This window comes from Oncorhynchus clarkii, chromosome 12 (genome assembly GCF_045791955.1).
Source record: "Oncorhynchus clarkii lewisi isolate Uvic-CL-2024 chromosome 12, UVic_Ocla_1.0, whole genome shotgun sequence".
NCBI classification, from domain to species: Eukaryota; Metazoa; Chordata; class Actinopteri; order Salmoniformes; family Salmonidae; genus Oncorhynchus; species Oncorhynchus clarkii.
The window spans coordinates 60,607,129-61,690,641 of record NC_092158.1 but is presented as its reverse complement, the minus strand read 5'-3'; the positions used below and the strand labels follow the sequence as shown (position 1 = coordinate 61,690,641).

Below are 1,083,513 nucleotides of genomic sequence, written 5' to 3'. Positions count from 1 at the left end.
TTGTTTGCAGATAGTGTTCATACCAGTCCAAGCTAACCAAACTAAAGGGGCAAATGCATCAGAGTTCGGAAAAACTGCCCACCCAGGCTGCCATTATTAACTAAATTGTCAGCCACTCCGGCCACCTGCAGTGGCTCCACTTTTGCAGCAGGGGCCTCATCCAAGCACAGGAAGCTATAATGAGCCCCTCACCAGAGCAGTATGCCCAGTTCTCCCCCTGGCCCCTGCGTCCAGCAACTTGGGGGAAGTCTAACATATACTCAGTCTGTTCTGCTCTCACCTGTTTGGCCAGGGACCTTGGCAAAGAGTCCGCAAATGTTGACCACAAACAGAGTACCAATAACTGCAGATAACCCTATGCCCGCCTTAATACAGACTAGCCCCTATGTTAATATAGCTGAAGGAGACACAAGAAAGCCTGATGGAACTCCTCAAAAACCCACCTAAACAAGCCTTAATCCTTGGGGAAATGCTCTGTGGAGCAATTAAACAAAATTAGATATCTTTGGCAATACAGATTAGTGCTGTGTTTACTGACAACCAAATTGAGCATTCAATGAAAATAACCAAAAAGCAACATACAAAAAAAGTTTAATGTGTTTGTACTTGGTCATGTCAAATTATATTATTTTACCTTTACAATGACTCTACATATTACATTAGGAACAGATTGTCCATTCTATAACCCACAGGAAAAATATTTATTGAACAAAGGAACAACAAAGTGTAACAATGGTGCACATACAAAATGGCAGCAGTTGAAATGATCAAAGTTTAAAAACGACATTGAAATGATTGATGAATGAGCATCGAGTCCGTCTTTGGCATTTCTTGACATTCTTTGACACTGAGTGACAGTGATTGTAGGCGTGTGTGCACCTGTGTCTAGATTACCCTATTCTCCATCAGACATGGGTCAGTTAGTTGGAGAAAGAGGGGTCAGATCTGAAAGAGAAAACGCAACGGAAACTGGAGTACATAAAACCAAGTAATAACATTTACTGGGATCAATAAAGTTAATTTGAAAATTGTTATATTAAAAGACTGGAAAGGTCTCTGATGTAGAAGGACCTTACATAGAAATAGAACATATAATTGAAGTCGGAAGTTTACATACACCTTAGCCAAATACATTTAAACTCAGTTTTTCCCCATTCCTGACATTTAATCCTAATAAAAATTCCCTGTCTTAGGTCAGTTAGGATCACCACTTTATTTTAAGAATGTGAAATGTCAGAATAATAGAGAGAATTATTTATTTCAGCTTTTATTTCTTTCATCACATTCCCAGTGGGTCCGAAGATTACATACGCTCAATTAGTATTTGGTAGCATTGCCTTTAAATTGTTTAACTTGAGTCTAAACATTTCGGTAGCATTCTACAAGCTTCCCACAATAAGTTGGGTGAATTTTGGCCCATTCCTCCTGACAGAGCTGATGTAACTGAGTCAGGTTTGTAGGCCTCCTTGCTCGCGCACACTTTTTTAGTTCTGCCCACAAATTGTCTATAGGATTGAGGTCAGGGCTTTGTGATGGCTACTCCAATACCTTGACTTTGTTGTCCTAAAGCAATTTTGCCACAACTTTGGAAGTATGCTTGGTGTCATTGTCCATTTGTAAGACCCATTTGCGACAAAGCTTTAACTTCCTGACTGATGTCTTGAGATGTTGCTTCAATATAGCCACATAATTTTCCTACCTCATGACGTCATCTATTTTGTGAAGTGCACCAGTCCCTCCTGCAGCAAAGCACTCCCACAACATGATGCTGCCACCCCCGTGCTTCACGGTTGGGATGGTGTTCTTTGGCTTGCAAGCCTCCCCCTTTTTCCTCCAAACACAACGATGGTCATTATGGCCAAACAGTTATATTTTTATTTCATCAGACCAGAGGACATTTCTCAAAAAATTACCATCTTTGTCCACATGTGCAGTTGCAAACCGTATTATGGCTTTTTTTTTATGGCGGTTTTGGAGCAGTGGCTTCTTTCTTGCTGAGCGGCCTTTCAGGTTATGTCGATATAGGACTCGTTTACTGTGGATATAGATACTTTTGTACCTGTTTCCTCCAGCATCTTCACAACTTCCTTTGCTGTTGTTCTGGGATTGATTTGCACTTCTCGCACCAAATTACGTTCATCTCTAGGAGACAGAACGCGTCTCCTTCCTGAGCTGACGGCTGCGTGGTCCCATGGTGTTTATACTTGCATACTATTGTTTGTACAGATGAATGTGGTACCTTCAGGCATTTGGAAATTGCTCCCAAGGATGAACCACACTTGCGGAGGTCTATAATTATTTTTCTGAGGTCTTGGCTGATTTCTTTAGATTTTCCCATGATGTCAAGCAAAGAGGCACTGAGTTTGAAGGTAGGCCTTGAAATACATCCACAGGTACACCTCCAATTCAAATGATGTCAATTAGCCTATCAGAAGCTTCTAAAGTCATGACATTTTTTGTATTATTTTTTACATTTAATTTTACCCCCTTTTTTCTCCCCAATTTCATGGTATCCAATTGTTAGTAGCTACTATCTTGTCTCATCGCTGCAACTCCCGTACGGGCTCGGGAGAGACGAAGGTTGAAAGTCATGCGTCCTCCGATACACAACCCAACCAAGCCGCACTGCTCCTTAACACAGCGCATCCAACCCGGAGCACCTGGCAACCTTGGTTAGAGCGCACTGCGCCCGGCCCGTCACAGGGGTCGCTGGTGCGCGATGAGACAAGGATATCCCTACCGGCCAATCCCTCCCTAACCCGGACGACGCTATGCCATTTGTGCGTCGCCCCTCAGACCTCCCGGTCGCGGCCGGTTACGACAGAGCCTGGGCGCGAACCCAGAGTCTCTGGTGGCACAGCCCTTAACCACTGCGCCACCCGGGAGGCTGTCATGACATCATTATCTGGAATTTCCCAAGCTGTTGAAAGGCACAGTCAACTTAGTGTATGTAAACTTATTCTTGTGATACACTGAATTATTAGTAAAATAATCTGTCTGTAAACAATTGTTGGAAAAATTACTTGTGTCATGCACAAAGTAGATGTCTTAACTGACTTGCCAAAACTATAGTTTGTTAACAAGAAATTTGTGAAGTGGTTGAAAAACGAGTTTTAATGACTCCAGCCTAAGTGTATGTAAACTTCTGACTTCAACTGCATGCAACAGTGCCTTCGGAAAGTATCACACCCCTTGAATTTTTTTACATTTGCCTATTATTCTTTTTGAAGTTCTTCAAGCTCTGTCAAATTGGTTGTTGATCATTGCTAGACAACCATTTTCAGGTATTGCCATACATTTTCTTGCAGTATTACTTTAGTGCCTTGTTGCAAACAGGAATATAATATTTTTTTATTTTTTTTAATTCTGTATACTGTAGGCTTCCTTCTTTTTACTCTGTCAATTAGGTTAGTTTTGTGGAGTAACTACAATGTTGTTGATCCATCCTCAGTTTTCTCCCATCACAGCCAGTCAACGTTGTAGCTGTTTTAAAGTCACCATTGGCCTCATGGTGAAATCCCTGAGCGGTTTCCTTCCTCTCTGGCAACTGAGTTAGGAGACGCCATCCAAATTGTAACTAATAACTTCACAATGCTCAAAGAGATATTCAATGTCTGCTTTTTTTACCCATCTACCAATAGGTGCTGTAACGTGTGCACTAATAAATTGGGACGCAAGTACAGGGAGTGAATTTAATTAATAAGCAAACATGGATCGAAATCAAGAAAAACGAGTAGCGTATAGACATAACACAGGAACATAATCAATAATGCCTGGGGAAAGAACTAAAGGGAGTGACATACTGTATATAGAGGAGGAAATCAGGAAGGTGATGGAGTCCAGGTGAGTCTCATGAAGCGCAGGTGCACGTAACGACGTGTCGGCTGAGGCATGGGATCCTGATAAGACAGCTACTTATTATTACATTTGCACTCCCTGTACTTGCTTCCTGACTCCCAGTGTACACGTTACAGAATAACGCCTCACCAAAGGGAAGCAACAGGAATTTTTTACTGACGACGTGGGGTCCAAGAGCAGCTCCCGAAGCAACCGGGATGCCTCACCTGGCTCGTCAGGCTTCCATGCCTCAGCTGGCTCGATAGGTTCACAAGCCTCGGTTGGCTCGTCGGGCTTCCATGCCTCGACTGGTTCCCGAGCCTCAGCTGGCTCGACTGGTTCCCGAGCCTCAGCTGGCTCGACTGGTTCCCGAGCCTCAGCTGGCTCGACTGGTTCCCGAGCCTCAGCTGGCTCGACTGGTTCCCGAGCCTCAGCTGGCTCGACTGGTTCCCGAGCCTCAGCTGGCTCGACTGGTTCCCGAGCCTCAGCTGGCTCGACAGGTTCCCGAGCCTCAGCTGGCTCGACAGGTTCCCGAGCCTCAGCTGGCTCGACAGGTTCCCGAGCCTCAGCTGGCTCGACAGGTTCCCGAGCCTCAGCTGGCTCGACAGGTTCCCGAGCCTCAGCTGGCTCGACAGGTTCCCGAGCCTCAGCTGGCTCGACAGGTTCCCGAGCCTCAGCTGGCTCTACAGGTTCCCGAGCCTCAGCTGGCTCTACAGGTTCCCGAGCCTCAGCTGGCTCTACAGGTTCCCGAGCCTCAGCTGGCTCTTACAGGTTCCCGAGCCTCAGCTGGCTCTTACAGGTTCCCGAGCCTCAGTTGGCTCTACAGGTTCCCGAGCCTCAGCTGGCTCTACAGGTTCCCGAGCCTCAGTTGGCTCGACAGGTTCCCGAGCCTCAGCTGGCTCGACAGGTTCCCGAGCCTCAGCTGGCTCGACAGGTTCCCGAGCCTCAGCTGGCTCGACAGGTTCCCGAGCCTCAGCTGGCTCTACAGGTTCCCGAGCCTCAGCTGGCTCTACAGGTTCCCGAGCCTCAGCTGGCTCTACAGGTTCCCGAGCCTCAGCTGGCTCTTACAGGTTCCCGAGCCTCAGCTGGCTCTTACAGGTTCCCGAGCCTCAGTTGGCTCTACAGGTTCCCGAGCCTCAGCTGGCTCTACAGGTTCCCGAGCCTCAGTTGGCTCTACAGGTTCCCGAGCCTCAGCTGGCTCTACAGGTTCCCGAGCCTCAGCTGGCTCTACAGGTTCCCGAGCCTCAGCTGGCTCTACAGGTTCCCGAGCCTCAGCTGGCTCTACAGGTTCCCGAGCCTCAGCAGAAGCGATTGGCCTACTCCTGGTCCCTCAGGACCATCCCTCTGGTCGGCGTCCTGCGGCTGGAGCCGCGCGTCAGGGATGGGGGTCCTCCACTCTGGCGCTATTGTTGCCAGTTTACTCATTATTACGCACACCTGTGCCTCATGAGACTTACCTGGACTCATCACCTTCCTGATTACCTCCCCTATATCTGTCACTCCCTTTGGTTCTTTCCTCAGGCGTTATTGACTCTGTTTTTGTTTCATGTCTGTGTGCTTTTCGTGTTTCTTGTTTTGTACTGTTCTATTTATTATTACATTTGCACTCCCTGTACTTGTTTCCCGACTCCCAGCGTACACGTTACTAGTGCCCTTCTTTGCAAGGAATTGGAAAACCTCCCTTGTCTTTGTGGTTGAATCTGTATTTGAAATTCACTGCTCGACTGAGGGACCTTACAGATGTGTGGGGTACAGAGATGAGGTCGTCATTCAAAAATCATGTTAAACACTATTATTGCAAAAAGAGTGAGTCTATGGAACTTATGTGATTTGTTATGCACATTTTTACTCCTGAACTTATTTAGACTTTGCCATAACAAAGGGGTTGAATTCTTATTTTTAATGAATTGGTAAAAATTTCTAAAAACACAATACCACTTTGACATTATGTGGTATTGTGTGTAGGCCAGTGTCCAAACATCTCAATTTAACCAGTTTCTTTCCCTGTTCTCTCTCTTCTAAACAAACCCTCAAATCAGTGAGCTAACTTGGAACAAATTAAATAGTGCAGTCAAATTTAACATGGTAAATTTATAAGCTCGAATAAGAATTATATAGGAAGGGCTATTTTTTGGTTTCAGTGTAGATGTATATTATAATATACAACATTTCCATATAAACAAATAGTTGTGTAAAAGTGTAACATAGAAACATAATTTTTGCCTTCTGGTATCCCAACAGCTGAAAGCTATGAGTATTTAGCTAATAACTTTGCCGGTGGTTTCTGAAGTGTTCCCACTGCCGTTTTGATTTTGTAATTGAAATAAATGTCATCCTCCTTCTTCCCTGGCTTTTTCTAAATAGGTGTATTTACATTGCTCAGTTGTGAGAATTGTTATATCGAGGTTGTTACATTCTAATCCCTGGGCTTTGGTATCAGGCTGTCATGTTCGCGCTAATGTGTCTCATTACTGAATGAATGACGTCAATGGATGAATGGCCGATAGATAGATAGCTAGATCACGTGACTTCAACATTTAATTTGAGTTAACTGAATGATGAGGAGAACGACTGGAAGAGGATAGAGGGTGATTGAATTCCTCTTTCCCGCACACACAGCTCATATTTTGGTCGGCTATTTGTTTGTCAACTTGTCTAAAATTAGAGACATGCAGCTACTCTTCTGTCCTTATGTGTTGCTTTAGAAGACCAAATAAACACTTGCTCAACAGAATGAATGCTTCAATCTAGTTGACATCAGTATAGTTTCTGAGTTTCATTTCTGCTTCTTTCACGTACAATCAGCTTTACAAATCAGCACCTTCACACTCGGTTGCTAACCACGCATTCACATTCTCTCAAGATGCTGAAAGAAATAAATAATTTCTCCACTCCTGTTCTCAGGTCAAATTGGTGTATAATTTCCCCCCAAAACATGGTTTTGGAACACTTAAAATGTAAAAACATGATTTTAGATGTTGTAAGAGTTTGTTTTACCAGTTGTCAGGATGTCACAATGGTCCCAGTTGTTCTTACACCATCCCACACCATTTTAAGTAAAGTAATGAAATGGTATGGTGGTTTTACAGTTAGTGGTACACTGTTCAGCTAAAGTATGACCCCACCTGGCATTTGAACACATAACCTTTGGATTTGAGATGCACTGATCTTTCTGCAGCGCCACAAAGTCTGTAACGCTCCTATACATATTCATGACTTATAATACATCTCTGCACTTAGCAAAATAGTTTCATCTGTGCTGCTGTTTTAGTTATCAGTTTATCTGACTATTCTCTCATCATTGATTTAATTGAATTATTTCAGTAATTTGAGGGTTTTCTGTGTAGTTGTCGAATGTTGGTGAGGCATATTATTCTGTTTTAATGTTACTCCTGAATAACTAGGATAAATATAATATGTTTTATTGTTTATTTTAAGAATAGGAATACAGGTGTAGGAATACAGGTGAATTCAGTTATTAAGACAGGTGTGGTGGCGTAGCAGAAAGATCAGAATGCTGTGAACCAAGAGTTTGAGTGTTCAAATCCCAGGTGAGGCCTAGTTCAATAATTACTGTATAAAAAAACATAGACAATGTAAGCACTAAAGTCACTGTGAGAATCATAACGACAAATTTTTGTTTTCACGTGAAATCTCACGTGATGAGTTCCAAAACCACGAAATCGTGCTTTTTCTGTGAGGGTGTACAGCAAGAAATGCTTAATTCTGCAGGAATTAATATTATATGTGGTGGATCGACTAACTTTTTCCCAAAAGCATTTGGTGATTGACATGTAGGCCTACTTGGAGGGCGGACAGTTAGGGCCTAAAGCTCAGGCTTATGCAGAAATGGCAGATACACATAATGAAAGAAAACCTCAGTGTAGCCTACAAGAATTGTACATTTATGGATTTCTTTATGCATCGTTTCCCTTTATTCAACCTGCCCGCAACCCACCCAAATTGCAAGTAGCCAAATGGGGGCGAGTTATGACAACTCAGCTCATCCACTCAGCCAGGCAAACACAAACAGTGTTACACGGAACCCAAACCAGCTGCGCGCGTGCACCATCGTGCATAAATGTGTTTTGTCCCCTCACACGAAACGAGATCACGACACGCAGGTTAAAATATCAAAACAAACTCTGAACGAATTATATTCATTTTGGGACACGTTGAAAAACATTAAACATTTATGGCAATTTAGGCTAGCTAATTTGTCCTTTTTAGCTAGCTTGCTGTTGCTAGCCAATTTGTCCTGGGATATAAACATTGAGTTGTTATTTTACCTGAAAGGTCCTCTACTCCGCCAATTAATCCACACATAAAAGGTCAACCGAATCGTTTCTAATCATCTCTCCTCCTTCCAGCCTTTTCTTCTCTTGACTTTATATTGCCATTGGCAACTTTCATAAATTAGGTGCATTACCACCACTGACTTTGTTCGTCTTTCAGTCACCAATGTGGGTATAACCAATGAGGAGAAGGCAAATGGGTACCTTCTTCTATAAACCAATGAGGAGAGGCAGGACTTGCAGCATGATCTGCATCAGAAATAGAACTGACTTCTATTTTAGCCCTTGGCAACGCAGATGCTCGTTGGCGCGCGAGTGCAATAATTGAATAACATAGATTTCTACATTTATTTTGCGACACGAGCGGTGTAGTTAGCCTGTTATTGTTTTTCACACTTTGTGACAAAGGATACATACAGGGCATTCGGAAAGTATTCAGACCCCTAGACTTTGTCCACGTTTTGTTACGTTACAGCCTCATTCTAAAATTGATTAAATAAAAACATTTTCCTCATCATTCTACACAAAATACCCCATAATGACAAAGCGAAAATTTGTGAATTTTCGAACATTTCTAACATAAAATAAAAATGATATCTCATATTGATAGAGTTCACTTAAGGACATTCAGAGATTGTCCCGAAGCCACCCCTGCGTTGTCTTGGCTGTGTACTTAGGGTCGTTGTCCTGTTGGAAGGTGAACCTTTGCCCCAGTCTGAGGTCCTGAGTTTTCATCAAGGATCTCTCTGTGCTTTGCTCCGTTCAGCTTTCCCTCGATCCTGACTAGACTCCCAGTCCCTGCCGCTGAAAAACATCCCCACAGCATGATGCTGCTGCCACCACCATGCTTCACCGTAGGGATGGTGTGAGATTTCCTCCAGATGTGACTTGGCAGATGTGGCTTGGCATTCAGGCCAAAGAGTTCAATCTTGGTTCATTTGACCAGACAATCTTGTATCATGGTCTGAGAGTCCTTTAGGTGCCTTGTGGCAAACTCCAAGCCGGCTGTCATGTGCCTTTTACTGAGGAGTGGTTTCCATCTGGCCACTTTACCATAAAGGCTTGATTGATGAAGTGCTGCAGAATCTTGGTGGTTCAAACTACCATTTAAGAATGAGGGAGGCCACGTGTTTTTGGGGACCTTCAATGCTGCAGACATTTTTTGGTAACCTTACCCAGATCTGTGCCGACGCAATCCTTCGACCTCATGGCTTGGTTTCTGCTCTGACATGCACGGTCAATTGTGGGACCTTATATAGACAGTTGTGTGCCTTTCAAAATCATTTCCAAACAATTGAATTTACCACAGGTGGACTCCAATCAAGTTGTAGAAACATCTCAAAGATGATCAATGGAAACAAGATGCACCTGACCTCAATTTTGAGTCTCATAGCAAAGGGTCTGAATACTTATGTAAATAAGGTATATGTTTGTCATATTTAATACATTTGCAAAAAAAAAAAAGGGGTTATTATGTGTAGACTTGATGAGGAAAAAAAATATTTAATCAATTTTAGAATAAGGCTGTAAAGTAACAATGTGGAAAAAGTCAAGGGGTCTGAATACTTTCCGAATGCGCTATATGCCTCATCACAAATCTCGGAGATCTATGGACAGTTCCTTGGACTTCATGGTATAGTTTCTGCTCTGACATGCACTGTCAACGATGGGACCTTATATACTGTAGAGGGGTAAGTTTCTTTATAAATCATGTCCAAACAATTGAATTGGCCTCAGATGGACTCCAATCAAGTTGTAGTGACATCTACAATCAATTTAATCAAGCTAATATTAGAAATAAATGGTAAATAATAAAGGCCAGTATAAACTTATTTTCATAAAGAAAAGGGAATACAGTGGGGCAAAAAAGTATTTAGTCAGCCACCAATTGTGCAAGTTCTCCCACTTAAAAAGATGAGAGAGGCCTGTAATTTTCATCATAGGTACACTTCAACTATGACAGACAAAATTAGGGGAAAAAAATCCAGAAAATCACGTTATAGGATTTTTAATGAATTTATTTGCAAATTATGGTGGAAAATAAGTATTTGGTCACCTACAAACAAGCAGGATTTCTGGCTCTCACAGACCTGTAACTTCTTCTTTAAGAGGCTCCTCTGTCTTCCACTCGTTACCTGTATTAATGGCACATGTTTTGAACTTGTTATCAGTATAAAAGACACCTGTCCACAACAACAGTCACACTCCAAACTCCACTATGGCCAAGACCAAAGAGCTGTCAAAGGACACCAGAAACAAAATTGTAGACCTGCACCAGGCTGGGAAGACTGAATCTGCAATAGGTAAGCAGCTTGGTTTGAATAAATCAACTGTGGGAGCAATTATTAGGAAATGGAAGACTTGTATGACCACTGATAATCTCCCTCGATCTGGGGCTCCACGCAAGATCTCACCCCGTGGGGTCAGAATGATTACAAGAACGGTGAGCAAAAATCCCAGAACCACACAGGGGGACCTAGTTAATGACCTGCAGAGAGCTGGGACCAAAGTAACAAAGCCTACCATCAGTAACACACTACGCCGCCAGGGACTCAAATCCTGCAGTGCCAGACGTGTCCCCCTGCTTAAGCCAGTACATATCCAGGCCCGTCTGAAGTTTGCTAGAGAGCATTTGGATGATCCAGAAGAAGATTGGGAGAATGTCATATGGTCAGATGAAACCAAAATAGAACTTTTTGGTAAAAACTCAACTCGTCGTGTTTGGAGGACAAAGAATGCTGAGTTGCATCCAAAGAACACCATACCTACTGTGAAGCATGGGGGTGGAAACATCATGCTTTGGGGCTGTTTTTCTGCAAAGGGACCAGGACGACTGATCCGTGTAAAGGAAAGAATGAATGGGACCATGTATCGTGAGATTTTGAGTGAAAATCTCCTTCCATCAGCAAGGGCATTGAAGATGAAACGTGGCTGGGTCTTTCAGCATGACAATGATCCCAAACACACCACCCGGGCAACGAAGGACTGGCTTCGTAAGAAGCATTTCAAGGTCCTGGAGTTGCCTAGCCAGTCTCCAGATCTCAACCCCATAGAAAATCTTTGGAGGGAGTTGAAAGTCCGTGTTGCCCAGCAACAGCCCCAAAACATCACTGCTCTAGAGGAGATCTGCATGGAGGAATGGGCCAAAATACCAGCAAGTGTGTGAAAACCTTGTGAAGACTTACAGAAAACGTTTGACCTCTGTTATATACCCTTTGTTGGCAATGACAAAGTATTGAGATAAGTATTTTGTCAATAACAAAAGTTTATTTTCCACCATAATTTGCAAATAAATTCATTAAAAATCCTACAATGTGATTTTTTTGATTTTTTTTCTCATTTTGTCTGTCATAGTTGAAGTGTACCTATGATGAAAATTACAAATTACAGGTCTCTCTCATCTTTTCAAGTGGGAGAACTTGCACAATTGGTGGCTGACTAAATACTTTTTTGCCCCACTGTACATCATCTCAAACTGCAGAAGTCAAATGATTTGTGCAGAGAAGCAAGCACCAACAAGCTGGAGAATGGAGTATATTTGATTGCATATTATTACAAACCTTGACATCAACAAAATCATAACATCTGGTCTGCATGTGACTGAACGAGTTACATTTGTACAGTAGGAAGTATGTTGCTTTTCTTTCCCGGGTATAGTCATTGTACTGTATGTAGCCTACTCCTGCCCAGTTCTTAATTCACAATTGGAAGATTCTAATATTTGATAGCCTAATAATAATAATAATAATATAAAATTAAAGTTAAATTATGAAGTGTATTCACAATTGCATGGCATGGTGACCTCTGCTCAGCTTCAAATGCCCCCATTAGTAATTAGAGTATATTTGCTCAAACATGCCCACTGGTGGTTTGGATAAGCATTAACGGCAAGCACTGTAAAGCACCATAACAAACAGTACCGTGAAGCAACTTTTGATTGAAGAACCACTGAGGGTACAAAACATTAGGAACATAGACTGAACAGGTGAAAGCTGACCAGGTTAATCCCTTATTGATGTCACCTACACTTCAGTCAGTGTAGACGAAGGGAAAGAGACAGGTTAAAGAAGGATTTTTAAGCCTTGAGAAAATTGAGACATATATTGTGTGTGTGTGCCATTCGGAAGAAAGACAAAATATGTAAGTGCCTTTGAACGGGGTATGGTAGTAGGTGCCAGTTGCACCGGTTTGAGTGTGTCAAGAACTGCAACGCTGCTGGGTTTTTCAAGCTCAATAGTTTCCAGTGCTTATCAAGAATGGCCCACCACCCAAAGGACATCCAGCCAAATTGACACAACTGTGGGAAGCATGAGTCAACATGGGCCAGCATGCCTGTGGTACTCTTTTGACACCTTGTAGAGACATGCCCTGACAAATTGAGGCTGTTCTGAGGGCAAAAGGGGGTGCAACTCAATATTAGGAATTTGTTCCTAATGTTTTGTATACTCAGTGTATGTCTGTATGCAACCTTACCTCTGAGAGCGGGCGGAGGACGTGTGGGTTTTATCCAGTTACTCTGAGAGAGAGCGTCCACCATCCAGGAGAGGGCACTAGAACAATACTCCAACTGGGAACAAGAGAGAGGGGATGGGGGCGAGAAGGAGAGAGAGGTTATTTTCCCTAACCCCTAAATCTAAAACTATACCTAACCCTAACCTTAATTCTAACCCTAAAACTTACCCCTAAGCCTAAAATAGTATTTCTCCTCGTGGGGACAGGCAAAATATCCACACTTGTCTGAATGTTCCTTGTTTTACTATCCTTGTGAGGACTTCTGGTACCCACAAGGAAAGTTAAACCAAAACGGATGGTGACCGGGGATTCGACTGAGGTGGCGGACCTAGAGGCACAGGCGTCATGGGGAAAGGACTCAATAGCTCCGCTCCTCCACACACACACACAAAGCCATCCCCCCCTTTAAGGACCACTGAAATGTGTTGCCACTGGGCATATAAGGCTGTGTGTGTGTGTGTGTATGCTGTGACCAGTGGCAGCGGCCCAGGCTGACACTGACCTCGGTCTCTAGCATTCTCAGCCTGCGGTTGTGGTCCTGGATCTTTACCATCTGCTTTAGGACACTGTCCACCCTTCAACATAGGACCACAAGACAGATTAGGGGTCAATTCAAGAATTGAACTGAAGTCCTATTCATGAAAAAATAACTGAATTGAACCAATCCCTAACACAGGAGTACCAATCTCTTTGGTGCAATTTTCAGAAGAATGTCATACACTTTCACAACACTTAGTACAAAACTCAAAACAGATCATCAAAAAGGCATTTGTTTCAAAACGAAGCACATTTTCAATTACTAAGTACACTCAAAATCAGTCACTTTTTCACCAAACTTAGTCAGTGTTTCATCTAAAAGTACACATTGCAATACAGTTCATATAAAGTAATTGCTGGCTTTCTAGGCAGAGTTGCAAAGAAAAAGCCATATCTCAGACTGGCCAATAAAAAGAAAAGATTAAGATGGGCAAAAGAACACAGACAGTGGACAGAGGAACTCTGCCTAGAAGGCCAGCATCCCGGAGTCGCCTCTTCACTGTTGACGTTGAGACTGGTGTTTTGCGGGTACTATTTAATGAAGCTGCCAGTTGAGGACTTGTGAGGCATCTGTTTCTCAAACTAAACACTCTAATGTGCTTGTCCTCTTGCTCAGTTGTGCACCGGGGCCTTCCACTACTCTTTCTATTGTGGTTAGAGACAGTTTGCACTGTTTTGTGAAGGGAGTAGTACACAGCGTTGTACGAGATCTTCAGTTTCTTGGCAACTTCTCGCATGGAATAGCCTTCATTTCTCAGAACAAGTATAGGCTGACAAGTTTCAGAAGAAAGTTCTTTGTTTCTGGCAATTTTGATCCTGTAATCGAACCCACAAATGCTGATGCTCCAGATACAAGGCCAGTTTTATTGCTTTTTTAATAAAAGACAACAGTTTTCAGCTGTGCTAATATAATTGCAAAAGGGTTTTCTAATTATCAATTAGTCTTTTAAAATGTTGAACTTGGATTAGCTAACACAACGTGCCATTGGAACACAGGAGGGATGGTTGCTGATAATGGGCCTCTGTATTCCTACATAGATATTCCATTAAAAAAATCTGCCACTTCCAGCTACAATAGTCATTTACAACATTAACAATGTCTACACTGTATTTCTGATCAATTTTATGTTATTTTAATGGACAAAAAATGTGCTTTTCTTTAAAAAACAAGGACATTTCTAAGTGACTCCAAACTTTGAAACTGTAGTGTATGTATGGAAATAAATTATTGATATATTATTAATTATTTGGCTGTATGGATTCATTTACTTTTTTGAAGGACTTTTTTTGTCAACAATGTGGCCTCATTAACCTGGGTACAGTGGCCAGGAAAAAAAACCTTCCTCCCCATTTCCTTTGCAACTTTGAAGCTTCCAGCAGCATTTTGCTGCTGCTGAACCAACCTGCTAAAGTAAGACAGAATGAGAGCGATGAGCTAAGCATCCCACGACAGCAGTTTGTTTTTCGGGGGGGGGGGGCCTCATGTGGAGCATGGGGGGGGGGCCTCAAGCGGATAAATTCTTATTTTTTAAAGATTACAGGGCCTCTTGATGATGTGAGGCTGAAAGTGACAACAGTTAAGTCCACACATGCTCTTACTGACCGAGTCATACAGGACCACTACATTACATAAGTATGACACAATATTGTAAATACAATACATGATTACAATACAGGTGGAGGAGGGTGTATGACTGCCATCCTCATGATGAAGCCATTGGATGAGGCATCCAATGACATCAATCCAGATCTATGTCAGGGTGCATGAACGACGAGGACAATAAGAACCTATGGCCACATGCTCATGCAAACTAGTGCCTGGTAAATGTTGTTTCTTTCATTCATTTAATATGATTAACGTACACCTATAGTGTAATTATATATGAACAATACATACATTTTTTTGTATCAATGATTGTGAAATATGTCTTCGATGATCACACCTTTGACCACACATAGGATAGAAATGATGGAAATTCAGTTTTGATGGGTAGTGCAAGTGTATTGTGTAATGTGAGAACAGTATAATATACTGTAATTTACAGTACTGAATCATACTACATTCAAAAGGCAATTTTGAAACATTGGATAAACTGGTTAGATTTCATTATGTTGTGTTTTGGTATTAAATCAATATTCTCATGGAATATCACAGTTAACGTATATTTTGGATCAATGGTTGTGTGGTGAAAGGTCTCTCCAAACAAAATTAATGCACAAATCAAGGTTTTAAATATAAGACTTGCTGCATTACAAGTGTTACCAGTTTGGAGAGTTGTACTAAGAGTTTTGAAAATTCACCACATACTTTTGAAAATAGCACCAAAGCAAAACAAACTAAAGCTGTTAAATGAATCTGGTATTCAGTATATGACATAAATAAGTGACTGAGGGGGAGAGATGTCTCACTTGACGGAGGTGCGTTTGAGTCTCTCCGAGTCGCTCTCTCTCTCTCGTTTGTTCTGGGCAGACAGTATATTCTCCTTCTGGATGGCCTCCCACATGTTTAGTTTACTGGCCTGCCTACCATGGATCTCCAGAACTGAAGGAGCGATAGAGGAGAGGAAAAGAGGGGGATTTGGAAGAAGATAAAAAAAAAAAAAAAAAAGTATATTCAGCTATAATCTTGGACGACAATGGGAGTGGACTTCTAAAATGCTAGTAATTTAGCAATATACAATATACAATATACAAAAATACTATGAGCATTTTAATTTCACAATTCATCACATCTCTAATGGCTCCCCTCCCTCCCTCCCCATCTCTTGTCACCAAAGTGTTTGATCTTGACGGAGGCGATCCTGCGGATGCGCCTCTTGATGAAGAGGTGGAGGTGGGAGATGATGATGAAGGGTGGCGCCAGGCAGGGTCTGGAATGGTACTCCAATATAAGCTTGTAGCGCTGAAACTTCCAGTAGGTGTCGCTGTTCTCCTGCACTTTTGAGAACGTATGACTGCAGTGACGAGAGAGAGCCAGCCACAGTGAAATGTTACCAGCCAGAATATCAGCGAATACATTGCATTCAGAAAGCATTCTGACCCCTTGACATTTTCCACATTTTGTTACATTACAGCTTTAATGCAAAATATATATTTTTTAAATGTCCTCAATCTACACACAATAACCCATAATGACAATGTAAAAACGGGTTTTTAGAAGAAGAACACACACAATTGGCCTAGCTTCGCGTACGGGTTAGGGAGGGTTTGGCCGGTAGGGATATCCTTGTCTCATCGCGCACCAGCGACTCCTGTGGCGGGCCGGGCGCAGTGCACGCCAACCAAGGTCGCCAGGTGCACTGTGTTTCCTCCGACACATTGGTGCGGCTGGCTTCCGGGTTGGATGCGCGCTGTGTTAAGAAGCAGTGCGGCTTGGTTGGGTTGTGTTTCGGAGGACCCATGACTTTCGACCTTCGTCTCTCCCGAGCCCGTACTGGAGTTGTAGCGATGAGACAAGATAGTAACTACTAACAATTGGATACCACGAAATTGGGGAGGAAAAAGGGGGGTAAAACTGAAATCTCACATTTACATAAGTATTCAGACCCTTTACTCAGTACTTTGTTGAAGCACATTGGTAGCGATTACAACCTTGAGTCTTCTTGCATATGACGCTACAAGCTTGGCAGACCTGTATTTGGGGAGTTTCTCCCACTTTTCTCTGCAGATCCTCTCAAGTTCTCTCAGGTTGGACGGGGAGCGTTACTGCACAACTATTTTCAGGTCTCTCCAGAAATGTTTGATCGGGTTCAAGTCCGGGCTCTGGCTGGGCCACTCAAGGACATTCAGAGAATTGTCCCGAAGCCACTCCTGCGTTGTCTTGGCTGTGTGCTTAGGGTCGTTGTCCTGTAGGAAGGTGAACCTTCACCCCAGTTTCAGGTCCTGTTCGCCTGGAGCAGGTTTTTATCAAGGATCTCTCTATTTTTCTGCGTTCATCTTTCCCGCGATCCTGACTAGTCTCCCAGTCCCTGCCGCTGAAAAACATCCCCAAAACATGATGCTGCCACCACCATGCTTCACCGTAGGGATGGTGGCAGGTATCCTCCAGATGTGACGCTTGGCATTCAGGCCAAAGAGTTCAATCTTGGTTTCATAAGACCAGAGAATATTGTTTCTCATGGTCTGAGAGTCTTTAGGTGCCTTTTGGCAAACTCCAAGCGGGCTGTCATGTGCCTTTTTTGGTTTCCGTCTGACCACTCTACCATAAAGGCCTGATTGGTGGAGTGCTGCAGAGATGGTTGTCCTTCTGGAAGGTTCTTCCATCTCCACAGAGGAACTCTAGAGCGCTGTCAGAGTGACCATCTGGTTCTTGGCCACCTCCCTGACCAAGGCCCTTCTCCCCTGATTGCTCAGTTTGGCCTGGCGGCCAGTTCTCTGAAGATTCTTGGTGGTTTCAAACTTCTTCCATTTAAGAATAAGGGAGGTCAATGTGTTCTTGGGGTACTTCAATGCTGTAGAACGTTTTTGGTAACCTTCCCTTGATCTGTGCCTCCACACAATCCTATCTTGGAGCTCTACAGACAATTCCTTCAAACTCATGGCCTGGTTTTTGGCATGCACTGTCCACTGTCAGACCTTATATAGACAGGTGTGTGACTTTCAAAATCATGTCCAATCAATTGCATTTACTACCGGTGGACTCCAATCAAGTTGTCGAAACATCTCAAGGATGATCAATGGAAACTGGATGCAGCTGAGTTCAATTTTGAGTCTAATAGCAAAGGGTCTGAATACTTATGTAAATAAGGTACGTGTTTTATTTTTTATACATTTGCAAACATTTCTAAAAACCTCTTTTCGCTTTGTCATTATGGGGTATTGTGTGTAGATTGCTGATTCATAAAAAAATATATTTAATCCATTTTAGAATAAGGCTGTAATGTAACAAAATGTTGAAAAAGTCAAAGGGTCTGAATACTTTCCAAAGGCACTGTATTGGTTTTATTATATTTTTTGGTTATTGACGTTTTGGGCACAAATAAAAGCAGAGTCAGAAAAACATTTGGCATTTTGATAACACGCAATGATCGTGTCAAATAAGACACTTAAAAATTCAATCAAGTTGATTGAATTAAAATAGATCGAATTAGCTATAATTTATCAAATCAGATCAGTGGTTCTGAGAGAATAAACAACACTAGCCAAGACACAGTGAGGAACTAGATAAGAGGAAATCAGCCCACGGATTGGAGGGGCCTATTGAATAAGTGATTATCTGTTGAGGGGAACACAAAGAGAGTGAAACAGGGATAAGGAGGGGGTGCTAGATGGGAAAGAGGGACAGAAAGTGAAACCGGGACAGAGAGCGAGTAAAAGAGAGACAGAGAGAAAAAGAAGAACAGAGAGGGTGAAAGAAGGACAGAGAGGGTGAAAGAAGGACAGAGCGAGAAGGTACCTGAACATGGCGATGAGCAGATTGACCAGGAGGATGTTGGTGACCAACAGGTAGATGACCAGAAGGATGACCACCAGCCAGTTGGCATAGGTACTCATGCAGGGCTCTGCCCCTGCCTCGATCAGGGTTGCGTTATTGGTGCACTGTAACCCCTCCTCTAGTTTATCAGCTAAGGACAGAGAGACAGTGAGGGTTTGAAATATACTGAACAAAAATATAAACGTAACATGCAACAATTTCAATTATTTTACTGAGTTACATATAAGGAAATCAGTCAATTGAAATGAATTCATTAGGCCCTAATCTATGGATTTCAGATGACTGGGCAGGGGCGCAGCCATGAGTGGGCCTCGGGGAGCATAGTCCCACCAATTTTGGAGACTGGCCCATCCACTAGGGAGCAAGGCCCAGCCAATCAGAATGATCCACAAAACGGCTTTATTACAGACAGAAATACCCCTCGGTTTCACCAGCTGTCTGGGTGGCTGATCTCAGACGATTCCGCAGGTGAAGAAGCCAGATGTGGAGGTCCTGGGGTGGTGTGGTTACATGTGGTCTACGGTTGTGAGGCCAGGCCGGTTGGATGTAATGCCAAATTCTCTAAAAAGGACGTTGGAGGCGGCTTATGGTAGACAAATTAACATTACATTCTCTGGCAGCTCTGGTAGACATTCCTACAGTCAGCATGCCAATTGCACACTCCCTCAAAACTTGAGACATCGTGGCATTGTGTTGTGACAAAACTGCACATTTTAGAGTGGCCTTTTATTGTCCCCATCACAAGGTGCACCTGTGTAATGATCATGCTGATTAATCATCTTCTTGATATGCCACACATGTTAGGTGGATGGATTATCTTGGCAAAGGAGAAATGCTCACTAACAGGCACGTAAACAAATTTGTGGAGAAAGAAATGTAACATTTTGGGGATCTTCTAATTCAGCTCAGGACTAATATTTTACATGTTGTGTTTATAGTTTTGTTCAGTACAGATGGGATAAACCAGAGGGAGGGATGTGAAGAGAAAAGTCAACACAGACACCTTCACATGAAAAAACACATTCGTACACAAACATTGACGCACCATCCATTTCGTGTATGGGGATCTGTCCAAATATGTGTAGGTATGGCCTGTAGAACACTCTGCGAAAGATCCAATTGGGACGGGGGTCATAGGAGTAGAGCAGCGCCTGATTGGCTACGCCGTAGGCCATGAGCCACACTGCCAGGAAGAAGAGGAAGAAGAAGATGTCCTTCATCTACCAATCAGGAACAGAGGATTAGGAAAAGTATTGATAACATTGAAATAACACTAAAGGACGTTTGCACAGACCTAAATGATGTCGACTCAGACTTTAATACAGACTCTCCTTTTAAAATACTTCAACAGGAGTAGATATCGTCAGTGGTTAGCTTACCTTACCACACCACATGAGTGTGTCTATACACACAGTGTACAAAACATTATGAACACCTGCTCTTTCCATGACATACACTGACCAGGTGAAAGCTATGATCCCTCATTGATGCCACCTGTTAAATCCACTTCAATCAGTGTAGATGAAGGGGAGGAGGCAGGTTAAAGAAGGATTTTTGAGCCTTGAGGGTGCAACTCGATATTAGGCAGGTATTCTTAATGTTTTGTACACTCATTATGGCCAGCATTTGAAATGTTTACACAGTCTTCATCACAAGATCATGTTTCAGTCGACAAAGACCATCATCGTCACAAATACTTAAAATAATCACTTACCATGTTGCCGACGATGATGATCTTGGGTCCCAGTTGTTTGTGGATGGCGAAGATGTGGATGAGACGAAGGGTAAACACCATGTAGTCCACAGCAAACACAGCACGGCCAAACTCATAGGACCACGGGAACATTCTAGAACACACAACAAACACCTGGTTATAGTCACAGGGTCACACACTCACGAAGATAGACACACACACACACACACTCATATACAGTCAGTGGCACGTTTATTAGGTACACAAAAATGTATCACTCCTACAGACAGCAAGTCACGTGGCCGTGGCTTACTATATAAAGCAGGCAGACAGGCATTGAGGCATTCAGTTACTGTTCGATTGAACATTAGAATGGGGAAAACGAGTGACCTAAGCGACTATGAGCTGGGCATGATTGCCGGTGCCAGGCGCGCATCATCCAGTATCTCAGAAACGGCCGGCCTCCAGGGCTTTTCACTGTTTACTGAGAATGGTGAGACAAACCCAAAAAATCCAGTCAGCGGCAGTCTTGTGGGTGACAACAGCTCATTGATGAGAGAGATCGAAGGAGAATCGTGCAAGCTAACAGGTAGGCCACAAACAGACAAATAACGGGGCAGAACAACAGTGTTTTGCAGAATGGCATCTCTAAATGCACAACTCGTCAATACTTGTCACAGAGGGACTATTGAAGCAGACGACCACACCGGGTTTCGCTCCTATCAGCTAAAAACAAGAAGAAACGGCTCTAGTGGGCACACAATCACCAACACTGAACAATTGAGGATTGGAAAAACATTGCCTGATCTGACAAATCCTGTTTCCTGTCGCGTCTTGCTGATGGCAGAGCCAGGATTTGGAGGATTTGGAGTAAGCAGCATTAGTTCATGGCCCCATCTTGCCTGGTGTCAACAGTACAGGCTGGTGACAGCGGTGTACAGGTGTGGCGAATGTTTTTCTGGCACACGTTACATCCCTTGATACCAACTGAGCAATGATTAAATGCCATGCCACGAATAATTCAGGCTGTCTGAGGCAAAAGGGGGTGCGACCCGATGCTAGATGGGTGTAACCTAATAAACTGGCCACATATACACATCTAAATATGAAATATACACACCTGCAGCACATGCCCAGGGCAAAGAGTGAGATGGCCAAGATGTCACACTTATTCCACATGTCCTGGATGTAGAGACTCATCCTCTGATATATGGTGTTGCTACCCACGAAGAACGTCTGCGAGAGAGGATGGTCATTAATATGAATTTATATGTTCTTACCTGTCAAGTGTGTGTGTGTGTGTGTGTGTGATGCGTCCTACCTGTCGAATCTCCTCACAGACCATGGTGAAGACCCAGAAGTATAGAACAAACTCTAAGGTGGACGGGCCGTGAGGCGGCGGAGGCTTGAAGTCCACCAAAAGGATGTAAGCAAACAGGGAAAGGAACAGGAAGTACATCAGCACGTTGCCCAGGAACGAGGTGACGGGCGCAAACCAGAACTCCCTCCAGCGCTGCAGTATGAAGGGCCTCTTGGGATTGGAGGCACCTTTCAGTTTGGCCCTTAAAGCAGCATATTCCTCAGCATCCTCTTCCCTGTGAGGAAAATAATGAGAATAATTATTGTGTGTGTGTGTGTGTGTGTGTGTGTGTGTGTGTGTGTGCTTACGTTTGCATGATGTCGGCGAGAGAAAACACGGTGGCATCTCCTCCATCCAGACTGTCTGTGTCCCGACCATGAGTCACCTCCTCCGACTTCCCCTCCTCCTCCTGTTCCCTGAAAGAGAGAGAGAGAGACCTGACTGACTGACAGACAGACAGACAGAGGCGCAGAGTGAGGAAACTTTCCTTCGTCACCATCTTCTCTGTATCCTTCAAATTTCTCTAACATTCCACATATTGAAAATTGGATTGATACAAGAGAAGATTGGCTGATAGTGAAAAAGGAGAAATTTGGAATGATACTATCAGAGAAGAAGAAAAGCGGCGCATCACGTATTGGACATTTTCCTGAATCAACTTTTTTCTCTTCAGCGCCGGTCAATCTTTTCCATATTATTCCAATTTCTATGTGCGCACTGCATGGGGAACATAAGGAAAGCTTAATGGATTGAAAACTGTCAGACAGACAGACAGACAGGTAGCCACTAACCTGAAAGTGATGAGGTTGGTGTAGATGAGGGGGGGTAAGAAGAAAGTGAGGACCAGTTTCCAGACTTTCGTGCTCCTCTCCATGTCTCCCCACCATATCTGAGACAGCAGAGACTGTCAGAGGAAGAGGTAGAAGCAGAGGTAAGGCTCTGCACACTAGGTTCAGTTTCCTCTTAGCAGAACTTGGCTAGGCGAAGTGAACGTCTGTGCTTCACATACTCCCTTAATAAAAGACATTCACTTGAAAAATGAGGGAAAAAATAGGCAATATTACTGTTTGTCCCTCTTGAGACGCCATAGCAACAGAATTGCCACTTCCTAAAATACACTTCCTCTCAGATAAATCAAGAAATCTGTCATTAAGAACCCGATAGTTACTCTGACAGAGCTCTAGAGTTCCTCTGTGGAGATGGGAGAACCTTCAAGAAGGGCAACTATCTCTGCAGCACTCCACCAATTAGGCCTTTATGGTAGAGTGGCCAGACGGAAACCACTCCTCAGTAAAAGGCACATGACAGCCCACTTGGAGTTTGCCAAAAGGCACCTAAAGGACTCTCAGACCATGAGAAACAAGATTCTCTTGCAAAGTGATGTAACATTTCTATTGAAATCCAGCCAATGTGGGGATAGCCAATATCTGGAATTGTTAATCCCCCGCAACCTGTATTCAGAATGACTGCAAAGGTAAGGAAGACTAAGCTATGAGACAGCCTAAAGCATCTAAATTGGAACAACCATTTCAGTAATGGGTGCAATAAGTCCAAGTAAGATATGGGATTAATTTAGAAAATGTTGTAATTTATATTTCAGTAGCATAAGATTAATTAATTACTCAATAAATCAATGTACAAGCACAAACATACACTACCATTCAAAAGTTTGGGGTCACTTAGAAATTTCCTTGAAGAGGCGACTCCAGGGTGCTGGCCTTCTAGGCAGAGTTCCTCTGTCCAGTGTCTAGGGTTCTTTTGCCCATCTTAAATCTTTTAGTTTTATTGGCCAGTCTGAGATATGGCTTTTTCTTTGCAACTCTGCCTTGAAGGCCAGCATCCCGGAGTCATCTCTTCACTGTTGACGTTGAGACTGGTGATTTGCGGGTACTATTTAATGAAGCTAAGGACTTGTGAAGCATTTATTTCTCAAACTAGACACTAATGTACTTGTCCTCTTGCTGAGTTGTGCACCGGGGCCTCCCACACCTCTTTCTAATCTGGTTAGAGCCTGTTTGCGCTGTTCTGTGAAGGGAGTAGTACACAGCCTTGTACCATATATTCAGTTTCTTGGCAATGTCTCGCATGGAATAGCCTTCATTTCTCAGAACAAGAATAGACTGACAAGTTTCAGAAGTTCTTTGTTTCGAGCCATTATGAGCCTGTAATCAAACCCACAAATGATGATGCTCCAAATACTCAACTAGTCTAAAGAAGGCTAGTTTTATTGCTTCTTTAATCAGCACAACAGTTTTCAGCTGTGCTAATATAATTGCAAAAGGGTTTTCTAATGATCAATTAGCCTTTTAAAATTATAAACTTGGATTAGCTAACACAACATGCCATTGGAACACAGGAGTGATGATTGCTGATAATGGGCCTCTGTACACCTATGTAGATATTTCATTAAAAAAATCTGCCGTTTCCAGCTACAATAGTCATTTACAACATTAACAATGTCGACACTGTATTTCTGATCAATTTGATGTTATTTTAATAGACCCAAAATTGTATTTTCTTTCAAAAACAAGGAAATGTCTAAGTGACCCCAAACTTTTGAGCGGTAGTTTACATATTGAAACAAACAATCCTAAAAAATCAACCTGCACAGAGGATGCTGGGAAATGTGATAATGATAGGTGTGGTTTTGGTTCAAAGTGTTGTGTATGAGTTTCAGGCCCCTATATTAGTGTAAAACTAGGCCCTCAAAATAAGGCCTACTTTATGATAACATATTCGAGTAGGATCTCACTTGGTGAAGTCCATAGAACTGAAAATGAATGAATGCAACAACCAAGCCATTTTTACTGGAGAATTTGCTGTATGCATATGGAGGAGACGTGTGTGAATGCGCAAATGGAAGACGGAGGGGCGAGGGGAAGGGGATTCAGCTACACACACACCTTGACCCCTGACCCCTGGGTTTAGTACGGACCTGCACGCCGTCATGGCTGAAGAAGAGGCGGGCGTCAGCTGCAGTGGCCATCTGCAGACAGGTGGCTCCGCCCCACACAGGAGACTTCCTTATAAGGAGGGTGAAGGAGCGTCTTTCACTGCTCTGGTAGCACTCACTGAACACGTCTAGAGAGATGATTAAAGGGTTAACACTCACTCATTGAAGACTTCTAGAGAGTGAGGAAATGGGTCACAGGTTGTCAAATTAAGTTTCCCATTAGAAGTCTGGATAGGTTTGCTTCAGTCCTCATCTTAAAGGTGTGAAAGTATTGCAAATGGTCTCAGACTGGGATGCCACCCAGCAGACTTTCAGAACCGGTGGTCCCTTGCGGTCTGATGCGGAACTGCTACAAAGCATTATGGGGTAACCTTCACTCAGAAAATACAAGCTGCTCACATGTATGCATAACAGAGTTGATAACCACTACAATGACATCCTCACAGTACAAACACACAGCCAGGATAAGGCTAACCCACCAAGGGCCAAGTTCTCAAACTTCTGGGCCAGCTCCTTCATAGAGAGCTTGGTCTCCGTCTCACTCTCCAGCTTAGACAGTTCCCTCAGAATCTTACAGCCTGCCAGAGCACTGAGGACAGACTCCCCTGCCTGGAGGGGAGTGGGGAAGAGAGAGAGAGAAAGAGAAGCATTGTACATTGGTAAATTAAAGATAGACTCAGCAAGATGATGCAGATGCACAAAATAAATAGCAGTAGTGGGTCAATTTCCACAAAAACTAAAAAGCGCGAGGCTAAACCACTCCACTGTTTGGGTCTGGTAGCTACCACGTTGTAGCAGCATGAAGCGAACCCCTGCACATGCACAGATACTCTGTGTGACTGTGTGAGAGGTTTTGCATCATGCTCATCAGAATATCTGCGGTGCTGCACATGGCAACGTTATTTCACTGATTCTACCTTTAATGAATGGCCTTTGGAGTCCATGTCATTTTCTACAGATTCGATTGTTGAGTGCGCACATTGTTTAACACTGTCATTACAGCTGCCTGGTCCCATATATTCTTAACTGACTCACCTGGTCAGACCACTCCAGAGTGGCCTAAGGCACTGCATCTCAGTGCTAGAGGCGTCACCACAGACCCTGGTTCGATTCCAGGCTGTATCACAACCGGCCGTGATTGTTAGTCCCATAGGGCGGTGCACAATTGGCCCAGCGTCGTCTGGGTTAGGGTTTGGCCGGAGTAGGCCATCATTGTAAATAAGAATTTGTTCTTAACGGAGGTTAAATTAAATTGTTATTTAATAAATTACCATCTCCCAGAAGTAGACGGCCATCTCGCTGCGGTTCTGCAGCACGGCCCAGATGAACAGAGAGGCCCAGGGAGAGAGACAGCGCTGCTCCTTGTATGTACACTCCTCCAGCAACAACTTTTTCATGTGCTGAGAGGGAGGATAGAGGGGGAAGAGGGATATAAAGAGGGGGACGGGGTGAAGGAGAGGGAGAGAGTGAAGTAGTCACAGTTACATTCTATGGCCAGTAATGCAGTGGTATCACCATAGTAGCATTGATTATTTTAACTATATTGGTGGAGTCTACACTATCACTGCATCACTGTACCGTATCATTGAGAACAAAGGCATTTGTAATTCATGTCTATGTAGAACAGTGGTGTGAGGGGACACTACTACAAACACTAGCTGCCTCCTAAATTACACCTATCCCCTATATAGTGCACTACTGGGCAGGTACCCTAGTAGTTAAGAGCGTTGGGCCAATAACCGAAAGGTTGCTGGTTCGAATCCCTGAGCCAGCAAAGTGGAAAAATCTGCTGATGAGCAAGGCAGTTAACCCCCAACAACAACTACAGCCCCACACAGCTCTCTGATTTAGAGGGGTTGGGTTAAATGCGCAAGACACATTTTAGTTGAATGCATTCAGTTGTGCAACTGACTAGGTATCCCCTTTCCCTTCTTCTGACCAGGGCCCTGGTCAAAAGTAGTGCACTACTTATATATAGGGGAGAAAGTGTCATTTGGAATGCAACCACTACCTTCAGTGCTCTCCTGGTGCTGGTGCTCTGGTCCAACTTCAGAGGGCTGTAGTAGAAGGGCTCACACACATCTCCCAGGATGTCCCATAGAAGCCTTGACATCTGAAGGGAGAGGCGAGAGTAAGTCACATAGAACTGAAATGACTACCCACATGAGAAAATACTATAGAATACTACAATACTTACTATAGAATGATGTAGTATACTGTAGTATACTATACTACACACGGTAGTAACCCTCGATCATGTGTAGTACACTGTAGAATACTGTAGAATATTTACAACAGTAATGTCTGCAAAATCCCTACAGTCTGTAAAAACACTACACTTTTCTAACTATAGTAAATATTACCGTATTTAATTAGCATATACCCTGCCTATTCCCCTCCACCATATCCCAATTTGTGCCAACCATAAGTGAGAAACCAAATGCCAAGTATAGACAATATATTGTGTTCCCTACAGGTTATAGAAAATAGCAGAAGCGCTGAACTATCTGTTCAGATTATGGAAAATGTGCTATTTTAGTATTTCTCCACTAGGTTTCCTCAAGGAGAAAGTCTCCACTTCTATGTCAAAGTTAATAAAACTAAAACACTACAGTATATACTACAATCAGCAAAAAACACTACATGAATTACTATAGTACAGTGCATTCGGAAACTATTCAGGTCCCTTCCCTTTTTCTACATTTTGTTACGTTACAGCCTTATTCTAAAATGTATTACATGTTTTTTTTCTCATCAATCTACAGTGCCTTGTGAAAGTATTCGGCCCCCTTGAACTTTGCGACCGTTTGCCACATTTCAGGCTTCAAACATAAAGATATAAAACTGTATTTTTTTGTGAAGAATCAACAACAAGTGGGACACAATCATGAAGTGGAACAACATTTATTGGATATTTAATTTTTTTTTAACAAATCAAAAACTGAAAAATTGGGCGTGCAAAATTATTCAGCCCCCTTAAGTTAATACTTTGTAGCGCCACCTTTTGCTGCGATTACAGCTGTAAGTCGCTTGGGGTATGTCTCTATCAGTTTTGCACATCGAGAGACTGACATTTTTTCACATTCCTCCTTGCAAAACAACTCGAGCTCAGTGGAGGTTGGATGGAGAGCATTTGTGAACAGCAGTTTTCAGTTCTTTCCACAGATTCTCGATTGGATTCAGGTCTGGACTTTGACTTGGCCATTCTAACACCTGGATATGTTTATTTTTGAACCATTCCATTGTAGATTTGGCTTTATGTTTTGGATCATTGTCTTGTTGGAAGACAAATCTCCGTCCCAGTCTCAGGTCTTTTGCAGACTGCATCAGGTTTTCTTCCAGAATGGTCCTGTATTTGGCTCCATCCATCTTCCCATCAATTTTAACCATCTTCCCTGTCCCTGCTGAAGAAAAGCAGGCCCAAACCATGATGCTGCCACCACCATGTTTGACAGTGGGGATGGTGTGTTCAGCTGTGTTGCTTTTACGCCAAACATAACGTTTTGCATTGTTGCCAAAAAATTCCATTTTGGTTTCATCTGACCAGAGCACCTTCTTCCACATGTTTGGTGTGTCTCCCAGGTGGCTTGTGGCAAACTTTAAACAACACTTTTTATGGATATCTTTAAGAAATGGCTTTCTTCTTGCCACTCTTCCATAAAGGCCAGATTTGTGCAATATACGACTGATTGTTGTCCTATGGACAGAGTCTCCCACCTCAGCTGTAGATCTCTGCAGTTCATCCAGAGTGATCATGGGCCTCTTGGCTGCATCTCTGATCAGTCTTCTCCTTGTATGAGCTGAAAGTTTAGAGGGACGGCCAGGTCTTGGTAGATTTGCAGTGGTCTGATACTCCTTCCATTTCAATATTATCGCTTGCACAGTGCTCCTTGGTATGTTTAAAGCTTGGGAAATCTTTTTGTATCCAAATCCGGCTTTAAACTTCTTCACAACAGTATCTCGGACCTGCCTGGTGTGTTCCTTGTTCTTCATGATGCTCTCTGCGCTTTTAACGGACCTCTGAGACTATCACAGTGCAGGTGCATTTATACGGAGACTTGATTACACACAGGTGGATTGTATTTATCATCATTAGTCATTTAGGTCAACATTGGATCATTCAGAGATCCTCACTGAACTTCTGGAGAGAGTTTGCTGCACTGAAAGTAAAGGGGCTGAATAATTTTGCACGCCCAATTTTTCAGTTTTTGATTTGTTAAAAAAGTTTGAAATATCCAATAAATGTCGTTACACTTCATGATTGTGTCCCACTTGTTGTTGATTCTTCACAAAAAAATACAGTTTTATATCTTTTTGTTTGAAGCCTGAAATGTGGCAAAAGGTCGCAAAGTTCAAAGGGGCCGAATACTTTCGCAAGGCACTGTACACACAATACCCCATAATGACAAAGCAAAACCAGACACTACAGTGAATACTATAGTATTTATACCATAGTTGTAACGGTCTTCTTCTTCCTCCTCTGAGGAGGAGTAGGAGAGATCGGACCAATGTGCAGCGGGGTAATTGTCCATTTTAGTTTATTAAACTGAACACTAAAGAATACAAAATAACAAAGTGAATGATACAAACGAAAACCGAAACAGTCCTGAAATGTGAAACAAACATTACAACAGGAAACAATCACCCACAACTCAAAAGTGAAACCAGGCTACCTAAATATGGTTCTCAATCAGGGACAATGATAAACAGCTGCCTCTGATTGAGAACCATACCAGGCCAAACACAGAAATCCCAAATTATAGAAAAAGGAACATAGACTGTCCACCCCAACTCACGCCCTGACCATACTAAAACAAAGACAAAACAAAGGAACTAAGGTCAGAACGTGACAATAGTATACTATAGTATTTTTTCATGTGTTGAAGCAGATTTTCAAAAAAAGAAAAACATTTGATCAAATGCTCCTCAACTCCACACAGTGAGTGACCCCATACATCCCCTTTCCCCCTCCCTATTTTATCAATTTACCATTGAATTTCTCCACAAATACCTAATCACATCAGTACTTCTTTTTCTCCCTACTAAAGATTAGGAAGTTTCTGTGCATGTGTGGATCACGTTCTGCACATGTGTTTCTTGACCTCTACTTTAACCACACATTTTGTGGTCTCCTTCCCTTCACATTTCTCACTGCCAATCATGAATGATAATTTTTCAAGTTTTAGGCGTCCCAATAATTTGATCTCAATCAGTTTCATGGGAATATGTACAGTAGCATCGCCTACCTGTGTACTTTGCCTAGTGGTGCACGCTGTTTAGTCTTGGCCACATGAGAGAAAATGCTGTGGTGTTTTTGTCTTACAGTAACGTAATACCATTGTATTCAGTTCTGTTGCGTAGAATACTATCATTATGGAATCTTTCAGACTTTAATTCAGCTATGATCTAACTTTATTAAACAAGCAGCATTTGCCAGAGTAGCCTGTTCTCTATGAGTAGAGCAGAGACTGTGCGTAAAGTAGAGAATAAACACTTTGCGCAGAACGTTATCGACACATGCGCAGAAGCTTCTTTAGTCTGGAGACGAAAAGGTAAAAGTCACACCTGCAGCCACTACGATAAAATAAAGAGCAACCACTCCTCACCTCATACAAGCTGAGCTCTTTGGCCGACGAGGGTTCTGATATGGGGCTCTTGAGGAGCGAGGCCCTGTCCAGAGAGCAGGGGACAGTGGGCAGAGACCCGGCCAAGCCCTGCCTCTCTGTGAGGCGGCGCTGGAGCAGCGCGTAGGCCAGAGAGCTGTCGGAAAGCGAGCGGTACAGGCCCTCCAGACGCCGGTATGTCAGGTAGTCCAGGATGTTGAGGCCATTCTCGGTGAAGAGACGCACGAACTGGGGCTTGTCGTTGATCAGCGCGTCCGTCATGGAATCCTCTAGGTCCTCGTACTGCGGGAGGATGTTTTTCAAAACATATCCATTTGTCGATCTATCTAAAAGAAAATTGTGTCTCTGTCTCTCTCTCTCTATCCGTCTGTCTGTCAAAATTAAAACAATACTATCGTACCGAGTGATAAAAATAAGAAACGCTCCACAAATTGAACATTTTCTAAATTGTTCTGATTTCCAACAAGCCTATCTTCTCTGTATTGTTCCTTATTTTCCTATTATCCGATACAGATATATTGAAAACATACAGTCTGATAAATGCCCTGTCAACTAAATAACATAACATTTTTTTTTAAATGCTGTTTAACAATGGTGATAGTGAGGAGCAGTTCACCTTCCATTGGATGCCTCCGTTGAAGAGTTCACTCTTAGCGATGTCCACCCTGTTCCAGGCTACTGCTAGCTTCAGCTCCTCTGTGTACTCACTGGCATCGCTGGACACACGTTTACTGGCTGACAGACAAATACATAGAATGAATGAGTAGTTTGACCAGGATCATGTTTAACATATCTGTCAACAGATAGCAAACGCACACACACACACACACCATACACACACGCGCACAGACACAAATAGACATGCAGACGGAAGAATGCATGCATGCACGCACGCGCATACACACACACACACACTTCTACCTCTGACGAGAGCCTTCAGTAGCACTGTGTCAAAATCATCAGAACTCTCCTGCTCCCCGTGGAACACTGTGATCAGATCTCTGTTCTGGTAGATACTCAGAGCCTGGTGAGAGAGAGGAGGGAGGTATAGAGAGAGAAGGGTAAAGAAGAAAGAAAAGGAGTAAGGTTATGTGCTCACTTACATAAACTTGCTTTCTCTCTCACAGACACACACACACGTAGCAGTACTTCCGTCCCTCTCCTTATCCAAACCAGGCTTGAACCCAGGACCCTCTGAACTCATCACCAATTGCCACCCAAGAAGCAACGTTACTTATCGCTCCACAAAAAGTCAACGGAAACAACTACTTCTATGCCTCAGAGCGGGTGACATCACCAATTGAACACTACTAGCGCATCGCTAACTAGCTGGCCATTTCACATTGGCCAGACACACACACAAACACACCCATCCACACACAAACAAGCTCTCACAGTCGCACTGCAGAATTAAACATTTATCCAAGTGTTTTTGACACCCTGGTTTGCTCCTACTGCTCTGTATCATTCCATTTCTCCAGAAGTAAAATTTCTAAGTTAATGGTTAAGTTTAGACACTCATTTCGAATGGAAATGGTAAGGGTTAAGGTTTGGGATTGGGTTGAAACAGAAACAGTGCCCACCACTGGGATCAAACACACAACCTTCTGATCCACAGTCATGGGAATATTTCCATCTACTATCCCAGGATTATGCACATCTGCTATCCCCGGCCACAATGCCCTAAAAAAAAACTCAAGACTACTTGATGGTAATAGTGCTCACTGTTGCCCCTACTGGCCGGTTTTGAAGGGATTTCCTGACGTCCTCAGTGCATAGCTATACCTCCAATTTCGAAGTCAATCTTGAAGGATCTCCCTGACACACACACACACCTCCCCCCACACACACCCGTCCACACACACACACACACACATCCCAGCCCACCCTGCCCCCACTCACCCTGTCCACCAGCTTCTCCAGGTCTGCCTCGGCAGTAAAGTGCCTCCGGACCCTCTCACGGGCCCTGTCACGCAGTTCCGCACTGGGGCTCTTGCTCCCCTCAGCCTCTGGCTGGGGAGAGGGGGGGCTCATGGGCACGGCTGACAGTGCATCTAGCAGCTCACAGATAAGGTCCGCCGCTGGACCAGAACCATTCAACACCAGCCAGGGAGTAGCCTTCTTCAGAGAGAGATCCACCCTCTGAGGGAGAGAGGGAGGGAGGGCAAAAAGCAGAAGAGAGTGAGAGAAAGTGAAAGAAGGAGAGATAAGAGGGAAAGGGAAATTCAAAACGGAAGGAGAGAGAGAAAGAGGGGTTAACGAGAATGTTCTGGTCATGCACAGTAATGTACTATAGGCCTAGTAATGTCATGAAAAGTAAAGCAAGTCATAGTGATGATAGTGATGTTGCCATAGCTTACCTCCAGCATGGCAGCGTCCCCTGAGATGAGCATACACAATACAGGGACATCTATACTGCCACTGCCTGGAAAACAACAGGTACAGGGAAAGGGTGTAGGACAAATGGGAGAAGTCCATAAAATCAAGTTTTTAAGTCATGAATCATTGATCAGATGTCATAGTCAATGTCCATCAATGTTTCATGATTTACTACTTATGAGAATATTTATAAGAATATGTATTTCCACAAGCATCATGGAAGACTGCGAATGTATCAAATTATTGTCAAGTCTTTTGCAATATTCAGTAAGGTTACATACACACAATAATATGATTATTGTTAATAGTCAGATTAATAATAGTTTGAGTTGACGTTTACGTTTACGTGCCTTGCAAGAAGAACGATTTCCCCTATAATCCTGTTTACTCGGACACATCTGAAATCAGGCAACCTGACGGGACTTTGAAAAAATGCAAAACATCTGCATTCAAAATAAATGTTCTACCACAGCAACCATGTTATTTTTGTGAAGCATATTTGATTCTGAGTTCGAACATATAAAGTTTGTATGTAAAAACTATTTCTAAGATGCATACTTTCAATATTTCCGAACTCCCTTCACTTGCGCAAAATAAATCAATTTGAGCTGCTCGTGGCTAGCATGCACAGATCAAATACACCGCTATGACTCTGAGTGAGGCGTTTCCATATCCCCAATAATTCTAAAGATTGCTCAGAGGACCAGACGAATCAGTTTACGCTTACTTTGATTATGACCGTGCGCGGAATTAGATGAGCAGAGTAAGGAGTTTACAGGACTAATGCCATACTCAGTTTAATATCTAATTATTAGTGTGCATGTAAACGTGATCAGATTGTGAATGTTATTGATCTCATTGTGAATGTCCATCATATGAATGTCAATGTGTGAATATTTCATGATTTACTACTCATAGAAGAATATATATATATATATTTTTAACCTTCATTTAACTAGGCAAGTCCGTTTAAGAACAAATTCTTATTTACAATGACGGCCTACCCCGGCCAAACCCGGACGACGCTGAGCCAATTGTGCACCGCGCTATGGGACTCCCAATCACGGCCGGATGTGATGCAGCCTGGATTCAAACCAATATAAGACTATGTATTTTTACAAGTTAGTTCCTTACAAAAAAATAAAAACACAATTGAACACGTCACGATAAGTCATCCTTGCGCCTTTTAGAGAGTAGGGAGACCATGCCAATCATCTGTGTCGATCTAATTTTAATATGTGTACCAACGGATCTCAATGACAAAATAAAAGAGAATATTGCCAAGTATTTATAGTGTTGAGGTCAACAACAAAAACTTCCATGGTTTGCTCACCAGATGAGTTCAACTTTGGATTAATTGTTATACATTGTTAATGTTAGTCTTTCTTACTGAAATATATAAATAACCCACCAAATATTAGCGATACAAAATAGTTACACAAGCGTCACTGAATTACATTAAACTAGTCGTATTAACCAAACGCTAGCAAAGCAGGGCTGGCGTTATGGGCGGGACTCCTTGCCCATCAAAATAAAATATTGATAGTTGAAGGTGATTATCACCTTGGTAATTGCCTCGAAACTGAACCTAAACTATACCGAAACTAATTTCACACTTTTAACAACAGATTAAATAAATGTAAAGCATGATGGGGAGAAAGGGAGAGAATGGGTGAGTTGCTGCCTGCCATAAAATGAGGGACAGTGTCTGACAGACCAATCAACCTGCACATGTCCTCTACTGTATGCTTATTGCTTTTGTTCAATGTATGGTTATTTTGACCATTGATTATTGTTGTTACTGATGTCCCGTCGACAACTTTGATTCTTATTATTTTCATATTGTAAGTATCCAAAGTAAGCTTTGGCAATATGTACATTGTTACGTAATGCCAATAAAGCAAATTGAATTGAATTGATGAGCGAGGGGAAACAAAAGACACATTATTATGTAGGGTAGGGCCATTCTATTGTATTGATTCATTCTATTATAATCTCAAAATGATATGTAGCCTACCCACTACATATCCACCGAATCCAAACAGTTTTATAGTCTCCTCTGGCCTACTTGGAGTACACAAGTGAGAACGTGCATAATTTGCAATGGTAAGAAGACCAAGATGAACGGATGCACATGCTGCGTTAGCGTTGCTACAAAATCTGAATGAAAATGACTCAAGATGGTGGGGAAGAAATGAATCATGATGACATCTCTGATGACTATTCTTCTGATTCTGAGCCTCAGCTTGAACCTACAGCTCCGAGGCCTAACCGCAAAATAATGACAGAATGGTGGGCACTGAGCAGGTGCTTGCACCACCACCAAATGAAAGGAAAACACTGTTTGGATAGAACAAGCTGGTGACAATGCTACAGACCGATTATCAGCACAAAATGTCACCAGTGAGAGAGCCGGCCCTACATCTCAAGTAAAAAAACAAATCAGCAACGCAATCACCAGCTTTCGTTGTTTATGTGACATGGGCTTGCTCCAACTGATAATTGATTATTTTTGACTGCTGTCAATTTGACATGTATATTCATTATAATGCCATTATTGCTTGTGTGCTGATTTCCCCTATTTATCAAGCATACTTGGCATACAGTATCTCATTTACATAAGTATTCACTCCCCTGAGTCAATGCTTTGTAGAAGCACCTTACAGCTGTGAGTAGCGATTACAGCTGTGATTCTTTCTGGGTAAGTCTCTAAGAGCTTTCCACACCAGGATTGTGCAACATTTGTCCATTATTCTTTTCAAAGTTCTTCAAGGTCTGTCAAATTGGTTGTTGATCATTGCTAGATCACCATTTTCAGGTAGATTTAAGTCAAAACTGTAAATCGGCCCCTCAGGAACATTCATTGTATTCTTGGTAAGCCTTGTCCTTGTGTTTTAGGTTATTGTCCTGCTGAAAGGTGAATTCATCTCCAAGTGTCTGGTAGAAAGACGACTGAGCCAGGTTGTCCACCATAATGTTGCCTGTAATTAGCTGTATTTCATAATGTTTTTATCCTGAAAAACTCCCCAGTCCTTAATGATTACAAGAATACCCATACCACTATGCTTGAACATGATGTGTTGTATTGGATTTGCCCCAAACAGCCACATTTTTTGCAGTATTACTTTGGTGCCCTGTTGCAAACAGAATAGGTGTTTAGGAACATTTGTATCTGTACAGGCTTCCTTTTCACTCTGTCAATTAGGTTAGTATTGTGGAGTAACTAGAATGTTGTTGATCTATCCTGTTTTCTCCTATCACAGTCATTAATAAACTCTGTAACTCTTTTAAAGTCACCATTGGCCTCATGGTGAAATCCCTGAGCGGTTTCCTTCCTCTCCAGCAATTTAAGTTAGGAAGGACACCTGTATCTAGTGACTGGATATTTAATGTCTGCTTTTTATTTTTTTTCCCCCATCTACCAATAGCACTTCTTTGTGAGGCATTCCAAACCTCCCTGGTCTATGTAGTTGAATCTGTGTTTGAAATCCACTGCTCGACAGGGACCTTACAGATAATTAATTGTATGTGTGGGGTACAGAGATGAGGTAGTCATTCAAAAATCAGGTTAAACAATATTATTGCACACAGAGTGATTTATTATTGTACACACAGTTATCACATTTGGTTCCTTGGAAGTTGTGGGAACGTATGTTTTTGGTTTCACATTGGTTGTGGGAACGAAGCCATAGGTATCTGACTGCCAAAACATTTTTTAAACATTCCGAGAACAGAAGTGACAATTTAGTCTGTTCTGTGAAAGTTTATTTTTAGGTTGTAGGGAGGTTCTGAGAACATTTTCTTGGGAGGTTTTATTAACGCTCTGAGAATGGAAATTCTAGGTTATATGTAGGTTTTTGAACAACTTCCTTAAAATTATGACTGAATGTTTCAATAAGACTGCTAGATTTTTTTGAACTCCAAGCACAGATAAGAAACATGGAAATTAATTTCCGTAGGTATTATCGTTCAAACACATTTTTTTTTTATTGTGATAGAGCATCAGTGAAATTCAAACCTGTGATATTTTGTTTTCTAGTCATGGAATTAGACCACTGCGGCACTAGGATGGAGCTAGCATGCTATGTTTTTGTACGCATACAAAGCTGGTCATTTTAGTCTGTTCAAACAGACCCCATTTTAAAGGAAACAAACACTCATTAAGATCAGGTGTTGCTAACAACACACCTGAACACATTTAACAAGATAGAGGATATAGAGAGTATTGTTGACGCTGAGAATAGAATGTATATGTTTTTAAATAACATTATTAGAACGTTCTCTGAAAGTTGCAAAAGTGTTGTGGTTTTTATGAAAAGTTTTCTTCATGTTCTGAGAACGGAATTTAGAGGTTATTGATGTTAATGTGTACAATAATAAAATATATACATTCCCAGAATATTGCCAACATTGCCAAGAACCTTACATTCTCTGAAAGTTCTGAAAACATTGTTTCAGTTACACAATTTTTTCAAACGTTCCCAGAATATAGTAAAAATATGACATTAAATCTAACCACATAGGAACTTGTGTGGAATGTTCTGTGGAAGTTCTGCAATTTCCACAGAAAACCTTTTTTCTTAACGTTATCGGGAACATGTCTTAATCCAAACCATGAGAAAACCTGTAGGAAACGTTATGCTGAAGTACTGACATTTCCACAGAAGAACATTGTTTCTTAACATTCTTTGAACTATTCGAGAACTTTCACAATGTCAAACCAGTTGGAGAACGTTCCTAGAATTTAAATTAAATGTAATCATGTTTGAGCTTTTAGAAGCAATGAAATATTTGAATGAAAATAAAGTTTTTTTGTCAAGTTCCTTAAATGTGCTGAGAATGTTCCAATGCCAAGCAACTATCCTGCATTATTCCCAGAAAGTTGTAGGAAGGTTGAATGCAAAATAACCATAGAACAACTACACTCTCACAAAGCTCTTAGAAACAGATGGTTCTCAGAACGTTATGTGCTAGCTGGGCTGTGTCTCACCCCAGATGCCTGTGCGTTGGTGGGAGATGTAGTCCTCCATCTTGGCCCTGAAGACCATCTCCCCTCCCCGCCGGCCTACACTCCCATCATCCACCAGCAGGAAGGCCTGGTAGTTATTATCCAGGCAGCACGAGTCACGGGATGTGTTCTGGACATAATATCGTGCTGGAAAACTACCCTGAGGAGGAGAGGCGTAGAGAAATAGAGATTGTGTGGGGGGAGGGTTAGAGAATGTGTGAGAGAGAGGGGGGTGGGCGAGAGAAATTATGGGTAGAGAATGGGATCAGAGGAGGAGAGAAGGGGTAAAGGAAGAGGGGAGAGAGATCAGGGTAGAGAAAGGAGGGTAGAGAGAGAGAGGGAGAGAAACAGGGAGAGAGACGTAGTAAGAGAGAGAGAGAAGAAGACATTGTGATTCCCATCCCATGTAATAAAAATACCTCGTTGTTATTAATTTGATTTCCTGTGGTTTTGGATTTCTCAACCTAAAAGGGCATCTTATTGAAAGAGAGAAAGAAATAGAGTGAAAGAGAGAAGGGATAAAAAGGAGAAGGAAGGGGATATAAATAAATTAGGAAAGTGAGTGAGAAGCAAAGAGGGGAGAGATGAAAGTGAACAAAATTCTATAATTGTATATAGTGCCAGTGTACAGTAAGTAGCGTGTTCCTATGCATTCCAGTGTGTGTGTGTTTCTATGTCTGTGTCACGTGCATGCTTAATACTGTATACATTGAACATTGTGTGTGTGTGTGTGTGTGTGCGCGTGTGCGTAAATGTACCTGTGCGTTGATGAGCTGCTGTCTGTTGTGCACCAACCCCCAGGGGGCCACGCCCACAGCGATGACTTTCTTCTGGGACAGGGAGGAGGCCGCCGCCGCATGATCCCTCACTGCTTCCCCAACACAATGACTCACCCCCTCCCTCAGCCCCCCCGTCACTATCCACGCCCCTGGGAGAGAGGGGGGAGGTAGAGGAGAAGGAAGAGAGGGAGTGAGTGAGTGAGAAAAATAAAAAAAGAGGGAGCGAGAGATATGGGAAGAAAGGGAAGTGAGGGCGTGAGACAGAGCATGAGAGAAATGTTTATGACACAATTATAATATGCCACTTAGCAGATGTCATTATTCAAAGCGACTTGTAGTACAGTGATTGCATAACTGTGACCCCTGCAGGAATTGAACCCCCACAACCTTGGAATAGCAAACACCACACTCTTACCGACTGAGCAACCAGGATGGGCAATGGACAATAGACAGATAAGGAACATAAGCTTGTTGGTTATGAGTCAAGGGCACCGTGAAAACATGTAATTTGCAGTGAAAGATGACATCAAATAAATTGTATTTTTGGGGAATGAGGCCCAGGAAGGATTTGTTTAAAATACTTCATTTGAAAGCTGAACTACATGCACTTATTTACACTTACTCAAAGTATATCCTGTTCTACTGGTTGGCCTCTTACCATTGCTGTGTCTGCTAATTGTATGCTCTATGGACAACCTGCTTATTGTCTTGCCTTGCTTTAATCAACAACTGTCTGGCCTAGATGGTCATGTGTGCTGTAAACTTTTAACCCATACAGCCAGAGGAGGAAGAGAATGAGAAGGAAGGAGGAGGAAGAGAAGGAGGGTAAATTACAACAGCAATGCAACTCTGTTTGGTAGAACGGACATACTTTTAATTCCACCTGATCCGCTCTGTCCCTATAATACGTTATGAAAGTAAATACCTCATGTATTGATGTCATAGAATCGTATATAGATATCTATAAAGCAACCATGCTGTTTGTCCTCAGTGAATCTTGGGGCTAGGTACAGTATTTCTGCCAGAAAATCATCAGTTCCGTGGTTCATCTTAATGGGATAACATATATGAATTCATGATATATTAAACAAATAGATTCAACGGAGTGGGCGTTATTCTCACCGGTGCCCTATTCCGAACTGATCAACCTCAAACCCAGGACACCTGGGTGTGTGTGTGTCAAATCAATCAGTTTATTTGTCATGTATACAAATTTGCAGATGTTATCGCAAGTGCAGCGAAATGCTTGTGTTTCAGTGCAGTAATACCTAGCAATACAAAACAATACACTCATAATCCAAATGGTAATACAGTATCAAAGCAAGCAATGTCAGAGTCCGGGAATATATGGGGCGGCAGGGTAGCCTAGTGGTTAGAGCGTTGGACTAGTAACCGGAAGGTTGCGAGTTCAAACCCCCGAGCTGGCAAGATCTGTCGTTCTGCCCCTGAACAGGCAGTTAACCCACTGTTCCCAGGCCGTCATTGAAAATAAGAATTTGTTCTTAACTGACTTGCCTGGTTAAATAAAGGTAAATAAATAAAATAAAAAAAAATATATATATATATATATAGAGGAGGAAGGGGAGGACCATCCTCTTCGGTTATTTTGTAATTTTTTATATACCGCACCAGTCAAAAGTGTGGACACACCTACTCATTCCAGGGTTTTTCTTATTTTTTACTATTATCTACCTTGTAGAATAATATTGAAGACATCAAAGCTATGAAATAACACATATGGAATCATGTAGTAACTAAAAAAGTATCAAGCAAATCAAAATATATTTTATATTTGAGATTCTTCAAATAGCCACCCTTTGCCTTGATGACAGCTTTGCACCCTCTTGGCATTCTCTCAACCAACTTAATGAGGTAATCCCCTGGTGTCACGCCCTGACCATAGTTTGCTTTGTATGTTTATATGTTTTGGTTGGTCAGGTGTTAGTCGTTGTCTCTGATTGGGAACCATATTTAGGTAGCCTGTTTTGTCATTGTGGGAGATTGTCTACGTGTAGTGTTTGTGTCAGCACATTTCGTATATAGCCTCACGGTCGTTGTTCATTTATTGTTATGTTCAGTTTACTTTGTGTTTTCATCATCCATTAAAATTATGCATTTACACCACGCTGCGCTTTGGTCCTGGAATGTATTTTAATTAACATGTGTGCCTTGTTAAAAGTTAATTTGTGGAATTTCTTTCCTTCTTAATGCATTTGAGCCAATCAGTTGTATTGTGACAAGGTAGGGTATACAGACAAGGTATACAGAAGATAGCTCTATTTGGTAAAAGACAAAGTCCATATTATGGCAAGAACAGCTCAAGTAAGCAAAGCATTATTACTTTAAGACAAAGGTCAGTCAAGAACTTTGAAAGTTTCTTCAAGTGCAGTTGCAAAAACCATCCAGCGCTATGATGAAACTAGCTCTCATGAGGACCGCCACAGGAAATTAAGACCCAGAGCTACCTCTGCTACAGAGGATAAGTGTGCTCTACACGGATGAATCCCAGGTTCAACTATACCGGCCAGATGGTGTCGTGTGGGCGAGCACTATGCAGATGTCAACGTTGTGAACAGCATGCCCCATGGTGGAGGTGGGGTTATGGTATGGGCAGGCATAAGCTACGGACAACTAATTAATTTGCATTTTATCCATGGCAATTTGAATGCACAGAGATACCGTGACGAGATCCCGAGGTCCATTATCGTGCCATTCATCCCCTGCCATCACCTCATGTTTCAGCATGATAATGCACATGCCCATGTCGCAAGAATCTGTACACAATTCCATGTCCCCCATTGAGCATGTTTGGGATGCTATGGATCAACGTGTGTTCCAGTTCCAGTTCCCGCCAATATCTAGCAACTTCACATATCCATTGAAGAGGAGTGAGACAACATTCCACAGGACACAATCAACAACAGCCTGATCAACTCTATGCGAAGGAGATGTGTCACGCTGCGTGAGAAAAATGGTGGTCACACCAGATACTGACAGTTTTATAAATCCACGCCCCTACCTTTCTTTTAAGGTATCTATGACCAACATTTGCATATCTGTATTCCCAGTCATGAGAAATCTGTAGATTAGGGCATAATTTATTTATTTCAATTGACTGATTTCCTTATATGAACTGTAACTCAGTAAAATCTTTGAAAATGTTGTATGTTGCATTTATATTTTTGTTCAGTGTATATACTGTATATAATGGTGTGTATAGACAGTATGGACAGTATTTCAATATAAAAAGTGTGTATAGCACTGGGTACTGTATATAGGATGAGTAATAACTAGAATACAGTATATACATAGAAAGTGGGTAAAACGATCTGTAAACATTAAAGTGACCGGTGTTCAATGACTATGTTCACAGGACTGCGGTCTCTAAGGTGCAGGGTACCGTGTCTATGCGTGTCTCACCTGTGCTCTGTGCTGCCCTGACCAGCCCCTGTCTCAGCACCTCCCTGACCCAGGTCTTGACTTTCTCGCACCCCTCACCCCCCACCACAGAAACCACCAGGTTGGGGGAGGGTACCCCCCAGTGGGCTGTCATCAGGGTGTATACCATCTGAGGGGTGGTGTCGCACGACAGGCGCAGGAACTGATCAATAGGAAGAGAGAAGAATGGAAGAGGTGGAGAAGGGGACAATGAGTATCGCAATAAAGGGATGATTATCAAGAAGCTGTGGTGAATTGGTGCGGCTACATAAAGTAATTGCTAATTGGTTATTCTGCCTATGGTGTAGTTCATCAGTGGCAAAGAGATGTCGGTACAGGTGAGAACATTCCATCTAACTGATGTGAGGGCTGGCAGCTCTGCTAGAACATGGACTCCTCTACCATTGTTCCATAGAATGCCAGACAGGCATTCTGCTGTGAAATGAATAAACACAACAGCCTCATACCTCACCTCTGCTATGTCAAAGCTCTCTCATTGTCGATATGAAAGACACTTCATGAGCAACTGACGGAGCAACAAGGCCCGACGTAAACGAGCAAGAGGTTGAAATGAAATACGTTCACATTGTTGTCATTTAGTGTCAATGAATGCTTGAGTGACATATTAGTTTCATAACGTATAGCATCTTATAACATCATGAAATTAGGTAAGTAAGTAAGCCTTGGACAATTATGCTTTGTCTGAGCCAGAATGACCCACAGGGCAAGAGCCTCCTGTTTCTTTAGCATGAGGCAGCTTGATGTACAAGTACACACCCTGATGCTATTCTGTCGCAGAGCCTTACCCCCAATCCATCTACTTAATGCTAAGTGCAGAGCAGGGGCATCAGGTCCCATTTATTAGAGTCTTTGGTATGATTTGACAAGGGATCGAACCCCCCAATCTTCCAATTTTAAGACTAACATTCTAACCACAATGCCACTAAAATGGTAAATCATGAGACTTCCATAAATTCAATCACTCAGTAGGGTTATATGGTAACATACACTATATATACAAAAGTATGTGGACACCCCTTCGAATTAGTGGATTGGGCTCTTTCAGCCACACCCGTTGCTGACAGGTGTACAGTCGTGGCCAATAGTTTTGAGAATGACACAAATATACATTTTCACAAAGTTTGCTGCCTCAGTTTGTATGATGTCAATTTGCAGCATATACTCCAGAATGTTATGAAGAGTGATCAGATGGATTGCAATTAATTGCAAAGTCCCTCTTCGCCATGCAAATGAACTGAATCTCCCAAAAACATTTCCACTGCATTTCAGCACTGCCACAATAGGACCAGCTGACATCATGTCAGTGATTATCTCGTTAACACAGGTGTGAGTGTTGACGAGGACAAGGCTGGAGATCACTCTGTCATGCTGATTGAGTTCGAATAACAGACTGGAAGCTTCAAAAGGAGGGTGGTGCTTGGAATCATTGTTCTTCCTCTGTCAATCATGGTTAACTGCAAGGAAACACGTGCCGTCATCATTGCTTTGCACAAAAAGGGCTTCACAGGCAAAGATATTGCTGCCAGTAAGATTGCACCTAAATCAACAGTTTATCAGATCATCAAGAACTTCAAGGAGAGCGGTTCAATTGTTGTGAAGAAGGCTTCAGGGTGCCCAAGAAAGTCCAGCAAGCGCCAGGACCGTCTCCTAAAGTTTATTTATCTGCGGGATCAGGGCACCACCAGTACAGAGCTTGCTCAGGAATGGCAGCAGGCAGGTGTGAGTACATCTGCACGCACAGTGAGGCGAAGACTTTTGGAGGATGGCCTGGTTTCAAGAAGGGCAGCAAAGAAGCAACTTCTCTCCAGGAAAAACATCAGGGACAGACTGATATTCTACAAGGTACAGGGATTGGACTGCTGAGGACTGGGGTAAAGTCATTTTCTCTGATGAATCCCCTTTCCGATTGTTTGGGGCATCCGGAAAAAAACGTTTCTGGAGAAGACAAGGTGAGCGCTACCATCAGTCCTGTGTCATGCCAACAGTAAAGCATCCTGAGACCATTCATGTATGGGGTTGCTTCTCAGCCAAGGGAGTGGGCTCACTCACAATTTTGCCGAAGAACACAGCCATGAATAAAGAATGGTATCAACACATCCTCCGAGAGCAACTTCTCCCAACCATCCAGGAACAGTTTGGTGACGAACAATGCCTTTTCCAACATGATGGAGCACCTTGCCATAAGGCAAAAGTGATAACTAAGTGGCTCGGGGAACAAAGCATTGATATTTTGGGTCCATGGCCAGGAAACTCCCCAGACCTTAACCCCATTGAGAACTTGTGGTCAATCCTCAAGAGGCGGGTGGACAAACAAAACCCCACAAATTCTGACAAACTCCAAGCATTGATTATGCGAGAATGGGCTGCCATCATTCAGGATGTGGCCCAGAAGTTAATTGATGCCAGGGCGAATTACAGAGGTCTTGAAAAAGAAGGGTCAACACTGCAAATATTGACTCTTTGCATCAACTTCATGTAATTGTCAATAAAAGTTGTTGACACATATGAAATGCTTGTAATTATGCTTCAGTATTCCATAGTAACATCTGACAAACTATCTAAAGACACTGAAGCAGCAGAGTTTGTGGAAATTAATATTTGTGTCATTCTCAAAACCTTTGGCCACGACTGTATAATAACGAGCACACAGCCATGCAATCTTCAAAAATTGGCAATAGAATGGCCTTACTGAAGAGCTCAGTTACTTTCAACGAGGGACCGTCATAGGATGCCACCTTTCCAACAAGTCAGTTTGTCAAATTTCTGCCCTGCAGGAGCTGCCCTAGTCAACTGTAAGCGCTGATATTGGGGGGTGGAAACGTCTAGGAGCAACAACGGCTCAGCCGTGAAGTGGTAGGTCACACAAGCTCACAGAACGGGACCACCGAGTGCTGAAGCACATACAAATAGTCTGTCCTCGGTTGCATCACTCACTACCGAGTTCCAAATTGCCTCTGGAAGGAACGTCAGCACAAGAACTGTTCGTTGGGAGCTTAATGAAATGGGTTTCCATGGCCGAGCAGCCGCAGACAAGCCTATGATCTCTATGCACAATGCCAAGTGTCGGCTGGAGTGGTGTAAAGCTCGCCGCCATTGGACTCTGGAGGGGTGGAAACGCGTTCTCTGGAGTGATGAATCACGCTTCAACATCTGGAAGTCTGACGGACGAATCTGGTTTTGGCGGATGCCAGGAGAACGCTACCTGCCCCAATGCATTATGCCAACTGTAAAGGTTGGGGGGGGGAATAATGGTCTGGGGATTTTTCGTGGTTCGGGCTAGGCCCCTTAGTTCCAGTGAAGGGACATTTTAACACAACATCATACAATAACATTCTAGACGATTCTGTGCTTCCAACTTTGTGGCAACAGTTTGGGGAACGTCCTTTCCTGTTTCAGCATGACAATGCACCCATGCACAAAGCGGGGTCCATGTAGAAATGGTTTGTCGAGATTGGTGTGGAAGAACTTGACTGGCCTTCATGGAGCTCTGACCTCAACCCCATCGAACACCTTTGGGATGAATTGGAAAGCCGACTGAGAGCCTGGCCTAATCGCCCAACATCAGTGCTCGACCTCACTAGGGCTCTTGTAGCTGAATAGAAGCAAGTCCCCGCACCAATGTTCCAACATCAATTGGAAAGCCTTTCCAGAAGAGTGGAGGCTGTTATAGCAACAAAGAGGGGACCAACTCCATGATATTGGAATTAGATGTTTGATGAGAATGTGTCCACATACTTTGGTCATATAGTATAGCTGAGTCACTTAATGGTTATGAGATGACGGGCAGTAAGCCAGCTATCTAATTCATTAATCACCCACCCTCCCGCAACTGACAGAGCAGTGTGTGTGTCCTAGTGTAATTTATACTTTAGTAATACCCTGGGCTGTTTGATTGAGCGCTGGACAAACTGAGCAAACATACACTGTCCTCTATCAGGACCTCAACAAGGGACAGAGACCAATCCCATGTACAGTACCAGTCAAACATTTGGACACACCTACTCATTCAAGTGTTTTCTTTATTTTGACTATTTTCTACATTGTATAATAATAGTGAAGAAATCAAAACTATGAAATAACACATATGGAATCATGTAGTAACCAAACAAGTGTTGAACAAATCTAAATAGATTTTAGATTCTTCAAAGTAGCCACCCTTTGCCTTTATGACAGCTTTGCACACTCTTGGCACTCTCTCAACCAGCTTCATGAGGAATGCTTTTCCTACAGTTTTGAAGGAGTTCCCACATATGCTGAGCACTTGTTGGCTGCTTTTCCTTCACTATGCAGTCAGACTCATCCCAAACCATCTCAATTGGGTTGAGGTTGGGTGATTATGGAGGCCAGGTCATCTGATGCAGCACTTCATCACTCTCCTTCTTGGACTGGAGGTGTGTTTTTGGGTCATGGTTCTATTAAAAAACAAATGATAGTCCCACTAAGCGCAAACCAGATAGGATGGCATATCGGTGCAGAATGCTGTGGTAGCCATGCTGGTTAAGTGTGCCTTAAATTCTAAATAAATCACTGACCGTGTCAGCAGCAAAGCACCCCCACACCACCACACCTCCTCCTCTATGCTTCACTGTGGGAACCACACATGCAGAGATCATCCGTTCACCTACTCTGCGTTTCACAAAGACATGGCGGTTGGAACCAAAAATCTTAAATTTGGACTCATCAGACCAAAGGACAGATTTCCACTGGTCTAATGTCCATTGCTCTTGTTTCTTGGCCCAAGTAAGTCACTTCTTATTATTGGTGTCCTTTAGAAGCGGTTTCCTTGCAGCAATTCGACCATGAAGGCGTGATTCACACTGTCTCCTCTGAACAGTTGCTGTTGAGATGTGTCTATTACTTAAACTCTGTGAGGTACAATCTGAGGTGTAGTTAATTGCCGATTTCTGAGTCTGGTAACTCTAATGAACTTATCCTCTGCAGCAGAGGTAACTCTGGGTCTTCCTTTCCTGTGGCGGTCCTCATGAGAGCCAGTTTCATCATAGCGCTTGATGGGTTTTATTTGAGCTGTTCTTGCCATAATATGGACTTGGCTCAAACGCAATAAGAAGGAAAGAAATTTCACAAATGAACTTTTAACAAGGCACACCTGTTAATTGAAATGCATTCCAGGTGACTACATCAAGAAGCTGGTTGAAAGAATGCCAAGAGTGTGCAAAGACGTCATCAAGGCAAAGGGTGGTTACTTTGAAGAATCTCAAATATAAAATATATTTTCATTTGTTGAACACTTTTTTGGTTACTACATGATTCCATTTGTGTTATTTCATAGTTTTGATGTCTTCACTATTATTCTACAATGTAGAAAATAGTAAAAATAAAGAAAAACTCTGGAATGAGTTGGTGTGTCCAAACTTTTGACTAGTACTGTATGTCTTAGCATGTGTATTTCTTAGCATGCCTGTGCATGAGTGTATGCACACAGTTGAGTGTGTGTTACCCACATGGCTGTGTCTCCTGCCAGCCTCTGCGAACTCCAACTCTCCGAAGGCGTCAGTGGGGTACTCTGAGGAGTGCTGAGAGCTATCCCACTGGCTGACGATGGCTGCACCGAAATAGTCTCTCGTAGCGATGGAGCCGTGCGTTTCACGCTCACCCCCGCACTGGCACATCGCCCCATTACTGACAGGGGCAGAGAGAGACAAAGACACACACATGAATACGCACACATATACACACACACATAGCCAGTCATTACAGTGAACAGACAATTCACAAAATCAAAAACACAGGCCACAGACACACGGCGACCCAGAGAGAGGCTGTACCTAAGGCAGTCCTCTATGAATGTGGTGCACACTCTCTTCTTGATGATCTTGGAGATCCAACTCTGTGAGGGAAAGACATTGGGTAACTGTTAGTCACTGTTACCTAACAAGCTACAGATGTTGAATTTTATGCTAAACTGGATGTACACTCTGTACATGAGCCATTTGATTAGCTGTTCAGGAGTCTTATGGCTTGGTTGTAGAAGCTGTTAAGAATAACCTAAAGTTGGCACTGATGTGAGCCATGACCAGCCTTTCAAAGCATTTCATGGCTACAGACGTGAGTGCTATGGGTCGGTAGTCATTTAGGCAGATTACCTTAGTGTTCTTGGCCACAGGGACTACGGTGGTCTGCTTGAAACATGTTGGTATTACAGACACAGACAGGGAGAGGTTGAAAATGTCAGTGAAGACACTTGCCAGTTGGTCAGTGCATGCTCGGAGTACATGTCCTGGTAATCCGTCTGGCCCTGCGGCCTTGTGACTGTTGACATGTTTAAAGGTCTTACTCACATCGGCTGCAGAGAGTGTGATCACACAGTCATCCGAAACAACTGATGCTCTCATGCATGTTTCAGTGTTACTTGCCTCGAAGCGAGTATAGAAGTTATTTAGCTCGTCTGGTAGGCTTGTGTCACTGGGCAGCTCTCGGCTCTGTTTCCCTTTGTTATATTTTTTTATCGCTTTGGTGCAATTTTCACAAGTAAATTTTCACAACTCTTAGAAAAAACTCAAGATATCATCAAAAATGTGTTTAAAAACTCTAAGCACATTAACACACAAAATCATACAGTCACTTTTGAACCCAATTTAAACAGTTTCATCTAGAAATACATGTTTCACATTGCAATAAATGTTCAAATAAAATAATGTCCTTTCACAATGCAATGCTCACATTACTTTTGATATGAGTCTTTTCTCTTACTTAATCCAATTGCTTTTAATTGATTATCACCTAAACCTTTTGTAAACCCTATTGATTTTACATGTAAACTAGTTTGCCTAATATTGATTTTGAGAACTTCATAATTAAAATCTGTCTGTAAAAAAAAAAAAATCATATACACTCAAATGTACTACTATGATGATTTTGTCCCCCAGGTGCATAAACAGTTATATTCCCTGCAATTTCAATGAGAATCTATGGCCAAATGCTTAGGACAGGCTTGATGCAAACTTGTGTCTGCTAAACATTATGTTTCTTAAATGTCTTTCATTTGATTACATGGTGAAATATTCCTTCAATGATCACACTTTTAATCACACATGGAAAGGAAATGATGGACATTTGATGTTTAGAAAATTTTTATGGTTGGTGTATTTATTGGATAATGTGAAAACAGTGTAAGGTTCTGTAATTTACAGTGCTGTAGACTACATTAAAAGGGCAATTTTTAAACATGTATTTAATATTTTTTGCTATTGGATGAACTGGTTGTTAAAATAACTAAATTGCGAAGATATCATTATGTTGTGTTTTGGCGATTAAACCAATGTAGTCATTATATTTCACAGTAAACATACAGTTGAAGTCGGAAGTTTACATGCACATAGGTTGGAGTCATTAAAACTTGTTTTTCAACCACTCCACAAATTTCTTTGTTAACAAACGATTGTTTTGGCAAGTTGGTTAGGACATCTACTTTGTGCATGACACAAGTCAATTTTCCAACAATTGTTTACAGACAAATTATTTCACTTATAATTCACTGTATCACAATTCCAGTGGGTCAGAAGTTTTCATAAGATACAGAGGTAGAAAGAGGAAGAAAGGGGGGAGAGATTTCAAAATATCAATTTTGGTCGAGTTGCGTTGTTTCCCCCATACAGCTGTGCAAGTCGAGTGTGTCCCTATAGTACAAGACACATCCTGCGCAGTACAGCTTGTAGAAAAAACGGCTCGCATAAAATGGAATATAACGTTGCAGATTAAGTTCAGAATGGCACAATTTATTGTGTACAACATCTAAAGACCTACATCACTATACTGAGACCAGGTCTGTTTCTAGAAGGACGTATTTGGGTGTTTTTGAAGCATGTATTTTGCGTGCCCTGATACAGCACAACGAGCAATGACAAAGTGAATTGCGGCTGCGGTAAGTTTCTCAAAAGTAAGTGTAGTGGGACATTTTTTGTGTCCTCTGTGTTTCTGCAAATGCGTGACGACATGTAGCGTGTTGTTTCCTGATTATTGTGTTAGGATGTTCTGTGACTGCTCTCAGGGAGAGGACTAATAGAAGAACAGAAAGAAGGGAAAATATTGTTACTTTGGCCCAACGCCTAGAAACTATGTGTGCAAGGTCATGATCAGCCTATTGCGCCCTGAGAGCAGAGACACCTAGTTTGGGCATGAGTATAAAGGCACCCCTTCAGAGGTTCTGACAGACTTGTACTTTGAGAATTAAGTTGGTTGTAACCTCTCCGGCCGTGATAATAAAGACATGCTAATTTAGCTTTGACTTGGAGTCCTTAGTAGTAACTTCCACGACATAAGCCAAATCACAAAAAAAAGTGTCTGGATCCTTCTATAACATGTAATTTACATAAAAACAAGAGATTTACTTCAGAAATAGGAAAATTCTCCTTTAACACCTGAGTCCTAAACTGCCCTCCCAGCACGAGGGAATAAAGATGCAAGGAATTTTCCAGGTTATTCCAAACAAGAGGGGGGAAGGGCAGTAAAACTAAAGGAGGATTTTACCAAAATTGGTCAAGACAAGAGGGACCTCCATTATTCTAATCTGAATAACTCGGACGAAACAAATTAAGAGAACATCTTGTTTATGACACAGCTAACACCAATGGCAAAATATCGCCCTGCTGCAATTCGTCAACTATTTATTCGAACAGGTTTGATTTGGCCGTCTTTTGGCATCCGAAAATAGGCTGTTGATCAATATAAATTGTTATTCGCGCATGGCCACTGACAGGTCTGTGGGTTCGTTGTGTCAATGAATGAATGCATTTTTCACTGCCAGTTTTTTACGTTTGAAATGCATCAGTGCAGCAATGTATCAACTTAGCCAATGTGATCACATCACACCAGAGCTACATGTTGCTCTCGCCATTCAAACTTCCCCGCTAGTTCATTACCACAGTTGTAGTCTATTTCATAGCCTTTCAGCAAGAAAGAGGACCGATTGATGCTTCTCTCCCTGAAAAGGCCTAGGCTTATTCTTTTTTTTTTATTGCTCAAAATAAGTTTAAACTACACTGAACAAAAATATAAAGACAACATGTAAAGTGTTTCATGAGCTGAAATAAATGATCCCAGACATTTTTCATATGCACAAAAAGCTTATTTCTCTCACATTTTGTTACTGAGCATTTCTCCTTCGCCAAGATCATCTATCCACCTGACAGGTGTGGCATATCAAGAAGCTGATTAAACAGTATGATCATTACACAGGTGCACATTGTGCTGGGGACAATAAAAGGCCACTCCAAAATGTGGAGTTTTGTCACTGTCACGCCCTGACCTTAGATATCTCTGTTTTCTATATATTTTGGTTAGGTCATGGAGTGACTAGGGTAGGTACTCTAGGGTTTTTTGTATGTCTAGGGTTTTCGTATGTCTAGGGGTTTTGTATGTCTATGTTGGCCTGATATGGTTGCCAATCAGAGACAGCCGTTTATCGTTGTCTCTGATTGGGGATCATATTTAGGCAGCCCTTTTTTCCACTTTCTGGTGTGGGATCTTGTCTACAGTTAGGTGCCTGTATGCACACTAGTAGCTTCACGGTTAGTTTGATTGTTTGTTGTTTTGTTGAGTTTCAGTTCATAAAAAATATGTGGAACTCTATTCACGCTGCGCCTTGGTCTCACTCATACGACGAGCGTGACAGAAGATCCCACCACAAATGGACCAAGCAGTGTGTACAGGAGGAGTGGACTTGGGAGGAGATCCTGAACACAGGCTGGGGAGTATCGCCGTCCGAGGGAGGAAATTGAGGCAGCGAAAGCGGAACGGCGACGTTCCGAGGAGTATTACCAACGAGGCAAGCACGAGAGCCCCAAAATATTTTTTTGGGGTGGGCACACGGGGAGATTGGCGGAGGTAGGGTTTAGACCTGAGCCAACTCCTCGTGCTCACCGTGGGGAGCTTGTGACTGGTCAGGCACCATGTTATGCAGTGATGCGCACGGTGTCTCCAGTGTGCATTCATAGCCAGGTGCGCTCTATTCCAGCACCCCGCATTTGCCGTGCTAGAGTGGGCATCCAGCCAGGACGGGTTGCGCCTGCTCAGCACTCCTGGTCTCCAGTACACCTCTTCGGACCAGGATATCCTGCGCCGGCTCTACGTACTGTATCGCCAGTACAACTTCACAGCCCAGCGCGTCCTGTGCCAGCGCCCCGCATGCATCGAGCTAAAGTGAGCATCCAGCTAGGACGCATTGTGCCAGCTCTACGCTCCAAGTCTCCAGTGCGCCTCCACAGTCCAGTACGTCCTGTGCCTCCTCTCTGCACTCACCCTGAGGTGCGTGTCATCAGCCCGGTGCCACCTGTACCGGTCCCACGCATCAGGTCTCCAGTGCGCATCCACAGTCCAGTACGTCCTGTGCCTCTTCCCAGCACTCGCCCTGAGATGCGTGTCATCAGCCCGTGCCACCTGTACCGGTCCCACGCATCAGACCTCCAGTGCGCCTCCACAGTCCAGAGCTTCCGGCGACAGTTCTCAGTCCAGAGCTTCCGGTGACAGTTCCCAGTCCAGAGCTTCCGGCGCAGTCACAGTCACACAACGCGACAGATTTCTGAAGTTTTGAGGGAGCGTGCAATTGGCATGCTGACTGCAGGAATAGCCACTGGAGCTGTTGAAATATAATTAAATGTTCATTTCGCTACCATAAGCCACCTCCAACGTTGTTTTAGAAAATTTGGCCAGTCCAGAACCTCCACAGCTGATGAAACTGGGTTTGCACAACCAAAGAATTTCTGCACAAACTGTGATAAACCATCTCAGGGAAGCTCATCTGTGTGCTAGTCGTCCTCACCAGGGTCTTAACCATATTGCAGTTCGGTGTCGCAACCAACTTCAGTGGGCAAATTCTCACCTTCGATGGCCACTGGCATGCTGGAGAAGTGAGCTCTTCGCGGATGAATCCCGGTTGCAACTGTAATGGCAGGCATAAACAGGCATAAACTACGGACCACGAACACAATTGCGTTTTATTGATGGCAATTTGAATGCACAGAGATACCGTGCCGAGATCCTGAGGCTCATTGCCGCGCCATTCACCCGCCGCCATAACCTCATCTAGGCTCCCGAGTGGCGCAGCAGTCTAAGGCACTGCATCTCAGTGCTAGAGGTGTCACTACATACCCTGGTTCGATTCCAGGCTGTATCACAACCGGCTGTGATTGTGAGTCCCATAGGGCGGTGCACAATTGGCCAAGCGTCGTCCGGGTTAGGGTTTGGCCAGGGTAGGCCGTCATTGTAAATAAGAATTTGTTCTTAACTGACTTGCCTAGTTAAATAAAGGTTAAATAAGAAGTTCCTGCATGATAATGCATGGCCCCATGTCGCAAGAATCTGTACACAAATCCTGGAAGCTAAAAATGTCACAGTTCCTCCATGGCCTGCATACTCACCAGACAAGGCACTACAGAGGGTAGTGTGTAGCGCCCAGTACATCACTGGAGCCAAGCTTCCTGCCATCCAGGACCTCTATACCGGGCGGTGTCAGAGGAAGGTCCTAAAAATTGTCAAAGACTTCAGCCACCGTAGTCATAGACTGTTCTCTCTGCTACTGCACGGCAAGCGGTACCGGAGCGCCAAGTCTAGGTCCAAGAGGCTTCTAATCAGCTTCTACCCCCAAGCCATAAGACTCCTGAAAATCTAATCAAATGGCCACCCAGACTATTTGCATTCAAAATGGCCACCTCCCCCCCTTTACGCTGCTGATACTCTCTGTTGTTATTATCTATGCATAGTCACTTTAATAACTCTACCTAAACTCAACAAAAAGAGAAACTTGATCTCACAGTCAACTGCGTTTATTTTCAGCAAACTTAACGTGTAAATATTTATATGAACATAAGATTCAACAACTGAGACATAAACTGAACAAGTTCCACAGACATGTGACTAACAGAAATGGAATAACGTGTCCCTGAACAAAAGGGGGGTCAAAATCAAAAGTAACAGTCAGTAACTCCAGAGTACTGGTCTCGGTGTAACGCTCATTCCTTCTATGATAAACGCGAATCTGACCATCACCCCTGGTGAGACAAAACCGCGAGTCATCAGTGAAGAGCACTTTTTTCCAGTCCTGTCTGGTCCAGCGACGGTGGGTTTGTGCCCATAGACAACGTTGTTGCCGGTGATTTCTGGTGAGGACCTGTCTTACAACAGACCTACAAGCCCTTAGTCCAGCCTCTCTCAGCCTATTGCAGACTGTCCGAGCACTGATGGAGAGATTGTGCGTTCCTGTTGTAAGCCGGGCAGTTGTTGTTGCCATCCTGTACCTGTCCTGCAGGTGTGATGTTCAGATGTACCAATCCTGTGCAGGTGTTGTTACACATGGTCTGCCACTGCGAGGATGATCAGCTGTCCGTCCTGTCTCACTGTAGCACTGTCTTAGGTGTCTCACAGTTCGGACATTGCAATTTATTGCCCTGGCCACATCTGCAGTCCTCATGCCTCCTTGCAGCATGCCTAAGGCACATTCATGCAGATGAGCAGGGACCCTGGGCATCTTTCTTTTGGTGTTTTTCAGAGTCAGTAGAAAGGTCTTTTTAGTGTCCTAAGATTTCATAACTGTGACCTTAAGCCAAATTTCTTCAGCCTCCTGAAGTTGAAGAGGCGCTGTTGCGCTGTCATTTAGTTCCGTTACCTTTGCCTTCTTGGGTACAGGAACAATGGTGGCCATCTTGAAGCATGTGGGGACAGCAGACTGGGATAGGGCGAGATTGAATATGTCCGTAAACACATCAGCCAGCTGGTCTGTGCATGCTTTGAGGATGCAGCTAGGGATGTCATCTGAGCCGGCAGCCTTGCGAGGGTTAACACATTTAAATGTCTTACACATGTTGGCCACGGAGAAGGAGAGCACACAGTCCTTGGTAGTGGGCCGCGTCGGTGTCACTGTATTATCCTCAAAGCGGGCAAAGAAGGTTAAGTTTGTCTGGAAGCAAGACGTCGGTGTCCGTGACGTGGCTGGTTTTCTTTTTGTAGTCTGTGATCGTCTGTAGACTCTGCCACATACGTCGAGTGTCTGAGCCGTTGAATTGCGACTCCACTTTGTCTCTACACTGACATTTCGATTGTTTGATTGCCTTGCGGAGGGAATAACTACACTGTTTGTATTCGGCCGTAATCTCAGTCACCTTTCCATGGTTAAATGCGGTGGTTCGCACTTTCAGTTTTGCGCGTATGCTGCCATCCATCCACGGTTTCTGGTTAGGGTAGGTTTTAATGGTCACAGTGGATACAACATCTCCTATGCACTTCCTTATAAACTCACTCACCAAATCAGCGTATACGTCGATATTATTCTTCGAGGTTACCCGGAACATGTAACAGTCCGCGTAATCAAATCTTGAAGGGTGGATTCAGATTGTTCAGACCAGCTTTGAACTCTGGAGCAGTGGAAACACGTTCTCTGGAGTGATAAATCACGCTTCACCATTTGGCAGTCCGACGGCACAAATCTGGATTTGGTGGATGCCAGGAGAAAGCTACCTGCCCCGATGCATAGCGCCAACTGTAAAGTTTGGTGGAGTAGAAATAATGGTCTGTGGCTGTTTTTCATGGTTCAGGCTAGGCCCCTTATTTCCACGAAGGGAACAAGAAAATGTTCATCCAGAAGCGGCGCTCCTTGTTGCCGGGGATTTTAATGCAGGCAAACTGAAATCAGTTTTACCAAATTTCTACCAGCATGTTATAAGAGCAACCAGAGGGAGAAAAAAACTCTAGACCACCTTTACTCCACACACAGAAAAGCATACAAAACTCTCCCTCACCCTCCATTTGGCTGACCATATCTCTATCCTCCTGATTCTTGCATATAAGCAAAAACTAAAGCAGGAAGTACCAGTGACGGAAGTGGTCAGACGACGCAGATGCTAAGCTACAGGACTGTTTTGCAAGCACAAACTGGAATATGTTCACGGGATTCTTCCGATGGCATTGAGGAGTACACCACATCAGTCACTGGCTTCATAAATAAGTACATTGATGCATCCCAACAGGGAACGTACGTGAAGTCTGAAGTTCAAATACACCTTAGCCAAATACATTTAAACTCAGTTTTTCACAATTCCTGACATTTAATCCTAGTAAAAATTCCCTGTCATAGGTCAGATAAGATCACCACTTTATTTTAAGAATGTGAAATGTCAGAATAATAGTAGAGAGAATGATTAATTTCTTTCATCACATTCCCAGTGGGTCAGACGTTTACATACACTCAATTAGTATTTGGTAGCATTGCTTTTAAATGGTTTAACTTGGGTCACTTTGGAAGTATGCTTGGGGTCATTGTCCATTTGGAAGACCCATTTGCGACCAAGCTTGAACTTCCTGACTGATGTCTTGAGATGTTGCTTCAACATATCCACATAATTTTCCTCCCTCATTATGCCATCTATTTTGTGAAGTGCACCAGTACCTCCTGCAGCAAAGCACCCCCACAACATAATGCTGCCACCCCCGTGCTTCACGGTTGGGATGGTGTTCTTTGGCTTGCAAGCCTCCCCCTTTTTCCTCCAAACATAACAATGGTCATTATGGCCAAACAGTTAAAACATTTTCATCAGACCAGAGGACATTTCTCCAAAAAGTACAATCTTTGTCCCGATTGTGCAGTTGCAAACCGTAGTCTGGCTTTTTTATGGTGGTTTTGGAGCAGTGGCCTCTCCTTGCTGAGCGGCCTTTCAGATTATGTCACTATAGGACTCGTTTTACTGTGGATATAGATACTTTTGTACCTGTTTCCTCCAGCATCTTCACAAGGTTCTTTGCTGTTGTTTTGGGATTGATTTGCACTTTTCGCACCAAAGTACGTTCATCTCAAGGAGACAGAACACGTCTCCTTCCTGAGCGGTATGATGGCTGCGTGGCCCCATGGTGTTAATACTTGCGTACTATTTTTTTGTAGAGATGAACGTGGTACCTTCAGGCGTTTGGAAATTGCTCCCAAGGATGAACCAGACTTGCGGAGGTCTACAATTATTTTTCTGAGGTCTTGGCTGATTTCTTTTGATTTTCCCATGATGTCAAGCAAAGAGGCACTGAGTTTGAAGGTAGGCCTTGAAATACATCCACAGGTACACCTAAAATTGACACAAATTATGTCAATTATCCTATCAGAAGCTTCTAAAGCCATGACATTTTCTGGAATTTTCCAAGCTGTTTAAAGGCACAGTAAACTTAGTGTATGTAAACCTCTGACCCACTGGAATTGTGATACAGTGAATAAGTGAAATAATCTGTCCGTAAACAATTGTTGGAAAAATGACTTGTGTCATGCACAAAATAGATGTCGTAACCAACTTGTCAAAACAATAGTTTGTTAACCAGAAATTTGTGGAGTGGTTGAAAAACAAGTTTTAATGACTCCAACCTATGTGCATGTAAACTTCCGACTTCAACTGTACATACTCCCACCAGAAGCCATGGATTACAGGCAACATCCTCACTGAGCTAAAGGGTAGAGCTGCCGCTTTCAAGGAGCGGGACACTCACCCAGACACTTATAAGAAATCCTGCAATGCCCTACAACAAACCATCAAAGAGGCAAAGGGTCAAGACAGGATTAAGATTTAATCATACCACACAGGCTCCGACACTCGTCGGATGTGGCAGGATTTGCAAACTATTATGGACTGCAAAGGGATCCACAGCCGCGAGCGAGCTGCCCAGTGACATGAACCTACCAGACGAGCTAAATTACTTTTATGCTCGCTTCAAGCAACACTGAAGCATCCATGAGAGCATCAGCTGTTCCGGATGACTGTGTGCTCACGCTCTCCTTAGCCGATGTGAGTAAGACCTTTAAATAGGGCAACATTCACAAGGCCACAGGGGCAGAGGGATTACCTGAACATGTACTCCGAGCATGCGCTGTCCAACTGGCAAGTGTCTTCACTGACATTTTCAACCTCTTCCTGACCGAGTCTGTAATACCAACCAGCAGACCACCATAGTCTCTGTGCCAAAAACTCCAAGGTAACCTGCCTAAATGACTAAATGTACCCATGAAATGCTTTGAAATGCTTGTCATGGCTCACATCAACACCATTATCCCACAAACCCTAGACCCACTCCAATTTGCATACCAGCCCAACAGATCCAAAGATGATGCAATCTCAATTGCACTCCACACTACCCTTTCCCAGCTGGACAAAAGAACACCTACGTGAGAATGGTATTCAATGACTACAGCTCAGCATTCAACACCATAGTGCCCTCAAAGCTCATCACTAAGCTAAAGACCCTGGAGGAACACCTACGTGAGAATGGTATTCAATGACTACAGCTCAGCATTCAACACCATAGCGCCCTCAAAGCTCATCACTAAGCTAAAGACCCTGGAACTAAACACCTCCCTCTGCAACTGGATTCTGGACTTCCTGACGGCCGCCCCCAGGTGGTGACGGTAGGTAACAACACACCTGCCACGCTGATCCTCAACACGGGGGCCACTCAGGGGTGCGTGCTCAGTCCCTTTCTGTACTCGCTGATCAATCAATCAATCAATCAAATGTATTTAATAAAGCCCTTCTTACATCAGATGATGTCACAAAGTTCTGTACAGAAACCCAGCCTAAAACCCCAAACAGCAAGCAATGCAGGTGTAGAAGCACAGTGGCTAGGAAAAACTCCCTAGAAAGGCCAGAACCTAGGAAGAAACCAAGAGAGGAACCAGGCTATGAGGGGTGGCCAGTCCTCTTCTGGCTGTGCCGGGTTATAACAGAACATGGCCAAGAGGTTCAAATGTTCATAGATGACTAGCAGGGTAAAATAATAGTAATCACAGTGGTTGTAGAGGGTGCAAAAGGTCAGCACCTCAGAAGTAAATGTCAGTTGGCTTTTCATAGCTGATCATTCAGAGTATCTCTACCGCTCCTGCTGTCTCCAGAGAATTGAAAACAGCAGGTTTGGGACAAGGTAGCACATCCGGTGAACAGGTCAGGGTTCCATGGCTGCAGGCAGAACAGTTGAAACTGGAGCAGCAGCACGACCACTTGGACTGGGGAGGGGACAGCAAGGAGTCATCAGGTCATCAGGTAGTCCTGAGGCATGGTCCTAGGGCTCAGGTCCTTCTCCGAGAGAGAGAGAGTTGTGCTTTCATGGCCAAGCACAACTCCAACACAATCATTAAGTTTGCCAACGACACAACAGTGGTAGGCCTGATCACCCGACAACGATGATACAGCCTATAAGGAGGTGGTCAGAGACCTGGCAGTGTGGTGCCAGGATAACAACCTCTCCCTCAACGTGATCAAGAAAAAGGAGATGATTGTGGACTACAGAAAAAGGAGGACCGAGCACACCCTTATTCTCATTGACGGGGCTGTAGTGGAGCAGGTTGAGAGCTTCAAGTTCCTTGGTGTCCACATCACCAAACAACTATCATGGTCCAAACTCCCCCTCAGGAGACTGAAGATATTTGTCATGGGTCCTCAGATCCTCAAAAAGTTCTACAGCTGCACCATCGAGAGCATCTTGACTTGTTGCATCACCGCCCGGAATGACAACTGCTCGGCCTCCAACCGCAAGGCACTACAGAGGGTAGTGCGTAAGACCCAGTACGTCAATGGGGCCAAGCTTCCTGCCATCCAGGATCTCTATACCAGGCGGTATCACATTGACAAAGACTCCAGCCACCCTAGTCATAGACTGTTCTCTCTGCTACCGTACGGCAAGCGGTACCGGAGCGCCAAGTCTAGGTCCAAAAGGCTTCTTAACAGCTTCTACCACCAAGCCATATGACTCCTGAACAGCTAATCAAATGGCTACCCAGACTATTTGCATTGTCCCCCCACCACCGCTGCTGCTATTCTCTGTTTATTATCTATGCATAGTCACTTTACATCTACCCCCTTGTAGATGTACCTCAATTAACTTGACTAACCTGTGCCCCCACACATTGACTCTGTACTGGTAGCCCATGTACATAGCCTCGCTACTGTTATTTTATTGTTGCTCTTTAAAAAAAAAAATTAAAAATCACTTCAGTTTATTTTAGTAAATACTTTAACACTTATTTTTCTTAAAACTGCATTGTTGGTTAAGGGCTTGTAAGTAAGTAATTCACTGTAAGGTGACCTGCTGTATTCTCCGCATGTGACAAATAAAATGTTATTTTGTTACCCTAACTAATGGAAAACTGGACACTCAAACATCAGGGGGACATTACAGGTAACATTACAAAAACATTCTCTTTCCCTAGAATTGTTAGCTGGGTAGTCTGGTTGGAAAGTTTCAAAGTGGGCACACTTTCCTATAGGATATCACTCTTCCAACTAGTCTGTTGTTTTTGACAATTGACGACCATCCACTTGCTGCGTAAACCCACTTGGGTCAAGCTGCCACAGTAGGGTACTGCAATTTTAACCCTAAATGTTTTTGTTTAATTTGTTTATTTTTATCAGGGAGTCATACTGGGACCAAGGTCTTTCACAAACAGCCCTGAATTACATGAATTACTGAAAATACACACATCAAAATATAAACACAAAATGCAAGCATAAAGAAAAACATGGTCATAAAACAAAGACATTTATCAGTAATAAGGTCCTCAATCAGCTTTCTATCAGTTGCCCAAGAGGCACCAGGTCATCAAATGTAAGAACATTTTGAAGATTGTTCCACAAATAAGGTGCAAGAAAACTAAAACCTTATTTACCTAACTCAGTAGAAACCAAAGGAATTTCCAGAGTTAGCCATCCCTAAGTGGTAACTCGTGTCTAAAGTTTGATGTTAGGTGCAGTGGGACTTTTTTTAATGCGACATCAAAGAGGGCGTTCATTAAGATGTTTAGGAAAGCCTTTGAAATCCTAGTTAGTGATCAACATTATCGAAAACCTTTGACAGGTCAATGACGAGGGCAGCACTATGTTGCCTTTTATCCATTCAGTGAACCACATCATTAATAACTAAAGGATGCAACAGAGATAGTGGCATGACCTGGTCTAAAACCAGACAGATGTACATGTATAATACATTTCAATGATAAGAAATGTAATATTTCGGGATAAACGTTTTTATTATATTATAGAAGTAACACTATACCGCTGCTTTCAGTTAAACATTTAACACGGAATCACTTGGTGAGTAGCCTACTATACCATTTACGCGCACGATTTTGGCATGCACTACCCAAAATGACACAGGCTTATAACATGTGGAATTGAGTGATAGTTGAGTAACTCACACGTGTTTATAATAGATGAGCCAAACCTGATCTTTCTCGGATTTTCTTGTTTCCCTTCTCCCTCTGCCTCCTTCATGCTCTTTATCCGTGTCGTTCATTACAAACTCTATCCCCTCTCTGCCCTTCTCCGGCAAGCGGCTAAAATAATTCTCGAATAGGTCCGACGTCAATATAGAAACAGCTAAAACCCCATTTTGAAGTTGAGGTTCACTGTTGGATGTGCACTGCAGACAGAGCGATGTAAAACTATTTGGAGTAGCTGCCTCCGGCTGCGCTGCGTTCTGCCCACAACCAGTCACAAGGATCTATCTCAAGAAGTGTACATAGCTCGCTGGTGCTGTGAATAGATATACCTATACCCGAGCCCATCTGCCAGGAAGATGTACAGTATGTTCGAGGCACGGTGTAGAAATGGTAGGGCCTATGGGAGGAGGCCAAAGGGTTAAGCTACTTGGGAAGGGAGGGCATGCAGGAAAGAATGTCCAGTGTCCGGGCTCCGGGGCGTTTTGAGTGCATTGCCTCGCTGATTCTGTTTTTCCTATCTTTGGAACAACAGTCATAAACAAATAAACCTTTGTTTAACATTGTTTGTGGTGTTCAATCATGGCGCAACAATTTTCTAGGGAAGTCCTGGGATATACCTCGGGACAGTATGTAACAGTGTGTCGCCAACGTCACCCAGCATAAAAGCAACAATTCATGTCATTTTGGGATGTTTGATTGCGTTTTCTCATAGGTCAACTGACAAACTAGGCTACCTAGTTTTGAATGACATTAGGCTACCCATCATGTCCAGAAAGCATCAATTGAATCCAGCATCATACATTAATAAATTATAAGGTGTGACTTATTTGGATGAATCCTTTAGACTGTTGCCATTTGAATTTGGCCAATGTATTAAACACATATTTAATTATAATTCGGTTTATAGGATATTTGAAAACTAATCTGCAAACTGTAGTGTTCTGTAGAGCTTAGACCGACATTGGAGGGAAGACAACTTTTTTCTCACACCAACACATCAATGTTAATTGATTTTAGAAGGGATTTGGCAAACTGGAATCATGAATCAGCATTGAAACTGCAGTAGGCCTCCAACTGGGCACAAGCTGGTTGAATCAACATTGTTTCAATGTAATTTGTCAACTTATTGTGACGTGGAATCTACTTGGAAATTAAACTGGATTTGAAAAAAGTAGTCAACCCTTTGGAATTACTTCGTTTTGAGGGTGGAATTTCAACCAAAAGATTATGCCGTTGTTGTAACCAGTGGCGACCCATCATTCTGGGCAGGTGGGGCTTTTGCCTGTTTTGTATGTTATTTTGGCATTAATACGTGTCACATATCAGTTTGCAAACAATGTAAAGAAATATATATAATTGAGTTATTAAAGCCGCATACAAACATGGTCTCTTTTTTTGCTTTCTTGAGTAAGGCAGCTCCAAAATGCAGGTGTTTCAGCCAAGCTCAGTGCTTTCTGTGGTGGTGGGGCAGCCAGCAGAAAATACGAAGCGTAAGGGTTGGTCATGTTCTCTAGTTGCGCCATGATTGGCTCAGTGTTCTGTCACTCATGGGGGACACTACGTCACTGCAAAATCTACTGGGAGAACTCGGAGATTCAAGCCCCTTGGGTGCTGCCATAGATTTACATTAGATGTGCCCATCCAAGAAGGCTCAAGGTCATTGGCCACAGATAAAATGGCAAATCACGTTATATCTACCGAAGCTTTGATGGGACTGATCATGTCAACATCATACCTTCAAAATATTAGCTAGCAAGCTAGACAAGTAGTCATCATCATGAATCAAGTCGACAATCTACTGGCAAATCTTTTTCAATGCAGTAGTTGTCATATGAAGATAAATTATAGATCAAACGTATCGGTTCTCACAGTCCATTGGACAAACATTACACAACAAGTTGGAAATCGCAAATTCAATAATGAGTGGGTTGGAAGGAATCAGTGTCTATCCCCTTCCTGCTATTCAGTGGAGTGGGTGTGTGGTCCAAGTCTGGGTTTAAGGTCTCTTTTCCAAGCTTAAAAGGATAAACATTCACATAAAAGGTTCCATACATTGGCCATGCAACATGACTTCTGCTGCTTTCAAAACAACTGGAAACTCGGGACTAGGACATCTCAGACTTCAGTGAGTTCAAGACAACTGGGAACTTGTGAAAAAAATGAGCTTTGACTGGGAAAATGTGTTCCAACTAGGAATTCCAAGTCCAGAATTCTGGTCTCTTCCTAGAGCTTCGACCAGAAGATCACTGACGTCATGATTTAACCTGGTTTTTGTCATCAAAGTCTGGCATTCTCTGGATTTATGGTGCTTTCAAGTTTGATGACAAAATCGGACCACAAGAAGAACCGCCGCACCACTTTCCTGTTCAAGTGAGCACAGAACAACAAGGTGAGTCCAAAAATGTCTTGTATGTTGCTGCATAATGATGTAATATGCCAGGGAGATATGTATACTGTAGCTAAGAAAGTAATACTAAGTGTGTGTTGTGTAGTAGCCCATGTGCCTCACCCTAATAATTTGGTCCCTTTCCCCTTCGTAACTTAGCCTACTGTTCTGACGTGGTGGTGCGCATGTAGCCTATAGCCTGTTTTAGAGAAATGTAATCATTGAATATTGTAAGAGCTTTCATTGCTTCAGTCTGGTTTTAGACCCCATCATAGCACTGAGACTGCACTTGTGAAAGAGGTAAATTACCTTTTAATGGCGTCAGACCGAGGCTCTGCATCTATCCCCGTGCTCCTAGACCTTAGTGCTGCTTTTGATACCATCGACCACCGCATACTTTTGGAGAGATTGGAAACCCAAAATTGGTCTACATGGACAAGTTCTGGCCTGGTTTAGATCGTATCTGTCGGAAAGATATCAGTTAGTCTCTGTGAATGATTTGTCCTCTGATGAATCAACAGTAAATTTCAGTGTTCCTCAAGGTTCCGTTTTAGGACCACTATTGTTTTCACTATATATTTGACCTCTTGGGGATGTCAATCGAAAACATAATGTTAACTTTCACTGCTATGCGGATGACACACAGCTGTACATTTCAATTAAACATGGTGAAGCCCCAAAATTGCCCTCGTTGGAAGCCTGTGTTTCAGACATACAGAAGTGGATGGCTGCAAATGTTCTACTTTTAAACTCGGACAAAACAGAGATGCTTGTTCTAGGTCCCAAGAAACAAAGAGATCTTCTGGTGAATCTGACAATTATTCTTAATGGTTGTACAGTCGTCTCAAATACAACTGTGAAGGACCTCGGCGTTACTCTGGACCCTGATCTCTCTTTTGACGAACATATCAAGACTGTTTAAAGGACAGCTTTTTCCCATTTACGTAACATTGCAAAAATCAGAAATGTTCTGTCCAAAAATGATGCAGAAAAATTAATCCATGCTTGTGTTACTTCTAGGTGAGACTACTGCAATGTTCTACTTTCTGGCTACCCGGATAAAGCACCAAATTAACTTCAGTTAGTGCTAAATACGGCCGCTAGAATCCTGACCAGAACTTTACATTTGATCATATTACTCTAGTGCTGGCCTCCCTAAACTGGCTTCCTGTTAAGGCAAGGGCTGATTTCAAGGTTTTACTGCTGACCTACAACGCACTACATGGGCTTGCTCCTACCTATCTTTCCGATTTTGTCCTGCCGTACATACAGTGGGGCAAAAAAGTATTTAGTCAGCCACCAATTGTGCAAGTTCTCCCACTTAAAAATATGAGAGAGGCCTGTACTTTTCATCATAGGTACAATTCAACAATGACAGACAAAATGAGAAAAAAAAATCCAGAAAATCACACTGTAGGATTTTTTATGAATTTATTAGCAAATTATGGTGGAAAATAAGTATTTGGTCACCTACAAACAAGCAAGATTTCTGGCTCTCACATACCTGTAACTTCTTCTTTAAGAGGCTCCTCTGTCCTCCACTCGTTATCTGTATTAATGGCACCTGTTTGAACTTGTTATCAGTATAAAAGACACCTGTCCACAACCTCAAACAGTCACACTCCAAACTCCACTAGGGCCAAAACCAAAGAGCTGCCAAAGGACACCAGAAACAAAATTGTAGACCTGCACCAGGCTGGGAAGACTGAATCTGCAATAGGTAAGCAGCTTGATTTGAAGAAATCAACTGTGGGAGCAATTATTAGGAAATGGAGAACATACAAGACCACTGATAATCTCCCTCGATCTGGGGCTCCACGCAAGATCTCACCCCGTGGGGTCAAAATGATCACAAGAACGGTGAGCAAAAATCCCAGAACCACACGGGGGGACCTAGTGAATGACCTGCAGAGAGCTGGGACCAAAGTAACAAAGCCTACCATCAGTAACACACTACGCCGCCAGGGACTCAAATCCTGCAGTGCCAGACGTGTCCCCCTGCTTAAGCCAGTACATGTCCAGGCCCGTCTGAAGTTTGCTAGAGAGCATTTGGATGATCCAGAAGAAGATTGGGAGAATGTCATATGGTCAGATGAAACCAAAATATAACTTTTTGGTAAAAACTCAACTCGTCGTGTTTGGAGGACAAAGAATGCTGAGTTGCATCCAAAGAACACCATACCTACTGTGAAGCATGGGGGTGGAAACATCATGCTTTTGGGGCTGTTTTTCTGCAAAGGGACCAGGAAGACTGATCCGTGTAAAGGAAAGAATGAATGGGGCCATGTATCGTGAGATTTTGAGTGAAAACCTCCTTCCATCAGCAAGGGCATTGAAGATGAAACGTGGCTGGGTCTTTCAGCATGACAATGATTCCAAACACACCTCCCGGGCAACAAAAGGAGTGGCTTCGTAAGAAACATTTCAAGGTCCTGGAGTGGCCTAGCCAGTCTCCAGATCTCAACCCCATAGAAAATCTTTGGAGGGAGTTGAAAGTCCGTGTTGCCCATCAACAGCCCCAAAACATCACTGCTCTAGAGGAGATCTGCATGGAGGAATGGGCCAAAATACCAGCAACAGTGTGTGAAAACCTTGTGAAGACTTACAGAAAACGTTTGACCTCTGTCATTGCCAACAAAGGGTATATAACAAAGTTTTGAGATAAACTTTTGTTATTTATACTTATTTTCCACCATAATTTGCAAATAAATAAGTGTACCTATGATGAACATTACAGGCCTCTCATCTTTTTAAGTGGGAGAACTTGCACAATTGGTGGCTGACTAAATACTTTTTTGCCCCACTGTATGTACGGCAGGACAAAATCGGAAAGATAGGTACCTACCTACACGTACGCTACGGTCACAAGATGCAGGCCTCCTAATTGCCCCTAGACTTTCTAAGCAAACAGCTGGAGGCAGGGCTTTCTCCTATAGAGCTCCATTTTTATGAAATGGTATGCCTACCCATGTTAGAGACGCAGACTCGGTCTCAACCTTTAAGTCTTTATTAGGTCCTATGATTGTGTGTAGTCTGGCCCAGGAGTGTGAAGGTGAACGAAAAGGCACTGGAGCAACAAACCGCCCTTGCTGTCTCTGCCTGGCCGGTTCCCCTCTCTCCACTGGGATTCTCTGCCTCTAACCCTATCACAGGGGCTGAGTCACTTGCTTACTGGTGCTCTTCCATGCCGTCCCTAGGAGGGGTGCGTCATTTGAGTTGCTTGAGTCACTGACGTGGTCTTCCTGTCTGGGTTGGCGCCCCCCCCTTGGGTTGTGCCGTGGCAGAGATCTTTGTGGGCTATACTCGGCCTTGTCTCAGGATGATAAGTTGGTGGTTGGAGATATCCCTCTAGTGGTGTGGGGGCTGTGCTTTGGCAAAGTGGGTGGGGTTATATCCGGCCTGTTTGGCCCTGCCCGGGGGTATCATCAGATGGGGCCACAGTGTCTCCTGACCCCTCCTGTCTCAGCCTCCAGTATTTATGCTGCAGTAGTTTGTGTCGGGGGGCTAGGGTCAGCCTGTTATATCTGGAGTATTTCTCCTGTCTTATCTGGTGTCCTGTGTGAATTTAAGTATGCTCTCTCTAATTCTCTTTTTCTATCTCTCTCTCGGAGGACCTGAGCCCTAGGACCATGCCTCAGGACTACATGGCATGATGACTCCTTGCTGTCCCCAGTCCACCTTGCTGCTACTCCAGTTTCAACTGTTCTGCCTGCGGCTATGGAACCCTGACCTGTTCACTGTGATTACTATTATTTGACCATACTGGTAATTTCTTAATATTTGAGCATCTTGGCCATGTTCTGTTATAATCTGCATCCAGCACAGCCAGAAGAGGACTGGCCACCCCTCATAGCCTGGTTCCTCTCTAGGTTTCTTCCTAGGTTTTGGCCTTTCTAGGGAGTTGTTCCTAGCCACTGTGCTTCTACACCTGCATTGCTTGCTGTTTGGGGTTTTTGGCAGGGTTTCTGTACAGCACTTTGATATATCAGCAGATGTAAGAAGGGCTATATAAATACATTTGATTTGTTAGAGGTCCTGGATGGCAGGAAACTTGGCCCCAGTGATGTACCCTCTGTAGTTCCTTGCAGTCGGAGGCCGAGCAGTTGCCATACCAGGCAGTGATGAAACCAGTCAGGCTCTCGATGGTGCAGCTGTAGAACTTTTTGAGGATCTGAGGACCCATGCCAAATCTTTTCAGTCTCCCGAGGGGGAATAGGCTTCGTCTTGCCCTCATCACGACTGTCTTGGTGTGTTTGGTACATGATAGTTTGTTGGTAATGTGGACACCAAGTAATTTGAAGCTCTCAACCTGCTTCACTACAGCCCTGTCAATGAGAATGGGGGCGGGCTTGGTCCTCCTTCTCATGTAGTCCACAATTATCTACTTTGTCTTGATCACGTTGAGGGTGAGGTTGTTATCCTGGCACCACACGGTCAGGTCTCTGACCTCTTCCCTATAGGCTGTCTCATCATTGTCGTGATCAGGCCTACCACTGTTGTGTCGTCGGTAAACTTAATGAGGGTGTTGGAGTCGTGCTTGGCCATGCAGTCATGGGCGAACATGGAGTACAGGAGGGGACTGAGCATGCACCCCGTGTTGAGGATCAGTGTGTGTTGTTACCTACCCTTAACACCTGGGAGCGGCCCATCAGGAAGTCCAGGATCCAGTTGCAGAGGGAGGTGTTTAGTCCCAGGGTCCTTAGCTTAGTGATGAGCTTTGAGGGCACTATGGTATTGAGCACTGAGCTGTAGTCAATGAATAGCATTTTCACGTAGGTGTTCCTTTTGTCCAGGTAGGAAAGTGCAGTGTGGAGTGCAATAGATTGCATCATCTGTTGATCTGTTGGGGCGGTATGCAAATTGGAGTGGGTTTAGAGTTTCTGGAATAATGGTGTTGATGTGAGTCATGACCAGCCTTTCAAAGCACTTCATGGCTACAGACGTGAGTGCCAAGGGTTGGTAGTCATTCAGGCAGGTTACCTTAGTGTTCTTGGGCACAGGGACTATGGTGATCTGCTTGAAACATGTTAGTATTAGACTCAGTCAGGGACAGGTTGAAAAAGTCAGTGAAGACACTTGCCAGTTGGTCAACGCATGCTCGGAGTACACGTCCTGGTAATCTGTCTGGCCATAGGGCCTTGTGAATGTTGACCTATTTAAAGGTCTTACTCACATCGGCTACGGAGAGCTTGATCACACAGTCGTCCTGAACAGCTGCTTCTCTCATGCATGCTTCAGTGTTGCTGGCCTCGAAGCGAGCATAGAAGTCATTTAGCTCATCTGTTAGGCTTGTGTCACTAGGCAGCTCGCGGCTGTACTTCCCTTTGTACAGTAGTCTGTAATAGTTTGCAAGCCCTGCCACATCCTACATGCGTTGGAGCCGGTATAGTATGATTCAATCTTAGTCCTTTATTGACGCTTTGCCAGTTTGATGGTTTGTCGGAGGGCATATCGGGATCCCTTATAAGCATCCGGGTTAGAATCCCACTCATTGAAGCGGCAGCTCTACCCTGTAATCTTTACCCTAATGTTGCCTGTAATCTATGGCTTTTGGTTGGGGCATATACGTACGATCACTATGCCAGTGACTGATGTGTAGTTCTCCTCAATACCATAGGAAGAATCCCGTAACATATTCCAGTCTGTGCTCGCAAAACAGTCCTGTAGCTTAACATCTGCGTCATCTGACCACTTCTTTTTTGGCCGAGTCACTGGTGCTTTCTGCTTTAGTTTTTGATTGTAAGCCGGAATCAGGAGGATAGAATTATGGTCATATTTGCCAAATGGAGGGCAAGGGAGAGCTTTGTTTGCGTCTCTGTGTGTGGAGTAAAGGTGGTCTAGAGTTTTTTCCCTCTGGTTGCAAATGACACAAAAAAAACTGTGATAAAACATTAAATTGTTGTATAAATACCAAATATCTGACATTGTATTCCCATTTTAACTTTGTTGTGCTTTTAAATGGTTGAAAGCACAGTGATAATACATTTAAATGACAAAGAAACCAACAATCAGACATTGCTTTTCCATTGGAATTTGGTTGTGCTTTTAGACGGTTGAAAGCACACAATTCAACAAACTTCTGGCTGTCATTTTTGAGTGGGTGAATAAAGGTTGTAATCTCATTGATCAAGGTCTCAACCAAATATTACCCACATTTCCACGTTGAAATGACGTGGGTGTGCTTAGTGGGCTAGGCCTATAGTTGTCAGGAAGTCTGTTGGCATAAAGGCAGGTCTCTATTTCAGTTAACACTTAATGTAGAAAGGTGTGATAGTGGACTGGAAGAGAAAGGGTGGGTCCGAGGGTGGAGGGGGAGCAGGCTGGGAGATAGAGAAGATTGTCCACCTGACTGAAACCAGTTGGGTATGGATGCACTTGTTTTCATGGGCTGGGTTCCTTCCATTCTTTATCAAACAGGGTCAACGTTGGGTGGGACCTCAGGCATCCTGCATTGTTAGTCGCTAACTCTGGACTGGTTCCTTTCCTTTGGCGCCAAGCTCTCTACCCTTTTCTGTGTTCACAGATCTGATAGGTAAAAGCAATGCAATTGGAACTCCACAGGCTTTTGAAAGACTAGTAGGGATCCTCTCCGTATATCTTAAATTGATCAAGTCCTCTAGCTCAGATCTGTGAACACTGTAGAGGGTTGGCACTAAGGGAAGGGGATAGGGACTGAAAGGGAACTGGGCCTTAGTCACGTCTTGGAGACCCATTTGGAGTCGTGTTATTTCCTGAACTCAAGGAAGTCACAGTACAATCTCCTGACGTTCTTCAATACACACATGTACACCGGACACACACACACCCTCTGTTTAGCACAACACACATCCCGTTGCATTGATGAATCACAGATGCAGTACATTACAATATATAATGGCTGATCTCCTGTGAATAACTACAGTCGAGAATGGTCTTGAAAAATAAAACGTAGATTTTCCTTGGAAATGATGCCCATACTTTCCAATGAACCCACCCCAATGTAAACCTCCTGTTACTTTTCCAGGGGAAAGGTTCATTTTCCATTCCATACACGACTGTAGTAGTTATTCACAGGAGAACAACCATCATGTATAGTAATGCAATGTGTGTTGTGTTGAATCAGAGGGAATGTGTGTGCCATTGCCAAGGAAATGTTTGGTCTTTTATCGGTTGCCATCTAGTCTCCCCTGACCCATAGCATAGCACACAAACATCCTGTCATTACAACTAGCATACACAACCGGTGTGTGTGTGTGTGTGTGATCTCTGCAGGCTCTGGGAGGAGGCAACATAAAGACACAGTACAGGAAACTGTAGCCCTGCATTCTGACAACTCAGGAAACCCACTTCCTGACAGTCATGACTAAGATGGGTGTAAAAATGAAACTGTCTTGATGACCTCTACTAAACACTATGTACTGATTCAGGGATGTGTGACGGACCCCAGGGATGCCAGGGTAAAGGGGTTTTATTGTCACTACACATCATCATTTTTGGTATTTTTACAACAGGGTATGTGCTTTATTATTTTACGCACACAGTGACACGGAAACAACTTATTTGTTGCTAGTTCTGTTCCCTTGTGTCCATCTCCCTCTTTTTCTAAACCGGGACGTTGTAAACAACAGCCAATTCCAGGACATAGACATGTCTTATATGACCAGAAAGCTTCAATTCTTGTTAATCTAAATGCAGTGTCAGATTTACAGTAGCTATTACAAAAAAACAATACCATGCTATTGTTTGAGAATAGTTCACAACAACAAAACACTTATCACGGAAACTGGTTTGATACATTCACCTCTAGGTAAATAATGTACTTACATTCAGTGATCTTGCTCTGATTTGTCATCCTGAGGGTCACAGAGAAAAAAATGTAGTGTAGTTTTCTTTGAAAAAAATCTATTTTTATATTCAAATGTAGGAACTGGGTTCTACAATTTGACCCCACTGCTGTCTCTGGCGCCACACCCACCCCCCGCCCGGCCATCTAGATGTGTGAAGGTTAGTGTCTTTTCTGTAGGGAAGCTAATGATCCATCATGTATGACATTCCTGGGAGTGTGTAAACTTTATTTTTGTATTACCATAGCATTTTTATATGTTCTCTATAGTTAAGTACTTGAAAATGTATAAATTGACCAATCCGACCCATTTGGGCAAACTCCTGGCAGACTTGATACAAAATGTTGTGTTGTGATGTAATTCTTCACTGGATCAGTCTGAAACTTTGCACAAACAATGTTTTCTTGCATTTCAAAGATGGAACATAAAATAGAAAACGCATGTTTTTTTGTTTGTATTATCTTTTACTAGATCTAATGTGTTAATTTCACATTTCACATTTGGGGCGGCAGGGTAGCCTAGTGGTTAGAGCGTTGGACAAGTAACCGGAAGGTTGCAAGTTCAAACCCCCGAGCTGACAAGGTACAAATCTGTCGTTCTGCCCCTGAACAGGCAGTTAACCCACTGTTCCTAGGCCGTCATTGAAAATAAGAATTTGTTCTTAACTGACTTGCCTAGTTAAATAAAGGTAAAATAAATAAAATTTCCACAAACATCAGTGTTTCCTTCAAATGGTATCAATAATATGCATATCCTTGCTTCCTGAGCTATAGGCAGTTAGATTTGAGTATGTCATTTTAGGCTAAATTGAAAAAAAGGGTCTGATCATTATTAATAGATTAGCCATGCCCAGTAGGTGGGTACCAGCCAGGTAATTAGAGGACACAAGGGAGCAGCGATTTGTTCGTTGGCAGGTCAATCATAGTCTTTAAAGGCCTTTTTAACAGCTGCCCAAAAATGTACACTATACATTTTAACATCTTGAAAAAGGTCATAAAACTAGGGACAGCTGACAAAAGCCTGTGTTGGACAGTCGAATCAAAGGCAATAAAAAGGTCTCTCAGTCTAGGACACCATGGAGGTGCCAGCTCAGCTGTGCCTACAGGGCTCGAGGGCCGCCCCGTGATGGAAGAACACGGAAGTCAAGGGCATTGTATTCGGTTACCCAGTAAGGAATGTACATAGTCAAAGGGCACAGCATTTAGCCGCCCCATGGAGGACCACGTGTGTGGTGAATGTCTCTGTGGCATGGCTGTAGGGTCGCTGGGGCCCACCAATGGGAGCTGAGTGAGGTGCAAGAAGCTGAAGGTGGTCTCCTGACCATAGCTGAAGGAGTGAAGGAGTGAGGCGTGCTGACCATGGCTGTTGGGTGGCTCTCCTACCACAACTGAAGGAGATTACACCTGTGCTGGTGGGAACCCCTGTGCTGGGTCAGACAGGGCTCCATAAACTGGGGGAGGCTTGGATCTTAAGGCATGACTTGCCTGGGCCCCAGAGACAAGTCAGGTGGTTCCCCAGGTGCGAGGGCCAAATGGTCTTCCAGCCCAGGAAGCGGGTAGACCCCCAGATCTGCAGACAGCAGGACTCTCAGGTCAGGGAATGGTGGGTCCCCAAGGTCAGGGAATGGTGGGTCCCCCAGGCCAGGGGCTGAGGGCCTAGCAGGGTATGAATCTCAGGGCCTGACAGGGGACTTAGAATTTACTACTAAGGCTTAGAACCAAGTATGGCAGGAGACTGTGAACTAAGCTGAGCAGGGAACTTGGCGCCTGGCGCTAGGACAGGAGACTGGGCTCTGGCTATGGCTTGGGGCTGCTAGAGGCATGGACTCAGAGCCTAGCAGCTAAACTTGCTAGAGGCATGGACTCGGAGCCTAGCAGAACAGGAGACACAGGGTGTAGAACCAGGGTAGGAGGTTTGGTGTGTAGCACTAAGGGAGCTGACTGTTTGCCGACTGAGGCTGGGGGCTGCGGACCAACTGAGAGCAGAGGCTGCGGACAACCCAAAGCCTGGTGGAAACTGAATCTGAACCTGAAACTGGCTCTGGACCTAACAGGGAAACTGGCTCTGGACCTGACAGGGAAACTGGCTCTGGACCTGACAGGGAAACTGGCTCTGGACCTGACAGGGAAACTGGCTTTGGACCTGACAAGGATACTGACTCTGAACCTGACAGGTAAACTGGCTCTGGACCTAACAGGGAAACTGGCTCTGGACCTAACAGGGAAACTGGCTCTGGACCTGACAGGGAAACTGGCTCTGGACCTGACAGGGAAACCGACTCTGGACCTGACAGGGAAACTGGCTCTGGACCTGACAGGGAAACTGGCTCTGGACCTGACAGGGAAACTGGCTCTGGACCTGACAAGGATACTGACACTGGAGCTGACAGGGAGAACGACTCTGAACCTGGCAGGGAAACTGATTCTGGACCTGACAAAGAAAACCACGGAGTGCTAGGAGAGCGTTAGAGCTCTGGGCCTACTCCAGGAACGGGTAACTCTGAGCCTAGCCGGGCAGCCACCTGATAACCCACCTGGGCTAGGAACTGAGGGCCGACTAGTGCTGGAGACAACATATCTAGTACAGCTGGACACTGAGGACCTAGTGCTAGGGACTGAAGGCCTAGGAGGGCTGAGGACTGAGAACCTAGCACCAGCTACTTGTGGCCTAGCAGGGCAGGAGGCTGAAAGTCTGGTGGGCTAGGGAGCTGCAGGCTGACTATGTTTAAAGACAGTGAGCCTAGTGCAGCGAACTCTGGGCTTAATAGGGCAGGAGCCTAAACCTGGTGGGCTAGGCAACTGGCTACCAACTAAGACAGAGGGCTGAGATCTGAGCAGGGCAGGAGACAGCAGACCTGAAAACAGGGCAGGTAAGCATGGCAGGGGGCTCTAAGCATGGCAGGGGGCTCTAAGCCTGGCAGGATAGGAAGCTGCATACCCAATAAGGTAGGAGACCCGATCCGTACAGGGCAGGAGACTGTAGACATGCTGATGGGGCAGCTAACTTAGGGCCTGGTAGTGTCAATTTCCCTCTCTTCATCAGATTAGCCACACCCACTAGGTAATTAGAGAACACAGGGTTTTATTTTTTATTTTTGAACCTTTATTTAACTAGGCAAGTCAGTTAAGAACTTAAGAACAAATTCTTATTTACAATGACGGTCTACCCCGGCCAAACCCGGACGACAGTGGGCCAATTGTGCGCCGCCCTATGGGACTCCCAATTACGGCCGGATGTGATACATCCTGGATCCGATACATCCTGGATCCGAACCAGAGACTGTAGTGACGCCTTGAGATGCAGTGCCTTAGACTGCTGGGCAGGTCAATCGTGGTCTGTAAGGGCGTTGTCTGGGACATATTTAATATTCATATGACTAAGGCTACATTACTTATTCGATTTAGATCCTATTGGAGTAAAGTGCCTCTTGTCCGCTTTAACCTGTTTTGAGTTCTGTTTCTTGATTTCGTTCCTGGTTGTTCATCTCAAATATTTCTCATATCGTATAAATTAGACATTTCTGAGACAAAGGTCTAGTTCTATTTAATTCAGTGCCTGATCAGCTGATCAGAGCTGCTGATTTTAAAATACATAGTTATTAGGGCTGTCAAACGATAACTAAATGTCATTTTTGTAACTTACAGGATTTTCTGTAATTTAAAGGACAACTCTGCCACTTTTCAACATTATATTATTTATCTCCAGCACCAAACCAGTATTTCGATTTGCAAAAACGACTCATGTCTAAGTTATGTCAAAAAAATATAACATTCAAAAGTTCTACCCGATGACATCATCAAAAGTTTTAATATTTTAAAAACATTGATTTTCAAACACTATTACATTTGCGGTGACGTGGGGAGAAAATACCGTCGCTCTGGCTAGAAACGCGATGCAGATTTTGAAAATCCGTTTTTTCTTACTTTACAGAGAAGCATTTTTTTAGGACCTCGTCTCGTCTTCGTCTTATCTTTTTAACCACAAATCATAGAAACGAATGGCGTCAGTTCAGCTAAACCTAGAGTATGGCAAAGTGAGGTCGTGTTGGGGTGGACGTTGAAGCTCATTTACTGCATTTCTACACAATTTAAAAACTCTAAAAATGGTATTTGGAGAACAGCAACAACAGTAAAATGACCCCAGCCATTAATTATCACTACAATATTAGGTTTAAAGATCTGTAGAACAGCATGTACAATGTCAACCACTACTCAACCTCTTCATAAATGTACTCATTTACTTGTGGAACAGCGCATACAGTGCAACATGAAATAGATGCATAATACACGCTATTAAGTCACAACAAGGTCAACTTCAAATGCTGACATCAATGTGAAAGTAACTAGTGTGTAAAACAGCTTTTTTAAATTTATATTCCTTATTTTAACAGGTAAGTTGACTGAGAACACATTCTCATTTACAGCAACGACCTGGGGAATAGTTACAGGGAGAGGAGGGGGATGAATGAGCCAATTGTAAGCTGGGGATGATTAGGTGGCCATGATGGTATGAGGGCCAGATTGGGAATTCAGCTAGGACACCAGGGATAACGCCCCTACACTTACGATTAGTGCCATGGGATCTTTAGTGATCACAGAGAGTCAGGACACCTGTTTAACTTCCCATCTGAAAGACGGCACCCTACACAGGGCAATGTCCCCAATCACTGCCCTGGGGGGAAAAGTTGCCTCCTACTGGCCATCCAACACCTGATATCCCATCCAGGGACTGACCAGGACCAACCCAGCTTAGCAGAGGCAAGCCAGCAGTGGGATGCAGGGTGGTATGCTACTGGCCACGAATGCTAACTTACTTAGGCCTACAATCGACAAAAACGCATGAAGAAAAACAAACTCAAACAAAGAATGACGAAAATCATGAAATACATAAGGAAAATCTACACATGCCTTTCTAAAGGGAGCTTTACATGTCACCTTGTCAAACCTATCCCACTGGGCACAGATGTTAATTCAATGTCTATTCCACATTGGTTCATGTAATTTCATTGAAATTACATTGAAACAACATTTATTCAACCAGTGTGGGTATGTATTTCGGTTAGTCAAATGTTCTCTGATTTGCGCTTCATTCAGAGATGTTCCTCCTAATGTGTGCACCAGACCCAGCACCAGGATAAAGTAACTAAAGTGGGAGTATCAGAACAACGGACAGTGCTCTTCACACTTATGCAAGGCCATTTAGGTAATGAATATAGGCTACAAAATAGATAGGGTAATTCACCTATGACAAACAGCCTATGTGAATGCAGCCGTACACACAGCAAAAATAACGCAAACGAAATGCTGTTAGTAGCAGCCTAGTTATTCATGCATGCAAACAAAAATACTGAATAGCAGGTTGGCTTAGAATAACGACACAACTGTGAATGCGAACAAATGAATAGGAACAGTACATTTAGGATAATTACATTAACAGTAAACAAAAAGGTGAATGGAGCTCCAAATAACCAAACCATAAACTACAGCCTACTACAGTGAGATGCAGCCATGCTCAGCTGTCTTGCCAAAAAATTAGGCCTATAGGATAGCTTCAAACATGGAAAATCATGCCGCTGATGAGTACAGCAACACGTTGTGATATGGCACAACACACTTCTCTGGATACAATTCTACCCGCATAATCAATTAAGCAATACCAGCCTGCCATAAACACGTTTCCAGTTCCATTTACAACCACAAAAACCAATAGGCTACCAAGAAAGAAATAGATACATTCTATTACGGTTAAGATAAAACATGTCCAGTGCTATTCAGAAAGTATTCATACCCCCTAACTTACTCCACATTTTATTGTGTTCTAGCCTGGATTCAAAATGTCTCAGCTTTTTACACACAATACATCATAAGGACAAAGTGAAAACATGTTTAGAAATGTTTGCAAATTTATTGAAAATTAAAAGCTGAAACATCTCATTTACATAAGTATTCACACCCATTTGCTATGACCCTCCAAATTGTACTCAGGTGCATCCAATTTCCTTTGATAATCCTTGAGATGTCACTACAAATTGATTGGAGTCCACCTGTTGCCAATTTAATTGTTTGGACATGATTTATAAAGAAACACCTGTCTATATACGGTCCTACAGTGGACAGTGCATGTCAGAGCACAAACTATACCATGAAGTCCAAGGAAATGTGGCAGATATCTGTGGAAGGGTATAAAACAATTTATTGAGTGTTGAAAGTGTCCAAGAGCACAGTGGTCTCCATCATTAGGAAATTGAAAAAAAATATGGAACTACCCGGACTCTACATAGAGCTGGCCATCTGACCAAACTGAACAACCGGGCAAGAAGGACCTTGGTCAGGGAAGTGACCAAAAATCCAATGGCCACTGACAGAACTACAGAGTTCCTTGGCTAAGGTGGGAGAACCTGCCAGAAGGAAAACAGTCTCTATAGCACTTCACCAAACTTGGCTTTATGCTAGAGTGGCCAAATGGAAGCCACTCCTCAGTAAAAGGCACATGACAGCCCGCTTGGAGTTTTCCAAAATGCACCTAAAGACTCTCAGACCATGAGAAACAAGATTCTCTGGTCTGATGAAACTAAGATTGAACTCTTGGGCCTGAATACCAAGCGTCACATCTGGAGGAAACCTGGCACCATCCCTACGATGAAGTAAGGGTGGCAACAGCATGCTGTGGGGATGTTTTTCAGCAGAAGGGACTGGGAGACTAGTCAGGATCAAGGGAAATATGAATGGAGCAAAATACAGACAGATCCTTGATGAAAACCTTTCTCCAAAGTGCTCAGGACCTCAGACTGGAGCGAAGGTTCACCTTCCAACAGGACAACAACCCTAAGCAGACAGCCAAGACAACGAAGGAGTGGTTTTGGGACATGTCTCTGAATGTCCTTGAGTGGCCCAGCCAGAGACCAGACTTGAACCCTATCGAACATCTCTGGAGAGACCTGAAAATAGCTGTGTAGCGACGTTCCCCATCCAACCTGACAGAGCTTGAGAGGATCTGCAGAGAAGAATGGGAGAAACTCCCGAAATCAAGTGTGCCAAGCTTGTAGCGTCATACCCAAGAAGACTCGAGGCTGTAATCGCTGCCAAAGGTGCTTCAACATAGTACTGAGTAAAGGGTCTGAACACTTATGTAAATAAAATCTGTTTTTTATTTTGAATACATTTTTATTCATTTTTTTTCCACAAAATGTAGAAAAACTCAAGAGGTCTGAATCGTTTCCGAATATTTGGGTTCTTGCATTGGAATTATATTGAATGGTGCTTATATCATGCTACACCATAAACACAACAGTTCAAATGACACCACCAATGAGTGCTTTTGATCAAGTGACAAGTGGGCGTGAAATCTCCACTGCGCTCTATTAACGCCATGGACAGCACCCTACACACTAAAGCAAAGCCGATGAAAACCTATGCTGGTGTCATGATGTGGCCCTTTCTGGGTGTAGATCGTGGCTTCCCCCTCTCTCACTCTCTCCTACACCCAGGTTCGGTTGTCTCAGGTCATAAATTCCTGGCGGAGAGTCTCTCCACCTGGTCATGCAGAGAGACAGACCACAGAGTGAACAAAGGATTTCATGTGGCCGAACTCCTAAATCCCCAAAATGGGAAAATGAAACTATATGTCCACTTGTGAGAATGTGGGAATGGTCCGTGGACACTTAAGGGACAGTTATGTTGAGTGTGTTTCATTTGGTGACCTCACGAAGGACAGGAAACACACAACTATATCTCTGAATGTGTACATTTCTCAATTATGGTGTTTGCATCTAATTCTTGTATAAAATGAATGAGTAAAGATTAAACTATTTGTGAAATTATGTAATGTGATGTTAACCTTTTTAATTTTGAGAGAATTGTATTCCCTGTAAAGTTTAACTAGTCAGCGGCCACGCCCCCTTGAGCACAGACATGATCTGGCGTCATGGAACCGCCTCTTCTACTGTTACGAATACAAGCCCCTCCTAAGAAAATCCACTCCAGACTAAGCAAACCCACAGCGTGAGCTGTGATTGCGAATAGTTAAGACCAAAAACCTCAGTGTAAGCTAAGGTTGCGATGGTTGTTGAATTCCTAACCATACCATGTGGAGCATTGGCTACATGGCTGGAAATGGTTCGACTTTGAGACTATCGATCCCTACAGAATACGAGCAAATCTTAGATACGAAGTACTAGTCTGCAGCTAGAAATTACATAAACCGAGGACGAGAATACAGACAACCGCTGAAACATCTATTTTATGAGAACATTTCTGAATGGTACTCTAACCACAAAATACTTTGATCTTCAAGAAAACAGAAAGAGAGAGAGACTCGGATGAACTCTCCAGCAGACGGACCAGATTCCAACAGAGAAGACAACAATGATATACACCGTAACTATGTACTTGCAATTATTCTCAAATGAGCGGATTAGCATTTCAATGTACAGTCGTGGACAAAAGTTTTGAGAATGACACAAATATTAATTTCCACAAAGTTTGCTGCTTCAGTGTCTAGATATTTTTGTCAGATGTTACTATGGAATACTGAAGTATAATTACAAGCATTTCATATGTGTCAAAGCTTTTATTGACAATTACATGAAGTTGATGCAAAGAGTCAATATTTGGAGTGTTGACCCTTCTTTTTCAAGACCTCTGCAATCTGCCCTGGCATGCTGTCAATTAACTTCTGGGCCACATCCTGACTAATGGCAGCCCATTCTTGCATAATCAATGCTTGGAGTTTGTCAGAATTTGTGGGGTTTTGTTTGTCTTGAGAATTGAGCACAAGTTCTCAATGGGATTAAGGTCTGGGGAGTTTCCTGGCCATGGACCCAAAATATTGGTTCAACAATTGCCGCTCTTCTTGAAGTTCTTGATGATCCAATAAATGGTTGATTTAGGTGCAATCTTACTGGCAGCAATATCCTTGCTGGTGAAGCCCTTTTTGTGCAAAACAATGATGACGGCACGTTTCCTTGCAGGTAACCATGATTGACAGAGGAAGAACAATGATTCCAAGCACTACCCTCCTTTTGAAGCTTCCAATCTGTTATTCGAACTCAATCAGCATGACGGAGTGATGTCCAGCCTTGTCCTCGTCAACACTCACACCTGTGTTAATGAGACATGATGTCAGCTGGTCCTTTTGTGGCAGGGCTGAAATGTACTGTAAATGTTTTTGGGGATTCAGTACATTTGCATGGCAAAGAGGGACTTTGCAATTAATTTAAATTAATCTGATCACTATTCATAACATTCTGGAGTATATGCAAATTGCCATCATACAAACTCAGGCAGCAGACTTTGTGAAAATTAATATTTGTGTCATTCTCAAAACTTTTGCCACGACTGTATATAATTATAGACTGTGTAATGAATCAATGTTGTCTTCCTCGCTCTCTCAGTCCACACACCCTTCCCTTTGTCCACCAAGCCATCATATCGGTTTAGCCCACTAGGGAATCTTCCCCATCTTTGTTAGTAACCAATATCTACTGTTTGTTTGTTAATGCATTTCTGTGATAATTTAGTTAGTTAGTAAATAAATGATTAAGCCAATTGGTGTATGGATGATTTATAGTAAAGGCTGGGTTCGTTCAGATAACCAACAATTTACGACGTTCAGATGAGACTGACGTGAGGTAAAGAATAATTCATTAATAGAAGACTAATTGATGAGATATTAACATTTCTGAAGAGTTAAATTATAACTTTGTAATCTAAAGATTTTCCGTGGTGCCCTGACTTCCTAGTTAATTAAATGTACATGATTAGTTTAATCACGTAATAATAATTACAGAGAATTTATTTGATAAAATAAGTTTTCACCTTAAATGATGCCAAAAACACGACACTGGCTAAGGATGCATTTTGCCATTCCATACCTTACATTTTTGCTGAAATGACACCACTGGATGTGCCACCAAGATTTTGATCAAAACCAACCAGCTAGATTGTTTCTTACTTTTTCAGAGGAGTTCCAGCCTCCTTGATGCTTTGTGGAACTTTCATTCCATTCTCCCCGAAATCTTCTTGTAAGATCTCCCTCAAATTCCAGTTGGATTTAGTTGAGCTTTCCTGGTGTAGCATGCTTCTTCTGTGCTGACTGAACAAGTTTGTAAAAGTGGAAAATGAGTTCTCGCATGTAGCTGAGGATGCCTCACTCCTTTCATTTTGAATATCGTGGGACGTGTGTGTGGCATTGTTGGGTATGGTGCTAAACACCTTGGCAAACTCCTTGTCGTTTCAGAGAGTATTTTTCATCATAGACAGAAAAAGTCCACTGCCCCCCTCCCCTCTTAACTCTCGTCCAATGTCCCCCTTGATGATTAACACAATCGCAGACAAATACATGTGATTTCTTGCCAGCTGCCCATCATTAACAAAAGTTGACAGCGATTGTCCCATAGCACTTCGAACTTGTTTTTCTTTCCACATTGCAGTGCATTTCAAGCAAAACAACAGCAGACTTAACAAAAACATGAACAACAACAGAGGTGGGCTCAAGGAAGGGAAAGAGTGTGATGTATCTGTGTTTGGGGAGGGTAGGGTTGGGGTTTGGATACAAACCTGATTTAAGGTAAGGGGTGGGTTAGGGGTAAGGATTCAAACCCAGTTTTGGGTAAGGTAACGGTTTGGGTGGTGATCAGTATGGTGCAGTTGGGTTGTGTCTTTATAGTGTATTGCTTTGCTTGTATGTATGTGTGTATGTGTGGGAGGGGGGCTTATGGGTTGGCCTTGTCAAAGAGGTGGGGCTTTAGGAGGAACTGAAAGATGGTGATGGAGTCAGTCATGGATGGCTGGACGAAGGGTGCTTGGACCTGGGGATGACATGGTGGCCTTCTGTGGTGGAATGGTGTGCTTGTGTGGGTTGGTAGGGGAGAATAAGGTCTGAGAGGTGAAGGGCTTAGTAGGTCAGAAGGAGGATCTTGCAATCAATATAGATATTGCAACATAGTAGCAAACAAGGGGGCAGCTTGTGCAAATGTTTCCCAGGCCAGCTTGCCCACCTCCAATGTTCCCGCTAAGCTGTGGGCATGTGAATCCAGGCAGTACTACAGTGCAGCCCCCCGGGACTGCTGTGCATAGCACAGAATAAATTTCAGCCAACAGAGAAAAGCACGAGATTGAACTTCACTGGAATATTCTCTGTTAGGTAACACTATCAACATTTCCCTTTACTGTGTCAATTGTGATAGAATCAAAGCAATATTAGCCACTTTCAATGCAACATACCGAAACAAAACTAAATGTGCAAGAGATTTTGTTGTAGGCAGAAGAGTAGGATTCTATTGTGCATGAATCAGCCCATACTCGACACAGACCTGTGCAGCATAACCAATCAGAGCTGCAGTAGGCCTATATGCAAATAGACCATTTCCACATATGGATCTGTGCCATTCACGTTGAACTGGACTGTGTTTACAGCTGTGGTCATGAGTAGATGTGCTTGTTTTGAGATCAAAGCAAGAGCTGCATGTAGCCGCATGTGCACATTTTGTTTGCTAGTCCTTTGCTAGTTTGAGTTATTAGACCAGTTATAGATCATTTGTAGTCAGCAATAGGGGAATGATTGCTTCCTACAAGAGCAGAAAATGTGTACATCTCTAGATATCTTTGAAAAGCCAGTAAAGAGGTTTTTTTTGTCTTAAAAGGGTCAGTGTTGTATTTTGAGACACGTGTAGCCAATAGGCAAAGGGTAGCATCATTTGTAATAATGGTATGGGAATAATAATGCATTCTATTTTGTAAAATGATTTCTTGCATCAAACAATACGACAACATTTTCAGTCACCTTGTCTGAAGAAGAAGTGGAAAACAGGTTAATGTCAAGCCCTGCGTGTTTTTTTCAAGTCTCATGGAATTTAGGCCTACATTGAGCACCACACATTGGATGCCAAAATATTTTGGGATGCATTTTCTCCATTGTTTTTGTGGTAGGCCACTGGTAGGCCTACATTACGATCAAATAGCCACAGCAGCCTACCTGGCCACTGTTAAAACTAACTTAAAGTGGGTACAGACTCAGTGTTCAAATTAAACGTGTGCTGGAAGTTTCACAGAATTTTTGCACTCAGCAGACCTGAAATTTTCTCAGTACCAAAAAGAGGGAACATTGCCCACCTCCCAATTCAATTAACCCTTGGCTATCAGATTACAATAAGGTTTACGAGTTCAAATGCAGACATCAAATGCGAAGCAATTTGCGCACTGCCTAAATGGCTGAAAGGCAAAACAAACTGGCAATGTCTCTAATTTCTAAAAGTGAGAAAAAAGGCTGCAGGCTGGCAGCTGCTCTCCGAGCGATCTTCTTATGGCTTGGGGGCAGTATTTCGACGTCTGGATGAGAAGCGTGCCCAAAGTAAACTGCCTGTTACTCAGGATATGCATATAATTGGTAGATTTGGATAGACAACACTCAAAAGTTTACAAACCTGTTAAAATAATGTCTGAGTATAACATAACTGATATGGCAGGTGAAAACCTCAGGAAAATCCATCCACGAAGTGGGATTTTTTTAAAGTGGGTATTTTCAATTGAATGCCTATAAAGTATCTAATGGGTTAGGACCCAGATTGCAGTTCCTATGGCTTCCACTAGATGTCAGGTCTTTAAACATTGTTTCAGGCTTGTTTTCTGAAAAATGAAGAAGATGAGACCTTTCTGTCAGTGGACTGTAGAATCATGCAGTGCTGGTTTGCGCGCATGACCGAGTGCGCGCCCTTCATTGTTTTTCCTTTCTATTGAATATGCTATTGTCAAGTTTAAATATGATCGATCATTTAGACAATTGACAACCTGAGGATTAATTATAAACATCGTTTGACATGTTGAGACGAACTTTACCAGTACTATTAGGATGTATTCGTCTGCATGTTTTGACCGCCTTTGAGCCAGTGAAATACTGATCAAAACACGCCAACATAACTGAGTTTTTGGGATAAAACGGGGGACTTTATCGAACAAAACAAACATTTATTGTGTAGCTGGGACTCTCGTGACTGTAACCATATGAAGATCTTCAAAGTTAAATTATTAATTTTATCGCTATTTTTGACTTTGACTGTAATTCCTTTACTTGGTTGTAAAATGTTTGTATGCTTTTGTAAGCGGGGCGCTGTCCTCAGATAATCGCATGGTATGCTTTTGCCGTAAAGCTTTTTTGAGATCTGACAAAGCGGCTGGATTAACAAGAAGTTCATCTTTAAGCCGATGTAAAACACTTGTATTTTTCATGAATGGTTATTATGACTATTTCTGTATTTTGATGTTGTTGAGGTGGGTCGCTAGCGGAACGCCTGCGCCAGAAAGGTTAACATGTGTAAATATTTGTATGAACATAACAAGATTCAACAACAGACAAACTGAACAAGTTCCACAGACATGTGACTAACAGAAATTGAATAATGTGTCCCTGAACAAAGGGGGGGTCAAAATCAAAAGTAAGTCAGTATCTGGTGTGGCCACCAGCTGCATTAAGTACTGCAGTGAATCTCCTCCTCATGGACTGCACCAGATTTGCCAGTTCTTGCTGTGAGATGTTACCCTACTCTTCCACCAAGGCACCTGCAAGTTCTGGGGGGAATGGCCCTAGCCCTCACCCTCCGATCCAACAGGTCCCAGATGTGCTCAATGGGATTGAGATCCGGGCTCTTCGCTGGCCATGGCAGAACACTGACATTCCTGTCTTGCAAGAAATCACACAGAAAGAGCAGTATGGCTGGTGGCATTGTCTTGCTGGAGGGTCATGTCAGGATGAGCCTGCAGGAAGGGTACCACATGAGGGAGGAGGATGTCTTCCCTGTAACGCACAGTGTTGAGATTACCTGCAATGACAACAAGGTCGGTCAGATGACGCTGTGACCGCCCCAGACCATGATTGACCCTCCACCTCCAAATCAATCCCGCTCCAGAGTACAGGCCTCGGTGTAGTGCTCATTCCTTCAACGATAAATGCGAATCCGACCATCACCCCTGGTGAGACAAAACCGCGACTCGTCAGTGAAGATCACTTTTTGCCGATCCTGTCTGGTCCAGCGACGGTGGGTTTGTGCCCATAGGCGACGTTGCTGCCGGTGATGTCTGGTGAGGACCTGCCTTACAACAGTCTTACAATCCCTCAGTCCAGCCTCTCTCAGCCTATTGCGGACAGTCTGAGCACTGATGGAGGGACTGTGCATTCCTGGTGTAATTTGGGCAGTTGTTGTTGCCGCCATCCTGTACCGGTCCCTCAGGTTTGATGTTCGGATGTACCGATCCTGTGCAGGTGTTGTTACACGTGGTCTGCCACTGCGAGGACGATCTGCTGTCTGTCTTGTCTCCCTGTAGTGCTGTCTTAGGCGTGTCATAGTACAGACATTGCAATTTATTGCCCTGGCCACATCTGCAGTCCTCATGCCTCCTTGCAGCATGCCTAAGGCACGTTCACGCAGATGAGCAGGGACCCTTTTTAGTGCCCTAAGTTTTCATAATTGTGCCCTTAATTGCCTATCGTCTGTAAGCTGTTAGTGTCTTAACGACCGTTCCACAGGTGCATGTTCAATTGTTTATGGTTCATTGAATAAGAATGGGAAACAGTGTTTAAACCGTTTACAATGAAGATCTGTGACGTTATTTGGATTTTTACAAATTATCTTTGAAAGACAGGGTCCTGAAAAAGGGATGTTTCTTTTTTTGCTGAGTTTATGTAGACACTGGTTTAGTGCTGGAGATTATAAATGAGGTTGAAAAGTGGCCGAGTCCATACAAAAGTGAGGTCTTGAGTTTGCCTAAAGTAATGGTTAGCAAATTAGGTAAATTGAGAAAGCTCACTTTATTTCAAATCAAATTTGATTGGTCACATACACATGGTTAGCAGATGTTAATGCGAGTGTAGCGAAATGCTTGTGCTTCTAGTTTCTGACAGTGCAGTAATATCTAACAAGTAATCTAACAATTCCCCAACAACTACCTAATACACACACATCTAAAGAGGTGAATGAGAATATGTCCATATAAGTATATGGATGAGCGATGGCTGAGCGGCATAGGCAAGGTGCAGTAGATGGTATAAAATACAGTATATACATGTGATATGAGTAATGTAAGATATGTAAACATTCAAGTGGCATCATTTAAAGTGGCATTGTTTAAAGTGACTAGTGATCCATTTATTAAAAAGTGTCCAGTGATTGGGTCTCAATGTAGGCAGCAGCCTCTCTGAGTTAGTGATTGCTGTTTAGCAGTCTGATGGCCTTGAGATAGAAGCTGTTTTTCAATCTTTTAGTCCAAGCTTTGATGCACCTGTACTGACCTCGCCTTCTGGATGATAGCGGTGTGAACAGGCAGTGGCTCAGGTGGTTGTTGTCCATGATGATCTTTTTGGCCTTCCTGTGACATCTGGTTCTGTAGGTGTCATGGAGGGCAGGTAGTTTGCCCCCGATGATGGGTTGTGCAGACCGCACCACCCTCTGGAGAGCCTTGCGGTTGAAGTCGGTGCATTTGCCGTACCAGGCTGTAATACAGCCCGACAGGATGCTCTCGATTGTGCATCTGGAAAAGTTTGTCAGGGTTTTGGATGACAAGCCAAGGAACTTAAAACTTTCCACCTTCTCCACTGCTGGCCATTCGATGTGGATTGGCGGGTGCTCCCTCTGCTGTTTCCTGAAGTCCAAGATCATCTCCTTTGTTTTGTTGACATTTAGTAAGAGGTTGTTTTACGGACACCACACTCTGAGTGCCCTCACCTCCTCCCTGTAGGCTGTCTCGTCGTTGTTGGTGATCAGGCCCACTACTGTTGTGTCGTCTGCAAACTTGATGATTGAGTTGGAGGCATGCATGGCCACGCAGTCGTGGGTGAACAAGGAGTACAGGAGAGGGTTGACCACACACCCTTGTGGGGCCCCAGTGTTGAGGGTCAGCAAAGTGGAGATGTTTCCTACCTTCACCACCTGGGGGCGGCCCAGGACCCAGTTGCACAGGGCAGGGTTGAGACCCAGGGCCACCAGCTTGATGATGAGCTTGGAGGGTACTATGGTGTTGAATGCTGTGCTGTAATAAATGAACAGCATTCTTACATAGGTATTATTTTTGTCCAGATGGGATAGGGCAGTGTGCAGGCGATTGCGTCATCTGTGGACCTGTTGGGGCGGTATGCAAACGGAAGTGGGTCTAGGGTGGCCGGTAAGGTGGCGGTGATGTGATCCTTGACTAGCCTCTCAAAGCACCTCATGAGGACAGAAGTAAATGCTTACAGGGCGGTAGTCATTTAGTTCAGTTATCTTTGCCTTCTTGGGTACAGGAACAATGGTAGCCATCTTGAAGCATGTGGGGACAACAGACTGAGATAGGGAGCGATTGAATATGTCCGTAAACACACCAGCCAGCTGGTCTGCACATGCTCTGATGACACGGCTAGGGATGCCGTCCAGGCCAGAAACCTTGCGAGGGTTAACAAGTTTAAATGCTTTACTCACATCAGCCATGGAGAAGGGGGGATGCAGTCTTTGTTAGCGAGCCGCAACAATAGCACTGTATTATCCTCAAAGCGGGCAAAGAATGTGTTTAGTTTGTCTGGAAGCGTGACGCCGGTGTCCATGACACATCTAGATTTCTGCTGTATAGATAATGTATTTTGGATGTTTTCAATGTATTTTCTACAATTTCAGAAAATATCATTAAAATCGTGATAAAAAGAAAGTGGTGCACTAAACATTACAAAAGATTTATAAAAACTGATCAACTCTGACAGCCCTAATAATTATATACTTACATAGTTCTGAGGTGCTCTTGATGTTGCTTGGAGTTAACTTGTTTGGGACTATTCCATTGGTTCCAATTCTGACTGCCTGACTTGTCAAACACTTGTAGAGATAAACTGACTGGCGTGTTCACCCACTAACAGAGATTACAGGAGACCTGACAATGAAAGGAACAAGCGCGTTGATACATGCAACACAGTTCACACATCCCAGGCACCCAACATGCATTGACTCACCGCATAGCTTCAACTTCCAATGTGTAAACACATCAAGTCACAGAAGACTTCATTTTCATGGTTGCTTTTAACGTGAGCTCTGATGTCACAAGTCATATGCTTTCAATGTTTCATTTGATGTCCATTTATTGACGGATAATGTACTAGAAAAATGACTCACTAACACTAATATAAACCAATGAAGGCTAACCACAGAGTAGTAGTGTCAAATTGCATCTCAAAACCAATCTAAGTTTTGCAGTTCCCTACTTTAATGGGTAGGGTAAGGATTGTGTGGCGGATAAAACTGATCCTAGATCTGCCTGTGTGTATGACAGAAAGGGATACACAGAGATACACGCAATTACTTTAAGCTTCAAAGTAGCTCTTTTAACTAACATTACCTACAGCATTTAAGCCCGTATAAAGAATCCATTACAAACAGTTCACTCAGTCAGTGACATGTCTGCTGCAAGCCTGTAAATCCATAGCTTGTAGGACAGTGACACCCTGCTTTCATTTATTTCTCTCTGCCTAAGCACTGATCAGAGTACACACACCTTCAGGTCAGGGTTGGTTTCCCGGGCACAGATTAAGCCTGGTCCCGGATTTAAAACGCGAACTCGATAGAGAATCTCCTCAGGAAACCACCCCTCGGAGTACAGACTTCAAATAAAAGACAGGGACAGAATATCAAGTGTCAAATCTCTATATTTAAACCATCCATCCATTCAACAGACCAACCACCTGACTATGACAGGTTTATACCACAGAGAGAGAAAGGAGAGAGTCAGTGTAGTGTACTTACAGTATATACAGTGTGTGTGTGCGCGCGCATGTGTAAGTGTGTATACATGTATTCTGCATCTCTCCCACAACATTGTACTTTTTTAAAAATTCATATACTGCGTGTGTATATTTCGCAGATATCTACTCAACATTTCTGTACAGCAAGACACACAGGAGATGGGGGGGGGGGTTTACGAGTTTACATGGGGACAGCAAATAGGGAGGGGAATAAAACAAAATGTCACTCTACGGCCTCATTGGGCCCAGTCACGTGCAAGGAGTGCGGGGCTGGTCCTTGGGTGGCAGGACCAATGGAAGGAGGGGGAGTGCGACCCCTGGTCCAATCAATAGGAGGAATCCATCTCTCTGTCCTCCCTCTCTTCCTCGTCCATCTTTCGACCGTGCTTCCTGAAGTACTTGTACCTCTGAACATAAAGCTTGACCAGGTTGCTCACCTTGACCGGGTTGATCTCTCCCGTTCGACTGTGGCAGATCTGAGAAGCAGACACAGGTCGGTATTAGTCATAAACACACTATATATCAAATGGCTGTTACAGCGTAATTACAACTTCCAATTGTAACTGCTGGAACATAGTAACATATTCTGCATTATAAACCGGTTAGTTTGCGTCCTGGATGCTGATTGGCTGAAACAGCATTTCAGCCGTGTGTATATTATACAATATACCAATGGTATAATGCAAAAATACTCCTTTTTATGTTGGAAATATGGCACCTCTGAGGTTTGTGGTATATGGCCAATATACAGCTCCGCGTTGTGCATAACAACAGCCCTTGGCCATGGTACACTGAACAAAAACATAAAACACAACATACAACCATTTCAAAGATTTTACTGAGTCACCGTCCATAAGGAAATCAATTAAATTAATAAATTATGCCCTAATCTATGGATTTCACATGACTGGGAATAGATATACGCATCTATGTGTCACAGATAGCTTCTTTTTTTTTTTTAAATGCACGTGGATCAGAAAACCCGTCAGTATTTGGTGTGACCACCATCTGCCTCATGCAGCGCCACACATCTCCTTTGCATAGGGTTGATCAGGCTGTTGATTGTGGCCTGTGGAATGTTGTCACACTCTTCAATGGCAGTGCGAAGTTGCTGGATATTGGCGGGAACCGGAACACGCTGTCGTAAACGTTCATCCAGAGCAACCCAAACATGCTCAATGGGTGACATGGATGTGCAGGCCATGGAAGAACTGGGACATTTTCAGCTTCCAGGAATTGTGTACAGATCCTTGCAACATGAGGCCGTGCGTTATAATGCTGAAACATGAGGTGATGGATGAATGGCACGACAATGAGCCTCAGGATCTCGTCACCGTATCTCTGTCCATTCAAATTGCCTTCGAGAAAATGCAATCGTGTTACTTATGCCTCCCCATATTATAACCCCATGGCCACCACGGGCACTCTGTTCACAACGTTGACATCAGCAAACAGCTCTCCCACACAACGCCGTCTGCCCAGTACAATTGAAATCGGTATTCATCCGTGAAGAGCACACTTCTCTAGTGTGCCAGTGGCCATCGAAGGAGAGTATTTGCCCACTGAAGTCAGTTACGACACCAAACTGCAGTCGGGTCAAGATCCCGGTGAGGACGGCGAGCACACAGACGAGCGTCCCTGAGACGGTTTCTGATAGTTAGTAAAGAAATTCTTCAGTTGTGCATACTCAGTTTCATCAGCTGTCCGGGTGGCTGGTCTCGGACGATCCCGCACATGAAGCCACCCGGGCTGGCGTGGTTACACATGGTCTACGGTTGTGAGGCCAGTTAGACATACTGCCAAATTCTCTAAAACGGCATTGGAGGTTGCTTATGAACATTACATTATCTGGAAAGAGCTCTGGTGGACATTCCTGCAGTCAGCATGCCAATTGCAAGCTCCATCAAAACTTGACATCTGTGGCATTGTGTGGTGTGACAAAACTGCACATTTTAGAGTGACCTTTTATTGTGTAATGATCCTGCTGTTGAATACGCTTCTTGATATGCCACACCTGTCAGGTGGATGGATTATCTTGGCAAAGGAGAAATGCTCACTAACAGGGATGTAAACAAATTTGTGCACAAAATTTGAGAGAAATAAGCTCTTTGTGCATATGTTATTTTTTTAAATCTTTTATTTCAGCTCATGAAACCAACACTTAACATGTTGTGTTTATATTTTTGTTCAGTGTATTGGCCAATATACCACACCGCCTCAGGCCTTATTGCTTAAATATACTACACTCCCTCTGGCCTTTATGAAGTCTACTTCCAACAACTGTTTGTGGAAATTCTTTAAACCTTCACAAACAAGTCAAAGTAATTGTATCGACACCACACCACTCAGTCTAGTAATAACGCCAATCTTTAAATTGTGTGAGCCAATATTTTAAAATGTGCAAGTCACAAACAGGTTGAACAGCAATTGTTATTCCTATGGAACAAAATGCACCTACACTCCGTTACTGAGAGACGCTACAGCCTAAATCCAAAAGCCTGACCATTGCAGAGCAGACGTTTTTGTTCCAGCCCAGCACTAACACACCTGATTCAACTGTTTATCAAGTCATAGAATAAGGTGTTTGACACCCTCGAATAACAACGTTAAGAACTCTGAACAAAGCGTTTGTAACAACGGCGCACTCAGCCGCGTGACAACGGCGCACCTAAACCATGTAATAACAATGTAATGCAGCTAAAGCAGGTTTATGGTTAGAGAGCTGGGTTACCTTGTGTACTGCCTTCCTCAGGATGTCCTTGTAGTCGTCCTTGTTAATGTCTTTACGCTGGTAGTACGGCTTAATGGCCAGCTTCACCTCCTCCACCGCACGCTCCTGAGTGTGGAGCTTCTTCAGGTACTGAGAGCGAGAGAGAGAGAAATAAAATAAGAGGTGCAGTACTAGGGTTGAAAGGTATACCGAAACATCACTACTTTTTAGATACCAGAACATGCAAAACTGTTTTGCAGCAGAATGTCACTTTCGGTACTTCTGTCAAATGTCCCTCACGGATCAAGCCATTCTTATCAGCGCAGCCGACCCCTTATTATAGCGCGCACAGTGCCTGCTCCACTTGCTTATTTCTAGCCTGCACTGGTAGTCTGGGCAACATCATGTTAGCTCCCCACTCATGCTGAACAGAAGTTAACAGACTTGAATAATGCGACAAGGCATGTAGATGTTGAAACTGTTAACTACTGTGAGCAAAACAATGTCGATACCCTTTACAATGGAAGAATATACCGAGTGTCCAAGCGTTGCAGGCTAACTTTCCTGGCTAGGTGACAGCTAAAGCTAACATCAATTCACTATCCGAGACTTACTTTGTGATATGCAAACTACAAAAGGCATATGTTCATTTCAAAGCTGATTATCAATAAAAACGTTATTATTGTTTTTTATTTATTAAACTAGGCAAATCAGTAAGGAACAAATTCTTATTTACAATGACGGCCTACCGAGGAACAGTGGGTTAACTGCCTTGTTCAGGGGCAGAACGACAGATATACCTTGTCAGCTTGGGGGTTCGGTGATTCGATCCTGCTCTAACCACAAGGCTACCCATTGACCCAAGTTCCTTGGTGTCCTGACTGCCTCATTATTAATGACATCGTTACTCGTTAGAGACAACGCACATTTTTATGAAAAAGCTACTTCTACGCAAATGTTGTTGAATACAATTTGTCATCTGTAGCCCCATGGAATCACCCAAGAACAAGCCCAATAACTCAATGCATGCACACACTCCTATTGAATATGCATTCACCTGTATTGTCCATGTGCTACAGATTTATTTACCCAACAGATTTTCCATTCAAATAAATTATTACCATTATGTAGTTAGATTGGTAAAAACAAAGTCAAACTGATTGCATGATTGTATAATTGATTCATTAATGCATACATGGCTGTCTCTGAAAAATTGTTAGTAAAAAAATGCAAATGTAATGATATTGAACTCAAAAGATGCCCAACGATTGAACAGAGCAGTAGCTGTGTATATCTGTCTGGATAAAGTGCCATTCGGTGACTTTGGCTAATATGCCTTTTTTTTGTGCCATGGAACCGTTTTGGTATTGAGCATCGTGATACTAAACCTGGTATCGTTAATGAAGTCAACATTCTGGTATCGTGACAACACTATGAGGTACTGTACTGACAGTCAGATGACCGTCCTTTCCACACACACACATCCGTAATTGGAAGATATGGGAGTGGTAGAAAGACATGGTTTTTAATGGTGCTACCTTGTCAGGGTCCTTGCTCTCGTTGTCCCAGCCTATGTCACTGGAGCCCCCGGACCCTCCCGAGAACCCAGAGGGCATGGGAGGGGGCGGGGTCTGGGCGCAGCCGCCACCCATAGACATGCCAGGGTGCAGGTGGCTGGGCGTGGTTTTGGTGCAGCCCACCATTGGGAGAGAGCTGTGCAGGATGAACTGGGCAGGGGTGGGGCCAGGGGGAGGAACCTGGGAGGAGGAAGAAGAGGAAGGGGCATGCTGCGATGAATGGTTCTGATTGGTTTGGGAGAGAATCTGCAAGAGAGAGAGAGACGGAAGGTATGATGAGAAATGGAAGTGCTTGGTCAGATATTGAACACCTTCAAAACAATCCAAGACAAATATGTAACACATACAGTTGAAGTCGGACATTTACATACACTTATGTTGGAGTCATTAAAACTTGTTTTTCAACCACTCCACACATTTCTTGTTAACAAACTATAGTTTTGGCAAGTCGGTTAGGACATCTACTTCGTGCATGACACAAGTAATTTTTCAAACAATTGTTTACAGACAGATTATTTCACTTATAATTCACTGTATCACAATTCCAGTGGGTCAGAGGTTTACATACACTAAATTGACCGCGCCTTTAAAACAGCTTGGAAAATACCAGAAAATGTCATGGCTTTAGAAGCTTCTGATAGGCTAATTGACATAATTTGAGTCAATTGGAGGTGTACCTGTGGATGTATTTCAAGGCCCAGCTTCAAACTCAGTGCCTCTTGCTTGACATCATGGGAAAATCAAAAGAAATCAGCCAAGACCTCAGAAAAATAATTGTAGACCTCCGCAAGTCTGGTTCATCCTTGGGAGCAATTTCCAAACGCCTGAAGGTACCATGTTCATCTGTACAAACAATAGTACGCAAGTATAAACACCATGGGACCACACAGCCGTCATACCGCTCAGGAAGGAGATGTGTTCTGTCTCCTAGGGATGAACGTACTTTGGTGCGAAAAGTGCAAATCAATCCCAGAACAGCAGCAAAAGACCTTGTGAAGATGCTGGAGGAAACGGGTACAAAATAATCTATATACACAGTAAAACGAGTCCTATATCAACATAACCTGAAAGGCCGCTCAGCAAGGAAGAAGCCACCACTCCAAAACCGCCATAAAAAAGCCAGACTACGGTTTGCAACTGCACATGGAGACAAAGTTTGTACTTTTTGGAGAAATGTCCTCTAGTCTGATGAAACAAAAATAGAGCGGGCCTAAGAACACCATCCCAAATGTGAAGCACATGGTGGCAGCATCATGCTGTGGGGGTGCTTTTCTGCAGTAGAGACTGGTGCACTTCACAAAATAGATGGCGTCATGAGGTAGGAAAATGATGTTGCTTCAATATATCCACATCTCAAGACATCAGTCAGGAAGTTAAAGCTTGGTCGCAAATGGGTCTTCCAAATGGACAATGACCCCAACAAAGTCAAGGTATTGGAGTAGCCATCACAAAGCCCTGACCTCAATCCTATAGAAAATGTGTGGGCAGAACTGAAAAAGCTTGTGCGAGCAAGGAGGCCTTACAAACCTGACTCAGTTACACCAGCTCTGTCAGGAGGAATGGGCCAAAATTCACCCAACTTATTGTGGGAAGCTTATGGAAGGCTACCCAAAACGTTCGACCAAAGTAAAAAAAATGTAAAGGCAACGCTGCCAAATACTAATTGAGTGTGTGTAAACTTCTGAATAAAAGCGGAAATAAATCACTCTACTATTATTCTGACATTTTACACTCTTAAAATAAAGTGGTGAGCCTAACTGACCTAAGACAGGGGAATTTACTAGAATTAAATGTCAGGAATTGTGAAAAACTGAATTTAAATGTATTTGGTTGAGGTGAATGTAAACTTCCAACTTCAACTGGAAACCGTGTCTTCAGAAAGTATTCACCTCCCTTGACTTTTTCCACATTTTGTTGCATTTGTAGAGCCTTAATGTAAAATGGATTCAATTTAGATTTTGTGTCACTGGCCTACACACACAATACCCCAATAATATCAAAGTGGAATTGTGTTTTTAGAAATTAAAGGCTGAAGTGTCTTTAGTCAATAAGTATTCAACCTCTTTGTTATGGTAAGCGTAAACAAGTTCAGGACAAACATTTTTCACAATCAGTTGCATGGACTCACTGTGTGCCATTTTTGAATGACTCATCTCTGTAACCCACACATACAGATAATTGTAAGGTCCCTCAGCCGAGCAGTGAATTTCAAACACAGCTTCAACCACAAATACCAGGAAGGTTTTCCAATGCCTCGCGAAGGACACGTAATTGGTAGGAAAAAAAGCAGACATTGAATATCCCTTTGAGCATGTTGAAGTTGTTAATTACACTTTGAACGGTGCATCAATACGCCCAATCACTACAAAGATACAGGAATCCTTCCTAACTCAGTTGCCGTAGAGGAAGAAGGCCAAAGGTGATTTTTTATTCAATTTTATTTTCCCCCCAGTCTGCAGGCACCCGGCCCGCCACAAGGAGTCGCTAGAGCGTGATGAGCCAAGTAAATCCCAATCATGGCCGGTTGTGATACAGCCCGGGATCGAACCTGAGTATGTAGTGACGCCTCAGACCGGTGCGCCACTTGGGTGGCCCAGCCAATGGTGACTTTAAAACAGTTACAGGCTGTGATAATCCATTCCTTACTTAGATGTACATGTATTTAGGGAATATGTTGTGAAAGTGTTAGATATTACTGCACTGTCGGAGCTAGAAGTAGAAGCATTTCGCTACACCCGCAATAACATCTGCTAAACACGTGTATGTGACCAATGAATTTGATTTGATTTAAAGTAAAACTGCAAACAATGTGGCAAAGAAATTTACTTTGTCCTGAATACAAAGATTTATGTTGGTGCAAACACCACATCACTGAGTACCACGCTTCATATTTTCAAGCATGGTGGTGGCTGCATCATGTTATGGGTATGCTGGTCATCGGCAAGGACCAGGGATTTTTCTAATATAAAATAAACTGTATAGAGCTAAGCACAGGCAAAATCCTAGAGGACAACCTGGTTCAGTCTGCATTCCAACAGACACTTGGAGACATTCACCTTTCAGCAGGACAATTATCTAAAACACCAGGCCAAATGTACCCTGGAATTGCTTACCAAGACAACATTGAATGTTCCCAAGTGGCCTAGTTACAGTTTTGACTTAAATCTGCTTGAAATTCAAATAAAATCTTAATTATCACATCCGCCGAATACAATGGTGTAGAACTTACAGCAAAATGCTTACTTACAAGCCCTTAACCAACAATGCCATTCAAGAAATAGAGTTGAGAAAATATTTACTAAATAAACAAAAGTGAAACATTTGAAAAAAGTAACACAAAGTAACAATAACAAGGCTATATACAAGGGGTACCAGTACCAAGGGATACAGGTTAGTAAAGGTAGTTTGCACATGTAGGTAGGGGTAAGGTGGCTATGCATAGATAATAAACAGCGAGTAGCAGTTGTGTAAAATCAAAGGGTCCGGGTGGCCATTTTATTAATTGTTCAGCAGTCTTATGGCTTGGGGGTAGAAGCTGTTAAGGAGCCTTTTGGACCTAGACTTGGCGCTCCGGTACCGCTTGCCGTGCGGTAGCAGAGAGAACAGTCTATGACTTGGGTGACTGGAGTCTGTCCATTTTTTGGGCCATCCTTGGACACAGCCTAGTATATAGGTCCTGGATGGCAGGAAGCTTGACTCCAGAGAAGTACTGGGCTGTATGCACTACCCTCTGTAGCACCTTACGGTCGGATGCCAAGCAGTTGATGCATCCAGTCAGGATGCTCTCGATGGTGCAGCTGTAGAACCTTGAGGATCTGGGGACCCATACCAAATATTTTCAGTCTCCTGAGGGGAAAAAGGTGTTGTCGTGCCCTCTTCACAACCCTCTTGGTGTGTTTGGACCATGATAGTTTGTTGGTGATGTAGACACCAAGGGACTTGAAGCTCTCGACCCGTTACACTACAGCCCCATCGATGTGAATGGGTGTGTTCGGCCTTCCTTTTCCTGTAGTACCCGATCAGCTCCTTTGTCTTGCTCACGTTGAGGGAGAGGTTGTTGTCCTGGTACCACACTTCCAGGTCTCCAACCTCCTCCCTATAGGCGGTCTTATAAGGCCTGCCACGTGTCATCAGAAAGCTTAATGAGGGTGTTGGAGTCATGCTTGGCCACACAGTCGTAGGTGAACAGGGAGTACAAAGAGGGGACTAAGCATACACCCGAGGTGCCCCCTGTTAAAGATCAGCGTGGCTGATGTGTTGTTGCCTAACCTTACCACCTGGGGGCGGCATGTTTAGGAAGTCCAAACAACACTTTCTTGGGCACAGGGACTATGGAGGTCTACTTGAAACACGAAGGTGTGAAATTACAGACTCGGTCAGGGAGAGGTTGAAATTGTCAGTGAAGACACTTGGTCCACGCATGCTCTGAGTACACGTCCTGGTAATTCGTCTGGCCCTGCGGCCTTGTGAATGTTGACCTGTTTAAAATGTCTTACTTGCATAGGCTATGGAGAGCTTGATCACACAGTCGTCCGGAACAGCTGGTGCTCTCATGCATGTGCAACAGTATAGCTTCCTTCCCTCTCCTCGCCCCTACCTGGGCGCGAACCAGGGAACCTCTGCACACATCGACAACAGCCACTCTCGAAGCATCGTTACCCATCGCGCCACAAAAGCCGCGGCTCTTGCAGAGCAAGGGGAACAACTACTTCAAGATCTCAGAGCGAGTGACGGTCACCGATTGAAACGCTATTAGCGCGCACCCCGATAACTAGCTAGCCATTTCACATAGGTTACACATGCTTCAGTGTTGCTTGCCTCGAAGCAAGTATAAAAAGGCATTTAGCCCGTCTGGTAGGCTCGTGTCACTGGGCAGCTCTCGGCTGAGTTTTCCTTACGAAACGTAATAGTTTGCAAGCAATGCCACATCCAACAAGCGTCAGAACCGGCGTAGTAGGATTCAATCCTAGTTCTTGTATTGATGCTTTGCCTGTTTAAATTATCAATCTGAAGGCATAGTGGTTCTTATACGCGTGTGGATTTGTGTCCCGCTCCTTGAAAGCGGCAGCTCTAGCCTTTAGCTCAGTGCGGATGTTGCCTGTAATCCATGGCTTCTGGTTGGGATATGTACAGTGCCTTGCAAAAGTATTCGGCCCCCTTGAACTTTGCGACCTTTTGCCACATTTCAGGCTTCAAACATAAAGATATAAAACTGTATTTTTTTGTGAAGAATCAACAACAAGTGGGACACAATCATGAAGTGGAACGACATTTATTGGATATTTCAAACTTTTTTAACAAATCAAAAACTGAAAAATTGGGTGTGCAAAATTATTCAGCCCCCTTAAGTTAATACTTTGTAGCGCCACCTTTTGCTCCGATTACAGCTGTAAGTCGCTTGGGGTATGTCTCTATCAGTTTTGCACATCGAGAGACTGAATTTTTTTCCCATTCCTCCTTGCAAAACAGCTCGAGCTCAGTGAGGTTGGATGGAGAGCATTTGTGAACAGCAGTTTTCAGTTCTTTCCACAGATTCTCGATTGGATTCAGGTCTGGACTTTGACTTGGCCATTCTAACACCTGGATATGTTTATTTTTGAACCATTCCATTGTAGATTTTGCTTTATGTTTTGGATCATTGTCTTGTTGGAAGACAAATCTCTGTCCCAGTCTCAGGTCTTTTGCAGACTCCATCAGGTTTTCTTCCAGAATGGTCCTGTATTTGGCTCCATCCATCTTCCCATAAATTTTAACCATCTTCCCTGTCCCTGCTGAAGAAAAGCAGGCCCAAACCATGATGCTGCCACCACCATGTTTGACAGTGGGGATGGTGTGTTCAGCTGTGTTGCTTTTACGCCAAACATAACGTTTTGCATTGTTGCCAAAAAGTTCAATTTTGGTTTCATCTGACCAGAGCACCTTCTTCCACATGTTTGGTGTGTCTCCCAGGTGGCTTGTGGCAAACTTTAAACAACACTTTTTATGGATATCTTTAAGAAATGGCTTTCTTCTTGCCACTCTTCTATAAAGGCCAGATTTGTGCAATATACGACTGATTGTTGTCCTATGGACAGAGTCTCCCACCTCAGCTGTAGATATCTGCAGTTCATCCAGAGTGATCATGGGCCTCTTGGCTGCATCTCTGATCAGTCTTCTCCTTGTATGAGCTGAAAGTTTAGAGGGATGGCCAGGTCTTGGTAGATTTGCAGTGGTCTGATACTCCTTCCATTTCAATATTATCGCTTGCACAGTGCTCCTTCGGATGTTTAAAGCTTGGGAAATCTTTTTGTATCCAAATGTGGCTTTAAACTTCTTCACAACAGTATCTCGGACCTGCCTGGTGTGTTCCTTGTTCTTCATGATGCTCTCTGCGCTTTTAACGGACCTCTGAGACTATCACAGTGCAGGTGCATTTATACGGAGACTTGATTACACACAGGTGGATTGTATTTATCATCATTAGTCATTTAGGTCAACATTGGATCATTCAGAGATCCTCACTGAACTTCTGGAGAGAGTTTGCTGCACTGAAAGTAAAGGGGCTGAATAATTTTGCACGCCCAATTTTTCAGTTTTTGATTTGTTAAGAGTTTGAAATATCCAATAAATGTCGTTCCACTTCATGATTGTGTCCCACTTGTTGATTCTTCACAAAAAAATACAGTTTTATATCTTTATGTTTGAAGCCTGAAATACTGGCAAAAGGTCGCAAAGTTCAAGGGGGCCGAATACTTTCGCAAGGCACTGTAAGTACGGTCACTGTGGGGATGACATCGTCAATGTACTTATTGATGAAGCCGGTAACTGATGTGATAAACTCCTCAATGCCATTGGATGAATCCTGGAACAGTCTGTAGCGTAGCATCCGCATCATTTGACCACTTCAGTATTGAGTCACATACCTCCTGCTTTAGTTTTTGCTTGTAAGCAGGAATCTGGAGGATATAATTATGGTCAGATTTGCAAAATAGAAGGCGAGGGAGAGCTTTGCATGCGTCTCTGTGTGTGGAGTAAAGGTGGTCTAGAGTTTTTTCCCCCCTTTGGTTGCACATATGTCATGCCTGTAGAAATAACGGAAAATGGATTTAAGTTTGCCTGCATTAAAGTTTCCGGCCACTAGGCGCGACACTTCTGGATGAGCATATTGTTCTTTGCTTATGGCCTTATACAGCTCATTGAGTGCGGTCATAGTGCTAGCATGGGTTTGTTGTGGTAAATAGACAGCTACGAAAAATATTGATGAAAACTTGGTAGATAGTGTGGTCTACAGCTTATCATGGGGTACTCTACCTCAGGCGAGCAATACCTCAAGACTTTAATATTAAACATCGCGCACCAACTGTTATTGACAAATATACACATACCACCACCCCTCGTCTTACCAGACATAGCTGTTCTGTCCTGCAGATGCCCGGAAAACCCAGCCAACTGTTTATTATCCGTGTCGTCCTTCAGCTATGACTCAGTGAAACATACGATATTACCGTTTTTAAATGTCCCGTTGGTAGGATAGTCTTGAACAGAACTCATCCAGTTTATTCTCCAGTGATGTCACGTTGGCCAATAGAACGGATGGTAGAGGCAGGTTACCAAATAGGGATATCTTCTGTATACAACCCCTACCTTGTCACAAGACAACTGATTGGCTCAAACGCATTAAGGAAAGAAATTCCACAAATTAACTTTTAACAAGGCACACATATTAATTGAAATGCATTCCAAGTGACAACCTCATGGAGCTGGTTGAGAGAATGCCAAGAGTATGCAAAGCTGTCATCAAGGCAAAGGGTGGCTACTTTGCAGAATCTCAAATATAAAATATATTTAGATTTGTTTCACACTTTTTTGGTTACTACATGATTCCATGTGTCATTTCATAGTTTTGATGTCTTCACTATTATTCTACAATGTAGAAAATAGTAAAAATATAGAAAAATCCTGGAATGAGTAGGTGTGTCCAAACTTTTGACTGGTACTGTGTACACGCACACACAGAGGAATATAATTACTCAAAGACACACACACACACCTGGCTTGTAGCATGAATGAACTCTTGGGCTTTGGCTCTACTTGCGATATTGGCCTCTTCCATCTTAAACAGCAGAGCTGTCACTGAAATACAGAGAGCAAGGGGTTAGTAAAACCTTATAGATATTATATACTTCATAGTAGCAACAGGAATACCCAAAAAAAGTAATGCCCCTCCACCAAAAATCTACTAGTTGACATTATTATAACGAATGCTCGTGACAGAGACTTACATGCTAAAACTCCTCCGGCTGTGCAGTCCACTCCTGTCTGCAGACTCCAGGGGAGGGTAGGGGCAGCAGGAGGGGGAGGAGGAGGCGGTGGCAGCTTGTTGGCTGATGATGAAGAAACAGAAGAAGAGGAAGAGGAGGAGGGGTCTGTGGAGGAAGGAGGAAGGGAGAGAGAGGCGAGGGCAGAGCCAGATGAGGAGGAGCAAGGGGGTGAGGCCAGGGATTTGGAGGCTTCTTCCAGAGGGAGGGGCTTTATGCTGGAGGGGCCGTATTGTGAGATGCCTCCCCCCTGGGAGGATGGTACAGACGTGGGACTGGAGGGGGGCAGGTTGGGGGTGCTCTGGGTCTGAGCGGGGCAGTCCTCGGATAGGAAGGAGGGCTCAGGGGTCTTACAGCTGCTGTCCACAGTCTGCGAGTCGGGAGACGACTCCCGAGCATCACGCGAGGTGGTGAAGGAGGGTGGAGGGGTGTGGGGGGGTGAGGAGGACGGGGGGAGGACACTGGTGGAAGAGGAGGATGATGAAGAAGAGGAAGAGGAAGGGGTTGGACCGGCTGGACCAGAGTGTGGACTGGATGGTTTAGTCCCGACTCCTGATTGGATGTCGGAGGACGGTCCACCCCAGCCGCCGCCCTCAGAGCTACAGTTGGCCATGGCGCCATCCACGTCCGTCAAACCAGCGGCTAAGCTTTTCTCTCCTCGCGTCTTCTTCGCCAGCCGCCGCCTACGCTTGGTTGCCAGGGACGATGAGGGCGAAGACGCCGAGGAGGAAGTGGAGGTGGTGGAGCTGGGCTTGGCCTTCTTGGACTTCAGTGTTGCCACCGTGGGATTGGCCAGCGAGGAGGAAGGGGGAGCGGCCAAGGAACTGCGTTTGCCCACCTTCCCCAGGTCCTTGTTGCGTCCACTCAGCAATAGAGGCTCAGAGCAGGGCTTGAGGAACGGAGACCTGCTCTCATTGTCCCTCCTAAAGACCACCGCAATGGAACCTCCCACCACCGGCATACCAGAGCCCCCTACTGACCCGCCTGCCCCGAGGAGCTCCATGCCCAGCTTCCCAGAGCCCACCGGGCCCCCCGTGGTGCTGCTCACGCCCTCACGCACAAGCACTGACACTTTGGATTGCAGCTTGGCTTTCCTCCCACCACCGCTTAATTTCTTGGACCTGCCAGACCGACCAGACTCTTTCTTTCCCCCTTTTTCCCCACGATCTTTCTCCTTCCCCATCTTCCGCCCTCGTTTGGCCGAGGGGAGGGTGGCTAGAGCGGCCTGGGTTGGGGAGAGTGAGGCAGTGGAGAGCCCCTTGCCTTTGGGTCGAACCGAGGAGGAAGAGGATGACTCGGACTGACCAGCTTTCTTGCCCGTTCGGGATTTCTTCTTGAAGTGGTGGCGTCCAGGTTTGGTGGCGGTCTTGGGTTTGGCGCTGGGGGCAGCGGGTTCCAGAAGCTGGGGAGGGGGTGGGGAGTCTTCTATAGAGGGGTAGTCTGAGTCCAGGGCCTCCCCGTCCAGAGAGTGCATGTTTATCTCCAGTTTGTCTGAAAAGTGGTCCGAGTCATAGCCATGGTAATGTGACGGCGGCGAGAGGGAGCGGCTCCCACGCCGGTCCATGCCTTCTTCTAACTCTTCGTCCGAGCGCCGACGCCTCTTCTTCTTCCTCTTGTGGGGCTTGTCCGAGCCCTGGGGGGGGCTGTGGGGGGAGGATGGAGCCAGCGGGGGGGAACCGGGGAGAGTGGTGGTGGTGGTCGTGGTGACCGTGATGGTGCGCTTGATGGCGAACAGGTCAGAGCCATTGAGATCCTGGATGGACGGTGGCACCACGGGACGACCGTCTCTACGTCTTTCCCTGTTCCCTTCTCTGACCCTGTCCCCTTCTCTGACCCTGTCCCTTTCTCTGTCCCTTTCGCCGTCTCTGTCCCTTTCTCTGTCTCTTTCTCTGTCCCTTTCTCTGTCCCTTTCTCTGTCCCTGTCCCTTTCTCTGTCCCTGTCCCGGATCCTGTCCCGGTGCCTGTCCCGGTGCCTTCGTTCTATGCTTCCTTTAGACCTCTTGGAGCTGCCTCTTTCTCGGCTGGTCGATTCGCGGATGCCGTCTCGCTCTCTTTCCCTCTTTATCCGGCTCGAGTCTCTATCCCTCTCCCTTCTCCGGGTGTCATCTTTCTTTCTGTCCTTGTCTCGATCTCCATCTTGTTCCACATCTCGGTCTCTGTACCGGTCTCTGTTATTATCTCTGTCTATGTCCCTATCTCTCTCTCTATGTTGGTCCTCTGAAGTGTTTGACCAGGAGCGACCCCCGCGTATTTGCCGCACTGAGGAGTTTTGTGAGCGGGGGCGTGCTGAAGATTCCGGGGTGCTCCATCGTCTCTTCTTCCTCTTTCTGCTATCGCTTCTGCTGCTCCTCCCTCTCTCCTCCACCTTTGTTTTCTTCTCTCTCTCACTCCGCCGCCCCCTCTCCCTTTCCCTGTGTCTTTCCTTCCTCTCACCACTCTTTTCTCCTCCGCAATCCTTCTCTTTCCTTTTCTTCCTCCTCCTCCTACTCTCCTCCTCCTCCCCTACCTTTCCCTCCTTCCGCTTGCGCCGCTCCCTCTCCTTGGAACTCTTGGAGGACTTGCGGCTCTTGTCCTTCTCGGCAGTGGAGGGAGGAGGGGGAGGCAGAAGGAGGGTGTGAGGAGACGATGGGAGGTGCTGAGGTGAGAGGGAAGAAGGGAAGGAGGAACGGTATCTCGCCTTACGCCGGCTGACCAGCTTCCTCCTAAGATCTCCCACCCCGACCACCACCTCTTCCTCTTCTTCTTCCTCCTCCTCCTCCTCCTCCTCCTCCATGGGCTCCCCATCCTCCCTGCCAGGCATCACCGGCCCCGCCCAGTCCCCATCAGCCCGCACAGACACAAAGCTATCCCCATCCAACACCCTCAGGATCCTCTCCGGCTTAGCTCCCCCGTGGAGGAAAGGACTGCCGGAGGAGATGGGGAGGACGAGAGGAACGATTCCTTCCCGGCCTCTCTCCTCCCTATTCCCTCCGTCCCTCTCGGTGGCCCCCACGATCTCACCCTCCTCAATTTCAGAGTGGTCCGAGTGGTCCGCCTTCTCTCTCCTGTCCCGTACTTTCACCCGGGGCTCTTTGGTTCGGTCCAGCCTCCTCCGGAGGGGTAGAGGAAGGGAGCGCGGGGAGAGCGGGGGAACAGAGAGAGTGTCCGTGGAGTCTGGAGGAGCATTGTCCTTCTCCTCTCCTCCTGTCCCCCCCGTCTCTGCCTTCCTTTTCTTCCCTCTGGCATCGCTCCCCTTGCTGCTCACGCTGTTCCCTCTCTCCCTCCCTCCCCCCATTGCTCGCTCCTCCTCCTCTCTCTCTGAGGGGGGAGAGCCGGTCGGATCAAAGGGATCGTACTTTTCCCCTTCTTCCTCCTCCTCGGCCGCTCCTCCCTCCCTCTCTCCTTCCGTGGGGTGAAAAGGGTCGTAGATCTCCGTCTCGTCCTCTTTTTGTCCGTCGGTGCCCACAGGGGGTGGGGAGAGACATAACAAGGGATCAGAGGAGGAGAAAGGGGGGTCAGCGAGAGAGGAGGGGGGAGCCAGGGAAGCGGAAGTGGAGGACACTACGTCACCCATCATCACGCTGTTGGCCCTTCCCTCTTGGATGTCGTTGTGGTAGCTGGTTGCCACAGCTCCAGGAGAGGAGGATGAAGAGGAAGGTGGGGAGGCAGGAGAGGAGGAAGGAGAGGAGGGAGATGTGGAGGAGGGCAGGGGGCTCTTGGCAGTCTCTGTGATCCCGTGAGGAGGAGGGACGGCAGGCACCCCTTTAAGGTCTGGGATTCGAGTTAAATCCATGGCCAGGATGGGAGCTGGGCTTGGGGCAAGCTGCAGTCCAGTCAGTACTCCCTGGAGCCTGGGGTTGTGGCTGGAGGAGGGATGCTGAGGGCCGGGGATAAAAGAGCAACCCTGAAAGATGAGACAAGAAATGTTAGGCATTAATCAACCACCTGGGGTCCACAATCTGTGAAGTGTGTGTGTGTTTGGGGGAAGTAGAGTATTGTTGGTGTGTATTTGAGTCGGTACCAATAATTTACCTGACTTCCTGTTGCCTATACCAGCGGTGACAGTGGACAAGATACTGAGCAGTGACGAGCCTTTCACTCTCACCTCAGCTGTCAACTCCACTTCAAGGTCAGAACTGGAATACAAATACATCACTCCTGAGACCACGCACAGTGGAACTGGCACATCTAAATTCCCTGTTATGTCATTTATTATATTGGGTGTCTCCCATTTACATTTCAGCTTACTTTTCACTCTGACATCCTCTCTTTAGCCGGGCATATGATTTTGGCCCCAATTTAGCTGTCCCTGACAAGTTTGAGATTGGAGACAAAATACACGTCGTTGCCTACTCCGGGCGCGTAGCTGTCACCGATGCTTGTTTAAATGTGAGCGGGTCAGAGAAGAAATCTGAGGCCTACCGATCCCGTCTTTGAGACATCCCGATATTTTCAAAAAAATCTACAATGCTCTTGTAGTGTGAGATGTTTAACGACAAGTTTTGAGAACGGTGATCAGCAATAGCCAAAGATATCCTACCAGTGATGATGTATCGCGTCTGCCAGAATGTGTACTCTTAAGAGCGATGACTAATACTTGCAATGCATTTGTACTTGCCTTTAACCAAAGCGTAAGATCATCACAGCTCTGAAGTTGACAAGCAATGTTATTCAATCCAAAAACGTATTGGCTTGATATTTCAACTTTGCATGGCATGCGTGAATGTCTGACTGAAAAAGTTTATGAGGCAGCTTTGACCCACAGCTCATTCTAGCTCATCTAATTACATAATTGTTTTTGTGAGACAGCGTGGTATTGCGAATCCTCACCACCAAGGGAAGAATTTTATAGCGTGTGACCCCGGTCTCTGCCACATCGTTTAGAGTGGCAACACTATGTTGGCAAAAAAAATTACAGGAAAGATTTTAAAAGTAATGTAGTGTACGCCGGCATTACCTATCAAGGAGATGCTGTGGAGAGCAGTGAAGATAGACCAGGCAGGGAAGCGTTTCGGGGGTTGCAGTAATGACAGCTCCCTATACGAAGGGGACAGACAGACAACACACACATTAATAGCTGCTACAGTCGGTGGAAGAGCTTTAAAAAACACACACACAATCACACTCACCAGCTCGCTAGGCTCGTCATCTGGGCTCTCCCTATCGCAATTGGTAACACCTCAACCTCGTCCTACTCCTTTCTTCATCCTTATCTGTATCCTCTTCGCTGGAGTCTTTCTCTGTCTGAAGCAACATAAGGCAAATCAAATTGTGTTTTGAAGAATCTTGTAGTGTAGTGCAGTGTGACCCTCCCTCTGTGCCACATCGCTTATCACTTCAGGTATATTAGAAAATGTAGACCGTGAATAAATGTAAGCATTCCTCAATTCAAATCAGTTGCAGCATAACCATAAACAAAATGATTGAACCAAAACCTTCAACTTCTACGGTACCCCCTCAATTAATTTGAGGAAGCACAGTTACAGCACAATCCTTTGTTTCTGGGATTCAGGCTGTCTCAGTTTCTTCCTCTATGGCCATCTATGTGAGAACAATAGTGAAATTGTAGTCTAGCTAGTCTCGACATCAAGCTATCATTACTGATCGGGGTTAGCCGTTTAGCTAATTTCACAGTTTCCTGCGAAAAAACACGAAATAATAGACGATAATGACATTCAGTAATTGGGTCGTAACTATGTAATGCTAGCTGGCTAATAAGACCACAGATCTATAATGAAAACTGCAGCCAGCGAACGAGAGCGCTAACTAATGCTAGCTAACTATCTAATTAGCCATTGCATTAGTTATAACTGGCAGTGGCTAGCTAACGTTAGATGTTGCAAAATACCTGGATCAGGCCGCACTATAGTGAGTTGACTAGGCTAACAAACTACATCAACTAACTTAACTAGCAAATACACTTGATCACTGAAAACTAGTTACAATCGTCACATGTTTTCAATTGAATAGATTCGTAGCTAGACAGCCAGACCTGCCAGAAATAGCAGTAACGTTACTAGCTGGCCAGGAATGCTAATGTTAGCTCACCTCCTAGCTACACCAGTCAAATACATGCGCTAAATTCCTTAGATCCAGTTATATGTTTTGTCCGTGTAAATCCACAATCTTCAACTACCCTTTATTTTCTAAAACATGCAATTTACGTTTAAAATACAGTATTAAAGGTTGAGATATTGTTATTTTAAAAGCACAATAAGAGGCCCATCCCATCCATCGCCGACATTTTACTTCCCTTCACTTGAAACCGGTCAACAAGGGCCGACGGGAAATTAAGTTTTTCGTTGATCGGGCTAATGTTGGGTACGACAACCTTCCAAATGCTATTTGAAAGATCCTGAACAAAATAAATAATTTCCCCGCCTATACATCTAGATGTGTATTTAATACTGAAGATTATATTTTTTCACGTTTCGATGACTGAATATCAAGCCTTTATTATAACAAATAATTGCAGCGGTCTTAGGCACTGCATTTCAGTGCTTGAGGTTGGTTCGAATCCAGGCTGCATCACAACCGGCCGTGATTGAGAGTCCCATAGGATGGCGCACAATAGGATGGCGCACAATAGGATGGCGCACAATAGGATGGCGCCCAGCGTCGTCAGTGTTTGTCCGGTGTAAGCTGTCATTGTAAATAAGAATTTGTACTTAACTGACTTGCCTCGTTAAATAAAATACACTATTTTATTGTTTACGTGTGAATTGTCTTTCAAACTTTTTATCCTCATATGTCGACCCATATCCTTTTAGTGTATATACTTCATAAAATGTGAAAACTTTCCACTGGTGTAAACCCATGCTAAATCTGTCTCAAAGTGTTGTAGTTTTGTGGTTCCCCAGATCTTTGCTTGTTGGCCAAGGAACAGCAACAGCTTTCCTAACTATTGCAGTAGTTTTCTAGGTCATAGTAGTTTCAGTAGCCCCTCTTTAACAGTCCATGGTCCTGATCTCTCTTCATTCTCCAGCATCACCCTGGTTTCCATTTGGAAATGGGCTATGTCCCTCATCATGATGCCAGTGGAGGCTGGTGGGAGGAGCTATAGTAGGATGGGCTCATTGTAATGTCTGTAATGGAATTAGTGGAACGGAGTCAAACATGCGATTTCTATATGTTTGATGTGTTTGATACTGTTCCATGAAGTTCATTCCAGCCATTACAATGACCCCATACTCCTATAGCTCCTCCCACCAGCCTCCACTGGATGATACCTGTTTGGGTTGAAAACAGGGTACCGTTACACAGAAACAGGCACCTATAGACACACACAAAAACATGCACAGGCCTATGTTCTCCTCTCTGACCCGTCTCTCTGACCCATTCTCTCCACAGACCAACAGCAGAGCTTCGACCAGCTGGATGCCACATGGACTGCGGATCTCAAACGCTCACACAGGGATGGCACAGGGAGAAGGGCCAGGACAGGGAGACCAAGAAGGTGCATCCTTCTGCTACAGAGGAGGAGTACAGAGTAGAGAGGAGCTACACGGTGGGGAGACAGTTTGTGAGAGAGAGAAAGAAAGAAAGAAAGACAAAGGACTAGCTAGATAGACGTAAGAACAAGAGAGGAAAAGATGGAGAGGAACAATTTGTTAGCAAGAAGTGACAGAAAAAAAGATTAAGCAAGAAAGAGTAGAAAAATAAGTAACCTGACACAGAAAGGCAGAGAGAGAGAAAAAGAGAGATGAGATTGAAGGTGAGTGACAAACGCTACGAAGAAAAAAGTTGATGTGAAGGCAAAGACGGAAAGGCAAGTAGAGCTTTAAGTAGTTTTAAAGTAGAGTTAACTTACCCTGTTGACTGGCTGTTAGGGCTTTTTATTTCGATATTCTCTCGCCCTCTCTCTCACACACACTAACACACAGACACACATTTCTATATATTTTTTTATAATTAACTCTGCATTGTCAGGAAATAACCAGAAAGTAAGTATTTCCCTGTTAGTCTACAGCTGATGTTTACAAAGCATGTTTTTTTATTTATTTTTATTTCACCTTTATTTAACCAGGTAGGCTAGTTGAGAACAAGTTCTCATTTGCAACTGCGACCTGGCCAAGATAAAGCATAGCAGTGTGAGCAGACAACACAAAGTTACACATGGAGTAAACAATTAACAAGTCAATAACACAGTAGAAAACAAAGGGGGAGTCTATATACAATGTGTGCAAAAGGCATGAGGAGGTAGGCGAATAATTACAATTTTGCAGATTAACACTGGAGTGATAAATGATCAGATGGTTATGTACAGGTAGAGATATTGGTGTGCAAAAGAGCAGAAAAGTAAATAAATGAAAACAGTATGGGGATGAGGTAGGTGAAAATGGGTGGGCTATTTACCAATAGACTATGTACAGCTGCAGCGATCGGTTAGCTGCTCAGATAGCTGATGTTTGAAGTTGGTGAGGGAGATAAAAGTCTCCAACTTCAGCGATTTTTGCAATTCGTCCAGTCACAGGCAGCAGAGTACTGGAACGAAAGGCGGCCAAATGAGGTGTTGGCTTTAGGGATGATCAGTGAGATACACCTGCTGGAGCGCGTGCTACGGATGGGTGTTGCCATCGTGACCAGTGAGCTGAGATAAGGCGGAGCTTTACCTAGCATGGACTTGTAGAGGACCTGGAGCCAGTGGGTCTGGCGACAAATATGTAGCGAGGGCCAGCCGACTAGAGCATACAAGTCGCAGTGGTGGGTGGTATAAGGTGCTTTAGTGACAAAACGGATGGCACTGTGATAGACTGCATCCAGTTTGCTGAGTAGAGTGTTGGAAGCCATTTTGTAGATGACATCGCCGAAGTCGAGGATCGGTAGGATAGTCAGTTTTACTAGGGTAAGCTTGGCGGCGTGAGTGAAGGAGGCTTTGTTGCGGAATAGAAAGCCGACTCTTGATTTGATTTTCGATTGGAGATGTTTGATATGAGTCTGGAAGGAGAGTTTGCAGTCTAGCCAGACACCTAGGTACTTATAGATGTCCACATATTCTAGGTCGGAACCATCCAGGGTGGTGATGCTAGTCGGGCATGCGACAATGCGACATGCGACAATGCGACATGTGACAAATACAGTTTGATTTGATTTGACAAACACACACACACACCCACACACTTCCTTTCTCTCCATCTACTGTACATTAACTAATGCATCATGTTGTCTGACCAATGTCCGGGTCCATCAGAGACCAAATACCAGAGGCCTACAATTAATCATCACTAAGAGCATTCATAATTACAAACAGTCCCTGAGCAACAATCATCAACATTTTAAAAGGTTTTAAAAACAATTATAATAAATGAAACAGTTGGACAATGGATGAAGATACTCCAAACAATTTTTTTTAAATGTTCCTCATTTCAAAGCATTGAAAATAATTGGAATTGAAATTTCAGTGTACTTCCTGAATTGACTGGAATTGAAAGGGAATAGACCCACACCCTGATTTGGGTTTTCAATTTATTGTAAGATTTCAACAACAAATTGTATAATTATAATAGAATTGTATATATGAGTGCATTCTATCAGTTATCTAAAAATATACACTTCCGTTCAAAAGTTTGGGTCACTTAGAAATGTCCTTGTTTTTGAAAGAAAAGCACATTTTTTTGTCCATTAAAATAACATCAGATTGATCAGAAATACAGTGTAGACATTGTTAATGTTGAAAATGACTATTGTAGCTGGAAACAGCTGATTTTTAATGGAATATCTACACAGGCGTACAGAGGCCCATTATCAGCAAGCATCCCTCCTGCGTTCCAATGGCACGTTGTGTTAGCTAATCCAAGTTTATCATTTTAAAAGGCTAATTGATCAGTAGAAAGCCCTTTTGCAATTATGTTTTCACAGCTAAAAACCATTGTGCTGATTAAAGAAGCTGGCCTTCTTCAGAATAGTTGAGAATCTGGAGCATCAACATTTGTGGGTTCGATTACAGGCTCAAAATGTCCAGAAACAAAGAACTTTCTTCTGAAACTCGTCAGTCAATTATTGTTCTGAGACATGAAGGCTATTCCATGCGAGAAATTGCCAAGAAACTGAAGATCTCGTACAACGCTGTGTACAACTCCCTTCACAAAACAGTGCAAACTGGCTCAAACCAGAATAGAAACAAGAGTGGGAGGCCCCAGTGCACAACTGAGCGAGAGTACAAGTACATTATAGTGTCTAGTTTTAGAAACAGACGCCTCACAGGTCCTCAACTGGAATCTTCATTAAATAGTACCCGCAAAACATCAGTCTCAACGTCAACAGTGAAGAGGCGACTCCGGGATGCTGGCCTTCTAGGCAGTGTTACTCTTGTCATTTGCCCATATTAATCTTTCTTTTTATTGGCCAGTCTGAAATATGGCTTTTTCTTTGCAACTCTACCAAGAAGGCCAGCATCCCGGAGTCGCCTCTTCACTGCTGATGTTGAGACGTTTGTTTTGCGGGTTCTATTTAATGATGCTGCCAGTTGAGGACTTGTGAGGTGTCTGTTTCTCAAACTAGACACTCTAATGTATTTGTACTCTTGCTCAGACCCCTAAAGAGTAAGAGGACAATGAGAAATGTAGGCTCTTTCAGTTATGAAATCAAATGTGCAACATAACACTAATGAGATTATTATTTCTTTTTTATTGAATTGAATTAATTTTGAGCAACAGACATATACAACAAAAAGTACAATGTGGACAGAGGATATCACATGAAAGTATTAATTAAAACGCTTATTCCAAAGTGGTTCTCGATGGTAAAAACAATAACACATAATGAATAAAAGACCAGACAAAATTACAAACAACCATAAATACATTCATTTATATTGACACCCTAAAAAGTGCCACTTTTCACTGCACTTCTCCCTAACCTTAAAACAATCTATTAATCGCACATCATACCGATCCTTCAAATAAATACACCTGACCAGCAGTAGGGGGCACAAGGGTCAGTAGAGTGGTTTCCCTTACTGAAACAACCTTGTCCAAATGAAAACCTTGGCCTGTTTTTTAAAGCTATTTTTACTTTTTATTTGCTTGATCTCCAAGGGAAGTCTATTCCATAGACAAATGCCTGTATGGAAAAACATGCTCCTCTCAGTACTGTTTCCTGTTGGGATTTTACAAGACATAACACTAGCTCTGGTATTGTGACTGTTGGTTATAGACCATATCAATGTTGGAAACTTAGGGAATAGTGGTTTAAGAGTAAGGTACTAGGTGAGAGTAGGAGGAAATGGTAGGGTGTAGGGAAATACTGATATGTCACCTTTCTGTCCAGGAACTTCATGTCCTCCTCCCACACCAGACGCCTCTTCTCAAACACTAGTTTATAATCCCTCAACTCTGACACACAACAAACATGTAAATAGGGGAACATTCCTAATAGTGTGTCTGTGTACCTGTGTGTACTTTTGACAGGAGCAGCAGGAGCCATATGTTGATGGGAGAGCCCACCTGCACTCAGGTGTCCAGGTGCCTAAGCAGGAACAGGATGTGACATTACACAGGGAGAAAGTGATGGCAGAAGCAGTGGTGCCCTGTATGTTCCGGGTTCCTCTGGTGAAGGCCGGGTTACTGTATAAGCACTTTGTGACAACTGCTGATGTAAAAAAAAATCATAAAAAATAGGCAATAAAGTACCAGTCAAAAGTTTGGATACACTTACTTTGGATACACCTACTTTTTCTTTATTTTTACTATTTTCTAAATTGTAGAATAATAGTGTAGACATCAAAACAATGAAATAACACATATGGAATCATGTAGTAACCAAAAAAGTGTTAACACCCAAATATTATATACATACAGTATATGAGATTCTTCAAAGTAGCCACTGTTTGCCTTGATAACAGCTTTGCACACTCTTGGCATTCTCTCAACCAGCTTCACCTGGAATGCTTTTCCAGCAGTCTTGAAGGAGTTCCCACATATGCTGAGCACTTATTGGCTGCTTTTCCTTCACTCTACGGTCCAACTCATCCCAAACCATATCATTTTGGTTGAGGTCGGGTGATTGTGGAGGCCAGGTCATTGTGGAGGCCAGGTCATTTGATGCAGCACTCCATCACTCTCCTTCATGGTCAAATATCCATTACACAGCCTGGAGTGCGTTGGGCCATTGTGCTGTTGAAAAACAAAAGATAACGCAAATCATATGGGATGGCGTAAACCATATGGGATGGCGTATCGCTGCAGAATGCAGTGGTAGCCATGCTGGTTAACTGTGCCTTCTAAATAAATCACAGACAGCGTCACCAGCAAAGCAAAGCACCCCCACAGCAAAGCACCGCCACACCATCACACTGTCACGACTTCCGCCGAAGTCGGTCCCTCTCCTTGTTCGGGCGGCGTTTGGCGGTCGACGTCACCGGTCTTCTAGCCATCACAGCTCCACCTTTTATTTTCAATTTGTTTTGTCTTGTTTTCCGGCACAGCTGGTTCACATTCCCTCATCAGACTAAATGTATATTACCCTCTGTTTCCCCCATGTCTGTGTGTGGAATTGTTCTTTGTGTAGGGTGTTATGCTACAGGCTGGCTTGCGCTAGGTTTGTTTCAAACCTAGGTTTGTTTGTTTTGTTTAATCCGGTTCATGTTACCATGGTTGTGCTTTGTGCTGCCTCTCCTGTGCCTTAGGGCCAGGGTGTATATTAAAGTTATCCTGTTATCACCCATCTCTGCTCTCCCGCGCCTGACTTCCCGGCAACCAGTCACTCATCCCGTTACAGAATTCCACACCTATCAATGGAGTCAGCAGGAGCGGGGGTAGAGGAGCACCTCCGGATGCTTCACCATCTCGGCGCTGTCATGGACTGCGTCGTCCAGACTATGGACAGCTGGGAGACACAGGGAGTCCCTCCAGTGCCCCCACCAGCACAACAGGGGTTTCCACTACTCGACTCCCCTGCTCTCGGTCCCAGTGGGATTCGTCTCGCCCTTCCCAACCCTAACCCTAACCCTAACCCTAACCCTAACCCTAACCCTAACCCTACCAGGGGTTCCTGCTGCAGCTGGACCTGTATCTGGGGACCGTCAACCCAGCTCCTTCGTGAGAGGGTGTCCGCCCTCGTCTCGTGCCTCTCGGGGAAGGCCCTGGAGTGGGCTAACGTCGTGTGGGAAGAAGGAGATGCGGAGCTGGACCACTTCGAGGAGTTCACCCACCACTTCCGGGCAGTCTTCGACAACCCGCCCGCAGGGTAGAGCGGCGGGTGAACGTCTCTTCCACCTGAGGCAGGGGACAAGGAGCAACCAGGAATTCGCGCTCTGGCGTCATCCCAGGTGAGTTGCACCATTCTCACACAGAGCCCTCTGTTGCCCACCTGTTTGCAAGCCAACTTTCCTGAGTTTTCCCCGCATTCCCAGCATAAGGCGCTCGTCGATTCAGGCGCGGCTAGGAATTTTATCGACAGAGCAGTTGCCCATAGTTTAAGGAACCCCATTGTTCCAGTGGTTAGGCCCTTTCCAGTTCACGCGTTGGACAGTCGACCATTAGGGTCCGGCTTTGACCAAAGGTCACTCCTTTGGTCATGGTGACGCAGGGGGTCACAGGGAGAGAATCAGTCTCTTCCTTATTGACTCTCCTGCGTTTTCCGTGGTGCTCGGCCTTCCCTGGTTAGCCTGTCATGACCCCACTGTTTCATGGCAACGGAGGGCTCTCACGGGGTGGTAGCGAGTGTGCTCGGGAGGTGTTTGGGGGTTTCCATTGGTGCTACTACGGTGGAAAGTCCAGACCAGGTCTCCACCGTGCGCATGGTCTTCAGCTTATCATGAGGTACCCCATACCGCAGCCGAGCAAAACCTTGAGACTTCTTTCATATTACATTTTGCGCACCAGTTCTTATTGACAAGTAGACACAGACCACCACCCCTCATCTTACCGGAGGTAGCTGTTCTGTCTTGCCAATGCACGGAAAACCCAGTCAACTGTATATTATCCATGTTGTTGTTCAGCCACGACTCGGTGAAACATAAGATATATATCTCCCGCCTGTCCAGTGCTGCCGGAGTCTCCCGCCTGTCCAGCGCTGCCAGAGCTTTCCTCCTCTCCAGCGCTGCCGGAGTCTCCAGTCTGCCCAGCGCCGCCTGAGCTACCCATCTGCCCAGCGCCATCAGTGCCGCCAGTCTGCAAGGAGCCGCCAGTCTGCAAGGAGCCGCCAGTGCCGCCAGTCTGCAAGGAGCTGCCAGTGCCGCCAGTCTGCAAGGAGCCGCCAGTGCCGCCAGTCTGCAAGGAGCTGCCAGTGCCGCCAGTCTGCCAGGAGCCGCCAGTGCCGCCAGTCTGCAAGGAGCCGCCAGTGCCGCCAGTCTGCAAGGAGCTGCCAGTGCCGCCAGTCTGCAAGGAGCCGCCAGTGCCGCCAGTCTGCAAGGAGCCGCCAGTGCCGCCAGTCTGCCAGGAGCCGCCAGTGCCGCCAGTCTGCAAGGAGCCGCCAGTGCCGCCAGTCTGCAAGGAGCCGCCAGCGCCGCCAGTCTGCCAGGATCCGCCAGTGCCGCCAGTCAGCCAGGATCCGCCAGTGCCGCCATTCAGCCAGGATCCGCCAGAGCCGCCATTCAGCCAGGATCCGCCAGAGCCGCCAGTCAGCCAGGATCTGCCAGAGTCGTCAGCCAGTACGGAGCTACCCCTCTGTCCGGAGCTACCCCTCTGTCCCGAGCTGCCCTCTGTCCCGAGCTGCCCCTCTGTCCCAAGCTGCCCCTCAGTCCAGTGGGTTCATTTAGAGGGGTCGTCGTGGTTAGGAGGCCACGGAAGCGGACAATGGGGCGGACTAAGACTATGCTGAAGTGGGGGCCACGTCCAGCACCAGAGCCGCCACCGCGGACAGATGCCCACCCAGACCCTCCCCAATAGGTTCAGGTTTTGCGGCCGGAGTCCGCACCTTGGGGGGGGGGTACTGTCACACCCTGACCAGAGTTTGCTTTGTATGTTCTATGTTTTGTTTGGTCAGGGTGTGATCTGAGTGGGCATTCTATGTTGGATGTCTTGTTTGTCTGTTTCTGTGTTTGGGCCTGATATGGTTCTCAATCAGAGGCAGGTGTTAGTCATTGTCTCTGATTGGGAACCATATTTAGGTAGCCTGTTTGGTGTTGGGTTTTTTAGGTGATTGTTCCTGTCTTTGTGTTTGTTGCACCAGATAGGGCTGTTTCGGTTTTCCACGTTTTCTTATTTTGTATTATACATTGTTCGGGTTTTCCACGTTTTCTTATTTTGTATTATACATTGTTCGAGTTATCATCTTTATTAAAGATGTTTATAAATAACCATGCTGCGTTTTGGTCCGCCTCTCCTTCCCAGGAAGAATCCCGTTACATGCTTATCCAATAGAAATGCACTAAATCACCATTTTGGCACATCTTTGATCACATTTTAGGCTACACATTATGAAATATATTGAGACAAATTAGAAACAGTAGCCTACAAGTAGCAACATAGAACTCAATTGATTGAACATGAAATATATTTCTACATGATTTAAATAGGCATGCATAGCCTACTGTTTATATGTTAATGCAGTCATCTCAGTTTTCATTTTAAGCATTTTATATACGTCCTTTGTTTGTATCAAATGCAAAGGAATTGGCAATTTTGTATTTGTGGTCAACTTTGTTCTGAAGTTATCATGGTCACAGAGAAATGGATAAACCATGTGATTCTATGTATAGCGGAGATCTTCTGGGAAAAAAAGTGATGAGGGGGGTCAAAAAGCATCTAACTACGTACTTAGCTGTTCTACGAGTGGTTGGACACGGAACCCAAACCGGCTGCGCGCATGCGCCATAGTGCATAAATGTATTTTGTCCCCCCACAACAAACGCGATCATAACACGCAGGTTAAAATATCAAAACAAACTCTGAACCAATTACATTACTTTGAGGACAGGTCGAAAAGCATTAACCATTTATGGCAATTTAGCTAGCTAGCTTGCACTTGCTAGCTAATTTGTCCTATTTAGCTAGCTTGCTGTTACTAGCTAATTTGTCCTGGGATATAAACATTGAGTTGTTATTTTACCTGAAATGCACAAAGTCCTCTACTCCGCCAATTAATCCACACATAAAACGGTCAACCGAATCGTTTCTAGTCATCTCTCCTCCTTCTAGGCTTCTTCTCTTGACTTTATATTGCGATTGGCAAGTTTCATAAATTAGGTGCATTACCGCCACTGACCTCGTTCATCTTTCAGTACCTGCTTCTATAAACCAATGAGGAGATGGGAGAGGCAGGACTTGCAGCATGATCTGCGTCACAAATAGAACTGACTTCTATTTTAGCCCTTGGCAACGCAGACGCTCGTTGGCGCGTGCGAGCAGTGTGGGTGCAATAATTGAATAATATAGATTTCTAAATTTATTTTGCAATGCTCACGCACGCAACGCGAGCGGTGTAGTCAGCATGTGAGGCAGACGTTAGATTACAAGTGTTTTCAAGTGCAACGTTAATAGCCTTCGCATATCTATTAGTGATCCAGACTGTTACAGAGTCTAGTTGATAGGTAATCGACTAGCCGAACTGTTCCCCGAACTCTGCTGTAGAGATTTTGTACAATGCTTGAACAAGGCTGTTGAACTTGACATTGGTGTCTGTCTTTATTCCTTTATCCAACATATCATACTGAAACACAGACCACTCGTAGAGCAGCCAAAGTGCATCGTTAGGCTTACTTTCTGCCTTACCTCACAATGATTCTAAAACAATTGATAAGTGTTTTGTGTGAATGTGTATGATCATACGATGATAAATGTTTCATTTGTGTAATGTATAGAATTGTATGTAATATTTGAAATATGTAGCCTTTGTAACATTTTGTCAAGATTCGTTTTGTCCCAAGCTGAATCTTATCCGGTAAAAAAAATTGGCAACTCCTGGAACAATATAAATACAAAGCCATTGTCAGCCGTCGGAAGTACAACAATAAAACAGCTGCTTATTCAGCATATTGTATCTCTCCAACATCACCCGGGCAGCATCCGCCGCGCAGACGGTTGCATATTCTATAATGCTGCATATTCACAACAACCTGAGCCCGTTGCAGACTCACAGTGATGGGACTATCCTTCTGAAATACAGGATCTCCGCGAGAGGAGATACTCAGACCGCTTGACCTTTTCTTCCTCAATCAGCCGGCCAACCCCTTGCAACTTTGCGCTGAGGTGCTGTTTCTTCCAGGTCCTTGGGGATGGACACGTATTCAGATGTATTTGTATTTTTTTAATGAAAAAACAAAATGTGTACAGTAGAGGGTTAGTTAGTGTATATATTTGTGACCTGAAAGGAAACTATCTGAGACAGATATTGATTTTATTTGTACGTTTATTTGGCAGGTACAATGCACAACAAAAATATAGACTAAGTCAAAGAGCACTAAGAAAGCATGTGTTGTACCACATTTAGCTGACAGCTAATTTCCATTTATAGTCCCTAAAACATATACATATGTGAACATCTAGACATGGAAACATTATATAAATAACAGAAAAACATATATACATTATACAGTAAAAAAATAAATATAGATCAGGGCAGGGTTTCCCAAAATCATCATAAGGCGTAGTTCAGCATTAGAACCTTCGTAGGAGCATCATTAAATCTCAGCTGTTTCTGAAAACCATCAGTATTATGAGCCACGTTACTAACGAAGACTGGGAAACACCTCGGCCTACTAAAGATCCATCGTAAGACCATTCTATCGATTATCTTAACACTACTAAGGCTCAGGAAAACAAAGCCTAGGGCCTGGTTTCCCAAAAGCATCTCAAGGCTAAGTTCATCTTAGAACCATAGGATGGGGAACCGTGCTCTGGTCTTTACGCACGGTTGCGCATCAGATAGTTTCAAATTAAATGTTGTGCGCTATAGGACTGTAAACAGAGCCTAGTTTCTATATCATATGTTATTATTTGATGTAGCATATAGGCTTATCACAAATGGCCAGATCCTGACATAGGAAAAATTTGAAACCGTTCTCCTTGGGTCATGACTCATGAATTTCACCGGACCGCGGCTGCCTGCCCATATGGTTGTTGTCTAATCGGCTACCTGCCCATGCTCTAAACTAGTAGGAACTGAAACTTGTGGTAATTGGTGGCAAGTTATTGAACCTATCCACAATTACGTAGGCTACAGTTTAGTGCTCTTGGTGGTAACAGTGGTGGAAGTGACTGTCTAACTGACCTAGGAGAATTTGAACTCAGGACATGACCCACTACAGTGAGTGTCCATCATCAAATCATTGGAATGAGAAACACAAAATATCAATAAATAATGTTTCTGTTTATTCGATTACATATGCATGAGAAACTAAACATTTATCATTGTATGTGTTGTCAGGATATTAATTTGCCAAAACGTAAGGTGCAAGGGTTGAACCAGAACCAATCATTAAAATCACAACATTTGAATAATCAAATCATTATTCCGTTTGCAATTATTTAATATTTCCTTCGGACAATAAAAACTCAAAACAGTTCAAATAAACAAGGAATGATATTTTACTCGTTTTTTATCTGGTTATGTAATAGGAAATAATAATTGACCTCCTACAACACACCGATGAGAAGAAAAAAGCCTGTCCCATGACTGTAAGTTTGCATATCTCGCTAACTCTGCTGTACCCTACTTTGCTGAGACAATCTGACACCAGAACAGTATTACACTATTTTTAAATTGAATGCTTAACAGTGATAATTGATCTCTCGCTCTCTCTCTCTCTCTCCTAGTTGATGGCACCTACAGGCCAGTTTGAAGGACAGCTGGACAGAACATACCATAATTCTTGGACCTCAGCTGAGCTCCTCCTCTCCTTTTCCTTCTTTCAAGGAAAGCCCCTTCTTTATGCTTCCTGATTGGCATGATGCTCTCAATGTGTGTCTCTTTCTCATGCTGTGTGGTATTACCTATAGATGACTCCTAGACACTTTCACATACACTACGTAATCAAAAGTACAGTTGAAGTCGGACGTTTACATACACCTTGGCCAAATACATTTAATCTCAGTTTTTCACAATTCCTGACATTTAATCCTAGTAAGAATTCCCTGTTTTAGGTCAGTTAGGATCACCACTTTATTTTAAGAATTTGAAATGTCAGAATAATAGTAGAGAGTGATTTATTTCAGATTATATTTCTTTCATCACATTCCCAGCGGGTCAGAAGTTTACATACACTCAATTAGTATTTGGTAGCATTGCCTTTAAATTGTTTCATTTGGGTCAAACATGTTGGGTAGTCTTCCACAAGCTTCCCACAATAAGTTGGGTGAATTTTGGCCCATTCCTCCTGACAGAGCTGGTGTAACTGAGTCAGGTTTGTAGGTCTCCTTGCTCGCACACTCTTTCAGTTCTGCCCACAAATTTTCTATAGGATTGAGGTCAGGGTTTTGTGATGGCCAATCCAATACCTTGACTTTGTTGTCCTTAAGCCAGTTTGCCTCAACTTTGGAAGTATTATTGTGGTCATTGTCCATTTGGAAGACCCATTTGCAACCAAGCTTGAACTTCCTGACTGATGTCTTGAGATGTTGCTTCAAGATCCACATCATTTTCTTTCCTAGTGTTGCATCAATTTTGTGAAGTGCACCAGTCCCTCCTGCAGCAAAGCACCCCCACAATATGATGCTGCCACCCCCGTGCTTCACGGTTAGGATGGTGTTATTCGGTAACAATGGTCATTATGGCCAAACAGTTCTATTTCTGTTTCATCAGACCCCGTGTGCAGTTGCAAATCGTAGTCTGGCTTTTTTATGGCTTCTTCCTTGGCGAGCGTCCTTTCAGGTTATGTCAATATAAGACTTGTTTTACTATGGATATAGATACTTTTGTACCTGTTTCTTCCAGCATCTTCACAAGGTCCTTTGCTGTTGTACTGGGATTGATTTGCACTTTTCGCACCAAAATACGTTCATCTCAAGGAGACAGAACATGTCTCCTCCCTGATCGGTATGACGGTGCGTGGTCCCATGGTGTTTATTGTCATGTTGTGTCTTGTCTCTGTCCTTTCCCTTCACCCTGTCTCCCTCTGCTGGTCGTTGTTAGGTTACCTTTTCTCCCCCGCTTTCTCCCAGCTGTTCCTTGTCTCCTCTAACTACCCATTCACCCCGTTTCCCACCTGTTCCCTTTTTCCCTCTGATTAGGTCCCTATATCTCTCTCTGTTTCTGTTCCTGTCCTTGTCGGATTCTTGTTTGTGTTTCATGCCTGAGCCAGACTATCGTCATGTTTGCTGTAACCTTGTCCTGTCCTGTCGGAATCTGCCGGTCTATCTGAGCCTACCTATGTTTGGTTATTAAAGAAGCTCTGTTTAAGTTAGTTCGCTTTTGGGTCCTCATTCACTCACCATAACAGAAGAATCCGACCAAGAATGGACCCAGCGACTTCGGATCCTCTCCACTCAGCCGTCGGGATCCAGGGAGCGATGCTAGGCAGACACGAGCAGGAAGTGTCTGCTGCTCGACATGCCGTTGAGACCCTGGCCACCCAAGTCTCCAACCTCACAGAACAGGTTCACCATCTCCGCCTCGATCCACCGGCCACTTCCAGGGCTTTCGAATCTCCGGAGCCCAGAATTAATAACCCGCCGTGTTACTCTGGGGAGCCCACTGAATGCCGCTCGTTCCTCACCCAGTGTGATATTGTGTTTTCTCTCCAGCCCAACACTTACTCCAGGAGCACTGCTCGTGTCGCCTACGTCATATCTCTCCTTATTGGACGGGCTCGTGAGTGGGGCACGGCAATCTGGGAGGCAAGGGCTGAGTGTACTAACCAGTATCAGGACTTTAAGGAGGAGATGATACGGGTTTTTGATCGATCTGTTTTTGGGGAGGAGGCTTCCAGGGCCCTGTCTTCCCTATGTCAAGGCAATCGATCCATAACAGACTACTCTATTGAGTTTCGCACTCTTGCTGTCTCCAGTGGCTGGAACGAGCCGGCCTTGCTCGCTCGTCTTCTGGAGGGTCTCCGCGCAGAGGTAAAGGATGAGATTCTCTCCCGGGAGGTTCCTTCCAGCGTGGATTCCTTGATTGAACTCGCTATTCGCATTGAGCGACGGGTTGATCTTCGTCACCGAGCTCGTGGAAAGGAGCTCGCGCTCTCCGTCGCCCCCCTCTCCGCATCACTACCATCTTCCTCTGCCGGCTCGGGTGCTGAGCCCATGCAGCTGGGAGGTATCCGCATCTCGACTAAGGAGAGGGAACGGAGAATCACCAACCGCCTCTGTCTCTATTGCGGTTCCGCTGGTCATTTTGTCACTTCATGTCCAGTAAAAGGCCAGAGCTCGTCAGTAAGCGGAGGGCTACTGGTGAGCGCTACTACTCCTGTCTCTCCTTCAAGATCCTGCACTACCTTGTCGGTCCATCTACGCTGGACCGGTTCGTCAGCTTCCTGCAGTGCCTTAATAGACTCTGGGGCGGAGGGCTGTTTTATGGACGAGACCTGGGCTCGGGAACATGACATTCCTCTCAGACAGTTAAAGGAGCCCACGGCCTTGTTCGCCCTGGATGGTAGTCCTCTCCCCAGGATTCAGCGTGAGACGCTACCTTTAACCCTCACTGTTTCTGGTAATCATAGTGAAACCATTTCTTTTTTAATTTTTCGTTCACCTTTTACACCTGTTGTTTTGGGCCATCCCTGGCTAGTTTGTCATAATCCTTCCATTAATTGGTCTAGTAATTCTATCCTCTCCTGGAACGTCTCTTGTCATGTGAAATGTTTAATGTCTGCTATCCCTCCTGTTTCCTCTGTCTCTTCTTCACAGGAGGAGCCTGGTGATTTGACAGGGGTGCCGGAGGAATATCACGATCTGCGCACGGTGTTCAGTCGGTCCAGGGCCACCTCTCTTCCTCCACACCGGTCGTATGATTGTAGTATTGATCTCCTTCCGGGAACCACCCCCCCCCGGGGTAGACTATACTCTCTGTCGGCTCCCGAACGTAAGGCTCTCGAAGATTATTTGTCTGTAGCTCTTGACGCCGGTACCATAGTCCCCTCCTCCTCTCCCGCCGGAGCGGGGTTTTTTTTTGTCAAGAAGAAGGACGGGTCTCTGCGCCCCTGCATAGATTATCGAGGGCTGAATGACATAACAGTGAAGAATCGTTATCCGCTTCCTCTTATGTCTTCAGCCTTCGAGATCCTGCAGGGAGCCAGGTTTTTCACTAAGTTGGACCTTCGTAACGCTTACCATCTCGTGCGCATCAGGGAGGGGGACGAGTGGAAGACGGCGTTTAACACTCCGTTAGGGCACTTTGAATACCGGGTTCTTCCTTTCGGCCTCGCTAACGCTCCAGCTGTCTTTCAGGCATTAGTCAATGATGTCCTGAGAGACATGCTGAACATCTTTGTTTTCGTTTACCTTGACGATATCCTGATTTTTTCACCGTCACTCCAGATTCATGTTCAGCACGTTCGACGTGTCCTCCAGCGCCTTTTAGAGAATTGTCTTTTTGTGAAGGCTGAGAAGTGCACTTTTCATGCCTCCTCCGTCACATTTCTCGGTTCTGTTATTTCCGCTGAAGGCATTAAGATGGATCCCGCTAAGGTCCAAGCTGTCATTGATTGGCCCGTCCCTAAGTCACGCGTCGAGCTGCAGCGCTTTCTCGGCTTCGCGAACTTCTATCGTCGTTTCATCCGTAATTTCGGTCAGGTGGCAGCTCCTCTCACAGCCCTTACTTCTGTCAAGACGTGCTTTAAGTGGTCCGTTTCCGCCCAGGGAGCTTTTGATCTCCTCAAGAATCGTTTTACATCCGCTCCTATCCTTGTTACACCTGACGTCTCTAGACAGTTCGTTGTCGAGGTTGACGCGTCAGAGGTGGGCGTGGGAGCCATTCTTTCTCAGCGCTCCCTCTCTGACGACAAGGTCCACCCATGCGCGTATTTTTCTCATCGCCTGTCGCCGTCGGAACGTAACTATGATGTGGGTAACCGCGAACTGCTCGCCATCCGGTTAGCCCTAGGCGAATGGCGACAGTGGTTGGAGGGGGCGACCGTTCCTTTTGTCGTTTGGACTGACCATAGGAACCTTGAGTACATCCGTTCTGCCAAACGACTTAATGCGCGTCAGGCGCGTTGGGCGCTGTTTTTCGCTCGTTTCGAGTTCGTGATTTCTTATCGTCCGGGCTCTAAGAACACCAAGCCTGATGCTTTGTCTCGTCTCTTCAGTTCTTCAGTAGCCTCCACTGACCCCGAGGGGATTCTCCCTGAGGGGCGTGTTGTCGGGTTGACTGTCTGGGGAATTGAGAGGCAGGTAAAACAAGCGCTCACTCACACTCCGTCGCCGCGCGCTTGTCCTAGGAACCTTCTTTTCGTTCCCGTTCCTACTCGTCTGGCCGTTCTTCAGTGGGCTCACTCTGCCAAGTTAGCCGGCCACCCTGGCGTTCGGGGTACGCTTGCTTCCATTCGCCAGCGTTTTTGGTGGCCCACCCGGGAGCATGACACGCGTCGTTTCGTGGCTGCTTGTTCGGTCTGCGCGCAGACTAAGTCCGGTAACTCTCCTCCTGCCGGCCGTCTCAGGCCGCTTCCTATTCCCTCTCGACCGTGGTCTCACATCGCCTTAGATTTTGTCACCGGACTGCCTTCGTCAGCGGGGAAGACTGTTATTCTTACGGTTGTCGATAGGTTCTCTAAGGCGGCTCATTTCATTCCCCTTGCTAAGCTTCCTTCTGCTAAAGAGACGGCACAAATCATCATCGAGAATGTTTTCAGAATTCATGGCCTTCCGTCAGACGTCGTTTCGGACAGAGGTCCGCAATTCACGTCTCAATTTTGGAGGGAGTTTTGCCGTTTGATTGGGGCTTCCGTCAGTCTCTCTTCCGGCTTTCACCCCCAGTCTAACGGTCAAGCAGAACGGGCCAATCAGACTATTGGTCGCATCTTACGCAGTCTTTCTTTTCGCAACCCTGCGTCTTGGTCAGAACAGCTCCCCTGGGCAGAATACGCCCACAACTCGCTTCCTTCGTCTGCGACCGGGCTATCTCCTTTTCAGAGTAGCCTCGGGTACCAGCCTCCGCTGTTCTCATCTCAGTTCGCCGAGTCCAGCGTCCCCTCCGCTCAGGCTTTTGTCCAACGTTGCGAGCGCACCTGGAAGAGGGTCAGGTCTGCACTTTGCCGTTATAGGGCGCAGACTGTGAGGGCTGCTAATAAGCGTAGAACTAAGAGTCCTAGATATTGTCGCGGTCAGAGAGTTTGGCTCTCCACTCAGAACCTTCCCCTTAAGACGGCTTCTCGCAAGTTGACCCCGCGGTTCATTGGTCCGTTCCGTATTTCTCGGGTCATTAATCCTGTCGCAGTTCGACTTCTTCTTCCGCGATACCTTCGTCGCATCCACCCGGTCTTCCATGTCTCCTGTATTAAGCCCGTTCTTCGCGCCCCCGCTCGTCTTGGCCCCCCCCCCCCCCCCCCATCCTTGTCGAGGGCGCACCCATCTACAGGGTCCGCAGGATTTTGGACATGCGTCCTCGGGGCCGTGGTCACCAGTACCTTGTCGATTGGGAGGGGTACGGTCCTGAGGAGAGGAGTTGGGTTCCCTCTCGGGACGTGCTGGACCGTGCGCTGATCGAGGATTTCCTCCGTTGCCGCCAGGTTTCCTCCTCGAGTGCGCCAGGAGGCGCTCGGTGAGTGGGGGGGTACTGTCATGTTGTGTCTTGTCTCTGTCCTTTCCCTTCACCCTGTCTCCCTCTGCTGGTCGTTGTTAGGTTACCTTTTCTCCCCCGCTTTCTCCCAGCTGTTCCTTGTCTCCTCTAACTACCCATTCACCCCGTTTCCCACCTGTTCCCTTTTTCCCTCTGATTAGGTCCCTATATCTCTCTCTGTTTCTGTTCCTGTCCTTGTCGGATTCTTGTTTGTGTTTCATGCCTGAGCCAGACTATCGTCATGTTTGCTGTAACCTTGTCCTGTCCTGTCGGAATCTGCCGGTCTATCTGAGCCTACCTATGTTTGGTTATTAAAGAAGCTCTGTTTAAGTTAGTTCGCTTTTGGGTCCTCATTCACTCACCATAACATTTATACATGCGTACTATTGTTTGTACAGATGAATGTGGTACCTTCAGGCATTTGGAAATTACTCCCAAGAATGAACCAGACTTGTGAAGGTCTACAATTATTTTTCTGAGGTATTGGCTGATTTCTTTTGATTTTCCCATGAAGTCAAGCAAAGAGGCACCGAGTTTGAAAGCCTTGATATACATCCACAGGTACACCTCCAATTGACTCAAATTATGTCAATTAGCCTATCAGAAGCTTCTAAAGCCATGACATCCTTTTCTGGAATTTTCCAAGCTGTTTAAAGGCAGTCAATTTAGTGTATGTAAACTTCTGACCCACTGGAATTGTGATAGTGAATTATAAGTGAAATAATCTGTCTGTAAACAATTGTTGAAAAAATGGACTTGTGTCATGCACAAAGTAGATGTCCTAACTGACTTGCCAAAACTATAGTTTGTTAACAAGAAATTTGTGGAGTGGTTGAAAAACGAGTTTTAATGACTCCAACCTAAGTGCATGTAAACTTCCGACTCCAACTGTATATGGAAACCTGCTCGTCGAACATCTCATTCCAAAATCATGGACATTAATATGGAGTTGGTCCCCTCTTTGCTCCTATAACAGCCTCCACTCTTCTGGGACGGCTTTCAACTAGATGTTGGAACATAACTGCGGGGACTTCCATTCAGCCACAAGAGCATTAGTGAGGTCGAGCACTGATGTTGGCCGATTAGGCCTGGCTTGCAGTCGGCGTTCCATGTGTCTTTTACTGAGGCCACCCTACCATAAAGGCCTGATTGGTGGAGTGCTGCAGAGATGGTTGTCCTTTTGGGAGGTTTTTCTATCTCCACAGAGGAACTCTGGAGCTTGGTCAGAGCCACCATCGGGTTCCTGGTCACCACCCTGACCAAGGCCCTTCTCCCCCGATTGCTCAGTTTGGCCAGGCAACCAGCTCTAGGAAGAGTCTTGGCGGTTCCAAACTTCTTCCATTTAAGAATGATGGAGACCACTGTGTTCTTGGGCACCTTCAACGATGCAGACATTTTTTGATACCCTTCCTCAGGTCTGTGCCTAGACATAATCCTGTCTCGGAGCTCTACAGACGTTTCCTTCAACCTCATGGCTTAGTTTTTGCTCTGACATACACTGTCAACTGTGGGACCTTATATAGACAGGTGTGTGCCTTTCCAAATTATGTCCAATCTATTGAATTTACCACAGGTATTATTTCAATGTTTTAAATTTGTAATACATTTGCAACATTTTCTAAAAACCTGTTTTTGCTTTGCTTTGTCTGTGTGTAGATTGATGAGGAAAAACATTTATTTCATCCATTTTAGAATAAAACAACATGTGGAAAAAGGGATAGGGGTCTGAATAGTTTTCGAATGCAATGTATAGTGTAGTTTGACTCTGATTTTGTTGTCCACATCAGGTTATTTACTTGTTACCTGTGTGTTAGAATGCTGTGTCCCTTTCACATAATTTGAATGATCCATTCACTGCCACGTTCTCTCTCTCTCTTTCTCTCCTGGATATACTAGGGGAAGTTACTTTGCTGTTGGCACCAATCCCAGGCTGTCAGACGACATCAACGACTTTATCCCCCTCATCCTAAACTTTACTGACTCTTGTTCAACTTTTCTTGAATTAAATCGGTTATATTGCGTGTTTACATTTGCTTCAAGTGGGCTTTTTTTTACTGAAGGTTGACAGATGACACTTTTATGGAGTATGACATTTGAAGCATAAAAGCCATTTTCCAGTTGGTTTTCTGTCCTAATTTCAACAGCGTGTACCAATGTGGTATATCTGTTTTTTTTTTTTGTAGTAAATCTCACTCATTTGTGCCCCTGGTCTGGAAACTCAGTTATATTTTAAGACCTATTTTCAACTTCAGTATCCAAATTCCTCTAGCTGCTCCCATAGGATATAGTAATTACAAAAGTGTACAACACAAAATTAGGGCTTAGTTACAAAAGCTCTCATATGGTGTTTTATCATTAGCATTTTAGTGGGCACTATGCTGGCCCAAACGTTCCATTGCCCCAATAAAGCTAAATTATGAATCAGAATGTCATGGGAATTTTCTACCACAAATAATTTGACCAGGATAACAGGGGACCGACTGCCTGATGCCTCTGGATCTGGAGATAGATACAGAGAAGATATTGGCTCAATACTCCCCTTCCAAGAAATGACATCCTTCAAGTACTGAGCAAATGTCAAAATTAATTAAATTCCCTTAATTTTAATTCCGAATGTTACTTTGATGGTTGTGATCAACAGTATGACCGTAGTAAGAGTGTTAATGAAATGAATTACAGCAGCAGTAATTTTATGATCCAGCAGGTGGCATAACTGAGCAGCCCAAATGAGTAGGGGCAGAGAGCAAGGTGCAGGAGATTAAGGCCATTCTACACATATCTTTGAGTGATATCAATGCTGTGACAATACATCTTGATATGGCCTATAGTGGTGACAGACTGTACTGTCAAACAAAGCTGAGAGAGAGTGAAAGACTACTGGAGATGTAGCTTCATCCAAGTCACTGTAGTTAGCCAGTAAATGTGTTAATTGTTGTTAACATTGTTAATATCACATGCACATGTAGTGAAATGTCTTCCTTGCAAACTCAAAACCTAACAATGCAATAATCAAAAACTATGTGTTACTAGAAAAAAATAGGGGGAAAAATAAATAAGCAATACACAATAAAGTAAGTATACTATATACAGGAAATATTTAAAAAGTAAGTTCCAATACTAACTGTAACTGTGCAGGGATAGGATACTGGAGTGACGGAGGTAGATCGGTATAATGGTAAGGTGACTAGGCAACAGAATATAATATAAAAAGACTAGCAGCAGCTTGCATGTGAGTGGGTGTGCGGGTGTGTAAAGTCAGTATAAATGTATGTGCATATTATGTGTGAGTGAGAACAATGAGTGTTTGTGTGTGTGTGTTGGTGTGACAGTGTGTAGGGCCCTGTGAGTGTGCATAGAGACAGTGCAAATAATGAAATAAAAGGCCAATAAAGATAAGGTAAACTCGGTCCATGTAGCTATTTTGTTAGCTATTTATCAGTCGTATTGCTTGGGGATAGAAGCTGTTCAAGAGCCTGTTGGTGTCAAACTTGATGCACCTATACCTCTTGCCATGCGGCAGCATAGACAGTCTATGGCTTGGCTGGTTGGGGTCTTTGACAATTATCCAGACCTTCTTTGCACACAGCCTGATATTGAGGTCCTGGATGGCAGGGAGCTCGGCCCTAGTAATGTACTGGACTGTCCGAGGAACTTGAAGTCATGCGTCCTCCAATACACAACCCAACCAAGCCGCACTGCTTCTTAACACAGCGCCATCCAACCCGGAAGCCAGCCACACCAATGTGTCGGAGGAAACACCGTGTACCTGGCAACCTTGGTTAACTTTAAGAAACATTAACAACGGAAAAAATGGTTTCTAAAAATGTCAAGGTAGGAGATCGTTCATCACCGCCAGGGCTTCCCCCAGAACCGACCACCCATTGGGTTAATGGTGGACCCTCTGCCCTACTCATTGCAGGGTTTTTTCTTTATTTTCACTATTTTCTACATTGCAGAATAATAGTGAAGACATAAAAACTATGAAATAACACATATGGAATCATGTAGTAACCAAAAAAGTGTTAAACAAATCAAAATATATTTTATATTTGATATTGTTCAATTAGCCACCCTTTGCCTTGATGACAGCTTTGCGCACTCTTGGCATCCAGAAAGTGCCTATGTGGTCCCAAGTCTAAGATTAAAGGTCTCTTTTCCTAGTTTAAAATGATACACATTGTCACGCTGGTATAAAGGATTCGGAGACAGGCGCAGGAATACACAATAGGGGTTTTTAATACACCCAAAATAAACACATATACAAAAACACTGGGCTGTACCCAAACAAAAGAACGAGGGTAAACCTTGTTGAATGACACGGGACGATACCCGTAATACACAATATATAAAGCACACAGCATAAGAGCTTCACCAATGCATAGGTACTCACACGACCAACAGACATGGGAACAATAACCGACAAAGACAGAGGGAACAGAGGGCACATATATAACATGCTAATCAGGGGAAATTTTTAGAGAAGACAGTCCGGGGTTGATGATATTGAATCCCGTTCAGTGAAGCCTAGAAAGCTGGTGACGTAGACCTCCTGAACTGGTGAACAGCATGAGCAGCAGCGCCGGGGGGATCCGTGACAAACATTGGCCATGCTGTCAATGAAGCATGATTTGTGCCGCACTCAAGACAACTGTTAACTCGGAACTGCAAAATCTGACTTTGGTGAGTTCAAAACAACTGGGAACTCTGTAAAAACGAGCTACGACTGGGAAAATACGTTTGTTGAACTTTCATCCAACTTGGAATTGTACATTTGGAACTCGGGCCTCTTTCTAGAACTATGACCTGAAGATCACTGACGTCATCACGATTCTACTTTTCCCCCCAGAGTTCCCAGTTGTCTTGAAAGCACCATCAATCCAGAGAATGCCAGACTTTGATGACAAAGTTGGATGACAAAATTTGTCCACGAAAGACCACCGCACCACTTTCCTGTTCAAGGTGAGTCCAAAAATGTCTTGTATGCTGCTGCATAAATGATAAAATATGCCAGGGAGATATGTATACTGTAGCTAAGCAAATAATACTAAGTGCATGTTGTGTAGTAAGCTGTTAATAGCCCTTGTGCCTCACCCTAATAATTTGGTCTATTTTCACCTCTTAATTTCGCCTACTGTTCTGACTTGGTGGTGCACATGTAGCCTTCCTGTTTTTGAGAAATGTAATCATTGAATATTGTAAGAGCTTTCATGGTCTGCTTATATGCCCCCTTTATTTATCCTACGAACGGTTCTGACTTGGTGTACAGGGAGAACACTGTAAGAATTCAGAGTTCTGAATTCTGTTGCTGTACATTTCAAAAGTGCTGAACAAATAGTTATATTGACAATGTTCATCCTAGCTCGCTCATTTATGCCTAATCGAAATTACGGATTGACTCATCCGCTCGTCGTCCCCTTATGCCATAATTTGTACATCTCAGCCATATCAGCTGTTTTTAAAAGGCAGTAAATGAGGCTGAATGAACTGTTTCACTGCCCGACAAGGCTCCGCTGATACCAAGGCGTAGTAGTGGTAAGGTGTTGGGACTTCTATTGTGACTCTGCTGTTGGGAAAGCTTTATTTAGGCCATAACAGTTTGTGGGCACCGTTTGTCACCGTTATAGTACAATTAATGTATTGTTTAGTGTTGTGTAGTGACTTTGCTGGCATATTTTTTTGCCCCACCAAGATTTACATGCTGAAATCAACACTGGAGCCATGCCTGTTAATGGTCCAATAACATACAAAAAATCATCCATCTACGTATCTGTTTGGACAATTTGCACATGTGGATCAAAATTATTGTAATTAATATCATCACCCCTTTTGAGTTTCTTTGCCCATGGGAGAAGTATATTTCACCTCACCAGTCCTTTTTCCACACAAGTTCTTCTAAAATTGTTGAACAAGACTTTCTCCATATCATTGATTTTCAGCCACTCTGAAAGGTGGTAGGTATACATTTCAGAAAAGTAGGCCAATTGTTGTAGCAATTCATGCAGTATCCTCCCCATTATGCCTTTTCCACATTTGCCTTTAATTAAGTAAGCAGGAAATGAGGTTTCAAATCAAAAGCAAAATCGACAATTATCGACAATTACCTCCTGAGACTAGAGTCCTTTTGGATACATTTCTTCAACACTGTCTCCAAGAGGTCTAAACAAGGCACTAGAAATAAAACCTTTCCATAAAATGTGTTCTGCTCATAGGGGGCTGCTGTTTTCCCATTTTCGTTATCATATCATATACAAAACGATTGATGCATTTGTCTAACCCATATTGTATTTATTGCACACCTCCAGTGCATTCGGAAACTATTTAGACCCCTTGACTTTTCCACATTTTGTTACACTACAGCCTTATTCCAAAATTGATTAAATAATTTTTTTCCCCTTATCAATCTACACACAATACCCCATAACGACAAAGCAAAAACTGCTTTTTATACATTTTTGCAAATGTATAAAAAAAATAAAATAACGGAAATATCACAATTGCATTAGTATTTACTCAGTAGTTTGTTGAAGCACCTTTGGCAGCGATTACAGCCTCGAGTCTTCTTGGGTTTTGCACAACAAGCTTAGCACAAGTGTATTTGGGGAGTTTCTCCCATTCTTCTCTGCAGATCCTCTCAAGTTCTGTAAGGTTGGATGGGGAGCGACACTGCACAGCTATTTGCAGGTGTTTCATTGGGTTCAAGTCTGGGCTCTGGCTGGGCCACTCAAGGACATTCAGAGACATGTCCCAAAGCCACTTTTGCGTTGTCTTGGCTGTGTGCTTAGGGTCGTTGTCCTGTTGGACGGTGAACCTTCGCCCCAGTCTGAGGTCCTGAGCGCTCTGGAGCAGGTTTTCATTAAGTATCTCTCTGTTCTTTGCTCCGTTCATCTTTCCCTCGATCCTGACTAGTCTCCCAGTCTTTGCCGCTGAACAACATCCCCACAGCATGATGCTGCAGCCACCATGCTTCACCTTAAGGATTGGTGCCTGGTTTCCTCCACACGTGACACTTGGCATTCAGGCCAAAGAGTTCAATCTTTGTTTCATCAGACCAGAGAATCTTGTTAATCATGAGAGTCCTTTAGGTGACTTTTGGCAAACTCCAAGCCGTCTGGCCAATCTACCATAACGGACCGATTGATGGACTGCTGCAGAGATGGTTGTCCTTCTCCCATCTCCACAGAGGAACCCATCGGGTTCTTGGTCACCTCCCTAACCAAGGCTCTTCTCTCCTGAATGCTCAGTTTGGCCAGGCGGCCAGCTCTAGGAAGAGTCTTGGTGGTTCCAAACTTTTTCATTTAAGAATGATCTTCTTGGGGACCTTCAATGCTGCAGAATGTTTTTGGTACCATTCCCCAGATTTGTGCCTCGACACAATCCTGTCTCGGAGCTACTGTCAGCTGTGGGACCTTATATAGACAGCTGTGTCCTTTCCAAATCATGTCCAATTAATTAAATGTACCACTTGTGGACTCCAATCAAGTTGTATAAACATCTCAAGGATGATCAATGGAAACAGGATGCACCTGAACTCAATTTTGAGTCTCATAGCAAAGGGTCTGAATACTTATGTAAATAAGGTACTTCACTTTGTTATTTTTAAAACATTTGCAAAAAATTCTAAAATAGGCATTTTAGCATCATAGATTTAGCCTGTGGTAACCAATCAGCATTCAGGATTAGAACCCCCCATTGTATAATTAAGCAATAAGGCAAGAGGGGTTGTGGTACATCGCCAATATCATTTTTTTGTTATTATGTATATTTTTTCTTCTCCCAAGTGTCGCAGCGGTCTAAGTCACAGCGGTCTAAGGCACTGCATCTCAGTGCAAGAGGAGTCACTGCAGTCCCTGGTTCGAATCCAGGCTGCATCACATTAGGCCGCGATTGGCCCAGGGTCGCCCGGGTTTGGCCGGGGTAGGCCGTCATTGTAAATAATAATTTGTTCTTAACTGACTTGTTTAGTTATATAAAGGTTAAATAAAAAATAAAATAATAATTAAATATACCACAGCTAAGGACTGTTCTTAGGCACAACGCAACGCGGAGTGCCTGGATACAGCCCCTAGCAGTGGCATATTGGCCATTTATCACAACCCCCCCAAGGTGCCTTATTGCTATTATAAACTGGTTACCAACGTAGAGCAGTACAAATAAATGTTTTGTCATACCCGTGGTATATAGTCTGATATACCACAGCTGTCAGCTTTCAGGGCTGGAACCACCCATTTATAATGCGGTTTTGATCCTCTTGAACAAGGCCAATATTTGCGAGCAATGCAGTGCTTTGCGCTCTACCATGAGAAAAATATTTATATTTGGGCAAACAGAGATGTGCAAGCAAGGAGAGGGAGACTTGGACAATAGCTTCCCAAAAAGTTTTACAAAGGGCAAAAAAGCTGGCTAACTAGCCATATAAGAAAGACATTTAAACTTACCGCCATGACAAGTAACAGCTGCACTTTGGTGGACATTGCGCAAGTGGTAACCTGGTAACACACGTCTCGATTGACAGGTGGTTGCGCCAGACCACACGCCCATGTGAGCTGTAACCAACCAGATTAGAGTAGCCAAACTGGTCTATTAAAACCTAATCTGATTGGTTAGAAGACACAGGTTCCACTTCCAAGAGCTCCTGCTCTCTCTCTCAATGAAATTAAATTAAATGCAAAGGGTTTTATTGGCATGGGAATCGTATTTTTACATTGCCCAAGCAAGTGAAATGGATAATAAACAAAATAATCAATAAAAAAATAAACATTACACTCAAAACGTTCCAAAAGAAAAGGGACATTTCTCTCTCTCTCTCTCTCTCTCTCTCTCCCTCCTTCCTTGCAAATCGCTGTTTGCACCTCTACACATATTTTTGTCATGGTAAAATGCACTTTACCTACATATGGTCTTCTCTTTCGTGTAATGTAAGTCTCAAGAAGATGTGTTAAATCCTCAATGAAGCATTAGCGTTCTTGGATGCAACGGAAAGATTTCCACGGTCGTATTAGTTAACAGAAAAAAACGACAGGCACATGCAAGAGTATCAGACTCACAGGACTAAAATGAAAGCAAGCAATCTATCAAGGTTTACGTGACAAGTGGATTTTGCGCCACTCAAACACAGGAAATAGATGGCTGAAAAGGACAGATCACTAAGATCTGTCCTTTTCACTAAGAGCATTTATATTTCCCCTCATCCCTCCCTGCACCTATCCATGCATTTTTTAATTACCCTTATTAGTAAATAGGCTCACAGGCTTTCATCTCTCCAACTCCCTCTTTCCACAACTCTCTTTTCATCTTCGCCATTCTTTAACAGGTATGACAAACATCAGTACCTTGTCAACATGCACTCCTTGTTTTTTTTATTGTCTTTTCTCTTTTTCTCTGTCTTCCCTCTATCTCTTTGATGGTGACCACTTACTCTCCCAAAAGTCTGCCTGCCTGTCTCTCATTGCATGTCTGTCTGTTTGTCTGTCTGCCTGTCTATGAGGAAGATAAAATATTCAAACATTCTCATTTGTAAAGCATCTCTTCATTTCCTCATGTTTTTGCTTTCCTTTCACTACCAGGCTATCTTCTCTGTATTGTTCCTATTTCTAATCTTTGAAACATTCCTTATTTTGCTGTCTATCTCTGTCCATTTACTAGTCACTGTTCACAATATAAGCCATGGCCTATTGCACTGTGAAAAGAGAGAGAGGGGGAGAGAGAGAGAAAGAGGTGAGGGAGATTAGATTAGATTACATACAGGGTTTAGGAGACAGAAACTGCACAGAGAAACACAGGGAGACAAAGAGACAAGACCAAGGTTGCTGTATCCTGCCATTGTAGGGACATCAGGTTTGTAGGGTGTAGATGTAGGTAGAATGTGTGCTGCTATTGCATGACTGAAGGTGTTATTATTGAATATTGTACGTTAGGATGAAAAGTAATGCTTGATCACTCTGCATTGTAATTGTGTGTGTGTGTGTGTGTGTGTGTGTGTGTGTGTGTGTGTGTGTGTGTGTGTGTGTGTGTGTGTGTGTGTGTGTGTGTGTGTGTGTGTGTGTGTGTGTGTGTGTGTGTGTGTGTGTGTGTGTGTGTGTGTGTGTGTGTGTGAAAGCATGGATATGGATATGGACTTGGAGAGGATCATTCAGTGCATCAAACAAGGAGACCAGGACAGTGTCCAGATACACCTGGACCACTACAACACTCAGGTACTACACTGCCTGTGTTACTATGACTACCACACTACTGTAAACAACTGTCTGTAACCATGACTACCACACCGTGTGGCTGTCTGTTTCCATGACTACAATTCTCCATGACTGCACCATGTATCCTTGACTGTTTTCTTATACCCTCTCCTTCTCTTTCTCTTTCCAATTCTCTTTCTCCCTCCCTCCCACATATCTTCTCCACAGTATGCTGAATGCTTCTTCTTCAATATTGAGGAGAGGGAAAGAAGAAAGGTGAGGATGAGGAAAAGACTTGAACTACTCTTTATTTCTGTCATTCCTTTGCATCTTTTCTCCATTGCCTCTCTAATTCATTCTTCCATCATCGCTTCATTTCTATTTCTTTCGCCCTCTGTCCTTTCCCATCTCTCTCTCTGTCTATTCCCCTGGCCTGTCCCTGCCCTCTCAGTGTCAGGCCACCAGAGGCTCAGATTAACCATGTAATTAGACAAAATCCTGCTCATCCCCCGCCACTCATCTTTATCTCTCTCTTTCGCTCATACTCCATCCCTGTCCTTCTCCTCCCCTCCCTGTCTCGCTGTCCTATCTATCTCATGTCCTCTTTTTTTCTTTCCTTCTTTCTTTCTCTCTCTTTCTCACTTCCAACTGGGCACAGATGTCATTTCAATTTCCAGTTTTGATTTACATTTGGTTGTGTTGTCAAATACCGTGAATTGAATGTGACATCAACAAAAAAGATCACCATGTCATTGAGTTGGGTAAAAGAAAACACAAAATTCTATGTTATGTTGATTATGTTTTATGTTGATGACTTCTTGAAAATCCAATCAGTTTTCCATGTTGATTCAACGTTATCACATTTACTATTTTTTTTTTATGAAGTAGAAACAATGTTGATTCAACCAGTTTTTGTCCAGTGGGATGGTTCTTTTCCACCTCCCTCCCCTACAGTAATCTTCTCCCTATCATCCCCTTCTTTCCCTCTCTTCTGTCATCCCCTTCAGCTCCTCTCTTCTCTCTCTGTCATATCTCTTCATAATGTTAATGATGTCATTATTCATCATTTCTATGTCTTCTTTCTTCCACCTATAATGGCTCTACTATAATGGCTGTGCAAATGACTGCAGCAAAAAGAGCTGGATGAGGTAAAAAAAGACAAACTCATTACACCATCAGAAAGAGAGAGGGATAGGAATACAGGGGGGAGAGAGAGACCGAGAGAAAAGAATAGAGAGAAAAGGGAAGAGAGAGGGAGGGGGAAGCTGAGCTGACAGGTCCTTACTCTACATTACACTAATCTCCATTCAGCGCAGTGTTTCATTAGTGGGTGTATGTGGGTGGGTGGGTGTGAGTGCGTGCGTGCGTGCCTGTGTGCCTGTGTGTGTGTGTGTGTGTGTGTGTGTGTGTGTGTGTGTGTGTGTGTGTGTGTGTGTGTGTGTGTGTGTGTGTGGCCTACGCAAGTGTGTATGTGTGTGTACTCCAAAGCTAATTGTGTGTAATGACTCAACCTACTCCCCCCATTAACCCTCACCAGTTCAGGAAGAACAAAATGAGGGACTTTGTTCCCGACTCTGACTCTGATTTCAACTCAGACTCAGATGACGCTGAGGACCAGGATCTCCTTCTCAGACGGGTGAGTCAGGGTGTGTGTGTGTGTGCATGGATTTCTCTATTTCTACCTGTTGCTCTTTTCAGTTAAACTGAATTCCCCTCTCCTCTCCCCAGAGGCTGGCTGCAGCCCTGGTGTGGTTTATCCGTACCCAGCTCCAGCCGGGGGTTCTGAGAGTGACCCTGCGTACGCTACGTATCCTGTCCCGCGACCGGCAGGCTCTGGCGCCCCTGGTGACCGACACCGCCCTCCTCACCCTAGCCCACCTGGGCGGCATAACCTCCCTGCCCATCCCCGAAGGCCAGGAGGAAGACGAGGAGGAAGGTCATGATGCCGAGAGAGAAGATTACGGCTATGTCCCCTGTGACGTCAGTTCGGATGCCTGTAAACAGAGCGACACAGAGGCCAGTGAGTGCAGTAGGGGCGCTAATGCTAATGCTATCTTGTTAGCAGTTAGCAATGTGGATGCTAACGTTGTCGGTGCTAGCCCGACCCAGCACTCCTTGGCCCAGGCTTCCACTCAGACCTGTCCAGCCCTGGATACGGCCAACAACAGCCAAGGTGGAGCAACGACATCGCCATCAGTGACCAGGGACCCCTGCTGCACCCTCAGTACAGAAACCTGCCATGACAACCTGCGCTCTGTCTCCACGGAAACCTGCACTGCCGAGCACCACTGCTCTCCGGGTCATGGAGCTCTGGTGCGCGGAAAGAAGGATGCCCGGGAAGAGATGGATGAAGAGGAGGACAAAGAAGATAAAGAGGAAGATGACCAGGTGGGGAGGAGGGAGGCCCTGAAAGCCCTTTGTAATATAATCTACAACAGTCAGAGGGCGCAAGAGAGGGTCAGCGCTCTGAGGTGAGGGAGAGCAACTGTTGGAGTACAGCAAAAACTATATCTAGTATGGCATCACTTCCCTCATCTCTCTCGCTCTCTCGCTCCCTCTCTCTCGCTCTCTCTCTCTCTCTCTCTCTCTCTCTCTCTCTCGCTCTCTCGCTCTCTCTCTCTCTCTCTCTCTCTCTCTCTCTCTCTCTCTCTCTCTCTCTCTCTCTCTCTCTCTCTCAGACTGCTCTCTGGTCTATCTGACAAGCTGAAGCAGGGGATCAGTACCAAAGCTCTTCCCAGTGGTCAGTTTTATGAACTACGGCTGCTCTTCCTGCTGACGGCTCTGAGACCAGAGCTCAGGGTGCAACTGCAGCAGGTAACAGCCTAGAGGAGGATGGAGTTGTGGTTTCCCTGCTAATGGTTAGGCGTATGATTTGGGATGGGTAGGTCTACTGTATGCCCCTCTCTCCTGCCATCTCTCCATCTCTCTTTCTTTTCTCTCTCTCTCTCCATATCCCCCTGTCTCTCTTTGTTAGGAGCGAGGGGTGTCCATGCTGACTGCAGCTCTGGAGCAGTGTCTGTCTGCGCGGTGGGGGGAAGAGTACGAGGTGCTGAGTGACCACAGTGCGCCCCCTGTCTCTAAGGAGGTGTCACAGCGAGCTGTGGAGATCCTCAAGACCCTGTTCAACATCACATACAGCTTCCACAGACAGGAGCCAGACGAGGTGGGTGGAGGAGAGTCCCATAGAATTAAAATGTGGCTTTGTCCCAAATAGCATGATCTATTCCAATATCTGTACCTTGTCCGTCTTCTATGGGGCATCCTTGGCTTTTAGTTTGTGAGTAGGTAAGAGTAGGTAGCTAGGAGCTATCTCAAAATACTAATCCAGTACTTTTTAAGCTAAGACTGGGGGTTAGTTTAAACTGATCCTAGATCTGTGTTCAAGAGGCCTTTTTAAAGCCCCCTTTTCTTTGTGTCCCTCTCAGGAGGATGCAGCTCTCTATCGCCGCCTGGCTGCAGTGCTACGTCACTGCCTGCTGCTGACCTGTGACGGAGAAGAACTCACTGAGGAGATACAGGGGTATTCTGCTGTCCCCTCTTCTCTTGTATATCCATGCATTTGTATTTGCATCTTTATTTTGAAAGTAATGGTGGCCATTCTAGGTGTTGTCAAAATGTTTACTTTTTCATGGCGAAGTAGAAAAGATATGTTCTGAATCATTTTGAAATGGGTGCCATTTCAGGTTTGCCCCATGTCTCCTTACCTCTGATCCCTGACCCTTAACCCTTGACGTTGAACCTATAACCCTCCATAGGCACACAGTGAATGTGCTCTCTGCCCTACCCCTACAATGTCTGGACGTGCTGCTGTCTGTGCGTCTGACGGAGGGTTCACAGGAGTGGGAAGGGGTCAACATGGACACTGTCCACACCCTACTCACCTTCATGGAGAGACGCCTGGACAGGGTGAGGCAGAGGAAGAGGGAGGAAGGGACTGAGAGAGAGAGGAAAGTGGGGAGGAAAGGAGGGAGGAAAGGAGGCACCTATCTCATATGAGGATGCTGTTTGCTTCCGCATGGTGTACAGTGGAGGGTTGCATCTCAATAGAGCATAGCTATGGAAGCATACCGGGTGTGTATAAAGGGTCATAAGCTGACAATATCACCTATGAATTTGTTATGAAGGGTCAGAAGTTGAAGGAGAAACTGACTCCAGTCCTGAATCTGTTGACTGAGAGCTGCCGCGCGCACCGCGAGACACGGCACTACCTCAGACAACAGGTACTGTTCTCAACTGTTGGGCTGAAACTCCAACGGATTATTGTGGCTTTAATACGGTATGATAATGTTAGTCTGATGTTCGGTTTACATTGTTGTGTTGGAGAAGCCTGCTTCGACTTGTGATATTGGGGCCTCTGTCTGTCCCCTCCCTACATGGGTTCTGGATAGCAACTAACTGGTTGAGCAGGTTTCTGCTCCCATCCAGCACTAACACCTGCCTCTGCCTGTCCACCGCTATAGATCCTCCCCCCTCTGAGGGACGTGGCCTTGAGGCCGGAGCAGGGGGCCACAGTGAGGGGACGTCTGGTGCGCCTGATGACCCACATGGACACGGACATCAAGCACTGTGCTGCCGAGCTCCTCTTTGTGCTCTGCAAAGAGAACGGTGCCCACATCATATCACACACCTGTCACACTTACTAGCTCCTCATTTCAAAGTAACTCTTGGTTAGAAGGACCCACTCGTATCACAGCATACTTACTAACCCCTCATAGCACATGTAGTAACTCATATAACCCCCCCCCCCCCCCCCCTCTCCCCTGCTTCATCTCCGTTTCAGTTAGTGACAATCCAAGTGTGTGAAATAGATGGATGTTGCCATCTTATGTTTCTCCCTCTCTGTCTGTCTCTCAGTGAGTCGTTTTGTGAAGTACACAGGCTACGGTAACGCAGCAGGTTTGCTGGCAGCGAGGGGCTTGCTGAGTGGAGGTCAGGTGACCCACGCCCAGTACTCTAGCGACTCAGACTCTGACACAGAGGAATACAGGTGTGTAAAACAACCATTGATAATGTCACAAACACAACACTTTGTAATACTGTACACAATGCATCTTTAGGCTTGTGCTACATTACTCTGACTGATAGATTGGACTTGGAACTATCAAAACGGCATAAATCGGAGCATGCAACAGAAGCAATTTTAGATTGTTAGGAGTGGACAGTATTTACAAGGGAGGTGTTTGTAACTGTGTTCCACAGGGAAGCTAAGAGGCGCATCAACCCAGTGACGGGGAGGGTGGAGGAGGAGCAGCCAGACCCCATGGAGGGAATGACGGAGCAGGAGAAAGAGCAGGAGGCACTAAGACTCATCAGCCTGTTCAACAGGCTCTCACGGTGTGTGTATTTGTGTGTGTGTGTGTGTGTGTGTGTGTGTGTGTCTGTGAGTACATATCTGTTTCAGCTAGTGACTATCCAAGTGTGTGAAATAGATGGATGTTTCCAATTTCTCTCTTTCTCCCACTGTCTCTCTCAGGGACAAGATCATCCAACCCGTGGGAGTGATGACAGGGGGGGGACTGGAGCCCCTGTGTGGTCAGATGAGGGGGAGCACTGTAGAAGAGGTGGAATCAGAGGGAGAGAGTGAGGAAGAGAGGGAAAAGTAAGGAGGTTAGAAAATAAAAATGAGAGATGGGAGGGTGATTACAAGAATTTACAGCATAGGATGGTGAAGAGACAGAAAGAGTAAGAGAGATAAGAGGTTGGTTTGTATTTATATAGCACAGTTGTGGAAAAAGTACCCAATTGTCATACTTGAGTAAAAGTGAAGATACCTTGAAAATGACTGAAGTGAAAGTCACCCAGTAAAAAGTATCTGGTTTATCAAGTATCCAAAGTAAAATACAATGCTAAAAATACACTTAAGTATCAAAATTAAAGGTAAATGTTATAAATCCTTTCAAATTCCTTATATTAAGCAAACTAGACTGAACAATTGATTTGTATTTATTTATGGATAGCCAGGGACACACTCCAACAATCAGACATAATTCACAAACGAAGCATTTGTGTTTAATGAGTCCACCAGATCAGAAGCTGTAGGGATGAGCACGTGTTTTCTTGATAAGTGTGTGAATTGAATTAGCATTCGAAATGTAACAAGTACTTTTGGGTGTCAGGGAAAATGTATGGGAGTCAAAAACTACATATTTTATTTAGGAATGTGGTGGAGTAAAAGTAAAAGTTGTATAAAATATAAAGAATAATGTACCGATACCCCCCCCCCCCCCCCCCAAAAAAAATACTTAAGTAGTACTTCAAAGTATTTTTTGCTTAGTTACTTTACACCACTGATATAGCACCTTTCCTCCATTTACCTGAAAGCACTTTACTTTGGAACGTGTGTCTGTACCCCACCTCATCTGTCACTGTGTAGCGCTAGTCTGAATATACTGTATGCGGTAGCATCACCCACCAAAACACCACTCTTAGAATCACTGTTTAGCCAGGTACATTCCCTGAGAAGAAAATGTCAATTAAAAAAACACTAGAAAAAGGACAAGAAGCAGAGAATAGAGTCCTCAGATTCCTTGGCAATCGTAGTGTTGTTTAGCTTCCATATCCTATATTTTCCCACTCTGGTTCCTCTCCTGGAGATACCCCCACTTATGTTCAAGGGTGCAATGCCATTTGCTTGTAACAGGGGATATATCTGGTTGAGTGTGTGGTATGTTTGTGTTCCTGTTCCTGTACCTGTACCTGTACCTGTACACTCCACCCAGCCAAGGAGCCAATCCACTCTGAGGACATTAATCCCAATGTGGAACAGATATCACAATTGGACTGAAGAGGGAATAACAGGTCCATGATGATTGTAATCAATTATGTGGGAGCAGTTATTGTGCAGGTGTCTGTCCCTGTCATGTGATGGTGAAAGGGTATCACTACTTTTGAGTAACATGCTTTTTCCTCGTCCAACATGTTGTCATTCATTCCTCTGCGTATAGACTTCCTTTCCCCTCCCACATTTGCTGTAGTGTAAAATGCATATGGTTTCTCATGTTGAAATATAAATAAACCATTCCTGCTGTACTGCACTGTCACCGTGTCTGCCTTGGATAGGAAAAATAATCAATAGGGTTAAAAATCCTCTGAAACTCTTCTGGGGCAGTCAGAGAGAATATGTTTTGTCAGCATTTTCACGCAGAATAAAATATTAACTTGATTGGATCAGAAACTTCACAGGCACAGACTTTTAACTGACGTAACCGGAAACATTGCCGGAACATTAGCTAAGATTCCCATTAAGTTCTAGTTAAGATTTGATCTAACATTAGGATGATAACATACCAAAAGCATTCAAATAATGTTTTTGATAGCAAATTATTTTTGTCTTCCTTTAAATGTTTTAAATTAAATATCCTTGGAATGTTCTCATTCACTAAAATGTTGTGCACAGCAATCTGTAATCACTACCACCAAACATTCCCATTAGGTTTCCAGTTCATGTCATAACACAATGTAGCAGTTATATCTTTAGAACATACTGCCGCAACTAAATGTGAAAGGGAACGTTCATGCGACATCAGGCGAATGTTTTAGACAAACATTGTATAATCATCCGCACAACTGGACAGTTTCTGATATGAGAACATTTGCCTCAACGTAACGAATGTTCTGGGAACTTTCAAATAACCAATTTTGGTTTGCTGGGGACTCACTCATACACAGCATCTCCTTTTACAGATTTATATTCCTTTCTCTTGGGTCAGTATGTACCTCTGAACTCCTACCCATTTTCTTATATCCCCTCCTGCCCAATCTGAGCTGTTTCATTCCTCTGTATTTTTTCAGACAATTTCAGGTCAACATACACTACATGACCAAAAGTATGTGGACACGTCAAACATCTCATGCCAAGATCATGGGCATTAATATAGAGTTGGTTCCCCCTTTACTGCTATAACAGCCTCCACTCTTCTGAGAAGGCTTTCCACTAGAGATGTTGGAACATTGCTGCGTGGACTTGCTTTAACTCAGCCACAAGAGCATTAGTGAGGTCGGGCACTGATGTTGGGCGATTAGGCCTGGCTCGCAGTCGGCGTTCCAGTTCATCTCAAAGGTGTTCGATGGGGTTGAGGTCAGGGCTCTGTGCAGGTCAGTCAAGTTCTTCCACACAGATCTCAACAAACCATTTCTGTATGGTTTGGAGCTCTGTAGTGAGTGTTGCAACCGAGGACAGACACTTTTTAACGAGCTTCAGCACTTGGCGGTCCTGTTCTGTGAGCTTACGTGACCTACCACTTTGTGGCTGAGACGTTGGTGTCCAAGACATTTCCGCTTCACGATAACACTACTTACAGTTAACTGTGGCACCTCTAGCAGGGCAGAAATTTGACAAACTGACTTGTTGGAAAGGTGGCATCCTATGATGGTGCCACGTTGAAAGTCACTGAGCTTTTTAGTAAGGCCATTCTACTGCCAATGTTTGTCTATGGAGATTGCTGTGTGCTTGATTTTATACACCTGTCAGCAACAGGTGTGGCTAAAATAGACGAAGCCACTAATTTGAAGGGGTGTCCACATACTTTTGTATATATAGTGTACTTAACAATAGTACATGTTGTCCAGGGTTGGGAAAATCCTATTTCCAGTCAAATCAAAAGGACACCAAATGTCCCTCATTGGAATTGCAATTTCAGTGTACAATTTTAATTGACTGGAATTGAAATGGATTTGGCCCCAACCCCGATATGTGGTCAACCACACCCTTACTATAATGCATTCTCTTATAAAGTTGTAGGAGGAAAAACAAACATTTTCACTGTCATTTTCACATTTTTATTTGCTTTTGTCAAATACAGGAATAGCATGTACAGAAGAGGAACTGGGCTTTAGAGACTCAAGTAACTGTACAATATTTACAGATAAGAGAGCTTGAACAAATAGGTAAACCTCCAAAATAATAATTATCATAAACAACAAACAGATCAAATAAAAACAGTCAACACAGATTTTATACGCTTTTTCACAGTTACACCTCCCTAAAACCACAGAGCTTTCTTTTAGAAAGCGAACAGATATTTATTTTAATTTATTAACTTCAGGTGTAAACTCTGCTCTCATTGTCTTTTGAAGAACAAACATAAAGAACACAGTTTGCTTAGGTTTTAAATACATTTTTCCCCCTCACAATTTATTTAGGCAGACAGAAAAAAGGGAACATCACACACTCCTCTAACCTCCCTCCCTCCCTCCCTCCCTTCACCTCAGTTTTTCTCCCCTCCACTCTTTTTTACCTTCAGCAGTAAAAGGGGGACTGAGCAAAGGATTTTGGGCAGGCCATTTCATGTATACCCTAACAAAACATTATTATTTAAAATAACAACAGCAAACAATCCCAGCTAGGGAGGGTCATTTCCTTGTATAAATAATACAAATCATAATTATTAATACATATACGTATATATATATATATAGTGTTTGTATGTTGGTGTGTGTGTGTGCCCGTGCATGTTTGGATGTAGATCGCAATCTTTTCTGTAGTGCTGACTGATTCACCGTGGTCCCCTGCTTTCCCTGTTCAGGTCAAGTGGCAGACGTCGTACCCTCACACATTCACTATTTTCAATCCGCCTCCTCCGCTCTCCTCCGTCCTTCTCTTTTCTTTAGTCAAGAGATACTTTGTGAGAGAAAAACTAAACAAAAGCGCTAAAAACAGTTCATTGTAGCATCCATTTTAAGTTAAAACTCAACCGTACTCACAGACTGAACATTGACTGTTCGGTCTTTCTCGCTGGGCAAGAACTAGAGTGGTAGGGTCTGAATCCCCCCCCTCTCCATCTTGGTACAGTCCAGTGTTCTCCACTCCAACTCTCTTGCTATGTCTCCCAAATACTGTATACCTCCTCCCTCCCCACCCCTCCCTTCTTCAACCCACATTCTGCTTTCCAAATGGCACCCTATTCTCCATATAGGCCTTATGGCTTAGGCCAATTGTAGTGCACTATTTCGGACTGTGCCCCCTCTTCCCTCATCAGGCTTTGGTGCTGAGGGTCAGCAGGTCGATGAAGGAGTTGAAGAGGGTCTCCAGCCAGCCCTGGTTGGCCATACACTGCTGCACCACCTCCTCCTGTCCAGGGTCCTCCGCTGCCTGCTCTATACTGTCCGTCTGGAGGGAATAGAGAAAGAGAACAGATTATTTTTCTATTGAAATTAATTTGCTTATTTACAGTATATATACAAAAGTATGTGGATCTTCAAATTCAAATTAGTGAATTTGGCTATTTCAGCCCCACCCGTTGCTGACAGGTGTATAAAATCGAGCACACAGGCAGGCAATCTCCATAGACAAACATTGGCAGTAGAATTGCCTTACTCAGGCAATGTGACTTTCAACGTGGCACCGTCATAGGATGCCACCTTTCCAACAAGTCAGTTTGTCAAATTTTTGCCCTGCTAGAGCTGCCCCGGTCAACTCTAAGTGCTGTTATTGTGAAGTGGAAACGTCTAGGACAACAACGGCTCAGCCGCGAAGTGGTAGGTCACACAAGCTCACAGAACGGGACCACCGAATGCTGAAGCGTGTAGTGCGTAAAAATCATCCGTCCTCGGTTCCAAACTGCCTCTGGAACCAACAATGCCAAGCGTCGGCTGGAGTGGTGTAAAGCTCGTCGCCTTTGTACTCCGGAGCAGTGGAAACACGTTCTCTGGAGTGATGAATCACGTTTCACCATTTGGCAGTCTGACTGACAAATCGGGGTTTGGCAGATGCCAACAGAACGCTACCTGCCCCAATGTATAGGGTCAACTGTAAAGTTTGGTTGAGGAGGAATAATGGTCTGGGGCTGTTTTTCATGGTTCGGGCTCGGCCCCTTAATTCCAGTGAAGGGAAATCTTAAGGCTACAGCACACAATGACATGCTAGACCACATATGTCAGAGTCAAGGCCCGCGGGCCACATCCGGCCCGCAAGAAGGTTTTTTACGGCCCCTGGGATGATCTTGATTTATTATTAGAACCGGCCCGCAGCAAGCCGGCAGCCCGCAGATCTTTTACACGCACCAATACTACATTTCCCACAATGCAAAGGTGACGCACCGAGCAGTAGGCTGCTTCATTTCAATATTTATTGGCACAGCAGTCGTCAGCATCACAGTAAAATTAACTTTCAGATACCCATCAAAAATGGCAAAACGGAAGGTGGATACTGAGAACCGGGGGTTTCAAACAAGGTGGGAGTCGGAGTATATGTTCACGAAGGTAGCTGGAAAACCTGTGTGTCTTCTGTGTGGAGAAAGTGTGGCGGTACTGAAAGAGTATAATCTGAGACGACATTATGAAACGAAACACGCGGACACACACGCGGACGCAACTGTCAAGGCCAGTTTTATTTTGGCAGAAGAGATCGCTAAATCAGCCCGGCCATTTACGGAGGGGGATTTCATCAAAAACTGCATGATTAAAGTTTGTGACGAAGTTTGCCCAGAAAAAAGGCAACTCTTTTTAAATGTGAGTCTGAGCAGAAACACCATTGCCGAGAGAGTAGACCAGTTGTCCATCAATCTAAAAGAGCAGCTTGTGAAAAAGGGAAAAGATTTTATTGCATATTCCTTGGCTGTGGATGAGAGCACCGACATTTCTGACATTGCCCAGTTGTCAATTTTCATCCGCGGAGTGGACTCCAACCTAAGCGTGACAGAGGAGTTTTTGGCTTTACGTCCTATGCATGGCACAACTACGGGGCATGATTTGTATGAAGAGGTGTCAAGATGTGTAAATGAGATGGAGCTGCCTTGGGAAAAACTCGTGGGTTTGACAACCGACGGAGCACCTGCGATGTGTGGACACAGGAGCGGACTGGTGGCGAAGATACGGGAAAAGATGCAAGAGGAAAACGCGACAGGTGAGCTGACAGCTTATCATTGTATCATACACCAGGAAGCGTTGTGCGGTAAAGCCTTGAAAATGGAGCATGTAATGAGCATCATCACGCGCACAGTTAACTTTATCAGAGCCAAAGGTTTGAATCACCGCCAGTTCAAGGCATTTCTGACGGAGTTAGAAACGGAGCATGGTGATTTGCCTTATCACACAGAGGTGCGATGGCTAAGCCAGGGAAAGGTGCTTCAAAGATGTTTCGAGCTTCGTGAGGAGATTTGTCTGTTCTTGGACAGCAAAGGGAAAGACACAACACAACTCCGAGACGAAATGTTTCTGTGTGAAATGGCTTTTCTGTGTGACATTACGAGTCATCTGAATGCAATAAACTTGCAGCTGCAGGGTCGGGATCGTGTCATCTCTGATATGTACAGTACAGTGAAGGCATTTAAAACCAAACTGACTCTGTGGGAGACGCAGATGCGGAAAGAAAATTTGAGCCACTTTCCCAGCTGCCAGACCATGAAAGAGAAGCTCTCTACCAGTGCGTTCCCGAGCACACAGTTGGCTGATAAAATAGGTATGCTTGCCGCTGACTTTCGACGCCGATTTGCTGACTTTGAAGCACAAAAAAGCAGGTTGGAACTGCTCGGTAACCCATTTGCTGTTGACGTGGAAAGCTCACCACCAAACCTCCAAATGGAGTTGATTGACCTCCAATGCAATGATGCACTGAGGGCAAAATATGCGGCAGTGGGTGCTGCGGAGTTCGCCCGTTTCCTCCCCGGCACAATGCCCCAGCTGCGCATCCAGGCTGCTCAAACGTTGTCTATGTTTGGCAGCACATACCTGTGTGAACAACTGTTTTCTTTGATGAACCTGAACAAAACATCACACAGAAGTCGACTTACTGCTGAACACCTCCACTCAATTCTGAGGATTTCTTCAGCTCAGAGCCTTACCCCGAACATTGATGAACTTGTGGAAAAGATGGGACACCACCAAGTATCACCCTCAACCTCAAACAAGTGAACATTACAGTGCAATCACATATTTAGAGTTTTTACTCAGTTCAAGTTTAAAAGTTAAAATTTAATATTTGTTTTCACTGCATGTTACTTCTCCTTAAACAAAGTGTTGTTTTTGATTAATAGATTTTTGCACTTTATTTTTTTGTATTTCAATCCAATTATATTTTAAAAATATTTCAGTTGAGTGGATGATAGAAAATTGCTATTATTGTTTTTTCTTTGAAGTAAATTTAGCCCACTTTTGCTAAAATAGAAAATATAGTCTACTGATGGTGCCTTGAATACCGGTTTCTTTCATTTAATGTTCATGTTATGGGGATATTTATATAAAGGAAATTTGTCTTTTGTGTCTGTTGAAAATTAAAGATTACTGACAGAGCCATAAGAAAATATTGCTTTATTTATCTGATCATATTGTAATATATTTGTTAGGTTTTCAGTAGGTTCAATTAGGTTCACTAGACTATATGCGTCATTTAAAAAATTTTCAATGAACATTCGAACAGTCCGGCCCTCGTCTTGTAGCTGATTTTTTTATTTGGCCCTCCGTCCATTTGACTTTGACACCCCTGTGCTAGACGATTCTGTGCTTCCAACTTTGTGGCAACAGTTTGGGGAAGGCCCTTTCCTGTTTCAGCATGACAATGCCACCATGCACAAAGCGAGGTCCATAGAGAAATGGTTTGTCAGGATGGGTGTGGAAGAACTTGACTGGCCTGCAGAGCCCTGACCTTAACCCCATCGAACACCTTTGGGATGAATTGGAACGCCGACTGCAAGCCAGGCCTAATCGCCCAACATCAGTGCCCAACCTCACTAATGCTCTTGAAAGGAAGCAAGTCCCCACAGTTATGTTCCAACATCTAGTGGAAAGCCTTCCCAGAAGAGTGGAGGCTGTTATAGCAGCACTCCATATTAATGCCCATGATTTTGGAATGAGATGTTAGACGAGCAAGTGTCCACATAATTTTGGTCATGTAGTGTATTTTACCATAGTACAAAACCTTTATTCTCAATTATATTTCTCTAAAGCTGTAAATAGATGTACTACGTCTTCAAGGCCAGAGTATAAACATGTTGCACATACATCTAACATGAATCAATGTTATGCAAGTCAAATATCCACTCTAGGATGGATAATAAAGTTATTATTTTTTATATAAGCACAACACAGCCACTCACAAATGACAGCCAACCTTCCACAACAAAAGGACTGAATACACAGTGCTCCATTTGAATTATTCTGACCACAATGGAAACAGAGAGAGGGGGGGGGGGAGAAAGAGAAACAGAAAGAAAGTAGAGAAGAACAACAATGCCGTAGAGGAAAGAGGGGTGTCGGAAGGTCAGTGTTGTGAAAAGCGATTGTGCTACTGAGTCTTACCTCCTTCTTGCAGTTCAGGAAGGTGTGATACTTGTAGTGATGGAGAGAATGATAAAGGCTATAGACACGACACGTCTCTGTGGACAGCTTGAGGTCCTGAGAGTCGAAGAGAGACGGGAAAAGGGGATGGTGGGAAAGGAGAGAGAGGAAATAATTTATTAGGGAATCTCGCCGGTTCTCTTTGGCTAAGGAGGAACAGGGAAAAGGCCCAGTCTACTATGTATTCACAACTTCACATACTTTCAGAGGACCACTAAAAATACAAATGCACTTGAACAACGCTAAAAGAAGAAACATAGCCTCGTCAAAAACCCGGTTTCCCTGATCGGGAAGCCTGGTGAAGTCTATGGCCGAAAGGGGCTAAATACGAGTGAAGACCCCGGTGTAAATCAGTGGCGCCTTGCAACACGTCAAACCGATCGAATGCATTGCTTGGGCGGGGCTTAACACACAGCACTCCTTCAACGGGCACGTGGGGGGGAGGGTTCTTGAAATGTAAAATCCCTAAAGATGTAGCCTCCGGAAGCCAATGGACCATTCAAACCGTTTCCAAAGGACGTGACAACAACGTTTTTTTTTGGGGCGGTGTGGCTACGCGAGACGAAACGAGACAACTCAAGAGTAAATAAGGACGGTGTCATGGTTTAGCTTTGTTTGTACACGGGGCAAACACCATCCGGGCCGAGTTAAACCCACCGAGATACACGTTTATGTACAAAGCAAAGTGACAAACAGTTTTTGTGAGACAGAATGGTCTCTTCTACTCGGCTTCTACAGCACCTAGACACAATTGTTCGAGGCCAGGGTTAGCCACGGTGCAGCGGATTGGAAACTAAAGTCAAGGAGTTTCATGACTGGGCGTGGTTCACTCACCTGCTGTTTGGGCGCGGTGCTCTTCTTGACGCGGTTGAGGGTTTTACGGTTGTAGCACTCGCCGCCGAGGTGCAATTTGACCGCTCCAGAGTCCAGGGGGTCCGCCGTCATTTTGGGGAACGTATGCAGAGTCTCCTAGAGAAGAAGCATGTAAAAGATGGAGGGAGCGAGAAGTAGTCCTTTCGACTGTTTTCACTTGTCAATATGATAGTGAGAAAGTTGGATGAAGATTGGAATTGTACCATATCTCCCCTTCCAAACACATCAGGTACTTTTCATAATCAGGTTTCAGCATTTTTACAACTAAACAGACAGACGTACCTGGTGTTGGCCACTCATGTTGACTCTCCTTAACAGTCTCCTCTTTTGTTCGTTGAGGAGGCTGTCAATCTTCCTCATGGGCGGGAGGTACAATTCGTCTGGGGGCCAGAGTGGGAGGGACATAGAGTCCGTATGACTCATCTCATGACATCGTTCTTCCTCAATCCTATTCTCAATCCTTTACTTTTGATCAATACTCTCTTTCTCTCACTCCCAGGGCTGGGGTCAATTCCCTCGGAATTCAGTCAATTCACAAAGTAAACTGAAATTCTAATTCCAAATTATCATAGAGAAGCATAGCGATTGATCGATTTTTTTTATTTTACTTCTTGAAATGACTGAATTGACCCCAAACCTGACCAAATCATCACCCACTCATTTGCTCACACCACGACCCCATCCCTCTCACCGTCTGTGTCCTCCAGGGCTTGAATCATGTCGGGGTCAAGTGCTGTACTGACCAGCATCTCTATGTAACTCCTGAACATCTCCCTCATGGCTCGACTGTTCATCCCCCCTCTCACCGGGGCTACAGGGGAGAGAAACAGAGAGAGAGAGAGAGAGAGAGAGAAAGGGAGAGAGACATAGAATATGTCACTGAGTGGGTTTGAAACTAGAACCAAGGCATTACATATAAATAAATATACAGTGGGGCAAAAAAGTATTTAGTCAGCCACCAATTGTGCAAGTTCTCCCACTTAAAAAGATGAGAGAGGCCTGTAATTTTCATCATAGGTACACTTCAACTATGACAGACAAAATTAGAAGAAAAAAATCCAGAAAATCACATTGTAGGATTTTTTATGAATTTATTTCCAAATTATGGTGGAAAATAAGTATTTGGTCACCTACAAACAAGAAAGATTTCTGGCTCTCACAGACCTGTAACTTCTTCTTTAAGAGGCTCCTCTGTCCTCCACTCGTTATCTGTATTAATGGCACCTGTTTGAACTTGTTATCAGTATAAAAGACACCTGTCAACCTCAAACAGTCACACTCCAAACTCCACTATGGCCAAGACCAAAGAGCTGTCAAAGGACACCAGAAACTAAATTGTAGACCTGCACCAGGCTGGGAAGACTGAGTCTGCAATAGGTAAGCAGCTTGGTTTGAAGAAATCAACTGTGGAGGCAATTATTAGGAAATGGAAGACTTACAAGACCACTGATAATCTCCCTCGATCTGGGGCTCCACGCAAGATCTCACCCCACGGGGTCAAAATGATCATAAGAACGGTGAGCAAAAAATCCCAGAACCACACGGGGGGACCTAGAGAATGACCTGCAGAGAGCTGGGACCAAAGTAACAAAGCCTACCATCAGTAACACACTACGCCGCCAGGGACTCAAATCCTGCAGTGCCAGACGTGTCCCCCTGCTTAAGCCAGTACATGTCCAGGCCCATCTGAAGTTTGCTAGAGAGCATTTGGATGATCCAGAAGAAGATTGGGAGAATGTCATATGGTCAGATGAAACATAAATATAACTTTTTGGTAAAAACTCAACTCGTCGTGTTTGGAGGACAAAGAATGCTGAGTTGCATCCAAAGAACACCATACCTCCTGTGAAGCATGGGGGTGGAAACATCATGCTTTGGGGCTGTTTTTCTAAAAAGGGCCCATGACGACTGATCCGTGTAAAGGAAAGAATGAATGGGGCCATGTATTGTGAGATTTTGAGTGAAAACCTCCTTCCATCAGCAAGGGCATTGAAGATGAAATGTGGCTGGGTCTTTCAGCATGACAATGATCCCAAACACAACGCCCGGGCAACGAAGGAGTGGCTTTGTGAGAAACATTTCAAGGTGCTGGAGTGGCCTAGCCAGTCTCCAGATCTCAACCCTATATAAAATCTTTGGAGGGAGTTGAAAGTCCGTGTTGCCCAGCAACAGCCCCAAAACATCACTGCTCTAGAGGAGATCTGCATGGAGGAATGGGCCAAAATACCAGCAACAGTGTGTGAAAACCTTGTGAAGACTTACAGAAAATGTTTGACCTCCTGTCATTGCCAACAAAGGGTATATAACAAAGTATTGAAACAAACTTTTGTTATTGACCAAATACTTATTTTCCACCATCATTTGCAAATAAATTCATTAAAAATCCTACAATGTGATTTTCTGGATTTTTTTCTCTCATTTTGTCTGTCATAGTTGAAGTGTACCTATGATGAAAACAGGCCTCTCTCATCTTTTTAAGTGGGAGAACTTGCACAATTGGTGGCTGACTAAATACTTTTTTGCCCCACTGTACATACCAAAATTGTATTAACACACAGTTTCACACACACACACAGTCCCTCACCTTGGTCCTCACTGGGCCCATCAGTGGAGGAGTCTGAGTCAGAGGGGACTTCCTTCTGCCACTTCTTCCTCTTCTTGGGTGGAGGCTCTGCCTTCACTGGCCTAGCCCTCGAAGGGCGCTCTGTCTTCTTCTTCTCTCCTCCTCCTCCTCTCTTCTCCTCCCTCAGTCTCTTTCGGTCCTCTTCACTGCTCCTTCTCTCCACCTTCTCCTGAGGTGGTGGATGCCTCTTCTCTTTTTCTTCTCTCTCCTTCTCCTCCTCTCTCTCCCTTTCTCGCTGTTTCTCTTTTTCCCTCTCCCTCTCTCGCTCCTTTTCTTTTTCCCTCCTCTCTCGCTCCTTCTGCTCCCTCTCCTTCTCTTTCTCCCTCTCTTTCTGCTCTCTCACTTTGTCCTTTTGCTCCCTCTCTTTCTCCTTCTCTTTGTCCTTTTGCTCTCTCGCTTTGTCCTTTTGCTCTCTCTCTTTCTGTTCTCTTGCTTTGTCCTTTTGCTCTCTCTCTTTCTGCTCTCTTGCTTTGTCCTTTTGTTCTCTCTCTTTCTGCTCTCTTGCTTTGTCCTTTTGCTCTCGTTCTTTCTGCTCTCTCGCTTTCTCCTTTTGCTCTCTCGCTTTCTCTTTTTGCTCCCTCACTTTTTCCTTTTGTTTCCTCTCTTTCTCCCCATCTTTCTCCTTTTGTTCCCTCTCTTTCTCTTTTTGCTCCTTTTCCTTTTGCTCTCTCTCTTTCTGCTCCTTCTCTTTTTCCTTTTGCTTCCTCTCTTTCTGCTCCTTCTCTTTTTCCTTTTGCTTCCTCTCTTTCTGCTCCTTCTCTTTTTCCTTTTGCAACTTCTCTTTCTGCTCCTTCTCTTTCTGCTCCTTCTCTTTCTCCTTCCGCTCCCTCTCATCTCGCTCCAATCGTGGTGGAGTTTGACTGATGGCAGGGGGAGGTGGCTTGGGGAGCGATGGGAGTGATTGACGCCTGTCAAGGTACAATTTTTGTTGTTGTAATTTTGCAGGTTATTGCTTACAGTTAATATTTTCAGATCTACACAAGTGCATGGGCTTCATCTCTACATTGGGTTGGGCACGTATGAATCAAGATCCAGAGGAGTACGGCAAACACGCAGGGACAAACCTACCTCAACATGAGTCCAGGTCTGTGCCAGGGTTTACGTGAGCACACACGGACATAATCCTTTTTATTGAAATTCTCCAGGAACTTGACATAGAGACGTTGGTACCGCATCTTGGCATCGCCAAAGTAGCCCAGGTACTGTGAGAGAGAGAAAGGGAGAGAAATATTTATAGAGACATAATAATTTGAGTCATTATAAACAAACAATGTGTAGCTTCAAAATGTGTACAACTATCATGACGATCTCATGCTGGATTGTAAAATCCTTGCATCCATTGCTGGATTGTACTTTGAGATGAAAAAGAAGGAGAGAGTCTCCTGTCTTAAAGGGGATGTGAGTAACTCACGTTGCTGGTGGCACAGAACTGCCTCTGTCCGTCTTTGATCTCGGGGCTGAACTTCTGCAGCAGGGCTTTCTGCACTCTCCAGATGGGTGGTGGCTCGCGGCCGGTCTGCAGGGCCATCTTGAGAGACAAAGAGAGTATGCACAGGGCCTTCAGAAAGTATTCATACCCCTTGATTTACTCCACATTTTGTTGTGTTACAGACTGAATATTCAGGATATTAACTTAATTTCTTCGCCACATTATTTGCAGTTTTACTTTCGTGCCTTACTGCAAACAGGATGCATGTTGTGAAATATTTGTATTCTGTACAGGCTTCCTTCTTTTCTTTTTGAGAAGACAAGACATACCACCTCCCACAGTAAATGCCAGAAGCCCTCACCTTGAGCGTGCCAATGTCCTCAGTCCGCACCACAAACTCATCTCTCTCCCGGAAGATGCCCTCGCCGCCACTCTCGCTGTCCTCCTCCTCACTCTCTCCAGCAATGGCCGCATTGTCCTGCTTTTTGGCCAGGTGCAGAGAGGTGATCTTGGGGGCTGGCGCATCCTCAGGGGTGGGGGGTGAGGGTGGGGAAGAGGAGGGTGAGGAGGAAGGCTGGGCCAACTCTGGAGCATCCGAAAGGGGAGGGGAGGAGGAGGGAGGGGGGGTAGTGGAGGGGGGCATTGCAGGGGAAGGGGAGGGTGGAGAGGGCAGGGCAGGGGGAGAGGAGCTGGGGGGAGGAGAGGCGGAGGGGTGGTGGGTTTGTTGGGGGGACGGCTCCTGCTGCTCCTCTTCATCATCCTCATGCTGGAAGGGCAGAGGGGAGGGTGGGGAGAGGGGTGGGGGAGATAGGGGGGAGGGGGAGGAAGAAGTGAGAGGGGACGGGGAGAGGGATGGGGGCGAGGGGGGTACGGGGGCGAGGGGAGGCCCGGATGGAGAATCTGTGGGGGGGGTTCAGAGTATATTACATCTTTGGAAATGAACAACTGTTTGTCAGACCATTTCAGAACATCTGGGATTGTAGGCTACTCACCTTCCACTTTTGGAGCATCCAGCATCTCAAACTCAGGCTCTCTCTCCTCCTCCTCTTCCCTCTCCTCTACCTCTTTCTCCACACCCCTGTACTCTACATTCAGGTCTTCCTTTACACTCTCTTCTTTCTCCATCTCCTCCTCTTTCTCCATCTCCTCTTGTCGTTCGTCCTCTCCGTCCATCCCTTTCAGTCCTTCCTGTTCTGGGGGCGGTGTATTTGGCTGTGCGTTGGCCTGTGTGTTGTGAAGTTGCATGTTTGTCTCTACGTCATCGTCCTGCTCCTCCAGATCGGCTATGTCCTCCTGCATTTGGGCCACGGGCGGCGGCGTTGGTGGCAGCGATGGGCTCTGGGGCGGAGATGGGCTGGGTGGGAGCGGGGCCACGGCTGCAGCCAGCGTATGGGGCGTGTCGTAAAGGGCAGATATGGCCGAGGAGATGCTCTTCTGCAGGTCCTGGTTCTTACTGACAGAGTCCTCCTCCTCGTCGGAGGAGAAGGACGGCAGCGTCTCCAGGTTCCTCTTCAGCTCGTCGTCCAGACGCTTACAGGGGCTCAGCCCGTCCTCGCCCTCGCTACTTTCCCCAAACGGAGGGGGTGGAGGAGGGGGCGGTGGAGGGGGAGGCGGGGACAGGATCCTACCCTTCAGGGAGGAAGAGTCTGTGGTTTCAGCTCCTTCCACTGGCCCTCCGAGGTCTTGGGGTCCACCAGGTCCAGATTCAGGCTGCTTCTTCCCCGTCTTGAGGAAGTCCAGGAAGGAGGCCATGAAATTAGACTTCAGCTCCGGGGGCTTGTCCTCCGTCTAAGAGGGAGGGGGGGGAAGAGGAGATAAGGAGAGGAGAAAAAAGAGGGGAGAGGAAAGGTGAGGTGCAGATAAGACCGGGGAGGAAAGAAATAAGAAAATTAATAGCAGGAGAAATGAGAAAAGGGTGTGAATGGGAAAAGTGAAAAAAAAAGGGTATATAGGAGGGTGATTTGTATATATTATAATAAAGCTTGGACAGAAACCAATGGTAAAATCTCCCTAAATGCTATATAACTGTATTTTTCCATGCTTCGTGTTGGGGTGTACCTTTAGAAACCTTTCTCTTCCTCTGAATAGAGGTAGTTCACCTTACCAACAGCAGGGGGGGTCTGAGGGTGGTAAGAAAATATAAGTGGGTAACCATGGCAACAGCTACCCTGGCAACAGCCTTCTCTCTCCTCTCTCCCTTTCTCTCTGTTTTATTGTCAGTCAGAGAGGCTGGCTGTCAATCACCTCAGACTCACGTCTCCGCTCCGCCCTCTATAGGCTGCCGATATGCGCACACACACACACAGCATTACACAGCCTCACAAACACAGCTCTATGTTGATACACACACACAGCCTCACATACACACAGCTCTAATGCATCTTCAAAGCAAAGCCAAATGGAGAGGTCATCTGTTTTGGCTGTCCTGACATCTTTGGGACCTTTTTCAGATGTAAGCGGTATCCCTCTGGGCACACTGCGTCATTTCAACGTGGATAATTGGCTAATATTTGGTTGAGACGTTGATCAATGACATTACAACCTCTATTCACCCACTCAAAAAAAGAAAAAAAAAGTTTGTTGAATTTCCAACGTGTTATCACCATGCTTTCAACCATCTAAAAGCACAACCAAATTCCAAAATAAAAAACTATGTCTGATTTTTGGTTTAGTCGTCACCCAAATACCTATCACCGCGCTTTCAACCATATAAACTGCACAGCAAAGTTCAAATGGGACTACAAAGTCAGATATTTTGTTTATTTATACAATTGTGATATCACTGTGCTTCCTCTAATAGCAGAACCAAATGACCTGGATTGCAGTTGAGATCACATTAAAAGTGCATGGTGCAAGTGCTCAATGCCGTTTGAGATTCTGCTGAGATTATTACAGCAATCTCCACGGACGTGCAATGACCTATGCATGCCATCTTAAACATGCACACTTTATATGACTACATAAGAAGAAATGTATAGTTAACCTCAAAGTTTGGCCATGGATGGAATGATAGCAACGGTGACTATTTAGTTTTTAAGCAGAGATCTCTCAACAATCACTCACAATAGCACATTGTTAATAGTCAGTGACAAATATAATAGCTGGGCTTTGTTAAAACTTTGGATGGGAGGGTAGCTGTAGCTAGAGCAATTCTCCAGTAGGAGGTGCTGCCCAGTCTATTGTTTTGTTTCTTCTGACAGTGGATATAACAGTGAAAATCTGACGTTGTTTTAAAGTTGCAAATTCAACATAAGGTTTGTCTATGTTGAAATGTGGTTACCATGATGACATAATCCGGTGGTTGATAACCTCAGAACAATAGTTGTGAACCTTTTTCATATCCAGTGTATTTTCCACATAGATTCCACGTCACAATACGTTGACAAATGACGCTGAAACAACGTTGACTCAACCAGCTTGCACCCAGTGGGATATTTTCAAAACTCTAAGTACAAAACTAAACTGATAACACTTGTATCTTATGTTCAGAACATTTGATTGTTCATTCATTGATGTCTCACAGTTTCATTAGTCTTACAGTCCCATTATCCTTACATAGTACATATGTATCGGCTCTGTACTCCAGCACTTTGGATTTGAAATGATACAACGACTACGAGGTTAAAGTGCAGACTGTCAGCTTTAACTTGAGGGTATTTGTTTCATTTCTATTTTGTGCCCAATAGAAAGAAATGGTAAAGAATGTATTCTGCCATTTTGGAGTCACTTTTATTGTAAATAAGAATATGTTTCTACACACTTCTACATTAATGTCGATGCTACCATGACTACGGATAGTCCTGAATGAATAATGATGAGTGAGAAAGTAAGACTCACAAATATCATTCCCCCCCCACCCCACACAAAAAAAATACTAACCTCCCTTGTTATTTTAATGGTGAGAGGTTAGCATGTCTTGGGGGTATAATATTTGTGCGTCTGTAACTTTCTCACTTATCATTACTCGCAATTCATTCAGCACTCTCCGTAATAATAGCAGCATCCATATTAACGTAGGATTGTTTCGAAACATATTATATTCTTACTTGTATTTACAATTAAAGTGACTGGAAAACGACACAGTGCATTATTTACCACTCATTTCTATTCGGCACAAAATAATCTGAAACAACAAAAAACAAACAGCAAATGCATCCGACAAGTTTCTAGAGTCCCAAGCGTGCTAGGACTATGGGACCAAATACTCATCTTTTGACTACTTTAACACACATAAGTGAATCTGTCCCAATATCTTTAGTCCCCTAAAGGGGGGACGATGTACAACAAGTGCTGTAAATTCTAAATGGTTCACCGGATATGGATGAATACCCTCAAATTAAAGCTGATTGTCTGCACTTCATAGTCTCATATTCATTGTATCATTTCAAATCCAAAGTACTGGAGTACAGAGTAAAAAAAAAAAAAATTACGTGTGTAACTGTCCAAATAGCTTTGGAGCTCACTGTATATTGTTATATACAACCCAGGTATTTCAGCAGTGCATTGTACACTACACTATAATTCCAAATGGTAGCACAGAGTGACTCTTTCTACTTTGTCCTATTGAAGCACACTGGCTGATGGAATATGATGATGTAGTATTTACAGCCACATCCATATATATGATTCGGTTTTACCTTCCAACATAAATTGATGTCAAATTTGATACATTTATGGAGGGGAAATATAGAAATGTAGTGCTCAGAAGTTATCAAACTATATACGTTACAGTAAGCAATCTTTTGGTTCAGTAGTTATGTTTGGAGCACTTCGATTAAGTGATAGTTGTATTGTTAAAAAATGACAAGAAAATCATTATCTAAAGGCAAGTGAACATTGCATTTTGAAAACCAGATACAGTGCCTTGCGAAAGTATTCGGCCCCCTTGAACTTTGCGACCTTTTGCCACATTTCAGGCTTCAAACATAAAGATATAAAACTGTATTTTTTTTGTGAAGAATCAACAACAAGTGGGACACAATCATGAAGTGGAACAACATTTATTGGATATTTCAAACTTTTTTAACAAATCAAAAACTGAAACATTGGGCGTGCAAAATTATTCAGCCCCTTTACTTTCAGTGCAGCAAACTCTCTCCAGAAGTTCAGTGAGGATCTCTGAATGATCCAATGTTGACCTAAATGACTAATGATGATAAATACAATCCACCTGTGTGTAATCAAGTCTCCTTATAAATGCACCTGCACTGTGATAGTCTCAGAGGTCCGTCAAAAGCGCAGAGAGCATCATGAAGAACAAGGAACACACCAGGCAGGTCCGAGATACTGTTGTGAAGAAGTTTAAAGCCGGATTTGGATACAAAAAGATTTCCCAAGCTTTAAACATCCCAAGGAGCACTGTGCAAGCGATAATATTGAAATGGAAGGAGTATCAGACCACTGCAAATCTACCAAGACCTGGCCGTCCCTCTAAACTTTCAGCTCATACAAGGAGAAGACTGATCAGAGATGCAGCCAAGAGGCCCATGATCACTCTGGATGAACTGCAGAGATCTACAGCTGAGGTGGGAGACTCTGTACATAGGACAACAATCAGTCGTATATTGCACAAATCTGGCCTTTATGGAAGAGTGGCAAGAAGAAAGCCATTTCTTAAAGATATCCATAAAAAGTGTAGTTTAAAGTTTGCCACAAGCCACCTGGGAGACACACCAAACATGTGGAAGAAGGTGCTCTGGTCAGATGAAACCAAAATTGAACTTTTTGGCAACAATGCAAAACGTTATGTTTGGCGTAAAAGCAACACAGCTGAACACACCATCCCCACTGTCAAACATGGTGGTGGCAGCATCATGGTTTGGGCCTGCTTTTCTTCAGCAGGGACAGGGAAGATGGTTAAAATGGATGGGAAGATGGATGGAGCCAAATACAGGACCATTCTGGAAGAAAACCTGATGGAGTCTGCAAAAGACCTGAGACTGGGATGGAGATTTGTCTTCCAACAAGACAATGATCCAAAACATAAAGCAAAATCTACAATGGAATGGTTCAAAAATAAACATATCCAGGTGTTAGAATGGCCAAGTCAAAGTCCAGACCTGAGTCCAATCGAGAATCTGTGGAAAGAACTGAAAACTGCTGTTCACAAATGCTCTCCATCCAACCTCACTGAGCTCGAGCTGTTTTGCAAGGAGGAATGGGAAAAAAATTCAGTCTCTCGATGTGCAAAACTGATAGAGACATACCCCAAGCGACTTACAGCTGTAATCGCAGCAAAAGGTGGCGCTACAAAGTATTAACTTAAGGGGGCTGAATACTTTTGCACGCCCAATTTTTCAGTTTTTGATTTGTTAAAAAAGTTTGAAATATCCAATAAATGTCGTTCCACTTCATGACTGTGTCCCACTTGTTGTCGATTCTTCACAAAAAAATACAGTTTTATATCTTTATGTTTGAAGCCTGAAATGTGGCAAAAGGTCGCAAAGTTCAAGGGGGCCGAATACTTTCGCAAGGCACTGTACTTAGATTGAATGTGTCCAAATTGAAAGACTGATTTGGTGCAGTGAACAAGTGACTTTGTGAAGGTCTGTGTTGGACTCAGTCAATCAAAAATGCCTAGAGTTGTGAAAATGCCCCACATACTTGTAGAAAATTGCACCAAAATGTTGAAAATAAAACTAACACACGCCAATGTGTTCTCTTTTGTCTTTCCCCGACTTGAAATATCACTTGTGGAGCCTTATGCCCCTCTATCTTATTCGCCCCACTAACCACAAACTCTAACTACACACACAAGCTCTCCTCTGGATGTTCGTGTTCCAGTCAACGTTAGCCTACCACTGTTGTGACTGAGGTAGATCCTACCCTGAAGCCTTCTTGCCTGACGAGTTACCCTGAAGCCTTCTTGCCTGACGAGTTACCCTGAAGGCCTTCTTGCCTGACGAGTTACCCTGAAGCCTTCTTGCCTGACGAGTTACCCTGAAGCCTTCTTGCCTGACGAGTTACCCTGAAGGCCTTCTTGCCTGACGAGTTACCCTGAAGGCCTTCTTGCCTGACGAGTTACCCTGAAGCCTTCTTGCCTGACGAGTTACCCTGAAGGCCTTCTTGCCTGACGAGTTACACTGAAGGCCTTCTTGCCTGACGAGTTACCATGAAGCCTTCTTGCCTGACGAGTTACCCTGAAGCCCTTCTTGCCTGACAAGTTACCCTGAAGCCTTCTTGCCTGACGAGTTACCCTGAAGGCCTTCTTGCCTGACGAGTTACCCTGAAGCCCTTCTTGCCTGACAAGTTACCCTGAAGCCTTCTTGCCTGACAAGTTACCCTGAAGCCTTCTTGCCTGACGAGTTACCCTGAAGCCTTCTTGCCTGACGAGTTACCCTGAAGCCTTCTTGCCTGACAAGTTATCCTGAAGCCTTCTTGCCTGATGAGTTACCCTGAAGGCCTTCTTGCCTGACGAGTTACCCTGAAGCCCTTCTTGCCTGACGAGTTACCCTGAAGCCCTTCTTGCCTGACGAGTTACCCTGAAGGCCTTCTTGCCTGACGAGTTACCCTGAAGCCCTTCTTGCCTGACGAGTTACCCTGAAGCCCTTCTTGCCTGACGAGTTACGAGTTACCCAGCGCTGAAGGGATCTCTGAGTTATATGACTTGTGAAATATGAGTAATGAATTATAGATGACACTGTGAGTTATTTCGGAGGCGTAGGTAGGAACGGATTGAGGTTTCTCACCGTGTTGGAGAGCTTCTGCATGGCAGCCCAGGCCTCTGGGGTCAGCTGCTCATCCATGTCCCTTTCCCACGTCATCTGTGGCGGCCACAAAGCAAAGATATTAATCACATGTTCAAAAAACGAAACCCCACATTCAATTAAAAGCAGTGTCCGGCCCGCTTGTTTCATGGGGTAACATTTACATTTCTGGCATATCGGCACTGCTGTGTGCTACAAGAGAGGTTTAACGAATGATTCAATTGATAACTGATGAATTGATTGATTGATTGACTTTGCATTGTTGTTTAGTTGAGGTTATATTCCCTGTTCTATAGAGTGATGTGAGGAAACCGGTCGCCACCTGTTCAACATCAATATGGACATCTGAACACACTTGAATAAGACAAAACAACAGTCTCTGTTGCACCCCTGTGAAAATGTTCTCTCTCGTCAATTAAACTTACTGCATTATGTTAAAAGGGCATTACAGTCAATTGATACCAGTATATATTTGTAATTACAACCGCTTTACAATGAGTAAAAGGCAAAGTGATGAGAGTTAGGGAGGGATTGAATTAGATGGGGGATTCCGCTCCTCACCCCTCTACCCCTGCAAATCGCACAGAAATCTACACTGTTCATTTCATTGGCCACTTTCCTGTGTCCACACTCTCCCTGTTGCTGAGGCAACAGCCGCCATTTTACTTTTACCATGACCAACCAGCAGACATCAACAGATGGAATCCAGAACATCAAACTCACACAAAAAGACTCCATCTTATCTATCTCTAGCCCAACATAAGAAATACATTCAAAAGCCCCCCCCCCCTCCCACCACAATACCATACATGGCTGGCAGCTGTTACACTTAACGCTCAGACTACAATCACATATTGATAGAGGATGAGGTGACTAAGTGCTTTGAGCACCTGGAAAAGGGCAGTGTACAATCTTAATGATTTCCTATGAGATTCCGACCATTATTATACAAAATAACGAATATAAATAAATATACAGTGCCTTCAGAAAGTATTCACACCCCTTGACATTTTGTTGTGTTACAGTATGAATTTAAAATTGATTCAATTGAGATGTTGTGTCACTGGCTTACCAACAATAACCCATAATGTCAAAGTGGAATTGTGTTTTTCCGAAGTGTTTACAAATTAATAGTCAATAAGTATTTAAACTCTTTGTTATGTCAAGCCTAAATACTGCAAGTTCAGGACTACAAATGTGCTCTAAAAGTCACATAAGAAGTTGCATGTACTCATTCTGTGAAATAATAGTGTTTAACATGATTTGGAATGATTACCTCATCTCTGTACCCCACACATACAATTCTCTGTAAGGTCCCTAAGTCGAGCAGTACATTTCAAACACAGATTCAACCACAAAGACCAGGGAGGTTTTCCAATACCTCGCAAAGGAGGGCACCTATTGGTAGATGGGTCAAAATAAAATAAAAAGAAAGCAGACATTGAATATCCCTTTGAGCATAGTGAGGTTATTAATTCCACTTTGGATGGTGTATCAATACACCCAGTCACTAAAAAGATACAGGCATCCTTCCTAACTCAGTTGCCAGAGAGGAAGGAAACCGCTCAGGGATTTTACCATGAGGCCAATGGTGACTTTAAAACAGTTACAGAGTTTAGTGGCTGTGATAGGAGAAAACTGAGGATGGATCAACAACATTGTAGTTACTCCACAATACTAACCTAAATGACAGAGTGAAAAACAGGAAGCATGTACATAATAAAAATATTCCAAAACATGCATCCTGTTTGCAATAAAAGTTAAAGTAAATTAAAGTAAAACTGCAAAAAATGTGGCAAAGAAATTAACTTTAAGTCCTGAATACAAAGCGTTATGTTTGGGGCAAATCCAACACATCACTGAGTACCACTCTTCATATTTTCAAGCATAGTGGTGGCTGCATTATGTTATGGGTATGCTTGTCATCGGCTAGAGATTTCTTGGGGATAAAAATAAATGGAATAGAGCTAAATACAGGCAAAATCCTAGAGGATAACATGGTTCAGTCTGCTTTCCAACAGACACTGGGAGACAAATTAACCTCTCAGCAGGAGAATAACCTAAAACACAAGGTCAAATCTACACTGGGGCTGCTTACCAAGAAGACACAATGTTCCTGAGTGGCCGAGTTACAGTTTCGACTTAAACGTCTTGAAAATATGGCAATTCTTGAAAATGGCTGTCTTTCCCAGAAAGACCCACAGCTGTAATCGTTGCCAAAGGTGATTCTAACTCAGGGGTATGAATACTTAATATAAATTAGATATTTCTGTATTTAATTTTCAATACATTTGCCAACATTTCTAAAAACATGTTTTCACTTTGTCATTATGGGATATTTTGTGTATATGTGTGAGATTTAAAAAATATATTTAATCCATTCTGAATTCAGGCTGTAACACAACAAAATGTGGAATAAGGGGCATTAATATTTTCTGAAGGCACTGTAAATATTGAATACTATATATGCTGAATTTAAAATATATAAAGTCAGATGCAGATTAAAAACACTCATTATCACATCTGGCAGATGTCCAAGTTATTTTTTGGGCCTAGTTGTTCAAAATCAAATCTAGAGTCGGCTTTCTATTCCGCAACAAAGCCTCCTTCACTCACGCCGCCAAACTTACCCTAGTAAAACTGACTATCCTACCGATCCTCGACTTCGGCGATGTCATCTACAAAATTGCTTCCAACACTCTACTCAGCAAACTGGATGCAGTTTATCACAGTGCCATCCGTTTTGTCACTAAAGCACCTTATAACACCCACCACTGCGACCTGTATGCTCTAGTCGGCTGGCCCTCGCTACATATTCGTCGCCAGACCCACTGGCTCCAAGTCATCTACAAGTCCATGCTAGGTAAAGCTCCGCCTTATCTCAGTTCACTGGTCACGATGGCAACACCCATCCGTAGCACGCGCTCCAGCAGGTGTATCTCACTGATCATCCCTAAAGCCAACACCTCATTTGGCCGCCTTTCGTTCCAGTTCTCTGCTGCCTGTGACTGGAACGAATTGCAAAAATCGCTGAAGTTGGAGACTTTTATCTCCCTCACCAACTTCAAACATCTGCTATCTGAGCAGCTAACCGATCGCTGCAGCTATACATAGTCTATCGGTAAATAGCCCACCCATTTTTACCTACCTCATCCCCATACTGTTTTTATTTATTTACTTTTCTGCTCTTTTGAGATATTGATCTCTACCTGTACATGACCATCTGATCATTTATCACTCCAGTGTTAATCTGCAAAATTGTAATTATTCGCCTACCTCCTCATGCCTTTTGCACACAATGTATATAGACCCCTTTTTTTTCTACTGTGTTATTGACTTGTTAATTGTTTACTCCATGTGTAACTTTGTGTTGTCTGTTCACACTGCTATGCTTTATCTTGGCCAGGTCGCAGTTGCAAATGAGAACTTGTTCTCAACTAGCCTACCTGGTTAAATAAAGGTGAAATAAAAAATAAAAATAAAAAAATATCAGAAATATTTCAGTTTTCTTTGCAAAATGTTTGTCAGTTTTAATTTCCCCTCTGAAAGAGAGACAAGTGATCCCTCCCTCCCAAGCTGGTGTGTATAATGTGACAGGAAAGAGAAGAAAACTCTCAGGTTTAGTCACACACCACAGAGCGTCAATCCCCCAAAACACACATCAAATACCTTTGTCATTCTCAGAGACAAATCCCAAATTCACCACTTTGAAGTGAGAAGCTCTGCCGAACATGAATAATTTAAAAAGATATCAGGTACACCCACTAATGAGAAGGAATCTCTTTCGAAACCTCAGATACTGTAGCTACAGTGCATAACAACAAATCAACAGTGAAGTACTGACCAGGGAGTTCAGTAGAAAAATAAACATCATTGCTGATGAAATATATTTAAAAAACATCTTTATTTTTTTTTAAATCAAAGTAATGCATCACTACTGATTCTCTGAAACTATCCCTTAGTGTCTTATAGAGAGAGGCCTACCTATCACCCTTGCCCAAGGATGTACATGTAGTGGTAAATACATGGGGGTTGGTTTATGACAGTCATAAATACCTCTTCCCCCCTTTTTCCTCTCTCTACCCTACTAAGGTTACATTTGCAAAACCCCTTGGTTAACATAGAGATTCTGGGAACATCAGAAGGTGGGGGGAAATGAACTATATTCTGGTAATCCGAACAATTGAACATATGCAGTGGTACTTAATGAATATGATGTCAGTTCGGTTGTCATCTGAGACATTCTCATCAATGATAAGATGACATAAGCTCTACAGTGGAAAGTCTATACATCAGAGTTATCAGAGTCACATGGAATTGTTGTTCAATTTAAATGTTTGAATATGAAATTATTTGTGATGGGATTAAATGTGATTTTAGCTTCTAAAATGTGAGATGTGGGTTTTCATTAAGTTAGGGCTGCTCACTCAGTGGCCCGCCCACGTGAAGAGACCGAGGTAATAAAACTTTTCAAACACACCCTCCTCTTCCTTCCTATATAAGCTCTTGACGACAACATAACTACCTGTTCCAATGAGGTAGGCTGATGATCCTATGTCAGAATGGTTCAGATAAAACTACAGAACGAAGCCAACATCAGCATGAGCTTTGGTTGCGAATGGTATGAACTTTGAACTCTTATTCACGACAGAAGTGATACCTCCTAGCCGTTGAGTTAGCGACCGCAGCTGCAAACGCAGGTTAGGAAGGAACAGACAGAGTATCCCATCTACCACACAATGACATTACTACAACTTATCCAAGTGACCACCAGAGACATTCTTCAAAGGACAGAGGACTCGGTTTGGCAACACTGTCTTCCATCTACCACCAACCTACTGAAGCGCAGCTCAGAGTAAATATTTATTGCATTTTCCTTTTCCAAATGGGAGGTAATTTAGAATGCATAAGATACTGTATTTACGATAGCACAGCTTCTTCCTTTGTTCCCCAGTCTCCCGCTCTTTCACTCAAACCCCGCCCCTTTTCCTTTGGGTAATAAGCTGTCATATCTGTTCCGCCCGCTAGGGACGTTTTCCTATGACGTAAAGAATTATCTAGGTATAATTCATTCTTTGTATATGTAATTCTGAGTGATTAGTTAGGTATTTAGTAAATAAATAATTAAACCCAATTTTGTATTGCTGATTCAAATTGTTAGCCAGGGTTCTTGAAGATAACCAAGAATTTACAACTTTCAGATTATGAGACTGAAGTAAGATGACGATTAATGTTGACTGCTATTGATGTAAAATATTACTAAATCTTTAAGAGTTTATTTGGAAGATAACAGCTCTATAAATATTATTTCATGGTGCCCGATTCTCTAGTTAATTACATTTACATGATTAGCTCAATCAGGTGATATTAATTATGGATAAATTATTTTATAGAATAGCATGTTATAGCAATTAATCCGGCATAGCCAAAGACACGACAGTACGATTTACCAAATAAAAAACAGCAGGTAGAACCCAAAAAAGACAAAGGCAGATGCACTCACCTCCTGGGCTTGAGCTTTCTGCTTCATCTTCTCCTGGCTCCTGGTGATGTTCATGTCCATCCCAGCAGTGGGTCCAGGACTCAGGCCCAGGGAGGGAGCCGAGCCCACCGACCCGTCAGAGAGAACCGGGTCGGTGCTGGACAGGGAGTCTGTCCTTAGCAAGGAGTCCGAGGGAGACATAGAGGGGATAGGCAGCTTGATCTGAGAGATGTAAAGAGGGGATGGAGGAGAGTGATGGGTGTAGGGAAAAGAGGAAAAGAGAGAAGGAGGAATGAGGGTATTAGGGGAATGGTGAGGGGGAAAAGAAAGGGATAGTTGAAGTGAGGGGTATAGGGATAGTAGAGGGGGGGTATAGAGTTAGTGGGGTAAGAGAGGAAATAACACAACTGATTACTTACAGTGCCTTCAGAAAGTATTCACACCCCTTGACCTTTTAAAATTATGTTGTGTTAAAGGCTGAACTTAAAATTGATTAAATTGAGGTATTGTGTCGCTGGCCTACAGACAATACCCCATAAAGTCCAAGTGGATTTGTGTTTTTAGACATATTTACATATTAAGAAAAAATGAAAAGATGAAATGTCTTGAGTCAATAAATATTCAACCCCTTTGTTAAGGCAAGCCTAAATTAGTTCAAGGGTAAAAATGTGCTTAACAAGTCACACAATAAGTTGCATGGACACAACACATCACTGAGTACCACTCTTCCTATTTTCAAGCATGGTGGTGGCTGCATCATGTTATGGGTATGTTTGTCATCGACAAGCACTTGGAGTTTTTTTAGGGTTAAAAATAAATGGAATAGTGCTAAGCACAGAGGAAAACCTGGTTTGGTCTGCTTTCCAACAAACATTGGGAGACAAATCCACCTTTCAGCAGGACAATAACCTAAAACACAAGGCCAAATATTTCCTGGAGTTACTTACCAAAAAGACATTGAATGTTCCTGAGTGGCCCAGTTACAGTTGACTTAAATCGACGTGGAAATCTATGGCAAGACTTGGAAATGGCTGTCTAGTAATTATAAACCAATTTGACAGAGCTTGAAGAATTACAAAAATAATAATGTGCAAATATTGTACAATCCAGATGTGCAAAGCTCTTAGAGATTCTCCCCAAAAGACTCAGATGTAAACCTTGCCAAATGTGGTTCTAACATGTATATTCTAAAAACATGTTTTCACTTTGTCATTATGGGGTATTGTGTGTATAATTCAGGCTGTAACACAAAATAAGGAATAAGTCAAGGGGTATGAATACTTACAGAGTCCATACAACTCGCTATCTAAACATGATATCACTCTGCTCATGTCTCCCTTACCTTGATAGGCTTGAAAGGTTTATGGTGCTGTGGATGCTGTTGATGAAGGTGTTGTAGGTGCTGCTGCTGTTGAGGTTGTATATTTTGCTGCTGTTGGAGGTGATGGTGTTGGTGCTGCTGTTGTTGAAAGTGCTGTTGTTGGTGGAACTGCTGCTGCTGCTGTTGTTGTTGTTGATATTGGAGGTCGGGTACTTTGTTCATTTCTCGGTGCATCTCTATCATCCCTTCCTCTTTCCTGCCACGCCCCCTACCCCGCCCTCGACCCCTGCGGGTCTCCCCGCCTACATTTCCCATCAGCCCCCTACAGTAGGGCGGCTCCGGGAGCGGGCGGATGCGAGGGCGCCCTCTGGGCCGAGGCGGCCCTTCACGTTTGGGTTTGGTCGGTTTCCTGCCCCTCTTCTTGGGCCCGTCGTGGGGTAGGAGCTGGGGAGGGGGGCCAAGGGAGGGGTAGCCGGACGGGTGGCAGAAGTCCAGGTCGCCCATCAGAGGGCTGAGGGAGCCCACCCCTGAGGCCCCTCCTCCTCCAGCCTTCCTGCAGCTGGACACCAGGTCGGGGAGGAGGTCAGGGAGCCGCCGGCTGTTCAGGCGGATGTCAGCGGGAACATCAGCCTTGTCCTCGTCATCCTCGAACTCATACTCCTGGGCGTAGTTCTTCTTGGCCTGCGGCTGCGGGTCGCGGCGCTGCTTCAGCAGGTGGAAGGAGCTGGTCTTCAGCAGCTTCTTGGGTCGGGAGGAGCAGAAGATGGGTGACGTCAGCCCGGCCAGACCAGAACCTCCACCCACGCCCGTACCCCCAATCATCTTGTTGGCGGAGCCGTCCCCAGGAACTCCCCCTGGAACCCCCAAGCCAAGGCCTGGGGTCTGGGACTGGATGAGGCCGAGCTGCTCTGTGTTCACAGTGGACGGGAGCTCATGGGTTTTCAGAGAGTCCAGGTCCAGATGCATGGTGCTGTTTTCTGTTTCCGTGAGGCTGTGGCAGTACCCATACCCCTGGTCGCCATGGTGACCCATCATGTCATAGCCACCTCCTCCATCACTGGTCTTGACGTCCACCATGCTGTCTGGTCCCTGTACACGTGCCTCAGACATACCTTCCTGCACCCCTTGGCCTGCCCCGGGAACCCCGGCGCAGCTCGACTTGGAGTAGTCGTCAGAGCAGAACATATCCTCCATGCCGGGGAAGAAGGAGCGATCCTCATCCTGTAAGAGGGAGTCTGGGAAACAGATGGAGGTCAGAGGCACAAACCTTTGCTGCTGGCCTTGGATCTGGCCCGCTTTCCCCACAGGGCTCACAGTGTCAAACTGGTGCTCTTTGAGCTGGTCCAACTGGGATTGACAGAGCTGGGGCTCCTGGTCCCTCTGATGGGGCGGAGGCTGCTGCTGCTGGGGCCCTGCGTTGGTTGTCAGGTGGTGGGAGTGGGGGTGGGCATGGGTGTGCGGGAGGGGGTGGTGCGGGTGGGTCTGCTGTTGGTGATGGACGTGGGGGTGGTGTGGGTTGAGGTGGTGCAGGTGGGAGGGCGTGGTTATTCCCAGGTCTGGCTCGGAGAGGAAGTCGTGAAGCTTGGAGGCAGTTTGTTGGGAGTGGTGATGAGACGGCAGCCTGTGCTGCTGCTGTTGTTGCCTGTGTCCGTCACCACTGCCCCCATCTCCTCCCCCCACCCCACTTCTCTCCACGGCCCCTCCACTGTCTCTGCTGTTGGCACGAGACAGGGTGCGCTCCAGCATGTCCAGCGGAGAAACCGAGTTCTGGCTGGCCTGGCCATAGTGGGCCTCCATAGCCTGGGACTGGAGTTGGAGCTGCAGCTGGGATTGAGACTGGGGCTGGGGATCCACCCCTGCTTGTCCCCCAGGCTCTGCCTCTCCACCTGCCCCCATCATGGCCTGCTGACTCATGGAGTGCTGCTGCTGCTGAGAAGCAGCTTGCTGGGTGTCCATCTTGTTGCGGGTAGTGTGGGACAGAACAGACTGGAGCATGTGGGCAGAGGGAGGCTGCTGGGGCTGGTTTGGAGGGGAGTCCATGAGGGAAAGGGAGGGCTGGGACTGTCGGGGCTGCTGCTGCAGTTCGGGTGTCTTCCGCAGGTATGGCAGCTCGGACGAGTCGGGAGGCTTTTTGAGCTCCATGTGAGGGTGGCCATGGGAGTGGGGGTGGGCGTGTCGGGAGTGGGTGTGTTGGGGGTGTGAGGGGGCCTGCGAGGGATGGTGGGGGTGCTGGGAGTGAGGGTGTTGGGAGTAAGGGTCACTCCTGCCGTAGTGCACCACTGAGCCGAGGGAGTCGTGTTGCTGCGGATAGGGAACGTGCGGGTTGGGGTGGGAGAGGGAGTCTGCCCCCCCCCTTCCTCCGCTGGCTCCTGCTCCAGACAGCCCACGTTCGTTCTTGGCCTGCTGCTGCTGTTTCTTCAGCGACATCTCCAACTGGCTCTCCAGGCCACCTCCGCTGACGTTACCTGCAGTACCGGGGACCGAGCTGTTGGTGGCGCTGTTGGTGCGGATGACACTCTGCAGGTGGTAGCGCTCCTCAGAGGCCTTACTCAGGTCGTAGGCCAGACCTTTGCCCCCATCCCTGGCCTGAGGGATGGACTGTGGCGGCTGCTGTTGGGTGTGGTGCTGGGACGGGTGAGGCGCAGGGCTCTGGGCATGCAGCAAGTGCTGGATCAGGAAGTCATCGTCATCCTCATCCTCCTCGTCTTGAGAGCGCTCCACTCCCAACATGTCGGTGTCTGGCTTGGGCTTGGGGGGCGTGGGGTGGTAAGACTGAGGCTGGGGGCCTCGGGTGTCGGGGTAGCCCTGCGGAGAGGACAGGAAGGCAGGGGAGAGGACGGAGGATAGGTATTTGTTCCCCCCGGCTCCCCCGGGGGACTGGGCAGGGCGGGCGGGAGCAGGAGAGTGCAGCCCAGGTCGAATGATGCCAGAGTTGCTGGAGGGAGAGGGGCTGGAGTCAGGGAGGTGGTATGAGCTGCCTCCTCCAGCTCCACTGCTACCACCTGATCCTGCACCCCCACCTCCTGAACCACCTCCACCAGCCCCGGGCCCTGCTCCGCTGACGGCTGACCCTCCACCCCCCCCAGACCCCAGGAGGGCAGGGGAGTGCCTTGGGCCACCGTACCCCAATGAGGGACTGCCTGCTCCCCCGAGGGAGGTAGGCAGCGAGCTGTATCCTGAGTCCGTCCCGTAGACCACCTCGGCAGAGAAGGAGCGGCCTCCTGGCCCCAGTCCTCCATACCCTTTCCCAGAACTCCCAGGGCCAGAGGTCAGGTCCTGGGCCTGGGGGGAGCTGAAGCCCCCATAGGGCTGGTGAGAGGGGAGGTGTGAGGGAGGGGGCTGGCTGGGGGAGTAGGACTGCTGCTGGGGAGGTGTCTGTCCAGGGAGGCCTGCGGTGGGCTTGGCGGGGGCCACAGGGGACCCGTATGCTGACAGGCAGGGTTTAGGAGGAGGCTGCTGGGCCGGGGCGGAGGAGACTGGAGGGGGAGGTGGGGGAGGGGGCGCAGACTGAATTGGGGGCTGCTGTCTGGATGGGGCTGACGAGGAGCTGGAGGAAGGGTTAGGGTTGGAGTTTGAGGAGGACGAGGAGGCTGAGGGCGGGGTGTGGGGGGTTCGGGAAGACGAGGAGCCCGAGGAGGAGTAGCCGCTACTGGAGCTGGAGTTCTTAGCCCCCTTCCCTAGACCTCCACCTGATCCTGACGAGGAGGCGGCTGAGGAGGTGTACGGGGTCTGGATGATGGGGCGGTACACTTGGTCTGACCGGGGGGAGGGTTTGGGGTCTGCTGAAGGGCTCTGCTCTCCCAGCGGACTGCAGGACACCCCTCCATGCCGGTGGTGGGAGATCTGCTGGTAACCCGATGCCCCACAGCTGAGGTAGTGCTGCAGGGGGTGGGGGGCTGAGGAGGAGAGCTGGGACTGAGCTGGAGAAGAGCGCTGGTAGTGCTTGATCACGCTGTCCTGCCGGGGGATGGCCCTTTCCTGGGGTGGCTGGGGCGGAGGGGGGGCGGGTGCCGATGAGAACACAGAGGCATTGTACAACTGGGAGGACTGGTCCTGGAGCTGGGAGGACAGCAGGTTAAACTGGGGAGGGGGTAAGTGGCGGCCTGAGGAGGAGGAGGAGGTTTGCGGCGGGCCTGTGGGGTCCTGCGACCCTCGGTAGGCGGCGCCCTGTGAGGAGAGTAAGCGGTCGAAGCCCAGGCTAGACTGCGAGGGCGTCTTGATGTGCAGCAGGGGGTCATGGGGGGACAGGAGGCCGTTGGACGTGGGGCTGAAGGTGGGGGAGTCCTGGAGGGAGAGCGAGGCGCCAGGGAAGGACCGCCCAGAGAAAGAGGCTGGGTGCTGGTAGGCCGAGAGGGAGGAGGAGGGGAAGGAGCCAGACCCGATGAAGAGCTCTGGCTGAGTGTGCATCGCTATGGGAAATGGAGATAGAGAGAAAGACAAGTAACAGATATTATTATAAATGTGCTGCTGTCCTTCATAACACTTAGAAAATGATGAACACGACTCAGTTGTACTTGAACATGACTCAAGACTGGCTCCTGCACTCACCAGTCTGCCAGGAGGGTGTTCGGAACTGGGAGAGGAGGGAGGAGGCTGAGGGGGGTGGCTGCCGACCCTGGGACTCCAGTGCTGAAATCAGGTTCATGACAGATGGGTCTGGACCAGAGGGACTGGCATGGTGTAGCCCAGTATCAAACAGCCCAGATAAGCCTAGAGGACATAGACACAAAAGCATTTACTCAACCACACACATTTTTCTGTTTATAGTGACTCATCTAAACAACAGTCTAGTCTAAACAAAAACACTTTGATAGAGATAAAAATGTACATGCTCCCTGACTAGAGGTCGACCGATTAATCGGAATGGCCGATTAATTAGGGCCGATTTCAAGTTTTCATAACAATCGGAAATTGTAATTTTTGGGTGCCGATTTGCCGATTTAAAAAAAAAATTGTATACCTTTATTTAACTAGGCAAGTCAGTTAAGAACACATTCTTATTTTCAATGACGGCCTAGGAACGGTGGGTTAACTGCCTTGTTCAGGGGCAGAACGACAGATTTTCACCTTGTCAGCTCAGGGGATCCAATCTTGCAACCTTACAGTTAACTAGTCCAATGCAATAACGACCTGCCTTTCTCTCGTTGCACTCCACAAGGAGACTTGCATGTTACGCGAATGCAGTAAGCCAAGGTAAGTTGCTAGCTAGCATTAAACTTATCTTATAAAAAACAATCAATCATAATCACTAGTTAACTACACATGGTTGATGATATTACTAGATATTATCTAGCGTGTCCTGCGTTGCATATAATCTGACTGAGCATAAAAGCATACAAGTATCTAAGTATCTGACTGAGCGGTGGTAGGCAGAAGCAGGCGCGTAAACATTCATTCAAACAGCACTTTCATGCGTTTTGCCAGCAGCTCTTCGTTGTGCGTCAAGCATTGCGCTGTTTATGACTTCAAGCCTATCAACTCCCGAGATGAGGCTGGTGTAACGAAGTGAAATGGCTAGCTAGTTAGCACGCGCTAATAGTGTTTCAAACGTCACTCCTTCTAGTAGTTGTTCCCCTTGCTCTGCATGGGTAACGCTGCTTTGATGATGGCTGTTTCGAGCCCAGGGAGGAGTGAGGAGAGGGACGGAAGCTATACTGTTACACTTGGCAATACTAAAGTGCCTATAAGAACATCCAATAGTCAAACGTTAATGAAATACAAATGGTATAGAGGGAAATAGTCCTATAATTCATGTAATAACTACAACCTAAAACTTCTTACCTGGGAATATTGAAGACCCATGTTAAAAGGAAGCACCAGCTTTCATATGTTCTCATGTTCTGAGCAAGGAACTGAAACATTAGCACATATTGCACTTTTACTTTCTTCTCCAACACTTTGTTTTTGCATTTAAAATAAGTATTCATTCAGTATTGTTGTAATTGTCATTATTACAAATAAATGTTTTATTTTTAATTTTTTCTCTTTTTTTTTTTTTTTTTAAATCGGCCGATTAATCTGTATCGGATTTTTTGGTCCTCCAATAATCGGTATCTGCGTTGAAACATCATAATCGGTCGACCTCTATCCCCGAGTGTGTGTATAGGTTAAGACAATATTGTACTGTAATAATAGGTATTCTAACATTCTATATGACAACCTTTTGGCATCATGCAGAGACCTCAATTTCACATTTGAATCAAGGTTCATATTAGCCCGGCCCCTTACCTAGACTCCGCCCAGCCCCCCATGCCCCGCCCTGTCCAGAGCTGCCAGGGTGGTGATTGGTTGCGTAGCCCTGCAGAGGGTGGGGGGTGCCATAAGCCTGGCGATGGAGCAGCTCTGAGTCCGGATGGGAGGACCTAGAACTCCCATACACCAGGCTGAGGAAAAAGGGAGGAAGGGGTGAGAAATCATTAATTAATGAAAAGTTGGATTATTCTTCTATATCAGGGATATCTAAATCGAGATCTGCAGTACAGCTGTTTTTCTTTTCTCTTTGGTAGATAATTGATTGATTAATGTAGCCTAATTGATTGGCCAGAGAGTCCACTCACTTAGGTCGGAATCAGTCTCTGATTATAGGGTGAATGTATGTCATTTTGTCTCAGGCAGCATTGACTTTATATTTATTTTCAATCGTCAAATAGTCATTCAATCAATCAATTATGAAAACCAGAAGTGCTGCAGACTTGATACATCCAAATTGGGATGCTCATGTTGTATACCAGGGGTATTCAAATCTTACTCTACGAAGTCAAGAGTACTGCTGGTTTTATTGTCTACCTGATTGCGCCGACCTGATGTCCCAGGTCTAAATCAGTCCCTGATTACTAGGAGAAGAACAACAAAAAAGCAGTAAAACTGACTGAGGTCAAGATTTGAATTTGCGGGTTGTATACGAATAGTGAGGCAAGAGAAGCATTGTGCATACAGGATATTACTGATAACCCATCATCGTCAATTAGGCCTAGATAAGGCTATTTTCTTGAAAGCCTACAGAATTTTACATAGCACATCCTGTTATCAAATAACAAAGAAATAGTTAATTTCCCAAAGAAAACAACTGTCAACATCCAACAAAATGGTAGTAGTGTGAGGGAATCAGCAAATGCAAGGCTTTCTGCATCGATAAAATCCTGTTCTAACCACAAAGCCTAAACAACAACAATGCATTCTAGTCCGGTTGACAGTGTCTCCCAGGCTTTGGTGATGGATTACCTTTCTAATCTACCTATACTCTCTTGTAGAGTTGTTTACTTAGGTATACTCCATACTGTATAAGGTCAAAATCGCCCTTTCCAGCCCACACCATAAAATATGAGCCAGTCTTGCACTTTACACAGGGCAACCTAACACTCAAAATAAGATATTGCTCATCAATATCAGCTGCTAAATAGAACTGGGAGCAACATTCACATGAAAGTCTGAATGAAAAGAAAGATTTTCAACAATCACTCCCACTTCTAATCACTTACTCGCACAGAGGGGAAAAACAACACCCAAACAGAGACCGTGTCCCAAATGGCCTGGTCAAAAGTAGGGCACTATGTAGGAATAGGGTGCCATTTGGGATGCAGTAGGGTACCTTTTAGGATGCAGTCAGTCTCGGAGAACAGAAAATCTCCATAGAGTCAAGAAATCAAAGGTTGGGCATTTTCATGAAGTCACCACACTACAGTGCAGTGTAGTCTCTACATTTAAATGATATTATTTCCTTCATTCATTCATGTGGAATACACTCAAAACTATTATGCATAAAGACAGTTATTATTAACTGTTTACTTATGAAGTCCTGTGATTCTATTGTTGAACTGCCCGATAACCATGGTCTTTTATCAATTAGATGTGCTCGCCTCCTGCGTCCTCTCTCCTCTGTCCTCTCTCGCCAAAGGTAATTGAGGAGAGGCGGCAAGGAGATGGAGAGTCGATGAAAATGGCTTGTAATGAAATGAGACTCTCCTTCTCCAATCGCACGTCATCAGGCAAATCAAGTTTACAGGTTGGAATCCGGAATCCCAAATCAAATGTATAAACTGACCAAAACGATTAAGCTAGTGCACAACCTTTTATCAATAAAAGGATAAGTATCATATTATTTTTAAATGTTTGCATGCTTTTTCTTAAAGGGGGTTTGGCAGATTTCAAAACATTTCCATGAAGGACTCAGGTAGGATACACTTGTGCTTCCTTGCCAAAAGGAGGACATCAAGGAGGGGAGGACTGTATTCTGTTTGCTTGCTAACAAATTTACACACTCTTCGACCACTCATCGGTTTCCGGGTCACGGAGGAGAGAGGACGGAGGAGAGAGGACAGTCTTTTTTGCTCCAACGAGAAAACCGGCATATCACCCTTTGGTTATCTTCAGTGTAATGTGATGTTGATTGGCCACCACTCTGTCACCATTCAACCAATCATGTGACTGTGACTAGCCACCTTAGCTGATTGGAATTGCTGTTCCCCAGTCATGCATAGAAAGCTAGCAGCAGAGGCGAGCGGTTATGACTGGACAACAAAGGCGAGATGAGGCGAGACCCATAGTGGTTTCATTGATAAAAGCGGGGTGACTGTCTGAGTGTATCGGTCGCTGACTCCTCCTCCTCCTCTGCAGCCGTGCTAAGTTTAGCCACGGCTCGGTTAGCATACGCCTCTATCTGACTCAGGAATCAGAGGTAATTTTCTCTGAATATGACGCGTCAGCGTGTTCAGCATTCTTGAGTTTGACACATCCATATATTCTACTGAAATCTTTATAATATGTTAACAATTGAAATATTTATGGCTAAGTGCTAAAATATCAAACTAAACCATAATCCCTAAATGTCGATTTCTATGTTTAAGAAATTGGTTCCATTGAAAAGAATGGTTCTGGAACTAGACACTATATTCTAGAACCAGACGCAGTCAGGTTCAGTACTTCCACTTTCCCAGAATATATGTACATTGAGAATTCAATGGGCTAAGCAAATGAGTCAATAGTATGTATTTAGTTGAGTGCTAATCTCTTGTACTGCTCAGATGCAATTTTCAAATGAGCGCACCACCTCTCCATCTCTTCCCATCCTGTTCTCTCTCCATCACCTCCTCTCCTCCTTCAACCTGTCATCTTCTCTCCTCTCCACATCTCCTCTCCTCCAAATTCAACCATTCCTTCCTCCTTTTCTTCTCTCCTCTACATCTCTTCTCCCACCCCCTCCCCTCCTCTCCAACTCTCTGTCGGGCCATATAACCATGATGGAGTGAGCTGCAGTCCTCAAGATTGTGAAAGAGGGGATGAATAAAGGAGGGGGAGCTATTAATCCTTCATTAAGTGCTTTCGCAATCAACCACTGTTCATTTCACCCTGCCTTTCCGTCCAGGCAGGTGTATGATGATAATAGGCTCAGTAGTTTAATACACTAGACATTTGTCTTCTACAGACATGCCTGGTACTAGTAAGAGCTGGTAAGAGCTTGGTATGGAGATTCTGAGCTAAACAAATGTATTCTACTGGTATTATTTCTATGGTTAGTTGAGTGCAGCTGAGGGCATTTTTTGGAACTCCGCTGTATTTACAATACAATATGATTCAGACTATAAATGGGCAAGACTATCAAAATGTGTCAAGGCTACCTGCAAGCATGTACAGGTATGATACCAAAATAGATGTAACCACTATACAGTCTCATATAATCATACAACTGATTAAATGACTCATACATATTGGAATATGTTCATTAATTGCACATTAAAATAAAAGGTTTCTATAAACGTATTCACTTCAATTAATATGGCTGAAGATAAAATATTTTGTAACTGTCATCCAATGTTGGTTTCGGTTCATTACCCTAGAACAGTAGTAGAACAGTAAAGTAGTAGTAGTTTCTGTTAATTTATCTTTTTCAATAAAGGCAGCCAGACAATCCCACATTAAGGAGCATGAGGTCATCATAAGAACACCAGGACTACATCAATCTGCCTGTGGGCTTGGAGATGCCCTTGACTCTGGGATTCAGCCATCAAAAAAAAAAAAAACTGCTGGCTAGGCTAGATCAGCTGACCCGCAAAAGAACATATGTGTGTGTGTGTGTGTGTGTGTGTGTGTGTGTATATATATATATATATATATATATATATATTATTTTGGGGCCTAAATACTCCTTGGTTTAAAGATAAAATACAGTAGTAGACTACATAAAACATTGTATGTATCTCAAAACTGTCAGTTACCAAGGTTACAGGTCTTGGTACAATAGTCTATTCTGCATAAGCAATTACTATAGCTTTGAAATAGTTTTTGCAGTGATTTGATCATTTGCATCTTTGTGGAACCAATGAGTATTCAGGCCCAAAATAGAAAATATGGTAACACTTTATAAGAACAATATAATAAGTGGCACTACCAGTGAATGACACTGTAATAGAGGGCACGGTTAGGGCTTTATGCAATTGCTCCATGTACAAGCTCAGTCAGAATGCAACATTTATTTGCCTGTGGGACTAATACTTGAGAGTTATGTCCCTTACAACCATTATGCAATGGTATTTTGCTCATATTAAATCTTATCGCCAATCGGGAATTTCACAGTATCTGCGTTTTAAAAACAAATTATCCAAATAAACTGGTGTTTACTGCGAGCTACACTGTTGATACATGTAAACGTACTCAGTAGCAAGATTGATTTGGTTGTCCCGGCGACGACTGGTAATGTGCGTAGCCTTTGAAATGTAAGTAGGCCCCAATTCATTAAAAACACAGGAGACGGGGCATTTTAAGACACACAATGTCAAACATGGTAACATTTCGTTACATTAATAACGTTCTTACATGATATATCATTCCCGTTTAAATTCATGCGTTAACGGAAATTAGAGATGATTTGAGATATTTTACCAGTAGCTAACGCGTTAATGTTAGCTGGCTAACGTTCGGTTAAGCAACTGTCTCTCAATACCGCATAACATGAGTTAGCTAGCTGGGTAGTGAGTTCTGGCAAACATCACACAAGCCATAATTTTAGCTAATGACATTCGTTGGTGTTTATGATCGATTCTTATACATTTTACTTTGTAGCCAAAGACCTGCAGCATTGAGTCAATGCAGAATAATTTAACTTGAACAGAACAACTAACGTTAGCTAGCAAGGACAACAGTTACCTGTAACCTTTAAGCTAGCTAACTTTACCCCAAAATGGCTATAGCTAGTAGAGGTTTTTCTCGCATGAATGAAAATGCAGTTGGTGCACACAAAAAAGTAATACACCTATCATTGCACCTGTTAATAATACGCCTATCACCTAAACTTGAGAGTGACGTTAGACAGTTACTGTATTACACACGGTGTACCGTTACCAATTTATTCAAGTTTCCATCAATACAATTTCTAGGCTTAAAGCTATCTTGGGAGTTATTACCCCTATATAGAAAAACATTTGCACTAACATCCATGCTGCAACTGCTGCTGCTTTAATAATTGGATTTAATGTACTCGTGCTTGCAGAGTGAGTTAATTAAAATACCTTACAATTCACTAGCTAGCTGTCACTAAATTGTCACTGTTATTAGCTTAAGTTATGAAAAGTGTTTACTCTTAATTGTTTGATGATAGCTGCATATCTTGATTTGATTTAGCCTACACTCATCCTACAGTGTATTTGCGAGAATGCGAGACGATGAAAAAGCAACCCTGCAGCACCACCATTTCTAGCATAAAGGCAATTTTATTTGTAGACAGTGTGCTAGCTACAGTAATCTGCCGACAGGAGCCTAGCTACAAACATTGCATTTTGCATCGTCAAATGCATTTGGTTTGTATAGCTAATTAGCACCAACCATTGCTTTGTAAACGTATTACGCAATTAATGCATTAGTAAAGACAACCCCGTATGCATTCATATAATTATGGAATATTGTGAAAAATGCAAAAGTTCTTTGCCAATATCATTACATGATTATTTTTCTTCATTTCTGATTATTCACTAGCCAGCTAAAGCTAGCTGTATCCTCCCAAGTACAACCCATCCCCCCTCTTTTCGCCCCTCTCCCCCCTCTTTTTTTCTGTCTCGGTCTACCTTCCGTATCGCGTATTAACTCTCAATCGCGTTCCTTGCATCCTCAAGACCCCCCCCCACCAATCTTGCTAATGACAATACTGATAGCCTTGCTATAGCCTATCTGGCGCTTGCAAACAATGTAATCTATATATATAATCGGAGCGATAGAGGGAGCACAGATTGCATTGCCTCTATCGGCATGGGCATTGTTACAGCAAGCTAAGCATATTTATGCATCCAATGTATGAGGGCGCACATGTACGGGTACAAATGCTTACCTTGCCTTGGCCGATCTCTCGTAACTCCATCCCGTACCAGCGCCCAAATCACCGAACCCTGTACCAGGATAATTTCTTTCCATTAAAGAAAAGACGAGAGATGAAGATGGAGAGATAGTGAGGGGGTAGGGGAGGGAGGAGATGTCTTAAATTCTCGCACGCTATCACTCCCTGTGTCCTTTTTTCCCCCTCTGCTCAGTGTCTGTTTATTTCTCCCGATTCACTAGCAAGTCCTCAAGACTGAGACCAGCACGGAGGGGGAGAGGAATGGAGGGGAGGAGAAGGAGGAGGGGGATATGGAGGATACAGAGGGAAGGAGGGGGTGGGTGGGGGGGTCACACCAACCACCACCACAAAAATCCGGTTTCTTCCTTCCCTCCCCTCTTCAACTCGCTATATATTTCAATGTCTATTGTCCTTCTCGGCACCACCAGCGATTCAACTGATGCTAGCGCGTAGCCTAAACTAGTCTGTGCAAAGCTAAATATTTGGTGCCCATGTTTCACTCTAGAATGATGTACGCTCTCTTACAATCCCCTGTCCCCTACGTTGTTGAAGTATTGTATTTCTAAATTTATTTGGAAATAATATATATATATATATATATATATATATATATATATATATATATATATATAAAATGTGGCGATTCTATTATAGCGACAGTGTCTATTGTTTATATTTTGGCATGCCAGTTCCCTCTCCAAAATACATTTACACACACCCCCTCCCTAATATTGGTAGCATAGGCAGCCGATAGTGGGCGCTAGATCTGCACTATTGTGTAGAATTTATGTTCCCAGACCGTAATGCACTCGTATACACCGTGCGTGCCTGACGAATCAAATGGAATTATTTGACTGGTCTCTGTTCGCAGCATACTTCAGTCGGAGACTGCCAGGCGTGATGGACAAAAAGTAATCAGCGATTGGATCATCTCTAACCGGCTCAGAAAGCCCGCCTACACGACCAATCAGATGAAGGAGGGTGATAACCAAATACACAACGTCACTCAAATGCATAACATTGAGAAAGGACAAAAGTTTTGGGCAAAAGGGTAAATTGGCTTTTCTTTTTTAGATAACTAGTAGCTAACTTTTATTACGCTCATGTAAAATGAGCTAGCTAGCAAGCATATGGAATTCCATTCCAAGCACATAGAAGTTATTCTATTTGATGGAGTAACATTGCTAGTTTCCCTACAAGCCTTTCATTCTAATATTCTTGAGCTTCAACAGATGCACAGCCTTTGGCAGGGGAAAAAAACTCAGTTGGGAGAGTAAAAGTCTCCCAACTTGAAGTTGTGAGCACAAAGACATATGAATGCCACCATGGAAAAGACAGTCAAACAAAAGCCAAATATAAATATGCTGCTGAAATGAACATGAAGGCAGTAAGTTCAAAGACCGATCACTGTCATTTATACCATACACTTTTACATTAATTTAATTTTAATAATGTTAAAGTACCAACCAACCAACAATGGAGTGTACCGCAATAAAATGTAAGATGGGGCTTTATGTAATGATGAGTACCATTTTATGTGTAATGTGTATATAAAACTGTATTCCTATCATGTTATACTGTGTATAAAATGACCATGTATATAAAGTTTATGAATAATGTACAGTATATGAAAGAATATCTGTACAATTAAAGTACAATTAAAAAGAAAAACAAGGTTACCTTTGTCATCCAAAGAGGGGAGTGGATGGGCCAATAAAATAAATACAAATAAAGAGTATGTACAGGGCCTTTAGACAATATTCACACCCCTTGACTTTTTCCACATTTTGTTGTGCTACAGACTGAATTTAAAATGGTTTAAATGTAGACTGTGTCACTGGCCTACACACAATACCTCATAATGTCAAAAGTGGAATTATCATATTTTTTTTTTTTTAACAATTTAATAAAAAATGAAAAGCTAAAATGTCGAGTCAATAAGTATACAACCCCTTGATTATGGCAAGCCTAAATAAGCTCAGTAGTAAAAATGTGCCTAACAAGTCACATAATAAGTTGCATGGAAACAACAACATTTATGTGAAACTGTGTACGTTTTCAAGGTGTGTCAATTTGTCTGTCTTTACATGCCATTTTAAAAACAATGCTGATATTGGAGTAAACCTATTTTGGGTTAAAACAAGTAACTGAGTAAGGGAAAACATAATGATAAGCTTTCATGCTGAGTTTGAAAAAGACATCCGATTACCACTTTACATTTAGAACGGTTGGTTTTATTATAGCTAATAAATAAAGAAATCATTGTGATAAAAATGGTGCCGCGTTCACTTACTAGTCGGAACTAGAATTTCCGACTTGATGATTCGTTGAACGCGGCACGTGCAGAACTACAACCATTTAGCAAGCCAGAAATGTCAGTATCCTAGATCCGACTACCATTTGAACGCAGCATAAATGCATGTCTCTCGTCTGCCCCTGCAAACTGGTCAGCATACGCGTGATCCACTGCCTCATCTAATTGGTCAAGTAGGCGGGCCTTCTGACTTTGGCAACGACTACAATATTCGTACCGCGCAACATATTGTTCCTCGCGTTCTTTTGTAAAAACCAATTATAAATAGACCTGAGAGAATTGAAGAGAGGTTTCGCGGCCATACTATAATCTTGATGTGAGGGTTACACGTCATTTTCTTCTTAAGACGCCATTTTTTTAGAGCGGCTGGTTGGATCGCATGTTAGCACACTCTCTCCCTCTCCCCACTTCCTCGCTTTCTCTCCCTCTCCAGTGCGCACACACACACATACGCAGTGTCTGCTAATCCAACTCTTTCTAAAAGCCAATTTATGTTTGATCCGAAATGTGGTCAGAGACTTCGTATGACGGGTGTGACGCAATTGCGGAGCCACCAGAGGAATGCAGAGGCCAAATCATGCGCTGTACCGCATCGCCGTGCGCCTCTCAAATTTTGTAACAAAGCGAAGGGCTCTGTATAGCTCCGCATTGACAAGATTGGCTGAGGGTAGGTGGGAGCGGGAAGTCCAGTATAAACACTAACTCACTTCCTTGACAAATTCCTTCACAATAGCTCGGCTCAGTTAAGCACAAGAAGTATGAAGGCCCTGATGTCTGCGGAGGCAGCATCGTAGTAAATGCTATACGGCCACCTCAGATGCAGACTGACCAGCCTTTAGTCATATACACAGAGAACATTCTCAGACAGAATACAGTGTAGCACAGGCCAAAAGGGTACATTTGGGAGCAATGCAAGATACATTTCGATTAAAGAGTGCAGATATATGCAGGGTTGGGCGGATTACTTGAAAAATGTAACCGTTACCGTTACTCAATGCTGCAAAAAATAAAGTAATCAGTACCGTAACATTTTGGATTACTCATTTCTGAATCGGGAGAAATAAACAGACCCTGAGCAGAGGGGTAAAAAAGAAACGTGCAACTCTATGGAATCTAGATGACTGTCTGATTGACCAGTGGGATAGGTGCAAAACGTTTTATTCAAATGTTTTGAATAAGAAATGTGTATAAATATAGACTTAATTTCAGAGCGGTCTGTCATGTACCAATACAGATAAAAACAACCGAGATAAAACAAACATTAGACAACATGTTGACCTAAATTCTATACCATCTGCTAGTTTATACATATTAAAGGAAATTCCATTAGCCCATTGTTGAAATAGTCCCAAAATGTTTTGCTTGTCATCAATCAAGTTGTCAAGATATGTAACTTTCAAAATAGAGGAATCATCCCCATATGATGCATTTTGCAATCAATGGATTGCTTCTCTTTCTCACAGGTAACCTCTTAACAAGTCTTCATCCCATTCCCTTAATTTCTCTATCTATAACATCCTTCAGCCTTGCCCCCCTATGAACTCCCCTCTTCCCCCGAATAAAAAAAAAAAGAAATGCTCTCCTATTATATGGACATTTCCCGTATCTATTTCAACAACTCACAGGAGTTGAAATGTTCACAGCTGTGCTCACTTATAACTGTCCAGAACTCCAATTGATGCTTGTAACACACACACACACACCCACTCTTCATGAATGGCCCTTTTTAAAATGTCCTTTCCTCCTTTTCACTCAGTGTCCACAGTATTTGCAGTAATCTCAGTATTGTCAGCTGGGTCAGGAGGTACTGATGGCACCCCCCTGTGGAAAAAAGAGATAGAGAAAAAAAACGAGAAATAGGTTGTGACATGAATGAAAGATGCAGACAGACCAGTGATCTAAAGTAACCCTTAATTCGTTTTTGGGAGGGTATCTGTACTTTACTATTAATATTTTTGGCAACTTTTACTTCACTACATTCCTAAAGAAAATAAATGTACTTTTTACTCCATACATTTTCCCTGACACCCAAAAGTACTTGTTACATTTTGATAGGAAAATCGTCTAATTCACACGAGTGAACAGCCCTGGTCATCCCTACTGCCTCTGACCTGGCAGACTCACTAAACACAACTGCTTTGTTTGTAAATTATGTCTGAGTGTTGTAGTTTCAACTGTTCTGCCTTATTATTATTCGACCATGCTGGTCATTTATGAACATTTGAACATCTTGGCCATGTTCTGTTATAATCTCCACCCGGCACAGCCAGAAGAGGACTGGCCACCCCACATAGCCTGGTTCCTCTCTAGGTTTCTTCCTAGGTTTTGGCCTTTCTAGGGAGTTTTTCCTAGCCACCGTGCTTCTACACCTGCATTGCTTGCTGTTTGGGGTTTTAGGCTGGGTTTCTGTACAGCACTTTGAGATATCAGCTGATGTACGAAGGGCTATATAAATCAATTTGATTTGATTTTGATTTGATAGTGTGCCCCTGGCTATACATCAATAAACATTTTTTAAATTGTGCAGTCAGTCAGTTTGCTTAATATAAGGAATTTGAAATTATTTTTACTTTTGATATTTAAGTAAATTTGAGCAATTCCATTTACTTTTGATACTTAAGTATATTTAAAACTAAATACTTTCAGACTCAATTAGTATTTTACTGGGTGACTTTTACTTGAGTCATTTTCTATTAAGGTATCTTTACTTTTACTCAAGTATGTCAATTGGATACTTTTTCCACCACTGAGACAGACACACAGTTGACAGACATGCATATTACACATAGTACACAAAGCTGGAATACATTCACGCACAGTACACATTCTTAAACTGTGGTGGCACATACAGTGGGGCAAAAAAGTATTTAGTCAGCCACCAATTGTGCAAGTTCTCCCACTTAAAAAGACGAGAGAGGCTTGTAATGTTCATCATAGGTACACTTCAACTATGACAGACAAAATTAGAAAAAAAATCCAGAAAATCACATTGTAGGATTTTTTATGAATTTATTTGCAAATTATGGTGGAAAATAAAAATTATGGTCAATAACAAAAGTTTATCTCAATACTTTGTTATATACCCTTTGTTGGCAATGACAGAGTTCAAACATTTTCTGTAAGTCTTCACAAGGTTTTAACACACTGTTGCTGGTATTTTGGCTCATTCCTCCATGCAGATCTCCTCTAGAGCAGTGATGTTTTTGGGGCTGTTGCTGGGCAACACGGACTTTCAACTCCCTTCAAAGATTTTCTATGGGGTTGAGATCTGGAGGCTGGCTAGGCCACTCCAGGACCTTGAAATGCGTCTTACGAAGCCACTCCTTCATTGCCCGGGCGGTGTGTTTGGGATCATTGTCATGCTGAAAGACCCAGCCACGTTTCATCTTCAATGCCCTTGCTGATGGAAGGAGGTTTTCACTAAAAATCTCACGATACATGGCCCCATTCATTCTTTCCTTTACACGGATCAGTCGTCCAGGTCCCTTTGCAGAAAAACAGCCCCAAAGCATGATGTTTCCACCCCCATGCTTCACAGTAGGTATGGTGATCTTTGGATGCAACTCAGCATTCTTTGTCCTCCAAACACAGCGAGTTGAGTTTTTACCAAAAAGTTATGTTTTGGTTTCATCTGACCATATGACATTCCCAATCTTCTTCTGGATCATCCAAATGCTCTCTACCAAACTTCAGACGGGCCTGGACATGTACTGGCTTAAGCAGGGGGACACGTCTGGCACTGCAGGATTTGAGTCCCTGGCGGCGTAGTGTGTTACTGATGGTAGGCTTTGTTACTTCGGTCCCAGCTCTCTGCAGGTCATTCACTAGGTCCCCCTGTGTTGTTCTGGGATTTTTGCTCACCGTTCTTGTGATCATTTTGACCCCACAGGGTGAGATCTTGCGTGGAGCCCTAGATTGAGGGAGATTATCAGTGGTTTTGTATGTCTTCCATTTCCTAATAATTGCTCCCACAGTTGATTTCTTCAAACCAAGCTGCTTACCTATTGCAGATTCAGTCTTCCCAGCCTGGTGCAGGTCTACAATTTAGTTTCTGGTGTCCTTTGACAGCTCTTTGGTCTTGGCCATAGTGGAGTTTGGAGTGTGACTGTTTGAGGTTGTGGACAGGTGTCTTTCATACTGATAACAAGTTCAAACAGGTGCCATTAATACAGGTAACGAGTGGAGGACAGAGGAGCCTCTTAAAGAAGAAGTTACAGGTCTGTGAGAGCCAGAAATCTTGCTTGTTTGTAGGTGACCAAATGCTTATTTTCCACCATAATTTACAAATAAATTCATAAAAAATCCTACAATGTGATTTTCTGGATTTTTTTTCTCATTTTGTCTGTCATAGTTGAAGTGTACCTAAGATTAAAATTTACAGGCCTCTCTCATCTTTTTAAGTGGGAGAACTTGCACAATTGGTGGCTGACCTGATACTTTTTTGCCCCACTGTACATACACACCAGTGGAGGCTGCTGAGGGGAGGATGGCTCAATAATAGCTGGAACGGAGTAAATGGAATGGCATCAAACACATAGAAACCATGTGTTTGATACCATTCAACTCATTCTGCTCCAGCCATTACCATGAGCCCGGCCTCCCTAATTATGGTGCCACCAACCTCCTGTGATACACACACACACAGACCTACCCAGAGTAAGGTGGCGGGGGCGCGTCATGCTGCCCACTGCGTGTCAGGGCTTCGCCGTAGGAGGGCAGTCCTGGAGCGATGATTCCTGCCAGAGGCACTGTCTCTTGGCCAGGCTGGCCATCCACAACTATCCTCACTGGAGCACTGAAACATTACAGAAAAGTCATACTAGGTTAGGCTACGCACAAGTAATTTTGCCCACACACACACCAAATAATGGGAAGACTCAGGGTCCATTGTTCATTTCTGAAATATTGTTTCTGCTATGTAGGGCTATCCAGGATTACATATGCCTATTTTATCATGTTATATTGGCTACTGTAATTAAAAAATAATAAAATACAATGTACTTTATCATATATGTTGCTACAATGTAGTGCTACCAGGGATTACATAGGCCTACTTTATCATATGAAATTTGCTGACAGGTAGGGCAACCAGGCAATAGATGCCTTAGGTTAGGTAGGCTATACTATACAGACTTACACTCTAAGATCGACACAATAACATACATAGACACAACACACACACTCAATCTTACCTGCCTGCTGTCCTACCAGCTTTGTTCTTGTAACAGTAGCAGCCCAGCACCGTGGCTATGACAGCAGACACTAGAACAGCCAAGATTCCTGCCACTAGACCAGACACATCCACTCTGGGAGCTGTATCTAAAGAACCAACACAATAAATACATTTGCAATGTACATTATATTAATATTATAGCCTGTGCGATGATAAATCATCAATGCTAGCATCATCCATAGAAAAACATCAGGACAGTAGTGAGAATGTAAATGTCAACATTGACTTCGTATAGGTTTATAAAGGATCCCCCCACAAAATATCTTACTGTGACTGCTGGAATATGTGCTCCAAAATACATTCTGGGGAAAATAGAAAATTCAATGAGTCAATTCATTGAACAAGCTTACAGTATTCTTAATGTGTGTAAATAAAACAATTTCCAACAGACTTTCATGAAAGGTACCAACACATTCACTGGCCCCTTCCCTCACCGTTTGGGGTGTGTCCTCAAACACCTCCCTGGCCTCCTCGTAGGTGCACACCTCCTCTATGCACTCCCTCTCAAGGCTGTCTGGCGTCACCAGCTCCAGGTCCCATTTGTTCCAGAGCAGCGAGCGAGACAGGTACGAGGACGCAGACTGTTGTCCCAGGAACACTGGACCCAGAAAGAGAGAGAAAAAGAGAGAGAGACATTGTGTGAGAGACAGAGAGGGAATAAGACAGACCGAGAGAGAGGATATTCATGAGAATGAGATTGAGGTTGATATAATCGCAATGGTGTCAGAGATAGAGACAGAGCCTCTTTCTCACACACACACTAGCAATCATTTATCACAAGTCTGACTTCGACAGACAAAAGAAAAGTCAGTATTGAATGGATAACCTCACAATCAGATGGAAATAGAAAGAGTGAAGCAAAATAACAATTGCCTAACACAGTGGTTCCCAAACTTTTTCACTCTTCTATCATTGGGGAACACCTCCTCCCCTACACTGTCCATGACACAAACTGGTCACACCCCTCTTGTTTGAGAGAATTTTGCACATTTCAAACTTATTTCCTGTAATTCTATACATTATTCCATGGGGTGGTGACTTTTTGGACATTTTAAAGCACATTCTTGCAATTCTACACATTTTGCCATGTGGTGGAGAAAACATTTATGAGTTTTAAAGCAAGTTTCCTGCAATTCTACACATTTTGCCATGTCTTGTATGTGTTCATGTGATAACTGAGTGACAAACATTATAACAAAATCAATGGGCAAAGAAACCCTGTTTCTGACAATTTATAAATAGCTTTCTAAAGGTTTGCATGACTGACATGACAATAGGAAAATTGCTGATTCACTATCCAATCACAAAATTGCACATTTTGCATTCTACCATGACAACTTTCAAGAGTAAGTTGAAAGCCCAACATAGTTCCTTAATGCCTCACAGCTTGGGAACCACTAGCCTAATATGACCCTACATGAAAATAAGGTGAAAGGGGGTAAACTTGCCTCCAAAATAGTTTGAACTGAATGCACATTTGGACAGACACATTCTCTCCCTCTCAGTGCTAGTGTGCACACTTGAGAGTGTTAAGGACAAACAGACTCAGTGGCATGTATTCATGGATGCCAAGGGAAACCAGGCAATCCCCCCCAAAAAATTGACAAAAAAATAAATAAACATTAAATAATTCACCTTTAGTCTCTCTGTGTTTCATAATTCTTTCAATTTTGCAAGAAGAGGCTGAATGTACATCATCGGAGAAAGCATCAGAAACAGTGCCCCTTTGTCTCTGTATGTGATGCCCATCTATTTGATGCTGTCTGGTCAAAAAGTGTATGACATTGTTGCCGCCCGTAGCATTGAACGCAAGGGAAGCCAGCAAACATTTGTCCTCCCTTGAAAAAAAATGATGTATAAAACAATAGCAAATCAGTGCTAAGCTAAACTGAGTGAGATCAATTGTGAATGGTCCTGGCACACAAAAAAAGTGTCAAGGGAAGCCAGTTTGGATTTGGCTTCACACCAATCACTGACAGAAAAATGTGAATTGTTGTCGTTGTCCTCCAGTGGCTAGCTAGCTAAAATTGGCCCTTTCCTAACTTACCTATTGATGGAGAAAGGGATTTGGACTTGTGGTTTTACTTCATTCTCCGTACTGGCCAATGATTATAACAGAGATTCTGATCCAACTATAAATTCATTCATTGTGCCCCTGGTCCGAGAGGATGAAAGTTTAATATGTAGCTAGATGTAGTAGGCTAATGTTAACTAGCTGGCTCATTGTTGCCCATGAAGTTAGCGAGCAAGCATTTTAGCCAGGTAGCCTAGAACAAAAACTAAAAATGTGTAGTGTATGACAAAGTCATAGACAATATCATCAACATCAAAGAGAGGAGGATGGCATTTTTCTACAAGTAGGGTGAGTCAACATGTTTTTTCTACTTACACCACACTCACACACACACACACACACACACACACACACACACACACACACAAATCAGAACCATGGACAGCCACATCATATTTAGCTTACGTTGATTGAACAAAGTTGTTTATTGTAAATTTTAGTTGTCACTGTATTAGACTAAGCATAGGTGATTTGATGATATTGAAGCTGAAATGGGCAGCTCCTGTTTCTTTGCAACTTGCGGTAACTGTTCGTGGTTCTAAATCAATAGTTGTTTAGTAGTCAGAAAATGTCGGAAACATTAACTTGCTTGACGATGCTGTAGGTCATGTAACTGTTTGTTACATGCAATATGCTTTGTGGACTTCATCAGACAGAGGTTACTCTCCGGGTTTGTGATGAAACAAAAGGTGTGGTCGAATTTATTCTGTCACTGTCTCCTTATTGTCTCAGCCCTAAGCCTATGTATCACGGTGGCAAGGCATATGAACTAACAGGTTATACAGCAAACAACACAATTATCACAACACATAGGTTGTAATATGGATTTTTTTTTTCTGGCTTGGCTTCCCCAGTGATTTTACCCACACACTTCTACTGAACAGATGTGTGTTTACCTTCATTGTGGCTGTAGACTACTCTGGCCCAAGCCAGGGGGAGCAGCGACAGCATGCCAATACATATCTCTGCCAAGCCTGGCATTTCTCAAGCAGGAGCGACAACTGAAACAAAACGTATTTATTAATTATTGCTCTAAATTAATATCCAATACTCAACACATTATTCAGTGATTTTTTTTATGTAAAAAGGGCGCACACACACACCAGAAAAAGGTGATACGGAAAATCAGCCATTTTGTTTGACTATGTCGCCCTCTAGAGGCGCAGTTTAAAACGAAACAAGAGCTACTTTTAGAACGTTTCTATGTAACAAAATGTAATCACATAGGAACAAAAACCTACACTGTAGCGTATCGTAGCCCTACTTATAGTAAGTAGGTAGGCCTACTTAATAATAAGAAATATAAAGAAATCACATTTTATTTTTCTATTTTAACAAAATATTTGTTCGGCTGCATTGGGAAAAGAGAAAGTACAATTACCAATAATTAACTAGCATAGCTGTAGTCATATCGATAATAAACAAATGGCCAGTGATGCCAGCCCAATAATTTTGGTCGAAAATAATTGATCGTTTAGCCTAATTCGTTAAAACAAGAAAATATTATCCTTACCTTGTGTCTTTGGTGTTTCCGCCTCGAAACTTGTGAAAAACTGAATATTTAATCCTCTATTTACAACTCGCTCACCCAGGCTTTCCTTGACTTAAACAATTACTATGAGCTATTATATGCTAATTAAATTGTTTATTATAAAGTTTTTTTTGTGCTAATTTACGACAGGTAAAACATCTACCCAAATGTACCTATCAGGCAAACACCCTGCCAAAACGTCACACGACATGACATACCTGTTTTACAACATGCCTTATGCTCATGGGGGTGTGAGGGCAGAAAGGGGGAGTTTCCTGAAATTGTGTGCGCGTCAGTGTGTGAAAGAGAGGAAGAGAGATCAACCAGGATCTTGGGTACACATATCCCACATGCAAACAGTTGCCATCATGTCACCTTAGCCTATGATAAAACTATAATTTTCTGTAAATTAAAACGTTACAGATTTGTTATGTTTACTATTGTAACGACATTCAATACTATGCTATAGCCACAGGCAGGGGGCTAAGGTGAGGAATGTATGACACCTGGGCCCTGTCATTGAAACAGGAGCCTTATCATCCATTCATGGGTATGATGGTAAAAGAGATAACCCTTGGGGCAGTGGACTTTGGTATTGTATACTTAATACTTAGATGTTGACTTATATAAATTACAAGCAATATACAGCATACATGGTTAATATTTGACATTTACCTCGGCTTGATTACATTTATCAATAAAAGCAGCCCCTAAATGGCATAAGCTGCTCATCAACAGTAATGTTGGGCCCGGCGTTATAAAACAGGGAAGGTGGTCAACCCCCTTGTCCCCCACTGACCTGATTGCAGCAAGCTTGTCTCTTTGCTGCAGAGCTGGTCTGGTGTCTCGATTATCAAAGCGGATGATCCTGGAAAGAATGGGGAAGTTTTCCAGAGACATTGTTGCACAGAAAAGTTCTCTGCCAGTTTCTGCATCCCACAGGGTTTCTGTGGATTCCCCACTGGATCTGAAAACACCAGCAAGGATAAGAACCCCAAAGTATGCATGTAAATGGTCCATATCCTTCCATCTCTCTCCAAAAACATGCCTTCCCTCCAAATTAGTGTAGTCCAGAATGATTTTCTGGATGGTGTCTGAGATGAACAGTTCAAAAGAATACTTTTTGTCCTGCACACGAGTAACCGCCATCCGCGTCGGCCCAGGTTGCATCCTTATCACATTGGCAGCCATGCGGGTGGGTCATTCCTTTGTGCAAGAAGACCATTCAATTTCACCATTTTTTGGCATCCATATTTCTCCCCCTGCAGGCTGCTGATGGGCTGGTCCTGGCTGCTGAAGGGCTGGTCCTGGGGCTGGCTGCTGAAGGGCTGGCTGCTGAAGGGCTGGTCCTGGCTTCTGAAGGGTTGGTCCTGGGGCTGGCTGCTGAAGGGCTGGTCCTGGGGCTGGCTGCTGAAGGGCTGGCTGCTGAAGGGCTGGCTGAGGGTCATTCTCATCCTCTCCTTCCAACTCACTGTCAGACTCCAAATTGACAGAGACAAGATCCTCAAATTTCTGAAAATTCTTCATCTTCAAGTAGAAGACGCTCTTTCCACACTAGCCTCTCTCTCTGCAAAAAATATTTCTAAGGCCCTCTGAACAGAGATGATTTTTGCCATGCTGATTGATTGTGGTAAGGAGCCACACATGCAAAGCTATTTATTTGTTGTGTCCCTCCCCTAATTTGCACCTGGCTGGGATGGAGTGTGGGAAAATACAGAATTTTTTTACAATGTATTGAAATAATGTAATATCGTTGTGTATTTTCACACAACAAAGGGTACAGAGTGCGAGAAAAGCGGGAGACAGACAGGTTCTTGGTGCTATGTTGAAACAGCAGGCCCAAGGAGGAGGAAGACAACCTTCTTGTTTAAGTATTACTTGTTTTCACCTACACACCTACACTTTTATTACCCTCGGGTCCAGTGGACCCCAACACCACATACAGTGCCTTGCGAAAGTATTCGGCCCCCTTGAACTTTGCGACCTTTTGCCACATTTCAGGCTTCAAACATAAAGATATAAAACTGTATTTTTTTGTGAAGAATCAACAACAAGTGGGACACAATCATGAAGTGGAACGACATTTATTGGATATTTCAAACTTTTTTAACAAATCAAAAACTGAAAAATTGGGCGTGCAAAATTATTCAGCCCCCTTAAGTTAATACTTTGTAGCGCCACCTTTTGCTGCGATTACAGCTGTAAGTCGCTTGGGGTATGTCTCTATCAGTTTTGCACATCGAGAGACTGAAATTTTTTCCCATTCCTTCTTGCAAAACAGCTCGAGCTCAGTGAGGTTGGATGGAGAGCATTTGTGAACAGCAGTTTTCAGTTCTTTCCACAGATTCTCGATTGGATTCAGGTCTGGACTTTGACTTGGCCATTCTAACACCTGGATATGTTTATTTTTGAACCATTCCATTGTAGATTTTGCTTTATGTTTTGGATCATTGTCTTGTTGGAAGACAAATCTCCGTCCCAGTCTCAGGTCTTTTGCAGACTCCATCAGGTTTTCTTCCAGAATGGTCCTGTATTTGGCTCCATCCATCTTCCCATCAATTTTAACCATCTTCCCTGTCCCTGCTGAAGAAAAGCAGGCCCAAACCATGATGCTGCCACCACCACCATGTTTGACAGTGGGGATGGTGTGTTCAACTGTGTTGCTTTTACGCCAAACATAACGTTTTGCATTGTTGCCAAAAAGTTCAATTTTGGTTTCATCTGACCAGAGCACCTTCTTCCACATGTTTGGTGTGTCTCCCATGTGGCTTGTGGCAAACTTTAAACGACACTTTTTATGGATATCTTTAAGAAATGGCTTTCTTCTTGCCACTCTTCCATAAAGGCCAGATTTGTGCAATATACGACTGACTGATTGTTGTCCTATGGACAGAGTCTCCCACCTCAGCTGTAGATCTCTGCAGTTCATCCAGAGTGATCATGGGCCTCTTGGCTGCATCTCTGATCAGTCTTCTCCTTGTATGAGCTGAAAGTTTAGAGGGATGGCCAGGTCTTGGTAGATTTGCAGTGGTCTGATACTCCTTCCATTTCAATATTATCGCTTGCACAGTGCTCCTTGGGATGTTTAAAGCTTGGGAAATATTTTTGTATCCAAATCCGGCTTTAAACTTCTTCACAACAGTATCTCGGACCTGCCTGGTGTGTTCCTTGTTCTTCATGATGCTCTCTGCGCTTTTGACGGACCTCTGAGACTATCACAGTGCAGGTGCATTTATACGGAGACTTGATTACACACAGGTGGATTGTATTTATCATCATTAGTCATTTAGGTCAACATTGGATCCTTCAGAGATCCTCACTGAACTTCTGGAGAGAGTTTGCTGCACTGAAAGTAAAGGGGCTGAATAATTTTGCACGCCCAATCTTTCAGTTTTTGATTTGTTAAAAAAGTTTGAAATATCCAATAAATGTCGTTCCACTTCATGATTGTGTCCCACTTGTTGTTGATTCTTCACAAAAAAATACAGTTTTATATCTTTATGTTTGAAGCCTGAAATGTGGCAAAAGGTCGCAAAGTTCAAGGGGGCCGAATACTTTCGCAAGGCACTGTATGTAATATAAATGTGCAGGGGGGTGCACTCAATGAAAATGTGTTATTTTGCATGTTCTTCATAGAAAATGAGCCAAGGTCAATGAGTCTCAGGTTGAAAAAATGAAAATGATACAATTAATTATTTTAGTAAACATTGAAAAATTCATCCCACAGACCCAAACACTACAAAAGGGTTAAAAGTTATTTTATTTGATATATTTGTTTAGCTTTTATTTAAGCATTGAACAATGTTGGAAAGACAGGGAAGATGGAGGGCGAATCAAAGGGCAGTGGGCTGGATTCAAACCCATGAACCCCACAGGCTAACATACATCATATTTTTGAGCATGAACATCCCAATTCAAACAGTCCTTTTTATTGATTTGTACATTTACATGCTCCTTTTTCTCATTGCTTTCCCCTCGCTACTTTCCTGTCACCAAGCGTTCACCAATACTGTTGATGAGAAATAGTAAAGTAGAAAAATAAGTTGTGTCCAGACTTGATTAGAGTAATAATGTTTTTTTAAATTGTGACGTGTACAAAAGGTATTTGGTTTATTTCAGTACAAAATACACATGGCAGATACTGATGGATTACAGGGTGCAAGTTTGATATAGTTTGAGATTCATTGGTATAAGAATACAAACGGCTTTCTGCTGTTAAAAATAACTACATAACAGATTTAAGTACAATACTTTTTTTGTGGTTTATTACACTGCATTAATAGCACTGAGTCAATGCATTATTTTATAATTAGGTAAAGAACAACGTGGGACAAATGTGGATCCAACATCAACACGGTTCTCGTTCACAAAGAAAATAAGATGGCCAGCTTTGAGAACCAATCATCAATAACTCTAATTATTAATCAAAACAGCTCAAATATTTTTAGGGTCAGAGTTGAGTCCGATTCAACTCACAAATTTGGAGCAGATTCAGAATATTTCAGAACGTTAGATGGCTATCCTGCTTTGTGTGAAATATCGCACAAGGGATATGTTAATTACATCTATATGAAGGTTTGCAAGACCAGTGCTACATATCCTCTCTAAACAAACAAGTTATTTCATGACAGACACATATAGTTTACAGAAGTTAAATCAGAAAGGCTGGTCTGACTGTTCGGGTAACTTCAAGTAAGCAAAACATAACTTAGCTTCCTATTATATGGGCATAGTGGGAATGAATACGAACGTATTATCATCAGCATAGCGTCATCTCTTTCCTATTAGCCACGTCCGGAATGTAATTCACCCATTTACCGTATAGCCTATCAGCACCGCAAAGTAATGCCCATTCCTCATGCTTGCTGTTCAGCCTATGGGCTCACTCTTGCAATTATCACCATCATCTCTCTCAACCAATGGGCGTAAATCTTGGGATGTATTTATATGTCAACTTACCCATGTTCTGTCACTTTCTGTTTTTCATCAACAGTTGTCGACAGTTGATGCCTTGTCTGAAGCTTTTCATTAGCTTTAACTCATTCATTTAATACCATTCAAAAACAAACTCATTGATGTACATGGTTGGTAGCGGTGTGACATTTAAACATTTGCAAAGAGCATAACAATAAAAATGACTTAAAAAGCAGGCCTACACCTGAATGCATAGACAAAAGTACCTGGACATGCCTAAACATCCACCCAGTCATTTTAAAATAAACAATAGCACTTTAGTGTCAAACTACTTTTGCCTACGTTGAAGTTGTGCAAAAAAATATGATATATTCTGTGGTCATGGATACCACACTGTGAAAAGTACCAGTCTTTCAAACACATCGTTTCACTCTCATTCTGCTTCAGCTCTCCCTCTTTTCCATGCAGTCTTTTAAAAATCTAATTTGTCGATTCAGTTTAACCAGGCTTCTTTAATTTTCTGTTGTAGGTATGAATGATAGCGCCCTCTAGTTCCTAAATTATCCATTCCTTCCAGCAATGTCAAATCAGTGACTTCCATCAGGTTGACCCAATGTAGGAAGCTACCCAAAACACAGTATCTGTGAGATCTCACTCTTTACCATCCCTACTCTTTCTTTCTTCAGTAGATTCATCTCTCGCTCTCTTCTCATCTAGCCCAAGGCCTCTCCCTTTACATCCTTGCACAATGAAATAATACCACAAATACAAAAAAAAGTATATAAAAAAAGTTTGAAGATGCTAATTTATAAGTGTGAATGAAAACAAATCACTCCACCACTTTGCCCACCATTGCCGTAAGCATCCCTGCCCAATTCCCCAAACCTCACCATACAGTTTTTGCATTTCCAAGTGTATATCTCTCCCCTCCCTTGCCAAATCCTCCCATTTCCCTCCAGGTAAGTCAGACAAGACTTGTATCAGTGGTGAGGTGAGGGGGTTTTGGTCTCTGTGACAACAGTGCTATGCCATGGGAGGGGGCAGTTAAAGGAGGGTGCAGGGGCAGCCACCGCTCTTCCGTTTTCCTGTGTGGTTTGCAGGTAGAGGGGGACTCTCAGTCTCCTGAAACTTTCTGTGTTTTTAAAAGAGAGAGAAAAAGAGAGAGAGAGAGCATTGGATACTTTGACTCAGGAGTAGGCTATAATGGACACTAAAATGTCTGTCCCTCAACTCTGCCTCTGGTCACCAACTCTTCTAATCATCTAGCTATAAACATGATGACCTATAATAAAGTAGCTTACAGCTTTCTAACGTTACCTTATAGCTCGCACCACCTCCAGGAAGGCTTCATCTACGTTGTAGCGGTTCTTAGCCGAGGCCTCCATGTAATGGATCCTGTTCTCTCTGGCAAAGCCCTGGGCCTCCTCTCTGGAGATCTACAGACAGTACATGCACTCAGGTTAAAAAGCACCTGCCAGGCCAGCAGCAGTTTCATTTCCTTATTCCGGTAAACTGAGTTAAGAGTAAGGTGGTGGTATTTGATCTAGCCAAAGAAACACTTGTAGCCACTCGCCACCTGTTGGGAACTCAAAGGTATTTGAGGCTGGAGAATTTGAACCAGTAGGATCTAAATTGGCATTATTATAGCTAGCAGAAGATCTCCTTTAACATGACTGAGAGTGAGAGTGAAAGCCAGTACCGCTCTCGACTGGTCCAGGTCAGCCTTGTTCCCCACCAGCACCATGGGGAAGTCATCCCGGTCCTTCACTCTCAGTATCTGGGTGTGGAACTTGTGGATCTCATTGTAACTGAAAAAAGGGAAGGAAAGTGGCCGAAACGAAACGAGAACACATTAGGAACTGATTGTAAGTGCTTTATGTCCTTAAAAAGGTACTATCCATTAGTTCAATTTACTGTTAAAAAAATAATAATAAAAAAGCAGCCTTGTGGAGGACTGTCAGGAGAGACTCTTTGCGAGTGTATATGCCCCTAAAAGCAAATGGGCATATTCATTGGCATAAATCCAACTACTGAGTTGTTTTATTGTATACTCTTATTTTAAATGTACAAAGACAACAGCACAGTTACAAACATTCATTCAAACATGAAAACAAACAATAGAAGTGAGAGGGGTAGACTGGGTCCTACCAGGACACCCATCGAGCCCTACCAAAGCAAGCCAGGCATCCTGTATAATCTGTCAGGAGTCAAGACTTGGGGGGCTACAGTTCATAAATATGGATAATTGTTAAATTAGGCTATGCTCTATGGTTTACATATGTTCTTAGAATGTGAATTCTGTTTAGGTGCAATTGCACCAATCCACCTTTCAACTCAATAAAGAACTACTACAGCAGCTCATTATGCTGTCTGTATTTGACACCGTGTCATGAATGCAACTCTTATGAGGTGAATGCCTATAACAAGTCTCACATCCCCTAGTTACTGTAGCATCACTCTGTGATTAGGGTTGCACACAGAAAGCACTAGTGTAATACTGACCATGGCTTGAACGCCTCGACACTTGAAGGAATGAATGATCATGAGTGTACCGCAAATAGGGACTTTAACGGTTAACCGTTATTTCGGTTAGCTGCCGAAAATTCATTTGACAAGGTCATGCTTATCAGGGATCACCAATTTCATCTTGAGTGGATGGTCGGGGGGACAGAACATAAAACATTTAAAAAGTTAGACTGCAAATTGATCACAAGAAGCCAAAACAGATATGTTTGACTAAAATAATCATTTCAAACCTTGATTACATTAGGGAACATTGCCCTGCGTAGGGTGCAGTCTTTTGGATGGGAAGTTAAACGCGTATCCTGACTCTGTGGTTATTCAAAATCCTTTGGCGTTTATTGTAAGAGTAGGGGTGTTCACCCTGGTGTCATGGCAAAATGTTCTACCTGGCAACACTCCATCATGGCCAACTAATCATCCCTTTCATTCCTAATTGGCATATATCACTCCTCACCTGATGTGTAGTGAGAGTTCTTGTACAAAAAATGGTCGCCTTGCATCACTGAGGTGGATGAGGCGAGTTTCCCCTACTATAAAAAGCACTTTGAGTACCTCAATTGGTAGAAAAGTGCTATATAAATCCAATCAATTATTAGTCATTATTATTATTTGAATACGATAACATATGTCTCTATAATGCAAGATAATAGATTTCCAAAATTAAAAATCACTTGGAGCTGATTTCCTGGTGTTTTTACAGTCATGTCCAACAAAGATTTTTTTTTTTTTAAATGTATTTTTTTCTCAGAAAACTTGGGGGTGGGCAAATAAAAACACCCACAGGCCAAATTCAGGCCGGCAGTTTGGGAACCCAGGTGTTTAGGTTACTTTGCGTCATTTTTCTACATTGAAATTGTGCATGTGTATTTTCATTAGTCTTCACGCATTCTATTTATTACAAGTGCACAGCAGAGAGCCTACTTTGAGGAGAGAAATAGCCTACCAGACAGCGCGAGTGTAACTCCTCAAAAAGCCTGTAGGCTACTGGAGTGAAACCTGCTTTTGTGAGCCCAGTCAATGCACAACAAATAACATTTCTAAATGCAACCGCGTGTTAAAAACTTGTGGCCATGATTAAAAAGGAGATATTCTTTATTTCTCAATCTCAACTTGTAAAGCCTCCCATTCGCCATGAGTTCTTAATGAAAAATGCCTGTGTATGGTATGCATGCATGGTATCAGAAGAGGCGAAGCGCCAAAATCTGTCCAAAATACTGTCCAATGCATTTCTATGGGCTTATTTTGGGCCTAAGTTTGTCGCCTGCCTTGCTGGCTTGGGACGACTCCCCTTGTTAAAACAGAAACATACGCATCGCGTCATTACATACATAGATACTGATAGTTTCTGTTGGTCACGTCATTTTACTGTTTGGAAAAAATGTAACCGTTCGTTGACCGGTTAATGAGGGTCAGTTAGTCGGCAGCTAAATTTACCAAAATGTGCATCCCTAATCACAAACAGTGACGTTGCCTTCCTGAAACCTTGATTACTGTAGCCCTGAAAAATGCTTTAGCTCTGAGGACTTCAGAGTATGTTGTGTAGTTGGGAACACTGGTTTGAATCTACAGTTTGCCTGTGACTTGAGATAAACTGTGTACATGCATCCACCCAAACAGACACACAAAATTCTTACCTGCCAGTGTCATTCAGAGCGAACACCAGCAAGAAGCCTTCCCCTGAACGCATGTACTGCTCCCGCATTGCCCCAAACTCCTCCTGACCTGCTGTGTCCAATACTGACAGACACACACACACACACACAAAGAGATTCAGATGTACATACACGGGGATGAATATGGATAGTGACAAAACAGTGCATTCGGAAAGTATTCAGACCGTTTCAACATTTTTGTGTTCCTCAATCTACACACAATACACCATAATGACAAAGCAAAAACAGGTTTTTTGTTGTCCTGTTGGATGGTGAACCTTTGCCCCATTCTGAGGTCCAAAGCAGGTTTTGATCTAGGATCTCAGTACTTTTCTCCATTCATCTTTCCCTTGATCCTGACTAGGTCTCCCAGTCCCTGCTGCTGAAAAACATCCCCACAGCATGATGCTGCCACCACCATGCTTCACCGTAGTGCCAGGTTTCCTCCAGATGTGACGCTTGGCATTCAGGCCAAGGAGTTCAATCTCGGTTTCATCAGACCAGAGTCCTTTAGGTGCCTTTTGGCAAACTTTTGGCAAACTCAAAAAAAGGCTGTCATGTGCCTTTAACTGAGGAGTGGCTTCCGCCTGGCCACTCTACCATAAAGACCTGATTGGTGGCATGCTGCATTGTTGTCCTTCTGGAAGGTTCTCCCATCTCCAGAGAGGTACTCTGGAAATCTGTCAGTGACCATTGGGTTCTTGGTCACCTCCCCGACCAAGGCCCTTCTCCCCGATTGCTCAGTTTGGCCGGATGGCCAGCTCTAGGGAGAGTTTTGGTGGTTCCAAACTTCTCCCATTTAAGAATGGAGGCCACTGTGTTCTTGGGGACATTCAAATGCTGCAGAGATTTTTTGGTACTCTTCCCCAGATATGTGCCTCGACACAAGCCTGTCGTCTCGGAGCTCTATGTACAATTCCTTCGACCTCATGGCTTAGTTTTTGCTCTGACATGCACTGTCAACTGTGGGACCTTATATAGACAGGTGTGCCTCTTACCAAATCATGTCAAATCAATTGAATTTACCACAGGTGGACTCCAATCAAGTTGAAGAAACATCTCAAGGATGATCAATGAAACAGGATGCACCGGAGCTCAATGTCGAGTCTAATAGCAAAGGGTTTGAATATTTAGAAGGTATTTCGGTTTTAATTTTTTTTTTAATACATTTGCATAAATGTCTAAAACCTGTTTTTGCTTTGTCATAATGGGGTATTGTGTGTAGATTGATGAGGAAACAAAATAATTTAATACATTTTAGAATAAGGCTGTAATATAACAAAATGTGGAAAAAGTCAGGGGGTTTGAATACTTTCCGAATGCACTGTAGATGTGACATATTTGTTCCAGTAGAAATTACACCGACTCAGATTTTCACTTTAAAATGTATGCCAAACAACAGCCATTGATTTCAAAGTTCAAACAATACAACTCTATGCACAATTTACACAGAACATTTCATAAAAACACATTCACTGAAAGAACTGTGCGGATGCAAAGTTTCTAAAACAATTATGGTAAATCTGTTTTATTATGCGAATACGTTTTCCAAAAACTGTTAAATATCTGCTTCCAATTAAGATTCAAAGATGTCGGCTGAAAGAGTAGGGTGTCAAGTTATGACATGACACCTTGAGTTTAAAATAAATAAATATTTAGGTTATTGAACTACAGTAGAATTGGATGTACATGTTTTAAAATGAACCTTTACTTAACTAGGCAAGTCAGTTAAGAACAAGTTCTTATTTACAATGACGGCCTACACCGGCCAAACTCGGATGACGATGGGCCAATTGTGCGCCGCCCTATAGGACTCCCAATCATGGCTGGTTGTGATACAGCCTGGAATCGAACCAGGGCGTCTGTAGTGACGACTTTAGCACTGAGATGCAGTGCTTTAGACCGCTGCACCACTTGGGAGCCCTGATCTGTACTATACAGAAATACATAATTATGGATATAAATATCATTCTCTTCATAATGATGTATCCTGAACCACTCAGAGGTGTGGGGAACAAATATAGAACAAAGTGAGGATAAAACAACAGAAGAGGACATAGAGCGACAAAAGAACAGATCAAAAGAGGAAGAGCTTGCATGCAGTGGTGGAAAAAATACCAAATTGACATACTTGAGTAAAAATAAAGATACCTTAATAGAAAATGCCTCAAGTAAAAGTGAGTCACCAAGTAAAATACTACTTGAGTAAAGTCTAAAGGTATTTGGGTTGTAAATATACTTAAGTATCAAAAGTAAATGTAATTGCAAGTATAAAAAGTAAAAAATCATTTAAAATTCCTTATATTAAGCAAACAGCACAATTTTCATGTAAAAAATAAATAAACGTATAGAGTGCCCCTGGCTCTCTCCAACACTGACATCATTTACAAACGAGGCATTCATGTTTATTGAATCCGCCAGATCAGAGGCAGTAGGGATGACCAGGGGTGTTCATGATAAGCGCATGAATTTGAACATTTTCCTGTCCTGCTAAGCATTTAAAATGTAACAAGTAATTTTGGGTGTCAGGAAAAACGTAGAGTAAAAGGTACATTATTTAAAAGTAGTCAAAAACATAAATAGTGAAGTATAGATACCACCAATAATTAAGTAGTACTTTCAAGTATTTTTACTTAATTACTTTACACTACTGCTTGCGTGAGTGATTCCTGTAGCTGCGAGCCAAACCTAATTTGGCGATTTTCAAAAGGATCTTTGGTTTGTAAGTGTAGTGCTCTGAACCAGGCTTGGATATTGTTTCCCCTTTCTTGAAGCGGCTGAGCGCCATTCGATGAACATTAAATATAATTTAGATTTTTCAACTTAAAAAGCCAACTCTTCCTCTGTTTACACCACCCCCCGCTGCCGCATACATCGGAACCCCACTGGACCGATCACAGTGGTGGAGAATGCGGGCGCCAGAAGTGGTGACAAATTGTTAAAATGGATGGCTATGTGCACCATTGCGCAAAAGGAAAGCACAGACATCGAGAATTTAAGTGGCCATGCTGGCTCAGGCAGGGAAGGAGAGTAAGCCCAGAGTGGGGACTCATATACCTAGGCTACAAGAATAGGATGATGACATTGAGGCCTATCTGCTTTCATTCAAGGAGGTCAGCAGTAAGAGGACTATGGGCCCCCGGAGCGGTGGGCAGGAATGCTGGCCACATTTCTGTCCGGGTGTGCGCAGGCTGCGTATTTCAACCTGGATCCTGCAGAAGCAGAGGACTAAGAAACTAAAAGCCAAAGTCTTATCCCGGGTACTTTCTGAATCCACAGGCCAAGCGTTTCTTATCTCGGGTACTGTCTGAATCCACAGGCCAAGCGTTTCTACGAGTGGACCTTCGATAGCAACGAATCAGCAATAGCCCAAACGTACAAACTAACACGGCTGACCAAGGGTTGGCGAGAGATGGTGTTTCCGGTGCTGGGAGCTTGGGCATACATCATGGCAGTGTCCATTTAATGACGAACCCATGCCCACCAAGCCTTACTCCGGATCAAGGGGCGCACATCCATGTAATCTATCCCCGCAGTGTTGGACCATAGAGGGAGCCCCGGCCATAAAAGTCCAAGGAGAGGATGCAGAAGCAATGCTCGACTCGGATAGTAAGATTACCCTAGTTCGGTCACAGGAGGGAGATGTGTCAGGAACAGATGTCAGTCTCCTGTATCCATGGGGACGCAGTGGAGCAGGTTAAGTTAGTTACGGCGAGGCAAGTAGACTATGAAGGTGTGGGTGGTGAATCACTTACTGGTATCGGTACTGCTATGGAGAGACAAATCTGTTTGAGAGTTCGTTGCGGATTAAACAGAACCGCCCCAAGCCCACACCGGCGAGCATAAGCAATGTGAAGCAGTCACTGGCACACTCATAGAAAACACATCCCCAAAAGGCGCACACCCGCCGTGCCTCACTGGCACTACTGGGAGAAGTCTCTTTCACCCAGATCGAGTGCAGGGGAGGAAGAAAAGGAAATTCCAAATCAGAGCTGCTGTTTCAAATCAGGGCAGCTGTTTAAAGAAAATACAGAGGATACATGCTCAGGTCTCTCAACAGAGAGCGGAGGAGAACAAGGTCCTGCACGGACCCTGGTAAGAATAGACAGACAATTCTTTCATTTACCTGATGAGTTGACAAGACAGTTTGGCACCGCACAGCTGCAGGACCCGGTCTCAGCACAGCGCAGAGTGAAGGTGACGGATGGGAAGCACATGGAGGACATCAATTCCCCTTATTACTAGAGGGCTTACTGTACTGGTGGTTAAGAGAAGGGGCGAAGTGCTAGAGCTAAGGTACTGTACCTGGCACATTCACGTGTTGAGAGGCCACTTGGCAGTAGACAAAACTAAAGAGCACATTATGAGTAGATTCTACTGGCCCTGCATTACAAGTGATGTAGAGAAATACTGCAAGTCATGTGACAAGTGCCAAAAGAATGCCCCCAAAGCCAATTACAGAAACACACTCATCCCACTCCCCATCATTGAAACGCCCTTTGAGCAGATAGCCATGGATCTGGTAGGTCCTATTTTGAAAATATCCTGGGGGCACAATTATATACTAGTTAGAGGTCGACCGATTAATCGGAAAGGCCGATTAATTAGGGCAGATTTCAAGTTTTAATATATATATCTTTTTTTAAATACACCTTTATTTAACTAGGCAAGTCAGTTAAGAACATATTCTTATTTTTAATGACAGCCTAGGAACGGTGGGTTAACTGCCCCGTTCAGGGCAGTTAAACGACAGATTTTCACCTTGTCAGCTCGGAGGATTCAATCTTGCAACCTTACCGTTAACTAGTCCAACGCTCTAACCACCTGCCTCTCATTGCACTCCACGAGGAGACTGCCTGTTACGCAAATGCAGTAGAAGCCCAGGTAAGTTGCTAGCTAGCATTAAACGTATCATAAAAAAACAATCAATCATAAATCACTAGTTAACTACACATGGTTGATGATATTACTAGTTTATCTAGCGTGTCCTGCATTGCATAGAATCGATGCGGTGTGTATCGTTGCTCCAATGTGTACCTAATCAGAAACATCAATGCCTTTCTTAAAATCAATACACAGAAGTATATATTTTTAAACCTACATATTAAACTAAAAGAAATTCAGGTTAGCAGGTAATATTAACCAGGTGAAATTGTGTCACTTCTCTTGCGTTCATTGCACACAGAGTCAGTGTGTATGCAACAGTTTGGGACGCCTCATTTTCCAAAATGTTACGTAATTATGACATAACATTGAAGATTGTGCAATGTAACAGCAATATTTAGACTAATGGATGCCACAGTTAGATAAAATACGGAACAGTTCCGTATTTCACTCAAAGAATAAACGTCTTGTTTTCGAGATGATAGTTTCCGGATTCGACCATATTAATGACCTAAAGCTCGTATTTCTGTGTGTTATTATTAGAGGTCGACCGATTAATCGGAATGGCCGATTAATTAGGGCTGATTTCAAGTTTTCATAACAATCGGAAATCTGTATTTTTGGGCGCCGATTTTTTTTATATACCTTTATTTAACTAGGCAAGTCAGTTAAGAACACATTCTTATTTTCAATGACGGCCTAGGAACAGGGGGTTAACTGCCTCGTTCAGGGGCAGAACAACAAATTTTCACCTTGTCAGCTCGGGGGTTCCAATCTTGCAACCTTACAGTTAACTAGTCCAACGCAATAACGACCTGCCTCTCTCTCTCTCTCCTTGCACTCCACAAGGAGACTGCCTGTAACGCGAATGCAGTAAGCCAAGGTAAGTTGCTAGCTAGCATTAAAAACGTATCTTATAAAAAAAAATCAATCATACTCACTAGTTAACTACACATGGTTGATGATATTACTTTATATTATCTAGCGTGTCCTGCGTTGCATATAATCTGACTGAGCATACAAGCATCTAAGTATCTGACTGAGCAGTGGTAGGCAGAAGCAGGCGCGTAAACATTCATTCAAACAGCACTTTCGTGCGTTTTGCCAGCAGCTCTTCGTTGTGCGTCAAGCATTGCGCTGTTTATGACTTCAAGCCTATCAACTCACCTGGTTGAGGCTGGTGTAACCGAAGTGAAATGGCTAGCTAGTTAGCGCACGCTAATAGTGTTTCAAACGTCACTCGCTCTGAGGCTTCAAGTAGTTATTCCCCTTGCTCTGCATGGGTAACGCTGCTTCGATGGTGGCTGTTGTCGTTGTGTTGCTGGTTCGAGCCCAGGGAGGAGCGAGGAGAGGGACGGAAGCTATACTGTTACACTGGCAATACTAAAGTGCCTATAAGAACATCCAATAGTCAAATGAATGGTTAATGAAATACAAATGGTATAGAGGGAAATAGTCCTATAATAACTACAACCTAAAACTTCTTACCTGGGAATATTGAAGACCCATGTTAAAAAAGGAACCACCAGCTTTCATATGTTCTCATTCTCTGAGCAAGGAACTGAAACGTTAGCTTTCTTACATGGCACATATTGCGCTTTTACTTTCCTCTCCAACACTTTGTTTTTGCATTATTTAAACAAAATTGAACATGTTTCATTATTTATTTGAGGCTAAATTGATGTAATTGATGTATTATATTAAATTAAAATAAGTGTTCATTCAGTAGTTGTAATTGTCATCATTACAAATAAAAACAATTCAAATGTAATCATCCGATTAATCGGAATCAGAATTTTTTGGTCCTCCAATAATCGGTATCGGCGTTGAAAAATCATAGTTGGTCGACTTCTAATACTAGTGGTAATTGATTTTGCCACATGCTACCCCAAAGCAATACCCCTGCATAATATGCTTTGCGTAACTTTGGGTCTGCAGGTCGTCTAGAGTTAGAGCGTTGGGCCAGTAACCGAAAGGTTGCTGGATCAAATCCACGAGCTGACAAGGTAAAAAAAAAAAGTTGTTCTGCCCCTGAACAAGGCAGTTAACCTGCTGTTCCCCGGTAGGCCGTCATTGTAATTAAGAATTTGTTCCTAACTGACTTGCCTAGTCAAATAAAAAGGTTATATTTTAACATTTAAAAAAATAAATAAAAATGAAATAATGTCTACTAAAAGGTATTGCTAAAGAGTTGTTTGATGTTTTCCCGAGTCGGCATACCCTCCTCTATTTTGACCGACCAGGGATTGTGTTTATGTTCCGCATAATGAAAGACTTTTGTGCCTTGTACCAGGTTAAACAGATATGCTTGTGTGTATCACATCCTCAGACAGATGGTTTATGCGATGTGATGGTTTATGCGAACGCTTGAATAAAACTGTAAAGTCGATAATAAAGAAGGTTGTGGAACGGGACGGGAGGAACTGGCACATATTACCTCACTTGTTTGCTCTTAGGGAGGTGCCCCAGTTGCCAACGCGCTTCTCCCTGTTTAAACTGTTATATGGGAAGCCGTGCCGAGGGATTCTGGACCTCGCCAAGGAGGCGTGGGATGCCCAGCCGTGTCCCCACAGAACTGATTGAGCATGTCATCCTAATACAAGAACGGGTGGCCGCGGTGTAGCCAATAGTGGAGGAACACATGGAGAGCGTGCAGCAAGTGCAACAAAGAGCCTGCAACAGGACTGCCCAGACCAAAAGTTTTAATGCAGGAGATAAGGTACTCCTTTTAATTCAGACAGCGGAACATCGGCTCTTAGCGCACTTGAGGGGTCCATACGAAGTAATGGCAAGAGTATGCCCTGTAAACTACAGTTAGGCAGCCAGGTAGGAGAAAACCTGAACAGCCATATCACATCAACCTAGAGTACCATGAGATAAGTTAAGATGTGATGTTCTGCTCCCTACCCGCAGCCCAACAAGATCAACCCCCGCTAGAGGTGCAGGTAGTGAAGTCGCTGACGCACCAGCAAGACCTATGGGCCCTTGTGGTCTGACACCGGGAAGTATTCTCTTCCCTCACAGGGAATACAAATCTCCTCCAGCATCATATATACACAGAGCCAGGCAAGAGTGAACTTAAGGCCTTACAGAATCCATGCTGCGGGACAAACAATAGTCAGAGGTGGTGAGAGAGATGCTGGGTTAGGGAGTTAGAGGCATCTCACAGCGCCTGGTAAAGTCTGTTAGTTCTCATTCTGAAGCCAGAAATTCTGTAATCTGTAACGACTTCTGAAGCCTGAACGACATCTCCAAATTCGAACACAGGGTAGATGAGCTGATAGAATGATTGGGAAAGGCGAGCTACACAACTATGCTAGATCTCACGAAAGGCTATTAGCAGGTGCCCCTGGCCACAGAAGACAGGGAGAAAAAGGCGCTCTACGCCAGACAGACTTTTCCATTACACTAAATTACTCGTTGGGTTTCATGGTGAGGCCGCCATGTCACAGAGGTTAATGGAACAGCTACTCAGACCCCACCAAGCCTACGTGGCCACTTACATCGACGACATGGTGATCCATAGTGAAGAAAGGGAGATGTACCTACAACAGGTACGGGCCGTGCTGGGGAGCCTAAGGAGAGCAGGCTTGACAGCTAACCCTAAGAAATGCAGGTTCGGGATAAGTGAGGAAGAATATCTTGGGTACACTATTGGGAGTGGTGTCATTCACCCCCAGACAAAGAAAGTGGCGGCTATCCGGAAGTGGTGAACGCCGGTGCGTAAAAAGTAGGTGCGCTCCTTCTTAGGGCTCACAAGTTACTATCGGCGCTTTATACCCAACTATGTCTTTATAGCCGCTCCATTGTCCAACCTGACCAAGAAAGACCTACCCGCACAGGTGAGATGGACTCAAGCAGCAGAGCTAGCTTTCCAAAAGCTAAAAGAAGCCCTGTTTGCAAAACAAGGACTAAGAGCACCAGACTTTGGACTTCATTGTCCAGACGGATGCCTATGATGTCGGCATCGGAGCGGTGCTCTCCCAGGGAGTGGGAAAGGTCAAACACCCAATAGACTACATCAGCTGTAAGCTCCCAGAGAGGGAAAATAAGTTGACCGAGAAGGGCTGGCTATAAAATGGGCACTCACCTACCTCAGATATTATCTGTTGGGAAGAATATTCACTCTCGTGACTGATCATGCGCACTCACCTGGATGGCAAGAGACACAAAGAGAATAACAGTAGGGTATCTAGATGGTTCTTGAGCTTGCAACCCCTCCATCATCCACAGATCCGGGGTCCATCACGGAAATGCATGCGCGCTATCCTGCCGCAACACAGTGGATTTTGAACCGGCCGAGTGCCATTCGGGGAACATTAAATATATAACTTCTATTTTTGCAACTTACAAAGCCAACTCTTTCTCCATTTACACCACCCCTCGCTACCGCATAGATCGGAACTCAACTGAACCAATCACAGTACACAAAAAGTAGAAATATTCAATATCCTTATTTTGCATTGTTGGGTATTATCCTACAAACTGGGTATTATTCTAATGAGCTCTACCCCCCAAACAAGACCAGATTTGGTTGGTCCGGACCAGACCAAATCTGAACCAATCATAGACGTCTATTTTTCTCAAGTTTGGACATTATGGTACAGCACAGTAGATATGTTCAGTACAGTATACAGTACTCTAGTGTGCTCTGCTGTACTAACTTTTCTATACTGTACTGTCAAAACTTGTGAAACATAGACGTCTATGATTCGTTCAGATTTGGTCTGGCCAGGGTGGACTGACCAAATTTCAATTACTTTTCAACATCCACAAAGGTCCGATATCAGTTGGTGTTCAGTGGTTGAGGATGCTTGTTACAGTATATGGAAAGAGGGTAGGTGGTTAGGTGTCAGTAACATGCTGACCAGACCGGACACATCGCGTGCGTGACCATTGCAAAATAAATATACACATACATGTTATTCAATCATTGCACCCACACTGCTCGCGGGTTTCAGAGAGCGGCTGGGTGGCCAGGCTCCAAAATAGAAATTGGTTCCATTTGTGACACTCCCATCTCCTCATTGGTTTTTAGAAGCATATACCCACGTGCCATCTTCTCATAGATTTTTAGGAGCATATACCCATGTGGGTGATTGAAAGATGAACTTAGGTCCATACTCCAGTAGGTTGTAGTAATGCTGTAAAGTTGGTTGCCAAACGCGATATTAAGTCCAAAATAAGAAGATGCCTGAGGAAGGAGGAGAGATGACGAGAAATGAATTTGGTTTACTGTTTTATCTGTGGACTAATTGTCGAAGTAGAGGACTTTGTGCATTTCAGGTAAAATAATAACCCAACCCAACCCAGGACAAATTAGCTAGCAACAGCAAGCTAGCTAGCTAAATTGCCATAAATGGTTAATGCTTTTCGACCTGTCCTCAAATTAATATAATTGGTTCAGTTTGTTTTGATATTTCAACCTGCATGTCCTGATCGCTTCTGGTGTGGGTGAACAAAATCAACATGCGTGCGATGGCGGACGTACACGCAAGCCCAGTTTGGTCAGCATGTAAGAGTTGTGAGAGGTGACATTAACTGTAGAGAGAAAGAAAAGAGAGTGTGGCAGAAAGATAGAGAGAGAGGGGTTGTCCAGACTGTTTACACAGTCTTGCTTTGACCACCAGACAACAGAAAGAGAAATAAAACAGTTGAGAAATAAAACATGAGCTGAAGATAACAGTATGCCAGTGGAAGGGAGGACAGTAGCAGGTGACCCAAATGTGGACCCAAATGTCCCGTGTGGCTCAGTTGGTAGAGCATGGTGCTTGCAACGCCAGGATTGTGGGTTTGATTCCCACGGGGGATCAGTATGGGAAAGGATAAAGAACGTCTGCTAAATGATTCAAATGTGAAAGGTTTGTGACTTCTATTACTTCCCATTTTAGCCAATTCAATCGCAGTAATTCCGTTACTGATTGTTCAGATTTGGAAACAGAATTACTAGTTTGAATCACTTAATAATTCATAAACAAACTTGATAGCAGTAAAACCCCTATAACTAATTATTAGGTCTACCTTTGCTTGTTACTTATGTGAACTTTCATTATCCTCCTTAGAAAATATCTTAAAGATATGTGGGTTTCTGGTAACGGAATTACAAGACAAGGCAAATAATTTATCGTGAACTAAATATAATTGTTGATATTAGTTAGCAGGGGTCTTTACTTCAACGTTATTGGGTTTTGATATATCAATAATACCTTAAAAAAAATCTGGTAGATGTTGTTTAAGACCCCTTTTCCATCTGTTCGACCAGAAATCAAAGCCTTCCTTATTTTTAGGATGGAAAATAGTTAAGTGTATATGTCTTCATTTAGAAAAAAAGATGTAAATGCCCAGGGTTAACTGACTCGACAGAGGCCATAGTACACTTACATATTGTTATATCCCTTGAATATGAACAAACACTTTTTCTATGGCATAGTGAAAAGACTACACCTTGGCTTAGAGCATCAACATCTGCCAACTGCAAGTTATAACAGAGCAGATGTGAGTGAATCGTACAGACAGATTTGGCCTTGCTCGCTCACTGGCTCAAGTAGTTTACGCTTTCCCTCTATTCTTGGAGCAAAGAACGTCAGTAAACCTACATACAGTATGACTTACTGTCTAATCGTGTCTCTTTCCCATCCACTGTGCATATTTTGGTGTAGGAGTCCTCGATGGTGGGGTCATAATCCGATACAAAGTATGACTGCGAAAGAGATAGGAGAGCATGGGTGAATAGCCTACACAGCCAGAATAGTTTACACTATTTGGCCTATATGGGTTAATATGCACATATTCAATTACCACTATAACATACTCGTCATGTCAGAAGATATGACAAATTCAAGACAAACAACACACAGTTGACAATGTCCAAACAGTTGGGGGATTCTCTCTCACCTGAATGAACTGTATGGTCAAGGCGCTTTTCCCCACACCGCCCCCGCCCACGACGACCAGTTTGAATCTCTCCTCCTCAGCAGACATGATTAGTTTCGTAAAATACTTTCAACGGTTGTCTATCTTTTGAAAAACGAAATGATAAAACTGAGTAGCTGATAGGATCTATTTATGACGTAAAATTTTGTAATGCACAGGGGGAAAAAAATGAAAGTCCACTTCAACGATTGAGCAAACTACTTTTATCAAAGTAGCTCAAAGAAAAGTCCGAGAAGGAAGCAGAGTTTGGTTTTACCTCGGTGTTACGCCAATATATTTAACTTGAATTACCTACGATAGGTTTACAATATCTCAAATGTAAAAATGTATAGTTAGTTTTCTGATACTATTTCATAACATTGAAAAGCTTACGGTTGTAGTCTGGCCCAGTGTTGTAAACTATCCTCAAAAGTAGTCTAACCCCAATAGAGTTTCGTACCACTGCTCCTAAAATGTATAGGTCGCTACATAACCCGGTAAAATAGAAATAAGTATTATTGTTAAAAAATCTAATGGTTTATGGGACTATCTCTCATAATTGTTGTCGGGTGAAAAGCCTTCCGCACCCGCCTCAAGTAAATTAGGCTATCGATGCCAACTTTGACTCCAGAAGAAGAAAAAAAATATGAGCTTGATTATCAACTACCCCGTCAAACTTTAACACGCGTGTCTAACTTTCATTATCTCTAGATTGATTAATCTACATATCTCTGCAGGAGCATTATATAACAGCTTTTGTGATATCTAAGTTACTGGGTTATTCTTGGCGACGTCTTCATTTTTTCCTCGTCTTCACTGACTTATTTTTTCATCGCTCCAAGGCAACTTTTTTTTCTCAACCAAGAAGGGTTTCTCGAAATCTCATGCGTATGTAAAACCAGGCGTGTCTTAACGACACAGTTTCCTCATTGTATACATTTTCACGCTTCTCCCTCTTTTCATTAATTAACAAAGGCTCTATTAGAATGAGATACATTCTAAAATGTGTCTTTAATCAACACTGCACGTTTATTCATTAAACTGAAACAATATGGTTTAACCAGATTTTAAATGAGTGAACCATAGTATTCACACATTGTGTACTACCTTATTTGGCCATTGAGCCCAGTTGTATGTAGGTCTAGTCGTCATTTGGTTAGTGGGGAATTTTACAGCAGGGTGGACATATAGCTAGCTAGAGCAGGGGAGTAGACCTATAAAGCTACTTTTGCAATGTATTGTGGGGTGTATTGATCCTTGGCACATGGAATGTTTTATAACCCCTTTATTTATTTATTTATTTTTCACGTTTAGTACTTTAGCTTATGCATTTGAGTGTATTGTATGATTACCCTCAAACGACTTTAGCCTACCTGTTGAGAATATGAGGAGATATTGGAGGGAAAACTCCTAGTGTACAGTATTTTATACTAATAGTTTATGACAGGTAAAGCATTCTTGTCTTCCTTTCTCTTCCTGATTTGCCCATCCCCTCAACCGGATGTGACTCATTTACATGGGCATGTTGCTCATTAATTACCACACCCACATTCACCCACAACCCCTCCTTATTAACCCAAACGATTTGTTGATGTTCAAGGGCAGACTGCATTCTTGTAATATTTTATAAAATAAGTGTATAACCATATCAGTCTGAATTGTGAATCAGATGTTTTCCTCATAGGCCTAAATTATTGTAAATGTCTGGTGAAATTCATCGGAGATTAGTCAGAATAGAAAAGCCAGGAGAGAACATGAGTAAAATATGTACTTTAATGAACACTATGATCCCATTACAAACAACAGTGCCAAAATACCATCCTCAAAATATTCATTTTATAAATAACAACAATAAACTGATCACTTTATTCACATCAATCAATAAATAAAAATCAACATAATCAAGCCTAAATCCATGAGCATTGTGTTGGATTCATAAACTGCTCCTATATGTAATATATATAGTGCTTTTGAAGGAAGTCAACAATAAATTGGTATTTATAGGACAAAGCATTCACTCAGAGCTCTGCGAACATGGTATGGGCAGACAAATATTTTACATGCAGTTATGTTCTTCAGTTCCTCACATGCATGCGCATGCGCACACACACACACACACACACACACACACACACATCAATCTCCTGGCATTTACCAGCCCTCTCTCTGTCCTCACCAGTGGTCTCTTACCGCATCAGCACCTATAGGGCAGAACAGCCTGTCCCACTTTGATCCGGGGGCCAAGCAGAACCCCCAACAGCATCTTCTCCCCCCAGCCCAGCAGCTTGTTGACAGTCAGGTTGAGAGGAGACAGGAGGCCCTGTTCAGCATCCACTCCTTCCTCAGCCTCCACTGCAGATGCAGACAGTTTAGCTGCTGGCGACACCTGCTGGTCAACTATGATACTGAGCTGATTCAAAACAGAACTGCTGCTCAGGCTCCCAGTTAGCGTCTCCCTCTCTGCTCTTCCCTTGCTGTGGTCCTTCCCTGTCTTTGGAGTTGAGTTAGGCCTCCCCTTCTCCACGCTCTGACAGCGGCTGGGCTCTCTTTTACCCTGGCCTCTTCCAGCTCTCTCTACTTTCACCTGGGTTCGGGACGAGCAGTGATTGGGCCGACCTGCTGCTTTGCCACAGGATGTGCTCCTCTCTCTCTGTTGTATGTCTGTCTGTGAGGAGGAAAGGGCCACCGCCGAAGGCTTTCTACCGTGCCTTTTTGAACCACTGGTGCCTTCTGACTCCCTCTTGTGGATGGTGTTGGAAGCGCTGGAGCGTGTTGGGTTGTGGCTAATGCTGTGCCTGTTGTTGCTTTGTGGCTCATTCTGGTGGGGGGTTGGGAGAATTGCACCAACGGGAGACAGGGAGAGGGTGAGGCTCTTGCGCTTCTCAGAGAGAGACGCAATGCCTGTTGGGATTTGTAGTGTGTTGGGCTTTGGTGTTGCTGTCGCTGGTTCGTTGGGGCTTGGAGTCATTGATCCACACGAGTTCTGGGCCTCCCTCTGGTTCTGGTTGTGGTTATGGTTCAGGTTAAGAGTGAGCGTTCTGAGTTTGCTGGAGAGAGACAGCGTCAGTTGTGAAGGCACACTCCTCTGGTCTTGCTGTGGCTTCTCTGATAGACTCTGAGTTTCACATGAATATGAGCACCTTTGCTCTATGTTCTCTGTGTTACAAGTGGAAATCTCATTGTAAATATTATGCACTTTAGCAACCCCTAAAAAGTCCTTAGCAACATAGCCATTGTCCTGAATATTCATGATCTGATTGGCTGACAGGGGGACAGAGGAACCGCAGCTAATGTTTTCATTGCTTGACTGCAGGCATGTGTCCAGTGATCTGATTGGCTGGATAGTGGGGTTGCCATTAGAGGCTTTCTGAGCAAGGGTTCCCTGGAAGTGTTGTAGCTGACCCAGAAAATTGAAGTTAGGGGAGATTGAAGGCCTGCGCTCTTTCACAAACCTGAAAGTGAGGAACAGACAAGATTAGATTTGGATGCTTTATATACGCATACACACACACAATCATTAAAATGCATGAATACATATAGCACAGACAAACACACCTGTAGGCATGGTCAAGGTCCATCCCCAGGTTGTACATAATGTAGGCCACAGCCAGGGCAGGGGAGCGAGAGATTCCTGCAGCACAATGAACTATCACAGATCCACCTGATGACATAGCCCCATCTGAGAGAGCGAGAAGAGATAGATAAGGCTTTTTTTGTTTTTGTTGAAATCATCCATACTGTATTGCATGACATCATTAAGCCAGACTGCAAACTGTGCAAAGGACACACAGCTTATATCAACTGTCATGAATGGGCTTCCTGCAACAGTAGGCTTGTATCAATTGTCCGTGATACTGAATGGGCTGTAACAGCATTCAATATTTCTGAAACCATAGGAGCATAACTGGCCTGCATGAAACCCTGATCAATAACTGCTCATCACTTGAACTGAGTCATCTGCGTTTCTTCCAGACAGACAGTCACCAGTGTGTAATGCATCCATGATGATGCAGACTGTGGCATAATGATGACATGCAGGAATGTCCTATCACCTAACCTGTAGGATTTGCCCTGGTAAAATCTCCAATGACGCCTATATGTTCCCCTTATAGTGCACTTTCCCCTTATAGTGCACTAGCTCTATAGTGCACTAGCTCTCTGTCTTGTCGAAAATAGTGCAGTTGTACTATATGGGGAATAGGTTGACATCCATTTGACACATAACTGACCCAATCTCATCACTATTCTCACCGATAAAACGCAGTGCCTCCGGGATATGGGGCAGCAGGTCATCTCGGAGAGAGTCGTCGATGGGGATGCGAAGGTACTGGGAACCGGGAAGGAAAGTAGGCTGCGGGCTGCAGCGGCTCACGCTTAGCACGTAGGAGATCCCGCGAGCGCCGAGGCAATCCTGCAGCCGAGCAGGGATAGCACGGGGAAAATACAGGCAATATTAATACATTCTAGTCTTCTGGAAGAGCTGCATTTTCGGTGCATTGTGAAAATACAACAATGACGAGAGCTAGGCTATCAATTATATAGACTGACCTACTGAATGAAAACAGTATTACCTGCGTGACGTCCGTCTCTGCACCTAGGTAAAGATGCGGTAGGATGAGAGACAGCGGTGGACGTTCGCGTGTCCCGTTCTCTCTCTCCCTGTAGAACACCATCTCTGTTCTTTGTGTCTGGAACCGAAACATGAGAGAAAACTTTGCTCATTTCAATATCAAGGGATTACAATTATGTATTATGGTACAATACATAGGAATCGAAAAAAGAATGCATGGAACTTTGAAAATCATTTTAACAGTTGCATGAAATATATTAGCATTATTATTGCCATTATTGTTAATTAAGAAAACATTACTTTGGTCAATTGCTGCTGCAGAATGATGTCTTTGCATTACGTCATGGATTTTGCAAGTTCACATACATTAGATGATCATAAGAGAATATAAAATCAGACATAAATGATGCAAGCAAAATGCAAAAAAATATTACATTGTACTTACAGTGACGATTTTCAATCCAAACGAAGATACTGGAAATATCGCACAAATCAACTTGCACACCAAATAATATAATCAAACGAATGGTCTCAAAGCAAATGGATGAAGAATCCAAAAGGATATGTTATGCTTAACTAATAATCAGTAGAGTACAGCTCTCTCTCTCTCGACTTCTAATCTCGTCCTCGTCCTGTCTGCGACTGTAACATTATTTGTTGTTGTATGTCTATACCTGCGCGAGGGGAAAAGGATGAGGTAATGCGTTTTCTACAAGCTAAGAATAGTACAATTGTATGTGATGTCATTTTCAACCAATCAGCGCCCATGCCGGACTCTGACGCGTGCGCGCGCACGCGCTCCATTTGTTCATCATCATCAATTCGCCTGAAGACCTTGGCTTTTTATTGTGATGAATCGTACCTTTTCTGACGCTATTGTTGCAGAGCCGTTTAAAAACAACACGCAGCTGCAATGTGTGTGCGAAAAGCATTTATTTGTCCAAAATCCTATAATCTCATCCAGTGGCGATTTTAGCATGTACATCTTGGTGTGGCAAAAAAAAAGTGGGATGCATGCCAGCAAAGCCACTACACAACACTAAACAATACATTAATTGCACCATTACGGTGACAAACGGTGCCCACAAACGGTTAGGTCCTACATAAAGCTGTCCCAACAGCAATCCCAACACATGTCCACTGCTACACCTGGCTATCAGCGGAGCCGTCCTTGTCTGGTAGCGAAACAGTTAATTCAGCCTTATTTACTGCCTTTAAAAAAAACAGCTGATATGGCTGACTTGCTTAAATAAATGCTGTTTCTAATGACAATTGAGATGTACAAACTATGGCATAAGGGCACGACAAGAAGATAAGAGGCAATCCGTAATTTCGATTAAGACCTTAATGAGCGAGCTAGGACGGACGCAGTCAATATAACTATTTGTTCAGCACTTCTAAATGTACAGCAACATAATTCAGAACATGGGCGATCTTACAATGTGCTCCCTGTATACCAAGTCAGAACCGTGGGATAAATAAAGGTGGCACATAAGCAGACAATGAAAGCTCTTACAATATTCAATGATTACATTTCTCAAAAACAGGTTATAGGCTACATGTGCACCACCAAGTCACAACAGTAGGCGAAATTAAGAGGTGAAAATATACCAAATTATTAGGGTGAGGCACATGAGCTAATAACAGCTTACGACACAACATACACTTAGTATTACTTTCTTTGTGGGCACCGTTTGTCACCGTTATAGTGCAATTGATGTATTGTTTAGTGTTGTGCTGTGTTGTGGCTTTGTTGGCATGCATCCCACTTTTTTTTGCCCCACCAAGACTTACATGCTAAAATTGCCACTGCTTTTAGAACTGCCCCAGTCAATTGTAAGTGCTGTTATTGGGAAATGGAAACGCCAAGGAGCAACAACGGCTCAGCCGCGAAGTGGTAGGCCACACAAGCTCAAGCTCACAGAACTGGCGGATGCCAGGACAATGCTACCTGCCCGAATGCATAGTGTCAACTGTAAAGCTAGTTTGAGGAAGAATAATGGTCTGGGCTGTTTTTCATGGCTCGGGCTAGGCCCCTTAGTTCCAGTGAAGGAAAATCTTAATGCTACGGCATGCAATGACATTAGACGATTCTCTGCTTCCAACTTTGTGGCAACAGTTTGGGGAAGGTACTTTCCTGTTTCAGCATGACAATGCCCCCAGTGCAAAAAGAAAAGTCCAAACAGAAATCATTTGTCGAGATCAGTGTGGAAGAACTTGACTGGCCTGCAGAGAGCCCTGACCTCAACCCCATCAAATCTTTGGGATGAATTGGAATGCCGACTGCGAGTCAGGCCTAATCGCCAAACATCAGTGCCGACCTCGCTAATGCTCTTATGGCTGAATAGAAGCAAGTCCCGCAGCAATGTTGCAATATCTAGTGCAGGGCTGCCCAACCCTCTTCCTGGAGATCTACTGTCCTGTAGGTTTACAGTCCAACCCTAATTTAACATATCTGATTCAGCTAGTTAAGGTCTTGTTGAGCAGATAATTAGTAGAATCAGGTGTGTTAAATTAGGGGGGGGGGGGGGGAGCAACCCCATATTAATGCCCATGATTTTGGAATGAGATGCTTGACGAGCAGGTGTCCACATACTTTTGGTCATGTAGTGTATGTGCGAAATGCATGATAATGTATGTGATATCAACAGAAAGGTATATTTTCTGGGCGACCTTAATATTGATTGGCTTCCATCAAGCTTCCCACTCTAGAAAAAGCTTCAAACTGTAACTAGTGCCTGTAATCTGGTTCAGGTTATCAGTCAACCTACCAGGGTATTTACAAACAGCACAGGAATTAAATAATCAACGTATTGATCATATATTTACTAATACTGCAGAAATCTGCTTTCAAGCTGTATCCATATCCATTGTATGTAGTGATCACAATATAGTAGCCATATGTTGGATAACCAAAGTTCCAAAGGCTGGGCCTAATATAGTTTATATGAGGTCCTACAATATGTTTTGTAGTGATTGCTATGTTGATGTAAAGAATATTTGATGGTCTGTGGTGTGTAATGAGGAGCAAGCAGACACTGCACTTGACACATACAGTGCATTTGGAAAGTATTCAGACCCTTTTACTTTTTCCACATTTTGTTAAGTTACAGCCTTATTCTAAAATGTATTCAATTGTTTTTTTCCCTCATCAATCTACACACAATACCCCACAAAGACAAAGAAAAAACAGGTTTTATACATTTTTGCTCATTTGTAAAAAAAAACAAAAAAAAAACAGAAATATCACATTTAGATAAGTTTCAGATGCTTTACCCAGTACTTTGTTGAAGCACCTTTTTCAGCGATTACAGCCTTGAGTCTTTTTGGGTATGACGATACAAGCTTGGCACAGCTGTATTTGGGGAGTTTCTCCCATTCTTCTCTGTAGATCCTCTCAAGCTCTGTCAGGTTGGATGTGGAGCGTTGCTGTACAGCTATTTTCAGGTCTCTCAGGAGATGTTTGATCGAGTTCAAATCCGGGCTCTAGCTGGACCACTCAAGGACATTCAGAGACCTGTCCTGAAGCCAGTCCTGCATTGTCTTGGCTGTGTGCCTTCGCCCCAGTCTGAGGTTCTGAGCACTCTGGAGCAGGTTTTCATCAAGGATTTCTCTATACTTTGAGAATCTTGTTTCTCATGGTCTGAGAGTCTTTAGGTGCCTTTTGGCAAACTCCAAGCGGGCTGTCATGTGCCTTATACTGAGGAGTGGATTCCGTCTGGACACTCTACCATAAAGACCTGATTGGTTGAGTGCTGCAGAGATGGCTGTCCTTCTGGAAGTTTCTCTCATCTCCACAGAGGAACTCTGGAGCTCGGTCAGAGTGACCATCCTTCCTGACCAAGGCCCTTCTCCCCCGATTGCTCAGTTTGGCCGGGCGACCAGCTCTAGGAAGAGTCTTGGTGGTTCCAAACTTCTTCCATTTAAGAATGATGGAGGCCAGTGTGTTCTTGGGGACCTTCAATGCTGCAGAAATGTTTTGGTACCCTTCCCCAGATCTTAGCTCTACTGAGAATTCCTTTGGCCTCATGGCCTGGTTTTTGCTCTGACATGCATTGTCAACTGTGGGACCTTATATAGACAGGTGTGTGTCATTCCAAATCATGTCCAATCAATTGAATTTACCCCAGGTGGACTCCAAACAAGTTGTAGGCACATCTCAAGGATGATCAATGGAAACAGGATACACCTGAGCTCCTTTTTGAGACTCATAGCAAAGGGTCTGAATACTTATGTAAATAAGGTATTTCTGAATTTTTTTTAATACATTTGCAAACATTTCTAAAAACCTGTTTTCGCTTTGTCATTATGGGGTATTGTGTGTATATTGCTGACGGTTTTTATTTATTTAATCCATTTTATAACAAGGCTATAACGTAACAACATGTCGAAAAAGTCAAGGGTTCTGAATATTTTCAGAAGGCACTGTATATGAAATTGCTTATTCCAGTTACTAATAAGCATGCACCCATTCAGAAAATGACAAATAACTGCTAAATCCCTGTGGATTAATGAGGAATTTAAAAATGATATGGTGGAGATGGATGAGGCAAAAGGGATGGAAAATAAGTCTGGCTGCTCGACTGTTTGGCAAATGTACTGCAAATTGAGAAATCATGTGACTAAACTGAATAAAAAGAACGTCACAAATGGAGGAAACCTGGCACCATCCATATGGTGAAGCATGGTGGTGGCAGCATCATACTGTGGGGATGTCTTTCAGCGGCAGGGACTGAGAGACTTGTCAGGTTCGAGGGAAAGATGAACAGAGTAAAGTACAGAGAGATCCTTGATGAAAATCGGATCCAGAGCGCCAACGACCTCAGACTGGGGCGAAGGTTCACCTTCCAACAGGACAACGACCCTAAGCACACAGCCAAGACAATGCAGGAGTGGCTTCGGAACAAGTCTCTGGATGTCCTTGAGTAGCCCAGCCAGAGTCCGAACTTGAACTTATTTCAGGTAAGTCAGTTGAGAACAAGTTCTCATTTACAACTGCGACCTGATAAGATAAAGCAACGCAGTGCGACACAAACACCACAAACAACAACAGAGTTGTTACACATGGAATGAACAAACATACAGTCAATAACACAATAGAAAAATCTACATGCAGCGTGTGCAAATTAAGTAAGATTAGGCAGGTAAGGCAATAAGTAGGCCATAGTGGCGAAATAATTACAATTTAGCAAATAAACACTGGAGTGATAGATGTGCAGAAGATGAATGTGCAAGTAGAGATACTGGGGTGCAGAGGAGAAAAAAAAAATATATATAAATAAAATCAATAACAATACGGGGATGAGGTAGTTGGATGGGCTATTTACAGACGGGCTATGTACAGGTGTAATGATCTGTAAACTGCTCTGATAGCTGATGCTTAAAGTTAGTGAGGGAGATATGAGTCTCCAGCTACAGTGATTTTTGTCATTCGCTCCAGTCATTGGCAGCAGAGAGCTGTAAGGAAAGGCGGCCAAAAGAGGAATTGGCTTTGGGGGTGAATAGTGAAATATACCTGCTGGAGCGAGGGCTATGGTGACCAGTGAGCTGAGATAAGGCGGGGCTTTACCTAGCAAAGACTTATAGATGACCTGGAGCCAGTGAGTTTGGCGACGACTATGAAGCGAGGGTCAGCCAGCATACAGGTCGCAGTGGTGGGCTGTAAATAGGGCTTTGGTGCCAAAATGGATTGCACTGTGATAGATTGCATCCAATTTTCCGAGTAGAGTGTTGGAGGCTATTTTGTAAATGACATCGCCGAAGTCAAGGATCGGTAGGATAGTCAGTTTTACGAGGGTATGTATAGCAGCATAAGTGAAGGATGCTTTGTTGCGAGATTTAATTTTGGATTGGAGATTACAAGCATTTCATAAGTGTCAAAGGCTATAATTGACAATTACATGAAGTTGATGCAAAGAGTCAATATTTGCAGTGTTGACTCTTCTTTTTCAAGACCTCTGCAATATGCCCTGGCATGCTGTCAATTAACTTCTGGGCCACATCCTGACTGATGGCAGCCCATTCTTGACAAACTCAATGGAATTTGTCAGAATTTGTGGGTTTTTGTTTGTCCACCCGCCTCTTGAGGATTGACCATAAATTCTCAATGGGATTAAGGTCTGGGGAATTTCCTGGGCGTGGACCCAAAATATCAATGTTTTGGTCCCCGAGCCACTTAGTTATTACTTTTGCCTTATGGCAAGGTGCTCCATCATGTTGGAAAAGGCATTGTTTGTCACCAAACTGTTCCTGGATGTTTGGGAGAAGTTGCTCTCGGAGGATGTGTTGATACCATTCTTTATTCAGGCAAAATTCTGAGTGAGCCCACTCCCTTGGCTGAGAAGCAACCCCACACATGAATGGTTTCGGGATGCTTTACTGTTGGCATGACATAGGACTGATAGTAGCGCTCACCTTGTCTTCTCCGGACAAGATTTTTTCCGGATGCCCCAAACAATCGGAACGGGGACTCATCAGAGAAAATGACTTTACCCCAGTCCAATCCCTGTATCTTTTGCAGAATATCAGCCTGTCCCTGATGTTTTTCCTGGAGAGAAGTTGGTTCTTTGCTGCCCTTCTTGACACCAGTCCATCCTCCAAAAGTCTTCACCTCACTGTGCGTGCAGATGCACTCACACCTGCCTGCTGCCATTCCTGAGCAAGCTCTGTACTGGTGGTGCCCTGATCCCGCAGCTGAAACAACTTTAGGAGACGGTCCTGGCGCTTGCTGGACTTTCTTGGGCGCCCTGAAGCTTTCTTCACAACAATTGAACCACTCTCCTTGAAGTTATTGATGATAAATGGATGATTTAGGTGCAATCTTACTGGCAGCAATATCCTTGCCTATGAAGCCCTTTTTGTGCAAAGCAATGATGACGGCACGGGTTTCCTTGCAGGTAACCATGGTTGACAGGGGAAGAACAATGATTCCAAGCACCACCCTCCTTTTGAAGCTTCCAGTCTGTTATTCGAACACAATCAGCATGACAGAGTGATCTCCAGCCTTGTCCTCGTCAACACGCACACCTGTGTTAACAAGAGAATCATTGACATGATGTCAGCTGGTACTTTTGTGGCAGGGCTGAAATGCAGTGGAATTTTTTTTTTTTTGGATTCAGTTCATTTGCATGGCAAAGAGGGACTTCATCTGATCACTCTTCATAACATTCTGAAGTATATGCAAATTGCCATCATACAAACTGAGGCAGCAGACTTTGTGAAAATAAATATTTGGTCATTCTCAAAACTTTTGACCACGACTGTACACACACATAGATTTTGTATTGTAGATATGTGGTAGAGTAGTTGCCTGAGGGTACACACTTAATGTATTGTGAAAAGTGTTATGAAATGTAATGTCATGTAATAATGTGTAGCTGCTAATAGGGATCATAATAAATACAATTACAAATAACGTAATCATTCAATCATAGCCTATATTTAGTGACCCACAGTTGCAAGAGGGGAGAAAACTCACATAATATTGCACAACTCAAGATAAATGGGTTAACATGGGAAGTACATGGACATTTTATATTTAGTTAATGTTTTATTTCTGCATCACGGCTGATCTTTGCTTTGCAATGTTCACTGTAGCCTAGGAGACGGCCTAGTTCGTTCCATTGGCGCAACGGATGAGTTACTCTTCTCCCTGAAGCCCTATATTCCCATTTGGGGCAAATTAAGAATAAGAAATAATTAATCTAATCTGATCTCAATCCAGTTCTGCATTAACCCTGTTAAAAGTTCAGGTTTATGACTGGGGGAAGATTTGCTGATCCTAAACCTGTGCTTGAAGGCCATTTTAACATGGTGTTGAATTAGGAAAATAGAAATATGACTCTAGAACTTGTCTGTTGTTGTTTTGATTATTGAGGGATAAAATGCCGCTTTCTTTGGCGGAAGCTCGTAATATCAAATCAAATCAATTTATAAAGCCCTTCTTACATCAGCTGATATTTCAAAGTGCTGTACAGAAACCCAGCCTAAAACCCCAAACAGCAAGCAATGCAGGTGTAGAAGCACAGTGGCTAGGAAAAACTCCCTAGAAAGGCCAGAACCTAGGAAGAAACCTAGAGAGGAACCAAGCTATGAGGGGTGGCCAGTCCTCTTCTGGCTGTGCCGGGTGGAGATTATAACAGAACATGGCCAAGATGTTCAAATGTTCATAGGTGACCAGCAGGGTCAAATAATAATAATCACAGTGGATGTCGAGGGTGCAACAGGTCAGCACGTCAGGAGTAAATGTCAGTTGGGTTTTCATAGCCGATTCAGAGTATCTCTACCGCTCCTGCTGTCTCTAGAGAGTTGAAAACAGCAGGTCTGGGACAAGTTCGGTGAACAGGTCAGGATTTCATAGCAGCAGGCAGAACAGTTGAAACTGGGGCAGCAGCACGGATTAATCAGACCAGGTAGTCCTGAGGCATGGTCCTAGGGCTCAGGTCCTCAGAGAGAGAGAAAGAAAGAAAGAGACAGAGAGAGCATACTTAAATTCACACAGGACACCGGATAAAACAGGAGAAATACTCCAGATATAACAGACTGGCTCCTATAGAGCTCCATTCCATAAAAATTGAGCTCTATAGGAGAAAGCCCTGCCTCCAGCTGTTTGCTTAGAAATTCTAGGGACAATTAGGAGGCCTGCGTCTTGTGACCGTAGAGTACGTGTAGGTATATACGGCAGGACCAGATCAGAGAGATAGATAGGAGCAAGCCCATGTAATGTTTTGTAGGTTAGCAGTAAAACCTTGAAATCAGCCCTTGCCTTGACAGGAAGCCACTGTAGGGAGGCTAGCACTGGAGTAATATAATAATTTTTGGGGGTTCTAGTCAGGATTCTAGCAGCCGTATTTAGCACTAACTGAAGTTTATTTAGTGCTTTCTCCGGGTAGCCGGAAAGTAGAGCATTGCAGTAGTCTAACCTAGAAGTAACAAAAGCATGGATTAATTTTTCTGCATAATTTTTGGACAGAACGTTTCTGATTTTTGCAATGTTACGTAGACGGAACCTTGAAACAGTCTTGATATGTTCGTCAAGAGAGAGATCAGGGTCCAGAGTAACGCTGAGGTCCTTCACAGTTTTATTTGAGACTGTACAACCATTAAGATTAATTGTCAGATTCAACAGAAGATCTCTTTGTTTCTTGGGACCTAGAACAAGCATCTCTGTTTTGTCCGAGTTTAAAAGTACAAAGTTTGCAGCCATCCACTTCCTTATGTCTGAAACACATGCTTCTAGCGAGGGCAATTTTGGGGCTTCACCATGCTTCATTGAAATGTACAGCTGTGTATCATCCGCATAGCAGTGAAAGTTAACATTATGTTTTCGATTGAAATCCCCAAGAGGTAAAATGTATAGTGAAAACAATAGTGGTCCTAAAACGAAACCTTGAGGAACACCGAAATTTACAGTTGATTTGTCAGAGGACAAACAATTCACAGAGACAAACTGATATCTTTCCGACAGATAAGATCTAAACCAGGCCAGAACTTGTCCGTGTAGACCAATTTGGGTTTCCAATCTCTCCAAAAGAATGTGGTGATCGATGGTATCAAAAGCAGGACTAAGGTCTAGGAGCACGAGGACAGATGCAGATCCTCAGTCTGATGCCATTAAAAGGTAATTTACCACCTTCACAAGTGCAGTCTCGGTGCTATGATGGGGTCTAAAACCAGACTGAAGCATTTCGTATACATTGTTTGTCTTCAGGAAGGCAGTGAGTTGCTGCGCAACAGCCTTTTCAATTTTTTTTGAGAGGAATGGAAGATTCGATATAGGCCGATAGTTTTTATATTTTCTGGGTCAAGGTTTGGCTTTTTATTTTTTGTGTGTGAATTTTACCCCTTTTTCTCCCCAATTTCGTGGTATCCAATTGTTTTAGCAGCTACTATCTTGTCTCATCGTTACAACTCCCGTACGGGCTCGGGAGAGATGAAGGTTGAAAGTCATGCGTCCTCCGCACCAATGTGTCGGAGGAAACACCGTGCACCTGGCAACCTTGGTTAGCGCGCACTGCGCCCGGCCCGCCACAGGAGCCGCTGGTGCGCGATGAGACAAGGATATCCCTACCGGCCAAGCCGGTAACATGCAGTGTTTGGGAAGCTACTCTGAAAATCTAGTTTACCAAGCTACCAATTACTTCACACTGGAAGTTAAGCTACACTAATGCTACCCTCAATAAAAATATAGTTTACTTGACTAAAGTTACTTTGAAGAAGTAGTACACTATATCCAAACTACATCATGAAAAAGCATCAAATGTAAATCCAATATGTCAAATTACAAATCGCAAGAACAGTTCACTTTGGGGTCATATGTTAACAATGTGTTATTTAGCCAATTAAACAAACAGTTTCAAGTGAGAGTTAGGCTAGTCTGATGCCGAAAAAGGAACTTATTGCCTACTTCACCCACATTTTATTTTTGCAAAATCAGAAGTGTCTAGTTCCAGTAGTTAACTTGTTTGCCATGCCGTGTAGCTAAAACACTACCTAGATTTGAATTTAGTTCAACTACCACCAAGCTACTGGAAAATATAATTAAAGTACTAGTTGAACTACAACAGGATCTTTATTTAATGTTCAATGTTTATGCAATTATTCACATTACATCTACTACTTAGTCAATGTGATGAGTTCTTATTGATAGGACTATGCGATACATCCAACTACGGTTCTGGAGAGCTGCTGTGTGTACAGGCTTTTGTTCAAGCCCAGCACTTACACATATCAGTTTCTTGTTGCGGACGTGGAACTGTGGTGAGCTTTGGAAAGAATTTCCTCTTGACGGACATCATAATCACCATCACACACAGACACACACTTTCCCATCAAGAAAAAGAGAGCCAGTGGTAGAGTATATGGCATAGTTTTACTTTCACATTATTCAGTACAGAGTAAATCTTAAATCTAACACAGGTATCTCACAGGTTTAACACCGATACACGGGGCTGCATTAGCTAGCGGATACTGCATAGACGTGCACACACACACACACACACAATGATTCTACAGTTTCCACTACAATGATCAGACTGTTCCACCAATGCTGCATGGGTTAGACGTATAAGTGACTCCTGCTGAAACTAATATGACCATGTCTCAAAGATAATTTAGGATATTTTTATCACGTGGTACACCGACACACTCAAACACACACACACGCGATGCCCACCCCTGATGACTCGATCCCGGTAGTTGTGATTGACAGTTGTTCTTTTGAGTTCTCTCCTCCTCCCTCTCATCTCTAAGAATGGACATGTGGGTGCGTGTGTCTGAAATGTGAGTTTACAGATAAGTGCTGTCTAGTGTCTTTGTTGTTGGTTGTGTTTTCAAAGATTAGAATCAATCTATCTGCAGATTGCAATCTTCTCCCAAGTAATACCACAAGGTAAGTATTTGTGATGTGTGTGTGTGCACAAGCCTGTGAGTGTTTAGAAATCAAGTTCTGAGGTACTCCTCTTTTTTCAGTCAATCCCAGTATCAAGCAGCACTACTCTCCAATCCCATCCCTCTTTTCAACACGGAAAATAAAAAAATAACGAATACCAGGCCTCTGCTCTGCCGCTTCACTCTTCATGTGAACACGGACTGGCCCACTGCCCTCTAACTCCTTCCAACTACCACCTGAACTCCCCATCAATGGGGCTTGCTCAATGCTTACTTATGCACGACATAAACATTTCATAAGCCATCGTAAAACACCCCATGTCAGCTCTCAACCAATGTTCCCTGCCTCAAGTGTCAAAAAACATTGCTAATCTGAAATAAACAGTTTTAACGACATCTTATAATTCCTTATCTGTTGTGGTAGGATTTATTTTAAGTAGGATTTATGACAGGTTTAAGTCAAGTATCAACCTCATCGCTGTCTGATTAACATTGTAAACAAGACCAGCTACCCTGCTACTCTCCTTCCATCTCGCTCTCCTTTTAGCTGACCCCTCTACCCTATTCTCGGGGTACACACTGCTGGCCCTACTTTCTCAGACTACCTTTCACATACATACACACACACACAAACAGAAGCAACACAACATTACACCATTAAAGAAACATACAAAAACTTCAATAACTCCACTACTAATAAAAGGAAAGATGTGACAATAAAAAAAAAGCTAAAAAGGGATATATATATATATATATTCCACAAACAGGTACAGAATCATTTGAGTTTATATATAAAGTATGGTTGCAAGCCAGAAAGATGGGGTAAGTGTGAGGGGGGTGGTGTGTTTATGTGTTTGAGGGGTATTGATGGACTGAGGTCTCTTGGAACCACCTAAAATGCACTGGCCATTTCCACTGGAATAAAGAGGGAACTGTAGACTTGGGAATGTGCCGGAATTATTTTATGGAATATTATATCTCAGGGATTATACTGAGAGGCCCTTGGGATGTATAACCGGTGGGGGTCTGGGACAGCAGAGGGTGGAGAAGAGATGGGGTTAAGGTGAAGGCGGGGGTTTAGAAGAGTCCCATTTCTTTAGTGATTTCGTTTTACCCCTCCCTCCCACTAAAGGAGGACCCTATTCAGATACTTTACACAGACACTTAAGCATGTACAAATATACGCATGTATGTGCCTACATGTGAGAGTATCTGGGTGTGTATTACACATGAATGCGTGTGTGTGTATGTAGAACTGGTCCTCCCATGCAACTCCTAGGAATAGTCTAAGGTTGAAATGTCACGGAATCAATGCACAGAATTTCCCACCCTTCCCCATGCATCACACACGCACGGACACACACCAGCTGTCATCACAAGTCCATGAGCAGTCAGGGCTTAAATAGACAGGACGGAGAAAAACAGGACACACACACCAGCACGATTCTGAAACACACACAGTCATACACTTACGTTCACAGGTAAACACAGAAGAAGAAAAAAATAATTGTAGCGCCGATGATAATAAACAGTAATAATAATAAGAATCAGAATTATAATCGTGACAATAATAATAAATGTCAATGATTGGGCAGTCGTGTAAGTGGCAACGACTGCTTCCCCCCCCTTATCTAGGTATTTTTCGTTCTCGTTGATTCTTTGTTCTTGGCAACCTCAGGATCGGGGAGTGGGGGGGTGAAGTGGGCGGGGGGAGTTGAAACGCTAGTCTCGGTGTGTTGGGTGTCTAGAGCGTGATGATGATGATGGCCTGGGTCGCGTTTTGTGGGTTCTAGACTCAGGGTTTTAGAACTGTTCTGCCAGGAGGTCACAGACACGCTGGGAGACAGTGTCCTTGCTGCTGCGCAGAGTCAGCCGGTACATCTGACAGAGAGAGCAGACACAGATTTAACATGGGTAAACGTAAACACACATACACCCTTAAATATGAATTAACATACAGGGGGGTCAGTAAAGTTCAAACCACATAATATATATATATATATACAGTGCCTTCAGAAAGCATTCATACCCCTTACTCCACATTTTGTTGTGTTACAGCCTGAATTCAAAATTGATTAAATATTGTTTTTTCAAACCTATCTACACACAATACCCCATAATTAATTTAAATATATATATATATATATAAAACATGTTTTAAATGTTTGCAAATTGATAGAAAATGAAAGCTCCCACTTATATAAGTATTCACACCCCTTTGCTAGGACACTCCAAATTGAGCTCAGGTGTATTAAATTTCCTTTGATTATCCTTGATGTCACTACAACTTGTTTGGATTCCACCTGTGGCCAACTCAGTTTGGACATGATTTAGAAAGAACCACTCTATACAAGGTCCCACAGTTGACAGCTCATGTCAGAGCAGAAACTATACCATGAAGTCCAAGGAACTGTCCGTAGATCTCCGAGACTGTGATGAGGTATATATCTGGGGAAGGGAATACAACTATTTCTAGGGTGTTGAAAGTTTGCAAGAGCAGTGGTCTCCAACATTGGGAAATGCAAAAAAAAAAAATTGAACTAGCCAGACTCTGCCTGAGCTGGCTGTCCGACCAAACTGAGCAACTGGGCAAGGGAGGTGACCAAGAACCCAATGACCAATCTGAAAGAACTACAGAGTTCCTTGGCTGAGATGGGAGAACCTGACAGAAGGACAACGGTCTCTACAGCACTACACCAATCTGGGCTTTATAGGAGTGGCCAGAAGGAAGCCATTCCTAAGAAAAAGGCACATGACAGCACACCTGCAGTCTGCCAAAGGGCACTTGAAATACTCAGAGCATGAGGCAAAAGATGATTCTGATGAGACAAAAATATATCTCTTTGGCCTGAATGGAAAGCGTTATGTCTGGAGAAAACCAGGCAGCATCATGCTATGCGAATGCATTTCAGCGGCATGGACTGGGAGACTGGTAAGGATAGATGGAACAATGAATGGCGCCAAATACAGGAAAATCTGATGAGAACCTGCTTCAAGAGTGCAAAATATTTTAGATCGGGGCGAAGATTTACCTTCCAACAGGACAATGACCCTAAGCATTCAGAGAAAGCAACACTGGAATGGCTTCAGAACAAGAATGTGAAAACCAAAGCCTAGACTTGAATCCCATTGAAAAGCTGTGGAAAGACTTGAAGATTGCTGTTCACCGCAGCTCCCATTTAATTTAAGAGCTTGCTGTTCACCGCAGCTCCCATTTAATTTAAGAGCTTGAGAAAATCTGCAAGGAAGAATGGGAGAAAATCCCCAAATACTGATGTGCAAAGCTGATGACATACCCAAGACGACTCAAAGCTGTAATCGCTGCTAAAAGTGCTACTATAAAAAGTATAGACTCAGGGGTGTGAATACTTATGTAAATTAGATATTTCTGTATAAAAAAAAAAAAATCACTTTATGATTTTATGGGGCATTGTGTGTGTATATGGGTAAAAAATATATATTTAATCCATTTTGAATTCAAGCTGTAACAATAACGTGTAGGATAAGTCAAGGGGTATGAATACTTTCTGAAGGCACTGTATATTTTGGATCATCTAAAAGTTTTACACGAGACGAGGGTAGAATGAGTTACACTGATGACACATTATAAACCTGGAGTCTAACACTGCGCAGAGAGAGAGAGAGAGAGAGAGAGAGAGAGAGAGAGAGAGAGAGAGAGAGAGAGAGAATGTGGAGATTCAAGTGTTCAATTTTGGGGTGTCAGTGAGAAAGTGCAGAAGAATCAATGTGGAGGGAAAAGTGAATGAGAAAGTGTAAAGGGTGTGAAAGAGAGAAGAGGGGAAAGAGGAGAAAGAAAGAGAGCGAAAAAGAACAGAGACAGTTGTGTGTTACCTGCTCGCCAGGCTTGATTTGCAGCAGCACACAGAAAGACACAGACAGCAGTGAGTGATGCAATGAGAGCAGCACAGAGAAGGACAGACGGACTCTGTGTGTGTATATGCATGTACATTTGTGTGTGTGTGTGTATGCATGTACATTTGTGTGTGTGTATTGTGTGTGCGCGCGTGCGTACCTGGGCCTGCGCATTGGGTTCCAGTCTCAGCAGGCAGCCGACCTGTTGGGCCTTGGTCTGGATGACTCCGGCACACACATAGTTCTCTGGGTTAGGATCCACATTCTCCAACAGGGCTGTCCCCAGGCCCAGCAACTAGAGACAAGAGAGGGGAGGGGGAATGGGAGGGAGTAGGATGTGGTAGACATTCAGCAAGAAAGGGAATTAAATGAATATGCCTCAAGTGTATGTGTCTACCTTGGCCTTGAGCACTTCTGTGTCCATGCCATGGCTGGCCTTGAAGATCTTTTGTGCTTCTTGCTGGGGCCTGACAAGAGAAGAAAAGTCAGAAACACACACACAGAACCCCCTTAAATGCTCGCACCCTACACACACAATCTCACTCACTGGCTGAGTTGTTTCCAGCGCTGGAAGAAGTCTGCGGCGGCCATCTCTGTGGGTTGGAAGAACTTGTTGATGGTGACAGGTAGCTTGAGAGAAATGTTCTGCAGGGCTCCCCCATACCTGAGTGGAACACACACACCTTTATAAACTGAAGACGACAAAACAAAATGTGTTTGTGTGTGTATGTTTGGGATACTACTGATCTTGAGTGCGTGATTGCGAGGTGTTTGTATTGTATGTCCTGTGTAATAATCTGGGTGCGTGCGCGCGTGTGTACCTGAACTTGATGTTGAGCAGCGGAGCATCAATAAAGTCAGTCAGACACTCGATGTTGATGACCTGCTGCACCTGTGCTCCTCCCTCCACTAGGGGTTCCACTGTTTTGGTCTGCACGTTGAGCTGTGGGAAAGCCAGTCAAGGAGAGGAACAGAGCCGGGACTAGAGACCACACAGGGGGGACTGCATATTGAATATAGCTATGCGTGTTAAATACATGCAAATGTAGCCTGCAACCCAAGGGACACACATAGTAGTGTTGCACAGTATACGGAAACTTTGATACTAGAACATGAAAAACGGTTCAGTACTAGAATATGTTACTTTACTGGTTAAAGAGACAGCTTATTTTATAAAAAGATGCGCTACTTCTATGCAAGTTTTGTTGATCAGTACAATAAGTCCCAAATGTAAGGAAAACAGATTGTTTATAATCTGTAGCCTCGTGAAATCAGCCAAAACAAACTCAACAACTCAACGCACGCACACACTCATTTTGAATACGCATTCCCCTGTATTGTGAATAGGCTACATCATGATTTACCCAGTTTATCAATCGAGATTTACCATTCAAATAAATGATTACCATTACGTCGATATGTAGTTAGATTGTTTTTACCAATGTCACATTCATGTATGATTGTGTAATTGATTCATTAAAGGGGAATGAAAACACTTAACACTAAACATCTGCATTTAACATGGAAACATCTCTACTGTTAGGATTTTGATCTTGAACAATGTTTATTAGAGGTATGGGTAGGCCTAGGGCTGTGGCAGTCATGAATTTTGTCAGACGGTGATTGTCAAGCAAAGAACTGCCGGTCTCATGGTAATTGACACCTTTAGCACCAAAAATCAATGGACACATTTCCACCGGTCTAATGTCCATTGCTCGTGTTTCTTGGCCCAAGCAAGTCTCTTCTTATTTTTTTGTGTCCTTTAGTAGTGGTTTCTTTGCAGCAATTCGACCATGAAGGCCTGATTCACGCAGTCTCCTCTGAACAGTTGATGTTGAGATGCGTCTGTTACTTGAACTCTGTGAAGCATTTATTTGGGCTGTAATTTCAGAGAGGCTGTTCATTCTAATTAACTTATCCCTCTACATTTTCCAGATTGACTGACCTTCATGTCTTAAAGTCATGATGGACTGTCATTTGTCTTTGCTTATTTGAGCTGTTCTTGCCATAATATGAACTTGGTATTTTACCAAATACTCTTCTGTATCCCACCCCTACCTTGTCACAACACAACTGATTGGCTCAAACGCATTAAGGAAAGAAATTCCTCAAATGAACTTTTTACAAGGCACACCTGTTAATTGAAATGCATTCCAGGTGACTACCTCGTAAAGCTGGCCAATAAATTCAGGAATTCCTGCCAGTGATGCAACAAAAATGCCAATATGGCGATTTACAGTTACAGTTAGCTGGTGTTCTAAAGCCTATTGTTTCCATTCCCCTTTAATGCATACATGTCTGTCTCTGAAAAATGTTAACATAAAAAAATACAAATGTAATGAAATTGATCTTAAAATGTGTCCTAGCACTAACTCTGCTACTGCTTTGTTCAATCTGTCTGGATCAAATGAAATTTTGTGACTTGAAATTTTGTGACTTTTTTTTTAGCTGTGGTATCATTTTGGTATCAAGTATTGTGATGGTATCGCGTATTGTGATAATAAACCTGGTATCAGTATCTAAGTCAAAATTCTGCTATCGTGACAACATTAACACATAGTGTGCAAGATATGTGTGTGTGTGTGTGTGTGTGTGTGTGTGTGCCAGTGTGTGTGTGAGAACAGTAAGTGAATGCATTGAAGGATATGAGACTGCAGCTCCCCTGGGCAGCTGACTGTGGTGCTAAAGCTGACAAACTGCACCGAGGTCTTATTGCCATAGAACAGATACATCCTCCCTAGAAAAAGCAAAACACACACGTTAGAAGATATTATGTCAAGTGGACACATTTAGGTGACATTTCCAAAATAACACATACATGTTAAAATGCATTATGTATTGTTATGTATACTCCCTCATTCAGGTTATAATGCAGCATTACACACCAACTCATTCCAGTTTATAATGCATTATAATTCATAATTCTTCACACCTACAGTACAACATGTATGGATACAGTCGGTAACTCACCCATCCCATCAGTAAAAGCACTGTACACACACAGTAGCCAAGTTATGCATTATGCTCACTCACCCAGCATTGAATGCATTATAGAAACTGAAGCGTACCTTACCACTGAATAAAACATTCTGTATACTAAAATGGACATGACAAAGCTAGGATGTGAACACAAATACTAAATGACGCCATCTATTACATTCTGTGCACGCTCAGACGTACTTACCAAAGCTATAGAATAGAACAGACATCAGTTCAATAAGGTTACAGCATTTAGGCTAACGTATTTCACATGGGACTGATCTGCATGAAAAGGGTTAATACTTCAAGGGAAGAATCCTAACTTGAAACCCACACATAATGCAATCTCCCAGAACTCACATCAATGTGACAAATGTGACTTAGGATTCAAGCATCTCCCCGCATTGTCTAGTAGCCCAAACTCACCCAGGTTCTGGCGGTACTCAGACTTGATGCCGATCTGAAGCAGCTGGTTCTCAAACAACACACCGTTGTTCTTACACACAAATCTGACAGGAGAGAGAGGGAAAAAGTGAGTGTGTGCGTGCGGGAGGGAGAATGAAAGTGTTAGGATTTATCATCATGTGTCATTAGTCGTTTATAAAATGTCAATCATGTGGTGGTACATACACTATGTATTAGTTACTGTAACTCTTCAGTCATGCCACGCTATCGCAATATCAATTCACTTTGCAGGCAAACATATACAGTTGAAGTCGGAAGTTTACATACACCTTTGCCAAATACATATAAACTGAGTTTTTCACAATTCCTGACATTTAATCCTAGTAAAAATTCCCTGTTGTAGGTCAGTTAGGATCACCGCTTTATTTTAAGAATGTGAAATGTCAGAATAATAGTGGAGAGAGTTATTTATTTCAGCTTTTATTTCTTTCATCACATTCCCAGTGGGTCAGAAGTTTACATACACTCAATTAGTATTTGGTAGCATTGCCTTTAAAATTGTTTAACTTGGGTCAAACGTTTCGGGTAGCCTTCCACAAGCTTCCCACAATAAGTTGGGTGAATTTTGGCCCATTCCTCCTGACAGAGCTGGTGTAACTGAGTCAGGTTTGTAGGCCTCCTTGCTCGCACACGCTTTTTCAGTTCTGCCCACAGATGCAGCCACCCCCTGCTTCACGGTTGGGATGGTGTTCTTCGGCTTGCAAGCCTCCCCCTTTTTCCTCCAAACACAACAATGGTCATTATAGCCAAACAGTTCTATTTTTGTTTCATCAGACCAGAGGACATTTCTCCAAAAAGTACAATCTTTGTCTCCATGTGCAGTTGCAATACTATAGATACTTTTGTACCCGTTTCCTCCAGCATCTTCACAAGGTCCTTTGCTGTTGTTCTGGGATTGATTTGCACTTTTCGCAACAAAGTACGTTCATCTCTAGGAGACAGAACGAGTCTCCTTCCTGAGCACTATTGTTTGTACAGATGAACGTGGTACCTTCAGGCATTTGGAAATTGCTCCCAAGGATGAACCAGACTTGTGGAGGTCTACAATTTTCTTTCTGAGGCCTTGGCTGATTTCTTTTGATTTTCCCATGATGTCAAGCAAAGAGGCACTGCTTATCAGAAGCTTCAAAAGCCATTACATAATTTTCTGGAATTTTCCAAGCTGTTTAAAGGCACAGTCAACTTAGTGTATGTAAACTTCTGACCCACTGGAAATGTGATACAGTGAATTTATAAGTTCAATAATCTGCCTGTAAACAATTTTTGGAAAAATGACTTGTGTAGATGTCAAAATGACTTGCACAAAGTAGATGTCCTAACCGACTTGCCAAAACTATAGTTTGTTAACAAGAAATTTGTGGAGTGGTTGAAAAACTAGTTTTAATTGACTCCAACCTAAGTGTATGTAAACTTCCGACTTCAACCGTAGATGTATCTTACCACACGTGAATGACTTAACATAACAAATGTAATTGACATCTACACAGTTTATGTTTTTGTCAATCCAGTAGGTTAGATACCTTTGCTCAAGAGTGATAGAACCAAAAACAAGGTAGCCCCGCCGGAAAGAGAGAGATAAGGAGAGAGGAGGAGCGAGTGAGCTAAAGCTCTTACTTGTTGAGAAGCTCGTCTGACTCGGGCAGAGGAGGGGCAGGATCCTCAGAGGCCGCAGAAGGGGGAGCAGAGCTGAGAGGAGGAAGGAGGGATGGAGAAAGGATGAATAAGGAAAGGTGGATGAGAGCACCAACAGAAAAGACAGTGTGATAGAATGTAAAATGTGTTTGAAGGGGACAAAATGAATTACAGATCGAAAAAGGAATAAAGAGAGAGGGTGGAAGAGAGAGACAGGGAGTGTGTCGAGGGAGACCCAAAGCAGTGAGGCATGACAAACAAAATGGAGGAAGAAGGAGAAGAGAAAAAGCAGAGGTGGGTTAGTATGAGCACTTAGATCCAATTCACCAAAACTGACAGCATTAACATAAACAATGAGAAGTATTTTGCTGGTAAAAAAAAGTGTGGTACATGTATGTTTGAATAAACACACAGCATAGGTAGGCTACAATAACATAATCCAACAACCCACATGCAATAGAGGGTGTGTGTGTCCATGTGACTAGTCTAAGGTTGAGATGCCCATGCAGCCTCCCTAAATAGCTTTAGTTTAGACAGTGTTCATGTGTGTTTGGGTGCAACATGACATTCAGCCATCTTATTACTGGCCCCTTACTCCGAGTCACCAGGACCCTCCACCAATGGGGAGTCAGAGGCCTCGGGAGCGTGAAGAGCGCTGCCAATGTCCAATCACAATCGTAGACAAGAGACACACAAGCACGCACATTGCCGGACCAAGCGCGCGCACACACACACGCACGCAAAAACACAGAGAGTGGGAAATAGAAAAAGGGAAGGAGAGAAAGTAAGAAAAGAGAAAGACAGTCACATACACAGCAAGATAAAAAGAGAACAGACAAGATTACACATATAAGACACAGAAGAAACAAGAAGAATGACTGATAGAAAGACCAAGACAGAGGACCCGCACATATCACAGACTGCAAGCACCACAAGAATAAAACAACGCTCATTTTCAAGAGCTAGCTTCATATTCTACCACAGTGCATCTGGATAACTAAGAAACATAACCACACCACAAACATCAAGTTGCCACTAATCCAAGGTCCGTTTTGAATTTCTCCCCCATGGAGGGGAGAATGGGAGTCTTCTAGTCACAGGGTGAACATTCACCTCAGGAAGCCGTCGTCGTTCACGCCGGCAGAGGCGGCAGCAGGCCCAGCCTCTGAAAACACATCAACCAATAGGCTGCCTGCACTGGGAGCGGTCCCACTAACGGGAGCGGCCGAACGAAGGCCAAGCAAATCCGCTGAAGGGGATGGGGTGGACTGGAAGACAAAGAGAAAGATGGAGAGCGAGAGAGAGAGAGGGCGAGAGAGAGCGAGAGAAACAACAATTGTATAATAGCAATGCTTTGAGAATATATTGCTCAATATTAAACTAAATCCATGACAGTGATTGTTTTTTCTAAAGCGATCACCATCTCTTTCAACTGCTGCCAGTTTTTTGAACGCAAGTGATTTATGTCATTGTGCTGCGTTTTGCAATTGCTACAAAACTAATTTTCCCTTCATAGAACAACAAAGACGACAAGGGCGAAGGGGTCTACTAAGCTATCTATTAAGATGGTCAAACCAAGGATCATTGACCTATTTGATTTTGAATTTTAGGACCCCTTTAGGTATAATTATTATTTAAAATTATTTTTATGAAACATTGAATTTGGCCGTACTGCTATTAGCCCATAGAAACACATTGAATAACAGATTAATGCATAGGGAAAAAAACTTAAAAATTGAAATTTGTTTAAAAGTGTCTGTCTTGTATCTGAGAGATAGGTGGACACCTGCTTGTAGAACATCTCATTCCAAAATCATGAGCATTAATATGGAGTTGGTCCCCCCTTTGCTACAGCCTCCAGTCTTCTGGGAAGGCTTTCCACAAGATGTTGGAATATTGCTGCGAGGACTTGCTTCCATTCAGTCACAAAAGCATTAGTGCGGTCGGGCACAGATGTTGGGCGATTCGGCCTGGCTCGCAGTTAGCATTCCAATTCATCCCAAAGGTGTTTGATGGGGTTGAGTTCAGGGCTCTCTGCAGGCTTGTCAAGTTCTTCCACACCAATCCCAACAAACCATTTCTGTATGGACCTTGCTTTGTGCACAGGGGTACTGTCATGCTGAAACGGGAAAGGGACTTGCCCAAACTGTTGCCACAAAGTTGGAAGCACAGAATCATCTAAAATGTTAATGTATGCTATCACATTAAGATTTCCCTTCATTGGAACTAAGGGGCCGAGCCTGAACCATGAAAAACATCCAAGACCATATTCCACCTCCAACAAACTTTACAATTGGCACTATACAGTCCGGCAGGTAGCATTCTACTGGCATCCGCCAAACCCAGATTAGTCCGTTGAACTGCCAGATGGTTCATTACTCCAGAGAATGTGTTTCCACCGCTCCAGAGTCCAATGGCGCAGATTTTTACACAACTCCAGCAGACGCTTGGCATTGCACATGATGATCTTAGGTTTATGTGCGGTTGCTCGGCAATGGAAACCCATTTCATGAAGCTCCCGACGAACAGTTATTGTGCTGACGTTGCTTCCAGAGGCAGTTTGGAATACGTAACTGAGTGTTGCAACCGAGGGCCGACGATTTGTTAGAATTTTTTGGGGACGAACTGACTTGGAAAGATGGCATCCTATGCCAGTGCCACATTGAAAGTCACTGAGCTCTTCAGTAAGGCCATTCTACTGCCAATGTGTGTCTTTGGCGATTGCATGGCGGTGTGCTGGATTTTATACACCTGTCAGCAATGGGTGTGACTGAAATAGCCAAATCCAATAATTTGAAGGGGTGTCCACATACCTTTGTATATATAGTGTATAAGAAAGATCAGGATTTAGTATTTATTTATTTTGACCCATATTTAAGTCTCATCTTTCCGTAGAGTGGTTCGGACTCTACAGACGTTTTCGGGGTGTCTCATGGTCTGACAAACACCGCTGTAGCTTGGCCACCTTCCACTGCAGAAGGTCTGCCATTGGCGGATGCGGTGGATTGAGACGCAGCCCATGCAAAAAACTTAGACGGATTTTGATGGGAGTTTAAAATAAAAAGCTAATTAGATTTCTCGAGGGTGCGTGGACATCAACTCTAGGGGGTTAATGCACTTTTTTTGTAGAGAATAGGAATTGGATGCTCACAGCGTTAGAGGCTGCGATGGCAGCGTCACCCCCCCTGTCCCCTCCACCGTTGAGCTCTCCTCTCTCCTTGCCGTCCTCCAGCTCTACCGACACGGCACCAGGACCCTTCTTCTTCTTCAGCTTGGCCAAGATGGATGACTCCCTCTCTGGGAAGGGAGGCATCTCCTCCAGCACAGTAGCCTAAAGAGGGGGAAGGAGGGAGAGGAAGAGGGGAAGGAGAGAGGGGGAAGGAGAGACAAGATTATTTGACCAGGCAAGTAAATAAACAAGGCTAATGGTAGCTGTTGTTATGTGGTTACAGTTACGACAATGTGACTAAACCAGTCACAGTTATGGTTTACATTTGGAACACAACCACAGCTGAACACTGCAAGGTTATATTGTTGCTGCTCTGTGGTCTGAAATGTATTCTATAGTGCCTTCAGAAATTATTCATAACCTTTGACTTTCTCCACATTTTGTTGTGTTACAGCAACATTCTTACAAAATTAATTAAAAGTGAAAAGCGGAAATAACTTGAGCCAATAAGTATTCATACCTTTTGTTATGGCAAGCCTAATTCAGTTCAGGAGTAAAAATGTGCTTAACAAGTCACATAATGAATTGCAAGGACTATACTCTGTGTGCAATAATTGTGTTTAACATGATTTTTTTGAATGACTACCTCATCTCTGTAACCCACTCATGCAATTATCTCCAAGGTCCCTCAGTCGAGCAGTGAATTTCAAACCCAGATTCAACCACAAAGACCAGGGAGGATTTCCAATACCTCGGACAGAATGGCACCTATTGGTAGATCTTTAAAATGCAGACATTAAATAAATGCATTCTGTTGGCAACAACGCACTAAAATAATACTGCAAAAAATGTGGCAAACCCATAAACTTTTTATACAGAACACAAAGTGTTTTTTTGGGGGGGCAAATCCAATACAACACATTACACAGTACCACTCTCCATATTTTCAGGGATAGTAGTGGCTGCATCATGTCATGGGTATGCTTGCAATCATTAAGAACTGCAGAGTTTTTCAGGATTAAAAAAGGAACGGAATGTAGCTAAGCACAGGCAAAATCCAAGAGGAAAAGCTGTTTAAGTCTGCTTCCCAGTTCCACCAGACAGGACAATAACCTAAAACACAAGGCCAAATCTACTCTAGAGTTGCTTACCAAGAAGACAGTGGCCGAGTTACAGTTTTGACTTAAATCTGCTTGAAAATCTATGACAAAACTTGAAAATGGCTGTCTAGCAATGATCAACAACCAATTTGACAGAGCTTGAAGAATTTTGAAAAGAATAAAGGGCAAATATTGTACAATCCAGGAGTGCAAATATCTTACAGACATACGCAGAAAGGCTCACAGCTGTAATCGCTGCCAAAGGTGATTCTAAAATGTATTGACCCAGGGGTGTGAATTTGCAAAGATATATAAAAACATGTCACATTGTCCTTATGGGGTATTGTGTGTAAATGGGTGAGAAAATCCATTTTGAATTCAGGCTGTAACAACAAAATGCGGAATAAGTGAAGGGATATGAATACCTTCCGAAGGCACAGTAAGTGCATTTTAAAATACCAACATAATTTGCAGTAAACAATAAAAAATTAAAGAGATCAGTAAAATAACAAAAACACATGCAGAGCTGTGGTAGCCTGACGCCTCACACTAAATTCTTCCTCTGCTCTGTTCGCTACAGAGAGTCTGAAACTGCTACTGTAGAAGTCGATTGTATGACTTTAAAATGAGGGCCGTTGTACAAAACTAATTCCTCAGCGATTGGATAGTGTAACAAATCAAACCAATCAGAGTATCTAAGTTGATAACAACATCTTGTAGACCGACTCTGACCCAACACATCAGTTTCTAGGACCAATCAGAACGGTAAGAACGTGTTCACATTCTAGAAATCATCGGGGAGAGTGGCAAATCCAGACTAATTTTGGAAAATAAACGTCAGTTGGTCAGAGCGATATGGAGGGGTAGCCAGGCAAGAGCTGTGTGTGCAGTGGTAACACTCCCTGGCACAGTCACATATACGTCTCTCCACTGGAGACCAGGGTTCAATCCCCGTGCCTACCCTTCAAAACTGTCTCAATAAACCTGTCTCAAAATCCCCAGTCCTCACCAGGACGTCGGTGCTGGCGATGGAGGAGAGCTTGAGGTACTCCACGGCCCTCTGCTGCAGCTCCACGTCAGAGTTCCTGATCTGGCTGTCGGAGCGAAGCACCTCCTGGATCGTGGCCTTGGTCTCGGGGAACAGGTTGATGAACTTGATGTAGGCGGAGAGCAGCAAGGCGCGCGTGGGCACCGAACACAGGTGGAACTTAGAGTGGAGCAGGTTGAACTGGACCAGAGGGCTGGGGAGAGAGGGATAAGACAGAGGGAGGAGAGAGGGATAAGACAGAAGGATAAGACAGAGGGAGGAGAGAGGGATAAGACAGAGGGAGGAGAGAGGGATAAGAGAGGGAGGAGAGAGGGATAAGAGAGGGAGGAGAGAGGGATAAGAAAGAGGGAGGAGAGAGGGATAAGAAAGAGGGAGGAGAGAGGGATAAGAAAGAGGGAGGAGAGAGGGAGGGAGGGAGGAGTGAGAGTGAGAGAGGTAGAGTGAAAGTGAGAGGAGTGTTAAAGAGTTAAAATGATAGTGGGAAGAGAGGATGAGAATGGAGAAGAGGAGGGAGAGGATGACAAAAAGGTAGAACCATAAAAAGAAAAGGGAAAAACCTAATTAATACATCAGAAAATAAGAGCAGCCGTATATTTGTGCTCGTCTCAGGTTGATGTCACTGGTGTGGGAGAGGTCACCACTCACCTGGAGCGGGGGTCCCCGGCAATGAGGTTTCCAAACTCTCCCAGGATGTACCCCCCCACCTTCACCATGTTCTCATGACAGGCTGGGGCCTGTAGAGCCTGGAGAGGGGGACAGTTAAAAACGTAAGTATATTGAACAGATTTTATGATAGCCAAATGCAATGGGTCTTCAGAGCCGTGTTCATTAAGCATCAAACAAAAACAAATTACTCAAACAGGGAGAACTTCACACACACACACACACACATACACATATACAATGCTCAAAAAATAAAGGGAACACTTAAACAACACAATGTAACTCCAAGTCAATCACACTTCTGTGAAATCAAACTGTCCACTTAGGAAGCAACACTGATTGACAATAAATTTCACATGCTGTTGTGCAAATGGAATAGACAACAGGTGGAAATTATAGGCAATTAGCAAGACACCCCCAATAAAGGAGTTCTGCAGGTGGTGACCACAGACCACTTCTCAGTTCCTATGCTTCCTGGCTGATGTTTTGGTCACTTTTGAATGCTGGCTGTGCTTTCACTCTAGTGGTAGCATGAGACGGAGTCTACAACCCACACAAGTGGCTCAGGTAGTGCAGCTCATCCAGGATGGAACATCAATGCGAGCTATGGCAAGAAGGTTTGCTGTGTCTGTCAGCGTAGTGTCCAGAGCATGGAGGCGCTACCAGGAGACAGGCCAGTACATCAGGAGACGTGGAGGAGGCCGTAGGAAGGCAACAACCCAGCAGCAGGACCGCTACCTTCGCCTTTGTGCAAGGAGGAGCAGGAGGAGCACTGCAAAATGACCTCCAGCAGGCCACAAATGTGCATGTGTCTGCTCAAACGGTCAGAAACAGACTCCATGAGGGTGGTATGAGGGCCCGACGTCTACAGGTGGGGGTTGTGCTTACAGCCCAACACCGTGCAGGACATTTGGCATTTGCCAGAGAACACCAAGATCTGCAAATTCGCCACTGGCGCCCTGTGCTCTTCACAGATGAAAGCAGGTTCACACTAAGCACGTGACAGACGTGACAGTCTGGAGACGCCGTGGAGAACATTCTGCTGCCTGCAACATCCTCCAGCATGACCGGTTTGGCAGTGGGTCAGTCATGGTGTGGGGTGGCATTTCTTTGGGGGGGCCGCACAGCCCTCCATGTGCTCGCCAGAGGTAGCCTGACTGCCATTAGGTACCGAGATGAGATCCTCAGACCCCTTCTGAGACCATATGCTGGTGCGGTTGGCCCTGGGTTCCTCCTAATGCAAGACAATGCTAGACCTCATGTGACTGGAGCGTGTCAGCAGTTTCTGAGGAAGGCATTGATGCTATGGACTGGCCCGCCCGTTCCCCAGACCTGAATCCAATTGAGCACATCTGGGACATCATGTCTCGCTCCATCCACCAACGCCACGTTGCACCACAGACTGTCCAGGAATTGGCGGATGCTTTAGTCCAGGTCTGAGAGGAGATCCCTCAGGAGACCATCCGCCACCTCATCAGGAGCATGCACAGGCATTGTAGGGAGGTCATACAGGCACGTGGAGGCCACACACACTACTGAGCCTCATTTTGACTTGTTTTAAGGACATTACATCAAAGTTGGATCAGCCTGTAGTGTGGTTTTCCACTTTCATTTTTTCAAATCCAGACCTCCATGGGTTGATAAATTTGATTTCCATTGATAATTGTTGTGTGATTTTGTTGTCAGCACATTCAACTATGTAAAGAAAAAAAAAAAAAGTACTTAATAAGAATATTTCATTCATTCAGATCTAGGATGTGTTATTTTAGTGTTCCCTTTATTTTTTTGAGCAGTGTATTTTAAAAAAGGTTTTGATTTCCTTTGCAATAGTTTTAAAAACGTTTTCACCCTAATGTACTCAACCAGGGAATATGATTGAGGAATTTCCAAGTTGAGACAAAAAGAGCACATTGGATCCAGACGTATCCGGCTTGGGCAGCCCCTACCTCGAAGACGGTCTTGGCGGCGTAGCCCTGCACATCGTCGCGGTTGATGACAATCTGGATGACGCGGTACCACACCTCCTCACTGACGTAGTCCCCAGCAATGCGGATGAGGTTAAGGATGGTGTCAACATACCATGAGTAGTCCACCGCATACTTCTCTGCCAGGATGGCCACCTTCAACACCTGGGAGAGAAGGGAGCAGAGAGGTTACACCAGGGATTCTCAAACTTTTTTGGCCCATGACCCCATATTGGTATCTGAAAATTCTCGCAGCCCCACCCATGTGATTTCTAAAATGTTTTATTAACAGCCAAGTTTACTTTTTATTTGGAGCTATGGCAGTCAAATGAAAAACATTCTAACAGTATTTGATGGTCTTCTCAACTCACCATCACATACTTTCAATGTAGAGCAGTCAATTACAAATTAGTCTGACAAAATGCATCTCGTATCACCACCACTAATGAGATGGGTGTGCTTGTTCGTACTTGTATTTATTATGGATCCCCATTAGCTGGCTTCCATTAAAGAACACCCTCTGTGTTGCATGTCGCGTCGGAACTTCTCAAAGTCAAGGGGCGTGGTTGACAGTACGCACCTCATCTCTGCTTTCACATCCAACCTGGATCCATATTTGGTTTTAATGCAGAAGTAGGAGAACTCAATCCAGCTTCACACAGATATGAGCTGGCGAAGGGTAGTCTACCATGAGTTTTATGGTGCTTTCAGGACAACTGGGAACTCGGATCATGACGTCAGTGATTTCTCTGATAGAGTTCAGAGTGTCAAATCGGAGGGCCTGTTGTCCGGGCCTCTGGCAGTCTCTATGGGGGTGCCACAGGGTTCAATTCTTGGACCGACTCTCTTCTCTGTATACATCAATGATGTCGCTCTTGCTGCTGGTGAGTCTCTGATCCACCTCTACACAGACGACACCATTCTGTATACTTCTGGCCCTTCTTTGGACTCTGTGTTTATAACCCTCCAGATGAGCTTCAATGCCATACAACTCTCCTTCAGTGGCCTCCAATTGCTCTTAAATACAAGTAAAACTAAATGCATGCTCTTCAACCGATCGCTGCCTGCAGCTGCCCGCCCGTCCAACAACTCAATAAATTGGATGCAGTCTATCACAGTGCCATCCGTTTTGTCACCAAAGCCCCATATACTACCCACCACTGTGACCTGAAAGCTCTCGTTGGCTGGCCCTCGCTTCATACTCGTCGCCAAACCCACTGGCTCCAGGTCATATACAAGACCCTGCTAGGTAAAGTCCCCCCTTATCTCACCTCGCTGGTCACCATAGCAGCACCCACCTGTAGCACGCGCTCCAGCAGGTATATCTCTCAAAACCAATTCTTACTTTGGCCTCCTCGCCTTCCAGTTCTCTGCTGCCAATGACTGGAACGATCTGCAAAAATCTCTGAAACTGGAAACACTTATCCCCCTCACTAGCTTTAAGCACCAGCTGTCAGAGCAGCTCACAGATTACTGCACCTGTACATAGCCCATCTATAATTTAGCCCATCTATAATTTAGCCCAAACAACTACCTCTCCCCCTACTGTATTTATTTATTTACTTTGCTCCGTTGCACCCCCATTATTTCTATCTCTACTTTGCACATTCTTCCACTGCAAATCTACCATTCCAGTGTATTTTTTTATTTTATTTTTTTACTTGCTATATTGTATTTACTTTGCCACCATAGCCTTTTTTTTGCCTTTACCTCCCTTTATCTCACCTCATTTGCTCACATTGTATATAGACTCATTTTTCTTCTATTATTGTATTCTATTATGTTTGTTTTACTCCATGTGTAACTCTGTGTTGTTGTTCGTGTCGAACTCCTTTGCTTTATCTTGGCCAGGTCGCAATTGTAAATGAGAACTCGTTCTCAACTTGCCTACCTGGTAAAAATAAAGGTGAAATAAAATATAAATAAATATCTCAGAGATCTGTGCTTAGCTCTTCTGCCGCCATTTGCGCTCAGTGTATCATACAATGTGTCCATAAGGCAGAGGGAGACACATTACTAACTAGAGTGCAGAGGCCTGCCCCCTGTTCCCTGATAGACGGAGCCCCATCTGTGCAAAAGCCCACCATTCGATCCCATAGGGAATCTGTTTTTGGTCAAAAAATAGCCACGCAGCACACTGAACATCCCCTATGCTGTTTCATGTTTGGGAATTGAGACAGAAAAATATGTCCTTGTGAATAGCATCCCACAACATGTACAGCGAACAAAAGTCAATGCATGGGCATCTCAGCCCTCACAGCTAAAGTCAATTTGTAAAACATAAGCTTGGGAGTTTGAGTCGTTCAGTCAGAGTTTCCTCTTGATTGCTAGCAATAGCATAAATTCTTAATTTAACAGTGTTATCTGACAAAGGACAATGACCCTAAGCATACCTCCAAAATGGCTTAAGGACAACAAAGACAAGGTATTGGAGTGGCCATCACAAAGCCCTGACCTCAATCCTATAGAAAATGTGTGAGCAGAACTGAAAAAGCATATGCGAGCAAGGAGGCCTACAAACCTGACTTATTGTGGAAGGTTATCCGAAACGTTTGACCCAAGTTAAACAATTTGAAGGCAATGCTACCAAATACTAATTGAGTGTATGTAAACTTCTGACCCACTGGGAATGTAATGAAAGAAATAAAAGCTGAAATAAATCATTCTCTCCACTACTATTCTGACATTTCACATTCTTAAAATAAAGTGGTGATCCTAACTGACCTAAGACAGGGAATTTTTACTAGGATTAAATGTCAGGAATTGTGAAAAACTGAGTTTCAATGTATTTGGCTAAGGTGTATGTAAACTTCCGACTTCAACTGTATCAGTCTCTGCAATAGTGTGTGGTTTCATAGCGTAGCGTGCGCAGCCATTAATGGTGGGAATGATTGAAGTGCAATGAGCAAGTGCGGCCTTTTCCCATGATCTAAGGGCGCTCTCTAGTTTAATTTTATCTTTTAGATTCTAATCATTTCTATTTAGATTAAGGTTAACCACATTATAATGATTTTGAGACATTGAATTTAGGATTTTAGAAATTCTCCCGACGACACCATTTTCACGTCAAGCGACCCACAGTTTTGGGACCGCTGGGTTACACACTAACACAGACACATAAGCGCAAAGACACACATGCAGGCATAAACCCAGAGGCACTCAGAGGGGGAAAACATACAATATACACACAAGCAGACACGTACCATCTCCTCTCTGATGGAGTAGTCGGCTGTCTCCAGGTAGCTGAGCATCTCGGCAACTATCTGCTTGGCGTTGCTACGGTCACACATGGCGTAGAGCAGGTCAGCAGCCCTCTGGCGAACACTCACATCCCTTTCAGTCTGGAGAGAAAAAGATAAGGTATAAAATGTGTTACAAACACCAGCAAAGTACTTAAAACAAAGTGTAAAATATATTTTTTTTAAAGCAGTGTCTCGTCTGAGTGTGCGTGTAACGTGTGCATGACAGAGACAGACCTTGAGTGCGTTGATGACGGTCTCGATGTGGGTCTTGACGGCCTCATGGGAGAACTCGGAGCTGGCCAGGGTACACATGCTCTCCAGAGCCAGGTAGCGCAGGTTGGTCTCTCTGTGCTGCAGGAACTGACCCAGCTGGTTACAGGCACGCACCAGCAGGTTGGGCTCACTGGAGAGGGGGAAGTTGAAGGAGGGAGAAATTAAGAGTAAGCCACACCATAATCAAATCAAACTTAATGTTCCACTTGCGCCGAATACAACAAGTGTAGACTTTACTTACTGTGAAATGCTTACTTATAAGCCCTTAACCAACAGTGCAGTTCAAGAAGAAGAAAATATTTACCAAGTAGGCTAAAATAAAAAGTAATAATAAAAAGTAACAGAATAAGAATAACAAGGCTATATACAGGGGGCACTGGTACTGAGTCAGGTTGCAGGGGTACAGGCTAGTTGAGGTACTCTGTACATGTAGGTGGGGTAGAAGTGACTATGCATAGGTAACAAACAAAAAGCAAGTAGCAGCAGTGTGCAAGAGGGGGGGGGGGGGGGTCAATGTAAATTGTAGAAGCTGTTGAGGAGCCTTTTGGTCCTAGACCTGGCGCTCCGGTACTGCTTGCCGTGCGGTAGCAGAGAAAACAGTCCAATTGCCACTCTTTAGGTTTAGGAAGAGAGAAACAGAGACCGAGACACACAGAGAGAGAGGGAGAGAGTAGAAAGATGAATATACTGTGTGTGTGTGTGTGTGTGTGTGTGTGTGTGTGTGTGTAAAAGTATTCCACATTATGTTGCGTTACAGGCTGAAAATGTATGATACATATATTTCTCTCTCACCCATCTACACACAATACCCCATGAAAAACACTATTCAATAAAATATTCAAAACATGTTAGAATCACCTTTGGCATTGATTGCATCTTAGTCTTTCTGGTTAAGTCTAAGAGCTTTGCACACCTGGATTGTACAATATTTACACATTCTTTTTACATTTCTTCAAGCTCTGTCAAATACCAAGTTGATCATTGCTAGACAGCCATTTTCAAGTCTTACCATACATTTTCATTCCTAATTAAGGCAAACCCGTAACTAGGCAACTCAGGAACATTCAATGTCGTCTTGGTAAGCAACTACAGTGTATATTTGGCCTTGTGTTTAGGTTATTATCCTGCTGAAAGGTGAATTTGTCTCTCAGCGTCTGTTGGAAAACTGAACCAGGTTTTCCTATAGGATTTTGCCTGTACTTAGCTCTATTCCATGTATTTTTATCCCCCAGAAAACTCCTTGCCAAAAGATAAGCACACCCATAACATGATGCAGTCACCACCATGATTGAAAATATGAATAACGGTACTCAGTAATGTTGGATATGCCCCAAACATAACGTTTTTGTATTCAAATCAAAATGTATTGGTCACATACATAGCAGATGTTATTGCGGGTGTAGCGAAATGCTTGCGCTGCTAGATCGGACAGTGAAGTAATATCTAACAAATTACACAACATATACCCAATACACACAAATCTACGTAGGAATTAATTAAGACGAAATACACATTGACGAGCGATGTCAGAGCGGAACGAAAAAGGATACAGTAGAATAGTATAGAATACAGTATATACAGTTGAAGTCGGAGGTTTGCATACACCTTAGTCCACATATGTCAGAGTCAAGGCCCGCGGGCCACATCCGGCCCGCAAGAAGGTTTTTTACGGCCCCTGGGATGATCTTGATTTATTATTAGAACCGGCCCGCAGCAAGCCGGCAGCCCGCAGATCTTTTACACGCACCAATACTACATTTCCCACAATGCAAAGGTGACGCACCGAGCAGTAGGCTGCTTCATTTCAATATTTATTGGCACAGCAGTCGTCAGCATCACAGTAAAATTAACTTTCAGATACCCATCAAAAATGGCAAAACGGAAGGTGGATACTGAGAACCGGGGGTTTCAAACAAGGTGGGAGTCGGAGTATATGTTCACGAAGGTAGCTGGAAAACCTGTGTGTCTTCTGTGTGGAGAAAGTGTGGCGGTACTGAAAGAGTATAATCTGAGACGACATTATGAAACGAAACACGCGGACACACACGCGGACGCAACTGTCAAGGCCAGTTTTATTTTGGCAGAAGAGATCGCTAAATCAGCCCGGCCATTTACGGAGGGGGATTTCATCAAAAACTGCATGATTAAAGTTTGTGACGAAGTTTGCCCAGAAAAAAGGCAACTCTTTTTAAATGTGAGTCTGAGCAGAAACACCATTGCCGAGAGAGTAGACCAGTTGTCCATCAATCTAAAAGAGCAGCTTGTGAAAAAGGGAAAAGATTTTATTGCATATTCCTTGGCTGTGGATGAGAGCACCGACATTTCTGACATTGCCCAGTTGTCAATTTTCATCCGCGGAGTGGACTCCAACCTAAGCGTGACAGAGGAGTTTTTGGCTTTACGTCCTATGCATGGCACAACTACGGGGCATGATTTGTATGAAGAGGTGTCAAGATGTGTAAATGAGATGGAGCTGCCTTGGGAAAAACTCGTGGGTTTGACAACCGACGGAGCACCTGCGATGTGTGGACACAGGAGCGGACTGGTGGCGAAGATACGGGAAAAGATGCAAGAGGAAAACGCGACAGGTGAGCTGACAGCTTATCATTGTATCATACACCAGGAAGCGTTGTGCGGTAAAGCCTTGAAAATGGAGCATGTAATGAGCATCATCACGCGCACAGTTAACTTTATCAGAGCCAAAGGTTTGAATCACCGCCAGTTCAAGGCATTTCTGACGGAGTTAGAAACGGAGCATGGTGATTTGCCTTATCACACAGAGGTGCGATGGCTAAGCCAGGGAAAGGTGCTTCAAAGATGTTTCGAGCTTCGTGAGGAGATTTGTCTATTCTTGGACAGCAAAGGGAAAGACACAACACAACTCCGAGACGAAATGTTTCTGTGTGAAATGGCTTTTCTGTGTGACATTACGAGTCATCTGAATGCAATAAACTTGCAGCTGCAGGGTCGGGATCGTGTCATCTCTGATATGTACAGTACAGTGAAGGCATTTAAAACCAAACTGACTCTGTGGGAGACGCAGATGCGGAAAGAAAATTTGAGCCACTTTCCCAGCTGCCAGACCATGAAAGAGAAGCTCTCTACCAGTGCGTTCCCGAGCACACAGTTGGCTGATAAAATAGGTATGCTTACCACTGACTTTCGACGCCGATTTGCTGACTTTGAAGCACAAAAAAGCAGGTTGGAACTGCTCGGTAACCCATTTGCTGTTGACGTGGAAAGCTCACCACCAAACCTCCAAATGGAGTTGATTGACCTCCAATGCAATGATGCACTGAGGGAAAAATATGCGGCAGTGGGTGCTGCGGAGTTTGCCCGTTTCCTCCCCGGCACAATGCCCCAGCTGCGCATCCAGGCTGCTCAAACGTTGTCTATGTTTGGCAGCACATACCTGTGTGAACAACTGTTTTCTTTGATGAACCTGAACAAAACATCACACAGAAGTCGACTTACTGCTGAACACCTCCACTCAATTCTGAGGATTTCTTCAGCTCAGAGCCTTACCCCGAACATTGATGAACTTGTGGAAAAGATGGGACACCACCAAGTATCACCCTCAACCTCAAACAAGTGAACATTACTGTGCAATCACATATTTAGAGTTTTTACTCAGTTCAAGTTTAAAAGTTAAAATTTAATATTTGTTTTCACTGCATGTTACTTCTCCTTAAACAAAGTGTTGTTTTTGATTAATAGATTTTTGCACTTTATTTTTTTGTATTTCAATCCAATTATATTTTAAAAATATTTCAGTTGAGTGGATGATAGAAAATTGCTATTATTGTTTTTTCTTTGAAGTAAATTTAGCCCACTTTTGCTAAAATAGAAAATATAGTCTACTGATGGTGCCTTGAATACCGGTTTCTTTCATTTAATGTTCATGTTATGGGGATATTTATATAAAGGAAATTTGTCTTTTGTGTCTGTTGAAAATTAAAGATTACTGACAGAGCCATAAGAAAATATTGCTTTATTTATCTGATCATATTGTAATATATTTGTTAGGTTTTCAGTAGGTTCAATTAGGTTCACTAGACTATATGCGTCATTTAAAAATTTTTCAATGAACATTCGAACAGTCCGGCCCTCGTCTTGTAGCTGATTTTTTTATTTGGCCCTCCGTCCATTTGACTTTGACACCCCTGCCTTAGTCAAACACATTTAAACTCAGTTTTTCACAATTCCTGACAATTCCACAATTCCTTTAATCCTAGTAAAAATTATCTGTCTTAGGTCAGTTAGGATCACCACTTCATTTTAAGAATGTGAAATGTCAGAATAATATCTGAGAGAATGATTTATTTCAGCTTTTATTTATTTCATCACATTCCCAGTGGGTCAGAATTTTACATACACTCAATTAGTATTTGGTATTGCCTTCAAATTGCTTAACTTGGGTCAACTGTTTCGGGTAGCCTTCCACAATAAGTTGGGTGAATTGTGGCCCATTCCTCCTAACAGAGCTGGTGTAACTGAGTCAGGTTTGTAGGCCTCCTTGCTCGCACACACTTTTTCAGTTCTGCCCACAAATCTTCTATAGGATTGAGGTCAGGGCTTTGTGATGGCCACTCCAATACCTTGAGTTTGTTGTCTTAAGCCATTTTGCCTCAACTTTGGAAGTATGCTTGGGGCCATTGTCCATTTGAACATGGTACCTTCAGGCGTTTGGAAATTGCTCCCAAGGATGAAGATTTGTGGAGGTCTACAATTTTCTTTCTGAAGTCTTGGCTGATTTCGTTTGATTTTCCCATGATGTCAAGCAAAGAGGCAGTGAGTTTGAAGGTAGGCCTTGAAATACATCCACAGGTACGTCTCCAATTGACTCAAATTATGTCAATTAGCCTATCAGAAGCTTCTAAAGCCATGACATCATTTTCTGGAATTTTCCAAACTGTTTAAAGGCACAGTCAACTTAGTGTATGTAAACGTCTGACCCACTGACCCACATAAAAAAAACTGAAACCATATCATGACCAATACTTGGCATCTATAAGGTCTTATTTATGCATACATGTAAGCAATGACATGAGAAATATATATAAGTGAAATAATCTGTATGTAAACAACTGTTGGAAAAATTACTTGTGTCATGCGCAAAGTAGATGTCCTAACTGACTTTCCAAAACTATAATTTGTTAACAAGAAATTGGTGGAGTGGTTGAATTTTTTTTACTAATGACTCCAACCTAAGTGTATGTAAACTTCCGACTTCAACGGTACATAAGACATAAGTAATGCCAGATATGTAAACGTTATGAAAGTGACTAGTGTTCCATTCTGAAAGTGATTTCTAGTCTATCCCTATAGGCAGCAGCCTCTAATGTGCTAGTGATGGTTGTTTAACAGTGATGGCCTTGCAATATAAGCTGTTTTTCAGTTTCTTGGTCCCGGCTTTGATGCACCTGTACTGACCTCGCCTTCTGGATGATAGTGGTGTGAACAGGCAGTGGCTCGGGTGGTTGATGTCCTTGATGATCGTTTTGGCATTCCTGTGACAGCGGGTGCTGTAGGTGTCCTGGAGGGTGGGTAGTTTGCCCCGGTAATGCGTTGGGCAGACCGCAACACCCTCTGGAGAGCCTTGCGGTTGTGGGCGGTGCAGTTGCTGTACCAGGCGGTGATACAGCCTGACAGGACGCTCTCAATTGTGCATCTGTAAAAGTTTGAGGGCTTTAGGAGACGAGCCAAATTTCTTCAGCCTCCTGAGGTTGAAGAGGCTTTGTTGTGCCTTCACCACACTGTCTGTGCGGGTGGTCCATTTCAGTTTGTCAGTGATGTGTACACCAAGGAACTTGAAGTTTTCCACCTTCTCCACTGCCATCCCATCGATGTAGATAGCAAACAGCCGAGGGTGCACCCCCCTACAAGTCCACAATCATCTCCTTTGTATCGTTGACGTTGAGTGAGAGGTTGTTTTCCAGGCACCACACTCCCAGAGCCCTCACCTCCTCCCTGTAGGCGGTCTCATCATCGTTGGTAATCAAGCCTACTACTGTTGTTGTCTGCAAACTTGTTGATTGAGTTGGAGGCGTGTTTGGCCACGCAGTCATGGGTGAACAAGTAGTACAGGAGGGGGCTGAGCACGCACCCTTGTGGGGCCCCTGTGTTGTGAGGATCAGCAAAGTGGAGTTGTTGTTTCCTACCTTCACCACCCGGGGGTGGCCAGTCAGGAAGTCCAGGAACCAGATGCACAGGGCGGGGTTCAGACCCAGGGCCTCAAGCTTAATGATGAGCTTGGAGGGTACTATTTTGTTGAATGCTGAGCTATACTCAATGAACAACATTCTTACATAAGTATTTCTCTTGTCCAGATGGGATAAGGCAGTGTACAGAGTGATGGCGATTGCATCGTCTCTGGATCTATTGGGGTGGTAAGCAAATTGAAGTGGGTCTAGGGTGGCAGAATGGTAGTTGATATGATCCTTGACTAATCTCAAAGCACTTTCATGATGACAGAGGTGAGTGCTATGAGGCAATAGTCATTAAGCTCAGGTACCTTTGCCTTCTTGGGTACAGGAACAATGGTGGCCATCTTGAAGCATGTGGGGACAGCAGACTGGGATAGGGAGAGATTGAATATGCCTGTAAACACACCAGCCAGCTGGTCTGCGCAAGCTCTGAGGACGCGGCGTGGGATGCCGTCTGGGCAGGCTTGCGAGGGTTAACACTTAAATGTTTTACTCATGTCGGCCACGGAGAAGGAGAGCCCACTGTACTTGGTAGTGGGCCGCGTCGGTGGCACAGTGTTATCCTCAAAGCATATGAAGAATGTGTTTAGCCTGTCCGGAAGCAAGATGTCGGTCTCGGTGACGTGGCTGGTTTTCCTTTTATAGTCCGTGATTGTCTGTAGACCCTGTCTGTAGCCCCTGCCACATAAGTCTCGTGTCTGAGCCGTTGAATTGCGACTCCACTTTGTCTCTATACTAACGTTTAGCTTGTTTGATTGCCTTGTGGAGTGAATAACTACAGTGGCAAGAAAAAGTATATGAACCCTTTGGAATTACTTGGATTTCTTCATAAATTGGTCATCAAATTTGATCTAATCTTCATCTAAGTTACAACAATAGACAAACATAGTGTGCTTAAACTAATAACATACAAATTATTGTATTTTGCTGGTCTACATTAAATACATAATTTAGCCGTACTCTTCTCCTACTCCTTCTCTTTTCCTCTGATAATGTAGAGGTTAACCAAGGCCCTGTTGCCCCCAGCACCACACCTATTCCCAAGGTGCCCTCATTTGTTGACTTCTGTAACTGTAAAAGCCTTGGTTTCATGCATGTTAACAGCAGAAGCCTCCTCCCTAAATTTGTTTAATTCACTGTTTAGCACACTCCGCCAACCCTGATGTCCTAGCCGTGTCTGAATCCTGGCTTAGAAAGGCCACCAAATATTCTGAAATTTCAATCCCCAACATTTTCCAAAAAGATAGATCTGCCAAAGGGGGCGGAGTTGCAATCTACTGCAGATATAGCCTGCAGAGTTCTGTCATACAATCCAGGCCGGTGCCCAAACAAGTTTAGCTTCTACTTTTAAAAATCCACCTTTCCAGAAATAAGTCTCTCACCGTTGCCGCTTGTTATAGACCCCCCTCAGCCCCCAGCTGTGCGCTGGACACCATATGTGAATTGATTGCCCACAATCTATCTTCAGAGTTTGTACTGTTAGGTGACCTAAACTGGGATACGCTTAACACCCCGGCCGTCCTACAAACTAAGCTTGATGCCCTCAATCTCACACAAATTATCAAGGAACCTACCAGGTACAACCCTAAATCCGTAACCATGGGCACCCTCATAGATATCATCCTGACCAACTTGTCCTCTAAATACACCTCTGCTGTCTTCAACCAGGATCTCAGCGATCAATGCATGCGTCCGCGGTCAAACAACCACCCCTCATCACTGTCAAACGCTCCCTAAAACACTTTCTAATCGACATGGCCCGGGTATCCTGGAAGCATATTGACCTCATCCCGTCAGTAGAGGATGCCTGGTGCTTTCCTCACCATCTTAAATAAGTATGCCCCATTCAAAAAATTTAGAACTAAGAACAGATAGAGCTTGGTTCACCCCAGACTTGACTGCCCTTGACCAACACAAAAACATCCTGTGGCGTACTGCATTAGCATCGAATAGCCACCGTGATATGCAACTTTTCAGTGAAGTCAGGAACCAATATACACAGTCAGTTAGGAAAGTAAATGCAAGCTTTTTCAAACAGAAATTTGCATCCTGTAGCTCTAATTCCAAAAAGTTTTGGGACACTGTAAAGTCCATGGAGAATAAGAGCACCTCCTCCCAGCTGCCCACTGTAAACACTTTCACCACCAATAAATCTACGATAATCGATCATTTCAATAAGCATTTTTCTACGGCTCATCTGCGTGCTGGTCGTCCTCCCCAGGGTCTTGACCTGACTGCAGTTTGGCGTCGTAACGGGCAGATGGAGGACAGCGTCTACAGCGTCGTGTGGGCGATATAAAGGTTGTGAACAGAGTGCCCCATGGTGGCGGTGGGGTTGTGGTATGGGCAGGCATAAGCTACGGACAACGAACACGATGGCATTTTATCGATGACAATTTGAATACACCGATATACCATGACAAGAACCTGAGGCCCATTGTTGTGCCATTCATCCGCTGCCATCACCTCATGTTTCAGCATGATAATGCACGTCCCCATGTCGCAAGGATCTATACACAATTCATGGAAGCTGAAAATATTCCAGTTCTTCCATGGCCTGCATACTCACCCATTGAGCATATTTGGGATGCTCTGGATAGTGTACAACAGCGTGTTCCAGTTCCTTCCAATATACAACAACTTCGCACAGTCATGGAAGAGGAGTGGGACAACATTCCACAGGCCACAATCAACAGCCTGATCAACTGTATGCGAAGGAGATGTGAGGCAAATGGTGGTCACACCAGATACGGACTGGTTTTCCGATCCACGCCCCTATCTTTTTTTTTTTAAGGTATCTGTGACCAACAGATGCATATCTGTATTCCCAGTCATGTGAAATCCATAGATTAGGGTCTAATGAATTTATTTCAATTTTCTGGTTTCCTTACATGAACTTTAAGTCGGTAAAATCTTTGGAATTGTTACATGTTGCGTTTATATTTTGGTTCAGTGTATATATGAGAAAGAGAGAAACACACACACACACACACACACACACACACACACACACACACACACACACACACAGCGAGAGAGAGAGCTACTGAAAGAGTGAGAGAAAAAGAGATACAGAAAAAGTGAGAAAATGACAGAGCGAGAAGATTAAGACAGACACCGAGAGTGACAGATATCCTCCTCACCTGTCGTAGTGGATGATGAGTGAGATGGCCTCGAACAGGATGGCGTTCTTGGCGTTGGAGTGCTGAACCTTTTTGGACTTGGGTGGTTCCTGGGCCTTGTTCAGGATGGTCTCCAGACACTCCACCAAGCGGCCCTTCACGGCGCCATCCTCTGGTGGGGGGTAGCACTGCAGCAGGCGCAGCAGTTTACAGGACAGCCACGGGGCCGGGACAAAGTAGTAGGTGTAGTCCTGCAGGTCAGTGGAGGCTGAAGACACAATCTGGAGAAGGAGAACGGGAGGAGGAGAAAGAGAGATGGGTTGAAATCCTGGAGATAGAGACAGTGAGGCAAAGGGAGAATGGATCGCTGGACTGACATGCATGATTTTATAGGTATACATTAACACGTGCGCACATACACACGCACACACACACCCTGCTCAGACGAGAAACAGCCAGGGACACACAGGTTTTGAACTCATCTGGGTTCTTCGAGCTGAGACAGGTGATGAGGGAGATGGCTGCCGTGACAACACCCTGCGAGAGAGAGAGAGAGAGAGAGAGAGAGAGAGAGAGAGAGACACGCTCATCATCAGAAACAACAGTAACACCTAAACGGCATAACCTTAGTCTCAATGAAGTCAGTAGTCAGGTTCCAACATACATACCAGCAACCGGATGCATACATTTTTAGGCGAAATGGAAGAGAGCATGTTGCGTTCAACATTAGCTTTTGGACATTAACAAGGCGACACTCTATCTTAACGCCTCCTCCACATTTACTGGACAGTGCAGAAGATAACCTCTCCTAACAATGTTTTTTTTTCTCGTCAAGACCAGTATCTGAGGCATCTATTTTCAGGCATTTTCTTTACGTTAGGTTACACTGGCTGCATTTAGACATGAAGCACAATTCTGCTTTTTTTCCCAGCAATTTGTCTTTTGGCCAATCAGATAACCTCTGAAAAAGTGGTATTCTAGACTAGTGTGGATATTGTAACAGAGCCAGCTAGCGCCACCTATTGGCCTGGAAGATAAATGCACTAGCATAACTGATAAATCAGGGGTGTATTCCTTAGTGTAACAAACTGCTTTGCAATGGAAAACGTATTGCGAAAGCAAAGGTTTTGCAACAAAAGCAAATGTTTCTAATTAGACAATTCAGTTTAGTCGCTCCCCGTTTTTACTGTTGGCTTTCTAGTGAATACACCACAGGTGTGCTAGTGTTGGGCTCGAGCAGAAATGTATGGCCTTTCTCTTACCATGTGCTGGTCGTTGAGGAGGTGCACCACTCGGGAGGTCCACTCCCCCATCAGAACCAGGTCTGGGGAGGCCTTGTACAGACGCAGAAGACACAGGGCAGCAGACTGCTTCACACTGTCCATGGTGTCCCTGGCAATCACATCACAAACACAATGCTCACTATAAAGGACTACCAGTCTGCAACAACTCTGGTCATGGAAAGATATTGTCTGTACCGCAGATTTAGTCTAATCATGCTGTTATAACATATTAATACAAAGAAAATCATGTCCTCAGTCCCTCTCCCCTTTCCTCCATTTCCCTCTCTGGTCTCCTCACCCTCCCTTCCCTTCATCCATCCTTCTCTTCCCAACCTCTCCCTTTGACAAATGTTGTTGTAAAAAGACCTACAAGAATACAATTTGACTGACTAATTGCGCTCTCCCTCTCCCTCATTACTCCTCCCTCTCCATCCCCTCCATTCTTACCCAGCCACCAGAATGCGTGGGATCTCTCCAGCAAAGGCTTCGGCCATCTCACGGCTGCCCACGTTGGCGATGCAGTGCAGGGCCAGGCACATGAAGGTGGGGTTGCGGCTAGACAGGTCGTTCTTGATGGCGTTGTTGATGAGGCGGATCAGCTCGCTGTTGCTGTTCACCAGCACCGAGATGAACAGGTAGCCCTGAGAGGGGAAAGAGAGGGAGGGAAGAGGGAGAGATCAGGCAATCATATTTTATTTGTATAGCCTTTATACAACAACATTTGACACAAAGTGGTTCATGGTAACCCGACAAGCAGCAGCACAGTGGCGAGGTAACGTGTTAATTCCTAAAAGGAAGTAGCCTTGAGAGGAACCAGACTCAAATGGGGGGAGGGAGGGAGGAGAGCTGGGGTGAGGCGATATTTTAGAGGGATGAAGTGTAGGGGACAGAGGATGCAGTATGGAGGTAAAAGAGGGAGTTGCGTCATCGGAAGAGAGGTGAATATGATGAAAAGCAGAGCAGGCGGGGAGTGAAAGAGGAAATGTGTGTAGGGAAGCAGACAGAAAGAAGGGAAGGAGGGGAAGGGCAGAGAAAAAATAAAAAAAATAATAGAAAGTGAGCTGTAGGGGGTGATGGCAGGATGCATTGTGGAGGGTTCATCCCTCCCTACAGTATTCGTCTGCGTCCCAAATGGCACCCTATGGGCCCTGGTCAAAGGTAGTACACTATATAGGGACGCAATTGAGACACTCTTTCATGTGGCTGAGACTCAGAGACGGACTGGGCCATCATTACGATGCAGTCACACGGCCTGAGCCTGAACCGTGGCTGCCTGCCACTACCTCTCACATCATATTCCTTCCCCTTTACTTTTTCCACACTTTGTTATGTTACAGCCTTATTCTAAAATGGATTTAAAAAATAAATCCTCAGCGAAATCCAAGCCATTAGGTCGAAGGAATTGTCCGTAGAGCTCCGAGACAGGATTGTGTCGAGGCACAGATCTGAGGAAGGGTACCAAAAAAAGTCTGCAGCATTGAAGGTCCCCAAAAACAGTGACTTCCATCATTCTTAAATAGATGAAGTTTGGATCCACCAAGACTCTTCCTAGAGCTGGCCCCCCAGCGAAACTGAGCAATTGGGGAGAAGGGCCTTGGTCAGGGAGGTGACCAAGAACGCAATGGTCACTGACAGATCTCCAGAGTTCCTCTGTGGAGATGGGAGAAAGGCACCTAAAGGACTCTCAGACCATGATAAACAAGATTCTCTGGCCTGATGAAACCAAGATTGAACTTGCGCTGCTGCGCCTTCTTCACCACGCTGTCTGTGTGGGTGGACCATTTCAGCTTGTCTGTGATGTGTACGCAGAGGAACTTAAAACTTTCCACCACTGTCCCGTCGATGTGAATAGGGGGCTGCTCCCTCTGCTGTTTCCTGAAGTCCACAATCATCTCCTTTGTTTTGTTGACATTGAGTGTGAGGTTATTTTCCTGACACCACACTCCGAGGGCCCTCACCTCCTTCCTGTAGGCCGCCTCGTCGTTGTTGGTAATCAAGCCTACCACTGTAGTGTAGTCTGCAAACTTGATTATTGAGTTAGAGGCGTGCATGGCCACGCAGTCATGGGTGAACAGGGAGTACAGGAGAGGGCTGAGAACGCACCCTTGTGGGGCGGATCGGTAGGGTGGAGATGTTCTTACCCCCGGGGGCGGCCCGTCAGGAAGTCCAGGACCCAGTTGCACAGGGCGGGGTCGAGACCCAGGGTCTCGAGCTTAATGACGAGTTTGGAGGGTACTATGTTGTTAAATGCCGAGCTGTAGTCGATGAACAGCATTCTTACATAGGTATTCCTCTTGTCCAGATGGGTTAGGGCAGCGTGCAGTGAATGGGAGAAACTCCCCAAATACAGTTGTGCCAAGCTTGTAGCGTTATACCCAAGATGACACGATGCTGTAATCGCTGCTTCACCAAAGTACTGAATACTTAAGTAAATGTGCTATTTACTTTTTAAAATTGTTTAGCAAAAATTTCCCAAAACCTGTCTTTTGCTTTCACATTATGGTGTATTGTGTGTAGATTGATGAGGGGGAAACATTTTTTAATCCATTTTAAATTCAGGCTGTAACATAAGAAAATGGGGGAAAAGCCAGTGGTCTGAATACATTCCGAAGGCACTGTATACAGCAGTTTTCAAAGGAAACAGCCTTAAACTTAAACTAACCAGTTATATAAAATAAAACTTGTTCCCAAATGTGTTACTTGATTGTAATAGAATTAAGTATTTCTATATATCTATTCCCTCATCTATCCATTCACCCATCCCTCCCTTAATTAGCCAGACACCCTCTCCTCAGACAGAAAACAATTACACAGCAGAATAAACTGCAGAGGAGAGGCATTTCATTTTGTCGAGCAGCAGCATAGAAAGACGTGACCCAGATGTTAGGAGTGTATTGTGACTGTAGGCTAATGTACTCTAATGCTAAATATGGTCCTGATTGAGTGAATTGCTATGCTGTTGGGGGCCTAATGCTCATCTCCTGTGTCACTATGGCTACGCCCCAATTCTCCACTCTTTTCCAGAAATGCGCACTTGCACACTCCCCGTCACTGATTTAAAAGCATGGAATTGGTGTACGCATTGGCTGGAGGGAGTTTCCACTATTGTCAAATCCATGTGAGAAACTGTGAAATTGCACACTTTGGGAGAAGGGTAGAGAATTGGGACGTGGCCACATTTTGTTTCTAATGCTGTCAAGCCATTTATTTAGAGAGTTAGAGAATTAGAATCCAAAATACTTGTCATGAATTGATCAATTTACTGTTCAATGGCGCAAACATGGCAGAACTCCCTACGGCTCTGTCGACTAGTGCCTCCCACTGGCTGCCACTTAATGTATGTTCTACATTGACGAGGGTGAGAAAGTTCAATAGCACTTCATTTGTAGTGATTGTTATCACAGGCTTACATAATAGTGTTAGGGGCCTACATATATCGTCACTGGATTGATATTGGCCCAACCTGATGCATCTGAAGGCCTTATTACAAGGCTTCATTATGCCTCATAAGATATGCTTTGTGAGTCTTTACATGCAACCACAAAATCATCATTATCAAGGTTATTCACTTAGATTATTGATCAACTTGAGTGATGCTTTGATACAGATTTGATCAAGTTGAGTACTGTGCACTAAGAAGATTCTGACTGACCTACTTGGATGCAAATTATTAGTCATATTTTCCCTAGGCTATATGATGACAGATATTTGCATAGCTTTATTAACAGGGATTCTGTTAATAAAGCTATATGATTCTCTGCCACTCTACTCTCTTCTCTCTCAAATTCTCCTCTCGTCCTCTTCCGAATAGAAAGTCTTCTCAAATGCTTTCACATGGAGGGCCATTCTAGTCCAAGAGGCTTGTGGTCCTTTAGAGTTGGGTACAGAAGAAAGAAGGAAACAGATACTGTAACAATGACCCTAGGAGAACGAGAGACTGGGAGGTAGCCTATACATGCCTCCACATCATGACAAAGTTGTGTTGTGTAGCCATTGTCCATGTCCCAAATGGCACCCTATTCCTTATACAGTACACTCCTCTTCACCAGGGCCTCATTTCCCAGAGCCTTTGTGACATTAAGATCATCGTTAGAACCTTCGTACGATGTAAATTTAGTATCGAAGGTGTTTCCCAGAGCCTTCGTTAGTAACTTTTCAGTAAAATTCCGGAAACTTTCCGGTAAATTTTCAAAAAATGTTCCATGGGAAGTGAAGCCTGGGAATTTTGCTTAAATTCTTCAAAAAGTTAGCTTATAACAGTGAACCTTTTTTGAGAGATACACAAGGCAATTCCAGGTCTTGTGGCATATTTTGGTTAAACTATGCCCAATTCAATAGAATTGCAACTAGAGGTCGACCAAAATAATTAGGGCCGATTTCAAGTTTTTATAACAATCGGAATTCAGAATTTTTGGACGCCGACTATGGCCGATTACATTGCATTCCACGAGGAAACTGCGTGGCAGGCTGACCACGCGAGTGCAGCAAGGAGCCAAGGTAAGTTGCTAGCTAGCATTAAACTTATCTTATAGAAAACAATCAATCTTCACATAATCACTAGTTAACCTAGTAATATCATCAACCATGTGTAGTTAACTAGCTTGTCCTGCGTTGCATATAATCAATGCGGTGCCTGTTAATTTATCATAGAATCATTGCCAAACGGGGGATGATTTAACAAAAGTGCATTCGTGAAAAAAGCATACCATACCTAACCATAAACATCAATGCCTTTCTTAAAATCAATAGACAGAAGTATTTATTTTTAAACTGCATATTTAGTTAAAATAAATTAATGTTAGCAGGCAATATTAACTAGGGAAATTGTGTCACTTCTCTTGCGTTCATTGCACACAGAGTCAGGGTATTTGCAACAGTTTGGGCCGCCTGGCTCGTTGTGAACTAATTTGCCAGATATTTACATAATTATGGCATAACATTCAAGGTTGTGCAATGTAACAGCAATATTTAGACTTAAGGTTGCCACCCGTTCGATAAAATACGGAACAAAAAAAAGAAATCAAATCAAATCAAATTTTATTTGTCACATACACATGGTTAGCAGATGTTAATGCGAGTTTAGCGAAATGCTTGTGCTTCTAGTTCCGACAATGCAGTAATAACCAACAAGTAATCTAACTAACAATTCCAAAACTACTGTCTTGTACAAAGTGTGAGGGGATAAAGAATATGTACATAAGGATATATGAATGAGTGATGGTACAGAGCAGCATAGGCAGATACAGTAGATGGTATCGAGTACAGTATATACATATGAGATGAGTATGTAAACAAAGTGGCATAGTTAAAGTGGCTAGTGATACATGTATTACATAAGGATACAGTCGATGATAGAGTACAGTATATACGTATGCATATGAGATGAATAATGTAGGGTAAGTAACATTATATAAGGTAGCATTGTTTAAAGTGGCTAGTGATATATTTACATCATTTCCCATCAATTCCCATTATTAAAGTGGCTGGAGTTGAGTCAGTGTCAGTGTGTTGGCAGCAGCCACTCAATGTTAGTGGTGGCTGTTTAACAGTCTGATAGCCTTGAGATAGAAGCTGTTTTTCAGTCTCTCGGTCCCAGCTTTGATGCACCTGTACTGACCTCGCCTTCTGGATGATAGCGGGGTGAACAGGCAGTGGCTCGGGTGGTTGATGTCCTTGATGATCTTTATGGCCTTCCTGTGACATCGGGTGGTGTAGGTGTCCTGGAGGGCAGGTAGTTTGCCCCCGGTGATGCGTTGTGCAGACCTCACTACCCTCTGGAGAGCCTTACGGTTGAGGGCGGAGCAGTTGCCGTACCAGGCGGTGATACAGCCCGCCAGGATGCTCTCGATTGTGCATCTGTAGAAGTTTGTGAGTGCTTTTGGTGACAAGCCGAATTTCTTCAGCCTCCTGAGGTTGAAGAGGCGCTGCTGCGCCTTCTTCACAATGCTGTCTGTGTGAGTGGACCAATTCAGTTTGTCTGTGATGTGTATGCCGAGGAACTTAAAACTTGCTACCCTCTCCACTACTGTTCCATCGATGTGGATAGGGGGGTGTTCCCTCTGCTGTTTCCTGAAGTCCACAATCATCTCCTTAGTTTTGTTGACGTTGAGTGTGAGGTTATTTTCCTGACACCACACTCCGAGGGCCCTCACCTCCTCCCTGTAGGCCGTCTCGTCGTTGTTGGTAATCAAGCCTACCACTGTTGTGTCGTCCGCAAACTTGATGATTGAGTTGGAGGCGTGCGTGGCCACGCAGTCGTGGGTGAACAGGGAGTACAGGAGAGGGCTCAGAACGCACCCTTGTGGGGCCCCAGTGTTGAGGATCAGCGGGGAGGAGATGTTGTTGCCTACCCTCACCACCTGGGGGCGGCCCGTCAGGAAGTCCAGTACCCAGTTGCACAGGGCGGGGTCGAGACCCAGGGTCTCGAGCTTGATGACGAGCTTGGAGGGTACTATGGTGTTGAATGCCGAGCTGTAGTCAATGAACAGCATTCTCACATAGGTATTCCTCGTCCAGATGGGTTAGGGCAGTGTGCAGTGTGGTTGAGATTGCATCGTCTGTGGACCTATTTGGGCGGTAAGCAAATTGGAGTGGGTCTAGGGTGTCAGGTAGGGTGGAGGTGATATGGTCCTTGACTAGTCTCTCAAAGCACTTCATGATGACGGAAGTGAGTGCTACGGGGCGGTAGTCGTTTAGCTCAGTTACCTTAGCTTTCTTGGGAACAGGAACAATGGTGGCCCTCTTGAAGCATGTGGGAACAGCAGACTGGTATAGGGATTGATTGAATATGTCCGTAAACACACCGGCCAGCTGGTCTGCGCATGCTCTGAGGGCGCGGCTGGGGATGCCGTCTGGGCCTGCAGCCTTGCGAGGGTTAACACGTTTAAATGTCTTACTCACCTCAGCTGCAGTGAAGGAGAGACCGCAAGTTTTCGTTGCAGGCCGTGTCAGTGGCACTGTATTGTCCTCAAAGCGGGCAAAAAAGTTATTTAGTCTGCCTGGGAGCAGGACATCCTGGTCCGTGACTGGGCTGGATTTCTTCCTGTAGTCCGTGATTGACTGTAGACCCTGCCACATGCCTCTTGTGTCTGAGCCGTTGAATTGAGACTCTACTTTGTCTCTGTACTGACGCTTAGCTTGTTTGATAGCCTTGCGGAGGGAATAGCTGCACTGTTTGTATTCGGTCATGTTACCAGACACCTTGCCCTGATTAAAAGCAGTGGTTCGCGCTTTCAGTTTCACACGAATGCTGCCATCAATCCACGGTTTCTGGTTAGGGAATGTTTTAATCGTTGCTATGGGAACGACATCTTCAACGCACGTTCTAATGAACTCGCACACCGAATCAGCGTATTCGTCAATGTTGTTGTCTGACGCAATACGAAACATGTCCCAGTCCACGTGATGGAAGCAGTCTTGGAGTGTGGAGTCAGCTTGGTCGGACCAGCGTTGGACAGACCTCAGCGTGGGAGCCTCTTGTTTTAGTTTCTGTCTGTAGGCAGGGATCAACAGAATGGAGTCGTGGTCAGCTTTTCCGAAAGGGGGGCGGGGCAGGGCCTTATATGCGTCGCGGAAGTTAGAGTAACAATGATCCAAGGTCTTTCCACCCCTGGTTGCGCAATCGATATGCTGATAAAATTTGGGGAGTCTTGTTTTCAGATTAGCCTTGTTAAAATCCCCAGCTACAATGAATGCAGCCTCCGGATAAATGGTTTCCAGTTTGCAAAGAGTCAAATAAAGTTCATTCAGAGCCAACGATGTGTCTGCTTGGGGGGGGATATATACGGCAGTGATTATAATCGAAGATAATTCTCTTGGTAGATAATGCGGTCTACATTTGATTGTGAGGAATTCTAAATCAGGTGAACAGAAGGATTTGAGTTTCTTTCATCACACCATGTCACGTTAGTCATAAGGCATACGCCCCCGCCCCTCTTTTTACCAGAAAGATGTTTTTTCCTGTCTGCGCGATGCGTGGAGAAACCTGTTGGCTGCACCGCTTCGGATAGAACAGTTCAGTATTTCACGGAAAGAATAAACATTTTTTTTCAAAATTATAGTTTCCGGATTTGACCATATCAATGGCCAATGGCTCGTATTTCTGTGTTTATTATGTTACAATTAAGTCTATGATTTGATAGAGCAGTCTGACTGAGCGGTGGTAGTCGGCAGCAGGATCGTAAGCATTCATTCAAACTTTACAGCGTTTGCCAGCACCTCTTAGCAATGCTTGCTTCACAGCGCTGTTTATGACTTCAAGCCTATCAACTGCTGAGATTAGGCTGGCAATACTAAAGCGCATATTAGAACTTCCAATAGTCAAAGGTATATGAAATACAAATGGTATAGACAGAAATAGTGGACGCGTCAACATTCCTATAATAACTACAACCTAAAATGTTGTAACTGGGAATATTGAAGATCTGGGAATATTGAACCACCAGCTTTCATATGTTCTCATGTTCTGAGCAAGGAACTTAAACGTTAGCTTTTTTACATGGTACATATTGCACTTTTACTTCCTTCTCTAACACTGTTTTTGCATTATTTAAACCAAATTGAGCATGTTTCATTATTTATTTGAGACTAAACAGATTTATTTTAACTTAATATAATACATAAATACAAAGTGTTCTTTGTTCATTCAGTATTCTTGTAATTGTCATAATTACAACAAACAAAAAAAATTATATATATATATATATATATATATATATATATATATATATATATATATATATATATATATATATATATATATACACACACACACACTGCTCAAAAAAATAAAGGGAACACTAAAATAACATCCTAGATCTGAGTGAATGAAATATTCTTATTAAATACTTTTTTCTTTACATAATTGAATGTGCTGACAACAAAAATCACAAAAATTATCAATGGAAATCAAATGTATCAACCCATGGAGGTCTGGATTTGGAGTCACACTCAAAATTAAAGTGGAAAACCATACTACAGGCTGATCCAACTTTGATGTAATGTCCTTAAAACTAGTCAAAATGAGGCTCAGTAGTGTGTGTGGCCTCCACGTGCCTGTATGACCTCCCTACAACGCCTGGGCATGCTCCTGATGAGGTGGGGGATGGTCTCCTGAGGGATCTCCTCCCAGACCTGGACAAAAGCATCCGCCAACTCCTGGACAGTCTGTGGTGCAACGTGGCATTGGTGGATGGAGCAAGACATGATGTCCCAGATGTGCTCAATTGGATTCAGGTCTGGGGAACGGGCGGGCCAGTCCATAGCATCAATGCCTTCCTCTTGCAGGAACAGTTGACACACTCCAGCCACATGAGGTCTAGCATTGTCTTGCATTAGGAGGAACCCAGGGCCAACCACACCAGCATATGGTCTCACAAGGGGTCTGAGGATCTCATCTCGGTACCTAATGGCAGTCAGGCTACCTCTGGCGAGCACATGGAGGGCTGTGCGGCCCCCCCAAAGAAATGCCACCCACACCACGACTGACCCACCGCCAAACCGGTCATGCTGGAGGATGTTGCAGGCAGCAGAACGTTCTCCACGGCGTCTCCAGACTGTCACGACTGTCACATGTGCTCAGTGTGAACCTACTTTCATGTGTGAAGAGCACAGGGCGCCAGTGGCGAATTTGCCAATCTTGGTGTTCTCTGGCAAATGCCAAACGTCCTGCACGGTGTTGGGCTGTAAGCACAACCCCCACCTGTAGACGTCGGGCCCTCATACCACCCTCATGGAGTCTGTTTCTGACCATTTGAGCAGACACATGAACATTTGTGGCCTGCTGGAGGTCATTTTGCTCTGGCTCTGGCAGTGCTCCTCCTGCTCCTCCTTGCACAAAGGAGGAGGTAGCGGTCCTGCTACTGGATTGTTGCTCTCCTACGGCCTCCTCCATGTCTCCTGATGTACAGGCCTGTCTCCTGGTAGCGCCTCCATGCTCTGGACACTACGCTGACAGACACAGCAAACATTCTTGCCACATCTCGCATTGATGTGCCATCCTGGATGAGCTGCACTACCTGAGCCACTTGTGTGGGTTGTAGACTCCGTCTCATGCTACCACTAGAGTGAAAGCACGGCCAGCATTCAAAAGTGACCAAATCATCAGCCAGGAAGCATAGGAACTGAGAAGTGGTCTGTGGTCACCACCTGCAGAACCACTCCTTTATTGGGGGTGTCTTGCTAATTGCCTATAATTTCCACCTGTTGTCTATTCCATTTGCACAACAGCATGTGAAATTTATTGTCAATCAGTATTGCTTCCTAAGTGGACAGTTTGATTTCACAGAAGTGTGATTGACTTGGAGTTACATTGTGTTGTTTAAGTGTTCCCTTTATTTTTTTGACCAGTGTAGTAAAAATAAAGAAAAACCCTGATCTGAAAAGGTGTGTCCATCTTTTGACTGGTACTGCATGTAATGGGGAATTGAATGGGGAATTGATAGACACTAAGGCAAACAATTCAAACAATGAAGTTATGAAACAATGAACGTGCAAAAATTCGCAGGAGAGAGCGCATTCTGGAGAGAGACGTGCATTGTGCATTTTAGCCACATTGACCTTCTTGGACTGTGCCATCCATGCAGCCTCTGCAATGGATTAGTTCACTGAGATGGGCGTGAATCAGACAGGTGTGCCATAAAAAAAAATACATATATATATATATATATTTGCTACTGCTCAACTAAAAACAAATCTCGATCTACTAACAGCCCATCAACCAAACAATTGACCAGTCGACTAGTTGGGGTCATCCCTAAAACGTTCTCAGCCGTAATTTGAGACGTAAACATTGTTTTGTCTTAAGGTGCATTGGAGAGTTCCTCCACCAAACACGAAAGAGGCATAATATAATCATTTAAATTATATCCCCCTGAACCTGGGTTGTGTTAGAGTGAACAGAGTTAAAGTGATCACCTTCTTGCACCTGCTGTGCCCTGGACACCATATGTGAATTGATCACCCCCCATCTATATTCAGAGCCCGTGCTGTTAGGATATTGACCTCATTGTGTCAGTAGAAGATGCCTGGTTATTCTTTAAAAGTGCTTTCCTCACCATCTTAAATAAGCATGCCTCATTCATTTTTTTTTAACCAGGAACAGATATAGCCCGTGGTTCACTCCAGACCTGACTGCCCTTGACCAGCATAAAAACATCCTGTGGTGTACGGCACTAGCATCAAATAGCCCCCGCGATATGCAACATTTCAGGGAAGTTAGGAACCAATATACACAAGCAATTAGGAAAGCAATGGCTAGCTTTTTCAAACATAAATGTAGATCCTGCAGCACAAACTCCGAAAAATTCTGGGACACTGTAAAGTCCATGGAGAATAAGAGCACCTCCTCCCAGCTGCCCACTGCACTGCGGCTGGTAAACACTGTCACCACCGATAAAGCCACCATAATTGATCATTTCAATAAGCATTTTTCTACGGCTGGCCATGCTTTCCACCTGGCCACCACTACCCTGGTCGACAGCCCTGCACCCCCCACAGCAACTTGTCCAAGCCTCCTCCATTTCTCCTTCACCAAAACCCAGATAGCTGATATTCTGAAAGAGCTGTACAATCTGGACCCCAACAAATCAGCTGAGCTAGACAATCTGGACCCTCTCTTTCTACAATTATCAGCCGAAATTGTCGCAACCCCTGTTCAACCTCGTTATCGCATCGTCTGAGATACCCAAAGATTGGAAAGCTGCCGCGGTCATCCCCCTCTTCCAAGGGGGAGACACTCTAGACCTTAACTGCTACAGACCTATATCTATTCTGCCCTGCCTTTCTAAAGTCTTCAAAAGCCAAGTTACCAAACAGATTACCGACCATTTCGAATCTCACCCTACCTTGTCCGCTATGCAATCTGGTTTCTGAGCTGGTCATGGGTGCACCTCAGCCACGCTCAAGGTCCTAAACGATATCATAACCGCCATCGATAAGAGACAATACTGTGCAGCTGTATTCATCGACCTGGACAAGGCTTTCGACTCTGTAAATCACCACATTCTTAACGGCAGACTCAATAGCCTTGGTTTCTCAAAGGACTGCCTTGCCTGGTTCACCACTACTTCTCAGTCAGAGTTCAGTGTGTCAAATCAGAGGGACGGTTGTCCGGACATCTGGCAGTCTCTATGGGGGTGCCACAGGGTTCATCAATGATACATCAATGATGTCGCTCTTGCTGCTGGTGATTCTCTGAACCACCTCTACGCAGACAACACCATTCTGTATACTTTTGGCTCTTCTTTGGACACTGTGTTAACAAACCTCCAGATGAGCTTCAATGCCATACAACTCTCCTTCCGTGGCCTCCACCTGCTCTTAAATGCTAGTAAAACTAAATGCATGCTCTTCAACCGCACCTGCCCGCCCGTCCAGCATCACTACTCTGGACGGTTCTGACTTAGACAAATACCTAGGTGTCTGGTTAGACTAAACTCTCCTTCCAGACTCACACTAATCTAAAATTAAATCTAGAATTGGCTTCCTATTTCACAACAAAGCATCCTTCACTCATGCTGCCAAACATACCCTAAAACTGACTATCCTGTCGATCCTAGACTTCAGCGATGTCATTTACAAAATAGCCTCCAACACTCTACTCAGCAAATTAGATGTAGTCTATCACAGTGCCATCCGTTTTGTCACCAAAGCCCCATATACTACCCACCACTGCGACCTGTATGCTCTCATTGGCTGACCCTCGCTTCATATTCGTCACCAAACCCACTGGCTCCAGGACATCTATAAGTCTTTGCTCGGTAAAGCCCCGGCTTTTCTCAGCTCACTGGTCACCATAGCAGCACCCACCCGTAGCACACGCTCCAGCAGGTATATTTCACTGGTCGCCCCCAAAGCCAACACCTACTTTGGCCGCCTTTCCTTCCAGTTCTCTGCTGCCAATGACCGGAATGAATTTCAAAAATCACTGAAGCTGGAGACCCATTATCACACTCACTACCTTTAAGCATTAGCTGTCAGAGCAGCTCACAGATCACTGCACCTGTACATAGCCCATCTGTAATTAGCCCATCCAACTACCTCATCCCCATACTGTTATTTATTTTTTTGCTCCTTTGCACCCCAGTATCTCTACTTGCACATTCATCGTCTGCACATCTATCACTCCAGTGTTTAATTGCTAAATTGTAATTATTTTTGCCACTATGGCCTATTTATTGCCTTACCTCCCTTATTAACTTATCTCATTTGCACACACTGTATATAGATTTTACTTCTCTATTTTGTTATTGTTGTTCGTTCATTCCATGTGTAACTCTGTTGTTGTTTGTGTCGCACTGCTTTGCTTTATCTTGGCCAGGTAGCAGTTGTAAATGAGAACGTGTTCTCAACTAGCCTACCTGGTTAAATAAAGGCAATTTTTTTTTAAATAGATTACATATTTCTTACTGTAAACAGAGGCAAGTCTCCACAGTATTTTTCTATGAGAATGTTCCACAATGTTGTACCCAACTGAATGTGCAATGTGGCATGTAAAAATGAAACCACTATTCTGACATGGCTAGAGTGAATGTGTGGTTTCCACAAGATTATCAAGGAAGGAAAGGTAGGAAGGAGGACGCATTTTCAAAGTACTCAAACCAGACCAAAGGCTACCATTGTGAAAAAGTTTGTACTGAAACACGCCCTGTCAGGTCAACCTTATACGATATGTATATAAAAATATTTAAGTCTAACACAATAGTCATACAGTCATACATACTGACATTTTTAAGACTACTTATAAGACTTTTAAAGTCTTTGATCTGGCAATTGAATGTTCAGGTCAGAATAGCTGAATACCAAAGCAGAGCTTGACATTCGAATGAATGACACTAAGTTCAATGATCTGTTGCACTGCAAATATAGACCCCAGAATGGGTTCAGTAAATGCACCAGTGTAGGTTTAGTATCAACATTGACAGTTTAAGAGAAAAAGAAATACAGTGGCAGGCAACCAGTACAACCAACTGACAAAACAGAGACTGGGATATCAAGATAGAGACAGACAGACAATGAGAAATGGAGTGCCACAAACTGAAAATATACAGACAACCCACACACAGACATAGCCACAAGGGCACAGCACACATACATTTTTCATTCATACAAGTTGGGTGCTCTCTCTCACACATGCACACTTCACTTACGATCTGTTTCTCTGTGTACTTGTTGGAGCTGAGCAGGTTGACAGCCTCCATGTGTCCAAAGTCGATGTCATGTCCCAGCAGGAAGATGAAGAGTAGCTTGCAGACATACTTCTTCTTACTATAGCCATCCAGTGCCTTGTCCCCCTTGAACTTGGAGCGGATGTTGGCCAGCTCCTTATTGATCCGCTTGATCTCCGCCTCCTTGCTCTTGCCTGGGGAGGAAGTAGGGTAGCAATTTAAGTTTGGATTCAAGTTAATACTTTATTGCCATACCAACCAAAGTCGTAAGGAATTAGATTTAATGCAACTCATTAAAAACAAGGACAAAAAAAAATACACATATACATACCAGGGATTGACATTCAGGTAAATTTGCCAGTGGCACACCACGAGAATGTGAATAACGCGAGTAATTTCAATAGCAGGTGATTTTAATCTTTAATTTCTGGGCTGATCAAGTAGTCTATAGAGTTCATACAGACATTGGCAAGTCAAATTGAAGGACTTTTTCAAGTGCTTCATTGTAATTTTCAAGGACCTAAATTATATATTTAATTGTTTTACTAGCCTATAGAACCCCCCCCCCTACATTCGTATGCATTACAACTAAAAACATTTATTAGGCCTTCCCAATGGCATTATGCATTGAAATCCACATTTTTTATATTCTAGAATGTCAGAACAATGTGGGCATAGCCTGGCTAAATAAACAGTAGGGCTGGCCCCATTTAGTCGACTGGTCGATTGTTTTGTGGATAGGCTGTGGGTCGAACAAGATTTCTTTAGTCGAGCGGGCCTAATTGATTATATTTCTTTAATGGTCAGAAAATACACCGGTATGATTTGCGCCTGTCTCAGTGGACTAATCCATTGCTGAGGCCACGAGGATGGCACAGTCACTCGAAGTCATGTGATACTGAAATTGTATTCGGTTATTATGTAAAAATAATGGTGCAACACTAATCAATCTAATATTATTGTATAACAAATGCGCTTTCTCCCGAGTTGGATACGGTCGCTGTTCGCGGTTCTGAAAGAATCTTCAGTGCACCGTAGAATTGCTGCCTTTCCCTATGTTGCTATTTGCATAATAGCAAAGTTAACAATCATATTGGAATTGAGGACAACGTGTCGGAGGCAGAAGCAGCAGAAACGAGGAAACAGCCCTTGCCTTAGCCTAATTGTCTAAGAAAGTTCAGGAGATAGGAAACCCCAATTGAATTAGGTCTATAAATCAATATCCTAACAATTAAATATGCCTGGCTTTATAAATCATCCATATACAGCATATTTGGAAAGTATTCAGACCACTTCCATTTAGCCACATTTTGTTACATGACAGCCTTATTCTAAAATGGATTAAATTAGACTTTTTGCCTCATTAATCTACACACAATACCCCATAATGAAAAAGAGAAAACAGATTTTTAGACTTTTTTAAAAAAGTACCTTTTTTTACATAAGTATTCAGACCCTTTGCTATGAGACTCAAATTGAGCTCAGGTGCATCCTGTTTCCATTGATCGTCCTAGAGATGTTTCCATTTCCACCTGTGGTAAATTCAAATGATTGGTCAGGGAGGTGACCAAGAACCCGATGGTCACTCTGACAGAGCTCCAGAGTTCCTCTGTGGAGATAGGAGAACCTTCCAGAAGGACAATCATCTCTGCAGCACTCCACCAATCAGGCCTTTTTGGTAGAGTGGCCAGACAGAAGCCACTCCTCAGTAAAAGGCACATGACAGCCCGCTTGGAGTTTGCCAAAAGGCACCTAAAGACTGAAACCAAGATTGAACTCTTTGGCCTGAATGCAAAGCGTCACGTCTGGAGCAAACCTGACACCATCACTACGGTGAAGAATGGTGGTGGCAGCATCATGCTGTGGGGATGTTTATCAGCAGCAGGAACTGGGAGACTAGTCAGGATCGAGGGATCCTTGATGAAAACCTGCTCCAGAGCGCTCAGGACCTCACACTGGGCATGCATGTCATTAATGTTAGCTCTCTGTGTGTACTTTTAAGGGCCAGCCATGCTGCCTTGTTCTGAGCCAACTGCAATTTTCCCAAGTTCCTCTTTGTGGCACCTGACCACACGACTGAACAGTAGTCCAGGTGTGACAAAACCAGAGCCTGTTGGACCTGCCTTGTTGATAGTGTTGTTAAGGCAGAGCAGTGCTTTATTATGGACAGACATTTTAGCTACTGTTGTGTCAATATGTTTTGACCATGACAGTTTACAATCCCGGGTTACTCCAAGCAGTTTAGACCCCTCAACTTACTCAATTTCAACATTAATCATTACGAGAGGTAGTTGAGGTTTAGGGTTCAGTGAATAATTTGTCCCAAATACAACACTTTTAGTTTTGGAAATATTTAGGACTAAGTTATTCCTTGCTACCCATTCCAAAACTAACTGCAGAACTTTAAGTGTTGCAGTCATTTCAGTTGCTGTAGAAGCTGACGTGTATAGTGTTGAGTCATCCGCATACATAGCAACACCGGCCTTACTCAAAGCCAGTGGCATGTCATTAGTACAGTAGCCTTGCATAACCACCAGCTGTAGGCCTAAGAGTGTGTCCTGTTTAGTATTAACACCAAAGCTTACTTAGGGATATATTTAAATATATAAACTACTGTATCAATGAATCATTCATTCATAGTCAGAACATTTTTTAATATTGTAAACTAACAGCAACTGTTTGGCACACACAATACTTGTAAACATTTCGACCTAATGATGAGGACGATCTTGCACTCAACACAGACACACTCTATTGAAGTCTGTCCATGTGGTGGCTAGTCAATCTCTCAATTTGAGATGCTGAAGAGTTATTGAGGGGTTATTGTATTATGTTTTTAAACGAGAAAGCAAACAAAAATCTGATTACCTTTGTAATGGAACGCTTTGTATGGAAAACCTAGTTGAAGCCAACAAATCAAAATCAAAATGTATTTTATTGGTCACATACACATATTTAGCATATGTTACTGTTGGTAAAGTGAAATGCTTGGGTTCCTAGCTCCAACAGTGCAGTAGTATCTAACAATTCACAACAGATACACAAATCTAAAAAAATAAATAATAATAATAATGAAGAAATATATAAATATTAGGACGAGCAATGTCGGAGTGGCATTGACCAAAATACAGTAGAATAAAGTATATACATATATGAAATTAGTAAAACAGTATGTAAACATTATTAAAGTGACTTGTGTTCATGAATTCCGATTGGTCCGACTAGCGTTGAATAGACATTAGCACGGGTACTATCTGTTTCAGTTTCTGTCTATAAGAAGCGATGAGCAGAATGGATTCCTGATCCGATTTTCTGAATGGAGGGCAGGGGAGTGCCTTGTAGCCATCTCGGAAGGAAGAGTAACAATGGTCCAGAGTTTTTGAACGGCGAGTACTACAGGAAATGCGTTGATAGAACTTCAGGTAGCCTTTTCCTCCAATTTGCTTTGTTTAAAAAACTTCTTATGGCTTAGATCCCACTAATGGGATCGATATGACAACAGCCAGTGAAAGTGCCGGGTGCCAAATTAAAAACAGAAATCTCAAAATTAAAATTCCTCAAACATACAAGTATTTTACATCATTTTAAAGATAAACTTGTTGTTAATCCCACCACAGTGTCAGATTTCAAAAAGGCTTTACGACGAAAGCACACCAAATGATTATGTTAGGTCTGCACCGGGTCACAGAAAAACCCAGCCATTTTTCCAGCCAAAGAGAGGAGTCACAAAAAGCAGAAATAGAGATAAAATTGATGACTAACATTTGATGATCTTCATCAGATGACACTCATAGGACTTCATGTTACACAATACATCTATGTTTTGTTCGATAAAGTTCATATTTATATCAAAAAAATCTGTTTACATTGGCGCGTTACATTCAGTAATGTTTTGCTTCCAAAACATCCGGTAATTTACAGAAATACTCATCATAAATGTTGATGAAAATAGAAGTGTTATGCATGGAACTTTAGATAAACTTCTCTTTAATGCAACCGATGTGTCAGATTTCAAAAAAGCTTTACCGAAAAAGCACTCCCAGTTCCATAATAAATGTTTGATTTGTTCGATAAAGTCCATCATTTATATCCAAATACCTCCTTTTTGTTTGCACGTTTAGTACACAATCCAAACTCAGGAGGCGCAGGCAAGTCCAGGCAAAAGTTCAGACGAAAAGTCGTATTACAGTTCGTAGAAACATGTTAAGAGAAGTATATAATCAATCTTTAGGATGTTATCATAAATCTTCAATGTTTCAACCGGAGAATTCCTTTGTCTGTAGAAATGTGATGGAACGCAGCTAACTCATGTGAGCCGCGTGATCAGCTCATGGCACTCTGCCAGACCCCTGACTCAATCAGCTCTCATTCCCCCCTCCTTCTCAGTTGAAGCGTCAAACAAGGTTCTAAAGACTGTTGACATCTAGTGGAAGCCGTATGAAGTGCAATATGACCCCATAGACACTGTATATTCGATAGGCAATGACTTGAAAAACTACAAACCTCAGATTTCCCACTTCCTGGTTGGATTTTTTTCTCAGGTTTTTGCCTGCCATATGAGTTCTGTTATACTCACAGACATCATTCAAACGGTTTTAGAAACTTCAGTGTTTTATAATATGCATACATTAGCAACTGGGCCTGAGTTGCAGGCAGTTTACTCTGGGCATCTTATTCATCCAAGCTATTCAATACTGCCCCCAGCCATAAGAAGTTAAAATCCCCAGCTACAATAAATGGGGCCTTAGGATGAGGTTTCCAATTCTTGCGATATGGTTATTGCACGTCAATATGGCAATTTCAAATCTGAATTTGATTAATCATGCAGCCCTATAATCTAAGGTTGTGTTGTGCCCATAAATGTACTAACATTTGAATAAAAATGTACATTTCAACTGGTACCACAAAGATGGTTGAGCACATAAGAGAATGTTGACATGAATGGGAATATGTCATTTTAAATTATACAGTCAAGCCTCCATAGGAATCCTATTGAAATCATAGAAATATAGATAATTGAATAGACATGACCATTAAGTTTACATTCGACGGTGGGTGGACCGGCAGTTTGTGGTTATAATAAGAAGTTAAAATGTCCGTTTATTTTAATGTCAATGGTGTACCAGCCGAATTCCAGTGGTCTGAAAGGATAGGTCCATTCTATGAATTACATTTCTATGACTGAAATGACACCCACCCTGTATTCGAGAGCATGTTGCGTCTCAACCGATGGCAGGCACAACACAAATACCTATGAGTTTATGCGTTTTTAGATAATTGTTGTTAAATCAATAATTGTTTATTTTAATGATATCAAACTCAAAAGTTTATATTTTCCAGGGATGGAATTCAGGTCCAAAAAGTCACTGACCACTTCTTCCACGGGCAAACATGTATGGAAAGTTGTGTTAAAATGATAAGGGGTGCTGTCAAAAAGTGATTGAATTCAATTGGATTCATGGTTTATTGGATTCATCTTAATATGCTCTTGAACTATGGCTAAATTTTGGCTAACATATCCAAGTCACAGAATCTGCATTTTATATAGTAGGCCTATATAATCCAAGGTTAATCTAAAGGTTTAGCCTACATTATTTGACTAAAACTGACTCACAAAATGTCTGGAAACAATAATAATATGCTGCATAGAACATGAGCAAGTGGACACAAATATGCAGGTCCCATGCATGACCAATAAGGTTATGAGGAAACCACACCGTTCATAATTTGAGACGTAAATTTAAGGAACGCTAATAACAAAAGAAAAGTTGTGTCAAGAGGCCACTGTTTTCAAGAGTGAGGGGGGGGGGGGGGTAAATGCTCTTGGAGCCTCTTCACACTTCCTACAATGTTCGTAAAAAATAACATTGGCTACACATATTACTCAAATGTAAACTTGCATACTTGCTAGTGTAAACATTGTTTCCTTGAGCCAACACTCCTACAGTCTAAATGGTAATAGCAGAACAATATTTTTGAAACGGTTGAAATGTGTAGGCATTATCCTAATATGAGACTTGTTTTATTGAGTTTTACCTGAAATTACAGTAACAGCCCATTAAATGTTTTAAATTGTCGCAGCAGCCACCAGCTGCACTGAGCCACATAAAACTATCAAAGCCCATCCCCACCACCAATGTATGTAGATCATACAAACAGGATATGTTTTTTCATTTGTAACATTGCGTGATGATTTCAGAGGTGGCACCATAGGTCCCAGGGTGGTTAGGGGGAAATTGTTTTCCTTGGGCCCAGTTTTTACTGATCTGGTCAATGAATGAAATGTTATTTTGTGTCAATTCGCCAATTGGCAACCCATCCCTTATGGGATTAATTGACACAAACAAACATTACAATAATTCACTGTGGTAATTCAGTGACAATTCTTCTTCTGGTGTTCTCTGCAGTGTGCATTGCATAAAGAGTGAAACAATTTAAGGTATAAATCAATACATTATAGTAAATAAGGCTATCCAAACAATAATTAAATCCCTAGAGCAGTAAAAGAATATACATATATAAATAAATACAGAAAAATTAAACAGAAGGCATTTGAACCCAGTAAGCTAGTAGGCTAAGATAACCAACTCTGGACAGTAGTTGTAGCATATGTCATAGTAATAAATCAGCTGTAAAAAGTGGTTTTATATGAGCTATGATGGGACCAGATTTTTTCTAATTATGTCATATGGTAAAACAAAAACATGGACAAACTCCTGGCCCTAGGGAGGATGAAAACATTAAAATCCTTTACATAGACAACAACTGCGATTGGACAATAAAACTATCATGGCTGAGCTAGCTTTATACAGGGTTGCATTGTGTAGGCTTTTGCATCTGTAATTAAAAAGATACTCATACACTATGTCATTACTATTGTGTTGAAGAGAGAAAAGCCATACTGTACAAATCAGGGGGACTGATGGGAAAAGGACAAGAGGTGGGACAGAGGAGGGACGGGGAGGGTGTGAATAAGGGTGAAAGTCAAGATATTAGTGTGTGACTGTGTCCATTTCAAATAGAGGCAGTCCTTGCCATTGCAGTTTAGACACTAGACTAAAGGTAAGGTGTGTGCTGTTTTGAGTTTTCCAACTTTTTGATCTAGACTACTATGTCATATTGTGATCTCAGACAGCAGTCTATTCCAAATTAATCTCATGTTAACCCCACAACAACACTAGCAGTCTTGCAACCTTTTCAGGTCCCGTTTTTGGTTTTCTGTTGTTTATCATGTTTGAAAGAAGGTACCTTAAATGCCCCCTTACGAAAAAAGATTGCAGTCAGAGCACAGTATAACTGCAGTATACCACATCCAAAATAAAAAATGTATTTACTGCAATAATTTTGATGTGTAACTGCAGTTAGACTGCAGTATAACTGCGTCCAAAATACCACAGTTGAATGCTGTCACTGCACTTTGTTTTGTAAGGGCCAGCTTTACATGAAACAGTTGGAGGCTGTAAGCAGACACTGTCTAGTATTCTAAACGCTTGCATTTTCCCTTACAAAAAAAGATTGCCGTTTTGAAACTGCAGTAAAAGTAAACTAACTGCAGTCGACTGTGGTATTTTTATTGCAGAATAACTGCAGTAAAAAAAGATATTGGACCCAGTATTTGCAGCATAATGCAGTTATACTGCACTCTTACAGTTATACTGCACTCTGACTGCAATCTTTTTTCATAAGGGTTAATGTGCACAAGGTATATCCCATGGATATATTGGTTTTTCTGTCCTCCTATTCTCTGTCCTCACAATTCATGTGTGCTGTTTGTGTGTGTATTTTGAGAGAGTGAGAAAGAGTCTTCTGCCCCGCCATGACAGTGGCTATGAAAAATGGCAGTGTCACGCACAATAAATGTATAATGTATGGATCATGTGTGTATGTGTGCGCTATGACAGACAATGCACTCAGCATAGGCCAGGCCTATAATTAGAAAAACTGGATTAGCAACATGTGTATATTATTCCAACTATTAACTATACATTAATGGAATTAAACTAGGTAGGCGCAAACACAAGATCGACTACTATGCTGCGAGTGGCGACCAATTCTAATCGACCCAGTCGTTCAACTGGCCGGTTTAGCTACTGTAACGTTATATCTGAACAGCGATACAATATAACTGTCCATCGAGTCCTACTTCATTTCGCCCTATGCGACTGCCTGATAAATGTATTATCATAAAAAAACAGAAAAAAATTGACCCAGGTGGCCCGTCGCGATATCAACAGTCAGCTACCCTGCTTCTGTTCTGGTGCAGGTGACGTGAACAGCAGTGGCAACATCTAATGAGTAGTGGCCTAGTAGTATGCTACGAGTCGGACACACAACACATCATCACGGTCGACCGTGTATCATCACAAGCACACTAGTAGGCAGCGCAAATTGAAAAGGGATATGAGGTGCAGCAGCAACTGTGACCGCGAATGACCTCTCCATAGCAATAACCCCCTCCTATCTCCTTACCATCTAGGTTAGCAAGATGTTTCACTTTACACCACTACATTTCAGGGCACACTTGCAAACAAATGTCTGTAGACCAAATGTCGTCCACCGTGCAAATGTTTATAATGACATGGCACGTTGAAAAGCTAATCAATGATGGGAAAAAATACACTTACAATTCCGTATGTCCGAAATGAACACCGCTAATCCGCGCATCCCATCTCCCTTCGACACAGCCGGCATTTTTACTCGTTTCTCTGTCCTCACTCCGGCCTTTCTCGTAGAAAATGAATTGTCGACGGTCAGCTATCAGTACAGTGTATGTTACCTTGTTTCCTAGCTAGTTAGCCAGCTAACCAACTCAACAGTTTCTTTCCTTGGCGTTTTACCAAAGACAGCACGTTTATAATAGCTTGCTATCACATTTGCTAGCTATGTAGATTAGCTAGTTTGGATGGCCGTGCGGTGGATCAACTCAGCAGGCTAGCAGTATTGGTTACTCCAAATGTATCCGTGTTAACTAGCCGACGTTTCCGCTGGCTAGCAAATTCATTCAAACCTTCCCTTCGTTCACGACCAAATGACCGTTAACGTACACTCAGATGTAACTAACTATATTTACCCGCTAAATGTATTAAAGTTATATATAAAAGGTATCAGAGTAAAAGCAGAATGCCAAAAAAATAGCGACTCGGTCTGATCTTTGACTGTCAGTGAGTCACGCACGGCAAGCTAGCTAAACAGCTAACGTTAGCTGGCTAGCTAGCTATATCAAATGTTGGAAAACATCACCAGTTGACGGTGATCAGTCAGCACACAATCGTATTTCCACTATGTATCTATTCCAATAATGACGTGTGTCTGATGGCTAAACGAAGAGAATTCGATGTCGTCAATAATTTATGTCAATTCGCTACTCGGTAGCCTTGGACAAGGCTCGTGACAGCACAAGCAGCGCGACCACTAGTGTTCGTTTTGCGCAGACTCTGGCGCTTCTTTTTTCTCTTGTCTCGTACTCACCAGTGTGTTGTGAACAACATTCGCGTGAGCAACAATAGTGGAATCAGCGGTTTGCTTTCAAAATAAAAGTCCCCCATTGAAACTGATGAAAACAGATACAAATTGTCAAATCATGCCTCAGTTATGGACTAGATAATGCTAAACAAGGTCGGAATGTTGTTATATAAATTCAACAAAAGACAATAATTAGTTAATTTGACCCCAAAAAGTTGACAAAAATATTAGCATCTTAGCTCTTATTGTGGGACTCTGAAACCACTGAAATGAGCAACATTAAGCTCACTAGTCAGCCTGTATAATGAAAATTCATATTGCACTGTGCAGCCTAACCTATGGATTGTACACCCATGAAATGGGGTATCACCATAGTGCCCTCTAAGCTCACCACAAAGCTCACAGCCCGGGACTGAACTCTTCCCAATGCAACTGGGTTCAGGGCTTCCTGGCGGGCCGTCCCCTGATTGTGGTCTTCAGAAGGAACCAGGCTGCTCCATCCTCATCAATGAAGCCACCTAGAGATGGTCAAAAATGTGAAGTTCCTTGACATACAAATCTCAGAGGAACTGAAACGGTCAAACCAGACGGACATCGTGGTTAAGAAGGCGCGACAGCGACACTTCAACGTCAGGAAGCTGAAGAAATTTGGCCTGTCCAGAGGGCCCTCACAATTTTCTACAGGATCTCCGCAAGGATGTACAGAGTGTGGTACGCTCAGCCAAATGCACCATTGGGTGCGCATTGCCTGAACCTCCAAAACCCCAAAACACCAGGTGTCGCAGGAAGGCAAAGAAGATCATCAAGGACCTTAAAATCCAAGCCACAGCCTGTTCCATTACTCAGATGTGGGCAGTATAGTAGCATCATGGCAAAAACTGTAAGACTGGCCAATAGCTTCTACCCCCAGACCACCAGGCTGCTGAATAGTCACCACTAGGCAGCTACATGCTCCCCCTGTCCCCCTCCTGCCCCCCAGACTTCCTGTGCATCTGACTAATAAACTAATGTAATCTAATCTATCAGCCTATTCAGTGACACTCACAGAACACAACTGGGTAGAGTTTACACAAATATTAGCGTCTTAGCTCTTATTGCAGGACTTTGAATGTGGGAAATCAACTTCCCAGTGTGTCTATTGTGTGTATTGGACATTCATATGCAATGTACAGCCGGAACCAGTGGTCATCAATTACCTTATCATTCTTCAAGGCATTCCTAGTCGATCATCAAACATTTCTGTAGAAAAGCCAATGATAAAGGCTTGCGCTCCTTCTTTTTCTTATTTGTGTTTCACTGTTGGCGTGCACTTGATTCAGAAGCCCTGGCACCGGGTAGGCAAAGTGTTCCCATTATTTAACCATTTCATTTGTCTGAAAAGACTAACTCTGCCTGCCTGGAGGACCGGGAGATCTGTCTGTGGGTAAATCGAGTGTGCCTACTGCGTTGGCCAATCGCATAGCTCAAATCACACTGCCTACAGCTTTTAAAACAATGACCAGAGGGAGACTGTCAAAGAATACAGCAAGAGCTGCTGTTTTTATGAGTGAGTTCATGTTTAAGTTTCTATTCAGCACTGTTTTTATTCAACACTATTACAAAACATATGTCCTTACTTCCACTTGCGTTGCAGCTGCATTGAATGAGTAGCCAAGTGTATCAATAGCCATGCATTTTTATTATTATTAGCAGCTTGTTGTGTCCATTTTAATACTGAAGAATATTACCATTCTTTGGTTGTAGGAACAACATGAATTTGTGCTTGAGGCAGATACAGAGCCAGAGCGACTCGAGTTTCGCCATCAGGTGAAAAACGGTGTTCCCTCTCTCTGTTCAGTCTCACCTGAGGAAAGGAAGGAGAGAGCAGGGACCATGTCTCTCTCCCTCCGCTGAGATGTATGGTTCAACTGGGAACACAGAAACAAACAAGGTCAAATCATGATGTCAGTGATCTTCAGGTCGGAAAGTCGGAGCTCTAGAAAAAGGCCAGAGTTCCCGACTTGGAATTCCGAGTTTGATGATGATCGGAGATAATTTTTTCCCGGGTTCCCCAGTTGTCTTGAACACTCGGAAGTCTGAGATTTCTTGAATGCGGCATAATGCTGGACATTTCCGACTTCCGAGTGATCAAGACAACTGGGGAACCCGGGAAAAAATTATCTCCGATCATCATCAAACTCGGAATTCCAAGTCGGGAACTCTGGCCTAGATCCAACTGGGAAAAATTGCTTTAAATGGTCATTTAAGACGCAAATATTTGTGTAAACTCTACATAGTTGTGTTCTGTTGCTGTCACCGAGTAGGCTCATGGTTGCACAATCTGTAGCTTAGGCTATACAGTCCAATATGAACGTTAAATAGGCACAATAGGCTGTATAGTGAGCTGATTTCCCACAATTAACATTCCCCAATGAGGTAAGACGCTAATATTTGTATAAACTCTACATAGTTGTGTTCTGTGGGTGTCACCGAGTAGGCTGATACCCCATTTCATGGGTGCATAATATAGGCTAATATGTACATTGCAATATGAATTTTCAATAGACATAGGTTGACTGGTGAGCTTAATGTTGCTCATTTTAGTGGTTTCAGAGTCCTGCAATAAGAGCTAAAACTCTGATATTTGTGTAGACTCTTAACAGTTGTGTTCTGTAAGTGTCATTGAGTTGGCTGATATCCCATTTAATGGGTACACAATCCATAGGTTGGGCTGTACAGTTCAATGTGAATGGCCAATACACACAATAGACAGACTGGAAAGGGGATTTCCCACAATCAAAATCCTGCAATAAGAGCTAAGATGCTAATATTTGTGTAAACTCTACATAGATGTGTTCTGTGAGTGTCACTGAGTAGGTTGATACACCATTTCATAGGTGCACAATCCATAGGTTAGGCTGAACAGTATATATAAGTATGCCCCCAATGCAATTCTGAATTGCAATTTTATATATATACATAAATATATATATATATATATATATATAACAGTGGCCTCCCAAGGGGCGCAGTGGCCTAAGGCACTAGCTGTTCCACTAGAGAACCTGGTTCGAGTCCAGGCTCTGTCACAGCTGGCTTTGACCGGGAGACCCATGGGGCGGCGCACAATTGGCCCAGCGTCGTCCGGGTTAGGGGAGGGTTTGGCCGGCATTGATGTTCCTGTCACATTGTGCACTAGCAACTCCTGTGACGGGTCGGGCGCAATGCACGCTGACACGGTCATCAGGTGTAAGATGTTTCCTCTGACACATTGGTGCTTCCGGGTTTTGCGGGCGTTGTGTCAAGAAGCAGTGCGACTTGGTTGGGTTGTGTTTCGGAGGACGCACGGCTCTCGACCTTTGCCTCTCCTGAGTCCGTACGGAAGTTGCAGCGTTGGGACAGGACTGTAACTACCAATTGGGAGAAAAAGGGGTAAAAAATAAATAAAATTATATATAGATATATATATATATACATAACATCATTCCAACCTTTTTTTGTTCAATTATCTAGTCCAATTGTGCCATGACTATACTATTTTTATCAGTTTGAATCAGTTTCAATGGGGGACTTTTATTTTGATGGAGAACCGCCGATTTCACTATTATTTCTCACACTAATGTTGTTCACGACAAACACAATACCTGATTGGTGGAATGTTGACGATTTGCTCATCTCAAAGTTGGACCCTTGGGTGGCACAAAATCTGCCATATGTAAATTAGTTTAAGTGCATTTTTTACATGGCATATTAATTTAATGACAAAGATTTGAGAGAAATAATACAATTGTTTTATAAATGTAGTCTGGCTTTTTAACTGAAGTAAGTTGGTTTCTTGCCCCCCCATATAAATGTGTCCATCCTTTGCCTTTCACCTTTTTTAAAATCTTATTTAAGTTTTATTTAACTAGGCAAACCACTTAAGAACAAATATTTACAATGACGGCCTAACTTTCCTCTAGTCATAGCAGTAAGCTCAATGTTACTAGCTAGTACTACTGCTAAGCCTCATCAATAATGTCTGCTCTGCACTTTCTGCAAATACTTAACAAATGAAGCACTTGACTAAAGCCTAATATTGAGAATACCAATGAAGCCCATTTTTTAAAACTTATATATTACCAATTGTAATGTGAAAGACATTGATTTGATGATGTGTCATGGTCAGGTTAATTATCTATTTTTGTGAGTGTTATCGTCCTCTGGGAAAGGTGGTGGTCAATATTTCCATCTTTCAGATGAAACCTCCAACTGAAGATCTGTTCTGACTCTTTTAGGGCCAGTTTTCCAGAGCATTGTTGGACTTAAAATCCCTTGACCCCCCTGATACCATATTTGCTTCAGTGTCCCTAGCCTGTTGGCTCCACTGCAACGCTTCCCTGTTCAAATAAAGCTGCATAAGAACATTTGCAATTGCAAGTGGGGCTCCGGAGTGGCGCAGCAGTCTAAGGTACTGCATCTTAGTGCTAGAGGCATCACTACAGACCCTGGTTCGATTCCAGGCTGTCTCAGTCAGTTAAGAACAAATTCTTATTTACAATGATGGCCTACCCCAGCCAAACCCTAAGCCGGATGACACTGAGCCAATTGTGCACCGCACTACAGGACTCCCAATCACGGTAGAGGCGTCACTACAGACCCTGGTTCGATTCCAGACAGCCTGGAATCGAACCAGGGTCTGTAGTGACGCCTCTAGCACTAAGATGCAGTACCTTAGACCGCTGCGCCGTGATTGGGAGTCCTGTAGTGCGGTGCACAATTGGCTCAGTGTCATCCGGCTTAGGGTTTGGCTGGGGTAGGCCATCATTGTAAATAAGAATTTGTTCTTAACTGACTTGCCAACAACTGAGACATATGTGACTAACAGAAATTGAATAATGTGTCCCTGAACAGAGTACAGGCCTCGGTGTAACGCTCATTCCTTAAACAATAAACATGAATCTGACCATCACCCCTAGTGAGACAGTGTTTGCCAGTCCTGTCTGGTCCAGCGATGGTGGGTTTGTGTCCATAGGCAACGTCGTTGCCGGTGATGTCTGGTGAGGACCTGCCTTACAACAGGCCTACAAGCCCTCAGTCCAGCCTCTCTCAGCCTGTGGCGGACAGTCTGAGCACTGATGGAGGGATTGTGCGTTCCTGGTGTAACTCTGGCAGTTGTTGCCATCCTTTACCTGTCCCGCAGGTGTGATGTTCGGATGTATCGATCCTGTGCAGGTGTTGTTACACGTGGTCTGCCACTGCGAGGACGTTCAGCTGTCCATCCTGTCTCCCTGTAGCGCTGTCTTAGGCGTCCCACAGTATGGACATTGCAATGTATTGCCCTGGCCACATCTGCAGTCCTCATGCCTCCTTGCAGCATGCCTAAGGCACGTTCACACGGATGAGCATTTCAGAGTCAGTAGAAAGGCCTTCATAACTGTAACCTTAATTGCCTAATGTGTGTAAGCTGTTAGTGTCTTAACAACCGTTCCACAGGTGCATGTTCATTAATTGTTTATGGTTCATTGAATAAGCATGAGAAACAGTGTTTAAACCCTTTACAATGAAGATCTGTGAAGTTATTTGGATTTTTACGAATTATCTTTGAAAGACAGACAGGGTCCTGAAAAAGGGACGTTTCTTTTTTCTGGGTTTATTTTGCACAATGGCACTGTCGGTGTGTTCGAAGCGTAAGACCGCTGCGCCACTCGGGAGCCCCTAGTGGTCATATACTTAGTTATTGACGAGCACTGCCTACATTTTGTTTGTTTGATCGATTAAGCAAAGATCTTAATCCAATAACCTTTCCTGAGACAGAATTGTAGCAGTTTTAGCCAACCACAATCATAGCTGAATTTGAGGTTAAAGTGTGAACCAATGAGACATATTTATGCGAAACTGGGGCTGTCGTTTGGGAGGTGCCTGCAACACGGATCCAATCAGGAACCGTATTTTGCGTCAAAGGGTGGGGGCTCAAAGGTGTGAGTTTTAATACCACTGTACATCTGCGTCCATGCCCACACGGAATTGAAATGGCGGAGACTACGGACAGAATGGAGGTAAGCGCAGTGGTGTGGTCGAGTAGCGGTGTAACACGTTTTAAACTACGTATAATTTGTTTCTGTAGCTTGAAATCTAAGTATTTTCACTAAGCTAAAGTAACTATATTTCTCATGTCACTGTAGGCCGCGGCGCCTGTTAGTTCAGAGAACACACGCACTTCACTATCAAAGCATCCATTTTAGCCAGGCACCCTACACAGCAAGGCTCATTCATTTGTAGTCACGTGTTTGCTAGCACAGCAAACTCTTACTGTCTATACGCGGTTGTCATATAATTCTAGTCACTGAATTATGAATTATTTTGGGAAATTGATTAGTAATGACAGAAGTATATGTTGTGTGAGCCATCGCTAGCTCGCCCTTCGGGGTTAGACCGCATGGGTGCTAGGTTAGCAATGCTAACTAGCGTTTCACAAAGCAAATCTGTCTCACTTTGCCGGCATTTTATTTATGTAGCCCAAGGTCCGTTTTAATCCATCAAATGCGTTTCGACAACTACATACATTAATAATTGTTAGTCATTGGTGTTAACTAGTTAGTTCTAATCTGTGCTTCTAACGTTACCTAGCCGGCAGCCCGGGAGGAGTTATTAACCACTACTTTAATTAGATTTAGCTAGTTTGTCCTGCCAATCCTTGAATAAAGCATAGCTCATTTAATTAGTAACGTAATGTTCAGTGCGCCCCATTCGATTACCTGTTTCTACCTTTTAAAGTTTTTGACTCAACGTTATATGTAGTAAGTGAAGGCCTAAATCACCATGTGCTTTCTCCCCCCCTTTGTGCTCGGAAAAAATAATACTTCATGCACTACACTGAACTTGGGCTTAGCTACAACTACGTGAATTTAACACCACACCCGTACTCGCAAATTAAACTAAATCGTTTGAAGTATTGTCCCATGAACATAAGTAATTTTTTTGAGCAACTTAAAGTCAAGACTAAACACCATCTATTCAATGGTCATTTTATATCGGCATGTTCTGCCTGGCTGTATTAACTGGTTCGGCTGGACAACCTTCATACATGTCAAATGGTCATTGCCAGTCTGGGGTTGGTTGTGACTGGTGTCTCTTTTGGTGAGATTTCTCAGGGGGAGAGCTCGGCCAAGCCTGCAGCAGAAGACATGACTTCTAAGGACTACTACTTTGACTCATATGCCCACTTCGGTATCCATGAGGTAGGTATTTTCAAAAAAAGAAGTAATTTAAATGTTTATTTGGTGAGGAAATTGGTACCACAACCAAGATGGTTGAAATGTAAAGACCCATGCCACACTGCTATAAACCGAATTGTGGTCAGCACATCTGAAAAATACAATGATGCAATTGAGATGGGTGGTACATTGTCAAATGTTCAAGCAGGTGTATTTATCCCAGTTGGAGTGACTCACTTCAGTAAGCGTTGCCTTAACTAATCTCATGTCCTGCTCTGTAGGAGATGCTGAAAGATGAGGTGCGTACCCTGACCTACAGGAACTCAATGTTCCACAACAAGCACCTGTTCAAGGACAAGGTGGTGTTGGACGTGGGCAGTGGGACTGGCATCCTTTGCATGTTTGCAGCCAAAGCCGGGGCTAAGAAAGTCATAGGTGTAAGTACCCCCACCTTGTTTGTGAACGGGGAGGAGACTCATACCTCATTTACTGCCATGCACTGTCAAGTCTGTAGTACTTTCAGAACTTGATGCAGCATCACCAGTCTGTGTGACATGTCCCCATTGTCATACCATGTAAGGCATACCTGTTTTTATCTCACAGATGTGAATGCTTTGCATCAGGACCTGTTTTATTTGCTTTATTATAACACCTAGAAAGCCCATGAATTCCCATTAGGCTTCAGTTGCTTTGATGGGTTCACAAAAGGACACCATGGTTCTGGTTAGTTGTCATTACTTGAGATACTCAAAGGCCTGCTCTCATCTCTGCTTTTGAATTTTCAGATTGAGTGCAGCAGTATTTCTGACTATGCTGTGAAGATCGTCAAAGCCAACAAAATGGACCACAGTAAGTCAATACTTCCCCCTGCCACTTCAGTTTTCAGTCACCCGTGTCCTTTACAATGGTTCAACCTGGCTTGAGGTAATGGTATGGCTATTTAGTTGTAACTCATCCCTATTTCTCCCCCCCCCCCCCCATTCAGTTGTGACCATCATCAAGGGGAAGGTAGAGGAGGTGGACCTCCCTGTAGAGGGAGTGGACATTATCATATCAGAGTGGATGGGCTACTGCCTCTTCTATGAGTCAATGCTCAACACTGTCATCTACGCCAGGGACAAGTGGCTGGTATGTTCCTGTCAGTATATTTAATTAGTACTTTTTGGAATAGACTTTTAATGCTTGTTTGAAAGGCTTAATTGTCGTCTTTCTCTATATTGAAATCTTCAGGAACAAGTGGCATGTGTTAAACTGTTTGGCCATATACCAAGGCTTTAGGAGATTAAGTTCCTTACTTGCTGTGGAATTGACCATAAAGTAATCCTCATTCCAGTGGGTCTCACCAAACACCATGCTGGGTTGACTTATTGGGAACATTTCAGATATAGCACTGGTGTGAACTCTAAAACTCAACTGTTTTCCTTACCATGGATAAATGCGTGTGCTGTAACAATATTCAGTCGGATCAAATTATGCAGTTTTGAAGTGTATTGGATTAGTTTCTTTCTGTCTGGAGTTGGCTTCCTCCTTTGGAGGCTCAACGCCCCACGCAGACTGACGTGCACATGCCGCAAGCAGTCATTGTGCCCTGATTCCACACAGCCACTAAATGTCAGGTCTTTGAATAGCTTGCTAATCTGTCATTCCTGAGTGTATTAACCTGCCATGCTCTTTTTCCCTCTCTCTTTCTGTCTCCCAGAAACCAGAGGGCCTGATTTTCCCCGACAGGGCTACCCTGTATGTCACAGCCATTGAGGACAGACAGTACAAGGACTATAAAATCCACTGTGAGAATTCCTCTAAATTTTGGGGTAATGTAGTTGGTGTGAATTGGCCAGCGTTGTACCCATGTTTTTGGTTCGAGCGGAGATAGTAAAGGGACTTTGTCATTGGTTTCTGTGGTGGAGTGTCGCGGCCCTTATCGAAGCAGATTCAGAACGCTCAGTTGAGTCAGTCAAAGGAGCCAAAAGCATATTTTCCAGCAAAAATTCTGGAATTAGCATTTACTTGTACTGTGCTTTTTTAAAGATAACTATATTGGTCAATTGCACAAGGTCCAACCCAAATTTCACTGTTGCTTTTATTCCAACTGCTCCAGAAGATGCGTTGGTTTTGGTGAGGTGCGGGGGGGTGCCACACGTGGTCTCTGGGGAGTTAAGTGCCTTGCGCAATGACATCTAGGATTTGATACCAGCAACCCTCCAGGAATCGAACTGTCAACCCTCCAGTTGCGGGTTTGCCTCTAATCGCTAGGCTACCCGCCACCCCTGTTATAGTTATCATGTCAGCTCTGCTCTAGCTAACAAGTCTGGACTTTGAAGTGTGCACTTCTAGACCTAGCAAAGCTAACCATGTTTTTTTGAAAGGAAAGACTAATGCCCAGACAATTTAATATCAAGTTCATTTTTAAACTTTCCATCTGCCCAGGTGCGGTGGTAACCCCATATCTTCTCTGTAACAGGGTGGGAGAATGTGTACGGTTTTGATATGTCCTGCATCAAGGAGGTGGCCATCAAGGAGCCCCTAGTGGATGTGGTGGATCCCAAACAGCTGGTCAGCAGCGCCTGCCTCATCAAGGTGAGTCAATCACACTCAGCAGCCTCCCCCAATACACACAGTTCTGTGACCCCACTTGGAATCTGATTACTTGACTGAACCTATTGTGACTTTTCGTGTCGGCTCCACTTAATCCCACCAGTTCAAACAGGATTTTGCCTTGTCATCTGAGTCTCATGTTGTCGCCTCCTCCCTCTACATTGTACCCAGGAGGTGGACATCTACACAGTGAAGATCGACGACCTGTCCTTCACCTCGCCCTTCTGCCTGCAAGTGAAGAGGAATGATTACATCCACGCTCTCGTCACCTACTTCAACATCGAGTTCACACGCTGTCACAAGAGGACAGGCTTCTCCACCAGTGAGTCTAGGCTCAACACCCCCCCCCCCCCCGTAAACTGTCTACATCACAGTAATAGATTTGTTCACTGAATCTTTATAAATGTCTATAGTAAATGACAGCGTAAGTCATCAATAAATGCATTTCTGATTTAAGGGATATTTTTTTGTTACCTGAAGTCATTAAACCTGTCCTGTTTCTCTTCCCCAGGTCCGGAGTCCCCCTATACCCACTGGAAACAGACTGTATTCTACCTGGACGACTATCTGACTGTGAAGACTGGAGAGGAGATTTTCGGCAACATCAACATGAAGCCCAATGTCAAAAACAACGTAAGAGGAAAAACCTCCCTGTCTAAGTTTGTTTACCGTCTGTTGGTTTGAGTGTCTTGTAAGTCTGTTTACCCTTCCCATTTTTCCTGGGTATATTTTTCCCAAACTAGAAATTATTCGTTTTCTCTGTTCTGTCTCATGGTGTTCCGTACTGTTCTTTGGTTTAAAGCTGGGTGTTTATCCAGTGTCCTCCTTTTAACCTGTTTCTGTATATCTTTTTCGTTTGCAGAGAGACCTGGACTTCACCGTTGATATAGACTTCAAAGGTCAGCTCTGTGAGGTGTCCAAGACCTCAGAGTACAGAATGCGTTAGGTGCCCTCTTCTCCCACACCCCATTGTGTGTTTGTGAACGGGGGAGTGCTGAAGGAAGATCAGGGGTCAGTGTGTGTCTGTATGATCACTTAATTCTCATCCTCTAGAACTTGACTAGTACTCCTAAGCAATGTTTGAAATATTCTGTCTTGCTTTCTTGCAATGTTTGATCAGATGTTCTGAGGTTTAAAATGACTAAAAGAACAGTGGAAAGACATGGCGACTCATTGTGCAATAGTCACTGAAATCATGTTTTTACATGTGCTTATGTCTAAGTTCAGCTCTTGATCTTAGCCTGTGCTTAAACTCAACGCACACACACTGACCCCCTCACCTGCCTGTACATAGTGTTATTGTTCAGTCACATTTGCCTCTGTTGTACAGTCACGGATCTTGTTGACATGGCAGACCCCCCCCCCCCCCTCCTCTGTTTTCATAAGAAGCGCCTCCTGTGACAGGTTTGTCCCCCCCCCCCCCCCCCCCGCCAGCCAATTAGACTGTATGTTGGGGGGGGGGTGCAAGTCAGCCATTGGTGTATTTTAAATTCCAAATGAGCATGATTAAAGGAAATCCTCTCCAGGCTGTAAAAAGCAGTTGTAGCTGTGATATGACTACCATTCAGCTCACCTTGAATCATGTCTGATTGGATAGCTCTGTGCTGATGACCTCCCCTTTCACGAGACTGACCGTAAGCAGTTTGTTCTCATACAGCAGGTGTGGGTGATGTAGTCTAACCATGGAGCAGTTATAATTTTCCCAATTCAGATCGGTCTTTGCTCAACCTGTTCCCTGTTCTAGCAATCAGAATTCATAAGAGCCCCCTACTAAGAAAAGCAAATTAGAGGGGAGTTAAGCCCAGTGTACCTTAGTGATAGACCTGGAGATGTATGTTTTATTGGGACCACAAAGCATCCACTCTTGCCAGTGCTGGACTAAACGAGATCCCTCTAACCTGTCTGGATTGTTGCATTTGTTTAGCCAATCCCAGGGGCCCTTTGCTGGATTATCTGCCTGGTTTGCCCTCTAGCGCAAAGTGCAGCACATCTGAAACAAGTGTATGGCCAGACCGCCAGCCAGAAGGAGCTGATGGCAACCTCTGAGATTGGTAATCTCCAGTGTGGGCCATGCAGGGTGGAGATGAGTTAGACCGGACTGTTTCATGTTATGTTTTTGTCCTTGCTGCTTTATGCGACTTGAGTGTGGACCATCACTTTTTTTTATTCATCTTTTTAAAAAAATAAAGTAAAACTGGAAAATATAATTTGTCTTGTCTATATTTTTGCACTTCTGTTCAGGTAAAATTGACAGTCTTTGTGGCAATTGGGATATAGTTGGCTCTGAAGAAACATTTTCATAAATAGTCTTTGCTTAAACCTTTCAAGCTTTGTAGAGTCACTGATTAAACTACTTGGCTTATCTGAGTCCATTTGTCATCGACACGGTGGTGATTTGTATGAGAATAATTTAGTTAATGACATGCAACGGAGTCTTTAAGCAGTGGATGTCTCAACCTGCTCTTCTAAGCAAATAAATGTGTTAACTTCAATGAACTAACTCAGTAAAATCTTTGAAGGAAATCAGCCAATTGAAATAACTGTATTAGGCCATAATCTATGGCTTTACATGGTTGGTCAGGGATTTGCCTGGGAGTGCATAGGCTGGATCTAATTCCCCCGTGGGTAGGTCTATCAGAATGCGTTCTCCCCCACAAGGGCTTTATTACAGACAAATATTCCTCAGCACCGATCCTGCAGGTGAAGAAGCTAGATGTGGAGGTCCTGGGTTGACTTACTGCCGAACTCTAAAATGTTGGTTTATGGTTGGGTAATGAACATTCAATTCTCTGGCAACAGCTCTGGACATTTCTGCAGGCAGCATGCAAATTGCACACTCCAACTTGATTTGTGACAACTGCACATTTTAGTGGCCTTTTATTGTCTACAGCGTAGGGTGCACAGGTGATTTTAGCATGTGAATCTGGGAGGGGGAAATTATTTTTAATGCATGCCTGCATAGCCACTAATACATGAATTGCACTGTGATAAACGGTACACACGTTAGGGCCTACATAAATCTGTCCCAAAGGCAGAGCTTTCTTCTCAGCACCATGGAGTGAATCCTTCCCACCCCTTCCTCTGGTTATTAGTGGAGCCTTGTCTGGCAGCAAAACAGTTCATTCAGCCTCATCTACTGCCTATACATTTTTTTTAAAGAAACATGGCTGACAAGTGTGGTTTCTTCTAACTCCTTGTGGATTTGTTTAAGTCGATAAGAACCGCATTCTCGTTCAATAAATGCCAAAATGAGTTTTGATCAATACACAAACATAATTACACTTATGTTCTGTAAATTCATGCTTATTCTTAATTAACTCAAAGTATAAGCACGAGGGGCCTCCCGGATGGCGCAGTGGTTCAGGGCGCTGTACTGCAGCGCCAGCTGTGCCATCAGAGTCCTGGGTTCGCGCCCAGGCTCTGTCGTAACCGGCCGCGACCGGGAGGTCCGTGGGGCGACGCACAATTGGCCTAGCGTCGCCCGGGTTAGGGAGGGCTTGGTCGGTAGGGTTGTCCTTGTCTCATCGCGCACCAGCGACTCCTGTGGCGGGCTGGGCGCAGTGTACGCTAGCCAAGGTGGCCAGATGCACGGTGTTTCCTCCGGCGCATTGGTGCGGCTGGCTTCCGGGTTGGATGTGCGCTGTGTTAAAGAAGCAGCGGCTTGGTTGGTTGTGTATCGGAGGACGCATGACTTTCAACCTTCGTCTCTCCCGAGCCCGTACGGGAGTTGTAGCAATGAGACAAGAACTACAACAATTGGATACTACGAAATTGGGGAGAAAAAGGGGTAAAATTCAAAAAAAAAGTATAAGCACGAGCTGCGACAAGGTAGAACTATTCATTCAGCACTTTCAAAATGGGGACTTGACAGATTCAGATGTTAGTTCAGATAAATTCAGCTTGAAGTTACCACAGAAAGACTCACTTAGCTTACCATTTGAAGTATTTTATTAGGCCTATGTGGTCTAAAAAGGACGGAAAATAGAAATGAGGATACACTTTTATATAAAATATACCAACCAACAGCGCATTGCGCAAACAAAACAAACCTTGCGATACAGTATTAATTAAGGGGGTATGAAAGCTTTTACAATATTCGATGATGACATTTCTCAGGCTCTGGGCTGTGACCAAATTATTAGGGTGAGAGACATGGGCTACTAACAGCTTACTACACAACGTACATTTAGTATTACTTTCTTAGCTACACTATACATATCTCCCTGGCATATTACATAATTTACTTATTCATCAAAGTCTGACATTCTCTGGATTTATGTTGCTTTCAAGACAACTGGGAACTCAGGAAAAAAATAAGATCGAATCATGATCAGTGATCTTCAGGTCAGAGCTCCCAACTTGTAATTCTGAGTTGGATGACCGTTCATAAACTATTTTCCTAGTCGGAGCTAATTTTTTCAGAGTTCCCAGTTGTCTGGAACTCACTGAAGTCTGAAATTTCCCAATTCTGAGTTTCCAATTGTTTTGAACGTGGCAAAAGTCATGCTGGATTGATAGCATGGCCAATGTGTTCAACATTTTCTGGCCCATGGTGTTGCGTGTGAATGTTTATTTTAAGCTTGGAAAAGAGACCCTTAAACCCAGACTTCGACCACACACCCTCTCCACTGAATAGCAGGCAGGGGAAGCAAAATAGTGATTGCTTTGCATCACTTGCAGTTAGCCACTGATTCCTTCCAAACCACTCATTGTTGAATTTGTGATTTCCAACTTGTGTGATGTTTAATGCAAGAGGACCGATAAGTTGTATCTATAATTTCTCTTCATATGACAAGGATTGAAAAGGATTTGCAGGTAGATTGTCGATGTGATTCATGATGATAACTGCTTGTCTGGCTTGCTAGCTAATGTTGACATGATCAGCCAAAGCCCGGACCTGAACCCGATCGAACATCTGAAAATAGCTGTGCAGTGACGCTCCCCATCAAACCTGACAGAGCTTGAGAGGATCTGCAGAGAAGAATGTGAGAGACTCCCCAAATACAGGTGTGCCAAGCTTGTAGCGTCATACCCAAGAAGACTCAAGACTGTAATCACTGCCAAAGGTGCTTCAACAAAGTACTGAGTAAAGGGTCTGAATATTTATGTAAATGTGATATTTCAGGAATTGTGTTTTTAAGAAATTTGCTAAAATTTCGAAAAACCTGTTTATGCTTTGTCATTATGGGCTATTGTGTGTAGATTTTGGCTCACGAGTGGCGCAGCAGTCTAAGCCACTGCATCTCAGTGCTAGAGCTGTCACTACAGACCCTGGTTCGATTCTAGGCTGTATCACAACCGGCTGTGATTGGGAGTCCCATAGGGCAGCGCATAATTGGCCCAGCGTCGTCAGGGTTAGGGTTTGGACGGGGTAGGCCGTCATTGTAAATAAGAATTTGTTCTAAACTGGCTTGCCTAGTTAAATAAAGGTTAAATAAATGTATTAAATAAAAGATTGATGAGGCAGAAAAAACTATTTAATCCATTTTAGAATAACGCTGTAACGTAACAAAATGTAGAATACTTTCTGAATGCAATGCATATATACAGAACCAGTCAAAAGTTTGGACACTGTGGTGGCTAATTTCTGTTTTATCAAATGAGGAGAGACAAACTTATCACACAAGTCAGTTATACTTAAACTGAATCTTTATTAGTGAGAGCTTTGCAATAGCGATGGCTGGTCGACGAATCACCCTCTCTGATGATTCGTTGAGAGCCCTGAGACAAAAGTACAAAGGTATTTTATAGCCAAGATATACCCCTTTCAATCTACATGACCGAACAACAGATATACAGTTGAAGTCGGAAGTTTACATACACTTAGGTTAGAGTCATTAATACTTATTTTTCAACCACTCCACAAATTTCTTGTTAGCAAACTATAGTTTTGGCAAGTCGGTTAGGACATCTACTTTGTGCATAACAAGTCATTTTTTCAACAATTGTTTACAGACAGATTATTTCACTTATAATTCACTATCACAATTCCAGTGGGTCAGAAGTTTATATAAACTAAGTTGACTGTGCCTTTAAACAGCTTGGAAAATTCCCAAAAATTATGTCATGGCTTTAGAAGCTTCTGATAGGCTAACTGACATAATTTGAGTCAATTGGAGATTTACCTATTGATGTATTTCAAGGCCTACCTTCAAACTCACTGCCTCTTTGCTTGACATCATGGGAAAATCAAAAGAAATCAGTCTGGTTCATTCTTGGGAGCAATTTCCAAACGCCTGAAGGTACCACATTCATCTGTACAAACAATAGTAAGCAATTATAAACACCATGGGACCACGCATCTGTCATACCGCTCAGGAAGGAGACGTGTTCTGTCTCCTAGAGATGAATGTACTTTGGTGCGAAAAGTGCAAATCAATCCCAGAACAACAGCAAAGGACCTTGTGAAGATGCTGGAGGAAACGGGTACAAAAGTATCTATATCCACAGTAAAACAAGTCCTATATCGACATAACCTGAAAGGCTGCTCAGCAAGCAAGAAGCCACTGCTCCAAAACCGCCATAAAAAAAGCCAGACATCGTTATGTTTGGAGGAAAAAGGGGGAGGCTAGCAAGCCGAAGAATACCATCCCAACCGTGAAGCACACCATCCCAACCGTGAGGGGGTGGTAGCATCATGTTGTGGGGATGCTTTGCTGCAGGAGGGACTGGTGCACTTCACAAAATAGATGGCATCATGAAGGAGGAAAATTATGTGGATATATTGAAGCAACATCTCAAGACATCAGTCAGGAAGTTAAAGCTTGGTCGCAAATGGGTCTTCCAAATGGAAAATGACCCCAAGCATACTTTCAAAGTTGTGGCAAAGTGGGCAGAACTGAAAAAGTGTGTGCGAGCAAGGAGGCCAACAAACCTGATTCAGTTACACCAGCTCTGTCAGGAGGAATGGGCCAAAATTGTGGAAAGCTTGTGGAAGGCTACCCGAAACGGTTGACCCAAGTTAAACAATTTGAAGGCACTGCTACTAAATACTAATTGAGTGTATGTAAACTTCTGACCCACTGGGAATGTGATGAAAGAAATAAAAGCTGAAATAAATCATTCTCTCTACTATTATTCTCAAAATAAAGTGGTGATCCTAACTGACCTAAGACAGGGAATTTTTACTAGGATTAAATGTCAGGAATTGTGTAAAACTGAGTTTCAATGTATTTTGCTAAGGTGTATGTAAACCTCCGACTTCAACTGTATATAGAATGAGTCACAAGGTTAAGATGTGTATGAAAGAGGCCTATAATACATAGCAGACAGTATCTGATGTGTCAACAGTTTTCATTGTATAGAGACCAGTGTCTGGCCCTCTGACTCCAAACTGGAACCATCTCTCCCTGGTACGGTATAGAACAGAAACATTAACTCATAATCTGGAATGCTTTTTACGTTTTATCACCCAAAATACATAGTAAATCTCCTCTCAGTGTTATCTCCCAGAAGCCCATCCTCAGTAGAACACACACACAAAAATGAAGAATACTCTATTCCATTGCATAACACTACCCTTTGATGCAATAAATGTATTATAACATAATCTTGCAATTTTTCCACCATATCACACATACTCATTTATGGGGTTTTCTTAATTTGTTTTACTATTTTCTACATTGTAGAATAATAGTGAAGACATCAAAACTATGAAATAACACTTATGGAATCATGTGGTAACCAAACAAGTGTTAAACAAATGTTAGATTCTTCAAAGTAGCTACCCTTTGCCATGGCAGCTTTGCACACTCTTGGCATTCTCGCAAACAGCTTCACCTGGAATGCTTTTCCAACAGTCTTGAAGGAGTTCTCACATATGCTGAGCACTTTTTTTTCACCCTGCAGTCCAACTCATCCCAAATCATCTCAATTGGTTTGAGGTCGGGTAATTGTGGAGGCCAGGTCATCTGATGCAGCACTCCATCACTCTCCTTCTTGGTCAAATAGCCCTTACACAGCCTGGAGGTGTGTTTTGGGTCATTGTCCTGCTGAAAAACAAATGATAGTCCCACTAAGCGCAAACCAGCTGGTTAAGTGTGCCTTGAATTCTAAATAAATCACTGACTGTGTCACGGTGGGAACCACACATGCAGAGATCATCCGTTCACCTCCTCTGCGTCTCACAAAGACACGGCGGTTGGAACCAAAAATCTCAAATTTGGACTCATCAAACCAAAGGAGAGATTTCCACCGGTCTAATGTCCATTGCTCGTGTGTCTTGGCCCAAGCAAGTCTCTTCTTATTTTTTTGTGTCCTTTAGTAGTGGTTTCTTTGCAGAAATTCGACCATGAAGGACTGATTCACACAGTCTCCTTTGAACAGTTCATGTTGAGATGTTTCTATTACTTGAACTCTGTAAAGCATTTATTTGGGCTGCAATTTCTGAGGCTGGTAACTCTACTGAACTTATCCTCTGCAGCAGAGGTAACTCTGGCTCTTCCTTTCTGATAAGGGAATTATATGCTTAAAACCTCTTGCAGTTCCATATTGCATATTCTTGGTACCATTTGATAAAACAATACATTTTGAAACAAATAACTATATACAAAATACCAAAATGGTATTCTAACACCCCCCCCCCCCCCCAAAAAAAAAATGGGGGAAAAAAAATAATGATTGATTAAAAAATATGAAACAAAATATATATATACATTTACAAAATAACATGGGTAACTATTTACACACTTTCAATATTTGGAAGACCCTCAGTCCTCTATCAAATCAAATCTATTTATATAGCCCCAGCCTAAAACCCCAAACAGCAAGCAATGCAGGTATAGAAGCACCATGGCTAGGAAAAACTCCCAAAAACCTAGGAAGAAATCTAGAGAGGAACCAGGCTATGAGGGGTGGCCAGTCCTCTTCTGGCTGTGCCGGGTGGAGATCACAGTGGTTGTAGAGGGTGCAACAGGACTGCACCTTAAGAGTAAAAATGAACAGTTTAGGGTTTCATAGCCGCAGGCAGAACAATTGAAACTGGAACAGCGGCAAGGCCAGGTGGACTGGGGACAGCAAGGAGTCATCATGCCAGGTAGTCCTGACACATGGTCCTAGGGCTCAGGTCATCTGAGAGAGAGAAAGAGAGAATTAGAGAGAGCAAACTTAAATTCACACAGGACACCGGATAAGACTCCCATTCAGTGTCACTGTGAAAGAAAATGTTCAGTTAGAATAGTTTCACATATGAGCCCTGTATCAACAGGTATAATAAACAGATATATATAGAGAGTTGAAGGTTGAATATATTATTATATTATTATTACCTTCTAGATCTACTGTCTCTCTTTACGCTGGAGCTTACTACATGGGTTGGTCTTGCAACACATAAACATGGCGTATTGCCGTTTAGCTCAGCTCATTGGCTATCTACCCAGATAGATTTCAAGACGATCAGTGGTCATTGGGTCAAATGCAGTTTTAAGAAAAACGAAGTGTTAAGTAAAAAAAAAAAAATGTAAGTAACAAATAATTAAAGAGCAGCGTTAAAATAACAATAGCGAGGCTATATACAGAGTCAATGTTTGGGTGCACCGGTTAGTCGAGGTAATTGAGGTAATATGTACATGTAGGTAGAGTTAAAGTGACTATGCATAGACTGCATTGAAATGCTTACTTAACCAACAATGCAGTTATAAAAAAGTGTTAAATAAAAGATAGATAAGTAAAAAAATAAAAAGAGTAGCAGTAAAATAACAGTTGTGAGGCTATATACAGGGGGTACCGGTACAGAGTCAATGTGCGGGGGCACAGGTTAGTCGAGGTAATTGAGGTAATATGTATAATATGTATTATTTAGGGCCTTCCTCTGACACCACCTGGTATCGAGGTCCTAGATGGCAGGAAGCTTGGCCCCAGTGATGTACTGGGCCGTACGCACAACCTTCTGTAGTGCCTTGCGGTCGGAGCCTGAGCAGTTGCCATACCAGGCAGTAAAGTACGACGGTGCAGCTGTAGAACCTTTTGAGGATCTGAGGACCCATGCCAAATATTTTCAGTCTTCTGAGGGGGAAAGGCTTTGTCATGCCCTCTTCACAACTGTCTTGGTGTGTTTGGACCATGACAGTTTGTTGGTGATGTGGACACCAAGGAACTTGAAGCTCTCAACCTGCTCCACTACAGCCCCGTCGATGAAAATGGGGGCGTGCTTGGTCCTCCTTTTCCTGTTGTCCACAATCATCTCCTTTGTCTTGATCACGTTGAGGGAGATGTTGTTATCCTGGCACCACACGGCCAGGTTTCTGACCTCCTCCCTATAGGCTGTCTCATCATTGTCGGTGATCAGGCCTACACTGTTGTGTCATCGGCAAACTTAATGATGGTGTTGTAGTCGTGCCTGGCCATGCAGTCGTGAATGAACAGGGAGTACAGTAGGAAACTGAGCAGACACCCCTGATGAGCCCCCATGTTGAGGATCAGTGTGGCGGATGTGTTGTTACCTACCCTTACCACCTGGGGGTGGCCCGTCAGGAAGTCCAGGATCCAGTTGCAGAGGGAGGTGTTTAGTCCCAGGGTCTTTAGCTTAGTGATGAGCTTTGAGGGCACTATGGTGTTGAACGCTGAGCTGTAGTCATTGAATAGCATGGTTCTCACATGCTTTTTTGTTGTCCAGGTGGGAAAGGGCAGTGTGGAATGCAATAGAGATTGCATCATCTGTGGATCTGTTGGGGCGATATGCAAATGATATCCAAATTGGAGTGGATCTAGGGTTTCTGGGATAATGGTGTTGATGTGAGCCATGACCAGCCTTTCAAAGCACTTCATGGCTACAGACGTGAGTGCTAAGGGTTGGTAGTCATTTAGGCAGGTTACCTATCATTGTAAATAAGAATTTGTTTTTAACTGACTTGCCTAGTTAAATAAAGGTTACATTTAAAATAATAATAATAAAAAAATCTTAGTGTTCTTGGGCACAGGGACTATGGTGGTCTGCTTGAAATATGTTGGTATTACAGATTCTGTCACGCCCTGGTCTTAGTATTTTGTGTTTTCTTTCTTTATTTGGTCAGGCCAGGGTGTGACATGGGTTTTTTATGTGGTGTGTTTTGTCTTGGGGTTTTTCGTGGGTATTGGGATTGTGGCTTAGTTGGGTTTTCTAGCATAGTCTATGGCTGTCTGGAGTGGTTCTCAATCAGAGGCAGGTGTTTATCGTTGTCTCTGATTGGGAACCATATTTAGGCAGCCATATTCTTTGAGTGTTTCGTGGGTGATTGTTCCTGTCTCTGTGTTTGGTTTGCACCAGTATAGGCTGTTAGGTTTTCGTGTTACGTTTCTTGTTTTTGTATTGTTCGTTTTTTCATCATTATTAAAGATTAATCTAAATTACCACGCTGCATTTTGGTACGCCTCTCCTTCACCGCAAGAAAACCGTAACAGAATCACCCACCACAACAGGACCAAGCGGCGTGGTGACAGGCAGCGACAACAGGAGCAACAAAGTTTGGATTATACGACTTGGGAGGAAATAGACAGGTGGGCGGTCGACCCAGGGAGAGTGCCGGAGCCCGCCTGGGATTCGAGCAGTGCGAAGAGGAGAATGGAGTTCGAGAGACAAGCACGGTGGCGCGGACGGAAGCCCGAGAGTCAGCCCCCAAAATATCTTGGTGGGGGGGGGGCTCAGGGAGAGTGTGGCAGAGTCAGGAGTCAGACCTGAGCCAACTCCCCCTGTTTATCGTGAGGAGCCAAGGAGGAGACCAGAACCAGAGCCGGTGTTGGAGGTGAGCGAAGCAGAGACTGTGAAGGAGTTAATGGGGAAATTGGAGGAGAGAGTTATGAGGGAGTTGCTGTGTTGGTGCTTTAGGCACGGAATTAGCCCGACGGAGCGTGTCGGGGATTTGATGGCACCTGGGTCAGCGCTCCATACTCGTCCTGAGGTGCGTGTTAGTCGGCTGGTGAAGATTGTGCCAGCCTCACGCACTAGGCCTCCTGTGCACCTCCCTAGCCTTGCACGTCCTGTGCCAGCCCTGCTCTCAAGTTCTCCAGTACGCCTTCACGGTCCGGTCCATCCTGTGCCACCTCCACACACCAGTCCTCCGGTGGCAGCTCCCCGCACCAGGCTTCCTGTGCGTGTTCTCGGCCCAGTACCACCAGTGCCAGCACCACGCACCAGGCCTTCAGTGCGCCTCGCCTCTCTAGCGCTGTCAGAGCCTTTCTCCTCTCCAGCGCTGCCAGAGTCTCCTGCCTGTTTAGCGCTGAAAGAGCCTTTCTCCTCTACAGCGCTACCGGAGTCTCCCGCCTGTTCAGCGCAGTCAGAGCCTTCCTCCTCTCCAGCGCTGCCGGAGTCTCCCGCCTGTTTAGTGCTGCCAGAGCCTTCCTCCTCTCCAGCGCTGCCGGAGTCTCCCGCCTGTTTAGCGCTGCCAGAGCCTTCCTCCTCTCCAGCGCTGCTGGAGTCTCCTGCCTGTTCAGCGCAGCCAGAGCTGCCAGTCTACATGAAGCAGCCAGAGCTGCCAGTCTGCATGAAGCAGCCAGAGCTGTCAGTCTGCATGGAGCAGCCAGAGCTGCCAGTCTGCATGGAGCAGCCAGAGCCGCCAGTCAGCATGGAGCAGCCAGAGCCGCCAGTCAGCATGGAGCAGCCAGAGCCGCCAGTCAGCATGGAGCAGCCAGTCAGCCAGGATCTTCCAGAGCCGCCAGTCAGCCAGGATCCGCCAGGGCCGACAGTCAGCCAGGATCCGCCAGTCAGCCAGACTCTTCCAGATCCGCCAGTCAGCCAGGATCTGCCAGAACCGCCAGCCAGCCAGCCAGGATCTGCCAGAGCCTGAGCTTCCTCTCAATGCTGAGCTTACTCTCAGTGCTGAGCTTCCTCTCAGTCCCGAGCTACCCCTCAGTCCCGAGCTACCCCTCAGTCCCGAGCTACCCCTCAGTCCCGAGCTACCCCTCAGTCCCGAGCTGCCCCTCAGTCCCGAGCTGCCCCTCAGTCCCGAGCTGCCCCTCAGTCCAGTGGGGCCCTTGGTGAGGGCTACTAGGCCAAGGTCGGCGGCGAAGGTCGCCTATCTAAGGACGCGAGGAAAATGGACTAAGACTTTGTTGGAGTGGGGTCCACGTCCCGCGCCAGAGCCGCCACCGTGGACAGACGCCCACCCGGACCCTCCCCTATGGGTTTAGGTGTGCGGCCGGGAGTCCGCACCTTGGGGGGGGGGGGGGGGTTCTGTCAAGCCCTGGTCTTAGTATTTTGTGTTTTCTTTCTTTATTTGGTCAGGCCAGGGTGTGACATGGGTTTTTTATGTGGTGTGTTTGTCTTGGGGTTTTTCGTAGGTATTGGGATTGTGGCTTAGTGGGGTTTTCTAGCATAGTCTATGGCTGTCTGGAGTGGTTCTCAATCAGAGGCAGGTGTTTATCGTTGTCTCTGATTGGGAACAATATTTAGGCAGCTATATTCTTTGAGTGTTTCGTGGGTGATTGTTCCTGTCTCTGTGTTTGTTTTGCACCAGTATCAGTCAGGGACAGGTTGAAAATGTCAGTGAAGACGCTTGCCAATTGGTATTTTGGTATTTTATTAGGATCCTCATTAGCTGTTGCAAAAGCAGCAGCTTCTCTTACTGGGGTCCACACAAAACATGAAAAATAATACAGAAATACATAATACAGAACATCAATAGACAAGAACAGCTCAAAGACAGAACTACATAAAAAATGCTAAAGGCACACGTAGTCTACATATCAATGCATACACACAAACTATCTATGTCAAATAGGGGAGAGGCGTTGTGCCGTGAGGTGTTGCTTTATCTGTTTTTTGAAACCAGGTTTGCTGTTTATTTGTGCAATATGAGATGGAAGGAGGTTCCATGCATTTAGGGCTCTTTACAATACTGTACACTTTCTTGAATTTGTTCTGGATTTGGGGACAATGAAAAGACCCCTGGTGGCATGTCTGGTGAGATAAGTGTGTGTGTCAGAGCTGTGTGTAAGTTGACTATGCAAACAATTTGATATTTTCAACACATTAATGTTTCTTATAAAAATAAGTGATGCAGTCTCTCCTCAACTCTTAGCCAAGAGAGACTGGCATGCATAGTATTTATATCAGCACTCTGATTACAATGAAGAGCAAAAAGTGTCACTCTGGGCCAGCTGCAGCTTAACTAGGTCTGTCCTTGCAGCACTGGACCACACGACTGTACAATAATCAAGATTAGACAAAACTAGAGCCTGTAGAACCTGCTTTTTGGAGTGTGGTGTCAAAAAAGCAGAGCATATCTTTATTATGGCTAGACCTCTCCCCATCTTTACAACCATTGAATCTATATGTTTTGACCATGACAGTTTACATTCTAAAGTAACGCCAAGTAATTGAGTCTCCTCAACTTGTTCAACAGCCACACCATTCATTGCCAGATTCAGCTGAGGTCTAGAACTTAAAGAATGATTTGTTCCAAATACAATGCTCTTAGTTTTAGAGATGTTCAGGACAGTTTATTACTGGCCACCCATTCCAAAACAGACTGCAAATCTTTGTTAAGGGTTTCAGTGAAGTCATTAGCTACGGTTGCTGATGCATAGATGGTTGAATCATAAATATACATGGACACACATGCTTTGTTTAATGCCAGTGGCAGGTCACCACACTTTAAATGTTTGACATTAGAGAAGCTTCCATTAAAGAAAACCATTTGAGTTATATTAGATAGATAGCTCTGAATCCACGTTTTTTTCAACAACAGGTTATGGGGTGGCAGGGTAGCCTAGTGGTTAGAGCATTGGACTAGTAACCGAAAGGTTGCAAGTTCAAATCCCCAAGCTGACAAGGTACAAGTCTGTCGTTCTGCCCCTGAACAAGGCAGTTAACCCACTGTTCCTAGGCTGTCATTGAAAATAAGAATTTGTTCTTAACTGACTTGCCTAGTTAAATAAAAAGGTCAATAATATCAAAGGCTTCACTGAAATCTAACAGTACAGCTTCCCCAATCTTCTTATTATCAATATCTTTCAACCAGACACAATCAGTCATTTGTGTCAGTGCAGTACATGTTGGGTGCCCTTCTCTATAAGCATGCTGAAAGTCTGTTGTTAAAACTTCTTACGACCGAAATCCCGTTAACGGGATTGATATGACAACAGCCAGTGAAAGTGCAGGGCGCCAAATTCAAAACAACAGAAATCTCATAATCATTAAAATTCCTCAAGCATACAAGTATTTCATTCACCATTTTAAAGAAGCTTGTGTCGTTAATCCAGCCACAGTGTCTGATTTCAAAAAGGCTTTACGGCGAAAGCACACCAAACGATTATGTTAGTCACAGAAAAACCCAGCCATTTTTCCAGCCAAAGAGAGGAGTCACAAAAAGCAGAAATAGAGATAAAATGAATCACTAACCTTTGATGATCTTTATCAGATTACACTCATAGGACTTCATGTTACACAATACATGTATGTTTTGTTCGATAAAGTTCATATTTATTTCCAAAAATCTCAGTTTACATTGGCGCGTTATGTTCAGTAATGTTTTGTTTCCAAAACATCCGGTAATTTTGCAGAGAGCCACATCAATTTACAGAAATACTCATAATAAACATTGATAAAAGATACAAGTGTTATGCATGGATTTATAGATAAACTTCTCCTTAATGCAACCGCTGTGTCAGATTTAAAAAAAGCTTTACGGTAAAAGCACACCATGCAATAATCTGAGTACAGCGCTCAGGCACCAAAACAAGCCATACAGATACCCAGAGCATGTTGTGGAGTCAACAAAAGTCAAAAATAGCATTATAAATATTCACTTACCTTTGATCTTCATCATAATGCACTCCCAGGAATCCCAGTTCCACAATAAATGTTTGTTTTGTTCGATAAAGTCCATCATTTATGTCCAAATACCTTATTTTTGTTTGCGCGTTTAGTTCACAAATCCAAATTCAAATTCAAATTCAAATGCAGGCACTTAGTCCAGACGAAAAGTCAAAAAAGTTATATTACAGTTCGTAGAAACATGTCAAATGATGTATAGAATCAATCTTTAGGATGTTTTTTTGTTGTTTTTTTACCCCTTTTTCTCCCTAATTTTGTGGTATCCCAATTGTTTAGTAGCTACTATCTTGTCTCATCGCTACAACTCCTGTACGGGCTTGGGGAGACGAAGGTTGAAAGTCATGCGTCCTCCGATACACAACCCAACCAAGCCGCACTGCTTCTTAACACAGCACGCATCCAACCCGGAAGCCAGTCACACCAATGTGTCGGAGGAAGCACCGTGCACCTGGCAACCTTGGTTAGCACGCACTGCGCCCGGCCCGCCACAGGAGTCGCTGGTGCGCGATGAGACAAGGATATCCCTACCGGCCAAACCCTCCCTAACCCGGACGACGCTAGGCCAATTGTGCGTCGCCCCACGGACCTCCCGGTCGCGGCCGGTTACGACAGAGCCTGGGCGCGAACCCAGAGTCTCTGGCTTTAGGATGTTTTTAACATAAATCTTCAATAATGTTTCAACCGGACAATTCCTTTGTCTTTAGAAATGAAAAGGAACGCAGCTAACTCTCACGGCCCCCAGCCATAAGAAGTTAATTTGTTTACAGAGAAATAGCACTGTATTTGGTCAAACACAATTTTTTCCAACAGTTTTGCTAAGAGCTGGCAGCAAGCTTATAGGTCTGCTGTTTGAACCAGTAAAGGCCACTTTACCACTCTTGGGTAGCGGAATTACTTTGGCTTCCCTCCAGGCCTGAGGACAGACTTTCCTCTAGGCTGAGATTAAAAATATGGCAGATAGGAGTGGCTATAGAGTCAGCTACCATCCTTAGTAGCTTTCCATCTAAGTTGTCAATGCCAGGAGGTTTGTCATTATGGATTGATAACAATAATTTTTCCACCTCTCACACACTAACTTTACAAAATTCAAACTTGTAATGCTTTTCTTTCATTATTTGTTTTTTTTATGCATGAATACAATTGCTCACTGTTTGTTGTTGGCATTTTCTGCCTAAGTTTGCCCACTTTGCCAATGAAATAATCATAAAAATAATTGACAACATCAAATGGTTTCGTGATGAATAAGCCATCTGATTCGATGAAAGATGGAGTTGAAGTTGTCTTTCTGCCCATAATTTAATTTAAGTACTTCAAAGTTTTTTTATTCTTTATATCATTGATCTTGGCTTCATAATACAGTTTCTTCTTCTTTTTGTTGAGTTTAGTCACATCATTTCTCAATTTGCAGTAAGTAAGCCAGCCAGATGTGCAGCCAGACTTATTAGCCACTTCTTTTGCCCCATCTCTTTCAACCATACAGTTTTTCAATTCCTCATCAATCCATGGAGCCTTAACAGTTCTAACAGTCAGTTTCTTAACAGGTGCATGTTTATCAATATTTGGAAGAAGCAATTTCATAAATTCATCAAGTGCAGCATCTGGATGCTCCTCATTAATCACATCAGACCAACAAATATTTTTAACATCATCCACATAAGTCACAGCAAAATCTTTTGTATGATCTCTTACACACTATTTTAGGCCCAGCTGTTGGAACTTTGGCTTTCCTGGATATAGCCACTATATTGTGGTCACTACATCCGATGGGTACGGATAAAGCTTTAGAACAAAGTTCTACAGTATTAGTAAAAATGTGATCGATACATGTGGATGATTTTGGTTATGTTGTCTTTGTAAACACCATGGTAGGTTGATTAATAACCTGGACCAGATTACAGGCAGTGGTTACAGTAAGGAGCTTCCTCTTGAGTGGACAGCCTGATGAAAACCAGTCAATATTCAGGTCCCCAAGAAAGTAGACTTCTCTGTTTACATCACATACACTATCAAGCATTTCGCACATATTATTTAGATACTGACTGTTAGCACTTGGTGGCCTATAGCAACACCCCAAAATATAAGGCTTTACATGTGCCAAGTGAACCTGCAACCACAACACTTCAATAACACTTGACATAAGATCTTCTCTAAGCATTACAGGGATATGGCTCTGAATATATACAGCACCACCTCCCCCACTAGCATTTCTGTCTCTTCTATAGATGTTATATCCTTGTATTGCTACTGCTGTAACATAAAATGAATTATCTAAGTGAGTCTCAGAAATGGCTAATATAGGAATGCTATCTGATGTTAGCAAGTTATTGATTTCATAAACCTATTTCTAAGGCTACATATATTAATATGGGCTACTTTCAGCCCTTTCCCGGGTAGCTTTTCATAGATAGACATAATACTGAAAATAGCAAACAAAGCAAGAGAAAAAAAATACTGTACATTCAGCAGTCCATTAATCAATTGGTGTGTGTGTGTGTGTGGGTTGAAGCTACGAACCCATAGGCTTGGCTCTCTCATCCCTTCCAGGCTTCTGGGAGGGAGGGTGGACAATGAGCCTATCATAGCAGATGTAAGCAATGTCCCCACACGCTCAGCAGCTTTCATGGCTGGGATCAGTTCTTTCCTCTTCAGGATAGTCCTCGTTGAGGAAGATATAAGTTCCTCTCAAGTTCTTGGCTCTTTCCAGAATGAAAAGAACCTCAGGAACTTGACCACTATTGGCCTGGGCCTATCACCTGGGCCGGTGCTGGGTTTTCCAGTCATGTGGGCATGCTCCACCTCAATCTTCCTGTGGTCCATCTTCTATTTCTCAGAGATAATTTCCCTCACTTTATCCTCAGACTCCGTCCAGGTCTCATGTGGAGATTCTGCAATTCTGCCAACAACCATGTTGTTCCGCCTTGATTGTCCCTCGAGATAGTCTGATTTATCTGTCATTGTTATAATGGATTCACACACAGAATTGATGTCCTCTCTCAATGATTTACAGATTGCTGTCATCTTGCCGTTCTACTGTTTTAACACATAGAGCGGACCCTGGGAGAACTGCAAACTCTTCTTCAGGTCCTGGACCTCTCTGGTCAGGTCCATTCTTTTATTAGTAGAATCCACAAGTATTTGGATAAAACACTTGAAGCTACTTTCTTGTTGTTGTAGCAACTGCTTGTAGGTCTCTTTTTGTTTGTTTAAAAGATCCTTCACGTGTGATGGAGAGACACCGCTGTCCTCAACGGTACTCCCGCCGGCTTTGGTCTTTGTCATGGTAGCTAGCAACGTAGGTTACGCGGTTACTCCTCGTAGTTCCAGACAGGGCAGGTCACAGGGAAGATTGAAAACAACAACCAGCAGGGATCTAGACAGCCACAAACTCAGAACAATCCACGGTCCCAGCTACAATGGCTAAGCTTGTCGTGGGCTGTGTTCAAGAAAACCCCGCTAGCTTGATATGCAGCTAGCTAGCAGCTAGGTTAGCTGCGACACCAAATAGTTCCTCAGACCCATCCTTGGTCGGCAGGATCACTGGAAAGAGACAAGCAGTCCCAGCAACTGATGCGTCTCGGGATCCAGTTGGTCAGCGCATGCACAGAGTACATGTCCTGGTAATCCATCTGGCCCTAAGGCCTTGTGAATGTTAACCTGTTTAAAGGTCTAACTCACATCGGCTACAGAGAACATGATCACACAGTCATCTGGAACAGCTAATGCTCTCAGGAATGCTTCAGTGTTGCTTGCCTTGAAGCGAGCATAGAAGTAATTTAGCTCATCTGGCAGGCTTGTGTCATTGGGCAGCTCGTGGCTGTGCTTCCCTTTGTAGTCTGTAATAGTTTGCAAGCCCTGCCACATCCGACGAGTGTCGGAGCCGGTGTAGTAAGAATTAATCTTAGTCCTGTATTGACGCTTTGCCAGTTTGATGGTTCGTCAGAGGGCATAGCGGGATTTCTCATAAGCTTCCGGGTTAGAGTCCTGCTCCTTGAAAGCGGCAGCTTTACCTTTTAGCTCAGTGCGGATGTTGCCTGTAATCCATAGCTTCTGGTTGGGGTATGTACGTACAGTCACTGTGGGGACGTGGTGTACTCCTCAATGCCATCGGAAGAATCCAGGAACATATTCCAGTCTGTGCTAGCAAAACAGTCCTGTAGCTTAGCATCTGCGTCATCTGACCACTTTTTATTGACCGATTTAAGTTTCCCTGCATTAAAGTCTCCGGCCACTGAGAGCACCGCCACTGGATGAGCGTTTTCCTGTTGCTTATGGCCACATACAGCTCATTGAGTGCGGTCTTAGTGCCATCATCGGTTTGTGGTGGTAAATAGATAGCTACGAAGAATTTAGATGAAAACTCTCTTGGTAATGTAGTCTACAGCTTATTATGAGATACTCTACCTCAGACGAGTAAAACCTATTCGATTTTGTGCACCAGCTGTTGTTTACAAATATACACAGACCGCCACTCCTTGTCTTACCGGAGGCGACTGTTCTTTCTTGCCGATGCAGCATAAAACCCACCAGCTGTATGTTATTCATGTTGTCGTTCAGCCACGACTCGTGAAACATAAGATATTAAATTTTTTAATGTCCCATTGTTAGGATATATGTGATCGTAGTTTGTCTATTTGTTATCCAATGATTGTACGTTGGCTAATAGGACTGATGGTAAAAGCAGATTACCCACTCGCCGTCGGATCCTTACAAGGCACCCCGAACTACGTCCCCAATATCTCAGTCTCTATCTCCTGCGAATGACGGGGATGAGGGCCTTGTTGGGTGTCTGAAATAAATTGTTTGCATCCGACTCGTTAAAGAAAAAATATTTTTCCACTACGGGGTGAGTAATTTCTGTCCTGATATCTAGAAGCTCTTTGGTCATAAACATTATGTTTCAGAAACATTATGTACAAAATAAGTTACAAATAACGCAAAAAAACACACACAATAGCACAATTGGTTAGGAGACTGTAAAACGTCAGCCATCTCCCCCAGTGTCATTGCATGAATATACTTGCACAGTACAGCTCGGGTTGGCATGACTGTGAAAGACCAATATGGGATTTATCATTTTAGGTAATTCAGAGTGTATGTCACTGTTACTCATAGAAGCTTTCACACAGGGCACATTTTCTTTGCCGGGAAGGCCGTTTGGAAAATGTTTGGCAAAATTACAGTATATTCACTTCTCCAGGCAACTCTACACCACAGCACATCAAGAGACTATGACGGATGGCTTCGCCATGTTCTCAGAATGCCCAAATATAGACTCATTATGGACTTATCTACCAATGTGGATGAAGTGGATTGAGTAATAGAATATTAGATATTTTTCGGCCTATGTGGACAACTCTGGCTAGAGGGTCTTGTATACTCTGATCTAGTATGCCATGAATCTTGGTCATATACAGTGCCTTGCGAAAGTATTCGGCCCCCTTGAACTTTGCGACCTTTTGCCACATTTCAGGCTTCAAACATAAAGATATAAAACTGAATTTTTTTGTGAACAATCAACAACAAGTGGGACACAATCATGAAGTGAAACGACATTTATTGGATATTTCAAACTTTTTTAACAAATCAAAAACTGAAAAATTTTGCGTGCAAAATTATTCAGCCCCTTTACTTTCAGTGCAGTAAACTCTCTCCAGAAGTTCAGTGAGGATCTCTGAATGATCCAATGTTGACCTAAATGACTAATGATGATAAATACAATCCACCTGTGTGTAATCAAGTCTCCGTATAAATGCACCTGCACTGTGATAGTCTCAGAGGTCCGTTAAAAGCGCAGAGAGCATCATGAAGAACAAGGAACACACCGAGATACTGTTGTGAAGAAGTTTAAAGCCGGATTTGGATACAAAAAGATTTCCCAGGCTTTAAACATCCCAAGGAGCACTGTGCAATCGATAATATTGAAATGGAAGGAGTATCAGACCACTGCAAATCTACCAAGACCTGGCCGTCCCTCTAAACTTTCAGCTCATACAAGGAGAAGACTGATCAGAGATGCAGCCAAGAGGCCCATGATCACTCTGGATGAACTGCAGAGATCTACAGCTGAGGTGGGAGACTCTGTCCATAGGACAACAATCAGTCGTATATTGCACAAATCTGGCCTTTATGGAAGAGTGGCAAGAAGAAAGCCATTTCTTAAAGATATCCATAAAAAGTGTAGTTTAAAGTTTGCCACAAGCCACCTGGGAGACACACCAAACATGTGGAAGAAGGTGCTCTGGTCAGATGAAACCAAAATTGAACTTTTTGGCAACAATGCAAAACGTTATGTTTGGCGTAAAAGCAACACAGCTCATCACCCTGAACACACCATCCCCACTGTCAAACATGGTGGTGGCAGCATCATGGTTTGGGCCTGCTTTTCTTCAGCAGGGACAGGGAAGATGGTTAAAATTGATGGGAAGATGGATGGAGCCAAATACAGGACCATTCTGGAAGAAAACCTGATGGAGTCTGCAAAAGACCTGAGACTGGGACGGAGATTTGTCTTCCAACAAGACAATGATCCAAAACATAAAGCAAAATCTACAATGGAATGGTTCAAAAATAAACATATCCAGGTGTTAGAATGGCCAAGTCAAAGTCCAGACCTGAATCCAATCGAGAATCGGTGGAAAGAACTGAAAACTGCTGTTCACAAATGCTCTCCATCCAACCTCACTGAGCTCGAGTTGTTTTGCAAGGAGGAATGGGAAAAAATTTCAGTCTCTCGATGTGCAAAACTGATAGAGACATACCCCAAGCGACTTACAGCTGTAATCGCAGCAAAAGGTGGCGCTACAAAGTATTAACTTAAGGGGGCTGAATAATTTTGCACGGCCAATTTTTCAGTGTTTGATTTGTTAAAAAAGTTTGAAATATCCAATAAATGTCGTTCCACTTCATGATTGTGTCCCACTTGTTGTTGATTCTTCACAAAAAAATACAGTTTTATATCTTTATGTTTGAAGCCTGAAATGTGGCAAAAGGTCGCAAAGTTCAAGGGGGCCGAATACTTTCGCAAGGCACTGTATACTCTACCATACTCTTTTGCCTGAATTGACAACTTGTCTGGCCTGGATGGTCATATCATCCAGGTAGGTTAGAGTGCATATGACCCAAAGGAGGCTGGTGGGAGGAGCTATATGAGGAAAAGCTCATTATAATGTCTGGAATGGAATGAATGGAACGTTATCAAACATAATGAAACCACATGTTTGACTCTGTTCCGTTTATCAATGAAATGTATTTATAAATCCACTTTTACATCAGCAGATGTCACAAAGTGCCATACAGAAACCCAGCCTAAAACCCCAAACAGCAAGCAATGCAGATGTACCTGTAGAAGCATTCCAGCTATTACAATGAGCCTGTCCTTTTATAGCTCCTCCCACCAACCTCCTCTGGGTCATTTGCACTCTTACCTTCTACTCGGTACAGATAAAGGGGGTTCCTTCCGTCTTCTCTTGATTTTTCCTTTGCTGCCGCTTGCTCTTTGGGAGACTAAGCCGGGTTGATGTAAAGCACTCGGACAATCGCTGTTGTCAAAAGGGCTATATAACTAATATCTGTTTTCATAAATTTTGATGTGTTGCACCAATGCATCATTTGTGGGAGGATTTGCTCTTTTTCTATTATTTTCACTATAAACATCTCAAAATTAGCTTTATTGTTATCTTGATTGTTATTGCAATCATAAAGGAGCATTGTGAATTGCTCTAAAATGGAAATGTTCTCTTCTGAATTATAATTTGAGGAGAGGTGAATGACATTTGTCGTGGAAATTTCCTGTATTATTAATCATGAGGGAGCAAACCACACACAAGTCAGAGTTATCATAAAGTCCATCTTTAATTATATGAGCTTCACCATAGCCCCGTGACTCTAAGATCAATTCAGTGTCTATAAATTAACTCTCTGGGAGTGCTTACAAAACAGTCCTTAGTATCATTTATAGCCAAGACACACCCATCAAAACTCACATGACAAATAACAGATCTTAGGAACATTATACAAATAACCTTTTACCAGAGAGAGGAGTATCCCATAATTTATAGCATTAGCATTAGCTATAAATTATCGTTCAGTTTGGTCTCCTAAACCAAAGCTCTTATCTCGTTCTTGGTAACACTTAGAACCAAAACATTACCTCATCCAATGGCATATATCAAATACACCCCCTCCTGGACAAGCTTACAGAGAGACGTGACTGGCACACAGACATTGTGGAGCCAACCTAACTGGTTCCCCATTAATCACACCATCCCTTCACATGGTTTAGGAATAGTTTACAGACACATTCACAGATAAGACTAACCCGACCTCTCCCCTCTCTGGGCCCAAGTAACTTTGCCCACATACGCATGCTTATGAAAATGAATAAAACATCTTATTTATAAATGTTACCTAAAGAATTCTGATTCTGCCACGACACATTTCAAATGTCTTCCTGTGTGCCATGAATTTACAGTGTCACACAGTATCCACATTCACATTACTGAGTACCACTCTCCATATTTTCAGTCATAGTGGTGGCTACATCATGTTATGGGTGTGCTTGTAATCATTAAGGAATGGGGAGTTTTTCAGGATAAACCTGATTCAGTCTGCTTACCACCAGACACTGGGAGATTAATTCACCTTGCAGCAGAACAATAACCTAAAACACAAGACCAAATCTACATTGGAGTTGTTTACCAAGAAGACAGTGAATGCTCCTAAATGGCAGAGTTACAGTTTTTACTTACATTTTCTTGGCAAGACCTGAAAATGGTTGATCATCAACCAATTTGACAGAGCTTGAATTTTGAAAAGAATAATGGGAAAATGTTGCACAATCCAGGTGTGGAAAGCTCTTAGAGACGTACCCAGAATGACTCAAAGCTGTAATCGCTGGTGAAGATGCTTCTACAAAATATTGACTCAGGGTGTGAATACTTATGTAAATGAGATATTTCTGTATTTTACTTTCAATACATTTTCTAAAGTTTCTAGCAAAAATTATTGCAGGAAATTAACAATAAACTGTCATTTTGATCTTACTGGGGTCAAGTGGTTAACTTAGGGACCCCAAAAGGCTAGGGGTGGCTCTGACTGCATATGTGGGTATGGATATGGGTATGCAGACCCGTGAGCCACTGTGGCCCTTCATGATGAGTTCAGATTTTTTATGGCCCCCATCTAAGTTGCCAATCTCTGACCGCTACATCAACTAAAACAAGGCAGCACTAAACATGTCGTCCCCCATGAATGATCCAGCGCCCCCCTTGGGGCAATCAATGTAATTTTGGAAATTATGGATCTCTATGGCAAGACGCATCATCCACCCAAGTTTCGTCAAAATCGGGCCAGTGGTGTCTGAGATATTGCATGTGACTAATTTATATACAGTTGATTACTATAGTACCCCCTTGGGCCAAGCAGTGTAATTTGGTAAATACCGAATCTCTATGGCAAGATTGAATTATTGATTTATTTTATTTAACCTTTATTTAATAAGGCAAGTCAGTTAAGAACAAATTCCTATTAACAATGATGGCCTACCAAAAGGCAAAAGGCATCCTGCTGGGACGGGGACTGGGATAAACAAAAGAAAAGTAGGACAAAACACACATCACGACAAGAGAGAGACCTAAGACAACAACACAGCATGGTAGCAACACAACATGGCAGCAGCACAACATGGTAGCAGCACAACATGGTACAAACATTATTGGGCACAGAACAAATGGCAAGAAGATGTATCATTCACCCAAGTTTCGTAAAAATCAGGCCAGTGGTGTCTGAGATATTGCGTGGGTTAGCTAGACTCCTATCCCTGAGCATCTGTGCCAAATTTCATCACTCTGAGTCAAACACATCAAGAGATATAAACATGTGCCTGTTATAGTGACACAGTGTGGTTTGCATGACTGTTTTTGCATATGTTGAGTCTTAATCTTGGTTGCCCAGAAGTAAAATTTCAGCAAATGTTTCTGGGGGGAATGACGTTAACAATTGTGATTTCCGTTGTGTGAAGAATGAAGCGAAATCTCCTCCATCCACAAAGGAAACTCAAATCAAATCAAATCAAATTTATTTATATAGCCCTTCGTACATCAGCTGATATCTCAAAGTGCTGTACAGAAACCCAGCCTAAAACCCCAAACAGCAAGCAATGCAGGTGTAGAAGCACGGTGGCTAGGAAAAACTCCCTAGAAAGGCCAAAACCTAGGAAGAAACCTAGAGAGGAACCAGGCTATGTGGGGTGGCCAGTCCTCTTCTGGCTGTGCCGGGTGGAGATTATAACAGAACATGGCCAAGATGTTCAAATGTTCATAAATGACCAGCATGGTCAAATAATAATAAGGCAGAACAGTTGAAACTGGAGCAGCAGCACGATCAGGTGGACTGGGGACAGCAATGAGTCATCATGTCAGGTAGTCCTGGGGCATGGTCCTAGGGCTCAGGTCAGTTGAAACTGGAGCAGCAGCACGGCCAGGTGGACTGGGGACAGCAAGGAGTCATCATGTCAGGTAGTCCTGGGGCATGGTCCTAGGGCTCAGGTCTTCCGAGAGAGAGAAAGAAAGAGAGAAGGAGAGAATTAGAGAACGCACACTTAGATTCACACAGGACACCGAATAGGACAGGAGAAGTACTCCAGATATAACAAACTGACCCTAGCCCCCCGACACATAAACTACTGCAGCATAAATACTGGAGGCTGAGACAGGAGGGGTCAGGAGACACTGTGGCCCCATCCGAGGACACCCCCGGACAGGGCCAAACAGGAAGGACTCTAGACCAAATCCCTACCTTCTGCTAATTTCACCCGTGTTTATGATCCGTGTGGATGCACAGATTTAGCATGCTTGCCACCTGGCTATGGCAAAAGTTTTATATATCAAGCGATGTATGGAGAAAAGTTATTCAAAAACTAACCGTGTTCAGCAAGCGGTTGATAGGACTGGCTGTGGATGAAGTCTAGATTTCAGACTAACTTCTGGTTAACCATTGGCATTGCCATTTCCACAGCAGCTAACTGTATCATTCATCCTACTTTAGGCAGCTTAAGATGTGAGGGAAACATACACTAAGTGTACAAAATATTAGGAACACCGGCTTTTTCCATGACAGACTGACCAGGTGAATTCAGATTAAAACTATGATCCCTTACTGATGTCACCTGTTTAATCCACTTCAGTCAGTGTAGATGAAGGGGAGGAGACAGGTTAAATAAGGATTTTTAAACCTTGAGATTAATAAAACATGGATTGTGTATGTGTGCCATTCAGAGGGTGAATGGGCAAGACAAAATATTTATGTGCCTTTGAACTGGGTAGGTGCCAGGCACACTGGTTTGAGTGTGTCAAGAACTGTAGCCATGAAGTGCTTTGAAAGGCTGGTCATGGCTCACATCAACACCATTATCCCAGAAACCCTAGACCCACTATAATTCGCATAACTCCCCAACAGATCCACAGATGACACAATCTCAATTGCACTCAACACTGCCCTTTCCCAACTGGACAAAAGGAACACCTATGTGAGAATGCTGTTCGTTGACTACAGCTCAGTGTTCAACAGCATAGTGCCCACAAAGCTCATCACTAAGCTAAGGACCTTGGGACTAAACACCTCCCTCTGCAACTGGATCCTGGACTTCCTGATGGGCCGCACCCAGGTGATAAGGGTAGGCAACAACACATCTGCAATGCTGATCCTCAACACGGGACCCCTCAGGGGTGTGTGCTTAGTCCCCTCCTGTACTCCCTGTTCACCCACGACTGTGTGGCCAAGCACTACTCCAAGACCATCATTAAGTTTATTTTCGACATGACAGTGGTTGGCCTGATCACCGACAACAATGAGACACCCTATAGGGAGGAGGTCAGAGACCTGGCATTGTGGTGCCAGGATAACAACCTCTCTCTCAACGTGATCAAGACAAAGGAGCTGATCGTGGACAACAGGAAAAGGAGGTCTGGACAGACCCCCATTCACATCGACGGGGCTGGTGTGGAGCGGGTTGAGAGCTTCAAGTTCCTTGGTGTTCACATCACCAACAAACTATCATGGTCCAAACACATCAAGACAGTCGTGAAGAGGGCACGACAATGCCTATTGCCCCTCAGGAGACTGAACAGATTTGGCATGGGTCCCCAGATCTAAAAAAAGTTATACAGCTGCACCACTGAGAGCATCCTTACCGGTTGCATCACCGCCTGGTATGACAACTGCTTGGCATCCGACCGTAAAAAAAGGTAGGCTGGAGCTAGTCTTTGACAATTTTTAATTCAATGAGGGTTGTTGACATCAGCCGCCTGTATTTAATGGAGAGATATGCTATGCTACTAGCCTTATACCACGAATATGCATATCCATCTCGAGACAACCCTGATATAAAGTGTTTTTTTCTCAAAGTTGTCAGGATGTTATGTATCCTACTTATATCAGTACACTCATAACAACTTAAGCATTACGAAACATCTATTAGATCAAATAAACCTCAGGTTGAAAATAAGCCATTATTTTTTAATTGTTTACCATATTCGACACTCTTTCATTGACCTCCATACAAAAACTCCTTGCTTGATGGGTGAAACAACGAAAAATGCCACCTGCTGGAGGGAGACATATTTTCCCCTGAGTTGGGCCTCTCTCTTCCCTTTTTTAAAATTGTATTTTTTTAAATGTCAGCAGATTAAAATAAATATTATTTTTTATTAACAGTAACATGCAAAACAAAAACATAACAGCCAGAGGGATTCCACAAAGAAATGAGAAAAAAAACAAAAAAAACAAATCCACATTATATCAATTCAAATAGACATAAAGCGAATACATTTTTAAAACATTTTGTTTTGTATACGTTTTAAAGACTCTAAATAGTTTTCCAAATCAGATTAAAAAAATAAGAAAAGGGGCTTTTTCTTCATAAATTCTGATTTGTGTATGAACATTTTTCCAAATAAAATAAAGAGATTTATGAAATCAGTGTAGTAAAATAATATGTCAAACTTAGACATTTCAATGGTTGTATGCAATTTGAGGCCAAGATATAGTTTTACATCAGTCCAGAACACTTCACTACAAAAACAATGACAGAATAAGTGTTCATTAGATTCAGTTTCTAGATCACAAAAACTGCATTCACTGGTAACATCTGGTATATATTTAGAAATCAAGCTATTACACGGATAGAATCTATGGATAATCTTAAAGGAGATCTCCTTTACTTTATTGGTCACCATAAATTTGTGTGGAGTAACAGTATAACTTTAGACCGTCCCCTCGCCCATACCCGGGCGCGAACCAGGGACCCTCTGCACACATCAACAACAGTCACCCACAAAGCATCGTTACCCATCGCTCCACAAAAGCCGCGGCCCTTGCAGAGCAAGGGAACCACTACTTCAAGGTCTCAGAGCAAGTGACGTCACCATTTGAAACGCTATTTAGCGCGCACCACCGCTAACTATTTCATATCCGTTACACTCACCCCCCTTTTGACCTCCTCCTTTTCCGAAGCAACCAGTGATCCGGGTCACGGCACCAATGTAACAGTATAACTTTAGACCGTCCCCTCGCCCATACCCGGGCGCGAACCAGGGACCCTCTGCACACATCAACAACAGTCACCCACGAAGCATCGTTACCCAACGCTCCACAAAAGCCGCGGCCCTTGCAGAGCAAGGGGAACCACTACTTCAAGGTCTGAGAGCAAGTGAGGTCACCGATTGAAACGCTATTTAGCGCGCACCACCGCTAACTAGCTAGCTATTTCACATCCGTTACATAAGCACGGCGCCAGTTTACATCAAACGATGAAGCACAACAAAATATCGCAGAGGGAATAGACTTCCTGTAGAAAACATCCCTTAATAAACGATTGTTGAATTTCGTATCTAGTAGACCAATGCCATTCACCTGGATATCGCTTACAATCAGAGATATTCCAAAATATGCATTATTCTGAAGTAAAGTTTTTACCCCACTAGGTATAGCTTTAATAACAGTGTCATATTCCTTGCTTGAAACCACAAAGTCCTATCTTTCCATAAATTCTCTCCGTGTAAATAGATTCCCACTAATATTAACTAATTGGCTGACAAGGACAATGTTTTTCGAGAACCATTTATGGTTAAATAACATCTTGTTTCTATGTAATATCGACCCATTGTTCCATATAAAACATTTATGAGGTGAAAAGTTGTGTTTATACAACAAAGCCCAGCACATTAAAGCCTGCTTGTGAAAAGCCGCCAGTTTCACAGGAAGTTTACCCACAATATATGGACATTGAAGAAAAAAATTAAGCCCTCTGAACTTCTGAAAAACAAAATGAGGTATAATATTCCAGAAACTATGAAGATTTTTATGTACCTTTTAATCCAGTTGACCTTTGATATCTGATTGAAGAGAGTGAAGTCGAAGACATTTAGACCGCCATCACAAACCCTGTTGGCGATAACATCTCTTTTTATCTTATGTGGCTTGCTTTTCCATATGAAGTTTTACAAAAGCCTATCTAAGGTACAGCAAGTAAATTTGGGAATGTCAATAGATGAAAAAAGATAGGATAGCCCCTCAGTTTTGGATAAAACCACTCTTCCTTGAAGATTTAAATCCCTCCCTAACCATGAGGATAATTTTTTTGTAGACAGATTCAGTTACAGGGTTCAAATTAAGATAATTCACAGCCTTAAGATTTTTGGTGATCTTTACACCGAGGTAGGTTACAGTATTTTTTTCAGAGATGTTACAATCTGCTGGATTGACAGCTCCGTTCAAAACAAACATCTCACATTTGGAAAGATTTCATGCCAAACCTGAGATTCTTCCCATTCCTCTCTGAGAAACCAGGTATCACGTAAGTTAGCCCGAAGTGTCGTGAAACATTAGAGGAACTGCTGCGATATTGTCGTCCCTTTACGGCGTACCGCCATTTTAAGTTGAGGACAGATCGTTTCCCTCCCCCTGGCAAGAAGCTAACCAAGCTGAATCCTCTGTATCTCTCGGTTGCTGAAGTATATTCATCTGTGGGAAAACATATTGCTTTGAACAAATAGAGCGCACGCTCTTATTCCACGTTGCCTGATTCGGGCTCTCGGAGTTTTAAAGGGATTGAATGAAGAGCTGAGGTGAGTAGGGAATAAATGTATAGTACCCCTGAGTGGCGGCACGAGGCCTATGCTATGGTGGACAGTCGTTAGGTAGACTGGAATATGTAACGTTAACTAAACTGGAATATGTAACGTTAACTAAAATATACATGTTAAAATGTGCCATATTTCGTTTTAGGTGTCTGGTCTTCCTGCAATTAACTAACTTAAATGCGTTGGTGGATTGGCTAGCTAACGTTATCCAGGGTGGTCCATTGTTTGACTGCGTTGTTAGCTAACGTTAGCCCAACACTGAGGTGTCTAGTTGGAATCCAGACAACTAGCTCTAAAGGCGTCCTCATCCGAAACTGTTTGGAACAGTTCGTGCGCATATTATGATTACATTTGGTGACGTTGTTCGTTTTAGTCTAGAGAAAGGTGCAATTGCGTCCCGAAATTCGGGGCGTTCCTGCATATGGGCATTCCTGCAACTGCAAGAACCCCTATCCACTTCACATTAACAGCACTTACAGTTGACCGGGACAGCTCTAGCAGGGCAGGAATTTGTCACACTGACTTGTTGGAAAGGTGGGCATCCTGTGATGGTGCCACGTTAAGTCACTGAATTCTTCAGTAAGGCCATTCTACGTCTATAGAGATTGCATGCATGGCTGTGTGCACTATTTATACACTTGCCTGCGGGGGGGGGGGGGGGGGGGGTGTGTAAGTGGTGTGTTTACGTTACGGGCAGGCATTCGCTACATACAACTAATAACATTTGTCTGTCACGAATGCATTTTATCGATGACAATTTTCATGCACAAATACCGTGAAGATCTTGAGGCCCGTTGTCGTGCCATTCATCCATCACCTCACGTTTCGTCATGATAATGCACGGCCCCATGACACAAGGATCTGTACACAATTCCTAGAAGCTGACAATGTCCCAGTTCTTCCATGGCCTGCAATCTCACCTGACATGTCACCCATTGAGCACGTGTGGGATGCTCTGGATTGACGTGTACCAGAAGGTATTCCATTTCCCGCCAATATCCAGCCACTTCGCACAGCCATTGAAGAGTGGGACAACATTCCACAGGCCTGATCAACTCACTGCAAATGTCACGCTGCATGAGGCAAATTGTGGCAACACCAGATACGGACTGGTTTTCTGATCCACGCCCTTACCCCCCAAGAAAGTATCTCTGACTAACGGCTACATCTGTGTTCCCAGTTGTGAAATCCATACATTATGGCCTAATGCATTTATTCCAATTGTTTGATTTTCCTTATGAACAAACTCGGTCAAATCTGACATTTTTGCTTTTTATAATTTTGTGTGTATATGAATAACCAGCAGTCAGCCTAAACCATTCACTATTCTAGCTAGCTATCCTTGTAAATGTGTTATTTTCCTTGAAGCTTCCAGATAAGGGAAGATTGAGCTTTGTTTGGTAACATTGATCAGTTCTCCTAGACACTAGCTTCGAAGCTAGTTCCACACATGAAAGTAAGATGTTGCCTTACCTTTGCAGAAGAAATTGAGCTGCCCATGGTTGTCACAATGGTCCTCCAAGCCTTTGTGGCTCTGTCCACACTGTTTAATGGCAACACTGATGCAACTCCGTCTGCATATTATTAGTAACTACGTAGTTTATGAACTAAACATCTCTTTTTCTCGCTGCAGGTGAAAGATGACCCAGTTTTTACCCCCCAATCTGCTGGCCCTATTTGCGCCCCGGGACCCCATACCATTTCTGACCCAGTTGGAGAAGCTTCCCCATGAAAAACACCACAACCAGCCATACTGTGGCATCGCTCCCTTCATCAGGCACTTTGAGGTAAGGCAAACCTATCTAGCTCTTGTGCAATTAAACTCTTTGTGAATGAGATGGATAGTTGGCTGTTTTGTATATTATTTGATTGAATGCCTTTGGCCCTCAACTTTTGGACTGTTTTGATAGGACCCCAGAGATGCCCCTCCCCCCACTAGGGCAGAAACTCGCGATGAGAGGTTGGAGAGGAAGGTGAGCATTGGTAGAGGGGTCGCTTCCCTTTGTGGCCATTTCTTTTGACTTTTTTAGTCAAACCTCAATGCGTATCTGAATAAGACTGGAAATCTTCCGTGGGGTGTACTAGTACATGGCTCTAATGTAGATATAAAGTAACAATTTGGGGTTTGAGTCTGAGGGGCCTAGCTAACCTGTTTCTGTTTTACAGAGGAGGGAGAAGATCGAGAGGAGGCAGACGGTTGTGGAGACAGAACTGAAGCTCTGTAAGTTGACATGGATGAGCTTTTGTGATCTTCATACAATTTACTGAAAGTTGATGGTCAGGTTATAATATTTTCTTCTGCCTTCTAGGGGATCCACACAATGACCCCAATGCTCAGGGGGATGCCTTCAAGACCCTGTTTGTGGCTCGTGTGGTAAGTGTGCATTATACAGGCTACCTTCCATGTTCCATGGCATCTTTACCTTCCATCCTGTCTTGGCCACTGATACAAAAGCCAGGTAGTGATTAATAACAAATTAAGCATACATTCTCCGCAATAAAATGAAAACCAGGCAGCCACTTCTTGAAGCATAACTTACATTTTTTATTGAATGGTATGAAGCCCAGAAGTGTGTTCTGAAGACAACTCTAAGACCAGGCTGTCAGTAAACTCTACACTGTTGTATTTGGCGCATGTGACAAGTAAAATTTGATTTGAAAAGGGGGTTTCCGCTAAGTTCTGATTGGATCGATGTTAACTGTGTTATCATTGCTGCAGAATTATGACACCACGGAATCCAAGCTTCGCCGTGAGTTTGAGGTCTACGGACCCATCAAACGGGTAAGTTTAGTCTTTGTCTCCTAAACCACCCTTTGGTTTTATAATACAATTTATGAGACATTTATTAGTGGCAATTGGTCCTCTGTGTGCTCTTCCAGATCTACATCGTCTACAACAAGAGGTCAGGGAAGCCCAGAGGCTACGCCTTCATAGAGTACGAGCACGAGAGAGACATGCACTGTGAGTACCACGAGAGACCAACCCCCTCATAACCCACCTAATCTCAAATGAGTCTGAATGCTGGGATGGTACGTGGGTGGGATAGTATTTTTTTGAAGGACTGAAAAGAAAGGTACCGAAAAAAAATTAGCTAGATCAATTTTACGGCCATACAAATGGTTAGAATTTCACTATAGCTTTACAAGTTGTACCAGTTGGGGTTAACTAAAAGTCAGTAACCCCATCAGCACCTTGTACTCTTGCCCAGTGCAGGAGGAACCCTCTTGACTGAATAGCACCTTTTATGGAGTAAACTGGCTAGGCTCTTTTTTTAAAATGTAGCTATTTTCTGTACAGCACAAGCAGCTTATGCTGTCCTTGGTGCGATTTCCCTTTGAAGGGCCAGGATCAGCGATGGTTTCACATTTATCCATAGTCCTAGGGCCACTCTTAATATCTGCCAAATGTATAAAAGAAAAAAAAATAAATAAATTGTGTTCACACTGCTGAGCCACACCGAGCTGTACTGCGCTGGCCTGATTATGCTGCGAGGACATGAATGGAAAGTATCCAAGCCAGCAGAGTATGTTTTGGATTGGCACAATGGTATGAAAAGGGTCAGAGAAGGAGAACTAGCTGGAAAGTAGGCTTGGGCGGTATCCAGATTGTCATACCCTCATACCGACCTTGTGTCATACTGGGATATTCGGTATTGCCGGTTAGAATGCTAACGACCGCATTGCTAACATTTTGTAACTCAAATGATAGTTTGCTGCAAGCACACAACCAATATTTGCCAGCGAGGCTCTTAATCCAGGAGGTTATTCTCTGCTTTTACCAAGTGAACACTTGATTTAGAAGAAGCTAACCACTTAGCTAGTTGGCTAACTAGCTACTCAATTAGTAAACCAAATGCAGAAGTTGGCACATTTTAGGCAGTTAACTTTTAGACTTCCCATAGTGTAATTAAGTCACCTGGCGCATGCTGCACAACAGTGAGTCACTCCCATGGCTCCGGTCTCTCTTGTAGTTGTGTGCCTGTGAACAAGCACCACATGACTGGGGACTACTGTAAGCTTCATAATAATGTGACAGGTGAAATGAAGAACTCTGTTCTTTGTCTCCTAACGTATTGCACAAGTTGATTGTGGGTGTTTACTTAAGTAGCTACAAATAAAATGTATTAATGAACCTCAAATAGTTTAAACGGTGTTGACGGTATGGGAAAAACCATCCCGTGTCTTTTTCCAAATACCCCGGTATACGGTATACTGCCCAAGCCTATTGGGAAGGGGGTTAAAAATATGGATCCACGGTCCATACGAGTTAAAGATTAAAACTCTGAACACAAGGGTCCCCAAAATCCATCCATCCTTTACATTTTTACAACTGAGTTTAGAATGGCGATATGTTATTAATTAGGGGAAACAAGGTGCTGAGTGAGTTTTGTGTGATGTCTGTCTTGTGTGGCGCATGATGACCTCTTGACTAACTCAAGTAAGGCTACGAACGGGTTTCTGTACTGCACTTGTCTGAGTGAGTGCAGTTAGTCCAGCCATGACACTTGTATGTGGCGGTGCCATTTGGTGGGAAGGTTTGGCCTATGTTTTGTATGTATAAACAACTTCTAAGCCTTGTTCTTCTGGTCACCTTGAATGTCTTTGCTTGCTGTAGGTTAGGCCTGTAATAGTTAGGAGTGTTAAGTCATCAGTGGAACAGGTAGGTTTCCTGGTTGGACAACCAACGGTAAGCTACAGGTCACCAACAGGGTAGTTCTTCCCCCTAACTTGTCTGGTTAACTTGGGTACCCTCATCTCTGTGCTTTTGTGACACTGGGCCATTTCTATCAGCTCATATCAGTGGTCCTCCACCCTGGTCCTGGCGAGCTACCATGCCAGCTGGTATTATTCTCATTGATCGAATTTAAACAAATTATCAGGCAGAAGGGTGTTCCAGGTGTAAATCAGTTGCTCTCTAAGATTGCTATTTACTGGCCACCTTCCAGGCCGACTACTTGCCAGATCTCACAACACCTGGGTAGGTGTTTTACATGTCAGCTAAAAATCATATAAAATAAGAATCTGACGCCTGACTGCTAGTTGGTGATGAGGCAAGTCTGCACAGCGCGACTGCAGTGTAGCTGGCCTGGAATGTGGCCGCTGATTCATTGCTGGAACACTTAGGGTCATGCACCCAGGGTGCAATGAACAGGCAGGGAATAGTGTTCCCCAGGACCAAGGTCGCCCACCCTTGGTATGATGTGACTCAGGTGAGGGTTGACTTGTGAGGGGATGTCAATGCTGGCGCTGCAGTGTATTAACTGTTTGTTGTTCTCATTGCCACTGCAGCCGCCTATCTGTGATGGCTATTGGCCAGAGCTGGCTTGCAGATGATGATGGTTATGATACATCTACACCCTACTACCACAGCTCAGTATATGGTTGGTATGATGGGTTTGTATGATGGGTAAGCTTTCTTTCCACCCTCCATCCTCCTATTTAGGGAAGAGGAGCTACGTTCAATGGGCAAAGCACATTTTTTTTGAAGCTGCTTAAATGTTGCTTGAACAATACTGACATTGATAAGACTGATCTTGTGCTTTGACCATTGAACGCACCCCCAGGCTATTAGTCAGTTAATGGGTGCCTTTTGAGTTTTCCTTTTGTGTTAAAGCCACCTCAGATGTATCCCTTTTAATTATTTTACATATAGGCCTAGGTGCTTTTACTATTTTAGTATTTGTTGTCTGAAACAGTATTTTCAGGTTCTCTTGCATAATCATTACGAAAATGATTTTTTTTTTTGCATAACATTGCATCAAAAAGACCACACGCCCAAAACGAAATCCCCTAGCATTGTAAGTTAAGGTCTTTTCTTGTGTGCGTCGAGCTGGCTTTAATAGAATAGGCTTACGAGGGGACTCAACACTTTTACAGGAAGGCACATACTTATGCACATATGTAGTTTTGTCTCTACTATATAACTAGGCAAGTCAGATGTCGACGAGCATAGCGATAGCTCATTCAGACATGGCTGTCATCTCACCCCCAGATCTCTTTACAACAGCTGATTGTAAGAATCCGGTGTATACAGCTAATAGAGCCAGTCAAGTGAGGAAACATGTCACCACTTGAACTTGCCTACATTTATTCTAGCCTACACCAAACACTTATCTAATTTTCTCTAGGTGCACACCTTTTGTTTCTTAATTATTATTATTTTTTGATATGCACCATATGTGTGCTTGTATAGTAAGAATGTATTAGGCCTTCTTTTTGGGGTTGAGTTAAGGCAACCCACCCCCTTTGAGTGAAGTCCTCTCTGATTGGTTGAGAAGGTTATGGTTTGTGGTAAGACAAACCCGGATTGATTAGTGAGGGGTTGTGGTAAGGCCCCCTGGTAGTATAAACCTGTGAGGTGTCATGAAAGTACAGTGATTTGCTATGATCTAGAGGGGGTTCTGGTAAGGCCCTCTGGCTATAAAAGCGAGTGGTTCTGGTAAGGCCCTCTAATTGGATATAAAGAGGAAAGAGTCCTCTGCCGTTTCCCATTGGATCGTCTACCACAGCAGACCAGTGTAGAGGCCAGGATGGGTCATCATGGATCCTGCCGAATTCTTCGGTCATAAGAGACTGATCCCAAGACTGTCTGGGCCAAGGGAGTATATATTTGTGTGTGTGTGTGTTCTGAGTTTGACTCGGAAGCTGCAGACTGTGGTGTTAAATCTGGCAGTGGCTGGAGCCTGCCAATTTGGCTTGCAACTGGAAGCCCTATGCTCCCGGAGGTTCTGAGTCCGACACTGCGCTCTTGTCCAGGTGGTGGTAAGATAGTTGGTCAAAACAAACACAGCAGCCCATAAAGCCTCCACTAAGGTATGTGTATATAACTTGACACATTTTCTCATATCGCGATGATTCCCTCCACTATATCTCCCCCTCCAGACAAGTATTACAAGCGCAGAGGTTGTATGTAAGGCAACCTAATTTACATTAGCCTCACTATAGTCTGAAGCACAACATGTATAGGGTAAGAATATATGTTTGTGTAATAAGCAGCATTGTCATACAAGGTTGTGTATTCTGGCAATTGGAGTAAATATTCAAACCAATGTCACTGGTATTTTATGTCTCACTGAACTGGGGGCTAAGAACACCAGAAGTGGTCGTGCCAGTGATGATGGCTATTGCAGGATGTGCCTAAGGTGTCAACATTTGCAGGGCAGTATCCACCTGGTTTGTCACTAACCACGTTTCCATCCAGTTTTTGAAAAGTCATACCGTATTAAAGCAAATCGCGACAGCTGTGATGGAAACATGAAGTTTCGGTACAATTTTATTAATGCGGAGTTTGACAAGGTGGGATCTTTCTGTAAAATTAATTGTGTGAAATCGCTGTGTTAGTGCTTTTAGGGGCAAATATTGATAGTAATTACTGTCTTATCGAAGTAATAACTTGGAGTCAAGCGACTCCAATTCTACGACTCTGGCAACCATGCAAAAATAGGCTACAGATAAAATATGAATGATGAACTTCACATGGTGATGAAAGTGCATGGCGATGAGCTTGATTCTCCTTTCCAATAAATGTTTATGTTCTTATGCTGGTGACATGATGCTTGACTGCTGTTTGACAAATATTCTCTCATCCATTATCTTGTGTAGACTAGCCTACCCTTACTGTATATGCGAGCTGTCGGCTAGAGCACACGCCAAGACCAGCGTAGGCACATTTACTATTAAACGCAACAGTTTGTGACAATTGGTTGTTAAATGTTTGTATAAAAAATAAATATACATGAACTTCGTCATCACGCACTGATTTTTATCTGCAACAATTCGGTTTGGTGGGAAAATTCACATTTTCTTTCATGCGGATTTAGGAATATTTGCATTAAAATCTGTCGCCAATTGGGTGGAAACCTGGCTACTGGTATAAAATCCCCAATTCCACCTATAAGAGGCTAGACTAAGTGGGTGGCTGTTTGATCCATGGAGGTGACTCATATTCGATGTTCCTTCTGGGTAAGAAGTTGTAGATGTGACAATTAGGTGAACATGCACAAATGCATTTCTCATCAATTTGTCAGGTTGGGTAATATAATAAATAGTATGTTGCTATATGAATTACTGTCTTATTTCAAGTGCACAAGCATTTTTCACTCCACATCAAAGTACTGTCAACTACTTGGACCACTCGTTTACATTTAATTCATTTAGCAGGCGCTCTTATCCAGAGTGACTTACAGGAGCAATTAGGGTTAAGTGCTTTGCTCAAGGGCACATTGACAGATTTTTCACCTAGTCTGCTCGGATTTGAACCAGCAAACTTTTGGTTACTGTCCCACCACTCTTAAACTCTAGGCTAACCACTAGGGACACGCAATATTCAGTAATAATGCATTATTGGTAATGGTCTCTAGCTGACACTGGTAGCTTTTAATGCATTTTTACACAGAATCCCATGAGATGAAATTTATAATTATGAAAGGCTGTGTATTTTCAAAATTACTATGGAGCAATTTAAATGCATAGTTGTAGGTAAAAATCTTAGCCAAAGCTACCTGAGCCTTTCATGCGGCACACTATAATTTAAGGGTATGCATATAATTGATATTGAGCATTTTTGCTTGCTTCCTTAGATGTATTAGCTTATAGTCGTGGGCAATGTCAAGACCGTTGATTGGTCTAATCTCCTCAAACTCAACTCTGGACCCCGAAGCCAGTTTCCCCATCCCCCAATTGTTCCCCTCTAATTAGGGACTAATTTAGACCTGGGAAACCAGGTTGGCAATTGAGGCAGAACAGAAAAGCAGCAGGCTCTGGGCCACGTAGGTTGAGTACCCCTGGTCTAAACTATGACCTTTAGCTTCAAGGTAAAAGGAGCCATGCAACAGTAAGAGGTTGACCCTCTAACAGTGTGGTCACTTGACCTAAGTAAGATTTAAATTATTTTAAGCGGCGTTTCACTTTTCGGTCTCTGGTGCTCCACGTGAAACAGTGCAATCATTATAGGCCAAACTTCAATGTTTTTAAAAAAATATATATTATATAACGCATATAATAAAATGGAATGTTTTGAGATTTGAATGATTTAATGCGTAGTTCACAAAAAAAAAACATTTCTATCTGCTATCACTTGTAATTTGCGGCTAGAATGCTTTTCTTTATCCCACTTTAATGTTTTCAAAATAAAGATTTACTGAAGTAAAGTGCTTGCACAACAAAATACTTACTGTGGTACATCTTCAAAAAAGATCGATGTGCAGGTAAATGCAGCATTTAGTGGTGGAAAAAGGTCTACCACTACATGGTCTGTCTGCCCAGAGAGCAGCTCCACACTACCTCACCTGCTCCTGGTCAGTATATTCATGCACTCTTTGTTAACCTTACCTTTGAAATCGCAGAGCTCCATCTTACCCCTCTACCTTTCTCTCATCACCCCCCCCCCCCTCCTCCCTTTCCTCCAGCTGCCTACAAGCATGCAGACGGGAAGAAGATCGATGGAAGGAGAGTGCTGGTGGATGTTGAGAGAGGCCGCACTGTGAAGGGATGGCATCCCCGCAGGCTAGGTGAGGAACTGCACATGATTTCTGTGACTGTATAATTAACAGATTCTCTTCGCACTGGCCATTTTATGAATCCCTTTAATGTTAGTCAGTTTTAAATACAAATCATAGACAAATTTAATGTATCCTCAACCAGGCGGTGGTCTTGGTGGGACAAGGAGAGGCGGGGCTGACGTCAACATCAAGCACTCTGGAAGAGACGACACCTCACGTTACGATGACCACCCCCCAATTGGAGGGTGAGTAACTACACTGGGCTCTTGGTGGTCCACTAAGAGAGGGTTATGTTACCCTATTCTAAATAGGCCCTATCCATTAGACCTGAAAGAAATGGATAGATGTAGCAATATAGAAAATGTATCTGAAGACAAAGGGGATTTATTACCATATTCCTTATTTACATCGATCCAATTATTTTAGATCTATGCAAGTCTAGAGGTCTAGAGATTGGACATTTTGGTGTGACTGACTTGAAGTTTTCTGTAGCGGTTTGTCAGTTGACTGTTATTTTTGCCCTTCTCTTCACCTCAGGGAACGAGAGCGCGAACGTGGACCTGAGCCCAGAGGGGAGCGCAGAGAGCGTAGCCGTGAGCGTGAACGTGGGGGGGAGAAAGAGCGCGGTGGCGAAAGACGGCGGTCCCGGTCCCGGGAAAGACGCAGGCGCAGCTCCCGCTCCAGGGAGAGGGGCGACAGGGGTCTGGGCCTGGCAGGGCCCGCAGAGGAGAGCGTAGGGGGTGGCAGGAGGAGAGATCGAGAGAGGGAGCGGGGGGGAGGAGGACCAGGGGGAGACAGTCATAGCAGGGAGAGGAGCAGAGACAAGGGTGAAAGGAAGAGGAGGAGCCGCAGCAGAGAGCGCAAGCGAGACCGGGAGAGGGGCAAGGGTGGCGAGGGGGATGAGGGCATGGGGCTTGGAGATGGTATGATGGGGGAGGGAGGAGAGAAGATGCCTGAAGAGCCTAGTGTGGGTGAGGAAGGGGGAGAGGTGGGAGAGGAGCGCGGCGGGAGGGAGCGGGACAGAGACAGGGAGCGGGACCGTGACCGGAGGCGCAGCCACAGGGACAAGGACCGGGAGAGGGACCGGGAGAGGCACAGGGGGGACAGGGAGAAGGACAGGGAGCATAAGAGAGACAGGGAGCGGGGTGGCGGGGAGCGCAGGGAAGACCGGCATGGCTCTCTCCTGCCCCCCTCGGCCGAGCAGGACGATGTAGGTAACGGGGAGGCGGGGGAAGCACCGCCCCAGCCAGAGGAGAACAGCCAGGATGGGTTGATGATGGACCAGGACTCGGTGCAGTCGGGGGAGGGCTACGTTTCCAATGAGAACGGCTACAAGGTGGAGACCCAGGCAGACGAGTACTAAGCGGGGCGTTGCCATTTTTAAGTTCCTGTTTTTTTTATTTGATATATACAACAAAGCCACATACCCCTTCCCTGTTTGTGTGAATGATACTGTAATGAGGTGCTGCCCTGTTAGAAGCCACAACGGAGCAGTGTAGGTATAACAAACTGTCTTTATGGGTTAAGTAGGGTTTTGTTTCTTCTGTATTTGAACCCCAACAAAAGGTCCACACCACAAAACAATTATTTCAAACCCGTCCCTCGGTTCCAAACTGAGAACTGTGCTCACTGTCCCTTGACATTCACGCTCTCCCCCAACTGGAACTTTAATCTGACATTCTGCTCTGTCAAGTACTTGTCTGATTACAATCCCTTTACGAGTGAGGCAGAGATTGCATAGTTATGTTCAAATATTTCTTTTTCTTAAATATCTATTGGTGTTAATTCAACCTGGGTTGTTTTTTTGGGGGGTTGTTTAATAGGGGCTAAGTTGTTTAGGTTTTGTAACATTCCCCCCCCTCCCCCCCAAGTGATTTGTATCAATCCATGATCCCACAAAAGCAGATGAGAAAATAAAAATATATATATTTGAGCCTTCATATGTTCCTTTTTCAAGTTAAAGTACAACCCTGAGAACATCTTACTCAACTGTCTGGACCCGTATGTCTATCTATTCTCAAGAAAATGTACACCAATAGCTAGGTTTCCATCCAATTGGCGACAGATTTTCATGCAAATATTCTTATGTGCATAAGGCATTATATGCATTTTCCCACCAAAGATGTTTCCATCCAATTGACTTGTTGCAAATAAAAGGCTGCGTGATCTAGTGAAAATAAAAATGCATTTTGCGGTTAAATTCCGATGTATCGAAACCCATTGAACTAGCTTTTCCTTATCGCATTTAACCCCACTGATTGTTACCAAAAAATGTGTTATATAGCGTGTGCCCCGTTTGTTATTGGCATATGTCCTCTAACCAACAGCACGAAGTTTGCTAGAGCACACATATAGCCTACATGAGATGTGGATAAGAGTGAGTTTTATTTTTCAAACAGCAGCCAAGCATTGACTATCATGTCACCAGAATAAGACCCTGGGTATTTATTGGAAAGTAACATCAAGCTAATTACCGTACACGTTCACCACCCTGCGAGTTATATTAATTGATTTATTCTGTAGTTTAATGAACCGCACGCTTTCCCGACTAGTCGTAGTGGGAGGACCACATGTCAACGCGTGACTCCCAAGTTTACGTAGATATGATGGTTATTGTATCAATATTTCCGCATAAGTGTTTCCACTGACATTTCTCGCATAATTAATTTTACCAACACATTCCACCTTGTCTAGTTGACATTTGTTTCCGTCAGGCCTGTCATTACTTTTTATCTGTCGTACTTTGCTTGCATAAGAAGGTTGGATGGAAACCTGGTTATTGAACAAGGTTGAAAATGGGGGGGGGGGGGGGGGAGTAAGGAAATGTGTTGCAAAGTGCATGTCTACGAGTTGGCCAATATTGCTCATTTTTATTCTGTAAAGCAAGATGGGGAACCCCCTGAATGGAATTGTTCTGATTCTTCTGAAATAAAGTTTTTTTTATTTTAAATATTGAACATTTAGTCGGTCATCCTTTTCAGTAATCTAAACTACCAGGTTTATCGTCGGTTGGCATCCGACATTATGGTGCATTGCTGCCACCTACTGTACTGGAGTGTGGGACAGTGACTGGGAGAAACTAAATCATACTTCATGGGGCAAATTTCACCCCATATGTATTGCATTTAGACAAAAATTAATTGTAAACACGATAAAAGTTTCTAATGTAAACGTATTTTCAAGGAAGAGTGAAATGTGTTAATCAAAAACTAAACAATTGAAAGCAAAATGTATTTAACATCAAGCAAAACCCCAAAACTTGCAAACACTATTTTAAAGTGAGAGCAAAACAGAAATTATTTAAAGGTTTTCAGTTAATCTTTCCCAACAACCAATCCTATTGAATCCATTTTGCCTACGCTCTTGCCTGTATTTTCTACCTTTTGGTTATGCTACTCACATCTTGGCTCTCGATTTCTTTGTTTTCACTGCCAGTTTGATTAAGTTTGGGCTTTTTCTGTGAAGGGTGGTATTTATGTGAAGGGTGGTATTTAGAGGGAGGTGTAGACAATGAGTCTCCATTGGTCCACTAGTTTGAGGGATGGTTCACCTTAACCCAATCAATTAACTTTCATATATTATTTTGGCTACTTAACCGGATGGTCTGATGTCACCACTGCAAATCTTTCTCACTGTGGCCACATGTTCTGAACATGGCAAACCAGTTGCTAACACCTGCGCTGAACTTTGGGCAACAGGTAATTCATATGTTTATCTAAATAGTTACATGGTTTGTCATTAAATGTGTTTGACACACTTCTAATATCTGTACATTATTGACCCGTGACTGACAATTGTGAAGTACGTTGGCTTGTCAGACTAGCCAAATGGATATGGAATGAATCGCAAGACTAATGTTCCAGCTAGCCACTGCCAGCCGTGGTGAAAGGTTTGCTCAGAGCGGGTGAGCGAGCTAGATTGAAATAAAACAGCGACAACCCTGAATAGCTATTCCCATAATACCTGAAGCCTAGACCCAATCTTGCCTGATACCATGAATTGTATAATGATATAATGATATGCTTATATACTAAACAAAAATATAAAACGCAACATGTAACAATTTAATTGATTTTACACAATGCCATACACGTGATCTGCGGTTGAGCTGCCGGTCAGACGTACTACCAAATGCCCTAAAACGATGGAGGCGGCTTATGGTAGAGAAATTAACATTAAATTCTCTGGCAACAGATCTGGTAGACATTCCTGCAGTCAGCATGCCAATTGCACGCTCCCTCAACTTGAGACATCTGTGGCATTGTTGCGACGAAACATCACATTTTAGTTGCCTTTTTTCCCCAGTACAAGGTGTATCTGTGTAAATACATTAACGGCAAAATAAATATATACATAGTCACATTCACTATTGACTTTAGGATATATGAACCCGTTTTCCAAAGACACTATTGTGTTATACAGTTTTAAACAGTTTTTTTATATACAGAGGAAGGAGACATTGAACCTGCTCTCAGAATATCTCTCAGACTGAGGAGCAGGCAGACAAACTTCCCAAATAGGGGAGAAGCACTCAAAACCGACTAGAAAATAATACAAAAATGGTAAGTCCAAAGACCTCTCGTATTGCCAACCTTACTACAATGGCAGCAAATATTCTTAGGAATTCAACAAAACATAATGAAAGGAAACTTTATATCACACCTTTTCCTGAAGTGAATGGTTTCACTCACTACTCTACCCGCGAACTGCTGCGTTCTTTGATATCTACATTGCACGTGAGGTTGATGGAAACTCTACATTTTCACTTTGTCACATATATATGAGCACATAATGTTCAAAAGTGGTATCAGACAACATTATTTGAGTGACAGAGTTTAACATAAGCTATTTTGAGAAGGCATTACTTACTATAGATTGTAGCCCATGTCGGCTGTCTACTTTACTAGGGGCCATCTCCACTCATAGATAGTGTCTTCAAAGTGAAACAACATAAAACAGAAACCTCTAGGTCTTTTAATGAGGTGTAACTGTTGTATCATTTCCCAATGCCAACAAATTATACTGATGGTAAAGGAGGTCTTCTTAGTGCCAGTGTAACAGTATAACTTTACATCCGTCCCCTCGCCCATAACCGGGCGCGAACCATGGACCCTCTGCACACAGACAACAGTCACCCACGAAGCATCATTACCCATGCTCCACAAAAGCTGTGGCCCTTGCAGAGCAAGGTCTCAGAGCAAGTGATGTCACCGATTGAAACGCTATTAGCGCGCACCACTGCTAACTAGCTAGCCATTTCGCATCGGTTAACCCAGCATGAGAGAGAAAGAGAGAGTCTCAAGACTATAGTCTGGTTTAGGAAGGGAATGTCTATGAATGGTTTATGGAAACAAGTTGTTCCTCAAGTACTGCAAGAAGTAGTGGCCGAGGTGGTTTAACTTAACATCAGAATCCCATGTAGGTGTCTTTGGCAATGCCTGCCCACTTATCCTTCAGCACATCATGCCACTGAGATTCAAGGTGTGCCACAAACACACTGGCTAGGCTACCTAGACTTTTAATTCCAAATTGACTGAAACTAACCTATCAACATAGTGATGACATATACTGTGTGAATAACTTTTTAACTACAGGTGCGTAATAAACGATGCACCCTGCATAAAACAAGCTCAGACCTATTTGTCCAATTACAGTTGTCTGTGTCTGTGTAAGGGACCCCCCATTTAGTCTCAAATTCATATGAACAAGTACAAGGTTGCTGCAGTTCGACAGGTCATTCGTCCTCCCTAGGGTCTTAAGTTGGAATAACTCCTAGCCCACTGAGTATTTTACAATGTTAATGGTTCCAATGTTATGGTTGTCCTATAGACATCTAAATGTCCTTTCACTATTTGCAGGAGTTCAGCAATCCAGAATCGGAACCGGGATCATGCTACTATGAGGCTGAACAAGAATTGTTCCACTGCACCAGGGTACAGAGAGGGATGAAAGATACCTTTACTCTACATCTTCACTGAGTCTCCACACCTTCACATTTCATCCTGTAAAATAAAGTACATTTTGTGCATGCTCTGTTTTCTTTATCTTTACATTTCTAAATGTTGCATTAGAATAGACATTTTAGGTTGACTTGATGAAAGATGATTCATATCTGTTTTGGTTTTGTTGGTCGTACTTGCTGTAGTCTGATCTTTTTGGGCCAGACTATGATCTATTAATGTTTAGGGTACATAATGTTCATGTATCAGCAAAATTAGGGGGCAGGAAGGAAACTTGCCAGAAGTGAACATGGATACTACAGTAGTAGCTAGCTAGCTAGAATGTCTAATATGTCACTTGTTTTTGGTGTAGAATGGTTGTTTTAACGTTTAGAAGGTGTGTGTGATGAGTTATACACCCTATCATGCATGATACGATGTCTGAACACCGAAGGTTTCTGCCCAGCTAGCTACTGTGTGTGTGTTTTTTTTTCTCACGGAAGGGGGGGGGGGGGTCGTCATTAGTTACCACAGCCACAAAGTCATAAACCCTGCCTATTTCTACAATTGCACGTCAATCGACTCCAGGGGGTTATAACGTGATTTTAAACCTAACCACACTGTTAACCTTATGCCTAACCCTAACCTTAAATGTACCCCTTTCCTGCAGTCAAATTACCTAGTGGCCTCATGGGTGGAATGTTATTAATATTTTTCATAATCTAATAATTAATCAAATTTTTTTTTACGTTGATAACCCTGTGTTTCTATGTCAAATTGTTTTATTATATTTCAGTATTCTGTGATGTATATAAAGTGTAATATTGGGATGAAAACTCAAAATTGAATACATTTCAACTCTATATCTGACATGGTACATTTCTTTTTTTAAAAGCCCATAACCATGTGTGAGGTGTTTACTTTTGTTTCAAAGTATATTTGTTTTTAGACAACCAAGAAATTACTGTGTGACGCTGATTTAGCCCACTGTAGTAAAAGGCAAGACCAAAAAGCTAATTTTCGTGTTGATACATTTTTACGCTATAGCCCATTTTTACTTTGTGGCTGTGGTAACTAGTGGTAACCACGGAAGGGCTGGCTGGAAACAGAAGGGCTGGGTCGGTTCTAACGTAAAACATCACGATCCGTTCAATTCAAAACCGGGATATCCAACTAGTGTAGCTGAAGTCTGAAGGCACAGCCCTTCATTATAGTTGGTTTGTGCCGACACATCAAAGCTGTTAGCTGTTCCAGACTCTTAAGCACATGGTTTCTAAACTCAGAGGCACAACACCACGATACTTCCGGGAACGCTTGAGAAACAGACCAAGCAGACCAGGGTTTGTTTGGGGTTTGAGAAGTGAAAAAATATTCCTTAGTGGTTCAATTCTAGAAATCTAAAGGCACAACCTAGATTCGAGCCAATGTTTTAAGTAGATGAACGTGTTATTACTACAACCTCGTGAAAGTGTCAAACTGAAACGTTTTCATTTTAGTCAAAATGTTAGTCACTAGGCTACCCTTGGGGCGGCAGGGTAGCCTAGTTAGAGCCTTGGACTAGTAACCGGAAGGTTGCAAGTTCAAATCCCCGAGCTGACAAGGTACACATCTGTCGTTCTGCACCTGAACAGGCAGCTAACCCACTGTTCCTAGGCCGTCATTGAAAATAAGAATTTGTTCTTAACTGACTTGCCTAGTTAAATAAAGGTAAAATAAAATAAAAACAACAACTTTATATTGAATGAGTGCCTTTGCTTTGACAGCCTGCACACCCGATGATGTTTTTCTGCATGAGCTTAGCCAGCGTCGCCATGACATCGCCTACAAGTGTAATCGGGATTTCTATTGGAGAAGCAGTTTCTGCCTATCTTCATACTTGTAATATTCATATGTGTAAACATACTGAATTGTAATTGAATTCATTTTACCGTCATATCATACTGCGCTATGATTGGTTAAGACCACATAAATGGTTAGGTCATGGGCAGTTTGAACATGCATGCAAATTTTTTTTTTAAAGATACGTGAACATGCCAGTTATAGCTAGCTAATAAAGAGCTACGTTAAGAGATATCCTGTAGTACTGCATTTCATTATTTTGTACAAAGTGTGCAAGACAATACTGTACTGTCTTTGTCTCAAATCAAGGATTTAGCAAGACTAGGCAAGACTGTATCCGTGTAGACTATCAATGTAAGTTTGCGAGATCAAGATGGTTCGTAAGAGCCTAGCGTTTACACAGGTAGCCCAATTTGATATTTTTGCCCAATTATTGCCATAAAATAACAATTAGTGGAATATCAGAATTGGGTTGCCTGTATAAAAGCAGCGACAGGTTTAGGTAAACATAAATCTCTAAAAATGAACATCAGTGATTATAAGCTCTTCTGTCTCTGACCATCACAATCTTAAAATTATGTTCTCTAACCTTACAAGTTGTTTAATAAATATGTTACCTAATCATTTTGTAGCCTTAAATTCAGTGAGTGGCTGGTTGACAAATGTAATTGAAATTCTACAATTGGTGATTAGAAAAAATCCAGCCTTTTAGCGATTGGATCATATGTGTGTGCGTGTGTCTGTATGTGAGATAGAGAATGTGAGAGAGAGTGTGTGTGTGTGTGTGAGTGAGTGTAGTGTACACGAGGGGGGATAAATACATAAATAACCCAATGAAGTGTGAACTTGTGAATGTTTTAATTCTATTTATGTCATAAATGTTTTACTTAAAAGTGTGACAAACGTGTGAAAGTGAGCACAAGTACGTGTGAATGTGTGCCTTTTTTATTCATAAAATATAAATACAAAATTGACCATTCAACAAAGTTTATTTTAAAACAATATGACGGCTGAATGTCTGATTAATTCAGATCCAAACAGTTGCGTTAATGAGATTCACTCCACATTATTAGAGCCCCTGCACTGTTTACCATCTGTCAAGGTGGGGGTGTTAAAGGACTGCATTTAAACACATTAACCACATAATATTGTTCATTGGGTCCACATTAATTAGGTTAAATGTAATAAAGTCATTGACCTGTCAATTCTTTCATGTTAGGCTATTACATAAGCTAGAAAGCGGGAATAGACTATTTATTTTCTTACATTTAGGTCAGTGTATTTGTCATTGTCCACAGCATATCATAGTCTATATGTCTTGCATTAAACATTTATAGAACATTTTATACTGCTTGGTAAGAAACCTGATCCCCATTTCTGTACACAGATCTCGGAATTGCACTGTAATGGCTTTACTTGTGTCTCCTTGTGCATTATTATTGAAATGTAAAAAGTGAATACCCTACTGTTCTGGACCCTGTAGTTGGGTTTGAGTTCCTTAAGGCTATCGTGGAATTCCATTGTTGACCACTTGGGGGCCACTGTCCTGTGTTGATGTGTGTTGTTCGTTTAATGTGCTCAATCCTGTAGAAAAATAATTGTTTACATTTCAAAATGGTGAAAGTCACTGTGGAACTGCAGATATTGTCAAACTCCATCATCCATCATGTGATAATTGAGCCAGTGGAGATGGCTGCCGTTTTACTGTCACATAACCAATTGTGCCCTGGTGTTTTTTTGCGTTATTTGTAACTTATTTTGTACTTAATGTTTCTGCCACCGTCTCTTATGACCGAAAAGAGCTTCTAAATACAAGGACAGCGATTAATCACCCCATACTGAAAGAAGGATTTCCTCCAGACACCCGACAAGGCCGTCATCCCCGTCATTCACAGGAGAAAGAGACAGAGATATTGGGGACGTAGATCTGGGTGCCTTTTAAGGATCCGAAGGCGAGTGGGTAATCTGCCTTTACCATCAATGTACAATATTTGAATAATAAAACAGACGAACTACGCGCACGTACATCCTACCAACGGGACATTAAAAACTGTAATATCTTATGTTTCACCGAGTTGTGGCTGAACAACAACATGAATAACATACAGCTGGCGGGTTTTTACACTTTTCGGCAGGATAGAAGAGCCGCCTCTGGTAAAACAAGAGGTGGAGGTCTATGTATATTTGTAAACAACAGCTGGTGCAAGAAATCTAAGGAAGTCTCAAGGTTTTGCTTGCCTGAGCTAGAGTATCTCATGATAAGCTGTAGACCACACTATATTCATCTATATTCTTCGTAGCTGTCTATTTACCACCACAAACCAATGCAGGAACTAAGACCGCACTCAATGAGCTGTATACGACCATAAACAAACAGGAAGACGCTCATCCAGAGGAGGCGCTCATAGTGGCCGGGGACTGCCTGTTACGTGAATGCATTAAGCCAAGGAAGTTGCTAGCTAGCATTAAACTTATCTTATAAAAAACAATCAATCAATCATAATCACTAGTTAACTACACATGGTTGATGATATTACTAGTTTATCTAGCGTGTCCTGCGTTGCATATAATCAATGCGTATTCGCGAAAAAGGACTGTCGTTGCTCCAATGTGTACCTAATCAGAAACATCAATGCCTTTCTTAAAATCAATACACAGAAGTATATATTTTTAAACCTGCATATTTAGTTAAAAGAAATCCAGGTTAGCAGGCAATATTAACCAGGTGAAATTGTGTCTCTTCTCTTGCGTTCAGAATTGCCAGAATTTTACGTAATTATGACATAACATTGAAGGTTGTGCAATGTAACAGGAATATTTAGATTTATGGATGCCAACCATTAGATAAAATACGGAACGGTTCCGTATTTCACTGAACGAATAAACGTCTTGTCTTTGAGATGATAGTTTCCGGATTCGACCATATTAATGACCTAAGGCTCGTATTTCTGTGTGTTATGTTATAATTAAGTCTAAGATTTGATTAGAGCAGTCTGTCGTGCGTTTTGCCAGCAGCTCTTCGTTGTGCATCAAGCATTGCGCTGTTTATGACTTCAAGCCTATCAACTCCCGAGATTAGGCTGGTATAACTGATGTGAAATGGCTAGCTAGTTAGCGGGGTGCGCGCTAATAGCGTTTCAAACGTCACTCGCTCTGAGACTTGGAGTGGTTGTTCCCCTTGCTCTGCATGGGTAACGCTGCTTCGAGGGTGGCTGTTGTCGTTGTGTTCCTGGTTCGAGCTCAGGTAGGGTATAGGAGAGGGACGGAAGCTATACTGTTACACTGGCAATACTAAACTGCCTATAAGAACATCCAATAGTCAAAGGTTAATGAAATACAAATGGTATAGAGAGAAATAGTCCTATAATTCCTATAATAACTACAACCTAAAACTTCTTACCTGGGAATATTGAAGACTTATGTTAAAAGGAACCACCAGCTTTCATTTGTTCTCATGTTCTGAGCAAGGAACTTAAACGTTAGCTTTCTTACATGGCACACATTGCACTTTTACTTTCTTCTCCAACACTTTGTTTTTGCATTATTTAAACCAAATTGAACATGTTTCACTATTTATTTGAGGCTAAATTGATTTTATGTATTATATTAAGTTAAAATTAGTGTTCATTCAGTATTGTTGTAATTGTCATTATTACAAATAAAATGTTAAAAAAATACAAATAAAAATTGGCCGATTAATCGGTATCGGCTTTTTTTTGGGTCCTCCAATAATCGGTATCGGCGTTGAAAAATCATAATCGGTCGACCTCTAGTCCAAACACACCAATACAGTCGTGAAGAGGGCACAACAAAGCCTATTCCCCCTCAGGAGATTGAAAAGATTTGGCACGGGTCCTCAGATCCTTAAAAAGTTCTACAGCTGTACCATCGAGAGCATCCTGACTAGTATGGCAACTGCTCGGCCTCCGACCATAAGGCACTACAGATGGTAGTGGGTATGGCCCAGTACATCACTGGGGCAAAGCATCCTGCCATCTAGGACCTCGTAACCAGGCGGTGTCGGTGGAAGGCCTTAAAAATGTTCAAAGACTCCAGCTACCCTAGTCATAGACTGTTCTCTCTGCTACCGCACGTGAAGCAATACCGGAGCGCCAAGTCTAGGTCCAAAATACTTAACAGCTTCTACCCCCAAGCCATAAGACTCCTGAACAGCTAATCAAATGGCTACCCAGACTATATGTATTGCCCCCTCACCCCTCTTTTCCACTGCTTCTACACTCTGTTAATTATCTATGCATAGTCACTTTAACTCTACCGACATGTACATATTACCCCCACATTGACTTTGTACCGGTACTCCCTGTTATTTTACTGCTGCGCTTTCATTATTTGTTACTATATTTTAGACTTATCTATTTCTTTTTTAAACTGCATTGTTGGTTAAGGGTTTGTAAGTAAGCATTTTACTGTAAGGTTGGATTGTATTCAGCTCATGTGAGAAAAACTTTTTGCTTGCTATCACTTTGTAGAAGCATTGTCTGTAAGTAAAATTAATCATAACATATTTAGCTTTCATTTCATTATATTATTTTGTACGGCTGATCGTTTTAATGAGATTCATTAATATTCTTCATAGCCACATGATGTCTGTTCACAGCATATGGTTGACAGGACCAGCTTCCTTGCTCAGGTCAGCAGAGCCAGAAACCTCTCCGATACCTTTCGACTTGGTTGACTCCGGATCTGATGTCGAGATCCGCCCTCAAGTTGCCTGCCACGCCACCAACGTCTACAGAAAGAAGTTTGACCCCAAACGCTTTGAGAGGTTCTCAAGCTGGTGAGCACTGACAGATGCAACAGCTTGGCTTGTGCACGTTGCTCACTCTTTTAAACAAAGCAGAATGCTGCAAAGGATGGCACATCTGTGACAAACCCTGCTCCATCGAAGACCTGGATCACACCAAGACAATCATAATACGCAGTCTGCAACACAGCACCTTTCACAAGAAAATGGAATGCATCAGAGAAGGTAAAGCCATTCCTAAGCAGAGCCCACTCTTTGGTCTGTGCCCCTACATGGATGATTCAGGCCTACTGAGGATTGGAGGATGCCTGTCCCAAAAAAACCTTGGTCAAGAGGAAATCAACCCTCTCATCCTCCCTGGAATGGGCCATGTGACTACTCTACTCATCCACCGCTGCCACCACCACGCGCAGGTCCACCATCAAGGGCGCCACTTCACTAAGGGTGCTTTGAGAGAAGCTGGTCTGTGGGTCAGTGCTGGGAAACGCTGCATTAGCAGCACACTCTACCAATGCGTCATTTGCCGAAGACTACGTGGGAAGATGGAATCTCAGAATGTTGGACCTGCCCGTGGAGAGAATGATCGGAGTCAAGAGGCACATCCTTGATTTCATGTTGCTGAAGGTGGGTCCATCCAAACTTACTCACAAAGTCTTGACCACATTTATGGCAGAAGTCTCAGCCATTGTGAATGCTTGTCCACTGGTTCCTGTGTCTACAGATCCAGACTCCCCCCTCATCTTGACACCAGCGACACTCCTCACCGAAAAGGTTGCTGAGGTTCCCCCACCACAAGGGGAGTTCAATGAGAAAGACCACTTCAGTCTTCAATGGAGGCAAGTACAGAGCCTTGCCGACACATTCTTTATTCCAACGGTGCCAGAAGATCTGCCTTCCCTGCAGAGTCGTCAGAAGTGGCAAAATGAGAAGCCCAACCTTCAGCCAGAAGACATTATGTTGCTGAAAGACAGACAAGCAAAAAGAAACGACAGACCTATCTATGGGCATCGTCAAAAAGACCTTTCCCGGGTGTAAGAAGGGGGGTGCGTTTAAGTGCTGATCTAGTATCAGTTCGGATCAGTCTGAAACACTTTATGAATATCGGCCCTGGCGACTCCTCATGATTTACAAGTGAAATTCTTAAAGAATAAATTACTATCTTCAATCAGTGTTTGACTTAGACTAAAATAGGTTCCGGTACTCATTTTGGGTGCCTGTACAGTTTATATTTAGGTGCAGGAACTCCACAATACTTTTGAACATATATTCTTTAAGAGGAACAAGGGCTCAAGCAGTAGAACATTTGAGGTGCCAGAACTCAGCTCCAGTGAGCTCCTGCCTAAGTCAAGCACTGTCTTTAATTACTATTACCATTGAACTGCAAGAAATAGAGTTGATTGTGGCGATAAGCACTCTGTGCAGACTGCAGTGTCAAAATCTGAAGCAAATCTGACTATGAAACATGATCAGCTAGCCCTTTCTGACATGAGTTCTGCCACCCCAAGAACTAATTTCTAATACAACTCCAATTTGTTTTCAAATCATATGGCTACACAAATATGATCACAAACAATGACTGTTCAAACCTTTACCGGCTTTATTTCATGAATAAATAAGTACATAAATAAACAAATAGTAAATATGAAAGCCTTGGAATGCTTACCCTACCTAAAGTGTACATACATACATACATACATACATACAGAATCATCTCACTATAGAGTAGAAAAGTAAATAGACCTATGCATTTAAACTACATCCACCATGCTTACTCTCCTCTGTTCTTACACTAAACACGTGGTTGCCATACGCTAGGATGCAGGTTTCACACGGGGAGAGAAAATCACAGAGGGTAAAGGATGACCTAGGGCTAGGCAGTCCCCTGCTAAGGGTTAGGCAGTGGAGGGGGATAATAGATGCACTTCACAAACATATATAAATAACAGATCTAAGCTGGCTACTTTGGTTACTTCCTTCTTCTCTATCATCTGACCTCCTATTGGAGCAGAACTAAGGTGGCGGGTCCAACAGGCTTGACTGAGGGTGGGAGTGGCTAGCCTCGGGACTCCAGAGACCTGTGTTAGGGAAAATTATAGAGAAAGAGAGGGAGAGAAGAAGAGAGCGAGAGAGACGGAGAAAAATAATTACATAAAAAACAGACTTGTGAGAGTGAGCGTGCTCACGTACTTGCTTGTTTGTGTGTCTGTGTGTTCCCTCACGAGTAGCTTGTGTGCTGCTGGCGTCTTCTGGCGCTCCTCATCTTCTCAAAGCGGGCCTCCATCTCCTCCAGCACCTTAGGCGTGTACCTGACCACTAGTTTCACGGAGCCCTGGGCAGCCTTCAGCAGCTCCACTGCCTTCTCGTGGTGCTCCCCCTCCACACTCTGCAATACACACACACAACCAAAAGTATATGGACACCTGCTCGTCAAGCATCTCATTCCAAAATCATTGGCATTAATATGGAGTTGGTCCCCCCTTTACTGCTAAAACAGCCTCCACTCTTCTGCAAAGGTTTTCCACTAGATATTGGAAAATTGCTGAGGGGACTTGCTTCCATTCAGCCACAAGAACATTAGTGAGGTCGGGCACTGATGTTGGGCGATTGGGCCTGGCTCTCAGTCGACATTCCTATTCATCCCAAAGGTGTTCGATGGGGTTGAAGTCAAGGCTTTGTGTAGGCCAGTCAAGTTCTTCCACAAAGATTTCGACAAACCATTTCTGTATGGACCTCACTTTGTGCACGGGGGCATTATCCTGCTGAAACAGGAAAGGGCTTTCCCCAAACTGTTGCCACAAATATAGAAGCACAGAATTGTCTAGAATGTCATTGTATGCTGTAGAGTTAAGATTTCCCTTCACTGGAATTAAGGGGCCTAGCCCAAACCATGAAAAACAGCCCCAGACCATTAATCCTCCTCCACCAGGGGCAGATAGCGTTCTCCTGGCATCCGCCAAACCCAGATTTGTCCGTCCGACTAGCAGATGGTGAAGCGTGATTCATCACTTCAGAGAACGCACTGCTCCAGAGTCTAATGGCGGCATGCTTTACACCCCTCCAGCCGATGCTTGGCATTGCACATGGTCATCTTAGGCTTGTGTGCGGCTGCTCGGCCATGGAAACCCATTTCATGAAGCTCCCGACAACAGTTCTTGTGCTGACATTGCTTCCAGGGGCAGTTTGGAACTCAGTAGTGAGTGTAGCAACCGAGGACAGACATTTATTTACGCACTACAGCACTCGGCGGTCCCGTACTGTGAGCTTGTGTAGGCCTATCACTTCGCGGCTGAGCCGTTGTTGCTCCTAGACATTTCCACTTCACAATAACAGCACTTACAGTGGACAGGGGGCAGCTCTACCAGAGCAGAAATTTGATGAACTGACTTGTTGGAAAGATGACATCTTATGACAGTGATATGTTGAAAGTCACTCAGCTCTTCAGTAATGCCATTCTACTGCCAATGTTTGTCTATGGAGATTGCATGGCGGTGTGCTTGATTTTATGCAACAGGTGTGGCTGAAATAGCTGAATCCACAAATTTAAAGGGGTATCCACATACTTTTGTATATATAGTGTATGTGAGTAAGCATAAACACACACACACCACACCCTCCTCCCAATCCCTCTTACCACTCCATTGACAGAGAGCAGTTGGTCGCCCCTCTTCAGCCCCCCCTGCCGGTCTGCCACCCCCCCGGGGATGACCCTGGAGATATAGATTGGGGAGTTCTGCTCCTTTCCCCCCATGATGTTGAATCCCAGGCCCTCCTCTGTCTTGGGCAGCTCCACCACCCGTGGGTGGGCATGTCCCTCGCTGGCTGCAAATGCAGCCACTGTGGCCTGGAGGAAAGGTTGAAAGTGAGATTGCACGAGAAGTTGGACGCCATTACACTAATATGACTGTTATGGGATTTGTGATGTTTATTCTTTCCCGGAGTGTACATTTTCTGTATGTGTGTTAAATGTTTGTTGTCATTACCTTGGCAGTTGCCTGGGCACGAACCTCAGGCCCTCCCACGATGTCAAGAGTGTCATAGAGCTGTTCATACACCTGTTGGAAAATGTAGAGAGAACATGAGGGGAAACCAAGAAACATCCAAATCATTGGAGACATTGGCACTTTAATGAGTTTCACCGGTTTATAAAACACAATATTATAAAATGTATAAATCACAGATGATAAAAAAGTAAATTCATAAACAAAATGAAACCGGACACAATGTATCAAGCTGGTGTGACCCACACAGAAGTGAGGTGGAGAGTGGACTAAGATATGTAGTGTCGAATAGTCTACTTGAAGTGACAGGTAGGAAACGTGGAGCGTTCCATATGTTGCGTAGAGCAGTCTACTTGATGTGACAGGTATGAAACGTGATACAATGTTTATAGATGTGGGTGTGGTTGGTATGACACACAATTGAGTGTAGTGAAGTGTATTGTAGTGTATGTAGTGAAGTGTACTGTAACAGCATACAAATAGACATACTACCTAGGTAGGAGATAGAAAGAGTATAACTTGTGTGATACACAGGATATGTCAATGTTGCTGTTGCAGTATTGAAAATAGGGTGTAGGGTTGGGGTTTTCGAATATAAACTTTGAATATGGACTTTAATTAAATAGGTAGTATGGTACCTAAGAATGATATTTTATGCATGTTGTAACTAGGACTGTGGGGTCATTACATTTTTCAGCCAGTTATTATCATGAAAAAGTCTGCTGGTCTCACTGTAATTGACCGTTAATTAACATAAAAACACTTAGCATCTCCAGGTCTCCATGCATAGCAAGTCGCTGATGCATGCCTCTACATTAAAAAAAGTCTAACAAATCAATTTAATAAACACCATCAGAGTAAATCCATTATTTACTTTAGTCAGGTCTAAAGAAACATTATGATATGAAGAAAATGTATTTCCGAAGAACAGAATATGATCTGGCCTACTGTATGTTATCTGGCTATGCTCCATGCCATAGGCTGTAGGCTTGTTTATTTAGCTGACAAAATATGCTTATAAGTTCTGTGCCATTATTTTATATGATATTATAGTAAGAATAATATAATTGAACTTAGCTGAACAAAATCATCAAGCTTCGATCATTTGAATCAGCTGTGTAGTTTTAGGGCCAAAACCAAGACGTGTACCCCTTGGGGTCCCAAGGACCGAGTTTGGGAAACGCTAGGTTAGAGGGACAATAGAGCCCTGAGTACCAGGCCATTAGGACCTAATGGTCATTAAAAAGTTAGGAACTACCAAAACATGTCCAAGGTGCATAAGAGGAGATTACTATGACTCAACGTTCACGTGTCATTTTTCTGCGGTCATGACTTATGTGCCAGTGTGGCGGTAATATGGTCACCACAACAACCCTAGTTGTAACCACTGTAAATATGAAACCTTTTATTTATTGTAAATACATATACTGTTACATAATATACATTTTTTTGTGACATCATGATAAACCTTGTCTGTTTGGAATTCAGTTCCAAAGAATACATGCTATATACACATCTATACAAACCAATCTAAAAACAATATAAACTATATTGCTAGATCAGACATTGTGGGTTTAGGTAGCCTATCCTACTTCTCTGATCGATATAGGCTACAGTATCTAGAACAGGCATTGTGGGTTTAGGTAGCCTATCCTACCTCTCTGATGGATAAAGCCTATAGTATCTAGATCAGACATGCTGGGTTTAGGTAGCCTGTCCTACCTCTGATGGATACAGGCTACAACTAGATCAGGCATAGTGGGTAAGTTATTATAATATCTACCTCCCTGATGGCAGCACAGAACTTGCTCTGCAGGACTCTCTGCAGGGCCTGGAGTTTGGGAGGAGGCAGCTCACCGCTTCTCTGCAGCCGGTCCAGCAGCTCTATCACCCTGCACACATCTAAAGAGGAGCGAGGAGAGGGTGAGTTGAAAAAGGGTAGAATACCCCTTCTCCTGGAGAGCTACTGGGTGTCCAGGCTTTTGCTTCAGAGGCTTTCGCTTCAGCCCTGCTCTGACACACCTGATCTGGCTAATCAAATACCTGATAAGCAACTGATCAGGGTTGGAGCAAAAGCCTGCATACCCCTACTTCCAATGATTTGTGCATGTACTGTATGAATGGCCACAAAGGAGAGGAATCTGCACACTGATATGCTCCTCAATATGTCTCATGACTAAATATTTTAACAATTAAACACAAGCGGGAATATATTACAGTGAGTGGGTCCCTCCATTTGAGGATCTGTAGAGCACTGGAATACATAGTGTAGCCCGTAAATGAACACTAACGTTACTCATAGTGTTACTGTAAAAATGTTGTTTCATTCCAACAGTGGTTATTAAACGGATTTATTAGCAACAGATCAGATGAACAATGTAATACTTTGTGGCACCCATTATTCAATCAAATATTTCAAACGGGAATCCCCCATGAATCGACCAAACAAGGGGGTTCTATGACAAAGCCTGCAGAGCTTTTCCACCCAATTTGTGCATAATAAAGTTGTGAAATAAAAATGCGCACTATTACGCATGACAACTCCAGGTGTCATCGGCGTGGATGTGATATGGCTATGCTATGCACCTACTATATACACTGATAACGCAAATAACAAAGTACATACGCCAAAGTTGTTAGGCTAAGCCTATATAAATACGTCAGTTAATAGCCTACGCTTCGACTGGTCGCTAATCCGCAATGTTCGTAATAGGACTCCATCTAAATAAACCCACAACAAATGTCATATAAAATACCAGTGTGTTTATCTCAAGACGCGTCTGATTGTGGTACGATGATACGCTCAGGTTGTGCTATTGACAAAAGCTCTTCTGTGTAGTTACCTCTTTCTAGACAGAGCGGCTCGGTCATCGTCGCCATGTCTGTTTCCTTTCCCGAATGATAATATGATGACATCATTGAGAGGCTCCTTGTCTGGCAATGCGGTGAAGTGGGTGGACGTTTCTCGTCGACTGGACGCGATTGGAGATGGTTGATTTACAGCGTTTTTTTTATTCGTTGCACTGGTGGAATAATATAATAGAGATAAGGCTGTCCAGTCTGACCCGCAGTAAAAACAGACGACGCAATGCAAGAAAAACACGTTTTAGGCTAGCCCACAAATGACCCAACCGCCTATGCCAAGTGTCGCCGGAGTGAATATTAGAGAAAAGACTGACATAATTACGCAACCCACTACGCAAGAACAAATCGTGTTTTGATTCGTCCGCAGTCCAGTCATTCACTGTCAAATCCTACAGTATGTTAGTGCTATAAAGGGTCATTGGGACGTCCAAACACCCTCCAAATTTGTTTTATTTCAACGGCATAGTGACGTCCCAAGGATTCCATATAGCATAACGTGTCTACATTTACAACGCCTTCCTTTGAACTGGTTTAGTCCCATGCTATGGAGGGTGATAAGTGACATAAAAGCCGAGGCAACAGTACCACCTGACCTGAAATGTATTTTACCTTTATTTAACCAGGTAGGCCAGTTGAGAACAAGTTCTCTTTTACAACTGCAGAGTTACACATGGATATAAACAAACGTAGTCAATAACACTATAGAAAAAAAATATATATACAGTGTGTGTAAATGTAGTAAGATTAGGGAGGTAAAAGGCAATAAATAGGCCATAGTGGAAAAATAATTACAATTTAGCAATTAAACACGGGAGTGATAGAAGTGCAGAAGATGAATGTGCAAGTAGACATGATACCAACGCCTTACTAATGTCTGCTTGACTCCTGCGTTGTCAGATTTTACATGACATGATACCAACGCCTTACATCTGCTTGACGCCTGCATCGCGTGTTAATGAAAATCAAAACGTGCATAGTTTATATTTATACTAATTAAATCTCAACCATAAATGTTAGAAATGTACAATTTTTCCCGTGGAAGCAAACATTCCAACGTAGCCACCTTGAACTATAGTGTAGCCTATGGCTTGTGTATTTCGCTAATGGCCTAGAAAAGATTATGCCTAATCTATAGATAATCTGTCTTTCCCTCAACATCTCATGGTATGTTATTTTATCAAATCAAATTGTATTGGTCGCACGCGTCGAATACAAACAGTGAAATGCTTACTTACGAGCCCCTAACCAACAATACAGTTGAAAAAAAATATGGATAAAAACAAGAGATAAAAGTAACAATTAATTAAAGAGCAGCAGTAAAATAACAAAAGCGAGACTATATACAGGGAGGTACTGATACAGAGTCAATGTGCGGGGGCACCGGTTAGTTGAGGTAGTATGTACATGTAGATAGTTATTAAAGTGACTATGCATAGATGACTATGTTGGTTATCCCGCTGTATACAGATCAAAATATTGTTAGCCAATCACAGACTGTGTTGTTACCTGTTCCACATCAGACAACCAATAAGAGTTGCTTCCACACTTTCATGAGTTCATAGGTACTATTCGGCCTCCTTGGGATGTCCCTTCAGTCGAATAGAGCAGTTCATAGACTTTCTCAGAGGGTCCGTGCTATTCGGGCTCCTTGGGATGTCCATACCACTATCAAGTATAAATGTAAATTGGTTAAGGACGTCCCAATGAATCTGGATTGCAGTGATCGTTCATAGAGTGAGAGACGGAATTTGAGAGCTCGGCGGCGACAGACATTCTTTTTTTTTTAAAGCGGCAGAAGCGATTATCGAGTGTCTGCCTGCCCCAGATATGTTTCATTAGAGACGATGAAAATAATTACCAAGATGTACTTGATCCAATTGAGGAGTATGTAGGCTATATTTAAATTGTGATATTTTAGGAAATATTTAGGTTAAGGCAAAAGTGGTCTATTTGAAAGTAAAATGTTTTGTTGATAACGTATTGTCGAAAGCACGTTGGCAATATTATTTACTGTGTTGATAGCAGGGTAGGCTAGTGTACAATACCGTAATTTGATGTGCTAGTATGCTTTTTTTAAATGGATTAATTCAATGAAATAACTACTTTTCACTGAAGGGAAACGAGTTACAACATGCAACTTTGATCAGAGACCTAAAATCATGCCTAACAATATCACAACGCTATCCTACTATAGTGTGGATACAGTAGTACAGTGTTGCCAACTCCTCAGTAAGGAAAGTACCTATTGGCTGTCCTAAAAGTTGCTAGAAGTCACTAAATGACATCATAGCATAATTGTCCATGTGCATGTAATTGTGATGGACGCTATAGGAGAGAGGAATAACGTCGTGGGACAGACAAAAAGTGAGTAAAAAACACCCTAAATATGTTTAAAACTACAAATTAACTTTCTTCTGTCGATTCTTGTTTTTTTTATGTCACAATTCCAACCCTCCTCCTTCATCCGGGCTTGGGACTGGCAAAAGTGACCCAAAAGAGACTCTGGCAGAGTTAATTTTTCTTAAATTGGTTTGTAACCTTATGGTCCACTTAGGAGCCTACAACAGGTCACAGTAAAACATGAACATTTTTAACCGTAATATATATATATTTTTTGTATTCAATCTACATTAACAATCTAAATGGACCAAAAAGAGACAATAGAAAAAACTATCAATGGCAATGTGAGAACATTATGGTAACTAGTCTGGACTAAAATGAGTAAAAAGCTGATGTGCCAAAAAGCTGCAAAACATTATCCAGCAGCTGGTGCTCATAGCAAGCCTCACCAGACAGCTTCAGTCCATATCGAATGTACAGGATGGCGTTAAGGGTCTGCAAGGACATACAATTTCTAAGTTTGCTTTTTACCACATTCATCTGGCTGAATACTCTCTCGACTTCAGCATTCGAGTGTGGCAAGGATAACACAGACACAGCAGCCATGGCAAGTTCTTGAAACGGGTTGATATCAGTTGCATCCCTGAACTTCCAAATCTCACTCCAGAAGCTCAGTGTGTTTTTTGTCTCATTCCATTTACTAAGATGGATGGCATGCCATTGCTGGACAATCTTGTCTATCTTTGCAGGGGAGTAGCCAAGGAGCTTGGCTATTTTTTCTATTTCTCCAGGGCTCTTATTGTGCCTGGCTCATTGCGAACTAATTTGACAGAATTTTACGTAATTACAGTGCCTTGCGAAAGTATTCGGCCCCCTTGAACTTTGCAACCTTTTGCCACATTTCAGGCTTCAAACATAAAGATATAAAACTGTATTTTTTTGTGAAGAATCAACAACAAGTGGGACACAATCATGAAGTGGAACAACATTTATTGGATATTTCTAACTTTTTTAACAAATCAAAAACTGAAAAATTGGGCGTGCAAAATTATTCAGCCCCTTTACTTTCAGTGCAGCAAACTCTCTCCAGAAGTTCAGTGAGGATCTCTGAATGATCCAATGTTGCCCTAAATGACTAATGATGATAAATACAATCCACCTGTTTGTAATCAAGTCTCCGTATAAATGCCCCTGCACTGTGATAGTCTCAGAGGTCCGTTAAAAGCGCAGAGAGCATCATGAAGAACAAGGAACACACCAGGCAGGTCCGAGATACTGTTGTGAAGAAGTTTAAAGCCGGATTTGGATACAAAAAGATTTCCCAAGCTTTAAACATCCCAAGGAGCACTGTGCAAGCGATAATATTGAAATAGAAGGAGTATCAGACCACTGCAAATCTACCCAGACCTGGCCGTCCCTCTAGACTTTCAGCTCATACAAGGAGAAGACTGATCAGAGATGCAGCCAAGAGGCCCATGATCACTCTGGATGAACTGCAGAGATCTACAGCTGAGGTGGGAGACTCTGTCCATAGAACAACAATCAGTCCTATATTGCACAAATCTGGCCTTTATGGAAGAGTGGCAAGAAGAAAGCTATTTCTTAAAGATATCCATAAAAAGTGTTGTTTAAAGTTTGCCACAAGCCACCTGGGAGACACACCAAACATGTGGAAGAAGGTGCTCTGGTCCGATGAAACCAAAATTTAACTTTTTGGCAACAATGCAAAACGTTATGTTTGGCGTAAAAGCAACACAGCTGAACACACCATCCCCACTGTCAAACATGGTGGTGGCAGCATCATGGTTTGGGCCTGCTTTTCGTCAGCAGGGACAGGGAAGATGGTTAAAATTGATGGGAAGATGGATGGAGCCAAATACAGGACCATTCTGGAAGAAAACCTGATGGAGTCTGCAAAAGACCTGAGACTGGGACGGAGATTTGTCTTCCAACAAGACAATGATCCAAAACATAAAGCAAAATCTACAATGGATTGGTTCAAAAATAAACATATCCAGGTGTTAGAATGGCCAAGTCAAAGTCCAGACCTGAATCCAATCGAGAATCTGTGGAAAGAACTGAAAACTGCTGTTCACAAATGCTCTCCATCCAACCTCACTGAGCTCGAGCTGTTTTGCAAGGAGGAATGGGAAAAAATGTCAGTCTCTCGATGTGCAAAACTGATAGAGACATACCCCAAGCGACTTACAGCTGTAATCGCAGCAAAAGGTGGCGCTACAAAGTATTAACTTAAGGGGGCTGAATAATTTTGCACGCCCAATTTTTCAGTTTTTGGTTTGTTAAAAAAGTTTTAAATATCCAATAAATGTCGTTCCACTTCATGATTGTGTCCCACTTGTTGTTGATTCTTCACAAAAAAATACAGTTTTATATCTTTATGTTTGAAGCCTGAAATGTGGCAAAAGGTCGCAAAGTTCAAGGGGGCCGAATACTTTCGCAAGGCACTGTATGACATAACATTAAAGGTTGTGCAATGTAACAGCAATATTTAGACTTAAGGATGCCATCCGTTAGATAAAATACGGAACGGTTCCATATTTCACTGAAAGAATAAACGTTTAAACTCATGTTAAAAGGAACCACCAGCTTTCATTTGTTCTCATGTTCTGAACAAGGAACTTAAACGTTAGCTTTCTTACATGGCACACATTGCACTTTTACTTTCTTCTCCAACACTTTGTTTTTGCATTATTTAAACCAAATTGAACATGTTTAATTATTTATTTGAGGCTAAATTGAATTGATGTATTATATTAAGTTAAAAGTGTTCATTCAGTATTGTTGTAATTGTCATTATTACAATTAAAATCGGCTATGAGGGGTGGCCAGTCCTCTTCTGGCTGTGCCGGGTGGAGATTATAATAGAACATGGCCAAGATGTTCAAATGTTCATAAATGACCAGCATGGTCAAATAATAATAATCACAGTAGTTGTCGAGGGTGCAGCAAGTCAGCACCTCAGGAGTAACTGTCAGTTGGCTTTTCATAGCCGATCATTCAGAGTTAGAGACAGCAGTTGCAGTAGAGAGAGAGAGAGTCGAAAACAGCAGGTCCGGGACAAGGTAGCACGTCCGGTGAACAGATCAGGGTTCCAGAACAGTTGAAACTGGAGCAGCAGCACGACCAGGTGGACTGTGGACAGCAAGGAGTCATCAGGCCAGGTAGTCCTGAGGCATGGTCCTAGGGCTCAGGACCTCAGAGAGAAGAGAGAAAGAGAGAGAGAATTAGAGGGAGCATACTTAAATTCACACAGGACACCGGATATCTGAAATACTCCAGATATAACAGACTGACCCTGACACAAACTGTTGCAGCATAAATACTGGAGGGTGAGACCGGAGGGGTCGGGAGACACTGTGGCCCTGTCCGACGATACCCTCGGACAGGGCCAACCAGGCACCCACTTTGCCAAAGCACATCCCCCACACCACTAAAGGGATTACTTCAACCACCAATTTACCATCCTGAGACAAGGCCGAGTATAGCCCATGAAGATCTCCTTCATGGCACAACCCAGACGAGGGTGCCAACCCGGACAGGAAGATCACGTCAGTGACTCAACCCACTCAAGTGACGCACCCCTCCTAGGGACGGCATGGAAGAGCACCAGTAAGCCAGTGACTCAGCCCCCGTAATAGGGTTAGAGGCAGAGAATCCCAGTGGAGAAGAGGGGAACCGGCCAGGCAGAGACAGCAAGGGCGGTTCGTCGCTCCAGTGTTTTTCCGTTCACCTTTACACCACTGGGCCAGACTACACTCAATCATAGGACCAACTGAAGAGATGAGATTTCAATTAAGACTTAAAGGTTGAGATCAAGTCTGCATCTCTCACATGGATAGGCAGACAATTCCATAAAAATTGCGCTCTATAGGAGAAAGCCCTGCCTCCAGTTGTTTGCTTAGAAATTCTAGGGACAATAAGGAGGCCTGAGTCTTGTGGTAGGTATGTACGGCAGGACCAAATCAGAAAAATAGGTAGGAGCAAGCCCATGTAATGCCTTGTAGGTTAGCAGTAAAACCTTTTAAATCAGTCCTAGCCTTAACAGGAAGCCAGTGTAGAGAGGCTAGCACTGTAGTAATATGATACATTTTATAGGTTCTAGTCAAGATTCTTTCAGCTGTGTTTTTCTCAAGTTTAGTGCTTTATCCGGGTAGCCGGAAAGTAGAGCATTGCAGTAGTCTAATCTAGAAGTGACAAAAACATGGATACATTTTTATGCATCATTTTTGGACAGAAAGTTTTTTATTTTGCAATGTTACGTAGATGGAAAAAAGCTGTCCTTGAAACAGTCTTGATATGTTTGTCAAAAGAGAGATCAGGGTCCAGAGAAACGCTGAGGTCCTTCACAGTTTTATTTGAGACGACTGTACAACCATCAAGATTAATTGTCAGATCCAACAGAAGATCTCTTTGTTTCTTGAGACCTAGAACTAGCATCTCTGTTTTGTCCGAGTTTAAATGTAAAACATGCCGCCATCCACTTCCTTATGTCTGAAACACAGGCTTCCAGGGAGGGCAATTTTGGGGCTTCACCATGTTTCATCAAATGTACAGCTGTGTATTGTCCGCATAGCAATGAAAGTTAACAGTATGTTTCCAAATTTCATCACCAAGAGGTAAAATATATAGTGAAAACAATAGTGGTCCTAAAACGGAACCTTGAGGAACACCGGAATTTGCAGTTGATTTGTCAGAGGACAAACCATCCACAGAGACAAACTGATATCTTTCTGACAGATCTAAACCAGGCCAGAACTTGTCCGTGTAGACCAATTTGGGTTTCCAATCTCTCCAAAAGAATGTGATGATCAATGGTATCAAAAGCAGCACTAAGGTCTAGGAGTACGAGAACAGATGCAGAGCCTTGGCAGACACCATTAAAAGGTAATTTACCACCTTCACGAGTGCAGTCTCAGTGCTATGATGGGGTCTAAAACCAGACTGAAGTGTTTCATATACGTTGTCTGTCTTCAGGAAGGCAGTGAGTTGCTGCACAACAGTTTTAAAAAAATTGATCGGAATGGGAGATTCGATATAGGCTGTTCGTTTTTTATAATTTCTGGGTCAAGGTTGGACTTTTTCAATAGCGGCTGACACTTTTTGTGAGTTTGGTACACATCCGGTGGATAGCGTGCCATTTATTATGTTCAACATAGCACAGGAAGCAGCTCTTTCAGTAGTTTAGTTGGAATAGGGTCCAGTATGCAGCTTGGAGGTTTAGAGGCCATGACTATTTTCATCAATGTGTCAAGAGATATAATATTTAAAAACTTGAGTGTCTCCCTTGATCCTAGGTCCTGGGAGTGTTGTGCAGACTCAGGACAACTGAGCTTTGGGGAAATACGCAGATTTAAAGAGGAGTCCGTAATTTGCTTTCTAATGATCATGATCTTTTCCTCAAAGAAGTTCATGAATTTATCGCTGCTGAAGTGAAAGCCATCCTCCCTTAGGGAATGCTGTAACGATGTGTGCTGACAGTCGGGAAGCAAGTTCAGGGAGTGAGTGATTTAATTAATAAACTAAACATAAAACAAAACAAACACGAACAACGCACAGACATGAAACAGAAACAATGACGCCTGGGGAAGGAACCAAAGGGAGTGACATATATAGGGCCTTCCTTCAGGGAAGTGATGGAATCCAGGTGAGTCTGAAGATGCGCAGGTGCACGTAACGATGGTGACATGTGTGCGCCATAACGAGCAGCCTGGTGACCAAGAGGCCGGAGAGGGAGCACACGTGACAGTACCCCCTTCAAATTCTGCAATGGCCAACGGCTACAAAAAACACAACGTTTTTTTTTTCAGGCGGCTTAAGTGGCTTTGGAAAGATGAGAATGGTGATATAGGACTATGCGCTTGTGTTATGCAGCTAAAGGAAGGAGAAAACGGGGATAGTAAGGTGGTGCGGCAAGAACTACGTACAGTGGTGGAATCTGTGCCGGACACTGGTGTTAATAAGGTGCTTCAATTAGAGTCACAGGAAGGAGTAGTAAAGCATGGACCTAATGCTATAGTAGGAGATGACTGTACTGATAGTGACACTGTTGTCTGGGGTGATAGAGTTAACTGTGGAGTTGACCGTACTGATAAAGGCATAGATCTTAATAATAAACAGATTATAAATGCTGTTGACCCATCAAATTTTACACATAAATTGTATGGGGGTGGTCATGATGTTGGGGAGCACCAGAAAGAAGCGCATAGTCCTATATCACCATTCTCATCAGGTGTGGGCATTTTCTCCTGGGATTCAGGAGAGAAAGCACACTTCCACGAACGATATATCATCGAAGAGATATGTGAAAAACACCTTGAGGATTGGTTCTAAACAACGTTTGCCATGTTTCAGTCGATATTATGGAGTTAATTTGGAAAAAAGTTGTTAAAACCTCTTGATTCTAGCCATCCCGAATCCGGGATCGTGAATACAGCCTCAAGCTCATTACCATAACGCAACGTTAACTATTCATGAAAATTGCAAATGAAATGAAATAAATATGCTAGCTCTCAAGCTTAGCCTTTTTGTTAACAACACTGTCATCTCAGATTTTCAAAATATGCTTCTCAACCATAGGAAAACAATCATTTGTGTAACAGTAGCTAGCTAGCGTAGCATTTAGCGTTAGCATTAGCGTTAGCATTCAGCAGGCAACATTTTCACAAAAACCAGAAAAGCATTCAAATAAAATCATTTACCTTTGAAGAACTTCAGATGTTTTCAATGAGGAGACTCTGTTAGATAGCAAATGTTCAGTTTTTCCTGAAAGATTATTTGTTTAGGAGAAATCGCTCCGTTTGGTGCGTCACGTTTGGCTACCAAAAATCAGATCACTGCACCTGTACTTGGGCTGTTTACAGATAGGCTATCTACCTACCTCATCCCCATACTGGTATTTATTTATTTATTTTGCTCCTTTGCACCCCAGTATCTCTACCTGCACATTAATCTTCTGCCGATCTACCATTCCAGTGTTTAATTGCTATATTGTAATTACTTCACCACCATGGCCTATTTATTTCCTTAACTTACCTCATTTGCACTCACTGTATATATACTTTTTTGTTTTCTTTTGTTCTACTGTATTATTGACTGTATGTTTTGTTTATTCCATGTGTAACTCTGTGTTGTTGTATGTGTCGAATTGCTATGCTTTATCTTGGCCAGGTCGCAGTTGGAAATGAGAACTTGTTCTCAACTAGCCTACCTGGTTAAATAAAGGTGAAATAAAATAAATAAATAAATACAGTATGAATACTTCTCCAATCACACAGTGGATAAAGTGCCACCCATTTGAATGTTTCTGAATACTACAGCAGCATTTTCTGAATGCCATAAAAGGACATATCACAGTTTGAAGCATTGAATTCAGGGACATTTTACAATCCATGGTTCAAGAACAAATTTATTACAGTTGTGTAGAGGACATAGTTTAATATTATGTTCAGGATGTTAAAAATGTCTTAGCAAATTATCTGCTATACATACATATTCTACTGTATGTTCAAGCGTTTCCAGTATAAAGTGTGATGCCCAGGCAGTGTAAGCTTGACTACAAAACAACTGATAGTAGAACTGGAGTAAATTTCTGCAGAAAGCACAGCGATTACTTTTTTGGTTTGAATCAACAGAGCAGAGCATGTGATACATCTAAAAATTCAAAGGGCTCTCAACATTCAAGCTTTTATGTAGCCCATTCCCAAAAGACTTTGCTTGTAAAAATGGACACGGATAGGATCAAATTACCTAAAAGCTTTACTCTACCTTGCAAATTTAGCAACCATACATATACTATTTCCAGTATAGTCACATTTTCAGACGAATACCCATTTGGGAAATTGTATACAAGTTATGAACAGCTTTGGCACAAACTGCACTGAGACATCAAAATTGTCAGTGGGCAAGAGTATAGAATTACTCAACAAATTACTGTACAAAGCCACATTTTATCTAGTTGCATATGACGGGATAAGTAGTTTAGAGGTTCTACACTTTTGTCTGAAAGATGTCATTCACTTATTTTCTGTCAAATGCAAGGAATGTGATTCCTCTCAACATAAACACATTTCTTAGCCAACTCAGAGGAAACTGTCTTCACTAACCGCTGTGGATGAGCAATGGAGATTGGTTCAGTGATAAGATAATTGATGTGTACCTTGATTTTGTCAAATCTAATTTGCAGAATAATTTCGTGTTGATGTTTCCCGCTTATTTTGTAAGCCAACAGTTACAGAATCTCTGTTCTGAGAGGTTAGATGTTCTGCCTAAGGTACCTAGAATAGCACGCAATTGATGGCATTTTGAGAATGTAATAACACTTGTGAATTTAAAAGCACATTGGATGGCCACAGCTATAAACATGAAAAGGAAAGTATATGCTCGCTTTAGTATAACTTTGAGTGTTAAAATAATGGACTCCTTAAAACCTCTTACTTCTACCCCCTCCTTTTTCGAACATTCTGTTAAAAATCGCGCAACTTTTCAGCGTCCTGCTACTCATGCCAGGAATATAGTATATGCATATGATTAGTATGTGTGGATAGAAAACACTCTGAAGTTTCTAAAACTGGTTAAATCACGGCTGTGACTATAACAGATCGTGTGTTTCATTGAAAAACGCAAGAAAAACTGCTCTCTGAAAGCTAAAAATAATTTCCATAAGTCACTTTCATGGGTTGTTAAAAGGGGACAAAATTTAATATCGACCTGCATACAATTCATACAAATTCCACACGATGTCGCCATTGTCGTCATTTTCAATGGAATTTTTTGTTGGAAAATCCAACTATCTGGATTCCGTTTCTTCCGGTCTCCACCAGGATCTTTTCAATGTGGACATTGGCAGCCATTGATTTGCAGACGAGGAGCTATTGAATATACATCGCCCTGTAATCATTTTGATAGATTATAAACGTTTACTAATACCTAAAGTTGGATTACAAAAGGATTTCGAAGTGTTTTGTGAAAGTTTATCGTCGACTTTTTTAATTTTAAAAAATGACGCAGCGTTTAAAAACAATGTTTTTTTCTGAATGACACAGCTTCCATAGAAAGCTATTTTGGGTATATATGGACCGATTTAAACGAAAAAAAGACCCAATAGTGATGTTTATGGGGCATATAGGAGTGCCAAGAAAGAAGCTCGTCAAAGGTAATGAATGTTTTATATTTTATTTCTGCGTTTTGTGTTGCGCCGGATAAGCAAAGTCTTTGTTTACGTCGCATTCAGGCATTTTGAGGTGTTGCATGCTATCAGATAATAGCTTCTCATGCTTTCGCCGAAAAGCATTTTAAAAATCTGACTTGTTGGCTAGGTTCACAACGAGTGTTGCTTTAATTCAATACCCTGCTTGTGAATTTTGATCAAGGTTTGAGTTTTAACGAGTACATTTAGCATTTAGCGTGGCGCATTTGCATTTCCAGGTGCCTAGTGGAGACATATGCGTCTCAAGTAGAATCAAGAAGTTTTTAAAGCAGTATGAGAAGGAACTGGAGGGTATTCTTCACTCACTACAGAAATATCTGGCACTACACTATTTGACTTTACATTGTGACGGCCCTGAATTTGTCTGAACCGTCTCAGAGCTTCTCCTTCCAATAGGGCGCTTCCCCTTTAATTCCCAATTAAATTGCCAGCATCAGCTGCTCAAAAGTGGGATTGTGATGGAGACATGAATGAGGATGTGTTCAACACTCAGTGCTGAAGCGGCTTTATTCCGTTTGTTTTGTTGTATTTTAAAGTTTGCCTTGTAGCCTAATGGCAAGTTTACCCAGGATCGGATCCACTCTTTGCGTCCGTTGGACTACACATCTCCGTTGTTCTTCGTGGCCTTTCTCCGCTGGAGATCTGTTGGCGGATTGGATTGTCTGACTGACCACAACCTTTTTGTATACGGTATTTTACGGTTTTGGTGCGATGTATACAGTGATGATTTATGTGATTTGATACGCTTTATGGTTGTGTGGTAAAGTAATTGTTATTTTGATTGTATAATTGATAGTGGGTTTACGCTACACTTGTATGAACGAACAAACATTGCGTGACTTAAGGCCACTTGAGTTCCCTGAACTCCTTTACCGGGCTGGACTCTTAGGCAGGACTTTTCTGGAGGAACCATAGGTCATTATTTGTTATTATGTGTGATCCGTTTATGTTTAATACAACCCACGCAAAAGACTAAGTTATTTCCAATGTTTTAAGGGTATGTCCATCCTGACTTTTACGAGTCCTTTTGACGGACCAGATGGGACTCATTCCCTCCCAAACCAAAAGGAGAAACCAATTTTCTCTGTTAGGCACAACCTACCTGGCACCCCTATACACAGTAACCTCTAGTCAAAACCGTTACAACATGGAAAGGTTGTGGACACTGTTTTGAAATGTGAATTTCCTCATCATTATGAGAATTTCAAAGCTCAGGTAGATAGATGGAAGTGGTTGTGGTCCCTATATGTGTTTGTTCACTAAAGCAGTACTATTTGGAGAACACGAATTAATGACATAAAATGTTGCATTTTGTATGAATTGAGAAATACGATTGCATTAACATTAAGTAAGAACATGTAGATCACATTCATTGAGTAATAGTGAACACCTTGAAATAATACTTCCACGTGCATTGTCAAAAGAACATCAATCTGAAGTGATGTGATTTAAGTGGTGCAACCTGCACATGTACTATGTTTCACAGATTGTTTGGTGTGTTTCATGAGCTGCTATCCTGAACCCTGACCTTAAATTGAATTTGGAACTTCTGTGTAACTAATGATCAATTTGATTAATTAACTTCATTGTGATATTTGTTATGAATAAAGTATTAATTTCTTGACAATTTTACTTGCATCTCTTGACTTTTTTACTTTGGATAAAGGTAGACTCTGAGCTAGAAAATGGTATCGTACACTGCAGTTGAAATTCATTCTGCTTTGAAAGTTGATACATTTGTAAACCCACTTTTTAGAAAATGGCCATTGAATGTGTTAGTACACATAATGGAGAGCTCTTTGTCTACACCCATTCAGAATTGTTCACACCCTCTTAAACCTTAGCCCCACCAATCTCTTTAAGGATTCACATGTGCTGCCATGTGCTAAACATAGTAAGCGTGTAGTAAACCAAACATTTCAAGACAAAGTGGTAGCAAAAATACACTATCTACTCCTTGGCCTTTATCCTAATCTGACTTTGGTGCAGGTCATGTGGTTCTTCACATTACCGTCTCTGATACACCTTTATTTGATAGTGTTTATTTGTCACATGCACAGGATACAGAAGGTGTAAACGGTGTGGTGAATTTGGTTACTTGCATAGTAATATCAAATTGAAAGTGTCCAGAAATATTGTATAATTAGATTACCCTAAATTGATGGGTTATGTGAAATGCTATAACCACCTCCCAGCCACATATAGCTAAGTGAAGGGGTCACTATTGTTGAGCTTCAATTGGTGGACCGAGCCTTACATTCTCTGGAAAAATGTATTGATTTAACTTGAATTAATTACTCCTTTGATTATAGCAAGCCATCCAGGCCATGATGCGCCCTCCACCATACTTTACAGTTGGGATGAGGTTTTGATGTGCCTTTTTTTTCTCCACACAGTGTTGTGTTCCTTCCAAACAACTGAACTTCAGTTTCATCTGTCTACAGAGTATTTTGCCAGTAGTACTGTGGAACATCCAGGTGCTCTTTTGCGAGCTTCAGACATGCAGCAATGGTTTTTTTGGACAGCAGTGGCTTCTCCTGTGGTGTCCTCCCATGAATAGCATTCTTGTTTAGTGTTTTAGGTATCAGACTCGTCAACAGAGATGTTAGCATGTTCCAAAAATGTCTTTAGCTGACAATCTAGGATTCTTCTTAACCTCATTGAGCATTCGGTACTGTTCTCTTGCAGTCACCTTTTGCTGGACGGCCACTTCTAGGGAGAGTAGCAACAGTTGAACTCCATTTATAGACAATTTGTCTTACTGTTGACTGAAACATCAAGGCTTTTGGAGATACTTTTGTAACCCTTTCCAGCTTTATGCAAGTCAACAATTCTTAATCTTAGGTCTTCTGAGATCTCTTTTGTTCGAGGAATGGTTCACATCAGGCAATGCTTCTTGTGAGTAGCTAACTCAGAGTTTTTTGTTTTTATAGGGCAAGGCAGCTCTAACCAACACCGCCAATCTCGTCTCATTGATTGGACTCCAGGTTAGCTGACTCCATTTAGCTTTTGGAGATGCCATTACCCTAGGTGGTCACATACTTTTTCCAACCTACACTGTGAATGTTTAAATTATGTATTCCCTATAAATGTCTCTCTTTGGTTCCTTTCCCAGGCGTTCTTGTTTTGGTTTCAATTTCATGTCTGTGTGCTGTTAGTGTTTCTTGTTTTGTATTATGTTCAGTTTATTGTATTACAACACTCACACTCTGAACTTGCTTCCCGACTCAGTGCACATTATTACACATATTCAGAAGATAGTGTTTGTTTACAATTTGGTTCTGGTGGGGTACAACAATTGGACTAAGCTCGTGAGGCATTTATGTAAGTTATATTCTTCAAGAATCAATGGGTGTGTGTAAATAATTGAAGTCAAACAATTGTAGCAATCACTGATTGATCCTTTAAATAATATAAATTATGTCTCAAGCATAGCGTACCTGTCTAACTCCATTGTTTATAACAGGAAAATAAACCATGTATGGCTTCAAAATATGTTCAAAAGCTGTCAACTACGCTACCTCGTCCATTTCCCATCTGAGTAGGCCTATGTATTAGGCTATTTTTATTTTTTTATTTCACCTTTATTTAACCAGGTAGGCAAGTTGAGAACAAGTTCTCATTTACAATTGCGACCTGGCCAAGATAAAGCAAAGCAGTTCGACACAACACAGAGTTACACATGGAGTAAAACAAACATACAGTCAATAACACAGTAGAAAAATAAGTCTATATACAATGTGAGCAAATGAGGTGAGATAAGGGAGGTAAAGGCAAAAAAAAGGCCATGGTGGTGAAGAAAATCCAATATAGCAAGGAGCAGTTTCACAGACAGACTAAACCTAGTTCTGGACTAGAAGGATTTTGGCTGGAGATTTTCCATTAACCTCACTTTATATTCCAGGACTAGGCTTAATCTGTTGCCGGGAAAACCTCCCGATAATGTTTAAATGGGAGGATGTATTACATGAATAAACTCATTTAAATGACAAAGTACATTAATGGGATAAACCTACTATAACATTATGTATTAGGTTGTTTGAGAGAAGGTTTGAATCCTAATCAATCCATCCTATGTGAGTGCATCTGTTGAAGTACAAAAGATCAATACATTTACAGTACTCTAGCAGGTGTCGACATGGGTAGGATGATGTCACCCAGTTTGTATATCACTCAACACCTGTCTGATGTTTTGCTTTTCCTACAGTGTGGACCACGTTAAAGGGGGTTGGTTGAAATCAGGGCTGAAAAAATGTGAGTACTGACTGAAATCCACCCCCACACACGCACATACTCTCTGTATTGATCACTAACAGTATATTGTGTCTTGGTCTCCCCCATCAGATGCCTGTGAAATCACACGACCCAAACACAGCATTCAAAAAACTCTGTCTGAGGAGAACAGAAAGGTGACATGGGAGAGAGAAGCAACCGTATCCTGATCACCCAGATAGATTTAATTACTGGGCACAGGTGCTGTGTAGAGAGGGTCTGTCTGGGCGCTGTTACTGGGAGGCAGAGTGGAGTGGTAGTGAGGCTGTTATAGGACTGACATATAGAGGAATCTGCAGGAGTGGCGAGATTACTGACTTTAGGTTTGGACGCAATGACAAGTCCTGGAGTCTGGAGTGCTCTAGTACCAGTTACTCTGCCAGACACAATAATGAGAGCACTACTGCCATATCTGTCCCCTTCTCCAGCACTCACAATGTAGGAGTGTATCTGGACTGGCTGACCAGCACTCTGGCCTTCTACAGTGTCTCTTCTGACGCACTGACCCACCTGCATACATTTCATGCCACTTTCACAGAGCGCCTCTCTCCAGGGTTTAAGCTTTGGGGTTCTGACTCCACAGTGTCCCTGTGCCAGATAAAATAGAATATCCGGAGTCTTCAGCGAAATCACACTCCTGCTCAAACACAGCTGGGTGACACACACACACACACACACACACACACCCTATGATTACGTAAATCGTTTTTTAGTTCATTAAGGTTCACAGATATTGTACCGGAGTAATTTTCTAAATAAAGTGAATCACAACACTAACACACTAACAGTTGGAAAGCAGATCTTGCTATTCTTTTTCATTGTTGTATTATATTCCTGAAAATTGATTTGTCAAATTGCTTTGACTGTTTCTGTAAAGGAATTGTTTTTGATGATTAAACAGTGATTTTATTGTAAACATGGCCTTTCCTTTAAACTGGTTTAACTGGTTTTATGATGTCAATGTAACTAGACTTTAACAAGATGTTATTGTATTCAAAGTTAACCAGTCACTAGAATGATACAGAGCCACTTACATTACATTACCATACTTACTTTGTTCTGGTAGTGAATTCAGGCTACAACATAAAGATCTCAGGGATTATTTCAAAGCGTGTACACAGAGTGAAAAATACACACAGAGGCACATTAACAAATTGGTGGATGTTTTTTTTACGTGAAAATGGTGGGCACTTCCTCAAAAAGGACCCTCAATACAAAGAGAAGACAGATGAAGGGGTCACTGGCTCTAGGGAACATTACATTGAGGTTAAAGTTGAGAGGTAATAATGATAAAAAATAATATTGACAATGATAATAAAAAACGTGTTTTATGTAATGCTTTTCAAGGAGGCTTTACAATAGAGAACAAAAAAACATATACAATAAAGTAATACAAATAAGGAAGAATATTAGAGAGACTGAAAGGTCTAGCTGTATCTGTTGTGTTGAAGCCCAATCCAGCAGGAGAGACAAGACCAACCTGTGCCCAGCAGTGTCCAGGAAGAGTGACCAGTCTATGAAACAGCCAATACATGTAAAAGACAAAAACATTTATACAGAACAAAGGTGATGATAATTATGTGAATGACAGTGTTTGTTTTTATTGGATGTACTCAGCTGTCTACTGCAGCCTATTGTACAGTAAATAGGTAGACCTGTGCAGAGCTGTAGTGATAACAACACCCTACGCAACTTTCCATTGGAGACCACGGTTCATTCCCTGCGTCCACCCTTCCCACTCTTTCTCACACCTTTTAAATGGTTAAATCTGTAGATGTGACTTTATCACCTGTATAGTATAAGTTCACGTGCACACTCTCTCTCCAGTCACTTAATCACTGTCTGTTCTACTTTTCTCTGCAGTGTGGAACATGGTGGAGAGTGCAGGTGCAAACAAGAGCTTAAAAAAAGTGGATGTTGACTGCTGTGAATTCTGTTATTAATGAGTCTTAATTCAAAGTCAAAAACCACGTCAAACATCTCATTCTACATAATTAGAAGTCAGGGGAATAGTGACTTACTTTTGTGTTTTTTATTTAACCTTTATTTAACTAGTCAAGTCGATTAAAAACAAATTCTTATTTACAATGACGGCCTACCAAGAGGCAAAAGGCCTCCTTTGGGGACGGGGGCTGTGAGGTACTCCCTTGGTGATATGCAGAGGCAGGTGCAGCAGATGTTTTGACTTTACACATTGCACTCTTTGAGGTAGTTAGCAAACCATGCCAAAGACCCTCAGAGACACCAATACTCCTTAGCCGACCTACAAGAATGGAATGGTCTACCATATCAAAAGCTTTAGCCAAGTCAATAAAAATAGCAACACAACATTGCTAAGAGTCAACGAAGGGCAGTGGTGACATCATTTAGGGTTGCAGTGACTCATCCACAACCTGAGCGGAAACCAGATTGCGTACCAGAGAGAATACAATAGACATCAAGAAAGCCCGTCAGTTGATTATTGACATGTTTTTCCAACACTTTTGATAAACAGGGCAAGATAGAAATTGGCCTATAACAGTTAGGATCAGCTTGATCTCCCTTTTAAATAAAGGATGCTCCGTGGCTGCCTTTCATGCACTGGGAACCTCCCCAGAGAAGTTTAAAAGGTGAGCAATGATAGGGGCTGCAACCTTAAAGGAGAAAGGATCTAAACCATCTGACCCAGATGTTTTTAGGGTCAAGTTTATGGAGTTCCTTTAGCACCTAAGACTCAGTGACCGCCTGCAGGGAGAAGCTGTGTAGCGGGGCAAGGGAAAAAGTGTGAGTAGCATCAGGGTTAGTCGCATTAGAAGTGCTGGGAGACGAAGAACTGTTGTATGTGTAAGGAGGCGTGGCTGAGTCAAATAGGAATAATGACTTAAGGAAGTGGTGATTAAAGAGCTCAGCCGTACGCTCCTTGTCAGTAACAACCACATCATCAACATTAAGGGACATGGGCAGCTGTGAGTAGGAGGGTTTATTCTCCAGGTCTTTTACTGTTTTCCAGAACTTCTTGGGGTTAGACGTACAGATAGAGAACTGCTCCTTAAAGTAACTAACTTTGGCCTTCTGAATAGCCTGAGTGCATTTGCCTGAACGACATACAGTCAGCCTGAGCATTTGTGTGCTGAGCCTATGGTGTCCTTGAGGTGGAGTAACTCTGAAAATTGTTCTGTATGTTTACAACATCCTAAAGCTTGATTCTGCACTTAGTTTGACCTGTTTAGTCGACATATAATATGTAATTTCGAAGTTTTGATGCGCAAATTTTCCGGACCAGAGGACATTTTGGGTGCATTTCAGCTGATATTGTTAGCAGTAGCTAATACAAAGACACAAGACTTGAAACCAAACAATGTTTTGGGTAAGTATGAACCCTTCCAGTACATTCTGAACGAAGACCATCAAAGGTAAGGGAATATTTATGCTGAAATCTGTGTTTCTGTTGACTCCAACATAGCGGAGAAATATAGCTTATATCTGAGCGCCGTCTCAGAATATTGAATAGTGAGCGATTTCTGTAACGTTAAAAAGAAATGTAACAAAGCGATTGCATTAAGAAGCAGTGTATCTTTCTAACTATATGTAGAACATGTATATTTAGTCAAAGTTTATGATGTCTATTTACGTTATCTTGCCGCGCTACCTATATTTTCTGCTGACATTTTTGAGTATTTTCTGAACATGAATTCAATGTAAATGGACATTTGGACGTTCCCCGAGGGGAACCCCTGGCGTCAACAAGTTTGAGCAGCCATTACGAATACAGACCATAAAACAGTGATCACTAAAATGATTACAGAAAACACCAGACTGGTACTGATTAGGATTATTTGTGAGGATAACATCAAAAAGAGTAACCCTTTATGGGTGTTTGGGGTCATACCTTGCGGGATTGGTCATGATCTTAGAGAGATTTAGGGAGTCCCATTGTTTTGAGACTTGGTCAGGTGGTTTAAGCATGTCCCAGTTTAGGTCACCTAGCAGAACAAATTCAGACTTAGTGTAAGGGGCCATGAGAGAGCTTAGCGCCGGTGCTGATGGTGGATGATACCACCAACAGTTAACAAAGAGCAATTTGAAAGCTTAATGCTTAAAAACATCCAATCAAATTGTTTGGTTACAGACTTGGTGGAGACAACCGAGTACCAAAGGTGTTCCTTGTTAAAGATTGCCACTCCACCACCTTTGGAAGATCTGTCATGCCATATGTCATCAGCTCTGTAGTGGGCTGCTTGATGAACCTCCTGTATCCAAAAAAGTGATATACTACTTTTATAAATTCAATAAATAAATAACCTTTTTAAAGGTGGAATAATGAGAAGTTAGTTAATGCTCTATTTGTGAATTTTGAAGATTTCCAATATTGTGTCTTGTTTCCCCCATCAGATGCCTGTTAGCTCACACTGGACCCAAACGCTGCCTCTCTATCCTTGGATCAGTGAGTGGTGACAGGTGGGTTTCCTCACCTGAATGACTATCCTGATCACCCAGAGAGATTAGAGCACTGGGCACAGGTTATGTGTAGAGAGGGTCTGTCTAGGCGCTGTTACTGGGAGGTAGAGTGGAATAGGAGAGAGGCTGAGCTAAGAGTGGAATATAAAGGAATCCGCAGGAGAGGAATGGAGGGTGACTCCCTGCTTGGGAGCAATTCTACTCTGAGCTGGAATTATAAATATGATAGTGTCACTGACTGCCAGGCACAATAAAAACAAAACAGAAATACCCGTTCCCTCCTCTGACTCCAGCAAAGGAGGCGTGTATCTGGACTGGCCGGCCGACACTCTATCCTTCTACAGCGTCACCTTTGACCCACCTGCACACATTCCAGACCAAATTCACTCAACCCCTCTATCCAGTATTTAAGCTTCTGAAGTTTGATTCCTGGGTGACACTGTGCTAGGTAAACTAACCTCCTGTGTCCTGGCGGAAGTCAGAATACAATTCAAACACAACTGTGTGACATTAGATATATTTCACTATAATAATCACCACCACCACAAACAGACTGAAGTCACAAGTAAACATTTTAATGTCAAATGAATACGTACAAATCCAAGAATGTATACCATTGATGTTCACAGCCGTTGTAAACAACCAATGTTGTTTTTGATCTCTTATATTGCTGTTTTAAGAATGTTAATTTAAATTGTTGACACAACACTCTGCTTCCTGCTACAAATTACATGATATAACAGATTTGCCATGTGAAGACCATTGTATGACAAACCTTAACATTCAATAAACATGTCAACATGAGCATATCTATTAGGTGTTCTGAAATGCCACAATATTAGGATACTTTGTTGTCAAGGCAAGTTTACAGGCACATTATTAAAATACACTACTTATACACATTACTTATTTACAATTATAGCTCATTCATCTTCATATAATGCAGTCGTCTTGGTTGGACGCAGTGGCGATTTTTGCATGTAAATCTTGGTGGGGCAAACTCCCCCCCAAAAATGTGGGATGCCATGCTAGCAAAGCCACTACACACCACAAAACACCAAACAATACATTAATTGCACAAAAACAGTGACAAACAGTGACCACAAACTGTTAGGGCCTACATAAAGCTGTCCCAACAGCAGAGTTCCAACAGCAGTCCCAACACCTTACCACTGCTATGCTTGGCTATCAGCAGAGCCTTGTCTGGCAGCGAAACAGTTAATTCAGCCTCATTTACTGCCTTTAAAAAAAGCATAGCTGATATGGCTGACTTACTTAAACAAATGTGGTTTCTACTGACAATTGAGACGTATAAACTATGGCATAAGGGGACGACGAGCGGATAAGAGGCAATCCGTAATTTTGATTAAGACAATGAGCGAGCTCGGACAGACGTAGTAAATATAACTATTTGTTCAGCACTTTTGAAATGTACAGTGACAGAATTCAGAACATGGGCTGTTCTTACAATATTCTCCCTGTACACCAAGTTAGAACCGTTGGATAAATAAAGGGGGCATAAAAGCAGACAATGAAAGCTCTTACCAAAATCAATGATTGCATTTCTCTAAAACAGGCTATAGGCTACATGTGCACCATCAAGTTAGAACAGTAGGATAAGTTATGAGAGAGGAACGGGACCAAAGTTTTAGGGTGAGGCACATGGGCTAACAGCTTACTACACAACATACACTTAGCATGACTTTCTTGGCTACAATATACATATCTCTCTGGCAAATTACGTAATTTATGCAGCAGCATTCAATACATTTTTGGACTCACTTTGTTGTGCTGTGCTCACTTGAAGGAAGGTGGTGTGACAGTCCTTCTTGTGGGCTCTAGAAAGAGGCCCAAAATCCGGACTTGGAATTCCGAGTTGGATGACAGTTCAAAATTATTATCTCTATTTCCCCAGACGGAGCTTGTTCCCAGTTGTCTTGAACTCACTGATGTCTGATATTTCCCATTTCCGAGTTTTCAGTTGTTTTGAATGCGGCAGAATGGATTGACAGCATGGCCAATGATTCAATTGATTCAAATGATTCAATTGTTTTTGCCCCGTGGCATTTCCCCCTTTTTTGTTATATCCAATTGGTAGTTACAATCTTTTCTCATCTCTGCAACTCCCCTATGAACTCGGCGAAGGTCGAGATCCAAACAGCATCGCTTCTTGACACACTGCTCTCTTAACCCGGAAGCCATCCGCACCAATCCGCACCAATGTCAGGTCAGGGAAACACTTGACCTGATGACCGAGGTCAGCTTGTAGGAGCCCGGCCCGCCTCAAGGAGTCGCTGGAGCACGATGAGACAAGGACTGACCAAACACTCCCCTAACATGAAGACACTGGGCCAATTGTGCGCCGCCTCGTGACACAGCCTGGTATCAAACCCAAGGCTGCAGTGGAGCCTTAGCACTCATTTTTGAATTGGCGATTTCAGGCTTGCTGTGTAATGTTTATGTCTAATGGCCAATGAGCACCGATACGTTTTATCTATAATTTATTTTCATATGACAAGGATTGAAAAGGATTTGCCAGTAGATTGTCAACTTTATTCATGATGATGACTGATAGCTTGTTAGCTAAGATTTTGAATGTATGATGTTGACAGTCCAATCAAAGCTACTGTAGATATAACGTGATTTGACATAATTTTATCTGTGGCAAATGACATTGAGCATTCTTGGATGGGCACTTCTAATGTAAGTCTATGGCAGAACCCAAGGGGCTTGAATTTGTAAGCATTTCACTGTGTATGTAAACTTCTGACCCACTGGGAATGTGATGAAAGAAATAAAAGCTGAAATAAATTATTTTCTCTACTACTATTCTAACATTTTACATTCTTAAAATAAAGCATTACCACAAAAATGGTGGATGCTTGTGGAACCGGAGAAGGTAAGGCACTTGTCTGTCGGCCCTACATTAAAGACCTAAATTGGTTAAAGAAAATTGTGATGAAAAGAAAAGTATACCAGTTTAATTTAAGGACCCAAAAATGGACAGCTGCGCCATAAGGTTGCAAAATGTATAGTTGGGAAAACATTTTCGATGTGCCGATTCCATGGCATGGTTTATGAACCCAAAACAGCGCCGGATTAAAAATGTTGAGTTTTTCAATTAAAATTACTATCCAAAATTCTTTCCGATCAATAGAATGTTATGTATATGGGGGATACATCCACCCCAGCTTGACAGATTTTGCTGTGAAGAGACAGAATCATAAGATAGACTTGTTTTGGTACTGCCTTGGTTGCAGGTTCAGGAATGGCTGAATAATTGCATTATTTTCCTGGAGCTAACTCTGCGAATAGCACTGCTAAAGCCATAGTCAATTGACAAATAATATAATAATACTCTCGGTAAAATTGTTTCATTTACAATCTGTAGAAATTTTCTGTAGGATTTTCTTCCTTCCCACCTTGTATCTTTAGTCAAAGTTCTAGGGCCACTTTTACATACCCAGCTGCAGACTGGCAAAGTTAAGGTCTTGTCTTCATCACCTTCGCCTTGTGTGGAGATTCAAACTTCTAATCATTTTCAGCCGTGTAGCCACAGCTCCACGTTTTCTGGTCTTAAGAGTTTCAACCACGCTTCACGTCTGCTGGTCTGTTATGTTCATTCTTAGCGAGTCCTTTTAAGCACTCTGGTCGAAAAGGGCGGTTCCATCACACTGACACGCTCTTCTGACCTCATTTGGGGCGTGGCTTAGTTAATGTGCAAAGGACATAAAAACTAGAATCTCGTTAGAAAATTAAAATCACATTCATGTCTTAACAAAAATTGTTTCATCATTATTCATATTGTATTAACATCATATTGGAGTGAAACTCAACAGCCGAAGGGTGTATTTGGTTCATACAGTATTTGGTTCATACAGTGTTTAATAACTTCACAAAATGAAAAGCAATATGACATCATTATTCTTTAGATCCCCACTGACCATTTGTAACATTCCTATCTTATAGGAAGTTCACTCTTTGTACATTATAGTTTTTGGGCAGCAAAATCTCTCTGTAAAAAAGACATTCCAATCTTGATACTAAAGAGCAAGAGAGGGTTCTCTGCTGCATAAGATTTATGATTGGCGTGAGGTGTCATAAACCGGCCCTGCCCCCCTCTCCTCTCCTCTCTTGTGGGAGAAAGGGGGGTCTGGCTATTTGTCAGCCATTTGCAAAGCTGATCTGAGGCCTTAGATCCTCTACCAGGAGAGTCATGACAGCAGTTTTGAGGTACTGTTCACCTGAGGTAGAATACCTCATGATAAGCTGTAGACCACACTATCTACCAAGAGAGTTTTCATCTTAATTATTCGTAGTCGTCTATTTACCACCACAAACCAATGCTGGCACAAAGACCGCACTCAACGAGCTGTGTAATGCCATAAGCAAACAAGAAAATGCTCATTCAGAAGCGACGCTCCTAGTGACAGGGGACTTTATTGCAGGCAAACTTAAACCTGTTTTAACTAATTTCTACCTGCATGTCACATGCAACCAGAGGGGGAAAAAAACTCTAGACCACCTTTACTCCACACACAGAGACGCAAACAAAGCTCTCCCTCGCCCTCCATTTGGCAAATGACCATAATTACATCCTCCTGATTCCTGCTGACCCTTGGTCACCGGCTTCAGCAATAAGTGCATTGACGACATCCTCCCCACAGTGACCGTAAGTACATTTCCCAACCAGAAGCCATGGATTACAGGCAACATCCGCACTGAGATAAAAGCTAGAGCTGGCAATTTCATAAAGGGGGACACTAATCCGGACGCTTATGGGAAATCCCACTATGCTTTCAGACGAACCATCAAACAGGAAAAGAGTTAATACAGGACAGCACCATTGAGAGCATCCTAACCGGTTGCATAACCGCCTGATATGGCAACTGCTCGACATCTGACCGTACGGTGCTACAGAGAGTAGTGTGTACAGCCCAGTGCATCACTGTGGCCAAGCTTCCTGACATCCAGGATCTATATACTAGGCGGTGTCAAAGGAAGGCCCAAAAAAAGAGTCGACTCCGGGATGCTGGCCTTCTAGGCGGAGTTCCTTTGTCTAGTGTCTGTGTTCTTTTTGCCATCTTAATCATTTGTTTTTATTGGCCAGTCTGACATATGGCTTTTTCTTTGCAACTCTGCCTAGAAGGCCAGCATCTCTATTAGACTATTCTTTAGTAAAGGTTGAATAGTCTATTGTTCAACATGGTTGTCCAGCAATGATCAACAACCAAATTCACAGAGATTGAAGAAATCTGGATAGAAAAATGGGCAAATGTTGCACAATCCAGGTATGGAAAGCTCTGAGAGACTCACAGCTGTAATCACTGACAAAGGTGCTTCTACAAAATATTGACTCAGGGGTGAAAAGTTATATAAATGAGAATTTGCTAAAATGCATAAAAGCATGTTTTCACTTTGTCATTATGGGGTATTGTGTGTAGTAAAAAAAAGTAATCCATAACACAACACAGTATGTGGAATAAGTCAAGGGGTATGAATACTTTCGGAAGGGACTGTAAGTGTTTGTTTCTTGGGCTTCAAGAATGTGACTGATCAAAGTGCCTCAGGCCTTGAAAAATAAATAATTGAACTGATTGAAAGTAAGGGGATATCAGTGAACAAATGCCGTGGTCACGGCTACGATGGTGCTAGTGCAATGAGGGCTCCCGAGTGGAGCAGCGGTCTAAAGCACTGCATCTCAGTGCAAGAGACGTCACTACAGACACCCGGGTTAGAATCCAGGCTGTATCACAACCGGCCGTGATTGTGAGTGCCATAGGGCGGCGCACAATTGGCCCAGCATCTTGCGGGTTTGGCCGGTGTAGGCCGTCAATGTAAATAAGAATTTGTTCTTACTGACTTGCCGCATTAAATAAAGATTTTAAACATTTTTTAAATAAAATAATTTGTGGATCTTACTCAGGTGTTCAAAAGCGCATATCAGACCGAGATGCTATGCTTCTTAGGTAGTTTTTATTAGTTTTGGTTTAGAAAACAAACTCTCTGCAGAAGGGACAGTTACAGGGAAGCTTAAACAGTTTGATTGCCATAGCAACATCAGGGGAATTGGGCAGAGGGGAGTGGTGCTTCAAATAAGCAGTTCTACAACATCTTTAATTGAGCTGCTCATTCTCCTTAATAGCCGGCCTCAACACGTTACGGAAAGAGATTAACTGTATAGGATGGTCTGGGGACAGGTCGTCTGGATACTGGACAGCCAGTAAATTGGCAGATGCAAACAGATTATCATCTTCAGCGGACAACAGTTCTTGAGATTTAAAACAAGTTGTGTGGTTGCAATATCAACAGTCCCTTGTCTCTGGTAGGCTATATCTTGGCATGTATCATTCAAGACTAAGTTTACATTGTGTGCAGTGCAATGGACATACACTACATGACCAAAATTATGTGGACACCTGCTTGTCGAACATCTCATTCCAAAATCATGGTCATTAATATGGAGCTGGTCCCCTCTTTGCTGCTATAACAGCCTCCACTCTTCTGGGAAGGCTTTCCACTAATGTTAGAACATTGCTGCGGAGACTTGCTTCCATTCAGCCACAAGAGCATTAGTGAGGTCGGGCACTGATGTTGGGTGATTAGGCCTGGCTCGCAGTCAGGCAGGTAGCGTCCTCCTGGCATCCACCAAACCCAGATTTATCTGTTGGATTGCCAGATGGTGAAGCGTGATTCATCACTCCAGAGAATGTGTTTCCATTGCTCCAGAGTCCAATGATGGTGAGCTTTACACCACTCTAGCCGATGCTTGGCATTGCGCATGGTGATCTTAGGCTTGTGTGAGGCTGCTCGGCTGCTCGACATTGAAACCCAATTCATGAAGCTCCCAACGAAGTTATTGTGCTGACATTGCTTGCAGAACCAGTTTGGAACTCGGTAATAGGTGTTGCAACCAAGGAAAGATAATTTTTACACACTACGTGCTTCAGCAATTGGAGTTCCTGTACTGTGAGCTTGTGTGGCCTATTGCTTCCCGCTGAGCTGTTATTGCTCCTAGTCGTTTCCACTTCCTAATAACAACACTTACAGTTGACCAGAGCAGCTCTAGCACAAACTGACTTGTTGGATAGGTGGTATCCTATGACGGAGCCATGTTGAAAGTCACTAAACTCTTAAGCACAGACACATAAAAGGTTTTTCTAAGAGAAAGAAAGAGAACAATAGACAGACAGAGAGATGCAGCGAGAAATACTTCAGGATAATTGTTAGGCTGTTTTATGTGTAATTTTTATAAAAAGTTTATAAATACCAGCTAAATACTGTACAGTGGTTCCTCCTTTAAAAGTTGTGTCATACTGCAGCACACCTTGCGTGCTGCCTCAGAATTCTGTGGCACATCATTTAATTCTCAGCCATTTTTTCTGTTATTTTTCTGTTACTGCAAGTTATTGCTAGTTTGACCACCAGAAACATCCTGGAATGAGTAGGTGTGTCCAAACTTTTGACTGGTACTTGCTTAATTAATTTGATTAATATTGTAATCAAACAGCAGGGAGCAGGTCTCGAACCCTCGGCTTTCTAGCCCGAGGTCCGGCGCGCTATCGACTATGCCGCAAAAGCATGCTCAAGCCGATATCCGCGTTTATAAACCTAGGGTGTTACACTACTCCCTCCTACGTCTTACAGAAACGAGCTCATAAGGAACCAGCAGAAAAGAAGCCCCGATAACAGAGTGCATGTATGTTATATACAGTACAGAAAGTAGGTTGAGTCTAGAAGTTCTGGTCTTCTGGTTGGTCCTGTTGGGCCGTCCGTCATCCCTCTGAGTCTTGTCGTGCCGTTCTTTGTCACACAATGTTCAGCTAAGAAGGAGATAATGTGTGTGTGCTTGTCTGCTCCTGTTTCTCAAGGTTGGGAGTGTACATGCAGCTGGTGTTTGTCATGAGATACTGTTATCAGTGCTCAGCAGTAAGCCAGCTCTGTTCCTTTGTATGTGCATAGTCTAAATGAAAATAGGTTGAGTTATATGTGTTATGGCAGCTACATTATATTAATAAGGTAATTACATTGCTAGGCATACTTTAAGCTAGAAATTCTTATAATTCTTACACTTGCCCTAGCAGAGCTGGTTAGGCCGTTTTCGTGTTAACCAGAGCGTTGGTGTCTGTAACGGTGCTGCGGGAAACAATTGAATTACGTTATTTTGCCGACGTTTACTGACACCGGCCATATTCAATGGGTGTTGAGCGCTCGTAAATTCATTATTCTGCGCTCTGGTTCACTCAGATGAGAGTGCGCTGAAATCGGAGTAGATAGCCAGAGCGAATTTGCGAAAGCACCCGCATGTCCATTGAGAACGCACTCGACTATACCATTCAGCCAAGCTAAGAATGACGGGAATAGTCAAGTCAATAAACGTTGGGTAGTTAGATAGCCTCTAGTTAATATACGGTCAAGTTTGATGTATAACTATTAACGTTAGGTAGATAGCATATCATTACAGCAGTATGTACTATGTGGTTCGTAATGACAGCGCAGCTAACAAATTGTCAGCCAACATAACGTGTAAGGTAATTTATTTGAAAAGCCATTACTTTATTACATTGAGTAGCAAGCTACCGCAAGGACGCGCTCTATCGACTGCGGCTTGAGCATGCTTTTGGTGCACTGTCGATAGCGCGCTGGACTTCGGGCAAGAAGATTGAGAGTTCGAAACCTGCTCCCTGCTTGTTTCATTTGAAGTCCTACACAATTATCAGTTTATTATTTGGTTTATATTGCCCATTCATTGTCAGTTAGAGACAGTAGTGCATTGGGACCCAAAAGCATAATCAGTGCTCTAACTCCCCCTTGGTCGTTAAGGCAAATCTGGTCTGTAATAGGACGTTTTTTTTCACAACTCGGATATTAGACTATACTTTAGTAAAGATTGAATAGTCTATTGTTCAGCTATTAGCCCCCCTCACCAACTTGCAACACATTTTTTTGTCGAGAGCAAAACTTTATTTTCAAGTCAATTTGTTTTTCTGAAAGCAACTTTTTTTAAATGTTCAATCCAAAATAATTGTTCTGAAAGCCAAAACGAGGCTTCAAAGTAAAAAAGATTTGCGATCAAATATTTAGTAATAGAGCACAAAACTTTATGCATTTTATTCCCCAAAAATATTTCGAGAACAAATAAAGGAATTTGACAACAAAACTCGCTAACAACCACCCTCCAATTTGGCCATTTTTTTGAGTATCAGTTTGGCTACAACCAATACTGTTCAGCCTTTCTTTCCGACACAAAGGAAGTCATAGCGGACACCTATGAAGAAGGACTGTGTCATGATGGCATCTCAGATAAGCACTGGGCATTCTTCCGTCCAACTTTTACATAGCTAGTAGTTAGCTCCTACGATTCAGTGTCGGTTCATAACATTACATTATATATTACATAGATACATACCGTAGAATGATAAATCATGCAATTATTATTCTCAAGCTAACCAAAAGCATTTAGCAACGAACGCCTGTTCTCGCCATTGTTCTCGCCATTTACAGTTGAATTAATCTAACTTTCTTTCATGTCAACTCATAAGCCATGTCGTATTTGTTTCATAGTCGATATATAATCATATTTCATGACAGTGTAACGGTTAGCTTTGTTTACAGAAGGATGAAAGAGCACAATATGTCTGTCAGGGAATGCTATTCTGATATGCCAGATGAAGAGTTAGACAAGAAAGTCAGCGCCATTAAGGCAAGGATGCCCCATGCGGGCTTTAGAATGGTCAAAGAAAGTCTCAGAGTAGACCATCGTGTACAATGGCGAAGAGTCTTTGCAGCGTGTAGATGATGGTGAAGGTATCATTGCCAGAATGATCCATCTGCGTTGCATTGCTCGGCAAAAATGCTCTGTTCCTCCATCCCTGTCTCTCGTCTACATTGATACAAACCATACATTGATAAGGTACTAAGATGTATAATGTCTCCATCAAATCTAAGAAGTTATTTCAACTTTTTTATTCTTACTTATTCCTAGACAAATGTTCAATGATGTATGAAATTGGAGTTGTTCTTCATCAACTGGTAATACATAAATAATGAAGCAGGTTAATATGTTAAACATTGCACTTTTAATTCCAATGCTTTTTTTTCAAGATACTAACCTGTTGTATATTATTTTGTATACATATTGCATATAGTATACATATTGCATATTTCCCAGCACCTAATGAACCACAATACCAGTCTGGTGTTAAGCTTTCTGTGCTGTATTGACATATCCTGTAAATGGCATCTGCTGCTTTCGATTGAACGGTCATTTCTCAGTTGTTATTTTCATATCTACAAAAAAAAACAAGCTATTTTCTTTACTTTCAGTGTGCGAGCTGATCAAGGGGTCGAAAATGTAAATTTTGCCAGATGTTCACTGTCTGAGGAACAGGCCGTGGAAGCTTAATTTCTGGCAAAAGTGTCCATAACCAGAGGTAATTAAACTGTTCTCTGTTCTCTTTCTCTCTTCCTCTCTTCCTGTCTTGTTGTGCATGGAACCTGTCTCACATGCACAGTTTGGAGGAAGAATGATACCTTGACTTGTCAAATTCTATCTACCTCTTCTGTGTGGGATATGTGTACCTGTCTTGTCTGCGGGCAGATCTGCAGCATTTCACAGAGAGTTGGTAATCACCTTTTACGTACACCTGACACCTCACCAACTGTGGCATATCGGAATGCTCCAAACTAGAGGTCGACCGAATATGATTTTTCAACGCCGATACCGATAATTGGAGGACCAAAAAAGCTGATGCCGATTAATCGGACGATTTTAATTTTTTAAATTTGTAATAATGACAATTACAACAATACTGATTTAACACTTATTTTAATTAACTTAATATAAAACATCAATAAAATCAATTTACCCTCAAATAAATAATGAAACATGTTCAATTTGGTTTAAATAATGCAAAAACAAAGTGTTTGGAGAAGAAAGTAATATGTGCCATGTAAAATATGTGCCATGTAAAAAAGCTAACGTTTAAGTTCCTTGCTCAGAACATGAGAACATATGAAAGTTGGTGGTTCCTTTTAACATGAGATTTCAATATCCCAAGGTAAGAGGTTTTAAGTTGTAGTTAATATAGTATTTATAGAACTATTTCTCTCTATACCATTTGTATTTCATATACAGTGCCTTGCGAAAGTATTCGGCCCCCTTGAACTTTGCGACCTTTTGCCACATTTGGTGGCTCTACAAAGTATTAACTTAAGGGGGCTGAATAATTTTGCACGCCCAATTTTTCAGTTTTTGATTTGTTAAAAAAGTTTGAAATATCCAATAAATGTCGTTCCACTTCATGATTGTGTCCCACTTGTTGTTGATTCTTCACAAAAAAATACAGTTTTATATCTTTATGTTTGAAGCCTGAAATGTGGCAAAAGGTCGCAAAGTTCAAGGGGGCCGAATACTTTCGCAAGGCACTGTATATATATATATATATATACTTGAACATTTTAATCAGCTGTGTAGTGCTAAGGCAAAAACAAAAATGTGCACAGGTGTTTGGAGTAGAGGTCGACCGATTAATCGGAATGGCCGATTAATTAGGGCCGATTTCAAGTTTTCATAACAATCTGAAATCGGTAGTTTTGGGCACTGATATATATATATTTATATATATATACTAAATCGGAAATCAGCGCCCAAAACTACCGATTTCAGATTGTTATGAAAACTTGAAATCGTCCCTAATTAATCGGCCATTCCGATTAATCGGTCAACCACTACTCCAAACACCTGTGCACATTTTTGTTTTTGCCTTAGCACTACACAGCTGATAAAATGTTCAAGTCATCATCAAGCTTCAAGTGGTATTTATGTCTAATAATGACATTATCTTCTATTGTTTGTCCTCATGTGTCTGTTTTTCAGCATAAAGTACTCTTTGGCCACTTAGTGTGGACACCAGGTGAGACCACACACCTACAGTCTCTCTCCTTCACGTCATCCCTTTCCCCCTTCTCTCTAAATCCTCTAGGTTATATCAGCTGTGTCAGTGAACCCCTCCCACCTTTGAACTGACTGACACAGAGGGCACAGCATGATCACAGGTGAGAGGTTGGGTCAACAGGAAGTATTGTTAAAGAGATGTTTTACATTGAAAAACAGATAGAGATGTAGTAGTCCCAGAGTTTATGACGCCTTGGATGTCATGGTGAGAGCAGAGCAGGGTGAAAAAACAACACAGACACAGTATTATGCCACAGATAACCTTATCTGTGTTGACACCAAGTAGGCAATCATTGGCTTAGAGGGAAATACACACACACACTGCTGATGGCTCCCTCTAGTGTAATAAGTCTTAAACTGCAGCTACCCAAATGAGCCTTTGAAACTGGCCAAGTATGGTAGCTTTTGGGGGAAAGATTTTTGATTTAGATCCTAATTGTAATGTTCCTCCTGTGCCTCTCACTCCTCATTTACAAAGTCAATATTATATATCCAATTTAGCAGACACTTTATTCCAAGCATTTTACATTAGTGCTTGTACATATCCACTATCCTGACTGCAGAGTTGCAAGCGCTATGCTCTACCAATTTTAGCCACATCAGTGAGTAAGCCTCTCTGACTTAGACTAGATACAGGTCTCCTCAGTTCAAGTTCAATGCTGATGGGCTTTCTGGATTATAGTGTTTAGCAAGGGTTAAAGCCTTTAACACAGATATTTAATGCAAATATAACCAACCCCCTCTTGTCTCCCTGTTCCTCTTACCCTTCCTCTCTCCCTCTTGTCTGTTCTTCCTGAGTCTCTCTCTCTATTTCTCGCTCCCCATCTCCTTCATCACTCTCTCACTGTCTCCCTGTTCCTCTCTCATCCTTGTTTCCTTGTACTTTAAGTGTCATTAGGCTGTAAATCTGAAGAAATCTATGCTTAATCCAGTAAGACTGTAATGTAGTGTGTCAACTCTGTCTGAACAGGATTAAAGTGGGGGTGTTAATGTGTTTGTGTGTGTATGTATGCGTGTGCACCAAGGTGTGTGTCTGTGTGCAGCATGATTGGTGTGTCTACTTGAGTACCTGACTTTGTGTGTGTGGCTCTGTATCCCAAACACTGACTGAATGGCATACTTGTGAATTCTTGTAATCTCAATTTGGATTTCTTTGTTCGACATTACTGATATTTAAGGATTGTTTGGTCTTGGTCATTCCTCATTTGAGATAGGGATCTATTGTGCCTGGTGTGGATTATTGTGGACATCTCTTCTGGAATAACCACTTTTCTGAGACCAGGCAATGTCCAGGAAACAGAAGTAAGAAATCTGAATATTTAGATGTAGACATGGGAATATTGTAGTGTTAGAAAATATAATTGGACTCTACTTGTGTAGATATGAGTTAAATTAGTTTGAAAGCTTTAGAGGTCTTGTCATGATAATAGTCCAGCATAATGCCTCTTATTTATGAATGTTAAATGTGCATGAGACACTTTGTAACTGTAGGAGCGATACTTTCTTATTGTGATCAGCAGGACAATCTGGATGTCATTGAAACTATGTCTATCTAAAGACTATTTGAAGACAGCTTATGAAAGTCTGTGACTCAAACCTTAAGGTTTGCTTGTCTGGAGTATGTCTGGCATATCACTCTAAGTAACTATAATCTATTTAGAAAACAAACACATAAAAGGAATTTACAGTAAACAAAATTCTCACAATAACTTCTACATGTGACTGAAAGTTGTTTGATGTGATGTGAACCTCTTTACCACTAATTAAATGTTCATTTAAAGCCTTAATCCTCTTTAGGGATAATTTAGTTCTATACGTAATTCTATTCCAGTCTGGATGGCAGCCATTTTTTAAGGACAGCAATGCCTTCTTGACCTCAGTGGTCTTTTAATTATTTTTCGTTAAGATGGAATCGATTTACATCAGAACTGGCTGTTGCTTAGGGGTTTGTTCCAAACCTGACCCGAACCATTGGAATAGTCCCAAAATTGCAAACTCCACCCATTCTGCACACGATAAAGCTTAATCTGAATCAAGTGCACCTCAAGTATACAATAATACATTTGAAAGCATTACACATAAAACAGTAATGTCTAACTGTTTCCTCTCCAGTCTACATCTGCATTTACACTGGCAGCCCAATTCTGATTGTTTTATTCACTCATTGTTTTTTTTACCATTCAGATCAGCTTTTATGCCAATAATTGTTTAAAAGATCAGAATTGTGCTGCCTGTGTAAACACAGTTTATGCGTTTATATCAGCAATCTAGATCTCAAGAGTTTAATCCAGGGTAGTCAACACTACTCTCCTGCTTCCTAATCTACTGGTTAGCTACTGAAGCTGACCTCTATAAACTTGACTACACATTGTTATACAATATATATAATTAACTGTTAGACTCTGAAAACGCACTAGCCTATACACAGGGACAAACAGTTGGAGATCAGCCATGCTCAACATTCTGGCTTGTTGTATGCAGCTGGTTGTGTGTGCTGTCTGTTGTGTGTTTTTTTGTGTGTATATATTTAAATTGATACCGTGTTGTTTGTGTGTGTGTGTTTATAACTATGTGTTTTTCTCAAGCAGGTGGCAGGAGGCCCTCGTTGTATACCCCAAGACCCACAAACTGACACAGAAGAAGAAGAGGAAAGTGGACACACCCACATCCCAGGTAGACCCGGTCTTCCGACTCATCATAACACAACCACAGATACTGTAAACCCGCCTTCTTTTCCTCATTGTTCTACCTCTATAGCTTTGTCAACAACATGGTGAGATGATGTCTAGTACAGTATGTCCAATGCTGGGATGAATTCTATATACACAATACAACTTGTGTATATAGCTGAAACTACACAACGGATGTTGTGGGATGCAGACTCATTTTGACAGACTACTTGAGGTCTGAAAAGGTTGGAAAAACATTTGGAGTGAACTAAAGAGTTTGTTTATGACTGCATCAGTAGCAGAGTCAGGACTTTCCTGGCAGCAGGCTGGAGCCAATTGATTTCACCCTGCTTTATAAATGGTGCAGCCACAGATAGATGGGCCCTACTGATTGATTATTGTGTGTGTGTGTGTATGTGTGTGTGTGTGTGTGTACTTGGTGAGGTTGCAGCTCTCAAGATTTGCACATCTCCCAATGGCATTCCGTCTTCCTAGAACGTCTGTCTGATGGCATCTTGTGCTCTAGTGTAATTAAGCATTAGTCAGACTTGTGTGTGTATACAGTATGTGATTTACACTTGCTCGTGTGTGTGTGTGTGTGTGTGTGTGTGTGTGGGGAGGGAGGGAGGGAGGGACTTTTAGCGTTGTTGGTCAGCCGGCTGTGTGATTAAAGGCCCAGTCAGATGGCCACATTAACAGAATTAGCTGCAACGATCTTATCAGGATTAAAGGACACTCCCCTCCCAGGCTGATGGGATTGAGAGGCGGAGGAGCAGCCGTGTCCCAAATGGCACCCCATTCCCTATATAGTGAAATAATTTTGACCTGGGTCCATACGTTACCATTTGGGACGCACGCAGGGGACGTGGTGCTGCTCCGTGGGACATTAAACTTGATGAGGGAGAGGAGCTAACTGGACTACATAGGGGATTCCTCGTCGAGTCAGATGGGAAACAGTTTACATTGGTCGTCCAGTGGTAGCAGTTGGAGTCTCCACAGATTTTATTGAAATGTACTTCTGCATCCTCATCATTCCTCGTCCCTTTCTCCCTCTCATTTGTCTGTTTCTGAGTGACTCACATTATCTCTCTCTCTCTCTCTGACTCGATCTCTGTCTGCCTTTCAATCTCTCTCTCCTTCTCTTACCTCTTTATTTCTTTCTCTCTCTCACTCTCCTTCCAGGAACCCGGGCCAGCTAGGGTGGCTGTGACCAGTGGAGTTGACCAGCTGGGCATCAGCAGGAAAAATACTGTTAGCATTAAAAGTAACAGCAGTGCTACTAGGGGCAGTGCTGGAAGTGCTAATGGTAGCTACAGCAGTTGCCCTAGCTGTAGCATCAGCAAAAGCGCTAGCAGCAAAAGTAGCGATAGTGTTAGCGGTAGCACTAGCCGACACGGCAGTGCTTGCAAAGCCATGGTGGAGAAGACTCCGACAGGTCGGTCCTGGCGTAGCCAGGAGGAACAACAGCAGAGGATAGGAGGTGGGAGAAGAACCCTCCCAAGCAGCCGCAGTTCTCCATCCATCAGCACCTCCTCTTCTCTCTGCTCTTTGTCTCCCTCCATGAGTGGCAGCGCTTCCCTCGACCAGCTCAGTCAAACCATCTCCAGAGACGGTAAGAGCAAACATATGGTCCATTGTTTGTTTTTATGTTTTTTGTGGCTTTAATGTGTGTTCATACTTGTTTTTCTATGCAATGGAGTGCTGTGAGTATTTTTGTTTGTGCATCTGTTTTATGTGAGAGAGTTGTGTGTGAGGTGATTTTTGTTACTTTATGGTATTGTGTTAACTTTATGTAAACTGTGCTATGCCACCTTTTTGTTAAGAGAGGATGTACTTGGGACATGTTATACACAGGTATGTCAAATAATTGACAGAGTTAACCAAAGTGGAAAGATTTATTACAGATAAAGAGGCAATACATACAATTCATGAGACAGGTCACCACAACTTGAACAGATTAACTGTCTGGAACTACAGCTTAGAGGGCACACACAATGAATTAGCAGCAGGGCAAGGAATAACACCAAGTTTCCAAGACTCAAGCCTTGCATGTACAGCTCTTCTAGGAGAACATTACAAGTGTGAATATACATCAAGTATTTCACACTTGTTGTAAGATGGCACACTGGAGATTAAACACTCTGAAAGATGATAACACACTTTGTGATAATTAGAATGCAAAAGCACACACGTGAATTCATAAGACTGCTACTCTATAACCAAAATAGCCCCTCCACAAGGCAGCCAGCCCTGAAGGTCTCTGGAGAAGGGGTGACAAAATAAGACAAACATATAAACACATAACAACGAAAAATGTAACTCGTCCGCCTGCCAAGGCAGCCCCAACTCTTTTGCCTCAATACCAGCTCATTCGCTTAGGCAAAGAAAAACTACATCTAACATATGTAAGGAACACGCCTTTATGCTGCCGACTCAAGAAAATGCTGCAAACTGGTTCAGGGTATCAGTCAACCTACCAGGGTAGCTACAAACAGCACAGGAATTAAATCATCAATCAGTATTGATCACATCTTTACTAATGCTGCAGAAATGAGCTTGAAGGCAGTATCCAGATCCATCGGATGTAGTGATCACAATATAGTAGCCATATCTAGGAAAACCAAAGGCTGGGCCTAATATAGTGTCATACAATACGTTTTGTAGTGATTCCTATGTTATTGATGTATAGACTTTCTGTTGGTCAGTGGTGTGTAATGAGGAGAAAACAGACACTGCACTTGACACATTTATGAAATTGCTCATTCCAGTTGCTAATAAGCATGCACTCATTAAGAAAATGACTGTAAGCTTTGGAACACCTTAAATGAAATTCTGGGAAAAAAGGCAAACTCATCTCCATCATTCATTGAATCAGATGGCTCATTAATCAGAAAACCAACTGAAATTGCCAACTACTTTAATGATTTTTTCAAATCGGCAAGATTAGCAAATTTAGGCATGACATGCCAGCAACAAATGCTGACATTACACACCCAAGTATATTTGACCAAATTATGAAAGACAAGCATTGTAATTTTAAATTCCATAAAGTTAGTGTGGAAGAGGTGAATTTTTTGTTGTTGTCTATCAACAATGACAAGCCACCGGGGTCTGACAACTTGGATGGAAAATAGCAGATGATATTGCCACTCCTATTTGTCATATTTTCAATTTAAGCCTCTAGAACGTGTGTGCCCCCTGGCTTGAAGGGAAGCAAAAGTCATTCCGCTACCTAAGAATAGTAATGCTCCCCTTACTGGTTCAAATAGCCAACCAATCAGCCTATTACTAACCCTTAGTAAACTTTTGGGAAAAATTGTGTTTGACCAGATACAATGCTATTTTACAGTAAACAAATTGACAAACTTTCAGCATGCTTATAGAGAAGGACATTCAAACTCAGCACTTACACAAATGATTGATGATTGGCTGAGAGAAATTGATGATAAAAAGATTGTGGGGGCTGTTTTGTTAGACTTTAGTGTGGCTTTTGTCATTATCGATCATAGTCTGCTGCTGGCAAAACTGATTTGTTATGGCTTTACACCCCCTGCTATATTGTGGATAAATAGTTACCTGTCTAGCAGAACACAGAGGGGGTTCTTAATGGAAGCCTCTCCAACATAATCCAGGTAGAATGAGGAATTCCAAAGCAGCTGTCTAGGCCCATAACTTTTTTTCAATCTTTACTAATGAATTTCCACTGGCTTTGAGGATAACCAGATTGTCTATGCATGTAACGGGATTCTTCTGTTGAAGGAGAGGCAGACCAAAACGCAGCGTGGTTATTGTGATACATCTTTAATAAAGATGAAAATAAAACAATATTCAAAAACATTTAAAAAAAAGTAGACTAACACCTACCTCTGATTGAGAACCATATCAGGCCAAACACAGAAACAGACAAACTAGACACACAACATAGAATGCCCACTCAGATCACACCCTGACCAAACAAAACATAGAAACATACAAAGCAAACTATGATCAGGGTGTGACAATGCAAGCAAATTTGGTGATACACAAAGCAACTCAAACAGTATTGAAATTGCATCAATGATGTCAATTTTTTGAATACATCTCCTGTCTGGCATGTCTCTTGTTATGCGGGTCAGAGCTACACTGACGAAAGTGTTGAGATGTTTTGAATGACCCTTCCTCCCTTTTTGTTCCATGTTGGCTGAAGACCTGAACACCAGACAAAGATGACAGGGGAGACATAAATATCTGTGCCATAGATGATAGTGTAAACTTTGAATTATATTTGCTGACACCCTACAATCAAATTTTGTCACGAGTAGAATAACTTTTGAGTTATATAAACCACATCCCTCTGCAAACAAGCCTTCTCTGATGTTGGTTACAAGAGGGTACTTTTTAAACTAGGTTACCGTATCCCCTTAATAATCCCATGTGGGAGGGGACTAATAACTAAATGATCAAACTTTATCCATGTATAAGCAAGTCATTTTTCATACTTTGGTCATCATACTTTGATCTGGTTTCATCCAAATATAATTTTTGATTTTGACTGTTCATGACCTATGTTAAAAATCTGCGTTGTGTTGGAATGGTGTGAGCGTGTACCAGTCATTCAAAATATTCATGCAAGTAGAATGCTGATTGGCCATCTCTTCCTCCTCTAGACCGCCAATTGGCTCATCCTCCTGAGGAGTATTACATCATACTCTATGAGGAAATATCAAGCATTTTTGAAACGGTCGGGTTTTTTGTGGTTTTTCTCTCTCCAATTTATGCTTTGGTCAAATAGAAGTATAGAACGAATCAACAACATCAATTGGGTATGAGTTAACAGAATATACATTTTTAAAAGTAAGATTTTCACTGGGCAGTTACAGTGCCTTCCATATTTTGTGTTGCATCCTTAATTCCAAATGGATTAAATCTATTTTTTTCTCACACAATATCCCATAATGATAAAGTGAAAACATGTTGTAAAAAATTCTAGCAATTTTGGAAAATGTGATACAGAAATCTTCACACAACTATTCACACAACTGAGTCATTACTTTGTAGACGCCCCTGTTACTTCGTAGTGACTGGGTCTATTGATACACCATCCAAAGTTTAATTCATATCTTCACCATGCTCAAAGTTATATTCAATGTCTGCTTTTTTTTCGTACACATCTACCAATAGTTGCCCTTCTTCACAAGGTATTGGAAAACCTCCCTGGTCTTTGCGGTTGAATCTGTGTTTGAAATTCACAGCACTGAGTGCTGAAGCGCGTAAAAATTGTCTGTCCTCTCCTGGTTGCAACACTCACTACCGAGTTCCAAACTGCCTCTGCAAGGAACATCAGCACAAGAACTGTTCGTCTGGAGCTTCATGAAATGTGTTTTCATGGCCTAGCAGACGCACACAAGCCTAAGATCACCATGCACAATGCCAATAGTCAGCTGGAGTGGTGTATTGCTTGCTACCATTAGACTCTGGGGCAGTGGAAACACGTTCTCTGGAGTGATGGATCACCCTTCACCATCTGGCAGTCCGACAGACGGATCTGGATTTGGCGGATGCCAGGAGAATGCTACCTGCCCGAATTCAGTGCCAACTGTAAAGTTTGGTGGAAGAATAATAATAGTCTGGGGCTGTTTTTCATGATACGGGCTAGGCCCTTTAATTCCAGTAAAGGGAAATCTTACATCATGCTGTGCTTCCAACTTTGTGGCAACAGTTTGGGGAAGGCCTTTTCCTGTTTCAGCATGACAATGCCCCCATGCACAAAGCGAGGTCCATACAGAAATGGTTTGTCTAGATCAGTGTGGAAGAACTTGACTGGCCTGCACAACCCCTGACCTCAACTCCATCGAACACCTTTAGGATGAATTGGAATGCCGACTGCGAGCCTAGCCTAATCGCCCAACATCACTGCCCGACCTCACTAATGCTCTTGTGGCTGAATGGAAGGAAGTCCCCGCAGCAATGTTCCAACATCTAGTGGAAATCCTTCCCAGAAGAGTGGAGGCTATTATAGCAGCAAAGGGGGGACCAACTCCATATTAACGCCCATGATATTGGAATGAGATGTTTGACGAGCAGGTATTTAATCTTGCCATAACAAAGGGATTGAATACCCTTTACACAAATTATTTCACACACAACAATGAACTGAGCCACTTCAAGAAATTCTCTGATGACTATAGTAAGCTGTGTCATGAGAGGAGACGATGCTCATCACAGGGATATAACAGAGTCCTTGGTGTGAGGCCAATTACTTGGACCTGAATCTACAGAAGACCAAGGAGCTAGTGGTAGATTTCTATTAATTGTGAAGAGATTGACACTGTTGTCTCTTATAATTACTTGGGTGTAATAGTGGACAACAAACTGAACTGGAAGGATCATTTTCACAGTATCTACAAAAAGCCCAATCCAGGCAGTAGATATTTTAATGTATGTGACAAAATGCTTTGTATGTTCTATAGCAGTGTCATGGCGAGTGTAGTGACCTATGCCATTGTGTGCTGGAAAGGGAATTTAGCTAAGGAAGACAATCAAGCTTGACAATATCATTAACAAAGCCAGTGCTACAATTGGTTGCAGCCTGGAATCAATGCAGGACATGTTCATAAAAAGGCTGCATGTAAAAACACACATGATCATGGACAATGACACACACCCTATCCACAGCACTCTAATGCAACACAGAAACAGCTTTCGTATCAGATTCATCCTGCCCAGATTTTCTAAAGAGAGTTTTAGATGGTCTTTTTTTACACACCCTGTTTTATGGGGTCTTTCTATTGGGAAATGTTGTTGCCTGTTTTCTAGGATAGAAAATCAGCACTTGAATCAGACTATTCTTATAGAGATACTACAGTTGGTGTATGTGCCTTTGTCTTAGTGTATTTCTTATTTTTATCATGTTGGTAATTGTTGCGTGTTCTGTCATTGTAAGTCATTGATGCATGCTGTGATAAAACAATTAAAAAAAAATAATAATAAAGTAATACTCTACGGTTGTGGCCAAAAGTTTTGAGAATGACACAAATATACATTTTCATAAAGTCTGCTTCCTCAGTTTGTATGATGGCAATTTGCATATACTCCAGAATGTTATGAAGAGTGATCAGATGAATTGCAATTAATTGCAAAGTCCCTCTTTGCCATGCAAATTAACTGAATCCCCAAAAACATTTCCACTGAATTTCAGCCCTGCCACAAAAGGTCAGTGATTCTCTCGTTAACACCGGTGGGAGTGTTGACGAGGACAAGGCTGGAGATCACTCTGTCATGCTGATTGAGTTCGAATAACAGACTGGAAGCTTCAAAAGGAGGGTGGTGCTTGGAATCATTGTTCTTCCTTTGTCGATCATGGTTACCTGCAAGGAATCACGTGCTGTCATCATTGCTTTGCACAAAAAGGGGTTCACAGACAAGGATATTGCTGCCAGTAAGATTGCACCTAAATCAACCATTTATCTGATCATCAAGAACTTCAAGGAGAGCGGTTCAATTGTTGTGAAGAAGGCTTCAGGGCGCCCAAGAAAGTCCAGCAAGCGCTAGGACCATCTCCTGAAGTTGATTCAGCTGCGGGATCGGGGCACCATCTGTACAGAGCTTGCTCAGGAATGGCAGCAGGCAGGTGTGAGTGCATCTGCACGCACAGTGAGGTGAAGACTTTTGGAGTATGGCCCAGTGTCAAGAAGGGCAGCAAAGAAGCCACTTCTCTCCAGGAGAAACATCAGGGACAGACTGATATTCTGCAAAAGGTACAGGGATTGGAATGCTGAGGACTGGGGTAAAGTCATTTTCTCTGATGAATCCCCTTTCCGATTGTTTGGGGCATCCGGAAAAAAGCTTGTCCTGGAGAAGACAAGGTGAGCGCTACTATCAGTCCTATGTCATGCCAACAGTAAAGCATCCTGAGACCATTCATGTGTGGGGTTGCTTCTCAGCCAAGGGAGTGGGCTCACTCACAATTTTGCCTGAGAACACAGCCATATGAGTAAAGAATGGTATCAACACATTCTCCGAGAGCAACTTCTCCCAACCATCCAGGAACAGTTTGGTGACAAACAATGCCTTTTCTAGCATGATGGAGCACCTTGCCATAAGGCAAAAGTGATAACTAAGTGGCTCGGGGAACAAAACATTGACATTTTGGGTCCATGGCTAGGAAACTCCCCAGACCTTAATCCCATTGAGAACGTGTGATCAATCCTCAGGTGGGTGGACAAACAATAACCCACAAATTCGGACAAACTCCAAGCATTGATTATGCAAGAATGGCCTGCCATCAGTCAGGATGTGGCCCAGAAGTTAATTGACAGCATGTCAGGGCGGATTGCAGAGGTGCCTATTATTCAAGGCAAAACTGCTCCAGCTCCTTCAAGTTGGTTCCGCCGATGTACAGCAATCTCTAAGTCATACCACAGATTCTCAATTGGATTGAGGTCTGGGCTTTGACTAGGCCATTCCAAGACATTTAAATGTTTCCCCTCAAACCACTCGAGTGTTGCTTTAGCAGTATGCTAGGGTCATTGTCCTGCTGGAAGGTGAACCTCCATCCCAGTCTCAAATCTCTGGAAAACTGAATCAGGTTTCCCTCAAGAATTTCCCTGTATTTAGCACCATCTATCCCTTCAGTTCGGGCCAGTTTCCCAGTCCCTGCCGATGAAAAACATCCCCACAGCATGATGCTGCCACAACCATGCTTCACTGTGGGAATGGTTTTCTCTGGGGGATGAGTACCTTCTTCCATATGTTTGGGGAGTCTCCCACATGCCTTTTGGCGAACGCTTAAAAATCATTACTTAAAAATCATACAATGTGATTTTCTGTATTTTTGTTTTAGATTCCGTCTCTCACAGTTTAAGTGTACCTATGATAACAATTACAGACCTCTACATGCTTTGTAAATAGGACAACCTGCAAAATCGGCAGTGTATCAAATACTTGTTCTCCCCACTGTATATTAGCAACTGAGACTGAGGAGTAGGCCGTTTACTTTTGGCAACTTATTCATCCAAGCTACTCAATACTGCCCCCCAGCCATAAGAAGTTAAGCAATGGCCACTCTTCTATAAAGCCCAGCTCTGTGGAGTGTATGGCTTAACTTCTTGGTGACAGGGGGGCAGTATTGAGTAGCTTGGATGAATAAGGTACCCAGAGTAAACTGCCTGCTACTCTGTCCCAGATGCTAATATATGCATATTATTAGTAGTATTGGATAGAAAACACTCTGAAGTGTCTAAAACTGTTTGAATTATGTCTGTGAGTATAACAGAACTCATATGGCATATTCCAACCAGGAAGTGGGAAATCTGAGGTTTGCAGTTTTTCAACTCTTTGCCATTCCAATATACAGTGTAAATGGGGTCATATTGCACTTCCTAAGATGTCAACAGTCTTTAGAACGTTGTTTCAGGCTTCTACTGTGAAGTGGGGGCGAATGAGAGCTGATTGAGCCAGGTGTCTGGCAGAGTGCCACAGGCTCGTGAGGAGCAGTCACGAGAGAGTTAGCTCTCGTTCCATTGTTTTTCTACAGACATAGGAATTCTCCGGGTGTAACATTATTGAACATTTATGATAAAAACATCCTAAAGATTGATTCTCTACCTAGTTTGACAAGTTTCTACGCGCTGTAATATAACTTTTTTAACTTTTCGTCTGACGTTCGGCTGGACTTGAATGCGCGTTTGGATTTTTTTACCAAACACGCTAACAAAATAAGCTATTTTGGCATAAATGATGCCAGTTTATCGTGGAACTGGCATTCCTTGGTGTGCATTCGGATGAAGATCATCAAAGGTAAGTGAAGATTTATAATGCTATTTCTGACTAATGTTGACTACACAATATGTCGGATATCTTTTGGCTGCTTTGTTGTCTGAACACTGTACTCAGATTATTGCATGGTTTGCTTTTTCCGTAAAGTTTTTTTGAAATCTGACACAGCGGTTGCATTAAGGAGAAGTATATCTCTAATTCCATGTATAACACTTCTATTTTCATCAACATTTATAATGACTCTGCACAATCACCACATGTGATGACTCTCTGCACAATCTCTGCACAATCACCGCATGTTTTAGAACTACTAAACATAACGCACCAATGTAAAATGAGATTTTTTTAATATAAATATGCACTTTATCGAACAAAACATACATGTATTGTGTAACATGAAGTCCTATGAGTGTCATCTGATGAAGATCTTCAAAGGTTAGTGATTAATTTATCTCTATTTGTGCTTTTTGTGCCTCCTCTCTTTGGCTGGAAAAATGGCTGTGTGTTTCTGTGAGTTGGTGGTGACCTAACATAATCGTTTGTGGTGCTTTCGCATTTTTGAAATCAGACACTGTGGCTGGGTTAACGAGAATTTTATCTTTAACATGGTGTAAAATACTTGTATGCTTGAGGAATTTTAATTATGACATTTTTGTTGTTTTGAATTTGGCACCCTGCACTTTCACAGGCTGTTGGCGAGGTGGCACGCTACCGTCCCACATATCCCAGAGAGGTTAAAGTGGTCCTATGGACAGATACTTCAATCTCTGCTGTGGAGCTTTGCAGCTCCTTCAGGGTTATCTTTGGTCTCTTTGTTGCCTCTCTGATTAATGCCCTCCTTGCCTGGTCCTTGAGTTTTGCTGGGCGGCCCTCTTTTGGCAGGTTTGTTGTGGTGCCGTATTCTTTCAATTTTTTTATAATAATGGATCTAACGATGGGATCCTTGGGATGTTAAAAGTTTCCGATATTTTTTATAACCCAACCCTGATCTGTACTTCTCCACAACTTTGTCCCTGACTAGTTTGGAGAGCTTCTTGGTATTCATGGTGCCGCTTGCTTAGTGGTGTTGCAGACTGGGACCTTTCAGAACAGGTGTATACTGAGATCATGTGACAGATCACTTAGATTGCACAGGTGGACTTTATCTAATTATGTGACTCTGAAGGTAATTGGTGGCACCAGATCTTATTTAGGGTTTTTTTATTTTTTCGAATTTTTTTAAATAAGTAATTATTTTCATTTCACTTCACCAATCTGGACTATTTTGTCTATGTCCATGACATGAAATCCAAATAAAAATCCATTTAAATTACAGGTTGTAATGCCACAAAATAGGAAAAACTCAAAAGGGGATGAATACTTTTGCAAGGTACTGTATGAGTTGTTAAAAGTTATTTTGTGGAATTTCTTTCCTTCTTAATGCGATTGAGCCAATAAGTTGTGTTGTGACAAGGTAGGGGTGGTATACAGAAGATAGCCCTATTTGGTAAAAGACCAAGTCCATATTATGGCAAGAACAGCTCAAATAAGCAAAGAGAAATGACAGTCTATCATTACTTTAAGACATGAAGGTCAGTCAATACAGAACATTTCAAGAATTTTGACAGTTTCTTCAAGTGCAGTCGCAAAAACCATCAAGGGCTATGAAGAAACTGGCTCTCATGAGGAAGGCCACAGGAAAGGAAGACCCAGAGTTACCTCTGCTGCAGAGGATAAGTTCATTAGAGTTAGCTGCACCTCTGATTGCAGCCCAAATAAATGCTTCACGGAGTTCAAGTAACAGACACATCTCAAACATGAACTGTTCAGAGAAGACTGCATGAATCACGCCTTCATGGTCAAATTGCTGCAAAGAAACCACTACTAAAGGACATCAATAAGAAGAAGAGACTAGCTTGGTTCAAGAAACATGAGCAATGGACAGTAGTCTTTTGGCCCGATGAGTCCAAATGTGAGATTTTAGGTTCCAACCGTTGTGTCTTTGTTTGAGACAGAGTAGGTGAACGGATGATCTCTGCATGTGTGGTTCCCACCATGAAGCATGGAGGATGAGATGTGATGGTGTTGGGGTTCTTTGTTGGTGACATTGTCTGTGATTTATTTAGAATTCAAGGCACACTAGCATGGCCACCACAGTATTCTTCAGCGATACGCCATCCCATCTGGTTTGTGCTTAGTGAGACTATCATTTGTTTTTCAGCAGTACAATGACCCAACACACTTCCAGGCTGTGTAAGGGCTATTTGACCAAGAAGGAGAGTGACGGAGTGCTGCATTTGATGACCTGGCCTACACAATCACCCGACCTCAACCCAATTGTGATTGTTTGGATATGAGTTGTACCGCAGAGTGAAGGAAAAGCAGCCAACAAGTGCTCAGCATACGTGGGAACTTCAAGATGGTTGGAAAAGCATTCCAAGTGAACCTGGTTGAGAGAATGCTGAGAGTGTGCAAAGCTGTCATCAAGGCAAAGGGTGGCTACTTTGAAGAATCTCAAATATAAAATATATTTTATAACACTTTTTTGGTTACTACATGATTCCATGTGTGTTAAATCATAGTTTAATGTCTTCTCTATTATTCTACAATGTAGAATTTTTTTTTTTAAATAAAGAAAAACCCATGTGTCCAAACTTTTGACTGGTACTGTGATTTTATTATTTTATATATTTAAAAAAATATTTTTACTTGCTTTTTCTCCCCAATTTCATGATATCAGATTGGTAATTACGATCTTGTCTCATCGCTGCAACTCCACAATGGTCTCGGGAGAGGCAAAGGTCAAGAGCCATGCATCCCCCGAAACATGACCCGCCAAGCCGCACTGCTTCTTGACACACTACTTGTTTAACCCGAAAGCACCGTCCAACTGACAACCGAAGTTAGCTTGCAGGCGCCCTGCCCGCCACAAGGAGCAATGACAAAAAATATGAATTTAATCTATTTAAGGCTGTAATACAACAAAATGTGGAAAAAGTCAAGGGATGTGAATACTTTCTGAAGGCACTGGAGTTACCACAAAGCCCCAGCTTGGGACAGATTATTCCGGACTGAGTGAAACCAGCGTTTATACACTCACACACACACACACACACACAGACACACCACACAGACACACATATACACACACACACACACATTCCTGTTGGTGGCCCACTTTATGCACAAATGTACCTACAATTTACTGGTTATTCCCATTGACTTATCTGTATTGCAGATTAACCCTTCCCTTCCTCTTCCCCCGTTCCCTCTCCTTGGAACTCCCTCCCCAGATGCCCAACAATTCCTTCTACATTCCGGACCCAAGTCTCGGGCAGAGAGTGGTTGCTCCTCCCTAGAGAAGAACATACCAGCTACAGACTCCTGGCAGCCATCTTTGTCTCTGTCCAGTGTTTCTCCCAGGGACCCCCTGAGGTTTGTCTTCCTCCCCATCAACGGTCCCTTGGCATCTCCCGTCTCTTCCTCCTCTTCTGGTTGCTCTTCCTCCTCCTCCCCTTGTCCTCAGGTCCTGATTGGCAGGTCCCCAATGGGCTCAAGATGCTCTGCCACCAGCACGTCCTTCGGCTGGCTACGGGGTGAGTCTACCAGGGGCATGGTGAAGGTGGACAAGGGCCGGGCTGAGGACCAGGGTGACGACCCCCGGGGTCCCAGTGTGGGGAGACCAAAGTATGTGTGGTTGGCTGATGTGCACAGGACCAGACGGCTGGATGACAGGGAGACGATGGGGGCCTTCGGGGCCCAGGCAGGGAGTCTGGTGCAGGGTAGAGCAGACAGCCCTGGCAGGGACCAGCTCAACAAGCTATTTGTCTTGGAACGCAGGTCAGACTTCTTAGTCACAGCGGTGTTTGAGAGCATAAATTCTTCTCAAGTCGCTGATCACCAACAGAGCAGACTGACTGAGCAGAATTGATGCTCTCATGTCTCTTTTTGCCACATGAGCCGTGGTGTTCACCATCTCAAAACTTGTATCTTCTGTTTTTATGTTCATACGTTCTAAACACAAATCATACTCCTTTGTTGTTTTCTCTGTCTTAGGTCTCTGGAGCCCCACCAACCATGTCACTCAGCCCTGCTGGGACTGCCCGTTCCTTTCCAAACCATTCGCCAACCACAACATGGGGCTCCAGCCATCCCCCCTACATTACCAAATCCATTGCTATCATCACAAGTTGTCTCTACCTATTATTTTGCCTCTGCATTCCTTATGATTACCATGCTGAAATTACATTACTAAACATGTAAACTGCACTTTTTTTAGTTATCTGTTTGTGTACTTTTGCGTTATGTAAGTCGTTTAAGTTCAGCATTGATATGTGTTGTTCTCTTTGTGTATTTTAAGGGAATGTGTTTGGGTACTTTTGCATTTTGTAAGTCAATTGAGTTAAGCATTGATATGTGTACTCTGTGTGTGTTTGTTTGTTTGTTTTGGGATCAGGAGGTCGCAGGTCATAGACCAGTTAGAGGTTGATCACGTTGACAACATGGACACCAGCTCTTCGTCTGAGCCGACCTCCTCTTCCTCATCATTCTCCAACACCACAAGCCAGACCCAACACAGTAGAATGCAGATAAGCAAAAAACAGGTACAATGACCATTTTTGGAAAACGGATTATAGCGCAATAAACTACCAGTATATTGATCACATTCATTTAGCTTTGGACTACCAAGTACCTGAATTGTGAGATATGTGGAGATAGAATCTGCTGTTGAAACTGAAGAGACATTAAGTAGTGTCCAATCAAACTGCATATTATGGCCAATGGGTAAAATAATGTTAATTGTGTAGATACTCCTCTAAGAAAACCAATGTTCCAAACCTCTTGTCTCTATCATAATCCGTTCAAAACGTATTTTACTTTTTACACTTGTAGGATGGTCAAAATTAGGGTGAATAAATCAATGGCCAGAAAAGGCCAGAAAAAAAAGTTTAAAAAAAATTGAAATTAGTTAAGCAGTATGTTCCACCCTCTCCACTGTGGTCCCGTCAATGGGGATAGGGGCATGCTACCTCTGCTTTTTCCTGAAGTCCACAATCAGCTCCTTCGTTTTGTTGACGTTGAGGGACAGGTTATTTTCCTGGCACCAATCCGCCAGGGCCCTCACCTCCTCCATGTAGGCTGTCTCGTCATTGTTGGTAATCAGGCCTACTATGGTTGTGTCGTCTGCAAACTTGATGATTGAGTTGGAGGCGTGTGTGGCCACGCAGTCATGGGTGAACAGGGAATACAAGAGGGGGCTGAGTACGCACCCTTGTGGGGCCTCTGTGTTGAGGATCAGTAAAGTGGAGGTGTTGTTTCCTACCTTCACCACATGGGGGCAGCCTGTCAGGAAGTCCAGGACCCAGTTGCACATAGCAGAGTTCAGATCAGGGCCGCGAGCTTGATGATCAACTTGGAGGGTACCATGGTGTTGAAGGCTGAGCTGTAGTCAGTGAACAGCATCCCTACATAGATATTCCTCTTGTCCAGGTGGGATAGGGCAGTGTACAGTGCAATGGGGATGGCATCGTCTGTGGATCTATTGGGGTGGTAAGAAAATTGAAGTGGGTCTAGGGTATCAGGTAAGGGAGAGGTGATATGGTCCTTAACTACCCTCTCAAAGCACTTCATGATGACAGAAGTGAGTGCTGCAAGCAATAGTCATTTAGTTCAGTTACCTTTGCTTTCTTGGGTACAGGAACAATGGTGGACACCTTGAAGCAATTGGAGACAGCAGATTGGGATAGGGAGAGATTGAATGTCCGTAAACACTCCATACAGCTGGTCTGCGCATGCTCGGAGGACACAGCTAGGGATGCTGTCTGGGCTAGCAGCCTTACGAGGTTTAACATGCTTAAATGTCTTACTCATGTCGGCCAGAGAAGGAGAGCCCATAGTCCTTGGGAGAGGGCCTCATCGATGGCACTGTGTTGTACTCAAAGCGGGTGAAGAAGGTGTTTAGCTTGTCTGGGAGAAAGACATTGGTCTCGGCGACGTGGCTGGTTTTCCCTTTGTAATCCTTGATTGTCTGTAGACCCTGCCACATACGTCTCGTGTCTGAGCCATTGAATTGCGAATACACTTTGTCTCTGTACTGACATATGCCTGTTTGATTGTCTTACGGAGGGAATAACTACACTGCTTGTGTTTGACCATATTCCCAGTCACCTTGCCATGGTTAAATGTGGTGGTTTGCGCTTTCAGTTTAGCGCGAATGCTGCCATCTATCCACAGTTTCTGGTTTGAGTAGGTTTTAACAGTCACAGTAGGAACAACGCCCCCTATACACTTCTTGATGAACTCATCAATGTTATTATCCGAGGCTACCCGAAACATATCTCAGTCCGCGTGATCAAAACAATCTTGAAGCATTGGTCAGACCAGCGTTGAATAGACCTTAGCACGGGTACTTCCTGTATAAGTTTCTGCCTATAGGAAGGGAGGAGCAAAATAAAGATCTGATTTGCCGAAGGGAGGGTGGGGTAGGGCCTTGTAGGCATCCTGGAAGAGAGACTTGCAGTGGTGGAGTGTTTTCCCAGCACGAGTACTGTAGTCAATGTGTTGGTAGAACTTCGGTAGCGTGTTGGTAGAACTTTGTTACCGTCAAAGTTGCTTAGGAGCTAGAAGCAGAGCTGCCTGTCGGCGCCATCTTACTAGACTACAGTGCCTTGCGAAAGTATTCGGCCCCCTGGAACTTTGCGACCTTTTGCCACATTTCAGGCTTCAAACATAAAGATATAAAACTGTATTTTTTTGTGAAGAATCAACAACAAGTGGGACACAATCATGAAGTGGAACGACATTTATTGGATATTTCAAACTTTTTTAACAAATCAAAAACTGAAAAATTGGGCTTGCAAAATTATTCAGCCCCCTTAAGTTAATACTTTGTAGCGCCACCTTTTGCTGCGATTAAAGCTGTAAGTCGCTTGGGGTATGTCTCTATCAGTTTTGCACATCGAGAGACTGAAATTTTTTCCCATTCCTCCTTGCAAAACAGCTCGAGCTCAGTGAGGTTGGATGGAGAGCATTTGTGAACAGCAGTTTTCAGTTCTTTCCACAGATTCTCGATTGGATTCAGGTCTGGACTTTGACTTGGCCATTCTAACACCTAGATATGTTTATTATTGAACCATTCCATTGTAGATTTTGCTTTATGTTTTGGATCATTGTCTTGTTGGAAGACAAATCTCCGTCCCAGTCTCAGGTCTTTTGCAGACTCCATCAGGTTTTCTTCCAGAATGGTCCTGTATTTGGCTCCATCCATCTTCCCATCAATTTTAACCATCTTCCCTGTCCCTGCTGAAGAAAAGCAGGCCCAAACCATGATGCTGCCACCACCATGTTTGACAGTGTGTTCAGGGTGATGAGCTGTGTTGCTTTTACGCCAAACATAACGTTTTGCATTGTTGCCAAAAAGTTCAATTTTGGTTTCATCTGACCTTCTTCCACATGTTTGGTGTGTCTCCCAGGTGGCTTGTGGCAAACTTTAAACAACACTTTTTATGGATATCTTTAAGAAATGGCTTTCTTCTTGCCACTCTTCCATAAAGGCCAGATTTGTGCAATATACGACTGATTGTTGTCCTATGGACAGAGTCTCCCACCTCAGCTGTAGATCTCTGCAGTTCATCCAGAGTGATCATGGGCCTCTTGGCTGCATCTCTGATCAGTCTTCTCCTTGTATGAGCTGAAAGTTTAGAGGGACGGCCAGGTCTTGGTAGATTTGCAGTGGTCTGATACTCCTTCCATTTCAATATTATCGCTTGCACAGTGCTCCTTGGGATGTTTAAAGCTTGGGAAATCTTTTTGTATCCAAATCCGGCTTTAAACTTCTTCACAACAGTATCTCGGACCTGCCTGGTGTGTTCCTTGTTCTTCATGATGCTCTCTGCGCTTTTAACGGACCTCTGAGACTATCACAGTGCAGGTGCATTTATACGGAGACTTGATTACACACAGGTGGATTGTATTTATCATCATTAGTCATTTAGGTCAACATTAGATCATTCAGAGATCCTCACTGAACTTCTGGAGAGAGTTTGCTGCACTGAAAGTAAAGGGGCTGAATAATTTTGCACCCCCAATTTTTCAGTTTTTGATTTGTTAAAAAGTTTGAAATATCCAATAAATGTCGTTCCACTTCATGATTGTGTCCCACTTGTTGTTGATTCTTCACAAACAAATATAGTTTTATATCTTTATGTTTGAAGCCTGAAATGTGGCAAAAGGTCGCAAAGTTCAAGGGGGCCGAATACTTTCGCAAGGCACTGTAAATGGCATCACCAAAGTGAGTTTTCACACACCCTACATTAAGCAACTCCTGATTACACAATGGAAGTTTGGTTGAAATTTTGTACTTTTTGGGGATAAAAGTAGACATGTGCTCAACTGTAGTTCTCTCCTCTCTGCCTGTGGTTGGAGGAGGCCCTGGAATCTGCTCTGAAGCGTTCTGCCCCGGATGTCTCCAGACCAACCATGCTCTGCTACCGCCGCTCCAAGTCCTTGGACCGGAGAGCAGCAGAAGCTACGGCCACCACAACAACAGTAAATCTGTCCAGATGGGACCTCTACATTCTTAAACTAGATCTGGGTGTGTTCAATACATAATGTGCCGGTTTCCCAGACAAAGAGATGATCAATTGAGCATGCCTTTTAGTCTAGGACTAAATTTAATCTGTGTCTGGGAAACTGGCCTAATATTACAAATATAGGGTAAGCTTCATTTAAGCTAAACTGATTTACATTATTATAAACATTTTTAAATAAAAATGATAAAGGTTTTCCCCTTCCCAGCCCGACCTCAACTTCAAAAAGGGCTGGATGACCAGACTGACTGACAAAGGGCAGGTTAGTGTTTATAAACTTTGTATCTGTATGTGTTTGTGCATGTGAATTGCAATTCCTTAATTGTTGATTCGTTATCTATCTTGCAGTGGAAGAAGCACTGGTTCGTCCTGACTGACCAAACCCTGAGGTTCTACAGAGATATTGTTGCTGAGGAGGTATGGATGGACAGTTATCTTCATTTTAATGGAGTGCCTACAGATATGACATTTTTGGGATCTTTAGTCCTCTGAATAAAAGATCTGGAGCTTCCTGAAGCTTCTGCCAGCACTTGTGTGGATCACTTTCTGCGCATAAGTATACGCGTAGAGAACAGGCTACTCAGGCAAAGTTAGATCAACGTTAGACAAAGCTGAATCAATGTCTGCAAGATCACATAATGATCACAGTATTCTACATAACAGAACCAAATATAATAGCATAGTATAACGTTACTGTAAGACAAAAACACCACCTCATATTTCGCTCATGTGGCCAAAATACAACAGAGCGCACCACTAGGCATAATGCACATGTAGGCTATGCTACAGTTTGTTAACAGCATCTGCTCAAACATTTGCTCACTGTACATCATTCAAAACAACACTGTGCGACAACACTGTATAACTCAATGTCTAAATGCATATTCCCATGAAACTGATTGAGATCAAATGGTTGGTTACTATGGGTAAGACTTGAAGAATTAGGGACTGTACGTTATTTATAATGAGGGATACCTGGAGAAAATCGGACCTCTGAAATTAAAATGGATAGCCCTCACTAACATTTTCATCTGGAAGAAAAGTGACCCTCCTCTATAAATAAATGACCCTCCACTATACACAAAATTATAATTAAAACAAAGTGGATAGCAGAGAGCATGCCTAAAACAGACCAGAGCCTCAGACCTGAGCCTTTACACCATGAGAAAACCAGACACGCGCGTACACCATCGTGCGTCAATTGATTTTGTCCCCTCACACCAAACGCGATCACCAACACGCAGGTTTAAATATATAAAAAAGCTGATCAAATTATATTAATTTGGGGACAGGTCAAAAAGCATTAAACATTTATGGCAATTTAGCTAGCTAGCTTGCAGTTGCTAGCTAATTTGTCCTATTTAGCTAGCTTGCTGTTGCTAGCTAATTTGTCCTGGGATTTAAATGTTGAGTTGTTATTTTACTTGAAATGCACAAGGTCCTCTATGCCGCCAATTAATCCACACATAAAACGGTTAACCAAACCATTTCCAGTCCTCTCTCCTCCTTCCAGGCTTTTTCTTCTTTGGACTTTATATGACGATTGGCATCAAAACTTTCCTAATAAGGTGTATTACCATGACCGACCAACCTTAGTTAATCTTTCAATCACCCACGCGGGTATAACCAATGAGGAGATGGCACCAGGGTATCTGCTTCTGTAAAGCAATGAGGAGATGGGAGAGGCAGGACTTACACCGCGTTCAGCGTCACAAATAGAACTGACTTATATTTTAACGCTTGGCAACGCAGACACTCGCTGTAGTGGAGCGAGTCGAGAATTTCGAGTTCCTTGGTGTCCACATCACCAACAAACTGTCATGGTCCAAACACACCAAGACAGTTGTGAAGAGGGCATGACAACACCTTTCCCCCCTCAGGAGACTGAAAATATTTGGCATGGGTCCCCAGATCCTCAGAAAGTTCTACAGCAGCACCATCGATTATAGCAGTAGCAAGCTAATAAAATGTAGCTCCGGTCCTCCTTCGCATCTTTGTGGTCTCCCTTTCAAACTGAACAGGAAATCAGTAGCCTGCATGTACAGATAGGCCTAATGAATTTTTGGGACAAATCAAAAATTATTTTTGGAAGAAGCCTTATACTCGCCTCCTGAAGTGCCCCCATTGTTTAGACAGCACACAAAGGTTTACATCTGCAAGAGCAGGGCAGGCCATGGCTCATGATTGGGATACAATTGAAGCTGTAGTGTAGCCTAGTTTTACACCATCCCACCAGCACAAATAAATTGTGAAGGAAGTATATTTTCTTAGACCTGTAACTACCCTGTGATCGCCAAGCTCATTAATAAGCTAAGGACCCTGGGTTTAAACACTTCCCTCTGCAACTGGATCCTAGACTTCCTGATGGGCCGCCCCCAGGTGGTGAGGGTAGGCAAAAACACATCCGCCACACTGACCTTCAACACGGGAGCCTCTCAGGGATGTGTGCTTAGTCCCCTCCTGTACTCCCTGTTCACCCATGACTGCGTGGCCACGCATAACTCCAACACCATCATTACGTTTGCCGACGACACAATGGTGGTTGTCCTGATTTTCCGACGACAATGAGACAGCCTACAGGGAGGAGGTCAGAGACCTGGCAGTGTGATGCCGGGACAACAACCTCTCCCTCAATGTCAGTAAGACAAAGGAGCTGAACATGGAGTACAGGAAACGGAGGACTGAGCACGCCCCCATTTGCATCCAAATTGCTGTAGTGGGCGAGTCAAGAGCTTCATGTTCCTCTGTGTCCACATCACTAAGGACCTATCATGGTCCAAACACACCAACACAGTCGTGAAGAGGGCATATCTCCCCCCAGGAAGCTGAGATTATTTGGCATTGGTCCACAGATCCTCAAAAAGGTCTACAGCTGCACCATTGAGAGCATCTTTACTTGCTGCATCACTGCTTGGTATGGCAGCTGCTTGGCATCCCACCGCAAGATCCTACAGAGGGCAATGCGTATGGCCCAGTACATCACTGGGGCTTAGCTCCCTGCCATCCAGGACCTCTATAGTAGGCGGTGTCAGAGGAAGGCCCCAACAATTGTCAGACTACAGCCACCCAAGTCATACTGTTCTCCCCGCTGCCGCATGCACGGCAAGCCTCGTTATTGTTATTTTATTGTTATTTGTTTATTTGTATTTTTTTGTATTCCTTTTTAACTCTGCATTGTTGGGAAAGGGCTCGTAAGTAAGCATTTCACAGTAAAGTTTACACCTGTTGTATTCAGAGCATGTGACAAATACCATTCTATTTCCTTTCTCAGAGCATTCACTTCGTATACAGTAGCCTTGGCCTATAGCCTACAGTATAGGCTATGGATCATTTGATTGAGATCAGCAGCAAAGAATCAGGGATGAGGGGCAGCATCGGGCACACATCAATAAGCAACTAATTCTTAAACACTAAGCAATATTGACATTTAATCTATTATAAAATACATGACCGTCCCCTGGTGTCACTATCGTTTAAAGATGGATTGGACCAAGGTGCAGAGTGGTAGGCGTACATTTTTTATTTAATTGAAATGACACCAAAAAAACAACAAAAAACAAAAACTAATGTAAAGCTACATGCAGTGCAGAAAGCAACTACACACAAACAAGATCCCACACTCTAAGGTGGGACAAAAGGCTGCCTAAGTATGATCCCCAATCAGAGACAATAATAAACAGCTGCCTCTGATTGGGAACCATCCTAGGCCAACAAAGAAATAGAAACATAGATTTGCCCCCCTAAGTCACACCCTGACCTAACCAAATAGAGAATAAACAAGGCTCTCTAAGGTCAGGGCGTGACACCTGGACAAGATTTAAAAATAATAATAATACTAAACCCTCCCACTGTCTGAAATTGAAAAAGCATGGCCCTTCCCCATTTTTCTCCGGGTCACAATTCCAGAATCTTCGGGAAGCTCCAGATCTTTTAGTCTGCGGTCTAACGATCCTGAAAACGTCAGATCCACTGCCACAGCCTTATTTTAAATGTTGTTTGAGAATACACTACACTTGTATTATTTTATGTGTGAGAGAGAAAGAGAGAATGAGCGAGAGAGAGTGTGTGTGTGTGTGTGTGTGTGTGTGTGTGTGTGTGTGTGTGTGTGGGCATCACAGCATCCTCTTAACTTCGACGGTCTTTCTCTATCATATTTCATTTCAGGCTGCTGATTTGGATGGCGAGATTAACCTTTCTACTTGTTATGACATCACAGACTACCCAGTTCAGAGGAACTACGGCTTCCAGATACACGTGAGTTGACATTTTTAACCGATCGCTTTGATTCAGTTTTATGTAGCAACATTTTTTTTTTTTTATACATTGGATAAAAGTAGAGACAGAGCTACAAAATGGTATATCCAGACCATTTTCCTTGTATGACTGGTAGAGGAAAGCCAGGCTTGTTCTACTGATGCTTAAAGATACATTCCAGACACAAATACTTTAGCACTATTATACAATAGTGCTATTATACAAACAGTAATCACTGTCAGACACACCTGGTTAACTTGATGGGTCACGTAATCATCTGGTGAAGTGGAGTCTTTTGTTTAGCTAGCTAGCTAAACAATGAGCCATAATCCCAATCCATAGAGTACTAGCAATACAAACTAATTGTCATAGCTAGCTAAAGTTAACCAAATAGGTTCAATGTTAGTTAGTTAGCTAGCTAACATTAGGCTATAACTAGCAATGCAAATGGATTGTTGAGATAATATTTTCTACACAGATCATACACGTAATGTTAGCTACCGAGCCAGTCATCTAACCTCAGCTAGAAAGCTAACAGTACTCTTTATCTTGGGGTCTTTTGTTTAGACATGTAGCTATTTTATTTTATTTTTTTATTTCACCTTTATTTAACCAGGTAGGCTAGTTGAGAACAAGTTCTCATTTGCAACTGCGACCTGGCCAAGATAAAGCATAGCAGTGTGAACAGACAACACAGAGTTACACATGGATTAAACAATTAACAAGTCAATAACACAGTAGAAAAAAAGAGAGTCTATATACATTGTGTGCAAAAGGCATGAGGAGGTAGGCGAATAATTACAATTTTGCAGATTAACACTGGAGTGATAAATGATCAGATGGTCATGTATTGGTGTGCAAAAGAGCAGAAAAGTAAATAAATATAAACAGTATGGGGATGAGGTAGGTAAAATTGGGTGGGCTATTTACCGATAGACTATGTACAGCTGCAGCGATCGGTTAGCTGCTCAGATAGCAGATATTTGAAATTGGTGAGGGAGACAAAAGTCTCCAACTTCAGCGATTTTTGCAATTCGTTCCAGTCACAGGCAGCAGAGAACTGGAACAAAAGGCGGCCAAATTAGGTGTTGGCTTTAGATGATCAGTGAGATACACCTGCTGGAGCGCGTGCCGTACGGGTGGGTGTTGCCATCGTGACCAGTGAACTGAGATAAGGCGGAGCTTTACCTAGCATGGACTTGTAGATGACCTGGAGCCAGTGGGTCTGGCGACGAATATGTAGCGAGGGCCAGCCGACTAGAGCATACAGGTCGCAGTGGTGGGTGGTATAAGGTGCTTTAGTAACAAAACGGATGGCACTGTGATAAACTGTATCCAGTTTGCCGAGTAGAGTATTGGAAGCTATTTTGTAGATGACATCGCCGAAGTCGAGGATCGGTAGGATAGTCAGTTTTACTAGGGTAAGTTTGGCGGCGTGAGTGAAGGAGGCTTTGTTGCGGAATAGAAAGCCGACTCTAGATTTGATTTTAGATTGGAGATGTTTGATATGAGTCTGGAAGGAGAGTTTACAGTCTAGCCAGACACCTAGGTACTTTTTAGATGTCCACATATTCTAGGTCGGAACCATCCAGGGTGGTGATGCTAGTCGGGCGTGCGGGTGCAGGCAGCGAACGGTTGAAAAGCATGCATTTGGTTTTACTAGCGTTTAAGAGCAGTTGGAGGCTTGGAGGTTAGATAGCACAGTGTCCAAGGACGGGCCGGAAGTATACAGAATGGTGTCGTCTGCGTAGAGGTGGATCAGGGAATTGCCCGCAGCAAGAGCAACATCATTGATATATACAGAGAAAAGAGTCGGCCCGAGAATTGAACCCTGTGGCACCCCCATAGAGACTGCCAGAGGACCGGACAGCATGCCCTCCGATTTGAAACACTGAACTCTGTCTGCAAAGTAATTGGTGAACCAGGCAAGGCAGTCATTAGAAAAACCGAGGCTACTGAGTCTGCCGATAAGAATATGGTGATTGACAGAGTCGAAAGCCTTGGCCAGGTCGATGAAGACGGCTGCACAGTACTGTCTTTTATCGATTGCGGTTATGATATCGTTTAGTACCTTGAGCGTGGTTGAGGTGCACCCGTGACCGGCTCGGAAACCAGATTGCACAGCGGAGAAGGTACGGTGGGATTCGAGATGGTCAGTGACCTGTTTGTTGACTTGGCTTTTGAAGACCTTAGATAGGCAGGTCAGGATGGATATAGGTCTGTAACAGTTTGGGTCCAGGGTGTCTCCCCTTTGAAGAGGGGGATGACTGCGGCAGCTTTCCAATCCTTGGGGATCTCAGACGATATGAAAGAGAGGTTGAACAGGCTGGTAATAGGGGTTGTGACAATGGCGGCAGATAGTTTTAGAAATAGAGGGTCCAGATTGTCAAGCCCAGCTGATTTGTATGGGTCCAGGTTTTGCAGCTCTTTCAGAACATCTGCTATCTGGATTTGGGTAAAGGAGAACCTGGAGAGGCTTGGGCAAGTAGCTGGAGTAGCCAGGAGGAAGGCATGGCCAGCCGTTAAATGCTTGTTGAAGTTTTCGATAATCATGGATTTATCGGTGGTGACCGTGTTACCTAGCCTCAGTGCAGTGGGCAGCTGGGAGGAGGTGCTCTTGTTCTCCATGGACTTTACAGTGTCCCAGAACGTTTTGGAGTTAGAGCTACAGGATGCAAATTTCTGCCTGAAGAAGCTGGCCTTTGCTTTCCTGACTGACTGCGTGTATTTTTAAAGTTAACCAAATAAGTTCAATGTTAGCTAGTTAGCTAGCTAACATTAGGCTATAACTAGCAATGCAAATGGCTTGCTGAGATAATATTACTATACAGATCATACACGTAATGTTAGCTAGCGAGCCATCCATCTTATGTCAGCTAGCTAGCTAACAGTATGCTTTAACTTCCAATGAAAACAACTTTCTGACAAAATTAGAAATGTATAATATCTGAAACTGTAGCTAGATTCTTACCCGTATGCATGGATGAACGCTTCATAGCAGACTGCAACCCCTTTCATTAAACACGACGTCCTGTATAATTTCCGTTTTATTTGTACAGATTTCAAAACTCAGTAAACTTCTTCCGTGACAATAACACTGTTGATCGATGTTTCTTCCCCATCACTGTCATCAGAAGACTGACTCTACAACGTCTTCTTCAATTAAAATGTTTTTACCTAAATCAGGGATTTCCTGAGAGTCAGCATGGTACGATCATCCTACTGAAAGTAGTCCATCACAATTCTTTCCCACTGACCGTTGTCGATAGGGCCTGAGCATTAGCAACACATTTTCAGTTCTCCATAGCTAATGTTATATCTTTCAAAAAAACTGCAGTAGGAAGGATTATCCACACATAAGGAGCAGCTCATTATATAGACAGAAGATGCTACATGGAGTCTTTGATTGGTTAATCCTCAGTCAGTTGAGATGATTTGTTATAGCCCGACAGTTTACCTGTCCTATGCAGTAGTGCTGTCAAGGGGTGTGTGGGATGGTATTAAAAGTTAATAATAAAGGGTTCATTGGGGTGTATCTTAGATCAGATCTTTTTTTGTATTCTGTGTGTAGTGCATGTTCAGGGTGAAAATATTCTATGAAATTAATTATTCAAGGGTAGGACAGGACAGGGTATGATAGTTAATGACAAAAAGCACACTGAAATCACAGTGATTGAGTCTTCCCCCCTCCTCACAAAGACTGCAGAGGGAGCGTTCACCCTGTGTGCCATGACTTCTGGGATCCGGAGGAACTGGGTGCAGGCAGTGATGAAGAACGTGAGGCACAACGAGGCCCTGGTCGTCACAAGGTAAAGGAGTCTTCTCTGGTTGAGACAAACTATTTATGATTTATTGATTGATTTTCAATCACAAAACAAGACCGACAAGACAAAAAGACAACATCAACGCTCTAAACAGAACATTACACAATTTGCTTCGGTTTACAATAATGTGCAAACTGCAAGTTTATAAATCAAAGAGTAAAAATGAACAAATCAAAATGGCATCCAGCACTGAACACTTCAATCCCCTGATATGTGCTTGTTATGAAACACAAAGTCCGATGGCTCTTCTTTCCTACTTTGTCCTATGTCTTCCATGCTACTCTTTAGGAAAAAACTGCTGCTGCTGGAACTGTCCACTCTCAGAGCCAGGTTGAATCCTTGGGCCTCGTGACCCTTGACCTTTAAATGTATTTGGGTAACACTTTACTTGACACCCAGTGTCATAACACATTATAACACTGTCAAAACCAAGTCATAATGTGATAACAGCTGACTAAACCTGTCATAACCTGTCATTATATGGTCATAACACTGTCATGACCCACATATTTACACCTGTTGTGACATATATTGTGTTATTTTATGGCTGATTATGACACCTACATAAGAGCGTCAAAACCCACATCTATTCCTACCCAAAAATGATTAAATCCTTGTTGTTGTAGTTTTTATTGTTATTTTATTTCACCTTTATTTAACCAGGTAGGCTAGTTGAGAACAAGTTCTCAGTTGCAACTGCGAAAGCAAAGCAGTTTGACACAACAACACATGGAATAAACAAACATACAATCAATAATACAGTAGAAAAATATATATACAGCATGTGCAAATGAGGTAGGATAAGAGAGGTAAGGTAATAAATAGACCATGGTGGCAAAGTAATTAAAATATAGGAATTAAACACTGGAATTGTAGGATGTGCAGAAGATGAATGTGCAAGTTGAGATACTGGGGTGCAAAGGAGCAAGATAAATAAATACAGTATGGGGATGACGTAGATTGGATGGGCTATTTACAGATGAGGTGCAGTGATCTGTGAGCTGCTCTGACAGCTAGTGCTTAAAGCTAGTGAGGGAGGTAAGAGTCTCCAGCTTCAGTGATTTTTGCAGTTCGTTCCAGTCATTGGCAGCAGAGAACTGGAAGGAGAGGCGGCCAAAGGAAGAATTGGCTTTGGGGGTGACCAGTGAGATATACCTGCTGGAGTGCGTGCTACAGGTGGGTGCTGCTATGGTGACCAGTGAGCTGAGATAAGGTGGGGCTTTACCTAGCAGAGACTGGTAGATGACCTGGAGCCAGTGGGTTTGGCGACGAGTATGAAGCGAGGGCCAGCTATGGAGATCATACAGGTCGCAGTTGTGGGTAGTATATGTGGCTTTGGTGACAAAACGGATGGGACTGTGATAGACTGCATCCAATTTGTTGAGTAGAGTGTTGGAGGCTATTTTGTAAATGACATCGCCGAAGTCAAGGATCGGTAGGATGGTCAGTTTTACGAAGGTATGTTTGGCAGCATGAGTGAAGAATGCTTTGTTGCGAAATAGGAAGCCGATTCTAGATTTAATTTTGGATCGGAGATGTTTAATGTGAGTCTGGAAAGAGAGTTTACAGTCTAACCAGACACCTAGGTATTTGTAGTTGTCCACATATTCTAAGTCAGAGCCGTCCAGAGTAGTGATGCTGGACGGGCGGGCAGGTGCGGGCAGCGATCGGTTGAAGAGCATGCATTTATTTTTACTTGCATTTAAGAGCAGTTGGAGGCCACGGAAGGAGAGTTGTATGACATTGAAGCTCATCTGGAGGTTAGTTAACACAGTGTCCAACGAAGGGCCAGAGGTATACAGAATGGTGTCGTCTGCATAGAGGTGGATCAAAGAATCACCAGCAGCGAGAGCGACATCATTGATGTATACAGAGAAGAGAGTTGGCCTGAGAATTGAACCCTGTGGCACCCCCAGAGGTCCGGACAACAGGCCCTCCGATTTGACACACTGAACTCTATCGGAGAAGTAGTTGGTGAACCAAGTGAGGTAGTCATTTCAGAAACCAAGGCTGTTGAACCTGCCAATAAGAATGTTGTGATTGACAGAGTCGAAAGCCTTAGCCAGGTCGATGAATACGGCTGCACAGTAATGTCTCTTATCGATGGCGGTTATGATATTGTTTAGGACCTTGAGCTTGGCTGAGGTGCACCCATGACCAGCAGTGAAACCAGATTGCATAGCGGAGAAGGTAGGGTGAGATTCGAAATGATCGGTAATCTGTTTGTTAACTTGGCTTTTAAAGACTTTAGAAAGGCAGGGTAGAATAGATATAGGTCTGTAGCAGTTAAGGTCTAGAGTGCCTCCCCCTTTGAAGAGGGGGATGACCGCGGCAGCTTTCCAATCTATGGGAATCTCAGACGATACGAAAGAGAGGTTGATTAGGCTAGTTATAGGGGTTGCAACAATTTCGGCAGATAATTTTAGAAAGAGAGGGTCCAGATTGTCTAGCCCGGTTGATTTGTAGAGGTCCAGATTTTGTAGTTCTTTCAGAACATCAGCTATCTGGATTTGGGTGAAGGAGAAGTGGGGGAGGTTTGGGCGAGTTGCTGTGGGGAGCGCAGGGCTGTTGACCGGGGTAGGGGTCAGGTGGAAAGGGCCAGGTGGAAAGCATGGCCAGCCGTAGAAAAATGCTTATTGAAATTCTTAATTTTTGTGGATTTATCGGTGATGACAGTGTTTCCTAGCCTCAGTGCAGTGGGCAGCTGGGAGGAGGTGCTCTTATTCTCCATGGACTTTACAATGTCCCAGAACTTTTTTGAGTTTGTACTACAGGATGCAAATTTCTGTTTGAAAAAGCTAGCTTTAGCTTTCCTAACTGCCTGTGTATATTGGTTCCTAACTTCCCTAAAAAGTTGCATATCACGGGGGATATTCGATGCTAATGCAGAATGCCACAGGATGTTTTTGTGCTGGTCAAGGGCAGACAGGTCTGGAGTAAAACCAGGGGCTATATCTATTCCTAGTTCAATTTTTTTTTAATGGAGCATGCTTGTTTAAGATGGTGAAGAAGGCACTTTTAAAGAATAAACAGGCATCCTCTACTGACGGGATGAGGTCAATGTCATTCCAGGATACCCAGGCCAGGTCAATTAGAAAGGCCTGTTCGCAGAAGTGAATTCTTTACAGTCATGTTTTTTCATCATATTTTAAATAAAATGACACTGTCATGAAGCATTATGACCATCCAGTGTCACTTTACTTGGACAAAAAAAAGACACTTTATGACATTGTGAAGCAGAATTATGACCATCATAATCATATAAGTCATGTAACAGAGCATTGGGGTAGGTGCACATCAATGTGTGCAAAATTACAATGATAATTTAATATGGTCTATTAAAAAAAAAAGTATACATCATAAATATACTTTTGACATGTAGGCTATGGTGTAATGGAAGGCTTTGACTTGCGTGGTGATTTTGTGGTTTTTGACACTCTTATGTAGGTGTCATAACCAGCCGTAAAATAACGCAATATATGTCACAACAGGTCTAAATATATGTGTCATGACAGTGTTATGACCATATTATAACAGATGACAAGTTATGTCAGCTGTTATGACATATGACATGGTTATGACTGTGTCATAACATGTTATGACGCTGGGTGTCAAGTAAAGTGTTACCTGTATTTCTGTATCTGTGTACACACACCAGACCTGGGTCAAATAAAATATGTAGAGTTTGATGTGCACTTGACTCAGTTTGGAGTTTGCACTTTTGGACATTCCATTGTTTCCATTGTGCCTAGAAAACGAAATCAACCCAGTATTTTGGGTGGCAGATAGCCTTGCGGTTAAGAGCATTGGTTTGAATCCCTGAGCCGACTAGGTGAAAAATCTGTCTGTGCCATTGAGCAAGGCAATTATACAGAGCAATTTACAGGAGAAATTAGGGTTAAGAGCATCTGCTAAATGACTAAAATGTAAATGTAAAGTAGTTCTGGCATACCCTATGTAGATTGTAACAGTTGACTTGGTCCCTTTGTCGTGGCTAGGTGATGAGAAAGCTTACGTAAACTGTTATGTTGTCATTTGACAACAGTTGACCATGCCTTTGCCTTCTCTTCTGTCCTCCAGTTCTCTTCCACAGCAGAAGGAGCCACCAGTGCTGGGCCCTATGGAGACACGCTCTGCAGAGGAAGATGTGGATCCAGATCAGAGGAAGAACCGTAGTGTCCGTGAGCGTCGCCGGGAAGGACGCTACAAAACCTTTGACTGGGCTGATTTTAGCCGCCAACAGCACCACCAGGGAGTAGAGAAGGAGGCGGAGCCCAGTGGACATTCGCGTCCTGTGGTAGGATGGGACACCGTTGACGGTGGCAGCCCATCGCCAGTCTCCTCTGCCTCCTCTCTGGTTGCCTCTAACTCCTGCTCCTCCTCGTACTCTTCTCAGTGCCTCAGGGACACTGTAGCTTCACAAGAGGCGGAGGTGCTACAAAGGGGGGCAGGTCCAACCATGCTACCCCAGGCTCCATTCACGGCCACACCCCTAGAGGAAAGAAGTGTTGCTGGGACCAAAACACCCACAACATCCACAACACTAGTTCATGCTCAAAATAAGGTTTTTGAAAAAAGTACAATTTCTGAGGTGGACAACAGCTCCACCTCTTCTACACCAGAGCTGCCCATTGGTTGTGGCGATGACGATGTCACTGGCCACACCCCTAGTGATGTCCCTAGCGTTGCCCTTGGTGATGGCTTTGGCAACACTCCTAGCCCCACCCCTTGTGATGTCACTGCCGGTGTACGGGTGGAGGTGGTGATAGAGCAGCAAGTGGCTTCCACACCGCTGAGAGAGGAGAGGTGGGTTCCCATCAATAACTCTGACGAAACCAAAGAAGAGACGGAACAGCAGTCCTATGAACAGCAGACTGAAGAGGTGAGCTAGAGTATGTGTTTGTAACGGTGTGTTAGGAGTGTGATTTAAGTTACTGTGGCTTGTTTGTGAGTGTATGTATGTGTGTGTTCAAGGATGCATTTGTATGTGTTCAGGCGAGTGTGTGTGTGTGTGTGTGTGTGTGTGTGTGTGTGTGTGTGTGTGTGTGTGTGTGTGTGTGTGTGTGTGTGTGTTTCAGTATGTTTCTGTGTGTGTGCCCTCAGCTGGAGCAGACCCAGAGAGAGTTGTCCAGACTCCAGCAGGTGAACATCAGTCTGCAGCAACAGCTGCAGCAGGAGAGGGAACGCACCAGGGAGAACCGCCTACTACAGGTCAGCCCATACCTGTAGCTGAATTGGGTCAAATACACAAGTCAAATACTTTATAATACTTAAGGTACGCTTGGTTTAGCTTCCCTGTAACAATGGAACCAAATCTCCCATCAATCTCTTTTAGAATGGCCTACCCACATCCTTCAACCAGTCCTCCTCCGCACAGTCATGCGCGTGGCAGCGTCTTCAGAAGCTGAACCAGGACCTGCGCTTCGAGCTGGAGGCCCAGAGGAGGAGCCAGGAGGAGGCGCGTGAGGCTGAACTGCAGCGGAGGGCCGAGTTCATCGCCTTGCAGGCGCGGGCGTTAAGCGCAGGGGAGGCTGCAGCCTTGGCACGCTCTGAGCTGCAGCAGGAGCGTCAGAGCGCTCGGAAGCAGCGGGAGGAGGGGGAGCACGAACACCGGCAGGAGTTGGAGTGTTTGCGCCAGCGACTACAAGAGGTGTCAGCCCAGATGAGAGCAAAAGAGGAGGCACAGGCCGAGAAGGAGGTGCGCCTGCAGAAGCACCTGGGCCTCCTGCAGGAGAGCCAGGACAGGGAACGCAGAAGCCTGGGGGCCAACCTGGCCCAGGCGGAGCGCCGGACACAGGACCTGCAGGAGCAGCTGCAAAAGGCTGAGCAGCAAGCGGAGACATTGTGGAAGGGGCAGGGTCAGCCGTGGGCCAGGGAAGGAGAGGTGGCGGAGGCTCAGCAGCAGCTGCAGGAGGAGTTGGCCCGCACGCTGGCGGCTATAGGGAGGCTACAGGGGGAGGGGGAGCAGCTGGAGAGACGCTGCCAAGAGCTGCAGAACCAACTGGCCGAGGCAGACGGGGAGGTGGTTCAGCTGCAGAGACGCCTACAGACGGAGGAGACTGACTACTACAACCTGGAGCACTCCTACGAGAGTGTTTCAGAGGAGCTACAGCGGGCCCTGGGACAGGCGCAGGAGAGGGAGGTGGCAGCCAGCGATGCCAGGGAGGACTACAAGAGGCTGCTGGACAGGAAGGAGCGGGAGCTGAGTGAAGCCTTGGTTAAGATGGCCGCCCTTGGGAGCAGCCTGGAAGAGACGGAGCTGAAACTGAGTGAGGTGAAGAAAGCATGCACCTGTTGTTCCTCTCTTCCTCTCTTCAAAGTGACTGACAACAGACTGAATATCAAATCCAGCGGTCTGAATTCACGGGAAACCCAGACCATCCACCACTCCTACAATACAGACGGAGGACAGACAAATGGCAGCAGCGTCCCTGCCATAAGCCACTCCGGACCTGGCTCATGTTCTGTCGACCCGGCCTACCAGTACATCGTTACGGCTGGAGATGATCCGGACAGGTTCATGTCAGTGATCCAGGTCCTGGAGACCAAGCTGTATGTGACAGAGGAGAAATTGAGAGACATCACCCAGAGGCTGGAGGAGCCACAAGGTCAGTGGTGCAGCAGTGCAGCCACCGACCCCCACGTCCTCTCCCAGCTCACCCAGAGCCGGGCCGCTACCCAGCGGCTTAGCCTCTTTCTTCACAACCAGGCCAAGCAGAGCAGGCGCTTCGCCCTGGAAACAGAGGGCCGAACCAGGGTGCTGGGTGGGAAGTGTCAGGCGGCCCTGGCCAGTGTGCAGGCCTGCAGAGAGAGGATCCAAGCCCTGCTGAGGAGGAACCCTGGTGAAGGTAGCAATCCTGACCTAGAAGCCGAGCTCTGTGCCCTGGAGATGCAGCTTGTCACTGCTGCCGCCTGCCTCAGGCAAGGAGGAATAATTGCCGATGAGCAATGGCACGAGTGCCACCGAGCTCAGAGGGAGGAGGAAGACTTGATTGATGACAAGACACTATCAGAGGACAAGGTTGAGCAAATGAGCAAAGGCACATATGCCCCAATGTCATGCCCAGAAGGAGAGGAAGCTGGAAAGGAAACATTGGGTAGAGCTTTAGAACTGGAAGCATCTACGTTGGAGAAGATGGCGTCGGCAATGCAGAGCCAAGATACATTATTTTGCCAGAATGAAGCCCTCCTTGGTGGAGGCGAAGGTGACTCGGCACACATGTATGCCGACGTGCTTTTGAAAAGGATGGCCCTCGGAATGGATTGTAGGGAACCAGTAGGTGGCGACACTGAGTCGGAGGAGAGTGCCATTGGCAGGGTCTGTGCCAGAGCAGAGTTAGCTTACATCTCTCTAACCTTACAGCATCGCTACCAGGGAGAGCCGATACAAGAAGAACTGCACTCTGACAACCCGACCAGGGAGCAGCTGTGGCGGAGCTCTCAGTCAGAGGAACAGTGTGGCGGCGCTGGGGATAACAATCTGAGCTCTGGTCAGGCCAGGGGTCTGGCTGATGTCAGTCCTCCAGAGCTGGCTCCTTATGAGGAACAGGTCCAGTTGAAGTCCAGAGGCCTCACAGACAACCTGCTGGAGAGGATCCAATCAGTCTGGAGTGGGGACAAGACAGAGAAAAAACATGACTGGACAGAAAGACTTGCAGTCCAGCTGAGGAAAAGGGCCAAGGTCTTGCACCAACTCTGTCAGGAGATCCCCAGCAGCAGTGGCTCAAAGGGGGAGAGTAGTGCGGAGAAAGGTAGACACTGGTTGGATGACCCGGACTCTGTTGGAACCCTGGACTTGACCCTGTACTGGCCGGAGGTGCTGGTCCAGTCCCAGGTGACCTACGTGGCATGCCGCCTGCAGCTGGATCACGAACAGGAACTGCAGCAGTGCAAGGGGGCATTCGACAGCCTAGAGGCGCTGTGTCAGGAGCAAGAGGCCATGCTCAGCAGGGACCGCCGCACTTTTAGCCACGCCCTGTCGCGACTGCAGGAGGACAGCCAGGCCCTCAAGGAGAAGCTGGAGCAGGTGGAGCAAGGGAGGGCCGCAGCAGAGAGCGAGACCCGGCGTAAGGTGGGTGTACTCCTAGCTGATATCGAGAGCATCGAGGATCGCCACGAGGAGCAGGTGCAGAAGCTGGAGGAGGAGTTCCAAGGGAAGATGCAGGAGCTCCAGAAGATCCACGAGGAGGAAATGATACGTCTGCACAGCCACCATGCTCAGTCTGCCTGTGTTGCAACAGATGCACAACACGAGTCCCGCTCATCACAGACCACCCCTAACACTACTCACGAAAAAGCCACCTTCTACCCAGACTTCACCTTGGATTCCACCCTGCCGGCAGATAAACTTAATCTGGATGGAGCCTGCAAATTAGACATGGTGTCTATGGAAACAATGAAGAAACGAATCCATGTGCTTGAGACGCAGGTAAACACCATGAAAGATGAGGCGGGGAGACGGAATCTGGAAGGGGATGAAGTTGCCATGAAGGAAGCTTATCAGAGAGACCTTGAAAACATCAAGGTACAACACAGCCCCACTCAAATACCCAATACGTTTACACAAACACATTGATTTATGTACAGTGCCTTTGGAAAGTATTCAGACCCATGACTTTTTCCACATTGTGTTACATTACAGCATTATTCTAAAATGTATTAAATAGTTTTTTCCCCTCATCAATCTACACACAATACCCCATAACAACAAATCAAAAACAGTTTTTTAGAATTTTTGCAAATGTATTAAAAATGTAAACTGAAATATGACATTTACATAAGTATTCAGACCCTTTACTGAGTACTTTGTTGAAGTACTTCGGCAGTGATTTCAGCATTGAGTCTTCTTGGGTAAGACGCTACAAGCTTGGCACACCTGTATTTGGGGAGTTTCTTCCATTTTTATTTGCAGATCCTCTCAAACTCTGTCAGGTTGGATGGGTAGCGTTACTGCACAGCTATTTTCACGTCTCTCCAGAGATGTTCAATCGGGTTCAAGTCCGGGCTCTTGCTGGGCCACTCAAGTACATTCAGAGACTTGTCCCGAAGCCACTCCTGCATTGTCTTGGCTGTGTGCTTAGGGTAGTTGTCCTGTTGGAAGGTGAACGTCCACCCCAGTCTGAGGTCCTGAGCACTCTGGAGCAGGTTTTCATCAAGGATCTCTGTACTTTGCTGTGTTCATCTTTCCCTCAGTCCTGACTAGTCTCCCAGTCCCTGCTGCTGAAAAACATCCCCACAGCATGATGCTGCCAACACAATGCTTCACCGTAGGGATGATGCCAGCTTTCTTCCAGACATGACGCTTGGCATTCAGGCCAAAGGGTTCAATCTTGGTTTCATCAGACCAGAGAATCTTGTTTCTCATGGTCTGAGAGCCTTTATGTATCTTTGCCTTTTACTGAGAAGTGGCTTCCGTCTGGCCACTCTACCATAATGACCTGATTGGTGGCATGCTGCAGAGATGGTTGTCCTTCTGGAAGGTTCTCCCATCTCCACAGAGGAACTCTGACAGAGCTCCAGAGTGACAACCGGGTTCTTGGTCACCTCCCTGACCAAGGCCCTTCTCCCCCGATTGCTCAGTTTGGCTGGGCAGCCAGCTCTGGGAAGAATGTTGGTGGTTCCAAACTTCTTCTATTTAAGAATGATGGAGGCCACTGTGTTCTTGGGAACCTTCAATACTGCAGACATTTTTTGATAACCTTCCCCAGATATGTCCTTCAACACAATCCTGTCTCGGAGCTCTACGGACAATTCCTTTGATCTCATGGCTTGGTTATTGCTCTGACAACTGTGGGACCTTATATAGACAGGTATGTGCCTTTCCAAATCATGTCCAATCAATTGAATTTACCACAGGTGGACTCTAATCAAGTTGTAGAAACATCTCAAGAATGATCTATGGAAACAGGATGCACCTGAGCTCAATTTCGATTCTGGGTCTGAAAACGTATGTAATCAAGGTATTTCTGTTTTTTATTTGTAATAAATTAGCAATAATTTCTACAAACCTGCGGATATTTTTTTATATATTTAAATCACTTTTAGAATAAGGCTGTAATGTAACACAATCTGGAAAAAGTCAAGTCAATACTTTCTGAAGGCACTGTAAATGCTAATGCTTTGATATACATCAGTACCAACATTATACCAAATACTCCATAAAAGCAGGTGTTAAAAAGTATACACATGTAAGTGTGAAATTCATACCCTGCAGGTTTCCTGTGAGCGTGGCTTCACTGCCATGGAGGAGGTACACCAGAAGCTGGTGGGGGATCTGCAACGGCAGCACCAGAGGGAGGTGGCCACGCTCCTGCAGGAGAGAGACTGCCTACTGGAGGAGGAGACAGCCGCCACTGTCGCAGGTAAAACATCTGTCCCATGTTCTGTAGCCAAACATGGTTGAAAGTTGCTGACTCAAATTAATAGAGCCAACACGATTCCTTAGAGTGGCATGTTTGTTCCACTTAGCATATTTCCATCTGAATGTTTCACAACGTTGTGTCCTGCTGAACATTGAAGTGGGATGGTGGGGGGGGGGGGGGGGGCAGGGGGGCAGCATGTGGCAGGCAACATGTCTGTTCACTTCCTGTGTTTGTGGCCTGTGTGTAGCGATCGAGGCAATCAGGAATGCTCATCGGGAGGAGCTGGAGAGGAGTCAGAGTGGAGGGAGCTCTGACATCACGGATCTTCCCTCCCAGTATGAGTGAGTGACTATGTGTGTGGAAAATAAATCTGGCTTGCCTACTACTTACTTAAACTGCATACTAGAACACACTGTTTACTAAAAACAAATACAGCAAGCAACAATCATCATCATACTAGGCTCATCCTACTGAGAATCCATCATCTAATGCACAATTGCGTTGATTCCCACCATTCATTAATTTTGGTACAGTGTGTCTCCTCAGCTGATTATCAGCTGTTGTCAAACACACGTTTCTAAAGACAATTCTCTTCCTTAATAGTGTACAGGGAATTCTACTAGATGAGAAGCTGAAATGAGTATGACATTCTGGCATTTAAAGCACTACATTTTCCAAATTTAACATACTATAAAACTTTTAATTGTTTGCATACCCAAAATGCCTACTATTTAGAACGCAAGTATGGTTATTCGGACACTGCCACAGTGTATATGAGTGTGTGCAAAGCTGTCATCAAGGCAAAGGGTGAATACTTTGAAGAATCTCAAATATAAATTAGATTTTTTTTGTTACTACGTGATTCCATATGTGTTATTTAATCGTTTTGATGTCTTCACTATTATTCTACATTGTAGAAAATAGTAAAAATAAAGAAAAACCCTGGAATGAGTAGCTGTGTCCAAACGTTTGACTGAGACTGTATGTCTCTTTCTTATCTGGTTGTTTTTTGTATTCATACACCTGGCTTTTTTAAAGTGTGTGTGTGCATGCATGCACTGTGTGTGTGTGTGTGTGAGTGTTACATGTATGTTTCAATGCAAAGTACATGCACCTTTGTATAACTGCCGACTTTCCCCTTTGCCCCATCGTCCAGGGTTGAGCTGCGGTCTCTGCACAGGGAGCTGGAGGTGTTGTCGGGCCAGTACTCCCAGAAGTGTCTGGAGTGCGCCCAGCAGAATCAGGCCCTGGAGGCCGAGAGACAGGCCCTGCTACAGTGCCAGAGGGAGAACCAGGTGCTCAGCATCCACAAGCAGGCAAGACACCATCAGACACCCATATAGTACACTGCATGTACTCACCCAGTGTGCCAATTTAGATCAATGACCACCAGACCTGGGTTGCGTTTATTTGGCAGACCTGGGTTGAGTTCGAATACCGGGTCTGACAGGAAAAAATTTGCCGTGAAGTGAGCTGGCAACAGGAGGCCCATTGGCCCCAGGGTTCCGGTCTCGAAGCATGCTTTCGACTGTACCTACAAGCCAGCTTTGGTGTTGCAGTTTAACTTAAGTCGGGCCCAAAAAGACAATTCCAATAGGGAAGTAAAATACAACAATTCCCAATCATCATCTTTGTGAACAGCTACAATTATTTCAGTAATTCAATGGATGTAGTAATTCATCTCGATAATTCGATTTTCATGCTTGTTTTACTATTTAAAAGTGGAAAATCCTGAAGTTGATGGGTTTATTGGTCCTCTCACCACCCTCTGGAAGTCACCCTTTGAGTTTGGTCAGCAACACGTGACAACGGAAGATCCTCTGAGTGAGTTGGTAGGGGCAATTGAGTGGTTTCAGATTCACCTATTCCCACTGGCCTCAAAGAGAAAAAAACTATCTGCCCTACCTTCCAGCTAGCTAACTAGCAAAGGACACAGTTAGCTAGCCATATATAGCTAGCTAATGGCTTCACCGAGAAGAAGAAAGACTACAACCTTCAAATCAATGGTAGATGTGTGTCGCACTTGCGTGGAAAACTATCCCAATAAGACTTACAAACACAATCTCTTTATTGCCAAAACGTCAGACCGATACAACAGAGGTGCACAAGACAAGTGGGGGAAGGTGCTGATGATGATTGGTAGATGATTGATGATTCATTGGTAGATTAAAGGGGAACAGCACATTTTTGAGATTTGTCAAAGTACCTAAACCTCTGACTCAGTTTTGGACTGGCTGTCACAGTGCACAGCTCTCTCACTCTATTAGAGCTAAGTAAAGCTATGTCCCAGCTGCGCCCCTCCGCCTCACTGCAGCACTACAATGCTCTAGATATAACTTTGTGGAATAACACAGATCTATGAAAAAATAGACATACTATCACAGTGAACATGTTTTTTTTTCGGGTAACCCCAATCGATTGTGAGATATGGCATATACAGTGACTTCGGAAAGTATTCAGACCCCTTGACTTATTCAACATTTTGTTACAGCTTTATTCTAAAATGTTTGTTTTTTTAAACTCAGCAATCTACACACAATACCCCATAATAACAAACCGAAAACAGGTTCTCGAAATTGAGCTCAGGTGCATCCTGCTTCCGTTGATCATCCTTGAGCTGTTTCTATAACTAGATTGGAGTCCACCTGTTGTAAATTCAATTGATTGGACATGATTTGGAAAGGCAATACGACCTGTCTATATAAGGTCCCACAGTTGACAGTGCATGTCAGAGCAAAAACCAAGCCATGAGTTCTAAGAAATTGTCTGTAGAGCTCCGAGACAGGATTGTGTCGAGGCACAGATCTGGAGAATGATAACCAAAACATTTCTGCAGCATTGAAGGTCCCCAAGAACACAGTGGCCTACATAATTCTTAAATGGAAGAACTTTGGAACCACCAAGACTTCCTAGAGCTGGCTTCCCAGCCAAACTGAGCAGTCGGGGAAGAAAGGCCTTGGTCAGGGAGGTGACCAAGAACCCAATGGCCACTATGACCAAGCTCTAGAGTTCCTCTATGGAGATGGAAGAACCTTCCTTCCAGAAGGACAACCAACTCTGCAGCACTCCACCAATCAGGCCTTTATGGTAGAGTAGCCAGACGGAAGCCAATCCTCAGTAAAAGGCACATGAAAGCCCACTTGGAGTTTGCCAAAAGGCACCTAAAGACACTCAGACCATGAGAAACAAGATTCTCTGGTCTGATGAAATCAAGTTTGAACTCTTTGGCCTGAATACAAAGTGTCAGTCACATCTAGAGGAAACCTGGCACCATCCTACAAATGAGAATGGTTGCGGCAGCAGCATCATGCTGTGGGGATGTTTTTCAGCTGCAGGGACTGGGAGACTAGTCAGGAAAATATAAACGGAGCAAAGCACAGAGTGATCCTTGATGAAAACCTGCTCCAGAGCGCTCAGGACCTCAGCCTGGGTCAAAGGTTTACCCTCCAACAGGACAGCGAACCTAAGCTCACAGCCAAGACAATGCAGGAGTGGCTTCGGGACAAGTTTCTGAATGTCCTTGAGTGGCCCAACCAGAGCCCGGACTTGAACCAGATCGAACATCTCTGAGGAGACCTGAAAATAGCTGTACAGCAATGCTCCCCATCCAAACTAACAGTTCTAGAGAGGATCTGCAGAGTAGAATGGAAGAAACTCCCCAAATACAGGTGTGCCAAGCTTTTAGCGTCATACCCAAGAAGACTCAAGGATGTAATCGCTGCCAAAGGTGGTTCAACAAAGTACTGGGTAAATGTTCTGAATACTTATGTAAATGTCATATTTAATTCAATTTTAGAATAAGGCTGTAACCTACCAAAAATGTGGAAAAAGTCAAGGGATCTGAATACTTTCCGAAGGCACTGTGTATTGAATTCTGCTTATTTCACGCTATACTATCACGCTATACCACAATAAACATAAAGTTCAAATGCAGAGACTCCGAGACCATTGATTGAGTGCTTTTGAAGGGACACGCTGGGCAAAATCTGAAGCCTATATCCGCTGCACTGTATTAGCACAATAAACAGCGTCCTACGCAGTAAAGCAATGCCGTTTTGGTAATGAAGATAGATGAATTCCCCTATAACAAACAGCCTTTGTGAATGCAGCCATACACACACCTGTCTTACCAAAATAATGAAAACTAAATGCGGAAAGTAGTAGCCTAGCTATTCATGCATGCAAACAAAAACACTGAATATCAGTTTGTCTTAGAATAACGACACAACTGTGAATGCGAACAAATGAATAGGAACAGAACAAAACAGCGATACCAAGTAGGCCTAGTAAACTAAATATCAGATTGATAAAGGCAGGACACAATCTACATTTAGGCTAGTTACATTAACAGTACACTAAATATCAGATTGATAAAGGCAGGACACAATCTACATTTAAGCTAGTTACATTAACAGTAAACACAATAAACAAAAAGGTGAATGGAGCTCCAAATAACCAAACCATAAACTACAGCCTACTACAGTGAGATGCAGCCATGCTCAGCTGTCTTGCCTAATAAATAGGCATTTAGGCCCGCTTCAAACCTGGAAAATAATGGCGCTCACGAGTACAGCAACACGTTGTGATATGGCACAATACACTTCTCTGGATACAATTCTACCCACATAATCAATTAAGCAATACCAGCCTGCCATAAACATGTTTCCAATATGTACAGTTCTATTTACAACCACGGAAACCAATAGGCTACCAAGAAAACCGTAATAGAATGTATCTATTTCTATGATGAAACTAGCTTTACCCAGGGGTGTCATTGAGTGAGACCATTGAGACCATTGAGTGCTTTTGATCAAGAAGTGACAGGTTGGCGCAAAATCTCCAGAAACATTGACAGAGCCCTACACTAAAGCAAGGTCGTTGGAAATTTAGGCTGGTGGCTAAGGAAGTCATTTTGCCATTCCATACCCTAGGTTTTTGCTGAAATGGCACCACTGGCTATGCCACTAAGATTTTGACAACCAACCAGCTAGACTATTTTTCTCCACCTTTTCAGAAGAGTTTCAGCCTCTTTGATGCCAGTGGCGTGTATTCATGTTGTATTCCGCAAAAATTGACCAAGAAAAAATGGGAAAAAAACATACCAGATAATGTATCTTTTGTCTCTGTGATTCATACATTTCCTTCACTTCTCAAAGGCTGAATGTATCTCTATTGTTTAAATAATAGCCAATCAGCATTCTTGAAAAACTGAGTGAGGTCAGTCGTGAATCATCCTGGCGCACCACAAAAAAGTGTCAACGAAAGCCAGTTTCGAGTTGGCTTCAGACCAATCACATCAGAAGCCAAACTTCATTGAACAAAAAAAACTTGAATTGTTACATCTCGTTTTGTCCTTGTCCTGTAGCTAGCTATCTACCTAAAATGGCCCCTTTCCTATATTAGCCATGGATGGAGATAGGGATTTGAACTTGTGGTTTTACTTAATTCTCTGTACTTACCAATGATTATTACAGAGATTCTGATCCAACTATAAATTCATACATTGTGCCCCTGGCCTGAGAGGATGGAAATTCAAAATGTAGCTATTTGTAGTATGCTAATGTTAACTAGGTGGCCGGGTTCATCGTTGCCCATGAAAGGAAGTTAGGCTAGCAAGCAAGCATTTTAGCCAGGTAGCCTAGGACAACAAAAACTAAAAGTGTGTACTATATGACAGAGTTATAGACTGTTTCGGCAACATGAAAGAGGAGGATTGCATTGGTGTTTTTCTACAAGTAGGGTAAGTCAACATGTTTTTTCTACTTGCAGGTACACACACACACACACACACACACACACACACACACACACACACACACACACACACACACACACACACACAGAGAGAAATCAGTACAATGGACAGCCACCAAATCGTTTTTGGTATCTTTTAGTTGTCACTGTATTAGACTAGCCATAGGTGATTTGAATATGTTGAAATGTTGAAGTTGAAATGGTGGTGGAATAGTGGAGGCAGCTCCTGTTTTCTTTGTGACCCGCGGTAACTCTCCATGGATCTATACTGAACAAAAATATAAACGTAACATGCAACAACTAATGATTTTATTAAGTTACAGTTCATATAAGGAAATCAGTCAATTGAAATAAATAAATTCGGCCCTAATCTATGGATTTCACATGACTGGGCAGGTGCGCAGCCATGGGTGGGCCTGGGAGGCCATAGGTCCAACCACTTGAGGGCCAACTCACTGGAGAGCCAGGCCCAGCCAATCAAATACGTTTTTCCCACAAAATGGCTTCATGTCTGGGTGGCTGGTCTCAGACGATACCACAGGTGAAGAAGCCGGAAGTGGAGGTCCTGGGCTTTCATGGTTACACGTAGTCTGCGGTTGTGAGGCTGGTTGGACGTACTGCCAAATTCACTAAAATGACATTGGAGGCGGCTTATAGTTGATAAATTAACATGAAATTATCTGGCAACGGCTCTGGTGGACATTCCTGCAGTCAGCATGCCAGTTGTGTGCTCCCTCAAAATTTTAGCATTTTATTGTGTGACACAACTGCACATTTTAGATTGGACTTTTATTGTCCCCAGCAGAAGGTTCACCTGTGTAAGGATCATTCTGCTTAATCAACTTCTTGATATGCCACACCTGTCAGGTGGATGAATTATCTTGGTAAATGAGAAATACTCACTAACAGGGATGTAAACAAATTTGTGCACAACATTCTAGGATTTTTTATTTCAGCTCATGAAACATTGATTATTTCATTCTCTCTGAAATATTCTTGTAAGATCCCTCTCAAATGCCAGTTTGATTAGATGAGCTTTCCTCGGGTATAGCATGCTTCTTCTGTTCTGACTGAACACGTTTGTCAAAGTGTAAAATTAGTTCTCGCATGTAGTTGTGGACTCCCCAAAGGTCATCCACATGTCAGTGCAGTAAGCACGGTCGGCATAGTGGAGAGAGGCCCAGAGAATGGTTTCAGGATATCAAGTGGGGTCCACTTGTCCTCATTTGATTTCAGTGTGCAAAAAACTAAACTCAGTTTCCACTGTTAGGTTCTTATTTTTCAGATTGAATAACTCACGGACACTAGAGAAGCTTAACCAAGTTGAATTCTTCCCAAAGGGTCGTTACAGCTGTAATTCAGACAAAATAAAAACATTTCACAAAAGCACTGATATTTAACCCTTTCTCCTAGGCTGTCTCCTCCTCCACAACCGAACAGCCAATGCATCTCTGTTGCTAGACAGAACCTTAGTTATATATGTTCTTCCTCACATCTGACCTGACCTCTACCCCAAAGTGCTCACTCCTCCCCAACTCAAGTCTGTCATGGTTATTGATACCAGACTGTCTCTTCTCTCAGAGGATCCCTGATGGCTAACAATAACATATCCTGACATAATGTAAACGTTATATATTACCCTCTCTCCCTCAGTGACATTGTTAGTTTCTAAGATCTCCACCCATCTCCCCTTATCAATGCCTGCCACATGTAATCGGTTCCCTGCACTCAACACATTCCAAGCTTAGTTGCACCCACTATGTAACCCTTAACTATTGGTGAAGACCCTCAACCTCATCAGTGACATGAATAAGTAACATTTCATATTCTCAGAACCCAACACCACCAAATGTTTCACCATTTTCACATCTAGAAGGTCATGGCTCTCTGGGTCAAGGGCACACAGGGTTTCCACCACTTGGCTGTTTGAGTTAGCTGAATTCCACTGGGGTGCCAGTGTAGCCTAGTGGTTAGAGTGTTGGACTAGTAACTGAAGGTTGAAAGTTCAAATCCCTAAGCTGACAAGATACAAATCTGTCATTCTGCCCATGAACAGGAAAATAAGAATTTGTTCTTAACTGACTTGCCTAGTTAAATAAAGGTAAAATAAAAAATTGTTCTGACACTTCACTAATGACAGCATCCAAGAACAGTCTTTTACACTCAGTCTCTTCTCATCTGTCTTGCTGACCTACTATACTGTCCACCATGTATTGCTAGAGATTTGTACTGACATAATGTCATCATTTGTTTGGAGCTGGTGGTGCTTCACTTGCATTAAACATTGGCCAAATTACTTCGAACTCATTGTCACACCTCAGCTTCTCAACTCACTGTGGACCACTTTGACTCCAGTGTAAAGATCTGTTGCTTTTGCCTGGAGTAATTTGTTTACAGAATCGAGAAGACTGAGGATTCTGTGCACTATGGTGGCTGTAAACTTAAAGCCGGGGTCAGTCACCGCCTTCAGTATCCCTGTAGCCTTGAGTCTTACTTCTGTTTTGCACGATTGCGTGCATTCGATGTCAGAGAGGAATGTCACAATGCTGTCATAACATTTAACAACCACTGACACAGTAGCCAGTTGTCTCCCTTTACTTTCGCTTTGTTTGGTTACTTTGGCGAAGCCAATTTCTGCCATGATATTTTCTTATCTAAAAGGTTGTTGAAAGTTGGCTACATTCTTGTTATAGTCTGTTTGATGAGTCGCACCTGGTAAAAATGGCATATATTGCGGAATTTGTTCAAAGATTTGAAAAAAATACACCAACGACGCTATTTAGGAGATAGATGTTGTGAGCACAGTGTCTCTGATTGGATGGACAATAGATCCTAGCTATGCCCACTTTTGTCAGCACTTCTGCAATCCGATTAGTCAGTCCGCCCAATACATGTGACGCAGGAAACTAGCTACGTACTCGTCTGTCGCAAAGTTGTTCTACACTTGGTGCATGTTATCAAAATGGGATGTTAGGTGTAATATGTAATTACTATTTAGCTAAAGTTATTGAACACATCAAGAACATGTTAGCTGCCAGACAGCTAAAATCAGTTCATTAGCTAGCTAGCTAATTAGTATTACAGCATACAATTACATTCTAGACGATTCTGTGCTTCCAACTTTGTGGCAACAGTTTGGGGAAGGCCCTTTCCTGTTTCAAAATGACAATGCCCCCGTGCACAATGCGAGATCCATACAGAAATAATTTGTCGAGGTAATTGAGGAAATATTTACATGTAGACAGAGTTATTAAAGTGGCTATGCATAGATAATAACAGAGAGTACTGTAGCAGTGTAAAAGATAGGGGGACAATGCAAATAGTCTGGGTAGCCATTTTTTTAGATGTTAAGGAGTCTTATGGCTTGGGGTAGAATCTGTTTAGAAGCCTCATTGACCTAGACTTGGCGCTCCAGTACCACTTGTCATGTGGTAGCAGAGAGAACAGTCTATGACTAGGGTGGCTGTAGCCTTTGACCATTTTTAGGGCCTTCCTCTGACACCGCCTGGTATAGAGGTCCTGGATGGCAGGAAGCTTGGCCCCACAGATGTACTGGGCCGTACGCACAACCCTCTGTAGTGTCTTACGGTCGGAGGCCGAGCAGTAGCCATATCAGACAGTGATGCAACAAGTCAGGATGCTGTCAATGGTGCAGCTGTAGTACTTTTTGAGGATCTGAGGACCCATTCCAAATATTTTCAGTCTCCTGAGGGGGAATAGGTTTTGTCGTACCCTCTTCACGACTGTCTTGGTGTGCTTGGACCATGTTAGTTTGTCGGGTACCAAGGAACTTGAAGCTCTCAACGTGCTCCTCTACAGTCCCGTCGATGAGAATGGGGGCCTGCTCGGTCCTCCTTTTCCTGTCGTCCACAATCATCTCCTTTGTCTTGATCATGTTGCGGGAGAGGTTGTTGTCCTGGCACCACATGGCCAGGTTTCAGCCTATAGGGAGAAGGTCAGTCTTGTTGTTGATCAGGCCTACCGCTCGTGTCATCGGCAAACTTAATGATGGTGTTGGAGTCAGGCCTGGCCGTAAAGTCATGAGGGAACAGGAAGTACAGGAGGGGACAGAGCACGCACCCCTGAGGGGCCCCCATGTTGAGGATCAACGTTGCGGATGTGTTGTTACCTACCCTTACCACCTGGGGGGCGGCCTGTCAGGAAATCCAGGATCCAGTTAGAGAGGGAGGTGTTTACTCCCAGGGTCCTTAGCTTATTGATGAGCTTTGAGGGCACTATGGTGTTGAAAGCTGAGCTGTCAAGGAATAACATTCTCACATAGGTGTTCCTTTTGTCCAGGTGGGAAAGGGAAGTGTGGAGTGTGATTGAGATTGCGTCAGCTGTGGATCTGTTCGGGCTGTATGGAGTGGGTCTAGGGTAACCGGGAGGATGCTGTTGATGTGAGCCATGACCAGCCTTTCAAAGCACTTCATGGCTACCGACGTGAGTACCACGGGGCGGTAATAATTTAGGCAGGTTACCTTGATGCTTTGCTTGTTTGATGGTTCGTCTGAGGGCATAGCGGGATTTATTATAAGCGTCCGGATTAGTCTCCCACTTCTTGACAGCGACAGCTCCATGGCTTCTGGTTGAGATATGTACGTACAGTCACTGTGGGGACGACATCATCGATGCACTTAGGATAGAATTATGGTCAGATTTGTCAAATGGAGGGCGAGGGAGAGATTTGTATGCCTCTCTGTGTGTGAAATAAAGGTGGTCTAGAGTTTTTTTACTCTGGTTGCACATTTAACATGCTGGTGGAAATTTGGTAAAACAGATTTAAGTTTCCCTGCATTAAAGTCCCCAGCCACTAGGAGCGCCGCCTCTGGATGAGCGTTTTCCTGTTTTCTTATGGCGGTATACAGCTCATTGAGTGCAGTTTTAGTGCCAGCATCGGTCTGTGGTGGTAATTTAGACAGCTACAAAAAATACAGACGAAAACTCTCTAGGTAGATAGTGTGGTCTACAGCTTATCATGAGATACTCTACCTTGAGACTTCCTTAGATATCGTGCACCAGCTTTTGTTTACAAATATACATAGACGGCCACCCCTTGTCTTACCAGAGGCTGCTGTTCTATCCTGCCGATACAGTGTAAAACCCGCCAGCTGTATGATGTTTATGTTGTCGTTCAGCCACGAGTCTGTGAAACATAAGATGTTACAGTTTTTAATGTCCCGTTGGTAGTTTAATCTTTCTCATAGGCCATCAATTTTATTTTCCAATGATTGCATGTTTGCCAATAGAACGGATGGCAGTAGGGTTTTACTCGCTCACCTATGAATTCTCAGAAGGGAGCCCGACCTCCGCTCCCTTTTTCTCTGAATCTCTTCACACAAATGACGGGGATTTGGGCCTGTTCCCGGGAAAGCAGTATATCCTTCACGTCGGACTCGTTAAAGGGAAATGCTTTACCTAGTTTGTGGTGAGTAATCGCTGTTCTGATGCCCAGATGTTATTTTCGGTCATAAGAGACTGTAGCAGCAACATTATGTACAAAATAAGAACATAAAAAATAAGGTACAAACAACGCAAATAACAAACAAATAACACAGTTGGTTAGGCGCATGTAAAACGTCAGCCATCCTCTCCGGCGCCATTCAACATGTAGCCTATGTGCAATTACAGCCACAACATCAAGTAGCTAGGCCTACAGTCATGCATCTGCAGGTCAGACAGGAGAAGCCATTCAGAATAGTAAGTTAACGTTAGCTGTAGTATCTGAAACCACCGGTATTATGATGATTCTATGCCATTATTTATGTATTTCTCGTATTCAGTATCTAGCTAGCAAAGCCAATAGTTGTTTATCTAATATGGTGACAGTTTTCCCTATGAAGTCTATAGTCTGAGTCTACAGATATCTCTTAGGGCAAGGTTATATGCATCTGCAGATAAAACAGAATACAAGCTTTTGTGAAGAGTAATTTTACCTAACACTAGTATTTGAAACCAACCAGTGCGAGGTTTGTCTATCATTTACAGTTTTGTATAATTGTAAAATTTGTGATGTCATACACAGTGCTTTCAGAAAATATTCACAACCCTTGACTTTTCCCACCTTTTGTTGTTACAGCCTGAATTTAAAATAGATTATATTGAGATTGTTGATCACTGGCCTACACACAATACCCCATAGTGTCAAAGTCGAAATGTTTACAAATTAATTAAAAGTTGAAAATGTTTTTTTGTCATTAAGTATCAACCCCTTTGTTATAGAAAGCCTAAATAAGTTCATGAGTGAAAATGTGCTTAACAAGTTAGATAATAAGCCAAGGCAGAAAACTCACCAGCTTAATTAACAACAGCAAGGAGAGAGCTGTGACTTACTCATGCGATTAAATACTGGGGCCCATCAAAACAGCAACGCAACACTGGTCATATTACCTGTATGATAGCCAGAAGAGAAGCACCTTGGAGTGAATGTGGTTTCCAGTACAGGCTGGTGGAAAGCCGGGAGGCTGGCAAGTGCTACACCGTGCCTTGGGAGAGTAAAAAAAAAGAGTAAATCCATGTAGGCAATATTGCACTATTGTCCAATGTGAAACAAAGTTAAATGGAGACAGGCTGTCACACAGGTTGTGTTACAGCCTGGATTACATTGAGATTTTGTGTCACTGGCCTACTACACACAATGCCCCATAATTTCAAAGTGGAATTCGCTACACTCGCATTAACATCTGCTAACCTTGTGTATGTGACCAATAACATTTGATTTGATTTCATGTTTAAAAAAAAACATTGCATGTATTAAAAATTAATGTATTAAAAAAGCTGAAATGTCTTAAGACAATAAGTATTCCACCCAATTGTTATAGCAAGTCTGAATAAGTTCAGGAGAAAAATCTGCTTTTACAAGTCACATAATACGTTGCATTGACTCACTATGTGTGCAATAATTTAACAGTTTAACATGATTTTTGAAATACTCTCTCATCTCTGTACTCCACACATACAATTATCTGTAAGGTCCCTCATTTGAACAGTGCATTTCAAACACAGATTCAACCACAAAGACCAGGAAGGTTTTCCAATGCCTCGCAAAGAAGGGCACCTATTGGTTGATGGGTATATAAAAAAATGGAATATCCCTTTGAGCATGGTAAAGATATGAATTACACTTTGGATGGTGTATCAATACACCCAGTCACTACAAAGACACATGCGTCCTTCCTAACTCAGTTACTGGAGAGGAAGGAAACTGCTCAGGGATTTCACCATGAGGACCAATGGTGACTTTAAAACAGTTACAGAGTTTAATGGCTGTGATAGGAGAAAACTGAGGATGGATCAACAACATTTTAGTTACTCCACAATAATAACCTAATTGACAGAGTGAAAAGAAGGAAGCTTGTACAGAATACACATTTTCCAAAACATGCATCCAGTTTGCAACAAGGCACTATGGTATAACTGCTGAAAACGTGGCAAAGAAATTAACTTAGCCCTGAATACAAAGTGTTATGCTTGGGGCAAATCCAACAACACATCACTTAGTACCACTGTCACGGCTGATTTCCTCCTCTTCGTCTGAAGAGGAGGTGTAGCAGGGATCGGACCAATACGCAGGGTAGTTCGTGCTCAACATGTTTTAATAAAAGACGAATAAACGTGAACACTACACAAAATACAAAAACAACAAACGAAACCTGGCAAAAAAACAAAACAGTCCTATCTGGTGCAGAGAACACAGAGACAGGAAACAATCACCCACAAAGTACCCACAGAATATGGCTGCCTAAATATGGTTCCCAATCAGAGACAACGATAGACAGCTTTCTCTAATTGAGAAGCAATCTAGGCAACCATAGACATACAATATACCTAGAAGAGAAACAGCCCCATAAACATACTAAAAACCCTAGACAATCACCCATGTCACACCCTGACCTAACCAAAATAACAAGGAAAACAAAGAATACTAAGGTCAGGGTGTGACAACCACTCTTCATATTGTCAAGCATGGTGGTAGCTGCACTTGATTTTTTTTTAGGGGTAAAAAGAAACATAATGGAGCTAAGCACAGGCACAATTTTAGAGGAAAACCTGGTTCAGTCTGCTTTCCAAAAGACACTGGGAGACAAATTCACATTTCAGCAGGACAATAACGTAAAACACAAGGCCAAATACACACTGGAGTTGGTTAACAAGACAAAATGTAATTTTCCTGATTGGCCTAGTTGCAGTTTTGACTTAAATTGTCTTGAAAATCTATGGCAAGAATTGAACATGTCTGTCTAGCAATGATAAACAACCACCAACTTGACAGAGCTAGAAGAATCTGAAATATAATAATGTGCAAATATTGTACAATGCAGGTGTGCAAAGCTATTAGAGACTTAACCCCAAAAACTCACAGCTGTAATCGCTGCCAAATGTAATTCTAACATGTATTTACTCAGGGGGTTGAATACTTATCTAATCAAGATATGGTGTTTTATTTTTCACAATTCTTTTACAAATATTAGAATTTTTCTTCCACTTTGACAGAGTATTTTGTGTAGATTGTTGACAAAAAAAATGACAATTCAATTTGAATCCCGCTTTGTGACAACAAAATGTGGAAAAAGTCAAGGGCTGTGAATACTTTCTGAGAGCACTTAGCACAAAGTATTTAAAAACACACCAGGTCTGTCTTGCACTTGATTTAATGTACAGACATGAATCTACTGGTTTGGATTCCAAACGTGGGGAAGTGGAGGCATCCCAGCTCCCTCGCTGCCAACCCCCCTGACAGCCGAGGAGCCTGAGAGGTCTCTGGAGATGAGTCCCCCGGACTCAGAGCACTGTCCGGAGCCCACCAAAGTCCCCCTGCATGTCTTTCACGTAGGTTTGCACACAGGGACGGTAATACATTGAAATATGATGACGAGAAGTAGTGCAAGAAGTAGAGGAATAGGTGGTTTTACTTAACAGCGGCATAAGAAGCCCATGTAGGTCTCCGTTACAATGCCTGCCCACTTGCTCTTCAGCATAGCCATCATGGCCCCCAGCACAGTGTACATAAAAAAAACACCTCCCCTTGATACCATACACACTTCTGCCCAATATAAGCACGATGGATAAATCATTTTCAGTTTGACAAACTGTAGGCTACTAATTAACAACAGCCAGGTAGCCTACATCTTATAAGCTTCCCAGTAAAGCATTAAAAACAATCAAACTACCCAGAAAAGTGCTAAAAATAGCCTATATTAACGCATGTAGCCTATGAAACACGTTCCATTAAGTCAATAACTTATTTGTAACAGATGAAATTCAAATTCTGACTTTCTCTGAAACTCACTTAGATAATACCTTTGATGATTCAGTCATAGCAATACATGGTTATAACATCAACCGAAAAGACAGAAATGCCAACGGAGGCGGTGTTGCAGTCTATATTCAGAACCACGTTCCTGTAAAGCTTAGAGGCGATCTAATGTTAATTACTGTTGAAGTAATATGGCTACAGGTTCATCTGCCTCACCTAAAGCCCAGTCTTGTGGGAAGCTGCTATAGACCATCAAGTGCTAACAGTCAGTATCTGAATAATATGTGTGAAATGCTTGATAATGTATGTGATATCAACAGAGAAGTATATTTTCTGGATGATTTAAATATTGACTGACTATCATCAAGCTGCCCAATCAGGAAAAAACGTCAAACTGTAACCATTGTCTGCAACCTGAATCAGGTTGTCAGTCAACCTACCAGGGTGGTTACAAACAGCACAGGAATTAAATCATCAACATGTATTGATCACATTTTTACTAACGCTGCAGATATTTGCTTTAAAGCAGTATCCAAATCTATAGGATGTAGTGATAACAATCTAATAGCCATATATAGGAAAACCAAAGTTCCAAAGGCTGGGCCTAATATAACATATAAGAGGTCACACAATAAGTTTTCTAGTGATTCATATGTTGATGATGTAAAGAATATTTTCTGGCCTGGTGTGTAATGAGGAGCAACCAGACACTGCACTTGGCGGATTTATGAAACGACTTATTCCAGTTACTAATAAGCACGCACCCATTAAGAAAATGACTGTAAAAACTGTTAAATCCCCTTGGATTGATGAGGAATTTAAAAAAATTATGGTTGAGAGGGATGAGGCAAAAGGTATGGCAATTAAGTCTGGCAGCCCAACTGATTGGCAAACGTGCTGCAAATTAAGAAATCATATGACTAAACAAAATAAAAATAAACTACACTATGAAACAAAGATACATTATATAAATGAAATGAAAGCCAACTCGACTCCTTCATTTATTGAATCAGATGGCTCATTCATCACAAAGCCCGCTGATATTGCAAACTACTTTAATGACTTTTTCATTGGCAAGATAAGAGAACTTAGGGATGACATGCCAGCAACAAACACTGACACTACACATCCAAGTATATTGCACCAAATTATGAAAGATAAGAATTGTTCTTTTGAATTCCGTAAAGTCAGTGTGGAAGAGGTGATTTTTTTTTTTTTGTCTATCGATGCGGCAGGTAGCCTAGTGGGTATAGCGTTGGGCCAGTAACCGAAAGGTTGCAAGATCAAATCCGTGTATTGACAATGGTAAAAATCTTTAGTTCTGCCCCTGAACAAGGCAGTTAACCCACTGTTCCTAGGCCATCATTGTAAATAAGAAATTTAAAAAATAAACAATGACAAGCCACCAGGGTCTGACAATCTAGATGGAAAATTACTCCTATTTTACACATCTTCAATGTAAGCCTACTAGAGAGTGTGTGCCCTCAGCCCTGGAGGGAAGCTAAAGTCATTCCGCTACCCAAGAATAGTAAACCCCCCTTTACTGGCTCAAATAGCCGACCAATCAGCCTGTAACCCTGAGTAAACTTTTGGAAAAAATTGTGTTTGACCACATACAATGTTATTTTACAGTAAACAAATTGACAACAGAATTTCAGAAGGAGCAGAAGGAGCAGCAAAAGGCCACTCAACAAGCACAGCACTTACACAAATGACTGATGATTGGCTGAGAGAAGTTGATGATAAAATGATTACAGGGGCTGTCTTCAGTGCAGCTTTTTACATTATTGATCATAGTCTGCTGCTGGAAAAACGTATGTGTTATGGCTTTACACCTCCTGCTATAATGTGGATAAAGAGTTACTTGTCTAACAGAACACAGAGAGTGTTCTTTAATGGTAGCCTATCAAATGTAATCCAGTTACAATCAGGAATTCCCCAGGGTAGCTGTTTAGGCCCCTTGCTTTTTTCTATTTTACTTACGACATACTTTTAGTAAAGACAGAGTTTCTATGTATGCGAATGACTCAACACTATACACGTCAGCTACTACAGTGACTGAAATGACCGCAACACTCAACAAAGATTTGCAATTCGTTTCAGAGTGGGTGGCAAGGAATAAGTTAGGAATAAGTTTGGAACAAAACACTCACTAAACCCTAAACATCAACTAAATCTTGTAATAAATCCTTTGGAAATTGAGCAGGTTGAGATGACTAAACTACTTGGAGTAACACTAGATGGTAAACTGTCATGATCAAAACATATTGATGCAGTAGAAGCGAAGATCGGGAGAAATCTGTCTATAATAAAGCAATGATCTGCCTTATCAACACTTATCAACAAGGCAGGTCCTACAGGCCCTAGTTTTGTCACACCTTGACTACTTTTCAGTCGTGTGGTCAGGTGCCACAAAGAAGGACTTAGGAAAATTGCAATTGGCTCCGAACAGGTCAGCACGGCTGGCCCTTGGATGTACACAGAGAGCTAATATTGTCAATCTCTCCTGGCTGAAAGTGGAGGAAAGATTGACTTCATGTCTACTTTTATTCATGAGAGGTATTGACATGTTGAATGCACCAAGCTGTCTGTCTAAACTACTGGCACACAGCTCGGACACCCATGCATACCCCACAAGACATGCCACAAGAGGTCTCTTCACAGTCCCCAAGTTCAGAACAGACTATGGGAGGCACACAGTACTACATAGAGCCATGAATACATGGAACTCTATTCCACATGAAGTAACTGACCCAAGCAGTAAAATTAGATTTAAAGAACAGATAAAAAAAAACACCTTATGGAACAGCAGGACCTGTGAAGCAACACAAACATTGGCACAGACACATGCATATACACACACACACACACACACACACACACACACACACACACACACAAATCAAATCAAATTTATTTATATAGCCCTTCGTACATCAGCTGATACCTCAAAGTGCTGTACAGAAACCCAGCCTATAACCCCAAACAGCAAGCAATGCAGGTGTAGAAGCACGGTGGCTAGGAAAAACTCCCTAGAAAGGCCAAAACCTAGGAAGAAACCTAGAGAGGAACCAGGCTATGTGGGGTGGCCAGTCCTCTTCTGGCTGTGCCGGGTGGAGATTATAACAGAACATGGCCAAGATGTTCAAATGTTCATAAATGACCAGCATGGTCGAATAATAATAAGGCAGAACAGTTGAAACTGGAGCAGCAGCACGGCCAGGTGGACTGGGGACAGCAAGGAGTCATCATGTCAGGTAGTCCTGAGGCATGGTCCTAGGGCTCAGGTCCTCCGAGAGAGAGAAAGAGAGAATTAGAGAACGCACACTTAGATTCACACAGGACACCGAATAGGACAGGAGAAGTACTCCAGATATAACAAACTGACCCTAGCCCCCCGACACATAAACTACTGCAGCAGACACTGTGGCCCCATCCGAGGACACCCCCGGACAGGGCCAAACAGGAAGGATATAACCCCACCCACTTTGCCAAAGCACAGCCCCCACACCACTAGAGGGATATCTTCAACCACCAACTTACCATCCTGAGACAAGGCTGAGTATAGCCCACAAAGATCACAACCCAAGGGGGGGGTGCCAACCCAGACAGGATGACCACATCAGTGAATCAACCCACTCAGGTGACGCACCCCCTCCAGGGACGGCATGAGAGAGCCCCAGTAAAGCCAGTGACTCAGCCCCTGTAATAGGGTTAGAGGCAGAGAATCCCAGTGGAAAGAGGGGAACCGGCCAGGCAGAGACAGCAAGGGCGGTTCGTTGCTCCAGAGCCTTTCCGTTCACCTTCCCACTCCTGGGCCAGACTACACTCCTGGGCCAGAGACACACACACACACACACACACACACACACACACACACACACACACACACACACGATATCATACGCACTATACATACACATGGATTTAGTAATGTAGATATGTGGTTGGGGATCCATAATAAGTACAAATACAAATGTGCCCTGTCCCCTCTGGCCAGAGGAAACAAACATTACATGGTATGACTTCCGGCGCCAACAGAGATGGCCGCCTCGCTTCGCGTTCCTAGGAAACTATGCAGTTTAATTTTTATTTTTTTACGTGTTATTTCTTACATTAGTACCCCAGGTCATCTTAGGTTTCATTACATACAGTCGAGAAGAACTACTGAATATAAGATCAGCGTCAACTCACCATCAGTACGACCAAGAATATGTTTTTCGCGACGCGGATCCTGTGTTCTGCCTTACAAGCAGGACAACGGAGTGGATCCTATGCAGCGACCCAAAAAAACGACTCCGAAAGAGAGGGAAACGAGGCGGTCTTCTGGTCAGACTCCGGAGACGGGCACACCGTGCACTACTCCCTAGCATTCTTCTTGCCAATGTCCAGTCTCTTGACAACAAGGTTGATGAAATCCGAGCAAGGGTAGCATTCCAGAGGGACATCAGAGACTGTAACGTCCTTTGCTTCACTGAAACATGGCTCACTGGAGAGACTCTATCCGAAGCGGTGCAGCCAACGGGTTTCTCCACGCATCGCGCTGACAGAAACAAACATCTTTCTGGTAAGAAGAGGGGCGGGGGCGTATGCCTCATGGCCAACGTGACATGGTGTGATGAAAGAAACATACAGGAACTCAAATCCTTCTGTTCACCTGATTTAGAATTCCTCACAATCAAATGTATTATCTACCAAGAGAATTCTCTTCGATTATAATCACAGCCGTATATATCCCCCCCAAGCAGACACATCGATGGCTCTGAACAAACTTTATTTAACTCTCTGCAAACTGGAAACGATTTATCCAGAGGCTGCATTCATTGTAGCTGGGGATTTTAACAAGGCTAATCTGAAAACAAGACTCCCTAAATTTTATCAGCATATCGATTGCGCAACCAGGGGTGGAAAGACCTTGGATCATTGTTACTCTAACTTCCGCGACACATATAAGGTCCTGCCCCGCCCCCCTTTCGGAAAAGCTGACCACGACTCCATTTTGTTGATCCCTGCCTACAGACAGAAACTAAAACAAGAGGCTCCCACGCTGAGGTCTGTCCAACGCTGGTCCGACCAAGCTGACTCCACACTCCAAGACTGCTTCCATCACGTGGACTGGGAGATGTTTCGTATTGCGTCAGATAACAACATTGACGAATACGCTGATTCGGTGTGCGAGTTCATTAGAACGTGCGTTGAAGATGTCGTTCCCATAGCAACGATTAAAACATTCCCTAATCGATCCACATCGATGGAACAGTAGTGGAGAGGGTAGCAAGTTTTAAGTTCCTCGGCATACACATCACAGACAAACTGAATTGGTCCACTCACACAGACAGCATCGTGAAGAAGGCGCAGCAGCGCCTCTTCAACCTCAGGAGGCTGAAGAAATTTGGCTTGTCACCAAAAGCACTCACAAACTTCTACAGATGCACAATCGAGAGCATCCTGGCGGGCTGTATCACCGCCTGGTATGGCAACTGCACCGCCCTCAACCGTAAGGCTCTCCAGAGGGTAGTGAGGTCTGCACAACGCATCACCGGGGGCAAACTACCTGCCCTCCAGGACACCTACACCACCCGATGTCACAGGAAGGCCATAAAGATCATCAAGGACATCAACCACCCGAGCCACTGCCTGTTCACCCCGCTATCATCCAGAAGGCGAGGTCAGTACAGGTGCATCAAAGCTGGGACCGAGAGACTGAAAAACAGCTTCTATCTCAAGGCCATCAGACTGTTAAACAGCCACCACTAACACTGAGTGGCTGCTGCCAACACACTGACACTGACTCAACTCCAGCCACTTTAATAATGGGAATTGATGGGAAATGATGTAAATATATCACTAGCCACTTTAAACAATGCTACCTTATATAATGTTACTTACCCTACATTATTCATCTCATATGCATACGTATATACTGTACTCTATATCATCGACTGTATCCTTATGTAATACATGTATCACTAGCCACTTTAAACTATGCCATTTTGTTTACATACTCATCTCATTTGTACATACTGTACTCGATACCATCTACTGTATCTTGCCTATGCTGCTCTGTACCATCACTCATTCATATATCCTTATGTACATATTCTTTATCCCCTTACACTGTGTACAAGACAGTAGTTTTGGAATTGTTAGTTAGATTACTTGTTATTACTGCATTGTCGGAACTAGAAGCACAAGCATTTCGCTACACTCGCATTAACATCTGCTAACCATGTGTATGTGACAAATAAAATTTGATTTGATTTGATTTGATTACATAATGTATTTCGCTATATAAGCCCATTTATTTGTGAGAGGACAAATTGTGAATTTGAACAAATTTGGTTTATAGCCAAGTGTCAGCTGACTAGGTTACCTAGACCTTTCATCCCAAATTATTGACTGAAATTAATCTATCAACATAGTGATGACAGACTGAATAACTTTTTAATTACAAGTGCATACTAAACGATGCAACTCTGCATGAAGCAAGATCAACCCTTTTTTTTATATTGTCCAACTGCGGTTGTTGTCTCTGTGTTTCTATTCATCCCCCCGAGGGTCTAAAGATTTTTTAAACTATGTGTCCTGATTAGAAAACCTCAGCCCACTGTGATTGTTTTATGGTTGGAAAACTGTCCCATAGACATGTATGTCCTTTCACTATTAACAGGAGTTCAGCTATCCAGAATGAATAATTGTTCCACTGCACCAAGGTACAGAGAGGGATGAAAACAGAGACACCTTCACTCTACATCGTCACTATACAGACCTTCATATTTCATAGTCATCCCATGTTTGCTTCCTGTAAAATATATATATATATTTTTTACACGCTCTCTGTTTTCTTTGCATTAGATAATGCCAATTGTATAATGGACTCAATCACAATAATATTTTAGGTTGACTTGATGAAATATTATACTTACTGTATCTCTTTTGGTTTTGTTGGTCAAACTTGGTGTAGTCTGATCATTTTGGGCCAGAATTTGATATACTAGGCTATTTCATGCATTGCCAAAATTAGGGGGCAGGGAAGAAACTTGCTGCTGCTCCCCCTGTAGACATGTTATCCTGATGCTTCTGACAATATAGTAAAAGGGGTGATGTCTGCATTTTGAAAACTGCTGGTTACAAACAGGTGTAGTGTTTATGAGGAGTTCCCTTGTGTGTGTGTTGTTGCATGTGCTGTAAGCCCACAGGCAGTTTTTTTTATCCTGCTTGGCAGAGATTTTAGAAAAGGTACAATTGTGAACCTGTGACCCGTGTTATTCCACAAAGTTATAGCTAGCACATAGTAGCGCTGCAGTGAGGAGGAGGGGCACATAACCCTGTGACCTAGCTCTACCTCGCTCTCCCTGTGTGAGAGAGCTGCGCACTGTGACAGACAGTCCAACACTGAGTCAGAGAGGTTTAGGTATTTTTAGAAATTTCCTGAAATTTGCCGTTGTTCCCCTTTAAGGACTCTATTCAATCAGATATGCTCTAACCGACATCCGCATAGCGGTCGTTTTGGCCATGTCAGAGGTGGAACTGTGTTAGAGCTGTCAAATCCACAAGTGGCTACTCGCAGTATACCCACAGTAAAGCAGACATTGCCATTCGCTGCATGGAGTCGCATTAAGAGAAATCCCATGGAGCCTTGTTTACAAGTTTGAACACTGGAATGTCAGATGTAATCTACACCTCGACTAGGATGATGGAAATCCTAATTATTTAGTTTAACTTTCAGGCCATGTTTGATATAATGGTCCACCAGAACTTCTGCAGATTTGCCAGAAAGTGTCTGGTAATGAGATTAGCCATCTTCTAATGCTGTCTCCAGTTAATTATTTACCTCAGTGATTGACACACAGCAAACCCTGGAAGGAGATGACTCTAAATTGAAATTACATTTGTCTAAAGTATTAAATAAAGTGTACAGAATCTGAAAGATACAGTATTCACTCTGAGTTAGGCAAAACGGCATTAGAATATCATGCTCCACACTCATTGAATGAATTGCAGAGAGAACTCCAGTTAGATGTTTTGGTGCTTGTAAGACAGTTTAAATGCACATTACATGAACATTTTATTATAAATTGTGATTGCTTTTTGCAATGTGTGTTTATCTTATAGAAGTTTATTTATTTTAATCATTTTAATCTCCATCTTGTACTTTTTACATGTTATAATTTTGTTTGGTTTTAAATTCGTATTAATTGCTGTGTTGTTTTTATTGTTGTATCATAGGGCACAACTGTAAAATATACTCTGCCTCCACTTGTTTCCTCTGTTTTAAATAAAGGCTAATAAATAAAAAATGTAAATGATCTCGAGGGAAATTATTGAAAAGAATGTAGTAGGACACTAAAGTTTTCATAGTCTCAACATGGATGGTTGGCAAAAGGGAAGCTTCTTTGATGTTGGTGTCTGACACTCATCCCCCTCTCCTCAGGAGCTGACTCAGAGGCTGACCGAGGAGATCTCTTGCAAGCACTCCCTTCTTAGCGAGGAACCGGCCACTGCCTTACAGGGGAAAGACCTCTACGAACTGGAGGTACTCACATTATAGCAGAATTCATACTACACATTCGCTCAGTCTATTCATACTACATAATTCGCGGATTATTCAAAAGTAGATACGTGCTGGATCCTCCAAAATTGTATCCATAAAAAATTATATGGACGGCACTCCAAAGGGTACATTTTATTATTATTATTAAACCTCCATTGACAAATTATCTTAACACTTATGTATTTTTTTAACCTCCATTTGTTGTGTTGTGCTGCAGGTGATCCTACGGGTCAGGGACACAGAGCTGCAGTGCCTCAAACAGGAGACCAACTCTCTGAAGGAGGAACTGAAAGCTGTTCACAGGGTACATGCATTCACCTCCTAGCATTTAGAAAATACTCAGAGAAATGATCCAATCTTTTGATTGTACCTCGACTCATGTTGGTTGAGCGCCCTAACAACATTAATTTACAGACACTGTAGTAAACTACAGTCAAATCATATGTGGTTTCCTTTAAAAGATAACTTCCATAGGCAGCCTACTCTATTTCATTGAGACATATACTAGGCCTGGTCACTTGATCTCGCATGCCCAAATAGGAGAGGAGAGGTAAATGCCGACCACCCCCAATGATCTGCCCCCTACATCAATGCCCTCTAGCAGATGCTTTTTACATTTTTTTCAATGGAAAATGAACAATGACTATGTCCGAATACCCATAAGAGCGTACTAAATAGTAGTTTTATAGTATGTGGAATTTCGAAAATAGTACTCCGAATGCATAATCTAATGCGTGATTGCGTTGACTCCCACCATTCGTTAATTTTGGTACAGCCCATCAATTTATCTGATTAGCAGGTGTTGTCAAACAGCTGAGTCGGAAAAGCTGAGTGAATTATTCTAGATCAAACGCTGAAATTAGTATGCAGTTTAAGTATGTAGTAGGCTAGTATGGGTATTCAGATCCGGCCAATGGATATGTGTTTCAAGGAGGGATGGGATTTGAAATAATTTCCCTATTCATATAGTATCATACATCTTTGTCGGACATCCAGATATTTGAAATAGGAGCAACATGTAATATTTTTGCATTGTAATTTCAGAAAATGTCTTCAATATACATTGGGGCAAAAAAGTATTTAGTCAGCCACCAATTGTGCAAGTTCTCCCACCTAAAAAGATGAGAGAGGCCTGTAATTTTCATCATAGGTACACTTCAACTATGACAGACAAAATGAGAAAAAAAATCCAGAAAATCACATTGTAGGATTTGTAATGAATGTATTTGCAAATTATGGTGGAAAATAAGTATTTGGTCAATAACAAAAGTTTATCTCAATACTTTGTTATATATCCTTTGTTGGCAGTGACAGAAGTCAAACGTTTTCTGTAAGTCTTCACAAAGTTTTCACACACTGTTGCTGGTATTTTGGCCCATTCCTCCATGCAGATCTCCTCTAGAGCAGTGATGTTTTGGGGCTGTTGCTGGGCAACACGGACGTTCAACTCCCTCCAAAGATGTTCTATGGGGTTGAGATCTGGAGACTGGCTAGGCCACTCCAGGACCTTGAAATGCTTCTTACGAAGCCACTCCTTCGTTGCCCGGGCGGTGTGTTTGGGATCATTGTCATGCTGAAAGACCCAGCCACGTTTCATCTTCAATGCCCTTGCTGATGGAAGGAGGTTTTCACTCAAAACCTCACGATACATGGCCCCATTCATTCTTTCCTTTACACGGATCAGTCGTCCTGGTCCCTTTACAGAAAAACAGCCCCAAAGCATGATGTTTCCACCCCCATGCTTCACAGTAGGTATGGTGTTCTTTGGATGCAACTCAGCATTCTTTGTCCTCCAAACACGACGAGTTGAGTTTTTACCAAAAAGTTATATTTTGGTTTCATCTGACCATATGACATTCTCCCAATCTTCTTCTGGATCATCCAAATGCTCTCTAGCCAACCTCAGACGGGCCTGGACATGTATTGGCTTAAGTAAGGGGACACGTCTGGCACTGCAGGATTTGTGTCCCTGGCGGCGTAGTGTGTTACTGATGGTAGGCTTTGTTACTTTGGTCCCAGCTCTCTGCAGGTCATTCACTAGGTCCCCCTGTGTGGTTCTGGGATTTTTGCTCACCGTTCTTGTGATAATTTTGACCCCACGGGGTGAGACCTTGCGTGGAGCCCCAGATCGAGGGAGATTATCAGTGGTCTTGTATGTCTTCCATTTCCTAATAATTGCTCCCACAGTTGATTTCTTCAAACCAAGCTGCTTACCTATTGCAGATTCAGTCATCCCAGCCTGGTGCAGGTCTACAATTTTGTTTCTGGTGTCCTTTGACAGCTCTTTGGTCTTGGCCATAGTGGAGTTTGGAGTGTGACTGTTTGAGGTTGTGGACAGGTGTCTTTTATACTGATAACAAGTTCAAACAGGTGCCATTAATACAGGTAACGAGTGGAGGACAGAGGAGCCTCTTAAAGAAGAAGTTACAGGTCTGTGAGAGCCAGAAATCTTGCTTGTTTGTAGGTGACCAAATACTTATTTTCCACCATAATTTGCAAATAAATTCATTAAAAATACTACAATGTGATTTTCTGGATTTTTTAAAATCATTTTGTCTGTCATAGTTGAAGTGTACCTATGATTTTCAGTGGGAGAACTTGCACAATTGGTGGCTGACTAAATACTTTTTTGCCCCACAGTATCTAAAGTAATAGTGAAATGATAGTGTTTCACAATAGTTTTCCCCTGGAAATGTTCAATTGGGCCCACACAAAATTGCCTTCTAATGGTTTAGTCTACTTATTGGTCAACAAAAAGAAGGCTCTTGTTGTTGCTTTGACTGGGCCTGAGCCGCACACTAACGGTTTGTCTGTGGCACAATCAGTTAGTGCATGGAGCCACTCAAATTGACTGGAGCCACTCTAGGTGGTGGACCGTAGAAAGCTATTTGCTTTGGTTTTTGAGATGATTGATCTTGTCCAGAGAGGAGCTGGTTTTTATATATTATAAATGTATATTCTTCTGAACACATTTCCGTTTTTTGGCAGTGCCCAAAAAAAATAAGTATTCTTCTAAATACTTTTGCTAGCTGGACAGGCAAACGCCACTGGATACTAATCTGTAAACCAATCTAAACTTGTGTCTTATACATGGTACTATCTCTGCGGATCATGTCTGCCAGTCACATTATCTGCATCTAAGGTTGTAGACAGCTGGTGAGTTCTGTCCGACAAGTTGCTATCAGGTAAAGTATTTTTTATTTATCTGTAATCTAACTAGTTAGAAATGTGATATCATCAATGCAAGCTGTAAATAGAGTCCCAACTTAGAATGCAGCAACCTTGGTAATGTAGCTAGCTTGCTAGTTAGCCAGTTACAACAAGTAGATATGTTGCTAGCTAGCAGGAGCAGATAGCTTTATCACAAGCTAGCATGTTATTCTGGGACAAGGAGCGTTTTAGCTATCAGTTTATTCTAGGGCTGTCCCCGACAAAAAGGTATCTTGGTCGACTGAGAGTAGTCTGTTCTTCCGACCAATCGATCAGTCGAAATGTTAAACGGTGTATTTTTCCATATACATAGTATTTACCCCTTTGCACTCAGAACAGCCTCAATTAGTCGGAGCAAGGTGTCAAAAGCATCCCACTGGGATGCTGGCCCACTCCAATACTTCCCACAATTGTAAAGTTGGCTGGCTTTCCTTTGAGTGTTGGACCATTCTTGATACACACATTGATATACCATACCCCTTTGAAAGGCACTTAATTATTTTGTCTTGCCCATTCACCCTCTGAATGGTACACATACACAATCCATGCCTCAATTGTCTCAAGGCTTAAAAATGATTATTTAAAGGATCCAACCCGTTTTTTTCAATTTTCGCCTAAAATAACATACCCAAATCTAACTGCCTGTAACTCAGGCCCTGAAGCAAGGGTATGCATATTATTGGTTCCATTTGAAAGGAAACAATTTGAGGTTTGTGGAAATGTGAAAGGAATGTAGGAGAATATAACACAATAGATCTGGTAAAAGATAATACAAAGAAAAAACAACCGTTCTAGTTTTTTGTTTTTGTACCATCATCTTTGAAATACAAGAGAAAGGCCATAATGTATTATTCCAGCCCAGCTGCAATTTAGATTGTGGCCACTAGATGACAGCAGTGTGTGTGCAAAATTTTAGACTGATCCAATTAACCATTGCATTACTGTTCAAAATGTTGTATCAAGACTGCCCAAATGTGCCTAATTTGTTTATTAATAACTTTTCATGTTCAAAACTGTGCACTCTCCTCAAACAATAGCATGGTATTATTTCACTGTAATAGCCTATATCCTGGAAAATGTTATTGTTACTTACAACCTCATGCTAATCGCATTAGCCTACGTTAACTCAACCGTCCTGTGGAAGGGACACCGATCCCGAAGCCTGTCTCCTCCCCTTCATCTACACTGATTGAAGTAGATTCAACAAGTGATCATAGCTTTCATTTGGATTCACCTGGACAGTCTATGTCTTTGAAAGAGCAGGTGTTCTAAATGTTTTATATACTCAGTGTATGTAATGGGGAATTGATAGAATCTAACAATCAAATGGCAAACAATTCACACAATGAAGTTATGAAACAATGAATGCGTTCAAAATGACGGGCAAGAGCGCATTCTGGAGAGAGACGTGCCTTGTGCATTTTATCCACACTCCCCTTCTTCTTGGACCGTGCCATCCCTGCGGCTTCCACAATGGATTAGTTCACTGAGACAGACTGAATCAGAAAGGTGTGTGCCATTAAATAGAAAAATCTATTTGCAGCTGCTCGGCTAAAATAATCTTGGTCGATCAACAGCCTATCGACCAAACAATTGACCAGTTGACTAAATGTGGGGTCAGCCCTAGTTTATTCAAAGTAATAATTCAAGACTACAAAAACCTTTAAAATCATAAACTACATTCCTTAGCCGTGATGAATTATTTTATTCATTCTTGTCTCTCACTTTTGTCTCTATTCAGCTCTCCAGTGTCCTGCTCCCAGAGATCAACCAAGTGCTATTCACCAAGCCTGGGCTGATTTACTCACCTGTGAGGAGAACCATCCTACTACAGTTTGAACTAGCCCTGCCGTCACTACTTAGACATTGGGACCACATATGCATTTGCCTGTTGTATTTCCTTTGTGGATTTTGTTTTACACAGTCGAGTGCCTTTTGGGTTGAAGAACACCAACTAATTTAGACTTAAAGTGTAAATTGAATGTAGAATCAGTTTAACAGCTGACTATTGCTACTATTGTAACATTCAGCGGGGAGAATTATATTGTCTCCGTCAGGAGCCCATTCTTTTGCCATAGGTGTTAGAGTTCCCGTCTTTGGACCACACAAGCTTTAAATTGCATTCTGTTAAGGCACTTCTCTCTCTTTACATCAGTCAGCTACATTGGTGACAAGGGAGGGACCCTTTCGATATGCCTGTGGGGCCTGGGCACACAAACGCTCCTAGAGAAAAGGGGGAATAGTGAAGCAGGTGTCTATGACAGTTCTACAGTCTCCATCAGAGGCCCAGGCTTTTGGCATATATCATAAAGCTTTCATTTCTGGACTGCAACATTGTAAGATTGTGCCCTTCATGGCACTTAATATACATTGATTGGTAGGTTACACTATATTTAGATACTTCAAATACGGCCCCAGACACCTTTGCTATTTGTCTCCGTACTCAAACTTTTTTTAAATTCTATTTTTACCTTTATTTAACAAGGCAAGTCAGTTAAGAACACATTCTTATTTTCAATGACGGCCTAGGAACAGTGGGTTAACTGCCTGTTCAGGGGCAGAACAACATATTTGTACCTTGTCAGCTCGGGGGTTTGAACTTGCAACCTTCCGGTTATTAGTCCAACGCTCTAACCACGGTGTTCTTTGTTCGAATGTATAGTGCCTTCAGAAAGTATTTACATCCCTTGACTTTTTCCAAAGTTTGTTGTGTTACAGCCTTAATTTAAAATGGATTAAATTGCGATTTTTGTAACTGGTTTATACACAATACCCCTATAATGTCAACGTGGAATTATGTCATTAGAATTTTTTTACAAACTTATAAAAAATGAAAAGCTGAAATGTCTTGAGTCAATAAGTATTCCAAATTTTGTTATGGCAAGCCTAAATAAGTTTGGGTAAGTTTAAGAGTATAAATGTGCTTAACAAGTCACATAATAAGTTGTATAGACTCACTCTGTGTGCAATCATTTTGTTTAACTTGATTTTTGAATCTGATGATTTTGTAATTAAAATGTTTATGTTGTCTTGCAGATTAATTTGAAATGGAAATCTTTCTGCTTTGTATGCCTAGGCCTACCTATTAAAAACATATTTGTCGTACTATTTACACACACTCAAAATTCGCTGCTTCATCTTCAGTAGCCTACCTCTCCTCTTCTAGATGGGCGTGTGAGATCAAGTGTGAATTCGGAAAGTATTCAGATCCCTTGACCTTTTCCAAATTTTGTTACGTTACAGTCTTATTCTAAAACGGATAAAAACATAATCATCAATCTACACACAATACCCCATAATGACAAAGCAAAAACATATGCTTTTAGAAATGTTTGCAAATATATATATTAAAAAAAAGAAAGAAATATGACATTTACATAAGTATTCAGACCCTTTACACAGTAATGTACTTTGTTGAAGCACCTTTGGCAGTGATTACAGCCTCAAGTTTTCTTGGGTATGATGCTTCAATCTTGGCGCAGTTGTATTTAGGGAGTTTCGCCCATTCTTCTCTGCAGATCTTCTCAAGCTCTGTCAGGTTGGATGGGGAGCGTTGCTGCACAGCTACAGTGTCTTCAGAAAGTATTCAGACCCATTGAGTTTTTTCACATTTTGTTACGTTACAGCCTTATTCTAGAATGTATTAAATTATTTTTTCCCCTTATCAATCTACACACAATACCCCATAATGACAAAGCAAAAGCAGGTTTTTAGAAATTGTTGGTATTTTTTTTAAATACAGTACCAATCAAAAGTTTGGACACACCTACTCATTCAAGGGTTTTTCTTTATTTTGACTATTTTCTACATTGTAGAATAATAGTGAAGACATCAAAACTATGAAATAACACATTTCAGTTCAATGCGTTCAGTTGTACAACTGACTAGGTATCCCATTCCCCTTTTCCTTCACTCTGCGATACAACTCATCCCAAACCATCTCAACCATGATTGTGTAGGCCAGGTCATCTGATGCAGCATTCCATTACTCTCCTTCTTGGTCAAATAGCCCTTACACAGCCTAGAGGTGTGTTGGGTCATTGTCCTGTTGAAAATCAAATAATAGATGTGATGGCGTATCGCTGCAGAATGCTGTGGTGTGCCTAGAATTCTAAATAAACCTTGAATCCAGCAAAGCACCCTCACATCTCCTCCTCCATGCATCACGGTGGGAACCATACATGCGGAGGTCATCCATTCACCTAAGGCATGGCTGTTGAAACCAAAATACTTGGACTCATCAAACCAAAGGACAGATTTCCACCGGTCTACTGTCCATTGCTCGTGTTTCTTGGTCTCTTCTTCTTATTGGTGTCCTTTAGTAATGGTTTCTTTGATTTTGAGATGTGTCTGTTACTTGAACTCTGTGAAGCATTTATTGGGCTGCAATTTTTGAGGCTGGTAGCTCTACTGAACTTATTCTCTGCAGCAGAGGTAACTCTGGGTCTTCCTTTCCTGTGGCGGTCCTCATGAGAGGCAGTTTCATCATAGCGCTTGATGGTTTTGCGACTGCACTTGAAGAAACTTTCAAAGTCTTGAAGGTCAGATTGACTGTCTTAAAATAATGATGGACTGTAATTTCTCTGCTTATTTGAGCTATTCTTTCCATAATAGGACTATCTTCTGTATACCACCCCTACCTTGTCACAACACAAATTGGCTCAAACACAATAAGAAGGAAAGAAATTCCACAAGGCACACCTGTTAATTGAAATGCATTCCAAGTGACTACCTCATGAGGCTGGTTGAGAAAATGCCAAGGGTGTGCAAAGCTGTTGTCACGTTCTGACCATAGTTCTGTTATATTATTATTTGTTTTAGTATGGTCACTGCGTGAGTTGGGGTGGGCAGTCTATGTTTGTTTTTCTATGTTGGTTTTTGTGTTCGGCCTAGTATGGTTCTCAATCAGAGGCAGGTGTCGTTAGTTGTCTCTGATTGAGAATCATACTTAGGTAGCCTGGGTTTCCCTGTTGGTTTGTGGTTTTTGTTTCCGTGTGAGTGTTTGGGCCACACGGTACTGTTTCGGTTTTGTAAATTCACGTTGTCATTTATTGTTTAGTGTTCTGAGTTTGAATTAAATATGATCATGAACACTTACCACGCTGCTCTTTGGCCCGATCCTTACTCCTCCTCAGACGAAGAGGAGGAAATCCGTTACAGCTGTCAAGGCAAAGGGTGGCTACTTCGAAGAATCTCAAATATAACATATATATTGATTTGTTTAACACTTTTTTTTTAGTTACTACATGATTCCATATTTCTTATTGCATAGTTTTGATGTAGAAAATAGTAAAAATAAAGAAAAACCTTGGAATGAATAGGTGTGTCCAAACTTTTGACTGGTACTGTAAAAAATGTTGGGGAGTTTCTCCCATTCCTCTCGGCAGATCCTTTCAAGCTCTGTCAGGTTGGATGGGTAGCTTGGCTGCACAGCTATTTTCAGATCTCTCCATAGATGTTCGATTGGGTTGAAGTCCGTGCTCTAGGTAGTCACTCAACGACATTCAGAGACTTGTGCCGAAGCCACTCCTGCATTGTTTTGGCTGGAACATTCCGGGGTTGTTCCGATGGCATTGAGGAGTACACCACATCAGTCATTGGCTTTATCAATAAGCGCATCGAGGATGTCGTCCCCACAGTGACTGTACATACATACCCCAACCAGAAGCCATGGATTACAGGCAACATTCACACTGAGCTAAAGGATAGAGCTGCCGGTTTCAAGGTGCGGGACTCTAATCCGGAAGCTTATAAGAAATCCCGCTATGCCCTGTGACGAAACATCAAACAGGCAAAGCGTCAATACAGGGCTAAGATTGAATCTTACGCCACCGGCTCCGATGCTCGTCTTTTGTGGCAGGGCTTGCAAACTTTTACAGACTACAAAGGGAAGCACAGCCACGAGCTGCCCAGTGACACGAGCCTACCAGACAAGCAACACTGAGGCATGCATCAGAGCATCAACTATTCCGGATGACTGTGTGATCACGCTCTCCGTAGCCGATGTGAGTAATTCCTTTAAACAGGTCAACATTCACAAGGCTGCGGGGCCAGACGGATTACCAGGACGTATGCTCCAGGCATGTGCTGACCAACTGGCAGGTGTCGTCACTGACATTTTCAACATGTTCCTGATTGAGTCTGTAATACCTACATGTTTCAAGCAACCACCATAGTCCCTGTGCTCAAGAATACAAAGGCAACCTGCCTAAATGACTACAGACCCGTAGCACTCACGTCCGTAGCCATGAAGTGTTTGGAAAGGCTGGTAATGGCTCACATCAACACCATTATCCCAGAAACCCTAGACCCACTCCAATTTGCATACCGCCCAAACAGACCCACAGATGATGCAATCTCTATTGCACTCCACACTGCCCTTTCCCACCTGGACAAAAGGAACACCTATGTGAGAATGCTATTCATTGACTACAGCTCAGAGTTCAACACCATAGTACCCTCATCACTAAGCTAAGGATCCTGGGACTAAACACCTCCCTCTGCAACTGGATCCTGGACTTCCTGACGGGCTGCCCCCCAGGTGGTGAGGGTAGGTAGCAACACATCTGCCACGCTGATCCCCAACACTAGAGCCTCTCAGGGGTGCATGCTCAGTCCCCTCCTGTACTCCCTGTTCACACACGACTGCATGGCCAGGCACGACTCCAACACATCATTAAGTTTGCAGAAAACACAACAGTGGTAGGCCTGATCACCGACAACGACGAAACAGCCTATAGGTAGGAGGTCTGAGACCTGGTCGGGTGGTGCCAGAATAACAACCTATCCCTCAACATAATCAAGACTAAGGAGATGATTGTGGACTACAGGAAAAGGAGGACTGAGCACACCCCCATTCTGATCGACTGGGCTGTAGTGGAGCAGGTTGAGAGCTTCAAGTTCCTTGATGTCCACATCACCAACAAACGAACATGGTCCAAGCACACCAAGACAGTAGTGAAGAGGGCACAACAAAACCTATTGTTTAACCCCCTCAGGAAACTAAAAAGATTTGGCATGGGTCCTCAGATCCTCAAAAGGATCTACATCTGCAACATCGAGAGCATTCTGACTGGTTATATCACTGTCTGGTATGGCAATTGCTCGGCCTCCGACCACAAGGCACTACAGAGGGTTGTGCGTACGGCCCAGTACATCACTGGGGCTAAGCTGCCTGCCATCCAGGACCTCTACACCAGGTGGTGTGAGAAGAAGGCCCTAAAAATTCATAGACTGTTCTCTCTACTACCGCATGGCAAGCGGTACTGGAGTGCCAAGTCTAGGACAAAAAGGCTTCTCAACAGTTTTTACCCCCAAGCCATAAGACTCCTGAACAGGTAATCAAATGGCTACCCGGACTATTTGCATTGTGAGCACACCCCACAACCCCTCTTTTACACTGCTGCTACACTCTGTTTATCATATATGCATAGTCACTTTAACCATATCTACAGTTGAAGTCAGAAGTTTACATAAACTTCTGTTGGAGTCATTAAAACTCATTTTCAACCACTCCACACATTTCTTGTTTACAAACTAGAGTTTTGGCAAGTCGGTTAGGAAATCTACTTTGTACATGACACAAGTAATATATCCAACAATTGTTTACAGACAGATTATTTCACTTATAATTCACTGTATCACAATTCCAGTGCGTCAGAAGTTTACATACACTAAGTTGACTGTGCCTTTAAACAGCTTGGAAAATTCCAGAAAATTATGTCATGGCTTTAGAAGCTTCTGATAGGCTAATTGACATCATTTGAGTCAATTGGAGGTGTACTTGTGGATGTATTTCAAGGCCTACCTTCAAACTCAGTGTCACAAGAATTTTCAATCCCAATGTTGATAACTAAACAATTATTTAAGCTTTGACCAATCCCTGAGGTTTGTAAGACCCTGGGTTTAATAATAATTAGGCAAAGACTCAGCTTCTGCAAAAGGTCCGTAAAGTTTATTCAGAGAACGTTCTAAAGTCCAAAATGCAAAGACATGTCATTTTATAACTCCCCCCCCCCACACCTACTTACATGCACACACAGACGCACAAACAGTAGGTGGGCTGTATCTTTCCCCACAGTCCTACTTACATGGACACACAGACACACAAACAGTAGGTGGGCTGTATCGTTCCCCACAGTCCACATTCCTCGTTTATCACTACCAAGCTGGCAGTTCCATGCAGTTCCCTCCCTCCCTAGATTAGCGGGACCTTGGAAGGAGCCTCTTTCCTGTTGTCCTTTGTTCTCTCAACTCTCACACCACTACACAGCAACACACATATTATGGAATTAATTTCAGGGTGGAATCCTTTAGTTATGACTTTAAACATATACATTCCCTTATCACTCAGTGCTTCTTTGCTTGGCATCATGGGAAAATCAAAAGAAATCAGCCAAGACCTCAGAAAAAATTGTAGACCTCCACAAGTCTGGCTCATTCCTGGGAGCATTTTCCAAAAGCCTGAAGGTACCACATTCATCTATACAAACAATAGTACGCAAGTATAATCACCATGGGACCACACAGCCATCAAACCACTCAGGAAGTAGATTTGTTCTCTCCTAGAGATGAACGTACTTTGGTGCAAAAAGTGCAAATCCCAGAACAACAGCAAAGATCCTTGTGAAGATGCTGGAGGAAACAGGTACAACATATCTATATCAACAGTAAAATGAGTCCTATACCGACATAACCTGAAAGGCCACTCAGCAAGGAAGAAGCCACTGCTACAAAACCGCCATAAAAAAGCCAGACTACAGTTTGCAACTGCACATGGGGACAAAGATGGTACTTTTTGGAGAAATGTCCTCTGGTCTGATGAAACAGAAATAGAACTGTTTGGCCATAATGACCATCGTTACGTTTAGAGGAAAAAGGGGGAGGCTTGCAAGTTGAAGAACACCATCCCAACAGTGAAGCACGGGGGTGGCAGCATCATGTTGTGGGGGTGCTTTGCTGCAGGAGGGACTGGTGCACTTCACAAAATAGATGGCATCATGAGGCAGGAAGATTATGTTGATATGTTGAAGCAACATCTCAAGACATCAGTGGGGAAGTTGAAGCTTGGTCACAAATGGGTCTTCCAAATGATATTAGCTAGCTATCTAGCTAACATTATCTAGCTAATGATTTGCCTAGTTAAATAATGGTTAAAAAATGTTTTTAAATGAGACATACCTGTATTCATGACTCATGAACATACTTGCTACTAGCAAACAAGCAAATGCACTGTACAATGCTTCTCATGTTGCTCATTATTTAACATAAAATTGGAACATTCATGCTAAAGCTAGCATTAGAAGCTAGGCTCTCTGTTAGCTAACCCTCTACTAGCCTAAGCCTAGCCTTAGTTGACATGAAAATATGAAAGTGAAAATCTTTCCAGACTTACCAAACAAATGGTCCTCCTTGGAATAGAGATCTTAAGTCTACCCCCTCCTTTTTCGAACATTCTGTTAAAAATCGCGCAACTTTTCAGCGTCCTGCTACTCATGCCAGGAATATAGTATATGCATATGATTAGTATGTGTGGGTAGAAAACACTCTGAAGTTTCTAAAACTGGTTAAATCACGGCTGTGACTATAACAGATCGTGTGTTTCATCGAAAAGCGCAAGAAAAACTGCTCTCTGAAAGCTAAAAATAATTTCCATGCGTCACTTTCATGGTTGTTAAAAGGGCACAAAATTAATTATGGACCTGCATGCAATTCCTACAGATTCCACACGGTGTCGCCATTGTCACCATTTTCCAGGGACTTTTTTGTTGGTAAATCCAACTAACTGGATTCAATTTCTTCCGGTCTCAGCCAGGATGTTGTGAGGTGCACATTTTCAGCCATTGATTTGAAGACGAGGAGCTATTGAATACACATCGCCCTGTAATCATTTTGATAGATTATAAACGTTTACTAATACCTAAAGTTGGATTACAAAAGTATTTCGAAGTGTTTTGTGAAAGTTTATCGTCAACTTTTTTAATTTTAAAAAATGACGCTACGTTTTAAAACAATGTTTTTTTCTGAATCACACAGCTTCCATAGAAAGCTATTTTGGGTATATATGGACCGATTTTAAACGAAAAAAAGACCCAATAGTGATGTTTATGGGGCATATAGGAGTGCCAAGAAAGAAGCTCGTCAAAGGTAATGAATGTTTTATATTTTATTTCTGCGTTTTGTGTAGCGCTGGCTAAGCTAAATCTTTGTTTAGGTCGCATTCAGGCATTTTGGGGTGTTGCATGCTATCAGATAATAGCTTCTCATGCTTTCGCCGAAAAGCATTTTCGGCAAATCTGACTTGTTGGCTAGGTTCACAACGAGTGTAGCTTTAATTCAATACCCTGCAAGTGCATTTTGATGAACGTTTGAGTTTTAACGAGTACATTTAGCATTTAGCGTAGCGCATTTGCATTTCCAGGTGTCTTCTTGAGACATCTGCGTCTCAAGTAGGAGCAAGAAGTTAAATCCTGAACAAGCCATGCTTGCCCTTGCTATCAAAACTGTATCCCATACCCGAAGAACAAACACTGGAAAGTGGTGCGATCATAAAAATAGATCTGATATAAACACTATCAGCCTGTAGGCAAGGAGGAGACTGAAACATCTTTCCCACGGATTGCAATGACCATATAAGTTCTAACTCTTCTGCTCTACACAAGATTGTGATGTCAAAACTAGCTGCCGGTAGCAAAAACAATTATCCTCATATCCTCATTTCAGTGTGGGATTTTAAAGTAAATGGTTCAAGGATATACATCTGGTTAAATAGAAGCAAATATTCATACGTGATTGTGTTACAAAAAAATATTGACCACGAAGATCGCCATACTCCCATTGATTATAATGGGGTATCCTGTTTCCTGGAAACAATTGCTTCTTAAAAACTTCTTGCGACTCTCAATCCCGGATCTGGGAGCATAATCATCGCCTCAAACTAATTAGCATAACGCAGCGAACATAAATATCCCTTGAAAATCTTCCTATTCATGAAAATCACAAATGAAATATATTGAGACACAGCTTAGCCTTTTGTTAATCACACTGTCATCTCAGATTTTCAAAATATGCTTTAGTTGGTTTAATTTAATTTAATTGGTTTCTTATTAGAAGCGATTGGAATAATTGCTACTTCTGTACTTTACGCAAGATTTTCTGCGGGAGCCATCATGTGACCACTTGCCAAATGTGGTCCCTTACGGCTATTCTTCAACATAAATGCGTAAAAAGACGTCACAATGCTGTAGACACCTTGGGGAATACGTAGAAAACGTAAGCTCATTCGTAGCCCATTCACAGCCACATAAGGAGTCATTGGCATGCAGCGCTTTCAAAATATGGGGCACTTCCTGATTGGATTTTTATCTGGGTTTCGCCTGTAACATCAGTTCTGTTGCACTCACAGACAATATCTTTGCAGTTTTGGAAACGTCAGAGTGTTTTCTATCCAAAGCTGTCAATTATATGCATAGTCGAGCATCTTGTCGTGACAAAATATCCCGTTTAAAACGGGAACGTTTTTTATCCAAAAATGAAATACCGCCCCCAGAGTCCCAAGAGGTTTTAACCACCACATTTGGTCCTCCTGCAGACAAGTTGTGGTGTTAGCATTTTACACTTTTTGTGGAAGGGACAGATGGCAACCGAATGGACCGGCTAGAGTATTGTTTAGGGACAATGAGGGGACATTGGGAGCTGCTTTTGAGAGGAAAGATAAGTCAACAAAGTGAATTGGGCTGGGGGCTAAATAAGGTGTGAAAAGTCTTTGGAAGGCAGTTCTTACACTGTATGAATTGGTTTGTATGGGCGGCATGGCACCTCAATCGCTCTCATACACAACAATACATTTACTGTCTAAGCACAACCCTGCACAATCAAAACTCCCTGTCTCATCTCAAAGTACTATCTGTTAACCTCCCCTAGCCCATTGACAGATCATTCTTGTCAATAGTAGCCCTTTGCAGGGGAATTTTGTGTTGTGTCTTGAGAATCTGCAGAGAGAAGAATGAGGTGGTTGTGTCATTACTCTTGTTGCCTTGATGTTTTATCTTTCAGTGTCCCTTGTGGGTTTCTGTCTCACAATGTTGTTATGCTCCATAACTGCAAGGTGTGTCCACTCTAGAGGTCGACCGATTAATCGGAATGGCCGATTTCAAGTTTTCATAACAATCGGAAATCGGTATTTTTAGGCACCGATTTGGCCGATTTTATTTATTTATTTAATCTTTATTTACGGCCTAGGAACGGTGGGTTAACTGCCTTGTTCAGGGGCAGAACGACAGATTTTCACCTTGTCAGCTCGGGGGATGCAATCTTGCAACCTTACAGTTAACTAGTCCAACGCTATAACGACCTGCCTCTCTCGTTGCACTCCACAAGGAGACTGCCTGTTACGCAAATGCAGTAAGCCAAGGTAAGTTGCTAGCTAGCATTAAACTTATCTTATTAAAACAATCAATCAATCATAATCACTAGTTAACTACACATGGTTGATGATATTACTAGATATTATCTAGCGTGTCCTGCATTGCATATAATCTGACTGAGCATACAAGCATACAAGTATCTAAGTATCTGACTGAGCGGTGGTTGGCAGAAGCAGGCAAACATTCATTCAAACAGCACTTTCTTTGCGTTTTGCCAGCAGCAGTTGCACTTTTACTTTCTTCTCCAACACTTTGTTTTTGCATTATTTAAACCAAATTGAACATTTTTATTTGAGGCTAAATTGATTTTATTGATGTATTATATTAAGTTAAAATAAGTGTTCATTCAGTATTGTTGTAATTGTCATTATTACAAATGTAAAAAATTGTCAGATTAATCGGTATCGGCCTTTTTGGTCCTCCAATAATCGGTATCGGCGTTGAAAAATCATAATCGGTCGACCTCTAGTCCACTCCCTCATGCTTATGCACCCAAAATGACACACGGCTGAGAGTCAGACTCGGCCAACGTCATGTGGTCCGATTCTTGGCCGCCTTCGGCAGTATTACTTATGGCTAGGATGTGGGGATGGAGTTCGGTCCGATTCCGGTGAGTTATTTTGCCCAAATGTATTACTTGGGCTTGGACTGATTCCGGTGAGAGTTATCTGGCCCAAATGTATTACTTGGGGCTCGGGCCTTTTGGGGCTACTCTCTGGCAGATGATTACACTGGCTGCTTTATATAATTAACATGTCATTATATATTGTTCCATATTTTCTCATTGTTTAAATTCTTTAATATAGTAATGACTGTATGCCGTGGTAGAGCCATAACATTTTTGACATGCGTTTTTCTGTTTTTTTGTTGTTGTTATTCTGTCTCTCACTGTTCAAATAAACCTACCATTAAAATTATAGGCTGATAATTTCTTTGTCAGTGGGCAAACGTACAAAATCAGCAAGGGATCAAATACTTTCCCCCCCACTGTATGTAAATGTAATATTTGATATTTTTAATAAATGTGCAGAAATGCTTTTTGCTTTGTCATTGTTTTTTTGTTGCTTTGTCATTATGCGGTATTGTGTGTAGATTGATGAGAGAGAAAAAATAATTTAATCAATTTTAGAATAAGTCTGTAACGTAACAAAATGTGAAAAAAGTCAAGGGGTCTGAATGCTTTCCGAAGACACTGTAACAGTGCCTGTCTTGAATGGAGTAGCCAAGCTAGCCAGCTATAGCTAAATAGGCAAAATGTGGTCCCAACTACCCTGTTGGTTGCTCGTTGTAGCATACTCCTTCTCATTTCTTTTAGCTTTAAATTCCATGATTTCATTCCACCTTGCATTGCATTCGTGAACTCTCTCTACACTTGTTACACATTGAGACCCTTTGTTGTGGGGCAAAGTGCATGTCACAAAAACTACATTGAAAAGTAAATGTTTTATTAAATTAATAATTTCAAATGTCATGGTATGTACTTGTATGTAACAATGTCACATGGATATTTTAATGTAATTCAGAAAAAATACTTTTCAGTGTTAAAATAGGCCTGTAATTTTATTTTGCGCAGACTAATATTCACTCGATTTGTATATTCAACTAACAGTGCACATCTCTAGTTTCAAGTAGTCTAAAATAAATGATTGGCTCCCCGTTCCATGGGGGTTCTGAAACCATGTGCATCCACTCGAATTCACCAGATTTTTTTTGTCAATAGATCGTCAAAGGAAATCTGGCAAAACTTCAATCTTCCCAATATGTATGTGTATGCAGGATAAGGCATACGCCAAAGACAAGCTCAAAGCCCTGTATGCTGAGCTGAGCTTCAGCCGGTCCAAGGTCCAATGTGACATTCCCAAGCTGCGAGAGGAGCTCCAGACTGCAACAGGGTCTCCCAGGGATGAGGGCAGGGGCGGCGACGGCTCCAATGCTGCTCAGGCTTACGGTAAGACATGCACACACAAACACCCCCACCCCACACAGTGCAACCACTTCACACTCATATGTGCACACCTGCATGCACACAGACTAATAATCCTACTGGCATGTATAGTGACTTAGGACTTCTCTCTATGCATACACTGTAGACATAGTGAAGTTGACAAGCAACCCTGATTTCCTGAAGAAGGAGAGGTCGACACTCACCAGGCAAATCAGAGGGGTCAGGTCAACGGTGAGAGGTCAGGGGCGAGGTACAGTGCCTTGCAAAAGTATTCATCCGCCTTGGCATGTTTCCTATTTTTTTGCATTACAACAAATGGACATACTGAAAATAGTCCAAATTGGTGAAATGGAAAAAAATTACTTGTTTCAAAAAATTCTAAAAAAATAAAAAATTCTAAAGTGGTGCGTGCATATGTATTCACCCTGGTGAAACAATTACCTTCAGAAGTCACATAATTAGTTAGATTGCACACAGGTGGACTTTATTTAAGTGTCACATGATCTCAGTATATACACCTGTATATACACCAGTCTGGAACACCACTGAGCAAGGGGCACCACCAAGCAAGCGGCACCATGAAAACCAAGAAGCTCTCCAAACAGGTCAGGGACAAAGTTGTGGAGAAGTACAGATCAGGGTTGGGTTATAAAATAATATCTGAAACTTTTAACAACCCACGGTGAACCATTAAATCCATTATTAAAAAATGGAAAGAATATGGCACCACAACAAACCTGCCAAGAGAGGGCCGCCCACCAAAACTCACGGACCAGGCAAGGAGGGCACTAATCAGAGAGGCAACAAAGAGACCAAAGATAACCCTGAAGGAGCTGCAAAGCTCCACAGCGGAGATTGGAGTATCTGTCCATAGGACCACTTGAAACCGTACACTCAACAGAGCTGGGCTTTACGGAAGAGTGGCCAGACAGAAGCCTTTGATTAAAGAAAAAAATAAGCAAACACGTTTGATGTTTGCCAAAAGGCATGTGGGAGACTCCCCAAACATATGGAAGAAGGTACTCTGGTCAGATGAGACTAAAATGTAGCTTTTTGGCCATCAAGAAAAATGCTATGTCTGGCGCAAACCCAACACCTCTCATCACCCTGAGAACACCACCCCCACAGTAAAGCATGGTGGTGGCAGCATCATACTGTGGGAATGTTTTTCATCAGCAGGGACTGGGAAACTGGTCAGAATTGAAGGAATGATGGATGGCGCTAAATACAGATTTGAGACTGGGACGAAGGTTCACCTTCCAGCAGGACAATGACCCTAAGCATACTGATAAAGCAACACTCGAGTGGCTTAAGGGGAAGCATTTAAATGTCTTGGATTGGCCTAGTCAAAGCCCAGACCTCAATCCAATTGAGAATCTGTGGTATGACTTAAAGATTGCTGTGTACCAGTGGAACCCATCCAACTTGAAGGAGCTGGAGCAGTTTTGCCTTAACCTCTCTAGGGTATGCCAACATCCAGTGAGATTTCAGAGCGCCAAATTCAAATACAGAAATACTCATTATAAAAATTCAGAAAAGATACAACTATTTTACATAGATTTAAAGTTTAACTTCTTGTGAATCCAACCACGGTGTTAGATTTAAAAAATGCTTTACGGCGAAAGCATACCTTACAATTATTTGAGAACATAGCCCAGCAGACAAATAATTACAAACAGTAACCAGCCAAGTAGAAGAGTTACACAAGTCAGAAATAGAGATAAACGTAATCACTTACCTTTGATGATCTTCATATGGTTGCACTCAGAAGACATTCATTTATTCAATAAATGTTCCTTTTGTCCGATAAAGTCTCTCTTTATATCCGAAAACCTCCGGTTTGTTCACGCGTTTTGTTCAGTAATCCACAGGCTCAAACGCAGTCACAACAGGCAGACAAAAAAAAAGTATCTGTAAAGTTCATAGAAACATGTCAAATGATGTTTATATTCAATCCTCAGGTTGTTTTTAGCCTAACTAATCGATAATATTTCAACCGGACAATAACGTTGTCAATATAAAAGGTAAACGAGAAAGGTACTCTCTCGGTCGTGCGCATGAAAAAGCTCTGTGACACGGCAGGGTCCACTCATTGACTGCTCTTACTCCCTCATTTTTCAGAATACAGAATACTGGATTTTTCTCAGTTCTGTTATACTCACAGACATTATTTTAACAGTTTTGGAAACTTTAGAGTGTTTTCTATCCAAATCTACTAATTATATGAATATCCTATATTCTGGGCCTGAGTAGAAGGCAGTTTATTTTGGGCACGCTTTTCATCCAAAATTCCAAATGCTGCCCCCTACCCTAGAGAAGTTAAAGAATGGGCAAAAATCCCAGTGGCTGGATGTGCCAAGCTTATAGAGACATACCACAAGAGACTTGCAGCTGTAAATGCTGCAAAAGGTGGTTCTATAAAGTATTGACTTTGGGGGGATGAAGAGTTATGCACGCTCAAGTTTTCAATTTTTTTGTCTAATTTCTTGTTTGTTTCACTATACAACATATTTTGCATCTTCAAAGTGGTAGGCATGTTGTGTAAATCAAATGATTACAAACCCTCCAAAAATGCATTTTAATTCCAGGTTGTAAGGCAACAAAATAGGAAAAATGCCAAGGGGGTGAATACTTTCACAAGCCACTGTAACTTTGACTCGATCCCAATTTGATAACACTGCAATAACTAAAAACAAAACACTGATCTTGTGCCTCATTTCTTCCTTTTTTTCATCTTTGTCTGTCAGAGTCTGAAGGAGGGTCTTTCTGTCCAAGAGAGAATGAAGCTGTTTGAGCCCATGGACTAGAAGAAGATCTGATCTATTTTTTGTTGTTGCTCATTCTTCAATGTGTGTGTATGTGTTTGTGTGGTGTTTGACAATCGTGTGCAACAGTGCTAGTCTGAGTACAGATCTCTTTAGAAACATTTCACTCCTTGCCACTCCTTGTCATTGCCAATCTTCATCTTTGGCAAATGACAGAGTACAGGGAGTGGAATAGCTAAAGAGACTGTTACCCAGACTACTGCAGTGCTTGGCTTGCCTGTGATCTGTAGAGTGTACCATTGGGAGATTTTTAGAGCATTGATGTGGTGAGGTTGCAAGTATTGTGATTAACTATTTATTTATGTATGTATTATTACACAGACCAAAATATTGCACAGTTGGGCTAACTAATAAAAAGCTCTTACAGGGCTCAATGCACAATGTGTTTCTCTCCTCCTAGTCCACTTCACCATACCCGGACAGTGATGTGAACTGTTTAATTAGGACAAAACCAAATTCCCTATGTAAGAACACACTCAAATCTAAATACTGGTCATGTAAAAATGCATGGCTATGATTTTTTCAATGTATTTTAATACACTTGTGTCCTGTATTTTAGTGTTCCATATTATTAATAAAATGTTTTTTATTTGAATGTCAAAGTGTGTCTAAATAATTGTAATGTCTGAACCATTTTTCTGTTTCCATCCTCTTTCTCCCAGTGGCCATGGTAACACCAGACCAAAATGTTTCCCTCTAGCAGCAGTCAGAGCATTCATTGGCATTCTCTCACTCACTCTCCTTATGGCGTTTGTTTTTCTCAATACGATGGGAAAAGGAGGCCTCGCATCCCTTCCCCACAATTGATTTGGGATCCACTATTAAACTATAGTTCTGTAAACTACTTGAAAACAAGCAACGGTGGTGTTGTTTAGTGGTATGATCGTCCCATTGAAAGATTGTGTAGGCATACATTATTTATAATCTATTCTACAATGTTGTGGAGGGTAGCCTAAACGTAATTTACTCACCTTCATTTTAAGTGAGCGTTTATCCACCTTTTACAGAAAAATGTATTGAACGTATATGGAGCATAGCTTTTTTCACTGCAACCTGGAATCAGCTATTTTCTTACCACTACCCCACTGTTTCTACGCCAGCATCTAGCTGGCAGAATGAATCTGAAATGTCCTTTGTTTAAACTTTACAGCGACGCTATGGAAATTGAAACGTAACTGTCCCATCATATGAATTTGGCACATTTTTTGACTCACCATGGGTGATGTTGGTTCATCCTGATTCTCAGATGTATGCAGAGAGAAGAGGAATTTGGTCCCGGTGAGGAGGTGTCATTCACAGCATTTATGGTTTTAATAACTGCAGCAATTATGACTTTCATTGTGTAAATAATTCCAGAGTGCTCATATTCTTGAAGAATGTACTTTATGCTCACTGGTTTGAGACCACAATAATGTGCCGCTAACAACTTTATAAAAAATGCTGTGATTTTTTTTTACTGGATTATATTTGAGGTTACCTTTATTTCAACAGGGAGTCCCACTGACAAAAAGGACCGGTGTCTTTCATAAGGCAGCCCTGCATTTTACAATTTCACACATTTGACAAAATACAAGAGAATACAAAAATACACACTTAAGAAAAACAATCACATTCCTCAACAAAGATGTCCTCAACCCATATTTTGAACTGCCCGAGAGTCATCAATGTAACTAGTTGCAAGGAACATGTTATTCCATACATGGGGTGCAAAGGCAGTTTTTTCTAAGTCTGGAGCAACAGATAAAACAGTACATTGTTGTATATAACATTACGCCACTACATATCCACAATGCAAAATGTATAATACCACCATACAACAATATTACAATGTACATCTGTGTGCTAGCGCTTGTGTGCGTATGCGTGTGTCTGTACCTTTGTGTGTGTCTCTTCACAGTCTCCGCTGTTTCATAAGGTGTATTTGATCATTTAAAAAAATCTGATTCTACTGCTTGCATCAGTTACTTGATGTGGAATAGAGTTACATGTAGTACTGTGGGACTCCCATAGTCTATTCTGTATTTGGGGATTGTGAAGAGACCTATGGTGGCATTTATTGTGGGGTATGCATGGGTGTCTGCGCTTGTCAACACTTCTTACAAAAACAAGTAGTGATTAAGTCAATTTCTCCTCAACTTTGAGCCATGAGAGATTGACATGCTTATCAGTAATGTTAGCTCCCCGTGTAGTTTTAAGGGCCAGCCGTGCTCATCTGTTCTGAGCCAATCGTAATTTTCCTAAGTCCCTTTTTGTGGCACCTGACCACACAACTGAACAGTAGTCCAGGTGCGACAAAACTAGGACCTGTAGGACCTTCCTTGTTGATAGTGTTGTTAAGAAGGCAGAGCAGGGCTTTATTATGGACAGATTATTCCCTATCTTAGCTACTGTTGTATCAATATGGTTTGACAACGACAGTTTACAATCCAGGAGTACTCCAAGCAGTTTAGTCACCTCAACTTGCTCAATTTCCACATTATTCATTACAAGATTTAGTTAACTTCTTCGATATAGGGGCCGCTCTTTTAATTTTTGGATGAAAAACGTTCCCGTTTTAAACAAGATATTTTGTCACGAAAAGATGCTCGACTATGCATATAATTGACAGCTTTGGAAAGAAAACACTCTGACGTTTCCAAAACTGCAAAGATATTGTCTGTGAGTGCCACAGAACTGATGTTACAGGCGAAACCCAGATAAAAAATCAATCAGGAAGTGCCACATTTTTTTAAACCGCCTCATTTCAATTACTCCTTATATGGCTGTGGAGGAGCTAGGAGTCAGCTTACGTTTTCCACGTTTTCCCCAAGGTGTCTGCAGCATTGTAACGTATTTGTAGGCATATCATTGGAAGATTGACCATAAGAGACTACATCTACCAGGAGGTTGCTTGGTGTCCTCCGTCGCAATTATTGCGTAATCTCCAGCTGCAGTAGTTTTCCGTTTGCCTTTGATGAGAAACCGACTGCCAGGAATGATTTTTCATCTAATAGAATTGTGAAAAACACCTTGAGGATTGATTCTAAACAACGTTTCCCATGTTTCTGTCGATATGTTGACTGCATTTTCGTTTTTTTTCTTAGCCAAACGTGATGAACAAAACGGAGCTATTTCTCTTACACAAATAATATTTGGGGAAAAAATGAACATTTGCTATCTAACTGAGAGTCTCGTCATTGAAAACATCCGAAGTTCTTCAAAGGTAAATTATTTTATTTGAATGATTTTCTTGTTTTTGTGAAAACGTTGCCTGCTGAATGCTAGGCTTAATGCTATGCTAGGCTATCAATACTCTTACACAAATGCTTGTGTAGCTTTGGTTAAAGCATATTTTGAAAATCTGAGATGACAGTGTTGTTAACAAAAGGCTAAGCTTGTGTTTCAATATATTCATTTCATTTCATTTGCGATTTTCATGAATAGGAAACGTTGCGTTATGGTAATGAGCTTGAGGCTATGATTACGCTCCCGGATACGGGATTGCTCGACGCTAGAGGTTAAGGTTTAGGGTTTAGAGAATGATTTGTCCAAAATACAGTGCTTTTAGTTTTGAAATATTTCGGGCTAACTTATTCCTTGCCACCCATTCTGAAACTAACTGCAGCTCTTCTATAAGTGTTTGCAGTCATTTCAGTCGCTGTAGTAGCTGACGTTTATAGTGTTGACTCATACGCATACATAGACACACTGTCTTTACTCAAAGCCAGTGGCATGTCGTTAGTAAAGATTGAAAAAAAGAAAGGGGTCTAGACAGCTGCCCTGTGGAATTCCTGATTCTACCTGGATTATGTTGGCGAGGCTTCCATTAAAGAACACCCTCTGTGTTGTGTTAGACAAGTAACTCTTTATCTACAATACAGCATGGGGTGTAAAGCTATAACACATATGTTTTTTCCGAGCAGCAGACTATGATCAATAATGTCAAAAGCCGCACTGAAGTCTAACAAAACAGCCCCCTCTCAAACTTTGTATCATCAATTTCTCTCAGTCAATCATCAGTCATTTGTGTAAGTGCTGTGCTTGTTGAATGTCCTTCCCTATAAGCATGCTGAAAGTCTGTTGTCAATTTGTTTACTGTAAAATAGCATTATATCTGGTCAAACCATTTTTCTCAAAGGTTTACTAAGGGTTGGTAACAGCCTGATTGGTCTGCTATTTGAGCCAGTGAAGAGGTCTTTACTATTCATAGGTTGCGGAATGACTTTTGATTCCCTCCAGGCCTGAGGGCAAATACCTTCTAGTAGGCTTAGGTTGAAGATATGACAAATAGGAGTGGCAATATCATCTGCTATTATCCTCAGTAATTTTCCATCCAAGTTGTCAGACTCCGGTGGCTTGTCATTGTTGATAAACAACAATAATTATTTCACCTCTTCACACTCACCTTACAGAATTCAAAATTAAAATGCTTGTCTTTCTTAATTTGGTCAGATGTACTTGTTGCTGGCATGTCATTCCTAAATTTGGCAAGATTAGCAATGAAAAAAATCATTAAAGTAGTTGGCAATATCAGTGGGTTTTGTTATGAATGAACCATCTAATTCAATGAATGATGGAGCTGTTTGCCTTTTTGCCCAAAATGTCATTTAAACCTCTTGAAACTAGAGGGCACTATTTTCATTTTTGGAAAAATAACGTTCCCAAAGTAAACGGGCTATTTTGTCAGGACAAGATGCTAGAATATGCATATAATTGAACGTTTAGGATAGAAAACACTCTAAAGTTTCCAAAACTGTAAAACTATTGTCTGTGAGTATAACAGAACTGATATTGCAGGCGAAAGCCTGAGAAAAATCCAATCACGAAGGGACTCTTATTTAGAAGCCTCTGCGTTCCTATGCGTCCCTATTGAGCAGTGAATGGGATATCAACCAGATTCCTTTTTCTATGGCTTCGCTAATGTGTCTAGTGTCACAAGACAGTTTCAGGCTTTTATTTCGAAAAATGAGCGTGAACGACAGCATCAGTGGTCAGCTGGTGGCTCTCAGAGTGATTTGTGCGTAATAGACAAATGCGTCCATTGTTTCTCTCTTTCCTACTAAGAAGCCAACTGTCCCGGTTGATATACAGTATTATCGAATAGATATTTGAAAAACACCTTGAGGATTGATTATAAAAAACGTTTGCCATGTTTCTGTCGATATTATGGCTCTAATTATGAATATTTTTCGGCATTGTCGTGACCTCAATTTCTGGTCGATTTCTCAGCCAAACGTGAAGAACGAGCGGAGGTATTTCGGCTACAAAAATAATCTTTATGGAACAAAAGGAACATTTGCTGTCTAACTGGGAGTCTCGTGAGTGAAAGCATCCGAAGCTCATCAAAGATAAACGATTTAATTTGATTGCTTCTCTGATTTTCGTGACCAAGTTGCCTGCTGCTAGCTGTACATTATGCTATGCTAGGCTATCGATAAACTTACACAAATGCTTGTCTTGCTTTGGCTGTAAAGCATAATTTCAAAATCTGAGATGAAAAGATGATTAACAAAAGGCTAAGCTGTGTTTCACTATATTTCACTTGTGATTTCATGAATATGAATATTTTCTAGTAATATTTTTTGTCCGTTGCGTTATGCTAATTAGTGTCAGTTGATGACAATTCTCCCGGATCCGGGAGGGGTAGTTCTAAGAGTTAAGGTGCTCCAAAGCTTTTTACTGTCATTCTTTATAAAAAATGTATCTTTGTTTCATTGTATAGTTTGTTCTTCTTTATATTTAATTTAGTTACATGATTTCTCAATTTGCAGCACATTTTCCAATTGGTTGTGGTTGCAGACTTACTTTCCATACCTTTTGCCTCATCCCTCTCAACCATTACATTTTTCAATTCCTCATCAACTCAAGGGGATTTAACAGTTTTTACAGTCATTTTCTTAGTGGGTGCATGCTTCTTAGTAACGGGAAAAAGCAATTTCATAAATGTGTGAAGTGCAGTGCCTGGTTGCTCCTCATTACAGACCAGTAAATACTCTTTAAATCATTAACATAACAATCACTACAAAACTTATTGTGTGACCTCATACACTATATTAGGACCAGCTTGTTGAACTTTTGTTTTACCTAGATATGGCTACTATATTGTGATCACTACATCCTATGAATTTGGATACTGCTTTAAAGCAAATTTTTGCAGCATTAGTAAAGATTTGATCAATACATGCTGTAACTGCCCTGGTAGGTTGACTGATCGTGACTTTACCTTCAACTTCTTTGGGATCAGTGTCCCTTCCATGGGACAGTTGAGCTAACATACAACCTAATGCTAATCGCATTAGCCTAAGTAACAAGAACATTTCCCAGGACATAGACATATCTGATATTGGCTTCTTAAATTCTTGTTAATCTAACTGCACTGTCCAGTTTACAGTAGCTATTCCAGTGAAAGAATATTGTGTTATTGTTTGAGGAGAGTGCACAATTTTGGACATGAAAAGTTATTAATAAACAAATTAGGCACATTTAGGCAGTCTTGATACAACATTTTGAACAGAAATGCAATGGTTCATTGGATTAGTCTAAAATCTTGGTACATACACGGATGCCATCTAGTGGCCAAAATCTAAATTGCACCTAGGCTGGAATAATACATTATGGCCTTACTCTTGCATTTAAAACAGAATACAAAAGAACGGTTGTTTTTTTCTTTGTAATATCTTTTACCAGATCTACTGTGTTAAATTCTCTTACATTCCTTTCACATGTCCACAAACTTCAAAGTGTTTCCTTTCAAATGGTACCAAGAATATGCATATCCTTGTTTCAGGGCCTGAGCTACAGGCAGTTAGATTTGGGGATATCATTTTAGTCAAAAAATGTAAAAAGGGGCGGATCCTTAAATTAATTTAATCTGATGACTGTTATAGTATCTAATCAACTAACTATGTGTAATTGTTAACCTATTTAAATTAATAATGTAACAATTAACTCATTAAACTCTAAGGTCTTTACCTATCACATCCATAAACAGTCAACTTATTAATCATAACCTCGTATCATATCATCATTCTCAACAGTCATAACCTTGCATCTGCAAAACCCGAGCCTTACTTATGATTCCGTTCTACACAAATTGGTTTAATTATTTATTTACTAGCTATAACTAAATAGTAATACAGGATAGGAGAGGTCAAGAGAGAGAGCGAGGGACAGAGACACTTAACGTTGGTAAATTTAGAAACTACTCTCACTTCTACTTTGCACACAAACCATTCGCTCGCGTGGAGTAAGAAATCATGAATGTATTTACATAAAAATGCCTTGGTTCGCCGTGTATCTCTTTCGGGAACCTTGCCGCCTTGGAAAGGGGTTGGGCCTTTCCCGTCTTCTACTGTTGTTCTCCTCTGCAGTCGTCCGGTATCCGGTGAGTTGTTGTGTAGTCCTGAACAGAGCTAAAGTTTATTCTACTTCCATTCGCTCCTGAAGCTTCTTTGAAGATAGGCTAGCCAGTCATGTCGATGGTTCCCAGTGGGGTGATGAGAGTAACGGAAAACAATGGTTTCAAAAGAGTAGTAGAATGGTTCCACTTCAATTCACTTTTCTAGATACTTTACTTAGCACAGCTAATCAGTGATTGTCCAGGAGGTGACTTTATCTTCTCTACCTGTGGTTGAGATTCAGAGTTCAAACCACTTTAAACGTGAGCTGTAGCTCTACGTCTCTCTGGTCTGATATGTTAATTAACCTATCATTTTATACAGTTCGTTCAAAGGGGGCAATTATGAAAACACTTTCATAATTTTTCATATAGCATGCACAACGTAGAGGATGGAAACTTCGTACATGTAGTATGTATACTTTCCAAGTTACAGTATTTCCTTTATAACATACCTTAAGGGAACATTTCGGCATTTCGTGTATGATCGGTGAAAAAGTCCATATTGCAAATGTACGGTCCCTTACTAGACGTCCGAAAACATTTGTAAAATTTGCGGTCGGCGTCGGGCCGTGCGGTAGGGCCAGACCTACCGGGAAGTCATCAAATGAACTTTGTCGGACATTCGGTTTCCGTTTTATAAAATAAACAAGTTTTGGACCATTTTTCCGCTATCCCGGAAATTCCCACAAGAGGGCATACGGAATCATATGGCAATTTGGCAAAACATCACGAATCACGACGGGGCCTTATCTCGAAAACGGAAAATATTTCGAAGCCGAAACTTGGTGAGCGTAGGTTTGGCATAATGGGCAGTTGGCCCCGAACAAGATGGCGTCTAGGCCTCAACGGTTTTTGAGTTATGGCCGTTTTTCTGGGATTAAAGGTCCAAAATGGAAATAGAGAAATTATTTTTCCACTTCAGGTCAAAGTCAAGGAGCCTCCGGTGTCAATAAAAAAAGAACCAGCCATTTATCTATCGTCATTTAAGAGAAACGGAACAATGACAACTTGGCGATGGTCACAAATAGGCGTTTTTTTTTTTCAACGGTTACAGATCCAGTTGCAGGGTGTTCATACGAATCTTTTTAAAGTGTGCTGCGGAGCTCTGCGAGATTTCTGTGATTTTCTATGATTTTCTGAAATAACACACATATACTAAACCCTCCGTAAATAACTCAGTTCTTAACGTAAAGACTTAAAACTCAGGATTCTGTAACAGCATACCCCAATGAGGATATGTGGTGATTTATAGCTTCCTGTGCCAACCGGAAGTGCCATAATTGGTGTCTCAGGGGCTGTTTCAAAGGGTTAAAAAAGTCTGATCTGTCCAAAACTTCATATATGTGATTAGGCAACCCCCATGAACTGTAAATCAGTCATTTTTCCCCCAAAAAATCAAAGGAAAAAAAAATCACACTAAAACACAACTTGGATGGAGGGACGTATTGGGGTGCGTAGAGACAGACAGTGGCTGCAATAGTTAGATTTGTTGGAGCTAAAAAAGAACCGTCAGACCTAGAGTTCCGAAACTTTAGAAACCTGTTCTAGACCTCCGGTCGATGGTACGTGGTGAGTTACGTGGCTCTAGACGGTTCTCGGACCGAGAAACAGCCTCGTACATTTGCAATACCTTCAATTCATTTTGACCATTACGAAAATGACGACGTTTAGAAAAGTCTCAGAGACGCAAGGCTAGGTGCATTGAAACCGGCTCGGCCCATAGAGACGGACCCCAACGTTTCTGTCCGATAGCTCGTTCAAGGACCCCATAGCAAGGCATGGAAAAAAGTGGATTTTCAGCACCAATTAGGGTTTTTCTCGGACACCAAATGACCTATCGAGCCGAAACTCGGGATTCGGGGTTGCCTCACATAGGACTTCACATAATGTCCGAACTGGACCCGCAGCTAGAACGTAACTATGTGTTTTACCTTTTTATTATGTTTTAAACTAAAGGCGCTGTGAATTATGGGACTGCTCTGACATATGTGATAGTTGGCTTCTAAATGAGTAGTAAAAAGTGGGTTTGGTGTCATAATGACATCTAATTGACTGATGGACACTGACTTGCTAGTTGACTTTTGTGCATTTGCAATATGTTTAAACGGAGAGGGACCATCACCAAAATGGCATTCTGAAATCAACACAAAAAATGGCATCACCATAGTCTCCAGACTGTGCTGAGTTCAACGAGCTATCCCGCTTGACCGTAGCTCGCTCGGTCTAAGCGCAACGACCATTAGAAAAGTAGGCCCAAAATGAAGCCTGCCCCACAATGTCATTTGCTTTTGAGTGACAGTGAGAGAACCGTTTAGGTGAGAAGAAAAATTCACCACATGAATGTTCCTAAGGTCCTCCCGATCCGTGCAAGCCTAACCTTGACCGTGTGGCATTAACCCTTAACAGTAAAACAGTGTTTTTTGATCTCACAGATTACAGTGTCATCTCTCCCCATAGGAATACATTGCCTGCACCCCTAATTTCAACCTGAAGTCTATATGGGTTATGAATGCCGTATGAACCTGTCTTCGGTACCAGTCCATCAGGCCACTATGAGGTCTACCTGTGTTGATTCTGAGCTTCCTGGACCAACCGGAAGTGGTTAAAATGCCCCTAAAAGTGTTTACCCATACCCTGCCTGCAGTTTGACAGACATAGTGCATTCAACCCTGTGTAAATCAGTCAGTTCTTAACGTAAGGACTTAAAACTCAGGATTCTGTAGCAGAATACCCCAATGAGGATATGTGTTGATTTATAGCTTCCTGTGCCAACCGGAAGTGCCATAATTGGTGTCTCAGGGGCTGTTTCGAGGGGTTAAAAAAGTCTGATCTTTCCAAAACTTCATATGTGTGATTAGGCATAATGTCTCAGAGGCGCTGTGAATTATGGGCCTGCTCTGACATATGTGATAGTTGGCTTCTAAATGAGTAGGAAAAAGTGGGTTTGGTGTCAATTGATATCCGTTTGGTGTCATAATGACATCTAATTGACTGATGGACACTGACTTGCTAGTTGACTTTTGTGCATTTGCAATATGTTTAAACGGAGAGGGACCATCACCAAAATGGCATTCTGAAAACAACACAAAAAATGGCCTCACCATAGTCTCTAGACTGTGACGAGTTCAACGAGACGCCCCGCTTGACCGTAGCTCGTTCTGAGTGCAGCAAACTTGAAAATAAGAAGGCCCAAAATGAAGCCTGCCCCACAATGTCATTTGATTTTGGGTGGCAGTGAGAGAACCGTTAGGGTAAGAAGCACAATTCGACCTCAGGTACGTTCCTGAGGTCCTCCCGATCCGTGCAAGCCTAACCTTGACCGTGTGGCATTAACCCTTCACAGTAAAAATAAGGTGTTTACTTGAAACAGCTTGCTTTGACTTCTCTCCCCATAGGAATACATTGCCTGCACCTCTAAATTCAACCTGAAGCCTATGTGGGTTATGAATGCCTTAAGAACCTGTCTTCTATGACAGTCCATCAGGCCACTATGAGGTCTACCTGTGTCGAATCTAAGCTTCCTGGAGCAACCGGAAGTGGTTAAAATCACCCTCAAAGTGTTTACCCATACACTGCCTGCAGTTTGATAGACATAGTGCATTCAACCCTGTGTAGATCAGTCAATTCTTAACGTAAAGACTTAAAACTCTGGATTCTGTAAGTGGCTATGTCAATCAAGACATGTGTTGACTTATAGCTTCCTGTGCCAACCGGAAGTGCCATAATTGGTGTCTCAGGAGCTGTTTCGAGGGGTTAAAAAAGTCTGATCTCTCCAAAATTTCATATGTGTGACTAGGTAACCCTTCTGAACTGTAAATCAGTCATTTCTCCCAACAGATGTCAAAGAAAAGCTCCCTCACACACACACAGGAAGGATGGAGTGATAAAGTGCGGTGCTTAAAGACACAGAGAGCAGGAAATGGCATCACCATAGTCTCCAGACTGTGCTGAGTTCAACGAGCTATCCCGCTTGACCGTAGCTCGCTCGGTCTAGGCGCAGCGACCATTAGAATAGTAGGCCCAAAATGAAGCCTGCCCCACAACGTCATTTGATTTTGGGTGAGAGTGAGAGAACCGTTAGGGTGAGAAGAAAAATTCCACCACAGGAATGTTCCTAAGGTCCTCCCGATCCGTGCAAGCCTAACCTTGACCGTGTGGCATTAACCCTTAACAGTAAAACAGTGTTTTTTGATCTCACAGAATGCAGTGTCATCTCTCCCCATAGGAATACATTGCCTGCACCCCTAATTTCAACCTGAAGTCTATATGGGTTATGAATGCCGTATGAACCTGTCTTCGGTACCAGTCCATCAGGCCACTATGAGGTCTACCTGTGTTGATTCTGAGCTTCCTGGACCAACCGGAAGTGGTTAAAATGCCCCTAAAAGTGTTTACCCATACCCTGCCTGCAGTTTGATAGACATAGTGCATTCAACCCTGTGTAAATCAGTCAATTCTTAACGTAAGGACTTAAAACTCAGGATTCTGTAACAGCATACCCCAATGAGGATATGTGTTGATTTGTAGCTTCCTGTGCCAACCGGAAGTGCCATAATTGGTGTCTCAGGGGCTGTTTCGAAGGGTTAAAAAAGTCAGATCTGTCCAAAACTTCATATGTGTGATTAGGCAACCCCCATGAACTGTAAATCAGTCATTTTTCCCCAAAAAATTCAAAGGAAAAAAAAATTACACTAAAACACAACTTGGAAGGAGGGACGTATTGGTGTGCGTAGAGACAGACAGTGGCTGCAATAGTTAGCTTTGTTCGAGCTAAAAAAGAACCGTCAGACCTAGAGTTCCGAAACTTTAGAAACCTGTTCTAGACCTCCGGTCGATGGTGCGTGGTGAGTTACGTGGCTCTAGACGGTTCTCGGACCGAGAAACAGCCTCGTACATTTGCAATACCTTCAATTCATTTTGACCATCACGAAAATGACAACGTTTAGAAAAGTCTCAGAGACGCAAGGCTAGGTGCATTGAAACCGGCTCGGCCCATAGAGACGGACCCCGACGTTTCTGTCCGATAGCTCGTTCAAGGACCCCGTAGCAAGTCATGGAAAATAGTGGATTTTCAGCACCAATTAGGGTTTTTCTCGGACACCAAATGACCTATCGAGCCGAAACTTGGGATTCGGGGTCGCCTCAGCTAGGCCAACACATAACTTAAGAAATGGACCCGCAGCTAGAACGTAACTACGTGTTTTATGTTTTTTTTATGGTTTGAACCCAAGGCGTTGTGAATTTTGGGCCAGCTCTGAAGTATGTAATAGTTGGCTACTAAACGAGTTGGAAAAAGTGGGTTTGGTGTCAGTTTGTATCAGTTTGGTGTCAGAATGATATCTAATTGACTGATGGACTCTTGTCCACTTGACTCTTGTACATTTGCAATATGTTTAAACAGTGAGGTACCATCACCAAAAGCGACATTCTGAAATCAACCCTAACGAGCGATTGAGATGAACCAGAATCACTGCAAAGCCATCCCGAGTTCATCGGGCTAGTCAATTTCACATTCCTGCAGGATTTTTATAGCATGACCAATTTGTGATGGTACCTGCCCATTGAAACATATTGCAAATGCACAGTGACTTTGAAAAAGTAAGGAAACATAAACAAAAAAAATCCAAAATTTTTATTTTTGGGTGACCAGTTGCACGTGCATTTGCAATATGATTCTATAGTGAAAAAACATCACCAAAAGCGACATTCTGAAATCAACCCAAACGAGCCATTGAGATGACCCAGAATCACTGCAAAGCCATCCCGAGTTCATCGGGCTAGTCAATTTCACATTCCTGCAGGATTTTTATAGCATGACCAATTCGTGATGGTACCTGCGCATTAAAACATATTGCAAATGTACAGTGACTTTGAAAAAGTAAGGAAACATAAACAAATTTTTTTTATTTTTGGGTGACCAGTTGCACGTGCATTTGCAATATGATTCTATAGTGAAAAAACATATTGCAAATGCACAGTGACTTTGAAAAAGTAAGGAAACATAAACAAAAAAAATCTAAAATTTTTTTTGGGGGGTGACCAGTTGCACGTGCATTTGCAATATGATTCTATAGTGAAAAAACATATTGCAAATGCACAGTGACTTTGAAAAAGTAAGGAAACATAAACAAAAAAAATCTAAACATTTTTTTGGGGGTGACCAGTTGCACGTGCATTTGCAATATGATTCTATAGTGAAAAAACATATTGCAAATGCACAGTGACTTTGAAAAAGTAAGGAAACATAAACAAAAAAAAACTAAAAACATTTTGGGGGGGTGACCAGTTGCACGTGCATTTGCAATATGATTCTATAGTGAAAAAACATATTGCAAATGCACAGTGACTTTGAAAAAGTAAGGAAACATAAACAAAAAAAATCTAAAAATTTTTTTGGGGGGTGACCAGTTGCACGTGCATTTGCAATATGATTCTATAGTGAAAAAACATATTGCAAATGCACAGTGACTTTGAAAAAGTAAGGAAACGTAAACAATTTATTTTTATTTTTAGGTGACCAGTTGCACGTGCATTTGCAATATGATTCTATAGTGAAAAAACATCACCAAAAGCGACATTCTGAAATCTACCCAAACGAGCCATTGAGATGACCCAGAATCACTGCAAAGCCATCCCGAGTTCATCGGGCTAGTCAATTTCACATTCCTGCAGGATTTTTATAGCATGACCAATTTGTGATGGTACCTGCCCATTAAAACATATTGCAAATGCACAGTGACTTTGAAAAAGTAAGGAAACATAAACAAAAAAAATAAAAAATTTTTTTTTTTGGGTGACCAGTTGCACGTGCATTTGCAATATGATTCTATAGTGAAAAAACATCACCAAAAGCGACATTCTGAAATCAACCCAAACGAGCGATTGAGATGACCCAGAATCACTGCAAAGCCATCCCGAGTTCATCGGGCCAGTCAATTTCACATTCCTGCAGGATTTTTATAGCATGACAAATTCGTGATGGTACCTGCCCATTGAAACATATTGCAAATGCACAGTGACTTTGAAAAAGTAAGGAAACATAAACAAAATTTTTTTTTTTTTGGGTTACCAGTTGCACATTTCAGATCACCAGTTGCACATTTCAGATCACCAGTTGCACGGAGGAAAATCGTTACTTTTGACTTTGACTTTTGACTTCCTATGACATCATATTGCAAATGGACAAAACATATGCCTTATGCACAAGTAAAGCAAAAACAAATTATGATAATACAAGTTGACAAAGGTATAGTTTGAGCAAAGTATAGTTTGAATTTTGAGCATGACAAATTCGTGATGGTAAAACATATTGCAAATGCACAGTGACTTTGAAAAAGTAAGGAAACATAAACAAATGGACATAATGAAATCATCATTTTTTTTTTTCCGGTTACCAGTTGCACGCGCATTTGCAATATGATTCTATAGTGAAAAAACATCACCAAATGGACATGATGAAATCAACACAACGAGTGATGGAAATGAACAACTATCACTGCCCGGCCGTCCCGAGTTCATCAGTTCAGTCAATTTTGGCCCCCAAAAAAATTGACTTTTGACTTTGACTTTTGACTTCCTATGAAATCATATTGCAAATGGACAAATCATATTCCTTATGCACAAGTAAAAAAAAAAAAATTATGATAATAACATTTTACAAAAGTATATTCATACACTTCTTACACATGATTAATTGTCTTAAAATCGAAACAATTTCGAAAAACGGTCCAGAAAGCACTTTTTTTAGTTTTTAAAGTTTTTTATAAAAATCTAATTTTCGACTTTTGACATCCTATTAAATCATATTGCAAATGGACAAAACATATGCCTTATGCACAAGTAAAAAAAAAAAAATGATAATAAAGTATGACTAAAGTATGTTGATAAAGTTCTTATACATGTGTAATTGACACAAAAATTGAAAGAATTTTGAAAAACGGTCCAGAAAGCACTTTTTTAAGGATGTGTGAAGTTTTTTACCAAATTTTGACATTTTTGACTTTTGACTTTTGACTTCCTATGAAATCATATTGCAAATGTACAAAACATATGCCTTATGCGCATGTAATTAAAAAAAAAAAAAAATTGATATCAAAATTGGACAAAAGTATATTCATACAGTTCTTACACATGTGTAATTGACAAAAAAAGCGAAAGAATTTTGAAAAAAGGCCCAGAAAGCACTTTTTTAAGGGGTGAAAAGTTTTTGAAAAAAATATCCTTTTTTCAAAATTTTTCTTTTGGATGTTGACTTGGGTTACATTTCCAATATGAAAAACCCCGGTGGAGCGCACTCGCCCCCTGTTGGATTTTTGAGGTGTTACAATTGGCAATTGCCATATGGCATTTGCCATATACTTTGCACGAATCAACGCCGCTTTGGGTGGTATTGGACATCGTGTATATGGTTTGTCCAATGCCAATATCTTGCCATTCATTTTTGTACAATTCAGGGGGGTATTCCCTTACATTTTTAATGGCATCACGTTCTTTTAGGTCACCTCTGCCCATTCCCCACGTTCTATGTTAGAAATGTTGTTCCAGTAGTTGCTTTTGAATGTGTTAGAGTTTTGTCAGGAAAAGTCTTCTTAATGCGAAGGCACATTCCTCTTGTGAATATTGGAGAGGGAGATGTTGAATGTTCTGCCCTTGATTTACAACAGGATGTGAGGTGATAACCCCCACCAGTTCCCCCCTCCCCCCTCTGCGGGTGAGAGTGGGTCTAGTTGAAGTTATTTATTGCAAAGCTGATTTGACCTATTTGGATCCTCACAGGACAGTCATGACACAGGTTGCAGGCACTGGTTACAGTTTGAAGCTTTTTCTTGAGTGGGCAGCTTGATGAAACCCAGTCAATATTGAAATCACCCAGAAAATATACCTCTCTGTTGATATCACATACATTATCAAGTATTTAGCACATATTATTCAGATACTGACTGTCAGCACTTGGTGGTCTATAGCAGCTTCCCACAATAATGGCCTTTATGTGATACAGATGATTACTTCAACAGTATTTAACATTAAATCCTCTCTAAGCTTTACAGGAATGTGGTTCTGAATATAGACTGCAACACCACGCCCATTGGTATTTCTGTCTTTTTGGTAGATATTATAACCTCAGGTGTGGTACATTTGTGTACTCGCCAACATCCGAGTCTGCGGACACTGTATCATCAAAGGTATTATCTAAGTGAGTTTCAGAGATAGTCAAAAAATGAATGTCATCTGTTACTAGCAAGCGTAATGCCATCGGTGGTACGACAAATAAAAATGTGTTTCACATTTAAATTAAATAAAAATCTTGTTTCACTGCCAAAAAATAAAAAATAAACCATCTAGTGTTAAAAAACCATCTAGTGAAATAACAACACAATGTCAAATACAGGTCGTTAACATTCAATCACATTAACAGTTACTCTCTCGTGGGAAACCTTCACTCTTGCGCAGACATTTAGAAACAAAACTTAACCATTTGAAAATAAGCCACAGGAGTTTTTTGAGCGACAATAAAGATGACTTTCGAGTAGTAAGACGTATAAAAGCAACAGATGCAGTTGAAGTCGGAAGTTTACATACACTTAGGTTGGAGTCATTAAAACTCATATTTCAACCACTCCACACAATTCTTGTTAACAAACTATAGTTTTGGCAAGTCGGTTAGGACATCTACTTTGTGCATGACACAAGTAATTTTTCCAACAATTGTTTACAGACAGATTATTTCACTTGTAATTCACTGTATCACAATTCCAGTGCGTCAGAAGTTTACATACACTAAGTTGACTGTGCTTTTAAACAGCTTGGAAAATTCCAGAAAATTATGTCATGGCTTTAGAAGCTTCTGATAGGCTAAATTACATAATTTGAGTCAATTGTAGTTGTACCTGTGGATGCATTTCAAGGCCTACGTTCAAACCCAGTGCCACTTTGCTTGACATCATGGGAAAATCAAAAGAAATCAGCCAAGACCTCAGAAAAATAATTGTAGACCTCCACATGTCTGGTTCATCCTTGGGAGCAATTTCCAAATGCCTGAAGGTACCACGTTTATCTGTACAAACAATAGTACGCAAGTATAATCACCATGGGACCACGCAGCCGTCACACCGATCAAGAGGAGATGCGTTCTGTCTCCTAGAGATGAATGTACTTAGGTGCGAAAACAGCAAATCAATCCCAGAACAGCAAAGGACCTTGTGAAGATGCTGGAGGAAACAGGTACAAAAGTATCTATATCCACAGTCCACACCATAAAAAAGCCAGAGTACAGTTTGCAACTGCACATGGGGACAAAGATCGTACTTTTTGTAGAAATGTCCTCTGGTCTGATGAAACAAAATAGAACTGTTTGGCCATAATGACCATCGTTATGTTTGGAAGAAAAAGGGGGATGCTTGCAAGCCGACGAACACCATCCCTACAGTGAAGCACAGGGGTGGCAGCATCATGTTGTGAGGGTGCTTTGGTGCAGGAAGGACTGGTGCACTTCACAAAATAGATGGCAGCATGAGGAAGGAAGATTATGTGGATATATTGAAGCAACATCTCAAGACATCAGTTAAAGCTTGGTCGCAAATGGGTCTTCCAAATGGACAATGACCCCATGCATACTTCCAAAGTTGTGTCAAAATGGCTTAAGGACAACAAAGTCAAGTTATTGGAGTGGCCTGCACAAAGCCTTGACCTCAATCCCATAGAAAATTTGTGGGCAGAACTGAAAAAGCGTGTGCGAGCAAGGAGGCCTATACAAACCTGACTCAGTTACACCAGCTCTGTCAGGAGCAATGGGCCAAAATTCACCCAACTTATTGTGGGAAGCTTGTGGAAGGCTACCCAAAACGTTTGACCCAAGTTAAACAATTTAAAGGCAATGCTACCAAATACTAATTGAGTGTATGTAAACTTCTGACCCACTGGGAATGTGATGAAAGAAATAAAAGCTGAAATAAATCATTCTCTACTATTATTCTGACATTTCACATTCTTAAAATAAACTGACCTAAGACAGGGAATTTTTACTAGTATAAAGTGTCAGGAATTGTGAAAATCTGAGTTTAAATGTATTTGGCTAAGGTGTATGTTAACTTCCGACCTCAACTGTACCATTAATAAGAAGGGGCTAGAAGCATCTTATATGGTGAGCTACCGAGTGGCTACGACAAGCAAGCCCCATACTATTGTGGAGGACTTAATTCTTCCTGCTGCCATGGATATGGCTGGGACAATGCTTGGGGAAAGGCCCAATTTTTTTTATAGACAATTCATCAAACAACACTGTTTCACAATGCATCAGTGGCATGGCAGGAGATGTTTTGAAACAATTAACTGCTTTGTGTACAAGCCAATGAATTATATGCATTTACAGCTAGATGAGAACAGACGTGGCGGGCCTGGCACAGCTCCTGGTAAATATCCATTACGTTTATGGGGGGTCAATTAAGGAAGATAACCTCTGCAAACCACTGGAAATCAGGACAACATGAGGGGATATTTTTTAAGTACTGGACAACTTTGAGACATCAAATGGACTTTGGTGGTCAAGATGTGTTGGTATCTGTACTGATGGCGCAAAGCCATGACAGGGAGACATAGTGGAGTGGAAACGCATGTGCAAGTAGTTGCTCCCGATGCCACTTGGGTACACTGCAGCATCCACAGAGAGGCTCTTGCTGCCAAGGGAATGGCTGACAGCTTGAAATACGTTTTGGACTACAGTGAAAATTGTTAACTTTGTTAAAGCAAGGCCCCTGAACTCTCCTGTATTTTCTGCATTATGCAATGATATGGACAGCGACCATGTAACGCTTTTACAACATACAGAAGTGCGCTGCTGGTTATCAAGGGGCAAAGTATTTAACGTTTTTTTTAAATTGAGAGATGAGCTTAAAGTTTTTTCATTACGGACCATAATTTTCACTTGTCCGACCACTTGCATGATGACGAGTTTCTCACACGACTGGCCTATCTGGGTGATGTTTTTTCTCGCCTGAATATTCTAAATCTAGGATTACAGGGACTCTCCACAACTTTATTCAATGTGTGGGACATAATTGAGGCTATGATTAAGAAGTTGGAGCTCTTTTCTGTCTGCATTAACAAAAACAACACACGTCTTCCCATTATTGCATGATTCTTTGTGTGCAAATTAATTCAAGCTTACGGACAATGTCAAATGTGATATAGCCCTATACCTGAGTGAGATGGGTGCGCAATTACGCAGGTACTTTCCAAAAACGGCCAGCACAAACAACTGGATTCGTTATCCCTTTCATGCCCTGCCTCCAGTCCACTTACCGATGTCTGAACAGGTGTGCCGCATCGATATTGCATCAAGCGGTTCTGTGAAAATGTAATTTAATTAGACGCCACTGCCAGGTTTCTGGATAGGGAAGATGTTAACCTGTAGCCATTAACCTGTAGCCAAACATCAGAGTTTCTTGCCTTGGCAAATCTCACTGTTAAGACACTGATGCCCTTTGCAACCACGTACTGTACCTATGTGAGAGTGGATTCTTGGCCCTCACTAGCATCAAAACTATATACAGGCACAGACTGTGTGAAAAATTATTGAAGACGGAGACTCTCTCCAATACATCCCCAACATTGCAGAGTAATGTGCATCCTTTCAAGCACAACCTTCTAATTGTCCTGTGGAGAGTTATTCACAATTTTTAATGAACAAAGAAAGTTTTATATGTAAGATGGCTAAATAGAGATAAATTATTTTTGCCCTGGTCCTATAAGAGCTCTTTGCCACTTCCTACGAGTCGGGTTGTGACAAAAATTCACAATCATTCTTATGTTTAATAAATGTATCGTATAGTTGTGTGTGTGGCAGGCTTACAATGATGGCAAAAAAACATTGAATGTGTGCTGACCCTGGTGCTAGAGGGGGTACGCAGCTGGAGGTTGAGTGTTTGAAGGAGTACGGGAATATAAAACATTTGGGAACCATTGCTGTAGAGCATCTTCTGTTTCCAGAAGGTGTCAAAGTTTTCTATAAAAGTGATTCCAACTGAACTACAGTAATATTTTAGCCAGGTGTGTTACGCAGCTAGTCTGCTGAATCTTTCACATCTGTAGCCCAACGATGGACCTGAAATGATTGGCTGCTTTTAGGAATATTTCAGTGCTGGAATCAGTTCTTTAAAATCAATTTTCAGAAGTTCTGAGCTAGCCCTCCTGATGTCGTTTGGCCCCACATGGACTACTACAGCGTCAGCTCCCGGTCATGCACATCATGCACAGAGATAAAGGTTGGTACTTCCGTTTCTTCCCAAATGACATTTTTTTTTGTTTTGTTTTTCCAGGTTTTGGATTTCACAATTTCTTTCTGGTTTACCCCATTTTTTAACACTTTTTTAATAATAAAACCAACAAAATGGTTTTTTTCTGTGTTCACAACAATGTTTAAACCAAATCAGGGGATGACTTTTGAGTTCAAGGAAAAATCTAAGAAACTTAGATTTTTGACTGTAGTTGCCCTTTAATTCAGTGAGCATGCCCTGCACTGTTGTTTGGTTAGCATGTTTTCTGTAGTGCAGTAAGCACAAGTGATTCGGCCACCAATGGAATGGGTGGAGTAAAATGCCAGCAACACTCCATATTATCCAGAGCCCCACGAAATGACATCATATGTACATTCTACAGACCCTACTGAGTATTCCCTACAATCATTTTACACCACAGTAATGCAATAATGCCACCACAGCCCTCATCCCAGTCCTTTGCTGTAGAAAAAAACTGGAGATATCGCGGAAAGAGATCGGGGTGCCTTGTCAGGCGACGAGTGGCTAATCTGCCTTTGCCATCTGTACTGTTAGCTAACATTCAATCACTGGAAAATAAATGGGACAAACTGAAAGCACGTATATCCTACCAATGGGACATTAAAAACTGTAATATCTTATGTTTCACCGAGTCGTGGCAGAACAACGACATTAATAGCATGAAGCTGGCAGGTTCAACACTCTATCGGCAGTATAGAACAGCACTCTCTGGTAAGACACAGGGCGGGGGCCTATGTATATATGTAAACAACAGCTGGTGCACAATATCTAAGGAAGGCTTGAGATTTTGCTCGCCTGAGGTAGAGTATCTCATGATAAGCTGTAGACCACACTATCTACCGAGATAGTTTTCATCTGTATTTTTCGTATCTGTCTATGTACCATCACAGACCGATGCTAGCACTAAAACCGCACTCAATGAGCTGTATAACGCCTTAAGCAAACAGGAAAACACTTATCCAGAGGCGACACTCCTAGTGGCCGGGGACTTTAATGCAGGGAAACTTTAATCAGTTTTACTGCATTTCTATCAGCATGTTAAATGTTTCTTGGTGTATTGTCATCCCCGGGCTATTGCACACACAGCACAAATACGCCTGGGATATCAACCATTCAAAGTTTGCCTTTATAAGGACAGATACTTGGAGACGAGAAGCAAGTACAGGGAGTGAACAATTAATTAATAAACAGACATGAAACAGGACAGGACAGCGTCTGGTTAATGCTGACACGGGGAACAAACTGAGGAACAGACAGACAGAGGGGGCAATCAATATAGTGAAGGCTCTGTCGCAGCCGGCCGCGACCGGGTGGTCCCTGGGGCGACGCACAATTGACCTAGCGTCGTCCGGGTTAGGGAGGGCCGGTAGGGATATCCTTGTCTCATCGCGCACCAGCGACTCCTGTGGCAGGCCGGGCGCAGTGCACGCTAACCAGGTCGCCAGGTGAACGGTGTTTCCTCCGACACATTGGTGCGGCAGGCTTCCGGGTTGGATGCACGCTGTGTTAAGAAGCAGTGCGGCTTGGTTGGGTTGTGTTTCGGAGGATGCATGGCTTTCGACCTTCGTCTCTCCCGAGCCCATACGGGAGTTGTAGCGATGAGACAAGATACTAACTACTAACAATTGGATACCACGGAATTGGGGAGAAAATAAATAAACTGGGGAGAAAAAAAATAAACATAGTGAAGAAGTCCAGGTGAGTCCAATACTGCGCTGATGTGCGTAATAACGGTGACAGGTGTGCGTAATGATGGACCGCCTGGCACCCAGGCGCCATAGTGGGGGAGTGGGAGTAGGCGTGACAGCCTTAGTGGGAGTGACCATAGAATTCTATAGGAATGAGCTTACTGAGTGTGGTATTTGTCATCGTCAGTACTTAACACAGTCAAAAATGCATAATTATTGCTAAACCCTACCCATTTCCACAATTTATCTTTATCTTCTTGATTTGAAACCTAACCCTAACTAATGAAGGCCAAGTTTGATGCGTTTGGGCGGAAGTGTCTGGGAACGAGATTAGGTGTAATGTGACTAACATGACATCACTTAGTGTATGCCATCCTTCGACCCAACAAGTCATCCCTTATAAATCACATGTTTATATTGTATTTGACATAGTGGGTTATGTCACATTTGACATTGGTGAATGTCACACAATTATGCCACATTTACAAACACTTTATAAAGCATGACATATGGTTATAGATGCTATGTAAAACCTTTATGTAGTGCTTATGTACGCTTTATGAAGCCTTTATTGTCACGACTTTTGCCAAAGTCGATGCCTCTCCTTGTTCGGGCGGTGCTCGGCGGTCGACGTCACCGGTCAACTAGCCATCATTGATCCATTTTTCATTTTCCATTTGTTTTGTCTTGTCTTCCTACACACCTGGTTCCAATCCCATTCATTATCCTGTTGTGTATTTAACCCTCTGTTTCCCCTCATGTCCTTGTCAGAGATTGTTTGTTTGTTTATGATCGTGTAGTTTGTATTGGTCCGCGTCGGGTCCTCAAACACACTTTGCTTTGATTATGTATTATGGTTTTGGAGCTGTGTTTTTAAGTTATTAAACCACTCCATTATACCAAGTTCGATTCTCCTGCGCCTGACTTTCCTGCCACCTATACACACATCGATGACATTTATAAGCTGAAAGTAATTTAAAGTGGGACTGAAATGTGTTTTAAAATTCAAAACTTTCTATGAGACACGTGACAAAATGTGCAGAATTTTTCCTCTCTGCCCCATGGCAAAATGTTTTGAAATGCAGGAAATAAACACAGTGGACAAATCATTAGGAACACTTGCTCTTTCCATGACAGACTGATCAGGTGAAAGCTATGATGTCACTTAATTATAATTCATTAATTATAACTTGTCACCAAAAGTTCAGAATGTGTGGCCACTTTTACGCCACAGTTAGACCTCTCACTCAAGCCCTTGTAATTCGTTTTTTGTCTTATGTTGCACCTACTCCAAATTTTCCATGATGTTTCCATTCGATATAGACAAATGCTGCAATAAGTACAGTAAATATAAATGCACATAAAATCAACAGTCTAATGTTCGGATTCAGTCTAATATCAGATAAACTGTTGTGTCCACACCTTTGCTCGGATAATTTCCAAATAACATCTAAAGTTTTCCTTTTCAATTGCTACCATGGTTATGCATATGCTTCTCATATTTCTCCAGCTCAATTTGTTTTTATTTGTCTCTGTCCATTGGCCAATTCCCACGAGTGTAAAGGGTTCAAATATTTAAAAAAAATATTGAACTTACTAGAAAATTTATAGAACTTAGGAAAGTTCTAAGTTCTATTGCACTAGTTTGTCACACTTCATGAAAGAATGCATCAGTGATTCATATTGCCTGTAACTTTCTAAAGAAGTAACAGCATAGGAATGTGCCTGTTTGTGTTGTGTAGACAGTTAGCATGACCCTTGTGTTTTGTTGTGATGGCACCCGATGGAAAAACAAAACAAATGCCCACCTGATGGAAACAAATCATCATGATAACATTCTGGCAGCTAGTAATCATTTCATTTGTAAGGTTTTTTGGGAAAGCCTTTAGAAATGAAACAGTCATTTCTAAAGGCTTTCCCAAAAAACCTTACAAATGAAATGATTACTAGCTGCCAGAATGTTATCATGATGATTTGTTTCCATCAGGTGGGCATTTGTTTTGTTTTTCCATCGGGTGCCATCACAACAAAACACAAGGGTCTCTTGCTAGGTGTGCACTTACATTAAGGCAAACTACACTACTAAATATTTTATTTTCCTGATGTGGTTTAAGCATTGTTGTGGACTTAGAACATCCAATTTAGTTTTTTTTTTTTTTTTTTAAGTGTGATTGAGGGTGAAAACCTGACAAAACTGATAAAAATCCCAAACCTAAAAAAATGAAACTATGAAAACAGAATTTGTCAAATAACAAAACATGCTTTTTTAGGGGGGGCGGGGTGATTTTATAGGACATCTCACCCTTTTAGAGGCATCACACCTTCAGCTCCACAGGCTTCTCAAGCAATTTTCACTCTGAGCTGCATTCATGCGCAAGAACGCCACACAGCTCCCCGGGACTGCTGTGCTGAGTGCAGAAGAAATATAAGCACACAGAGAGAAGCGCAAGATTGAACTTCACTCAACTTTTGTTAGTTAAAACACTATCAACGTTTCAGACCGGTGTGGCATAACCAATCAGAGGTGGTTTCTTGTGTCAAACAACACAACAACATTTTCAGTCACCTCCTTGTCTGAAGGACAAGTGGATAAACAGGTTAATGTCAAGCCCTGCGTGTTTTTTCAAAAGTCTCATGCAATGATGGCCTATATTGAACACCACACATTGGCTGCTGCTGTAGGTGGAATGATAGAACAATGCATTTTGTCCATTGTTTTTGATGGTAGTCCATTCTGGTAGGCATACATTATGATCAAATAGCCCCAGTAGCCTACATGGCCCCTGTTAATACTGTAACTTAAAGCCGGTACAGCCTCGGTGTTCACAGTAAACGCATGCTGGAAGTTGCACATAATTTCACAACATTCAAGTTTACCCTCCACAGACCTGCAATTTGCTGTGTCGAAAATATTTGAGTGAACATTGTTCTCAAGGTGTTGATTCTGTTGAAATGCCTGAAGACTGCCTGTAAATATAATTAACTACAGTGGTTCTTCCTTTAAATGTTTTTAGCTTATGCCGCGACCATTTGTGGTGGATGGTGGCAGATTGTGGTAAATTGCATCATTCTGGCAACAATGGCTGACACTTAAATAACGTGCCATAGAATTCGGCGGTATCCCGCAAGCTGTGCTGCAGTACACCACAACTTTTAAAGGAAGAACCACTATACCTAGTCTAGTGAATTGTAAATTTGCTTCTGGGTTCCAAAGATTAGCAGATACACTTACCTGTATACAGATGTAGGATCTTAATTTAAGCCAATTTGCTACAGCAGGAAAAGAAACTTGCAGCAACAGGAAATGTGAATTGTGTAGTGGTTGATGCATTTGTCGTTAGGACAAATGAAGTGGCATTTTAAAGTGGAAATTACAAACTTTAGAAATCTTTTTAAACCATGAATACCCAACAAGTTTGCATTTTCAGCAACAAAAGTGATCAAATTAGCATCCTACATCTGTATTCTAAAAATGCAATCCTCTAATCCACACACACAGAGATAGGATGTATATCAGGTACGTAACTTGACACCCTGGATGAGGGCACAGTTCCTCTGTCTGGCTGGGGTTATTCATCTGTGGCTGGGCTGCCAGGGAGCTGCTGGGCAGAAAGTTGCAGACACCACTTTAGCTGCCCATCAGACAGTCAGCACACTGGCCCATAACAAATTATGTCACTTATAAAGTATCCCACTAGGGTTGCCAGATTTCAGATTTTGCAAAATTGGACAATATTGTGCAAGCACAATGGTGTGGGGACTTTGGAGACAGAGCTACCAGAACAAGTTTGAGTTATTGTAATATTCTTCTTTAATAAGAAACTGTATGGATTCTGACGGGACAGTTTCTCAAGTGTTTGTACAGGGTCCGGTCAGAAGTCTGTGAAATATTGTATATCTGACCTGCAGACAGTCATGCCGATATTAGTGCTGTCTTACTGTTGGAAAAACTTTTAAAGAACGATAATGTTGAGAGGTCAATTTTAATTTTCCAATTAAAACACACAGATCAATCAACCTTCTGAGCCTCTTTTGTTTGATCTTGAATAGAAGAAAGGGGTCAAAGTTATTCCTGTGATTTCATCAATAAATGTCAGAGAGAAAGTTGAAATACTGAAGGTGAGAGAGATAAATATTTATATTCAGTCAGCTAGACTAAGACCTGCACAAGTAATGTTGTAATTTCTGTTATATAAATATTCATACACATAGCTCATATAAACAAAGACATTCCGTCGTAAGAACACATACACCCAGCCATAAGACTGACCCCCTCTTCCTTATATAAACACACATCTCATCTCCCTCTAACTGGCCGGTCCCAAGAGCAAAGAACTTTTGCTGTGCACCAATGGGGCCCGCTCTGGCTAGAGCAAGGCCCGCCTCCAACCCTCCGACCAGTCAAGAAGACCGAAACGACAAGACTCCACCTACTTTATTCTATGTATAAAAATTTATGTAACCATTGTATAGGCCTCTTTTTCACCTGGCTCCTTGCCGAGTTATGTGAACTAGGTCCGTGCACGTAAAACTGCGGGACAAGATATCTCTGACTCATTAAAACTGTCTTTCGTTACAACTGAAATCCACTCTGTCCAGCGTCCGTGATTTGGTCTCAACTCTCCAGTATTTGAACACTAACAAAATTGGTAGCAGAGTTTGGTTGTTCTTGAATTCGATCTATTATAAGTTAGTGTGAGAGGACGAGACTGATCACGGCTAAAAAATCAGACGGAAGAGTGACTTCCCCAGCCATTCATCTTGCCTCAGGAAATCTGATCGGAGCGCTCTATATAAAGGTGAGCAGAGCCCGTTATATCGAAATCTGCATATTGTATTATAGCCTAAACCAAATTTTGATCAGAAAGTACTGGGCGTGAGTATGAATCGGTGCCCAAATGTTTTACCTAAGAACCTAAGACATTGATTAAAGATATCTTGTTTTGTAAAAAAATATATATATATATTCTTATTAATGGGCCTATACTCAGTTATTTTAATAGGAATGTGTGAATTGTGATTGACCAATGTGTTAAATTCCTCCAGGGACCCTATTTGTTCTGAAATCTGCATAGAAAACTGTCCTAATTATATATGTATTGGGTTGTGTATAGAGGTGACGTTAAATAGTGGCTGTGTTTTAACACGTAAAGGACACAATTATGGATGTTGGAAATTCAATGAGAATTTCATACGAATGAATGAATTATAGATGAACCGAATCTGCAAGTAAAAATGTCCTATTTTGATACGTTCTATACTATCGAATAAGGTCTTGTGGAGGTGTGGTTATAGATGAACCGAATCTGCAAGTAAAAATGTCCTATTTTTGATACGTTCTATACTATCGAATAAGGTCTTGTGGAGGTGTGGTTATAGTTGGTTATAGATGAACCGAATCTGCAAGTAAAAATGTCCTATTTTTGATACGTTCTATACTATCGAATAAGGTCTTGTGGAGGTGTGGTTATAGTTGAATTATGGATGAACCGGATCTGCAAGTAAAATCTCCTGTTGATACATATAACATCGAATAGGTCTTGTGGAGGTGTGGTTATAGTTGAATTATGGATGAACCGGATCTGCAAGTAAAATCTCCTGTTGATACATATAACATCGAATAGGTCTTGTGGAGGTGTGGTTGGATTGAATGAATCTGCATGAAAAATGCCCTATTAAAAAAGCTGTGTATTATTTAATAGGTTTTGTAAGAGGTGTAGTCGAGTAGATACAGGATATGTAAGTTTGGCGTTCCACAAGACAGAGATCGGGAATGAGGTGGCTATTGCACATCAAACAATAAACATAATATGAACCAGAGTTGACATTCCATGATTTGGAGATGGGGGAAATTAAATTGAAAGAAACGTTTGTCGCGGAGTAGGTTGGGATACGTAACTGGGCTATTAGGCACACGTGCTGGTAGACAAAGCCACCTTAGTATTGAATGGCCGTGCAATTTTGATTGACAGCAGCCGGGCTGGAATACTGATTTTCGTTTTTTTCATTCCTGTTGATATTGCCTAAAGTTTAAAATTATTCTGACAATTGCTATAGAATCGCTGGAATTTACTGATATAAGTTCATAAAGGAATTTACTGAATTGTTTACAGAAAGTATTTAAATAATTCACTGAACAACTCTTAGTTGTCTAGAAATTCTATCTATATTTCCTAAAGAGCTAGAATTACTCTGAAAATTGTTATAGAACCGCATATATTCACTGATATATTGTTCCAAAAGGAAATCGCCGAATCATTTTTAGAAAATACCTAAACGAATCGCTGAACAAATTCAAATAAAATACCGGTGAAATACACACGTGGCGGGCGTCACATACTGATAACCCCCTTTGTCTCGACCAGGGACAGGCTAAGCATACAACGATAGAAATAAACACCACATAGTAAGGATTGAATATACCTAAATAACGCATTATACACATTATCAGACGACTTAGATAAAATGTCTGCAGCCATCACGCCCAAACAAATGATTGCAGTAGAAACTCAAGACCAAGGGGAGCAGCCAGATAACACTCAGATCGTGGCACAGACTGTCTCTCAGATGATCCAACAGCAGGCAGCCCCACCACCCCATTACCCTCCCCCACAGCGGTATATCCTGCAACGGCAACGGGCTCAACGAGGCCCCTACACTGGACCATACAGAGGGGGAAACTACCAGTGGTATAACTGCGGAATTCCCGGTCACTATGCCAGATATTGCACGAAACCACTCTCCCCGCAGCAACAGCAATGGAGAGAAAGAGGAAGAGGACGTGGAGGGGCACCAGGAAGAGGAAGAGGACCCTCTCCTAGACACATGCAGCAGGAGCAGCAAGATTACAACCAACCCTCCCACTTCAACACCTGATCACCCAGTAAGAATGATGAGGATGCCACTCCTGCCGATGACCACACTGTCTGAAGCCCAAGAAGTGTACTGGCTAAAATGCCTACCCACAGGGCCTGCCACCCCTCACATCCAGTTTAAGTTCAACCAACTGAAAGCTCAAATCTACACTCTGCACCCATATAAGACTCCCCAAGCTGAGATCCATTGCACACTCAATGCAACAGAAACTGATGACTGCCTCTACACTGCAGACTGGGACGAAGACATGATGCACCTGACCCCACCTATCAGGTGTTGTACCATTGGGTGTGGCCCAGAGGGGGTGGCAGCACCGGTCATCCTACGATCAAGGAACCTCCATGCACCCCTGGCCTGGACGGCTGAAGCATCAACAGCCATAGCACTCCTGAAAACAGATCTATCAGCGGCAGCAGCTCTGACTGCACCTGACTACAAGAACAAGTTCCATTTGGATGTTTCTGAAAGGCAAGGATTCACCTCATCCGTCCTATTCCAGAAACAAGAGGGGGAGAGAAGGGTCTTGATGTACTACTCTTCAAACTTGACCACATTGAGGTAGGACAGTCAACATGCTCCAGATACATTGCTGCAGTAGCAAAAGCTATTGAAAAAACAGCTCACCTCGTGATGTCACCCTTCAATCAGCCATCATCCCTCAACCAGCATCGGCCAAATTAGCTGAAATCATCGGATTGACGCAGGTCCTCAACAGAGGAAAAGGAAAGACTGAATATTTATACAGACTCAGCCCATGCCCACGAAGCAGGCCACACTGATGGACCCAGAACTTTTATGAGAAACACATGGCCCCACACACGAAGGCAAAATAAAGACCCTCCAAAAAGGCCTCGCACATCTGGTGGCACCCTCACATAAAAAATATGACTGACTTATTTTATGACGATGATTTATTTTGTGACGAATGCAATGGTTGTGACAGACACAACCCAAAAAAACCATATCAAACACCAATGGGCTCATACGTAATACCTAATGCATGTTTTCAGGATATTAGTATAGACTACACCGACATGGGCCCCGAAAATTTATCTAAAGGCAAACTCTATCTCCTAGTCATAGTAGATAGGTTCTCCAAATGGGTAGAGGCAATACTAACAAAAGGGGAGGATGCTAGGTCAGTCTTTGAGTGGCTACAAACCAAACTAATACCCAGGTATGGCATCCCAAGACAAATCAAATTTGACAAATGGCTCACATTTAACAAACACCTGAGACAGGTGGAAGAAAGATTTGGCATAACCCACAGATTTGGATCTAAGTACAGGCCCCAATCCCAAAATCTGGTGGAACGTCAAACCAAAAACAAAAGCTAAGATAGCTAAAGTATGTGCCTCATGGGATAATGACTGGTAGAGTCATGCATGGTCCACCAAGGGAGGGAGGTCATATGCCCGCCCTTGATGTACAACAAATTGTAATGTCTAATTATGTGAAAAAACTGACGGTTCTCTCTGCAGCACTCTCTACCCAGGTTCACAAGGTCCAGGAGGGGGAGCTGCCGGGGGACACGCCACTACTGAAGGTAAAGGTTGGTGACGGGGTGAGGGTTACAGTCCACAAGAGAAAGTGGCTGGAACCCAGGTGGACTGGACCGTACGAAGTGAAGGAGGTTACTTCACACTCAGTCCAGGTCAAAGGTAAATCAGGCACACCTTGGCACCGCCTTACACATTGCACCCCAGCCCAAATTCCTTCTAGAACACTGACTGAAGTCAGAGCTGATTTGAGCGGCCTAAATTCGATTCCAAATGAAGACACTCCTTCCTCAGGTGATGCGGCATCAAACTCCGCCTCCCCTGAGAAGGGAACCTCGCCCAGTTAGAGGGAAATTTCTCCCTCTCTGGGTGAGGCTGGGGATATCTGGTCCCTTATTTGTGATATTCATACTGATATTTGGAGTAACCCTAGGACTTTCACATGGTTAATTGAACAACTATTTCACCCTGCCACATCACATACACCAACCCCTACACATGTCCCTAACTCCTTTCCTGATATCACTCCCTCCAATCACTCCCGTCCCAAACGTAGCACTACACCTACAGACCCACCATGCAAACCAGACAAGGTTAGGAGCACCACCTTATGTATACCCACGATTGCAACCGCCACCTTTCTGCTATAGTTTTCACGTCTAATAGATGTGAAGAGGGGGATTTGTTATATAAATATTCATACACATAGCTCATATAAACAAAGACATTCCGTCGTAAGAACACATACACCCAGCCATAAGACTGACCCCCTCTTCCTTATATAAACACACATCTCATCTCCCTCTAACTGGCCGGTCCCAAGAGCAAAGAACTTTTGCTGTGCACCAATGGGGCCCGCTCTGGCTAGAGCAAGGCCCGCCTCCAACCCTCCGACCAGTCAAGAAGACCGAAACGACAAGACTCCACCTACTTTATTCTATGTATAAAAATGTATGTAACCATTGTATAGGCCTCTTTTTCACCTGGCTCCTTGCCAAGTTATGTGAACTAGGTCCGTGCACGTAAAACTGCGGGACAAGATATCTCTGACTCATTAAAACTGTCTTTCGTTACAACTGAAATCCACTCTGTCCAGCGTCCGTGATTTGGTCTCAACTCTCCAGTATTTGATCACTAACATTTCCCCCCGTTTTTTTGTCTCTATACACTTAATGGGTCACCAAAAATCAAACTTTGTAAATTGTTTACAAGTTCCCTGAAGTTGGCCTGTATAACACTCTATAACAGCACCCGCCCTCGGACTCAGGTCAAAAGTAGTGCACTAGATAGGGAATAATGACCCATTTTGGATGCAACCATTGACTCATGCTCTAACTATTATAGGAACGGAGACATAATAATGCAAAGATACCGCAAAAGGGCACACTGGTCAGAGAAAACCTAGACAGCTCTTCAATCTATTGCCTGCATAGCCACGCCAGTCTCCTAGAATTAAAGTCATGAATCTCTAAACACACCCCTTTCATTCCTTCTTGACTGACTTAATGCATTGTAATGAACTCTAATTATCCGCATAGAGAGGAGAAGGGTTGGGGAGATAGAGAACCTGAGTTGACTTACTACTCACTTGAATCGAAGTGTAGTTGTGCATAACATGGAAATGCTTTACTCACATGTGTAAATACATACAGGGGTGGTCTCCTGGTCATAGATTAAACCTGGTCCTGGATTAAAAAGCAAACTCAATGGAGAATCTCAATTGAAAGTGCTTTTCAGTCCAGGAATAGGCTTAACCTGTGTCTTAAATAGTAAGCTTACAGTTTTTTCCAACTGCTTACACACAAAATCTTTTCATGTCACACGTTTCACATATTTGAAACCTCTCACTCAAAGTGAAAAACTACACACCAAATATCCAAAACCATAAGCTATTTCTCAGCCTTTGACTCAGTTGTCAATTGCATAATTGTTTTTTCAAAACACGACACACAATTCTCTACCTAAAACACAAACATCTAACAGGAAGTGACTTGCTTTCCTTTTCCAAACACAACCAATCAAAATGCTACACTTATTCACCAGGTCACACACACACACACACACACTCCTCACATGTGCAAACACTAATAGCTTAACTGATCACTAACCAATCACTGCTTTACTGTAGTATCGGCCTATAAATAGGTCAAAGGTCAGATTACCTGTTTTGAACCATTGATGCCAACAATGGACAGAGAGCAAGAGGAGTGGGAGGGAGAGGAAAAGGAAGAAGAGGACGAGGGCAAAGAAGAGAAGGAAGGAGAGTCATCTCTGATGAGATTAGGGCAACACTTGTTGATCATGTGATCAACCACGGTTTGACCATGAGAGAGGCTGGACTGAGAGTCCAGCCCAACTTGAGTCGATTTACAGTGGCGTCCATAATTCGAACCTTCAGAAATGAGAACAGGTATGTAACTATCTGATGACTATTTTAGCATTACAGTAATGTACTGTAAAAAACATATGACTGCATAGTATTGCATAAACATTTGTAACTCTAAGCCATCCATTTACTGCACTGCATTGAATGAATGAGGTTGGTTATCATGCTGTACTACATTTTTTTGTACATTGTTTACAGTTCCTATGCTGAACACATACTGTGTTTGAATACTGTACAGAGTGGAAAGGTAAAGACATCATTGAGGACGAGGATGCTTGTTTACAGATGTACAAGAGACTGCAATTATAAATATGGTTTTGGCCAAAAATGCAATTAGGATTCGAGAGATAAGAGAGCATATCTTGAATAATGACACCATATTTAACAACATCAATGCTGTAAGCCTGTCGACCATACAACGCATCCTCCAACGGCACCGAGTGACGATGAAACAACTTTACAAGGTGCCATTTGAGAGAAACTGATAGAGTCAAGAATATGCGACATGACTTTGTAGGGGTATGTATGCAACACTACTTCCAGTACTTCAGACATACCATATTTACTCATCTGTATATCCTTTTGTCTGTTACAGAGAGTATTGGAGCTGGATGCCCATGTAATGCGCCATGAATTTATTTATGTGGATGAGGTTGGCTTCAACCTTACTGTATACAACAGTAATGTTTGGCCTAATAAATATTTTCTGTTTCTACATTGCATTGGTGTTTACAGTGTACTTGTTACCCCTCTCAGCAGATTACTTTCACTGTAGAACATTGTATTGAAATGTAGATATACAGTGCCTTGCGAAAGTATTCGGTCCCCTTGAACTTTGCGACCTTTTGCCACATTTCAGGCTTCAAACATAAAGATATAAAACTGTATTTTTTTGTGAAGAATCAACAACAAGTGGGACACAATCATGAAGTGGAACGACATTTATTGGATATTTCAAACTTTTTTAACAAATCAAAAACTGAAAAAGTGGGCGTGCAAAATTATTCAGCCACCTTAAGTTAATACTTTGTAGCGCCACCTTTTGCTGCGATTACAGCTGTAAGTCGCTTGGGGTATGTCTCTATCAGTTTTGCACATCGAGAGACTGACATTTTTTCCCATTCCTCCTTGCAAAACAGCTCGAGCTCAGTGAGGTTGGATGGAGAGCATTTGTGAACAGCAGTTTTCAGTTCTTTCCACAGATTCTCGATTGGATTCAGGTCTGGACTTTGACTTGGCCATTCTAACACCTGGATATGTTTATTTTTGAACCAATCCATTGTAGATTTTGCTTTATGTTTTGGATCATTGTCTTGTTGGAAGACAAATCTCCGTCCCAGTCTCAGGTCTTTTGCAGACTCCATCAGGTTTTCTTCCAGAATGGTCCTGTATTTGGCTCCATCCATCTTCCCATCAATTTTAACCATCTTCCCTGTTCCTGCTGAAGAAAAGCAGGCCCAAACCATGATGCTGCCACCACCATGTTTGACAGTGGGGATGGTGTGTTCAGCTGTGTTGCTTTTACGCCAAACATAACGTTTTGCATTGTTGCCAAAAAGTTCAATTTTGGTTTCATCTGACCAGAGCACCTTCTTCCACATGTTTGGTGTGTCTCCCAGGTGGCTTGTGGCAAACTTTAAACGCACTTTTTATGGATATCTTTAAGAAATGGCTTTCTTCTTGCCACTCTTCCATAAAGGCCAGATTTGTGCAATATACGACTGATTGTTGTCCTATGGACAGAGTCTCCCACCTCAGCTGTAGATCTCTGCAGTTCATCCAGAGTGATCATGGGCCTCTTGGCTGCATCTCTGATCAGTCTTCTCCTTGTATAAGCTGAAAGTTTAGAGGGACGGCCAGGTCTTGGTAGATTTGCAGTGGTCTGATACTCCTTCCATTTCAATATTATCGCTTGCACAGTGCTCCTTGGGATGTTTAAAGCTTGGGAAATCTTTTTGTATCCAAATCTGGCTTTAAACTTCTTCACAACAGTATCTCGGACCTGCCTGGTGTGTTCCTTGTTCTTCATGATGCTCTCTGCGCTTTTAACGGACCTCTGAGACTATCACAGTGCAGGTGCATTTATACGGAGACTTGATTACATACAGGTGGATTGTATTTATCATCATTAGTCATTTAGGTCAACATTGGATCATTCAGAGATCCTCACTGAACTTCTGGAGAGAGTTTGCTGCACTGAAAGTAAAGGGGCTGAATAATTTTGCACGCCCAATTTTTCAGTTTTTGATTTGTTAAAAAAGTTTGAAATATCCAATAAATGTCGTTCCACTTCATGATTGTGTCCCACTTGTTGTTGATTCTTCACAAAAAAATACAGTTTTATATCTTTATGTTTGAAGCCTGAAATGTGGCAAAAGGTCGCAAAGTTCCAGGGGGCCGAATACTTTCGCAAGCCACTGTATGCCTATGAAAGACCACAGAGCTTTAGATTTAGAACAACAGTGTTTACATGGTATAGCCAAAAATGTACTCTTATGAAAGCAGTGTTTGCCATTTGATGCAAATACTTCATTCTGACATGTGTTTATGGCATTTTGAATGCAGTGTTACATTTTGAAGGAGATGTGAGGCATTTTGCATTTTGGGTGTGCAGTTTTGGGAATTGTGTATAGAGTTTTGAAAAAAGGAGATAGTTTTGAAAACGTGTGTAAGCATTTGGAAAAAACTGTAATAGTAAGCTTATCATGAATATTGAATACATTCAGTAATACCCATGAATAAGGCATCTAATTTATAAGCACTATTACTAATGCAGTGGTACTGGTGTCATGGTAGCTCTGTTTACCTGTTGGCTGGCTGGGTTGACCCACGCATGGCCAAGAGAGGGAAAGTGGAATTAAGGCCGTCACATGTATCCTGAATGTGTCCTGATTTCCTTTCACTGTGCTATATGTGCTTTCCTTTCAAAAGCTCTGTATGCACTTTCAGTAGCCTGATACAGTAGAGATCCAGATACAATGTGAATCCGTCCTCCTCCGGAGGTGGTCAGTCAGCCAGATATGATCACAATCAGATCACATGCGCTTTTGTTATCTGGTTCTCTAAACTGGATACAGGTCTTTAATACCAAGTGTAAATGGAGTCTATCCTTGTACGATCGGGATCCTGGGGCATTTGGTACCCTGTGATCAGTGCTAAATGTGTAAACGCAAACTAATCCTAGTCCCTTCCCAAGTGATGGGTCCAAGATCCAGAACAGATCAGTGTGACACTGTTCGGTAGAGTTGTATGTGTGTGCATGCTCATCATTCATAAATTAATACTAAAGTATTACTAAATTTACTATGCTCATTAGCTCTGTGACAGTGGAGGCTCCTCAGATGAGGAAGGGGAGGATAAGTCTCAGTGAATTTCAGAAAAACTTAAATAGTGAAAAAAAAGTGATCATTTTTAGATATAACTATACTAAATATATATTCACGTGACCAAATAATTTATTAAAACACACTGTTTTGCAATGAAGGTCTACTGTAGCCTCAGCAGCACTCTGTAGAGTAGAGACTGAAAGAGGAGAGAGAAAGAAATACACGCAGGGAGAGAGATCAGTATAATTACACTTCTATTCCTGCAGCATGAATAAGACATCATTACGTAGATAATGGGCTCTGAGTGTCCCCAGCAGTTTCTCACATGCTCCCAGTCTGGAGGTGTGTGTGTGTGTGTGTGTGTGTGTGTGTGTGTGTGTGTGTGTGTGTGTGTGTGTGTGTGTGTGTGTGTGTGTGCGTGTGTGTGTGTGTGTGTGAGAGAAAGAGTGTATGTATGTGAAGGGGGGTATGAGAGAGAGCAAGAGCCAGAGGGGGAAAAAAGTATGTGCGCATGTTCAGGAATACTTCCTTCCAGGCAGAAGGGAAACTATTGTGTGACTGGTGATTGAATTGAGCCCTGTGGGATTCTGACGACCAATTACCTCCTACTGTCACCCCTTTCCCTTCTCTCCCTCCACCTGAAAGGAGAGGCTCTTTTCTCCTTCTCTTTGATCCGAGTCTCACTAAATGAAATGGAAGCTCAGGATAGAGAAGGAGGAGGAGAAAGAGAGTGGGAAGGATAATAATGCCTTGATAATAGGAGGTAATATTTACCACGTCAACGACCCTGCCCTTAAAATTAAATTGAAATTGAGAAAGGGATAGAGAGAGAGGGATAGATAGACTGAGTGAGGGATATAGAGAGAGAGGGGAGTAGGGGAAGTGACATTCCAATGCCTACCTGTGGAGTTCTGTGTTTTAAATGTCAAGCAGTGGGAGTCAGAGAGGGTGGGAGTACGGGGGTAGCGGAAGTGGGCCAGGAGGAGAGGCAGAATTCAGGTCAGCTACAGACTGAGGTGGGACCACTTTAAAATAGCTGAGAGCAGTAGCTTAGCTATATTGTGACAGCACATACAGGGCAGATTTCCCATGCACAGATTAAGCCTATACAGTGCCTTGCGAAAGTATTCGGCCCCCTTGAACTTTGCGACCTTTTGCCACATTTCAGGCTTCAAACATAAAGATATAAAACTGTATTTTTTTGTGAAGAATCAACAACAAGTGGGACACAATCATGAAGTGGAACGACATTTATTGGATATTTCAAACTTTTTTAACAAATCAAAAACTGAAAGATTGGGCGTGCAAAATTATTCAGCCCCTTTACTTTCAGTGCAGCAAACTCTCTCCAGAAGTTCAGTGAGGATCTCTGAATGATCCAATGTTGACCTAAATGACTAATGATGATAAATACAATCCACCTGTGTGTAATCAAGTCTCCGTATAAATGCACCTGCACTGTGATAGTCTCAGAGGTCCGTTAAAAGCGCAGAGAGCATCATGAAGAACAAGGAACACACCAGGCAGGTCCGAGATACTGTTGTGAAGAAGTTTAAAGCCGGATTTGGATACAAAAAGATTTCCCAAGCTTTAAACATCCCAAGGAGCACTGTGCAAGCGATAATATTGAAATGGAAGGAGTATCAGACCACTGCAAATCTACCAAGACCTGGCCGTCCCTCTAAACTTTCAGCTCATACAAGGAGAAGACTGATCAGAGATGCAGCCAAGAGGCCCATGATCACTCTGGATGAACTGCAGAGATCTACAGCTGAGGTGGGAGACTCTGTCCATAGGACAACAATCAGTCGTATATTGCACAAATCTGGCCTTTATGGAAGAGTGGCAAGAAGAAAGCCATTTCTTAAAGATATCCATAAAAAGTGTCGTTTAAAGTTTGCCACAAGCCACCTGGGAGACACACCAAACATGTGGAAGAAGGTGCTCTGGTCAGATGAAACCAAAATTGAACTTTTTGGCAACAATGCAAAACGTTATGTTTGGCGTAAAAGCAACACAGCTCATCACCCTGAACACACCATCCCCACTGTCAAACATGGTGGTGGCAGCATCATGGTTTGGGCCTGCTTTTCTTCAGCAGGGACAGGGAAGATGGTTAAAATTGATGGGAAGATGGATGGAGCCAAATACAGGACCATTCTGGAAGAAAACCTGATGGAGTCTGCAAAAGACCTGAGACTGGGACGGAGATTTGTCTTCCAACAAGACAATGATCCAAAACATAAAGCAAAATCTACAATGGAATGGTTCAAAAATAAACATATCCAGGTGTTAGAATGGCCAAGTCAAAGTCCAGACCTGAATCCAATCGAGAATCTGTGGAAAGAACTGAAAACTGCTGTTCACAAATGCTCTCCATCCAACCTCACTGAGCTCGAGCTGTTTTGCAAGGAGGAATGTGAAAAAATGTCAGTCTCTCGATGTGCAAAACTGATAGAGACATACCCCAAGCGACTTACAGCTGTAATCGCAGCAAAAGGTGGCGCTATAAAGTATTAACTTAAGGGGGCTGAATAATTTTGCACGCCCAATTTTTCAGTTTTTGATTTGTTAAAAAAGTTTGAAATATCCAATAAATGTCGTTCCACTTCATGATTGTGTCCCACTTGTTGTTGATTCTTCACAAAAAAATACAGTTTTATATCTTTATGTTTGAAGCCTGAAATGTGGCAAAAGGTCGCAAAGTTCAAGGGGGCCGAATACTTTTGCAAGGCACTGTACCTGTCAAGATAATTATGTTCTCAGTGTTCATAAACCCAATTGGATTGATTACTCAGCCTGATAATCAGAATTTGTAGGAAACTGGTTGGAGTTAATCAGACGGAGGCCCAGCTACAATTGTCAGGAATGTTTATTTAGAGAGCTCTCCCTATCATTTCCGGTACATTGGTCTATATACCTCACATTTCGTCATAAATGTCCCTCCTCCTCTCAGATACAATGGCAACATAGTTCACAAGTCTTCTCCTACTAATACATCGTCTGCCACCTGTTAAACAATCTACTACAAGTCCAAGGTCTCTCCCCTCCCTGGCTGGGGACAGAATGTCATGTAAGGAACACAGTATTCCAGCTTGTCTGACGATAGCTCCATTTGTTTCTCACTTACACCTTGCTTACATACTAAAAAGGAACAGAAAGTCCTTGTTCTAATTCTTGACTAAAACTACACACATCAGATTTAGTTTTATGATTCTAATACGTTTCATACAATCATACAGTGACAGGGTAGTATTCTGTTAGTTATAGTTCTACGTTAAATCTATACATCATTTAGTCATTATTCATAACATTCATAACAATCCACCCTATGACTAAATATTATACACTCAATCACACATCTATTTTTATTAGAAATATCAATTATACCCACAAAATCAACCACACAAAAACCAATATACGTATGTATTTACAATGACTGTTCCAGGCCTACATCAGAATCATAACTCTTCTCGTCAGGATTTTCGTTATAATCTTCATCAAAAAACAGTCTAAACATCAACACAAGAAAAAACCTAAACATTAAAAATGGTCTCATGTAACATAGATTCCTCATAAGTGAAGGAGCCAGGTCCATCTACTAGATCTGGAGTCATGCTTTCATCATTCCACTGGTCAGAGCTCGGAATCGGTCCGTATCACACCATCTGTTGCGTCATCGAGTCCTGGAAATGAGAACCTTTCACGCAACATCCGCACAAAACTAACATAGTCACTCAGGTGAAGGTTGCCCTCAACACAGTGATCATGACATTTTTCCATTTTCCAAACATACTGTCAAACCAATTTGTTAGAGCATTATCTACCCCAGAGTTCCCTGCCAGGGCCTTGGTCACTGATCCGTCTGGAGCTGTGTTATCGGGGATGAAAGTACAACATTCTGCTCCGAACCTCATACACCCTACACCCTTTTCAGCCAGTAACATATCCAAGGTTATTCTATTCTGACATCTTATCAACCTAGTTGCAGCTGTTATCACCAGAAGATGCTTGATTCCAATCCAGAACTCATCAGGTAACCCCCTTTGAACTCCAATGCTATCAATGTAAACTCTATTGTCAAAAGATCCTGACGGAGCAAATCAAATCAAATTTATTTATATAGCCCTTCGTACATCAGCTGATATCTCAAAGTGCTGTACAGAAACCCAGCCTAAAACCCCAAACAGCAAGCAATGCAGGTGTAGAAGCACGGTGGCTAGGAAAAACTCCCTAGAAAGGCCAAAACCTAGGAAGAAACTTAGAGAGGAACCAGGCTATGTGGGGTGGCCAGTCCTCTTCTGGCTGTGCCGGGTGGAGATTATAACAGAACATGGCCAAGATGTTCAAATGTTCATAAATGACCAGCATGGTCGAATAATAATAAGGCAGAACAGTTGAAACTGGAGCAGCAGCACGGCCAGGTGTACTGGGGATAGCAAGGAGTCATCATGTCAGGTAGTCCTGAGGCATGGTCCTAGGGCTCAGGTCCTCCGAGAGAGAGAAAGAGAGAATTAGAGAGAGCACACTTAAATTCACACAGGACACCGAATAGGACAGGAGAAGTACTCCAGATATAACAAACTGACCCTAGCCCCCCGACACATAAACTACTGCAGCATAAATACTGGAGGCTGAGACAGGAGGGGTCAGGAGACACTGTGTCCCCATCCGAGGACACCCCCGGACAGGGCCAAACAGGAAGGATATAACCCCACCCACTTTGCCAAAGCACAGCCCCCACACCACTAGAGGGATATCTTCAATCACCAACTTACCATCCTGAGACAAGGCTGAGTATAGCCCACAAAGATCACAACCCAAGGGGGGGGGGGGCGCCAACCCAGACAGGATGACCACATCAGTGAATCAACCCACTCAGGTGACGCACCCCCTCCAGGGATGGTATGAGAGAGCCCCAGTAAGCCAGTGACTCAGCCCCTGTAATAGGGTTAGAGGCAGAGAATCCCAGTGGAAAGAGGGGAACCGGCCAGGCAGAGACAGCAAGGGCGGTTCGTTGCTCCAGAGCCTTTCCGTTCACCTTCCCACTCCTGGGCCAGACTACACTCAATCATATGACCCACTGAAAAGATGAGTCTTCAGTAAGGACTTAAAGGTTGAGACCGAGTTTGCGTCTCTGACATGGGTAGGCAGACCGTTCCATAAAAATGGATCTCTATAGGAGAAAGCCCTGCCTCCAGCTGTTTGCTTAGAAATTCTAGGGACAATTAGGAGGCCTGCGTCTTGTGACCGTAGCGTACGTGTAGGTATGTACGGCAGGACCAAATCAGAGAGATAGGTAGGAGCAAGCCCATGTAATGCTTTGTAGGTTAGCAGTAAAACCTTGAAATCAGCCCTTGCTTTGACAGGAAGCCAGTGTAGGGGGGCTAGCACTGGAGTAATATTATCAATTTTTTTGGTTATAGTCAGGATTCTAGCAGCCGTATTTAGCACTAACTGAAGTTTATTTAGTGCTTTATCTGGGTAGCCGGAAAGTAGAGCATTGCAGTAGTCTAACCTAGAAGTGACTAAAGCATGGATTAATTTTTCTGCATAATTTTTGGACAGAAAGTTTCTGATTTTTGCAATGTTACGTAGATGGAAAAAAGCGGTCCTTGAAATGGTCTTGATATGTTCTTCAAAGGAGAGATCAGGGTCCAGAGTAACGCCGAGGTCCTTCACAGTTTTATTTGAGACGACTGTACAACCATTAACCCTCCCGTTGTCCTGGTATTGTGTCTAGTCCCCGCGTCCTCCGGGTCATCCTGTCCCGTCCTGGCTAAAGGCCCAATGTGCGCAAGTGTGACAGTAGGCGTGTGAACAGCCTTTGCAGATGTATTTCTTACACCTGCAGCACACCGTGTGTGTCTTGGAGTCCTTCTTGGGTGGGCAGAGCTGACACCTCTTCCTCTTACTTGCCCCGGTGGCCGGGGCAACGAGCGGGGCAGCGGCCGTGCCAGCGGCGGGGCCCTCGCGCTGTTGATCACGGAAATGCACGAGGCTCGCTTGCGCGCTCGTGTGTAGCCGTGTGCAGTCGACCCACCCCAGCCGAGCAAACACTCGGCTGCTCTCTAGCACACGGCGGAGCACGTCTGGACCTGTGCAGCGGCTGGCTGGGTCGCTCTGACCCACGACCGCACAACCTTGCCACACTCGCAGACACTCTACTACGCTCCACGGCATACGCCTCGCCAGTGGCTGACAGGGTCGCTCTGACTCGCAGAGCGCAGAGCGCAGAGCGCCAGCCCTGGAAACACAGGGCCTGGGTAGCACTGATCCACGAGCGCAGAGCGCAACAAGAACACTCGGCTGCTCTCTAGCACACAGCGGAGCACGTCTGGACCTGTGCAGCGGCTGGCAGGCTCGCTCTGACCCACGAGCGCACAACCTCGCCACACTCGCAGACGCTACGCTCCACGGCTACGCCTCGCCGCTAACAGGGTCGCTCTGACCCACCGAGCGCAGAGCACAACAAGAACACTCGGCCACCTGGCATACTGACCCACAAGCGCACAACCTCGCCACACTCGCAGCCACGCTGGCCTCGCCAACAGGGTCGCTCTGACTCGCAGAGCGCAGAGCGCAGAGCGCCAGCCCTGGAAACACAGGGCCTGGGTAGCACGATCCACGAGCGCAGAGCGCAACAAGAACACTCGGCTGCTCTCTAGCACACAGCGGAGCACGTCTGGACCTGTGCAGCGGCTGGCAGGCTCGCTCTGACCCACGAGCGCACAACCTCGCCACACTCGCAGACGCTCTACTACGCTCCACGGCATACGCCTCGCCAGTGGCTAACAGGGTCGCTCTGACCCACCGAGCGCAGAGCACAACAAGAACACTCGGCTGCTCTCTAGCACACAGCGGGGCATGTATGGACCTGTGCAGCGGCTGGCTGGGTCGCTCTGACCCACGAGTGCAGAGCGCAACAAGAACACTCGGCTGCTCTCTAGCACACAGCGGGGCACGTATGGACCTGTGCAGCAGCTGACAGGCTCGCTCTGACCCACAAGCGCACAACCTCGCCACACTCGCAGACGCTCTACTACGCTCCACGGCATACGTCTCGCCAGTGGCTGACAGGGTCGCTCTGACCCAGGAGCGCAGAGCGCAGAGCGCCAGCCCTGGAAACACAGGGCCTGGGTCGCTCTGAGCCACGAGCGCAGAGCGCAGAGCGCAGCTACAACACTCGGCTGCTCTCTAGCACACAGCGAGGCAAGTCCGGACCTGTGTAGCAGCTGGCTGAGTCGCTCTGACCCACGAGAGCAGAGCGCAGAGCGGGGAGCCGGGCACAACCTCGCCACACTCGCCACACTCGCAGACTCTCTACTACGCTCCACGGCACACGCCTCGCCAGTGGCTGGCAGGGTCGCTCTGAGCGCAGAGAGCAGAGCACAGAGCGGGGAGCCGGGCACAGCCTCGCCACACTCGCAGACTCTCTACTACGCTCAAAGGCACACGCCTCGCCAGTGGCTGGCACGGTCGCTCTGACCCGCCGGCGCAAGAGCGCCAGCCCTCCACACACAGGGCCTGGGTCGCTCTGACCCGCGAGCACAGAGCACAGAAAGGGGAGCCCTCCACACACAGAACCTGGGTCACCCTGACCCCAGGACCACGGGAGGGTTACGATTAATTGTCAGATTCAACAGAAGATCTCTTTGTTTCTTGGGACGTAGAACAAGCATCTCTGTTTTGTCCGAGTTTAAAAGTAGAAAGTTTGCAGCCATCCACTTCCTTATGTCTGAAACACATGCTTCTAGCGAGGGCAATTTTGGAGCTTCACCATGTTTCATTGAAATGTACAGCTGTGTATAGCAGTGAAAGTTAACATTATGTTTTCGAATGACATCCCCAAGAGGTAAAATATATAGTGAAAACAATAATGGTCCTGAAACGGAACCTTGAGGAACACCGAAATTTACAGTTGATTTGTCAGAGGACAAACCATTCACAGAGACAAACTGATATCTTTCCAACAGATAAGATCTAAACCAGGCCAGAACTTGTCCGTGTAGACCAATTTGGGTTTCCAATCTCTCCAAAAGAATGTGGTGATCGATGATATCAAAAGCAGCACTAAGGTCTAGGACCACGAGGACAGATGCAGAGCCTCGGTCTGATGCCATTAAAAGGTAATTTACCACCTTCACAAGTGCAGTCTCAGTGCTATGATGGGGTCTAAAACCAGACTGAAGCATTTGGTATACATTGTTTGTCTTCAGGAAGGCAGTGAGTTGCTGCGCAACAGCCTTTTCTAAAATTTTTGAGAGGAATGGAAGATTCGATATAGGCCGATAGTTTTTTATATTTTCTGGGTCAAGGTTTGGCTTTTTTAAGAGAGGCTTTATTACTGCCACTTTTAGTGAGTTTGGTACACATCCGGTGGATAGAGAGCCGTTTATTATGCTCAACATAGGAGGGCCAAGCACAGGAAGCAGCTCTTTCAGTAGTTTAGTTGGAATAGGGTCCAGTATGCTGCTTGAAGGTTTAGAGGCCATGATTATTTTCATCATTGTGTCAAGAGATATAGTACTAAAACACTTGAGCGTCTCTCTTGATCCTAGGTCCTGGCAGAGTTGTGCAGACTCAGGACAACTGAGCTTTGAAGGAATACGCAGATTTAAAGAGGAGTCCGTAATTTGCTTTCTAATAATCATGATCTTTTCCTCAAAGAAGTTCATGAATTTATCACTGCTAAAGTGAAAGCCATCCTCTCTTGGGGAATGCTGCTTTTTAGTTAACTTTGCGACAGTATCAAAAAGGAATTTCAGATTGTTCTTATTTTCCTCAATTAAGTTAGAAAAATAGGATGAGTAGCAGTAAGGGAAAGTAAGGGCTCTTCGGTACTGCACTGTACTGTCTTTCCAAGCTAGTCGGAAGACTTCCAGTTTGGTGTGGCGCCATTTCCGTTCCAATTTTCTGGAAGCTTGCTTCAGAGCTCGGGTATTTTCTGTGTACCAGGGAGCTAGTTTCTTATGAGAAATGTTTTTAGTTTTTAGGGGTGCAACTGCATGTAGGGTATTGCACAAGGTTAAATTGAGTTCCTCAGTTAGGTGGTTAACTGATTTTTGTCCTCTGGCGTCCTTGGGTAGACAGAGGGAATCTGGAAGGACATCAAGGAATCTTTGTTGTTCCTTGGTTGGGGTCTGAGCAGTTTATCTGTTGCAATTGCAAACGTAATAAAATGGTGGTCCGATAGTCCAGGATTGTGAGGAAAAACATTAAGATCCACAACATTTATCCCATGGGACAAAACTAGGTCCAGAGTATGACTGTGACAGTGAGTGGGTCCAGAGACATGTTGGACAACACCCACTGAGTCGATGATGGCTCCAAAAGCCTTTTGGAGTGGGTCTGTGGACTTTTCCATGTGAATATTAAAGTCACCAAAGATTAGAATATTATCTGCTATGACTACAAAGTCCGATAGGAATTCAGGGAACTCAATGAGGAACGCTGTATATGGCCCAAAAGGCCTGTAAACAGTAGCTATAAAAAGTGATTGAGTAGGCTGCATAGATTTCATGACTAGAAGCTTAAAAGACGAAAACGTCATTTTTTTTTTGTAAATTGAAATTTGCTATCGTAAATGTTAGCAACACCTCCGCCTTTGCGGGATGCCCGGGGGATATGGTCACTAGTGTAGCCAGGAGGTGAGGCCTCATTTAACACAGTAGATTCATCAGGCTTAAGCCATGTTTCAGTCAGGCCAATCACATCAAGATTATGATCAGTGATTAGTTAATTGACTGTAATTGCCTTTGAAGTAAAGGATCTAACATTAAGTAGCCCTATTTTGAGATGTGAGGTATCATGATCTCTTTCAATAATGACAGGAATGGAGGAGGTCTTTATCCTAGTGAGATTGCTAAGGCGAACACCGCCATGTTTAGTTTTGCCCAACCTAGGTCGAGGCACAGACACGGTCTCAATGGTGATAGCTGAGCTGACTACACTGACTGTGGCAGACTCCACTATGCTGGCAGGCTGGCTAACAGCCTGCTGCCTGGCCTGCACCCTATTTCATTGTGGAGCTAGAGGAGTTAGAGCCCTGTCTATATTGGTAGATAAGATGAGAGCACCCCTCCAGCTAGGATGGAGTCCGTCACTCCTCAGCAGGTCAGGCTTGGTCCTGTTTGTGGGTGAGTCCCAGAAAGAGGGCCAATTATGTACAAATTCTATATTTTGAGAGGGGCAGAAAACAGTTTTCAACCAGCGATTGAGTTGTGAGACTCAATCGCACTCCTTCTCTCTCTTCTACCTGCCTCTAGGTAAGTGTGAAGGGCATGCATGTCTAACTGCACTAGTGCACAAATACCTGTCTAATTGGTAGGCAGGTCAGGCCACAGTCTCACACCTCCATAAACCACCAGACATCCACTCTAGGCCTTTTCATCTGCCAGTCAATTCCTTCATTGTCTTGTCGGTTGTAACATTCCCTGTCCTATTGCATGTTCTCACTTCCCCTACGTCCCATCCGTGTGTGATGTAGCGAGCCATACAATAATGATGTCCTCCTGTAACTGTGAAAGGGGGAAGTCTGGATGTAATGGGCACATGGGGATACAGATATTGCAGATCAATGCAACTGTCATTGTCTGGCTTCCCTGCCTTCATGAACAGCTTTACCATACAGGCCATTCCCCTGGGGGAATCAATTCCATCAAATGGAAAGGGAATGGTTGTCAACTGAGGTTTTGCTGTGGCGCAGGCCTAATATTCTTCTTTCGCTACTGATCTGGCTGTATACTGAATCAAATTGTACCATCACTTCCTTAAGATCTTTCGTCTGCACTATCCGCACCGGCCCTTGGCTCTGGACGACTCTGCTGTCAGTATCTGTTTTGTCAGGGGCTCTGCTTGTATTTTGGCTGATTATTGAGCTTCTAACTTATTCTACCCGGAATGGCACTAGGGTATAAACTGACACCCTTACCTTCACTACACTCCCTGTTTATCCAGATCAAGTGATCTCTTATGCTTGGTTAATACAAAATCCTCATCGTCTAGCTATGGGTCAAGTTACCACCTTCTGCATTCTCGGGATGGGTCATGGTGTATTTAGGAATATTGCTCCCACAATAAGACAGCTCAGACCAGCACTCCTGTAAAGCCCCACCCTTTCCCAGAGAACAAATCAGCAGCTAGAGGCCAGACCACACTTCCACTTCTATGAACGCACACAGGGAGGACAGGGCGGGGTCAGGGAATCTTCGTTAGAGAGGAAACCCCCGAACCCTATTGGTTTTGGTTCTTCTCCTAACTCTGTGATTGTTCGACAGTGTCAGCGTGTCTTACCCTCTCGCAATGTGTGATATGAACCCAGGTAGCTCTTTCAGCTATTCTCACCGCGAAGGCTGTCACCAGGAGTACTTGGTATGGCCCCTCCCAACTGGGCTGCTTCCCATCTATTCTCCTCAGGGACTGGATTGAGTGAATCACCTTCTCCTGTAATTCACCTGTCGAGCACAAAATCTTGGACATACAGGTTTGGTTAACAAACAGTCTTCTCATTTGTTCTGCTAGTATATCTTCACCTTCTATGCCTCCTTGTTAGCTAGAATTGTTATTATTATTATTTTTATTAGTTTATTTTCCAATAGGCCACAAAGTGTCCTATCCTAGGCCCCCTAGGCCCCATCCTATCCTAGGCCACAACTACCCATCCCCCCTTTGATACCTGGCTCCGCCCATTGCCACATTATCTAAACAATTGACTTAGGTAAGATTAGTAAATTATCCTTAGGTCTGACATTATCATGTAGGAGCGCCCCTTTCATTCTCTTTATGTCCAATTCTCTCTGGGGCGTCCGTTCATGTCTGTCAAGTGTCTTATCTACTTTAAGCATTATCTCTGCTGTTTTGTATGGTCTTAGTGCTATGTGCTTATGTGCTTGTCTATGTAAACAGTAACCTTTCTCTCCTTTCTTATCTCACAGGCACTAGTCAATGCTACTATTTCGGCCTGCTGTGCCGAATAATTTCTGGGCAATGTTTCCGTGTTGAACACCATAGTTCCTGAAACCAACTAAGCTTTCATTCCCCATTTTGACTCCACTCAGTAACTGTTATCTACCCATTCTGTGTCACTCCTATCTTGCTCATTTCCTGGCCCCCCTTTTCCACCTTCTCTTCTCTGCTCTCAAACCTTCAAGGTCTCAGCAGTGCGGGGAGGGCTCCTCCGTCTGCCCTTTCCCCTGTCTGTCTGTAGCTCTTTCTCATAACAGTCAGTAACAGATATGTATTGTTTCCCAATATTAGTGTCTCACTGTTTGGCTTTGTCTGAACTCATGGATTTTTTGATTAAGGTTGATTAAGGTTATCTCGATCCTATCAATAATCCTTAATCACCACAGATGCCATATAGTCTTGTCCTGTTGGCCTGGATTAGGTTCTAAATATTTAACATAAATCTACCAGTAATCCAGGGCTATGTCATTTCTTTCTTCTCATTGGTTCAAATTACAACTATGTCAAGGAACTATAAACTCATTCATAATTATCAGTTACTTAATTTACCTTAATATCAGTATCACAAATTACCTCAAATTCATTATCCAAATGGCCCTCCCCTGAGGCTGATCAGACCACAAGGGAAAGCCATGATAGAGGTCAAAGGTTATACCACTCTTTTACAGTTATGTTCCATACTATATTAGACAAATTAAAGAGCCCTTTATCTAAAGAATTCACATGTTTAATTAAAACTCAGAAATCAAAACTTCTAATATTCCATATGTGAGTGTACCCCTTTAAGATATCATGTCTTTGGGAAAATGGAAATGTACTCCCTCCAATTATTAGTCTTAAATTTCCTCAATGTTTCATGTAACTCATTCAGTCTTTCTCCAAATAGTCTCCCCAAAATGCTTGATAGGAATACCCTGCCATTAGACACGCACAACTGTGATAAACGTGCACTGTCCCTTTAAAATAAAATCAACTCAACCTGTAATCCACTTTGCGGACCTGTCATGGTGGAACATAATGGAAACAGATTATAATGTTAGCATACCTTAACTTCCTGTTAGATTTCACTGGTGTTACCTAAACAATCAAACTAAAAATCAATAAAGAACTATCACAAAACTTTTACGATTCAACTATTCAGACCTCCCTCTCTTACAGCTAAATATAGCCCAGTGAGCGCTACCAACTGTCCTCTTCTTACCAGTGGACAAAAATATAACCTCTCCTCCAACCACATTCTGCCTTACCGCCATCATATGATTAAATCCAAACTTTACAACTGTCTTGTCTGTCGGCTTTACCCTTATGAATAGTTCCAGCCTTAAAAGTAATATGAAAATCGCCAAAATGTATAACCTACATCAGTCAATCCATAAGAATAAAAACACATTTTGATGAGCATAACTCTATTGTAATTATCTCTCCGTTATTATTTCAAATTCATTAGCTTTAGGTAACTGTCTCTTCTATGATTCAGCATTTTAAATACGACTCCATTCCCAATACGTTATCCCAGCGGACCATTTGGGCAAGACAACGCATTCCATCGAAATCGCCCGAGAATAGATTAGTCTTTAAATTTAACCTAAACAAGCTATTAAAACGTTCAGTTTATATCCTAAACAAACACTAACTAACTGTATCTCTCCCGGAAAAACATATCAGTATTTGAATTACAATCAGAATTAATTTTAGTCTATTAGTGCCAAGGCTAGGATACGAACCCGAGTCTCCCGCGTTGTAGGCGAAACATTTACCGCTGAACCACCATCCCTATTGGAATGACGGAGCCTCCCTGCAGGCAACCCTATTATTATATTTGTCTGTAGTCGCAAACTCCGGCACGCACTACCGAGACAATTCCCAGAAAATAGCCATAATTTAAAGGTCCAAGCTTTTCCCCAGCGAGGATTTTCATTAATCTCGCTCTTGTTGTCTCTGCCTCTCTCTTTTTCTCCCGATTGTCGCGCCTGACCTTCCCCTTAGTTGAATTACAATCTCGGTGGTTGTGTCCTACTCGGTCACAATGTTTGCAGGGAGCATTACACTTTGCAGAGAGCGAAATGTCCTGTCTCATTGCAATTGAAACATTTTCTATCGTCTAATCCTGTCCATTTTCCCTTATCTAGGTCCCTTCCCCCTAAGGCCTCCTTTATGTTTGTCTACAATTACCCCAATAGTTACGGACAGATGCTCTGACTCAACCTGTTCTCTCTGTTTACAGTCTTGGTGATTATGGCCTACTTTATTGCGGTGTTTACCCGGTGCCTCACAATCTCGGGCATAATGACCGGGATCGTTACAGTTAAAGCATCTATCTCCCCCTTTCTTTTGACTGTCTCTATCCACTTTTCTTTACTTTTTCCCTTTCTCTACCTCTATTATCCCTCCCTCGGCTCCAGCAGGCTTCACATATGGGGGTGGTGGTTGTGCGGGTAGCACCTGCTGCCATCTCCTCACCACCACTATTTCATCATCAGGATTATCTCTCCACACCTGATTGGCCAGAGAGGGATACAATTTAGGCTTATGGGGAGCCTCCTGAGGAGCCGTGGGAATTCTCCTTTTCTGTTTCTGGCAACCTACATCTTCTTTCTTTTTAACTTCCTTTTTCTCTTCTCCTGTTGGGGATGAATCTGAATTAGTTGGTTAACATAGATAAGATGTTTTATTTTCATAATATGCTTGTGAGATACTTGTCATTTGGAATGTATCTTTTTGTACTATAGTGTTGGCCGTTTGCAGTTATCCTTTCTCTGTCAGGGTTCAGTTACTGGGGCCACACAGAGGGGAGAGGTCAGGCTTGTCGTCATGTGTAAACATATCTTTTAAACCATGTGAAGGGATGATTGAGGGGGAACCAATTATCTCTTGGCCCCACAATGTCTGTGTGCCAGTCACTCCCTACTTTTCCCATCGGGGAGAGGAGGATGGCAGTGTCTGGAACCATTCTATGTTCCCTGTGAGGTTGCCCTTATCTTGACCTAGAGGCTCACTCTCCTCTCCGTGAGCTTGTCCAGGGTGGGTTGTATTTGGGATGGGAATATCTAAAATTACAATTGATATATACCATTGGATGAGGTAATGTCTTGGTACTATTTTGTACCAAGAACGAGATAGGAGCTTCGTTTAGGAGACCAAACTGAACAACAATTTATACCTAAATACTGTCTGGCGATGGTATACTCCTCTCTCAAGTAAAATCTTTCCTTGTGAAAGTTCCTATTATCTGTGTTTTGTCATGTCAACTAGGGGGGTGGATCTTTGCTATAAAAGATCTCAGTTGCCATTATGTTGACCACTCTCAACTTTTCATTAGAGACACTGAAATGTTGAAAGTCAAAATGCTATTGCAAAAGCTTAATTATTATTAAAGGTGAAGATTAATCTCTTGAGAATAGGGGGCAGTATTTTCATTTTTGGAAAAATAACGTTCCCAAAGTAAACGGGCTATTTCTCAGGACAAGATAATAGAATATGCATATAATTGACAGCTTAGGATAGAAAACACTCTGAAGTTTCCAAAACTGTAAAAATATTGTCTACGAGTATAACAGAACTGATATTGCAGGCGAAAGCCTGAGAAAAATCCAATCAGGAAGTGACTCTTATTTAGAAACCTCTGCGTTCCTATGCATCCCTATTGAGCATTGAAAGGGATATCAACCAGATTCCTTTTTCTATGGCTTCCCTAATGTGTCTACAGTCACTAGACATAGTTTCAGGCTTTTATTTTGAAAAATGAGCGTGAACGACAACATTGCGTCAGTGGTCAGATGGTGGCTCTCAGAGTGATTTGTGCGTAATAGACAAAGGCGGCCATTGCTCCTCTCGCTCCTACTAAGAAGCTAATTATCCCGGTTGATATATTATCGAATAGATATTTGAAAAACACCTTGAGGATTGATTATAAAAAACGTTTGCCATGTTTCTGTCGATATTATGGATCTAATTTTGAATATTCTTTGGCGTTGTCGTGACCGCAATTTCCGGTGGATTTCTCAACAAAACGTGAAGAACAATCGGAGGTATTTCGGCTATAGAAATAATCTTTATGGAACAAAATTAACATTTGCTGTCTAACTAGGAGTCTCGTGAGTGAAAACATCCGAAGCTCATCAAAGGTAAACAATTTAATTTGATTGCTTTTCTGATTTTCATGACCAAGTTACCTGCTGCTAGCTGGACATAATGCTATGCTAGGCTATCGATAAACTTACACAAATGCTTGTTTTGCTTTGGCTGTAAAGCATAATTTCAAAATCTGAGATGACAGGGTTATTAACAAAAGGCTAAGCAGTGTTTCACTATATTTCACTTGGGATTTCATGAATATGAATATTTTCTAGTAAGATGTTTTATCCGTTGCGTTATGCTAATTAGTGTAGTTGATGACAATTCTCCCGAATCCGGGAGGGGTAAGTTCTAGGCATAACTCTGACTGGTGTGTGATTGGCTCTCTCATCATTTGGTAATTAAGGAGATTTCCACAACACTCCCTCTGCTCTCTTCCTCGCCTCGGCTAACCATACCCTCGCTGTGTCTAGCCCCTCTGCTCGTTGTTTCTCTACCGTGTCCCCACAAACCCTATTTATTTGTTTAACTTTTTATGGTAGCTTGGATAGCTTGGATGAAAAGGTGCCCATATAAAACGGCCTGTTCCCCAGTCATAGTTGCTAATATTTGCATATTATTATTAGTATTTGATAGAAAACACTCTGACGTTTCTAAAACTGTTTGAATGATGTATGTGAGTATAACATAACTCATATTGGCAGGCAACATCCTGAGTTGAAATCAAAAAAGGAAGTCAGAAATCTGAGCTTGTATGTATTCACCAGAGTCCCCAATGAAATCCCCTTGAGATATGAATGATGTTGCACTACCTAGGGATTCCACTAGTCAACCATCAATATAAATTATAATGAGGCTTCTATGTTGTTGTGGGAGTGCAGAGCAGAATATATCAGCTGTCCATCAAGCAGCCATTTTGTGATCCCACTTTTTCCTCATGGTAGTCACTTGCGTTCCATTTCTCACGAAGACAAGAAAGAATACTCCGGTTGGAACTTTATTGAAGCTATATGTTAAAAACATCCTAATGATTGATTCTGTACTTATTTCGAAATGTTTCTTCGACCGGTAATATCACTTTTTGAAGTTTTTGTCCGATATAACGCTGACCAGAATTAGCGTTCGGATATGTATACCAAACAATCTAACAAAAGAAGGTATTTGGATATAAATAACGGACATTTTCGAACAAAACAAACATTTATTGTGGACCTGGGATTCCTGGAGTGCTTTCTGATGTAGATCATCAAAGGTAAGGGAATATTTATCATGTAATTTCTTGTTTATGTTGACGCCATCTTTGCAGCTGTGGTGTTTTTAAATTGAGCGCCGTCTCAGATTATTGCATGCATTTCTTTTTCCGTAAAGTTTTTTTGAAATCTGACACAGCGGTTGCATTAAGGAGGGGTATATCTATAATTGCATGTGCATAACTTGTATTATCATCTACATTTATGATGAGTATCTCTGTTGAATGATGTGGCTATGCAAAATCACTTGATGTTTTTGGAACTAGTGAATCTAACGCGCCAATGTAAACTCAGATTTTTTTAAATATAAATATGAACTTTATCAAACAAAACATGCATGTATTGTGTAACATGAAGTCCTATGAGTGTCATCAGATGAAGATAATTCAAGGTTAGTGATTAATTTTTTCTTTATTTCTGGTTTTTGTGAAGGCTATATTTTGCTGGAAAATGACTGTGCTTATTCTGGTTTGGTGGAGACCTAACATAATCGTTTGTAGTGCTTTCGCTGAAAAGCCTATTTTAATTGGACACTTTGGTGGGATTAAAACCTCTTAAGTCTACCCCTTCCTTTTTCAAACATTCTGTTAAAAATCGCGCAACTTTTCAGCGTCCTGCTACTCATGCCAGGAATATAGTATATGCATATGATTAGTATGTGTGGATAGAAAACACTCTGAAGTTTCTAAAACTGGTTAAATCACGGCTGTGACTATAACAGATCGTGTGTTTCATTGAAAAACGCAAGAAAAACTGCTCTCTGAAAGCTAAAAATAATTTCCATAAGTCACTTTCATGGGTTGTTAAAAGGGGACAAAATTTAATATCGACCTGCATGCAATTCATACATATTCCACACGATGTCGCCATTGTCGTCATTTTCAATGGCATTTTTTGTTGGAAAATCCAACTATCTGGATTCCGTTTCTTCCGGTCTCCACCAGGATGTTTTCAATGTGGACATTGGCAGCCATTGATTTGCAGACGAGGAGCTATTGAATATACATCGCCCTGTAATCATTTTGATAGATTATAAACGTTTACTAATACCTAAAGTTGGATTACAAAAGGATTTCGAAGTGTTTTGTGAAAGTTTATCGTCGTCTTTTTTAATTTAAAAAAATGACGCAGCGTTTAAAAACGATGTTTTTTTCTGAATGACACAGCTTCCATAGAAAGCTATTTTGGGTATATGTGGACCGATTTAAACGAAAAAAAGACCCAATAGTGATGTTTATGGGGCATATAGGAGTGCCAAGAAAGAAGCTCGTCAAAGGTAATGAATGTTTTATATTTTATTTCTGCGTTTTGTGTTGCGCCGGCTAAGCTATATCTTTGTTTACATCGCATTCAGGCATTTTGGGGTGTTGCATGCTATCAGATAATAGCTTCTCATGCTTTCGCCGAAAAGCATTTTCGGCAAATCTGACTTGTTGGCTAGGTTCACAACGAGTGTAGCTTTAATTCAATACCCTGCTTGTGAATTTTGATGCACGTTTGAGTTTTAACGAGTACATTTAGCATTTAGCGTAGCACATTTGCATTTCCAGGTGTCTACTTGAGACATCTGCGTCTCAAGTAGAAGAAAGAAGTTAACAACGAAAATTGATTTTAAATGATATTAGACACATGTATGTTTTAGGAATTGTAATTATGAGATTTCTGTGGTTTGAATTTTGGCGCCCTCTATTTTCACTGGTAGTTGTCATATCGATCCCGGTATCGGGATTGCAGCCATAACAGGTTAATCATTGATTCCAGTTTTGCTTTATTTAAACGTCCGTCAAATTCATACTTCTTTCTCCACGAAATATACATTTATTTTATCCTTTCGCTGCATATACCGCTCATCTCCTGTTAATTCCGGAAACTCCTTTGAGGATTTACTACCCATGTTTAATAAATCCTTGTAGTTACTATGATATTTCTGTGCTCTGTTTCCCATTATTCCAGTACTATAGTTGCTCTCCTGCCTGACTATGTGTGTGTCTCTTTCTGCTCACAATCTATGTGTATCTATAGTTCTGTTCTAGGGTATATTTACACACTCTATGTGTATGTGATGTTTGATGTGTGTTTCTCCTTTCTGGAAACTTTATCTATAGAGTTGAATGTCGATCGGACATTAGGTCTCACCCGTACAACTATAAGCCATTACCCAGGGGTCGTAAATCTCTAGTTAACATCCCATTCTGTCGTGTCATAGGACTTTTAAAGTTAATATCTCGTATCTCACTCCGCTATATTAGGCTTCCCTCTCCTCCTTTTTGGACATTATTTCAGTACCGTCTGTTGAATCGGATCGATGGTTAATTCACCCTGAGTTTAATTGACCATTCAAGTTATATTGTACGTAATAGAATTCCCTTCCTATCTCACCAGGCCTAGTTTATATCCTCACTTTCGATTTAGGACTTTCTTTAGGTATGTCTGTTAAATTGGATCTATGGCTAATCTACCCTGTGTTTAATTAGTCATATGAGTTATCCTATTTGTACAAGATCACAGTCCTATCTCACAGCACCTATTTAATATCCCCTATAATAACCCCTCTGGCCACCAAGGCACCTGGATCTATTAAGCTAATTTTATTTATGGTATTTAGTGCACCTTACCTCAGGTCATTTTGGACCTGCCCTGTTATCGATATTGTGTTTTTTTTAAACAACCCCCCTAGTGAATCTGTTTGGAATACCCAAGCTCCTATTATTGATAAATTCTAAACATTTTAGAACATCAAATCAAAGATATCTTAAATCATTCCCGCCAAATTCGTAAATAGAGATTTAAGCAATGTAGGTTGGATCCCGTCATTGTCCCTGCCGACCTTAGGTAGATACCGGCCTGTTATGGAACCCCAATGTCAGGGGACAGGTCTTTAATTTACGGGCCAATGACCCGCCCGTGCACGGTATTTCGGCGTGGTACCTTCGGATGGCAGGGACAGGTATTGGGTATCCGGCTCGAAGGACCAATTGTCAAGAGAATTATGTTCTCAGTGTTCATAAACCCAATTTAATTGATTACACAGCCTGATACCCAGAATTTGTAGGAAACTGGTTGGAATGAATCAGACGGAGGCCCAGCTACAATTGTCAGGAATGTGTTTTTAAAGAGCTCCCCCTATCATTTCCGGTACATTGGTCTATATACCTCACATTTCGTCATAAATGTCCCTCCTCCTCTCAGATACAATGGCAACATAGTTCACAAGTCTTCTCCTACTAATACGTTGTCTGCCACCTGTTAACCTGTTGGACCTCTAGGGGCGCTATTTCATTTTTGGATAAAAAACGTTCCCGTTTTAAGCGCGATATTTTGTCTTGAAAAGATGCTCGACTATGCATATTCTTGACAGTTTTTGAAAGAAAACACTCTGGAGTTTCAGAATCTGCAAAGATATTGTCTGTAAGTGCCCCAGAACTCATTCTACAGGCGAAACCAAGATGATGCGTCAAGCAGGAAATGAGCAGAATCTCTGAAGCTCTGTTTTCCATTGTCTCCTTATATGGCTGTGATTGCGCAAGGAATGAGCCTACACTTTCTGTCGTTCCCCCAAGGTGTTAGCAGCATTGTGACGTATTTGTAGGCATATCATTGGAAGATTGACCATAAGAGACTACATTTTCCAAGTGTCCGCCTGGTGTCCTGCGTGGAATTCGGTGCGCAAACGCCAGCTGCTTGTACTTTTCCATTTGATTGAGGGGAGAAACCATGCTTCCACGAACGATATATCATTGAAGAGATATGTGAAAAACACCTTGAGGATTGATTCTAAACAACGTTTGCCATGTTTTCAGTCGATATTATGGAGTTAATTTGGAAAAAAGTTCGCGTTTTGAGGACTGAATTTTTTATTTTTTTTTGGTAGCCAAATGTGATGTAGAAAACGGAGCTATTTCGAATTCACAAAGAATCTTTTTTGGAAAAACTGAGCATCTGCTATCTAACTGAGAGTCTCCTTATTGAAAACATCCGAAGTTCTTCAAAGGTAAATTATTTTATTTGAAGGCTTTTATGTTTTTGTTGAAATCTTGCGTGCTGGATGCTAACGCTAATGCTAACGCTAAATGCTACGCTAGCTAGCCACTTTTACACAAATGATTGTTTTCCTATGGTTGAGAAGCATATTTTGAAAATCTGAGATGACAGTGTTGTTTACAAAAGGCTAAGCTTGAGAGATGGCATATTTATTTCATTTCATTTGCGATTTTCATGAATAGTTAACGTTGCGTTATGGTAATGAGCTTAGGTCTGTAAATAGAATCCCGGATCCGGGTTTGGTAGACGCAACAGGTTAAACAATCTACTACAAGCCCAAGGTCTCTCCCCTCCCTGGGTGGGGACAGAATGTCCTGTAAGGAACACAGTATTCCAGCTTGTCTGACGATAGCTTCATTTGTTTCTCACTTACACCCTGCTTACATACTAAAAAGGAACAGAAAGTCCTTGTTCTAATTCTTGACTAAAATTACACGCATCAGATTTAGTTTTATGATTCTAATAAGTTTCATACAATCATACAGTGACAGGGCAGTATTCTGTTAGTTATAGTTCTACGTTAAATGTATACATCATTTAGTCATTATTCATAAAATTCATAACACAAATTTAATAGAGAATTTCCATAGTGTATAGTAGTGTGTAAAGTCAGAGGGCATCACTACTTTTGGATTACCAATGCTAGTGTGAAGGACGTGACGCTGCCTGCTTAGTGAGTACCACTTCATCTCACAACGAGGCTCGAACCCAGGACTTCTGTGTTGTGTTGGACGAATGAGACTTTGTTCTTTATAAAGGACTCTGGTTTATTAGTGATCACTCTAGCATGCTCATGTTCCTCAGCTAGTATATTCTGGATAACAATAAGGTGAGTCAAAAGACCCACGCAACAAACTCACAGGAGCTAAATAAATCCAGATCTAATTTTATTGGTCACATACACATATTTAGCAGATGTTATTGCGGGTGTAGTGAAATTCTTGTGTTCCTAGCTCTAACAGTGCAGTAATATTTAATAACACACAACAATACTAACAAATCTAAAAGTAAAATAATGGAATTAAGAAATATAGAAATATTAGGATGAGCAATGTCGGAGTCCAGAGAATAAGTAAATAAATATGTAAATAAATATACAGTACCAGTCAAAAGTTTTAACACACCAACTCATTGTAGAGTTTTAGAGAAGACATCAAAACTATGAATTAACATATATGTAATCATGTAGTAACCAAAAAAGTGTCTAACAAATCAAAATATATTTTATATTTGAGATTCTTCAAAGTACCCACCCTTTGCCTTGGTGAAAGCTTTGCACACTCTTGGCATTCTCTCAACCAGCTTCAAGTACTCACCTGGAATGCATTTCAATTAACAGGTGTGCCTTCTTAAAAGTTAATTTGTGGAACCTCTTCCTTTTATGCATTTGAGCCAATCAGTTGTGTTGTGACAAGGTATGGGTGTCACGTTCTGACCTTAGTTCTTTTGTTATGTCTTTGTTTTAGTATGGTCAGGGCGTGAGTTGGGTGGGTTGTCTATGTTCCTTTTTCTATGTTTTGGGATTTCTGTGTTTGGCCTGGTATGGTTCTCAATCAGAGGCAGCTGTCTATCGTTGTCCCTGATTGAGAACCATACTTAGGTAGCCTGGTTACACTTTTGAGTTGTGGGTGATTATTTTCCGTGTTAGTGTTTGTTACCACACGGGACCATTTCGTTTGTTTCACTTTGTTATTTTGTATTTGTGTAGTGTTCAGTTTGTCTTATTAAAATGGACACATACCACGCTGCAAATTGGTCCGACCTCTCTTACTCCTCATCAGAGGAAGACGATGAACGTTACAATGGGTGATATACAGAAGATAGCCCTATTTGGTGAAAGACCAGGTCCATATTATAGTAAGAACAGCTCAAATAAAGAGGAATGACAGTCCATCATTACTTTAAGACATGCAGGTCAATCAATCCGGAAAACTTAAAGTGCAGTCGCAAAAACCATCAAGCGCTATGATGAAACTGGCTCTCATGAGGACCACCACAGGAAAGGAAGACCCTGAGTTACCTCTGCTGCAGAGGACAAGTTCATTAGAGTTAGCTGCAACTCAGATTGCAGCCCAAATAAATGCCTCACAGAGTTCAAGTAACAGACACATCTCAACATCAACTGTTGAGAGGAGACTGCATGAATCAGGCCTACATGGTCGAATTGCTGCAAAGAAACCATTACTAAAGGACAACCAATAAGAAGACACTTGCTTGGGCCAATATACACGAGCAATGGACATTGGACTGGTGGAAATCTGTCCTTTAGTCCGATGAGTCAAATTGTTTGGTTCCAACTGCACTGTCTTTTTGATACGCAGAATAGGTGAAAAGATCATCTCTGCATGTGGAGGAAGAGGTGTGATGGTGGGGTGGGGGTGTGCTTTGCTGGTGACACTGTCAGTGATTTATTTAGAATTCAAGGCACACTTAACAGGCATGGTTACATTCTGCAGTGATACGCCATCCCATCTGGTTTGTGCTTAGTGGGACTAGCATTTGTTTTTCAACAGGCCAATGACCCAACACACCTCCAGGCTGTGTAAGGGCTATTTGACCAAGAAGGAGAGTGATGGAGTGCTGCATCAGATGACAGGGCCTCCACAATCTATAAGGGCACAAGGCGAGACACAAATGCAGACACAGGAGGCAGATGGTTGAGCTCCGATATTTATTACAAAAGGGGTAATGCAAATGGCAGGTTGGGGACAGGTGAGAGTTCATAAACCAGGTCAGAGTCCAAACAATACAAGGGGATAGGCAGGTTCAAGGTCAGAACAGGCAGAATGGTCAGGCAGGTGGATTCGTCGTCAGGACAGGCAGGGGTCAAAACCAGGAGGGCTAGTAAAAAACAGACTGGGAAAAATAGGAGCTAGGAGAAACACTGATTGACTTGGCAAAACAAGACGAGCTGGCACAGAGAGACAGGAAACACAGGGATAAATACACCGGGGACTAATGGGAAAAACAGGAGACACCTGGAGGTGGGTGGAGTCAATCACCAAGACAGGTGTAACAGATCAGGGTTTGACACATTCACCCGACCTCAACCCAATTGAGATGGTATGGGATGAGTTGGACCGCAGAGGGAAGGAAAAGCAGCCAATAAGTGCTCAGCATATGTGGGAGCTCCTTCAAGACTTTTGGAAAAGCATTCAAGGTGAAGCTGGTTGAGAATGCCAATAATGTGCAAAGCTGTCATCAAGGCAAAATGTGGCTACTTTCAAGAATCCAAAAATACTAAATATATTGATTTGTTTAACACTTTTTTGGTTACTACATGATTCCATGTGTGTTATTTCATAGTTTTGATGTCTTCACTATTATTCTACAATGTAGAAAATAGTAAAAGAAAGAAAAACCCTTGAATGAGTAGGTGTGTCCAAAACCTTTGACTGCTACTGTATATATAATTAAAACATGACTAAAGTGGCCAGTGTTCCATTATTAAAGTGACCAGTGTTCCATGTCAATGTTCATAGGGCAGCAGCCTCTAAGATGCAGGTTTAAGTAACTGGGTGGCTATTTAACAGCCTTGATATAGACGCTGTTTTCAGTCTTTCGGTCCCAGCTCTGATTCATCTGTACAGGCCTTTTGGATGATAGCGGGGTGGCTGAGGTCTTTCATGATCTTCTTGGCCTTCCTGTGCAACCAGGTGCTGTCCTGGAGTGCAGGCCGTGTGCCCCTGGTGATGTGTTTGGCAGACCAGTTTCCGTACCAGGTGGTGGTACAACCCGAAAGGATGATCTGAATGGTGCATATGTGAAGGTTTGTGAGGCTCTTAGGGGACAAGCCAAATTTCTTCAGCCTCCTAAAGTTGAAGAGGCAGTTTCTCCTTCTTCACCACACTTTCTGTGTGGGTGGACATTTTCAGATTGTCAGTGATGTGTACGTAGAGGAACTCTGTCCCGTCGATGTGGATGAGGACGTGCTCTCTCTGCGATCTCCTGAAGTCCACGATTAGCTCCTTCATTTTGTTGACGTTGAGGGAGAGATTACTTTCCTGGCACCACTCGGCCAGGGCCCTCACCTCCTCCCTGTAGGCTGTCTTGCCATTGTTGTTAATCAGGCCGAACACTGTTATGTCGTCTGCTAACTTGATGATTGAGTTGGAGGTGTATTTTGGCCACGCAGTCATGGGTGAACAGGGAGTACAGGAGGGGGCTGAGCTCTTCAGTGGTCTTGATCCATAGACGATAACTCGCTCACCACCATCAATCTCTTGTGTCAAAACAGTTCGATGTCACAGGCATCTGTTTGTACTTTGAAGGGTAGGTAGAAGTCAGGGGAGAGGAGCACTGGCGCTTTGGTTAGGGCCTCTTTCAAGTCCTCGAAAGCCCTCTGGCATTATGATGTCCAAGCCCAAGACACATCCTTCTTCAGAGCATTGAGGGGAGCAGAGCAGTCTGCGTAGTGAGGGATAAAGCGATTATACCATCCTGTCGTACATAGAAACCTCTCCATGTCCTTGACAGACCAAGGTGTTGGAATAGACTGGACAGCCTCAACTTTTTGGCCTGTGTCACGACGCCTTTGGTGGACACTACATGTCCTAAGAAGGAAGTGCTCATCTGGAACAGGTTACACTTTTTCAGGTTCACTGTGAGACCAGCTTTGTGCAACCTGCTGAACACAGCTCTCAGGTCTTCCAGGTGTGGGAATACACCACAATGTCATCAAAGTAACACAAAGTAACACTTCCCCTTGACATCTTCAAGCGCTATTTCCATGAACGATGCTCCAGCATTATTCAAACCAAAGCAAAGAAGGAGAAACTCAAATAAGCCACCTGGAGTAACAAATGCCATCTTCTGAATGCTGGCAGGGTCCATGCCCACTTGTCGATAGTGCTGATTACTGTTGGCCATGTAAGGACTCCAGTATTTCCTGAATTTTAGGCATGGGGTAGGCGTCAAGAGGGGTTTTCGCATTGATGCCTCTGTAATCAACGCAGACCCTTGTTCCTTTTTCTTCCCAAGCACTATAGGTGAGGCCAGGGGGATGTCGATTGTCTGACCTTGTCGTCGCTCAACATGTTCTTGACGTGTCCGTCTATGGGGACCTCATCAGTTGTAAGGGAACACCCCCCTGAAATGTACAAAAATGAATGGGAAGTCTTTGGCACTGGACAAACCATATACAAGGTGTCCAATACCACTCAATTCGGCGTAGTTTCATTCAAAGTTGATTGGAAATGCCATATGGCAAATGCCAAGTGTAACACTTTAAAAATCCAACAGATGGCGAGTGCGCTCCACAATGATTTTTCATATTGCAAACACAAGTCAACAAGACCCAAAAGTAAAATTTTGAAAAACGGAAATTTTTTTCAAAAACTTATCACCCCCTTAAAAAAGTGCTTTCTGGACCGTTTTTCGAAATTCTTTAGATTTTTTTTGTCAATTACACATGTGTAAGAACTGTATGAATATACTTTTGTCCAATTTTATTATCATTATTATTATTTTATTTTTTACTTGTGCACAAGGCATATGTTTTGTCCATTTGCAATATGATTTCAAAGGAAGTCAACAGTCAAAAGTCAAAAATAGCAAAAAAAATTAAAACTTATCACCCTTAAAAAAGTGCTTTCTGAACCGTTTTTCGAAATTCTTTTGATTTTTTTGTCAATTACACATGTATAAGACCTGTATCAACACACTTTAGTCATTTAAAAAAAACTTGTGCATAAGGCATATGTTTTCTCCATTTGCAATATGATTTCATAGGAAGTCAAAAGTCAAAAATAGTAAAGAATTTGAAAACTTATCACACCCTTAAAGTGCTTTCTGGATCGTTTTTCGAAATTCTTTCGAATTTTGTGTCAATTACACATGTATAAGAACTGTATCAACATACTTTAGTCATATTTTATTATCATTTTTTTAAAACTTGTCCATAAGGCATATGTTTTGTCCATTTGCAATATGATTTCATAGGAAGTCAAAAGTCAAAAATGTGAAAAAAAATTCTAAAACTTATCACCCCCTTAAAAAAGTGCTTTCTGGACCGTTTTTCGAAATTCTTTCGATTTTTTTGTCAGTTCATCATGTGTAAGGCATATGTTTTGTCCATTTGCAATATGATTTCATAGGAAGTCAAAAGTCAAAGTCAAAAGTCACTTTTTTGGGGCAAAATGCCATAAGAAATGGCCAAATGCAATATGAAATATTTGAAAATGCCATATCCATTTGCCATGTACCATCACGAATTTGTCATGCTCAAAAATACTGCAGAAATACTAAATTGACTGGCCTGATGAACTCGGGATGGCCGGGCAGTGATACTGGTTCCTCTCCATCGCTCGTTGTGTTGATTTCATCATGTCCATTCGGTAATGTTTTTCACTGTTGAATCATATTGCAAATACACGTGCATTTGCAAAATGTTTCAATGGACATTTACCATCACAAATTTGGCATGCTCAAAACTCCTGCAGATATGCAAAATTGACTGGCCCGATGAACTCGGGATGGCCGGGCAGTGATTCTGGTTCCTCTCCATCGCTCGTTGGTGTTGATTTCAGAATGTCATTTTGGTTATGGTACCTCACCAACTCGTTTAGAAGCCAACTATCACATATTTCAGAGCAGGCCCAAAATTCACAGCCCCTTGTGTCTATCGGACAGAAACGTTGGGGTCTGTCTCTATGGGCCGAGCCGGTTTCAATGCACCTAGTTTTGCGATGTCGTCATTTTCATTATGGTCAAAATGAATTGAATTCATTGAACCTTCTAGAGCCACATAACTCACCACGCACTATCGACCTGAACTCTTGAACAAGTTTCTAAAGGTTCAGAACTCTTGGTCTGACGGCTCTTTAATAGTTCAAACAAAGGTAACAATTGCATGCACTGTCTGTCTCTACGCACCACCCTATGTCCCCCCGTCCAATCTGTGTGTGTGTGTGTGTGTGTGTGTGTGATTGAGTTTTTCTTGGAAATTTTATGGGAGACATGACTGATTTACAGTTCATGAGGGTTGCCTAATCGAACATATGAAGTTTTGGAAAGATCTGACTTTTTTAACCCTTCGAAACAGCCCCTGTGACACCAATTATGGCACTTCCGGTTGGCACAGGAAGCTAAAAGTAAACACAAATCCTCATTGGGGTATGCTTTTACAGAATCCTGAGTTTTAAGTCTATACGTTAAGAACTGACTGATTTACACAGGGTTGAATTCACAATTTCTATCAAACATCAGGTTGGGTATGGAAAAACACTTTTAGGGTGATTTTAACCACTTCCGTTTTTTTCAGGAAGTTTAGAATCGACACAGGTAGACCTCATAGTGGCCTGATGGACTGTCATCGAAGACAAGTTCATAAGGCATTCATAACCCATATAGGCTTCTGGTTGACTTTAGGGAGCAGGCAATGTATTCCTATGGGAAGAGAAGTCATTGTAATCTGTGAGATCAAAACACCCTGATTTACTGCTACGGGTTAATGCCACACGGTCAAGGTTAGGCTTGCACAGATCGGGAGGACCTCAGGAACGTACCTGAGGTCGAATTGTGCTTCTCACCCTAACGGTTCTCTCACTGTCACCCAAAAGCAACTGACATTTAGGGCCAGGCTTCATTTTGGGCATACTTTAATCACGGTCGCTGCACTCAGAGCGAGCTACGGTCAAGCGGGGCATCTCATGGAACTCGGCACGGCCTTGAGAATATGGAAATGCCATTGCAGGCTCTGTGTGTCTTTAAGCACCGCACTTTGTCACTCCATCCTTGCTGTGTGTGTGTGTGTGTGTGTGTGTGTGTGTGTGTGAGAGAGAGAGCTGTTCTTTGACATCTGTTGGGAGAAATTACTGATTTACAGTTCATGAGGGTTGCCTAATAACACATATGAGGTTTTGAAAAGATATGACCTTTTTAACCCTTCAAAACAGCACCTATGACACCATTTTAAGGCACTTCCGGTTTACACAGGAAGCTGAAAGTGAACACATATCCTCCTTGGGGTAGGCATTATAGAATTTGGAGTTTTAAGTCTTTACATTAAGAACTGACTTATTTACGGAGGGTTTAGTGAGTGTGTGTTATTTCAGAAAATCACAGAAAATCACAGAAATCTCGCAGAGCTCCGAAGCACACTTTAAAAAGAGTTGTATGAAGACGCTGCAACTGGATCTGTAACTTAAAAAAAATATATACATATTTTTGAACAACACCAATTTGACATTGTACGATTTCTCTTAAATTACGATATATAAATGGCTGGTTCTTTTTTTATTGACACCGTAGGTTCATTTACTTTGACGTGAAGCGGAAAAATTATTGCTCTATTTTCATCTTTGACCTTTAATCCCAGAGCAATGGCCTTACAGTGCCTTGCGAAAGTATTCGGCCCCCTTGAACTTTGCGACCTTTTGCCACATTTCAGGCTTCAAACATAAAGATATAAAACTGTATTTGTTTGTGAAGAATCAACAACAAGTGGGACACAATCATGAAGTGGAACGACATTTATTGGATATTTCAAACTTTTTTAACAACTCAAAAACTGAAAGATTGGGCGTGCAAAATTATTCAGCCCCCTTAAGTTAATACTTTGTAGCGCCACCTTTTGCTGCGATTACAGCTGTAAGTCGCTTGGGGTATGTCTCTATCAGTTTTGCACATCGAGAGACTGACATTTTTTCCCATTCCTCCTTGCAAAACAGCTCGAGCTCAGTGAGGTTGGATGGAGAGCATTTGTGAACAGCAGTTTTCAGTTCTTTCCACAGATTCTCGATTGGATTCAGGTCTCGACTTTGACTTGGCCATTCTAACACCTGGATATGTTTATTTTTGAACCATTCCATTGTTGATTTTGCTTTATGTTTTGGATCATTGTCTTGTTGGAAGACAAATCTCCGTCCCAGTCTCAGGTCTTTTGCAGACTCCATCAGGTTTTCTTCCAGAATGGTCCTGTATTTGGCAGTATCCATCTTCCCATCAATTTTAACCATCTTCCCTGTCCCTGCTGAAGAAAAGCAGGCCCAAACCATGATGCTGCCACCACCATGTTTGACAGTGGGGATGGTGTGTTCAGTTTGATGAGCTGTGTTGCTTTTACGCCAAACATAACGTCTTGCATTGTTGCCAAAAAGTTCAATTTTGGTTTCATCTGACCAGAGCACCTTCTTCCACATGTTTGGGGTGTCTCCCAGGTGGCTTGTGGCAAACTTTAAACGACACTTTTTATGGATATCTTTAAGAAATGGCTTTCTTCTTGCCACTCTTCCATAAAGGCCAGATTTGTGCAAAATACAACTGATTGTTGTCCTATGGACAGAGTCTCCCACCTCAGCTGTAGATCTCTGCAGTTCATCCAGAGTGATCATGGGCCTCTTGGCTGCATCTCTGATCAGTCTTCTCCTTGTATGAGCTGAAAGTTTAGAGGGACGGCCAGGTCTTGGTAGATTTGCAGTGGTCTGATACTCCTTCCATTTCAATATTATCGCTTGCACAGTGCTCCTTGGGATGTTTAAAGCTTGGGAAATCTTTTTGTATCCAAATCCGGCTTTAAACTTCTTCACAACAGTATCTCGGACCTGCCTGGTGTGTTCCTTGTTCTTCATGATGCTCTCTGTGCTTTTAACGGACCTCTGAGACTATCACAGTGCAGGTGCATTTATACGGAGACTTGATTACACACAGGTGGATTGTATTTATCATCATTAGTCATTTAGGTCAACATTAGATCATTCAGAGATCCTCACTGAACTTCTGGAGAGAGTTTGCTGCACTGAAAGTAAAGGGGCTGAATAATTTTGCACGCCCAATTTTTCAGTTTTTGATTTGTTAAAAAAGTTTGAAATATCCAATAAATGTCGTTCCACTTCATGATTGTGTCCCACTTGTTGTTGATTCTTCACAAAAAAATACACGTTTATATCTTTATGTTTGAAGCCTGAAATGTGGCGAAAGGTCGCAAAGTTCAAGGGGGCCGAATACTTTCGCAAGGCACTGTAACTCAACAACCGTTGAGGCCTAGACGCCATCTTGTTCGGGGACAACTGCCCATTATGCCAAACCTATGCTCACCAAGTTTCGTCTTCAAAGTTTTTTCCGTTTAGGAACATTTGCAATATGATTCCATTCGCCCTCTTGTGGGATTTACTGGGAGAGCGGAAAAATGACCAAAATTGGAACATTTTATAAAACGGAAACCTCTGAGAGAGTTCGTTTGATGACTTCTTGGAAGATCCGGCCCTGCCGCACTGCCCGACGCCATCCGCGAATTTTAGAAACGTTTTTGGACATCTAGTAAGGGACCGTACATTTGCAATGTGGACTTTCTCACTAACCATATGGCAAGAGTCAAAATGTTCCCTTAATGTATGTTATGATGCGGTGAGAGACTAGTGTAGTGCGTCCAACAGAATATGTGCAAACTGTAGGCCACTCATGCAACAGGTTGTCAAGCTGCTCACGAACCTGTGGGCTGGTTTCCGCCCCATCAACCAGCTGCTGTATTAGGGATTCAGATTCCTCACAGTGTGACATGGAGACATTTGCCTCCTTCTCTGGATCCCCTAAGAGAGCCTTATTTGAGCAACCCAGTGGAGTTGGGATGACCAGATACATATGTATGGTATGTGGGCTGCCGGATGTTGACCCCTGCTGGTAGAAAGGGAAATAAGATCATCCTGTGATTACTGATAGACCATAACATGGGTTATTGAAGTCAAGACTGAGGCCAGTCATTGTCCTAAAGTCAAGCCCAACAATAACTGGAAAGGCCAGGTGATCATCCCTCATGACATAGACATCAAGAGTCCATTGTTGTACATGGAGAGAACAGTCCATCTCTGCATGCCCCATGGCTTTGTTGACTTGGCCATTCGCTAACACAAAAGTCAGAGCCTGGTTTCAATTCCTCTTTGGGCCTGTCTTGTCGTAAAAATTAGAACCAAACGATCATCTTCATTTAACCTGTTTGGGATAGGGGGCAGCATTTTCACGTTTGGATGAAAGGCGTCCCCAGAGTAAACTGCCTGCTACTCAGTCCCAGTTGCTAATATATGCATATAATTAGTAGATTTGGATAGAAAACACTCTGAAGTTTCTAAAACGGTTTGAATGATGTCTGTGAGTATAACAGAACTCATATGGTAGGCGAAAACCTGAGAAAAATCCACCAGGAAGTGGGAAATCTGAGATTTGTAGTTTTTCAACTCTTGGCCTATCGAATACACAGTGTCTATGGGGTCATATTGCACTTCCTAAGGCTTCCATTAGATGTCAACAGTCTTTAGAACCTTGTTTGATGCTTCTACTGTGAAGGAGGGGGGAATGAGGGCTCTTTGAGTTAGTGGTCTGTCAGAGAGCCATGAGCTGGCCACGCGTGTTCACGTGAGAGTTAGCTTGAGTTCCATTGCATTTCTGAAGATAAAGGAATTCTCCGGTTGGAACATGATTGAAGATTTATGTTAAAAGCATCCTATAGATTGACTCTATACTTCGCTTGACATGTTTCTACGGACTGTAAATGGAACATTTAGACTATGCACCTAGTGAACGCGCGTCATGAATTTGGATTACTGGGCTAAACGCGCAAACAAAAAGAAGGTATCTCATCTGGCCAATTGCCAGGGGAAATGCAGAGCGCCATATTCAAATAAAATACTATAAAATTAAAACTTTCATTAAATCACACATGTAAGATACTCAATTAAAGCTACACTCGTTGTGAATCCAGCCAACATGTCAGATTTTAGAAATGCTTTTCGGCAAAAGCATAAGAAGCTATTATCTGATAGCATGCATCCATCTGCACCAGCAGTAAACAAAGGAGCTAGCGTAGCAGGCGCTACACAAAACGCTGAAATAAAATATACATTACCTTTGACAAGCTTCTTTTGTTTATGTCCCATAAACATCAGAATTTATCCTTTTGCACGATTAATTCCGTCCATATATATCAAAAATGTCCATTTATAAAGCGCGTTTGATCCAGAAAAAAACATCTTAGAAAAACACAACGTCACTAAAAAATATTTCAAAAGTTGCCTATAAACTTTGTCAAAATATTTCAAACTACTTTTGTAATACAACGTTAGGTATCTTTAAACGTTAACAATCGATCAAATTGTAGACGGGGCAATCTGTTTTCAATACATGAACGAAAAGAAACCAGCTCTGCTCTTCACGTCTTGCGCAACTCACAAAAGTGTCCCCTGTTCCGAGTTGGCCTACTTCCTCATGAGACAAAGGAATAACCTCAACCATATTTCAAAGACTGGCGACATTGTGTGGAAGCGGTAGGAACTGAGAATAGGTTCCTATTAAATATCCAATGGCAAAGACAATATAGGGAACAGAGATGGGAAAAACAAAATTCTGAACAGTTAGTCCTCGGGGTTTTGCCTGCCACATAAGTTCTGTTATACTCACAGACATGATTCAAACAGTTTCAGAAACTTCAGAGTGTTTTCTATCCAAATCTATGAACAATATGCATATCTTATATTCTTGGCATGAGTAGCAGGAAGTTGAAATTGGGCACACTATTTATCATAATTTAAAATGATGCCCCCTAACTTTAACCAAAATATGCCACAGACCTAGAATTGCCTTATGTGTATCCCACAAAAAAAGGTTTACTGTCAAGCTAACTTTTTTTTAAATGAATTTAATCAAAATTGCCAAAATTCCAGGGGAAACCCCCATGGAAAACTTCAGGAAAAATTCCTTTAAATTTACCTTAAAGTTTCCAACCCTTTGCAACCCTACTCATAAGTATATCATAGTAGAAACTAGGTGTTAAAACAAACAAAAGTTTCCTAGCCAACCCCGCATTTTCTCCCACCAACATGCAGTCAAAATGCCTCCCCGGAACTTAACTCATCCACTTCCTTTAGCCACTCAAAAAAGGAAGTGACAATGGGTGTGTCTAGGGAGTGACCAGGGCGAAGCCTACAACCTAAGACATCAAGAAACTATGGAATCTTGTTGGTTACACTCTTGTCCAGATGGGATAGGGCAGCGTTCAGTGAGATGGCGACTGCGTAATCCATGGATCTATTGTGGCGGTATTCAAATTGGAGTGGGTCTAGAGTGTCGGGTAAAGTGGAGGTTAATAAATGATCTTCAAGCCTCTCAAAGCACTTCATGATTACAGAAGTGAGTGCTAAGGGGCGATAGTCATTTAGTTCAGTTATCGTTGCTTTCTTGGGTACAGGAACAATGGTGGACATCTTGAAGCAAGTGGGGACAGTAGACTGGGATAGGGAGAGATTGAATATGTCTGTAAACACTGGACAGAGACTAGGTTTTTACCTTGCCATGGTTAAATGCGGTGGCTCGCACTTTCAGTTTGCGAGAAAGCTGCCATCCATCCACGGTTTCTGGTTTGGGTAGATTTTAATAGTCAAAGCGGGAACAACATCCCCTAAACTGTACATTTCCTGATGAACTTAGTCACCGTGTCCGTGTATACAGTGGGGCAAAAAAGTATTTAGTCAGCCACCAATTGTGCAAGTTCTCCCACTTAAAAAGATGAGAGAGGCCTGTAATTTTCATCATAGGTACACTTCAACTATGACAGACAAAATGAAGAAAAAAATCCAGAAAATCACATTGTAGGATTTTAATGAATTTATTTGCAAATTATGGTGGAAAATAAGTATTTGGTCAATAACAAAAGTTTATCTCAATACTTTGTTATATACCCTTTGTTGGCAATGACAGAGGTCAAACGTTTTCTGTAAGTCTTCACAAGGTTTTCACACACTGTTGCTGGTATTTTGGCCCATTCCTCCATGCAGATCTCCTCTAGAGCAGTGATGTGTTGGGGCTGTTGCTGGGCAACACGGACTTTCAACTCCCTCCAAAGATTTTCTATGGGGTTGAGATCTGGAGACTGGCTAGGCCACTCCAGGACCTTGAAATGCTTCTTACGAAGCCACTCCTTCGTTGCCCGGGCGGTGTTTGGGATCATTGTCATGCTGAAAGACCCAGCCACGTTTCATCTTCAATGCCCTTGCTGATGGAAGGAGGTTTTCACTCAAAATCTCACGATACATGGCCCCATTCATTCTTTCCTTTGCACGGATCAGTCGTCCTGGTCCCTTTGCAGAAAAACAGCCCCAAAGCATGATGTTTCCACCCCCATGCTTCACAGTAGGTATGGTGTTCTTTGGATGCAACTCAGCATGCTTTGTCCTCCAAACACAACAAGTTGAGTTTTTACCAAAAAGTTATATTTTGGTTTCATCTGACCATATGACATTCTCCCAATCTTCTTCTGGATCATCCAAATGCTCTCTAGCAAACTTCAGACGGGCCTGGACATGTACTGGCTTAAGCAGGGGGACACGTCTGGCACTGCAGGATTTGAGTCCCTGGCGGCGAAGTGTGTTACTGATGGTAGGCTTTGTTACTTTGGTCCCAGCTCTCTGCAGGTCATTCACTAGGTCCCCCCGTGTGGTTATGGGATTTTTGCTCACCGTTCTTGTGATAATTTTGACCCCATGGGGTGAGATCTTGCGTGGAGCCCCAGATCGAGGGAGATTATCAGTGGTCTTGTATGTCTTCCATTTCCTAATAATTGCTCCCACAGTTGATTTCTTCAAACCAAGCTGCTTACCTATTGCAGATTCAGTCTTCCCAGCCTGGTGCACGTCTACAATTTAGTTTCTGGTGTCCTTTGACAGCTCTTTGGTCTTGGCCATAGTGGAGTTTGGAGTGTGACTGTTTGAGGTTGTGGACAGGTTATTTTATACTGATAACAAGTTCAAACAGGTGCAATTAATACAGGTAACGGACGAGTGGAGGACAGAGGAGCCCCTTAAAGAATAAGTTACAGGTCTGTGAGAGCCAGAAGTCATGCTTGTTTGTAGGTGACCAAATACTTATTTTCCACCATAATTTGCAAATAAATTGATACAAAATCCTACAATGTGATTTTCTGGATTTTTTTTCTCATTTTGTCTGTCATAGTTGAAGTGTACCTATGATGAAAATTACAGGCCTCTCTCATCTTTTTAAGTGGGAGGACTTGCACAATTGGTGGCTGACTGCCCCACTGTAGATGGTGGTCCGATAGTCCAGGATTATGAGGAAAAACATTTAGATCCAGAATATTTATTCTACGGGACAAAACTAGATCCAGGGTATGACTGTTGCGTAAGACGTGTTGTACAAAACCCACTGAGGCTCCGAAAGCCTTTTGAAGTGGGTCTAAGGACTTTTACATGTGAATATTGAAGAAGTCACCAAAAATTTGAACTACAAGGTCTGATAGGAATTCAGGGAACTCAGTGAGGAATGCTATATATGGCCCAGGAGGCCTGTAAACATTAGCTATAAAAAGTGATTGAGTAGGCTGCATAGATTTCATGACTAGAAGTCAAAAGTCAAAAACACAGTCTTTTTTTTGTAGATTGACATTTGCTGTCGGAAATGTTAGCAACACTTCCACCTTTGCAGGCTATGGTCACTAGTGAAACCAGGAGGAGAGGCCTAACACAGCAAATGTATCAGGCTTGAGCCATGTTTCAGTCAGGCCAATCACACCAAGGTTATGATCAGTGATGAGTTAATTGACTATGACTGCCTTTACATTACGTAGCCCCATTTTGAGATGTGAGATATCACAATCTCTTTCAATAATGACAGGAATGGAGGAGGTCTTTAATCCACTGAGAACACTGCCATGTTTAATTTTGCCCAACCTAGATCGAGGCACAGACACAGACTCAATGGGTATAGCTGAGCTTACTACACTGACTGCGCTAGTGCCAGGCTTGGTCCTGCTTGTAGGTGAGTCCCAGAAAGAAGGCCAATTATCTACACATTTTTTTTGGGGGGGGCAGAAAACAGTTTTCAACCAGCAATTGACTTGTGAGACTCTGCTGTAGAGCTCATCACTCCTCCTAACTGGTAGGGGTCCAGGGAAAATTACTCGATGCCGACATCTTTCTAGCTAATTTATACGCTGAAGCTATGTTGCGCTTGGTGACCTCTGACTGTTTCATCCTAATATCATTGGTGCCGATGTGGATCTCAATATCCTTATACTCTCTACACTCGACAGTTTTAGTCTTAGCCAGCACCATCTTCATATTAGCCTTTGGAAGGAGATCCTCGCCCTGAGCTCATCTACTTTATTGTCCAGGGACTCAACATTAGCGAGTAATATACTCCGATTGTGTCTAAAAGTCCACTCCCGAATACCTCTTCTCCGCAGGTGTCGTCTTGGAGCAGCTTCTGGGATAAGTTCAATCGCCTTGGGGGTTCCAAACAAAGGATCCAAATCAGGATAGTCGTACTTCTGATCAAAATGCTGGTGAGTTACCCCTGCTCTAATATCCAATAATAATGTGAGATATAACACAAAAAGTATATATGTATGTATACTGCAAAGTTGCCATCTTACACACATCTTGTTATATAATGTCCACCCCCTCGTTCGCCTGCAAATGGTAGAAAGCAGTGTGGATGTGGGTGACACCTTTGCCCGTGATGTAAGAGGTGAATAAATTGCAAATAACCATGGTTGTCCATGGTAATGGCCCCAGGCAGGCCCCAGGGAGCGAAGAGCTTTTTCAGAAAGTTGACTATGGCTGTGCCCATTGTGTTGACTTCGGGTGATTTAGAGTGAAGGTCATACAGCACAACGAGGAACATTTGATGGTGTGGTACATTGTGTATCTCTCCACAGACTTTGAGCTCTAGTATCTCCCTAGGTCCAGATGGCCAGTCCAGGGACTGTAGAAGGGGAGGGGCAGGTGGGCCAGTCTTCCCACTGATGAAGCATGATGTTCAGGACCTGATGAGCTGTTCAAGGTCACGATCTATGCCAGGCCTCCATACTGTGTCACGACACCGCTGTTTCAGTTTGACAATGCTGAGATGACCGTTGTGTGCCATTGCCATCACACCTCCCCTGTGGGCCCTGCAGGCATCACCCCAGCATGACAGTTTGTTTTTCACACGTGAGAATGACTCCAGTTCTGGTGGGACACGGGAAGGCCATCCATTCCTTTATGTACTCAATGAGTGTGCCAAATTATGGTTCTGCCGCCGACACGTCCTCGAGATCTTGCAGGGACACCATCTCCTGTGAGGAGAGTAAACAATGGATTTTCTTGGAGTGAACTGTACTTAGAAATCATACTGTTGTAGGCGAACTGACCACCTATGCAGACGGAGGGGCCTGTGTCCCCTGCCAGTGGTGGACATCAGGGCTGTCAAGACTTGATGGTCTGTTCTGAGGGTGAAGGAGCGACCATAAAGGTAGAGACGCCACCACTCACAAGCCCAGTTGCAAGCAAGAGCCTACTTTTGCTCTGTCGGACAGAGCATGAGAGGCAAAAGCTATGGGCTTTTCCACACCAACATGCAGCTGAGACAGGACTGTCCCCATGGTCATAGGTTGGGCAGTTCAAGTGGAAGTGAGCCAGGGTCGGGGACATGATGAGGGTGCGTTTCAGTTCTTCGATCACTACCTGACAGGCCGGAGTCCAGTTCCAAAGAGCATACTGCTTAAGAAGCAGTGACGTAATGAAGGAGTATTCTTGTAGAAATCGCATGTAGTAGGCATGCCAACTGCGAAGCTGATGTTCGAGGATGTCATGCACATTCAACTGCAATGAGAGATGCCAGTGGATGACACCTGGAACCCCAAAGTCTATAGCTGATGCTGAGAACTCACACCTGTCAATGTTCAGTGTTAGGTGATGGTGGGGGAGGCTGGTGAACACCAACCGTAGGTGCTCATCGTCAGTGGCAACGTCTGGCCAATGCACCACATTGTCATCCAAGTAGACCACAACACCAGGGCAGCCGGCGAGGAAGGTGGTCAAGATCTTCTGAAAGCAACTTGGTGCTGAACTCAGGCCAAAAGCCATGCGTGTATAACGATACAGTCCAGTGTGATTGATGAAGGCCGTTAAGTTCCTGCTCTCAGGATGAAGAGGAACCTGCATGTAGTCCTGTCGAAGGTCGAGCTTGGAGAAGAGTGTTGGAAGTGTGTCATCAGCTCCTCCGTTGTGGTTTGTGGATATTTGTGAGGCACCACTGATTTGTTGGCTGCTCGCATGTCAACGCAGGTTCTGATGCCCCCTGATTTCTTCTGAAGGATCACCAGGTTTGACACCCAGGGAGAGGCATTGATGGGTTTGATTAGATCCTCAGCCAGGAGTCGTTGGAGATCCTACTCGATGTCTTTGCGGAGGGCCAGGGGTATACGACGCAGCGGTGGAATTACAGAAGGAACCTTGGGTTCCAAAAGCGGTTTGCGTGTGAATGCAGTCAGGCATCCCAATCCACTGAACAGCTCTGGATACTGATGATGACACCGGGAGGACACCTTAAGCATCTTTGCCCCACTGTTATCCTTTAGAGAGATTTCAAGACTGACAAAAAGGTTCAGGCCCATGATGTTTGCGCTCTGGCGTGTGACGTGAAATGTCCAAGGCCTTGGAACCATAGATTTTGTCGGCCTCCTCCACCTCCCAAAATGTTATCTTGCTCTGACCATAGCTACAGGGCGTGGTGGATGGAGGCCGCAGCAGTAAGTGCTGGAAGTACTGGTTGGAATGTTGTTGAATTTAGCATAGACACCTTGGCACCGGTGTGAAGGAGAATGGGAATGCAGCTCTCTTCCAGGTAGAGATGGAGCATAGTAAATTTCACTGAAGTGGGGCCCCACTGTATGGGTCACTACCTTGTGGCTGTCGTAGGCACGTGTGTTGAGCTGATGCGTCAGCTGATGTGGAGCGGCACCACTTTGCGAAATGGTTCAACTTTTGACAGCGTCTGCATGTCTGGCCCTTAGCTGGGCAATCTGGAGCCCTTGTAGCGTGATGGTAGATCCACAATTTCCACAACGCCAAATTAAGTGGCTGATTCAATTTGTAGAGCAAGTGTGAGTGAATTAGCAAGTGTTAAATTAGCATCTTCAAGTAACATTCTTTGTTGTACCAGGAGGTTGGAGATTTTTCAATCAGCGTATCTCTTATCAGTTCGTCTTGTATTGCACCACAATTACATTGCTGTGCTAGAGCATTCAAATCAGCTACAAACTGGCTAACTGACTCACCAGCTAGCTGACTCACGAGCTCTCTGATGTCGTTTGAACAGAAGCCGTCTTAGTAGATTGTTTTCAGATTTAAAAAAAAATCAGTTAAGAGCTGCTATTGATTCTTCGTATGAGGCAGCAGGTTCAAAAGTGCTGAAAATGCGGTGCCCCTCTTCTCCGAGGCAGTGTCGGAGGATAGCATGTTTCCTGGTGCCGGCAACAGTATACAGTCCTATGGCTAGAAGGTACGTTTCAAACTAGCCTTTCCATTGCTCCCAGGGAATGACAGATCCGCCTGGGTGAGGCAGAAATGGGTCCAGAGGAGGCAGAGATATGGTGGGGATGAGGGATGCGGGATCAGCCATCATAGTCGCCAATGTTGTGTTCTTTATTTGCCATCACTCTAACATGCTCACATTCCTCAGCTAGCATAACAACAATGTTTAGCCAAAGTTTGGTGGCCCTTCTGGATAACAATACAGTGAGTCAACAGACCCATACAACAAACTGAGCTATATAACGAACATAACACTCTTTCTTTGCTAGCACATGTGAACGCCCTCCTGGAGCATCTTACCAGTATGCGCCACCCGAAAAGCTCACACATCCCGTGTGCTACATTAGTATTACCAGCTACCAGTAGTACTGGGTCTGGGCAGTTGGCCTACATTGTATTAGATCTTAAAAATATGATATCTGGGTACTCTCTACTCTTGATGCCATGTGGCTGGGCCGTGATATTCAACTAGCTCTACCTAACTCATTCTTAATTATGTGTCAGCCAAGACCTCTTAATTATTATTATACAGAAAAGGGTGCCATCTGGGATGCAACCAGTGTTCCCCCTCCTCCGTCTCCTTTACCTGATCCAGACTGCTTCTGTCCTCTGGGCCTCTCTCAGCTGTTTAATTACTTTGTCCCTAATAAATGATGCATCTCAAATTCTCATCTGAACACTTAATCTCTCTGCCACTCTCTTCTTCCCACTCCCTTCAGTTTTTCTGAGAAGGAACACAGCACCTTGTTAAAAACCTGACACCCATCTTCCTCTTCTCCCCCTCTCCTCCTCTTCCCCTCCTTCTCATCCTCCCCTTATTGTTCTGCTTCTCATACTCCTCCTCTTCCCCTCATCCTCCTTCCCCACCTTCTCCTCCCCTCTCTTTCTATTCCTCGTCCCCCCTCTCCTTCTCCTCCTCCTCTTAAAGGCCCTGTGGCCCTGTGGAGTGTAATAAACACAGCCATGTGAGCTTGCACTTTTAAAAAGAAAAGAAAAACAAGGAGATATTCATCACAGAGATGTATCATGTATATTTATGTCACTGTAAACTTCTCTATCCCGCTGAGAAGGCGAAAACAACATGGTCTGTCTGTGAATGCAGCACCCTGTATGCATCCCAAATGGAAGCATATGGCCTCTGAAAACAGTGCACAAGATAAGATAAGATAAGATAAGTTGCTATTAACTTGTTTGGGATAGGGGGCAGCATTTTCACTTATGGATGAATAGTATGCCCAGAGTGAACTGCCTCCTACTCAGTACCAGATGCTAATATATGCATATTATTAATAGTATTTGATAGAAAAGTTTCTAAAACTGTTTGAATGATGTCTGTGAGTATAACAGAACTATGGCAGGCAAAAACCGGAGAAAAAATCCAAACAGGAAGTGGGAAATCTGAGGTTTGTAGTTTTTGAACTCACCCCTATCGAATACACAGTGAGATATGGGTTATTTTTCACTTCCTACGGCTTCCACTAGATGTCAACCGTCTTTAAAACGTGGTTTCAGGCTGATTATGTGAAGGGGGGCCGGATAGGAGATGTTTTACTAAGGGGTCTGCCTACAGCCTCGTTCTCAGTCTGTCACGTTCTTTCAAAATCGAACCCAGAAGCAGACCAGGACAAGGAGAGTAGGAAGAAGGTGAGTATTTATTTACAAGTGAATGTGAATGGGTAGATATATCCAGGTGGCGTAGCGGGCAGCGGTGGTGAGTTGATGGGAGTAAATAGGTGGATCCAATGGGGTAGCGGAATCCTCAGACGACCAGGCGGGAATGGGGTAAATGATCCGGGTGAGTAACTGAAGACAGAACAAACGGAGGTAAGTTTAAGGCAAGCAATACGTAAAAAACAACAAAACAAATTCTATCCAACTTGAGGCTGATACTATGGCACAACATACTGTTCATGGCTAACGATCCGGCAGGGAATGGATGTCAGGTCCGGGCTTATGAAGAGGAGAGATGATGATCAGGACCTGGTGTGCAGATAGCTGATGGGATACAGGTGCGGGTAATCAGAACTCCCAACTGGCTACATTGCCCGGCAACCAGACAGGGTGTGTTCCAGGACGCCGGAAAAAACACTCCAGGACAGAACACAGGAAAAAACCAGACTCAGGAAACGGGATTCGTGACACAGTCATGCACTTTCACTTGAGAGGTTGCTCTCGTTCCAGTGCAATTCTACAGACAATGGAATTCTCTAATTGGAACATTATTGAACTTTTATGATAAAAAAACATCCTAAAGATTGATTCTATACTTAGTTTGACAAGTTTCTTCGACCTGTAATATAACTTTTTGAACGTTTTGTCAGAACGGACCAGATCGCGCTTTTGGATTGTTACCAAACGCCCTAACAAAAGAATCTATTGGACATAAATGGACATAAATGATGGACATTATCGAACAAAACAAGCATTTATTTTGGAACTGTGATTCCTGGGAGTGCATTCTGATGAAGATCATCAAAGGTAAGTGAATATTTATAATGCCTTTTATGAATAATGTTGACTACTCAACTTGGTGGATATTTCTCTGGCTGGTTTGGGCTCTGAGCGCCGTTCTCGGATTATGCTTTTTCCGTAAAGTTTTTTGGAAATCTGACACAGCGGTTGCATTAAGGATAAGTGTATCTAAAGTTTTATGTATAATAGCTGTATTTTCATCAATGAGTATTTCTGTGAATTCATGTGGCTCTCTGCAATATCACTGCATGTTTTTGAACTACTGAATCTAACACGCCAATGTAAAATACGATTTTTGGATATAAATATGAACTTTACCGAACAAAATATTGTGTATTGTGTAACATGAAGTCCTATGAGTGTCATCTGATGAAGATCATCAAAGGTTAGTGATTCATTTCTCTATTTGTGCTTTTTGTGACTCCTCTCGTTGGCTGGAAAAATGGCTGGGTTTTTCTGTGAGTTGGTGGTGACCTAACATAATTGTTTGTGGAGCTTTCGCTGTAAAGCATTTTTGAAATCAGACACTGTGGCTGGATTACGATAATTGTATCTTTAAAATGGTGCCTAATACGTGTATGTTTGAGAAATTTGATTTATGAGATGTCTGTTGATTTGTATTTGGCGCCCTGCAATTTCATTGGCTGTTGGCGAGGGGTTCCGCTAGCGGAAGTTCTAGACAGGTTAAAGACACAGCACCCTATCTTATTGACCAATCCAAACTTTGCTTGCTTATTTCTGTTATGGTCTAGATTTGGCCTTACCAGTAGCCTACCTAGTAATCAAAGATTAAGCCAAAAACTTGAATCTATTATTAGTATTTACACTGTAATTATATGTGTATCATATAACAGGTGTCATTGCCAATCATAATATTGTATATAATATCTGATTGTTACTGGCAGCTGAATTTAGACAGTCACTACACTTGCTGAAAAATAGGTTAGCCGGGAAAAAACCTAACTAGCCATGGTTTTCTGGCATGTGACATGTTAGTGATATATCTGACATGAACAGAGGTCAGCTGTCGTGTTATTGTTATTTCATCACTGAATTGCATCTTTGTAACTGAATACTAAAAGCAAGTTACATATCCTACTGCTTTGAGGAACTCTGACCTCATTGACCTGGGCTCATGACTTATATGGCCACTCTTACCTCTCCGGTGGCCCCATCCCACGATCCACCAGTGCCTGTGCATGAAATAACCAGAGGGTAGAATAACAAGACTCTAGACTCTTCTTCTTCCTCTTCCTTTTGAGAGAGGAAGCTAAGTGGATATCCCCCTCAGTTCCAAGGGTTGAAAGTGATATGCTCCTGGGGAAGCACCTCTACAAACAAACACTTCTTCAAACACGCACGCACACCCCACACAAACACACATTAAAGCCCTTTTTGCACATACACACACACTTTGTGGTACATTCACAGATGTACAGTTGAAGTCGGAAGTTTACATACACTTATGTTGGAGTCATTAAAAAATGATGTCATGGCTTTAGAAACTTCTGATAGGCTAATTGACATCATTTGAGTCAATTGGAGGTGTACCTGGGAATGTATTTCAAGGCCTACCTTCAAACTCAGTACCTCTTTGCTTGACAGCATGGGAAAATCAAAACAAATCAGCCAAGACCTCAGAAAAAGAATTGTAGACCTCCACAAGTCTGGTTCATCCTTGGGAGCAATTTCCAAACACCTGAAGGTACAACGTTTATCTGTACAAACAATAGTACTCAAGTATAAACACCATGGGACCACACAGACGCCATACCGCTCCGGAAGGAGACGCGTTCTGTCTCCTAGAGATGAACGTACTTTGGTGCGAAAAGTGAAAATCAAACCACAGCAAAGGACCTTGTGAAGATGCTGGAGGAAAGAGGTGCAAAAGTATCTATATCCACAGTAAAATGAGTCATATATCGCCACAACCTGAAAGGCTGCTCAGCAAGGAAGAAGCCACTGCTCCAAAACCACCATAAAAAAGCCAGACTACGGTTTGCAATTGCACATGGGGACAAAGATCGTACTTTTTGGAGAAATGTCCTCTGGTCTGATGAAACAAAAATGTTACTGTTTGGCCATAATAACTATCGTTATGTTTGGAGGAAAAAGGGGGAGGCTTGCAAGCCGAAGAACACCATCCCAACCGTGAAGCATGGGGGTGGCAGCATCATGTTGTGGGAGTGCTCCTGCTGCTGGAGAGACTGGTGAATTATGTGGATATATTGAAGCAACATCTCAAGACATCAGTCAGGCAGGAAGTTAAAGCTTGGTCGCATAATGGGTCTTCCAAATGGACAATGACCCCAAGCATACTTCCAAAGTTGTGGCAAAATGACTTGACTTAAGGACAACAAAGTCAAATTATTGGAGTGGCCATCACAAAGCCCTAAACTCAACCTATAGAAAGTTTGTGGGCAGAACTGGAAAAGTTTGTGTGAGCAAGTAGGTTACACCAGCTCTGTCATCAGGAATGGGCCAAAATTCACCCAACTTATTGTGGGAAGCTTGTGGAAGGCTACCGAAACATTTGACCCAAGCTACACATTTTAAAGGCAATGCTAGCAAATACTAATTGAGTGTATGTAAACTTCTGACCCACTGGGAATGTGATGAAAATAAAATAAAAGCTGAAATAAATCATTCTCTCTAGTATTATTCTGACATTTCACATTCTTAAAATAAAGTGGTGATCCTAACTGACCTAAAACAGGACATTTTTACTAGGATTAAATGAAAGGAATTGTGAAAAACTGAGTTTAAATGTATTTGGTTAAGGTGTATGTAAACTTCCGACTTCAACTGTATGTGTAGTATGCTATATGCACGTATTTAACTATTTTTGCCTTATTAGCATACTTTAATAGAATATTTCAACAAAAATTACATTCAACTGGTAAAAGTTTATGATTACGAGAAAAAAAGTAATATCGTGGTTTGGTTTCTGGCCTTAAGTTACAAAGCAATACTGACATTAACCACAAATAATTTTAGGCATTTAGATCCTAAAGTTAACTTACAAGATAAATCATGAACGAAGAGGTACCTACCAGGCCAAAGACCTAGAATATTTGAATATCATACAACCATTCTCCAAGGGACAGGATAAGATAGAGAACAGAACGGGGTGGCAGGGTAGCCTAGTGGTTAGAGCGTTGGATTAGTAACCAAAGGTTGCAAGTTCAAACCCCCAAGCTGACAAAGTTCAAATCTGTCATTCAGCCCCTGAACATGAAGTTAACCCACTGTTCCTATGCTGTCATTGAAAATAAGAATTTGTTCTTTAACTGACTTGCCTAGTTAAATTAAAATAAAGTGAGAACAGGGGCCTGTTGCACAAAAGTAGAATTAAGACATCCGGGATAAATGACTCAGCTGAGCTCAATGAAGCCAAAACATGTGCGTCCAGGCTTAATTGGTTGCACAAAGACCAAGCCAGGATGAGCAGACACGGATTCATTAAGCCAGGTGAAACCAATCCTGGATAGGTGCGCGCTCACGGCTCACTCAAATAGACCCCGCCACAGATCACAGATTAACTGATTTACCATGGCAACTAGAGCCGCGTACTTTTCCCCGTCGGAAGCACAAATCCTCATGGAGGCATACGAGGAGGTAAAAGATATAATTAAGAAGAAAGGCAACACCGCCACAGTGATAAAGCAAAGAGAAAAAGCGTGGCAAAGTATTGCAGACCGCCTGAATGCGTAAGTAGTGCACAATTACACACTCACCGCTCCGCTGAAACATCACAATTACAATTCAAATATTTAATTCACATCTCCAAAAATGCAGTTGTACTGTAATTATGAAACGGTTAATTTTCTTTATTGAAATGCACTGCAGATATGAGTGAAATTGTGTAAAGTAACTCCATCACACTGTATAAAGCTATGATAAAATTTTTGATATTTTTACTGAAAACAAGACAAAAATACCAAGTAATTTTTTGCAGTGTGACTCCATTAAGTGTGTGTGTGTGTGTGTGTGTGTGTAGATTAAACATGAACGGGCCAAAACGGACATGGCAGCAGGTCAAAATCAAATACAAGAACATTCTGCAGAATGGTATGGTCCCTGACTAATATTTAACAAAGCACAAGCATATATTGTACCCAGAAGGTGCCTGCTCACACATTGTCTGTACTGTTTTAGCAGTGAAAAAGAATACCCACAGACAAGGCACGGGTGGTGGGTCACCAAAGGCTGACCTTACCCCAGCAGAGGACATGGCCTTGGAGCTAAATAAAGGCAGGCCCGTCTTAGAGGGGATCCCTGGGGGGAAAGAGACGAGCATAGGTTCCTCCCAAGATGCCACCCGCTTCATTCAAGGTATGTCCTTCCATCTCTACATGGGATACAACCACATTCATATTGAATCAATTTGGACTGTCTGACTTTGGTTTACCTATTGCCTTGCAGTGTCTGGCAGCACTGTGTTCCTGTTAGAGCCACCAGCACAAGCACCAGACGATGCTGATCCAGTGAGTACTCCATCAAAGGCATACTGTAGGCCTGGCATGTCTTGTCTACTAGCTTCAATATGAATCCGATTAAATGTGATAGGGTGAAGGCCCCAGTGCAGCAGCAACAGCACATGATGGAGACGATGATGAGGAGGAGACCATCTCTCTGGATTCCAGAAGGCATGAGGTATCATGTTAAGACTGTGAAAGTACTATTTACTCTACAATGGTGAGGAGTCCTCATCAAAATCAAAAAATCTAATTTCTTTTACAGGACCCAGATGCTATACAGTGGGAAAACCAGCCTGGCAACATAGTGCGTATTAATAAAAGGACACCACATCCTGCCAAATTCCAGCTGCGCTAATTGTATTGTGTTCACAGAGCTCACAAGCTATCAGAAAGTTGTATGGCAACCACCTCCGGTGCCAAATAGAACTGGCAGACATAGACATTCAGTACAAGAAGAAAAAGATGGAAAATCTTGCACTGGAGTTCGAAATAAAAAAGAGGACAATTAGGAAACTGGACCTTGAAATAAAAAAACTTGAGAGGGAGGTGAGATATGCCTTCAATGTACACTGTATGCTAACTGTAACACAAATGTATTAATCATTATTTTTCTTTCCTCCCCCAGCTCCAAGAAGATGACACAGCTCAAAATAAAAATTAGGTATATTCTCGTAAAGTCAAGTGAGCCATGACATATGAGCTCTTATTGTGAGCACACAGGACGGTGGCATCTTTCTAAGGTTTTTTTTATTTTCCCAGCAATCAGTACAACCAAGTCATCGTTATAAGGCATCGCCCTCTTTTGCCCACCCCCCCCAGCACCAGGTGTGGCCACTAGCCTATATGAAGGCCCAAAATTGTGTGTTCCTTTCTGCTCTGACAATGGCATGCCCATTCGTGCGAGATGTGGTGGATGAAGAAGCACTTGTGCTGAGGAGAGCCTTCAGGTGAGAAAGGGTCTTCAGGGACCGGTTGGACCCACTGGCCTTCCCTGATGACCATCTATATGAAAGATACAGGTTTTCTGCAGATGGCATCAGGTATCTATGCAGACTACTGGGTCCCAGGATTAAGCACCGCACTGCACGGAGCCATGCACTGAGTGTGGAGCAAATGGTTTGTGTGGCCTTGCGCTTTTTTGCTAGTGGAGCCTTCCTGTACTCAGTGGGGGATGCAGAACAGCTGAACAAGGCCACAATTTGCCGCACAATAAGGAGTGTGTGTCTGGCTATCAAAGCATTAGCAGATGTCTTCATCTCCTTCCCTGGCCACAGAAGACTCTGTGACATCAAAGAGGAGTTCTATAGGATTGCAGGTAAGAGGATCTACAAATTACAGGACAACTGTTAACACATAGTAGGATACTCATTACTTTGTGTGACAGGTTTCCCCAATGTCATTGGTGCAGTGGACTGCACACACATAAGGATAAAAGCCCCCTCAGGTGCCCATGAGGCCGATTTTGTGAATAGGAAATCCTTTCACAGCATTAATGTTCAGGTGAACATAACTTTTTGATATTGTCCATTGACGAACACTCTGCATTGCCAGTGATGTGCATTGATTGGTGTAATATTCCTCATCTTATGATTTCAGATGGTCTGCAATGCTGACTGTGTGATCAGCAATGTTGTGGCAAAATGGCCTGGCTCAGTCCATGACTCCAGAATCTTTCGGGCCTCTGAAATCTATCAGTGCCTATCACAAGGTAAGCCACACAACCCCTATTTATAACCATCATGGCTGTGTCAAGAATATCACTGTGTTTATGAGGTAGTAATGATGAGATTTTGTGTTGACAGGTGAATTCTCTGGTGTGTTGCTGGGAGACAGGGGGTATGGCTGCCAGCCTTTTCTCCTGACACCTTTCACAGACCCCCAGGAAGCACAGCAGGCCTACAACCATGCCCATGCCAGGACCAGGGCCAGAGTTGAAATGACCTTTGGCCTCCTGAAGGCACGCTTTCACTGCCTTCACAAATTAAGGGTCAGCCCTGTTAGGGCATGTGATATTACTGTGGCTTGTGCTGTCCTTCACAATGTGGCCTGCCTGAGGAAGGAGAGGGCCCCCAGAGTGCCACCAGCCATGGACTGGGACAATCCGGCAATCTTCCCTGATGACGACAGTGGTCGGCTGCTGAGGGACCAATATGTGTTGAATTATTTTAGTTAGTATGTGTGCTTTCAATTTTGGTTAAATATGTCCTGCGGTGGCAGAGGAATTTGGGTTTTTTTGGGTTCGTTTTTTGACGAATTTGGCCTCTTATGATGTTTGTGCGGTATACTGTGTGTAATACAAGGCTGCAGGGAGGCTACTGCATCCATTCATTTGTCTGTTCAGTTGATGTGTATGGATTTGTCCTGCATTTATTTTAGTGTGCAGACATGCAGGGTGTGTTATACACATTCAAAGGTCTGTATATGTATCATTTTGTATAATATGCTTAGATTCTGTGCTTTCCATCGTGTAGAGTCACTGTGACTTCAGTTTTGAAAGGAGCTGATGGTTTACCTGCTTTGTTTTGTCCTTATTCAATAAAGGAACATAATGTTACACATTGTGTTTTTATATTCATATGGAATGTGTATTTGTTTATATGACAGAGTACTAGGGCCACACTGAAGAAAAAGGATAAAGTCATAAATTTATGAGGCTGGTTCTTTCTGCAGAAAAGCTACATATTGTTTTTACAGTTTTGATACTTATGACAATGTGATACTTAATATTCTGGCACATCAGCATGTCTTTGTTTATGAAACCATACTGAAGTACAATTTCACGAAATGCCCCACATCTGTCATTTTAACAACTGTCCTCCTTTAAAACAACTGGTTACAATATTATGACTTGTGTTTTTTTCCCCTCTGTGGCCCTAATATTCTAGCATTTTATATATAGCCTTATAGTCTATGGGAAACTGTAAATTATCTAATGATAGCAACATCATCTAAAAATCATTTTTTATCCAAAATCATTGAAATTAATGATCACAAACGTTTAAATAACAGTGGGTCTAGTTATATGTGATAACAATGTATAGTGAGCAGTGAAATAACTATTGGTTTCCATTTGTGGTGACTGCTGACTGACATTAGGGATGAGATTAAATAGATCCTGGAATTTAGCCTGGTCTGGAGCAGGCTAGCTCCACAGAATAAATCTCCATGGTAATTTATACCATAACATATCCTCCTGCCCCCTATCCATCTTTAGTGCAACCGGATTACGGATCAATTGAGCCAGGATCACCAAGATATCCTGGCTTAATCCCTTATCCTAGTTTTGTGCAACAGGCCCCAGATCTTTGTCCCATTTATACCAGATTGGACTTGTTTGTATTCAAAATAAATTGTTGACCAATCCAAATCAAATCAAATTTTATTTGTCACATACACATGGTTAGCAGATGTTAATGCGAGTGTAGCGAAATGCTTGTGCTTCTAGTTCCGACAATGCAGTAATAACCAACGAGTAATCTAACTAACAATTCCAAAACTACTACCTTATACACACAAGTGTAAAGGGATAAAGAATATGTACATAAAGATATATGAATGAGTGATGGTACAGAACGGCATAGGCAAGATTCAGTAGATGGTATCGAGTACAGTATATACATATGAGATGAGTATGTAAACAAAGTGGCATAGTTTTAAAGTGGCTAGTGATACATGTATTACATAAAGATGCAGTAGATGATATAGAGTACAGTATATATGTAGACATATGAGATTAATAATGTAGGGTATGTAAACATTATATTAAGTAGCATTGTTTAAAGTGGCTAGTGATATATTTTACATCAATTCCCATTATTAAAGTGGCTGGAGTTGAGTCAGTGTGTTGGCAGCAGCCACTCAATGTTAGTGGTGGCTGTTTAACAGTCTGATGGCCTTGAGATAGAAGCTGTTTTTCAGTCTCTCGGTCCCAGCTTTGATGCACCTGTACTGACCTCGCCTTCTGGATGATAGCGGGGTGAACAGGCAGTGGCTCGGGTGGTTGTTGTCCTTAATGATCTTTATGGCCTTCCTGTGACATCGGGTGGTCTAGGTGTCCTGGAGGGCAGGTAGTTTGCGTTGTGTTGTGCGTTGTGCAGACCTCACTACCCTCTGGAGAGCCTTACGGTTGTGGGCGGAGCAGTTGCCGTACCAGGCGGTGATACAGCCCGACAGGATGCTCTCGATTGTGCATCTGTAGAAGTTTGTGAGTGCTTTTGGTGACAAGCCGAATTTCTTCATCCTCCTGTCAGCCTCCTGTCATCCACAGACCTCCTTCAGCCTCCTGTCATCCACAGACCAAACCAAAGGTAGTTAAACTAAAATGTCCAATCAGATCAAACCAGCCACCTCTAGGAAAGGGGTCACATCTATAGTAGGACAATTGCATTGTGTCGTCAGAGTTCAGTTCACTCGGAACAACTACAAGTAACCACAGAGATGTAGACTTCAACTGTGAGAGACGGAATCAAAAACAAAAATCCATTGTACTATTTTTAAGTAATTAATTTGCATTTTATTGCATCCTTACACAGTAGATAACGTCAGAGTTCTATTCAGAGGACAAGTTTCAGATAGATTCCAGACATGGCTGCTGTAGGATCATTCTATCACACATTCCAGTAATCCCCCTCAGAGGTTGGGGGGGGGGGGGGGGGTTGTATTGGGCATTGTCTTGAGCCATTTGCCATGTGGCTGATGGTGACAGAGAGCACATAAATTTGGGCCGAACCTACAAATCCCCCCTGGACGGAAGCTGTAACTGAACAGCCTGTGTCCAATACAAGAAGAAGTGTCCCTCTCCACAAGAGAGTACATTCTTGAGTCTTCAGTTCAGCTTGTGCAACCTGTCCTTGGGCCTATGGCATATAGAACGATATGCTATATCAAATCCCCCAAAACAGCAGAACCACAGCCAGCCGATTACTACGTGTACAGTAGAAAGAGCCGTTTAAGAGCGCTCAATTGCCCAGTGAAGGTTATTCTACCATACATGACTGACTACTAGGCACATGTACTACAGTGGGAAGAACAAGTATTTGATACACTGCAGATTTTTCAGGTTTTCCTACTTACAAGGCATGTAGAGGTCTGTAATTTGTATCATAGGTACACTTCAACTGTGAGAGACGGAATCAAAAACAAAAATCCATTGTACTATTTTTAAGTAATTAATTTGCATTTTATTGCATGACATAAGTATTTGTTCACCTACCAACCAGTAAGAATTCCGGCTCTCACAGACCTGTTAGTTTGTCTTTAAGACGCCCTCCTGTTCTCCACTCATTACCTGTATTAACTGCACCTGTATAAAAGACACCTGTCCACACACTCAATCAAACAGACTCCACCCTCTCCACAATGACCAAGATCAGAGAGCTGTGTAAGGACATCAGGGATAAAATTGTAGACCTGCACAAGGCCGGGATGGGCTACAGGACAATAGGCAAGCAGCTTGGTGAGAAGGCAACAACTGTTGGCGCAATTATTAGAAAATGGAAGAAGTTCAAGATGACGGTCAATCACCCTCGGTCTGGGGCTCCATGCAAGATCTCATCTCGTGGGGCATCAATGATCATGAGGAAGGTGAGGGATCAGCCCAGAACTACACGGCAGGACCTGGTCAATGACCTGAAGAGAGCTGGGACCACAGTCTCAAAGAAAACCATTAGTAACACACTACGCCGTCATTAATTAAAATCCTGCAGCACACGCAAGGTCCCCCTGCTCAAGCCAGCGCATGTCCAGGCCCGTCTGAAGTTTGCCAATTACCATCTGGATGATCCAGAGGAGGAATGGGAGAAGGTCATGTGGTCTGATGAGACAAAAATATAGCTTTTTGGTCTAAACTCCACTCGTCGTGTTTGGAGGAAGAAGAAGGGTGAGTACAACCCCAAGAACACCATCCCAACCGTGAAGCATGGAGGTGGAAACATCATTCTTTGGTGATGCTTTTCTGCAAAGGGGACAGGACGACTGCACCGTATTGAGGGGAGGATGGATGGGGCCATTTATCGCGAGATCTTAGCCAACAACCTCCTTCCCTCAGTAAGAGCATTGAAGATGGGTCGTGGCATGACAACGACCCGAAACACACAGCCAGGGCAACTAAGGAGTGGCTCCGTAAGAAGCATCTCAGGGTCCTGGAGTGGCCTAGCCAGTCTCCAGACCTGAAGCCAATAGAACATCTTTGGAGGGAGCTAAAAGTCCGTATTGCCCAGCGACAGCCCCGAAACCTGAAGGATCTGGAGAAGGTCTGTATGGAGGAGTGGGCCAAAATCCCTGCTGCAGTGTGTGAAAACCTGGTCAAGAACTACAGGAAACGTATGATCTCTGTAATTGCAAACAAACGTTTCTGTACCAAATATTAAGTTCTGCTTTTTTGATGTATCAAATACTTATGTCATGCAATAAAATGCAAATGAATACTTAAAAATCATACAATGTGATTTTCTGGATTTTTGTTTTAGATTCCGTCTCTCACAGTTGAAGTGTACCTATGATAAAAATTACAAACCTCTACATGCTTTGTAAGTAGGAAAACCTGCAAAATCGGCAGTGTATCAAATACATATTTCTCTCAAATGTTGTGCACAAATTTGTTTACATCCCTGTTAGTGAGCATTTCTCCTTTGCCAGGATAATCTATCCACTTGACAGGTGTGGCATATCTAGCATAACTAGCATGGTCATTACATAAGTGCACCTTGTGTTGGGGACAATAAAAGGCCAGTCTAAAATGTGCTGTTTTATCACAAAACACAAGTTTTGAGGGAGCGTGCAATTTGCAGGCTGACTGCAACAATTTCCACCACAACTGTTGCCAGAGAATTGAATGTTAATTTCTCTACCATATGCCACATCCAATGTCGTTTGAGCTTTTTAGAGAATTTGGCAGTACGTCCTACCGGCCTCACAACTGCAGACAACGTTTAACCACGCCAACCCAGGACCTCCACATCCGTGTTTTTCACTTGCGGGATGGTCTGAGACCATCCACCCGGACAGCTGATAAAACTGTGGGTTTGTACAACTGAAGAATTTCTGCACAAACTGTCAGAAACCGTCTCAGGGAAAGTCATCTGTGTGCTCGTCTTCCTCACCTGACTGCAGTTTGGCGTCGTCACTGACTTCAGTGGGCAAATGCTCACCTTTGATGGCCACTGGCACGCTGGAGAAGTGTGCTCTTCACAGATGAATCCCGGTTTCAACTGTACTGAGCAGATGGCAGACAGCATGAATGGCGTAGTGGGAGAAAGAGGTTTGCTGCTGTCAACGTTGTGAACAGAGTGCCCATGGTGGCGGTGGGGTTATTCTATGGGCAGGCATAAGCTATAGACAATGAACACAATTTTATCAAGGGGCCATATGACTGCACAGCAGTGGAGGCTGCGGAGGGGAGGGCGGATCATAATAATGGCTGAAATGATATATTTGATACCATTCCACTGATTCCGCTCCAGCCATTACCACAAGCCTGTTCTCCCCAATTAAGGTGCCACCAACCTCCTGTGATGCACAGAGATAACGTGATGAGATCCTGAGGCCCGTTGTTGTGCCATTCATCCACCGCCATCACCATATGTTTCAGCATGATAGTGCACGGCCCCATGTAACAAAGATCTGTACACAATTCCTGGAAGCTGAAAATGTCCCAGTTCTTCCATGGCCTGCATACTCACCAGACAGGTCAGTCATTGAGCATGTTTGGAATGCTCTGGATTGACGTGTACGACAGTGCATTCCAGTTCCCTCCAATATCCAGCAACATCAGAGCACGCAACAGAACATTGAACTGTCTACACAGTATTTATATATTTAAAAAAAAATTAAATCAATTTTAATCCAAACTAAAGTTTTGTTGCTTAAGATTCCATTACGTGGTTAGCCTTCACGGCTGGGACTGCAAGTTTGTGTTCCTTTTTTTGCGTGGATTCCGCGAGTGCTAGTGCTACAGGTGTCTGTAGTACAGACACCTGTCGTCATCGTGGGAAAGACTCATTGTTATCTTTTTGTAAAACAACTGGTTGCAGTAAAGAGCCAATCTGGATACTAAGGAGATCCTGAGGGAAATTGACGAGTACCAACAGCTTTACGTTGTGGAGGAACAACATACTCCATCGTGGAAAGATCCGACCACCTCACAAAATAACTTTAACCCGAAAAAAAACAGATTCGTCTACAGCCAATTGCTCTGTCTGCAATCCATGCAACACTGGAAAAGTTGTGTGAGGAGGTAGCAGGGCTGAGGGAGAGTTTGGAGTTCAGCCAGAGTGAAATTCTGACGCGCCAAAGAGAAAACAAAACACGCACAGCCAAGGTTAAAAACCACAATTCCATCATGGATTGTCTACTCAGGGAAAACAGGGTGATGAAGGAGTCGCTACTAGACATATAAAGTCATAGTATGCGTGCAAATCTATTTTAATCCAGAGGGCGTGATCGGAGAATTCATGCTATCCGCCTTGAAACTTATAACTTATAACCCATAGAGACTGTAAACAAGGTGGCTTTCCACCGAGTACACAGACTTGGAGCTCGGAGCGACAAGACCAAGGGTCCTCGACCGATCATTGCAAAATTTGAACACTACCAACAAAAGGAGCTGATCAAAAGCAGGGGAAGGGAGCTTAAAGGGACCAAATTCGGTCTCAATTACCAATTTCCAAGGGAGATAAACGAACGTTGTAAGAGACTGTATCCGATACAAAGACAACAAAGGGAGGATGGCAGGCGTGCCTTTGTCATTGTGGACAAACTCTTTACAGATGAACAGCTATTCTGAGACAGCTCCATAACACCGTGGCTGTACTAAATTCTACAGGGACTTCAGGTTACGAAAAAAAAGAAGTTATGGAAACTGTAAAAATATCTGAACATTATGAAGTGGATATGAACACACATGTACTCAATTACATGCTTGCTTACACATAATGATTTATACATACACACACACACACCTGATCTCGCTCTCTTCTCTCACTCTCTCTTTCTCTTTTTTCTCTCCATTGTCGATAACTGTTTTATAATTTAATGTGTTTATTGTTTATCTTTTTTATGTATTTGTCTACAAGTTTATATATGTTTACAACAAGCAAGGGGAAGATATCAGAATAGGGGCATTGGGGAATAATAAAATATTGTACGGAATACATTTGTACTGTAGTGAATGTCACGCGGGACTAGGTGGGTGCAGGAATCAGACACAGAGAGAGAGAGTAACTGAGCTGAAGTGTTTTACTCTTGCACACCAAAATAATAAGCCCCACAAAATACAGGGTGCAGGACACTATACAAGACAACCCAAAAACCACAGGGTGTCAAGTAAAGAAAAGAAAATACACCACTACCTAACATGCACACACGTAACATTAAGACAATCCTGCACAAAACAAGGGCGGGTCAAACTACTACATATAGGGAAGCTAATTAAACCAAAATAAACACAGGTGAAACTAATAAGACAAAACCAACAGACAAACGAAAAAGGGATCGGTAGCGGCTAGTAGGACGGCGACCGCTGAGCACCGCCTGAACAGGCAGGGGAGCCAACTTCAGCAGAATTCGTGACAGTGAAGCCATCTCTAGCGTAATGCAAGGTCTTTTTCATGATCATGTGAAACATCAATTGCTATGGAAATGCTGGGATGTGTTTTTAAATTATGTTAAAGGTAATTATGATGCAACTATGATGGTGATATGAAATGGATTACAATTTTCATCATGAATATTAAGGCTATAGGCACTACATGTTACACACATAGACACTCAACCATGCAAATTGGCAAAGTTATTATTTACTTGGACATCACACATTATAGTCTTACTCTTATACAGACATTGTACACACTATTTCACATCCAATATCATACACATCAACCTACTCAGATTTGCTACACACATAGTACCTTGTCTCAATTTTCTAACATCTGTGGCATTGGCTCACAGGCAAAAAGGCAAGGGAATAAAAAAAATATTGCTAAAACCTATTTCTTGAATTCTAAATATCAGACATTTGAAAGCTCTAGTTTTGACCTCCATAATACCTCTGACGGCATTAACTTTACAAGCACTTTAGTATGGTCAATTTAGACTGAGAATAGTATCTAGTTATGGTACGGGGTGAAATAGATATAGCCAGTTATAATTGTAAAGGTTTAGCAGATTATTAAAAAAAGAAGACCAGTCTTTAGATCAGTCTTTACATTACAAAAGAAAATATAACATATACTGTTTACAGGAAACTCACTCTACATCCTTAGATGAAGTTGTGTGGAAAAGGGAATGGGGTGGTGAAATAATTTTCTGTCATGGACAAAGGAACTCAAAGGGTGTGATGATATTAATGAACAAAAATGTTGATCTGAATGTGCAAATAGTCAGGATTGATTTGCAAGGAAGGTGGATCCTTTTGAATATAAAAGTGGACAAAAAAGAGATTTGGCTCATTAATCTTTATGGTCCAAATCAGGATGATCCACACTTCTTCGAAAACATTTATACCAATTTATTGAACTTACAGGCAACAAATGATCTAATCATTATGGTAGGAGACTAACACAGTGTTAAGTACCTCAATGGACCGTAAAGGTAATCACTCTACAAACTATCATCACTGTGCCCTTAAGGAAATCACAAATATTATGGACACATTAGAAATAGTGGATATTTGGAGACTAAAAAACCCCGACCTAGTGAGATATAAATGGAGACTTAATCAAGCTAGTCGTCTTGACTACTTTCTTTACTTTCTTTACTTTCTTGTCTCCTTTTCTCTTGCATCAATGGTTAAAAAAGTTTTAATAGGAGACAGAATGCGATTGGATCATCATCTAATTTTCATTCACATAACACTTACAGATTTTCCGCGTGGACGGGGATATTGGAAATTTAATCAAAGTTTACTGGAAGACAACTTAATTTTTAACTAAGACAAAATCATGTATAACTGAATTTTTCCAGTATAATATAAGTTCAGCAAATCCCTTCAGGGGTCATTCAATTCAATATTCATCAATAATAAAGAAATACAAATTCTGGCTAAAGAGACTAGTGTCACGCCCTGACCTTAGTTATCTTTGTTTTCTTTATTATTTTGGTTAGGTCAGGGTTTGACGAGGGTGGTATGTGTAGTTTTTGTTTTGTCTATGGGCTTTTGTGTGTCTTGGCGGTTTTGTATATCTAGGTGTTTATATTTCTATGGTTGCCTAGATTGGTTGCCTAGATTGGTTCCCAATCAGAGGTAGCTGTTTATCGTTGTCTCTGATTGTGGACCATATTTAGGTAGCCATATTCCTTGGGTATTTTGTGGGTTATTGTCTATGTGTAGTTGCCCGTCAGCACTCTTGTTATATAGCGTCATGGTCGTGTTGTTGTTTTGTATAGTTTTGTTCAGTGTTTGTTCTTTATTAAAGTAGTATGTACGCCTATCACGCTGCGCCTTGGTCTCGTCAATATGACGAACGTGACAGAATAACCCACCAAACCAGGACCAAGCAGCGTGAAAGGGAGGAACAGCGCTTGGTGGAAAAATGGACCTGGGACGAAATACTGGACGGTAAAGGATCCTGGACGTGGGAGGAGGTTTTGGCAGGAGAGGATCGCCTACCATGGAGGCAGGTGGAAACAACGCAGGAGGAACGGCGAAGTTAGAGAGGACAGCAATGACGTCGGGGAGGTAGGCCACAGAAACCCCAATATTTTTTTGGGGGGGGGGGGGGGCACATGGAGCAGTCGGCGAAGTTGAGGGGTGAGTCTGAGATTGTCTTAGTTATTGGACAGATTGGAGGAGAGTGAAGAGAGAGAGCTGTTGGTTTGGCGTAGCTGTCCGATGCCACCTGTGTCAGATCCTCGTACTCATCCTGAAACATGTTAAAGTTCCGGAAAAATTGATGCCGGCTATAGGCCTGGTGCGCACTCACCCTGAGGTGCGTGTCCCCAGCTCGGTACCACCAGTGCCGGCACCACGCACCAGGCCTGTAGTGCGCCTCGGTAGTCCAGTACACCCTGTTCCTGCTCCTCACACTCTCCCTGAGGTGTGTGTCCCCAGCCCGGTATCACCAGTGCCGGCCCCACACACCAGGCTTCCTGTGCGCCTCCAGGGTCCAGTATGCCCTGTTCCTGCTCCTCGCACTCGCCCTGAGGTGCGTGTCCCCAGCCCGATACCACCAGTGCTGGCACCACGCACCAGGCTTCCTGTGCACCTCCAGAGCCCAGTACGCCCTGTTCGACCTCCCCGCACTCGCCCTGAGGTGCATGTCACCAGCCCGGTATCACCAGTGCCGGCACCACGCACCATGCCTACAGTGCGCCTCCAGGGTCCAGTATGCCCTGTTCCTGCTCCTCGCACTCGCCCTGAGGTGCTTGTCCCCAGCCCGGTATCACCAGTGCCGGCACCAGGCATCCAGTGCGCCTCCAGGGTCCAATACACCATGTTCCTCTTCCCCGCACCTGCCCTGAGGTGTGTGTCACCAGCCCGGTACCACCAGTTCCAGCACCACGCACCAGGCCTACAGTGTGCCTTGGCAGTCCAGAGCGTCCGGCAACAGTACCCAGTCCAGAGCGTCCAGCAACGGTCCCCAGTCCGGGGTCTCCAGCGACGGTCCCCAGTCCAGAACATCCGGCAATAATCCACGCAGTGAGGGTCCCCAGCCCGGGGCCTACGGCTAGGACTCAGTGTAAAGAAGGGGGGCGGTGTCCAGAACCAGCGGCGTCACCGAGGTTAGGTGCCACCCAGACCCTCCCATATAGGTTTAGGTTTGTGGCCGGGAGTCCGCACCTTTGGGGGGGGGGGGGTACTGTTACGCCCTGACCTTAGTTATCTTTGTTTTCTTTATTATTTTGGTTAGGTCAGGATGTGATGAGGGTGGTTTGTGTAGTTTTTGTTTTGTCTATGGGTTTTTGTATGGGGTTAGGGTTAGTCTATGGTTGCCTAGATTGGTTCTCAATCAGAGGCAGCTGTTTATCGTTGTCTCTGATTGGGGACCATATTTAGGTAGCCATATTCCTTGGGTATTTTGTGGGTTATTGTCTATATGTAGTTGCCTGTCAGCACTCTTGTTATATAGTTTCACGGTCGTGTTGTTGTTTTGTATAGTTTTATTCAGAGTTCGTTCTTTATTAAAGTAGTATGTAAGCCTATCACGCTGCGCCTTGGTCTCATCAATATGATGAACATGACAACTAGACTAACAAGGGAAATCCATGAACTAATAGTACAGGTAGATAGCAATAAAAATGATACTACAGAGATACAAAATAAGTTAAAGGAAAAACAAAAAGAACTTGAGGAACTTATTCAAGAACGATCTAATGTAATCTATTACAAAAATAAAGCAAACTGGATGGAATATGGAGAAAAATGCACAAATTTCTTCCTGAATCACCAATACAGGAACACTAACAAAAATAATTTGCAGAGACTCGTTACTGAAGACGGAGTCATCTATGATTCTCCGAATTATATTTTAAAAGAGGAAGCTAATTATTTTAGGCAGATGTTCTCTTTTCCATCTCATCCTTTCCCAATGAATGAAGATTATGGTAAGGAATACTTTCCAAAAAATATAAAAAATGGAAAATGAACAAATATACACAAAGATCAGTGAGAAGGCCCAATTACAGAGGAAAAAGTCTATTAAATCCTTTGAGTCTGGAAAAACCCCAGGGCTTGATGGCATACCGGTAGAGGTATATCAAGTATTTTTTGATGTACTTAAAGCTCCATTGTTAGATTGTTTTAATTACTCCTATAGGAATTGTAGTCTGTAAGGTACTCAGCAGGAAGGTCTGATTTCTCTATTATCTAATCAAGACCCAGATGGCAAATATAAAGACCCAGTCTATCTAAAAACTGGAGGCCCCTTACACTTCAATGTTGTGATGCAAAGATACTAGCAAAATGCATAGCACTCAGAATTAAAATGGTTTTACCAGGTATTGTTCATCCTGATCAGACAGGTTTTTTACATGGACGGTACATTGGAGATAATAGAACGATACATTACTTACTAGAAATAATAGAACATCATGAAACATATAAGACGCCAGGAATGGTATTTATAGCGGATTTTGAAAAGGCATTTGATAAAGACTAGATTTTATTTTAGAAATGCCTGGATTATTTCAATTTCGGTAATTCTTATAAAATGGTCAAGACTAATGCATAGCAACCCCAGGTGTAAAATAGTAAATAATGCCTACTTCTCAGAGTTATGAATTGTCAAGAGGAGTTAAACAAGGGTGTCCGCTGTCACCATATCTATTCATTATGGCTATTAAAATGCTAGCTATTAAAATCAGATCCAATAACAACATTAGAAGATTAGAAATCTAAGGCTTAAAAACAAAGGTGTCCATGTATGCCGATGACTCAAGTTTTATATTAAGTCCACAAGCTAGATCCCTGCAATGTCTCATTGAAGATATAGATAACTTTTCTGTACTCTCTGGACTAAAACGTAATTATGATAAGTGTTCAATATTACGTATTGTATCCTTAAAAAATACAATTTTTACATTACCCTGCAGTTTACCTATAAAATGGGCTGATGGTGAAGTAGACATACTCGGTATTCATATCACAAAACATATAAGCTCTCCACGATGAATTTCAATAGAAAAATTGTAAAAATAGACAAGATCCTGCAACCATGGAGAGGTAAATACCTGTCTATTTATGGAAAAATTGCCCTGATTAACTCCACAGTCATATCTCAGTTTGCTCACTTACTTTTGGCGCTGCCTACTCCTGGTGATTCGTTTTCCAAATCATAAGCAAAAAATATTTTGCTTTATCTGGGACGCTCAACCAGACAAAATAAAACGTGCCAATCTATATAATGAATATGAATTGGGTGGGTTGAGATTATTACATATAAAAGCATGGAACCTCTCTAAAAGCTTCACTCGTTCAAAAGTTTTATTTGAACCCTAAACGGTTCAAGTAGATTACTAAGAAAAGCTCATCCATTGTTTAAAAATTGCCATTTTGCTTTTGTGCAGAATGCCATGTCTCATTTTTGATTAATTGAAAATGATACTTTTTTCAAAGTATCTCTCTTTTTCAAACAAGCATTGCAGAGCTGGCTACAATTTCAATTTCATCCCCCTGAAAAGATAATATTTGTTCTATGGCTGAACTCAAATGCGCTGGTTGCTAAAATACCTGTATTTATGGGAAATGATTGTCTCTGTATACATCAATGATGTCGCTCTTTCTGCGGGGGATTCTCTGATCCACCTCTACGCATACAACACCATTCTGTATACTTCTGGCTCTTCTTTGGACACTGTGTTAACTTCTTGACTCTACTTGAGACGCATATGTCTCAAGTAGGCACCTGGAAATGCAAATGCGCTACGCTAAATGCTAAATGTACTCGTTAAAACTCAAACCTTGATCAAAATTCACAAGCAGGGTATTGAATTAAAGCTACACTCGTTGTGAACCTAGCCAACAAGTCAGATTTTTTAAATGCTTTTCGGCGAAAGCATGAGAAGGTATTATCTGATAGCATGCACCACCTGAAAATGCCTGAATGCGACGTAAACAAAGACTCTGCTTATCCGACGCAGCACAAAACGCAGAAATAAAATATAAAACATTCATTACCTTTGACAAGCTTCTTTCTTGGCACTCCTATATGCCCCATAAACATAACTATTGCGTCTTTTTTTCGTTTAAATCGGTCCATATATACCCAAAATAGCTTTCTATGGAAGCTGTGTCATTCAGAAAAAAACATCGTTTTTAAACGCTGCGTAATTTTTTAAAATTAAAAAAGTCGACGATAAACTTTCACAAAACACTTCGAAATCCTTTTGTAATCCAACTTTAGGTATTAGTAAACGTTTATAATCTATCAAAAATGATTACAGGGCGATGTATATTCAATAGCTCCTCGTTTGCAAATCAATGGCTGCCAATGTCCACATTAACAACATCCGGGTGGAGACTGGAAGAAACGGAAGCCAGATAGATGGATTTTCCAACAATAAATTCAATTGAAAATGACGACAATGGCGACATCGTGTGGAATTTGTATGAATTGCATGCAGGTCGATATTAAATTTTGTCCTCTTTTAACAACCCATGGAAGTGACTTATGGAAATTATTTTTAGCTTTCAGAGAGCAGTTTTTCTTGCGTTTTTCAATGAAACACACGATCTGTTATAGTCACAGCCGTGATTTAACCAGTTTTAGAAACTTCAGAGTGTTTTCTATCCACACATACTAATCATATGCATATACTATATTCCTGGCATGAGTAGCAGGACGCTGAAAAGTTGCGCGATTTTTAACAGAATGTTCGAAAAAGGAGGGGGTAGAAGTAAGATGAACTAATCTCCAGACGAGCTTCAATGCCATACAACTCTCCCTCCGTGGCCTCCAACTGCTCTTAAATGCAAGTAAAACTAAATGCATGCTATTCAACCGATCGCTGCCCGCCTGTCCAGCATCACTACTCTGGACGGTTCTGACTTAGAATATGTGGACAACTACAAATACCTAGGTGTCTGGTTAGATTGTAAACTCTCCTTCCAGACTCTCCAATCTTCAGGTATATTTCATATTTCAATGGTCACCCCCAAAGCCAATTCTTTCTTTGGCCGCCTCTCCTTCCAGTTCTCTGCTGCCAATGACTGGAACGAATTTCAAAATCACTGAAGCTGGAGACTCATATCTGCCTCTCTAACTTTAAGCACCAGCTGTCAGAGCAGCTCACAGGTCACTGCACCTGTACATAGCTCATCTGTAAATAGCCCATCCAACTACCTCATCCCATACTGTTATTATTCATTTTTTGCTCCTTTGCACCCTTTTTTTTGCTTCCTTTTTGCTCATTTTTTGCGCCTTAACTCTACTTGCACATTCATCTTCTGCACATCTATCACTCCAGTGTTTATTGCTAAATTGTAATTAGTTTGCCACTATGGCCTATTTATTGCCTTAATTCCCTTATCTTACCTCATTTGCACACACTGTATATAGACTTTTCTATTGTGTTATTGACTCTATGTTTGTTTATTCCATGTGTAACTCCGTGTAGTTGTTTGTGTCGCACTGCTTTGCTTTATCTTGGCCAGGTCGCAGTTGTAAATGAGAACTTGTTCACAACTGGCCTACCTGGTTAAATAAAGGTGACATTTTTGGAAAAAAAACATTTCTGTTTTAAACGGGATATATTTTTTTTTTTTTTTTTTTTGTGAATTTTACCCCTTTTTCTCCCCAATTTCGTAGTATCCAATTGTTGCTACTATCTTGTCTCATCGCTACAACTCCCGTACGGGCTCGGGAGAGACGAAGGTTGAAAGTCATGCGTCCTCCGATACACAACCAACCAAGCCGCTGCTTCTTTAACACAGCACACGTCCAACCCGGAAGCCAGCCGCACCAATGCGCCGGAGGAAACACCGTGCACCTGGCCACCTTGGCTAGCGTACACTGCGCCCAGCCCGCCACAGGAGTCGCTGGTGCGCGATGAGACAAGGACACCCCTACCGACCAAGCCCTCCCTAACCCGGGCGACGCTAGGCCAATTGTGCGTCGCCCCACGGACCTCCCGGTCGCGGCCGGTTACGACAGAGCCTGGGCACGAACCCAGGACTCTGATGGCACAGCTGGCGCTGCAGTACAGCGCCCTTAACCACTGCGCCACCCGGGAGGCCTTAAACAGGATATTTTGACAGGAAAAGATGCTAGAATATGCATATAATTGACAGCTTTCGATAGAAAACACTCGAACGTTTCCAAAACTGTAAAGATATTGTCTGTGAGTATAACAGAACTGATGTTGTAGGCGAAAGCCTGAGAAAAATCCAACCCGAAGTGCCCCAGGTTTTGAAAGCGCTGCGTTCCAATGACTCCCTATTCGGCTGTGAATGTTCCATCAACGAGCTTACGCTTTCTACGTATTCCCCAAGGTGTCTACAGCATGGTGACGTAGTTTTACGCATTTCTGTTGAAGAATAGCCGTAGGCGGCCACATTGCGTAAGTGGTCACATAGTGACTCAGAGAGAGATTCTCGCGTAAAATACAGAGGTAGCCATTACTCCAGTCGGTCCTAGTGAAAAACGAATTGTCCTGACGGATATATTATCGAATAGATATTTGAAAAAAACCTTGAGGATGGATTCTTAACAACGTTTGCCATGTTTCTGTCGATATTATGGAGCTAATTTTGAATATTTTTCGGCACAATTTCCGGGCGTTTTCTCAGCCAAACGTGAAGAACAAACGGAGCTGTTTCGCCTACAAAAATAATATTTTGGGAAAAAATGAACTTTGGCTATCTACCTGGGAGTCTCGTGAGTGAAAACATCTGAAGTTCATCAAAGGTAAACTATTTAATTTGATTGCTTTTCTGATTTCCGTGACAAGGTTGCCTGCTGCTAGCAAGGCGTAATGCTATGCTAGGCTATCGATAAACTTACACAGATGCTTGTCTAGTGTTGGCTGTAAAGCATATTTTGAAAATGACAGGGTGATTAACAAAAGGCTAAGCTGTGTCTCAATATATTTAATTTGTGATTTTCATGAATAGGAATATTTTCTAGGGATATTTATGTCAGTTGCGTTATGCTAATTAGTTTCAGGCGATGATTACGGCTCCCGCATGCGAGTTTGGGAGTCACTAGAGGTTAAATAAAGGTGAAATAAAAATAAATAAATAAGCTACAATCAAGAGCCTGAGATGTGTCATGCTGCATGAGGCAAATGGTGGTCACACCAGATACTGACTAGTTTTCTATTCCACGCCCCTAGCTAGGTACATGTGTATCTGTGACCAACAGATGCATATCTGTGTACTCAGTCATGGGAAATCCATAAATTAGGGCCTGATTTATTTATTTCAATTGACTGATTTGATTATATGAACTGTAACTCAGTAAAATCTTCGAAATTGTTGCATGTTGCGTTTTTATTTTTGTTCAGTTTAGTATGAACCCGTCTGCCATAGTGAAACCCTGCCAGATGCTCTCGCTGAGGCAAGATGAGCTGTCATCTTGGATCAGGAGAATATTCTACCTATGAGCCCAACCGATCACCTGCAAAATAGATACAATGCCCGAGTGCCAGCCACCCACCTGAGCTATCAGTGTTATATACTATATCAGATGTGATGCAGAACAGAAGCAAAATAGTTATGGGACCATAGGGCTGATGCAATCATGATCATTTTAGCAATTATTGCCAGAACTTATGTAGCCCATAATTCTGCTGGTCAAGCCGACGCTGATGAGAAGCAGTGCTGATGCAGGAGTAGGCTGCGCATAGCTCAGTGCTGGCCCACAGCGCTGCTGGAACAACTAGTGCCATGAGGATTTCCAGGATCTTGTCCTTGGTTGCCAGCATCAGTGTTGAACAGGGGTTAGCTAGGTGCCGCCCGTGCTCACCATGCAGGTAGTGTAACTTGAAAGAGAGGACAAGGCAGTGTTAGTTCTTATTATGATGACTGATGTTCCATTGCCAGCTCTTCACCGCTGAGTGTTTAAGTACTGTTAACATGTAAGTGTCAATAAAACAGTAGAATGTGATACATCATGCAAGATTAAAGGGATGGAACATTTAGTGTATTTCAAACTGAAGAACCCATAAAAGCCATCAAATACTGTGGCTATTTGCTCATAATGTAGGCCTACCATCAAAAACAATGGAGAAAATGCATCCCATAACATTTTAACATGGAGATAGCTGTTCATTCATTCAGCCTACAGTAGCAGTCAATGTGTGGTGTTCAACGTAGGACTACATTCTATGAGACTTTTTTTTAAAAATGCAGGGCTTGACATTAACCTGTGAAAATGTTGTTGTGTTGTTTGATGCAAGAAACCACTTTACAAAATAAAATGCATTGTTATTCCCATACCATTGTTACAGAGAATCAGATAAATTATGATACACTTTGCCTATTATCTAAGCTTAATCAAGCCTGTCTCAAAAAGCTCTTTACCTGACTCTGTCATGCCCTGATCTGTTTCACCTGTCCTTGTGATTGTCTCCACCCCCTCCAGGTGTCACCTATTGTCCCCGGTGTATTTATCCCTGTGTTTCCTTTCTCTCTGTGCCAGTTCGTCTTGCCTTGTCAAGTCAACCAGCGTGTATTTCCCATGCGCCTGCTTTTTCTATTCTCTCTTTTGCTAGTCCTCCCGGTTTTGACCCTTGCCTGCCCTGACTCTGAACCTGCCTGCCTGACCATACTGCCTGCCCTGACCTCGAGCCTGCCTACCACTCTGTACCTACTGGACTCTGACCTTGCCATGATCTTTTTGCCTGTCCACGACCACTCTTGCCTGCCCCTTGGAAACTAATAAATATCAGAGACTCAAACCATCTGCTTCCTGTGTCTGAATCTGGGTCTCACCCTGTGCCCTTATAGACTCGCTTTTCAAATATGTCTAAACATTTACACATTTGAGCTCTTGTAGGATGCAAACCCTCCCCTATTGCTGACTTCAAATTATCTATAACTGGGCTAATAACTCACTAACTAGCAAACAATGTGAACATGCTACATGCAGCTCTCGCTTTGATCTCAAAACAAGTGCATCTACTCATGACCGCTCATGCTGTAAACACAGTCCAGTTCAAAGTAAATGGCACAGATCCATATCAGGCAGTGTTCTATTTGCATATAGGCCTACTGCAGCTCTGATTATGATTATGATTATGCCACACCTGTCCTATGTGTTCTGCCAACAACAAAATCTCTTGCGTAGTTCGTTTTGTTCGTTTTTGCATTGAAAGTGGCTAATATTGCATTGATTTGATCACAATTGCCACAGTAAAGGGAAACGTTGATAGTGTTAACAGGGAAAACTCTGGGACCTCCCGGGTGGCGCAGTGGTTAAGGGCACTGTACTGCAGTGCGAGCTGTGCCACCAGAGACTCTGGGTTCGCGCCCGGGCTCTGTCGTAACCGGCAATGCACAATTGGCCTAGCGTTGTCTGGTTAAGGGAGGGTTTGGCTGGTAGGGAAATCCTTGTCTCACCAGTGACTCCTGTGGTGCAGTGCGCGCTAACCATGGTGCTTCTGGGTTGGATGCGTGCTGTGGTAAGAAGCAGTGCGGCTTGGTTGGGTTGTGTATTGGAGGACACATGACTTTCTCTCCTGAGCCTGTGAGTTGTAGCTGTTGTAGCGATGAGACAAGATAGTAGCTACTAAACAATTGGATACCACAAAAAAAGGGGTAAAATTCAACAAACCTACCTTCTGAGTCAAGATCACGTTGAGTCAAAATGCAGATCTCAGATTATTTTGAACATGACTTAAAATCATTGGTAGGTTGTGCAGGTTTTAAACATTTTTAAATCCCACAGTATCAACTTTGCTGTAGCTTTCTTTTATGCCTGCTACGTTACTGTAGACACGGTCATCTGAGTCATCCGATTGGCCAGCTGTAGGCCTATAGTGCACATGATTTGCTCTCTGGGCCCGCCGGGAAGGCAGAGTTTGTCCCTTCAGACACATAAAATGGTCCAAAACAGTTTACCTACCTGGTGTGCAGGGCAGCTAAACTGGGTCCACCTACCGACAACAGCCCGAGACAAATAAAACAAAATAGGAACACAAGGCTTTATCATTGGGTTTTTTACAACAAAAAAATTGCTGATCCTCCAGTCGATCGCAATCGACCAGTTGGTGACCACTGCTCTTAGGTAATTGAGTGAAGTTCAATCTCGTGCTTTGTTCTGTGTTAGAGCTGAAACAATTCTCAACCTGCAGATGAGTATGAGGTTTAAGTACAAATCTTACAAGCTTGTTTGGCTGGTAGATTATTATGAACCATGATGTGCAGGCATAATGAAAGTGACACTGGACTAGCGCACTTGTCAGATTCTTTAGGGTGTCTTTAACTATGTTTCTATCCAGTTGGCGACAGATTTTAATGTGAATATTCTAAAATATTCCATTTCAGAATTTCCATTAAGAACATTTGGAGGGGAAGATGAAAGGCCATCAATAAACAAGGGATGTTAGCAAAATGCATAGGCCTATAGGATTAGGTGTCCACTGTATGAGAAATATACAGTTGAAGTCAGAAGTTAACATACACCTTATCCAAATACATTTAAATTCAGTTTCACAATTCCTAGTAAAAATGTAAAAGTAAAAAAGAAAAAATTCCCTGTCTTAGGTCAGTTAGGATCGCCACTTTATTTTAAGAATGTGAAATGTCAGAATAATAAGAGATGCTAATTTATTTCAGCTTTTGTTTCTTTCATCACATTCCCAGCAGGTCAGAAGTTTACATACACTCAATTAATATTTGGTAGCATTGCTTTTAAATTGTTTATCTTGGGCCAAACATTTTGGGTAGCCTTCCACAAGCTTCCCATAATAAGTTGAGTTTTGGCCCATTCCTCCTGACAGAGCTGGTGTAACTGATTCAGGTTTGTACAAACTATTGTTGAACGTGGTACCTTAAGGTGTTTGGAAATTGCTTCCGTGGATGAAGACTTGCGGAGGTCTACAATTTATTAGCAGTGAAAGTTAACATTAAGTTTCCGAAATGACATCACCAAGAGGTAAACTATATAGTGAAAACAACAGTGGTCCTAAAATGGAACCTTGAGGAACACCAAAATTAACAGTTGATTTGTCAGAGGACAAACCATCCAGGGACAAACCGATATCTTTCCGACAGATAAGATCTAAACCAGGCCAGAACTTGTCCGTGAAGACCAATTTGGGTTTCCAATCTCTCCAAAAGAATGTGGTGATCGATGGTATCAAAAGCAGCACTAAGGTCTAGGAGCACGGGATGCAGAGCCTCGGTCTGACGCCATTAAAAGGTAATTTACCACCTTCACAAGTGCAGTCTTTGTGCTATGACGTGGATTAAAACCAGATTGAAGTGTTTCGTATATGTTGTTTGTCTTTAGGAAGGCAGTGAGTTAATAAGCAATAGCTTTATGGATTTTGTTTTGAGAGGAATGGGAGATTTGATATAGGCCGATAGTTTTTTTACATTTTCTGGGTCAAGGTTAGGCTTTTTCAAGAGAGGCTATATTACTGCCACTTTTAGTGAGTTTGGTACACATCCGGTTGGACAGAGATCAGTTTATTATATTTAACATAGGAGGGCCAAGCACAGGAAGCAGCTCTTTCAGTAGTTTAGTTGGAATGATTATTTTCATAATTGTGTCAAGAGATATAGTACTAAAACACTTCAGTGTCTCCCTTGATCCTAGGTCCTGGCAGAGTTGTGCAGACTCAGGACAACTGAGCTTTGGAGGAATACGCAGACTTAAAGAGGAGTCCGTAACTTGCTTTCTAATGATCATGATCTTTTCCTCAAAGAAGTTCATGAATTTATCACTGCTGAAGTGAAAGCCATCCTCTCTTGAGGAATGCTACTTTTTAGTTAGCTTTGTGACAGTATCAAAAATACATTTTGGATTGTTCTTGTTTTCCTCAATTAAGTTAGAAAAATAGGATGATCGAGCAGCAAGTAAGGGCTCTTCGATGCTGCACGGTATAGTCTTTCCAAGCTAGTCAGAAGACTTCCAGTTTGGTGTGGTGCCATTTCCAGTCCAATTTTCTTGAAGCTTGCTTCAGAGCACACGTATTTTATGTATACCAGGGAGCTAGTTTCTTATGACAAATGTTTTTGTTTTTAGGGGTGTGACTGCCTCTACGGTATTGCGGAAGGTTAAATTGAGTTCCTCAGTTAGGTGGTTAACTTATTTTTGTACTCGGATATCCTTGGGTAGGTGGAGGGAGTCTGGAAGGGCATCTAGGAATCTTTGGGCTGTCTGAGAATTTATAGCACGACTTTTGATGATCCTTGGTTGGGGTCTGAGCAGATTATTTGTTGCAATTGCAAACGTAATAAAATGGTGGTCTGATAGTCCAGGATTATGAGGAAAAACATTAAGATCCACAACATTTATTCCACGGGACAGAACTATGTCCAGAGTATGACTGTGGCAGTGAGTAGGTCCGGAGACATGTTGGACAAAACCCACTGAGTCGATGACGGCTCTGAAAGCCTTTTGGAGTGGGTCTGTGGACTTTTCCATGTGAATATTAAAGTCACCAAAAATGAATATTATCAGCCATGACTACAAGGTCCAATAGGAATTCAGGGTACTCAGTGAGAAACGATGTATATGTCCCAGGAGGCCTGTAAACAGTAGTTATAAAAAGTGATTGAGTAGGCTGCATAGATTTCATGACTAGAAGCTCAAAAGACGAAAATGTCAGTTTTTTTGTAAATTTAAATTTGCTATCAAATGTTAGCATCCTTTGCGGGATGCGCGGGGGGATATGGTCATTAGTGTAACCAGGAGGTGAGACCTCATTTAACACTGTAAATTCATCATGCTTAAACCATGTGTCAGTCAGGTGGCTGGGTAGCCTAGTGGTTGGAGTGTTGGACTAGTAACCAGAAGGTTGCAAGTTCAAACCCCCAAGCTGACAAGGTACAAATCTGTCATTCTGCCCCTGAACAAGAACCCACTGTTCCTAGGCCGTCATTGAAAATAAGAATTTGTTCTTAACTGACTTCCCTAGTTAAAAAAAGATAATGATTAGTTCATTGACTATAACTGCTTTGGAAGTGAGGGATCTAACATTAAGTAGCCCTATTTTGAGATGTGAGGTATCACTATCTCTTTCAATAATGGCAGGAGTGAGATTGCTAAGGCGAACACCGCCATGTTTAGTTTTGCTCAACCTAGGTCGAGGCACAAACATGGTCTCAATGGTGATAGTGGAGCTGACTACACTGACTGTGCTAGTGGCAGCCACTAAGATGGCTAACAGCCTGCTGCCTGGCATGCACCCTATCTCATTGTGGAGCTAGGGGAGTTCTTGTTGTTCGTAGATAAGATGAGAGCACCCCTCCAGCTAGGATGGAGTCCATCACTCCTCAACAGACCAGGCTTGGTATTGTTTGTGGGTGAGTCCTAGAAAGAGAGCCAATTATCTACTGCTGTAGAGCTCATCACTCCCCTAACTGGGAGGGGGCCAGAGACAATTACTCGATGCCGACACATCTTTCTAGCTGATTTACACGCTGAAGCTATGTTGCGCTTGGTGACCTCTGACTGTTTCATCCTAACAACGTTGGTGCCGACATGGATAACAATATTCCTATACTCTCTACTCTCGCCAGTTTTAGCTTTATCCAGCACCATCTTCAGATTAGCCTCAACGTCGGTAGCCATGCCCCCTGGTAAACAGTGTATGATCGCTGGATGATTTCTTTTAAGTCAAATACCATGGGTGATGGAGTCGCCAATGACTAGGGTTTTCAATTTGTCAGAGCTAATGGTGGGAGGCTTCGGTGTCTCAGACACAGTAACGGGAGGAGTACAGACCTGGTATGGCAACTGCACCACCCTCAAACGCAAGGCTCTACAGAGGGTGGTGCGGTCTGTACAACGCATAGCCAGGGAAAAACTACCTGCCCTCCAGGACACATACAGCAACAACCACCCGACCCAGTCCCTGTTCACCCCGCTAACATCCAGAAGGCGAGGTCATTACAGGAGCATCAAAGCTGGGACCGAGAGATTGAAAAACAGCTTCTGTCTCAAGGCCATCAGACTGCTAAGCAGCCATCACTAACACAGAGAGGCTGCTGCCTACATACAGACTCAAATCATTGGCCACTTTAATAAATGGATCACAGGTTAGCTGAGTTAATTTGTACATGTAGGTAGGGGTGAAGTGACAAAAGCCAGTGAGTAGCAGCAGTGTACAAAACAAATGCAGGGGGGTCAATGTAAATAGTCTGGTGGCCATTTGACTAATTGTTCAGCTTATGGCTTGGGGGCAGAAGCTGCTTTGGTACTTCTTGCCCTGTGGTAGCAGAGAAAACAGTCCATGACTTGGGCGACTGGAGTTTGACAATTTTATGGGCTGACACCACCTATGATATAGGTCCTGGAAGCTTGCCCCCAGTGATGCACTGGGCCCCCGTGTTGAGGATCAACGTGGCAGACATGTTGTTACCTACCCTTACCACGTGGGGATGGCCCGTCAGGAAGTCCAGGATCCTTAGCTAAGTGATGAACTTTTTCATCTCCTCATCAATTCACTGGGATTCAAGCGTTTTTAGTCAATTTCTTAATGGGTGCATGCTTATTAGCAACTGAAGAAGCAATTTCATAAATGTGTCAATTGCAGTGTCTATTTGCTCCTCATTACACACCACGGACCAACACATATTCTTTACATCAGAACATAGGAATCACTACAAAACTTATTGCATGACCTCTTATACACTATATTAGGCCCAGCCTTTGGAACTTTGGTTTTCCTAGATATTGCTACTATACTACATCAGATGGTTCTGGATACTGCTTACAAGCAAATTTCTGCTGAATTAGTAAAAATGTGATCAATACTGTCAAGCCCTGGCCTTAGTTATCTTTGTTTTCTTTATTATTTTGGTTAGGTCAGGGTGTGACATGGGTGATGTATGATTTTGTCTCATCTAGGGTGTTTGTACTGTCTAGGGGTTTTTGTAGATTTATGGGGTTGTGTTCATTCTAGGTGTTTATGTAAGTCTATGATTGCCTAGATTGGTTCTCAATCAGAGGCAGGTGTTTATCGTTGTCTCTGATTGTGAACCATATTTAGGCAGCCATATTCTGTGGGTACTTTGTGGGTGATTGTTTCAGTGTCTGTTTCACCACACGGTACTATTTAGGTTGACGTTAGTGTCCAGTTTATTGTTTTTGTATCAGTTGTGTTCATGTTGAGTATTTCTTATTAAAAGAACCATGGACACTTACTACACCGCATATTGGTCCTCCGATCCTTCTCGCCTCTCCTCTTCAGACGAAGAGGAGGAAAACCGTGAGAGAATCACCCACCAACCAAGGACCAAGCGGCGCGGCAGCAGCAGCGGCCAGCATCACGGGACTCCTGGACATGGGAGAGAAGGACCCTGGGCACCGGCTGGGGAATATCGCCACCCCAAAGCAGAGCTGGAGGCAGCAAAAGCTGAGCGGCGGTGATATGAGGCGGCAGCGTGACAGGTACGAGAGGCAGCCCCAAAACATTTTGGGGGGGGCACACGAGAAGTGGTACTAAGCCAAGTAGCAGACCTGAGCTCACTCCTCGTGCTTATTATAAGCAGCGCGTTACTGGTCAGGCACTGTGTTAAGCGCACGGTCGCCAGTACGTGCCCATAGCCCGGTGCGCTATAGGGCAGCCCCCGAGAGTGTCATGCGAGTGTGGGCATCCAGCCAGGGCGTATTGTGCCTGCTCATGCTGTGTCTCCGGGGAGCTGGGAGGGTGCAGTGCGTCCTATGCCTGCGCTTACCCACAGCCTGGTTCTGGAGGGTTCGGGCTAGAGTAGTCATCCAGCCTGGGGGAGTGGTGCCAAGGCTGTGCACCAGAGCTCCAGTGCTCCCCTACAGCCCGGTCCTTCAGGTGCCTCCTAACATCAAGCCTCCTGGAGATCTCCCCAGCCTGGTGGGTCCTGTGGCAGCCCCACACACCTCAACTTGTTCAACAGCCTTTTAAATTATAAACTTGGATTAGCTAACACAACGTGCCATTGGAACACAGGAGTGATGGTTGCTGATAATGGGCCTATGTATAAAAACCATGTGCAATCAAGTATGTGTTTAGCTGACTAAGATCAAGGAATGGTCATGAGAAGTGAATATTAAAGGAAATATTATTTAATAACTTTGTCAAATAAATGGATTCATCACATACAAAACATAAAGCTTAAGGTACAAGGCAATATAGACATTAACAAAGCGTAATTCTAGGCATTTAGACACCAAAAGTTAACTTTGAAGACAAAGCATGAACAAATAGATGCTTCCTAGGCCTAGAAGCCTAGGAAATGAGAAAATATCATACAACCATTCTCCAATGTGACAGGATATAGGATGAGAGAGAACAGACCTTCATTCCATTTATACCAGATCTGACTTGTTTGTATTCCAAATCCATTGTTGACCAATACACAGACAAAACCAAAAGGTAGTTAAACTAAGATATCAGATCAAACCAACGAGCATCATCAAGGAAGGGAGTCCCATCTACGTGTGATGACCTGAGGGGGTGGGCTCGGTAGGACAATTGCATACAGTGAAAGGGGATACCTAGTCAGTTGCACAACTGAATGTATTAAACAGAAATGTGTCTTCCACATTGAACCCAACTCCTCTAAATCAGAGAATTGGGGGGGGCTGCCTTAATCGACATCATCGGCACCTGGAGAGCAGTTGTTGGGGGTTAACTGCATTGCTCAAGGGCAGAACAGCAGATGTTTCCACCTTGCCGGCTCAGAGATTCAAACCAGCTACCTTTCATTTACTGGCCCAACTTTTAACTGCTAGGCAACCTACCGTCGTCAAAGTTCACTCTGAACAACTACAAGTAACCACAGAGATCATACGTCCATATACCATAGATAGCTTCAGAGTTCTATTCAGAGGACAAGTTTTTAGATAGATACCAGACTTGGCTGCAGTAGGATTATTCTATCACACATTCCAGTAATCAGTCCTCTGGATACCGTGGAGAGAGAGATATACATTTTGGCCCCTCAGAGGGGGGAAGGGCATACTGGCCCTTGGGCATTGTATTGAGCCATTTGCCATGCAAATGACAGAGAGCACATGAATGAGGGCCGAACCTACAGCTGCGTCTCAAATGGCATCATATTCCTTATTTAGTGTGCTACTTTTTTAAAATAAAAGATGAGACACTTGTGATGGAGAACAGGAGGGAATTTTTTTTGCGCTATTACCAAAATAAGACTGACAAATATGTTGACCAAAGCCAAGGACAACAGCGGTGGGTATCACTTTATATCTCCACGTAATAAAGCATTTATAATGACTTCGTAAATAGTTTATTCATCGTTTATTGATCATTACTTCAGTCATAAGCCGTTTAATATAGGTCCTTATAAAGCATTTACTAATCATTAGTTAAAGTCTTTGTGTGGCCTCATTTAAAGTGTGGGCTATTTATACTTTGGAAATGTTTTGAAATGTAATTTCTCACAAAAAGATGGACATGCCATTGGTAGACATTCCAGAAGACATTCCAGAGCAAATCTGTTCTTGCTTAGTCTTTACATTTATTTAATTCAATATACTTCAGCCATCTCTAAATTGATCTTCAGTGTATTATACCTTTTTTGGATAAGCACCCCAGCTCACATACAGCTGTATCTCCATTTTTAGCTTGGTGCAGGGACTCCTGACCTCAATTGCACTTATGCAGTATTACCAAATTGAACCATGATGAAAGCTTAGCATATGGCTGTGGTTAGCGAGGCCTGGGTTGAGGCACATATTGAACTTCCTAAGATTTGTAAGTCAGTCCGAGAAAGCATGTGAGAACTGCAATTGCAAAAAAAGAAGTCCGCAAGTTCTAAATTACATCTAGGTTATAATAACATGAGAAAAATAAACACTAACATTAGCTCAGTGATAAGTTGAAAACACCAGCAAAGTTCAGAGAAGTTCACTTAGTGATACTGTATGTTTAACAATATTTCTGGTTAGATGGGCTAAGTGAGTGAGATAGGCTAACATTAGTGACAAGTCAGAGAGCTCTGAACTGAGAGCTGTATGTACTCTGGCTGTGCATCCCTTGGGGAAGCAGCCTCTAATATAAAGTGACACCACTGTCTACCACATCCGGGAAGAGGGAGCAGGTTAATAACAAAGAATTGTGATGCAGGATGCATTAAAACAGTGACCTCTGCTCATTTGAAGAGAGAAAAGCAAGTTAGAGTGAGAGACATGTTTATAGAGAAAAGTTCATTAGAGTGAGATACGTTTATGTAGAGGGAGAGGATAGAGTGTGCACTTCATACATGACAACCCAGTTGCCAAGTTCCTTCTATTGGGACATGACCCTGACTCCTTTGGGACTGGTCAAAACTATGCATTTTGGATCACAGTAAAAACCCTTTTAGGTTCCATGTAGAACTCTTTCCATAGAGGGTTCTACATTGAACCCAAAATGGTTGTACCTGGAACTAAAAAGGGTTCTCTTATGGGGACACCCACAGAACCCTTTTTCTAAGAGTGAAGTGTAGGGCTGCCCCCGAAGTGACTCTTATCAACTGTATGTAATAATTCCTTTGTGTTGTCTCAGGAATTCAACATTTTCTGAGTTATTCTCCAACCCACATAATGTCTCACCTCTGAGAAGGTCAGCAACTCAGATTTTGAATCCAAACAAATCATCAGGTGCTCTCTCTCTCTCTGGCTTTGTAACTTAAGCTTTATGCCTTGTATGTGAATACATTCATTGTACAATATTAAATGAAATATCTGCCTTTGATATAGACAATTCTCAGACCAATTCTTGCTTGTATAAGTGCACAAGGTGAGACCCAGATGCTGACACAGGAGGCAGATGGTCAGAGTCCAAGATGTTTATTAACAATCCAAAAGGGGTAGGCAAGAGAATGGTAATGGACAGGCAAAAGGTCAAAACCAGTAAAGAGTTCCAGAGGTACAGAACGACAGGCAGGCTTGAGGTCAGGCAGAATGGTCAGGCAGGCGGGAATGGAGTCCAGAAAAACAGGTAAAAACCGGGAGGACTAGTAAAAGAGAATAGAAAAGCAGGAGCACGGGACAAATGCACTGGTTGACTTGAACATACAAGACGAACTGGCACAGTGAGACAGGAAACAGTGATAAATACTCCAGGGAAAATAAACGGCATCTCGAGGGGGTGGAGACAATCACAAGGACAGGTGAAACGGATCAGGGCATGATAGCTTGCATATTTGAATTCCCTTTATGGAGTCAGAAACATTTTTAATAGGCTAATTGCATAGTCTTATTATGGGTCGCATGTGAGGTGTATATAATATAGGATAAATATTACCCCACTACACTAACTTTTAAAAATGAAAATAGCTCTAACCCTAGGCCTATTTAACCATAACACTATCTTACTAAAGTGAGTTTTAATGTAACTCAAAAGCAAAAATATTGTTGGGTCCAACCTCATTGCTAGACTAATAAATACATAAATAATAAATACAGTGGCTTGCGAAAGTAATCACCCCCCTTGGCATTTTTCCTATTTTGTTGCCTTGCAACCTGGAACTAAAATGGATTTTTGGGGGGGTTGTATCATTTGATTTACACAACATGCCTACCATTTTGAAGACACAAAATATTTTTTTATTGTGAAACAAACAAGAAAAATGACCAAAGAACTTGAGCGTGCATAACTGTTCAGTCCCCCAAAGTCAATACTTTGTAGAGCCACCTTTTTCAGGAATTGCGTCTTCTCTTGGGGTATGTCTCTATAAGCTTGGCACATCTCACATCTAGCCACTGGGATGTTTGCCCATTCAAGGCAAAACTGCTCCAGCTCCTTCAAGTTGGATGGGTTCCACTGGTGTACAGCAATAGGAATTTCCTTAGACATTTAAATGTTTCCCCTTAAACCACTCAAGTGTTGCTTTAGCAGAATGCTTAGGGTCATTGTCCTGCTGGAAGGTGAACCTCCATCCCAGTCTCAAATCTCTGGAAGACTGAAACACGTTTCCCTCAAGAATTTCCCGTATTTAGCACCATCCATCATTCCTTAAATTCTGACAAGTTTACCAGTCCCTGCCGATGAAAAACATCCCCACAGCATGATGCTGCCACCACGCTTCACTGTGGGAATGGTGTTCTCGGGGTGATGAGAGGTGTTGGGTTTGCACCAGACATAGCTTTTTTTCCCTTGATGGCCAAAAAGCTACATTTTAGTCTCATCTGAAAAGAGTACTTTCTTTCATATGTTTGGGGAGTCTCCCACATGCCTTTTGGATAACACCAAACGTGTTTGCATATTTTTTTTCTTTAAGCAATAGCTTTTCACTCTTCCATAAAGCCCAGCTCTGTGGAGTGTACGGCTTAAAGTGATCCTATGGGCAGATACTCCAATATTCACTGTGGAGCTTTGCAGCTCCTTCAGGGTTATCTTTGGTCTCTTTGTTGCCGCTCGGATTAATGCCCTCCTTGCCTGGCCCGTGAGTTTTGGTGGGTGGCCCTCTCTTGGTAGGTTTGTTGTGGTGCCATATTCTATCCATTTTTTAATAACAGATTTAATGGTGCTCCGTGGGATGTTCAAAGTTTCAGATATTTTTTTATAACCCAACCCTGATCTGTACTTCTCCACAACTTTGTCCCTGACCTGTTTGGAGCGCTCCTTGGTCGTCATGGTGCCGATGCTTGGTGGTGCCGCTTGCTTAGTGGTGTTGCAAACTCTGGGGCCTTTCAGAACAGGTGTGAATACATACACTGAGATCATGTGATAGATCATGTGACACTTAGATTGCACACAGGTTGACTTTATTTAACTAACTACAGTGAGGTAAAAAAAAGTATTTGATCCCCTGCTGATTCTGTACGTTTGCCCACTGACAAAGACATGATCAGTCTATAATTTTAATGGTAGGTTTATTTGAATGGTGAGAGACAGAATAACAACAAACATCCAGAAAAATGCATGTCAAAAATATTATAAATTGATTTGCATTTTAATGAGGGAAATAAGTATTTGACCCCCTCTCAATCAGAAAAGTATCTGTCTCCCAGGTGTCTTTTATACAGGTAACAAGCTGAGATTAGGAGCACACTCTTAAAGGGAATCAATCAACCACAGAATCAATCAATCAGATTCCAAACTCTCCACCTTGGCCAAGACCAAAGAGCTCTCCAAGGATGTCAGGAACAAGATTATAGACCTACACAAGGCTGGAATGGGCTACAAGACCATCGCCAAGCAGCACAGTTGGTGCGATTATTCGCAAATGGAAGAAACACAAAAGAAATGTCAATCTCCCTCGGCCTGTGGCTCCATGCAAGATCTCACCTCGTGGAGTTGCAATGATCATGAGAACGTTGAGGAATCAGTCCAGGACTACCTGGGAGGATCTTGTTAAAGTTCTCAAGGCAGCTGGGACCATAGTCACCAAGAAAACAATTGGTAACACACTATGCCGTGAAGGACTGAAATCCTGCAGCGCCCGCAAGGTCCCCCTGCTCAAGAAAGCACATATACATGCCCTTCTGAAGTTTGCCAATGAACATCTGAATGATGGAAACATTATGTGGTGGAAACATTATGCTTTGGGGGTGTTTTTCTGCTAAGGGGACAGGACAACTTCACCGCATCAAAGGGACGATGGACGGGGCCATGTACCGTCAAATGACATTAAATATTACATTATACATTATATATATATATTACATAAATATATAACAACACTGTCATCTCAGATTTTCAAAAAATGCTTTTCAACCATAGCTACACAAGCATTTGTGTAAGAGTATTGATAGCTAGCATAGCATTAAGCCTAGCATTCAGCAGGAAACATTTTCACAAAAACAAGAAAAGCATTCAAATAAAATAATTTACCTTTGAAGAACTTCGGATGTTTTCAATGAGGAGACTCTCAGTTAGATAGCAAATGTTCAGTTTTTCCAAAAATATTATTTGTGTAGGAGAAATCGCTACGTTTTGTTCATCACGTATGGCTGAGAAAAAAAAACGAAAATTCAGTCATTACAACGCAAACTTTTTTCCAAATTAACTCCATAATATCGACAGAAACATGGCAAACGCTGTTTAGAATCAATCCTCAAGGTGTTTTTCACATATCTATTCGATGATAAGTCCCTCGTGGCAGTTTGGTTTCTCCTATGTTCAAAATGGAAAAATGCGCGCACCTGGAGATTACGCAATAGTTTTGACGGAGGACACCGAGCGGACACCTGGTAAATGTAGTCTCTTATGGTAAATTTTCCAATGATATGCCTACAAATACGTCACAATGCTGCAAACACCTTGGGGAAACGACAGAAAGTGTAGGCTCTCTCCTTGCGCATTCACAGCCATATATATAAGGAGACATTGGAACACAGCGCCTCAAATCTGGCTCACTTCCTGTATGAAATTTCATCTTGGTTTCGCCTGTAGCATTAGTTCTGTGGCACTCACAGACAATATCTTAGCAGTTTTGGAAACATCAGTGTTTTCTTTCCAAAGCTGTCAATTATATGCATAGTCGAGCATCTTTTCGTGACAAAATATCTTGTTTAAAACGGAAACGTTTTTCATCCAAAAATTAAATACTGCCCCCAGAGGTTCAAGAGGTTAATCCCATAGATAATCTGTGGAGGGAGCTGAAGGTTCGAGTTGCCAAACGTCAGCCTCGAAACCTTAATGACTTGGAGAAGATCTGCAAAGAGGAGTGGGACAAAATCCCTCCTGAGATGTGTGCAAACCTGGTGGCCAACTACAAGAAACGTCTGACCTCTGATTGCCAACAACGGTTTTTTCACCAAGTTCTAAGTCATATTTTGCAGAGGGGTCAAATACTTATTTCCCTCATTAAAATTTAAATCAATTTATAACATTTTTGACATGCATTTTTATGGATGTTTTTGTTGTTATTATGTCTCTCACTGTTCAAATAAACCTACCATTAAAATTGTAGACTGATAATTTCTTTGTCAGTGGGCAAACATACAAAATCAGCAGGGGATCAAATACTTTTTTCCCTCACTGTATGTGACTTCTGAGGTAATTGGTTGCACCAGGTCATATTTAGGGGCTTCATTGCAAAGGGGATGCACAGACCACTTTTCAATTTTTTATTTTTTAGAATAAAAAAACAAATAAAAAAAATAATTTCACTTCACCAATTTGGACTACTTTGTATGTGGAATCCAAGTAAAATTATATTTAAATTACAGGTTGTAATACAACAAAATAACGCCAAGGGGATGAATACTTTTGCAAGGCACTGTAAGGGGCTTTTATATAATTATAAGGCAGGGTTAATAATAATAATTGCTTTGTGAATAAGTATGCATTATGAAAGGAAAATGACATGCGCAAGAGACGGTGGTATATATTTTTATTTATTACAATTTTCTTGAACAAATTTTGGTCTTCAATGCATGTAAGTTCCTTAGTTATTTATTTTTTAACTGAAATTGTAATTTCTATGGCTTGTTTAAAAAATAACAATATTTTGAAGATGATTTTGCTTCAAATATCCGAAAGTGAGCGATTATAATCGGAATAAAGGGGAAAAGGCCATTCTTGAACATGGGGTGAGACATTCTTACTAATTAAAATAAAGCCAGTTTGTAATTTAGAATGATTTATTTCTGTTTTTAGAGGGAGAAAAGTCAAAAGCCCACTGTGCAAATTTTTGGGAAAATCATCAGTCTATATGTAAAGTGAATTCCCCCAAACTCCAGGACCACAGACAGTTTTTGTTGTTGTTGCCTGAAGCAGGACTCTAGTGCCAGAGGAGAGACTCTCAAACTGAAAACGCCTCCATTAATAGCCACAGACTACCGATAGATCAGCGTTCTAACTCCCCCTTGTGATAGTGTGGTGCAATGACAGAATGCCACCATCTACCACTAACGGTTGCAGCATAAGCATGTAACTTTTAAAGGAAGGACCCCTGTACAGGACTGTTTTGCAAACACAGACTGGAATATGCATATCGATGACGTCTTCCCACCATTGACCGTACATACCCCAATCAAAAGCCATGGATTACAGGCAACATCGGCAATGAGCTAAATGGTAGAGCTGCCGCTTTCAAAGACCAAGACTCTATCCCGGAAGCTTATAAGAAATCCCGCCATGCCCTCCGATGAACCCTCAAACAGACAAAGCGTCAATACAGGACTAAGATTGAAAATTACTACGCCAGCTCCGACACTCATTGGATGTAGCAGGGCTTGCAAACTATTATGGACTACAAAGAGAAGCACAGCCGCGAGCTGCCCAGTGACACGAGCCGACAAATTACTTCTGTGCACGCTTCAAGGCAAGCAACACTGAAGCACACGAGAGCACCAGCTGTTCCGGATGACTGTGTGATCACGCTCTCCGCAGCTGATGTGAGTAAGACCTTTAAACAGGTCAACATTCAGACTGATTACCAGGATGTGTACTTAAAGCATGCGCTGACCAACTGGCAAGTGTCTTCACCGACATTTTCAACCTATCCCTTACCGAGTCTGTATTTCCAGCATCTTTAAAGCAGACCACCATATTCCCTGTGCCCAAGTGTCAGAGGAAGGCCCTAAAAATTGCCAAAGACTTCAGCCACGCTAGTCATAGAGAGTTCTCTCTGCTACCGCACGGCAAGAGGTACAGTACCGGAGCACCAATTCTAGGTCCAAAAGGCTTCTTAACAGCGTTTACACCAAATCCATATGACTCCTGAACAGCTAACCAAATGACTACCGGGACCATTTGCATTGATGCCCCCTCCCCATTTTTCCCCTGCTGCTATTATCTATGCATAGCCACTTTACGTCTAACTACTTGTACATTTTACCTCAATTACCCCGACTAACCCGCATATTGACTATGTACCGGTCGGTACCCCCTATATATAGCCTCGTTACAGTTACTTTGTTTTATTTTACTTCTATTTTCTTCTTTCATTTTATTATTTATTTATTTATTTATTTGTTGTTTACTTCAGTTTATTTAGTAAATACTTTTGAACACTTATTTTCTTAACTGCATTGCTGGTTAAGGTCTACGTAATACCTGTTGTATTCGGCGCATGTGACAAATAAAATTTGATTTGATTTTGATTTAATGGACTACGGCGTCATTGTTTTAAAAACTAAGGTGTCATTGTACACTGATAATTCATGTTTTCTTTAAAAACCACAATTAGAATCTCTCCACGGCCTCATTGTCACGCCCTGACCATAGAGAGGCTTTTATTCTCTATCTTGGTTAGGCCAGGGTGTGACTAGGGTGGGCATTCTAGTTTCTTTATTTCTATGTTGGTGTGGTTCCCAATCAGAGGCAGCTGTCTATCGTTGTCTCTGATTGGGGATCATATATTAGTTGTCCTTTTTCGTTTGGGTTTTGTGGGTAGTTGTTTTCTGTTTAGTGTCTGCACCTGACAGAACTGTTTAGTTTTGGTCACGTTATTTTGTTGCATTGTTCAGTTTTTATTTAAAAAATCATGAACGCCTACCACGCTGCACCTTGGACTCCTTCTTCATCCGATGACTGACGTTACACCCATAGAGGATCTACATACTTTTGCTACCCTCTCTGGATTAAAAACGAAATTATGATATTACGTATATAAAAATGCACATTTTACATTACCGTGTAGTTTACCAATTAAATGGTCTGACGGAGATGTGGACATGTGGACTCGGTATACAAATCCCAAAAGAAAGAAATTATCTCACTCCAATACATTTTTATAGAGCAAAAAGTTAGCAAAAATAGATAAAATCTTGCTACCATGGAAAGGAAAATACCTGTCTAAAAAAAATCACCCCGATTAACTCTTTAGTTATATCACAGTTTACCTATTTGCTTATGGTTTAGCCTACACCTAGTGACCTGCTTTTTAAATTAAATGAACAAAAAATATTCAATTTTATTTGGAATGGCAAGCCAGACAAAATTAACAAGCCTTAGAAAGTTGGTTGCAATTTCAGTTTAATCCACATGAAAAGACAGAACAAATAATGCAACAAATATTGTGGATAAACTCAAATACACTAATTGATAAAAAAACAATGATTTTTCGAAGAAATTTTTAAAAAAGGTATCATTTTTTAAAATCAAATCATAAATAGGACCGGTGGAGTTATGTCACACATGCAGCTAACACAGACATATGGAAATGTCTGCTCTACCCAAAATTATAACCAACTAATGGAGTACACAAAAATGGAGTAGGCAAGTAGAACTTGTATGTCAGCCCTGTATTAAAGAACATAAATGGTTAAAGAAAAGTGTGATAAATAAAAACATATACCAATTTAATTTAAGGACCAAAAAACTGACAGCTGTGCCATATAAATTGCAAAATAATTGGGAAGAGATTTTCGATGTACCTATTCCATAACACATGGAATCAAAACTTCGACATTTTAAATTGAAATTACTATACAAAATTCCTGCAACCAATAGAATGTTATATATATGGGGGGGATACAATCTTCCCAGCTCTGCAGATTTTGCTGTGAGGAGGCATTATATAATTTATTTTGGTATTGTCCATATGTAGCTCATTTTTGGTCACAGTTCCAGGAATGGCTGGAACTAACGCTGCAGATCGCAATACTGGGTGATTTGAAAAGCCATAGTCAATCAATCAATAATATAAGCATTATTTTAGCAAAATAATATATTTTTCATTTGCAATCTGTAGAAGCTATGAGAATAGAAAGGTTCAGTACTTTTGTCAAGCATCACAGCACAGAAAATATATGGCAAATAGAAATCCAAAATGGATGGTGTTGAAGAGATAGATGGGAGGGGTTGAATGGAGCTGAAGGGTGGGACTAATAACAAGACAACCAATGTAAAAACCCACAGGGCCTGTAAAATGTATATAGGTTCAGAAATTTTGTGAAATAGCAGTTACAAATTTAAATCAAACTGGATGGATCTCAGAAATAGAGGAAGGACAAAAAATATATATATATAACTATTGTAAAATATATTGTGTCTGTAAAATGTGTAGAAGATGTATATACTGAAGGTAGAAGCCTAAGTCTTATTGTTTATTAGTTTACTCCAATTGGGGGAAGGGTGGTAGGGTTTGCGGGGAATAATAAAGGTATATTCAAAAAAAGGTATGTACAGTGGGGCAAAAAAAGTATTTAGTCAGCCACCAATTGTGCAAGTTCTCCCACTTAAAAAGATGAGAGAGGCCTGTAATTTTCATCATAGGTACACTTCAACTATGACAGACAAAATGCGAGAAAAGAAATCCAGAAAATCACATTGTAGGATTTTTTATGAATTTATTTGCAAATTATGGTGGAAAATAAGTATTTGGTCACCTGCAAACAAGCAAGATTTCTGGCTCTCACAGATATGTAACTTCTTCTTTAAGAGGCTCCTCTGTCCTCCACTCGTTACCTGGATTAATGGCACCTGTTTGAACTTGTTATCAGTATAAAATAACCTGTCCACAACCTCAAACAGTCACACTCCGAACTCCACTATGGCCAAGACCAAAGAGCTGTCAAAAGACACCAGAAACAAAATTGTAGACCTGCACCAGGCTGGGAAGACTGAATCTGCAATAGGTAAGCAGCTTGGTTTGAAGAAATCAACTGTGGGAGCAATTATTAGGAAAGGGAAGACATACAAGACCACTGATAATCTCCCTCGATCTGGGGCTCCACGCAAGATCTCACCCCGTGGGGTCAAAATGATCACAAGAATGGTGAGCAAAAATCCCAGAACCACACGGGGGGACCTAGTGAATGACCTGCAGAGAGCTGGGACCAAAGTAACAAAGCCTACCATCAGTAACACACTACACCGCCAGGGACTCAAATCCTGCAGTGCCAGACGTGTCCCCCTGCTTAAGCCAGTACACGTCCAGGCCCGTCTGAAGTTTGCTAGAGAGCATTTGGATGATCCAGAAGAAGATTGGGAGAATGTCATATGGTCAGATAAAACCAAAATATAACTTTTTGGTAAAAACTCAACTCGTCATGTTTGGAGGACGAAGAATGCTGAGTTGCATCCAAAGAACACCATACCTACTCTGAAGCATTGGGGGTGGAAACATCATGCTTTGGGGCTGTTTTTCTGCAAAGGGACCAGGATGACTGATCCGTGTAAAGGAAAGAATGAATGGGGCAATGTATCGTGAGATTTTGAGTGAAAACCTCCTTCCATCAGCAAGGGCATTGAAGATCAAACGTGGCTGGGTCTTTCAGCATGACAATGATCCCAAACACACCGCCCGGGCAACGAAGGAGTGGCTTCGTAAGAAGCATTTCAAGGTCCTGGAGTGGCCTAGCCAGTCTCCAGATCTCAACCCCATAGAAAATCTTTGGAGGGAGTTTAACGTCCGTGTTGCCCAGCAACAGCCCCAAAACATCACTGCTCTAGAGGAGATCTGCATGGAGGAATGGGCCAAAATACCAGCAACAGTGTGTGAAAACCTTGTGAAGACTTACAGAAAACGTTTGACCTCTGTCAATGCCAACAAAGCGTATATAACAAAGTATTGAGATAAACTTTTGTTATTGACCAAATACTTATTTTCCATCATAATTTGAAAATAAATTCATTAAAAATCCTAGAATGTGATTTTCTCATTTTGTCTGTCATAGTTGAAGTGTACATATGATGAAGATTACAGGCCTCTCTCATCTTTTTAAGTGGGAGAACTTGCACAATTGGTGGCTGACTAAATACTTTTTTGCCCCACGGTATGTCCATATAGATATGTGTGTGTATGCATATGTGTATGTATATGGATATATATATATTTACAAAAATATATATATGGGGGATTGGAAATTATGCAGACAATTACATTGATTGAAGCAACCATCTTTCCGCAATATTAAGCTGATCCAAAAATGTACTGGTTTTCAATGGTTTCTGACAGTGGTAGGTTTAGTTGAGCTTGTGAAGTTGAAGAGGATGGATGCAAATTATGTAAGCTAGCTAACGTTAGAGTTTACCTTTAATTGAATGTAGCCAAGTTAGTTTAGCTAGCTAGCTACAGTGGGGAGAACAAGTATTTGATACACTGGCGATTTGGCAGGTTTTCCTACTTACAAAGCATGTGGAGGTCTGTCATTTTTTATCATAGGTCCACTTCAACTGTGAAAGATGGAATCTAAAACAAAAATCCAGAAAAATCACATTGTATGATTTTTAAGTATTAATTTGCATTTTATTGCATGACATAAGTATTTGATCACCTACCAACCAGTAAGAATTCTGGCTCTCACAGACCTGTTAGTTTTTCTTTGAGAAGCCCTCCTGTTCTCCACTCATTGCCTGTATTAATTGCACCTGTTTGAACTCGTTACCTGTATAAAAGACACCTGTCCACACACTCAATCAAACAGACTCCAACCTCTCCACAATGGCCAAGGCCAGAGAGCTGTGTAAGGACATCAGGGCTAAAATTGTAGACCTGCACAAGGCTGGGATGGGCTACAGGACAATAGGCAAGCAGCTTGGTGAGAAGGCAACAACTGTTGGCGCAATTTTTTGAAAATGGAAGAAGTTCAAGATGACGGTCAAATCACCCTCGGTCTGGGGCTCCATGCAAGATCTCATCTTGTGGGGCATCAATGATCATGAGGAAGGTGAGGGATCAGCCCAGAACTATATGGCAGGACCTGGTCAATGACCTGAAGAGAGCTGGGACCACAGTCTCAAAGGAAACCATTAGTAACACACTACGCCGTCATGGATTAAAATCCTGCAGCGCACGCAAGGTCCCCCTGCTCAAGCCAGCGCATGTCCAGGCCCTTCTGAAGTTTGCCAATGATCATCTGGATGATCCAGAGGAGGAATGGGAGAAGGTCATGTGGTCTGATGAGACAAAAATAGAGCTTTTTGGTCTAAACTCCACTCGCCGTGTTTGGAGGAAGAAGAAGGATGAGTACAACACCAAGAACACCATCCCAACCGTGAAGCATGGAGGTGGAAACATCATTCTTTGGGGATGCTTTTCTGCAAAGGGGACAGGACGACTGCATCGTATTGAGGGGAGGATGGATGGGGCCATGTATCGCGAGATCTTGGCCAACAACCTCCTTCCCACAGTAAAAGCATTGAAGATGGGTCGTGGCTGGGTCTTCCAGCATGACAACAACCCGAAACACACAGCCAGGGCAACTAAGGAATGGCTCCAATAGAAGCATCTCAAGGTCCTGGGGTGGCCTAGCCAGTCTCCAGACCTGAACCCAATAGAAAATCTTTGGAGGGAGCTGAAAGTCCATATTGCCCAGCGACAGCCCCGAAAACCTGAAGGATCTGGAGAAGGACTGTATGGAGGAGTGGGCCAAAATCCCTGCTGCAGCGTGTGCAAACCTGGTCAAGAACTACAGGAAACGTATGATCTCTGTAATTGCAAACAAAGGTTTCTGTACCAAATATTAAGTTCTGCTTTTCTGATGTATCAAATACTTATGTCATGCAATAAAATGCTAATGAATTACTTTAAAATCATACAATGTGATTTTCTGATTTTGTTTTAGATTCCGTCTCTCACAGCTAACGTGTACCTGTGATAAAAATTACAGACCTCTACTTGCTTTGTAAGTAGGAAAACCTGCAAAATCGGCAGTGTATCAAATACTTGTTCTCCCCACTGTATTTTTCAACATTTCTTTATTTCTATACTTAAATGTAGAGGTCAAAAACAATAACTGGACAGCTTTGTAAAGATATGCTGAATGAGTGGAACCTGGCCTTTTTGATTCCAAAGTTTGAGGGTAAGAATGAGAAATTCCTTTTTGAGAGTGAAGACAGATTTTCATTAATTAAACTTGTGTAAAACAGCATATACAGTTGAAGTTGGAAGTTTACATACACTTATTACACCCACTTCACAATTTTCTTGTTATCTTCTTTGGGACTGGGGGGCAGTATTGAGTAGTTTGGATGAATAAGGTGCCCAGAGTAAACTACCTGGTACTCAGGCCCAAAAGCTAAAATATGCATATAATTGGTAGATTTGGATAAAAAACACTCTGAATGATGTCTGTGAGTATAACAGAACTCATATGGCAGGCAAAAACCTAAGAAAAATCCAACCAGGAAGTGGGAAATCTGAGGTTTGTAGTTTTTCAAGTCTGTGCCTATCCAATATACTGTGTCTATGGGGTCATATTGCACTTCCTAAGGCTTCCACTAGATGTCAACAGTCTTTAGAACCTTGTTTCAGGCTTCTACTATGAAGGGGAGCAAATAAGAGCTGTTTGACTAAGAGGTCTGGCAGAATGCCATGAGCTAAATTAGGCACGTGGCCGTGAGAGCGAGCCTCGTTCCTTTTCATTTCTAAAGACAAAGGAATTGTCTGGTTGAAACATTATTGAAGATTTATTATAAAAACATCCTAAAGATTGATTCTGTACATCGTTTGACATGTTTCTACAAACTTTTCGTCTGAACTAATAGCTTGCGCATTGTGCTCTTGGATTACTGGGCTAAACGCGTGAACAAAAAGGATGTATTTGGACATAAATGATGGACTTTATCGAACAAAACAAACATTTGTTGTGCAACTGGGATTCCTGGGAGCGCATTCCGATGAAGATCATCAAAGGTAAGTGAATATTTATAATGCTATTTCTGAGTTTTGTGACACCTCTCCTCGGTTGGAAAATAACTATGTTTTTCTGTGGCTTTGCGCTGACCTAACATAATCGCAAGGTGTGCTTTCGCCGTAAAGCCTTTTTGAAATCTGACACAGCGGTTGCATTAGGGAGAAGTTTATCTTTAATTATGTGTTTAACACTTGTATCTTTTATCAATGTTTATGATGAGTATTTCTGTAATTTGATGTGGCTCTGCACTTTCACCAGATGTGACAATGCATTTCTGAACATGAAACACCAATTTCAAATGAGGTTTTTGGACATAAAGATGAACTTTATCGAACAAAACACACATTTATTGTCTAACATGGAGTCCTGGGCATGCCATCCGGTGAAGATCATCAAAGGTTAGTGTTTAATGTTAACACTATTTCTGTCTTTTGTTACACCTCTCCTTGGCTGTATGTTTTTCTGTGACTAGGCGCTGACCTAACATCAACAACATCGCAAAGTGTGCTTTCGCCATAAAGCCTTTTTGAAAATAGACACTGTGATTGGATTAACGAGAAGTTTATCTTTAAAATGGTGCATACTACTTGTATGTTTGAGGAATTTTAATTATGAGATTTCTGTTTTGAATTTGGCTCACCGCAATTTCACTGGCTGTTAGCGAGGTGGGACGCTAGCGTCTGAGAGGTTTTAACAAAATATAGTTTTGGCAAGTCATTTTTTCAAAAACTGTTTACAGACAGATTATTTCACTTATAATTCATGGTATCACAATTCCAGTGGGTTTACATACATTAAGTTGACTGTGCCTTTAAACAGCTTGGAAAATTCCAGAAAATTATGTCAAGCTTTAGAAGCTTCTGATTGACATCATTTGAGTCAATTGAAGGTGTACCTATGGATGTATTTCAAGGCATACTGTCAAACACAATACCGCTTTGCTTGACATCATGGGAAAATCAAAAGAAATCAGCCAAGACCCCAGAAAAACAATTTTAGACCTCCACAAGTCTGGTTCATCCTTTGCAGCAATTTCCAAACGCCTGAAGGTACCACATTCATCTGTACAAAAAAATAGTACTCAAGTATAAACACCATGGGACCACACAGTCGTCATACCGCTCAGGAAGGAGATGCGTTCTGTCTCCTAGAGATGAACATACTTTGGTGCGAAAAGTGAAAATCAATCCCAGAACAACAGCAAAGGACCTTGTGAAGTTGCTGGAGGAAACAGGTACAAAACTATCTATTTCCACAGTAAAACGAGTCCTATATCAACATAACCTGAAATGCTGCTCAGCAAGGAAGAAGCCACTGCTCCAAAACCGCCATAAAAAAGCCAGACTACGGTTTGCAACTGCACATGGGGACAAAGATCGTACTTTTTGGAGAAATGTCCTCTGGTCTGATGAAGCAAAAGTAGAACTGTTTATCCATAATGACCATCGTAATGTTTGGAGGACTTGCAAGCTGAAGAACAGCATCCCAACTGTGAGGCACGGGGGTGGCAGCATCATGTTGTGGGTGGTGCTTTGTTGCAGGAGGGACTGGTGCACTCCACAAAATAGATGGCGTCGTGATGCAGGAAAATAATGTGGATATATTGAGGCAACATCTCACATGGTTATTCCAAATGGACAATGACCCCAAGGATACTTCCAAAGTTGTGGCAAAATGGCTAAAAGACAACAAAGTCAAGGTATTGGAGTGGCCATCACAAAACCCTGACCTCCATCCTACAGAAAATCTGTGGGCAGAACTGAACAGAAGCGTGTGCGAGCAAGGAGGCCTACAAACCTGACTCAGTTCCACCAGCCCTGTCAGGAGGAATGGGCCAAAATTCACCCAACTTATTGTGGAAAGTTTGTGGAAGGCTACCCAAAATGTTTGACCCAAGTTACACGTTTTAAAGGCAATGCTAGCAAATACTAATTGAGTGTATGTAAACTTCTGACCCACTGGGAATGTGATGACATTTTTTTTAACCTGAAATAAATAATTCTCTCTAGTTTTATTCTGACATTTCACACTCTTAAAATAAAGTGGTGATCCTAACTGACCTAAGACAGGGATTTTTTTACGAGGATTAAATGTCAGTAATTGTGAAAAACTGATTTTAAGTGTAATAGGCTAAGGTGTATGTAAACTTCTGACTTCAACTGTACTCCTTCCACATTGTCATCGATAACCAATAGTACAGCCTTAATGGAAACTTGAAAGACTTCATCAGAGCCTCTTAGAAACCTTGCAGACACTTTGGGACTAGATACATTACATGCACAGCTACCATAGATAGTCTGGCCTCTTTTTACCATACTTGCTTTATTGGTAATTTGCACAGATATTCTGTCACAGTGACCAACCTGACACACAGCACACACATCACCATCTGGGAGCAGCTCATGGGCACTTAGGGGTAAAGTGCCTTTCTCAAGTGGGCTTCCAAGTGGCACAGAGGTCTAAGGCACTGCATCTCAGTGCTAGAGGCATCACTACAGACCCTGGTTTGATTCCAGGCTGTATCACTATTGGCTGTAATTTGGAGTCCCATAGGGCGGTGCACAATTGGCCCAGCATCATCGAGGTTAGGGTTTGGCAGGGGTAGGCAGTCATTGTAAATAAGTATTTGTCCCTAACTGACTTGCCTAGTTAAATAAAAAAATGCACCACAGCTGTAGGTAGTACTGTATACAGAGATACTGTAGCTGGTAACCCTGACAGATCACTCCCTGCAGATTTTCCCACAGGCAGCTCGGGTGTTCGAATATCGGGCTTCCTTTCTAACCTCGAAGCTACTGCCGCCCCTAATTTATTTTTCCTCACTTTCTTGCCTTTGTTCAACCATTTGACTTTTTCAACCCTTTCCTCAAAGTACTTAGAAATGTGGGTGAAACTTCCCTTAAAATCTTCCCTCTAGTGGTTAAGTACATTGGGCCAATAGCTGATAGGTCGCTGGTTCGAATCCCTGAGCCAGCAAGGTAGAAAAATCTGTTGTTCTGCCCTTGAGCAAGGCAGTTAATCCCCAACAACAATTGCCAAACAACAACTGCTGAAGATGTGGATGTCAATTAATCTCTCTTGGGTAGGGGGCAGTATTTTCACATCCTGATGAAAAGCGTGCCAAAAGTAAACTGCCTGTTACACAGACCCAGAAGCTAGGATGTGCGTATAATTAGATAGAAAGAAAACACTCTAAAGTTTCTAAAATTGTTAAAATTATGTCTGTGAGTATAACAGAACCAATATGGCAGGCGAAACCCCAAGGATAAACCATCCCCGCCCCCCAAAAAATTCAGCCTACCACTGTTTTCAATGGCTGTCACTTTTATTATAAGGCGCAATCCTCCCAGATTGAAGTTCCTAGGGCTTCCACTAGATGCCAACAGTCTTTAGAAAGAGTTTTATGCTGGTTTTTGGAAAAATTAGCCAGAAATCTTAGTTTTCTAGGTGGCTCCCATTCTGGCTTTAATGTTTCCAAGCGCGTGGAAGAGATCACGTTCTTTGGTATTTTTCTCCGGTAAAGACAATAACGATCCTCCGTCTTAAATTTGATCGTTTATTTATGTATTAGGGTACCTAAGGTTTGATTATAAACGTTGTTTGACTTGTATGGAAAAGTTTATTAGTAACGTTTGGGATTCATTTTGTATGCATTTTGATGGAGGGCAACTGGGTGGATAATTGACTGAAGCGCGCCAACTAAACTGAGTTTTTATGGATGTAAAGAAGGACATTATTGAACAAAAGGACCATTTGTGATGTATCTGGGACCTTTTGGAATGCCAACAGAAGAAGATCATCAAAAGTAAGGCATTTATTATATCGCTATTTCTGAATTTCGTGGAGCACCTGCCTGGATGAAATATGTTTTTCATGCTTTTGTATGCGGGGTGCTGTCCACAGATAATGGCATTGTGTGCTTTCGCCGTAAAAGCCTTTCTGCAATCTGACATTAACAAGAAGTTAAGCTTTATTTTGATGTATTACACTTGTGATTTTATGAAAGTTAAATATTTATAATTCTGTATTTTGAATATCGCGCTCTGCAATTTTACCGGATGTTGGCCAGGTGGGACACTACCGTCCCACCTGCCCATAAGACGTTAAGGCAGCCCCCAGCATCTCTCTGATTCAGAGGTGTTGGATATAAATGCGGAAGACATTTTGGTTTAATGCATTCAGTGGCGCAACTGATTAGGTACCCTTTTTCCGTTTTACCCTCTCTTGCAGCGGAAGAGATGGACGAGGAAGTACTCTTGCTTTTGGATGACTTGACTATATCCTGAAGTTAAAGAATAACATAAAAGCATTACACACAGTGAGTTTTCTGTAAACACCACTTTTTTATGTAGGAGGGGAGGTACTCGGGACACACATATGACTGTGGACACACCAAGCGACACACCAAGCTTAAGCGTTAGCTGGGTCTTGCCAGGTACACGTTGAAAGATTTTTTGTCTATTTTGAACACTGACTGTTATAATTCATTGAATACTTTGTGCTCACTACAGAGTCAAATGTAAGAGGGCAGCCCAGATGACCAAGTGGCTGAACAACATCTGGCTGGCAAACCCAGGTTGCGGAGAACATGAAGTAGATCGCGATCCAGAAGGCTCAGTGGACCAGACAGAATGTTTTTGGTGCCTGGAGTCTGATAAACACCACTCTAGATCTGTCACCTTTCACTGCAGATGCAGAAGTGCGACATTGGTCGCCAGTCTCAATGTCAACAGTGAAGAGGCGACTCCGGGATGCTGGCCTTCTAGGCAGAGTTGCAAAGAAAAAGCCATATGTCAGACTGGCCAATAAGAAGAAAAGATTAAGATGGGCAAAATAACACAAACACTGGACAGAGGAAATCTGCCTAGAAGGCCAGCATCCGAGAGTCGCCTCTTCACTGTTGACTTTGAGACTGGTGTTTTGCCGGTACTATTTAAAAAATGAAGCTGCCAGTTTAGGACTTGTGAGGTGTCTGTTTCTAAAACTAGACACTCTACTGTGCTCAGTTGTGCACCGGGGCCTCCCACTCCTCTTTCTATTCTGGTTCGAGCCAGTTTGTTCTGTTCTGTGACAGGAGTAGTACACAGCGTTGTATGAGATCTTCAGTTTCTTGGCAATTTCTCGCATGGAATGGACGAGTTTCAGAAGAAGTTATTTGTTTCTGGCCATTTTGAGCCTGTAATCGAACCCACAAATGCTGATGCTCCTATTACTCAACTAGTCTAAAGAAGGACAGTTTCATTGCTTCTTTAATCAAGACAGCAGTTTTCAACTGTGCTAACATAATTGCAAAGGGTTTTCTAATGATCAATTAGAGCTAACACAACTTGTCCATTGGAAAACAGGAGTGATAGTAGCTGATTATGGGCCTCTGTACGCCTATGTAGATATTTCATAATACATCTGCCGTTTCCAGCTACAATAGTCATTTACAACATTAACAATGCCTACACTGTATTTTTGATTCATTTGATGTTATTTTAAAGGCCAAAAAATGTGCTTTTCTTTCAAAAACAAGGACATTTCTAAGTGACCCCAAACGTTTGAATGGTAGTGTTATTTATTTGTGAAAAAAAATTGAAAATTAAATTAAATGTGACAAAAAAAGTTATTGCCTGCTTTACTAGAGATTGCTCAGGACTTCTACATTTTAAACCCGGACTGCTCGGGGAAAATCACTGATAACTGGATTAACCTCTCTGGGATCGTTCGGGATGTGAGCGTTCCACCTCTCAACAGCCAGTGAAGCTGCAGGGCGCCAAATTCAAAACAACAGAAGTCCCATAATTAAAATTCCTTAAACATAGAAGTATTTTACACCATTTTAAAGATAAAAGTCTCGTTAATCCAAACAATAGTGTCTGATTTCAAAAACGCTTTTCGGCAAAAGCAAAACATATCATTATGTTAGGTCAGCAACTAGTCACAGAAAGCATTCAGCCATTTTCCAACCAAAGAGAGGAGTCACAAAAAGCAGAAATATAGATCAAATGAATCACTGACCTTTGATGATCTTCATCCGATGACACTTATAAGACTTCATTTTACACAATACATGTCTTTTTTGTTCGGTAAAGTTCATATTTATATCCACAAATCTGAGTTTACATTGGCGCATTACGTTCAGTAGTTCCAAAACATCCAGTGATTTTGCAGAGCCACATCAATTCACAGAAATACTTATAATAAACATTGATAAAAGATACAACTATTATGCACAGAATTATAGATACACTTATCCTTAATGCAACCGCTGTGTCAGATTTCAAAAAAACTTTACTGAAAAAGCACACCATGCTATAATCTGAGTACAGTGCTCAGAGCCCATACAAATATCCGCCATGTTGTGGAGACAACATTAGTCAGAATAGCATTATAAATATTCACTTACCTTTGATGATCTTCATCAGAATGCACTCCCAGGAATCCCAGTTCCACAATAAATGTTTGTTTTGTTCGATCAAGTCCATCATTTATGTCAAAATAGCTCCTTTTGTTAGAGCGTTCAGTCCAGTAATCCACATTCATGAAGCGCGTTCACTAGTTTCAGACGAAAAGTCAAAAAAGTTCTGTTACATGCCGTAGAAACATGTCAAATGATGTATGGAATCAATCTTTAGGATGTTTTTATCATAAATCTTCAATAATGTTTCAACCTTCAATTCCTTTGTCTTTAGAAGTTAAAAGGAACGCAGCTAACTCTCACGAGCGCACGCGAGACTGAGCTCATGGCATTCTGCCAGACACCTGACTCAAACAGCTCTCATTCTCTCCCCCTTCACAATAGAAGCCTGAAACAAGGTTCTAAAGACTGTTGACATCTAGTGGAAGCCATAGGAAGTGCAAATGACCCCATAGGCAATGACTTGAAAAACTACAAACCTCAGATTTCCCACTTCCTGGTTGGATTTTTTCTCAGGTTTTTGCCTGCCATATGAGTTCTGTTATACTCACAGACATCATTCAGAGTGTTTTTTTTAAATCCAAATCTACCAATTATATGCATATTATAGCTTTTGGGCCTGAGTAGCAGGTAGTTTACTCTGGGCACCTTATTCATCCAAGCTACTCAATACTGCCCCCCAGTCCCAAAGAAGTTAACTCAGTGCCCAACGAAGAGCCAGAGGTATACAGAATGGTGTCGTCTGCGTAGAGGTGGATCAAAGAATCACCAGCAGCGAGAGCGACCTCATTGATGTATACAGAGAAGAGAGTCGGCCTGAGAATTTAACCCTGTGGCACCCCCATAGAGACTGCCAGAGGTCCGGGCAACAGGCCCTCCGATTTGACATACTGAACTCTATCGGAGAAGTAGTTGGTGAACCAAGCGAGGCATTTCAGAAACCAATGCTGTTGAGTCTGCCAATAAGAATGTTGTGATTGACAGAGCCGAAAGCCTTAGCCAGGTCGATGAATACAGCTGCACAGTAATGTCTCTTATCGATGGTGGTTATGATATCGTTTAGGACCTTGAGCGTGGCTGAGGTGCACCAGCTCTGAAACCAGATTGCATAGCAGAGAAGGTAGGGTGAGATTCGAAATGGTAATCTGTTTGTTAACTTGGCTTTCAAAGACCTTGAAAGTCAGGGTAGAATAGATATAGGTCTGTAGCAGTTTGGGTCTAGAGTGTCTCCCCCTTTGAAGAGGGGGATGACCACGGCAACTTTCCAATCTATGGGAATCTCAGACGATACGAAAGAGAGGTTGAACAGGCTAGTAATAGGGGTTGCAACAATTTCGGCAGATAATTTTAGAAAAAGAGGGTTCAGATTGTCTAGCCCGGCTGATTTGTAGGGGTCCAGATTTTGCAGCTCTTTCAGAACATCAGCTATCTGGATTTGGGAGAAGTAGAAGTGGGAGAGCTTTGGGCGAGTTGCTGTGGGGAGCGCAGGGCTGTTGACCAGGGTAGAGGTAGCCAGGTGGAAAGCATGGCCAGCCGTAGAAAAATGCTTATTGAAATTCTCAATAATTGTGGATTTAGCAGCAGTGATAGTGTTTCCTAGCCTCAGTGCAGTGGGCAGTTGGGAGGAGGTGCTCTTATTCTCCATGGACTTTACAATGTCCCAGAACTGTTTAGAGTTTGTACTACAGGATGACAATTTCTGTTTGAAAAAGCTAGCCTTAGCTTTCCTAACTGCCTGTGTATGTATATTGGTTCCTAACTTTCCTAAAAAAGTTGCATATCATGGGGGCTATTCGATGCTAATGCAGAATGCCACAGGATGTTTTTGTGCTGGTCAAGGGCAAACAGGTCGGGAGTGAACCAAGGGCTATATATATTCCTGCTTCTAAATTATTTGAATGGAGCATGCTCATTTAAGATGGTGAGGAAGTCACTTTAAAGAAAAGCCAGGCATCCTCTACTGACGGGATGAGGTCAATGTTATTCCAGGATACCCTGGCCAGGTCGATTAGAAAGTCCTGTTCGCTGAAGTGTTTTAGGGAGCATTTGACATTGATGAGGGTTGGTCAATTGACCACAGACTCATTACAGATGCAGGCAATGAGGCAGTGACCGCTGAGATCTTGGTTGAAAACAGCAGAGGTGTATTTGGAGTGCGAGTTAGTTAGGATGATATCTATGAGGTTCCCGTGTTTACGGTTTTGTGGTTGTACCTGGTAGGTTCATAGATCTTTTTTTGAGATTGAGGGCATCAAGCTTAGATTGTAGGATGGCCGGGGTGTTAAGCATGTCCCAGTTTAGGTCACATAGCAGCACGAGCTCAGAAGATAGATGGGGGGCAATCAATTCACATATGGTGTCCAGGGCACAGCTGGGGGCAGAGGGTGGTCTATAGCATGCGGCAACAGTGAGAAACTTTTTTCTGGAAAGGTGAATTCTTAGAAGTAGAAGCTCGAATTGTTTTGGTACAGACCTGGATAGTAAAATAGAACTCTATCTCTACAGTAGATTGCAACACGGCCCCTGTTGGTATGTGGTGTGTAATAAGTACTTGCAAAACACCAGTCTCAACTTCAACAGTGAAGAGGCGACTCCCGGATGCTGGCCTTCTAGGCAGAGTTGCAAAAAAGTCCTATCTCAGACTGGCCAATAAATAGAAAAGATTAAGATGGGCAAAAGAACACAGACACTGGACAGGGGGATTTTAGAGCAGAACTAAGGGTGACTAGGGGATTCCAACATGGAAACATCAGTGGAACATAAGGTTTGAGTGCTAGAGGGCCTCCTTAATTCAGACCGCCATCTCAATTTCTCGCTTTCTATTTTCCACTCATCTTTTTTTCATGGTCCTTATGGAGCTCAGTGCATAATTGACATTGGATAAACTGTAGATGCTACCATGGTGATTTAGAACTGAATCTGGAACTGGTTATCATGCTGATACAGGTTTCAAGGAAAGGGTGATCTGGGTGATCTGTGTGGAGACTGTTACCAAGGTCAAATCAAATCGTATTAGTCACATGCTCCGAATAAAACAGGTGTAGACCTTAGTTAAATGCTTACTTACGAGCCCCTAACCAACAATGTCGTTTTTAAAAATACGGATAAGAATAACAAATAAAAGTAACAAGTAATTAAATAGCAGCGTGAGACTATATGCAGGGGGGTACCGGTACAGAGTCAATGTACGGGGTCACCGGTTAGTTGAGGTTATATGTACATGAAGGTAGAGTTATTAATGTGACTATGCATAGATGATAACTATCACTGCACAAGGCGAGACCCAAATGCAGAAACAGGAGGCAGATGGTTGGAGTCTTACAATGTTTATTCATCCAAAGGGGTAGGCAAGAGAATGGTTGTGGACAGGCAAAAAGTTAAAACCAGATCATAGTCCAGGAGGTACAGAGTGGCAGACAGGCTCGTGGTCAGGGCAGGCAGAATGGTCAGGCAGGCGGGTACAAAGTCCAGAAACAGGCAAGGGTCAAAACCGGGAGGACTAGAAAAAGGAGAATGCAAAAAGCAGGAGAACGGGAAAAACCCTGATTGACTTGGAAACATACAAAACAAACTGACACAAAGAGACAGGAAACACAAGGATAAATACACTGGGGAAAACAAGCGACACCTGGAGGGGGTGGAGAAAATAACGAGGACTGGTAAAACTGATCAGGGTGTGACAATAACAACAGAGAGTAGCAGCAGTGAAAACGAGAGTGAGAGAGGGGGAAGCCTCTTGGATCTAGACTTGGTGCTCCAATGCCTCTTGCCGTGTGACAGCAGAGAGAACGATCTATGACTAGGGTGGCTGGAGTCTTTCACAATTTTAGAGCCTTCCTCTGACACCGCCTGGTATAGAGGTCCTGGATGGCAGGAAGCTTGGCCACAATAATGTACTGGGCCGTTCACACTACACTCTGTAGTGCCTTGTGGTCAGAGTCCGAGCAGTTGCCATACCAGGCAGTTATGCAACCAGTCAGGTTGCTCTTGATTGTGTAGCTGTAGAACCTTTTGAGGATCTGAGGACCCATGCCAAATCTTTTCAGTTTCCTGAGGTGGAATAGTTTTTGTCGTGCCCTCTTTACGACTGTCTTGGTGTGCTTGGACCATGTTTGTTTGTTGGTAATGTGGAACATGAAGCTCTCAACCTGCTGCACTGCAGCCCCGTCAATGAGAATGGGGGCGTGCTCGGTCCTCTTTTTCCTGTAGTCCACAATCATCTCCTTTGTCTTGATCACGTTGAGGGAGAGGTTGTTGTCCTGGCACCACATGGCTAAGTCTTTGACGTCCTCCCTATAGGTTGTCTCATCGTTCTCGGTGATCAGACCTACCACTGTTGTGTCATCAGCAAACTTAATGATGGTGTTGGAGTTGTGTCTGGCCATGCAGTGAACAGAGAGTACAGGAGGGGACTGAGCACGCACCCCTGAGGGGCCCCTGTGTTGAGGATCAGCGTGGTGGATGTGTTGTTACCTACCCTTACCACCTGGGGGTGGCCCACCAGGAAGTCAAGGACCCAGTTGCAGAGGGAAGTGTTTATCCCCAGGGTCCTTAGCTTATTGATGAGCTTTGAGGGCACTATGGTGTTGAATGCTGAGCTGTAGTAAATTAATAGCATTCTCACATAGGTGTTATTTTTGTCCAAGTGGGAAAGGGCAGTGTGGAGTGCAATAGAGATTGCATCATCTGTGGATCTGCTGGGGTAGTATGCAAATTGGAGTGGGTCTAGGGTTTCTGGGATAATGTTGTTGATGTGAGCCATGGCCATCCATTCAAAGCACTTCATGGCTACAGACGTGAGTGCTACGGGTCAGTAGTCATTTAGGCAGGTAACCTTAGTGTTCTTGGGCACAGGCACTATGGTGATCTGCTTAAAACATGTTGATATTACAGACTCGGACAAGGAGACATTGAAAATGTCAATGTAGACACTTGCCAGTTGGTCAGCGCATGCTCGCAGTACACGTCCTGGTAATCCGTCTGGCCCTGTAGTACGATTCGATCTTAGTCCTGTATTGGAGCTTTACCTGTTTTTTATTGTTCGTCTGAGGGCATAGCGGGATTTCTTATAAGCTTCCGGGTCAGAGTCCCGCTCCTTGAAAGCGGCAGCTCTAGCCTTTAGCTCAGTGCGGATGTTGCCTGTAATCCATGGCTTCTGGTTGGGGTATGTACGTACGGTCACTGGGGGACAACGTCATCGACGCACTTATTGATGAAGCCTATGGCTGATGTGGTGTACTCCTCAATGCCATCAGAGGAATCCCGGAACATATTCCAGTCTGTGCTAGCAAAACAGTCCAGTAGCTTAGCATCTGCTTCATACGACCACGTTTTTATTGATCTATTCACTGGTGCTTCCTGCTTTATTTTTTGCTTGTAAGCATGAATCAGGAGGATAGAATTATGGTCAGATTTGCCAAATGTAGGGCGAGGGAGAGCTTTGTATGTGTCTCTGTTTGTGGATAAAGGTGGTCCAGAGTTTTTTCCCTCTGTTTACACATTTAACATGCTGATAGAAATTTGGTCAAACGGATTTGTGGTTACTATGGCACTTTGTTGTGGTTGTAGGTGGGTGGTGTGTTTACCCAGAGGGGAGGGGAGAAGTGGGTGGTGTGGGTTTATTGCTGGGAGTGGTGGTGGGGCGTACGGATTTTCCTTGCAGACATAAATGTGCTCTCCCCATACTCTTGGCATTCATATCTCACTTGGGTGTGCGTGTGTATTTGTTTGAGTCTCGATTGTTTCTGCATTTCGTTCCGTGGCCACATAGAGCAAAAAATAACTCCTTAGTAAATTAAATGGCTGGAAGTTGTGGCCATTCGTGAATGAAACTGATCTTGATGTCTATCTCTCTCCCAACAGGTAAATCAGAGGTGATCTGCCATGCAGGGAAAACAAAGACATGGAGCAGAGAGCTACCCTTCAATGAGTGTTAGAGAGAGACCCTGCCCGCCACTCCTCACAGTCTGGGCTGTCATCACATAGGTCACACACACCCACTGCTACACAGAGCGCTGACACACAGTCTCTATCCCGCCCTCTCCAACACACTCCTCACAACCACTCTGTCTGATGGGCTGGTGCTGAGAGAAGGAGATTAGAACAGCCAAAAGCCATTGTGGATCTGTATAAGAAACAAGCACAAATTCACACACACTCGCGGATATGCACACACATACACACACTCACACACATTTTTGTCAAGCTGATTAATTTAACGATATTTTGAACAGACAGTAGTTTTGCTCTGTCTTGTCTGACACACTCAGTGTCAAGTTGCACTCTCTTTCTTGTCCTGGTCGAGAACATGGCCCTGAAGTAAACGCCTCATGAAAAGCTGAGTTTCTAGGTGAAATCGGATCTGAAATTTGAAGTGCAGGGTTGTGGGTGGGAATTTCCCATGCGATATGTGGACTACCGCGCATTCCCAAATACTTTTGTGATATGGGAATTTCTTGTATAGTAAATTCACAACTATACATTAACAAGTTTCTGGAAATTTCCGGACTGCACTTCACATAAACTCTCAACGGCTGCAGGTGCGTGCCTCTCTACTTCATGTGTTGGAAGAGAAGCTTAGTGAAAAGAAGCCAACTCTCCGTGTCTCCTTATTTTTTACTGTTTTCATTTTTGTAAGATTGATAAGCATGGTTTTGTTGTCAAAATCCAGAGAACATGTTTTTCTAAACTGTGATGAGTTTTCTGGACATTTAGATAATAATCATTTTCACATTCATTTGAGTGTAGCCAAACTAAGCGGGCTAACTTTGTATGTGTCACGACTCCAACCGAAGGTGGCTACCCTTCCAGTTCGGGTGGCGCTAGGTGGTCGTGTTGCCAGCCTACTAGCTGCCACTGATTATTTTCTCCCCCTCCTTATGTGTTTATTGAGTACACCTGTTTTGAGTTGGTTATAATTAGTGAGGCTTTATTAGTCAGCCGGCCCGCCTGGTTCTTTGTGCGGGATTGATTGTTGTAACCCTGGTGTTTGCATTAGATGTACATGTTTGTGTATTTAGTGCTAGACTGTTTTTGTTTCCCTGTGTCTGGGGCATTTGGTTTAAGCACCCGTAAGTGAGGTGACCATAGCTCACCGTGTGTGCATTAAAAAAAAGCACTTTATTGAACTCTGCTTTCCTGCGCCTGATTTCACCCTCACGACACCCAGGACCTTACAGTATGTAACTTCATGGAGAACAAGATGTCATCTTGGTAACATCTTGCTAGCCGATAATATTAGCTAGCTCAGTGCTAGGTGCTAGCTAATCTAACATTTCACCCTAATAGCTCATTACTTTTAGCGTATATTATTGTTAGCTAGCTGTTCATGGGTTTTTGTTACCTTTAATACACAGGCCTCTTCGCTTGTACAATTAGCACTGTATAAGTAGAGTGAATGAGACGTACTGTTGTTGACTATACAATGCATTGGTCTCAGTGGAGGCTCCTCAGAGAAGAAAGGAGAGGACCGTCGTCCTCAGTGAACTTCAGAAAAATGTAAATAGTGAAACATTCAAAAAGTTATCCTTTTAGATACAACTATACTAATTATATCCACATGTCACCAAATATTTGATTAAAACACACTGTTTTGCAATGAAGGTCTACAGTAGCCTTAACAGCACCCTGTAGGGTAGCACCGTGGTGTAGCCGGAGGACAGCTAGTTTACATCCTCCCCCGGCTACATTGACTTCCAACACAAAACCTGGCTCATGGTTCTCACCCGCTTCCATAAACTTAGAGTAATGACAACTTCCGGAGGATGTCCTCCAACCTATCAGAGCTCTTGCAGCATGAACTGACATGTTATCCACCCAATCAAAGGGTCAGAAAATGTACTGAAAGCATAAGCTACAGCTAGTTAGCACTGCGGTGCATACAGTGGTTGCTCCACTAAAAGTTTATGCGATTATGCTGAGAGATTTAGAGGTCATTTGTGGTTTTGTACGGTACCCTGCATCACTACTTCATTGCTCCAGACCAGCGCAAGGGGGAGTTAGAGCACTTATTATGCTTTTGGGCCCCAAGGTGCTCCTGTGTCTCTGTAGTACTGTAGCCTACTCCCCACCAGTCATGTTACCCTTGCCGGCCTCAACTGGGAGATCCATGAGATGACAAAGTTTTTTTTATTTCTTACCCTCTAAAAACAGAAATAAATAATTCTAAATAATAAACTGGCTTTATTTATAAATTTGTAACAATGTCTCACCCCATGTTCAAGAATGGCCTATTTCTCACTCATTTTACTTATTTGAAAACGAAATCTCCAAACTATTTTAATTTTTTTAAACAAAGTGATTATTACACCTGCATTGCTTGCTGTTTGGGGTTTTAGGCTGGGTTTCTGTACAGCACTTTGAGATATCAGCTGATGTACGAAAGAATATAAATAAATTTGATTTGATTTTGATTTGATTATTATTATTATTAATTTAGAATTACACAAAAGCCCCTTGGATACTCTCACAGATATATTATTAACCCTGTTATTAGCAGGACAATATATATTGATCATGGCTCCCGAGTGGTGCACAATGGGATTGCCTTGCAGTTCTCCAGCTGTAGACACTGAAATAGTGGTGGGTGCGCAAGGCTCAAGGCACGAGGGCAGGGAGCACAGGATGGGCCACAGAGCTGCGCACAGAAGACCCACAAAGCCCCTGGGGAAGGAAGGGGGAGGAAGGGGGGTGGAATCCGAACTGGATTTAACGTAAAATGACATGAAAAGCACACATTTGTAAATCCCAAACTCTAAAAGTAATTGGAAAGGAAGATACAAATTATTTGTGACATTGTGGTTACAATAAAGAATGTAAACAGATCATTGACCATTTTGAATTCCACCGAAACTTCTCCGCTGTGCAATCTGGTTTCCAAGCTGGTGACGGGTGCACCTCAGCCACGCTCAAGGTACTAAAAGATATCATAACCACCATCGATAAAAGACAGTACTTTGCAGCCGTCTCTTCATCGACCTGGCCAAGGCTTTCGACTCTGTCAATCACCATATTCTTATCAGCAGACTTAACAGACTTGATTTCTCAAATGACTGCCTCGCATGGTTAAGCAACTACTTCTAAGATAGAGTTCGGTGTGTCAAATGGGAGGGCCTGTTGTCCAAACCTCTGGCAGTCTCTATGGGGTACCACAGGGTTCAATTCTCGGGCTGACTCTTTTCTCTGTATATATCAATGATGTCTCTCTTGCTGCGGGCGATTCCTTGATCCACCTCTACGAAGACGACACCATTCTGTATACATCTGGACCTTCTTTGGACACTGTGTTAACAAACCTCCAAACGAGCTCTTTGTCATACAACACTCCTTCCGTGGCCTCCAACTGCTCTTAAATGCAAGTAAAACTAAATGCATGCTATTCAACCGATCGCTGCCCGCACCTGACTAGTATCACTATGGACGGTTCTGACTTCGAATATGTGGACAACTACACATACATACGATGTCATTTACAAAATAGCCTCCAACACTCTACTCAGCAAACTGGATGCAGTCTATCACAGTGCCATCCGTTTTGTCAACAAAGCCCCATATACCACCCACCACTGCGACATGAATGCTCTTGTCGGCTGGCCCTCGCTACATATTCGTCGCCAGACCCACTGGCTCCAGGTCATCTAAAAGTATTTTCTAGGTAATGTTCCACCTTATCTCAGCTCACTGGTCACCAAAACAACACCCACCCGTAGCATGCGCTCCAGCAGGTATATCACGCTGGTCATCCCCAAAGCCAACATCTCCTTTGGCCGCCTTTCCTTCCAGTTGTCTGCTGCCAATGATTGGAACGAATTGCAAAAATCTCTGAAGTTTTAGACTTATATCCCCCTTACTAACTTTAAGCATCAGCTATCTGAGCAGCTTACCAATCACTGCAGCTGTACACAGCTTATCTGTAAATAGCACATCCAACTACCTCATTCCCATATTGTTTTTATTTACTTTTTTTGCTCTTTTGCACACCAGTATCTCAACTTGCACATGTGCAGTATATATATATATATATATATATATATATATATATATATATATACTGCACATCTACCATTCCAGTGTTTAATTGCTATATTGTAATTACTTCGCCTCCAGGTCCTATTTATTGCCTTACCTCCCTTATCCTATCTCATTTGCACATACTGTATATAGACTTTTCTATTGTATTATTGATTGCATGTTTGTTTATTCCATGTGTAAATCTGTGTTGTTGTATGTGTCGAACTGCTTTGCTTTATCTTGGCCAGATCGCAGTTGCAAATGAGAACTTGTTCTCAACTAGCCTACCTGGTTAAATAAAGGTTCAATTAAAAAAATACATAAAAAAATCTCTAGTCAAGACAGGCCTTGCAAAAGCTTTTTCCTCCTTGGAAAATGTTTTGGCTGGTGCCCGCATTGCCTTCATTGGTGTTTTCCTTCCAAATAATAACTTAGGACATGTGTGTGCTCCTATCAAAGTGGGTGCCTTATTTTCTGTATATAGTGCTGTCGCTTCTACTGTAGCATGCTGTACTGTATGTATGTATGTATGTATGTATGTATGTACGTACAGTGAGGAGAACAAGTATATGATACACTGCCAATTCTGCAGGTTTTCCTACTTACAAAGCATGTAGAGGTCTGTAGAGGTAGGTCATGGAGAAGAAGGTACACTTCAATTGTGAGAGACCGAATCTAAAACAAAAATCCAGAAAATCACATTGTATGATTTTTAAGTAATTAATTAGCATTTTATTGCATGACATAAGTATTTGATCACCTACCAACCAGTAAGAATTCCGGCTCTCACAGACCTGTTAGTTTTTCTTTAAGAAGCCCTCCTGTTCTCCACTCATTACATGTATTAACTGCACCTGTTTGAACTCGTTACCTGTATAAAAGACACCTGTCCACACACTCAATCAAACAGACTCCAACCTCTCCACAATCATCAAATCAAATCAAATCAAATGTATTTATATAGCCCTTCGTACATCAGCTGATATCTCAAAGTGCTGTACAGAAACCCAGCCTAAAACCCCAAACAGCAAGCAATGCAGGTGTAGAAGCACGGTGGCTAGGAAAAACTCCCTAGAAAGGCCAAAACCTAGGAAGAAACCTAGAGAGGAACCAGGCTATATGGGGTGGCCAGTCCTCTTCTGGCTGTGCCGGGTGGAGATTATAACAGAACATGGCCAAGATGTTCAAATGTTCATAAATGACCAGCATGGTCGAATAATAATAAGGCAGAACAGTTGAAACTGAAGCAGCAGCACTGCCAGGTGGACTGGGGACAGCAATGAGTCATCATGTCAGGTAGTCTTGGGGCATGGTCCTAGGGCTCAGGTCCTCCGAGAGAGAGAAAGAAAGAGAGAAGGAGAGAATTAGAGAACGCGCCAACCCAGACAGGATGACCACAATGGCCAAGACCGGAGAGCTGTGTAAGGACATCGGGGATAAAATTGTAGACTTGCACAAGGCTGGGATGGGCTACAAGACAATAGGCAAGCAGCTTGGTGAGAAGGCAACAGCTTTTGGCGCAATTATTAGAAAATAGATGAAGACCAAGATGACGGTCAATCACCCTCGGTCTGGGGCTCCATGCAAGATCTCACCTCGTGGGGCATCAATGATCATGAGGAAGGTGAGGGATCAGCCCAGAACTACACGGCAGGACCTGGTCAATGACCTGAAGAGAGCTGGGACCACAGTCTCAAAGGAAACCATTAGTAACACACTACGCCGTCATGGATTAAAATCCTGCAGCGCACGCAAGGTCCCCCTGCTCAAGCCAGCGCATGTCCAGGCCCGTCTGGAGTTTGCCAATGACCATCTGGATGATCCAGAGGAGGAATGGGAGAAGGTCATGTGGTCTGATGAGACAAAAATAGAGCTTTTTGGTCTAAACTCCACTCGCCGTGTTTGGAGGAAGAAGAAGGATGAGTACAACCCCAAGAACACCATCCCAACCGTGAAGCATGGAGGTGGAAACATCATTCTTTGGGGATGCTTTTCTGCAAAGGGGACAGGACGACTGCACCGTATTGAGGGGAGGATGGATGGGGCCATGTATCGCGAGATCTTGGCCAATAACCTCCTTCCCACAGTAAGAGCATTGAAGATGGGTCGTGGCTGGGTCTTCCAGCATGACAACGACCCGAAACACACAGCCAGGGCACCTGGCTCGGTAAGAAGCATCTCAAGGTCTCAAGTGGCTTAGCCAGTCTCCAGACCTGAACCCAATAGAAAATCGTTGGAGGGAACTGAAAGTCCGTATTGCCCAGCGACAGCCCCGAAACCTGAAGGATCTGGAGAAGGTTTGTATGGAGTAGTGGGCCAAAATCCCTGCTGCAGTGTGTGCAAACCTGGTCAAGAACTACAGGAAACGTATGATCTCTGTAATTGCAAACAAACGTTTCTGTACCAAATATTAAGTTCTGCTTTTCTGATGTATCAAATACTTATGTCATGCAATAAAATGCAAATGAATTACTTAAAAATCATGCATTTTTGTTTTAGATTCCGTCTCTCACAGTTGAAGTGTACCTATGATAAAAATTACAGACCTCTGCATGCTTTGTAAGTAGGAAAACGCGCAAAATCAGCAGTGTATCAAATACTTGTTCTCCCCACTGTAGATTTAATGTATTTCGATTCCTTCTTCAGCATAGCCAGGATTAGAGTGTTTAGGAGAGTGAGGTGAGTTCAGCAGTTCTGCATAAACCAAATCAGCACTGTAGGACCTGCTATTTACAGATAATTTAATAATCATGTTTATAAAAGCACAGGTGTGCACGCTCAAGCACACACCCTAACGGGAGCCTGTGGGGGATTCTCTGTACTTGTACATACTCTGGGTCCTTTTTCAGTGGGTGGACGGCTGAGCGGACACCCCAGGGCCAGCTGGGGTCCTCGACAGTCCTGGGTCCTAGTTAGAGAGATCAGGCACATGCATGGGCTACCATGTCACGAGGAGGCCAGCCCAGCGGAACGTTACGTAACAGGACTTTATCCTGAGGGAGCAACCCCTGAGGGCCGGTCACAACAAGAGAGAGAGATGGAGACAGATAGAGGGAGAGTTTTTGTTGTTGTTGTGTAGAACGTTTTGTGTTTTATATTTGTCATCTTTTATTATTTTATTTGTTAAGCACCTTGAAATGCATTTGTTGCAAGAAATGTGCTATATAAATAAAGTTTGATTTAATAGGTAGAGAGAGAGAGAGAGAGGTTCAGAGAGAGAGAGACTGAAGTGCTGCTTCAAACACAACCAGGCTGCCGAGGCTTGCACCTTAGATTCTCTCTGTGGGGGCCCACGGATGAAGAGAGAAATATTGACACTAAATTTGCCATCAGTGAGTGTAAATTGTGTGTGTGGACGTGTTTAACTATACTTGTGAATAGTAACAAGAATAGTAAACAAACAAAAACATGACCAACTGGGGACATTTTGTTAGTCCCCACAAGGAAAAAGGCTATTTTTAGGGGGTTTAGGGTTAATGTTAGAATTAGGGTTAGGATTAGGAATTAAAGGTTTATGGTTAGGGTTAAGGTAAGGTTTTGGGGTTAAGGTTAGGTTAGGTTTGGGGCTCGGGTTAGTTTTAGGGTTAGGGAAAATAGGATTTTGAATGAGAATCAATTGCGTGTGTGTGAATGAGTAAATGAGAGAGTTAGTGAGTGATATGATGCTCTTATGTCACGTGTAAGAGTGAGTTAATGGTCATGCACATGTACAGTACCAGTCAAAAGTTTGGACACACCTACTCATTCAAGGGTTTTTCTTTATTTTTACTATTTTCTACATTGTAGAATATTAGTGTAGACATCAAAACTATGAAATAACACATATGGAATCATGTAGTAACCAAAAAAGTGTTATACAAATCAACAACAAACAAAAATATATATATTTGAGATTCTTGAAAGTAGCCACCCTTTGCCTTGATGACCGCATTGCACACTCCTGGCATTCTCTCAACCAGCTTCATGAGGAATACTTTTCCAATGGTCTTGAATTAGTTCCCACATATGCTAATTACTTGCTGGCTGCTTTTCCTTCACTCTGCCGTCCAACTCATATCAAACTATCTCAATTGGGTTGAGGTCGGGTGATTGTGGAGGCCAGGTCATCTGATGCAGCACCATCACTCTCCTGCTTGGTCAAATAGCCCTTAAACAGCCTGGAGGTGTGTTCTTGGTTATTGTCCTGTTGAAAAACAAATGACAGTCCCACTAAGCGCAAATCAGATGGGCTGGTGTATCGCTGCAGAATGTTGTGGTAGCCATGCTGGTTAACTGCGCCTTAAATTCTAAATAAACCACTGACAGTGTCACCAGCAAAGAACCCCCATTACCATCACACCTCCTCCTCCATGCTTCACGCTGGGAACCACACATGCGGAGATCATCAGTTCACCTACTCTGCGTCTCATAAAGACATGGTGGTTGGAACCAAATATCTCAAATTTGGACTCATCAGACCAAAGGACCGGTCTAATGTCCATTGCTCGTGTTTCTTGGCCCAATCAAGTCCCTGCTTCTTGTTGGTGTCCTTTCTTTGCAGCAATTCAACCACAAAGGCCTGATTTACGCAGTCTCCTCTGAACAGTTGATGTTGAGATGTGTCGGTTACTTGAACTCTGTAAAGCATTTATTTGGGATGCAATTTCTGAGACTAGTAATTCTAATGAACTTCTCTCAAGCAGAGGTAACTCTGGCTCTTCTTTTCCTTTAGAGGTCTTCATGAGAGCCAGTTTCATCATAGCGCTTGATTGTTTTTGCACTTGAAAGAACGTTCAAAGTTCTTGAAATGTTCTGCATTGAAAGACCTTCATGTCTTAAAGTAATGATGGACTGTAATTTCTCTTTGCTTATTTGAGCTATTCTTGCCATAATATAGACTTAGTCTTTTACCAAATAGGGCTATCTTCTGTATACTATCCCTACCTTGTCACAACACAACTGATTGGCTCAAACGCATTAAGAAGGAAATAAATTCCGCAAATTAACAAGGTACACCTGTTAATTGAAATGCATTCCAGGTGTCTACCTCATGAAGCTGGTTGAAAGTATGCAAAGCTATCATCAAGGCAAAGGGTGGCTACTTTGAGGAATCTCAAATCACATTTTTTTCTTGATTTGTTTAAAACTTTTTGGTTAATTCATGATTTCATGTGTTATTTCATTGTGTCTAATGTCTTCAAAATTATTCTACAATTTAGAAAGAAGTAAAAATAAAGAAAAACCCTTTAATGAGTAGGTGTGTCCTAACCTTTGACTGTGTGTGTGTGTGTGTGTGTGTGTGTGTGTGTGTGTGTGTGTGTGTGTGTGTGTTATCTGACCTCAATGAGACGTCAGCTCTGTAATGTGGGTTATGGAATGGCAGGGTGGACTGGGGTAGAAAGTGTGCCATCAGGACAAACAGAGCCGAGCCGAGAGCAGGTCTGGTAATGCACACACAGCCTACGTTCCAAATGGTACCGTATTCCCTACATAGTGCAGTACTTATGACCAGAGCCCTATGGGCCCTGGTCAAAAGTAGTGTACTATATCGGGAGTAGGGTGCAATTTAGGACAAGACAACACATCCCAGGAAGATATTTAAAGGGCTTCCGTCCTCCCCATTGCACCATGCAGGCTAAAATGGGCCAGGCAGGACCAAGCCCAGAAGACAGAGAGAGAGAGTCACACTACCCAACTCTTTTTATCAGGGCTTGCTGTTCCTAATGTATTTAGGACATATTATTTAGTAGAAAAGAATGATAAAAAAGGTACTTTCTGAAACATATTTCAAGGTATGCTTTGAGAAAGTGTGAAGTGGGTGTTTCAGTAAAGGGAAGCCTTCTTTACATGGTGGTCAGAAATGTTTGGGGAAACAAAGAAACTGTTTATAATTTAAAAGCCTACTTTTTTTCAATCCATACAACGGAGAACTTTCTCAAGGGATATTGTATTACTCATCAAGAGAAGTTTCCTTTCTGCAGACTGTTGACTTCCAAGAATCAAAGGACTTCTTATATATTTGGGCGGGGGGGGGGTTCTGTGGACTATTTTCCTTTTGTTTGTTACACAGACTGACAAGTGAACTGGTAGAGATGGAACTTAGGCTTATGAGTGTTTTAACTATGCGTCGTTCCTCCGAAGGCCGCAGATGTATCATGCATTTCCCAAAACACAAAGCATGTGTCGATACTGATTGGATAGAAAAAAGGCAGTGCTCAGATCAGCTTTCTCCATTCAAATCTTACCTTAACATCAGAATTATTTCACAATACTGACAACGGATCAGCTCCTAGAGATATAACCTGTGGCTGCAAATATTGAGGTGGCTTAACCTAGCCTATTCAAATACTTACCCAATATTTCTGCACTAAATAACATATACTGTATGGTAGGTACATCATTGCGCTGATGTTACACATTGTGTAATATATTGATGCAAACATTAGGCTACAATTAGCTAAATATAACTCAATTGATTGAACATGAAATGAATTTCAACATGATTTAAATATATAGGCCTTATTAGCCTATACTGTAGTCTATTTATATTTTAATGCATTAATCTCAGTTTTTTATTTGAAACATCCTTTGCTTGTTTGTAACAATTGCAAAAACACTGATAACTTTGTATTTGTAGTCAACTTCGTTTGGAAATATACACACCCCTTGACTTTTTTGTTGTGTTACAGCCTGAATTTAAAATGGATTAAATTGAGATTTTGTGCCACTGGCCCACACACAATACCCCATAATGTCAAAGTGGAATTATGTATTCATACATTTTTACAAATGCTGAAATGTCTTGTGAAAATAACTATTTAACCCATTTGTTATTAAGGCAAGCCTAAATAAGTTTAGGAGTAACAATTTGCTTAACAAGTCACATAAGTTGCAATAATAGTGTTTAACATCATTTTTGAATGACTACCTCATCTCTGGAACCCACGCATACAATTATCTGTAAGGTCCCTCAATCGAGCAGGGAATTTCCAACACAGATTCAACTATGAAGACCATGGAGGATTTCCAGCAAAGAAGGGCACCAATTGGTAGATGGGTAAAAAAAAGCTGACATTGAATATCCCTTTGAGCATAGTGAAGTTATTAAGGACACTTTGATTAGTGTATCAATACACCCAGTCACTACAAAGATACAGGCGTCCTTCCTAAAGGAGAGGATGGAAACCGCTCAGGGATTTCACCCAGGCCAATGGTGACTTTAAAATGGTTACAGCGTTTAATGAATGTGATAGGAGAAAACAACAACAACAATACTAACATAAATGAGTGAAAAAGAAGGAAGCATGTACATAATAAAAACATTTAAAAACATGCATTCTGCTTGCAATAAGGCACTAAAGTAAAACTGCAAAGAAAATAGGCAAAGAAATGTCCTGAATACAAAGCGTGCAAATCCAACACAACACATCACTGTGTGCCACTCTTTATGTTTTCAAGCATGGTGGTGGCTGCATCGTGTTATGGGTATGCTCATGAGTGTTTTCTGAAGGCAGTAAACTTCTTAATTCTATGTTTAGCAAAGACCTTCTGTGTATAAAGTGACGAGGAAGGGCAAAAAAGCATCTGCTGACGCACTTAGCCTTTCTGATAAATAACAAGCATTTTCAAGTGCAGTAACAATGGTTTTGGGAAAAAGCTCAGAGATTTAACAATGCTCCTACGAAGGTTCTAACGATGAACTTAGCCTTAAGATGCTTTTGGGAAACCGTGCCCTGTTAAGATCTATCCTTATTTCATTGTCTTGCTGATGGATTATTTGGATTTTTGCATATTATTTTGGATTTCTTGCTTTTGGAACAAAACATGTACTTTAATTGGAGGACAAAGACATTTAGCATGATTTAGCATTTTCATTTGTGATTCAGAGGCTGATCCTATACATTTGAGTTGATTTTGGGGGTATTTTGTTTTGCTTATGTCAGCTGATTCAATTGTGAATACTCATAATTGTTTCCATGATGTTCGTGACTTACATTATATTTCTATTCGCTGCATTGGGTTTACAGCTAGTCTACCGTTATAAAACACAATCATAAATACCTGTTACTAAATGGTTCCTAGTGGTGCAAAACACAGCAAATCTAGCATTTGTTAATGAGAGCAGTGCAATGGTTTGGGGTCACTCTGGGTCACTGTAGTGTTTCCGTGCTTCTGCCAAGGTTAAAGGCCAAAGTGGCAATCCCTGTCCCTGCACACACATACACACACAAGCAGCCCCTCCTCCACTGCGATGGATGATTTTGGGGACAGTTGTTTCTCCCAGGGCCTTAGCGTGTGTGACGTGTAGCGTGTTGCGTGTACTGTGTGGGGTGTGAACCTCCAGATGTATGGAAGACTTCTACTTGTGTAGGACTTCTACTGTGTATCACAACACAGATGGGGCCATGTATATGCGATTTTCCTTGTATAACCTATCAATGTTGTGACAACATCACAGTATGCACCATAACCTTAATGCTTAATATTGCCAGCCCTCCCTATTTTTGACTTTACCTGTGGTCTACCTTGTGTGAGGCAAAATTAGGAATAACTGACTGCTACTGGCACCTGAGAGAGAAGGAGAGAGAAGGACACAAGGATCCACAGCAGTGTAGAGGGACCAAGACAGAGTGGTGACTGAAAAATAATAGAAAAGTGGCTACAGAGAATGAATGGAATAGTGGCAGTAGAGGATGAATGGAAAAGGGAGAGAGCGAGAAAGAGAGTGCGTGTGATGGTACTTCAGGCCCTTGGCTGAATGGTCCCCTATCTGGAACATGGTCACCCATGGCTAACTGTATGTTAGTTGGGCCCATTCCATGGTTAGGCTGCCTCTGGCTAGGGAGCATATGCCTGCACTGGGCTACCAGGTGTCCATTTGGAAACCTTGTTAAGTTATTACTTAACAGCAACTCTTCTGTTTCATCACACGTTAGTTCACCACAGGCCCACATAGCAGTCGTTTTACCGTTAAAGCTATTGTGGAGAGTATTGCATTTTTTCTTCATGCCATTATGCCTATTTACTTTTATGTGTCATGACATAGAAAACCTTACCACTATCTTTTAATAGGTCATGCCTAACATTTATTTCATGACCCAACACACCCTCACACACGGTACACACAAACATCGTACATACACACACTTGTGAGCGTCCGTCCCTCAGCAGCCCATTAGGTGATTAGGTAACATCAAGGCCTCCCAGGCGGATGGCAGTAATGAACCACAAATTTGGATCTAGACGATCCGTACGCGCTGAGAGGCCGTCTCATTGGGTGTCTCACACTTACTCCATGTTCCAAACCCTACACCTCAGGTTCCAAACCCTACAACAGCCCCATTTTACCCCTCTGAATTGGGGCCTTAGAGGGGGAGGGGGGGGGGTGGGAGGGGGTATCTAATATCCTTCCACAGATCAACCAACCGGACGTTTGAGTTCTTTCAATTTCCAGCTTCATGCTGTTAGTTAGACCAGACAGGAAGCAGCTCCCAATAGATGTGGGTGTCTAGGCTACAAATATTACAAATGGTCAGAGGACAAAGGTTGTGTTACCGATATGTGAGCTTAACAAGTGATACTGGCAGTGGCAAGTACAGTGTAGGATTTAATTCTCTCTAAAGTTACATTAGAGCAGACTAACAGGAAGGAAAGAGAAGGCTACGCTACCCTTTCTACACACCTGTGCCCCTGTTTCAACATCAGTAACTTGATAACTCATGGGAGACCAAGCAGTGTTTACTCTGTACTATTTCCTGATAGCTTCGATGAGATGGTAGCTATTTCCTTGACAGCACATGGTATCCATTGTTTAGATATTACTCACACAGAGTTGGCTCTGAGGCCAACAGAGAGAATAAGAATACATCTGACGAGTGGAATAGATGTGAGATGTGATGAAGCATGTAAGTCCCACACAAGTATGGACTGACTGTTAATGTCTCTGGCAGCACTATCATTGATAGTGAGGATGATAAGTAGTCTGGCATCCAAACTGATTTTAGGGCTAGATTCAATCCGTAAGTTTGTATCGTGATAAACCTTTTAAGGGAATTTCCGATTGAGCCAACCAATGCAGTGTTTACCATGAATGCAGTCTCTGCAAACGCAGGAACGTTGCTTTTAAATTTCAATCCCGCTATAGGGTGGGTCTTCACTGTTTCACTGTTGTTTCACTTACAACAATGACATTAACGAAGTCAGAAGATCAGACAACCAGTGGGAGAATCACGTGAGCACAGGTGCCACAAGATGTTCCTCACTGAGACGTTACTAGCTATCAAATCATTGCCTCCTTTGTCCTTGTTTTCTCAAAGAACATTAGAGGTGAGGATGCAAGGTCCCTCCCTAAGACCTCTTCTCCTATGAGCTTTGAGAGGAATTGAGGAAACAAGGACAGAGGAACCAAAGGTACCATATTCTTACATAGTGGACTACTGTGGACCAGAGCCTTGACCAGAAACCTATGGCTCGTTTTACAGGCTCCTGACCAATTATGCTATTTTGTGTGTTTTTTTATGCTGGCCTTAACTTTTTTGGTACAAAATGTGTCCGCCATAATTTCCTATGACCGAAAATGGCTTCTAGACATCAGAGCAGCGATCACTAACCTCGATTTGAATGAAGAGTTCTAATGAGTGTGAAGTTCTAAACATTCGGCTTACTTCAGGCCAGGCCCTAATTCTCGGGACTCGAAAGAGGAAGCGACGGCGAAAAAGAGGCACGTGAGGCGGCCTCCTAATGAGATTACGTTAGCGAACAAATAGACCACCATTGCTCACTGTTCTGTTGGCGAATGTGCAGTCACTGGAGAACAAACTGGATGAACTCTGCTTGAGACAATTCTATCAACTGGACTTGAGTCTTGATTGAACAAGAACAGGGATAATATATAGAATATCTTAAGGGATTCTCCATGCATTGTCTAGATCAGACAGCAACCTCAGGTGTGTTTCTTTGTTAACAGCAGCTGGTGCGCGATCTCTAATGTTAAGTAAGTTCCATGTTTTTGCTTGCCTTTTTAAGCTACTGACCAAACTATTTACAAAGATAATTTTCATCTATATTTTTCATAGCTTGTCTATTTACCACCACAAACTGATGCTGGCACTAAGACCAGCCTCAATGAGCTGTATAGGACCATAAGCAAACAAAAATGCACATCCAGAGGCGTCGCTGCTTGTGTGCAGGGATTTTTTTTTTTTTTTTACCTATTTTTAACTTCTTGCTCCTACTTGAGACGTCTGCGTCTCAAGTAGGCACCTGGAAATGCAAATGCGCTACGCTAAATGCTAAATGTACTCGTTAAAACTCAAACGTTCATTAAAATATACATGTAGGGTATTGAATTAAAGCTACACTCGTTGTGAATCTAGCCAACAAGTCAGATTTTTAAAATGCTTTTCGGCGAAAGCATGAGAAGCTATTATCTGATAGCATGCACCCCCCAAAATACCAGCACGACACGTAAACAACAGATTTTGCGGTAGCCGGCGCTACCCAAAACGCAGAAATAAAATATAAAACATTCATTACCTTTGATGATATTCTTTGTTGGCACTCCTATATGTCCCATAAACATCACAAATTGGTCTTTTTCCCGATTAAATCCGTCCATGAATGCCCAAAATATCCATTTGTATGGCCTGTCTGCATCACGGAAAAAGCTCTCTTCCAACACGCAACGTCATGTTTAAAAATTATATAAGTTGCCTATATTCTTTGACAAAAAACTTCAACCTACTTTTATAACCCAACTTTAGGTATTTGTAAACGTTAATAAGCGATCAAATTGATCACTGGGCGATCTGTATTTAATAGCAGCTACAAAAGAAAGCAGTGTCCATTTTTCAATCTTCCAAAATCGATTGAGGTAGGCTGGATGGAATCAAGGATCTATTCGTAATGTCTCAATGGATTTTTGTCAATGAAAATGACGTTTTTGGCATCGTGTGGAAGCTGTAGGAATTGCATCCGTGTCCATATTAAATTTGGTTTCCTTTAAATAATCCATGAAAGGGGCGCATGGATACTTTTTTCAGATTTCAGTGAGCAGTTTTTCTTGCGCTTTTCGATGAAACACACGCTCTGTTATAGTCACAGCCGTGATTTAACCAGTTTTAGAAACTTCAGAGTGTTTTCTATCCACACATACTAATCATATGCATATACTATATTCCTGGCATGAGTAGCAGGACGCTGAAAAGTTGCGCGATTTTTAACAGAATGTTCGAAAAAGGAGGGGGTAGGATAACATGTCACCTGTGCAACTAAAAGGCAACAAAACTCTTGATCCCCTTTACTCCACACACAGAAATGCATACAAGGCTCTCCCTCGCCTTCGTTTTGGCAAATCTGACCATAACTATATCCTCCTTTTTCCTGCTTACAAGCAAAAACTTCAAAAGGAAGTACCAGTGACGCGCTCAATATGGAAATGGTCCAATGAAGTGGATGATACAGGACTCTTTCACTAGCACAGACTAGAATATATTCCGGGATTCATTCAAAACAATGAGGAGTTCACCACATCAGTCAACGGCTTCATTAATATGCGCATTGATGACGTCATCCCCACAGTGACCGTACATAGCACAACCAGAAACCATGGATTACAGCCAACATCCGCACTGAGCTAAAGGCTAGAGCTGCCACTTTCAAGGAGCAGGACACTAATCCGGATACTTATAAGAAATCTCGCTACGACCTCCTACGAGCCATCAAACTGGCAAAACATCAATAGAGGACTAAGATTGAGTTCTACTGATGCTCGTTGGATGTGGCAGGGTTTGCAAACTATTAGGGATTACAAAGGGAAACCCAGTTGCGAACTGCCCAGTGACGAGAGCCTACCAGACGAGCTAAGTGCCTTAAATACTCACTTCGAGGCATGAGAGCACCAACTCTGTGTGATCTGTGTGAGCTCGCTCTCCGTAGCTGGTGTAAGACCTTTAAACAGGCTAACATTCGCAAGGCCGCGGGGCCAGATGGATTACCAGGATGCGTACTCAGAGCATGCAGTGATCAGATGGCGTTTTCACTGACATTGTCAACCTCTCCCTGACCCTGTCTGTAATACCAATACCAAGGTATTACAGACCACCATAGTCCCTGTGCCCAAGAACGACATGGTAACCTGAATATCACCAACCCGTAGCACTCCCATCTGTAGCCATGAAATGCTTTGAAAGGCTGGTCATGGCTCACATCAACACCATCATCCCAGACACCCTGGACTCACTACAATTTGCATACAGCCCCACAGACGATGCAATCTGTGCACTCCACATTGCCCTTTCCCACCTGGACAAAAGAAACACCTACGTGAGAATGCTGTTCATTGACTTCAGTTCATCGTTCAACGGCATAGTGCAACTGGATCCTGGATTTTCTGACATGCCATCCCCAAGTGGTGAGGGTATGCAACAAAACATCTGCCACACTGATCCTCAACACAGGGCCCCTCAGGGGTGTATGCTTAGTCACCTCCTGTACTCCCTGTTAACCAACGACTGTGTGACGAAGCACGACTCCAACACCACCATTAAATTTGCCAAAGACACAACGGTGGTAAGCCTGATCACCGACGATGATGAGACAACAACCACTCCCTCAACGTCAGAAAGACAGAGGAGCTGATCATGGACTACAGGAAATGGTGGGCCAAGCACACCCCTATTCACATTGTGGGGCTGTAGTGGAGCAAGTCGAGAGCTTAAAGTTAATTGGTGTCCACATCGCTAAGGACCTATCATGGTCCAAACACACCAACACAGTTGTGAAGAGGGTGCAACAACTCCTCTTTCCCCTCAGGAGGCTGAAAATATTTGGCATGTGCCCTCAGATCTTCCAAAAGTTGTACAGCTGCACAATTGAGAGCATCTTCACTGGTTGCATCACCTTGGCATCCGACTGTAAGGCGCTACAGATGTAGTACATCACTGCCATCCAGGACCTCTGTATCAGACAGTGTCAGTCGAAGGCCCACCACCCAAGTCATAGACTGTTCTCTAGGCTACCACACGATACAAAAGCGCCAATTCTGGGACCAAAAGCCTCCTAAACCTCTTCTACCCTCAAGCCATAAGACTGCAGAAACAGTTAATCAAATGGCTACCCTGACTATTTGCATTGACACTTTTTTGTTGCACTGACTCTCTTGCACTGGCTCCATGAACACTCACTGGACTGTACCCACACACTCAGAAATACTACACTGACATACACACACACACGCTCACACACACATGAATATTGTGGCGACACGCACACTTTTAAACTCTTCACATGCACTGCTGTTACTCTGTTATTATCTATCTTGATTGCCTAGTCACTTTTACCCCTACCTACATGCATGCTGAACACAAATTTAAATGCAACATTTAACAATTTCTAAGATTTTACTGAATTACAGTTCATATAAGGAAATCAGTCAATTGAAATAAATAAATTACGCTCTAATCTATGGATCTCACTTGACTACGAATACAGATATGCATCTGTTGGTCACAGATACAAAAATAAAAGTCTGTGGGTCAGAAAACCAGTCAGTATCTGGTGTGACCACCATTTTCCTCATGCAGAGCGACACATCTCCTTCACATAGAGTTGATCAGGCTGTTGATTGTGGCCTGTGGAATGTTGTCCCACTCCTCTTCAATGGCTTTGTGAAGTTGCTGGATATTGGAAGGAACTGGAACAAACTCTCGTACATGTCGATCCAGAGCATCCCAAACATGCTCAATGGGTGACATGTCTGGTAAGTTTGCAGGCCATTGAAGAAGTGGGACATTTTCAACTTGCAGTAATTGTGTACAGATCCTTGCGACATGGGGCCGTGCGTTATCATGCTGAAACATGAGGTGATGGCGGCAGATGAATGGCACGACAATGGGCCTCATAATCTCATCATGATATCGCTAGCATCGATAAGATGCAATTGCGTACAACGAAATCTTTTAAAACGACGTTGGAGGCTGCTTATGGTAGAGAAATGTACTAGTTCCCTTTAAATAATTTTACTCCTCATTGTTGGGAAAGGACTTGTAAATAAGCATTTCACGGTAAAGTCTCCACCTGTTGTATTCGGCACGTGACAAATACAATTTGATTTGTATGGCTTCATTTCAGATAGATTTTTGTACATTTTAATGTTGCAATAATAGGATCTAAGCCAAGTGTTTGAGCGAGCGAGAGAACATAATTTTGATGGCAAACCCTGATACCAATGAATCGACTGTCTCGCAGAGAAATAGAACAGCTAATTTTCAGCCACTCGTGAGTCTCATTTGAATTTTCTGGTGCATCAGGAAATTGTGTATTTATTCCTTGTGTTGTTATCTTTCTATAGTTTTCTATTTTTCTCTCTGCATTGTTGGGAAGAGGACGTAACTAAGCATTTCACTCTTAGTAAAACTGTTGTTTACTAAGCATGTGACATATAAAATGTAATTTGATCTTATGGGCCCTGGTCAAAATAGTGCACTACATATGAAATAGGGTGCCATTTAGGAAGCATCTCGTAGGTGTAGGCGTAGGTGTACCCCGTCCTAGCAACAATCTGAGAATGACCTAGGCACCACTGAGTGATGAGGACCATATATTGAGCTCTGAGGACCAGCATGCCTTGCTGAGTGGCATATGCTCTCTTAGTGTAACCACCAAATCACCTTCACTAGTCTAACCCTGCACAGTGAAGGGAGGGGGAGCACAAGTGGATTTTCTGTGTGTGTGCATGTCTGTTTGTGTGTTAATGACTAAGACAAATCTGTGCCCCCACTAAAACCGTATTTCCAATTTCAGAAAACACCTATGTCTTGCCCCCATCAAATCTCAAAACATGCTTGATGGTTTATCATCCATGATGCGCATTTCATAAATGCTCTACATTCGCCAGTGAATTCGTAAATGTAATAGCCTTGCCAATTCTTATGATTTCAATATTACAATTCACTTGACTCTCATAATGTTAGCTGACACAATAATTGTAATTGCAGTGCTGTTTACTGCCACACTTTTTCAGGTCCAATATTGTACGTGAAACCTTACTGTATTCTAGCTGGTGTTGTGCTCTCCAGCATTTCAACTCACTCTTATGTAAGGGGGGTTGTGTAACAATTGTGGATACATTTTTATTTGGGATATAGCCTCACCTCCCAAACACTCCCCAATGAGCCAGAAAGGTCAGATCATCCACAGGGATTGCCCAGACAGGGGGTGAAGAGGAAGGCGGTGGGGGCGGACAGAGGACACGGGGGGGGGGGGGTTGGCACACACCCATGCACACGCACACACTTGCAGACACTCACTCACTCTCATGCAGCACTGAGAATTATGGCAACCCCTCTTGTTTGATTACTGTAAGTATTAAAAGGACAAGACTACACCACCTTAACCCCGAGACAGTTTTCAAGGTGGCGGCGTAACACAAACGCATATACGCACGCACAGGCATGCACACATACGCATGCACACACACTCACACAAACAAACATCAGCAATCTATGTAAGTTTAAACTGGCAACAAGAAATCAACCAACACATTCATGACTACACCAACAGGTAGTGCAGGTAATGGGTTGTGTGTGTATGTGTGTATTTTATGTGTGTAAACTTGTGTATGTTTTGGACTCTGCAATATTATAATTACTATGTTTATGTATGGTGTCAAGGTTGTTGAAAATGTGTGTTACTTAATGTGTGTTCAGTTGTTTGTGTGTACACTGAGCATCAGGCTGCATCTCAGTGCCAACGCAGTTCTTCGGGAACGGACAAGCGCATAGTCTAAAAATGCCAACCACAGTGACACAGACGGAAAGAGGGAGGTAGAGAGAGAGAGAGAGGGGGCAGTGATCAACAGTGAGTGAGCGAGAGATAGAACTGCAGCAGACCTGGATCAGATAGCAGAGATAGAGAGAAAGAGCGAGAGACAGAGAAAGAAGAGAGGGTGACTGTGGATTGGACAAGGTTGGGGGAAACGTTGATTTAAACAACTGGACCCCTCCAGAGAGAGAGAGAGAGAGGGAGAGAGAGCGATCCCCAAAGATCATTCAGACCGGAATATCATGCTTCTTTTCCCAGAAAATTGTTACCTAGAAATGTTACCTTTGGGGGTTCTGGTCATTTGCGAAGGGCTACTTTCCTCCCCAATTTTCCCATCTATCTATTTCTGAAAACGAGAGCACCTATCGAGTGCGTCTTGCTGGAACAGGTGTTGTGTTGTGCAGCGGTACGGTCCCTGTCCTGTCACTGCGTTGTGTTGTGCAGACACTTTTCCTGAACGGAGAAAGAGACTATTGACGACCAGGACCAATCGAGATGAAGAAGCTCAGCGGGTTTTTCCGGTTCTGCCTCACTCGGATGGAGTGGTTCTACCCATAAAGGATCTGAAGAGAATTAGCCAGAACCCAGCAGAGAACATGCTACAGTTTGGCTAAAGAACCTTAGCGAGCAGAAGGGGAACTGGAAAACCTCTGTGGAAATCTCTGTACCTCTGTTCTAGAACAGTTGGAGAAAGGGAACTTTAACTTGAACAAATAGGGATCATCACATCACAAGGTAAGCAACTGGACTATCAGACTGGCATTTATTGACACCTGTGAAGGAATTAATTCACCACCTCTTTCTTCAACAGCTATCTAGTGCAGATTCATTACCCTGAAAATCTGACAACTGACATTTTGGATGTAGCCTACGTTCTCTGTTAAAATAACAGTTGTTGTACAGAAATACACGTTTATAATCATACATATTGTTTTGAGGGCCGGAAAGGGTCAGAGAGGAGTCTAAGAGAACGGTATGGATATTAATTTATCTGGTATGGTTCGCCGCTGGCATCCTATAAACTGTATTGAGCAGCTACGGTGTGAAACACACCAGCTGGCACAGATGACGTTTTCTACCTGCTCCCAACCTGCTGTACATCTGGGACATAACGAATTGAACCTGGGGCAACATGTTAATGCTTAAGCTGTTCTAAAACTGAACCTGCATGGGTCTAATGGGAACACACTGATGAGACCGTTGAGGAGTAGATAGCTTGAATTCATACTCAAATAGAGGTACCGTTATCTAGGCTTATTAGTAAAGAGAGTAATTTTCCTCTCACTAAACAGTCCAGACAATTGCACCAGGAATCAATGTTTCAAAGTCAATCATTATCTAGCTAAGTAATATTTATATTTTACCTTTATTTAACTAGGCAAGTCAGTTAAGAACAAATTCTTATTTTCAATGACGGCCTAGGAACAGTGGGTTAACTGCCTTGTTCAGGGGCAGAACGAGAGATTTTTACCTTGTCAGCTCAGGGATTTGATCTTGCAACCTTTCAGTTACTAGTCCAACACTCTAACAGCTAGGCTACCTGCCGTTCGATATATATATCAATTGAACATTATATCAATTGAACATTTTCAAAATAATAATTTCTCTCAGGAACAACATTATTGAATAGTTCTCACGGTTTTGGATCTGTATTTATATATTTTACATTTTTTATACATATGTATTTTTAATTTTACCCCCTTTTTCTCGGTATCCAATTGTATCCAATCTTGTCTCATCGCTACAACTCCCGTACGGGCTCGGGAGAGACAAAGGTCGAGAGCTATGCATCCTCCGAAACACAACCCAACCAAGCTGCACTGCTTCTTAACACAGCGCGCATCCAACCCGGAAGCCAGCCGCACCAATGTGTCGGAGGAAACACCATGCACCTAGCGACCTGGTCAGCGTGCATTGCGCCCGGCCCGCCACAGGAGTCGCTAGTGCACGATGAGACAAGGATATCCCTACATGCCAAACCCTCCCTAACCCGGACGACGCTAGGCCAATTGTGCGTCGCCCCATGGACCTCCCGGTCGCATCTGGCTGCGAAAGAGCCTGGGCTCAAACCCAGAGTCTCTGGTGGCACAGCTAGCACTGTAATGCAGTACCTTAGACCACTGCGCCACCCGGGAGGCCCCTACATATATATATATACAGTATACGTATTAAAACAGGTGAGTTCAGGGATATTGCCTCTGCGTATTGAAACAGGTCAGTATTGTGGTGAAATTAAAGAGGAAAGAACATAACGAATTAATTAAATAGTATGCGCAAAACACTAGTCTCAACGTCAACAGTGAAGCGGCGACTCCGGGGCGCTGGCCTTCTAGGCAAAGTTGCAAAGAAAAAGTCATATGTCAGACTGGCCAATAAGAAAAAAAGATTAAGATGGGCAAAAGAACAGACACTGGACAGAGGAACTCTGCCTAGAAGAGCTTGTTTATTAATCCCATAGGTATGGGTTGCCAATTGGCGATTTGACACCAAAATAAAATTTAATTCATTAATTTGTCATTCTTTCATTCATATATATATATATAAACATTCATACATATACACCTATATGTACATACCCACATATATATAGAATATACCTTCCTTTATTATTCCCCACAAACCCTACCACCGCTCCCCCAATTAGGGTAAACTAATAAACAATAACACTTATGCTTCTGCTTCCAGCTTATACATACTATACACATTTTACAGACACAATTTATTTTACAATAGATATATCTTGTTTGTTTTTAGTCCTGGCCTTCCTCTGTTTCTGATGTTCATCCACTTTGATTTCTATTTTCCACATATTTGTAGCTGTGCTATTTCACAAAAATTCTGAACCTATATACACTTGAGATAGGCTCGGTGATGGTGCAACTGCTGAGCATCTGAGTGTATGGTTATTTGTGAGGGAAAGGGGTTGAGTGTATATGAGTGTATGAGTGTTTGTGTGGGTGTGTCAGTGTGTATATTGGATGAATCACAATAATTGTTTGCAAAAAATAATAATTGCTTTCTAAATGTAATTTTTGTAATACTGGTAAGAGTTAACAAACCTTTGCATAAACTTCCTAGATTACTACAAATATGAATAGCTAATGGAAATTAAGAGAAACAGGTTTTTTTTTTAAATACATTTATTTTTTAATAGCTATTTGTAATACAAATCGAGGTGAGGGCAATGGAAATGCTTTTGCCGGTTGATCTGCTTCTGTTCTGTGGGTGGCACTGTGTGGTCTTTCGAAGGATGGTCACGGTCTCTCCAGGGCCATGGGATCCGGGTGGTTGGGGGTGGTCTGTCGGTCATTGGGATGACAACCCAACTTGGGATGAGGAAGGGTTTTAGCGGGTGGAATAGTGGGGACCAATTGGAGTTTATTTAGTAGCAATACAAATATCATGGTACAGCTATATAGACACTCAATCATCATGTTACTTTTTAATGGTACATTTACAAACATATATTATGATAAATCTAATTGAAACTTGTGTCTCATTATGGTAATTGGTGAAATAAGTATAGCCAGTTATAATTGTAATGGCTTAGCCGATAATAAGAAAAGAAGATCAGTATTTACCTGGATAAAAGAGAAGGAATATATTATCTATTGTTTACAGGAAACTCATTCAACAATTTTAGATGAAGTTTTGTGGAAAAAAGGACTGGTGTAAAGAAATTCAAAAGGTGGTGATGATATTAATTAACAGTAATGTTGATCCAAATGTGCAAATTGTCCAAACAGATCCTCAAGGTAGATGGATGATTTTAAATATGTTATTGGACCATGAACAGATATGGCTTATTAACCTATACGGTCTAAATAATGATGATCCATGCTTCTTTGAAAATGTATCAACCCTACAAGCAACACAAGGCTCCATTATTATGGTGGGAGATTATAATACGGTTTTAAATACCTTTATGGACCGTAAAGGAAATCACACTACAAACTATCACCCTCAGGCATTTAAGGAAATCATGAATGTCATGGATATATTGGAATTAGTGGATATATGGAGGCTTAAATACCCTGACCTAGTGAGATATACATGGAGGAGGCTTAAACAAGCTAGTAATCTTGATTACTCTCTTATGTCGTTCCTTTCTGGCACCAAAAGTTTCAAAAGTATTGATTGGAGACCATCACATAATTGGCATACATATTACTCTTACAGAATTTCCACGTCGGCGAGGACATTGGAAATTGAATCAAAGCCTACTGGATGATAACTTGTTTTTAACTAGGACAGAGGCTACCATAGAGTCTCAGAGTAAGTAGAGGAAAAACAAAAATAAATGGAGGAACTTATTCAACAAAGATACAGTGTAATATATTATGAAAAATAAAGCGAACTGGATAGAATATGTGGTAAAATGCACCAAATTATTTTTCAATCTTCAACATAGTAATGCCACCAAATTATTTTTACTGAAACTTCTTCCAAATGATGGAGTCACTCATGATTCACTGAACAATATTTTGAAAGAGAAAGTAAAGTACTTTTCGTTTCAGTCTCCTCCATCTCCACTAACCGAAGCTAATTGTATGGATTTTATTTATATTAATAATGTAAAATTAACATCTGTACAGAAAGACTCATGTGAAGGCCAAATTACAGAGGAGGAACTTCTTGATGCAATTAAAGCCTTTATGTCTGGGAAAACTCCAGGGCTGGATGGCATACCAGTGGAGGTACACCAAACTTTTTTTGATATACTCAGAGGACCATTATTAGCATGTTTTAACCAATCCTATATAAATGGCAGATCCAAATGTTTTGAGTAAATAACAATACATACTTTTTTTTGTTTAGCTCGTTGAAAGATGAATAATCAAAATAAAGTTGATGTATCATACATTTTTTCCCACTATTAAAAGCAGAATGATAGCCTACTCAATATACAATGTTTCTTTACTCACTCACAACTATTTTGTTTGATCACTGAAATAAGCAAATGGTTGTTAGTTACATCAGAAGTTGAAATAAGTACCTGAAAATGCCATGTGTGCACTATGTGTCCTGTAATACACACATGTTCAGGTCCAATCATATTGTGGCTCCCGAGTGGCGCAGAGGACTAAGGCACTGCATCTCACTGCTAGAGGTGTCACCACAGACTCTGGTTCGAGGCTGTTCCAGGCTGTATCACAACTGACTGTGATTGGGAGTCCTATAGAGCGGTGCACAATTGCCCCACTGTTGTCCGGGTAAGGGTTTGGCTGGGGTAGGCCATCCTTGTAAATAAGAATATATTCTTAACTGACTTAGTTGACCTTGTTAAACTGACCTAGTTAAATAAAGGTTAAATAAAAAACATATAAACCTTTCTCTATTCCTAGGTGTCAGCTGGTCTGAATGGGGTTCAAATCAATGGATCAACAGAAACAGCCATGCTTACATTTAGTCATTTATTGTACTTTGTAGTTTTAGTTGATCATCTGGTAAAAAAAATGTGTGATTACTGAATCACTGTATAGCTTGAGATCAACAAGGTGGTTTATTTGGAGTCTATCTGATTCAGGGCAAAACTTACCCCATGAGCTGTTCTAATTGTCTTTCATTTACAGTGGCAGTTGCAATATCAACCAATAACAAATGACTGTACATAATGATTTCTAGATCGAATAGACAAGACAACTTCACAGATTTTTCAGATACAAATGTAAGTGGAATTCATTACATACAGCTTCCAAATATTTCTGAGACCTTCACAGAATTTAAAATCATTGTAAAATGTCTGTGTCTGTTTCATACAATTAACATTTAATGAGTGTGCCACTTCATATTTCACTATGTTTAATAGAACATGTACAGTACGTGTACTTTTGGACAGTTGTTTGGACAGTTAAATTAGTGTGTGTTCTGTTGCTGTCTGTCATCACCACCACCATCTGACACCATACCAAGACCAGCTCTGTGCTCTCTTTCCCTCTTAGTTTACAGCAATAGCAGGACACACATGTAACCCCCCTTCCACCCTCCCACCTCTCCCTCCCTCCCGTTTCACAGTTTGTTTCTGCCCCAAACTTGCCAGCTTCCAACACCAGCTGGCTGTATTGGAGTCACAAGCGCCTTCCTAACGAATCAATCAGGTTTCGGTGCACGGCGGTGGGAAACCCAATTATGTAGACGATGATGCTTCCAAGCTATGAACTACGTGTAAAGAGCATCTGGCTAGTGGTGGGGTGTGATGACAAATAGCACCCTATTTCCTAAAGTAGTGCACTAAATAGAGAATAGAGTGCCATTTGTGTTGACAAAGCATAACGAGTGTCTCAATCTTACTTTGGAACAGATAGTACCTTCAGAAAGTATTGACGCCCCTTTACATTTTTTCACATTTTTCACATTTTCATTTTTCACATTTTTTCACATTTTGTTGTGTTACAAAGTGGGATAAAACGGATTAATTAAAACTAATAAAAAGTCATTTTTTTGTTAGCGACCTACACAACATAATGTCCAAGTAGAAGAACAATTTTAACATTTGTAAAACAATTAAGAAAATTAAAACCGTAATATATCTTAATTTGATAAGTATTCAACACCCTGAGTCAATACATGTTTGGCAGTGATTACAGCTGCCTTTCTTTACAGTCTTTCTGGGTAAGTCTAAGAGTATTGCACACTTGGATTCCATAATATTTGGACCCTATTCGGTCCCGCTTTAAATTATGTTTAGCTTATAAAAGTGATGTAAAATCCAGAAAATTATGTCATGGCTTTAGAAGCTTCTGATTGACTAATTGACTAATTTAAGTCAATTGGAGGTGTCCCTGAAGATGTATTTTAAGGCCTACCTTCCAACTCAGTGCCTCGTTGCTAGACATCATGGGAAAAAAAAAAAAAAATCAGCCAAGACATCAGAAAAAAAATGGTAGACCTCCACAAGTCTGCTTCATCCTTGGGAGCAATTTACAAACGCCTGAAGGAACCACGTTCATCTGTACAAACAATAGTACCCAAGTATAAACACCATGGGGCCACGCAGCCGTCATACCGCTCAGCAAGGAGACGAGTTCTGTCTCCAAGAGATGAACATACTTTGATGCGCAAGTGCATTTCAATCCCAGAACAACAGCAAAGGACCCTTTGAAGATGTTGGAGGAAACAGGTACAAAAGCATCTATATCTACAGTAAAACAAGTCCTATATCGACATAACCTGAAAGGCTGCTCAGCAAGGAAGAAGCCACTGCTCCAAAACTGCCATAAAAAAGCCAGACTACGGTTTGCAACTGCACATGGGGACAAAGATCGTACTTTTTGGAGAAATGTCCTCTGGTCTGATGAGACAAAAATAGAGCTGTTTGGTCATAATGACCATCGTAATGTTTGGAAAAAAGGGGAGGCTTGCAAACAGAAGAACACCATCGCAACTGTGAAGCACGGGGGTGGCAGCATCATGTTGTGGGGGTGCTTTGCTGCAGGAGGAACTGGTGCACTTCACAAAATAGATGGCATCACGAGGAGGAAAATGATGTGGATATATTGAAGCAACATCTCAAGACATCAGTGTACCTATGATGAAAATTACAGGCCTCTCTCATCTTTTTAAGTGGGAGAACTTGCACAATTGGTGGCTGACTAAATACTTTTTTGCCCCACTGTATATATATATATATATATATATCCCCTTGTCCTCAAGTTTTATCATTGGAGTGGGATACAAAAGAACTCACGGGTGTGCTTTAGGACCATGCGGACACCTCCAAGCGGTTGGGTAGGCTGTTTGGAGTGTTTATCCTACTGGAGAATTAAAACAAAAATACAAATATGCTCCCCCACTTCTAAAACCAAAGTTGCTCCCCTACATATTGGCTTAGAGCAGGAACTATTCCGGGTGCAGCAGTAAAAGTATGGGAATACTCAGTAGGGTCTGTAGACTGTATACATGGTGTCATTTCATGGGGCTCTGAATAATACAGTGTTGCTGACCTTTTACTCCACCCATTCCACTGGCGGATGCATCACATCACATGTGCGATTGCTGCACTACAGAAAACCTGCTAGCCAAACAACAGTGCTGGGCATGCTCACTGAATTAAAGGGCAACTACACTCAAAAATCTACATTTCTTTAGACTTCAAAAGTCATCCCCTGACGTGGTTTAAGCATTGTTGTGAACAAATAAATCCAATGTTGTTGTTCTTCTATTAAATGAGTGTGAATAAATGGGGTAAACCAGAAAAAAATGAGGGAAATCCGAAGCCTGGAAAAACGAAACCAAGAAAACGGAATTTGGAAAAAAAAGAAGTAGGCAGATTTTAAAAGGCCCTACCAACCATTTATTTTGCTGTGCATGACTGCACTTTAGAGTGTGTGTCATCCTGCAGCACAGCATTTTGGGGAAGTTGAGGTCAGGTCCAATATTGTCTATGCACCCAAGAGGGAAAGAGGTTGGGCCATCCTAGGAATATTTTAGTAAAATATAATATATACAGTTTTGCAGACACTTTTATCCAAAGCTACTTACAGTCATGCGTAAATACATTTTAACATATGGGTGGTCCCATGAATCGAACCCAATATCCTGCCATTGCAATGCTCTACCAATATGCATGATAGGGTTGTGAATCCTCAATTTAATATGATTTATTGTCCCTTTATTAAGTGATGCTTTTGCCACCCTTTATAAAGCACACGTTTATGCCATATTTGTCAGAGTGGGTTATGTCACATTTGACATTGGTGGTTGTTTCACAGTTATGCAACATTTATAAAAATCATGGCATACAGTTATAGATGATTTGTAACACATTTAGGATGTCTTTATGAAACCTCTATAAGCTGCATGTAATTTTAAGCGGGACCCATTATTCTCTAAAAAATTCTTCATGTTCTGTCAAGTTGGTTGTTGATCATTGTCAGACAGACATTTTCAAGTTTTGCCATAGATTTTCAAGCCGATTTAAGTCAAAACTGTAACTAGACCACTTAGGAACATTCATTGTTAAGCAATTCCAGTGCAACTCCAGTGTCTTCAGAAAATATTCATACCTCTTGACTTATTCCACATATTGTATGTAAGCCAATCAGGAACATTCAATGTCGTCTTGGTACAAAACTCCAGTGTATATTTGGCCTTGTGTTTTGGGTTATTGTCCTGCTGAAAGGTGAATTTGCCTCCCAGTGTCTATTAGAAAGCAGACTGAACCAGATTTTCCTTGAGGATTTTGCCTGTGCTTAGCTCAATTCCATTTATTTTTATCCTTAACTCCCTCGACCTTGCTGATGACAAGCCTACCCAGAACATGCAGCCACCACCATGGTTGAAAATATGAAAAGTGGTAGTCAGTGATGTGTTGTGTTGAATTTGCCCCAAACATAATGCCTTGTATTCAGGACTGTAACGGCAGATCTCTTCTTCTGCTGAAGAGGAGTAAAGGATCGGAGAGACAACTGCCTCTGATTGAGAACCATACTAGGCCGAAACATAGAAAAACAAACAGACTGCCCACCCCAAATCACGCCCTGACCATAATAAATAAAGACAAAACAAAGGAAATAAAGGTCAGAACGTGACTGACGGCTCTGGCAGCTCCTGGCTGACTGACGGCTCTGGCAGCTCCTGGCTGGCTGGCGGCTCCTGGTTAACTGACGGCTCTGGCGGCTCCTGGCTGACTGACGGCTCTGGCGGCTCCTGGCTGACTGGCGGCTCTGGAGGCTCCTGGCTGGCTGGCGGCTCTGGCGGCCCCTGGCCGGCTGACGGCTCTGGCGTCTCCTGGCTGGCTGGCGGCTCTGGAGGCTCCTGGCTGGCTGGCGACTATGGCGGCTCCTGGCTGGCTGGCGACTATGGCGGCTCCTGGCGGCTCTGCCGGCTCCTGGATGACTGGTGGCTCTGGCGGCTCAGGACAGACTGGTGGCTCTGGCGGCTCAGGACAGACTGGCGGCTCTGGCGGCTCAGGACAGACTAGCGGCTCTGACGGCTTAGGACAGACTGGCAGCTCTGGCGGTTCAGGGCAGATGGGAGACTCTGGCGGCTCAGAACAGACGGGAGACTGGCGGCTCAGGACAGACGGGAGACTGGCGGCTCAGGACAGACGGGAGACTCTGGCAGCGCTAGAGAGGAGGAATGCTCTAGCAGCGCTGGACAGGCGGGAACACCTGTAGGCAGAAGACGGAGAAACAGCCTGGTGCGGGGGGCTGCCACCGGAGGGCTGGTGCGTGGAGGTGGCACTGTATAGACCGGACCGTGCAGGCACACTGGAGCTCTTGAGCATTCAACCTTACCTGGTTGAATGCTCCCGGTAGCCAGGCCATTGCGGAGAGGTGGAATAGCCCGCACTGGGCTGTGCTGGCGAACGGGGACACCATGCCTAAGGCTGGTGCCATGTACTCCGGCCCGAGGAGACGCACTGGAGACCAGCTGCCGGCTTCATGGCACCTGGCTCGATGCCCACTCTAGCCCGGCCGATACGAGGAGCTGGAATGTACCACACCGGGCTATGCACACGCACTGGGGAGACTGTGTGCTCCACCGCATAACACAGTGCCTGCCCGGTCCCTCTCTCTCTCCGGGAAGCACGGGAAGTTGGCGCAGGTCTCCTACCTGGCTTCGCCACACTCTCTGTGTGCCTCCCCCCCAAGACATTTTTGGGGCTGCCTCTCGTGCTTCCAGCCGCTCTGCCGTGCTAGCTCCTCATAATGCCGCCTCTCTGCTTTCGCTGCTTCCAGCTCTGCTTTGGGGCAGCGATATTCCCCTGGCTGTTCCCAGGGTCCTTTACCGTCCAGAATCTCCTCCCAAGTCCAGTTCTCCAGGTATCGCTGCCTCTCCTGCTGCTACTGCTGCTGCCTGTTACCACGCTGCTTGGTCCTTGGTTGGTGGGTGTTTCTGTAATGGCATTCCTCCTCCTCCTGTGAGGAGGAGAAGCGAGAAGGATCGGAGGACCAATGCGCAGCATGGTAAGTGTCCATAATGTTTTTAATAAAGACAAATGAACACTCGAACAAAAACAATAAGCGATAACGTGAATTCTACAAAAACCGAAACAGTACCGTGTGGCGACAAACACACACACGGAAACAAACACCCACAAACCAACAGTGAAACCCAGGCTACCTAAGTATGATTCTCAATCAGAGACAACTAACGACACCTGCCTCTGATTGAGAACCATACTAGGCCGAAACAGAAACCAAACATAGAAAAACAAACAGACTGCCCACCCCAACTCGCGCCCTGACCATACTAAATAAAGACAAAACAAAGGAAATAAAGGTCAGAACATGACAAAGACATAAAGTTAATTTATTTGCCACATTTTTCACAGATTTAATTTAGTACCTTATTGCAAACAGGATGCATGTTTTGGAATATTTTTATTCCTTACAGGCTTCCTTCTTTTCACTCTGTCATTTTGGTTAGTATTGTGGAGTAACTACCATGTTGTTGATCCATCCTCAGTTGCCTCCAATCACAGCCATTAAACTCTGAAACTGTTTTAAAGTCACCATTAGCCTCATGGTGATATCCCTGAGAGTTAGGAAGGACACCTGTATTTTTGTAGTGACTGGGAGTATTGTTACACCATCCAAAGTTTAATGAAATAACTTCAACATGCTCAAAGTCTGCTTTATTTATTTGCTATATCCACCTACCAATCAGTGCCGTTCTTTGCAAGGCATTGGAAAACCTCTCTGGCTTAGCCGCGGGTAGTAGGGGTGCTGAGGGTGCTGCACCACCCCCAGAAAAATCTGAATAAAAAAATATATGCATGAAAAAATGTAATTGTTCAAAAAAGTACTTCACTGTGTCTTTCCCAGTCCTGTATTAGCAGACCGATATAGCCTTCTGTAGCATGGGTAAAAAATAAATAATCTGCGCCTCCGTGGTAAGCTCTTAACAGCTAAGACTGCAATTTCTTGTCCCAGAGTCCCACTTAACAGACAGTTTGAAACCTGCTTGACAGCTGTTAACCTGCTTAACCTAAGCTGCTAGCTAAGCTGCTAGCCATCAACTAACGAAGATAGCTGCTTTGATTTTCCCAATTTGGGACTGCCTCTTCTCATGGAGGCCTCCCCATTACCGACCGGATATTTAATGCAAGAACTAACGAGGACTGTAGGACCGAGCTGTCTACCCTAAGCAAGCAAATCTCAGCGTTGCACAACTTGCAGAGAAAGCCATGGCCGACTACCTTCTCCTTCTCTACACCTCAGGCTTTTTCGATATGGTGAGAGTATCACCGCCCTTTTACCACTCTTTGGCTGACTGGCCAGTCCTTCACAGGGACCTCTCACAGGAGAAGTCTCCCCTGTCTGTGGACAATGGAACAGGACTGACACTTTTAGAGGACCTAGCGGATGCCACAGGCTCCAATCCCATTCTCCAGCAATGGGACGGCAGGTAGCCTAGTGGTTAGAGTGTTGGGCCAGTAACTGAAAAGTTGCTAGATTGAATCCCTGAGCTGACAAGGAAAAATTTGATGTTAACCCACTGTTCCTAGGCTGTCATTGTAAGTAAGAATTTGTTCTTAACTGACTTGCCTAGTTAAGTAAACAAATGGAAACATGTCAGTTGCTGTAAGCCTATGGTGAACGGGGCTTCTTTTGCTTTGCGAAGCCCAATCCAGACATTAAGGATCCCTGTGGCCTTGGAGGTGGGATCCTACCTCGGGTTAAGATCTTCCCAGCTCCCCCCCCCTTATCAGACTGTGAGGGTGTCTGAACTTCGGCCCCTTTATCAGCCATGATGGACTCTACGGCTGGCTACTCGAGGGGCCTCCTAAACCATTCGAGGCGATTAAATGTCTGGAACTCCTCTGCCATTTCACCAGCTGTCATCATTGGCAGCTCTATGGTGAAAAAATATTTTGGTTCCCGGGGCCAAAACCCTGTGCTTTCCTGGAGGATGATTACATTACAAGGCTGCTTCTTACCGTTCTACGACAGCTGCCGAGGGCTGATGCTGTCATAGTTCATGTGTGGTCAAATGACATTAGGAATGTTAGATCGGAACTAATGAAACTAGATTTTAGAGAACGTCTAGCTTTGAAAGACTCCAAAAATAGGCCAATTATGTCAGGCCCTGTACCATCGCTGGGCCGCGGCTGAGAAAGATTAAGGAGGCTACTGGCATTACACATCTGGCTAAAATACTACTGTAGCTCTGTTAGCATAACTTTTAAAGAGTCCATCCAAGTCATCTTGGTGCCTGGACCTTGTCCGCGTATTTCAAGGCCGAGTTGAGACAATTATTTATCTGTGACTCAAGCCCTGCTCACTTAATCCCTACCATTGTGTCGCTGGGTTGTCGTAGTATGCTGCAAGTGTACATTGTCCCAGGGGTGTTGTGAAGTCATAATGTAAGTAACCTAATTTATGATCCTCTAACTCCCCAGAATGCCTGTCAATGCAACGGCTATTGTCAGCAGTAATCATGTGCCTATGAACCTGAGTTATACTGTAAGCAATGAGGCGGTTTGCCCTAGTAGGGAGCCCACTGTGTGCAATTCACCCTGCACTATCAGCTCCAACATAAATATTACTGTCATGTCTACCTCTACTAAGCCTCATAGTAAAGCAATAAAAACGATTGAGAATCCCAGAAAAGTGCCCACATTAACATACAGTCAGGTCCATAAGTATTTGGACAGTGACACAATTTCCATCATTTTGGCTCTGTACGCCACCACAATGGATTTGAAAGGAAACAATCAAGATGTGATTTAAATGTAGACTTTCATCTTTAATTTAAGGGTTTTGTCAAAATGATTGTATGAACCGTGTAGGAATTACAACCCTTTTTATACATAGACCCTACATTTTAGGGGCTCAAAAGTAATTGGACAAACTAACATAATCATAAATGAAATTGTGAGTTTTAATACTTGGTAGGAAATCATTTGCTGTCAATGACTGTCTGAAACCTGGAACCACCAGACATCACCAGATGCTGGGTTTGTTCCCTGGTGGTGTTCTGCCAGGCCTTTACTGCAGCTGTCTTGGAGCATTTTGGCTTCAGTTTTATCTTCAGCAAGTGAAATGCATGCTCAATTGGATTCAGCTCAGGGGAATGACTTGGCCATTGCAGAACCTTCCACTTCTTTGCCTTAAAAAAGTATTGGGTTGCTTTCACAGTATGTGCCGGGTCATTGTCCATCTGCACTGTGAAGTGCCGTCCAACGAGTTTTGAAGCATTTGGCTGAATCTGAGCAGATAATATAGCCCTAAACACTTGATAATTCACCCTGCTGCTTTTGTCAGCAGTCACATCAACAATAAATACAAGGGAACCAGTTCCATTGGCAACCATACATGCCCACGCCATAACACTACCTCCACCATAATTCACAGATGAGGTGGTATGCTTCGGATCATGAGCAGTTCCTTCCCTTCTCCATACTCTTCTCTTCCCATTATTAAGGTGCAAGTTGATCTTTGTCTCATCTGTCCATAGGATGTTGTTCCAAAACTGTACATCCTTTTTTAGATGTTTTTGGGCAAAAACTCTAATCTGGTTGTTTTTGAGGCTTACCAATGGTTTACATATTGTGGTAAACCCTCTGTATTTACTCTAATCTTCTCTTGATTGTTGACTTTGACACAGATACGCCTACCTCCTAGAGGGTGTTCTTGATCTGGCCACCAGGGAAATAATTATTCTGTCATCCACCACCGTTGTTTTCCGTGGTCTTCTGGGCCTTTTGGTGTTCCTGAGCTCACCAGTGTGTTCTTTCTTTTTAAGAATGTACCAAATAGTTGATTTGGCCACACCTAATGTTTTTGCTATCTCGCTGATGGGTTTGCTTAGATTTTCCAACCTTGCTTCACTGGCAGTGACAGCTCTTCGGACTTCATATTGAGGGTTAACAGCAGAAGAAGAGAAGAGACACGAATGCCAATGGGGGTGGTGTTGCTGTTTATATTCAGAGTGATATTCCTGTAAAGTGGTCCCGTGTAGCTCAGTTGGTAGAGCATGGCACTTGCAACGCCAGGGTTGTGGGTTCAATACCCATGGGGGACCAGTATGAAAATGTATGCACTCACTATTGTAAGTCGCTCTGGATAAGAGTGTCTGCTAAAGGATGTAAATGTAAGGCTTAGAGAGGAGGTTCACCTGCCTCACCTAAAGTCTAATCTTGTGGGAAGTTGCTAAGACAAATGAGATCATACAAGTGGTTTTGTAGTGATTCCTGTGTTGAAGCTGTAAAGAATATTTGCTTCACTGTTGTGTGTAATGAGAAGCAACCAGACACTGCACTTGATGTATTTATTAAATTAGTTATTCCAGTTACTAATAAGCATGCACCCATTTAAGAAAATGACTGTAAAAACGGTTAAGTCCCAGTGGATAGATGAGGAATTGAAAAATGGTATGGTTGAGTGGGATGAGGGAAAAGGAATGGCAAATAAGTCTGGCTGCACAGCTCATCATCAAACATACTGTCAATTGAGAAATCATGTGACTAAACAAAAATAAGAACAAACAAAGATAAAGAATCATAGTGAAAAGCGTGGACAAAAATGTGGACAAAAACATGAACTCAGCTCCATCCTTCATTGAATCAGAGGGTTTATTCATCACAAAACCACTGATATTTCCAATTACTTTAATGAATGTTTCACTGGCAAGATTAGCAAATTTAGGCATAACATTCCAACAAACTCTGAATCTACATATGCATTCATAACTGACCAAATTATGAAAGACAAGCATTGTAATTTTGAATTCTGTAAAGTAAGTGTGAAAAAATTATTGTTGTCTATCTACAATGACAATGACTATATTGCCACTCCTATTTGCCATTTCTTCAATCTAAGCCTACAGGAAAGGGTGTGCTTTCAGGCCTGAAGGGAAGCAAGTCATTCCAGTACCCAAGAATAGCAAAGCACCCTTTCCTGGCTCAAACAGCCGACCAATCATTGATCTCACCTTCGCTGTTTTTATAATGAGAATGTGACCAAAAAACAGGTTCCTTTTTTAACGGAAGGATTTGTATGCAAAGGCAATTGGTCAGTTTACCAACCCTTAATAAACTTTTGGAAATAACTTTGGCAAGTCAAATTCAAGGACTTTCAGGGACTTTTTTCAAGCACTTAATTGTAATTTTCAAGTTCCTCAATGTTATACAATTTAATATATCATATGATTGTACATATAGTGCCTAATATAGAACCCCCCTGACTAAATAGATTGGATGGATACATGCATGCCGATTTTTCTGTAACCAAAAGTATGTGGACAACTGCTCATCGAACATCTCATTCCAAAATCATGGGCATTAATATGGAGTTGGTCCCCCCTTTGCTGCTATAACAGCCTCCACTCTTCTGGGAAGGCTTTTCACTAGATGTTGGAACTTTGCTGCGGGGACTTGAGAGACTGACTTCATGACTACTTGTTTTTGTAAGAGGTGTTGACAAGCTGAATGTAAACCCATGCATACCCTACAAGACATGCCACCAGAGGTCTCTTCACAGTCCCCAAGTCCAGAACTACATAGAGCCATGACTACATGTGGAACTCTATTCGACATCAGGTAACTGACGCAAGCAGTAGAATCAGATTTTAAAAACTGGTAAAAATACAGACAGACACATGCATACACATACATTGTGATATTATTGTATGGGGGAATTAAACATTTTGTATTGTAGATATGTAGTGGTGTAATAACGTTATATGATGTACTGTTTTATCTTTTGTTTTATATGTAATGTAAGTGCTTACATATGTTTGGACCCTAGGAAGAGTAGCTGCCTTGGCAGCAGCTAATGGGGATCCCTAATAAATACAAACACAAATTCTTGCTTCCATTCAGCCACAAGAGCTTCAGTGAGGTCAGGCGCTGATGTTGGGCGATTAGGCCTGGCTCGCAGTTGGCGTTCCAATTCATCACAATGGTATTCAATGGGGTTTAGGTCAGGGCTCTGTGCAGGCCAGTCAAGTTCTTCCACACCAATCTTGACAAACCATTTCTGTATGGACTTCGCTTTGTGCACAGGGGCATTATCATGCTGAAACAGGAAAAAGCCTTCCCCAAACTGTTGCCACAAAGTTGGAAGCACACAATTGTCTAGAATGTAATTGTATGCTGTAGCGTTAAGATTTCCCTTCCCTGGACGAAAGGGCCTAGCCCGAACCATGAAAAATAGCCCCAGACCATTATTACTCCTCCACCAAACATTAAAGTTAGCACTATTCATTGGGGCAGGTGGTTGGAAAGATGGCATCCTATGACGGTGCCTTGTTGAAAGTCACTGAGCTCTTCAGTACGGGCTATTCTACTGCCATTGTTTGTCTATGGAGATCACAAGGCGGTGTGCTCAATTTTATACACCTGTCAGCAACGGGTGTAGCTGAAACAGCCAAATCAACTCATTTGAAGGTGTGCCCACATACCTTTGGCCATGTAGTATATGTGACACACATAATAAAGCCATGAATAGCGGTAGCATTAATCTCACCATCGCTGTTTTTAATGAGAATGTGACCAAAAAACAGGTTCCTTTTTTTTAACGGAAGGATTTGTATGCAAAGGCAAGTTGAAGCCAACATTAGATGTTGTCCTCCTCATAATAACCGCACGTGGTTTTACCACAACAGAGTAGCGCAAAAACCCTTCAACTGAAGCAGTAGGAAACAAAAGAAAGTGACCACATCTCTCACAAAAACTGAAATCACATATGATTATAAGGGAGCAGGATAACTTATAAATTGGCTACAATAATTACAAGGACATTTCAAGCACTAAATTGACAAAATGTCTGATTTTCAGGGTAGGCCTATTCCAGTATTTGAATTTCGGAGGTCCAAATTCAAGCAAGATGCAAAACAAAATATACGTGTCATGTTATTTCATTACCAGATCATATTGTGGATAAACCCACTAGTCCATCTAATTTTGTGTCATTATCTACAGAATAAGGAATAGAAATAGTGTTCGGTGTTGCGCAATAGTATATCCTAAACAATTGCGCACAGTAGACTCGGTGTCCAATCCGAGGCACAAAAGCATTACCTTGATACTTTCTCTGTTAAATCTAACGAGACAACGAAATCTAACGAAATCAAGTAGACAACAACCGACGATCAACATCAATTCGCTAGGGATATTTTATATCCAACGTGTATCCAGGAACAGCTGTCTTCACAGGTGTAAGGAATGAGACACCAAAATGTTCCGGACATTCCTCATGAACACCTTTTTTCCAGCACTTAGAATGTTGTTGCATTGCTCTATCACAACAGCTGTTCATCACTTAACTGTCATTCTGAAAATTCCTTCCTGGATCAGATGATGATGTGTGAAAATATCACGGCATAACAAATCAGCTGTACACAAAATGCCACTCCAACAAGTATTATGCATAATTATTGAAGAACCACAGTAATGACGGTATCAATTTAGAATTTAAGTGTCAAGGTAAGGTGACTCTTTTGGTTAGAAGCATTCAATTTTGCAATCACATTTATTATTACAGGGTTCAAGTTCCATGTCTAATTTTACTAATTAATGCTTAATATATGATATGACAACTTACACTTCAATAAATGCAGCGAAAGAAAACTAATATTTTATGTCACACAATTTTGGACAAATCCGTCAAGACACCAACCAAGCCCTCAACTGGCAGCTTCATTAAATATTACACTTCAACCAACAGTATCAATGTCAACAGTGAAGAGGCGACTCCGGGATGCTGGCCTTCTAGGCAGAGTTGCAAAGAAAAAGTTTTTTAAAAAGCTGTTATTTTGCCCATCTTAATCTTTTCTTTTTATTGGCCAGTCTGAGATATGGCTTTATCTTTGCAACTCTGCCTAGAACGCCAGCATCCAGGAGTCGCCTCTTCACTGTTGATGTTGAGACTGGTGTTTTGTGGGTACTATTTAACGAAGCTGCCAGTTGAGGGCTTGTGAGGCGTCTGTTTCTCAAACTAGATACTTTAATGTACTTGTCCTCTTGCTCAGTTGTGCACCGTTGCCTCCCACTCCTTTTTCTATTCTGGTTAGAGACAGTTTGTGCTGTTCTGTGAAGGGAGTAGTACACAGCATTGTACGGGATCTTCAGTTTCTTGGCAATTTCTCGCATGGAATAGCCTTCCTTTCTCAGAACAAGAATAGACTGACAAGTTTCAGAAGAAATGTCTTTGTTTCTGGCTGTTTTGAGCCTGTAATTGAACCCACAAATGCTAATGCTTCAGATACTCAACTAGTCTAAAGAAGGTCGGTTTTATTGCTTCTTTAATCAGGACAACAGTTTTCAGCTGTGCTAAAAATAATTGCAAAATGGTTTTCGAATGATCAATTAGCCTTTTAAAATTATAAACTTGGATTAGCTAACACAATGTGCCATTGGAACACAGGAGTAATGGTTTCTGATAATGGGCTTCTGTACGCCTATGTCGATATTCTATAAAAATATCTGCTGTTTCTAGCTACAATAGTCATTTACAACATTAACAATGTCTACACTGTATTTCTGATAAATTTGATGTTATTTTAATTAATGGACAAAAAAATGTGCTTTTCTTTCAAAAACAAGGACAGTTATAAGTGACCCCAAACTTTTGAACGGTAGCGTATGTTTTTTCTCATCAATCTACATACAATAACCCATAATGACAAAGAAAAAAACGTTTTTTTAGATGTTTTTGCAAATGTATAAAATAAAAAATAAAAAAACTGAAATACCTTATTTACCTAATTATTCAGACACTTTGCTATTAGACTCGAAATTTAGCTCAGGAGCATCTTGTTTCCATTGATCATCCTTGAGATGCTTCTACAACTTGATTGGAGTCCACCTGTTGTAAATTCAATTGATTGGACATGATTTGGAAGGGCACACACCTGTCTATATAAGGTCCCACATTTGACAGTGCATGTAAGAGCAAAAACCAAGCCATGAGGTCGAAGGAATTGTCCATAGAGCACCGAGACAGGATAGTGTCGAGGCACAGATCTGGGGAAAGGTAACAAAACATTTCTGCAGCATTGAAGGTCCCCAAGAACAAAGTGGCCTCCATCAATCTGAAATGGATGAAGTTTGGAACCACCAAGAATCTTTCTATTTTTAACTAGGCAAGACAGTTGTTTATTTACAATGACAGCCTACCTTGGCCAAACCCGACGAAGCTGGGCTAATTGTGCACCGCCCTATTGGACTCCCAATCACGGCCGGATGTGATACAGCCTAGAGCTGGCCACCGGGCCAAACTCAGCAATCGGGGGAGAAAGGCCTTGGTCAGGGAGGTGACCAAGAAGCTGTTGGTCACTCTGACAAAGCTCCAGAGTTCCTCTCTGGAGATGGGAGAACCTTGCAGAAGGACAACCATCTCTGCATCACTCAACCAATCAGGCCTTTATGTTAGAGTGGCCAGACAAAAGCCACTCCTCAGTGAAAGGCACATGACAGCCCACTTGGAGTTTGCCAAAAGGCACCTAAGGGCACATGACAACCATCTCTGCAGCACTCCATCAATCAGGCCTTTATGGGAGAGTAGCCAGACGAAAGCCACTCCTCAGTAATAGGCACATGACAGCCCGCTTGGAGTTTGCCAAAAAGCACCTAAAGGACTCTCAGACCATGAGAAACAAGATTCTCTGGTCTGATAAAACCAAGACTGAACTCTTTGGCCTGAATGCCAAGCATCACATCTGGAGGAAACCTGGCACTGTATCTACGTTGAAGCATGGTGGTGGCAGCATCATGCTGTGGGGATGTTTTTAAGCGGCAGAGACTGGGAGACTAGTCAGGGTCGAGGGAACGATGAACGGAGCGAAGTACAGAGAGATCCTTGATGAAAACCTGCTCCAGAGTGCTCAGGACCTCACACTGGGGGCGAAGGTTCACCTTCCAACAAGACAATGACCCTAAGCACACAGCCAAGACAATGCAGGAGTGGCTTCGGAACAAGTCTCTGAATGTCCTTGAGTGGCTCAGCCAGAGCCCGGACTTGAACCCAATCTGACATCTCTGGAGAGACCTGAAAATAGCTGTGCAGCAACTCTCCCCATCCAACCTGACAGAGCTTGAGAGGATCTGCAGAGAATAATGGGAGAAACTTCTCAAATATAGGTGTGCCAAGCAAGGACTAGGGAGTTTTCAAAGATAAAAATAAATGCAATAGAGCTAAGGACAGGCAAAATCCGAGAGGAAAACCTGGCTCAGTCTGCTTTACAACAGACAATGGGAGACAGGGGTGTTAGACTTTGTATACACTCTTAGAAAAATAAGTGCTATCTAGAACCTAAATGGGTTCTTCAGCTGTCTCCATAGGAGAACCCTTTGAACCCCATACAGGGTTCTACATTGAACCCAAAATAGTTCTACCTGGAACCAAAAAGGGTTCTACTATAGGGACAGCTGAATAAATCATTTGAAACCCTTTATTATAAGAGTGTTGGCTCTGTAGATATATAAATCAGAACTCTGTTTGTCAAAGGCTTAGGGTAGGATGGGAGGCAGGGGTGCATAGGAGTAATGTTCAGTTAACACTAATTACTTAAAGGATGGTATTGATAACACCTTTCATTGCACCTGTGAGTGTTGCCACATCTTTGTTGACCACGCATTCATTCAACATCATTGTCATTTCTAACATTACAGCTTGGCAGCATTAGTCAACATAAAAGTGTCTCCGTACTTTTTGGACATGCATTTATTCTATCTTTATTTTACTGCAATGAAAGGGGAGCTTTTATTTTCTTCTCTCCAGGCATATTATAATAAATACATTGAAGGAAAGGTGTAATGAAACATTCATGTAAGGCATTATGAGATGTTGAGATGCCACTATCCTACATACCCCTTTCTAGTAAACTGTGGCAGAACATTTCTTCTGCCCAGCTACTCCCCTCCCCCCTCTGTTCTCCCTCCCCACTGTCTCCTCTCCTATCTCCTCTTCCTCCCCTTGTATCTCCTCCCTCTGTGTCTACGTCGGTCCCTCCGTCTCCCCTTCCTCCCTTCTGTCTCCCCTCCCCATTTTCCCCCTTCTCCCCCATATCCCATCCATTCCCCCATCTCCGCTGTCTCCATCCAGGTGGGACACTTTGACCTTGTTCTGCTGCTGGCTAGACCAATCTCTGAACAGAGCTCAGATAGACTGAGCAATACCAGGCCAGCTCTTCTTAACTCAGCAGATAGTACAAAGCATATGGTGTAGTGGTAGTTAACAACACACTTGGCTCTTATTAACAGAGACCAGGATTAGATCCCTGTGTCCACTCTTCCTGCTGTGTCTCCTCCTTATTTATCTTCCGCTCTGTTTCCACCCTGTCTTATAAAACGTGAAAAAACTCTGCATTATATTAGACCAGATTTCTCTCCAGACCATCTCGCAGAGCAGATAAAAGATCCTAACGTCCTAAATTGGCAGTGTAATATTGTGTATAACATTCTGCCATTCAGACAAACAGCCAAGCAAACAAGCATCCCTGACTGTTCTCCTGTTGCCGTGGTGATTCTTTGAGAGTGCCGCTGGGTCTCATGGGAGCTGGTTTGGTGATGGGCATGTCGACAGTCTGGTCTGTCAGGGACCTGCCGTCCTTTGCTGTCACGTCTACTCCCGCTCCTCCCCTCCAGCGTTCAACGTCGCCGGTATACTAACCACCGGCCCTGGCATCTATATCATTACGCGCACCTGAACTTCATCATGAGGCATACCTGACCTCCATTACCTCACTTATTACCTCCGCTATATCTGGCACTCCCTTAGGTTCTTTCACCAGTCAGTATTGTTTTGTGTTTATGTGAAGACGCCACTGCTATGTTGTCTCGGTCCATGTTTGTTGTTTTATTAAACGTACCACCTGCACCTACTTCAGCATTACATTTGCATATGGATGCCTTCCCCGATCAGCACGTGTCATGATGTCATCCTCCTCCGGCACTGTATGTCGGGAGTTTTACATTCAGGTTGCATCCCAAATGGTACCCTTTTTCCTAAAGTGCATAATGGGCCCTAGTCGAAAGTAATGCACTATATAGGGAATAGGGTTCCATAGGGGATGTAGCTTCAGAATATGAGCACAGTAAGATGACAGCTGTCTCATCTGATTGGGCACAGGTAAACCTGAGATGAAAGGATGCCAAGGGGGACAGAGAGACGTGTAATTATTTATTTATTTGTTTATTATTAAAATTCTGTTATGAGGGAGACCTGAACAGGGACAGATGGAAATGTATACAGAGCTAATGTCCACGTTCAGTCTGTGGTTCTCTGGCTGTAATTTGTATGAGTCTGTCCTTGATCTCATGCCTTTATCTAATCTCTGTCTCATTGGTCTGTGCAGCCTGTCTGTCTCTCCCCTAGGCATATATAAATGTGTCATAAGGTTTTATCTGCCTCGAGTTCACCCACCTTTTTGACGTCTACATCCCTGCTGTTGATGTTATTGTGGACGGAAGAGGAGATCTCGATTGACTAATATAATGGCTGAAACTAGTAGTAGTTAAATGGCTAGAGAGGAAGGGAAGAGAGGATTTGAGGATAGGACAGAGGAAAGACTGAGATTCAACCTTCGTAGTTTGATTCAGGAAGCGCAGAGGACGCAAAGGACTGAGACAGGAGTGAAGTCCTGACCAGCCAGAAACAGCCCCGCAATATGACAATAGCACACTAAAGCTCCTCTAGTCAGATGATTATCTACAGTACATCACTGAAGTCTGGAATAACCTAATCCGGACTCAATCCACCCAGCTCAAACACACACGTACACATGTGCACAAATACACATGCGCACGCACACAGTCTTATATAACTAACCTTGTGGGGACACACAATTCAGTCCCATTCAAACTCCTTTTTTCCCTAACGTCTAATCCTCACCATTACCTTACCCATACCATAACTCTAAACTCAAAATCTAACCTTAACCCTAGCCCTATAAACCTAACTATAGCTCCTATTACTTGAACAGACATCCCCATTAAAGTCTAAACGGGTAACAATTTAAAAGTGCTGAGCGATGAGGTCGGTTCAGTTTTGGTTCGAATATTTTTAAAATAATTTGGTTTGGATAATTTTTTTAAACATTAAATGCACCATGTATTATGTGGGTTGAATGCTGTAACAAAGAATAAAACAATTAATAAAAGTCCCATAATGGTAGTGACTGCCCATTACTCCTTCACGCTTATTAACCATAATTTATTCACATTACTTTAATGAAATATTTCAGTTATTGTGTATATTACATTTGTTTTATTTGATGACTATTATTTCATTCCAAGTCAACATCTCATCTCTATAGAGGTCTGCCTAACCAACATTTCTGTTAATCGCTCAGCACTACATTCTAGTAATTATATTTCTATTCCCTCCGTGTAGTCTTTCTCCCTATTGTCAAAACACCTCCACTGCAGCTGGATTCCAGATCCAGAGCATTCTGTGGTGCAGGGAGGAGAGAGGGAAGTGAGGCTTGAAGGCAGAGGTGGATATTTAGGCCATGGGCTGTGTGTGCTGTGAGAAGAAGGGGGAGAGGAGAAAGGGACAAGCAAGGTTCCCTAGGGGTCTCCTACAGAAGTCCCAGGGGACGCAACTGCACAGTCCTTCCTGTATCCAAAAGACGTCACACAACTAAACAGACACGGAATGAGCACATTCTCAACACTTGGGACCAGGTTTATTCGCATTGTCCTGACTGACCCAATGCTTCACTAAGGTATCATTCAACCATGAAAATCTTTAAGCCCCAAGTAAACCCACCATGACAATTTGAAACACAGCAATTTCTCACACTCATAGGACACCCAGGAATCAGCTCAAGTTAAATGCTACTAATTATAATTTCAGTATTACTAAGAGGCATAACTTGAATACATATGACTCATGACTCACACACCAAAAGCACAAGGGAGCACAAGGGAGTTATGGAACAGGTTGCTTCTGAAGCATACTGTCTGGACTTACAGTACTGTAGGTGTTTGTCCCCATAGGTGTATGGCACCCTATATAATGTACTACTTTTGACCAGGGCCCAGCGCTGCCAACAAGACCAACCAAGCATTGCAATTTTAAATTCCGTAAAGTGAGTGTGGAAGAGGGGGAAAATGATTGTTGTATGTTGATAATGACAAGCCACCGGGGTCTGACAACTTGGATGGAAAATTAGTTAAGATAATAGGGGACGATATTGCCACTCCTTTTGGCCATATCTTCGATCTAAGCCTACTAAAAAGTGTGCCCTCAGCCTGGAGGGAAGCAAAAGTATTTATGTAACCCAAGGATAGTAAAGCCCCTTTACTGCCTTAAATAGCTGACCAATCAGCCTGTTACCAACCCAAAGCAAACTTTTGGAAAACATTGTTTGACCAGATACAATCTTATTTTTTTGTAAACAAATTGACAACAGACTTTCAGCACGCTTATAGGGAAGGACATTCAATGGCACTTACACAAATGAATGGCTGAGAGAAATGTATCATCAAAAATTGTGGGAGCTGTTTTGTTAGACTTCAGCGCAGCTTTTGACATTATCGATCATAGTATATTGCTGGAAAAGCTAATGTGTTATGGCTTTACATCCCCTGCTATATTGTGGATAAAGAGTATAACAGAACACAGAGTGTGTTCTTCAATTGAAGCCTCTCCAACATAATCCAGGAATTCCCCAAGGCAGCTGTCTAGGCCCATTACTTTTTTCAATCTTTACTAATGAATTGCCAATGTTTTTGAGTAAAGCCAGTGTGTCTATGTATGTGGATGACTCAACACTGTACACGTCAGCTATTACAGCAAATGAAATCACTGCAACACTTAACAAAGAGCTGCAGTTAGTTTCAGAATGGGTGGCAAGTAATAAGTTCAATATTTCAAAAACTAAAAGCATTGTGGTTGGGACAAATCGTTCACTAAACCAGAAACTTAAACTAAATATTGTTATAAATAATGAGGAAATTGAGCAAGTTGAGGTGACTAAACTGTTTGGAGTAACCCTGGATTGTAAACTGTCATGGTCAAAATATGTTGATGCAAGAGTAGCTGAGCTGGGGAGAAATCTGTCCATAAAACAGCACTGCTCTGCCTTTTAACAACACTATCAACAAGGCAGGTCCCACAGGCCCTAGTTTTGTCACACCTAGTCAGTGGTGTGGTCAGGTGCAACAAAGAGGGACCTCAGAAAATTATAATTGGCTCAGAACAGGGCAGCACGGCTGGCCCTTAAATGTACAGTGGGGAGAACAAGTATTTGATACACTGCCGATTTTGCAGGTTTTCCTACTTACAAAGCATGTAGAGGTCTGTAATTCTTATCATAGGTACACTTCAACTGTGAGAGACAAAAATCCAGAAAATCACATGATATGATTTTTAAGTAATTCATTTGCATTTTATTGCATGACATAAGTATTTGATACATCAGAAAAGCAGAACTTAATATTTGGTACAGAAACCTTTGTTTGCAATTACAGAGATCATACATTTCCTGTAGTTCTTGCACACACTGCAGCAGGGATTTTGGCCCACTCCTCCATACAGACCTTCGCCAGATCCTTCAGGTTTCGAGGCTGTCGCTGGACAATACGGACTTTCAGCTCCCTCCAAAGATTTTCTATTGGGTTCAGGTCTGGAGACTGGCTAGGCCACTCCAGGACCTTGAGATGCTTCTTGCGGAGCCACTCCTTAGTTGCCCTGGCTGTGTGTTTCGGGTCGTTGTCATGCTGGAAGACCCAGCCACGACCCATCTTCAATGCTCTTACTGAGGGAAGGAGGTTGTTGGCCAAGATCTCGTGATACATGGCCCCATCCATCCTTCCCTCAATATGGTGTAGTCGTCCTGTCCCCTTTGCAGAAAAGCATCCCCAAAGAATGATGTTTCCACCTCCATGCTTCACGGTTGGGATGGTGTTCTTGGGGTTGTACTCATCCTTCTTCTTCCTCCAAACACGGCGAGTGGAGTTTAGACCAAAAAGCTCTATTTTTGTCTCATCAGACCACATGACCTTCTCCCATTCCTCCTCTGGATCATCCAGATGGTCATTGGCAAACTTCAGACGGGCCTGGGCATGCGTTGGCTTGAGCAGGGGGACCTTGTGTGCGCTGCAGGATTTTAATCCATGACCGCGTAGTGTGTTACTAATGGTTTTCTTTGAGACTGTGGTCCCACCTCTCTTCAGGTCATTGACCAGGTCCTGCCGTGTAGTTCTGGGCTGATCCCTCACCTTCCTCATGATCCTTGATGCCCCACGAGGGTGATTGACCGTCATCTTGAACTTCTTCCATTTTCTAATAATTGCGCCAACAGTTGTTGCCTTCTCACCAAGCTGCTTGCCTATTGTCCTGTAGCCCAACCCAGCCTTGTGCAGGTCTACAATTTTTTCCCCGATGTCCTTACACAGCTCTCTGGTCTTGGCCATTGTGGAGAGGTTGGAGTCTGTTTGATTGAGTGTGTGGACAGGTGTCTTTTATACAGGTAATGAGTTCAAACAGGTACAGTTAATACAGGTAATGGGTGGAGAAAGGAGGGCTTCTTAAAGAAAAACTAACAGATCTGTGAGAGCCGGAATTCTTACTAGTTGGTAGGTGATCAAATACTTATGTCATGCAGTACAATGCAAATGAATTACTTAAAAATCATACAATGGGATTTTCTGGATTTTTGTTTTAGATTATGTCTCTCACAGTTGATGTGTACCTATGATACAAATTACAGACCTCTACATGCTTTGTAAGTAAGAAAACCAGAAAAATCTGCAGTGTTTCAAATACTTGTTCTCCCCACTGTACATGGAGAGCTAACATTAATAATATGCATGTAAATCTCTCATGGCTCATAGTAGTGGAGAGATTGACTTCATCACTATTTGTTTTTGTAAGAAGTGTTGACATGTTGAATGCACTGAGGTGTCTGTCTAAACTACTACAGCTAGGACATGAACCCACAAGACACGCCACCAGAGGTCTCTTCACAATCCCCAAGTCCAGAACAGACTATGGGAGGTGCGCAGTACTTCGTAGACCCATGGCTACATGGAACTCTATTCCACATCAGTTAACTGATGCAAGCAGTAGAATCAGATTTAAAAAACGTATAAAAATACACCTTATGGAACCCTGGAGACTGTATAAGGGCACAAGGCGAGACCCAGAGGCAGATAGTTTGAGTATTTGATATTTATTAGTCCAAAAGGAGTAGGCAAGAAAATGGTCGTGGACAGGCAAAAGTTCAAAACCAGTTCATAGTCCAGGAGGTACAGAGCGGCAGGCAGGCTCGAGGTCAGGGCAGGCAGAATGGACAGAGTCCAGAAAACAGGCAAGGGTCAAAACCGGGAGGACTAGTAAAAGAGAATGTAAAAGGCAGGAGCACGGGAAAAACACGCTGGTTGACTTGGAACGTACAAGACGAATTGGCACAGAGAGACAGTAAACACAGGGATATATACACCAGGGATAACAAGCGACACCTAGAGGGGGTGGAGACAATAACAAGAACAGGTGAAACTGATCAGGGTGTGACATGAAGATATACGCGAGCGCGCGCACACACACACACACACAGATATGCATACTCACACACTCTACACATACGTACATTGTAATATTGTTGTATGGTGGTGTTGTACATTTTATGTTGTGGATATGTAGTGGTGTAATAATGTTGTATGATGTACTGTGTTTATCTTTTGTTTATTGTGTGATATAAGTGCCGATGTGTTTGGACCCACGGAAGAGTAGCTGCTGCCTTGGATCCCTAATTAAAACAATACAATAAATGGCATATACGTACAATGCCTAGAAAGTCTACACCCCCTTGAACTGTTTTCACATTTGGTTGCATTACAAAGTGGGATTGAAATACTGTAGATTTTATTGTTATTTTTTTGTCATTGATTTACACAAAATTCTCCTTAATGTCAAAGAGAAAAGAAGTCTACACATTTTTACAAAATAATATAAATTAAATAACTAAAATGTAGTTGTTACATAAGTATTCACCCCCTTTGTTTAGGCAAGCCTAATATAGTTCAGGAGTAAAATGTGGCTTAACAAATCACATAATAAGTTCAACATATGTAAGGTCCCTCGGTCAAGTATTGCATTTCAAGCACAGATTCAACTACAAAGACCAGGGAGCTTTTCGAAAGCCTCAGAAAGAAGGGCAGTGATTGGTAGATGGGTAACAATAACAAACCAGACATTGAATATATCTTAAAGGATGGTCAAGTTAATAATTATGCTGTGGATGATGTAGTAAATCACCCAGACACAAAGATGCAGTAGTCCTTCTGAACTGAATACAAATATACAGACTGAAGCCGTTTTTTGCATATGTACAGTATGCAACAAGGCACTAAAGTAATACTGCAAGAACAAACAGCAAAGGAATACACTTTTTGGCCTAAATGCAAAGTCCTACACAACACTGAGTAACTGCCTCCTTAATTTCAAGCATGGTGGTGGCTATATGGGTATGCTTGACATCAGCAAAGACTGGGGAGTTTTTCAGGATGAAAAAATGGGATGGAGCCAAGCACCGGCAACAACCGAGAGGAAAACATGCTTCAGTCTGCTTTATACCAGACACTAGGAGAGGAATTCACCTTTCAGCAGGACAATAACCTACAACACAAAGCCACATCTATAATGGAGTTGCTTATCAAGAAGTCAGTGAATGTTCCTGAGTGGCCACGTTACAGTTTTGACTTAAATCTGCTTGATAAATCTGTCACCTTGACAGAGCTTGAGGGAATTTTTAAAAGAATAATCGGCAAATATTGTACAATACAGGTGTGCCAAGCTCTTATGAGTTTTACCCAGGACTCACAGCTGTAATCGCTGCCAAAGGTGTTTCTAACATGTATTTACTCGGGGGTGAACACTTATCTAATCAAATCACATTAGTGTTTTATTTTTCATTTTAAAACAAATTCTGAATTTTTTTCCCACTTTGAAATTTCATGTAGATTGTTGACAAAAAATGTCAATTCAATTCATTTTGATTCCACTTTGTAACACAATAAAATATGAATAAATCCAAAGGGGGGTGTAGACATTCAATAGGCACTGTATTATTATTATTATTATAAAATGTTTTTGTAATCGTACTTCTTTGTAAGCCCCTTTCTTTCTCTTGCACAGGTGTGTGTGTGTGTGTGTGTGTGTCACGATCGTTGTATTGAGGAGACCAAAGCGCAGCGTGGTGTGAATGCATGATTTAATGATTGACGAAAAAAACTTGAAGTACACGCTAAAACAAACAAACTAACCAGACGAAACGTGACCGCTATAGAAAATGAGTGCTAACATGCAACATCACATAGACAATAACCCACCAACCACAATACAAAACAGGCTACCTAAATATGGTTCCCAATCAGAGACAACGACAAACACCTGCCACTGATTGAGAACCATATCAGGCCAAAACACATAGAAATAGACAAACTAGACATACAACATAGAATGCCCACTCATATCACACCCTGACCAAACAAAACATAGAAACAAACAACGCAAATCATGGTCAGAGTGTGACAGTGTGTGTGTGTGTGTGTGTGTGTGTGAGAGAGAGAGAGTATGTGTTTGTTTGTGTACAGTAAATAAACCACTTTTATAACATGGCTTAACAAATACTATACTCACATCAGTCTATATTCTAGAAATCTTGGTAACACTTTACTTGACACCCAATGTCATAAGACATTATTACACGGTTATAACCATGTCATAATGTCATAACAACTAACGTTATGTTATAATATGCTCATAACACTGCCATATACTTACATCTGTTGTGACATATCTTGCGTTATTTTATTGCTGGTTATGACACCAACACAAGTGTCAAAACCCACATTTATTCAAATTAGTTTTTCCCTGCCAAGAAGTTTCCTTTGATTTGAAAGTTTGTTTCTTCTGTATTTTGTTGTTGTTGCAATGAATTCTTTAAAGTTGTAACGGTTTTCTTGGTGAGAAGGAGAGTCGGACCAAAATGCAGCGTGTAGATTGCGATCCATGTTTATTCAACAAACGAAACACGAATCTAAATACAAACACTACAAAACAATAAACGTAACGAAAACTGAAAACAGCCTATCCTTGTGTCAACTAACATCAAACAAGGACATCAAGACACTCAGGACAATCACCCACGACAAACTCAAAGAATATGGCTGCCTAAATATGGTTCCCAATCAGAGACAACGATAAACACCTGCCTCTGATTGAGAACCACTCCAGACAGCCATAGACCTTGCTAGATAACCCCACTAGCTACAATCCCAATACATACACACCAAAACCCCCAGACAAAACACACCACAATACAAAAACCCGATGCCACACCCTGGCCTGACCCAATACATGAAGAAAAACACAAAATACTTAGACCAGGGCGTGACAAAAGTTGTGTTTTTATCATCATATTTTAAGTAACTTGTAGAAAATACACTTTATGGCTGTCATGAATCATTATGACCATCATAATCAAATAAGCCAGATAGTCCTATCATGTACATGCCCTTATATCAGACATCAGTCAAAAAGAGGGTGTCTTGGCCTGCTCTTGAAATCTGCTCCTGCATTCATCCTAATCATCAGCTACAGAGCATTGGGGTAGGTGCATGTCTGACATCAATGTGTGCCCAATTACAATGACAATTTAACATGGTCAATAAAAAAAGTATTATTTAACATGAACATACCTTTGACAGGTAGACTATGGTGTAATGGAATGGTGTTATGGCCCAATGTTTGTTGGTAGGTTTTGACACTCTTATGTAGATGTGATAACCAGCTATAAAATAACGCAATATATGTCACAACAGGTCTAAATATATGTGTCATGACAGTTATAGCAGGTTATGACAAGTTATGTCAGCTGTTATGACATATTTTGACATGGTTATGACGGTGGCATAACGTATTATGATGTTGGGTGTCAAGTAAAGGGTTACTGAAATCTTACAGAACACCCAAATAATTATAATTGTGTCTGGGGAAGACAGAATTCTGATATTTTACAAGTTTCTAAATTGTGTGCTAATTCATCTCTAACTGTAAGCAGTTTACTTGGATTGGCTATGAATGTGGTATGAGACAAATATGAGAAAGTGCCACACACAAGGTTCACACAGCCATGTTATTCCATCCTGTAGTCTGTGCATTCTGTTCCATGTCAGATGAGCATTCATACATACTCTACTACGAACATTGTGAAACACTCACACACCTGTGGTGTCCCGTCTGCATGCTGACAGCTCTGGGAGTTTGATTTCAGTATAGATCAAAGCTGGGAATTATGAGGTCCTCTCATTTCAACTCAGTAAAAATAATAGTTCTGTAAATCATGAAATTCACTTGACCCTATTCCTTTGCTGTGAATATTCAGAAAGCAGATGACATAAACCAAACCAACAGGTAGTCAAAATGTCTGTAACTACATGTCAATCAAACCAAACTACAGCAACAAGATCGTCTTGGCATGGACTTCATTCATTGGACTTTAAGACCCTCTTGAAATATAATAGTCATAAATACCAAGGAGATAATCATGGAAGGACACTAATTTCTGAGTCTGTCTGTATTTCGGTCTCTCTGTCTGTCTTTGTCTCTGTGTTTGAACGTTTGTGTTGTTTTGAGGGTTCGGACTTCGGAGTGTGTTTGTTAGCCAGTCAGGCAGTGGGTCACATAAGTCGAGGGTGGGGGATCAGCTATAAAGGTCGGATTACAATTGGCTATGTGCTGAATCATCTCACAGTAGATGTCTCTCTCCACAGTGCTCTCTGACTCACTTAGCCTGTGTCCCAAATAGCACTTATTTTGAGCAGGGCCCATAGGGCGCTCTGAAAGATTGTGTGCGTTCCTCTGTTCAGCTCTCATTTATTTTATTCCTCTCCCACTAACTCTGTGATAATTTCATTGCAATTGGAACCAGCAGGCTTTCAATAATGACATGAAATGTAAAGTGTTTAATTATTACATGTTCAGTGTACATTATAGACAATATTCAGCCCCACTTCATCTGAAAACCATTAAAGAGAAAAGTGACATTAAGTACAAGGCCTGATCTAAACTAGTCTAACCAGCCTTGTTTCAATGGCCAGACAGACTAATATATATTCCAATGTCCAGCCATAGACTAATATACAGTATATTCCAATGGCCAGCCATAGACTAATATACAGTATATTCCAATGGCCAGCCATAGACTAATATACAGTATATTCCAATGGCCAGCCATAGACTAATATACAGTATATTCCAATGGCCAGCCATAGACTAATATATGTTTTTCCCCCTCTGAAGATGTTCCAACTCCTGTCCTGTCCCCTCTACTGTGTAACATCTAACACCGCCGTGTGTCTATTCGTGGCATTAAAACTTTCATATGATCTGCGAGTCATCTGGCAATAGTGCAGCCTCTGCATATAGCCATGTGTGACTCTGCCATCTCAGACGGCTGATCAGGTTCAGATGGCAATTATCTCATGGTTTCACTGTCGTAGAAGAGGCATATCAACTTTGGGTAACATTATGTGTTGCACTGGGACAGTGTAATGGACTTAAATTCTCACTCTCCAAGATGTGCGTAATGCATTACATTTACTTATGCATGACAAATACTTATTTTCTCATGCAGATAGCGCCTGAGTTATATTTTATATCTGTAGAGAGCAACATTACATTCTTTTTAAGCATGTTTTCAAGCTATAATACATAACTTGTTTACCAAGTCTTGTATGACAACTAAAACATAATTTGTTTCTTATGACACTAAGACATTACAAGGGGTCACACAGACATCATAACGGAAATCAAAATCAAATAAAATTGTATTTGTCACATGCGCCGAATACAACATTCACCTTCCTGTGAAATGCTTACTTACAAGCCCTTAACCAACAATGCTGTTTTAAAAAAAATTAGTTAAGGAAAATATTTGCTTAATAAACTAAGGTAAAAAACAAAATATCAACAATAAAATAACAATAACAAGACCTATATACCGGGGGTACCGGTACCGAGTCAATGTGGGGGGGTACATGGTAGTCGAGATAATTGAGGTAAAGTGAATATACATTGATAATAGATAATAAACAGTGAGTTGCAGCAGCAAAAAAAAAAGGGGGGGTAAATACAAAATAGTCCAGGTAGCCATTTCATTAGCTCTTCAGTAGTCTTATGGCTTGGAGGTAGCAGCTGTTAAGATGCCTTTTGGACCTAGACATGGCGCTCTGGTACCTCTTGACGTGCGGTAGCAGAGAGAACAATCCATGACCAGGGTGGCTGGAGTCTTTGACACCACCTGGTATAGAGGTCCTGGATGGCAGGAAGCTTGGCCACAGTGATGTACGCATTACCCTCTGTAGCGCCATTGCGGTCGAAGACCAAGCAGTTGCAATACCAGGCGGTGATGCAACCAGTCAGTATGCTCTTGATGGTGCAGCTGTATAACCTTTTGAGGATCTGAGGACCCATGACAAATCTTTTCAGTCTTCTGAGGGGGAATAAGCATTGTCGTGCCCTCTTCACGACTGTCTTGGTGTGGTTGGACCATGTTAGTTTGTAGGTGTTGTGGACACCAAGGAACTTTAAGCTCTCAACCTGCTCCACTACAGCCCCTTCGATGAGAATGGGGCCGTGATCGGCCCTCCTCTTCCTGTAGTCCACGATCATCTCCTTTGTCTTGATCATGTTGAGGGAGCAATTGTTGTCCTGGCACCACACTTCCAGGTCTCTGACCTCCATATAGGCTGTCTCATCATTGTCGATGACCAGGCCTATTACTGTTGTGTCGTCGGCAAACTTAATGATGGTGTTGGAGTCGTGCTTGGCCACTTGGTCATGGGTGAACAGGGAGTACAGGAGGGGACTAAGCACACACCACTCTGAGGGGCCTCTGTGTTAAGGATCAGCGTGGCAGATGTGTTGTTGCCTATCCAGGATCCAATTGCAGAGGGAGGTGTTTAGTCCCCCAGGGTCCTTAGCTTAGTGATGAGCTTTGAGGGTACTATGGTGTTGAATGCTGAGCTGTAGTCAATGAACAGCATTCTCACGTAGGTGTTCATTTTGTCCAGGTGGGAAAGGTCAGTGTTGAGTGCAATAGAGATTGTGTCATCTGTGGATCTGTTAGGGCGATATGCAAATTGGAGTGGGTTTAGGGTTTCTGGGATGATGGTGTTGATGTGAACCATGACCAGCCTTTCAAAGCAGTTCATGGCTACAGAAATGAGTGCTATGGGTCGGTAGTCATTTAGGTAGGTTACCTTGGTGGTCTTGGGCACAGGGACTATGGTGGTCTGCTTGAAACATGTAGGTATTACAGACTTGGTCAGGGACAGGTTGAAAATGTCATTGATGACACTTGTCAGTTGGTCAGCGCATGCTCGCAGTACACGTCCTGGCAATTGGTCTGGCCCTGCGGCCTTGTGAATGTTCACCTGTTTAAAGGTCTTGCTCACATCGACTACGTGATTACACAGTCGTCCGGAACAGCTGGTGCTTTCATGCATGCTTCAGTGTTGCTTGCCTCGAAGCGCGTATAGAAGTAATTTAGCTTCTCTGGTAGCCTTGTGCCACTGGGCAGCTCACGGCTGGGCTTCCCTTTGTCATCTGTAATAGTTTCAAAGCCCTGCCACATCCGATGAGCGTTGGAGACGGTTTAGTAGGATTCCATTTTAGTCCTGTATTTACGTTTTGCCTGTGGGCATAGTGGGATTTCTTATAAGCGTCCGGGTTAGAGTCCCGCTCCTTGAAATCGGCAGCTCTACCCATTAGCTCAGTGTGGATGTTGCCTGTAATCCATAGCTTCTGGTTGGGGTATGTGCGTACGGTCACTGTGGGGACAACGTCATTGATGCACTTATGATGAGGCCGGTGACTGATGTGGAATACTCCTCAATGCCATCGGATTAGTCCCGGAAAATATCCCAGTCTGTGCAAGCAAAATAGTCCTGTTTTCACGCCCTGACCTTAGAGATCCTGTTTATGTCTCTATTTTGGTTTGGTCAGGGTGTGAGTTGGGGTGGGTATTCTATATTCTATTATTTGTATTTCTATGTTTTGGCCGGGTAGGGTTCTCAATCAGGGACAGCTGTCAATCGTTGTCTCTGATTGAGAACCATACTTATGTAGCCCTTTTTTCCACCTGTCTTTGTGGGAAGTTGACTTTTGTTTATATAGCTTCACGGTTTTTGTAGTGTTTATTGTTTTGTTCGGCGTCATTTTCCAAATAAAAAGAACCACGCTGCACCTTGGTCCACTTCCTTCAACAGCCGTGACACCTGTAGCTTAGTATCTGAGTCATCTAACCACTTCCGTATTAAGCGAGTCACTGGTACTTCCTGTTTTAGTTTTTGCATGTAAGCAAGAATCAGGAGGATAGAATTATGGTCAGATTTGCCAAATGGAGGGCGAGGGAGAGATTTGTACACATCTCTGTGTGTGGAGTATAAAGCTGGTCTAGAGTTTTTTTTCCCCCTCGTTGCACATTTGGTAAAATGGTTTTAAGTTTCCTTGCATTAAAGTCCCCGGCCAATAGGAGTGCCGCCTCTAGATGGGCATTTTCTTGTTTGCTTATGGCTTTATACAGCTCGTTGAGTGCGGTTTTAGTGCCAGCATCGGTTTGTGGTGGTAAATAGACAGCTATGAAAAATATAGATGAAAAGTCTTGGTAAATAGTGTGGTCTACAGCTTATCATGAGATGAGGTGAGTAAAACCTAGAGTTCCTTATTGAATTCCTCAATAATTGATTTCGAGCACCAGCTGTTATTGACAAATAGACACAAACCACCACCCCTTGTATTACCGGAGGCAGCTGTTCTATCTTGCCAATGCACGTAAAAACCAGCCAACGTTATATTATCCATGTTGTCGTTCAGCCATGACTCGGTGAAACATAAGATATTACAGTTTTTAAAAGTCCAGTTGGTAGGATAGTCTTCACCGGAGCTCATCCAGTTTATTCTCCAATGATTGCACGTTGTCCAATAGGACGGATGGTAGAAGCGGGTTACCCACTCGCAGATGAACGCTCCCAAGGCACCCTGACCTGCGGCCCCTGTATCGGCGTCTTCTCTTCATGCGAATGACAGCGATTTGGGCCTGGTCGGTGATCTCGAGTAAATCCTTTGCGTTCGACTTGTTAAAGAAAAAATATTTCTCCAATTCGAGGTGAGTAATCACTTTTCTGATATCCAGAAGCTCTTTTCGGTCATAAGAGACGGTGGCAGAAACATTACGCACAAAATAAGTTGCAAACAACGCGAAAAAAACCTGACAAATTAGCATAATTGGTTAGGAGCCCGTAAAACGGCAGCCTCGTCTGGCACCATTCTATTCATGCATACTGGCATCATAATGCATTGTACCTGTTGGCTGTAGCCCTTTCCTGTAGTAAAATGACCTAGTGGCCTCATGGGTCAAATTTTATCAATATATTTCAGAATTTCAGAATTAATTTTGTAACAACATTGCGGGTGTCAGAAAATCCTGTGTTTCTATGTTAAACAATTTTGTTATATTTCAATCTTCTGTGATGCATATAAAGTGTAATATTAGGATGCAAACTCAAAATTGAATACATTTCAACTCTATATCTGACATGCCCATAACCATGTGTGTGAGGTGTACACTTTTGTTGAAAAGTAGATTTGTTTAAGACTACCAAGAAACACTATGTGACCCTGATTTCGCCAACTGCAGTAAAATTATAATGAAATGTCTATCAGCAGGTAGGTACAAAACAAGATGAGAGCAGTAACCACGGTGACAGCATCAGTGTTTTTCTTTGGTTATCGGAGAGATAGCGGAGTCATTTCTTGGCAGACATTTGACGAAACAGACAGACAAGCTATATTTAGACCAGTATCCATTTCTCCCTCCCTTCTACAATCTTATGGGTCCCCCCTGTTTTCTGCCTCCTTCTCTACCCTTTCGTCTTCCTTGTCCTTCCACAGTGCCTTCCCTGACCTCTATCCTTTTTTAATCCTTTCTTCTCACCTCTTCACTCTCTCTGGTTTCTCTGAGTTCCATTACAGTACTTCCCTCTCACCATCACTAGCCCTCTCCATCTAATCTTTCTCAATCTGTCTCGCTGTTGGCTGGTTTCTATGTACATGGGCTGAGTTCCAAATGGCATTCTGACTGTTTTGCCACCTGGAGGGAACCAGAAATACTTAAGTTTGGGTGGCAAGACACCAAGACGGGCCAGGCCAGTTATTCCTGTGAAAAAAAGGAAGATTTACAGCCATATTCTGGGAGAGGAGGAGATAGTGAAGAGGGCAGGAAGGAAAGACTGCCCCCGGATGATTTTAAGTTACCTGTGTACTGAGACAACAACAATCCACCAACATTAGGAAATGACAAAGCACCTCACACCTGCGCTCAAATCAGCCTCCAAAGTTAACACATCTTACTGTAGGTATTGCTACAGTATGCCGCACACCCAATCTCAGTAGACCTCAGTCTCAGCGTGGTGACTTGTTTCCATGGTGATGGCTTTTACCACTCTCTTACATTGAGCCATCCCACAATACCTCAGCAAATCAGGTTCCCTTTCGGCAACTCCTGTTTACTGGTTGGTCGCTACACTGAGCCAAACGCACCATGTGGCAATATTAGAGAGAGAGAGACTTGCGAGAGAGAGAGAGAGAGAGACTATGAGAGAGCCTGTTAGTTAGGTCAATCAACAACGATGTGGTCCATATGCCATAACCTACTTTTTGTGCCGCTAAACATTTCACTGCAATATGGTATCAGTTCTGTCTTCATCTTCAGCACCTGAGGAACACCTAAGTCAAAACTTTGTTTCATTGGAATTAGCTTCTTAGTTGCGTTGACATGAACTGTGCTGGAGATGCATTGAAATAAAATGGTCTGTACAGTACTTGTGTTGAAAAGAAACGCACTCAGAACACAGTGCGCTCTCAGAGCCTGAGCTGTGGAAAAGGAGACTCAACGTGACTGGCAGCTATTATTAGAGAGACAAATCACACTGCTCAGCCACTAGACTACAGTACAGCCAGAGTCAGACCAGGGGGTGCTGATGACAGGTGGTGGTGGGAGGTTACTCCTAAATCTGGTCCATTAATGGTATTAGATACCAATAGATTCTTAAAGAATATCACTTATAAATAAATGCCTTATTAGCTTACTACAGTTGCAGTACAAAGGGTCTTACTTTATCTATAATTACCCCAAGTCTAAGGTTGTTCAATTCAGAAGATGAGTTCCAATTCAATTTTAGGGCTATAAAAACATACATAGTGAAAATTGTTGCCAGTTCCCAATTGAATGAAAACATAGGTGATGAATTGATTGAGTTCAAATGGAATTGAACCCCCAACCCTGAATCTGTTGTTTAGATCTAGGATGCTTCCCAAATGGCACCCTATTCCTTATATAGAAAAGCATCCAAGATCGCATAGCAGTTCAGACGTCTTTTGTCCTCGTCTTGTCGTGTCCTGTATATATATATATTTACAACTTTTTTCACATACATTTTATTTTTATTTTCCATCAACTCATCTTCTAAACACTCTCCTGCAACCAGCCTCACCAATGTATATTTATAAAAAAGTATTATTTACCTCAGATCTGTAATCCTCCAAGAAGCTAGCCAGAAACTCCAAGAAGCTAGCCAGAAACTAGCCAGAAGCTAGCCCAGAAGCTAATCCAGAAGCTAATCAGAAGCTAGTTAGCTTCTTTACTGGCAAATCCTTAGTATTCAGCTAACCACGGTTTGTGGTCATCAGCTATCCTTTAGCTCGGAAAAATCTATCGCCAGTTTTGTACGGCGCAGCGCGGCTCGGAACGGAACATACCGGACCAATTTTTTCTCTCCATGTCCCTGGATTTCAACTGCTCTCTGGACATTCATACCCGGATCTCACAGCTAGCTAGCTGCTATCCGTGTGACAGTCGGCTTTCGTCGATTCCGGAGCAAACATCGATTGTTCCAGTGCTAGCCAGCTCCGTCAATCACTCCTGAGTTCCATCATTCACTCCTGGGCTGCAGTCACCTATCCGGACCCGTTTCACTGCCTACGCGGAGCCCCACCGGGCCTTCACAACTGGACTGCCGACGTTATCTACCTGAATGAGATCCGGCTGGCTCCTCTGTCGCGACGTTACCTGAACGCCCATCTGCGGCCCGCTAACCGTTAGCTGTCTTACCGGCTGCTATCTGAATAGACAATCGGACAATTTATTTATTTTTATTATTATTATGTTTTCTTCTCGGGCCTCTATAACTATATCTATTGTTCTTATTTTTGTTGTTGTGTGATTTGGATTAATCCCCTCTACCACACGGAACCCCACTAATCTACTGACCGAACGCAAGAGGTGGCTAACAACAGACTCCATCCTATGCTAGCTTGCTACCGGTTGGCCTGGCTAGCTGTCTAAATCGCCGTGACCCTCAACCAACCTCTCCACTCACTGGACCCTTTTGATCACTCGACTAAGCATGCCTCTCCTTAATGTCAATATGTCTTGTCCATTGCTGTTCTGGTTAGTGTTTATTGGCTTATTTCACTGTAGAGCCTCTAGTCCTGCTCACTATACCTTATCCAACCTATTAGTTCCACCACCCACACATGCAATGACATCTCCTGGTTTCAATGATGTTTCTAGAGACAATATCTCTCTCTTCATCACTCAATACCTAGGTTTACCTCCACTGTATTCACATCCTACCTTACCTTTGTCTGTACATTATACCTTGATGCTATTTTATCGCCCCCAGAAACCTCCTTTTACTCTCTGTTCCAGACGTTCTAGACGACCAATTCTTATTGCTTTTAGTCGCACCCTTATTCTACTCCTCCTATGTTCCTCTGGCGATGTAGAGGTGAATCCAGGCCCTGCAGTGCCTAGCTCCACTCCTATTCCCCAGGCGCTCTCTTTTGACGACTTCTGTAACCGTAATAGCCTTGGTTTCATGCATGTTAACATTAGAAGCCTCCTCCCTAAGTTTGTTCTATTCACTGCTTTAGCACACTCTGCCAACCCGGATGTTCTAGCTGTGTCTGAATCCTGGCTTAGGAAGACCACCAAAAATTCAGACATTTTAATTCCAAACTACAACATTTTCAGACAAGATAGAACTGCCAAAGGGGGCGGTGTTGCAATCTACTGCAAAGATAGCCTGCAGAGTTCTGTCCTACTATCCAGGTCTGTACCCAAACAATTTGAACTTCTACTTTTAAAAATCCACCTCTCTAAAAACAAGTCTCTCACCGTTGCCGCCTGCTATAGACCACCCTCTGCCCCCAGCTGTGCTCTGGACACCATATGTGAACTGATTGCCCCCCATCTATCTTCAGAGCTCGTGCTGCTAGGCAACCTAAACTGGAACATGCTTAACACCCCAGCCATCCTACAATCTAAACTTGATGCCCTCAATCTCACACAAATTATCAATGAACCTACCAGGTACCTCCCCAAAGCCTTAAACACGGGCACCCTCATAGATATCATCCTAACCAACTTCCCCTCTAAATACACCTCTGCTGTCTTCAACCAAGATCTCAGCGATCACTGCCTCATTGCCTGCATCCGTAATGGGTCAGCGGTCAAACGACCTCCTCTCATCACTGTAAAACGCTCCCTGAAACACTTCAGCGAGCAGGCCTTTCTAATCGACCTGGCCGGGGTATCCTGGAAGGATATTGACCTCATCCCGTCAGTAGAGGATGCCTGGATATTTTTTAAAAATGCCTTCCTAACCATCTTAAATAAACATGCCCCATTCAAGAAATTTAGAACCAGGAACAGATATAGCCCTTGGTTCTCCCCAGACCTGACTGCCCTTAACCAACACAAAAACATCCTATGGCGTTCTGCATTAGCATCGAACAGCCCCCGTGATATGCAGCTGTTCAGGGAAGCTAGAAACCATTATACACAGGCAGTTAGAAAAGCCAAGGCTAGCTTTTTCAAGCAGAAATTTGCTTCTTGCAACACTAACTCAAAAAAGTTCTGGGACACTGTAAAGTCCATGGAGAATAAGAACACCTCCTCCCAGCTGCCCACTGCACTGAAGATAGGAAACACTGTCACCACTGATAAATCCACCATAATTGAAAATTTCAATAAGCATTTTTATACTGCTGGCCATGCTTTCCACCTGGCTACTCCTACCCCTGTCAACAGCACTGCACCCCCAACAGCAACTCGCCCAAGCCTTCCCCATTTCTCCTTCTCCCAAATCCATTCAGCTGATGTTCTGAAAGAGCTGCAAAATCTGGACCCCTACAAATCAGCCGGGCTAGACAATCTGGACCCTTTCTTTCTAAAATTATCTGCCGAAATTGTTGCCACCCCTATTACTAGCCTGTTCAACCTCTCTTTCGTGTCGTCTGAGATTCCCAAAGATTGGAAAGCAGCTGCGGTCATCCCCCTCTTCAAAGGGGGGGACACTCTTGACCCAAACTGCTACAGACCTATATCTATCCTACCATGCCTTTCTAAGGTCTTCGAAAGCCAAGTCAACAAACAGATTACCGACCATTTTGAATCTCACCATACCTTCTCTGCTATGCAATCTGGTTTCAGAGCTGGTCATGGGTGCACCTCAGCCACGCTCAAGGTCCTAAACGATATCTTAACCGCCATCGATAAGAAACATTACTGTGCAGCCGTATTCATTGATCTGGCCAAGGCTTTCGACTCTGTCAATCACCACATCCTCATCGGCAGACTCAACAGCCTTGGTTTCTCAAATGATTGCCTCGCCTGGTTCACCAACTACTTCTCTGATAGAGTTCAGTGTGTCAAATCGGAGGGTCTGTGGTCCGGACCTCTGGCAGTCTCTATGGGGGTGCCACAGGGTTCAATTCTTGGACCGACTCTCTTCTCTGTATACATCAATGAGGTCGCTCTTGCTGCTGGTGAGTCTCTGATCCACCTCTACGCAGACGACACCATTCTGTATACTTCCGGCCCTTCTTTGGACACTGTGTTAACAACCCTCCAGGCAAGCTTCAATGCCATACAACTCTCCTTCCGTGGCCTCCAATTGCTCTTAAATACAAGTAAAACTAAATGCATACTCTTCAACCGATCGCTACCTGCACCTACCCGCCTGTCCAACATCACTACTCTGGACGGCTCTGACTTAGAATACGTGGACAACTACAAATACTTAGGTGTCTGGTTAGACTGTAAACTCTCCTTCCAGACCCATATCAAACATCTCCAATCCAAAGTTAAATCTAGAATTGGCTTCCTATTTCGCAACAAAGCATCCTTCACTCATGCTGCCAAACATACCCTTGTAAAACTGACCATCCTACCAATCCTCGACTTTGGCGATGTAATTTACAAAATAGCCTCCAATACCCTACTCAACAAATTGGATGCAGTCTATCACAGTGCAATCCGTTTTGTCACCAAAGCCCCATATACTACCCACCATTGCGACCTGTACGCTCTCGTTGGCTGGCCCTCGCTTCATACTCGTCGCCAAACCCACTGGCTCCATGTCATCTACAAGACCCTGCTAGGTAAAGTCCCCCCTTATCTCAGCTCGCTGGTCACCATAGCATCTCCCACCTGTAGCACACGCTCCAGCAGGTATATTTCTCTAGTCACCCCCAAAACCAATTCTTTCTTTGGCCGCCTCTCTTTCCAGTTCTCTGCTGCCAATGACTGGAACGAACTACAAAAATCTCTGAAACTGGAAACACTTATCTCCCTCACTAGCTTTAAGCACCAACTGTCAGAGCAGCTCACAGATTACTGCACCTGTACATAGCCCACCTATAATTTAGCCCTATCAACTACCTCTTTCCCAACTGTATTTAATTTATTTATTTATTTTGCTCCTTTGCACCCCATTATTTTTATTTCTACTTTGCACATTCTTCCATTGCAAAACTACCATTCCAGTGTTTTACTTGCTATATTGTATTTACCTTGCCACCAAGGCCTTTTTTGCCTTTACCTCCCTTCTCACCTCATTTGCTCACATTGTATATAGACTTGTTTATACTTTATTATTGACTGTATGTTTGTTTTACTCCATGTGTAACTCTGTGTTGTTGTATCTGTCGAACTGCTTTGCTTTATCTTGGCCAGGTCGCAATTGTAAATGAGAACTTGTTCTCAACTTGCCTACCTGGTTAAATAAAGGTAAAATAAATAAATAAAAATAAATATACTGCACTACCTTTGACTACAGCCCTATGGGGCCTGGTCAAAAGTAGTACACTATAAAAGGGAATAGGGTGTCATTTGGGACACAAACCTAGTCTACTGAGGAGTTTAAAAACTACTATTATAAGCCTCAAGACCAGGATCCCAGCTGAATGGCTGCTTACAATTTTCACAAGAAAGAGTGTGAACTTGGTTTAATTAGCAACATCTGCTGCTGCTAAGGCGCATCGAGCCCAAAGTGACAGAGTACTACACACTACACCTTTGTAGTGATAAAACACTGCTTAAAATAAAGTTAAAAAGCCACTGAGTAGATGAGTCTTTGAGGCAGAATGGGAGGGATGTTGTTTAACATGGCCTGCGTGTAACAGCATAGTTTTTATTCAAGTGTTGCACATATAATACACATCAGTGTTTTAGATATTTAATTTATGAATTGTTTTATCATACAAACAGTAGATAATATCAGGATTTTGTGTGTAGTAGACTAACCTCTGGCTTCTCTTCTCTCCTCAGGTCAGGAAGGGTGTGTCTAGGACCCATTTGGCCACTTGGACAGAGATCTGTTTTGGCATCAGGGGGGAACCGCCTGTGCCCATTTCCTATAATCCCCAGTGCTGTTTCCTGTGTCTTGCCTACCACTCTGACTGTTGAGTTGGAGCAGCGACTCTCTGGTGCCCCACTGGCTGAGCCTGGCTCGGTCATGAGTGTGGTCGGGGCGCACCGCTACAGCATTGTGTCCTCGGAGGAAGAAGGCCTGCGTCTCGGTGCCATGCCTTCCGTCACAATGGGCAACGGCTTCGGTAACGGCAAGATCCACACGACGCGCCGCAAGTGCCGCAGCCGCTTCGTGAACAAGAACGGCCAGTGCAATGTGCACTTCTCGCACATGGACGAGAAGTCGCAGCGCTACATGTCGGACATCTTCACCACGTGCGTGGACATCCGCTGGCGCTGGATGTTCCTGATGTTCACACTGGTGTTCGTGGTGTCCTGGCTGGCATTCGGCCTGGCCTTCTGGGTCATCGCTTTGCTTCATGGAGATATGGACAACCCGGGTGGTGGAGACGATAACTTCACCCCCTGCGTCCTGCAGGTCAACAGCTTCGTGGCCGCCTTCCTGTTCTCCGTGGAGACACAGACCACCATTGGTTATGGCTTCCGCTGCGTGACGGAGGAGTGCCCCTCAGCCGTCTTCATGGTGGTCTTCCAGTCCATTTTCGGCTGCATCATCGACTCCTTCATGATCGGTGCCATCTTAGCCAAGATGGCGAGGCCTAAGAAGCGTGCAGAGACGCTGCTGTTCAGCAACAATGCAGTGATTGCCATGCGGGATGGGAAGCTGAGCCTTATGTGGAGGGTGGGCAACCTGAGGAAGAGCCACATGGTGGAGGCCCATGTCCGGGCCCAGCTCATCAAGCCCCGCATCACAGAGGAGGGTGAGTACATCCCCCTGGACCAGATCGACATCAACGTAGGGTATGACACGGGCATCGACCGCATCTTCCTGGTCTCCCCGCTCACCATTGTGCACGAGATCGATGAGGAGAGCCCCCTGTTCGGCATCAGCAAGCTGGACCTGGAGTTGTCCGACTTTGAGATAGTGGTGATACTTGAAGGGATGGTGGAAGCCACAGCCATGACAGCGCAAGCTCGCAGCTCCTACCTGTCCTCAGAGATTCTGTGGGGTCACCGCTTCGAGCCTGTCGTCTTCGAGGAGAAGAGCCAGTACAAAGTGGATTACGCTCACTTCCACAAAACCTTTGAGGTGCCGTCCACCCCCCAGTGCAGTGCCAAGGACATGGCGGAGATGGAGGACGAGGACAAGGATCCTACGCCCACAGCCAACTCTTTCTGCTATGAGAATGAGCTGGCTTTCATCAGCCAGGACGAGGAAGAGGATGAGGAGGGGCAGGAGGATGGGGACAGGGTGCCAGAGCTGGAGAGACTGCAGGCCACCGTCAGCCTAGACCAGAGGTCATATCGTAGAGAATCAGAGATATGACCTTTGACATTTGACCTTTCATAATAGTTTTATTGTAACTCAGTTCTAGCGGGTTGTTTTCCATGTGAATACATGCAGAGCAATGCAAATGCCATATGAAACCCATGACTTATCGCATCACGCTACAGCCATGAGGAAGGAGGAAATCACTCTAGAAACAGCCATGAGTGGAGACAGCAGTGCTGCTTGCTCATAGCATAGAATAACAGGAACGGTCGTCAAAAGACCCCTCTCTCTTTAAGAAAACTTTAAATATTTTGGTCATGAGATGGTTTGAGGTAGGAGCTTTATATAATGCAATATTCATTGTCTATTAGGAAATAATATCTTAGCTATAAAAAAATATATATTGATTTCTTAGTTGAGTGTGTGAAGTATTTTCAACAGATCAAGAGGGTATTTTGAGGGATTCTTATAACTGCCCTATATTGTAGTTTACAGAGTCAAAGACACAGAGTGTGCTGGAAATAGAAACACTGGATACCTACTGCTGTTTAGTTAAACATTTTCTATATGCACACCTGTAGTTTTAAAGGTGCTTTCCATAAATATTTCCTGCTGCTAATTAGCTATTTGAAATAAATATGAAATATAAACTTCAAATTGGAAGAATACAGTGATAAAATGCATAAATGCATAAATTTGTGTTGTGTATTTTGCATTTCTATACAATTTGAATCCCTTAGAAAGTGAACAATTGATAGCATGAAATTAGATTTTGTTATATTACTGGGAACCTGTATAGAAAACAATTAGTGGGCACAATTCACTATCAAGTGAACAAAACACTATGTTTTGCTGTCTAAATCACTCTCTAGCAATTGCACCCCACCACTTTATTTGTTTTGAACAGGGAATCTGATTGATTTAGACAGCTCCAGTTATTGCACACAGCTGAACGGCAGACCAGGCAGCAACATTGATAAAGCACAGTTACAGGTTGGCTCGTACCGAAATCTAGCACAAATAGAACAAAGCACTGCATTAAGGGGCTACACTCGGATACACTTGAAAATCAAAAAAAATTAACCCATTAGCCACCGCACAGAAGCAAAAGATTGGCTAACAAAAGAGCAGTAGCCTTAGCTGTATATTAGGCTACATTTCAGCTGATAATACTAAAATGGGAGTTGGCTGGGTGACTGAAGTTAAAGACCAGATAATATAGAACTGTAGAATTGACCTACTGACAGTCTTACCAAAAACCTTAAAACAGAGGAAATAAGTGACAAGTGGGAATAAAAGAGAAAAAGAAAGAAGAGGAGAGATTAAAGTTGGTAGTTAAAGTCAATCAATCATCACGTAGGTAAAGTCTGGTACGGTACTAAAAATGGGTATATAATTTGCACTGTTACATCTCCTTCCAGTCATCACATTGGCTGAGGAGACATCAATCAAGACATGGGTCATGTTCATTAGGTACCAAAAGGGAATAAAAACATATGCAATAGTAAACAAAAAAATGTGTTTACTATTGCATATGTTTTTAAACGTTGTGTGCCCTAATGAACACGGCCATGAGGTTGCTTAAAGAGGAGATACCATTGGACATCCCTAAACAGACCCAAAGGAGGAAATAGTGAGAAATAGAATAATGGAGAGAGACAAAAGAGGATTACATTAGCGACCTGTTCTCCCACAAGGGCTCTTTGCAGACAGGCAGCACTTGGAGAAATGAACATGTCTAATTACAGTACGGGGGAATATGTAACATAATTTAAATAAATTAAATGTGTTGTAGAAATAGATTACTGCCTGCAAAACTTGTCACCGCGAATTAGAAAAACTCTGGGTTGGAAATAGTGCCAAATGGTACCTATTCCCTATATAGTGCACTACTTTTGACCAGGACCCATAGTACTTATTCCCTACATAGTGCACTACTTTTGACCAGAGCCCTATAGGTGTGTAGGGAATAGGATTTGTGACGCAGCCCTAGTTCTTTCTGCTTTTCATATCTGAACTATGCACCTTAGATACAGTTTTGAGAAAAGAAGAGTGAAAACTAATAACAACACGAAAACAATACTATAGAGTAAAGACACAGGTCATTAATTTAGGTTCAACACAACAGTAAATGTACACCTGACAGATTTGGACATATGTCAGTAATATGGTAGTAGACCAGACCCTCTCCTAGGTTAGGTTACTACTGTTTTACTTACACCAATTTATGCTACTCCAGTTTTGAACGGGAATCAAGAAGTGTACGGTGGTAGGGACTAGTACTACAGTGGTTTATGTTACTTTAAAACTGGGTTGTACAGTCCTGCTATCCAGAATATGCCTTGTCTATCAAGGTCCATTCAGATAAGCATTATTCTCAAGGTGAAGCTTGCTGTTGGCTTTTGTGGGCGTGTATCAGAACCTCTCATGCTGTATCCAATCCAATCAACTGACTCTTATTACTCAAACCCTTGGCGATAGACAGAAGACAGGCCCAGAATAGACCTCTTGATGCTTCTTTTCTTTCAACACTTTCAAGCAACACAAAACTTTGGCTTCAAGCCCTAACTACCCGTCGGGACTCTTCTTCCCAAATGAACCCTAAACCAAAGTTGTGTACTGGACTGTGTAGTCAGAGCCAGATAAAGCTGGTTTTAGTGCATGAGCTTGAGCAACACTCGTCCATGTACTGTATGTGTCAGGTTGCGATATCCAAAATGGCACTCTATTCCTTATGTAGTGTACTATAGTGCTCTTGCTCTGGTAGAGCAAAGTAAAATAGAGCACTACAGTACATAGGGAATAAGGCACCATTAAGGGTGCACCCTCAGTCCTCCCTACAAACCCAACAGAGCCCCAGGACACTGGGAGGATCCACAGACCGGTCAAACAGATGACTGTTTTCTAGTATATTTTTGTAGAGTACCAGAATTCCTTGTCACTCCTACTGCACACTCACTATATAGCCCTATATGACCTATAATAGTTTTTGTGGCAATCTTTCATAGACTAGACATTAGGGACATAGAAATGTATTGTATAGAATGGCAATCCCTTTTTGAAAAGCAATGTTGGATGGATGCCAGTCAGATGGCTAATGAACTTGGAGTGGAACTTAGTGGTTTAACAAAATATTCAAGTAATTGTTGATTTTTTTGTTTTGTTTCAGAACTTTGTGTAATTCACACACTATCTGATCTGTTAAATTGTGCGGCTATATCGTTTTGTTCATAATAATTCATGTGGAATGGAGAGAACATTATCAATACTTTGTCATTCTAAACTAGCTCCCACAGTCTCACATCAGAATTAGACCATTCATCCATGTCTCTCAAATGTCCAAGTTCTTCCATACGTCAAATTGTGTACTTAGACATTTTGCGGAGTTAAAGTCTCAAAAACAACTTTCTTTCACTGAATTTGAACATGCAACCTTTGACAGCAGAGACAGATGCCTATGCCTATGCCTACCCACCATCCATGTCTAAGCAAAACAAAAAAACCTACTTGAAGGTAACAGCGCTCAATATCAGATCACGTCATATCAGATATTGATATATGTCGACTACTGACTGGTGTCACGGGTGAACTGGCTGGTAATTCTACAGCATCACATTATTTTGCTTTCTGGGAAGGTTAATGAAACACATGGCAAGGAAGATTGGTTGCGTCCAAATGGCACGATATTTCTTTAATAAAGCACAACTTTGGGCCCTGGTCAAAAGTAGTGCACTTTGAAAGGAAACGTGCTGCTACTACTGTACAAGGTGTCGTCTCTGTAATAATGATGGCAATGGGCGATCATAGAGATGCAAAACCATTATCAACATCTGCTTTATCCACAGTACCATAGGGTGGTGGATGACCATTGATGTTTAATGTAACGAATTAACACTTTTGACACCAAATTCCCTATATAGTGCACTACCTATGCCCTGGTCAAAAGTATTTCACTATGTAAGGAATAGGGTGCCATTGTAGATAGGACAGTCTGTCTATGTGCAGTGGAAACTTACTTGCTCACTGTTTTCATAAATCAACACTATTCTATTTTTGTATCAATCTTGATGAGCTGTTTTTTTTCTTAATATCTCTGAATATGCTTGGAGGACGAGGAAAGGGGTTGAGTTAGCTTGATACTTGAGCACAAACTGAAACTGAAAACTTTGGGATGAGGAGGGGGAATTGGGGGGAAGATACAAACTGAAACTGCATTCAAACTGAGCTTTTAGCACGTCATAACTACTGATCTATAATCTTAAATCTAGAATTAACATACCAATAACATAAGCCATCAGATGATACCAACCAGAGAGTTGTGGAGATGTAAGAGATGTCCGAGCTGCTCACTAAGTCTCTGATTAAAACGAATTGCTATTTATCTTCTGAAAGGAGAAGGGATTCTGTAACTGACTCGACTGGATGGACTGGTTGAACTTTGACCTCTATCAGACGTCTTCCACTGTCTGAACGAGCCCGAGATGCTGATTTACACTGACTGGGTTGTTGTTGATATATTTTTCTCCTACCTTTTGGTTTATTTCAATGAACAATGAACGACTGAAAACGTTAATAAATCATAAAAATATATATAATTACAAAATGTAACTGCGTTTTAACGGTGTCTCTTTTCTCATTGACATAATGATTTGTGATGTGACTGAAGAGGAAGAAGTGTGGGAGTTAAGCGGAGAGAAGAGAGGGAAGAGAAGAGGAGTGAGAGAGAAGGATGGAGAGAGAAGAGAAAAGGGAGAGGGACAGAGAAAAGAGAGAGACAGGTGTGATTTATGATTGGCAATTTGGGGTACAGTGTCAGAGACTCCTACACACACACACACACACACTTTCAAGTGGAGAGGATCCACAGTTACAGTATAGATTGATGTGTAAGTCCTTATAAGGTCCCTGATCCTACAGGACTAATCAACTTTGATTAATAAATGGAAAGTGTAATCTGCTATTGGATAAATAGTGTGTGTGCGTGCGTGCGTGTAACATGTTATGTTGTGTGTATATATCCAACAAATGAAACATTTCTTATTTTTCAAAAGGCTATGTATGAGGGTTATGTATCGACGCCTGAAAATATGGGGTAAAAAAAATGCCACAGCTGGGCCAACAACAAAATAACACAGCGGTCACATCCCAAATGGAACCCTACTCCCTACATACATTTGAACAGACCCTTATTGGAATTGGGCACAGACCTCAATTCAACATCTATTCCACATTGATTCAACCAGTGTATGTCCAGTGGGCAGTTACCAGCTGCCAGTATAACCACCTCTCCATTAAGCACTGTGGCTTGACCCTTGACTGTGTGTGTGCGTGCGTGCGTATACAGAGACACAGCAATTGAAATATAGTACCAGTCAAAAGTTTTTGAAATGTTCCGGATTGACTGTCTTAAAGTAATGATGGACTGTCGTTTCTCTTTGCTTATTTGAGCTGGTCTTTTACCAGGGCTATCTTCTGTATACCACCCCTACCTTGTCACAACACAACTGATTGGCTCAAACGCATTAAGAAGGAAATCAATTCCACAAATTAACTTTTAACAAGGTATACCTGTATTCAACTACTACCTCCAAAATGTATTCCAGGTGACTACCTCATGAAGCTGGTTGAGAGAATGCGAAGAGTGTGCAAAGCTGTCATCAAGGCAAAGGATGGCTACTCAAATATAAAATATATTTTGATTTGTTGAACACTTTTTTGGTTACCACATGATTCCATATGAGCTATTTCATAGTTTTGATGTCTTCACTATTATTCTACAATGTAGAAAATCATTTAAAAAAATAAAGACAAACCCTTGAATAAGTAGGTGTGTCCAAACTTTTGACTGGTACTCTATGTGGTCCATTTGTGTGTGTGTGGCCAGGATTGAATCCGATCTCGGTTATAGGAATTGCGATCTCCGCAAAAGCGGAAACATTGCCTTTAAAAGCTGAAATTCCTATAATCTGCGATGGGATTGAATCCTGGCCTGTGTCTATGTGTGAGTGTGTGCGTGTATGTAAACATGTTACATGTGTGTGTTAAATCCAAGCATGTACAGAAGGATCAATGGTAATATTCTTCTCTCAGAAAAAACCCATCTTCAGACCAATCAGATTAGATTAGTGATGATGATGTAATGTCACCTCCATAGTTCCCATAACAGCCAGAGTGCGGCAGTGTCATGAGTCAGCGTGAAGCCTAATCTGGTGCCTAAACCTGCTGGTGCATCCTGCCGATTAATCCCTGACAAGATCACAGGTCAAAGGGTCGTACGCCATTGCTTCCCAAATGGCACCCGGTTCCCTTTATAGTGACTACTTTTGAACAGGGCCCGTAAGAGCCTAGGCACTATTTAGGACATAGGGTGAAATTTGGGAGTCAACCCAGGCCTCCTACCTAGGCCTTCTACATAAGAGTTAATTTGTCAGTCGCACACCAGGCAGCACTGTGTAATCCGGGTAAAGGACGGACACCATGGCTGTGTCCCAAATTACCCCCTATTCACTTTATAGTGCACTACTTTTGATCAAGGCAAAAGTAGTGCCATTATACAGGGCCTTCATAAACTATTCCTACCCTTCGACTTATTCAACAATTTGATGTGTTACAGCCTGAATTCAAAATGGATTTAAAAAAAAAAACAACCTTTTTTACCCATTTACACAATTTCTAAAAACATGTTTTCACTTTGTCATTATTGGGCAGAAATGTTTGCAAATTTATTGAAAATGTAATACAGAAATATTTCATTTACATAAGTATTCACACCCGAGTCAATATTTGTAGAAACAGGTCATCTTGGGTATGTCTGCATCAGCTTTGCACATCTGTATTTGAGGATTCTCTCCCATTCTTCCTCGCAGATTTTCTCAAGCTCTGTTAAATTAGATGGGATGCGGCGGTGAACAGTAATCTTCAAGTCTTTCCACATATTTCCAATGGGATTCAAGTTTGGGCTTTGGCTGGGCCACTCAGGGACTTTCACATTCTTGTTCTGAAGCCATTCCAGCATTGCTTTGGCTGTATGCTTGGGGTCAATGTCCTGTTGGAACGTAAATCTTTACCCCAGTCGAAGGTCATTTGCACACATCAAGGATTCATTTTTTTCTTTGTACTTTTTTCTCCCTAATTTTGTGATATCCAAATGGTAGTTACAGTCTTGTTCCATCGCTGCAACTCCCGTACGGACTCGGGAGAGACAAAGGTCGAGAGCCATGCATCCTTCGAAACACGACCCTGCCAAGCCGCACTGCTTCTTGACACACTGCTCACTTAATCCAGAAGCCAGCCACACCAACCTGTCCGAGGAAACACCACCCAACTGGCGACCGTGTGGCGTGCATGCGCCCGGCCCGCCACAGGAGTCACTAGACCGCGATGGGACAACGATATCCCGGCCAGCCAAACCCTCCCCTAACCCGGAGGATGCTGGGCCAATTGCACGCCACCTCATGGGTCTCCCGGTCGTGGCCGGCTGTGACAAAATCCAGTATGTCTGTATTGACGCCTCTAGCACTGTGATGCAGTGCCTTAGACAGCTAGGGAGGCCCTTTTACTCATCAAGGATTTGCCTTTATTTTGCTCCATTTTATTGTTCCCTCCATCCCTACCAGTCTCCCAGTCCCGGCTGCTAAAAAGCATCCCCATAACATGATGCTGTCACTGCAGTGCTTCATGGTAGGGATGATGTTTAGACAGGTGATGAGCTGGGCCTAGTTTTCTCCAGACATAGCACCACAAAGCATTCCATTTGTGTCTCATCAGACCACAGAATCTTTTGTCTTATGATCTCAGAGTCTTTCATATGCCTTTTGGCAAACTCCTTAGCGTGCTATCTCAAGAGTGGCTTCTGTCTGGCCACTCTCGCATAAAGCCCAGATTGGTAAAGTGCTGTTGAGACTTTTGTTCTTCTTGTAGGTTTTCCCATTTCAGCCAAGGAACTCAGTAGTTCCGTCAGAGTGGTCATTGGGTTCTTGGTCACCTCCCTGATCAAGGTCCTTCTTGACTGGTTGCTCAGTTTGGTCGAACGGCCAGCTCTAGGCAGAGTCTTGGTAGTTCCATATTTTTTCTATTTCCAAATGAGACCACTGTGCTCTTGGAAATTTTCAACACTCTAGAAATTGTTTTATACCCTTCCCCAGAAACAGTATATGCCTAATCACATTTCCATCTACTGTAGGAGATCTACAGACAGTTCCTTGGACTTCATGGTATAGTTTCTGCTCTGACATGCACTGTCAACTGTGGTACCTTAAATAGACAGACAGGTGTGTTTCTTTCTAATCATGTCCAAACAATTGAATTGGTCACAGGTGGACTCCAATCAAGTTGTAGCGATGATCAAAGGAAATTGAATGCACCTGAGCTCAATTTGGAGCAAAGGGGTATGAATACTTATGTAAATGAGATATTTCTGTATTTAATTTTCAATAAACTTGCTAACATTTCGAAAAACATGTTTTCACTTTGCCATTATGGGTTATTGTGTGTTGATAGGTGACGGAAAGAAATCTATTGAATCAATTTTGAATTCAGGCTGTTACACAAGAAAATGTGGAATAAGTCATTAGGCACAAATTTATGGATTTCACATGACTGGGAATACAGATATGCATCTATTGGTCACAGATACCTTAAAGAAAAGGTGGGGGTATGTATCAGAAAACCAGTTAGTGTCTGGTGTGACCACCACTTGCCTCATGCAGCGCGACACATCTCCTTCGCATAGAATTTATCAGGCTGTTGATTGTGGCCTGTGGAATGTTGTCCCATTCCACTTCGATGACTGTGTGAAGTTGCTTTATAATGGCGGAAACTGGAACACGCAGTCGTACATGTTGATCTAGAGCATCCAAAAAATGCTCAATAGGTGACATGTCTGGTGAGTGTGCAGGCCATGGAAGAACTGGGACATTTTCAGTTTCCAGGAATTGTGTACAGATCCTTGTGACATGGGGCCGTGCATTATCATGCTGAAAAATGAGGTAATGGCGGTGGATGAATGGAACGACAATGGGCCTCAAAATCCCATCATGGTATCTCTGTCATTCATATTGCCAAAATGCAAATTGCCATCGATAAATAAATGATGTTGGAGGCGGCTTATGGTAGAGAAATTAACATTCAGTTGTCTGGCAACAGCTCTGTTGCGATGGACATTCCTGCAGTCAGCATGCCAATTGCATGCTCCCTCAAAACTTGAGACATCTGTGGCATTGTGTTGTTTAACAAAACTGCACATTTTAGAGTGGCCTTTTATTGTCCCCAGAACAAGGTGCACCTGTGTAATGATAATGCTTTTTAATCAGGTTCTTGATAGGTGGATGGATTATCTTGACTAAGGAGAAATGCTCACTAACAGGGATGTAACACAGATTTGTGCATAACATTTGAGAGAAATAAGCTTTTTGTGCATATGAAACATTTCTAGGATCTTTTATTTCAGCTCATGAAACATGGGACCAACATCTTTACATGGTGCGTTTATATTTTTGTTCAGTGTATATACTGAGGCATAGATGCAGACATACGTACATACACACACAAGCATGCACGCACACACATACACTTTGAAGAGGTTCAGTGACGGTGCCTGGTATCCCACTTTGGGAGAGCCTTTTCATCTCTCATCCAGATCTGACAAGGTCACCTTCCCCTCAATCACATGCACAGACTAAAAACCACTCCACACACACACACACACACACACACACACACACACACACACACACACACACACACACACACACACACACACACACACACACACACACACACACACACACACACACACACACACACACACACACACACACACACACAACAGCTCTCTACACAAGTGGTTTGCTCTGCATTTACTGCCAGGGGAAATCAGCTCTCAGACTCACTAAGAGGCTTTCACTCTCTTAGTTTGTACAAGATCAAAAAGACGAAACTGAATAATTACATTGCATTGTGTGAATGTGTGCAGAGGTGTGTTTTCAACCAAGTGTTTGTGTTCCAGTGTTTACATACCCTTACGAAGTGACAACATCCAGTGTATATGTATGTGTGCCTGTGTCTATGAGTGAGTGTCTGTTTTTGTCTGTTTGACCTGTTTCTATGCGTGTGTTTCTATGTGCCTCTGTCTATAAGTGTGTGGGCCTGTGTCTGCCTGTGTGAGTGTGTGTGTATAGCTGTGGGTTTACCTGTGTTGCAGAGCAGGCTGTCTGAATTGGAAGGTTACATCACTGCTATTGGTGGGTGAATAAGAGTTCATTAACACCACATCAGACCTGAGGCTATCCACTTGGTCATCCAATCACTACTGCAATAAAACGTGTCTGTTAGACAGGGCTTGACACACACACACACACACACACACACACACACACACACACACACACACACACACATGGATGCAAGCACGCGCACACACACAAATACAAACACACACACGCGCAGACAGACAGACACACTGACTCAGGGCCAGATTCAATCCGGACCGTGGAAGATCTGCATTATAACATGATAAAAATGTTACACTTCCGATTGAGCCGAAATATACAGTGTTTACCATGAATCTTTCGTGGTCCGGATTGAATCTAGGCCTCAGACACACACACAGAGAGAGACAAACAGACACTCTCTAATCAATTGTGAGCAGTCATTTTTTATCGTTTGAAAAAAGAAAAAAGACGTAGAGGGTGAGAGTAAAGGCAGTTGGATATTTTCGGCTCTCAGACGCCTACCTCCCTTGGGGTCAGAGATCAAAGGACCAGAGGAGGTCAACGTTGCCTGCTGCAGAGAAAAGTTACGTCCCAAATGGCACACTATTCCCTATTTAGTGCACTACTTTTTGCTAGGGCCCATAGGGTTCTAGTCTAAAGTAGTGCACTACGTAGAGAATAATGTGCCATTTGGGACACAGACAGAGAGTGGGTCGGTTGTTTGTTAGAACACTCCGTCTTTAATTGCTGTACTTCTGTTCTGTACCGGTTCTCCTTGCCTGCGGCTCAGTATGGGAGGAGAGAAGAACGAGGCGAGGGAGGGATGGAGGGGCATGTCGCCACGCTAAAAGCCTTCCCTTTCCTCTCTCAATCCCTTTGGAGAAGTGACCTCTCTTTGGTGTGGAGGAGAGTCACCTTTTCTTCTTCTCCTTCTTTCTCTCACTCCCTCTCTCTCTCTGTCCCCCCTCTTCTGACCACACTGTAAGGGCTGTGATTACTGAACCACTCAATTGGGTTCCTAAAAGTAGACATGCTAACCTCCAAAAACATTTCTGTGAGGTTGCAGGAAGGTAACAGTAGCTTAGCTGTGGGTGAATGTATGCATCTGCAGGAATGAGATGATAGACGGTTGGCTTACTGTATGGTTTTAATATCATCACGTGCTTTCTCTCTCTCTGTTGCTCTCTCTCTCTTTCCTCTCTCTCTCTCTCTCTCTCTCTTATACACACACACAAACACCGAGGATTTTCATATGCCCATCAGCTAAACTACAATGGTAATTGCTTGAGTCCAACTTGCTACTGAAGAAAATTCACTATAGTGAATGCAATCTCTCCCACACACACAAACACGCCATCCCCCACACACACTTGCTCGCACACACACACACACGCCATAATGAAAACCCAGATATCATACACACTCCTACAGGGTAGTGGGAGGAGAACGAGAGATTCAGATAGACTCCACTCGGTGCCGGGTTCCCATGGCGACAGGTGACATAACGCCTAATGGAAAACAACCAAACCTGATGACAAACAGCAAAAGATAACCACTTGAACACTGTGTGCATCTCAAACATCACCCTATCCCCAATTTACTTTTGGGCTCTGGTCAAAAGTAATGCACTATATTGGGTTTGTGTGTGTGTGTGTGTGTGTGTGTGTGTGTGTGTGTGTGTGTGTGTGTGTGTGTGTGTGTGTGTGTGTGTGTGTGTGTGTGTGTGTGACTATTACAGTGCATTGCAAAAGTATTCATCCCCCTTGGCATTTTTTCTATTTTGTTGCATTGCAACCTGTCATTTAAATGTGTTTTAATTTGGATTTCATGTAATGGACATACACAAGATAGTCCAAATTGGTGAAGTAAATTGTAAAAAATGACCTGTTTCAAAAAATAAAATAAAATGAAAAGTGGTGCATGCATATATATTCACCCCCTTTGCTATGAAGCCCCTAAATAAGATCTGATGCAAACAATTACCTTCTTAAGTCACATAATTAGTTCAATAAAGTCCACCTGTGCTCAATCTAAGTGTCACATGATCTCAGTATATATACACCTGTTCTCAAAGGCCCCAGAGTCTGCAACACCACTAAGCAAGGGGCACCACCAAGCAAGCGGCCCCATGAAGACCAAGAAGCTCTCAAATCAGGTCAGGGACAAAGTTGTGGAGAAGTACAGATCAGGGTTGGGTTATAAAAAATATCTGAAACTTTGAACATCTCACAGAGCACCATTAAATCCATTATAAAAAAATTTAAAGAACATGGCACCCACAACAAACCTGCTAAGAGAGGGCCTCCCACCAAAACTCACGGACCAAGCAAGGAGGGACATTACACAGAGAGGCAACAAAGAGACCAAAGATAACCATGAAGGAGCTGCAAAGCTCCACTGCGGAGATTGGCGTATCTGTCCACAGGACCACTTTAAGCCGTACACTACACAGAGCTGGGCTTTACGGAAGAGTGGCCAGAAAAAAGCCATTACTTGAAGACAAAAATAAGCAAACAAATTTGGTGTTCGCCAAAAGACATGTGGGAGACTCCCTAAACATATGGATGAAGGTACTCTGGTCAGATGAGACTAAAATTGAACTTTTTGTCCATCATGGAAAACGCTGTCTGGCGCAAACCCAACACCTCTCATCACCCCGAGAACACCATCCTATGTTTTTCATCAGCAGGGACTGTGAAACTGGTCAGAATTAAAGGAATGATGGATGGCGCTAAATACAGGGAAATTCTTGAAGGAAACCTGTTTCAGTCTTCCAGAGATTTGAGACTGGGATGGAGGTTCTGTAGGGGTCCTGTGTGTAGCTAGTGTAGAGAGTCAGGCGCAGGACAGCAAATATGAGTAATCAACGTACTTTTACTCAAAATGACAAATGTACGAAGTAACATCACGAGCACACAATGCCGGACCGAAAATACAATAAACAATCACTCACAAATACAACATGTGAACAGAGGGTTAAATAATAAACAAGTAATTGCTTGAGTGAAGCCAGGCGTAATAACACAAAGACAGAACAAATGGAAAATGAAAAGTGGATTGGCGGTGGCTAGAAAGCCGGTGACGTCAACCGCCGAACGCCACCCGAACAAGGATAGGGACCGACTTCGGGCAGAAATCGTGACAGTACCCCCCCTTGATGCGTGGCTCCAGCAGTGCGCCGACACCGACCTCAGAGACGACCCGGAGCACGAGGCGCAGGGCTATCTGAATGGAGACGGTGGAAATCCTGCAGCAACGAAGGACGTCCTCCACCGGCACCCAGCATCTCTCCAAGGGACAGTACTCCTCCCACTCCACAAGATACTGAAGGCCCCTTGTCCGACGCCTCGAGTCCAGGATGGCTTGAACAGCAAACGCCGGGGCCCCCTCGATGTCCAGAGGGGGCGGAGGAACCTCCCGCACCTCAGCTTCCTGGAGTGGACCAAACACCACCGGCCTGAGGAGAAACGAGGGATTAATGCAATAATCTGGGGGAAGCTGAAACCTCGTTCAGTCTCCTCAGGAATTTAAATGGCCCACAAACCGCGGACCCAGCTGCTGGCAAGGGCAGGCAGAGGGGCAGGTTTCAGATCGAGAGCCAGACCCGGTCACCTGGTGCAAACACCAGGACCTCGCTGCGGTGGTGGTCGGCGCTCACTTTTTGGTGCACATGGGCGGCGTCCCAGGTCTCCGAGCTCCTGAACCATTCGTCCACCGCAGGAGCTTCGATCTGGCTCTGATGCCACGGTGCCAGAACCGGTTGATACCCCAGTACGCACTGGAAAGGAGAGAGGTTATTGGAGGAGTGGGGGAGTTAGTTTTGGGCCATCTCTAACCCGGGGGATGAACATCGCCCACTCCCCCGACCGGTCCTGGCTATATGACTGCAGAAACCTACCCACATCCTGATTTACTCTCTCCAACTGCCCATTAATCTCGGGGTGAAAGCCTGAGGTAAGGCTGACCGAGACCCCCAGACGTTCCATGAACGCGCTCCAGACCCTGGACGTGAACTGGGGACCCCGATCAGAGACTCTGTTCTCAGGTACCTCGCAGAGCCGGAAGACGTGAGTGAACAGGGCCTCTGCAGTCTGTAGGGCCGTGGAGGAGACGGCAGGACTTAGAAAAATGATCCACAACGACCAGGATCGTGGTGTTGCCCTGTGAGGGAGGAAGATCCATCAGGAAGTCTACTGACAGGTGCGACCACTGCCATTGTGGAACGGCTAGGGGTTGTAATTTCCCTCTGGGCAGGTGCCTGGGAGCCTTGCACTGGGCGCACACTGAGCAGGAGGAAACATAAACCTTCACGTCATTGGCCAAGGTGGGCCACCAGTATTTCCCACTAAGGCAACGCACCGTCCGACCGATGCCAGGATGACCAGAGGAGGGTGACGTATGGGCCCAATAGATCAAACGGTTGCGGACAGCAGACAGAACGTACAGGCGCCCAGCTGGACACTGGGGGGGAGTGGGCTCTGTGCGTAACGCCCGCTCGATGTCCGCATCCAACTCCCACACCACCGGTGCCACCAGGCAAGAGGCCGGAAGTATGGGAGTGTGATCCATGGACCACTCCTCTGTGTCATACATCCGGGACAATGCATCTGCCTTAGCGTTCTGGGAACCTGGTCTGTAGGAACCTGGTCTGCCCACCTTGCCTGGCGAGGGTTCAGTCTCCTCACCGCCCAGATGTACTCCAGATTGCGATGGTCAGTCCAGATGAGAAAAGGGTGTTTAGCCCCCTCAAGCCAATGTCTCCACGCCTTCAGAGCCTTGACAACAGCCAACAGCTCCCGGTCCTGGTGGAGGCGCTGGAAAACCTCCTCCCCTCTCCCAACGATCCATTGTCTGCAGCACGCGATCCATGGCTGTACCCAGACGTTGCAACATGGTCCAGTGGTTTAAGGGGAAACATGTAAATGTCTTGGAATGGCCTAGTCAAAGCTCAGACCTCAATCCAATTGAGAATTTGTGGTATGACTTAAAGATTGATGTATACCAGCGGAACCCATCCAACTTGAAGGAGCTGGAGCAGTTTTGCCTGAAGAATGGGCAAAAATCCCAGTGGCTAGATGTGCCAAGCTTATAGAGACATACCCCAAGAGACTTGCAGCTGTAAATGCTGCAAAAGGTGGCTCTACAAAGTATTGACCTTGGGGGGATGAATAGTTATGCACGCTCAAGTTTTCTTGTTTGTTTCACAGGAAAAAATATTTAGCATCTTCAAAGTGGTAGCATGTTGTGTAAATCAAATGATATCAACCCCAAAAAATGGGATTTTAATTCCAGGTTTTAAGGCAACAAAATAGGAAAAATGCCAAGAGGGTGAATACTTTCACAAGCCACTGTACCACAAGCGACTAGCACACAGCCAAGGCAATGAAGGATTGGCTTCGGAACAAGTCTCTGAATGCCTTGAGTAGCCCAGCCAGAGCCCGGACTTGAATACAATCGAACATCTCTGGAGAGACCTGAAAATAGCTGTGCAGCGAAGCACACCATCCAACCTGGGGGAACTTGAGAGAATCTGCAGAGAAGAATGGAAGAAACTCCCCAAATACAGGTGTGCTAAGCTTGCAGCATCATACCCAAGGAGACTCGAGGCTGTAATCGCTGCCAAAGGTGCTACAAAAAAGTACTGAGTAAAAGGTCTGAGTACTTATGTAAATGTGATATTTCCATATGTATTTCAGTTTTTATTTGTAATCAATTTGCACAAAAAATAAACACCTGTTTTTGCTTTGTCATTATGCGGTATTGTGTGTAGATTGATGAGGGGAAAAAACATTTAAGGCTGTAACGTAACAAAATGTGGAAAAAGTCAAGGGGTCTGAATACTTTCCAAATGCACTTTATCTGCAGGTAGGTGAGTGACCGAGACTGTTGAGGGAGGCTGACCCTGTCTTGTCCTTGTATGTATCATCCATTAATCTATATTCATGTATTCCTTTGGGCTGATTTGCTTATGGAGCCCAAAGTAGAGCACATCACTCATACAGTAATGAAAGCCTCCTCTGCCTCCAGCCTGGCAGAAATATTCAATTACACCAACAGGCCAATTCAATTACCAGACGTGCTGACGGGGGCCTGCGGGCCACACACACACAAGCACACACATACACACCTTCACACAAGCCTTTACACACACACACATCTTTTCACATCGAACACATACCAGACAGACAAGCACACACCTGAGAAATGAGGCACACACACACACATACACAGACACACAGGTGAGCTCCCTCATACTAGTCTCGGATATCTCTGCTTCTCTCTGACATTTCGAAAGGGGAAGAAAACAATTATTCCACCAATAACATCAGGCTTCTCCAGACAACATCTCCTGAACAATCTCGGTCACCATCTGATTAGCTGTCCTCATTCTAATATGACCAGCTAGTCTAGACAGAGACATCTCACTGCCCCACATGGAGAAGGCTATGTCTGTATCCCAAATGGAATCCTATCCCTTTCATAATCATTTATAGTCGTTTTTATTAGTTGAAGGCCAAGTAGTAGTTTTTATACTATGAATGTACTTTTTTATTTTTATTATTAGACAGTAGAGCAGTAATGTCAGTTCAGCTAAACCTAGGGTATGGCAAAGTGGGTTGTGCGGGGGTGGTTCCAAGGAATCTTTTGGAAGTTGAAGCTCATTTACTGCATTTTTACAGAATTTAACAACTCAAATGCTATTTGGAGAAAAGCAAAAACAAATAAAAATTACCCCATAATACCACAATATTGGGTGTAAAGGGTCTGTCGAACGACATATACAATGTCAACCACTACTCAACCTCAACATAAGTTGACTAATTTACTCATGGAATGACGCATACTTAAGTGATAATGGCCTCGAAGCCGGTGTTTGGAGGATATACTGGCACGATGAAGTCGAGGGCCGGAAAACCATGCCAATATATCATCCAAACACCGGCTTCGAGGGCATTACGACTTTTATACAACGGATTACCAACAAATTCAAATAATGACTGACATATTTTCATTAAAAACGTTATTTGGATTAATTTATTCATACTATTTCATCCTTCCACCAGATATGGTCCTGACACAAATCTAGAGTTGCTAGAGATGCGACCCAGTCATTCAGTCTTGTTCTGTATCTATAGATGCAACCCAGTCATTCAGTCTTTTTGTTCTGTATCTATGCACGCGACCCAGTTGTTTGTTCGAAATGTTCCATTGCCATACTTGCTTGCAACGTTCTTGTCCCTTGCTATTGCTATTGTTATTTATTTTTGCTCTTTGCACCCCAGTATCTCTACTTGCACATCTTCATCTGCACATCTATCACTTCAGTGTTAATGCTAAATTGTAATTATTTCGCCACTATGGTCTTTTTATTGTCTTACCTCCCTAATCTTACTACATTTGCACACACTGTATATAGATTTTTTCTATTGTGTTATTGACTGTACATTTGTTTATCCTATGTGTAACTCTGTGTTGTTATTTTTGTCACACTGCTTTGCTTTATCTTGGCCAGGTCGCAGTTGTAAATGAGAACTTGTTCTCAACTGGCCTACCTGGTTAAATAAAGGTGAAATAAAAAAATGTAAAGTAATGATTCACAGTTGCGTGTAATGAGTGCCAGGTGTGCGTAATAATGAATCCCAGGACAGGTGGTTAATACTATGGCATTGTTGTACGCCGGAGGGACGAGCTGATGTGACAGTACCCCCCCCCCCCCCCGACATGCTGTCCCAGCCGCAGGACGATGTCAACCAGGGTACGACCCCGAGGAGCGGGTCGGTCCGGCGGTGAAGGTGGAAATCACGGATGATGTTGGGGTCCAGAATGTCCACCACCTGAACCCAACACGGCTCCTCTGGGCCATACCCCTCCCAGTCCACCAGATACTGGAGCCGACCCCACGACATCGGGATCTGACAGCGTACGCCGGGGGAACAGCATCAGCTAAGGGACCAGATGTCGTAGATTTCCACATCTACGTCCCAAACCACTGGACCCACGACTCGGGAGAATGGGATTATGGGTGCCCTCTGAACAGAAGCCTCTCCCGAATCGTAGATACGGGACAGGGCATTGGCATTGATGTTCTTAGAACCTGGGCGATAGGTCAGCGTGAAGTCAAACTTGGTGAAGAGGGCCGACCTGGCTTGGTGCGGATTCAGTCTCCTCGCTGTCCGTATGTACTCAAGGTTCCGATGGTCGGTGAGGATGATGAATGGTTCCTTAGCACCCTCCAGCCGGTGTCTCCACTCCTCTAATGCTAACTTCACCGCCAAGAGTTCCCGATCGCCAACGTCATAATTCCTCTCTGCGGGGGATAGTTTCTTGGAGGAGAAAGCACAATGATATAATTTTAGGGGGCCACCTCCTTCTATCTCAACCACAAAAGGTAGTGTGGGATCTTGGTGTATTAGCAAAGGGGCGGAGGTGAAATGCCCCTTGAGGAGACAAAAGGCCTCGTCGGCTGATGGAGACCAAACCAACCTACGAGGCCCACCCTTGAGGAGGGAGGTGAGAGCGGTGGCGACGGCGCTGAAGTTCCTGATGAAGCAGTGGTAAAAGTTGGCAAACCCCAAAAAACATTGTAACCCCTTGATGGTAGTTGGAACTGGCCATGACCTTACCGCATCTACCTTCTTGTCTTCCATCCTCACTCCCTATGGGCTGATTTGGTAGCCCAAGAAGGAGACAGCCCTCTGGTGGAATTGGCACTTCTTCACCTTGACGACCAGGTGGTTAGCCAAGAAGCGTTCCAGGACTGCTCGAACATGAGTGATGTGATCTTCCAGGTTGATCGAGAAGATCAGGATGTCATCGATGTACACAATCACCTGACGTCCGAGCATGTGCCTGAGCACCTTGTTGACGAATGCCTGGAACACTGATGGAGCATTGGCTAAGCCAAAGGGCATAACAAGTACTCATAGTGACCAGACATCGTGATGAACATCGTCTTCTACTCATCCCCGCTCCCGGATGCGAATGAGATTGTAGGCACCCTGCAGGTCCAGTTTGGTGAAGAACCGGGCCCCACAGAACTGCTCGATGGCTGACGGCACCAGCAGGAGAGGGTTCCGATACTTCGTGGTGATGACATCGAGTCCACGGTAATCGATACAAGGTCGTAATCCTCCCTCCTTCTTGGCCACGAAGAAGAAACCAGTCGATGCAGGGGACATGGACCTGTGGATGAAACACTGTTGAAGAGCCTCTTGAATGTAGTCCTCCATGGCCTGGGTCTCAGACGCCAACAGTGTGCGCGAAGGTGTAGCACTGGAAAACAGGTCAATGGCACAGTCCCAGGGGAGATGAGGAGGGAAACAGATAGTGCGGGTCTTGGAGAATACCTCCCTTAGATCCTGATATTACTCTGAGATGTTGGCCTGGAGTGCAACCACAGGACTCTCAACTGACATGGAACCACAAGGGACAGGAAAGCAGGTCTTCCGGCATTCAGGTGACCAGTCGGAGATTCTCATCCTCAACCATGAGATGGTAGGGTTATGGCGCTGAAGCCAAAGTAGGCAGAGGATGATCTTGTGAACTGGTGCACTGGCAATGAGGAAGGGGATGTTTCCCTGGTGATTGGGCTCCACTGTTAGGGTGAGTGGTTGGCTGATGTGTGTGATGGTTCCGGATCCTAGAGGCTGACAGTCGAGACCTTAAACCGGAAAAGGATAGGAGAGCGGGTAGGTAATAATATTGAGAGAGAAGGCAAGGGTCTGGTCCATAAAGTTCCCTGCGGCGTCAGAATCCACCAAAGATGTAGACACAGGGCATGAGGGACAGTCAGCCAGAGTGATGGGTACTAAAAAGAGTCTAACAGGAAGAGCAGTAGATGGAATACTCACTCCTGGTCCAGGGGATGTCACATCACGTAGCCATCCCTCCGCTCTAGGGGATCCCGGATTCTGAAGTAACGGACACCGCTAGCGCTTGTACCCTCCCTGGCCACAGTACAGACCGAGCCCCAGCTGTATCCGTCTGCATTGTTCCACCGCTGGAGGGAGAGAAGCGATGGAATTGCCTACACTCCTGGAGGAGGTTATTCAGACGGATGGCCATCGCAATGAGTGCGTCCAGGGTGACGTTGTCATCTCGGCAGGCCAGTTCCGTCTGGGCCTCCTCGCGCAGACCTCTTCTAAATAACGTGCTGAGTGCCAGCTCATTCCATCCACTGGAAGCTGCTACTGTCCGGGAGGTAAGCACATACTCAGCAGCCGTCTGATTCCCCTGCTGGAGCTAAAACAGACCTCCCTCTCTGCCCTCCACGGGATGATCGAAAATACATTTAACCTCTCTGGGAAATGTGGGACGGTAGCGTCCCACCCCGCCAACAGTAGATGAAAGTGCAGGGAGCCAAATTCAAAACAACAAAATCTCATAATTAAAATTCCTCAAGCATACAAGTATTTTACACCATTTAAAATATAAAATTCTCGTTAATCCAGCCACAGTGTCTGATTTCAAAAAGCTTTACAGCAAAAGCACCACAAACGATTATGTTAGGTCACCACCAAGTCACAGAAAAACACAGCCCTTTTTCCAGCCAAAAAGTCACAAAAAGCAGAAATATAGATCAAATGAATCACTAACCTTTGACGATCTTCATCAGATGACGCTCATAGGACTTCATGTTACACAATACATGTATGTTTTGTTCGATAAAGTGCATATTTATATCCAAAAATCTAATTTTACATTGGCATGTTATGTTCAATAGTTCCAAAACATGCTGTGATTTTGCAGAGAGCCACAACAATTTACAGAAATACTCATAATAAACATTAATAAGAGATACAACTATTATACATGGAACTTTAGATAAACCTCTCCTTAATGCAACAGCTGTGTCAGATTTCAAAAAAACTTTACAGAAAAAGCATACCATGCAATAATCTGAATACGGCGCTCAGAGCCCAAACAAGCCAAAAAGATATCCGCCATGTTGTGGAGTCAACATTAGTCAGAAATAAATATTTACTTACCTTTGATGATCTTCATCACAATGCACTCCCAGGAATCCCAGTTCCACAGTAAATGTTTGATTTGTTCGATAAAGTTCATCATTTATGTCCAACACCTCCTTTTGTTAACGCGTTAGGTAAACAAATTGAATCTCACGACGCGTGTGCAAGTCCAGCGGAAAGGTCGGACGAAAAGTCCAAAAAGTTCTGTTACAGTCCGTAGAAACATGTCAAATAGAATCAATCTTTAGGATGTTTTTTTATCATAAACCTTCAATAATGTTCCAACCGGAGAATTCCTTTGTCTGTAGAAAAGCAATGGAACGCAAGGTAACTTTCACTTGAACGCGCGTCACGAGTCCATGGCACTCTGCCAGACACCTGGCTCAATCCCCTCTCATTCCCCCCTCCTTCACAGTAGAAGCCTGAAACAACGTTCTAAAGACTGTTGACATCTTGTGGAAGCCTTAGGAAGTGCAGCATGACCAATATCCCACTGTATCTTCAATAGGGAATGAAGGGAAAAATATCCCACCTTGTCTTTAGCGTATTTTGTTTTGTCGGCATTTGGAAAGGTTCCCGACAAATTAGCTTTTTCCATCAGGCCTGTGGTGAATTTTGTATATATATTTTTTTACATGTACTTTACTCGTATAAAAAGGATGGATGGAAACCTGGTTCATATAATAAAAAAAAAAGAAAAGCATGATCTTTTCATCTTACAAATAGATCAAGTTCAAATTGAATGGACATGACCATGATGTCTCTGGAGAGTGGGTTGCTGAATGGTAGCCTATCCACATCTGGCACGTTTTCCCAAACAAGGCCTCTCTCTAAAGCCATCCGCAAGCACCCTGCCATGGAGCATAGAGCCTGGAACATCTGTGTCCTGTTTGGACAATCTCACTTTGTTTGATGATGTTTTAGGGGGATCCACTTAAACACTCTGGGTGCGTCCCATATGGCACTCTATTCCCTACATTGTGCACCAATTTTGACACACACCTTGAAATAAACACATACCAGACAAACAGACACACACCTTAGATATGGGAGCCACAGCCTGTCGCATGCACACGCACAGAGACCGAAGTAGTGCACTATATAGAGAATAGGCTGCCATTTGGGAAGCAGAATCTCTGTTTTAGGAATGAATAGATGTTGTGTCTGTTTAGCATAATGAAAGGCTCCCTGTCGGCTCACAGAACCATGCATTATTCATACATTATTATTCATCAGTCTAATCAAATCGACGAGGCACAGGCAGACACATGCAGCTCAGAGATAGTCGTGCATATACACACTTTAGAAGTAGGGGCTATGTACTGGCGCACACACAACTTAGAAGTGTGGTCACAAGTGGGGGATGTCGCACACACACCTTAGAAGTGGGGGTCACAAGTGGGGGCTGTCGCACACACACCTTAGAAGTGGGGGTCACAAGTGGGGGCTGTCGCACATACACCTTAGAAGTGGAGGCCACAAATGGGGGCTGTCGCACGTACACCTTAGAAATAGGGGCCTCAGGCTGTCACACACATACACACCCGATGGCCAGTTCAGGAGTATATAACATTTTCAGATATAAATATTATTATGTAGATTGAACAGATATGATTTTTGTATTAATTTTATCTCTATCTGCACCATTCAGAACGTTTTCTAGAGTGGATATTAAAACATAACATGTCTCACTACCTGTCTGGATTGGAAACCCCAATGGTCCATGGTCCCCAAACCCTACGGTGGAAAACCATGGGGGGGGGGGGGGGACCCAGCTCCGGACACAGCTGGGTCATCTTAATTAGGGTGAGCAAACCAAAACCATTTTTTTTGCATTTTGCAACAGAAAACAAAAATGTGCTTTTGTTCTAGAGCAATCTCTTGCAAAACAGATTTCAAAACAGATTTCAATTAGATAAACCTGTATAAAAAAAGGTTAAATAAATATTGGAATTTTCAAGAATAAAGTCAAAATGAAGTGAATAAATTGGCAATATTTTGAAAATAAAGAAGCATTATTTTTTAAATAGTCTATATTAAGCTTCAAGAAAAAAGTTTGAATATATTTTTAATAGAGTTTAAATTTATTTTTGAGAACAAAGTAACATTTTGAGAATAGAATAAACTATACATTTATTTTGGAGAACAAAGTCAACATTTGTAAAAAAAAATTTTTAGATAAAGTGTTATTTTTCAAGATTAAAGTAGGGGATTTGGCTAATTCCATGCCTCCCTGGCTCTCCTTTGATGTGTTGACTGTTGAAGTGCTTGAGTTAGATGACCTAGTGAAACTATACTTTTACATTTTCTTTAGTAACCAAACATAACAGCTAAAGCCATCTATGCAGCCATGTACAGTATTGCTTCCAAGTCCATGTGGTTCCTCTTATATAAACTATATATAAACAAAAAAAAATTTTGCATCATACTGGCAGTCTACACGTTGTCTTTACTGGATTACATGGGTTGTTTCACCAACTCGGTGCCTTTGAGAAGTAAATGACTATTAGATGACAAATAAAGTAACAGGGTTGACAATTTCTTCTTAAATCAGCCATCAATTCCTTTGTAACGGTGGCAATTCAATGCAAACTTCACAAAAAAAATGAAATTGTTAAAACATTTCCAGCCTGTCTATCCATTGGTAGTAGGGTTGACATGTTGTGCTCGGACTACTCAAAAGTAGAACTAGCTCAACTGCTTTTAATCTATGTTTTTACTATTTTCTATGGTTCTTTTGAAAAAAATATTTAAAAATGAATAGTTTTAGCATATTAAAACGAGAGTTCAGTTTACTTAACAGGGTAACTGTAGCCCTTTCCTGCAGTCAAATGACATACAGTTGAAGTTTACATACACCTTATCCAAATACATTTAAACTCAGTTTTTCGCAACCCCTGACATTTAATCGTAGTAAAAATTCCCTGTTTTAGGTCAGTTAGGATCGCAACTTTATTTTGAGAATGTGAAATGTAAGAATAATAGTAGAGAGAATTATTGATTTGAGCTTTTATTTCATTCATCACATTCCCAGTGGGTCAGAAGTTCACATAGACTCAATTAGTATTTGGTAGCATTGCCTTTAAATTGTTTAACTTGGGTCAAACATTTTGGGTAGCCTTCCACAAGCTTTCCACAATAAGTTGGGTGAATTTTGGCCCATTCCTCCTGACAGAGCTGGTGTAACGAGTCAGGTTTGTAGGCCTCCTTGCTCGTACACGCGTTTCCAGTTCTGCCCACAGTTCTGCCTGTTCTATAGGATTGAGGTCAGGGCTTTGTGATGGCCACTCCAATACCTTGACTTTGTTGTCCTTAAGCCATTTTGCCACAACTTTGGAAGTATGCTTGGGGTCTTTGTCTATTTGGAAGACCCATTTCCAACCAAGCTAACTTCCTGACTGATGTCTTGAGATTTTGCTTCAATATATCCACGTCATTTTCCTCTCTCATGATGCCATCTATTTTGTGAAGTGCACCAGTCCCTCCTGCAGCAAAGCACCCCCACAACATGATGCTGCCACCCCCGTGCTTCACGGTTGGGATGGTGTTCTTCAGCTTGCAAGCATCCCCCTTTTTCCTCCAAACTTAATGATGGTCATTATGGCAAAACAGTTCTATTTTTGTCTCATCAGACCAGAGGACATTTCACCAAAAAGTATGATCTTTGTCCCCATGTGCAGTTGCAAACCGTAGTCATTTTTCTGGCGATTTTGGAGCAGTGGCTTCTCCCTTGCTGAGCAGTCTTTCAGGTTATGTGGATATAGCACTCATTTTACTGTGGATATTGACACATTTGTACCCGTTTCCTCCAGCATCTTCACAAGGTATTTTGCTGTTGTTATGGGATTGATTTGCACTTTTCGCACCAAAGAACATTCATCTCTCGGGGATAGAACGCGTTTCCTCCCTGAGCAGTATGACGGCCGCGTGGTCCCATAGTGTTTATACTTGTGTACTATTGTTTGTACAGATGAACGTGGTACCTTCAGGCATTTGGAAATTGCTCCTAAGGATGAACCAGACTTGTGGAGGTCTACAATTTATTTTCTGAGGTCTTGGATGATTTCTTTTTATTTTCCCATGATGTCAAGCAAAGAGGCACTGAGTTTGAAGGTAGGCCTTGAAATGCATCCACAGGTACACCTCCAATTGACTGAAAATGTTAGCACAGCTGAAAACTGTTGTCCTGATCAAAGGAGCAATAAAGATGGCCTTCTTTAAGCTAGTTGAGTATCTGGAGCATTAGCATTTGTGGGTTCGATTACAGGCTCAAAATGGCCAGAAACAAAGAACTTTCTTCTCAAACTGGTCAGTCTATTCTTGTTCTGAGAAATGAAGGCTATTCCATGCGAGAAATTGCCTAGAAACTGAAGATCTCATACAACGCTGTGTACTACTCCCTTCACAGAACAGCGCAAACGGTCTCTAACCAGAATAAAAATAGGAGTGGGAGGCCCCGGGCCACAACTGAGCAAGAGCACAAGTACATTAGAGTGTCTAGTTTGAGAAACAGACGCCTCACAAGTCCTCAACTGGCAGCTTTGTTAAATAATACCCGCAAAACACCAGTCTCCACGTCAACAGTGAAGAGGCGACTCCGGGATGCTGGCCTTCTAGACAGAGTTGCAAAGAAAAAGCCATATCTCAGACTGGCCAGTAAAAAGTAAAGAGATTAAGATGGGCAAAAGAACACAGACACTGGACAGAGGAACTCTGTGAAAGGGCAGTGCGGAGGACAATAGAGATTGCATCATCTGTGGATCTGTTAGGGCGGTATGCAAATTGGAGTCAGTCTAGGGTTTCTGGGATGATGGTGTTGATGTAAGCCATGACCAGCCTTTCAAAGCACTTCATGGCTACAGAAGTGAGTGCTACGGGTCGGTATTAATTTAGGCAGGTTTCCTTAATGTTCTTGGGCACAGGGACTATGGTGGTCTGCTTGAAACATGTTGGTATTACAGACTGAGACAGGGAGAGGTTGAAAATGTCAGAGAAGACACTTGCCAGTTGGTCAGTGCTTGCTCGGAGTACACGTCCTGGTAATCTGTCTGGCCCTGCGGCGTTGTGAATGTTGACCTGTTTAAAGGTCTTACTCACATCGGCTGCGGAGAGCAGGATCACACAGTCATCCGGAAAACCTGGTGCTCTCATGCATGTTTCAGTGTTTGTTCTGAACCTGTTAGTTGTTTAGCACCCCCTAGTGGCAATTTAAGTGCAGCAGTGTTTAATTTACCTGTTTGTGTCATGTGACAGGAAGCAGTTTCAGAAGGGAAGCAATGTGTTAGATGTGCAAGTTTGACAGAGTAGTTACAATCCTTCAACATCCTTCTTTATAAGCTTTGTAAGAAGCAATGTTCATTTTCATGTTTCTATGAAAGATGAAGAATAGCTTCAGTGCTATTTCTCCCTAGGGACACCTAGCTGAACAATAAAGCATTCAGTTGCATCCTAGTAACTTTATATTGGAGTCTAGATTGAGCACTCTTATTCCGTACATTTAGCGCAGTTATTGTGAAATACATTCTGTGCTCTATACTACTGTAACTGAAAACATGTACTTTTGTGTTTGTTGCAGTTTCATACTGTGATTCAAGTAAACTTCCAAAACGGCACCCTGCTTCTCACTGAGTTATTTCGGCAGGTAGCCTAGTGGTTAGAGCTTCTATGCCATACAACACTCCTTCCTTGGCCTCCAACTGCTCTTAAACGCTAGTAAAACCAAATGCATACTTTTCAACCATTCGCTGCCTGCACGCCCCACTAGCATCACTACTCTGGACGGTTCTGACTTAGAATATGTGGACAACTACAAATACCTAGGTGTCTGGCTAGACTGTAAACTCTCCTTCCATCCAATCCAAAATTAAATCTAGAATTGGCTTCCTATTTCGCAACAAAGCCTCCTTCACTCACGCCGCCAAACATACCCTCGTAAAACTGACTACCGATCCTCGACTTTGACGATGTAATTTACAAAATAGCTTCCAATGCTCTACTTGCAAACTGGATGCAGTCTATCACAGTGCCATCCGTTTTGTCACCAAAGCCCCTTATACCACCCACCACTGCTCCGCCTTATCTCAGTTCACTGGTCACGATAACAACACTCACCCGTAGCACGCGCTCCAGCAGGTGTATCTCACTGGTCATCCCCAAAGCCAACACCTCCTTTGGCCGACTCTCCTTCCAGTTCTCTGCTGCCAATGACTGGAACAAATTGCAAACATCGCTGAAGCTGGACTTATATTTCGCTCACTAACTTCAAGCATCAGCTATCTTAGCAGCTAACAGATCGCTGCAGCTGTACACAGCCCATCTGTAAATAGCTCACCCAATCTACCTACCTCATCCCCATATTGTTTTATTTTATTTTCTGCTCTTTTGCACACCAGTATTTCTACTTGCACATCATCATCTGCTCATCTATCACTCCAGTGTTAATTTGCTGAACTGCAATTACTTCGCTACTATGGCCTATTTATTGCCTTACATCCTCACGCCATTTGCACACACTGTAAATAGACTTTCTTTTTTTTCTATTGTGTTAATGACTGTACGCTTGTTTATTCCATGTGTAACTCTATGTTGTTGTTTGTGTCACACTGCTTTGCTTTATCTTGGCCAGGTCGCAGTTGTAAATGAGAACTTGTTCTCAACTGGCCTATCTGGTTAAATAAAGGTGAAATATTTTTTTTTATGAAAGCGTTGGACAAGTAACCGAAAGGTTGTAAGATCGAATCTCCGAGCAGACAATGTAAAAATCTTTCGTTCTGCCCCTGAACAAGGCCGTTAACCCACTGTTCCTAGGCCGTCACTGAAAATAAGAATTTGTTCTTAACTGACTTGCCTGGTTAAATAAAGGTAAAATAAAAGAATGTGTAAAAATTCAACGAGTGTTTAACTAACTGGATAGCTGGATAAGGGCTACTATACTAGTAGAAAGAGGAGGGAAGCGCTACTAAGGTACACAATAGTACATTTTGGTATGGAAGGTGCTCCTTGGTAAAAGGGGTAAATTGGTAATCAAAAAGAAAGGAGGACCAAGGCACTCTTCATATAATTAATACAATTCCTTTATTAGTATGGCATGTTCAATAGAAACAAAGTTTTTTTTTAAACGACACGTTTCGGCTGCATGGCCTTCATCAGGGAGTACAAAAAAAAGGAATACAATGTCCTCTTTTGAACAGCTTTTCCAATTAGCCCTAATTGAAAGAATGAGTGGTTACAAAATTGATTGGACACACCTAGTAAGCAAGAATATACACATTAAAAGGTGAAATTCTGTAGCTATGTTATCATAAAGATACAACTCCAAGCTAGAAGTATCAGAACACTTAGAAAGGTAGTTCTAACCTTAAATATGACTGGGAGAAGTGTCAAGAAAAAGAAAGCAATATATTCCCTAGTACACTAGAACACAGCAATACATGAACAACAACAATCTAAACATAGCTGAGGGCAATTGAGCAAAATGTCCACTAGATGACAGCAAATGGACCTATCACGACCCTACAGGAATGGTGAGAAATCCATATCTTCATTTAAACCAGGGTATTTAGTGGCTTGTAGTTTGTAAATCCAAAAACTTTCCCGTTGGTTTAACTGTTTAAGACGGTCCCCTTTTCTAATAGAGGCCGGAACATGATCAATACCCATAGCTTGTAGGGAGGCAGGGTTGCCATGGTGTAAGGACTTGTAGTACCTGTGGTCAACATTTCTGGAGAACCCCTTTCTGTGTCATTCTTTTGGATTTTTATTTGGAATTAATGGAACGGACATACACAAAATAGCTTAAATTGGTGACGTGAAATGGGAAAAATGAACTTTTACATTTTTTTTTTTTTTTTTTTTTTTTTTACGGAAAAATGGTGCTATGAAGGCCCTAAATAAGATATGGTGCAACCAATTACCTTCAGAAGTCACATAATTAGTTAGAAATGCACACAGGTGGACTTTATTTAAGTGTCACATGATCTCAGTATATATACACCTTTTCTGAAAGGCCCCAGAGTCTGCAACACCACTAAGCAAGGGGCACCACCAAGCAAGCGGCACCATGAAAACCAAGGAGCTCTCCAAACAGGTCAGGGACAAAGTTTTGGAGAAGTACAGATCAGGGATGGGTTATAAAAAAATATCCTAAACTTTGAACATCCCACAGAGCACCATTAAATCCATTATTAAAAAATGGAAAGAATATTGCACCACAACAAACCTGCCAAGAGAGGGCCTCCCACCAAAACTCACAGACCAGGCAAGGAGGGCATTAATCATAGAGGCAACAAAGAGACCAAAGATAACCCACCCTTAAAGGTGCCAATCGGAAGTGCCATAATTGGTGTCATAGTTGCTGTTTCGAAGGGTTAAAAAAGTCAGATCTTTCCAAAACTTCATATGTGCGATTAGGCAACCCTCATGAACTATATATCAGTCATGTCTCCCATAAAATTTCCAAGAAAAACTCACACACACACAGCTTGGACGGAGGGACACAGTGTGGTGCGTAGAGACAGACAGAGCCTGCAATAGTTACCTTTGTTTGAAATATTAAAGAACCGTCAGACCTAGAGTTCTGAAACTTTAGAAACCTGTTCTAGAGCTCAGGTCGATAGTGCATGGTGAGTTATATGGCTCTAGAATGTCCTCAGAACGAGAAACAGCCTCGTACATTTGCAATAATTTCAATTCATTTAGACCATTACGAAAATTACGACATTTAGAAAAGTCCCAGAGTCGCAAGACTAGGTCCATTGAAACCGGCTCGGCCCATATAGACGGACCCCAACGTTTCTGTCCAATAGCTCATTCAAGGACCCTGTAGGAAGGCATGGAAAAAAGTGGATTTTCAGCACCAATTAAGGTCTTGCTCGGGCACCGAATGACCTATCGAGCCGAAACTTGGGATTCGGGGTCGCCTCAGCTAGGCCTACACATAATGTCAGAACTGGACCCGCAGCTAGAACGTAACTTCGTGTTTTATGTTTTTATTATGGTTTGAACAGAAGGCGCTGTTAATTTTGGGCCAGCTCTGAAATATGTGATAGTTAGCTTCTAAATTAGTTGGAAAAAGTGGGTGTGGTGTCAGTTTGTATCAGTTTGGTGTCAAAATGATATCTAATTGACTGATGGACGGTGACTTGCTGGCTGACTTTTGTCCATTTGCAATATGTTTAAACAGTGAGGTACCATCACCAAAATGACATTCTGCAATCAACACCAACGAGCGATGGAGAGGAACCAGAATCACTGCCCGGCCATCCCGAGTTCATCGGGCCAGTCAATTTTTGAGCATGACAAATTTGTGATGATAAATGCCCATTGAAACATATTGCAAATGCACAGTGCATTTGCAATATGATTCAACAGAGAAAAAACATCACCAAATGGATATGATGAAATCAACACAACGAGCGATGGAGAGGAACCACTATCACTGCCCGGCCATCCCAAGTTCATCAAGCCAGTCAATTTTGCATTTATGCAGTATTTTTGAGCATGTCAAATTCATAATGGTAAATGCACATTGAAACATATTGCAAATGCACAGCCGTGCACCTGGTGATTTTTCCTTTTTTCTAATTTTGTCTGTCATAGTTGAAGTGTACCTATGATGAAAATTACAGGCCTCTCTCATCTTTTTAAGTGGGAGAACTTGCACAATTGGTGGCTGACTAAATACTTTTTTGCCCCACTGTATATGGTGAGCTACCGAGTGGCTAGGACAGGCAAGCCCCATTCTATTGTAAAGGACTTAATTCTTCCTGCTGCCATGGATATGGCTGTGACAATGTTGGGGGAAAAGGCCCCAAAAACTATACAGACAATGCCTTCATCAAACTACACTGTTTCACGACGCATCAGTGACATGGCAGGTGATGTTTTGAAACAAGTCTGTGAATTCTATGCATTACAGCCGTTACTCCTAGACGTTTCCACTTCACACTAACAGCACTGACCTTTTGGAAAGGTGGCATCTTATGACGGTGCCACGTTGAAAGTCACTGAGCTCTTCAGTAAGGCAATTCTACTGCCAATGTTTCTCTGGAGATTGCATAGTTGTGTGCTCGATTTTATACACCTGTTAGCAACGGGTGCAGCTGAAATAGCTGAATCCACTAATTTGAAGGGGTGTCCACATACACTATATATACACAAAAGTATCTTGGCAAAGGAGAAATGCTCACTAACAGGGATGTAAAGAAAGTTGTGCACAGCATTTGAAAGAAATAAGCTTCTTGTGCATATGGGAAATGTCAGATTTTGTTTTATTTCAGCTCATGAAACACTTTACGTGTAGCGTTTACATTTCTGTGCAGTGTGTTTATATATATATATACATACACACAAACATTTGTCAATCTGATAGCTGGAAAATATATTCATTCTTTTTTACTTTCCTCCGCACAAGCAAACTGATTGAAAGGCCATTTCATAAACACACACATCCACTTGCTATCACGTTTGGTGTCACATGATTTCTCAGCACACGTCAGGGACTTTCGTAGAGCCTTATTCTCTATCCATTAACTCACGTCATATGTGCTTATCAGACATTGACCATAGTTTACAATCAACTTGGCAACACTGAACTACAATCCAAAACAAGCCATGCAGAGTACTTTGTCTTTTTTCAGTTGTTCTTCCAATGAGACAGTGAACAAGGATGTACATTCACAGGAAGTGCCCCAACCCCTAAGTACAACCTGTACAAAGCACAGTGGCCATTGAGATTGTAAAAAAAGGACATATCAATTGTAGATTATAAAATTACAGTCCTTTAGCAAACTTATACAACCAACCTGTAATAGTTACACTTTTTCATGCAAAAGTAACAATCATTTTCAGTTTTTCAAGAAACATTATAAATGGCAATTTATAAAGCAATTTATAAAAACTTTACACAGCAGATAAAAAGAACGAGTGTTCATTGCATTGCTTTTATCTCTGTGGTCTAGCGGAAAGTGATCAAGTACTCAGGATATGCCTGAATGTCGTTGAATACAACGAACATGGATGGCCCTGATAGGTTGTCTGTCACACTGTCGTAGAGTTGAGCAGATGTTGTGTTTTTAGCTGGAGGCACTATCATCCCCTGTCGTCCTGTTGTGAAATCTCCAGTCAGAACTCGGCAGAGAAAAATATACTTCTGTCCTTGTGGATCTGGTCTTGAGTATGTGTTACTGGCAGAATAGCTGGCAGAAACGGCAAAATATGTGCCATTTCCATAAAATGCAGCTGAAAAAAATATAGTTTAGATTTTAGACTATTGCAGAGACAAGACGGAGTATATGAGAATGACAATGTTTACATGTGGCTTTTACCAATGACCATAGGAGTAGGCAAGACATCACAAACAGATCTGCGACCAGGCTACTTGTTCATGGGTATGTATTAGGGGTGTGCCGAGCACTCAAACGAAACAAGTATTGTAAAATATGAGGAATTTTCCTGATACGATTATGATATGCTTCAAAATTATTTCTCTCCCAATTTCAATTACAATCTTGTCTCATCGCTGCAACTCCCCAACGGGCTCGGGAGAGGCGAAGGTCGAGTCATGCATCCTCTGAAGCATGACCCGCCAAACCACGCTCCTTAATAACCGCCTTCTTATCCCGGAAGCACCAATGTGTTGGAGGAAACACTGTTCAACTGACGACTGAAGTCAGCCTACACCACAAGGAGTGGCTAGAAGCCCGGCCCACCACAAGGAATGGCTAGATCGCGATGAGCCACGTAAGCCCACCCGGACAAAACCCTCCCTTAACCCAGAGACGGCGCTGGGCCAATTAGCCTAGTGGTTAGAGCGTTGGACTAGTAACCGAAAGGTTGCAAGTTCAAATCCCCAAGCTGACAAGGTACAAATCTGTCGTTCTGCCCCTGAACAGGCAGTTAACCCACTGTTCCTAGGCCGTCATTGAAAATAAGAATTTGTTCTTAACTGACTTGCCTAGTAAAATAAAGGTATTAAAAACATTTTAAAAAATACAATTGTGCGCCGCCCTATAGGACTCCCGATCATGGCCATTTGTGACACAGCCTGGGATTGAACCCAGGTCTGTAGTGACACCTGCGATGAAATGCCTTAGACCGTTGCGCCACTGGGTAGGCCCTATGATCCCTATATTTTTTGTAATCCATGATCAGAATAAAATTCATTTTCAACTGCCAGCATGCAACTCTCATGTCACTCAACCAAGTGAGAGGTACTAAATAACTCAACCCGCTAGTTCTGCTGTCTGTAAAGACATGTAGGTTGATCCTAGTGACACAATTGGATAGAGTGCAGCTGTAATTCCGTCTACTCACTTCATATAATAATTTCAACAGTCACTTTTTGCATGTTTTGCTCCATTTATATTGCTACTGCCTGCTGCTACTATGGTCAATCAAATGGCGAGGATGTTTGCTAGCAAACTATCACTGTGCATGATTTTAACAAGTGGAGCGAGGGTAGGAAAAAAAGAGACTGCTGATGTGCGCTCAGAATGCCTGCTGCAAGTTAAGAACACACACACACGTCTGCTGCTTCTGATCTGCAGCTTTCCTGGTCTATAAAAGCACAGGTAAATGAAAAGGTATATTGCCAAACTCTATTTAGGCAATTTAAAACACTTCAATTTTTTCGACCACGAGTGTCATCTGATCTGACTATCTACTGTCAATTTTAAGATACGAATACGAGTATGGTCAGATCGGCACAAGCCCAGTATGTGTATCTTACCATTTTTCCCAGCATAGCTCCGATTGAAGCCATGGTGGTTGATGTGATTGATGGTTGTGTGGCACATTCCATGGAAGAGCCTCTTCTCGTTGTTCTTATGACCGTTCCGGAGCTCCATTTCATCCTTCTTGATCTGGAGGTTCCTCCACAGGCTTGGGTTCTGGATCCTCTCAATCTGAAATAAATCAGGGAAGAATAATTATTAATCTGCCATTAATAGACTCTAAAATGTGTCCTTCGTACATTCCATAAACCTTAGTTTTTAGATGATTCTTTGCCATTGTGGGCTAAAATATATATTTTTTTTAAATAGCTGGCTACCAGGAAGACTAGCAGTACTGTTTGGTGCTTTATTCATTTATTATCCAAGTGCCTAACCAAATACTAACAATCAAAGTCTATAATAAACAAACCATTTCATATGGCAGATTAAGGATGTGACAAATCTAAAACAATTCTTAAATTGCAATTTTTTCTCATTTAAATGTTTTTTTTAAATCAAAAATCGACGTGAATGAACAATTCCGATATGGTCCTGTGTATAACCGCTACTAGGGGATAATGCTCTTCAATCTACCGCAGTATTGGCCTCTACCAGACAGTACTCCTTACTCCTGTCCCTCACCGACAATGGTATTAATGCCATTTTAGGGTCTCTGTTGTGTGCCTCTCCTCCATGTTCTCAGTTGTCAGTACATTAGACTTCATGTCCCACGTCTCATCAATGTGATAACTCGTTATAGTGATGTATGACAGCATGTTCATAGACGTTCAACAATCTGTTAATATGGTGATTGAAAGCTCACGATTTGTTCTTGCAGAGCATTCATTGTACAATTTTTTCATCAGGGCCGTCAAGGTTTTTCGACATGGCATCTTGTAGCCTGGTTCTAGATATGCCATTAGGGTATTGACGCCGACATCCTCTACCATTGACAATAGCTACATATCAACTGCAATCATTTCTCTAATCAGCACTGTGATTTTCTCACTCTGTCCCTTCTCGCACTGCTGCCAGCACTGGGTTGGGTCTCAGGGTGCCTCCCCTTCAGCACTGCACCTGTACAGCCAATGTAGCTCAATTCCACCTCGCAAATTTTGCATTTCATCCCCTTGTCATTTAACTTCTCAAAGTATTGCCATACAGATTTCGCTGCTGTCACTTCCCAGCTTCAGTCTTCACCAACTGTTATCAACGATGACGTTCGGAGCGCTTTAGAGCCATGGCAAATCATTTGACAGATGCATATCTCCTCCTACTTACAACATTGTTGCATTAGTTATTTGTTTAATTTTTACTTGCCTTTATGACGATGATCAGGACCTGTTAGTGGTAGTTTTGTGATTTTAACTTTGTAAAAATTGAAATTAAAAGTTTTCGGTTAGGATTTTTTTCTAAACATTTACGATCCCAAATTCTTTTAAATGTCACACCCCTATGGCACATCCTGTGATCTCAAGAGACCAACAGATGAGTGAAAGTGAACAAATCGTCCCTCACCCATGCTAATAACACCCAGCATATCCCAAGACATAACAATAACTACAATGGATGTAGCTTTAGGAACAGCAGGTACCTTTAAAACGATTTTGGGACAGGTGGCTCGGAACAAATTTAAGACTTCATTGTGCTCTGGGCTTCCTGGCTGAATGAGGCAGGAATGGCATGACGTGTTTGCTGGCATAGCATCCCAATGTTGAGGGAGACTGTCAATGGGTTGAGCTGGAGGGAGCACAGAATACAAAGTGAATGTCCTTAAGCTAACATCTTCATTAATTGTTTATATATATATATATAAATAAATATATATATATATATATATAAATATATATATATAAATAAATAAAATGCTGTGTCTATGCCATGTTTATCTTCTTGTTGGGGATTTCTAAACAGTGCATTTTCTGTATGTAAAGCACATTTGTGAACAACAGACAAATTGTATCTAATACTAATACTTGAGGAACTTAGCTTATCCCCTTGGTAAGTATGGTTAAAATACATTTTAAACAATCACGCTACATGGAATACACATACAGTGGGGCAAAAAAGTATTTAGTCAGTGAAGACTAACAGAAAACGTTTGACCTCTGTCATTGCCAACAAAGGGTATAAAACAAAGTATTGAGATAAACTTTTGTTATTGACCAAATACTTATTTTCCACCATAATTTGCAAATAAATTCATAAAAAATCCTACAATGTGATTTTCTGGAATTCTTTTCCTATTTTTGTCTGTCATAGTTGAAGTGTACCTATGATGAAAGTTACAGGCCTCTCTCATATTTTTAAGTGGGAGACCTTGCACAATTGGTGGCTGACTAAATACTTTTTGCCCCACTGTATGCATTGTAAATACCAAAGGGAAGAGTACCTGCAGACTTGTCGATGCGTCTAATTTTGAGGCTGTTGCCATGGGTATCTGTAGCAGGCCCGTCAGGAAGGGTGACCTTGTACATCTGCCTCTGGAAAGAGACCTCTACGTGGGGCAACTTCCTCCCCAGCGCCTGCTCCAGATGGAAGTTGGGGATGGGGTCAAAGCTCTGGTACTGCCCCCCTGGCTGCTGCTGATACTGCCACTCCACCATGTTGCTGGCCACTTCCACATTCCTGTTGAAGGTCTCTTTGTCCCTGGCCTTCCTCAGCATCTCCTGGATCTCGTTGACTGCATTGAGGACATCCTTGCTAAGGCCCTCGATCGTGAGCATAGCTTCCTCCCTGGAAGAATTGTATTCTATCCTCACACTCACTCCCAAGGTGGTCTGCATGTCGTGGATGCACTTACGGTCAGAGTCAGACAAGTTGAAGATGGCGTCATCGGTGATGCTGTTGCTGACTTGCTCCTTCAGGATCAGGTCCTTGATCCAACGCTTGGCATGGTCCACTTTGGCCTGAGAGCCACCGCAGATAAGGAAGAAAGCTGGATCTACTTGCTGGCCCTCGATGACAAAATCCTCATCCTTTTGTGGCATGTCAGCTTTACTCCAGGTTAAAAATGCTGTACCAATATTGGACACTGCATTATTTAGACGCAATCTTAGGGTATTAGTCAATGGGAGCTAGTGCTACAGTTAACTTTGTTTAGGTCTTTGTGGCAGTAAATATTAGGGGGTAAAGAAAGGCCCACACACGGTAACATATAATGGTGCTCCACAATGCTTTCTCCCGGTGCAGGAAGACAGCACTGGGGAGCAGCATTATACCATGTGCTGGCCTTTCATTTCTTTATCAACATAATAAGGTAGCCCTTACATTTAATTTTTCCCCAGATGCTCCCCTTCTTTTGAGTGTCAACGTCTGTGCCCTCTTTCTTCACCATAGATTTGTGGAACTCTGTGAGCATGGCAGGCTGGAAGATGACCATCCTGACCAGCTGCAGTGTGTTTTGGGACTTCTGACCCACCACCTCCACAACAGCATCCAACATTGCGTCAGCCACCTGGCCCGCCTGTACATTGCCCTGACCTTCAATGAGAGAACAGGCTAGTTGCCACACCTAGCAAGTGTGGATATGAAGTTCAACAACGTGCAACATGTATATTATATTGCTGCAAGACATTGCCCAGCAATGAAACAAAGATTTTCTGAATATGAATATGACTGTTAACCTTTACTGTCTAATGGAGGGCAAAGTTTAAAAAACAAAGCACTTAGCACAGCTAGTATTCAAGTGGGTCAAGTCATGTTCCTTCAATCCTATGGATTCTCACTAGGGTTGCAAAATTCCAGTAACTTTCCCCAAAATCCCAGTAACTTTCCCCAAATTCCCAGGTTTTCCCCAAAATCCCAGTAACTTTCCCCAAAATCCCAGTTAAACAATTCCCCGAATCAGAAAGGAACTCTGTCGTGGTCTCAACTTAGTGTTGAGAGTTAGAAATGTAGACTACGCAAGGTGCAATTTAGAAATTTGGTAGTGCCAGCTATCTAAACCTTGTACCTGAGTATTCATTCCTGTTCTGTTTTGTAACTCACCTGTGCCGAGAGCAGGGAAGGAGATGGATGTGAGGTTATTCTGTGCACACATTTGCAGTGCTACTTTGACCGACTCCTGGATCTTCTTTGGGTCCGTCTGACCAACCAGGTGGATGATCTTCTTACACTGCATGTTGCCCGGCTGGGTAAGTATCACTCCATTGTTAGGCTGGGCTCCTGGAAATATACATTGTATACATTATTTGTTTTACTGTACATTGATTTCAGTAGGCAGAGCAGTGACCATATGTACTTGGAATTTAAAGATTCAGAACATTTCTAAGGGAGACTTTCTTGATTGTATACCAGGACAAGGAACATATCTTGAGGCAAGTTTGTAGGTAAAATTTTATTTTTAAAATCCTAACGTATTTTTTACATTTTCATGACAGGACAGTAGGAAGCAGAGGCTAGGGAGACAGGTATGTACAGTTGAAGTCGGAAGTTTACATACACCTTAAGCAAATACATTTAAACTCAGATGTTCACAACCCCTGACATATAATCCTAGTAAAAAATGCACTGTTTTAGGTCAGTTAGGATCACCACTTTATTTTAGAATGTGAAATGACAGAATAATAGTAGAGAGAATAATTTCTTTCAGCTTCTATTTCTTTCATCACATTCCCTGTGGGTCAGAAGTTTACATACACTCAATGAGTATTTGGTAGCATTGTCTTTAAATTGTTTAACTTGGGTCAAATATTTTGGGTAGCCTTCCACAATAAGTTGGGTGAATTTTGTCCCATTCTCCTGACAGAACTGGTGTAACTGAGTCAGGCTTGTAGGTCGCACAAACTTTTTCAGTTCAATCATTAGGATTGAGGTCAGGGCTTTGTGATGGCGACTCCAATACCTTTACCTTGTTGTCCTAAAGCCATTTTGCCACAACTTTGGAAGTATGCTTGGGGTCATTGTCCATTTGGAAGACCCATTTGCAACCAAGCTTTAACATCCTGACTGATGTCTTGAGATGTTGCTTCAATATATCCACATCATTTTCCTCTCTCATGATGTCATCTATTTTGTGAAGTGCCTCCTGCAGCAAAGCACCCCCACGACATGATGCTGCCACCCCCGTGCTTCACGGTTGGGATGGTGTTCTTCGGCTTGCAAGCCATCTCTAGGAGACAGAACGCGTCTCCTTCCTGAGCGATATGACAGCTGCGCTGTTCCATGGTGTTTATACTTGTGTACTATTATTTGTACAGATGAACGTGGTGCCTTCAGGCGTTTGGGAATTGCTCCCAAGGATGAACCAGACTTGGGGAGGTCTACATTTTCTTTGAGGTCTTTGCTGATTTCTTTTGATTTTCCCATGATGTCAAGCAAAGAGGCACTGGTACACCTCCACAGGTACACCTCCAATTGACTCAAATGATGTCAATTAACCTATCAGAAGCTTCGAAAGCCATAATTTTCTGGAATATTCCAAGCTGTTTAAAGGTACAGTCAACTTAGTGTATATAAAGTTCTGACCTACTGGAATTGTGATAGTGAATTATAGGTGAAATAATCTTGTCTGTAAACAATTGTTGGAAAAATTCCTTGTTTCATGCACACAGTAGATGTCGTAACCGACTTGCCAAAACTTGAAAAACAAGTTATATTGACTCCATCCTGAGTGTATGTAAACTTCCGACTTCAACTGTTTGTCTCTATAAGCTTGGCACATCTAGCCACTGGAATTTTTTCCCATTCTTCAAGGCAAAACTGCTCTAGCTCCTTCAAGTTGGATGGGTTCCACTGGTGTACAGCAATATTTAAGTCATACCACAGATTCTCAATTGGATTAAGGTCTGTGCTTTGACTTGGCCATTCCAAGACATTTAAATGTTTTCACTTAAGCCACTCGAATGTTGCTTTAGCAGTATGCTTAGGGTCATTGTCCTGCTCGAAGGTGAACCTCCGTCCCAGTCTCAAATCTCAAAGACTGAAACAGGTTTCCCTCAAGAATTTCCCTGTATTTAGCACCATCCAACATTCCTTCAATTCTGACCAGTTTCCCAGTCCCTGCCGATGAAAAACATCCCCACAGCATGATGCTGCCACCACCATGCTTCACTGTGGGGATAGTGATCTCGGGGTGATGAGAGGTGCTGGGTTTGCCAGACATAGTGTTTTCCTTGATGGCCAAAAAGCTCCATTTTAGTCTCATCTGACCAGAGTACCTTCTTCCATATGTTTGGGGAGTCTCCCACATGCCTTTTGGCGAACACCAAACGTGTTTGCTTATTTTTTTTCTTTAAATCAATGGCTTTTGTCTGGCCAATCTTCCGTAAAGCCCAGCTCTGTGGAGTGTACGGCTTAAAGTGATCCTATGGACAGATACCCCAATCTCCGCTGTGGAGCTTTGCAGCTCCTTCAGGGTTATCTTTGGTCTCTTTGTTGCCTCTGATTAATGCCCTCCTTGCCTGGTCCATGAGTTTTGGTGGGCGGCCCTCTCTTGGCAGGTTTGTTGTGGTGCCATATTCTTTCCATTTTTTAATAATGGATTTAACGGTGCTCCTTAGGATGTTAAAAGTTTCAGATATTTTTTTTATAACCCAACCCTGATCTGTACTTCTCCACAACTTTGTCCCTGACCTGTTTGGAGAGCTCCTTGGTCTTCATGGTGCCGTTTGCTTGGTGGTGCCCCTTGCTTAGTGGTGTTGCAGACTCTGGGGCCTTTCAGAACAGGTGTAAAAATACTGAGATCATGTGACAGATCATGTGACACTTAAACAAAGTCCACTTGTGTGCAATCTAACTAATTATGTAACTTCTGAAGGTAATTGGTTGCACCAGATCTTATTTAGGGGCTTCATAGCAAAAGTATTGAATACATACATATGCACGCACCACTTTTCCATTGGATATTTTTTATAATTTCTTTAAACAAGTTTTTTTTTTTTCACTTCACCAATTTGGACTATTTTGTGTATGTCCGTTAAATGAATTCCAAATAAAAATCCATTTAAAATTACAGGTTGCAATACAACAAAATGTAATGCAACAAGGGGGATGAATACTTTTGCAAGGCACTGTAGAGGGAGACAGAGTGAAAGGTTCGGAGACAGAGAGGAAGAACACAGACAGTTTGCTGAGCAGAGGCTTGTTCAAATAGTCTTCTTTTTTGATCACATACTCTTTTCAGATATAGAGGTTCTTACCGAGTTGTTGGCATTCAGCTACCACAGTCTGACCAGCCACATCCAGAATGGCCTTAGATACCCCTGGAGAAGGAAGTATAAGATGAACAGAAGGGTTACAAAAATTGTGTACGAGGAGCTTTATAGTTATCAAATACAGTGTAGCCATAATGTTCTGTAATGTAAAGTTAGTACCTATTATTTGCTATGTTAACAATTGTGTAATGTACAGAAAAACAGGTAAACTCCAGTGAAATGAGACAGAAGTAAGGTTAGATTTACCTGACTGGAGATTGAAGGTGTTATTGGAGGAGTTGACGATGACATCAGTAGTCTCCTTGGTGATGTCTCCTGTGATTACCTGTATAAGCACCCCTCCCATCTTCGTCTCATGCATCCCTGAGCTTGAAGTGATTTTAGAGAAAGGGCCTAGTAAAGAGGGAAGAGAAGTCAAGCCAATTACATAAGGGACCTCGGTCGATCAACAAAATGGATGCCTTTTAGACATGCACATTTTTAAGCAATGAACTTTTAAATATCTCTTCTTTCAACATTCATTTGCATGGAGGATATGTTTAGCCTATGGAAACCCTCCATTTCAGGCATTCAAATCCTATGACCTAAGAGCATTTAATCTGCATGTGTCAACCCTGTTACGGACACTTATTTAACTGCCTAACTATTATTTAAAAACATGTTTGAGATAAATCCAACATTGTCTCATTGATCAAATATTCCTTGTACAGATAAACTCACATATAATATCAAACTGATAAAGTTACCCTTGGGCCTCTAACAGGCTTGACAATAACAGGGTGAAGATCAGTCATTACTCCTCATGGGGTGAAGAGCATGGGACTACCCATCTAGCACATCAAATTTGGAGACCCATATGTTTCTGAGAGCTTGGTGAGTGTGGTTGTCCTATGGTTATTTAGCATACAACAGTCCCATAACGTTTCATATAGGTTTCCTCGTTCTATTTAAAGTAATGTTCTCAAATTGATCAGAGAACGATAAGAAACAACGTTCTTCTGTGGGAATTTCAGTCATTTAACATTACGTTTTCTGCAGGTTTCCTCATGGTTCTTTTTAGTCATGTTCTCAGAACATTAAGAAAACTTACCATAAAAAAAACACAAGAAAACATTAGTAAAGTTCAAAGAACGTTCTAAGAATGTTGTTTAAAAACATATATTCTGTTTTCAGCATCAACAGAACTCTATCTTCTATCTCTTATTGCCAGGTCGCAATTGTAAATGAGAACTTGTTCTCAACTTGCCTACCTGGTTAAATAAAGGTAAAATAAAAATAAATAAATAAATCTTGTTAAGTGTGTTCTTAATGTGATCTTAATGAGTGCTTGTTTCCTTTCCCAGGGGTTGGAACCAAAATTATTTCCAATCGTTTTGTTCTGAACAGAAACACAATTTTTTTTGTTTCATTCCACTGTTCCGACCAGGAAAATAAAGTTATGAACCGGTTCGAACCCAAAAGGTTTACAGGTTTATATCACATCTTACCTTAAGAAACAATAATTTGTCAAAATATACATATATGAATCTCGTAGTCCTCTATAGCTCAGTTGGTAGAGCATGGCGTTTGCAACGGCAAGATAGTGGGTTCAATTTCCAGGACTACCCATTCGTAAAACACATGTCGCTTTGGATAAAAGTGTCTGCTAAATGGCATATATTTAAATGGCATATATTATGAACATATTTAAATGGAATATATTATTAACATACCTTTACTCTGTTGACTGGATGCTGCTGAGCCCCTTGACGTTCCCGACTGGGTTGTGAACCTTTTTTTAAATTCATCAGTGAATGCCTGTGAGCAAAGGTAGAAGCAATTAAAAGAGGAAAACAAATTGCACCTTGAAGCAGAAAAGGGTTTTACATTTGACAGTAGTTTTATCGACTATATCACTCTTGTCCTTACCTGGATCGTCGGTGCATCACCTGGGTGGAGGATGAAGACAACCTCCTTCAGGTGCTTGGGGTTCCTCTTACTGCTAAACTTGAGGACTTCATCCAGCATCAGAGAGGCCACCAGGTCTTTGGGGAAGCCCAGGTTTCCCGTGCCGATGGCAGGGAAGGTGATCGAGATGAGTCCCTGATGCTCTGCCTCACCCAAGCACTCTTTCACGATCCCACTCAATATCTAGGTACATTTCAGTTAGACATCAGTAAGACGTGGTTTTATACTACATAGTACAGGGCTCTCCAACTCCTGTTCCTGAACAGCTACCAACCTGTAGGTTATCTAGCGCACCTGTTAAAATTACCTGGTTGAGGAGCTGAATCAGGTTAGTTACAACTGGGGTTAGAGTGAAAACCTACAGGACAGTAGCTCTCCAGGAACAGGGTTGGAGAGCCCTGACCTAGACATCCTACCTAGGGATAAGTCATTTCAAGTGTCGGACATTACATTACTTACATTTTATAGATATTTTATATATAGTGCATTTGGAAAGTATTCAGACCCACTAACTTTTCCACAGTGTTAGATTACAGCCTTATTCTTTCACTCGTCAATCTACACACAATACCCATAATGACAAAGCAAAAACAGGTTTATGTAAATGTTTGCAAATGTATTGAAAATTAAAAAAAACAAATCACATTTACATGAGTATTCAGACCCTTTACTCAGTACTTTGTTGAAGCACCTTTGGTAGTGATTACAGCCTCAAGTCTTTTGGGGTATGACGCTACAAACTTGGCACACCTTCATTTAGGGAGGTTCTCCCATTCTTCTCTGCAGATCCTCTCAAGCTCTGTTAGGTTGGATAGGGAGCGTTGCTGCACAGCTATTTTCAGGTCTCTCCAGAGATGTTCGATCGGGTTCAAGACAGGGCTCTTGCTGGGCCACTCAAGGACATTCAGAGACTTGTCCCCAAGCCACTCCTGCATTGTCTTGGCTGTGAGCTTAGGGTCGTTGTCATATTGGAAGGTGAACCTTCGCCCCAGTCTGAGGTCCTGAGTGCTCTGGAGCAGGTTTTCATCAATGATCTCTCTGTACTTTGCTTCGTTCATCTTTCCCTCGATCCTGACTAGTCTACCCATCCCTGCCACTGAAAAACATCCCCACAGCATGATGCTACCACCACCATGCTTCACCATAGGGATGGTACCAGGTTTCCTCCAGATGTGACGATTGGCATTCAGGCCAAAGAGTTCAATCTTGATTTCATCAGACCAGAGAATCTTGTTTCCCATGGTCTGAAAGCCCTTTAGGTGCAAACTCCAAGCGGGCTGTCATGTGCCTTTTACTGAGGAGTGGCTTCCGTCTGGCCAGTCGACCATAAAGGACTGAGTGGTGGAGTGTCCGCAGAGATGGTTGTCCTTCTTTAAGGTTCTCCCATCTCCACAGAGGAATTTTGGAGCTCTTTCAGAGTGACCATCGGGTTCTTGGTCATCTCCCTGACCAAGGTCCTTCTCCCCCGATTGCTCAGTTTGGCCGGGCGGCCAGCTCTAGAACGAGTCTTGGTGGTTCCAAACTTTTTTCATTTAAGAATGATTGAGGCCACTGTGTTCTTGGGGACCTCCAATGCTGCGGAAATGTTTTGTTTAATGTTTAATGTTTGGTAACCTTCCCCAGATATGTGCCTCGACACAATCCTGTTTCGGAGCTCTACAGGCAATTCCTTCAACCTCATGGCTTGCTTTTTGCTTTGACATGTACTGTCAACTGTGGGACCTAACATAGACAGATGTGTGCCTTTCCAAATCATGTCCAATTAATTCAATTGAACACAGGTGAACTCCAATCATGTTGTAGAAACATCTCAAGGATGATCAATGGAAACAGGATGAACCTGGGGTCTGAATATTTATGTAAATAAGGTACTTCTGTTTCTATTTTTTCATACATTTGTAAAAAATTATAAAAACCTGTTTTCCCTTTGTCTTTATAGGGTATCGTGTGTAGGTTGATGAGGGAAAAAATATATTTTTAGCAATTTTAGAATAAGACTAACGTAACAAAATGTGGAAAAGGGAAGTGGTCTGAATACTTTCTGAATGCAATGTACACAACAAATACAGTACAAATACACAAAAAATGAAACTATATATCCATAGATAAGGAACAACATAATTTACCTTCTGTGGTGCTCCTTGTCCATTGTCCCAGTGAGGGGCGATGGTATGAAACACCTGCTTGCTCTTCAGGTTGCAGCCAGTGGTGACAATGACTTCCCCAGGCCTTCCGGCTGTGCCCTGTTGGTTTACCAGAGTCTGAAGTTGGGGGCCAGCAGCGGCGAGGATGGCATTGGAGACTGCACCATGGTTAAGTGCTAGGTCATCACCCACGGTATTGACCACAACTTCTGTCTGTAACAGTAAGATAATTTAAGAGTTAAACGTCCAATGTATTTGTTTACAAATGGCAAATAAACTTGAAACAGATCTATGAAAATCTTCAAGTTGCATGTAACTGATTATGAACTGGATTGTCATTCAATGACAACTTGTATATGGTACCTCAACACCAAAAGGGTTCACTACACAAAAATATTGGATCTTCTGATTTTATCGTCATGAAATCTAAGACATTTTTAACTAAGATTATTGAAATGTATACAAAAAAGTGAGCCAAAGTAACATTGGAAACAATTTACCACAGCATCTTGGATATTCCCTTTCGTCAGGGTAATAGCCAGCCCCTCTTTTGTCTGTACACTTGAACCACTTGTGCGTTGAACCCGATTACCAGGCTGGCTGTGTGTAGCTATGGTGGGTCGATTCTCTCGTGGATGACTAGTCCCATGGCTCCCAAACACCTTCTGCACTGCTGCCTCCATAGCCTGGACTGTCTTGTCATCATTGTTCACCAGATGGATCTTCTTCAGAGTGTTCTCCCCAAACTTGTCATCACAGTGTTCTTTAACAGCTTTGACGATGGTGTCTGCACACAGGGTCAGAGGAAAGCCTAGATTCCCGGAGCTAATAGCAGGAAGCGCCACATACAGGCAGTTGTGGGTCTCTGCTAGATCCAGACTCCCTTTCACCGCCCTCCTCAACTGTCCTATGGCCTTCTGGCGGTTTGCCTGGTCAAACCTGGGTCCCACTGCATGAATGATGTGCTTGCAGCGGAGCTTCCCTCCTGCACCAGTGATGACACTGTCCCCTGGCTTGAGCTGACCCTTGTTCTTGATGATCTGGTTGCACTCATCCTGCAGTTGAGGGCCAGCAGTATCCAGAAGAGCTCCTGCAAGACCTCCACTGTGCTTCAGGTCCAGTGCAGCGGCATTGACAACAGCGTGTACAGAATATTTGCACATGTCTGCTTTGCAAACGGCTATCTCCACCCCATCTGGTGTTTGAAGCTGGTAGGTAGGTTTCATTCCTCCTCCTGCTAGCTTTATGCCTTGTCTGCCATTGCCATCATACTCTTCTTCAATCAGCTGGACCACACAGCCTGTCTGAATCATGACTGTGTCAACATACATGGGCTCATTGTCCTGGAAGAACTTCTTTGCTCCAGGCTTGGAGATTCTCAAGGTGTCAAAGAATGTGGAGGATAACAAGTTTTCAAATAATGCCTTGCAATCTGTTACGTGAACTCTGGTGCCACTCAGGTAAATAGCCTCATCCTTGAAAGAAACTTTAACTCCACTATCTCTGACTTTATCAGACCAGGCATCCCTGTGTTGTTCCTGGATGAATTTAACAATAGCCTCAGACTTAACTTCGATAGTTTCATCAACATGAGCATTTTGGTGTAAGAAATCATCCAATTCATTACAAACTAAGAGAACAGTTTCCTTGTAGCCAGACACTACCACTTGTTGTCCTGAATAATCACCTGATGTCTGGACCATAACTTTCCTGAAAGGAGTGTTTGAAGCTTCCTCCAAACGTTTGGCAATATCCTTCCACTCGGACATCCTCAGGAGACCAGAGTCTTCTACATTTATGTATTGAGAAATCAAAAGCGTATGCAGTTGATGTTCTGCTTCGCACAGGGCCTCCTCAGAGACAGCCAGAAGCTGCACTCCTTTTCTCTCTATTTTTAGTGCTGCATTGATGCGCTGTAAGGTCAGAAGGGAACTGGTTAGCTTTTCCTGGTTTTCTTCCTGCAGGAACTCAAGGACGTAGTGATCCAATTCCACCAGCTTTTGTTTCAGGGCTACTACTTCACCTGCAAGCTTTCTGTTAGCACACAACACCTCTTGCATCAACCCATAGATGGTCACACTCTGGCTCTCTTGATTATACGTCAGCTTCAACTCTGGGAATTCACCAACAATCTTGTCCAGCAGGCCGCCATGCAACAGTACCTGGTAGATTGATGGAACCAGAGGGAACTCCTCTGTTATGCTCATCTTCTCCCTCTTGATTCTTCTAGAAATCCTGTCCATGATCCCATCCAGTGTCTGCCTGAGCCGGTCCACATCTTCTACCAATCCTACCACTGCCAGAACACCTCTGGTCTCTTCATGGACTACCATCACGGCCTCCCCAGACACTGCCTTGAGGATCTCCCCTTTAGACTCTTCCCATGCAGTGTCCTGAACCTGGAGCTCCAATGATTTAAAGTTAGACAAGGCTTGGATTAAGGCAACTTTGGTGGTGTCCTTCCATTGTTGTAAGTGCTTGGGTTTCACACCCTTCTGTTTGAGTAGAGATGGCAGTGGGCTTAACTTGATGGTAGGTTGTTGGAAGTCTACATTGCAGAAGTGTTTGCTCATTTCCTTGTGGATGGTCTCTGCAGCTTCCTGGTTGTCACAGAGGTATCTCCAAATTGCCTGGTTGATGTTTTCGGTGAAGGCAGAAGGGAGTTTCAATGTGGGTCTGTCTTTGCCGTACAAGGCTGTTCCCAGAGAATCATAGAAGGGGAAAGCCTTGAGAGGCTGCTTCTCGATGTAATGTGGTTTCTCTAGGACTCTGTGAACAGCTAATAAAAAACACATAATATTGGATTATTCCTCATACATTATGAAATATAATTTTGTCATAACATATATAACATAACTATGTAGTACCAAGGACGGCAGAAGTAGGGGGCGGCAGGAGAGGCAGCCCCCCTGCTCTACCGCACCTTTGATGTGTTAAAGGAATAGTCATTGAACTCTGGACACTGACTGTAGACCTAACTTCTCACATATAGCCAAATATAAAATTACATAATGGAGAATTAAGCATTTATTGCAAAATAATTATACACCAATTGTTAATTTTGTCTTAGGAACAGGAGGGAGAAATATGAGCTATTTTTTCCACCATCTGAATGCACATGTGCCTGTAAACATGCTATTTTAAGCGATTTTGACTTCTATAAAATCTGACAATATTTAATCAAATAAAATGATGCATCCAAGACAAACTTATGAGAAACACGTTAGATCATTCACAGCCTTAATTTCCTTAAGAGGTGAACATTTGCACAGGATGAATCCTTCCGTGTTCGATTTTCATCCTTAAAAGTAATCGCTCTGCGAGAATCAATTTGTTAAATGTATTCTTGTAGGTACCGATTCAGTTAGTCTTCTAGGGCAACAAGGTATGACCGAAGAGAAACTGCATATAGCCTACCTAACAAATACTAAATCATTATTAGTAGAAACATACCTAAATAAGGCGTACATTTTTTTTGCCCCTGCACCCTATGGAAAAATCATTCTGCTTTCTCTTAGTACTGTTTTTACCTTTAGGATCTTGAAAGGTGAGGATTACTGATTGGTCCTCTTCATTCATTTCAGCGTCTTCCACCTCCTCGCCCCCTTTTCCAAATAACAGTTGGAGGTGGTCTGAACTAACATTTGGATTTATGTTTTCAACTTTCACTTTTGTGGTGAGTTCCAGGAGTTTAACAGATAGTTGTTTCTGTCTGAACATCCTGTTGCTGGTGCAGCTGGTGATGAAGTTCTCAGTCTCTGACAAATAAGATAAGTAGTAGAGTATGCTGATGAGATATGGCCTTGTTTTCAAGAGATACTAAGTCATAACATTCAGTAAATAGTTGGTGTCTTTGATGACGTGTTGTATGTAAAGGATAAAATTATATACCTCTCAAAATGGTATTTACATTTTAGTCATTTAGGAGATTTACAAGCAGTAAATTCTATTACAGGTAGACTCCGCGAGATTACGTAAATGCACAAAGTAAACATATTGGGTGGAAGAGCAAGGCAAAACTTCTCAGCTGTTTTAGTCCCGTAGCTTCCACCTTCTAGCAGTGTGATGTGAACCTGTGCGCATGCGCACATAATCTGTGAACGTATGCGAGCAAAGTCTTGCATCGCAATATCTGCAGTGCTGCTCATGGCAATGTCATAATGCTGATTCTATCTTTAAGGTGGAAAAACAACAAATCATTCTTATTGTTTACCTTTTCCATTTTGGAAAGTCACCACAGCCAAGCCGGTGTCTAGGACAGGTGTCAGGATCTCCAGACTGAAGGTTTGAGTTGCAGTAGGAGAGTCAGAACCAGAGGTGTTATACGCACTCAGGATGTTCTCAATCAGCATCTCCAGGAACTCCTTGTTCATGCTCTCCTCAATGTTCCCCAACACGGCTGAGGTGGACACCAGCTTTTCCTCGACTTCCATCGGTTCAATCTCCATCTCTGTCTGTGGCTCAGTAAGGGGAGTGTGTCCATCTCCAACCCCACTCGTTGGTAAGTCTTTTGAGTCTGAGAATGATAAGACCATGTATTTTTGACTACTTTGTTGATTTCTACAACAACAACTGTAATACAACTTTATCAATGTATTATTAACCACTGCTGAGCCAAATCAGTTATAGTATGTTAACTTAACCATGATATAGAATGCAAACTTTTGTGTCGTATAGTTAAACATTATATATTTATGTATAATTCTAGAAAACATTCCTTTCACATACACTAGTGGTTCCCAAAATGTTGTACTGTGACCCATTTAACCCTTTCAAATGTTATTGCGAACAGCCCAATAAAAAATCTTTACTTTAAAAAAATAAAATCAGGTCAGACACAAACCAATAGGAATCCCCCACAACCCTGCACCACTTGAGAAATGCTGAGATATTATTTTAGCCTACTAACCAACAGCTTGCTTTTTGAAGCCTAGTAATTCCTGCTGAGCATCAGCCTCTGCCTTCCTCTTAGCTGACGCCATGAGCTGGCTGTCAATTGGCTCCCTATAACCTGCTGAATTGTGGGTAACACTTTCCTTAAAGCCTGCAGGTGTTATGCTTTATAACATGTAAGCATGTAAGAACATACACTGAGTGTATAAAACACCCCCCTGCTCTCAGAACAGCCTCAATTTGTCGGGGCATGGACTATACAAAAGCGTTCCACAGAGATGCTGGCCCATGTTGACTCCAATGCTTCCCACAGTTGTGTCAAGTTGGCTGATGTCCTTAAGGTTGTGGACCATTCTTGATACACATGGGAAACTGTTGAGCATGAAAAACCCAGAGGTTCTTGACACAGACCGGTACCCCTGGCACCTACTACCATACCCTGTTCAAAGATATGTCATGTCTTATAATAGCACAATTTCTTGTAATAACACAAACGTTTGCATAGTATGGCATGTTGAAAGGTTTAATATATATATTTTTTTATTTAACCTTTATTTAACTAGGCCAGTCAGTTAAGAACAAATTCTTATTTACAATGACGGCCTACACCGGCCAAACCCGGACGACGCTGGGCCAATTGTGCGCCGCCCTATGTTACTCCCAATCACGGCCGGTTGTGATACAGCCTGGATTCGAACAAGGGTGTCTGTAGTGACGCCTTTAGCACTGAGATGCAGTGCCTTAGACCGTTGCACCACTCGGGAGCCCAATATGAGTGTTTAATATTGCCTGCCTTGTTAGCTGCCAAACAACTATAGATGTTTATCAAAAAATGAAATGTTTGATACTTGCCTGAGGTGACAGGAGACGGTGTTTCCTAAATATAAAAAAAGATTGTGTTATGTATTTAATACAGCATTGAGATTGGTCAACGTAGTCACATGATTGGCTATAAAATTGTCACTTAAAACTTTGAAAATTCAGAACAAAGACTAGGGAACTGGTAGTGCATCTGCACAATCTGGCTGTAAGAGAGAAGAATAGCCTATGGTTCACAATCAGGACACTACTGACCTTTACATTCTTTGGGACATCATCTGATGGCAGACCAATGGTCAGTTTCAGCACCCCTCGATCCAACCTGATCTCGTGCTCCTGCTTCTCAAGAACTCTATGCCTGACTGTGCATCGGACAGAAAAGAACCGCTACTAATGATGCAATGTTCAAAACACATTCAGCCATGAATAACAATGTAATAACAATGTAAGGGATAGTTCATAATTTACTGGGGAGGGGGTCCAAAATAGGGGAAGGTTGTCAATCTTTTTACTTTGCTTTGGGGAGGGTTGTGTGTTTATTTTTTATTGGGCACAGGGGAGGGTAGCGTGTTTTTTGCCTGGTTTACATCGTTTTTCAACCACTCCACAAATGTCTTGTTAACAAACTAGTTTTGGCAAGTCGGTTAGGACATCTACTGTGTGCATGACACAAGTAATATTTCCAACATTGGTTTACAGACAGATTATTTAACTTATAATTCACTGTATCACAATTCCAGTGGGTCAGAAGTTTACATACAATAAGTTGACTGTGCATTCAAACAGCTTGGAAAATTCCAGAAAATGATTTCATGGCTTTAGAAGCTTCTGATAGGCTAATTGACATAATTTCAGTCAATTGGAGGTGTACTTGTGGATGCATTTCAAGGCTACCTTCTAACTCAGTGCCTCTTTGCTTGACATCATGGGAAAATCAAAAGAAATCAGCCAAGACCTAAATTGTAGACCTCCACAAGTCTGGTTCATCCTTGGGAGCAATTTCAAAAGGCCTGAAGGTGCCACGTTCATCTGTACAAACAATAATTCGCAAGTATAGACACCATGGGACCACACAGCAGTCATACCGCTCAGGATGGAGACGCTTTCTGTCACCTAGAGATGAACGTACTTTGGTGCAAATCAATCCCAGAACATTAGCAAAGGACCTTGTGGAGATGCTGGAGGAAACGGGTACAAAATTATCTATATCCACAGTAAAACAAGTCCTGTATCAACATAACCTGAAAGGCTGCTCAGCAAGGAAGAAGCCACTGCTCCAAAACCGCCATAAAAAAGCCAGACTACGGTTTTCAACTGCACATGGGGACAAAGATCATACTTTTTGGAGCAATGTCCTCTGGTCTGATGAATCAAAAATAGAACTGTTTGACCATAATGACTATCGTTATGTTTGGAGGAAAAGGGGGAGGCTTGCAAGCCGAAGAACACCATCCCAACCATGAAGCACGGGGGTGGCAGCATCATGTTGTGGGATGATTTGCTGCAGGAGGGACTGGTGCACTTCGACAAAATAGATGGCATCATGAGGGAGGAAAATTATGTGGATATTTTGAAGCAACATCTCAAGACATCAGTTAAAACAGTTAAAACTTGGTCGCAAATGGGTCTTCCAAATGGACAATGGCCCAAAGCATACTTCCAAAGTTGTGGCAAAATGGCTTAAGGACAACAAAGTCAAGGTATTGAAGTGGCCATCACAAAGCCCTATTCTAAATCCTATAGAACATTTGTGTGCAGAACTGAAAAAGCGTGTGCGAGCAAGGAGGCCTTACAAACCTACTCAGTTACACCAGCTCTGTCAGGAGGAATGGGCCAAAATTCACCCAACTTATTGTGGGAAGCTTGACCCAAGTTAAACAATTTAAAGGCAATGCTACCAAATACTAATTGAGTGTATGTAAACTTCTGACCCACTGGGAATGTGATGAAATAAATAAAAGCTGAAATAAATCACTCACTACTATTTTTCTGACATTTCACATTCTTAAAATAAAGTGGTGATCCTAACTGACCTACATTATGGATTTTTTACAAGGATTAAATGTCAGGAATTGTGAAAAACTGAGTTTAAATGTACTTGGCTATGGTGTATGTAAACTTCTGACTTCAACTGTAATTTCTTCCATTCTAGCCAGATTTCCTCATCTGCTTGCATACCCCTCCCTTATATCAAAGTGTTATGGTACTTCCCTTATAGGGCTGGGCAATATGGCCAAAATATCACATCATATGGTATTTTTCAAATTTGACAGTATTTTATGTTTTTGATTAATAAAAGTTCTACATTTGCTTTATGAGTAGTGCGTGACCCTTGGGTGGCAACACATACAGTGCCTTGCGAAAGTATTCGGCCCCCTTGAACTTTGCGACCTTTTGCCACATTTCAGGCTTCAAACATAAAGATATAAAACTGTATTTTTTTGTGAAGAATCAACAACAAGTGGGACACAATCATGAAGTGGAACGACATTTATTGGATATTTCAAACTTTTTTAACAAATCAAAAACTGAAAAATTGGGCGTGCAAAATTATTCAGCCCCCTTAAGTTAATACTTTGTAGCCCCACCTTTTTCTGCGATTACAGCTTTAAGTCGCTTGGGGTATGTCTCTATCAGTTTTGCACATCGAGAGACTGACATTTTTTCCCATTCCTCCTTGCAAAACAGCTCGAGGTCAGTGAGGTTGGATGGAGAGCATTTGTGAACAGCAGTTTTTAGTTCTTTCCACAGATTCTCGATTGGATTCAGGTCTGGACTTTGACTTGGCCATTCTAACACCTGGATATGTTTATTTTTGAACCATTCCATTGTAGATTTTGCTTTATGTTTTGGATCATTGTCTTGTTGGAAGACAAATCTCCGTCCCAGTCTCAGGTCTTTTGCAGACTCCATCAGGTTTTCTTCCAGAATGGTCCTGTATTTGGCTCCATCCATCTTCCCATCAATTTTAACCATCTTCCCTGTCCCTGCTGAAGAAAAGCATGCCCAAACCATGATGCTGCCACCACCATGTTTGACAGTGGGGATGGTGTGTTCAGCTGTGTTGCTTTTACGCCAAACATAACGTTTTGCATTGTTGCCAAAAAGTTCAATTTTGGTTTCATCTGACCAGAGCACCTTCTTCCACATGTTTGGTGTGTCTCCCAGGTGGCTTGTGGCAAACTTTAAACAACACTTTTTATGGATATCTTTAAGAAATGGCTTTCTTCTTGCCACTCTTCCATAAAGGCCAGATTTGTGCAATATACGACTGATTGTTGTCCTATGGACAGAGTCTCCCACCTCAGCTGTAGATCTCTGCAGTTCATCCAGAGTGATCATGGGCCTCTTGGCTGCATCTCAGATCAGTCTTCTCCTTGTATGAGCTGAAAGTTTAGAGGGACGGCCAGGTCTTGGTAGATTTGCAGTGGTCTGATACTCCTTCTATTTCAATATTATCGCTTGCACAGTGCTCCTTGGGATGTTTAAAGCTTGGGAAATCTTTTTGTATCCAAATCCGGCTTTAAACTTCTTCACAACAGTATCTCGGACCTGCCTGGTGTGTTCCTTGTTCTTCATGATGCTCTCTGCGCTTTTAACGGACCTCTGAGACTATCACAGTGCAGGTGCATTTATACGGAGACTTGATTACACACAGGTGGATTGTATTTATCATCATTAGTCATTTAGGTCAACATTGGATCATTCAGAGGTCCTCACTGAACTTCTGGAGAGAGTTTGCTGCACTGAAAGTAAAGGGGCTGAATCATTTTGTACGCCCAATTTTTCCGTTTTTGATTTGTTAAAAAAGTTTGAAATATCCAATAAATGTCGTTCCACTTCATGATTGTGTCCCACTTGTTGTTGATTCTTCACAAAAAAAGACAGTTTTATATCTTTATGTTTGAAGCCTGAAATGTGGCAAAAGGTCGCAAAGTTCAAGGGGGCCGAATACTTTCGCAAGGCACTGTATATTCTAAATTATTTCAATGGGTCTTTCTCCACTTGAATTGTTTTATACTGTTCAATTCAACTTCACCCTAAAATAATTTATTCTGCATTTCCTGCACTCATTTAATATTCCCCAAATTAAAATCCATTGTAGCTGATTTCCTGGTGTTACATTTTTTTTATGTCTAGCAATAAAAATCTATTATTTTTTGTGTCTTAGAAAACATGGGGGGGGGCGAATAAAACCACCACAGCCAGTTGGGGGACCCTGGTCTATCTATTTCATTGTGGTGTTGAAAATGAAAACGCTAACCATGATATTGAACAGTGGAGGCTGCTGAGGGGAGGACGGCTCATAATAATGGCTGGAACGGAGTTAATGTGTTTGATACCATTCCATCGATTCCACGGCGGCCATTACCATGAACCCATCTCCCCAATGAAGGTGCCACCAACCTCCTGTGATATTGAAGTGCCGGAAGTCGGTATGCTTTGTTTATTGGATGTGTGGTGCATTGGCACAGAAACACAGAAATGTGATTTGATCCCTCAACCTTCTGGCCCGTAGCCCTGCGTGTCATCAGTGCCACAAAAGAATGCTGTGTAAAATTCGATATCCACGTTTATAAACACTGGGTCGCTACCATTATTATGTGTGGTTGTAGACATTATTTTGAGTTAATCATATGATGGGCAGGGTAGGCACAAGTACATTTCGAACTTCCTTAACAACATTGGTTGAATGTCATCTCTAACCAATAGGTGATACAGGCCGCTTAAAACAAGCATTTACAATTGCTATAACTTACCCTCCTCAGTTTTGAACCGCACTACTGCTTCTTGTCCATCTTCGTATTCCACAAGACAATCACCACCGTTAGACTTTTTACTTTGGAAATATTTTACCAACTTGTTTTTCAGTTTGGGAATATTGGGATTCCTCTCCAACTCAACAAGTAGGGCAAATGCGTAGGCTTCTGCCATCCTGTCCGAACAACTTCAAATGACGAACAACACATCTATTCACTGTAGGTGCGGTAGCGGGTAGCCTATCAGTTTAGTTTCGCTTTTGATTCTGGTGAAACCATGTAATATGACATTGCAACTTGATTGGTATCGCGCATCACCCTATTTTATCCTTTGCATTGTCGTCTGAAAATTGCTTTATTGTTGAAAGGAATAGGCCTACACTTGCAACGTGTATGAACACTTTCTTACAGTGTGCATACTTCAAACTATTAGTATTTTTTTGTAAGCCTATTTGAGTGCGTATTTCTTTGCATACAAAAGGGGCGTTTTTAAGTAACTTTCACTGGTTTCCTTCAAAGTTGCACTATGCAGAAATCGCTACGCCATTTCCTGGTTGCTAAAATTCGAATAGTTTGCCTCATTTCAGTTTGTGACAAAACAAGCAGGTATAGAATCATTGTACCATCTAAACCGCTGTGAAATATATTTTCCTTAACCAAAAATATTGTACTTTCAGCTGTTTGAACGTAAAAGACGCAAAAACAAAACTTAAGAACGGGAAGCATATAGAGAAAGCATCTGAGCGAGAGAAACAGTGCCCCTATTTCTCAGTATGTGTAGCCCATCTTCGTTTGAATGTTATTAAATGACAAGACAGAAGCATTGAGAGTAACATTCTTGTTCAGTACATTGCAAAACACTGGAGTTGCAGTAATTAACATTTACCAACAGATGGCATCACTGTGCCATCTTACACCCATAACATCTCCTTTTTATAAAATAGGACAGGAGCTGTCAATTCCCTAACAAAACAAACCTAGTAATAATTTCCAGCATGAAAATAAAACTAAACTGTTCAAGTAAGAACTTAACACATTTTGATACTCTCTTCACTTTTATCTCTGTCTGTCAATAATCCCTAATGGGAATCCTACCAATTAATTATTTTTGGTGGCTGGGACAGACGCCCGCAGCGTGAAAAGACAGGGGGCTTGTCTGCGAGGACTGCGGGTTCCCGCACAGGCGTGTCACATGACTGTCTAAGGGGGGTATTGATGGGCGAGGGAGCGGCAGACCTGTGATCCCCTGGCTCTTCCCCCTGTGCCTCAGGCCCCATGTGACTTGCTGGGGTTCCATCTTTTGTCATGCGACCCCTATGACCATCAGGGTTCTGAGTAGACGCTGGCTCAGCAATCCGAAGGTAAACCCTGTTACGACGGTACAGTGATTCATTCACTTCGACCAAGTAGGAGCGTGGTGCCACTTTCTGTACACAGGGTCCGAGTCTCCAGAGGCCCGTCCGGTCCCCTGGTAGTGGCTTCATTCGCACCATTTCACCCACCCTGAGCTCAGGTAAGTCTTTTGCTGAATTGTCGTAGGTGAACTTGGAAATCTGACTTCTGTGACGTCACTTTACCAGCACGTCTGTCACCACACATGGCTCCAGGAGAGTGCTGGCTACTGGCGCCGTGCCAGGAGAATGCTGGCTTAAGCGCTGTGCCATGAGGCGCTGGGCCGGGCTGCTTTCCATACCTTCTGTCAGGGTATTGTGCCACTGCAGGATTGCTTTCCAGGCATCTTTACCCTCTCGTAGAGCTTTTTTGCAGAGGTTCTTTGCGATTTTGACTACCGACTCCGCCTTCCCATTAGCTTTTGGGTGTCGTGGTGATGAGGTGACGTGCTCGAATTCCCATTCTGCAGCAAATTTTCAGAACTCAAATCCGGAGAATTGGGGTGCATTATCTGAAATTACCCTATCTGGCTGGCCATAGCGGGCAAACTGAGCCTTGCAGCGCTTGATCGTTGTCTCTGCTGAGAGGTCGGGGAGGAGGTCAATCTCCCAGAAGTCTGAGTAATGATCGACTACCAGCAGAAAGTCTTTGCCACTGTGCTGGAAGAGATCTAGACTTACTATCTGCCAGGGGGGCATCGGTAGCTTGTGGGAGGGACATCATCATCTCTCTGTTGCTCAATGGCATATTCATTGCAGATTGTGCATTTTATGACATAGTGTTTGATTTCACTCTGCATTCCTGACCAATACAGTGTGTCACATGCTTTTCTGTAACAGGCCTCACCTCCTATGTGACTTGAGTGCACGCGCGCCAACATCTCAGGGCGCAGAGACTAGGGAATAACGACTCTCTGACCATTGATTATTATTCAATTTTGAACACTGAGCTCCTCTTTGACTGGCCAATATTCTCTGACGGCTAAAGCAGTTTCTTCCCTGCAGTCGGGCCAGCCCATCAGAATCACAGACCTCAATTCCTGGAGTTGCTCGTCCCTGTCTATGTGCTGTCTGATTTGTATAAGGCGCTGATCCGTAACATTGAGGTAGTCAGCTTGGTTGATGTGCTCAACATCCACTTGCTCTGTTTGTAAGCTGCACACTGCGTGTTGTTCATGCATGGAGCGTGTGCCTGATGCAGTAGCCCTGCTGAGCGTGTCACTCACATACATCTCTGGCCCTGGCTTATACACCACCTTGAGGTTGTAGTTTTGTTGGGCCAGTAGCATGCTCTGCAGTCGTTTAGGGGCATTCAGGAGAGGCTTGCTGAATATACCAATAAGGGGCTTGTGATCTGCGGTAATATTGTTGCGTCCGTACAGGTAGTGGTGGAAGCGTTGGCATGCAACAATGCTGAGGCACTCCTTCTCTATCTGGGCATAGTTCTACTCTGTTGGAGTGAGTGCCCAAGTGGCGAATGCCACAGGCTGGCCCTCCTGCACGAGGCAACAGCCAAGTCTATACTGGCTTGAGTCACTCTGAATCATGACAGGAGTGCTGCACTGCCTTCATGACAGGTGTGTGGGGGGAGGCTTAGCTTGACCTGTCTGCATCTGACCATCAGGGCCAGCAGCTTGGTGTCATGGTCACATTCTGCCTCCTCATCACTGTCCCTACAGCCCACTACGAGGATGCCATCTGCTATGGGTTCCACGCCACTGAGTCCCATCAACAGCTCATGCCGTTTCCGCTGATACACATCTGGAGCCACAGAGACACCAACCATCTCTTCCACGGAGCTTCAACCACCTCTTCCTGCCCCAGGGTGTCCAAAAGGTAGTCATGTAGCTGCTGGGCTCGTTGAGCTTGCACTGCAGGAAGGCATCTCTGGCGTCCATGAGCGTGAAGACTCTGGCCTTCGGGAGCTTGTAAAGAACATTCTCCAACGTGGTCATAATGTAATGTGAACGTCGCAGAGCCCGGTTGAGATGTTTAGGATCAATGCATATCCGTACCTTGTCTGGTTTCTTGACAATAACCATATTACTTATCCAGTCTGTAGGCTCTGTGACGGATATGATGTGGCTATCTGCTTCGTATTTGTCAAGCTGAGCCTTCGTAGCTGCTTTCATGGCCGCTGGTACATTGCGGGGTGCACACGGGACAGGCTGGATTGCTGCGTCCAACTCAAAGTGGACTTCGCCGGGAACTGACTCGACTGGTGCGTTGAAGACATCATGGTACTTGCTTAGGAGTGTCTCCTTGCTCAGGGGCCCAGCATGGACTTTGTATATAATCTTAAGATCAGCTGGGATGGTGAAGTTAATAAGCCCAAGGTGATATAATAATATAATATAATATAATAATGACTGTTGACTAGCCTCAACTATTTCAAACTCAAGGGTGTGTTTCTGGCCACGTAAAACACACTCTGTCACAAACAGGCCTAAAGAGGTCATGAACTGGCCTGAATACAGTTTCAGCTTGGTGCTACTCTGTGTGAGTTTGTCTCTGGGCACGAGCATCCTTTTGTCTTTAAGGCTCATAACGTTACATGTGGCCCCTGAATCTAGTTGGCATTGCTGTGTTTTTTTATTAAGTAGCAGAGTGACAAACCACTTTTTTTCTTTTGCCCTCACTGCCCCTACTGCCCCTCACTGCCCCTATGCACTCGCTAGCATATACATAATCTGTGCTGTTGTTCCCTTCATCTGTGTTTGTTTCAATGGAGTGCACTTACCCTCCTTTCTCTTGCTTTTCATGCAGACCCGTGCGAAGTGATTTGCTGTACCACAGGATTTGCATATTTTTCCATAGGCTGGGCAGTGTTCTTTTCCCCGTCCATGAGAAATGTAACAATATCGGCACTTATTGGGGTTGTCTACTGCAGAGTTGGCTGTAGTATTAGCATTAGCTGTGGCAAAGGGGAGCTTCTTTACTGGCTGCCTGAATGTAGCATTGACATTGTCCTTTCTAGCTCCATGGACCTTATCTGTATATCAGTAATCGGCGTGTCTCCACTGCCAAGACCAGCGTCAGGTCACATTCTCTCAGCAAACGTCTGCACGTGCCCTCATCAGTTATGAAAGCACTATCTTATCTCTGATCAGTTCATCTCAAATTTGCCCCAATGGCCACCAATTTTTCAACCCTTGCATTGGTCAGCCTGTTGCGTGCTTTGGTGTATGTGTTCCCAAACAAGGACCTTAGGCGGCTGATATTGGTGGGATTTGGAGGATGGGGGCAACAGGGGAAAGAGCCTCAGATCCACAAAGTCCCTTCCACCAGGTGGCTGATAAGATATGTTGGCACGACTGCAATATTGCATCGCCATCCCAAAGCCCTTGCTTGGAAGTGTACTTCGCCAGACTGCCAAGGACCTTACCCTCATCCAGGCCAAGGTGGCGAGACACGGCAGTGATGACACCTTAAGCCTTGTTAATCTCTGAACCAGACAGAATGCTCTTGCCAGCATACTTGGGGTCCAACATGTACTCTGCGGCATGTATGGGATCCAGGCAGAAGTCTTCATGCTTTTTGATGTATTTCAGAACTGCAGTTTCCTCTGCTTGGAGCAACAGTGAAGTGGGCAGGGCAGTACGGATTTATTCTCTTACATCCGAGAGCAGAGTCTGAACATCAGACAGGATGGCATTGTCTACCTCAATCCGTGCAATGGCTACTGCTATACGTTTCAGGGGTTTCAGGCTGCTTACCACTCTCTCCCAAAATACATAATTCAGGAGGATCCTCTTGATGGAGCTGTCCATATCGGCAGACTCCATATAACAGAGACTCCTTCCCCTCCAGGAGAATGTCAAACATGATGATAACACCACCCCAACAGGTGTTGCTGGGCAGCTTCAATGTGGTGCTCTTATTCTTCTCACTTTGAGCAGCACAGACAATGGGTGTGATGTGAGGGTAGGACTCCTCCACTTTAGACCAAGCACACTTCATTTTCACAGCATTGTCCGTCACCAGTGCAAATACCTTCTGTGGTCCAAGGTCATTGATGACTGCCTTCAGCTCATCTGCAATGTAGAGACCGGTGTGTCTGTTGACCCTTGTGTCTGTGCTCTTAAAGAGTACTGGTTGAGGGGTGGAGATGATGTAGTTAATTATTCCTTGCTCACAAACATTCAACCACCCATCAGAGATGATTGCAATACAGTCTGCTTTCTCTGTGATTTGCTTGACCTTCACTTGAACTCTGTTGAACTCTGCATCCAGCAAAATAGTAAAACAATCAGGTCTGGTTGAAGGGGTGTGTGCTGGGCGAAGAACATTCAGAAATCTCTTCCAAGGCCTCCCGGATGGCGCAGTGGTTAAGGGCGCTGTACTGCAGCGCCAGCTGTGCCACCAGAGACTCTGGGTTTGCGCCCAGGCTCTGTCGTAACCGGCTGCGACCGGGAGGTCCGTGGGGCGACGCACAATTGGCCTAGCGTCGCCCGGGTTAGGGAGGGTTTGGCCGGTAGGGAAATCCTTGTCTCATCGCGCACCAGCGACTCCTGTGGCGGGCTGGGCGCAGTGCGCACTAACCAATGTTGCCAGGTGCACGGTGTTTCCTCCGACACATTGGTGCGGCTGGCTTCGGGGTTGGATGGCGCTGTGTTAAGAAGCAGTGAGGCTTGGTTGGGTTGTGTATCGGAGGACGCATGACTTTCAACCTTCGTCTCTCCCGAGCCTGTACGGGAGTTGTAGCGATGAGACAAGATAGTAGCTACTAAAAACAATTGGATAGCACGAAATTGGGGAGAAAAAGGGGTACAATTTTAAAAAAGAAGAAAAAAAAGAAGAAATCTCTTCCAATACACATTGCCTGTGAGCATCCGAGGTGAACCAGTTGCATACACAGCTCGAGCAAGACATCCATCAGTATTTCTCTGACTACGTTCCTCCATTGAGTCAAAAAAACGTATGATTGCTGGAGCGAGCTGTTGCTATTGTTAAGGTGTCTGATTCATCATTTTCACCTCGAATAGAAGTAGAGGGACTTTTGTCAGAGGTTGCTTGTTGTGAGCGAGCGCTGGGGGAACTTTATGGACATTGCCAGATGATTCTGCATCTTTGTTGAATTCTTCACATATGATTTGGCACAGTATTTGCAAATGTACACATAATTTCCTTCTACATTAGCTGCAGTGCAATGTCTCTACACATCAGATAGTGCCCGTGGCATTTTCCTGTAAAGATTAGGAAAAAATTAGCAAAATAAAACAAATACAATTCCATGTACAGATAAATAGTTAAGCAGTTAGATTAAACAACTCATTTGTAAGATAAATGTTTTAAAATGAAACATGTATGGTAGCAGGCTCAAGCAAACTAAAACCCACATGGTAGCAAAAACTAACTAGCAGAAGTTAACAAATGAGAAATTATTTAAATACACTTTGCTGTAGGCTACTATTTACTAGTTATAACCAGCCAGCTGTATGTTGATAGTGTAGTCGTTCAGCCACGTCTACGTGAAGCATAAGATATTACCGATTTTAATGTCCCGTTGGTAGTTCAATCTGCAGTGAACAATGGGCAAAACTCCCCAAATACAGATGTGCCAAGCGTGTAGCGTCATACCCAAGAAGACTCAATGCTTTAATCACTGGGAAAGGTGCTTCAACAAAGTGCTGAGTAAAGGTTCTGAATACTTATGTAAATGTGATATTTCAGGTTGTTTTTTTTATATACATTTTCTAAAATGTCTAAATACCTATTTTTGCTTTGTCGTTATGGGGTATTGAGGATTTTTTTAAATCCATTTTACAATAAGGCTGTGACGTAACGAAATGTGAAAAAAGTCCAGCGTGCATGGGACAGAGAAGCTGTGGAGGGCTTGGCTGATTAAGAGTACCTGTACTTCATTGAGGTGCATGTGCTGACAGGGAAGTCTACTGTTGCCTCACCAGGTCTTATTGGGCCACCGGAGACCATCGGTGGTGACCCCCTCACCCTGTATGACAGCGTGAATGGTAAATGGTCACTAGGCCCTACCTGAATATCTGATCATCTGCAACAACAGAAAACTTCAACCCGTTAGTTTGGATAACAATGAAGTCCTATGAAGTCATTTTTTTTTAAAAGAGCGATATAGATCTTAATTTCGTTCAGTGATTGTCTACTCTATAGTCTATGCAGGAAAACTGGATTTGATACACCAATTTGTGAAATTCGGACATATTTGCATCACATGTACTGTATATTGTTTTTTGATTTGCCATGGTTTAGTTTCTGCCTCGGTGTTAGCACTAAGCTTCAGTTTATAGCCAACAAATGTTATTGCAGTTTGAATGAGTATGTTATGAATTTAAAGTGGGTTTACATGTATATTGAATAAAAATATAAACGCAACATGCAACAATTTCAAAGATTTGATTGAGTTAAAGTTCATATATGGAAATCAGTCAATTGAAATAAATGCTTTAGGCCTGAATCTATGGATTTCACATGACTGGGAATACAGATATGCATCTGTTGGTCACAGATACCTTTAAAAAAAAGTAGGGATATGGATCAGAAAACCAGTCAGTATCTGGTGCGACTACCATCTGCCTCATGCAGCGCGACACATCTCCTTCGCATAGAGTTGATTAGGCTGTTGATTGTGGCCTGTGGAATGTTGTCCCACTCCTCTTCAATGGCTGTGCGAAGTTGCTGGATATTGTCAGGAACTGGAACACTATGTTGTACACATTGATCCAGAACATCCCAAACATGCTCAATGGGTGAGTATGCAGGTCATAAATAATTTTAGACTGCAGAATGTGCCTTATTGTGCTAAACAATAAATACTGTAACTGTTTACATTTTGATACTGCCACCAAGTACATCAATAATTAAAACATGATTTGAGTTTTAACCAGACTGTTTTCACTCTATTCTAGGTAATGACATGTTCCTCAACCCAACAGCAAACTATGTGATACAAGTTGTCTACACACTTTCTGTTCAGATGAAGCCAATGCTTCCATGCAAAAGAGGTTTTGACATTCAAATCCACTCAATGTCTACATACTTAATATGATCAGATCTACATATGTATATATGCAAGAGTTCAGGTGGGCCTTCGCGCTTCAGCAAACAAAGGAAAGGAGGGGTGCTCAATAACAATGACAAAAATCATGAGAAGGGCTTGTGTTTGATATCGTTCCATTCACGCCATTACACTCCATTTCAGCCATTATTATGAGCCTTCCTCCCCTCAGCAGCCTCCACTGCTGTACAGGTGTCGAACAGGTGACTGACGTTACGACGTCAAGCGGACGTCTTCTTCACAGTGACCTGACCATTGCACTTAGCTCCTATTTATAGCCTAGTGGCCCATTGAGACAACAATGTAAGAAAATAATGACAATATGTTTCAAGGTAAATTAACAATTGTTGCACCTAATAATACTAATAATAAGATAATGTGTCTCGTTAATCAATAGGCCGTGTCAAAATATACATACAGTGCCTTGCGAAAGTATTCGGCCCCCTTGAACTTTGCGACATTTCAGGCTTCAAACATAAAGATATAAAACGGTATTTTTTTGTGAAGAATCAACAACAAGTGGGACACAATCATGAAGTGGAACGATATTTATTGGGTATTTCAAACTTTTTTAACAAATCAAAAACTGAAAAATTGGGCGTGCAAAATTATTCAGCCCCTTTACTTTCAGTGCAGCAAACTCTCTCCAGAAGTTCAGTGAGGATCTCTGAATGATCCAATGTTGACCTAAATGACTAATGATGATAAATACAATCCACCTGTGTGTAATCAAGTCTCCGTATAAATGCACCTGCACTGTGATAGTCTCAGAGGTCCGTTAAAAGCGCAGAGAGCATCATGAAGAACAAGGAACACACCAGGCAGGTCCGAGATACTGTTGTGAAGAAGTTTAAAGCCGGATTTGGATACAAAAAGCTTTAAACATCCCAAGGAGCACTGTGCAAGCGATAATATTGAAATGGAAGGAGTATCAGACCACTGCAAATCTACCAAGACCTGGCCGTCCCTCTAAACTTTCAGCTCATACAAGGAGAAGACTGATCAGAGATGCAGCCAAGAGGCCCATGATCACTCTGGATGAACTGCAGAGATCTACAGCTGAGGTGGGAGACTCTGTCCATAGGACAACAATCAGTCGTATATTGCACAAATCTGGCCTTTATGGAAGAGTGGCAAGAAGAAAGATATCCATAAAAAGTGTTGTTTAAAGTTTGCCACAAGCCACCTGGGAGACACACCAAACATGTGGAAGAAGGTGCTCTGGTCAGATGAAACCAAAATTGAACTTTTTGGCAACAATGCAAAACGTTATGTTTGGCGTAAAAGCAACACAGCTCATCACCCTGAACACACCATCCCCACTGTCAAACATGGTGGTGGCAGCACCACAACCGTAAGGCTCTTCAGAGGGTAGTGAGGTCTGCACAACGCATCACCGGGGGAAAACTACCTGCCCTCTAGGACACCTACACCACCCGATGTCACAGGAAGGCCAAAAATATCATCAAGGACAACAACCACCCGAGCCAATGCCTGTTCATCCAGAAGCTGAGGTCAGTACAGGTGCATCAAAGCAGGGACCGAGAGACTGAAAAACAGATTCTATTTCAAGGCCATCAGACTGTTAAACAGCCATCACATACATTGAGTGGCTGCTGCCAATGTAACAGTATAGACTTTACGTCCGTCCCCTCGCCCCAACCTGGGCGCGAACCAGGGACGCTCTGCACACGCAGTCACCCTCGAAGCATCGTTACCCATCGCTCCACAACAGCCGCGGCTCTGCAAGGGGAACCACTACTTCAAGGTCTCAGAGCAAGTGACGTCACCGATTGAAACGCCACTAGCACGCACCACCGCTAACTAGCTAGCCATTTCACATCGGCTACACTCACCCCCCTTTTGACCTCCTCCTTTTTCCGCAGCAACCAGTGATCCAGGTCACGGCACCAATGTAACAGTATAGACTTTACGTCCGTCCCCTCGCCCCGACCTGGGCGCGAACCAGGGACATTCTGCACACGTCAACAGTCACCCTCGAAGCATCGTTACCCATCGCTCCACAACAGCCGCGGCTCTGCAAGGGCAACCACTACTGCAAGGTCTCAGACCAAGTGACATCACCGATTGAAACGCCACTAGCGCGCACCACCGCTAACTAGCTCGCCATTTCACATCGGCTACACCAACATACTGACTCAACTCCAGCCACTTTAATAATGGAAAAATGTATGTAATAAATGTATCACTAGCCACTTTAAACAATGCCACTTTATATAATGTTTACATACCCTACATTACTCATCTCATATGTTTTTACTGTATTCGATACCATCTACTGGATCTTGCCATCTTGATGTAATGTATCACTAGCCACTTTAAACAATGCCACTTTTATATGTTTACATACCCTACATTACTCATCTCATATGTATATACTATACTCTATACCATCCACTGCATCTTTTCTATGCCGTTCTATACCATCACTCATTCATATATTTTTTTATGTACATATTCTTATTCATTCATTTACACTTGTGTGTAGAAGGTAGTTGTTGCGAAATTGTTAGGTTAAAGTTTTTCTTGGTAAGCGCTTCTCATGTGTGTGTTTGTCAGATATCTGCAAATGTTGAGTTAAGCCAAGTGTTTAACCTTGATCGAATGAATCCCATGAATATGTGATACATTAACTGATTATTGATGACAAGATAAACGGATTATGCGCATCTCAACTACAATGTAGGCGGCCTGGAACACGGCCATTCTCAAATGAAGAATCGCAGCAATCATTGGTCCGCTCAGACCATGTGATCAACAGTAGACTTCCTTGGAGGATGATGGAGTGTTTTGCTGGATATTGATTCTTCTGAGTTTGAGGTGGCTATGATTTAATCGCTTTGAGATCCATTTCACCTCAATCAAATACGTTTTGGCGAAAGGAAGACGAAAGACCATGGCCCAGGCTACACAGATGAATGTCCCCGAAATCAACACTCCGATAACAGTAGAACACGATAAAAAGAAGCGACAGTTTACCATACGACTAAATGGTAAAGTAACGTTAGCTACGCGAAATCGTACGTGTTTTCCCTTTTATCAATTGTTTACCAAAGAGTGTGGTTAAACTAGTTAGCTAACCAACTTTTTCATAGCGCAAAAGAGTCTTACCTATTTGCAGTCGTACTGTGATTTAGATAAGGAACGTACTTTTTCCTAATGGTCGTTGTAAACAAACGGACAAAAAGCTACTAGCAAGAACTCAAGTGGCATAGCCAAGGATTTGTAGCATTAGCCAACTGGGAAAATTCTTAGCTTCCTGGCATTGAGCGGTTGAATTGAATGCTCTTGCTGTCACGCATCTAACATGGTGTTGTTGTTCTTCTCAGTTAGTTTGTGCATGCACATTCTCTTCTGATTTAAGAGAATCTGCTTAACTTTCTCTAAAAACCCAATTCCTCATTTATCTGCCCGCATCCCTATCTTTGATAGATCTTTATTTGAGGTCTGATGGAGAATCAGACTGATGTGTACATACCTTTTAATAGTCGTGCAAGGTGTAAGCCCTACTTATTTAGCATATAATTGCACCCTTTTAAATTCGGAGCGGCAGGTAGCCTAGAGCGTTGGGCCAGTAACCGAAAGGTTGCTGGATCGAATCCCCAAGCTGTCGTTCTGCCCCTGAACAAGGCAGTTGTTATGAACCCATTGTTCCCTGGTAGGCTGTCATTGTGAATAAGAATTTGTTCTTAACTGACTTGCCTAGTTAAATAAAGGATACATTTAAACTTTTTTTTTTAAAGGTAACCCTTTTCTCTTTGGTTCCAGGCTCTCATGACCGTGCGGTCCTCTTGTACGAGTATGTCGGGAAGAAGACTGTGGACCTGCAGCATACGGAGGTTCCAGACGCATACAGAGGGAGAGGCATTGCCAAGCACCTGGCCAAGGTTCGGCAGTCTGACAATATGGAATGGAACCATAGCCCAATGCAAAATACACCCTCACTCCTAGGAATGTCCCTAGATCTTTTTAACATTTATCTGTGCCTTTCAGATAAGCAATGGGAGTCCATAGGTCTCAATATTACTGGTTAGGCATTTAAGCCCATGGCCTTGTCCAGAAACAACTCATAATGCTACCCATCATTTGCTATAACACAATTCTGCAGGAGGACCTTCTTGCAATCTGGACCTGTGCAGCTCACTCTGTGTATGGAGAGAAGTCTTTGTACCTCTTTAACCCAGTAAGAGACAGTAAATACAGTTTCCTAAGCTGTCAGCTGATAAACTGCTTTCATTGGACATTTTGGACTCTCCCATCTAGTTCTCTTTATAACAGCTGCATGGCAATATGAATGTTGCTTGTAATTCTGAAAATCCAAGCATTGGCCTGTTTATTCAGTCTAGGCAGTGCTTTGCCAGATGAGTTCAGTTTAGAGCGCTGGTGGGTAATATCAAGGGAACAGTTATGGTAGAGATAAGAGGAAGAAGGAAATTAAAACATGGTTTGTTTGAAGATCTGTGTAGACCGGAACGTTAATATTTTAAATCTTTATATAAAATATAATAGAGCAAGTGTCTCACCTTTTATCTGCAGTCCCTGATTACTGCATGTAATTAAAATAAAACCAGAGTGACACAGACAGTTACTTTGTAAACTCAAGCTACAAAACAACTCCTAAATTAAATGGCAATGTTCTGTTGATTGCAGGCTGCCATGGATTTTGTGGTGGAAGAGGATCTGAAGGCTCACCTTACCTGCTGGTACATCCAGAAATACGTCAAAGAGAATCCCCAACCTCAATACCTGGAGCACATCCACCCCATGTGATCCCATGACAGAGAGGAGTGGAGAGGGAGAGAGACTGAGGTAGAAAGCATGGCCTCATGCTTTTGGTTTGGAGGACTTTGTGCTGTTTTTTTTTGGGGGGGGGGGGTAAGGGAGAGGGAAACCATACTATAGCTATCTCTACAGACATAAAGACTCCCTGTTGGAGAGCAGTGGTAGAGGAACTGTCCGAGTGCCATTGACATTACTCATGGCCTGTCCTCCATGGGAATGGACAATCAGTGTGTGTGTGTGTGTGTGTAAAGAAAAAATGAATGTTGTAGAGTGTTGCTGTCTTATTGTATATACAGTGGCAAGACTGAATGCAGGATTCCTGTTTTTATACTGTAAGAAGCAATGTCTCATCACACTTTGGCCGTATTGCTTTCACTTATCCTGTCTTGGCTGGTCATTTGAAGAGGAGTAAACAACGGCAGGAGGAAAGGAACAGCTTTCTGGAGTGGAATGCAATCCTGATCATTCAGGATGTTTGTCCTCTTGTCAAAACCATCAAGACAAACAGCTGTTCATCAGGACCTTGATTAGCTGAATCAGGTGTGTTAGAGCAGTATTGGCGCAATAGTGTGCACATACAATAGCTCTCCAGGAGGGTGGACCACACCTGGTTTACTTTAGACCATCAACTTGCGGGCTATATCCCCTACATGCAGTCAGCCTGTCGTAGGCTAGTGAGGCACTTCCCTCTATTCCTGCTATGCTGCCCAAGACTATCTGTCCCCATGTTCATCAGGACAACCACTCTTCAGTAGGCCTACCCTTCACCTTAAATGTTACTGTACAGAAAGCTGCTGTGCTATCTGACATGAGACATTGCCATAGAACCTTCATTGACCGTGGGGGTAATCATCTACTGTCTGTAAAAGCACTAATTCAGGGCTGTTCTTCTACAGTTTAAATCTTGTGTGGCATTTTCTCTATACAGTTTACAAGCATGGCTTAAGAAAACAAAACAAAATTCCAATATCAAGTAACAGGTTGTATTTTTCATTTGCTGAGTATCTTAAACTACAGTAGGGATTCTCTCTGGCTTTGACCTAGGTGAGATGTACTATTTACTAGGTGACTGAATGCATACTGGTCAGGAAAGCAGTAAAACTGATGACACAGTCTTCAGGGGATGGCTCTGTAGGCCTACTGTCTGACAGGGATGGGTATAAAGTCTGCAGACAGTCTGATTATTTACCATATCTCTCTTGTTTTAAATTAAATAATACCTTATTTGACTAACCATTGAAACATTGATTTACAATCATTTAGATGTGCCTTATACATTTTAAAGTAATTTCCTAGTATACTTCACCTCTGAGCTGCAGAATACCAAGGTGATAACATTTTAAAGGTGCACTTTATGCAATTAATCTATTGACAAGGGAGGCAGGGAGCATACTAATGGATTGCACATGTTACCGTGGTTTGCACTGGCTTGGCACAGGGTTACAACACACTTCCCAGTCTAGTGTTATACACTGTGTGTGCGATAAGCCAGATAAACTCACTAGAGAAGCTTGGATAGGACAGGACACAATATGGGTAAGTATAGCAACCTGAGGCAGGTAAATATCACCCCCACTTCAGTGTGACAGTCCGTTGCATTGAAGTGTGAGTGTAGCCCATAATAGCTAGTGGAACAATTTACCTGCTGCGCAACCTGGCTATAGAATGGTTTATCCTACTCTTGATTCCCATAGTGTTGTCCTTGCTTGTGATTGGTCATTTCTCAACTGTTAAAAAACATAAACATGATGTGTAGGCAGCATTTTCCGCATTTGTGTTATACATTTTGTATTACAGTTTACGTCAAAATGTACTAGTGTAGTAAATTAAACTGACCTCTACATTTACATGGTATAAATAATGAGTGGTACATCCTACATGCATTCAATTAATTATGGGAAATGTAGTACGACAAAGTACATTAAGTCGTCCTCGCAGTGTATTGCAAGCATAACATACACTACACATCCTAGCTTGCACTGCGTCCACAGCAGTCGTATATTGGTTCTCCAAGATGGCGTCGTTGGGAAGGAGGCGCGGTGTCCCAGTCAACAGGGAGAGGTCAGTTTGACTCAATCATTGCCATATCGCGACTGTTTTTTGTGTACAAGGCCTGTTTTATGATACCTACACGTTCACTATTCCAACATATGGCCTTTAAAAGCAAAATGCAGCTGTCACTCCCAAATTCCTTCCTCCATAATTGCTCATGTGATGTTTTGATTAGCATGTTTGCTATCGTCGCTAACCTCGATAGCCTGTTCATCAAAGCTTCAAAGTCAAGTTCTGAATAGGTTAGCCATCCCAACTAAAATGGTGTGAAAACATGCCGTAACGTTACAAAGTAGATATACTAGCACATATCAAGCATATCGGTCGTATAACACAATACTAACGTTTTACTCGCCGCTTGTAATTTATGTACTAGCTACTTTTCAGAGCAGCTAGCTTCCAAACAGCGGTAGAGCTGACCAATGTAACGTAATGAACTGCCGTTATGCAAAGCTGCGTCCAATACAGCACAGCAGCAGCTCCCATGTTATACGTAGCTAATATAGATGTTACTGGAATTTTGAAAGTTGTGAATGATCAACATGCTCACTAACCCAGAGTTTTATTTACGTTAGCTAGCTAACAGTTAGCTACTTGACGGGTGCGTTCGTAAATTCGCTCTGGAGTGTCTGACTCAGCCAGGGTGAATTTACGAACGCAGCCTTATTTAGCATGCCGTGTTAATCTTGTTGGGGAGCTAGCTAGCGCTCTTGCGCGTGGCAAAATGTTTGCAAAGTGAGAGATTCGAGTTTTACACGTGAGTTATTTCCACTTGATATAGCTACATTTAGTTTTCTCCTGCATATTGTTTATATTGTCCATAGCTACGTTAACGTTCCCAGGCACAGTCCCTGGTTCGTATCCAGGCTGTATCACATCCGGCCGTGATTGAGAGTCCCATAGGGTAGGCCATCATTGTAAATAAGAGTTTGTTCTTATTAACTGACTTGCCGAGTTAAATGAAGTTATCACCATAGCTTATTACTAACAGGCTACTTGAGTGACTGACGACTAGTTAGTGAACTCTTGAGAATTCTAAACATGAGAAAATACCATACTTTACCTTTGATTCAACAGCTCATATTTATGTCAAACATGCACAGGCAACACATGTCAAAGTTCCACAAAAGTGTCTTGTTTTTACCACAGTGAGCTGAAAAAACAGGTGTTGTGCACTAATCTGATAAAGGTCATGGACTATAATGTAAAAAAAAATGTTTTTTGTAAACGTAGTTGTTCCCCTTATTTCTTCACAAGTGGTACTCATCTGTACATCATCATTAAAAACTGGTGCAACCACTTGCCTTAGGCCCCGAAGCTGCACAATTGCTATGAAGCTTGGAAAATAATTGGGAATTTAATATTGTGATTCTCTTCCTTTTCCATCTACTTTCTAATCCCCTCTCTCTCCCTCATTATCTCATCTCTCTCTGTACACAGGGGAGTGATGGCGGCAACGGACTGCTACATCGTTCACGAGATCTACAACGGGGAGAATGCGCAGGACCAGTTTGAGTATGAGCTGGAGCAGGCACTGGAGGCCCAGTACAAGTACATTGTGATCGAGCCCACACGCATTGGCGACGAGACGGCCCGCTGGATCGCCGTGGGCAACTGCCTGCACAAGACGGCCGTCCTGTCGGGCACCGCCTGCCTCCTGACGCCGCTCTCGCTGCCGCCTGAGTACTCGCGCTACGTGGCACTGCCCGCTGGTGCCCTCAGTGTGGCCTGCTCCGCCCTCTACGGAATCTCCTGGCAGTTCGATCCCTGCTGCAAGTACCAGGTGGAGTACGATAGCCAAAAACTCTCGCGGCTGCCCCTGCACACACTCACCTCCTCCACGCCAGTGGTTCTGGTGCGCAGGGACGACATCCACAGAAAGAGACTCCACAACACGATAGCGCTGGCCGCCCTGGCCTACTGCGCCAAGAAGATCTACGAACTCTATGTGGTATGAGCATACTCTGAAGAGGGTTAAACAAATAAAATAAATAAAATTTAAAAAAATATAGCGGGAAAAGAAAGAATCCACCCAGTAGTAAGCCAAGTGGAAGCCATGTGCTGAGTCGAGGGTTTGCCCCTAACCCCCTCCACCCCACCTCACTTGCGCGGGCGCTTACTTTTGGGCTGTTTGATGGATCAGAGGGATATAGTTCAAACTAGAAGGAATTATTTTTCCCTTATTTTCTTTACTTGTAAGTGACATCACCAGTGCACTTATCCATATGGTACCCTTGCGCCTCTTCCCAATCCCTGTACCCCTCTCAATACACTAAGTTAGGGCACAAGGGTAGCTAAGTAAAAAGATTTAGACTGAATTGTGTTGCAGTTGAAACGGACAGGCTTAAGTATTACCAACATGTCTATTCCTTGTAGTTTTACTGTACCCCTTTCTTGCTGATCAGTATGTCACCCTTTCATTAAACATTAGGATATTTCAAACTCATTTCTGTATTTTGTTTTTCATTAAACAAATTTTACACCATGTCTTGAATCACAAAGGCAATAGCATTACCTTTGTTTTCAGACTTGTCTTTCTAGGTTTACTCAGTTTTTGGAACAAAGTCAAGACCTTTAAACATACTTGTTTGGCCATCCCTCAACAGTCAGTTGTTAAGGACAAAACAGATCAACACAAACATAGGACTTGCTGCGCATGGCCGATTTCCTTTCTGTTCCTTTCCCAACATTGTGTTTATCTGTCTTGTCCTTTACACACATGCAGTTATGGGCAAAAATACTGTCCAGATGGAGCTCTTTGTGGGATTGTTAGACACTTAATGGGGACTTTCTGAGTGGGTTGTGTATGTAAGGGACATGTACACTGAGTGTACCAAAAATTAAGAACTCCTGCTCGTTTCATGACAGACTAACCAGGTGAAAGCTATAATCCCTTATTGTTGTCACTTGTTAAATCCACTTCAATCAGTGTAGATGAAGGGGAGGCGACAGGTTAAAGGCTGTTGTTTAAGCCTTGTGACAATTGAGACATGGATTGTGAGCCATTGATTGGTGAATGGGCAAGACAGAATATTTAAGTGCCTTTGAATAGGGTATCGTAGTAGGACCCTGGCACACCTGTTTGTGTCAAGAACTGCAGTGCTGGTGGGGTTTCCCATGTGTATCAAGAATGGTCCACCACCTAAAGGACATCCAGCCAACTGTGGGAAGCATTGGAGTCAGCATGCATTAGGAAGGTGTTCCTAATGTTTGGAGTACACAGTGTTTATGGAGTCCCAAATGTTGCAAGTTGTCTTCTTGTGGTGTTTTTTAATCTTAAAAATCAGGTTGTTTGCTATGTAAAATAGAACATGACAACTTTGTGTACACACGACTTAGCCAGGTTACAAGAAAATTATCATTCATAGTTTTATATTTTAAATTAATTAAAAATCGCACTAAAGAGAGCAACATTAAATTTAGTGTGTCTAACCATTATGGTTTACCTGTATTTTATTTTGAATATTATTTGAAATTGTAAGGCTTTGCAGCTTGATGGGGGCCTGATTAGCCAAATACCTGTTTGGCAATCATCAATACAGGGCAACTTACCCTGTTTGCCTGTCTTTTCTTTCACATTGCTGCTTTGCAATATATTATACAAAATTAACAATGAACAACCTGGAAAGTCTTTCTTGGGATTGCAGTTAAAATACTTAGAACATGTACAATGTTTTTTTCTAGTAATTGTGCTAGCTTATTACCTCCAGCTCTAACTTTGGATCATCTTGATATGCATTTGAGAGTCATCAGTTGAGAATGGTGTGATACCAGAGAAAAGTCCCAAGTCGGTGGACAATCTCTCTCTCTCCAGCAGGTGGCGTATTGTCGTCGTTTTGCACACCAAGCAAGGAGTTTTTATATGGAGGGCAATGAGTGTCGAATTTGGTCAACAAAAAATGAATGGCTTATTTTCCTACGTGACGTTTATTTGATGAAATATAAGTTTCGTAATGCTTAAATTGTTACGAGTGTACTGATATAAGTAGGACACGTGACTTCCCGGCAATTCCGATATAAAGTGTTTTTTTCTCAAGAGTTGTCTACGCATATTCGTGACATGAGGCTATAGCATACAGGCAGTTAACGTCAACAACCCTAATCGAATATTCAAAACAAGATTACAATAATGAGATGTATCCACCAATCCAAAGAAAGGATAGAAGGTTGCTAGACAGCCCGCTGTGTTTTTTTTAGCTGTTCTGCATCGTGGACAACGACTACCATTGTTAAGGCGGAGAGACATGTAATCTTGTCAGTATATCCATAATCTTTGGTGACGCGTGGCAGTGACAGATATAAATATGTGTTGAGTTGAAACTATTGTAAACTAAAGAAATATAACCTGTTTAAAAACGGAATACTCCGGGTTAGCAATAATGCGCACTGATTGACAGCCTACACGTGATTGGCAGAAATCCTTCCAACGTCACATACAACTGATTGGCTGGAATTAAACTTTCCTAGCTGCTTCCGGGTTACTTTCTATTGTCGGTGTTCAGATTTGAACAAAGATTACTATCAAATATTATCATCAAACCTTTATGTTGACGACGATTCAAACGGACAGGTGTCAGGTGTGTAAAGTTTTCGGCATAGCTACATAAGATATTTGCGGCACTTTGGTTAGTCATGTTGAGTTTATTAGCCATCTGTCAGTAGCTGCAGGCTCATATTTTAGTAAGACGACTTGGTTGTGGAATATTAAAAGTTATTTAGCAACTAATGTAGCTAGTGACTGATTATTCTGTATTTAATGTGAGGGTTCTGCCTTGTAGCAAAGTAAACTAGCTAGAGGACCAAACGGTGTCATTGTATACGGTCGGAACATAACAGCAGCTGTTATTGTTGTGTGCTTCTTTTTATTTAGCCAGCAGATCCGCTTACTTATAGCTGCATTTGTGTCGATCCGCGCTCTAAAGCATGTGTAACGCATGCTGGAACGAATCTTGGACCTGCGTGAGTAGGGGGTGCAAGGTCCCCAATTTACAATTGGCTCATTCATCCCCGATAACTATTCCACGGGTCGTTGCTGTAAATGAGAATGTATTCTCAGTCAATTTACCTGGTAAAATGAAGAAAAAAATATATATTATACCAGGTATTGTGAGTCACGTGGAACTTTTTTTGCCCGTGTAAACAAGCTTGCTCCCTAACATGATGATATAGTGTGTGTTTTTACTAATCACACCCAGAAACTTTTTTAGGTGTTGTGAAAGCAAAACGTTTTGTGTAGAATTCAAACAAATACTCCAGGAAACCGAACCAGGGTAAAACATGTAATATGTGAAAACGCCCTAAGACATAGCGGAGCCGGCGGAAAACGAACCTCAACCCTGGGATGAGAAATGCATTGTACTCCGAATCAGTGGAGGCTCCTCACAGGAGGAAGGGGAGGACCATCCTCCTCAGTGAAACAATAAAGTTATCCTCTTCAGATAAAACTATAATAAATATATTTAACCAAATAATTGATTAAAACGCACTGTTTCCAATTAAGTTCTACAGTAGCCTCAACAGCACTCTAGTGTAGCACCATGGTGTAGCCGGAGGACAGCTCGTTTCTGTCCTCCTCTGGGTACATTGACTTAAATGCAAAACCTAGGAGGCTAATGGTTCTTACCCCCTTCCATGGACAGACGCATGAATTAAAACAACTTCTGGAGGACGTCCTCCAAACTATCAGAGAGCTCTTGCAGCATAACTGGCATATTGTCCACCCAATCAAAGGATAAGATAATTAATCTAGTACTGAACGAATAAGCTACAGCTAGCTAGCACTACAGTGCATACAATGTGGTGAGTAGTTGACTCAAAGAGAGCGAAAGACAATAGTTGAACAGTTTTGAACAAATTAATTTCTTAAAAATGAAGAAGCAATAGAGAGAACTAGCTATTTGTTGTATTTTTTGCACTTTCACTTGTGCAGCTAACTTAAACAGAGAGGGATGCTATGTTAGCAACTGGCTATGGCTATCCAACACTGGAACTCTTCAATGTCAAGGTAATCTTTTGGTTTTATTAATTTATTGCCACAGGGGGCCCACCGGCGTAACTGCAACTGCTTGCTAACTGTACACTGTACTGCATGATTGTAGCGGGTTTACTAACGCGTTAGTTCTAGTAACTATGTTGACTATGACGTTTGCTAATATGGGGACAACGATGTAGGCTGTGTGTAGTGCTTATGAAGGTTTGGCTTGGAAATTATTATTTTTTTGCCTGGTCACAGACAGCTGATGTGTTGTGCACTGAAGTCCACAGGCGAAGGGAAAAGGTGTTATGAGAGCGCGTAGATGTGATCATGCTGTTTGCATGTGGCTGCTATGAAAGTGAACTGTGTTAGCATGTGATCGGGGGTATTCATTCTGACGATTCTGTTGTTGAAATGTTTCTTAAACGGGGATAAACATACCTGAATTTGTCCAATAAACTTTTGTTTGCAACTGTTGGGACTAATGATTACACCCTAGATCAAGCTAGATGCAGGCAAGAGTGTGCAAGGCGGAATCGAATGTGTCACTGTCTGTCACCTTGATTACTTAAATTTCTCTCGACCTGTGAACCTACGTTATAAACTTTCTTTCATAGGCTAGGTTGTAGCAACCTCATGATGGGTATAGGGAAAATTTTACAATCATGTAGTAGCCTAAACCTATCGATGTTACATTGAGCTCAGGGAATGGAATATGAATGACAGTCATCCAATGTGCTGTAATAGATATAAGGCTATGCTTGTTTTAAAAAAAAAGTGTTCTCCCTCAAATAACCAAATTCAACCTAGCAAATTTCCGATTTATATGAAATTGTTTGACTACAGAAGTAGCAAAACTGTTCTTCAAATCTATGATACTCCCCCACTCTTAACATACTGCTTTGACTAGTTGGGCCCAAGCTTGCTGTACAACATTAAAACACATTCAGTCTGTCTGCAAACAGGCTCTCAAAGTCTTGATAGGAAGCCCAATAGCCATCATCACTGTTACATCCTCAGAAAGCAGGAGCTCCTGAGTTGGAAAAATCTTGTGCAATACACCGACGCATGTCTTGTATTCAAGATCCTAAATGGCCTGGCTCCCCCTCCACTCAGTACTTTTGTTAAACAGAGAACCCAAACATGGCAGCAGATCCACAAGGTCTGCCATGAGAGGTGACTGTATAGTTCCCTTAAGGAAAAGCACCTTTAGTCAATCTGCTTTCTCTGTGAGAGCTTCTCATGTTTGGAATACCCTGCCATCAGACACACAACTGCACCACCTATCACACATTCACAAACAACATGAAGACATGGCTAAAGGACAATCAGACTTTTGAACATAATCGCTAGTTGTGTATTGCTACTTTCCATGTTGTCTGTAGCTTGTTAGGTGTGGAAACACTTTGTTGCTTTTATGGATTTTGTCTTGTTGCTTTTTGTGCTACGTTGCTCGGTGTGCATGCAACGTCTTGCCTGTCCTATGTTGCTCTGCTTGTGCTCACTGCTCATTAATTGTTTATTGTTTTTAATAACCTACCCAGGGACTGCGGTTGAAAATTTACCGGTTTTTACCGAAATGTTGATTAATGTGCGCACTCTGTAAAAATAAACTCAAACTCATCTTAAACTGCACCGACTGCCACTGCTCCAAATTGTCCCATTAGCCCATCTGAATAGAATATACCCCCTTTTTACTGTGACACAATTTACAGAAAATGGCGTCCCCAATATGAAAAAACTATTGGACTTAAGCTGATTGGCCCCTCTTTAAGGGCTGCAGATGAGCAATGATGCTACTTGGGGTGTAAACTCTGTGTATTTGGAAATCAATCAAATTGTATTGTGCCAAATACAAAAGGTGTAGACTTTACAGTGAAATGCTTATTTACAAGCTCATTCCTAACAGTGCACAGTTAAAAAGTAGGACAAATATTTTCTAAATAAAAACACAAAAACCATAACGAGTACCGGTACCGAGTCAATGTGCAGGAGCACAGGGTATTTGAGGTATGTACATGTGGGTAGGGGTAAAAGTGACAAGGCAATCAGGATAATAAAGAGGGTAGCAGCAGCGTATGTAAAATGTGTGTGTGTGGTGTCAATATGCATGCGTGTGTGTTGGAGTGACAGTGTAGTGTATGTGAGGGTAGAATCTAGTGGGTGTGAAGAGCCAGTGCAAGGAAGTCAGTCCAAAACAATTAAGATACATAAATAATAAAGGGGGGTCAGTGTAAATTGTCCGGGTAGCCATTTGATTAACTGTTCAGCAGTCTTATGGCTTGGGGGTAGAAGCTGTTCAGGTGCCTTTTGGTCACAGATTTGGTGCTCCGGCACCGCTTGCCGTGCAGTAGCAGAGAGAAAAGTCTATAGGCTGGAGTCTGACAATTTTCAGGGCCTTCTTCTGACACCGCCTGGTATAGAGGCCATGGATGGCAGGGCGTTTGGCCCCAGTGATGTACTGGGCCGTACGCACTACCCTCTGTAGCACCTTGCGTATGGATGCCGAGCAGTTGCCATACCAGGCGGTGATGGAGCCTGTCAAGATGCTCTCAATAGTGCAGCTGTATAACATTTAAATGATCTGAGGGTCAATGCCAAATCTTTTCAGCCTGCTGAGGGGAAGAGGCATTATTGTTCCCTCTTCACGACTGTGTTGGTGTGCATGGACCATGATAGGTCCTGAGTGATGTGGACGTCAAGGAACTTGACGCTCTCGACCCCCCTCCGTCAATGTGAATGGGGGTGTGTTCAGCCCTCCATTTCCTGTAGTCCTCAATAATCTCCTTTGTCTTGCCCACGTTGAGGTTGTTGTCCTGGCACCACAATGCCAAGTCTCTGACCTCCCCCTATAGGCTGTCTCATCGTCGTTGGTGATCAGACCTACCACCGTCGTGTCGCAAACTCATGGGTTAACAGGGAGTGCAGGAGGGAACTGAGCATGCACCCAAGTGGCATGCACCCAGTGCGTTACTGATATTTCTTGTTTTGAGTTTTTGCTTGTAAGCAGGAATCAGTAGGAAAGAGTTATGGTCTGATTTGCCAAATGGAGAGCTTTGTATGGAGTCTGTGTGTGTAGTAAAGGTGATCTAGAGGTTTTTATCCCTCTAGTTGCACAGGTGACATGCTGGTAGAAATGAGGTAAAACGGATTTCAATTTTCCTGAATTAAAATTACCGGCCACTAGGAGAACCACCCCTGGATGAGCATTTTCTTGTTTGCTTATGGCCCTATACAGCTTGTTGAGTGTGGTCTTAGTGCCAGCATTGGTTTGCAATGGTAAATACACAATGACAAATATAGATCAAAACTCTTAGTAAATAGAAGTGCTCCTGAGTACAATGGAACCCCCCCCACACACAATATGAAAAATGTGCTGAACATCATGCAATAACAATGGGCTAATTAACAAGTGTTTTCTAAATTTGATTATCATATTATTATTAATATTGTTATTACTATTAATAGAAGTATTGTAAAAAAAAAAAAAACATTTACTGTTACCATAACTATCTAGTAATCATTACTTTTAATGCTGTTAAATGTCAATGCAATATTATTATTTGCGCTGTAAAGGCGATTAACTTCATTCCTTTTTTCATGTTGTTAAACAAAATTCTAAGTCCGCTTACATTTCCTCATAAAATGTTACGAATTTCGACCATTTGTATAATTCTTTACCACCTTCATTGTGGGACTTTTATTTTGAAGGGAAATCTCTAAGCCTTATCACAGCGTTTCATAATGTACTATTATTGGCCTTATTCTGTTTTTGTTGTATTTTTTACTGAAGCGTACTAAGACAAAAGAAACATGACACAGTGTGTACATAACACATTAGTGCAGGACATTTAGAAATGGATTAAAATGCTGGAATTAAACAATGCAAAAAAATGCGTTCATTAAGGAAATAGACGCCTGGCTCAAATAGAAGTCGGTCTCTAATTAGCGCCTGTTGTGTTCAGTGATTTAAGCAAATAAACGCTTGCGCTATTAAAGAAAAGTTTTACGGTATTTTAATTTGGTGGGCAATGATTTCTGCTGATCCTCACAGGTTGGCAGCCTCTAACTTGCCTCTGAAATGATGCTATTTTCTACACAGTTCACTACTTCTGACCAGATTCCTATCAAAAGTAGTGCACTATATAGAAAATAGGGTGCCATTTGGGAAGCAGCTTGGAAATCCTGAAGAGAAGTGGTTGTGTGTTGTCCAGGCAGGGTAAACTGATTTGGACCGGACCACCCGACCCTATCATCCCAGCCATGGAGCGTGTAATGGGCGGAGTGGTGCCGCTGGTCCTGGGTGGGCTGGGGTTGGTGCTGCTCTACCGGCTGCTCCAGAGGCTCCAACAGGGGGCTACCATCCAGGACACTGTAGTGGTCATCACTGGAGCCAGCTCTGGCCTGGGGAGAGGTGAGTGTTATTTTGGATTAGAAAATGTAATGTCCTCAATGAGGCAGTTTCGCAGCATACACAATGTAGGCTACATAGACAGAATCACAAAAATAAAATTAAAAAAACATTCTCAAAGGTTCTAGGTACTAGTTCAAAGTGAACTATACCTTTTAAATTAGTGTGTGTGTGTTGTGTTGCAGAGTGTGCTCGGGTGTTCCATGCTGCCAAAGCAAGGCTGGTTCTGTGTGGCCGGGACGGAGCCAGGCTACAGGACGTAGTTCAGGAGCTCATAGCCACCGCAGCAGACAGCCAGCAGCAGGTATGGAGACACATACTTACTCACTTCGCATCTCCTCTTCCTCCACTGGGCTGACATGAAAACATAAGATAAGGGAGTTGGATACTAGAAATTTGCCTTCACCAGTTCAGCTTTTTTACATCATGTCAGATGAAGGAAAGGAGACAGGGGAGAGAGGAACATTTGACTATTGAGATGCACCCCTTGAATTCTTATGACATGTCTGTGATGTCATCACCGGCAGACGTACACCCCCTGTATGGTGATCTTTGACCTGTCCGACACAGCGGAGGTGGTTGCCATGGCCGCAAAGGAGATCCTGAGTTGCTACGGCCACGTGGACGTCCTCATCAACAACGCCGGCATCAGTCACCGCGGCAACATCCTGGAGACGCATATCTCCGTACAGAGGGACGTCATGGACACCAACTACTTTGGGCCCATAGCTCTAACTCAAGGTAAAGGTTATGATCACCCGATTTCCAAATGTACTCTCTCTGTGGTCAAATGACAAATGCCATTCATGTCTTGAGCTCATGTAGTCTCTTGATTTTTCTCTCCACTCTCAACTTTTTTTGTTTTCTCCATCCCTCTCTCTCTCTCCAACTGTAGCCCTCCTGCCCTCCATGGTTCGCCGGCACAGTGGACACGTAGTGGTCATCAGCAGTGTCCAGGGGAAGATTGCTATCCCCTACAGATCAGCTTGTGAGTAATGTAGAGATAGTGATGCCAACCCTATAACTGAGGTTAAATAATTATCCATGAAATCACATTTTGACATTTTGATCTTTTAGAAAATGTGTAACATAACAAAAATCTACAAACATTTCCAAAGGAAGGTGAAACGGTTATTATTTCCACCTGCAAATAGCTCTGTCAGTGATATCTGTACTAGTAAAGGAATAAAAACAATGTGTTTTGAGCAGATGCTGCCTCCAAACACGCCACCCAGGCCTACTTTGACTGTCTGAGGGCTGAGATGGAGCGCTACAATATCCAGGTGACAGTGGTCAGCCCTGGCTACATCAGAACCAACCTGTCTCTTAACGCTGTCACGTGTGATGGCTCCAAATATGGAGGTAATGGAGAGGAATTAACTGCCCACTCTTTCTCTGCCCTTCCCCTCCCCCTCTGTAATTACATTAGTCATCTATTTATTTCTCTCCTTTCTACTCTGGTGAAGTCCTGGATGAGACAACAGCTTTAGGGCGGGAACCGAAAGATGTGGCCCAAGTGGTCCTGAAGGCTGTCCATCACAGGAGTAAAGAGGTCCTTTTGGCTGGGCCCCTGCCCACTCTGGCCATCTACATTCGCACCCTGTGGCCCGCCCTCTTCTTCAAAGTCATGGCCTCTCGGGCCCGCAAGGAGCAGAAATCCAAAGATGAGTGAGAAGTTGTAGAGGACGTGGCAAAACTATGGGAATGGATAAATTGATTAATGCACACTAACTTGCAAATGGAAAAGTTGTTTTGTTTTAAAGCCACAGTGTGATGTGTAGTGTTTCATTAGATGAAATAACAGAAAATCTTACAAACTGCTTCAACTTCAAGGTTAACATATTGCGAAGTGTTCAGGGTAGATCACATTAACAATTATGATATTGACGTGTAATAACATTTCATAGCGACCTGAACATTTCATTTGTTGAAATGATTAGCTTTGGAGTTTGTTCATGATAATTTGTGAATTAAACAAAAATACAGATGATCAATTTGATGTCGTTGTGTGCCCCTGAACAATACCACCATTACTGGCTTAGCTCATAGACCTGTTAGAAAACTCAGTTGCTCTGTCATCTGAGTTCTTCATTAGTGAATACTGTGTGATGGTTATTGAACAAATCTGTTGATGGTGCAGATATAGTATAGACATTCAGGGATTGTTTCTAATAACCTTATTTCTCTCAAATAATATTTATTTGTGGCCTCAGGTATACAAACACATTACAATTATAAACAGGACAGGGTGAAAACATGTACAGAAGCCTAATACAATATACTACGTGGTAACACATGCTGACTGAGAATTTCAATTTACATTAATACAGAACAATTTGAGTGAACATTGATCAAAAGCATCTTCAAAAAAATCCAACAAGAAATGTAAACATTTCTAGAGCATATGACGAGTGTCAGTCCAGCGATATTCTCAGAATGTTCTTGCAATGTAACGTTTCTAGAAGTTCTATTTTACATTAAAGCTGCAATATGTAACTTTTTGGGGCGACCTGAAAAGCATCTTCCATTCGCTAATTAAGTGCATAGATGACATGTCTTTTTTTTCACTGCCCCGAGACAGGTGCATGATAATTCTAAATCAAAACTAATTTTTGAAATCATAGTTGCACACATGTAGGCCCATAGGCCTATATGTTCTGATAAGGTTTGGATCACAACTAAAAAGTGTCCAAATAACTTAGTGCCTTGCGAAAGTATTCGGCCCCCTTGAACTTTGCGACCTTTTGCCACATTTCAGGCTTCAAACATAAAGATATAAAACTATATATTTTTGTGAAGAATCAACAACAAGTGGGACACAATCATGACGTGGAACGACATTTATTGGATATTTCAAACTTTTTTAACAAATCAAAAACTGAAAAATTGGGCGTGCAAAATTATTCAGCCCCTTTACTTTCATTGCAGCAAACTCTCTCCAGAAGTTCAGTGAGGATCTCTGAATGATCCAATGTTGACCTAAATGACTAATGATGATAAATTCAAGTCTCCGTATAAATGCACCTGCACTGTGATAGTCTCAGAGGTCCGTTAAAAGCGCAGAGAGCATCATGAAGAACAAGGAACACACCAGGCAGGTCCGAGATACTGTTGTGAAGAAGTTTAAAGCCGGATTTGGATACAAAAAGATTTCCCAAGCTTTAAACATCCCAAGGAGCACTGTGCAAGCGATAATATTGAAATGGAAGGAGTATCAGACCACTGCAAATCTACCAAGACCTGGCCGTCCCTCTAAACTTTCAGCTCATACAAGGAGAAGACTGATCAGAGATGCAGCCAAGAGGCCCATGATCACTCTGGATGAACTGCAGAGATCTACAGCTGAGGTGGGAGACTCTGTCCATAGGACAACAATCAGTCGTATATTGCACAAATCTGGCCTTTATGGAAGAGTGGCAAGAAGAAAGCCATTTCTTAAAGATATCCATAAAAAGTGTTGTTTAAAGTTTGCCACAAGCCACCTGGGAGACACACCAAACATGTGGAAGAAGGTGCTCTGGTCAGATGAAACCAAAATTGAACTTTTTGGCAACAATGCAAACCGTTATGTTTGGCATAAAAGCAACACAGCTCATCACTCTGAACACACCATCCCCACTGTCAAACATGGTGGTGGCAGCATCATGGTTTGGGCCTGCTTTTCTTCAGCAGGGACAGGGAAGATGGTTAAAATTGATGGGAAGATGGATGGAGCCAAATACAGGACCATTCTGGAAGAGAACCTGATGGAGTCTGCAAAAGACCTGAGACTGGGACGGAGATTTGTCTTCCAACAAGACAATGATCCAAAACATAAAGCAAAATCTACAATGGAATGGTTCAAAAATAAACATATCCAGGTGTTAGAATGGCCAAGTCAAAGTCCAGACCTGAATCCAATCGAGAATCTGTGGAAAGAACTGAAAACTGCTGTTCACAAATGCTCTCCATCCAACCTCAATGAGCTCGAGCTGTTTTGCAAGGAGGAATGGGAAAAAAATTCAGTCTCTCGATGTGCAAAACTGATAGAGACATACCCCAAGCGACTTACAGCTGTAATCGCAGCAAAAGGTGGCGCTACAAAGTATTAACTTAAGGGGGCTGAATAATTTTGCACGCCCAATTTTTCAGTTTTTGATTTGTTAAAAAAGTTTGAAATATCCAATAAATGTCGTTCCACTTCATGATTGTGTCCCACTTGTTGTTGATTCTTCACAAAAAAATACAGTTTTATATCTTTATGTTTGAAGCCTGAAATGTGGCAAAAGGTCGCAAAGTTCAACGGGGCCGAATACTTTCGCAAGGCACTGTAAATTAAGCTTAACTGGCATACATAGGCGGCACATGAGTTTCAAGTTTGGGGAAGAAAAAAAAAAATGCACCTTTATGCATGTAATGCTTTATTATAGTCACATTTGCAGTCACTTTTGAGAACAGCTAATTGATTGCATTTTGGAACATTCGCTCTTATAGCGCATTGCTGCGCTTATGTGAAGAAACAGCCTAATAGTTTATCAACATTTTAAGCCAAACGTTCTGATAGGTTGCATCAGCCTAATTGCTTTTAGGTTTGATGCGAGTGGTATTAATTTGGGATCTATCACATGTTCTTGCACAGAATAGGTCAACCTTTGTACTATGGGCGATAGTAGATTGACATAGGCCAGTGCTTTTGCTGTTTGTTAGGCCTACTCATCTTATGTGGACCGTTCTAACATCTTCAAAACACTCCTCGGAATTTGATGAAGGATGCACGCTGTTGCATCCCCAATGTGTCTGTATTCACTTGTAGCCTACTTCAGAGTTGAGATGGCTGTGAGAAGGACCCGATCACATGAAGGGCATTGGCTAATAAGAATTGAGATATCTGAGAGAGCCATGTGAGTGAGAGGTGCTTCGGAGCAAGGCTGCTGGGAGAAGGGAATTCTAATTATTATATTTCAGCCCATGGGCACACAGCCACTTTGGCTGCAAAAGCCATGGGTTTTTTAGGGGGCATTATGGCCACACAAGGGGGAAGCCGCCAGGGAATTCAAGGCCTGTTGAGAATATTATCAAGTGCTTGTCAAATTGTGAATGAGAGACTGATGAAGTGTGTGCAGCCTGCACAAGAAACAATGCAGAGCTCATTCCTTTCATGCATATTTTTTTCAAATCATTAGAGGTACAACATGCAGCCTTAGAATATATCAATATATAGCGCAATGTTTGTATCACAACTAAAGTTGCATAAATAACTGTTTCTTATAGCCAGCCGCATGTGCGCAATCCTTTGGAATTAATTTGGAGAAAATATACTTTTGTATTCTTCATACAATAAAATAATGCTACTGAATTCTAAGCTAATCTTGTTTGTTCCCCATTGCTGGAAGGGGGGCCATGAGTAAAAACATTTGGGAACTCCTGCTTTAAGGGTTATAAATGAAATACTCACCAAGAGGGAGGGCTTGCTCATCAAAGTTGTCATCGTCATTCATTTCCACTACAAGAGACATAAAAGAGGATATTTGTAACGTATACGCAGGGTGTCAGGAAGCAGGTGCAGGAGGTGTTTAATAATAAGAAACATGAAGATAATCAAAACAGGAGTAGCGTACTGAACGTAAACAAAACCAATACTGCCTGAAGACTGGGGCCTCCCGAGTGGCACAGCGGTCTAAGGCACTGCATCACAGTGCTAGTGGCGCCACTACAGACCTGGGCGCATGCACGCTGACACGGTCGCTAGATGTACGGTGTTTCCTCCGACACATTGGTGCGGCTGGCTTCCGGGTTAAGCGAGCAGTGTGTCAAGAAGCAGTGCGGCTTGGCAGGGTCGTGTTTCGGATGAAGCATGGCTCTCGACCTTCACCTCTCACGAGTCCTGACTGTAACTACCAATAGGGGAGGGAAAACAGCGCTCAGCGGTCTCCTAACCACCGGCCCTGGCAACCCACATTGCGCACACACCTGCTCCACATTATGGAAACCTGGACTTCATCATCACCCTGATTACCCCCCCCCCCCCTCCTGACGTGCGGCTTGGTCCGGAAGGTATCCTGGATGATGGGATCCAGGATCTCATCCACCGGGACCCAACAGTGCTCCTCTGGACATACCCCTCCCAGTCCACCAGGTACTGGAGCCGACCCCCACGACGTTGGGAGTCCAAACGGGACCTGACAGCATAGGCAGGGCTCCCATCAATGTCTAGGGCAGGTGGAGGGGTGTTCAGGGGACGGCCCCAGCCAGTGGACCAGGAACCACCGGCCTGAGACGGGAAACATGAAAAGAGGGTGAGAGTCGGTACTTAGTGGGGAGTTGTAATCTATAGGTTACCTCGTTGACTCTGCGGAGGACCTTGCAGGGCCCCACAAACCGGGAGCTGGAGCCTTACATGGGCATAGTTCCAAACCACCTCTGCATGCCAGAACCACTCGTCCACCGCAGGAGCGTTGGTCTGGCTCGGGGTCCACAGAGCCAGGGCAGGCTGGAAGGGGGTCAGCCCGGTGGAGGAGTGACGCAGTGAATTCTGGTCGTACTCCGCCCAAGGAAGGAACCGGGCCCACTCCCTCTGCACGAGTCACTGCCAGGACCTAAGGAACCTCCCAGGCTCCTGGTTCATCCTATCCACCTGCCCGTTGGACTGATGCCGGTACATGGAAGTGAGGCTGACCGTGACCCCGAGCTTCTCTATGAAGACTTTTCATACCCGTGACATGAATTGGGGGACACTATGACCTTCCTCTATGACCTGTGCTCTGGAGGACAGGTAGCAGGTGTGGGTTCTCTCTCCAGAGCCTGGCTTATGTCCACATCTTTGTGGACTTTGATGTTCTTTGAACCTGGGTGATATTACAAGGTGAACTCAAATCTAGTGAAGAATATGGCCCACCTTGCTTGGAGCGGGTTCAGCCGCCTCGCTGTCAGTATGTACTCCAGGTTCCGATGGTTAGTGAGGATGAGAAATGTCCTTGGCGCCCTCCAGCCAGTGTCTTCACTCCTCTAATGCCAACTTCACAGCCAAGAGCTCCCGGTTGCCGACGTTATAGTTCCTCTCTGCAGGAGACAGTTTGAGTAGTGTGATGGAAAATGTTATCTTCGTGCTTTTCTATGAATACATTTCTGTGTTCTATGTTTGTGCTTTTCTAAAAACCCATTTCTCTGTTCCTGCAAGTGACTGAACGAATCCTCACTATCAGTATCTGCAATTTGGCAGTACGCCCCAAAACCTTGTTTAGAGAAAGGGATATCTCAGTTTCAAGGTCTCAGCTTAGAGAGAAGCCTTGTGAGGTATTGGTCTGTCACCTGCGCGAAGCAAACATTAATTATGAATGAAGAATAATATGAATCATGCAAATATAACTTGTTAGTATATAAGGGGACTAACAGGACTGCCCGTTAGAGCTCCTGATCGACATGTGGTGCATTGAGTTGGTTGGAACCTCTCCAGTGCACTGACAATAAACAATGATTCATACAAGATTGACTGAGTGTCCCTGTGGAAGAATTTCCACAACAATTTGGTGTCAACGAACAGGATGATTGATTCGGCCTGATGGGGAGTCAGTGGGGGTCTGCGAGAAAAACTGGTGGCGCATTTTATGAAGCGTGAGGGAAATTCCTGTCTGATCAAAAGATGACAAGACCTACCGAGACCAGACCCTTACTGTGAGCTGCCCAGAAGGAGACATCATCTGCAAACAATTGAGGGACGGCAACTGATTTCAGTAAGTCAATTTTGTTTGAATCTGTATAAAAATCTAAAATAAATTAAATCAAGGTGAGTAACGCCTAAACATGTACCCATAATCTTATAGAGAGAGGCTATTCACTAATTTTATGAGAAGACTAGAGCGAGGGCGTAACGGTACCATGGAAAGCCCCGCTGACCACTGTCTGTAGGCATTCATAAGAAATGTCTACGTGGTCTGCAGCCACTACAAATAAGTGTTTTTAAATATGTGGTGTTATTAAATATGTATATAGGAGATACATATGGTGCATAGCAAGTAACAAGAGAATCGTTGAAGATGCATATGGATAATATGTTAGATTACCAAGTGTGTTTGGGAATAGTAAGTGAATGTGGATGTGGAAGTTGTGATTGTCAGATGACAAATTAAGCTGATTGAAATTTGGATAACAAGATGGAAATTTGGATATTAAACTGATTGAAATTTGAATAACATTGAAATATGGTTTATTGAAAATGTTAAGATTGAAATTTAGCTATAAATTACTGAGTGAATGAGAGCTGTCAGGAGACTAGCTCCAGTGTGAAAGAGGATTACTGAGTAGGTGAAATAATTGATACCCCAGCCAGTTCTATGAGCTTAGTTTTTAGATCTATAACGTTATCTAGGGTTTCTGTCCACCGCCGCCCATCGATCTACAGGTAGTGAGCACTGACAGAAGAAGCCATTGAGGATAACAGCTGAGATGGGAAAGGGCTGAACACAAATGTATAATGGGTTACTAGAGATAAAGTAAGATAAAGATAATATTGACTATAATGGGTTATGATGATCTGATGAAGTAACAATTTAAAAAATAATAATATATAACTTGCACACCCACACGTAGATGTATGTAAATGGTGTAAAAAGTATTCTGAGGAATGGTCAGAGTTTTCCCCTTTATGGATCATTTGAAAAAGATAAGGTTAAAGCATTGTATGGGACTTGACTTACCCCTAAACAATAAAACACTTATGAGATTTCTTCCACCCTGTTAATACATGAAATAACCCCCATACCCTGTTGAATAAAGAAAATCAGTGGTTCTATTTATTAATCTACTCAACTGTTTAAAACCTCTTACAGCTCCCCCCTACTTTGTGCAATGTCCGCCTGAATTACATACCCAAATATAACAGCCTGTAGCTCAGGCACAGAACCAAGGATATGCATATTCTTGGTACCATTTGAAAGAAAACACACTGAAGTTAGTGTACATGTGAATTGAATGTAGGAGAATATAATACAATAGATCTGATTTAGATAAAACAATGAAAAAAAACATACGTTTTTTATTTTTTAATGATCATCCTTAAAATGAACAAGATAAAACAAACATTCAGATAGGATGATGGGGACAATTTTAGTGAAAAATATAAGAGGGCAACAGTAGTTGTGCAAAGTTCCAAAATGAGTGTGCTACATGACATTTAATCATGAAGTGACCCAGGTGTCCCACACAAGAAGCCCAAATGTACCCAAGTGGCCAAATTGGTGAAGGTATACATTTTGAAACAATTAACTATATACAAAATACCAAAATGGTATTCTAACACACGCCCCCAAAAACATTTTATAAAAAAATATATGTATATACATTTACAAAACAACATGGGTAACTATTTACACACTTTCAATATTTGGAAGACCCTCAGTCCTCTCTCAAATCAAATCTATTTATATAGCCCCAGCCTAAAACCACAAACAGCAAGCAATGCAGGTGTAGAAGCATGGTGGCTAGGAAAAACTCCCATGAAAGGCAAAAACCTTGGAAGAAACCTAGAGAGGAATCAGGCTATGAGGGGTGGCCAGTCCTCTTCTGGCTGTGCCGGGTGGAGATCAGTGGTTGTAGAGGGTGCAACAGGACAGCACCTCAAGAGTAAAAATGAACCGTTTAGGGTTCCATAGCCGCAGGCAGAGAACAGTTGAAACTGGAACAGCGGCAAGGTCAGGTGGACTGGGGACAGCAAGGAGTCATCATGCCAGGTAGTCCTGACGCATGGTCCTAGGGCTCAGGTCCTCCGAAAGAGAGAGAAAGAGAGAATTAGAGAGAGCATACTTAAATTCACACAGGACACCGGATAAGACTCCCATTCGGAGTCAGTGTCACTGTGAAAGAAAATGTTCAGTTAGAATAGTTTCACATATGAGCCCTGTATCAACAGGTATAATAAACAGGTATTATAAACAGATATATATAGAGAGTTGAAGGTTGAATATATTATTCTTTCCTGCTAGATCTACTGTCTTTATTATATTACAACAGACCAGCTGTATCTACTGTCTCCATTTCACTTTGGCCATTGATGTGGTCCTGCCCTCTCCTCAACAGCCTCAAATAGGTTATTTCATGTGGGTTGGGGTGGGGTGGCAGTCACACGCATCTCACATTTCATGTTTATATATTGCTTCTAAATTTTCTTTTTTTAAATCACTAATAATATTTTATATTATTAATTTCAAACAAGGGCATTAGCATGATAAGAACTTACCAGTCCAAAACGATGTCCTCTCCCGTTCAAAAAAATATTCCTCCACAATCGCTAAATTAATCGTCTCTGTCTCACCTTCCCAATCAATTTATTCTAAAATTGTGTGTACATCTGTATATCTAGACTTAGATTTAGCTTTCTCTGACTTAGTCGCCATAATGATTGATATTTAAACAGCTGAATCTGCGCGTTTACCAAACAATGCAGTGCGTAATATGCGTTTCTCCTTCCGGTATGAAACTTCAATAACGAATGACTCACTTTACGCTGGAGCTTACTACATGGGTTGGTCTTGCAACACATAAACATGGCGTATTGCCGTTTACCTCAGCTCATTGGCTATCTACCCAGCTAGAGTTTAAGACGATCAGTGGTCATTGGGTTAAAAGACAATCAATCAACGAAACAGCGGGCAAATCATTGGTGCACAATGTTGTCTTCAAATCGGTTTCTTTCAGTCAATACGTCCCTCGAAATGGCCCATCATGTTTGATTGTGTTACAAACAAACAAACAAACCAGTTGATTGCAGTGAAACCAAACATGACTGGAAAAGTCAAGTTCTGTGTGGGTTATTTACCTGGAATGTGTCGTCGAAAATGGAATGAGACGGAATTCACGACACAAGCGGTTCACAAAATGTTTTGTGTTAGGCAATAAAAACAGATTTTATCAAACAAAAGAATTCATTGTGTAACAATGAGCATTGGAATTGCAAACAGACGAAGATCGTCAAAGGTAAACAATTTATTTTAATGCAGTTTGTGATTATGTTACGCCTGTGCTGGTTAAATACATGTTTTATTTTTATGGGGCTCTATGCTCAGATAATCGCATCGTATTCTTTCGCAGTAAATCCTTTTAAATCTGACAACGCAGTTGGATTAGCAAGATTCTAGGCTTTCAATACATGTGAGACACTTGTATTTTCATGAATGTTTAATATGACTATTTATGTAGCGATCACCGTATGTTGTGGAATTTCAGCCCGCAAGCGGGTTCCGTGCGCAGAGAGGTTAACTTGCTAGATAGACTTATTATGGACCATGACATCTACAGGGGACTGATAGACAGTGCCAGCCCAGTGAATACATATATATCCCTCCAAAGCAGGATAATAGACATTTAATGAGTATTGAAGTAGAAAGTGAGAATCCAACAGATTGGTAATAAGAATATAGATTAACCCTTTGAAGGTATACTAAAATGAAAACAATGCCTTCCAATATGGAGAAAGTTATCATGTTTGTTTTGTTTTAAACCTTGCAATGGGGGAAAAGCAGAGTGTGGTTTGAGAGTGATCCGTGTGTATTAGTAGTAGTAGATTGAGAAGGTCTTGCTATTGGAAAGAAGGGAGTCCTGGTTGAAGGAAACAGATATGGAGACTAGTGAAATTAACCAAGTGAATAGTAATTGGCTTTCACATAGCATTCAAATAATGCAATATCTTAGTAATTGGAAGAAGATTAATATTAAATTAGAGGCTCTTCAAAGCCTGGTCCACTGCTCTCGTGTTTGTCATCTGTTGTTTGGGTTAGATAAGCTTCCTGTGGAACAATAGATAAACGCCAGTACACACTGAACTCAATAAGTGGGGAAATTTGGGACAGAGGTATGAATAATTAAATAAGACTTAATGTATTACTCAATTCCATACTTTGGATAACACCAGGGATTTAATTAAGAAGGTAATGTCATCGAAAATAGTCTGTTTCCATTATATGGAACTATATGGAACTGAGTCCAGAATTTAAGTAGATCCAAGTAAATGTTTTTAATACCGATTATTGAGCTGATAAGTCAGCACCGACTTTGAAGGTCCTAGTAGATTTGCTCAACAACAGGTTTTATATTTTGAAGTTTATGTCCCTCGGACAGTTTGTTCAGAATTGTATGTCAATGCAACAGGTCAAAATGACAATGATTACAAGAGGGTCTCTGGGATTGTTTACTTTAGAAGGTGCCTTGACGGGACACTATCATCTGATGTGTCTGAAGTATAATTCTATATATGACTGATGGAATGTCTGCTACCAAGTTTTTTTTCATGTTTATCAATGATTATGTATCTCTCCCTTTGAAAGGCTTTTTTTTTAAGCCAAGTGCCTTGGAAGAGCAGCTAAAGGTACCCAGATCCAGCTGTTAAGGGAGCTCCCAAATTAAGTAAGGCCTGGTCATTTTGTTTGTTTTTACCCTACAGTTTTCACTATATACACGCCAGCAGCAACACACAACCCACCTGTTAAATAATACTTGTTATTGGTTAATACTAATTTATTGTGTAGTATCTTTTTATTTTGGTTTTAGGATGCTGTACACAAATTAAAGTTCCTATTGTCAGAGTTTTGGGTGCACACAAATTCTCTTGATTAGCTGCATTTTATAGCAAAGTCCATCCTCCTGGATGTTTATGACAAATTACAGATGAGAGAATTTATACAAAGGTACATTGTGCTCTCATGCAACAGACATCAACATTACATCGCAACAGGTTTCTGTCTCTTGGCCATTTACACAGAAATACTAATAACAGACACTAGGTCATTCCCTCAAACGATTAAGTTCAGTATTCATCTGCCATATGGGAGAGGAAAAGGAGATTAGGTCTCCCTGGCACTGACAGACAGGCACACATACACCAATCATGGAATGGAATGTTGTCTTATCACCAAGCCATCGTAAATCTACTGTTAAAATCTCAGCGGCTCCTCAATTCACACAGACACAGAGTTCTATGAACACTATTCTGTTGCCTATTAGATATAACAGACAGTGTAAATGTACTAATATAGGGATACATTCTAATATAAAAGTAATGTGATTAACATAATGTTGTAAATCTACGACACCGTTTAGAGAGAAGAAACCTTGTGAGGTACTGGTCTGTCACATGCATGACCCAGTATTGGTCGTCACATGAGTGAAGCAAACTTTAATTATGAATATGCTAAATCATGCAAATATAACTTGTTAGTATATAAGGGAACTAACAGGACTGCCCCGTTAGAGCTCCTGATCGACATGTGTACATATGGTGCATTAAGTTGGTTGGAACCGCTCCAGCGTGATGAACAATGATTCATACAAGATTGACTTTGAGTGTCCCTGTGTATGACTTTACATGACAGTAGTATGCACATGGATACAATTTCTGTGGGTTACCTTGACGTTGGGACAGGACAGCCCCCACACCCACTTCTGAAGCGTCCACCTCTACCATGAAGGGCAGTGTAGAATCTGGGTGTTTCAGCAACGGGGAGGAGGTGAAACGCCCCTTCATTATACGGAAGGCCGCGTCGCCTGCAGGACACCCCACACAAACTTACGGGGACCACCCTTGAGGAGAGGCGGTGGAAGGAGTTGAGGGCCTGGTCGATTAAATTCCTGTGGCACCAGAGTCCACTAGAGCTGTAGAGACAACACGAGGGACAGCCAGCCAGTGAAATGGAAACCAAAAAGGGTTTGGAAGAAAGTGATGATGGAATACTCATGCATACCCCGGGAGACGGATGATCACAGGGCCACCAATCTGCCCTCGTGGACTCTGGGCACCAGAATCTGCTGAAGCATGTGCCCCTCCTGACCACAATAGGAACAGAGCCCCAGCTGTCTCCGCCGCTCTGCCGCAGGGAGGTGTGTGGCCCCTACCTCCATGGGTTCAGGATCTGTTTCAGGAAGGCCAAAGGAGAGAGAGAGGGTGCCGGCGCTCTCAAAGAAGGTTACCCAGATGAATGGCCATCGTTATGAAGGCGTCCAAGGAAAGGTTTTCGTCCCGACACTCCAACTCTGTCTGTACGGGCAGTCCTCTTCAGAATAAGGTGCGGAGCGCAGGTTCATTCCATCTCTGGAGGCTGCCACAGTCCCAAGTAGTCACTCACCCTCTTGGCCCTCAGGTGGATGATCGAAGTTCGCCCTGAACAGAGCCATGAACCTCTCATAGGAACCCAGCTCCTCCTCTCCCAGATAGCCGTAGCCCACTCCAAATCCCGTCCGGTCAGTCGGGAAATGACCGTGGCAACCTTGGACCTCTCTCAGTGGTGGGGACTCCTGTCTGATGGGCGAAATAGAAAGCGCACTGGAGTAGGAAGTCACGGAATTTCGATTAAGTCCCGTCATATTTGTCCGGGCAGGACAATAGGGCATGACCTTGGAGGACTGCTCGATGGGACGACTCGTGGTAGAGGATCCTCCACTAGTTGGAGAGGTGGTGGAGAACGCGGTGGACCTTATCCATTACCGTACCCAGTTGAGGCAGCTGGTCGTGGTGACGGAGTAGCTGTTCCTGTTCGTTGACCATCTGGGAGATATCCTTCTGCCATATCTTGTGAGGCAGTATTCTGTAACGTATACACAGGGAGTCAGGAAGCAGGTGCAGAAGGTGAGTTTAATAATAAGAAACATGAAGATAATTAAAACAGAAGTAGCGTACTGAACGTAAACAAAACCAATACTGACTGAAGACTGAGGCTACTGAAGGCTAAATAAAGAGAGAGTAATATGGGTGTTGATGAAGTCCAGGTGTGCGTAACAATGGGGACAGGTGTGCTTAGTGTGGTTTGCCAGGACCAGTGGTTAGTAGGATGGGAGTGGGAGTAGGCGTGACAATATTACAACGGTGTGCAGGTATTTAACTATTACTTTCATTTAATATTTTGTTTCCTTTACCTGCATGGGTAATTGCTAGATGTGTAAATAAAATATGAACACATTTCATTACAAAACATAACACACTTACCCAGAGAAGCAACCTGTTCCACATCAGTTTCCAGGACAGGCTTTGCAACTTTGAAGATACAACCCTCGAGCACAATGTTTCTGTCGTAGAAAACCCTTTTTCCTCTCGGTAAGTGTTTGATTTAAAAAAAATCCCCTCTATAGGGTGAGTCTTTTAGAATTGGTAATATGGTGACCCCGTCGCTCACTTTTAGGGGTCTTATTTATCAATGTTGAGTAGAATTATTCTAAAATAATACTTACGAAAGGAATTTAGAATTGGAAAATTCCAGAAAATGTCATGGCTTTAGAAGCTTCTAATAGGCTAATTGGCATAATTTCAGTCAATTGGAGGTGTTCCTGTGGATGTATTGCAAGGCTTTCCTTCAAACTCAGTGCCTCTTTGCTTGACATCATGGGAAAATCAAAAGAAATCAGCCAAGACCTCAGACAAAAAATGGTAGACCTCCACAAGTCTGGTTCATCACCTGGTCACCTCCCTGACCAAGACCCTTCTCCTCTGATTCCTGTTTTTTTTCAGCTCTAGGAAGAGTCTTGGTGGTTCCAAACTTCTTCCACTTCTTCCACTGTGTTCTTGAGGAACTTCAATGCTGCAGACATTTTTTGGTACACTTCCCCAGATCTGTGCCTCGACACAATTCTGTCTTGGAGCTCTACGGATAATTCCTTATGGCTTGGTTTTTGCTCTGACGTGCACTTTCAACTGTGGGACCTTATATAGACAGGTGTGTGCCTTTCCAACTCATGGTCAATCAATTTAATTTACCAGAAGTGGACTCCAATGAAGTTGTAGAAACATCAAGGATGATCAATGGAAACAGGATGCACCTGACTTCAATTTTGAGTCTCATAGCAAAGGGTCTGAATACCTCTGTAAAGAAGATATTTCTGTTCTAAAAACCTGTTTTCGCTTCATCATTATGGGATATTGTGTGTAGATTGCTGAGGAACCTATTTAATAAATTTTAGTATAAGGTAGTAACGTAACAAAATTTGGGAAAAGTGGGGTCTAAATCCTTTCCGAAGGAAAGCATAATGCAGTAGGGCTAAGCTCAGGGCAGTCATAGTTGCTATGTCCCTCCGTTCCCACTCAGGGAGGTGGAGGCAACACCCAGTACAGCAATTCTGACCTCATTAGTTCGGGCAACAATAACTCGATAGTACCTAGAAAATGGTGATAGACGATGCCCAACTGGCTGAGGCTACTCCTCTAGTAGAATGCGTCACTACCAGACGGCAGAGGCCGGCTGGCCAGCCGATATGCTGTAGTAATAGTGGCCACAATCCAATGTGAGTCTTTTTTATCAATAGGCTCTAGCCCAGAAGTCTCGCACCATAGCAAACAAATAGCCGATCAGACTGTCGTATTGCCTGTGTAATGTAAGTGTCCAAGAACCTGACCCGGTCAGAGCACACTTGGGGAAAAAACACCTAGCTCACCTGCAGCCATGGGAGGAGCATATACAGACAAATGTAAGGGCCGGTTCGCATGTCTGTCAAAAAGGACCTTCGGCAAGAATGAGGGGTTAAGACGAGGGTGACACTCCTCTTGTCTGGACCAATTCTTAAAAACATAAGGTGGTCACTGAAAAAGCATGGCGTTCACTCACCCTCTTAGTGTAGGTAATAGTCAACAGGAATGCCCCCTTCATGGATAGGTACTTTAAAGTCATCGACTCTAGGGGCTCGAGGGCGGCTCAGGGCGTTACCGTTTCAGTTTGGCACCGAGCAGGCCATTGCTGGAGACAAACGTCGAACTCCCTTCATAAATTTGGAGAGCAATGAGTAAATACACTATCAATGTGAATGCCACTCGGCCCGCATTGAGCACTGACTGAAAACCGTAAAACCGTTTGCACAAATGGCTCTCAAACCAGGTACAGAAATGCCCCGCCACATTCAATATGACGCATTGGTGAAAAACAATGGCGCTCCGCAACGTGTTCACCAAATTGTCCTGAAGGCCTAGACTGGTCCGGGTTTGGATAATTTAACTATTTTATTCGTATTTACAGATGACATACAAATTTGATATTAAGGCACATGAAAGTTCACATGTTCGAGAAGGCATTTCTGCCAAAAAGAAAACTCTTTTTTTTTTATCGAAATGAGTTAACGTTCAAATGGCTCTCCTGTGAAGTCATGACTTGCAACATATGCCTAGATTTTTCCTGAATTGGGTCACATTTTGTTACTTCACAGCCTTATTTTAAAATGGATTACATAAAAAGTTATCCTCAGCAATACGCCATAATGACAAAGCGAAAACCGGCTTTTACTTTTTACGTTTTGCTTGTTTGATTGCCTTGTGGAGGGAATAGCTGCACGGTTTGTAATCTATAATGTTTCCAGTCGCCTTGCCATGATTAAAAGCGGTGGTTCGCACTTTCAGTTTTGTGCGAATGCTGCCATCAATCCACGGTTTCTGGTTAGGAAAGGTTTTAATAGTCACAGGTACGACATCTCTGATGCACTTGCTAATGAACTCGCTAACCGGGTCAGCGTATACATCAATGTTATTGTCTGAGGCTATCCGGAACATATCCCAGTCTACGTGATCGAATCAATCTTGAAGTGTGGAATCCGATTGGTCAGATCAGCATTGGATAGACCTGAGCACGAGCGTTTCCTGTTTTAGTTTCTGTCTCTAGGCTGGGAGCAACAAAATTAAGTCATGGTCATATTTGCCAAAGGCAGGGCGGGGGAGGGCTTTGTATGCATCGCGGAAGTTAGAGTAGCAATGATCCAGAATGCTACCAGCTCATGTCGCGCATTCGATATGCTGATAGAATTTAAGAAGTCTTGTTCTCAGGTTTAGCTTTGTTAAAATTCCCAGCTTCAATACATGCAGTCTCCGGCCTGTTGGTAACCAGTTTATAATAGCAATAAGGCTCCTCAGGGGTTTGTGATATATGGCCAATATACCACAGCTAAGGGCTGTGTCCAGGCACTCTGCGCACCTCCTCTGGCCTTATTGCTTAATAAGACGTCAAAAGGACGTTGTGTGCCCGTTGGGAGACAACCACTGATAAATATCCAACCAATTGTGCTCAGCCTCAGAGCTTGTGCACAACCTTAGCTGTTTGCATTTCGAAACCCCCCTAAATAACCATATATGGTATATATTATCCCTTTAACCTGTGGGGAATATATAACGCCGTACCATAAAATACAACGGATCAACCAAAAAAAGCTACGAAATAAAACACTTTCCCGAAACTGAAATAGGTGCTAGTGTCAGAGATTGAGTACAACCAAAACATGTTTTTTGGCTCGCTCAGTAAAAATAAACATAGCTACAAAGAGAGGACCATTAGGACAATTCAAATTGCTTTAGCAATGGAACATATACTACAGATGAGTAGGCAACACTGACCAATAAGCCATTCATCCTCAACAGCTCTGGCCTGTATAGGCCACCGTTGCTGTTCTGCAGAGTGAACAAGTTGTGCATTCCACCAGGCCACCTTGAAACCACATTCAGCAGCGTATTTTACGGATCACAAACTACAGTATCACCTGCACATAAGGAGTGAAGCCTTTTCTATTCACATAGTTGAAATCGTTTTGGGATGGTTATTTTATGGCAATGTGGTTGGTGCTGTCTATTGCTTTGTTCGTATTTGGGAACCAATTGATGGCATCATGGCAAAGGAAAAACCCCTCAAGTTCAACCTGTTGCGTGATGGTGTATGGAAATTGTGTTACTGTTCATTTTGCTGATGACTGCATCCAAAATATTGTCTTATCAAGTGCTGTGAGATGCAGATCGGCAAGCTCCTGCTGAAAAGTGTCCATTGACAAAAACCTGAGAGTGGATAGCCTTAAGACGTGCACTGTAATGGCATGCATTTGCCTTTTTAAACTAGGTCTTAAATCCTCACAAAAATACTATATGATTGGTTTTGGGAAACGTTATCTGATGAGCCAATCTGTACTTTCTGCAGACAAAGTCCCACCTTTCTCTAAAATCTCACTCTCTGTATAATGCAGCGCATGCCAAATCTTCCAACAGAGTAAGATCAGCCATCACTCATTAAAATTCCCATTATCTCAGGCTTTTATAGTATTTCAACAATGGTTTCACCTTCACACTTAGGCCTACCTCAAATGTAACAAATTACCTATACTTTATATGGATTGTTATCGTAAGAAATGCACCAATGTGGTCAATTGCATGAATTCACAATGGAGATAATGAAATGTAAAAATTATTACTCAAACAATTTCATATATTTTCAACATATACGGAGTATTCCCAATATTCCTCGGGGCATGGATTCTGCAAGGTGTGGAAAGTGTTCCATGGGAATGCTGGCCTATGTTCACTCTAATGCTTCCCACAGTTGTGTCAAATTGGCTGAATGTCCTTTGGGTGGCGATAGATGAAACTGTTGAGCATGAAAATTCCAGCAGTGTTGCAGTTCCTGACACAAACCGGTGCGCCTGGCACCTACTACCATACCATGTTCCAAGGCACTTAAATCTTTTGTCTTGCCCATTCACCCTCTGAATGGCACACATACACAATCCATGTCTCAAGGCTTAAAAAACCTGTCTCCTACCCTTTATCTACACTGATCGAAGTGGATTTAACTGACATCAATAAAGGATCATAGTGTTCACCTGGATTAACCTAGTCAGTCTGTCATGCAAAGAGCAGGTGTTCTTGATGTTTTTTATTCTGTGTATTTTCCCCATTCTACACTTCACAAGCAGTTCCCTTATTCCACCACTTGGCAGTGTACATACGCATGGTCATGGCTGTGCGTCAATTTATGCACACTCTCAAGCCAACGTTCATAGTGATAAATCTCACAATTACTTTATGCACAGATTTGTGCCTAAGCATGATTAATAAATGAGGCTCCAGGTGCGTAATTGCACAACGGAACAAATACAGTCAGGCTCGAGATGTAGCCTACAGCCTAAGTTAGAAGCATATACATATCGACTTATGGAGGTGGTCCCTGCACAGGGACAGCTCAGCGGAAATTTCAGAGCGCCACCTATAGTACTCGAGTATAGTACTCAATAAATCTCAAACTTTCATAAAAATACACATGCAAGGTACTGAATTAAAGCTACACTCGTTGTGAATCTAGCCACCAAGTCAGATTTGTAAAATGCTTTTCGGCGAAAGCATGAGAAGCTATTATCTGATAGCATGCACCCCCCCCCCCCCCAAAATACCAGCACGACACGTAAACAACAGATTTTGCGGTAGCCGGCGCTACCCAAAACGCAGAAATAAAATATAAAACATTCATTACCTTGGACGAGCTTCTTTGTTGGCACTCCTATATGTCCCATAAACATCACAATTGGGTCTTTTTCCCGATTAAATCCGTCATTGTATACCCAAAATGTCATTTGCTGAAGGCCAGTCTGATGCTGCGAAAAGTCCATTTACAAGACGCAACGTCACTTTTTAAAATTACAAAAGTCGCCTATAAACTTTAATCACTTCAAACGACTTTTCTAAACCAACTTTAGGTATTAATGAACGTTAATGATGTATCAAATTGATCACAGGGCGATCTGTATTCGATAGAAGCAAGTCTGGAAATCATCGTCCATTTTTTCAGTTTCACAACATACTGTGGTGCGCCTCAAGAAAGGAGGGGTCTATTCGTGTTGTAACCAAGGATAAATGATTCAGATATTGATAGCAATGGCGACATCGTGTGGAAGCAGTAGGCGTTTACAGGGGATTCGCATATATTTTATGTCGTCTTAAACAATACATTGAATGGCGGACAAATATTTTTTTTGTGTTTTTGGTAAACAGTTTTACCAGGGATTTTTACTCCTAAACACGTTCTGTTATAGCCACAGACCCAATTTAACCAGTTTTAGAGAATTCAGAGTGTTTTCTATACACACATACTTATCATATGCATATACTATATTCCTGGCATGAGTAGCAGGACTTTGAAATGTTGTGCGATTTTTTACAAAAAGCTGCGAAAATTCACATCATCCATAACAGGATATTAGCCCATAATTCATAAGGTCAATGTTAGGCTTAATACTGCAGCGAATATATCCAGTCAATTTACACAACGAAAGAAAACAAGTTTATCAGATAACGAAATCATAGTTAGGGCAGCCTCAGGAGTGCACAGTGTAGGCTGAGTGCGCTCCCTACCAAGCCCTGGGTACCAGTTCGAAAAGCAACCTTATTGTTTCAGTTTTTTAGGGACAAGAAATGGAGCCTGCACCTAGGCTACAACAACACAATGTAATGAATGTTATTGTTTTCAATTGAGTACAAAACTCTAGTATAGGCTGTAAACTGCAGTGAATAACCGATGTCGTTTGAATAACTGCTCAAGCCTGGCGTTTTTGAATGTATATTCATTTTGAAATAACTGCATCTAGCCTGTCTGATTGGGGAACCACTTACATCAGTTCCGGGTTTTTTCTCTGCAATTAAGCGTACAAGGTCCAGGCACATTAGCAGGCCAGTAATATGGTGTATTTTTTCAGGCTGTATCGGCTATGTCATGTCTACTCCCGCTCCCTCTCTGGCGCTCGACGTCGCCGGTTTACTAATCACTGGCTCTGACAACCATCATTATGCACACCTGGCACCATCGTTAAGCACACCTGCGCATCATTATGAGACTCACCTGGACTTCATCACTTCACTGATTAACTCTTGTATATTTGTCACTCCATTAGGTTCATTCCCAAGGCAGTATTGATTATGTTTCATGTCCAGACGCTACTCTTGTTTTGTATTGGTCAATGTTCATTGTATTATTAAACAGCAGGAAATCAGGACATCTCCCAGACGGTCAACGAACAGGGATACCTACTTCGTCAACACCATGACCAGCTGGAGCAACTGGGGACGGCTATGGAAGAGGTTCTTCAGTCTTCAACATCTCAAACATACCCAAGGGGTGTTGCCTTCAACTAGCGGAGGATACTCTGCCACCAGTCGACCCAGCGAGCCAGCACACCAGTCCATTCAGCAGTCCGCCCAGGTTCAGCAATGCCTGTTTTGTCCCTCCCGGATAAATATGACAGAACCCCATCTAAATGCCATGGCTTCCTACTCCAGTGCTCCCTCTATTTTGCACACCAGATGGGAGTCCCCACCACTGAGAGGTACAGAGTTGCTATGGTTATTTCTCTGCTGACTGGGCGGGCGTTGGAGTTGGCAACAAAAGTCTGGGAGAGTAGGAGCTGGCTTCGTATGAGGGGTTCATGGCTCTGTTCAGAGGTATATTTGATCATCCACTGGAGGGCAGAGAGGGGGGTGAGCGCCTACTCCAACTACAGCAGGATGACCAGACCACTGCCGAGTACGCGCTCACCTTCCAGACAGTAGCAGCATCCTGCGGATGGAATGAGCTGGCGCTCCGTACACTATCCAGAAGACTGGGCGAGGAGGTCCAGACGGAACTGGCATGTCAAGGCGACAACCTCTCTATGGTCGCACACATTGCGATGGCCATCCGTCTGGATAACCTACTTCGGAAGCGTCGGTACCCTCATCGCTTCTCTCCCTCCCTCAGTGAACACTCTGTATCAGAGCCTGAACCCATGGAAGTAGGGGTCACACGCCTCCCCGTGGCGGAGCGAAGCAGATGGAAACAGCTGGGTCTCTATTGTGGTCAAGGAGGGCACCAGCTTCAGCAGTGTGATATACATGCCAACTCGGGATCCACAAGAGCAGAGGAACGGTCATGTGACCTTACACCTCCTGGGGCAGGTGTGAGTATCCCATCTTCATCACTTTCTGCCAAACCCTTTTTAGTGTCGATCACACTAGCAGACTGTCCTTCGGGTACTGTTTCTACAGCGCTAGTGAATTCTGGTGTCGTGGGGAACTTTATTGACCAGACCCTTGCCTCCTCTCTTAACATCACCTCATACCCGCTCTCCTCTCCGTTTCTGGTTCAAGCCCTTGATAAATCGGCCACTAGGATTCGGGACCATCACACACACACACATCACCACACCACTCACCCACCCACACCGTGCAGTCCATCCATCAGGAGAACATTCCCTTCATCATTAGTGCACCAGCTCACATGATCATCCTCGGCCTCCCATGGCTCCAACTCCCACCATCTCATGGTCGAGGATGAAAATCAGACTGGGCACCCGAATGCCGGAGGACCTGCTTTCCCGTCCCCTGTGGTTCCATGTCAGTTGAGAGTCCTGTGGTTGCCCCTCAGCCCAACATACCGGAGGTATACCTGGACCTGCGGAAGCTATTTTCCAAAACCCTGTCTCCCTCCTCGTCACCCCTGGGACTGTGCCATCGACCTTCTTGCAGGCTCTGCGCCCCGTGCAGATGCATCTACCCTCTATTGGTGGCCGAAACCAATGCCATGGGGGAGTACATCCATGAGGCGCTCCAACAAGGTTTCATCCGCACGTCCACCTCGCCTGCGTCTGCAGGCTTCTTCTTCGTGGTGAAGGATGGAGAATTACACCGTGTGTATTGATTACAGAGGATTGAATGAGATGACCACCAAGTACTGATACCCTCTCACGTTGGTGCCGGCAGCTATCGAACACCTCTGCGGGGCCCGACTCTTTACCAAATTGGACCTGCGGTGTACATACAATTTCATCCGCATCCGGGAGGGAGATGACTGGAAGACAGCTTTCAGCATAATGTCTGGTCACTACGAGTACTTAGTGATACCTTTCGGCTTAGCAAATGCTCCGTCAGTATTCCAGGCATTCGCCAACGAGGTGTTCTGGGACATGCTCGGATGCCAGGTGGTCGTGTATATCGACGACATCCTGGTCTACTCGACTTCCTTGAAGCATCGCTCATGTCCGAGTAGTCCTGGAACGCCTTCTGGCCAACCAACTATACAGTGGCAAGAAAAGGTATGTGAACCCTTTGGAAATACCTGGATTTCTGCATAAATTGATCATCATTTTATGATATTCATCTAGGTCACAACAATAGACAGTCTGCTTAACTAAACACACTGTGTAAACATTCACAGTGTAGGGTGGGAAAAGTATGTGAACCCTTGGATTTAATAACGGGTTGACCCTCCTTTGGCAGCAATAACCTCAACCAAACATTTTCTGTAGTTGCAGATCAGACCTGCACAAAGGTCAGGAGAAATTTGACTATTCCTCTTTACAAAACTGTTTCAGTTCAGAAATATTATTGGGATGTCTGGTGTGAACTGCTCTCTTGAGGTCATGTTACAGCATCTCAATCGGGTTGAGGTCAGGACTCTGACTGGGTCACTCCAAAGGCGTATTTTCTTCTGTTGAAGCCATTCTGTTGATTTAGTTTTGGGTTGTTGCCCTGTTGCATCACCCAACTTCTGCTGAGCTTCATTTGGCAGACAGCCTTACATTCTGCTGCAAAATGTCTTGATAAACATGGGAATTCATTTTTCTGTCTGATAGCAAGCTGTCCAGGCCCTGAGGCAGCAAAACAGCCCCAAACCGTTATGCTCCCTCCACCATACTTTACAGTTGGGATGAGGTTTTGAAGTTGGTGTTCTGTGCCTTTTTTTTCTCCACACACTGTTCCTTCCAAATAACTCAACTGTAATTCCATCTGTCCACAGAATATTTTGCCAGTAGCTCTGTGGAACATCCAGGTGCACTTCTGCAAACTTCAGACTTTCAGCAATGGGTTTTATTGGACAGCAGTGGCTTCTTCCATTGTGTCCTCCCATGAACACCATTCTTGTTTAGTGTTTTACGTATCGTAGACTCGTCAGATGTTGGCATGTTCCAGAGATTTCTGTAAGTCTTTAGCTGACACTAGGCTTCTTCTTAAAACCTGATGAAGAGTTAGGGATCCCTTTTGGGAACATCCCCTCCCACGTTCAGCTGGAACGTGGCGCATGGAACGCAAAAATATTCTTAGAAATATTTAACCTCCACACATTAACAAGTCCAATACCTCAAATGAAAGATAAACACCTTGTTCATCTACCCAGCATGTCAGATTTTTTTAATGTTTTACGGCGAAAACACACCACATATTTATATTAGACCACCACCGAAACGAAGACAAGAGGCAGCCATTTTGTCCCAGAAAATATAAAATTATAAAAGCAGGATTAAAAAATAAATTATTCACTAACCTTTTGAAAATCTTCATCAGATGACATGAGAGGACATGTTACACAGTACATTTTTTTTTCTTCAATAATATGCCATTTATATCCATAAATGTCAATTTACATTGAATTCATGTTCAGAAAATACTCAAAAATGTCAGCAGAAAATATCGGTAGCGCCGCAAGATAACGTAAATAGACATCATAAACTTTGACTAAATATACATGTTCTACATATAGTTAGAAAGATACACTGCTTCTTAATGCAATCGCTTTGTTACATTTCTTTTTAACGTTACAGAAATCGCTCACTATTCAATATTCTGAGACGGCGCTCAGATATAAGCTATATTTCTCCGCTATGTTGGAGTCAACAGAAACACAGATTTCAGCATAAATATTCCCTTACCTTTGATGGTCTTCGTTCAGAATGTACTGGAAGGGTTCATACTTACCCAAAACATTGTTTGGTTTCAAGTCTTGTGTCTTTGTATTAGCTACTGCTAACAATATCAGCTGAAATGCACCCAAAATGTCCTCTGGTCCGGAAAAGTTGCGCATCAAAACTTCAAAATTACATATTATATGTCGACTAAACAGGTCAAACTAAGTGCAGAATCAAGCTTTAGGATGTTGTAAACATACAAAACAATTTTCAATTCAACCGGTCATTGTTTGTCCTCCTCCGGAGTGCTGGAACAAAGGAATGGCTGGGACCAATTCGCGCCCTAACGCACAGGTATTTTCTCGCGGAACTCACTCAATTCACTCCCATAGGGCCAATTCTCGTGGGATTTGAACGATTAAACGCTCTACTGAATGAGGACATAGAAAGTGTCCCCAGATCCATAGCTGGTTGGGAAGGGTGGGGGCGATCACGTCAAAGTTGCCCCAACTTTCATGACCACAAAACTAGTTTGGAAGAATGCCTGCCCTGTGAGTTCTGCTATACTTACAGACATAATTCCAACGGTTTTAGAAGCTTGAGTGTTTTCTATCCAATAATAATTATTATATGCATATTAGCAATTTTTGACAGATTTTTTTTCAGTTTACTATGGGCACGCAATTCCTCCAAAGGGGGCAGTATTCTGCCTAGCCTTAAGAGGTTTTAACCTCATTGAGCATTCTGCTCTGTGCTTTTGCAGTCATCTTTGCAGGACGGCCAGTCCTAGTGAGTAGCAACAGTGCTGAACTTTCTCCATTTATAGACAATTTGTCTTACCGTGGATTGATACTTTTGTAACCCTTTCCAGCTTTATGCAAGTCAACAATTCTTAATCTTAGGTCCTCTGATCTCTTTCGTTCGAGGCAAGGTTCACATCACGCAATGCTTCTTCTGAATAGCAAACTCGCATGTTGTGAGTTTTTTTTACAGGGCAAGGAAGCTCTAACCAACAGCTCCAATTTCATATCATTGATTGGACTCCAGGTTTGCTGACTCCAATTAGCTTTTGGAGAAGTTCACATACTTTTTCCAACCTACACTGTGAATGTTTAAATTATGTATTTAATATAGACAAGACAAATTCAATAATTTGTGTTTAGTTCAAGTACACCGTCTATTGTTGTGACTTAGATGAAGATTAGATCAAATTTGCTGACAAATTTATGCAGAAATCAGGGTAATTCCAAAGGGTTAACATACTTTTTTACACTGTACTGTAAGTTGTGGCAGAAGAACTGAAATTATTTGGGTAATATAGAGAAGATGTCTTATCTGCACTATATAATATACTTTTTATTAGAATGTATCCCTTCGGACTCTGGTGTTGGCAGTTGCACCTCTTCCCTCAGCTGGGTCTCAGAGAGAGGGGAGGTCAGGCTTGTCTTTCACATGTCCCTGGTGCTATGCAGAATATCAGAAAGGGAAGAGGACAGGAGGGAACATTGTCTTCATATGTGAATGTCTTCACCTATTCTTTAAATGTGAAGGGATGATGTGATTAATGGGGAACCAATTACTTGTCTTCATAATGTCTGTGTGCCAGTCACTCCCTCCTTTGGCGTTGGGGGAGATAAGGTTTGAGACAACAGATGTGTGTGATAGTGTCTGGAACCATTGTATGTCATCACTGATGTTGCACTTATCCTGGGATAGTGTATGACCTAGATGCTCACTCCCCTCAGTGAGCATGTCCAGGTGTGTGGTCAAGAAGGGTTTTTACTTGAGATGGGAGTATCTGGAGTTGACAATAGATTTATGCCAGTGGATGAGTTGGTATTGTTGTGCTATGAAGTATCAGGAACGAGATCGGAACCTTGTCTTAGGGGCCAAACTGATAATTTATAGCGAATGCTACGGGATAATCCTTTCTCATTTAAAAAGTCTCACCTTGTGACTCGTTCCAAACATCTGGTTTGTTATGTTGACTAGGGGGTGGAGCTTTGCTATAAAAGATCTCTAGCCTTTGTTGTCGCTCTCAACGAATCATCTGAGGGTGATTCTTCGACCAGCCATCGCTATTGCAAAGCTCTCACTAATAAAGATTCAGTAAGTATAACTCTGACTTGTGTGATATGTTCGCTCCTCATTTGATAATAAAGAAATTAACCACCACATTGTCAAGGCAGAGAAGTGACAATTTCATCAGGAAGCTGTGTCCTTTCTAGGCTACCAGATCAGCCTGCAAGGAATGATGGACATTAAGGTAGATGCGGTCAGGTCATGGCCAGTCCCAACTACCATTAAGGGCTTACAACGTTTTTTGGGATTTGCCTCTCCTCTCTCATCAAGGGTGGTCCCTGTAGGTTGGGCTGGAGTCCAGCAGCTGACAAGGCCTTCCGCCTACTGAAGGGACGTTTCACCTTCGCCCCAATGCTCAAAACACCCAGATCCTACACTACCCTTTGTGGTGGAGGTGGATGCTTCAGAGGTGGGTGTGGAGCTGTCCTGTCTCAACGACAAGGTAATCCACAAATTGTTTCCTTGTGTGTATTAGTTTCTTAGGGTAATGTCTCCTGCAGAGCAATTATTACGTCGGCGATTGAGAGCTCCTGGCAGTGAAGTTGGCATTAGGAGTGGAGACACTGGCTGGAGGGTGCCAAGGACCCATTCGTCATCCTCACCGATCATCGGAACCTGGAGAATATATGGACAGGACAGCGAGGTAGCTGAACCCGCGGCAAGCAAGTTTGGCCCTTTTTCTTTGCTAGATTTGACTTCACGCTGACCTATCGCCCAGGTTGAAAGAACACCAAAGCCCTGTTCCATCTCTACGATTCGGGAAAGGTTCCTGTCCTTAATACACCTATAATTCCTTCCTCTCTAGGATTTGGGTGGTTGTGGATAGATTCTCCAAATCCTGTCGTTTTATCCCTCTCTCTGGTCTCTCTACTGCTCTCCAGGTCGCTGAGGCACTGTTCCAGCAGGTCTTTGGCATTATGGCCTTCCGGAGGACAGTCTCCGACCGTGTCCCCAAATTTACATCAAGGGTATGGAGATCCTTCATGGAGTAGCTCGGGGGCACTGTCAGCCTCACTTCCAGGTATATGCCTCAGTCTAATGAGCATGTGGAGAGGATGAACCAGGAGCTGGGGAGGTTCCTGAGGAGCCACTGCCAGGACAGGCATTGTACAACGAACCACGGCGGAGTTCGCCAACAGATCAAATCAAATGTATTTAAAAAAAAGTGTGCCCATGTCAGTTCTGAGCCCTAATGCTAGCAGTAGCAGAGCTAGGGAGTTGATCCCCCTCTAGTGCTGTAAGTAGCAAGCAAAGATATAAAATGTTATTTCACCATGTTAAGTCTAATATTTAAATGTTGCATGTAATAGGCTCACAATAGCCTTCCTAGTTTCTTTGTTTAGTTCCGGCTATACTCAAACCCAACACCCCAACCCTGAGCACTCCATTCTGCCACCTCTGGTCTCTTGGTCCTCCCACCCCTATGGGTGGACAGCTCCCACTCAGCCCAGTCCAAGCCCATCTTTCTCAAACATCTGAAACCCTACCTCTTCAAAGAGTATCTTAAATAATCCTACAGGAGCCCCCCTTTTCACCCTGACAAAAATAATGCCCTTCATGAACACTCACACTTTACTTTCTTCCACCCTTACTAGCTCTGACTTTGCTGATAGCTACTTTATGGAAAGATGTACTTACCATGACTGTGATATGTGGCTGTCCCACCTAGCTATCTTAAGCTGAATGCACTAACTAAGTTGCTCTGGATAGGAGGGTCTAAATTACTAAAATGTAAATGTATTTTTTTAAATTCATCACGGCATTCAGTTCAATGGTACTCTGCCATGTGAATGAGTTAAATAAACTTGTTTAGGTGAACATTTGAGTCTTGGTGATCTGTCCTGCACAGGTAGTTACTTGGTGCTGGACTGACATGTCTACTTACGACTACAGCAACTGTAGGCTTTATATTTATATTATATAGCATACAAAAGGTGTTCATAAGCACTAATGGTTGCTTCACAGCGCAACCTAGATCTGTAGGGAGATGAACTATAAAGGTACGTTAATTTCGGTAGTTCCACAACCTACTCTTATATAAACAAATTGTTTATTTGCATCCCTAGATGATCACCGCTGGAATGACGCGCCGATGCTAGTATAGACTACTTTTCGTATGTTTCAGGAAACTCCGACTTTTTGAATGAAGATGTTGAAGACGTTTTCTGACCACTATGTTCATTCCAAGCGTTCTGCAAAGATGCACCGCTGGTGTTACTATGTTAATGTTAGCATGTCCTTGTTTTTATATTTTGAAACTACAGCTGTGTAGTAATTAATAATCTATACTTACATTTGTATAATGTTGTGTAGGTATTTCTTTATTTTCCTGTCAACATTGTTTAATGTTAATAATTATTTTGTATACATTTTCATTATTTTGTTTGTCAATAGTGCTGTTTGGTCCAACCAGCTCAACCTGTCATTCTACACTGAACAAATATATAAATGCAACATGTAACAATTATAAAGATAATACTGAGTTACTGTTAATATAAAGAAATCAGTCAATTAAAATAAATTCATTAGGCCCTAATCTATGGATTTCGCATGACTGGGAATACAGATATGCATCTGTTGGTCACAGATATCTTAAACTGTTAGTATCTGGTGTGACCATCATTTGCCTCATGCAGCGCGACACATCTCCTTCGCATAGAATTGACCAGCTTGTTGATTGTGGCCTGTGGAATGTTGTCCCACTGCTGGATATTGGCGGGAACTGGAACACGCTGTCGTACACGTCGATTCAGAGCATCCCAAACATGCTCAATGGGTGACATGTCTGTTGAGTATACAGGCCATGGAAGAACTGGGACATTTTCAGCTTCCAAGAATTGTGTACAGATCCTTGCGACATGGGGACGTGCATTATCATGCTGAAACATGAGGTGATGGCAGTGGATGAATGGCACGACAATGGGCCTCAGGATCCAGTCACAGTATCTCTGTGCATTCAAATTGCCATCGATAAAATGCAATTGTGTTCGTTGTCCGTAGCTTATGCCTGCCCATACCATAACCCCACCGCCACCATGCGGCACTCTGTTCACAACGTTGGCTTCAGCAAACCACTCGCCCACACGATGCCATTCTATCTGCCCGGTACAGTTGAAACCAGGATTTATCTATGAAGAGCATACTTATCCAGCGTGCCAATGGTCATCAAAGGTGAACATTTACCCACCGAAGTCGGTTACAACGCCGAACTGCAGTCAGGTCAAGACCCTGGTGAGGATGACAAGCACACAGATTAGCTTCCCTGAGGTGGTTTCTGACTGTTTATGCAGAAAATCTTGGGTTGTGCAAACCTAGTTTCATCAGCTGTCTGAGTGCCTGGTCACAGACTATCCCACTTACTCATGGTCTGTGGTTGTGAGGACGGTTGGATGTACTGCCAAATTCTCTTAAACGAGGTTGGAGGCGGCTTATGATAAACATTTACATTAAATTCTCTGGCAACAGCTCTGGTGGGCATTCCTGCAGTCAGCATGACAATTGCCCGCTTCTCCAGGTCTGACAAAGTTGATGTGTTGGCCTTTGTTGGTGGAAGATCTTTTTTTGCTCCAGTCCTTCAAGGATGTCGGCCAGTTCCCTCAAAACTTGACATCTATGGCATTGTGTTGTGTGACAAAACTGCACATTTTAGAGTGGCCTTTTATTGTCCCCAGCACAAGGTGCACCTGTGTAATGATCATGCTGTTTAATCAGCTTATTGATATGCCACACTTGTCAGGTGGATGGATTATCTTGGCAAATTAGAAATGCTCATTAACAGGGGACAATGCGCACAACATTTGAGAGAAATAAGCTTTTTGTGCATAGCGAACATTTTCGTGATCTTTTATTTCAGCTCATGAAACATGTGACCAACACTTTACATGTTGCATTTATATTTTTGCTCAGTATAAATAAGACCTAAGTCAGTTTGTCAAGTCAATGGCTGTGTCCGAAATCTTTGCCTACTACTCAAACTGCATACTAGTCGTACTATATACTATTTAGAACATTATGTTAGGTAAAAACTAATGCAGCAAGCAACAAAAATTAGCATACTAGGCTCATCTTTTTGGTACAGCGCGTCCCCTCAGCTGATTATCAGCTGTTGTCAAACACACATGGGTCTCAAGACAATTCTCTTCCTCAATAGTGTGCAGCAATTCTACTAGATGAAAAGACGAAATTAGTATGACACCCTAGCATTTAAAACATAAGTTTTAGAAATTTCACACATACTTTAGTTGTCCTGAGTTTGCACAGAACTCAGACCAATGAAGACACTCAAGTTTTTTTTTATTCTCTCGATACATTCACAAAAATAGTCCTGGCCTCTAAACCTTCCAGCTGTCTACTGGACACTATTCCAACTAAACTACTGAAAGAGCTACTTCCAGTGCTTGGCCAATATTAAACGTTTCCCTATCCTCCGGATGTGTAAAAATTGAAAAAGCTGTTGCTCAGCAACTCACTACCTTCCTGAAGACAAATAATGTATACGGAATGCTCCAGTCTGGTTATGTACGCCATCATAGTACTGAGACCGCACTCGTGAAGGTGGTAAATTACCTTTTAATGACGTCAGACCAAGGCTCTGCATCTGTCCTCCTGCTCCTAGACCTTAGTGCCACTTGACGCCATCGATTGCCACATTCTTTTGGAGATGGCAAACCCTAAACTGGTCTAGTTTTCTTGCATGGTTTAGATCTGTCGGAAAGATATCAGTTCATCTCTGTTTTGGTTTATCCTCTGACAAATCATTGGTCAGTTTCTGTGTTCCTGACAGTTTCGTTTTAGGACCACTATTGTTTTCAATATACACTATATGCTACCTCTTGGTTATGTCATTCGGAAACACAATGTCAACTTTTACTGCTATCTAGACGACACACAGCTGTACATTTCTATGGAACATGGTGAAGCCCCAAAATTGCCTATCCTGGAAGCCTATGTTTCAGACAAGGAAGTGGAAGGCGGCAAAGGTTTTTCTTTTAAACTCAGACAAAACAGAGATGCTAGCTCTTGGTCCCAAAAAAACAAAGATCCGTTGTCAGATCTGACAATTAATCTCAATGGTAATACACTGGTCTCAAATAAAACTGTAGGACCTCGGCGTTACTCTGGACCCTGAACTCTCTTTTGACGAACACATCAAAAATATTTAAAGAGCATTTCCCCCCCCCCCATCTTTGTAACATTGCAAAAATCAGAAACTGTTTGTCAAAAAATTATACAGAAAAGCTTTTGTCACTTCAAAAATTAGACTACTACAATGCTCTACTCTTCAGGTTACCCAGATAAGACACTAAATAAAACGTCAACTAGTGCTAACTAGGGCTGCTAGAATCTTGACTGAAACCTACAAATTTGAACATATTACTCCAGTGCTGGCCTCTCTAAACTGGCTTCCTGTTAAGAGTAGGGCTGATTTCAAGGGTTTACTGCTAACCGACAAAGCATTACATGGACAAAGCATTACTTGGCTCCTACCTACAGTATATCTCCGATTTGGTTCTGCCGTACATACCTACACCTACACTCATGACGCAGTCCTCTTTATTGTTCTTAGAATTTCTAAGCAAACAGCTGGAGGCAGGGCTTTCTACTTTGGAGCTCAATTTTTATGGAATGGTCTGCTGATCCATGTCAGAGACGTAGACTGTCTCAACCTTTTAAGTCTTTACTGAAGACTCATCTCTTCAGTAGGTCCTATGGTTGAGTGTAGTCTGGCCCAGGGGTACGAAGGTGAACAGCAAGGCACTGCAGTGACGAACCACCCTTGCTCTCTCTGCCAGGCCCGCTCCCCTCTCTCCATTGGGATTCTCTGCCTCTGATCCTATTACGAAGGCTGAGTCACAGGCTCGCTCGTGCTCTCCCATGCCGTCTCTAGAAGGGGTGCATCAGATCGTGCCAGGCTTTTTTCACAATACTTGAATGGGTTGAGTCACTGGCGGGAACTTCTTGTCCGGTTTTGTGGCTCGTGCAGTGGGGGGAGATCTTCGTGGGCCATACTTGGCCATGTCTCAGTAGTAAGTTAGTGGTCTGTTGATATCCCTTTGGTGTGGTGGCTGTGCTTTGGAAAAGTGGGTGGGGTTATATCCTGCCTGGTTTGCCCTGTCCGGAGGTAACTTCAGACTGGGCCACAGTGCCACCCCCCTCCTCCCAGTCTCCAGTAGACCCGTTGCACTCTCTATAACCACTGACACTGGTGGTCATTTATGAACATCTGAACATCTTGAAGAAAAATCTTGGCCTAATGTTCATGTACTCTTATCTCCAACCAGCACAGCCAGAAGAGGACTGGCCACCCTTCAGAACCAGGTTTCTTTCTAGGGAGGTTTTCCTAGGCACTGTGCTTCTACTACTGCATTGCTTGCTCTTAGGGTTTTAGGCTGGTTTTCTGTATAAGCACTTTGACAACTACTGATGTAAAAAGGGCTTTATAAATACATTTGATTTGTTGATTGCTAATATACAACTTTTTTTACATACCTAAAATGCCTACTATTTAGAACGCAAGCACGGGTATTCGGACACAGCGGCAGCCGACTTCAACTGGGTAAACGCAGACACTCCATCCCTTTCCTTGCACCTCATTTGCCAGGATTGCATACTTTGCCATCTTGCGCTGGTATACCTCTTCGCACCTGTACTCGCAGCTTTTTTGCCTTCTCTGCCAATATCATGGTGTGGACGGAGAGTAGTGACAATGTCAGGGGGAAGCTTAGCAGTCTGTCCAGGTCAGCACGCATTTCCCACGTCCTGACTTGTTCTAGGATGCCATCTTTCTTGGCTCTGCCTGCTCCCAGTTCTCCAAGCCTGACGAAGTTGATGTGGTGGCCTTTGTTGGTGGGAGTCAATCTTTTTCCTCCTCTCCTTCGAGGATATCGGCCAGTTACCTCAACTTGGTCATGCCTCCATCTGTTTTTTAACCTTTAACTAGGCAAGTGAGTTTCATTTCTTCCATAGCCTGCATAGGAGTTTAGGGTACATTTTGTAGACCTTGTATGGAAATCCATTTGGACCAGGCACCGATCTTGCTCTGGCCTTTTTCACCACGACTTCCCCCCATGTCGGAACTCGGGTTGGTCGATTCTCAGGCACGGTCCAAAAGGTTAGTTCCTTCCATCTCCACCTTAATTGCCTGAAGACTGCCAGATCTCTCCCCTTCCAGTGTAAATGAAATTAAGTGGAAGGGGTTGGAGATAAACTTGGCCCTCTCCTTTGCTGTCTCCAGTCTCCTTGTTCTTGCCCTTTCCGCATTCAGGAGTGACTTCACGGTTACTCTGTGTCCTGCAGTTCCTTTCGCGCTTTGCGTTGTGTGGCATCTGCTTCCCTGAAGCGCTTTACGAGTGACTGCAGTTCTTTGCAAAGCCTTAAAACCTCCACTTTCTGTCTGTTGGGTTGCCCGTTGCTCTCTTGGCCTCTTCATTGTCAAATCTTTCACTGCACAAGCTTGGACAGGGAAGTGAGTGTCTTCTCCACATTTCCCAAAAGTGTTATTTCGAAGATGTTGTCCATGTCATCATCTAGCTGTTGCCAGACTGCTTTGTTGTTAATCTGTGGCCACTTGACATTCCTTGCTCTGGGTTCCACATCCTCTGGGGTCTCTGACTTTCTCCTCCTCCTCTGAAGGCGTGGCAGCCTCCAAGTTTTTCAGCTGCGGAGAGGTCTTCAGCACTGTGGTGCGTTTCCTGACTGGAAACCTCCTGCGTCTCTCCTGCATCTTGTTACACTTTCTACAAGCCTTGTCGTTAGTGTTATCCGTCCACCTAAACCCCTCTCGGAAGGCCATGGGGGTATGGTTACTTTTGGCTTGCTTGGGGTTGCCGCCTCGCAGAGTTGCTAGCCCAACTCACCCCGCACTAGAATTTCCTATTACTCATCGGTCACTCCAGCATCACCATTCTCTAAAATGGATTGAATGTTTTTTTCTCTCAATCGACACACATCACCCCATAACGACAAGGGAAAAATAGTTTTGAAATATTTGCACATTTAAACTGATATCACATTTACTTAAGTATTCAGACCCTTTATGCAGTACTTTGTTGAATCACCTTCGGCAGCGATTACAGCCTAGAGGTCTTGGGTATGACTCTACAAGCATGGCACACCTGTATTTGGGGAGCTTCTCCCATTCTTCTCTGCAGAGCCTCTCAAGCTCTGTCAAGTTGGATGGGGAGCGTCGCTGCACAGCTTTTTTCAGGTCTCTCCAGAGGTGGTCGATTGGATTCAAGTCCGGGCCACTCAAGGACATTCAGAGACTTGACCTGTTGGAAGGTGAACCTTCACCCCAGTCTGAGGTCCTGAGCAAGTTTTCATCAAGGATCTCTGTTCTTTGCGCCGTTCATCTATTCTGACTAGTCTCCCAGTCCCTGCTGCTGAAAAACATCCCCACAGCAGAATGCTGCCACCACGATTCACCGTGGGGATGGTGCAAGATTTCCTCCAGAAAGTGACGCTTGGCATTCAGGCCAGAGTTCAATCTTGGTTTCGCAGACCAGAGAATTTTGTTTCTCATAGACAGAGTCCTTTAGGTGCCCTTTGGCAAACTCCAAGCGGGCTATCATGTGCCTTTTACTGAGTAGTGGCTTTTGTCTGGCCACTCTACCATAAGAGCATTATTGGTGGAGTGCAGCAGAGATGGGAGAACCTTCCAAAAGGACAACCATCTCCACAGAGGAACTCTGGAGCTCTGTCAATGACCCTTGGGTTCTTGGTCACCTCTCTGTGCCTCGACACAATCCTGTCTCGGAGCTCTACGGACAATTCCTTTGACCTCATGGCTTGGTTTTTGCTCTGACATGCATTCTCAGCTGTGGGACCTTGTATAGACAGGTGTGCCTTTCCAATCAATTGAATTTACCACATCTGGACTCCAATCAAGTTGTGGAAACATCTTAAGGATGATCAATTGAAACAGGATGCACCTGAGCTCAATTGAGTCTCATAGCAAAGGGTGTGAATACTTATGTAATTTGCAAAAATGTCTAAACCTGTTTTTGCTTTGTCATTATGGGGTATTGTGTAGATTGAGCAAAAAAAACAATTTAAAACACGTTAGAATAAGGCTGTAATGTAACAAAATGTGGAAAAAGGGAAGGGGTCTGAATACTTTCCAAAACCAAGCCATGTGTAGAATGTCTCACCCATGTGGAAGCTAAGTGAATATAAACAACTTACCGCGTTTTAGCAAATAGGTAATGTCAGGGCAATTTCTGCCATTGATTCTGCTTGTGAAATAACCACACCTCTGAGTGACACTGATGGAATAGAAAAGAGCGGGAGGCTCATATGTTGACCTTCAGACACAGCCTTTGGAATGAAAAGAACTGTTGAGTAAAAAAAAAAAAATAATAAAAACTTGTCCTCTGAAGAGCATGGATGGGCTAATAATTACTATTATTTTTGTAATTGCACATTTCCATACAGCATTTACCCCAGTGTTTCACCCAAAGGGCTCAGATTTCTGTTTTCAGCTATGCAGACCGGCATCTGTCTCACTGGCTCCAGCGGACCTGCTCTCACTTAGGGCCAAAGCCAGACCACTTGTTCTTTTCAGATAACAATAGCTAACTGAACTAAACACCTTCGATTATGCAGAGGTTGTTGATTCTGCTCTTCACAAGTCCTCACCATCAGCCCTAGCTACGTAAATACAATTTCTCTCGTATAACATAAGGTTGTATATACTAGTGAGGACCTGAGCTCCGCCGTACCCCTTACACTGTAAAGAACATTGGTGTCTAGAAAAGTGCCATGTAAGTCTAATTATGAAAGTGTTTTGCCATATTCCATGCCTTTATACAAATGGAAACTGGTACACAATACCAAAAAAGTGGACTGCAAGGCAACGTTAAGTGGCTAAAATAAATCTAAAATCAAGATGTCAATTTGTTTTGTCTACATGCCATTTTAAAAATACGTAAGTAAACCTATTTTGGGTTAAGAAAAGTAACCAGGAGTACGAGAAAACATAAGCTTGCAAGCGGACTTTGAATTACCCTTTTCATTTTGTTGGTTTTATTATAGCGAATAAAAAAAAAACGAATCATTGATGGAACACTAGATAAAAGAAATGCATGGCTCTCGTCTCCCCCGCAAGCCGGTTGGCATACGCACACCACCTCATCTGATTGGTCATTGCCCGCGAACCATAAACCGCACAATATCACACTAACTCTGACTTTGTGGCTAAAGTAACTAATGACGACCAATTTTGTATGGGCCCAATTTTTTTTACATTTTTTATTAAACATTGTTAAACACTCCAATATTACTGCTGATATATTATGGTATTTTTCTGAAATTACAATGTAAAAATATTACATAGCTCATTTTAAAACAATTGTTTCTCAACCGGTTTACAATAAATAGTCCAAATAAGAATAATTTACAGTATTATGTTACAAAAGCGCAGTGAATACTGGAATTGTTATTAGATTAAAGTTACACAAAGAGAAAGGACTCCATGCCCCAATTTAAAAGACATCTGCTACAGAAGTCTTTAGACATAATCCACATTTGTAGCTTGAACATTTATTTTAGTGTGTTAAAAAATAAAAATGACATTTAGTATTTGAACATTGTGTCAATGTGATTACTCATATCAAAATGCTTAGCTGACATCTAGGCATTGGGTGTGTCCGAATTGGCAACCTATTCCCTACATAGCATACTCCTTTTGACCTGGGCCCTATAGGCTCTGGTCAAAAGCAGCGCACTATATAGGAAATAGGGTGCCATTTTGGACACAGATAGTCCTGGAAACAAGCTTCATAATTTCTGGCATTTGCTGCAATGTAGTCAGGCAGGAACTCGAGCGTAGTAATCTGATGCCGGACTGCATAGTTGATGATACAAACATTGGTTGATGCAATGCAACATCTCCAATTTAGTCATCCTGGAGCGTGACCATATTTCTGTCTAAAAACCCTCATAATACGATTGATCCTTTAGTCAGCTGGGGACCTCAAACACACCCCTCGACTGACAACCAACCAGGCATCATAGGATAGAGTGCCGTGTGGTGTTAAACAAAAGCACACAAGGGTTGCATTCAGTAGGGCGCAAAGTTACAAAACACTTTGCTACAGAAAACTGAAATGAGCTTTTAGGAAGTTTCAAAGCATTGGTTGAGAAGAAAACAGGGTGAGTTGGAGTAGATGTTCAAGTGGAGTGTCAAACTTTTTTGCATTGATATGGAGGGAGGGACACGAATGCTTGGCCTGGGATACAAATTCATATCAGTTCCACTCATATGGCTTGTTCAGTTTCAACCGATTAAATTATTAAGTGGTGTTAGTTCACGTGGACGTATTAAACTGACAAGACGGAGAAGGACACGCTACCAGCAGTTCAGAAGTTCATCAGTAGTTATTTTCAAGTTTGTCTGACATTTACATTTTGCATTCAAATGTCTTCGGTTTGATATTTCTCAGAGGGAAGAGGGAGACAAGAGGACAAGGACAGACCCCGTCTTTTGTTCATATATGGCATTGTTGTTTTCTTTACATGAGGTTGTGTTTTATAAACGGGATTCATATTTTTTTAAAGGGTGGCTCGCTAGGCAGAACAGACAGAATGGTCCAAACAAACATGCCAGATTGAACCCATCAGAATCAGTTGAAATCGATTTTAAACCAATCAGAACCAGTTAAAACCGCTCCACAGGCCTTCAGAACCAGAATAAACCATTTCGGAACCCATTAGAAACCATCAAAGAGTTTAAACCTGTTCCAGTTGGACTGTGCCAAGGTAGATCTGAGTGCTTCTTCTGTTCAGGCCAATGGCCTTGGTTATTGCACTTTCTTTCACAAACTATATAGGTGAAGGAGTGTCTCTCCACCCCCAAAATCCTTGCACTTCTGAAGGAGTGGGAGGGGCAACTCTGTGACAGACAGATCCTAAACCCTGCCCCAGATTATTTCAAATTTATGAGGGTGTGAGGTGCGGCTCTGTGACAGCCAGCTCCTGTGCCAAATCGTTGAAGCGGGCGATGTAATCCACGCTGCTCTCACTCATCATGCAGGCCAGCTGGGTGTCTACCTGCAGGGATGAAGATAACCACATATTAGATAGTCACTGAATGGCTGAAGAACATGCTTCCAGAGTATTGGAGTGACCAACATTTGAATCTTGTTTTTGATAAACATGCCCAAAAATAATGAATTTGTTGTTATAAAATAAAAAAATACTACAATATAATGGATTCAAACTCTAAACAAGATGCCCAGTGACACAAGCCTACCAGACGAGATAAGTGACTTGCACTCTGAGGCAAGCAACAAACACTGAAGCATGCATGAGAGCACCCGCTGATCCGGACGACTGATCACACTCGCCGTAGCCGATGTGAGTAAGACCTTTAAACAGGTCAACATTCGCAAGGCCAGACGGCTTGCCAGGATGTGTACCCCGAGCATGCGCTGACCAACTGGCAAGTGTCTTCACTGACATTTTCAACGTGTTTCAAGCAGTCCCTGCGCTCAAGAACACCAGGGTAACCTGCCTAAATGACTACTGACCCGTAGCACTCATGTCAGTAGCCATGAAATGCTATGAAAGGCTGGTCATGGCTCACAACAGAAAACGCTGTTCATTGACTGCAGCTCAGCGTTCAACATCATAGTGCCCTCAAAGCTCATCAATAAGCTAAGGACCCTGGGACTAAACTAGAGGTCGGCCGATTAATCGGAATGGCCGATTAATTAGTGCCGATTTCAAGTTTTCAAAACAATTGGAAATAGGTATTTTTGGACACCGACTCTGCCAATTTTTTTTTTCACCTTTATTTAAATCTTTATTTAACTAGGCAAGTCAGTTAATAACACATTCTTATTTTCAATGACGGCCTAGTAACGGTGGGTTAACTGCCTCTTTCAGGGGCAGAACGACAGATTTTTACCTTGTCAGCTCGGGGATTCAATCTTGCAACCTTACAGTTAACTAGTCCAACGCGCTAACCACCTGCCTCATTGCACTCCACGAGGAGCCTGCCTGTTATGCGAATGTAGTAAGCCAAGGTAAGTTTCTAGCTAGCATTAAACTTATGTTATAAAAACCAATAATAATCACTAGTTGACTACACATAGTTACTAGTTTATCTAGCATGTCCTGCGTTGCATATAATCGATGCGGTGCGTATTCACAAAAAAGGACCGTCCTTGCTCCAATGTGTACCTAACCATAAACATCAATGCCTTTCTTAAAATCAATACACAGAAGTATATATTTTTTAACCTGCATATTTAGCTAAAAGAAATCCAGGTTAGGAGGCAATATTAACCAGGTGAAATTGTGTCACTTCTCCTGCGTTCATTGCACGCAGAGTCAGGGTATATGCAACAGTTTGGGCCTCCTAATTTACCAGAATTGTACGTAATTATGACATAACATTGAATGTTGTGCAAGGTAACAGAAATATTAGATAAAATACGGAACGGTTCCGTATTTAATTGAAAGAAAATACGTCTTGTTTTCGAGATGATAGTTTCCGGATTCGACCATATTAATGACCTAAGGCTTGTATTTCTGTGTGTTATTATGTTATAACTAAGTCTATAATTTGATAGAGCAGTCTGACTGAGCAATGGTAGGCACCAGCAGGTTCGTAAGCATTCATTCAAACAGCACTTTTGTGCGTTTTGCCAGCAGCTCTTTGCTGTGCTTCAAGCATTGCGCTGTTCATGACTTCAAGCCCATCAACTCCCGAGATTAGGCTGGTGTAACCGATGTGAAATGGCTAGCTAGTTAGCAGGGTGCGCGCTAATAGCTTTTCAAACGTTACTCGCTCTGAGACTTGGAGTGGTTATTCCCTTTGCTCTGCATGGGTAACGCTGCTTCAAGGGTGGCTGTTGTCGATGTGTTCCTGGTTCGAGCCCAGGTAGGAGCGAGGAGAGGGACGGAAGCTATACTGTTACACTGGCAATACTAAAGTGCCTATAAGAACATCCAATAGTCAAAGGTTAATGAAATACAAATGGTATAGAGGGAAATAGTTCTATAATTCCTATAATAACCACAACCTAAAACTTCTTACCTGGGAATATTGAAGACTCATGTTAAAAGGAACCACCAGCTTTCATATGTTCTCATGTTCTGAGCAAGGAACTTAAACATTAGCATTTTAACATGGCATATATTGCACTTTTACTTTCTCCTCCAACACTTTGTTTTTGCATTATTTAAACCAAATTGAACACGTTTCATTATTTATGAGGCTAAATTGATTTTATTGATGTATTATATTAAGTTAAAATAAGTGTTTATTCAGTATTGTTGTAATTGTCATTATTACAACAAAAAAAAAAAAAACAGCCGATTATTCGGTATCGCTTTTTTTGGTCCTCCAATAATCGGTATCGGCACTGAAAAATCATAATCGGTCGACCTCTCCACTAAACACCTCCCTCTGGAACTGGATCCTGGACTTCCTGAAGGGCCGTGGTAAGGGTAGGCAACAACATCTGCCATGCCGATCCTTAACATGTGGGCCCCTCAGGGGTGGTGCTTAGTCCCCTCCTGCACTCCCTGTTCACCCATGACTGCGTGGCCAAGCACAACTCCAACACCATCATTAAGCTTGCCTGATCACCGACAATAATGAAACAGCCTATAGGGAGGTGGTCAGAGACCTGGTAGTGTGGCAAAAAACTCTCCCTCAACGTGATCAAGACAAAAGGAGATGATCATGGACTACAGGAAAAGGAGGCCGAGCATGCCCCCATTCTCATCAATGGGGCTGTAGTGGAGCAGGTTGAGAGCTTCTGTCCACATCACCAATAAAACTATCATGGTCCAAACTAGGGCTGGGCAGTATACTGTATTTTTCTATATACCGTTATTGATGCACAGACCGGTTTGGGTTTTTACTTTAGCGTCTATAACGGTATTTGAATGTTTGGTTTGTTAAATGTGATACAGCGTGTGTAACGTCCATTTGTATAGGTTTATGCCGCAACTTGAGTCATCCCTCTCCGCTCTCTTTCCATGCCGCTTTCCACACAGACCTAGTCCCAACCCGTCACTCAAAGAGCGCATTTGTTGTCGCTTGACAACGAGACACATTCGTTCAGTCTGCAATTTTAGGTTGAATTGAGCAGTATAAAACAATCAGAATGGAGAAAGCCCCACTGAAATAAATGTTTGTGTGTGGCCACACTTTAATTAAATCAAAAACATACTGTCAAATTAGAAAAATACCATACGATATATTTTGGCAATATAGCCCAGCCCTTGTCCAAACACAACAAGACAGTTGTGAAGAGGGCACGACAACGCCTATTCCCCCTCAGGAGACTTCAAAGATTAGAAATGGGATCCTCATATCCTCAAAAAGTTATTCAGCTGCACCATTGAGAGCATCCTGACCGGTTGCATCCCCGGTAAGTGCTCGGCGCTACAAAGGGTAGTGCGTACGACCCAATACATCTCTGGGGCAAAGTTTCCTGCCATCTAGGAACTCTATACCAGGAGGTGTCAGAGGACGGCCATAAAAATTGCCAAAGACTCCAGCCACCCCAGTCAGACTGTTCTCTCTGCTCCTGCACGGCAAGCGGTACCGGAGCACCAAGTCTGGGTCCAAAAACCTTAAGCTTCTACCCCCAAGCCATAAGACTACTGAACAGCTACTCAAATGGTTTCCTGGACTATTTGCATTGACCCCACTTTTTCTTTTTTTTTTTTTACATTGCCACTACTCTATATTTATGATCTATTAACTAGTCACTTTACCCCTACCTACATGTACAGCACCAGTCAAAGGTTTGGACATGCCTACTCATTCCAGGGTTCTTCTTTATTTTTTTTACCCTTTTCTACATTGTAGAATAATAGTGAATACATCAAAACAATGACACATATAGAATCATGTAATAACCCAAAGTGTTAACAAATCAAAACACATTTTATATTTGAGATTCTTCAAAAACAGCCACCCTTTGTGTGATGACAGCTTTGCACACTCTTGGCATTCTCTCAACCAGCTTTATGAGGTAGTTACCTGGAATGCATTTCAATTAACAGGTGTGCCTTGTTAAAAGTTATTTTGTGGAATTTCTTTACTTCTTAATGTGTTTGAGCCAATCAGTTGTGTTGTGACAAGGTAGGGGTGGTGTATAGAAGATACCAAATAGGCTAAAAGACCAAGTCCATATTATGTCAAGAATTGACAGTCCATCATTACTTTAAGACAAAGGTCAGTCAATGTGGAAAAATTCAGGAACTTTGAAAGTTTCTTCAAGTGCAGAAGCAAAAACCATCATGCGCCGAGGAAACTGGCTCTCATGAGGACCACCACATGAAAGGAGCAGCCAGAGTTACCTCTGCTGCAGAGGATAAGTTCATTAGAGATAACCCAGCCTCAGAAATTGCAGTCCAAATAAATGCTTCCGAGTTCAAGTAACAGACATCAACTGTTCAGAGGAGAATGCATGAATCAGGCCTTCATTGTCAAATTCCCACAAAGAAACCACTACTGAACAACACCAATAAGAATTAGAGACTTGCTTGGGCCAAGAAACACAATGGACATTAGACCAGTGGAAATGTGTCCTTTGGTCTGAGGAGTCTAAATTTGAGATTTTTCGTTCCAACCACCATGTCTTTGTTAGACGCAGAGTAGGTGAACGGATGATCTCCGGATGTGCGGTTCCCACTGTGAAGCATGGAGGAGGTTGTGTGATGGTGCTTTGCTGGTGACACTGTCTGTCATTTATTTAGAATTCAAGGCACACTTAACCAGCAAGGCTACCACAGCATTCTGCAGCGATACGCCATCCCAACTGGTTTGCGCTTAGTGGGACTATCATTTGTTTTTCAACAGGACACTGACGCAACACACCTCCAGGCTGTGTAAGGGCTATTTGACCAAGGAGAGTGATGGAGTCCTGCATCAGATGACCTGGCCACCACAATCACCGGACCTCAACGCAACTGAGATGATTTGGGTGAGTTGGACCGCAGAGTGAAGGAAAAACAGCCAACAAGTGCTCAGCATGTGGGAACTCCTTCAAGATGGTTGGAAAAGCATTCCAGGTGAAGCTGGTTGAAAGAATGCCAAGAGAGTTCAAAGCTGTCATCAAGGCAAAGGGTGGCTATTTGAAGAACCTGAAATATATTTTGATTTGTTTAATACTTTTTTGGTTTCTACATGATTCAATATGTGTTATATCAAGTTGATGTCTTCACTATTATTCTACAATGTAGAAAATAGTAAAAATAAAGAAAAACCCTGGAATGAGTAGGTGTCCTGAGTAGGTGTGGTTTCGACTAACCTGTACCCCCTCACGTTGACTTGGTACCCCTTGTATAAAGCCTCATTCTTGTTATTTTATTGTTGTTCTTTTATTTTTTTACTTTAGTTTATTTAGTAAATATTTTTCTTAAAACTAGTGTTGGTTAAGGGCTTGTAAGTAAGCATTTCACGATAAGGTCTACACCTGTTGTATTTGGCGCATGTGACAAATACATTTGATTTAAACTGTAAAGAAACAAAAAAGGTTAAAATCGTGCAAGGGAGGGATGTAGTAATATGCTTCCTACTGGGGTGGTCTTACCTCCGCTACGTCTGGCAGGCCGCGGGACTGAAAGGAATCATGGGAGTTGCAGTCCAGAAATCTGGGTCCGAGGAGGGCTGTTCCACTGGAGGGGCCAGAGGGAGTCAAGGAGCTTCGTCTGCCCTTATCAGGGGACACCAGACTCGCTGTTGAGACAACACAATTCAAGACAATCTCAGTTGAGCTAATGCTTCTGGGCTCAGAGTAACCCTGCTTCAATTGGCTTCATCATCAGGTTCAGTTCAATAGAAAATCATCATGGCCAGAGACTGGTGATAATGGCTGCGTGTGTGTATATACTGTACGTGTGTCTGGATTCATGCAGTTGAAGTTGAAAGTTTATACATACACCAGCCAAATATATTTAAACTCCGTTTTTCACAATTCCTGAAATTTAATCCTAGTAATAATTGTCTGTCTTAGGTCAGTTGGGATCACCACTTCATTTTAAGAATGTGAAATGTCAGCATAATAGTAGAGAGAATTATTTATTTCATCACATTCCCAGTTGGTCAGAAGTTTACATAAACTCAATTAGTATTTCAATTAGTATTTCCAAGATAATTCTCTCCGATTATTATCACAGTCCTGTATATCTCTCCCCCCCCAAGCAGACACCTCGACGGCCCAGAAAGAACATTGGACTCTATGTAAACTGGAAACCACATATCCTGGGGCTGCATTTATTGTAGCTGGGTGATTTGAACAAGTTTAATCTGAAAACAAGACTCCCTAAATTTTATCAGCATACTGAATGCGCGACCCGGACTGGGAAAATTCTGGATCATTGATTGTTACCAACTTCTGCGACACATACAAAGCCATCAGCCGCCCTCCTTTCGGCAAATCTGACCACGACTCCATTTTGTTGCTCCCAGCCTATAGACAGAAACTAAAACAGGAAACGCCCATGCTCAGGTCTGTTCAACGCTGGTCCGACCAATCTGATTCCACGTTTCGATCACGTGGACTGGGGTATGTTCCGGATAGCGTCGAACAACGATGTATACACTGATTCAGTGATTGAGTTTACTAGCAAGTGCATTGGTGATGTTGTACCAACAGCAACTATTGAAACCTTCCCCAACCGGAAACTGTGGATTGATGGCAGCATTCGCACAAAATTGAAAGAGCGATCCACTGCTTTTAAATCAGGGCAAGATGACCGGAAACATGACCGAATACAAACAGTGTAACTATTCCCTCTGCAAGGCAATCAAACAAGCTAAGCGTCAGTATAGAGACAAAGTAGTCGCAATTCAACAGCTCAGACACGAGAGGAATGTGGCAAGGTCTACAGTCAATCACGGACTACAAAACAAAAACCAGCCCCTGTCGCGGACCCCGATGTCTTGCTCCCAGACAAACTAAACAACTTCTTTGCTCGCTTTGAGGACAATGCAGTGCCACCGACACGGCCCATAACCAAAACCTGCATACTCTCCTTCACCAGAGCCAACATGAGTAAAACATTTAAAACGTGTTAACCCTCGCAGGGCAACCAGCCCAGACGGCATCCCTAGCCGTGTCCACAGAGCATGCACAGACCAGCTGGCTGGTGTGTTTACGGACATATTCAATCAATCCATATCCCAGTCTGCTGGTCCCACATGCTTCAAGAGGGCCACCATTGTTCCTGTTCCCAAGAAAGCTAAGCTAACTGAGCTAAACGACTACTCACTTCCGTCATCATGAAGTGCTTTGAGAAACTAGTCAAGGATCATATCACCTCCACCCTACCTGACACTCTAGACCCACTCCAATTTACTTAATGCCCCAATAGGTCCAGACGACGTAATCACACTGCCCGAACCCATCTGGACAAGAGGAATACCTATGTAAGAATGCTGTTCATCGACTACAGCTCAGCATTTAGTGCCCTCCAAACTTGTCATTATACTTGACACCCTGGGTCTCAACCCGCCCTGTGCAACTGGGTCCTGGACTTTGACGGGCCACCCCCAGGTGGTGAGGGTAGGAAACAACATCTACACCCCGCTGATCCTCAACACTGGAGACCCCCAAAAGGGTGCGTTCTCAGCCCGCTCCTGTACTCCCTGTTCACCCATGACTGCGTGGCCATGCACACCTCCAACTCAATCATCAAGTGTGCAGACGACACTACAGTGGTAGGCTTGATTACCAACAACAACGAGACGGCCTACAGGGAGGGGTGATGGCCCTTGGAGTGTGGCGTCAGGAAAACAACCTCACACTCAACATCAACAAAACAAAGGAGATGATCGTGGACTTCAGGAAACAGCAGAGGCAGCACCCCCCTATCCATATTGACGGGACAGTAGTGGAGAAGGTGGAAAGTTAAGTTCCTCGGCGTACACATCATGGACAAACTGAAATGGTCCAACAACACTAGGTCCTTTGCTGTTCTGCGATTGATTTGCACTTTTCGCACCAAAGTACATTAATCTCTAGGAGACGGAACGTGTGGTGTTTATACTTGCGTATTGTTGTTTGTACAGATGAACAAGGTACCTTCAGGAGTCTGGTAATTGCTCCCAAATATGAACCAGACTTGTGGAGGTCTACAATTGTTTTTCTGAGGTCTTGACTGATTTCTTTTGATTTTCCCATGATGTCAAGTAGAGGCATGAAGGTAGGCCTTGAAATACATCCACAGGTACACCTCCAATTGACTCAAATGATGTCAATTAGCCTATCAGAAGCTTCTAAAGCCATGACATAATTTTCTGTAATGTTCAAGCTGTTTTTTAGTATATGTAAACTTCTAACCCACTGGAATTGTGATACAGTGAATTATAAGTGAAATTATCTGTCTGTAAACAATTGTTGGGAAAATTACTTGTGTCATGCACCAAGCAGATGTCCTAACCGACTTGCCAAAACTATAGTTTGTTATCAAGAAATTTGTGGAGTGGTTGAAAAACTAGTTTTAATGCCTCCAACCTCCAACAGTATGTAAACTTCCGACTTCAACTGTACATTCATATAAATAAACACAACTGTACATATACATACATACACATATATACAGTGGGGCAAAAAAACATTTAGTCAGCCACCAATTGTTTAGGTTCTCCCACTTAAAAAGATGAGGCCTGTAATTTATCATCATAGGTACACTTCAACTATGACAGACAAAATGAGAAGGAAAAAAAATCCTGAAAATCACATTGTAGGATTTTTAATGAATTTATTTGCAAATGATGGAAAATAACTATTTGGTCAATAACAAAAGTTTCTCAATACTTTGTTATATACCCTTTGTTGGCAATGACAGAGGTAAAACGTTTTCTGTAAGTCTTCACAAGGTTTTCACACACTGTTGCTGGTATTTTGGCCCATTCCTCCATGCAGATCTCCTCTAGAGCAGTGATGTTTTGGGGCTGTTGCTGGGCAACACGGACTTTCAACTCCCTCCAAAGATTTTCTATGGGGTTGAGATCTGGAGACTGGCTAGGCCACTCCAGGACCTTGAAATGCTTCTTACGAAGCCACTCCTTCATTGCCCGGGCGGTGTGTTTGGGATCATTGTCATGCTGAAAGACCCAGCCACGTTTAATCTTCAATGCCCTTGCTGATGGAAGGAGGTTTTCACTCAAAATCTCACGATACATGGCCCCATTCATTCTTTCCTTTACACGGCTCAGTCGTCCTGGTCCCTTTGCAGAAAAACAGTACCTCACAGTAGGTATGGTGTTCTTTGGATGCAACTCAGCATTCTTTGTCCTCCAAACACAGCGTGTTGAGTTTGTACCAAAAAGTTATATTTTGGTTTCATCTAACCATATGACATATGGATCTTCTTCTGGATCATCCAAATGCTCTCTAGCAAACTTCAGACGGGCCTGGACATGTACTGGCTTAAGCAGAGGAACACGTCTGGCACTGCAGGATTTGAGTCCCTGGCGGCGTAGTGTGTTACTGATGGTAGGCTTTGTTACTTTAGTCCCAGCTCTCTGCAGGTCATTCACTAGGTCCCCCATGTGGTTCTGGGATTTTTGCTCACCGTTCTTGTGGACATTTTGACCCCACGGGGTGAGATCTTGCGTGGAGCCCCAGATCGAGGGAGATTATCAGTGGTCTTGTATGTTTTCCATTTCCTAATAATTGCTCCCACAGTTGATTTCTTCAAACCAAGCTGCGTACCTATTGCAGATTCAGTCTTCCCAGCCTGGTGCAGGTCTACAATTTTGTTTCTGGTGTCCTTTGACAGCTCTTTGGTCTTGGCCATAGTGGAGTTTAGAGTGTGACTGTTTGAAGTTGTGGACAGGTGTCTTTTATACTGATAAGTTCAAACAGGTGCCATTAATACAGGTAACGAGTGGAGGACAAAAGAGCCTCTTAAAGAAGAAGTTACAGGTCTGTGAGAGCCAGAAATCAAATACTTATTTTCCACCATAATTTGCAAATAAATTCATTAAAATCCTACAATGTGATTTTTTTCCCTCATTTTGTCTGTCATAGTTGAAGTGTACCTATGATGAAAATTACAGGCCTCTCATATTTTTAAGTGGGAGAACTTGCACAATTGGTGGCTGACTAAATACTTTTTTGCCCCACTGTACATTTAAAAGTATGTGTGTCCGTCTTACAAAGCAGGCAGCCAAATGAAGAGTCAGTGGAGTCGTTGGGGTACCACTGAGGGTCGTGGCTGGGGGAAGGGATCCAGCCTCTGGAGGGGCTGACTGAGGTACAGGGTAGGAGCTTAGAGCACTCACTACCATTCAGCTTGGCAGGAGAGAGGGATGCCTCATCACCTGAGAGAGAGCGACAGCACGAGAGAGCAATGTAAACAGATCAGGCTACACTACAAAAACAGTACAAAATCGTATTTTAGAAGCACACGCACCTCTAACAACGCCCCCTTCACTTACCGTAGTGTGCCGAGTTGATGGCCAGCTCAATGATTGAGTCACTGATGTGTGTTTGTGGCCCTCCAGGAGCCATCGCTTCCTCTGGGGGTCCCGGGAGAGAGATGTCCAGCAGAGAAGCCACGCTGGGCGGGGAGAGGAGCGAGTCACCTGCTACTCCTGGAGACGGAGGGGGGAGGCCGTTCTGCAGCGAAACCTGGTGGAGGGTTAGGGAAAGAAAGATACAGGGTTAGAATTAATGTGTAAAAATATATGAAAATCTGTGCTCTTATTGGACAAGTTCCTGTAGCACCTCCCTTGTTCAAAACAGTGTCCGGCCTTTTGAACACGACCCAGGTAGAGATAGGGTACATTGTCTTTTAGATCTCTCCATATGACCGTTTCTCGTTCCCTTCTTTCAGCGTTCCACTCACCTCAGAGGCCTGCTGGAGGAGCTGTGGCTGGGGAGGACCAGCATACACCACTCCAGGGTGAGAGGTTGAGATGGGCCTTCCGTCTGGACAGGGGGCCTCCAGCTCTCGACAGGGGCTGCCTGGGATGATGCCTGCTGACTTGGCTGCCAGGTCAATGGCACCTGGATGGAAAAACATAGAATCATCACCCGTTAAATTGTCAAGAGTCTGAGTGCGCTAATTTCCAGCATCAGTGGGCCTGGCCTAGATGGGCCTTAAAATAGAAGATGGACTAAAAAGGTGAAAAACAAGAGAAAAATAAAACATGACCAGAGCCTAAACCGAACACCCACCACCTGCCAAATTAGAGTAGATTTTGGCATTGGCGGGTAAGAGGTCTATTTCACCAGCCATGTTGGTGGGTGGACAGGGCTCCACAGTGCGAGAATTTCTCTCACATTTGTTAATGAAATAACCAAGTATGATCACATTTATTGCAATATACTCTACATGACCAAAGCATGTGAACACCTGCTCGTCAAACATATCATTCCTAATTCATGGGCATTAATATGGAGTTGGTCCACCCTTTGCGACTATAACAACCTCCACTCTTCTGGGAAGGCTTTCCACTAGATATTGGAACATTGCTGAGGGGACTTTCTTCCACAAGAGCATTTGTGAGGTTGTAGCGGTATTGTAAGAGACGTGTAAAGATAATGATTTTGTTCGGGCACCAGGCGGGTATTAATCCTCCTGAAAGGAAAAGAGTAGGATCGAGAAAGTACCACTTCCAGACCCATACACATCAGCAGAAGAGACTGCCTAGAGTGTAGCCTGTGTTTGCAGATATCTTTACTCTTCACTGGCTAAGACACACAATAGAAAACATGTCACAGCACAGGGGTAACCCCACCAATAATACCTCATACAATAATAATAATAATAATAATAATAATAATAATAATAATAATAATAATAATAATAAATGGCAGAGCAATTGAACGGCAACTTCATAGAAACAATTTACAAGAAAGAACCCAGTCATCAACATTTGAGGATTTGAAATAATCTCTATTACTTCCCAGTGGATGAGTGCAGAGGCTATGAATGTGGGTGTGTTCATTTACAAAACAAAGGCCTTAAAATGTCCAAAATCTTCTCGGCCACATATCATTAGTACCACACCACTTCAATACAGTTCAAATAACAATACACAGACTTGCAAGCAACCTCCCCTTTAACTAAAATGTCAACCCAAATACTTCTGGCATGGCAATAATAGTCCGACAATGAACATCAACGGGAAGCGCATGGGAAAAATAGAAAGTCTGCTGCAGTGTAAAGCAATGGAACAATAGAGGTAAGAGAAAGAGAGGGAGCAGGAGAGATCTTAGCTGTTGACTTCAGGCTTGCAGTTGAACTGTCTGTCCGTCTGATGGTTTGGTTTGTATGTCAAAGCTTAGCAACAATGTTGCTACTAATCTATGCAATCCATAACCAGTGCGGTCCCAAACGATAACAACCAGGACCTAGAGCGGTCACACCGATGATTGAGTTAACTTCTTATGGCTGGGGGGCAGTATTGAGTAGCTTGGATGAATAAGGTGCCCAGAGTAAACTGCCTGCTACTCAGGCCCAGAAGCTAAGATATGCATATTATTAGTAGATTTGGATAGAAAACACTCTGAAGTTTCTAAAACAGAACTCATATGGCAGGCAAAAACCGGAGAAAAAAATTCAACCAGGAATTGGGAAATCTGAGGTTTGTAGTTTTTCAACTCTTTGCCTAGCCAAGATAGTGTACATTTTGTCCGATTGCACTTCCCAAGGCTTCCACTAGATGTCAACAGTATTTAGAACCTTGTTTCAGACTTCTACTGTGAAGGAGGAGAGAATAAGAGCTGATTGAGTAAGGGGTCTGCCAGAAGGCCATGAGCTCAGTCAGGCGTGCTCCCATCAGAGGTAGCTGCGTTCCATTGCATTTCTAAAGACAAAGGAATTGTCCAGTTGAAACATTATTGAAGATTTATGATAAAAACATCCTAAAGATTGATTCTATATCGTTTGACATGTTTCTACGAACTGTAATATGACTTCTCGTCTGAACTTTCCCCTGGACTTGCCCACACCTCCCGAGTTCGGATGTGTACTAAACGCGCAAACAAAAAGGAGGTATTTGGACATAAATTATGGACTTTATCGAACAAATCAAAAATTTATTGTGGAACTGGGATTCCTGGGAGTGCATTCTGATGAAGATCAAAGGTAAGTGAATATTCATAATGCTATTTCTGACTTCTATTGACTCCACAACATGGCGGGTATCTGTATGGCTTGTTTATGTGTCTGAGCGCCGTACTCAGATTATTGCATGGTGTGCTTTTTCCGTAAAGCTTTTTTGAAATCTGACACAGCGGTTGCATTAAGGAGAAGTGAATCTATAATTATAGTGGATCTTTTATCAATGTTTATTATGAGTATTTCAGTAAATTGATGTGGCTCTCTGCAAAATCACTGGATGTTTTGGAAACAAAACATTACCGAACGTAGATTTTTGGATATAAATATGCACTTTATCGAACAAAACATACATGTATTGTGTAACATGAAGTCCTATGAGTGTCATCTGATGAAGATCAAAGGTTAGTGATTCATTTTCTCTATATTTCTGCTTTTTGTGACTCCCCTCTTTGGCTGGAAAAATGGCTGGGTTTTTCTGTGACTAGGTGCAGACCTAACAATCGTTTGATGTGCTTTCGTCGTAAAGCCTTTTTGAAATTGACACTGTGGTGGGATTAACAACAAGTTTATCTTTAAAATGGTGTAAAATATGTGTATGTTTGAGGAATTTTAATTATGAGATTTCTGTTTTGAATTTGGCGCCCTGCACTTTCACTGGCTGTTGTCATATCAATCCCGTTAGCGGGATTTCAGCCGTAAGAAGTTAAACACTTTACAAACTAAACGAGCTGAAAATAAACAAGACTTCTGCAGCATTGCACACACAATCAAACTGTAGCGCCAACCAAGAGATCACACCCAGAGAGCCGGAAGAGCTGTCTTTATTTCCTCCTTCCTTACTGCTGATGTGCTCTTAAAGTGACAGCGCACAGTGAAGGCTCCATGCAGGATTTCACCACAAGGTTGGGAACTGATGTTGGGCGATAAGGCCTGGCTCGCAGTCAAATCAGTCCAAATTATCCCAAAGGTGTTCGATGGGGTTGAAGTCAGCACAGGCCAGCACTGTCGAGGAGGAATGGGACAAAATTCACCCAACTTATTGTGGGACGCTTGTGGAAGGCTACCCGAAACGTTTGACCCAAATTAAACAATTGAAAGGCAATGCTACCAAATACTAATTGAGTGTATGTAAACTTCTGACCCACTGGGAATGTGATGAAAGAAATAAAAGCTGAAATAAATATGTATTCACACACATATATGTATATGTATACACGTATGTATGTATGTATGTATGTATGTATGTATGTATGTATGTATACACACACACGTCATATATAAAAATATAATACGTGTATATATTAGAGGTCCTTTGGGCGCCGATTTGCCATTTTTTTTTTTACACCTTTATTTCATCTTTATTTAACTAGGCAAGTCAGTTAAGAACACATTCTTATTTTCAATGACGGCCTAGGAACGGTAGGTTAACTGCCTCGTACAGGGGCAGAAAGACAGATTTTCACAGTCAGCTCGGGGATCCAATCTTGCAACCTTACAGTTAACTAGTCCAACGCAATAACGACCTGCCTCTCTCGTTGCACTCCATAAAGAGACTGCCTGTTACGCAGATTAAATTGATTTTATTTATGTATTATATTAAGTTCAAATAAGTGTTAATTCAGTATTGTTTTAATTGTCATTACAAATAAATAATATATATATAATTTTAATCGGTATCGGCTTTTTCGGTCCTCCAATAATCGGTATCGGCGCTGAAAAATCATAATCGGTTCGACCTCTAGTGTGTGTATATATATATAAATGTATATATTTAAATATATATAAATACATATATAAATAGTGTAAATGCTGCAGTAGCTGGTTTCAAGGTATTTCTGCCGTTTTGTTACTTAGCTGGTAAATGAATCGCACAAAGTTAAAGAACTACGAATCATGTATAGCGCACAGGCATCAAGGTAGGTCTAAAGTCTACTCAAGTGAGACTTTGTCCTCGTGTGTCTTGGCTATTTAATAGTAATACATTTGTTTTAGAAACATCAAAGCATGCTTATCGGTTTTATTTTATAATAATTTCTGTGTAATTTTGGAAAGAAATCTGAGTAGCTGGTAGATTTTTTAAATCTACCTGCCACAGTGGCTGATGGACCAAAAAGTTAGTTTCAGGCCCTGAACAGGTAGAGAGAAGCGGTACGTACTGGAGAGCTGACTGGACATCCCAGGGCCAGAGGTAATAGGCGGAGTTCTGGGGAGGAGGGGACGGGTGGAGGGAGAGAGACGGGGCTGGATTGGCCGGAAGGAGCCTGTTCCTGGGGGGGAACAGTAAGAAGAAAAAAGTCAGTCAAGTCCAAACTATAGAGGTGAGTGTGGCTGAGTACTTCTAGCCCTGTTCAGATAGTTGGATAAAACATTTTTGGTCCTGAACACAAAATATTACTGCTCCCCAGTGCTTTTTATTCCTGCAACATAATTACAAAAAAATATATATGTTTCTCCGATACTTCAAAAATTCCTACTTCCTTCCTGTAATTAGGTAAGTAAAAGCATGTTTTCTAATTAATTTATAATTTTTAAACTAGGTGTATGGGTTATGTTGACAGGTGGCATACCTGTGGCAGATGAGTTGGATAGGATGGAGAAGGAGCAGACGTGTTGAGGAGTGTCTCCAGTGGTGCGGGGGAGCAGAGTTCTCTGAGGAACAAAAACAACAATTTCACATTAAAACATTCTGTTCAGATTTCAAGCTGTCCTAAGAATAACTGTCAATTCAATAGGTGCACCAAACAATGGACTAAGATGAAAGACTTACCTGGACCACGAGGGGCTTTCGAAGTGGCCGGCTTCGGTTTTTCCTTTGTTTCGGCAGGAAAATGTCTGACTGCATCTGTAAGAGGCAGTGATGCAAATTGGAGAGGCCCGAAAAAGGTTAAAAAAACAACTAAACTGCAAGAAAAATGGGCCTTTTTCAGAATGAGGTTGTCGCAACACCAACATTTACTAACGATAGGATACCAAACCAAGTATCACGATACAGAGTAGAATCATGACTGTCGAAAATAGCTGATTTGCACATATCCAAAAGGCCTACCTGTGATTAGGCAGGAGGAATGTAGGAAGGAATATAAAATGTATAATGATCTGCAGTTTCATTGTGGCAGTAAGGGTTACACTCAGGTTTGGCCTAAATGAAACCATCTTTAGCTTACAACTTTACACACATAGCCTACACTCTCACAATCACACCACACACTCACACACCTCCCAACAGTTAGGCACCAAAAATAATTTAAGGAACACCAGAAGAAAAACAGATATGATTCAGATTTAGCTTAGAATTTAGCTTAAAACATTGATTAGGCATATGCATCCTACCTTTGAAGCATCTCTTTGAGTAGGCTATCTATCCCTTTCACATTTTTCCTGTACCATCCAAACATGTGCATAGCCAAGGTACCATGTTGATATCTAACTAGCCAGGTAACATTACTAAACAAGGTAATTTGTTATCAAACCAAACACTTGCGGCCCACAAGTAGTTTAAAAAAGGGCCTGCAACATGGTTTATAAAATGATGTAACGTGCACCAATTCACTGTAGAAAAGGGTTTGGCCTAGAAACTTGTGGCATTAACTGTTGAAGACGTAAGCTTGAGGGTCAGTGTACTCAGTTATTCATCTACAGGCAAAATAAAGAATCAGGTCCATAAATATTTGGACATTGACCAAGTTATTATTTTAGCTGTCTACCACAGCATGAGTTGAAATTAAATTTTTAATATGAGCTTAAAGTGCAGACTTACAGCTTTACTTTGATGGTATTTACATCCAAATCGGGTGAATGGTGTAGGAATTACAGCACTTTTTATATGTGGTCATCCCCTTTTTAAGGGACCAAAAGTAATTGGACAATCGGCTGCTCAGCTGTTCCATGGCCAGGTGTGTGTTATTCCCTCAGTTAATTTAGAAGGAAGCAGATAACAGGTCTAGAGTTGATTTCAAGTGTGGCATTTGCATTTAGAATCTGTTGCTGTTAATATTGAGATATGTCCAAAGAGCATGCACTGCCAGTGAAACAAGCCATCATTAGGCAAAAAAAAAAAAAAAGACCACAAAACTCATTAGGTGTGGCGAAAACTATTTGGTACATTCTTTCAAAGAAAACACTGGTGAGCTTAGGAACACTAAAAGGCCAGGAAGGCCACGGAAAACAACTGTGGTGGATGACAGAATAATTATTTCCCTGGTGAAGAAAAACCACTTCACAGGTGGCCAGATCAAGAACACCCTCTAGAAGGTAGGCGTATCTGTGTCAAAGTCAACAACCAAGACTTCAGAGTAAATAGAGGGTTTACCACAAGATGTAAACCATTGCTATGCCTCAAAAACAAGACCAGATCAGAGTTTGCCAAGATAAAAAAAAAAAAAACCTGATCTATGAAACATGGTGGTGGTAGTGTTATGGCGTGTGCATGTATGGTTGCCAATGGAACTGGCTACCTTGTATTTATTGATGATGTGACTGCTGGCAAAAGCAGCAGGATGAATTCTGAAGTGTTTAGGGCTATATTATCTGCTCAGATTCAGCCAAATGCATCAAAACTCATTGGACGCACTTCACAGTGCAGATGGACAATGACCTGAAGCATACTACGAAAGCAAACCAATACCATTTTAAGGCAAGGAAGTGGAATGTTCTGCAATGGCTAAGTCAATCACCTGACCTGAAACCAATTGAGCATGCATTTCACTTGAAGGTAAAACACCGCAAGAACAAGCAGGAACTGAAGACAGCTGCAGTAAAGGCCTGGCAAAGCATCACCAGGGTAGAACCCCAGCATCTGGTGATGTCTATGGGTTCCAGACCTCAGGCAGTCATTGACTGCAAAGGAGTTACAACCAAGTATTAATACACACAATTTAAATGCATGATCATGTTATTTGTCCAATTACTTCTGAGCCCCTTTAATTGGTGGGCTACGTAAAAAAAATGGTTGTAATTCTGATACTTTTTTCTTTTTACAAAACCTTAAATTAAAGATGAAAGTCTACACTTAAAGCACAATCTTGATTGTTTCCTTTCAAATCCATTTTAGGGGTGCACAGAGCCAAAATGATGGAAATTGTGTCACTGTCCAAATACTTATGGACCTGACTGTACGTATGCACTTCACTTATGCAGCGAGCTGCTCCAATGATTGAACAAATGTAACATAAATCCCATCACTGTTTGCTAGCCCCAGCTCGTCATCACAGTAAATAACATTTGAAAACTGATGGAGGTGGCCACTGAAGGACATTCAGAAACTTGTTCCTGAAGCCACTCCTATGTTGTCTTGGCTGTGTGCTTAGGGTCATTGTCCTGTTAGAAAGTGAACTTTCGCACCAGTCTTGGGGACTTTCAATGCAGCAGACATTTTTTAGTACCCTTCCCCACAATTCTGTCTCGGTGCTCTACAGACAACTCCTTCAACCTCATGACTAGGTTTTTGCTCTGACATGCACTGTCAACTATGGGAGCTTATATAGACAGGTCTTTCCAAATCATGTCCAATCAATTGAATTTACCACAGGTTGACGCCAATCAAGTTGTCGAAACATCAAGGATGATCAATGGAAACAGGACACACCTGAGCTCAAATAGCAAACGGTCTGAATAAGGCATTTGTTGTTTTGTTTTTTTTATACATTTGCAAGAATTTCCAAAAGCCTGTTTTTGCTTTGTCATTATAGGGTATTGTGTGTAGATTGCTGATTTTAAAAAGTAAATGTATTCCATTTTAGAATAAGGCTGTAACATAATTTGGTAAAAGTCAAGGGGTCTGAATACTTTCCGAATGCACTGTATATCGAAAAATCTACAAAAGTGACGAGTTTGCATCCCTGAAGAGGGAAAATAAAAAGATTGGAAGGAATGAAGAAATATGGATAGAGTCCAGCTAGTTTATTTTTCTGAGACAGACAAAATATGGAGAGAGTATGCAAAAGGTCCTTACGTTGATTGAGTCGAGCTGTTGTCGAAAGGCGAGCTCGGCCTCCTTGTTGGGAGAGAACATGCGGGAGTGTCGGGAGCTGTTGGGGGGCAGGGTGGTGGGAACGGCAAACACCCCACCATCTGAGTCCCCCCCAGACACCAGCAGAGACCGCGGGAGGTTACGACCTGAGGGGTTCAAAGCAAAGGTTACAGTTAATTAGTATTGGTGTACATGAGATGTCATACAAAGATACAGGTAAAAGACAAACAATACTTCAAGAATTGGTCCTCTGACCTAAAACTTGAGTTACTGGAGAAGATTCGATAAGTGTAGGTTGTGTGTGTTAGAGGTCGACCGATTAATCGGAATGGCCGATTAATTATGGCCGATTTCAAGTTTTCATAACAATCGGAAATCGGTACTTTTGGACACCGATTTGGCAGATTTTTTTTTTTTACACCTTTATTTAACTAGGCAAGTCAGTTAAGAACACATTCTTATTTTCAATGACGACCTAGGAACGATCAGGTTAACTGCCTCGTTCAGGGGCAGAACGAGATTTTCACCTTGTCAGCTCGGGGGATCCATTACTAGATATTACCTAGCGTATCCTGCGTTGCATATATTCTGACTGAGCATACAAGTATCTAAGTATCTGACTGAGCGGTGGTAGGTAGAAGCAGGCGCGTAAACATTCATTCAAACAGCACTTTCGTGCGTTTTGTCAGCAGCTCTTCGTTGTGCGTCAAGCATTGCGCTGTTTATGACTTCAAACCTATCAACTCCCGAGATGAGGCTGGTGTAACCGAAGTGAAATGGCTAGTTAGTTAGCGCGCGCTAATAGCGTTTCAAACGTCACTCGCTCTGAGCCCTGGAGTGGTTGTTCCCCTTGCTCTGCATGGGTAACGCTGCTTCGAGGGTGGCAGTTGTCGTTGTGTTCCTGTTTCGAGCCCAGGGAGGAGCGAGGAGAGGGACGGAAGCTATACTGTTACACTGGCAATACTAAAGTGCCTATAAGAACATCCAATAGTCAAAGGTTAATGAAATACAAATGGTATAGAGGGAAATAGTCCTATAATAACTACAACAGAAAACTTCTTACCTGGGAATATTGAAGACTCATGTTAAAAGGAACCACCAGCTTTCATATGTTCTCATGTTCTGAGCAAGGAACTGAAACGTTAGCTTTCTTACATAGCACATATTGCACTTATACTTTCTTCTCCAACACTTTGTTTTTGCATTATTTAAACCAAATTGAACACATTTCATTATTTATTTGAGGCTAAATTGATTATTGATGTATTATATTAAGTTAAGTGTTCATTCTGTATTGTTGTAATTGTCATTATTACAAACAAATAATCAAATTTAAAAATACAAATATTATATAAATATTGGGGCAAAAAAGTATTTAGTCAGCCACCAATTGTGCAAGTTCTCCCACTTAAAAAGATGAGGCCTGTAATTTGGTTCATAGGTACACTTCAACTATGACAGACAAAATGAGAGAAAAAAATCCAGACAATCTCATTGTAGGATTTTTAATGAATTTATTTGCAAATTATGGTGGAAAATAAGTATTTGGTCAATAACAAAGGTTTCTCAATACTTTGTTATATACCCTTTGTTGGCAATGACAGAGGTCAAACGTTTTCTGTAAATCTTCACAAGGTTTTCACACACTGTTGCTGGTATTTTGGTCCATTCCTCCATGAAGATCTCCTCTAGAGCAGTGATGTTTTGGGGCTGTTGCTGGGCAACACGGACTTTCAACTCCCTCCAAAGATTTTCTATGGGGTTGAGATCTGGAGACTGGCTAGGCCACTCCAGGACCTTGAAATGCTTCTTACAAAGCCACTCCGCCGTTGCCCGGGTGGTGTTTGGGATCATTGTCATGCTGAAAGACCCAGCCACGTTTAATCTTCAATGCCCTTGCTGATGGAGGTTTTCACTCAAAATCTCACGATACATGGCCCCATTCATTCTTTCCTTTACACGGATCAGTCGTCCTGGTCCCTTTGCAGAAAAATAGCCCCAAAGCATGATGTTTCCACCCCCATGCTTCACAGTAGGTATGGTGTTCTTTGGATGCAACTCTGCATTCTTTGTCCTCCAAACACGACATGTTGAGTTTTTACCAAAAAGTAATATTTTGGTATCATCTAACCATATGACATTCTCCCAATCTTCTTCTGGATCATCCAAATGCTCTCTAGCAAACTTCAGACGGGCCTGGACATGTACTGGCTTAAGCAGGGGGACACGTCTGGCACTGCAGGATTTGAGTCCCTGGCGGCGTAGTGTGTTACTGATGGTAGGCTTTGTTACTTTGGTCCCAGCTCTCTGCAGGTCATTCACAAGGTCCCCCCATGTGGTTCTGGGATTTTTGCGTTCTTTGCGTTTTTCGTTCTTGTGATCATTTTGACCCCACGGGGTGAGATCTTGCGTGGAGCCCCAGATCGAGGGAGATTATCAGTGGTCTTGTATGTCTTCCATTTCCTAATAAGTGGCTCCCACAGTTGATTTCTTCAAACCAAGCTGCTTACCTATTGCAGATTCGGTCTTCCCAGCCTGGTGCAGGTCTACAATTTTGTTTCTGGTGTCCTTTGACAGCTCTTTGGTCTTGGCCATAGTGGAGTTTGGAGTGTGACTGTTTGAGGTTGTGGACAGGTGTCTTTTATACTGATAACAAGTTCAAACAGGTGCCATTAATACAGGTAACGAGTGGAGGACAGAGGAGCCTCTCAAAGAAGAAGTTACAGGTCTGTGAGAGCCAGAAATCTTGCTTGTTTGTAGGTGACCAAATACTTATTTTCCACCATAATTTGCAAATAAATTCATTTTAAAAAATCCTACAATGTTATTTTCTGGATTTTTTTTCTCATTTTGTCTGTCATAGTTGAAGTGTACCTATGATGAAAATTACAGGCCTCATCTTTTTAAGTGGGAGAACTTGGTGGCTGACAATACTTTTTTGCCCCCCTGTATGCATGTATGTATATATATAAATAATAATAAATCGGCCGATTAATCGGTATCGGCTTTTTTGGTCCTCCAATAATCGGTATCGGCATTGAAAAATCATAATCGGTCAACCTCTAGTGTGTGTATGTGTGTATGCATTTGCATGTGATAAGAGTTTGGTAAGCTACCGGAGGACCCAGTGTTTGGTAACATCAGCTTTGTCGCTCGGACCCCCAGGGGCTGTGGTCGTCCACAGTTGGGGCTCCGTACCCCCACAGCTGGGGCCTTGCCTGGGGGGGTGAGGGACTGTTCCTCCTGGGATGGCTTTACCGGAGACGTGGCTGTGGAGCACAGCTCTGGGGCCTGAAGGAGAGGAAAGGAGAGGGGAGAGGGCATTAGAAGAAAAAAAAATGACTTAAGGCTATTAAATCCCATAATCTGTTTACAAAGTCTCATACAAAGTGTCTGCATTCCGATTCTCTACCCTTCTCCAGAAGTGTGCACTCGATCCCCCCACCTCATGCATTTAAATGTTTGGTGTAAGCATGGCTAGAGGGCGTTTGCACCATAATCCTCACACCAAAGACCTAAATGTCGATTATGGCAGCCCCCCACACCTCTCTGATTCAGAGGGGTTGGTTTAAATGCGAAAGACACATTTCAGTTGAATGCATTCAGTTGTACAACTGACTAGGTATCCCCCTTTCCAGTCGATTACTTTTAAATCCATGAGGGAGAGTGCAGGAGTGCACACTTCGGACGAAGTGTAGAGAATTCAAATGTGGCCAGTGGCTATGAAGAATTTGCATCACTAGGCGGTGTTGACTCACAGGTTTGGGATTGACCTCTGATGACACCAGCCGGAGCAGGCAGCGCAGGACGCGGTGGGTGGAGGGCGGGGGCAGGGGGCGTGGTGACTGTAGCTGTGGGCATGTCTGCCCTGGTCCCTGTAGCCCCTCGTCCCCCATCTCCGGGACTGCAACAGCAGCCGGCTGCCACTCGTACTCCAGCTGCAGTTTCCCAGGTTTCCCCAGCATCAGGTACAGCTCTGCCAGAGTCACGTTGCTGTCTGACCCCCGCGAGCTCCAGCCCTCATCACAGATCCGCTGGGCCGACCGACCACAGGACACCAGGGTTGGTGTGCTGCTTCCTCCTCCAGCACCACCAACCCCACCAGACTCTTCCTTTCCTGGGGCTGCTGCGCTCCCCTGCCCCTGGTCTGGAGGGACGTCCTCCACCTGTCGCAGTGCCGGTGGAGGTGTGGTGGGAACCAGGGGGTCCAACAGGGGGAGGGAGTTCCTCTCTGGAGAGGCACCGTCACTGCCATTAACCCCTGTGGTCCGCTCTTCAAGCCTGTACGGAACAGTTGCAGAGCAAGAACTACCCCCCTGGTCCTGAGAAATGGAGTCCCCATCTCCTCCCTTGGCCCCCAAGGCCTCCCCTACCCCTGGTCCTTCCCCCAGCCCCTTCTCCTGTTCCACCTGCCCCGCGGCTACACCACCCTCCTGTATCTGAGTCATAGACAACAGCAGCGAAGACGAAGGAGGAGGAAGTGGAGGTATAGGAGATGTTATCTGGTTCAGATTCTTGTGCTCTGGCCCTGCTCCCCCTCCCAACGTTCCTCCTTCAGGTGTGGATATGGGGGTCTCACACCCAACACGCCGAGCATCCCCACCACCACCGCCGCGTCCAGGTTTGGCCACGCCCCCCCGGGGGAGGAGGAGCGGGGCCCCCTGGATGCCCAGAATCTGGGCGGTGGGGATCAACTCCTTGGGGCCGGGCCGGGGCTTGCCACTCTCCTGCCAGTGGACAGTGCAGGAGGCCTTGGAGTGAACCACACGGGCTACGCTGGGCAGGGGGGTCAAGGTGCTGGTCTCAGCTGGGTATAGGAACAGGTCCTCGTCTTCTCTACAGGGGAGAGCAGGGCTGCCGCTACCACTGTGCTGCTGGGTTCCCCCTAACGCCTCGCGATCCTGCAGGCTCTTCAGCTGAACACAGTACGGTCAAGGAGGGTCAGCAGAGATGTCAAACAAAAACAAGAATTGAGCATCAACTTGGCTAAATATTATCGGTTTATCTCTTGAAGTTCTATGGATCAGCTCATTTGAGACTTTTTTTTTTACCAGCATGTTGTGTCTGGTGCTAATTTCATGTGATTCTATACTCGACCAGATAAAAAATATAATCAGTTAGACCACAACATAAGATGGACATGACATAACTGTTGTGATGTGGAAGGATACGATCCGCTGGTCCTGGACGGCCCACTTCTGTTTCAGGAACTCAATCAGGCTGGACACCTTCCTATGTAGCTCTACCACCATCCTACATCACCACACAGAAGAACAAACAATGTTAGAAAATATTAAATTTCTCAGCAAAGACAACTCCTGTAGACAACACACACCTCAAACACTGACAGGGGCATGTTCAGCACGACACAACCTAGCAAAACCCAATATGATAATGACAATATGCTTCATGTAATGGCCGCTATGTTTAGGGATCCAAACTGTCAGGGTTGGGTGTCCCAAAAGCATAAAGATTTTTCTGCCCATCTTGATTTTTTACAAATCTATTATTTATTCAAGGAAAACCTATTGAGACCAGGCACTCATTCTCAAGGGTGCCCTGATCACAGTAATACAACAATCAAATGCAATGTGAAAGGAAAAAGCAATCAATACAAATGTAAAATAAAAATATAGCACAACACAGAATTTGGGGAAAAAAATAGATTTAGCGCTGTCACGTAACCAACCGTATTACAGCCACACCAGCGGTCACGGGTCATGACCGTTTAGTCACGGTAATTAGGCTTCTCCAAGCGCTGATGCTGCATTCGTAGCCTACCAAACTTGCTAACTGCCTGGTATTCAGCACAGTTGCCCCTCTAATCACTCTGACATCAATGCAAAATCAAAACGAAAATTTTAGTAAATCACTTAATGTTGAGTCTATGCTCATGTTTCTATAGGCTATGCAATTAAGTGAGAAAACAGTTTTGATAGCCTCTATTAAAAAGAGGATACCATCAACTTTCTATAGGCTAGGCCTACTTTATTTAATTGTTCTAATAGTAAGCACATTGCTTCTCTTTACAACAGTATAGCCTACCTCATGGCATGAAAATGAACCATGGGAAAAGCATCCTCCATTCACTATTTAAGTGCATAGATGACATGTATTTTTCCCCCTGCCCCTGTTCCAAGACAGGTGCATGATAATAGCCGATTCTAAATCAAAACAAATTTCACACATATACTAAATTATATGTAAAGACAAGATTAAATTAAGAATAGTCTGATGGGTGGCAATATTATCACTTGTGAATGACGCCCAGTTTGTGTGCAGTAAAGCAAGAAACAGCACTCCTTAAAAAAACGTTTTCAACTCATAGTCGCACACATCATGTAGCCTAGCCCATTAGGCATATATTTTTTGATAAGGTTTGTGTCACAATTTAAGTGGACAAGTAACTTAAAATTAAGAATATTAATCTGCTTTACAACGGGTATTTAGCCTAACTGGCATACATACACGCAGCACGTGAGTTTCAAGTTTGGGGAAGATAATTTTTTAAATACAAATGCACCTTTATGCATGTAATGCTTTTATTATAAATCGCATGTGTGGTGATTTCAGAATGTCGTTTCCCGCTAATTGATTGCATTTTGGAACATTCACACTTACAGCCTACTGCCATGTGCACATTGCTGCACTTTTAATGTGAAGAAATAGCCTAATAGTTTATCAACATTTTAAGCTAAATGTTCTGATCTGTTGTGTCACCCTCATTGCTTTTTTGAAGCTAGTAGTTGTATTAATTTGGGATCTATCGCATCCCACAACTGTCCCAGATTTTGTTTGAAATATTTATTTATCGCACAGAATAGGTAAACTTTTGTACTATGGGCATAGTAGATTGACATAGGCTAGTGCTTTTGCTGTTTGTTGGGCCTACTCATCTTGTTAGCTGACGAAAAGTTAATGTTGTCCAGTTCTTCCAACATCTTCAACATGCGCCTCGGAATTCGATAAGGACACGCACAGTTGCGTCCCCGACGTGTCGGTCTTCACTTGTAGCCTGTGAGAACGACCCGATCACGTGACTGGCATTGGCTAATAAGAATTTAGATATCCGAGAGGTGCTTCGGCGCACGAAGCCGGGAGAAGGGAATTATTATTTCTCAGGCCAGGGACACAACTGGCCAAAAAATTTTTTTTTTTAGGGGGCATTACGGCCACAAAAAGGGGATGCCGGCGGGAAATTCGAGACATTATCAAGTACTTGTCAAAATGTGAATAAGACGGATCAAGCGTATTTAGCCGGCGCAAAAAAACTAAGCAGAGTTCATGCCTTTCATGCTATTTTTTCCAAAATTATTAGACGCGTCATGCAGCCTTAGAATGTATTAAAAATCAAAACATATAGCAAGACTTGTTTCTTTCTTAACAGTGCAACACAATAGCTGCATGTACACACCCTCATATCGTTTGGAGAAAATATCCTTTTGATTTTATTTAGCTACGTTAAGCTGTACTCTTCATACTATAAAACAAAACAACGCCATGGATTTCATCAGTATGTTTCTTCAACATTAAGTGCTGATCAATCCAAATGCCCAGACATTTATAGGCGGGAACCCGATCTATGGGCGAAACACTCAATGAATAAATATGTAGTCCATCTGAAAGAATTAGAGAACATGCATTTAGTCTAGCCCGCATTATGTACAAGTTTTAAACCAACCAGTGCTTGTTGTAAGGCAACAAAGTCAGATTGCAGCTCACCATCTACAGTTGGGGCAATAGCATGCATAACAGTATCGTCTGCATACAGATTAATATCACGTTTCAACACAGTTTTATTTATATAAATATTAAAAGAGAACTGGTACCAATACTGACCCTGCAGTACACCTTTCGTATACAGGAAGTTATCACAAAAAAAAATATCTGAAATTATAGTCTTTATAGTTAGTTGACACTGACCTGAGGCGGGGATTATGGGCAAGACTCTGAACACGGGCCCAGGAGTGGTTGCTACGCGGCTGCAGCTCCACGGCAACCTTCAGAGGTAGACGCACAGGCTTCTGGTCTTCTTCATCACTCACTCCTAGAGAGAGTGAGTGAGAGGGAGGTGTAAAGGAAAGAGGGATAACATTTGTAAGATGATCAGCATCATTACCACCACCACTTACTCTCCCCTACTCATCCGCCCCCTTCCGATTATTGCCATGGAAATCCATCCCCTCCTACCCACATGCATGACTCAACGTCCCCATTCATACACTTCCGCCCTCTCCCTGCTGTGTGAGTGTGTCAATGTGTGTTTGTGCGTGTGTATACTCACCATCTGGGTCACATAGCCTCTTGAGCGCACGGCACATGGGAGCTTTGATGCGTAGGTTCCTGCCTTTAGAACGCACCGTGGTGGCCCTGGGAGAATAGAGCAGAAACATGAGATAAACACAAACAAAAATGACAATTACAAAATATCAACCATCTACACTGAACAAAAACTCAACATGTAAAGTGTTGATAATCCATCCACCTGACAGGTGCGAAATATCAAGAAGCTGATTAAACAGCATGATCATTACACATGTGCACCTTGTGCTGGGGACAATAAAAGGCCTCTCTAAAATGTCCAGTTTAGTCACAACAAAATGCCACAGGTGTCTCAAGTTGAGGGAGTGTGCAGTTGGCATGCTGACTGCAGGAATGTCCACCAGAGCGGTTGCCAGAAATGTTAATGTTAATTTCTTTACCATAAGCTACCATCCGTCATTAGCGAATTTAACAGTAAGGAAATCAGTTAATTTAAATAAATAAATTAGGCCCTAATCTATAGATTTTACATGACTGGGCATGGGCGCAGCCATCGGTGGGCCTGTGATGGCATAGGCCCACCCAATTTGGAGCCAGGCCCAGCCAATCAGAATTTGTATTTTTTCTTTTCACAAGAGGCCTTTATTACAGACAGAAATACTCCTCAATTTCATCAGCTGTCCTGTTGGTAGGTCTCAGACGATCACGCAAGTGAAGAAGCAGGATGTGGAGGATCTGGGCTGTTCTGATTACACGTCGTCTGCAGTTGTGAGGAAGGTTGGACATACTGCCAAATTCAATAAAACGAAGTCAGAGGCAGCTTATGGTAGAGAAATGAATATTAAATTCTCTGCCAACAGCTCTGGTGGACATTCCTGCAGTCAGCATGCCAATTGCAAGCTCACTCAACTTCAGACATCTGTGGCATTGTGTTGTGTGACATATCTGCACATCTTTAGTGGCCTTTTCTTGACCCCAGCACAAGGTGCACCTGTGTAATGATCATGTTTAATCAGCTATCTGATATGCCACACCTGTCAGGTGGATGGATTATCTTGGCAAAGGAGAAATGCTCACTAACACAGAGGGAAACAACTTTATGCACAAAATGAGAGAAATACGTATTTTTTGTATATGGAACATTTCTGGGATCTTTTATTTCAGCCCATGAAACCAACGCATTACAGGTTATTACCTACACCACCCTGTTCATGAAAATGGCTCGATGCTATAGACAGTGAGTCACGTGGCCGTGGTTTGCTATATAAAGCCGGCAAACAGGCATCAAGTTACTGTTTGAACATTAGAATGGGCAAAGCGAGTGACATAAGCGACTAAGCGTGGTATGATCGATCGTCTGTGCCAGGCACGCCGGATCCAGTATCTCAGAAACAGCAGCCCTCATGGGCTTTTCATGCAAGACTGTTTCCAGGGTTTCCGAGAATGGTGGGACAAAAAACATTGACAGTGCCAGTCCCGATTCACGATTATTGTTGCATCATGCTGATGGCACAGGAAGAATTAGGCGTAAGCAGTATGAGTCCATGGACCCATTCTTCCTGGTGTCAACAATACAGATTGGTGGCGGCAATGTACCGCCGTCCAATTTGTAGCAACTGCGCCATGCCATTGCATCAAAATGGACCAACATCCCTGTGGAACGTTTCCGACTTGTAAAACTAATGCCCTGAAGAATTCAAGCTGTTCTAAAGGCAAAGGGGGTACCGGCGAGGTACTAGATGGGTGTACATAAAAAACAGGTGTATATAATGGTTAATTTCAAATGTGTAAACTATTTATAAACAAATCAACTACTTTTGAGTCTTGGAGAAAAGAGGTGGTATATTTCTAAAAGCTGTGGTTACATTGTTATAATTTTTGGTCTCAGTCTTACCCCTGTTGGATGAGCTCGTTAAGCTTGGCCACGTTCTTATCGTCCATCACTATGAACAACAACAGAGTTAGAAAAGCTAGTGCGTACCTCCTTGCTCTTGCTTTGTGAAGACAACACAAACATTAACATATCTAAAAATGTCCTCCAACAGGAGTTAGCTAGCTTTTCTATCTTTGGACACAAGATTAACACAGACATAGTAACATCACATCCTTCATGACCTTCGCCACACTTAACTGTCCCTCATGACACCGGCCCTGTCCAGCGCAACAATTAAAATCAGCTCCATTGTGGCCAACCAGCCCCAGAAACAGAGCCAGACTGAGGCCAGTGTCAAACACACCATCCAAGACAAGACGGATACAGCCCCCCCCACCCCACCCTGTTTGACTTACATCCTCCAACCTTCTTCCTGAGTTCAGCGTAGCAGATGAGACCATACAGCTCCTGAGAAGACTTCTTCAGCACACGAGAGTACACTGTGGGACAGGAGGAACTGGGCATGTTATGGGATAAAAGTGAAAAGAAAACAACTGCAGCACACCAGTGATCTTGGGTGCTCCACAACCAATTTAAAGACAGGTCTCACACTGATGGTGAGATCAAAAGACAGTTTCGCTCTTGCACATTTAATGAGTTGCATTGCAGGTGTGTGTGTGGGTGTGTGTGTGGGTGTGTGTGTGTATCAAACATGATAGGATTCAAAAGAAGAAATGAACGCAGATAGCAAGCAACCTACTTTTTATGAAGACCAGTTGGCATTCGCAAATCAAACTTTGCATACAGGTCGCAGGCAAAGTTTCACACTGATTTTGAAGGTCAATGTTTTAGTCAACAAACCGAAACACGGGCATAAAAAAAGAAAATACTGTGTAAACAAGCAAGAGGTGAGTGGAGAGTTCTATTTGAAAAATAACGAGAGAAGGGAGCGAAACAGAGAGACAAGCTAGCTTACCGTTGGCGAAGTCGATGTGCTTGGAGATCTTGTGCCAGGTGCGGTAGTAGAAGTGTCGGACTTGCTCTTTGTTCTTCACCATGCTGGCTGGCTTCCCCTTCTTCTTATGCTTCAAAGCTATGTTCGTCTGGATCGCCTCAAAGTCCTTCCCATGCTACAGAGAGCGAGAGAGAAAGACCGACACTATTAGAGATATGGAACTTGTGTTGGAGTAGGGGGCACTCTTCCCTCCGGTCTATGGGAGAACATAGGACATAAAGTGCAGTCTCGGTGGTCATTAAAAACCCCATGGCACTTTCTGTAAGAGCAGGGGTGTTAACCCTGGTGTCCTGGCTAAATTCCCAACCTGGCCCCTTTCAAATCACGGCCACCTAAATTTCCAATTGGCATACAACACTCTTAACATTTCCACCATAATAACCGATTTATGCTGAGTGTTCTGGCACAAATTGGTTGCAGTGCTACATGTGTGGTGGAACAGGTGTTTCCCCCCTTATAATGATAAGCACTGAGCACCTATTGTAGGTGGAAAGTTGCTTTATAAAATGCAATCAATTATTATTAGTGGGGCTTGCAAAGAAAGAGTCCCCACTTTAAATCTCCAACAAACTTCGACTTATAAGGCTTGCGACAGCAGCAACACTAGATATTGTAAGAATTATTTTGGACTTATAGCTTTATTTATTTTTTTATACAAAGCTAATCCTCTTACACTGTTTACGCTAGAAACGCTGTTCAAACTTTAAAACGTGTAGACTAGTCTGGAATAGTTTGAGCTATTTTTAAAATACTAAACTGCCATTTTTGTCCTCCATCCACGTACGGGAATTTCTCAGCATTCTGAAGGTTCCATTGTGATAGTCACGCCAAACATCGCATTCTATTCACTGTAAACAATGTAACTCGACACAAAAATCAGCTACTTTGACCACTTTCCCAACAACTAAGACAAAAGGCATCCTCTCCTCTGCTATTCTAATCTTAAAATCGAAATATAATTATCTGCTACCGATCAAACTTAACAGCTGTTTAAAGGGAAACCTCTGGATTTTGGCAATGAGGCACTTTATTCTTCTCCAGAGTCAGACGAACTTGTGGATACCATATGTATGTCTCTGCGTGCAGTTTGAATTTAGGGTTTGCATTTTGCCTGCATGTCATGGAACTTCTGAAAGTACAGACCCATCCTGCAAAGGCACAACGAACACTGAAAGGAGGTTTCTATACATCTCCCACTCTTTGCCCTGCGTACACTCCGGATGCAAACCCTCACAACTGGCCTTCAAACGAGTTACAACTCTGTCCACACGCATTGGTACAACACTCTTGGCTCTCCTCTACCCGTCACTGTTGCCACATCAAAGTGAATGCACAAACTGCATTTTGAATGCCTTCAGGGACCAGCACCTTCAGATTAGCATAGAAAAATCCCCATTAAAATCAGTAGGTTTAAGGAAGAGACAGTTTTTTTGCATTGGATGTCTCAAATCCTCCGCATCCGTTGATGTCGCACTTATGTGTCTGCGGTGAAAGGTAAGAGCGGTGTTCGTCAGACCATGAGACATCCCAAATACCGGTCTTCTCACAAAATAGTCCGCAGCGTCTTAACGGTTATGACGCCGCTATGGAAAGACGACTCTCAAACACGTAAATGTCGGTTATTTTGCTCTAGGAAGCCCACAGGCCTCACAAGAAAAGAATGAAGGTCCACCGGTACGAGTTGAATATTTAAAAAATGAATGGCAGTACAGTACCAGTCAAAAGTTAACACACCTACTCATTCAAGGGTTTTTATTCGTACCATTTTCTACAATGTAGAATAGTGAAAAAATCTAAACTATGAAATAACACATTGAATCATGTATTATCCCCAAAAATTGTACAAATCAAAATATAATTTAAGATTCTTCAAAGTAGCCACCCTCTCCCATGATTACAGCTTTGCATTCTCTCAACCAGCTTCATGAGGTAGTCACCTGGAATGCATTTCAAGCAACAGGTGTGCCTTGTTAAAAGTCGATTCTTAATGTGTTTGAGCCAATCAGTTGTGTTGTGACAAGGTAGGGGTGGTTTTCAGAAGACAGCCCTATTTCGTAAAAGACCAAGTCCATATTATGGCAAGAACAGCTCAAATAAGCAAAGAGAAATGACGGTGCATCATTGCTTTGAAAGTTTCTTCAAGTGCAGTCGCAAAAACCCTCAAGTGCCATGAGGAAACTCTCTCTCATGAGGACCGCCACAGGAAAGGAAGACCCAGAGTTCTCTGCTGCAGATAAGTTCAATAGAATTAACTGGACCTCAGATTGCAGCCCAAATAAATGCTTGACAGAGATCAAGTAACAGACATCAACATCAATTGTTCAGAGGAGACTGCGTGAATCAGGCCTTCATGGTCGTACTGCTGTAAAGAAACCACTATTTAATAACACCAATAAGAAGTGACTTGGGTCAAGAAACACGAGCAATGGACATTAGCTTGGGGGAAATATGGAGTGCTGTATCAGATGACCTGGCCTCCACAATAAGCCTGGGGCTATATGGCAAATAAAATAAATATATATAATTTCTCATTCAATAACAATAATTATCACAAAATGAATAAAATAATGTTTACAAGGGACACTTCTGCTTCAGAATAAGAATGCCTGAATAAACCAAAGGCTATGTTTATTTTAATTCACCTTTATTTAACCAGGTAGGCCAGTATATAACAAGTTTTCATTTACAACTGCAACCTGGCCAAGATTAAGCATAGCAGTGCGACAAAAAAAAGTTAAACAAAAGTACAGTCAATAACACAAAAGAAAGACCTATGATGTGTGCAAATGTAGAGGAGTCGGGAATTAGGCAATAAATAGCCCATAGAAGCTCAAATAATTTCAATTTAGCATTAATACTGGAGTAATATATATGCAAATGATGATGTGCAAGTAGAGATACAGGGGTGCAAAAAGAGCAAGAGGGCAAGTAATAATATGGGGATGAGGTAGTCGGGTGTGCTATTTACAGATTGGCTGTGAACAGGTAGTGATCGGTAAGCTGCTCTGACAGCTGATGCTTAAAGTTAGTGAGGTAGATTTAAGTCTCCTGCTTTAGAGAATTTCGCAATTCATTCCAGTCATTGGCAGCAGAGAACTGTAAGGAGAGGCGGCCAAAGGGAGTGTTGGCTTTGGGGATGACCAGTGCCATATACCTGCTGGATCAAGTGCTACGTGTGGTTGTTGCTATGGTGACCAGTGAGCTGAGATAAGGGGCTTTACCTAGCAGACTTGTAGATGACCTGGAGCCAGTGGGTTTGGCGACAAATATGAAGTGAGGGCCAGCCAAAGAGAGCATTGAGGTCGCAGTGGTGGGTAGTATATGGGGCTTTCGTGACAAAACGGATGGCAATGTGATAGCGAACTGGATGCAGTCTAAGTAGAGTGTTGGCAATTTTGTAAATGACATCGCCAAAGTAAAGGATCAGTAGGATAGTCAGTTCTACAAGGGTATGTTTAGCAGCATGAGTGAAGGATGCCTTGTTGTGAAATAGGAAGCCGATTCTAGATTTAATTTTGGATTGGAGATGCTTAATATGAGTCTGGAAGAAGAGTTTACAGTCTAACCAGTAACCTAGGTATTTGTAGTTGTCCACATATTCTAAGTCAGAACCGTCCAGGGTAGTGATGCTAGTAGGGCGGGAGTGCGGGCAGCAATCGGTTGAAGAGCATGCACTTTGTTTTACTAGCATTTAAAAGCAGTCGGAGGCCACAGAAGGAGTGTTGTATGGCGTTGAAGCACACTTGGAGGTTTGTTTGCACAGTGTCCAAAGAAGGGCCAGAAGTATACAGAATAGTATCGTCTGGTGGATCAGAGAATCATCAGCAGCAAGAATGACATCATTGATATGTAGAGAGAAAAGAGTAGGCCCGGGAATTACACCCGGTGGCACCACCATAGAGACAGCCAGAGGTCCGGACAACAGGCGGAGGGCCTGTTTTGACACACTGAACTGTCTGAGAAGTAGTTAGTGAACTGAAAGAGGCAGTCATTTGAGAAGCCATGGCTATTGAGTCTGCCAATGAGAATGTGGTGATTGACAGAGTCGAAAGCCTTGGCCAGGTTGATGAAAACGGCTGCACAGTACTGTCGTTAAATCTATAGCAGTTATATTGTTTAGGACCTGGAGCGTGGCCGAGGTGCACCCATGACCAGCTCTAAATCCAGATTGCATAGTGGAGAAGGAACGGTGGGATTTGAAATGGTCGGTGATCTGTTAATTAACTTGGCTTTCGGAGACTTTAGAAAGGCAGGGCAGGATGGATATACAGTTGATGTCGGAAGGTTACATACACTTAGGTTGGAGTGATTCAAATTCCTTTTTCAACCACTCCACAAATTTGTTGTTAACAAATTACAGTTTTGACAAGTTGGTTAGGACATTTACTTTGTAAAGATTTTTGGGGAAAAAAGACTTGTCTGATGCACAGACATTATTTCACTATCACAATTCCAGTGGGTCAGAAGTTTACATACACCAAGTTGACTGTGCCTTTAAACAGCTTGGGAAATTACAGAAAATGTCATGGCTTTAGAAACTTCTGATTGACTCAAATGATGTCAATTAGCCTATTGGACATGTCCATGTGGATGTATTTCAAGGCCTACCTTCAAACACAGTGCCTCTTTGCTTGACATCATGGGAAAATCAAAAGAAATCAGACAAGACCTCAGAAAATAAATTGTAGACAGCCACAAGTCTGGTTCATCCTTGGGAGCAATTTCCAAACGCCTGAAGGTACCACGTTCATCTGTACAAACAATAGTATGCATGTATAAACACCATGGGACCAAGTAGGCGTCATACCGCTCAGGAAGGAAACACGTTCTGTCTCCTAGAGATGAACATACTTTGTGTGGAAAGTACAAATCAAACCCAAAACAGCAAAGGACCATGTGAAGATGCTGGAGAAAACAGATAAAAGTATTTATATCCAGAGTAAAACGAGCCCTATATCGAGATATCATGAAAGGCCGCTCAGCAAGGAAGAAGCCGCGGCTCCAAAACAGCCATAAAAAAAAGCCAGACTACGATTTGCAACAGTACATGAGGACAAAAATCGTACTTTTTGGAGGAATTTCCTCTGGTCTGATCAAACAAAAATAGAACTGTTTGCCCATAATGACCATTGTTATGTTTAGAGGAAAAAGGGGAGGCTTGCAAGCCAAATCACACCATCCCAAACGTGAAGCACGGGGGTGGCAGCATCATGTTGTGGGGGTGCTTTGCTGCAGGAGGGACTGGTGCACTTCACAAAATAGATGGCATCATGTGGGAGGAAAATTATGTGGATATATTGAAGCAACATCTAAAGACATCAGTCAGGAAGTTAAAGCTTGGTCGCAAGTGGGTCTTCCAAATGGACAACGACCCCAAGCATACTTCCAAAGTTGTGGCAAAATGGCTTAAGGACAACAAAGTCAAGGTATTGGAGCGTCCATCACAAAGCCCTGACCTCAATCCTTTAGAAGATCTGTGGGCAGAACTGAAAAAGCATGTGCGAGCAAGCTCTACAAACCTGACACAGTTACAACAGCTCTGTCAGGAGGAATGTGCCAAAATTCACCCAACTTACTGTGGGAAGCTTGAAGCGTTTGACCCAAGTTAAACAATTTAAAGGCAATGCTACCAAATACTAATTGAGTGTATGTAAACTTCTGACCCACTGGGAATGTGATGAAAGAAATTAAAGCACTCTCTCTAGTATTATTCTGACATTTCACATTATTAAAATAAAGTGGTGATCCTAACTGACCTAAAAACAGGGATTTTTACTAGGATTAAATGTCAGGAATTGTGAAAAACTGAGTTTAAAATGTATTTGGCTCAGGTGTATATAAACTTGCAACTTCAACTGTAGGTCTATAACAGTTTGGGTCTAAGGTGTCTCCCCCTTTGAAGTGGGGGATGACAGCGGCAGCGTTCCAATCTTTAGGGATCTCAGATGATACGGAAGAGGTTGAACAGGGTAGTAATAGGGGTTGCGGCTGATAATCTTAGAGAGGGTCCAGATTGTCTAGCCCAGCTGATTTGTAGGGATCCAGATTTTGCAGCTCTTTCAGAACATCAGCTGTTTGGATTTGGGTGAAGGAGAAGCAGGGGGATATTTGTAGATTTAAAAAAGGTAATGACAGTGTTTCCTATCCTCAGTGCAGTGGGCAGCTGGGAGGAGGTGCTCTTATTCTCCATGGCCTTTTCAGTGTCCCAAAACTTATTGGAATTGGTGCTACAGGAAGCAAAATTCTGGTTTGAAAAAGCTAGCCTTTGCTTTAACTGACTGAGTATATTGGTTCCTGACTTCCCTGAAGAGTTGCATATCACGGGGGCTATTTGATGCTAATGCAGAAGGCCACAGGATGTTTTTGTGCTGGTCAAGGGTAGTCATGTCTGGGGTGAACCAAGTGAACCACCTGTTCTTAATTCTACATTTTTTTAATGGGTCATGCTCATTTAAGATGGAGAGGAAAGCTCTTTTGAAGAGCAACCAGGCATCCTCTACTGACGAGATCAATATCCTTCCAGGATACCCGGGCCAGATCGGTTAGAGAGGCCTGCTCGCTGAAGTGTTTTAGGGAGCGTTTGACAGTGATGAGGGGTGGTCGTTTGACCGCGGACCCATTACGCACCCAGGCAATGAGGCAGTTATCGCTGAGATCCTGGTACAAGACAGTAGAGGTGTATTTAGAGGGCAAGGAGGTCAGGATGATATCTATGAGGGTGCCCATGGTTACGGATATAGGGTTGCACCTGGTAGGTTCCTTGATAATTTGTGTGAGACTGAGGGCATCTATCTTAAATTATAGTACGGCTGAGGTGTTAAGCATGTCCCAGTTTAGGTCACCTAACAGTACTTACTCTGAAGATAGATGGGGGGTGATCAATTCACATATGGTGTCCAGGGCACAACTGGGGGCTGAAGGGGGTCTATTGCAAGCAGCAACGGTGATAGACTTGTTTCTGGAACGGTGGATTTTTGTTGTTTGGATTGTTTGGGCACAGACCTGGATAGTATGACATTACTCTGCAGGCCCTCTCTACAAGTGATTGCAACTCCGCCCCCTTTGGCAGTTCTATCTTGTCGGAAAATGTTATAGTTAGAAATTTCAGGATTTTTGGTGGCCTTCCTAAGCCAGGATTCAGACACGGCTAGGACATCCGGGTTGGCGGAGTGTGCTAAAAGAGTGAATAAAACGAACTTAGGGAGGAGGCTTCTGATGTTAACATGCATGAAACCAATGCTTTTACGGTTACAGAAGTCAACAAATTAGAGCGCCTGGGGACACACAGGGCCTGAGTTAACCTCTACATCAGGGGAACAGAGGAGGAGTAGAATAAGAGTACCGCTAAAGGTTCAAAGAACTGGTCGTCTAGTGTGTTCGGAACAGAGAGTAAAAGGGGGCAGGTATCTGGGCACAGAAGGATAGATTCAAGGCATAATGTACATACAAGGGTATGGTAGGTTGTGAGTACAGTAAGCCTAGGCATTGAGAGACGATGAGAGGTTTTGTCTCTAGAAGCACCATTTAAGCCAGGTGTGGTCACCGCATGTGTGGGAGGTGGAGCAACAGGGCTAGCTAAGGCATATTGAGCAGGGCTGGAGGCTCTACAGTGAAATAAGACAAAGACTACTAACCAAAACCGCAATAGACGAGGCATATTGACATTAGGGAGAGGCATGTGTTGCCAAGTAATCATAGGGTGATTCAGACCACTAGCAGGCTGGAGCTAGCAGATGGGCCTCGGGGAAGTCGCAACGGGGGAACCTGTTGAAACCCCCTTGGACGGTAACGTCAGCAGACCAGTCGTGATGGATCGGCGGGGCTCTTTGTCGGTAATTGAAGCCCAGGGATTATCTGATGGATTTCTTCAGCTAGCCGGGAGATGGGCCTAGCTCGAGGCAAACTCCAGGCTAACTGGCGCTTGTGTTGGGACAGACACGTAAGGAGTAGCCACTCGGATAGCAGCTAGCTAACAGACGATCCAGAGTAAAGGTTCAGAGCTTGCGGTAGGAATCCGGAGATACTGTGGAGAAAAGCAGTCCGAAATTCTCTGGGTTGATATCGCGCTGTGCAGGAGTTGATCGGGCTGAAGCTGGAAAATGTCAGAGTTAGCGGTGATGACCGTTAGGAGTGGCTAACTGACTACTAGCTAGTTAGCTGGCTAGCTTCTGACGGGGGTTATGGTTCTTAAGTATAAAAAAAATTGCAGATCCATACCACATTGGGTGAGGCAGGTTGCAGGAGTGTATGTTCAGTCCGTAGATGTAAAAATGAGATCTTTTCTTTCTTTAAAAATAGATACAATAGATACAAGGACAAGACAATCAAAACATCCCACTGCTACGCCATCTTGGAAGAGGTAGGCCATGACAGAAGTAGAACAGGAAATGTAAAAACAAATAGTTATAATACACAGACTTGCACTGTTAGACTAATGGCACATCACAGTTGAAGTTGGGGTAGTTGTCTTACAAAGTTAGAAGCAAGACAGACAAGTCTGTCTACGGTCTCTGGCTTTAAAGCTACCCTATGGCAGGTCACCATGTTGCCACCTGTGCTAAAAACACGCTCTGAGGGGGAGCTGGTCGCAGGAATTCACAGGTAGCGCATTGCCAGGTGGCTGACTTGGGGAAAGTTTTGGGGGGGTGGATCTTCCACCAGTCCAGTGGATTGGTTTCAAGGTCAGCATCAAGAGAAAGTAGCAGCTGAGTTCCTTTTCTACCAGCTGGATTTCAGTAAGACCTGTGGTGGTGGAGCATGACTTTTTGAAAAAAACTGCCCAGTGACTTTCTCTTTTTAGCTGGCAGTTGTGGTGAAGGAGCAGCAACATCTCCCTGTGCTGGGCTTGGGATTTCATGTCCTTAATTGACCATCAGAGACAGCTCTTGCTTTTATGTGGCCCACCTTCTCCTCTTGGAGGTAATGTGTTTAAAACCGAGGGTCGACCAACGAGGCCATCATATTTCTCATTGAGGCCATAACTATCGTTTTGATGATTTGGGTGAGCTCTGTTTCACCATCATCAGGTTTCATGACCTCTGTATTGAACAGGTTGGCTTCAGGTAAGAACCACTGACATGACTCACCGGACAGAGCATTTGCAAGTGGGGTGGGGTCAATGCCTGGATGATGGACACAAGAACATCTACAGTTAAAGTTGGAAGTTTACATACACCGAAGCCAAGTACATTTAAACTCAGTTGCACAATTCCTGACATTTAATCCTCGTAAAAATTCCCTGTCTTAGGTCAGTCAGCATCACCACTTTATTTTTAGAATGAGAAATGTCAGAATAATATAATTATTTATTTCAGCTTTTATTTCATACATCACATTCAAAGTGGGTCAGAAGTTTACATACATTCAATAAGAATTTGTTAGTATTGCCTTTAAATTGTTTAACTTGTTTAACTTGGGTCAAATGTTTCCCACAATAAGCCGGATGAATTTAGACACATTCCTCCTGACAGAGCTGGTGTAACTGAGTCAGGTTTGTAGGCCTCCTTGCTCCCACACGCTTTTTCAGTTTTGCCCACAGATTTTCTATGGGTCAGGGCTTTGTGATGGCCACTCCAATACCTGGACTTTGTTGTCCTTAAGCCATTTTGCCACAACTTTGGAAGTATGTTTGGGGTCCTTCTCCTTTTGGAAGACCCATTTGCAACCAAGCATTAACTTCCTGACTGATGTCTTTAGATGTTGCTTCAATATATCCACACAATTTTCCTCCCTCATGATGCCACCTATTTTGTGAAGTGCACCAGTACCTCCTGCAGCAAAGCACCCCCACAACATGATGCTGCCACCCCCGTGCTTCACAGTTGGGATGGTGTTCTGCTTGCAAGCCTCCCCCTTTTTCCTCGAAACATAACAATGGTCATTATGGCCAAACATTTCTAGTTTTGTTTCATCAGACCAGAGGACATTTCTCCAAAGAGTACGATCTCTGTTCCCATGTGCAGTTGCAAACCGTAGTCTGGCTCTTTAATGGTGGTTTTGGAGCAGTGGCTTCTTCCTTGAAGAGCGACCTTTCAGGTTACATCGACATAGGACCTGTTTTACTGTGGAAATAGATACAGTGCCTTGCGAAAGTATTCGGCCCCCTTGAACTTTGCGACCTTTTGCCACATTTCAGGCTTCAAACATAAATATATAAAACTGTATTTTTTTGTGAAGAATCAACAACAAGTGGGACACAATCATGAAGTGGAACGACATTTATTGGATATTTCAAACTTTTTTAACAAATCAAAAACTGAAAAATTGGGCGTGCAAAATTATTCAGCCCCCTTAAGTTAATACTTTGTAGCGCCACCTTTTGCTGCGATTACAGCTGTAAGTCGCTTGGGGTATGTCTCTATCAGTTTTGCACATCGAGAGACTGAATTTTTTTCCCATTCCTCCTTGCAAAACAGCTCGAGCTCATTGAGGTTGGATGGAGAGCATTTGTGAACAGCAGTTTTCAGTTCTTTCCACAGATTCTCGATTGGATTCAGGTCTGGACTTTGACTTGGCCATTCTAACACCTGGATATGTTTATTTTTGAACCATTCCATTGTAGATTTTGCTTTATGTTTTGGATCATTGTCTTGTTGGAAGACAAATCTCCGTCCCAGTCTCAGGTCTTTTGCAGACTCCATCAGGTTCTCTTCCAGAATGGTCCTGTATTTGGCTCCATCCATCTTCCCATCAATTTTAACCATCTTCCCTGTCCCTGCTGAAGAAAAGCAGGCCCAAACCATGATGCTGCCACCACCATGTTTGACAGTGGGGATGGTGTGTTCAGAGTGATGAGCTGTGTTGCTTTTATGCCAAACATAACGGTTTGCATTGTTGCCAAAAAGTTCAATTTTTGTTTCACCTGACCAGAGCACCTTCTTCCACATGTTTGGTGTGTCTCCCAGGTGGCTTGTGGCAAACTTTAAACAACACTTTTTATGGATATCTTTAAGAAATGGCTTTCTTCTTGCCACTCTTCCATAAAGGCCAGATTTGTGCAAAATACAACTGATTGTTGTCCTATGGACAGAGTCTCCCACCTCAGCTGTAGATCTCTGCAGTTCATCCAGAGTGATCATGGGCCTCTTGGCTGCATCTCTGATCAGTCTTCTCCTTGTATGAGCTGAAAGTTTAGAGGGACGGCCAGGTCTTGGTAGATTTGCAGTGGTCTGATACTCCTTCCATTTCAATATTATCGCTTGCACAGTGCTCCTTGGGATGTTTAAAGCTTGGGAAATCTTTTTGTATCCAAATCCGGCTTTAAACTTCTTCACAACAGTATCTCGGACCTGCCTGGTGTGTTCCTTGTTCTTCATGATGCTCTCTGCGCTTTTGACGGACCTCTGAGACTATCACAGTGCAGGTGCATTTATACGGAGACTTGATTACACACAGGTGGATTGTATTTATCATCATTAGTCATTTAGGTCAACATTGGATCATTCAGAGATCCTCACTGAACTTCTGGAGAGAGTTTGCTGCACTGAAAGTAAAGGGGCTGAATAATTTTGCACGCCCAATTTTTCAGTTTTTGATTTGTTAAAAAAGTTTGAAATATCCAATAAATGTCGTTCCACTTCATGATTGTGTCCCACTTGTTGTTGATTCCTCACAAAAATACAGTTTTATATCTTTATGTTTGAAGCCTGAAATGTGGCAAAAGGTCGCAAAGTTCAAGGGGGCCGAATACTTTCGCAAGGCACTGTGTGTGTGTGTAATATATATATTAAAAAAAATGTTTACTATCCATAATTTTTACGATTATTTATTCGGATTGCACGCCATCCAGTTTCACTGGAAGTTGTCCCGCTAGCGGAACACCGAGCCCAAAGTGAAGTGGCAAAAGTAATGGGTTAAATATACACTGCCCAAAAAAAATAAAGGGAACACTAAAATAACACATCCTAGATCTGAATGAATGAAATATTTGTATTAAATACTTTTTTATTTACATAGTTGAATGTGCTGACAGCAAAAATCACACAAAAATGATCAATGGCAATCAAATTTGGAGTCACACTCAAAATTCAAGTGGAAAACCACACTACAGGCTGATCCAACTTTGATGTAATGTCCTTAAAACAAGTCAAAATGAGGCTCAGTAGTGTGTGGCCTCCACGTGCCTGTATGACCTCCCTACAACACCTGGGCATGCTCCTGATGAGGTGGCGGATGGTCTCCCGAGGGATCTCCTCCCAGACCTGGACTAAAGCATCTGCCAACTCCTGGACAGTCTGTGGTGCAACGTGGCGTTGGTAGATGGAGTGAGACATGATGTCCCAGATGTGCTCAATTGGATTCAGGTCTGGGGAACGGGCGGGCCAGTCCATAGCATCAATGACTTCCTCTTGCAGGAACTTCTGACACACTCCAGCCACATGAGGTCTAGTATTGTCTTGCATTAGGAGGAACCCAGGGCCAATCGCACCAGCATATGGTCTCACAAGAGGTCTGAGGATCTCATCTCGGTACCTAATGGCAGTCAGGCTACCTCTGGCGAGCACAGAGGGCTGTGCGGCCCCCCAAAGAAATGCCACCCCACACCATGACTGACCCACTGGCAAACCGGTCATGCTGGAGGATGTTGCAGGCAGCAGAACGTTCTCAACATAGTCTCCAGACTGTCACATGTGCTCAGTGTGAACCTGCTTTCATCTGTGAAGAGCACAGGGCGCCAGTGGCGAATTTGCCAATCTTGGTGTTCTCTGGCAAATGCCAAACGTCCTGCACGGTGTTGTGGACGTCGGGCCCTCATACCACCCTCATGGAGTCTGTTTCTGACCGTTTGAGCAGACATGTGCACATTTGTGGCCTGCTGGAGGTCATTTTGCAGGGCTCTGGCAGTGCTCCTCCTTGCACAAAGGCAAAGGTAGCGGTCCTGCTGCTGGGTTGTTGCCCACCTACGGCCTCCTCCACATCTCCTGATGTACTGGCCTGTCTCCTGGTAGCGCCTCCATGCTCTGAACACTACGCTGACAGACACAGCAAACCTTCTTGCCACAGCTCGCATTGATGTGCCATCCTGGATGAGCTGCACTACCTGAGCCACCTGTGTGGGTTGCAGACTCCGTCTCATGCTACCACTAGAGTGAAAGCACCGCCAGCATTCAAAAGTGACCAAAACATCAGCCAGGAAGCATAGGAACTGAGAAGTGGTCTGTGGTCCCCACCTGCAGAACCACTCCTTTACTGGGGAGTGGTTATACTGCCTATAATTTCCACCTGTTGTCTATTCCATTTGCACAACAGCATATAAAATTTATTGTCAATCAGTGTTGCTTCCTAAGTGGACAGTTTGATTTCACAGAAGTGTGATTGACTTGGAGTTACATTGTGTTGTTTAAGTGTTCCCTTTATTTTTTTTGAGCAGTGTATATATATATATATATATATATACACACACGCAAAAATATCGGTTTCCTGACCTTTCATGCATCTCTCAGAATATGTCAGATACTTCAGAGCAAACATCACTTAGATAATTTTTGGGGACTGTTGTTCCATGTTGTGAATCTGTTATTCAATGCGTTTGAATGGGCAGTAAGGCCAAATAAAATGTATAAAATTATTTTAATACTTAAAAGGTGTTTTAATTCAAAATCAAATAGCAAAATGATCATTGGTATGACCTTCTTAAAACAATTCCATATATGCTAGCAGAACCCCCACAGCTTAGACTGTAACAGGTTTTAACAAACGTCTTTACTTAAACTAACAGGCACCATCAGATTTCTCTCCCCAAGTGATAGCCTAAAATGTTCTAATTCCTTATGAGTAAGTACTTCAGTTTGCATATACTGTGGTTTTCTAGTAGGAGAGTACATAGTAGTGTAGTAGTCTTAGTGATGAATTACTCTGTGATCCAATTGCCCCACACACACCAAAGTAATAAGGTTGATATAAACTCAGCAAAAAAAAAGATACGTCCTCTCACTGTCAACAGCGTTAATTTTCAGCAAACTTAACGTGTAAATATTTGTATGAACATAACAAGATTCAACAACTGAGACAAACTGAACAAGTTCCACAGACATGTGACTAAGACAAATTGAGTGTGTCCCTGAACAAAGGGGGGGTCAAAATCAATAGTAACAGTCAGTATCTGGTGTGGCTACCACCTGCATTAAGTACTGCAATGCATCCCCTCCTCATGGACTGCGCCAGATTTCCCAGTTCCTGCTGTGAGATGTTACCCCACTCTTCCACCAAGGCGCCTGCAAGTAGCTTTACCCGCCGAGCCAACAGGTCCCAGACGTGATCCGGGCTCCCAGACGAGATCCGGGCTCTTCCCTGGCCATGGCAGGACACTGACATTCCTGTCTTGCAGGAAATCATGCACAGAACAAGCAGTATGGCTGGTGGCATTGTCATGCTGGAGGGTCATGTCAGGATGAGCCTGCAGGAAGGGTTCCACATGAGAGAGGAGGATGTCTTCCCTGTAACGCACAGCATTGAGATTGACTGCAATGACAACAAGCTCAGTCCCATGATGCTGTGACACACTGCCCCAGGCCATGACAGACCCTCCACCTCGATCCAGCTCCAGAGTATAGGCCTCGGTGTAACGCCAATTCCTTCGACGATAAATGCGAATCCGACTATCACCCCTGATGAGACAAAACCACGACTCGTCAGTGAAGAGCACTTCTTGCCAGTCCTGTCTGGTCCAGCGACAATGGGTTTGTGCCCATAGGCGACGTTGTTGCCGGTGATGTTTGGTGAGGACCTGCCTTACAACAGGCCTACAAGCCCTCAGTCCAGCCTCTCTCAGCCTATTGCGGACAGTCTGAGCACTGATGGAGGGATTGTGCATTCCTGGTGTAACTCGGGCAGTTGTTGTTGCCATCCTGTACCTGTCCCGCAGGTGTGATGTTTGGATGTACCGATCCTGTGTAGGTGTTGTTACATGTGGTCTGCTACTGCGAGGACGATCAGCTGTCCGTCCTGTCTCCCTGTAGCGCTCTCTTAGGTGTCTCACAGTACGGACATTGCAATTTATTGCCCTGGCCACATCTGCAGTCCTCATGCCTCATTGGGCACGTTCATGCAGATGAGCAGGGACCCTGGGCATCTTTCTTTTGGTGTTTTTCAGAGTCAGTAGAAAGGCCTCTTTAGTGTCCTAAGATTTCATAACTGTGACCTTAAAAGCCTACCGTCTAAGCTGTTAGTGTCTTAACGACCGTTCCAAAGACGCATGTTCATTAACTGTTTATGGTTCAATGAACAAGCAAGGGAAAGGGTGTTTAAAACCTTTACAATGAAGATCTGCAAAGTTACTTGGATTTTTCGAATTATCCATTTAAGACAGGGTCCTGAAAAGTGACATTTCTTTTTTGCTGAGTTTATTTATATTTCATACTACTCAAAGTTGACTTACCTCGTAGAGCCCTTCGAAGAAGCTGTTCTTGTCCTCTGCACTCCAGGACTCCCACTGTCTCCGGGGTCTCTTTTGGCTGCCCACCGGCTCCTCCTTGACCCCGGGTCCTTGGCCTCTAGGGGCCGCCTTACCCGAGGGCCCCATAGAGCCTGACGTGGAGCCGGAGTGACCAGCTGACACTTGGTGAGAGGGACCATTCTCTGACCCTGTGTGAAAAAGGGAAGGAAGGTGAGGAAAAGTACAATTAACATAAATACAAATGCAACCAATCACATGCGCCGAATACAACAGATGTTGACCTTACCGTGAAATGCTGACTTACAAGCCCTTAACCAACAATGCCTTCAATAAAATACAATTGTGTTCGTTGTCTGTAGCTTATTCCTGCCCATATCATAACCCCACCATGGAGCACTCAGCAAACCGCTCACCCACATGACACCATCCACACTGTCTGCCATCTGCCAGGTAGTTGAAACAGGAATTTATCCATTTAGAGCACACTTCTCCAGCGTGCCAGTGGCAATCGAATGGGAGCATTTGCCCACTGAAGTCAGTTACGACGCCAAACTCATGTCTAGACCCTGGTGAGAATGACGAGTATGCAAGACAAGCTTCCCTGAGATGGTTTGTGACAGTTTATGTGTGCTCAGTCCCCTCCTGTACTCTCTGTTCACTCATGACTGCATGGCCAGGTATGATTCCAACACCATCATTAAGTTTGCCGATGACACAACAGTGGTAGGCCTGATCACTGACAACGATGAGACAGCCTATAGGGAGGAGGTCAGAGACCTGGCCGTGTGGTGCAAGGACAACAACCTCTCCCTCAATGTGATCAAGAGAAAGGAGATGATTGTGGACTGCAGGAAAAGGAGGACTGAGCACGCCCCCATTCTCATCGACAGGGCTGTAGTGGAACAGGTTGAACGCTTCAAGTTCCTTGGTGTCCACATCAACAAACTATCATGGTCCAAAACACACCAAGAGTCATGAAGAGGACACGACAAAGCCTACTACCCTCAGGAGACTGAAAAGATTTGGCATGGGTCATCAGATCCTCAAAAGGATTTATACAGCTGCACCATCGAGAGCATCACCGCCTGGTATGGCAACTGCTCTGCCTCTGACCGCAAGGCACTACAGAGGGTAGTGCGTACGGCCCAGTACATCACTGGGGCCAAGCATCCTGCAATCTAGGACCTCTATACCAGGCAGTGTGCCATGTCAGAGGAAGGCCCTAAAAATTGCCAAAGACTCCAGCCACCCTAGTCATAGATTGTTCGCTCTACTACCACACGGCAAGCGGTACCCGAGTGCCAATTATACGTTCTAAAGGCTTCTTAACAGCTTCTACCCCCAAACCATAAGACTACTGAACAGCTAATCAAAGGGCTACCCAGACCCCTCTTTTACGCTGCTGCTCCAATGTTTATTATCTATGCATAGTTACTAACACTACCAACATGTACATGTTACCTCAATTACCCGGTGCCCCATCACATAGACTCTGTACCAGTACCCCATGTACATAGCCTCGCTTGTTATTTTATTGCTGCTGTTTAAATATTTGTGACTTTAATTTATTTTTAATTTTTTTTACTTAACCCTTAATAAAAAATAATACATCTTAAAAATTCTTAAAGCATTGTTGGTTAAGGACTAGTAAGCATTTCACTCAAAGACCTGTTGTATTCGGCGCATGTGACAAATAAAATGAGACCAATAGCTTTTTAAAAAACTTAGAATATCTGTTTTAGCACAAACAGTCAGACTGAGGCCAGTGTGTCACATACAACATCATTGTCCTTCAAAAACACACCACAGAGACCCTCCCCTCTTGTGGCTGAAGTGCTGGCAAAGTGATGCAGCAGGAAAACAAGTCTGTTCCATTTGCCAGGCCTGCAACGAGGAGTGGAGCGAAGTTCCAAAAACAACACTCAAGGCTGGCTTGGAGCAACACTGGCCTTCACCTCACAATGTGCAGGTCAGGGGGGACAGACAACCCAATCCTCAACAGAGTGAGCACTGCTTCTAAAAATAATATGTTGAGTCATAATTAGTACTGAGTTGAGTACTATTCCAATAACACAAAATTAGCATTTAATAAAATATTAATTAACGCTGACAACTCAAAGAGTTATCCTATATGAGCTCCCTCTCATAAGCAATAATATGGGATGGCCTCGCAACTTGAATGCAGTTAATGATGGTTTCCAGGCTCCTGCCTAGAAACAATTAATGTCTCCGTTTTGTTTAGATAGTGCCAGCATAAACGCAATATCCTGCATTCTAAACACTGACCATATTCAACCATCATCAATGGATTAGCAAAAGTAGCTAAGTCCACTACCAACGGGGAGAAGAGGGATGGGGTACTCCTGTAACACAGACAAACATGTGACCCCCAAGCACAAACACTTTCACGCCATACCTTTCGATTTTGCCCCGCTGTGACCATTGATAGTTGGGGCGATGGAATCCTTCCGGATTCGTTTGCTCGGCGGTCGAACGCTGGATCTCAAAAAATGATGCTGGTCGTGATTCGGTGGGGTGGGTGTTGTCGAGGACGGGGGCTGTCGGCTCGAGCAAGGTCCAGATGGGTTCGATACGGAGGTGGTAATAACCGGTGCTGAACTGGAGCAGCCCGTAGTTGAAGGATTAAGAATTTCCACTTCGTCTCTCTTTGTACTACGCTCCTCGCTCCCCTGATCTCCGCTCTCCTCCTCGTCACAACCTTCAAGCTTTCTGCCCGAATTATTCGGGCCATCGACACCGATGCCGTCTCTCAGCCCAACTGTCATCCTGGCAAAACACAATCAACACACATGATTGAAATTTAAAAGACATCACAACGTAAATCAACTTAAAAAAGACGACGTTCTCTTTCTCTCAACATGGCCGCCGCTGTTTGTTTCAAATCCCCTCTCACCGTCCCATCGAAACACGAAAATTGGGTCTGTGTTTTCATTTACATTTTGAAAGCCAAAATATGAATATACATTGCTCGTGTGTTTTTGTTAGTTATCTTAAACTTCTAACAGTTTACATGGTTTTATTTTTATCCGACATTCAAATACGAGCGCCCCTGAGTTTAGCGCCCGCTGAAACGACAACGTAAAACCTTTCGATACATTCGACCTCTATTTAAAGTGCTTCTTTATCAGACAAGGTTACCTATTTTCATGCTCTTCGACAGCAGATGATGTCTTCTTTCTTTTCACCATCGAACCGACGGTTTTGGTATGCAACAGTATATAAAATTGGGCATATTCAAAGCACGAACAGGGTCTAGCCGCGACTGTCTTCTCCTCGCTCAAGCTTCGACTGAATTGAACTCTCTGCGCAGCTCAACTGTTCACTATCGGAGTACCACAATATTACTCAATTTATTGCCTTAAACAAAGTGAATATTATCGGTATAGGCTGAAATATTTGACCAAAAATGTAACTATATAACACACTTTAAACGCTAAAAGTAATCTGAATAATAAGCTAGCTGGTTTTAGTTTTTATTACAGCCACAAAAGAGCAGAGAACGCTCGCAGTCTCAACTTTGCTTATCACTACGTCATCATCACCAGAATAGTTATCATTAAGATGTTCGACGACATTATGTTAACTGCATCAAAAAGTTGTTTCTGATATTAACTCAGCTTCAGAAAGCAACAACAGATACCTTATACATCATATTAAATAAAGTACACTTGGAGAAACTAACCACAAGCATTCGAATCAATAGAATATTATGAGTGTTCAACTACAATAATGTCATACCATATACATATAGATCGAACACTGCATTTAACGTCTCTATAATTTGCAAGTAACATATTACTTCTAACATAATGACACGCACGGACACAGGTGTTTCATCCTTTTTATGATTCACCCATCTCCAAATATTTTGAGGGCAGGAACATTACTACTGTGCCTACACCTTTAAAACAACTGGCACGTCTCACATATACAAGAATAAGCACCCTTAATTATTTGAAATACATTCACATTAAGGGAAACAAGACACAAACAATAATGTCGTATTACTGTCAGATGTGTTCTCTAATCATGATTGTCCAACCTAATAGTGAGCAAACTTATCAAACTAAAATTTTCCTGCAGAAGTATAGCAGTAGCTAATTGATTGATTGATTGCTTTATTTTGTGGTTGCTATCCTCACCTCCTCATATGATAAATCAGTAGACAGAATCAGCTGTTATCTTTCCTTTTGTAACCCGTGTCATTTCGATAGGTACATTTTAGGAGGAGCGGGTTACACACTCCAAAAAGCAGCTGCACGGGTGCTAGCTACTAGCTAACATTAGATAGCTAAGTTTTTTTGGCCACGTTTGCTAGCGATGTGCGGCCAAAACCCAGCCAACTAACGTTACTTACTAGCAAACAAATAGTCTCAAGCACAAATTCACACGACATTATGCACAGTATTGAATTCAGTTTTTGTGAGATATAGAATTTAAGCAATTCATACATTACCTTTTCTTGACTTTAGTGTTCACGTCTTCATAAGAAAACGTTGCAAGCTAAACTAACTCCGATTGACAGTCCCTCTCTTGCACAAGCACGCCCACTTCAACTCGAAAACAAACCTCCTGATTGGTCAGTTGCGGGAGAAAGACATATGATTGACATCCAAGAGCTCAAATTGTTGATGAGAAGCATGATGCAAATGAACCAATTGGATATCACAATCTACATACGTTGTTGAGTGAGCAGGGAGTTATTTTACATTCGCCCGGGTTAAACCGGGCCAAAACATGTGACGTCATCGGGCGAAAGCAGGGAGGAGTGCCCTTCTCAAATCGAACAGTAATCTGCGCCATTCGGTCATTTTGACAACAAGGTGCATCGTCAAAAAATCTTAAAATAAAAGTTTGCATTTTCTCGCTAGTTTTCATAGGGAAGACAGATTAAACGTTTTTATCAAAAGCAATCACTTTCGCATTGGAACACCCAAGGTTGCCAGAATCCATGGTTGCCATTGGAGCCGTGAGGTCGCCAAGGCAGAAAGCTCTAAATATTGTACATATTTTAATCGTTTTAGGTGTTTTTTGACGGAATCTTTTTAAATAAACTCTTATTTTGCCAGCTATGTTTTGATTGATTGATCCACAACAGTGCAAGACTGTAAAGTCAGTTATTTTACCCGGGCACCCGGGTGAGATTAATCGAACCCCTTCATCTGCAAGGTTGGGTATAGAAATGGGCCATATAAATATAATCTAGTCTAGATAGATAGATAGATGTCGATTGATAGATGATTTGACATGCGCCACCAATTTACTATCAAGTCAAGGGGCTTTATTGGCATGGGAAACATATGTTTACCTTGTCAAAGCAAGTGAAAGACATAAAATAAACAAAAGTTAAATGAAAACTGCATACCTGGAACCGTTTCAACTTTTAATGTTAGTTCGTTTTCCAGTTATGGAAATGCCGCTCAAAGACTGGGCCATTCCAGGCGAGTAAAACCTCGTGCACCCAATTTGACAGACATGCGGAAAGCCAAATCACAATTGAAAGAGGGCGTTATAGCCTTAGTAATTTAACCAATGAAATTAGTCATACCTTTAGACTGATCATGTTTTTGACCATTGAGGCTCTTCCCATTGCTGGCTCATCCTATTGAGTGGGAGGGGGCTTTGCCCGGTTTCTGAAAGGCAACAAAACTTTTTTTTAAATTGAGCTAGCTACGACATCTATCTCCCCCACACGAAGACAGCCATCACAATGACTTCGACGAACATGTTTTCAGGACTCGATAATGGCGCAAAGCCAAGTTCAAGGTAACATGGAATTGCACCCACAGGTTTTATTTGCAGCAGGCAAAATTCAAGCATCTAGCTAATGTTAGCTATGATGTTTTTGAAAACTACCGTATGTTTATTGGCCGCGAGCCCGCAAGCAATGTAGCTTGCTAGATGACACTGATGAGAGTAACGTTAACTAGTTATAAGACAAGTTAGTGATAGAATATTACGTTTTGTCAGTACTTAACTTTTAGTCTGGTACAGGTAGTTAGCTTCTATGGGCTTTGGTCCCGACGTAGCAGGGCGAGGTTTTTTTGGGGCTGCGGAAATGGAAGCTCGTGGAATCTTTTTTTTTTTTTTGCAGCGTAGCCAGCTAATTTATTTGACGCTCATTGTTCTGTTGCTTGCATTTTCAAAATGGGCACGATCACCCACACCCAGTTTACAACAACCTATTTCTAAACAGTTTGGGTAATTGGATATATTTCACTTTTTTTTAAATCTTTCAACTATGGTTGTTTAGCCCCACTGCGAACTTTTCAAGAACAGCCAGCTAACTGGCTAAATATGGCTTCTGTCACTCTGAGTTGTGTGATCAGCTACACAGCTAAATGTGACTTTTAAACAGTACTTAAGTCAGTAGGCCTATGTAGCCTGCAGTCATACTGTGGTACAATTAGTAGTTAACTCGATTATTTGGTCTTTAGCCACAGCTAATGTGGCCTGTCTTAACCCTCCTGTTGTGTTCCGGTCGAATTGGACCGATTTACAAGTTTTCTCTCAGAAAAATGTAGTTAATTAAACCTTATTGACATAAGGTTCCATGACTTTGTCCACACAGGGCATCTGAACACACAAAATACATTTTGATGCTTATCATTAACTTTTGTACACCTGTGGTGTTCCTGGTCAAAAATGAATGGGTGAGACTACAATTAGTGTATAAAATTGAGTTCAGGCACATGCCCATCAGATATGGACACTTCCTCTCCCAGACTCCCACATGCATGTGTGTTTGAGCACACACACACCTCACTCTCCTTCTTGGCTTTCATGGCTACCCCCACGTGAACCTTTCCCCAATAGAATCTTTCCCCCACAGGAACCACACCTGTTGGTTTTCTCACAAACAATCGGAACATTGTTTCAATATTATAACTTTTCTCGCAGCTCTGATATATAAAGCTTTATTGAGGCCTTGCTCACAATTCATTCTGGCAGCGCAATGACCAAACAATATACTGTATTTGAGGCTCTTGATCATATCTTTGCTCATGACAGTGGCGAGGAGGAGAGAGTGGTTGTTAAACTTAGACTCAAAGAAGTCTGTGATAAATAGCACTATGTTTCATCTGAGTATTTGTTATAGTCAAAACTATCCATACATTATGCTTTTTTTAAACTCAAACGAGTCATATGAGCTCAGGTCAATGAGGCCTAAAGGCCATACATGGCAAATAGAACTTCAAAACCTGTAATGTTCACAAAAACTTAAGTTGATAAAGATTTAACACAACATTAGGTGATAATGTATGGATTTTTATGGATTTATGATCAGCTATAATGAGGTGGTCATTTTGGACCGGGGACACATAATTATTTAACATGAAACTAACACAACAGGAGGGTTAAATAAGAAGTTGTGCATGCAGCATATTCTATTCCTAGATTTTGCTATATGCACCTTTTCGTTATGGTACATTCTCCATTTAAAAAAACAAAAAAAACACTGTTTTTATTGAACATTTGAAACATACAATGTACTTGCAGTGAAGCCGCTCAATAACTACATCATACCAGTCATCCAACAGATTCCCATTCAGAGCGACACACAGACGCATCCAGGGTCAATGCCCTGCTCAAGGGCATGTTGACCAATCTCCCACCAGGCTAAAAAAACGTGAACCCGAACCCTCCAAGATCCACCCCCCCAGGAAGAAAATATAAATAAAATACAGTTAATTCCATTTCCCACCCCCCAAGAACCCCCTCCCAATGCACCAACAACCAAGGGAATGAACTAAAAAGGAAAAGACAAAAGAAAACAATGAAGAAATATTTATTTTTATTTAAAACAAAGGACATTAAGGACAACTGAAATCATAACCGCAATGCCAACTTTATACATTTGTGTGCATGTCTGGCGCTATTACATGTATGTGTGTGTTGCGTGTGTTTATTTGAATGAGTGTGTGTATATTAGAGGTCGACCGATTAATCGTAATGGCCGATTTTAATTGGGGCCGATTTCAAGTTTTTATAACAATTGGAAATCGGTATTTTTGGACACCGATTTGGCGGATTTAAAAAAAATATATATAGTTAAGAACACATTCTTATTTTCAATGACGGCCTGGGTGACGGTGGGTTAACTTCTTGCGTCGAGCAATCCCGTATCCGGGAGCGTAATCATAGCCTCAAGCTCATAAGCATAACGCAACGTTAACTATTCATGAAAATCGCAAATTAAATGAAATAAATATATTGGCTCACAAGCTTAGCCTTTTGTTAACAACAGTCATCTCAGATTTTCAAAATATGCTTTTCAACCATAGCTACACAAGCATTTGTGTAAGAGTATTGATAGCTAGCATAGCATTAAGCCTAGCATTCAGCAGGCAACATTTTCACAAAAACAAGAAAAGCATTCAAATAAAATAATTTACCTTTGAAGAACTTCGGATGTTTTCAATGAGGAGACTCAATTAGATAGCAAATGTTCAGTTTTTCCAAAAATATTATTTGTGTAGGAGAAATCGATCCGTTTTGTTCATCACGTTTGGCTAAGAAAATAACCCGAAAATTCAGTCATTACAACGCAAACTTTTTTCCAAATTAACTCCATAATATCGACAGAAACATGGCAAATGTTGTTTAGAATCAATCCCCAAGGTGGAAACAACAAAGTGTAGGCTCATTCCTGGCGCATTCACAGCCATATAAGGAGACATTGGAACACAGCGCATTCAAAATCTGGGGCACTTCCTGTATGAAATTTCATCTTGGTTTCGCCTGTAGCATTAGTTCTGTGGCACTCACAAACAATATCTTTGCAGTTTTGGAAACGTCAGTGTTTTCTTTCCAAAGCTGTCAATTATATGCATAGTCGAGCATCTTTTCGTGACAAAATATCTTGTTTAAAACGGGAACCTTTTTTTATCCAAAAATTAAAAGAGCGACCCCTATATCGAAGAAGTTAACTGCCTCGTTCAGGGGCAGAAGGACAGATTTTCACCTTGTCAGCTCGGGGGATCCAATCTTGCAACCTTACAGTTAACTAGTCCAACGCAATAACGACCTGCCTCTCTCTCGTTGCACTCCACAAGGAGACTGCCTGTTACGCGAATGCAGTAAGCCATGGTAAGTTGTTAGCTAGTTAAACATATCTTATAAAAAACAATAAATTAATCATAATCACTAGCTAACTACACATGGTTGATATTATCTAGCGTGTCCTGCGTTGCATATATTCTGACTAAGCATACAAGTATCTGACTGAGCGGTGGTAGGCAGAAGCAGGCGCGTAAACATTCATTCAAACAGCACTTTTGGGCGTTTTTGCCAGCAGCTCTTCGTTGGGCGTCAAGCATTGCGCTGTTTATTCCTTTAAGCTTATCAAACTCCCGAGATGAGGCTGGTGTAACCGAAGTGAAATGGCTAGCTAGTTAGCGTGCGCTAATAGCGTTTCAAACGTCACTCGCTCTGAGCCTTGGAATGGTTGTTCCCCTTGCTCTGCATGGGTAACGCTGCTTTGATGGTGGTCGTTGTGTTGCTGGTTTGAGCCCAGGGAGGAGCGAAAAGAGGGACGGAAGCTATACTGTTACACTGGCAATACTAAAGTGCCTATAAGAACATCCAATAGTCAAAGGTATATGAAATACAAATGGTATAGAGGGAAATAGTTCTATAATTCCTATAATAACCACAACCTAAAACTTCTCACCTGGGAATATTGAAGACTCATGTTAAAAGGAACCACCAGCTTTCATATGTTCTCATGTTCTGAGCAAGGAACTTAAACATTAGCATTTTAACATGGCATATATTGCACTTTTACTTTCTCCTCCAACACTTTGTTTTTGCATTATTTAAACCAAATTTAACATGTTTCATTATTTATGAGGCTAAATTGATTTTATTGATGTATTATATTAAGTTAAATTAAGTGTTCATTCAGTATTGTTGTAATTGTCATTATTACAAATACAGTGAAAAAAATTGTCCGTTTAATCGGTTTCGGCTTTTTTGGTCCTCCAATAATCGGTATCTGCATCGGCGTTCGACCGGTCGACCTCTAGTGTATATGCAGGTGAACAAACACCTGCACAGAATCAGCCTCAGGCAAACTGGCATTAGTTCTAAAAACACTGGCACTTCGTGTAATTCAAGTGTACTTGTTAGTATGGTTTTTTTTGGTACTTTTATCTTAGAATGATGGTCAATCTCTCACACAGCAACTTCACTCCCTCTTGTCTCCAATTCCATATATCAACCATCAGCTTCCCTCAGCCCATTCTATCTATCTCTGCTGGCCACCCACTTTGGGTTTCTACGCAACACATCTTTCAAATATGCTGTGATGTTTAACGTACAATCTATCTAATCGAATAGAAGCCACAGATTGCGAGTTGAAGATAAATACTTTTACTAAGAGTATTAGTAATTGATTGACCTGGTCTCTCCAGATCTCCTATCAGTACTATTTCTAGGGTCAATTTCAGATCAATGCTATGCATTTTCAGCCATTCCTTAACCTGAGACCAGAAACAGGCTACCCGAGGGCAATACAAAAATAAATGGTCTATTGATTCTGTATCCTCCCTCTCCACAAAATCTGCAGAGCTTTGATTATTTTATGCCCCAAATATTCAAAATTTTGTTGGTGGCAAGAATTCTCTATAATAATTTTAGAGTCTTGAATCTTGCGTTTTTATATATCAACACATACCATGGAATCGGTACATCAACAATCTCTTCCCAACTATTTTGCAATCTGTTTGGCACAGTTGTCAACATCCTGGTCCTCAATTGAAACTTGAATACTTTCCTATTTATGCTATTTTTATTCCTCTGCCAGTTTTGATCCTTTATATTGGACAGACAGACCAGTTCCCTACCTCCTCCCGCTGCCACCCGCCTCCATTTTTTGGGGCAATGCTGTAATCAATTGGTTGTACTCTTGGATTGAGCAGACCTTTCCGTACAATTCTGCTAACTCCATGAAGGACATAACTACTATTCCAATTTACAATATAATTTAAGAACAAAATACCCCTTTCAAACATCGTTTCCATAAATACAGGTATTTTATCAACCAGCACATTTGAGTTCAGCCATAATATTTGTTCTATCTTTTCAGGGGGGTGAAATTGTAGCCAGCTCTGCAATGCTTGTTTGAAAGAGAGATACGTTGAAAAAGTATTATTTTCAATGAATCGTAAGTGACACATTTGCAAAAATGCATTTTTTTAAACAACGGATGAGCTTTTCGTAATCTACTTGAGAACCATTTAGGGTTCAAATAAATCTTTTGAAGGAGTGAAGCTTTTAGAGAGGGGTTTAGTGATTTTATATTTAATCATCTCAACCCACCCTATTCATACTCATTATATAGATAGGCACGTTTTATTTTGTCTGGTTTAGCGTCCCAGATAAAGCAAAATATTTTTTGCTCATGATTTGAAAAACTTAATTATCAGAAGTAGGCAGTGCCATAAATGAGTAAACTGAGATACAGTGGGGCAAAAAAAGTATTTAGTCAGCCACCAATTGTGCAAGTTCTCCCACTTAAAAAGATGAGGCCTGTAATTTTCATCATAGATACACTTCAACTATGACAGAGAAAATCCAGAAAATCACATTTGTATGATTTTTAATGAATTTATTTGCAAATTATGGTGGAAAATAAGTATTTGGTCAATAACAAAAGTTTATCTCAATACTTTGTTACAGTGCCTTGCGAAAGTATTCGGCCCCCTTGAACTTTGCGACCTTTTGCCACATTTCAGGCTTCAAACATAAAGATATAAAACTGTATTTTTTTTGTGAAGAATCAACAACAAGTGGGACACAATCATGACGTGGAACGACATTTATTGGATATTTCAAACTTTTTTAACAAATCAAAAACTGAAAAATTGGGCGTGCAAAATTATTCAGCCCCTTTACTTTCAGTGCAGCAAACTCTCTCCAGAAGTTCAGTGAGGATCTCTGAATGATCCAATGTTGACCTAAATGACTAATGATGATAAATACAATCCACCTGTGTGTAATCAAGTCTCCGTAAAATGCACCTGCACTGTGATAGTCTCAGAGGTCCGTCAAAAGCGCAGAGAGCATCATGAAGAACAAGGAACACACCAGGCAGGTCCGAGATACTGTTGTGAAGAAGTTTAAAGCCGGATTTGGATACAAAAAGATTTCCCAAGCTTTAAACATCCCAAGGAGCACTGTGCAAGCGATAATATTGAAATGGAAGGAGTATCAGACCACTGCAAATCTACCAAGACCTGGCCGTCCCTCTAAACTTTCAGCTCACACAAGGAGAAGACTGATCAGAGATGCAGCCAAGAGGCCCATGATCACTCTGGATGAACTGCAGAGATCTACAGCTGAGGTGGGAGACTCTGTCCATAGGACAACAATCAGTCGTATATTGCACAAATCTGGCCTTTATGGAAGAGTGGCAAGAAAGCCATTTCTTAAAGATATCCATAAAAAGTGTCGTTTAAAGTTTGCCACAAGCCACCTGGGAGACACACCAAACATGTGGAAGAAGGTGCTCTGGTCAGATGAAACCAAAATTGAACTTTTTGGCAACAATGCAAAACGTTATGTTTGGCGTAAAAGCAACACAGCTGAACACACCATTCCCACTGTCAAACATGGTGATGGCAGCATCATGGTTTGGGCCTGCTTTTCTTCAGCAGGGACAGGGAAGATGGTTAAAATTGATGGGAAGATGGATGGAGCCAAATACAGGACCATTCTGGAAGAAAACCTGATGGAGTCTGCAAAAGACCTGAGACTGGGACGGAGATTTGTCTTCCAACAAGACAATGATCCAAAACATAAAGCAAAATCTACAATGGAATGGTTCAAAAATAAACATATCCAGGTGTTAGAATGGCCAAGTCAAAGTCCAGACCTGAATCCAATCGAGAATCTGTGGAAAGAACTGAAAACTGCTGTTCACAAATGCTCTCCATCCAACCTCACTGAGCTCGAGCTGTTTTGCAAGGAGGAATGGAATTTCAGTCTCTCGATGTGCAAAACTGATAGAGACATACCCCAAGCGACTTACAGCTGTAATCGCAGCAAAAGGTGGCGCTACAAAGTATTAACTTAAGGGGGCTGAATAATTTTGCACACCCAATTTTTCAGTTTTTGATTTGTTAAAAAAGTTTGAAATATCCAATAATTGTCGTTCCACTTCATGATTATGTCCCACTTGTTGTTGATTCTTCACAAAAAAATACAGTTTTATATCTTTGTTTGAAGCCTGAAATGTGGCAAAAGGTCGCAAAGTTCAAGGGGGCCGAATACTTTCGCAAGGCACTGTATATACCCTTTGTTGGCAATGACAGAGGTCAAACGTTTTCTGTAAGTCTTCACAAGGTTTTCACACACTGTTGCTGGTATTTTGGTCCATTCCTCCATGAAGATCTCCTCTAGAGCAGTGATGTTTTGGGGCTGTTGCTGGGCAACACGGACTTTCAACTCCCTCCAAAGATTTTCTATGGGGTTGAGATCTGGAGACTGGCTAGGCCACTCCAGGACCTTGAAATGCTTCTTACGAAGCCACTCCTTCGTTGCCCGGGCAGGGTGTTGGGGATCATTGTCATGCTGAAAGACCCAGCCACGTTTCATCCTCAATGCCCTTGCTGATGGAAGGAGGTTTTCACTCAATCTCACGATACATGGCCCCATTCATTCTTTCCTTTACACGGATCAGTCATCCTGGTCCCTTTGCAGAAAAACAGCCCCAAAGCATGATGTTTCCACCCCCATGCTTCACAGTAGGTATGGTGTTCTTTGGATGCAACTCAGCATTCTTTGTTCTCCAAACATGACGAGTTGAGTTTTCATCTGACCATATGACATTCTCCCAATCTTCTTCTGGATCATCCAAATGCTCTCTAGCAAACCTCAGATGGGCCTGGACATGTACTGGCTTAAGCAGGGGGACACGTCTGGCACTGCAGTCCCTGGCGGCGTAGTGTGTTACTGATGGTAGGCTTTGGTCCCAGCTCTCTGCAGGTCATTCACTATGTCCCCCCCGTGTGGTTCTGGGATTTTTGCTCACCGTTCTTGTGATCATTTTGACCCCACGGGGTGAGATCTTGCGTGGAGCCCCAGATCGAGGGAGATTATCAGTGGTCTTGTATGTCTTCCATTTCCTAATAATTGCTCCCACAGTTGCTTTCTTCAAACCAAGCTGCTTGCCTATTGCAGATTCAGTCTTCCCAGCCTGGTGCAGGTCTACAATTTTGTTTCTGGTGTCCTTTGACAGCTCTTTGGTCTTGGCCATAGTGGAGTTTGGAGTTTGGCTGTTTGAGGTTGTGGACAGGTGTCTTTTATACTGATAACAAGTTCAAACAGGTGCCATTAATACAGGTAACGAGTGGAGGAAAGAGGAGCCTCTTAAAGAAATTACAGGTCTGTGAGAGCCAGAAATCATGCTTGTTTGTAGGTGACCAAATACTTATTTTCCACAATGTGATTTTCTGGATTTTTTCTCATTTTGTCTGTCATAGTTGAAGTGTACCTATGATGAAAATGACAGGCCTCATCTTTTTAAGTGGGAGAACTTGCACAATTGGTGGCTGACTAAATGCTATTTTGCCCCACTGTATGACTAAGGAGAGTTAATCAGGGGAATTTTCCATAAATAGACAGGTATTCATATTCTCCATGGTTGCAGGATCTTGTCTATTTTTACAAGTTTTCTATTGAAATTCATTGTGGAGAGCTTATTTATATATTTTGTGATATGAATACCGAGAATGTCTACTTCACCATCAGCCCATTTTTATTGGTAATATTGTATACTTATCAAAATTAGGTTTTAGTCCAGAGAGTACGTAAAAGTCATCTAGAGCTTTAATGAGACATTGCAGGGATCTAGCTTGCGGACTTAATATAAAACTTGAGTCATCGGCATACATGGACACCTTTGTTTTTAAGCCTTGGCTTTGTAATCCCCAATGTTGTTATTGGATCTGATTTTAATAGCTAGCATTTCAATGGCCATAACGAATAGATATGGTGACAGCGGACACCGTTGTTTAACTCCTCTTGACGATTCAAAACTCTGAGAAGTAGCCATTATTTACTATTTTACACCTGGGGTTGCTATACATAATTTTTACCCATTTTATAAGAGAATTACCAAAATTGAAAAAATCCAGGCATTTCTAAATAAAATCTAGTCTTACTTTATTAAATGCCTTTTCAAAATCTGCTATAAATACCATTCTTGGCTTCTTATGTTTCATGATGTTCTATTATTTCTAGTAGTTGTAGTATTTTTGCATCACAACATTGAAGTGTAAGGGGCCTCCAGTTTTTTTAGACTGGGTCTTTATATTTGCCATCTGGATCTTGTTTTAATAATAGAGAAATCAGACCTTCCTGCTGAGTACCTGACAGACTGTTTTAACTACTCCTGTAGAAATGGTAATCTAACAACGGAGCTTTTAGTATATCAAAAAATACTTGATATACCTCTATGCCGTCAAGCCCTGGGGTTTTTCCAGACTAAGGATTTAATAGACTCAAAGTTCTTCCTCTGTAATTTGGCCTTCGCATCTGTCTGTACATTTGTTAATTTTCCATTTTTTAATATTATTTGGAAAGAACTCCTTACCATAATCTTCATTGTGGGAGAGGATGAGACGGAAAAGAGAACATCTGTCTAAAATAATTAGCTTCCTCTTTGAAAATATCATTCAGAGAATCATAGGCGACTGTCTTCAGTAACTAGTTTCTACAAATGATTTTTGTTAGCGTTCCTGTATTGGAGATTAGGGTAGAATTTAGCATTTTTCTCTATATTCCATCCAGTTTGCATTATTTTTGCAATAGATTACATTAGATAGTTCTTGAATAAGTTTCTCAAGTTCTTTTTGTTTTTCCTCTAACTTATTTTGTATCTCTGTAGTATTGTTTTTATTGCTATCTACCTGTGCTATTAGTTCATGGATTTCCCTTGTTAGTCTTGTCTCTTTAGCCAGAAACTGTTTTGTTATTGATGAATGTTGAATTGAATGACCCCTGAAGGTACATTTTAAAGGTATCCCAAACAATAAGGGGATTTTCTGAACCTATATTTTACTGGAAAAATACAGTTATAAATTATTTTGTCTTCCACCAAACCCAAACCGGCTGCGTGATCGTGCATAAATGTATTTTTTTTCTCCACCTACACCAAACGCGATCACGACACGCAGGTTAAAATATCAAAACAAACTCTGAACCAATTACATTAATTTGGGGACAGGTCAAAAAGCATTAAACATGTATGGCAATTTAGCTAGTTAGCTTGCACTTGCTAGCTATTTTGTCCTATTTAGCTGTTGCTAGTTAATTTGTCCTGGGATATAAACATTGAGTTGTTATTTTACCTGAAATTCACAAGGTCCTCTACTCCGACAATTAATCCACACATAAAACGGTCAACCGAATCGTTTCTAGTCATCTCTCCTCCTTCCAGGCCTTTTCATCTTTGAACTTATATGGTGATTGGCATCTACACTTTCATAGTATTACCACGACAACCGTCAAAACAGTTGGTCTTTCAATCAACCACGTAGGTACAACCAATGAGTAGATGCCATGTGGGTACCTACTTCTATAACCCAATGAGGAGATGGGAGAGGCAGGACTTGCAGCTCGATCTGTGTCAGAAATGGGACTGACTTCTATTTTAGCCCTTGGCAATGCAGACGCTCGTTGGTGCGTGCGAGCAGTGTGTGTGCAATAATTGAATAACATGGATTTCTACAGTTATTTTGCAGCGCACGCGATGTGTCCGGTCTGGTCAGCATGTTAGTTAAAAATAAGTTGTCCTCCGGTAAACTTTGATTAAATTTCCAAATCCCTGTCCACGTGGGAAATCTATAAGAGTTATGTGAATGCCAATTAGATGATGATCTGATCGCATTCTGTCTCCTATTAAAACTGTTTTATCCTTTGATGCAAGAGAGAGATGAAGTAGTCAAGACGATTAGCTTGATTAAGTCTCCTCCGTATATCTCACTAGGTCGGGGTTTTTTAGTCTCCCAAATATCCACTATTTCTAATGTGTCCATAATATTTGTGATTTCCTTAAGGGCACAGTGATGATAGTTTGTAGAGTGATTTCCTTTACGGCCCATTGAGGTACTTAACACTGTGTTAGTCTCCTACCATAATGATTAGATCATTTGTTGCCTGTAAGTTCAATAAATGTTTTCGAAGAAGTGTGGATCATCCTGATTTGGACCATATAGATTAATGAGCTAAATGTCTTTTTCGTCCACTTTCATATTCAAAAGGATCCACCTTCCTTGCGAATCAATCCTGACTATTTGCACATTCAGATCGACATTTTTATGAATTAATATAATCACACCCTTTGAGTTCCTTTGTCCATGACAGAAAATTATTTCACCACCCCATTCCTTTTTCCACAGAACTTCATCTAAGGATGTAGTGAGTTTCCTGTAAACAGTATGTTATATTCATTTTATTTTAGCCATGTAAAGACCGATCTTATTTTTTATAATCTGCCGTTACCGTTACAATTATAACTGGCTATATCTATTTCACCCGTTACCATAACTAGATACTATTCTCAGTCTAAATTGACCATAATTAGTGCTTGTAAAGTTACTGCCATCAGAGGTATTATGAATGTCAAATCTAGAGCTGTCAAATGTCTGATATTTAGAATTCAAGAAATAGGTTCTAGTAATATTTGTTTTATTCCCTTGCCTGTTTACCTGTGAGCCAATGCCACAGATGTTAGAAAATTGAGACCAGATATTGTCTGTAGCAAATCTAAGTAGGTTGTGTATGATATTGGATGTGAAATAGTGAGTGTGTACGATGTCTGTAGTGTGTGATAAATAATAACAATGTGTGATAAATAATAATCCAAATACATAATAACTTTGCAAATTTGTATGGTTACGTGTCTGTATGTAACATGTAGTGCGTATAGCCTTAATATTCATAATGATAATTGTAATCCATATCGTATCACCATCATAGTTGCCTATTAATTACTTATAACATAATTGGTAAAACATCCCAGCATTCCCATAGCAATTGACATTTCACATGATCATGAAAGAGACCTTGCATTACTCTAGAGATGGCTTCACTACAGTACAAATGTATTCCGTACAATATGTTATTTTTCCCCAATGCCCCTATTCTGATATCTTCCCCTTGCTTGTTGAAAACACACAAACTTGTATACAAATACATAAGAAAGATAGACAAACAATAAACACATTAAATTATAAAACAGTTCTTGACAATGGTGAGAGAAAGAAGAGAGCGAGATCAGGTGTGTGTATGTGTAAGCAAGCATGTAATTGAGTACGTGTGTTCATATCCACTTCATAATGTTCAGATATTTTTGCAGTTCCCATACCTTCTTTTTTTTCGTAACCTGATGTCCCTGTAGAATTTAGTACAGCCACGGTGTTATGGAGCTGTCTCGGAATAGCTGTCCATCTATAAAGAGTTTGTCCACAATGACAAAGGCACGCCTACCATCCTTCCTTTGTTGTCTTTGCACCAGATAGTCTCTTACAACGTTCGTTTATTTCCCTTGGAAATTGGACATTGAGAACGAATTTAGTCCCTTTGAGCTCCATTCCTCTGCTTTTGATCAGCTCCTTTTGTTGGTAGTGTTCAAATTTTGTGATCGGTCGGGGACACTTGGTCTTGTCGCTCCAAGTCTGTGTGCTTGGTGGAAAACCACCTTGTTCACAGTCTCTATAGGAAGTTTCCAGGCGGATTGCATGAATTCTCTGATCGCGCCCTCTGGATTATTGAATGCAACTTTAGGAATCCCAGGAAAAAAATGATTTTTCACGCATGCTACAACTTTGTATATCTATTAGCGACTCCTTCATCACCCTGTTTTCCCTGAGTAGACAGTCCATGTTGGAATCGTGAATTTTTACCTTGGATGTGAGTGTCTTGTTTTCTCTTTGGAGCATGAGAATTTCACTCTGGCTGAAGTCCAAACTCCCCCTCAGCCCTGCTACCTCCTCATACAACTTTTTCAGTGTTGCATGGATTCCAGCCAGAGCACTAGCCTCTACCTCAATGGTAAGTAAATAATCTGTGTCTGTAGATTCATCTTTTTTTTTTTAATTTATTGTTGGGTTTAAAGTTATTTTGAAGTGGTCGGATCTTTCCATGATGGACTATGTTGTTCCTCCATAGCGTAAAACTGTTGGTACTTGTCGATTTCCCTCAGGATCTCCTTCGTATCCAGATTGGCTCTTTACTGCAACCAGTTGTTTTACGAAAAAATAATGAGTCTTTCCCACGATGATGACAGGTGTCTGTAGTACAGCCAGCTTGCACTCGCGGAATCCACACACAAAAAATGAACACAAACTTGCAGTCCCAGCCGCAAAGACTAACCGTGTCGTGGAATCCTTAGCAACAAAACTTTAGTTCGGAATAAAATCGATTTTAATATAAACAACAAACCGAGAGTAGACCATACAATGTCCTGTTGTGCGCTCTGATGATGTATAATGACGTGTCTGGATCTGAAACATCTCTCTTAATTTTATTAACCCCAGGCACTGACTTCCTTTGTGTATGATGAATGCTGACTGTGGAGTTTGGCCGACAGGCTATATAGTCTACATCAGTGCTTCCCAACCAGGAGTACAAGGAAGCCCTGGTGTATTTGGCCTATCCACAGGGGTTTCTTGCGAAGACTCATGAGACCATAGGCCTACTGATAAAGCACATGAGGGGGTACTCCGTTCAGAGCAAAATCCATTTGGTGGTGCAGTAACCAAAAAAGGTTGGAAACCACTACTCTACGTGAACCAACATGATTCTGATGTTTTCTTTTCAGAGTCTTGCGTCCCCCCGGAGGTGGCTCCAGCGACCTGTTCGGTGGCTACGAGGAAGAAGCAGCTGCGTCGAGACGGCCCCACAAGATGGCCTCCAACCTTTTCGCCCCGCCAGAGCCCCAGGGTGTCATCAGACGAACCAACCCCCCAGGTGAGAAATCAAAGGCCCCTTACTGTGCATACAAATTCCCTTTTCACACTACTGGGCTGAATTGATCCAAGCTGCTTTGCACTGGCCTGGTTATGGTTCCAAACCATGGGTGGCAGTCTGTTCTTTTAAGTCATTAATACAAAAGAAAGTTTACGCATCCACCATAGATGCTGGAACCATGATAGAAAGGACTATGTGAAAGGAAAATATCTGAGCCAGGAAAGTACAGTTCATGTCAGCACAATAGTGGAAAGGGAAGATTCTTCCTACAAGTCTAGAGGGCTCCCTGGTCCTGGAGCTGTCAGCCTTTTCAGGTCTATGTGGTGTGAAAACTGCCACTAAGGTGCTACGTTAGCCTTTTTTAGGTTCAGAAAAGGAAACATTGAGTGTGAACTTATTCACAATCTCTTCCCCGAAACCTGTTTGGATTGCATTGGCGTGTGTGTGTGTGTATTGAAAAGGGCAACAGGTCATTTCTGATGTGGTCACTACAGTGTCACAAGACTCAACCAGCCAAAAAAAATTGAAATATGTCACGTATGTGTTTGCCAGATGTTATTGCGGGTGTAGCGAAATACTTGTGTTTCTAGCTCCAGCAGTGCAGTAATATCTAACCATTCACAACAATGCACACAACCTAAAAGAATGGAATAAAGGAATATATAAATATTAGGATGAGCAATGTCAGTGGCATAGACCAAAATACAGAATAATATAATACAGTATATACATATGAGATGACTAAAGCAAAAATATGTAAATATTATTAAAGTGACTAGTTTACCATCATTAACCTCTCTGGGGTATCTGGCCAACATCCAGTGATATTGCAGAGCGGCAAATTCAAATACAGAAATGATCATTATAAAAAATCAGAAAACAAAACATATTTTACGTAGGTTTAAAGATTAACTTCTTGTTAATCCAACCACGGTGTCAGATTTATAAAATACTTTTCGGCGAAAGCATACCTAGCCCAGAATATACCTAGCCCAGAACATAGAACATATAGTTTATATTCCATCCTCAGGTTGTTTTTAGTCTAAATTATCTATAATATTTCAACAGGACAATAACGCCTTCAATATAAAAGGTAAACAAGAAATGCACTCTCTCGGGATTGCGCATGAAAAAGCTCTGCGACACGGTAGGGTCCACTCATTCAGACTGGTCTTACTCTCTCATTTATAAGAATACAAGCCTGAAACAATTTCTAAAGACTGTTGACATCTAGTGGAAGGCATAGGAACTGCAATTTGAGTCCTAAGTCAATGGATACTGTAATGGCATTGAATGGAAAACTACAAAACCAACAACAAAAGAACACTTCCTGAATGGATTTTTCTCAGGTTTTCGCCTGCCAAATCAGTTCTGATATACTCAGACACTATTTTAACAGTTTTGGAAACCTTTAGTGTTTTCTATCCAAATCTACCAGTTATATGCATATCATATATTCTGGGCCCGAGTAGCAGGCGGGTTAATTTGGGCATGCTTTTCATCCAAAATTCAGAATGCTGCCTACCCGAGAGGTTAAAGTAGTCAGTTATTTCAAGTCTATGTATATGGGGCAGCAGCCTCTAATTTGCAGGGTTACGTAACCGGGTGGAAGCCGCCTAGTGATGGTTATTTAGGTCTGATGGCCTTGAGATGGAAGTTGTTTTTCAGTCTCTCGATCCCAGCTTTGATGCATGCTGCCCCCTACTGTCCTCGCCTCCTGGATGATAGTGGTGTGAACAGGAAGTGGCACGGGTAGTGGTAGTCCTTGATGTTCTTTTTGGCCTTACTGTGACATCGGGTGGTATAGGTGTCCTGGGGGGCAGGTAGTTCGCCCCCGGTGATGTGTTGGGCAGACTGCGCCACCCTCTGGAGAGCCCTGCGGTTGTGGACGGTGCAGTTGCCAAACCAGGCTGTGATACAGCCCCACAGAAGGCTCTCAATTGTGCATCTGGAAAAATGTGAGGGTTTTAGGTGCCACGCTGGTTCTTCAGCCTCCTGAGGTTGAAGAGGCACTGTTGCGCCTTTTTCACCACACTTTCTGTGTGGGTGGACCATTTCAAATTGTCAGTTGTGTACGCCGAGGAACTATTCTAGCCTAGTATCGATCAGTGCTAGGCCATTGTCATTCCATGCAGTGAAATAACTGAATGCTTAAGAGCCACAGCCCACCTATTCGTTGTTGATTCCAGTGTAGGATTACACCCTGGCCAGGGATTCCGTTAGCCGGTAAATGCTGTCTTTTGGCAAAAAATAAACAAGTGAAAAGCCAATAAATGAAATGGTTGCCAGCCAAATTGTCAGAGTTTTCAAAAATAATCCATTGCAAAACAATATTGATTATCCCCGTTTATAGTGTTCACACCGAGACGGAATTATTTCTCCAAAACAGAGTATAGATGGCCTCAAGATCACACCTTCTTGAGGACAAAGTAACGAGGCTGATGCTCATCGCAAGCTGCTCCAAGGAGTTGGACAGTTTTGACTTCCCAACAGCAGCGGCTAACTTTGAGCAGGCCAAGGTCTGCCGCAAATGCGAGTAAATTAGATAAATAAAAATTATTTCAGGCCCGGTCTTAGTAGTTCTGCTGCCGCCCTAGGCAAGATCAACATACACTACATATGCTGTCGTATAGTATAAAGATTTGGAATGGATTGATAGACTAGAGTAATGATGTGTATCATGCACAGTTGGTGTATTTAAATTGAGCTTATTCAGTAGCACTTGGAAGCGAAACATCGTTACAGGCTCATTTCTATTCTGTTAAGATTAATTACAATCTAAATGTGATTTTTGAGTATAGTGGGTGTACGCCCTAATGCGGTACACACTGGATGCATATGGATATCCGGTTAATTAAAATCTCTGCTGCAAAAATTTTCCTGATGGAACCCGCAACTGAGATTTTCATTAGTTAAAAGAAGTTTGGACCACATGTAATCTAATGACATCACATGACTGGATCAATATGTCTGAATTGAGGCCAAGGTTCAGATGGTTAAATTTAAAATGTTATCATGAGTTTCTATTGTTTCTCTGCACATTGAGCTGGTTGGCTTCCAGCTTCCAGCCCTTCTGCCCCTGTGGTAGAATGTTCTAGGTATAATTATGACAGCACACACCCAGATATTCAAATGTTACTGTGAAATGTATTGCCTCATGTCAGTCCAGGCTGTGCAACAAGCTCTTCACAATAACCATAGCTGTAGCATAGTGAAAGTAGGACTGAGCTTTGTGTGTGTATGTTGAGGTTTGTGGCCTGGTTCAATTTGGTTGGAGGGGGTATAGTCGTCATGTTGCAAGTAATGGGTCAGATAAGAGGTTTTGAGTATTGAAAATTCAATTGAAATGTTAATCGCAAAAAAAGTGGTTGGAGTATAGAGATTTGACTTGTTCGTCCTTTTCCTCAATGCCTTCAATAATCTTCACTTTTTAGTGTAAGATGTAGACAGAGCCATTTCACCAGGTAAAATTCCTGGTGAATGTAAAAAAATAATAATAATATTTGACTCGCTGTCCTTAATGCAGGAGGTAAAAGCAGTGGGATATTTGGTTCTCCAGATGCCCCAGCCGAGCAACGGAGACCCGTACCCTCAGGCGGCAACACCAGCAACATATTCGGGGGGTTAGAGAGCGCCCCTCCCTCGGTCAAAGCCCATTCCAACAAGCCAAAGGTAATCCAGACCACCCTTATCCCCCTTGTCTCTCCCATTCCAGATTACTAATGGTTCTGGATTGCTAATTTACACGATGTGTAGGCTATATTGACATGTTATCCCTATTATTCCCAGGACAATATTTCTGTTGGTGAAAGCCCCATGCCCATACCCGAGCCCCCAGGTGAGTTTGACACTGATAATGTGTTATGGCTAACACTTTACAGCCCGCTGTCAACCGGGCAGTTACTAGAAATTACTTGTTGACCGAGCTAATAATAATGACCTAATAATTGCATAGTAATTAATTACACATCGGTTTCTTTAAGATGCATTGACACCAAGTCTAATGTACCAGGTAAGTCTCTCTTGGTTTCATCTTTTTCTCTTTTATCTCTTTCCGTTTTGCTCTCAGCTCCTCTGCCAAAGGCGAGCCTGGCCAAGGAGGTGAAGGAAGAGAACGTTGCCTCCCCTCCCCCCACACCCACCAAAGTAGCAGTGGAACCTGCACCTGCTCCCTTGGCCAAGAAGCCAGAGCCAGAGGCCTCCCTTAGTGAGCTCTCACTGAAGGACCACGAGCCCCACCTCGGCCCCCGCCCCCGCTCCCACAACAAGGTCCTTAACCCCCCAGGAGGGAAGTCTAGCGTGGTCTTCTACTGAACCAGCTCCTCCATCCCATCTATTCATGTATGCATCCCAAAAGGCACTCTATTCCCTATATAAGTAACCCATGTCCGAGCCAGAACGGATCTCTTGTTTCTGTTGCGTGAGGCTGCTTGATGTACAAGTACATCCCCTGGACAGGACGCTAGTTTATGGGCCCTGGTCAAAATTTGTGGACTGTGTAGGAACAGGGTGCCATTTGGGGCACAACCTATGCCCACTATTATTCTCTGTTCTCTTAATTTTCCCTATTCACTCTGTCCTTCCCTCCCTGTTCATTTTATTTTCCGTGGCTATCAAGCTGGAAGAAAATTCTCAACAATCATTTTTACAAGCTAAATTCCTGTCCAATCATTCAAAATGGTTAAATTTCTGTTTCATTGCAAGGGTTCTATTTCCTGCTGTAAATGTTTTTTTATTACATGGTTTTGAATGTTGTGTTGATTACAAAGGCAGGGTGAGTTCATTTAGTAAGTTATACCAAAAACATTTATAATTCAATTATAAATTCCATTTAGAATTCAGTGTATTTGTGTCGGCATTGAGACCGCTGTTGCCCATGCACACAGTTGTCATAGTAAGCCCTTAAGTGATCACAATCACTCTTTACTGTCACTTTGTTGACAATAACACATTATGTTCATTCTGTCCTCCATTTCATCCCACTCCTTTTCTCTCTCTCCTCTAATAATCAAACCTATCTTGAGTCTCTGTCTGGAGCCAGAAACAAACTCTTGTTCAGGGAGAAAAAAGCAAAAAATCGACTAACTAGTGAGTGCAAAGCAAAGAGCCACAGGCAGTACCCATTATGTATTGCCCACCCCCAAAGTTCTTGTTGTTCGGAATAAATTCCATTATGATTTTATATATCGCCCATGCAAATGGCCGAATGTATTGTATGTTGTGGTTGTTTCCTGCTCTGTTACCATTGCTTGCTGTTATCAGAGGATGGTGTCCACTCGGAGGCCTCTATGTTTTAAATTAAAACGGCTGCTGTACACAAGTGAACTCTGGAATAGTACATGACCGGGCAAAATACGGGTGGGGACTTGGAGATGTTAAGTCACCCCTAGCCAACCACACACCGCACCACGTTCCAGGCTGCCTACGTAGCAGTTGCACACCAAATCTTACCATGCCTGGATAGGCCTTTTAATGTCAGTAACCAGTATGACTAGTTTCTCGTCAACTTATACACCTTTTAATTAACACTTTGGTTCAGCATATATTTGGAGGGTGTTAGCTTTTGGCCTAGCCCGGATAACAGATTCAACCGATTTTCATGCAAATAATTCAAAATCTGCATAAAAACAATATTTGCATGTTCCCACGATGTTTCTATCAAATTGACTTGTTGTGGATGAAAGACTGTGCGTGATGTCGTATTGCACATAAATATTTATTTTGCTATTAAATTCCCATGTACTGAATAAAAAATAAGTTAAATGGGACCTACTTTACTTGCATAAAAAGGTGGAAACCTGGTTAGTAACGGCATCAACCGACTAGATGGCGCGGTATTAAATTGATTTGTGTTGTGTGGCCGGTTTGCAGGCAGTCTGGAACGCAAAAGATCTCCTGGTGCCATCTTAACCCCTGAGTGTTGGAGTGTTGGCAGGCAAAATCCACAGCAGAGGAAAAGCAAAAAGAACCTGTGTCTTGCAATAAAACTTATTTTCTGACTGATGTCTTTTGTCTATTTTGCTGTTTCCGGGGCTTAGTTATTGGCTGTGTCAATATATTGATTAAATCATGGAATCGTGAATCATCACAATTTGCAATTTCAGCATAGTGTTGGTGCACAATAGCAAAGGTTTTGCAGTGAAAAACTAGTTATTGGATAAGTTCAGGTGGTCCCTTCCTGTTTTGGCCCATTTTTCTTTCTGGTGTTTAGTGAATACAACCCAGACGAATACGTTGGGAGGGTTCATCCTCTGTTAGCTTTTTGAAATAGGATATCGACCGCACCCCTTTTATTGTAGGCGTTGTCAACACTCTGAATGCAAGAAATGTCATGATTTGAAATTCCATTCACTTATTCTTCACAGTTGATATATTCAATCAACCTTTAACAACTATAAAATTAAAGTGCTTTATCAATTTACATGTGATCATTTTTATTGCTGTGTTTATGGCTGCTATATGCTAATTTCCCCCTTTGGTGGTTGCTAAAGTCTAATTTACCCTTGTGTGTAGTGTCAGGGCATGCTTTAATATTCTAAACACAAACTAGGCATTTATCACTTACATAATCACATGCATTTTTGCACCACACTTAGTGATCCCTTTTGTGTGGCTCTGCTCATGGCCATTGACTTCTGTTGGAGTAAGACGGTTCCTCTCACATGACCCAAATGGCGCTAAGCTGGCCATCCTCGTGAATAGAGGTAGTCTAATACATCTGCCTGGCCTTAGGAATTTGGGCTGCTTTCTAGATCAATTGAGAGTTTACATCTTATTTCCGTTTACTGTCAGTACCATTGTACATGTTTGGCATGACAAGGTGTTGCATGATGGCACAAACAGACAGGTATTTAGGCTAGCCACAAGGAGGATAGTTCCAACGGGCCAACAGAGGGTGCTGTTTTCCTTAACTTGGACTTAACAAATGTGGCTGCACAAGTGGAGGAGGAAGGTGAGGACCGTCCTCAGGGAATTTAATACAAATAGTGAAACATTAAGTTATACTTTCTTTAAATAAAACTATACTAAATATATTCACATGGCACCAAATTATTAAAACACACTTTTGCTATGGTTTACAATAGCACTGCAGGGTAGTTCCATGGTGTAGCTGGATGACAGCTAGCTTCTGTCCGCTGGGCGGGTACATTGACTTCAATACAAAACCTAGGAAGCTCTTGGTTCTCAACCTCTTCCAAAGAAGGTTGGAGGACATCCTCCAACCGATCAGAGCTCTTGCAGTATGAACTGACATGTTGTGGACCCAATCAAAATATAATAGAATGAATCTAGTACTGAAAGCATAATCTACAGCTAGTTAGCACTGCAGTGCATAACATGTGGTGAGTAGTTGACTCTGAGAAAGACAGGAGTTGAACGGTGTAATTTCATCCAAATTAAGAAGAGGGAGAGCTAGCTATAGAAAAAAATACTTTCAGCTAGCTAGTTTAGCATACTCAAACACCTGGCTATGGCTATCCAATACTGGAACTCCCAAGATAAGCTTTTGGTTCTATTAGTTTATTACCACCGGGGTCCGCAGGTGTAATTGCTAAACTGCTTGCTGATTGTAGTGGCTTTACTAACACGTTAGTCCTAGTAGCTATGTTGACTGAGGGGACAACGATGTTGGTTATGTGTAGCAGTCATGATATTAAGGTTTAGCTTGGAAAGGTTTTTTTCGCCTGGTCACAGACAGTCGCATGGTTGAGGTCACTGATAAGGGTAGAAAGCTGTGGATTAGTGAGCAATGGGGGCCGAGGTCAGGTCGCATGAAGGGAAAAGGAACATTTTAACCACATCACTTAACTTCCTGCATAGCAACAAATATGTAATGTTTAGAGAAAAGGAGGAGACCACCTAAAGGGGGTTATAAATACTTGTGCTGGTGGGGACATGTCTTTGTCTTATGCAGCTCTGTGACCCAGTGGGTGCATAAACTTGGTTTGAATTTTACTAGTCGTGTGTGAGTTTTTACTCCGTTTATTCACTCTAGACCCAAACTGTTAGACCGATATCCATCTTGCCCTACCTTTCTAAAGTTTTCGAAAGCCAAGTTAACAAACAGATCACCAACCATTTCGAATCCCACTGTACCTTCTCCGCTATGTAATCTGGTTTCCGAGCTGGTTATGGGTGCACCTCAGTCACGTTCAAGGTATTAAACGATATAACTGCCATCGATAAAAGACAGTACTGTGCAGCCGTCTTCATCGACCTGGCCAAGGCTTTCGACTGTCAATCACCTCATTCTTATTGGCAGACTCAACAACCTTGGTTTCTCTAATGACTGCCTTGCCTGGTTCACCAACTACTTCTCCGATAGAGTTCAGTGAGTGTAATCGGAGGGCCTGTTATCTGGACCTCTGGCAGTCTATGGGGGTGCCACAGGGTTCAATTCTTGGACCGACTCTCTTCTCTGTATATATCAATCATGTCGCTCTTGCTGCTGGTGATTCTCTGATCCACCTCTATGCAGACGACACCATTCTGTATACTTCTGGCCCTTCTTTGGACACTGTTAACTAACCTCCAGATGAGCTTCTAAGCCACACAACTCTCCTTCCGTGGCCTCCAACTGCTCTTAAATGCATTAAAACTAAATGCATGCTCTTCAACCGGTCGCTGCCCACGCCCGCCCGCCCAGCATCACTACTCTGGGCGGTTCGGAATTAGAATATGTGGACAACTACAAATACCTAGGTGTCTGGTTAGATTGTAAACTCTCCTTCCAGACTCACATTAAGCATCTCCAATCCAAAATTAAATCTAGAATCAGCTTCCTATTTCGCAACACAGCCTTCTTCACTCATGCTGCTAAACATACCCTTGTAAAACTGACTATCCTACTGATCCTTGACTTCGGCAATGTAATTTACAAAATAGCCTCCAACACTCTACTCAGACTGCATCCAATTTGCTATCACAGTGCCATCCATTTTGTCACCAAAGCCTCACATACTAACCACAACTGCGACCTGCATGCTCTCGTTGGTTGGCCCTCACTTCATATTCGTCACCAAACCCACTGGCTCCAGGGCATCTATAAGTTATTGCTAGGTAAGGCCCCGCCTTATCTCAGCTCACTCAGTCACCTTCGCAACACACACCCATAGCACGCACTCCAGCAGGTACAGTTGAAGTCGGAAGTTTACATACACTTAGGTTGGAGTCATTAAAACTCGTTTTCCAACCACCACAAATTTCTTGTTCACAAGCTATAGTTTCTACTTTGTGACAGAATACATTTTTTCAACTGTTTACAGACAGATTATTTCACTATCACAATTCCAGTGGGTCAGAAGTTTATGTAACAGTATAAGTTTAGACCGTACCCTCGCCCATACCCGGGCGCGTACCAGGGACCTTCTGCACACATCAACAGTCACCCTCGAAGCATCGTTACCCATCGCTCCACAAAACGCTATTTAGCGCCCACGCTAACTAAGCTAGCCGTTTCACATCCGTTACATTTACATACATTAAGTTGACTGTTCCTTTAAAAAGCTTGGAAAATTCCAGGAAATGATGTCATGGCTTTAGAAGCTCCTGATAGGCTAATTGACATCATTTGAGTCAATTGGAGGTGTACCTGTGGCTGTATTTCAAGGCACACCTTCAAACTCAGTACCTCTTTGCTTGACATCATGGAAAAATCAAAAGAAATCAGCCAAGACCTCAGAAATAAAAATTGTAGGCCTCCACAAGTCTGGTTCATTCTTGGGAGCAATTTCCAAACGCCTGAAGGTACCACGATCTGTACAAACAATAGCACGCAAGTATACACACCATGGGACCACGCAGCCGTCATACCGCCCAGGAAAGAGACGTGTTCTGTTTCCTAGAGATGAACGTACTTTGGTGTGAAAAGTGCAAATCAATCCCAGAACAACAGCAAAGGACCTTGTGAAGATTCTGGAGGAAACCAGTACAAAAGTATCTATATCCACAGTAAAACGAGCCCTATATCGACAAAACCTGAAAGGCCGCTCAGCAAGGAAGAAGCCACTGCTCCAAAACCGACATAAAAAAGCCAGACTACGGTTTGCAACTGCACATGGGGACAAAGATCGTACTTTTTGGTGAAATGTCCTCTGGTCTGATGAAACAAAAATAGTACTGTTTGGCCATAATGACCATCGTTATGTTTGGAGGGGAAAGGGGAGGCTTGCAAGCCAAAGAACACCATCCCAACCGAGATGCACGGGGTGGCAGCATCATGTTGTGGGGGTGCTTTGCTGCAGGAGGGACTGGTGCACTTCACAAAATAGATGGCATCATGAGAAGGAAAATTATGTGGATATCTTGAAGCAACATCTCAATACATCAGTCAGGAAGTTAAAGCTTGGTCGCAAATGGGTCTTCCAAATGGACAACGATCCCAAGCATACTTCCAAAGTTGTGGCAACATGGCTTAAGGACAACAAAGTCAAGGTATTGGAGTGGCCATCACAAAGTGACCTGTATCCTATAGAAAATGTGTGGGCATGACTGAAAAAAAGCGTGTGCGAGCAAGGTCTACAAACTTGACTCCGTTACTCCAGCAATGTCAGGAGGAATATGCCAAAATTCACCCAACTTATTGTGGGAAGCTTGTGGAAGGCTACCCAAAACATTTGACCCAAGTTAAACAATTTAAAGGCAATGCTACCAAATACAAATTGAGTGTATGTAAACTTATGACCCACTGGGAATGTGATGAAATAAATAAAATATGAAATAAATCATTCTCTCTTCTATTATTCTGACATTTCACATTCTTAAAATAAAGTGGTGATGCTGACTGTCCTAAGACAGGAACTGTGTTTAAATGTATTTGGCTAAGGTGTATGTAAACTTCCGACTTCAACTGTATATTTCACTGGTCATCCCCAAAGCCATTTTCTCCTTTGGCCGCCTTTCCTTCCAGTTCTTTGCTGCCAATGACTGGAATGAATTTCAAAAATCTCTAAAGCAGGAGACTTAAATCTCCCTCACTAACTTTAAGCATCAGCTGTCAGAGCAGCTTACCGATCACTGCACCTGTACACAGCCCATCTGAAAAAGCCCACCCAACTACCTCATCCCCATATTGTTATTTACTTTTGCTCTTTGCACCCCAGTATCTCTACTTGCACATATATCACTCCAGTGTTAATGCTAAATTGTAATTATTTCGCCACTATGGCCTATTTATTGCCTTACCTCACTAATCTTACTACATTTGCATACACTCTGTATAGATTTTTCTATTCTGTTATTGACTGTACGTAAGTGTAACTCTGTTGTTTTTGTCGCACTGCTTTGCTTTATCTTGGCCAGGTCGCAGTTGTAAATGGGAACTTGTTCTCAACTGGCCTACCTGGTTAAATATGTGAATTTTTATTTTGTTTATTTAGAACCTAATAGTTGGCGCTGTGAGCAGGGTTCCCCACGAGTTAGTCAAACTAGAGAGTCCGAATCAGTGTCACTAGCTGGCATCAAAAACAAGGTAGGCACAGTTCCTGCACCTATTGCCACTCATTCCGACATCTTGGGGAGATGAGAATTGTAGGCTGAACAATTAATAGGTTAGGTTAGGGGTTGGAGTGTCTGTAGTATTGGCGCATCCATGTACTAGTAATATAGGTTATAGAGAAGTCCATGTAGAGGGACAAAGGTAGGAAGTTCGGTGGAGAATAGGAGATATCTGAGAATATCTGCTTAAAGATTAAACATTGTCAGTGAGTGGAAATGTGTATGGTGATAAAAGGTTGCCAATAAATTCTGGAGGAGAGCCACATTCATGGTTAGAAAAGCAAGGAGATATTCGAAAATTGTTTGAATATGATTTGTGTGTTAGCAGTAGCAATAAAGGAGAGGTTGGTTTATGCCCTGTTGTGGCAGGGAACGGTGACAGATTATGTGGAAATAGGAAGACAACAGTGAATAATTTTGGTAATGTGTGTTGTCAACAACAGTGATATTTGAGGTTTAACACTAGAATAAGACATTAGGTCACCCGTATGTATTCTTCAATAATATATTTTGGCACACACTTTAATTTAGGCTCTAATACAAGGTATCAGGTCCTGTGACCAAATTATTAGGCACCTACACCATAACTACTCTCAGGGAAGTGGGTATCACTACCTGAAAAATGGTTAAAGTTGGCATGTATTAGAGACGTGGGTGACGAGATCTAAACACCCATGACACCGTCCGGAGAGGCGTTGGAAAAATAACTATTGAAATGACAACCAACTGCTACGATTCTCCTTTTTAAAACGGGGCTAGAAGTTGGAAAGTTTAATAAAGCCATGGATGCGCTAAACCAAGCGCACAAGCAATATAACAATTCGGCTCGAATATGGATTTTTTTTTTGCAAACTGGATAAAATTGGTTAGCATTTTCCTGCTGACTGAAAATTCCAATCAAATAAAGAACTCGGATGTTGTATGGCTCAATGACATCAATGCGAAATCGCAAGCTCAATATACAAGTGTTTTGAGGTCAGCGTTTATCAACAAAAGAGTATAACCGATAAAGCTCAAATGAAAGGCAGGGTCATCTTGTCCAGGCAACTGACAAGTATGAGGCAACTAATAAAACATTTGAAATAGCAGCTGGACGGGCTCATGAATTAGATGAAAAGAACCAAGATCTCACGAGTGCTCTGGAAAATAATCTAAATAAAGTCCAACAATTTACTGCTGTTCTCCAGCAGTATCAGAACACTTTTTATCAGTACATAATCTTGCAACTTGACTCATTGTCATATTTATCCTGATACCAGATTCGAATTGACGCAACTCTAACACTACGCATTTCACCAATACTCAGCAGCTGGTGGTGGTGTTGAATTTGGAATCTTGTTATTGATTGGCCATCTGGCAGAATGGGGTTCCATCCCTCTGGGAGTCTCTGCCAGGGATAATAAATCATCGTAACTGCATGAGTACAAAAATGTCCGCTAAAAATGTATGCTATGTATTTTTTATTAGCTAAGCAATAAGTGGTAAATGCTATTTTCGTATATATGGGCTCTCTGTCCCACCTCGCAGGGCAAAACAGAGAACTGCCTTGTTCTTGACAAAGATATTATAAATATACCCTGACAGAAAAAGTTCCTATTTCCGAGCCGGCCTGTCAGAGTAGAGACTGGGCGTGGTTTAGACTCACCCAGCCTATCGTTGATTGTTGTTGTACGAGCTGGTACCAGCCCTCGGGCGCTCCAGTTGATAGATGTAACTTGCTGTGTCGAGTATCTATGCGCTCATGCTCGATACCGTTATCTCACACCTGGCTCCTGTTATCTAACAAAATACCGTTTGTTCTCGCAACACTACGTTCTGAATATGCCTCCCCCAACTCATTGCACAGTTCCTGTCTTCATGTTATTCTGTATTTTTCCATCACGAGAAATGCCCACGGCCCTGAAACTGTTAACAATGTTTCAAGTCAGCTATGTTGCAAAACACATACATACATCCACACAAGCCAACAGCAGATAATATTCAATCACATATATGGTAACAGTGTCACACCCTGACCATAGTTTGCTTTGTATGTTTCTATGTTTTGTTTGGTCAGGGTGTGATCTGAGTGGGCATTCTATGTTACATGTCTAGTTTGTCTATTTCTATGTTTGGCCTGATATGGTTCTCAATCAGAGGCAGGTGTTAGTCATTGTCTCTGATTGGGAACCATATTTAGGTAGCCGGTTTGGTGTTGGGTTTTGTGGGTGATTGTTCCTGTCTCTGTATTTGCACCATTTGTTTTGTTAGTTTATTCATGTATAGTGTCTATATTAAAGAACCATGAATAACCACCACGCTGCGTTTTGGTCCGCCTCTCCTTCACCCCAAGAAAACCGTTACAGAATCACCCACCACAACAGGACCAAGCGGCGTGGTGAAAGGCAGCGGCAGCAGGAGCAACAAAGTCTGGATTACACGATGTGGGAGGAAATAGACAGGTGGGCGGTCGACCCAGGGAGAGTGCCGGAGCCCGCCTGGGACTCGCTGGAGCAGTGCGAAGAAGGTTATAGGAGAATGGAGTTGGAGAGACGAGCACGGCGATGCGGACGGAAGCCCGAGAGTCAGCCCCAAAAATTTCTTGGGGGGGCACACAGGAAGGGTGGCGAAGCCAGGTAGGAGACCCGCGCCAACTTCCTGTGCTTACCGGGGGGCGAGAGAGACCGGGCAGGCACCGTGTTATGCTGTGGAGCACACGGTGTCCCCAGTGCGGGTGCATAGCCCAGTGCGGTACATACCAGCTCCTCGTATCGGCCGGGCTAGAGGGGGCATCGAGCCAAGTGCCATGAAGCCGGCTCTACGCAGCTGGTCTCCAGTGCGTCTCCTTGGGCCGGCGTACATGGCACCAGCCTTGCGCATGGTGTCCCCGGTTCGCCTGCACAGCCCAGTGCGGGCTATTCCACCTCGCCGCACTGGCAGGGCGACCGGGAACATTCAACCAGGTAAGGTTGGGCAGGCTCGGTGCTCAAGAGCTCCAGTGCGCCTGCACGGTCCGGTCTATCCAGTACCACCTCCACGCATCAGAACTCCGGTGGCAGCTCCATGCACTCGCCCTGAGGTGCGTGTCCTCGGCCCAGTACCACCAGTGCCGGCACCACGCACCAGGCCTACAGTGCACCTTGTCTGTCCAGCACTGCCAGAGCCTTCCTCCTCTCCAGCGCTAGCAGAGTCTCCCGTCTGTCCAGAGCCGCCAGAGTCTCCCGTCTGTCCAGAGCCGCCAGAGTCTCCCGTCTGTCCAGAGCCGCCAGAGTCTCCCGTCTGTCCTGAGCCGCCAGAGTCTCCCGTCTGTCCTGAGCCGCCAGAGTCTCCCGTCTGTCCTGAGCCGCCAGAGTCTCCCGTCTGTCCTGAGCCGCCAGAGACTCCCGTCTGTCCTGAGCCGCCAGAGTCTCCCGTCTGTCCTGAGCCGCCAGAGTCTCCCGTCTGTCCTGAGCCGCCAGAGTCTCCCGTCTGTCCTGAGCCGCCAGAGTCTCCCGTCTGTCCTGAGCCGCCAGAGTCTCCCGTCTGTCCTGAGCCGCCAGAGTCTCCCGTCTGTCCTGAGCCGCCAGAGTCTCCCGTCTGTCCTGAGCCGCCAGAGTCTCCCGTCTGTCCTGAGCCGCCAGAGTCTCCCGTCTGTCCTGAGCCGCCAGAGTCTCCCGTCTGTCCTGAGCCGCCAGAGTCGCCCGTCTGTCCTGAGCCGCCAGAGTCGCCCGTCTGTCATGAGCCGCCAGAGCCGCCAGTCAGCCAGGATCTTCCAGAGCCGCCAGTCAGCCAGTATCTGCCAGAGCCGCCAGTCAGCCAGGATCCGCCAGAACCGCCATTCAGCCAGAAGCTGCCAGAGCCGTCAACCAGTCTGAGCTACCTCTCAGTCCTGAGCTACCCCTCAGTCCTGAGCTACCCCTCAGTCCTGAGCTACCTCAGTCCCGAGCTGACCCTCAATCCGGAGCTGCCCCTCAGTCCAGTGGGGCCCTCTGTTAGGGTTCTTAGGCCTAGGTCGGCGGCGAGTGTCGCCACTCAAGGGATGCTAAGTTAACGGACTAAGACTGTGTTGGAGTGGGGTCCACGTCCCGCGCCAGAGCCGCCACCGTAGACAGACGCCCACCCAGACCCTCCCCTATGGGTTTAGGTGTGTGGCCGGGAGTACCACGCTGCATTTTGGTCCTCCTCTCCTTCCCAGGAAGAAAACCGTTACAAATTAATTGAAGCTGGTTGAGAGAATGCCAAGAGTTTGCAAAGCAGTCATTAAGGCAAAGGGTGGCTACCTTTGATTTGTTTAACACGTTTTTGGTTACTACATGATTCCATATTTGTTATTTCATAGCTTTGAAGTCATCACTATTATTCTACAATGTACAATTGAATGAGTAGGTGTGTCCAAACTTTTGACTGGTACTGTATGTAAATGAAATATTCCTGTTTTTCATTTTCAATTAATTTGCTAAAAAGTTTATTTTTATATAGTTCCTTTCTGTTCCTTTTTTAACCTCTGAAATCCGTTTTTTTTTACATTTAGCTCATTAAATTACTTCACAAATAATTTCGGTTAGAGCAGGTAAGCTAGTTGTTTACATGCGTGAAGGACAGACAAGTGTAGCCTATTGCGCAAAATTCTATGGGTAGGGAGAGAGCTAGATTGGGTTGAGGAGCAGGCTTGAAAAGCTACTCATCTTGTTATGTCATGCATTATCTGAAATAGGTCCACAGAATTATGCCTAGGAGGAGTGGTTCTATGAAGGAACTTTGAATGTCATTTGCACTAACTAACAAGCTTGAGCTAGCAAGCTAACAAGCTTGTGTGTGCAGAGCGGCACTAGAATTAAAAACACATCTTACCTTTTTGTAGTTAATAAATCCAACACGAAACGTGATACCTAGGCCTGAAAAAGTTAATCCATTCTTCTCTAGGTAATAAAACATCTCTCTATTCAGCTTCTCACACTTCTAATGTCAGTACAGTAGCCTATGCTTCAGAGGGGAGGGGCAGGTAGCCTAAACATGCACACACATTGGCAAATATTTTCAGCTTGCAGGCAGATGCTGGAATATGTTTCTGAGTGACAGAGTGAGGGCTTTGCATAGGCACTTTGTTTTGTTTCTTTGTGTGTCTAGAAAAAAATGCCTGGAGTTATTAAAATATCGGTTCAATTCCAGAACAGTATTGATCACTATTGTTCCAGGTTCCGCTTATGTTTCTTGAAAAATGTCATTTTTTTCTGGTTTTCGGTTCTGTTCCCAGAATCTGTTCCAACTCCTGGTCCTCCTTGTTGACTAGCGGAAGCGACACCAGTAGACAGTGTCTTTCGCTCCTGCCAGCCAAATACCTGGCCTCACCCCGTCGTTAACATAACTGCAGGAAAACAGTTCCCGACAGGCGGTGGGCGAAGGACTGGTCACCCCCGCCTCCCAGTAGCACAGCAGGCAGAGGCTGTGACACCGTGTGCTAGCTTGCTAGTTAGCCACACCGTGTGCTAGTTAGCGACACCACGTGCTAGCTTGCTAGTTAGCTAGTTAGCACACAGTGTCCCCTGCCTCGCACCTGTTGTGTACTGGAGTAAAGTGTGTCTGACAGGCGTGGGCAAAGGACACTGTCTACCGGTTGTCCTTGCCTCCCGCTAGCACAGCAGTGCCAGTTCGCTAACACACGTTGTCGTCTCCCGCCTGCTGTGTACCAGAGTCCTCCTTAGGACTAGCTGGCTAAGCTATCACACACTCCCGCCTGCCGAACACCTGCCCTCGCCGTCATTAACAGAACTCTGGGAAAACAGTGCCCGACAGGCGGGAACTAATGACACTGCCTACCAGTGTACGGCTAGCTTGCTACCATTGTCGCCACCGGCCCTTCTTCTGTGGGGTTTATCGGTGGCTAGCATCCAACGTTATTGAGAATTAACACCACCTACTGTACTGGAGCGCCTGTACTAACTTAAAAATGTACCAATATATTGAACAGAGGCGATTTTAGCATGTAAATCATATAAAACATGTTTTAGATGCATGTCAGCAAACCCACAACACAACACTAAACAATACATTAATTGCACTATAACAGTGACAAACGGTGCTCACACACTGTAAAGCTGTCCCAACAGCAGAGTCCCAACAGCAGCGGCAACCCCTTACCCCTGCTACACCTGGCTATCATCGGAGCTTTGTCCGGCAGTGAAGCAGTTCTTTCAGACTCATTTACTGCCTTTAAAAAAATCATAGCTGATATGGGTGACTTGCTTAAACAAATGTGGTTTCTACTGACAATTGAGATGTTCAAACTATGGCATAAGGGGATGACGAGCGGATAAGAGGCAATCCATAAATTTAATTAAGATATTAATGAGCGAGCTCGGATGGACGTAGTCAATATAACTATTTGTTCAGCAATTTTGAAATGTACAGCAACAGAACTAAAAACATGGTCCATTCTTACAGTATTCTCCCTGTACACAAAGTCAAAACTATAGGATAAATAAAGGGGGCATATAAGCAGACAATGAAAGCTCTTACAATATTCAATAATTACATTTCTCTAAAACAGGCTACATGTGCACCACCAAGTCAGAACAGTAGGCGAAATTAGGAAGGGAAACGGGACCAAATTATTGGGGTGAGGACCATGCTACTAACAGCTTACTTAGCTTACACAACATACACTTAGTATTACTTTCTTAGCTACAGTATACGTATCTCCCTGGTATATTACATAATTTATGCAACAGCATACAATACATTTTTGGACTCACCTTGTTGTGCTGTGCTCACTTGAACAGGAAGGTGGAATGACTTTCCTTCATTGTCAAATTTTGTCATCAAACATTGTCATCAAAGTCTGGCATTCTCTGGATTTATGGTGCTTTGAGGTCAACTGGAAACTCGTAAAAAAAACAATGTTGAATCATGATGACATCAGTGACCTTCAGGTCGGAGCTCCCGACTTGCAATTCGGTGTTGGATGGCAGTTGAAAATGTATTTTCCAGTTGTTTGAGTTTGTCAGAAGTCATGCTGGATTGACACCATGGCCAATGTTAAATGTTTATCCTTTTAAGCTTGGAAAAGAGACTCTTCAACCCAGACTTGGGACCACACACCTACTCCACTGAATAGCAGGCTAGTGATTGCTTTGCAATGCTTGCAGTCAGCCACTGATTCCTTCCAAACCATTAATTGTTGAATTTGCGATTTCCAACTTGTTGTATAATGTTTATGTCCAATGGCCGATGAACACCGATACATTTTATCTATAATTTCTCTTCATTATATATCTTCATATGACAAGGAGATTGTCGACTTGATTCATGATGATTACTGCTAGCTTGCTAGCTAAGATTTTGAAAGTATGATGTTGACATGATCAGTCCAATCAAAGCTGCTGTAGATATACTTGAGTAAAAGTACAAAGTAAAAGTAAATGCTCTATATCAAATTCCTTATATTAAGCAAACTAGATGTCACTATTTAATTTTTTGTTATTTTATTTACAGACAGACAAGGGTAAACTCAAACACTCAGACATCATTTACAAACGCAGTATGTTTAGTGAGTCCACAGGATCAACGGCAGTAGGGATGACAATTCGTTATATTGATAGGTGCATGAATTGCCTCGTCATTCAAAATGTAACGAGTACTCATTGGTGTTTGGGAAAATGTATGGGAGCAAAAGTAAAAATGGTCAAAAAATATAACTGCAGAGTAAACAGCATGACGTCAGCCAGAATTGGTCAGCTGGCACCTCCATCCATCTACAGCCAGGGAGTTCCGAGCCGATTACCGTTCTCCTAGCAGCAGGATATTATGCTGGCAGATGATCCGGATTTTTTTCAAAGTTTTATAAGAGTCTCCCTGCAAAGAAATACTAAACTTTGGGAATATCGATTTTTTTAAAACGCTGTGCAGTGCAACTGTTTTTCACAGCTTGCAACCACCTTTGAAAAAATACATGGACCATTTTACATATTTAACCAGCCTTTATTTTTAAAGTTTACACATACTGTTATGTTGAAAGCTATTGTGTAGTCTATATTTAAAGAAATACCCCTTTCATAAAACACAGATACATGTTATTCGAATTACTCAATCGAGTCTGCCAAAATGAAATGGGTCTCTTGTGCTGGACAATTGGTTTAATGCAGAGTACTGGTGACTCCTTACTCCACCCACTCCATTAACTGCAATGCAATACATGGTACATGGGATACCTGTCTTAGGTAGAAAAGTTATCTCTACAGTCCAATATTCTCAACATACCAGTGTCAACATTGTATTTTTTTCATTTTTTTGTCTTAATTATTATTTTTTTCACCATATTTTTTTTGTTTTTATAAATTACTTATTGCATTTTCTTGTTGGCACAATAAAAGTGTCCATTGATTCAAGTTGAATATAATTTGAATGAGTTATCCACATTGAAATGTATTGAAATGCGGGCTTTTATTTAGAAGGTCTCACTGGTATCATACGAAAGTGACGTTATAGTTTGTGCTGCTGTCAGAATACTAGTGCAGAATACTAGTCCACAGCGCCACCGACTCCGAAACAGCATCGTCCTTCACCGAGAACAACATCGGTAGAAAAAAAACGGATCAAATATGATTTAAGGGGCGGCTTGGGTGTTGGCAGCACAAGGGAACGCCGTTATCCTCTTCATTTTACCTATTTATATATTGTTTTTTTTAAATTTCCCAACAGATTTCGAATCCTCCCAGTAATGGCTGGGGTCCATGCCTCCGGCTGCTGAGCGGCAGGTGTATTGTTGAGGACTTATTTCTCATACATTATGTATTCAACTACGGCGGATACACAGGTCGGTAAGGACTGAACCGACTGCTACCGGAATTGGATGTTGCTGTCGCGAGGAAGGCAGTAGCAGGGTGCGTCGTTCCGTCCTCGAGGCTGCGGTGCAGCAGCAGCAGTGGTGGTCGGCTCGGGAGGGCGGTCTCTCTATCCCCTTGTAAATAGCCTATATATTTTTTATTGTGAATAAAAATGTCTCAATACAGTTTAGTAGTTCAAGGTTATAAATCCTAACTGCCAAAAATACCACCCAAATGATAACAATCTTTGAAATCGTTCGGAATATGGAATGACACAGGAAATATTTATTGATGATTAATCAGAACGGATTATAATTTCAATGAGTAGTATTTTCCCTTTCATCTTGGTAAGCGTGTTTTATAACTGTAGGCCTATCTAATCAACATCATCTCACATCTGGAATCGGACCCAGACCTCATTTTGCCAAGATGATGGAAATCGACGAGGTTGTCTATCAGGACGACTATGGCTCAGTTTCGGTTATGTCGGAGCGGGTCTCGGGCCTGGCCAACAGCATCTATCGGGAGTTCGAGCGCCTCATCAGCAGCTACGATGAGGAAGTGGTCAAGGAGCTAATGCCGCTGGTGGTGAACGTTCTGGAGAATCTGGATTCGGTTTTAACGGAGAACCAGGAGCATGAGGTGGAGCTCGAGCTGCTGAAGGAGGACAACGAGCAGCTCATCACCCAGTACGAGCGCGAGAAGGCGCTGCGCAAGCAGGCAGAGGAGGTGAGGGTTACTCCATCCATGGCTGTTTTGTTTATAAATACTCTGCCAGTGTCTTCATCACTAGACATATCTATGACTAATAATCACTGCACATACATTCACTTTCAATAGCAGTTCAGTTTTCATTGCCACTGTATGCCCATTTTACCAAAATGAAACCCTAAACCTAACCATTATAAGCTACACCCACATCCCATCACATTCCTTCTGTAGGCCATTTATTTCTAGGCCTAATTGGCCAGGCCTATATAACAAGGGATACGTCTCAAATGGCACCCTATTCCCTATATTGTGCACTACTTTTGACCAGAGCTGATAGGGCCAAATGTAATATACACTGAGCATACCAAACATTAGGAACGACTTTCTAATATTGAGTTGCACAGCCCCCCTCCCCCTTTTACCTTCAGAACAGCCTCAATTTGTCAGGCATTGACTATACAAGGTGTTGAAAGCATTCCATAGGGATGCTGGCCCATGTTGACTAATGCTTTCCACAGTTGTGTCAAGTTGACTGGATGCGCTTTGTGTTTCTTTTTATTCTTGATACACACGGGAAACTGTTGAGCGTGAAAAACACAGCAGCATTGCAGTTCTTGACACAAACCGGTGCGCCTGGCACCTACTACCATACCCCATTCAAAGGAACCTAACTATTTTGTCTTGCTCATGCTCTGAATGGCACATATAGAGTCGTGGCCAAACGTTTTGAGAATGACACAAATATTAATTTTCACAAAGTCTGCTGCCTCAGTTTGTATGATGGCAATTTGCACATACTCCAGAATGTTATGAAGAGTGATCAGATGAATTGCAATTAATTGCAAAGTCCCTCTTTGTCATGCAGATGAACTGAATCTCAAAAAAACATTTCCACTGCATTTCAGCCCTGCCACAAAAGGACCAGCTGACATCATGTCAGTGATTCTCTCGTTAACACAAGTGTGAGTGTTGACGAGGACAAGGCTGGAGATCACTCTGTCATGCTGATTGAGTTCGAATAACAGACTGGACCCATCAAAAGGAGGGTGGTGCTTGGAATCATTGTTCTTCCTCTGTCATCCATGGTTTCCTGCAAGGAAACACGTGCCGTCATTATTGCTTTGCACAAAAAGGGCTTCACAGGCAAGGATATTGCTGCCAGTAAGATTGCACCTAAATCATCCATTTATCATCAAGAACTTCAAGGAGAGTGGTTCAATTATTGTGAAGAAGACTTCAGGGCGCCCAAGAAAGTCCAGCAAGCTCCAGGACCGTCTCCTAAAGTTGATTCAGCTGCGGGATCGGGGCACCAGCAGTACAGAGCTTGCTCAGGAATGGCAGCAGGCAGGTGTGAGTGCATCTGCACGCACAGTGAGGTGAAGACTTTTGGAGGATGGCCTGGTGTCAAGAAGGGCAGCAAAGAAGCCAATTCTCTCCAGGAAAAACATCAGGGACAGACTGATATTCTGCAAAAGGATCAGAGATTGGACTGCTGAGGACTGGGGTAACGTCATTTTCTCTGATGGGTCCCCTTTCCGATTGTTTGGGGCATCCGGGAAAACCTGTCTGGAGAAGACAAGGTGAGCACTACCATCAGTCCTGTGTCATGTCAACAGTAAAGCATCCTGAGACCATTCATGTGTGGGGTTGCTTCTCAGCCAAGGGAGTGGGCTCACTAACAATTTTGCCCGAGAACACAGCCATGAATAAAGAATGGTACCAACACATCCTCCGAGTGCAACTTCTCCCAACCATCCAGGAACAGTTTGGTGACCAACAATGCCTTTTTCAGCATGATGGAGCAACTTGCCATAAAGCAAAAGTGATAACTAAGTGGCTCGGGGAACAAAAAATAGATATTTTGGGTCCATGGCCAGGAAACTCCCCAGACCTTAATCCCATTGAGAACTTGTGGTCAATCCTCAAGAGGCGGGTGGACAAACAAAAACCCACAAATTCTGACAAACTCCAAGCATTGATTTGACCATCAGTCAGGATGTGACCCAGAAGTTAATTGACAGCATGCCAGGGCGGATTGCAGAGGTCTTGAAAAAGAAGGGTCAACACTGCAAATATTGACTCTTTGCATCAAGTTAATGTAATTGTCAATAAAAGCCTTTGACACTTATGAAATGCTTGTAATTATACTTCAGTATTACATAGGAACATCTGACAAAAATATCTAAAGACACTGAAGCAGCAAACTTTGTGGAATTAATATTTGTGTCATTCTCAAAACTTTTGGCCACGACTGTACATATACACAATCCATGTCTCAATTGTCTTAAGGGTTAAAAATCCTTCTTTAACCTGTCTCCTCCTCTTCATCGATACTGATTGAAGTGGATTTAGCAAGTCACATCAGTAAAGGATTATAGCTTTCACCTGTTTTCACCTGGTCAGTCTGTCACTGATTGCATGCAGTGAGTACTCATATCTGGACTAATGGCCCATCCATATAAACACAGCAGATCAGAGACAGTGGAAAGGCTTATCTATGTAGCATCATCAGTGGTGATTCAATGAGGATAGGGGCCTTTGAATAGCCTAGTGCCTGCATTGTGCCTGGGCCAAGTTTGTGATCAGTTCAGTGTGCTTGTGTGTTTGCTGAAGGATTCCTGCAAAGCTGGGGTGTTGTGATGCTGATGTGAATGTACTATATTTCATTCCATTTTATTCAATAAAATAATTGTATTTGACACAGACTTTTAATTGACAACAATATGCCTGAAATGAAACTGGACTTTTCACAATTACAAGTTGTCTTGTAAACTATTACGGACTACAAAGGGAAACCCAGCCGCTAGCTGCCCAGTGACGCGAGCCTACCAGATGGGCTCAATGCCTTTTATACAGGCTTCGAGGCAAGCAACACTGAAGCATGCATGATTGCACCAGCGGTTCCGGACAACTGTGATAATGCTCTCCATAGCCGATGTGAGCAAGACCTTTAAACAGGTCAACGTTCACAAGGCCGCGGGGCCAGAGGGATTACCAGGACATGTGCTCCGGGCATGTGCTGACCAACTGGCAGGTGTCTTCACTGACATTTTCAACATGTCCCTGATTGAGTCTGTAATACCAACATGTTTCAAGCAGTCCACCATAGTCCCTGTGACCAAGAACACTAAGACAACCTGCCTAAATGACTACAGACCCGTAGCACTCACGTCCGTAGCCATGAAGTGCTTTGAAAGGTTGGTAATGGCTCACATCAACATCATTATCCCAGAAACCCTAGACCCACTCCAATTTGCATACCGCCCAAACAGATCCACAGATGATGCAATCTCTATTGCACTCCTCACTGCCCTTTCCCACCTGGACAAAAGGAACACTTATGTGAGAATGCTATTCATTGACTACAGCTCAGCGTTCAACATCATGTACCCTCAAAACTCATCACTAAGCTAAGGATCCTGGGACTAAACACCTCCCTCTGCAACTGGATCCTGGACTTACTGACGGGTGATGGTGAGGGTAGGTAGCAACACATCTGCCACGCTGATCCTCAACACTGGAGCCCCACAGGGGTTCTTTCTCTGTACTCCCTGTTCACCCACGACTGCACGGCCAGGCACGACTCCAACACCATCATTAAGTTTGCAGACGACACAACAGTGGTAGGCCTGATCACAGACGAGACAGCCTATATGGAGGAGGTCAGAGACCTGGCCATGTGGTGCCAGAATAACAACCTATGGCTAGCTTCACATAGATGAGTCCGACCACCATTAATCAAAATAGAACTGTCTTATAAATCAGGGTTATTTTAGATGATGACACCTAGCTATATAGTTAACTATATTATATATATAACTATACTATACTATAGCTAACTATAGCTACTGAAACATATTATGTTGTTTTGCTATGTTTTTGGGGAAGAACATTGTTTGCATCCATTATCTAGCTTTTTTATGACCAGCACTGTAGGTGCGCGAGACAACTTTACCAGCATCATAGCATACATATCGATGAATTGTTTGTGACATATGAAATACGATTGATAGTGAAATCCATGTGTAATAATTACGTAAAAAATGTATCAACAGGTTACATTATTATGTGACGTGCAGTCATATTCAGGTCCTGATTGGTCAACAAGCTTATTTGACACATCAAATAGTGTTATTTGACACGTCAAATAGTGTTAAACAGTCTGTCCTGAGCACTCTGGAGCAGGTCTTCATCAAGGATATCTCTGTACTTTGCTCCATTCATCTTTGCCTCAATCCTGACTAGTCTCCCAGTCTCTGCCGCTGAAAAACCTCCCACAGCATGATGCTGCCACCACCATGCTTCACCGTAGGAATGGTGCCTGATTTCCTCCAGATGTGATGCTTGGCATTCAGACAGAGTTCCAACTTGGTTTCATCAGACTAGAGAATCTTGTTTCTCATGGTCTGAGAGTCTTTAGGTGCCTTTGGAAAACTCAAAGTGGGATGTCATGTGCCTTTTACTGACAAGTGGCTTACGTCTGGTTATTCGACCATAACGGCCTGATTGGTGGTGCTGCAGAGATAGTTGTTCTTCTGGAAGGTTCTCTCATCTCCACGGAGGAACTCTAGAGCTCTGTCAGAGTTACCATTGATTTCTTGGTCACCTCCCTGACCAAGACCTTTCTACCCCGATTGCTGTTTGGCCCAAGCGACCAAGAAGAGAATTGGTGGTTCCAAACTTCTTCCTTTTAAGAATTATGGAGGCCACTCTGTTCTTGGGGACCATCAATGCTGCAGACATTTTTTGGTACTCTTCCCCAGATCTGTGCCTCGACACAACCCTGTCTCGGAACTCTACGGACAATTCCTTCGACCTCATGGCTTGGTTTTTGCTCTGACATGCACTCTCAACTGTGGGCCCTTATATTGACGGGTATGTGCCTTTCCAAATCATGTCTAATCAATTTAATTTACCATAAGTAAACTCCAAGTTGTAATAACATCTCAATGATTATCAATTGAAACAGGATGCACATGAGCTCAATTTCAAGTCTCATAGTAAAAGGTCTGATGTAAATAAGGTATTTATTTTATTTTTATACATTTGCAAACATTTACAATAACCTGTTTTTGCTTTGTCTTTATGGGTTGTGTGTAGACTGCTGAGGATTTTTATTATTTAACACATTTTAGAATAAGGCTGTAACGTAACAAATGTGGAAAAGTCAAGGGGTCTGAATACTTTCCGAAGGCACTGTATGTACATTTATGGAAATGAGGTGCATATAATTATCTTTATTTTAAACACAAAATGAAATAAATACCTGATACCATTAGACCATTTATATATGAGTGCATTCTAAGAAAAAAGTGACATTTGACAATACATTTAATACCTGAATTCCCACCAAAATCCTTGAACTCCATTTGTTATTTGTCCATTCATGTCAAATGTTTTATGTGCTATAAATTCAAAATGTTTGGAGTATCTTCATCCATTGTCCAACTGTTTTATAAGAATTGTTTTTAAAACCTTTTAACAATTTTGATGACTGTTGCTGGTGTTATCCTAGACACATTCTAGTACAGTATAAGCAGACAGCTGTGCAGGGTTTTACCCAAAATAAAGGTCCAATGCCACATGATGCTTAGTCATAGATGTGTGTACAGTCATATACCACGTCACATTGTAAGGTCCCAAATAGCACCCTATTCCCAGCCTAGTGCATTACTTTTTACTCGGGCCCATGGGGCTATATAGGGAATATGGTGCCATTTGGGACAATGGGGTTTTCTCTGTCTAATTTTTTGCTACATTTGAGAGAAGAGAACATGATTAAATGCGTACATTTGAAATAGATTATCATGAAAGTGTAAAGAGGATTTGTTTATATGCTTTTTGAAGCAAGTGACACAAAAATAGCATGTGTAAGAATTAGTAAGTGTGCCGGTCAGAAAATATGATAAGTATTTGGATGAAATAGTGCTTGATACAACAAAAATGAATAATGATAATGACAACCTGTAAAGATATAGTGAAAGTCCTTTGGAGTAACTCGTACTGTATTATATGAATTAGAGACTTCATGATGAACTGCAGAATAGTGTGCTATACACTAAAGTAACAGTAATAATCACATTACATTACCTGTACAATGTTATAAGGGTAAGAGTTGAGGTCACAGTTATAACCTTCAGAACAGAGTCCAAGAGCTCCATTTTCAATGAGACCATAACACACTATATTTGCTGTGGTGGATTAGAACTTTGAATACAGCACCGAACATATGAGTGCACAGATGCTATTTCAAACATAAATGTTTTAGATGCGACCCAGGGATTGGTTTTAAGGCACTGCCTGAGACAGTGGAGTGGTGCGTTGTGGGGGGATGGGACAGAGTGCATTATGGGAAATCAATTGTACACCGAGGGAGATTGGCACTGTAACCTGATTTTGTGCTTATGACAGAGAGCGAGAGATGGAGAGAGAAGGGGCAATACAGAGGAGGAGAGAGGACAAGAGAGAGAGTTAGAGAGGAGAGAGAGGGGGATGAGAGAGAGAGTGATACAGAGGAGAAGAGAGGATGAGACTGACAGATGGAATATGAGCAGGAACAGAGAGAGTTAGAGAAAGGTAGACAAAGAGCGAAAGAACAAGACCGAGATGGAGAAATACAAAGGGAGGGAGAGAGAGAACATCTTCCCAGAGAGAGAGAGAAAGAGGCAGACAGAGTGAAAGAATGAGAGACAGAGATGGTGAGAGATACAGAGATAGAGGGAACATCTTCCCAAGTCTAGAGAAAAAGCAACAGCCCACACCCTGGCTGGAATCTCCTCCCTTTGCCATGTGTTTCCTTTGGAAGTGATTGTCAAGGCTCAGATTACAAGGCCTTTAGACAGACCCAAATGGCGCCCTATTCCCTAGTAGAGGTCGACCGATTATGATTTTTCAACGGCAATGCCGATTATTGGAGGACCAAAAAAAGCCGATACCGATTAATCTGCTGTTTTTTAATTTTTTAATTTGTATTAATGACAATTACAACAATACTGAATTAACACTTATTTTAACTTAATATAATACATCAATAAAATCAATTTAGCCTCAAATAAATAATGAAACATGTTCAATTTGGTTTAAATAATGCAAAACCAAGTGTTGGAGAAGAAAGTAAAAGTGCAATATGTGCCATGTTAAAATGCTAATGTTTAAGTTCCTTGCTCAGAACATGAGAATATATGAAAGCTGGTGGTTCCTTTTAACATGAGTCTTCAATATTCCCAGGTAAGAAGTTTTAGGTTGTAGTTATTATAGGACAATTTCTCTCTACCATTTGTATTTCATTAACCTTTGACTATTGGATGTTCTTATAGGCACTTTAGTATGGCCAGTGTAACAGTATAGCTTCCGTCCCTCTCCTCGCTCCTACCGGGGCTCGAACCAGGAACACAACGACAACAGCCACCCTCGAAGCAGCGTTACCCTTGCAGAGCAAGGGGAACAACCACTCCAAGTCTCAGCTCTTGTGACGTTTGAAACGCTATTAGCGCGTACCCCGCTAACTAGCTAGCAATTTCACATCGGTTACACGAGCCTATCCTCGGGAGTTGATAGGCTTGAAGTCATAAACAGCTGCTGGCAAACGCACGACAGTGCTGTTTGAATGAATGCTTACGAGCCTGCTGCTGCCTACCACCACTCAGTCAGACTGCTCTCAAATCATAGACTTAGTTATAACATGATAACACACAGAAATACGAGCCTTAGGTCATTAATACGGTCGAATCCGGAAACTATCATCTCGAAAACAAGACGTTTATTCTTTCAGTGAAATACGGAACCGTTCTGTATTTTATCTAACGGGTGGCATCCAGAAGTCTAAATATTCCTGTTACATTGCACAACCTTCAATGTTATGTCATAATTACGTAAAATTCTGGCAAATTAGGAGGCCCAAACTGTTGCATATACACTGACTCTGCGTGCAATGAACGCAAGAGAAGTGACACAATTTCACCTGGTTAATATTGCCTGCTAACCTGGATTTCTTTTAGCTAAATATGCAGGTTTAAAAATATATACTTCTGTATATTGATTTTAAGAAACGCATTGATGTTTATGGTTAGGTACACATTGGAGCAACGATACGCACCGCATCGATTATATGCAACGCAGGACACAACCATGTGTAGTTAACTAGTGATTATGATTGATTTATTGATTGTTTTTTATAAGATAAGTTTAATGCTAGCTAGCATCTTTCCTTGGCTTACTGCATTCGCGTAACAGGCAGTCTCCCCGTGGAGTGCAATGAGAGGCAGGTGGTTAGAGCGTTGGACTAGTTAACTGTAAGGTTGCAAGATTGATTCCCCCGAGCTGACAAGGTAAAAATATGTCGTTCTGCCCCTGAACGAGGCAGTTAACCCACCGTTCAGGCCGTCATTGAAAATAAGAATGTGTTCTTAACTGACTTGCCTAGTTAAATAAAGATTAAATAAAGGTGTAAAAAAAAAATACAGATTTACGATTGTTATGAAAACTTGAAATCGGCCCTAATTAATCGGCCATTCCGATTAATCGGTCAACCTCTACTTTATAGTGCACTAGTTTTGACCAGGGCCCATAGGTAGTCAAATATAGTGCACTATATAGAGGATAGGGTACCATTTTGGACCCAGATTTAGATAGACCCACTGATAAATAAAGGCAACAACATGTTCTATGATTCCTCCCTGAGTCTCCATTGTATCCACGAAGGAGTGTAATTGACAACCACCGTCACTCTAAGGCTGAAATGTAGATAAATATGTTCAAAGGACCATGAATGTTTATTGTTTGATTCCTGATAGTTTGAGACCTCAACATGTTGATACCAATATGCTATAAAGCACTATAAGTGCTATAAAGCACTTTGTGACAAAATGTTGTTTTGAAAGAACAATATACAATTTTATTTATTGATTGAAATACAGTATGTTCTATCAGAATATAAATGCACCATCCCACTGCGCGGCGCTTCAATTCATTTATTTTGATTAATAAGAGGGCCTGTTATTGTTTTGGCTGCATCTAGCTGTGGATGCTGCTGAGAGCTGGCTGGGTTGCTGGGTCTGGCTGGGGAGGAGGGGTGCACAGGGGCAAGCAGTGTCCTGGGGAGGGCGTTTGAAGGGCAGGAGGGTCAGCAGGACAGTTGCCCGGGGTGTAATAGTATAGTGTGGCAAGGCGGAGTGTGTGTGTGTGAAGCCAGACTGCAGCATGATGCTACTGTTTTCTCATGATGTTGCCTTGCTTTGGTCAACTGGTGAGAATGGAGTTGTGTCCCAAATGGGACCCATGTTCCCGGTTCCCTATAGTGCACCATGGGCCCCGGTCAAAAGTTGAGCACTATGTAGGGAATAAGGAGATGAGGTGAGATGTGGTGGGGTTGTCTATTCGTTGAGGTCAGGGGTAGAGGTCGACCGATTATGATTTTTCAACGCCGATACCGATTATTGGAGGACCAAAAAAGCCGATACCGATTAATCGGCCACTTTTTTTATTTGTAATAATGACAATTACAACAATACTGAATTAACACTTATTTTAACTTAATATAAAACATCAATAAATCAATTTAGCCTCAAATAAATAATGAAACATGTTCAATTTGGTTTAAATAATGCAAAAACAAAGTGTTGGAGAAGAAAGTAATATGTGCCATGTAAAAATGTGTGCCATGTAAAATATGTGCCATGTAAAAAAGCTAACGTTTAAGTTCCTTGCTCAGAACATCAGAACATATGAAAGTTGGTGGTTCCTTTTAACATGAGACTTCAATATTCCAAGGTAAGAGGTTTTAGGTTGTAGTTAATATAGTATTTATAGGACTATTTCTCTCTATACCATTTGTATTTCATATACCTTTGACTATTGGATGTTCTTATAGGCACTATAGTATTGCCAGTGTAACAGTATAGCTTCCGTCCCCCTCCTCGCCCCTACCTGGGCTCGAACCAGGTACACATCGACAACAGCCACACTCGAAGCATCGTTACCCATCGCTCCATAAAAGCCGCGGCCCTTGCAGCGTGAGGGGAATAACTACTCCAAATCTAAAAGCGAGTGACGTTTGAAACAGTATTAGCGCACACCCAGCTAACTAGCTATCCATTTCACATTGGTTACACCAGCCATTTGGCTGATAGGCTTGAAGTCATAAACAGCGCTGTGCTTGCGAAGAGCTGCTGGCAAAACGCGCAAAAGTGCTGTTTGAATGAATGATTACGGGCCTGCTGCTGCTCAGGCAGACTGCTCTATCAAATCAGACTTAATTATAACATAATAACACACAGAAATACGAGCCTTTGGTCATTAATATGATCTAATCCGGAAACTATCATTTCGAAAACAAACCGTTTATTATTTCAGTGAAATACAGAACCGTTCGGTATTTTATCTAATGGGTGGCATCCCTAAGTCAAAATATTCTTGTTACATTGCACAACCTTCAATGTATGTCATAATTACGTAAAATTCTGGAAAATTATAACGCAATGAGCCAGTCAGCCCAAACTGTTGCATTATACCCTGACTATGCGTGCAATGAACGCAAGAGAAATTACACAATTTCACCAGGTTAATATTGCCTGCTAAACTGGATTAGTAGTTATAACTAGTGATTATGATTGATTGTTTTTTATAAGATAAGTTAATGCTAGCTAGCAATTTACCTTGGCTTCTACTGCATTCGCGTAACAGGCAGGCTACTCGTGGAGTGCAATGGTTAGAGCGTTGGACTAGTTAACTGTGCGGTTGCAAGATTGAAACCCCTGGCAGTTAACCCACAGTTCCTAGTCATTGAAAATAAGAATGTGTTCTTAACTGACTTGCCTACTTAAATAAAAGGTATTAAAACATTTTGTTTTTAAATACAAAATAATATTAATCGGAAATCGGCGCACAAAAATACCGATTTCCGATTGTTATGAAAACTTGAAATCGGCCCTAATTAATCGGCCATTCTGATTAATCGGTCGACCTCTAGTCAGGGGGCAACGCCGGGCATTTGTAGGAAAATAGCAGTGGACAGGCTCCATGAATAAGGCTGCCATAGACTTATAACAGGAGCATTTTTAGGGACGTACTGGGTGAGCAAATGGACATATGTCCCTGTCCCTAACTTTGGCAGGTTTGCCTCCCCATGTTCCCGGATCCTGTTATTTGAGGTCAGCCAGGCGATGGTAGAGCATATCTCTAGCAGCAAGCAGGGCCTCGCTGCAGTCGGGGGATTACAGTCGTAAGACTGCAGCCCGGCCGGCCCATTGTGCAAGGCTTTATAAATCCCTGCAGGCTGCAGAGAGAGCCCTTGGAAGGAAGGCTGGCAGGCCAGGCATCTGTGTTAGTTTCTGTTCGTTTTCTTCTTTCTGTATAGAGAGAGAGGAGAGCAGGGTCTGGTTCAGTTGGCACGACATGGGACAAAACGCTTTGAAATGGAGGAGATATGCTAATACATAAACGTGTCACAAAAATAATGCAAATTTTCATGTTTCTAAATCACATTTATTCACATTTATTTATAAAGCCTTTTTTACATCAGCAGATGTCACAAAGTGCTTTTACAGAAACCCAGCCTAAAACCCCAAAGAGCAAAGTAATGCCGATGTACGGCGGCAGGGTAGCCTAGTGGTTAGAGCGTTGGACTAGTAACCGAAAGGTTGCAAGTTCGAATCCCCGAGCTGACAAAGTACAAATCTGTCGTTCTGCCCCTGAACAGGCAGTTAACCCACTGTTCCTAAGCCGTCATTGATAATAAGAATTTGTTCTTAACTGACTTGCCTAGTAAAATAAAGGTAAAAAAAAATAAATGTAGAAGCACGGTGGCTAGGAAAAACTCTCTAGACATGCAGGAACCTAGGAAGAAACCTAGAGAGGAACTAGGCACTGAGGGGTGGCCAGTCCTCTTCTGGCTGTGCCGGGTGGAGATTATAAGAATACATGACAAATAAGGCCCAATCGTTCTTCAAGATGTTCAAACGTTCATAGATGACCAGCAGGGTCAGATAATAATCACAGTGGGTGCAACGGGTCAGCACCTCAGGAATAAATGTCAGTTGGCTTTTAGAGAGAGAGGCACATCCGGTGAACAGGTCAGGGCTCCATAGCCACAGGCAAAACAGCAGCATTAATGTTTTTACGTTTTGCGCCCTAGGACCCTGGTTTTTGTGATTGGAGATGACAGGGTAGATGTTCTTGACACATCTCTCTGTGACTCACCCTGTCCAAAACAATACTAGCAGTTCATTTTACCCATCTATCCTCTAGCTTCAGAAATAGGTGGAGGTTTTTTCCCTGACCATGACAGACGCAGAAAGCGGCATTGAAAAATAAAAAGTCCTTATTGATGACATTGCTATTTTATGAGAGACATTTCATACTGTGCAATATTTATTTAATTTATTTAACCTTTATTTAACTAGGCAAGTCAGTTAAGAACAAATACTTATTTACAATGACAGCCTACCAAAAGGCAAAAGGCCTCCTGTGGGGACAAGGGCTGGGATTATTTTATTTTTTATAACATATAAATATAGGACAAAACACACATCATGACAACAGAGACAACACAACACTACATAAAGAGAGACCTAAGACAACAACATAGCAAGGCAGCAACACATGACAGCACAGCATGGTAGCAGAACAAAACATGGTACAAACATTATTGGGCACAGACAACCACACAAAGGGCAAGGTAGAGACAACAATACATCGCGCAAAGCAGCCACAACTGTCAGTAAGAGTGTCCATGATTGAGTCTTTGAATGAAGAGATGGATATGAAACTGTCCAGTTTGAGTGATTGTTGCAGCTCTTTCCAGTCGCTAGCTGCAGCGAACTGAAAAGACAACCGACCCCAGGGATGTGTGTGCTTTGGGGACCTTTAACAGAATGTGACTGGCAGAACGGGTGTTGTATGTGGAGGATGAGGGCTGCAGTAGATGTCTCAGATAGGGGGGATTGAGGCGTAAGAGGATTTTATAAATAAGCATCAACCAGTGGGTCTTGCGACGGGTATACAGAGATGACCAGTTTACAGAAGAGTATAGAGTGCAGTAATGTGTCCTATAAGGAGCATTGGTGGCAAATCCGATGGCCGAATGGTAAAGAACATCTAGCCTCTCGAGAGCCCCCTTACCTGCCGTTCTATAAATGATGTCTCCGTCATCTAGCATGGGTAGGATGGTCATCTGAATCAGGGTTAGTTTGGCAGCTGGGGTGAAAGGGGAGTGATTTACGATAGAGGAAACCAAGTCTAGATTTAACTTTAGCCTGCAGCTTTGATATGTGCTGAGAGAAGGACAGTGTAACATCTAGCCATACTCCCAAGTAGGGTTGCAAAAGGTTGGACATTTTAATGGGAAGTTAAGTCCGTGAATTTTGCTTAAATTCATCAAAGTTAGCTTATAACTGTGAACCTTTTTTGTGGGATACACACATATTTTGGATAAACTATCTATAAAAACTATATTGCAACCCTCTGCATGCACAGTGCATTTTTCCATCACATGTGCAGTGCACTCTTCCATCACCTGTACAGCTGATTCTCAAGATCTTGCACACTAATGAGATGCTTTTGAGCCCACACTACTACACTGTCTGAGTCAAGGACTACATGCTTTCCGGTAGGTTTTGATTACAATACTGGGTGGTGTGAATATATTTTGAATGACATACATGTTTTTTGTTAACTAGTAAGTAGTAGCCTACAGCAACGTGTGTGTAAATAATTTCTAACTTGTTAACAATTTCTGCTAGTTAGTTTTTGCTACCATGTGGGTTTTAGCTTGCTTGAGCCTGCTAACTGAGGAGAGTTAATTCACCTGTTTCCATACATGTTTCATTTTAAAACATTTATATTACAAAGGAGTTGTTTAATCTGACTCCTTAAATATTTATCTGTACATGGAATTGTATTTTGTTTGTTTTTTTCTCCTTTTTTTCTATTCTTTACAGGAAAATGCCACGGGCACTATCTGATGTGTGGAGATATTTCACTGCAGCTAATGTAGAAGGAAAAGCTGTGTACATTTGCAAATACTGTGCCAAATCATATGTGAAGAATGTAACAAAGATGCAGAATCATCTGGCCACTTGCATAAAGTTCCTTCAGTGCTCACAACAAGCAATCTCTGACAAAAGTCCCTCTACTTCGTTTCGAGGTGAAAATGATGAATCAGACACCTTATCGATAGCAACAGTTCATGGTACTCCTGGAATCAGAAGGTTTTTTGACTCAATGGAGGAACGTAGTCAGAAAAATGCTGATGAATGTCTTGCTCGAGCTGTGTATGCAACTGGTTCACCTCTGATGCTCACAAGTAATGTGTATTGGAAGAGTTTTCTGAATGTTCTTTGCCCAGCATACACCCATCCAACCAGACATGCTTTATCTACTCATTTGCTGGACGCAGAGTTCAACAGAGTTCAAGTGAAGGTCAAGCAAATCATAGAGAAAGCAGACTATTGCAATCATCTCACACCCGTGCTGCTCATGCATTGAATATGCTCCTCAGGGACATCATGAAAACAATGGATACATCACTGAAAACAATGGATACACTCTACATGAGAGACAAGGAAATTGTTAGGTATGTGAAGGGTCATCAAGTTATAACAGCAATCTACCTATCCAAGCAAAGTGAGAAGAATAAGAGCACGACATTGATGCTGCCCAGCGACACCCGTTGGGGTGGTGTTGTCATCATGTTTGACAGTCTCGTGGAGGGGAAGGAGTCTCTCCAAAAATGTTCATATCACAGTCTGCCGATATTGACAGCCCCATCAAGAAGATCCTCCTGGAGGATGTATTTTGGGAGAGAGTGGTAAGCAGTCTGAAACTCCTGAAACCTATAGCAGTAGCCATGGCACAGATTGAGGGAGACAATGCCATCCTGTCTGATGTTCAGACTCTGCTTGCAGATGTAAGAGAAGAAATCCATACTGCCATGCCCACTTCACTGTTGCTCCAAGCAGAGGAAACAGCAGTTCTGAAATACATCAAAAAGTGTGAAGACTTCTGCCTGAAGGCCATACCTGCCGCAGCGTACATGTTGGACCACAAGTATGCTTGCAAGAGCATTCTGTCTGGTGCAGAGATCAACAAGGCCTATGGTGTCATCACTACCGTGTCTCGCCACATTGGCCTGGATGAGGTCAACGTTCTTGGCAGTCTAGCGAAGTACACTTCCAAGCAAGGGCTTTGGGATAGAGATGCAATATGGCAGTCGTGCCAACATATCTCATCAACCACCTGGTGGAAGGGACTTTGTGGCTCTGCGGCTCTTTCCCCTGTTTCCTCCATCATCCTCCAAATCCCACCAACATCAGCCGCCTCAGAGCGCAACTGGTCCTTGTTTGGGAACACACACACCGAAGCACGCAACAGGCTGACCAATACAAGGGTTGAAAAATTGGTGGCCATCCGGGCAAATTTGAGGCCTTTTGAGCCTGACAACGAGCCATCCTCAACTAGGTTGGAAAGTGACAGTGAAGATTCTGATGTTCAAAAAGTGGACATTGTTCCAGGGAGAAGACATGTAAGCCTGAGAGGAAGACCACCAAATCTTTAGTTTCTAGGCTATCATTTTACATATGTATTTTGAAAATTATTTTGGGAGATGAGATGGATCATTCAATATTCCCTTTCTTTTGTTGGTCAGTGAAATCATCCCATGTGAAGAGTCAACTCATTTAATTAAAGTTCAGTTCGTAACTCATTTTTTATTTATTTCTCTATTGGAAGGATTTAATCATTTGCAATTATGTCTACTTATGACAAGGTGAAAGGTTTGTTTTTGTCTCTTTATGATATGGTAAATATATCCAATGCAAAAAACATTTACATTTAAATGGTGTTAATATTAATTTGCATATATTTCTGTTAATTCACATATATTCCCGTTAATTCACATATATTCCCGTTAATTCACATATATTCCCGTTAATTCCCACAGAAAGTTTCTACATCTGAATATTCATAAAAATATGCAATCCTACTCCCAAGTACTTGTATGAGGTGACTACCTCAAGCTCTAAATGCTCAGAGGTAGTAATCACACCTGTGGGGAGAGGGCATTCTTCTTACCAAACCACATGACCTTTGTTTTGGAGGTGTTCAGAGCAAGGTTAAGGGTAGAGGGTACTGTTACGTTACGGCCTTATTCTAAAATTGATTAAATAGCTTTTTTTTCATCAATATACACATATTACCCCATAATGACAAAGCAAAAACAGGTTTTAGAAATGTTTGCACATTTATTACAAATAAAAAACAAAAATATTCCATTTACATAGGCATTCAGACCCTTTGCTCAATACTTTGTTGAAGCACCTTTGGAAGCGATTACAGTCTCGAGTCTTCTTGGGTATGACGCTACAAGCTTTGTACACCTGTATTTGAAGAGTTTCTCCTATTATTCTCTGCAGATCCTCTCAAGCTCTTGTCAGGTTGGAACGGGAGAGTTGCTGCACAGCTATTTTCAGGTCTCTCCAGAGATGTTCGATCGAGTTCAAGTCCGGGCTCTAGCAGGGCCACTCAAGGACATTCAGAGACTTTCCCCGAAGCCAATCCTGCGTTGTCTTGGCTGTGTGCTTAGGGTCGTTGTCCTGTTGGAAGGTGAACCTTTTCCCCAGTCTGAGGTCCTGAGCGCTCTGGAGCAAGTTTTCATCAATGATCTCTCTGTACTTTGCTTTGTTCATCTTTCCCTCGATCCTGACTAGTCTCCCAGTCTCTGCCGCTGAAAAACATCTCCACAGCATGATGCTGCCACCACCATTCTTCAACGTAGGGATGATGCCAGGTTTCCTCCAGACGTGATGCTTGGCATTCAGGCCAGTGTTCAATCTTGGTTTCATCAGACCAGAGAATCTTGTTTCTCATAGCCTGGAGTCCTTTAGGTGCCTTTTGGCAAACTCCAAGTGGGCTGTCATGTGCCTTTTATTGAGGAGTGGCTTCTTTCTGGCCAGTCTACCATAAAGGCCTGATTGATGGAGAGCTGCAGAGATGGTTGTCCTTCTGGAAGTTTCTCAGATCTCCACAGAGGAACTCTGGAGCTCTGTCAAAGTGACCGTCGGGTTCTTGGGCACCTCCCTGACCAAGACCCTTTTCCCCCGATTGCTCAGTTTGGCCGGGCAGCCAGCTTTAGGAAGAGTTTTGGTGGCTCCAAACTTCTTCCATTTAATAATTTGTTCTTGGGGACCTTGAATGCTGCAGAAATGTTTTGGTACCCTTCCCCAGATCTGTGCCTCGACACAATCCTGTCTCGGAGCTCTAAGGACAATTCCTTCGACCTCATGGCTTGGTTTTTGCTCTGACATTCACTGTCAACAGTGGGACCTTATATAGACAGGTGTGTGCCTTTCCAAATCATGTCCAATCAATGTAATTTACCACAGGTGGAAACATCTCAAGGATTATCAATGGAAATAGGATGTACCTGAGCTCAATTTCGAGTCTCATAGCAAAGGGTCTGAATATTTATGTAAGTAAGGTATTTCTGTTTTTTATTTTTAATACATTTGCTAACCTTTCTAAAAAAAACTGCTTTCGCTTTGTCATTATTGTGTGTAGATTGAGGAATTTTAGAATAAGTCTGTAACGTAACAAACTTTGGAAAAAGTCAAGGGGTCTGAATACTTTCCGAGTGCTGTATTTCCTATCTATTTTATTTTTGATGAAGATTTTTCCATTCTTGATTTGCAATTTCAATTCACTTCCTGAATTAATTATTGGTTGTTTTATCCCACAGAAATTCATAGAGTTTGAGGATGCGTTGGAGGGGGAGAAGAAGGACCTGCAGACTCATGTGGAGAGCCTGGAACTGCAGGGGAAACAGCTGGAGCTCAAGACCAAGAACTATTCTGACCAGAGTGAGTATAAACTACTGTTACTGCTCAGAACTAGAACTACTCTGACCAGAGTGAGCATTAGGATGTTTTCACACTTGGTCCCTTTCTGACCTCAGTGTGGCTCGCTTCATTTTTTGTCCAGTGTGAACACTCAAAAGGAACTCAGAACCCTCAAAAGGGACCCAGAAGGGAACCAAACACTTTTTTAGGGCAATGTACAACACAAAGCTACCCAGTTTCGCTTGTTATTATTCCCGCACCACATTCTAGAGTTCTGCAACACCGTTTCCCCTCCCATAACCCCTCACATTCGTGCCACATTTGTTTGCAATATGTGATCTGTAAAGAGAGATTCTAACCTGTTTATTCACCCGTGGGGTTTGAATAGTGTGAGATGACAACAATATATTTGGTGAGAATCACAACATAAGGTACAAAATCAATTATAGCTCTTAAAGGGGAGTAGACTATATTGGGTGTACAATTTTAAATTACAGCATTATTTAATCTGCAGTTATTCTTCTGCTATTTATTCTGTTACTAATAATATTTGTTCATAGTAATTATAATTATTATGTCTCATCTTTTAACTAAATGGAATCTATTAGCTTCCAAAATATAAGTAGATATAAATATCTGTATGATAACACGTTCTGATGGATTGTCCTGCACTTTGCAAAAACCCAGAGTGCATTCAGTAAATGTTGGATAAAGATCTTGGTTCCTTTCAAAGCGTAGCGATGTGAATGCAAAGAAGACTCGGACCACAAAATTAGGTGAAGTGAACTGGAAGAAAAAAAAAGAGTTGAGTCCTCATTCCAAGTCAAGGGCAGTGTGAATACAAAGAGAACTGAGTTATTTTGCTTTCTTTTACCCCAGAGTTCACTGAGATCGGTTATTTTAAAGAGGACTATTTGTGAATAGACCCTTAGACTTAATAAGTAGGACTACTCTGACTAGAGTGAGTATAAAATTATAATAACCAGAACTACTTCGATCAGAGTGGGTATAGAACTATAATAACTAGAACAACGCTGACCAGAGTGAGTATAGAATTACTACAAATATGAATAGCTAATTATGGAAATTAAGATAAACAGGATTTAAATATATTTTTTTTAATAGCTATATATAATACAAATCGAGGTGAGGGCAATGGAAATGCTTTTGGCGGTTGATCTGCTTCTGTTCTGTGGGTAGCACTGTGTGGTCTTTCGAAGGATGGTCATGGTCTCTCCAGGGCCATGGGATCTGGGGGGTTGAGGGTGGTGTGCCGGTCATTGGGATGACAACCCAACTCGGGATGAGGAGGGGTTTTAGCGGGTGGAATAGTGGGGAACAATTGGTGGTTTACTTAGTAGCAATGCAAATATCATGGTACAGCTATATAGACACTCAATCATCATGTTACTTTTTAATGGTATGTTTACAAACATATATTATGATAAATAGAATTGAAACTTGTCTCATTATTGTAATTGGTGAAGTAAGTATAGCCAGTTATAATTGTAATGGCTTAGCAGATAATAAGAAAAGACGATCAGTATTTACCTGGCTAAAAGAGAAGGAATATAATACACAACGCATCACCGCATCACCGGGGGCAAACTACCTGCCCTCCAGGACACCTACACCACCCGATGTCACAGGAAGGCCATAAAGATCATCAAGGACATCAACCACCCGAGCCACTGCCTGTTCACCCCGCTATCATCCAGAAGGCGAGGTCAGTACAGGTGCATCAAAGCTGGGACCGAGAGACTGAAAAACAGCTTCTATCTCAAGGCCATCAGACTGTTAAACAGCCACCACTAACACTGAGTGGCTGTTGCCAACACACTGACACTGACTCAACTCCAGCCACTTTAATAATGGGAATTGATGGGAAATGATGTAAATATATCACTAGCCACTTTAAACAATGCTACCTTATATAATGTTACTTACCCTACATTATTCATCTCATATGCATACGTATATACTGTACTCTATATCATCGACTGTATCCTTATGTAATACATGTATCACTAGCCACTTTAAACTATGCCACTTTGTTTACATACTCATCTCATTTGTACATACTGTACTCGATACCATCTACTGTATCTTGCCTATGCTGCTCTGTACCATCACTCATTCATATATCCTTATGTACATATTCTTTATCCCCTTACACTGTGTACAAGACAGTAGTTTTGGAATTGTTAGTTAGATTACTTGTTATTACTGCATTGTCGGAACTAGAAGCACAAGCATTTCGCTACACTCGCATTAACATCTGCTAACCATGTGTACGTGACAAATAACATTTGATTTGATTTGATTTAATATCTATTGTTTAAAGGAAACTCATTCCAATTTTAGATGGTTTTATGAAAAAAGGACTGGGGAAGTGAAACATATTTCTCCCATGAGCAAAGAAATTCAAAAGGGGGTGATGATATTAATTAACAGTAATGTTGATCCAAATGTGCAAATTGTCCAAACAGATCCTCAAGGTAGATGGATGATTTCAAATATGTTATTGTGCCATAAACAGATATGACTTATTAACCTATATGGTCCAAATAATGATGATCCAAGCTTCTTAGAAAATATATATAAGAATTTATCAACTCTACAAGCAACACTAGACTCTATTATTATAGTGGGAGATTATAATACTGTTTTAAATACTGATATGTACCTTGTTTTTAACTAGGACAGAATAATTTATAACTGACTTTTTCCGACACAACATAGGTACAGCAGATCTCCTTATTGCCTAAAAGAGTCCATACTAACAAAGGAAATTGAAGGACTAACAGTACAGATATAATTATTATTTTTACTTTTACCCCTTTTTCTCCCCAATTTCATGGTATCCAATTGGTAGTTACAGTCTTGTCTCATCACTGCAACACCTGTATGGACTCGGGAGAGGCGAAGGTCGAGAGCCATGCATCCTCCGAAACACGACCCAACCAAGCAACACTGCTTCTTGACGCAATGCCTGCTTAACCCGGAAGCCAGCCACACCAATGTGTCGGAGGAAACACCATACACCTGGCGACCGTGTACGAAAAAACTTTTGATAAATTACGACTGGGGTTTATATATAAATGCCTGGAATATTTCAATTTGAGAATCTCTTATAAAATTGGTTAAAGTTATGTATAGTAGGTGTAAAATGGTAAATAATGGCTACATCTCAGAAAGTTTTAAACTGTCGAGGAGTAAAACAAGGTTGTCCACTATCGGCATATCTATTTATTATTGCCATCGAAATTTTAGCTGTTAAAATTAGATCCAACAATAATATTAAGGAATTAGAAATCCATGGCTTAAGAACGAAGATGTTATTGTACATTGTACATGTTTTCTTTTAAATCCACAATAAGAATCCCTCCACGGCTACATAGAGGATCTAGATACTTTTTCTAACCTCTCTGGATTAAAACCAAATTATGATACTATATTACATATTGGATCACAAAAAAATTTAACTTTTATATTACCATGTAGTTCACCAAAAAAATATCTGACGGGGATGTGGACATTCTCGGTATACATATCCCGAAAGAAAGAAATCTCACTCCAATACATTTTAATAGAAAGTTAGCAAAAATAGATAAGATCTTGCTACCATGAACAGGAAAATACCGGTCTATTTGTGGAAAAATCATCCTGATTGAACTCTTTAGTCATATCACAGTTTACCTATTTGCTTATGGTTTTGCCTACACCTAGTGACCTGCTTTATAAATTATATGAGCAAAAAATATTGAATTTGATTTGGAATGGCAAGCCAGGCAAAATTAAAAGGGCCTATTGATGATGATATATATGATGAACATGAATTCGGAGGGCAGAAATTAAATATCAAAGCATTAGACCTCTCACTAAAGGCATCAGTCATAAAGTTATACTTAAATCCAAAATTGTTCTCTAGTATATTAGTAAGAATGTCTCACCCCATGTTCCAGAATGGCTTTTTTCCCTTTATTCAGATTACAACCGCTCACTTTTGGTTATTTGAAAACTAAATAATCTCGAAAATGTTCTCTTTTAAACAAGCCATAGAAAGTTGGTTGCAATTTCAATTTAATCCACCTGAAAAGACAGAACAAATAAATTCAAGTATTGTGGTTAAACTAAAATATACAAATTGATAAAAAGGTAAAGGTATAATCTTTGTAAATGATATAAAGACTGGTGGAGTTACAGTGCCTTGCGAAAGTATTCGGCCCCCTTGAACTTTGCGACCTTTTGCCACATTTCAGGCTTCAAACATAAAGATATAAAACTGTATTTTTTTGTGAAGAATCAACAACAAGTGGGACACAATCATGAAGTGGAACGACATTTATTGGATATTTCAAACTTTTTTAACATATCAAAAACTGAAAAATTGGGCGTGCAAAATTATTCAGCCCCCTTAAGTTAATACTTTGTAGCGCCACCTTTTGCTGCGATTACAGCTGTAAGTCGCTTGGGGTATGTCTCGATCAGTTTTGCACATCGAGAGACTGAAATTTTTTCCCATTCCTCCTTGCAAAACAGCTCGAGCTCAGTGAGGTTGGATGGAGAGCATTTGTGAACAGCAGTTTTCAGTTCTTTCCACAGATTCTCGATTGGATTCAGGTCTGGACTTTGACTTGGCCATTCTAACACCTGGATATGTTTATTTTTGAACCATTCCATTGTAGATTTTGCTTTATGTTTTGGATCATTGTCTTGTTGGAAGACAAATCTCTGTCCCAGTCTCAGGTCTTTTGCAGACTCCATCAGGTTTTCTTCCAGAATGGTCCTGTATTTGGCTCCATCCATCTTCCCATCAATTTTAACCTGTTGCGACGACCAAACCCGGATCCGGGATTCTATTTATAGACCTAAGCTCATTACCATAACGCAACGTTAACTATTCATGAAAATCGCAAATGAAATGAAATAAATATGCTCTCTCTCAAGCTTAGCCTTTTGTTAACAACACTGTCATCTCAGATTTTCAAAATATGCTTTTCAACCATAGGAAAACAATCATTTGTGTAACAGTAGCTAGCTAGCGTAGCATTTAGCGTTAGCATTAGCGTTAGCATTTAGCAGGCAACTATCACAAAAACAAGTAAAGCCTTCAAATAAAATAACTTACCTTTGAAGAACTTCTGATGTTTTCAATGAGGATACTCTCAGTTAGATAGCAGATGCTCAGTTTTTCCAAAAAGATTCTTTGTGTATTAGAAATAGCTCCGTTTTGTACATCACATTTGGCTACCAAAAAAAAAAAAAACGAAAATTCAGCCCTCAAAACGTGAACTTTTTTCCAAATTAACTCCATAATATCGACTGAAACATGGCAAACGTGGTTTAGAATCAATCCTTAAGGTGTTTTTCCACATATCTCTTCAATGATATATCCTTCGTGGAAGCCTGGTTTCTCCTTGCTCTCAAATGGAAAAATAATTGCAACTGGCTTTACGCTCCAATTTCGACGCAGGGACACCAGGCGGACACTTGGAAAATGTAGTCTCTTATGGTCAATCTTCCAATGATATGCCTACAAATACGTCACAATGCTGCTAACACCTTGGGGGAACGACAGAAAGTGTAGGCTCATTCCTTGCGCAATCACAGCCATATAAGGAGACAATGGAAAACAGAGCTTCAGAAATTCTGCTCATTTCCTGGTTGACGCATCATCTTGGTTTCGCCTGTAGAATGAGTTCTGGGGCACTTACAGACAATATCTTTGCAGATTCTGAAACTTCAGAGTGTTTTCTTTCAAAAACTGTCAAGTATATGCATAGTCGAGCATCTTTTCGTGACAAAATATCGCGCTTAAAACGGGAACGTTTTTTATCCAAAAATGAAATAGCGCCCCTAGAGATCAAAGAGGTTAACCATCTTCCCTGTCCCTGCTGAAGAAAAGCAGGCCCAAACCATGATGCTGCCACCACCATGTTTGACAGTGGGGATGGTGTGTTCAGCTGTGTTGCTTTTACGCCAAACATAACGTTTTGCATTGTTGCCAAAAAGTTCAATTTTGGTTTCATCTGACCAGAGCACCTTCTTCCACATGTTTGGTGTGTCTCCCAGGTGGCTTGTGGCAAACTTTAAACAACACTTTTTATGGATATCTTTAAGAAATGGCTTTCTTCTTGCCACTCTTCCATAAAGGCCAGATTTGTGCAATATACGACTGATTGTTGTCCTATGGACAGAGTCTCCCACCTCAGCTGTAGATCTCTGCAGTTCATCCAGAGTGATCATGGGCCTCTTGGCTGCATCTCTGATCAGTCTTCTCCTTGTATGAGCTGAAAGTTTAGAGGGACGGCCAGGTCTTGGTAGATTTGCAGTGGTCTGATACTCCTTCCATTTCAATATTATCGCTTGCACAGTGCTCCTTGGGATGTTTAAAGCTTGGGAAATCTTTTTGTATCCAAATCCGGCTTTAAACTTCTTCACAACAGTATCTCGGACCTGCCTGGAGTGTTCCTTGTTCTTCATGATGCTCTCTGCGCTTTTAACGGACCTCTGAGACTATCACAGTGCAGGTGCATTTATACGGAGACTTGATTACACACAGGTGGATTGTATTTATCATCATTAGTCATTTAGGTCAACATTGGATCATTCAGAGATCCTCACTGAACTTCTGGAGAGAGTTTGCTGCACTGAAGGTAAAGGGGCTGAATAATTTTGCACGCCCAATTTTTCAGTTTTTGATTTGTTAAAAAAGTTTGAAATATCCAATAAATGTCGTTCCCTTTCATGATTGTGTCTCACTTGTTGTTGATTCTTAACAAAAAAATACAGTTTTATATCTTTATGTTTGAAGCCTGAAATGTGGCAAAAGGTCGCAAAGTTCAAGGGGGCCGAATACTTTCGCAAGGCACTGTATGTCACACATGCAGCTAACACAGACATACGGAAATGTCTGCTCAACCCAAAAATGGAAGCGGGACAAAGTAAGGAACTTGTCTTTTGGCCCTGCATTAAAGACCAAAATTGGTCAAAGAAAATTGTGATATAAAATATACCACTTTCATTTAAGGACCAAAACAAATGTATAGCTGTGCCAGTGTAACCAATGTAAAATGGCTAGCCAGTTAGCGGTGGTGCGCTCTAATAGCGTTACAATCGGTGACGTCACTCGCTCTGAGACCTTAAAGTAGTCGTTTTCCTTGCTCTGCAAGGGCCGCGGCTTTTGTGGAGCGATGGGTAACGATGCTTCGTGGGTGTCAGTTGTTGATGTGGGCAGAGGGTCCCTGGTTCAAGCCCGGTTAGGGGACGGACTAAAGTTAAACTGTTACACCATATAAATTGCGAAATAGTTGGGAAGGGATTTTGATGTACCGATTCCATGGCACATGGTTTATGAATTGACATTCAAAACTTGCAATCAATATAATGTTATATATGGGGGATACAATCTTCTCAGCTCTGCAGATTTTGCCAGCGAGAAGGCGGAGTCATTTATTTTGGAACTGTCCAGATGTAGCTCGTTTTGTCACAGGTCCAGGGATGGCTGAAGAATTGCAACATTTACCTAGAGCTAACGCTGCAGATAGCAATACAGGGTGATTTGAAAAGTCAGTCAATCGATCAATAATGAGATCAATAATGATTTCAGCAAAAAAAAAAAATTTACAATCTGTAGAAACTATGAGAATAGAAAGGTTCAGTACTTTTGTGAAGCCTCACAGCACAGTTAAAATAATGGCAAGTAGTAATCCGAGATGGGAGGGGTTGAATGGAGTTGAAGGGTGGGACTAATAACAAATGTAAAACATACGGGGTCTGTAAAATGTATATAGGTTCAGAACCTTTGAAATAGCACAGTTACAAATATATGGCAAATAGAACATCAGTAATAGAGGTAGGCCAGGACTAAAAACAAAATAAAATATATCTATTGTAAAATAGATTGTCTGTAAAATGTGCATAGTATGTATAAGCTGGAAGTAGAAGCCTAAGTGTTATTGTTTATTAGTTTACTCCAATTGGGGGAGGGGTGGTAGGGTTTGCAGGGAATAATAAAATAAGGTATTGGTACGTGGAGTGGAACAGGGAAATCCAAGAGCAGACTCAGCCGAGGAAACTGGGATGAAGCAACCAAGGTATTTATTACAACACAGGGGGAGATGGAGTGCAGGCCAGGGGAAGCTCTGGTGGGTTGCAGGAAACCAGGTACGGAGGCTGAGGTGAGAGGGGTTGGGACAGGGTAAGCAGTTCAAGGGGAATCCAAGGAAGTAGTGGATTGTGGAATCCAGGACAGAGTAGCAGGATGACGAGATGTGGGACTGGAGACAGGGACCAGATTCAGAGCGGGCAGAACTGTAGCGGAGAGGAAAACAGCGTCAGGCAAGGAAAACTGGCATAACAGGTCCTGAATAGTAACAAACTGCTAGAACTGTAGACTGACTGAGCAGGGATAACGATCTGGCAGCGTGGAAGTGGCAGTCCTGAGTATTTGTAGAGGTCTTGATTATGAAACAGGTTGCAGCTGGTGGGGATCTGCTCTGACTCTAGCATACCTATCTCCGCCCACACAATCACACACACACAGAGAGAGGGAGAGGGAGAGAGTACTGGGGGAGTGGCGGCAGGTCAAGGAGACACAGGATGAGCAGTAGAGGACGTTGCAGGAGCAGATGTGACAGGTATATTTTTTTTAAAAAGTGTGTGTGTATATATGTGTATATATATATGTATGTATGAATGTTTATACTAATATATATATATATATATATATTACCGTTCAAAAGTTTGGGGTCACTTAGAAATGTCCTTGTTTTCCATGAAAACATACATGAAATTAGTTGCAAAATGAATAGGAAATATAGTGAAGATGTTGACAAGATTATAAATATTTATTTTTTATTGAAATAATAATTGTGTCCTTCAAACTTTGCTTTCGTCAAAGAATCCTCCATTTGCAGCAAATACAGCCTTGCAGACCTTTGGTATTCTAGTTGTCAATTTGTTGAGGTAATCTGAAGATATTTCACCCCATGCTTCCTGAAGCACAAGTTGGATTGGCTTGATGGGCACTTCTTAGGTACCATACGGTCAAGCTGCTCCCACAACAGCTCAAGAGAGTTGAGACCCTGTGACTGTGCTGGCCACTCCATTATAGACAGAATACCAGCTGACTGCTTCTTCCGTAAATAGTTCTTGCTAATTTGGAGCTGTGCTTTAGGTCATTGTCCTGTTGTAGGAGGAAATTGGATCCAATTAACCCGCCGTCCACAGGGCATGGCGTTGCAAAATGGAGTGATAGCCTTCCTTCTTCAAAATCCCTTTTAACCTGTACAAATCTCTCACTTTACCACCACCAACGCACCCCCAGACCATCACATTGCCTCCGCCATGCTTGACAGATGGCGTCAAGCACACCTCCATCATCTTTTCATTTTTTTTTTGCGTCTCACGGATGTTCTCCTTTGTGATCCAAACACCTCAAACTTAGATTTGTCTGTCCATAACACTTTTTTCCAATCTTCCTCTGCCCAGTGTCTGTGTTATTTTGCCCATCTTAATCTTAGCTTTTTATTGGCCAGTCTGAGATATGGCTTTTTCTTTGCAACTCCGCCTAGAATGCCAGCATTCCACTTCACTGTTGACTTTGAGACTGGTGTTTTGCGGGTGCTATTTAATGAAGCTGCCAGTTTTGTGAGGTGTCTGTTCTCAAACTAGACGCTCTAATGTACTTGTCCTCTTGCTCAGTTGTGCACCAGGGCCTCTCACTCCTCTTTCTATTCTGGTTAGAGCCAGTTTGCGCTGCTCTGTGAAGGAAGTACAGTGCCTTGCGAAAGTATTCGGCCCCCTTGAACTTTGCGACCTTTTGCCACATTTCAGGCTTCAAACATAAAGATATACAACTGTATTTTTTTGTGAAGAATCAACAACAAGTGGGACACAATCATGAAGTGGAACGACATTTATTGGATATTTCAAACTTTTTTAACAAACCAAAAACTGAAAAATTGGGCGTGCAAAATTATTCAGCCCCCTTAAGTTAATACTTTGTAGCATCACCTTTTGCTGCGATTACAGCTGTAAGTCGCTTGGGGTATGTCTCTATCAGTTTTGCACATCGAGAGACTGAAATTTTTTCCCATTCCTCCTTGCAAAACAGCTCGAGCTCAGTGAGGTTGGATGGAGAGCATTTGTGAACAGCAGTTTTCAGTTCTTTCCACAGATTCTCGATTGGATTCAGGTCTGGACTTTGACTTGGCCATTCTAACACCTGGATATGTTTATTTTTGAACCATTCCATTGTAGATTTTGCTTTATGTTTTGGATCATTGTCTTGTTGGAAGACAAATCTCCGTCCCAGTCTCAGGTCTTTTGCAGACTCCATCAGGTTTTCTTCCAGAATGGTCCTGTATTTGGCTCCATCCATCTTCCCATCAATTTTAACCATCTTCCCTGTCCCTGCTGAAGAACAGCAGGCCCAAACCATGATGCTGCCACCACCATGTTCGACAGTGGGTATGGCGTGTTCAGGGTGATGAGCTGTGTTGCTTTTACGCCAAACATAACGTTTTGCATTGTTGCCAAAAAGTTCAATTTTGGTTTCATCTGACCAGAGCACCTTCTTCCACATGTTTGGTGTGTCTCCCAGGTGGCTTGTGGCAAACTTTAAACGACACTTTTTATGGATATCTTTAAGAAATGGCTTTCTTCTTGCCACTCTTCCATAAAGGCCAGATTTGTGCAATATACGACTGATTGTTGTCCTATGGACAGAGTCTCCCACCTCAGCTGTAGATCTCTGCAGTTCATCCAGAGTGATCATGGGCCTCTTGGCTGCATCTCTGATCAGTCTTCTCCTTGTATGAGCTGAAAGTTTAGAGGGACGGCCAGGTCTTGGTAGATTTGCAGTGGTCTGATACTCCTTCCATTTCAATATTATCGCTTGCACAGTGCTCCTTGGGATGTTTAAAGCTTGGGAAATCTTTTTGTATCCAAATCCGGCTTTAAACTTCTTCACAACAGTATCTCGGACCTGCCTGGTGTGTTCCTTGTTCTTCATGATGCTCTCTGCGCTTTTGACGGACCTCTGAGACTATCACAGTGCAGGTGCATTTATACGGAGACTTGATTACACACAGGTGGATTGTATTTATCATCATTAGTCATTTAGGTCAACATTGAATCATTCAGAGATCCTCACTGAACTTCTGGAGAGAGTTTGCTGCACTGAAAGTAAAGGGGCTGAATAATTTTGCACGCCCAATTTTTCAGTTTTTGATTTGTTAAAAAAGTTTGAAATACCCAATAAATGTCGTTCCACTTCATGATTGTGTCCCACTTGTAGTTGATTCTTCACAAAAAAATACAGTTTTATATCTTTATGTTTGAAGCCTGAAATGTGGAAAAAGGTCGCAAAGTTCAAGGGGGCCGAATACTTTCGCAAGGCACTGTAGTACACAGCGTTGTACGAGATCTCGCATGGAATAGCCTTCATTTCTCAGAACAAGAATAGACGGACGAGTTTCAGAAGAAGGTTCTTTGTTTCTGGCCATTTTGAGCCTGTAATCGAATCCACAAATGCTGATGCTACAGAAACTCAACTAGTCTAAACAAGGCCAATTGTATTTATTCTTTAGTCAGGACAACAGTTTTCAGCTGTGTTAACATAATTGCGTTAGGGTTTTCTAATGATCAGTTAGCCTTTTAAAATGATAATTCAAGTTTATCTAACACAACGTGCCATTGGAACAGAGGAGTGATGGTTGCTGATAATGGGCCTCTGTACGCCTATGTAGATATTCCATTAAAAAAATCAGCCGTTTCCAGGCCTCCCGGGTGGTGCAGTGGTCTAAGGCACTGCCACCAGAGATTCTGGGTTCGAGCCGGCCGCGACCGGGAGTCTCATGGGGCGGCGCACAATTGTCCCAGCGTTGTCCGGTTTAGGGAGGGTTTGGCCGGCAGGGATATCCTTGTCTCATCGCGCACTAGCGACTCCTGTGGCGGGCCGGGCCCAGTGCACGCTGACCAGGTCGCTAGGTGTACGGTGTTTCCTCCGACACATTGGTGCGGCTGGCTTCCGGGTCGGATGTGCGTTGTGTCAAAAAGCAGTGCGGCTTGGTTGGGTTGTGTTTCGGAGGACGCATGGCTCTCGGCCTTCGCCTCTCCTGTGTCTGTACGGGAGTTGCAGCGATGAGACAAGACAGTAACTACTACTAATTGGATACCATGACATTTTTTTTATTCTGCCGTTTCCAGCTACAATAGTCATTTACAACATTAACAATGTCTACACTGTATTTCTGATCAATTTGATGTTACTTTAATGGACAAAAAAATAGCTTTTCTTTCAAAAACAAGGACATTTGTAAATGACCCCAAACTTTTGAATGGTAATGTATATGTATGTATTTGTGTGTATGTACACCAAGCTCTGTCAGGAGGAATGGGCCAACATTCACCCAACTTATTGTGGGAAGCGTGTGGAAGGCTACCTGAAATGTTTGCCCCAGTTAAACCATTTAAAGGCAATGCTACCAAATACTAATTGAGTGTATATAAACTTCTGACCCACTGGGAATGTCATGAAATTAATAAATGAAATAAATCGTTCTCTCTACTATTATTCTGACATTTCACATTCTTAAAATGAAGTGGTGATCCTAACTGACCTAAGACAGGGAATTTTTACTAGGATTAAATGTCAGGAATTGTGAAAAACTGAGTTTAAATGTATTTGGCTAAGGTGTGTGTAAACTTCTGACTTCAACTGTATATAGTTACCCCAAAAATATACTGGGTATTGTAAATTATGCAGACTATTACATTGATGGAAGCAACAATCTATCCGCAATATTAAAGCTGATCCACCCCCTAATAAAAAATACATTTAAAAAAAACATGACTTCAACAAGTGTTAACTAGACTTATTAACTAGAAGTACTCTGACAATTTGATTTCGACAATGCCATTTGCCCACTACATGGGATAAACAGCTGCAGGTGATTACGCTGTATCTAATGGCATATGCAGCGAGACAGTTATGCCCAGCAGTGCGATGGATCAGACTGTGTTTACATAAGACAACACATCGATTCGGCATGTGTTTTTCCGTTGCTCATCAGTCTTTAATAACTAGAACTATTCTAACCAGAGTGAATAGTACCTCAGTAGTAAAATACTGTGTACTATTACTCAGAGCAAGAACTACTTTGACCAGAGTGAGTGTGTACTTCTCAAAACTAGCATACTGTAAGTGTGCATTAATCAGAACTAGCACAACTCAGAACTAGCACACTGTGAGTCTTCCCTTCTCAGAACTACCACACACACTGTGAGTCTGCATTACTCATAACTAGCACAATGTGACGGTGCACTATTGACAGCCAAGCACAAAGTGCATAGCCCAGCACATAGTGACTGTGCACTATTGTCTACCTACACTGTGGAGGACTACACATAGCATACTAGCACACATTGGTTTTGCACCGTGAAGAGCTTTGCATGTAGTATTCAAGGACACGGTATAGCCTGTTTTACACTTAACCCACCATGAACAGATGAGCCAGTGCATGTTCTGTCTTCTGTGGTCAATATGGCTTAATAGGGTTTTAGTACCTCTGACAGCAAACAGACTCACATATTCAATCAATGAGGAAATAGGCCTGCCACCATTTTGTGTTTCAAAGCAGACCAGCTTTAATTTTTTTTATTTATTTCACCTTTATTTAACCAGGTAGGCTAGTTGAGAACAAGGTCTCATTTACAACTGCGACCTGGCCAAGATAAAGCATAGCAGTGTGAACAGACAACACAGAGTTACACATGGAGTAAACAATTAACAAATGGAGATCACCATCACACTATCCACTGTCCAAAATGGAGCCATGTCCAGCAAGTCCTGGACTAATAGACACTTTCAATGGAGAATCTCATTTGAACAGGTTTTTGTCCAAGATCTGTGTCCAGGAAACCAGCCCAAAGTATATAACCCACAGTGCTGTTGCAATGTGAGGCTGGTTGACTCTGATTCTGTTTTTCTGGGTTTCAGTCACGCGTCTGGAGGAGCGTGAGTCAGACATGAAGAAGGAGTACAACGCTTTGCACCAGCGACACACAGAGGTAGTAACAGCCGTGTGTGTGTGTGTTTGTGCATGGGAGAGTTTAGTATCTGACTCCATACTAGCTGCTAGGTTTGTATCTTGATGTAGTTTGGCTGGTACAATAGAATCAAGTCAATGGTATTACGTACAGCTTCCTCACTCATCCTCTATCTTCCTGTCAGATGATTCAAACATACGTGGAGCATATTGAGAGGTCCAAGATGCAACAGGCAGGGAACAACAGCCAGCCAGAAGGACCAGGCAGTGGACGGACGTGAGTGGCTGACTTAAAAAAACAAACATTTTCATCAGAAAACGTTATTATCCCCCAGTGAGGAATTCCATTGAGCAGCATACAGACAAAACAATACAGTTTGTATAGATATAATATAATTAGTTGTGACCTTTCTGGAAAGTGTGCATGGATGGGTGGGTGTGTTGGTGGGAGTGTGTGTGCAGAGGGAAGAGAATAGAAATTGATCCTGGCATAGCTAGTAGTAACAACTATGCTGAGGTATTGGTTGGTATGTGGTTTGTTGTGCTTGGGTTTAGTGTGCTGTAGTTGTGTTGTGCTGTGTGTGTTAGCCTGTGTTAGCTTGTTTTGTGACCAGTGATGTAGTGGTTTACCAAACAGGTTAGTAAAAGATGATCGCTGTTTGTGGTGAGTAAAATAACACTCCCTATACTTTCAATGCCCTTTTTCTGCAGAAGGTGGGTAAATGCTTGTGCAAAATAAAATATTTCACTAAACAAAATGTATGTGTGTTTACCCCCCACTACACCCCTTGTGACCTGTTTGGCTTCACTCTAATCACCATATGTCTGTCTCGTTGTCTCACTCTGTGCTCGTGCTGCTGTGTTGCACAGTCAACGCCACGTGTGGAGGAAAAGGTAAATCACTACCCCCAAAAACCTCTTTGCCTCTTACCCCCCCCATCCCTGTCCCCTCAATCCCAATCTCATTCAGTGTTTGTCAGTCTTGGTCCTGAGTATAGGACCCAGGTTCAAATACTTGAAAAATAATTTTAAACACTCAGATTTTGTTTGAGTCTCTTTGGAACTTTTCTATTGGTTTATAAAGCCAGGCAAGCTGAACCAGGCTCAGATATTTATTTCAGTAGTGCTGAGCGATTAGTGATTTTTGAAGTCTGTTCGGTTTCAGTTCGGTTATTTATTTTTTACATTAAAATGATTAGAGGTTTTTAATGGAGATGCCAAAAATAGTGAACATTCAAGTGCCAAAACATTGGAAATGTTCCATTGTCTCTGTCAGGTCCACAAATAGAGAATTCTTATTAAATAATTAAATATTTCAGTTGTGTATATTACTTAGTTTTATTTGACGACTTTATAATTTTCATTCCTTAAAGTCAGCATCTCGTCTCAACTGCTCAGGCAGTAGCAGCCAGCAAGACAACCATCTAACGTTATCTCTGTTCTCACCATACTGTGTTGTCTTTAGTCATCCTATTTAGCTAGGCTAGCCTGCCTAAGTATGCTGCAAAACTGTCAGACGAAATCATTTTACTAGTTCTTTAAAGTAGATAAGGCATACTTTCACAAACTTTCTATCCCTCACTCTCGGGTCTGTGTGTATCTAACCTAATGTAGCAGGCGTAAAAATGTATCCGAACCAGAAAAGAACAGGCACAATGGATTATGGCCATTGTAGTTAATTACCACATTTCTGAGCTGAGCTAGGTTGATTATTTGCTTAATGAAAACTACAACTCCCTTCAGCCCAGCATCCCATATAGTTCTGGACTTAATTTATCTGGTCAATGATTTGATTTCTATCTAGAGAAATGGCACTAAGAAAAAAATATATAACTCGATTTCAAGTAATTGAAACGACGGTGGTCAATTAGTTGTTTGTAATAACAACAAAAAAACTAAAATATGGTTAATCGCTCAGCACCTTTTCAGGTATTTAAAAACCCAGCTCTGCTGGGTATACAGGCGTTTGCTCAAGCCCAGCACTAACACACCTGATTCAACTACTAGGGGGCTTGTTGATTAGTTGAATCAGGTCTGCAGACACTGTGGTTCCCAGGACTAGGACTTGATGATCACTGCCCTGGCTCCATTGACCAACCAGCCTCTCCTTCTTGGACTAGAAGTTCCCCTGCCCCCACTATGTCCCAATATGGAATGACCCAGAGTTCGTGCCTTTGTCCTTTACCTTCTCCTCTATCACCAACTGTTTATGGTCTGTCTGTCTGTCTGTCTGTCTGTCTGTCTGTCGCGTAGCTGAATCGAGTGGAGACGAATGGATTCGGTTCAGTTAGTTCATGCAATCGTCCTGATGAGCCCTTCCCAGCTCGCTAGTTTATGCTTGTGGCTAGAAACTTCAGCGAGAATTTGAAACTTGTCTGCCGAAGTCGGGACTTGGAATGTATTCAGAATCATTATGTTTTTATCGGAGTAATATATATTTTTTAAGTAGACGTTAATAGCTTAGTTGTACTTATGTATTGCATATTGTTTTTTTGTGGTGTGGTTTTCATATAAGCCCTTGGGCTTCCAACCACACCTGCGCACTGTTTTTTTTGTTTTAATTTGTTTTTATCTGTATTGTTGTTTTCACTTGTTTGCTTTGGTGGAAAAAAGAAGAAAAAAATGTTGTTGCCGACAAACTCTCCCCATTGAGTAGTAGACTGTATCACGGTGACATCCATATGGTTACTACCAATTTTACACATTCTTTTTCATGTAGGCTGTTATCCTACTCAAGATAAAATCAATTGGGATGGAACAAATTGGCCATGTGATACAGCTACCCTGTGGTAAGCAACTCACGTCGGCAAGCCTTGATACCACATCGTTGCACTGGTCATTCGCACCGGCTTGACTGAACCCAATCCACTCGTCTCCACTTTACTCTCAGTTGCGCAACATACAGTATCGTCATCAATTTGGGCAACAGGCGAGTCCATATAGTCTCTCCCGTTTCTCCATAATATGGATATATTGTGTCATATTATGTTAGTCTGGTTTAGTGTCAGTCTGTCCAGTAGCTGGCTTTGTGTGTTGTGCTTAATTCAGGGGATTTTCAGTTTTATGTTATGCAACCCCAAAGTTAGCTTTCACGTCTCTCCAGATACCTAATGTACAGTATATTATCTCCCACCCTCCCTCTCTATCTCCCCCTCTCTCTGCCCCTCCCTCTCTCTATCTCCTGCTCTTTCTGCCCCTCTCCTCTCTCTTCCCCCTCACACCTCTCTCTCTGCCCCTCCCTCTCTATCTCATCCTCTCTGCCCCTCTCCTCTCTTTCCCCTCACCTCTCTCTCTGTCTTTCATTCTCATTATCTTTTTCTTCTCTCCCTCAAACCTTTACCCTTCCCCTCACCTCCTCTCCTCCCACCCCTCCCTCTGTCTTTTCCCCCAGCAGCAAGGTGGAGCGTCCCCCGTCATTGAGCTTGTACCCCAGTGGAGAGGGCATGGGAATGGTACGTGGGGGTCTCGGGGGGGGTGGGGGGGTGGGGGGGGGGGGGGTCGGGGACCAACGTCTGACAGGTCAGCGAGCTCAGCCAATCCCACCACACCTCTGGCTACCAGGTGTGATAGATGCTCTGTCCCAAATGGCACCCTATTCCCTTTATAGTGCACTACTTTTGACCAGAGCACTATGGGCCCTGGTTAAAAGTAGTACACTATAAAGGGGAATAGGATGCCATTTGGGACGCACTTGGACACTCCCCCTGGACCTCACATCTGCAGAACACGTCATGCCTCACGTCATGCCACACCCACCTTCATTCAGAATCATCCAGACACATCCCTCACGCCTGCTTGTGTCCCTTGTCTTCCAAGGGCCTTTCTTTGTGGTGTTTGTCGATTGTTTTTTTATGGCAGTGAGTGTAATGAAGACATGACATTGTATAAACAGATATGAGGAATACATTAATATTAGGACAAATATTACCATCAATTTGTGTTATTTCTTTTCACTTAAGTGCTTTTTTCTGCAATAATAGAACATAACTTAGCTTCTATTGTCCCATTTGCACCTGTCTTTACATCCCGTTTCACGTGTAAGGCTAAGTGTGATGCTTTGTTACTAAGTCTATGTGCAAGATTGTAAGTATATGCAAGATCGTGAACGATCCTTGCAAGAGAAGATCCCTGGCTTCTCTATTCTCCACCCTTCAGCCTAAATGTGCACTTGCATACTCTCCGTCATTGATTTTAAAGCATTGGCTTGCTGCAAACATTTCCACCATTGTTAAATCCATGAAGGGAAGTGTACACTTTGGGAGAAGGGGGAAGAATCGGGATGCAGCCCCTCTTTTACAATATAACCCCTTGACCTCTTTAACCCCTGACCTCTGATGCCCCAGGAGGATGGTTCCGAGTCGGACTCGGTGGCAGCCACGCCCAGTAGCACAGGAAGTAAGTCCAACACGCCCACGTCCTCCGTCCCTTCCGCCACCGTCACGCCCCTCAACGAGGGCTTCCTCCCGCCCGGCGAGTTCGACCCAATGCATGCTGTAAGCCGCGGCAGGAAGAGTGCTAAACGCCTCAGCAGAAACATGGAGGTGCAGGTCTCCCAGGAAACCAGGAACGTCAGCATTGGTGAGTGTAAAGTATAGTTACACACACGCACCCACGCACACACACGTTAGCATGAGTGGTTCATTGTGTGATCAGGGCCTGTATCATAAAGTCACTCAGAGAAGGAGTGCTGATCTAGGATCAGGTCCCCCCCTGTCCATGTAATCTTATTCATTATGATCTAAAAGGCAGAACTGATCCTAGATCACTCCTATTCTGAGATACTTTGTGAATACGGTATTGAGTGTGTATGATATTCTATCTGTACTCAGGTATGGGTAGCAGTGATGAGTGGTCAGAATTCCAAGAGATCATCGATTCCACCCCAGAGCTGGATATGTGTGTGGACCCCCGTCTTTATGGTGGAGGAAACAGGTAACACACACACACACACACACACACACACACACACACACACACACACACACACACACACACACAGCAATGATTAAATATCAGTGCGTGTGTCAGTCCTTCCCAGGGCATCGTGAACGAGGCATTCGGTATCAACACAGACTCCCTCTACCATGAGATCAAGGATGCCAAGTCTGACATCATCGGGGATGTTGACGCTGGGGCGGAGCTACTAGGTAAGCCAATCAGAGGAGTGTGGTATATGCAAATGAGCTATTGGAAGACAGCGTAGGCCAGTCTCTGGTGATGTTCCAGGCTGTCTACATTGTAAACATTAACCAATGGTTGCATTAACCAATGGTTGTGTGCCATGTCATCGACTGCACAGTCGTGTGTCAGATTGCTATTTCAAATTATGTGGTGAGCTGATATGTTAAACACCTATCCAGCATTGTGAGTTCTGGCATGCGTCTGGAACCCGACCTCTGTCTGCACTAAGTAAAGAGTCATTGGGAATGGAAGCTGCGGTGCTTAGTGCTAAGCTGGTGGGTGCCCCAAACGCCTCAAAAAGAGGAAAGGGTTATTCCTGTGAAATATGTTTAGCTTATTTTTTTTGTATAAATGTCACAATTAAGCACTATGTTTTGAGGCTGTGTCACCAGCTGTGTCACCGTTGCCATAGCACTGGCTGGCTCTGAACTTTAACCCTACACACGGCGGAATGTTCACCACCACCCCACATTCCCGGCAGCTCCCCCATCCTCCACTGCACTGCAAAGCACTCTAGGATATCACTTGCACCATGGCTGCAGTCCCCATTGATTTGATATATTTGAATGGTTGATTTTACAGGGCAAGCTAAATTATTCTTGATTTAGTCTTGGTTTACTTTCTGTTACTGGGTTTAGTTGACATAGCTTTATGATTGGTTTATTTCATTGCGATCATATTAGTTTATTGACCCGTGACCCTTCTCTATGCTTCCTCTCTCCCTTCCTGTGTATGCTGGACACGCCCCTAGGGGAGTTCTCAGGTGTGTATCTGAACCCTCTCTTTCTCAGACACACACATACACACACACCCCTGCCTCCCATCTTCCAATACATGAAGTTCCACGGTGTGCCTGTAGGCTTTACCCAATAACACAGTGCTGGCATTCCAGGCCACACCAGTTGTTTTAAATGTTGATCTAGTCCAGAGAATGCTCTTTTTGATTGGTTGGTCGTAATGTTACTAAGCTCAACTGAACCCTGTGGTCAATAAAGGTAAATCTCTCTGAGTTTAAACTGACTTCTAGTGTTCTCTGGTCTTGGACAGGTCCAAGCTCTCTTTTTACTCTCTGAAGCTTTAGTATATAACAAGTGCTTATCAGCATTCTCTCTTCTCTCTCTCTTTTATCTCACCCCATCTCTCTCTCTCTTTCTTTCTTTCTCCTCTCTCTCCCTGTTTCTCTTCCTCTCTCCCAGTCCGTGATGATTTTTTCGGTAAGGCTCCCTCTAGCCTTATTCAGCATCTCTAGAAGGTTGCTCATCTTCCCATGTTGTTGTGTCTGTCTGCGATGTCTCGTCTTTGCTGTGTTCCATGTTGTGATGCAATTTCCTATCTGTTCCTCTGCTGTGATGTCACTTCCTCCCATTTCCTGTTGGCTGTTATTTGAGTCTGGAAAGCTTTTTTTTTCTTCTTTTGTATTTGTTTTTCATCTTTGACTTAATTTCAGAGATCTATTCTCCTTTCATTTTAGCATGTTACAGCAAACACACTATCATATCTGTATTTATTTTGGGCTTTTCTTGGTTTCATTTCAGCTTGCGGAAGTTGGCTTAAACACGATGATGCTCCCCAAAACCTCCAAATGTTCATACATTACTGAAGTAGAATTAATCCATAAAAAGCCCCAGAATTCATATTCAAAGACGATTCATGTGTTCATGAAAAAAAGTTAGCTAAGTTTATAGTTAATGAACACTTGGAAAGTTCGTGAAGTGTTTATAGAGCTATAGAAGAATTCTGCTTGTGTTCTCTCCAGCTGTTTGGCAAGACAGACAGCACAAACAGATCTGGGACCAGGCTAGAAAGAGTGTTGTTAGTGCTAATCAATGCTAACACTAACGCTAGCTGATACGTCACAGGGATGGGCAAGGAGGTGGAGAATCTGCTGACGGAGAACAAACATCTTCTGGAGACCAAGTAAGTGTGTGTGTTTTAAACTTACTCTTGTTTGTTGTGCTGCTGCATATTAAAGATGGTTTGGTGCAAGATAGATTTACTAGGGGGGCTGTTCTTTTGCAAGGGTTGAGTAAAAATAAAAATATTTTGATGAATAGAGAGAGCACACACAGACATGCAAGGGTGTGTGTGTGTGTGTGTGTGTGTGTGTGTGTGTGTGTGTGTGTGTGTGTGTGTGTGTGTGTGTGTGTGTGTGTGTGTGTGTGTGTGTGTGTGTGTGTGTGTTTGAGAGTGATAGTAAGACACGTAGAGGAAGTTTTTTTTTTTTAATGTTTTTATTTAGTTTTGTCCATTTTTTTTGAGGTGGGGTTACAGGTACAAAAAAAACCAATCAAATAAATGAATGCAAGATGTCCCCATCCATCTGCCCGTCCTCCCTCCCCACCTGGAAACCATTATTGAGTTAAGCAGTATTGATTCCCATTTCGCCCCATTCAGAAATGCTCTGAACATCGTGAAGAACGACCTAATAGCCAAAGTGGATGAGCTCTCTGGGGAGCATGAGGTGCTGAGAGAGGAACTGGAGGCTCTTAGGACCGCCAAGAACAAAGTAGACACAAAGGTTAAAGAACTGGAAGAAGAGCTGAAGAGGTGAGGGGTGTTGGGAGTGTGTGCATGCGGGCATAGTGTGTGTGACTTTTGACTCTTATGACTCTTTGCCTCTTCAGGTTGAGAGCAGAGGCTCTGACTCTGGGAGCATCTCAGGACTCCAAGGATGAAGGAGGAGAAGATGTGAGTAAAACAAACAAACAAATAAACAAATTTACATTTAGTCATATAGAAGACATTCTTATCCAGAGCCACATATCACGGTTATAGAGTCATAAGATAGGTTTCCATCCAATTGGCAACAGATTTTCATGCGAATATTCTAAAATATGCTTCCATCGGAGATGTGTTTCCATCAAATTGACTTGTTGCGGATTAAAGGCTATGCGTGGTGACTTAGTGCACATAAAACACACTTTTGCAGTTAAACTCCCATGAACCAAATAAAAATACAATTTAAATGGGTTTCCATCAAATTTTCAATTCTACTGATGGTTTTGTGACAAATTATTTTTGTTATATTGCAAATGTGCCCAATCTGGTCTTGGCACATGCGCTCTAGCCAATACCTCACAGACACAGTCTGGTCTTGGCACATGCGCTCTAGCCACTACCTCACAGACACAGTCTGGTCTTGGCACATGCGCTCTAGCCACTACCTCACAGACACAGTCTGGTCTTGGCACATGCGCTCTAGCCAATACCTCACAGACACAGTCTGGTCTTGGCACATGCGCTCTAGCCACTACCTCACAGACACAGTCTGGTCTTGGCACATGCGCTCTAGCCACTACCTCACAGACACAGTCTGGTCTTGGCACATGCGCTCTAGCCAATACCTCACAGACACAGTCTGGTCTTGGCACATGCGCTCTAGCCAATACCTCACAGACACAGTCTGGTCTTGGCACATGCGCTCTAGCCAATACCTCACAGACACAGTCTGGTCTTGGCACATGCGCTCTAGCCAATACCTCACAGACACAGTCTGGTCTTGGCACATGCGCTCTAGCCACTACCTCACAGACACAGTCTGGTCTTGGCACATGCGCTCTAGCCACTACCTCACAGACACAGTCTGGTCTTGGCACATGCGCTCTAGCCAATACCTCACAGACACAGTCTGGTCTTGGCACATGCGCTCTAGCCAATACCTCACAGACACAGTCTGGTCTTGGCACATGCGCTCTAGCCAATACCTCACAGACACAGTCTGGGAATAGCCTACAACATGATGAGATTATTATGGACAAAATAGTGAGATCGATCATCACGTTACCAGAATAAGACCCTAGATATTTATTGGAGAGGATCATTAAGCTCATCAATGTGGACTTTCACCACTCTGTGAAGTTCATAACTTATTTCATTTGTATCCTAATAAACTGCATGCTTTCCCGAGTCGTAGTGGGAGGACCACACAACACATCATCGCGTGACTCCATTGTTTACTTCGATATGAAGCAACAATTTCATAGATTTTACTGAGTTACAGTTAATTTAAGGAAATCAGTCAATTGAAATAAATTCATTAGGCCTGAATCTATGCATTTCACAATACTGGGAATACAGATACTGTATGCATCTGTTGGTCACAGATACCCTTAAAAAAGTTTATGATAGAGAAATTAACATTCAGTTCTCTGGCAACAGTTCTGGTGGACATTCCTGCAGTCAGCATGCCAATTGCTCACTCCCTCAAAATTTGAGACATCTGTGGGATTGTGTTGTGTGTAACCACATTGTTGCACAAAACTTGAGAGAAATTAGCTTTTTGTGCATATGGAACATTTCTGTGATCTTTTATTTCAACTCATAAAACGTGGGACCAATACTTTACATTTTGCGTTTATATTTCTGTTCAGTGTATATCATTATTTACTCATAAAGGCGTTTCCACCGCCTTTTCTTGCATAATTAATTTTACAGACAGAAAAATATCTCACTTTGTCTAGCGTATTTTGTTTTGTCTACATTTATCTACATTTGCTATTTCCATCAGGCCTGTGGTGCAATTGTTTTATCCGACATGTACTTTACGCGCATTAAAAGGTTGGATGGAAACCTGGTTTCTGTAGGTAACATTTTCTTTAATAAAGCAGAAAAATCTAGTAAGAAAAGACTAGTGTGGTGGAATTATTGTAATAAAAAATGAGAGACTTTTAGATTTCTTCAAAACAATCAAACTTTATTATTTAATTACTGCAGTAATGGAGCTGGTTGGTAATCACCCCTGGAGGTGATCACTGAGAACTCAACGAGCTGGTTTGAGCCACAGCGTTTTATAGCAAAGTCCTTCCTCCTTCAGTTTACATGACAAACAACATATGTATGGAATGGGTCACGAGGTTAAGATTTATATGAAAGATACTTATAATTCACAGCAGACAGTATCTTCTGTAAAAACTGTCCGCATTGTGTGGAAACGAGGGTCTGGCCCCCCAACTCCACACTGAAGCCATCTCCCCCTGGTACCCCAGTACAGAAACATTAACTCATGTCAGTGTTAAATCCCCCAGAGGCCCACTTTCAGGTCACACAGACACAATAGAGTTATAAGAACTCTCTATTCTGTTGCATAAAACAACCATTTGATGCAATTACAGTTTTATAACATGGTCTGCACTTTTGCTTTCACACTAATGCAGCTGGTAGTGCAAGAAAGGCAAGTACAACAGTTATTTTTTGTTTTTTTTCAAATGTAGAATTACTGTAGTTGGTGGTAGATTTGTTGTATATGGGTTAATCCTGGGAGAATGCCACCTGCCAAATTACTATTGAGATTCTTGTGCCAGTTTTCTCTGTAGAACTGACCTTGGTAGTTTGACAGAAATGCCTTTGCAGGAGCCCTCAATCCTAATTGAGCTCATGTGAAATTCACAACCGCATTTCACATACCTACCTGTTCAACTAAGATTAGCTAGGGCAGGGGTTCCCAATTTGTTTTAGCCCACGACCCCATTTTTATATAAAAAAAAATTTGCGACCCCACCATGTAACAAAGTGATGTAATCAACAGTCAATGTTTTTACTTCTACTTTTGACAGTATTTCAATCTACAGGAAGTATGGTTTGAAGTGACTGAAATGCATCAGAAAGGTATTGGGAAGTTCAGAAGGTCACCAGGCAATAATTTTGTATGATCTTGTTTATATATTTTATCCCAGTCTGATTTAGTACCTGGTCTCGTCCACTGTTCTGATGAGTCCTGTGTGGCTTGTTGGCATTGTAGAGTGGCACACATATAATGCATTCGGAAAGTATTCAGACCCCTTCACTTTTTCCACATTTTGTTACGTTTAGGGCTATGGCGGTCATGAAACTTTGTCAAATGGTGATTGTCAGGCAAATAACTGCCAGTCTGACGGTAATTGACTGTTAATTATCATGAACACATTTAGCATCTCCTTCCTTCCACGCATAGCCTACATTTTAAAAAGTCTAATATATCCATGTAATATAGCCTACACCAGTGGTTCCCAAACTTTTTATAGTCCCATACCCCTTCAAACATTCAACCTCCAGCTACGTACCCTCTCTAGCACCAGGGTCAGCGCACTCTCAAATGTTGTTTTTTGCCATCATTGTAAGCCTGCCACACACACTATACAATACATTTATTAAACATAAGAATGAGTGTGAGTTTTTGTCACAACCCGGCTCATAGGAAGTGACAAAAAGCTCTTATAGGACCAGGGCACAAATAATAATAATCAATAATTTGGCTCTTTATTTAACCATCTTACATGTAAAACCGTATTTGTTCATTGGAAATTGTGAATAACTCACCACAGGTTAATGAGAAGGGTGTGCTTGAAAGGATGCACATAACTCTGCAATGTTGGGTTGTATTGGAGAGAGTCTCAGTCTTCAATCATTTTCCACACACAGTCTGTGCCTGTATTTAGTTTTCATGCTAGTGAGGGCCGAGAATCCACTCTCACATAGGTACGTGGTTGCAAAAGTCATCAGTGTCTTAACAGCGCGATTTGCAACAAGGCGGGATACTCTGAGCGCAGCCCAATCCAGAAATCTAGCAGTGGCTTCTGATTAAATAAAATTTTCACAGGACCGCTTGTTTAAATTTCGATGAGGCTCTCTTGTTCAGATTTTTTTATTTTATTTTTATTTTATTTTTTATTTCACCTTTATTTAACCAGGTAGGCTAGTTGAGAACAAGTTCTCATTTGCAACTGCGACCTGGCCAAGATAAAGCATAGCAGTGTTAACAGACAACACAGAGTTACACATGGAGTAAACAATTAACAAGTCAATAACACAGTAGAAAAAAAAGAGAGTCTATATACATTGTGTGCAAAAGGCATGAGGAGGTAGGCGAATAATTAAAATTTTGCAGATTAACACTGGAGTGATAAATGATCAGATGGTCATGTACAGGTAGAGATATTGGTGTGCAAAAGAGCAGAAAAGTAAATAAATAAAAACAGTATGGGGATGAGGTAGGTAAAATTGGGTGGGCTATTTACCGATAGACTATGTACAGCTGCAGCGATCGGTTAGCTGCTCAGATAGCAGATGTTTGAAGTTGGTGAGGGAGATAAAAGTCTCCAACTTCAGCGATTTTTGCAATTCGTTCCAGTCACAGGCAGCAGAGAACTGGAACGAAAGGCGGCCAAATGAGGTGTTAGCTTTAGGGATGATCAGTGAGATACAACTGCTGGAGCGCATGCTACGGGTGGGTGTTGTCATCGTGACCAGTGAACTGAGATAAGGCGGAGCTTTACCTAGCATGGACTTGTAGATGACCTGGAGCCAGTGGGTCTGGCGACGAATATGTAGCGAGGGCCAGCCGACTAGAGCATACAGGTCGCAGTGGTGGGTGGTATAAGGTGCTTTAGTAACAAAACGGATGGCACTGTGATAAACTGCATCCAGTTTTCTGAGTAGAGTGTTGGAAGCTATTTTGTAGATGACATCGCCGAAGTCGAGGATCGGTAGGATAGTCAGTTTTACTAGGGTAAGTTTGGAGGCGTGAGTGAAGGAGGCTTTGTTGCGGAATAGAAAGCCGACTCTATATTTGATTTTAGATTGGAGATGTTTGATATGAGTCTGGAAGGAGAGTTTACAGTCTAGCCAGACACCTAGGTACTTATAGATGTCCACATATTCTAGGTCGGAACCATCCAGGGTGGTGATGCTAGTCGGGCGTGCGGGTGCAGGCAGCGAACGGTTGAAAAGCATGCATTTGGTTAATATCGGTAAGTGGACTAGAGGCAGGGCATGAAAGGGATAACGAATCCAGTTGTTTGTGTCATCCGTTTCGGGAAAGTACCTGCGTTATTCCGCGCCCAGCTCACTCAGGTGCTTCGCTATATCACATTTGACATTGTCCGTAAGCTTGAGTTCATTTGCACTCCGAAAAGCATACAATGATGGAAAGACCTGTGTGTTGTCCTTTTAATGCAGACAGAGAAGAGCTCCAACTTGTTAATCATAGCCTCAATTTTGTCACGCACATTGAATATAGTTGCGGAGAGTCCCTGTAATCCTAGATTCAGATCATTCAGGCAAGAAAAAACATCACCCAGATAGGCCAGTCGTGTGAGAAACTCGTCATCATGCAAGCGGTCAGACAAGTGAAAATTATGGTCAGCAAAGAGAGTAACGGTCAATGTGATTGAGGCCATCACTTTTTAATAGAGACCATCACTCTTGTTTTCTCACGCAATTGCATAGCCTATAGAAATGTTGCGGAACATGAACTCATGGGCTCTCATGAAGTGTTTGATTCGATTTTCGAATACATTTGCATTGCTGTCAGGGTGATTAGAGGGCCAATAGAGGCTCGTGACCACCGGTGTAGCGGTAATACGGTCACCGTAACGGCCCTGGTTACGTTACAGCCTTATTTGAAAATGGATTCAATTGCTATTTTCCCTCATCAATCTACACACAATAGCCCATAATGACAAAGTAAAAACAGGGTTTTAGAATATTTAGCAAATGTATTAAAAATAAAAAAATATCACATTTACATAAGTTTTCAGACCCTTTACTCAGTACTTTGTGGAAGCACCTTTGGCAGCGATTAAGCCTCGAGTCGTCTTGGATATGACGCTACAAGCTTGGCAGATCTGTATTTGGGGAGTTTCTCCCATTCTTCTCTGCAGATCCTCTCAAGCTCTGTCATGTTGGACGGGGAGCATCGCTGCACAGCTATTTTCAGGTCTCTCCAGAGATGTTCGATCGGGTTCAAGTCCGGGCTCTAGCTGGGCCACTCAAGGACATTCAGAGACTTTCCCCGAAGCCAATCCTGCGTTGTCTTGGCTGTGTGCTTAGGGTCGTTGTCCTGTTGGAAGGTGAACCTTTTCCCCAGTCTGAGGTCCTGAGCGCTCTGGAGCAAGTTTTCATTAAGGATCTCTCTGTACTTTGCTTCGTTCATCTTTCCCTCGATCTTGACTAGTCTCCCAGTCCCTACCATTGAAACACATCCCCACAGCAAGATGCTGCCACCACCATGCTTCACCGTAGGGATGGTATTGGCCAGGTGATGAGCGGTGCATGGTTTCCTCCAGATGTGACTCTTGGCATTCCGTCTGGTCACTCTACTATAAAGGCCTGATTGGTGGAGTGCTGCAGAGATAGTTGTACTTTTGGAAGGTTCTTCCATCTCCACAGAGGAACTCTGGAGCTCTGTCAGTGACCACCGGGTTCTTGGTCACCTCCCTGTCCAAGGCCCTTCTCCCCCGATTGCTCAGTTTGGTCAGCTCTAGGAAGAGTCTTGGTGGTTCCAAACTTCTTCCATTTAAGAATGATGGAGGCCACTGTCTTCTTGGGAACCTTCAATGCTGCAGAAATGTTTTGGTACCCTTCCCCAGATCTGTGCCTCGACACAATCCTGTCTCGGAGCTCTACGTACAATTCCATCAACTGTATGGCTTGGTTTTTGCTCTGAGCTGCACTGTCAAATGTGGACCTTATATAGACAGGTGTGTGCCTTTCCAAATCATGTCCAATCAATTGAATGTACCACAGGTGGACTCCAATCAAGTTGTAGAAGCTCAATTTTAAGGCTCATAGCAAAGGTTTTGAATATTTATGTAAATAAGTTATTTCTGTTAGTTATTTGTAATACATTTACATCTAAAATCCTGTTTTCGCTTTGATGTTATGGGGTATTGTGTGTAGATTGAGGGAAAAAATTATTTAATACATTTTAAAATAAGGCTATAACGCAACAACATTTGGAAAAAGTGAAGGGGTCTAAATTCTTTCCGAATGCACTGTACGTGTTCCTTAGACTCTTATCTTTAAGTGATGGGGTCCAAATATTTTGCAGTTTAAACCATTGAAAAGATAGAGGCATTTGTTGGAAGATAACAGAAACCTCTCTGTTTATTACAACCACATCTAGCGGCTACTGGAGATTCTCTCGCGACCCCATTTTCAAATCAGGTGACCCCTATTTTGGGAAACTATAAGGGCACAAGGCGAGACCAAAATGCAGACACAGGAGGCAGATGGTTGAGCTCTGATATTTATTACGCCAAAAGGGGTAGGCAAAAGACAGGTCGGGGACAGGCGAGAGTTCATAAACCAGGTCAGAGTCAAAACAGTACAAGGGGATAGGCAGGCTCGAGGTCAGAACAGAGTGGTCAGGCAGGTGGAAACAGCGTCAGGACAGGCAAGGGTCAAAACCATGATGGCTAGGAAAAAACAGAGACTGGGAAATAGGAGCTAGTTGACTTGGCAAAACAAGCCGAACTGGCACAGAGAGACAGGAAACACAGGGATAAATACACCGGGGACTAATGGGGAAAACAGGAGACACCTGGAGGTGGGTGGAGACAATCACCAAAACTGGTGAAACAGATCAGGGTGTGACAGAAATGCTGATCTAGGGGCATGTTAAGCTAACTATGCCTCTTGGGTTGGCATTGAATAGTTTTCTTTCTGAAAATGTTGTGAAAAAGAACATTTCTGATAGCCAGCACAGAACAGTTTGGGGTCAGCAGGCACAACAGTGTAAAAGGGTATGAATATGCCCTCTTTCCTCCCCCTTCTCTCTTCTTCCCTTCTCATCTTCCCCTCTCTCTTCCTCTCTTCTCTCCCCCTTCTCTCTTCCCCCATTTCTCCCCCTCCTTTTCTCCCTCAGTACTCGTCTCCAATGGTGGATGGGGATGTGACTATGACGCAGCGTCGGCGTTTCACGCGGGTAGAGATGGCCAGGGTCCTGATGGAGAGGAACCAGTACAAGGAGAGACTAATGGAACTACAGGAGGCCGTCCGGTGGACAGAGATGATCAGGTGATGACAGGAGAAGGAGGAGTGGGAGGAGGGGAGTGAGGGGTGAAAGGGAGAGGAACCAGTACAAGGATAGGCTAATGGAGATGCTGTCGGCCGTCTGGTGGACAGAGAGGATCAGGAAAGGCAGGCCGTATCTCCTATATTTAGCATGACAATGACCAAAGACGTTGGCAAGACCAACAGATCTGTGACCAGGCTAGATATATGCTGCTCCCATGATTTATTCCTGCAAAAACATGTCTCTCTCTGTCTCCTCAGGGCATCCAGGGAGAGTCCTCAGATGCAGGAGAAGAAGAAATCCACCATCTGGCAGTTGTGAGTTATTATCAGTGGCATGCAGCATAAAGGTGTCAGCATACTTCAGTTCGGCTAGCACCTAGTTTGGCTGGAACCGAACGAGTGTGCTCGCATACTCCCTTAAAAGATGTTCTCTTGAAAAATTAGAAAAAAGCGGCACTAGTTCTGTTTGTCAATTTTGAGACGACTCAAAATAGTCCTAATTAATCTAAGATAACTCAATAAATCAGTCATTTATTTTGACGTTTTTGCCGAGGAGTTCTTAGTTACAATATTATATCTAAACTAAGATGTTTGGTGCAGTATTTTTTTTGTGTTGAAAACGAGTCGTCTCTTGTTAAATGACCACAGACTTTATAGAAGAATCCCTACTGTTGACCAATCACGACGAAGGGACGTAGACTTCGGCTTGCCTCAAAAAAATGTTGTGTGCCCGAACAGCCAAAAAAACCCTTACCCGAAATCCAAAACGAACAGAAACGTCACAAAATGCCGTCAGCATATACAGTTGAAGTCGGAGGCCATTTCTGACATTTAATCCTAGTAAAATTTCCTTAGGTCAGTTAGAATCACCACTTCATTTTAAGAATGTGAAATGTCAGAATAATAGTAGAGAGAATTATTTATTTCAGCTTTTATTTATTTTATCACATTCCCAGTGGGTCAGAAGTTTACATACACTCAATCAGCATTGCCTTTAAATTGTTTAACTTGGGTTAAATGTTTCAGGTAGCCTTCCACAAGTTTCCCACAATAAGTTGGGTGAAATTTGGCCCATTCCTCCTGACAGAGCTGGTGTAACTGAGTCTGGTTTGCTCGCACGCTTTTTCAGTTCTTTCCACACATTTTCTATAGGATTGAGGTCAGGGGTTTGTTATGGCCACTCCAAAGCCTTGACTTTGTTGTCCTTAAGCCATTTTGCCACAACTTTGGAAGTATAATTGGGGTCATTGTCCATTTGGAAGACCCATTTGCGACCAAACTTAACTGATGTCTTGAGATGTTGCTTCAATATATCCACATATTTTTCCTCCCTCATGATGCCATCTATTTTGTGAAGTGCACCAGTCCCTCCTGCAGCAAAGCACCCCCACAACATGATGCTGCCACCCCCTTGCTTCACGGCTGGGATGGTGTTCTTCGGCTCCCCCTTTTTCCTCCAAACATAACGTTGGTCATTATGGCCAAACAGCTCTATTTTTGTGTCATGAGACCAGAGGGCATTTCTCCAAAAAGTATGATCTTTGTCCCCATGTGCAGTTGCAAACCGTAGTCTGACTTTTTTATGGTGGTTTTGGAGCAGTGGCTTCTTCCTTGCTGAGCGGCCTTTCAGGTTATGTCAATATAGGACTCGTTTTACTGTGGATATAGATACTTTTGTACCTGTTTCCTCCAGCATCTTCACGAGGTCCTTTGCTGTTGTTCTGGGATTAATTTGCACTTTTTGCACCAAAGTACGTTCATCTCTAGGAGACAGAACGCGTCTCCTTTCTGAGAGGTATGACGGCTGTGTGGTCCCATGGTGTTTATACTTGCGTACTATTGTTTGTACAGATGAACGTGGTACTTTCAGGCGTTTGGAAATTATTCTCAAGGATGAACCAGACTTGTGGAAGTCTACAATTTTTTGAGTTTGAAGGTAGGCCTTGAAAAACATCCACAGGTACACCTCCAATGGACTCAAATGATGTCAATTAGCCTATCAGACACTTCTAACGCCATGACATCATTTTAAACAAGTTGTTTAAAGGCACAGTCAACTTCGTGTATGTAAACTTCTGACCCACTGGAATTGTGATACAGTGAATTATAAGTACAATAATCTGTCTGTAAACAATTGTTGGAAAAATTACTTGTGTCAAGAAAAAAGTAGATGTCCTTACCGACTTGCCAAAACTATAGTTTAACAAGAATTTTGTGGAGCAGTTGAAAAACTAGTTTTAATGACTCCAACCTAAGTGTACGTAAACTTCCGACTTCAACTGTATGCGCAAACTCTGCCGAACTGTTTCAGCTGGGTAGCATGCCTTAAGGCTGTGTACTGTACACTACTGTTCAAAAGTTTGGGGTCACTTAGAAATGTCCTTGTTTTTTAAAGAAAAGCACATTTTTCGTCCATTAAAATAACATCAAATTGATCAGAAATACAGTGTAGACATTAATGTTGTAAATGACTGGCCTCCCGGGTGGCGCAGTGGTTAAGGGCACTGTACTGCAGCGCCAGCTGTGCCATCAGAGTCCCTGGCGCCCAGGCTCTGTCGTAACCAGCCGCGACCGGGAGGTCCGTGGGGCGACGCACAATTGGCCTAGCATCGTCCGGGTTAGGGAGGGCTCGGTAGGGATGTCCTTGTCTCATCGCGCACCAGCGACTCCTGTGGCGGGCCGGGCGCAGTGCGCGCTAACTAAGGTTGCCAGGTGCACGGTGTAGCCTCCGACACATTGGTGCGGCTGGCTTCCGGGTTGGATGTGCGCTGTGTTAAGAAGCAGTGCGGCTGGTTGGGTTGTGTATCGGAGGACGCATGACTTTCAACCTTCGTCTCTCCCGAGCCCGTACGGGAGTTGTAGCGATGAGACAAGATAGTAGCTACTACAACAATTGGATACCACGAAATTGGGGAGAAAAAGGGGTAAAAATTCAAAAAATCTAAAAATCTAAATAAAAATGTTGTAAATGACTATTGTAGCTGGAAACGGGTGACTTTTTTTAATGGAATATCTACATAGGTGTACAGAGGCCCATTGTCATCAACCATCACTGTGTTCCAATGGCACATTGTGTTAGCTTAATTCCAAGTTTCCAAGGCTAATTGATCATTAGAAAACCCCTTTTGCAATTATGTTAGCACAGCTGAAAACTGTTATACTGATTAAATAAGCAATAAAACTAGCCTTCTTTAGACTAGTTGAGTATCTGGAGCATCAGCATTTGTGGGTTCGATTACAGGCTCAAAATGGCCAGAAACAAAGACCTTTCTTCTGATACTCGTCAATCTGTTCTTGTTCTGAGAAATGAAGGCTATTCCATTTCTGATCAATTTGATGTTATTTTAATGTACAAAAAAATTGCTTTTCTTTCAAAAACAAGGACATTTTTAAGTGACCCCAAACTTTTGAATGATAGTGTACAGTTAATTAAATCTTTACTGAACTTTCTAACTGTACATCTCTCTCTCTCTTCTCTCCTTCCAGTTTCGCCCGTCTGTTCAGTTCCTCGGCCAGTCCTCCGCCAGTCAAGCGTCCGTACTACAGCGTCAACATCCACTACAAATCCCCGTCCCCTGCAGGCTTCCCCCAGAGACGCAGCCACGCCATGTGTCAGATCTCCACCTCAAACCGAACCCTGGAGTTTTTCCCAGAAGAGTGAGAGAAAAACACACACACCAACCTTTTTTATTTACATTCTTCCCTCAATCTGTCTCTGTCCATACCTTCATCCCTCTATCCCTCCACCCCTCTCTCTCTCTCTGATCATCCTCCATCTCTGTCCCTCCCTCCATCCCTCCCTCTTATATCTCCGTCCCTCTATCCCTTCCTTCCTCCCTACCTCCATCTCCATCCCTCCCTTGTCCACCCTCTAACATTGTAGAGTTAGTTGTCTATGCATGTGTAGGGGAGAGTTTGGGGTTGCACTGTCGTAAGTGTAATCCTACAATATGTGTGATATAATTTATTACCTCCCATCATATTTTGAATCAGTTAGTAGTGTTCTTGCATGTGCCATCATGTTAAAGTGCAAAAGGATGTATGGTTGCTAGTTCATATTACTGCTTTGTCCATTGTTCTTAGTGATTATTGCTAAGTGCAGATCACATATTGTGATTGCTGCTTATTTTGCACTCTACTCCTGTTTATGGGTGTGTTCTTTTGTTTTCCATTTATTTTCTCATAGCTGGCTGTAGCTTAACTGCTTAAAAACTCACAATGCTGCTGTAGCTTCTCTCTTTCTTTGCAGCAGCTTGGCCGCGCTTGCTAACGCTTCGCTTCTCTCTTTCCGCCTCTCTCTCTCTCTCTATGCCTTTCTCTCCACCCTCTGTTCTAGACTGGCCAGTAATGGTGTTGCGTCTCTCCTTAGCGACTCTGCGCTGTCAGCTCGTCGCGAGCAGCGCCGGGAACAATACCGGCAGGTCCGAGAGCACATGCGCCGCGATGACGGCATTATGCAGGCCTGCGGCTGGAGCGTACCACCACGCTTCAAACAGGTACCGTCTCTCATCCACCTGTCCGTCTGTCCGGCCGTTTGCCCACCAATCTGAGTATTTAGCAAGCATTCAGCGTCCAAGTAAAATGCCATCCATTCCATCCCAGCTCTGCAGATTTAGCTGCGAAGAGACAGAATCATTAGATCATTTGTTTTTGGTACTGTCCATATGTAGCTAGTTTTAGGTTGCAGGTCTAGGAATGGCTGAAATATTGTAACATTTACCTGGAGCTAACTCTGCTGGGTGATTTGAAAAGTCATAGTCAACCGATCAATAATATAATAATACTTTTAGCAAAAATGTTGTCTTTAATTTACAATTTGTAGAAACTATGAGACTAGAAAGGTTCAGAACTTTTGTGAAACATCAGAAAATATATGGCAAATAGAAATAAAACATGGATGGTGTTAAGAGATAGATGGGAGGGGTTGAGTGGAGCTGAAGGGTGGGACTGAAAACAACAAGATAACTAATGTAAAATATACTGTGTCCGTAAAATGTATATACTGTAGATTACAGAATTTTTGTGAAACAGCACAGTTAAAAATATATGGTGAATAGAAATAAAAACGGGATGGTCTTCAGAGATAGATGGGAGGGGTTGAGGGTAGATGGGATTAAAAACAAACAAATAACTATTCTAAAATACATTTTGTCCGTAAAATGTATACCTGTATCACTTTTCCCACATTTTGTTACATTACAGCCTTATTCTAAAATGTATTATTCCCTCATCAATACCCCATAATGACAAACATTTTTTTTTCAAGTGTATTAAAAATAAATGCAAACCCTTTGCTATGACACTCAAAATTGAGCTCAGGTGCATCCTGTTTCCATTGATCAGGATTATGTCGAGTCACAGATCTGGGGAAGGGTACCAAAACATTTCTGCAGCATTGAAGGTCCCCAAGGACACAGTGGCCTCCATCGTACTTAAATGGAAGAGGTTTGAAGCCACCAAGACTCTTCATAGAGCTAGCTGCCCGGCCAAACTGAGCAATCAGGGGAGGAAGGGCCTTGGTCAGGGAGGTGACCAAGAACCCGATGGTCACTCTGACAGAGCTCCAGAGTTCCTCTGTGGAGATGTGAGAACCTTCCAGAAGGACAACCATCTCTGCAGCACTCCACCAATCTGGCCTTAATGATGAAGTGGCCAGATGGAAGCCACTCTTCAGTAAAAGGCACGTGACAGCCCGCTTTGAGTTTGCCAAAAGGCACCTGAAGGACTCTCAGACCATGAGAAACAAGATTCTCCGGTCTGATGAAACCAAGATTGAACGCTTTGGCCTGAATGCCAAGCATCACGTCTGGAGGAAACCTGGCACCACTCATCACCTGGCCAATACCATCCCTACGATGACGCGTGGTGGCAGAATCATGCTGTGGGGATGTTTTTCCACGCCAGGGACTGGGAGACTGGTCAGGATTGAGGGATAGATGAACAGAGAAAACTACAGAGAGATTCTTGATGAAAACCTGCTCCAAAGTGCTCAGGACCTCAGACTGGGTAGTTCACCTTCTAACAGGACAACTACCCTAAGCACACAGCCAAGGCAACACAGGGGTGGCTTCGAGACAAGTCTCTGAATGTCCTTGAGTGGTCCAGCCAGAGCCTGGACTTGAACCAGATTGAACATCTCTGGAGAGACCTGAAAATAGCTGTGCAGTCACGCTCCCTCTCCAACCTGACAGAGCTTGAGGGGATCCACATAGATGAATGGGAGAAACTCCCCAAATACAGGTGTGTCAAAGCTTGTAGCGGCATACCCAAGAAGACTCGAGGCTGTAATCGCTGCCAAAGGTGCTTCAACAAAGTACTGAGTAAAGGGTCTGAATACTTATGTAAATGTGATATTTTAGTTATTGTTTTTTTACACATTTGACAAAAATTCTAAAAACCTGTTTTTACTTTGTCATTATGGGGTATTGTGTGTAGATTTAATGAAAAAAACAACAATTGAATCCATTTTAGAATAAGGCTGTAGTGTAACAAAATGTGGAAAAAATAAAGGGGTCTGAATACTTTCCAAATGCACCGTAAGCTGGAAGTAGAAGCCTAAGTGTTGTCCATTAGTTTACTCCAATTAGGGGTGGGGTGGTAGGGTTAGGGGAAAATAATAAAAGGAACATGTTTTTTTTAAATATCATATTTACAAAAGAATATATGGGGGATTGGAAATGATGCAGACAATTACATTGATGGAAGCTACAATCTATCTGCAATATTAAATTTACCCCCTAAATATAAATATATATAACAAAAAATGCCATCCATGTAGCAGTCAAAATACATCATATTCGGTGTCTCTCTAACTCAATTTCTCCCAAAGACTGGTGCTCAGCTGGACAGTGCACTGGAAGGCCCGCTGAAGAAACAACAGGCAAGTTACACCCACAGGGTCCCTCCCTAACCTAGCATGAGCCGCACTTAGTTACCCCATAGACCCATCACAAGACACACCAACAGACCTGACACAACACCTATACTGCATTCAGAAAGTATTCAGACCCCTTCACTTTTTCCACATTTTGTTACTTTACAGCCTTATTCTAAAATTGATTAAATACATGTTTTTTCTCATCAATCTACACACATATTGACAGAGCAATAACAGGTTTTTAAACATTTTTGCAAATGTATTCAAAATAAAAACAGATACCTTTATTTATGTAAGTGTTCAGACCCTTTGCTATGAGACTCGAAATTGAGCTCAGGTGCATCCTTTTTTCATTGATCATCCTTGAGATCTACAACTTGATTGGAGTCCACCTGTGGTAAATTAAATTGATTGGACATGATTTGGAAAGGCACACACCTGTCTATACAAGGTCCCACAGTTGACAGTGCATGTCAGAGCAAAAACCAAGCCATGAGCTCGAAGGAATTGTCCGAAGAGCTCCGGGACAGGATTGTGTCGAAGCACAGGGGGAGCTTTCCTCTTATGTTCTCTATTTCTATTTCACCTTTCTTTTTTTAGCAGGAGTCCCATTGAGATTAAGATTTCTCTTACAAGGGAGCCTTGCATATACACAATGTATAAATACAACATAATACAAAATTACAAAACATACTCAGGAGAATCATTCATCAGCATAGATGTCCCCAAACAACAATTTGAACTGCCTGAGAGGCACCAGTACATCTAGTTGCAGGGAACTCTGTAGATTGTTCCACACATGGGGTGCAAGGAAACCAAAAGCAGATTTATCCAACTCTGTGGAGACCGAAGGGATCTCCAGAGTTAGCCATCCCTAAGACAGGGTTTGGTCATTTGTACATTAAAAGTTTGTTAATGACGTTAGGTACTGCGGAATTGTATTGTTCCCCCAAGCAAGGGGGAGGCCAATGACATCAGAGGGCACCATCAGACCAACTTCTTTAATGCCCTAGTCCATGAAGTTTGCACTTGTATCTAGAAAACACTATTCTGCTCAAAACATATATATTTTTTAACCTTAAGTGTGTGTACATTACTGTATTAATGTCCCAAAGTAGACACATCAACCTACAACACACAATCTGACATAAGCTATTGACACAATGCCCCTGTCCCTCAGTCATGTTAACAGACACCCCATAACCCGCTGACACTGTTTCTCTGCTATATCAACCTACCTCCAATCTCAAAGCTCTTCCCCAAGACACATCAGATATGTCAAAAGTGTGGTTATATGGCTATATGAATACAGAAATGTCGGTTTGATTTAATTGAGTGGTAATGGCTTCTTCTATTGGAGGTCTTGGAGCAGTTTTGTGATTGGAGGGTTTGTCTGTCTGTCTTCTCCCAGGCCAATGAGAAGGAGGACAACCGCATGAAGAATGTCCCTGTTCCTGTCTACTGTCGCCCCCTGGTGGAGAAGGACCCCAACAGGAAGGTAAACAAACAAACAAATATGTACTTGGTTAAAGCCACAATCTGCTATATTTACTGCTGTTCAATCAATCGTCATGTTAATTCATTATATATATACCCATTGATTCTTTATTTAACTAGGCAAGTCAGTTAAGAGCAAATTATTATTTACCATCACGGCCTACCAAAAGGCCTCCTGCTGAGATGGGGGCTGGGACTGATTTTTTATTTTTTAAATATAGGACAAAACACACCACGACAAGAGACACCACAACACTACATAAAGAGACCCAAGACAACAACATAGCATGGTAGCAACACATGACAACAACATGGTAGCAACACAACATGGCAGCAGCACAACATGGTAGCAGCACAAAACATGGTACAAACATTATTGGGCACAGACAACAGCACAAAGGGCAAGAAGGTAGAGACAACAATACATCACACAAAGCAGCCACAACTGTCAGTAAGAGTGTCCGTGATTGAGTCTTTGAATGAAGAGATGGAGATAAAACGGTCCAGTCTGAGTGTTTTTTGCAGCTCGCTCCAGACGCTAGCTGCAGCGAACTGAAAATAGGAGCGACCCAGGGATGTGTGTGCTTTGGGGACCTTTAACAGAATGTGACTGTGTTGTATGTAGAGGATGAGGGCTGCAGTAGATATCTCAGATAGGGGGAAGTGAGGCTTAAGAGGGTTTTATAAATAAGCATCAACCAGTAGGTCTTGCGACGGGTGTATAAAGATGACCAGTTTACAGAAGAGTATAGAGTGCAGTAATGTGTCCTATAAGGAGCATTGGTAGCAAATCTGATGGCCAAATGGTAAATAACATCTAGCCGCTCGAGAGCTGTGTTAACAATGTGTGTAAACAAACTCTGTTTAGTTGTGGTGTGCGGCGGGGGTGGACCTGACGGGATGGAAGACATGCACTCAGGAAATTATGACAGTAAAGGCTGGCCCCGGCAACGGCGTTACGAATCCTCTAGCCATAGAGGAGGGAGAGGGAGGAGACGGCAAGAGCAACCACAGCTCACCAGAGAAGAAAAAGGTACTGTCTGTCTCTTGATCTAGTTGGTTTGTTAGTTAATTTAGCTAATGTTTTAGTTTGAAAACATACTTATTGCCCCTTCTTCCGTTTCTCACCCCCACCTCTCCCTCCTTTTCTGTCCCTCTCCCTTTCCTTCCCCCAGTCTAAGGAGCTCCATGAAACAGACACTATGAGTAGCAGAGTCTGGATCCTAACCAGTACCCACTCGGCCAGCAAGGTGTTAAATAATACTTTTAAATAATATTTTTTTGTTTCTAATAAGTTGTACTTGTAACTCAGCTTGTTGCTGCTATTTGTTTCAATTGATCAAATAATGAAAAACTATTATCATCATTATCATCATCAAGGTGGTCATCATTGATGCCAACCAGCCCGGCTCGTTGGTCGACCAGTTCAACGTCTGCAATGCCCACGTGCTCTGTATCTCCAGCGTGCCAGGTTAGCGGTCAAACCGTAACACAAACACATAGTACTCACCTATTAGACCAACTCTACCGCTACTTGACAACTTAGCACCCTACTACTATAATAACACAACCAGATCTACTACCACAACATGACCACATACATTAGCACTCACCATCTGGACCAAATCTACTGCAACTTGACCACTAAGGAATCTACTGCCATAATAACATGACTACCGACCACCTATCCTACACCCTGTCTATTAACACAACACAACCATATAGCACTCTCCACCTGAACCAAATCTACTACCATGACATGACCATAGTATTCAGATCAAATCAACATAATATATACAGTGCATTCAGAAAGTATTCAGACCCCTTGACTTTTTCCACATTTTGTTATTTTACAGCCTTATTATAAAATTGCTTAAATTGTTTTTTCCCCTCATCAATCTACACACAGTACCCCATAATGACAAAGTAAAAAAGTTTTTTGAGAAATTTTAGCAAATGTATAAAAAAAATAAAAACTGAAATATCACATTTACATAAGTATTCAGACCCTTTACTCAGTACTTTGTTGAATAACTTTTTACAGCAATTGGGAAGGTGAACCTTCACCCCAGTCTGAAGTCCTGAGCGCTCTAGAGCAGGTTTTGATCAAGGATCTCTCTGTACTTTGCTCCTTTTCATCTTTCCTTCGAGCCTGACCAGTCTCCCAGTCCCTGCCACTGAAATACATCCCCACAGCATGATGCTTCCACCGCCATGCTTCACTGTAGGGATGGTGCCAGGTTTCCTCCAGATGTGACGCTCGGCATTCAGGACAAATCTTGGTTTCATCAGACCAGAGAATCTTGTTTCTCATGGTCTGAGAGTTCTTTAGGTGCCTTTGGGCAAACTCCAATCTGTCATGTGCCTTTTACTGAGGAGTGTCTTCTTTCTGGCCACTCTACCATAAAGGCCTGATTGGTAGAGTGCTGCAGAGATGGTTGTCCTTCTGGAAGGTTCTCCCATCTCCACAGACGAACTCTGAAGCTCTGTCAGAGTGACCATCGGGTTCTTGGGCACCTCCCTGACCAAGGCCCTTCTTCCCCGATTGCTCAGTTTGGCTGGGCGAACCAGCTCTAGGAGGAGTCTTGGTGGTTCCAAACCTCTTCAATTTAAGAATGATGGAGGCCACTGTGTTCTTGGGGACCTTCAATGGTGCATAAATGTGTTGGTACCCTTCCACAGATCTGTGCCTCGACACAATCCTGTCTCGGAGCTCTACGAACAATTCCTTTGACCCCATGGCCTGGTTTTTGCTCTGACATGCACTGGCAACTGTATATAGACAGGTGTAGACAGGTGTGTGCCTTTCCAAATCATGTCCAATCGATTGAATTTACCACAGGTGGACTCCAATCAAGTTGTAAAAACATCTTAAGGATAATCAATGGAAAAAGTATGCACCTGAGCTCAATTTTAAGTCTCATAGCAAAGGGTCTGAAAACTTAAGGTATTTCTGATTTTAAAAATATTATACATTTGCAAACATTTCTAAAAACCTGTTTTCGCTTTGTCATTATTGGGTATTGTGTGTAGATTGATGAGGGAAAATGTTTTTTCATACATTTTAGAATAAGGCTGTAACGTTTCAAAATGTAGAAAAAGGGAAAGGGTCTGAATACTTTCCGAATGCACTGTAATTCCATCTAAATTTGCTGAACTAGAATCACATCTAATGTTTGTGCTTTTCCTCTGTGTGCATGTGTATGGGTGTGTATTTCTGTGTGTGCGTGCTTGTTTCTGTGTTTGCATATGTGCGTGTCTGTGTGTGCTTTTCTGTGTGTCTGTCTGCAGCGGCCAGTGAGAGTGACTACCCGGCGGGTGAGATCGTGCTGGACTCTGGGGAGGGTGGTGGTGAGGAGACAGGTGGGGTGGAGGGCATGCTGGCAGGCATCACCCTGGTGGGCTGTGCCACCAACTGTAGCGTGGTCCGCAGCAACTGCTCCTCGCGCACAGACACACCCGTACTGGACCGGGGGCAAGGTGAGAACCCCAGAGATTTATCTATTGTGCCTTCAGAAAGTATTCATACCCTTGACTTAGTCCACATTTTGTTGTGTTACATCCTGAATTCAAAATGGATTAAAAAAAATAAAGAATCGTACCCATCTACACACAATAACCCATAATGAGAAAGGGAAAATATGTTTTTATTAATGTTAGCAAATTTATTGAAAATTAAATACAGAAATATCTAATTTACATAAGTTTTCAGACCCCTGGGTCAACACTTTGTAGAAGATGCTTTGGCAGCGATAACAGCTGTGAGTCTTTCTGGATGAGTTTTAAGAGCTTTCCACACCTGGATTGTGCAACATTTGCCCATTATTATTTTCAAAATTCTTAAAGCTCTGTCTAATTGATTGTTGATCATTGCTAGACAACTATTTTCAGGTCTTGCCATGGATTTTCATGTAGATTTTAAGTCAGAACTGTAACTAGGCCACTCGGGAACATTCACTGTCTACTTGGTAAGCGACTCCAGTGTACATTGGCCTTGTGTTTTAGGTTATTCTCCTGCTGAAAGATGAATTCATCTCCCAGTATCTGTTGGAAAGCAGACTGAACCAGGTTTTCAACTAGGATTTTTCCTGTGCTTAGCTCCATTCCGTTTCTTTTCAACCTGAAAAACTTCCCAGTCCTTAACGATTACAAGCATATCCATAACATGATGCAGCCACCACTATGTTTATGGAGAGTGGTATTCAGTAATGTGTTGTATTGGATTTGCCCCAAACATATAACACTTTGTATCCTGAACAAAAAGTGAATTACTTTGCCACATTTTTTGCAGTATTACTTTAGTGCCTTGCTGCAAACAGGATGAAGGTCTTGCCATTTTTATTCTGTACAGCAGGGTTCCCCAACTGGCGGCCCATGGGCTCAATTTGACCGTGTTAAACACTATTATTGCAGACAGAGTGAGTCCATGCAACTTATTGTGTGACTTGTTAAGCAAATCACTTATGAACTAATTTAAGCTTGCCGTAACAAAGGGGTGTGAATACTTTCTGAAGGCACTGTATATTACACTGTACAGTCCCTTTGCGAAAGTATTCGGCCCCCTTGAACTTTGCGACCTTTTGCCACATTTCAGGCTTCAAACATAAAGATATAAAACCATATTTTATAACAACAAGTGGGATCATGATCACAATCATGAAGTGGAACGACATTTATTGGATATTTCAAACTTTTTTAACAAATCAAAAACTGAAAAATTGGGCGTGCAAAATTATTCAGCCCCTTTACTTTCAGTGCAGCAAACTCTCTCCAGAAGTTCAGTGAGGATCTCTGAATGATCCAATGTTGACCTAAATGACTAATGATGATAAATACAATCCACCTGTGTGTAATCAAGTCTCCGTATGAATGCACCTGCACTGTGATAGTCTCAGAGGTCCGTCAAAAGCGCAGAGAGCATCATGAAGAACAAGGAACACACCAGGCAGGTCCAAGATACTGTTGTGAAGAAGTTTAAAGCCGGATTTGGATACAAAAATATTTCCCAAGCTTTAAACATCCCAAGGAGCACTGTGCAAGCGATAATATTGAAATGGAAGGAGTATCAGACCACTGCAAATCTACCAAGACCTGGCCGTCCCTCTAAACTTTCAGCTCATACAAGGAGAAGACTGATCAGAGATGCAGCCAAGAGGCCCATGATCACTCTGGATGAACTGCAGAGATCTACAGCTGAGGTGGGAGACTCTGTCCATAGGACAACAATCAGTCGTATATTGCACAAATCTGGCCTTTATGGAAGAGTGGCAAGAAGAAAGCCATTTCTTAAGGATATCCATAAAAAGTGTTGTTTAAAGTTTGCCACAAGCCACCTGGGAGACACACCAAACATGTGGAAGAAGGTGCTCTGGTCAGATGAAACCAAAATTGAACTTTTTGGCAACAATGCAAAACGTTATGTTTGGCGTAAAAGCAACACAGCTGAACACACCATCCCCACTGTCAAACATGGTGGTGGCAACATCATGGTTTGGGCCTGCTTTTCTTCAGCAGGGACAGGGAAGATGGTTAAAATTGATGGGAAGATGGATGGAGCCAAATACAGGACCATTCTGGAAGAAAACCTGATGGAGTCTGCAGAAGACCTGAGACTGGGACGGAGATTTGTCTTCCAACAAGACAATGATCCAAAACATAAAGCAAAATCTACAATGGAATGGTTCAAAAATAAACATATCCAGGTGTTAGAATGGCCAAGTCAAAGTCCAGACCTGAATCCAATTGAGAATCTGTGGAAAGAACTGAAAACTGCTGTTCACAAATGCTCTCCATCCAACCTCACTGAGCTCGAGCTGTTTTGCAAGGAGGAATGGGAAAAAATTTCAGTCTCTCGATGTGCAAAACTGATCGAGACATACCCCAAGCGACTTACAGCTGTAATCGCAGCAAAAGGTGGGGCTACAAAGTATTAACTTAAGGGGGCTGAATAATTTTGCACGCCCAATTTTTCAGTGTTTGATTTGTTAAAAAAGTTTGAAATATCCAATAAATGTCGTTCCACTTCATGATTGTTGTTGATTCTTCACAAAAAAATACAGTTTTATATCTTTATGTTTGAAGCCTGAAATGTGGCAAAAGGTCGCAAAGTTCAAGGGGCCGAATACTTTCGCAAGGCACTGTATGTTGGTGTATACTGTATATCCCAGCAAGTGCTGATATGTCCCCCCCCCCCCCCAGTAGTTTCCCCTCTTATTGGAAGCTGCACCCAGCCCAGTCAGTTGAAGAGTTATAAGTATAGTTAATAGGCCTCCACATGTTTAAAAAAAAAATCCGATATGATATCAATTGCAAATAACACATTTCAACTAATATCGATAGGGACTTTCCGTATTAGTGCCCATCTATAGTTAATAGGTATAGTTGTAGTAGTATATAGTGTATAATGTATCACCCTGTGTCCCTGTCGCCTCAGCTCCTATGGCTCCACCACTCAGTGGGAAGCTGCACCCAGCCCAGTCAGCAGAGGAGGCCACAGAGGCTACAGAGGTAGCTGAGCCGGCCGCCAGCGAGACAGACAACACCTTGGGACCTCCAGGGCCCTTCATGGAGCACGTCTTCACAGACCCCCAGCCTCCGGTGGTTGATGCTGGCCAATACGACCGGTAAGACACAAGATTTGACCAGTTTTGAATTGCTAGTAGTTGTAAAGAGAAGAATATCGCCAGTACATAAAAGTTGTCATTGAAACTTTCAAAAATGTTCCAAGTTTTCAAAATTTTTACTGAAAGTGTATTTACATAAACTTTAGTTTGATTTGATTTAGTTTTAGTCTAACTTCTACTATTTAAATCCTTTAGTCATCTCTTTACATTTCTGCAGCAGATAATACTGCTAACATGCTTCAGTAGTTGGGCTGTGGTAGTCTATAGTGGACTTCAAGACAACTCTCTGTGTCCCCTGTCAGGTGTGCAGGCCAGTCAAAAGAGGAGTCTAACTCCCCACCCCAGGAGACGGAGGATGGAAGCGACGACCCGAAAGCTGGAACCAGCGTAGCCCCCACCATGTGGCTGGGAGCACAAAATGGCTGGTGGGTAACTAATCACTTAATGCCTAGCTAGTGGTGGAAATGTAATATGGGACATCATAGTGATGTTGTTTTCTTAAAAAGTGCAAAACATTTATTTTTACAACTCTTGACCACAATATCACAAAAAAACATCATCATGATTTTTTCGGCAACCAGTTTTGCCTGCATATGTCTCCCAACCCATAACCGATAACCCTAACCCATAAAACCCTATCTCTGTCTATGTCCTAACTAAGCTTTACATCCCTTCTCCAGGCTTTACGTCCATTCGGCAGTGGCCAACTGGAAGAAGTGTCTCCACTCCATCAAACTGAAGGACTCTGTGCTCAGTCTAGTGTAAGTCCCCCACTACTGACCACTGTCTGCTTTTAGAATGGCCATTTTTACCAGTCCTTCATTAATGTTGTAGTAAATGGGTGTATGTTGCTTTGTGTAACATTAGCGTGACTGTCTCTGTTTCAGGCATGTGAAGGGTCGTGTGCTTGTGGCTCTGGCAGACGGGACACTGGCTATCTTCCACAGATCTGAGGGTAACGTAAACTTAACCCTAACCTACCTAATTCTTCTGAGCTTTCACCTATGAGCCTTAACCATTAACTGTCTGCTGTGCTCAAAAAATGACATTCCATGAGAGCAACATTACTTTTTCTAATCGTGATTTAAAGCTTTACATAATTTGTTTATGTGTGTGCCTGTGTGTATCTCTTTATCTCCAGACGGGCAGTGGGACCTTTCTAACTACCACCTGATGGACCTGGGTAGACCGCACCACTCTATCCGCTGCATGGCCATGGTCCATGACAAAGTGTGGTGTGGCTACAAGAACAAGATCCATGTCATCCAGCCGAAGAGCATGCAGATAGAGGTTGGTCACAGGAGGGGAGGGACTGTTTGCATAGTAGAGGAAGTTGCAAAGTAACCTTTTTTGAGACCTGAAGACTCACGCTAGCTCCCAGACATAATAATGCCAAGACATTAGCCCAGTGGGCTAACCCAGTCTTGAGTCTATCTGCAGTTATGTTGCAGATAGAGATGGGTCGGGGAGAGCTCATGTAATGTCGCTCCACATTGATAATATTCTGAAATAAATCAAAAGTAAATCAATCCACCAATTCACCCCCCTAACCCCTCTCCCACGTTAGAAGTCCTTTGACGCCCACCCTCGCAGGGAGAGCCAGGTGAGGCAGCTGGCGTGGATCGGGGATGGGGTGTGGGTGTCAATCCGTCTGGACTCCACGCTGCGTCTCTACCACGCCCTCACACACCAGCACCTACAGGATGTCGACATCGAACCCTACGTCAGCAAGATGCTGGGTAGGAATAACCTAAGCTAAACAGCAGGAATGAAGTCAATTTCCATGTCAATTCAGAAAGTAAACTAAAATTCCAATTCCAGTTTTCCTCTATGAAAAAGATTTGGAATTACAGTTTACTTCCAGAATTGACTGAATTGAAATGGAATTGACTGCAACCATGCTATCCAGCTCTGGCTAGGCTGGTGGTCCAAGATCTGTTTGTGTTGTATGGCCAATTTGTATGTTTGTTGTCATATCAAGACAATGACTATAGGAGTTGGCAAGACGGCTCAGACAGATCAGATCTGGGACCAGCAGGCTAAGCTTCGGCCAACTCATTGATAGGACACCATGTTATTTGACTCCACTTTTAGTCTATTGACATGCATCCAATGTATGGATTGACCTGTGTTCTATCTCTTTCTCTCTTCTCTCTCTCACTCTGATTGACAGGTACTGGCAAGCTGGGCTTCTCCTTTGTGCGAATAACAGCCCTTCTTATTGGTGGAAACCGCTTGTGGGTGGGGACTGGGAATGGTGTGGTCATCTCCATACCACTGACAGAGAGTGAGTTTGAGTGGTGCGCACACACACCTCTTTGATTCCACTATTCTGTGTTAATGTCTGCTTCTGTCTTTTACTTTCCCTTTTTATACTGAACAAAAATATAAATGCAACAATTTCAAAGATTTTACTGTTACAGTTCATATAAGGAAATCTTTAAATTTAAATACATTCATTAGGGCGTAATCTATGGATTTCACATGACTGGGAATACAGAAATGCATATGTTAGTCACCGATACATTAAAAAAAAGTAGGGGCGTGTGTCAGAAAACCAATCAGTATCTGGTGTGACCAAGATTTGCCTCATGCAACACGACGCATCTCCTGATCAGGCTGTTGATTTGTGGCCTGTGGAATGTTGTCCCACTCCTCTTCAATGACTGTGCAAAGTTGCTGGATATTGACAGGAACTGGAACACGCTGTTATACACATCAATCCAGAGCATCCCAAACATGCTAAATGGGTCACGTCTGGTGAGCATGCAGGCCATGGAAGAACTGGGACATTTTCAGCTTCCAGGAATTGTGTGCAGATCCTTCCGACATGGGGCTGTGCGTTATCATGCTGAAACATGAGGTGATGTCGGCGGATGAATGGCACGACAATGGGCCTTAGGATCTCGTCATGGTATATCTGTGCATACAAATTTCCATTGATAGAATGCAATTGTGTTTGTTGTCTGTAGCTTATGCCTACCCATACCATAACCCCACTGCCACCATGGGGCACTCTGTTCACAATGTTGACATCAGCAAACTGCTCACCCACACAACGCCATGCACGTGGTCTGCAGTTGTGAGGCAGGTTGGACGTGCTGCCAAATTCTCTAAAACGACGTTGGCGGCTTATGGTAGAGAAATGTACATTCAATTGTCTGGCAACAGATCTGGTGGACATTCCTGCAGTCAGCATGCCAATTGCACGCTCCCTCAACTTGAGACATCTGTGGCATTATGTTGTGTGACAAAACAGCTCATTTTAGAGTGGGCTTTTATTAAGGTGCATCTGTGCACCTGTGTAATGATCATGTTGTTTAATTAGTTTCTTGATATGACACACTTGAATGGATTATCTTGGCAAAACAGGGATGTCAACAAATGTGTGCATATAAACATTTCTGGCATCTTTTATTTCAGCTCATGTAAAATGGGACCAACACTTTACATGTTGCTTTTGTATTTTTGTTCAATGTATATCGGTCTGTCCATTTTTCTGTCTTCTCTTATTCCGTAATGGCTTCTCTTCGTTTTCTCTCTTTCTCTCTTTCTTTCTCTATTTTATGGCTGGTATCCCTGTACTTGTCCTCCCTGTCCTGATTGTCACTCTTGTCCACTCTCTCCTCTCCTCCCTCCTTCCCTCCCTTAGCGGTAGTACTTCATCGGGGACAGCTCCTAGGTCTGAGGGGTAAGTTAGGACTCCCTCTGTCCCACAGGGATGGTGTCACATACATCTGCCTGCCTGTCTTACCTCCATCTCCCCTTAATCGCTCTCCAACATAGGCCTGGTTCAGTTTCAGTCCTAAGCACCCTTATTACCCTAATGTTCACATATCTGATAGACTGGATAGGTGTGAGTAATATAGTGATTGGACCGGAGTAAATTACAGTATATAGCACTTGTGGAGATTTGAGAGGATTAGATTTGAGAGGATTATCTCTCCAACAGGACAAGCACATGTTTGTTCATAAGGCCACCTATTCAGTCATTTCAGATCTGTCAACCACAAAGGGGACGAGGGGCTAGGGGCCGAAATGGAACAGAAACAGTGGTCTGGTGGTCTGGATCTGATTCAGGGAAATTACTTTTGTTCACGTGTAACTCTGCATGCTATCTTCAGCTATCTGCCCAATTGATGGGTCTTATTGGCAAGCCTGCTCTGTGTGTGCTAATGTGATTGGATGGTCTCATGCATCAATGTCCTTGTCCTATTCGCTGGTCTGTCAGATGTTCTGATTGGCTATTGACGCCACTCTCATCCCGATAGCCAATAAGGTGTCTCCAACGTCGTCCGGCGGCGTGGCCGGGGGTGTGATTCATGTGTATGCGGACGACAACCCAGAGAAAAGCAGCGGCAGCTTCATCCCATACTGCTCCATGGCCCAGGCTCAGCTCTGTTTCCATGGACACAGAGATGCCGTCAAGTTCTTTGTCTCTGTGCCAGGTCAGTTAGTAATCATAATTTGATTTTATAAAGTCAATAAAAGTAAATAGAGTTTATTATACTCTTAAACACATTACATCAAATGTGGAGTAATTGACTAACTAAAAAGTATTATACCTACTGTCAATACTCTCAACTTGATGTATTTGAGGACTGTGAGGATGGACCAGGTTGTCAACTGGGCACTAAAATGCAAAAGTGGTTTACAGTGTTTAATTTGTGGGTACCTATTGGTAACGTCCTTTACTACTATGTGACAACTGCTATTGTAAAAAGGGCATTATAAATACAATTGATTGACTGATCTCTTTCTCGTTACCTGTTAAAAAAAAGAAGTTTACATACACTTTGGTTGGAGTCATTAAAACTTGTTTTTCACCCACTCCACAAATTTATTGTTAACAAACTATAGTTTTGGCAAGTCAGTTAGGACATCTACTTTATGCATGACACAAGTAATTTTTCCAACAATTGTTTACAGACAGATTATTTCACTTATAATTCACTGTATCACAATTCCAGTGGGTCAGAAGTTTACATACACTAAAATTACTGTGCCTTTAAACAACTTGGAAAATTCCAGAAAATTATGTCATGGCTTTAGAAGCTTCTGATAGGCTAATTGACATAATTTGAGTCAATTGGAGGTACACCTGTGGATGTATTTCACGGCATACCTTCAAACTCAGTGCCTCTTTGCTTGACATCATGGGAAAATCAAGATACCTCCACAAGTCTGGTTCATCCTTGGGAACAATTTCCAAATGCCTGAAGGTACCACATTCATCTGTACAAACAATAGTATGCAAGTATAAACACCATAGGACCACGTATCCGTCATAATGCTCAGGAAGGAGACGCGTTCTGTCTCCTAGAGATGAACATACTTTGGTGCGAAAAGTGCAAATCAATCCCAGAACAACAGCAAAGGACCTTGTGAAGATGCTGGAGGAAACCGGTAGAAAAGTATCTATATCCACAGTAAAACGAGTCCTATATCGACTTAACCTGAAGGCCGCTCAGCCAGGAAGAAGCTACTGCTCCAAAACCGCCATAAAAAAGCCAGACTACGGTTTACAACTGCACATGGGGACAAAAATCATACTTTTGGGAGAAATGCCCTCTGGTCTCATGACACAAAAAGAGAGCTGTTTGGCCATAATGACCAACGTTATGTTTGGAGGAAAAAGGGGGAGGCTTGCAAGTCGAAGAACACCATCCCAACCGTGAAGCACGGTTGTGGTAGCATCATGTTGTGGGGGTGCTTTGCTGCAGGAGGGACTGGTGCACTTCACAAAATAGATGGCATCATGAGGGAGGAAAAATATGTGGATATATTGAGGCAACATCTCAAGACATCAGTCAGGAAGTTAAAGCTTGGTCGCAAATGGGTCTTCCAAATGGACAATGACCCCGAGCATACTTCCAAAGTTGTGGCAAAATGGCTTAAGGACAACAAAGTCAAGGTATTGGAGTGGCCATCACAAAGCCCTGACCTCAATCCTATAGATAATTTGTGGGCAGAACTGGAAAAGCGTGTGCGAGCAAGGAGGCCTACAAACCTGACTCAGTTACACCAGCTCTGTCAGGAGGACTGAGCCAAAATTCACCCAATTGTGGGAAGCTTGTTGAAGGCTACCTGAAATTTTTGACCCAAGTTAAACAATTTAAAGCCAATGTTGCCAAATACTAAATGAGTGTATGTACACTTCTGACCCACTGGGAATGTGATGAAAAAAATTAAAGCTGAAATAAGTCATTCTCTCTCTACTATTATTCTGACATTTCACATTCTTAAAATAAAGTGGCAATCCTAATTGACATAAGACAGGGAATTTTTACTAGGATTAAATGTCAGGAACTGTGAAAAACTGAGTTTAAAAGTATTTGGCTAAGGTGCATGTAAACTTCCAACTTCAAGTGTGTGTGTGTGTGTGTGTGTGTATAATTTTTTTTTTTCTGTTTTTCTGTCAGGCAACGTGTTGGCCACCCTAAATGGTAGTGTGCTGGACAGTCCGTCAGAGGGTCAGGGGTCCTCGGCACAGCCGGAGGCTGAGGCTCAGAGCGTACATAACGTCCTGGTGCTGAGTGGAGGGGAGGGCTACATCGACTTCCGCATCGGTGAGGAAAATCACTCACGCATGCACGCACACTCTGCCATATACACCCTAGTCCATGTGGCGCTCTTTTGAATTACAAATCAAATTCTACTTGTCTCCAGATTCTCTACCCTTCTGCCCTAGTTGTGCACTTGTTTATTTCACTTTATGCATTTAAAATACCAATCCAATGCTTTTATGTGTGTGGATGTGCAGAAACACTTCAGTGCAAAGGTTACAGAAAGCGGGTGTGTCTTTTCATGCTGACTGACTCTCTCACGTCATCTGTGTGTCAGGTGATGGCGAGGACGATGAGACGGAGGAAGGGGAGGTGTCGGGGGGCGCCCCGCAGATGAAGCCTGCCGTGTGCAAAGCCGAGCGGAGCCATATCATCGTGTGGCAGGTGTCCTACGTCCCCGAGTGACACTCCCACCCTCTAGGGTCACCTTGCATCCCCCTGTCCCCCTTCTTGCACCCAGATGATCACCCTCTTCTCCCATCCTAAAACTAACCCACCCTACCCACCCCGCTCTTTCCTGCCCCTGTATCTACCCCTGGTCATCTACCCCTGGTCATGATGTAACTATCCCTACGGCCCCTGTACGTACCCTTTTAACTATCGATATCCCCTCCAAAGACCTTGTTGACCTATTGCCTTGTAAGTATCACTCGCCCAGTCTAGTAACTTTCAAAATACATTGACCTTCCCCTCCCTCCCTCGCCCTGTTTTTTGCCGCTTCTACCAATGTAATCGTCTCCCCCCACTATGAGCCTTGTAACTACCCCTGCCCCCTAACTACCTCCGGCTACCCTGTATCTACTCCCTAAAGCCTGGAGTGTGTCTTAAATGGCACCCTAGTCCCTATATGGTGCATTACTTTTGATAAAGACCCATATTGCGCTGGACAAAACTAATGCACTATATAGGGAATAGTGTGCCGTTTTAGATGTCACTCAGATGTACTTTCCCCTGGAAGTACATCTGTATCTCTCCTGTATTTGACCTTTGACTTGTAATGGCCTGCATCTTCCCCCAAGCTACCCCCTGATACCTACAATCACCCCTAACCCAACCCTTTCTCGCCTCGCCCACCTGCATCTTATCAACAACACAAGTACAGGAACATTAAAGACTACTGCATAATATAACGTCTTTCCAGAAATTACCCAAGTTTTGCCAACCAGTAATCCCAAAACTATTTATGGTATGACTTACTAAGACCCCCCACCTCCAATCAGCTTTCAGCTCACTGAACCACGCTGGAAACAGAGACAGCTGATTGGTCAAGAGGAATTCAGAGATAGGCAGCTATTGGTCGGAGTGAGTGACACGGTCACTAGCCGCTCATTGGTGAGTTGAATGTAGAGAGAGAGACTGACAGGTGATTGGTTGGTTCAGGGTGATTTTACCTCAGCCAGCTGTTAGTTAGAAGGTGAGGAGACGTTGTTGAATGTACTGGGAAAAAAACAAGATCAGTCTTGAATGCATTGGCCTGTAAATACAGTGAAGTTTGATCAGGAGGTGTGCAGACTCAGGATGCCTCGGAAATGGCGCCCTATGCCTTTTTATAATACTACTTTTGATCAGAGCCCTATGGTTCCTTGTCAAAAGTAGTGTACTATATAGGGAATAAGGTGCCATTTGGAATACAGATGTAGTTAAATTCATGGGGATAACTGAGCCAGTAAATCAGGTGTAGTGGAGTGAAGATAAACTCTTGTTTTGGCATCAGAGGATGAACAGGGATTTGAATTGCTCCACATTAGAAGCAAGTTTCCAGACAGCCTTAAGGACATAGATTGGCAGTGTTTGAGCGGATCAAATATGTGATGCATTGTGGGTAAATTGTGACTGATCTACAAATAATAATGAGTAGTTATTTATGATGCAATGTGATTTGTAGATCAGTCAGGCTGCACTGTCGATCAAACCCAAACTCTCCTGTAGAGAAAATGGACAGGCTCAGTTCTGTTTCGGCCTTTGTAAAAACCTATCTAGTCTTCTCAGGTCTGTGAACACCAAAGGGGTAAGGGCGAAGGGGAAAGTAACCGTGCCAAATAGTGGAAGGAGAGAGAGTGCCAGGCATATCCTCGACTGTGGGCTGTTTGGTTCATAACTAATTCACCAACCGCCCACTCTACTCTGATTCCCAGACTGACAGTTGGACAGTGAGGTTTGTGCATGGTCGCCTGTTTTGAATGACAGCTGTAATTGACGATTCTGTAACTCTCCAGACATGCCCAAGGCCCCTCCCCTTCTTGTTCAGTATGTTACTCATATGTTGATCTCTTTATCTGTGTGGATTAAATATTAAACTTATTTGTGCGCTGAAAACCAGAGGCTGTGTTGTCTGTCGTTCTCTGTTGATTGACTTATTTTCAACCTTTTTTTGTGATCTTTTTTTTAATTTGACTTTTTGAATTAGGACCAGAATTCAATCTGATTGCAAGGCCAACCTATGCCGCATTTAAAGGTAATTTCCGATTGAGCCGACATACAGTATGCAGAGTTTACTGTGAATGCAGTCTCTGCTAACATGGGAACATTGCCTTTAAATGATGCTGCAGTTCGGAACTTCCGGGTTTACGGATTGAATTGAAGATGTACAAAGAAGTAACAAGGACAGTGGTTCAGATTCGGAAGAGTGAAGCTCAAGTCCATTTGGAACATACCCTGTCAACTTTAGGCACCTCTAACAGCAGTACTATAGATGTTCATGTTGCACAGTGGACATTACGTTACATTTTAGATCCTGGTTAAAAGTCCTTTGAGTACAGTACATAGCCTATCACACATACAACCACCCTTAATGTCTATGACATACCTGTAACAATAAAGGAATTAAATTCATTGAGAATTTTTTTATTCAATTCATTCATCCAAATTTATTTGAAGCAATACAGTTGGCTGTTTGACCATATTCAGTGTTTACAAACTTCCTTCTTCACTGTTGGTTCTCCTCTGAGGTTTTTAAGAGTGTTTTTGGATTATGATGAGGTAAGAAAGCAGGACACAGCTTCTTCATGACATATTCTTCAAAAACCAAGAGGTGTTATGTTACAGACGACATCTTTTAAAACTGCTAAAATAAATAAAATAAATACACTGACCAAACTGTGAATGTGTGCCTTCAGATTAAAACACAATAAATCACTATGAATGAATGAGATTAGAAAAATGTGCCCTTTATTCACCTTTCTCTCTTCTCTCTCTCTGTCAGTGGTTATTGCTAAGTTTCAGAGAGAGCACTATTGCATTCCACATCCATGACCGTCCAGTACATACCGAAAGCAGCAGCAGATATGCAATTAAAGAACCTACAGTACAAGGATTCTCCTTGCAGTGTAAATTCAATCTTAAAGTTAACTCACTGTGAATCTCACACCTTGCAGTTTAATCTCAATGTTATATTTATTTAACTAGGCAAGTCAGTTAAGAACAAATTATCTTGTGTAAGTAACCGTGGCGAAGATGTGTTGTCATTCCTTCAATAAATATTTCATCAAAGCAGCAATATCACTCCTATCATATACAGCTGCCTACTACAGAAAGCCGCAAAGATATTTTGTATCAGTGTGTGTTTTAAGTGTCTGTGAAGAGAGTGAGTGTGTATGATCAGTGGTCATAAAAGTAGACCTACATTGATAAGTACAGTGCCTTCAGAAAGTATTCGCACCCCTTGACTTTTTAAACATTTTGTTGTGTTACAGCCTGATTAAATTTAGATTTTGTGTAACTGGCCTACACACAATACCTCGTAATGTCAAAGTGGAATTATGTTATTAGACATTTTTCCAAATTAATATGTTATTAGACATTTTTCCAAATTAATAAAACATTTTTTAAAGCTATAATGTCTTGAGTCAATAAGTATTCAACCCCTTTGTTATTGCAAGCCTAAATAAATTCAGGAATAAAAATGTGCATACATAAGTTGAATGGAGTCCCTCTGTGTGATATAATAGTGTTTAACATGATTTTTGAATGACTTTATGCACACATAAAATTATCTGTAAGGTGCCTGAGTCGAGCAGTGAATTTCAAATACAGATTCAGATACAGGCGCTCTCTTTTGATGACTTCTGTAACCGTAATAGCCTTGGTTTCATGCATGTTAACATTAGTTAACATAAGTTTGTTTTTTCCCTAAGTTTGTTTTATTCACTGCTTTAGCACTCTGCCAACCCGGATGTTCTAACTGTGTCTGAATCCTGGCTTAGGAAGACCACCAAAAATTCTGACATTTTCATCCCTAACTACAACATTTTCAGACAAGATAGAACTGCCAAAGGGGGCGGTATTGCAATCTATCAAATCAAATCAAATGTTATTTGTCACATACACATGGTTAGCAGATGTTAATGCGAGTGTAGCGAAATGCTTGTGCTTCTAGTTCCGACAATGCAGTAATAAACAACAAGTAATCTAGCTAACAATTCCAAAACTACTACCTTATAGACACAAGTGTAAGGGGATAAAGAATATGTACATAAAGATATTTGAATGAGTGATGGTACAGTGCGGCATAGGCAAGATACAGTAGATGGTATTGAGTGCAGTATATACATATGAGATGAGTATGTAAACAAAGTGGCATAGTTAAAGTGGCTAGTGATACATGTATTACATAAAGATGCAGTAGATGATATAGAGTACAGTATATACATATACATATGAGATGAATAATGTAGGGTATGTAAACATTATATTAGGTAGCATTGTTTAAAGTGGCTAGTGATATATTTTACATAATTTCCCATCAATTCCCATTATTAAAGTGGCTGGAGTTGAGTCAGTGTGTTGGCAGCAGCCACTCAATGTTAGTGGTGGCTGTTTAACAGTCTGATGGCCTTGAGATAGAAGCTGTTTTTCAGTCTCTCGGTCCCAGCTTTGATGCACCTGTACTGACCTCGCCTTCTGGATGATAGCGAGGTGAACAGCCAGTGGCTCGGGTGGTTGTTGTCCTTGATGATCTTTATGGCCTTCCTGTGACATCGGGTGGTGTAGGTGTCCTGGAGGGCAGGTAGTTTGCCCCCGGTGATGCGTTGTGCAGACCTCACTACCCTCTGGAGAGCCTTACGGTTGTGGGCGGAGCAGTTTCCGTACCAGGCGGTGATACAGCCCGACAGGATGCTCTCGATTGTGCATCTGTAGAAGTTTGTGAGTGCTTTTGGTGACAAGCCGAATTTCTTCAGCCTCCTGAGGTTGAAGAGGCGCTGCTGCGCCAATTGGTGATGACCGTAGTAATATGGCTTCAGTTAGATTCGCTTTTCTCGATATCTGACTTAAGACAGCTAATCAACTGTACCAGTGATTGTCTGTGAGCTTCTCGCCTCTTCCTCCTCGTGTTGGTATTCAGGCTTTAGACCACGATGGACATGAGCTGCAGCTCTTCGTCTCTCTCTGGTCTAAAGGAAGGTACGTTTATTTCTCCACCGCATGTTGAGGTTTAGTTTCAACCATTTAAAACATGTAGCTCTCGCCTCACCTTTCCTGGTCTAAATGTTGATTTCCCTTCCAAGCCTTTATGCACTCTTAGTCAAAAGGGGCGGTCCGTCAATAATGGCAAGCTCTCTGACCTCACTCAGGGCATGGCTACATAATGTGCAAAGGATATCAAAACTATTACCTTATAAAAATATTGGATGTACGACATATTGGATGAAAACTTGACAGATAAAGGGGTATCCTTTCCAAGTTACAGTATTTGGTTCATACAGTTTTTAATCAGAAAATGAAAACCAATATTACATTCGTTTTCCATAGTTCCCCACTGACCATTTCCCACATTAAAAGTATTGTTCCGTTATCCACATTTGGACGTTGCAGTTTTGGGAGGGCAAAAGAGAGAGTCTCCCTCTCTTGTAATTAACAACCGGGTGTGAATGGTCGACCATCCAGCAGCTCCCCCTCTCCCCTCTGTGGGAGAAAGAGGCCTGATTACTGTCACCCCCCACAAGTCTCACCCGACCCATTCTGATCCTTACAGGAGTCATGACACTGCCTATACACCATCGCCACCATGGGGCACTCTGTTCACCATTCTGACATCAGCAAACCGCTCGCCCACACGACACCATACGGGTCTGGCATCTCCCGAGCACAGTTGAAACTGGGATTAATATGTGAAAAGTACACTTCTCCAGCATGCCAGTGGCCATCGAAGGTGAGCATTTGCACACTGAAACCGGTTACGATGCCGAACTGCAGTCAAGTCAAGACCCTGGTGAGGAGGACGAGCACACAGGTGAGCTTTCTTATGTTGTGCAAACCCACAGTTTCATCAGCTGTCCAGGTGGCTGGTCTCAGTTCATCCCACAGGCATAGCCGCGGGAAGTAGGGGTACTGAAGGTGCTGCAGCAACCACTGAACAATCAGAATACAATAAAAATAGAATAAAAACATTTACACAAAAGCAGTGCATTGTGCCTTTACTAATATTAGAGGTATTGCAGACAAAAAAAATTATTCATCATCCCTCCTTTGGCAAAAGAGGTTGTTGAATAACTAAGAACAGTATCTTGCAGGATTCAACAGTTGGAATTTGAAGAGTTGCTGTCCCATTCTCTGCGATTGTCATTCTAATGGAATCCAGAAACAATAAAACCCTGTCCATTTACATCAAAAGGTGCAAAGTTATGGGCAAAGACACAAAACATACACATCAAATTAAATATTTATCTTGATCAAATAACATGGAAAACAACCACTTTTGGTGTAGTATTCATTTACCATCCTTACAAACCACTTAATGTAAATGTACTTTACTGTATTGTACATAGGCTGGTCATCTAGGTTTGTACCTGTACACTTTACATCACCATGATGAAAAACATTGCAGAATACAGTAATTGAGCACTTTGAGCCATCAAGTGGTTTGTGATGATGTGATAATGTGGCTCAGTTGGTAGAGCATGGCGCTTGCAATGCTAGGGTTGTGGTTTCGATTCCATTGGGGAACCAGTATGAAAATGTATGCACTCACTACTAAGTTGCTCTGGATAAGAGAGTTTACTAATATGGAAAATGAATGAATAGACCATTTCAGTTTTCACAAATAAATAAGTTGCATTTGCAAAGTATTTCAAGAAACTGGAAAACATAGTGTATTCAGACCCCTTGACTTTTTCCACATTTTGTTACATTGCAGCCTTATTCTAAAATTGATTAAATCATTTTTCCCCCTAATCAATCTACACACAATACCCCAAATGACAAAGCAAAAACGGGTTTGTAGAAATGTTTGCAAATTTATAATACTTTTTTTTTAAATCACATTTACATACAGTTGAAGTCGGAAGTTTACATACAGTTAGGTTGGAGTCATTAAAACTAATTTTTCAACCAGTCCACAAATGTCTTGTTAATAAACTATAGTTTTGGCAAGTCGGTTAGGATATCTACTTTGTGCATGACACAATTTATTTTTCCTACAATTGTTTACAGACAGATTATTTCACTTATAATTCACTGTATCACAATTCCAGTGGGTTAGAAGTTTACATACACGAAGTTGACAGCTAAGAAAATTTCAGAAAATGTAATGGCTTTAGAAGCTTCTGATAGGCTAATTGACATAATTTGAGTCAATTGGAGGTGTACCTGTGGCTGTATTTCAAGGCCTACCTTCAAACTCAGTGCCTCTTTGCTTGACATCATGGGAAAATCAAAAGAAATCAGCCAAGACCTCAGAAAAACAATTGTAGACCTCCACAAGTCTGGTTCATCCTTGGGAGCAATTTACAAGGTACCACGTTCATCTGTATAAACAATAGTACGCAAATATTAACACCATGGGACCAAGCAGCCGTCATACCGTTCAGGAAGGAGACGCGTTCTGTCTCCAAGTGATGAACGTACTTTGGTGCGAAAAGTGCAAATCAATCCCAGAACAATAAAGGACCTAGTGAAGATGCTGGAGGAAACAGGTACAAAAGTATATATAGCCACAGTAAAACAAGTCCTATATCGACATAACCTGAAAGGCCGCCAAGCAAGGAAGAAGCAACTGCTCCAAAACCGCCACTAAAAAAAACAGGCTACGCTTTGCAACTGCACATGGAGACAAAAATGTTACTTTTTGGAGAAATGTCCTCTGGTCTGATGAAACAAAAATAGAACTGTTTGGCCATAATGACCATCGTTATGTTTGGAGGAAAAAGGGGGAGGCTTGCAAACAGAAGAACAGCATCCCAACCGTAAAGCACGTGGGTGGCAGCATCATGTTGTGGAGGTGCTTTGCTGCAGGAGGGACTGGTGCACTTCACAAAATAGATGGCTACATGAGGAAGGAAAATTATGTGGATATATTGAAGCAACATCTCAAGACATCAGTCAGGAAGCTAAAGCTTGGTCGCAAATGGGTCTTCCGAATGGACAATGACCCCAAGCATACTTCCAAAGTTGTGGCAAAATGGCTTAAGAACAACAAAGTCACGGTGTTGGAGTGGCCATCACAAAGCCCTGACCTCAATCCTACAGAAAATGTGTGGGCAGAACTGAAAAAGCGTGTGCGAGCAAGGAGGCCTACAAACTTGACTCAGTTATACCAGCTCTGTCAGGAGGAGTGAGACAAAATTCACCCAATTTATTGTGGGAAGCTTGTGGAAGGCTACCTGAAACATTTGACCCAAGTTAAACAATTTAAAGGCAATGCTACCAAATACTAAATGAGTGTTTGTAAACTTCTGACACACTGGGAATGTGACGAAATAAAAAAAAGCTTAAATAAATAATTTGTTCTACTATTATTGACATTTCACATTCTTAAAATAAAGTGGTGATCATAATTGACCTAAAACAGGGATTTTTACTAGTATTACATGTCAGGAATTGTGAAAAACTGAGTTTAAATGTATTTGGCTAAGGTGTATATAAACTTCCAACTTCAACTGTAAGTATTCAGACCCTTTACTCAGTACTTTGTTGAATCACTTTTGGCAGCGATTACAGCCTCGAGTCATCTTGGGTATGACGTTACAAACTTGGCATACCTGTATTTGGGGAGTTTCTCCCATTCTTCTCTGCAGATCCTCTCAAGGTCTGTCAGGTTGGTTGGAGAACGTCGCTGCACAGCTATTTTCAGCTCTATCCAAAGAAGTTTGATCGGGTTCAAGTTTGGGCTCTGGCTGGCCACTCAAGGACATTCAGAAACTTGTCCCAAAGCCACTCCTGTGTTGTCTTGGCTGTGTGCTTAGGGTTTTTGACCTGTTGGAAGGTGAACCTTCGCCCCAGTCTGAGGTCCTGAGCTCTCTGGAGCAGGTTTTCATCAAGGATCTCTCTGTACTTTGCTCCGTTCATCTTTCCCTCGATCCTGACTAGTCTCCCAGTCCCTGCCACTAAAAAACCTCCCCACAGCATGATGCTGCCACCACCATGCTTCACCGTAGGGATGGTAACCAGGTATCCTACAGACATGACGCTTGGCATTGAAGCCAAAGAGTTAAATCTTGGTTTCATCAGACCAGATAATCTTGTTTCTCATGGTCTAAGAGTCCTTTAGGTGCGTTTTGGCAAACTCCAAGCGGGCTGTCATGTGACTTCTACTGAGGAGTGGCTTCCGTCTGGCCACTCTACCGTAAAGGCCTGATTGGTGGAGTGCTGCAGAGATGGTTGTACTTCTGGAAGGTTCTCCCATCTCCACAGAGGAACTCTGGGGTCTGAATACTTTCTGAATTCACTGTATATCAAGCAAGTATTATCATATTAACTTTTTTTACAGATAATAATCAGACAAATGCTGGTAAACACTCAAAATACATTTTGTAAAATGTTTTCACAAAATGAGTGCTCTGGGCCTTTACTAGTCCTGTATTAGTGGACCAAAACAGACATCTTCAGCGCAGGCAAGCATTTTTGCAGCAGCCCCACCCTCAAACTACTTCCTGTGGCTATGCCCACAAGGGAAGAAGCCAGATGTGGTGGTCCTGGGCTGGCGTAGTTACACGTGGTCTGTAGTTGTGAGGCCAGTTGGGCGTACTACCAAATTCTCTACAACAAGGTTGGAGGCAGCTTATGGTAGAGAAATTAGCAACAGCTCTGGTGGTCATTCCTGCAGTCAGCATGCCAATTGCACACTCCCTCAAAACTTGAGAGATCTGTGGCGTTGTTCTGTTTGACAAAACTGCACATTTTAGAGTGGCCTTTTACTGCCCCCAGCTCAAGGTGCACCTGTGTAATAATCATGCTGTTTAATCAGCTTCTTGATATTCCACACCTGTCAGGTGGATGGATTATCTTGGCGAGGAATGCTCAATAACAGGGATGTAAACCAAATTGAACAGCATTTGAGAGAAATAAGCTTTTTGAGCATATGGAACATTTCAGGGATCTTTTATTTCATCTCATCTCAGCTTGAAAATATATGGCAAGACTTGAAAATAGCCGTCTAGCATAATCAACATCCAACCTGACAGCGCTTGAAGAATTTTCAAAAGAATAATGTGCAGATATTGTATAATCCAGGTGTGCAAAGCTCTTAGAGACTTACCCAGAAAGACTCACTGCTGTAATTGCTGCCAAAGGTTATTCTACTTATCAAAGACATATTTGTTTTCTATTTTTCAAGAATATTTGTACATATGTTAGAATTTCTTTCACTTTGACAAAGTATTGTGTAGACCGTTGACACAAAAAAATGACAACTAAATCAATTTTAATCCCGCTTGGAAAAACAAAATGTGGAAAAAGTAAAGGGGTATGAATAGTTTCTGAAGGCACTTGGGTGGTCTACAAGTGGTGTGTGTGTGTGTCACTCATAGATCCAGTGTCCGCTGCTGTCCTCCCAGCACTGTAGCTCATTCTGCCTGAACCACAGAGAGATCTCTCTCTGAGCGCTCTCCACAGAGTCACTGCCATGGATCACATTCCTACAACACAGAAAGTCAACAAGATATAATTTCATGGTCACTGATGATAACATGTAACAGTATTGCTTCCATCCCTCTCTTCGCCCCTACCTGGGCTCGAACAAGGGACCATCTGCACACATCAACAACTGCCTCCCACGAATCATCGTTACCTATTGCTCCACAAAAGCAGAGGCCCTTGCAGAGCAAGGGAAACAACTACTTCAAGGTCTCAGAGCAAGTGACGTCACTGATTGAAACGCTATTAGTGCGCACCAAACTAGCTAGCCATTTCACACCAGTTACACACACACACACAATACACAGACACACTTTACCTGCCCACTTCCAAACAGTAGTCTCCTCTGATGGTTCCTGGTAGGGAGTCTGCCGGGTTGGTCTCCCCCAGCATCTTGCGAGACATCTTCACCACATCCAGACCTTGCCACACCTAAACACATGCACACATATACACACCTGGATGAACAATTGCACAACTAGGGATGTGCACATTAACGTGGATAACCAGTAACGTTTAAATTGTGTAAACAATAATAAAATATGTAAAATATCTTGAGCGGGAGAGGGCAGCTGTGTACGTAGTAGTAGGCATGCTATCTCACCATGGCAACGATGGGTCCAGAGCTCATGTTGCGCACCAATCCATTGAAGAAGGGTTTGTCTCTCAGGTCCCTGTAGTGCTCTCTCAGGAGATCCTCGGACGCCTGGCGAACACACACACCCACCCACATCACATCAGAGAGAGATCCAACACAGACAGTATATCATAAGCCCCTTTCACAAACATAAATCACATTTTATTTAAATATATTTTACACAATTTCGCCAGTTACCCCCTTCACACTGCTCTGGAAAGGCAAATTATTGCCTGTTTGTTTTGAAAGATGGCGTACAAGTGTTGTAAACTATGTTAATAAGCTGTCTAATGAAGTGCTTCCTCCTTCTCCTCGCATGTGGGTTTGATGGATGTATATCATGGTGTGTGTGCTCTTACCTGGACTAGTTTCATTCCCACCAATCTGAAGCCCTTTTTCTCAAAGCGCTGGATGATCTCTCCCACTAGCCTCCGGTGCACACCATCCGGTTTCACAGCTATGAAGCTGTGCTCATTGACACCCGTCCAACCTAGGACAAAAGCATGACCATCATGTCCAGTCCCAAATCAAACCCTAGCCTATGACATTTGTTGATTGGCCATACCTCGTAGATTTGAAATCGGCAGCTGGGGTGTGTGAGCAATATGGTGGAAACTCCATCTAGCCCACAGATTATGGCAAACGTACAAATCTGTTAGGGTGGCAGGTAGCTTAGCAATTAGAGCGTTGGGTCAGTAACTGAAAGGTTGCTGGTTTGAATGAGCAAGGCACTTAACCCGAATTTACTCCAGGGGCGCCATACTACTATCGCTAACCATGTAAAACAAAACATTTCACTGCACCTATCCCGTGTGTGTGATAATTATTTATTTTTTTAACAATCATATGTGATACACCTAATCAGTCCAAGCAAGTACAAGCAATAAAATATCACATTTGTGATGTGACTATTACTACAATATCTCATGGCCAATTTAAAATGTTCTAGAGAGGATTTAGATAACTGATGAGCTGAGGAGGTGTCGGATTACCCCCCCCACCCCCCACACACACACGCACGCACGCACACACACCTTCCATAAAGCGTTGCTTGTAAAACCCTACATTTTGGCTTGCGTGAAATATGAAATAGCACCTTACCATCAGATTCCTCAATTCGTGCATGTTTTGCCTCCAAATCCTCAATTTTTTCCTGCTGAACAGGCAATGACCGTTTTCTTCGTCCCATATCATAGATTCGCTTGCGCCATGGTGCTCTTGTGTGAGTGCGACCAACCAATCAGATTGCTAGCGTCACCGGAACCTGGTTCCCAAGTTAACACAGCCACAAAGTCATAAACCCCGCATATGACTACAATTTATCTTATTAAAATCTGATTACACAACCCTAACCTTAACCACACTACTAACCTTATGCCTAACCTTAAATGAAGACCAAAAAGCACAATTTTGTTTTCATTAATTGTTTTGATATACTGTAGGCCTAGACAATTTTGACTTTGTGGCAAATAGTGAAACTGGATACAGTGTCCGTGATGGAATTGTTCTAACTATGTTACAGCAAAGATTATGGGTATACTGACAAAATACATGTCTCTCCGCCCTAACAATTGGAGTCATTGTCCACAAAGAAGAACGTCGGGCTGACTAGCTCCCGCCTATCCTTTCTTTGGATTGGTGGACACATCTCATTATTGTAATATTCGACGAGGGTTGTCGATGTCAACCACCCGTATCCAATGAAGAGATACTAGCCTCATGATATGAATATGCATAGCCATCTCGCGACAACTCCGATATAAAGTGTTTTTTCTCATTGTTGCCTGGATATCACGTGTCCTACTTATATCAGTACACTCAAAACAATGTGTGCATTACAAAACTTATTCGACCAAATAAGCCATTCCATTTTTTGTTGACCATATTTCGATACACCTCCATACAAAAACTCATTGCTTGGTGGGTAAAGAAACACCACCTGCTGGAGGGAGACAGATTTTCCGCCGAATTTGGCCATGCTCTTCCTCTTCCTATCTGGGTACAGCTGGGACGATCACGTGATCAGTGAAGGTTTTTGTGAAAGCGTTTCTTGGTATCTACTATTACCACAGCCACAAAGTCTAAATTGGCTGTACGATTAAAATGTACTTAATTTAACGTTAGGAATAACGTTAGCAGTGTGGTTAAGGGTTATGGTGACAATCAAAATTTAAGAAGATAAATTAAAGAAATTGGCGGGGTTTATTACTTTGCGGCTGTAGTAACTAGTGACAACCTGTTTGCTCTGTTGCTTGTGGTGCTTTCAAGACAACTGGAAACTCGGGGAAAAACGAGGTCAAATCATGACCTCAGTGATCTTCACGTCGAAAATTCGGAGCTCCAGAAAGAGGCTTTTACCCAATCGGAGCTCGTTTTTTCCCCGAGTTCCCAGTTGTTTTGAATGCAGCATTAGAATTCCAAAGCGTAGACATAGGAAAGCACTATAAAGACAACTTCTAGTGATGATAAATAGGTTATCAACGCATTTGAATGGTAATGTTGCCAATGAAAAAGCCAATCTGACAGCGGTTATGATTAAAACCGGCTTGAACTTCTTCTACCCTGACCCTCCAATATTGGCAATTTACGAAACAGCAATCGATCGACGATCACACAAATGTCACAAGTATGACGATTCTGTGTTATGCACTATAGCCCGTTACCATATATGTGATTGAATATTATCTGGCTTGTGTGGATGTATGTATGTGTTATGCAACATAGCCGACTTGAAACATTGTTAACAGTTTCAGGGCCATGGGCCTTTCTTGTGATGGAAAAATACAGAATAACATGAAGACAGGAACTGTGCAATGAGTTGGGGGGGCACATTCAGAACGTAGTGTTGCGAGAACAAACAGTATTTTGTTAGATAACAGGAGCCAGGTGCAAGATAACAGTATCGAGCATGAGCGCATAGATATTCTTCACAGCAACAGTTACATCTATCAACTGGAGCGCCTGGGGGCCAGGACCAGCTCTACGCCAACAATCAACTATAGGCTGGGTGAGTCTAAACCACGCCCAGTCTCTACTCTGACAGGCCGGCTCGGAAGCAGGAACTACCTCTGTCAGAGTATATTTATAATATCTTTGTCAGGAACAAGTCAGTTCTCTGTTTTGCCCTGCGAGGTGGGACAAAGAGCCCGTATATACGAAAATTGCATTTACCACTTATTGCTTAGTTAATAAAAAATACATAGCATACTGACTCATAGGTGACTCATTGTCATATTTATCCTGATACCAGATTCGAATTGACACAACTCTAACACAAGGCAATAGTTAGAGTCCCACTCCATTCGCAAAATAACTCGGAACCTTCTGCTACGTCCATAATATGCAGGCCTACAGTGTCAGGTGAAAACTTGAATCACTATAGCTGCGAGTACTAACCACTACCGCCAGTCTGCTGCAAGCAAACAAGTATCGAACATATGCAATGCATTTAACTTCAATCAACAATATGAAATTGAGGAAATGTCATATAAAACCATAATAAGAGCAAACAACCTGTTTGGAAAACACTTGCCAATATAGTCTTGAGGAAAATCATCGTTGCATCATCTACAGGGAAAAAGTGAAAATAAGGAAGAAAGTCCTTAACGTATCTTCGGAAAGCAGCCCAGGAGGTAGGGCGCGAACGCGCAGTGTGGGGAGTGATTCAGGAAATAAGCTACTGATACCTTTCACCAAGTTACCTAACATCTTCCTAGCTTCATAAAATACCGCCATACATTAACATGCACTGTCAGTGGAGACAAGGGCTGGAGTCCAAACATGTCAATTTGACCCTGGTTTGTATAATTTGTGGAACGTTCCAAGAGGAATCTGTTCCAAAATCTTCGTAAATAACAAGGTTGCCAACAAATAACGCATACAAAGTTGTATAGCGGCGGAATGGGATACCGGGTAGGGAATATGAAATTGAGGAAATGTCATATAAAACCATAATAAGTGCAACCAACCTGTTTGGAAAACACTTGCCAATATAGTCAAGAGGAAAATCATCGTTGCATCATCTACAGGGAAAAAGTGAAAATAAGGAAGAAAGTCCTTCACGTATCTTCGGAAAGCAGCCAGGAAGTAGTGCAGTGTGGGGAGTGATTCAGGAAATAAACTACTGATACCTTTCACCAAGTTACCTAACATCTTCCTAGCTCCATAAAACACCAGCATGCATTAACATGCACTGTCAATGGAGACAAGGGCTGCAGTCCAAACATGTCAATTTGTCCCTGGTTGGTATAATTTGTGGAACGTTCCAAGAGGAATCTGTTCAAAAAAGGTTGCCAACAAATAACGCATACAAATTTGTATAGCGGCGGAATACCGGGTAGGAAGTGTGCTATGTAATTACGTGTTTCACTCACCACGTTTATTCCCCCCAAAATCATTCTGGTAGCCTCCACCATTTCTCGTTTAATGTTTTAGTTATTATTTCCGGTGTGTCGGCATTCGGCCAGTGAACTCTACTGCGCCCCAATTAAGCTATCGCTATGGTTAACATGTAACTTAACTAATGACTGCTAGCTCCAATATTGTATTAGCTAGGTGGCTTGTACACAATTGTTACCGATGATACTGTATATACCAGCCTACATACATTGTATTTTGCCAAATTCTCTGTGTTAATCCTGTTGCCCAAATATAGCCCCGAACCATAAGCTAAAAAATTCTCCATGTGTGCAATTTCTGCAACCCCCTATACTGATCTATGCCGGTATGCAAAAGCAATGATAATGCATGCAATGCTTTATTATAAAGTAGTTTTTTTCATGCATTCTGGTACCTCAGTGTACTCTGGGTCACCCCCCTCTCTGGCTCACTTTTTGTTCCTGCACTTCCCAATTTACAAATTAAGCACTGCCAAGGTGTCTTTATTTTCATAAGCTCTCACTCACATCACTTTTTCCGTTGCCATCTTTCATTTATGGCATTTCAACATTGATACAGAGGGGCACATCACACTCATGTCTTTTCTTGGGACTCCACACGCATGCACGCGCACACACACACACACACACACACACACACACACACACACACACACACACACACACACACACACACACACACACACACACACACACACACACACACACTACTGTAGCATATTGTTTACATTTCTCAAATGTAGGCATCCACTGACATGGGCACAGACGTATGAATAGTAATTTTCTGTGTGGTGGGCACATTTGGTTGAACAGGAGAAGAGGATGTGATTACTTGTGGGGGTGGTGGGTTCAACAGCTGCAGGGAAGCTGATTGGTTGCTTTGGCTATCACATCTTCTTGATTAAAAGAAAGACAGATTCAGAAATTAGTTAGACATTGCCATAGTTCAATGCTGAAAAGCCTTCATTAACATGGTCCCAAAGATAGACATTCAGTATTCACTGAATGAAGTAGCCTACCCATCCCCATTTACAATTTAATTATTCAATTAAATAAATTATACTAACAGCACATTCAATGACTCATGATTATTATTGTAGGCTACTCCTGTACCTACCTTGTACAATAATGTAATCATTGAATGAAGTAACATATCATCCACATTTAAAATGTAATCAATTAGATAAATAATGCTAGCACATAAAGTTATATTATCGTAGAATAGGCTACTCCCGTATGCCCACTATGATAGGATACCGTTATGATACTGGTGTGATTTTAGGTCTTCAATCGAAGTTGTATGTTGTACCTCGTTTCCGCCCTTCAAGGAAAGGCATCCCCCATTCTATTCAGTGCAGGTGTGAATGTCCCATAGCTTTAGCACACAATGGCATGTAGGGGTAGTGTATTACAACGTACCATTTTTATATATCCTATAGCACATGTTTGTATATTTTCATTTACCATTTAATTAATCCATGAAATAAATAATAATAGCACATCAAATTACATTATTATTGTACACTAGCCTACTCCCCTATCGACACAGTAATTAATATTGCCTTCGACATTACGTTATCAACTCAGCAAAAAGTAATTATTTTCAAATAATCAAAATTTGCCTTATCAACACAGTAGGCCTAAATATTTCTTAACAATATTATAACTTAAATATACTTACTCCTCAATTGGATCAAGGACATCTTGTGAATTCTTTTCATCTTTTCTAAAGAAACTATTTGGGGCAGACACTCGAAAGTTGTTGTGCGGTGTACCATTTATTTGCCATAGTTTTTCCTGTTAAAAAAACAAGCTCTCAAACACCTTGCTCGTCTCTCACTCTATAAACGGTCACTGATATCCAGATTCCTTGGGACATCCCTACCCTGAACCAAACCCTAAACCCTAACTGTAATCATAACCCTTACCTATAACACTAAACTTAACCCTTACCTTAGCCATTTTACATTTCTACTTGATTGAGGTAGGGACATATAAGAGACCCTGCCGCCCCAGTTATGGTTAGAGCGTTGGACTAGTAACCGAAAGGTTGCAAGATCGAATCCCCGAGCTGACAAGGTAAAAATCTGTCGTTCTGCCTCTGAACAAGGCAGTTAACCCACTGTTCCTAGGCCATCATTGAAAATAAGAATTTGTTCTTAACTGACTTGCCTAGTTAAATAAAGGTACAATAAAATTCCTAGAGTAGTCGATGTGATAAATATTTTTTCCGGAGCATCTGGTCTTTGCCTAAACCTTAAGTGTGAATTGTTTGCTGTTAAAGACCGTGTGATACCCTCTATATGCAATATTCCAGTCAAGGAAAAAGTTAACATACCTTGTTTAACCATGTCTAAGAATCAACAGGAAAGATGCTCATTAAATTTCATACCTATTATTGAAAAAACCAAACAGAAGTTGAACCATTGGTTGCAGAGCGATTTATTCTTGAAAGGTTGAGAATTGCTTTCTAAAGCTGAAGGTATCTCCAAACCTACTTATGCAGCCCAGTCTCTACATCTTGACAACAAAATAGGTAAAGCGGTTGACCAGATGCTTTTCAACTTCATCTGGAAAAAATGGTACACATTATATTAGGAAATCTGTCATTATGAACACATATGAATATGGTGGTCTCAATTTTTTTGATTTTCCTTCTTTGAATAATACTTAAGATAAATTGGGCTAAGCATTTTTTAAAGAATCCAACTTCAATTTGGAATTTCATCCCTCATCTTCTCCCATTTTGGAGGCTTCAATTTTGTTACTTTGTAACTATAACATTGATAAGATTCCTAGAAAATGATCTGCTTTTCATAGACAAGTATTAGCGTGGTCGTTAATATATAAAAACAATTACCACACAAATACCCGCTTGTTAATAAGGTCAAATAGGTCTCTTTCAGAATTATCCATAAGTATTACCCTGCAAATCATTACCTGAAGAAACTCAAAAAAGACATTAACATTAACTGTCCTTTTTGTTGAGCATCCAGAAACAGTTCTGCATTTATTTTGGCATTGTCTACATGTAAAACAATTATGGAAAGATTTTCATAATTTTAATTGTTAATATTCTTGATGACTTCTGTTTTTTATTGGATAATGTGCTGCTCGGTTTCCTTAACCATAATATGGATAAAGAAAAACAATTTTTACCTCAAATCTAATTGTGCTAATGGCAAAATGTAATATTCATAAATGTAAATTCACGAATAGAAAAACACTCTTACGTGTTTTCTATAAGGAATTCGAGCAGGACATTAAGACTGCTCTACATTCTTCTAATAAGAAGCTGTTAAAAGAAACACACACATTGTTTTAAGGTCTTTGTGTAATCTGTCATTTGTTGTACCCCTAACATATGTTATCATTGTCTGTTTGTATACTGTTTTTTCTGCAATAAAATAAAAGATTCAAAACAAAAAATAAAAACAATTAAAAAATTGTAAAACAAAGTGACATTCCTCCACAAATACGTCCTCAATCAATACTTTAAATTGCCTGAATGGCAACAGAACATCAAGATGAAATGTATTTAGAATTATGTTCTAGCGATACGGTGCATTAAAACTAAAAGCAGATTTATCTAGCTCGGTGGAGATCCTTGGAACCTCAAGAGTTAACCAATCCTGTGAACGGATTAGGCAACTCAGGTGTCTATGCTTCAACAGAAAAGTTAGATATGACAGAAGTATGAAGTAGGGCCTTGAAAACAAAAAAAAGGGACTAATGTAGAGATCTATAAAGGTCTTCAGCCAAGTCCAGCCAACCTTTTGACACAGGATGCAGTGATGAGTATCAAAACTGTCACTGTCACAAAACGAAGGGCACTAAATGATGGCATCCAAAGGTTTAAGAGTAGTAGAAGCTGCACTTTGATAAATAATATCACCATAATCAAGAACAGATAAAAAGGTTGACTGAATAATCTGCTTCCCACTGCTTAGAGAAAAGCACAATCTGTTTTTAAACGTTAAATCCATACGCCTAAGTATTTATATGCGGGAACACGTTCAATTAGAGAACCATCTAATGAGCGAACATGTACTTAACCTGAAACTTTCTTAGGAGTTCAAAAACATGTATTTCATTTAGCCCGTATCAAGCAAAAGGTTTATTTGATCGAATAGAAGTTTCGCAATGCTTTAATTGTTACGAGTGTACTGATTTTAAGTAGGACAAGTGACATCCCGGCAACTTTGATAAAAAAACACACATCAGAGTTGTCGAGACGGATATGGAATAATAATTGCTTTGACATGGGTGGGACAATAGTTTTTATTTATTATCGATCTTAACCCAGTCATCCAGTTAGAATGAATCCATTTTAAGAAAAACTAAGAGTGCCCATTCTTTTCATAATGTAGTATTATATTTTACTATTTACAATACAAACACACAAGCATCACATCACAATACGCATAAGAGACAAGTGCCAGTTGTGGAAACCTTACAGCAAGCTGTCACTCAAGTCCATCTGATAATCCAAATTCTTTCTATTCAGTGGAATTGTTATAGAAGGCTCATATGAATGTAAAGGAAAACGGCTATAGCGATGGTCCAATTCTCTACCCTTTTCCTGAGATGTGCACTCCTACACCTTCTCATGGATTTAAATGGAATGGATTGGTGCAAAGGATATGGTCAAAACTCCATGCTTGCACCAATTCAATACTTTGAGAAACAGAACGCAGCCTATGATCTATCCAAGTTGACATCACAGTCCCTTGTTGGTAACCTTCCACCCCCTTTCCGCTTGACCCCTCTCTCACACTGCTGTCCCCTCCTGCCTCTCCCTCTTTTTCTCCTGACTTCTGAAGTACTCTTTGCTGAGTAGGACATCCCTCTTTAGGGGTAAGGTTGGCTCCTCAGCTGCCGACCCTAGCTCATCTTTCTGCCGCTGGGCGAGGAGCATGGCACGGAGCAGGGGCGGGTACGACACATAGCGTATGGGGGGCTCGGGAACAGGGTTGTAGAGTTTGAACTGCTCCTCCTCATGTTTGGGCACCAGACGCCAGTCATGGTACATCACCTTGTCCATCTCCTTTGCTTCACTCTCCTGCTTGCCTGTGGAAAATAATAATATACACAATGGTGACTTGGTCATCTTTTCCTAATCTCTTTTCACAACCACTGCTGTGATAAATATGTCAAATGGCAGTAATGCGGAGGTAGTCTGGCCTATCAGCCAGCTCTCTCTGTCGAATAGTCTGGTCTCACAGCGCCTCAGAACGGGGCATGACTGGGAGTCTATGGCAGGAGTGGCGAAAACAGCCACCGGTTTTAATTGACTGTTCTCTCAGTCCATCACCATCTAGCACAGGGGTCTCCAACCTTTTCTAGCATGAGAAAATTAAACATGTCAAGAGCTACACATTTTTTCAAGATTTCAAATAGGCACATTCTTCTCGTCCTCTCCCCTGCAACTCTTCCCCAGGTCCTTAAGTGTACTGTTCTCTGTCAATATAGCTGGTAAAATAATTGATAATAAACAACTAACGGGGGCCCTATAAAATCTTTTCCCAGCCCCCAAATTCTGTTTAATATTTTCCCAAATTATGTTCCGTTGTATTTTTCCATATTTTATATTGTTTGTTTTTTACTCTAAAAATTACAATTGTTAGTAGACAAACTACATTGATGTTCAAATTCATGTCAATGCTTAAATCTGAAGACACTTTTTTTAGGTATGTGAAAAAAAGAAAAAAAAGGGAAAAAAACGTGCGCGTTTTTAAAACCTCTTGAGCGTAGGGGGCAGTATTTTGATGTTTGGATGAAAAACGTACCCAAATGAAACTGCCTATTTCTCAGGCCCATAATCTGCATATAATTGTCAGATTAGGAAAGAAAACACTCTAAAGTTTCCAAAACTGTCAAAATATTGTCTGTGAATATAACAGAACTGATATTGCAGGCGAAAACCTGAGGAAAATCCAACCAGGAAGTGCCTAAGAGAAATGAATCTCCCTGTTCCATTGCATGCCTATCCTCCATTTAAAGGGATATCAACCAGATTCCTTTTCCTATGGCTTCCACATTTTGTGAACAGTCTTTAGACATAATTTCAGGCTTTTAGTTTGAAAAATGAGCAAGAAAGATCACATCGAGTCATTGGATGGCTGGGTGCCAGCAGCGTTTTGCATGCGCCAACAGAGTGGAGCAGACATTTTCTCTCTCTCTCCTATTGAAGAAGCTACTGTCCGGTTGAAATATGATCAATTATAGATTGTAAAAACAACCTGAGGATTGATTATAAAAAACGTTTGACATGTTTCTACGAACTTTACGGATACTATTTGGAATTTTCGTCTGCCCAGTCGTGACTTCTCGAGCCTGTGGATTTCTGAACATAACACGCCAACCAAATGGAGGTATTTTGGATGTAAAAATAATCTTTATGGAACAAAAGGAACATTTATTGTGTAACTGAGAGTCTCATGAGTGCAAACATCCGAAGATCAAAGGTTCAAGATTCATTTTATTGCTTTTCTGACTTTCGTGACCAATCTGCTGTTAGCTTTTTGTAATGTTTTGTCTGCTGAGAGAGATGTCCTTACATAAACGCTTGGTATGCTTTCGCCAAAAAGCTCTTTTGAAATCTGACACGCCAGGTGGATTAACAACAAGCTAAGCTGTGTTTTGCTATATTGCACTTGTGCTTTCATGAAAATTAAATATTTTTAGCAATTACATTTTTATTTGGTGCTCTGCAATTCAGCGGATGTTGACGAAAATTATCCCGCTAAAGGGATGGGTGCATCAAGAAGTTAAGGAATGTGCCATCTAATGTTCCGGTCTAGTGATGGTTCTGTACTGCAGCAGCTCATTTCATGTAAAGTTTGCAACTAACAATTAATAGATACAAATGACATACTTAGTCATGATATACTTCTGCCAAGTAAGCCTACTTTGCAGTTAACATTTAATGATAAGTTTTTGGGGAAAGTTTTTCTATCAACCCACAAGACGATAATCACATCGACTAGCTACACACGGAGTGATGGACAAACTTGCACATCACACAGACAGATGCGATTAATTGCAATTAATTGGAAGATATGTTAGGTTTGGCTTTTTAAGCCAATAGTGGCTGACCAGGGGTGGGATAATGTCAATGTTGCATTGGCAAGATATAGCCGCTGGGAGCTTGCGGTGTCTGATACTTGAGATTTGTTTATGAGTTTTGTGGCAGAATACGTGAAAATTGCATGTACTTTCAGAATTGTTTGGCGAGCTACTCATATAGTGCCTTCGGAAAGTATTCAGACCCCTTGACTTTTTCCACATTTTGTTATGTTACAACCTTATTCTAAAATATCTACACACAATACCCCATAACGACAAAGCAAAAACAGGTTTTTATTTATTTTTGCTAATTTATAAACATTACACACGGAAATATCATATTTACATAAGTAATCAGACCCTTCAATTAGTACTTTGTAGAAGCATCTTTGGCAGCTATTACAACATTGAGTCTTCCTGGGTATGAGCTTGGCACAGCTGTATTTGGAGTTTATCCCGTTCTTCTCTGGAGATCATCTCAAGCTCATCAGGTTGGATGGGGAGCATAGCTGCACAGCTATTTTCAGGTCTCTCCAGAGATGTTAGATCAGGTTCAATCCGGGCTTTGGCTGGGCCACCCAAGGACATTCAGAGCCACTCTTGCGTTGTCTTGGCTGTGTGCTTAGGGTCGTTGCCCTGTTCGAAGGTGAACCTTCACCCCAGTCTGAGGTCCTTAGTGCTCTAGACCAGGTTTTCATCAAGGATCTCTCTGTAAATTTGCTCCGTTCATCTCTGCCTCAATCCTGACTAGTCTCCCAGTCCCTGCCTGTGAAAAACATCCCCACAGCATGATGCTGCAACCACCATGCTTTACCGTAGGGATTGTGCCAGGTTTCCTCCAGACGTAACAATTGGCATTCAGGCCAAAGAGTTCAATCTTGGTTTCATCAAACTAGAGAATCTTGTGTCTCATGATCGGAGTCCTTTTAGGTGCCTTTTGACAAACTCAAAGTAGGCTGTCATCTGCCTTTTACTGAGGAGTGGCTTCTGTCTGGGCTGGTTGGTGGAGTGCTGCAGAGATGGTTGTGCTTCTGGAAGGTTCTCCCATCTCCACAGAAGAACTCTAGAGCTCTGTCAGAGTGACCATCGGGTTCTTGGTCACCTCCCTGACCAAGGCCCTTTTCCAACGATTGTTCAGTTTGGCCGGACGGCCAGCTCTAAGAAAAGGCTTGGTGGTTCCAACCAAACTTCTTTCATTTAAGAATGATGGAGGCCACTGTGTTCTTGGGGTCCTTCAATGCTGCAGACATTTTTTGGTACTGTTCCCCAGATCTGTGCTGAAACACAATCCTGTCTCGGAGCTCTACGGACAATTCCTGTCCGGGGCACTCTGTTCACAACGTTAGCATCTGCCCATACCATAACCCCACCGCCACCATGGGGCACTCTGTTCAAGTTAACATCTGCCTGGTACTGTTGAAACCGAGATTCATCCGTGAAGAGCACACTTCTCCAGTGTGTTATTGGCCATCGAAGGTGAGCATTTTCCCACTGAAGTCAGTTACGACGCCGAACTGCAGTCAGGTCAAGACCCTGGTGAGGATGACGAGCACGCAGATCAGGTTCCCTGAGATGGTTTCTGACAGTTCGTGCAGAAATTATTCGGTTGTGCAAACCCACTGTTTCATCAGCTGTCCGGGTGGCTGGTCTCAGACGATCCTGAAAGTGAAGCCGGATGTGGAGGTCCTGGGCTGGCGTGGTTAAAGGTGGTCTGCGGTTGTGAGGCCGGTTGGAAGAACTGCCAAGTTCTCTAAATATACGAGGTGGCTTATGGTCGAGAAATGAACATTAAATTCTTTGGCAACAGCTCTGGTGGACATTCCTGCAGTCAGCATGCAATTTGCACACTCTATCAACCTAAGACATCTGTGGCATTGTGTGACAAAACTGGACATTTTAGAGTGGCATTTTGTCCCAAGCACAAGGTGCACCTGTGTAAAGTGATGCTGTTTAATAAGCTTCTTGATATGCCACACCTGCCAGGTCGATGGATTATCTTGGCAAAGGAGAAATGCTGACTAACAGCTATGTAAACAAATTTGTGCACAACATTTGAGAAATAAGCGTTTTGTGTATATGGAATATTTCTGTGATCTTTTATTTCAGCTAATGAGACCAACACTTTACATGTTGCGTTTATATTTTTGTTCAGTGTAATAGGCCAAGGCTACAGCTACAGCTCCCGCCTCAATTTTAACTACACAAATTTCAAGTCCCACATTAATGCACACTGTTGTCTAGCCCAATAGTTGGACTACAGGAGCCGATAGTATTTTTCAGTTACAACACGTTTATGGCTTCCGTCTTATGTTTACACACAGGTGTTCGGAGACACAGATAGCTCATTAGCCAATTATTCTTCAGCGTTTTCCATAAACAAGTGCTCTAACATGGAACCCTAACTCTATAAAGGTGTAATAATTTAACTTTTTAAAATATATTAACTCTTAAAAAAAACTCCCCCGGTCAGAAGATACTATCGTCAATAGACACTTAAACTGTTACCAGGCTCTATGTAACCAGCAATTTGAGCCTGGGGACGAAGTTAATGCTGAAGAAACCTAAACCTAGGCATTATTTCATCTATGAGAGATTATGCAATGACAGAGAGGCATATGAAAAGCTGCTGAAATGTCATTCTGTGAAAACAAATAAAATCTCTTATCTGTTCACGACCACTATCGTGAATCACATGTCAGTACTACAGAGTACTACAGAGGAAAGCCAAACCTATTCTTTCTTCAGGAAGAGAGCATGATATAGGATGTGTGAATGGAAAATTCTCACCTTTATAGGTCAGGACTCCCCATGCTCTGCCGTGGTCCATGTTCTACAGAGAAGGCAGCAGAGTTATAAACATGTACACTACATTACCAAAAGTATGTGGACACCTGCTCATCGAACATCTCATTTAAAAATCATGGTTATTAATATGGAATTATTCCCCCCTTTCCTGCTATAACAGCCTCCACTCGTCTGGGAAGGCTTTCCACTAGATGTTAGACCTTGCTTCCATTGAGGTTGAGCATTGATGTTGGGCTCATAGTCGGCAATCCAATTCATCTCAAATTAGTTTGATGGGATGGAGTTCACGGCTCTGTGCAGGCCAGTCAAGTTCTTCCACACCGATCCCAACAAACCATTTCTATATGGACCTCGCTTTGTGCACGGGGGCACTGCAATGCTGAAACAGGAAAGAACATTCCCCAAACAGTTGCCACAAAGTTGGAAGAAGAAAATCGTCTAGAATGTCATTGAATGCTGTAGCGTTAATATTTCCCTTCACTGGAACTAATGGGCCTAGACCAAACCATGAAAAACAGCCTCAGACCATTATTCTTCCTCCACCAAACATTACAGTTGGCACTATGTATTGGGGCAGGTAGCATCTGCCGAACCATGATTCGTCTGTCGGACTGCCAAACAGTGAAGCGTGATTCATCACTCCATAGAATGCCTTTCCATTGCTCCAAAGTTCAATCGCGGCGAGCTTTACACCACTCCAGCCGAGGCTTGGCATTGCACATGGTGATCTTAGGCTTGTCTGCGGCTGCTCGGCTCTGGAATCCCATTTCATGAAGCTCCCAACGAACAGCTCTTGTGCTGACATTTCTTCCGAAGTTGACAGGGGCAACTCTAGCAGGGCAGAAATTTGACAAACTGAGTTGTTGGAAAGGTGGCATCCTATGCCGGTGCTACGTTGAAAGTCACCGAGCTCTTTCAGTAAGGCCATTCTACTGCCATTGTTTGTCTATGGAGATTGCATGGCCGTGTGCTCGATTTTATACACCAGTCAGCAACGGGTGAGGCTGAAATGGCCGAATCCATACATTTGAAGTGGTGTCCACATACATACACTATATATACACAAAGTATGAGGCTTTATAGTCAGACTTATCAGTGTAATAACAGTGTTATAAGCCCCCACTCCCCTTCACCCTCTACCCCTGAAACTCCTTTCCACCCCCCTCCCCACTCACTTCTGCAGTGTAGTCCACCTTGACCTTGGTGACCTGCCAGTAGCTAGGTGCTTCAGGGTGCTCTGTCAGCCAGGACTTGCGTGTGAACAGGTGGCCCACCCCGAACATCCTGAGGCCAGACAGCAGGGAGAAGAGACGGCTCTCTCTCCTCACGTCCTGAATAGAAATAAAGCAGTTCTAGGTTTTTTTCCCCAAACCTAGGGTTCCCAGGTTTCTGAAATTCCCAGGTTTTCCCGAAAACACAGTCGGAAGGTTCCCAGGATCTTGCAGAAATAAGCAGGAAATCCAGGAATCACACCAACCAGGATTTCAGGAAAACATTTGGGAAATGTACCCGAATTTTGCAACCCTATCAAGGGAACAACAGTAGTCGATGGGATCTGGCATCAGAGACCCACAACTTTCTACTCATTATTCATTGTTAATAAAACAAACATTTATGCTTTCATTTGATTGAAATAACTATAATTTCTGATTGCTAGTTAAGCTCCCACTTTTTACACCTGGCCTGGGGCTTGAACCATCAACCTTCTGGCTACTGGTCCTGCTTTCTAACCTCTAGGCTACCTGGTGCCCCACACACATACCTGCCAGGCAAGCACGGGCAGGGTCTTCCTGGTGTGCGGTCGCGTCATGGTGTCGTAGTCCAGTGCATACTTCTCAGACTCCCGTGGCCGATTCTTAAGCTCCCGGTACACACGGATCTTCCGGGCCATCTCAGCGATCAGGCGGATGCGCTTCTTCTTCACCATGATTGGTCAATAATGTTGTCACTGGGTCTCCTTCAGAACCTGGAGGGGGGGTGGTTACATTAGGGGTTAGGCTCACAAAGGAGTAAATAAAGACAGTTCTGACCATTTTACAACATGGGTACAAATGAAGACATTCACAGATCTGATAACCTGGAGACACTCGCAGGTTTGATAAACTAGAATGACCCAAATACACTGAATGCAAACCCAGGTAAAAACAGAGTTTCTGGTCTAGTGAATTTGGGGCAGTATCTATCTAGCTATCTGCTGAAAGAGAATCATTAGTCCCAAATACACCAGACCATGGAACCCTAGTTTTTCCTGGGCCTGCATTCAGTGTACTCCTCAAGAGTCTGACTGTTATGTAAGATAGCAACATTCTAGTCATTAAGTAACTAGTCATCATACTGTAGGTAATCCCATTACAGCCAAACATCTTTATTAAGAATCTCAATCAATACCGTTAAATTGAATAATGATTACCGCTAAATGCGGTCCGCTTAGGTTAGCTACTATTTCACATGCTGGCACTGGCAATCTGTCTATAGCAAGCTAGCTAACATGACATATGAGAGCATGACACGCTAACGGTAGCGGCCTAGCTAAGTACTCCACTATTCAACACACAGTATTCTTGTTATCACAATAAATAAATAAAAAATAGTTGCTTAAATTTCCAAGGGATGTTTTATTTTGCATAACTAGATAGCTACCTGAGACTTGACTTGACCTCCACAACACACTGCTTCCTCCGAAATTGTCAAACGACGGACAAAATTCCTCCCTAGAATTATTGATGCATTACTTTAGTTCCGGGATAGAAACCGTTCCGCTTTGAAACGTTTTGGGGGTGGTCACTCCGGGGACACTCCAGACTTAGTTTTTGCCCTGCCTTGTTTGCAAACATTGAAGTTATAACAAAGCAAAATACAACTATTGTAAAATAGATTCTGTAAAATGTATATAATATGTGTAAGATGGAAGTAGAAGCCCAAGTGTTATTGTTTATTAGTTTACTCCAATTGGGGGAGGGGTGGTAGGGATTGTGGGGAATAATTAAGGAAAATATATTCTAAAAAGATGTATATATGTACACTACCGTTCAAAAGTTTGGGGTCACTTAGAAATGTCCTTGTTTTCCATGAAAACATACATGAAATTAGTTGCAAAATGAATAGGAATTATAGTCAAGACGTTATAAATAATGATTTTTTATTGAAATAATAATTGTGTCCTTCAAACTTTGCTTTTGTCAAAGATTCCTCCATTTGCAGCAATTAGAGCCTTGCAGACCTTTGGTATTCTAGTTGTCAATTTGTTGAGGTAATCTGAAGAGATTCCACCCCATACTTCCTGAAGCACCTCCCTCAAATTGGATTGGCTTGATGGGCACTTCTTACAGTCAAACTGCTCCCACAACAGCTCAATAGGGTTGAGATACAGTGACTGTGCTGACCACTCCATTATAGACAGACTACCAGCTGACAGTTTCTTCCCTAGAGAGTTCTTGCATAGTTTGGAGCTGTGCTTCAGGTCATTGTCCTGTTGTAGGAGGAAATTGGCTCAAATTAAGCATCGTCCACAGGGTATACCATGGCATTGCAAAATGGAGTGATAGGCTTCCTTCTTCAAGATCCCTTTTACCCTGTACAAATCTCCCACTCTACCACCACCAAAGCACCCCCAGACCATCACATTGCCTCCACCATGCTTGGCAGATGGCATCAAGCACTCCTCAAGCATCTTTTTTTTTTCTTTCTGTGTCTCAAGAATGTTCTTCTTTGTGATCCAAACAACTCAAATTTAGATTTGTCTGTCCATAACACTTTTTTCCAATCTTCCTCTTCCCAGTGTCTGTGTTCTTTTGCCCATCTTAACCTTTTCTTTTTATTGGCCAGTCTGAGAAGGCCAACATCTCAGAGTTGCCTCTTCACTGTTGATGTTGAAACTGTTGTTTTTTGCGGGTACTATTTAACGAAGCTACCAGTTGAGGACTTGTGAGGCATCTGTTTCTCAAACTAGACACTCTAATGTACCTGTCCTCTTGCTCAGTTGTGCACCGGGGCCTCCCACTCCTCTTTCTAATCTGGTTAGAGCCTGTTTGTGCTGTTCTGTGAAATGAGTAGTACACAGCACTGTACGAGATCTTCAGTTTCTTGGCAATTTCTTGCATGGAATATCCTTAATTTCTCAGAACAAGAATAGACTGATGAGTTTCAGAAGAAAGTTCTTTGTTTCTGGCCATTTTGAGCCTGTAATCGAACCCACAAATGCTGGTGCTCCAGATACTCAACTAGTCTAAAGAAGGCCAGTTGTATTGCTTCTTTAATCAGTACAACAGTTTTCAGCTGTGCTAACATAATTGCAAAAGAGTTTTCTAATGATCAATTAGCTTTTTAAAATGAGAAACTTGGATTAGCTAACACAACGTGCCATTGGAACACAGGAGGGATGGTTGCTGATAATGGGCCTCTGTACGCCTATGTAGATATTCCATTAAAACAATCTGCCTTTTCCAGCTACAATAGTCATTCACAACATTAACAATGTCTACAATGTATTTTTGATGAATTTGAAGTTATTTTAAGGGACAAAAAATGTGATTTTCTTTCAAAAACAAGGACATTTCTAGGTGACCCCAAACATTTGAACGGTAGTGTATAAATATGTATGCATGTATATATGTGTGTGTGTGTGTGTGTGTGTGTGTGTGTGTATATACAGTCACGGCCAACAGTTTTGAGAATGACACAAATATTAATTTCCACAAAGTTTGCAGCTTCAGTGTCTTTAGATATTTTTGTCAGATGTTACTATGGAATACTGAAGTATAATTATAATCATTTCATAAGTGTCAAAGGCTTTTATTGACAATTACATGACGTTGATGCAAAGAGTCAATATTTGCAGTGTTGACCCTTCTTTTTCAAGACCTCTGCAATCCGCCCTGGCATGCTGTCTAACTTCTGGGCCACATCCTGACTGATGGCAGGCCAATCCATGCTTGGAGTTTGTCAGAATTAGTTGGTTTTGGTTTGTGTGTCCTGGCCATGGACCCAAAATATCAGTGTTTTGTTCCCCGAGCTAATTAGTTATCACGTTTGCCTTATGGCAAGGTGCTCCATCATGCTGGAAAAGCCATTGTTCGTCACTAAACTGTTCCAGGATGGTTGGGAGAAATTACTCCCGGAGGATGTGTTGGTACCATTCTTTATTCATGGCTGTGTTCTTAGGCAAAATTGTGAGTGAGCCCACTCCCTTGGCTGAGAAGCAACCCCACACATGAATGGTCTCAGGATGCTTTACTGTTGGCATGACACAGGACTGATGGTAGCGCTCACCTTGTCTTCTCTGGACAAGCTTTTTTCCGGATGCTCCAAACAATCAGAAAGGGAATTCAATGGAGAAAATAACTTTATCCCAGTCCTCAGAAGTCCAATCCCTGTACATTTTGCAGAATATCAGTCTGTCCCTGAAGTTTTCCTAGAGAGAATTGGCTTCTTTGCTGCCCTTCTTGACACCAGGCCATCCTCCAAAAGTTTTCGCCCTACTGTGCGTGCAGATGCACTCACACCTGCCTGCTGCCATTCCTGGGCAAGCTCTGTACTGCCCCGATCCCGCAGCTGAATCAACTTTAGGAGACGGTCCTGGCACTTGATGGAATTTCTTGGGTGCCCTGCAGCCTTCTTCACAACAATTGAACCGCTCTCCTTGAAGTTCTTGATGATCTGATAAATGGTTCATTTAGGTGCAATCTTACTGGCAGCAATATCCTTGCCTGTGAAGCCCTTTTAAAGCAAAGCTATGATGACGGCACGTGTTTCCTTGCAGGTAACTATGGATGACAGAGGAAGAACAATGATTCCAAGCACCACCCTCCTTTTGAAGCTTCCAGTCTGTTATTCAAACTCAATCAGCATGACAGAGTGATCTCCAGCCTTGTCCTCGTCAACACTCACACCTGTGTTAACGAGAGAATCACTGACATGAAGTCAGCTGATTCTTTTGTGGCAGGGCTGAAATGCAGTGGAAATGTTTTTGGGGATTCAGTTAATTTGCATGGCAAAGATGGACTTTGTAACTAATTGCAATTCCTCTGATCATTCTTCATAACATTCTGGAGTATATGCAAATTGCCATTATACAAACTGAGGCAGCAGATTTTGTGAAAATTAATATTTGTGTCATTCTCAAAACTTTTGGCAACGAATGTACAGTTGAAGTCGGAAGTTTACATACACTTAGGTTGGAGTCATTAAAACCCGTTTTTCAACCACTCCACAAATTTCTTGTTAACAAACTATCGTTTTTGGCAAGTCTGTTAGGACATCTACTTTGTGCATGACACGAGTAATTTTTCCAACAATTGTTACAGACAGATTATTTCACTTCTAATTCACTGTATCAGAATTCCAGTGGGACAGAAGTTTACATACACTAAGTTGACTGTGCCTTTAAACAGCTTGGAAAATTCCAGAAAATTATGTCATGGCTTTAGAAGCTTCTGATAGGCTAATTGACATCATTTTAGTCAATTGGAGGTGTACCTGTGGATGCATTTCAAGGCCTACCTTCCAACTCAATGTGTATTTGCTTGACATCATGGGAAAATCAAAAGAAATCAGCCAAGACGTCAGAAAAAAAAATGTAGACCTCCACAAGTCTGGCTCATCCTTGGGAGGAATTTCCAAACGGCTGAAGGTACCACGTTCATCTGTACAAACAATAGTACGCGTTCTGTCTCCTAGAGATGAAAAGTGCAAATCAATCCCAGAAGAACAGCCAAAGGACTCTGTGAAAATGCTGGAGGAAACAGGTACAAAAGTGTCTATATCCACAGTAAAACGAGCCCTACATCGACATAACCCGAAAGGCTGCTCAGCAAGGAAGAAGCCACTGCTCCAAAACAGCCATAATAAAGCCAGACTACGATTTGCAACTGCACATGGAGACAAAGATCGTACTTTTTGGAGAAATGTCCTCTGGTCTGATGAAACAAAAATAGAACTGTTTGGCCATAATGACCATCGTTAAGTTTGGAGGAAAATGGGTGATGTTTGCAAGCCGAAGAACACCATCCCAACCGTGAAGCATGGGGATGGCAGCATCATGTTGTGGGGGTGGCAGCATCATGTTGTGGGGGTGCTTTGCTACAGGAGGAACTGGTGCACTTCACAAAATAGGTGGCATCATGAGGAAAGCAAAGTATGTGGATATATTGAAGCAACATCTCAAGACATCAGTCAGGAAGTTAAAGCTTGGTCGCAAATGGGTCTTCCAAATGGACAATGACCCCAAGCATACTTTTCAGCAGAACTGAAAAAGCGTGTGCGAGCAAGGAGGCCTACAAACCTGACTCAGTTACTCCAGCACTGTCAGGAGGAATGGGCCAAATGTGATGGGAATGTGATGAAAAAAATTAAAGCAGAAAATGTTATTTATTCATTTTTTATTTCACCTTTATTTAACCAGGTAGGCTAGTTGAGAACAAGTTCTCATTTGCAACTGCGGCCTGGCCAAGATAAAGCATAGCAATTCGACACATACAACAACACAGAGTTACACATGGAATAAACAAAACATACAGTCAATAATACAGTAGAACAAAAGAAAACAAAACGTCTATATACATTGAGTGCAAATGAGGTAAGATAAGGGAGTTAAGGCAATAAATAGTCCATGGTGGTGAAGTAATTACAATATAGCAATTAAACACTGGAATGGTAGATGTGCAGAAGATGAATGTGCAAGTAGAGATACTGGGGTGCAAAGGAGCAAGATAAATAAATATATACAGTATGGGAAAGAGGTAGGTAGATGGGCTGTTTACAGATGGGCTATGTATAGGTGCAGTGATCTGTGAGCTGCTCTGACAGCTGGTGCTTAAACCTAGTGAGGGAGATATGAGTCTCCAGCTTCAGAGATTTTTGCAGTTCGTTCCAGTCATTGGCAGCAGAAAACTGGAAGGAAAGACGACCAAAGGAGGAATTGGCTTTGGGGGTGACCAGTGAGATATACCTGCTGGAGCACGTGCTACGAGTGGGTGCTGCTATGGTGACCAATGAGCTGAGATAAGGCGGGGCTTTACCTAGCAAAGACTTGTAGATAACCTGTAGCCAGTGGGTTTGGCGACGAGTATGAAGCGAGGGCCAGCCAACGAGATCATACAGGTCACAGTGGTGGGTAGTGTATGGGACTTTGGTGACAAAACGGATGGCACTGTGATAGACTGCATCCAATTTGTTGAGTAGAGTGTTGAAGGCTAAATAAACCTCTCTCTACTATTATTCTGACATTTCCCATTCTTAAAATAATGTGGTTATCCTAACTGACCTAAGACAGGGAATTTTTACTTGGATTAAATGTCAGGAATTGTGACCAACTGAGTTTAAATGTATTTGGCTAAGGTGTATGTAAACTTCCGGCTTCAACTGTATATATATATTTGCATTCGATAATGATAATCATCAGGATATTAATCAAATAGTGTTTCAAAGTTGCATATCTGCTTCAGACTCAAGAATACCTGAACAAACGAAAGGCTTTAATGTTTCTTATTTGTCAGAAGTAGAACTCACAAATAACATTTTAACTCCTTTAAAAAAAAAGCTGTAAACCCTTACAAGTCATGAGCAATAAATATATATTTTTTAAATAAAATAGTGCAAGTCAATATTCATTATAACTGTTAGCCTAATGGCACATCACAGTTTATATTGGGGTAGTTGTCAAACCTTACAAGTAAGAAAGACAAGTCTGTCTACTGTCTCTAGTTTTAATGATAATTATCACAATTTTTATCAAATAATGTTTAAAAGGGTCATTTCTGCTTCAGACTCAAGCCTGCCTGAACAAATCGAAGGCTTTACTGTTTCTTATTTATTGTCAGAAGTAGAAGAACTCGCAAATAACATTAACTCCTTTTTTAACTTGTTATGGCTGGGCGCAGTATTGAGTAGCTTGGATGAATAAGGTGCCCAGAGTAAACTGTCTGCTACTCAGGCCCAGTTGCTAATATGTGCATATGTGCGTATTAGTAGATTTGGATATAAAACATTCTGAAGTATCTAAAACTGTTTCAATGATGTCTGTGAGTATAACAGAACTCATATGGCAGGCAAAAACCTGAGAAAAGAATCCAACCAGGAAGTGGGAAATCTGAGGTTTGTAGTTTTTCAACTCTTTGCCTATCGAATACACAGTGTCTATGGGGTCAAATTGCACTTCCTAAGGCTTCCACTAGATGTCAACAGTATTTGTTTGATGCTTCCTTCTGTGAAGTGGGGGCGAATGAGAAAGGCATGAGCTGACCACGTCCTTTCACGTGATAGTTAGCTTGAGTTCCATTGCAATTCTACAGACAAAGGAATTCTCCGGTTGGAACATTATCGAAGATTTATGTTAAAAACATCCTAAAGATTGATTCTATACATCATTTGACATGTTTCTACAGACTGTAACGGAACTATTTGACTTTGTCTGCACCTAGTGATCGCGCGTCATGAATTTGGATTACTGGGCTAAACGTGCAAACAAAAAGGAGGTATTTGGACATAAATTATGGACTTTATCGAACAAATCAAACATTTATTGTGGAACTGGGATTCCTGGGAGTGCATTATGATGAAGATCAAAGGTAAGTGAATATTTATAATGCTATTTATGACTTCTGTTGACTACACAACATGGCGGATATCTGTTTGGGTTGTTTTGGTCTCTGAGCGCTGTGCTCAGATTATTGCATGGTGTGCTTTCTCGGTAAAGCTTTTTTGAAATCTGACACAGCAGTTGCATTAAGGAGAAGTCTATCTTTAATTCCATGCATAACACTTGTATCTTATCAATGTTTATTATGAGTATTTCTGTAAATTGATCTGGCTCTCTGCAAAATCACCGGATGTTTTGGAACTACTGAACATAACGCGCCAATGTATACTGAGATTTTTGGATATAAATATGAACTTTATCAAACAAAACATACATGTATTGTGTAACATGAAGTCCTATGAGTGTCATCTGATGAAGATCATCAAAGTTTAGTGATTAATTTATCTCCATTTCTGCTTTTTGTGACTCCTCTCTTTGGCTGGAAAAATTGCTGTTTTTCTGTGACTAGGCACTCACCAAACATAATCGTTTGGTTTGCTTTCGTCGTAAAGCCTTTTTGAAATCAGACACTGTGGTGGGATTAACTAGAAGTGTATCTTTAAAATGGTGTAAAATACTTGCATGTTTGAGGAATTTTAATTATGAGATTTGTTGTTTTGAATGTGGCGCACTTTCACTGGCTATTGTCATATCGATCCCGTTAGAGGGATCTCAGCCCAAAGAGGTTATAGCTGTAAATCCTTACAAGTTATCAACAAGAAATAAAATAAAAACATATTATGCAAGTCATTATAACTGTTAGCCTAATGGCACATCACAGTTGAAGTTGGGGTAGTTGTTGTCTTAAGAAAGAAAGACAAGTCTATCTACGGTCTCTGGCTTTAAAGCTACCCTATGGCAGGTCACCATGTTGCCACCTGTGCTAAAAACACGCTCTGAGGGGGAGCAGGTCACAGGAATGCACAGGTAGCGCATTGCCAGGTGGCTGACTTGGGGAAAGTTTTTGGGGGTGGATCTTCCACCAGTCTAGTGGATTGGTTTCACGGTCAGCATCAGGAGTCTGAAGGTAGCAGCTGAGTTCCTTTTCTACCAGCTGAATTTCAGTAAGACCTGTGGTGGTGGAGCATGACTTTTTGAAAAAAACTGCCCAGTGACTTTCTCTTTTTAGCTGGCAGTTGTGGTGAAGCAGCAGCAACGTCTCCCTGTGCTGGGCTTGGGTTTTCATGTCCCTCATTGACCATCAGAGACAGCTCATGCTTTTATGTGGCCCACCTTCTCCTCTTTGATGTAATGTGTTTTAAACCGAGGGTCGGCCAACGAGGCTATGTCCAGGAAGTCATCTTATTTCTCATTCAGAGGCCATGACTATCGTTTTGATTTGGGTGAGCTCTGTTTCACCATCATCAGGTTTCATGACCTCTGTATTGAACAGGTGTAGTACTGGCTTCAGGTAAGACACACTGACATAAGACTAACCAGACAGAGCATCTGCAAATTCTAGGAGTGGGGTCAATGCCTGGATGATGGACTCAAGAACAACTATATCTGTATAGGTGGGAGCTAAGTGCTGGGTCTTCATGTCACTGGACAAGACCTGCGAAATGACCTTGTCCTGCTCCAGTACTCTTTGCACCATCTTTTGACATGATCCCTACCTGGTAGGCGACTCTGTCACCAACTTGTGCAGGGGTAGGTTGTGTTCTTTTTGAGCAACTGCCAGGTCTCCCTTATTTTTCCAATAATAGGAAAAGGCACCTCCCACTTTCTTACACACTCCAATTGCTCAATCCACCCGTTTGTCTCTACCCACTAAGAGAAATCAAAAGATCTTAATAAAATGTTAATCACAATAATCCCTTTAGTTATGTACAAATGTAATATTTAACTTCATCAGTTGATGAAAAAAAAAATCACATTTAGTACTTCAATATATACAATTGACTAGGTTTCTTACCAATGGCCAAGCGCAGACGATGTCCAAAACATTGCAGTCGGGTCCATTTGTTGATTTGAGCGGCCTTCACCACGTTCACACCACTATCTGTTGTAATAATGCAGACTGGTCTGTCTTAACTGAGTCCACAGGAGGCGAGAGCTTCAATGAGCCCCTCTGCTATAGCTTCACCCGTCGGGAAAGTATGATGTTTGAAGGCATTTCTTTTGAAGATTCCACTCTTTGTCAATATAGTGGACAGTGAGGCTAATATAAGGCTCTGACGTGTAACTAGACCACAGATTGGTAGTAGTAGCAAAATACGTAAAATCTGTCTTGAGCGGACTTCAAAAAGCCAAACCCCATCCAAATAACTGAAACAGTTGAACCTCCTTCTCCATGGTTATCACTGCCACTGTTTTCGCCTACATCACTCATTTCTGTGGTTAATAATAGCTACTCCATCACTCGAGGTGGTTTGTAGTGGGCGTATATCTACCCACATGCATATTGTCACTTCTCCCCACGTTCCTGCTGCGTCACAGAGGTGAAATAGACTGCTGTACCTAATTATTCTATATCAACATTATCGAAAATTAATCTAAACGTTTTTATATCGTCATTGAGGGAAGTAATTACCTCAATAATTATTGATTTATCGCCCAGCCCTACTGCTCTCTTTGTTCTGAGTGTTTGCAGTGCTAGTGTTTTTAGTTAATCTGTGTATCTCACATATTATGTGCCCAGTATGAGAGCAAGAAATGTTAATTAGCAGATAATGACAACAACAGTAGCTGTAGATGATGTAATGAAAAATTGGAGGCTGGTTGGATCCACATCTGGGTGTTGAGCAGAACCCCTATGTCCTGGAGAACAGGAGCAGAGTTAAAAGGGAACAGGGTAGAAGAAAGAGACATAAAAAAAGCAAAACATACAGGTTATACTTTACTGTGAGAAAATTTGATGGATTAGTGCAGTGTTATAAATGGTAGATATGTACTTTGCAACAGTTTTGGAAGGTATAGCCTACCTCAAGAAGGTCCCTCTCCAACTCAGAGCACAGAGAATCCGACTGATCTGAACTCACTGGCTCTGGTGGATCGGAAACCTCATGGGGGGCTCAGACAGTCGATTGTCCTAAAGTCATTTGGAGAGGTAAATTGAAGAAGTACATTCTTATAAGCTCAGCATAACTACCATTTTTTGCATTCTCAAATGTCAACCAAAGCATAACATACTTTGTCTATTGAGCTTCACCGAAGTGTAGGGCATCAGGGCTTTCAGTGGTCGATCGTCCAACTGCTCCAACTGGAGAAGATTGTTGGCTTCCACCGAGGTAACCCTAGGAAGATGAAGAGAAAAATATCAGTGATAGGGAAACTGAAACTACTATAAGGTTATTTTGTGTGCAAATGCAAATAGTTTTTATCTGTGATTTTTTTAAATTCACCTTAACAGATGGTGACCCCAGCTAGGAGCTAAAGAGCGGCGAGGTTTCCCAGCTCTCGCCTTCCTTTCATCCTTCTTCCAAACCAAGTAATTTGCCCGTATGTTGAAGCACTTGGTTCCCTTCTTGATTCTCCTCCGTTAGCTCTCCTTCTGTTTCTCCTGCGCCTTGTCCATGTTCAGTCTCACCTTGATTGATAACAGGAATAAATGCAATTATATTTAATATTACAAATACATTTCTTATATCTCTTGGTGGGACCTTATATAGACAGGTGCATGCCTTTCCAAATCATGTCTAATTAATTGAATTTACCACAGGTGGACTCCAAGTTGTAGAAACATCTCAATGATGTTCAATAGAAACAGGATGCACCTGAGCTTAATTTGAAGTCTCACAGCAAAGGGTATGAATACTTACGTTATGTTTTTTATTTTTAATAAATGTGCATACATTTCTAAGAACCTGTTTTCACTATGGGGTATTGTGTGTAGATTGATGAGGAAAACATTTTATTTAATCCATTTTAGAATAAGGTTGTAATGTAACACAATTTGGAAAAAAAGAGTCCCTCGGTCAAGTTTTGAATTTCAAGCACAGATTCGACTACAAAGACCAGGGAGCTTTTCAAAAGCCTCAACAAAAGGCAGTGATTGGTTGATAGTTAAAAATAACAAATCAAACATATCTTTTTGAGCAGGTTAATAGTTATGCTGTGCATTATATTATTAAACATAGGATGGATCAACAATACTGGGGAGTTTTTCAGGGTAAAAAGAAACAGGATGGAGCTAAGCACATGCAAAATCCTAGAGGAAAAGCTGCTTCAGTGTGTTTTACACCAGAGAGGGAGAGGAATTCCCCTTTCAGCAGAACAATGACCTACAACACAATGCCAAATCTACACTGCAGTTGTTTACCAAGAAGAGAGTGAATGTTCCTGAGTGGCAAAGTTAGTTGACTTAAATCTGCTTGAAAATCTATGGCAATACTTTTTTTTCTACGACAACAAATCGCCTTCTACCATGAGAACATCTTGTCTATGTGTGAGAACTTAGTCTTTTTCTTGTCTTCAAATCCCTGCCAAAAGTCACGTGACCTAAACGCTTCCAAATATGGAGTTGCAGGTTCTCCATATCTCTCCTATGTGCAAATATTTATGGCAGTCATTTTACTTAAGGCCCTCAATTTACAGTTAGGAACCAATATACACAGTCAGTTAGGAAAGCAAATGCTAGCTTTTTTAAACAGTAATTTGCATCCTGTAGCACAAATTCCAAAAGGTTTTAAGACACTGTAATGTCAATGGAGAATAAGAGCACCTCCTCCCAGCTGCCCACTGCACTGAGGCTAGGAAACACTGTCACCACCACGAATCCACGATAATTTCAACAAGCATTTTTCTACGGCTGGCCATGCTTTCCACTTGGCTACCCCTACCCTGACCAACAGTTTTGCACCCCCGGCAGCAACTTGCCCAAGCCCCCCCCCCCCACACTTCTCATTCATCCAAATCCAGATAGTTGATGTTCTGAAAGAGCTGCAAAATCTGGACCCCTATAAATCAGCTGGGCTAGACAATCTGGACCCTCTCTTTCTAAAATTATCCGCTGCAATTGTTGCAACCCCTATTACTAGCCTGTTCAACCTTTCTTTCGTATCGTCTGAGATCCCCAAAGATTGGAAAGCTGCCGTGGTCATCCCCCTCTTCAAAGGGGGAGACACTCAAGACACAACCTGTTATAGACCTATATGCATCCTGCCCTGCCTTTCTAAAATCTTCGAAAGCTAAGTTAATAAACAGATCACCTACCATTTCGAATCCCACTGTACCTTCTCTGCTATGCAATCTGGTTTCCGAGCTGGTCATGGGTGCACCTCAGCCACGCTCAAGGTACTAAACGATATCATAACCGCCATCGATAAAACAGTACTGTGCAACGACCTTCATCGACATGGCCAAGGCTTTCGACTCTGTCAATGACCGCATTCTTATCGGCAGACTCAACAGCCTTGGCTTCTCAAATGACTGCCTTGCCTGGTTCACCAACTACTTCTCAGACAGAGTTCAGTGTGTCAAATTGGAGGGCCTGTTGTCCAGACCTCTGGCAGTCTCTATGGGGGTGCCACAGGGTTCAATGCTCGGGCCGACTCTTTTCTTTGTATATATCAATGCCGTTGCTCTTGCTGCTGGGGATTCTCTGATCCACCTCTACGCAGACGACATCATTCTGTATACTTGTGGCCCTTCTTTGGACAGTGTTAACAAACCTCCAGACGAGCTTCAATGCCATACAACACTACTTCCGTGGCCTCCAACTGCTATTAAATGCTAGTAAAACTAAATGCATGCTTTTCAACTGATCGCTGCCCGCACCTGCCCGCCGACTAGCATCACTACTCTGGACGGTTCTGACTTAGAATATGTGGACAACTACAAATACCTATGTGTCTGGTTAGACTGTAAACTCTCCTTTCAGACTCACATTAAGCATCTCCAATCCAAAATTACATTTAGAATCGGCTTCCTATTTCGCAAAACAAAGCCTCCTTCAGTCATGCTGCTAAACATACCCTCGTAAAACTATCCTACCGATCTTTAACTTCGGAGATGTTATTTACAAAATAGCCTCCAACACTCTACTCAGCAAGTTAGATGTAGTCTATCACAGTGCCATCCGTTTTGTCACCAAATCCCCATATACTACCTACCACCGCGACCTGTATGCTCTCGTTGGCTGGCCCTCGCTTCATATTCGTCGCCAAACCCACTGGCTCCAGGTAATCTACAAGTCTTTGCTAGGTAAAGCCCTGCCTTATCTCAGCTCACTGTTCACCATAGAAACACCCACCCATAGCACGCGCTCCAGCAGGTATATTTCACTGGTCATCCCCAAAGCCAACACTTACTTTCCTTCTAGTTCTCTGCGGCCAATGACTGGAACGAATTGCAAAAATCACTGAACCTGGAGACTTAAATCTCCCTCACTAACTTAAGCATCAGCAGTTAGAGCAGCTTACCGATCACTGCACCTGTAGACAGCCCATCTGTAAATAGCCCACCCAACTACCTCATTCCCCAAATTATTTATTTTTGCACCCCAGTATCTCTACTTGCACATCATCATCTGCACATCTATCATTCCAGGGTTAATGCTACATTGTATTTATTTTGCCACTATGGCCTATTTATTGTCTTACCTCCCTAATCTTACTACATTTGCACACACTATACATAGATTTTTCTATTGTGTTATTGACTGTACGTTTGTTTATCCCATGTGTAACTGTTGTTGTTGTCGCACGGCTTTGCTTTATCTTGGCCAGGTCGCAGTTGTAAATGAGAACTTGTTCTCAACTGACCTACCTGGTTAAATAAAGGGAAAAAAATATTCAATCTGATAGATCAGATTTGTTGAATGTACACCAATCTGGGCAATGGAATGGTCTGAGTTCCATTGACTCCTTTTCCACATCTATGGCCATCTGTTGTCATGTCACCTGCTAGGTTGGGAAGCGACCTCTGCTTAGACTACGAATACCAGTAGAATGTTTTTGTCAATATGATTTTCAGATCACAAAAATGTATTTTTTGGCCAGAGCTGCCTCAGCTGATACCGCTGTCTGTACTCTGAAAGTGACATTTGTTTTGCAAAGAAAGGTTGATTTGTATTTTATTTGATGCTGATATGCCAAGGTATTTGCATTGTGCCATTGTAGGTTCTTTAGACCAGCAAACATTACTTACTTAATCCTTAGTTCTTGGGAGGAACATTGGTGTGCAAACACAAGATTTATATTGTTATTGCAACCGAACAGAGAATACTGAATGTAAATGATTATTTGCTGGAACCAGGGGGAAAAAAGGCAAAAAGCACAGATAATTTGACCAAAAAAAACAAAAAACCTTGACAAGCGATAGTTCTGTGCATATTTCACCTATTCATCTTAGTTTCAGTCAAAGGCCATGCTTTAGATATACATTATTGGAGAGAAAGATTGACAGAGATCAAGATAAGAATAAAGGCCTACACATACAGTATGAACATGAGCATAGAAGATCCATTTATATATCCCGTTTATACAGTGCATTGGGAAAGTATTTAGACTCCTTCACTTTTTCCAGTTTGTAACATTACAGAGTTGTTTTAGAAATTTTAGCAAATGTATTCAAAATAAAAAACAAATACCTTATACATAAGTATTCAGACCCTATGCTTAGGAGACTCGAAATTGAGCTCAGGTGCATCCTGTTTCCATTGATCTCATCTTTGAGATGTTTCTACAACTTGATTGGAGTCCACCTGTGGATTGGACATGATTTGGAAAGGCCCACACCTGTATATATAAAGGTCCCACAGTTGACAGTGCATATCAGAGCAAAAACCATGAGGTCGAAGGAATTGTCCATCGACTTCCAAGACAGGATTGTGTCGAGGCACAGATCTGGGGAAGGGTACCAAAACATTTCTACAGCACTGAAGGTCCCCAAGAACACAGCGGCCTCCATTCTTAAATGGAAGAAGTTTGAAACCACCAAGACCCAAGAACCCTGATAGAGCTCAAGAGTTCCTCTGTGGAGATTGGATAACCTTCCAGAAGGACAACCATCTCTGCAGCACTCCACCAATCAGGCCTTTATGTATGGTGGTGGCAGCATTCTGGAGGGATGTTTTTCAGCGGCAGGGACTGGGACAGTAGTCAGAATTGAGGGAAAGAAACTAAGCAAAGTATAATGTGATCCTTAGTGAAAACCTTCTCTGAATGTGATAGCAAATTTATATAATTTTTTTTTTTTTAAGTTAACATTTCTATAAACCTGTTTTTGCTTTGTCATTATGGGGTATTGTGTATAGATTGATGAGAAAAAATAACAATTGAATCCATTTTAGAATAAGGCTAATGTAATAAAATGTGGAAAAAGTCAAGGGGTCTGAATAGTTTCCAAATGCATGGTATATACAAGTGTTTTGATGCATAAAATAAACATTGTACACTGAAAAATACACATATATTTATTATAATATGTGGACACCCCTTTTCTACCCCCTTTGCCTTCTTTATTCAGTAAACTGTCTACAGCCCAACCATTGGATGCACAGGGGTGACAACTAAATCAAATGTCTGTGTGACTAACAGACACGAGTCTACCATCAAGCAGAAGGAGAGCATAACAGGGAGGTCGGTATAAGAACGGTGCATGACAACTCACAGTTCAACATAGAGGGTGTGTATAACAGTCATCACTCCCCCAACCAATATCTAATACGACAGCAGTATTGAGTAAAAAATGAGTCAGAAACCCCCCACCCTAAAACGTGTTAAAAAAATAAATACAAAAGTTGTCGATATGACAAAAATAATTCAGGGGAATACATTGTCAAGCTGATCTAAATAAAATAAAGAATAAAAGTTTGCTCCTGCTCCGAAACAAATGTGTTGATTAACAACAAAATAACTTTGTTTTACTGAGTATTCATAACTGTCAAACTGATTACTTGAACTGTGTATTACCTGCAGAGCAAGAACATATAAATGTAACAAGTAAATGTCCTGGAGACGACATTTTGACAACTCAACTTTCGTTCTTCGGTCAGCTAAAACAGAAACTTAAAATATGGCCTTACGGGCCACTCCTATAGCAATCCAACCAGCTTTTCATATACAAGGAGAAAGCATGGTGACAATTCACATAATGCTGCACTTGGTCTCTTTTCATTGATTCCATGTCATTCTTCTTGTTGCATATACTGTTAATGTACACTGAAGTTTGGCCATAGGTCTTTGTTTGATCTTGATTAAAATGTTTCCACAACACTGTCCCCAGGTCCTGGGTTCACCCATTAACGGTAACGTGTGTGAGTGCGTATGTGTGTAAGGGATTATAACTTGAGTGTGTCTCAGGGAGGGGGCAGGGATTCAGTCCAGTTCATGGCTGAATCCAAATGGCACCCTATTGACAAGAGTCCTATGGGCCTTTGACCCTATATAGGGAATAGGGTGTCATTTAGGACACACCCCACGTGTTTACATTGGGGGTCACGTCGGATTCCCGTCACGTCCAACGACATCTCTTCCTCTGACATGCCTCAGGGTCCGACGAACACCCCTCAGAGTCATCGCTTTCAGAGGACAAGGCCCCGGCCAAGGGGGGCGTAGGGGTTGAGTCAGACCCCAAGCCCCCCACCCTGCCTTCTTCCCCCTCTGGGGCCCCCAGGAGGCCGTTGTTGAGGCTGAGGACCCAGCCCAGCTTATTGTGCAGCAGGTGGCGCAGGCCAGGGGGCAGCGGCAGGACGCTCAGGGTGTCTGGGCACTCAGGGAGGAGCTGGCGGAGGCGGGCACAGCACAGGTACTGCAGGGAAGTGGGCGTGAAGCAGGAGCGGATCATCTTCATGCTGCTCTTGGCTGCTGTGGAACACACCATGGGGTAGAAACGCTTGTTCTGTAGCGCCGTAGCCGCCACGCCTGCAGAATAGAATACACACTTTACTGTCCAGTTTAGAATGGAAATTTGCTGTCACATTACCCAATGTCACACACAAGCAAAAGGCTAGGCGCAGCACAGGGGTAAATAGATGGGTACATGCAGAGGGGGAATATGAGAAATCCTAGGTACGTTCCATGTTAATTAGGTCTAGAAGTGATTTATAGCACCAGTTTTCCCATCCCAGATCAAGCCTAGTCCCATCACTTTGAATGGAAATTTTCCTTAGAGCATGCATTGTAACCCAGGACTAAGTTTAAATCAGTGTCTGGGAAACTGGCCCCTAATGCCCATCTAGTTACATGCTGCCTAACCACCCATCTAACATGCAGTGTTGGGGAAGCTACCCTGAAAATATAGTTTATCAAGCTACCAATTGCAGCATGCCTAAGACACGTTCACGCAGATGAGCAGGGACCCTGGGCATCTTTCTTTTGGTGTTTAGAAAGGCATCTTTTGTGTAAAAAAATGTCATAACTGTGACCTTAATTGCCCACCGTCTGTAAACTGACGAGTTGCGGTTTTGTCTCACATGGGGTGATGGTTGGATTCTTATTTATCGTTGGGATCGATTTGGAGGTGGAGGGTCTGTCATGGTCTGGGGCGGTGTGTCACAGCATCATCGGACTGAGCTTGTTGTCAATGCAGGCAATCTCAACGCTGTGCTTTACAGGAAAAACATCCTCCTCTCTCTCTCTCATCCAGCAGGCTCATCCTGACATGACCCTCCAGCATGGCAATGCCACCAGCCATACTGCTTGTTCTGTGCATGATTTCCTACAAGACAGGAATGTCAGTATTCTGCCATGGCCAGCGAAGAGCCCGGATCTCAATCCCAATCCCATTGAGCACGTCTGGGACCTGTTGGATTGGAGGGTGAGGTCTATGGCCATTCCTCCCATAAATGTCTGGGAACTTGCAGGTGCCTTGGTGGAAGAGTGGGGTAACATCTCACAGCAAGAACTGGAAAATATGGTGCAGTCCATGAGGAGGAGATGCACTGCAGTAAATGCAGCTGGAGGTCACACCAGATACTGACTGTTACTTGTGACCCCCTCCCCCTTTGTTCAGGGACATATTATTCCATTTCTGTTAGTCACATGCCTGTGGAACTTTTCATTGTATGTCTCAGTTGTTGAATCTTGTTATGTTCATACAAAGATTTACACATCTTAAGTTTGCTGAAAAAAATGCAGTTGACAAATGCAGTTTGCTGAGTTTAGTTTACTTAACTAAAGTTAATTTGACAAAGTAGTTCAGCACATCCAAACTACTTTGTGATAAATGATATCTTAATCTAAAATGTCAGACTATAAATTGCAACAGTCAAATGTTAACAAAAACTGTTTCAAGTGAGAATTAGGCATGTCTGATGCCTCATCCATATTTTCTTATCTTTTTGCCCAAAAAAGTAGTGTAGTTCCAGTAGTTAGCTACAACGCTACATGGCAAAAAAGTTATTAACTACTCAAAACGCTACCAAGATTTGAATTTAGTTCAACTAGCACCAAGCTACTGCAAAACAAATTACTATGTGTAGATCACTACTCACCCCACCTGGTCCCCTTGACCTGTGACCCCGGTAATTACCTATGCACTTGCGGTTCTTAAAGAAGGTGAGTGTTCCGTGCCATGTGTCCAGGTGCACTCCGATGATTGAGCCCTGGCCGAAACGTGAGGAGAAGTTCACCTTGTCTCCTTTATGATGCAACAGACCTAGAAGAAGACGACCATATTAGCATTATAAGGGGAAAACAAAACAGGCTCACACAAAATTATTTCATGTTTCAAAATGTCTTTATCCAGATGAAGGGTACTATTATGGGATCCCCTGTGGCTCCTAATTATGCTAATTTGTATGTGGGTTACAGTCCATTCTCAACCCTAAAAAAAGAGACGATTTTTTGCACAACATTATTTGGAAATGGTACATTGATATCTTGGTTCCATTCTGGAATTTTCCATTCCAGTTAGCTCATCAAATGCCAACTAGCGTTAGAGCAATGACTGGAAGTCTATGGGAACAGCTTTCCGACCTACCTTCATACTGGATGGTCATGGCTTAACAGCTTTTGTCAAATTGACATCAAAAGTGATGTTTTTGCATTTTAGTTAACCCAAATCACCTAACCTGCTACAAAAAGTCAAATCGGACAGAAGCTGTATTCCTTCTAGTCAAAACCATACTGGAAGAAGAGACATACAAATTATATCCACAAGTTAATCTGACTCTGGGGAAGTAGATAAAAGGTCTTCATTGCCAACATCCGAAGTATCCCTTAAACTCTTGTTCGGGGGACCAAAGATTCATTATGCAATCTTACACACATCAAATCAGTTTACTTGATATTTTGATTATTTGTGAGGTTAATGTTCTATACACAGACCTTTACAAGAAAACCCACTGATCATAACAGTTTGCTGAAGGCTGATAGCTGTCACCCGCTTCCCAGAATCAAAAGAATAAAAAAAAAAGACAAATCCGACTTCAAATGAAACACTGAGATAAACATAAAATTCTATGAAGGGGATACAAAAATGTAGCCTCAAATAAATAATGAAACATGTTCAATTTGGTTTAAATAATGCAAAAACAAAGTGTTGGAGAAGAAAGTAAAAGTGCAATATGTGCCATGTAAAAAAGCTAACGTTTAAGTTCCTTGCTCAGAACATGAGAACATATGAAAGTTGGTGGTTCCTTTTAACATGAGACTTCAATATTCCAAGGTAAGAGGTTTTAGGTTGTAGTAGGACTATTTGTAGTAGGACTATTTCTCTCTATACCCTTTGTATTTCATATACCTTTTGACTATTGGATGTTCTTATAGGCACTTTAGTATTGCCAGTGTAACAGTATAGCTTCCGTCCCTCTCCTCGCCCCTACCTGGGCTCGAACCAGGAACACATCGACAACAGCCACCCTCGAAGCATTATTACCCATCGCTCCACACACTTGCAAACCGCAGTGTTTGACAACCCTGCATCGGAGTTACTAGATAGTGTGTGGCTTTCCTTTTCTTTTTAAAGAAAACAAAAAAACAGGCAACACAGGGTGATGATTTCACTGTGTATGTTTTGTAATCAAGGACATGGGTTCAAATAGTATTTGTTTTTTGAGCTATGCTTGATTGAGCTTGCCTGGCACAAATACGATAGCTCCAAAAGTGAAAACCCTGTCCAGCAAAGCAGGCACCACTCAATCAAACGCTGAACATATGTGAAAGAAACTAATACTATATGAACCCAGGAATGCTTGTGATAAGTACTATCTGATGGATTATATGGTTTTACCAGTGTAGGAGAGACCCCAGCTGTCATCATCTTTCCCCAACAGGCTGCAGAAGGTATGTCTGTACTTATCCAGGTTCACGTCACAGGTTCCGATGCCTACCATCTATACAACATCAAAAGTCTTCATTCAACATGTTCACCTTAATCACATATAAAAATAGAACAGTAATCAACATGCTTACCATCACACAAAATGCAAAAGGTTCACAAAATAAGCTTTAGGAAAGAGAAACCACTAAACTTCCTAAGGTCTTACAAGCCTAAGCCCCAACCCCCAGCAGTGGAGGCTGGTGAAGAGAGAAATTAGAGGACAGGCTCATAGTAATGGCTGGAATGGAATGAAAACAGCTCCATTCATTCCATTAAATATGCCCGTCCTCCTATTTAAAGTGACACCAGACTCTTTAAAGTGACACCAGACTGATCATTATAATCCGGTCTCCTGAGAAATGATGGATGGAGCCTCACCATATCGGTCCCGTACACTGGTGATGTCATCTTGATCTCCCAGAAGTGCTGGCCATCTGCCAGCTCCTTGGAACCTCTGATGGCTGCTGTGCCACAGCTGTACTCTGTGTGGAAGTTGACTTTGCGGTTGTCGCAGGTCATCAACGTGGCCGTGGAGCGGTTACTGTCGTCCCACACCCAGTCGAAGTCTGCAATGTCAAGAGGTCAGTGGATCCAATGACAGTTGCAACATCTCAGACACTTAGATATTTTAATAAGCAACTAATGGTGAGAGTTTAACTTTGGGAACACCCTGATACAGCTTGGGCATGAAACAGATGAAAACCCTCAGAAACCGTGTGAAATACCTGAAGGGACTACCTGAACTTGACCAATAAAAAACACTATTCCACTTCAAAACGTTTTGCTACGGTGTGCCCTTCTGAACACCACCTTAGTTTCTCCACCCTGCCCCTCCCATCCTCACACTGGTCTTCCTCTCCACAGTGGCAGTCTTTGATGCGGTGGAAGCCCCGGAGACGTGGGTTGTAGCTGGGCTCGGCCTGGGAGTCACAGGTGCAGTATGACTCTCCGGTAACGGGCACGGCACTGGGGACCGGTGGCACCACGTGCCGGTAGTCTGGCTCAGAGTCTGAGTCACTGTACTGCAGAGGGTACAAACACAATTTACAAACAGTACCTAACAGTGCTCAAATATGTCAGCTGTGCATTTCTGGCACAATGGAACCATCTACGTCAGAGGTGTCAAACTCATTCCATGGAAGGCCAATTGTTTGCGGATTTTCACTCCTCCCTTGTACTTGATTGATCAACTAGCCTTAGGTCCCTGATTAGTTAGGAACTCCCCTGACCTGGTCTTAATTGGACACAAATTGAAAGGAAATAACAAAAACCAGAAGACAATCCGCCCTCCATGCAATGAGTTTCACACCCCTGGTCTACGTCCGTCACAAACCGACCCTTACCTGTAAGCGTTCATAGCCCCACTCCTGACTCTCTGAGGCCAGTACCTGCACTCGGGAATCAGCGTCTCGCCGTATTCCACTCCATACGTAACGCCATGCCCGGCTGTTCCTGCTCCGCCTTGACATTGCAGCAGGACACCTGGGGGAGGGAGGAGTCAGGAGAGTTGGATGGACAAAGGCTGCGTCCAAAATGGCACCCTATTCAGTGCATTACTTTTGACCAGCCCTATGAGCTCCAGAAGTTGACATTTTTATAAAGTAGGCAAAAATGTGAAATGCAGTGAATTTGCTAAGTATTCAGACCACTTCACTTTTTCCACATTTTATTACGTTACAGCCTTATTCTAAAATGTAATAAATAGTTTTCCCACCTCATCAATCTACACACAATACCCCATAATGGCATAGCAAAAACAGTTTGAAATATCACATTTACATAAGTATTCAGACCCTTTACTCAGTACTTTGAGAGCCCCGACGCTCGGTCTGAACATTAACACGCATCGCTTGTGGTATGGTTTTGGAAGCATAAGGACTTTATATTTCATATCAGGGAGAAATAATTTTCAAAAAACATAAAAGGACAAATTGATACACACACGTCTTTATAGGGTTAGTGTTTCCACACCGCCATCTCCATGTTACAGTGTGTTTACGGAAGACAGAGGGACCACCTGTGCTAATTAGCTCTCTAGCATGCTCCTAACATGTGTGTAATGGAAGAAGGCCGCCAGAAACGTGTTGTCACTGAAAAACACTGGAGGCTGCAACTGTGATAAAGCCAGTTAAAAGTGTATACTTCGCATTTGTGAAATGATACTGACGCGATACGAAAGTAAAGGGCTTTATGTTTCTAGAACCATAATCGCAATTTAGAATAAATTCAGGTTTAGATAAGAGTATTTGGCTGTTTTGGCTGCCAAAGCAGTCACAGTTGCAGCCTCCAGTGTCTACCTCTTAAGATACTCTGAAGGTCCTTGGACCTTAAGGAGTAACGGTAGGCTCCTTAACCTCAAAGTCTAAGCCAGGGATCATCAAATAGATTCAGCCGTGGGAAGATTTTTTTCTTGGGTGGATTTGTAGACTGCAAAAATTTGCTAGCTAGCTAACCAACAATCGTAACCATGTGAGACAACAGGTGCTCATTGTGCAAATGTATTTATGTTTTTAACAACCATTGGAGACGAAATACAGTTTACATGTTGTCAACAATCTAAGCCAACCCTTTCTGTTTTGCCTCATAGTTGCGCACGTGTTGGTTTTGTTGCTAAACAACCAACGCGTCTATTAGTTTGTAGGCCAAACCGTTTGGATGCTACAGACGCATGTCTTTGTGAGAAGACCGATTTTCTGGATTTCTCCTGGTCTGACAAACAGTGATGTAGCTCTGCCACATTTCACAGCAGATGCAGAAGGCCGACATAGGCTCAATCCACCACATCCGCCTATGTAAAATTTTAAAAAACAAACATGTTTATCTTAGACGGATTTTGATGGGGACATTTTTATTATGTTAGACTGATGCACGGGTGCATCAATCGACTAGGGGGGTTAACAGTACATCTAGAGCTAACTGATGTCTAGCCACACCAAAAATAATGCATAAATTAAGAATTCCCATTCAGGCCGTTTAAGTTTTAAACAAATTGTCACAGTTCCGGTTTGCTAAAGGGGCACCAATGCAACGGATAGAATAATGAGCCAGATATTTCACCGGCTGTATAAATATGAAGCATCCAGTTGCTGTTTCCACTCACTACCAAATATGGTGATGAGAGGAAGTCCAGTGGCCAGCAGTGTGAGAAGATGGCGCAAGATGGATTTTGGCCATCATTCTGCTAATTTTCTCATCGATTAAACATTTGATCACCATACAGTTTTGTTTCCAAAACTAAAATCTTTAACAGAATAGACTGTTTTGTAGACTTCACCCTTTGCCAGAGTTTAAAAAAAATGCATTGTTTAGAAGTACAAGAGCGGATTTACTTATTGCACACGCACTTCCGAGTAGGCCGTTCCCCAACATAAATGTGCAAATAAAATGCTAGAACGCGGCAATAGGATCTCATTAGCTTGTGCTTGGCTCTGCCCACCTCCTTGCTTGTTCTGCCCACTATAACTATTTTACTCCCATTGCAAAACTAGTGGTACACGACTCCCAAAATTATTGCAGTCCTTACTAGGAAGATTACATTTGCGTTCTAGAGGACTGACATGAGCATGATGCTGCCCACTTGCCTATAAAAGGCCCATTTTGTTTGAATATATAAGGTGATGTGTAGGAACTAGAATATTTCTGTGATATTTATCTGTGTGCAGCCTTGACAGATCCCATGGGATGATGCGGTGCACTACACTGATAAACCTGTTCTTTGCCATGTTATAGCACTATTCGGTCGTAGCCCTATTATAGCCCTATTACTAGAGAGGTTGTTTCATCTTCAGGCATTTCTCTTAAAGGCATTTCTCTTAAAAAAATATATATTTCACTGTGACCTGTTGCTGGCTGTTAGGCAATGAGTCAGGCTGATGCGGAGTGAGTGATTGGTGGGGAGGGCCAGAGGAGGTTGTATGTTTGTTTGTTGAGAGAGCACTACAGTCATGTAGTGCGAAAGGAGAGAGCAGCACGTGTGCACATTGTGACAACTTTTTACCAGTTGTAGGTAGGCCATTTAGATTGTCATTATGGAGACAGCTATTTCTAACCCTTTATCCATAATCATATAATAATACGCTAGAATGCACATCAAGAAATAATGGAGACAAAGTGCAACAGGTGTAAAATATATTTTCACCGAAAATTCATAATTTATCTTAAAGCTATTTTGAGATGCATTACACTACTTTCAAGAGTGAACCATTTTATTGTATTTATTTTCTAAATTGTGATGTTGTGATGTCATCAACAGGAGCCATGCTTTTACTCCTCAGTTTGCTTAAAGTGTGATGAGGAGAGGTATGTGTTGAATGTACATGTTAGCAAATGTTCACAAATGTTGTTGCACTACTGTCGGTAGGAATATATATTAGCGTGAATGGGGATAATTTGAGTGCAACTTTACAAGGCTAGCCCAGCTACCGTTAGCTTAGGGTGCGGGAGAGAGTCTCTTTGCTGACGATTTTCTGGCATTATCTTTTATAAGGCAAATATACTTGTGTATGAGAGTCCAGACGGCAGCATTAACGTTTGCCTTGTAGCCATTCCACGCAGGTATGTTGTGAAATGTGAGGTTTTTGTATTTAATGTTGTGCCTAGTTAGCTGTCGTTCATTTTGTTACCTGTCCGGTCACGCCAGGAATGGCATTGTTGAAAATAAAAGAGAGCCAGCCGCACACTCTAGGAGCTCAGATGCAAAAACTTAATACCAACGTTTCGACAGCCAAGCTGTCCCCATCAGGGTATATGGCATTGTTGCCTCATTAGTATGCCTCGGGTATAATAGTACATTAAAATAAATATTTTGCACATATTAGAAAATTATTAGTGTACAACATTTATGAAATGAAATTTTAGTATTTTAAAAATATTAACATGTATAATATAATGTACAATGTATTTTTTTTGTTGATGTGAGTTTTCTCAAAGCGTGTTGAGGAGAGGCAATTACACTTGTGCATGAGTCCAGACGGCAGCATTAACGTTTGCATTCCATGCAGTCATTAAAAGAGAGACAACCCGCAGAATTGTGTCCAGAGCTTTCATTTCCCTCCCACCTTCAAATCAAATTGTATTTGCCACAGGTGTAGACCTTACAGTGAAATGCTTACTACAAGCCCTTAACCAACAATGCAGATAAGAAAATAGCCCCCCCCCCCCCAAAAAAAGTAAGAGATAAGAATAACAAATAATTAAAAAGAGTAGCAGCAGTAAATAACAATAGCGGGGCTATATACAGGGGGTACCGGTACAGAATAACACCGGTGACGAGGTAATTGAGGTAATATGTACATGTAGGTAATTATTAAAGTGACTATGCATAGATAAGAGTGTAGCAGCGGCGTAGACGGGAGGGGGCAATGCAAATAGTCTGGGTAGACATTTGATTAGATGTTCAGGAGTTTTAGAGTAGGGGGGTAGAAGCTGTTTATAGAAACCTCTTTGTACCTAGACTTGGCACTCCGGTACCGTTTGCCGTGCGGTAGCATAGAGAACAGTCTATGACTTGGCTGGAGTCTTTGACAATTTTTAGGGTCATCCTCTGACACCGCCAAGTATAGAGGTCCTGGATGGCAGGAAGCTTGGCCCCGGTGATGTACTGGGCTGTACGCACTACCCTCTGAAGTGCCTTGCGGTCGGAGGCTGAGCAGTTGCCATACCAGGCAGAGATGCAAACCGTCAGCATGCTCTCGATGGTGCAACTGTAAAACCTTTTGAGGATCTGAGGACCCATGCCAAATCTTTTCAGTCTCCTGAGGGGGAATAGGTTTTGTTGTGCCTACTTCATGACTGTCTTGGTGCGTTAGGACCATGTTAGTTTGTTGGTGATGTGGACGCCAAGGAACTTGAAGCTCTCAATCTTCTCCACTACAGCTCCGTCGATGAGAATGGGGTCATGCTCGGTCCCCTTTTTCCTGTAGTCCACAATAATCTTTGTCTTGGTCACGTTGAAAGGTTGTTGTCCTTGCACCACGTGGTCAGGTCTCTGACCACCTCTCTATAGGCCGTCTCATCATTGTCTGTGATTAGGCCTACCACTGTTTTGTCATCTGCAAACTTTAATGATGGTGTTGGAGTCGTGGTTGGCTATGCAGTCATGAGTGAACAGGGAGTACAGGAGGAGACTGAGCACGCACCCGAGGGGCCCCCGTGTTGAGGATCTGTGTGGCAGATGTGTTGTTACCTACTCTTACCACCTGGGGGCTGCCCATCAGGAATCCAGGATCCAGTTGCAGAGGGAGGTGTTTAGTCCCAGGGTCCTTAGCTTAGTGGGTCTAGGGTTTCTGGGAAAATGGTGTTGATGTGAGCCATGACCAGCCTTTCAAAGCATTTCATGGCTACAGACGTGAGTGCTACGGGTCGGTAGTCATTTAGGCAAGTTACCATAGTGCTCTTGGACACAGGGACTATGGTAGTCTACTTGAACGATGTTGGTATGACGGACAAACATGTAGAGGTTGAAAATGTCAGTGAAGACACTTGCCAGTTGGTCAGCACATGCTCGGAGTACACGTCCTGGTAATCCGTCTGGCACTGCTGCCTTGTGAACGTTGTCCTGTTTAAAGATCTTACTCACATCCGCTGCGGAGAGCGTGATCACACAGTCATCCGGAATAGCTGATACTCTTATGCATGTTTCAGTGTTACTTGCCTCGAAACGAGCATAGAAGTTATTTAGCTCGTCTGGTAAGCTAGTGTCACTGGGCAGCTCTCGACTGTGCTTCCCTTTGTAGCCTGTAATAGTTTGCAAGCCCTGCCACATCCGACGAGCATTGGAGCCGGTGTAGTATGATTCGATCTTAATCATGTATTGACGCTTTGCCTGTTTGATGGTTTGTCGGAGGGCATAGCGTGATTTCTTATAAGCTTCAAGGAGTTCCGCTCCTTGAAAGTGGCAGCTCTACCCTTTAGCTCAGTGCGAATGTTGCCTGGAATCCATGACTTCTGGTTGAGGTCACTGTGGGGACGACGTCATCGATGCACTTATTGATGAAGCCAGTGACTGAGGTGGTGTATTCCTCAATGCCATTGGAAGAATCCCGGAACATAATCCAGTCTGTGCTAGCAAAACGGTCCTGTAGTTTAGCATCTGCTTAATCTGACCACTTGTTTATTGACCGAGTCACTGGTGCTTCCTGCTTTCATTTTTGCTTATAAGCAGGAATCAGGAGGATATAATTACGGTCATATTTGCCGAATGGAGGGCGAGGGAGAGCTTTGTACACATCTGTGTGTGGAGTAAATGTGGTCTAGAAATGTTTTCCCATCTGGTTGCACATTTAACATGCTGATAGAAATTAGGTAAAATGAATTTGAGTTTCCCTACATTAATGTCCCCGGCCACTAGGAGCGCCGCCGCTGGATGAGCGTTTTCCTGTTTGCTTATGCTGGTATACAGCTCATTGAATTTGTGCCAGCATCGGTCTGTTGTGGTAAGTAGACAGCTACGAAAAATACCAGAACACAACGCAAAAAGGTACCAGTACAGAACCTGTTACAAAAGTAGTGGAAAACGCACTAGAGCGCATTACATAAATTCACTCGGAGGTGGTTTAAACTCCATTCCAACGCTGACTACTTAAAGAAAAAGGTATCAAGCGCAGTGCTTTATGCATGCTCAGTTCTTGGGTCTCGGGGGCTACCCGAGTGGAAATTTTAAATGGAAGTTATGAAACTCCCTCATGTGGTTCCTTTTATGGGGAAAAGTCCTCATTGAAACTGACTTTGGCTAAATGTGGAGAATTACAAATTTGCCTCTGTTGGCCATCAAGTACCCTATTCATGTATATGCCATCGTAGGCTACCATTTGATACAATAAATATGCTGAAATTAAATGACGATATCACTGGAGTCATTGCAAATCAATTTGTGCCACTTGTGTAGCCTACCTGGACCTGGCAAAGCAATTTAATAAATAGCCTATGACTTCAGTTTGTTGATGTAGCCTTGTGTTATTATGAACACATTTGATTGACGGTAACAGTTGTCAGATTAGGCTACAGGTAAAACAAATACAAATGAAACATGGCTGTTGTTGACAAGCATATTCAGTTCATATGCATATTGTTCATATTTAACTGAGTGATTGAAATTATGACCCATCCTCAGTAGCCTATACCAGCAGGCTATTTGGGAAACAAGCACTTATGACAAAATCGCCTCACTATTCATTAATTAGTCTTAATTTGAATTTAGTAAGCTGCTAAATCGTTCAGTTTACAGCTTGCCTACATCTTATCTAGGATACTGTAGACTATCTGAAATTAGATGTAGGCCTATACGGGGCTATAGGATACCAGCCTTTAGCTAAGCAAACTGTCATTGCATTCATAAATCCAGATCTGTGTCTGTAGCCTATGCCTATTGAAATGACAAGTCAATCTCGCAAATGGGCCATTTATAATGGTTTGCAGTCTTAATATTTGGCACATAAAAGCACAATTGCCAGAAAATAGTCTAACAGTTGTTTTATGTTCATCCAAGTGTTTCTTGCTCAGAGATTGAGATCCTCTGTCTAACTTTCATCACTCAAACTCTCCTGTCGGATTTATCTATAGTTATGCACATGCAAAAAAGGGATTTATTTACATAAAATAAACCAGGTTCAAGGCCTGAATGCTGATTGGCTGAAAGCTGTGGTATATCATACCCTATACCACAGGTATGACAAAACATTACTTTTTACTGTTCTAATAAGTGGTAACCAGTTTATAATAGCAATAAGGCACTCTGGGGGTTTGTGGTATTTGGCCAATATACCATGGCTAACGGCTGTCTGCATGCACTCCCCGTTGTTTAGTGCGTAAGAACAGCCCTTGGCCATGGTATATTGGCCATATACCATACCTTATGACATAATAAAGGAATTTGAATGTGGCAAGAGAAAATATAATTAACCCTTATTAAACTCGGCAGATCATTTTCCACCAATGGATGTCGGTTTGACTGCTATGATAAGCAATATCATCCGATCAGCAATATCATAACTTCCGATAATTATTTTGAGGAAACCCGAATTATGCTTCTAACGTCGTTTCACGTTACTATGACAATCCTCCTAAGTGTCTCGATAACGTTATGGAAAAATGGTTTGTCGTCGAAATTTGGCAACTCCTCTCTTGCTGGGTGGAAAAATGTGGGTTCGTTTTCCAAGCCTTTTGGATGGGATTTGAGTGGTAATTGGGCTAAACATTTTAGCTTCACCTGGCAACCCTGCCTACTGTACACTTCACACACATGCACATATTTTAGCTAGCTATATTTTACTTACCTAGTTGCTGTGCATAAAATATCTGATCAAATTAAGTGACGAGGCCACTGATTAGATCATGCAATCAATCATCTCGTGCATTTCGTCGGGTACGTTTTGGGCCTAACGTTAGCCGGCTAGCGGAACAGCCATAACGTGCTGCAACATGTTGTCAATTTAACTAACGTTAACCGGCTAGCTGTGCCTCCTTGGTCAAGAACTACAAATTTACATCATGGCAAAAATTGTGGAAATAATATGCATCATAACTAGTTACATATCTACAGTTAGTAACCTTTCTCCAACATGTTTTTGTTGACGTTAGCTAGCAAGTACCTTGCTGGATAGCGTTAGCGCGATTGCTAATGTACCTGTACTGTAACGTTACCAGCTTGCCAGTCGTCCGCTTCCTGTCTTACACTTAAAAATAATCCCTCGGTTTTCGTTAAACATCACAGGACTGAATACGCCAACATCTTAATCAAACATTTGCAGTTAAGTACATGCTAGTCGGCCAACAGAGTAAAGAGTTTCTCAGCCCAGAGGCGCAACATCGCGAGACTTCCGGGAACGCTTGCAAAACAGACCAGGCCTGGGTTTGAGACTACAATGGGATACGTACATTTTTTCCCCCTTACGCTTCGAACACACCGACTGCGTCCTGCGTTTCGATACACCAGACGTACATTCATTTCCAATGGAACGCTGCATTTCCCTTGCAGCATTGCGTTGCAGAGGCAGATGCAGTGCGTTCTGTGTGGTGCATCAAATTGTTTGCGTAGATTTGACAGAAAGTAGAAAAATATGAATGTAGATTTTTTTTTTGCACACATATTCAGTAAAAATGTGGGATTACATAAAAACAGTTTGATTGCATAATTTCTTTACATTTTTTTATGAATTTATTTGCTAAGTATATTATTTATTCGATGACATCCACAAATTAATTGTGAGAGCCTATAATATAATTCCCATCCAAAATGCAGTTTTGGAGCGAAATGCAATAATAAATAGTCAAGATAGCAGAGTAGGCTCTTTCAACAATGAGACCGACGTTGAGGAAGGTGGTCTTGATCGCGCTGTTGGGCCGGGACCAGCCCCGTCGAAAGCCCAGGTCTGTGTGGGTCCAGAGACGGTTAAAGTCCCGAAAGCAGGCAGGGGAGTTCCACCGTTTAATTCAAGAGCTTCGACTGTTTGGAGAGGAATTCCGAAGTTACTTTCGTCTGGACCGAAGCCAGTTCGATCACCTGCTCCAGGTGGTTGGAACCAGGATCACCCGGATGGACACCAACTACCGGGAGTCCATCAGCCCAGTTGAACGCCTGGCCTTTTGTCTCCGGTAAACTACACTCTAGTACATTTTTAAAGCCTTTGATACCATAATTGATTGATATTTGATGCATTGTTTTTATGTGCAACCTAACTAGCTAAAGGGCTCTAGTTAATAGTCCATATTTGACATTATATGTACTTTTACAGAATGTTCATTGGGACTATAACTTTTCCCAAAATTGGTTTATAATCCTTTTTGAATTATACAATGTTACCAAATGAAAAGAAAGGTGCCTCCTGCCCTGATAAAGGTAGGCTAGTCTTCTCCAGGACCCATTGTTGTTCAAGACAGTTAGTCATTCATGACATTCTTATTGGACTCACATACACTCAGTGAAAAAGGTTCCAAAAGTGTCCTTCTGCTTTCCCCATAGGATAACCATTTTTAGTTCCAGGTATAATACTTAATACATGGAACCCAATAGGGTTCTACTTGGAACCAAAAGGGGTACTACCTGGAACCTAAAAGGGATATCCTATGGGGACAGCCAGAGAACCCTTTTAAGTAGATAGTACCATTCTTTCTAAGAGTAGAGTTGGCCTGGACTACAGTTTATTGATATAGTCATAGACTGAATTGTACTGTTTCAAGGCATTGTTAATGATGGTTGATGAGTATTACAATATAATTAGTAAAGCATAATAAACAGTAATGATGAGTAGATATAATATGTGGGTGGAATTCAAGTTATACACAATATTGATCATTATTTTGAATTATATTTTAGATTCTTGGCGACAGGGGACTCCTACAGGACCATAGGATTCAGCTTCCGAGTTGGACGGTCCACGGTGGCAGGCATTGTCCCCTCTGTGGCACAAGCCATTTGGGACTGTCTGGTTGGTGAAAACATGCCTGTCCCCAAGGAGGAAGACTGGAGGGCCATCGCTGCCGAGTTCCTGGAGGTGGAATTTCCCCAACTGTCTTGGCTCCATTGACGGGAAACATGTAGTAATCCAGGCTCCACCGTGCTCAGGTTCGCAGTTCTACAACTACAAGGGTACATATTCAGTTGTACTCTTGGCTGTAGTAGATGCCATCTACTGTTTCCGTGTTGTCGATGTTGGTGCTTACGGCAAGGGAAGTGATGTCGTGACCCTCCGAGACTGCCTTTGGCCAGGCACTTCAGGATGGCACCCTGGATATTCCACTACCTGCATCACTCCCTGGGGCTGAAGACCTGGGACCTGTTCACCACGTCTTCGTCGGTGATGAGGCCTTCCCTTTAAGACCCAACCTCATGAGGCCCTACGCTGGACGCCAGCTGCCATTGCCAAAGCCTGTAAGGATCTTTAACAAACGACTGTCCAGGGCAAGGTTAGTTGTTGAATGCGCCTTTGGGATTCTGGCAGCCCGATGGAGAATGTATTGGAGAGTGCTTGGTCTCAGCCCCTCAAATGTTGATGCCTGCGTGAAGGCCACATGTGTTCTCCACAACTACCTGCGGAGGTCATTCCAGGAGCCGCTCCGGATGGAGATGGGCACGCCAAATGGTCACCTTCCTGATGTTACCAGGGCAGGTGCCAACAACGCCCCCAGACAGGCACTCCAGGTGAGGGAGAAGCTGACCACCTACTTCTCATCGCCAGCAGGTGAAGTCCCATGGCAGTATGCCGTGGATTGAAACGACTCTTTTAATTAAGAGCCCCATAACACAAAGGTTATATTAAGAACCATCCACCGTTGTCCATAAAATTGCATTTTTCAATTTGGGAGTAAAAACCACACCTTAACCCCTTCCCTCTCCCATTAACGTCAGTATTATACACACCTGGCATGGTACATCAGGTGAGCGGGAGCACTAATTAAGGTTATACGACATACAGTTAGTATGATAACAAAGGGAAAGGGTAACCTAGGGTCCATACAAATAGTACAGTTTACCACCATGTTCACTGGCCTGACAAAATACAGGTGGAAAAAAAACTAATTAGGAAGAGAATGTGTTTTTACTTTCATCTTGTCTTAGATCAGCAAAGGTGTAGGGAAGAAATAAGCAGATTAAGTCTAAATTAGATATTAATAAACAACTGACTATGAAAACATTATAATTTAATAGGTATTCAAGTACAGGAAAGAACATGACAGGTATGTGTGTTGTAAAAATGTTTTAAAAAATACTATTAGAGGTGTGTGCGTGCGTGTAAATTATTATATATATTTTTTAATTAATGTGTAAGCCTGTAATCTGTAAGAGAACAGCAAGAGCATGTATTTTTGGTACAACTGCAAACCGATACAGGGACTACTCATAAAGCCTAGACGTAGTAGGGGAACTTCAGATATGACCATAAAGAGAGAGAGGGCAGGGCACTGGAGATCTGAGGTACGAAGAGGTGTGTGTGTGTCTCTGTCTCTGAGAAAAAGGGAATAATATGTAGCCATAACACAGCTAAACAAACAAATGTCCCCTGGACGTCACGGACCAGTCGATGGAACATAACTTCACAAAAAGTTTCAACACCCTGGTTTTCAAGTGGTTTTAAATTAAATAAATATATTGACCTTTAGTCTCGTAAGAGACCAAGAGCATCTGTGAAAACTCCGTATGAGTTTCAATTCAGAAATCTATGTAACACTAATAATGAATGCTATCCTAAGACTTTATAAACAAATGACTTTATGAATTGACTGAATTTAAACGGAACTGACATGTGTGAAAAGAAAGGTACAATGAGGGAGGTCAAAACAACAACCAGACAACTCCTCCTCTTCCTGTCCTTCCTGTGAGCTGGTCAGCTAAATTGACTCCATTTCTGAAAGGGAAGAGAAAAACAACACATACAAACTTAACATAATATGACACAATAAAAGGTGAGACTTATGTTAACTAAATACTGCTTGCATAGTGTAGTTAGTGGCATAAATATAGGAACAGTGTGGTAAAGTCGGTAATACTTGCTGTTTACTCATAGAATTTGTATTTCAGATCAAAAGATGAATATGACAGGCAGATATTTCGACAGCAAACTGTTTTAGAATATTTTCTAACCCAGAAACAACAGCTATACATTTGCCTCATATTAATACTTTGATCTGAAATACCAATTAACCCACATGACTATACTGTAAAAATGACCTACTTTACTTCACTGTCGCACACTTATGACACTACCTGTGATGTGGAGAGAAAAAAAACCTACCATTGAACTCGGCTTCGAAAAGCAGCTGATACATTTTAACCTTGACTGCTGCTTTTCTTTGCTGAGGCAGCCTCTTCAGTGTTGGCACCAGGCTCATGGCAAAGAGGGTCTCTTCATCCTCCTTCCTGTTAGCATCAGGTTGGGCTGCATCCCTCTCGACGGCTTGGAGGAGCCTCTGCTGAAATGAGTTGAGTGGATCTGGGGGCTGGTACCTCCGATGACGCCTGGTGTGACGTTGTTCCTCTTCGTTTCTCTCTGTTTCTCTCCACGGCCACATCCTGTTCAACGAGGTCCTCAGTGGTCACTTCCGTGAGGTTCATAATAATCTCAGGTGGTCCTAGATCTAGAGGTGCTTCCTCCATTTCATCATCTTCCATGGCTGCACCGGTAGTGGTCATACTCGTGGATGATGTTGTAGAGGGTCTCACTCCACCGGTGGAGGTGATGGTCGCATTTGTAGGTGACGTTGAGGGTCTTGATGCACCGGTGGCGACAACACTTGTGGATGACGTAGTAGAGGGTCTGGCTGTAAAATTGCCATTCGTTGCCCTAGGCACAATAAATGGATCCAGAAAAGAAAGAATGTGGCAGAAGGCTGGTGGCCTGAAGCTGCTGACCCAGACCTCTTATCTTTCTCTGCCCTTCTCTCTCTCTGATACCTGTCCCTGAGTCCTCTCCACCTCCTCCTACAGTCTTCTTCTACATAGACATGAACATGATAAGCCAAACCATTACCTAGCATAACTATAGTTATTAGATAGCTATCATGGACATGTCACCTACTGTACACATAGACACACACACACGGTTATCTGACCAAATTATCAGGGTACAGTAGTATCTACCATTTATATTACTATTTATCTGACATACACACTCACACTCTTTCAAACATGATTATTTGGGAAAGTTAAAGGGTAGTAGCTAGCAAAATTTATTTTACTATTTATTTCACACACACCTCATTGGCTAGGTTAGTTAGCTAGCTAACGCTAACTAGCCACATCTAGCACAAACAAGCTCACTACTAAACTGACCTGGCAATCCTACTATCGTGGACACTTGTCTCCAAGTAGCATTTTTTGTGTTTATGTCCCTGTAGCTGTCCGCAATTGTGTCAAAAAGACACGGTTTTGAGGATACTGCGAAAATGATTCTCTCCTCCATGTGTCCAACTGCATGCGACCATTTGCAAAAGGTACTTGCATCAGTATAGTTGCCTAGCTGCGCAAAATGTTATGCTGCAGTGATGCAACGACACAGTCGGTGTGTTCGATGCCGTGTTCCTACGCATGCCAACGTCGCCACGACATCCCTACAAGTGTGATCCGGGATTTCTATTGGAGAAGCAGTCTCTGCCCAACTTTTTTTTTAAACTTTTTTTATTAACAACAAATCAATACAGAAAGTACATGAGGGAACACAAGTATATATAGATTATAAACAATCGAGCTAGGGGGTACAATATCACATTACAATTACACAAGGACCTTAAGGGACATACAAAAACTTACAATTCTAACAGCTGTTTTTTTTTGGAGAGTATTTAACTGTCTTAAAATGCAGTTCAATTTCTTTTTGTAGGGTAAGAAAATGTGTTTTTTTGTTTGTAAATTTACATTTGTGTATATGAAATTTGGCCAAAAGAATAATTACATTAATTACATAAAAATGTTTCAACTTATTTCTATCATATGTAAAGAATCCAAGCAGTACATCTCTCCACAATAGTGTAAAATCTTCATAAATGTGTTCAATTATAAATCTACTGATGTCTTGCCACAGTTTTCTTACATGAATACAATGCCAAAAAAAGATGCAACACTGTTTCTGGGTGGTCATTACAAAAGGAGCAATTTGAGTTTATGTTTTCCTTAAACTTCTTCATATAGTGGTTGGCAGGATAATATTTATGAATAATTTTAAAGGAAACTTCCTTAATTTTGTTAACAAGTAGGTATGTGTGTGGCGACATCCAAACTTTTTCCCAACAGATATTATCAATAAATCCATTCCAATAAGGCATGACATAACATGGTTCGTATCGCTCTGTTGTTGAATGGACCAAAAGAGAAACAAATCTTTCCTACTGATGAGTCAACAGGGTCAATAGAAGGTAGGCTCTGAGGGTCAGGTCTTGACACATTCCTGAATAACAGAGCAACACCTGAGGGAATGGCGTCTAAAACAATTGCAAAATGTTTAGGTGTTACAGGTACCATGTAAAGTGATAAGAATTCCTTATAACTGAGTAAAAGACCCTCTGCATTTACCAGTTGGCTCACCAATAGGATATTATTTTGGGACCAATATTCTAAAAACAAAGAAGTATTTTTATACAATATATCCAGATTATTCCATATATAATATCTGTGTGGAGAAAAATAGTGTTTATAAATTAATGACCATGACAAGAAAACCTGCCGATGAAAAGCAGAAAGTTTCACTGGAATCATGTCAATATTATAACTGCAAAACAACATGAAGTTAAGGCCACCAAAAGTAGAGAAGACATGATGAGGAATAAAATTCCAGATAGAAGTGGGTCTTCTTCGGAATTGTTTTATCCAATTGATCTTAAAACTATTATTTAAAGTAGTAAAGTCCAGAAAATTCAGTCCACCATTCTCATAAGTGTTCATTACAACAGTTTTCCTAATGTAATGGGTACGGTTTCTCCAAAGTAAGTTGAAAAGCATCTGGTCTATCTCCTTGCTTATTTTACTGTCAAGATATAAAGACAGAGCGCCATATGTTAGTCTAGAGATACATTCGGCCTTGGTTATTAGGACTCTACCTTTTAAAGATAAGTCCCTCTGTAGCCATTGATTTAGCTTCTTCTGGGTATTTTTAATAAGAGGGTTCAAATTTAGTAAGCCTCTAGACTTTTGATCCTTTGTAATGGTTATACCTAAATATGTAAGTTCTTATTTTACTGGAATACCATAATATGAAGGTGTCACACAATCTTTGACAGCTAAGAGTTCACATTTATTAAATATAAAATATAGACCAGACGCTTTGGAAAAGGATTGTATCACATTGATCGATATGGGAATTTGGTTAGCGTCTTTCAGAAAAAGTGTAGTATCATCAGCCATGGCTTATAGTAATTTATATACCAGCTATGGAAATACCTTCTACAGGACTATTATTTAAAGAATTTGCAAGAAGTTGGGTGATTAATAAAAACCGGTACGGAGAGACAGGACCACCTTGCCTAATTCCTCTCTTTAACTCAAATCTAGGTGAGGTGCCATATTTCAATTTGATAGAGCTGTTTCCATTTGCATAGAGAGTCTTAATAGCCTTACAGAACAAATCCCCAAAGCCAAGTCTCTCAAAGGAGTGGAAGAGAAACTGATGCTCTACTGTGTCAAATGCTTTATAAAAATCTAAAAATAATATGAAGCTATCCGCAGATATTAGGTCTGAGTAGTCAAGTATGTCTAATACTAGTCTGACATTGTTAAAAAATATGTCTGTTCCTCATGAAGCCAGACTGTGTTTCATCAATGATTGCATCCAGGACTTTAATTCTTGTTGCAAGTAGTAATCTTATAGTCATTATTAAAAGACAATTACGCCAGTTATCGATGAGCAGCACTTCTTTTTTATGCTTAGGTATCAGTGTTATTAACCCCTGACTCATTGTAGGAGGGAGAACATTGTTTTTAATACTCTCTAAAAAAAGACTTCAAATAGGAAGGGAGCACCTTGTTCAGAAAATAATTTGTCAAATTCTGATGTAATTCCATCAACACCTGGTGATTTATTTTTCTTTAGATGTTTGATAGACTCTATAATCTCTTCAACTTTGATGGGTTCATCACAATGTTAAGATTCTATATCACTGATAGAGTGAACATTATTCAGTGAGTTCAAAAAAAACATATCTGTGGATTCCTGACAGTAAGTAGAGCTATACAATTTTCTGTAAAAATTGCTACAGTATTTAGAGATTCATGTTTGGTAATCTGTAATAACACCAATGTTTAATTTATGGATAGTGTTATTTTTAGTGAAATTTCTCAAGTCTAAAGAAATAGGATGAATTCTGTTCTCCCTCCTCAATCCATTTTTCCCTCAATCTAATATATATTATCCAGTTTATTTTGGAACTCAATTAGTTCCAGCTTCTCCTCCCCGAGGGGTCAGCTGGGGACCTCTGAGAAAGGGAAGTTATCTTAATGATCACCTTTTCCTCCTCAGCTCTTCTGGTTTTAGCAAGATTACTACCGTATTTTCTAAGGTATTTGGACACCTCAAATTTAAAGAGCTCCCAGTTCTTGCAATAACATTTTTCTTCACAAGCCCTTTCAGTTTCTGCCCAACTTCATACCTAAGATTTCTTATAGCTACATCAAGATAGACCAGAGCCTGTCGTGTCCAATGGGAATAAATTAATCCGAGTGAGCGGAACAAGCAAAGAGATGGGCAGAGCCAAGCATCAGCTAGTGAAATCCTACTGGCGCGTTCTAGCATGTATTTCAATTTTTCCGTTAGGGGACGCCCACTCTGAAGTGCGCGTGTGCAGCAACTCGATTCGCCTTGGCACTCCTAAACCAATTTTTTGAAACTTGAAAAGGGTCAAGCCTGCAAAACGCAGTCCACTCTTACATATTTTAGTTTTGGAAACAGAAAACTGTATGGAGATCAAATGTTTCATCAATGAGATAATGTGAAGAATTTCGGCCCAAATCCATCTCGCTACACCTTCTCATTACCACGTTTAGTAGTGAGCGGAAATGCTTCATATTTATACATCCGGTGTAATTTCTGGCTCATTGTTCTGTCTTTCACGATCATGATTTACTTTCAGGACACTGACATAAAACAATACATTGTCAAACCCTAGCCGCACCAATGATTAGACACTTGTATTGTCATGCAACTGCCGTGACGTGAGATTTTTTCCCCTCCAACTATAGAGCAGTTGTATAGATGTGAAGATGGTGAACGCAATTAACCCTGTGCTGCTTCCAGGTTGAGTACGAGAACAGAATGGATAAAGTGCAAATGGATAGAGCTATTCTGACATTGTTTCAGAAAATCGTTAAATAATGCAACAAAAGATGTGGTTGAGATTTAATTGGATATTAAGACAGACGAGGCCCGCCAGTGAGCAACTGCAACCACATGGCTGGGGTTTACTCATTACATCTTGCAATGGAAACAATTTACGAATCAAACGGGGGACCTACCTGAATCTGTCCAATAGAATCTGTCTAGTTTCCATTTTGGAATATTGATTACACCCCAGTACTACAGGTCAACAGTACAAATGAGAATGATGTCTTAAGAGTTAACAGACACACACTTTTACATGCCAGCCACCATAAAGAGTTAACTCCCACTCCAACATCTGCACATCAGAGACAGTCTCCACTGGATACATGCATCCAGAGGAATTCAAAGCCCTTAGAACAATTACCCACAGTGCAATTAATCTAGCTATACAGATATTTATTAGATAGAGATATATATATATATATATATATATACATACACACACACACACACCTCTCCATCTCATTGGGAACTCGATAAAACAGTTTTATTAACATTTCAAAATCTTCATAAATAATTAGTGAAAAAAAACAACCAAACCAAAAAAATAGTTATCCATGTCCTCGTATTAGTTAGGTCCTTTAATGTGAAAATGGTCCCCAGAAAAATAAAATGATTTGTCCAGCAGTCCGTTCTTCGGACATTTAAAGAAAAAACAAACAAATTAACAATAATAATAAAAGCCATTTAGCAGACACATAAATGAGAGGAAATTGGAAGGAAGGAGGTAAACCAATACTCAAAGCACGCACAGGACGAAAGCGTCACTACATTTACAAAGCGCATAAGGGTTTGGCTAGTGGACTCAAGGACGACTGTACAGGAAAAGAGATACGACTGGAATAGGAGACGCTTTTCACTTCACGCCCAATCTCAAATCAACCCCACGCCGTGTCCCAAATCGCACCCTATTCCCTATTGAGTGGACTACTTTTGACCAGAGCACTATAGCCCATATAACTCTGGTCAATAGTGCACTATGTAGAGAATATGGTGCCATTTGGGACACAGCCCTTAACAACTCAAGATGCCTCCCTCGTAGATCTGACAGGCATGAATAAGCAATGTAGGTAGGTTTGTGGCTTTACCATTACCATATATATATATATTTTTTTAACCTTTATTTAACCAGGCAAGTCAGTTAAGAACAAATTCTTATTTTCAATGACGGCCTCGGAACAGTGGGTTAACTGCCTGTTCAGGGGCAGAACGACAGATTTGTACCTTGTCAGCTCGGGGATTACTAGTCCAACGCTCTAACCACTAGGCTACCCTGCCGTCCCAAAGAGATGGCAGACCAAGAGATGGCTAACACTCATTCAAACCTATTAGATCTACAAAGGAATCGGTAGTGTCACTAGGAAAGAAGTGGCTAAAGGGAGTCGATTTGGAACCAGGCGTAAAGGCATGCTCTCCAATTTGTTCTTTATTTCTTAGATGTTTATATATGGAATGGATGACGTAGCGTTGACTCGACGTACACAGACGGACAGATGGACTTTGCTCTCTCTATTTTGTGGAGAGGATGAGAGCCACAATAAGACCGTAGAGCCCCAGGACCTCTGCAAAGATCAGGATGAGGATCATGCCCACGAAGAGCCTGGGCTGCTGGGCCGTGCCCCGAACACCTGCATCGCCCACAATGCCGATGGCGAAACCAGCCGCCAGCCCACTCAGCCCCACGCTCAGCCCAGCACCCAGGTGGAGGAAACTCCTACAGGAGAGAGGTGAGGGATAGCGAAAGATGGGGAGAGGGTAGAAAAAGTGAGGGATAGAAAGATGGGAGAGATGGATGGTTGGGAGAGATGGAGAAAGAGATGGGGAGGGAAAGAGAGGAAGATTTATTCAAAACAATTGCAGTCATAGCATCCCAAAGAGATGGCAGACCATCAGTTTACAGATGTAGTACATCACTAAAACACTTCTAAAAAAACAATAGTGAAAAATCCACCACTATCAAGTGGAGCCAATACCATATTACTACCAATCAGATTGTTTCAGACACGCAGTGCCTAGCGGTAGACTTGAGAATGGGTAACTAGCATCTGCAATGTCTGAGCTCTTACTTGTAGAGGGTGACTTTCTCTGAAATGTTGTTGGCGATGAGCACCGCCACCACCAGCCCGTAGATGGCGATGATACCCGCCATGACCACAGGAATGATGGACTTCATGATGAGCTCCGGCCGCATCACCGACATGGCAGCGATGCCAGTTCCGCTCTTAGCCGTGCCATAGGCCGCCCCCAATGCTGGAGGAGAGAATTTTGAATTTCAAAAACACAGAATTCTAAGACCATCCTAGTTGGTCAACAGAACACACTTGAAACATGAAAAAAAAAAAAAAACATGAGAACCAGAGATTAGATTGTTATAGAGCGTGGGGGTATTAAAAGCAATGGAGTTGACAGTACAGTGTGAGCTTATTGATCAAAGCCCGTTTGTCACAGGTAAGCCTCCCTTTCAATGCTTCGTAGCTCTAGGAAAAACTGAAATCTATGAGGAGAACTCAATAGATCAACAAATGCATTAGCACAATGGTAATGCCCATCACAATGGTTTCAGGAGTTTGTGTGCGTTTAAAGGGATAGTTTGGGATTTTGGCAAAGAAGCCCTTTAATTACTTCCTCAGAGTCAGATTTACATGTGGATACCATTTTTATGTCTCTGCATCCAGTATGAAGGTACAGTCACGAGCCAATGCTAACTAGCGTTAGTGCAATGACTGGAATGACTGTTCCCATAGCATAATTGGTAACTAATGTTAAGTCTAACGCTAGTTAACAACTCCCTTCAAACTGAATGCACAGACATAAAAATGGTATCCACAAGTTCATCTGACTTTGGGGAAGTAGATAAAGGGCTTCCTTGCCAACATCCCAAACTATCCCTTTAACTCTGAGGCTCACACCCATCTGTGATTGCAAAGGTTCCCAAATTCTTGAGAGCCTATATGGCTACCTTAATAGCTTAAAAATCAGTCCTTTTCTCCCCTTCAACTGTACTGATTGCCAAAGAGTTGACAGGTAAACAATTCAGCTCATCATTAGGATGGCTTTCACCTGGTCCGTTCTTTCAGCGAGGATTTAAGGAAAAACATTTAAAAAGGAGCATCGTCTTAAGAGGCATGGGAAAGAGGTAAACTGAACAAAAATAAATGTAACAACTTCAAAGATTTTACTGAGTTACAGTTCATAGAAGGAAATCAGTCAATTGAAATAAATGTATTAGGCTCTAATATACAGATTTCACGTGACTGGGCAGGGGCGCCTCAGAGGGCATAGGCCCATCCACTTGGGAGCCAGGACCACCCACTGGAGAGCCAGGCCCAGCCAGTCAGAATGAGTGTTTCCCCACAAATGTGCTTTATTACAGACAGAAATACTTCTCAGTGGCCTTCCGAGTGGCACTGCTTGAAGCGCCACAATAGGCCCGGGTTCTTACCCAGGCAGTGTCACAACCGGCCATGAGGCGCACAATTGGCCCAGCATCGTTCAGGTTAGTGGAGACTTTACTTGGCTCATCGTGCTCTAGCTACTCCTTGTGGCGGGCCAGGCGCATGCAGCCTGACTTCAGTCATCAAATGAACAGTGTTTCCTCCGACACATTGGTGCAGCTGGCTTCCGGGTTAAGCTGGCGGCTGTTAAGGAGCGAAGTTTGGCGGGTCATATTTCGGAGGACGTATGACTCGACCTTTGCCTCTCCCGAGCCCGTTAGGGAGTTGCAGCGATGAGACAAGATTGTAATTGGATATCACGAAATTGGGGATTTAAAAAAAAGTATTATGGTAGAGAAATTAACATTCAATTAAACCGGAGACATCTGTGGCATTGTGTTGTGTGACAAAAGTGGCCTCACACTAACAGGGACATTTATTTTTTCACCTTTATTTAACCAGGTAGGCCAGTTGAGAACAAGTTCTCATTTACAACTGCTACCTGGCCAGGATAAAGCAAAGCAGTGCGACAAAAACAGAGTTACAAACAAACGTATAGTCAATAACACAATAGAGAAAGATTTTTCTATTTATGTACAGTGTATGCAAATGTAGAAGAGTAGGGAGGTAGGCAATAAATAGGCCATAGAGGCGAAATAATTACAATTTAGCATTAACACTGGAGTGATAGATGTGCAGATGATGATGTGCAAGTAGAGATACTGGGGTGCAAAAGAGCAAGAGGGTAAGTAATAATATGGGGATGAGGTAGTTGTGTGTGCTATTTACAGATTGGCTGTATACAGGTACAGTAATCAGTGAGCTGCTCTGACAGCTGATGCTTAAAGTTAGAGAGGGACATATGACTCTCGAGCTTCAGTGATTTTTGCAATTCGTTCCAGTCATTGGCAGCAGAGAACTGGAAGGAAAGGCGGCCAAAGAAAGTGTTGGCTTTGGGGATAACCAGTGAAATATACCTGCTGGAGCGTGTGCTATGGTGACAAGTAAGCTGAGATAAAGCAGGGCTTTACCTAGCAAAGACTTAGAAATGACAAACACATTTGTGCCCAAAATTTGAGAGAAACAAGCTTTTTGTGCATATGGAACATTTCTGGGATCTTGTATTTCAGCTCATGAAACATGGGACAAACACATTGCATGTTGCTTTTATATTTTTTTTCAGTGTAAATAGCCACAAAAGGACAAAGTCTCCCTTCAGAAGAGTTTTGTTTTAAGTAAATTAGATCAACGTTTATGCCTGTGTGCAACGCTTCTAAAAATGAATCTTTCAACTCAGCTCTTCACATTAGAGGTCGACCGATTAATTGGAATGGCCGATTAATTAGGGCCGATTTCAAGTTTTCATAACAATCGGAAATCTGTATTTTTGGGCGCCGATTTCAGATTATTTTTTTGTATTTTTAAAAAAATACCTTTTATTTAACTAGGCAAGTCGGGTAAGAACACATTCTTATTTTCAATGACGGCCTAGGAACGGAAGGTTAACTGCCTCGTTCAGGGGCAGAACGACAGATGTTCACCTTGTCAGCTCGGGGGATCCAATCTTGCAACCTTACAGTTAACTAGTCCAACGCAATAACGACCTGCCTCTCTCTCGTTGCACTTCACAAGGAGACTGCCTGTTACGCGAATGCAGTAAGCCAAGGTAAGTTGCTAGCTAGCATTAAACTTATCTTATAAAAAACAATTATAATCACCAGTTAACTACACATGGTTGATGATATTACTAGATATTACCTAGCGTGTCCTGCGTTGCATATAATCTGACTAAGCATACAAGTATCGAACTGAGCGGTGGTAGGCAGAAGCAGGCGTGTAAACATTCATTCAAACAGCACTTTCGTGCGTTTTGCAAGCAGCTCTTCGTTGTGCGTCAAGCATTGCGCTGTTTATGACTTCAAGCCTATCAACTCCCGAGATGAGGCTGGTGTAACCGATGTGAAATTGCTAGCTAGTTAGCGGGGTGCGCGCTAATAGCGTTTCAAACGTCACTCGCTCTGAGCCTTCTAGTAGTTGTTCCCCTTGCTCTGCATGGGTAACGATGCTTCGATGGTGGCTGTTGTCGTTGTGTTGCTGGTTGGAGCCCAGGGAGGAACGAGAAGAGGGACGGAAGCTATACTGTTACACTGGCAATACTATAGTGCCTATAAGAACATCCAATAGTCAAAGGTATATGAAATACAAATGGTATAGAGAGAAATAGTCCTATAAATACCATATTAACTACAACCTAAAACCTCTTACCTTGGAATATTGAAGTCTCATGTTAAAAGGAACCACCAACTTTTATATGTTCTCATGTTCTGAGCAAGAAACTTAAACGTTAGCTTTTTTACATGGCACATATTTTACATGGCACACATTTTTACATGGCACATATTACTTTCTTCTCCAACACTTTGTTTTTGCGTTATTTAAACCAAATTGAACACGTTTCATTATTTATTTGAGGCTAAATTTATTTTATTGATGTTTTATATTAAGTTAAAATAAGTGTTAATTCAGTATTGTTGTAATTGTCATTATTACAAATTTTAAAAATTAAAATAAAATAGTCTGATCAATCGGTATCGGCTTTTTTGGTCCTCCAATAATCTGTATCGGCGTTGACAAACCATAAATCGGCCAACCTCTAATCTGCACGCACAGTGAGGCAAAGACTTTTGGAGGATGGCCTGGTGTCAAGAAGGGCAGCAAATAAGCCAATTCTCTCCAGGAAAAACATCAGGGACAGACTGATATTCTGCAAAAGGTACAGGGATTGGATTGCTGAGGACTGGGGTAAAGTCATTTTCTCTGATGAATCCCCTTTACGATTATTTGGGGCATTCGGAAAAAAGCTTGTCCGGAGAAGACAAGGTGAGTGCTACCATCAGTCCTGTGTCATGCTAACAGTAAAGCATCCTGAGACCATTCATGTGTGGGGTTGCTTCTCAGCCAAGGGAGTGGGCTCACTCACAATTTTGTCCTAAGAACACAGCCATGAATAAAGAATGGTACCAACACATCCTCCGAGAGCAACTTCTCCCAACCATCCAGGAACAGTTTGGTGACAAACAATGCATTTTCCAGCATGATGGAGCACCTTGCCATAAGGTAAAAACTATAACTAAGTGGCTCGGGGAACAAAACATTGATATTTTGGGTCCATGGCCAGGAAACTTCCCAGACCTTAATCCCATTGATTGTGGTCAATCCTCAAGAGGCAGGTGCACAAACAAAAACCCACAAATTCTGACAAACTGCAAGCATTGATTATGCGAGAATGGGCTGCCATCAGTGTGAATCAGAAGTTAATTGACAGCATGCCAGGGCAGATTGCAGAGGTCTTGAAAAAGAGGGGTCTACACTGCAAATATTGACTCTTTGCAACAACTTCATGTAATTGTCAATAAAAGCCTTTGACACGTATGAAATGCTTGTAATTATACTTCAGTATTCCATAGTAACATCTGACAAAAATATCTAGACACTAAGGCAGCAGACTTTGTGAAAAGTACAAAAATGTATGCACTCTACTGTAAGTCGCTCTGGATAAAAGTGTCTGCTAAATGACTCAAATGTAAATCTACAACACTTTATTTTCCAAGGTCAGCGATGGAACATAGTAGCATTAACCAAAAAAGGCCTCTGTATACGACAACACCAAAGATGGTTTATAACGTTGCCCTTCTGCCACGTTCAAAACAACTGAACTCTGATATCTCAGACTTCCGAGCACTCAAGACAAATGTGAACTCATAAAAATATATATTGGAATGTTCATCCAAGTCAGAAACTCTGGCATCTTTCTAGAGCTCCGACTTTCCGACGTGAAGATTACTGATGTCATGATTTGGGAACTTTGAGCTCCCAGTTGCCTTGAAAGCCCCATTCACACTGGCTTTGACCCACTCGCCAGAACCAGTCATTCACCCGCAGTCATAGGACTCATAAGCTTAACGGCGGCCAGGGACTTTCCACTAGGGAACGATATATTGGTGAACATCGGAATTGTCCGATATTAGCTAAATATACCAACATAGGTATCGGCCCGTCTAGTTTAACGCCAATGTCAAGGCTGACGTGGATACCTACATGACGTAATGATGCCACGTAAAATGTTGCGCTACACGTTGTTGCGCTACACAGCATTCCTAACCTAGCCCACAATGTCTGCTGTGTGGATCGAGGAGTCAACAAGTCGTGCAGTCATTTGAAAGAGTAAGAACATTTCAGCGAGACAACTGAAAGGCAAAATCCATTAACTTGTTGAATCTAGGGGGCATTATTTTCATTTTTGGAAAAATAACATTCCCAAAGTAAACAGGCTATTTTGTCAGGACAAGATGCTAGAATATGCATATAATTGACAGCTTAGGATAGAAAACACTCTTAACGTCTCCAAAACTGTAAAAATATTGTCTGTGAGTATAACAGAACTGATATTGCAGGCGAAAGCCTGAGAAAAATCTAATCCGGGAATTGACTCATGTTTTGAAAGCTCTGCGTTCCTATGCGTTCCTATTGAGCAGTGAATGAGATCTCAACCAGGTTCCTTTTTCTATGGCTTCCCTAATGTGTCTAGTGTCACAGTGCATAGTTTCAGGCTTTTATTTTGAAAAATGAGCCTGAACGTCAACATTGCATCAGTGGTCAGCTGGTGGCTCTCAGAGTGTTTTGTGCGTATAAGACAAATGCGGCCATTGTTTCTCTCTTTCCTACTAAGAAGCCACCTGTCCCGGTTGATATATTATCGAATAGATATTTGAAAAACACCTTGAGGATTGATTATAAACAACGTTCGCCATGTTTCTGTCCATATTATGGAGCTAATTTGGAATATTTTTCGGAGTTGTCGTGACCGCAATTTGCGGTCGTTTTCTCAGCCAAACGTGAAGAACTAACGGAGCTAAAATAATTTTTCTGGAAAAAAGGAACATTTGCTATCTAACTGGGAGTCTCGTGAGTGAAAACATCCGAAGCTCATCAAAGGTAAACGATTTAATTTGATTGCTTTTCTGATTTTCGTGAACAGATTGCCTGCTGCTAGCTAGGCATAATGCTATGCTAGGCTATCGATAAACTTACACAAATGCTTGTCTTGCTTTGGCTGTAAAGCATATTTTCAAAATCTGAGATGACAGGGTGATTAACAAAAGGCTAAGCTGTGTTTGAATATATTTCAAATGTGAATTCATGAATATGAATACTTTCTAGTAAGATTTTTTGTCCGTTGCGTTATGCTACTTAGTGTCAGTTGATGACAATTCTCCCGGATCCGTGATGGGTAGATGCAAGAGGTTAACGCCTAGATAATGGGATTCATTGCCCTTGACAATCAACCCTTCTCTGTCGTGGGTGATGTTTTGCGATTGGTCGAGCACCGGTACACACTAACATTACCAAGTACACTATTGTTCAAATGTTTCTCTACCGGAGTTACACAGTAACAACGTCACTGCTATTAGCTTCATGACATACTATGGAAGGCAGTTTGGGTCTTTGCTTGTCAAAAAAAACATGTCAAATAACACTATTTGATGCGTTAAATGAGCTTTTAATATGACACGTCAAATAACACTGTTCTATTATAGAATGTTGTATGTTCTGAATTTGCATGTGCAAGCCAAGCGCCACCACTACTATCAGTAGCAATGTCAAAGCTGTACAAAGAAGTCTGCTAACAAGCAAACACCGGCCACGAACGATGTGTTTACAATACCACATTGATAATAAAGCATTATTTGTTCGACAGCAACTTCTGGAGTAGCTAGCTAGCTTAAGCTAGGTACCAAGCTAGCACCAATAGAACCAGCCTGAAAACAATGACCAGTAGAAACTGCAGTCATTTTCACTATTCTTAGCAAAGATTTAGGAATCCTTGTGAGTAATTATTAGCTAGGTAGCCACTTGTTTGCCTATCGAAATTGAACTTCATGAAAATAAATAGCTAGCCAGCTAGCCCTGTTGCCCAAAGCTAACGTTATAAGCAGCCAGCTAGCTTCATCTGGCTAGTGAGGCTCGACCTGACCAGGTTATGTGTTGTGAAGCTAGCCACAATAAGGATAAGGCACAATAGTGGGATTTTCAGTTTGCCCTCAAAATAAAAGTACCTCTTGAAAGTGCTGCAGAAGGTTACAATTGGTGGAATCATGCCATATTTAGACTAAATAATGTTAAACAAGATTGAAATGTAAAGCAATGAAATGGGGTATCAGTCTACTCGGTGACACCCACAGAACACAACTGTGAAGTTTATGCAAAAATTTGTCTTGTAGCTCTTATCGCGGGACTGTGACTGAAATCACCTCCCCAGTCAACCTATTGTGTGTATTGACATTCAAATTGCACTGTACAGCTTTACCTAAGGATTGGGGATCAATGAAATGGGTTATCAGTCTACTCAATACCCAATATATTTTTCCCCAATGTACTCAGAGTTAGACTCCACAACATCCATGCAGTACCGTTTTTCCTCGGGAATAGTGTTCAATTCACATAGTTTGACAAATGTGGCTCAATTCACAGTCCCGCAATAAGAGCTGCAATGCTAATGTACTCTTGGTGTCACTGAGTAGACTGATGCCATGTCATTGATCCACAATCCATGCGTAAAGGCTGTACCAGTGAAATAAGTATGGCCCCAATGCAATTCTAAAGTATAATACATCAATCAGTGTGATTTCAACCGATTAGTCAAATTAGTCTTGTTGATTTTATATAACATTCCAAACTCGTTTAGCATGACCTATTTAATTATTGCATAATTCTACTATTTGTATTAATTTGCGTCACTGTCAATGACATACTTTCATTTTGAAGGCTAACCAAAGTCCACTATTGTGGCTAATCCATAGTGGCAAACTTCACATAGATGGGTCCAACCACCACTAATCAAATAAGAACTGTCTTATAAATTAAGGTTATTTTAGATGATGACCTAGCTATATAGTTAGCTAGCTAACTATAGTTAGCTAACTATAGCTACTGAAACAGATTGTTGTTTTGCTATGTTTTTGGGGAAGAACATTGTTTGCATCCATGAGGTAGCTAGCTTTTTTTATGACCAGCACTGTAGATGCGCAAGACAACTTACCAGCATCATAGCATACGTATCGATGAATCATTGTGACATACGAAATACGAGTGATAGTGTAATCAATGTGTAATAACTACTACTACTAAAAATGTATGAACGAGTTACAATTATTATGTGACATGCAGTCATTATCAGGTCCTGATTGGTCAACAAGCTTATTTGACACGGCAAATAGTGTTATTTGACGTGTATATTTTTTGACATGCAAAGACCCAAACAGCGTTCCATAGAAATCCTGCATGAGAATGAAACGACTGAACAAATGAACAACGAAACAGCAAGTAAGTGAAAGAAATTGGTTTTGATTATGTTTTACTGGTAATGGGGACATATGTAAATGCCATCAAAATAACTTTTTAATCAGTGTGGTGTGTGTAACCTTTATTTGACTAGGCAAGTCAGTTAAGAACAAATTCCTATTTACAATGACGGCCTACCCCGGCCAAACCTGGACAACGCTGGGGCAATTGTCCGCCGCCCTATGGGACTCCCAATCAAGGCCGGATGTGATACAGCCTGGATTCGAACCAGGGACTGTAGTGACACCTCTTGCACTGAGATATAGTGCCATAGACCGATGCGTCCGTATGTGTGTTAACTATAGTAGAATGCTTAAAAGGCCGCTAAAATTGTAAATATCGGATATCGGGTTTTTTGGCAAGGAAAATATTTTATATCGGTATTGACCAAAAATGTTATATTGGTGCATCACAAATGTAAAACTAAGTATATGTTCTCTAGAGTGCATAAAAATAAGTCTGATGATTTAAGCATATGTACTTTGGATGTTGTCCATATTGATTGTGTCCCTGCTTACAAATATCTGGGCATCTGGTTAGATGAAAAGCTGTCTTTTAAAAAGCATATTCATGAGTGAAGAAATAGAAATAGGTCCCGCCTCTCGCTAAATACTAGAAAGTAGATGATTGATTCAGTCCATGTTCCTATCTGTCCTATACTATGGCGACATCATCTGTATGATGTCGCCGTCTTTTGAAACTTGAATGAGGATTCTACTATAAAGGAGGGGCTCATGAGACCTCAGTCAGTGGTCTGGCAGAGAGCCTTGGTCTCATGACACGTGCTCCCAACAGAGTTACCTCGCGTTGCAGTGCTTTTCTGAAGACAAAGGAATTCTCTGGTTAGAACATTGATGTTTTATGTTAAAAACATCCTAAAGATTGATTCCATACAGTCCTTTAGAAACATGTCAAACGATGTAACGAAACTTTTCAAGTTTTTGTCTGGATGAAGTGCCTGCGCCTCATGAAGATGGATTACTGGGCTGAACACGCTAACAACAAGTGGCTATTTGGACATAAATGATGGAACTTTATGGAACAGATCAGTCATTTCTTGTCGAACTGGGATTCCTGGGAGTGCCTTCTGATGAAGATCATCAAAGGTAAGTGAATATTTATGGTGTTGTTTCTAACTTTGCTGATTTCAAAATGGCGGATATTCCTCTAGCTGATTTGGGTTCTGAGCGCCGTTCTCAGAGTATGCTTTTTCCGTAAAGTTTTTAAAAAATCTGACACAGTGGTTGCATTAAGGAGAAGTCTATCTTTAATTCTGTGAATAACACTTGTATCTTTTATCAATGTTTATTATGAGTATTTCTGCAAAATCACAGGATGTTTTGGAATCAAACATCCAATGTAAACAGATTTTTGGATATAAATATGCACATTATCGAACAAACCATACATGTATTGTGTAACACGATGTCCTATGAGTGTCATCTGATGAAGATCATCAAAAGGTTAGTGATTAATTTTATCTATATTTCTGCTTTTTGTGACTTCTATCTTTATCTGGAAAAATGGCTGTGTTTTTTCGACTTGGCGGTGATCTAACATAATCATATGTTGTGCTTTAGCTGTAAAGCATTTTTGAAATCGGACACAATGGGTAGATTAACAAGATGTTTATCTTTCATTTGCTGTATTGGACTTGTTAATGTGTGAAAGTTACATATTCCGTAAAAATATTTTTGAATTTCGCGCACTGCCTTTTCAGCGGAATGTTGTCGAGGCTAGAAAGGTTAAGGGCTAGTAAGTAAGCATTTCACTGTAAGGTGACAACACATGTCAAATTTGATTTGATCATATTTGTGAAACAATCCTCAAAATGTTCTTCAAATTTGATGTTATGGTGCAATTCAAAAGGCTGATTGAGGACCTTATTACTGATGAATGTGTTATTTTATGACCATGTTCTTTCGGCATGCATTTTGTATTTATATTGATATGCATTTCCGGTAATTCTGGGCTCATCTGTAAAATAGACATTGGTCCAAGTTTGACTACCTGATAAAGTGCAGGTTAAATAAAATTGATTTAAAATATATATATTTTTTAATCACCATATTTGGTTGTGAGAGGAAATTATAACTGGAAGCTTCAGATGTATACATCCGGTGAAACATATCTATCCGGTGAAACATTGTTCTATCTGTGGTTGAGTAGCCTAGGTGAGCAAGCTAGTTAAAGTTAGGCATCTTGCTGCTAGTCGACATGATGACCAACCTCATGCGCCAAACGTCATTATTTAATGTATCGAATGTCTCCATTTAACTATTAGTTAACACATAAATACCTACATCAAACTGTATCCATAGAAATTGGCCAGCTTCTTACGTCAATGGCAACGTCACATGTTACGATGGAAATCTCAAGGCAATTGTGGACCCCCTTGTGGCCCCCCCTAATTGTGGAGTATGAAATCATTTTTACATAGAACAATAGCAAAAATGTGTTTTCTTTTACATCCGTTATTAGACAGTGGCAACGATGATGATTATGAAAATGGTATTTTGTGTGAAGAAAACGATATGACAAAAAATAACGTCTAATGTAACTGCCCCCCCTCCCCGAGATTAAATGGTCTAGAACCGCCACGGTCTCTCACATCAGTTATCTAACATGCAACCGCATCCTCTAACACAAAATTCCTTAGTAGTAGACATTTCGGGCGAGTGTAAAACACACACACACACACACACACACACACACACACACACACACACACACACACACACACACACACACACACACACACACACACACACAGATTGAACAAGACATATGACTGAACGAGGGTGTTGTGATAGTTAACGTTACCGCTGAAGACCATAGCCGCAGAGGCTCCCATCACTGCGAAGAACGGGGAGTATTCGGGGCTTTCTGACGACATTCTTACAGGAAAAGCTACTGACAGAGAAAGCGTAAATGTTTCTGTCGATTCTCAACACTGTCAATTGCAAGGCCCTTTCATGCAGCACAAGGACGACAGTCGAAGAATCCACCTCTTCACAGGAACAGTGGTGTAGCGGTAGAAAATGGCGACATGGAAAATGTCACATGATCAGTCCACTGGGCATGTCCCATTATGTCAATGTAGGTGGTATCCAAAACATCCTGCGTGTCATTTCATGTCCATTTCGTTCACGTAAGAATTAAAATAATATAATTTGTTGCCAAGAAAGGTATATGATTTAATCATCAATTAAATTAGATGATATCCCTCATTTTATCTTAATAGTGGTATGGTCCGCTGAAGGCTGTCTATGTTCTATTCATGCCTGCCAGGTTCATGCCTGCCCCATTGTTTACTATGAGAAGGCTCAGTGGCGCATCTGAAGATCAATGAAGTATCGTTTCAGCGTGTCATCTTGCTAAAAGGAGGAGTTTTTGGATTCATCGCATGCACAGTTTGAGCTACTTTAGGAAGTGACGTTGCAGGCTAGCTCAGTGCTGCCCCGTCTTATTAAGTATATCAAATTGAAGGCCGACCGAGGTACTGCAGGCTGCCATTAGCGACTTCGTCTGTGTGTGATTTTAAAGTAATCGATTGAAGGACACAGAGTGCCTTCGGAAAGTATTCAGACCCCTTGACTTTTTCCACATTTTGTTACGTTACAGCCTTATTTTAAAATATATATATTTTTTATTTTATTTAAATCAGCAACCTACACACAATACCCCATAATGACAAAGATAAAAATGTTTTTGAGCAAATAAAACACAAATACCTTATTTAACATTTCTGCAGCATTCAAGGTCCCCAACAACACAATGGCCTCCATCATTCTCAAAATGAAGAAGTTTGAAACCACGAACCACCTTCCTAGAACTGGTCGCCCGGCCTCACTCATGCACAGACCGTAGGTGCTGTCAGCCTTTCTCCACACGTTGAGGCTGTCATAGTACTCTGTGCGGTAGGTGAACAGGATGATCTCACGGCTGCCTGTACCAGCTCGGTGGCCAGCCGCACGCACAGGGTGAAGGCTTCCATAGAAAGACCCTTCTGAGGGATACATGTCTATGGGTGACATGAAAGTAGGTAGGGGAGAGTGGAGTAAGTTTAGACACTTCTACATTCAGCATCACTCCGTCAAGGGAAATATATTATTCTCTCTAACAAAGATCTCTACATAGAGTATATGTTAGGATGCTGTGTATCCATGGAAATAATCCGAATTCATTCAAGTTGTGCCAAGTGGTGTCTGGGTATGGGGTAAGTTGAGCCGCGGGATAGGATGAATTAAGGTTGTTAAAACATAAAAATCTTAACTCTTAAGCAGAAATTAATACGTGCTCATGTTGCCCCTCGTGGATGGTATTGAAGGCATATAGACAAACGTTGAATACTGAGATCTATCTGTTGTGATCTCCTAGCAACAACAGGGATACAAGGCGCAAAGAGTGAGAGAATAGTGCAGAAGCGCAAAATCAGGTGTGTAAGTCTGATATGCGATGGATTTGGTATTATAATGTCACAATACTGGTCACAATAAACAGTGTGGTAGTCTTTTCAATATTTTATTGAGCAAAATCTGTGTGCATTAAGGAAATAGATGCCTGGCTCAAATAGAAGCCAGCCCCTAATAAGCGCCGGTTGTGTACAGTGATTGAGGCAAATAAGCAAATGGCAGCGATTACAGCCTAGAGTCTTCTTGGGTGTGACGCTACAAGCTTGGCACACCTGTATTTGGAGAGTTTCTCCCATTCTTCTCTGTGTGTGACGCTACAAGCTTGGCACACCTGTATTTGGAGAGTTTCTCCCATTCTTCTCTGCAGATCTTCTTAAGTTCTGCCAGTCCCTGCCACTTAAAAACAACCCCACAGCATGATGCTGCCACCACACTGGAGCTCTGTCAGAATGATCATCGGGTTCTTGGTTACCACGCTGACCAAGACCCTTCTCCCCCGATTGCTCAGTTTGGCCGGGTGGCCAGCTCTAGGAAGAGTCTTGGTGGTTTAAAACTTCTTCCATTTAAGAATGATGTAGGCCGCTGTGTTCTGGGGACCTTCAATGCTGCAGACATTTTTTGGTACCCTTCCCCAGATATGTGCCTCGACACAATCCTGTCTCGGAGCTCTACTGACAATTCCTTAGACCTCATTCACTGTCAAATGTGGGAACGTATATAGACAGTTATGTACCTTTCCAAATCATGCCCAATCAATTGAATAGACCACAGGTGAACTCCAATCAAGTTGAAACAGCTCAAGGATTATCAATGGAAACAAGACGCGATTTTGAGTCTCATAGCAAATGGTCTGAATACTTATGTAAATAAGGTTATTTCAGTTATTATTTGTATTTGTATTTTTTTTAACCTGTTTTTTCTTTGTCATTATGTGGTATTGTGTGTAGATTGATGAGGGAAAAAAACTTTATTTAATCAATTTTAAAATAAGGCTATGTTAGGTTCTAATTTTCATAGTAAATAACTCACGGGCACTAGAGAAGCTTAACCAAGCTTAATTCTTCCCAAAGGGTCGATACAGCTGTAATTCAGACAACCGACATTTCACACAAGCACTGATATTTAACCCGTTCTCCTAGGCTGAGTCTCCTCCTCCACAACTGAACAGTCAATTTATCTCTGTTGATAGACCATAGTGATATCTGTCTCACGCCCTGACCATAGAGAGCCCTTGGTTCTCTATGGTGTTGTAGGTCAGGGCGTGACTAGGGGGTGTTCTAGTCTTTTCATTTCTATGTTGGTGCTCTTGGTATGGTTCCCAATTAGAGGCAGCTGATGTTCGTTGTCTCTAATGGGAATCATACTTAAGGTGTCCCTGTTCCCACCTGCTTTGTGGGATATTGTTTTGTGTATGCACATGTTACACCACTACTTTCACATTTCGTTGTTGGATTATTGTTTTGTAGAAGTTTCACTTAAATAATAGATGTGGAACTCTAATCACGCTGTGCCTTGGTCCGTCTTTTATCACGAACGTGACACTGTTCTTCCTCACTTCATCTAACCTGACCTCTACCCCAAAGTGCTTACTCCTCCCTAACTCAAGGCTGTCATGGTTATTGATACCAGACTGTGTCTCTTCTCCTCCCAGAGGATCCCTGATGGCTAACAATAACATATCCTGACATAATGTAAACGTTATACATTACCCTCTATCCCTCAGTGAAATTGTTAGTTTCTAAGATCTCCACCCGTCTCCCCTTATCAATGTCTGCCACATGTAATCGCTTCCCTGAACTCAACACATTCCAAGCTTAGTTGCACACACTATATACCTTCCTCCTCTAACCCTTAACTTCTGGTGTAGACCCTCTAAACCTTAGCACTCAAACAGTGACATGAATAAGTATATTTCACATTCTCAAAACCCAACAGCTGTAACATAACAAAATGGTGAAAAAGTGAATGGGTCTGAATATTTTCCAAATACACTGTAGGTCTCAATAAAAATACATTAAATTCAACCGCTGGAAACCCACTTGCTGGCCAACCGATTTTCTCTCTTCATTCAATAGGATTTTCAGTAAATTTATCTTAAGCCATCCTTTTAAATACAATGTACCTTTAAATATAATTTTGTCTAGAGAATACACAGGGAGAATGGGTTCAGAATATTGGGATCAACGAAAGAAAGTGTTGTGGAAATTCACCACTAAGGACTCAAAGTAAATGAAGCAATCTTTAATATCACGGTTCACAAACTCAATACAAGCTTAATGAAAACTCCAAAGGGGAGGTTCCCTTTCAGTTCCTTTATACTGTGACACAAACAAGTCATATAAGCATGGTTGGGTCCTGCATGTGGTTGGGTCCTGACTGATACCACATCAGGTTTCTTACTTTGAAACTGAGACATTGTATCACTCCTTCTAGTTACCAGAGCAATGTGCTGGGCATACTGCCAAATTGCTTTAATCCTTTGCACAGTCAACTCGCCACTCGCATGAACCCAACCAATACAGGTTATTACAAAAGCAGCATTGTGCTAAACATACGATTACATACACACAATAACATTTCCATCACAAAAGCCATCCATTTCAGCACCAACTAGTCAATTTAAAAATACTCTGATCTTGTAGATTATTTAGGAAAATATTTTTGTTAGGAAAGTATGAATGAATCATAAAAAAAATAGTTCTGGAGAGCCTTCACCCATGAAATATATTGAGGAATCAAAAATAAAGTGGTTTGATTAATCCTAAAAGTTGGAAGGTGGAAAAAGGTGTACAATAAGGGTGAACAATAGTACTATAAATCTACCCTAATCCATGGAACTGTATGACAACGGTCCAGGTGTCGTGAACCGTGTGCCAGGCTCCAGGTTTAACCTGCTACTTGTGGTCTGAGTTCCACAATGATTCAAATAGGCTACAATTTTCCAAATTATTTCACAACGTTAGCCTAATTAAATCCACTAACGCTAGCGACCCTCAGGAACAACTACACAAATCTGACAGAGGAAAAAAAGGTAAACATAATGGAATGAAATGATGCAAAATTGAAGCTACAAATACTAAAGTGACAGTCATAAATGTATGTGTGTATTACTGACAGTGGCTCCCAATAGTAGCTAATATTTAACAAGATACAAATTGTAAAATAAAACCGAGAAAAGCCCGGGAATATAATTAAAACATTCTAAAGCGCATACATCAGCCCTACAGAAGCCTCTCCAAATTTCCTCCACACAAATTATGAGGGCACACAAATAAAATGCTGGAGAACGGCACAACTATTTATAGCCTACTTCACTGTGGGAAAAGGGACGCAATACATATCATGCCATGTTGATGTGATTTTAAATTTAGTGAATTAAGTCAAGGTCAGAATACGGCATATCTGAATACACACCGCCGCCACACCTTCATTTCTTGGATCTCCACCCCGAACGATTAGCAGGTGAATAGCATGATATTCTCATGCTTAAGTACAGCGCGTGTTACTCGGGTCGGAATCGGCCACTATACAGTGGGGCAAAAAAGTATTTAGTCAGCCACCAATTGTGCAAGTTCTCCCACTTAAAAAGATGAGAGAGGCCTGTAATTTTCATCATAGGTACACTTCAACCATGACAGACAAAATGAGGAAAAAAATCCAGAAAATCACATTGTAGGATTTTTAATGAATTTATTTGCAAATGATGGTGGAAAATAAGTATTTGGTCACCTACAAACAAGCAAGATTTCTGGCTCTCACAGACCTGTAACTTCTTCTTTGAGAGGCTCCTCTGTCCTCCACTCGTTACCTGTATTAATGGCACCTGTTTGAACTTGTTACCAGTATAAAATACACCTGTCCACAACCTCAAACAGTCACACTCCAAACTCCACTATGGCCAAGACCAAAGAGCTGTCAAAGGACACCAGAAACAAAATTGTAGACCTGCACCAGGCTGGGAAGACTGAATCTGCAATAGGTAAGCAGCTTGGTTTGAAGAAATCAACTGTGGGAGCAATTATTAGGAAATGGAAGACATACAAGACCACTGATAATCTCCCTCGATCTGGGGCTCCACGCAAGATCTCACCCCGTGGGGTCAAAATGATCACAAGAACGGTGAGCAAAAATCCCAGAACCACACGGGGGGACCTAGTGAATGACCTGCAGAGAGCTGGGATCAAAGTAACAAAGCCTACCATCAGTAACACACTACGCCGCCAGGGACTCAAATCCTGCAGTGCCAGACGTGTCCCCCTGCTTAAGCCAGTACATGTCCAGGCCCGTCTGAAGTTTGCTAGAGAGCATTTGGATGATCCAGAAGAAGATTGGGAGAATGTCATATGGTCAGATGAAACCAAAATATAACTTCTTGGTAAAAACTCAACTCGTCGTGTTTGGAGGACAAAGAATGCTGAGTTGCATCCAAAGAACACCATACCTACTGTGAAGCATGGGGGTGGAAACATCATGCTTTGGGGCTGTTTTTCTGCAAAGGGACCAGGACAACTGATCCGTGTAAAGGAAAGAATGAATGGGGCCATGTATTGTCAGATTTTGAGTGAAAACCTCCTTCCATCAGCAAGGGCATTGAAGATGAAACGTGGCTGGGTCTTTCAGCATGACAATGATCCCGAACACACCGCCCGGGCAACGAAGGAGTGGCTTCGTAAGAAGCATTTCAAGGTCCTGGAGTGGCCTAGCCAGTCTCCAGATCTCAACCCCATAGAAAATCTTTGGAGGGAGTTGAAAGTCCGTGTTGCCCAGCAACAGCCCCAAAACATCACTGCTCTAGAGGAGATCTGCATGGAGGAATGGACCAAAATACCAGCAACAGTGTGTGAAAACCTTGTGAAGACTTACAGAAAATGTTTGACCTCTGTCATTGCCAACAAAGGGTATATAACAAAGCATTGAGATAAACTTTTGTTATTGACCTTATTGAGCTACAGTAAATGTATTGTTGTATTGTCCCATACACAACAATTTATGCTGTGTAAGAACTGCCATCCTAAGACTTTTCACACCTTCTGCAGCCCCTTAGCCCATTCACTTGGTTGACTGATCTTTCCTCTCAAAAGCAGCTCCCAATATCCCTCATTATCCCTAAGCAATACACTAGTCTGTTTATAAACACTTAGGTCCCAATCGGTTGACACTTGCTGGTACTGCACGTCTCCTGGAAAGACATGGTTGTGGTGTTACCATTTTACACTTTTTGTGGAAGGGACGTAGGGCAACACACCTTTGTTGGAATAAATCTTCTGCAAGAGGTCCAAACAGTTCATGGTTAAGGTCAGCTGGCTGTACACCGGACCATTCCTTTCGGACAAGACCCTTCGCCATAAGCACAAGGAGTCTCAGCTTCCACAGCCCACCATACCAAACACCATTGTCAGCATACTGGAGCCGGATAAAGGACTATGACCACTCCTTCGCCGTGGCGGCGGGGGTAAAACATTTAAACGTGTTAACTCTCTCAAGACTGCTGGCCCAGATGGCATCCCTAGACGCGTCCTCAGAGCATGCGCAGATCAGCTGGCTGGTGTGTTTACGGACATATTCAATCGCTCCCTATACCAGTCTGCTGTCCCCAAATTCTTCAAGATGGCCACCATTGTTCCTGTACCCAAGAATAAAAAGATAACTGAACTAAATGACAACCGTCCCGTAGAAATCACTTCTGTCATCATGAAGTGCTTTGAGAGACTAGTCAAGGATCAAATCACCTCCACCTTACCGGCCACCCTAGACCCACTTCAGTTTGCATACCGCCCCAACAAGTCCACAGACGATGCAATCACCATCAAACTACACACTGCCCTATCCCATCTGGACAAGAGGAATACCTATGAAAGAATGCTGTTCATTGACTACAGCTCAGCATTCAACACCATAGTACCCTCCAAGCTCATCATCAAGCTGGAGGCCCTTGGGTCTTAACACCGCCCTGTGTAATTGGGTCCTGGACGTTGACGGGCCGCCCCCAAGGTGGTGAAGGCAGGAAACAACATCTCCACTTCGCTGACCCTCACACTGGGGCCCCACAAGGGTGCGTGCTCAGCCCCCTCCTTTACTCCCTGTTCACCCACGACTGCGTAGCCATGCACGCCTCCAACTCAATCATCAAGTTTGCAGACGACGCAACGGTAGTAGGCTTGATTACCAACAACGACAAGACAGCCTACAGGGAGGAGGTGAGGGCACTTAACATCAACAAAACAAAGGAGATGATCGTGGACTTCAGGAAACCGCAGAGGGAGCACCCCCCTATCCACATCGAAGGAACAGTAGTGGAGAATTTGGAAAGTTCCTCAGCGTACACTTCACAGACAAACTGAAATGGTCCACCCAGACAGACAGTGTGGTGAAGAAGGAGCAACAGCGCCTCAAACAACCTCTGGAAGCTGAAGAAATTTGTCTTGTCACCCAATACCCTGACAAACTTTTACAGATGCACAATCGAGAGCATCCTGTCTGCCTCTATCACAGCCTGGTATGGCAACTGCACCGCCCTCAACCGCAAGGCTCTCCAGAGGGTGGTGCGGTCTGCACAACGCAACACCGGGGGCAAACTACTTGCCCTCCATGACACCTACAGCACCCGATGTCACAGGAAGGCCAAAAAGATCATCAAGGACAACAAGCACCCGAGCCACTGCCTGTTCACACCACTACCATCTATCTAGAAGGCGAGGTCAGTGCAGGTGCATCAAAGCTGGGATCGAGAGACTGAAAAACAGCTTCTATCTCAAGGCCTTCAGACTGCTAAACAGCAATCACTAACTCAGAGAGGCTGCTGCCTACATTGAGACCCAATCACTGGCCAGTTTAATAAATGGATCACTAATCACTTTAAATAATGCCATTTTAATCATGTTCACATATCTTACATTACTCATATCATATGTATATACTGTATTTTATATCTTCTATTGCACCTTGCCTATGCCGCTCATCCATCTTTCATCCATATATTTATATGTACATATTCTCATTCACCCCTTTTTAGATTTGTGGGTAGTAGGTACAGTAGTTGTTGGCTAATTGTTAGATTACTTGTTAGATATTACTGAACTGTCAGAAACTAGAATCACAAGTATTTCGCTACACTTGCATTAACATTTGCTAATCTTGTGTATGTAGCCAATAAAATTGTATTTTATTTGAACATCTTTAAGTTGTCCTTTGTAAATATGGTGACACCTCCACCTCTGCCAACTCTGTCAGATCTAAAAACATTAGAACCAGTCAGAGACACATCAGTATCCTGCACATAATTATAATCAGATATTACCAGAATGTACATATTGGTTTGAGTGGTTATAATAAAGTCAATTTTTGAGATCAAACTGATGGCATTTACATGAATCAGTCCAGAACAGAACTGTACCATTGGGGCTATGCCTTGAGCGAGGATGTGGGTTAAAACAAGAGTCAATGATAATATCCTGTTTGCCGGCCTGCAGTATGATGATAATGCTGGTAATTTATGTTTAGGATTACCTGAGCAGGACTTGGGATGTTGATAAATCAATGTCTCAGCGCAGCCTTGAAATGCGAGGACAGGCATCATGATGATTTGGATGGACTCCATCCTCTCTGTAGAGCAGTGGTCACCAACAGCTGTTCTCAAGGTACAAACTGCCTTCCCAGAGGGCCTGGGCGGAGCAAATCAAGTGCATGTAGACCTACCACTGGCCAATCAGATGGCTCAGATTACCGTGTCTGCAGTAACATACTGTAGCAGACATAAAAGAAAGCTACAGCAAAGTTGATACTGTGAGATTTATAAACCTTTAAAGAAAGACTGTCAACGAATACAGCAAAGAGCTGCTGTTTTTATGAGTGAGTTAATGTACAAGTTTTCACTCAGCAACGTCAACACTTTCTATTCAGCACTTTTATAAGCCATAAAATGTGTGTTCTCCCTACTTCCACTCACGCTAAAACTAGAACTGCAGCTGCAATGAATGAGTAGGAAAGTGTTATTGTTATTATTAACGGCTTGGGTGTTTTTTTTTACATCAAGGAATATTTCACTTTCTCTGGCCATAGGAGTAAGTAACAACATGAATTTGTGCATGAGGCAGAAAGAATGCGGTGCAACTTGAGTTTCACCCTCAGCTGGAAGATGGTGTCCGTTTTTTGTCAGCGGAGGAAAGGGAGAGAGAAGGGACGTTGAGACACAGACACCTCAGTCTGCTGCCCTTTCCCAAAGCTGATATTAATCATCAGATGCAGGCTCCATCAGCCCAGTAAAATCAAGTAAAAGAGCTAATTATATATATGTATATTCACTCAGCTGTGCCTCGAAAGTAATTCAACAACTGATATATTACCGATGTGATCATATAGCTTACCTCAAATGTTGAAATATAGATATTTTGAGCCTATAGCCTAGTGCACAAACCTCATTACTACAGTTTTTAATAGTTAAAAAAAATGTTTTACGCCACATCTTGGCTTGCATTTTAACTCCGAAAGTAATCTCGACTCAAAAGAGGTTGGTGACCACTGCTGTAGAGCATCTTCTGTTTCCAAAAGGTGTCAAAGTTATCCACAAAAGTAACTCCAAAATAGCTATAGTAGACTGGTAGACAGTCGTGTAGTGACAGCAACCTACTGAATCCTTCGCTGCCAAGAATCAGTGATGGCACTGGGCCTGAAATAATTGGACGCTTGTTGGAGTCTTTCAGAGTTCCAATCAGTTCTTTAAAATCTGAGTCCGAGACAGAATCCGGGGAAGAATCCCCCTGGGAAGGAGTTCAGATAGAGGGCGATGGCGCGGGAACCTCTGAAGCCAGGAAGGCGAAGCTGTTCGAAAACTGAATTTGGGCCGAGCTTCTCAAGCCAAAGAAGCCCCACAGGCCACTTCCCTTCATTTGGCCTTTGGCAGGTGATGTGCTTCCATGGCTGGGCAGCAGAGTTGGTGACAGTATTCTTCGGGGAGGGTTCACTGGAAGGCATTTGACCATTCAATCAAGGAGTGTTGACATAGCGGTGATACTTTCAACACATCGGAACAGCGTCCTGCCTGTGGTGTAGCCTTTAGAAGGAGAAGGTGGGTACTTTCCCCAGTATATTGTGCAAGTTCTTAATCAGTTTGCTAAGAGTAGTCACTTTTTCACTATAGTTTTTCACTATAGTCCTCAGCGAGTAAACAGTTGTTACATCGGAATTCCGGTCGGTCCACATTGTCCCGGAAGAGAGTATAGTAAATAGTGCATGAAACGCTTGCTTTTTCCTCTGAACGGGAAGCCTCCATGAGAAGAGACATAGCAACTCAATCCGATAGTGAGGACAAGGGTTTATTTCTAGTGATTTGTTTCTGTTCTTGTTAGCTAGGCAGCTGGCTAGCCATCAGTTTATGTCAAGAACTGCAACACTGCTGGGTTTTTGACATCAGCCCTGGTGAATCAGACGCTCATCCAGATGTTTAATTTTCTCAAGCAATGTAATGATCTTCTTCTTGGCAACATTTAGTTTGTGGCATTTGACACAGGTGAAGTTTTCAGAAAAGCCCTTCACTGGGATGACTGTGAAGATGTCACACAAAATGCATTTAATGGCCTTATGATCAGCGATAGTGTCAAAGGAGTTTTTTGTGTAGAAGCAGGAGAACACCCTTTACTCAATTCAGCCATTTTGCTTGCTAGCCAATAGGCTACTAAAAGGCTACTGAAGGGATCCAGGGACAATGCTAACGGTCCCAGCACTGTGGCTATCCAAGTCGCTGGATCCAAAATTAATGATAAAAACTGGATATAAATTACAAGATATAAAATGAAATAATTCTATAATTATCAGATAATTAAAAGTATTCACTAAAACCGTTTGTTAGAGGACCACCACGGCAGCATTCATCAGCTGCTTCAGATGATAAACCGGAAATGTGTATTACAATGATAATTACAAAAATAATAAATATATTATTATTACAAATATTATAATTATGAAGTGCTTTTCAAAACACTCAAAGTCAGTTTATAATAGTCAGCTAGAAGTGAATAAATAACACAAATGTGATTGACTGTCCATGCATTCTAACACAGAAGTGGCGTTCATAGAAATCGAATGAGAGACACCAAAGATGAGAAGAGTTGCCAGCAGCCCCATTTTATCCAACCTGTGAAGACAAATGCATTATAAATATACATAAATCTAAATAAAATATAAATAAATTACATCAGAGACAGTTTTATATGTTTTTATGTATTTTTCAGGTCACAACAAAGTAGTATTATTATATACAATACACACATGAACGTAAATGGCATTTGGGCTTAACGAGATATTAGGTAATTCAAGAAATTGAGTTGTCTACTTTCCATTGTTGATCCGTCTTATCAAATGTCTATTGAGTGAGTGTGCCTCATACACACTGAGTGTACAAAACATTAAGAACACCTGCTCTTTCCAGGACATAGACTGACCAGTTGAATCCAGGTGAAAGCTATGATCCCTTATTGATGCCACTTGTGCAATCCACTTCAATCAGTGTAGATGAAAGGGAGGTCGTCCATCACCTAAACAACATCTAGCCAACTTGACACAACTGTGGGACCCAGTGTCAGTGGCATATTAGCTAGCCACTAGATGGCCTAGTTGCTGTTTAAGCTGTCTATGTCCCATAAAAACACCCATGTTATATCCAAAATGCGACCCTATTCCCTTTATAGTGCACTACTTTTCACCAGTGCTCTGGTCAAAAGTAGCTCACTGTGTAGGGAATAGGTTGGCATTTGGGACAATGTCACAGACAATCATGTTACTTTACTTGATCTGTTTATATCCTAATCAAACCCACCACATACACACACACACACACACACACACACACACACACACACACACACACACACACACACACACACACACACACACGCTTGTTTCCTTTGTTTATCTATTATGTGTTTACACACACAGAGAACCAGTCCAAACTGCCTACCTGAGCCATGTTCATGCTTATGTTTAACTTCAGAGTTACTTTTTTCATAATGAAGGCTAATCTGGGAAAAGCAAGGGCACAGGCACCGGGGCAAGGCTGACACTTTCATTACAGGAATCATGAGGATAATGCACTTCACTGTTTGACCAAATCATGGTTTTAGCCACCCAAAAAATAGGATGTTTTTTCAGCGAGGTGATCATGTCGAATGTGCTCTTTCTGTGTTTATAGGCAAATGTTCAGTTTTTTACAATCTGTGATCTTGGCCACTGATTATCAAAAAGCTCATTGTAGATTAGTATACCAGAGAAATTGTGCAAAAATCTTTAAAAGGCACACTTTTGTCCAAAATATTGTGTGTCAATTTCGACCAGCCCACCCAACTAAAAAAATTTCCAGCCCATCTGGCATTTGCAAGAATTGCCAGATGGCCAATCCAATGTTTAAGGAGAAAAATATTTAATCATGATCTCTAACAACCCCAAAGTTAATCAACATTAATAAAAGTAGGCCAATATAAGTTAGGCTACCAAAGGCACAATCTGCATTTTCAAAGCCTGACCCTGACACTTTGTTTGTTAAACTGAGTGGTTCGCTGGGGACAGAGCTATGGATGTGTAACAGAGGTGTTTTGTTGAAACTACCTAACCCAATTCTCTCCATCTCTGTAGCTGACAGGTCGTCGCGTAGTATAATATATCCGGTAGCCTATTTATGTAATAAAAACCACACCACGGATATAGCCTTATCAGCAACTTGCTCTGCAGCCGAGAACCGTACCATGCATACTGTATGTTCTGCGTCAGACCGAGAGAGACACACACACACACACACACACACACACACACACACACACACACACACACACACACACACACACACACACACACACCATTAGTCTTTTTGCACATAGTTTGAAATGTTTGAGACATGTTTGACTATTATGGAAACATCTCAGGAATGGTGTGCCTAGTCTACACAATGCATGGCCTCATTGGCGGTTCACATTCATTATTTGTTCGCTCTCTCCCTCTCCCTCTCCCTCTCCCTCTCTCTCTCTTTCTCTGTGTCCTCTCCAAGCCTTGTCTATCAGCTGTGTTTTTCCACGTGTCAGGAACAAGGTTGTTTAGTTCTTAAGAGTGATGATATTCCAAATGGCACCATATTCCCTTTATAGGGCTCTAAACAAAATAAGTGCACTATATAGGGAATATGGTGCCATTTGGGTTAGAACTTCAGAAAGTTATTGAGCCCATAAAATGTCACATTTTCACACCAAAACGCACGTAAAAAATGATTGTATTGGATGCTTTTAAAAAGTTAACAGATGTTGCTGTCATACAATTCAGGCCTATATGGAAATATGACTCTCTTGGCAAATTAAAGACAAAATTAACCTCTTAACGAAACCATTTTTATTGATACTTTTTATTAGCCTTCAGAGAAACACTCATATAAACATCTATACATAATCATAGTTTTATACTAACAATGGCTGTGGTAATAAATTAAATAAATAAAAACTGTTAACAGTAGCCTATACCGTGATACACTCTCCATCCCGTGCCAGACAGAAAAAACAAAAAAACTCCCAAACTTTGTCAAGACAACTTTGTGAAGACGTTCATGTGTTCATGTACATGTTCCATTTTCCAATTCCAATTGAAATTGCCCCTACCACGCTTGATGTAAGCTATTGTAGCTAAATGTTTACACGTTTATATGTGAATGTAATAGCTTTTTAATGAACAAAATCCGATTTTGTATGATGAGGGTTTAATTAAATTTGAATGGAAATAGTTTTACCCCGAGTTAAATAGGCCTATTCTACACAGGAACACTTGCATTCGGATATGATGGGGTATTGAACCTGTATCCACATGCAGTATTTCTTTTGGAGAAAGCCCTGGCAGTACCAGCGGAGGAATGTCTTGGTGACTGACTTGTCGGGCATGCAAAACATCCCCGCCGGGAACGAACAAGAGCGCTCATTCAGACACTGTCCCTCCTTGACGTAACGCGGCCAGAACCTCACGCCCAAGTCCTTCCATACATAGCCCACGGGGCAGTGCGTGTATGCCCACAACCACTGTGTAAACTTCCGACGGGCTTTCTTGCCCACTGTCACCAGGTCCAGCTGTTTCAGCTGGTTGGGAATAGGTCCCATCAGTCTGGACTGTGCTTCAAGGGCAGTCCGGTTCTCCACAACAGGGGGGCTGTTGATTGACATGAAGACGGGGTCAAAGTTTCTCCCGAGTTTCCTCTTCAGTGTCCGTTCGGCCAGGTCCTGTTTCCTTGGGTCGTATTTTGGGTCAGGGTCCTCTTTAAGACCGGGCACTGGGAGATGCTCGCTGGGCAAAGGGCGCAGACGCAAAAAATGCTGAGAGACACCGAGGTGGATGGTCGTTATGACATAGAGCAGAGCCGCCGGAGAAATCCCCATGTTCTATAGCTCGAGCTGTTATTTACGCAAATTATTTTCACTTACAGCAAAAGAGCAAGTGCTGCATTAGTGTCTCACTTTGACATTTGGATTGGAGAGGTGGTGTGTGCTTAAATAAGATATCCGTCCCAGTTGCAGCGCAGAAATCGGCAATGTATTTTTTGTTTGTTGACAAGTTACTAAGTGAGGAAGAGAACGGTAACCATCACTAAACTGAATACATCAATACAGACCATTCCCTTTGACCATAGAGCGCATGAGCGTCCTAGTTCATTAAATGGATATAACGGATTTCCATCAATGTTCCACCACACACAAACTCAGTAGAGTTTTCTTTTTTTCTCTTCTCATCTGTGCCTCCTCTCAGTGCTTTGAGGATAAATAAGCCAAAACCTCCTAAACAAACATGCCTTTAGAAAACTCAGAATCCTTATCACCGGAGGAGATGCCACCCGAGATTAAGATGCATTACACGTCTGTTTCTGAATGTAATCCATTCATGGAGAGTCTTGTCGTGAATGCTGTAGCCTATAGGGTAGTTGCTTCTATTTTATAGTTATATTTTGCTGAAGCTCCTAGACACCTTCACCCATTTCCAAGGCGGGAGAGTAACTGCTTCTGTAGAAAGTGGACCCCACTCTCAAGTTAAATATCCCATTCCGAAGTGTCAAGCAGTCAACACCGTCACTTTCACTATGATTGACAGCGCGCACGGCTACATGGTCCTAAACACAGACGGGTTACAAACGGCGCGCTCTGGAGCTTGCTTAATAGTGGTCCTGAGGTTGACATGGCGCTTAATAGTTACCACCTTGTTTTGGTGGTATTGACGGAGTTAAATTTTTGTATATTCATGACAATTGGGATATATTGTGAAAGTTAATGGGGAAATTATAGGGTTTTGGGGTATACACCGAAAATAAGGTCAAGTTTAGGAGATCTTATACGTTTTGTTCTGAGATAATATCAGTCAGTTAACACTTCCTTTTTGAATTATGAAGCCTTTATGTACATTTTTACATGACATAAATGCTTTAAAATTCACAAAAAGTAAGGTTAGCTGATGAAGATTATCTCAGAACAAAACGTTATAAGATCTCCTAAGCCTACATTTCCACAGAGGCTTTGTCTAATGAACCATGGCGGAATTAATGCTTACCAAAAGATGGAATTACTATTTCTCTCTATAATATGACAAAATATGGAAAAATTACACAATGTGGCTTTAAACATCACACTATGAATGGTTACAGGCATGTGAAAACCTGTCCATATAAAACAGTGTGTATGTGTTTGTTGTGCTGCATATTATAGATGATATGGTGCAAAATAGAATCACTAGAGGGGACTGTTCTTTCGCAATGGTTGACACACCTCCTTCTCCATACCTCACGGTGGGAAATACACATGCGGAGATCATCCGTTCTCTTCGTCTCATAAAGACACAGCGGTTTGAACCAAAAATCTCAAATTTGGACTCATCAGACCAAAGGACAGATTTCCACTGGTCTAATGTCCATTGCTTGAGTTTCTTGGCCCAAGCAAGTCTCTTCTTCTTATTGGTGTCCTTTAGTAGAGATTTATTTGCAGCAATTCGACCATGAAGGCCTGATTCACCCAGTCTCCTCTGAACAGTTGAGGTTGAGATGTATCTGTTACTTGAACTCTGTGAAGCATTTATTTGGGCTGCAATTTCTGATTTCTGGTAACTCTGGGTCTTCCTTTCCTGTAGCGATGAGAACCAGTTTCATCACAGCACTTGATGGTTTTTGCGACTGCACTTGAAGAAACTTTCGAAGTTCTTGAAATGTTCTGTTTTGACTAACCTTCATGTCTTAAAGTTATGATGGTCTGTCATTTCTCTTTGCTTATTTGAGCTGTTCTTACCATAATATGGACTTGGTATTTTACCAAATAAGGCTATCTTCTGTATACCACCCCAACCTTTTCACAACACAATTGATTGGCTCAAACGCATTAAGAAGGAACGAAATTCCACAAATTAACTTTTAACAAGGCACACCTGTTAATTTAAATGCATTCCAGGTGACTACCTCATGAAGCTAGTTGAGAGAATGTCAAGAGTGTGCAAAGCTGTCATCAAGGCAAAGGGTGGCTACTTTGAAGAATCACAAATATAAAATATATTTGGATTTGTTTACCACTTTTTTGGTTACTACATGATTGTACATGTAGTACTACATGTGTTATTTCATAGTTATGATGTCTTCACTGTTATTTTAAAATGTAGAAAATGGTAAAAATAAATAAATAAATGGAATGAGTAGGTGTGTCCAAACTTTTAACTGGTTAAAGTATATTCCGGACTCGTTCTGATATTTCTTAATTTCTTATTTTGTACTTTTTGGATTATGTGTGCATTGTATATTGTTTAGTATTGCTCAGAATTACTGCACTGTTGTAGCTGGAAACATAAGCATTTCACTTCACCTGTGATAACATCTGCAAATCTCTGTACGCGAATAATACACTTTTTGATTAATTATTTTATTTCTATGGAATCAGATCTCTCTGTACTTCTGACCAGGCCAGATTAATCTTTCAGGGCTATTTGTAGAGTTTTCTGGAATGTTTCCCAGAGGTGTATTGGAGGGTGCCAGGAACTGGAATTAGCATTATGCCTCTTCCTGGACTAGACTACTCATTTCTAAATTAGAAGGTGTCAAAATTTGGACACAACCCACCCAATAAATGTACTGATCCCGTATCGTTTTGTGTGGTATAAATTGTGACCTGTTATCTGACCAAATAACAACCAACATATGACGTCTTTCCCTGACATCCACTGGGGTACTTGATGAGGAAGATTTAATCTAGATGATGATTGCCAATGTACCGCTCCCAATCTACCGCTCAAACTAGGAATTATTTCATCAAGATAAGGACCTGCTGTACTCTTTCTTCTCTTCAAGCTCAGAAATACAAGAACAGGTACGCATTGAGATAGCAGCGAGTCCAGTCTATTTGGCATGACAAAGCCAAAACAGACTGACACCCAGGTTAGACAGCTAGTAGAGCTATTCCTGGCTACTTGAAGATTTATTTCATAGGTTAAACTTAACAGAAGAACCTACAATGATGGAACACTAACAATACGCTAAAGCAATGGCTGCTATGTAGCATGTTAAATTGTAGCAAGAGATTAACTTTGTAGCAAAGTTAAAAAGTTGGACGCAAAGTTGTAGCAGGAGAGAAGCAGAGAGGGCGGAAGGGGGTGGATGAAGAAAAAGTCAGTAGGTAACAGTGAGGTAAAGTGAAAAGGAGAGTAAAAAGAGAAAGGAGATGCTGCTGCTGCTGCTGAGGTGGTTAAATGAGAGAGAGAGAGAGAGAGAGCAACGAGAGGGTGAGGGGAAACAGATATTGTGTCTTGCTCTAAATGTGGCGGTTAGAGGGAAAGTGAAATCTGATACTTGGCACCAGACAGACTGGAGGCAGACACACACACACACACACACACACACACACACACACACACACACACACACACACACACACACACACACACACACACACACACACACACACACACACACACACACACACACACACACACACACACACACACACACACACACACACACACCCTGAGGGGAACACACACATAGTCTCTGAGCTCATGTTGTTTGCTTATGATGCTGGAGACCCAATTAGTCCCATTCTAGAGAAAAGGTCACGCCTGTCTCTAGCTGGGTCTGAAATAACATCCTGTTGCACTACTTTTAGGGCTCTGGTCAAAATTAGTGCACTATATAGGGAATAGGGTGCCATTTCAGTTGCTTTACTACTCTCAGAATGATAGAGGCTTTCTTTCATTTCTCAAAAGTTTCTCCTCAGTATTGTGCCTTGAGTACCCCTGCATTAGGGGCCCCTGCGTACCTAGGAGGACCACACAAGCCACCAAGATGGCCCATTAAGGATGCCCACTTTACCACCTAGGCAGCTCTTTTTTCCATCAACAAGGAGGCACACTCTAGTCACCAAAGTAGCTCTCTTTACCTCACTGAGGAGGACCACTCTAGCCACCAAGGTAGCTCTCTTTACCTCACTGAGGATACTGTATCGCCATCAAGGTTGTCTTTATCATGACTATAATTGCATTGGGGCATTCCACGTACCTACACTATACAGTGTATATACGAAAGTATGTGGACAGCCCTTCAAATTAGTGGATTCTGCTCTTTCAGCCACACCCGTTCTTGACAGGTATATAAAATTGAACACACAGCTATGCACTCTCCATACACACACATTGGCAGTAGAATGGCCTTTCAACATGGCACCGTCATAGGATGCCACCTTTCCAACAAGTCAGTTCGTAAAATGTCTGCCCTGCTAGACCTTCCTCGGTCAACTGTAAGTGCTGTTGTTGTGAAGTGGAAACTTCTAGGAGCAACAATTGGTCAGCAGCGAAGTTGTAGGCCACTCAAGCTCACAGAACATGACCGCCGAGTGCTGAAGCGTGTAGCTCGGTCGCAACACTCACTACCGAGTTCCAAACTGCCTCTTGAAGCAACGTCAGCACAATAACTGTTCGTCGGGAGCTTCATGAAATGGGTTTCCATGGCCGAGCAGCCGCACACAAGCCTGAGATCACCACGCGCAATGCCAAGCATTGGCTGGAGTGGTGTAAAGCACGCCGCCATTGGATGCTGGAGCAGTGTAAACGCATTCTCTGGAGTGATGAATCACACTTCACCATCTGGCAGTTCGACTGACAAATCTGGCTTTGGCGGATGCCAGGAGAAAGCTACTTGCCCCAATGCATAATGCCAACTGTAAAGTTTGGTGGAGGAGGATGGGGATTTTTCATGGTTCGGACTAGGCCCCTTAGTTCCAATGAGGGAAATCTTAATGCATACAATTACATTTTAGATGATTCTGTGCTTCCAACTTTGTGGCAACAATATGGGGATGGCACTTTCCTGTTTCAGCATGACAATGCCCCAGTGCACAAAGCGAGGTTCATACAGAAATGGTTTGTCGAGATAGGTGTGGAAGAACTTGACTGGCTTGCACAGAGCCCTGACCTCAACCCAATTGAACACTTTTGGGATGAATTGGAACACCGACTATGAGCCAGGCCTAATCACCCATCATCAGTGCCTGACCTCACTAATGCTCTTGTGGCTGAATGGAAGCAAGTCACCTCAGCAATGTTCCAACATCTAGTGGAAGGCATTCACAGAGAAGTGCCTGTTATAGCAGCAAAGGGGAGACCAAATCCATATTAATGCACATGATTTTGGAATGAGATGTTCGACGAGCAGGTGTCCACATACTTTTGGTCATGTAGTGTATACAGTGCCTTGCAAAAGTATTCACACAACTTGGCATTTTTTCCTATTTTGTTGCATTACAACCTGTAATTTAAATGGATTTGGATTTGGATTTCATGTAATGGACATACACAAAATCGTCCAAATTGGTGAAGTGAAATGAAAAAAAATTTAAAAGTGGTGCGTGCATATGTATTCACCCCGTTTGCTATGATGCCCCTAAATAAGATCTGGTGCAACCAATTACCTTCAGAAGTCACATAATTAGTTAGATTGCACACAGGTGTACTTTATTTAAGTGTCACATGATCTGATACATGATCTCAGTATATATACACCTGTTCTGAAAGGCCCCAGATTCAGCAACACCACTAAACAAGGGGCTCCACCAAGCAAGCGGCATCATGAAGACCAAGGAGCTCTCCAAACAGGTCAGGGACAAAGTTGTGGAGAAGTACAGATCAGGGATGGTTTATAAAAAACTATTTGAAACTTTGAACATCCCACGGAGCACCATTAAATCCATTATTAAAAAATGGAAAGAATATGACACCACAACAAACCTGCCAAGAGAGGGCTGCCCACTAAAACTCACGGACCAGGCAAGGAGGGCATTAGTCAGAGAGGCAACAAAGAGACCAAAGATAACCCTGAAGGAGCTGCAAAGCTCCAGGGCAGAGATTGGAGTCCCTGTCCATACGACCACTTTAAACCGTACACTCCACAGATCTGGGCTTTACGGAAGAGTGGCCAGAAAAAAAGCCAATGAATGAAGAAAAAAATAAGCAAACGCGTTAGGTGTTCGGCAAAATGCATGGGGGAGACTTCCCAAACATATGGAAGAAGGTACTCTCCATCAAGAAAAACGCTGTCTAGCGCAAACCCAACACCTTTCATCACCCAGAGAACACAATCCCCACAGTGAAGCATGGTGGTGGCAGCATCATGCTGTGGGGGTGTTTTTCATCGGCAGGGACTGGGAAACTGGTCAGAATTGAAGGAATGAAGGATGGAGCTAAATACAGGGAAATTCTTGAGGGAAACCTGTTTCAGTCGTCCAGAGATTTGAGACTGGGACAGAGATTCACCTTCCAACGGGACAATGACCCTAACCATACTGCTAAAGCAACACTTAAATGGTTTAAAGGGAACATTTAAATGCCTTGGAATGACCCAGTCAAAGCCCAGACCTCAATCCAATGAGAATCTGTGGGATGACTTAAAGATTGCTGTACAGTCGTGGCCAAAAATTTTGAGAATGACACAAATATAAATTTTCACAAAGTTTGCTGCTTCTGTGTATTTAGATATTTTTGTCAGATGTTACTATGGAATACTGAAGTATAATTACAAGCATTTCATAAGAGTCAATATTTGCAGTGTTGACCCTTATTTTTTCAAGACCTCTGCAATCCGCCCTGGCATGCTGTCAATTAACTTCTGGGCCACATCCTGACTGATGGCAGACCATTCTTGCATAATCAATGCTTGGAGTTTGTCAGAATTTGTGGGTTTTTGTTTCTCCACCCGCCTCTTGAGGATTGACCATAAATTCTCAATGGGATTAAGGTCTGGGGAGTTTCCTGGCCAAGGACCCAAAGTATTGATGTTTTGTTCCCCAAGCCACTTAGTTATCACCTTTTGCCTTATGGCAAGGTGCTCCATCATGCTGGAAAAGACATTGTTCGTCACCAAACTGTTCCTGGATGGTTGGGAGAAGTTGCTCTCGGAGGATGTGTTGGTACCATTCTTTATTCATGGCTGTGTTCTTAGGCAAAATTGTGAGTGAGCCCACTCCCTTGGCTGAGAAGCAACCCCACACATGAATGGTCTCATGATGCTTTACTGTTGGCATGACACAGGACAAATGGTAGCGCTCACCTTGTCTTCTCCGGACAAGCTTTTTTCCGGATGCCCCTATTCAATCAGAAAGGGGATTCATCAGAGACAATGACTTTACCCCAGTCCTCAGCAGTCCAATCCCTGTACCTTTTGCAGAATATCAGTCTGTCCCTGATGTTTTTCCTGGAGAGAAGTGGATTATTTTCTGCCCTTCTTGACACCAGGCCATCCTCCAAAAGTATTCGCCTTACTGTGCGTGCAAATGCACTCACACCTGCCTGCTGCCATTCCTGTTCAAGCTCTGTACTGGTGGTGCACCGATCCCGTAGCTGAATCAACTTTAGGAGACGGTCCTGGCGCTTGCTGGACCTTCTTGGGCACCCTGAAGCCTTCTTCACAACAATTGAACCGCTCTCCTTGAAGTTCTTGATGATACGATAAATGGTTGATTTAGGTGAAATCTTACTGGCATCAATATCCTTGCCTGTGAAGCCCTTTTTGTGCAAAGCAATGATGACGGCATGTATTTCCTTGCAGGTAACCAATGTTGACAGAGGAAGAGCAATGATTCCAAGCACCACCCTCCTTTTGAAGCTTCCAGTTCGTTATTTGAACTCAATCAGAATGACAGAGTGATCTCCAGCCTTGTCCTCGTCACAACTCACACCTGTGTTAACGAGAGAATCACTGACATGATGTCAGCTGGTCCTTTTGTGGCAGGGCTGAAATGCAGTGGACATTTTTGGGGTGATTCAGTTCATTTGCATGGCAAAGAGGGACTTTGCAATTAATTGCAATTCATCTGATCACTCTTCATAACATTCTGGAGTATATGCAAATTGCCATCATACAAACTGAGGCAGCAAACTTTTTGAAAATTCACATTTGTGTCATTCTCAAAACTTTTGGCCACGACTGTACACCAGCGGAACCCATCCAACCTAAAGGAGCTGGAGCAGTTTTGCCTTGAAGAATTGGCAAAAATCCCAGTGGCTAGATGTGCCAAGCTTATAGAGATATACCCCAAGAGACTTGCAGCTGTAATTGCTGCGAAGGGTGCCTTTGCACCCTTGACTTTGGGGGGGGGATAGTTATGCACGCTCAAGTTTTCAGTTTTTCTTGTATTATTTCTTGTCTGTTTCACAGTGAAAAACATGTTGCATCTTCAAAGTGGTAGGCATGTTGTGTAAATCAAATGATACGAACCCCTAATTATTTTTAATTCCAGGTTGTAAGGCAACAAAATAGGAAAAATGCCAAGGGGGCTGAATACTTTCACAAGCCATTGTATGCCAACCGACGGCTTTGCTGACTACAACTATGCTGACTCCAGCAGCGGCTTTGTCATAGTTCGGCTCCTTTCCCTCTCCCTGGATCTGCCGAGGCCCTGTCTGCTGTGGGAGGTCTGGACCTATCGCATGGAGTAGCGAACGTAGGCTAACCTGCTTCTCGTGGGCCATAGTTAAACGAATTGTGGGAGAGGTAGGAATGGGTGGATTTCTCCATCCCATGTCTCAGTCCCTGGAGCAAAAACATTGTGCTATCCAGGAGCACGAGTACAGATCAATAAGCTGCTTCCAAACATTTTAAACCAGCATCAAAATTGAGTCTATCATAGTTCATGTGGGATTCAATGACATTATGAAGGGCAGCTCAGAACAGCTGAAGATGGATTTTAAATAACTGATTGGCCCTGTGCCCTCCCTAAATCATGGTAGTGAATGTTTCAGCAGACGTTTAGACCTCCATAATTGACTACGAGATGATTGCAGCTCTATGGGTGTAACACTTATTGACAAGTTTGATACATTCTGAAAACAAAGATTGTTTTATAAAGAGGATGAGATCCACCCAAATAATTTGGGCTCCTGGATCCTTTCAAGCCTGCATTGAGACAATGACTTATCAATGACCCAAGCCCAGCTCAGTTAATCCCTACCATTGTGTTGCACAATGTGTCTTCCAATTGATGATACAGTGGTAGCAATACATTGTTATAACATCTACAGAAAAGACAGAAATGCAGAAGGAGGTGTTGCCACATTCAGAACCACAGTCCTACATATACATATATAGAGTTACATATTGTTGAAGTAATATGGCTACAGGTTCATCTGCCACACCTAAAGCCCATACTGGTGCAAAGCTGCAATAGACCACCACATGTTAACAGTCAGTATCTGGGTAACATGTGAAATGCTTGATAATGTATGTATTTTTATTTACACCTTTATTTAACTAGACAAGTCACTTAAGAACAAATTCTTATTTTCAATGACAGCCTAGGAACAGTGGGTTAACTGCCTTGATCAGGGGCAGAACAACAGGATTTTACCTTGTCAGCTCAGGGATTTGATCGGTTATAAGTCCAACACTCTGTCACCACTAGGCTACCTAGGTATTTTCTGGGTTATTTAAATATGGATTGGCTTTCATCAAGCTGCCCACTCAACAAAAAGCTTCAAACTGTAACTAGTGCTTGCAACCTGCTTCAGGTTATCAGCTTACCAGGGTAGTTACAAACAGCAGAGTAATGAAATCATCAACCTGTATTGATCACATATTTTCTAATGTTGCAGAACATTTCTTTAAAGCTGTTTCAAAATGCATCGGATGTAGTAATCACAATATAGTAGCAATTTCTATGAAAACCAAAGTTCCAAAGGCTGGGCCTAATATAGTGTATACGAGGACATGTGATGATGTAGTGATTCCTAATTTGTTGAATATTTGTTGGTCTGTGGTGTATAATGAGGAGCAACCAGAAATTGGTTATTCCAGTTACTAATAACCATGCACCCATTAAGAAATTGACTGTAAAAAAGGTTAAATCCCAGTGGATTGAAACTACACTATGAAACTACATTAAACTACACTATGAAACAAATATAAATGACATAAAGAATAATAGTAAAAAGGTTTGGAGAACCTTAAATTACATTCATTAAATCAGATGGCTTATTCATCACAAAATCCACTGATATTGCCAATTACTTTAATAATTTTTTTCATTGGCAAGAATAAGCAAACTTAGGCATGACGTGCCAGCAACAAACGCTGACACTATACATGAAAGTATAACTGATCAAATAATGAAGGACAAGCATTGTCATTTTGAATTCCGTAAAGTGAGTGTGGAAGAGGCAAAAAAATGATTGTTGTCCATCAAAAATAACAACAACAATGACAACAACAATGACAAGCCAGACAAGCCAGACAACTTGGATGGAAAATTACTGAGGATAAAAGTGGACATTGTTGCCACTCCTATTTGACATATCTTCAATCAAAGCCTACTAGAAAGTGTGTGCCCTCAGGCCTGGAGGGAAGCAAAAGTAATTTTGCTACCAAAGAATAGTAAAGCCCACAAATAGCCAACCAATCAGCTTGTTACCAACCTAAACTTTTGGAAAAAATTGTGTTTGACTAGATACAATGCTATTTTACTGTAAATAAACTGACAACAGACTTTCAGCACGCTTATAGGGAAGGACATTCAATAAGCACAACACTTACATAAATGACTAATGATTGGCTGAGAGAAACAGATTATAAAATTGATTGTAGGATATGTTTTGTTAAACTTCAGCGAGGCTTTTGACATTATAGATCATAATCTTCTGATGGAAAAATGTATGTGCTATGGCTTTACACCCCCTGCTATATTGCGGATAAAGAGTTACCTGTCTAACAGAACACAGAGGATGTTATTTCATGGAAGCCTCTTCAACATAATCCAGGTAGAATCAGGAATTCCCCAGGGAAGTTGTCTAGGCCCTTTACTTTTTCCAAGCTTTACTAATGACATGTCACTGCCTTTGAGTAAAGCCAGTGTGTCTATGTATGCGGGTGACTCAACACTATACACGTCAGCTACTACATCGAGTGAAATCACTGCAACACTTAACAAAGAGCTGCAGTTAGTTTCAGAAAGAATGGCCATGAATAAGTTCACTAAACCCTAAGCCACAACAAAATCTTGTAATAAATCATGTGGAAATTGAGCAAGTTGAGGTGACTAAACGGCTTGGAGTAACCCTGGATTGTAAACGGTCATGGTCAAAACATGTTGATGCAACAATAGCTGAGATGGGAGAAGTCTGTCCATAATAAAGCGTTACTCTGCCTTTTTAACAACTCTATCAACAAGGCAGGTCCCACAGGCTCTAGTTTTGTCATACCTGGTCTACTGTTCAGTCGTGTGGTCAGGTGCCAAAAAGAAGAACCTCTGAAAATTTAAATTGGCTCAGAACAGGACAGCATGACTGGCCATTGAAAGTACACTTAGAGCTAACATTAATAATATGCATGTACATCTCTTATGGCTCAAGGTTGAGGAGAGATTGACTTCAGCACTACTTGTTTTTGTAAGAAGTGTTGACATGCTGAATGCATACTGAATTTATACTACTAGCACACAGCGCATACACCGATGCATACCCCACTAGACATGCCATGAAAGGTCTCTTCACAATCCTCAAGTCAAGATCAGACTATGGGAGTCGCACAGTACTACATACAGTGCCTTGCGAAAGTATTCGGCCCCCTTGAACTTTGCGACCTTTTGCCACATTTCAAACATAAAGATATAAAGGCTTCAAACATAAAGATATAAAACTGTATTTTTTTGTGAAGAATCAACAACAAGTGGGACACAATCAGGAAGTGGAACGACATTTATTTAATATTTCAAACTTTTTTAACAAATCAAAAACTGAAAAATTGGGCGTGCAAAATTATTCAGCCCCTTTACTTTCAGTGCAGCAAACTCTCTCCAGAAGTTCAGTGAGGATCGCTGAATGATCCAATGTTGACCTAAATGACTAATGATGATAAATACAATCCATCTGTGTGTAATCAAGTCTCCGTATCAATGCACCTGCACTGTGATAGTCTCAGAGGTCTGTTAAAAGCGCAGAGAGCATCATGAAGAACAAGGAACACACCAGGCAGGTCCGAGATACTGTTGTGAAGAAGTTTAAAGCCGGATTTGGATACAAAAAGATTTCCCAAGCTTTAAACATCCCAAGGAGCACTGTGCAAGCGATAATATTGAAATGGAAGGAGTATCAGACCACTGCAAATCTACCAAGACCTGGCCGTCCCTCTAAACTTTCAGCTCATACAAGGAGAAGACTGATCAGAGATGCAGCCAAGAGGCCCATGATCACTCTGGATGAACTGCAGAGATCTACAGCTGAGGTGGGATATATTGCACAAATCTGGCCTTTATGGAAGAGTGGCAAGAAGAAAGCCATTTCTTAAAGATATCCATAAAAAGTGTCGTTTAAAGTTTGCCACAAGCCACCTGGGAGACACACCAAACATGTGGAAGAAGGTGCTCTGGTCAGATGAAACCTAAATTGAACTTTTTGGCAACAATGCAAAACGTTATGTTTGGCGTAAAAGCAACACAGCTCATCACCCTGAACACACCATCCCCACTGTCAAACATGGTGGTGGCAGCATCATGGTTTGGGCCTGCTTTTCTTCAGCAGGGACAGGGAAGATGGTTAAAATTGATGGGCAGATGGATGGAGCCAAATACAGGACCATTCTGGAAGAAAACCTGATGGAGTCTGCAAAAGACCTGAGACTGGGACGAAGATTTGTCTTCCAACAAGACAATGATCCAAAACATAAAGCAAAATCTACAATGGAATGGTTCAAAAATAAACATATCCAGGTGTTAGAATGGCCAAGTCAAAGTCCAGACCTGAATCCAATCGAGAATCTGTGGAAAGAACTGAAAACTGCTGTTCACAAATGCTCTCCATCCAACCTCACTGAGCTCGAGCTGTTTTGCAAGGAGGAATGGGAAAAAATGTCAGTCTCTCGACTGATAGACTGATAGAGACATACCCCAAGTGACTTACAGCTGTAATCGCAGCAAAAGGTGGCGCTACAAAGTATTAACTTAAGGGGGCTGAATAATTTTGCACGCCCAATTTTTCAGTTTTTGATTTGTTAAAAAAGTTTGAAATATCCAATAAATGTCGTTCCACCTCATGATTGTGTCCCACTTGTTGTTGATTCTTCACAAAAAAATACAGTTTTATATCTTTATGTTTGAAGCCTGAAATGTGGCAAAAGGTCGCAAAGTTCAAGGGGGCCGAATACTTTCGCAAGGCACTGTAGATCCATGGCTGCATGGAACTCTTTTCCACACAAGGTAACTGATGCAAGCAATAGAACCAGATTTTTAAAATGATAAACAATACACATTATGGAACAGCGGGGACTGTGAAGAGACACACACACAGGCACACATACACATACATGTGAAGAATTGCGAAGAACGAGATAGCTGCCGTTTTACGATCCCGTAACCAATTGCGCTATTGTGTATGTTTTTTCCCCGTTATTTGTTAGCCAACGTACGATCAATCGATAATAAAATAGACGAACTACGATCAAGTATTTCCTACCAACGGGATATTAAAAACTGTAATATCTTATGTTTCCCCAAGTCGTGGCTAAACGATGACATGAATAACATACAACTGGCAGATTTTAAGCTTTTTTGGCAGGATAGAACAGCGGCCTCTGGTAAGACAAGGGGTGGCGGTCTATGTATATTTGTAAACAACAGCTGGTGCACGAAATCTAAGGAAGTGTCGAGGTTTTGCTCACCTGAGGTAGAGTATCTCGCCCTCCATTTGGCAAATCTGGTCATAATTCTATCCTCCTGCCTCCTGCTTACAAGCAAAAACGAAAGCAGGAAGCACCAGTGACTCGTGAATAAGAAAGTCGTCAGATGAAGTAGATGCTAAGCTACAGGACTGTTTTGCTAGCACAGAATGGAATATGTTCTGGGATTCTTCCGATGGCATTGAGGAGTACACACATCAGTCACTGGCTTCATCAATAAGTACATTGATGACGTCATCCCCACAGTGACTGTACATACATACCCCAACCAGAAGCCATGGATTACAGGCAACATCCGCACTGAGCTAAAGGGTAAGCATTTTGCTACACTAACAATAGCATCTGCTAACCATGTGTATGTGACCAATAACATTTTATTTAATTTAGAGCTGAAGCTTTCAAGGAACGGGTCTCCAACCCGGAAGTTTATAAGAAATCCCGCTATGCCTTCTGATGAACCATCAAACAAGCAAAGCTTCAGTATAGGACTAAGATTGAATTGTACTACACTGGCTCCGATGCTCGTCGGATGTGGCAAGGCTTGCAAACTATTACAGACTACATAGGGAAGCACAGCCTTGAGCTGCCTAGTGACAAGAGCCTGCCAGGTGAGCTAAATTACTTCTTTGCTCGCTTCGAGGCAAGTAAGCCTGAAGCATGCGTGAGAGAATCAGCTGTTTCGGGCGACTGTGTGATCACGCTCTCCGTAACCGATGTGAGTAAGACCTTTAAATAGGTCAACATTCACAAGGCCCGCAGGGCCAGACGGATTACCAGGACGTGTATTCTGAGCATGCGCTGGTCAACTGGCAAGTGTCTTCACTGACATTTTCAACCTGTCCCTGACTGAGTCTGTAATACCAACATGTTTCAAGCAGACCACCATAGTCCCTGTGCCCTGTTACTAAGGTAACATGCCTAAACGACTACCGACCCGTAGCACTCACGTCTGTAGCCATGAAGTGCTTTGAAAGGCTGTTCATGGCTCACATCAACACCATTATCTCAGAAACCCTAGACCCACTCCAATTTGCATGCTGCCCCAACAGATCCTCAGATGATGCAATCTCTATTGCACTCAACACTGCCCTTTCCCACCTTGACAAAAGTAACATGCATGTGAGAATTATTTTCATTGACTACAGCTCAGTGTTCAACACCATAGTGCCTTCAAAGCTCATCACTAAGCTAAGGACCCTGGGAGTAAACACCTCACTCTGCAACTGGATCCTGGACTTCATGACAGGCCACCCCAGATGGTAAGGGTAGGTAACAGCACATCCGCCACGCTGATCCTCAACACTGGGGCCCCTCAAGGGTGCGTGCTCAGTCCCTTCCTATACTCGCTGTTCACTCATGGCTGCATGGCCAGGCACGACTCCAACACCATCATCAAATTGCAGATGACACAACAGTGGTAGGCCGGATCACCAACAGCAATGAGACAGCCTATAGGGAGGAGATCAGAGACCTGGCCATGTGGTGCCAGGACAACAACCTCTCCCTCAACGTGATCAAGACAATGGAGATGATTGTGGACTACAGGAAAAGGTGGACCAAGCACACCTCCATTTTCATCGACGGGGCTGCAGTGGAACAGGTTGAGAGCTTCATGTTCCTTGGTGTCCACATCACCAACAAACTCTCATGGTCCAAACACACTAAGACAGTCGTGAAGAGGGCACGACAAAGCCTATTCCCCTCAGGAGATTGAAAAGATTTGGCTTGGGTCCTCAGATCCTCAAAAGGTTCTACAGCTGCACCATCGAGAGCATCTTGACTGGTTGCATCACTGCTTGGTATGGCAACTGCACCGCCTCCGACTGCAAGGCACTAAAGAGGGTAGTGTATACGGCCCAGTACATCACTAGGGCCAAGGTTCCTGCCATCCAGGACCTCTATACCAGGCTGTCAGAGGAAGGCCCTGAAAATTGTACCAAGTCTAGGTCCAAAAGGCTTCTTAACAGCTTTTACCCCCAAGCCATAAAACCCCTTAACAGCTAATGAAAGGGCTGCCCAGACCCCTCTCTTACGTTGCTGCTACTCTCTGTGTATTATCTATGCATAGTCACTTTAACACTTTAACTGTACTACATGTACATAATACCTCAATTACCTCAACTAACCAGTGCCCTTGCACATTAACTCCAAACTGGAACCCCCTGTATATAGCCTCGCTATTGTTATTTTACTGCTGCTGTTGAATTATTTGTTACTTTTATTTTCTACTTTTTTCTATTTTTTACTTAACACTTTTTTTATCAAGACTTCTGAAAGAATTGTTGGTTAAGGGCTTTTGTTGTACGTATTTGGCGCATGTGATTTGATGTTAAGACACTCTACACACACAAACACATGGATGTTGTATTGTAATATGTGATAGTGGAGAAGTGGCCTGAGGGAACACACTAAATATATTGGCTAAAGTGTTGTGAAATGTAAGGTCTTGTAATATTTGTTGCTGGACCCCAGAAAGAGTAGCTGCTGCCTTGGCAGAAACTAATGGGGATCCTTAATACATGTAAATACGCTGAGGCACCTGAAGGCTATTGATGTCAGTACAGCAGCCTGTTGTCTTTTACAGTAAGGCTGATGACAATGGAATGAATGAGCAGGGTGTAAACTTCTCATTTAGTTAATATTCCACAACTCTATTCTTCTGCCTCCTTTGTGCCACATTATTTTAAAAAGGAACTAGAGTAATGATGCTACTCATCAGCTTAAATTAATAAATTAGGTCACAGGACAACCTCTGACCTGTAAAATGATTCTAACCATTTACAGTGCCTTCAGAAAGTATTCATATCCCTTGACTTATCCCATTTTTTTTGTGTTACAGCCTGAATTCAAAATGGATTAATCAAATCAATCAAATTTATTTATAAGGCCCTTCTTACATCAGCTGATGTCACAAAGTGCTGTACAGAAACCCAGCCTAAAATCCCAAACAGCAAGCAATGCAGGTGTAGAAGCACCGTGGCTAGGAATAACTCCCTAGAAAGGCCAGAACCTAGGAAGAAACCTAGAGAGGAACCCGGCTATGAGGGGTGGCCAGTCCTCTTCTGGCTATGTCAGGTGGAGATTATAACAGAACATGGTCAAGATGTTCAAATGTTCATAGATGACCAGCAGGGTCAAATAATAATAATCACAGTGGTTGTCGAGGGAGCAACAGGTCAGCACCACAGGAGTAAATGTGAGTTGGCTTTTCATAGCCGATCTCTACCACTCCTGCTGTCTCTAGAGAGTTGAAAACAGCAGGTCTGGGACAGGTAGCACATCCGGTGAACAGGTTAGGGTTCCATAGCCGCAGGCAGAACAGTTGAAACTGGAGCAACAGCACGGCCAGGTGGACTGGGAACAGCAAGGAGTCATCAGGCCAGGTAGTCCTAAGGCATGGTCCTAGGGCTCAGGTCCTCCGAGATAGAGAGAAAGAAAGAGAGAAAAAGGGAGAAAGAGAGAGAGAATTAGAGAGAAAGAGAGAGAGAATTAGAGAGAGCATACTTAAATTCACACAGGACACCGGAAAAGACAGGAGAAATACTCCAGATATAACAGACTGACCCTAGCCCCCTGACACATAAACTACTGCAGCATAAATACTGGAGGCTGAGATAGAAGGGGTCGGGAGACACTGTGGCCCTGTTCGACGATACCCCCGGACAGGGCCAAACAGGCAAGATATAACCCCACACACTTTGCCAAAGCACAGCCCCCACACCACTAGAGGAATATCTTCAACCACCAACTTACCGTCCTGAGACAAGGCCGAGTATAGCCCACAAAGATTTCCGCCACGGCACAACCCAAGGGGGGGGCACCAACCTGGACAGGAAGATCATGTCAATGACTCAACCCACTCAAGTGATGCACCCCTCCTAGGGACGGCAGAGAATCCCAGTGTAGAGAGGGGAAGCGGTCAGGCAGAGACAGCAAGGGCGGTTCGTTGCTCCAGTGCCTTTCCGTTCACCTTCACACTCCTGGGCCAGACTACACTCAATCATAGGACCTACTGAAGAGATGAGTCTTCAATAAAGACTTAAAGGTTGAGACCGAGTCCTCGTCTCTCACATGGATAGGCAAGCCATTCCATAAAAATTGAGCTCTACAGGAGAAATCCCTGTCTCCAGCTGTTTGCTTAGAAATTCTAGGAACAGTAAGGAGGCCTGTGTCTTGTGACCGTAGCGTACGTGTAGGTATGTACGGCAGGACTGAATCGGAAAGGAGCAAGCCCATGTAATGCCTTGTAGGTTAGCAGTAAAACCTTGAAATCAGCCCTTGCCTTAACAGGAAGCCAGTGTAGAGAGGCTAGCACAGGAGTAATATGATAATTTTTGGGGGTTCTAGTCAAGATTCTAGCAGCCGTGTTTAGCACTAACTGAAGCTTGTTTAGTGCTTTATCCGGGTAGCCAGAAAGTAGAGCATTGCAGTAGTCTAACCAAGAAGTGACAAAAGCATGGATTCGTTTTTCTGCTTCATTTTTGGACAGAAAGTTTTTGATTTTTGCAATGGTACATAGATGGAAACAAAGCTGTCCTTGAAACAGTCTTGATATGTTCATCAAAAGAGAAATCAGGGTCCAGAGTAACACAGAGGTCCTTTACAGTTTTATTTGAGACGACTGTACAACCATCAAGATTATTTGTCAGATTCAACAGAAGATCTCTTTGTTTCTTGAGACCTAGAACAAGCATCTCTGTTTAGTCTGAGTTTAAAAGTAGAACATTTGACGCCATCCACTTCCTTATGTCTGAAACACATGCTTCCAGGGAGAGCAATTTTGTGTGTCATCCGCATAGCAGTGAAAGTTAACATTATATTAATCATCACCAAGAGGTAAAATATATAGTGAAAACAATAGTGGTCCTAAAACGGAGCCTTGAGGAACACCAAAATGTACAGTTGATTTGTCAGAGGACAAACCATCCACAGAGACAAACTGATATCTTTCCAACAGATAATATCTAAACCAGGTCAGAACTTGTCCTTGTAGACTAATTTAGGTCTCCAATCTCTCCAAAAGAATGTGGTGATTGATGGTATCAAAAGCAGCACCAAGGTCTAGGAGCACGAGGACAGATGCAGAGCCCAGGTCTGAGGCCATTAAAAGGTAATTTACCACCTTCACAAGTGCAGACTCAGTGCTATGATTGGGTCTAAAACCAGACTGAAGCGTTTCTCATACATTGCTTGTCTTCAGGAAGGCAGTGAGTTGCTGCGTAACAGCTTTTTCTAACATTTCTGAGAAGAATGGGAGATTCGATATAGGTCAATAGTTTTTTATATTTTCTGGTTCAAGGTTTGGCTTTTTCAAGAGAGGCTTTATTACTGCCACTTTTAGTGAGTTTGGTACACATCCGGTGGATAGAGAGCTGTTTATTATGTTCAACATAGGAGGGCCAAGCACAGGAAGCAGCTCTTTCAGTAGTTTAGTTGGAATAGGGTCCAGTATGCAGCTAAACAGCAGCTTAAAATGGTGGTCCGATAGTCCAGGAGTATGAGGAAAAACATGAAGACGAGATATTTTTAAAAATCTCAACCATCTACACACAATACCCCATAATGACAAAGTGAAAATATGTTTTTAGAAAGGTTTGCAAATGTATTGAACATGAAATGGAGAAGTATTCACACCTGAGTCAATACAGTACATGCTTTTTTTACTCATCTACCAACAGGTGCCCTTCTTTGCGAGGAATTTGAAAAACTCCCTGGTCTTTGTGGTTGAATCAAACTATCAAGATATGATATCTTGATATATATGATATATTGTATCATATCATTGTATCATAAAAAACATTGTTAACATAGCAACAGATAAGACATGTGAAGCACCAAAGCTGGTGAGTCGAAGTCTGGTCCCAGGTCAGTTCGTGCTGTCTTGACAAAAACATAACAGATATGGGACCAGGGCAGGTGAGTCCTACCTGAGTTTAAGATAAAGATCACGCCAGGGATGCTTGAGGTCAATTCAATTTAAGTTTAATTCCTGAATTGACTGAATAGAAATGGAATTGACCCCAACCCTAGATTTCACAAGCCAGGGTTCTCAGTCACTCACTCAGGACCTCAACTACTAATGTTCCCACAACTTTAGAGATGTTATGTTCCCTGTAGAGTCTCATTAGGTCATTAACTAAAGTTTTCATAGGAATGTTCCCGTAATGTGCAAGGAATGTTTCCAAGAGACCATTCCCTTAATGTCAAATAGAATTTACCCAGAAAGTGGTTACAATTTTCTCAGAACTTAAGATATTAAGGCAAATAGCCTAGTGGTTAGAGCATTGGACTAGGAAGGTTGCAAGATCGAATCCAAGATGCTGACAAGGTAAAAATTTGTTGTTCTGCCCCTGAACAAGGCAGTTAACCCACTGTTCCAAGGCCATCTTTGAAGATAAGAATTTCGGAGGGGTAGGAGAATAATCCATCAAATTCCCCCCAAACATACACAGAACATGGTTGCTATGTTCTCAGAACATAAGATATTAATGCTCTAGACACTTTTTATGGGAATATTGCAAGAGCATTCATGTGTCCAGTTTTCTGAAGTTTTCTGAAGGTTAGGAGAATATTCCATGAACGTCCTTCCAAACATACACAGAACATGGTTGCCATGTTCTCAGAATATAAGATATTAATGTTCTAGACACATTTCAATTTTAATTACATTTTTAATTTGTGACCCGTTTCAGGAAACTAGGCATATTGTCGCAAGTCACGACTTCACAGGAGAGCCGTTTGAACGTAAAAAATATTTTTTTGCAAAATGTGCTTTTTGGCAGAAATGCCTTCTCGAACATGTGAACTTTCATGTGACTTAATAACAAAGTTTTATGCCATCTTTAAATATGAAAAAAGTTGCTAAATTTTGAGCCCAGTTGGTTTAGCCAAAGAAAAAGACAGGAACCTTCCCGCTAGCCATGATTGGCTGAGATAATGAGTGGGCTGAGAGATGAGTTTCAGATTGGTCTGTGAGCTGCTCGTTATGCATAGATAATCCTTTCTACTGCAGTTTGTTCGAAAGATATAATGTTAGCAATGGAGAGCTGCAAATATGTTGCTACTGCTCTCAATAACATTGCTGCCCTGAATTTATCAGGTGCTATAGACAGGTCAGTGGGAAAACGTTATGATGGACTACTTTCTGGAGGACGATCGTGCCATGCTGACTTTCTCTGAGCTGTGCAAACTAAATGGAAACGACACAGGTCGTGTTATTTAATGAAAGGGGTTGCAATCTGCCGTGAAGCTTTCATCCATGTATACTGGTAAGAGTCTAGCAACAGTTTCAGATATTGTACGTTTCTAAATTTGTCCGAAATTTGTTTTCATTGCATGTTAAAACATGCTGTAAGCTAGCCAGCTGAAGTTCGATGGCTGGCTTGCTAGCTAACATCGAACCTATTTGGTTAACTTTAGCTAGCTATGACAATCAGTTTGTTTTGCTAGTACTCTATGGATTGGGATTATAGTTCATTGTTTAGCTAGCTAGCTAACGTTAACTTTATATGTCTAAACAAAAGACCCAAGTTAAAGCTTGCTGTTAGCTATTTAACGTTAGCTAGCAAGACAGCCATCTAACCTCAGCTAACACTAATTTATGTGTATGAACTGTGTGTAACGTTTGTGATGTTTTCTTAGAATGCCATTTCGCATTGCTAGTTATAGCTAGGTAACATTACGTGTATGAACTGTGTGTGGTGATGTTATCTCAGAATGCCATTTCGCATCTATTGTATAATAATGCAAAAATATTTGTATCTGGAATTTGTCTTTCAGCATCAGTAGAACACTCCTGACTCTCCTCCACCAGTCATACAAGGAGAATGGTCTAAATGGTCACAACATTTCTATAGGATTGAGGTCATGGCTTTGTGATGGCCACTCCAATACCGTGACTTTGTTGTCCTTAAGCCATTTTGTCACAACTTTGGAAGTATACTTGAGGTCATTGTCCGTTTGGAAGACCCATTTGCGACCAAGCTTTAACTTCCTGACTGATGTCTTGAGATGTTGCTTCAATATATCCACATAATTTTCCTTCCTCATGATGCCATCTATTTTGTGAAGTGCACCAGTCCCAAATGCAGCAAATCACCCCCACAACATGATGCTGCCACCCCCGTGCTTCACGGTTGGGATGGTGTTCTTTGGCTTGCAAGCCTCCCCCTTTTTCCTCCAAAAATAACAATGGTCATTATGACCAAACAGTTCTATTTTTGTTTCATCAGACCAAAGGACATTTCTCCAAAAAGTACGATCTTTGTCCCCATGTGCAGTTGCAAACCGTAGTCTCTCTTTTTTTTATGGCGGTTTTTGAGCAGTGGCTTCTTCCTCCAATTGACTCAAATTATGTCAATTAGCCTATCAGAAGCTTCTAAAGCCATGACATCATTTTCTGGAATTTTCCAAGCTGTCTAATTAAAGGCACAGTCAACTTAGTGTATGTAGACTTCTGACCCACTGGAATTGTGATACAGTGAACTAACTACAGTGCCTTGCGAAAGTATTCGGCCCCCTTGAACTTTGCGACCTTTTGCCACATTTCAGGCTTCAAACATAAAGATATAAAACTGTATTTTTTTGTGAAGAATCAACAACAAGTGGGACACAATCATGAAGTGGAACGACATTTATTGGATATTTCAAACTTTTTTAACAAATCAAAAACTGAAAAATTGGGCGTGCAAAATTATTCAGCCCCCTTAAGTTAATACTTTGTAGCGCCACCTTTTGCTGCGATTACAGCTGTAAGTCGCTTGGGGTATGTCTCTATCAGTTTTGCACATCGAGAGACTGACATTTTTTCCCATTCCTCCTTGCAAAACAGCTCAAGCTCAGTGAGGTTGGATGGAGAGCATTTGTGAACAGCAGTTTTCAGTTCTTTCCACAGATTCTCAATTGGATTCAGGTCTGGACTTTGACTTGGCCATTCTAACACCTGGATATGTTTATTTTTGAACCATTCCATTGTAGATTTTGCTTTCTGTTTTGGATCATTGTCTTGTTGGAAGACAAATCTCCGTCCCAGTCTCAGGTCTTTTGCAGACTCCATCAGGTTTTCTTCCAGAATGGTCCTGTATTTGGCTCCATCCATCTTCCCATCAATTTTAACCATCTTCCCTGTCCCTGCTGAAGAAAAGCAGGCCCAAACCATGATGCTGCCACCACCATGTTTGACAGTGGGGATGGTGTGTTCAGGGTGATGAGCTGTGTTGCTTTTACGCCAAACATAACGTTTTGCATTGTTGCCAAAAAGTTCAATTTTGGTTTCATCTGACCAGAGCACCTTCTTCCACATGTTTGGTGTGTCTCCCAGGTGGCTTGTGGCAAACTTTAAACAACACTTTTTATGGATATCTTTAAGAAATGGCTTTCTTCTTGCCACTCTTCCATAAAGGCCAGATTTGTCCAATATACGACTGATTGTTGTCCTATGGACAGAGTCTCCCACCTCAGCTGTAGATCTCTGCAGTTCATCCAGAGTGATCATGGGCCTCTTGGCTGCATCTCTGATCAGTCTTCTCCTTGTATGAGCTGAAAGTTTAGAGGGACGGCCAGGTCTTGGTAGATTTGCAGTGGTCTGATACTCCTTCCATTTCAATATTATCGCTTGCACAGTGCTCCTTGGGATGTTTAAAGCTTGGTAAATCTTTTTGTATCCAAATCCGGCTTTAAACTTCTTCACAACAGTATCTCGGACCTGCCTGGTGTGTTCCTTGTTCTTCATGATGCTCTCTGCGCTTTTAACGGACCTCTGAGACTATCACAGTGCAGGTGCATTTATACGGAGACTTGATTACACACAGGTGGATTGTATTTATCATCATTAGTAATTTAGGTCAACATTGGATCATTCAGAGATCCTCACTGAACTTCTGGAGAGAGTTTGCTGCACTGAAAGTAAAGGGGCTGAATAATTTTGCACGCCCAATTTTTCAGTTTTTGATTTGTTAAAAAAGTTTGAAATATCCAATAAATGTCGTTCCACTTCATGATTGTGTCCCACTTGTTGTTGATTCTTCACAAAAAAATACAGTTTTATATCTTTATGTTTGAAGCCTGAAATGTGGCAAAAGGTCGCAAAGTTCAAGGGGGCCGAATACTTTCGCATGGCACTGTATAAGTGAAATAATCTGTCTTTAAACAATTGTTGGAAAATTGACTTGTGTCATGCACACAGTAGATGTCCTAACCCACTTGCCAAAACTATAGTTTGTTAACAAGACATTTGTGAAGTTGTTGAAAAACAAGTTTTAATGACTCAACCGAAGTGTATGTAATCTTCTGACTTCAACTGTATATATATATATATATATACAATATATCACAAAAGTGAGTACACCCCTCACATTTTTGTAAATATTTGAGTATATGTTTTCATGTGACAACACTGAAGAAATGACACTTTGCTACAATGTAAAGTAGTGAGTGTACAGCTTGTATAACAGTGTAAATTTGCTGTCCCCTCAAAATAACTCAACACACAGCCATTAATGTCTAAACCGCTGGCAACAAAAGTGAGTACACCCCTAGGTGAAAATGTCCAAATTGGGCCCAAAGTGTCAATATTTTGTGTGGCCACCATCATTTTCCAGCACTGCCTTAACCCTATTGGGCATGGAGTTCACCAGAGCTTCACAGGTTGCCACTGGAGTCCTCTTCCACTCCTCCATGACGACTACTTGTTGGAATACTGCCCTGCGGCCCAGTCTCCGAAGGAAGGGGATCATGCTCTGCTTCAGTATATCACAGTACATGTTGGCATTCATGGTTCCCTCAATGAACTGTAGCTCCCCAGTGCCGGCAGCACTCATGCAGCCCCAGACCATGACACTCCCACCACCATGCTTGACTGTAGGCAAGACACACTTGTCTTTGTACTCCTCACCTAGTTGCCACCACACACGCTTGACACCATCTGAACCAAATAAGTTTATCTTGGTCTCATCAGACCACAGGACATGGTTCCAGTTATCCATGTCCTTAGTCTGCTTGTTTTCAGCAAACTGGTTGCGGGCTTTCTTGTGCATCATCTTTAGAAGAGCCTTCCTTCTGGGACGACAGACATGCAGACCAATTTGATGCAGTGTACGGCGTATGGTCTGAGCACTGACAGGCTGACACCCCACCCCTTCAACCTCTGCAGCAATGCTGGCAACACTCATACGTCTATTTCCCAAAGACAATCTCTGGATATGACTCTGAGCACGTGCACTCAACTTCTTTGGTCGACCATGGCGAGGCTTGTTCTGAGTGGAACCTGTCCAGTTAAACCGCTGTATGGTCTTGGCAACCGTGCTGCAGCTCAGTTTCAGGGTCTTGGCAATCTTCTTATAGCCCAGGCCATCTTTATGTAGAGCAACAATTCTTTTTTTCAGATCCTCAGAAAGTTCTTTGCCATGAGGTGCCATGTTGAACTTCCAGTGACCAGTCAGTATGAGGGAGTGTGAGAGCGATGACACCAAATGTAACACACCTGCTCCCCCTTCACACCTGAGACCTAGTAACACTAACGAGTCACTAACGGGAAAATGGCTATTTGGGCCCAATTTGGATATATACACTGCTCAAAAAAAGGGAACACTAAAATAACACATCCTAGATCTGAATGAATGAAATATTCTTATTAAATACTTTTTTCTTTACATAGTTGAATGTGCTGACAACAAAATCACACAAAAATTATCAATGGAAATCAAATTTATCAACCCATGGAGGTCTGGATTTGGAGTCACACTCAAAATTTAAGTGGAAAACCACACTACAGGCTGGTCCAACTTTGATGTAATGTCCTTAAAACAAGTCAAAATGAGGCTCAGTAGTGTGTGTGGCCTCCACGTGCCTGTATGACCTCCCTACAACGCCTGGGCATGCTCCTGATGAGGTGGCGGATGGTCTCCTGAGGGATCTCCTCCCAGACCTGGACTAAAGCATCCGCCAACTCCTGGACAGTCTGTGGTGCACCTTGGCGTTGGTGGATGGAGCGAGACATGATGTCCCAGATGTGCTCAATTGGATTCAGGTCTGGGGAAGTACATAGCATCAATGCCTTCCTCTTGCAGGAACTGCTGACACACTCCAGCCACATGAGGTCTAGCATTGTCTTGCATTAGGAGGAACCCAGGGTCAACCGCACCAGCATATGGTCTCACAAGGGGTCTGAGGATCTCATCTCGGTACCTAATGGCAGTCAGGCTACCTCTGGCGAGCACATGGAGGGCTGTGCGGCCCCCCAAAGAAATGCCACCCCACACCATGACTGATCCACCGCCAAACCGGTCATGCTGGAGGATGTTGCAGGCAGCAGAACTTTCTCCACGTCGTCTCCAGACTCTGTCACGTCTGTCACATATGCTCAGTGTAAACCTGCTTTCATCTGTGAAGAGCACAGGGCGCCAGTGGCGAATTTGCCAATCTTGGTGTTCTCTGGCAAATGCCAAACGTCCTGCACGGTGTTGGGCTGTAAGCACAACCCCCACCTGTGGACATCGGGCCCCCTTTCCACCCTCATGGAGTCTGTTTCTGACCGTTTGAGCAGACACATGCACCTTTGTGGCCTGCTGGAGGTCATTTTGCAGGGCTCTGGCAGTGCTCCTCCTTGCACAAAGGCGGAGGTAGCGGTCCTGCTGCTGGGTTGTTCCCTCCTCCACGTCTCCTGATGTACTGGCCTGTCTCCTGGTAGCGCCAGTGCTCTGGACACTACGCTGACAGACACAGCAAACCTTCTTGCCACAGCTCACATTGATGTTCCATCCTGGATGAGCTGCACTACCTGAGCCACTTGTGTGGGTTGCAGACTCCGTCTCATGCTACCACTAGAGTGAAAGCACCGCCAGCATTCAAAAGTGACCAAAACATCAGCCAGGAAGCATAGGAACTGAGAAGTGGTCTGTGGTCCCCACCTGCAGAACCACTCCTTTACTGGGGGGTGTCTTGCTAATTGCCTATAATTTCCACCTGTTGTCTATTCCATTTGCACAACAGCATGTGAAATGTATTGTCAATTAGTGTTGCTTCCTAAGTGGACAGTTTGATTTCACAGAAGTGTGATTGACTTGGAGTTACATTGTGTTGTTTAAGTGTTCCCTTTATTTTTTTGAGCAGTGTATATATATATATGGGAGGCAGGCAAATCCTTTTCACTGAGCTGTGTAAAGACAGACTGACAGGGACGAGACAATTGATTGTTATTTATCTTAATGTTCTTTTGTTGTTTGCAGGTCCACTATCCTTCTGACTCTATGCAGCCAGGTCCCATCTACTTTTTAACTCCTTGCAAGTGTGGCTTGTTTGGTGTCTGCTGTGAAGGAATTCCACAACAAGTCAACTACTTGATTGATAAAGGCATGTCATCCAGCATTGATCCAGCATGTCATTAACTACATGCACCATTTCTTCACCAACTACGGAGTTGGGAAACACGTGTGGACCTGAATTGTGATAACTGCAGTGGCCAAAACAAAAACAAGTTTGTGCTCTGGTATTATGCCTGGCAGAGCATGCACAAGCTCCACCACAGTCTCGCCCTTCACTTTGTGATCACAGGCCACACCAAGTTTGCCCCCGACTGGTGCTTCGGCCTCATCCAGCAGCACTTTAGAAAGACCAGAGTGAACACTTTGTCTGAGATTGCTGGTGTTGTGAAGGACAGCACTGTGACAGGGGTCAACATCCCACAGCTGGTTGAACTGGAGGATGTTACAGTGCTGGTGGAAAGCTATGGCTGGCAACAACACCTGACTCCGTACTTCAGGCTGCTGCCACAGATCAAGCAGTACCAACACTTCAGGTGAATGTCATTTTCATAGCATTGTATGAGGTTATTTTTCTTATCTAAACTTGGGAGGTGAATTGATGTTGTGCAAGGTTGTAATGTCTTCAAATTTGTTTTGTTATTTCCTGTTTTACAACTTCAATGCTCTGGAGCCTGGTGTTGTTGTCGCCAAGGAGCGTTCGGACTGTCGGGACCCTTCCTCCCATATATGGTCTGCCTGTACAAGCACCACCTGGCCTGGACACAGCTACAAAAATGTGTATTTTTGAGAATATCAGGGAGTTTTGCGACGAAGAGGCTATGGACCAAAGTCAAGAGCAGGACAGAAACAGGCTCACCGAATATAGATTCCTTTGTTCATGTGTGTTTCGGACAGACCAGTCACCAGCACAATCTGCAGTGCCTCTATTCAAATGACTCTCTCATGACACAGATATTGACACTATCTATTTCTGATATTGCTACTATACAAGTAGCCATTTGGCTGTACCGTTTACACCTTCTGTAGAGACCCATCTTCTTAGCAAGATGTGGCCTGTGGTGTAAAGTACCTAAGTAAAAATACTTTAAAGTACAAAAGTATTTTTGGGGGGTATCTGTACTTTCTTTACTATTTATATTTTGGGCAATTTTTACTTTACTACATTCCAAAAGAAAATAATGTACTTTTCACTCGATTAATTTTCCTTGACACCCAAAGGTACTCATTACATTTTGACTGGAAAATTGTCCAATTCCCTGGTCTTCCCTACTTTATCTGATCTGGAAGACTCACTAAACACAAATGCTTAGTTTGTAAATTATGTCTCAGGGTTGAAGTGTGCCCCTGGCTATCCGTCAATAAAAAATAGAAAAGAAAATTGTGCCATCAGGTTTAATGTAAGGAATTTTAAATGATTTATAATTTTACTTTTGACACTTAACTACATTTGAGCAATTCCATTTACTTTTGATATTTTTAAAACCAAATGCTTTTAGTCTTTTACTGAAGTAGTATTTTACTGGGTGACTTTTACTTTTACTAAAGTAATTTTCTTTCATTTTTCTTTACTTTTACTCAAGTATGACAATTTAGTACTTTTTCCACCACTGGATGTGACTGGGGGTTCTAGCATTTATTTCACATGGCCCATCAATTTAGACAAGTGTGTCAGGGTAAGCGTCATCTAATATTTTAAAAATATTTTTATCTGCACACTTTCTGTTTACATGGACTTTTTCCTTATTGTAGGCTAATACTTTAACCACTTTTAGTCTAAATCGTTACTACACTACTCACTGTTTAGGACATGACCTCACATGTGAATCCTTAAAGAGATGGGTGTGGCTGGCTGAAGAGGGTGTGAACAATGCTGAATGGGTGTAGACAAAGGAGAGCTCTCCAGTAGGTACCAAAACATTCAAAGGCCATTTTCTCAAAAGTGAGTTTACAAGTTTATCAACTTTCAAAGCAGAATTACTTTCCCATTGTTCCTCAAAAATGCAATGTATGATATACCAGTTTATAGCGCTGAGTCTCTACTTTTATCCAATATAAAAAACAACATTACAAATTTTGATACATAAGACCGATTTGAGACGGTCGGTCAAATGTTATAAACATTTTTGGGGGTGTAAGTCAATTGAGTCAGGGTGTTGAGACTTACCCTATCATTTACAATTGTGCCCTTAGGACACAAATTACATCAATACAGCAACAACAACATAAAAAATACTTTACCACAGGTTATTACAACAAGTTATAATAATCAATTGGATCATGAGAACGTTGCAGGGACATTTCTGTGTATCAGTTGTCAGGAAATTGCCTGATGTTCCCAAAGAAACATTCTTTCACACAAAAAAACAATTACACATCACACCTTGTTACTGTTTGTATTTTGTATTTAATAGGGATCCCCATTAGCTGCTTCCATTGCAGTGGGTACTCTTCCTGGGGTCCAAAAACATTAAGGCACTTACATTACACATAAAACAAAATATAAAACAGTACATCATATAACATTATTACACCACTACATATCTACAATAACGAATGTATAATACCATCATACAACGTTATTTCAATGTATGTGTGTGTAGAGTGCTAGTTACCTGATGTGGAATAGAGTTCCATGTAGTCATGCTCTATGTAGTACTGTGCGCCTCCCATAGTCTGTTCTGGACTTCGGGATAGTGAAGAGACCTTTGGTGGCATGTTTTGTGGGGTATGCATGGGTGTTCGAGTTATGTGCTAGTAGTTTAAACAGACAGCTCAGTGCATTCACCTTGTCAACACTTCTTACAAAACACGTTGTGATGAAGTCAATCTCTCCTCCACTTTGAGCCATAAGAGATTGACATACATATCATTAATGTTATCTCCCTGTGTACATTTAAGTGCCAGCTGTCCTGCCCTGTTCCAAGCCAAATGTAATTTTCCTACATCCCTTTTTGTGGCACCTGACCACACGACTGAACAGTAGTCCAGGTGTGACAAAACTAGGGCCTGTTGGACCTGCCTTGTTGATAGTGTTGTTAAAAACGCAGAGCAGTGCTTTATTATGGACAGACTTCTCCCCATCTTAGCTACTACTGCATCAACATGTTTTGACCATGACATTTTACAATCCAGGGTTTCTCCAAGCAGTTTAGTCTCCTCAACTTGCTCAATTTCCACATTATTCATAACATCATTTAGTTGGGGTTTAGGATTTAGTGAATGATTTGTCCCAAATACAACGCTTTTAGATTTTGTAATAATTAGAAAACGTATTCCTTGCCACCCATTCTGAAACTAACTGCAGCTCTTTGTTAAGTGTTGCAGTCATTTCAGTCGCTGTAGTAGCTGATGCTTGTAGTGTTGAGTCACCCCCATGCATAGACGCACTGGCCTTACTCAAAGCCAGTGGTATATCGTTAGTAAAGATTGAAAAAAGTAAGGGGCCTTGAGAATTCCTGATTCTACCCGGATTATGTTAGAGAGGCATCCATTAAATAACACCCACTCTGTTCTGTTAGACAGGCAACTCTTTTTCCACAATATAGCAGGGGGTATAAAGCCATAACACATATGTTTTTCCAGCAGCAGACTATGATCGATAATGTCAAAAGCCGCACTGAAGTCTAATAAAACAGCGCCCACAATCTTTTTATCATCAATTTCTCTCAGCCAATCATCAGTAATTTGTGTTAAGTGCTGTGCTTGTTGAAGTGTGCTGAAAGTATTTTGTTTATTTTTTTTACTGTAAAATTGTTTTGCATCTTGTCAAACACAATTTCTTCCGAAAGTTTAAAAAGGGTTGGTAACAGGTTGATTGGTCGGCTATTTGAGCCGACCAGGGGACAATTTTAGGACTCATTGTAGTCTGTATAAAAATGTGTGATGGACCTTCCTGTCTGGTAGAAGAGAGCTGCCTTCTCTTTTGTTTATTTACAAAACAATCTTACAAAAACGTCCCTCATATGTAACTTCATTAATTAAGGCCATAAGTTACCAAATCTGTTCTCATGAATGGATAACACTAGAGATTCTTTCAGTCTCCACAGATTTGGGGAAATATGCGTTTTGTTTTTTTGCCCCTAGTTTGTGGAACAATCTGCAGAGTTCACTGCAGTTAGATGTGCTGGTGCCACTCAGGCACTTGGCATTATTGATTGAGGACCTCTATGTAGTTTAATGTGATTGCTTTTATTATATATGTTTATTTTGTTATTGTGTGCTAATTATATTGTTTTATACACATGTGTATGTTGTTTTATTATTCTGTGGGGCTCATTTGTAAAATAGATTTTTAAATCTATTTTTAAATCTTATTAAAGGTAATAACAAAATTAGAAAAGGGGAGGCTTTACTGTTCTTAGGTAGCAGAATGACTTGTGCCTCCCTCCAGGACTGAGGGCACAAACTTTGTAGTAGGCTTAATAAATTGAATATATGACAAATAGGAGTGGCAATATCGTCTGTTATTATCCTCAGTAATTTTCCATCCAAGTTACCAGGCCCCGGTGGCTTGTCATTGTTGATAGACAACAATAATGCCTTCACCTCTGTTGCCTAGCCAATCAAATCAAATCAAATCATATTGTATTGGTCACATACACATATTTAGCAGATGTTATTGCGGGTGTAGTGAAATAGTTGTGTTCCTAGCTCCAACAGTGCAGTAGTATTTAACAATTCACAACAATACACAAATCTAAAAGTAAAAGAATGGAATTAAGAAATATATAAATATTAGGATGAGCAATGTCAGAGTGGCACTGACTAAAATACAGTAGAGTAGTATACTGTTCAAAAGTTTGGGATCACTTAGAAATGTCCTGGTTTTGGAAAGAAAAGCAATTTTTTGGTCCATTATATCAACATCAAATTGATCAGAAATACAGTGTAGACATTGTTAATGTTGTAAATTAGTATTGTAGCTGGAAACAGCTGATTTTTAATGGAATATCTGCATAGGCGTACAGAGGCCCATTATCAGCAACCATCACTCCTGTGTACCAATGGTATGTTGTGTTAGCTAATCCAAGTTTATCATTTTAAAAGGGGGCGGAAGGTAGCCTAGTATTTAGAGCGTTGGACTAGTAACCGAAAGGTTGCAAGATCGAATCCCCGAGCTGACAAGGTCAAAATCTGTAATTCTGCCTCTGACCAAGGCAGTTAAACCCACTGTTCCTAGGCCATCATTGAAAATAAGAATTTGTTCTTAACTGACTTGCCTAGTTAAATAAAAAAGAAAACCCTTTCGCAATTATGTTAGCACAGCTGAAAACTGTTGTTCTGTTTAAAGAAGCAATAAAACTGGCCTTCTTTAGACTAGTTGAGTATCTGGAGCATCAGCATTTGTGGGTTTGAAATGGCCAGAAATAAAGAACTTTCTTCTGAAACTCGTCAGTCTATTCTTGTACTGAGAACTGAAGGCTATTCCATGGGAGAAATTGCCAAGAAACTGAAGATCTCGTACAATGCTGTGAACTACTCCCTTCACAGAACAGAGCAAACTGTCTCTAACTAGAATAGAAAGAGGAGTGGGAGGCCCCAGTGCTCAACTGAGCAAGAGGACAAGTACATTACAATGTCTAGTTTGAGAAACAGATGCTTCGCAAGTCCTCAACTGGCAGCTTCATTAAATAGTACCCACAAAACACCAGTCTCAACGTCAACAGTGAAGAGTCGACTCTGGGATGCTGTCCTTCATAAAAATTGTGGTAAATTGTGGAAAATTCAATTGATTGGACATGATTAGGAAAGGCACACACCTGTCTATATAAGGTCCCACAGTTGACAGTGCATGTCAGAGCAAAAACCAAGCCGTGAGGTTGAAGGAATTGTCCGTAGAGCTCCGAGACAGGATTGTGTCGAGGCACAGATCTGGGTTATGGTAACAAAACATTTCTGCGGAATTGAAGGTCCCCAAGAACACAGTGGCCTACATCGATCTTAAATGGTACAAGTTTGGAACCACCAAGACTCTTCCTAGAGCTGGCCGGATGGCCAAACTGAGCAATCGGGGGAGAAGGGCCTTGGTCAGGGAGGTGACCAAAAACCAGATGGTCACTCTGATGGTAGAGTGACCATCAAAGTTCCTCTGTGGGAGAACCTTCCAGAAGGACAATCGTCTCTGCAGCACTCCACCAATTAAGCCTTTATGGTAGAGTGGCCAGACAGAAGCCCCTCTTCAGTAAAAGGCACATAACAGCCCGCTTGGAGTTTGCCAAAAGGCATCTAAAGACTCTCATACCATGAGAAACAAGATTCTTTGGTCTGATGACACCAAGAATGAACTCTTTGGCCTGAATGCCTAGAGTCACTTCTGGAGGAAACTTGGCACCATCCCTACGGTGAAGCATGGTGGTGGCAGAATCATGCTGTGGTGATGTATTTCAGGAGCAGGGACTGGGAGACTAGGCAGGATCAAGGAAAAGATGAACAGAGCAAAATACCAACATACAGAGAGATCCTTGATGCGCTCTGGACCTCAGACTGGGGGAGAAGGTTCATCTTCCAACAGGACAATGACCCTAAGCACACAGCCAAGACAATGAAGGAGTGGCTTCGGGACAAGTCTCTGAATGTCCTTACATGGCCCAGCTAGAGCCTAGACTTGAACCCGATCAAACATCTCTGTAGCTGTGCAGTTACGCTACCCATCCACCCTGACAGAGCTTGAGAGGATCTGCAGAGAAACTCCCCAAATACAGGTGTGCCAAGTTTGTAGTATTATACCTAAGAAGATTCAAGGCTGTAATCGCTGCCAAAGGTGCTTCAACAAATTACTGAGTAAAGGGTCTGAATACTTATGTAATTGTGATATTTTTTTATACATTTGCAAAAAAAACTGTTTTTACTTTGTCATTGGGTATTGTGTGTAGATTGATGAGGGGAAAAAATAATTTAATCAATTTTAGAATAAGGCTGTTACGTAACAAAACGTGAAAAAGTCAAGGATTCTGAATACTTTCCAAATGTAAGCTGAAAACACTGTTAAAAGCATTGTATGTGAGTATCCCTAATCTTGCCAACAGACGAAGAGCTGTGAATGGGTCAGTGGTTCACCACTCAAGGCCTTGACTGGTTCGGCAACAGAAACAAGGAGTAATGTCAATTATCATTTTTTGGTGGAGAACATTTCTTTGGTTCCATCAGGAGACAACTGATACACAGAAATGTTCTTGCAACGTTCCCATAAAATGTGTCTAGAACATTAATAATTATTTTCTGAGAACATTAATAACTGTGTGTGTTTGGTGGGATGTTGACGGGATATTCTCCTAAC

The 1,083,513-nt window shown here is 42.6% G+C and overlaps 26 protein-coding genes, 1 long non-coding RNA gene, 2 other non-coding genes and 2 pseudogenes across 52 annotated transcripts; 15 read left to right on the top strand and 16 right to left on the bottom strand.

The window, feature by feature from the left end:
• Window positions 1–575: 575 nt before the first annotated feature.
• Window positions 576–61,547, bottom strand: LOC139420948 (transient receptor potential cation channel, subfamily M, member 4a). 2 transcript variants are annotated; one of them, XM_071171378.1, is made up of 27 exons: window positions 61,062–61,547; window positions 47,657–47,718; window positions 47,333–47,510; window positions 41,832–42,012; window positions 38,391–38,560; window positions 37,615–37,792; window positions 32,606–32,670; window positions 32,148–32,387; window positions 31,167–31,269; window positions 30,862–30,980; window positions 30,228–30,527; window positions 26,633–26,734; window positions 25,893–26,021; window positions 25,101–25,230; window positions 24,604–24,749; window positions 22,460–22,572; window positions 21,977–22,084; window positions 21,630–21,903; window positions 21,429–21,544; window positions 20,330–20,462; window positions 19,661–19,835; window positions 18,577–18,745; window positions 15,954–16,135; window positions 15,591–15,723; window positions 13,147–13,219; window positions 12,606–12,699; window positions 576–945 (listed from the first exon to the last, which is right to left on the bottom strand). In XM_071171378.1, the coding sequence occupies exons 1-27, from the start codon at window positions 61,131–61,133 to the stop codon at window positions 917–919; spliced, it is 3,774 nt and encodes a 1,257-aa protein (XP_071027479.1). In that variant the 5' UTR covers window positions 61,134–61,547; the 3' UTR covers window positions 576–916. The 2 variants fall into 2 exon arrangements, with proteins under 2 accessions (XP_071027479.1, XP_071027480.1); XM_071171379.1 differs by having other exon boundaries at window positions 61,036–61,252.
• Window positions 61,548–88,902: 27,355 nt separating this feature from the next.
• On the bottom strand, window positions 88,903–107,853 carry LOC139420927 (SR-related CTD-associated factor 1). 2 transcript variants are annotated; one of them, XM_071171348.1, is made up of 9 exons: window positions 107,628–107,853; window positions 106,709–106,823; window positions 106,537–106,616; window positions 105,612–105,715; window positions 101,565–105,483; window positions 101,333–101,415; window positions 93,265–93,549; window positions 91,748–91,876; window positions 88,903–89,492 (listed from the first exon to the last, which is right to left on the bottom strand). In XM_071171348.1, exons 5-9 carry the CDS (start codon window positions 105,370–105,372, stop codon window positions 89,343–89,345), a joined length of 4,455 nt encoding a protein of 1,484 aa, XP_071027449.1. In that variant the 5' UTR covers window positions 105,373–105,483; window positions 105,612–105,715; window positions 106,537–106,616; window positions 106,709–106,823; window positions 107,628–107,853; the 3' UTR covers window positions 88,903–89,342. The 2 variants fall into 2 exon arrangements, with proteins under 2 accessions (XP_071027449.1, XP_071027450.1); XM_071171349.1 differs by having other exon boundaries at window positions 93,265–93,483.
• Window positions 107,854–117,300: 9,447 nt separating this feature from the next.
• LOC139420919 (uncharacterized) lies at window positions 117,301–556,802 on the top strand. Of its 2 annotated transcripts, XM_071171338.1 has the most exons (11): window positions 117,301–117,353; window positions 553,050–553,456; window positions 553,747–553,817; window positions 553,905–554,081; window positions 554,172–554,233; window positions 554,316–554,402; window positions 554,490–554,773; window positions 554,853–554,888; window positions 554,987–555,542; window positions 555,824–555,935; window positions 556,030–556,802. In XM_071171338.1, the coding sequence occupies exons 2-7, from the start codon at window positions 553,299–553,301 to the stop codon at window positions 554,580–554,582; spliced, it is 648 nt and encodes a 215-aa protein (XP_071027439.1). In that variant the 5' UTR covers window positions 117,301–117,353; window positions 553,050–553,298; the 3' UTR covers window positions 554,583–554,773; window positions 554,853–554,888; window positions 554,987–555,542; window positions 555,824–555,935; window positions 556,030–556,802. The 2 variants fall into 2 exon arrangements, with proteins under 2 accessions (XP_071027439.1, XP_071027438.1); XM_071171337.1 differs by having other exon boundaries at window positions 554,853–555,542.
• Window positions 135,935–143,374, top strand: LOC139420906 (chaperone Ric-8A). The gene is made up of 15 exons (XM_071171320.1): window positions 135,935–136,007; window positions 136,270–136,366; window positions 136,574–136,621; window positions 137,476–137,493; window positions 137,883–137,981; window positions 138,074–138,816; window positions 139,024–139,159; window positions 139,320–139,508; window positions 139,771–139,865; window positions 140,101–140,251; window positions 140,470–140,565; window positions 140,806–140,950; window positions 141,200–141,332; window positions 141,545–141,679; window positions 141,819–143,374. The coding sequence occupies exons 2-15, from the start codon at window positions 136,271–136,273 to the stop codon at window positions 141,946–141,948; spliced, it is 2,214 nt and encodes a 737-aa protein (XP_071027421.1). The 5' UTR covers window positions 135,935–136,007; window position 136,270; the 3' UTR covers window positions 141,949–143,374.
• LOC139420905 (proline rich 12b) lies at window positions 145,557–182,562 on the bottom strand. Its single transcript, XM_071171319.1, has 16 exons — window positions 182,364–182,562; window positions 176,279–176,433; window positions 174,599–174,760; window positions 170,072–174,459; window positions 168,751–168,951; window positions 163,230–163,304; window positions 156,534–157,329; window positions 155,903–156,441; window positions 155,524–155,640; window positions 155,181–155,314; window positions 154,074–155,020; window positions 152,181–152,300; window positions 151,772–151,869; window positions 151,451–151,585; window positions 150,578–150,673; window positions 145,557–146,453 (listed from the first exon to the last, which is right to left on the bottom strand). Exons 1-16 carry the CDS (start codon window positions 182,444–182,446, stop codon window positions 146,319–146,321), a joined length of 8,181 nt encoding a protein of 2,726 aa, XP_071027420.1. The 5' UTR covers window positions 182,447–182,562; the 3' UTR covers window positions 145,557–146,318.
• Window positions 184,582–193,709, bottom strand: LOC139422110 (proline rich Gla (G-carboxyglutamic acid) 2). The gene is made up of 7 exons (XM_071173258.1): window positions 193,504–193,709; window positions 192,887–192,991; window positions 190,351–190,514; window positions 190,185–190,218; window positions 189,876–190,002; window positions 189,335–189,478; window positions 184,582–186,504 (listed from the first exon to the last, which is right to left on the bottom strand). The coding sequence occupies exons 2-7, from the start codon at window positions 192,969–192,971 to the stop codon at window positions 186,432–186,434; spliced, it is 627 nt and encodes a 208-aa protein (XP_071029359.1). The 5' UTR covers window positions 192,972–192,991; window positions 193,504–193,709; the 3' UTR covers window positions 184,582–186,431.
• On the bottom strand, window positions 197,263–215,261 carry LOC139420903 (ras-related protein R-Ras-like). Its single transcript, XM_071171318.1, has 7 exons — window positions 215,181–215,261; window positions 214,389–214,511; window positions 214,107–214,194; window positions 202,593–202,695; window positions 200,135–200,243; window positions 199,753–199,871; window positions 197,263–199,567 (listed from the first exon to the last, which is right to left on the bottom strand). Exons 2-7 carry the CDS (start codon window positions 214,473–214,475, stop codon window positions 199,480–199,482), a joined length of 594 nt encoding a protein of 197 aa, XP_071027419.1. The 5' UTR covers window positions 214,476–214,511; window positions 215,181–215,261; the 3' UTR covers window positions 197,263–199,479.
• Window positions 213,234–213,305, top strand: trnaa-ugc (transfer RNA alanine (anticodon UGC)). The gene has a single exon. It is a non-coding gene; the product is annotated as a tRNA-Ala (tRNA).
• Window positions 216,162–219,622, bottom strand: LOC139422109 (uncharacterized). The gene is made up of 5 exons (XM_071173257.1): window positions 219,422–219,622; window positions 218,978–219,094; window positions 218,658–218,817; window positions 217,962–218,085; window positions 216,162–217,858 (listed from the first exon to the last, which is right to left on the bottom strand). The coding sequence occupies exons 2-5, from the start codon at window positions 219,077–219,079 to the stop codon at window positions 216,601–216,603; spliced, it is 1,644 nt and encodes a 547-aa protein (XP_071029358.1). The 5' UTR covers window positions 219,080–219,094; window positions 219,422–219,622; the 3' UTR covers window positions 216,162–216,600.
• Window positions 229,828–284,968, bottom strand: LOC139420901 (adaptor related protein complex 2 subunit alpha 1). Of its 3 annotated transcripts, XM_071171311.1 has the most exons (22): window positions 284,173–284,968; window positions 275,531–275,742; window positions 261,831–262,024; window positions 261,363–261,492; window positions 260,536–260,637; window positions 260,122–260,381; window positions 250,734–250,902; window positions 250,461–250,598; window positions 247,240–247,422; window positions 245,276–245,373; window positions 244,592–244,823; window positions 242,465–242,644; window positions 240,427–240,581; window positions 239,909–239,968; window positions 239,296–239,367; window positions 237,643–237,725; window positions 236,886–236,974; window positions 235,059–235,183; window positions 234,785–234,901; window positions 234,635–234,704; window positions 234,398–234,532; window positions 229,828–232,245 (listed from the first exon to the last, which is right to left on the bottom strand). In XM_071171311.1, the coding sequence occupies exons 1-22, from the start codon at window positions 284,237–284,239 to the stop codon at window positions 232,168–232,170; spliced, it is 2,949 nt and encodes a 982-aa protein (XP_071027412.1). In that variant the 5' UTR covers window positions 284,240–284,968; the 3' UTR covers window positions 229,828–232,167. The 3 variants fall into 3 exon arrangements, with proteins under 3 accessions (XP_071027412.1, XP_071027413.1, XP_071027414.1); XM_071171312.1 differs by lacking the exon at window positions 239,909–239,968; XM_071171313.1 differs by lacking the exons at window positions 239,296–239,367; window positions 239,909–239,968.
• On the top strand, window positions 290,942–297,295 carry LOC139420902 (protein arginine N-methyltransferase 1). 4 transcript variants are annotated; one of them, XM_071171316.1, is made up of 10 exons: window positions 290,942–291,027; window positions 292,123–292,209; window positions 292,467–292,622; window positions 292,971–293,034; window positions 293,171–293,313; window positions 293,885–293,972; window positions 294,647–294,762; window positions 294,952–295,102; window positions 295,292–295,413; window positions 295,643–297,295. In XM_071171316.1, the coding sequence occupies exons 1-10, from the start codon at window positions 291,001–291,003 to the stop codon at window positions 295,724–295,726; spliced, it is 1,038 nt and encodes a 345-aa protein (XP_071027417.1). In that variant the 5' UTR covers window positions 290,942–291,000; the 3' UTR covers window positions 295,727–297,295. The 4 variants fall into 4 exon arrangements, with proteins under 4 accessions (XP_071027417.1, XP_071027415.1, XP_071027418.1 ...); XM_071171314.1 differs by having other exon boundaries at window positions 290,965–291,027; window positions 292,114–292,209; window positions 293,885–293,996; window positions 295,643–296,987; XM_071171317.1 differs by having other exon boundaries at window positions 290,980–291,027; window positions 292,114–292,209; window positions 295,643–296,987.
• LOC139420900 (small nuclear ribonucleoprotein 70 (U1)) lies at window positions 325,450–338,120 on the top strand. The gene is made up of 10 exons (XM_071171310.1): window positions 325,450–325,650; window positions 327,299–327,452; window positions 327,576–327,638; window positions 327,832–327,886; window positions 327,975–328,039; window positions 328,385–328,447; window positions 328,546–328,627; window positions 335,073–335,174; window positions 335,308–335,410; window positions 335,703–338,120. Exons 2-10 carry the CDS (start codon window positions 327,306–327,308, stop codon window positions 336,526–336,528), a joined length of 1,506 nt encoding a protein of 501 aa, XP_071027411.1. The 5' UTR covers window positions 325,450–325,650; window positions 327,299–327,305; the 3' UTR covers window positions 336,529–338,120.
• LOC139422107 (lin-7 homolog B (C. elegans)) lies at window positions 349,282–354,867 on the bottom strand. Its single transcript, XM_071173256.1, has 6 exons — window positions 354,550–354,867; window positions 353,490–353,608; window positions 351,689–351,760; window positions 351,340–351,549; window positions 349,928–350,091; window positions 349,282–349,783 (listed from the first exon to the last, which is right to left on the bottom strand). The coding sequence occupies exons 1-6, from the start codon at window positions 354,623–354,625 to the stop codon at window positions 349,762–349,764; spliced, it is 663 nt and encodes a 220-aa protein (XP_071029357.1). The 5' UTR covers window positions 354,626–354,867; the 3' UTR covers window positions 349,282–349,761.
• LOC139420899 (early endosome antigen 1-like) lies at window positions 387,936–470,742 on the top strand. Of its 2 annotated transcripts, none has more exons than XM_071171308.1 (21): window positions 387,936–388,104; window positions 389,391–389,475; window positions 390,654–391,083; window positions 402,500–402,641; window positions 403,663–403,810; window positions 407,631–407,753; window positions 408,003–408,056; window positions 408,143–408,211; window positions 411,959–412,048; window positions 415,748–415,857; window positions 419,953–420,754; window positions 420,976–421,083; window positions 421,208–424,396; window positions 426,086–426,233; window positions 426,481–426,574; window positions 427,390–427,549; window positions 449,678–449,779; window positions 450,015–450,101; window positions 467,209–467,380; window positions 467,523–467,608; window positions 470,125–470,742. In XM_071171308.1, the coding sequence occupies exons 1-21, from the start codon at window positions 388,088–388,090 to the stop codon at window positions 470,182–470,184; spliced, it is 6,276 nt and encodes a 2,091-aa protein (XP_071027409.1). In that variant the 5' UTR covers window positions 387,936–388,087; the 3' UTR covers window positions 470,185–470,742. The 2 variants fall into 2 exon arrangements, with proteins under 2 accessions (XP_071027409.1, XP_071027408.1); XM_071171307.1 differs by having other exon boundaries at window positions 389,388–389,475.
• On the top strand, window positions 528,488–601,611 carry LOC139420926 (uncharacterized). Its single transcript, XR_011635569.1, has 3 exons — window positions 528,488–528,808; window positions 544,163–544,261; window positions 601,522–601,611. It is a non-coding gene; the product is annotated as an uncharacterized lncRNA (long non-coding RNA).
• Window positions 601,612–609,581: 7,970 nt separating this feature from the next.
• Window positions 609,582–681,122, top strand: LOC139420908 (ATP-sensitive inward rectifier potassium channel 12-like). 2 transcript variants are annotated; one of them, XM_071171324.1, is made up of 2 exons: window positions 609,582–609,619; window positions 675,080–681,122. In XM_071171324.1, the coding sequence occupies exons 1-2, from the start codon at window positions 609,597–609,599 to the stop codon at window positions 676,566–676,568; spliced, it is 1,512 nt and encodes a 503-aa protein (XP_071027425.1). In that variant the 5' UTR covers window positions 609,582–609,596; the 3' UTR covers window positions 676,569–681,122. The 2 variants fall into 2 exon arrangements, with proteins under 2 accessions (XP_071027425.1, XP_071027426.1); XM_071171325.1 differs by lacking the exon at window positions 609,582–609,619 and adding an exon at window positions 630,543–631,237.
• trnaa-ugc (transfer RNA alanine (anticodon UGC)) lies at window positions 645,401–645,476 on the top strand. The gene has a single exon. It is a non-coding gene; the product is annotated as a tRNA-Ala (tRNA).
• A 26,818-nt stretch (window positions 681,123–707,940) lies between the features above and the next one.
• LOC139420898 (poly(ADP-ribose) polymerase family member 14-related sequence 1) lies at window positions 707,941–732,363 on the bottom strand. Its single transcript, XM_071171306.1, has 17 exons — window positions 732,126–732,363; window positions 727,621–727,727; window positions 727,399–727,423; window positions 725,867–726,169; window positions 725,184–725,411; window positions 722,154–724,432; window positions 721,636–721,866; window positions 719,471–719,692; window positions 719,275–719,359; window positions 717,809–717,955; window positions 717,548–717,610; window positions 714,396–714,572; window positions 713,676–713,888; window positions 712,798–713,421; window positions 712,000–712,145; window positions 710,423–710,597; window positions 707,941–708,933 (listed from the first exon to the last, which is right to left on the bottom strand). Exons 1-17 carry the CDS (start codon window positions 732,298–732,300, stop codon window positions 708,650–708,652), a joined length of 5,484 nt encoding a protein of 1,827 aa, XP_071027407.1. The 5' UTR covers window positions 732,301–732,363; the 3' UTR covers window positions 707,941–708,649.
• Window positions 732,364–743,313: 10,950 nt separating this feature from the next.
• Window positions 743,314–745,593, top strand: LOC139420897 (protein NATD1). Of its 4 annotated transcripts, none has more exons than XM_071171303.1 (4): window positions 743,321–743,563; window positions 744,339–744,457; window positions 744,679–744,753; window positions 745,221–745,593. In XM_071171303.1, the coding sequence occupies exons 1-4, from the start codon at window positions 743,467–743,469 to the stop codon at window positions 745,338–745,340; spliced, it is 411 nt and encodes a 136-aa protein (XP_071027404.1). In that variant the 5' UTR covers window positions 743,321–743,466; the 3' UTR covers window positions 745,341–745,593. The 4 variants fall into 4 exon arrangements, with proteins under 4 accessions (XP_071027406.1, XP_071027404.1, XP_071027403.1 ...); XM_071171302.1 differs by having other exon boundaries at window positions 743,333–743,590; XM_071171305.1 differs by lacking the exon at window positions 744,679–744,753 and having other exon boundaries at window positions 743,314–743,563.
• Window positions 745,594–747,317: 1,724 nt separating this feature from the next.
• Window positions 747,318–749,850, top strand: LOC139422106 (transmembrane protein 11). 2 transcript variants are annotated; one of them, XM_071173254.1, is made up of 2 exons: window positions 747,318–747,413; window positions 748,845–749,850. In XM_071173254.1, exons 1-2 carry the CDS (start codon window positions 747,367–747,369, stop codon window positions 749,359–749,361), a joined length of 564 nt encoding a protein of 187 aa, XP_071029355.1. In that variant the 5' UTR covers window positions 747,318–747,366; the 3' UTR covers window positions 749,362–749,850. The 2 variants fall into 2 exon arrangements, with proteins under 2 accessions (XP_071029355.1, XP_071029356.1); XM_071173255.1 differs by having other exon boundaries at window positions 747,368–747,463.
• A 1,706-nt stretch (window positions 749,851–751,556) lies between these two features.
• LOC139420896 (dehydrogenase/reductase (SDR family) member 7B) lies at window positions 751,557–759,779 on the top strand. 2 transcript variants are annotated; one of them, XM_071171301.1, is made up of 7 exons: window positions 751,557–751,658; window positions 757,593–757,792; window positions 757,975–758,093; window positions 758,317–758,530; window positions 758,685–758,777; window positions 758,999–759,151; window positions 759,256–759,779. In XM_071171301.1, exons 2-7 carry the CDS (start codon window positions 757,642–757,644, stop codon window positions 759,459–759,461), a joined length of 936 nt encoding a protein of 311 aa, XP_071027402.1. In that variant the 5' UTR covers window positions 751,557–751,658; window positions 757,593–757,641; the 3' UTR covers window positions 759,462–759,779. The 2 variants fall into 2 exon arrangements, with proteins under 2 accessions (XP_071027402.1, XP_071027400.1); XM_071171299.1 differs by having other exon boundaries at window positions 751,592–751,981.
• Window positions 759,780–796,623: 36,844 nt separating this feature from the next.
• On the bottom strand, window positions 796,624–848,473 carry LOC139420893 (cramped chromatin regulator homolog 1). Of its 3 annotated transcripts, XM_071171295.1 has the most exons (21): window positions 848,395–848,473; window positions 847,303–847,418; window positions 845,242–845,612; window positions 842,808–843,013; window positions 827,393–827,546; window positions 826,833–826,916; window positions 826,438–826,486; window positions 824,566–824,651; window positions 824,205–824,328; window positions 821,453–821,534; window positions 820,040–821,197; window positions 819,398–819,572; window positions 816,264–816,427; window positions 813,081–813,155; window positions 812,881–812,962; window positions 812,470–812,580; window positions 808,091–808,251; window positions 807,681–807,873; window positions 807,399–807,563; window positions 802,825–802,970; window positions 796,624–797,314 (listed from the first exon to the last, which is right to left on the bottom strand). In XM_071171295.1, exons 3-21 carry the CDS (start codon window positions 845,609–845,611, stop codon window positions 797,201–797,203), a joined length of 3,699 nt encoding a protein of 1,232 aa, XP_071027396.1. In that variant the 5' UTR covers window position 845,612; window positions 847,303–847,418; window positions 848,395–848,473; the 3' UTR covers window positions 796,624–797,200. The 3 variants fall into 3 exon arrangements, with proteins under 3 accessions (XP_071027396.1, XP_071027397.1, XP_071027395.1); XM_071171296.1 differs by lacking the exon at window positions 847,303–847,418 and having other exon boundaries at window positions 848,395–848,467; XM_071171294.1 differs by lacking the exons at window positions 847,303–847,418; window positions 848,395–848,473 and adding an exon at window positions 845,985–846,143.
• LOC139420895 (Jupiter microtubule associated homolog 2) lies at window positions 848,435–868,822 on the top strand. Of its 2 annotated transcripts, XM_071171297.1 has the most exons (6): window positions 848,485–848,612; window positions 862,675–862,823; window positions 866,350–866,495; window positions 866,613–866,661; window positions 866,893–867,164; window positions 868,695–868,822. In XM_071171297.1, exons 1-5 carry the CDS (start codon window positions 848,557–848,559, stop codon window positions 867,135–867,137), a joined length of 645 nt encoding a protein of 214 aa, XP_071027398.1. In that variant the 5' UTR covers window positions 848,485–848,556; the 3' UTR covers window positions 867,138–867,164; window positions 868,695–868,822. The 2 variants fall into 2 exon arrangements, with proteins under 2 accessions (XP_071027399.1, XP_071027398.1); XM_071171298.1 differs by having other exon boundaries at window positions 848,435–848,612; window positions 866,893–868,822.
• Window positions 868,823–882,830: 14,008 nt separating this feature from the next.
• LOC139420892 (mitogen-activated protein kinase 8 interacting protein 3) lies at window positions 882,831–955,534 on the top strand. 3 transcript variants are annotated; one of them, XM_071171291.1, is made up of 35 exons: window positions 882,831–883,828; window positions 901,539–901,659; window positions 915,647–915,717; window positions 915,881–915,972; window positions 916,566–916,589; window positions 919,090–919,147; window positions 920,039–920,273; window positions 920,525–920,627; window positions 920,724–920,842; window positions 921,628–921,639; window positions 922,073–922,090; window positions 922,736–922,793; window positions 923,271–923,423; window positions 923,501–923,564; window positions 931,498–931,649; window positions 931,908–931,964; window positions 935,136–935,306; window positions 936,019–936,145; window positions 938,479–938,529; window positions 939,938–940,024; window positions 940,892–941,056; window positions 941,199–941,273; window positions 941,404–941,494; window positions 943,315–943,503; window positions 946,457–946,646; window positions 946,949–947,071; window positions 947,327–947,407; window positions 947,534–947,601; window positions 947,788–947,936; window positions 948,214–948,385; window positions 948,820–948,933; window positions 950,299–950,337; window positions 950,918–951,094; window positions 953,069–953,215; window positions 953,490–955,534. In XM_071171291.1, exons 1-35 carry the CDS (start codon window positions 883,529–883,531, stop codon window positions 953,615–953,617), a joined length of 3,981 nt encoding a protein of 1,326 aa, XP_071027392.1. In that variant the 5' UTR covers window positions 882,831–883,528; the 3' UTR covers window positions 953,618–955,534. The 3 variants fall into 3 exon arrangements, with proteins under 3 accessions (XP_071027392.1, XP_071027393.1, XP_071027394.1); XM_071171292.1 differs by lacking the exon at window positions 938,479–938,529 and having other exon boundaries at window positions 935,986–936,145; XM_071171293.1 differs by lacking the exons at window positions 938,479–938,529; window positions 950,299–950,337 and having other exon boundaries at window positions 935,986–936,145.
• Window positions 955,535–958,892: 3,358 nt separating this feature from the next.
• LOC139420922 (NME/NM23 nucleoside diphosphate kinase 3) lies at window positions 958,893–969,115 on the bottom strand. 4 transcript variants are annotated; one of them, XM_071171344.1, is made up of 6 exons: window positions 969,071–969,115; window positions 968,666–968,719; window positions 965,057–965,187; window positions 964,665–964,766; window positions 964,380–964,492; window positions 958,893–964,062 (listed from the first exon to the last, which is right to left on the bottom strand). In XM_071171344.1, the coding sequence occupies exons 2-6, from the start codon at window positions 968,706–968,708 to the stop codon at window positions 963,945–963,947; spliced, it is 507 nt and encodes a 168-aa protein (XP_071027445.1). In that variant the 5' UTR covers window positions 968,709–968,719; window positions 969,071–969,115; the 3' UTR covers window positions 958,893–963,944. The 4 variants fall into 4 exon arrangements, with proteins under 4 accessions (XP_071027445.1, XP_071027443.1, XP_071027446.1 ...); XM_071171342.1 differs by lacking the exon at window positions 969,071–969,115 and adding an exon at window positions 968,828–968,864; XM_071171345.1 differs by lacking the exons at window positions 968,666–968,719; window positions 969,071–969,115 and adding an exon at window positions 968,211–968,454.
• Window positions 969,116–971,520: 2,405 nt separating this feature from the next.
• LOC139420917 (mitochondrial ribosomal protein S34) lies at window positions 971,521–981,689 on the bottom strand. The gene is made up of 5 exons (XM_071171336.1): window positions 981,608–981,689; window positions 980,730–980,933; window positions 980,143–980,298; window positions 978,950–978,992; window positions 971,521–974,164 (listed from the first exon to the last, which is right to left on the bottom strand). Exons 2-5 carry the CDS (start codon window positions 980,892–980,894, stop codon window positions 973,866–973,868), a joined length of 663 nt encoding a protein of 220 aa, XP_071027437.1. The 5' UTR covers window positions 980,895–980,933; window positions 981,608–981,689; the 3' UTR covers window positions 971,521–973,865.
• Window positions 981,690–995,520: 13,831 nt separating this feature from the next.
• Window positions 995,521–1,011,627, bottom strand: LOC139420912 (SPRY domain-containing SOCS box protein 3-like). The gene is made up of 7 exons (XM_071171330.1): window positions 1,011,370–1,011,627; window positions 1,003,091–1,003,229; window positions 1,002,592–1,002,769; window positions 1,002,126–1,002,313; window positions 1,001,658–1,001,760; window positions 999,957–1,000,082; window positions 995,521–998,347 (listed from the first exon to the last, which is right to left on the bottom strand). Exons 2-7 carry the CDS (start codon window positions 1,003,214–1,003,216, stop codon window positions 997,938–997,940), a joined length of 1,131 nt encoding a protein of 376 aa, XP_071027431.1. The 5' UTR covers window positions 1,003,217–1,003,229; window positions 1,011,370–1,011,627; the 3' UTR covers window positions 995,521–997,937.
• A 414-nt stretch (window positions 1,011,628–1,012,041) lies between these two features.
• On the top strand, window positions 1,012,042–1,014,263 carry LOC139420911 (uncharacterized; annotated as a pseudogene).
• Window positions 1,014,264–1,015,009: 746 nt separating this feature from the next.
• On the bottom strand, window positions 1,015,010–1,016,641 carry LOC139420914 (uncharacterized; annotated as a pseudogene).
• A 3,909-nt stretch (window positions 1,016,642–1,020,550) lies between these two features.
• On the bottom strand, window positions 1,020,551–1,034,455 carry LOC139420924 (ATPase H+ transporting V0 subunit ca). The gene is made up of 3 exons (XM_071171346.1): window positions 1,034,203–1,034,455; window positions 1,022,611–1,022,794; window positions 1,020,551–1,022,258 (listed from the first exon to the last, which is right to left on the bottom strand). The coding sequence occupies exons 1-3, from the start codon at window positions 1,034,273–1,034,275 to the stop codon at window positions 1,022,054–1,022,056; spliced, it is 462 nt and encodes a 153-aa protein (XP_071027447.1). The 5' UTR covers window positions 1,034,276–1,034,455; the 3' UTR covers window positions 1,020,551–1,022,053.
• Window positions 1,034,456–1,048,274: 13,819 nt separating this feature from the next.
• LOC139420921 (noggin-2-like) lies at window positions 1,048,275–1,049,669 on the bottom strand. Its single transcript, XM_071171341.1, has one exon. It carries the CDS (start codon window positions 1,049,186–1,049,188, stop codon window positions 1,048,568–1,048,570), a length of 621 nt encoding a protein of 206 aa, XP_071027442.1. The 5' UTR covers window positions 1,049,189–1,049,669; the 3' UTR covers window positions 1,048,275–1,048,567.
• Between the last annotated feature and the right edge of the window lie 33,844 nt (window positions 1,049,670–1,083,513).

What these genes read in the sequence shown, in the direction of transcription:
- LOC139420948 (XM_071171378.1), bottom strand. Translation starts at nt 61,133, where the DNA reads ATGAACGACACGGATAAAGAGCATGAAGGAGGCAGAGGGAGAAGGGAA. An exon ending in GAAAATCCGAGAAAGATCAG is followed by an intron (nt 47,719 to 61,061) that starts GTTTGGCTCATC and finishes TTTCCCTCACAG; the next exon opens with AGTTGGATCTCCAAGATCAT. An exon ending in GGGACGCTGCCATGCTGGAG is followed by an intron (nt 32,388 to 32,605) that starts GTAAGCTATGGC and finishes TCTCTCCCTCAG; the next exon opens with AGGGTGGATCTCTCTCTGAA.
- LOC139420927 (XM_071171348.1), bottom strand. Translation starts at nt 105,372, where the DNA reads ATGGATTTAACTCGAATCCCAGACCTTAAAGGGGTGCCTGCCGTCCCT. An exon ending in AGAGCAAGGACCCTGACAAG is followed by an intron (nt 91,877 to 93,264) that starts GTAGCACCATTA and finishes TCTCGCTCTCAG; the next exon opens with TACCTGAAGAAGCTCCACAC. An exon ending in TGAGGAAGGCAGTACACAAG is followed by an intron (nt 89,493 to 91,747) that starts GTAACCCAGCTC and finishes TCTGCTTCTCAG; the next exon opens with ATCTGCCACAGTCGAACGGG.
- LOC139420906 (XM_071171320.1), top strand. Translation starts at nt 136,271, where the DNA reads ATGGATATGGATATGGACTTGGAGAGGATCATTCAGTGCATCAAACAA. An exon ending in ACAGACAGGAGCCAGACGAG is followed by an intron (nt 139,509 to 139,770) that starts GTGGGTGGAGGA and finishes TGTCCCTCTCAG; the next exon opens with GAGGATGCAGCTCTCTATCG. An exon ending in GGCACTACCTCAGACAACAG is followed by an intron (nt 140,566 to 140,805) that starts GTACTGTTCTCA and finishes CCACCGCTATAG; the next exon opens with ATCCTCCCCCCTCTGAGGGA.
- LOC139420905 (XM_071171319.1), bottom strand. Translation starts at nt 182,446, where the DNA reads ATGGAAAGAAATTATCCTGGTACAGGGTTCGGTGATTTGGGCGCTGGT. An exon ending in AACCTTTCAAGCCTATCAAG is followed by an intron (nt 168,952 to 170,071) that starts GTAAGGGAGACA and finishes TACATCTCTCAG; the next exon opens with ATCAAGCTGCCTATCCCCTC. An exon ending in AGTTCTGTGCCACCAGCAAC is followed by an intron (nt 155,315 to 155,523) that starts GTGAGTTACTCA and finishes TCTCTCTCACAG; the next exon opens with TACCTGGGCTACTTTGGCGA.
- LOC139422110 (XM_071173258.1), bottom strand. Translation starts at nt 192,971, where the DNA reads ATGCCAGGCTTGGCAGAGATATGTATTGGCATGCTGTCGCTGCTCCCC. An exon ending in TTGAGGACACACCCCAAACG is followed by an intron (nt 190,219 to 190,350) that starts GTGAGGGAAGGG and finishes TATTTTCCCCAG; the next exon opens with AATGTATTTTGGAGCACATA. An exon ending in CCCCCGCCACCTTACTCTGG is followed by an intron (nt 186,505 to 189,334) that starts GTAGGTCTGTGT and finishes TTTTTTCCACAG; the next exon opens with GGGGGTGCCATCAGTACCTC.
- LOC139420903 (XM_071171318.1), bottom strand. Translation starts at nt 214,475, where the DNA reads ATGTCTGCTGAGGAGGAGAGATTCAAACTGGTCGTCGTGGGCGGGGGC. An exon ending in GCTCTGAATGACACTGGCAG is followed by an intron (nt 200,244 to 202,592) that starts GTAAGAATTTTG and finishes CCCTTTTTTCAG; the next exon opens with TTACAATGAGATCCACAAGT. An exon ending in GAGGTGGTGCGAGCTATAAG is followed by an intron (nt 199,568 to 199,752) that starts GTAACGTTAGAA and finishes TTAAAAACACAG; the next exon opens with AAAGTTTCAGGAGACTGAGA.
- LOC139422109 (XM_071173257.1), bottom strand. Translation starts at nt 219,079, where the DNA reads ATGGTGTTCTACAGGGAGAGAGAGAACGGGACACGCGAACGTCCACCG. An exon ending in CAGAGACGGACGTCACGCAG is followed by an intron (nt 218,818 to 218,977) that starts GTAATACTGTTT and finishes GCTCGGCTGCAG; the next exon opens with GATTGCCTCGGCGCTCGCGG. An exon ending in GGAGGCACTGCGTTTTATCG is followed by an intron (nt 218,086 to 218,657) that starts GTGAGAATAGTG and finishes TCGCTCTCTCAG; the next exon opens with ATGGGGCTATGTCATCAGGT.
- LOC139420901 (XM_071171311.1), bottom strand. Translation starts at nt 284,239, where the DNA reads ATGCCGGCTGTGTCGAAGGGAGATGGGATGCGCGGATTAGCGGTGTTC. An exon ending in CCACGCATTCTGGTGGCTGG is followed by an intron (nt 261,493 to 261,830) that starts GTAAGAATGGAG and finishes TGTGATTGCCAG; the next exon opens with GGACACCATGGACAGTGTGA. An exon ending in AACCCAATGCGCAGGCCCAG is followed by an intron (nt 232,246 to 234,397) that starts GTACGCACGCGC and finishes TCTCTCTGTCAG; the next exon opens with ATGTACCGGCTGACTCTGCG.
- LOC139420902 (XM_071171314.1), top strand. Translation starts at nt 291,001, where the DNA reads ATGGCGGAGACTACGGACAGAATGGAG. An exon ending in CCCACTTCGGTATCCATGAG is followed by an intron (nt 292,210 to 292,466) that starts GTAGGTATTTTC and finishes CCTGCTCTGTAG; the next exon opens with GAGATGCTGAAAGATGAGGT. An exon ending in GGGCTAAGAAAGTCATAGGT is followed by an intron (nt 292,623 to 292,970) that starts GTAAGTACCCCC and finishes TTGAATTTTCAG; the next exon opens with ATTGAGTGCAGCAGTATTTC.
- LOC139420900 (XM_071171310.1), top strand. Translation starts at nt 327,306, where the DNA reads ATGACCCAGTTTTTACCCCCCAATCTGCTGGCCCTATTTGCGCCCCGG. An exon ending in CCTTCATCAGGCACTTTGAG is followed by an intron (nt 327,453 to 327,575) that starts GTAAGGCAAACC and finishes CTGTTTTGATAG; the next exon opens with GACCCCAGAGATGCCCCTCC. An exon ending in ATGGCATCCCCGCAGGCTAG is followed by an intron (nt 335,175 to 335,307) that starts GTGAGGAACTGC and finishes ATCCTCAACCAG; the next exon opens with GCGGTGGTCTTGGTGGGACA.
- LOC139422107 (XM_071173256.1), bottom strand. Translation starts at nt 354,625, where the DNA reads ATGATGTCATCATATTATCATTCGGGAAAGGAAACAGACATGGCGACG. An exon ending in TCTGTGCTGCCATCAGGGAG is followed by an intron (nt 351,761 to 353,489) that starts GTAGATATTATA and finishes ATTTTCCAACAG; the next exon opens with GTGTATGAACAGCTCTATGA. An exon ending in CAGCAGCACACAAGCTACTC is followed by an intron (nt 349,784 to 349,927) that starts GTGAGGGAACAC and finishes TCCCTAACACAG; the next exon opens with GTCTCTGGAGTCCCGAGGCT.
- LOC139420899 (XM_071171307.1), top strand. An exon ending in GACTGACTGACAAAGGGCAG is followed by an intron (nt 408,057 to 408,142) that starts GTTAGTGTTTAT and finishes TCTATCTTGCAG; the next exon opens with TGGAAGAAGCACTGGTTCGT. An exon ending in ATGAACAGCAGACTGAAGAG is followed by an intron (nt 420,755 to 420,975) that starts GTGAGCTAGAGT and finishes GTGTGCCCTCAG; the next exon opens with CTGGAGCAGACCCAGAGAGA.
- LOC139420919 (XM_071171338.1), top strand. Translation starts at nt 553,299, where the DNA reads ATGGCAACTAGAGCCGCGTACTTTTCCCCGTCGGAAGCACAAATCCTC. An exon ending in TGCCACCCGCTTCATTCAAG is followed by an intron (nt 554,082 to 554,171) that starts GTATGTCCTTCC and finishes ATTGCCTTGCAG; the next exon opens with TGTCTGGCAGCACTGTGTTC. An exon ending in TGGATTCCAGAAGGCATGAG is followed by an intron (nt 554,403 to 554,489) that starts GTATCATGTTAA and finishes TTTCTTTTACAG; the next exon opens with GACCCAGATGCTATACAGTG.
- LOC139420908 (XM_071171324.1), top strand. Translation starts at nt 609,597, where the DNA reads ATGGAGCAGAGAGCTACCCTTCA. An exon ending in GAGCAGAGAGCTACCCTTCA is followed by an intron (nt 609,620 to 675,079) that starts ATGAGTGTTAGA and finishes TTCTCTCCTCAG; the next exon opens with GTCAGGAAGGGTGTGTCTAG.
- LOC139420898 (XM_071171306.1), bottom strand. Translation starts at nt 732,300, where the DNA reads ATGGCAGAAGCCTACGCATTTGCCCTACTTGTTGAGTTGGAGAGGAAT. An exon ending in GACAAGGAGCACCACAGAAG is followed by an intron (nt 719,693 to 721,635) that starts GTAAATTATGTT and finishes AAATGTACCTAG; the next exon opens with ATATTGAGTGGGATCGTGAA. An exon ending in GTCCCAAAATCGTTTTAAAG is followed by an intron (nt 710,598 to 711,999) that starts GTACCTGCTGTT and finishes GATTTATTTCAG; the next exon opens with ATTGAGAGGATCCAGAACCC.
- LOC139420897 (XM_071171302.1), top strand. Translation starts at nt 743,467, where the DNA reads ATGGCCCAGGCTACACAGATGAATGTCCCCGAAATCAACACTCCGATA. An exon ending in AACGTTAGCTACGCGAAATC is followed by an intron (nt 743,591 to 744,338) that starts GTACGTGTTTTC and finishes CTTTGGTTCCAG; the next exon opens with GCTCTCATGACCGTGCGGTC. An exon ending in CTTTGTACCTCTTTAACCCA is followed by an intron (nt 744,754 to 745,220) that starts GTAAGAGACAGT and finishes TGTTGATTGCAG; the next exon opens with GCTGCCATGGATTTTGTGGT.
- LOC139422106 (XM_071173254.1), top strand. Translation starts at nt 747,367, where the DNA reads ATGGCGTCGTTGGGAAGGAGGCGCGGTGTCCCAGTCAACAGGGAGAG. An exon ending in GTCCCAGTCAACAGGGAGAG is followed by an intron (nt 747,414 to 748,844) that starts GTCAGTTTGACT and finishes CTCTGTACACAG; the next exon opens with GGGAGTGATGGCGGCAACGG.
- LOC139420896 (XM_071171301.1), top strand. Translation starts at nt 757,642, where the DNA reads ATGGAGCGTGTAATGGGCGGAGTGGTGCCGCTGGTCCTGGGTGGGCTG. An exon ending in CAGCTCTGGCCTGGGGAGAG is followed by an intron (nt 757,793 to 757,974) that starts GTGAGTGTTATT and finishes GTTGTGTTGCAG; the next exon opens with AGTGTGCTCGGGTGTTCCAT. An exon ending in GCCCATAGCTCTAACTCAAG is followed by an intron (nt 758,531 to 758,684) that starts GTAAAGGTTATG and finishes CTCCAACTGTAG; the next exon opens with CCCTCCTGCCCTCCATGGTT.
- LOC139420893 (XM_071171294.1), bottom strand. Translation starts at nt 846,034, where the DNA reads ATGGTGAAAAGAAAGAAGACATCATCTGCTGTCGAAGAGCATGAAAAT. An exon ending in GAGGCTATGTGACCCAGATG is followed by an intron (nt 824,329 to 824,565) that starts GTGAGTATACAC and finishes CACTCTCTCTAG; the next exon opens with GAGTGAGTGATGAAGAAGAC. An exon ending in GAAAGCCCCTCGTGGTCCAG is followed by an intron (nt 812,963 to 813,080) that starts GTAAGTCTTTCA and finishes TTTGTTCCTCAG; the next exon opens with AGAACTCTGCTCCCCCGCAC.
- LOC139420895 (XM_071171298.1), top strand. Translation starts at nt 848,557, where the DNA reads ATGACTTCGACGAACATGTTTTCAGGACTCGATAATGGCGCAAAGCCA. An exon ending in CAGACGAACCAACCCCCCAG is followed by an intron (nt 862,824 to 866,349) that starts GTGAGAAATCAA and finishes TCCTTAATGCAG; the next exon opens with GAGGTAAAAGCAGTGGGATA. An exon ending in GCCCATACCCGAGCCCCCAG is followed by an intron (nt 866,662 to 866,892) that starts GTGAGTTTGACA and finishes TTTTGCTCTCAG; the next exon opens with CTCCTCTGCCAAAGGCGAGC.
- LOC139420892 (XM_071171291.1), top strand. Translation starts at nt 883,529, where the DNA reads ATGATGGAAATCGACGAGGTTGTCTATCAGGACGACTATGGCTCAGTT. An exon ending in TGCGCAAGCAGGCAGAGGAG is followed by an intron (nt 883,829 to 901,538) that starts GTGAGGGTTACT and finishes TTTATCCCACAG; the next exon opens with AAATTCATAGAGTTTGAGGA. An exon ending in CAAGAACTATTCTGACCAGA is followed by an intron (nt 901,660 to 915,646) that starts GTGAGTATAAAC and finishes TCTGGGTTTCAG; the next exon opens with TCACGCGTCTGGAGGAGCGT.
- LOC139420922 (XM_071171343.1), bottom strand. Translation starts at nt 965,886, where the DNA reads ATGGGACGAAGAAAACGGTCATTGCCTGTTCAGCAGGAAAAAATTGAG. An exon ending in ACGAATTGAGGAATCTGATG is followed by an intron (nt 965,188 to 965,798) that starts GTAAGGTGCTAT and finishes CTTTTGTCCTAG; the next exon opens with GTTGGACGGGTGTCAATGAG. An exon ending in TGGGAATGAAACTAGTCCAG is followed by an intron (nt 964,767 to 965,056) that starts GTAAGAGCACAC and finishes TGTGTTCGCCAG; the next exon opens with GCGTCCGAGGATCTCCTGAG.
- LOC139420917 (XM_071171336.1), bottom strand. Translation starts at nt 980,894, where the DNA reads ATGGTGAAGAAGAAGCGCATCCGCCTGATCGCTGAGATGGCCCGGAAG. An exon ending in TGCCCGTGCTTGCCTGGCAG is followed by an intron (nt 980,299 to 980,729) that starts GTATGTGTGTGG and finishes ATTTCTATTCAG; the next exon opens with GACGTGAGGAGAGAGAGCCG. An exon ending in AGGTGGACTACACTGCAGAA is followed by an intron (nt 978,993 to 980,142) that starts GTGAGTGGGGAG and finishes CCTTCTCTGTAG; the next exon opens with AACATGGACCACGGCAGAGC.
- LOC139420912 (XM_071171330.1), bottom strand. Translation starts at nt 1,003,216, where the DNA reads ATGTCAAGGCGGAGCAGGAACAGCCGGGCATGGCGTTACGTATGGAGT. An exon ending in CAGTGTACGGGACCGATATG is followed by an intron (nt 1,001,761 to 1,002,125) that starts GTGAGGCTCCAT and finishes GATGTTGTATAG; the next exon opens with ATGGTAGGCATCGGAACCTG. An exon ending in TAAGAACCGCAAGTGCATAG is followed by an intron (nt 998,348 to 999,956) that starts GTAATTACCGGG and finishes TCTATTCTGCAG; the next exon opens with GCGTGGCGGCTACGGCGCTA.
- LOC139420924 (XM_071171346.1), bottom strand. Translation starts at nt 1,034,275, where the DNA reads ATGTCGTCAGAAAGCCCCGAATACTCCCCGTTCTTCGCAGTGATGGGA. An exon ending in TGCGGCTATGGTCTTCAGCG is followed by an intron (nt 1,022,795 to 1,034,202) that starts GTAACGTTAACT and finishes TCTCTCCTCCAG; the next exon opens with CATTGGGGGCGGCCTATGGC. An exon ending in GAGAAAGTCACCCTCTACAA is followed by an intron (nt 1,022,259 to 1,022,610) that starts GTAAGAGCTCAG and finishes TCTCTCCTGTAG; the next exon opens with GAGTTTCCTCCACCTGGGTG.
- LOC139420921 (XM_071171341.1), bottom strand. Translation starts at nt 1,049,188, where the DNA reads ATGGGGATTTCTCCGGCGGCTCTGCTCTATGTCATAACGACCATCCAC.